At 45.0% G+C, this 1,153,433-nt stretch overlaps 2 protein-coding genes across 6 annotated transcripts; one reads left to right on the top strand and one right to left on the bottom strand.

Moving 5' to 3' along the window:
- The first annotated feature begins 128,333 nt into the window (after positions 1-128,333).
- Positions 128,334-236,568, top strand: ESD (esterase D). Of its 2 annotated transcripts, none has more exons than XM_078656023.1 (9): positions 128,334-128,537; positions 135,364-135,439; positions 170,047-170,135; positions 182,569-182,667; positions 189,064-189,188; positions 212,040-212,159; positions 212,749-212,847; positions 219,147-219,314; positions 236,381-236,568. In XM_078656023.1, exons 1-9 carry the CDS (start codon positions 128,372-128,374, stop codon positions 236,459-236,461), a joined length of 1,023 nt encoding a protein of 340 aa, XP_078512149.1. In that variant the 5' UTR covers positions 128,334-128,371; the 3' UTR covers positions 236,462-236,568. The 2 variants fall into 2 exon arrangements, with proteins under 2 accessions (XP_078512149.1, XP_078512151.1); XM_078656025.1 differs by having other exon boundaries at positions 128,486-128,665.
- Positions 236,569-365,475: 128,907 nt separating this feature from the next.
- LRCH1 (leucine rich repeats and calponin homology domain containing 1) lies at positions 365,476-1,123,515 on the bottom strand. 4 transcript variants are annotated; one of them, XM_078657324.1, is made up of 20 exons: positions 1,123,081-1,123,515; positions 791,083-791,227; positions 772,381-772,507; positions 745,330-745,435; positions 717,769-717,905; positions 685,563-685,693; positions 674,306-674,393; positions 638,513-638,615; positions 624,929-625,038; positions 605,311-605,378; positions 576,409-576,492; positions 573,599-573,688; positions 567,955-567,991; positions 565,614-565,661; positions 558,662-558,734; positions 478,925-479,034; positions 452,486-452,623; positions 430,689-430,766; positions 404,016-404,057; positions 365,962-366,210 (listed from the first exon to the last, which is right to left on the bottom strand). In XM_078657324.1, the coding sequence occupies exons 1-20, from the start codon at positions 1,123,340-1,123,342 to the stop codon at positions 366,097-366,099; spliced, it is 2,091 nt and encodes a 696-aa protein (XP_078513450.1). In that variant the 5' UTR covers positions 1,123,343-1,123,515; the 3' UTR covers positions 365,962-366,096. The 4 variants fall into 4 exon arrangements, with proteins under 4 accessions (XP_078513451.1, XP_078513450.1, XP_078513452.1 ...); XM_078657325.1 differs by lacking the exon at positions 404,016-404,057 and having other exon boundaries at positions 365,476-366,210; XM_078657326.1 differs by lacking the exon at positions 452,486-452,623.
- Between the last annotated feature and the right edge of the window lie 29,918 nt (positions 1,123,516-1,153,433).

Genomic DNA, 1,153,433 nt, shown 5'->3' with positions numbered 1-1,153,433 from the left:
CGCTGAAAAGGAGGAGGCTCCCACTGAGGAGCGGGGGGTCATTTTGGACAGTCTTACCTGCCACACGCCACCCGCCGCTGCTGGGGCCCAAACGCTGTTTGTTCCCCCCGCCGCCGTTGTCTTCCACCTGCACGGCTGCCGGGGAGGAGAACTACAGCTCCCAGCAGGCCGAGCGGGTCACTTCCTGCTTCCTGGTTCTGCACGCCCGGAGGCGCTGAAAAGGAGGAGGCTCCCACTGAGGAGCGGGGGGTCATTTTGGACAGTCTTACCTGCCACACGCCGCTGCTGGGGCCCACACGCTGTTTGTTCCCCCCGCCGCCGTTGTCTTCCACCTGCACAGCTGCCGGGGAGGAGAACTACAGCTCCCAGCAGGCCGAGCGGGTCACTTCCTGGTTCTGCGCGCCCGGAGGCGCTGAAAATGAGGAGGCTCCCACTGAGGAGCGGGGGGTCATTTTGGACAGTCTTACCTGCCACAAGCCACACGCCGCTGCTGGGGCCCACACGCTGTTTGTTCCCCCCGCCGCCGTTGTCTTCCACCTGCACGGCTGCCGGGGAGGAGAACTACAGCTCCAAGCAGGCCGAGCGGGTCACTTCCTGCTTCCTGGTTCTGCGCGCCCGGAGGCGCTGAAAAGGAGGAGGCTCCCACTGAGGAGCGGGGGGTCATTTTGGACAGTCTTACCTGCCACACGCCACACGCCGCTGCTGGGGCCCACACGCTGTTTGTTCCTCCCGCCGCCGTTGTCTTCCACTTGCACGGCTGCCGGGGAGGAGAACTACAGCTCCCAGCAGGCCGAGCGGGTCACTTCCTGCTTCCTGGTTCTGCGCGCCCAGAAGCGCTGAAAAGGAGGAGGCTCCCTCCGCGTCGCGGGACGTGCGCAGGGCTAAGCCCGGGCAAAGGGCGGGCCCTCTGTGGCCCTCAGAGGCACGAGAAGGACGGGACGGGCCACCCCCCTTGGTTCCGCGACAAGAGGAGGTATATCGTTTCGAACTAGACATTGACATTCCATGGACAGTTCATTGTCCCCTGTAAGCCACTACCATCGTACCACACTGCATTATGTCACGCAAGGGGACCGACAAGAAATCTCCTTTATTGCGCGACCTAGGCCAGGGGTCCTTAAACTTTTCCGTGACCAGTAGATCATTGCCTACTTCCTGTGAAGATGTGAATGACCTGCGCCAATCCATAGTTACTAGGCAATCTCCCCCACTGATCACAGATAGTCCGCAGAACTTGCCTTTTTGGGAGGAAATAAACGCTTTATGCGGTACTAAGTATGCCCTAGTTGCATCCCCATCCCCCGTAACAGGCATCAACACCATTACCCCAATTAGGAAACCTTGCGACCCATCTTCATCATCTCTAATAGATATTACCCAAGTTAATGCATTGTTTCAGGGCCCAAATGCTAAAAGGAAACATGAAGGGACAAATGGTAGCGGCAATATCCCGAAAATACCTAAATTCTGTGAAGGGCTTACATTGCCAGTCACTAACCCCACATTAACTACGGTGGAGGTTGGAAAGTGTGACGACCAAGTATCCTCTCCCCATTCTTCTCTTCTGTTTCAGTTAGAGCTATTACTAAACTCCATCGTATCACCACTGGTAGAAAAAATCAATCTCTTGGGTGATAGACTCACAGGCATCGAGAAAATCATTCAAGCCAACTCCCCACCAACCCTTAAAGGTCCATCTAATAGGGGAAGAGCCCCCTCACCAACCACCACAAGAAAAGAGACAAATGCTACAACTAAAACCAACTCACCGGCCACTACTAAGAAGGTACTACCCAATGGCTCTGACTTATTCATTGCCCCCAATACTCCTTTGCCTATCAAAATAAGTAAATTTGCCCAAACCTCTCCACAATTCCCAAATAAAACTGCTACAACTGCCCCTAAAGTCGCCCCTAAATCTGGTTTTACTAAGTACACTGCTACCAGAGTGGATTCGAACAGAGCAGCATCCATACATTTACCCCCAGAAGCCGCCCCATTTGTTCTTGTTCTCTCGGGAATACCAGTACCCTCCAACGGGAAACCCGAAAGACGCAAGGAACTCCTAAATAAGGTCATTTGTTGGCTATCCAAAAACAGGCCACTGACACCCAATCACGATGGTGGAATCCTGTGTGTAAGAAGGGTGGGCTGGTTAGGGTCTTTAACCAAAGACATCAGTGGAGACCTGGTCCTAGTGAAATTTAGAAATAGGAACATTGTCCCCTATCTTCGATCCAACCCGCCCCAAAAAGGAGACGGCCCCATATCTGTGTGGGATTTACATGATTTCTACCCAATGCAGCCAATATATCCGGTGAATACAGATTATACCCATCTGCTGGGAAGGGGTCCCCACGCTTTCAGTGGTTGTAATTTTCTTGCATCTAAGAGACTTGATTCGCGGTATAATGGCTGCAACTGCTGATGCAACTGCTGATGAAATTGTATAAAGGGACAGCCTAATGTGTTAGCTTAGTTGGTAATCGTAATTTTACTAAAACTGGAAAGTACTTCAAAAGTCTGGGCATAGGTTCCTTAATTTTTAGATATTTTTATCCTGTAGATATATGATTGTACTGTATTATCGCTTGTATGTTTGTTGCCTTTTCTTTGTTTTTTTTTTTGTTATGATGATTGTATTTTATCTGTACGCTTTTATGATTTGAAAGAAAATCGAATAAAGCATTATCTGATCTGATATATTTATCGAATAAAGTATTACAACAACGAAAATGAACTTTTCAGAAGGTTGAAAAACACCCACCTCATTAATACTGATGGGACGGGGCTCTGCTTGAGATACGCTGCGAGATTTTGCAACTGTTGGTATGGAGGCCTGCAGGCAAAGACAGAACTCAAATACAGCACTTGGAATATGCCTGCATCGCCACCCGTATTCCATTAAAAGTCAGGGGTCACACTGTGAATGTTACATGGGGGAGTTCGGCAGTCACTCCAGGCACTATTGTCAGGTCTTCCCGAACGCCCAGACTGCACACGCACAGTACAGGCAGTTAAGTAAGGACAGCTTGCACGCTGTGAATGGTTACCGGAATCCCGAGGAAGGCAGTAATAATTCCATGCTTTCGCAAGCAGTCGCCAAGCATCTGGACATGGCTTTGCAAGTCACACTGTGCAAGGGCCTAAGGGCTGCCACCCTTTGATTGCACTGGCTGGCAACGTGCGGCCTGCAATTCATATGGGTAATTACGAAGTGCAAAGCACTTTGGAGAAATTTGCAATGTACAGTAGTCAGTCGAGGTATGCTTGCGAATGACAAGTGTATTGAACACGAGGTACCTTGAACGAAGTCTAAGTGCAACGTCATTAAAGCCTTTGTCCCTAGGGACATCCTTCCATAAGAGTGCCAAACGCTCAGCTGTTTTCAATCAAAAAAGGAAATCTGCAACAGGAGAAATGAAATGAGACCAGCAGACCCTCACTCAAAAGCCACCAAAGTGCTACACACCAAACACTGCACAACTTGAATCTTGGCTGCAATGTAAATACTCGGCAACTCTGTTTAATACCATTCCGCCACAACCCTTTTTTGTAATGTTCAAGTGAAACACACTCCTGTCCATTTTCTGGCCACCACGACACAGCTTGAGTCTACAACATTGCAATACAGTAGTATGACTAGTTTGGGAGGTTTGGCCATGGTGGAGACAACGTACAGCCTTCAGTTTCACAACTGCAAAGGCGCTGACAAATGTACTGTGATTAATGACACTTCTGCACCATCAATGTGTAATCATTATTAGCCTTAAAATAAAGAATAACAAGGTGCTAGTAACTCACCATCGGACCCGGCCCGGGTCTGTTGCACGGGGACGACGAGGACAGGATAAAGTGCCAGAGTTGGTAAAAGTTTCCTGGGAGGAGAAGCTCAGTGGGTTGGTGCCTTGCAGCAACTTCCTGCCTCTTTGTCCCTCACTGCCCCATTCAGCCGGCTCAGCAGTGTTTGTGTCACGTGACCACGATCCTCTCCTGGAAACCAGACTGAAACCGACAATGGCACTGTCAGCGGCCAACCAATTGCAAGTACAGGGGTGGGGGGGCCTGGGGGCATTTACACCGCAGAAGAACAGCTTTCAGCGTGCTGTTCTTATCACACACCGAGTAAAGAGAGAGGAGGGACGAGGGAACGTGGGAGCAAAGGCATCACTGCAGCGTTCACGCTTGGAGCAGAATATAGATAAGCATGAAGGAAATGAGAGCGTCAGCAGGCAAGCGAGAAACGGAGCGGGACCACAGAATGCAAAGACAAGCGCTGCCCGCGAAAGTGAAACAGTACTCTGGGTTAAGAAGTGGGATGGGTGGGGGGAATGTGAGAGAAGTGTGGCTCAATGGTTAGAGCGGCAGACCCTGATGCAGTAGTCTGGCCGGGACCAGGGTTTAATTCCTACCTCGGCGGGTCTTGGGCTCAATTTCCTCGGACCTGATAATTCTCGCCTCAGTGCCTATTCTAATCATGAGTCCCACTCTGCACCTCTGGGCAATAGCTTGCTTAATCTCTACAACGGCCCCAACAACGCTGAGGATGCCTGACATCACCTTGGGGGTGCCCAGCAGTGGGCTCCTCAGAGGGAAAGGCCAGGAAGGGTTCCTCGGCGGTATTCATACAAGCGCCGAGATGCCTACGGGTAGTCGTGCGCTATACAAGTGCGTAATCATTCCCTTGTGGGAGCAAGCCTTGGGCACCATCTGGCTGCCAAAGCTTGCTCCCGCAAGGGAATTGCCAAACTTGCATGCATTGCCACTGAAGGCAACGCAACACATGCAAGTTTTTGGCCTCAAAAGAGAATCGATGACAAGAGGTCTTTTTCCTAAGCAGCGCATGCGCGCTGCGTAGGCAAGACCTAAAAATCCATGTTGGGGGAGGGGTAGCCTTGCATGCTTCTCCTGGCCTTAGAAAGAGAGATGGGGATCAAGAATTTCCAGTTGGTAAAATGGGGCCTGGTGGTCTCACCTTTTAATCAAGGCCAATATCTTAAAAGGGACACATTAACTCTGGGGCAGAACACCTAGTCAGTGGGACACATTCATTCTGTTGCATACCAGGCAGCCCTGATCACAGTCTGTAGATTTTCCCAGCCCCCAGCTGTAAAGATAAACCAATATACTGCTTGGATTGGGAAAATGTCACATGGACATCACCAAAACCTATATGGATGGGATCCATGCTAGGAACAAACATTACCTCCTGCAGATTACAGTATTTTGTTGGGTTTTCCTCACTCTTTGCCCAAAGAGAATAAATACACAAGTTAACAGAACTGTGGCAACGAGAACCGAACAGAATGTAAATGATGTGAACAAAAGTAACATGCTATCTTTGATATTCTTTCTTCCTCCTGATTGATTGCTAATTATAATTGTTACCTGAAAGTCTGTCATTGACAGTAGTGAAGTACCATGTTGTATAACGCCCTGTGCCCACAAGCAAGACTGTGGAGAGATGGAGTCCTAATTCTAAGACGACCTCTCTTCGTGGGAGTGTTGAAAACATTGAATCTACACAGTTTCACAGGATTATCATGAGAACCCCCACAATGTCTGAAGAATTTCATGGCAATGCTACAGTCCTACCTTTGAATGTCCTCAAAAAAAGCCACTGGGCCTCAGATAAAACTAAATCATTATTTGTTTATATAAACTAAAAACATGATTTCATAATGCATAAAAACACACAACTGTACTAAACTGTTGACAAACACTAGGAAAAGGTCCCACTTACAGAAACAAAAACACTGGGACTGGAGCCCACTAAATCTGGGATAGCCATGGATAAACTTCCTGAAATTTGAAAAGAGGGACAAAAACAGTAGTGCATTCCCATAAGGTCTAGAACGGTTTCCTGCTGTCTGTGGGTAGTCCCACTGATCACTGCGGTATACAACCTTTACCACGCAACTTTTACAACGACCTACCTTTACCACACAATTTTCACAACGCAGGATCCATTACAACGAAGTACCATTACAACGCATGTATTTACAACGCAGGTACCTTTACAACGCATACCATTACAACGTAAGTATTGGTAAGTATATAATTTTATCAAAAATATTATAAGTTTGGGTTTTTGGGTAAAGGGGTATTTTTACGGTTCAGGGTCAGTTTTGAGTTTTTGGGTAAAGGGGTATTTTTAGGGTTCAGGGTCAGTTTTGGGTTTTTGGGTAAAGGGGTATTTTTAGGGTTAAGGGTCAGTTTTGGGTTTTTTGGGTAAAGGGGTATTTTTAGGGTTCAGGGTCAGTTTTGGGTTTTTGGGTAAAGGGGTATTTTTAGGGTTCAGGGTCAGTTTTGGGTTTTTTGGGTAAAGGGGTATTTTTAGGGTTCAGGGTCAGTTTTGGGTTTTTTGGGTAAAGGGGTATTTTTAGGGTTCAGGGTCAGTTTTGGGTTTTTGGGTAAAGCGGTATTTTTAGGGTTCAGGGTCAGTTTTGGGTTTTTGGGTAAAGGGGTATTTTTAGGGTTCAGGGTCAGTTTTGGGTTTTTTGGGCAAAGGGGTATTTTTAGGGTTCAGGGTCAGTTTTGGGTTTTTGGGTAAAGGGGTATTTTTAGGGTTCAGGGTCAGTTTTGGGTTTTTGGGTAAAGGGGTACAGGGTAAAAATTAAGTACAATTTTGATTAAATTAAATTAAATTAAATTAAATTAAAAAAATTAATTAAATTACATAAAATTAATTAAAACAAATTAAATTAAATTAAATTAAATTATATTAATTTTAATTAATTTACATTTAAAAAAATATATCATACTTACATTGTAATGGTATGCGTTGTAAAGGTACCTGCATTGTAAATACATGCGTTGTAATGGTACTTCGTTGTAATGGATCCTGCGTTGTAAAAATTGCGTGGTAAAGGTAGGCGTTGTAAAAGTATGCGTTGTAACGTCATACATCCATCACTGCGAGCCTCTGGCATGTCCTATCTAGTCCTAATCTGCTTTCTTTTACATGTACACTGTTGATCCTGAGATGTTCCTTAAAACGTATGAGAATCGTGTGTTCTCCCACAGAATGCCAATACCTTACTGTGAACAGTGGAACTGGATAGGCAGTGACTGGCTCAAGCTGAACAGCAATAAAATAGGATTATGGTCATCGGCTGCATCAAAGATTTGTGTGTCCCGTCCCGGGACTTGGGTACCCGTCTCTCCACAATGCTGGAGGACAAGAATCTTGGCTGAACGATGGATTCTGTACCACTGGTAGGTTAAAGATAACGTTTATTCAGGTTGAAATAAACCATACAAACAATCCATTTACAAATCAATTCATGTTTTTGCTTACATTGCGATATAAATGGCACAAAGAATTACTGACACGTCATCGTTCGTAGCCTTTCAAAGATCAGATTTCTACCCAGGAGATGTGTGGGTGAGAGACAGCGTCCAATAATGTATGATCAATTTTATTGGCAGAATATTACGTTGTTATCATAATTTCAATGCCAAGATACCATCGCGGGTTATAGTGCGCTTTAAAAATGCACATAGCATAATAATAGGTTCCAAAATCTGCTTTGCCATTAACTACTGTACATTTCTATTGGTCCACTGTTCGGTGTACTTCTGTTACCATGGCCACTGCCCCACTAGGGATAGAAACAGCTTCGATGAATCAGCTGGCGTAAGATAGATAAAAACTCTGACTTTCCCTTGAACTGACTGCCCAATGGCTCTCAGATAGGGTATTCTACTGCGGCAAAGGAGTCTGGAAGTTGTCTATTAGGTTTTTCATGATTAGCTGTGGGGTGCGTTATGCTTTTCCAATAATGGACATGATGTGGGCTTGACACAACTTCTCTGAGCTAAGGAGGCTAGTGGGCTAGCCCAAAGCCTATAATGTGACCTATCAACTGCCCCTGAATAGAGGTGAACAAAGATTTTTTGTTATCACTTTTGCAATGGATTACAGGAACGTTTGCAACTGTGCAAAGGTTGCAAATTGTATTGCCTTGCCTCATGCACTTGTAAGTTATCACTTCTGCAATAGTTTGACCCTAGATATTTTTTTACTTAAAAAATAAAATGGAACTGTGTAAGATTATCTTCATGGAAGGTGAGTTTGTGTTCTGGGCAATACCACTGTGCATTAAAAAACGCAGCAAAAGGGAAACATGCAGAGAAAAATCTGCATATGATTGTCGTTATGCTTCGAAAAGACCTGCAAAAGATACATTTGCAGAAGACAATGTGCAACATTGTCCAGCTTTCCTGAGTTTGATTCAAGTGAAAATGATTTCTCAATGCATAGAAATTAAATGTGCCTAGGCAAAGGTGAACTGAAAAGAATTGTAAAGGGCAAAAATCTGTAACTTTACCAGAGAAAAATGCACACTCCTTATTGTCCCGATGGACTACTTCTGTCCTGGGCAACTCCCGGTCCACAAAAAAATAATCTGCTGTACCTATGACACAGAGATGATGTTGACTCTGCATTGTTTGTGGGGCAGCCACCCATCACCGAGTCTTGGCTGCAGCTTTCTATTTCATGAGAAACAGCACCAACCATTCAGCTCAGGTTTCTAAAGCCAGCAGTATATTCAAACAAGCATTTACAATGCAACGGTTTCGCCTTTGACAAAGTTAGAGCCCATGCATCCCTCCTCACACCCATGCATCCCTCCTCACACCCATGCATCCACAACCCTGCGCGTCACTCCCTGCGCACATCCCCTGCAACCACCCCCGGTCAAGTGCCCCGGTGTACATCACGGACAGATGCCACCACCACCCATGGCCCCACCCTCGGACCCCCCAACAAACTCTCTCTTACCTCAGGGCCGGGGGCAGCTCCAGGGCAGGAGACACCTGCAGGGGCAAAGAGAGACATTAGAGGGTGGGGAGTGAGAGTTGTCGGGTGAGAGGGACCGAAGCCCCTCAGGATAGAAGGAGTGTGGAACGAGATGGGGTGTTTGAAGAGAGAGGGGGACCCCGTCAGCAGTTAGTTTCCTCCGGGCGGGGGGTGGGTCCCGGCTCGAACACCAGCCGGGGAGGATGGGTGCAGGGGCTGATGGGCACCGCTTGGCTCTGGTGAGGGGGCGCGCAGACGCGGGGGGCACAGAGCTCTTCAGGACCTCGGGTCTCTGGGGGCAGAGCGGGGGGTGGGGCGGAGTCCTACAGATGGCCGGTGCTCCTCCAGTGGGGGGGACAGAGCTCGGAGCCCTCCTGGAGTTGCAGATTTTGGATGAACCGAGCCCCCACCCCCGGTCAGCAGCAGACCCCGGAGAAAACGCGGCAGCTCGGTGGGGGTGGGGTTCTTCCAGAGTTCGGGTGCCCGGAGCTGCTCGGGATGAGCAGCCGAGCTCGGAGCACACGAGCCACAGGTCGGATCCGGGGGGGTGGGGGCGGCAGAGTTCGGGGAGAAAGCACCCCTCGGGGTGACCAGAGCTCGGGTGGGGGCTCGGGGCGAACGGTGACAGCGGAGCTCGAAAGAGGAAACGGCGGAAGGGGGGGGGGCAGAAATCGAAGATGAGGGCGGGGTGAAGCGGAGGGTGGCCGGGGAGAGGGCAGATCACGGGCAGGGGGTGCACCCGGGTGGAGCGGGTGCCAGCACTCCGACCCGGACGTGGGGGAAGGAGGGGGAGCTCAGCCGAGTGGGGAAGGGAAGTGTCCGGGTGGGGAGGAGGAGTTGGGGGGCACTTGGGCAGCTCGGGGTACGCACTTGGTTCGCTGCACGAACCATCCATGATTCAACCTGAGGCCCATTAATCGTTCATCACCTTTGAATGAATGGCATCTGTTGTAATTGTAGCGCTTCCGGCTCGCACAACAGACAATCCCACTGCTGGTCACATCTTCGGAGTTGTCCGCGAGTAGGAACGCCTAACATGTAAGGTGACCGAGTATTGGAGCTTTGAAGCACATCCTTCGAAATGCTGATTGGCTGTTGCGTAGGACCGCATTCAACACCATTAAACAAACTCCTTTGACTGTGGGCGGGGGTCCGGGGAATGGTTCATTTTAGAGTTGTCCGTGGCTAGTCAGAGCTCTGCCAAAGTTCAGCGGGTCTGTCCTTCGCGTACCCGACCGGTTAAGGTGGCGATGCCGGTGACTCTGTATGTGAAGGCTCCTGATGGCCGTTGGTCTGTTCTTGGCTGACGTTGTTGGGCACGCCTGTTCACACACGTTATGGGGCTTATGCCGTGCTGTTTATTTATTTATTTATTTGTGCAATTTTATATAGCGCGAACTGTACCCGAAGGTGTCAGAGCGCTTTACCTAAGAACCAGTTGAAAACATAAGGACTTAGGGTTACATGCGTGAAAAAACAAGTCAGGTCCCGGGCCGGCAGCCAATCACAGCGCGGCCCGGGAATGACGTCAGGGGGGGTGTCCCGGGCCGGCAGCCAATGACAGCGCGGCCCAGGACAAAGGGGCGGGACTTTAAAAAAGACCGCGAAACGCCCCCGAATCGCGTTTTCACGAGAAAGCGTGATTGACAGCCTCTGTCTCCCAATGGCTAGCCTCCATTTATGGAGCTAGCCAATGGGAGACAGAGGCGGAACCAAAGCCCATATGTAGAATCATGAGATTTCGCCGTGCGCGGAGCAACTGCTACGCAGTTGCAACGCCCAGGGCGAAACCTAAAAACTAAGGGGAGAGAAAAAAGAATGGATAAGGGAAGAGATTAAAAATAAAAAACTAAGGGGAGAGAAAAAAGAAGGGATAAGGGAAGAGATTAAAAATAAAAAAACTAAGGGGAGAGAAAAAAGAAAGGATAAGGGAAGAGATTAAAAATAAAGGAAACTAAGGGGAGAGAAAAAAGAATGGATAAGGGAAGAGATTAAAAATAAAGAATAAGGGAAGAGAAGGCATGCCACTTTTGGCCTCGGTGGCATGACCTGACAGCAGACATGTATGGACGCTGCACCTGCACATGGAAGCGCGGACTCCAGCAGCAGGCCCGTGTTTAGAACATGCCTACATGGACTGCATGCATGCACCCCTGACCCCAGGCACTCTGCCCATCGGTGGCATGCCCGCCACCCACAGACCCCACAGCTTTACCCTGTTGCTTCCCCAGCTGTCCTTCCACTTGAGGGTAGAACCACGACCGAGTCTCGGTGACAGGATACAGAGGACATGAGCAGGATGAAACACGCAGCATGCCACGTGCTTCCTTCATGTGGGGTGCACACGTACAACCACGGATGCTAGGGCACATACACACGAGAGCAATGCAGCCAGCCCCTCAAGGCACAAGAGCATATGAGCCAGGAGCCAACAACCACTAGCAAAGACAGAAGGCATTGCCCTGGCAAGCTAGAAAGTTACAGGTGTATATAGTGCAAACACATGACACAAAAAGGGGGGGGAGACAACATGTATCTACATAAAACGCCTACATGTGGGAGCCGAGTGCTAGGAATACAACCTTAACATTTGACAGAATTACCATTGCATATACATATAACATCAGGGCATATGGGCTTTCGAGCAAGCACTTATGGAAATAATTTGCTTTAATGCGTATCACAGAAATGTTTAACCGACGTAAAGGAAAGGGACTTTTGGCTTTGGTCTTAAGAAATTGTTTAAACACACAAGGACGGCTAAAAGTAAAAAGAATAGAGAACAGAAATTAAAAAGCATTGGCAAATATAGTGTTGCCCCAACCCTGGGACTGAAGTAACTTCTGTTTAGGCCGGTGTGCACCTGTGGTCGGGCAAACTGCAGTCATGCAGAGAGCCTTCATGGCTGAAGAGGGTTGACCCGCCGCCCCCAGGCTGCAAAGGGTTCATTACAGCAGCAGAACAGACCAGAGGTTCAAAGGTGACCCCCAAAGTCCCCCCTGTCTGCGTTTGCCATAAATGCTTTTTGATTACATGAGGCAAGTGAAACATTTAAAGCTGAATAAAAGCCAGACCTACAAATTGCATTTCATCAGAGGAGGCGTGGCCGTGAAGCGGCTAAACATGGAGCCATCTGGGGCTTTAAACTTCACAACTCTCAGTGTAACGTTCCATAAAATGCACTTTTAATCGCGTGACGTGCCACATAATTGGCTTCTGTTGTGCCGCATACTTTAGCTATGGCTAGGACTAACCCAGGCCCCCATCGCTAGGCTCGACCAGGAAGAGGCGACGCTCAACTTCTCGCACACTGTCATAAACTTGTCACATCAACCCGCCTTCGGACAGACGGACGCGCATCAGCCGTGCACGCGCACACGAGGCCGCGCGGGGGTGTACACCCGGGCCAGGCCCACTCTACTCACACCCGCTGGGCTCTGTTCTCAGTCACTCCTGTGCGCTTTCGGCCCCACGTAAAGTTACCCAGACTGGAAGCACATAGCGCCTGAAGAGTGTGTTTTTCTATCAGAGCTAATGGTTTCAAAAAAGGCGAAGCAATATCAGAAGAGCAGGGCCCACCTGTGGGTGGGGGGACTGTGGGCGGGGGTAGGAGGGAAGGCAGCCCCTGTGAGAAAGAGACAGCCCCTGAGGCCTCCAGCCATCGCCCCACCCACCCCCACCGCAGAGGGGACTGGCCTCTGGGGACACCGGGGCATCACAGGAGGGCCGACACTCAGTAAATGTGGCGACATCCCGGGGCCCACCTGGGCTGCTCCAACCCTGCTGCAGTGTAGGGGAGAGTCGACGACACCTCTCTAAAGACAGTGGAACCGGCCACTTTTGACGCACAGATAAAGCCCATCCCACTTGTTGACTGTGACACTGGACAGCGCTCCGCTGCCTCCCGGCTAGGTTGGCGCTATACAAATACCACCAACAAACATATAATAATTCCTCATCGGACCGTCTGCTCATGGGTGACTGAGTACCTTTATCGGAGTGACCCCGGTTGCATAGGTACCTCAGTAAGTCAATCCCCTTCTGCAGATCACCTCCATGGGGCCTACTCTGCCCTCCATCCTGCCAGTGTTCGTGATCAGTGAATGACATTTCAGCCATGTGCTTGTCGCAGGCTGTAGACGTGTGCTGTGTGACAGCACGTGTTACTGTTACTCACAGGGCCTCAGAGTCACGTCTGGCATGGGTGCATCCGTGGGGTGTCTGTGTGCACAGCACATGTCTGTCTGTATGTGGGGGGAGGGGGTGGCGCTCAGAGGGTGAATGCCCGGAGGCTGCCAGGGTCTGTCTCTAAGGAGGCAACTGGGAGCTGATGGATGAATGTGTCTCTGTGAAACTCGCGCGTCTGCGCCTTTAAGGAGGTGACTGTCTCTGTCAGGGATGGCGGTCTGTCTCCCTGTCTAGTGCTTCGATGTCTGTCTGGAGCTTTAAGCCCCTCCCCCTGTTAGTCGTATGTTTATCTATGGGTTAAGGCCCTGCCTGTCTGAGGCTGGATGTCTGTCTACAGTTGGACCTCAGAATATCTGAAGGGCAGCTCAGGCAGTTCAACACTCACTGCTGACAGCTGCGGTGATCTTTAGGTAAACGTGAATCCTAGCAAGGCCAACTCCGCCGTCAATCCTTCCATGGTCACTAAATTAAATCAACAATCCCATTGGATGCTGACAATGCCTCTCACTTACAGCACAGAGAGATGCACAACCGAGCTGTACTCAAGATAAATGTATTAATATGGGGGGGGGGGGCGATTTATGTCAGTCTGGGAGTGAATGTCTGTCCGCCGAAGTATAAGTATGTCTACGCAGGGGTGGGGGTGGGGTGTGTTAAGGCATGCCTAGTGTTATGGACGCCTGCCAGTACGGGAGATGGATGTCTGTCTGTCCGAAGTTATGCACGCCTGTCTGTACGGGGCGTGGCTGCTTGTCTATCTGAAGTTAGGGATATGTGCGCGTGCTTGTGGGGGAGTTAAAGATGCCACAGAAACGTCTCCCCATATAGGGGGTTGCATTTATGTTAATTATAGGCACAGATACTGTAATTATGCAATCCTGCAGCTGCGGCGTCTTCTGCATGATTAACCCCCCCCTTCCATATAATTAATCACTTGCCACATAATTCATCGCTTGCCACATAATTCATCACTTGCCACATATTTCATCACTTGCCACATAATTCACTTGCCACATAATTTATCACTTGCTCTACAATTGGCAGATTTGAGCAAAAGCAAACATCCCTTTTTATCTGGAATGGATCAGACGTTACTACAGAAGCTGCCTCTGGCGCTGCCACCACCGATGACCCTCTGCAAACATGAGCGGCTCTCCTCTCGGGTCGGGGTTGCTGCACGCGGGTGTGAAGCTGACCACTGAGGGACACCTTTGCCCAGATTGTGTTAACGAATACAAACACGATACAATTGTGAAGCGATACTGCCACAAAACGCGCCACACAATGTGCCTCTAAATACTTGCCGCATAGTTTAGTCAACAAGGCCACATAACTTGTTCCCTCCCTGCCGCATACTTCCGGTGACCCTGATTACTGGGGGGAGTGTGGGGGGGGCTGTCTGGAGGGTGCGTCTCTACCTCGGGTTCTCTACCCGGTTAAGGTGGCGACGCCGGTGACTCTGGATGTGAAGGCTCCTGATGGCCGTTGGTCTGTTCTTGGCTGACATTGTTGGGCACGCCTGTTCACACACGTTATGGGGTCTGTTCTTGGCTGACGTTGTTGGGCACGCCTGTTCACACACGTTATGGGGCTTATGCCGTGCTGTTTATTTATTTATTTATTTGTGCAATTTTATATAGCGCGAACTGTACCCGAAGGTGTCAGAGCGCTTTACATAAGAACCAGTTGAAAACATAAGGACTCAGGGTTACATGCGTGAAAAAACAAGTCAGGTCCCGGGCCGGCAGCCAATCACAGCGCGGCCCGGGAATGACGTCACGGGGGTGTCCCGGGCCGGCAGCCAATGACAGCGCGGCCCAGGACAAAGGGGCGGGACTTAAAAAAGGACTGCGAAACGCCCCCGAATCGCATTTTTACGAGAAAGCGTGATTGACAGCCTCTGTCTCCCAATGGCTAGCCTCCATTTATGGAGCTAGCCAATGGGAGACAGAGGCGGAACCAAAGCCCATATGTAGGATCATGAGATTTCGCCGTAGGCGGAGCAACTGCTGCGCAGTTGCAACGCCTAGGGCGAAACCTAATAAATTACTTCTGACATGTACAGTTCAACTCATGCTTACTGAGTCCCACTCCAACAGGGCTCCAACAAAAACAGGTTGCCCGTGTCTTTGTGAGTGGGTCTGGAGGTGGTTCTAGACAAATGTCTAATGCCCCACATTTTGCTGTTATCAAAGGTTTGTTTTTGGTTGAGTTTGTGGTGGCCCTGATAGCGGGCCCGAATCCATAGGAACCCCTCAACCTGCGACGTAGAGCTCTTCAGACATCCTTTACTGTTTACTGAGACAGAATTCGCTCCATTGATCTCCCGCCATTTAATCTCCTACCTACAGTATCTCCCTTGGTCTCCTCTGCAGGAGCCGTGGCTGGTGTTACTATAGATATCGTTTTTGGGGTGTAGCAGCTGTACGCACTGAGGCCACCTACTGGCCTCTCTGTGTAATTCAAGTCTTAGGCTTCAGGCAAATGGGTCCCCTTTGTGTTTCTTATGTTTTTGGGCATTTAGGATATTTTTAAACATTATGAGCATGATTGTATGCAATACCGATAACAATCGTCAGCATATGTGTGTGCAGTAAATGCATAGCAAATACCACAGGTGAAACCTGTCAGGATCACCCTTAGCTAATAGTGAACATTTATTTTTCCCCCCACTTTTTAGTCCTCTGCTGTACTTGGTTTCCAGCGCTGATGAAAAACATATCTAAGGCTTTTATCTAGTGAAAGTCCCTAGAAGGTGTACCTAATCATCTGCATAATGGCTGTGATCACTGAAATTCACCATGAGATGGTGGTCTTCCAGGAAATGTTTCTGATAAGCAAACCAATACCACATCCGATTTGTTGAGTTTTGTTTATATAGGAGCTGTACTAACTCCTATTAACAGAGTTAAGTGATCTTACTGCCCAATATCGGACAAATATGCTGGCCCTCCCTTCCAGCTTGTTGAACACCTTTGGATCTGGACATCTGTTAATTCCACTTCTGGTGGCTCTTCCCGAACCCAGACATGAGGGCTGCCCATTTCTACAAACCTGAAAGTTGATGCAAATAGAGAAAATTGTGCTTGTAATAAATATTTTTAAATGTCCAAAAATGAACTTTGCAGCTGCTTCCTAGCCAGAGATGACATTACTAAATGTAATATTGTATCCCACTGCTTTCCTATGGCGCAGCTAACCCTGCTACAGTGAAAATAGCATTTAGGGCCTTGTAATTGTAAGGGCGTTTAACATGAAAGCTTCACATGTTCTACTTTTAAATACCACACCACCTAACTTATGTGCAGAGGTCTACTTAAGGATGACTTACTAATATTTAAATTATTAATAGTATTACTATTTCTACTATTGAATTTGTTTATCCAAAATGAAAAGCTTAAATTTGATAGTGAATATTTGTGGGAAATTACAAGTAGATGATTTCAGACAAGACATCTCCAATTTCAAAATACATAATTAAAAATTGTGAGACTTGTATAGTGCAACCCTAGCTACAAAGCAACAGAGCACCATGCAAGAATGGTAATATGATGGAGTATAAGGACACAAAAGCTTGGGAAGATATACAGGGGAGGGAAGAGGTCTCACTGTTGGCTGGAATAGTTAGTAAGAGGGAAGAAAGTTGCAATAGACACTGGTAGCGGTGATTTATAAAAGGGCAGGGTGAGGGACCCACACCCCCTGGCAGTAGAGGTTGGAGGGGGACCAGTGCTTAATTTGTAAAACAAATAAGTGCCAGGGCTCTAGTCAGGAGGCCTCTGCAGCTTGCACCGCGCATTGCCACTGCCAGCGTTACCAATGACAGTACCTACACAACTATTAACCGGTGCACTGCTACAAGCATGGCAACCCAGCCTATTCCAGGCCCTCAAAGCTATAAAAATAGCTTGGGCAGCAGGTAATAGTTGTTTTTAATGCATACTGAATTAATAAACAAGTGCTGTTCTGCTAATCTCTAAATTATACTATGTGGCAGCTGTCATAAGTGCAGGTTCGACAATTAAGTGATGTTGCAGACAATTAGGTGCCGAGATGCTTAGCACCGGAAACCACAGGCTGGCAGGGGTACCATTAGAGGTGTAGGGTTGTCGTACAAAGTTAGGGGTCAAAGGGAACAAGGAATTTGGGATCAGGGTGGTAGTGAGGGCAGTGAGTCTCTGGAATCCAGGTTGTTCCACAGTGAAAGTTTGAAGTTGAGATGCAGAGGTATGTGTGTGTTTTTGTGGGTGTATGTGTAAGAGAGGTGATAAAAAGGGTTTGGTGCTACCATTATCTACTGACCACCTGTGTGTGGGAGCTGATCTACCCCGTCCAGAAAGCAACTCTAAAAATAAAGTGCAGCAACCACGTGTGAAGCTCCACAGTCTAAATACCTCTATGGTAATATGTGGGACTAATAAAGTCCACAGACCACCTCTGGGTGTGGAGATGATCTACCCCATTCACAGACCTCCCCCATGTGTGTGGAGATAACACCATCCACTGCCCACAGGGTATAGAGCTGAACTAATCCTGTCAACAGAACCTCCATATGTGTAGGGACCTAACTCTCCACAGCCCACTCCAAGACCTCAAGCTGGTTTGGCCACGTCCAAATACCACCTCGGTGTCTGAAGCGAAGTAGACAGTATCCACAGACCACAACCCCAAGTGAGAGCTAGCAAATCCTACACACAGCCTTTTGTGTTGAACTAGTGTAGTCCACAGACTGTGTGTGCTTGTTAAGATGGTCTTTCCCTGTACACAGACCTTCTCCATCTGCGTGAAGCGACCACTGTTCACAGACCCTGCTTTGGTGTAGAGCAGTCCTATCCCTGGCAGCAAACCACCTCTGTGCAGAAAGCAGCGTTGGCAATATCCACAGCTCCGTGGTATGGACTTAGTATGGTCTTCCAACCCCCGTTACATGTGGTACAGTCCACCCACATCCCACTGTGTAGAGCTACCAATGTCTCCGCAGACCATGTATGGACATGGAGCTGTTCAACCCTTATCCACAGACCTCCTCTAAATGTGCACAGCTACTACTGTCCACAGACCACATTTCACATCTCTATGTTGATCTGCTCAGACATTTGTCCCAGTGATCAGACACCTCTCTCTCTCACAACACATCTCTGCTCCAAGCTGCATCAAGAACCACTATCCAAATAATGAGACATCTGCAGAGCTCTCGCAATGCACCTCTATCCTGAACCACACTCTGGCCAGCTGTCCCTATGCAAAGACTTTCACAATGCACCTCCAGCTTGAGCTGCTCCCTGCAGTGCTACAAAGCACAGAGCTTCCACAAGGTGTTTTGTCATCACAGCTATGCCAGTGTTGGCACACCCACTGCGATCTCGCAACAAAATCTAAAATCACAAGAGCTTTCATGAAGCGCCTCATTCCTGAGTGCAGAATTGTGTTACTGGAATATGTAGTGCTCACCTTTTGTCATCGTTACAGGGTTTTGTAGCGCTGGCTGGCTGTCATAATGCATTTATAGCTCCGTATTGCCTCATGAGCCAACCTCTTGCAATGCCTTCTTCTGAGATTTCCAGTCCCACATCATCCACAATGTTGTGGTTTCCGGAGACTAACAAAGCTCCTCCAGCACACCTCTATTATAACTTGCATCATGGACTATCATCGAAACGTACACAATCACCCAGAATGCATCTGTACCCTGAATTGAGGTATACACTAACATCTTAGTACAAGTGTCTCCCAAATTACAAACTCTTGCAAACGACCTCTTTTCTCACTTACAGCGTGCACTGGTATTTCAGTGTTGTTTTGTGGCACAACAACTCATTGCCTTCTGCAAAACTGACTCAAAGTCTTTAATTATCTTGTGGCAGCAAGTCTTTCTTTCTGGTAAGATAGTTAAGTGGATAAACACATCTCTGTACCCTACAGGCTGATATCCCAGGTTAATAAAATAGTTATTATTCACATCATAGAGCACTGAGACCCACATTGCAAATATTGGGATCATACTAGTTCAATAATGTTGCACTCATAAACACCAACACCATGGGTATATTTATTTTTACGAATGCAGAATTTCTACAGTATTGTAAGCTATCCCTTTGGAATGGGGAAAACGTTGGAAATGGGTCCTTCTGCTCCTATTTCGGCATGCCATTCCCAAAGCCCGCGACATTTTTCGGGAGCTAAATCCTCCATTTTTGATCTAGTGAATTCCTCCTCATAAAAAATAGAGGGTAATTTATGCATGAGATAATACTGCACACAAAAATACTGCATTACCTGTATTACTAATTTGAGCACAAACTCTGGCATGTACTGAAATTGGCATTCAAAGTCCAAGACATTTTCTGTTTAGATGTCGCTACAGGAAAGGGTTAACCATATGTCGGGAGTAGGGTGACCAACAGTCCGTAAATTTCACGAACTGCCTGCAATTTGGGCCTCTTGTCCATTGTCCGTGATGGTTTCTTCCACAGACACCTTTTGTCCGTAATTTCAGGCATTGGAGGGAGCTGCCCCCTGCAAGCAGCCCGAGAGTCCTGTAACTCTCACTGCAGGGGTCAGCTCTCGCTGCTGCTGTGATCAATGTCCTGCAGCAGCCCCTCCCCGACCAAGCACAGTCTGCTATCAGCCCATTATCATTCTGTATGTCAGCCTAATTATCACATACCGAATGATAATGGGCCTCTCTGCTCAGGGACAGCATTTGCTGGGCCTCCTCCTGCCAGACCCAATGCATGGCAAACAGCTTTTGAGCTCCTGTCACCTCACCAGGGGCCAAGCTCTGGGGACTTGGAGGTTTCATTTTGGCGCGTGCATCCACTGTTAGCCTCTTAAACTTCACAGAAGCAGTGATAATGGTACAAATACAAATTTTTGGTTGTTGCAAATTTATATAACGCGACCGAAAAGTTATGGGAACGCTTTACATGCTCACCAGTTACGTTACACAAGGACATACTCATTTTTTGGTAGGCACGGGGAGATTAATTGATTTGCCCCGAATCACAGGAAGCTGAGCAGAGTCCGAGACTCGGACCTGGTACTCCAGCTTTAAAGTCGGCAGCTCTGGCTGTGTACTTTATTATTTATTTCTTTTCCTCCAATAGTGCAAAGTTTCTGCTTTTGTGCTGTTATTATTTTCATGTTTACTCTGGCCCTCTGAGCCCGCTTAGCTGTTGCACATCACATCCTCTTGGGATGATTGATCAGTTGTTGTTTTTTCAGTGGGGGAGAGGGGGCATGTAAGATCTGAGGAGCATTCAGCTTTGATCTATTTCTTCATTTTTATTTTTTTAATATGCAAAGGCAGGTGTTTTAGTTCCACTCACACACAACAGATGCAGTGCAACGTTCTCTCAACCTAATTTAAACTTATTTTGACTTCTACTTGTGTGGGTGGTCTATTTACTTATGTATTATTGTGTCATATCCTCTGATGTGTCTGCAAAGCGTACCTTTTGTCCCGAATATTTGTCCTGAATTCTGACCTTCTATCCTGAATTTTTGTCCTGAATTTTGACCCTTTATCCTTAATTCTGACACTCACTGTCCTGAATTTGCACTCATGCCAGTTGGTCACCCTATCGGGGAGGGGGTGGGTGGGCGATCAGTGTCCCTTGCATGGAGGCTCACAGAGGTTTTGTTACAACCAATGCTTTAAATGGAAATATAGTAGTACTGGTACTCACTATCCGGAGTACATGTTTGCTTCTGAAAAGTGTCAGTGCTCACCTATTAAATGTATTGTAGCAGTGCCGAAAAGTGTAGGTACTCTTACTTTTAAATTAAAGAAGTGTCGGTAGTCATTACTGGGAAATGCCTTCCGGTTTAAAGCACTGGTTAAGCCAATGGCTTTGACAGGGTAAATATTTGTTGTGGCCGTGTAGCCCATCAGCGTTTAATAACCCTCACACAATGTGCTTTTCTGTGTAAAGTTCACAAATAAATATTACCATTCTTTATTTCGTCGTGCTTCAGCAAAGTGGCGGCTTAAAAATGATTTAATCGACCCACAGTTAAAAGTCACTTGGCACAACAACTGATTACCTATAAACAAAACAATCCTCTGTGCTATTGCAGTGCCATCTAGTGGCAGATATACGTAGGTACAAAATATTTTCTCATTGCCAATGCTTCACAAACTACAATTTTTAGGTCTCGCCTACGCAGCGGGTTTGCGCTGCATAGGAGAAAAACCTTTAGCCATCGAGTCGGTTTTGAGGCCAAAAACATCCACACGTTGCATTGCTTTTAATGGCAACGCGAGCACGTTTGCCGATTCCTTTGCGGGAGTGAGCAGCGGCGCCAAATGTTATCAATTATCGCACCTTGCTGCTCGCTCCCGCATGGGATTCGTGCAGGCCCCCTCCTTTCTCCCTTCCCCCTGCTGCCGTGCAAGGCGCGCGCACTTGTTCTTTTATTTTGTGTTTGCGAATTAAAAAATGTGTCTTCGAAAAAGGTTCACAAATGCTGCTTTAGCCAATCTGTCCAGTGACGGATCTCTCATACCTTTGGACGACTTAAATGCTAGAGCTGAGCTCCAGCCTGATTAATTCTTACTATGCACCTCTTTTACTGCTGTAATGGCTCGTTCCTAGGGGGAGGGCGGAGGGGGGATACAGCAAGAATCCACTCAACACCTGGTCATATAATATCTACATACACTATGTACAGGCAGGCATCAGACCTTCTGGTTAGCCAGCGCCGTGTTCATGCAAACTGCACTTCTTCTCGTCACATTACGAGGGTGTTGGGACACGGATTTTAGCCGCGCATGTACAGACAGGCAAGAGCAGACTAATGTAATATCTTTCCCTAATTTTTTCTGTGTAACACCCGCTTCAAATTGATACAATTATACGTTTTACATAGAGCTTACTTAACTCCTGGTAATATCAACTTTTATTTCCACCTCACAGATGCAGCCTGTACACACTGCCTGACCCAAGATTTAGGCATAATACATATGCTCTGGCCCTGCCCCACACTAGCAGTGTACTAGAGGGATGTTACAGCACGCCTTGAACACTGCACAGGCACTAACTTCTCTTACACTTGGAAAGTCTGCATATTGGAACTCTACCACCGCTCCAAAAAACATAAGGCTGTGTGTGAGATACGATGATCTGGTCCTTCTTCTAGTAAAATGACAAATCACCCAAAGATGGAAGGCAGCTCACCCACCCGTAGTTTCTGCACGGGTACTCCCTATGCTAGTGTGGTCCCAAGCCAAGAGCACACTGTTGCATAGAGAAGAGGCTAAGAGTCTTTGTAAATATCCCCTTGCACAGCTCTGGCATACACTCTTAGGGAAATTAAGTAAGGCCCTCTACATACTCTTATTTAACAAGACAGAGCCACCCAATAATCCCACACGGACTGGGTATAATCAATAACAATATCAAATTGTCCCCGTAGGAATTATTTACATATTATTCATCAGTACTTGTTCGTCACCGTAGTGATCCTACAATTATGAAACAGCAAGGGAGGTACAGTGTAATACTGTTGTTTTTATTTTATTTAGTTTTCATCAAAAGGTTTAGTATGGCAACAAAAATACTACACAATATATTCAATTTGTTTCTTTGTAGTATTGGGCACCTTATATTCTTTGTAACATGGGGATAACACTACCATGTGGAGATGATATAATTACAACATATTTCATTCATTGTAACACACTCCAACAAATATTGTAAGTAAAATGGTGTCTTTCGTCGACGTTTCGGTCCCTCGTAGGTTAAGACTAATCCATCGGACCATCATCAGGACCAGTTGCACACATATATCAGCAACCTCCAGCCGGAGGAGATGAAGACCCAGACAGACAATGCTGTTCAATTCAATAGTCACAGCCCCAATCGGCGTTTCCAATGTAGTGGTGAAGGTAAATATAAATGCGCCCACAGCGAATTAATCACTTGCAGCAAGCGGGGTAGCGTTCGTCAACCTCCCTCGTACAATTCGTAGCACACACTGCATCGCATTTTGCGATGTAGGGTGCGCTACGAAATTCTTTTTAATGGTTAAATTGTTTACTTACCTGCAATTATCCATATGCTGGTTTTTAACACTTTCCACCTTGCCCCTCCCCCTCCCGCCTCCCTGCCCCACCGTAACTCCCTCCACGGCCCGCGGCTGGCGCTCAACCCTTCCCTCTATCTTCATATTTGGGAATTCCCAGGGTGTGGTCCAGACACATTAAGTGCTATCCAGTGTCAGAGCCCAGGATTGTTTTCTCTGTGCCAAACACATATATTTGCATCTGATTATTATTCATATGCTTATGATCTGTTTCTGCATTGTAAACCAGGTGGACTGCAGAATAACTACTGTGTAAGGTTATATACTTTACAAGAAGTAGCATCATGTGTGGGCGATGATAAAAGACATCTGTGGTGGAGAGGTGAGATTCCTGTCTCAACCCTAGGTGCGCCCAGGCCGCACCTATACACTTGTGTCTTGCCACTCCCTCTCCAACTAACCTGCCAGTGCTTCGGTGCCACAAATCTACAGATGAGGCTCTCTCACCGATTTACATGTGTGCGTTGTGTTTTCATTGTGAGTCCGTTGACTCTTCTATGGCACGCCTCACCTTGTGTTGTTACCCCGCCTTTATTTCTACTGTTCTGTGTCTGACATGTCCGATCTGTGTTTGTCATGTCTGAAGAGTCCCGCCTTTGATTGTTATTTTGCATGTCTCTTTATGTGTGTCTGTGGTTTTTGTGTCTGTTTATTATACTTGCTGTCTCTTGCCTCATATCTGTCTGTGAAGTGCACAGCAGTTGCATTGCTATACAAAATGGCTAAAAGACATTGACAAAACCAATAGCTCTCACATAAACAAGACCTATTGGCTTTGCTAATGGTTGTTATGATCTGCCTTTACATTTGTTCAAGGCCTTGTGCCTCCTTTCTTGTCTAACCTTCCATTATTTTCCCCTGTCATTTCTTTTCAAACTTCCCTTCGGCTTTATTACTCATTTTGCTGCAGGTTTTTTTCAGATGATGCCCCTATGTTTTGCAATGAGCAAAATGTATGCAAACAAGAACTCGTACCAGACATATTCTGTGCAGAAAGCATTCTTAGTGACCTGCGTAGCATCCTTGCAGATGTTTTCCAGATGGACATGACACTTAAAAGCAAAATCCAAACACTGTATCTGCTCAGCGATAGCAACCCTTATCAGTAAGATGACATCTCCCTCATAAAGTAAATATGCTGGCAAGGGAAGTGGACCATAGTCGCTTCAGACTCCTGCTTCCATAGAGAAGATCCCCTACAGATAATACATCCCAGTCAGCAAAGCAGATATGTTAGATATGGCACAAGACCAAGGCCCCTCCTTTTACCCAGTCTTGGCAGGGGGCTACTCAGCCTCGGAAATAAGAGAAGGGAAAAGGAGATATTGTGGTTTATACGAAAATCTAAAAGTAATTTAAGGAGGAAGAAAATATTTTTCTGCTTAGGCATCTTATTCTCTTATGAAAAATGGTGGAACAATAGCCTAAGTAACTCAACTAAAAAAGCATGTTTCTGTTTCACCAGTTGAAATTCACTGGACTAAATGTTCTTCTGAATGTACAAGACTCCAGTGGCACGCCTGACTCAACCAGCAAGTCAGAGAATTAAACTCGTTCCCAGTTCCCAATGACAACAAGCATTGACATAGCCAATAGGTCTCGCCTTTGGGACCTGATAAGTGTTTATCCATGCAACAGTTGATGTTTTTAAACCGAGGATATTGTGCTGGATAACTAACACTTATAATGACCCAAAGGCGAGACCTATTGGCTATGCCAATGCTTGTTTTTATTTCTTTTTGTCAGATTTATATAGCACAAACTCGACCCGAAGGTATTGGAGCGCTTTACATAAGCACCGATTACGTTACACAAGGACACATTCATCTTTTTTGGTAGGCTGGAGTAGATTAAGTGATTGGCCCAGAATCACAGGATGTGGGCACGACCTCGAGGTTCAAACCTTGTTTTCCCAGCTCCAAAGTCGGCAATCTAACCGTCAGACCACATCCTCTCCCCAAGTGTGTGCATCACAATCAATCCCCTGGATCGTAAGCCAATGTTTGGTGGATCGCAAAAGTCCAAGCAATAAATGAAGATGCCTTTAAATTCTGCATTAATCTTGTTACATTTGCTTCCGCTTCAAAGACAGAGATCAGATGTCAGGCTATGTCTCCTCTTAGGAAAGTGAATTATGTGTCAATCGTGCTATGGAGAATGAAAGGAAAGACATAGGATGCCACTTTTTGTAACACACAACACTATATAAATACCTGTAAATGAACTGTTCACACTCAGCACATTGTGCACATTCATCACGAAAGTAAAAATATTCACTAAAACCACCTTCTGGTTTGTGTGCTAAATATATACTTTTTTTAACTGTATGTCTTTGCACGTTTAGTGACCATTTCTATGGAAAATGTGTGGTCTATAAATGAGAGTGCACTACCACATTTTTGTTACATAAAAAATAGCCCGTGCCTAAGCGGGTCGAAAAAGTTTGCCGTTCTAAAAATTGGGTCACCGTTCAAAAAGGTTTGGGAAGCACTGCTTTTTGATTGTATGAAATAATTGTTAATTATACTGGTTAAAAAGGCGAAGAGTTTTACAGGCAACTCTCTATTGGAATTCCTTGAAAAACCTACTCACCGACCAATCTGTACACCTATGATAGATACTCTAGTCGAGCTGAAAGTCTCCTCTATGCATGATATTCTGTGACTCCAATCTATCCTCGATCTCATTCAGAGTTGGATGTCCAGCGCCTACATTAAATTCAGCCAGATCAAGGCAGAATACACCTTCTTCAGTAAGCAGTAACATTCATAAATTCAAGCGTGGCTCCTCCAAATTAACTTGGACGGTTTCACCCTCAGCTGTCATCCAACGCAAAATCACCTGGGTTCACCGACAACACTAACCTCCCTTACCAAGAACACATTTGCAAGAAAACCCAGACAAACATAGCAGCATCTCTGAAGAATGGGAAACCTTTCCACCATGACACAGATTTCACAATAAGTGCCTCATTGAGAGTTTGGCAGAGCCTGCATTGTGACACCTGAGGTCAATTACCACTGGTGTCCTCATAATATGGCCACGTCAAACTGTAAACCAAGCCCTTCACTCGAATAGCAAGGCATTCATCACAGAGCAGTCCAACGCTCCCCTGGGGAGGAAACATGGGTTGGAAACTAAGACCTCAGTAATGCACCTAAGAACACTCAATAAATCATAATCCATCCAGTGTTTTACTTTTTTTAAAGGAAAAGTACTGTATGGCACACAAGCTAGATACTCTGCAATGAATCATGAGTACATTCACAAAATACAGTTGATTTTTTAATTTTTTTTATTTATTTATTTATTGAAGTTTTGTATAGCGCTAGCTGGACCCAAAGGTATCAGAGTGCTTCACAGCATGTACAAATTGTGAGCAAACAAGTTGAAAGGAAAACGAGAGCAGAGAAGAAGACAAAAACAGAAACAACTTTAGTATACCAACTCAGCGGCAAAATGACAACAGTTGCAGAGCATGACTCCCGGTGGTGGGATTTCGATAGAAACCTTCTTCAGTCCTTTCTGGGTTCCCCTTTACGGTCGAGAGCGCTCTAGGAAGAGGGCTTTGAGAAGTACCTTGAATTTCGGGAAGGAGGTGGTCAGTCTGATGTGGGGTGGGATGGAGTTCCAAATTTTGGGCGCATTACCCGCAAAGGATTTAGTTCCGGTTTTTAGTTTCCGAGCTCTTAGTGGGATGAGTAGAAGCGTGTTGGAGCTTCTGAGGTTCCTGGACTGACCGGCCCTTTTGAGTTTGGCGGCCAGATATTCAGGTTTGCCTGTGTGCAAGGCTTTATGCACGAGACAGGCTGTGCGAAAGGTGGCTCGTAGGTCAATAGGAAGCCACTTCAGTTCCCTAAGTGCCGGAGAGATGTGCTCAAATTTTTTCGTTCCTGTGACCATTCTTGCTGCAGCATTAAGGGTCGTGGTCAGGGGACCTAAGTGAGATTTTGCTGAACCGGTCAAAGTTGCGATTCCATAATCGATTCTGGAAAGCACCACGCCTGTGTGGCCTGTTTTAGATCTGTTGGAGGTAGGAAGGGTTTTATTCTGTACAGTAGATTCAGGTTTAGGAACGCGGATTTTGCGGCTTTTGAGTTGTGTTTTTTCATGTCCAGCTTGGGGTCGAGGGTAATCCCTAGGGATTTCACAGAGTCCGTTGGCGTGAGAGCCCCATTAAGGGCGTCTAAGGCTTTGAGCCATTCCTTGATTTGAGGGGTTTTGTCTCTATTTGAGATGAGGAGAACTTCTGTTTTCTCTTGGTTGAGTTTGAGGTGGTTCGTTGAGAGCCACTGTTGGACCTCTTTGAGCATGACGTTTAGTCTGTGGATGTCTTCGATCGAGGTGGTTTCCAGGTAGAGTTGAAAGAGGTGGAAGGGAATATTAGACTTCCTTAGAAGTGTGGTGAGGGGTTCCATATATACGTTGAAGAGTTGAGGAGAGAGAACTATGGGACTCCTCTGCTGACGGGTCAGGGGTCGGACTCGAAGTTGTTGATTTTTATTCTTTGTGAGCGGTTATGAAAGAAGGAGGAGAACCATTTAAGTACCGTCCTTTCAATGCCTGCTCACTCTTGGAGGGCTTTGAGGAGCAGGGAGTGGTCAACTGTATCGAACACGGCTGATAGGTCAAGTAGGATGAGAAGGCTGCATTGGTCAGAGTCGAGAGACATGTGAAGATCGTCTAGGACATTTAAGATTGCGGTTTCGGTGCTGCATCCCTTTCTGAATCCTGATTGGTGAGGGTCTAGTAGGTTGATAATTCTCTAGGTGTTGGGTTAACTGAGGGAGAACACATCTTTCGAGAATTTTAGATAGGAGCGGAAGGTTTGACACCGGTCTGAAATTGTTCATGTCCTCAATGTCCAGACGTGTTTTTTTTAGTAACGGAGTGACTTGGCCTACTTTGAGGCAGTCAGGAATTAGTCGCGCGCTCAGTGAACTGTTGATTATCTTGCACCAGATTGGGGCTAGGGTGAGCTTCATGTCTTTCATCAGGTTCGAGGGTAGCTGGTCTAGGGAGTGGGATGAGGGTTTAGCGGCGGTTATCAGCTTGATTATCTCATCTTCCTGGATGGGGGGAAGGAGGACCAAAGCGTAGGAGAGCTCACTAGGGGGTTGCTTAATGTTGCTAGTGTCGAGGCCCCCATGAGGGAGGCGGGGTCCGTGCTGAGAGCCAGATCTATTTTGGTGAATTTCTCATTGAAAAAGCTAGCAAAAGGAGTCACAAAGCGATTTTGACTCCGTCATATTGGATGTTGACGGTTTGGATGTTTGGCTCCTAATGATGTAAAAGACTTTGTTGGGGCGATTTTTAGCGTTGTTTAGGGCAAGGCAGAAGAACGATGACTTTTTGTTCTTGATGTGCTTGTTGTAGTTTCTGCGTGCTGGCTTGAGTTGATCACAATGGAGGGAGGAGGGATTATTCCTCCAAGCTCTTTCTACGGTTCTAAGGTGTCTTCTTTCCTCATTGATGTCAGTGGTGAACCAAGTCCTAGAGGGGGTGTTTCTGGGTTTTTTTAGTTTCAGGGGAGCCAGCCGGTCCAAGGTGAGCATCAGGTTAGAGTGGTAGAGTGAGGTAAGTTCAGAGGTTTAGAGGTGCTCCGCTTCAATTGGAAGGAGCGTGCTTAGCCCTTCTTCTAGTTTGTCTCGAGGGACTCTGGATGTATTCCTGGCCCATTTCAGGGGAGCCAGAGTGGGGTGTTTGGGAAGGGCCAGATGGTTGATTTAAAAAAGAATAATGTGGTGATCGGACCAGTCAACAGGAATGATGTAGTCAATAGTGATTGATTTCTTGTCCGAAATGATTGCATCTAGGATCGCTCCTCTGTGGTGTGTTTTTTCTAGGCAGTGTTGGACCAAACAGTTGTCTAGCAGGAGTCCATTCAGAGATTGCATGAGTGGGTTTTTTGTTTCGTTCCATTTAAGGTTGAGGTTCCCCAGAATTAAGCTGCTATTGTTGCTGAGAGCGCATTGGGTGATCAAGTCCGAGAGCTGTGTTCCAAATTCATTGTGGTTACCGGAAGGGTGGTACAGGATATGGCAGTATAGTGGGCTGTTAGTACGCGATTTGATGATGACCGATAGGCATTCGAAGGAATTATAAAGGCAAGAGGGATGTTCTGAAATGGAGAGGTCGCTCTTGTGAATGATTGCTACGCCACCCTCTCTGTACTCAGGTCTATCTTTATGGATGATTGAGAAACCCGGCGGCACCAGCATATCCATGGTGCGGTAAGACAGGCTGTTTAGCCAGGTTTCCATGATGAAGGCTACATCTAGGTCATGTGAGAGGATGGCTTCCGCTATTTCAGTAGCATGTTTGGAAGCGGATCTGCTGTTGATGAGCATGCAGTTAATGCGTGGTTCTTCTTTAGGCTTCGGAGGGCCCTGGGTATAGAGGATAGGTGCTCTGGAGGTCTGGGGGCTCTACGGTGGGGAGGGTCCCTACCCATACCAGCAATAACTTGGATTGCGGATTTGGGTGAATATATCAGAGACGGGGTTTGAGCTAAGGTGGGCGGAGTTGTTATCTGTGGGTCGGGGGCTAGCTTGTGGTAGGGGATGATGGGGTGGTCGTAAGATGAGGCGAGTGTGTTCGCTTCCTGGGGGAGAAGGTTGGGATTAGTTCTTCTGGGTCTGTCTGGTCGTGATTCCACCCAGGGTTTCGTGAGGGGGGTCCGGGGCCCTGCATGAATGTGGTCTGGGTGGGGGATAGTGAGTCAATTCTCTACGTTAGCAGGGGAGTGGGGGGGGTACTGAAGACTGGGGTTGACAGCTGTATTTTACCTAGGGTGGAAAGAGTTTCCTTTAGGCCATGAACTAGGATCCCGAGCTGTGCTTCTAGCAGGTCAAGGCATTGCATCAGCTTGTCTGGAGGGGGAGGGGGAGGGAGGAGTTGAGCCCTGTGGTCGAGAGGCTGCTGACCGTGTCGATTCTAGAGGGGTTCAGAGGTGGCTGGGGATCTGACTCTGGCATGTCGCCCAACTGCGGTGTGACAAGGGGGTGGGGGAAGAGGCCTAGTTGAGGATGGGGATCACGGTCCACTCCGGTAAGGGAGCTCTGTTCTGGTTGATTAGGGGTTGGCGGGGGGAATGGTTGAGAGGAGGGTTGGCTTAGAGGTCGGACTCCCCCTTGGGCGGGTGAAAGAGAACTGGGTGCAGACTGGTTAGTGGGGGGGAGGGGCTATGGAGCAGTAGTGGTTGAGAGGGGGACTCTGGAGGTTGGGTTGGGAGGATGAGGGGGCAGGGGAGTGTGGTCGGAGGGGCTGCGGTTGCAGAGGAGGCTAGGCTAGGGAGTTCTCGTAACATGAAGGGGTGGGCTCTGGGATCGGGCCCGTGCGGGAGTAGGAGGTTTAGTGCTTGAATGGGGTTTCTTGAGGGGGTGAGTCGTGCCTGTTGTGCATTTTGTGATGTTGCTTTCTTTAGAGCGGGGAAGATGGAGTCGAAGAATTCAAGGTTCTCGTCCTTAGCCTGAATTAGTATGGTGCCGTTCTCAAAGATGGTAATCGAGATGTCTCCACTCAGGGACTGGTGTTTCAAGAGGGAGAAGGTTAGTTTGCGGCTATGGGATGTGATGGTAGTTTTAGAGATGGGGAAGTGAGAGTTGAAGATAGTAACCCAGAGGTTAATCCTGTCAGTGTGGAAGATGAAGTCCATTTTTCGCTGCCCTTTAGATGAGCAATGATAGATGTCAACAACTACTGTTTCGGGATGTTGTCTAATTAGTTTAAGCTTGAAGTGTTTTTTTGCTTTAAAGGAGAGCGTGTGGGGGAAAGATATTGCAAAGGAGTTTTGTCCGTGGGGTGTCAGGAAGTTAGGGGTAGGGCATGTGTGCATGTCCAAATGCGAGGCCGGCGGCATCCTTACTGGACAGGGGGAAGAGGCGGTCATCAGGAATGGGGTTGGGGAATGTTGGGTCGGGTGGAGGCAGGGCTCTTCGGGGAGGTGTTTAGTGGGGTCGAGCGCTCAGAGGTCTCTCTAATGGCGGGATCTGTTGGCTCGAAGGTGAGGGGACGCCCTCCTGAGGGACCCCGTTAAGCGGGGGGAGAGGGAGAGGGTGCAGGGAGGGGGGTGTGGGTGTAGCAGGTACTAGAAGGAGGCCTCTCTAGGGGTAGGGCGCTGGGGAACCGGGGGTGTCGAACCCTTGGTTCTTTTCAAATGAGGGATTGACGCAGGGTGCGAGGCCTCCCTGACCTTGGCATGCTGGTTCTCTGTGGGCTTCAGGTGTTTCTTAATTGATTCTGATGGTTTCTGGGTGCAGTGGCCATTTTAGGGTCAGGCTCCCCCTTAGTCGGGACGTAAGCTGGATTGGGCTATCCTTTTTAGGTCCTGGGGGGGTGGGGAAAGGGGGGATTACGGTCCTGCGGGAGGGAGCTGCTCCAGCCCGGGGGAGGGGGTTGCTCTGGACCTTCAACTTTGCTGAGGGCCTCAATAAGTTTCGAGCTCCTTAGAAAAGGGTAGATGTCTGGGCGGAGCGGCCATTTTGGGGTCAGGCGGCCTCTGTGGTAAAAAGATTTCTTCCTTAGGTGTCGCGCTATATGGTTGCAGTCGAAGTTCAATAGGATCCTCCTGGGATGCTCAGTTTCAACTTCAAGAATTGGGACACTTTAGTCACACAGTATACGCTAACATGGATACATTCAGGTGCTAGGGGGTAAGACGGAGGAGTTATCTGACATTTAACCCAAAAGTACGAGTATTGTCAAGCGACAGTTGAACAGGCAGGCGAGTGGCAGCTACGTCGCGAAATGAACCTGTTGGCACCAACCTTTTTACAACTACCTGGTATTAATATGGCTCGAGCTCTTTGGGAGAGGGCAGATGTCAGGGCGGTGCGGCCATTTTGGGGTCAGGCGTCATCAGTGCCAAAAAGGCACGCTGGGGCTCAGAATCCTCAGCGCTGGCGGTGATATGGGCTGGTACTCTTTTCCGGGTGGTGATTCTTTAATATACGACCCCAAGCTGGCGGCTTTCAGGGATGAAACCGGCCTTGGCGTCTATTCTTTTATCCGGCTTCATCTGGCGGGCGGCCATTTTAAAAGCAGGCATTCACCGAAGGTGAGGAGCGCAGCGTAGGCTCTGTGATGAATTCAGCCTCCGCCTGCAAGGAGACTCCGCTTCGGGCTCGGCCGCTCTTCGAGGTCGGCGCTCCATCTACGACTGTCTCCGCGCCGAGTGCTTCATCGCGAGGATCTGATTCCGTCACTGCCGTTCGTGCTTTACTGCGAGCTGAGATTTCCGCCAATGACCACTTCGGTCCGTCTCTCCGCCAGTCCCTGGCACGGGTAAGTGCCTGTCTTATTCTTGCCTTTGGATTGTGCTCCTGTCTTGTCATGGAGGGGAGGGCGGTGTTTCCCCTTATGGCTCTGCCGCCAGGACCGATAACCTCCTCCGTGTTCCTTGGGGGTTACAGGGACCCCGGTTCGGTCCTGCAAGAGGGACCCTGTTGCGAGCCACGTCTATCAGGGGGGGGGGGATCGGTGGGGTCGCTCTGGTCGGGATTTACACTGGATGTGATCCCAGAACCCGGAGCTCATCGCCGTTGCTCCCTCCTTTCGGCCATCAGGTATAATAAAAAATCCTTCTAAATAAGGACCTTACACGTAAACAAAGAAAACTGAACCCTACATGTTTTGACAGGTCAGCACACAATTAATCAGACATTTCACCTAAAATGCACATGTCAAATGAAGACCTTCTTCTGCTTTTATACCCTGGCCTGCTAAGCAATCTCTTAGGACCCATAACACAAAGTGTCTCACGCTATCTATGCCTTCACACCCGAATTTGAAAACAGGCCCATGCTGCCACAGGGGTCTTAAATCGACCACCTGGAAAAACTATGGTGAGAACTTTCTCCTTTTACAGGAGCTTATGGCATCTGTGCTGCTCCCAGCTCCAGCCACCAGTACCACTTTTCAAGGGCCTTCAACCCCCCCTTCCCCAGAATTGCTTTCTTCTTTGTCCTTCCTGCACCTCTGGGCTCCAGATGTCAAGAGAGTGTCCTCCTGTGAAACAATTTGTCAGCACTCGTTTCCATAGCAGGTTGGCCTCTTCCCTCAAGGCAGAATCAGCTTCTCCAGCAGGTCTAGGACCCAAGTCATGTGCACAGCTCCTTAATCACCAGGCAGCTGTGCTGAATATTCCATAAGGCAGGTTTCTCCTTTGGGGACTACAAACCAGCTATCCTCTTACTGCATCCGGCAATTCCTCCATCTCTCCAGGCAGTCTACAGCAGAGGTTCCTTTTGACTGTTGAGGACCCCTACTGAATCATTACTGGAATACAGAGACACCACTTAGTCATTATTGGAAGCAGAGGACGACCGGCCTAAGCAATTTCTATGATTAAAACCTCAAAACAAGACACAAAAATCCAAAAACATGTATACACCAAACAAATGCTACAAATTGGAAGATTTAGTTAATTCACAATGATATTCTGCTGCTTTATTTGTGAATACTTTATTCGTTTAAAGGTATTAATGTTAATATTATTTAATTTTGTAATATATGTGCGGACGCCCTGAAGAGGCCTCATGGAACCCCCAAGGGTCCGCGGACCACAGGTTAAGTACCACTGGTCTAGAGCCCTTCTAGCATGCATCTTGTTCAGGTTCAGCCACCAATGAGAGATCCTGGCTCTGGCACTCAAATAATCCCCCCTCACCGTGCTGGGTGATTCCTGTCACTTGTCTGGGAGAACTCTGGCATTTCTTCATGGCTTTCTACCTAGTATTTATTTGAGTAATGCAGACCATAATGATGTGTGGCGCTGCAGCCAAGGCGACTGACACCGGCCGCTGGGGCTCACAATTTGAGCACGGGCAGCAGGTCAGCCCAGCACCATCTGACTCTGGACAATAGCTCGCTTAATCTTCCCGACGGCCCCCAGTGCCGGGATACCTCTGGGTAGCTGTGCGCTTTACAGATACTGGATTTACATTTATTCCACTGTTGTACCTCTGAGAACAGTTTCAATCAGTTCCTGAAATTTTTAATATACCTCTCAGACTAGTCAACGCACAATCTTTGTCCTTTAGTTTCAGCAGGAAAGCAGGGAGGGGCTGAGTCTCAGTCTGTTTGAGGCGTAATACCAATGGTGGTGGCCACTGATATTCCCGTCTAACAATTTTATCAGGTGAGTTATGCAATCTCTTTGACATATCCCAGAGGTTGGGACATTTCCCAAAGGTGATGATTATAGGTGTTGCAAACACCTCTAAGACGCGATCTTGCCATAAAAGGTGCCACTGTTTCACTAGAATGTTCACAAACTACCAGGGAGTGGTACAATAATGAACACTCAATCTCGAATTATTTTGTTTAGCAGATTTATTATCATTTCTCCTCGAATTGTCAAATAGAATTCTACTAATGGCTGATGCCCTTTATTAGTACATCAGATACAGAGCCTCGTGAATAGCCTCACTCTGCTAATCTGAAATTTATTTTACCCGCTGCGTCATCAAATTCATCGGTGTTAAAGTATTGCCCATATAGTATGATTTTAATTAATGGGGTTGAATGGTAGGAACTTGCATGTAAAACTACATTTGATGCAGTGGATGTCCGATGGGTAGTAGTTTTGAATTCCATATAATTAACTTGGATCAGCAGATCTAAAAAATACTATTAAATCTTAGTAGGGATTCATTGGTAACTCAATGTTGCCTTGATTATCATCAAGTAAAGTGGGCATATTTTCTAAGTGTATCTGTCTCCTTTCGAAATGATAAAACTGTCATTGATGAAAGTTGGGATGGAAAGGTCCCTCACATGATAATAGGTGTGTAGCCCTGCCCTGACTGCTCCAGCTACAGTGATATCTGCATCCTTGCTAACAATTTGTAGACACAGGCGAACACGGATCATGCTTGTACACCATTACTTAAGCCTGTCTCATGGACTGCGGCCTTGCTAAGACCAGGAGGGGGGCACAACAAGCTACCCTCTTATGGTTGAAGGGCTGCTGCCCTTGCCAGAGCTAAGTAGCACGCATACCATTTAGTAATAAGTAAGTAATCAGTAGTATGACCAGGCCTTGTTACCTGTGTAATAGGAGTTGGGCATACTTGCACACTAGTTTAAAGTTCTACTGCGTGCTTTGCTCTCTTTTGGCTTGCATTAAGTTGAATGCATTACCTGATAGTATAGGTATGTCTGAGTTTGCACACTTGGATGTATGTGCACCTGGGAGTGGCATTATAGATGCACTTCAGTGCATGTGTCTGTGTAAGTGCACTGGGATGTAGATTAAGCATGGGCGGATTTTGCGGATCCACGATTCACGAATGTGCGTATTCACGGATCGTGGATCCGCAAAATCCACGTATCTGCGGATTTTCGTAATTGCGGATTTGGGGCATTTGGCATTCATTCTCCGCCTCCTCTTCACTTTTTATTATTCGTTCCCTTTGGATTAAGGGGACCAATAGGTCACTCGTCAGTTGTGACTCTGGGCGCAGTCAAGTGGTCCCACTAAACTCTTCGCCAGCTGTCGTGGGGGTTAAGTGGCGACCCCCGTGAACCCTTAGGAATAAGAGCAGGCAGCGGCATGCTAACGAAACACTGAGTCACCCATGTGAAATACTGAGGGCAGGCAACAAATTCCTCTTGATCGAAGAGGTATGGCGTGTGAGCAACACCAACTGGGGGGGGGGGCGCATGACTGCGTAACGTTGTCACCCCCAGAAGGAACATACTTGTTAGATCCACTTTGTTTTGCCACTGCGTCCCCAGGGCGAACCCCCCCTAAAATACTTGCTACGCTAACATGCCAACTGAAATGTGGCATTTAGTAATGAAAATAAAATGTTTTTCACCGGCTAGAACTGCATGCAAGATCGCACTGAATCATTTTGTAAACCCTCTCATTTCCAGCTGACATTGTACAATTGTACAGCTGTTTAATTTCACACAATTTCAACCCTTATGTCGATTCATAAGCAGTGGTCCAGTAGGGTGCCAGATATGTGTTTCGTGCTCGAAATATGCAACAAAAGATTGCACAAGCTTACAACTTGGTGCCCTTAGAACACTTAGATAACACAATACTTCCTATATGATAGCAGGAACGTACTCCGACTATAAAGCCGTATCGCGGCTTCATCTGCCTTGCAATTCCTCATTCGGTTTATATTCCATTACAATTTGTGAAATTATTTCGCAACAGACTTTTTTTTTTTTTTGATGGAATGCCTCCAGCCCGAGGATGCACATCCTCGTTCTTCCGCACATTTAGGAAGCATTAGAGACAGAAAGGCAGTAGGATTGGTGCTCTTAAAAGTTATTGAAGTGTCTCGATTTTATGGTGGAGGCTGCTTCCTAGCACCTGAGTCTGTGCAGCGAAACAGATGTTGGGTGCAGAAAAGACCATGGCCTGTGGTGCCCCGCGGGGTTGCCCTTCATGTCTGCACCCTCCCTGCTACATTGCTGATAAGCTGCCCGCATAATGGCATCTTTACTAAACTCCGGTATTTCGAAAGGCGATTCTGCGTATCATTTTACGCCTCCGTCCCACAAAAGGTTGGGGCACGCGACGCAGATTTTCCGAGCCTCCAATGCCTAGTTATTATCCATCATGAGGGCATATACTTACTCCCGGTAGGCTCCACCTACCGGAAGCTTTGGCTCGTTGTAGCGCGACATACTCCTATAATACAGTTCCCAAATCCCGGCCCTTCAACGCTGGTAAACACGTACGCACATGTTTAAACATAACATAGTGTGCCCCCAGGTTAAGAGACCCTCTCCTAACCGCCGCCTGCGTGATGCTACTTCTGGAGATGCCTCGGGCTCTACATAAACTCTCCGCTTGGCCCTGAGTGCAACGTATGTGCGGCTTGGCCAATCCTCAGCATGCTAATTACTGTTGTCATAGGGTACAGTATTGATGAGAAGCGCAACTTGCACCTCACCTGAAGCTGGGGCTCATCTTTTCCGTTCTCATGCGGATGAAAAAGCTGGGTGGACCTGCAGCTGCCTTGCCTGTAAACTATTTTACGATGGCGCCGGCAAGCTGCCAGTGCCATCCTAAAATAGTTGCTACATTAGCTTCAACAGGAAGCGTGAATAGATAAAATAAAGCAGATGCACGAGCGCCTGCTTGATTTTATCTATTAGTGCTTCCTGTTGAAGCTAATTTAGTAACTATTTTACGATGGCGCTGGCAGCTTGCCGGCGCCATCGTAAAATAGTTACAACAACAGGCCAGCAAGGGTTGAACTTTTGACCTAGGAATCCGCCGCTCGCGGATTGCGAATTTTCGGTAAATTCGCGAGAGTTCGCGGATCGCAAATTTACCGAAAATTCGCAAAATCCGCGAGCGGAGCGGATTTAGCGCTCATGCTTAATGTAGATGTGCCTGATGAAGGTGACAGTACATGGACGTTAGCATGCGTGTCTGCATGATCACACTGGGATTTAGGTGTGCCTGTACAGGGTGCATACTTGGAAGTCAGCACGTGTGTCTGCGTACACTGGGGTGTATGTGTACCTGTATAATGGTGAAATGCATTAGAGCCTGTGCGTGTGTGGAGTGCATGCTCACAGGGATATATATGTGTGCTTGTGAGGGGTACAAAACATGGAAGTCTCTGAGTACCATCATATGAGACCCAGTGCTTAAGGAACGTTCACATGGAGGTAGAGGATTCCCATGGACAGATGTGTGGATTGCTGCATTCCTCAGAGCTGGGTGGGACACGCACTGGAGAAAGAGTCAAGCTCTTCAGTACACTTCAAAAGGTATCTTTGATTCTATAAGAGATCACTAGATAAGGGAGCCAGGGCATTCTTCAGGAAGGAGATAGAGCTGATAAGAGTATTATAAAAAGTGGGGTTGGGGGACTTTGTAACCTGTTGATAAACATATATCAGTGAAGCTGACATCCAGGTTTGATCCTCGAGTCACTCCCATAGCCTGGGTTTCGGGTATCAGGTTTGGAGACACTCCTGTGAGAGCGAGACACAATTAACGGAGACGGAGGTGACGCCATAAATGTACACCAGACGTGCACCAGAGGAAGGAGGCGGAGAGTGAAGCACAATCGCAGCGCAGCTCACTCCACTAGCACTCCCAGTTTTGTTAGCTAGGTGTCCGAACTGCCTCCCCCCTCCACTCCAGCACCCCTCACCCCCCCCCCCTGTGCAGTCCGAGGCAGGTCTCTCCTAGGCGGCGTGGAGGCGGTGCGAGCGGCAACTGGCCTGTTCCTTCTTGTAGCAGGCTGGGGGGGATGAAGAGACGCCCATTATTGGTGAATACCACCCGTTGCTGGTGGATGTTTGCCCTCTCTTGTGGTTTGCTGCCTCTCCTTACGCTGTTGAAGAGGATCTACTCATCATCTAGAAAAAAGTAAGGGTGAGAGGTATATGGGAGCGTATAATGGAGCATACAAGAAGACTTTTTGGGCATTAGGTACTGTCAACCACCAGAGGAGTCAGTGATAATTAATAACGGCAAAAAACAGCAACTAGTGCCTGTTTGACGTGGGGAGTGGGAGCAGTGTAGCACTTTCTCTCACGGCAGATGTGGGCGCTGTGGAGCAAACGAGGAACACGAGGAACACGAGGAAGAGGCAAAGGAGGACGCCGACCGGAGCGCCCGGCCCGAAACCCTGAGGCAAACCCCCCGAGGCAATCCCCCAGCCGAAAAATACCACGGGCACGGTGGGAGCCTGTGCAGTGTACACACCCGCGAGGGGCACACAGGCTATGGCCAGAGCCGCGAGCGTCTGCCGGACGCGGCAACAGCTGTGAGTAGCGCCTTGGGTGCGGCCGGAGCCACGAGCAGGACGAGGCAGAAGCCGCGAGCGGCGCATTGGTTGCGGACGCGGCAGCAGCATCGAGTGGCGCTGTGGGAGCGGCCGGCGCTGCAAGTCCCTGCTGGTCCCGAGCAGCGCTTTGGGCAGGAGTGGCGCTCTGGCAGCAAGCGCAGCGAATTCAGCAACAGGCATCAAGAGGCAGCCCAAGCCCGAGTGTCAAGGCGGGGAGCCAACACTGCCGTGCATCGCGAGCCAAGTTCACCTTCATCACCCCCAAGCAGATCTATCACCCCACTGACCCAGGTGAGAGCGAGCTAAACGTAATAACAGACGCGAGGGGTGTACAGGCTGCGATCTTGGCGCGAGCGTGAGCCGGGGAAAATTGATAGACTCCTCTTCCCCCACTAAGCACGAGGGAGTGAGCGGACAGGGACAGAGCGGAGAGCCCGACAGCAAAGTAATAGTCCACGGCGGACAGCAGAGGCTGGGTCCTTGACCCAGCTGCGCCAGCCAGAGGGAAGCGAAATCCACGAAGGACCCAGGCCACATGGGCCCCAAAAAGAAGGAGCGATCACTTATGACCCCGGAAAAAAGCCCCAAGATGCAACCGCCGACCAATCCGCTACTAACCAGAGTCACGAAGAGCAAATCACTAACCGACAGCCTAAACGAAAAACCGCAAGAGGTAGACCAAAGGGGTTCGATCAGAAAATTCCTCAAGAAAATAGATCCCCCAAGCAGCAACCAAAATACCAACCAGGGCGTTTCCCCTGATGTTCCACGCTCAGCCAGAGAAAACAGCATTAACCACCACAGCAGACTTTTGCCTCCCTCTACCAGCAAATCTAAGGATGAGACTGTCTCACGTGAAACACATAGGTCTAACCAGGAAATGGCAAGCGAAGCCCAAGAACAGCCCTATCCAACGCAACCTGTAAATCAATCTAGGGGTGGAACTCCATCTCCGCCCACAGACAACGGGCCGGACATTACAAACAGCAAATCCATCGAAACAGCAACACCCATAGGAGGCTACACAGCACGGACAACAGCCCAAATCCATCAGACCAATGACTTCGGCCCACACCTTCAGTCCACGGGGAATAGTGACCCGCAGGATGAACCCAAACACTCTAAATCAACGGCCCTCCAGCCTGACGGCCCACACCTTCAGCCCACGGGGAATAGCGACCCGCAAGATGAACCCAAACACTCTAAATCAACGGCCCCCCAGCCTGACGGCTCGGCCCTAGCGGCAGGCGATCCTACAATTTCACTCCTCCATAGTTTGGAACAAAAGATCGAACAAACCCTCGACCTAACGCCAAACTTGTCATGGCCTTTGACGTCCCCATGGGCCCCTAACACAAAATCGCTCTATCTCGCCTGCAACAGCAGCGCGGATATGACTCCAGAGAAATCATTCTTGACGGAGACTAATAGCGCCACCAACAAAGCTCTTCTATGGCAATCAACGAAGATGGAAGTGCAAATAGATCTCCTACAAGCCATTGCAGGCCGCCTAGTAGACATAAGCTCCAAGGTGGAGGCCCTTGATGGCAGGATCTCCGAACTTGCGTCCTTCCAACGGAGCGATTGCTCCTGTCGCTGCTCTACGCTCATCGAGAAATGGGCCTGTCTTCCTGAGGTCCTAGCAGATATAGTGGAACTAGCGAAAGGGAGCATGGCGGTTCCGACTCCCAACAACCAAGAAGAAGGGGAGTAGCACAATAGTTCCATCTCCAGGGAAACCCAGCACTCTACGGTCCCACTTGGACAGCAGAACACCGCCGATAACGGCAAAAGCGAAGAGCCTACAAATAACAAACTAGAAAGTAGCCGAAAAGCATCTAATAATTCACAAAGCCCAAATCTCGGGGATGGTGATGTTTCCGGAATCATCCAGCAGGAGCATAGCTCACGTGTAACAGATATGCAAGAACAATCATTATCAAGGAGAGCAAAAAAGAAGCTAAAGAAACAGCAGAAAAAAACAAAGCTAAAAGCGAGACAAACCCAGCTATTGAAAATCAAACAACCGCCCCAAAACCGGGCATAAAAGCAAATCAGCTGTATCCAATATTTACAGAAAAAAACTGGGGCAATAGGGTCTACCCGGCAGCCTCGATAATGGAAGCCCAACCCAAATTAACAACCCCCTCAAGGAGCTCCAACATGAATGGTCAAAAGCCACCAGAGAGGCAAAACCATCTCACTGATATCTACTCAATGGCCGGAAAACACCCACTCACTATAGAATCGCCATCTCAGATAACCCCGGCAACAAAGAAGCAGCAAGGGATCATCCCAAATCAATTAATCCCAAATACGCAGATCCAGCCTGCCACCTGGATGAATAGCGGCCAAATCGCAAGGCCTCAAGGAAGCTCCCCCTCAAGCCATCAAGGAAGCTTAAACAAAGAGACAACTCTAGAAGCGCCTGCTATAGAAAGGGAAGAAAGAGCACAAACGCCGGCCCCATTAGAAGCTGTCTACGAGGTGGCTTTTACTCCAAGATTCCCGAGCACGGGAAACCACGACATCCTGAACCGGAGTAACATCCTACGCCTGTTTAAACACCTGGACACCCTAGACAAGACAGGCACCGGCGATATAGAATGGGTGAAATTCGAAAGCATGAAGGGGGACACCCATGGTGACTCTACAGTGGTGGGTCTGAAGAACAAAGCAATACAACAAGCTGTAGCGAACAACACCACCCAATTCGCGGAATGGGGCATTGAAGTTCGGATCTTGCAGAATCCAAAATATCCACACGTACTGGCCCCTGAAAGAGGGAGAAAAGCCACTTGGTCGGTACTGCACGGGATAAACAGTCCGGGCCTTAAAGATAGAAACCAGACGGGTAAAAGGGATCAATCGGGCATTAGAATTTCCTGCCAAAACAACCAACGGGTGATCTGCACCATACCCCCTCCTCCCGACCAAAAGGGACACGCAAGAAGGAGCATACAGCATTCCTAACCTGGACAAAAGCCAGCCTGCCAGAGGAGACGCCAAGCCCAGATCAACGTCAAAGCCGAAATTAACCATAATATCCTGGAACATAGCAGGGATCAGCAAAATCGGCAAAAACAAAAACCTGAAGCAATTTCTGGAAAGCGGAGACAATCTGTTTCCAAGAAACGTGGGCTCTGTCCACTACTCCTCTGGCGGGGTTCTACGAACATCAAATACCAGCCGTAAAAAGGAACATCTTCGGTCGTCCAGCACGCGGTCTTTCCGTCTTCACAAAACACGATTTCGCACTCACAGTTACCTCTATCAACTTGAACTTTCCCGGCATGCAAGCTGTGCAGATAAGAGGCCTAAGTCTCAATAAACAGCCAACGAGCCTACTGGTAATAAACTGTTACATCAACCCTGCACAGACCTTAATGAAAGTCCAACTGGAGGCTCTGGCACAGAAACTAGAAGATCTGCTAAACAAGCACAAAACTTTCCAGGTCATCCTTGCTGGGGACTTCAACTTAAAAAATCTGGACAAAACCGGAACACCTACTGGGGGCTTGGGCAGGGCAGCCCCCTTGCACGATTTTCTTAACAATCACAAGCTGACATCGACCAACGAACTGAAGAGATCCCGCTCGACCGGCTGGCAGCCCAAGCCCACATTCCGGGACGTCTCGAGAATAGATTACATCATGATCAGCGAAGAGCTGGCGGCCAGAATGGTCAAATTCGAAGTGGTAGACAGGAAGGAAAGCGAGCATAGGCCACTAAGAGCAGCATTCCAACTGGATCTACCGCCCGCCATCGTCTACTAAGCCATCGGGAAGTCAAGTGGGGAGGAGAAACATACCGTCCTGCGGAGGATCAAGTGGTCACAAAAGATCAACAGCACACTTCAAAAATGGCTAGACCAGGCACAGAAAGGTAGCTTATTGAGAGAGCCCTCACTCATAAAAGGATGGGATAACATAATAGAGGATCTTCAATCCAAGCTTGGGAACCCCAAACCCCAAAACCCTAGAATAGACCGGCCACACAGACCTGGAAGTACCCTCCCACAGGACATACGGAACCATAAAAGACAGTTGCGCAAAGCGCTCGCAAACAAGAAAAGAGGACGCCCCCAAACCGAGGGAGCATCAATTGCCTCACTGAGGGCTGCACTCAGGAAGAAGGTTTGGGAACACAAAAAAGCTGATACGGAAAGCAAGTGGCTCAAGGTCTTCTCCCTGCTTAAACAAAAGAACGCAGCACGACTCTGGAGGTATATAAATCAGCTGAGTAACCAAGGCCCATCACGAGAAAATGGGATTGCAGAAAGTGTCTGGACACAACATGTGAAGCAGCTATATGCAACGGCCTCCAACGAGGAAGCCCCGCCAAGTGATAAAGTGGAGTCTGCAGAGTCGGCACAACGGAGCGGCACAAAACCAGGAGCTCCAATTCCGTGCCCATACAAGGCCCCGATGGGAAATAGATCCCCGGCCATCGTAGATGATACTCTACCAACTTGGGCAAATACCCAACAGGTCATCAAAACCATCAAGAGAATGAGGAACGACGGGGCCCCGGGGCCCAACGGGATTCCAGCCCCGGTCTTCAAACAGGCACCGGAATTCTGGGCCAAACTCCTGACTCCGCTCTTCAACTACTCCTTTTCGACAGCTATAATTCCTGAGTCCTGGAGGGGTTCCATACTTGTCCCAATTTCAAAAAAGGAGATCGCCTAAAACCGTCAAACTACAGGCTCATCGCCCTGTTAGACCTGGAAGCCAAGGCTTACGCTCGCCTGCTATTGAATGATCTAGAAAAATGGGTAGAAGAGAGAAACATAATACCCATGTACCAGACAGGCTTTAGGCTACAGGCATCAACAATGGACAATGTCATGGCGCTCGCACACATCTCAGCCCAGGCAACACTGAAGAACCACCTCCCACTCTTTTGCTGCTTCGTGGACTACAGCACCGCCTTCGATAAAGTAGTCAGGAAACGATTATGGTGGAAACTAGAAAAGTGGGGCATCCCTCCAAATCTCTTGAAGGCAATAAGATCACTACATGAGGACACCTGGGTGAGGGTCAAAACAAGCGCCCGTAGAGTTTCCCCCAAAATAAGCATAGAGAACGGGCTGAAGCAAGGGTGCGTGCTGGCCCCCACCCTTTTCAATTTATATACGGCGGACCTGGGAGAGGCACTAAAAGGTGCCAGCCTAATAGCCCCAAGATTAGGAACCATGAGGCTTCCTGTTCTCCAGTACGCCGACGATACAGTCATATTGGACCACACGAAGGTGGGACCACAAAGAGCATTAAATGCTCTAAACAGCTTTAACACAGCAAACAACTTGACAGTCAACCAAGGGAAAACCAAGGTCATCATCTTTGGGCCCTACCAACGGAAAAAGAAAGCACCGTGGCAATTGGGGAACGATCTATCTAGCTCGGTGACCTCATACAACTACTTAGGGGTCTGGTTCACGGAACGGGCCAAGGCGAATATTCATATAAAGCAGCAGAGCTCCAAAGCCAATAAGGTCATCTACGCATTAAGACAACTCAGCCAGAACCTGATTAGCCCTTCCGCCAGCCCTATTCTGATAGCCCTTAGAGCAAAACTCCTTCCAGCAATCAGTTATGGCCACCTAGCCTTCCCCGGGAAACTGGATACTCTTCTCAATCTTGCCCAGGCCAAGGCATATAAATCGGTGCTACAAATTCCAAAGCTGGCAAGAAAAACTAGGCTAAGACTGGAGCTCGGCCTTGCAAGACCAGACCTGATATGTCAGGGGGAGACTATAAAGCAATATTTACGAATACTAAGGGCCCCGCCCAATTCTTTAAAATTTCATCTGAGATCCATCTTTGAGCCGCCAGGCTCGGAATGGCACACAAGGCTGGGAAAGGCAATACGAGTCTTGAAGATCGAGGAAGAAAGCATGCAGAGGCAGGACATCCCCCTAAGCGCATGGAAGAAAACCATTAATAGACAAGTGCGCGAAACTTCCTTCGACCTTGACCACAAATCACTTCGCCGAAGCCCGCATTTGGTCCCACTAAATGACTCATACCGGGTAGGAACTGCACAACCCTACCTAAGTGAGTCCCTCACAATTCAGACCCGAAGCAAAATCTTATACATGAGGCTGACCATGCTGGGGATAGCTGATTTTAATCCCGCTTGGGCTCGAAATGGGGAACCCATAACTTGCAGATTGTGTACCTACAAGAAGGAATCCTGGCTGCACCTTCTCTGTTGCTGCCCAAACCTTAACAACGACCGCCGGCGATTGCTGCGCCCTATCTGCCTTAGCACGAATATTAAGTCTTGTAGCGAAGCATCAACATTATGTCTGTCTAATAACAGCACAATGATCCTGGCAAGACTGGCGAAATTCATCCACCAAATCAGGCTGGCCTTAAAAGCTGTGGGCCACAGCGGACAGGATCCATCTATGCAGCTCCATTGACAGCGTCCCATTCGCACGTCCCCTTTCAAGAAAACAATGCACCTAGTAAGAAACTCAACCCACCACCGAGAGTAGCTTTTGCGCTCACCTGCAACAGACTAACTCCAAGGCACATAAGTCGGGGAACGAACAATCATGCGGGTCTTAGTCACCCGAATAAATAGACTTAATGCTAGTAAATGATGTAACCATTCACAGTCCTGATCTTAGTACTAGCTTTTAAATTTCGCATTTTAAGTATCTATTTTTTCTATACACAAGAAATTGTTTCATTGTTGATTTTACTGTAACGATTTTAATTAATTATACAGTCAATAAAAAATTGTCAATATTGTCAATTGTCAAAAATTGGCAGAGCTGGCAGAGGGCAGAGTGCGGAGGCATCCTAGCCAAGTCTGTGGTGCACTCTTTTCTCTGCTGTGTGATCCCTCTGACACTCTACCCTTTGGAAAAAGTCTAGCAGTTTCTACTTATTTGCGAGGGTGCCGTCTTGTAAAGTGCGGTTGATGTGGCCCTATGTGCAATCAGTAGGCCTCAAAGGAGTACAAACTCTAAGTGGAGTGCTTTTTCTAAAGCACGGAGGGACAAACAAGGCCAGTCAAGGGGTGGGTGTGTGTAAGGCATTAGGGCCTCGTCCAGTTCCCGGTGGGTACAGAAGCCACCAGCGTTAGGCTGGTGCGGCTTGCTTCCCTCTGGGAGGGCATATGCCACACTCTTTCCCCAGTCGTCTATTGCATATTGCATGTTTATACGTAGCCAATTTCTCTTTGTTTGATGTCCACCGCGGCCACATCCTGATATTTAAAGGACTGGTAATAAGACTGCACCAAGTATATCTGAGGCTGGTACTCTATGCAGATAATCTTCGTGCCGGATCTAAACAAGGATGACAGCATGAAAGCTCAGATCGGGAGGTTTGCTTGCGGGCAGAGCCTGTGTAAAGACTAAATCAAACCCCTTATGACACAAGGACACTCCAGTCATGCCGTTGAAAGGAAAAAGTCAAATATACAGCCTACGGGAAAAGGGAAAGGAAAAATATCCTCAACTAGAAATAAATGTATCAACCAATTGGAATGGAGGGACAATGTGTCCAGGAATGATGATACAACTGATAACATTATCACTAATGTGGTTGGGGGTGTTAAATCGCATACTTTTGAAACCGAGCTTGTGAAAGGAGAGCTATTAGAATTTCAGAAGCGTCCAGTACGGTGCTCTGGGGGTCAGATTGGCTCTCCCGCCCTTTTGTTATCTCCAGGTTCTCTATTGCCATCATCAAGACGGCAAATGGAAAACCACACAAAACAACACATGCAGACATAGAAGAGCCCCTTGGTCCCTACTAAGTAGAGGATGCCCAAAATAAGGACTTTACCCTACCCGATTTGAATTTAGAGCTCTGCAGGAGATACATCTCTCATGATGCTAGTAAGATCATAGAGATGGCAGATACCCCAGTAATAATAGCTCCTATAGGATTGAAATTATTTAGCAGTACCCCCTCTAATAAATCAAATAATTCTCTCTTGCAATCACATCTCTCTCTGACTCCTGATCTAAATACTAGTGACACTTAACCCAGTCAATCCCTAAGGAAAGAGGTAATAGTCTCGGATTCACTAGCATGCTTAGAACGACTATTATTCTATATCCTAAGGTTACTTGAAAAATTTATATGAGGGTCTGACTGTGTGTCGGAAACAGTAACTCAAATAATAAAGGTGCTGTTAAGAAGTAAACAGAAAAGGGAGACTGGCCTAAATGACAATGTTGAACAAGTGGAAGTGGAAATGGAAGGGGAAGGGGTATTAGAGAATGTATTTGGTAGTGTTAATGTGAATACTGGCAGTCAACACATCTGTAAGGTCCAGGATGGTAATCCCCAAAATAATAGGCTACTGAATTAAGTTGAGATGCCAGAGAGGACTTAACATATACCTGATGCCATACAAGTCAATTCTGACAGCACACAAAAATTAAAACGCTTGGAGGGTTCACCTAGAAGAGGACAGATCAGGAAGCATTTCCTATCTTTAAAACCCAGCTAAGTGGTTGGAAAGAGGATGTCTCAGGAGCCCTGCATCAGAAAATTAATGGGAGAAAGGAAAAGAAGAGAGGAAAAAAGCTGAAATCAACACGCAGATATTCCAAAAAAAGGCAAAGGAGAATTTGCTTTGAAGACAACATAGAGGTTATAACTAGTACGGAAACTTTTATTCCGCCCCTGCAAAGTATATTACGAGATATGAAGTCAGAAAAAGAAAATGATTTTGTGAATTCTCAGGACAAATAATTAATAGTAGAGCCGATGGTGGAGCTAGGCGGAACGCTAAAGACAAGAGCCCCAAATAGAACTGGGTACCCAGTGCACTCTCTGAGTTTAACAGTAATCACTCATAACGGCCATCCCACTAGCAAAGAATTGAAAATCATATCCTGGAATGCTTCAGGAATAAAGAATAGTAGGGAGAAGTTACTTTATTTGAGTACTTTAAATGCCAATGTGGTGTGCCTCGAGGAGACTTGGTGCACAGAGTCTTTGATATTTAGGGACTTTCTCGCCTTAGACTGTAAAGCAACAGCTTCCAGGAAGGGACACGCAAACGGGAAGGCCTGTCAACTGTTGAATACGATACAATGGAATTATGATTGCTACAAAGATCCCAGCAATCTATTTCTGATAGCAACGCTGTTTAACCTTCATAGAAATGGGAAAAGTCCACCTTTGATGTTGATAAATGCCTACATTCCGCCAAACGCTCCTTATGGTGTTCTCTTAAATGCAGTCTATATAGAATACAAATTTTCCCCCTCATATAGTTTTGGTAGGAGACCTGAATTGCAAGATTTCGGACTCTTCATTGGACAGATTTCGGGACACAGAAAAGGAGGAATCCATGCGGATTCCGCAAGCTCTTTTTCCACAAAAAATAAGAACCAACAAGAGAGGGAAAATGTTTGTTGTTGAATTAAAAAAAGGTTAATGGTGTTATAGTAAATGGGATACTTCCATCGGACTCACCGGCAGCTTTTACATGTAAACCCTTTAGGGGAGAGTCAATTTTAGACTACGCAGTGTTGGGAAGTGCCTTTTTTTCCTGTTGAAAGACTTAAAGGTCTCTGATTCCTTCTGTAGTGATCAAATATTATTAACTATCCTTATACATTTTAATTTGTCTCCGCCTGACCCTTGGGCATTAGATGGTGAATCGGTTAGTTTTGCTGAGAAAACAGGGAGATGTTATTGGGAAAACAGGGCCACCTTAGGCCTTGACAGTATCCTATCCTAGAGACTACATTAGAGAAACTGCCCAGCTGGGCAGGAACAGAAATAGCAAGTGTTAATACATTTATGCAACAAGCTGTGGAAACTGTAAGGAAGGTGAATCAAAGGAAAAGTCTTAAAGTGCCCCCCCAATTCCTCCTTTATCCCTCGGAAAGATATTATAGAATATTATTATTAAATAGGAGGAGGAATCAGGTAAAGGCAAGGTTAAAAAAGGAGAGGAAAGATAGTATGTGGATAAAACTGCCTCTAAAGGCCAGATAGGAACCTTTTGGTTTCTTGTCGCGAAGGGTTGTGGAGCCAGAGCCCGATCACTCCCTGTGGCTACTGAAGAACATAAAAGGGTTAGCTTTATTTGGGATTTATATACAGCAATGAGGTGGCAATTAAGTACCTCGTACCAAAGGAAGACTTTATTTTGTTTGGATCGCCCTCTGAAAAATAAATAGAAATGGTGATCAGGGGAATGCGTACCACAGCGGCAATGGACCCCGATGAAATACCAATAACCGTCTTAAAACAAAACAGTATACTGTGGAGCAAATTTTTTGCCCTGTTTTTAAGTAGTGTTATGAAAATAATATGATTCCCCCACCTGGAAGGGAGGTATAATAGTCCCTCTGTTTACGAAAGTAGACCGAGATCTTCCTAATAATTATCGTCAGATTGCCCTTCTTGATGCAGTGGGTAAAGTCTTCGCTAAATGCCTTTTGACCCAAATTAGCGATTGGACAGATGCCCTTAAAGTTTTACCATTGGAGCAAACTGGGTTTAGAATGAAACATGGAACAATTGATAATTTAACTGCTCTACAGGTAAGAAAGTAAATATGTTAAAATTCAAGGAGGAAGGGTGTATACAGCTTTTATAGACTGCTCCACAGCATTTGACAAAGTAGATCATTCTTTGCTGTGGAGTAAGCTTTTAAATTTGGGTATGCCGGGCACCCTTTTGGAGTTATTTTGTGCCCTCCATTTGGATACTTGGTGCAGAGTCCTAATGGGAGGAGAAAGAGGTCTCTCACAAGCTATCCCTACCGCAAATGGCTTAAAACAAGGATGTTTATTGGCTCCCCTGCTTTTCTCCCTATATATCTCTGATCTCCCTCACTATTTGGCCCAAAGTGAGGGCATTGCCTTGGTATTTAGGGGAAAGACAATTGAGTGTCTACTCTATGCAGACAACATAATAATTTTGGATCTAACGCCCAGGGGATTAAATAGTGGTCTGTAGGCACTCCATACATTTGCGGATGCTCACCATTTAGAAGATTAAAATATCAATAGGTAAAATTATATGTATGCATGGAAGAAAGAGCTAAAGTACGAACATGTTGTATGGTCTGTAGGTGGCCAAAAATTGGTACTTGTAAAATCATAAACCTTTTTAGGAAAAATAGTGTGTGGCAACCTAAGTGATGAAGCCCATAGAGAAAATAACATCTCTAAAGCCACTATTCAGGGGAAAAGCTTGGGCTCCCGTTATAAGACTACTGTAAAATGACACTTTGCGCTTTTATAGGAGTTATTTCATATAAAAATCCTGCTTCCCTGCTGTATGGTATGGAATTGATCGATGTAGAGAAATGTTTTTTTTTAAATGCAACGGAAGGCCGAGTTTTAAGAAGGTTAGCCTCAGTTAAATCGGCATGTTCCGCGGCCGCCCTCAGGTTAGAATTTGGATTGAGAAGTACCTGGGCACAGGGTCTCACGGGGATAGTGAGTTGGGTCCTAGGTCTGGCAAACGGAGATCCTGGTACATTAAGATTTTTACTTCGGAAAGAAATTTTAGAATGTTTGAAAGAACAGTCATTAATTTTTAGAAATTTTAGGACTGTGATTGATTTGCTGCAATTAGATCAGTCTATGCTCTTCACCTTATCGCCGTATCAATTAAGGACTACCTTGAATCAGGCCACTCGGGAATCAAGTTTCAAAGGGATAAGGAAGCTTGCACTCTGAAGAGGGGTATCCATCCAGTCATTGACTCCTTGGTGATATATCTCTTGGAACCTGCCCCATGGAGTGTGCCATTTTTGGCTATTATTGAGACAGGGTATGCTCCCTTTAAATCCTTTATTGTCTAAATGGTATGGTTCATCACTGATTTGTAATTTGTGCAATAACGGCCTGCAAGATGTTAATCATGTGCTATTTATTTGCCCAGCATTATTATTGTGTCGGTAAAAATGGATGAGACCAATATGTCTACAGCTATCTATTCTTTCGGCCTCAGCACTAATTGATTCGCTTTATGGGCTGCCAAATGAAATGTTCTGTCGTAGAAATTTGTAACTTTTTAAAGTGTTTTCTAAACATGTACTAAGGTTCATTAGGTATGTAGGGAGCAACTGCTAATACTTGTTTCTTATCCTATGTTATTTACAGCTTACATTTTTGTACTAAGGGCATAAAGGATATTTTTTTATCATTTTGTACCATATACTATATTTCTATGTTTTAATGTGAAGATTTTTTATATTGTTGGATTCTGCTTAGGACTCACTGGCTGATGCCTTGTTGGGTAAGAACATTTTCTGTATTAATGTTATCATCAAAATAGAATCTTTATTATCGTCTTGTTGGTTTTCCCAGTTTATGTGGACCTCCACGGAGTTCTGTATTCATAAATAAAATTGATTGATTGATTGATTGAGACACTCCTGTGATAAACTTCTCTCTGGAGGATGATCAGAACTGAGAAGTGGCTAAACCCCTAAACATGAACGACTAAGACAGAAAATGGATTATAAAAAATGGAGCTTGAGACTCCCAAATTGTCTAACTGAAGCTGTATACCAGCTTGGAAAAGCTCAGCATGAGTTGTGCCTGTTGTGTCCTGGACTGCAGACTGAGTGTCTGCCAGTCTACCTGTCGGGTCAGAGCACATCACCCAGGAGAATCAAGAGCACTCATCCTGGAGTCTGGAACACCAGCTTGTGCCAGACCCGAGATCAGTGGACGCTGTTCAGAGAAGATCGCCTGGAGGGAGTGAGGTACAGTGCGGATCATGCTAACTGGTTCCCAGGAAGCAGAGTATGAGATTCTAGTCCATTGAAATCAGGGCACCAATTAGGGAGGTTACTCATGTGTGCTATTGCAACTCCCATATGTCAGGTAGGGGCTCCAGAGTAGATTGGACAGACGCACTGATCATGCAGTCCGTCCATGTGTGCTATTGTGATCCCCATATACCAGGTGAGGGCTTTTCTGCTCTGGTGCTACACTGTGAGAAGAGATGGGACACCACCCCAATTTAAAAGGGCCATTGCATATTCAGGGTGCTCACTACTCCCGTATGCCAGGTGAGAGCTGCATTAAACTACATATGGCTCTCTTCTCGATACAACGATGCACCATGGAGATGGTACCCAGTGGAGCATCGCTGTATCGAGAACAGAGCCATCATCCTGTGCAGTTCTGTGACATAAAAAGGGGCCATCCCCCTGTGTGCGAAGTTAAGACCCGCAATGCCAAGAGGGGGAGTGAAGAGTGGGAGGGCCGTCACCCTGGGAGATGGTGCAGCCGTGAAGACGAAGTGGGTCATAAACAGCAGAGAAAGAGCAACAATTCCTTAATCAAGCGCACCCATGATCTCATGCTGGACTCAAAGAGATACTTATAACTTGACCGGAGGAACTCTGTTGACACCTGTCGCCTCGGCTTCAGTATCCACACTTCTGCCCACTGCCAGCACACCGACGCACAATCAGGGACTCCAAACTGCTACTGTAGCTGTTGGACCCGGTCCTTTGGGCAGGTTCACCCCGAGACTTTTTGCTTTTTCCTAGCCTGTTTCTGGAACCTGGGTTGGTGATTTTAGGCCTCTGCGCACTTTTTCACTGTGGTACAGTGTAAAGTGCGTGTGCTCTCTGTGTATGTATGATGAGTGACCTGCCCTCCCATAGGAATGAATGGGGAATATGTATGCCCATGGTAGTTCCTGATGTGTGGGGAGTGCAGGGTTGAGTTTGATATGTATGAACTCGTGAGAATGAATGCTGCGTAATGGTGTATGCAGCATGGTTGTGTCTAGTCTAGAAGCGCCACTTTTAGAAGTTGGCATATTTGTGTAGTGAGTCTGCTGGCACGTGATTGGGTGATGAGCCTGGCCCAGGAGTGCCTGGGCCTGCTTGTGGATTTACTGTCTGGTTTGAGTGGGACAGGGGCTGCAGGGCCCCCGGAGGGGGTCGGAGCCATCCCAAGGATGAAAGGCTACCCTGCTCGACAACCTCACCAACCTCGGACTCAAGCAGCTGGTGACCACCCCCACCCACTACGCCGGACACACACTCGACCCGATCTTCTCCTCCAGCAAGGACATCGCCTTCAGCCACGCCACGGGACTCCACTGGACGGACCACAGCTGCGTCCACTTCAGCTTCAGAAGGACCACGATCCACCATCACCAGCAACAGGGTCCCCGCAGAAGCTGGAACAAGATCACTGCAAACCAGCTCGCTACTTCCCTGAGCAAGAACCCTCCCACCAGCACAACGAACCCCAGCCAAGCGGCCACCAACCTCACGAAATGGATCAGCGACTGCGCAGACAACCTCGCCCCTCTGAAGACCCCGCCGAGCAGACCCGGCAGCAAGAAAGCACCATGGTTTAACGACGAACTCAAGAGCTCCAAGAAGAACTGCCGAGCACTCGAGAAAACCTGGCAGAGAGACCCAACACCAGACAACATGACTGCCCTCAAGCTCGCCACCCGAAAACACCACCAACTGATCCACGCCACCAAGAAAACCGCATTCAAGGAACGACTGGACAACAACGCACACAACAGCAAGGAACTCTTCAACATCGTCAAAGAGCTCTCCAACCCCAACGCCGGAAACAACGACATCACCCCTTCGCAAGACCTCTGCAACTCCCTTGCCTCCTACTTCCACAACAAGATCGCGGACATACACAAGAGCTTCAGCACTCAACCTACGCACGCCACGACCGAACCCCCCCCCCCACAACCACCCTCCGCGCCTGGACCCCGATCAGCACCGAAGACACCGTCAACACGATGAACTCCATCCACGCCGGATCTCCGACAGACCCCTGCCCTCACCACGTCTTCAACAAGGCCGACGCTGTCATCGCACCCCACCTGCGGGACATCATCAACACCTCCTTCAACACCGCTACCTTCCCGGAGAGCTGGAAGCACGCCGAACTCAGCGCTCTACTTAAGAAACCATCAGCCGACCCCACCGACCTCAAGAACTACCGCCCCATCTCGCTGCTTCCGTTTCCAGCAAAAGTCATCGAGAAGACCGTCAACAAGCAACTGGCCGCCTTCCTCGAGACGAACGGCTCCCTCGACCTCTCGCAGTCTGGCTTTCGGGCCAACCACAGCACCGAGACCGCCCTGATCGCAGCCACCGACGACATCCGAGCCCTGCTCAACAACGGAGAAACAGCGGCCCTCATCCTCCTGGACCTCTCCGCGGCCTTCGACACTGTCTGCCACCGTACCCTAGTACAGCGCCACAGCAACGTCGGAATCCAGGAGAAGGCACTGGAGTGGATCATCTCCTTCCTCGCCGGAAGGACACAGAGAGTCCGCCTCCCCCCGTTCAGATCAGAGGCCACCGAAGTCATCTGCGGCGTTCCTCAAGGCTCCTCGCTCAGCCCAACACTCTTCAACGTCTACATGAGCCCCCTCGCAGCCATCGCATGCCAGCACAACCTCAACATCATCTCCTATGCCAACGACACCCAGCTGATCCTCTCCCTCACCAACGACCCCGCCACCGCCAGAGCCAACCTACACGAAGGGATGACAGACGTTGCCAAGTGGATGATGAACAGTCGCCTGAAACTGAACTCGGACAAGACGGAAGTCCTCATCCTGGGATCTGCACCCTCTGCCTGGGACGACTCCTGGTGGCCCCCCGCCCTGGGCAGCGCACCCAAACCCACAGACCACGCACGCAACCTGGGCTTCATCCTGGACTCATCCCTCTCCATGACCAGACAAGTCAACGCCGTCTCCTCGTCGTGCTTCAACATCCTGCGCATGCTACGTAAGATCTTCCGATGGATCCCCACCGAGACCAGGAAGACGGTCACCCAGGCCCTCGTCACCAGCCGTCTGGACTACGGCAACTCCCTCTACGCCGGAACCACCGCCAAACTCCAGAAGAGACTCCAGCGGATCCAGAACACCTCAGCACGACTCATCCTGGACATCCCCCGCCGCAGCCACATCTCCGGACACCTGAGAGACCTGCACTGGCTCCCGGTCAACAAGAGAATCACCTTCCGTCTCCTCACCCACGCACACAAAGCCCTACACAACCAAGGCCCAGGATACCTCAACAGCCACCTCAACTTCTACGCTCCCAAACGCCAGCTCCGATCGACCAGCCACGCCTTCGCCGCCGTCCCCCGCATCCGAAGAGCCACCACAGGAGGAAGGTCCTTCTCCTACCTGGCCGCCAAGACTTGGAACTCCCTTCCGACCCACCTCCGCCTGACCCAAGACCACCTCACCTTCAGGAAGCAGCTCAAGACCTGGCTGTTCGAGCAGCAGCGGACCCCCTCCCCCCAGCGCCTTGAGACCCTCCGGGTGAGAAGTGCGCTATATAAATGCTTTGATTGATTGATTGATTGATCTGCTATCAGGGAAGCGGGAGGAGATGGTGCCGGGCTGTGTCTGCTTGCCCACCATGCTGGCTCTCCCTCCTGATGGCCCACTGTCACCTCTGACCTGAGGCTGACAGGAGAGGGAAACCAGAAACACCCAGGGCTCAGGGCCCGCTAACACAAAGACTTCAAAAGACTTCAAAGGCTTTTCTGTGTATAAGAAGGGGCTGTGTCCCCTTCCAAAATGTTCTTGTCTTGTTCGTGTTCCTGACTTGAATCTACCAGGGGCGGGCGCTGCCCAGCCCCTGGATGCCTGGAGGACTCCTGATGGACTCTCCTGGATTCCTGGACTCCTGGGGGACCCCTCTGCCCTGCCTGGGCTGATCGGGGGACTTGGCTTTGCCCCCTGGGAAGCTCTGGGACCTTTGCAGCATAAAGGAGCTGCATTTTTCTGTGGAGAGCGCTGGAACTTCCCCCTGAGCGCCTGGGAGCGCTCTGCCTGTTGTCTAGCGCTTTGGAGCGCTTCATTTCCCCCAAGCGCTTGAGAGCGCTTTCTCTGGACTTTGCTAGCGCTTAGGAGCGCTTCATGTTCGCTTATAGCGCTGGACGCACTGAGGTGTCTTGTCCGTATTTAATTACTTATTTACGAGTGCTCACCTCGATTTGCCGCTGAGAAAAACAAACACGAAGGGGCCGCGACCGGATTGGCCGAGACCCGAGGAGAGCCGTGCTCTGATTGGTCCTTTGAATGGGGTCTGGTCCAGGAGCCGCACTGTGGTTGGCTGGCTCCCAGAGGCTGCCTGACGTCGTGGGGAGGCTCGCCGAAAGAGCCGTGATGGGATTGGCCCATCGCTTGTGACCTGTGATCGACGAGGCGGCGAGGAAGGAACGTGGCGGCCGGTTAACAGGGCTCCCGTGTGCCGAGGGAGCCCTGCGGCGAGAGAGGGAAGCCAGGATGTTTCCTTCCGGTCCCCCGTGAGGAAAGGGAGACCGGAGAGGCCCGCCGCCGAGTGAAGGAGAGCGGCAGAGAGCAGCTGAGCGGGCAGGCGGGGCCCCGTGGTGGAAGAGGAGCCCCGCGCTGCCCAGAAGAAGAGAGGACGCGCCGCCTGTTGCTGGGGCTCCCGTATGCTGAGGGAGCCCCGGAGAGAGAGAGGAGGCTGGCGTCCCCCGCCAGAGCCGGTGAGTAGGGCTCCGGGGGGAGGCGACGGATGTGGTGCCAGTGAGGGCACCAAGCCAAGAGCGGCCCCGTGTGCTGAGTGGGCCGCTCCTACCATTGGGGCATAATTAACTTTGGTGCACCTAGGGCGGCCCCGGATGGCAGTGGGTCGCCCCAACGTTGGCTCGAGCCCACGAGGCTCCCCAAGGGCATTTGCAGTTTAGAGCCCTGACAGGCTCCAACGTGGGGGCATCATTGTGCAGAGAGCCTGTGTGGCTTAGAGGGGGCGTCGGGACATATTGCCGGTGCCCGCCCACTCCTGCCTGTGGGTAGAGTGTTTTTAGAGCCTGTGTGGCTCCAGCGTTGGCGCAGTTCGCGCCTAAGGGTCAGTGAGGGCCCTGGCGCAGTTTCGAAGTTCTCCAGCTGCCCAGCAATTAGTGGGCAGCTGCACCGTTTAGGCGCAAGATGGAGAGTGAGTCCCTGAGAGGGATAGAGATGGCACAAAGGTGCCTGGCCAGTCACAGCTGCGCAGCACTTAGTGCCAGCTGCAGCGTTTAGGCCCTTGTGAGTGTTCCCAGGTGCCCAGCAAGTAGTGGGCACCTGCATCGTTTAGGCCCCTGACATTGAGACTCAGGGCGTTCTAGCCCCAACAAGGCCAGTTGGCCTAGGGACTGCCACAGGTGGTGGCTTATGGAGGTTTGGCGCAATTGTATGGTTATTGCACTTCTGAATGTATTTCCTTGCATCACGTGTTATTCCTGCACCTCTGAATGTTTTTAGACATCATGTGACTTTTGCGCTACTGTAGTATTCTGGTACCTCTGAATGTATTTGTATTGCATCATGTGCTTTATTCTTAACACCGCTGAATGTATAGGTTTATACATTATGTGTTTCTCTTTACAACTCCTCTGAACGTATATTTATGCATCATGGGTAATGTGTTCTTGCTTAGACCCCTAAATGCTGTGTGATACTTAGGTGGTTTCCTTTACTACTCCTCTGAATGTGTTTCATACATCATGGGTAATGTGTTCTTTCTGAGACCCCTACATGCTGTGTGATACTTAGGTGGTTGTTCTTTTTAGTACAGGTGGTCCTAGTGAGGTCCTAGTCCCCTGCGTGACATTCTTCTAAGGTGTTTAGGGTTACGTAGGAGGTACTTACCTGTTTCCAGTAGTTACTGGATGTGATCTATAACTGTTACTTGGTGTTACAGTGAAGTTTATATACTTTTATCCTAATTTCTGACAAGTATTTCTATATCTGCAAAGTGTTGATTCTGACAGTGGCCCATGTGGCCCTGTCTTGTAAATAATCCCTTGTGAATATGGCCGTGCCAGTTGGCACAATGTACATGTGGGATTTCTATCTGATATGTTTTGACAATACAAAAGTTATTTTAATATAACCTTGTGAGGTGTCTCTATTGTGGTGTGCCTAGTATGTTGTTGCTGTTGTGCGCTGGCGCAAATGCTTTACACATCGCCTCCGAGTTTAGCCTAGACTGCTCGTGCCAAGCTACCTAGAGGGTGAGCAGGGGTTATCTTGGCGTGTGACTTCCTTGCCCTGACGAGAATGGTGGTTTCTGCCTGGCTTTGGCATCAGCCTTAGCCTACCAGAAATAGCCAGTTCTAACAGTAGCGGATACAGGTAAGACTGAATACCGGGCTGCCAGGCCTGTGGGAGAACTTACTCTGATTGACATACTACAGTGCAGGAACACTTTGAGTTTTGTGTTGGAGATTTGCCCTTTCTGCAGGGTCACCATGGATTTTTTTGTCTTTTTGCTGAACTTTGTTTTTCTGGCTTAGAACTTGTGTATGTTACAACTGTGAACCAGTGGTAAAGTGCTTGTGCTCCTCCTTTCAACAAGATGGAAATGAGTATACACCTGATTGGTTTATTTAATGTACTGAGGGCCTTTGAATTAAATTCTACCAGTGGACTGCAGCACTCATTGTGTCATCCACTACAGTGGTACTGTAAAGCATGTCCACAGGCCCGCCAGTAGCTTGGCTGTGCAGGTTTTAACAGCAAATTCGACCTGTCGAAATTGCCCCTTTTAAACAGGCCTACATTTTCCTTTAAACTATTTTCAGTCACCCCTAAGGAGGACTTCATGCCCATAGGGCAGAGTGCACTGTTGTTAACAGTAGGACATGTAAAAGCTTCATTTGAAATATATTCTTACAGTGAAAATGCCCACAAAACTGTTTTCATTGTAGCAAGGTTGGTTGTTCATAGGAAAGCATTGGGTTATAATATTAAGTTTAATAAATGTTATGTCCGTCTACAAAACAGTTACAAATTTCATTTTGGGACTTTTTGAAATATTATTGCAAGCCCAATTCACAGGTGTCATAAGATTTCATTAAGTATTTTTTGAAACATTACATTTAAAAATCGGCTGTCTGAAGTGTTTGGAAGCTAAATCTGCATTTTGCTCTCTTCTTTTAGTCAGCCAGTAATTAGCATTTTAATGGGCATGAATGAGATGTGAACTTGCTCCCAGGACAGGGATAAAAGGCCTTGGGCATGAGGAGGTGCTCTTGTGCCCTTGCCTGGATGGCCTGTGTGTTTGGCCCAAGGTCGAAAATTTCAGAGGCCTACACTGTCACAAGCAGACATAGTTAACACCCACGTTTCTATTGTCCCCCCAGCCAAACTGGCCTCTATCACAGTGGGCTTCTTGTTGGCATCATAGTGTCAGATCCCACTGGAGTGTCAAAACCTGCTTGACAGGTCTGCTGGGGTTTCCACATGACAATAGAGGTACACATTAATGGCAGAAAACAGAATGGCAAAACAATTTGTGCAAATCCACAGCCTGGTGGCTGATAGCTTATCGTTTGTCACATTAGAGTTTGTCTGAGTTTGTTAGGGTTACAGGAACTGCCTCCAAACTGGATCTTACTTTAAGGTGTGGGAGGACACCATGATTACCATAGACACCACACACACACACACACACACACATACACACAAACACACACACCCTTAGAAGTCAAGTCTATTGCTTCCAAATACATTGATCATCTTGAAAATGCCCAAAGTGGGTAGCCCCAGCAGCCTTTACTCCATTGGCCAGGGCCCCCCAGGGGTGATTACCACCTACTACATGAGGAAGATCAGAAGAGGACTGAACCTCCTGTCTGCAACCTGAGATTTGCCCTGAAGGACTTGATCTGCTTTCTCTCTTACACCCTGGACAAAGAACTGGACTCTAAGGGTCATAAGCTGACTTCCTGTTAAAGCTACAGAGACGCAACAAGCTACAAGAGGCATTTTGCTGCAATTGCCCAGCTGACGAATGGCAACTGGACCTGGACTAGACCCTGCTATAGTCTCTGCCTAACACCCTGTGAGTTTCTAAGTGCCTCCCCTGAGGTCCTGGGGGCTTTAGAATTGCACCACTGTGTTGAATTTGGACAAAAAAAGAACTAAAGTCAGAAGGTAAAAATGTTTTGTCCAGGACGAACCTGGTTGATGTATCTGACTCGCTCTCCATCTCAGTCAGCGTCAAATTGCACCTAGTTTCTGTTCTAACATGAACATTGACTATTACTGACACTTTGTGGTTCTTGGTGCTATTTCTGGTTCCCGCAATTGGACTTTTGTCATTTTGGTGTTGGGATTTTAATTGTTTTGCATTTTGACTTTATTAATATTTTAGTACTGCATAAATACTTTATACATTGTTTTTAAGTACAGCTTGTCTGCTTTGTGTCGTAGCTACTAGGGGTTGAGCTCAGGTTTATTTAGTGACTTTAGTGGTTCACCCTGACCAGGAATGTGAATATTACTTGATTTGGGCACTTACTTCCCTAAAACAATAAGCACATTTCTTACATTTTGCAAACATATTGTGTTACTTCTAAGACTTGAACTCAATAGAGGGGCCTACCTTGGATGTCACCTCACATAACTGGGGAATAACAACAGTCCTTAGATGGGGAGGTAGGACTGAAGTAGCTGATCCAGGTAACACAACTAGGTCTCCTTAAGAAGACTGTGTACATTATTTGTGGTGACCTGTATTAAACCTTCTGTTCATATATAAACATATTTACATACATGCAAGTGTTTGATTGGAGAATAATTTATTGGATTGCTGGATGTATTTTGAATTGTGAGCCTGTATTCACCGTGCATTTACCTACTACCCGAGAAGACTTGGACCGTTCAACCTGCGCTACAACTAGGAATTGAATGGGTACTTGCCCCAGTTTCTCAGAGCCTATACCTGGGGTATCGGGAGCCTTAGCCACCACGCGTGGGCCCAGTAGCACCTGCTTGAACAGGGTTCTGATATTCAGTCAAAGATGAATATGCTGAGAAAAATAATAGTATGATACCATGTGTGTTCTTATTCACAATAACCAATAGTAATACAAGAGTACGCTATAGTGCAAATTTACATCCTATCACAGTGCAGCATTTTTGTAAAAAGAAATTACAGTCAAATGTGAAGTAGTTTTGATTGAGAACAAATGTGATAATTTTTACTAGCATTTGTGAATGGTCCATACAGATAACCAATCTTGCTGTAATTAACAAAATCGACTAATTTGATATCATCATGATGTTTTCAAATAGGGGGTAACATCAACATTTTCCAAAACTTAAGAGCTTCCCAGCATATCTCATGTTGTTTTCTCATAAAAGTGATCAATATACACTGAAAGGTTTTCAGTTAAATTATCAATTTCTGCCACTATTGGTCTCCGAGATGGTGGTCCAATTTTAATGTATCTTAGGCAGGACATAAGACGCTGCAATTCTAGATTGCTCGCACCCAAAAAATCTAATTCCTCTCAATCTAATAAGGTTGAAAATAGAAAACATTAAGACAATTCCACAATTCGTTCTGAAAGTCAATAGAGGGGTCCATTTTCAGGTTTAGCTAGGTGTCTTTGGGCCTGATTTAGATATTGGCAGAGTGGGCACTCTGTCGCAATAGCGACGGAGTTCCCTCCCCACTAAAATAGTGTTCAGTCCACTACATTTACATATTGTCAGATCTTAGGGTTTATCACGGCGGTGAATACTCTGTCTCTGCCTTAGGGAGTAAGGTCCATCGGATAAATGGCTACATGTCTGCCCTAATTTATATCTGTGCTGATATCAAGTTCAAATGCAATCAATTCCTTTAGTGTAATCATCAGGTATTGATGTTAAAAGAGCAATTTCATCAATGAGTTTAGTTGAAACTTATTTGGTAATCAAACAGGAGATGCTTGCACACTTCAAATGTCTTTCTCTTTTAAATAATAGAATGTATTAAATTAGTTTTCTTTTAAATTTAAATAAAACAATTCTGGAATTAATCAAATCAGTTTCTCTACTGGGACAAAAATTGAACCTTTTGCTGAGTATGTTCATTCTATGTCAGAGAGTACTTAATCAGAAAGATTCATCCATAATGGTTTGTCAAGGGAATTTACAATTGCCCCAAGTGACTTGACCACGTTTGCATTTTGTTTCTTATGCTACAGTTGTTCTTCTCTTGCTTCTTCTTGATTTCCTCCTTGTGCAGTTTCATTTGTTGTAGTCCTAACTTTCGTTTTGGTAAAACCAGATCCTTCCTCATCTCCCCCCCTCCCCCCCACACCCCCTGTGGGGTTGCTATCATCCTACAAAACAACTCAGTACGCCCCTTCTATTGCTAGGTGGGATCTGTATTTTCAAATTATTTGAATCAATTCCTTCAAAGTGTTACCCGAGAATTTCTATTATCTGAAATTCCATGTACAATGTGCAAATTTGACCATGGTGTAGGATATGGGCCGGACCTGGACCGGTGGGGTCGGTTTTTGGAACAGGTGGCCCGTTTTGCAGCAATGGTGAAATATCAGCCCCCTGTACCAAAAGCAGTAGCAGCAGTGCTTCCCACCAGCCTCCCCCCACCCACCCTCCCGCGGCCGTTCCCACTAAATTTCCAGGGCCGGTTTGCGTTCCTAGTCCGGCCCTATGTAGAATTCATAATATTTTTGATCTCTAAAGAATTTTCTTTCTTATCTCTACTTTATTCGATTTTGCACTAATTGCAGATCTCTCTTAACTTGATCAAAAAGCTATTGCCTTCCTCAATCGACAACAGCTCTTTAAGTTCTGATTTCAATACCTCCAATTTTTCTTTACCTTTTTCTTGCGCTCTAATGGCATATTTGATTAGACTCTTCATTTGTGCCAGTAAAGAGTCATTGACTATCATTTTTCATTCTTATTTGCAGATCTCAGTCTTCATCGGTGTATGTGGGACAGAGGAGATGCCCATTGGAGCATTATTATTGCTACTAATCCGGCGGACGGGGAACCCAGCTAACCTGCTTGCACTAGTGCCAATGGCGCTGTTCCTACGCCCTTGTGAAATAACTTTTTCCTTGAGGCCTGTTGCCAGTGGTCTAACAACATTTGAGGGGGGCCCCTGCAAAGTACACGGAGGAGACCACCTCCCTGGCACACCACCTTCCACTTTTTTGGGGACTTATATTACGCCACAGCCTGTACCTTCAGATTTCCCATTGATTGTCTTATCCGTCTATGAATCATTGAAAAGCTTGATATTATCTGATCCTGACAAAGCTCCTAACTGCCACTTAGCCATCTGTCTCTCAAATTCTGCCTTCCTCAAGAAAATGAAACAATGCTTTATCTGAAACTAATGTAGCCTACATGTCTTCAAACTGTGGGGCTGCGCCCCTGGCGGTCCAGGGCTGCTTTACAAGGGTGCAAATGCATCTGCAAGGACGTGTAATTGTATATGGCCAGGTAGCATGACCTTGTTTATTTGGTGTATATAAAAAAGTGCAGAACTCTAATTCTGAGTGCCAGGGGGGAAGGCTAGTGAGTGGGGTGGCAGGGTCAAAGTTGTGGGGAAAAGAGCATAATATTCAGTAGCTATTTTTTCTTTTTTCACCTTCAGGTAACTGCATATAAAAAAACCCGTTTAGACACCTAAATGAAAAATTACTAATAAATGGGAAATATAGTATTTTACAGTCACAGAACCGAATCCTGGGTGGGGCATTGGGGAATAGGGACTTGTGTGTTTATGGTGCTACAAGGTACAAGTATGTGGCAAAATGTAATGTGCATATGTTAATCATTACCTATACTATTTATATTTTAGTCATGTGTAATAAATGTATATCTAGAAACATTTTTTAAAGTGTCCATTAAGAAGAAACTCTATAATTCAGCTAGTAACATCCTTACATTGCCTCTCAAGAATTATAAAAAGTTAAAGCCTATGCCAGCTCCAAAGCAGTCTTTTTTGTTGGTGCTTAAACAATTACACAAATTTACTTTCAGTTAGCAGTCACCTTGGTGAGAAGCCTTGTTTCTTTTTTAGTTATCTGTCATTCCCTCAGCTTCACAGCACTGGAGTTCCCTCCCCCCTTTTTAGGTCTCGCCTAGACGAAAGCAAAAGCGAAGCTTTTGCTGTCTAGGGAGACTACTTATGTCGCCACTTTCCAGGGATTCCGGGGAATGTAGATAGCAGACTGTGACGAGCTTGTCCTCCTGGCGATTGTATCTCGTGAGCGCGCACGTCGCGTCGCCGTCCCTGCTCTTCCCATGCACAGAAAGGCTCCCGCACGCATGCGCACATACACACACTGCATACACACACACACACACACGCACCCCCCCTTTAACAGACACACGCGCAGACAGACACACGCACGCACAGACACACTACAACAGACACACGCGCACACCCCACCCCCACTCACCCCTCCTCCTCCGCAACACACTTACCTGTTCTAGCGGTGCTCGGCGTGCCTCTCGGGCGGCGGTTGCGCTTTGCGGGGCTCTCTCACCACATGAGAGCCCCGCCTTCTTCATGCGCCCGGCCGCTCTTCACCCGGTCCCCCATCTCGGGACCGGGACTCGATCAGGAGCCCTCGGGGCTCCTCGGACAGTGGCTTCTCTCTCGCGCCGCGATGGGGGCGGGACTTCCGGTTGGGGCCGCACTGCGATTGGCCGGCTGCCCAACCGCTTCCGGGTCGTCGCAGGCAGCGCGGCGGCCCGGCGGGAAGCGGGAACTTGTATTGTTATGTTGATTCGCACAACCCTTGCTTACACCCTAAGCCTCCCATAGCATTGATGATGCTAGTACTCAGGTCAAGTTCTGACCAAACAGACAGCTGGTTGTTTTCGTGATGTCACTAAGGGGCCCTCTGAATTCATGCGCCAAATCTCTATACAGACTCCTCGTGAGATTTCAAACTTTAGTTTGGATGTGTCTTTGTTTAACATGATATAGGTATTTCTTTTTTTAATTTTCATGCAGTTACTTGTTTCAGTTGTTAAACACTGCCACGCCTCCTTGCTGTTTGCAGCATCGAGTTTACCCATTACCTAAGACATAGAAGGAACATATTTTGCATTTTCTACAGAGTCGTATGTGTCCCAAGGTTAGAATTTAGTCACCTACAAGAAATACAAAAAAGCAAAATGTTGGAAAATGTTTACCTTTTCAAATGTTTGAGAAAAGAGAATGGGCGCACATACGTACCCGGTTATTAAGAGCGATATTGGGAAAAGATATTAAAGCTCCATATTTTTAAGTAGAAATAACAGAAAGTAGTCGCGAGCCGCTGCGCGTGAGGCGCGTGCGCTGTGCGCTGCTCACTGCCCAAGTACTACAGCTGGCGCTCACACAATGGAGCTGTCTGGCAGGCAAAAAGTCCCTGCATACCCAGGACTCCGGAGACAGGACAAAAGGTTGTTGGGCATCGGTCGCTTTTCTCTCTCTCCTCCTCCAGCATACAGTTCCCCGCTATCTGAAATCGTGATTTAGGCAGCATTTTAATATTTTGCTTATTCGCTCCCCTTGGGTGCTCTCCGGGCAGCGATAAAAAAGGCGACGCTGAAAGAGCGCCATTAATTTGCTCTGATGACTGGCCAGATAAGGGGCGATAATGGGAAAGATAAGTGGGGAAGATAAGGCATCAGAAACCCGATCATTACCATTAAAATTCCAGCCCAGCAATCTGCAGGAGCCTGATTATTCCTTCTCCGTTTCCACCACTTTGGATGATAAGGCAAAAAATAGTCACTCAGTGCTCCGTGATTAGAGCGGACTGCCTGGATTTCCCGATAATACCGTGATAAATTATGTATTTTAGTCCCTATGTTTTGTCACGAAAATTCAGGTTTTTCTCCCCGTTTCATGTCACTTTCTCCCTTCCCTCCGCCTCAAAATAGGAGTCTCTTTCTCAACTCTCATTACCGCTATCAGTTAGATAAAAGGCGCTGATAAAGGGAGAGGTGTTTTGTATGGCAGTGGCAGCCCCATATCAATGCTATCAGGCCATCTCCCCGCGCCAGCTGCTGCCTCTTGTTAGAGACCTCTTTGTGGAGGGTTGACTGGGTTTCAGCAATTATGCTTCATCATTTTTAAACTTGGCATCACAATGCGCATACACTCCACACCATGCCACATAATTCTAATCAGCATAATTTCACTGAGCGTCTCACACTTCCACACCACACCATATCTTCACATTTCCATTCCACGCCACATAATTCAACAGCAAGCCACATAAATCAACACACCACATACATTCAATCCACACAATTCCACATCATGCCACAAAATTCAACAGCACACTATATAATTAAACAAAACATACCCCTCCACAACACAAAATACCATTTCACATAATTACATTCCATAACACAGAATCCCACTCCACATAATTCCAGTGCACTCACTACTACATAATTACTCCCCACACAATTCCACTACTACATAATGCCACATAATTCCACAACAAAAAACACTTTACACAATTCCAATTCAACCTACATAATTCCACTCCACACTACATACATCCACTCCATTAGAAACCAAAACACATTGTCATTTACAACGCTAAAAGCTTTTATTCCCAGAAATGCGAGACCTATTGCATTGCAAATGCTTGTTATTTCAGGCAGAGGCATCTCAAGGTCAGTCTTAACTTTCAGTTATGGTTGCTTTTGTTTTTAGGTTTTGCCTGCATATGGCATGCACTGTGCTTGTGAAATATCTTGTATTTAATATATCTTAAAAGGGGGCTCTTATCAGTTCCCATTCCAAAATACCTTGTCCTTCTGCTTTTGTGTTGAACTTCTTTTTTTTTGTACTTTCCCTGGCTGCACACATTGAAACTGTGCTTTTGAAGATGTATCCAGTACGGCTACATTGATGCCCATAAGGTTAAGCTGGAATTATAAACCCCTTGGAAGAAGCAAACTTGTTTTCTCACACATCGAAATGCATGTTGCTTCTTTCTGCCTTATCACTTTCAAATGTCATCAGCCGCCACTGAAATACATCGCATCGCCATCACCTTGCCTCCCCAAGGAAATCAATTAATCTTTCCTAAAATTAGCTATTATAAAGATGCGTTGCTAGTTTTATAGGCAAAACAGCTAAATATAACAGTAAATTCGTCGTCACCAAAGAAAGTCTTTACAAAATGCAAAATGGAGCCACACTGCCATCTAGTGGTAAATTATTCACATTCCGACTGAGGCCGAGCATTTTCTTTATCTCAACATGAGATTCAGAGGGAAAGCAAAGGGAAGGAAATCTTACTGTTCTCGATCACTACAGGCGGAAAAGGTCAAAAGCAAGTGAGGCACTGCTTTCAGTTCAGGATAGAGAAAATCAAATCTTAAGGCTGATAAGGAGGCGACATTGTGAAAAATGCAATACGGCTCCAATATTTTTTTTTTTTATTTCAAATTTTTTTTATTGAATTGAATAAGTTTCACATGTACATTGTATACAGTTGACTTTCTTGGGCTGCTTTACATGTATGCTGCTCAGTGGTAGCAAAGAGAGAGAGAAAGAAAGAAGAAAAGAGAGGGGGGGGTTGTTGTGGTGGGGGGGATTATTGCGTCAGATACTCGTCTAGGGCTGTCCACATGTCGTCTTTGGCTGTGTGGTTCGCCGTCTTGTGTTTGGCGGTTATGTTGTCTGCCGCTCGAAGGAATGTTACCCAGTTGAACCAGCGCTTGAAAGTGGCTTTGCTGGAGTTCTTCCAGTACCCCAGAATATTTTTAACAGCTGCCGCTAGGAGCATGTCTACCAAATCTCGTATTTCTTTGGATTGGAGTTGTGGCTCTAGGAATCCGGTGATTATCCCTGCTAGCCCTCGTTGTATCTGGCAGCCCGTGATCGAGTCTATTAGGTTATATACTTTGCTCCAGAACGCTCTGACTTTGGGGCAGTCGTATATCATGTGGGCTAGGTCTCCCCTTGCTTTGTGGCAGTTCCAGCACTCGCTGTTGTCGGTAGCCCCCACTCTCTCTAGTTTCGCCGGTGTCCAGTGTAGTCTGTGTAGTATCCAGTATTTTGTTTGTGCTAGCTGTGGTGTGATCTTGTTTTTGGACGCAGATGTCCATAGTCTGGCCTTCTCTTCTTCACTTAGCCGTCTGTGGATGGTCTCTTCCCAGAAGGCTATTGTTTTGTCATTAAGTGTGGTGGTGCGTGGTATGATTATTTTGTAGATCTGCGCTGTTTGGTGACCTGTTGTGTTAAGGCTCTGTGCGTATTGTATGATGGTTGGTTTGTGTTTGGAGAGGTTCGCTTTGGTGATGGCTGCTTTGATTCTTAGGAACTCGTAGAATTCCTTGTCTGGTAGGCCAGTTGTTTGTTGGATCATTTTGTAGGTGAGTGGGTTGTCCCCTGCCTCTAGTTGTGCCGGTGTTGTTATACCCCTGATGAGCCATTCTTTGCTGTCTAGCGTTTTCCCTTTGTATGTGATTTTGGAGTTGTACCATAATGACTCCCATTTGGTGCCTCTGATGCTTACTTCTAGCTCTTTATCTAATCTCAGTAGTGCTATTTTTGTGTTCCGTATTATTGAGTTTTTGGCTTCTGGGTGTCTGTTTGCCGTGAGGGCCATGATTGGATCTGCTCCTCCTAAAATGCTCCTTTCTAGCTCCAGCCATACTGGCATATATTCTGGTGTTGGTGCTAACCAGTGTAGCCCTTGTTTGGCAAGGCATGCCGTCTGGAAGGCCTTATAGTTTGTGAGGTTCAGTCCCCCCTGCTCTTTTTTCAGCCTTAGCTTTGCTAGACTTATTCTAGGTTTTTTACCCCCCCATAGGAACAAGTTAATGGCTTTGTCGATTTGTTTGTGGAAGTCTGTCGTTAGTGATAGCGGTAGCATGGACAGCAAGTAGTTGAGCATTGGGGTGATCATCATCTTAACTGTCTCTACCCTGCCCCACCAGCTGACGAATTTGGGTCCCCATGTGTCTAGCTTCGTTTTGATCTTTTTCAGCATTGCTTCCTCGTTGTGCTCTAGTGTTGATCTAAGGTCCTTCCCAAAGAGGAGTCCCAGATATTTTAGGGGTTTCGTTTGCCACGCCAGGCCTGACTTGCCTAGTACTGCTCTGGTGGTGTGGCAGTTCATTGGTTTGCATTCTGATTTATCCCTGTTGAGTTTATACCCTGAGACGTGTGCATATTCCTCTATTGTTTGTACCAGTGCCTCGATTGACTCCCGTGGGTTGCTTGTGGTGATCAGGATGTCATCCGCATAGGCCGCGAGTTTGAAGGCTTGACCCTCCACTTTCACACCTGCGATCTGCGTGTTAGTTCTGATCATGTGGAGAAGGGGTTCTATTGCCAGCAGGAATAGTCCTGGCGACAGGGGGCAGCCTTGTCTTGTCCCTCTACTTAGGGTGAAGGTTTCTGATGTTGCTGCGTTCACTACCACTCGAGCTCGGGGGGTTTTGTATAGGGACATTATCATTCCTCTGTATCTATCTCCAAATCCGAATTTGCGCATGCATTCGTTTAGGAATGGCCATGAGACTCTGTCGAAGGCTTTTTCTGCGTCTAGTGCGATCATTACTGCCTTCTCTGTGCTGTTTGCCGTGCGGTTTATTAGGTGGCAGAGCAGTCTTGTGTTATCCTGTGAGAGCCTATTTCTCAGGTATCCCACTTGTGTTTTGTGTATGAGGGTGGGTAGGTATGTGTTTATTCTGGCTGCCATTACTTTAGCGTAGATTTTACAGTCTACGTTTATTAAGGATATTGGCCTATAGTTTTGTGGGAATTGTGGGTCCTTCCCTTCTTTGGGGATGACAATAATGTTTGCCTCTGCCATTGAGTCTGTCATGCTTCCTTTCTCTGCACACGTCTGGAATACTCTCACTAATATGTCCTTAAGCTGTGTTTGGAACTTTTTGTAAAAGGTCACTGTAAATCCGTCCGGCCCCGGGGCTTTGTTGGGTTTAAGTGTGTCTATGGCCCTCCCTACCTCTACTTTTGTTATGTTTTGGTCTAGCGCCTCACTTTGTTCGCGGCTTAGTTTGGGTAGGTCAAGTTTCTCGAGAAGGTTCGCCCCTCCATCCGCTTTTAGTGCCGTGTCTGCGGTGTATAGGTCTTTGTAAAACCTCCTGAAGGTTTCGAGGATTTGTTTGTTCCCTGTGTGCGTTATGTTGTCTGTGTCGGTGATCGCTGCGACCGAGTGTTGTCTCTGTTTGGCTTTTAGGTACCCTGCAAGTGCCCTTCCTGCTTTGTTTGCTGAGCATAAGTTTATGGATTTGTATTTGTTTATCCATGTCGTTGCTCTCTCACTTAATAGTCTGTTGAGTTCATACTTTTTCTTTGTTAGTGCCGTGAGTGTATTCCTGTCTAGTATGTTTGCGATGTGGTTGTTCTCTAGTTCCTTTATCTGTTCTTCCAGTTCTTTAATGTGTTTGTTCCTTTTTTTGTTCATTCTTGCCTTAATACTTATAAGTTTCCCCCTTATTTTGGCTTTGAGCGCGTCCCACAGTGTCCCCTCCTCTGTGTCTTTTGTGTCATTAAATAAGAGATATTCTTTGATCGCCTCCTCAATCTCCCCGGTGTTGGCGGGATCCTCAAGTATATCGCTATTGAGGCGCCACCCCCTGCTCGGTAGCTCATTGTGTTTCCCGCTAATGGAGAGGGAGATGTGGGCATGGTCTGAAACTGTTATCGACCCTATTTCCGTTCTGTCCGTCAAGTGTGTGTGTGAGCTTGACATGAGGATGTAGTCTATTCTGCTGTATGAGTTGTGTGGTGCTGAATAGAATGAGTATTCCCTGGCACTGGGGTGTTGTAGTCTCCATGGGTCCGCTAGTGCGAGCTTGGTGCAGAGGTTTTTGAGTATGTTCTGTTCTTGTGTGGCATGGCTCGGCCTGTGCGGGTGCCTGTCTGTGGCATTATCCATCGCCTCGTTCATGTCCCCTGCCATTATCACCAGTTCTCCCAGTGGTATCCTGCTGAGCTCGCTCTCTACCTCCTCCCAGAACTTTTTTTTTTGAGGCATTCGGCCCATAGATGTTAGCTATGTGCATTACTTCCTCTCCTCTTTTGATGCTTGTGACTAGTCTCCTGCCTTCCGTGTCTGCTGTACTGCCCAGAGTCTTGAATTTCCCTTTCTTGCTTATAATGGTTATCACCCCCCCTTTTTTGTTGATTGCTGGTGAGCAAGCTATGTCGCTTATCCAGTTTGCCTTAAGTTTGTTAGCATCCTCTGTGGTTACTCTAGTCTCTTGGAGCACGTACACGTCGGCTTTGAGCCTATTCAGGTAGTCTAGTGTTTTCCGTCGCTTGACGGGGTGGTTGAGGCCTTTGACGTTCAGTGACACAATCTTGATGTCAGATGTAATCTGTGCTAGGCCTTGAGTGTTGTGAGTAGTCATGGTATACCTATAGGATAGCTGCTCTCTGGGTTGTGACCTTTGTGTGATCTCTGCCTCCGGTGTAGACTCACCTCTCTCTCCCCCTCTGTGGGCCCCCCCCGGGGTCTGGGTTGGGATAGGGAAGTGTGTATAAGTAGGTGAAAGGGAAGTAAGAAAGAAGAAAAGAGTTTATAGCCCCACCGATCATGGATTGTCCGCGCTGCATGCCCCACCCCCTGCCTCCACCCCCCCCTCCCTCCCCCCCTCCCCCCTCCCCCCTGTCAAAGTACTGTAAACGTGCGACAGCAGCGGTCCACTGCCCTCCGCCCCCCGGATACATTAGATCCTCCCCCCCGCACCCTTCAGTATTAAGCGTTGATAAAAGGATATCTTGTCTGTCTCTGTTCCCCAGTCTGGCTCAAGAGTTCTGGGTGTAACTGTGGTCTTGGCTGGGTCTCGTGTCCGTTCCCTGGGGCGACTCTCTTTTGTCTTAGCTTAGTTCTATACTCCTTTATCTTGAGGTAGGTGTGTCTTTTTTCCCAGTTGAGGTAGCAATGTTCAATTTTGGGTAATAGTCCGATCTGCCCGGTCTCTTGACAGTGTCCTTCAGCCACGACCTGCTGTGCCATTTTCGCCTGTCTCCGAGCCGTCTGAGGATGCTCTTCTTTTTGCCGTTCCCGGACTTCTTTGTTCCATCTCCTCTTGGTCTGGTTCCCGAAGGTATTTGCGTAGCTCTGCCGGATCATCAAACGTTCGCGTGCCCTTCCTGTCTGTTATCCTCATTCTTGATGGGCCCACAAAGCTGCAAGTTATCCTGGCTCTCTTCATTGCCTCCCTTAGTGCCAGGAACGCCTTCCTTGTCTCTACTGTGCCCTTAGAGAAGTCTTGGGTGATGACAATCTTTTTGCCCTTCCAGTTGAGGGGTTGGCCTTTACGTGCATAGGCAAAAATGGCTTCCGTGTGGTTGGCTCTCAGCGGTTTGCAGATGATTGTTCTCGGGCCCTTCATGTGTGGCTGTCTTGTGGCAGGCACTCTGTATGCTTTGTCAATTTCGAATGTTCTTTCGAAGTTTAGCCCTGTCAGCTTGGGTATCAGAACTTCGAGTAGAGCTGCGCATGAGCCTGCTTCTTCCTCTTCTCCTTCCGGTATGCCCAGGAGTCTGATGTTCCCTTTCCTGTTTTTGTCTTCTTGTTCTGCTAGCGTTCTTTGCAAGTCGCTGGAGATCTTGGATATGTAGCGAACATCTTTTTCCATGGTGTCTGATTTGTCTTCCATATCACTGATTCTCCTCTCCGTTTCACCTACTCTGCCTGCTATTTTACTCTGGTCGGCCCGTATGGCTGTGAGTTCTAGTTGAACATTGTCCATGGAGATCTTTGTGGCTTTTGCCAAGTCGTTGGCTTCTGTTATTTTCTTTAGGAGCAGGTCCATCGCTGTCTCCGTGTTCTGTAAGGTCTTCAGCTTGATTGGTGACTCTTGATTCGTTTTAATCTTTTTGATGTCGTTGGTCGTCATCCCGCCAAACCCTTTTGTTCCTTGATGCACGGGTGGCCACCCCTTCTTGTGCTGATCCGCTTGTTGCGCGCACTGTGTTGGGCTGGATTTGGCGTGGTTCGTGGGTTTCTCTGTCTTTGCTGTGTTCCCAAAAGTGAACCTGCTGGGCCACTTTATTGTCCTTGTTCTGGTTCGCCCTGCCGCCAGGGCTGCTTCCACGTTGTTGCCTTCGCCCCCTTTGCTTCACTCTATCTTAGATGGCCGCCTTGATATCATGTCGTTTGCCCAGCCCCCTCGCTTGTGCCTTACTGTGTGATCTAGGGGCACCTGTGGGTCCCTGTTCCAGCGATCGTTGGCCTGTGCCACACCGTTTATTTTTGTGTGGTACACCCACTTCCAAGATGGCCGCCGTCGATGCTCGGTACCTTGCGTACTGTGGGCATGGGACCTGTACTTGCTGTGTTCGCTTTCCCTGCCGCTCTCTGCCTGGCTCCTTTTGGGATCGTTCCTAGCGCTCTGCTCCCATGCGTGCTGCACGTGCGCTCGAGGCCCGTTCTTCCTTGGCTTCCGCCCCTCACAAGATGGCCGCCGTTTATATTTCCTTCTCTTTTAGGTGTCTTGTGGGTTCAGTGTTGGGCATTTACTTGGTGTTGTGCGCAGAGGACCTGCACCTGCTTCCCTTGGCTTCCCTTTGGCCCGAGAACTTCGCGCTCTGCTTCCATGCGCTATGCCTCGGAGCCTGTTCTCGCTTCTGCCCCTCCCAAGATGGCCACCGTTGTTTCCAGACGTCTGTTTGCACTGTCTATGCCGCTTATGCTCAGCGCTTCAGATTTATTTCCTTTTAAAGGGAAAACGCCAGCGGCTTACTTGCTGAGGCTGCGGTTGCGGATACTCCCTTGAGCGGCGCCTGGCCTTGTTGGCTACCTCCGCTTGGCTGGTGCGCGTCTAGGGTAGGTGTATCGCTCTGGCGCCTCTTCTCCGCATCTCCGCTACCCCACCTCAGTGTCTTGCGTTTTGTGTAGCTGCCCACTTGTGGATGTGGATGTGGAGGTTTCTTCGGTCTAGACGCGCTTCCCGTGCTACCTCCCCGTAGCCCACTGTTGTTGTGTGGACACCCAAGATGGCCGCCCTTGTTGTCTGTTTCCTTGCATCTCCGTCTTTATTCTTTTTCTTTTCCGTCTCGGTCAGACCTCAGTTGTTCTTCTACGGGGCGCCACACCTTGCGTCCCAGAGCTGTCTTGACTCAAGCTTGGTATTGCTGTTGCTTCCGTTGTAGCGATGTTACCGGGTTTTACGACTCCGCCATCTTGGGCAGCATCCTTCGTATCCCCTGCCTTGGAGGATTCAGGCTGTTTCTGCTTCGGGCGCGATGTTCCCAGATGCACTTGCCGCTCCTGTGTTGCGCAGTGTGTTCCTACACACCTCCTGCCGCTTTGTGCGGGGGTTCGATCCGTTTCGCCGTTCTTTTCGCTGGTTTTTTGCCCGGGGTCACGGAGCTCGCGAACTTAGGCAACCGACTGCGCTGCCATCCAAGCCACGCCCCCGCGAACTTAGGCAACCGCCTGCGCTGCCATCCAAGCCACGCCCCCACGGCTCCAATATTTTTAATACAGAAACAGGTGGGTCCGATTGCTCTAGCTTGCTCAAAAATATATTGTGGCAGTTCTCTAGCTACCTTCCTCTGTCCTTGCGGTAGAGGTACTAGGAGCAATAATGGAACACCTGCCTTTACCAGCTTGGACACCTGGTAATGCTGGAGATGCCCAGGGGTGCACCAGTGTCTTCAAATTCACAAGAAGTGAGTGGTATACATCATTGAAGGGAAGGCCGCCAGGCAGCACTAGATTCCAACCTAGCACCGAAGGAGTTTGCAGTTCCTGTAGGGTGGGGAAAGGAGAAAGAGGCTAGGTTGGTCAGCACCCTTACTCAGTAGTGGAGTGTGGATGTCTCCCAAATTGGGAAGTGGGTCCCTTACAGACCTATTTGGCTGTCATGTTTTATTTTAGGGCTTGCTGCTCGTCAGGCCGGTGCTGCAATGCCCGACGGGCACACTATAAGGAGCTTTTTGTCTGAGATATTTTTCCCAAGCGGGGGGCGTGGCCTGGCGATCGGCAAGATGGCCGCATTGTAGTGTGCTCTGCTGGCCGCCGATTATCATTCTTCAGTTATCCAGGTTATGCTGAGCCATCCCTTGCTATAATCCCTGGGACCGGATAGCTGTTGTGGCAGCCGATTGAATGCTGTGTCTTCCGATCGATATGGGAGCCTGGATGAGCCACTGCTGGTGAGAGAGGCAGACATACCGCATGAGGATAATGGCGGCCTGAACGAGGGAGCCTCTCTCGCCGAACATCTATTCCTGCCTGAGCTTGTGGATTGCGGAGGCCTGGGATCACCCGCATTGCGCAGGACCCTCGGCTGGGCGCTACAGTGCCTGGCAAATAAGTTAGGTGGCACGCAGCGCAGCTTTGTCATCTGCCCCGGCCGCGCTGGAGACCCGCCAGGTGCGCTGGGCTGCGCCACTACGCAAGCGGCCGGCGCCTACACTCAGAACAGGCCGCACGCACACTGCCTGATTCACAGCCACGTCGGAACAAATACCCAAGTAGGAGACGAGACGCGGATTATCCTTCTGTCGGATTCTGGGATACCGCTCAGTGGACGGAGCAGCGTGGGGCCCTGGCGGCGGTGAAATTGGACAACTGATGTGGCGGTTTGCGGGTGAGGCCCGGGGTGCAGCGCAGGCTCGGGTGATTTGTGGCGGTCGGGCCGCTGGAGGCTTCTGAGCCAGTTCAAGACGGCACGCTCTACAGCTGTGGCGGCACTGCAGTGGGGTCACTTTCTATTTATGGAGCACCCAGTTTGCTCTTTCCCTTTTGGCGCTGAGCTGCTGATGATGGGCCCTGGGAACTGCGGCCTGTGATGCTTGGCAGTACATTGAGTGGGTGAATGCGGCACTTCTGACACTGTATTTGGCTGCAGAACTCTCTCTGGTCAGTTGTGACCTTTACTAGGCTCTTTCCATCCTCCTCCTGGTTGAGGCGTCTGCTTACCGTGCCCGAGACCCTTACAGCACATCTCTGTTGAAACGACTAGAGGTGCCATTGACATAGAGGCCTGCTCTGTAGTACCCGCATTCCACCTGGGCGGCTTGTGTATACGCCCCTGCTGGGTGCGTCGCGTTGTCTGGGTCTGGACACCGGATCTTGGTGAGTGGTGTACTCAGGATGGGGAAATCGGACAAGACCCAACTGCGCCTCACCTTCGAGCTATGCCAAGGCGGCAAGGCTCTCCCGAATGCGGCCTCGGACTTGCAGCTGTAAATCTGCCTCTCAGGGCCCCACGGCGCTGGAGAAATCGTTGACTGCCATTCAGGCTAGCCTTCAGGTCATAGGTGGCAAAATAGAGGCCCTCAATGGGAGAATGGACACCTTCTCTGCTAAACTTGACAAACAAGCGGCACACATTAGCGAAGCCGAACAGCAAATTACCGATGCGGAAGATGGGCTGCAGCAAGTGGCGGCAAAAACTTCAGACATCACGAAAATCCTTGCCGTTATTCAAGCGAAGAACAAGATTACATGGAGATGATGCTAAGGGAAATTTGGGGCCCTGATGAACTGTCTCCTCTGTTTGCAGTAGAGTTGCCCATCGATCTCTGGCGGCGCATCCTCCTCCGGGCGCTCCACCGCACCCCATAATTGCTCGCTTGTTAAATTTTAGAGATTGAGATTCTGTCCTGCGGATAACTAGCCAAAAAGGATCGGTCACGTATCAGAACAACGTATTATCATTCTACCTGGATTTCACGGCGCAGGTACCAGCAGCTCGTAAGGAATTCCAGAACGTCAAAAGGTTCTTCTTAAGGAACAGATTCCCTATGCCATGCTCTACCCAGCGAGGCTGCACATTGGGGAGGCAGCCGGTGGCAAGATCTTCACGAACCCCAAACAGGCGATGGAACATGCCAAATCCCTTCGGCGTCGACGCAAATTGCCAGATCCTACGCCTGATGTTGACGATTGAACAGTAAAGGGGGCATAGACTATGTGATGCTGAGTATTCAGGTGGGTGTGATATATAGGTTGGGTTACTTCATATCCCGTTTATGATGTGTTTGTTGTCCAAAGGAATACTTATTTATTCAGACGTGTAGATTATCATTGCCTGCTCCGAGATCCTGTAGGACAGACCCCAAGATTTATGGAGTTGGGTGGGCGTTAAGCATTTAATCGTCTGATGTGGGGGGTTGAGATGGTTTGGTCTGTGGTCCCTTGCTACAACTATATCCTGTTTATTAGGGTTGACCTCGGTAGAGGCTAATGCACATACTATCGGCTGCCCCCTCCCTTGTAGATCTGGGAGTGGATTTAGCAGCTACGTCCCCATATGGTCATTCCCCACCAGTTGCAATGTATTTTATTGTATTTGTTGGGGTGGGGTGGGGGGGGGGCTCAGGTCTTTTGCAATTTGGGGGTGCCGAAGTGGGTTGGGGGTGGGGGGGTTTGTTGGTTCTTCCTGTATTTTGGTTATTGTGATTGGCACTTCAGCGATAGTCAATTCTGGATATTACTCATGCATTTGTATTGCGGGATAGCTTGCTGTGTTTACCATCTCCCCATCATTGCAGATGAGAGGTGAGCGTTATACATGCATAACTTGGAACGTCCATGGCCTAAACACACCCAAGAAGACTGGACACCTGCTGGCACATTTAGCTAGGCATAAAGTCCACATTGCACTCCTATAGGAGACCCACCTGAGCAAGCACACAGAGGGATCTGTGGCGCGTAAATGGGCGTCATATCGCCTTGCTTCATCATATTCCACTTATGCAAGGGGGTCCTTATTCTTATCGAGAAGGGCATTCCATTTACACCTATTAAGACCTGTGTAGATGCAGAGGGCCGATGGGCTATGGTACATGGGAAGTTGGGGTTGGCTTTGGTGACTATTGTGAACATTTACGGGCCTGTAGTGGACGATACGGTGCTATTTTTACAGCTGTTTCAGACATTACGCACCTGGCCCGAGGCTATGTGGGGGCGACTTGAACACACATCTCAATCCACAAGTAGATAAATCCAACCCTACTGGGGCGCGTACGGTTAAAGTTGTGCAGTGCATACGGGATTTAATGGAAGAGTTGGATCTGGTGGATGCCTGGCGGGTACGCAATGAAAGGGTTCTGGAGGGTACACACATCACTCCCGCATTTAATAGCTGGTCTCGCCTGGGTTATTGGATACTCAACGGGGAAACCAATGATTGGGTGGAAAGAGTCCTTACACTGCTTTGGACCTTGTCAGACCATAATCCTGTTGTTCTAACATTAGCTATTCCATCTAACGTTCACCGACCCGTCACGTGGCGCTTTCGTGCTGACGCGCTGCTAGACCCAGTGTATGCCGAGACAATTAGGAATGCCATTGTCCAGTACTTTGAATTGAGTACGGACTCAGTTGACAGCTACGCCACCCTTTGGAAATCATTCAAAGCAACTATCCGGGGGGTGTGCATAAGCACCTCCGCGGGTATTTTACGTGACCTGAGGGAACAGCTGTCGCGTGTCGAGGACCAACTGAGGGTTCTAAAATCCCAATATACCATTGCCCCTTCCTCTGAAACGCTGTTACGCATTCACGAATATGTGGAGGAGTATAACTCGTTAGCGGCTTCAGAAGTCAAATATCTGTCTAAATGCTATGTAGCTAGGGCTTATGGCGAGGGTGGAAGACCGGGCAGGGTGTTGGCTAACAGGCTACGGGACAGAGCAGATAACCCTCCGATCGATCATATAGTTGGCGATGATGGAGTGGATCACTACTCTCAAAGGGGTATTGTGGAGCAATTTCACTCCTTTTATGAGGCTATATATACGTCCCGGGGAGGCATGCCCGAGGCAGCAATGAATGAATATCTGGATGACACGGCCTGTGCTTGGCTATCTGACGTACATAGGAAGTATCTCAGTCTTCCCATAGATGTAGAGGATGTGAATGCGGCCATTCTTCCATTGCCCAATAAGAAGGCTCCTGGGCCGGATGGCCTGACAGCAGAGTTTTATAAAGAGTGCGCCGACCTCCTTGCGCCGCATTTTTTGGAGATGTACGCAGAGGCCCACGCGATGTGAGTCCTATCGCCCGCTTTCCCTGATTAATCTTGACGCAAAGATCTTGGCAAAGATATTGGCCACTGAGCTACAACCTTTGATGCCGCTTCTAGTGCTGCCTTATCAATCCGGTTTTATTCCGGACCGCTCTACCTCCCTGAATTTGCGTATGATATTTGCTATGTTCCACGTGCTTAATCCCGAACTGCTCGCTGTGGCTGTGCTTCTGGACGCAGCCAAGTCGTTCGATTCCATTGAGTGGAAGTACATGCTGTACATCCTCTATAGGATGGGCTTCCCTCTTGTTTTTATTCGGTGGATTCAGGTCCTTTACACTGATGCTTCTGCCAGGGTCAGGGTGGGTGGACTTACATCAGAATCGTTCATCATTGAGCGTGGAACTAGACATGGTTGCCCACTGTCCCCCTTTCTTTTTGCTATAGTTTTGGAAGCCCTGGCGTCCAAAATTCAGCAATCTCATAGGGCGGCTGCGTTGAATTTCCACAATCGGCCAGTTGGCATTTCCCTCTACGCGGACGACATGGTCCTGTACGTTCGTTAGCCGCAAACCTATCTATCCCCGGTTATCCGAGAGTACATTAGGTTTGGCCTCCTCTCTGGCTTGCAAATAAATTGGGAGAAATCTGTTCTAATACCCCTTACGCCTGCCACAGTATCGCCCCAGGTAGAGTACCCATTGGTGTGGGCAGAGGATCCAGTCAGATACTTGGGGGTGGGGATACACCGAGAACCGGAAGTCATGGTCAGAGAAAACTATGGCCGTGCATACACTGAGTTGGTACAACATGTGGACCCCTGGGTTAGCCTGCCGCTCTCGCTCGCGAACCAAATGGCGGTGATAAAAATGGTCATCCTCCCTAAGTTTCTATATTAGTTTAGTAATATCCCTGTTCCCCTGACTAAGCTATTTTTTAAGACAGTACAGTCCCAATTGTTGCGCTTGGTTTGGGGTACAAAGCCGCCGAGGCTGGGCTGGTCTACATTGATTCTGTCGTTTGCTAAGAGAGGGTTTAATGCACCGGATCTTTACCTCTACTATTTGTGTGGACAAGCTCAACATACGTACTTCTGGTTCCAACCGCTTTCATTCCACACGTGGCCGTGAAGGAGGGGGACGCATATCCCGTATACCTGAAGAGCATTTTCACCCACATTAATAGGCGGACGCCCAAGTCAGAGATAAACACGATTGACACCACTGTCTTGGGGTGCCAAGAGATTGAGAGGAGGGCCCATAAGGTGCCTTTTTATGCTCCTGCTCTTCCTAATGAAGGGCATGCTGCACTGTTGGTGGCCGGGGAGCGAGGTCCTATTACAGCTCTTAGGGAGGTGGGGATAACACATTTAGGTGACTCTTACATAGACGGGAAGTATATCACGGTTGCGGATCTAGACTACATACAAAATCACACACCACTTTTTAAATACTGCTGCTACAAACTTCGCAGGGCTATACGTGATCATTACACTAGCTACCCAGAGGAACTGGCGACATTGAAGTCATTGCAGTTAGTCATAGTTGCTACATCGAGGAAAGAATTGTTGACTAGATTGTATAAGGCAGTACAGGAGGAGACAATATATCAGGGGGATAAAAGTCTGGAATGATGGAACACTGTCCTTGATCCCCCGATTATGGAGGAAATTATGGGTACAGATATGCATGTTGACGGGGAGATTGACATCGAACAGCAACTTACATATAATCCATGTGAAGTTTCTGCATCAGGTTTACCACATTCCCAAGAAGTTGCACAGGATGGGGCTCAGGGAGTCAGACCGTGGTAAACGCTGTGGGCAGAGTGCGGCTGATTTCCTTCACCTTGCGTGGCAATGCAGGCTGGTGCACCAATATTGGGAGGAGGCAGTCTCGCTTATATATACAATGACTGACAAGATGATTGACTCTATGTCTCTTGAATGTTTGCTGGAATACGTACCTCAATTGAAGGCGACTGTGGGGCGTTTTGCACGGGTTGCATTGTTATTGGCAAGGGGGAGGGTTTTGTTCACGTGGGATAGTCGTCAATGCCCGAGCACTGCCAAGTGGATACAAGACATGGTCTATTGTCAAGAGCAGCTGGAACTATATGCCGAGGAACTACCGTCGGCCTCACGGCCTACAGACATTTGGGCACCTTTACGGGAATATTTGGTGTCTCAGAGTGAACAGGGGGAGGGATAGGCTGCTGCTGAAGGGGTGTACAATGGTACTGTTTCATTTCTGGATTCTGTAAGTAGGGGGGAGGGAAAGTATAGATGCAAAGGCTGAGTGTTAGCTGAGTTCATGAAGATGTGCCATCTCGTTATTGTAATTTTTTTTCTGTGCAGGAAGAGCTTCTGTTGGGGACTGTTCTATTCCACGTAATGTCATTGTATTGACTTCTTTGAGCTGTGTGTATTTTGCACTATTGAAATGCTGAATAAAAAAAAATTTTAAAGATATTTTTACCAAGCCATATAGGTGAGGTGCCTGTGAGGGGCCTAGTGGTGTAGATGGTGACGTGAGGAGAAAAAAATGAGGTGAGGTGGTGCTCCAAAATGAATTTTACATTTTGTTGCCATTAGGTATCAAAAGCACTTTACCTCTGCTTGTGCTCCCTCCTTAAGACATGGTGCAATTGGCTCAAACCTGATTAGCATATTTAATTTACGTACAAGTCCCTAGTATATGGTACTGCATGTACCCAGGGCCTGTAAACAAAATGCTTCTAGTAAGCAACGGTACTCATTGTGTCACCCACTTAAGTAGCACTTTCAAACATGTTTCGTGCCTGCCACTGCAACTGAAGTTTTGAAACTGCCAATTCGACCTGGCAAAATAAACCTTTTGCCAGATCCTTACCTACCTTTTTAAAAGTTACCCCTAAGGTAGGCCCTAAACAGCCCACAGGACAGGGTTCATTGTATATAAAAAGAAGTTTTCTTAAGCTCTACACCTACTGGTACTGAGAAACCCCTACATTTGTTTATCACACTGTAAGGCCTATCTCTTCGATTTGATAATATAGGGTTAACTTATTACATTTAATAAGTGGTAGCTTTTGATTAGGAACATATAGGGATGTCAAGTTTGAAATCAAATGAAATCAGATTGTACGACATAATTCTGCTTTTAGAAAGTCAGCATATTCTTGTCCTAACCCTCTGGTGTCTGCAGCCTGTGTCCTGTGTCACATGACTAGTAATAGCTTGGCAGTTGACCTTTATGTATTCCTTCCAGACAGTGAGACAAAGGGGAACTAGGTGTTGGTAGGATGGGCCATCCTACCAGGAAGGTTGGGGCAGAGCCGTTCCCTGCCCCCACTTGCCGTTCAAAGGGCTGCCACCAGCAGACATGCAAAGGAACCTGACAGTAGTCTATTGTCACCCCAGACATCTTGGAATTTTGGCAGGGGAAAGGAAGAACATTCCAGAACCGCATGTGGGGTAGCCAGAATATTACCCCCTCTTCAAAGGCAGGCACCAGGTATAGGCAGGTATGGGCCTCCAGAGCCACTCTTCAGTACACTCCTGGACCTGTGGAGTACAGAAGAAAGACTGCCTTGTCCCCGGAAAACTGCCTTGCTGCTTGAGGCCTTCCATGTTCTTTCAAAGGACTGCACTGCTGCCATCAGAGGACAACACTGCTGCTGCGGCCTGCTTTGTTCTCTGAGATGAGAGACTGGACCTGCTCCATTCATTCCAGACTAACCTGAGTGACTCCAAGGGTCACTTGGCTGACCTCCTGTACTAAGATACAGCGACATAACAAGCTCCAGAGAGCGCCCTGCAACGGCCCAGCTGTCCTGCTGCAACTGGATCTGCTTTGCACCTGTCCAGACCCCTCTGGCATCTGCTATAGTTAGTCCCTGATCCCCAAGAGGTTCCTCCACAGATCCAGGACCCTTTTTTTGGCATCAGCGTGCAGTCCTCTGTGAGGAATGGAGAAATCCTGAAGTTTTGGGCTCTTCACAACAGTGAAAATGCCTGTTGTGCAGAGACTCTGCTGCAGGCAAAAACTTCAAATGCAAAGCTTCAGTGAACCTGACTCTTTGTGCTCCAGTGACCTCCAGTGATGACCAATAATGGGAGATCTGCACTTCGCGCTACAGCAACAACAGCCTGCGGTGGTGAATGTTGTGACGTCATCAAGTTTTTCTACCACGTTGACAAGTCTTAGATTGCATGGCAGCAATTATTTGGTGCCTGCCATGATATTTGATGCATTTAAACAAAAGACCTAATATATATTTCGTTTTTTGTACATTTTGTCTGGTGTAATCGAATAAGTTTGCTGCCTAATATCTAATTGATGCAATTTTTTGCTAGTGCTTGGAGGGGAAGCAGAACGGTACAAGGGGAGGTTAGACAACCGCTTCACCACTGAAAGACATGATAGGAGCAAGTGGAGTTAATAAAATCTTTTCAACAGACTCTGGAAGAATATTATTGAACAAGTCCCAAGGGTCGCTGCTGCTGGCTTCCCAAACTACCAAACCCAGAAACCATTGATTGGACCTGGCTATCAACTGCCTTAAATGATATTAAAATTAATTGACCATGCATCTGCGAAAATCTTGGTATGCCGGCCAACATAAGTAATTCAGGCCAACAGGCTTACACAAATTCCCCTTCTCAAGTGAACAACCCCCTGTATAGCAAGATGCCATCCAAGAAATCCTCGTCAATGACTGTTGGACTTGGCCCTTTTTGTAGGGTCATCCCTGAACTTTTTGCCTTCCTCCTCCATTTTTCTGACCTGTTGTTAGCTGTTTTATGACTCTGGGCACTTTCCCACTGCTGAACAGTGCTAAAGTGCATATGCTCTTCCTATTGTAAATTGATGTATGAATTAGTGATTCCATGATTGGCTGATTTGTTTTACTTGCCAGACCCTAGTACTGGGCACTGAGTGTGCCCAGGGCTTGTAAATCCAAATGCTGCTAGTGGGCTTGCAGCACTGGTTGTGCCACCCACAGAAGCAGCCTGTAAAAGTGTGTCTAAGGCCTGTCATTGCAGAGCCTGTGTGTAGTCTGGTACTGCCATGCTGACTGGACAAATGCACCCACTTGACAGTCCCTAAACCATCTCTTTTCTTCATATCAGACACCCCTATGGTAGGCCCAATGGCAGGGTGCATTGTAAGTATAAGGTAGGACATGCCCTGGTGTGTGTGGCATGTCCTAATAGTGAATTACAGTCATTTTCTTTTTTCACTATTGCAAGGCTACCTGTTCTCCATAGGCCAGAATGGGCAGTTAGATTATTACATTTTATAATCCTAACTGACTCAGGAAACATGGTAGAAATGTGAGTTTAGTATGCCTGAACTCAGAATGACAAAATACATATTTTAGTGAAGTTGGTTTTAACATTCTGTGTTTGAAAATACCACTTTTAGAAAGTAGGTATTTTCTTGTCTAACTATCCAGGCCTGCCTCTGCTAGGTTGTGTATTCCTTGTCTGGAGATTGAGTGACAGAGGCTGGGGGATTCCAGGAGATAGGGTGAGTCAGCCCAGTGGTGAATAGAGAGATCTTCATCTAGATGGGAGGGAGGAGTTGCACCTGGGACCTGAATATGACTGTGCCTGCCGCCCCCCCCCCCCCCCACAGTGCCGGCTCCACCCCCTGTGGTGTATCTGATGTCTCTGCCCTGCACTGTGAAAGGAGAGAAGGAGTCATGTCAACAGAGTGCTCCAGGGCTGTGCCTTCCCTCCACAATGCTGGTTCCACCTCCTGTGGGGCGTCTGATGTTTCTGCCCTGCACTGAGAAAGGAAAGAAGGAGTCATGTAAACAGAGTGCTCCAGAACTGGTTTGGACTAGGCAAAGGCCCCTCTGCCCTCAGAGGACAAAGGATTTTGGGGTATAAGTATTGGGACCCTGATCTCAAGAATTTAGATCACTTTTGGACAACAAGAAGAAACCTTTGCTGAGGAGGGAAACCAGAAGAAACTGAGGAGAGACTATTCCTTAGCTGAAGTGCTGCTTGGGGGATTGGCCTGCAGTGGTTGCCTGACTGCCAAAGAAAGGAAATAAGACTTTGTGTGCTCTTTATTCAACTTGTGAAGGATCTCCAAGGTCTTGAGAAAAGAGCTTGCCTCTTGCTGAAGTCTCAGGGACAACAGACTTAAACCCCCACCTCCCCAGAGTTCTTTGAAAGTGCCTGCTGCTGTTCTGGGCCTTCTGAGGGACTTTGTGAAGAGCGACTCAAGAGGGAGAGGCGTGTCGCAGCCGCTGCCGTCGCATCGTGGATGTCGCCGCTGTAACTGACGCATTGCACCGCATCTCAAGAAACGTCCCGCAATCCAGAAGAAGCGGGTCGCCGTCGCAGCCGCTGCCGTCGCATCGTGGATGTCGCTGCTGTAGCTGATGCATTGCACCGCATTAAGAGAAGCATCTCGCAACGAGGAAGAAGCGTGTCGCAGCATCACTGAGTAAGGATGCCGCCGCTGTAGCTGTCGCATTGTACTGCATCACAAGAAGCGCCTCGCATCCACGGAGAAGCGTGCCGCCATCGGAGCTGTTGTCGTCGCATCACTGAACAAGGGTGTCGCCGCTGCGGTTGTCGTGTGGTAAATAAATAATTAATTACCGGTTCTATTTTTTAATACAGTGAATGAAACAGATAGCTCAATAAATAAGAGTCAGGATTCGAGGTATCTTGAGTCTACAGGCTTTAATCAGGCATAAAGGACAGGAACAGGACAGCCTGTACGGGAATAGAATGAAGGCAGCTGCCGGGGAATGGAAATCGGGGCTTGGACTGGCATGGACAACTTTCAGTAACAGTTCACAGTATATATATCAAAACAATTGCATTACATTCAATACAGTAGGCGTAGCAATAGGCGTTTCTTGTAGCAGTCGCGAAAAATAAGGGCAAAATGATGTAACAAGAAGGCGTGTACAGGGCGTATACATAGACATGTGATGTAAACGTAACAGAAGTGTCATAAACGGGGCGGAAACATGGAGGGGGCTACCTGAGCAGCTGGGACCTTTAACCTAGTGGTGCGCGCAAACGGGCAATGACGTGTTACCAGGGAGAACTGGGGGCTATGACTTCTGCGCTAGAAGAGGAGACTAAAGTCTGGAGTGTCAGAGCGACATGTACCTAAGACATATCTGGTATCTGGTGTTTGGAGTACATATTGATAGAATCCAAAAGTTATCAGGGCAAAGGCTACTAGACACTAAGACTGGTGCGTGCATAATTCTACATGTATTGCGTGTACGAGAAATATTCTATGAATATTAATACAGTATTTCTCTTACATGGAGACATAAAGGCTAGACCATGACGGAAACTATTGATGCGGTGCAGTAGCTTAGGAATGCAGAGAAGGAGGGCTGGACTGATAACTAGAAGCATAACATATTCTTGGCAGACTGGCAGGCAGAGCCAGGCCGAGCCGGGCACTGTGAGGCAGAAAGTAAGCGAAGGGTCAGGGATGCAGGTGGGGGCTGTATCGCTCCTCGGAGAGGGTCCAGGAGACAGGAGCTGAATCTGGTGTCCGGGCCCTTTTGAGGCCTAGAAACGGGGACAATTCAATGAATTAACGTGCACACTGTAAAATGTAGCAACGTAGGTTTACATAAGCCTAATATTCGTTGCTTTCACGGGAACTGGAAACTGGCATACTAGAAATGGACACAACTGTAATTGCGTCTTTAATCGCTCATAGGGGGATATACATGCATATCGATCATGCACATATAGCATAATATGGGGAACACGTAGGCACATACAACATGGCAAAATTTACTTTTCCACATTCCCTCCTTGTGCCCTACGTTTCCATCAGGAAACATCAATATTCATGATACCATCTATCATTTCATATAGCATCATTTGCTCGTCTCGATTTGTCTTGGAACGGGATTTAGGACTAGGAATACAAGAGGTAGCACACATGCCGCAAATCGCAGGGCCACATTGTATACAGAGGCAGCAACTGAATATGATCATTACTGCAATACCTAGGAATGACAATACTTTCCATCCCCGGGCAGATATGATACTCCAAAGCCAACCGGACCATGTCCAGGTGCCTGGATTCTGGTGTAACTGATGGGCAATTTTATGAAGTCTGGTTATAGCTGAATAAACAGACGGCGCGTTATTAGGAATGAAAATGCAGCAACTAGATCCGATGACTCTACATGCTCCTCCTCTATCTGCCAGTATGACGTCAAGAACGAGACGATTTTGGAGCACGACAAATCTCATAGCAGATTGCTCTTCAGTTAAGTTACCTAGAGCAGAAGTAGTCTCATTCACTACAGCTTCAAGGGTTCTGGTTAACCTACGTATTAACTTACTATTCTGGATAGGTCCTATAAAAAAGAAGAAACCTTTATTGAAGTCTTGATACTGTTCTAGAGTAGTTTCAGTTTGATCGACAATCGGGGACTCGATCTCCCTTCTAAGTCTGGTGTGCACTAGATGTGTGTTTCTGTGATAATCGGATGGGGCTAGAAAAACTGGTGGCAGTAGGAAGGCAATATAACATGTTCCATCCCAATCGAGGGGCAGACGAACATATGCGGTCTGACCACAAACAAAATAAGAATGATGTGAGGCTTTGAAAATAGATTTCCCACTGTCACTATACTCGACAATAGTAGTACAATCACTATGTCCTACATGTGCGGAACCATTCTTTCTGACACATAATTCGCCTTTGACTGGTAGTACTGAAATAGCAGGCAAATCTGGAGTAGTATCGGACTGAACATTCAGGACCATGAAATTCGAAGAATAATTACCTAAATCATACACTTCATTTTCTAGATCTAACCCTGTTCTATGGGAAAGACCCTGCTTGTCTGGAAAACATGTTCTATTCAGAAGGGACATATCATTGGAGGATGACGTTAACGTGGACCATGCTCCACACGAACCATTATGTGAAAACGGATAAGGAAAGAGTGGCAGAACTCCCTTCGGTGTCTGGAAAGGGGGGAGTCGACCACACACCCAACAATTAGTGGCATTGCTGGTCTGGTGTGAATAGTGTAACATTCGGATGAATGTGTTATTACGCATAGCGAGACGATAGGATAGCTCGTGAGGAGGCAGATCACTAAATGTGTGCTCTACTGTAGCATTAGAAAACATATGTACATGTGAAATTGGAAAACATAAATGTAATGCATAACTTGTGCAGGTAACCATAAGACTCAAAAATAATAGAAAACATAGAACAATAATACATCTTTTAGAGTTTCGACTAACTCTCTCACTGTGGGGGTCTATCTCATACATGTCAGGAACCTGTCTAACCGTTTCACCCGAGAGGGACGTAGACAATTAAACTGGCTGACTTATTTTACTAGACCGGAGTTTCTCTTTATACTCCTGCTGCGGAGTTTTCTCTAACAGGGGAATTTTGAGTTCAGAGTCTGTTTTTAGGCAGTCATTAGGAATAAGGCAGTCCTTAGCAAAAGTCTTTTCTCGTAATCCATGGAACTTCTTTATATGGCTCAGGTGGACCCACCCCTTCCTGCCTTCGAGTTTAACCGCGGTCCTTGTTGTTAGCAAGATCATGCGAGGCTCCTTCCAGCGGGGCTCCAGCGGACTTGAACGATCAAAATTTCGGACGAATACGTGATCACCGGGAACGACCTCATGCGGTTTCACCTCGGTGTGGTCTGGAAATGCGGCGGCAACCTGTGAACGACAAGAGTGTAGGGCAGACATCAAGGAAGCTAGGTAATCTGTCAGCATATTACTGGAAACATCTGTAATACTGCGGGGTCTAGGTGTACCCCACATGTTTGGGGGGCGGCCGAATACGACCTCATACGGGGACAGACCTGATCTAGAATGTGCAACCATCCTCATATAGAACAGAGCAACTGGCAGAGCTACTAGCCAGTCTACACCTTTTTCTCTACAGACTTTTGCTATGCGGATTTTCAAAGTTTGATTATGTCTCTCTACGAGACCGGCTGCTTCAGGATGGCGTACACAATGGAACTTCCACTGGTACCCTAACAGAAGGGAAACATGTTTCATAAGCTCGGATGAGAATGGCTGGCCGTTATCTGAATACACGACCCTAGGGAGTCCATAGCGGGGAAAGAACTCACGAACCAACTGCCTGGCAGTGGTCGCGGCTGTATAATCTGGAACTGGATATGCTTCTGTCCACCTGGACAAAGCACATACAACTACGAGGACATACTTGAAACCTCGACATCGCTCCATCTGAATATAATCCATCTGGAGGACTTCAAAAGGGTGGTCAGGAGGTTGGAATCCACCTTGTTCCACCGAGACACTTTTACCTGGGTTGAACTGACAACATATCATGCAGGTACGGACTTTCTGCTTGGCTGCAGCTCGTAAGTGCTTGTTGAACCAAAGGTTCTGAATACTGTCTAACATAGCTTTTTCTCCTAGATGTGCTGGACTATGTGCGGTATTAATAATGACTTGAACCATAGAGTCGGGGAGAAACCATGTGGCTTTTCCCTTCGTCAACCATCCTTGATCTGTCTGGACCCCTCCTTGTTCGGACCATTTCTTGATTTCTTCAGGAGTAGCATGTAACTGTATGTCTATGACATCTTGTGTAGGGTCCTTAACTGTCATACTAGTCTGATTTTGAGTGAATGTCTGTGTCGTGTTAACTGGAATGTCTGGAATCTGAGCTGTAAGCTTGGCTGTTCGATCTGCTAGATCGTTACCTTGGGAAATGATGTCAGTGACTTTCGTATGTGCCTTGCACTTCATGATAGCGATAGCTGTCGGTAAATGTATTGCATCTAACAGAGCTTGAATGAGGAGACCATGCTGAATTTTGGTTCCATGAGAAGTCATGAAACCTCGTTCTTGCCAGAGCACTCCAAAGTCGTGTACGACTCCGAATGCATAACGTGAATCTGTGTATATGTTTACTTTCAGGTTCTTGGCACGTATGCAGGCTTGGGTCAGAGCTACCAGCTCTGCTGCTTGAGCAGACAGGGTGTCAATACGATGTGTTTCTATAACTTCGGTGTCAGTAGTCACTGCATACGCGGCTACTAGTTCTCCTGCACTCGTTCTCATACATGAACCATCCACATAAAGTGTCAGGTCAGGATCAGGTAATGCAATATCTGTCAAGTCTTGTCTTGGCTTTGTCATAGTGTTAACAACTTCCACACAGTCATGTGTGGCAGGATTTGAAGTAACTGACGGTAACAGTGTAGCAGGATTTAGAATGTTGCAGCGTCTGATTTCTATGTGTGGCTGGAACAGTGTAAGTTCATAACCTGTTAAACGTGCAATTGTCAAGTGCTGAGTCTGTGTTCGGTTTAAAAGAACTTCCACGGAGTGTGGAACTTGTACTGTCAGGGAATGTCCTAACACTATGGAATCACTTTGTCTGATAGCTAGAGCTGTGGCTGCAACTGACTTGAGGCATGCAGGCAGAGCCCGGGCCACTGGATCTAATGTGCTCGAAAAATAAGCACAGGGCTTGTATTGTCCTGCTTGATCTTGTGTGAGAACAGATAATGCAGTACCATCACGTTCTGTAACAAAAAGTGTAAAAGGCTTACTGTAGTTGGGTGTTGCTAGAACAGGTGCTTGACATAAGGCTTTCTTTAATTCATTGAAAACAAGTGTATGTTCCTGAGTCCAAGGGAGGACAGTCGATACGGCTGCCTCCAGTGTCGTTAACTGTATCAGTGGCTTGGCTAGAAATGCATACTGAGGAATCCATTGTCTGCAGTAAGAAGTAAGGCCGATAAAAGCTCGTACCTCCTTCTGTGTCTTGGGCTGTGGAAGACTCGCTATTAACTGGATACGGTCAGGTGTCAACTGCCTACCCCACTTGACAGCAAGTGTCCCAAGTATACCACTTGCTGGACACAGAATTGTAATTTGGAAGGGGACACCTTGTGCCCCTGCTCGGCCAGGAAATACAGAACTGTAAGTGACGCACGCTCGCAGTCACGTTCAGAACGGGCTGTGATCAGTAGATCATCGACATACTGGAGCAGGGCAGTGTCAGTTGGCATGCGGATATTGTCTAGTTGTCTCTTAAGTGCTTGACTGTAAATACTAGGACTTTCTGTAAAACCTTGAGGAGCTCGTGTGAATTTATAGCTTCTTCCATTTAAACAGAAACCGAAAAGGTACTGGCTGTCTGGATGAATGGGGACACTGAAAAATGCATTCTTGAGATCGATAACTGTGAAAAATGTAGCTTCAGAATCAATAACTGTCAAAAGGGATGAAATATCTGGGACTACTGGATACTGAGGTATGATACATTTATTAAGCTCTCGAAGGTCAATCACTAATCGATATACTGGGGGTGCATTTGGATCAGTACGTTTCAGTACTGGAATGATAGGAGAATTACATACATTGGAGTCAGTTTCTACAACCACTCCTTGAGCAATAAGTTCATCAATAATTCTGGATAAGGCTGCTACAGCCTCAGATGGCAATCTGTACTGTCTGATTCGTGGTAAAACTACACCTTGCTTGAGAGTCACTCGATGGGGTGTGATATGCATACAACCTACATCAGTTGGACCTTGCGCCCATAAATGCTGTGGTACATTCAATAATCTTGGATCAAAATCACGCAATACATAATGACCTTTAAAGTCTCTCAAAAACAAACGGACCCCTTCTGGGGAACAGCAAATAACTGCTCCTAATTCTTTTAATGTCTTGATGCCTAACAAATTTTCTGGACATGATTTCGTGAGTAACAAATCAGTGGTTCGGGACAAGGGACCAACTTCTAGAGTAACTGGTTTCGAAATTTCATTAACAATTGGCTTTCCTGAAAATCCAAGGGAAACATTTTTAGAGCCGGAGAGCGGAGCCCCTGGAACCTCGTCATGACTGATAGTAGTCCTACTTGCCCCTGTATCAATCAAAAACTTTCTGTCTTTCCCTAATACTTGACTGTGTACATAGGGACCCTCTTGATCTACAGGTATCTCGATGAGAGGCAAGCCTACCTCCCTCTCTAGGCTGTTTCATGAATACGGCTGATAATCTGGATACTCTGTCTGAGCATACTGGTACATCTGCTGTGTAACGTGCTGTGTGGCAGCTATAGGCTGCGGTGCTGTAACTGTCTGTTGTGCATTCTGTGGTGACTGAGAAGTCTGTGAAACTTGTTCTTGTCTAGGCGGACGTGGTCTCTCTTTAGTCTTACCAGTAGCTATGTTGTGTTTCAGAACTGCACACTCGTTTATAAAATGACCTGGCTGTTTACAGTAATTGCAGGTCCCTTTAACGGGAGCTGTAGGATGACTGGCTTGATTCGGACCCCTCTTCTGACTGTCTTGTGGAACAGATTGTGCAACTAATACTTTCATTTTCGTGTCTTTCATACGTCTTCTTTCGTGTTCTTGCTCTTCCCTGATTCTGTTCTGGTGATACTGGAGCATTTGAAGCATCTGTGACGGAGTATTAGCTTGCCAGGTACTTTCGACTTTCAATACTCGATTTTTAACTTGTGGACTCGAATTCTCGACTAGTTTGGTAACAAAAAGATGAGGGTACGATTCACTACTTGTTTTCAGACCACTGTTAATAATAAAACATTTTTCAAATCTAGAATAAAAATCACTAGTATCTTCATCTTGTTTCTGTTTACAGGCTGAGTTTGCATCCCAATCTTCCTTTTTCGTGGCTAGTAATCTTGGCAAAACTTGTATCAATAACTCGGGTAATTCTTTAACTTTACCCCCAAGACCGGTACCTGGTACTCGTGAATTTTCTTCAGCTTCTAGAGCTGCCCAATCTATCTTTTTCTCTCCCACCTCCCATTCTTTTTCCTTGAGTTTTTCATATACCCCTGCGGGCAACAGAACCTTTAACATTTTAATAATATCAGGATACGTGTATTCTCCCATACGGAGCATGTCTTTTAATTCACGGTGGAACCCTGCTGGGTCTTTATCGTGACAGGGAATTAACTTTTTCATCTCTAGGAGTTCCATCTTTTTGATAGGGGTGTAAACAAATACTCGTTCTAGTTCACCACCCGCTGTCCTAACTGGGTGTACTTCTCGTAACGGATGCTGTCTATCTATGCAAAATGATTTACTTTCTGGGGGTGAGACATGAACAAAATGTGGATTTCAAAACGTTCGATATTTGTGGCGCTGTTCTAGAATGATACTAATTAAATCAGTACCTAAACCTCTCCATCTATACTGGAGTAACTTGTTCAATACATCATGTAACGGACCTGGATCAGAATGCTGTCCCTCATACAGTGTAATGAGGTGCTGGATCATATACATACCCACCAGTCGCTGCTCGGCTGGGGGCAGTTTCAGAAACATTTGTGCCACTATTTCATCTGGAAAAGTGGTAGAATCAGTAGTCCACCGGACTGCTGATCGGGCTAATTCTTGTTCATGCATGGTACTAAGCTCACTATAACCTATTCGTGATTTCAGAATGTGATCGGTAGCTTGGAATACTTGCTCAAGAGAACCTTGTTCTGGTGCTGGAGGAGGGAAAGCTTTCTTGTATTCTAGGCGTGAATGTCGGTCGGGAAGTCTAGTTCTACCTACATACGCTATTCTGGAGGGATTCTCGTCGTCTACCTCTTCATTATCAGAGTTGTCTTCTTTCTCGGTTACTTGTGCTGCTTCTCGTTTCTCGTGTAACTTTATTATTTCCCTACGGATTTTCTTGTACATACTCTCTATACAGTTCTGTGTCTTGTGTCTTCCCTCGGCTATATGGTCACTCCACCTGGTCAGAACTTTCATTTCTTCCGGATCTTTATCCGGATAATCTTGTTCTCTTATTAAACAATTTATTAGAAACTTTAATAGCATGAGCTGAATCTCGACTTTTCTTTGAATCATGGCGTCGCGAACACTTTCTGGATCTACTCCTGTACGGATAAAACAATATATTCTGTGTAGATAACCTTTCATATTGGGCAGGGTGTCCAAATATTCGGTCACCCGTCTTACACGCAATGAATATATGACCATATTACCATCGCCTGAAACTGGATCATAACGGCATTCAGTAAGTGCTCGCTTGATATCTGTAAATGTCTGAATTTTTGGCGAACGCTGTAACGCTCGTTCATGTAGCTCAAGTATCGTCATACGTCTGTGTTGAGGCGGGGTTCCAGGAGGACTTCCCCCCGTGGCCCCTAGACTAGAATCGTCGGTGTGTACTGTACGTGCTGGTAGAGTGACTGATGTAGCGGGTACATGTACTGTAGGCTGGACCGGGGGTGCCGTAACAGATGCTGCAACGGGTGCCCCGGTGGCTGGAGGAACAGGAATTACATTATTTACGGGAGCTGGCGGAACAGGATTTGCATACGCTGGGACTGTGTCGTCCAAATAGGACGAGAGAAAAATATCAGCTGCGGTCGGTTTGTGACGTAGCTTAATCGGAACCAAGGGCGGCGGAAAATTACATGGTGCTTCCGGGGTTGCTTTTGGCAAGCCCTCGGCAAGAAGAGGATACATACCCTTAATAAGGGCATTTCTCTGTCTGTCTGACTGTTCGGTTTTAACTCGTTCACCTACTTCGATTAATTCCCTTTCTTGGGCTTTTCCTGAGGATTCCTTACTTAATTCTGTTTTTCTGATTTCTTTTTCGGTTCTTCTATGAGATTCTTTGCGCCATAACTCGATGGCATCTTTCTGGGACTGTCTGGATTTCTTTTTCCATAATGCTTCTTCTACTCGCATGATGCACTCGGCATCCCACGTACCTGATACAGGCCATCTATATTTCTCTTCTAATTCCTTGGTGTAGTCCACCCATAAGTCTAAATATAATATGGCACTTAAGCCATGCTTATGATACATAAAATGACCTGGACTGTCCCTAGGCGGGACAGGAACTGCTTCCTCTAATAACCCTTTTCTGGTTTTTAACTGACGTAACTTGGAGAATAGAGGCATTGTCTAGGCTGGAATCTGGACACAATACAATACACGATAAACACAATAATGACTGGAAAAACAAATCATTCATACCACGACATTGAAAACATATTAAACGACATTTAAAATAACAGTTCGGACAGAATTTTACCTGATATACTGAGAACAGAACACATGAATTTCTCGAGAACGGAACTTACTAGAATTTCTAGATGCACTGCTAAACAGTACGAAACTTACCGGTCCCATAAAGAGACACGTCAGGACCCGCATCCACCTAGGTGGACACTTCGTGTTGGATCTGTGTACCCAAACCCACGGACCAGAGACAAATTAATTGACCCTGTCTAGATACTACCCCAGCAACGGTACTCACCGGGCAGCAAGAACGGAAGGCCTCGGACTGGACTGGACTGCTACGACGACGGACTACGAACTTCGGACTTCAGTTACAGGTGGGCCTCCGGATACCTCGGACCTTGGACTCTCGGCTTGAGCTCTGGTCGGGACTCGCCGCGTTCCTCACCGCCTCGTCTGGATGCTGGACCGCAACCTCCGTCTCCTCCGTGGGCCTGAGGGATACTTGAAGCAGAAATATCTGCACGTGCACGGTATGGTTCCGTCACGGCTGCAGAGGATCAGGGGGCCCGCGTGGCTTCGCCGACGCGTGGGGAAAGGGCAAGTCCCTATTCGGGCGCCATTATGTGGTAAATAAATAATGAATTACCGGTTCTATTTTTTAATACAGTGAATGAAACAGATAGCTCAATAAATAAGAGTCAGGATTCGAGGTATCTTGAGTCTACAGGCTTTAATCAGGCATAAAGGACAGGAACAGGACAGCCTGTACGGGAATAGAATGAAGGCAGCTGCCGGGGAATGGAAATCGGGGCTTGGACTGGCATGGACAACTTTCAGTAACAGTTCACAGTATATATATCAAAACAATTGCATTACATTCAATACAGTAGGCGTAGCAATAGGCGTTTCTTGTAGCAGTCGCGAAAAACAAGGGCAAAATGATGTAACAAGAAGGCGTGTACAGGGCGTATACATAGACATGTGATGTAAACGTAACAGAAGTGTCATAAACGGGGCGGAAACATGGAGGGGGTTACCTGAGCAGCTGGGACCTTTAACCTAGTGGTGCGCGCAAACGGGCAATGACGTGTTACCAGGGAGAACTGGGGGCTATGACTTCTGCGCTAGAAGAGGAGACTAAAGTCTGGAGTGTCAGAGCGACATGTACCTAAGACATATCTGGTATCTGGTGTTTGGAGTACATATTGATAGAATCCAAAAGTTATCAGGGCAAAGGCTACTAGACACTAAGACTGGTGCGTGCATAATTCTACATGTATTGCGTGTACGAGAAATATTCTATGAATATTAATACAGTATTTCTCTTACATGGAGACATAAAGGCTAGACCATGACGGAAACTATTGATGCGGTGCAGTAGCTTAGGAATGCAGAGAAGGAGGGCTGGACTGATAACTAGAAGCATAACATATTCTTGGCAGACTGGCAGGCAGAGCCAGGCCGAGCCGGGCACTGTGAGGCAGAAAGTAAGCGAAGGGTCAGGGATGCAGGTGGGGGCTGTATCGCTCCTCGGAGAGGGTTCAGGAGACAGGAGCTGAATCTGGTGTCCGGGCCCTTTTGAGGCCTAGAAACGGGGACAATTCAATGAATTAACGTGCACACTGTAAAATGTAGCAACGTAGGTTTACATAAGCCTAATATTCGTTGCTTTCACGGGAACTGGAAACTGGCATACTAGAAATGGACACAACTGTAATTGCGTCTTTAATCGCTCATAGGGGGATATACATGCATATCGATCATGCACATATAGCATAATATGGGGAACACGTAGGCACATACAACATGGCAAAATTTACTTTTCCACATTCCCTCCTTGTGCCCTACGTTTCCATCAGGAAACATCAATATTCATGATACCATCTATCATTTCATATAGCATCATTTGCTCGTCTCGATTTGTCTTGGAACGGGATTTAGGACTAGGAATACAAGAGGTAGCACACATGCCGCAAATCGCAGGGCCACATTGTATACAGAGGCAGCAACTGAATATGATCATTACTGCAATACCTAGGAATGACAATACTTTCCATCCCCGGGCAGATATGATACTCCAAAGCCAACCGGACCATGTCCAGGTGCCTGGATTCTGGTGTAACTGATGGGCAATTTTATGAAGTCTGGTTATAGCTGAATAAACAGACGGCGCGTTATTAGGAATGAAAATGCAGCAACTAGATCCGATGACTCTACATGCTCCTCCTCTATCTGCCAGTATGACGTCAAGAACGAGACGATTTTGGAGCACGACAAATCTCATAGCAGATTGCTCTTCAGTTAAGTTACCTAGAGCAGAAGTAGTCTCATTCACTACAGCTTCAAGGGTTCTGGTTAACCTACGTATTAACTTACTATTCTGGATAGGTCCTATAAAAAAGAAGAAACCTTTATTGAAGTCTTGATACTGTTCTAGAGTAGTTTCAGTTTGATCGACAATCGGGGACTCGATCTCCCTTCTATGTCTGGTGTGCACTAGATGTGTGTTTCTGTGATAATCGGATGGGGCTAGAAAAACTGGTGGCAGTAGGAAGGCAATATAACATGTTCCATCCCAATCGAGGGGCAGACGAACATATGCGGTCTGACCACAAACAAAATAAGAATGACGTGAGGCTTTGAAAATAGATTTCCCACTGTCACTATACTCGACAATAGTAGTACAATCACTATGTCCTACATGTGCGGAACCATTCTTTCTGACACATAATTCGCCTTTGACTGGTAGTACTGAAATAGCAGGCAAATCTGGAGTAGTATCGGACTGAACATTCAGGACCATGAAATTCGAAGAATAATTACCTAAATCATACACTTCATTTTCTAGATCTAACCCTGTTCTATGGGAAAGACCCTGCTTGTCTGGAAAACATGTTCTATTCAGAAGGGACATATCATTGGAGGATGACGTTAACGTGGACCATGCTCCACACGAACCATTATGTGAAAACGGATAAGGAAAGAGTGGCAGAACTCCCTTCGGTGTCTGGAAAGGGGGGAGTCGACCACACACCCAACAATTAGTGGCATTGCTGGTCTGGTGTGAATAGTGTAACATTCGGATGAATGTGTTATTACGCATAGCGAGACGATAGGATAGCTCGTGAGGAGGCAGATCACTAAATGTGTGCTCTACTGTAGCATTAGAAAACATATGTACATGTGAAATTGGAAAACATAAATGTAATGCATAACTTGTGCAGGTAACCATAAGACTCAAAAATAATAGAAAACATAGAACAATAATACATCTTTTAGAGTTTCGACTAACTCTCTCACTGTGGGGGTCTATCTCATACATGTCAGGAACCTGTCTAACCGTTTCACCCGAGAGGGACGTAGACAATTAAACTGGCTGACTTATTTTACTAGACCGGAGTTTCTCTTTATACTCCTGCTGCGGAGTTTTCTCTAACAGGGGAATTTTGAGTTCAGAGTCTGTTTTTAGGCAGTCATTAGGAATAAGGCAGTCCTTAGCAAAAGTCTTTTCTCGTAATCCATGGAACTTCTTTATATGGCTCAGGTGGACCCACCCCTTCCTGCCTTCGAGTTTAACCGCGGTCCTTGTTGTTAGCAAGATCATGCGAGGCTCCTTCCAGCGGGGCTCCAGCGGACTTGAACGATCAAAATTTCGGACGAATACGTGATCACCGGGAACGACCTCATGCGGTTTCACCTCGGTGTGGTCTGGAAATGCGGCGGCAACCTGTGAACGACAAGAGTGTAGGGCAGACATCAAGGAAGCTAGGTAATCTGTCAGCATATTACTGGAAACATCTGTAATACTGCGGGGTCTAGGTGTACCCCACATGTTTGGGGGGCGGCCGAATACGACCTCATACGGGGACAGACCTGATCTAGAATGTGCAACCATCCTCATATAGAACAGAGCAACTGGCAGAGCTACTAGCCAGTCTACACCTTTTTCTCTACAGACTTTTGCTATGCGGATTTTCAAAGTTTGATTATGTCTCTCTACGAGACCGGCTGCTTCAGGATGGCGTACACAATGGAACTTCCACTGGTACCCTAACAGAAGGGAAACATGTTTCATAAGCTCGGATGAGAATGGCTGGCCGTTATCTGAATACACGACCCTAGGGAGTCCATAGCGGGGAAAGAACTCACGAACCAACTGCCTGGCAGTGGTCGCGGCTGTATAATCTGGAACTGGATATGCTTCTGTCCACCTGGACAAAGCACATACAACTACGAGGACATACTTGAAACCTCGACATCGCTCCATCTGAATATAATCCATCTGGAGGACTTCAAAAGGGTGGTCAGGAGGTTGGAATCCACCTTGTTCCACCGAGACACTTTTACCTGGGTTGAACTGACAACATATCATGCAGGTACGGACTTTCTGCTTGGCTGCAGCTCGTAAGTGCTTGTTGAACCAAAGGTTCTGAATACTGTCTAACATAGCTTTTTCTCCTAGATGTGCTGGACTATGTGCGGTATTAATAATGACTTGAACCATAGAGTCGGGGAGAAACCATGTGGCTTTTCCCTTCGTCAACCATCCTTGATCTGTCTGGACCCCTCCTTGTTCGGACCATTTCTTGATTTCTTCAGGAGTAGCATGTAACTGTATGTCTATGACATCTTGTGTAGGGTCCTTAACTGTCATACTAGTCTGATTTTGAGTGAATGTCTGTGTCGTGTTAACTGGAATGTCTGGAATCTGAGCTGTAAGCTTGGCTGTTCGATCTGCTAGATCGTTACCTTGGGAAATGATGTCAGTGACTTTCGTATGTGCCTTGCACTTCATGATAGCGATAGCTGTCGGTAAATGTATTGCATCTAACAGAGCTTGAATGAGGAGACCATGCTGAATTTTGGTTCCATGAGAAGTCATGAAACCTCGTTCTTGCCAGAGCACTCCAAAGTCGTGTACGACTCCGAATGCATAACGTGAATCTGTGTATATGTTTACTTTCAGGTTCTTGGCACGTATGCAGGCTTGGGTCAGAGCTACCAGCTCTGCTGCTTGAGCAGACAGGGTGTCAATACGATGTGTTTCTATAACTTCGGTGTCAGTAGTCACTGCATACGCGGCTACTAGTTCTCCTGCACTCGTTCTCATACATGAACCATCCACATAAAGTGTCAGGTCAGGATCAGGTAATGCAATATCTGTCAAGTCTTGTCTTGGCTTTGTCATAGTGTTAACAACTTCCACACAGTCATGTGTGGCAGGATTTGAAGTAACTGACGGTAACAGTGTAGCAGGATTTAGAATGTTGCAGCGTCTGATTTCTATGTGTGGCTGGAACAGTGTAAGTTCATAACCTGTTAAACATGCAATTGTCAAGTGCTGAGTCTGTGTTCGGTTTAAAAGAACTTCCACGGAGTGTGGAACTTGTACTCTCAGGGAATGTCCTAACACTATGGAATCACTTTGTCTGATAGCTAGAGCTGTGGCTGCAACTGACTTGAGGCATGCAGGCAGAGCCCGGGCCACTGGATCTAATGTGCTCGAAAAATAAGCACAGGGCTTGTATTGTCCTGCTTGATCTTGTGTGAGAACAGATAATGCAGTACCATCACGTTCTGTAACAAAAAGTGTAAAAGGCTTACTGTAGTTGGGTGTTGCTAGAACAGGTGCTTGACATAAGGCTTTCTTTAATTCATTGAAAACAAGTGTATGTTCCTGGGTCCAAGGGAGGACAGTCGATACGGCTGCCTCCAGTGTCGTTAACTGTATCAGTGGCTTGGCTAGAAATGCATACTGAGGAATCCATTGTCTGCAGTAAGAAGTAAGGCCGATAAAAGCTCGTACCTCCTTCTGTGTCTTGGGCTGTGGAAGACTCGCTATTAACTGGATACGGTCAGGTGTCAACTGCCTACCCCACTTGACAGCAAGTGTCCCAAGTATACCACTTGCTGGACACAGAATTGTAATTTGGAAGGGGACACCTTGTGCCCCTGCTCGGCCAGGAAATACAGAACTGTAAGTGACGCACGCTCGCAGTCACGTTCAGAACGGGCTGTGATCAGTAGATCATCGACATACTGGAGCAGGGCAGTGTCAGTTGGCATGCGGATATTGTCTAGTTGTCTCTTAAGTGCTTGACTGTAAATACTAGGACTTTCTGTAAAACCTTGAGGAGCTCGTGTGAATTTATAGCTTCTTCCATTTAAACAGAAACCGAAAAGGTACTGGCTGTCTGGATGAATGGGGACACTGAAAAATGCATTCTTGAGATCGATAACTGTGAAAAATGTAGCTTCAGAATCAATAACTGTCAAAAGGGATGAAATATCTGGGACTACTGGATACTGAGGTATGATACATTTATTAAGCTCTCGAAGGTCAATCACTAATCGATATACTGGGGGTGCATTTGGATCAGTACGTTTCAGTACTGGAATGATAGGAGAATTACATACATTGGAGTCAGTTTCTACAACCACTCCTTGAGCAATAAGTTCATCAATAATTCTGGATAAGGCTGCTACAGCCTCAGATGGCAATCTGTACTGTCTGATTCGTGGTAAAACTACACCTTGCTTGAGAGTCACTCGATGGGGTGTGATATGCATACAACCTACATCAGTTGGACCTTGCGCCCATAAATGCTGTGGTACATTCAATAATCTTGGATCAAAATCACGCAATACATAATGACCTTTAAAGTCTCTCAAAAACAAACGGACCCCTTCTGGGGAACAGCAAATAACTGCTCCTAATTCTTTTAATGTCTTGATGCCTAACAAATTTTCTGGACATGATTTCGTGAGTAACAAATCAGTGGTTCGGGACAAGGGACCAACTTCTAGAGTAACTGGTTTCGAAATTTCATTAACAATTGGCTTTCCTGAAAATCCAAGGGAAACATTTTTAGAGCCGGAGAGCGGAGCCCCTGGAACCTCGTCATGACTGATAGTAGTCCTACTTGCCCCTGTATCAATCAAAAACTTTCTGTCTTTCCCTAATACTTGACTGTGTACATAGGGACCCTCTTGATCTACAGGTATCTCGATGAGAGGCAAGCCTACCTCCCTCTCTAGGCTGTTTCATGAATACGGCTGATAATCTGGATACTCTGTCTGAGCATACTGGTACATCTGCTGTGTAACGTGCTGTGTGGCAGCTATAGGCTGCGGTGCTGTAACTGTCTGTTGTGCATTCTGTGGTGACTGAGAAGTCTGTGAAACTTGTTCTTGTCTAGGCGGACGTGGTCTCTCTTTAGTCTTACCAGTAGCTATGTTGTGTTTCAGAACTGCACACTCGTTTATAAAATGACCTGGCTGTTTACAGTAATTGCAGGTCCCTTTAACGGGAGCTGTAGGATGACTGGCTTGATTCGGACCCCTCTTCTGACTGTCTTGTGGAACAGATTGTGCAACTAATACTTTCATTTTCGTGTCTTTCATACGTCTTCTTTCGTGTTCTTGCTCTTCCCTGATTCTGTTCTGGTGATACTGGAGCATTTGAAGCATCTGTGACGGAGTATTAGCTTGCCAGGTACTTTCGACTTTCAATACTCGATTTTTAACTTGTGGACTCGAATTCTCGACTAGTTTGGTAACAAAAAGATGAGGGTACGATTCACTACTTGTTTTCAGACCACTGTTAATAATAAAACATTTTTCAAATCTAGAATAAAAATCACTAGTATCTTCATCTTGTTTCTGTTTACAGGCTGAGTTTGCATCCCAATCTTCCTTTTTCGTGGCTAGTAATCTTGGCAAAACTTGTATCAATAACTCGGGTAATTCTTTAACTTTACCCCCAAGACCGGTACCTGGTACTCGTGAATTTTCTTCAGCTTCTAGAGCTGCCCAATCTATCTTTTTCTCTCCCACCTCCCATTCTTTTTCCTTGAGTTTTTCATATACCCCTGCGGGCAACAGAACCTTTAACATTTTAATAATATCAGGATACGTGTATTCTCCCATACGGAGCATGTCTTTTAATTCACGGTGGAACCCTGCTGGGTCTTTATCGTGACAGGGAATTAACTTTTTCATCTCTAGGAGTTCCATCTTTGTGATAGGGGTGTAAACAAATACTCGTTCTAGTTCACCACCCGCTGTCCTAACTGGGTGTACTTCTCGTAACGGATGCTGTCTATCTATGCAAAATGATTTACTTTCTGGGGGTGAGACATGAACAAAATGTGGATTTCAAAACGTTCGATATTTGTGGCGCTGTTCTAGAATGATACTAATTAAATCAGTACCTAAACCTCTCCATCTATACTGGAGTAACTTGTTCAATACATCATGTAACGGACCTGGATCAGAATGCTGTCCCTCATACAGTGTAATGAGGTGCTGGATCATATACATACCCACCAGTCGCTGCTCGGCTGGGGGCAGTTTCAGAAACATTTGTGCCACTATTTCATCTGGAAAAGTGGTAGAATCAGTAGTCCACCGGACTGCTGATCGGGCTAATTCTTGTTCATGCATGGTACTAAGCTCACTATAACCTATTCGTGATTTCAGAATGTGATCGGTAGCTTGGAATACTTGCTCAAGAGAACCTTGTTCTGGTGCTGGAGGAGGGAAAGCTTTCTTGTATTCTAGGCGTGAATGTCGGTCGGGAAGTCTAGTTCTACCTACATACGCTATTCTGGAGGGATTCTCGTCGTCTACCTCTTCATTATCAGAGTTGTCTTCTTTCTCGGTTACTTGTGCTGCTTCTCGTTTCTCGTGTAACTTTATTATTTCCCTACGGATTTTCTTGTACATACTCTCTATACAGTTCTGTGTCTTGTGTCTTCCCTCGGCTATATGGTCACTCCACCTGGTCAGAACTTTCATTTCTTCCGGATCTTTATCCGGATAATCTTGTTCTCTTATTAAACAATTTATTAGAAACTTTAATAGCATGAGCTGAATCTCGACTTTTCTTTGAATCATGGCGTCGCGAACACTTTCTGGATCTACTCCTGTACGGATAAAACAATATATTCTGTCTAGATAACCTTTCATATTGGGCAGGGTGTCCAAATATTCGGTCACCCGTCTTACACGCAATGAATATATGACCATATTACCATCGCCTGAAACTGGATCATAACGGCATTCAGTAAGTGCTCGCTTGATATCTGTAAATGTCTGAATTTTTGGCCAACGCTGTAACGCTCGTTCATGTAGCTCAAGTATCGTCATACGTCTGTGTTGAGGCGGGGTTCCAGGAGGACTTCCCCCCGTGGCCCCTAGACTAGAATCGTCGGTGTGTACTGTACGTGCTGGTAGAGTGACTGATGTAGCGGGTACATGTACTGTAGGCTGGACCGGGGGTGCCGTAACAGATGCTGCAACGGGTGCCCCGGTGGCTGGAGGAACAGGAATTACATTATTTACGGGAGCTGGCGGAACAGGATTTGCATACGCTGGGACTGTGTCGTCCAAATAGGACGAGAGAAAAATATCAGCTGCGGTCGGTTTGTGACGTAGCTTAATCGGAACCAAGGGCGGCGGAAAATTACATGGTGCTTCCGGGGTTGCTTTTGGCAAGCCCTCGGCAAGAAGAGGATACATACCCTTAATAAGGGCATTTCTCTGTCTGTCTGACTGTTCGGTTTTAACTCGTTCACCTACTTCGATTAATTCCCTTTCTTGGGCTTTTCCTGAGGATTCCTTACTTAATTCTGTTTTTCTGATTTCTTTTTCGGTTCTTCTATGAGATTCTTTGCGCCATAACTCGATGGCATCTTTCTGGGACTGTCTGGATTTCTTTTTCCATAATGCTTCTTCTACTCGCATGATGCACTCGGCATCCCACGTACCTGATACAGGCCATCTATATTTCTCTTCTAATTCCTTGGTGTAGTCCACCCATAAGTCTAAATATAATATGGCACTTAAGCCATGCTTATGATACATAAAATGACCTGGACTGTCCCTAGGCGGGACAGGAACTGCTTCCTCTAATAACCCTTTTCTGGTTTTTAACTGACGTAACTTGGAGAATAGAGGCATTGTCTAGGCTGGAATCTGGACACAATACAATACACGATAAACACAATAATGACTGGAAAAACAAATCATTCATACCACGACATTGAAAACATATTAAACGACATTTAAAATAACAGTTCGGACAGAATTTTACCTGATATACTGAGAACAGAACACATGAATTTCTCGAGAACGGAACTTACTAGAATTTCTAGATGCACTGCTAAACAGTACGAAACTTACCGGTCCCATAAAGAGACACGTCAGGACCCGCATCCACCTAGGTGGACACTTCGTGTTGGATCTGTGTACCCAAACCCACGGACCAGAGACAAATTAATTGACCCTGTCTAGATACTACCCCAGCAACGGTACTCACCGGGCAGCAAGAACGGAAGGCCTCGGACTGGACTGGACTGCTACGACGACGGACTACGAACTTCGGACTTCAGTTACAGGTGGGCCTCCGGATACCTCGGACCTTGGACTCTCGGCTTGGGCTCTGGTCGGGACTCGCCGCGTTCCTCACCGCCTCGTCTGGATGCTGGACCGCAACCTCCGTCTCCTCCGTGGGCCTGAGGGATACTTGAAGCAGAAATATCTGCACGTGCACGGTATGGTTCCGTCACGGCTGCAGAGGATCAGGGGGCCCGCGTGGCTTCGCCGGCGCGTGGGGAAAGGGCAAGTCCCTATTCGGGCGCCATTATGTGGTAAATAAATAATGAATTACCGGTTCTATTTTTTAATACAGTGAATGAAACAGATAGCTCAATAAATAAGAGTCAGGATTCGAGGTATCTTGAGTCTACAGGCTTTAATCAGGCATAAAGGACAGGAACAGGACAGCCTGTACGGGAATAGAATGAAGGCAGCTGCCGGGGAATGGAAATCGGGGCTTGGACTGGCATGGACAACTTTCAGTAACAGTTCACAGTATATATATCAAAACAATTGCATTACATTCAATACAGTAGGCGTAGCAATAGGCGTTTCTTGTAGCAGTCGCGAAAAATAAGGGCAAAATGATGTAACAAGAAGGCGTGTACAGGGCGTATACATAGACATGTGATGTAAACGTAACAGAAGTGTCATAAACGGGGCGGAAACATGGAGGGGGTTACCTGAGCAGCTGGGACCTTTAACCTAGTGGTGCGCGCAAACGGGCAATGACGTGTTACCAGGGAGAACTGGGGGCTATGACTTCTGCGCTAGAAGAGGAGACTAAAGTCTGGAGTGTCAGAGCGACATGTACCTAAGACATATCTGGTATCTGGTGTTTGGAGTACATATTGATAGAATCCAAAAGTTATCAGGGCAAAGGCTACTAGACACTAAGACTGGTGCGTGCATAATTCTACATGTATTGCGTGTACGAGAAATATTCTATGAATATTAATACAGTATTTCTCTTACATGGAGACATAAAGGCTAGACCATGACGGAAACTATTGATGCGGTGCAGTAGCTTAGGAATGCAGAGAAGGAGGGCTGGACTGATAACTAGAAGCATAACATATTCTTGGCAGACTGGCAGGCAGAGCCAGGCCGAGCCGGGCACTGTGAGGCAGAAAGTAAGCGAAGGGTCAGGGATGCAGGTGGGGGCTGTATCGCTCCTCGGAGAGGGTTCAGGAGACAGGAGCTGAATCTGGTGTCCGGGCCCTTTTGAGGCCTAGAAACGGGGACAATTCAATGAATTAACGTGCACACTGTAAAATGTAGCAACGTAGGTTTACATAAGCCTAATATTCGTTGCTTTCACGGGAACTGGAAACTGGCATACTAGAAATGGACACAACTGTAATTGCGTCTTTAATCGCTCATAGGGGGATATACATGCATATCGATCATGCACATATAGCATAATATGGGGAACACGTAGGCACATACAACATGGCAAAATTTACTTTTCCACATTCCCTCCTTGTGCCCTACGTTTCCATCAGGAAACATCAATATTCATGATACCATCTATCATTTCATATAGCATCATTTGCTCGTCTCGATTTGTCTTGGAACGGGATTTAGGACTAGGAATACAAGAGGTAGCACACATGCCGCAAATCGCAGGGCCACATTGTATACAGAGGCAGCAACTGAATATGATCATTACTGCAATACCTAGGAATGACAATACTTTCCATCCCCGGGCAGATATGATACTCCAAAGCCAACCGGACCATGTCCAGGTGCCTGGATTCTGGTGTAACTGATGGGCAATTTTATGAAGTCTGGTTATAGCTGAATAAACAGACGGCGCGTTATTAGGAATGAAAATGCAGCAACTAGATCCGATGACTCTACATGCTCCTCCTCTATCTGCCAGTATGACGTCAAGAACGAGACGATTTTGGAGCACGACAAATCTCATAGCAGATTGCTCTTCAGTTAAGTTACCTAGAGCAGAAGTAGTCTCATTCACTACAGCTTCAAGGGTTCTGGTTAACCTACGTATTAACTTACTATTCTGGATAGGTCCTATAAAAAAGAAGAAACCTTTATTGAAGTCTTGATACTGTTCTAGAGTAGTTTCAGTTTGATCGACAATCGGGGACTCGATCTCCCTTCTATGTCTGGTGTGCACTAGATGTGTGTTTCTGTGATAATCGGATGGGGCTAGAAAAACTGGTGGCAGTAGGAAGGCAATATAACATGTTCCATCCCAATCGAGGGGCAGACGAACATATGCGGTCTGACCACAAACAAAATAAGAATGACGTGAGGCTTTGAAAATAGATTTCCCACTGTCACTATACTCGACAATAGTAGTACAATCACTATGTCCTACATGTGCGGAACCATTCTTTCTGACACATAATTCGCCTTTGACTGGTAGTACTGAAATAGCAGGCAAATCTGGAGTAGTATCGGACTGAACATTCAGGACCATGAAATTCGAAGAATAATTACCTAAATCATACACTTCATTTTCTAGATCTAACCCTGTTCTATGGGAAAGACCCTGCTTGTCTGGAAAACATGTTCTATTCAGAAGGGACATATCATTGGAGGATGACGTTAACGTGGACCATGCTCCACACGAACCATTATGTGAAAACGGATAAGGAAAGAGTGGCAGAACTCCCTTCGGTGTCTGGAAAGGGGGGAGTCGACCACACACCCAACAATTAGTGGCATTGCTGGTCTGGTGTGAATAGTGTAACATTCGGATGAATGTGTTATTACGCATAGCGAGACGATAGGATAGCTCGTGAGGAGGCAGATCACTAAATGTGTGCTCTACTGTAGCATTAGAAAACATATGTACATGTGAAATTGGAAAACATAAATGTAATGCATAACTTGTGCAGGTAACCATAAGACTCAAAAATAATAGAAAACATAGAACAATAATACATCTTTTAGAGTTTCGACTAACTCTCTCACTGTGGGGGTCTATCTCATACATGTCAGGAACCTGTCTAACCGTTTCACCCGAGAGGGACGTAGACAATTAAACTGGCTGACTTATTTTACTAGACCGGAGTTTCTCTTTATACTCCTGCTGCGGAGTTTTCTCTAACAGGGGAATTTTGAGTTCAGAGTCTGTTTTTAGGCAGTCATTAGGAATAAGGCAGTCCTTAGCAAAAGTCTTTTCTCGTAATCCATGGAACTTCTTTATATGGCTCAGGTGGACCCACCCCTTCCTGCCTTCGAGTTTAACCGCGGTCCTTGTTGTTAGCAAGATCATGCGAGGCTCCTTCCAGCGGGGCTCCAGCGGACTTGAACGATCAAAATTTCGGACGAATACGTGATCACCGGGAACGACCTCATGCGGTTTCACCTCGGTGTGGTCTGGAAATGCGGCGGCAACCTGTGAACGACAAGAGTGTAGGGCAGACATCAAGGAAGCTAGGTAATCTGTCAGCATATTACTGGAAACATCTGTAATACTGCGGGGTCTAGGTGTACCCCACATGTTTGGGGGGCGGCCGAATACGACCTCATACGGGGACAGACCTGATCTAGAATGTGCAACCATCCTCATATAGAACAGAGCAACTGGCAGAGCTACTAGCCAGTCTACACCTTTTTCTCTACAGACTTTTGCTATGCGGATTTTCAAAGTTTGATTATGTCTCTCTACGAGACCGGCTGCTTCAGGATGGCGTACACAATGGAACTTCCACTGGTACCCTAACAGAAGGGAAACATGTTTCATAAGCTCGGATGAGAATGGCTGGCCGTTATCTGAATACACGACCCTAGGGAGTCCATAGCGGGGAAAGAACTCACGAACCAACTGCCTGGCAGTGGTCGCGGCTGTATAATCTGGAACTGGATATGCTTCTGTCCACCTGGACAAAGCACATACAACTACGAGGACATACTTGAAACCTCGACATCGCTCCATCTGAATATAATCCATCTGGAGGACTTCAAAAGGGTGGTCAGGAGGTTGGAATCCACCTTGTTCCACCGAGACACTTTTACCTGGGTTGAACTGACAACATATCATGCAGGTACGGACTTTCTGCTTGGCTGCAGCTCGTAAGTGCTTGTTGAACCAAAGGTTCTGAATACTGTCTAACATAGCTTTTTCTCCTAGATGTGCTGGACTATGTGCGGTATTAATAATGACTTGAACCATAGAGTCGGGGAGAAACCATGTGGCTTTTCCCTTCGTCAACCATCCTTGATCTGTCTGGACCCCTCCTTGTTCGGACCATTTCTTGATTTCTTCAGGAGTAGCATGTAACTGTATGTCTATGACATCTTGTGTAGGGTCCTTAACTGTCATACTAGTCTGATTTTGAGTGAATGTCTGTGTCGTGTTAACTGGAATGTCTGGAATCTGAGCTGTAAGCTTGGCTGTTCGATCTGCTAGATCGTTACCTTGGGAAATGATGTCAGTGACTTTCGTATGTGCCTTGCACTTCATGATAGCGATAGCTGTCGGTAAATGTATTGCATCTAACAGAGCTTGAATGAGGAGACCATGCTGAATTTTGGTTCCATGAGAAGTCATGAAACCTCGTTCTTGCCAGAGCACTCCAAAGTCGTGTACGACTCCGAATGCATAACGTGAATCTGTGTATATGTTTACTTTCAGGTTCTTGGCACGTATGCAGGCTTGGGTCAGAGCTACCAGCTCTGCTGCTTGAGCAGACAGGGTGTCAATACGATGTGTTTCTATAACTTCGGTGTCAGTAGTCACTGCATACGCGGCTACTAGTTCTCCTGCACTCGTTCTCATACATGAACCATCCACATAAAGTGTCAGGTCAGGATCAGGTAATGCAATATCTGTCAAGTCTTGTCTTGGCTTTGTCATAGTGTTAACAACTTCCACACAGTCATGTGTGGCAGGATTTGAAGTAACTGACGGTAACAGTGTAGCAGGATTTAGAATGTTGCAGCGTCTGATTTCTATGTGTGGCTGGAACAGTGTAAGTTCATAACCTGTTAAACGTGCAATTGTCAAGTGCTGAGTCTGTGTTCGGTTTAAAAGAACTTCCACGGAGTGTGGAACTTGTACTGTCAGGGAATGTCCTAACACTATGGAATCACTTTGTCTGATAGCTAGAGCTGTGGCTGCAACTGACTTGAGGCATGCAGGCAGAGCCCGGGCCACTGGATCTAATGTGCTCGAAAAATAAGCACAGGGCTTGTATTGTCCTGCTTGATCTTGTGTGAGAACAGATAATGCAGTACCATCACGTTCTGTAACAAAAAGTGTAAAAGGCTTACTGTAGTTGGGTGTTGCTAGAACAGGTGCTTGACATAAGGCTTTCTTTAATTCATTGAAAACAAGTGTATGTTCCTGGGTCCAAGGGAGGACAGTCGATACGGCTGCCTCCAGTGTCGTTAACTGTATCAGTGGCTTGGCTAGAAATGCATACTGAGGAATCCATTGTCTGCAGTAAGAAGTAAGGCCGATAAAAGCTCGTACCTCCTTCTGTGTCTTGGGCTGTGGAAGACTCGCTATTAACTGGATACGGTCAGGTGTCAACTGCCTACCCCACTTGACAGCAAGTGTCCCAAGTATACCACTTGCTGGACACAGAATTGTAATTTGGAAGGGGACACCTTGTGCCCCTGCTCGGCCAGGAAATACAGAACTGTAAGTGACGCACGCTCGCAGTCACGTTCAGAACGGGCTGTGATCAGTAGATCATCGACATACTGGAGCAGGGCAGTGTCAGTTGGCATGCGGATATTGTCTAGTTGTCTCTTAAGTGCTTGACTGTAAATACTAGGACTTTCTGTAAAACCTTGAGGAGCTCGTGTGAATTTATAGCTTCTTCCATTTAAACAGAAACCGAAAAGGTACTGGCTGTCTGGATGAATGGGGACACTGAAAAATGCATTCTTGAGATCGATAACTGTGAAAAATGTAGCTTCAGAATCAATAACTGTCAAAAGGGATGAAATATCTGGGACTACTGGATACTGAGGTATGATACATTTATTAAGCTCTCGAAGGTCAATCACTAATCGATATACTGGGGGTGCATTTGGATCAGTACGTTTCAGTACTGGAATGATAGGAGAATTACATACATTGGAGTCAGTTTCTACAACCACTCCTTGAGCAATAAGTTCATCAATAATTCTGGATAAGGCTGCTACAGCCTCAGATGGCAATCTGTACTGTCTGATTCGTGGTAAAACTACACCTTGCTTGAGAGTCACTCGATGGGGTGTGATATGCATACAACCTACATCAGTTGGACCTTGCGCCCATAAATGCTGTGGTACATTCAATAATCTTGGATCAAAATCACGCAATACATAATGACCTTTAAAGTCTCTCAAAAACAAACGGACCCCTTCTGGGGAACAGCAAATAACTGCTCCTAATTCTTTTAATGTCTTGATGCCTAACAAATTTTCTGGACATGATTTCGTGAGTAACAAATCAGTGGTTCGGGACAAGGGACCAACTTCTAGAGTAACTGGTTTCGAAATTTCATTAACAATTGGCTTTCCTGAAAATCCAAGGGAAACATTTTTAGAGCCGGAGAGCGGAGCCCCTGGAACCTCGTCATGACTGATAGTAGTCCTACTTGCCCCTGTATCAATCAAAAACTTTCTGTCTTTCCCTAATACTTGACTGTGTACATAGGGACCCTCTTGATCTACAGGTATCTCGATGAGAGGCAAGCCTACCTCCCTCTCTAGGCTGTTTCATGAATACGGCTGATAATCTGGATACTCTGTCTGAGCATACTGGTACATCTGCTGTGTAACGTGCTGTGTGGCAGCTATAGGCTGCGGTGCTGTAACTGTCTGTTGTGCATTCTGAGGTGACTGAGAAGTCTGTGAAACTTGTTCTTGTCTAGGCGGACGTGGTCTCTCTTTAGTCTTACCAGTAGCTATGTTGTGTTTCAGAACTGCACACTCGTTTATAAAATGACCTGGCTGTTTACAGTAATTGCAGGTCCCTTTAACGGGAGCTGTAGGATGACTGGCTTGATTCGGACCCCTCTTCTGACTGTCTTGTGGAACAGATTGTGCAACTAATACTTTCATTTTCGTGTCTTTCATACGTCTTCTTTCGTGTTCTTGCTCTTCCCTGATTCTGTTCTGGTGATACTGGAGCATTTGAAGCATCTGTGACGGAGTATTAGCTTGCCAGGTACTTTCGACTTTCAATACTCGATTTTTAACTTGTGGACTCGAATTCTCGACTAGTTTGGTAACAAAAAGATGAGGGTACGATTCACTACTTGTTTTCAGACCACTGTTAATAATAAAACATTTTTCAAATCTAGAATAAAAATCACTAGTATCTTCATCTTGTTTCTGTTTACAGGCTGAGTTTGCATCCCAATCTTCCTTTTTCGTGGCTAGTAATCTTGGCAAAACTTGTATCAATAACTCGGGTAATTCTTTAACTTTACCCCCAAGACCGGTACCTGGTACTCGTGAATTTTCTTCAGCTTCTAGAGCTGCCCAATCTATCTTTTTCTCTCCCACCTCCCATTCTTTTTCCTTGAGTTTTTCATATACCCCTGCGGGCAACAGAACCTTTAACATTTTAATAATATCAGGATACGTGTATTCTCCCATACGGAGCATGTCTTTTAATTCACGGTGGAACCCTGCTGGGTCTTTATCGTGACAGGGAATTAACTTTTTCATCTCTAGGAGTTCCATCTTTGTGATAGGGGTGTAAACAAATACTCGTTCTAGTTCACCACCCGCTGTCCTAACTGGGTGTACTTCTCGTAACGGATGCTGTCTATCTATGCAAAATGATTTACTTTCTGGGGGTGAGACATGAACAAAATGTGGATTTCAAAACGTTCGATATTTGTGGCGCTGTTCTAGAATGATACTAATTAAATCAGTACCTAAACCTCTCCATCTATACTGGAGTAACTTGTTCAATACATCATGTAACGGACCTGGATCAGAATGCTGTCCCTCATACAGTGTAATGAGGTGCTGGATCATATACATACCCACCAGTCGCTGCTCGGCTGGGGGCAGTTTCAGAAACATTTGTGCCACTATTTCATCTGGAAAAGTGGTAGAATCAGTAGTCCACCGGACTGCTGATCGGGCTAATTCTTGTTCATGCATGGTACTAAGCTCACTATAACCTATTCGTGATTTCAGAATGTGATCGGTAGCTTGGAATACTTGCTCAAGAGAACCTTGTTCTGGTGCTGGAGGAGGGAAAGCTTTCTTGTATTCTAGGCGTGAATGTCGGTCGGGAAGTCTAGTTCTACCTACATACGCTATTCTGGAGGGATTCTCGTCGTCTACCTCTTCATTATCAGAGTTGTCTTCTTTCTCGGTTACTTGTGCTGCTTCTCGTTTCTCGTGTAACTTTATTATTTCCCTACGGATTTTCTTGTACATACTCTCTATACAGTTCTGTGTCTTGTGTCTTCCCTCGGCTATATGGTCACTCCACCTGGTCAGAACTTTCATTTCTTCCGGATCTTTATCCGGATAATCTTGTTCTCTTATTAAACAATTTATTAGAAACTTTAATAGCATGAGCTGAATCTCGACTTTTCTTTGAATCATGGCGTCGCGAACACTTTCTGGATCTACTCCTGTACGGATAAAACAATATATTCTGTCTAGATAACCTTTCATATTGGGCAGGGTGTCCAAATATTCGGTCACCCGTCTTACACGCAATGAATATATGACCATATTACCATCGCCTGAAACTGGATCATAACGGCATTCAGTAAGTGCTCGCTTGATATCTGTAAATGTCTGAATTTTTGGCGAACGCTGTAACGCTCGTTCATGTAGCTCAAGTATCGTCATACGTCTGTGTTGAGGCGGGGTTCCAGGAGGACTTCCCCCCGTGGCCCCTAGACTAGAATCGTCGGTGTGTACTGTACGTGCTGGTAGAGTGACTGATGTAGCGGGTACATGTACTGTAGGCTGGACCGGGGGTGCCGTAACAGATGCTGCAACGGGTGCCCCGGTGGCTGGAGGAACAGGAATTACATTATTTACGGGAGCTGGCGGAACAGGATTTGCATACGCTGGGACTGTGTCGTCCAAATAGGACGAGAGAAAAATATCAGCTGCGGTCGGTTTGTGACGTAGCTTAATCGGAACCAAGGGCGGCGGAAAATTACATGGTGCTTCCGGGGTTGCTTTTGGCAAGCCCTCGGCAAGAAGAGGATACATACCCTTAATAAGGGCATTTCTCTGTCTGTCTGACTGTTCGGTTTTAACTCGTTCACCTACTTCGATTAATTCCCTTTCTTGGGCTTTTCCTGAGGATTCCTTACTTAATTCTGTTTTTCTGATTTCTTTTTCGGTTCTTCTATGAGATTCTTTGCGCCATAACTCGATGGCATCTTTCTGGGACTGTCTGGATTTCTTTTTCCATAATGCTTCTTCTACTCGCATGATGCACTCGGCATCCCACGTACCTGATACAGGCCATCTATATTTCTCTTCTAATTCCTTGGTGTAGTCCACCCATAAGTCTAAATATAATATGGCACTTAAGCCATGCTTATGATACATAAAATGACCTGGACTGTCCCTAGGCGGGACAGGAACTGCTTCCTCTAATAACCCTTTTCTGGTTTTTAACTGACGTAACTTGGAGAATAGAGGCATTGTCTAGGCTGGAATCTGGACACAATACAATACACGATAAACACAATAATGACTGGAAAAACAAATCATTCATACCACGACATTGAAAACATATTAAACGACATTTAAAATAACAGTTCGGACAGAATTTTACCTGATATACTGAGAACAGAACACATGAATTTCTCGAGAACGGAACTTACTAGAATTTCTAGATGCACTGCTAAACAGTACGAAACTTACCGGTCCCATAAAGAGACACGTCAGGACCCGCATCCACCTAGGTGGACACTTCGTGTTGGATCTGTGTACCCAAACCCACGGACCAGAGACAAATTAATTGACCCTGTCTAGATACTAGCCCAGCAACGGTACTCACCGGGCAGCAAGAACGGAAGGCCTCGGACTGGACTGGACTGCTACGACGACGGACTACGAACTTCGGACTTCAGTTACAGGTGGGCCTCCGGATACCTCGGACCTTGGACTCTCGGCTTGGGCTCTGGTCGGGACTCGCCGCGTTCCTCACCGCCTCGTCTGGATGCTGGACCGCAACCTCCGTCTCCTCCGTGGGCCTGAGGGATACTTGAAGCAGAAATATCTGCACGTGCACGGTATGGTTCCGTCACGGCTGCAGAGGATCAGGGGGCCCGCGTGGCTTCGCCGGCGCGTGGGGAAAGGGCAAGTCCCTATTCGGGCGCTATTATGTGGTAAATAAATAATGAATTACCGGTTCTATTTTTTAATACCGTGAATGAAACAGATAGCTCAATAAATAAGAGTCAGGATTCGAGGTATCTTGAGTCTACAGGCTTTAATCAGGCATAAAGGACAGGAACAGGACAGCCTGTACGGGAATAGAATGAAGGCAGCTGCCGGGGAATGGAAATCGGGGCTTGGACTGGCATGGACAACTTTCAGTAACAGTTCACAGTATATATATCAAAACAATTGCATTACATTCAATACAGTAGGCGTAGCAATAGGCGTTTCTTGTAGCAGTCGCGAAAAATAAGGGCAAAATGATGTAACAAGAAGGCGTGTACAGGGCGTATACATAGACATGTGATGTAAACGTAACAGAAGTGTCATAAACGGGGCGGAAACATGGAGGGGGTTACCTGAGCAGCTGGGACCTTTAACCTAGTGGTGCGCGCAAACGGGCAATGACGTGTTACCAGGGAGAACTGGGGGCTATGACTTCTGCGCTAGAAGAGGAGACTAAAGTCTGGAGTGTCAGAGCGACATGTACCTAAGACATATCTGGTATCTGGTGTTTGGAGTACATATTGATAGAATCCAAAAGTTATCAGGGCAAAGGCTACTAGACACTAAGACTGGTGCGTGCATAATTCTACATGTATTGCGTGTACGAGAAATATTCTATGAATATTAATACAGTATTTCTCTTACATGGAGACATAAAGGCTAGACCATGACGGAAACTATTGATGCGGTGCAGTAGCTTAGGAATGCAGAGAAGGAGGGCTGGACTGATAACTAGAAGCATAACATATTCTTGGCAGACTGGCAGGCAGAGCCAGGCCGAGCCGGGCACTGTGAGGCAGAAAGTAAGCGAAGGGTCAGGGATGCAGGTGGGGGCTGTATCGCTCCTCGGAGAGGGTTCAGGAGACAGGAGCTGAATCTGGTGTCCGGGCCCTTTTGAGGCCTAGAAACGGGGACAATTCAATGAATTAACGTGCACACTGTAAAATGTAGCAACGTAGGTTTACATAAGCCTAATATTCGTTGCTTTCACGGGAACTGGAAACTGGCATACTAGAAATGGACACAACTGTAATTGCGTCTTTAATCGCTCATAGGGGGATATACATGCATATCGATCATGCACATATAGCATAATATGGGGAACACATAGGCACATACAACATGGCAAAATTTACTTTTCCACAGTCGCATCGAGCGGAAGCGTCACGCATCGGCGGAGAAGAGTGTCGCCGCCAAAGCCGCTGTCGTCGCATCACTGAACAAGGGTGTCGCCGCTGTAGCGGACGCATCGAGCCGAGACTTCTCACAACATCGGAGAAGCGTGCCCCATCAGGAAGAACATGACGTCTTTATTTCTTTGCACCAGATCTTTGCCGCATTTCCATCGTTGCAACACTTTCGTTGCCCTGCGTGTCGCATCTTAGGGTACATTGACTCAAAGTGTCGCATTTTAAGAACTAAAGAGAACTAAGCTCATTCTACCATTTTAAGTACAGTATTGTGGATTTTTGTCGTTTGTGGTCTTGTGGTAAGTCTATATAAAGAATAATTATTTTTGATATAAAACCTGTTTTGTGTCCATCTGTAGTGTTGTCATTTGATTACTGTATGTGTTCACAAATGCTTTACACACTGCCTCTGAGATAAGCCTATCTGCTCGTGCCAAGCTACCAAGAGGGTGAGCTTTTAGGTGTTTACCCCATTACCCTGACTAGAGGCAAGGGTCCCTATTTGTCACAAGGACCTACCTGTGCCAACTAGAGACCCCCCAAATCTAACAATGACCATTATTCCATGGAATATTGCAGGCATCAAAAAATGAATTCTGATCCAGAATTAGAAAACTATTTGAGGAATGTCGATATTGTCTGAAAACCTGGAAGGAGGAGGAACTGCTGCTATGGGATATGCAGAATATTTCACAACAGTCGATAAGCCCATAAAAACAGCCATCCAAAGGGTGGTATTTCCATCTATGTGATGCTCTATAAGACCTTCAATTCTACTCAGCTAGAACTCTGCTCGCCACATATGCTTTGCATCACAATCCACAACTCAAATTTTGGAAATAATATAGGTCAGGTCATCATCCTTAACATATACAATAACCCAAACTCACTCCAAAACATAAAAATGTAAATATGACAGAATGCCCCCGTATAGAACTAGTGGCCACTCATAGAGGAATGCCTCGTATCCTCATGCGAGACTTCAATCTCAATCTGGCTAATCACTTGAGAAGAAGCAGCAGCTTAAGAAGAGTCGACATAATATGAGGATATTGATTCAAACTTCCAAATTTAGATTTGTTAACAAACTTGACAATCAGTTCTTGTGCACTCTGGAGGCCCTTAACAGGCGCTGTCCTGGAGATGTTCCAATGCCTGCCACATGGGAAACAAGTAAAGTAGATTCAATCTTGGACTACACTCTTGTGTCCCTCGCTCTCGTTCAGAAAAATGAGAGTTTCAACGTAGTCTCAAGTTGTGAGAGTGGCCCCTCACCGCAGAGAATTAACATTTGAAATGACAGCGCTCAGGTTACATCTCTAAAAACCATTGGGACACAAGATATAGGCTGCCATTAGCAAAGGCTCAGATGGAATACCCATTCACTGGATAAATATGAGGAATGGAAGCAAATTAGCACAACGTCCTTCTGGAACAAAAGCAAAGAAAAGCAAATCTTTCAATTCTCAAAACCAGTCTCGACCGATGTATAGGCCCACACAACAAAAATGGTATCTGAGCTCACTTAAGATACATCTCCGGGCACCACACAAGAATAACTCCGCTCACTCCAACACAAGTGCAAAAGTCAAACTTGGTTCGAACCATGGGCTGTAATAAACATATTAACTAAGAGGAGTTTGAAGCAAGGATGTATCCTTGCGCTAATATTTTTATATAAATATTTCAGATTTAAGTACACATCTGGACGCAGCCAAATCTCACCTGCCAAGCCTGGGCCAATGCCAGCTGTCGTAGCTACAATATGGAGACGATGTAGTCTTTGTGTATATGACAAGAATAGGCCTACAGAGGCTATCAGCCAAACTACAGGGACAACTGCTTTGAAAACAAAATGCCTGTCAATCTTGCACAAACAAAGGTTATGGTTTTCGGGAGAAAAGTTATAAAGGAAGGAAGGTGGTCCTTGGAAAGAAACCCCATTTACAGAGGCACAACTTATCAATGTCTCGGGGTTTGGCTGCAAGACCCCCTTTCTCATTGTCTGCATTTAAACTCGATAAAACCAAGGATCACTGCCCTAATTGCAGGATTCCAGTCTCTGCAATGCATACTTCATAGCCCAACTCTGTCTCCACTTTTAACAGTCAAAAATGCCAGGTTCATCTCAGCAATCGCTTTCGGGATGGAAGCTTTTCCTGAGTATGGTGCCTTCTTGAACTCTGCATAGAGCAAGGCTTTCTGTCTTTAATTTCATCTCCCTCAAAGTGCATCCCTGTAGGAAGCTGGCTCTGTATATACTTTACCAAAGTAAGGTATAGTTTGCACAGAGTCCAGTGGATTCCCAGAGGCTTACAGAGACTAAAGTAGATAATATGAAAAGCTCTATCTGTGGTAGTGTGGTCGAACAGTTAGGCTCATCAGAGGGCTGTGTTAAGCATTTATTTTACGCAAGACATGATTGCACACACTCAAAGACTAAATCTAGACCAATTGTTTAGTGTAAAAAGTTATTTCTTTGTTATTTTATTTATAGAACCAAGAGGAACACAGTTGCAGGGAAGAAACAGATTCAAAAGCAGTAATACTTTTCAAATGCAGTAGGAATAGTCTTTCAAAGCAGTAGACATGGCTTTAGAGTGATGGAAATACGTTTGTAGAATCGATTTAGAAGAGTAGGACTTTGCGATAGCAATAGATAGACTATTGTATGCAATAGGTTTGTAAATGTAATGCAATACTATTGAATGAAAACAGTGTTAAACATTAACATTAACAGGTAAGTACTCAAATTACAGTTCCAGTCTTCGGGACTTTGGACTAACACTAACACTAGTATTACTGCTGTCATCTTTATATGGTCAGTAGACTGCTTGGAGATATTTTTGATTTTATTCCAATGTTTCCTTAGGCTTAGGCTAGAGGGTACGCTCCAATTTCTGATGTGGAATTCTGTGATAGTCCCTTTGTGGTCAAAGATGGTAGGCAATATGTTAGAGCATCTTGTGCCGGTAATACGGGGGTCTCAATCTTGTGGCGTATAGATGTCCTACTAGCTAGCAAGTTTTCACTGTGTTAAGTAGGGGTCCCCTAATTCTTCCAAATCACCCAAACCTCCAGATACTCCAACAGTTTATAAAAAGCCCCATTCAGCCCTAAGGCCAATGAATGTCATTGAGAGAAGGGACACTTGAGGGCTTCATCTCATTCTGGGTGGTGGGAGCAGTATCATTTTGCGTTATGCTACTGAAAGAGACTAGCAGGTTGCAAGGATTCTGAATGCACAAAGAAATTGGATATTAAAGATGATTTCCATTCCGTAGGTTAGACTTGAACAGACTGCCTTGCATCTTTTATGTATGTGTGTCTGGATTCAGGGATAGAGTGTCTCTTCTTTCACACCCGTCTAAGATTGACGCCAGCCATATCACAGGGTAGAACCACTCAGAGTACTACCCAGTAGGTGTCTTCCACAAGTAAGTAGTGTCACCTCCACATAAAGGCAAGCTGTCTGTCCATATTCCTGGTAAGTGTAGCTTTTAGACTACAGGCTTCCACTTTGCCACAGCTATACATCACTTTCATTATTTCACTCTAACTGTTTCAAGGAAAGTTTTAATGTATTTAGTGTATGCATATTCAATCTAAGTCCAAAGCCCAAGCTATCGTAACTGTGCTAATTTTAGTAATGCTGAATCTAAATGGAAACCCTTTATGTATAGTGAACGGTTATCATGAAAATCTGCAGTGGTTTGGCTCACTTGTCCATTGGACGCCCCAGTTTTTGGCTTAGACTCGACCTCTTAATATTGTGGTTGCTCAGTGCATTGAAGACAATTTATATTAAAAAATATTTTCTACTGTTACTCCCAGTTCTGCCACATACTTTCATAAATTGTGAACCTTAGTGCTAAGTGCAATTTTATCCTAAAGGATACTTGTCTTTTGTGCTGTACAGTTAATATAGATTTCTGTTTTACAGTCTCTCCTTATGGCACCACCATTTCTAGGTCTTGCCTAGGCAACGCTTGCACTGTCTCTTACAGGCATGCTGTATTCAGGTATGGGCTTGAGCCTCTGCCCATTTTCCACACATCTTATCAATTGGCTACAGGTAAGGTCCTTCCTAAATGGTTACTTTTGATTAGTGAATAGCCTTAGTAGTCCCACCTAAGTACCGCCTTTTCTCCTTTTGTAGCCTCCCATGAGGACTGGCCCTCTTAAGTCTGTTGTTATGTGCTCTACCGATTGTCTCGTGTTATCACTGCATTGCAAAAAAAAATTAAATTGCCATGCAATAGGTCTTGCATCACTGAAAGTTTGTGCTATTGGTGTTGCAAATAATAATGCAACGCCAATAGCTCAAACTGCGAGACCTATTGCATTGCAAATGCTTGTTACTTACTGCAGGTGCTGCTTTACACCCATTAATCCCTTCCTTCCCCTCTCATCTCTCTCACCCCCGGCCGACACAAATCAACACCACCACCATAACTTGACTCTAGTGTGATCGAGGTACCTTGTTAGTGAAGCAGAAAATGGGGAGGATTCCGAGAAGTTTGTGCTAAGGGGCCAGGCACTGCTGATGTGTGGCCGCACTGTGAACACAAAATGAACTCCCTGCTGACCTATTTTATTTCCCGCTGTAACAGGGGTGACACATTTCTTTCCGACCAGGGCACTATCGAAGCAAGGACGGGCACTGCCCTGGACTGCGGCTCAGGGCAACAGTGGGCATGGCAGACGCTGAAAGGTCAAAATTAATATTCTAACTTTAGTCCTAGAATATTTGGCGAAAGAGCAACTTTTCCCAAATATTCCAGGAGGCCTATTTGGGGCCCATCGGGAGATGGGGAGGGGAAGAACCGACCGGACAAAGGTATATAGTGTGTTAAAGGCCGCTTTTATTGGAAACAGGTGCATCCTGAACATACCCCAACCTTGGCCTTTGCCGCACAAAACTAGGCCTAACTAAATATGCACATAACTGTCAATCCCCCCACCCCCACCCCTAAACAGTTCCCCAACAACCTCATAAAACTCCTTGTCATTTACACAAACTCCTGGCTCAATGTTTTAATCTCTGCCCTCTGTACACTCCTTCCCTTCCAACCAGTAAAGCTCCTTCCTCCTATCCTACCCCCCCCTTCTACTAGGAAAAAGCGCCACTCGAAAGCCTTTACCGCTTTCGACCCCCCCCCCTAGGACCTCTGCACTTTCGGATACCGCTTCACCCCTATCGCCCTGTCCAACGCCTCCTTCAACTGCACCACATACAGTTCCATCCCGTATCTAGACAAATGGACACCATCCTCCAAGAAAAAATATATAGCTCCATACGTCAGCTCCGGGTGTTCCATCCTGCCCACCCCTTCCTTCTCACAAAAGGCCCTCATTTCCCTGTTGATCTTCCTCCTGGTTCTGTCAATCGCCCCCGGCCTCACCGCCCCCCTCCAGCATCTCCTCGGAATGAACTCAGACCAGATAATGTGACACCCTGCCCACTGCCTCTTAATCTCCAATATATCCCTCCGCATTTGCTTTACCAGGGCCAAACCCTTACATTGCACCAGGTCGTTTTCACCCAGATGAACTACCAAAACATCCGGGCACACCCCTCCCCGAACAACATTATTTAAAACCGGCACCAACTCGTGCCAACGCATTCCCCCCTTTCCTCTCCAATGGCATTTAAACAACTGTTCATCTAATTCCAGGTTAAGGCTCCTGCATTTCTCCCATTCGGCCTTTTCTGCTCTTTTAACAAAAGAATGTCCCACCACATAAATGGACACCGCCGCCGCCGTAGGGTTTGCCACTGCACCTGAAAAGAGACACATGTAAGCAACCAGTCCACACCTTCTCATTCCACCACTACCCCTCTCAACCTGACGTATGTCTTAAAACAATCCGATTTCCAGCGCCCCAACCGCTTTATGTCCTCCTTCCCCCAACCCCGGCGCGCCGCCTCCGTCGCCGCCCCTATGCGGAAAGAATGCGTCCCGAAGTCTTTTGGATCCTCACCCATAGACCGCAGGGCGTGCCGCAGGACCCATAACAACTGCGCGGCCGTCACACGTCCCGCCTCTCCCCTGTCAAAAACCTCCGCACCCACCAGCGCTCCACCGGCCGCCAACCGCCTCCCCCACTCCACCGGACACACCGCCTCCTTGGCCCCCGGACCCAGTACCACCCACGTGCCCCTCTCCCGCTGGTCGGTCTTGGAACGTCGGAGCCGCACCGCGACCTCCCTTCCCCGAAACTCCACGTCCCCCCACAGCAATCCCGCCTGTCCTTTCAAACCCACCAACTCTGACACCCGAAAGGCCCCGAAATACAACCACGACATCAAAGCAGAGAACCGCACCGCCTCCTCCTGATCTCTACACACCCCCGGCAACCGACTCAACAACCCCTCCAACATTGCCTCCGTAATGGGCCGCCTCTGCCGTATCCGGGCCCCCTTTTCTCTCTCCCAACCCTCCAGGAGACGCCCTCCCAATTCCCCCGCCGAGGGAGCATAGCCCCACCAAAGCTTGCCCATAAACGCCACACCCGCCAGCTTCCCCGCAATGGTCACTCTCGCCAGACCTCTGTCCATCAACCCCAACATGAATTGCACCACCTGTTCCTCCCGTCGCCACTTGTCCCGCTGCCTTACCGCTCCAAAACGCAGAAACTCCAGCCAAGCCTGTTCGTAACTCTTCCATGTGGACACCGCCACGGACGACCTCACCAATCGAACGACCCGCGCTCTCCCACCAACCACATCTCCTCCGGCACCTCCGTCTTGACCGCCTCCGCCTCCGTGGCTAGCCCATGGAATCTCTGCCACTGTTGACGAGACAAAGCATCCGCAATGTCATTGTCCACTCCCGGCACATGTTGCGCCCGAAACAAGATATTGTTGTCCAGGCACCTCAACACAAACACGCGCATCAGCTTCAGCACCTGAGGTTCCCGCGCAGACTGCCGATTCACCACCTGTACCACCGACATATTGTCCACCCTGAACAACACGCGCCTGTGCGCCAACTCACGCGCCCACACAGTCACAGCCACCACCAGCGGGAACAACTCCAAGAAAGCAATGCTTCTCCCCCCCGCCTGCCACTGCTCCGGCCACTGCTCCGCGCACCACCGGCCCGCCCAGTAGAGTCCAAAACCGCCGACTCCCGCCGCATCCGATGACATGGTCACGTCCCACTCCCACTCCTCCGGCGGCGCCATGGGAACACCGTTGAATCTCTCCAAGAAAGCCAACCACATGCACAGATCTTCTCTCGCGCCCGCCGGCAACCGAACGTGGTGATGAGGCATTGACAGCCCAGACAAAGCCAATCCCAACCGTCGACAAAAAGTCCGCCCCGCCCGCACCACTCGGCACGCGAAATTCAAGTGCCCCAGCAACACCTGTACCTCTCGCACCAACACCTTCCTTTTTGCCAACATGTCCCTCACCAGAACTACCATCGCCGACCTCTTGTCCTCCGGCAGGCGTGCTTCCATGGCCGCTGAGTCGAGCTCTATCCCGAGGAACGACAGCACCGTGCTGGGCCCTTGTGTCTTCTCTGGCGCCAAAGGCACCCCCAGGTAATTCATTAGGTCCATAAAACTACTCAGCTGTTGCTGGCAGTCCGTTGAACCGGGGCTACCTACCAGGAAGAAGTCGTCCAGATAATGCGTAATCGCCTCAGAGCCTGTGCGCCAGGAAAAGGCCCACTGCAAGAAAGAACTGAATCGCTCAAACAAGGCACATGACACGGAGCACCCCATCGGAAGCGCTCTGTCAACAAAAATCAACCCGTCCTGCTGTATTCCCAACAACTGATGATCCTCTGGGTGAACCGGCAGCAACCTGAATGCCGATTTTACATCGCATTTTGCCATGAGCGCCCCTCGTCCCGCCGTCGTCACCAATTTTCTCGCAACGTCCACGGACGAGTAGGACACCGACGCCAAGTCTGCCGATATAAAATCGTTCACCGACGCGCCCTCCGGCCACGAAAGATGTTGAATCAAGCGAAATTGACCCTGCTCTTTCTTCGGGACCACACCAATGGGTGAAATGATCAGATCCTCCAAAGGTGCCACCGCAAAAGGTCCCACCATCCTCCCCTCTCTTACTTCTTTGAAAAGCTTCTCCCGGACGATGCCCTTGTGTGCGTTCACAGACTTCAGGTTCTCCGCCCAACGAGCAATCCGCGGACCCTCGTACCCCAACCGGAAACCCTCCCTGAAACCCCGACGCAGCACCGACGCATCATCCGCCCGCGGATAAACCTCCAAGAGAGGTTCCAACCGATCCAGCCTAACCGGAGTACGAGCCTTTTCCCAAGGTACTCGCACCCCCCCTTCCCCCCCCTCTACCCCTACCGGGCCCGGGAGCCGGGAATTGACCCTGTGAGGGGCCTCCCCAAAGCCCCCAGCAACGCGATTCTGGATGTCGTTTTCCACAAGAGGAGCACTCGTGCCTAAATTTGCACGTCTGCCGGAGACAGGAACCCCTGTTAAAATCCCAGCAGGCCCCCCCACTCTGGACGCTCCCGGCACCCCCCGGACCCACCCCCCCACGGGTGGGGCGAGCCGAAAAGGGGGTGGAAGCCAGTGGCAAACCACTGGCCGTGTAAATAGTGCGGCCAAATTTCGCCCCACTCATTGTTTGTTGATAAAGGTCCGCATCCAACTCCCCCCACTTAGCCTCCGGATCAGACGCCATACGCGCCCTAAACTCCTCGTCGTAATGCGACCACGCATTGCCACCGTAAGTCACTTGCGCCCTCCGCACTACGTCCATGTACTTGAACAGCGCGACTGCCCTGTCTGGGTACTTCTCGCAGTATACGCTCGCATAGATTAAGAACGCCGCTGACCAGTTTTCAATAGTAACCGGCACCCTCGGCCGCCGTGCCAATTCCTGTTCCTCCTCCTTCGACCCCTCCTTGGCCATCAACTCCCGGTGAAGCAACCTAAAGATCTCGACATACTCCCCCTTCCATATTTTCTCCCTGGTCGCCACTGACAAATGAGCCCCCAATGGCTTCGCCACTCCCATGTACGTCAATTTTTTAACCGGAACGTCGCAGCTCTCTTTCGCCCCGGAACTCGACGCAGCCGCCCCGCCTAACGCCCCATCCGTCCCAGCGGTCCCCACCGCCGCGCTCGCAACCGGACCCTCACCGCTCCCCGTCGCTCCAACACTCGCCGCCACTACCTCACTAGAGGACCCGCTCGCCCCCGCACTCCCCGCCGACCCGCAAACCGCCTCAGTACACACACCGGCATCCATCACATACCTACCTTTCACCAGTCTCACTGTATCCCCACCCTCCGCATCCGTCCCAACCGACACGTAGTGTCCTCCCACACCACAACCTCCCGCCTTGCCTCCTTGAGGTGTGCCCAAGCCACTCCCCGACCCCGTACTGGTCTTACCTGGCGTCAAGGCTGGCGTCCTCACCGGATCCCGCCGCCTAACCAGATCCTCAGGGGGGGCCGTCACTCGCGGCACCACTTGCCGGGGGCATTCCTGCAAAACACTGGCAACAACATTACAAACCTCCCCGGCCTCCCGCAACTCTCCTTCTTCCTCCGACTCCAGCTCCCCACTCCCTGCCCCTTCTACCACAATCCTACCAGTAGATACCCTGCTCAACCCTGCTCTGGCCCTACACTCCGTCATCAAGGCCCCTAGGTCCACACTCACTCTCCGTCTACCCTCATGTTGGTAAGAAGAAACCGCTGCCTCGTTGCTCCATCCCCGTCCCCCGGCGGCCGGATCGACCCATAGGGAGGGGGGCGCTGGAGAGCTACTTTCCATCCATCTTCTGTCGGACCACCCCAGGTCCCTCGTTGGAGCGCGACCGCCCGTACTAGGCAGAGCCGGCCCATCCACTCGGCGGGGTGGAGCCGCATGCTGCTCACCCGAGCCCCTCCCCCACTGCTCCTGCCAAGAGAAAAACGGGGAAGTCCAGCAAGCCGGGGCAAAACCATCTCCACTACCTCCCCAACCGCCTCTCCCCCCCGCCGCCGAATGTCCTCCCCGCCAAGCCGGACGGCCCCCCCACCCACCCTCCCCCCACCCCCAGCTTCCTACCCCGCCCGGACCGCCCCACGCGCCCCCTCCCATACCCCCCCACCCACCCCAACCACGCAACTCCCCCCCGCTCCCCCCCGCACCCTCCAAACTACCATCCTCTCCGCTGGGTCCCCCAAGAAACCTCCCCCCACCCCCGTCCGCCCCCACCCCCCGACGCATCCCCCAACCCCCCACCTGTACCCTCCTGCCCCCTTGTGCACCCCCTCCCCCCATCACCCCCTCCCCCCACCCCGCGGTGAGCTCCTACCGCCTGACGGGTCATGCTGCTCCTCCTCATATTCCTCCACCTCCTGCCCACTCCCCCCCCAACCTCCTCCTCCTCCTCCTCCCCCTCAGTATCCTCAATCAACAGAGGTGACACCCCCCCAGCCCCTTCCACACCCCCCTGCACTACCCCCCCTGGTCCCCCTTGCGCCCCCTCCAGGAGCCCCTCGCCCCCCTCCCCCTCCAACCCCCCCCCCTGCCTCCACCACTGTCTGCCCCAACTCCCTGGCCCCTCCCCCCTCGTGCCCTCCCTCCACCCCCACATTTGCGTCCTCAGAGTGCACCACCGATCCTCCTGAGCCCTCCCCCCCGCCCCCCGTCATGCCCAACCTCCCCCAGCCCCACGACATCCCCCACAAACACCAGGGGCGCCTTCTTGCCCGGACCGCGCCTCTTCCCCGGAGCTTTCCTGCGCTTCGGCGCACCAGCCGCCTGTAGGCCGCCACCGCGCGCCGCCCTCTTCCCCGCTCCCGCCCCCTCCCCCTTGCGCGCACGTGACCTCGGCGGGTCACATGCAACCACAGCCGCCGCGGCGCCATCAGCAGCGCGCCGCGGTGGCCTTACCCGAACTCCGCTGCATAGTAGGTCGGTCCTGCCCGCCTCTTCAAGTAGGCGCAGCGCCTCCTGCACCCTGGGATCACCAAACGCGTCGGCCGCCATAACAGGTATTTCTCCGCAAACCGCCGCCTCCTCACACCACAGCCCGTCACTGCGCCGGAAACCGGCAGTAAACCGCCCGTACCACTCCACACACCGCCGCTGTCCTGAAAAAGCCTGACAGACACAATCGCCCTCCAAGTACGCACTACTACTAACGGTTCAACAAAAAACCCCTTCACCGCCCCGGCTGCTGGGTCACTGTCCCATCAAAATGGTGACCAGTGACCCAAAATGGCCGGTTTTATCCCCACCCAGCCCAAAAGAAGCCCAAACCCGCCGACCAGCCCAACTAACCATTCCCTTCCTGTGTCCTCTTAAAAGGCTTCCCCTCCCCTTCCTCCCGGAGCCCCAAAATCCCCGGGGGGGGGGGGGGCGAGCCTCCCTCCGGTCGGCCACCCCCCCCCCCCCGCAAAGCCCCATTATTATTTTACCCCCGGTCCTGGAATACTTTGGGGAAAGTTATACCTTCCCCAAGTACTTTTAAGAATGGTTGAAACGCTGTGATTTTGAATGGCAGAAAGTGCTGCCCTAAGGCCGTAGGTGATTCACGGTTCACAATGAGGAATACCCTTCCAGCAGCCGGTCATCTTTTCTTCCTTAGTCTTTGAGCCTGAGACCGCACCGATTGACAAGGCCAATAGATCTCTCTTATGCCACACCTATTTGCTTTGCCAATGCTTGCTATTACTAGCGAGTCTCTTTATTCATTACGGAAGGTGACCTTGGATTCTGTTTTTTTTTTTTTGATGCGTGCCACTCTCCCACCTCCCAGTTCGCCTTGAGGACCCCCTAAGCCCTCCCGGCTTCCGTCCGTCCACGTTCTCGGGCGTCCGCGTCACAATGCGGCGTAGCCCAGACTCCCGTCCCGTTCTCTTCCCTTCACTGCTCAGACAGCCATGGCGGCCGAGAGGGACCGCAAAGCCGTGCAGCTGATTGGCGCCTTGCTGCGGAGGGAGGCGGCCCTAGCCGAGAGGAAGGGGCTGGTCATGGGAAGAGGCGGGCAGGTCCGCCTGCTCACTCCCAACTATTCAGGGTGTGCAGGCGACAGGACGGAGTTCGCAGGTAGATGATCGTATGCAGTAGCGGCTGGGGAGGGCTAGTGGCACTGACCCGAGGGGCTGGTCTTCCAGGCGCTATCTCGTGGAGACGGCTAACGGGAACCCACAGCAGGGCGATTAAACTGATAAAAGGTTTGCCACATGCTGCGCCCCTCCTCCTTCCAAATCACCAGCCTCGTAGTGCGCCGTGAAAGGAAGGCGAGGGGGTGTATAAAGTTATTTTGGGCCATGAGTGCAGGGCGGCAGCCTGGTATCAATGCAAGCTAAATGGTGTGGCCGGCACTGCTCATAATAAATTGGGGTGGTTTACTAAACTAGCATATAGGATTGAATACTAGCTGTCTTGGACATGAAAAACAATGTACAGGAATGCCATAATTGAGTCTGACAGTCAAACTCTACCGCAAAGAAATTTGCAAGAGAAGGACAAATGTGACATCCAGTCTGGTCTGGCTTACTTGGAACCAAAGGCAGCGATTAATAATGTTTTACTGGGGTAATGCACCTGCTGCAGAGACCTTTGTGTGCCAATCAGTTTTCAGGCGATAATAATAATGGCAAATAACTGTGTTGGTTAATGCACTTGCTGGAGAGAGCTATGGTTTGTCTGGTCGCAGCTTTGATTCGTAATAAAATAGCATAGACTGTTAATGTCCATGCTCCAGAGCACAATGTTTATCATTAATGTAACAGTTTTGTATTTCATGTAGAAAGCACAGACAGTAACTGCTTTTTGCCAGAGATATGTTTATAATTCACGGGTTTCTGTAGTCCCTGTATAAACGGCAATCACTAATTTCTTTATAATCCAAAACTTGTGATGTACCAAGTTGCCTATTATTAAGAAACAACGTCAGAACTCGACTCTTATAAGGTTAATACTTTCGAGTTCTGACATCACAGGAAAGACCTGGCTTGGCAGTTCGGGCTGAACTGTTCCCATGAGGCAGAGGGTCAAGACTGATTTGCATATAGCTGTGTCTGAACTGGAGTGGCGAAGTGAGCTAAATAATGATGATTAAACATGGGCAGAGAACTCCACCTTGCCCGCGGAGTGTGCAGAGTTTTGCCTGTTATGTGAAGTAGTGAAAACTCTGCAGCGGAGAATTGGCCCGTCGCCCGCCTCCACCCCCCTATTAATAATATAACTTAAAAGTACATTAAAGCAAGTTAAATAGACTTACCTTTTAACCGCAGCATCCCTGGGCTTCTCTTCTCCTCTTCTTCGCCATTAGAAATACTAATAATAAAACTGCGCACGCCCGCGCATTTCTCGTAAGAAATGTGCATACGCAGGCGTGTGCGCAGTTTTGTAATCAGTATTTCTAATGGCGAAGAAGAGAAGGGCAGCCCAGGGACCCCGCAGTTAAAAGGTAAGTCTTTTTAACTTGCTTTAATGTACTTTTAAGTTATATATTAAGAGGGGGTGGAGGAAGGCGGCGTAGCGGATCTACGCGGAGTTTCACGGAGTTTGTTGCCAACTCTGCCCAGGGTTAATGATGATGGATTCAACCCAGATCTGTTACTGGGGGTGAGTGTTTGAAAAGTTTCAGCACTCCATCCATTATGTCCTTGTGTTTGCATCACAATGCCTGCTTCCAGAGCCAGTAGCCAAGGTGGACGGCAGGTCTGGTCACAGAGAAGCTGTTTAAAGCAATACGTTGCTTTTCTTCCTTCTGCTCTAGTTTCATAGCTTACTGACAAGCAGTGATATTGTTTATTTTTTGCACTCCTTAGATAGAGAAAAGCTAGAGGCTTAATGTATTTTTCTACACGTTCTAAGCTACTGCAGCTTTTTTTTTAAACTGACTAGTATTGAATTGTTTCTAATATCTGTTAGCAACAAATCTCTAACAGGTTTTTGATGTGTTTAATTTTGTACTAGAGGTTTTATTTTATTCTACATGTTTGCAAACAACCTTGCTTTTTCACATGAAAGAGCTACGCACCATGGATTTAGTTGGTTTGTGGGAAAGGTGATGGTGTGGCCATGTAACATATGGAATAAAGTACCCCCTGCATGCATGATGAGTATATTGCAAGTCACCTCGGAGTTCCATTACCTTATAAAGGAACTCAGCCCCGTTCCTCTATATGGGTATGGAACTCATTGGTGACTTGCAATATCCTTATGATGTGCAGCAGGGGGTATTTTATCCCCTTGTACTTGCAGTTATAAGTTATATTCCCAATATGACACACTTTGCTATGAACCGCCAAGGAGCTGCATGAAAACTGTACAGCATAAACTTTATTTTTTTCTCAATCGTGTTATTCTAGGTTTGACGAAAGGTTTCCTTTGAGTACTTCTCTTTTTAGTGCAGGCAACCCCAGCCACTGTTTCGTTTTCAATTCTGACTTTGTGTTTCTTCAGACCTAGCATTCTTAACCTATAATGCCTACCAGAATGGAGGATTTGGGACTCCTATGCCTTGTAAACCCTCATTGCCTTATTGAACATTTCCTGTACCTTGGTTTACACACTTGTATGATTGATAAGTGTGTATGTGATGTAAAGCACACTGACACCCTACATTGGGATGAGTAGTGCAATAAAAGGCATTTTTAAAAAGTGTTCTTTAAATGGTTACTAATGTAATTACTTATACATACAAGTACTTCTGACATTTTTTCAGTGCGTGCCTATTTCACACATACAGGGATTGAACTAAGTTAAAAACGTGCCTCCGAATCAGTTTCTTAAGCACTTGTCAATTGATGACAATCTGATCACCTGTTTTGCTCCATTTCATTGGCGTCTAAGTGTTTGGCACCAGACATCTCCCCGTCAGGATAAGACTCCATTGAAAGGTTGCTGCTGCAATGGAAAACCGACAACGTGCACGCACTGCTGAATAAGTCCTGCTCTTGGCATATTACATGGACAAATTGAGCATATTTCAATGGGACCTGCCCATATACCACTCAGTAATAGCAGCTAGTATTATTCAAGATCGGGCAGGATCCCCCTTTTTTCCTGCACTGGTTAGTGGAGAAAGACCTCTGTCAAGTGCCTATATGAGACAATAGATTGTGGTAGAACTTCAGAAGTTGGTAAGTTTTACAGAGTGGACATTATTGCAAAAGAGCCCTTGTGAATAATATTCAGGAGTTTTGCCCCAAGCTATGTTAATTCACATATGTAAGCCTACATTAAGGCTAATCGTCAGTTGAGTATGTATGCGTATATGTATTTCCATTGAGTCTCTCCAAAGGTAAAGCTGTGTTGCTGGGAGTAGACCTCGCGCTGCATGGCAACAGGATTGAGAAGAAACCAGTTAGAGGCATGCACAATCTGAGTGCATGCACCCAGGCAGCCTTTAATCATACTCTGATGCTGCACAAGAGTGCCAGGTTGCATGGTAGTGTGTGTGAAGGGGAAGAGGATGTACTCGCTTTATCTCTTCCTAACAACAAATACAAAAGTTTCCCAAAGTTGTCATTCTAGTCAACTTTTCAGAAAATCTAGTCCTACAGCCTTTGAGATGGTCGTGGGACCGGCCTTGAAGAAACACCTCAATCTCTTGGTGGAGGCGCAGGCTGACGGGCTGGTTATCGATGTTGAGAATGTTGTACTCGTTCCCCTTGCCTGGATCATGGATGCTCTGAGTCTTCTCAGATAGCTTTTCCTCATCACGTCTTGAAGCTGAATATGTTGTTGCGGGTTACACGTCCAACACCCTGTTATGTTGTGACAATGGTGCCCTTATTACTGAGCACTAGCCTCCGCTCACTCTCAAACTGCGTTTTGAACTTGTGCCATGGTGAAGCTTTGAGTCTGGGTTCCACTGTGGTTCAAAATGCACATTAAAGGTGACCACTGCTCTCTTCATGGTTGTATTGCGGCAAGTGATCAAATGTGGCACACAACTGTACGATTGCCCAGTCCTTTGGTGCTACAGCTCAGACCCGTAGTGTGCCTGGTGGGCATCTCCAGAGAGTGCAATAGCATTGGGTCTTTACTGTGAGGCGATGAAGCAGAAGACTGCTCATTCACCATCTTGGTCTTGAAAAAGATGGTGTAATCATTGTATTCCATCGAAACGCGTCGACGCATTCTTCCTGTACAACTCAGGATTCCAGCACTTTAGTATAACCCCTTCGACGCTCATGACGAGCCCAGCTCGTCACGTAAAGTGCGATTTTTAAAAACCCAGCGTACGGGCGGAATTCCGCACGCATGCGGTTAAACACAGATTTTATCATTGTGCAATACTAAGGGGATGATTGGATATTGAGTGTACCAATTGTACTGCACAACTTTTATGTCTTTCATGTTTCTGTCCGTTCTCTAGATTATGCGGGTCATAATCTATGGTGAATGAGTTTGATTTTATTACATTGTTTGTATACTATTATCATTATATTGTGTATATTATTGTGTTTTAAACCTAGTATTGAATGTATTCTTGTGTATCAAATAAAATAGATGTACCTTTTTAACATTTTGTTGTTGCTGTTATATTAAGATGGACAAACAAATGCATTCCAATGTGTAGTTAGATCAAGGGTATCTATCTTTCTTAGGTGTTTGAACCTTATTTCCCTTGATTCTTTTAAAGGGTACCTCTCACTTTACTATGTACAGGTTGGAGGAAAACACTGTCTGAACCCGTGCCATCAGGCAGGCTGAATTTATACCTGATGCTGCGCCTGACATCAGGGTGTCTGAATTCATATGTAGAGTCACTTGGGTACCGAGTGGCCCACTGCACATCTATGACATAACTAGCCCTGTGGGGTGAATTTGAGTTGTCTGTAAAATGGACACTTTGGGCTGAAAGTTTAGCAAATTCCGTATTCCTTCTTGAAAGCCTCTGGGGAAGAATGTATTTGTGTTATTGTCGCACTAGAATAATACGCAAAAATGTTTTGAAAGACCTCCAGTGAGGCTACAAGTCTAAAACTGATTGGCCATCTTAAGCACACTGGAACATAAAGAAATAACCTTGAGATATTTAAGATTTGCTGACACCTCTCTCATCCAATTTCCATTGTGGTAGAGTGCAACCTTAACCATAATGATGGAAGAGATTTATGAAAAGCCCTGACTGTCCCTCTGCAGCACTATACTTGTATACCAACGTGTATATGACTTTGCGCACAAATGCAGCAGAGCCCGTTGGTGTCCATACGAAAACACTTTATTGCTCTATTTTATATATGCGTCCTCCTCCGATTATGGCCACGAGTTTGAATGCAAGTGGACTCTTTGTTGTTGCAGGACCTGCACCAGGCCTGCCTTGGGTTCCAATTATGAATTTACAGGTAATACCCAGGAATGACAGTCCCCTAAAAGCCTAAGGGACTCTAAATCTAAGGTCATCTTAGTGGGAGGTAACAGATGGAGATCTTCCTCTGGATTGTCCCCTTGCGGTCGGTACTGCTCAGAGTTTGGAAATCAAAAAGTCTGTTATATTCCTAAATACAGATGTCTCTGTTGAACCTCAAGTAAAGTAGGTGGTGAGAAACACCGCTTCCTATTAAGCTATCATTCTTGGAAACCATCCATTGCATGTATAGAACTATGGCCCTGCCATTGGTAGGTTGTATTATTTCAATATACTTTGCCCAAAAAATCATTAAATATACTTCAGCTTGTCTACAGTGAGCCTTACAAAGTCGGTAGCACATCTAATCATCCCTAAAAGTTCGCCATTGACTCTCCTATGAGTCCAGGTTCAACTTTAAAATTCTGTCTACAGATCTAGTAAGAATGACATCGGGGGTACTCCATAAAATTGTTGTCCCACTACATTCCTATTGGAGTCCTCACATCAGCAAACTATAACATACAATTCCACAAAAGTTCAGATGAATTGAGAATGGGAGCTAATCACAAATTAGCCATGGACTGAAACTGCTACGTTCTCAATCTGACAGCTGAAAACGGACCTCTTTTACGTCCCGTTCGCACCAGAGGCGATGATACCCATTGGCAAACACAAATTCCAAAAGAAAATATTTCAGTAGCTACTCTTACTCAAAGTCACCAACATTGGGCAGACAAGTTGAAGAAAATGTTGCTCGGACGTCGCACCTTCCCAGATCAGACCACTCGTTGCTTGTGGGGAAGATACAACTGTCCAGATATGAGGCAGTATGGAGTGATTGACAAAGGCAAATCAGAGCCCACATCACAATTGGACTGGACTCTAAGGGCTGATGAAAAACAACCTCACTCTTCCCACTTTGCTAACCAACACAATTACCTAATAACAACCTCTGGTACCAGTTCTTCAATCATTAGCATTGATTAGTTGATACGACCCATGCAAAGGGATACCTCTGGGACCTGACTGCCCATATGCAATTGCTAACAACTGTAACAGGCACTCTGAAGTGGGCAGATGGCAAAACAGAAGTGCTATGCAAAACTCCGGAAATAAAGACACAAATTCAGTTATTGGTCTGTACGCACCATGTTCAGAGCGGTCTGTAATTAGATGCACACTCAAGTACTTTCCCCCCTAACCTGTATCTGCAAGGAATGAAATGTTGATTGGAGGGCAAAATCCAGGGGTATTGGTGTTTAGCAGGAGTCCTTTGGCCTATAGTTGGTCATTGGTGGCAGATTGTATATTACTTGTGTCACACTGTGTCCAGTATAACTGCGGAAGTGTTCTTTTAACTACACACTAATGAACAGCCCTGGCCAACTTCCACACCATTGCCAAAGTTCACGTCGGGAAGCATGGATAGGTTTTTAGGCTAATATTTAGTTGTTGTATTTAACGTACCGTATTTATGTAACACACATGGTCATTTCACTTTCACTCACTTATAGCACCTTTGATATTAAAATGTTTTGCTTTCCATTTTCCCTGCAGATAAAATAATGACGCTGAAACAGATTTCTAGCAACAAATGCTGCGAAGGGTTGCAGAAAGTGATTGAACATGACAGGTATGGTTAGTTGAACCTTCACGCACACATTAAACTTATTCTGCGCTTTGGGCTAGTACACGGTCAATCACTGTTCAGTTTTGCCTCTGAGAGCTGAGTGAGGTAGACATGGTTTAAGTGTGTGGTATAGTGATTTTCCCTTTTTAGTTGTATCAAGAGACTTTGAACTGATGCTGTTATTCCAGGCCGTTGCTCTTCCTAATCGAATGAATGTCAGTCATTTTTCTAAGGTCTTGAACTTGAGATCAAGAATTCTCAGTGATGGCTGGCTTTCGGATGGGGTTTTTCACTGTATGTTTGCTGTCCCAAAGCTTTTATCTCTGCACTATCTTCATTTGTGTGTACTACTTTGGTAGTTGATTTACCTTTGGGCCTCTGTAGCATAAGGCACGTTGGAGTTCCTTTTAAACGTTAGTAGCTCTCAAGAATGAACCTCTGAAGGCATTGTGCAGAATTCCACAAATGTCTCTGAATTGTAGTATGCTTGCTTGTATATTATCCTTTGTTTATGAGCTGATTTACATTTTTTAAATATTTCAAGTTACTGAAGTCCTAGTGACCGTGTAGTCACTAGGCAGCAGGGCATGAGCCTCCCTGAGATCAGAGATTACCCAGCGAGCTCACTAGTCGCCAAAGTAAAATGTGAGTACCACCTAGATCTGTTGTTATCCTTTGGATTCTGGAAGTTGTAGTTTTCCCCATGAAAGAAACACTACTAAGGACTACAAATCCCATAATACAATATAAACAGCAGGCCCTGGCCCTGCTAGTCACTCCTCTCACAGCTCCTCTTACCCCCCCCCCCCGTTGCTGCTGAACTGAGATGCAGTTTTGTATCAGTTTTTAAAGCACTTGGTGAAGTCAATACTGACGTAATAATTTATCATCGCTGAATGTCTCACTAAGCAGATGTGGGAGACCTTGTTGCACACTTCTCCCTCGCAGGCCACATTGTTGCTGGCAAGCAAATGGTGCCTGTCGTACCACTGCCTGCCACCTCACAAAATTAAATGTCGTTTCATGCCAGGCCTCGCTTCTTATCGCCGCAGCTTGACTATTCACCAACGGTGTGTCATCAAATTAGGTATCGGACAGCAGTAGGCGGTATGGTGGGCACTGGGTGCTTGCTAATGCAAATGTTGCTTATGAGGGAGATGTGCCCTCAGAAGATGCAGAAAGGCCTCTCACTGTCTGTTTAGTGAGATAGCGAATGACATCATTATTCAGTTGTGATAAATTATTGCAAGTAGTCATTTAAAGACATTATTACTTGCACGAAATGATTTATTATAGGCGAGTTGGAACCAATGTTCCCTCTAATTTTTTTCCTCTGTGTGCGGCAGTGTAAGGTCTATGTGCGCTGCTTCCAAGGCTGTGTGCGCCAGTAACCAGGTGTGCGTGTGGGTGCAGTGCTAAATATCACTCCAAACTTTTGCTTAAAAAAGTGAAAAGAGTGCATTTCCTCACATACAGATCCACGTGAACGGTGTTAAGGCAGGTTTGAAACTGTCCCACATAGCAAGTTGAAACCTTAGCAGCTATGTTGCTGCATTTCTTTTCTTAATAGAGCTGGGCTGCGGGGTGATTGTGTGCATTTGTTCAAGTTTTCATGTTGATTTCAGCTCATGGTGGTCACTGCAATTAACATGAAAACTTTAACAAATGCTCTCTTTGAGCAGGAAAAATAAAATTTCGCAGTTTCAGGTCTGGATTACGGTAGGGCCCCATCAGGCTTTTGACTAACACATTTTTAATGCTAGTGTCCGCATCACCGCATTAAAATGCATTAGTCACGTATTCTAGCACCCCTCTAACAATACTGCAGTTGAGGCACACTGCCAATGAGGCAGCACCAGCATGCTAAAATTGTCTAACATATGAGAGCATGCAACTGTGACTTCAAATTTAAAATGCTATGCGTCAGAGATATAATATTCATGAACAGCGCTGAGTAGGCAGGCCAGAATTTAACACATCAATTAGCCGTGCCCCAACCAGCCTTCCTGTGAGTCTACTTCTTTAATTTGATAGCTTCCATTCCCCTGATTTTTTATTTTAAACATGTGTCCCAGGATGGCAGAAATAGGCACAGCCCACAGATAAGGCTCGGCGTTCGTGGCAGTTCGGGGCAGGGCGGGTAGAGAAGGAAAAGGACTCGCCCAGAGAAGACAAGGACAGTGTCCACTTCTGCTCTGCCGCTGGCAAAAGCACTCATTGATCTCTAAATAATTAATGTAAAAGTGAAAAGGTAACCACGTTGTTCCTGCTTACATTTCACATGCTTTACTTAAACTTGCATTCCCTATGAGTGTTTGGTTTCTCCATGATTTTGTAACTTTTTTTTTAGGCAGCATATTACTCTCGTCTAATGCGTAATATGAATTGTGTCGCATCCAGGAGTTTATAGCGGGTTACAATTGGGTTGTAGCTGAAGGCAGTGCAAGTTTCTATCAACGGGGCAGTATGGTGTTCAGTGGAGGAGGGGATGTGGCACTATGGTCAGAGCTGGCGAGTTTGGAACTGGGGAACCAGGTTCAGCCTTCATGAGCAGTCCACCAGACCACTCTCCTGACGGAGCACATTCCCTTGCTATACTTTAGACGCCCTGGTGTCTTTGCACCATCATGCGTTCCCTAACAGTGGCAACTTTGGGTTAACTGTAAAGGCCTGTCAACCACAATCCATATCGAAGTTCACCTCCAGTCTTGCAGGCAGGCCTATGAAGGAGCACACCCTAGCGCGACAGTCACTGAGGTTACAGGACCCTTGAGAAAGGTGGCTCTAGAGCAGTGCGATCGCACCGGATGCTGACTATTATTAAACAAAACTCCCACCTATGCTGGTTCTTTTTTTATCGACTCAGAGTTTGTGCTTCTCCACACCAACCCTCCTAAACTATATGGCCTACCAGTATGGATGACATATCTGACTCCTACACTTTTCGCCCTTTGGCTTATGTAGCATTTCCTATATGCTGATTTACACACGTATGTTTGATTGTGTATGTGTAATGTGTGTGTGATGCAAAGTACCTCTGACATCCTTTAATGGTATGAGTGGCGCTATACAACTAATTCAATGTATCTGAGAGAGAGTGGTTAAAGGGACTTGGTCGCTGTTGAAGGGTGCTCCTGAGAGAATCCATGGTGGAGGTGGGCATGGGGGGGGCACCAACTAACATTGTCGAACTGGGAGCCATCAGCGTTAAGGCCGGCCCTGGTCTTGCTGTATTGTTTTATTAGTAAAGCGAGGCGGCGGGGGGAGATTGTGCACTTTTATTTAAGTATTCATGTTAATCGCAGCTCGTGAAGGGGCTGCAATTACCATGAATACTTAAATAAAAGCACAAACTCTCCCCCGCAGCCTTGCTTTACTAACAAAACAATACAGCACGTTTAAAAACACCATGTATTTGTAGATTAATCTGCCTTGTTTGCAGATTTGCTGTATTGTTTTGGTAGTAAAGCAAGGCTTCAGGGGAGATTGTGTGCTTTTATTTAAGTATCCATATTAATTGCAGCCCCTTCACGAGCGGCGATTAACATGGATAACACATGGGTGTATAAAAGAAAATAGGACATAGGGGGTTGAGGTTAGAGGAAGCTTCACAAATCATTGCTCTGCCAAAGAGTGCTTCCCTTTTTAGGCATACATGGTGCAGTGTGCACAGATGTAAACATGGTGCATTGATCCGTTTTATTCAATTGAGGTTGGCAGCCTATTGGAGTCCTATTCCTTGCAATTTGCATGGAGTGCCACCCCTTGCCTCCCAATCCTTTCACAAACCCCTTGCTACACCCACGCCCTGATATGAGCTGCCACAGCTGGCTAACAAATGAAGCCCTTGCCAGCAGGTAGACTGGACTTTAGCTACCCCTAAGTCTGTGAAAAGGTTCCCTCAGACTACCAATCTTTATTTTCTTTGGGCCAGACGCACCAGTAAGAAATGCTAGTACACTTCAGAGGCAGCTCCTGCTTTTCATATACAAGAGGCCTGCCTAATCCTTTTGGGGACCCGCGACTCTAAATCATGCCAGGCGTCAACCTCGCAGAGGGCGGGGTCTGAGTTGGTTTGTGGAGGCCGGTCAGCACCAGTCTGGCTCTCGACACAGGTAGTGCCCAGTGGTGGCTGGTGACATTTCAAAGTGGTGGGGCGTAACAGTTCGGGATGAGTGCCCTGTAGCGAGTGAACATAGCGAGTCCAACCATCAAAGGGCGCTTGCGTGGATTCTCCCCCAAGAAAAAATGTAAAATACAGTGGGCAAATGGTGCATTTTCAAGCAAATTTAAGAAAGCAAGAGGGGTAATAAAGCAATTGCGAAAGTGTAGTTATGAGAGCAATTAAGAGATTTAATATGCTAATGACATAGGTAGCTGCTTATTCAGTATAACTAAAGTACTTCAAAACAGACTTTGAGATAACAGTGCTGAGTACCTCACAGATGTCTATATTTATTCATAGCCTGGATATGTTTTTTTTTCAATGACAAATGGAAGGAGCCTCATGCGAGAGGACGTTGTTATCATTTTTTGAGAAACACATTTTACGTTTTGTAAAGCAAGAACATACACATTGTATAATGAACATTGTTTTAACGTGAGCCTCTCATGCTACTATTGGATTGATCCATGCGCTATTCAAACGTAAAAATAATTAAATCAAACATACATCTCTCAAACAATTTACTTTTAATTCCTATAAAATTGGGCTACAGGCAGGTTAATCTATTTTGCACAATACCCAGTGCTTACTGTTAGACACATTTTCACTGTGTGTTGCATATCTGCCCAAGCACACACTTTTGATTAGTTCATTAAAGAGCTCATATGTACACATTCAATTAACTAGAACAATCTTAAACCGAAGTCCATGAAAAACATTTAATGATGTCCACTTTTATCTCACCCACAAGCACATAAAAACAGTTGGTCGTGGGTCCGTGAATATGTGCACTGTTCTATTTTCAAGTGGCTTGCCTCTCTTCTGCTCTCAAGCCGGCATACCTGAAGCTTAGTCATGTGCATTGCACTGGCGTCAGGCAGGAGGGCCGTGCGGGATGCTGTGCCGAAGACTAATCTGCCCAGTTCACAACCATTTGTTAGCAGGTACCCAATACTTGAGAATTGGTCTAAACTGCCCGAAAGAGTTAGTGTTCTGACTAGCTGTTCAATCGATGCAGTGATAATCAGAAAGCCTTTTGCTATGTGTTATATACCACGTTAAAAAGCACAAGTTCTGTGGCTGTGACAGGAAGCACCAGACATTGTAAACTCTGAAGATCTGCTGCCTCAGGAGTTAGCCGAAACATTGTCAAACTCGGGCCCAATCAAATTGAAAGTCCATGTGACTGAAACAATGAACGACTACTGCACGTAGGCCCTTTTTGTCCAGTAGCAGCAACCAAACAGCAGTCACGGCTCACGGGGGGGTTGGGGAGAGGGATGTCGCACGGGAGGGGGGTAAATTAAATATAAAACAAAAGCAAGCAAAACTTACCCCACCACGCCACAGTCATATGCAGGAACATTCACCTACTACTGCAATCTGATTGGCGGCGAACATCAGTGTCTGTGTAGCGAAAAAAGTAAAGGAATCCTCATCGTGCTTCTTTCATTTAGACTCCCGAGTGCGGTATGGAGTTCCCTACTAATGACGGCCCTTAGACTTAGAGTAGACTGAGTGCTTGGCAGCAATTTCTAGCCCTTAATTTAATGAATACAATACAAAAATAAACTTACCGGGCATCTCCATTCTCCTCCGATCCTGTGCGTCTCCTCTGCTCTGCTCTGCAACATGGTGGAACTAACTTCTCCCCGCTCTTTCCTTTTGCAAATTCTAAACTGCTAAATCAGGAGACTGGATGCGACGGGAGGCGGCTGACCCTTGTTTACTTCTTTGCACCCTGGCACCCTGGCATTTGCTGCGCAGTGGACCATTGGGACTAACCAATCCTGGCGCTGCATGCAACGCCAGGATTGGCTAAGGGGGCATAGATACCATTCGCCCCTATCAACCCTGGGGACTGCGGCCCTGGGGGTGCTGTATGAAACAGCACCCCCCTTGGGTCCCTCGCTAAGGGGGAAGAGTAAGCGCATGCACGGGCTGAATAATGCCCATAAATACACATGTGCAGTTTGTGCACTACTGGCTGCTGCAGCGGAGTGATTAAACTGTCACTCAAGCTGCAGCAGCTCAGCCCAGCCCCACCCCCTGGCGCCGCGCACTCCGATATTCGGGCGTGAGGTGAGAACAGGAGAACAGCAATGTCCCTACGTCCCAATGGACGCACCGCGCCTGGAAGTGCCCAATGTAACCCCTGAGGTACCTTTATTTTAATATCCTAATGACTTGATGTGCTTCCACGCGCAGCCCGTGCGGTTATACATTCCTCTTTAATTATGGCCATGTTTCACAGCTGACCATTATATAGGCACACATTGCGCACCTGCTTGTTTGCAAAGAATGCAGTTGATTATGAGTGCAGCAAATTGCAGTTTCTTGTGTCCATTTTGCACTTCTGCCATTTTGCACTTCTGCCATTTTGCACTTCTGTGTTTTGCTGTTGTGTGTTATGTTAATGTGACGCTTTGGAGAAGGCACAGGCAGGCACTGCCTGATAGGAGTCTGGGGAAAAGGTCTACAGGCCTCATTCAAGGCCTCTCAGCTGGAAAAGCGTTGTATTTTAGGCAAAACATGGGTTTTCTAACACCCTGGACATATTTATTTGACAAAGAGAAACGTACAAACTATAGCCTTTCACAGTATCGGTCAACTGACATGACCCACGCAGGTTCGAAACACTGCATTTATTTCATGAGGATTAGCTGTAACTGTTTTTAATAGTTTAGTGCCCTTACATTTCTGTTGCTTTACAACAGTTTAAAGATATTAGAGTTTCTCATTCCTCCAACAAGTTTCTGATTTTTAAATGTTTCCTTCATCTTCATTCTTCGATATTGTTCGTATAAAAATGCCACTCATATTTGTTGAAATGTCACTCATAATTACCTCGAAATTATGAAAATGTCACACATGGCAATCTGAAACCTTGCCAGCTATGCATTGGAACTAGCCGTCCCTAAATTACAAACTTATTTTGCGAACAGTGAAACATTGCAGCGAGCAGCTTTTAAATCCAAAGTTTACTTTTAGCATGTTCCTGCATTTACTAATGTACCTTAATGGCCAAACCCGAATTGCTCACAATAAACATCTACTCCTCGCAGCCGCGCAGTTAACCTCTTGCATGCCACACAGGTTTATGCAACTACCTGAAATTGATCCGCTAAGTACCGGGCGGCCTCAAACCTGTGGACGTTTAGAACACTGAGCTAACTTGCACACTCACAGGAACATAATTACACGCAAATACGAGGGACACCGATGGAAAAGAAATACAATGTATTCCCCAAACGAGGTAGGGTAGTGGCAAGGTAGCTCCGTATTTTGATGTTTCTCTGACCTTCATCAAGAGCCAGGGCAGCACTCCTCAGCCCAACACCTCTTATCCCTTGCCTCAGACACGTGGTCTGTGTGTCCTCGCAAAAAAACCCTTCCTGGCTTCTTTACCCGGCCATTGTGCTGGACTTTTACAGTAACCTACAGAGCAACTACGACCCCTAAATGCCTCTTTCTCCTGTCTGCTGAAAGAGGTGGAAAGGGGAGGGGTCTTCCCTTACTTTCACCTAATTAGGAGGGCACTCAAATCCGGCAAAGCGAGGCTGCGGGGGGGGGGGGTATTGAGTGCTTTTATTTAAGTATCCATGTTAATCGCCGCTCGGGAAGAGGCTGCAATTTGGAAACTTAAAGAAAAGCACTCAATCTCCCCCGCAGCCTCACGTTACTAATGAAGCATTACAGCAAACAAATGGGCAATAGAAAAAGCACACACTCCTCTCGCGGCAATCTGGAAATGCCAGTTTTTCGCGCCGCGCGCCTTTTAAAAGCGGCGGCGGCGCGATTACTCTCTGCGGATGTGCCCTCTGTGCGCGCTCCACACATGGGACTGCGCGCTTGGGGGTAGCAAAGTGCGCGCGGCCTCTTGGGAACAGTGGTTGGAACATATTTTCTTATTACACAAAGCTCCTGGAATAAGAAACTAAACAGGAGTTTATACAGGAACTGCTGTCTCCACGTAGGAAAGCAGTAGGCGTGCGTGTAGTGTGCTGCTGTGCTCTAAAAAGTAGGCTAGTTGTTAAGGGTTGAGCAGAGGACAGGAGGGAAGGTAAAGAGTTCGGTCTGTGGGTGAGGTCGTGGTCTTACAGCAGGCAGAAGCCTAGATTAAAACTGAGCTGACCAAGCGGCATAGTTGGCTCTTACAGAAGCCAGTGTCATATAGAGGGGCTCAGAAATATGCCCAGAAGGGCATTCATGTACACCAAGATTTATGATCATACTGACATTCATACACAGTAACATTGGTACAGCTAATAACACATGGCTGGCATTTTTCTTTTGGCAACCCTACTTTATTTTCATGAAATGCATTCTCACACTAGGGCAGTAAATGTAAAATGGAAATGTAGGGAACAGGCAGAGTGGGGGCCCAGGGGGTACTGGAGCCAGAAAAGAAACTAAGCCTTAGTAACCCGTTAAAAAAGGTATGTGGATATGAATATGGTCTTTAAAACCTGTGGAAAACTCTGGCGTGCAGGCGATAAGACTCTGCCCAGCCGAGCCCACAGCAGCTCGACCTGCAGCAGCCCGGGGTGAGACACAAGGGGAAGGGGGGTGGGGGGGATGGGATGAGGAGACTGAAGGGCTTTTAGCCCTATGGGCATTGCGCGCCTGGGTGAATCTCTGTGCACCTCTAAAAGCCGGATGTATGAATAGTTACAATTATTTGTTGCTGTTGTTTACACTTTGATTTGTTTTATTTTCGTTACTTTCAAGGCACATTTTGTTTCCATCATGTTGATTTTTTGACACGGTTAGTGTTGCAGCAGTGGTTGAGAACTCGCTATAAAGTGTCCCCTGACTTTTCTGGGAGTCTAAATTCTGCGTCTCAGTAACAAGCAACTTTCTGATGTTCATGTTGCTGCGAGAACATCCAGCTGTTAAAACATTCAAAAGGTTCTCTTCAGTGTGTTGGAGACAATGTCACAGTCCGTGTGAAAACTGAATGACCTTTACAGAAAAAAACACTCCTCTGGCTTCCAGAGCCTTGGAAAGCAAGCCCAGACGCTGCTCCTCGATATGCCAGGCAGGATGGAAATGCAGACAGGAAAGTGCAACAAATGCCTGATCCCATCATGGGATCACTGCAGGTCCTTGAAACATTTCAATATTGGCAGTGATCCAAGTACTTTCAATAATTAACATATTCCTAGGAGCACTTTTACCTCTCTTCGGATTTTATGAGTTCAGCTGTGACCTTTTTATAGTTTTCATTTTACGACCGTGGGTGCTGGTTAGACATTGGGTGCAACTTGCTGAAGAGTGTTTTAATAATTCAACCATACCTCCATCCTAGTTCTGGCGCTCTCTAAAGAGCCCTTCACCCACAAGAGGAGCCATTGACTATCCTCCATTGCAACCTCATCCAGATCTTCAATTTGACCTGTAATTGGCATTAATCGTCTCTTACATCAGCATTCTATACGCACTCAGTGGGCGTCGGGGACCAACAATTTTGACAACACAAAATGTATCTCAACAAAACGGCCAGAGTTCGATGAATAATAGACCGAATTAAAGCTTAATTTAATTAGGCAACGTGTCCCCCACAATAAGGCACATCCCAACACATCAAAAATACACTTAATTAAGTAAAGGGACCCCTCAAGAACTGAATTCTTGAGCAGCGGAATACTTTAAAGGTTTTATTACAGAAATTTAAAAATGTGGTTCCAGATAATTGCCATAAAGGCTCTCCGCAGATAGAGCATTGCAGAGAAGTGCAGAATCAAAAATATTTAAAGGCTTAATTGGACAGCAGAATGTGGAGAGAAATGGGCAGCATTCCTAGAAGCATTTAAACCTTCAGGAAAGTCTTCTGGCTCACCCACAAAACAAAGGGGTTCTATATATTACTTTCGCATATGAGATTAGTAGAACTGGAGAATCACTGTAGTGTCAGCAAAATTTCATTAGCAAATCAGAACACAGAAATATTAAATGTCGTATTGCTTGAACACCTAAGCACTATCCACTACATGAATAATTATTCTGTCTACTTTATGCTGCTGCCATCAGGAGATGATAGAACAAACTACATACATGAACAACCGCAAATTGTTAATGACTGAATACGGTACAGTGAGCTTACGGAAGGTCCTTGAAATGTAGTTATAGTTTTATGACTGAGCCGGGGAAAGTTAATTGAAAACTGCATGAATAATGACAATGGAAATAAACTGGCTTGGTTCTGCTTGGGCGTGCGCGTACTGCAGAAATAAACCGTGAGATGTGGGGAAGGGAGGGCAAGGTTAACATCCATTTTGAAAATCATGATTGCTAGGCCCAAATTGAGGCCTAGTTAACAGAAGACACACTTCTGCATGTCATAGGAAATTCGTATAAACCAATGTATACATGTGTAAGACCTCCTTCAGCATGTTATTCAAAATGCACAAAAATATATAAGCACAAAATGAATCCACAGCTTATCTTAACAGACACTTGGTTTACCTCTGTTCACCCCATTCCAAAAGGCGACAACGCACCAGCCTCCAACACAAAGCCGTTTATTTTCCACTTAAGGCACACATATCCAAATAACCCCCAACTGTTTCTTTCGCATACTCTTAATGTAACACCTCTATCCTACCAAATCAGCCACCAAATCAGCCACCTTCTACTTGATGCACTTATTCCATGGCCAACAAAGGAGACTGATAATGTCACTCAATTCACTCAATCAATTAACCGGACCCTCTCTGCAGGGCCACCACCAAATGTCTAGCCTTCACCCCTCCTATTTTTGCAGAAATATTTTGTTGTTGGTCGTAGGACTCTTTGCACTTTACCACTGCTAACCAGTCCTAAACGGCTTGTGTCCTCTCTTCTAAACATGCTAAAATTGGCTTACACCTGATTGGCTTATTTCATTTACTTTTAAGTCCCTTGTAGAGTGGTGTTCCATATACCCATGGCTCGTAAATTAAATGCTACTAGTGGGCCTGTAGCACTTATTGTTCCCCCAAATTAAGTAGCCCCTTAAATTATATGTCACAAGCCTGCCATTGCATCCCGAATGCAGTCTTAAAGGGCAAATTCGCATTGGCAATATAACCCCCTTGCTTTTCCTTAAACTCCCCTTCTATTGCATATATGTCACCCTTAAGGTAGGCCCTTGGTAGCCCATAGATCAGAGTGCATTGCAATTAAAAGGTTGGACATGTTGTTTTAAATACTACATCTCTTGGTAGTGAAAAACTCCTAATTTTGTTTTTCACTACTGTGAGCCCTACTTGTCCCATAGGATAACATTGGATAGCCTTATTACATGTAATATGTGCTAACCGTTGATTGGGAACAGATGGGCATTTCATGTTTATGAAATTGTAATAAAAAATCCTCTTTAATGGTAAAGCCAGATTTTAATTCTTAAAGATATGCGAAATCCCATAAACCTATTCCTGTGCATAATTGTTATAGATCTACACGTTCTTCTCCTGAAGGGTATCTTCAGGAAGAGTATTTGAATATGACACTTTTAGAAAGCTGTCATTTTCCTGCCCTTGCCATTTGGTCTGTCCTAGGTCACATCACCGGGTGCAACTGAATAGGTTGTACTCTGCCTTCACACAATGAGCTTGTCACTACTGCATTGTCCCTGCAGTCAGCCTGGAGCCAGGGCAGGGAAGTCAGGAAATACGAATCACTAGAAAGAGAAACCTCTAGAAACATCTCCTACTTCAAAGAAGGCATCCGGTATTAAAATAGGACCATCAGACCCACATTTGAGTTCACTTTCTGGACTGCGGGAGGACTGCTTACTGCTGTGTACTGCACACAGCTGATTTGTTGCACCTAGAAGAGCTACCTTGCTGCCTGGAGCCTCCCTTGAGCCCTCAGAGGCCCTGCAGTTTGAGCCCTGCTTTCTCAATGGAACCCAGGACTTACCAGAGTGACTCCAAGAGTTAGTGTGCTGGCCACATTTTCAGAGCCACAGGGATATAAAAGGCTCCAGCCTGAATGAGTCCTAACCCCCCACGTGGTGCCCCTCCAGTCCTGGACCCTCCAAAACTTTGGACGTAGATTTTTTTTGGGCTAAAAACTGCTGTGAAAACTGAGGAAGAACCAGACCAACCTGTTCATCTGTCCGGCCAAGGTGCATCGCCGGTCGGCCTGACTTCACGGCTGCTCCCACTACGTTCTTCTCCGCAGCAGCGAATGTTGTTCAGCAGTTTTTCGCCCCAACGAGTATCCAGCCTCCTGGAATTTTCATTGGTTACAGTCTCCTTCCTTGGCCTGCTGGAGACAAAGATCAGACGTACAAACCTTCACTGCGACTTCATCTAGCCGCTCCTCGATGACAGCGCTTCCTCCTTGGACACCACCTGCAGCTGTGCCCCACTGAACTACCTTCTCAGAAGTTTGTCTTCAAAATTTCTTCTAAGGGCCAAGGTAAGTGCCGACCGGGCCCAATCATCTACTTTTATCTGATCTGCTCTGCATCGCGGACAGCCATTTTTCGACGTTGACCCAGTCTTGCGCGACTGGATGTCTGTGGTTAGTGATTTGATCATTTTGGCCCTAGTTTTGACTAAAAACTTTACAAATTCATATCTCCGGCTCTACTGATTGTATTTTTGTTGTTTTGGTGTCAAATAATTTATTAACCACTTGGATGCTAATGACAAGGGTAACTCGTCATGGAGTTGCCATTCATTTCAATGGAGAAGAAGTACAAAAATATGGAACTGCCTTAGCATCCAAGTGGTTTTAAAATGTACTCTACTTTTCTAGATTGGTGTGGGATTTTTCTTGTGTTGTTTTTTTACTCTGTTACTGTATATGTGTGACATAAATGCTTTTTACATTGCCACTAAGTTGAGCCTACCACTTTTGTATTAGGCTACCAAGGGTTAAGCACAGGTTAATTTAGTGACTTTTGTGGGTCACCCTGACCGGTATCGTGGCTATTGCTTGACCAGGGCTAACAACCCAGCCTACCTGCAACCCAATTTCTCATACACACAATAAACAATAAATCTTGAAGTACAGTGAATCACCATGGTACATGACTGGCTGTGTGGCAGTGATGCGCCGCATTCTACTCTGCAGGGCATTTTGCCCATTGAACATCTCTTTCGAAATCTCTACTGTCTGCACTTGGTGTGACAGGTTAATGGTACGTCCATTCTTATGTTATGCTGTTAGCCTAATATGTTGTGGTGTTTGTGGGTCAAACATTTTCACCTACTCACTCTCCGATCTTTGACACTGGCTCCATAGGTTGCAAGAGGACATTAGGTCAATTTTATGATGTCACGCAGAATGCCTATGTAGACTTCACTTTGATTTCCGGATACATTCGGGCCTAGTCATTGAAAAAACGTTATCACTAGGCAAATTTAGCTGAGTAAATGTGGAGGTAAGAGCAATATTTATACACCTACTTTGGTGATGTAGTGGATGTGATGATATTGTAGGTCAATATTATCGACACTGATATGGTGCCCTACAACCATTGCAGAATGTAGTCTGCCATTGTAAATAGTCTCAGTTAGCTGAGTTGTTCCTCATTGCATATGCTCATTTATTGAGCCCCAGTCTTCACACTTGCATTATTTGTAAATTGTTAGCTTAATAATGTGCTGAAGCAGTGCAAACAGTAGTATGGTGATTGAAACTTTGTACGTTGAAAATTCTTGGTGAAGCATCCCCACAAAGTCTGAGGGCCATACCGTAGTCGCCACTAAAATTGTAAACAATGCTTGCGAGGCTCTCCATTTTATATACAGACTGGAATTTCCATTTTGTGCACAGAAAAGGATTGCCGTCACCAAACACATAATTAAGTTAAGTAACCTAACCACACTAAATTTACGTGACGGCACTTCAGCCCAAAATTACGTCCATGAGTCTGTGCATCAAGACATTTCCACTAAGTTACGTTACTTGTAACTTGTCATGTGGAAGTGGATATCCTTCATTGTTGTGCCATCACACTGCATTCAAACCCCCCACCTCAATCCTGTTGCTGCTGATACCTGAGGAGGCAGATATCGTTGGTGAATGGCTTGTCACCAGATTCCCTCAACATTTTGGGAAGCCAACAGACCAGCTTCATGTAAAGGCAAAGATGAAGATCTAAATGGACATTGCCAGAATACTCTGCATGAGGGTACACCACAGGAAGGGCCTGAATGTCTGCAAATGCTGATGGGTCCCATTTTAATGCTAGGGATGTCAAAGTGGAGCTACAGCAAGCTTGTGAACCACAATTATTCGCAATTTAACTTCACTTGCATACTACTAAAACAGGTTGCGTATGTGTTTACGTCTCCTGTATTTTTGAGATCCTCAAAGCTATTCACATTTATTCATTCACTACGGACATCTCATATTTAATACTACTGCATCACTTAGTGTTGCAAACTTACTCCACCTGCATTCAGCTTACTCCACCTGCATTCAGATACATGACCTCACCCACACAATGTGGGTTTTTAATGTCACCAGTGGGAGATGGGTACTTGCAGCTGTGGAGGTACATCCAATAACATTGTAAGATATAGTGTTTTACCCTTGAAGGGGGGAATACTTACACTGCATATGCCTCTTATTATGGAACACACTGATGTATATGATAGCACATCAGTGAATTATATTGTAGGGTTGTATGAGTGTATCACTTACGTAAAGTGTGTGGTAGAGGGTGCATATTTATGCCATATTTGTTAACAATGTTGCTTTGAGTCTGTTTCACTGATATTTATTAATTTATAACATTATGAGAAGGAATGTGGCATCAAAATTTCTATTGCATGCAAATAGTTATTAGAATTTGCATAGTTGGGGGAGGATATTGATCGGAGTTACACAGTAAATTTTGATACTTATATCAACAAAATCAAAGTTAACGGGCTGAACATTTTACACATTAAATGGAAAGTACACATTTCCAGTCTAGCCCAATAAGTCAGTTGCAGTGAATAGATGGTGATTAGACAACTGAAAAGGTTGCAGTCACTGAGAGAACCGTCCGATAGCAGAAGAAGCAGAAGAGTTAACTGCTGAAACTCTTTCAACAGAAACTGTTCCCCTTGAATTTAAATGGAGAGAGAGCATGGCAAATGCAGAGGTGGACATAGGGAAATCCATGAAAATATGTACTCTCTCTTGACTAAAGTGAGAAGGCAGTGCTGGTGATTCATCCCGATCAGTGCAAGTTAATGGTGAAACTCAGAAGGCCACACCCGGTGAGTAAGATTACTCTCTGGGGAAAATCCATATAGGCATGGGTTGAGTAGTTCGATCCATGATTTCAAACCCTAAATTGTCTGTGACCAGTCAGATTAAGTGTTTCTGGCTAGATCATCAGCTTGCTAATAATAATGACAACATAAAATGTCCAAAGCTGTCACTATCCTTATCCTAGGAAATATTATTTGACCCATTTTTAAGGGAGGTTAGAAGCTGGTGATAAGGCAAACAAAGGAGATGGGCTAGAGGTTTAGAGGTGTGTCCCAAAGGTGTGCTTGGGATAATAAAAGTGAGTAGATTGAGGGGACTGAAGGGGAGGGGTGGGTGGAATTTGCGTAGTTGCGCTACGCAAAGCTCTGTGAAATGGTAAAAAATCTCCGCGAGCACGCACATGTTCCGCAAACACGCGGAATTGCTTGTTCCGCCCGTTTGCGATGCTTTTTTCCTGTTCGTGAATGCTGTTGGGGTGCTTGGGGGGAAATATCTCGCGAACAAGCAATAAGTAATAATTTCTGTGAAGCCGCGGATCTCGGAATTTTGGGCAATTCCTCGTTCTCTGCGGAACGCAAAATTACCGCAAGCGGAACGGAATTTGCCGCCCAGGCCTACTGGAGGGTAGGCATTGAAGGGATGAGAAAGGGGATGTAAGCTGGGGGAACAAAATGGCTCTAGGAGGACAAAACGATAAGTGGGCGTGTGACAGAAGGGTTGGCTGCGAATTAAAGCCTTGTTGGATTAGCATTATAGTCAAGAGATCCCATGGCGATAGGATGACTCCAATAAGAGAATATTTTTTGATTTCCTCACCCATGAGAAGGATTAGATATTTTGATACCATTATGTGACGAAGTAAATAATTGTCGTTTTTAATTAATAACACATCTTGTAATATTTGTCTGTTTTGCTGTGTTGTATCATTTTCAAGAGACAAATAATTTAGAAATCTTAAATAGCAGACTCTAGGATTTAATTTTTTTAATTTGTTATAATTGTGGCACTACTTGCGATTCAATCCAGGAACCAACCATTACCAGGCAAAGTACAAGTAAAGCCTATTGAGGAGGTTAACCATAATCTTTTAAGCCAGTGTTATCATCCACAGTTGGGTCTCTGTTTTTAATCAAATTCATTAAATAATGAATTCATTGTTTGATTTATTTTATCACCTCTTTTGACTGGAAGCCTTGTATGCATAAAGTCAAACAGGACACATCTACTCCATATTTATAACCTATAAATGGCTAATAGAGGGCGGGAAATCTGTGTAAATAGGAATGAGGAGAGGAATTTCCATTTGTTTATCAGTTCGGTATTCATATTAATGGCTGTAATATAGATATTTTAGAATCGAGCACAATTTTAATTTACCCCAATTGTCACCCTTCTTCTTTACAACATTGTATTCCGGCACTAATGGTTCTGTATTCACACTTGCATGCAACTAAGCGCCTCATTCATTCATCAAACAGACCATGAATTTACCATTTGTAGAAAAAGTTGGGCATACTATGTATGTTGCACTTTGGCAAAGTCTGATTCTTTTCACAGATGTAAAATAGAAATGGTAGATTGTTTTTGCCTGGTACGTACATACGATATTTACTTTGGCATTTAAAATAGTGTATATACTGAATAACACCTGTTTCTGTAAACACACTTAAACATCCCTCACTTAATATAGCAGCTTCCACGAGTATTGCTTAGATTCATTTGACACAGCTTTATAATGTGGCACAAAAGATAATTCGATATTCATCTACTGCAGTGCCATGCACACGGTTACCCCACCCTAGCACAACCTAACCTGTAGATGCCTCTCAGTGTAACAGTGTAGCACATCATAAACAATGGCCTTTGACCTAGTTCCTCGGGAGGAACTTTGGAGGGTGTTGTATGGTCTTGGGATGCCCCCTTACATCTTGAACCTCCTCATGAAATTGCATAATGCCAACTATGCCCAGGTTAGATGGGGTTTGAATGGGGAGAAGACCGATAAGATCCGGGTTGATAGGGGTGTTCGGCAGGGCTGTGTTCTAGCGCCCACCTTATTCTCGCTCTATGTGAATGGGGTGGTAGAGCATCTGCTTGAAGAACCTGCAGACGCCCCCACATTGGGTGGCGTCAAGATCCCAACCCTGTTGTTTGCCGACGACACCCTTCTCATTTCAAAGACTCCCCAAGGCCTCCAGAAGCTCCTGAACCGGTTTCAGGATTTTTGTGTAAACAGAGGACTTGTCATAAACGTGGATAAAACTAAATATCTAGTCATGCACCCTCCCAGGAAATTTGGTAGCCCCCCCATCCTGAATTCTATCCCTCTTGAAAAAGTTTCAGAATTTGACTACCTGGGAATACGTTTGAGTGATGGTATGAATTGGACTTCCCACATTAATAAAATGACCTTGGGTCATAAAAGGGTGGGGGGAGCCTTGTTAAAGGAGTATAACAATTCATCTAAACATTGTGTAGTTCCGATAATTGATATATACAAGGCTAGATTAGTATCCGCTTCACTTTATGGAGCAGAGTTATGGGGTCTGGGCAACATGGAGTCTCTGTCTAAGGCGGAGAATAAATTTATCAAGGACCTATTGGTAATCCCGACGAGTACCCCGACAGTCCCGGTGCTTATGGATGCGGGCTGTAAACCAATCAAGGACTTGGCCCGCCTCCGGCCTCTCTTACTGTGGGCCCGCCTGTGGAGGGTCCCGGAACTAAAATCCTATGCAGACGGGCTGGTAGAGGTAATGCATTCGGATGGCTGGCAGAAGATTAAATGGCTAAGGGACATTAAACACCTGCTTGGGGACCTGGGATTGGGTTCATGCTGGTCCACTCACTCAGCTCCCCCGAAGGAGTCCCTGAAAAAAATATATTGGGAATGGGTTTCCTCAAAGCTTATCAGCAATCGGCATCACTGCAATTCCACCGCAGCCTACTTGAGACTAAAAGATGTTGTTGCCTTTGAACCCTATCTGGACATTATTACCATCCCAATGGACCGGGCCCTTTATATTAAATTCAGATTAGGGACCCTACCCCTAGCCGATCTCCTCTCTAGATGGAACCTGAACAAGCTGGTATCACGCAACTGTGCCCTGTGTACCGACAGACCCAAAACCGTGGCACACTTCCTCCTTGAATGTCCGGACTATGTGCGCCCCAGATCCTATTGGCTCAAACCACTTTGTAAAGCGATGGGTATTCGTCAGCATTCAGTGGCTCTACGTATTTTATTGACTGACACATCTCCTTTTATTGTTTGCGCTGTTTCCAAATTTTTAAAATGGGCCTGGTTGATTCGCTTAAAAAGACTGTCTATATCGATTTAATGCCTTTTTAAATTTATTTAACATGTTCTATAGTCATTTTTACTGATGTTTTCTATGTACAGTCTGTTTTATGATGTGCTGTTTTATATATTTTTGTGTAACGCTTTTATGATATAAGCATATCGAAATAAAGCTATCAACCAACCATAAACAATGGAGTTCATAAATCATTATGCACCCTCACATTGTTTGCGTACATAAAACGTAATATTTGTTCTTAGTGTTCCACTCTAATTCATAAAGAATACAAAGTATGCAAACCTTGGAATGGTCCCGGTGCATGAACGAATACAGTCTGAGTATTCCATGTTCGTGTATCAGTGTCTTGCCTTCAGCACTTGATGTCCTATGCAGTGATAAATGTGTAGCAAAGACATGGCCAGGCTATCCCCAGTGCATGCAGCTGCATTCCAATGCACAGTCTTTGTTGGTGGAATTCCCTGTAGAGTTGTCATGCAGGCATGATGAGGCTAACACAGATGGTTTAAGGGTAAGCAGTACGTAATCTTGACATTTAGTGCTTCATCAACCTTTGTGCTCACAATAGGAAGGCTACTGACCTGTCGCTTTCTTGTTCTCCCAGAAGGTACTGGTAGAGCAGAAGAATCTGACTCCCCACCGTCCTGGCAGAAGAGCTTGTCCGCCCAAAGATGGACGGATACATCTGAGGAAGTGGACATTGAGGAGCTCTCGCCACCCAAAAGGAAGAGATTATCAACCTCCTCAGAAGACCCGCGGACTGACACTGAGCGAGATGTTGTTGAAAATACGTGCCCATCCTTGGACCACTCAACTGGAGAGGAACCGCTGCGGAAAAGTCTGGGGTCACTTGGAGAGGCTAAAGCATCTCCTTCCCCACCTGCCACCTCGCTTTCCCCTCCTTTTTGTTCCAACTCTGCTTTTTCTACTAAAGTCAGGACGCAGGAGGCTGTTTCCTGCTCCCCCGGAACCTCCACAACTGGTCCTGTCCTTGCAAGTTTTGAGGAACTCAGCAGGCAGATGCATTCGGTGTGTGCTGGGCAGCAAGCTATAATGAAAGCCTTAGCTGATCACAGTAACTCGGTGAGAGACTGCTTTGACCAGCTTGGGAATCAGCTTGCTGCCCAGCACGAAGACATGATGTCCGTGCTGTCCTCCTGCACTGCAGCGTTGTCCGCACTCCAACCCCCCCATGCTTCCCCGTCAGTGGGTGTCCTCAGTGGCATCTCTCCAGCCACCCTTCAACCCCAGGTGGAGGTGCTACTCCCAAGTACCTCTTCCCCCTTATCAGTGACAAATGTGGTGCAGTTGACAACAGTCACTACTCACGGGGATGGTCAGCAACTTGAGGACAATGGAAGCATGACTCCTGACGGGCTTGTACCAGAAGACTGAGGCACTGTCACATATTTCTTTTTCCCCCCTCTCTTTTCAGGTCCTCTTTGTTACTTCTCGGCCATGGTTTTACTGTCTCCTACCCAGATTATTACTCTGTCTGTAACATAGCCCAGTATTTATTTTTATTTCCAGATTGTGCATCTTTCCGGACAATGATTAATTGTCCCTTTATTTAAAATGCGGTTTGAAAATAAACGGTCATCACACCTGTCAACATTTGCTTCTTTCCTTTCTTTAATGCCAATGTTTTGGGCTGTATGGTGAAACACATGTTGTGTGAGATATATACATTTCAATTTTACCATGACCAATACTTTGTAACACAATACATAGACACACAACAGATGCATCACTATGAATCAATTCAATATCAAATGATGAGTGATGTAATTCGGGTGCCAAATGGAGATTATCACAGTTTTCTTAGGATGCTGGCACTGATGATTACTGAAAGAGAAGAGTGTTGTGGTGAGTAGGGTTTGAGCAAGGAGGTAAAAAGAGGAGCTGTGTAATGTGCATAACTGTGGTTAGATATATAACAAACAGCCTCGAAATACGAGGAGAAAGGAAACACAGAAAGATGGGACAAGACAAAGTAATTTAAGAACCCTCACTCACCAACCTAGTGGTGACATGCTAGGTTAGTGAGTGAGGGTTCTTAAATTACTTTGTCTTGTCCCATCTTTCTGTGTTTCCTTTCTCCTCGTATTTCGAGGCTGTTTGTGATATATCTTTTCACTCTTCTGTTGTTTATTGGTAAATAAAACAAGGGGTGTAAGAGTGAATACCCATACCCTTTCTCTCTTGTTGTTTTTTTGATGATTTCATAACTGTGGTTACAAATGACAGGATGCTCATTGAGTTAGTATCTGACAGCCTTTGCACTTAGGCCATGGCCACGAAGAACTTTATCATTGAATAGGACAGGGTTGTCTAGGAGGGACCTGTTTCTGCTCATGTGTTAACTTTTTTGGCTGTAACTGCCGGGTTGGGCCCTTGAGATATGTTGGAGCCTTTTACCTCTCGCTGCAGGTTGCATTCTGTCAACAGTAAGAGTCCCAACAAGTGCATTTGGTCCAAGTGTTAATGTTGCTCCATCAGGGTCCAGAGAAGCATATAGTCGACTATGCCCCCCCCCCCCCTTCACATACTTACAGCGTGCGTCTCAGAACTTTTCCTTATTTTAAAAATGCCGCACTTCTACTGACTGCTGCTTGCAGAAGAAGTTCTGCTTCCAGGGTACTTCTCCCCTGGCAAAGCCGGTACAAATCCCTTGGGTATAGGGAATTGGTAGGGGCTGGCTATAGGCTCAGGTATTCTAGGGGCTTGCATCCAAAGTTGAACAAGTTCGTTCACGAGAGTCCACCAGAGATGAACACTCGAGAGGGAGAGGGTGCAGATTGACAGGTGCCTTGGAGGAGTGGGTGGCATCATCAGGTGTATCCTTGGTTTCTGTGTACAGAAAGTGCCTGCCCTGCTGTCCCTGGAAGTGGTATTGTGCGATGCCAAGATTGTCTTTGTCTAAGATGTGGGAAAATAGCAGTCTCTCACCATCTTGCTGGTGCTTGTATTGACTGATGAGCACTTTAAGAACAATTGGATACTTGCCTGGAATTGCCATTCATCATTCAACAGATGGAAGGTGTGTGGGTTGAATGAAGCCATTGGTCTACAAATACTGGTGGAAGGTAGAACAGTAAATCCACTGTGTATTTCATTTAGTGGCTTGAGCTGATTTATTTGGAAACACAGGGTTAATGTGGAGGGACAAGAAGCATGATGATGGCCATGGGAACAGGATGTGGAGTTAGACGAAGGTGCTAATCAGATGAAGGTGGGAAAAGGTAGAAGAAAGGCTAGTGTTTATGAAATGATTACACTTGCCTTGTATTACTGCATAGGTTACTGATTAACTAGTGTAGACAATATTGTTTAAATATCTTCTAGATGGAAGAGGCATAAAGTTTAGAATGTTGCAGGCAGTACTGAAACTGCAAGGATAGGGCACCACTGAGTCCAGCTGGTAATGACAGGAATGTAGGGAGGCTCACTTGGAGAACAAGGAATTGACCAGGTGAGAGACATAAGATGCAGTGAATGAGGAGTTGGTGGGACTGACCCACAGGGAGCATGATGGGACAAGCAGATAGTGAGATAGAATACACACAGGTAGTATGATGGTGTTCAAAGTGAAAATGGGGCAGGCTGGGCCAAGGCAACAGTTCAAAAGACAGGCCTCACATCATTTGTTAATAAACAATGGTTCACTGCTGTTGCTCCATAGAGGAAAGTCAACTGGTGGATGGCCCTTATGTCATGTCATTGGTGCTGGCGGATATCTTACCACCTGCACTACACCATGTAATTAAACAACGTTGCAAGCGGCAAATGCAACGATGGGCTGGCAAGAGTAAGCAGGAGTGTTGGGGTGAAGTAGCATATACCCTGTAAGGAAAATAGAATCGGGCATGGGGTAGGTTGTGGGTACCCTTTTAATAAAAGGATTGGGCAAAGAGGAGGGGGTGGCAAAATCACCCGTGCCTAAAGTATGTCTTTGCTTGTTTGTTTCAATTTCAAATATCCACAAGTCGAGTCAAAGATACGATCTCTCTTACTGCCACCATACAATGAAGTTCCCACAAGTATCTTGGTGGTGTTCTTCAGACATCTTCTTATCCAACCATGTCTGTTTTTAGTTCATTCAAACGTCTCTGGTCCCATCTGTAGCTCAACAGCAAAGCTCAGTCACACAGTAAACCAAAATATTTGCCTCCTGTTTATGAGGTTTATTTTGTTTTTAATGCCTGTTTAAATAGCATCACAAGTACATACATATGTGTGTTGCTTCTCATAACCAGAGTTACACATATTTTTGACAAAGTTAAGCATTTTTCTCTGGATATTCCTTCAGTTGCGTACAGCACTCTCTGATGTGTAAATATATATAAATCACATTCATTTGTTGTAGCCCTTGGTCAGGAGAAAAAGCACTCCAGGGTTGCAGAAACAGCGGTGTTTATTAAAACAGGTTATCCATTTCGCCGATCAGCCTTTGAAGCCAGTGAAGTGCTACATTTTTCATCAATACAAATACCCACGGTGCATAGGCATAACAAAAAGATTCTACATCTGCAATAGCAATTGCATGCCATTCCCCGGTGATATTGATTTCCATTGCATCTATGTTAAAACATTGGTTGCTAGTTTGAATCAAAATTATGGATTTTTGTGATGTTCAAGTTCCTTACTCAGTAGAATTAATTTTCCTTGTAGGTTTACGTTCTTCCTTCTCGCATAACTGTGTGATGGGTCAGTTTGTGGACCTCCTTATTGCTATTCATTTCCAAAGTATTCCTTCCAATTGGTAAACTGCTAAGGCTATTACTTATGCTAAATGGTGCTTATAGAGCTTCTGTTATTTATGAAGTTTTTCTTTCTCCTTGAATTGTTTTTCTTTTCCCAATAGTAATCCTTTGTAAGAATGTTATACCCAAGTGTATTGTTAAAGTATAGTTATTCATTCTATTATGCAGTTTTTCTTGCATCTCGTTAATTTTTGTTCTTTTGCTCCCTTTTTTTTAACTGATCAGGAAAAATATCCTATGAAGTGCATATGATGTGTGTTCATAAAGACACGTTATTAACTCATCAATATGATGCCTGTTTGCAGATATTTACAACATTTCATAATTCTGTAATATATTTACGTAACCATGTTACAATATGTTCGAGGCATGTGGGCTGCTAAATTCATATCTATTGCATAGATCGCCGCCTAGTGTTGGGTCCGGATGATTGCACATTGTTGTCCTGGAAGAGTCTTCGAAGTATCACTAGATAGGTGGCTCCTCCCCTGGACTACAGTGCGCATGGGCATCGACTCCATCCCCAGATTGTTTTTTTCCGCCATTGGGTTCGGATGTGATTTCGACGTCTCCTGTTCGGAATCGATAAAAAACTTCTTTAAGGCCAAAAGGCTTTCTTTACTTCGTCGGTATTGTTAGCGTTCGGTCTCGTGTGTACTCCAACTCTTCGAGTCGGATAACTGAGGAGTCCGGTGACTCTTCGGTCATCGAGGCCCTGTCGACGCAGCAAGACCCCGACGACGCTACAATGGAACGAAGTCCGTTCAAGTTCTGCCCCGTGTGCGGTTCGAAATACCCACACATCGACGTGCATCCTGTATGTAACAAGTGCCTGTCGCCGGACCACAACGAGGCCAACTGTATGGCCTGTTCCAAATTCAGGTCGAAGAAGACGCTCAAGATTCGGCGCGTGGCGCGCCTCGAGGCCCAGCGATCGGCCCCGGCACCAGTGGACATCTTCGACGACCCCGAAGCAGTCGAGCAAGAGCTTCACCTGCAGATCTCACCTACATCGGCGGAGGTCTAGGCCGACTACGGAGAACCCGTCGAGGGCCAGGACCTAGACGAAAACGTCGAGGAGGTAGGGGACGACGAGGAAGTTTATGGGGCCGCGGAAGATAGCTCGGAGGAAGAGCTATGCCCCGTACGTACAATTACTAAGGCTCAGATCACGGGATCGCCACACGGCCTTACCCACGACCCTACTCCTCGGCCCCGCCTCCTGGCCCGGCTATGGACATACCGACGGAGCCTCCATTACCCAAATCGAAACCGAAACTAAAAACATCGGAATCGAAAACAACAAAGATGGCCGACACACCATCGAAACCGAAGACGTCCGAGACAACATCAAAACCGTCGTCTTCGGAGGCCTCGAAGCCGAAAAAGACTGTCGAACGGGCTAAGGTACCGAAAGGGGTCAAGGAGACAAGCTCGAGGAAGGTCGTCGAGCAAGTGTCGAGTAAAGTGGTCGAGTCGAAGTCGAAAAAGACTGTCGACACACCTTCAGCCAAGACTACCGCGCCAACAGCCAAGCGGCCAGTCGAGGCGACGTCAGCGGAGGGCACCAAACCAAAGTCTGGAGCACCGACGCCAAAAGGAAAATCTGCCGATCCGAAGCCTGCGGCGTCGACGCCTAAGGTCGGGACAGGGGACCGGAGCGCAGCTGTCGAGGGTGCGTCCGCGCCTCCGGCGCCCAAAGAAAAATCGTCGACGCTCGGATCTTCCCCTGTCGGTGGACCGAGGTCATCTGTCGGATCGACAAAGCCATCCGCTTCTTTTACGAAGCAAATCTCGGACTCCCTGAAACGGATAAGGGACAAGGCGTCTGAGCCGAAAACACCCTCGGTACCGAAGGCGAGTGTTCCACCGAAAAAGACTTCGATGCCGATCCTCTATACTCTACCGCCGAAGGCTTTTGCACCTCGTACGGTGCCCGAGGACTCGGAGGGGTTGAGGCAGACTCAACTGAGTGGAGGTTTTCGTCAACAACCCTTACTTGAAGAGCAGTAGGAGCATTTTATCGACGCCGACACGGGTAAATTAATGCTCTACAAGAGGAAAATTACATCCCAGCCTGTGGAATCCTATGTAATACCTCTGAAGAAAAAAAGGCCTGCACCAGAAACGCCAGAACTTGTTGAACCCACTCCTCCACGGCCTAGGAGGAGTCCAACACCTTCACCCACTTGCTCAGATGGAGATGGGGGTGAACAGGATGAGGAGTATAACTTCCCTGACAATACTGACCCTGATGAGCAGCAGGACTCATGGATAGACTCTGGTGATCAGGGGGACCAACAAGTGGTTAATGACCCACAGGTGTATGGGGTGAAAACTTCTCCAACAGAAGACTCTGCGGCATTTAATGCCTTAATTGAAAGGGCGGCTACAAACCATAAGGTGGAAATGCATGCCGACCCTGTGGAAGTTGACTTTTTGTTTGATACTTTCTCTGCATCAGAAAAAACTGTGAATACACTTCCAATGCTCTAGGGGGTTCTCAAGCATGCCACAGACATTTTCAAGGAACCTACCAGAGCAAGAGTGGTAAACCCACGAATAGAAAAGAAATACAGGCCGGCACCTGGGGACCCTACTTATATATGGGGCCAGTTGCCTCTAGACTCTTTGGTGGTCTCAAATGCCCGCAACAGGGCGAATTCACAGACAACGGGTGAAGCTCCTCCCCCGGACAAAGAGTCGAAAGTGCTGGAGGCAGCGGGCAAAAGGGTGGCAGCGCAGGCAGCCAACATCTGGCGCATATCTAACACACAAGCCCTGTTGGCCAGATATGATAGGGCACACTATGACACCTTAGAGCAGCTATTACAACACCTTCCAGACAAGTTTAAAGAAGGAGCTGAGATGCTGATACAGGAGGGCAAGCTCATTTCTAACGCTGCAATTAAATGTGCGCTCGATGTTGCAGATACAGCAGCAAGAGCGGTAAACACTAGTGTGATGTTGAGGCGTCAGGCATGGCTCCGCATCTCAGGGTTCAAGCCTGAGATACAGACAACTATCCTCAACCAGCCCGTTAATCCAGACAGACTGTTTGGCCCAGAGGTTGATGCCACCCTCGAGAAAATCAAGAAAGACACTGAGACGGCTAAGTCCATGGGTGCACTTCAGTCTCAGCAGTACAGGGGGAACACTTTTCGTCGCTCAAGTACACGAGCTGTTACCAGAGGACACTTGGCACAGCAGACGCATTTCAATAGAGGAGGCGCACAGGCCTCGTACCCCAAACAGGGTAGAGGAGGTTACAGAGGAAACAGCGCCAAGGGCAGAGGCAGAGGCAACAACAACTCCCGTTCTTCTGCTACCAACAAACAGTGACTCCCTGTCACTGCCCCCCGACCATCCAACACCTGTCGGGGGGGAGACTCCAACAGTTCCTGCCAGTCTGGAAGTCCATCACCACGGACAGGTGGGTAAGGAAACTTATCCATTTCGGGTATTGTTTGGAGTTAACGTCCACTCCACCCAACATCCCCCCAAGACAACGTCCTATGTCAGCAGAGCACTTGCACTTATTGCAGCAGGAGGTTCTGGTGATGCTGCAAAAAGGAGCAATAGAGCTCGTGCCGGTGGAGGAAGAAGGCACAGGGGTTTATTCCCTGAACTTCTTAATCCCAAAAAAGGACGGCTCACTCAGACCCATTCTGGACCTACGCCCTCTCAACCTATACATACTCTCAGAACACTTCCACATGTTAACACTACAACAGGTTCTTCCATTGTTGAACCAGGGGGACTTCCTCACAACCTTGAACCTCAAGGATGCTTATTTTCACATACCACTCCACCCATCCCACAGGAAGTACCTCAGGTTCACCATACAAAACAGGCATTACCAGTTCAGGGTCCTACCCTTCGGAGTGACCACTGCCCCCCGAGTGTTCACAAAGTGTCTGGCGACTGTAGCGGCGCACCTCAGAAGACAAAACATACATGTCTACCCTTACCTAGACGACTGGCTTGTTCAAGCAAAGTCAGCCCAGCAGTGCGCCGCACACATGTCCCACACCATTCACCTCCTTCACAGTCTGGGGTTCTCGTTAAACTATCCAAAGTCGCACCTTCAGCCAGCCCATGTGCGACAGTATCTGGGCGCGACGATAAATACGCTGACTGCTACAGCTCAGCCGAACCCAGTGAGGATCGACAGCATCCAGTCGCTCATTCAGAGGTTCAGACCGCAACACTCCCTACCAGCGAGGGTGTTCATGCAGTTGATAGGCATGATGGCCTCCTGCATCTTCATAGTCCCGCACGCGAGACTGCATATGCGTCCGCTCCAAGAATGCTTGGCGCATCAGTGGAATTAGGCTCATGGACAGTTGAAAGACCTAGTGTTGGTGACCGGTCGGGCATACAACTCTCTGCATTGGTGGAATCCACACAACCTTTGCAAGGGCCGACCGTTCCAGGAGCCTGTGCCACAGATTATCCTGACGTTGGACGCATCTCTCCAGGGTTGGGGAGCTCATGTGCTCCACTACACGGTGCAGGGACTATGGACGACACAGCAAAAGAAGATGCACATCAATTATCTAGAGTTGATGGCAATCTTCATGGCACTCAAGTCCTTCAAGGTACATCTATGCAACAAAGTCATGTTGATCCGGACGGACAACATGACAGCCATGTACTACATCCAGAAGCAGGGAGGTACGCACTCTCCACAGCTGTCTCATCTGGCTCAGAGCATGTGGAAGTGGGCCATTCAGAGGAACATCTTCCTCATAGCGGAACACCTCCCGGGCACGGACAATCAGATGGCGGATCTGCTCAGCAGGTACAGCCACCAAATGCACGAGTGGGAGATACATCCAGCAGTACTCCGCCCGTACTTTCAGCAGTGGGGTCATCCAGAGATAGACCTGTTTGCCACAAGGGAAAACGCAAAATGCCAAAGCTTTGCCGCCAGGTTCCCTCACCCACAATCGCAGGGCAATGCGATATGGATGAACTGGTCAGGCAGATTTGCGTACGCTTTTCCCCCAGCACCTCTCATTCCGCTGGTGGCAAGAAAGCTAAAGCAACACTCGATGACGCTCATCCTGGTTGCTCCAACGTGGGCACGCCAACCATGGTACACCACGTTTCTAGAACTCTCCGTGGTACATCTCACACCCAGGCTCTTAACGCAGAACCATGGCGACATTCAGCATCCAGATCCGCAACAGCTCAATCTGGCGATCTGGCTCCTGAAGTCTTAGAGTTTGGCTACCTTAACTTGCCTCCAGAATGCATGGACATCATCAGGGAGGCAAGGAAGCCCACTACTAGAGCTTGCTATGCTGCAAAATGGAAGCGTTTTGTCATTTACTGTACAGAACATCACATCAACCCGCTAGATGCATCCTTTCCTAACATCATCTGTTACTTGTTACATCTTTACAAATGCAATCTAGCTTACGCTTCCATTCGGATACACTTATCCGCCATAGTGGCTTATCTCCAGAACAGGCAGCATCTCTCTGTTTTCAGAGTGCCTGCCATTAAAGCCTTCCTGGAGGGACTGAAACGAGTCATTCCTCCCAGAACCCCACCAGCTCCTGTGTGGAATTTCAATGTGGTTCTCACTAGACTGATGGGCCCACCTTTTGAGCCTCTACATTCATGTGAGATTCAGTTCTTAACATGGAAAGTGGCTTTTCTCATTGCTATTACATCTCTCAGACGTGTTAGTGAGCTACAGGCGCTCACAATATAAGAGCCATTTATACAAATTCATTCAAACAGGGTAGTGCTCCGCACTAACCCCAAGTTCCTTCCAAAGGTGGTGTCACAGTTTCATGTCAATCAAACTATCGAACTGCCCGCATTCTTTCCAAACCCAGAAACAGTAGCGGAAAGAATGCTCCATACGTTGGACGTCAAAAGGGCATTAATGTACTACATTGACAGAACACAACAATTTAGAAAGACACAGCAACTTTTTGTTGCCTTCTCAGCCCAGCACAAAGGCAACCCAATTTCCAAAGCAGGAATAGCCAGGTGGATCGTTAAATGTATTCAGATTTGTTATCAGAAAGCTAAACGTACTTGAACGGTCCCCCCCCCAAAGCACACTCCACACTCAAGTTGGGAGCCTCCATGGCTTTCCTGGGGAACATTCCTTTGGAAGACATTTGCAGAGCAGCCACGTGGTCAACACCACACACGTTTACCAAACATTACTGTGTGGATGTGCATTCCAAGCAGCAGGCAGCTGTAGGACAGGCTGTTCTCAAAACTCTGTTTCAGACTTCTGCAGCTGGCACGGGCGGCCGCCGTTAATGGAGGGACTGCTGTGTATTCTATGCAATAGATATGAATTTAGCAGCCCACATGCCTCGAACTGAATATGCTACTTACCAGTATGCATCTGTTCTTGGCATGTAGGGCTGCTAACATTCATATCGCCCACCCTCCTCCCCGGTGCCCGTAGCAGCTGCAGATTTTTCTTGCATTCAATCATTAGCATGGACATCATTTACACTATTTCACTCCATCTCTTACACAATGGCTAAAAACAATTTGGGGATGGAGTCGATGCCCATGCGCACTGTAGTCCAGGGGAGGAGCCACCTATCTCGTGATACTTCGAAGACTCTTCCAGGACAACAATGTGCAATCATCCGGACCCAACACTAGGCGGCGATCTATGCAATAGATATGAATGTTAGCAGCCCTACATGCCAAGAACAGATGCATACTGGTAAGTAGCATATTCAATATATCTTTTTGAAAACATTTATTGGTTCTTTTAATTTGTAAAACATTAAAAACGCGTAGAAAAAAGGGGGAAAAATGGAAAGATGGGAGGGATGGGGTGCAAATATCCAGGGCAATCGCAATATCAATAAATATCCGGCAATAAAATGCAAGCACATAATGTGACCGAGACACATTGGTACATTGAGCAATGCAATACCATGTTACAATATTAACAATTTGTCATTCTATTGTAACCATTTTTTTTACAAATCAACAATGTGCTTCTTGATATCACAACACCGAATTGCTCAAATACAAACATTGCATGATGCATTCCTCTATAAAGGTTCGCACCATAGGTGCTTACTTGACACAAGCCAATCCATCTAAGCGGCTGCAGTGTTTAAAGTGTGTACTGGGGTGTACATGGTTAAAAAATAATTTCACAAAAGGATCTCATCGGTTGTAGTTATTTCAAGTCACTATAACTCTCACCCCACCATGCACAGTGTTGTTGCTCACTTTTATCAATGATGTCACAGAGCATGTCATTAATTTTGTAATATGTGCGGTCATAAGCTGGCCATAGCGAGGTTGCGAGTTATAGATATCTAAAATTATAATAATTGTTGAATTTCCTAGATTTTTTTTTGTAAAGTTGAACACGTTACTTTTAAACTGACATTTTCACCTAACTTTGTCACATTAAGCTTTGTGTTTTTTGAGGGTATTTTTGGGAATGTTTTTTTTAAGCTAAGTAAGAGTATTACCATACCTAACTATAATGTCAATTTAACCTTTGTTTTTTAGTTCATTTCTCGAATTTATTTTTTAATGTAAAGTAATATTTTATTACCGTATGTATGGCCAGCCTCCGCCACACTTGACTGCGGCCAGGCCTTGCACCCAACCCCACTTGGGCTGCTAACCACCCCGCAGTGATGAAGAAATAGGCATTAAGGTTCAATTTTAACTGGTTTTCTGTTGTTTTTTGCACTGAGGTTGGTCCTGATGAGAACCCTAAGAATAAAGTGGGTTTGAAACGGATAGACCGTGGAACTACCAAACATTTGCTTTGAGTAATTGTTTAAAAATGTGTTATTTGTTGTATCTTAGTAAATGAGATTGTACAATCAAATCTAGAAATTTGTAAATATTGTATAGGATACAAAAGAAATTGTGATTTACAGCAATATTGTTTGGTATAAGATTAACAAGTATGAATGCTTAATGTTTTTCTTTTGCGAGTGTGGTTGATGTGGATGTTGAACAAGTGGTGTGGCGAGAGTGATGAGAATTGTTGAATGTTAGTGTAATTCATTTATCTATCTCTTTTTGCGTGTAGTGTTTATATGAAGTGTCTATCACATGTATAAAATTGTTTTTGTAAATGATAAATCTTAAAAATTTGGGATATTCAAATAAAAGCTGCTAAAGAGCTTAAAGATGGTCTGATGGTATGTCCACGCGTCTTTTGCTATTCTGAGCAAAATATGGTCTGAGAATAGGTTTTCTAACCCTCTAGAAAAAGTGCTGGCTTATTGCCAACTTACCAACTAGAGACAGGAAACCCGGTAGACTGTAGACCACAACCCACCCTCGCCTTACATGAGTAGGGTGCGTTCTGGGTAAAAATCAGTCTTGTAAAAATCAGTCTTGTGATACTCACAGGTGTGTTTTTAATTTGTTTCAAACCTCTTTTTATTATTAATAGGCACATTCAAGAATCCACTAGGAATATATTTAAATGATTTTATTTTCCTTTTCTAGTGCATATGAGTACATTTGTAACTATAAAAATTAACAAATAAGTGGCAATGAAAGTGATTAAAAAACGAAATATTAAAGAATTGCAACTTTGTAACAGTGATGATGTTTGAGAATTTCCTTGCAACGAGAAAATGGAATCAAGCCGTTGCTTTCCAACCCTTCCCATTTTTGCACCCAGAGCAGCCTGTATGAGTTTCTAAGGTGACCTCTCACTTGCATAACTTATCTTAAACAAAAACCTTGGTGTTCCCAATTAGGAAGGTCGTTCGCTGCCTGTCTCTGTTCCTTGTAAGTTGTTGAGTCGCCAACCAGCAAAAAAAAGCTAAACTGGATCTGAAGATCCTCTCTGTGGCCTTCTCGAGAGAGAGGTTTACCACTCTACTTTGCCTGCATCGAATCTCCCAGGAAATGAAGATATACTTGTCTGTACCCAGCTTAAACAAATGCTTCTGATTATCCTGAGATGGGCATGCCTTGCAATGAATGAAAGCAAATAAAACTAACATATTAGTCTTGTTGCTTCTTTGTGCAGTTAGATAATGTAAAGCATGTTAAAACATACATGTTTAGATAATTCATGCGCTATCGAACTATAATAAAGCAAGTGTTATCCGGTATACATGTACAAATAATACTATAAAATATGAGTTTATTACTGAGAAATGTGATCTGAAAAGAATATATAGAAAATATGACATGCAGTGGGGATAGATAAGCAGACAATGCAGAAACAATATCAACTTAATCTAGCAAAAAACAACAAAATATGTTGCTGTAATGAAAGACCAGGCATTGTAAACTCCTTGATTAGGGATTTGTGATGAATATTGGTTTTGGTCTATAGTCTGCTCATTTTGGAATATTGTTAAAACCCGGAGTTAACCATTATTTTCATGATATTCTTAGTACATATGGTTTATATTAGATTAGCACACAATAAAAATTCTCATATTCCAGGGTTGATAGATGTATGTGGAATATGGGGGTTCAAGGCAGATTCCGTTTTGTTTACCAATCGACAGTAAGTGCTATTCTGGCACGTCAGATGTATTTGAAATACCACTTCACTACTTTAAGTATAACTTAAGGAAAAGGATGGAAAATGTGTCCATTTTCCTTTTGACCCATTGGCAAAAGTCACTTGTGGTGCCCAAGACAATCTACAAGGTATGACCCCCTTAGGAAAGAGGGTGTTTCACATCACTTTCAGACAGGAGTTATCTTTTGGCAATAACATTGTCTGTGTACTGTAATGTCTCAAGATGTAGAGTACTAAAACTCCACTGGGGCAACGGAGCTCTGTATGTGGGTTGCTCAATATGGTTATATGGGGGGAGGAGGGGTGAATTGCCTTGCATGATCTACAGCAGTAGGTTGAATTATTGTGAGAAATCTTTGGGAGTTTGTTCAAAGGGGCTGGAGTGAAGCGTTGTAAGAATTCTTCCCTGCAGAGGATTCCAAGAAGCCAGGTAATAGGAAGTGTTTGCTGGTGAATAGTAAACCTGTGAGATCTAGAGGTTGAGCCTGTCCTTTAAGGCTTTATCTGTGACAATCATGTGAATTGTGCTTTGGGTGGAAATTACTTCTGTTTTGACCTGCAGTTGTGGTGTCCTCTTGTTCCGGTGATGACCTTGGTAGTTCTGTTATGAATTTACTGCAATGTACTTATCTTTGCTTGTGCTGCATGTCACTTATTGTATGCTTCCTATTGTGTTGCTGGCAATGGTTGCCAGATGCTATTTTAAACAGAGTGCTTGATTATGGTGATGTTATTTGAATAACGTGCTTTATTATGGTTACCTTGAGGTAGTAAAGGGGATGTTTTGTGATGGTTTTGTGCTTCCATTGTTATTACAAATATGTTTCACATCTGTCGGCCTGCACTGCTGTCATTTGTGGATAATGTTCACTTGTGCCTGAAAGGGTTGAAGCTGAAATCCTGGGTGATTGCCATTCTCTTACCCTTCACATCTCCATAATGGAAATTCTTTGCCATTAGCCATCCTGAAGGATTTCAGCGATTTCAGGAACATCTATTGCTAGTTGCAGTGACATCATCACAGTTTATTTTCAGAAATCTCTCCCAGCCACTTGTTGGAGAGAGCTACATGAAGGTCCTTAAGAACGATCTTCTTGCACCAGGCATTTTTAATAACCTACAATATGTTTACCAGTTTATCAAGACTAAAAAACTAGTGGAACAGTCGTGTGATGATAGGTGAGCACATACATTGAAGATATTTGGAACATTGAGAAAAGCACATGTGGGCACTCCAGGTTCAAAGTCTCCACATATTGATAAGAGCATGCACTCTGTTTCATGCTGTGCAGCAGGTTTCTCAGCAAGAGGGAAAATAAGGGTTTAAGAATGCAAAAGTGTGCCTGAATTCCAATGAAAAGAGAGTTTTGTGTCCTGTTTCCTTTCCCACGTCCATTATTAATCCAAAACAATTGTAAGGAAAACATATGGATCCCTGGATGTAGCAAATAGATTTGTGTCAAATCCAATTTTATGAGCATGCAATAGAATGTATACCAACCCGTCCTTCTTTGTATAGTATCAAAGTATACATGTGTGCTTTATTTACTGTAATAGTTTTTCTACTGTGGAAGATATATCGGTGGTGTTATGATCTTTGAAGAAGTCTACATAATTGGTTGCTTGTTTTTCAACAGCACTGAACTCAAATGCAAAATGAAATTTGGAATCTATCTGCCTCCGAAAGCTGAGAACTCAAGGTGTCCAGTGTTCTACTGGCTCTCAGGTGGGTGCAATAATTTCAAGTTTTTCAACCTCTGAAGTTTTTTGTCACTAACAAACATTTTCACTATATGAAAATCTAGTGTCTTCTAACATGTAGTACAAGCCGTTCAGTGTACATCTTTTTGAGTCCTCTTCTGCTGCAGAATGACAAGGCGTCCCACGGCTATAAATGCTGCAGCCTATACGAGATGCCTCTCTATAGCCTCCTCCAGCTGGACGAGCAGGCATGCTTTTGGCTGTCCACAAAATGAAAGATGGGTTGTGGTTCTCCACATAACAGAGGGCAGTGAATGCCAACATTGTACAGAAAGTGCAGACATTCATTGTATCTAATCTGCAGACCATTTCAGAGAACATCACTGAAGTAACTAAAATTGGTCACTACAAGGAGATTGTTGTCACTATATTGCCTTTGTTATGATGTACAGTATATATAAAAGTCTATTGTAACATATAATGCAGACGATTTTCTCAGTATTTAAGCTCTTCAGTTGATACCGCAAATGGAATTATGATGGAAAACCTTACACTTAAGCATGTCCTGTTTTTTTACAAAAGTTGAACGTCCTGTTTTTTTACAAAAGTTGAACCGTCTGTTGTGTCTATCCAGTAAATATAGATGCATAGGCCTGATGGTATAGGTATAGGTATAGATAGGTGAAAATTGACTGGTGAGATGTTTATTTTCAATATTTCCAAACCATCAACATCTCCATGATCTTTCACAAGCTATTGTATTAGATTTGACAGAATCATGTTTCCATATGTAAATGTTTATAAAAAATATACATTCTTATTTACATAGTGGTGGAAGTGAATGATTTGTTTTTCACAGTCTAAGTGTAGTTTTGGGTGAAACAAGCAAGGCTGCAAGACGATATACCTTATTTAGGTTAGCTGCCACAGCTGAATTCAATACATAATTACATCTAACTTAAGTTATATTTCCTAAGCTAGAGGTAAGTCCTTATGGCTAAAAATAATTTTACTGTAGATAAAGAGCAAGAATGAACCATAGCTGTTAAATTGATTCCTCTACCTGAGAAGATGAGTAGGCCCTCTGTTGAAGTCTTAATGTCTGCAGTAAGTAGACCCAGGACATGTTGCAAAGAAGGCTCTTTTTGTTTTTGTTGGAAGACGCATGATTTCATAGCAGTATGTTTTTCCTTTTATTTCAGGGAGCTGTAATTTATTTAGGATGCCATCTGTATTATACATGTTTAACCAGAAGTGTCAATGGGGATTTGAATACAGGAGAAGTAAATAGCACTGAACCTTTCTCAGGTCATTTTGCTGTAAAATGAGATGTCTGGTGTGAGACATATTTTAGCACTGGCTAGAAAGATATGTGGAAACCTTAATAAACACACTTGTAGTAAGATTCAAAGTGTATCTTTATAATCAACAGCAGCGAGAAACCAAGTGCCATTCTGGACTTGCTCCAAATGCAGAAGTTTTCACGAGGTTTTATAAGTTAAAATACATGTTGCATAATGATACACAGCCATTGAGAACCCATTGCTCGGTGAAAGATCACAGGTTTCCAAGCATTTAACCGGTCATTAATCGGAATCAAACATTTTGCAATACATGGGTAATGACATTTGAAATGAGCAAATAACGCATAGCAACAGTTTTTCATGTACACTTGTGACTTTTATCACTTCTCAAGACCTTGGGATTACCGGAAAGGTACAGCAAGTTCAGCTGCAGGCCTATGTATACTCTGCAGGCTTCCTATTGTGTGTCACAAAATGGAACCCGAATGAAAATATATTTCACACGGTCAAGTTGCAAAGAATGCTGTTTAGGTTTTTACTCCGAACACGTGGCTTGTTTTTCCTTTCATTTCAGGGATCTCTAATGTATTTAGGATGTCATATGTCGTATACATATTTAGCCAGAGGTGTTATTGGAATTTGAATACCTAAAAAGTAAATCCCACTGAAAATGTCACACGTCCTTTTGCTCTAAAAGAAAAGGGTTGATGTGAGAAATATTTGAGCATTATCTGTGTCCTAGCCAGAGCTCTCCTGAGAAGTTCAGGACAGTCCTTTACAGCAGTTTGTAATAAATCGAGATTATCATTGCTGTACATCCATAGAGGAAGTGCACAGGGATTCCCTAGCCCCACAGACTTAAATCTTTGCGAAGAACTTGAACCAAGATTGTAAGTTAACCAATCAGCCTCCTGAAAATGTATTTCAAGGGATTTTGAGATTCATCCACTGTGTGAAATATCATCGCCTGCAAGAGCTCTTTTTCTCCTGAAAACTATTGTGTGGAGATGCGTAGTTGAAATCTGAATATATGTATAACCTTTATGGCATTCCTCATAACTGGAGTGCAGGAATATAGAGCGACCGGGCCAGATGAGCACAGTAAACTAGCGTAAACTGAGTTCCTTTCTTTGGGGGCATATTCCGTTCATTCTGTTTGAGTTACAGAAAACAGTGATAATGGCTCATCTTCTTGAAGATGGACTAGTGCAATGCCCTCTATTTAGGTACCTCCAAACACTTGATAAAAAAACTACAGTCCCCACAGAACGCGGTAGCAAGAACGCTACTGAAGGTCCCCAATTTCAAACCAATCTCATTTAATGTATGGCCTTCATTGGTTGCCGATGGAGAAGAGTATCTTCTTCAAGGCTCTGTGTTTAATCCACAATGCCCCATACAGAGCCGGTCCGTCCTTTTTTCAGGATCGGTTCTCCTGGTACATTCCCAGCAGGAACCTCAGCTCGAGCTCCACATGAATGGTCATGATCCTACGAATTAGCAGAGCAAAATGGGGCTGCGGAACGCTCATGTACAGTGGTGGGAAGCTATGAAATCCCCTGCCTCTTGCACTTCGCTCACAATCCATCTTGCAGCAATTCAGGAAACAGTTGAAGACCTGGTATTTTCACAGTAAGGCACTGAGTGATGCCAAAGGTATTCCCTTAGGCTGTTGGCCGTCCTGGTTTTGATCCGTCTAGCACGAAGACACCTTCCGGTATTGCGCGCTTTATAAAATTATTTCATTAATTCATTCATATCTCCAGCTTTTTCCCCAAAGGAACAGTGTCACTTCGGACCTCTACTACATATTGTTTTACATTACCAACATACAGGTTCTCTTTAATCTTCCTTTTATAATGTTCTGTTTACAGCCAGACCTTTATATGGCCTCTGTTGTACTCATGAATGATGGTTATGCAAAGTTAATTAGGCAACAGTTTCACTGAAGCCTGGAAGCTCCTTATGTATCTTCTCTCTTTGAAACCGTCTACAAAGCACAACTAGTAGTTTGATAAAAGGATAACATTTTATTTATTAACATGCGGATGTACAAGACTGTCTTGGACAGCTCCAGTTTGATGCATGCATCTTTTCTGTTTGTCTCTACAACCTTCCCCATCAGGCTTCTCCACGTAGTCTGTTAAACACCAATTACAAGATGCTTCCTGCTCAGCCCATTCAGCAAAAAACATAAGGCGAATTTGTCAAGTGAATCTTTGATCATCTCCACTTCTTTGATTTGGATTCAATCGGATATTCAGCCTTAAGCTGTAGCTGTTGCCAGATTAAATGGTTTCTTCAGTATGATGTACACCAACAAAGGTTCACTGTCCCCACACTCCATTTGTCAACATCTAAATATATGAAGCAATTTATTGCAGCCTTTAAACTCTTATCAGCAGTTAAAATCTTTTTGAATGGCTTAAAAGATTTATTTTATCCATTACAAGAGCGACAGCAGTTTGACACCTAAATGTTTTTCTTCATCCATTGACACTGTCACACCACCTTTTGGTTGCTATCCGTGGCCCTATCTGGATAGAGCTCTCCAAATATCTCCTTCCCTAGTGGTCCACCCTGCTAAATTCCTATCTCAAATAAGTGATTTTACCAAACAGTGTAATTATCGGTCAAATCTCTCTTCTCCTGAAAAAAAAAACTATTCATCAGTGGATCTCAAAAGACCTTACAACTTTTGCCCGTTCTGCCTTCCCTCTTTAGGGCAGGTAATAAAAAGCTGCATAGCTTCCCAAATGTCATCTGCCATCCATGCTTAAAACCTCTAGACCCCTTTAATTGAGGCTTCAGACAGGGGTATAGCAAAGAGACTGCAAATCTGCAAATTGTTGACCACTCACTTTGCATCCTTGACTCTGGAAAGTCTTGTACACTTTTCCTCCTTGATCTCCCAGCTGCCTTTCATTCAGTCAACCACCACACCATGAACAGCACCCTGAGGGATCTTATGAGCATTGAGGGGATAGTTCTGAACTGGTTCACCTCTCATCTACTGAACCATTCACAAGAAGTGGAAAGTAAGAGCTCCATCTCCTACCAACTCACCTTACAGCAAGGGATCTCTCAAGGCTCGATCCTCTTTTCATCCCTGTTTAACCTTTATTTCGAACTCCTACAAGAGATCCTTAGTAGCACTGAGATTTTCTTCTACATGTATGTAAACAATACCCAGATCATAATGTAAAGCAGAAATCGTCCAAAACTGGTTGGTAGAATACATTTCCAAATTTAATAAAATACTTGCATTTCATTAATAAAATATTAACTGTATATGGAAAATCTATAACATTCTGTAGAGAGAATGACTGCAGGTCACTGGAAAATCCTTTAAATATAGAAATGTCTAATTTTGTCACTAGACAAGCTTACTGACAAATATATATTGAGGGAACAACTTGTGGATTTTGTAATACATAAAAGATGAGCATTTCAGGACTTAAAACAAGTTCCATTGTCTTCATTTACATGTTTTGTGTTTTCCTGAATGAATCTGCATATATATATATATATATATCTTGTTGGCTGCCTATGAAGGAATTCGGCATACTATTTTTCTATGCTGTGGAATATTTTCTTTAGTTCCTGCAGTGGTAGCTTATCTTAGCCAGTCCTGAAGTCAATTAATATTTGTCACAATATTTCAAAGGCCTGTGTTAAAATAAAAACTTACTGCTTAGTGACAGACTTTATAGCTTGAATTTGATATTTCGCAGCTCGAGATAATTTACAGATTTCATGGCTACTAATTCTAGAGTAGTTCAAATCAAAAGAAACTTTATTGGGTATGTGTAAAACAATCATAAAAGTGTACATATATAAAAAGCTGATTGATTACACATGGATGATATCAAATTGTAAAAGACAATACAAGGCAACACTTGATATCCTACATGGAACCAAAGTTGATCTTGTCTAAAAATACTTAAAATATTTTAAAAGGAGAGCCGGAGAAACTATACACGTGGCCAATATCTACGGCCCCAATACCGACGACCGGGCCTTCTGGGACAGGGTAGGAGCACAACGACACACCCTTCCACTAGGCGAGCTCCTGGTGGTCGCAGGAGACATGAACCAGGTCCTAGACCCAGCCATTGACAAGCACCCGCACAGACAGAGCCATGCGTCACACAAGGGCAACATCCTGAAAAACCTCTGCTCCAAACTCAACCTCAAGGACCCGTGGCGCCTCCAAAACCCGGACGCCAGAGAATACACTTTCTACTCGAACCCACACCACTCCTACAGTAGAATAGACCACATCCTTATATCAGACACACACACCCATCTCATAGACCACACGGAAATCGGCCCCCGGAGCATCTCAGATCACTCGCACATAAACCTAACCCTATCAGGGAAACACAATGAGAAGCCAACTCGCAGATGGCGTCTTGACGACAATCTGCTTACTGACACATCAACTAGGGCGGAGATTGAAACAGCGATAAGAGTACCTGGCGATTAACGACACCCCCGAGACAGACAGAGACCTACTATGGGATGCCTTAAAGGCCACCATCAGAGGGACAGTCATGAGCATCAAAGGGAGGCTTAACAAAGACCGGAACAAAAAAATTGCCAAACTGGAAAAAGAGATCAAAAACCTAGAGAACGGTCACATAGCTAACCTTGAGGATAGGAACACCCTCACAAACCTAACTAAACGCAAATACGAACTAAACAAAATCCTGAGTGAAAGGGCAGGCACTTGGTTAAATAAATACAAAGCTATCAACCTGTGCACAGCAAACAAAGCAGGGAAAAATTTAGCATCCTACCTCAAGGGGAAACAGAAACAACATTCGATAGAGGCCATCAAAGACAGGAATAATAAATCCCAGACTGCAAACAAGGAGATCCTGGAGGTCTTCAGAGACTTCTACGAGAAACTCTACACTAGGGATGAAACCCTGCGGGAGGATGGGGGCAAAGAACTCCTAGCACGCATATCCACACCAACGCTATCAGACAAGGAACGAGACATCCTTGACCTAAACATAACAGAGGAAGAAATAGAGAGAGCCACAGCGAGTCTCAAAGATAACAAGGCTCCAGGACCAGACGGCTTCACGGCCGGCTTCTACAAGCAGTACCTACACATTCTCAGACCCACAATGAAGGAGGTCTTCACAAAGTGTGTCCAGCAAGGACGCATGACACCGTCCATGGCGGAAGCCAACATAATAGTAATTCCGAAGGAAGGTAAAGACACAAACGGAGCAAAGAACCTCAGACCAATCTCACTTATTAACGTAGACTGCAAAATATACGCCAAGATACTAGCAACCAGACTCAACGCTTTCCTACCCAAGCTCATACATTGCTCACAAGTAGGATACCTTAGGAACAGAATGTCCCATGACAACACAAGGCTGCTATGCCACATAATAAATCACTCCTCCAAGAGCAGCAACGCAGCGGTCATGATAGCCCTAGACGCTGAGAAAGCATTTGACAGAGTGTCCTGGCCCTTCCTGGACCAGTGCATGCTGAAATTCGGGTTTGGACCCAACTATAGGAAGATGGTGCTGGCCCTCTACAATGACCCCAAAGCACGAGTTGTAGTAAACGGGGGGACATCACAACTACTCCATCTCGGTCGGGGGACCAGACAAGGGTGCCCACTCTCGCCAGCCCTGTTCCTGCTAGCGATAGAACCTCTCCTAAACATGATCCGAGCCAATACAGACATAGCGGGGATACCAGTAGAGGGAGAAACTTTCAAGCTAGCGGCTTACGCAGACGATGTGCTAATAATCACTGAGGACCCAGAAAAATCAATCAAGGCACTGATGGGAACGATAGAACAATATGCCCAGGTCTCGGGATATAAATGAAACAGGGACAAATCCGAGTGCAAGCCTCTGAACGTTCACACCACTAAGATGGTTCTAGGCTTGTCCGGCCTGACATGGCAACAGAAACCCATCAAATACCTAGGCCTCCTCTTCGAGAGAGACCTTAGATCTACACTAGAACACAACGAACAAGCCATACTACACAAAATAAAGGAAAGGGTGGAGGGCTGGTCCCCCAAATTCACCACGTGGTGGGGGAGAGTGGAAACGATTAAAATGATGCTCACACCAATGGTGAATTACATGCTGAACATGCTACCATTGATAAATACAGAAGACTTCCACAAGAGACTAGACAAAATGCTGAATACCTTTCTGTGGAGGGGGGAAAAGCCCAGAATAAGCCTAAAAAAAGCTCAGACTGACAAAAGACCTAGGCGGCCTGAATATAACTAACTTCAGAACATTCCAAAAAGCGTGCATAGCAAGACAGGGACTATACTGGCTCACCCCGAGCTCGGAATATACACCGCCGTGGCTAACACTGGAGCGAGGACTACTGAAAGGAATGAACCCTATCGCCCTACTTACAGCTACCCGACACCCAGCAATCCAAGAAAACCCCATCCTAAGCAGCACAAAGACAGCTCTCCTAAGTATTGACAAACTAATGGGGACAAGCATAAAGAAAACCCAGTTAGAATCCATATGACACAACCCCACAATAAAATACAGGGATAAGACTCTGAACATGCACTCATGGTACAAGCATGGCATCACAACGGCCAGTGACCTACTGAAACAAGGCACAAACGTAACCTTTGACACACTCAAGGAAGAACACGACCTAGAGAGCATAGAATTGTACAACTTCCTGAAGATTAAGGTAGCAATAAGGAAGGCAAACCTGAACGGACTAACACCATCTCTCATAAAATATGCTACTAACCTCAACAAACTAGGACACCAAGTCACATACCTCTACAGGGCCCTATGCCCAAAATCCACCAAACTTAACGATAAAGTCAACACCTACTGGGGCACACTAGTGGGTAGAGCGATGAGTGAGAAGGAGAGGGCTGAGCTATGGAGGTCCACATCCAGGAAAAAGGTTACTGCAACTTTAAACCAGACTAAATTCTGGCTCACACATAAGGCATACTGGACCCCCGCCCGCTTGTCATCCATGGGTATCCGCGACAGTGATTCCTGCTGGAATTGCAACAAAGAAAAGGGAGACCTTGCACACCTACTCTTCCACTGCTCCAAAGTCAGAATTTTCTGGAACACAATAGAAACACTAATAAACGAGATCACAGGGGACACCATGCAACTAGACTTCCACAGCCTGGCACTGGGTTTCACATCCCCCTCAATAACAAACAAAGAAGACCGCGACCTCATCGATCTTCTGCTGACAGCAGCAGTCAAAACAGTTCTGTACAACTGGAAAGACACAGGGAAAGCCACGCCTAAAGCATGGCTCAACTGGGTCACTTTCCTACGAGGGACGGACACCATCACAGCGAAACATTCACCCAAAACACACAGGCAGTCAAGTATGTGGGAATCCCTAGACAATTACCTCTCGTCGCACAAACCACCATAGGTAGCACTGCCAGACACCAACTAGCAACAGCCGAGCAGCAGACCTCCGGATTGTGCACACACCAGAAACCCGCACTGCTCCTTTTTCTCTCTCCTCTCTCTATCTCTTCCGCATGCGGCAGGGGTGTGGGACCGAGTATGACAATCAATGCAACATGGGGACGGAGGACTTAACGATAAGCCGCACTCTAACGACTGGAAATCGGACTTACTCCAATAAGACTGGAAGCTGGAAACGAACCAGTCCACCGCCCCCCCACCACGGGCGTTTTTCTTTTTCTTTTTTTCTTCTTTCTCTTTCCTCTTCCCCTTTCTCTTCCCCCACCCATGTATATGTTATGCTCCATGTAAATATATATATTTTCTACAATAAAAAATTACAGAAAGTAAAAGGGGTGCAGTCTCCATTTAAAATCCTTGTAGGGTTATCACAGTGTTTGTGCAACAATATCTTTGCGTATATTAATTGCATTTGTAATACAAAGTGCTACATTAAAACAAACCCCAGCATCATTTAGTTCGGACACATTTTTTGTGGCAGTAATATACGATCCATTGCCGTACGCAAGCAAAAGTGGTTTTAGGTAATAACTTCTAAAACCAGAATAAAACCCACAGAACAGCATAAAGTGCGCAGTGCTTTGCTTACTCTGCTCATCACATGGGCAATGGTTCTAATCCAAAGTTTTCATATTAGGGAAGGCAACTAGATGGTTGGCAATTCCCAGTCTAAATCTAACTAGTACAAAATGGTACGTAAGATTAGGAATACAAGTTAAATAATCTTGATAGCTCTCTGTTAAAGTAAGTGTTAGGTAAAACTTAACAGTTGATTTCCTTATCTCACAATCCAGCCGGACTTCCCTCTTATGATTTATAAAGGTTTCTTTGATATACAACTTGCTAATTGATATTGCCTATAGAGGGTTAGTCCAGAGTGACATCTTGAATAATTTACTGTACACAGAATAATATAGCTTAACCAGGGTATCACCAGTACATTGTCCAGGGTGTAAAGCAGTCTAAAATAATTGACTAGGTAAAACTGGTTTCATGTTTGGACCGTATGGAACGCCGGAGCAGCAAGGGACGATGCGCAACGATGCCTGGGAGGTACTGAATCCCTACTTCTCTATGAATGATTTCAGAAGAAGCTGAGGTGGAAAAACCAAGTAGGCATTTGAGGAAGCCATTTTCCTCCATCTGGAGCGTTTTTTTACTATTGTGGTAGGCCCACATTCATTCCCCACATGTTGCAGTGGATAAAACCCTTGCCCTATAAATTGCTGCCATCTCCTTTACCAGCTTAGAACCCAGCTTGGTTGAAAATATAACAATTCCATGGGTGCTTCTGTTCATTTTGCTCCTAACATTAGTGATTTCATGGGACAATGACCTGTTACCTGAAAAAGTAATTCCCAGGTAGCAGAAGGTATTGACAGTTGCCACCGGCGACTTGTCCATAAAAAGTGTTCTACATTATTTGTCCCTTGACCCACAAACCATGATATAAGTTTTGCTTTTATTAATAATCCATTTTCTAGCAGCAATAAAATCCCCAAAGGTATTCATTAAAGGTTGCAGCCCCACTGGAGTCCTGGCCAGCAGGACAGCATCATCTGCGTACAAGAGCACTGGTGTGGGGTGCCCAGCCACTTGTGGGGCATCTGCATACACCGTTTGTAGGGTCTGGTCTACCCCATTTATAAACAAAGAGAATAGCAATGAGTCCAGCAATGAAATTGGCCTGTAATTCTTGGATCTGATTTATTACCCTTCTTAAAAATGGGGACTATAGTAGACTTACCCCATGTCGTTATCATTGCAGCCACGTTAAAAACTCTAGTTAAGATTGGTGCCCATAAATCAACACGTTCTTGAAACATCTACTGGGACCCCATCTGGACCTGGGGCCTTGCAAGCCCCCTTTGCTTTCCTTCAAGGCCCATAACACTTCTTGTAATATAATTTCCAGAGGTAAGGGGGACCCATATCCACTGTTCCTTGTTTTGAATGGTCACCATTTCACCATTAGAGAGCTAAAAAATCCAGTGAAATGAGCAACCGGGGCATCACAGGTGACGTGATAACAGTTCGGGGAAGGAATCATACTTTACGAAAGGGGAATTAACAGTATCCCAAAATAACTTGCTATCTCCTGATTCTGCAGCTCGTGACAATTTGGACCATGCTACATCCTGGAGTTCTTTTTTCCTAGCTGAGAGTACCTCTTTATATTTAAATCTGAGGGATTTATTCAGCAAATTATCTCTAGGTCATTTGCAAACAGCCAATTTTAAATCCCTGGAGGCAATGGTACATGCGTAGTCGAACCAACCATTAGATTTAGCAGGACCTTTTTTATCCCGGTGAGTCAGAAGAGCATCTATTCTAGTGGTGATGCCAATAAAATGATAAAGTATCTGATTGGAAGTAACCACATCTTATAAACAACGTATAATATCATTTTAGCCCTTAAAGCAAATATCAGGAGTAGTTCTGTCAATAATAATTTGGTGTTTAATGCTTTTTCAGATTAGTAGCACTATTATTTTATAATAAATCCTATAATGTACGTTGTTTAGTTAAAAAAGAAATGTTATATATTCTCCATTTTAGTGTAATTTTAATTCGACTGTTAAATTGTGGATTAAGCTACAATTTCTTTGAAAATATTTACTTTTAAACTCATAACTTCTTTGTATATATTGAACTGGAAGAGCACTGGATATTAAAGGATGATTGGGAAGGACAATGATTAAAAGCACGAGCAGAAAGATGTATGGACTTCTGGTGGGTTAAAAAAATAAAGTAACTCTACAGTATCAGTAACATAGGGTTTAAAAAGATTCCCTACATCAGTGGTTCCTAAGCTGTGGTCTGGGAATGTCTAGGGGGATCCGTAAAGCCTACTCCATGGGTCCACAACTGCTTAGAAAATGAAATAATAACAAATCAATAGTGTATATAAATAAATGTTAAAACATTCTGTAAATGTGAATTTGAAGTTTGAGACTTAAACATTAAGTTAGTGTCCTCGGATTGTTTTGTGCATGCAGAGCATATGCTTCAAAAAGAATATAGTATGGATGATGGGTGGCCTTAATTGAATTTAGAAAAGCTCTAACCTTTTCAAAATTACTGTTTTTTTTTTTTTAAATAGCTGTTTTTGAATGGAGTAAAAATATATAAATATGTATATATTCAATGTTTTATATAGCGCGAACAAGGCCCTTTCGGGTGGCAGACCACTTTGCAATATTAACAAAGGTGGTTGATGCACCAGAAAGGTATATACATAAAAGTACATAACTAAAATTGAAGTAGTTACATAAGCAAGAAAATGAAGACAGGAGCACTTAGTCTTTCGTAAATACTGATATGAGTGGAGCCCGACCGGCGTCAGGGTTATGAAATCGAAAACAGCTCTGATCTCATTTCTGTATGTATTTGATGAACACTTGTATCTGTATTTTTAGTGTATTGTTTTGAAGTTCAAATCATTAAAAATTCTTACGCCAGGGTCCCTGGCTTGCATTGATGACTCATTGAGGGTCCCGAGGTTTCAGTAATCAATAAGTGGGACTCCAGAAATCAAAAGGTTAAAAACCTCTGCCCTACGAAATTATCTGCAATCTACGCTATAGAATGTATTTTCTAGATATTGTAACCCGATACGTTTGAGTGTCTTCAATGGAATATAACACTGTTTTTTGATCTACAGGATTAACATGCACAGAACAAAATTTCATAACAAAAGGAGGTTATCACCAAGCAGCAGCTGATCATGGCATCATAGTCGTAGCACCCGATACCAGCCCACGTAAGTCCAGCGCTTAAAGACGATTGGTTGATGTTGAAGGTGTTGTGCTTAATATTTTTTAGAAACATTGCTTACTAATTGTGTAGGACTAATCGTCTATGCCCCATGGAAGCCTGTTAAATATACTAAGAAAATAAAAAGAATTTCACAGCTACTTTATTTAAATTATTTTAAAGCATAGTGTTAATGTCCGGATCAATCTAAACTTTTTGAAGCTACAAATAGTGCAGGAATCCTCAAGACTCTAAGGAAAGTGCTATTTAGCAGTACGTTAAAAACAATATAACAGGCGCAATTAATAGTGCACATTGCAACAGGACTTTTAAATAGATTCACTCAAAGGAACTTGTCCCCACTTATCTATTTATGCATTCTTGACTAGTGAGCGACAGTTCTGTGATTTCTTAAGTACGTAAAATCTATTGTTTACTAATACTATTTAAATGTCAGAGGAACCACGCATCGAAATCTCAGTAGTGTTATACTCCACAGCCCATATTATGTAGAATAACTTACTCCTTATGCTTGCTTTGGGCAAACGTAAATGTGTGAAAGAATTCTTAGATACTATGTGAATCGTAATTGGAGGCATATGCTACCTTAGTACTTGATTTAACGTACCTTATTCTCCTAAAGGGTACTAAATTGTGGCCAACCGGTGTTTGCTCCAGCAAGCGCTACAAAGTAATCTGTAATCCATTAATAAGCCTCTCTCATCCACAATTAGTAAAATTAAAGCATCCTCCATTCATAAAGCTATCATGAGGATGTATGTTTTTTTCTGCTAGAAAAAAAACTTAACTGTAACTTTCAATTGCTGGATGCAAACCTAGTGGTAATCATTAATAACAGGGCTACAAATGACACCAAAGCCTTGCTCAAAGATTGATTAACAGAACAAGGAGAGTATTGGGCTTTCTTAGTTTTGAAGCTGTGGTAAACTATAGCACATTTCAGATGTGCCAGGCCAATTGCAAGATGTAATCCTTTTTTGTTGTTGTTTGTTTTTGTTTTGTTTAATGCACTAAGTAAATTACCAAATATTATGAAATACATTATTGAGATTTGTAATTGGAGGGGTGTCTTCCCATTTCCATCGTGGTAGGGAGTTATCCATGCCCTTAACAGGGAATTAATCTGTGGCGAATGTGTGCCTTCTAAAGTAAGAGACTGTAATCTCGCATATAGAGGCTCACCTACATTTCGCCCATGGGGTGGGGCAGTCATATTGCCGTATGTCATATTACAAGCATATGTTAATGTATTGTGAATATTAAACACGCGTTTACACTCCTAATTAATGTGTGTATCTAATTTCAATTCAGGTACACAAATACATTTGTGAATCTGGCACAAAATTCCTGTTTTTAGATTCTGATTAAGGTCTGTAACCTTGGTAGTGGTCTCATTTTCCATAACTTTTAGTACTAAAGTAGTGTTATTCAGAATGCGTATAATGCTGGGTATTTTGTGTGCTCTATAAAATGTCTTACCGTTTCATGTTGTCTACGTGGTCTTATCTCCTGTTCAACTTGGAAAAGTGTACTTATTTTTCTCCAAAACAAATAAGAACTGTGGGCATTGATGGTGAAAGTAACTGCAATGAGACAGTGGCTCTTAGACAATCCTAGTGTCAATGTCTTATTTAGATTCGGCTTTTTCCAACTGCTCGGTTCCATGGAAGAGAGCAAAACACAACAAAGAAAATAGAGCAATGCCCTCAAATCTGGCTCCTGTATTTTTTGAGGTTACTTTGCATAACTCTGGTCTAATACAAATTACTATTGCACACAATTATGTTGGCAATGTTGGGGTCGTAATTGTATGTGGGGAAAGGAGAAAACTCCACTGTAGCTTAAAGTGACTACTGCTGCAGCCTACAGAATACATACATACAGACATTTCTATTGCCTTTTGGCCTAATATGACTGTAGCCAGTGAGATAACATTTGGTCTGATGGGCAGGTCATTTCATTTTATTTTTATAACTATTGCCAACAATGTAGGGTCGAGCGAGAAAGACAAATTACAATAATGAATTCTATACTGCATTTGCTGCAGAGCTCATATCATGGTTATCACAGCAGGATGCCGGTCATCACAGCACGACCGGCTTCCTCCTCGAGTATTTACTCGATTCAGCCTTATCCCGCTATAAGCGATGGCTGTACATTTATTTTCATTGAATCTCTGGACTGGCTAACAGCACATACCGACCATTGATTTCGGGACACCGCTCCCAAACCTCGGATAGGATTAACTAAACCTTAAATTGCACCTTTGAGTGCATTTACCCGCTCTAACGATTGACATGTATTCAAGACAGGCATGCTTTAATACTACTGTCCTGATGATGGTCCCATACATCTTAGTTAAGGGATTCGAAACGTCGACACTAATGTACCATATGCCTTACAAAATGTTGAATGTTCTGTGCAATGGTACTTATATGCAATCAAGTCTGTTTACTGACTACTAGACCCCCTCCCTTTTTGCCTGAATTTCCTTTTTCCTATTGTTGTTGTATTTTTCCTGTGTGTGTGGGTCACAGGTTGTGCCCACTTATTGATAATAATTTTGTTATCTCCTACATTGATTAAATAAACTCTGTCCGGCTGGACAAAGAGCATACTGTCTATTTAGCGTATGTTAATTTGATCACCAATATTCGTTTCTAGGGACCCCTGTCTTTAGTAACAATTACTTGCCCAAGGTCCCTAGTATATTGCCTTTGGGTTCCCTTGTCCTTATAAATAGCCAACTCCTTGTTGGCAATCCCATTCCCACTACCGTCCAACCGACATCGTAATGACCCCCTTAAGGAACAATAAGGTGCTCAGATCTTTATTGACATTATGCATGTTGCTCCTGAGCCCTGCAGGCCAGTCATACTCCTCTAAACTTATCACTGTATCACTATTGACACACAAGAATATGTTGGCATGTTAACAAGGCATCTAGGAAAGATTGCAAGAAGTTAGATACCTGCCACTTGTCTCCTTAGGTTTTCTTTTGGAATCCAGAAGGCTTGCAACTAGAAAGAGATGTTCTTAGAATGGAAGTGGATTATAATATGCTTCATAAATAATAGTTTATTACTAATGCATTGTGCAGTGCAAGGCACTTAAGTTTTTTTAAACTAGACTTGACATTTAGAGGATTTTTCTCTGCTTCTAATTGAAGGATATGTAGAAGTTTTGACAAGAAGGCTAAAAGGTTTGCTGTTCTGTGATCAGAGCCCTCTTACAAGGGCTAGAAAGGTTGCCTGCACCTGTAGGGCCACCGGATTTTCACTTAGTACTAACTCAGTTAATGAGTCTACAACGCCTGCCTATTACTAATTTCTCATGAACAATTAGGCTTTATCAAACATAGGCATGCAGTTGATAACACCAGGCTGGCGTTTAACCTGATTGATGCCTCAGAAAAACAGAACGCTACACTGGTCCTTCTCTCGCTTGCTGCGGAGAAGGTCTTCAATAGTTGACTGGATGTTTATACTGAAGGTCCTAGTCCGGACATGTATGGGCCCCAATCTTCTCAAACATTTCATGGGGAATTTTGGCCACTCCACAGCACACCTGAAAGTAAATGGTAAACTTTCTGATAAAGTAGATCTGACAAGAGGGACAAGATGGGGCTGCCTCCTCTCCCACTAATTTTCGCCTTCTCCATGGAACCTCTAATGCAAAAAATAATTGCCAGCCCTAATATTAAAGGCCTTACCATTGGCCCAAGGGAATACAAAAGAACACTTTTTGTGAATGATATGTTCTGTTTTAATACTGAGCAAGAAATTTCTCTCAGCCTTGGTCAAGAAGCTCAAGCAGTTTGCATTGGTCTCTGAATTTAAGGTGAATTACTCTAAATTCTCTGTGATAGGCAACTCTGATCCCCAAGGCCAGCCCAAACAAGTCCAGCAGAATTTTAGGTTTCATTGGGATGATCACTCTATATTATGGCATAAAGGTATTGTCATGAGGAAGGAAACAGAACACACTTATGAGGGCAATATTCCACCTTTGCTTGATGTCTTGTACAAGAGCCTATGTGGGTGAGGAAAAATAGAAATCGTATGGTTAGGTTGTGTGGCCAGCATAAAAAATGCATTGGTTGCTCAACTGCGACCTGCGTTGGAGACTGGCATCAAACCCTGTTCACCACATTCAGCTCAGAGGTGGAGCAATACTACTTCTGGACTCCCCTACTTCACGTAGCGTGGTTGCCATGCAAACATAGACCAAAATAGGCCACCCTTCGTCACTCCACCAATATTTTACTAGACTATTGAGAGACACTGTCTTGTAAACAAACCATGATCACATTTCCCCTCCCCTTGACTCCACTTAGCTACAACCCAGACTTCCCGCCCAGTGTAATGGATCTGAGCTTTTCATTCTGGAACGATAGGAGTCCGTTGCGCTTGGGTGCCTTCTACAAAGAAGAGACAGTCTTGGATAGAGAGAACTGTGTGGACCAGTTTAACCTACAACCACACAATGAATATGGGCTGACCTAATATTGCACTGGTTTAGGGATAGAGCTGATACAATTAAAGGCCAATTGGGATAGGACTGCACTTGAGACCTTATTCCATAACAAGACTAGGTAAAAGGGGCCCTCTTTTATTTACTTTTTTTTTTTTTTTTTATATAGAGCAATAAACCAATCACATATGGAGCGACCCCCAATAATACATAGTGGCCTGAGACTTAGAACGGGAGATATCGGAAAAAACCTGGGGGATAGTGTGGGCAAGTGCAGCATAGTCTTCTATATGTGTGAACCATAGAGAAAATTCATATCGGATGTTCATCCAATTGTATCTCTCTCCAGCCTGCTTGAAGGCAATGGGAGGGGTATCAGAACTGTGTTGGCGGAGTTTTGGGGAGATGGGAGACATGTTGCTTGTGTGGTGGACTTTCCCAAGGATTTGCAACTACTTGGAAGGGGTGACCCAGATAGTAGAGGCAATTACAAGGCCTATGGTAAGGACTCCATATATCCTCTGACTACCCCATCGGGTGAGCTCGTTAGTCACTTGTTGCTGGCAGTCCGATATTGCTGGCCCACTTCTGCAAACAAGAGCTTTGTGTCAGGTGGCCGAAAGTTTGTTCTGTTTATGCAGATGAGAGATTGACATCACTAGTGTGTAATAATTTGGATACGTTTGAGGAAACCTGGTCACCATTTTGGACTTGCATGAAAACTGAGAAGCACATCTGTTTGAGCCGAAGAGCCAGGTCTTGAGGGTCTTCCTGAAGGTGCTCTGGGAGCACTATTGTATAGTCCCTTGAATTGTGTATTGTAAAATGCGTCTTGCAACATCACTCGTGAACATAAATAAAGATTTGAAGAAAACAAAACACTGAGTCCTCCCTTTGAGGCAATGAAAACTAGTTTGAAAGATTATGGTCCTTACTGCCTAAACCATTAAAAAAAATAGTTACGCAACTATACTTTAATAGAGTCAAGCACAAACTCCGAATTAATGCCCAAGATTGTAGCAACTTTTACAGTATTCAAATACCTATTTTTTTAAAAGAATCCTTAATTAAAAAACATAATATTATGCACATCCAGTATCAGACGAACTGTGTTGTATTGCTTAGCAAGACAAAGATGTTAGTATGAACGCCAGCTTTTTGTGATAAGGCAGCTTCTATTGCAAAGACATGAATTGCTGAATAGAATGTGCAATGCAAAACCGTCAAGTTACTGCCTAACATGAAAGGAATTTAACAAAAGACCACAATCACATACTACGAGAGCATAGATTACAACTGTTACTGCAAGAATCAAATGACAGGATACGTGAGTGGAGTTCTACATATACTTTCTCTTATCACACCTTCTTAGACCTAGATTTACATCTAGAAACAAGAAGTATCCTAGCTGAAAGACACAGTGCTTAAGTAGCAAAAGTACTTCATCTTTCCCTTATCTCCAGTTTATGAATCGATTCAAAATCTAATGATGCAAAAAGTAAGAAATGTGACGTTTCTGTAACTTATATTTTATTACTTTGAATTGTTCTAGATTCGTGTGTGCCCCACTCATGTTGAAACTGTTTTGTACAAAGGAGCTTTTCATATTTTTTACATATGATAGTGGAATGTTTTTGATTCGCTGATCCGGGTAAATAAGTATGCACCAATTTCTTTAAGCAGAAATTTATATAATTATAAATAATTTCATAAGTCTAATTGATGCTGAGTTGCTTTTCTTCACGTTAAGTCTGGTACTAGTTCGACTACGATTTTTCAGCTGTTGAACATAAATACTTTAATGTTGCATGTAAATGCTCATGTTTGCATTTTGTGGTTTGTTAACATAGACAAGTGTGGTGCTTTATACCTAAGGCAATCTTTGGATAATAATCCTTTCTTTTTTTAGGAGGCTGTAATATTGATGGAGAAGATGAGAGCTGGGACTTTGGCTCTGGAGCGGGTTTCTACGTGAATGCAACAGAAGATCCCTGGAAAACAAACTACAGGATGTATTCTTATATTATTGAAGAGGTAACTACTTTGTATACTGTCAGGCTCTCTCCTTTCCAAACACTTGCATGAGTTAATATGTTAGCTCATTGAGGTGGAGAATGCCAATAAAACATTATACAGTTATCAAGTAAAAACTTTTACGGCATAAGTCGGGCAGCTAATCTTGATAATCCGCGTGCAATATTTTTCAAATATCTAGGTAATTGAGTGGTGTTTCTCTTCTTCCATTGATCATAAAATATTGACTCTCCTCACTGAAGTAGCTTCATATGTGTCTGTTAAAGAGAGGTAGCACATAACTTATATCCTCATTCAGCATCATTAGTGGAACACGGTGAAGTAACTATTCCACACAGTAGTATAAAGAAACAGGCTTTTTTTTTTTTTTGCAGAGTTTTATATAGCGCGAACGAGACCCGAACCGAATCAGGTATCAGAGCGCTTTACATATTTTCCAGTTACGTTACATGAGGACACACTTTCATTTTAGGCACGGGGAGATTAAGTGATTTGCCCAGAATCACAGGAGGTTTTGGCGTCGTTACCGAGACTCGAACCCAGATGCCCAGGTCCGAGGTCGAGCGCCCTAGCCGTTAGGCCACCTCCTCTCCCCTAAGTGCTTTCATTGCCACAGCTCCACCCAGCAGAGTCTCCCATGAAGTCTTTCATTAAAACAGCCTTAATCAGACTCCCGCAATATCCCTTTCCATCAAGACATATAGATAATAAAACTCCTTAAAAACAGTATGTATTCAAATATACAAGAAATCATAATAGTAAGTAAACAAGAGTATAACGTGTAAGATATGGTACACCTTTGAAATCTGTTACACCATTTAGGTCTTTATCTTATTCTTTAACCCACTTCCTCTTGTGGCAGTTCTGGCAAATTGGATTGTCCTTAAACATCCCTTCTTTTGTCATATTAGGCCATTGCGAGTTATTTCTGTAAGTAAGTGCAGGTTAGGGATAAAATACTGGAGAAGACAAAGGTCCAGGTGCAATGGATGGATGAATTGGTGTTGAACCTACAGATGCACTCCTACTAACTATTGGAGGGAATCTGTAGGTGATGGTTACGTCTCAGTCACAAGTTACCTTCTGGAAACATTATACTAGTTTGTACATTTCTATGTTCTTATTATAATGTTTTGAGATAATTTAGAGCACATTCCTTTTTTGATGAAGAAAGCTGTCCACCGGGAGTGCAAGCACAGTGAAGTACATTTCTTAATCCAATATGATCTCTGTTTCTATTGTGTAAATCAAGCTTTCTTACTGTTTAGTAGGATTTGATCTTGAATACTATATGCAGTGACAAATGTTCTTGTAATGAAGGTTTTTTTAATTAAGCTCCTAAAAAACTTCCATTTTATTTTTTGCTTTTGAAGTACCCTCATTATTTGACTTGCAGGGCTCGTGCAAGGTTGCCCAGTGATATCTCTCAATTAAGTAACCACTGGGTTGTTGAATTACTGCTACACTTGACAGTTTTCAGATTCTGCATCAAAATGTGTCCTACCTATGATTTCTTGGATCAAGTTTAAGAGCTTGTATGCTTTTGAGACCAGATGCCCAGTCCCCTTATAAATAAAAACCTTAATGAAATCTACTAGTATTTAGGTCTAAAGACTGCTTTATCTCTCTTGCCTGCTTCATCTATCCCCAAAAATATCATTTAAAAATTCACATGTAGAGGATCTCAAACAATACCCTTACACCGTTGGTCTGTTCAAATGTTACTCAAATAATGGTACCTCCCACCACAGCACAAAATGTAGGTCAATGGACCAGCCCACTTGAGCCATTAGATGCCTTCACTTTGAGCGCACTGCATTATGCCCCATGCAAATTTATATATATATATATATACACATAAAATTGTTTTCAAACAATAGAACATTTTAGACACTCGTATTTCCCAATGATTGCTAGTCCGTATGTATAGTAGGGTGTGATCAACTATTTCCTTAACAGTCAAGACCCTAATTTGCAGTGTTTGACTCATCCCTATCAACCAGCTTAGGTATATTTATTTATCCTTTAGGGTAACAAGCACAGGGTATTGAAGTAGCAGGAGTGTAGATGAGCGTAGAAGAGATGGCAACAAAGTGAATCGCACAGCCATAAGTTCTATGTGCAGCCCTGCTGGATTCTACATGAATTCTGTGATTAGGTGCTGCATCGGCCTTCGCTGGCAGCAGTAGAACCCCCAACTGAATCAACGAGTCAATGTGAGCAGCTCTAGGGGAATCGCTGTGTTGATTTCACGGCTGGTGACAGAAGTGGTGGAAGAGGCGATGCAACTTCCAGCGGCTGGCGAAGAATGCTCCAGCACTGCCAGGCTGGTGGGACTGGCCCAGTCAAAGGAGGTGGCAGCACACACATGGGGTGTAGAAAAGAACCCTCCCCTCACTCTTCCTACTCCACTCTTAATACATGAATTACTGAACCACCTTATTTTTGAACCCTGGACCAAGGGAGCTAAGCACGAGACACCCCCCCCCCCCCCCCTACTGCACCTAGTGAGAGGTGCCGACTAAGGGTGCGCATCATGTTTAACGATCTACAGGCCATACAGCTGCACTGGCTAACAAGGAACACCCCTGAGGCTGCACACTAAAAAAGGAAATATATGCCAGTAATTATTTGAAGGAGGCCTGACTTGCCGCAAGGGGTACCTGGTGACCACATGGCTGCTGCAGGAGTGGTGCAGCTGTGGAATTAAAAAGGGCCCTTCTGACTTGCCAAGTGTGGGTCGTAAGCAGAGATATACACGCTGGAGCTGTAACAGAATTGTAAGAATCGCACTGACTTAGGTCTTAGCCACTAGGGGTTACTGGGAGAGGATGTGACATTACAATCAGAGCAGCCGACTTTAGAACTTGGGATCCAGGTTTCAGGACTGTCTTCGGTTTAACATCCTGTGATTCTGGAAAATTCACTAAATCTTCGTGTGCCTAAAATTATATTTTTTTTTACATGACCTTGTGTAATGTAACTAGTGTTTGTGTAAAGTGCTCCAGTGCCCTTGGGATTAGTTTGTTCTTAATAAAACTGCCCAAAATAAAACCAACTACATGGTGGCCCCTAGCCAAGGTTAACATGTAGCTGATGAATCGGTTTCCCGTGCGCTCGGAATCCCTGGGCCATGTCAAATCCTCATTAGATAGGCATACTTGAAAATTTGATGGGATATTGCAAGCTGTCTTAAACACGTAATCTACGCTAGAAAGTAAAATAGACTCCGTGGTAATAAACGTTGGATTGTTTAGAGCTGATCACAGGAAGCAGGTGGATAGGGTCGACAACAAATCCACCATTATAGCCCTATAACCAAAAGTGAATAAAATGCAATATCAAACAAAGGTCCTACAGGAGGTCCCCAAAGGTTTAAAGGTGAGAGCTGTAGATGCTCAAGGTGCAGCAGTGTCAGGATAATTGAGGCACAGACGGCCCGAGCATGGAACCATTTATAGAGGAGTGGCTGGCCAACAAGGTGCTACAAAGTAAAATCCTTAAGTTATTTTTGGTTTTGGGGGCCCATTTAGTACCCAGCCACTCGCCCCAGCCAGGAGTGGCACCCAGGCCTATAGACTGTTTAATTTCAGAGATGGAGATCTGACTATACAGCTAGCCCATTCTAAATGACCATGTACAATAGATGGAAATGCAGCCAATGCTTACCTCGACTGAATTAGCAAGGTCCAACAGCAAATTAGCAATTTTGTTGAGATCAAGAAACGGCCACTAAATTTGCTATATGCCCTCACATACATGTTAAAGCTACTGGTTATTGACCATGAAGAAACACTCTTCTTTTCAGCGCCAAACAATGCCTGTATGTGGTTTCATATGAAAGGGATCAGCGTGCACATAGACTGTAGCCGGATAGGGAAGACAGAGCTCAAGGAGAAGGTGGCCTGGAAACCTCGTGGCTGACCCACTGAGGATCAGGCGGCCAGAGGAAGGGCTCAAGTGGTGGTGAATGTAGTGATCCAACATGTAACTCTGTCCACAACACAAGTATCCAAGCATGAGACTAAAGCAGGAGCTGGAGATGGAGAGAGAGAACAAACTCTTAGACCTGCCCTGATGCCAAAAGTAACAGACCATATTGTTTAAAGCAGACTGCAAGTATAAATGTGAACGACTACGTAGTGTTCAGCATGGTTGTACCAGATATAAGGTTATATAAGGGGGGTGCGAAAGATAGGAGGGGTCAGATGAATAGAGAATTAATTACTGAGAAGATCGGAAGTGGAACTGCAATGATTCTACTCTGCGCTCCCTAAATCCATGGGGAACATGGATAGCTCATTGTGAGACTTTTTTTTCTGTAGGTGTTTTGGGTGTTGCAATGGCAAGGTGTTGGGCCCTTAGCTAGGGAGTGGGTGTTTGGGTTGTTATTTTTAGTTATGAAGCTCTCTATTGCAGAAGTATACATTGGTACCCCCGGGTTGGTCACGGGGGCTTCGCCTGTTGTTGATGTTTGGCATGCAGTACAAGGGGCCGTGTGCTCTCCTGGCTGGTGGAACCCAGAGTAGGGATATCCACTAAATATAACCTACTAACATCCAATGTCCATGGGATGGCCACTCCCACAAAAAGACATAGGGTATTTTCATACATGAAGCTTAGAAACATTCTTGCCCGTGGTGGTGGTTGAGGGTCTTTGGGATGGGGATCCTATGGCAGTGTTAGCAGTTTATGTTCAGAATGTAAATAGGGCTGCCTTCCTGGACACACCCGCTCTAGCCCTTGTACATGATTGGAAAGCCCCTAGTATTCTTGGGATGGTCAATTTTAACTGTATCAGTTGCACAAAACTGCACCATTCCAGGCCACATCTTCCGCACACTGGAGATGTTACGATAAAACAGCACTTTAAGAAATGGGAAGAGTGCAGGCAGCTTTATAAAGTGAGGTGACTTATGTACCCCAAAGCCAGGGAAGTAGTAGTTTCTGTCCTGCAACTCCAGTTCTGTAGTAGGGGTATCTCTGTTATAGTCATAATCTAGTGAATAGTCCTGCCCATGTGCGTGGACCCCGGAGCAATCAAAAATAATCTCTTACAGTGTCAAAAAATGCAGATAAGCATAGACACTTAAGAGAGAATTTAAAGACGGATAATGCAGCCTAAAAAGGCTACACTGTCCAGTACTTCAACTAGAAATTCCACCATAAAATCCACAAAACAGCAAAAGCCTGTACAGATTTCCCTTGCTTTACCAGCAAAATCCCTCATGAATGATAGAGAGAAGAACCTGGACAGACAAGCCCCATAGGCTGCCATTATGTGGCTCAAAACAGGATACTGTGCCTTTAAGAGAATCTTCCAGAACCTTCTCCCAGTATCCCAGAATGCATAGCAGGTCCAACTTAGTTTCAGTTCTTTTTGAAGGCGTAACACGCCAGACCTGTAGCATTCCATAAAGGAATATATCTCTCTCCACCGGGGAGGAGGGAGGGCGCTTATGACTATAACAGAGATACCCCTACTACAGAACTGGAGTTACAGGACAGAAACTACTCCTTCTGTAGTAGGGGATCTCTGTGTATAGTCATAATCTAGTGAATAGAATGGCAAGCCCATCCCCACACCAAAGCGGCGGTGGAGAAAAGAGAATCAACACCACTAGTGTGCGAACAGATTTCGCAGCGAAGCCTGTCCAACCTGAGCATCTGCCCTAGCATCAGTGTCCAGGCAGTAATGCTTAGCAAAGGTATGAACCGACTTCCAAGTGGCCGCCTTGCAGATCTCTGCAATCGGAACATTACGGAGCAAGGCGGTCGTGGCAGCCTTGCCCCTGGTGGAATGAGCCTTAGGCTTACCTCCTAAGGTCTTATTAGCTTTTTGGTAACACAGCTGTATGCAGGACACAATCCACCTAGAGATAGACTGCTTAGAGGTCGCAAGACCCGTCCTGACTGATCCATAATTGATGAACAATTGATCTGACCTACGAATGTCTCTGGTTTTATCCAGATAGAATTTCAGCACCCTCCTAACATCCAGGGAATGCAAAGACCTTTCCGCTGGAGATGAAGGATTCTGAAAGAACGTAGGCAAAGTGATAGTCTTGTTGATATGAAAATCAGAAACAACCTTGGGAAGAAACTTAGGGTGAGTACGCATAACAACCTTAGCAGCATGAAATACAGTATAAGGTTCTTGGCAACACAACGCCTGAATTTCACTCACCCTGCGGGCCGATGTAATGGCCACGAGGAACGCCGCCTTCCAGGACAGGTGCTGCAACGAAGCCTTTATGAATAGGTTCAAAAGGCTCCTTCATCAACCTGGACAGCACCACATTCAAGTCCCATGAGGGCGAGGAAGCCTGACAGGTGGGAATACTTTTTTCAAGCCTTCCTGAAAATCTTTGATCACAGGGATCTGGAAGAAGGAAGTCTGTGAAGGGCATTTCCTGTAGGCAGTCAAAGCAGCCAGATGAACCTTAATGGAATGGACATTAAGGCCAGACTGCGCCAGATGTAGCAGATATGGAAGGATGACATCTTCCTTGCACGTCGTAGGGTCATAGTTCTTTGACTTGCACCAGATGTAAAACCTCTTCCACTTGTAAGCATAAGAAGTCCTAGTGGAAGGTCGCTTAGCCTCCTTCAGTATGTCCATACAATCCTCTGGGAGATTCAAATGGCCATATTGCACTATTTCTGGAGCCATGCCGCCAAACTCAAAGACGAGAGGTTGGGGTGCACCATCCGCCCCCCGAACTTCGTGAGAAGGTCCGGCCTGCACGGCAGCTTCATGTGAGGAAGGAGAGACCGGTGAAGCAGGTCCGTGAACCACCACTGTCTGGGCCATTCCGGGGCAATCAGAATCATCTTCGCCCTGGATTGGGAGAGCTTGATGAGAACCGCCGGAATCAGGGGAATGGGTGGAAAAGCGTACAGAAAGCTGTTCGACCAGTTGATCCATAACGCGTTCCCCAGCGTCCCTGGCTGGTAGTACCTGGAGGCGAAGTCTCGGCATTTGCTGTTTTCGGCGGTGGCGAACAGATCTACGTCTGGAGTTCCCCACCTTGCGAAGACTTCGCCTAGTACTTCGTCGTTTATGACCCATTCGTGGTTTTCCTGAATCAGTCTGCTCAGCTCGTCTGCCTGAACATTCTGCACACCTGGCAGATGAGTGGCCGTTATCGAGAGTCCTCGAGCCAGAAGCCAATGCCAGATCGCCTGCGCCTCCTGAGACAGAGTGCGTGATCTCGAGCCCCCCTGCTTGTTGAGGTAATACATCGTGGTCGTATTGTCCGTCTGTACAAGCAGAGAGTTGGTCCGGAAGGACGGATGAAAGGCCTTCAGCGCCAAGTGAACAGCCCTGAGTTCCAGGAAATTGATGTGGTACGTGGACTCCGAAGGGGACCAAGTCCCTTGAATCTGCAGGTCTCCGGAGTGCGCTCCCCATCCCAGGAGAGAAGCATCCGTCACGATCGTCTGTGTGGGAATGTCCTTGTGGAAGGGAACCCCTCTGAGGAGATTCTCCGCCGAGCACCACCACTTCAGAGACTGAAGAGCATGTAGAGACAGTCGTATCCTGTCGTCCCAAGATCCTCTCCTCTGGTCCCACTGATCTTCCAAGCACTCCTGCAGCGGTCTCATGTGCAGCCGCGCATATGGCGTCAGGAAGATGCAAGAAGCCATCGATCCCAGCAGAGAAGACACCGTCCTCACTGTCGTGGATGGAGAGGACAGGAGAGCCTGAGCCTTCCGAAGGAGTGATAAACGTCGCTCTTCCGAAGGAGACACGCTTGCCGACAGCGTATTGATGGAGGCTCCCAAGTACTGGATGCACTGGACCGGAGTTGGAACAGACTTGGACATGTTGATGTGCAACCCCAGCTTGTTCAAGAGAACGCACGTCTTCTGGAAGTGTGCTTGAGCTTCCGAGAAGGAGGAGGCCTTGATCAACCAATCGTCCAGGTACGGGTAGACAAACACCTTGTTCTTCCTCAGGTGTGCCGCTACCACTGCCATGCACTTTGAGAATGTCCTGGGCGCAGACTTCAGCCCGAATGGCAGTACCGTGTACTGATAGTGATTGGCGCCGACTTGAAATCGCAGGAACTTCCTGTGTTTGTGTGCAATGGGCACATGGAAGTACGCATCCTGTAGGTCTATGGCACAAAGCCAGTCTCCCCGTTGCAGCTGAGGATAAATCTGATGCAACGACAGCATGCGAAACTTTTCTCTGCGAATCCATTTGTTTGCCTGTCGGAAGTCCAGAATGGGCCTGAACTCGTTCTTGTCCTTCTTGCGGACCAGAAAGAACCGAGAGTACAGACCTCTTCCTCTTTGAGACAGAGGTACGACCTCTATCGCCCTTTTCCTCAACAGGATGTCTGCCTCCGCCTGAAGCTCGCGCAGTTGGTACTGCGAGCTGATCGGAGGAATCGATGGAGGAGGGCTGGTGAAACGAAGACTGTATCCATTGCAAACAATATTCAGCACCCACTTGTCCTGAGTAATTTTTCTCCACTCTGCCAGGAAAAATTTAATGCTTCCCCCCACCGGAGCGGGTAACGGACGAAGGGGAAGTAACTGCTCAGGGTCGAGACCCAGCCGGGCCCTTGGTCGCGGTAGGGGACTGCTGTGCACCTCTACCCCTCTGACGTTTCTGGAAGGGTCTTCTGTACTGCTGCTGTTGTTGCTGCGGCTGATGTTGCCCAGAAGACTGTCCCCTTCCTCGACCCTGTGACCCAAAACGCCGTTGGAACTGGCGGAAGGGTTTCTTATCCTTGGGCTTCTCCAAGCCCACCGCCGTCAGGGTTTCCGCCTCGGCCTTCATCCTGGCCATCTCGTCATCTGCGTGTTTCCCGAAAAGGGTATCCCCGGAAAACGGCAGATTAGCCACACGTTGTTGCGCCTCAGGTTTAAGCGACGTCAACCGAAGCCAAGCATGGCGCCTCTGATTGATACCGTGGCAGTATCCATGCGCGGACAGCAGGGAGATATCCGCCGCGGCGCTAATGGCCTGGTTAGAAACCAGCATCCCTTCCTGGACGATCTCCATGAAATCCTCCCTCCGGTCGCGCGGAACGAGGTCCGCAAACCACTCCATGGAGTCCCACAGCGCACGGTCGTATCGTCCTAACAACGCCGAATCACTGGAGGCCTTCATCGTTGCAGAGGACGTCCCACACGCTTTTCGTCCAGCAGAGTCAATCCAGCGGCTCTCCTTATCGGGAGGCACGGTGGAGGCAGGAGAGGTGGCGTGGAGCTTCCGAGCCACCGTCACAATCACCGAATCCGGTGTCGGGTCCTTCCTCAAGAAAGCCGGGTCCGACTCAGGAGCCCCGTATTTCTTCAAGAGCCTGGAAGGCACAGCTTTCACCACCGCCGGTGTAAGGAAGAGTTGTTCCGCCGGCTCAAGTAGACCTGGCACCAGAGGCAGTAGGGGGCGAGAAAAGTGTTTCTTATGCAATGTCTCAAAGATCACGGAAGTTGAGGGCGTAGGAGCCGTAACCTCGATCCCCAACTTCGCCGCCCCGTGCAGGAGAACCTCCTGGAACGTGCCAATGTCATCAATCGGCGACACCCTCGTCTCCGGTGAATCAGACAACGTAGGTGAGTAGGAACGGTTCCCCGAGGCAGAACGAGACCGGGACCTATGCCTCCTATGGCGATGCCTGGATCTCGAAGAGGATCCGCGTCCACTCCTCGACCTGTCCCTTCTACCTGAGCGTGACCTCGATCTCTTGGGTCTGGGACGCTCCGCCGGCCTCCCCGGGTCGGACGTCCTGGGTTTAGGAGGAACCTTCGACTTAGGAGTCTTCTTCGGAGGTGTCGGGAGGTAGGGCATCGACACCGATCGTGGTGGAACCGGGGGAGGAGGAACAGATGGAACCGGGGCCTGAGGAGCCGGTAAAGGAGGCAACGTAGGAGGGGGTGAAACCCTCTGAGGCGGGCCCTTAGGCAAAGGAGGCAACGAAGGCAGTGCGGCAGGCTTCCTCGGGGTATACACCTCGGAGTAATGCGTTCCCGGGGAGCCACCATCCTGTCCTGACTGCGGGGAGCCCCCCACAGTCCTGGGCCTGTCCTTACGACCTCCTGGCGTCGACGAGCGGTGCTCAGACGTCGATCGTGGGTCCTTCGACGGCGAGCGGCCCTTCGGCGTCGACCGTCTCACACTCCTCGGCGTCGACCGGCTTCTCCGCCTCGACGTCGACCCCGACCAGATGGACGAACCTCGAAATCTGGACGACGGGCGATGACGCCTCGACGGCGACCTCGAGCGTCTCGATGTCGACCTCTTCGAGCGCCTCGACAGCGACCTCTTTGATCGTCTCGACGTCTACCTTTTCGATCGTCTCGACGTCGACCTCTTCGAACGTCTCGACGTCGACTTCTTCAGCGCCGGAGACCTCCTCCGTCTCGACGGCGACCTCGACGACGAGGATCCCCTCGACGACGATGATGACTTTACCTTCGACGGCGAACGGCGGTGTCGCCTCGGCGGCGAGCGCCGACGCCGGGCCCTCCGATGTCGTCCACTCGGCGACGACGAGGAGATAGACACCGGGTTCGACGGCGGCCTGTAAACGTCCCTCGACATCGACGTGCAACGTTTTCTCGACCCAGAGCCCTGGGGAGACCGGGAACTGGCCGTGGACCTTCCTCTCGACGTCGTGGTCCTAGCAACTGAACCAGACGGAGACCTCGGACGCTTGCTGGACTTCCTGCCCCTGGGGAGCCCCCCAGAGGCCTCAGCATGGGCAGCAGAAGCCCCTCCAGACCCACCTTGAGCCTTCAGTCTTCTTTCTTCAAGCCCCTGAAGTCTGATTTTTCTCCTGTCCTTCAGGGTCCTGCCAGAGAAGCCTCTACAGATCACACACTCCTCTGGGATGTGGGAAGAGGGAAGGCAGAGGATACACACCTCATGGGGGTCTGACTTGGCCTTCTTCCTGGAGCACTCTGGGCATTTATCAAATAATGCAGGCATTATGAACAGCCAAAGAGAGCAGAAACCCAAGAAGAAAGTCACTAAAGTACTTTAAAAGTACACAAAAACGAAATTAGTGAAAAAACACCAACAAAACCCTTGAAAAGGGAGAGCTCAATGCTCCAGGGTCCTGCTTGCAGGAGCCGGAAAAAAGAACTGAGACTAAGTTGGACCTGCTATGCATTCTGGGATACTGGGAGAAGGTTCTGGAAGATTCTCTTAAAGGCACAGTATCCTGTTTTGAGCCACATAATGGCAGCCTATGGGGCTTGTCTGTCCAGGTTCTTCTCTCTATCATTCATGAGGGATTTTGCTGGTAAAGCAAGGGAAATCTGTACAGGCTTTTGCTCTTTTGTGGATTTTATGGTGGAATTTCTAGTTGAAGTACTGGACAGTGTAGCCTTTTTAGGCTGCATTATCTGTCTTTAAATTCTCTCTTAAGTGTCTATGCTTATCAGCATGTTTTGACACTGTAAGAGATTATTTTTGATTGCTCCGGGGTCCACGCACATGGGCGGGACTATTCACTAGATTATGACTATACACAGAGATCCCCTACTACAGAATACTCATTCTAGTCTCCCGCAGTTCACCACCTATATACTAGAATTGATCGAATGCTGTGCAACAAAGCAATATGGCCAAAGGTAATGGACATTGAATGCTTAGGGTGCACTCTATCCAACCATAACCTGCTTAAAATGGTCATATCTTGTGGTAGGAGTCTAGCTCCAAAACCAACATCGAGATTATCGACAGAGACTTTACTAGATACCCCGTTTAGCGATACATTAAGCAACCACATACTGCAATATTTCACAGTATGTTGTTGTACCGTTGAATAGCACTCAATTAAGGTTGCCATTCGCGAACACTGCATTAGGACCATGTAGGGCATAAGACAAACATTGAACTAATGACTGTACAACACAATATTAGAGAAGCTGTGAATCAAGCTGCTGCCTAGCCAGACTTATTACAGCGGCTAGGGGCACCGAAGCGGAAACACTCTAAGCTAATGAGCAGAATGAGGAAAATAGACCATAGGGAACCTGTAACTAGACAGCACGCAGAAGGGACTAGAGCGGGTTAGTAGCTTTCAAGGCTATTAAAGATCTGAGACCACCAGTCTGGGCAATCAAATCCACAAGTGTTGCTATAAGGATAAATTATGGTTCGAGGCATATGGGCTGCTGAATTCATATCTGTGCATAGATCGCCTCCTAGTGTTGGGTCCGGATGATTGCACATTGTTGTCCTGGAAGAGTCTTCGAAGTATCACGAGATAGGTGGCTCCTCCCATGGACTACAGTGCGCATGGGCATCCTCTCCATCCTTAGATTGTTTTTTTCCGCCATTGGGTTCGGATGTGATTTCCAACTCTGAGTTCGGAATCGATAAAAAACTTTTCTAATAGGCCAAAAGGCCTTCGGGGTTGTCGGTATTGTTATTCGATCAGTGACCACAACTTAATTTCTGTTTTATATTCAGATCGTCGAATCGGGCTGCGTGGCCTTTTTCGACACCAAGGGCCACTCGTTGATGGAACGAAGTCCATTCAAAAGATGCCCCAATTGTAACTCAAAATTCCCACACATAGATAAACACCCTGTGTGTAACAAGTGTTTATCTCCTGAACACAATGAAGCCGACTGCTTAGCTTGTGCGCAGTTTCGTTCGATGAAAACTCTTCGGGTTCGAAGAGCAGCGAGGCAGATGATGCAGAAGCCAGCGCCTGACCCGGAGAACATCTTTGAAGACAACGAAGAGGTCGTCGAAGCTGAGGACTCAGACCAGCAGTCGGAGCAGGAATCAGAATATGACTCCAACTACTACGTCGACGAAGAAGACGACATCGTCGAGGTAGGGGACGACGATCCAGGCATCTGAGCCGTCGAGGACGACTCCGGCGAGGACACAGGGCCAACCGTGAATACGGAGCCCAGTATATTTACTGATACGCTTCCAAAGGCTCAGGTCGAGGCATCGCCGGAAGGCCTTAGCCAAGATCAAAACATCGATTCTATAGCCCCACAAGTCAGCCCGGCTAAGAACATAAGGCAAGAGCCATCGGTGCAACATTACCATTCCCTGGTAATATCGAAACCAAGAGTTAAAGAAGCAAAACAGAAACCGAAACTGATAGAGTTCCCACTCTTCGGAACGAAAAGTGCGGATCCATCGGCGCCGACCAAACACAAAATGGCCGCCGACATGGCTGGGTCCCATATCAGGGCCGTCGAGCCAAGAGCCAGTACGCCCAGGGACATGCCTAAGCTAAAAGCCGTCGAACAGACAACATCGATGTCGACGCAAGGCAACACAAACAAAGGACTCCAGTAGAAGATGGTTGTCGAACCGAAACAAACAGTCGACAAGCCAAAGACGGTGCAAACAAAAACACTCGATCCGAAGGCAAGGATCGAGGCCAAGGGATCGGTCGAGCCGAGGAAAAACATCGCTCCGAAGCAGCAAGCTCCGAAGACGACACAAGGCCAAAAAGTGGTTATCGAGCAAACAAGAACAGTCGGGTCGATAACAATCACGGCGCCGAAGAAGGTCATACAGCCTAAAAAGACTGTTGAAGCACAAAAGTCCCTCGGACCGATAAAATTCGGACTTCCGACTCATATTCGGCAAAAATCGGTCGAACCTACGACAGAAATCGAACTGACACAAACAAGAAAGCCGATAACAGGGAAAAGAGCTCAAGCACCTGAGGAGCAAGCGCCCTCGACAGAAGAGCAGTCCAAACTGTATGTGGACCCAGATACTGGCAGACTTACCATATTAAAAAGGAAAATCAGACCAGACGCCGAAACCTACAAAATACCACTAAAAAAGAAAAGAGACTCTTCTACATCTCCAACTCTCTTTGAGCCTATCAGGACACATGTGCAAGAAACTTATACATATTCTCCCACACGCACAGATGAGGATGTGGAATATGAGGATAATGAACTGTATAATTATCCTGTGGACAATGACCAGGACAACCAAAATCAACCATGGTCTGATCCTGTAGATCCTGTAGACTCTCAACCCATGCAAGAGAATACTGCATACCTCGTAAAAACTTCGCCTACAGAGGACACAGCTGCTTTCAAAGCATTAACTGAAAGAGCAGCAGACAACCACCACGTGGAAATGCATGCTGACTCTATTGAGAAAGACTTCCTCTTTGACACTTTCAACACTTCTGAAAGATCAGTGAAGACATTGCCAATGCTAAAGGGGGTGCTTAAACATGCAGGGGACATATTTAAGGAAACAACCAGGGCAAGAGTCATTAACCCCAGAATAGAAAATAAATATAGGCCAGCTCCAGTGGACCCTACATACATTAAGGGACAGCTGCCCTTAGACTGTTTGGTAGTATCTAATGCACGCAAACGTGCTAATTCTCTAACTACTGGCGAGGCTCCACCTCCAGACAAAGAGTCTAAAATTTTGGAGGCTTCGGGCAAAAGGGTAGCTGCACAAGCAGCTAACATATGGAGAATTTCAAACACACAAGCCCTGTTAGTCAGGTATAACAGGGCACACTATGACACACTTGAGCACCTTCTCCAGCATCTACCTGACCTTTATAAGTAACAGGCAGAATTCCTTATACAGGAGGGAAAGTTAATATCTAACGCCTCCATCAAATGCGCCCTAGACGCAGCAGACACAGCAGCCAGGGCTATCAGTACCAGTGTCCTGCTCAGAAGACATGCGTGGCTCCGCATCTCTGGCGAGGCAACCGTGGTACACCACGTTCCTAGAACTATCCGTGGTGCCTCATCAAAGACTAAAGCTAACACCCAGTCTCTTAACGCAGAGCCATGGAGACATTCAGCACCCAGATCCACAGCAGCTGAACCTTGCAATCTGGCTCCTGAAGTCATAGAGTTTGGCTACCTAAACTTACCTCCTGACTGCATAAACATTATCAAAGAGGCAAGAAGACCTACCACAAGAGCATGCTATGCGGCAAAGTGGAAACGTTTTGTCATTTACTGTAACAACAATGACATAAACCCACTAGACGCATCAACTCAAAAATATCATATGCTATCTTTTGCACCTACACCGCTGCAATCTAGCCTATACATCTATAAGAATACACTTAGCTGCCATAGCAGCTTACCTTCAAAACCGGCAACACCTTTCCCTATTCAGAGTGCCTGCCATTAAAGCATTCATAGAGGGACTCAAACGTGTGATCCCCCCCAAGACACCCACCTTCACCTGTCTGGAATCTAAACATCGTTTTAACCAGACTAATGGGACCACCTTTTGAACCTCTACACTTGTGTGACATACAATTTTTAACATGGAAGGTGGCATTTCTCGTGGCGATTACTTCGCTTAGAAGAGTTAGCGAGCTGCAAGCACTAACTATTCAAGAGCCATTCTTCCAAATCCACGCTAATAGGGTTGTGCTTAGGACAAACCCTAAATTCATGCCAAAAGTTGTGTCCCACTTCCACATCAATCAAACAATAGAACTGCCAGTGTTCTTCCCAAATCCAGTCAGTACCTGAAAGAGCCCTGCACACACTAGATGTTAAGAGGGCTCTCCTATATTACATAGACAGGACAAAAGATTTCAGGAAGACAAAACAGTTGTTTGTTGCTTTTTCACCACAACACAAAGGCAACCCCATTTCTAATTATGGGTTAGCCAGATGGATTGTTAAGTGCATTCAAATATGTTATCTTAAGGCAAAACGCACTTTAACAGTTCCCCCAAGAGCGCATTCAACACGCAAAATGGGGGCATCCATGGCTTTCCTAGGAAACATTCCTCTAGAGGAAATATGTAAAGCAGCCACATGGACTACCGTACATACTTTCACACAACACTATTGTGTAGATGTACATTCCAAACAGCAAGCTGCTGTAGGACAGGCTGTTCTAAAAACTCTGTTTTAGACTGCTGCAGCTGGCACAGGTTGCCACCGCTAAGGGAGAGACTGCTATACATTCTATGCACAGATATGAATTCAGCAGCCCACATGCCTTGAACGGAATATGCTACTTACCAGTATGCATCTGTTCTTGGCATGTAGGGCTGCTGACATTCATATCGCCCACCCTCCTCCCCGGTGCCTGTCACAGCTGTAGCATTCATTCTAACTCTCACTTTCTTGCATGGACATCTCTTACTGTACAACACTCCACCTCTGCCACAATGGCAAAACACAATCTAAGGATGGAGAGGATGCCCATGCGCACTGTAGTCCAGGGGGAGCAGCCCCCTATCTCGTGATACTTCGAAGACTCTTCCAGGGCAACAATGTGCAATCATCCGGACCCAACACTAGATGGCGATCTATGCACAGATATGAATGTCAGCAGCCCTACATCCCAAGAACAGATGCATACTGGTAAGTAGCATATTCCTTTTCAGTGACTGCAATAGAATACTGAATGCAGCTGGTAATGGGGTGAATATCCATCAGTTACAAAAATATCTCAAAGGAATTCCGGTTCTCTAAATAAACCCTCTGCAATACCTCTCCCTGGAGGACCCAATACAGAAGGAGGAGGTGCGGGCTGCTATGAAACATATGGCACAGAATAAGGCTCCCGGCATAGATGAAATACCCATTGAGTTCCATGCAATCTTCATAGCCACCATTGAACATCACTTATTGTCAATGTTGCAGGCTGTAAGGAAGCTTGGCACGTTACCAGTCAATTCGGGAATCACTGATAGCAGTCCTCCCCAATAGGGGGAAGATCCACAGAACATAGGCTGTTATTATTAAATCAGGACTATAAAGTTTTAAGCTGAATCTTAGCTAACTGACTGCTCCCAGTGATCCAAACACTAATTGATCCAGATCAGAATGGGATAATCTCGACTGGAAACACTTTTCTTAATCTTGGACTCAATGAGGTCTGTTTGATGGTGCTGCCTCTTTTGCAGAATTGCTGGAAGCAGTGTTTCTAGACATAGAAAAGGCTGTTGACACGCTGGCTGGCCTTATGTGCTGGTGTTTTTTTAAATACAGGATTGGGCCCTGAATTTCTTGGCTGGGAACAATCGTTTTACTCCCATCAGGCAGCCAGAGTGAATACGGGGGCAGGTCATTTCAGAACACATCTTATCAATAGACGCACACGCCAAGGATGCCCCTGATCACTTTGCCATGAAGCCATCGACGTGTTTATTGGAGCAGAGAGCAGCAGAATGGTGCCTAAGGGGGAATTGCCCCTGGGATATACTATAGTACTGTGAAGATGACCTACTGGTTTACCTGCGTAGGCCCTGGAGTGAGTCCCTACTTTGATAAATATACTCGATGACTTTGGGGCGATGTCATGCCTTAGAGTAAAAGTCTTGCTTGTTCCACTTGAATACAGGACTGACGAGGTGCAGGGGGACATAACATCTATGAATTTGGAATGGAGAGGGGACATATTAAAATATCTAGGACTATGCATATAGTACAGAAGACTTAATAGCGAGTAACCTGGATAGGTTTGTAGCTGCGACAAGCTGTGTCCTTTTGGACCACCCTCCCGTTGCTTCAGATGCGTTGGGTGGCGATAGCCAGGATGTTGGCACTACCTCGTCTCCTGTATCTGTTCTCCCTTTCATCCTGAAGAAGACTTTCTTTGCTAAGTTACAAACTGTACTTTGAGACCTCACATGGGGGCTTGGGCAGAAAAGAGTTGCGCTCCACCAGGTACAATTCCCGATGTTGGAGGGTGGTTTGGGAGTGCCGAACAATGAATGGTACAATGCGGAGGCTCAATTACTCTTACCAGTGAGATGGTTGAGTACAGGACACACATTGATAAATTGGGGCTGAGTGCTAATGGCTCCGATGCAGACACCACCAAAATTAGGCAAATGTTATGCAATAGTAAATATTTGTTTGCATAAATATGTACAACCAAAGGGGAACCCCCCTGTGTCCACTGTGGTTGTTACTCGATCTTAAGGAGATCGCCATAATGTGACATTGGAGGCTGGTGTGCTAGTGCTGGGTGAGTTGTGTGGTCAGGGCAGACTTGGCACAGTCCAAGAGATTGTGGACAGTTATGGGGGGTGGCCTGGTCAATCTTTTAAGTACAATTCTTTGGTCAGTAGAATACGGTAGATATGGGGCAAGGCTGAACCAAGTAGCTCGCCAACGCTGCAGTGCCTGGTGTCTCAGGTTAGGGGGGGATCCAAGACCAGCAGTTACACCCTTGTACAATGCGCGGAATTCCTAAATAGTGCACAAATGTGTGAATGTCTTGCATAAATGGTTCATCTATGTGGACCTTGAACTGATAGATAAGCAATGTACAGCTGCCAAGGACTAGGCAAAGAAAGGGTCGAGAAACCCCAGATTGAAATGCACCCAAAATTAAATTCCTGCAGCAGGCTTTCTTCAGCATGAAATGCATTGGGCATATGTTTGCTGGGACGGCTTCTGCATGCCCCCAATGTGGCCATATGGAGATGCATTTCTATCATATGGGGTGTACTGGCGGTGTAGCACGGTTACAACGAATTTTTTACAACGCACTACCATTACATCGCAACTTTTACCACGCAAACCATTACAACGCAATGCGCTGGGGGGCGCTCTAGGATAGGGAATGTATTTAATATACTATCCAACACCTTCCCTGCTATCCACGGGGACTGGAGTTGGAATAGTAAATTAAATAATTCACTATCCAGCGCCTAAAAGCATTATGCGTTGTAATGGACTGCGTGGTAAAAACCGCGTTGTAAAGGCATGCGTGGTAAAAGCATGCGTTGTAGTGACACCAATCCGTACTGGCACATGCTTGGGCAGAGGTAGGGAAAGTTGAACCGAAGTGATTGAGAGGGGTTTGCACCGCAGTCCCCAGATGTGCATGCTGAGCTTGATGGCTAGGAGTAAAAATAAATACATGTCAATTTATCATCTTAGCACTGATACTTTTTAAACGCGGTATCGCAGTGGCATTGAAATTGCAGTGCACCACAAATGGGATGCTGGCTCTGTGACTTGAAGAAATGGGCAGTGGCAGAAGCAGACCCACTCAGTTGCTTGAATAAGCGTCAGGATAGTGCACCGGTAGGATCGCCATGGGATACATACCTAGCAAAACTAGAATCTAAATCAGATAACAGACCACACATATTGACACTGGGAAGACCTATTAATAGTGGTCCTGACAAGTTGGGAGGATGTGTAATGTGTTTATACATGAACGGGGGGCATCCATATCAGAAAACAACATATTGCAGATGTGAGGATCTCTTCTGGTAATAGAGGACTCGGTTTCCATCAATATTGTACGCTTCTGCGAGGACTTCATTTGGTAGTATAGAGCAACTGTAGCTTTCAAGAGCCTTGTCTTCTCCTCAGAGGACAACAGTTTGCAGTATAACTGTCTCCTAGTCCACCGACGACAAAAACGCACACAAAAAAACATTCCTGCTGTAATGCAAAACATAACATTTCCTTTGTGTATATACAAACCATGAATGAAATAAAAAACGTAATGTGTCATTATGGTGTGTTTTTCTGACAAAATAGTTCCTCACGTGTTTCTCAAAAATCAAATTGGTCCATTTAAGTTGATAGAAAGACTTGAGGAAAAATGCTACTGCGAGGTGATCCAAGATGTTTAACAATGTCCCCAGCCAATAGTTAAAGGCTGGCCTGAAGCCCTATTCTCTATCAATGGAGTATGTATTGAATACAATGTGCATTGTGGAAGCACCATTACACACCAAACCTAATTCTAGTGCAATCACCATTTCATGTGAAACATAAAAACATACATGCATTCGTATTCTTTTATTAGCTTTATAAAGCATTCAGTATTGCCATATGGAAGACAGCCATGCCCTGACCTATTGACCTTGCCGATGCTTGTTCTCTTTTGTTATTAATTGTATGATCAGAATTTTAAAATGGACCAACTCTTCAATGATAGTCAAGTCCAATATTTAATTCTTCTGGGCTTTTAGACATCGAGTCTATAATTACAAATTGGCTAGCATCAACTGTCACTCTTTTGCAATGCATTTTCTACTGCCGAGGAGGTGTTTTACATGTGGGATTGTATCAGATGATTGCAATTAAATTAATTGTTCTACTTTTTTATACTTGCCATTTTAGGGTTGCAAAGTGATGTAACTGAATCCTTGTCATTTTGTGATCTGTTATCATCGGAGGATAGCATTATGTTTGTGGAATGTGTAGCTCTGTGTACTTCTGCCATCTAGTGTTGGGCTTCACTGGGAACCTCTAGTGTTGATATGGGGCTGCACTCCTCGCTCTCTGCAGTGGTGAAACAGTAACAACCTGCTGCAGGCCGGACTTTTCTCAAACCAACATGATGGACGCTTCCCTCACCGAGTGGGTGGGGGCTGGGTTAAGGGGGGGTTGGAGGGTACACTTACAGGACTTGACCATCCAGGGTATGTGGGCACCCCATCAACAGAGTCTCCACATCAACTACCTCTCAAGTCCTTCCTCTATTACATTTAGCCTACAGTGTACTTGTAGCCTTAGTATTTAGTATTCTACATTCTTGAATTTGCAGTTCATGTATTTCATATTGTGTGGTGAAATCGTAATAGAGACTTTTTAGATGAGGGTTTTCAGGTTGAGGTAATTGGTGTTGTCTTGTTTATGGTAAGAAGTTACCATTTGTGCCAAGCCAGGCACCCTCTGCTGCCACAACCAAAACATTCATCACCTTCCTCCCGCACATCTCCCTTCCTTGTGTCTATCCTGACTGCTGCATCTGAATTTAACACAAGCCTCAATACTCCTTCTACACTTTTGACTTTAGTGGTTTCTTTCGTATCAGCAATATCCTCAATTCACATGTTATCTTTTCATTAGGACTTGATTGAACATTGGATTTTCTTGAACCCGTCCTGGAGCAGAATCTAGCCTACATTTCAAGAAAACTGTAATTATGTAGTTCTGCTTTTACCAAATGTGGTAATGGATCAAAATCACCGTTTATGGCAATGGAACATAGTGCAGTGTTGGGACTGGAATGTCCCTTGCATGGTGTACAGCTGTAGTCTCCTGCCGTGAGTGCTCGACTAAGAGTATCTGGTATACTGGGTTTTGATATTGTTGTTAGTCTCTCAATCTAGTGTGTGTAGAGAGGTCTAGGCTTGTCTGTTGAAATGAGTGGGTTCTGTCACCTGGGGGGGATGTACCACGCATGCCCTCCTTTTACTGAACTGTGGACTACTCTCCCCGTCATGGGTTTAGTAGTATCTAGAGCAGTGATGACAATGTACTTTGTTTTGGGACCAGATCTGTTTTTTTTACCGGACTCACTGGAATGGAGTTCTACAGGCCCACCCATGTAGGAGTTCTGATGCACTAACCCTGATCCTATCACTAACCTGTCATCTTTACAAAAAACCCTTCTAGTAACAACTATCACTTATTGTCTAGTAGTAAAGTCCGCTATGAATACTCAGGGGCTACTCATTAAGCTCAAATTTCTACTGCTGGTGCGTGTGTTGTACAAGAGAAAAGAGTGTGTCCAGAAGGACTAGTTTGCAAACTTGAAAGAGAATACCCTAGACCATCAATTCTAGGGATCTTATTGCTTTATTTAGCTTATTTTAAATTATTTAGATTAGCGAAGCAAATAATGGTATCGCTTTAACATTCTGTAACAGCAGCTTCATTAACATGATCCTCTTTCAGTGGGATTTGTTTATCATTCAAATGTATTATATGTGAAGCAGAGGATCTGGATCATTGCAGTATCTGTAAATTTACGGTCCAGATCTCTCTAAAATTAACCATTCGTTGCCCAGCCGACATCTTTTTGGAACACAAATATGTTTAACTAGTGAATGGGTTTACAACAAACCTATCAGATACACACACCTCAAAGTTTTAGCCCATGCCAAATTTAGCCTAATTACATTCAGCAGTGAGTTAGTTTTTATTTGGGAGTAAAAATAGATAATGCTTTTTGCTTTTATAATTACCTTTTGCAGATTTGGCCAAATGGCGCCAGAGTTCTAAGCAAAGCAAAAAAACTGTTTCAATTGAAAGGTAGACCACAGCCAGTATCTAAATGATTTTGATTTTGTATTTTAATATCTGTGTTTTTTTACTGATTACTTAATGCAGAGCTGGAGAGACACCTGAGCATAATTGCCTATGCTCATCCATTTGAATTCCTGTGAAATACATAGTGCATTTTGTTAGTCTTTGCTTATTATTTGTTATTCAGTCCATCAGCTAAAATCCATTTCGTGTCGATTGTCCTGTTTCATTGGCACTATAGAACTCTGGATAATATATGCATTAGATAGATTTGCGCTATCTAGTTACATATGGCGAGACTGGTGGAGGAAGAGTTCTCTATCTGCTCTAAAGTAAGCAACAGACTCCTTTATTGATGCTAACAATTTACACTACCACTTTAAACGAGCTCTGTTAACCGTGCTTTGGGCTCCTTGTGAGACTAGTTTTACCAACTTGTAGGAATAATTTAAAGACATGTAAAGGTATGTTGTGTCGAAGAACTTTAGGTTCCCGATTGTTGTTTTATTATAATATCTGTGATCAGTTTGTGAATTTTAATATTGTGAAGCCCAAATACATTGATTGCTCACTGTTATCCTTTTGGCATTTAAATTAAAATGTCTGAGGAATAAAAAAAAAAAAAGAAATTCTTGCTAACTCATGCTTTGGAGAAAAAATAAAAATATAAAAAGTAATCAAACCTCACCCTAATATTTTTATGGAAGGTGGCGCAGGAGGAAAAGCAGTGGTTAGTGGAATGTTTCTTCTCCTCAGTAGCTGGTTCTTTCTATCCACTGTATTGAAAAAACATATTGTTATAAAGGTAATTGGTGCAGACTAAATGTATGAAAATGTTGAAATGAGTTGATGGCAAACTTACAGAATGTGAATCCTTTCCAGCTACCTCGACTGATCAATGCAAACTTTCCAACTGACCCAGAAAAGATTTCAATTTCTGGACACTCGATGGGTGGCCATGGAGCGCTAATCTGTGCTTTGAAGAACCCTGGAAAATACAAGGTACACTACAACTAATAAACAGTTTTTCTATTGTATGTGGTGAATATTTGTTTTTATCATACAGTTAAAAGTAGTTCAATATTATTCCACTGCGGCATGGTTCTGGCTCTTTTACAATTAAGGAGCTAACATGTAAAAATCAGGATGTTGTATACATGTGACTTCAACATTATATTACATTACTGATAAAATGTCAGAATGTACTTTTTATGATGGGCTCTGAAAATTTGAAAACCATCAAACTTTTGTCATATGGCTGCCGAATTTTTATGGATGGTATTGCCTTTTATTAAAAGATGTGTGTATTACCTCTATATATACAATGCAAACGTACAAGTGTGTGGATGTTTTGAATCCATGATATACTCCTTTAGTCTAGTTATTTTTATGCCACTGAAAATGAATTGGCTGCATTTCAATTCATTTTTTCATTAAATTTTTATTGAAATGTGGTGAAAAACATATTCTGCTTCATGATTTTCAAAGATCATTTTCGAATACTCCGTAGAAAAGTAATTTTCTAGGCTTGCTATTTAGTAGATTGCTTTCACTCTTTTGATGCACATCTCTTCTCTGTTTCTTTTACTAGGCTGTGTCCGCATTTGCTCCAATATGCAATCCGATACAGTGCCCATGGGGTAAAAAGGCTTTCGGCGGGTACTTGGGACCTGATCAAAGTACATGGGAGGTAATGGACATAAAACCATTTTTAGCTCAGAAAACTGTAGCACACTGCCATGCAACATGTTTCCATTGTTTATATGTAATTATGATCACTATATATATATTAATGATGGCACAGATTAACCATATTGTCAACTATAAAAATGTGTGACTTGTGTCTCTGGGTTTGAATCCATTCTCGCTGGAAAATAAAGTATGGGAGTTGGGGCTTTTGTGATATTTGTTCAGTTGTCGTAAATCTGATTTGGTGATTTAGGTTAGCCTACATGGCCTATAGATGAGGCTTCCTCTTAGGAGAGATTAACTTTGCTGACACCTCAAGCGCAAAGGAATAAAATTCTGGATCTTCCTTATTCAACACGCATGTGGGTGAAGAGATTGAATATATAATGAATGAGTCTGATTATAATTCACAGGTGTTGCATGGTACAAAGCCATGTGCCCACCTTCTGAGCATCCTACTGCATATGAAACCGGTATCTTGACTTTTACTTTGGCCTTTGCATCACAGTAAAGAAGTGTGAGCTCAATGGCCTAGCATGTCCCTGAACATGTGAGGTACTGGACCTGTCCTGTGAACTGGAGGGGCACACCAAGCCTGCCCTCAAAGTAGACTCTGGACTACTGCGCCTGTCCTGGGTACATCACATTAAGGAGGTGGTGGTAGCGTGCCTTTTGTGATCAGACGTTTAACCTGCGCTTCGCTGTAAGTGAGAGCGTTGTCTACTGACCCCCTCTCTCATGTGAATTTCTGCTGTAATGTGAAATTCATTTAGGTGTACAAAGACGATGGTCCTTAGAAACAACCAACAATTTCTCCTTAAGGAAGTCTCCCCATTTCACATCAGACCATTGAGCTACCCGTCTTCTTGTAACCAAACTCAGCAGTGGAAGTGGTCTTAACTCCCTATACGTTAAAAGGGTGCTCGTGTATAATATTGACAGGTCCAAGTCCTTCCACTAAACAAACTATTTTTGTGGCCTTTGCTGAACTCTATATTCAACACCCTATATCTAAGTCAGGCATTTTGAGATGGAATGTAAAGACCGTCCAAACTTGCTACGCCATCGCAAAGTGCCCACCCCAGGGCACACATGCAACAAGGGCGACACCATGGATTCTGGTAGCTGACATCTGCAATGGTGCTGCCTGGTCAACACATGGTCACTAAACACTACTGTGGATATTGTACCCCGTCAACAGGTGATGCTTGGCCAGACAGTGTTAACAACTTTGTTCCAAGCATCTGCTCACTAGCCGCAGTTTCTTGAGGGAAAGTGCTTTACAGTCTATGCAGGCATGTCTATCTACAGCCACATATGCTATGTTATTTCCACTATAAGAATCTTTGTGTAGTGCTGTGGACTCAAATGCACCAGAAGCAGCAGTGATCACAGATGTCTATTTGCCGTTCTGTTACTTTCATCAACCACAAAATAAAGTACACAATATAATTATCATTCACGCTTCACTCCACTTATACTACTCACCTGCTGAGCAGAGAACAATCTGAGTCAGAGCCTGATGCCGGTTGGACAGACTCTTCAAAGAACGCTGACAATTTCTCAGGCATCACATGGGGAACTCTTATTAGCATTTACTCCTAATTGGCCTCACATCAGATCCAAGAGTGTTTTCCAAATCCAAAGCTGCGGTGGTGGCAGATGTAAGACAACATTACATCGTTGTCTTTAAGTATATGGGTTAATTACTTGTCAAGCCCAATTTGGTACTGAAACTAGGACCTGAAGCCTCCAGATCAGCCGATCAGAGCCAATCCTAAAGCAAGTTGAAAACTTTAAAAATTTGTAGGCCACATTTGACACAAACTTGTCATCATATATTTTCAAAGATTCCCTCTCTGAATGAGACTTCAACTAGTTCAACAAGTTTCTTGTTCCTTGCGCACTTTTCCGTTATTCATCTGCCTGGTCCCTAATGCCAGACTAACCAAAGAACCACTTCGGGAACACCTAGTACAGGGGTCTCCAGCAAGTCAAAAGCAGGGACCTGATAGCTTGTAGGCTGCCTCTGACATGTTAATGTACATGATAAAATACAGCTGCTTAAATTTTTGATATACAGCTGCTCACCTGCTAGGCAACAATCTAAATATTTTGTGCCCATTTCTGTTCGACCCGGAAGCTGGCAATTCAAGACCATGCAGTTCACACTCTTATGAAAAATAGTTTTTTCGCTTCTGTTAATCTCTCAATCTTTTTTCTGATTTTCTTTCTCCCATTCTCTCTCGTCTCTTCTGTTCTTTTTTTTTTTTATCATCTCCTTCCTTTGATTCTCTTGCCAACCTAATTCTTGTTTGTTCCTCTTTCTCATTCTTTGTTTATTTCTTTCTTGCTCTGCCTTTCTCTTTTATTCTACATGGTCTTGTTTGAATTTATTTGTTCTTCTCCTGTTAGTCTGTTGTTTTGTTACCTTTGTATCCTTACCATTACACCTCTGCTTGTTCTCATTTTATCTCCTTTCTATTCTTTACTCTTTTCTTCAGCTTTCACTCATTTTAGTTCTTTTCTAGCTTCATTTTGTTCTCTTCTTTCTTTAGTTTTCTACTGTTCTTCTTTTTTCCTTCCACTTTCTTTCATCTTTCGGTTTCTTTCTTCCTTTTCTTTTCCCTTTTCTTTCTTGCATCTGTCTTGTGCTCTTTTTCTGTTTTCTTTTTTACTCATTTCTTTTCGCCCGTCTCTGCTTCTTTCTTTTTTAAGTCGTTTTATTCTATCCGTTCATTTCTTTCTCATTATCTCCTTTCTTTTTGTTTCTTCTTTTGTTTCTCACCTCTCTATCCTATCTCCCTCTCATGTCTCTCTATTACTGTATACCTATCTTTCTTTCTCTTTATATGTATTGTTGTTCTTCCTTTGTCATTTTCTTTTTCTATTTCTCCCTCTTTCTTACTTCTGGTTTTCTATTTCATTTGTTTGCCTCTCTTCACTCTTCCTTTTTTTATTTGTATCAATCCTTTTTGTCTTTCTTTCTGTGCCCTCCCTTGCTTCTAAACTAAGTTCTAATACATACATTAATTTGGTATAACGATTGTCTGGCAGGTATATCTTGGGGTTGCAAGTGCAACTCTTATTGAATGTTAGGGCCAGAAGCCACAATGAGACACTTGCCTTTCAGAGGTTATTCATGAAAGACAGCAAAGGGACACAAATAATCGTTTGGGACCATCACAATATAACTTTTGTGATACAGCTTTTGTGTATGCTCACTGAGCAGGACTGGGGTACTCCATGGGACGTTTTTAAGATACTTGGTCTTCATGTACAATTGTGAAATCTCTGAATTAGACAGTAGCTCAGTCTGGCTTTCAATGTTCAGAAGTTGCTCTCACTATTGGAAAGGTTGGAGAATGACCCGTCTTAGAAGATCAGTGATCCAAGAAGACGGTAGACTGAAAGAAAATGATTTAGGCTTCCAGCAATACCATTCAGTCCCTCTTGTGGTGAGGCAAGATCTCCAATATTTGGCAAGAGGTTATGTTTCAGAAACCAACTTCTTCAATAACGACAGCAACAAATTCCTTAATATAAGATAGGGAGCACACAGGGAATCTCTCAGGGCATGGCAGATTCCCTCAGCAGCGAAGTTATACCATATCAGAAGGCGAGAACAGAGGACTGTTCACCTGAAATCTCTTCTACCATTGATAACATCTACCACACCACGAGATACTGTAATGACAATGCATTATCTGAACAAACCGCGAAGATCCATAGTCATGTCAAAGGAAGTGCTAGCAATACAGAACTTGGCTCTTATAGAAATATTTCTTAGACTGCTGTATATTGTCCTGGCCCGTATAAAATATTTTAGTATCCTTGGGTGCCTTTTTCCTTAGTACCTCACCATGGACTTATTATTCAAGCTGAATATTCGGAACATCACCATAGTGAACCAGTTCTCTTTATTACAAGTTAACAAAAGCCAGCGTAAAGCGTTTCCATGCATTCCAAGGGGAATTTCAAAATAAATCTCCAGCTCTTTGGTCTTAAGGTTGGAACCTATTGTAAAGCCATAGACGGGCCTTATTTTCCTCCTTGTCAGGCTCTTGAAGTCAGGGGATGCATGTTAACTTTTTAACAAAACAGGAATCTGTAACCTAAAAGAATCATTCCTTGATGCCTTTAATTCAATACTAAACTACTAATGGGATTAACTTCTCCTTTGAATGCCTGCTTGTGGCTCTACATGCACTCCCCTGAAAGGACACATTTTTGTCCAGATACGTTTTCGAATATTGCTACTGCCCTCCCTTGCTGAAGCAAACCTTCTCCAGTTTGTATTGACCAGCATAGATGCATCTAGGCCCATATATTCCCCTGTAGCAGATGGGATTGAGTTTCACGCTGGGTTTCCATTTACAGTAGTTAGGTACAGAATTTGCTGAATCCTCTACATTTCTGGCACATTCATACATTCTTCTTCTGCAGTTTTCTCTTTCAGTTCAAATGGTTGAATTCTGACTTTTGGTGAAGCATTGGAACAAGCATATTTGTTGTTCAGTTCTATCTGAGTACATTCCAAGTAGCATAGCATTTTCGTGAAGATTCATTGGAACTTGGATGATGAGATAAAGGGGTGGGTAGACACAAGTGGTGGATGAATAGTGATAGATGACACAAGACTGTGATTGTTCTGTGTGAAAATCATTTGTGTCCTCCTCCAAGTGCAGGGGTTGCTTTCAGGTCTCCCTTTTCAACAAGTTTGGGGTAATTAGTTTGAGTGCTAAACCTTTATTAAGAAGAATAAAGAGATCTTCTCAAATGTAATACATTTCAATTTGATCAGACAATAAAATAAAGAAAAAACTGCACAAATTCAAAATGTATATAAAAGCTGCAGTGTCTTGTGAACAGGAAAAGAAAACTGAGCCTGTACAAGTAGAAGATTTAGTTAAATTGCAGAGTCTTTGAGGACCGCTATTTTCTCAAAAAATCAAGATGTTGTCGGACTGCATTCTGTTATCATCAGAATACTTTTGTAGAATTCCAACACCAGTGTATTGCCCTGAAATTGGAGCAATAACTAGCTTTAGTAGATTAATGCGGTATGATCACCCTCTTGGTGTTCTCATTAGCCCCCCCCAAAATCCTTACCCCAATAAAAAGGTTCAGTATTATGCAAAGTCGCTAGGAAAATCCATATCTTATCTTTTTTTTTAAATTATTTTGCCGTTATTTTGCCTTGGAAGCTGTCTTCCCTGTGCTTGAGCTTTACAGCACCGACCAGAAATGCCCACATCCTGAATGCAAGCTTCCAGGGCCTGCTTTGTTTTACTTTGTTCGTGTCAGAGTACCTCCTCTATCAGAAAGGTATTACCAAAGTATTGAAGGCAGAGTTTCTAGGGATCCAGCTACTCAGGCCACAGTTTGGCAGGAAGATAAAAGACCGTGACTTTTCTTGGCTACCTTGACTCCCTATAGTCCAGTAAACCAGTCAGTTGGGAGCTGTGAACTTATGTGCAGAATTTCACTTTCAGAAACTGTTGGGATTTTTTGGGATTCTTAAAAATGGCTGCTTTTTCTCTTGTGAAAAATCGAGAGGATGCCTTCCGTAAACGTAGCTTATGTAGAAAAATTGAGGAAATTGATTGGTTCCCCAAAAGAAGCCTCTATTACCCAAGTAAGGATCAACATTCATATCACACACACTGCATTTTCACGGTCAAAAACCCACTTTCAGGCTACATTTATATAACACTCTGCATTTTCACTGTCAAAAACCCACTCGCAATCTTATGTGGTAATCTGCATTTGCACTTTAAGCCAATCAATCAGCCATTCACAAACCTACTTCTGTTGGTATCTGCAACTAAATTGCACAAAAAATCAGCGGCTCTCTGGTGTGGAAAATGCTGTTCTTCCTTTTACTTTCTCTGGATAATGCAGTACAAAAAAATGGTATATGCTAAATACCCCTACAGTTCTATTTGCTATTACTACAGTTGTGCAGGAAAACCACAAAGGTGAGATCTAACCAAGCTCACATTATTAACACATTAGTGATTTTATCTCCTACAATAATACAAATATTGCTCGAGGTCCATTTAGTATAAACCTGAAATGCTATGGATGGCACAAATGGATGCAAAGGTGAGATGAGGCGGTGAAGAAAGTATGATCTGAAAAGTCACATAATCACACATTTACATCTTTTGATTTTTTTATGTAATGTAAAATGTTTTATTCATAAATATGAAACCCAGCAAATTAATTGTACAACATATTAGCTATGAAAGTGAGCCTTTTAATCAACGTTTACCATATTCACATGGTTTTCCACAGGCTTATGATGCAACCCAACTTGTGAAGAACTATACTGGTTCCCAGTTGGACATATTAATTGACCAAGGCAACGAAGATCAGTTCCTTGCAGCAGGACAGCTACTTCCTGACAATTTCATTGCTGCTTGTACAGAGAGTAAAATCCCTGTTGTTTTTCGATTGCAGCAGGTATGTTTCAGTTTTGTAAATATTTGATGTATGTAATAAAATAATCTCCATCCACGAAAGGGCTGGAAAACAGCAGCCATGAGCTTTCATGGATTCCATTCACTGTACTGTTGATAAAGATTTCTTGCGTGGAGTTTTCCACATGGGAATGTGCGATTACTGTTTAATAAGAGTATACTTCCTGTAATTGCAGGTGAGTACCATTCACTTTCCATTGTCTGCAGCCTTTTTCCAGTGGTCTTAACTCTGTGTACTGTACCATGCTTCAGGAGGTGAGGCTTCCTGATTCCAGATCTGGATGTTTTCCTGAATAAAGTAAATATCTATTGACATGGATTTCCCAGTTACTTCTTTTTATTTCATTTGACTTCACCAGGGGATGTAGTTTGAGAAAGGGAAAAGGAGAGGACACACAATCGAGTCTTGGGGGACACCCATTGATAGTGGAGGGCTGGGGAAGTGTTTAAATTGTCAGGCAACGGCGACGGTCCACTTGCAAGTTTTAGGGTGTGTATCTCAGCTGAGTTCTAGTGTATCAGTTCTGAAGCTGTTGGAGAATGTGCACAAAGGATAGTGTCATGGTTAGGTTGTTCAAATAATGTACCCTGTTAAAAAGGTGTGAGGTCATTGTGGTCTGGTCTAAAAGATGGAAAACAAGCCTGAGGGTTTCATTTTACATAAGCTTATTGGAGAGTGTGGTTGGGACCCTGAGTAATATGAAGAGGCTGGGCCACAGTGCACCAACGAAAGGGGAAATAATGCCTCATCCACTTATAAGTAGCAATATTTTGTGAATACAACAGCTTGCACCTGGTAATGGTTCACATGACAGGCACCAGACAAGTGATGAGTCGTGTATTCATGTGTACTGGATATTCTGAACATTGACTTAACCCGGTATCATTCCCTTTGAAACTGTTTTGGCTCCAAGCGCATGAGGGTCATATCCTTCATAGGCAGGAACCTGGGCTTCATAAGGAGCTTGTTTGTGTGTAATTTTCAGAAAAGAACCTGCAGGCCAACCTTTCACATCTGCTGATCTCCATGGCCTTACATCATTTCTATTGCAGCCACTATTAGAATTACAAGACTTCTTGCATAGCAATGCTGTTATTCCTCAACTTTATTAACCCCTGAAGGATAGGTGGGTGGGCTGGGACTTAGCGATATGCCCTTCAGATTGTAAATAGATGCTTACAATTAATGTGTTGAACTCCTACATTCTCTTGGTGGGCGTGACGGCATTATACTCTCTTCCAACTCCTCCTAATTCGTTTTCTGATCACCTTCATTTTTATTTTAAATGAAATATGATTCTTCCCTAGTGTTCAGGGCCCATATCACAGAAACAATGCAACGGTGCAGGAAATGGTGCAAATCCATCTGCACACTTTTTGCTGCTTGTGGAATATAAAATAGAGCAAACCATATCAAAACCAAGGCGAAACATTGTGCAAACTGATCTGCCAGTAAATACTACGATGATAAAATACAACACCTCCACTTTTGAAACATGAAACTCCTATTGAGGTAAAATAAATGTCTTCTATTTTATCATTACAGGAGTAGAACATATAGTACCAAATTACTTTGCCTATTTTTTGTAAAAATATTTTTATCACGTTAGAATTGTTTTTGTTAAAATCTGAATGACTTTAAAGTATATTTCCACAATACTTTTTGTGTACGATTTTGAAATCCCTTTCAACATTTGTATCCATGTGCAAATACATTGATATGAACTTGAACTGCATTGATTTGCTCCTTTCTATATTACAAACTGCAAAAATATATTGGTCATATTTTTTTGGTTTCAGTGCAAAGATTTTGTGATACTGCCACTGATCTTCTCTCTGAAAATAAGCAGTGTGTTCCACCCATTGTTTCCATCCATGAATTCGAAAGTCCGTTCTCCTGTGGCATTGACTTTGGCAATCTCTTTATTGACAGTGTGGGTGCCTAGGAACCACTCCCTTGAGTGGAATGATTAGTTGAGCAGATGCCTTTCTCCAGCTTTCTAACTAGGTTAGTAAGGTTTTTCTCCAGTATTAGGGTGTCTTTCATAGATTCACATGCCTGAATCATTCCCCGTCGTCGGAGTGGGAGTCCCACGGTATATAAAAAAGTAATAATATGCTATAATAACATTGGAAAAACCAGTAATTCCCAACCAGGAAGTAAAGTAGCCCAAGCTACAGTAGAAAAAACTTCCACACTCATGACTATCCTAGTCATTTTGTATAGTCCAAACTACAGCCAATCAGGCGACAGCACCCACCAGAATGTTCTCCCCAGAGGCTCAGGCTCTCAGATTTTCTACCGCACGTCGTGTGAAGGGAGTCTCCCTGAGCTCTGCTCAGTTTTCTTCAATTTTCATAGTTTTTCTTCAATTTTTTCTTCACAATATCACAGTTTTGTAATGTCTTATTACATGAAGTCTACCTTCAGGCCCTGAGTGACTTGTGGAAAGCTGAGACTTTTTCCTGTGAACCCTCATGAAGGGTATATGGACCAGCACTCTGCCTGTCTCTGACATGGTAGGAGGAGAAGGGGTTGTTCTTGTGCTTACACTATACCCCCCTTCTGATGTGGGAGGATTTTTGTGTTTGTCCTGCACGTTAAGATGTTAAGAGATGCTTCTCCTCTACTTCACCAGCTGAAGTAACATCACAATTAAGGGGTCTCTGGCCTTCTTTGAGTCTGTGCCTCCCACATCTACGCCCACGAGATTTACTCTCAGGCGTCTAGACTCACTCTGCGCACTTTTCTACGTAAAAATGTGCCAGCTTGTCGACGATACGGTCGATTTACTCTCAGAGGACAATCTCTGCCGTCACTGGTGCTCTGCAACGACACCGCCTCCAGGCTTTCGTCGACGACAGTGAGGACAGTGCCCTCTTGTCGACTGCAGGCTCGTCGACCACTGGGAGTTTTGTCGATGTAAATGTCTTTGACAGTTGGCCTCGTCGACGGCAGGCTCGTCGACGGCAGGCTCGTCGACGGCAGGCTCGTCGACGGCAGGCTCGTCGACGGCAGGCTCGTCGACGGCAGGCTCGTCGACGGCAGGCTCGTCGACGGCAGGCTCGTCGGCGGCAGGCTCGTCGGCGGTAGGCTCGTCGGCGGTAGGCTCGTCGGTCGACGGCGGTAGGCTCGTCGGCGGTAGGCTCGTCGGCGGTAGGCTCGTCGGCGGTAGGCTCGTCGGCGGTAGGCTCGTCGGCGGTAGGCTCGTCGACGGTAGGCGCGTCGACGGTAGGCGCGTCGACGGTAGGCGCGCCGACGGTAGGCTCGCCGACGGTAGGCTCGCCGACGGTAGGCTAGTCAACGGTGGCCTCGTCGACGGTAGGCTCGTCGACAGTAGGCTCGTCGACGGTAGGCTCGTCGACGGTAGGCTCGTCGACGGTAGGCTCGTCGACGGTAGGCTCGTCGACGGTAGGCTCGTCGACAGTAGGCTCGTCGACGGTAGGCTCGTCGACGGTAGGCTCGTCGACGGTGAGCTCTGTAGGCGGTAGGCTCGTCCATAGACGGTGACCTCCGTGGATGTTGAGCTCCGTAGACGCTGAGCTCCGTAGACGCTGAGCTCCGTAGACGCTGAGCTCCGTAGACGCTGAGCTCCGTAGACGCTGAGCTCCGTAGACGCTGAGCTCCGTAGACGCTGAGCTCCGTAGACGCTGAGCTCCGTAGATGCTGAGCTCCGTAGACGCTGAGCTCCGTAGACGCTGAGCTCCGTAGACGCTGAGCTCCGTAGACGCTGAGCTCCGTAGACGCTGAGCTCCGTAGACGCTGAGCTCCGTAGACGCTGAGCTCCGTAGACGCTGAGCTCCGTAGACGCTGAGCTCCGTAGACGCTGAGCTCCGTAGACGCTGAGCTCCGTAGACGGTGAGCTCCGTAGACGGTGAGCTCCGTAGACGGTGAGCTCCGTAGACGGTGAGCTCCGTAGACGGTGAGCTCTGTAGACGGTGAGCTCTGTAGACGGTGAGCTCTGTAGACGGTGAGCTCTGTAGACGGTGAGCTCTGTAGACGGTGAGCTTCGTCAACATTCAGTTTCGACGCCAGTTGACTTCGTTAACCCTGTCAACTGTTGGATTTGTCGACGTTTGAGCCCGTTGACAGTTGGTTTCACACACTATTGACTTTTATGCACAGTGTTTTTGTAGACGATTTATTTCGTCGACGGCAGCTTTCCGCTACATCCACGTGATGGCTTTTTACTTCCGCCATTATTCTTCTTGGAGAATATTGGAGGTTTTCCCCTCCTTATGAAGAGCGGCAAATCGGTTTTCCCCTTTCCCCTCGTCCTGGGGAAACCACAGAAGCAAGTTCGTTCACTTCCTATCATAGACTTTATTAGGAAGAAGGTGTTAAACTCATGCAGGGGCCAGACTCTGTGCCAGCGTTTTTTCCGCGCCTTGACAAGACGTCTGAAGCTCGCCACTATTCACCTGCTTTTCTAGTCTCTCAGCCTACCCTGACTCAGTCATTACTCAGGCGGCTCAGCGATTATCTTGCAAGCCAGTGGGCAGGTATGCCGCCAGATGTGCTCTGACATGTTGGCGCTAGTAGAACGTATTCCAGAATCCTCCAAGCCTCACACTTTGAAGATCCTGCAGGAGATAAAGAGAGAGAGAGTAGTGCATCAGAAATAATACACTGTGCAGCGGACATTGCATGTACAGGTTTTCGACAGCTCGCAAGAGGGGCAGTCTGGCGAAGACATTTTTGCTTCAATGCTACGTCTTTCGCAAGGAGGTTCCAACTTCAATACTTCACTTGCCTTTTGATTGAGGATCCCTTCTGGCCAGCACACAGATACTGCCCACACCCTCTGGATATAGAATCGCAGCCTTTTTGTGGTGCCGAGGACGTAGATCCACGTCCTTTTTTCTAGGGAGTTCCATCCAGTATTGGCGCCTACAATCAAAACCAACTGCGTTACTCAAATCAAACACAGTCATATGGGCAAAGTACCAACAGTTCCTACTTAGAAAATCATCGTACAGCTGAGGCAACTCTTCTAAGAAACAATGGATTACCTTGAACCCACCTTTATTCCCTCCAAAAACGTCGGAGGTCTAATATCTCACTTTTATTCCAATTAGTCAAAGGTGACAGAGGACCGTTGGGTTTTTAAACGTCATGCCCAAGGGCACACTCTAGAATTTGTCAAATTTCCCTTTTTCTACACCTCCAAAGGGACCTCCACCTTTCTCATCTACGGGAGTCGTTTGCCCAAGTGTCTATATGGATACAAACAGGGACCGTCTGAGTGGTTCCGAATCTCCAACAGCGTTAGGGTTTACTCTCAGTTCCTCCTCAACAAGCAAATCAGGAAAGTAGCGCATGATTTTAGATCTTTGCGCAAACCTTACCAATGTTGTACCTCAAGAAAGTCCTAAAGTTCTTATGCCAGAACGACTTTATACCTACATTCAACCTCCAAGATGTCTATTTTGATTTGCCAATTCTTCCTAAGCACAGGAAGTGGCTACGCTTTACAATAGGTACAAAACATTTTCAATTAAAGTCCTACCTTTTGGACTTAGGTTGGCTTCACGTGTCTTTCCGTAGATCCTGGCACCAGTGGCACCCTATCTACGTCTGCAAGGCATACAAATTCATCATTACTGAGACAACTGTATAATAGGGGCTCACTCTTATTTACAAGCAGTCCAGCACACACAAACTTGTCAGTCACTGTTTCAAAACCTGGTTTTCAATAAATCATGACCAGTCCCAACTAGTACTAGCTCCGATATGAACGTTTCTCGGAGCATCTATCCGTACAAACCTAGCAAAGGTGTTTGTCTCACACGAACGACGGGCCTGCAGCTCCCACTTGGTGGTGCTTCTACAGATTACACATGAGAAAATTGCTAGAGGAGCTAGACAAGAAGTGGTTGCAGGTCTCCAGTTCAATCGAAGATCTCATTCTAATCACTCCTCGGATGCAAGAGGCCTTTCTTGTTTGATGGGTCCAAGAAAGAAATTTGTAGAAGGTGTGTGCGTTTCCTTCAAGAAGCGCCAAAATTACACAATCACTACAGACGCATCCCTCGAGGGTTGGGAAGCATGTCTTCAAGGGCTGAAAGTCAGCGGGAAATGCAACCCTCAACAAAAGGCTTGGCACATCAATCTGCTAGAGCTAGGTGCCATCTTCTTAGACCTCAAATCCTTTCATGCAATCATTCAAGGGGCCACAGTATTGGTTCGCTCAGACAATACTTCAAGTATGCATTACTTAAACATACAGGGAAGAACGAGGTTGGTTCTTCTATCTCATGAAGCCCAAGAGGTATGGGCTTGGGCGATACGACACAGGATCAATCTCTTGGCTGTTCATGTGCCGTGAGTTGCAAATGTGCTGGCGGACACCATCAGCAGGTCAACGGTGTCCAACAACGAATAGGAATTACATCAGCCAACAGCGGATCAAATCTTCCAGCAGTGGGGTCATCTCGATCTGGACCGCTTTGCGACGAAAAAGAACAGCAAATGCCTGTTTCTTTGCAAGCTGGCTTACCCACAGGGACTCGCAAGGGAAGGCATTTTCGATAAACTGGTCTCAAATATATGCTTACGCCTTTCCTCCGATACTGTTGGTTCCGGGAGTTCTCCGGAAGATGAAGAAAGAGCCGTGTCGCTTGATTCTCTTGGCCCCCAGGTAGCTTCGCCAATTCTGGTCCACCGAAATTCTTCTCCTCTCTGAGTGCGATCCAATACAGTTTCGACCAATACCGAATCTCCTCTCCATTCAGAATGGTCAGATGTGCCATCCGGATCCGGCTTCTCTAAAATTAGCAGCTTGGTGTACTGAGCACCTTGAATATTAGCTCATCTGAATATCTTTGACGGATTGTAAGGAGGTACTGGCTTTGGCGAAAGCACCTGCTAAAATAAAGACATACAGACTTTAATGGTAAAGAATCTGCATTTGGTGTTAATCTGCTGGGGTTCACCCATTTCATGCAACGCTGGACCAGATATTACCTTTTTCTTGCACTTGGCAAGATCAGGCTTATCTCATGCAACGTTGAAGGTCTTTTTGGCAGCCATTTCAAGGTAACGCCAGGATGGGTCCACCTCTCTTTATTCTTCAAGAATACAACAGTTCTTTAAGGGACTATTCAGAATGTTTCCTCCTGTACGTCGTCCGCCTCCATCATGGCATTTTAATGTAGTTTTAGCGCAGCTCATGCGCCACCCATTTGAGTCAATTCACAGGGTGTATTTCAAATTCCTAACATGGAACGTTTCTTTTTTGGTAGCATTAACTTCATCTAGAAGAGTCAGTGATGTTCAAGCTGTCACCGTCAATTCACCTTTCTGGCAATTCACGTCCAATTCTGTGGTGCTACTACAAACCCAAGGTTTATGCCTAAGGTGCCTTAGTTTTTTCACCTGAACTAACCAGTCATCTTAAAGACGTTTTTTCCTAATCCGCAATCCCCTGCGGAGAGGGCATTACATATCCTTGACATCAGAAGATGTTTAAAATTCTATTTGCAAAGGACATCTGCCATTCGCAAATCTGATCAACTGTTTATTGCTTATGGAAAGATAAGGCAAGGACAAGCAATGTCTAAACAAACCATAGCTAGATGGATTTCTGCAGCTATTGACTTTTGCCATCTTCAAGCTGGAAGACCTTTACAGACAATTCCAAGAGCTCACTCTGCAAGAGCTGTTTCTTCCTCGACTGCTCTTTTCGCTGGAGTTCCTCGTCAGCAAATCTGCAGAGCAGCGACTTTGTCCAGCAGACATACTGTCACCAGGCAATATTGTTCGGATGCTACCAGCGAGGCTGATACGTCAGTGGGTCAAGCGGTTCTACGCAATCTTTTCAGATAAGATGAGCCTCTGTTTTTCCCTCCTCCTCTGTACTGCTTTCCAGACGCTTATTCCATGCCTAAGTTGGGTGCATTCTCATGTGCTTGCAAGTTTTTTCATGCATATATGAATTTTGGCATTTTATTATGTGAATGTATATACTTGCTATGTACAAATTTATGTTACAAAAAGCGTCTTCCAAGCATTATTTCGGTACTGCTATCTACTCCGTTCTGGGAAGGACATGGCTTTTGTAGTTCGGACTGGACTGTTCCCATGGGGCACAGGGTCAGCGCTGATTTGCATATCGCCATTGTCTAACCCAGGGTGGTGTGGAGTGGAAAAACGATGGATTTGGGCCCAGATCTTTGGACTGGGGTGAATGTGTGACATTGATCCACAATCTGTGGTTCTCCAGTATTGGTGTCTTTCATAGATTCACATGCAACCCGCCCACCTCCCCTCTGAGGCTCTTTAGGCTATGATGTTTTTAGCTTCACTCCTGTGCGAGATAATCTGAGAGCCTGAGCCTCTGGGGAGAACATTCTGGTGGGTGCTGTCGCCTGATTGGCTGTAGTTTGGACTATACAAAATGACTAGGATAGTCATGAGTGTGGAAGTTTTTTCTACTGTAGCTTGGGCTACTTTACTTCCTGGTTGGGAATTACTGGTTTTTCCAATGTTATTATAGCATATTATTGCTTTTTTATATACCGTGGGACTCCCACTCCGACGACGGGGAATGATTCAGGCATGTGAATCTATGAAAGACACCAATACTGGAGAACCACAGATTACAGGTAAGTAACTATTGTTCTTTTCCATACAAAACACACTTTCACCGGTGCGAAACCCTCACAACTTTATGGTGGGGTTGTTTTACCTAATGGGCATTTAAGCCTTTTAATTCTTCTGACCTAAATTCAGGCATGTTGATAACTGCAATAATAGCTGAGTTGAGCTCTACTAAGAAACCGCAAGAGGAGTAAAAAAGCACCAGAAGAGATGCAATTGTACAATGAACTGTCTGTAATAATAAAAGTGGACATGGAGGGTCAAAGTCTGCCATACCGGCAAAGAGAGAGAAGAATTTACTTCAAGAGTGTATCTAACTCAAAATATTTAACAGACTGGCTGTCTGTGTAGCGAGGGCGAGTGGGCTCTTTTTAACTCCTTTTCTTATCTACTTGCTTTGCAGGTAATTTTATTAATCTACTGGATCTTATTCTACTGGGCGCTACGGCACCTCATTTTTGTATATAATCTAATAAGGGCAAATTACCTGAGAACTGATCCGGCTCTGGCGAGCAGCTTTCTTCTTTGCACATTTCACTTTTACTAAGGGCTGCGTTTCCGGTCCGCCATGGCAATTGTGTGGCCAATTGAGCGGAGAAACGCAGTCCATACCATTCAGGCTCCAACCCACTTCCAACAGGCTGCCGCGATAGTGGCTGGCTTCCTGCACGCCATTTAAACCATATGCTGCACCGAACGCGCAGCGGAAAAGCTGTGTGTGTATTGAGGGCCAGTGGGCTCTTTTTATCTCGTTTCTACTTGCTCTGCAGGTAATTTTATCAATCTACTAGATTTTATTCTACTGGGGCGATACCGCACCTCAATTTTGTATATAATATAATAAGGGCACATTATCTAAGAACTGATCCAGCTCTGGTGAGCAGCTTTCTCCTTTGCACTTATCTTTTTCTTGGACATTTCTTGGACCAACGCCATCCCGTATACATCGTGAGCTTGTCTACTTCTGTTACTAAAACACGGAAAAGCAAGCAGTCAGGGCATTTCTTCAAACAGCCCTATCCGGTATACATCCTCAAAGTTGATCTACTTATGTTACTGGGACACGGAGTTTCTAGAGCTTTGAGCCCTGGTGTCACTGCACCTGCTGCACCATTGAAATCATGACCCTAGTGACTGCAAGGACGCCAATTATAGAGGTCAAATGGCGTTCGATAACTGGACAGACTACCTGGGCCTGGCAAAACTTGTTTGGACCGTATGAAAAGAGCACCTGCAACGTGTGCAGCCCCTCACAAAAAGAACATCATTGTGTGGCTTACACACTGCACCACCCTCAAGGCCAGAATGATTGGAGAAGAGCCAGGCGCCCTCACACTGGTCCGAGGTGGAGCGCTCAGACCCTGTATTCACAAGGAGAGAAAGGCAGCTGGAGGTTGCCCCACGGTCCTCACCCATATGTGAACAAAGTGGATCGAGCATTGAACACTCATTGGGGTCAGAAATATTTGACCAGCTACCCCCACCCACGTCTGAGCCGTGTGGCTTCAATACTGTGGGGCTTGTGTCTGGGCCAGAGGTAGAAAATGCAAAGTAAAGTACTATATGACCACAAGCAGTGCAAATTGACCCCAGCCGATACTGCTGCTGCCACTCATTAAACCGAGCTTGCGCCCTTCCGCGCACCATAAGATGTTAATCGGAGCGGCCAGGTAGACAACCTCATGTCCTTTCCTCCCTCCTCCTCCTAATTTGCCCCTCTGGGGATCTGCAGATGAGAAAGCGCCTTCGAAGAACAAAGGGCGGCCGGAGGCTGACCGTACGGCGCTCACCTTATGCTACCCAAAAAAGCCTCAAATAACAAGGTCTTGCAATTCTTCGCTGCTACCTTCACTAGGTAGAGAATGTGCCTGGGACCGGAGCGCCTTTTGGGACCCTGGGACAGAGTAAACAGACCAAAGAGGCATCTATGGAGCAGAGGTGAACGAGGGGTGGAAGCAACCACCACCTAATCAACGCACAATGACAATCTCTGAGCATACTCCTGATCTCCATCCTGACAGCGGAGTCCGAGCACTATGTCCGATGCCCAGTGGAGCTGCTCTGTTCAGCTATTGAGGAGATTGGCCTTGGTTCATCCCCTGACCGTCACCTACCCAGCCGGACTTTGGGCACAGTTTTTCCCCCCCGTCGCCCTGTCTCGCCCCACCCCCCCCCCCCATCGTATTTCTGTTACTCTGCTTTTTCCTTGTCTCCTATCTATCTGTTCCCATTCAGCATTCTTTCGTTCTTTGTCTACTTCCTTTGCTCCTATTCCCTCTCACCTGAATCTTTCCCCTTGCCCGCTACACCGCCTAGCCCCCTGTCCTTTTGTGCCCTTTGACTAAGCACTCCTTCTCCCCTTGTTGGGAAAAGATCTAAGATATATAAACTGGAGTCTCAGCGTACCCGCTGAGAGAGTCCACAGCGCTAAGGGAGCCACTCACAATTGAAGTATGGTGTGGCACCCCTTGCCAAAGCACTCCCTCTCCCCTTTTTGGGGAAGGATCCAGTAAGTAGGCCTTGGAGTCTCAGAGACCCCTCTGATAGAGTTCACTGCGCTTAGGGAGCCTCTTGCAACAGAGATGGGGAAATGATACCACTTCCCCTGGGATCACAGCTTACTGGACTTTGGGCACAGCTTTGACTCGTCTACCGGTTTGTGTCCCCGTCAACCTCCCCCTCCTCATGCCATGCGTGTCTCTAACCCTCCCCTCCTCTTTCCCGCCTCCATTCTCTGTCTACTTCCACTGCTCCTACCCTCCTCCCCAGAATATCGCCCCTTGCCTGCTTGTTCCCTTACCTATATGTTCCTTTTTGTTTGTCTCAACCTTGCTTGTCACTATGTTGCCATGCTCTAATTATTGTGTAACCTTTCTAAAGATGTAACCTGCAAAAACTGTCTGATACGCATGTATAGCGTTCTGATACCTCCGGGTCTAGCCAGTGCTATATAAAACCTTTAAATAAATAAATATTACACATTGCACTTTTACTAAGGGCTGCGTTTCCAGTCCGCCGCGGCAATTGTTTGGCCAATTGAGCGGAGAAACGCAGTCTCAACCATTGAGGCTACAACCCACTTCCAGCGGGTTTACGCACTAGTGGTTGGCTTCCTGCTCACCAGTTAAACCATATGCTGCACTGAACGTGCAGCGGACGAGCCAAAGGCAAGCCTGTCTGCGTCCGTCCGCGCCCAGAGCCAGAAATGCTGCTGGATCTAGTACAGAACTTCAGTATAACCGGAATGAACTACTGGCATTTAACATAAATGCCAGCAACTGTGAAGACCTTTGCCATACAGATAATATGAATGGCCCATAATCCTGCCATAAATGCAGACATAGCTTTTGCAACCACTGTACCGCACCTGGCCAGGCCCCCATTGCGGACCACAAAGACTACCACAAACCGCTTCTCTGTGGTCTCGTTAATGCACGATCCTTAGCTAAAAATGCACCATATATTCTGGACTTGTTAGCGAATGTGAATTTAGACTGCCTTTTCGTTACTGAAACATAGCTGAAGGAGTGTTATGATGTTTGGTAAAATGTACTCAATTTCTGAAATTTCAATAAACTCTGCTATTAAACATTTTCCCCACTGAACTGTAAGGGGATCACAACAGGCCTTTAACATGCAAATGCTGCAAATGTGTTTCTTTTACACCGAGTATAATCCTAAAGTTGGGTAACAGAGATAATTTCTTTGTGACTTCGGCATTTCTGAATAGTCTTTCTTTGTAACAAACCACTGTCTAAGTAACGGTAGATATACATACATTGACTACACAAATGTGTAACCAAAGTTGTTAGACATTATGTACACACTCTTAGAATGGACATTAATGGAAAAAAACAAGTGCTTGGAATTTGGTAATTTTTGCATTTTCGACAAATCTAACGTATTGGCGCTGACATGGATGCATCGGGATGGAAAGCGTGCATTCAAGTCTAATGTCATGTAATCTCCTTCCTAAGAGAGGGTTGACCCCCTGAAGTGTTACCTTGATATGCACTGATCGCACAGATCTTTTCAATAGTGATGTATCAAAGGTCGGGTTAAGTGTAAACAGAATAGGCAGTACACCCCTTTACTTATTTCGGAGAAAAAAAAAATCCTCCATTGTGCCTTCTTCTAGAAAAGAATCCACCGCTCCCAGAGCAAGATAATGGTTCCGATTCTGCTTTGTGCTACCTGCTCTAAAGCAATGCAGTAACCCTCAATGAAAATTGAGACGATCTACTGACCTCCTGTTATTTCACCCCACTTAGGTTGAAAAGACCTCAGCTGTACCAAACAATAACTGTACCATCATAATTAAGATCCACGGAGTCACTGAAAACATTTTTGTCCTCTTGCATGACATTGCTTACAGGTTTGTGATGTGTTTTGTTCCTGCAGAGCATCCTTGCACTTTTCATTCAAAGTATCAAGATCAATTATATCATCTCATCCACTATTGGGCTAAAGTAATCCCCACCATTAAAATGCACATGTAACAGCTTAATATCTCATTTAGCAGACTGGTATAAGTTTGTTGGCAAGTTCTGTCTTCCACATTTAACCCCCAACATTGGAGAGCATCTTCATCTCCTGCATTAGTTCTTGTGCTCTCTTTCCATGGGTCTCGGCTGGTACGATAGAGGTTACTTCATTCCTTCCGTAGTTGCCAGTCGCATCTGCTCAGCAAAGCCTAAGAATTGGCAATTCTCCAGTTTGAAATTTCCCATTATATCACACTAAATTGTGTTGGTTCTAACCGTATACCAATCTTGCCTGGAGGAGGAGTTTCCTGCCCTCTAATGGAATGTTTTCCTTTTGGCTTTATGAAGTCTGGTGCAACATAACACTTGGGGTAGACTAGCACCTGTGGTGCCATTTTTTATTTGGCAACAGTCAGGTAATTGATCAATGCATATTTAGGACCTATAAATGTTATTCTGGCTCTGCCTCTTGCTCCATGTGAGAGTTTGTCTGCGTTGGCACCGCAGGGGACTATAGTTTTGGTGATTCTAATATTACTTTTATCCTCTATAGCAGGTGACTTTCAGGGTGATATTGAATTGTCCCTCAATATCACAAGTGTTTTGGTCAATATACTGTCTAATATCTACTCTTGCTGCATCAGCATCAAATGATGGAGTAGTATCTGCTTCCCTCCAACCCTGTCCTGCCCCCTGTGGCAATTACTCCATTTAGTCAATTTTCTCTACAACTGAACACTTTTTTGCAATCAAAGAGTGAATGGAGTTGAAATGTCTTTGAAGGCTGCTCATCTCTGAAAGCTCAAGACTCTTCTAAATTGATGCTTAATTACAATGATAACTACTGGCCTGGGTTGACATTCGGCTTGAAGCAGAACCTCTTTTTGTGTTTGGTCAATGGTGAACAGTCAAAGTTTGTTTCAAGTCCTATCATCAGATGGAAGTCAGACTTTGTTTGAGACCAATTGCCAGTCCTATTTTGGAGTATATTCATGTCTTGTGTAGAAGTCAAAGGATTATGCAGATCATTTTTTAAGCCTCTGGAGATGAGATTGAGCACTTCATGTAAACCTTAGGTGCCCACTGTGTTCAAGTAACTAAGCTTGATTCTAATGAATGAATGAATGGGTATATTTGTAAAGCGTGGCATTCTCTCCAAGGAGCATCTTGGCGCTAGTGGAAAAGACCTAGATGTGTGGTAGGGAAAGGTTAGGCTAACCCATGAAATATGTGTCAGATGAGAGTTAACAGTGTGGTCTGGGGAAGCAAAGATCCAGGTTGTTAGCAGTTTTTGAACATATGTTCAGATTGTGCAAGTCTCAACTGGGAGGGCAAGGTGTTCCAGGCTTTCGTTCCCAGGACAGCCATTGCCTTCCCCCCTCTAGATTTCAGACAGAAGGTAGGGGGTGATCAAACGTTTCCCAGAGGATGACCGCAAGAGGTGTTGGGTGGTATAAGGACTGATTCTGGACCTTAAATATTTTTGACCCGTTGCCCTGGTGGCCTTGTAGATGATTATTAGAATTTTCAAAAGAATCCTTTTGTGAATAGGTAGCCAGTGCAGGATATTGAGTGCTACCGCTGAAGGAGAACACTTAGGTAGCTTAAGTACTAACCTAGCTGCCATGTTCTGGACCACCTGTAATCTTTTCAAAACAGTCTTTTTAACTCCTGCATACAGGCTGTTTCAGTAATCCAGACGGGACAGGATTAATGCTACGGCGACTGCCTTCCTAGTGCTTATAGGAAGTAGATCGAGGAATTTTCTCAGGATCTTTATCGTGTGGAAACACAAACCTGCCACAGCTAGAGCTTGCTTGTGGAAAGATAGTGTGGGATCGAACTTCCTCTCCCGATGACTGCCAACTTGTTCAGGTCCACCAGATGTGTAAGAGTGTACCCCTTTCCCCACAACCCTTCCAGCATTGTTCTGGACCCCACAAACATTTTGGACAGCCTCACTGGAGTGAGTAGGGTTCGAATTACTGAGAATAGTAAGATAAAATATGCAAATCAGTTTTACCCCAGTATCTGAAACCATGCTTAGGTGAAGTGTTGCTGTCGGTGTTGGACTGGCAGCATCATCCTTGCATGGTCAGATCAAGTAAGGGAGTGTGCGTGTCCCCAAGCCAAGCAGACTTTTGACCAAATGATATCTGTCTTTGATGATAGGGATATCAACTGAAAGTTCAAAATCTCCAGCAGTTAGTAGTTGCTGGAGGACAAGAACAAAGAAAAAGTATGATATGGAAATGAAGAAGGAAACCAAGATGCCCAGGGATGATGCACTAGCACGACGGTAATGGCTGTATGGGGTATACAAATGCATGTGATAATATTGTATTCCTACTCATTTGAGTTTTCTGACATGGTTTCTTTAACCTTGTTGTCTTCAGGTTAGATCTAAAAATAACTGGAGTATCTAGTGTGCTGTAGGTTAGAGCTCTCACACATGAGGTCTGAATCACACCTAGGCCTGCCTGCGTGCCCTTTGATAACCCAGACAGTTAGATACCAAATCCAGGAAAGGGAGGGGGAAGGTTTGAAAAGTGGGCATCACCCGCCCACAAGCTGCCACTGGGGTTAAAACTGGCACCTTCAAAACCTTTCACAAGAACACTCTTAAACCTGTGGAAGATTCAGATGGAATGAATGCCCTATTGTCTGAAGAAGAAAGATTGGACTTGCTCTCCTTGAACCAAGGCACACCAGAAGTGACTCCAAGGGCCAGTTGGCTGGCTTCCTCTTTGAGCCATTGGGACACAAGCTTCCAGAGACCTCCCTGCAACTGCCCAACATATAATGGACCTGCATTGAATCTCGCTGCTGGCCTCTGCTGAAGTGAGCTCTGATCCTCAAGAGGTGCCCCCCAGGTCCAGGACTCCTGGCTGGCATCAGTGTGGTCTCTTGAAGAAAAGATGAAGATACAGAAGTTTTAAGCTCCTCATGAACTTTTAGTGCCAAGAAACAACCGCAAAGGTCCAGCGGGACCTGCTCTTCGCTTCACCAGCGACCTCTCCCGATGACTGCCAACGCAAGACATGTGTTTTGCAATGACTGCCAACACAAAACTCCAGCGAATATCGGCTCTTCACACTACAACTGCGACAGCCTACGTTGCCCACCCTGCCCCTTGCGCTAACAGTGTCCTCCTTGCTGTCCCCTGCCAATGAAAATAGCAGCTCTTGCCGCGAACCTGACAAGATAACTTCAGCAGGATAAACCTGGCCCTGCCATGGTCCTCATGGACTTGTGATTTACCCTTGGTCCAGTGGAAAGAGATAACCACAAGTGACGTTTTATGCTTTTACGCCAGTTCTATTGATTAGATTTTTGTTGCGTTGGCGTCATTTCATTTATACAAGTTTATTCTAGTGTTCTAAATTGGTTTGGGATTTTTTTGTGTTGTATTTTCAGTTTATTACTGTAGGAGTGCTACGTAAATACTTTATACTTGTGTTTATGATCTAGACTAATAACACAATTTCTTGCAGTATTGAATGTCAGTTTGAAACAATCAAAAATGGCAAAGATATTCTCTGCTGTATAATCAGTTGTTCATCCTCGAACTATAATATTAAATGGTGATTTTTGGCTGGTGTAGGATATACTTCCATCCCTTCTTCCCATCTGTTATGTTTTTTCAGGATGCTGCTCTTGGATATCTTATAAAAACATTTATTCATTTAATTATGCCCTTAGCGGTTTTATTGTCTGCACTTTATGGGTAATAACTGAAGGGAATCGCTGCTCTGAGCTTGTTGAATGGTCTTTCCTTTCACCGGCAGGCTAAAATGTTTAATATTCCTATTTTCAACATTGAAATGTTAAAAAGTTTGCTTGTTATAATAGTGTAATCCTTTTTGAATTGATCAAAAACATGTTGTGAATGTGGTAGGTCTTTGCAGCTGCACGTACTCATTCCTAAGAGAGTTAATCATTGTGCTTTTCTTTCTCTTTCAGGGTTATGATCACAGCTACTTCTTCGTTTTGACATTTATCAATGATCATATCAAACATCATGCAAAGTATCTAAATGCTTAAGCACAGTTCATTTTGAAATGCTGAATCTTCAGAATAACTCCATAACAGGAGCTTTTTTTACATGACATCAATCTTAAAATGTAAAATAAAAGTCCCGTTGGTTTTGATATTCTGCTGTCCAGTGTGTCTTTCTCAGTCAATGCACCAAATACCTTAAAAAATGTTCAGGTAGACTCCCTCAACACCTGTGTGAAAAAGCGTTGAAGGCAAACTATGAATTATTTAAATTAACGGCTGTGCATTGAAGGAGATCATTGGCATTGTAATTTGTTGTTTAAAGAGGGCACATTAGTAGTCTGTAGTAAAAGTCATGTGCATGCATCCCTTTCCAAATTGAAGCTTGAACTTAGCCAGCATAAGGTATATATGAGGATAAAGGAAAGTATGGAAGGTTTTTTAAACTGCGATAACACTTTATATAGTGAGCTTGAAGAGCAACTCATACAGTACACACACAAATGCCTACATTCTGTGACATACATGATTTGCACTAGCTGCCTCCTGCTTCAGTTACCTACTACTTGGTAACCATTATTAAGCAACTTCTATCCATAAAGATCCTTTACTTATCTACCTACTTACTTTTGAAAAATCTGCCTTAAAAGCTGGACAAAATCTACATGCAACTCAGGGCGGCCAGGCTTCTGTGGGTATCAGTTTAGTCATTCTAGGGAGTTACACTGCAGAGTCAGAAGTTCACTTGGCACTTAGCTGTTGAGACCCAGTGTGACAAGGCCGATCTTCCGCCTGACTACACCTTGCCCCTATTCAAATGCTACAGTACCCCCCCAAATCCCTGCAGACCAATTTTACATCAATCCAGTGTGGAGGTAGTTCAGGGAGAGACTGCCACGCCTGCAGGGGAGAACCTGTACTGCTAAAAAGAGGTAAGGCATTTTTTTAAAAAAATCTCTTGCAAATCACCCGTTTTAATAAAGTGCTAAAAGCGCAGACAGGAGCTCAAGCTGAGAAAAGATCATGTGCCTGCAGAATCCACCACCCATCTTTCACTAGCCAGCTACAGGTTTTCAAATGGGTGATTAGCCCCGTTTCCAACTCACACTCTCAGACAATGCAATATAAGACCCTCCATATTGTGGAAGAGGAAATGGTGTGCAACAGTTCTATTTTTACTCCTTGCAAATGGAATTCTTCAGTATGTCTTTGGTATTATTAATTTAACTCCACCATGCTTTGACAAAAGTATGGCCATTGGTTGTCACCATTGAGGAGGGTAGAGTGTTATAATATGGTGTCACAGATACATGGGGTTGATGAGGGAAGGGCTCTCATGTACATGAGATGTGTAAGATATTGAAGGATGGTGTCTCGTACATGGGAGGGTGTGGTAGGATGGAGTCTCAAGTACACATAGATAGTGGTGTGATCTTGGTACATGAGGAAGGTGTTGTATGATGTAGTCTTGGTTATATGAGAAGGGTTTGTTGGTAGTGTGGAAATGTACCTTTTTAGGGGTACACTGGTGCAGGGTCACCCTTTTTTCCACGGGTCCAGAGACCAACAAAATAGAGATCAGCACTGGAGTTGGAATAAATAACAAGTTTATTAACCACTCATGGGTGGGACCATGTCCACACAGAACTCTCACGTGCTGCAAGGAGGTAGTACACTGAATTCACAAATTGTGTCCCTTTTATACACCGTTTTCCTCTCTGTAAGCATGTGAACAGAAATAGGAAGAACAAGTTTTAGAAGTAGTTATCCGCAAACAAGGGCAGATGTAGAACTACGTGGTCAGCAAAGTGGGAGGGGGAGCAGAAATGGTTATGGCAACAGTAAATGATTGACAGTTAACATCTATGACCAGGTGCACCGGCAGCTACAAGCATGTACATTGCTTTAGCTGAGTCAGGAAGTCCACTAAAATAGATAACACAAGCAGAGTGAAAAGACGGGGCAGCAGAGGACGGGAGAATTACGAAGGAAACAAAATGGACACCACAGCCAAAATGGCTGTCGCTTATGCTAAGTAAAATATTACACATTTCCACAGTGGACAAAAGGGTGACCCTGCACCAGTGTACCTCTAAAAAGGTACATTTCCACAGTAGGATGGACTGTCCTGGGGGTGAGGGTGTTGTAGGAATGGATATATGTATGTACATCATGAACATTGTAGTGTGGGTTCTCGGGCTCAAGAAGATGGTGTGGTGTTTTAGTCTATGGTCTTGGGTACATTAGGAGCGGATGTTGTAAGATGGGGTCTTTGGTTCATGAGGAGGGTGAAGTGTTGTATGATGCAACATGGGTGTTTGGTGTTGTACAATAGACTTGGAGGTTACTCTGTAGTGTGTTTATCTAGGTACCTATATTGATACTCCTATTTCTTACCCCTGTCCGGTTATTAATTCACTAATGTCCATACACCGGCACAGAAACCCGTCTTCAGATTAGGTCATAGCGCATGCTGTCACATTAAGCAAGCACTATCCCTTCAGCCCCCTAGAGAAGCACACCGAGTTCTCAAAACAAATCAAACCTCCAACAGACCTGGGAAATCCCCGCAGCAATTGTTTTGATTTCGCTCGAGAACTCCTGCAAAGAATGTAAGAACGACCAGTCCTTATGACATTCTTGCTGACGTCTTATGTCCATCCTTACGTCAAACACGGCACCTTTCAGGTATAAATATACCAACGCTGCCCTAAGCTAAGACACGGTGGTGACTAGCTTGGAGCAGCGCTACTTGCCGGAGAGCCCAGCTGATGCAGAAAAGCCCACGGACGCTGCCCCTCCCTTTTGACGCGCTGAGAGAGACGCTGCCTTTTCTCCTGCCGAGAAATCCAGCCTCTGGCGTTTCCAGCCGCCCTCGCGGGTAACTGGGATATCGAGTCCTGAGACAGAGATACCAACCCTCCAGCCTTCTAAATCCCAGGTACTGAACTGACTAACCCCTTACAGAGAATTCTTGAGTCAGATTCTTGGCAAAACAAACTTAACTTAAACTGCTACTTACTTACTCCCTCCCAAGTATTAGGCTTAGGTCAGGTACACCGGGGTAGGCGTAATTAGAAGCACCAGTTGAGTACGATTAGTCAATGTATATATGTATGTATATCTTTTATCCATTTTAAGTATCATATGGCTAAGAAACCATATAAATGCTTTTACAGTATTATTTTATAATTCTGTTTTTACTGTATGCACTTTACTTAACTATAAGTATTGCAATAATAGCGATTAATTTCTCTTGTATGAGAAAAGAGACTGATCAATAAATAACATCTTTTTATTGAAACACGCCCATCTCTTATTTCTCTACAAACTGGTGAAACTAAGAATGCACGTACTGACTGAGTAAAATAAGTTGTCTTTTGTTTTCACACGACTCTAGAGATATACTCTTGATTAGGGGAGAGCAAAGTTGTCATGTTCTATGGTTGTCAGAAACTAAATCCCTTCTTGTCTATCCAGGGAGGTTAAACTCATCCTTGCCTATTCGAGAAAGTTTCTAGTGAACTCTGAGCTAGCTGGCACACATAACTTTAAGTCTAATATCGTCAGTAGAAGACCTAGTTAACCACAGTCCTACGTCTATACTATTGAAGATATTATTCCAATGCGCAGAGCCTATTGGGAAAATAGGAACTACACTACATGGCGCCCAACGGTTTGGATAGGCGATAAATCTAACGCAAGACATTAGAGTAACTCAGTCGTGCTTTTTCACACAGACCCTTTTTCCCATAAAAACTCCAAAGACGTCTGGAGTGGGTGAAAGGTTAAATCCGCCAAACTTAGTAGGAGGAGACTCCTATGTAAGGTTTTTGGTTTATTCAACGTTGAAGGATACAGTGTTCCAAAATATTGTGCATCTAATCTTTGTTTCCTTGAAAACCTGATCTGCAACAAAAACCCTTCTTGTCAGTAAAATGTCAGAAACTGAAGAAGATAGGGAGGCAGCTAGAATAGCAGCTCAACTCCTAGAGGAAGACACAAGTCTCCTACAGCAAGACCCGGGTGCAATACTCATCCCGGTCAGCATAAGGAAAACTATAACCTTAAAACTTATAGAAAATGGACTGACACCAAGAGGTGGTACAGTCATATTCGTAATTGAGGCACACGAATATCGGCAGAAAGAGGTATTCTATTCATGGATAAATTTTCCAGAAGCAAACGCTGTAACCAAGGAGTTCCATTATTACAAGATAGAGGAACCTCCGGATGAGTACACCCCTTTCGAGGAGGTGGAAATACCACTCAAATACCAAGAGCACCTGCTCTGGTTTAAAGGCGCCCTAAAACATAATGATCACATCACCAGGCTCGGTCCACTAGGTAGACCAGGAGCGACGTGGCCGGTTCTAGCCGGATACACACCACATCCAGACATTGAAAAAATTTCAATAACAGAACTTTTAACACAGTTAAAACAACTGATTAAAATACACAGACAACTAGTCCAATATGTAATGAGGACTTCAACAGTCCAACCAGCTATTAAAATTCCACAGCTGACCCCTCATCAGGGGAACACAAATAAAATCACACCACAGAACATACAGTCCTGTCTAGGTAAAGTACCCATTAAAAGGGAACAAATTCCATTCTGGTTAGCACAGAAAATAACTCAAATAGAGGCGGTATTTCCAGATACCACACCTGTGGAGAAACACAGAATTCTGACTATCTGTCTCCCAATGGGGATCGCACCACATGTGGAGGACTGTGACCCTTGGGGTACAGTCTTTGCTTCCATTTACACAAAAACACATGGTGTTCCGTCCATGGCGGTAATACCAGAGGTGCTAAAACAGATTCAAAATGAATACGGTCCAGAACCTGCTTTAACTCTGGGTATGAAATTACTGAAAGACTTCAAGCAGGTCTCGGCAATATTACTAGCAAACATAAAAGGGGAAGCAGCAAATGTGGCGATCCGCCAAAGATTGAAGGAAACAGATATAGCAGACCAACCATTTGAACTTGCCAGAATCATAGAAAAATCCTATGAAGAACTAGGAAGAGATAGTTTGGGTGGGAAACCAGTGAAACCCCAACTAATAGAAAATCCTGAAAAGGTATGTATTAAAAATAATCTAAACACTTCAAAAAAGAACTGGGATGGAAATAAACAATCCACTCCCAAAGAAAAAAGATTCCAGTCCAGAGGAAGGTCTCCTTGGCGGAGAGAAAGATCTCCGGACCAAGGACACAAGTCTCCCCAGAGGGAGCCCTCTGAGAAAAAATACAACCTTAGAAATAGGGATAATCTGAAGAAACCTGATAGATATAAAGATATTGATACACGTCCCTCTCGATCTTTTCAGACTTCCTCGCAGAAATCGGAAAGAAGAGGACGGTCAGAACACAGGGAAGAGCACGTCAAAGACAAAGAACCTGCTCATCAAAGTAAAAAGTTACAATTTCCAAAGAAGAAGGTAGCCAGCATTAAAATAATCAAACATGCCGAGGATCCTGAGGACTCAGCTGAAAAACGGAGAGTGGGCTCAGACAATGCTAGACAGCGCAGCAGAAGTGAGCATAGCTCGCAAGATCCTGATGAATCATCTGGAGACAGTGGACACGAATGAGTACATTCAGGTGGAAACTGCAGATACCAGAGTTAGCAAACCTCATAAAATATATGAAATAACTTTACGTATAGAGGGGGATAAGACTAGGAAAATAAGGGGTCTATTTTGGGATAATCTCTCCAAGGGCTATGACATCCTTCTAGCTGAAAAAGACTGGCCACCAGAGTTTGTCAGGGAGTGCCCTCATGGCGAAGAAATGATTATGCCTGCCTTCTCAAATCATATTCCAATTCATAAAAAATATACACTTTCAAGAAAGTGGGCAGTAGCCCAGGCTCCTGCATTATATAAAAATCATGTGGGATGGGATGAGGACTCTCCTCCTCACAAAATCCAGTTAAAATCTCAACCAACTGCACAGAGGCAGTACCCAATTAAGCAAGAAGCTAAAAAACAGGTCAGGGAGATCTTAGATCAACTTGAATACCAGAGGGTGATTGAAACATGCACCTCACAAATGAACAATCCTTTGTTTCCTGTCTCCAAACCAGATGATTCATATTGTCTAGTTTTAGACTACAGACACCTTAACTCATGCTGCAAAACGTTTGCAGTACAAAACTCACACAGTGCCGCACTAATGAATAGCATAGTGCGCAAAAAATACAAAACAACATTAGACATCTCTAATGGATTCTTTTGTCAAAATATAGCACCAGAAAGCAGATATTTGACCGCTTTCTCAATAAATGGCTCGCAGTAAATTTCTGTCGTTTGCCCCAAGGGTTCAAGAACAGCCCAGGATTATTCTCAGCGAGAGTAACAGAATTACTACAAATGTATGATGATGAGGCATTATCTTATGTCGATGACATCTATCTAACAGATGATGACTTGGATACTCACTTGAAAAGAGTGAACACCATAATACTTGGGTTCGCAGCAGAGGGTTACAAATTCAACTTCAAGAAGTCAAGAATTGCCCATCTGACTGTCCTATTCATAGGATATGAATTATCAAGTGAAGGCAAAAGCCTGGCTGACAATTTCCTAGAGAAATGTGCTGTAATCCAAGCACCTAGAACACTGAAAAACTTGCAATCAATTCTAGGTTTCCTGAATTTCGGAAGAACTTACATTATAAACTATGCAGAGAGGGTTAAACCTCTCTATGATCTAATAAAACCAGATTGTAAAAGAATCAATTGGACTCAAAAACACACAAATTTTGAGATCTTTACAAACAGACATGTTAGTTAAAACAAAACTGCAAACACGCGATAACACACGCAACCTTGTGATTCGAGTCATCCCAGGAAGATGCGGATTCACATACCTAACCTCAAATGAGGGAGAAACGGTACCAATAGCATATAGATCGCATTTGTACACAAAAGCTGAAATGAAATTCAGCCCAACGGAAAAAATTCTAACCGCGGTACAGACTGCTGTAGCGAAAGAAAGAGCCCTGGCACAAGGTAAACGAATAATCATCGTGACACCAATACCAGCCCTAGAGGCGGTAACAAAGGCAAGCATTCCGAATGCTAAAGCACTACATCCGAGATGGATACAGTGGGCTAATTCCCTTGCTGCAACAGACATGGTATACGAATTTGACCCTAATTTAAAAACACAAGAATTTCTCCAATATGAATTCGAAAGTCCTCTGCCGACTGAAATCCTGCCTCTAGAACACTACGGCTGTATAATATATACGGACGGATCAGCACAGTCCGCAGTTGGGGGTAAACAAGCTTACAGTGCTGTGTGCGCGATTGTTAAAGGTCGCTGGCACGAAGGGAAATTTAAACCACTGGTCACTAAAACGCAATCTCTAGGAGATTGTACAGCTCAGCAAGCTGAACTACTAGCATTTAAGATGGCGCTTGAAAATACCAATCGCGAATTCCCCACACTCATAGTGTGCGATTCATATTATTGCGTTCAATGAATACTTGCAAATCTGGGTTCAGAACGGTTTTAAAGATGCAAAAGGTGGCACAATCAAGCATAAAATGCTTTGGGAACAAGTAGTTCTTTTACAAAAAGAACTACAAAAGACTCATGTGATACATACACTGAGTCATCAACGTGATGGCGTTCACGTTGCAGGGAATTCATTGGCTGACGAGGCCGCGAAGGCTGCTGTGCAAACGGCTTCCGTAGCTGCCATCACCCGGTCAAAAACAAAAATAGACAGCGAAATATTACAGGCTGTCTGCGCTACGGTAAAAAATGCGATAGAAACACTCCCGAAAGGCTTTCCAGTAAAGTACTCATACATAACTGATGCTAATAACGTTCCATTTGCTCGAATCCCTGGAGTGGGGGATAGGGCAATTCCGAACATGGAACATAGGTTAGGACTCATTATAGCGGCACACGAAGGGCTTGCTTCTGTACATGCTGGCGTTTCAGCCACAGTATCGTTATTAAAACAGAGATACTGGTGGCCACGAATGAGGAGACAAACTAGGAACTATGTTCTAGAATGTGAAATATGTCAAAGAATGAAGGTATCAACAGTGAAACGACCAGCCCAGACGCCCCTTCTAATCTCAGATAAACCATTAGCGTGTGTTTACCTGGACCACTGCGGTCCCTTACAAAGGGACGGCAACTATAAATATATCATGGTCGCAGTGGATTCATGTACGAGATTCATATGGATGTGGCCCCAGCGATCGGCTGACGCCAGAACTGTTATAAAAGATTTGCGAGTCTTTATCGGCACATACGCAATTGGCATGCTACATTCTGACCAGGGTCCTGCGTTTAGCTCTCGGGCTTACAAGGAAGCCATGACCAGCATGGGCATTGCATTGCGGTACTCTTGTCCCTTTCATCCTGAGGGAAACGGAATTGTGGAAAGAAAAAACCGTGACATAAAGCAATCTATAACAGCAAAGGTATTAGGTTTAGGAGCTGGGTGGGTCAAACATTTAATAAGTGTCCAACGTAGTCTTAATAATCTGCCAAGAAATTCTCTGAGAGGTCTCAGTCCGTACGAACTATTGTTTGGGACTAGAATGTTAATCCAGGACCTTGATAGTCAAACTTCAGTGGTTAAAGAAAAATGCTTTGATATCAAAGATCGTTTGGCTATTTTACAGGACTTAAACAAAAAGAGAAAAGACCTGAGCAACATAAAGTTGAAGCAACAGCCAACAGCCACTGAAGAGAAACCACCTGTCCCAGCAAGGCCTGTCTGGATTCCGAAAATCGGGGATCTGGTCAGAGAGAAGGTCGCAGTAAAGAAGGAATTTGGGCCTTCTTACAGAAAAGCAGTTCCTGTCTTGTCTGTCAACGGGACAAGATCAGTAGTACTACCGCCCCTTGCTGGTAAAAAGGAGAACCGAGTTGTATCCATCAACCTGGTTAAACCACAATCATGTGGCCGATAACAAGTAGTAGGCCAAGTGGACTCCCAAGAAGTAGCAGAACACCAAAGTTTGCTACAAACACAGAGGTTCAAACTGAAAAACTAATCACAATTGATAAACCTACAGTAAAACAACAAGGACTATGCAACAAAGCCATGGAACTTAAACCTCTTGAAACCCAAATTAAAATCTTAAATCAAGAAACACCAGTCTACAATGATGTAACCACAGACTATGCTAATGAAACAAAGAAAATTCCAAAAACAAAAAGGAATCCAGAAGCAATTGAAACAATTGACAGAACAGCATCAGGCTACTTCATCAACTTCGATGATTTTTCTGAAGATCTGAGTGAACCTGAGGAACAGCCGACAACAAAAACTTTTAAAGATAAAGCAAAGGAACTCTTTCATCAACTAAAATAAACCTATCTGATTTCTCCATGGATTGAACTATGGGTGGCACTAGGAGTATTCATCCTCATACTTTGGCTCATCATGGTACTATGCTTGGGACACTTCATTGAGGGAAAATATGTTACAATGGACACAGCAAGTCAGAACATCAACTTGGTCCTAAAACCATACAAGTCTTCACACATCGAGAAAAGAGAACTTTCTTCAGTAAACTTCACAGCCAATCCTATACCCGGTGGGGTAGCATGGGACAAAACTGATTACGAAATCTGTGGTCCGGTTGAGCTCCTGAAGTATCCTCATCAATTCAAGATTTCATTAAGTGACTTTGTAAAACCAAGCACGTTCGCTGATGATTGGGACTTTGAAAGTATTAATGATATGATGTCTGATCTAGTAATGTCAGCTAAATTTACAGAACATGATTATTTGCAAGGTTCATCTAATTACGATCAAATGTTTTGTTATAACCATTATGGTAACCATTATCTGCATAAATCTACTCAACCTAGAAATGTTTTAAAATTTAACCAATGGGAACATTGTGCAACTCCACCAAAAGGCAGTTCAAAGACATATTTTGATAAATATTCATACTTTTCAGGGTTCAACACAAGTAATGCAGAATCATTTTATTTCAAATTGTTAAATAAGACAGGAGTGAAAACCATGCTTACAAACACAAAATTGATATATTCAGACTCATTTTTTGAAAAAATGAATACATTCGGTTTTGATTTCTGGAACAATAACATTGAAACGAAAACGATCTGGGGCACAAAAGATTGGCAAGTGCAAGGTATAGTATCATTATTTAGAGCCTGCATGATCCCAGAACAAATTATATTTTTGAATGATAGAATTCAACAAACATCCTGTCTTGGCCTAGCCAAAATTAAAGACTTGAATAACCCGTCTATTCCAAAACCAACACCTACCAGTAATAGCACTACGGATGTTGAGATAGACATATCCCATATTTTAAACCAAAACAGAACACATGCTGATTGGAAAAAATGGTTGATCTGGCCCACAGACACAAATAACTGTCAAGACAGATTCCTGAACAAAATACAGGGGTTCACATTGACCAGGCCAGACCCAAGATACTCCCAGAGACAACATCCAGGGATTGTAACTACTTACAGTGTGGGGAAACTCTGCCTTCAATGGCTACATACATCCACATTGTCAGAAATTAAGCAACACTTAACTTTACTTAAAGAAGGTGCTGACTTGCGTGATTTCATCATGGGACCACGCAAACAGCGTCAAAAACGTTTCATAGCGGCCTCTATATATGCAGCTTACAACGAAGCTTGGAAAGTAACTCAAATTGAGACAGCAGAAAAAATACGGGAAATTGACCGTGTTAATTTGGAAAAATCACTTTCTGTTGTGGACAATGGGTTAATGACTCTGTCTTCCAGAATATATTCACTGGACAGTATTGTATCTTCTGCAATCGATATAATAGAACAAGACTTACTGATGTTGCAACACGGTCAGTCTCAATTGCGTTCTATTGTACAGCTTGGCTGGACGTTACAAAATCTGCGTTCAGGCTATGTGCCTTGGCGTTTAATCAACACAACGTCACTATTTAATATCTTTAACCTTACTGATAAACAAATCAGTTTGGCACAAAAGGGTGCTGACTATACAATTCTGAGCATTGAAAAACTTGAGAGATTACCATTGACAATGTCAGAACGACCTGTGTGTTGTCATTGAATGGATAATACATGGGATAATAAATATTCCGATAACAACTTTCCAGTTTCAATACTGCCAAAAATATATACAGGCAGGCCAGTATGAAAGGTTGGGTAAAGGATACATTAAGTCCACATGGAACTTGCCCTATACACGCACATGTGTCAGTAATAACGGACAGAGTGTATTTCTTAGTGATTTTTCACAATTATTACTACTAAGTGGCATACTTCTGTGTCAGGGTATTAGTTTGCATGGGGCCTGTGAAGGGACTTCAAATAACCTTTCATGTCACCAGTTAGGCACACCTGCAACACAAATAGAACCATTCTTTAGAAGACTTTCGAACGGGAGTTACATTCTAATTGTAGATCACAGATGTTGTGGCTTGCTGCCAGGAAAACCTTATCTCATAAGCGTGACTTCCAGGGTCATGTGCTGTGAAAGAGTATTGTTCCCGAATGATGCTCCAGACAGGGAGGGAAGGTTATGGCCCAGTTTAAAAATCTCTTCTATTCGAATTGATACTTTAAGCAGAATGAAGACTGTGCTCCTACAGACGCCAACCCAGTTGACGTCATCAAAAGAAACGTATGATCTCCAAGTTGCAAGGACAACGGCAGAGATTCATTCAATGTTATCAGCAAATTGCCCCCTACACTTCGCAGAAATGTTGAACGAAATCTTAAATATTTCTGATACAAGTGGTATCGCAAGTGTATTTAAGACAGTTTTTTCAGGCGCTTTAACACCATTCAAAGCGATCTTGGGTATTTTTCCAAATTTCATCCATTCCATCTTTGGCGGACTTCCACTGCTGTTGGGACTCGTAGCAGGCATTTTATTCTTGCTACTCTTGCTTCGTTATGGCAAGCCATGTCACAGACAAGACTCCAGCTACAATGGAAGAAACGATCCTAGCTATCCGCTACCGGGACCGCATAACTAAAGTCCTTGGCTTAGCCTGGCTACGAGATCTAAATATGACCTGGTTTCTTTCATTCAGACCCATCTGGCAGAATTGTGTTATGCCTGTATTAAGATGCATGCTATGCGGCGAAGAATGCGTGTTGGACACCTGTCTTGTACTACAATCAGACGTACCATTGGATGCAGATACTTTGTTGGGTCCAGTAAAGGCTCATGCATTGTACTGTCGCCAGCGGCTACCCATCCTGATGACGGCATTCGTGGAAACTTCACCACTACGATTGAAGGGTAGTGAAGTACAAGATGAAAGCAGCATCGACCAGGTACGAACTTCTGTAAGCAGTTCTGATCAAACCATCAGTGAAAGCAATCATGCGCGTGACTGCATGGTAGCGACATTTTCTAACCTAGTCGAACTCTCACCAGAAGCTGTAGACTGTTTTTTCGAGAATCTATCTGAAATGATGTTTTCACCGGAACAGAGAGAATGATTTTAAACAAACTTGCACACGGCGTTCCCTGAACTCTGAATTTGGCCTTCAGTCTCTTGAAAATAAAGTGACTGTGAACTATTTTTTTCTCTTCTCCCCTGAATAGCGAAAACTTTTTTCCAATTCCAAAATATTTACCTTTTTGGCACTTATCTTCTGCTTAAAGTAAAACTATTCTTAGAGAACAGAACTTCTATTCTTAGCAATACTAGAGATATTACATTACCTCAACCTCTAGTTTATATGCAATTAATTGTGTTTATATGTGATGAGATGGTCTCGCAATTTTTTTTCTGTATCAAGAGCCGTTTCATGTGTAATTTCGCAAATCATTCATGCCGATATAAAATCAATCAATCAATCAATCAGGTCATTTGTATAGCGCACTACTCACCCGTAGGGTCTCAAGGCGCTGGGAGGGGGGGGGTGCCGCTACTGCTCGAACAGCCAGGTCTTGAGCTTCTTCCTGAAGGAGAGGTGGTCTTGGGTCAGGCGCAGATTGGTCGGAAGTGAGTTCCAGGTCTTGGCGGCCAGGTAGGAGAAGGATCTTCCTCCTGTTGTCGCTCTTCGGATGCGGGGGACGGCGGCGAGGGCGTGGTTGGTTGATCTGAGGAGGCGCTTGGGAGTGTAGAAGTTGATCCGGTTGTTGAGGTAGCTCGGGCCTTGGTCGTGTAGGGCTTTGTGCGCGTGGGTGAGGAGCCGGAAGGTGATTCTCTTGTTGACCGGGAGCCAGTGCAGATCTCTCAGGTGTCCGGAGATGTGGCTGCGTCGGGGGATGTCGAGGATGAGTCTCGCCGAGGCGTTCTGGATTCGCTGGAGTCTCTTCTGGAGTTTGGCAGTGGTTCCGGCGTAGAGGGCGTTGCCGTAGTCCAGTCGGCTGGTGACGAGGGCTTGGGTGACCGTCTTCCTCGTCTCGGTGGGGATCCACCGGAAGATCTTACGTAGCATGCGCAGGATGTTGAAGCATGACGAGGAGACGGCGTTGACTTGTCTGGACATGGAGAGGGAGGAGTCCAGGATGAAGCCCAGGTTGCGTGCGTGGTCCGTCGGTTTGGGTGCGGTGCCCAGGGCGGGGGGCCACCAGGAGTCGTCCCAGGCGGAGGGCGTGGAGCCCAGGATGAGGACCTCCGTCTTGTCTGAGTTCAGTTTCAGGCGGCTGGTCGTCATCCATTCGGCTACGTCTCTCATCCCTTCGTGCAGGTTGGCTCTGGCGGTGGCGGGGTCGTTGGTCAGGGAGAGGATCAGCTGGGTGTCGTCGGCGTAGGAGATGATGTTCAGGTTGTGTTGGCGTGCGATGGCCGCGAGGGGGCTCATGTAGACGTTGAAGAGGGTTGGGCTCAGCGAGGATCCTTGGGGTACGCCGCAGATGACTTTGGTGGCCTCTGACTTGTACGGTGGTAGGCGGACTCTTTGTGTTCTTCCGTCGAGGAAGGAGGTGATCCATTCCAGTGCCTTCTCCTGGATTCCGATGTTGCTGAGGCGCTGTACTAGGGTGCGGTGGCAGACAGTGTCGAAAGCCGCGGAGAGGTCCAGGAGGATGAGGGCCGCTGTTTCTCCGTTGTCCATCAGAGTTCGAAGGTCGTCGGTGGCGGCGATGAGGGCGGTCTCGGTGCTGTGGTTCGCTCGGAAGCCGGACTGTGAGGGGTCGAGGGATCCATTCGTCTCGAGGAAGGCGGCCAGCTGTTTGTTGACGGTCTTCTCGATGACTTTGGCCGGGAACGGGAGGAGCGAGATGGGACGGTAGTTCTTGAGGTCGGTGGGGTCTGCTGTGGGTTTCTTGAGGAGAGCGCTGAGTTCGGCGTGCTTCCAGCTCTCAGGGAAGGTGGCGGAGTCGAAGGAGGTGTTGATGATGTCCCGCAGGTGGGGTGCGAGGACAGCGTCGGCCTTGTTGAAGACGTGGTGAGGGCAGGGGTCAGTCGGAGATCCGGAATGGATGGAGTTCATGGTGCGGATGGTGTCTTCGGTGCTGATCGGGGTCCAGGTGCGGAGGGTGGTGGATGGTGGCGTCGTTGCGGTTGTGGCTTGCGTTGGTTGGTTGTTGAAGCTGTTGTGTATGTCCGTGATCTTGTTGTGGAAGTAGGATGCGAGGGAGTTGCAGAGGTCTTGCGACGGGGTGATGTCGTTGTTTCCGGCGTTGGGGTTGGAGAGCTCTTTCACGATGTTGAAGAGTTCCTTGCAGTTGTGTGCGTTGTTGTCCAGCCGGTCCTTGTATGCATTTTTCTTGGTGGCGCGGATTAGTTGGTGGTGTTTCCGGGTGGCGAGCTTGAGGGTGGTCATGTTGTCCGTCGTTGGTTCCCTTCTCCAGGCTTTCTCGAGGGCTCGACAGTTCTTCTTGGAGCACTTGAGTTCGTCGGTGAACCAAGGTGTTTTTCTGCTGCAGGATCTGCTGGGCGGGGTCCTCAGAGGGGCGAGTTCGTCCGCGCAGTTGCTGATCCACTTCGTGAGGTTGTCGGCGGCCTGGCTGGGGTTCGCTGAGCTGGCGGGAGGGTGCTGGCTCAGGGAGGCGGTGAGCTGGTCGGCTGTGATCTTGTTCCAGCTTCTTCGAGCAACCTGTTGCTGGAGGTGGTGGATCGTCGTTCTTCTGAAGGTGAAGTGGACGCAGCTGTGGTCCGTCCAGTGGAGTCCTGTTGCGTGGCTGAAGGTGACGTCTTTGCTGGATGAGAAGACGGCGTCGAGTGTGTGTCCGGCGAGGTGGGTGGGGGTGGTCACTAGCTGCTTGAGTCCGAGGTTGTCGAGGTTGTCGAGCAGGGTGATGGTGTTGCGGTCGTTGTTGTTCTCCAGGTGGAAGTTGAGGTCCCCCAGGAGGATGTAGTCGGCGGAGGGGAGAGCGTGCGGGCTGACGAAGTCGGCGATGTCCTCGCTGAATCGTGTGCGCGGTCCCGGGGGTCGGTAGATCATCTCCTTTTGAATGATTATACTGCTTGAATGCATACAGTACCTATACTCATTTCGTGCATTTTGCATACGCCATTTTAAAAAAAAAAATGTTTTTGGGGTGGTCCGGTAAACACATGCACTGTTAGTTATGTTTACTATTGCTTAGGTTAGTAAATATGTACATAAATTCGTGGAGTGGGTGTAGTGTGTTTATCTAGGTACCTATATTGATACTCCTATTTCTGACCCCTGTCCGGTTATTAATTCACTAATGTCCATACACCGGCACAGAAACCCGTCTTCAGATTAGGTCATAGCGCATGCTGTCACATTAAGCAAGCACTATCCCTTCAGCCCCCTAGAGAAGCACACCGAGTTCTCAAAACCAATCAAACCTCCAACAGACCTGGGAAATCCCCGCAGCCATTGTTTTGATTTCGCTCGAGAACTCCTGCAAAGAATGTAAGAACGACCAGTCCTTATGACATTCTTGCTGACGTCTTATGTCCATCCTTACGTCAAACACGGCACCTTTCAGGTATAAATATACCAACGCTGCCCTAAGCTAAGACACGGTGGTGACTAGCTTGGAGCAGCGCTACTTGCCGGAGAGCCCAGCTGATGCAGAAAAGCTCACGGACGCTGCCCCTCCCTTTTGACGCGCTGAGAGAGACGCTGCCTTTTCTCCTGCCGAGAAATCCAGCCTCCGGCGTTTCCAGCCGCCCTCGCGGGTAACTGGGATATCGAGTCCTGAGACAGAGATACCAACCCTCCAGCCTTCTAAATCCCAGGTACTGAACTGACTAACCCCTTACAGAGAATTCTTGAGTCAGATTCTTGGCAAAACAAACTTAACTTAAACTGCTACTTACTTACTCCCTCCCAAGTATTAGGCTTAGGTCAGGTACACCGGGGTAGGCGTAATTAGAAGCACCAGTTGAGTACGATTAGTCAATGTATATATGTATGTATATCTTTTATCCATTTTAAGTATCATATGGCTAAGAAACCATATAAATGCTTTTACAGTATTATTTTATAATTCTGTTTTTACTGTATGCACTTTACTTAACTATAAGTATTGCAATAATAGCGATTCATTTCTCTTGTATGAGAAAAGAGACTGATCAATAAATAACATCTTTTTATTGAAACACGCCAAACTCTTATTTCTCTACAAACTGGTGAAACTAAGAATGCACGTACTGACTGAGTAAAATAAGTTGTCTTTTGTTTTCACACGACTCTAGAGATATACTCTTGATTAGGGGAGAGCAAAGTTGTCATGTTCTATGGTTGTCAGAAACTAAATCCCTTCTTGTCTATCCAGGGCGGTTAAACTCCTCCTTGCCTATTCGAGAAAGTTTCTAGTGAACTCTGAGCTAGCTGGCACACATAACTTTAAGTCTAATATCGTCAGTAGAAGACCTAGTTAACCTCCTACGTCTATACTATTGAAGATATTATTCCAATGCGCAGAGCCTATTGGGAAAATAGGAACTACACTACAACTCCTGTAGACCCTTACTGTCTCCTCGGTAAACCGCCTGAAAATTAGCAAAGCCTCTTCATGTACAAGACACATTATTAGACACCCTCACCTTTGCCCTTGACTTGGCCAAATCTGCTAACTCAACCCATAGGATTTATCCTTTGTTAATGACATGCCCAAAGATTGTTTCATATTCTGAGTTCCATACCCTTCCATTCGTAAATCTCTATTATCTTACCACTAGTGCCTGTATTCTACTTTTCTTCTAAGAAATGTGCACTGTTGAGTACAGTTGGAACATTTCTGACTAACCCCCTTCATTTTCTTACTTACCACCAATCTCTTCACAATCTTCACAGCTCAATTATTCCCACACCTCACCTGTGGAACTGATCCTTCTTTTCAAAGTTGATACATCTAGCATCTCTACCCTCAAACAATTTAACCACTAGCCTTTTGGTGCATAGTTCGGGTACTGTCACTCCCTCACTGGCTCCTACTAGAAATTCTTTAAGTCCATATTTGCCAAGCCTGTGCTGATTCCCCTCCACCCCCTCGTAACCACCCCATTGCTCATCTTCCCATTTTTTCTTTAAGTCCGTTGGGCAGCTGGTAGAAAAACCTAAATCTTGCCTGTCTCTGGTTCATCTACTCGTATGTACTACATTGTTATTAATCAAATACATAACCCACAGTGTATCCATTTTAATCAAATATGTATGTTTCATAGTAGTCTGAAGCTTTCTTTGGCACTAAATATGCTTGCTGATTGTCAAGGCTCTAATAGGCCTGGAAACCACAAAGCTCAGGGTTTTTACCTTTGCATATTTCCTAACCGCGCAGTTTTCTTTTCAACCCTTGCAACTCGAATTTCAAGAGAATAATGAGCCTAATATTCTACATATGAATGTCATCTTCCCTGCTAGGATATCCAGCACTTTCTCAGGGAGAGGATCCTGCTACTTGTTCAAGAGAAACCAGGTGCTGTCACGTGATTAAGCTCTATTGACTTGTATTGAGAAAAAGGATAAATATACTAGTCTAATTTTCAATTAGTTTGAGCTCTATGCTCCAAAAGACTATTTTCTAGCAATAGCCATAGTCAGTCGAAATCACAATTGCCCGGTCATTTGCTGTGCTGCTTCCTATTTTGCATTGGATGCTAATTGGACCTTAAGCTTCCTCACATGTTATTTTTAACAAATGTATTGAAAGGACTTATTTCCTGCTTCTCCTCATTAAGTTGATGACTCTACTGCACTCTGGTTTCTGCCTAGTTCAGTCCACAGAGATAGTTCAAACATGGATCAGAGTTTGTGGTGGCCAATCAAAATCATCTTTCTTCATTGTATTTCTGCAGGTTTGACCCTATTGATCACCTTAAAGTGCTATCAACTCTAGCCTTCTGGAGCTCTTCACCTTCACCACTGAACACCTCTGTAAGTGATTTTTCTCCAAGGTTCTTTTTTTGAGGCCACTCTTCTTCTGCATTTACACAACCTCTCTTGGTGACACCATTTGATCCTGTGGCATATTTCATCAATTGCAGGTTTTACACGTTATCCAGTATTTGGGTGTCTTTCATAGATTCACATGCCTGAATCATTCCCCGTCGTCGAGACGGGAGCCTCCGGTATATATAAAAGTAATGTCCTAAGACATACATAGAAAAGAATAGGCCTAAGGGTCTCGCCTTAGTGTCCTATCCACGTCCTTATGTAAAAAGGACCAAAACAGGGTAGGCCTAAGGGTCCCACCTTGGTGGCCTATCTGTGTCCTTTTGTACAAAGGACCAAAGTAAAGAGAACCAACCAATCAGCTACCACCTCCTTCTAGAACCTTCCTGTCAGGAGCCCAAGTCTCTCAGATTTTCTACCGCACGTTGTGCTAGGGAGTCTCCACCTGAGTTCTCCTCAGGAAACTTCTTTTTCTTCAAAACAGTGACTTTATTCAACTTGGATAATCCTCCGACGACGGGTAAACCGTCGACGGTGGAAAAATTGCCGTCGACGAAAACGACGGCAATAGCACTTACTTGAGTGCTACTGTGTAACTAGACCAAAGGATGAAGTATCCCTCCACTTCAAGAATAGTGCCGAACGACGATGAGTCAGGTCGATATTCTAAATGTAATAAATAAATGCACGTGTGATTTGACATGTAAACGGATGAATTTGTACTAATGTATATCTAAGTGTACACTCGTAACACTTACGCGAAATGTCGCATGAAGCGAGTCTCAAACGTGTATTCCGCTCCCCTTCGGCCAATACGTATCAAGTTCTGGAGCATTCAATAATCCGAGTTCTTAGCGGTGCTAAATAAAACCGGAAAAGTATTTCTGTAACTAGCTGGCGTGCCAAATGTTAAATAAGACAGATGGTTTAATGTGCAGAATGTTCGCACTTACTTTTAACAGTTTTTAAAGCGGCGGAACGAGTCCATCCAACCTGTAGTTCTCCGACTGCTTGCCGTCTTACTAAGTTTTGGCGCCAAACGGTGTCAACCCCTATCTCCTAGATTGTGGTGGAAGGGCTCAGGAATGCTGGGAAATGTAGTGTGCTTGTTGTGGAAAACTAAAAGCATGATTGCTGTGTTTGAGTGACGCGCAGTAAGGCATTGTTGAATCCACGGTACTGTGGATTATATCACATACGTTGCTGTATTCTAACATCAATGCGGAAACATTTCGTGTTCACCTTATTAAATATTATAAACTGGAGAATCCTGGGATTTGTGGTGTTGCAATAACCATTGACATATCCAATTTCTAATGAATTATACCTAATTCAATGCACAGTAGAACATTTAGAATCACCAGTAAAGTGGGGTTTATCACAAGAGGTAAATAATATTTCCTACCATCTAAATGTTTTTGTACCTTTATCGTGACAAAAGATTGGCATATATGTCACATGTCCTCAATATTCTCTTATCGTATAATCATATACATATAACATAATACACAGTATATCCACGGTCACAGTTTGGCATATATGTCACATATACTCAATATTCTCATATCGTATAATCATATACATATAGCATAATACACAGTATATCCATGGTCCAATTTTGCAATAAGTCAATCTTATACGCTTTCATAAAAGGAGTATACATCAGACAGTGTAACCATTGTCTAGAATTACTTTGCATATGTGTTTCCGCACGTTATATTGTACTACTCAATATTCTCATATCGTATAATCATATACATATAGCATAATACACAGTATATTCATGATCCACTTTTGCAATAACAGTCAATCTTATACGCTTTCCTAAAAGGAATGTACATCAGACAGTGTAACCATTATCTAGAATTACATTGCATATGTGTTTCGGCACGTTATATTGTACTACCAGAGAATCTTTTGCGCTTTGCTAACCGAAATGTGCATCAGCCTAATACCTAGATGAATGTGCTGTTGTACCTCATGTTGTGCTGTCTCGTACTTACATGTGGATGTAACTATAGATCGCTAGATCATGGCTTAATAAACTATATGTGTACATATAGCAAACCTATTACTGCGTACTTATACTGTTGTGGTTATTCCCATGTAATTCCTCCTCATATATCGCTATACTGTATTGAGTCACAAAAAACAGCTCATATCAATTTTATCATTGAGTTCTTTTGGCTGCATGGTTTCTAAAAACTCTATCCAAAATACTTCTCGCTGCAGAAGTTTTTGATTGTTATCCACTCCTTCTACTTTTGTAACCACTTCCACTATTTGTGCACGTAATTGGGCTATAGTGTGGTTCTCTTTTGCCCAGTGAGTAGCGACACTTGATGTTAAATTCTTCAACCTTATAGTACTCTTATGCTCTGTAAGTAACTCGGATTATTGAATACTCCAGAACTTGATACGTATTGGCCGAAGGGGAGCGGAATACACGTTTGAGACTCGCTTCATGCGACATTTCGCGTAAGTGTTACGAGTGTACACTTAGATATACATTAGTACAAATTCATCCGTTTACATGTCAAATCACACGTGCATTTATTTATTACATTTAGAATATCGACCTGACTCATCGTCGTTCGGCACTATTCTTGAAGTGGAGGGATACTTCATCCTTTGGTCTAGTTACACAGTAGCACTCAAGTAAGTGCACAGTTCACGAGACACACTACCGTTTTTTAACTAAAAATGGAATAAACCATACAGTGATACCCTCACTGGAATCAAGCTAGCCGGGCTGATGAGAGGTGTTACCTCGAAACCGGGCCGGTCCTCGGATGCTTGTTTCCGTTCTGGGAAGGACATGGCTTTTGTAGTTCGGACTGGACTGTTCCCATGGGGCACAGGGTCAGCGCTGATTTGCATATCGCCATTGTCTAACCCAGGGTGGTGTGGAGTGGAAAAACGATGGATTTGGGCCCAGATCCTTGGACTGGGGTGAATGTGTGACATTGATCCACATTCTGTCCATCATTGTTGTGTTTGCAATTACCGCTCTAAGTGTACTGGGGATGCTCAGACGTGAGTCCCAGGCACTCCACACCACTGGAATCAAGCTAGCCGGGCTGATGAGAGGTGTTACCTTGAAACCGGGCCGGTCCTCGGATGCTTGTTTCCGTTCTGGGAAGGACATGGCTTTTGTAGTTCGGACTGGACTGTTCCCATGGGGCACAGGGTCAGCGCTGATTTGCATATCGCCATTGTCTAACCCAGGGTGGTGTGGAGTGGAAAAACGATGGATTTGGGCCCAGATCTTTGGACTGGGGTGAATGTGTGACATTGATCCACATTCTGTCCATCATTGTTGTGTTTGCAATTACCGCTCTAAGTGTACTGGGGATGCTCAGACGTGAGTCCCAGGCACTCCACACCACTGGAATCAAGCTAGCCGGGCTGATGAGAGGTGTTACCTCGAAACCGGGCCGGTCCTCGGATGCTTGTTTCCGTTCTGGGAAGGACATGGCTTTTGTAGTTCGGACTGGACTGTTCCCATGGGGCACAGGGTCAGCGCTGATTTGCATATCGCCATTGTCTAACCCAGGGTGGTGTGGAGTGGAAAAACGATGGATTTGGGCCCAGATCCTTGGACTGGGGTGAATGTGTGACATTGATTCACATTCTGTCCATCATTGTTGTGTTTGCAAGTACATCCAGTGCCATCACACTTTCAAATCAGAGCCATGGAGATCAGGCAGCATGACCCCAGAGCGCTCAACCTTGCTATTTGGCTCCTGAGGTCTTAAAGTTCGGCTGTTTAAACCTTCCCCTGATTGCATGGACATCCTTAAGGAATCCCGCTACCCAAGCGCAAGCCCACTACCCAAGCCTGTTATGCAGCAAAGTGCAAGCAATTCGTCCACTACTGCTTAACACGACACATTGAGCCATTTGCGCTTCGTGTTAACAACTTTGACTGCTACCTTCCATAGTTACAGACCTGTGGACCAGCCTATACTTTCCAATTTGACTCCACTTAGCTGCAGTGGCTGCCTACCTCTAAAATAGGGAAAACCTATCCCTCTTCCGGATTCTGTTAATAAAGCCTTATTCAGAGGTCTGAAAAGTTATTCTTTCAAGGGTCCCCCTCACCCCTGTATGAAATCTTAACATTGTTCTCACTACGCTCATGGGTCCCCCAATCAGACCTCTCCATTCTTGTCCCCTTCAATTTATCTCCTGAAAGGTGAACTTCCTTGTCGCTATCACCTATCTTAGGTGTGTTAGAAAGCTCCAGGCCTTAACAGTGGAATAACCTTTCTTTCAAGTTTATAGAGCTAGGGTTGTTCTCTGTATTAACCCGAAGTTCCTTCCTAAGGTGTTGTCTTCCTTCCACCTTAACCAATCCATAGACCTGCCAGTTTTCTTTCCCCAAGCAGATGCAAAAAGGACGCACCATGCTCTGGATATGAAACCAAGCGATACCAAAGGGGATGATGGACGGAGTGCTTGAGCAAATCAAACACTCACCCCCAGTCAACTGATCTGGATTTAATTCATCACCATTCTTTAGCTCACCCCACCACCTCAGTTCAGACATGGCCATATGCAAATCAGTCTGACCCTGTGACAGTCCAGCCCGAACTGCCAAGCCATGTCTTCCCTGGACCGGAAACAAGCATCCTGGGACCGGTTTCGGATTCATAATCCTCATCAGCCAGGCTATCTTGAATCCAGTGGTAGAGTGAGCAAGGGACCCACGCCTGGGCATACCCTGCCAACTTAGGGCAGTTGACTGGGGGTGAGTGTTTGATTTGCTCAAATTATGAATCCGAAACCAGTCTCGGGATGCTCTTTTCCGGTCCAGGGAAGATATGGCTTGGCAGTTCGGGCTGGACTGTTCCCATGAGGCACAGGGTCAGACTGATTTGCATATGGCCATGTCTGAACTGGGGTGGTGGAGTGAGCTAAAGAATGGTGATGGATTAAACCCAGATCAGTTGACTGGGGTTGAGTGTTTGATTTGCTCAAACGCTCCGTCCATCATCCCCTTTGGTATCGCCTGGATATGAAACCAGCCATTATTTACCATGTAGAAAGAACAAAACTGTTTTAAAAGACTCAGCATCTCTTTGCCACTTTCCAAATCCACACAAAATGTGGGCTTTCCCCAAATCGGGCATAGCCAGATTGATTTTTACATGTATTCAAACATGCTATGCAAAATACCTTTGCCTTTCTCTCCTAGAGCATACTCCACCCTTTCAAAAGGGGCCTCTAGGGCATTTTTGGGGAACATTACTATTGCGGATAACTGCTAAGCAGCTACATGGTCCACCCCATACCCATTTACTAAACATTATTGTATGGATGTATTAGCACGTCAACAAGCTAATGCGCTCTAGGCTTTACTCCGTACACTTTTTCAATCCTCTCCAACACCATCAGGCTAACAACCTTTTAGGGGAGGACTGATTTTCAATCTATTCACACAGATGCTTTGAACAGAAAATATTACTTACCCTATAGGCATCGGTTTGTGGCGTATAGTGCTGTAGATTTCACATGGGCCCACCCTCTTCTCAGGAAGCCTTCTGTTGTTGCAGATGTTCTTTACTTTTTTCTGCATGGTCCTCTGTCTTATGTATCACTACACTCCATTTCCATCCTCACCCCCAATGCCGAAAACAATCTAACAAAGGAGCCCATGCGCATTACCAGTGATAGGAGGAGTGACCATATCTTGTGACTCGAAGACTAGAAGAAAAAGAACTTGCACACATCCAGGCCCAACATTAGATGGCAGTAGTATGCACAGCATGTGAATCTACAGGCCTACACGCCACAGATGCTTACAGAGTAAGTACAATTTTCTTTCTATTGTACTCCTGGACCTCTTGATCGCCGCTGCTTCTAGGTTCCAAATAAAATAAATATGCCCCCTGTGCTGCTGCTTCAGGGAAAAGTGCTTGAGTGGGCTTAACTGATGTTAATAGCTCATATCACACCCCTAATATACTGGTTCACTGTGAATAAAGTCATCAACTTACACTTACAAGTAGGTCCTAGGCCCCCTATCCCACAGTGTTAAGGTTTTTTTTGGCTACTTGGTCCACTGCCCTGGAATACCTCTGCAACAGGTTTATGGGTAACCTATACCTAATTGATTTTAAGCAGTCCTTAAAACCTCACTTGATCGAACTAGAGACCGTCCTCAATTGGTAAGCACCATCCATTTTAATCTTTAAGTTTTACAAATAATAGCTACACTCATTAACTTTACCCTAGAACCACTCCCAGTCAGGAAGCTGTGGCGCAGCAGCCAGGGCAGCTGACTCCGGAACACTGGGCTCACGGTTCGATTCCCGGTACCAGTGGCAGGTTAGTCGAGCACCATGTGACTCTGGGCAATAGCTTGCTTAATCTTCCTGACGACCCCCAGCACCTTGAAACCAATAGGGGTGACTAGTTCGGGTTTACAAATACGGGGTTATTATTCTTTGTAAATCATCATTTATCTTGTTCAAGTGAAGTTATTTTTCTCTGCAATGCGTATTGCCCACATTTGCTTTCCAAATGGTAAACCGCTTAAATCATTATTTCTGTGTAGCTACGCAGGCTGGTTTCATACTTATATATAAGTGTACTATGCTTCTGTTTGAACGTCTTCAAATCTTAGCAAATACAACAATTAAATGTTGGTACTGTTCTAATAAATTCTTCAATTGTTTGCAGAGCTTTTTGTGTGGTGTCCGAATACCCTTTCGCTTCCTATTTGAGCTTCAGTTCCTCACACCAGGCCAGTGTAGCGAGGAAATTGCAAATCACACTCCCTCCAGTGCGGCTGAAATGCCTTTATGGGGCATTTACTGGGTAGGGTCCCAGATACCTTTGGGGGAACCATATCTCAGGTTTCGCAAAAACGCCCTTCAGAGTAACCAACTAAGGGGCATGTGTGCCCTTCCAGGGCTGTCATCAAATTGCTCGGTGCTTTGGAGCTAGTAAAATTGACTAACCATTCACCCGGACCACCTAACAAACCCCTTCTCCAAACTGGTTATCAATAGTTTGGACACTTTAAAAAAATCCTAAAGTGCAGTTTAGAGTCTGCAAACACCATGGTTCAACCCATGATCACTGCTGTTGTTACACCACCACACTAGTGTGGAGGAGTGTGGCTCAATGGTTAGAGCGGCAGACCCTGATGCAGAGTTCTGGCCAGGGACTAGGGTTCGATTCCCGCCTAGTCGGGGTCTCGGCTCAATTTCCCCGGACCTGTTCATTCTCGCCTCGGTGCCTATTCTAATCACGGGCCCCACGCTGCAACTCTGGGCAATAGCTTGCTTAGCCTCCACACCGGCCCCAACAGCGCTAAGGATGCCTGGCTTCACCCTGGGGGTGCCCAGGAGTGGACACTTCACAGGGAAAGCCAGGAGGGGTTCCACAGCGGTATGACTATCAGCACCGGGAAGCCGAATAGGCGACACCGCAAGGTGACCGTCTGGTGACAGTGCGCTCTATAAGTACCATGACATTTACATTTTACCATCGTGTTCCTAAATATTGTCTGCACCCTCAATTAAAATGCCCTTAACACGTGATCTTGGTGACAAAAATTGCTTTGAAGAACTGAGCTTTGCCACATTGGATCCACCCATCTGAAACAAAGACAGAAGACTGTGGATGAAGAAGTGGTTCCACAAAACACAAATTTGCTAGATCAGGCACGAGTCTGCTACATGGATCTAGAGTAAGAACAAGGAGTCCAATAATCACAGCAACATCAAAAGCAAGAAAATAAAACTTTAAAAACTTGAACTCTGGGGGAGGAGCCAAGCAGCCATCTGAAATGGCCGCATAGTCGCTCGGCTCCGCGAGCCCCTTTGCCCCACACGACTATCCTGCCGAATATCCTGACCCAAAGTGCTCTCATTTGCCTCCGGAGAGAAAGCTAACACCTACCGTCTGCTTCCGGAGCGTCTACGTGCCGCCGATCCTGAGAAATCTCCCCGTCTGCTTTGCGGCCCGTGTGATGGTGGGACCGGGGCGTTGATTAGGCGGGTCCTCCGGCCTCGGCCGCAGCATCGACGGCCGTCGAGGGTGGAGCGGCGCCTCGCCGGTGGGGGCCGATGTTCTGACCGACCGCTGCCAGCGGTAACGACACAAACTGATCGACGTGGACCCTCGTGGGACAGAGTGGCGGCGTGGGGTCGGAGGGGGCACTTGACTCCTGCCCCCTCCCCAACATTTGTTGCCCAGGCATAACCGGAGATCGCTCTGATATAGATGGGCGGCTCCAGGGGCCCGGCAGGACTTTAGCCTTTTGGTGGCTCTCCTTTCTGGACCCTGCCCCACAATTTGTTTGTCCTGGAGGTGCATCCTGCGATGTCCCCACGGTGCGGCCCGCTCCCTGGATGTGTGCAGGGGACCGGCGCCGATCGGCTCAAGATGGCGGCTGGCGCCTTTCTTTGTGGCTCACGTCCGAGCCGGGCGGCTGTTGCAGAGATGGGACAGGGATGCCCGCATCGCACGACGGAGTTCACACCCCGAGATGTGTTGGCTGCCTTAACGACTTTGCAGGAGACTGTTGATTGCTACGCCCGAGTCCTGGGTATGGGACTGGATGCCTTCGCTGTTTCGCCACCTATGTCGACCATGGTCCTACTCCGGGAGTCGGCCGCTGACCCTGCTGCTGCCTCTGTGGGGAAGGTTCTGGTTCCTCGAGGGTTCCTCGGACCGCTTGGAGCCCGGACTTCTTTGCCCGTGCTGGCCGTCTTGATCGCCTGTATGACTTTGTCCTCGGGGCACATGTTTGACTGGCGGCTGGGAGTGGAGCGCTGTTTTTCTTCTTGGACTGGCCCCGGGGGTTCGCGGCTACGGCCGGACTATTTGACTTTCTCCTCCTGGATGCTGTTCTTTTGTGCCAGCTTTTGGAAGTTCATGGGACCGGCGCTGTGGTTGCCTTCTCTTTACTGTCTGTATTTGGGTGGCTTTGAATTATTATGCTCTTTTATGGCCTTGTTCTGTCCGGGCCCGCCTATCCTGTTTGGACCTTCGAGACTGTGCTTCCCATTGCTTATTGATAGAACTTCAGGCAATATTCTTATCAGACAGGGTCAGGGCTGAGGTGGCCTGTCCTCTATTTGCTTTATTGTTGACGGGCGGTGTCGTGGATATCTGTGATTGCTATTTCTTTGTTCCTATACCCAGGCTCTATTGATCTTCTTTGTGGTATTGATTCCTTTTTGGGATTTTCGTAGTGTTGGGGTGCAGGGCGGGGCCGAGCGGCGCACTGGGGGTCCTCCTCCATTTCTTTCTTTCTTTTTCTTTTTGTTCTCTTTCTTTTCTATCTCTCTATATTTCGGGTTCTATTAGGGCGACAGGCACGCGGCTGGGGGGTAGGCCATGACCTTCTGCGGGTGTGCAGGGTGGGGGGTTGCGGGTGGGGCGTATGTTTGTGTTCGTTATTATGGCCCTTTAGTCTTTCTTTTTTCAGTTGTCGTCGTTGCCTGTGTTTCTTGCGGTGTGTATGGTGCTGAAGGGTGGGTCTGGACCTGTCGTATGCTGGGGCTGTGCCTTTGCTTCTCCTGTTATGTATATTTTGTCCCCTGGGGCCCCCCTCATCGTATTGACACTGTTTCATTTATCCTGATTTACGCACTATCGTGGGAATGCGTGTGACTGCGTGACGCTTCTTTTTGCTCTTTATTAGTAAAATGAACCTTTCATGTCCTTACTCGAGCTGCTATACCGCATCCGAATTCTGTACTGTTACTATATTATCCTGTATCTTGAATTGTTGCCACACTGCTTATCGCTCGCAATGTTTTGACTTTACTAGCGGCCGGCCGCGATGGTTGTAGGCCCATCTCTGTACTATGATTTGCTACAAATAAAGGTTCGATATAAAAAAATAAAAAAAACTTGAACTCTGAAAAACTCAGGGTGTTCCAGTTGCAAATTGTGCAAATCAAGGAACAAGTGATGATTAAAATGAGGCAAGTAAACCAAATTTAACTGAAGATGGAAGCTTCATACAACCGGATTGCTCTGAACATGTGAAAGAAAGAAAAAGAGCATTGCAAAGAGTTGACTTTCTGAAGAAATATTGAGAAAAATCAGCTGAAACTGTGACATTTAAATGACAGAGCTTCTGAGAAGTCTAAAGTCAGTAGATCAACAACATTAAGAGTGCCTAACGAGCTATGCTCCTCCTGAGTGGGCATATTTGGAAAATATTTAACCAGAAGAAAGAACGTTGATCTGGAAGATTATCGATTTTAGTTTGAGGAACCTACATGAATAGGCATAAACTGAAAGAAGGTGTTTAACATTGAATAATTTCCTGGTGGAGTAATGGAACTGAGGGGCATATTAGCAATCTGCAGCGATAATTATCGCTGACCGCTGCTAGCGTGAGTAAATCTATCGCCCGCTAACTCTGGCGATAATCTCCATGTTAGCTTTGTATTAACAACGCTTAACGCCATGGAGATAAAAATCCCAGCGATAGCGGAGATTATCGCCATTTTCAATGGAATATCGCTGGTTTTCCAGCGATATTCCATTGAAAATGGTGAAAAACTTGTTGATAAGGCAGGGCAATATCAGCCATGTAATCCACCTCCCATTGGATTACACGGCTAAGTCAGGTCACAAGCAGGCGTTGGGAAAGTAGCGTTAACTGTGGTTAGCGCTACTTTTCCTAACGCTCTGCTTGTTCGCGTGCAGCTTGATAATAGGCGAAATGTCGCTTAGCGACATTTCTCCTATTATTTTGCCCTGGAATGCCCCTTTTGCATCTCATTAGAGATGCAAAGCTGGGCGTTGTTGAAAAGGGCGCAAAATCAGCAAAACACGTGATAGGGTGTCTTTGCTGATAAGGTGATGAAATTATCACTGCTTTTCGGCCGAAAACGGCCGCAAAAGCAGCAATAATTTCATATTGCCGCCTTGCTAATATGCCCATGAATTTTTTGAATTTTTGTAAAACTATTTTGTGATTTTCATAATGTGCCTGCATAGCTCTTTTAGATTTGAATCTTAGTTACATATTTTTGTTTATGAGCACATTGTTTGTTGTAATACCTGCTTTTGAAGAATATTAATTTTATACCTTGGGTATCCAGTTGAAGATAGCTTTATGCCTGTAATTAACTTTATGGACTGAACTGCATATGCAGCATCTGCTTGCAGCAACTTATTTTTGAAAAAACAGAAATTACCTACAACATATTGGTAATATTTTTCTAATACTTTCTTGAAATTTTGGACCTTGTTTTAAGATTTTCTCATTGGTGAGAAGTACTTTTTAATTGGAAGAAGCTGGCTACTTGTAAAGAAATATTTTGCTTGGTTCTAAAAATTGTTTTTGTGATTTGTATTATACTTGTTTTAATTGGTATACATGGGAGTCTGTAATATCTGTTGGATTTGCTTCAGATAAAAAAAATAGATCATTACATAATTTTACAAAAGATAGAAGGTTAGACCATTGAGATAATAGTCTATTTTAAGGGAGATTTGAAATGGTTGAAAGAAGAAAGAAAAAGAGAGATTGAACTGGACAACCTCAAATCAAAGATGTATGACGAGATGAAAGGGCTGAAGAGGACTAAGCTGAAGAAATTAGGAATGATTGATGATGTTTTGGGGTGTAGATGTTTTGGGGTGTAGAGCACTTTGGTGATGAATCAGAAATCATCCTGCAAGGGCAATGAGAAAGTGTTTTTATTAATTAGAAAAAATGTTTATTTAGTTGTATCTAGGCTAGCATAAGTATTTTGGGGCCTGGCTAGCAACCGAAGAGAATGGCGGCTAGTTAGTAAGGCTCCCACATCCACGGCGTATATCCTACATCATCCTGTGTCATCGAAAGCTGCAAACTCACTCTGAGGGTGACCCACCAGCCCTGCGATCCGCCGCTGCCAAAGACTGGGTGACTGGACTCCTGTGCGGGGAGTAGAAAGTGAAACTCTGGCAGCCAGCTGCGCGGATACCAATGTGGCGGCGTGGTGACTCCCGATCGCAGGAACACGATCAGAATAGGAGCCGTATGCCCGAGACTCTACAGGTGGATTATCTTGGAGCCAGGCGTGGAACTTGATAGATCTGGTGGAGGAGCCGAGGAAAATTGTGGAGCTGCAGTGCCTGACCGGAGGTAACGGGTGGATGCTGTCGAGTAGAGACCACAAATTCAGCCCCGGCTTTGGCGGCCTGCTAGGCCCGGGCCGGCCTGATTTGGTGCGCATACCTAGTTACCGGAGAGACTGAGGCGAGACGAGCTGCAACAAGGCCTGGGGGTGAAGTGGGCGCTGGTGGAGGACGATCGGACCGTCGCGGCAGCCCCCCCTCCTGCTGCACGGGGCGAGGATCCGACGCTGGCGCAGCCTGCACGGATGGCCTAGATGGGGCCAGAATACATACGCAAGTGACCTGTGGTGTGTGCCCCCCCATACATCTACTTGTCATCAGCAATCACTTGACTGCGAAGCTGTAGCTTGGGCTTAATCCTGAAGCAGACGAGCGGGACTGTTTGTGGATCCCTGGGGCAGGGAGAGGCCCAAGTACGGGAAAGGGTGCAGAAGGCGGATGCTCTGAGTCCTGGCAGTTTGTGCCGAAGGACGCAACAACCTGAGGGGGTGTGTGATAAAGACAGCGCGAGTGGACCTTTCCACATACCTAGAGCGCCAACAGATCCCAAAATAGAGCGACGAACCCCCAGGGACTGCCTTGGTCCCTATACAGACTGAGCTGGAATTGTGATAGCAAGGGACGTAGCTTTGGCTGGCTAAAAGTCCATGGGAAGACAAGGCAACAAGTGCGCAGTGAGTACAACCCCAAACGACAAGGTGTGCTCGAACATTGTTGGGGCCTTTTACCGGAGGGATCACTTGAACACAGTTGGCAACAGAGGAAAAGACCTATGGAAACCTGACAGGCCAACGGCGGGAGTGCGTTGCTCGCTGGGTAGGCGGCGGGGATTACCAGGCCTGTTCCTGATTCACTGCCCACTCACAAAAACTAAGGTACAATTATGGCAACGGGCAGAGGTTCGAAGGCTGATGCACAGAACAAACTAGCTAAATTTGCCTGGGGCAAGTCCGGGGAGGACCGTGAAGTACAACACAAGGAGGTGCCAGGAGCGCAGGGAGATCCCAAGCAGGTGTCTGAGCCCATGCTTCACGACGTCATGGAAGTCATAAGCGGCGTACGCACTTCCCTCGATTCAGTCACAGTGGAAGTGTCCCACATGAGGGCAGATTTTTGCAAAATGGATGAAAGGGTGAAGGAACTCAAAATTGTTGCGACGTCACTGCAGACTGACGCGTACCAACTTCAAACGCAGGTGGCGGAGCTGCAGAACATTGGTTAAAACATGTTTTTTGTATGTATATTTCTTTACAGTTCCCCTGAAGAAGGGATTTATTCCCGAAATGCATTGGGATTGGAAAACAAGAAGTTCTAATCAACAACATTGTTTTTAAATTTGATGTTTGGTTTAGATAGGAAAGTTTATGTTTAGATTAGGGCATTGTAAAAAATTGATGTCCATTGCAATACAATGAGCAGAAAGTGTTCATAAAAATTTGCGAAAAAAATATATTCAGTAAAAAAATATATTCAGTGAATTAAAAGTGATAATAGAGAACATAGGCATTTGTTGATTAATTTGGGCAGACTGCCTTTTGCCAATAGCTGTGCGGGTAGGGTCAGGTGACGTCAGTCACTTGATTGTTTTGGAGCTGCAGAACAGACAGGAGAGGGTGGTGCAACAGCTGGACGAGTATGAGAGGCGGGCCTGGTGAAATAAAGTACGTATACTGGGTGTTCCGAAGCGGGCTGAAGGGCCAGCAGCTGATCCCTTTGTGGAAGATTTAATAACGACCCACCTAAAACCCAAGAGTTTGTCACAGTACTTTTCATTCGAAAATAGCACATCGGGTACCCCCCCCCCGAGACCCATCATTGCCCGTGTTTTCAATTATAGAGACGGAGATATCATATTATAGACAGCAAGATTCAACCCTCCACTTAAGGTCGAAAACAATGATGTCACATTCTTACCGGACTTCATAGCCAAGGTCCAGGCCCAACGACAAAGCTTTCAAGCGGTGAAAAAAGAACTTTGGGACCGTGAAGTAAAGTATGCCATGCTCTTTCCGGCGAAACTCAGAGTGGAATCTGATGGCAAGGTGTGGTTCTTCGCTTCGCCGGAGGAGGCGTGGAGTGGGGGTGGGGCGGGCCAGCGTCGCAACCACAATGGAGGACCCCGGCCGCACAGAGAAGACAACGGGGCTCCACCTGTCGATGATCCTGCTGCCCTGAAGGGGAAAGAGTCATCACACAGGTAGTTCTTACACCAGAGGTCCGGATCGCATGATGTCCGGCAACACTGCAAGTACCGCAGCGATGGTGAGACTTTTCCTGCAAATTGCTTAAAACTGTGGGTTGCCCGGGGTTTTACCTGTAAGACTGCCACTCGTGAACACATAATTGAGATATGTGCTCCTTAGCCATCTTATTTCTAGGAAAGGCAGAAAGACTGTTATAGACAAGACGTACAGTGAAGTCAGCGGGGATGGGGGCGTACTCAGCCCACACCGTTCAGCATTTTTGGGAGGGGGAGAGGCACTCTGCCTAGTTGGGGAGTGGGTAATTTTAAATCCACGGCCAGGGGGGCGGGAGGGATGGGGATTTGTCTTTGCAAGGTTTGGTTGATTTACGCAGTAACAATTGTATATTGTCAAGTCAGTTAGCTTTATTCGATTTTTTGTTTAAAATCATAAAAGCGTCAACAATACATAAATAAACACCATAAAGTTACATAAACACCATAACATTTCATTACAAAGTTAATAAAACAAGATTAAATAAGTATATCGAATCAGCTAATCAATATGCATAAATTTCATTTTCAATGATCAGCTCTAAAACAAGAGCGTTAAACAAGCCTTTATCCACAGTTACATCCTACCCTGTCTACTTAGCTCAAACGTGTAAGTTTTCTCTTAGTGATGGGGTTTTAAAAATACAATTTTTGAACAAAAGTTGTAAGCCGTTAGGGGCTAAAAGGTTAAATGACTATTGGTGTAACTGAATATGTCGGGGGCTCGGGTAAAAATCGTGCAAATCCCAAATTCGAATGGTGCCATGTCTCTCTTTAGGGGGCGAAATCGTAAATAAGGGACGATATTTCTGTTTTTAAATTTAATTAGCACCAGGTCCCCAGCGATGTCCTTGGGCAGCGAGCCTAACCACCCCACCCTCCTGACATTCAAGATGCCACAATCCAGCTCGGGTGGCAGAGGTCTATTTTTTTGTAACCAGAAAATGACCTTATTTAGCAGGTCCTGCTGTGATTCGTGTGTTCCCTGGCTGATAGCAGGAACCCCAGAGAGGACAGATACGTATGGGGCGGCTTCTGGAGGTAAGTTGATACATGGCATTCTTGCCGAAGCTGGTCTAACCACTGTATGAATTAATGACGGGGGCTTTGAAGTTACTTTGTGGCCTATCGGGGTTGGTATACAGGGAGGCTGTAATTGAGAGTCACCATTTTTACTGATACTAGACTTGTGCTTTTCAGGGACGGTGGGAGAGTTTGGGCAGGCGGATACATCCATTTTATTATTTGGAGGAGGATACTTTTTGATTACTTCCTCGATGCTAATCAGCCTATCCCCCTAGTCGTTGATTTTTAAGACCAAAGGTGAGATGACAGCTAACAAGAGTTGCTCAATTTGAGTTAGTAAAGTCATTTGGGGAGACAAGACAGGGTCATCTAGTTTGGCCGCGGCCGTGTCCTGCGTTGATGTTATTAATTTAAAGGGAGATAATGTTGGGCCGTTGCACAGATTTTGTGTACTTGCATAGTTCCCAGTGACAATTTCGCTGTCATGCTTCCCTCTAATATTGTGATCCAGGGGTGAAGTGTTTACTTGTTTTTGGTCTTTAAATACAGGTGATGTTAAGTCCCATGGGAAGCCATTAGAAGTAACACAGTTAGTGCCCACAGTAGGGGAGGTTATAACATCAGGTGCGTACTTTGTGCCACACAGGGCGTTGAGCTCTTCCCAAATGGACATAGTGTCTATGTTAATGATGGAAACGCCAGAATAGTCAATATAGACAATAAACGTGAAGCATCACAATACCTCCTCCTGTGGTAGAGTCAAGTGGGGTGGCCCGTCCCGTCCTCCTCGGGTCCTCTGAGGGCCACAGAGGGCCCGCCCTTTGCCCGGGCTTCGCCCGGCGTCCCGCAGAGCGGAGCGGAGCGCTGCTTTAAGGCGCCTCCTGGCGCTGTCCCGGTGTCAGAAGGCAGCGCCGCCGCTGAGGCTGCCGGGAGATGTAGACCCGGGGCGGCGGCGCTGTAAGCAACAAGAGTGTGACTCCTGGCGGTGGCGGCTGCAGTGGGGGCCTCCTCGCCTCCCCCCTCCGGTTCGGCAAATGTCCCCGCGCTCCGCCGAGCGGAGCGCTGCTTTAAGGCGCCTCCTGGCGCTGTCCCGGTGTCAGAAGGCAGCGCCGCCGCTGAGGCTGCCGGGAGATGTAGTCCCGGGGCGGCGGCGCTGTAGGCAACAAGAGTGTGACTCCTGGCGGTGGCGGCTGCAGTGGGGGCCTCCTCGCCTCCCGCCTCCGGTTCGGCAAATTGTATATTGTCATGTACCCATCTCATTGCTCACTTAAGTTATGAGAGATACAAAAAGAGTCGATTTGCACTAGTTCAGCTTGTATCAGATGCAACTTACGTAGTACTTTTGGCCTGTCATACTATGATTTTCCGTTTGCTAGATGATGGGGATGAAATAGATTTGTCACTCTCTGTCCTTAACTGGAATGTGGGTGGGGGATAAAATCAAACGTGGAATTGTTCAGCAGTATCTGAAACGTCAGCCTCCGGACGTGGTGCTGCTACAGGAGACACATCTGGTTGGGAACAAATGTAAGGCCCTTACACGATGGGGCTATAAACTCCTAGTGCGTGCTAACTACACTACAGGCTCTCGGGGAACGGGTATTCTGCTTTAGAAGAACCTGGCTCTTATTGTCCACCATACCTGGGCAGACCCTGGTGAAAGATTTACCGTTTTGGAGGCCCAATGGGAGGGAAGAGCGCTCAACATAATCTCACTGTATCTGCCACCAGCACTAGGTAAGGAAGCCCTGGCAGATCTTGGCAAAATATTAACTGATCTTCCTGTGGGCACTTTAGTCCTGGGGGGTGGGGGGGAGGGGACTGTAATCTGACCATAGATGACACAATTGATAGACACCCACAGCGGCCGGGGGCGAGACCAAATGTGCTCATGGCGGAATTTATCACAGCTATGGGCCAAATAGGTGTAGGGTGGCCAGTCCGGCCCTGCGTGCACTTCACCTGAATAGATCGCAATTCACCTATTTCTCCAACACACATAAGAGTCCATCCCGCATTGACTATTTCCTGACACATACTGCCTCATTGGTAATTTTAGGCACCCCCAGGTTTCGCCAAGAGGGATCTCGGATCATTCCCCGGTTAGGGTCGAATTCACACATTGGGAGCGGCAGCCGCGTACTACTGTTATCCTCAACCTCACAGAAATTGAACTACAGATGACATTATTAGGATATACCTTAGTTAAGCGAGAGATAGCACGAAATTAGGGGGGGGGGCGGACGCACCATCCATCTATGTATGGACAAAAGAGCTTGATAGGTGTATGGTGGCGGAAAAGGAAGTATTCACAACACGCTGCTGCCCTAAAAAGTGGGATAAGAAGTGGAAGACATGGAATGTATATCGGGGAAGTATATGTATATCCCCAATGGAGGAACTAGAAATGTGAAGAAATGAACTTAGAGATGTGACATATTTGTTATTGTGATTCGTTATCCCCTGATTCTTGTATAATGTGTTGGGTAATTGCATGGAACAGAGAACGGTACAATGTATATGATTATTGTCAAACTTAATAAAAAGATATATAAAAAAAATGAAATTTCTGGGCTTCAGTATGCTTGCACTGACATCCATTTTAAAGCTGCTGAAGAAAAACTGCTGCTTTTAGTTTCCATGAATGAACTGTCATGTTCACGTCTCTAGCTGGTATTTATCCTTTTCAGAAAACAACACAGATTTCATTTTTATGATGCTGTAGAAGATGCAAATGAAATGTATTAATTTGTTTTCCTTGAGAAGAAGACTAAGGGGTAATTTTGATAGTGGTCAGTTGGACCGCCGTCCGCTGTTGCTGTGGCCAGGAGACTGCCCGACAAGCTTGCGGTGGTCCGGCCGCCGCGTTATAATATGAGTGCCATTCTGGCGGTTGGAAAGTGCTCCATACCACAGCGGCTTGTGCTGCGATCAAGAAAAAGGTCCGCAGCACAAGCCGACATGGTATGGAGCACCTCAATGCACTGTGTGCCGTGCACAATGTTGTGCATGGAGGTGTGTGGGGCACTACATGTGCTCCCAGGGCCACTTTACAGTTGCCCATGACGCACGGGGTACCTATTTGGGCCCCCCAAATTCAGTTTCAGACAGCTTTTTCATGGCGATCTTCTCAACATGAAAAGGCTGTCATAAAGGGGATTTTGTAATCCTAATGGCGGTACCTGTTTCGGCACCGCTGCCATTCAGGAACACTATTCCTACCGCTGCCCTCACTGCATTACTGATCTTGGAGAAGGCAGCAGTCAAACCACCTCCCCGCTCCCTGATTTGTGTCTAACCGCCTGGTTGGTAATCCGGCAGACTATAGGGCTGTCGGACCCCTACTGGCAGCCTGTCTGTGTGCTGTCAGACTGCCATTAAATGAGGTCCTAAGTGCTGAATGTAACTATATTTATAACCTATTCAAGCTCTTTTGCCTGTGTATTGTTTTTACTCATTGCACAAGCGTTACATTATTTTTTCCTCATTTCCTATACAGATAAGTTGTTCCTTAAGTTGTTTAATATTTGTTGTATTGTATTTTCGAGTTTTATTATTGGTTCAGTATATATATTTGTGTTAGTACAGATGCTGATTGCCACCATGTCAAGTGGGTGCTTTTTCATTGTCTGAAACTTATAAAATGTACTCTTTCTGGGGTATTTGCCAGACATTTTGCTTACTCTAAGGCAGGCTCCACTTCGGTCTGTCTTCTGATTTATACATCGATTTATTTTGCCTTAGAACTGTGCTGACTTTGCCTCTGTCTATTTGATTTATATGAAGACTTTCTTTGACTTACCAAATGAGTAGATTTACACTTGGTAGTTCTATTCCTGAACTATATTTTTGTTCTGGCTATTTACTTGTTTGTGGAGAATAATGTATGTATTACCTCTAGAAATATTTACATGTGTGAAGCTTATGTTATTCTAATTACTTTATCCACGCATGAAGCAACTCCCCCTGTTGGAAATCATCATCCCACCTGCTGGTTCCTGATCAGGGGCTCAGTATTTTTGGAGTGGGAAGAGTGTGGGCTCATGAGCTGCACTGGCCGAGACAAGGTGATGCAAGTGCAGTGTGAGCCAATAGTCCGGGGCAGATTGGGCAACAATGGAAAGATTGTGCTGGTAGCAAGACGTTTTTTCTGGGAGGATACAGATGGCCTGTATATCCTGGAGGCTTCCTGCAGGCCAAGATACCATGCCAGCCAATGTAGAGCACAAGAGACAAATTCTTGTTTAGAGGATAGCCAGGTCTCTAACTAAATTTGATCTGTGTGAGCATGTTAGGACACTGGTGCTTAACCTATGGCTCGGGGACCACAAAGCTATTCAGGGAGTCCAAAACTGCTTAGAAAAATATTAAATATTCTCAGATTGATAGGGTGTGTGTAAATAAAGAAGCAAAATGTATAATTGAACATTTTAAAACTTTTCCTAAAGGTGAAGGAAGTTCATTTTGGAAGCTAAAAATAAAGTTAGTATTCTCAGATTGTATTGTGGGAGCACTACGTGGGCATCAAATAGAATATGGGCACAGTGTGGCCTCAATAGAAATTAGATAAGCTCCAAACTTATCTTTAAAATAATATTTTTTTCTGTAAATTAAATAAAATGTTTTATTTCTGTATGTGATGCATGCTTGCTTCTGTATTTTTTTTTAATTTGTGGTTCAAATCATCAAAAATGCTTTGTCTGGGGTCCCCGGCTTCTAATAATGATTCCCTGTGTTCTAATACTGATTAAGTGGGGGTACACAGATGTCAAAAGGGTAAGACCCACTGTTTTAGAACCATTCTTTTACTAATGTAAACTGCAAAATACATGCACAGAGGGCCACGAGACAGAATGACATCACCGATTTCGGTGATTGAGGCGCAAGATGGCGGTCGCTTGAGACCGTAGGTGCACACAGAGCACAGAGAGTAGGAGAAATGTATAATGCTGCACAAAGAAACTCGGAGGGTTGAACCCAGCAATCTGTAGCAGGGAGCTACAGTATTCCCCAAGGTCCGGCAGGAGCTACCTACATCTGCTGGGACCCGCAATCGGGCTTGCGGTGCTACGGCCTTTTTGCAGAATAATCTCTGAGGTTGCCACAATCCTCCATAAAGGATCCTACCTGGCAGCGGCGTCTGGAGCTGAAGCTGGGTTTGCGAAGACTGCTGGAACTGCTGAGATGGATCCCAAGACGGCAGCGGGGGCTGCTAAGGCAAGAACGGCCTGGTTGGCTCTGAAGGGAATGTCAGAGACTGGCAACTCAAGCATGGAGACCGCAGTTTTGGTGGCAGGAGGGTCACCCGCACAAACTCCAAGACAGGGGTGTTGGGGGACGGTAGCTGACCCAAACCCGGAAAGGAAGAGGCAAGCGGCTCTGAAAGGATGCCCGGCCGGCCCTACTATTGTTGTTCTGCTGATAGGGCCTGCCGGGAAAACAGCTCCAGGTCACGAGGAAAGGATCCAGGGCAAGGTCTGTCCCGAAGCGACTGTGAATGCAGTGAACGCTGGGGAGGTACTGAGCGAGACAAGCAATGAGAGCGGAGTGAGGAAGAGAATCTCCTCACTATGGAGACAGATGGTCAGGACTGAGGGCTGGCTAACACTGAAGGTAGGCCTGGGGGCACCCACCCCCCCAGCCTCTGAATCTGACTACTACTGGGGGTGTACAGTGTACTATGCTGAATTTATCGACCAATATGCCTATTGTTGAGAAGGCTGGGAAAGTCCCTAACACAGACGACTCAGGAAAGGCTGATATGGCTGGGGGGCTGAGGGGGAGCAAGCTTACATGCAAGACACTTCAACCACACTACCCCAAGAGCAACCACCTAGCACTAACTTCAACACTGTTTATATAAGTCAGCCTCAAGCAGCATCTAAGGCTCGCAAAGACAATATTGGCCATGTGGAACTGGATAAGGAGCCTAACAACACTTTCTTTACCGTATCGGATGGTGGCGAATGGTCAGTGGACTCGTCAGTAGACACTACAGATCTGAGCAATAGTGATCTGGAGGAGGCTGATGGTTGTAAATCTAAAACTGTTCTGAGGAAAAAAAAGGAGACAGGGAGGGAAGGATTTGACCTGGGACTATACCCCCACAAATCAACTTACCAATCCTATGCCTATCGGCCAACCCGATTCCGATCCAACCGGGCCAACTCCTCCAACAATAGAGGCTATCTTCCAGGCTATATCAATGCACTGTGAAGAAATGCGTCAAGACGGACGCAAGGTCCAGGTTGCCATGCGTAAGATGCAAGGGGTGGTGCGAAAACTGACCAAGACTTGCAGTGTATTTGGGGAACGGCTGACTGACCTCGAGTCTAGGATAGTCTCTACCGAATCACACCTTGCTATGAATCAAACGTTAGTAGATTCTCATGAGGCACAGCTAGCTGACGTCAAGTGGAAGCTGGAGGCTCATCTCGAATCCAACAACGCTCTCCATAGCTCGCAATCTGGTTTTAGATCGGGCTACTCCACCGAGACAGCGACCGAAACGCTACGGACAGGAGCAGATGAGGGCCATACCATGGCACTTATTATGCTGGACCTCAGTGCCGCGTTTGACACTGTAGCACATTCCATCTTGCTACAGTGTCTAAACAAGGCCGGGGTCACCAAGGCGGCACTGGGTTGGTTGAAGGCGTTCCTCACCGACCGCTGCTTTCAGGTTCAGAGAGGCATGTACCTCTCAGACAGCATAGCCTTAGAACAGGGGGTGCCTCTGTTCAACCTTTATATGGCCCCGCTGGCAGATGTGGTGCAATCGTATGGCGTAGAATTAGTCTCCTACGCCGACGATACCCAACTGCTAATCTCCCTGTCCCAAGCCCCCAACGCAGCTGCTGACAACTTTAAAGCCTGTATGCAGGATCTTGCAGGCTGGATGACCCAACATTGCCTGAAGTTAAATGGCTCTAAAACTGAGGTTTTAGTGATAGGAGGGAAAGATGCTAGTTGGACAAAAGACTGGTGGCCATCCTGTCTTGGGCCGTTACCCACTCCTTGTAAGGAAGCAAAGAACCTGGGTATCTGGGTTGATCTCAAACTGTCCTTCGATAGCCATGTCCATAAAGTGGTAGGGAAATGCTTTGGAGTTATGAAGACCCTCAATCGCACTCTGGACCTCCTTCCTCTTGAGGCCAGACGAACCATGACTCAGGCCTTAGTAACCTCACGAATAGACTATGGCAATGTGCTACTGTTAGGAACTACGGAAAAGAACATCCGGAGACTACAGGTGCTCCAAAACTCGGCAGCACGTCTGATCCTCAGACTACCATAAAGAGCAGCCTCAAAATCCTCCCTCGCCACTCTTCACTGGCTACCTATAAAAAAGAGAATTCTCTTTAAAGCGCTGGTAATGTGCTATAGAATCACCTCGCACAAAGCCCCTCCATATCTATCAGATTTGGCCATCCCCTATGAGCCAAATAGAACCCTTCGCTCTAGAGGTATAGGCCTACTCAAAATCCCCCGCATAAAGAAAGCCAGAATGGGAGGCTGTTCCTTTCGTGTGCTTGCAGCTAGCGAATGGAACTCTCTCCCACCGATCATTAGGCTAGCGGACACTGAAACCACATTCAGAAAACTCCTGAAAACCCACCTATTCTCCCGCTAGCTCCAGCCTTTCTTTCACTCCTCTGACTCTCTCTCCACAGCGCGGGGACACGCGGGGAAGGCGTCACCAGGCGCTTTACAAACCCCTTTAATAATAATAATAATAATAATAATAATTTGAGAACCGCCAGCAGAGGAACAACTTGCGGGTGCTTGGGGTTCCTGAAGGGGGTTGAGGGGGCTGATGTTCGCTCATATATGGTGGACTTGCTACGAGATTCACTTCCAGAACTTACCGATTGGAACTGGGCTCTAGAGGTGCAACGGCCAGCAAGGGAAGGCGCTCTGCAAGGGCAGAGGCTCTCCCCTGTGCCATCCTGGTTTATTTTGGCAATTTCTTGTTACGCCAAGCTGTTTTTGAGAAAGCAAGCCCAGAAGCAAAAAGAACCAGGAATGAGATTTCTTATTTTGTCCGTCCTGATTTCTGTCACTCCACCGTCGAAAGGACAAAAAAGCGCAAACCTTTTTAAACAATCCAGCCCGTCTAAAGGTGATCGTGGGGGGTTTGGGGGGGAGATTGGGGTTTGGGGGTGGCAAACAAAATTATTTTTGTCGGAAATAAAAGCTAAAGAATACCTGGATGGTTTATCTGGCTAGATGTGGATCAGTACTCAACAAACTAAACAGACCATGATTACTCACAAAGGGGAAATAAGTGGGAGAAAAGGGGGAAAAAAAGAATGTATATAAAAAATTTAATAAAGATGAATAAAATGTTTGTTTAAGGAACAGGTGAACCTAGGAGCTTGGGATTTTGGAATGCAGCATGTAACTAAATAGCATAGGAAGGTCTTAGTATTAGGGCTCTCGATCTATATAGCACACTCATCACGAACACACTCAAGATTGAGTCTGGGCGCCTCGTGTGGGTGGGAGATGGAAGGAAGGAGGGGGGAAAGGGAAGGGTGGTGGGTAAAATGAGATAAAACAAAGCATATCCAGAAATAACGAAACAAAGAAACAGCGAAAAGAGAAATGTAGGAGGCAGAATGAGAGACGAAAGGTGGAGGAAAAGAGCAAGGTGAGCAAGTCGGTAGGAGGCTAGCTCTTCGTACCAGGCAGAGGATATCTTTAAACTCAATATCTTCTATTAAAATAGACGGACAAGTATATACTGATCCAGAAGACCTCATCAAAGGGTTTCAAAACTATTATCAAATTCTGTACCAGGATGATATTAAAAAAGGTCAAGCAGAAGTTGTACAGGGCATAGCAGGGTTGGTAGTTGGCACTGAACTTGGAGGGGGTATGGATAAGCCAACTAGAGAAGAGCTAGAAGAAGAAATCACTCTAGAGGAAGTTCATCTAGCGCTGTTAAAAAAATGGCATCGGGGAAGTCTGCTGGTCCCGACAGGTTCCACTGGAGGTCTATAAGATCCTAGGAACAGCTATAATACCGCATTTTCTTGACCTGTTTAGGGGGTGTACAGTATAATGGATCCCCCCCTGAGTCCTGGAAAGAGACAGATATAATATTTCCTAAAAAAAAGGAAAACCAGTAGATAATCCATCTTCTTAACAGCTGATCTCCTTGATCAACTAGGACACAATTTTTTTTTCTAAAATCCTGGCCAATCAGCTAGGAAGGGTTATAGAACATCTGGTCTCCCCCTGGCAACACAGTTTTATCCCTGGTAAAGGAACAACTGATCACACCCGCAGAGTTATTTCTCTTTTTGACATCATAACCGGGACGGGGGCCAGATGGCTATGATCCTCCTCGACGCCGAAAAGGCCTTCGATCGGGGGTCTTGGGAGTTTTAAGGGAGAAATTGGAGCTAAACGGTTTTGGATCGCAGTTTATAAAAGCAATTAAGGCAATGTACTGTCATCTAAGAGCCCAAATGCAACCTATGGGGAATCTAACAAAATTAATATATCAAGGGGAACCAGGCAGGGATGCTCTTGCTCCTCAATTTTCTTTGCTTTATATATTAATCCCCTAGTGGTTAAGCTCCTACAGACTCAGAAGATTAAACCAATAATAACTGGTGGGTATGAGACTAAAGCATTGGCGTATGATGACGCCTTGAGAGACGCTGGAGGGTAGGTTTCTCTGCGATAGACAAGAGCGAATATAAAAACAGTCTTCTGGGATTTCATGACCTAATTAGAAAGACTCGGGCATCCTACTACAGAGGAAGGATAGAGGGAGCAGATCACTCGGTTGAGGAGTTGTTCTCCGTCTTTAATGAAATATCCGCCCTATCCAGCATTGGGGCTCCCGTGACAGGGTCAGAGGAATCCTGTAATCGGGTGGCAGAGTTCTTTGCAGATAAGGTGGAGAGGATTTACTCCTCCTTCCCTGCGGCGGCCAGAGAAGGGTGCGTGGCGGATGAGGCTCCTAATAATTTAATTGGGACAGAGTGTCTAGCGGCCTTCAGAGTCCCTTATCGGGACTCGTTAAGCAAAATAGCTGCTAAGATTAAATCTGGCTCCCCTAAAGATCCTGCACCGCCTAAAGTACTGAGAGGTAGCGTGGAGATCTTAGAGCCTCACATCAGACACCTATTAGAACTATCTTTTAGCTCAGGAAAGGTGCCGAAAACTTGGAAGGAGGCGGTGGGCTTCCTTTGAAAAAAAAGCCTAATGTTAGCATGGAGCACTTAGACAACCTGCGCCCCATTTCGCTCCTACCTTACTTCGCTAAGATCGCGGAGAAGGTTATTAATAATCAGCTGACAGCCCATATTAACACTCACAAGCTGCTCCATCCTACCCAATCGGGTTTCCACGCGTTCCATTCGACGGAGTCAGCTCTGCTCTTGTCAACAGAGAACTTACGGCAATATGTAGATGAGGGACAGACGGAGGCACTAATTCTATTGGATTTAAGTGCCGCATTTGACACTGTAGCGCACCATACGTTGCTGCAGTGTCTAAAAAGGGGAGGAGTGGCTGGTAAAGCGTGGGAATGGCTGGAGTCCTTTCTGCAAAACTGCAGTTTTCAAGTGGCACAGGGACCATATTGGTCCAAAGACATCCGCCTGAACCAAGGGGTGCCACAAGGGTCCAGTCTCAGCCCGACTCTTTTTAATCTTAATGTAGTGCCAGTGGCGAAGATCACGGAAAAATATGGGGTGGAAGTCGTGTCTTATGCAGACGACACTCAACTGGTTGTGGCTTTGACACAACCAGATGAGAAGGCAGCCAGTAATTTTACTATATGTCTGCAGAAACTGGCGGTATGGAAGGTCAACAATTGCCTCACATTAACTGGAAATAAATCCGAGGTGTTGATCGTCGGGAAGGCTCCGTCAGTGTGGACATCTGCTTGGTGGCCTCAAGCGTTGGGCCCCCTACCCTCACCTAGCGAACAAGTTAGGAATTTGCGGGTATGGCTTGACACTAAGATCTCGTTTGAGTACTACACAAGACGAGTTGCAGGCATTTGTTTTGGCATCCTTAGGGGTCTCAGGAAGACCCTGGACCTATTACCAACTACAGCCAGGAAAACCATGGTCCATGCCTTAGTAACATTGAGGCTGGACTATGGGAATGTCCTTTATTTGGGAGAAAATGCTAAGTGTATTCAGAGGCTGCAGCGTATACAAAATGCGGCGGCACGCTCGGTTCTGATGCTGCCTAAGAGAGCCTCTTCTAAGAAGGCGCTGAAAACGTTACACTGGCTTCCGATCAGGGAGCGGGTGCCTTTTAAAGCCCAATGTGTTAGTCATCGAATCACACAGGGAAAAGGGCCCACTTATCTCCATAACCTGCTAACCCTATACAATCCAACCCGGCAACTGAGATCTCGCGGGATGGGGCAGGTTAAGGTCCCGAATATTAGAAGAGCGAGGATGGGAGGACGCTCTTTTCGCTTTCTGGCAGCAAAACATTGGAACAGACTTCCTCCGAGGCTCCGGCTGGAGACTTCAGAGATGGCATTCCGCAAAGAGCTGAAAATGTATCTTTTTCCCACAGGGTAGGCCTGGGTTGGGTAGCTGGGGGGGATTAAATACTGCCACTGAGGGGCTCTTGCTAAAGCCGTATCGCAGCGCGGGGAAACACTAGCCTAGTGTAACCAGGCGCTCCTATAAATTCAGTTATTATTATTATATGTTGCGGTGTTAACTACGAACCCAGCTGAGGCAATCAAAGAAATAAATAAGATTGCTGAGAGTTATGGGCTACTCTCTCGATACGCATTGAACAAAGGGAAAACAATTGTGTTATGCACAGATAACATAGATTTCATTGACCCTAGGAAAGCAGATACAGCGGTGTATCTTGGGGTACGAATAAGCACTAAGGTGGATGAAATTATTAAATGCAACTTCGAACCTCTGATCAAATCTATAGGGAATGACTTAAGGAGAATTAACGGGCTACATCTGTCTATCTAGGGAGGGGGAACTTTTTAAAAATGACCATGCTACCGGAAATACTGTATTTGTTTTGCGCAATACCACTGGCTGTGGAAGAAAGTATACTGAGGGCGCTGGAGTCAACCTTTTGTAACTTTATGTGGCAATACGGGAAGATCAGGTTGGCTCTGAAATATCTGGCTCTACCGCAAAACAGGGATGGTCTTGCTACCCCCAATATCACCTTATATTACTGGCAGCTCTTCTCCATCAAATGGTCACCCTGTTTGCAGTGGATAATAATAATGAATTAGAGCGAGGCCCTAGAATACCCACAATTTACAAACTCTCTATTAGGAATGAAGCTTCAGGGTTGCTACTGAGACAACTGGAACCGAGCTATTACAAGAAGGTACGGTTTAAAGTAATCTATAGCTCATGGAAAATAAGGAAGCCGGTCTCTAAATGTATTGCAATTCTGAAATTTTTTAGATATACCCCCCTGTGGCGCTCGTCATTATTTCCGTCCCAGGTTAATGACGCTATGGGGAAGAAGTGGAAAAGGTATGGGGGTAAGAACAAGTGGGGACTTCTGCAAGGGAAAAAAAGATTTTCAATTTTCTAGGCTACAGCGGGTCTTTGGTATACCGGATAACCAATACTTTAAATTTGTTCAGATTAGGAGCCTCCTCACCCTATGTAATCCTAAAATTAAGCTTGACAAGTACCACTTGCAAGTTATAACTAGGAAATCTAGCAGAATTCGGAATTTTTATAGTCTACTTCTTGACAAAGTCCCAGATGACTTGGAAAAAACTGGAACAACCTGGGCTGCGAAATTGGGAAACCCAGATGTGGATATCTATATGAGCCTTTCTTTAACTGACAAGATACTTTTATCTTTGAGCTTAAAAGCTCAATTGTACAAACTTTATTTAACCTTTATTTTACACCTTCCAAACTGTATATATGGGGGAAAGGGACATATGATAAATGCCCCAGATGTGGGTTATGTCCAACCACCCTGATTCATATGCTGTATGACTGCGACAGACTGGATTTATTAAAAGAAGGGCTGCTAGGTTTCTGGGAGGAACTATTTGGTCATAGACTAGAACTAACCCCTACTGTGTTGATCCTGGAGTATGATGGCTCCATGGGTCTTAATACCGAACAGGAATATTGTCTCATTTTGGGGACAGCAGTATTTAGGATATTACTAGCCGCTAGGTGGAAAGATGCAGAACCACCATCTTGTCATATGTGGCTTGCTAGCCTTCTCGGAATTTACAATCAAGAGATGGCCATCTATGCCTGTAGGGGCAGACAGGCCAGAATCCGGGGGAAGAAGATTAGGGTGCATGTTGCCGAATGGAGTAGAGATGCAAGGGTGGCATAGGAGAAATCTAATTGGGGTTGCCTAAAGCTCCTCATGTCCCAAGGGGGTGGTTTTTTTTCTTCTTTTTTTAATAATATTAAATAGGGTTAGGCTGTAATGAATTGCTTTGCCTTTTAGATATTCCCAATGTATACTTTTGGATTAACTGTTTTATGATGGACCACGCTGATCTTTACACGAATGTAGTGCTTTTTGAATCTGCTTTTACTGTATTAACTGTTTTTTAGGATTACTCTTTTGTTCTGTACTAACTGTTTTTAGGTCTCGGCTAGAGTAGGCTGCGCACATGCGCAGTCTCGCTGGCGAGATTTAATGATATAGAGTAAGTTTCACTAGCGAGGTTAAGCCCCGCCCCTCTTTTCCATTGGCTGGTGTCACCGTTCATGCTAAACGGTGGCCAGCCATTGGAAAAGAGGTGTTAGTGACATACTCTTTTCTCTTTTGAAGACGTCCCACATGGACTAGCTTCCTTGACTTACTGCTGGCTTAAAAGGTTTCTTATCTTCTCTATGGGGCCATCTGTTTCGCCCCATAAAGAAGATAAGAAACCTTTTAGGCCAGCAGGGCAGTCCGTCCAAGTGGGACGGCTCTAAAAGAGGAAATTTCTTGCGTTTTAGTATGATCGCGGCACCCGCTCTTTACTTTTAAAATGTTACAAGTAAAGCGCGGGTGCCGCGATTATACCAAAATGAAAGAAATAGAAAAAACATCTATTTCTTTCATTGTGGTATAATCGCGGCACCGGCACTTTACTTGTAACATTTTAAAAGTAAAGCGCGGGTGCCACGATTATACCAAAATGAAAGAAATAGATGTTTTTTCTATTTCTTTCATTTTGTTATAATCGCAGCACCCGCACTTTACTTTTAAAATGTTACAAGTAAAGCGCGGGTGCCGCGATTATACCAAAATTAAAGAAATAGAAAAAACATCTATTTCTTTCATTTTGGTATAATCGCGGCACCCGCGCTTTACTTGTAACATTTTGAAAGTAAAGCGCGGGTGCCGCGATTATACCAAAATGAAAGAAATAGATGTTTTTTCTTTCATTTTGGTATAATCGCAGAGCCAATGTCAGCCTGTGCAGCTGGAGAGCCTGGGAGAAGATTTAAGCAGGAAACAGTGGCACGAGAGCCCGGTGGGAGCGGAGTCCAGAACAGAGGGAGCCGGGTCCAGTGGACAGTAGATATCTTGGGTGGGTGGGAGACTGAAGTCGAGCGGAGCAGGAAGCAGGAGCGGAGTATATTTTTGAAGGGAGCAGAGCCCGAGCGGGGCAGCATGCTACGGGGAGCTGCATTGGACTTTTGCACCAGCTTGAGTCACTGTGCAATATACACCGAGAGCGCCGAAATATGGATGCCGGCATGGAGGAGTGCAGCGCCCTCGGGGGCTTTTCCAAACCATCCACAGCGACATGGAGGTAAGAGAGGCTCCTGCGTGCATCAAGAGGGGTTGGTGGGGGGATGGGCGCCTCTCCGGGGACAGGATCCAAGGAAGTTCCAGGGGCGGGCTGTCTGTTGCCCCGGAGGTGGGTTCGGGTCCAGGTGGGGCTTATAAGGGCTGTATGAGCATCACTTCTTGAAGGGCAGGGCTCAGGATGCATCACGCAGGGTTCGGGGCTGTAGTAGTGCTGTGGGTCACCTCCCTCGTGGGTCGAGGCGCTTCCTCCAACTCCTGGGAGTCCTTTCTCAAGAAGAACCCTCAGACCTGGGAGTCCCTAGGAAGCCGCTTTGCTGCGCCCGCTATCTCTCTGGGTGGGGTCTTCGGCGCCAATGGGGTGGCGCGCGGGATCCCCGTACCGCCCGGTGGCTGAACATTGCCTGGAAGCTGACATCGTGGTGACGGTGCAGCGGGATCTCTTCGGGACAGGCCGGTTGGTCCAGCCGGGGGATCTCCTGCTGGGGTCCGCTTTATGCAGCTACAAGTCTGTTAATGCAAACAACATGGTCACCTTCCAGAGCATGCTGCAGGACTGTGGCAATACTCTGCAGGTGAGTGCCGACCTCTGGGAGCTATCCGTGCTCTTGCGGGTTTATCAGGCCTCGAGCGGTGTATGTCTTGTGTTTGTGGACGAAAGATGGCTTTAGGCCCTGCGGCCTCAGCAGAACATGACAACATTTTAGTCACCCCCTCAGAGTTCAGACGTACAGTTTGAGACCTGTTGCCCCCCCTCCCCTTAATCTGTGTTGATCCCTCGAACTGCAGTGGGGTACCATCACCCACGGGAGGGCCAGCGGTCCCACCTTTGCCGTCCCACCCTTGCCTGCTTCCTTTCGAAAAACGCTGGATGGTCCCTGGTTTGGACACACTTCCCTGCTTCTCCTTCCTCGGGCGATGTTTGGGTTCACTAGCTCCCCACCCTGGACTAGAGCAGGGTTGTCATTTAAAGTTTTTGAACCGGTTTATCCATCTTTTCTGTGTAAAATGCGTTACTCTATGGCCCGGTAAAGGGCAAACGCTTGTCTTAGCTCAGAAGGTAATGCACCTGCAGCCGGCCCGCAAGATGTGTAAAATGTAAGGCGCCTTTTCACATGCAGAAAGCTGTGGTAGTGAGTTAAAGCGCCTTCTGCTGAACCAGCCCTCAAAGCCTCTTTTCACCCTTTCGTGGATAGCGAGCGCCAACCATTCATGTGGCCGTCAACTTTTCACTTAAAGCGCCGCGCACCTGAGGTGCTACACAAGCGCCTTATTTTTCAAACCCTAGTGTGACCAAATCTAGTAAACAAGGGCGCCCCCCCCTTTTTTTGGGATTGTGCTCACTTTTATTTCCAGCTGTAAAGTGTGGGGCGATTTTAAAGTGAAGGGCGACACTCTTGCTAGGTACAGGGGGTGTGAAAGGAACAGCTCTAGGATGTAGTTTGTTCTAGCCTACAACAAAATGTGACTATCTGCTAAATATATCCCCAGTCAGGGGAGGGGAACAGAAATGAAACGCATATTTTTGTAATTCTGATGAGGGATGTTAATCCTATGCTCTGATCATGACCCATTGTGGTCAGGTGTGCAAATGATGAATATTCGCTGAAACGAGGTCCTCACACAATTGTGCGATGCGTAAGATTGTAGGAGTTAAACTGTAGGTCTGTGTAAATTTAGTTCCCATTTAAAAAAAAATGTGCATCCTTAAATGATGCGCTACTGCACGATGCTTTAGTAATCAATATTGGCAACGGCGTGCTCCCAAAAGCACCAGCGTCCTGCTGAGTGGGCGTGGCTCGCTGGCTGCCCTTGTTCTGTGTGATGGGATTTGTCACACTCCCGGCCTATGACTTCAATCAATTTACACTGATGGCCACACTAGCACTCTGAAAACTGTTCTAGCATCACTGCCACATCAAGCCAGGCCGATTACCTTTGCCAATGTTTGTTGGCAGTATCAGATGAGCAACAGTATTGAGTAGCTAGAACAGAAACACGTTTTTTAATAGAAGTGTGGATTAAACTTTTCTAAGGTCTGTGGAAGGGGTAGTAAGCAGTCTCATGGGTATTTCATTCACACATGTTCTCCCCCTCGCATTCTTCTCTGCATTCTCCGACAGCGCACGTTTTTCTCCGCGTTTGATTCTCAATCTACATGTTTGATCTTCTGCAGCTCCCTCCTCGCACGTGCTTCTTGTAAGCACTATGGGGCATATTACCAACAACTAGCGGTATTTATCGCTAAATGGGCTTAGTGAGTTTTTTTTTATTGCCAAGCATCGCCGGATATTATCGCAGAGATAACGTGCCATTAGTAATGTTTATCTCTAAAGCGATAAAATATCCGGCAATAGCGGCGAAATGCGTGAATATCGCTGAGAATACAGCGATATTCACGCATTAACGCCAATAGGGTCTTAGCCATAATATCCACCTCCCATTGGATATAATGGCTAAGAACTGGTCTGAGCAGGCGTTAGCTTTCGGAGATATTCGCGCATAGCGCGAATATTTCCATCGCTACACCCGCGTTGATAATAGGCGATAGCGATGTTAGCGACTGTTTTTAGTTGCTAACAGGTTAGGTACGCCCACTTTGCATGTCATTAGCGATAACTATCGCTGACATGCAAAGCGGGCCCCAAACCGCTTGCTATCGCCTCAAAGCTGTCGCTAACATCAGTTAGCGACAGCTTGCTAATAGGGCGATATAATTATCACCGCTTAGTGGACGAAAACGGCCGCTAAAGTGGTGATAATTAATATCGCCAGGCTTGGTAATATGCCCCCACGTTTTCTTCTACTTTCAACCTGTCAATATTTAAAGAGCTTCCACCTCTTTCACCCTCTAACATATACTCGCAGTGACGAGGTACATGTACGCATCACTGTGCACACAGCAGAGAGGCCAAGGATCGCTTGTGTAGGTAGGCTCCATTACGAGCTGAACCACGCAATGTCCCTGCCTCAACTGTAGGTCACTTTTCGTGACCTGTTAAAGACCCACTGGCAGCTGAACTCGCATAGAGGACCAGGGTCAGTCAGAACAATACCAGACAGGCTGCGTTAAAGCCACAAACGCAACATCCTGGGAGAATCAAATACTCGGAAGTAAATGCAAACAGGAGCTGCCTCACCAGCAGGGGGCATTTTGAGATTAAAATAGGTCCTTGTATTGATTGGTGAGGGGAGAGGGGGGGTTAAGAATGGTTACTTATTTGTTTGATAATTGCTGGGTCTTAAACATGGGGACCCGACCCACTTATTTTATTTATGTAAACTTGCAATCCTGCATGGGAGAATCTTGGCTCTAGGCTCAGCAGGTTGGCACGAACAGTCACTAGACTTAAAGAGACATTAAGCAGCCATGGTTTTATTAGCTTTTGAACTTGACATGAGCCCCCCACGTAGAGGGATAGACATTGAATTGTTGTTCCAATAACATAGCAGCAAATGGGGAAATTATCTACCTCCCGATCTGGCCGTGCGGATGAGGTATCTTTGATAGGACATGTTTTAAGATCTTAAAACCTGGGACGACTGATGCAAACAAAGCTTGGAATGCACATAGGTGGGCAGGGCCTTGATTAAGGCTTTCTGTGTCAAACAACATAGCTTGAAGAAGATGTTTGTCCTTTTTTAATGGAAAGCCAGTCAAGGTCCCTTAAAATGGGGGCCACAGAAGTACGGTGGGGCAAGTTACCTTATCTGAGAAGACGAAGCCCAGGACTCCCGCCGTCAGCTGGTTAGGCAGATGGAGAACTGCGGGGATGTCAAACAAACACATAAATACCTTACTTCTGTGAGCTTGTGGCCAACAGGGTGACCACAACCTATAGCCAGCAAAAAGACACGGGAGCAGGGTCCTGCCTCTTACCTAACAGATATGGGCTGGAATACAAAGATTGTGCCCGATGGCTCAAAGGCTTTGTGTCAGTGTGCAGAGATGACAAACACATAAAAAAACCTTACTTCTAAGTAACTGTAGCCACTACAATCTCCCCAACATACAGATTGCGCTGGGTGTCTCAAAGTCTTTGTTTTGGTGTATATTCAATTTGTTATGCCTTGTTCTTTGTACTGTACCGAGACAAGAGGGAACGCTTTTTTTCTCCAAATGAGTTTTATTATTTTTTTGATCACATAAAAACAAGCATTCGCAAATACTGAACTGGCACTTTGCCCTTCGCAGCATGCGCAGAGAGCTGTTTAGCCTGGACACACACAACCCCAACAGAGGTAGGATGTGTGGACTGTTAAGCAGAAAAACAAACGTTGAAAATGCAATAGGTCTCGCCTTTAATTAAGTCAAAGCCATTTGCTTTGCTATACAGTACCATTAGCAAAGCAAATGGCTTTAACTTAATCAAAGGTGAGATCTATTGCATTTTCAATGCTTGTTTTTTTTTTAGATCTGATCATTGATAAGTATTTGCTGTATTTGTAATTTCTGGAAATGCACAATAAAAAAAAGTAAAAAAAAAGAGGGATGAGACACGAGAGGGCGATGGCTGTCTTGTCTTTGATTTTCTTATTTTAGAATCTACAACTGTCATGGCTTAATGTTGATTATGATTTAATTGTTAATTTATTAATCATATCACTCCTGATGTATTACAAAGCATGTAACACTGTACCGCATGTTTGTCATATGCCTATGAGATAGAATTTATATAATTTGGCTGAAACATGTGTGTGTGTGTGTGTGTGTGTGTTTTGCAAAAAACATTCTGCCTATATCATCATATGGTAAAGACTTCATTGTTGAAAGACCTAAATATCATAAGCCCAGTAACAATATTCAGCCTTAATTAAATAGTTTTTCTCTAGTCGTAGGAAAGTGGAAGAAATCAACATATCTCATGTTGTTTAAGTTCTTTTTCTAACTCCACCGGGTCTCAGAAAGACCTGTTCCCCCTTCTACTTCGGTTATCTAATCAACCTAAAAAGAAGCAACAAAAGATATTTAGTAGCATCAAATAAGTTAAAGGAGCTCTGGTTGTCTTAGAGCAACTTCCACCCCTCTAGGAAAATATAAAAGGAAAAAGCGTGTGTAGTGATGGAGCAAGGTTTCATACGTACAGAAACTTGCTTGGATTCAATCCTCTCGAAATAACATGCAACTAATTCACCAACATGTTTTATAAGTACTAATAATTGCACCACACAACATTTTATTTTATGTAGGGGAAGCTTGCAAGTGTTTTACTAACCAGTAATCCGAGTGTCCTAAAATGGCAGCCAAAAACACAGGAACCCTTTTGCGCATGTGTCTACTGCATCTACGTAGTATGACGTACTCTGCTTTTGGTGGGAATTCTTTGCAGCTGCGCAGTAGTGCCTAATATGGTCGCTTCAACCCTCACATGCTAATGCACATGCTTTTGCTTAAACTAAAACCTTGTGTGTCTTGCTAATTATTAATGCTATAGTTAAAATAAAGTGAAGGGATTAGAGTAGGAATCAGTGGTATACATGCATTCCGTTATTTTTGTATTCTAATATGTCCTTCTTTGACTTTATTAATAACTCATATTAGGGCCTGAAGGATGTCGCAAACCTCCATCTTGAAATCCGTGCGCGTTCAAAAACTGAAAACCTTGAAGCTCTGTCATTGAAACCCCACCAAGACATACTTTACTAGCGATGCGCCTGGGAACCTTACCCCATGACCCGGAGAGAGGAAGAAGAAACTGAAATTTTGTTAACATTGTATAATCTATGAAAATAATGTTGCTGGCTGGAATAAAAGACATGGGAAAATAAAATTATGGGCTGGAATTTAGCTGAATTGAAATAAGGGGAAATTACTTGATACTGGTATGGTGTGATTACCTCTCCCCATCTTTCTGACCAATCAAATAAAGGGAATACACAAATTTGCAACATAGGGGGGAGGGGGGGTACATGCCCTGGAAAAATGGTATAACTAAGGTAGGCTTAGTCAGTTAGATTGTCTGACTTGTCACAGACCCAACATATGCTTAAGAAGAATCCTGGATGCTGCAGACCTCAGAGGGCTGGTCGAGCACTCTGAAAGAAGAATCGGGGAGTTCTGCTGAAGGAGAAGAAAGACTCTGTCCTAGAGAAGGGGAACGAGAGTAGCTGCAGAAAGGGGTGTGACGCTGGCGTTGCACTTAGCGGAGGTTACCTGTCCTGAACCTGTCCTGACCTGTTTGGCTTCTGATTAGTCAGGAGCCCTTTCTTTCCAGCCCTTGGCCAGGGGTTGGTCCTCGCACCATTCTAGGTAAATATATAATCTGTGTGGTATGTCCTTGTACCATTTCCTTTTCTCACCTTTCCCAGGTACCAATGTCTCGAAATGTTGCTAAGTCTCTAAATATTTTTACTTTGATCGTTATTTTTCTACTTGAAAAGTCTTTGGTTGCACTGTGCTGGTACCTGACTCACAAAATATTGCATAGATGAAGTGTTTAAAACTTCCCAGAGTCTGTGATTATTGTATCAAAAGGTAAATTGTTATGCTACCTATTATTCTAACTGCCAGATCTATTCGCCTATGTGATAATAATAATAAAAGTGACAAGGACTTGGTAAGTTATGGTTTTCAGGTAAAATTTAATTCACTGATAGGTAGGAGAAATAGATTACCGGTTCAAGGTGTGTTTATGGGCCCAGGTGAGTATGGTATTAGAGAAAATATCCTGAACTGGTAATCGCGCGCCATCAGTATGACTGCTTATCCAGAGTCTTGGATGGACAGTATTCTGGGTCCCGTACTCTTTCAGCCTCCACTAAACTATTTGAGAAAAACATTAGAAACCTCTACTCACGAAAATAGAGAATACCACAAAAGCCTTCATGACAATGTACCATCTTTTATTGGTCTGGATAATTGAAGTACAATTACAAATAATATTGAAACTTTAACATCAAAACCTAATTAAGCTACAACATTGAAAACATTACAGAACGAAGATTGGAGGGCCCACCATGTGTCATGCCATGAAGTTACTTGTGACTCAACACAGGAACCATCAAGAATAGAAACAGGCCATTGGCAGATGATTCACTATTGGAGGCAGTTATAAATTAATCAATAGACAAAAAAATGCTTCAATACGATCTTGAGTCAACACAAGATCATCACAATACAGCAGAAGATCATAATCCCGATCAATTATTGCAGAAATGAACAACAACTTACAGCTGCCAGGAGCTGCAGACCATACTAACAAGCTCTCTGCTTGGCCAATTTTACTTAGCACTCTTGAAGAAAGCATTTAGGGGGAGATTTATCATTATTTCACGCAGTGCAGCAAGCCACCTTGCTATGCTGCATGAAGAGTAAAGGGCAGGTTTGTGTCTTATTTAACATGATACTGTGATTTCCTGTCCTTTGCTTGCTCTGGTACACAATATGCTGCCTAGTCCCAACGCAGTCACCGTCGCGCTGTGGTGCCAGGGTGCCTGCATTGCCACCAGGATTGGTTTTGTACAGGAAGGAACACTTTCCTGCACAAAAACAATTGTCTGAGACATTTTCCTCTTTCTATTTCTGCAGCACACACAGAGAAAAAAATCAAAGAGAAATAATGATTTTTCTCCTCACCATGCCTCACCTGGCGAAGCGTAGCATTTTGACGCATTTCCAGGTCTCACAGTAATGGTAAATCTGGGCATTCGCAAAAGTAGATAGGTGGATGGGATGCATGGTTACACTCCCCTCCACCCATGGAATGCTTCATTGGGGCAGAGTAACACAACACAGTGATATTCTAGATTTATCTAACCATGCAGGGCCATGCAAGGTGACCTTGTGTGGCTTGATAAATCTGACCTAGTAGTCAGTCAGTCAGTCAAAATACTTTATTCGATTTGGGGTAAAATCATAAAAAGACATACATTCCATACAAAAAGTGCAATAGTGCGTTTGCAAAAGTTGCTTCAAGTACATTCATATTTAAAAGGTTAAAATACATTTACAAAGATTATTTCAAATACAATCAAATAAAAACAGTTGATGAGGAAATTTGTGCAAAAAGCAAAGAGCCGTGCAAAATATGAATGTAAACTACAATTGGAGAACAGTCATTAAGTGCTATCAGTAATAACGTGGCTGGATTTAATGCGTGCTGCTGCTGCCAAATAATTTCCCATACAAAATACAATGTGGATGTTACTCATAGACTGAAGGTAAAGAAGTGCCAGTCTGACTTGTGTGAAGCCAGCCTCCCTCAGAATTGGAAGCAAATATTTCTTTCGGGGAACTGAAAATAATGAGCAAAACATGACAAAGTGCATGGTGTCCTGAGTTGAGAAGTTATCACAGGAGCAGGGAGGGGCTGACTCTGGTCTGGCCCAAGACTGATAATTGCGCAGATGGTAATGGATCAGATTGAATCTAAATTTAGTCAAGAGGAACCTGTGAAAAGGTCTAGTGACTTGTGGGACACCCCCGCGCCGCACGGCCACCAGCTGCTGCGTGCGCCCCCAGTGCCTGCCTCTGCCTCAGCGCCGGCCTCGCTGCCGCCCTGAGCGCTCTCCGTGGTTTCCCCCGTTTTTTGCCTAAAGTTGTGCTTGTTTTTCATCGTGTGTCACTGCCCTTTTTTTTCCCGTTTTGTGCCTAAAGTTGTGCTTGTTTTCATCGTGTGCCACTGCCTTTTCCCCGTTTTGTGCCTAAATTTGTGCTTGTTCTTCATCGTGTGCCACTGCCTTTTTCCCCGTTTTGTGCCTAAATTTGTGCTTGTTCTTCATCGTGTGCCACTGCCTTTCTCCCCGTTTTGACTGAAATTTGTGCTTGTCTTTGTTCTGCCGATCTCGGCGTGCTCTGCCCACCTCGCCGCCCCCCGCTCCCGCTGCCCGCCACCGCCTTAGCCCCGCCCCTTTTTTTCTTCTGTTTCCCTCCCCGCTCCCGCCTCCCAGCTGCTCCGCCCACCCGCGCACTTGGCCTTAAATGGCGACCGTGCGACACAGGTGAGTGTGACCCACTTGTGGGACACCCCCGCGCCGCACGGCCACCAGCTGCTGCGTGCGCCCCCAGTGCCTGCCTCTGCCTCAGCGCCGGCCTCGCTGCCGCCCTGAGCGCTCTCCGTGGTTTCCCCCGTTTTTTGCCTAAAGTTGTGCTTGTTTTTCATCGTGTGTCACTGCCCTTTTTTTTCCCGTTTTGTGCCTAAAGTTGTGCTTGTTTTCATCGTGTGCCACTGCCTTTTCCCCGTTTTGTGCCTAAATTTGTGCTTGTTCTTCATCGTGTGCCACTGCCTTTTTCCCCGTTTTGTGCCTAAATTTGTGCTTGTTCTTCATCGTGTGCCACTGCCTTTCTCCCCGTTTTGACTGAAATTTGTGCTTGTCTTTGTTCTGCCGATCTCGGCGTGCTCTGCCCACCTCGCCGCCCCCGCTCCCGCTTCCCGCCACCGCCTTAGCCCCGCCCCTTTTTTTCTTCTGTTTCCCTCCCCGCTCCCGCCTCCCAGCTGCTCCGCCCACCCGCGCACTTGGCCTTAAATGGCGACCGTGCGACACAGGTGAGTGTGACCCACTTGTGGGACACCCCCGCGCCGCACGGCCACCAGCTGCTGCGTGCGCCCCCAGTGCCTGCCTCTGCCTCAGCGCCGGCCTCGCTGCCGCCCTGAGCGCTCTCCGTGGTTTCCCCCGTTTTTTGCCTAAAGTTGTGCTTGTTTTTCATCGTGTGTCACTGCCCTTTTTTTTCCCGTTTTGTGCCTAAAGTTGTGCTTGTTTTCATCGTGTGCCACTGCCTTTTCCCCGTTTTGTGCCTAAATTTGTGCTTGTTCTTCATCGTGTGCCACTGCCTTTTTCCCCGTTTTGTGCCTAAATTTGTGCTTGTTCTTCATCGTGTGCCACTGCCTTTCTCCCCGTTTTGACTGAAATTTGTGCTTGTCTTTGTTCTGCCGATCTCGGCGTGCTCTGCCCACCTCGCCGCCCCCCGCTCCCGCTTCCCGCCACCGCCTTAGCCCCGCCCCTTTTTTTCTTCTGTTTCCCTCCCCGCTCCCGCCTCCCAGCTGCTCCGCCCACCCGCGCACTTCGCCTTAAATGGCGACCGTGCGAACGCGCAGCGTTGACGCGCAGCGGGCGCGCCGATTGTGCGCCGAAGGCGCGCCAAAGGTAAGCCCGTCTGCGCCCGTCCGCGCCTGGACCGCGCCCAGCGCCAGGATCCCTGGCCCCCACCGACGGAAGACGACCCGACGAACCTACAGCGCCGCCGACCTCATCGCACTCAACACCGGCCACATCCCAGGATGTCACCGAGCCGCCCCGAAGCACACCCACGGACCCTTCAGCTGCCTCGCCTGCAAGTTCACCTGCATCCGGACCTTCCCTGCACCCGCCAAGCCGAACTCAAGCAGCACCCACCTCAAGTGCATCCTGCTCAACACCCGCTCCGTCCACAGACACGCCGTAGAACTCTGGAACCTGCTCGACACCACCGCCCCCGACGTTGCCTTCATCACCGAGACCTGGATGAACGCCTCCTCAGCCCCAGACATCGCCATCGCCATCCCAGAGGGCTACAAGATCACCCGGAGGGACCGCGACAACCAGACCGGAGGAGGCATCGCCATCATCCACAGAGACACCATCCGCATCACGACCAACACCGACGACACCCTCACCACCGCTGAACACCTGCACTTCCAAATCCACACCAACCCGAAGACCACCCTCAGAGGCACCCTGATCTACCGACCCCCGGGACCGCGCACACGATTCAGCGAGGACATCGCCGACTTCGTCAGCCCGCACGCTCTCCCCTCCGCCGACTACATCCTCCTGGGGGACCTCAACTTCCACCTGGAGAACAACAACGACCGCAACACCATCACCCTGCTCGACAACCTCGACAACCTCGGACTCAAGCAACTGGTGACCACCCCCACCCACCTCGCCGGACACACACTCGACGCCGTCTTCTCATCCAGCAAAGACGTCACCGTCAGCCACGCAACAGGACTCCACTGGACGGACCACAGCTGCGTCCACTTCACCTTCAGAAGAACGACGACCCACCACCACCAGCAACAGGTTGCTCGAAGAAGCTGGAACAAGATCACAGCCGACCAGCTCACCGCCTCCCTGAGCCAGCACCCTCCCGTCAACTCAGCGAACCCCAGCCAGGCCGCCGACAACCTCACGAAGTGGATCAGCAACTGCGCGGACGAACTCGCACCTCTGAGGACCCCGCCCAGCAGATCCTGCAGCAGAAAAACACCATGGTTCACCGACGAACTCAAGTGCTCCAAGAAGAACTGTTGAGCCCTCGAGAAAGCCTGGAGAAGGGAACCAACGACGGACAACATGACCACCCTCAAGCTCGCCACCCGGAAACACCACCAACTGATCCGCGCCACCAAGAAAAATGCATACAAGGACCGGTTGGACAACAACGCACACAACTGCAAGGAACTCTTCAACATCGTGAAAGAGCTCTCCAACCCCAACGCCGGAAACAACGACATCACCCCGTCGCAAGACCTCTGCAACTCCCTCGCGTCCTACTTCCACAACAAAATCACGGACATACACAACAGCTTCAACAACCAACCAACGCAAGCCACAACCGCAACGACGCCACCACCCACCACCCTCCGCACCTGGACCCCGATCAGCACCGAAGACACCATCCGCACCATGAACTCCATCCATTCCGGATCTCCGACTGACCCCTGCCCTCACCACGTCTTCAACAAGGCCGACGCTGTCCTCGCACCCCACCTGCGGGACATCATCAACACCTCCTTCGACTCCGCCACCTTCCCTGAGAGCTGGAAGCACGCCGAAATCAGCGCTCTCCTCAAGAAACCCACAGCAGACCCCACCGACCTCAAGAACTACCGTCCCATCTCGCTCCTCCCGTTCCCGGCCAAAGTCATCGAGAAGACCGTCAACAAACAGCTGGCCGCCTTCCTCGAGACGAATGGATCCCTCGACCCCTCACAGTCTGGCTTCCGAGCGAACCACAGCACCGAGACCGCCCTCATCGCCGCCACCGACGACCTTCGAACTCTGATGGACAACGGAGAAACAGCGGCCCTCATCCTCCTGGACCTCTCCGCGGCCTTCGACACTGTCTGCCACCGCACCCTAGTACAGCGCCTCAGCAACATCGGAATCCAGGAGAAGGCACTGGAATGGATCACCTCCTTCCTCGACGGAAGAACACAAAGAGTCCGCCTACCACCGTACAAGTCAGAGGCCACCAAAGTCATCTGCGGCGTACCCCAAGGATCCTCGCTGAGCCCAACCCTCTTCAACGTCTACATGAGCCCCCTCGCGGCCATCGCACGCCAACACAACCTGAACATCATCTCCTACGCCGACGACACCCAGCTGATCCTCTCCCTGACCAACGACCCCGCCACCGCCAGAGCCAACCTGCACGAAGGGATGAGAGACGTAGCCGAATGGATGACGACCAGCCGCCTGAAACTGAACTCAGACAAGACGGAGGTCCTCATCCTGGGATCCACGCCCTCCGCCTGGGACGACTCCTGGTGGCCCCCCGCCCTGGGCACCGCACCCAAACCGACGGACCACGCACGCAACCTGGGCTTCATCCTGGACTCCTCCCTCTCCATGACCAGACAAGTCAACGCCGTCTCCTCGTCATGCTTCAACATCCTGCGCATGCTACGTAAGATCTTCCGGTGGATCCCCACCGAGACGAGGAAGACGGTCACCCAAGCCCTCGTCACCAGCCGACTGGACTACGGCAACGCCCTCTACGCCGGAACCACGGCCAAACTCCAGAAGAGACTCCAGCGGATCCAGAACGCCTCGGCGAGACTCATCCTCGACATCCCCCGACGCAGCCACATCACCGGACACCTGAGAGATCTGCACTGGCTCCCGGTCAACAAAAGAATCACCTTCCGGCTCCCCACCCACGCGCACAAAGCCCTACACGACCAAGGCCCGAGCTACCTCAACAACCGGATCAACTTCTACACTCCCAAGCGCCTCCTCAGATCAACCAACCACGCCCTCGCCGCCGTCCCCCGCATCCGAAGAGCGACAACAGGAGGAAGATCCTTCTCCTACCTGGCCGCCAAGACCTGGAACTCACTTCCGACCAATCTGCGCCTGACCCAAGACCACCTCTCCTCCAGGAAGAAGCTCAAGACCTGGCTGTTCGAGCAGTAGCGGCACCCCCCCCTCCCAGCGCCTTGAGACCCTACGGGTGAGTAGTGCGCTCTACAAATGACCTGATTGATTGATTGATTGATTGAGTGACAATACTGAGGTAGGGTTCCATGGCAGTGGAGCTTGTTAATATATAATGAGACCTCACCGAGGGCTTCTGAAGTTCTTTTTCCTCTCGGGTAGATCTTCCAGTGTCACAAACTGCCTCTTAACCAAAACTACATCCATGTTTCTAATACATGAAGGAAATTCAAAAAGTTCCGGTCTCCCTAATTGGTTGAAAGACTTCCTCAGATAATCCAGCCAGGGGATCTTTTTGTAGTGATCTAATGTCATCACATCCTCCATAATAGAGTGGTTCAGGGTTAACTCCTTGTTGAGCCACGTACTTAACCAGAAGATCAACGGAGCCAGGTTAAGCCTATCTGTGATGTAGTCCATACCCACCTCCGCGTGGATAGAATATGTTGGGGTCGATGATGGGACTGACAATAGAGAGCGTGGAAACCTATTTTCTGCTCTCTGTATAGGCTCAAGCTGTAAATATCCCCAAATTGGGGCACCATACATGGCAATTGGGATACATTTAGAGCTGTAAACCTTCAATAGGGCCTCCATCGGCCTGGCCCCCAGTCTTTTTGAGAAGGCAATAAGGGCCGCCGATGACCTGGCCACTGATAGGCTTTTTGCCCTAACCTGTGGGCCCCACAATCCCCTCTCGTCGAAGAGCACCCCCAGGTAGGGGAAAGTTGCCGTTCTAGAGACCTCTTGGCCCTTACATCTAAAGGTTTTAGTCTTCCCTTTACGCCTATGGGCTCCAACTACCATTGTATGGGATTTACCTGCATTGACCTTCATGTCCAGGTCGTCCATAAAGGTACCAAATGCGTGCAACAAGCTCTGTAGGCCGTTGCCGGTGCGGGCTATAAGGACTGCGTCATCCGTGTATAGGAGAGGAGGAATCTTAGCTTCTCCTACACGCGGGACGTCCCCCTCCTGCCTCCTCCAGGTAGCTCCCCAGGCCGTTGATGTATATGGTAAACAGTAGGGGGGCTAATATACAGCCCTGCCGTACCCTCCGCATGGACTTAAACTGGGGACTGCATCTTCCCTCCCTAGTGACCCTGACCATAGCGGACAAATCCTGATGTAAAGAGGCCATGAACCTGACTAGGGCCCCATCTATCCCAATCCTCAACAGCGTGGCCCACAACTTGGACCTGTTCACCAAGTCGAAGGCCGAGGAGAGGTCCATGTAAGCTAGAAATAATGACCCCTCCTTAGCCACCGTGTACTTAGCGATCAGAAGTTGCAAATTGGAGCACTGTTCCATTGTTCCCCTCTTCTCCCTAAACCCGTATTGGATGTTGGCCAGCCCACCGCAGTTCTCAATACTCTCCCTCAATTTAGTTAACAAGACTCTGCCTAGGATCTTAACGGCAGACTCCAGGAGAGATATAGGCCAATAACAACCTGGGTCATCACGGTGGCCTTTCTTGAAGATTGAGACAATAATGGAGGTTGCCCAGGAGGTTGGGTGGGAGCTACCAATAGCCGAGTTGAATACATTAGTCAAAACGCCCGCCCTAAGACCTGGGGAATGTTTATATAGATCGGCCGGCACCCCGTCGGGGCCTGGTGCTTTGTTCTTTGAAGTTTCATGGATAGCTTTTTCCACCTCACCCGTGTTAAAACTCATAGGGGTGGTCTCGGGGGCAGCAGACGGACTTAAGGTGCAGTCCACGGACCCTCCGTCGTATACTGCGCTGAAGTGGCTAATCCATTTATCGTCCGAAATCACACAGTCCATATCTTAGTTGGATGTTTCGGAGAAAAAGGGCTGGTTTATTATAGTCCAAAATTGTTTACTGTCCCTCAAAACGTCAACGCTAAGTAGGTTATCCCAGGCTATTTTTTTGATTTCCTCTTTCCTAGGTTTGAGGGCCAACTTGTATAGCTTCCTTTGGGAAGCTATATTCTTCTTATCCCTCGGTATGTGCTTGAGAGCAAGCATCAAAGATCTGTGTGCTTTGGAGCAATTTGCATCAAACCAGCGGTGATGCTTGCTGGCTCCCTTCCTCGCACTGGCCGTAAGGTCAGTCGCGATTTGATTACAAATTGCTACAAAAGCCCCCGTAATTTCATGGACCGGGGCCGTGGTGTTTTGACAGACCTCTAAATGGCCGTAAATTTCGAGTAAGAACTCTGCGTAAAAAGTATCAGGCACCACATTCGCCCATTTAAGCCTTCTCCCCTGGTCCACTGAGCGTACTGTGGGCCGTGCCTCTAGTGGACGGGGCTTAGGCCCCATGTGCTGCCCCCAGGCCACCTCCAATACTACAGGGTTATGGTCACTATGTACAGAGACCCATGTATTATATGAGATTACCCTATTCAGGATCCCTGGAGTCATAAATATATAGTCAATAATGGACCCTGGAATGGTGCCTTTATAAGTGTAAATTCTAGGTTTGCCTTCAGATGAGTTTGGTTCATAAAAATTATACTTGGCCAGCAGCTCTTCTAACTCTTCTCCCGCTTTAGAGTGCTCAAAGTGTGGTCCTTCTAACCCTGCGTAGTCCTCATCGTTCATTATGCCACACAAACCATTGCATGGGTGAATATTAAAATCCCCCAAGAGAATAAATTCATGATTAAAACGTGTGTTTTGACTGACAGAGGATAAAAAGGAGTCTAGTATGGCTAAACTATTGTTTCCGATATCCTTATTCGTTGAGTTATAAAAATTAATGTAAAAAGTGCTCTTGGAAGGGGAAACTGACCTTTCGACTATTAATAGGTTAGGGGAGGGATTATTGACCAAGTTCAAAGACCCTTTAAGATTTAAAGAAAAAAGGGTTATGAGGCCTCCCATAGCTCTACCCGCTCTGCTTGGGGAGGCAGCAGTGACAAAACTGGTAACGCCATCCAGCCAGAAACTATCTGCAGTATCCCATTTCTCTTGGAGGGCTATAACTTCATATCCAGAAACCAGACCCACCCAATCCTCATTCGATACCTTATTTTTAATACCTGCCACATTCCAACTAAGGAGTTTACACACCGTAGCCTCCTCCCGCTCGAGGGGTCCTATTGGGGGGGGGCGCACGCTGGCTAGTGGTCAATCAATGCCCTCCGTGCCCTCCAGGTCTGACAGGAGTGTGAAGCGGTTACTGATGACTAACCCACTACCCGATGATGCGTCGCCCGCCACCTAGTTGTAAGATGACAATAATGCGACCTCTGACCTTTGAACACAGCATTGGGAGGAACCCACAGAGGTGCCCCCCCTTGGAAGTGGTTTCAAGGTTGTGCCCGTAGTAGGATGACGGTGTCTGGCATAGTCTCTCTCTGACGGGGGATAGAAAAAGCCCAAGGGTACAGGTCTCACATGGTCCTTTGCTGTTATGGCTGAACCGTCCCAAAAGAGTTTTTCTGCCACATTGGGCCTGTTAAAGTTAATTACCACACAGTCCCCTTGGGTGATCTTTGTTTTTTTTCCAACCCACCCCACCCTCCTTGCAAAGATAAGCGAGCCTGAAGAGTCCACCCCGCTAGAAGAGTCAGCACACCAGATTTTCGCTTTGGATAAAAGTTCATTGGTGGATTCCCGCTCGCCCTCTTTAAGAGGTGGCACCCCTATGAACACTGCGACACTGTAAGAGATTATTTTTGATTGCTCCGGGGTCCACGCACATGGGCGGGACTATTCACTAGATTATGACTATAACAGAGATACCCCTACTACAGAACTGGAGTTACAGGACAGAAACTACTCCAACCTTTCTATGCCACTCGGGGGGGGGCAGGAGGCACGGAAGAGCATTGCCCACCGATGACAGACGGTTCAGAAGAGTTGATGGTGAACTTGTCGCTGCAAATGTGAGGACCAGACAACACTGAGGAAGACCAGGAGCCTTGCACAACCAGTCCCATATCGGAAGTCGAGAACCAGGGGGCCGGTGTCCAGCTGGAGCACCAACAAGCCTTGGCAGCGGCAACAAGTGTAGATAGCAAAAAAGGAACAACTTTGGGACCAGCAAGGTCCAAGGGACTCGCCACAAGCAGGAGAGTCAGACCAGGCCCTAAGCTGGGGAACCTACTGAAGCAGGAGAATACCCTCAATAGAACTCACAGACTGAATGCACAGGAGCCCCAAGAGGACATCAAACAGCTCACAAAGAAGGAAGGCCTACAGTGCAGAGGATGCAGTGTAGACTCTGTACTTGGCAGGAAGATATGCAGGAGCTTCTTGTAGCCCGAAGATCTCTGGAGTGCAGAGCCAACAAGCCATGGCAACGGCAAGTTGACGCGGTGTACAGGCATTTGGTCCCAGCGGTTCTGACCAGGGAAACTGGCCTCAAAGTTGCAGAGAGGACAGCTTGGGCCTCGAGGGAGTTGCAGAACCATCACCTGTGTTGCTGAGCCTTTCAAAGTCCGCTAGAACGTCAGGAGCAGCAGACCGGTCTGCTTTGTTGCGGTGCCTACAAATACAAGGGAATCCAAGGGTGATTACTTTGGGTGTCCTTGATGCCCACAGGTCTGGTGAATATCCTGGAAGAAGCACAGGCAAAGACTTGCAGAATAGCGAGACCAGGAGCAGCAGGAGTCTTCTTTGATGCAGTCTCGGTTCCAGACAAAGTCCAAGTGTCCAGATGGTAAAAGAGTGACGTAGTGTCAGTCTTGTCCCACGATGAATCTGAAGAGCCACCCACAGGTAAGCCCTTAAGTACCCTAGGGTTGGAACGACTCAGAGGTCCCTCCTAGAGGAGATACTGGCAGAGGGGAGGATACCCCCATATCTTTTGTCCAGTATTGCACCAGAGTAGGAGCCAAGGGCCCCTAGAACTGGTTCCAACTGAAGTATGCAAGGAGGGCAGCAAATGTGCCCTTCAAAGCAGTCAGGTGTCGCTGGAAAGCCTTCCCACCCCACCCCAGTCCAATACACTAAGGCATGTCTGGGAGGTGATCACAACACCCTGTGACAGGAAACCTATTGTTCTACCTTCCCCTGCTCGAGCTTGGCTCAGCAGCAGAAGGGCTGAATCAAGTCTGTGGTTGGCAGCAGCACTAGCTTGCTGTCAGACCCTGACAGCTTTAACTGGGAGTACGGAGGGATACCCTAAGGAAGCCCCTCCTGTACATGGGATCATCTTTCCAACATTGTAATTCATGTTTGGGTATGATTCCAACAGGTTAGATACTAAACATGACCAGGTTCGGTGCAGCCACTATATAGTTAGGCATCTTGTAATGGCTGATATCTATTATATGTATTAAAGTGGCTGATCACACTTACAAAGTCTAGAGAATCAACTCCGGGGTTTGCAGGGCACCATCAATTTTATAACCAAAGACCTTGCCTTCAGGACTGAAAGGCCTGCCAGAGGAGTGACTTATAGGTTTTAAGTGTAGTGACCTCAGATATAAGGAAACTTATATCTGTCGTGAGAGGTGCTAGCACCAACTCACACTGGCTGCAATGGCGGGCCTGTAGTCACAGTTTGAGTATGCGGTGGTACAATACTTGCTGCAGCCCACGGGAGGCCCCTGGTGTACCTACGCCCTGGGTACCTTAGCACCATATACTAGGCACTTACAAGGGTATACCAGTAGCCAATTGTGGAGGTACTGAAGTGCCGACCATGGTCAATTTAGGGAGGAGGGACAGTGAATGGGGTCCTGATTAGCAGGATCCCAGTCATACTAGTCAAAAAAACATACTGACCCAGCAAAAAGTGGGGGTAACCATGAAAGCAGATCCTACTTTTCTACACAGGCCCACTGATGTAACAACCTGTAGGGGCTGTGGCCATTGCAAAGAACCCCTTGAACATGTGTGTCTCTGCCCAGCACTGCTGAATGAGCTCGGAACCAGGCTCCTGTGAGACTGGAACAAATTGGGATTTTGGACATGCTAGCTGGCCATCATTGCTTCCCTAAACAATGACAATACTTGCTGACAAAATATGTTACCATTGTATCAAACAGGTGTTGTCCATGAGCCTCACCGGGGGTTAGGGGCTCTGCTGTTTCCCCTGGGGTGCCCTCGAGAGGCTTCATTATGTTTCCACTGCCCCTAGGACACTGGTTTAACGGTCATCCTGTTGCATAACTCTGTACCTACATTTGTGAGTTTGTTTCTTTCATTAGTCCAATGCTGGCATTTACACAGGGCTGGTGGCACACTAGAGTTTGTGAACTTAATATGTTTCATTTCTGATGTTGTCAGCTTTTATGGATAACCTGTTGCCATATTTCCTGTAGTAGCACACCCAGGACTTTTGTGAACATCATTAGATATTCAAGCTACCTCAGTGTGATGCAATTTTGATGATGATTGTTTTACAGGAATACCTTACTGCTGCCTCCATTATTAAACAAATTGCTGCTACATTCGTTACACTATCACTTAAGGAATAATGACAAATAACTTGCTGCTATATTTGTTACAATAGCACTTGTGGGACTTTTTCTTTCTCACACTTGTTATCATTCTGGTCCTTTTTAATGACATTTTAAAGGATTTTATGCTTGGCTGACAGGATAGATTGTACCCCCTTATTGTATTGAAGTCTCCCAGTGTGTTGCCACATTGGTGGTATCAGTTTCAAGGAATAATTGCTGTGGATCCTCTGCACTAGCACTTTTGAGTTCACCACTCTCCATCAGCTAATCAGAATGGTATTCCATGTACGTTTTAAATGCTGACTATAAAGCTTCAATATGCGCAACCCGATTTTGTTTTAGTAACTGTACATGTTTAAAAAAAATAAAAACTGCATACATATGTCGACTGTATGATTTTGATACATGGGTATTATGCCTCCATGTTTTTGTAATTGTAATGGTTTTAATTAACCACATACAATAGAGGTATATGCCTATTGGCAAAAAAATAAAGATGCCTTTAAATTCTGTGTTTATCTTGTCACTTTGCAAACTTCAACAACAGAGGTCAAAAGTCAGGCTATGCCTTGTGATAAGTTGTTGCTTATACTTTAACATAGGAATGGTGTTTACTTTTCTTTCTCTGGCGGCAAAGTGAGAGGAGTGTTTAAAGTGAATTATGTGACAATTAGAATGTTGTATTTTTTGCAAAACGCAACAAAATGTAAATACCTGTAAATGAACTGTATGCATCTATGAGAAAAAACACCTAGGCAATTGTATATTCTTGTCTATACAATGATAAGTGGGAGAATGAACAATACAAATAATTATTAGAGTTCTATCTTTATTATCCAGTTTTTTTGTTATAAGGTCATAAAAATACATTATGCGGTATACACATTAGCTAAAAAATTGTATTAACATACAATGTAAACAGAATTCAAATGCATAAGTACAGTATAAAAACACAAAAAAGTGGCACAATAATAATCGACACGCGTTTCGGGGAACCAGCGCCTTCTTCAGGAATAGCCACAAATTTACTGGTAGAAAAAATATGAAAATAAAATAAAATAGCTGCATTAAGACATTGCTACATTGTTATATACAATACATCACAGAAATAATAACATTAACAGTTTCTAATAAAAATATACATATTTTATAACATCAATCGCAGATACATAAGCTGACAGAACTCGTAATTTGACAATCTATAATTTAACAACTTAAATTCTCCCAAAAATGGACAAGAAAGACTTCTAAATAGATCAAGTCTTTACTTGTGGTTTACTATAGTGTTCATCTGTATCCATAATTTAATTATAGTCACAATGGAAAAGATTTGAAATGCTTCTAATTGCAACCATGTAGTATCCCTATTAAAATAATTAGGACAAATCACAAATAGATATGATACTTACTTCAAAAAACCATTCAGACTAACCTCAACAGAAAGCGATACAAATATAAGTATCACACTTGTAATCACGTATTCTGAAAATAAAAGGAAAGACCAATTTAAACTAAGGGTAAAAACGGTGGTATATTCACTCACTTTGTGTGATTTAATTCCAGGTATATACTTACTATAGTTTCAGCATTAACTTTTGTCAAAATGTCCAATACTGTCTTGTTCGGGATGACGAATCTGACAGGTATGGCACAAGGATCGAAGTTTCATACCCAAACTCCTTATCTATTGAAGAGGAATAATTATAATTCAGTCAACCTGCTTTATAGTGGCTATTTATTATAAGTAATATTTGTTCAACCTATATTCATTTTAAAGAGGATTGCTGTAAATATTTTTAGAAAAAAAGGGGCTAGTGCACTCAAATCAGTTCTGACAAATCTAGCCTCCGTATTGTTAGGTGCAAATTAATTCTGAAAGTGTGTTAATACCAGGAGCCAGGTTATTTGCTTATCCTAGATCATTTTTCAACCAGAAATACTGAAAGTTTTTTTTTAAAAAACAAACACGCTCTAATTAGTTACTAAAAAGTAACATACATATTGTCAGGGTAATTTAAATCTAAGTGCATGTTAATACTAAGAGCTGAGACCAGGGCTCTAGAAACGCGATAATAACATGAACTCGTCCCGATAAAAAACCATAGTGTACATTCTAAAATAGCTATATGATTCAAAAAACAGATATTATATAGCAAATAACTACCTTAAAATCTTTCAATATAGCGGTATAGGCGTCTTATAGGTCAATAACGTGGAGTAAGGAGAGGGTTTCGCATTCAGTTCCCACACGCATTTACTCACGATGGAGTCTAAAGTAAGGATAAAAACAGAAACTCTTCTCGTATCAATAAAACGCCACCTCGAGAGAAACATATGAACAATATGCACAATGAATTTCACATTAACAAAGATGCATATCATTATTTTAGAGAGTCTTTGCAATAAAAGTATCCTTTGGCTGAAACTGATATTGCTTCAAGCAATAAAAAAACAATTAAAAAAACCAACATAGGGAACTGATAAGACATACAATTCGGAAGGCGTAAATCTCCATATATCCAAAACGCATCATCACAGAATAAAAAACGGTTTACAAAATTCCGTTACTAGCTCGCATTTCACTCTGGATAGATACGCGTTATTACCTGGCAATTTCTTGCGGCAGGTATAGCCTTCGATAGCGCCGATATTGCTTCAAACTATAGGAGGACAATAAAACAAGGGCAGCCATTTAGACATATAATTCCGAAATGGTTAATCTCAATATACCCAAAACACACCGTCAGGTACCGACAATGCGTAGAAACATTAACTTGTTAGCCCAAGCAAAGCTCAACTTGAAAGTAAAATCTTCCCAAAATAATCGAAGGCGAATTTCAAACCCGGTGTCCTTCGTCACGGGAACAATGGCGGATTGATATCAACAAGGCCTACGAATGCACAGCCTTAAATACTTGCGTGCAAATCTGATCATGTGACCCGACACATGGCCATTCATCAAGCTAAACAAGTTACTGTTACCGAAAGATGCGTGAAGAAAGACGATTAACGCGGAAAGCTCTTAAAGAATCATCTCGATCAAATATATGGATGAAAAAAGCGCGAAAAAGTCATCAAAAAAACTAATTTGGTATTCTGAGTGTAACAAAGAATAATATAGAGAGCTGTATTTATTAAAATACAGAATGTAGAAAATTATTTTCTCTTCTCTAACAGGGCTCAGTGAGGCAAAGAGGAGCTGCATGATACCTGAAGGGAAAGCTAACAGGAGAAGAAAAATAATTTCCTTCCACTAAATTCTAACATAAATCAATTAATTAGTACAACAATTAATAATATTAGAAAATAGCGTTTTCCCATGGTATTTCGCTATTTAATCCATTTTTAAAGGTGTTTAAAGAAAATATCCAGAATACTTCAAGTTTTTTTCTAATGGACATACCTCCTTTTGAATCCGGGATATTAATTTTCTCAAGAATTCACCATTTAAAGTCATCTGGACCATGGTTACAATCTACAAAATGTTTAACCATCAGTGATAACAGTTTTTTCATTCTTATGGCGGAGAGATGCTCAGTGAGTCGAACCTGAATGGGCCTAGAAGTTTCGCCGACGTACCCAAGTGCACAAGGGCATTGGATAAGATAGACTGTATTAGATGTTTTACAGTTCCACATCTGGGTAGCTTTTGTAATATATCCATTATGTGTGAAACTCCCACGGTCTAAAACATTGTGACATGATTTGCATGATGAACAATTCACTGTTCCTTTAATAGGTCGATTTGTATCAATAGATTTTTGCAAAAAAATGTCTTCACTTTTTTGTCCATTAAAATGGGAGTGAACAATCTGATCTTTGATATTCTTGTTGCGTCGATGAGCAAACAACGGTTTAGCCAATTTCTGATCCTGTGTACAATTACTATTCAGAATGTGCCAGTTTGAATTGACAATCTGTTTAACTTTTGCGTCCAGAGTAGAATGTCTGGTGATGCAGACTAGCTGGTTGTTTTCTTTCACATTTTTAGGTTGCAGAAGGCAATCTCTATCAAAATATCTGGCCCTTTTATAGGAGTCCCTCACCAGCCAGTGGGGTTATCCTCTCTCAAGAAATTTCTTTCTCATTTCCATTGCTTGCCTGTCGAAATCACGAAGATCAGAACAATTGCGTCTCACTCTAAGAAACTGTGAAAACGCTATACTTTGTCTCTGGCTCCGCGGGTGAAAGCTTTGAAAATGTAATAAGGTATTCCTCGCTGTCGGTTTTAACATATAAATCGACTTTGAGTTTCCCTTGATCATTCATAATCAGAATATCCAAGAATTCAACTTTTTCTGCACTAATATGGGCTGTAAATTTGAGGTTGTGGTCCGTGACATTCAACCAACTTAGAAATTCCAAAAGAGCCTCCCTCCCATTGGTCCAGACAAAAAAGATATCATCAATATATCTGGACAATGGGAGACAGACTCATAAAATGGGGCAACTTCATTATAGATACATTTATTTTCAAAGGCGGGCATATAAATGTTTGCCACCGATGGTGCCACAGATGCGCCCATGCTTACGCCCTTCACTTGACGGTATAATTGCTGTCCAAATTCGAATATATTTTCAGTTAGAACTATCTTAGACAAGCAAGAGTAAAAGCTTTGGGGCAAGGGATTTTCTGGTCATCAATAAACCATTCGGTTGCCTCCATAGCTTCCATCAAGGGGATATTGCTGTAGGGGGATTCTACATCAAGTGTTACAAGTAAATCATTAAGGTGATTAAAATTAAAATGTTCAACCTTTCTAATCATGTCTCCTGTATCTTTAACATAGAAGACTATCTTCGAAATGTAAGGGCGAAGCTGAAGATCAACATATTTTGATAGGGGTTCGGTAATAGTACCCATAGTGGACACTATTGATCTGTAGGGCGGGTTATTTATATCTTTATGTTTTTTCGGAAGCCCGTAAATACATGCTGTTTTTCCTTGATTATAATTAGGGCTCCTGATTTTATGGTATTTATTTTTTTGCCATTTCCGTCCGTATTTATCCATATTTATTTTTTGGGCATTTTTTCTGTATTTATCCACATTTATTTTTTTCACAAGCAAAAGACGACGCTACAACTAGTATTTTTTCACATTTATTTAAATTGACCATGCACACATGCGCTCGGTTGTCATTGGTCAATTCGCCAGGCTAGATGAAGATTTGCTTACTGCTCTGGCTGTAACTGAAGCAGTTCGCAGCGTGGGCGTGGACTGTAAACTGGCTGGTTTAATATATCGCACCAGCCCTTATTTTTTTTTTCAAAATTGCATTTATTGTTAAAAGAGCAACAGGATTTAACAGCAAGTCGCCCAGTCATTACAGCAGATCGCAGCCGGTTGTGGTCCCAGTGCCGGCTCTCACCAGATGTGCAACTGGACTGCTGCAATGTTACCACTCTGAACAAAGCTGTCAGCGCTGCTCACCGCTTGGGGCTGGCTCAGCTGCGCGCTACTAGCAAACTCTGGATACATTCACGCGTAGCGTTCTAAATCACGTGCACAGGTCAGGAGAGTCAATGCAGTGATTTGCCCAATGGCTGGGCAACCGAGACTGGGTACTTAAAGGCGGGCCAGGTTGGCGGTAATAACTATGTGCCGTTTGAGATAGCCGCAACTTAGCACTGCCACTCTAGTGCTCAAACCGTTTGTGTTGAATGTGCTGCAGTGCCAGTAAAATAAATAAGTCAATTGATTATGCCGCCGCCCGAGCAAGAGTGCCTGCAGCTATATCTCTTTTGAATGCTGCGTGAATTCTTATCAGAGTAACCAGATCAGGCGCGCAACACCCATTGGGCTCACCGGGCTTCAGCCCCCCCCCCGTCGTGTGCGTCAGCCCGGGCTGACACAGCTTCGCGGCTGGCGACGTTTTGATTGCAGCCGCACCCGAGTACTTCACAGGTCTGTAAAAGACCTTTTAAATGTAAATGAGGCTTTTGTTACATTTTTAGCCCTCTGGTTATGGCTGGAAGAATTAGCCCCCCAAAAAATCTTTTTCAGTCCCCCCCCCGAAATTTGACTCTAGTTGCCCGCCTGCCTCCTGTCGTCGCCTCCACCCACACACCTCTGCTGATTATTTAAAGTGGGATTGGCTGGGATTCGGTATTCTCTGGTGCATTGTAAACCCAATGAATGTGTACGGGGACTGCACTCGTTTAACCAATATTTTGAATGCTTGTTCGGTACGTGTGATGTGCTAGATTAGTGCCTGCTGAACTGTGTGATAACAAAATATATGGCCTGGTACCCAAAGTAGCCAGGACTCTAGCACGCAACAACAATAATTCAAATTCTCCAATAAATGCAAGCAAGTTTGATTTTATCCCATCATCAAACAAATAGCATCACAAATTCATTTACATATTATTCGATATCGTGTGTATATTAGACATTCAATCAACAGATAAAAAAATAAACTATAAGGTACATAAATCACATAAAGTATTCATCACAGTTGAATAAACCCAATGCATTTCGGGGCACGAGCCCCTTCGTCAGGGGTCTGTTGTAGAGGAAAGAAAGAAACGAGAAAAGAAAACTAAGTTACTTCTAGTGCTTAAGGGGACTGTAACATTTTAGCATGTCAGATTACTTGACCATCCTTACCACAACTATGAAGTCTCGTATCCAATCGAAGATTGGGTAATTACGTTGCGTGCGACTGTGGATAATCTAAGGAGTAAGTGAATATTAAAGTGAACACATTGTCACTTGCGTTTTCAAATGACTCAAACGTTTGAGAATACTTATACGAAGATGTCAATTACCTGGATTCTCGCGAATACACAAACTGTAAGTAAACAAACAATGCAAATAAACAAAAGTGTGTGATATTTGGGGTTAGAGAAAACCTGAAAAAGCGTGTTCGACACTGCATATATAAAGGTATGGTGCAGAGCTCACCTGGATTGAGATTGTTTGAAACCGTCAATCCTGCGGAATGTAAAAAACTAAATGAGCGTTCTGTTGATACATCAACACGCTTAGAGTGGCCGAAGTTCTAGAGAATTAAAGAATCGAGTTTACCTGTTTGTTAGATCGACAGCGTTAAGCTTGGCCGTTAGAATAAGTGACTCAGCTCACTGCAAAAAGAATAATAATGGAGACTTTCAAGGACGATTCCCGTGCGTTAAACAAAATGTAACGATCTAAAAAATGCTCTCAAAATAGAGCTTACTGTTAACCCCGAAGGCTTCTCTGTAAGTGTAATTCAGGTGCACGTCAACATCGACCGCGATTAGTCCTTTCTCCATTACTTATTTGCTAAGAGTTTGGAGACCAGAAGATAGAAGAAGGACTCCTCTACATAATAGAGAAAACGGGCGCCATTGTAGAGCGTTTCGAATCTAAACTCGCTCAATATTGAATGAATACGACCACTGAGATTCATAAATGTGTATTTGGAAAAAAGTAGAAAAGAGAACCAAAGAATAAAAATCAAAAGGTGAAATTATAACAAGGCAACCATTAATTCCATTTTCCTGCCTATTTACAATCTTGTGTAATGCGAGTTGGTTTTCAGCGTTATACAAACATAGTGTTATTTTTGTATATTCAGAAGTCGTGCTGAGAGTGTTAGTGTGTGCAATAAGCGTTTGTATCACCGTGAAGTGCTTGAGAACACTTGAGAAAGGTGCAAAGGGCTGCAGAAGGAGTGATTTTGCCAGAGTTTATTTCAGAAACTCAGAATACACAGATTATTGAACAGAAATTACCCCAAGCACTGAAAGGTGAGGGAAAATGGTATTTACAACATCTGCAGCCCAGGATAAAATGAATGTAATTGATAATGGGATTTTTCAAACTTGCTTTGAGGAAGCAGCAGTGATTAAAAATATAGAGAACATAACAACACAGGCCCTGAAAAAGAGAAACAGCTTAGTGTTTTAAATTCAACATTTGAACATGAAGAAATTAACTGTCCCTGCTGTTTAAATAATGAAAATGTGAACCAGTGTCAGGAAAAAGAATTCATTTCCCTGAGTATGGAAACAGTTGCATGTGCATTAACTACACATAATGGACTGACAGATCTGGCACAAAAATATGAAACTGATGTTTCAGGAAGTTTTCCATTTCAGAAAAGTTTCAGGGTACACATGGATGATGAAGCAAATGAGAAAATGTGTTCTTCAGGAATGCATTTGCACATTGCAGAAATAAAATATATTTTCAATTGCAATGGGTTTGAGAAATTAGGAGACAAGTGGGCAAGAAAACATGAGAAGAAAAAGAAACCACCAGAAATAGCAAGGAAAATGGATAAGGAAAAGAAGCCACCAGATTTAGTTGAGAAAAATAATAAGCAGAATGAGGGAGAAGCTTTTGCTTACTCATTGAGAGAAAAGGTGGGAGAAATGTATGTTCCTATGCTACAGAATAAAAGTGAACTTGCAGCATTTCTGAACACATTCCCACAACTGAGAGACAGAATTGTGCTGTGGTACCCACAAGTTGATGGATTTGATGACTTTTTAAAAGAGTTGTGCATTAATTTGGAAATGTTCTTTTACATTGCCAAGCAGACTGAATTGTGGTTTGAATCTAAAGTTGTTGTGGAAAGGCCAGGTGAAGAGACAATGAAAAGGGTTTGCATGAATGCACCATCATTTTCTGTTGTTATGGAGAAAAACATAGCAGTGATTATTTTCCTGAAGGGCCGAGTGCCAGCAAAGGATGTTGATTGGGTACAGATTAAAAGAACACAGGATGGAAGTAAAGGTGTTTTGGTTAGTGCAAATTCAGGTATGGATGTTGTACTGCTGGAAAATGTGTCCTTTTGCCATCTTTATAACAGATTTGAGCATTGGAAGAAGAAAAATAAATTTAAACATGATGCACAAAAACATGGAGAAATCCAGATGCAAAATATGCCAGCTAAGCAAATGCAAATGTCAGTTCAGAAACAGGTACCAATGGCAGGAATTTTTCAAGCACAAATGGTCCCACAAAATATGGAAAATGCTAAAATTAATTTAAATAAGGTGTCCAGAGCAAATGTGAATTATTTCCAGAGACAAAAACAGAACCCAGTCCAACAGGTTGCTCTGTTTGCAAATGAGAGTTTTAACACTCACAATTCTGAATTTACCAATTCCATTGTGAAGGCAGTGGAAAGTCCAGATTTAGTTGCAGGAGTTTTAAAGAAAGAAATTACAAACGCAGTTTTAGAAAAATGTGCACCAAAATTAGGCCCATTTGAGGAAAACTGCAAAACTGTTGTCTGTGACTCAGGCCTAGCAGAAAAACAATTATTTTGCAAATTAAGCAGCTCAGATTACTGTACACCAGATAATGTTATTTTTCAGATTCCTGATGAGGATGTACATTTTAAAATGGCCCATCAAGAGACAGTTGTAGCATTGTTTTCAGAAAAGACAGTTGAAAAATTACCTTCTGCTTTGGAAAAAATATTAAACACAGAAATAAGAGAGTTCACAGAGAAGGATGCCAGGCTAATAAAATGTGCTGAACATGTCTTATTAAAATTTGAACCAGATGACATGTATTCAGGAACACAATCAGTTGCAGGAATTTTACCAATAAAAGGATTTTTGATGGAACTGATTGGAAGTTTGTGTAACTTTCTGATCATAGGTTCACAGAAAATAAATGAAAAGAACAGAATAGTGCAGGAGATTAAAAGCATATTTTTTCCATGTTGTCCTGTGGTACCGAATCCAGCCAATATATTTTTTCACATTCCATGTGGTGAAGAATGGCTTACTTTTATTGATTTTTGCCAAGTTCATGTCACAGTGCCATTGCATGAGAATAGTCAGGAGTACTGTCAAAAAGAAGATGAATATCTGGGACACAAAATTGGAAAGGGAGGTAGAAAGGTGTCACCAGAGAAGGTGGAAATAATTTCCAAGATGAATCCACCTCAAATTCAGAAAGAAGTCAGGACATTTTTGGGAATGGTTAGCTGCTGTAGAGAGTGGTTAATAAACCGTTCCCTAGTGGCTAAGCCTTTACTGAGGCTGACACACTCAGGTGTGTCTGATCCGCTTCCATTGGACAACAATTGCACAAAAGCATTCCTAGAGTTGAAAGAGAAAAAATGGCGCGCCCCAGCACTAGGAATGAAAGTTTATTTGAAAGAAAATACACTAATTTGCAGTGAGAGGGAGGGCTGCGCTCTCTCATTGCTATTTCAAAAAGATGAATGTTTTCAAAGGTCTGTGATGTATTGCCCAATGACCTTTGACCCTAACTTCACAGAAATGTCAGCAAATGAATTGGATTATGATGAAAATGAATATGAGGGTCTAAATATCATGAAAATATGCATAAAGCCAAATTCAGACTTGAAGGATGAACATCTGAGTCAGCCCAACAATGTCCATTTTGTAGATGGCCCATGTTTGAAAGGTAACACATTAAAAGCAGCACATGCTGTGCTCCTTGTACATGATGTTGTCAAAGCTTCATGGCTTTTAGTAATTACCCCAGCCCAAAAGTCGAAATTGATTGCCCTTACCATAACATGCAGTATATCTGCTCAATTGAGAGTCACAGTTGTCATGGGAGAGAGAAATGCTAATTCAGTTGCACAAATTTGTGTTCTGTTAGCATGTACATTCTATGGAATCTTCACAGTTAAATTTAAAGAGGCTCAAGAAAATGTTTTTGAAGCAGCACAACAGGGTTGTATCAGAACTGTTTTTGAGAAAAATGACAACTGCAAAGTGGCAAATGTGTTATTGCAAAGACTGATGCCCAGGTATAGATTGCCAGTTTCTCTGAAATCAGATCATACTGTGGTCTCAAAGAGAATGAGTGCAGAACAACAGATTGGACAAAGAGTGGATTGTAGCTATCTGCCTGAAGTGTCAAGCATAATAAAGCAACACAATGGCAGCACTGAGTTACCTTTTGCAAAAGACTGTGTTTCAGCATCACCAAAGTGGCTTGAAAATACGTATGCAAATGCACTTGTGGAAAACACTGATGAGAACACTAGCCATTGCTGTGTAGGTCTGGTTGATGTACAGTGTGCAGTTTCTCACCAGATTGCAGCTGCTACACAAGATCTGCATAATGGATGGTGCAACGGTTTTGATCTGAGAGATGCTGTGGTGAAACATCTGAATAAGATCAAAGTGAAAATAAGAGTGAATGGCCTTGGTTGAAAAAGTGCAAAGGATTGATGGTGCTCTGTCAGAGTTTCTCAGCACCTAAGTAGTCCAATTTGCATGGAAAGTATGAGCCATTCTGATGGCAAGCTGATGACACAGAGCAAAGAAATGCTGAAACTGTCATGTTGAATTCCTTTTTTATTATTTTAGTTACTTATTTTAAAGAAGACTAACTGTTCCAAGAAGCTACTTACAGATCTCTGCACTAAAACATTTGAGCTTGGCTATATATGATCTGATTACAGACCAAACTTGTGTTTGCCTTAGAAATAGAAGTAACATTCTTACATGCTCAGCTTTTGCAATTTAAAAAAAAAAAAAAAAATTGTCACTTATGAAATGAAATATGTGTGATGAATTATAAATCATTTTATTATGATTTGAATTATCAAGAGGGTGGATTGATGGAGCAGATTTCATCTGCAGTCATGCATTGTTTTATTTTTTGTGCTTCAGACAGGCTGCATTTAAATTGCCACGCACATTTTGGTGCAGGTTAAAAACATGGCACATGAAAAACATGAAAAGTGAGGCCTATTCACTTCAGACTGAAAATGCTTTTGCTGAATTAAATTAACATGTGTTTTTTTGCAATGTAGAGAAAAAGTGGCCTTTTTACCTTTGAAGATTTTTAATAGAATGTGTTTCTCTCTTCCCAGCACATCCATGTAAACTAAATGTATTATTCCTGTCTTAATAGACTTTGACTTGTTGCATATTTTGATAAACATTTTCAGTTAATAACACCTCTTTTTATAATGTGTGTGAATTAATAATGCACTTGGGACACATAATGGACTGATTTACATGAAATTAATATTATCTTTGTGTTTGTTTTATTTTTGGGGCCTACACAAAACATGGTTGCCTGTGAATCCATCAAGACTATGGCTTGCAATTTAATGAGAAGGGAGCATGCGCAGACTGTGGCAGCTTTCCTCATGACAAAAAGTCAAGGACAACCTGAATTCTTGTCATTCTGCCAATGTACCAGTTAGTTAAAAGTGTCCATCTACTGCGCTGAGAAGGAAGGAAAGATGAATTAGATTGAAACATTTTTCCTAGTAAATGTTGCAATGTTTATAAATGTAGTTATTCATGTATGCTTCTTTTGTTAAGACTAGTGAAGTCAGGTTTTTAGAATGAGTCAGGGAAGTGTGACCTCATGCATCATGACTGACCAATCACGTAAAGGTTTTACTGAAAAATGTTACATCTTTGTGTACTCTGCCAATAATTATGGTATAAATACTGTCCTCTCTGGATGGGAGCTGGCACTTCTTCTTTTTTCTCAGCTCAGCTGGCTTCTATGGGTTAGGTACGAGAAACGTCTCGGGAGATTGCTGAAGGGCAGGTTTGCGTCCAAGGAGATTAAGGGGGAGGTTTCTTGCTTCCACGTCATATCTTGGCACTTCATGCCGCATTCCTTTGAGGTCTGGTGAAGGAGGGGCTGCTTTCCTCTTTAGACACAGACAGACAGAGAGTGCAGTGGATCTGGATCGATGCTAAACTTTAATTTCATGTTTTGACTAATTAATTAGGTCTAAAAGATTTATTTGTCTTATGCATTTATTTCTCTTAATGGGAGATTTTTTGCCAACTATTTAATTATTGATTAGCTTTGCAAGACTATTTTTCTTAGAAACTCTTTAAGAATTGTGACTGAAATTTTGCGCCACATTTTCATAACTACATGTAATGCTTATATGCAGACTGTAATGTGTTCTGTATTATTGATATTTTTCCTGTTTTCCAAAATTCTGTAACCTAATTGATATTTTACTAATGAATAAAGGGTCAGAGAAAAATTAACTTTTTGACTAGAAAATAAAACCCTTTAAAATAATCAACAACTCTCTTTATTGGCTTACAATAATAATTGCATTTTGACTGTTCATCTTTATTTAAATTTCTCCTGATGGTAATACATGGTGTGAAGGGCCCAACACCTTTTGAGCGGTAAAATAGAGGTAGCATGAGGGTTTTGCATTGAGAAACTACCAGAAGAAATTACCGCTCTCCATCAGAGCCGATGCGGCCCAAATTCCCTGGATCAATTTTGCCTCTGCAGCAAGTTGAAGCCTTCAAGGAGGCGAAGCTGCAGCTTTTTCTGATGATTCTGGGTCACCCTGGAGTGTCGTCAGTCCCCATGGAACTGCCAGTCAGACACCCTCCAGCGGGATCCGTCCCAGAACCAGCTGACCCATTTAGGCTTTAACCCATCCATCTGTTTGGCGATGGCCACTGCTCCAGAGACGCACAATCCGGTTCTAACTCAACCACCAGTTTTGGATCCTGAGACATTTTCAGTTAGATCTTGGCCAGTGTCAAATTATATTACCTAGGTACAGCTCTTAGTCTGGGAGACCCCTGCACCCAATTCAATGCCATTAAGTATTACATATGTCTGGGGTAATTTTTTCCTTCATCCATCCGCACAGGAAGTGAAATCACTGGTTTCCCACCAAAACCACCTTCAAAAGAAGAAACCAAGCAAGAAGACTTCAATTCCTATCATCCATCCGCACAGGAAGTGACATCACTGGTTTACCACCAAAGCCACCTTCAAAAGAAGAAGCCAAGCGAAAGGACTTCATTTCTCAGCATTCATCTGCACAGAATGCAACATCACTGCATTTACCAGCATCTATCTGAACAGGAAGCGACATCACTTCCTGCCTTCTTCCTACGTCAATCCACTCTATCAAGGGATGGACACAGACATGGGCATTCTCTGTTAAGGCCAGGAAGGGCCTTGGGCCAGAACCTCTGTTCCAGTGAAACTTGCTTGGGAAGATTATTATCAAATGCTTTACCCAGCACACTGCCAATCCCGCCGATCACACCCAGTTGTAGACAACTCAGATACTCATACAGCATTTGCACAACACTTAGACCTAAACTCGAACACATCCCACTAATTACAGAACACACATTCGAACTCAGGCTCATTAATCCTCTCTCTGCATTACTCCATGCACCAGACATAACAGACGTCATCACCTATCAGAAGCTAGATGCCTCTTAATCACAGATAAATGGTGCACCCCCCCCCGCCACATCTTTTCATATCCTAGTCATCCATCCCCCAGGCTACAGCATCCATTGAGAGGACACACGCACATAAGAAGGGAGGAGGTCTTGCTGCATCCATAAGTCCTGCACACTAGGCAAGCAAGTAACGCTCAATTGCTCAATTCCATGGACCTGCTGACATGCATTCAGGCTCAGATTATGCTTCTCAATCTCTACTGCCATTTTACATCAGCCAATCAAAACAGTTAAAAATACAAAGAAAACGACCTTTCCAATTGAACCAATCAGAGCATATGTCTCCCTTTATAAACCCAGGTCAACCTCCAATCTTCCTCTTTATTTGCTGTTGTAGGAAATGTTAAGATGTCCTGCCTGCTTGTTGCCTGTATTTAATAATGTATAACAGTCATACATATGTTTTGTTTTCTTTGTTATATGCCTTCCCTTGTTCTGGTTTGCCTCGCACTGCGACTTAAGCCCACGTGTGTCGCCTGCGATAATTAGTGCTTTCTTCCTTCCTTAACTGTTTTTTTTTTGTAATTTGTAATCCTTCCTCTCTAGCTGGGGTGCGGTTTTGTAGAATTTGTCTACCACGCTATCACTCGGCATGCTAGGTTCTGCTTCTGGGAGCGCTTCTCTTACAGTCCTCTTTCTGTGATGATGGACTGCAACCACTTGAAAGCCATCTGGGTTCTGGAAACTTACCATACAATACTTATGTCAGACACTCACCTGGAAGTAAACTGGCAGCTTGCTGCTAGCTATAATTCGAACTGCCATCTGATCTGCGAGTTTAGAGTCATTTTATGACATCAATACCAGTATTGAGAGCATTATTTCTGATATACCTATGATTATACTTTCAAATACGCCTTACTCTGCAGATTCCAGTACGGCACGTATCATTTTTGGACATAGGGTCGCCTGAGGAACTGAGGAATCTGTACGTGACATACATTTGTATTGTACCTTGGTACCCGCCTCTTCCCTCCCCTTGTACTCAACTGGGTGTTTCTTTTTGGCCTTGAATATAGATCAAGTCAGGCTCCTCTGCTAATGACCAACATGAGCCTTATGACGTGGAGGAATACATTGAGAGAAGAACTGGTAGAGGTACTTGGCAACTCCATACAGCACTCTGCTAGTATGGCACTTATTCTCCACCCATCACCGGACAATTACGATGGATTATGAAGTGTGTGGCCTCCTGGCCCTCATGACCTTCACACTGATTCCCAGGAAGACTAACTGCAACCAAAAACAGACAAGTGGCCCCAATCGGAGGCCTTCATCAAATTGAAAAGATCTTTCATGGCAGATCATGGTTATATCATTAGTCAGGGCAGGTGACAAGGCATCTACTGAACCCTCATGAAGAACTAAGAAATGGAAGTTGATGCCAAAGAATCAGGCATCCCTATCAACCCAGATACCCTTGCTGGCTGGTCCCGAAGAGCTATTTGCCAGTTGGGGAATGCCAACTGTGTAGTTTCCACTGAGTGGCGAAAATCTATTTTGATGCACATTGATCCCAAATTAAAAGAAATGGCATCTACGAAGGCAGACCCAGTGGTGAACGGGGACTTGTGTGGGGACCTGTTTGTAAAAGATACTGGCAAATTCGTCAACACCTTCATGGCCTTAGACAAATCCCAAATCAATTAAAACGTTTTCTAGACTGGCTTTTTTTGCATGAGCCTGGTGATATCAGGGATGATCACCAGGCATGTCTGTCTTCCAAGGACCCTCTCGGGCCTGGGAGGCTGGCAAGATTCGATCCATCGGAGAATGTATGGGGCGGGGGTTGGCATTTGCTTCTTTTTGCACATTTGGATCCAGATAACTCAGGACGTTTGAGGCCTGCAGACAGTGTAGGGGATTCAAGGTACACTTTTGTGGATCTCCTGTTCAACAGGTGAGCCCCAGACAACTGTCTTTTTTGCTATAAAAAAAGGCCATTTATAGATGCTGAGATTCAGGATTTGCTGCAAAAAGCAGCAGTTTGTGCAACTTCTCTCTATCAAAAAGGTTTATTCAGCACAATTTTCCCAGCTTCTGATAATGCAAGAAGTTTAGAGATTGGTATTGAATCTAAAAGAGTTCAATGGTTGGGTCCTTTATCATGACTTCAAAATGGAGGGGATCCATCTTTTTAGAGATATTCTCAGAGAAAAGGATTGGATGATCCGCCTATTCTTAAAAGCTGCCTACTTGATCATTCCTATTTTGCCCCAGAGCATGCGGTTCCTCCAATTTCAGTGGCGCAACCAGTGGTACAAATATTGAGTCCTACCTTTCGGCCTGTTGTCTGCCCTGTGGTTTTCACCACTGTGATGAATATGGTTGTAAAGACTCTGCGAGCCAGGGGCATGTGATAATAATTTATCTGGATGCTCTCATCCTCATGGCTAACAACAGATTCCTCCTCTTGACTTATTTGTCCTGGGCCATTCATCTGCTTCAGCGGTTAGGTTTTCTCTTGAACGTGAAGTGTTTGTTGACTGCATCTCAGTCTTTGAAATGTCTGGGCTTCAGGATAGATTATGTGATGGCGTAATTCTTGTTGCTGGCCCAAAAGATACAAGAAACAAAACCAGAGTTAAGGAGGATTTTGGGCAGAGACCTGGTGTCCTTGAGAGAGGTAGCCAGAGTGATAGGCTTAATGGCTTCATCCATTTAAGGTATTTTCCGGGGCCCGCTTCATTACAGGCTGCTTCACTGTTAGAAGATACAGCACCTTCAGAAGGGCCCCTCATGCGCAAATAAGGATCGCTTGTATCAAGAGATAAAATGGTAAGATGTCATGGTGGTTAGAACATATGTGAGCATGGAACATAAGGGCAATTTCTGGTTCCCAGCTGGAAAAGATCATCAAGTTGTATGCCAGAAAACGGGGGATGATCTCCAGGGAAGGTCGCTTATGGGGAGAAGTTCAGCCTTCATGTTAAATTCCCGGAGTTGCTGGCAGGTTAATTCACCATCAAAACCTTGTCCACCAAGAAGTGGAGTTATTGTATTCTTCTATGATTGGACAATGATTAATCTGTCTGTTACATAAACAAGTTGAAAAGTCAAGAATGTTTCATGATCGCCAAGGATTTTTGGTATTACTGTCTCCAGTGCAAGATATCAGTGGTGGCAGAGTTTCTTTCAGGGCAGTCCAATGTAGTAGCAGATTGGATTTCCAGATTTCTGAGGGATGTAAGCAATTTGAATGTTGCATCCTCATTTTTTTCAGTATCTTTAGAGCCTTTGGGTCCTTGTCAGATACATCACCTTGCCTCTCGGAACAATCAGTTGACATACTTCTTCAGCTGGAGGCCGGATCCTCTGGCCCTAGCGACGCAGAGTTCTGCCTTTCCTAATGCTGCACTCTACAATACGAATTTCCTCCTTTCCTGATGATTCCAAGGCTAGCGACTAAGGAGAGGAGGTAGAAAACGGATCTGGTTCTGGAGACTCCAGTGTGGGGGGCAACATTGACTTCGGTCTCATGGAGCTGTCTTGAGATTGCTCCATTTGCCTTCCCTCTTTTCCAGAGGTCCTGAGGGGATGTTTAATCTAATGATTATGGAAGGGTCCTTGCACTTCATGGCGTGGCGAGTTTCAGGGGTTATTGGCACATGCTTGGCCTTTCATAACAAGCAAAGCTCTCAGTCCAGGTCCTTTAGTACCCATAAGCAATTTGCTTCAGCCTAGTGCAGATGGGTATATTGTTGTGACACACAACATCTGGAGCACATGAGGGCAGACTTGCACTATGTGATTAATTTTTTTGTCTTCCCTAGTCTGGGATGGGCTGCCTACCACTCTGTGAATAATTTTCGATCCACTAATTCCGTAGTTCATTTACTGGTACTGGCATGCTGGTAGGAGAATATATGGTGAGTAAAGTCATACGAGGTATTCGGTTGGCCAATCTGCCCAAACCTGGCTATTCCCTTTTATGGGGTGTTGAGATTCCTGTAGAGTTGGCCAGATTATGATCTTTTGAGAAAGCTATTTTCGGCCACGTTGATCATCCTTTTATATATGATTTTCTGTAGGAGAATTTCGGGTGTGAGAGTTCTGCAGCTAACAGGAAGAAACTTGTCACTTGACGGGGTGTATGTTCCTATTTTTAGACAGACTAAAACCTGTTCCATATATATATTGCATATCCACCATTCACCGTCAGCGCTTTGTGGGACTCGCGCTCACCTGCCTTCTGCTGCCTTGAGTGAGAAGCTCGCCGCACCCGCGCCGCGGGTGCCGCTTCGTTTGCTTGGACTCTGCCTGTTACTGTGGGGGCACTTCGCTTTGGACAGAGGGACCAGCAAGGCTACAGGGCTGCGAGCGTGCAGGGACTACCTATCCCAGGTGTCCCTGCGAGACCGAGTCCACCTTCCGGTCCGCTCTCCCTGTAGCTCCGCCCTCTGCCCCTCGGTGTGCTGTTAAAATCACCTGGCACAGCCCTTGACCTTTGGGACACCATTCACCGTCAGCGCTTTGTGGGACTCGCGCTCACCTGCCTTCTGCTGCCTTGAGTGAGAAGCTCGCCGCACCCGCGCCGCGGGTGCCGCTTCGTTTGCTTGGACTCTGCCTGTTACTGTGGGGGCACTTCGCTTTGGACAGAGGGACCAGCAAGGCTACAGGGCTGCGAGCGTGCAGGGACTACCTATCCCAGGTGTCCCTGCGAGACCGAGTCCACCTTCCGGTCCGCTCTCCCTGTAGCTCCGCCCTCTGCCCCTCGGTGTGCTGTTAAAATCACCTGGAACAGCCCTTGACCTTTGGGACACCATTCACCGTCAGCGCTTTGTGGGACTCGCGCTCACCTGCCTTCTGCTGCCTTGAGTGAGAAGCTCGCCGCACCCGCGCCGCGGGTGCCGCTTCGTTTGCTTGGACTCTGCCTGTTACTGTGGGGGCACTTCGCTTTGGACAGAGGGACCAGCAAGGCTACAGGGCTGCGAGCGTGCAGGGACTACCTATCCCAGGTGTCCCTGCGAGACCGAGTCCACCTTCCGGTCCGCTCTCCCTGTAGCTCCACCCTCCGCCTAATCTTAGTTACTATAAACAGTGTTTGTCTCCCGCAGCGCGGGACGCAGCCCGGGGCGAAGACCGGGCTAAGAGCGGGCCGTTTGAGGCCGTTCGAGGTCTAAGAGGGCTGGGCTACCCCCCTTGGTTTCATTATATTACCTTTTTTGTTATTAGTGTTAACTTCACTGTGTATTCTTGTCCTCTGTTGTGTCAATAATGTGCTCACGGGGTAGTCGGAGCAAAACTGCCTTGGGTCTCAAAAAACCTAGTGGGACTCTGGACGATTTCCTCACAAAGACTAACTTGGCCATTGATGCTGAAATAAATAAAATGCAGCACAGGGTTTCCTTGGAATTAGATGCTGCTCGGAAACTGTCTATGGACATTGCTTCCTCCAAAAAATCGTCCCTGGGAAAGCTGGCCTTAGCACTAACTCCCGAGCGTCCAGCTGGCCCTCGCCCCTTGATTACAATGGCTGAAATGCATCACCCGCCACCCGTATCTCCTCTTAAGCAAGTTAAGGTTTCTATTCCAACCGCTTCAGAGGTGCCTGTACCATCCATTTTTGTGGCAGGGAAAAAATCACCGGGGAAAATTGTCATGCCCAGGTCAGCTGCTATCGCTAGAAAGGCTGCCCTCCAGCGGAAAAAAATTCTGGCAAGGTCTACCTTTGCTCGTAAAAAGGCAAGGATTGCCCGTTCCCAGTTTTTTAATAATCGACGTCCATTGGGTATACTAGGGACAGAGGATGCAAAAGATAAAGTTGTACCTGCTCCACTTGGTAGTGACATTAGTTTTGCCCCAAGTGATGTAGAGTTTGAATCCTTAGTGGAAAATTCCCAGGTCAACAATAACACAGTACCAAACAAGTGTAGATTGAGTGAGGTTGAGGGGGACAGAAGGAGGGATGAGGAATTTTTACAAACAGTTTGGGACACGCTCAAAAAGTTACTTACTCCCCTAGAACTACGACTCTCCCGTATGGAAAACCATTTGTTAGAAATGGACAAAACTATTGTTACATTGGCTAGCTTTAGTCTTAAGCAAATGGAAGCTAGGGTCATACAGGATGGGAGCTTGATGCCACAGCCACTTGTGGCAGACCCACCTGCCCCCCCCACCACAAACCCCAAACCTGTGCCTAAACCTCGCACAATTGTTGGAGATAGTGCCATAAACTCTTCTAATCTTAGCCTTTGTTCTATGCCTCAGGACCCAATACCACCGAAACCCACACAACAAGCTTGCCCCGCTAAAACTACAATTCCGCCAAAGGCGAGGGCTCACACTACCACATCACAGAATACAACACGTCCAAAACCTAGCTTAAAACCTGTTGTACAACGTTCTAACGACTTGATTAATAAAAACTGTCCACCGTTAGAATCTAGTAGACCACATTTTCGTGGTGGATATATTGATCTACCTCCTGAGGCGAGCTCATATGTCATCATATTAACTGGCGTTCCTTCTCTTGGCCATCAAACAAAAGAGGACCCTTGGTCTCTTAAAAATAAGGTCATCCACTGGCTAAACAAGAACAAACAGATACCTAGTCACCTAAGAAGCCAGGTCTTAATGGTGCGAAGAGTACCATGGGTTGGACGCACTTATAAAAACATTACTGGTGACTGTATAGTGGTGTCATTCGCTGATCCCAATACTGCACAGCACCTTTGCTCATGGCCCCATTACGAAGGTGATCAGTCAATCGTTGTTAGACCCCTCACCTTTTTTTATCCCCCTCAACGGCAATTTGACATGGGTGGGTCTTGGATGACAATTCAAAAGCCCAGGCTTAGAGGTTTTGGGTACGGTGGGCCCACACAGAACACTGGATGGCAAGGTGTGCCTACCTGTAACATGTTTGGCTGTTTGGATGAGGTTGACTGACATGGGGGGGGGGTTGCTCTTAAGCATCCAGTAGATCTCAGCTTGCCTTCCCGGGTAGCACCTAGTATAGAATGCACCATGATGCCATCGGGATTATTACTTCCAGTGGACATCGATGGTGAGCGTATTCTGATTGAGTCTGGAGTTCCGGGACACACTGCGACCTCCAGTTTTAGTAATCCAGCTAACCCAATAAATATGGCATCTTGGAACATAGCAGGTTTAAGGGGTCGCCTGGACAACGATGATTGGGTCGATTTCATTATCACTCATGATATCATCGTTTTCCAGGAAACCTGGTCAGTTGATCCCCTGTTTAGAGTAGGTTTTCTAAACTTTTATATACCTGCTTTGCAGGGTCTTAGGGGCAGGCCTTCAGGTGGGTTAACTATTTGGGTAAAAAACTCACTCTGTTTTAGTGTGAAGGAAATCCAGGTGAAGAACCCCGATCTCCTTTGTCTGCTATTGCGCAAGGAGAACTGCAAGGACATCCTTTTAATTAATATCTATGCCAGGGGTTGCCAGGGTGGAAAAAAACAACCCATCCTTAATGACTTGGAAGCCTTCCTAAATGAGCAGAAAAGTGACCAGCTCGTTTTGGTGGCTGGTGACTTGAACTGCACATTTGAACCCATTATGAATCTAGGTGAGGATATAGGGTTGGAGGATGACTCTGTCTGGAATATTCCCCCGCTGGCTATAACTAAGGGAGTTAAGGGAACAGAGGCTGCCCTCCACTGGCTTGGTTTCTGTTTGGAATGGGGGTTCCGTGCAGTGAACGGGCGTTGCTTATCTGATAAGGTGGGCAACCCAACTTTCAATAATGGGCTTGGTGTGAGTCGTATCGACTATATTTTGGTCAATATCGATTCCTGGGACACAGTAGTGGACATGTCAATTGAAATAAGGCCAGAGAGTGATCATGATCCACTCTTATTTGTATTTAAGGTCCCGGGCTTAGCACCCCCCCAGGCTGAAACAGCCTGCATTACATCAGATCTGGTTCTAAGTGACAATAGAAGACGAGTCCAATGGCCGAGGGTCATAGTAGATCAGGAGCTTGTCAGTCAAATAGAAAATCTTGCCCTTGAAACCAGAGATAAGATGCTTGCATTTTCACCTGACGACGACAGGGCTAAGCCCACTATTGTTGATCTTCACGAGACATGTTTTTCGGCCATTAAAGAACTGCTTACTAGGCCATATAGAAAACAGAAAGTGAAGCAACCCAAAGGTTGGTATACTAAAAATCGTCGAGAGGCCCATAGTATACTAATCGCTGCTGTTAAATCTAGAAATACCCCAGAAATCAGGACAGCCCGACAGGCCTATAAACACGTTATTTGGGAAGCCAAAAGGGAATGGGACGATTTTTATTGGACGGAACTCCTTAAAGCCTGTGAATCATCCAACCAGATTAAGTTTTGGGAGTTGGTTAGGTGGGGTCGGGGCTCTGACTCACTTACTCCGGAAAATTATGTTTCCTCTGATGATTGGGTGGAATTCTTTTCCACTCAGTTTAAAGACCCTAACATCGTTCATTTAGCTACTGAGTCTGTAGTGGGGACCTCACTAGAAGTGTATGGGGATGTTCTTAACTTCTGCTTTTCTGACACCGAACATGCCTTACACTTAGTCCAGTCTGGGAAAGCCCCAGGCATAGATGCTGTTCCCGCAGATCTTTTTAAATTAAATATAGAATTATGGGTCCCTTACATAACAATTTTAGCAAACTCTATTGCCGCGGGAGCTAGGGTGCCACAATCCTGGAAAGGGGCTGAAATACTTCCGGTACACAAGAAAGGGGATCGAACTTCTCCGAAAAATTATCGCCCCATCAGCTTGATAGATACTATTCAGAAAGTGGTATCAAGAATGGCCCTAGCCAGAATTCAGGGGTGGATGGAGCAGAATAATATACTCTCCCCCTTGCAAGCAGGGTTTAGATCAGGTACTAGCACCCTAGACCAGGTGTTTCGCCTTACCATGTTATACTGGAAGGTGGTCCTCTTGGGCGGAGGTGTCATGTACGCCGCCTTTGTCGATCTGAGGTCGGCTTTCGACCTGGTTCCGAGGGCCAAGTTATGGGATGCCCTTAGACTTATGGGCCTTCCACTTGAACTTCTAGAGCTGGTTAGGCGTCTACACGAGGATAATTTTGCCCGTGTAAGATGGGGGAAGCAGGGTCAGGTAACCGCCAACTTCCCTGTCGAACGCGGGGTTCGGCAGGGTTGTGTGTTGGCACCCACGCTGTTCCTCCTATTTATTAATCGGGTGGTTGCCTTCTTTAATGAAACTCAAACTGATGCACCCACCCTGGGGGGGGCCAAGTACCCCATGTTAATATTCGCTGATGATACCCTGCTCCTCTCTAGGACTCGGAGTGGCCTCCAGGCAGCTTTAAATAGATTTGCAGAATTTTGTTCTGAAAATGACCTTCAGATTAACGCTGATAAAACGAAATTTATGGTTTTTAACAAAAACAAACAAATTACAAGTTCATTTTTATTAGAAGGTGTCCCTATTGAACAGGTCAAAGTCATGTCCTATTTAGGCGTGACTCTTGACCATCAACTTAACTGGAATCCCCAGCTGGAGGTTTTAATTCTAAAATTTGTCCGCCTCACTGGCTGCTTGCTAAAGGAACAAAAAAAAACCTTGACAAAACGCATTACACCAGCTTTAAAAATTTATGAGGCCAAGGTTAACGCAGCCATTTTGTACGGTGCGGACATTTGGGGTTACAAAAGCTTGACAGCATTGACCATAGCACAGAATAGGTTCCTTCGGAGTCTAGTTGGGCTTCCGCAATCGACACCCATAAAACCCTTGCTTTTGGATTTGGGCTGCAGACCTCTGGATGAGATGGCACAGTACCGGCTTGTCGCCTTCTGGCGACGACTCTGGACTACTCATGAGCTTAGCCTTTTTGCCCACGAATTGTGTGAAATTAGATCATTGTGGGGTGCCATGAAAATCCCTTGGCTGCGGGAGGTCAAACAGACTCTGGACTCCTTGGGCCTTTCTGAATTATGGTTGCACCCGGAATGTGCTAGGTTCCCCTCCAAAGTGGAGTTTAAAGAGCTATTTTGGGCAGCAAAGAAATCTGTTTTGGTTTCACTCTCATCAGAAAACAGCCTAACGGGATTGTTCTTATCACATAAGATTATACCATCCCTTGAGCCTTTTTGGGATTTGATATGCAAAGCCCTTGACCGCAAGCTGTACTTTCAGTTTCGTGTGGGAACGTTGCCGATCAATTCCTTTACTGCAAGATGGACAAAGTCTTCTACCTCTAAGTGTCCTTTTTGCTCTGATCAGGTTGAGAGTATTGGCCATATATTTTTTGCGTGCCCAGCATATCGGTTGCCCCGACTAAAATGGCTGCAACCAATTTGTAAAACTTTAAATTGTGTAGAGAATCGCACTGCCCTGTTGAAACTACGCGACATGCGCACTGAAAAATCTGTGATTTGTGTTGCTAAATTTCTGGGGTGGATGTGGCTGATACGTGCAAAGAACGTGTAACCCTGCTTTGATTAACTTGTATTCTTCTTCTTAACTTGTGTTTTTAAATTTTGTATGTCGCCTACGGGCAACCTTTTTTTATATTTGGGGTTCCTTGGAATATGCAAAAATGTTGATATCTTGTAAATATTTTTATTTTGTGGTCTTTTATGAATTTTATTCGAAATAAAGACTTATGAACTTGCTACTTGCTATTGCATATCCATGTTTTCCGGATGACCAAAAATTGTGTGCTGCACAATGTTTAAAGGCTTATGAGAATTGCATAGAAAATTTTGGCAAGACTTCAGCTTAACTGTTGATTGCTAAATCCCTTCCCTCTAAGCATTTTTTTGTCTGAAAGCAGCACATATGTAGTCAGTACGGTTACGTAGCTGCACATTTCTTTATGTACTTTATATTTCTTATTAGCTGGTAGACATGATTGAGAAATTAAGGAAGCTATAACTTTGTCTTTTTGTGAATTTCTATCAGTTCCTTCATTGCTATACAAATATTCTCATGCTCCTTTAGCATCTAAATAATGCAAACTAGCTGTGTGAGCTACCTTCTCTCCTGCAAAGAAGCATTAGCAGAAGGCATTGATCTACAAACTGCCTGATCCATAGCCTTACTTAATTTGATGCTACTGTGGCACAGTCTATGTTGTTTTACAGGCATGGGTGGTGGGGTTATGGCCTGGCTGGAGAGCAATAACTTCCTGTCAGAGCAGACTGGCAGGCTAAGACTTGGTCATGAATCATGTATCCTTGGCTATAATTTGACATGCTCCGGTGCAGGCTAGAGCCCAAGTAGGAAGTCATGCCCTGGCCCAGAGGTCACTGAAAAATAAAGATGTATTTAGATAAGGAAAGATATTTGCTTTCTAACCACACCAAAATTGTCCAAACCTTGCCAAGGCAAATGAAAATGTTGCAACTGATGATCTAGACTGCAGCGAACACTAGCCTATCTGACTCAAGCAGTCACAGGAGACCCCATGAGGAGAGGGTTACTGTCCTCACCTTTTGCACCCTTGGGACTAGCTAGCCCATATACATAGTTTTTTTCTCGGGGCTAAATTAGAAGCAAATACCAAACCCAAGTGAAAATAATAAATAAGGAGCCCTCTCTGTTGCTGAACAGAACTCAAATGGTGAAAAGGTCGCATATTGGTAATCAAATGTAAGAAAGGGCACACTGGATATCACTTTGGGAAGCTCTTCACTAAGGCAAACCTAGCACTATTATATATTTCCCAAAAACAGAATTTGAAGAAATTCTGTTGAACATTTACAGTATTAATACTGAAGATATTTCCTAACCGCGATTTTTGAGAAACGGTGGTACTCGCAAATCGCATAGATTTGATCATAACAACCAACTTCTAGGGCAGACTGTCAAGTCTACCTTTGTTTCCTGGAGGATATCTGTAAAAACTGTATGTAGACTCCATAACCTGACAAGCTTTGGCAAAGCCAATAATTCTGGCGTTGACTGCCAGCCTTCTGGTAATACTTGTTTTGTCTTGGTTTTTGCAAAATGTTATTGTTTGGGAATAAGCCACACCCTCATCAATCTAAACAAAATAACAACAAACAACGGTCTACAGGCAAAAACGTTTTTTGGTATTCAAAAACACAGACATTAGCATAGTACTCCCTAGCACTGAAGGTAACTACTTTAAGTGTAGGTGTGCTCCTTGTGAAAGGGTGGTCTGTCGCAACTCATAATTAAGTAATCCATCGGCTAAAGTGGGCTGGTGCATTGCTCCTTAATGCATGCTGGAGCGGGTGGAAGAAAAATGTGGATAACGCCAACCGCAGATGAAGAAGGAGTCTGTCTGAAACCTGTATAAGTAACTATAATATAATCATAATTTTAGTAAAATCAAAATGTCTTAGCTGACACATACCTAACAAAGTCAATCAATCTATCACTGGTTGCAAGTCTCTTGCCTTTAAGAAAGAAGTAAATAAAGGTGGAAAGAAAAAAGAAGAAAGGAAATAAAGAGGAAAAAATCAGTGGAGAAAGAAAGCAGGCGGAAAAAAGCAAGAAAAAAAGATGGAAGAGAGAAAGAAGGGAAGAAGGGGAAAGAAGGAAAAGAAGAAAAGGAGAGACATGGAATGAAAAAAGAAGGAAAGAGAGGGAAAGAGAAAAGGAAGGAAAGAAAAAGAAAGAACAAAGAAGGAATGAAAGAGGACGAAAGAAGGAAAGAAAGAGCAGGAAAGAAAAAAGAAAGAAGGCAGGAAAAATAAAAAGAAAGAAGGAAAGAAAAAAGAAGGAAAAGGCAAGAAGGAAATAATGAAAGAGAAGTAAAGAAAGAAGAAAAGACAAAGAAAAGAAATGTCAAGATTGAAAGGAAGAGGGGAAGAAAGAAAGAAAGAAAGAAGAGAAATTCTTAAGAGACATACCACCAAAATCAATGCCAACCACATATGTGAGCAACTCGAAGAGCCAATCACAGTAGAGGAGCTTAGTGCTGCATTGTCAGGTTTGCTCCCTGGCAGAGCACCAGGTCCAAATGAATTCCCGAGTGAATTCCTAGGATCTCATATGACCCTTCTGGGCCTGTATCATCTTGGAGGGCTCCAGGAAGCCCTAGAACAGCAAAGCCTTCGCCCAGACTGGCAACACACCGAAATAGTGTTGTTTCTTAACCCTGGGCGCTCAGCCGAAGAACACTCCTCATACCGTCCTATTTCTCTCCTGAGAGAACTCTTGGGTAAGGTTCTTGCAGATCGTCTATGAACTCATATTCACAAACTGGTGCATCCAGACCAGGCGGGCTTCATGCCACACAGATCCATGCGACACAATATCAGGCGAGTTCAGATTGCCATCGCGAAGGTTCCAGACCTTGGCCGCCCCACCGCCCTCCTGTTGGCCAGCGTAGATTAGGCATTTGACTCACTTAGCGGGGATTATCTGTTTCTCCTTCTGCTAGCACTTTATTTCGGCCTGCGGTTCCTTTCATGTCTGTCTCCTCTACACTGACCTCTCCGCCTCAGTTTGGGTGGTGGGGACACACTGGTCGAGATTCCCAATCTATCAGGGTACCAGACAGGGATACCCACTTTCCCCACTATTATTCACCTTGTAGAAAAGTCAGCCCATAACGCACCGGATGCCCAGGCTGCACTTACCAAATAAAGAGACGGGCGCTGAAGGCAGGAAAACAAGAACAGAGTTTATTACTCATGAGGAGAGCATGTCATTTGGGACACTCGCATAGTGTCTTCGGGAGGTGCTCTAACAAGTTTCTCTGAGGCTTCGCCTTTTATACACAGGTTCGTGGCACACAGGCATCCTTTTATTACAATCAATACATTGTGTAGTATGAAGGTATTCCAACACGTGGCTACAGTAGGGGCCCTTATCCTTCATGCAATAGGAGGGGGCTGTCACGCAGCTGAGTGTTCTGCTGATTCCATTGGAATGTGTGCGCCTGGTCGAATCTCAGGGGGTGGGGTGGTCATGATCAATAGTGGCTCCTTTCAAGAGAGGCGAGTGCATACAGTAGTGGGCAATAAACTGTATCCTCAGGCTAAGGGATGACCAGCGGTCCATGTGGACAATTAGGTTCAGAAGAAGAGGTCATCAAAGGAGAGATATTCATGAAAGAAAAGGTCAGTGTGGAAAATCGAGCGTAGAGAAAGGGTTTATCCAAAGAGGGGTATTCATGAAAGGAAAGGAGGTGTTGGTCAGGCGCGGGGTGTGATCCCTAGAGACAGAGTCATGCGGGAGGGGAGGTGCTCATGACTTGTACATGTGAGAGCGGGGGCGGTCAGGGTGCATGGGGGAAGCTTTGCAGGGTCAGGGAAGTGTGACGATGATCGATCGTGAACAAGGAGACCATGATACCTAAAATGGCTGTCGTGTACGTGTGTGCATGGGTCTATGCTAGCGGGATGACACAGTCAGTGTTTTAGCGATCTCCGTTCTGCTTACAACAAGGGGTACAGTGAACACAAAATGAACGCCGCTTATGTACATACACATTGCCATTTTCAACAACCTTGGCGATTGAGCCTCTGGCGACATGGTTGAGGTGGGAGCCCCTGGTGCGAGGATATGAATGGACTCCGGAAACATGCGATAGAATTGCATTATACGCAGATAACGTACTATTTCTTCTCACAGACCCAGGGTTCTCCCTGGCCCTCGTATTTTGCAAATACTTCGGGTATTTGAGGAAACTACTGGGCTCAGAACCAACACAGCAAAATCGTTTTTATTCCCGTTCTGTGGAGATAAGGGGAGAAGCTCCAGGGGGGCTCAACTGACTCATGCCACTGGTGGGTTTCAATACCTAGTGGTATTTATCTCGTCATGCCCAACTATTTCATGGTCACATAACATTTCCGTAATATTGCCACGTCTCAAAGAAGAGACAAAGGTATTGTCATCTTTACCCCTATCCCTATACGGACCGTTGGCCATCTTCAAGATGGTCTCCCTTCCACGAATACTATACCATCTTCAAAACTTCCCATATATACTCCCACAATCGTGGTTCCGGCAAGTCGATGCTCTTCTAAATCAGTTCCTATGGGGGAGGATGTGCCATTAGGGTGGCCTTGCGGACCTGCTCACAATCCACCTACTTTGGAGGGGGATTGCTGCAGCGGGTCTATGCTTGTTACTCCGTTTCTCACCTGCTTAACATTAATGAGGGGTGGTGCAGAGCGCAGGCTGACCTGGTTTTTGCAGTCGAACGTCGAGAGATGAGCCCCCAGACTTTATTAGACCTCATATAGCCAGACAAATCTAGACCACCTACCATCAGCATGTAAGGTGGTAATACTCATATGGCGATACACGGTTAGGAAGATGGGCTGGAAGAGGCGACTGACACAGACGACCCCTCTCCGGAACGGTACCTACCTCCGCCAGGTTACTACAATGCCAGGATTCCGGACATGGGACGTTATTGGTATCTCAAAATTAGGTGACATAGTGCACGGAACAGTGCTTAAGTCCTTCTAACAATTGCATACAAAGTAACAATACACTGTAGTCAATTTTATAGGGGTCAGATGTATGAATATAGCATTTTGCGATTCCCTAATTGCGAATCACAAGGAGTCGCAATTAGGGATTCTCAAAATGCACTGTATGAAAGTGTATAGTACACTTTTTGCGATTCCTAGGGGGTCGCAAATGACCTACCTCATGAATATGAATGAGGTAGGTCACAATTTGTGTCCCCCTAGGAATCGCAAAAATCATGAGGATGGTGGCCTGCTGAGATCAGCAGACCACCTGTCCGTGATTGCTTTTAAATAAAGCAATCTTTTTTTTGGAAAGCAGCCCGTTTTCTAAAGGAAAATTAGATGCTTTGCAAAAAGAAAAATGAAAAGTTTTCTTTTAATTTTTTAAGAGCAGGGTGTGGTCCGTGGGACCACTGCCCACTCTTAAAAATGGTTTTACAAACATTCACAAAGGGGAAGGGGTCTCTTTGGGACCCGTCCCGTTTGCGAATGGGTTACCACCTACTTGAAGTAGGTGGTAAAATGAGAATGTTTTGCGACTGCAATTGAGGTTACAAAACATTCATTCATACCGATGTGAATCAGTATTAGGAAGGGACGCCCTAAACATGCCTCTTCCTAATACCAATTTGCAAATGTATTTTGCGAAGCGGTAACAGGTTACCGAATCACAAAATAAGGGTTGCTACTTCGGAGAAGCAATTTTTGCATTCACAAACGGGCAGATTCTGCAAATCTGCCAGTTTGCGAATGCAAAAAGGCTTGATACATCTGGCCCTTGGTAGCTTCAGTTCAGGCATGCACTGGCACCATATATCCGATCCCTGATGGACCTACCAGAGTTCCACTCGCTGGAGGGGGGCTTGTTGATGGGAGACCTGGGAGCCCACAAAATCAGGCAAATTTCTAAAACACTAATCACACATAATCACACTACACTAGACACATTACACATTACAGCATCTATGGAGGCTATCCTTGACGAAACTCGCGGTGCAACCATTTATGGAAGAGACAACTAAGACTTAGCAAGAGTTGAATGATAAATGGTCCTCTTTGGAGTCTCTTGTTTAATTGGTGGAACAAAAAACTAAAAACCTACAGCAGGAATCCCAACGTATTACACATCTGGAGTCGGAAGTACATATGCTTAAAAAACACTCTGGCCTTGAAAATTGAAATCGCAGAAATAGTGAATAGTGAACGCATATATGGACTTCCAGAAAATGTGGAGGGATCTGATCCAATGACTTAGTTTCAAACTTTTCTCCCAAAAATGTGTGGTTTCTCTACATCCACTCCTCTTAACATACAAAGAGCTCACTGACTTGGCCCTAAAGTTTCTGAGAAACCAAGAGAAGTAGTTACATATTTTCTGCAATATACTTATTTACTACTACTTCTACTACTACTGATTTAGTATTGTCTGCTGTTAAAGTAAAAAAAACAAATCATTTGGGATGGCCATAAGTTGATCTTCTCACAAGATGTTGCTAAAGATACTGCAGACCGTCGAATGCAATTCTTGGATATGCAACCTCACTTGAGAGCCATGAATGAACATTATGGTTTAATTCATCCCAGCTTATTTAAATTGAAATAGAACGATAAAATAACAACCTATGAGGAGCCTGCTGTACTCAAAAGTTTTCTTCAGTCACATGGTGGAGATGATATGGACACAATGAGGTTTACCTAATATATTTTTGTATTTTTTGTTTCTGTAACCAGTCTAAGGATTATATTTGTTTTGTCTTCACTGTAATTTTTAACGATTATGTTTATTTTCTCCCTTAACATTTTCTAAATTTGGGATTGTTTTTTTGTCCCCACACAGTTCTTGTCTTATGTGGCCTTCCCTCCCACACCAACTTATCCTATCGTCCTATGGAGTCCTGTTGTCATCTCTTGATGTTGCCGACCCCTTGTCTTGTAGGTATGTTCTTCAGTGGTCCTTTGTATGACTTGTACTGTCTTTTCATCAACAAAATATCTTTATTCGATTCAAGGAATCATAAAAGAAAAAACAAATCATACAATGTTCAAACACTTCCAAACTATAAAATATGTTCACAGTTATAGATTGCCAATTTATACAATTTTACATTTGTGCAAATATGCAATACGAATGTAAAGTGCAATCAAATCAGTGCAAAAAAAGAGCAAATTCATGGAATCCATTATAATAACATTCACAGGTGTAGATGATTAATTCATGGGACATACTTACATAAACAAAAAGAATCCAACTAAAGGTCAATGGGAAGTGTTCACCACGGTGGTGTGGGAGCACTTAGTGTTTTGTAAAATACCCCTCACACACCAAAAGGCCCCTTGGTGTCATGCTTCATCATTGGGGTCTTCGCACCCCTCTAACGGAATGCGGCGTGCTACGACCTACGACTACGCGGGAGCACTTTTTTGGTTTTTGACTATATGTGGTGTATGTGTTTGGGGATATTTTATGTGAGTGGTGGGACGTGGTGAAAGGTTAAAAGTACCTGGCTCGTGAGTTTAATCGAAAAATAAAATTTTATTCATAACCCCGGCTGGTACTATTAAAAGGAAGTGCAGTGCGAGGTAAGATCTGTCGTGTTAATGGACAGTACCTCATGTGTGCGTCGACATGTTTCGGAGACAGGGCTCCTTCTTCAGGACGGGGGCACAACTTCCCCACCTTACTCACATTTCATTAATATTACCAAAAAATGTATTAATGTTGATAACAAAAAGAGAAAAATATTAAAAGTCTATGTGTATAGTACTCAAGGCTATAGTGTGCCTACAGCGGTATTGTTCAAGTTCAATGCGATTTGCATGACCTGGGAAAAGAAACAAAAATTTAATGGTTACCCATGTACCGGGTAGTTCAGACAGGTGCAGTCACCTGGAACCATACCATGTGCTTTAATAAACCCTGGGACATAACATTTGTGCAAGTACGCAGAATACGGACTAAAGTGCAATCGCCATTAAGACAAAGAATACAATTCAGTATATAAAATACAGTGCCTTTTTACCAAGATGATTTTCCCGGGGTTACTGGGAATACATTTCATAGTAAAATATAAATACTATATACAATAAAAATTATCAGCTAGAAAAAGGTACATGCTTGATATTCTCAGATCTATTATTAAAAATAAAAACCTAATTCAAATTTTAGACCCTTCTTCATTCTAATATAGTTAGCAGCCAATAAGAATCTCGAAACTCCAAAAACAACAAGCTGGGTATTGTCTGTTTTTAAAATGCGTAGCATATCCATGTATCTTCTCACACCCATTTTCCTTCCCAACGGTGCAATCCATTTCTGTCTAGCTTTCATGTAGGTAGGACAGAATAAAAGAACATGTGCTATACTTTCCTTTGTAGACAGCTGACACATTGTGCACTTGTTATCTTCCTCCCCATTGCAAGGCATTCCCCACTTGGCTATAAATGATCTGACATGAAGAGTCCTGTACCTAAATTTTAGATACAATATTTTTGCAAGTTGAGGTTCTATTTGATAAAGAAAAACCTCAAAACAAGGGACGGGTTTAACCATCAGGTAATTATTCGTGAGTGGGCCAGCGCTGCTATTCTGTGCTACTTTTAATACAGTCTGGCTCCAATAAATCCTCTTAAGTTCATTTCTTGAGTTAATAGTCAATTTTTCTGGGTGGAGCCAGAACTCGCTGAGCCCCAGGTCTATTAGCTATCTACGTATGTTGACCAACCAAGGGAAGGAAACATGTATGTCTAATGCAATTAGTTCTTTTAGTGCATGCCTGTAAATAAAAAGTTCACCAGTAGCCCATAACCTGATCCAGTATAATAGGGTCATCAAAACTGCTCTGTCCTCAATGCGTTTTAACCCCAGGTCGCATACATATGGAATCACCGGGGTATTTTGGGGGAAGGGGATCAATGCTCTTAAGACCCTATTTTCTCCCGTAGTAATTGAGGAGGTTTGTTCCTCGCCCCACAACTCAGAACCATAGAGGGCGGCAGTTTGGGCCTTTGACTTATATACCTCCAATGCTGGAGTGATCGATTTAGTGTAAGTGGTGTGGAGTTTTTTCAGGATGGGCGCTGAGTTTTGCATTAAAATCGTCCCTGATTTTCTAATATGGGGACGCCATGAAAGCTTAGACTCTAGGATCACTCCTAGATAAAGAAAATTATCAACCCTCTCTATTACTGCACCGTTTAGTGCGATATTATTTTTAAAACTTTTATGGGGCCTGATACACATATATTTAGTTTTTAAAGGATTTATTTCCAGACCCTTTTCTGTACAGTACTCATCCAGATTATTAAGAAGGTTCTGCAGCCCCCTAGGGGTTTGTGAAAGCAAGATAGTATCATCCGCAAAAGTGAGGTAACACACGTGGGAACCACCTAACTTGGGGGAATCATGATTTGAATTCAGTAAGGAGTCTACCATATCATTAATGTAAAGGAGGAACAGGGTTGGCGCCAGGACTCACCCCTGGCACACACCTCTCCTCACCGGGATCTCCTCAGTTAGTTCCCCACCTAATCCCCAACGAACTTTTGCATAGTTATATGAAGTCTTATCAATTGCACCAGAATGTTTTTGGGGACACCTTGTTTTAACAGATTTACCCACAGCAGATCTCTTGGAACTAAGTCAAAAGCGGCCTTAAAATCAATGAAGGCCATATACAAACGACCAATCTTAATTCAGTGTATTTCCAGGCGATGGTTAGCAGCCTGAACACCTGATCTATGGTGCGAATTCCTTTTCTGAACCCAGCCTGGTAAGGGTACAGTATATCATTATCTGTTAACCAGTCGTTTAACCTTTCCAAGATCTGCTTTGAGTATATTTTTTGGGTAATATCTATCAGGCTAATCGGTCTGTAGTTGGCGGGATTGTCCCTGCAACCCTTCTTATATATAGGGACAATCACCGCCCCCTTCCATGAAGCAGGAATGGGCTGACCACTACTTATTGCATTACACAGTAGGTTCATGTACGGTGCCCATACATCTGGATCATGTTTAAAAAGATCCCCCGGAATGTTGTCGGGTCCTGGAGCTTTGGATGCCTTGATTGATACTATAGCCTGCTTGGTTTCTATAATAGAAAAATGTAGTGGAGCGATGTCTTCAGATTTTAACAGCTCACTAATTATGCCTAAATTCTGAGTTGATATAGAATCCACAAATGCATATAAATGTGCAAAATGATTAAACCAGGTGGTAGGGCCCAAGTAATAATCCTGGGCTGGCTTACTAGACTTGTTGCCGTTTGCAATGATCCACCAAAATAGTGAGTGATCTCTTGCCCTTGCTGCGGCTAACCAATCTTCCCAGCCAGCATCCTCCCATCGTTTGCGTTCTGTCGTTAAGAACTGGCTATAGTTATTCCTCGCTTGCCTAATTGAAACTGGTTCTTTAGAACGCAATGTTTTAATTAGATCTTTTTTGGCTGTTCTACATGCTTCATTAAACCAGGGGTTAGCTGGGTTCAACTTATTCTTGGGGAAAGGTTTTCCCATCGCTGCTCTGGTGAGAAAGGGTTCGATTTTTTCCACTAACATGGAGTGGATTTGAGTAATTAAAATAGGATTTAAATCATCATTAGAAAGAAAAAGAGATAAGAGATCACTAAAAATATTATAGATAGAAGTCAACGGTTCGATTTTCCCTAGAATTGTTGGCCATCTAACGGCCCCCCTATTATTACAGAGGATGGGCTGTGGTACCTGCGGGCCTAGACTAATCTGGAATTGTTTGGCTTCTAAAATTAGGCAAAGGGGGAAGTGGTCACTTTCCCTCCTTTCCTCTACTCTAAAATCGATCACATACCCCCAGTGTGTAGTGCTTATCATAATATAATCTATTGGTGAGAGCGCCTGACCCCTTGTAAAGGTATTTGTTTGCTCGATATCAGAGGGGCACCTACCATTACACGCCCGTAAACCTTTTTCTATAGTAAAGTTAAAAATAGGGAGGGCTGAAGCAGTACACCTTGCTAATTTCTCAATACTTAACTGCGGGATACCTAATGCTTGGTCTTCTTCCTCAGGTATTGTTTCCATACCCCGTAGAGGTTCGTAACAACAATTAAAATCGCCGCCAATTACAATAGGACCATCATTGATAGTAGAATCCATAATCCCAGTTCATTGTGTAATTAGCGGTGCTTCTTTGGAATGGTCACCTGGTCTTATATATATATTAAAAAGTAGAAGAGTAGATTTATTAGGGAATTTTAAGTATAATTCCTGTATATCACGCAAACCAGTCAATATATCGTCTATTTCAGCATTTATTTGGTTCCTAATCCAAATTAAGAGCCCACCTGAAGGTCTGCCTTTTTTAAGGTGAGTTGCCGCAATGCTAAGTGTTCGGTAACCCACTTTATATAATGGTTCCAAAGCCCACGTCTCTTGGAAGAGGCATATATCGAATGTATCTATATAACTTTGCCAGTCAGGTTCCAATAGTTAGGCCTGCTATGTTCCAAGACAAAATTTTAATACTACTTGTTTTAGAGGCGCTGCCACTTGCTATAGTCTGCACGCTTTCCATAAGGGTATTAAGTTTTAAATTAAAGTTATCTATCAGTCCCCCCTCTGAGTCCTCATAGGTGTTTTCTTCATCGGGGCTTACTTCCCCTTGGGTCCCAACATGGTCATACTGATCCCCGTGGCTTACCAGTATCGGGTTAACAAGCTCACTTAGTAAATCTACTACTTCGAGATCGCTTTGCAGATTCAATGTAATCGCTAAGATAGTTGGAACAGCCTTGATCGCACTGAAGTTCGTTTGGGGGCCAGCATTGAGCACAGCTGTTTTATTTTGTCTGATCCCGATCTTTGAATCAAAGAGTGCATGGGTTAGAAGATTAAAGGTTATCAAATTCTCAGCTATTACCCTTGAATAAAAAGTTACCCTGATGTCATCTAAATCCCCTCCTTCTTGCTGCTACCGTTCAACATTTTTAATGTCAGATTTAATTATAGAAAGGCAGTGGCGCTTGGTCCTGATCCAAAGTATAACCTTATTAACCAAGGAATCCAAATCCTCCTTAGTGCCCGGCTTCAATCTAGGGGCATTCGTGAGAAAAACATGAGAGGGGATAAATCCCCCCTGCGATTTATGCAATGGTCCCCAATTTGAAGCTTGTTGGGGCAACTCTTGGTGTACCTCTATTCTCTGGTAATTCATCCATTCACATACCCCCCCCCCACGTAAACTAGCAGGTGGTAAACTATCGGGGGGCCTTCTCATGTGGAGAGGAAGTTGCTCTCCTCTATTTAGACTACGCGGTTCTTGTCGGGCAGTTGCTTGATATCCTAAGTTTTGTTGACAACCACCACCATGCTCATCGCTGTACAACCCATAAGTGCTACAGGTCTTTGAGTTAACTGGGCCTGTAGTTTGGTTAGTACACTCTACCAGTTTAATGGCATTGTTTTCCGATCTTGGCTCTCCTCAGTTAATCTCATTGGGTATAGGAATAGTACCCCTCTCACTTGTGGGCATGTTATTAATAAGCATTTCTATCATTCTTTTAATCACACTGACCTCTTCTTCAACTCTAGTTAGTTTATGGGTCAGTGCAATTATTAGACTATGTGTATCAGCAAGATGAGGGTGCGGAGGGGGATATGATACAAGAGGGTTACTTAGGCTCCCATTAGATATTTGTCCGCCCCCCTGGCAAAGCCCTGGGCATGTTTCTAGGTTTTCAGCTAGAACCGAGTATCTAGTAGAACATTCAATGGTTAAAATTTCGTCTTGAGTGGCAATATCAGTAGACTGTTTGTGTGCTGATTTTTTGTATGTAACAGCAGGTTTACTGGTTGGAATCAATACTTTTTGTGATGATGGGGCTGGTGCTACAGGGAGAGAATCCTTTCCTGCTGTCTGGTGGACTATAACTGTACCACAATCGGCTTCCCTACCTAGAGATGTATTCTTCTTGCAGTAATAAGATGACATTTTATTTCTGCCTGTAGTGTTGTGTTCCTTGCCATCAGCTAGCATATTCTCAACCTCTTCAAAGGTTGTAAATATCTGCTAATGTGCAGTTCTCGGCTGCAGATTTTGGTAGCTTCTGGGTCCTTGGAATTTTTCCCCTACCAGTAGTTATTTCTACAGCTTTTCTTTTCCTCATCTCTAATGTTCCAAGAGGGGAAATCCGATCTATAGTGGCAATACAAATGTGCTAATCGTGCAAGGACCACCGCCACTTTTAACTAGTATATACTGTGACCCACAACACCCAACCACAAATAACTAGAACTTTCACAAAAAAATTACACTTGACAAGTGTGCACTAATACCTGTATAAAACTATTGAAACTTCTCAGCACATTTCTTCCTACTAAGGAGCCTGCTGGATAGCTATAATAGTCTCCGCTTATCCGGGAGTAGCCCCCACAGCCTGTAATATGGATTTTCAGAGTACAAGGAATTTGTTACAGTGAACTCAGTCCCGAGTTGCAACGACAGCAAGCTATATTAAATCAGTTCTCTTACCGGTCAAAACTTTCAAGAGGAGACCGGGTAGTAGACTTTCAGAGGGGTGGCCCAGTCCAGTCATATTCGGGCTTAGATGGGCCCGCACTTCGCCCGGGCAGCGCCCGGCATGCCAGCGTGCGTCCCGCGCTGCGGGAACATTCTTGTGATTTTAAAGCGCCTCCTGGTGCTCTGGCGATGACGTGCTGTGGGGCACCAAGGAGGTCAGTAGGGCACACTGGGAGATGGAGGTTTGTCCCTCTGTATGCGGCGCAGTTGCAGGTACAGTTCCGGCGTTGCAGCCCTCCCGTGGGCTAATTCAAGGGGCAGCAAAGGCAGTGGCGGCAACCAGCGAGGCAAAGCACAGGCCAGTGAAAGATAAGGGACCCGCGCTGCGGGAGCGCTCTCGTGATTTTAAAGTGCCTCCTTGCGCTCTGGCGATGACGTGCTGTGGGGCACCAAGGAGGTCAGTAGGGCACACTGGGAGATGGAGTTTTGTCGCTCTGTATGCTGCGCATTTCCAGGTACAGTTCCAGCGTTGCAGCCCTCCCGGGGGCTAATTCAAGCGGCAGCAAAGGCAGTGGCGGCAACCAGTGAGGCAAAGCACAGGCCAGTGAAAGATAAGGGACTGTCTTTTTGTTTCATGTTTCTCTGTACTCCTGTCACTATCTCACCTTATCCTCCTACTCAATATCCTTTTTCCCTTTTCTTGCCTTCCTCTGTATAGAGGGTTGTCTTCTTTACCCTTTCCACATCTTACCACTCTATACTCTAGCACTCTATTCCTTTTTCTTTTTTGTTCTTTTTTCAATAAAGTATGATAATGTAGATAGTACAATTGTTCATCCTATTGCTTTAAAATTCCTCTCCAGGTCACCTCATGGAATATTAAAGGGTTATATAACCCCATAAAACGACAGAGTCCTATCGCAATTTAGCCGGTCTTAACATAGATGTTGCCTTACTACAAGAAACTCATCTTTCAGAGACAGAATCGGCTAAATTGCAAAAATGTTGGGTAGGTAATCTGTTTGCTGCACCTGCTAAGGGGAAAAATGGTGTAATTGTTCTTTGCCATAAGAGGCTGCATATTACTACTGTTTCACAAGAGGCCGACTCTGAGGGTTGTTAGATTATAGTTAAACTTCTGGTTTATAAATTACCTTTGACAATCTTTAATATTTACAGTCCAGTTTCAGTTTATAATACTTTTGGTTGAAAATATCTGCTAAATTGATAAAGCGTAACGATGATTATATTATTTTTGGTGGTGATTGCAACCAAACTTATGATTTTGTTTTGGATAGAAATTCAAAAGTCAAAATTATTCATACCAGAATATATTCACAATTGCGTTCTGCCATTCACCGTAATTCACTGGTTCATAGAAGGAGCTTATGTCATCCGGACCTCCGAGATTACACTTTGTACCCAAATTCACATCACTCTCAATCCTGTATAGATTACATTTTTCCCAGCAAATCCCTGGCTCAACATCTCATTCACTCTGAAATAGGTTCTATATTAATTTCTGACCATGCAGCAATTTGCATAGATCTCAACCTCATTCTTTTCTCTCCCCATGCTGGCAGATGGCGTCTTAATAACTACCTTCTTTTAGATACTACATTCACTTCTCTATTTAACTCTAACTTCTGAATTTTTTCTTTTTAACAATACTTTGGATTTTTTCATTGTAATGGTTTGGGACTCTTTTAAAGCACTGGCCAGAGGATTTATAATTAATCTTGTCTCACAAAATAAAAAGCATTTGCAGGCCCATTCAGACCAAATACTTGCTAATAACAAATCTCTGGACCATGCTTATTATAATTCTAAGAATGGTAACTCTACCACAGTTAATTGATGCTAAAATGCAATTTAATAGGTTGACGACGAATGCTGCCTCCAAGTTTTTTTATTGAAAAGGAGTGCTCATTACTATGGTGGTCAAAATAGGATGGGGAAATTGCTTGTGAATTATTTAAAAATTAGGAAAGATAGAGTCAAAATTGAGTCTATTCGAAATGCTGCAGGAACTACTCTTTTTAGGGATGAAGATATTTTACATTAATTTGTTAATTTTTATACTACATTATATTCTTCTGAATTACAACCCCCAGAGCCGGACCATACTAATTACTTTTAATCCATCCCTTAACCTCCCTCTCATCATATTATTGTTGACATATTACAATTCCAGAGATATCTCATGCAATCTCCGTCTTACGTAGAGGGAAGGCCCCTGGCCCAGAGGGTTTTACTATAGAATTTTGTAGTCATTTTTCTAAACTTCTTTTTCCATATCTTCTACTTCTCTATATCTTTTTTGCTAACACAGGGTCTTCCTGTGGTTCCTTCCAAGATGCCATAATCTATTTAATACCAATAGAGAATAAAGATCTTTCGAAATGTAAAAATGATCATCCTATTTCTTTAGTGAATACTGACTACCTAATTTTTGCTAAGATTTTGGCTTTACGCATCGCTCCTATTTTACTCGATTTAATTTGATCTGAACAATCTGGTTTTATTAACCCCTTGCATGCTCAGGACGGCCCCTGGCCATCCGACCTCACGGTGGGCATGTGCGGAGGATGACTCCCGGCCGTCCGAACCCCGCCCACTATTCAAATCGCCCGCACATCGCGAAAATGTGCACCACATGCAAGGGGTTAAGGGTCGATTGGCTTCGGATAACGCTTGCGTTCTACTCAACATCTTAAGCAAGGCATCTGAAAGAAACAGTTAGTTATAGATTCATTACCTTAGAATTCCACCCCAGGCGTCAGACTGGATCAGGAAAGTTTTTTCATCACTCGGGTCTGTGTTCATCGTTGGCATCGTGTCACCGGGATGACATTGCGGTAGCTACTTAGATGCCGTCCTCGCGCACTCACGTCAGTTCTTTCTTTTTCCGTGCCAGCCATCGCAGATCCGGAAGGAGCGGTACCTCCAGTCATTTTTTGACAGAATTTTTTGAGTGACTTTTGCCGACATCTTTTTGAGTCTACGACTCCTGGTGCACGTAGGGATGCGTGGCTTCAATACTTGCGGATCGGCACCTCATGTGCCTCTTTTGCCAGGAGTGTGACCATGACCCCAAGTCGTGGTCCGACTGCCGGTCCATGGCTCCGAAGGTTTTGCGGGAGTGGTCCTGAAAGCTTCTTGAGAGTCGGCAGTCAGATCTGCGGAGGTCGAGGTTCTGGTCGCGAGGGAGGTCGAGGGACCGGTCACGGAGCCATCACCATTCGTGTAAGTCTTCACACTCGGGGTCAGGTAAGTAGAAGCACAAGAAGAAGTCAAAGAAGCATCGTCGCTCTTCGACTTCTCCCTGTCGGTCGGCTGTCGCAACGAGGGATGCGGGCAGTGCCCATCCGCATCCGGAGCCCCAAGAGTCGACTCCGCGTTTCCCTCCCTTCCCACGACCCGGAGCGACTCCTGCCCACCTTTGTAAGTTCGACGAGGCGATGCATGCCATCTTTGGGCAGCCCGAACCCGCCTGCGCGCCTTCTGTTGGGGGGCCTAGGTCTTCCCTGCCGGCGCCGCAGGCCCCCCTTTGATCCAGGCCTGGATCTGGATCGGCGCAGGTTGACCTTATTACACCTCCATCGGCGCCACTTCCTCCGGCACCGCTACCGCATTCGATGCCGGTGGAGCCCCTGGCTGTCGTCGACCCAGCCTCCATCCTGATGTGGACCCGGAGCCAGACAGACATCGTCCGATGTCGGATCCGGTGACGGATCCGGTGACGAGTGGGGTTTTTGTGCCTCTGTTCACTCCTGGGGCTCCTTTTAGGCCAGATTGGCACCAAGAGGAGGAGGACTAGGAGGGGTCAGGTGACCCTCTGACTTACCAGTTGGACAGAGAACAGGACTGTATAGAGGAACTGGGGGATGGCAGTGGTCTGGACACCTCCCCTGACCATGGCATGTCGTCTCTTCCTACCGTGGCTATGAAGGAGGGAGCGTCATACGCAGTGGTGTTGTGTAGGGCAGCTTAGGCTCTCAACCTCGAACTCCCTACAGTGGCAATCAGGACTGACCTCCTGATGGGGAAGTGCTTCCACCGCTCTTTGGAGCTCTTCGGAGCCCCTGTTGCCATTTAATGAAGCACTCACCAATGTCCGTTTGGGCACCTGGTCCAGGACCAACAGGATGATTGCCCGAGGCCACTGCCTGGCTCCGGGCGACCCCACTTTCCTCTCCCAACACCCCACCCATGAGAGCTTGGTGGTCCAAGCTGCTGCCTCCAAGAGCGCATTCAATACCGCTCCACCGGAGAGGTAATCTAAGAAGCTGGATCACCTTGGGAAGATGATTTTCTCTTCCACCAGCTTGGGACTGCAGTTGGTAAACGTCGTATGTCTATTGGACCGTTATTCCCACTCTGTGTGGGATAAGTTTGCGCAGGTGCTGCCTCAGTGTCCGAGAAGGCCCGGACAGTGCTCTCCCAGGCTATTGCCACCAAGAGGGATACGGCGAAGTTTACCATCCTTTGTGGGCTGGATACCACCGACTCTCTAGGCAGGACTATTTCAACTGTTTTTTCTGGGGACATCCAGAATACTCTCATGGACATGCACTTTGAAGGCCGTTGCCTTTTTGGCGACAAAGCATACAATGCTCTAGAGCTTTTCAAAGACTCATGGGCTACGGCCAAGTCTTTGGGCCTCTCCAGCTGCACTGCGCAGTTTGCTTTTCGCCCCTTTCGTGGCTAAGGAATGGGTGCCCCACTACGTTCCGCCCAGAGCCAAAGGCCGATGCAAGTTCCCCAACCATCGCGTGGCCGGGGAAGTGGGAACTACAGTCGTTGGTCAGGGGGCCAGCTGGCGGGCCAGACAACCCCCCCCCCTGCAGCAGCCTCCAAAACGTCCTAGTCCGGCATTTCAGGCCCACCAAACGCCAGTGGGCGACAGGATCTGCCATCACCTCCCCCACTGGTGCACCGTCTCGTCGGACAGGTGGGTTTTGCAGATAGTCCAGAGGGGCTCCTCCATCCCCTTCAAGGCTACCCCTCCAGCCATGCCACACAGTACCACTGCATGTCGGAGGATCTCCTGGGCCTTCTCCAACAAGAAGTTACAGCTGTCCTGGCCAAGGGAGCCATCGAGCGGGTTCCTGTTCCAGAAGTAGGTTGTGGTTGTTACTCCCAGCACTTTCTGATACCCAAGAAGGACATGGGCCTGCTTCCTATCTTGGATCTGAGGAACGTCAACCGATTCCTCCGGTAGGAGAAGTTCAAAATGTTGACGCTCGCTCAGTTCTTGTCTGCCCTCGACCCTGGAGACTGGTTGGTAGCTTTGGACTTGCAGGACGCTTATTTTCATATCCCCATCCTGCCGGCCTGCCGGCGGTACCTGCGGTTCACGGTAGGTCACGAGCACTTTCAGTTCACCATGCTCCCCTTTAGCCTTACCAGTGCCCCTTGGGTGTTCACGAAAGTGATGGCAGTGGTCACAGCTCATCTGCGCTTATTAGGGGTTCCAGTCATCCCCTATCTCGACGACTGGCTGTTGAAGGCAGGCTCGCCCCAGACTGTCGTCTCCCACCTCCAGACTACGACCGACCTCCTGCATTAGCTGGGGTCCTCAATCAATTTGCCGAAGTCACACCTGATCCCCTCTCAGAAGCTCCTCTTCATCGGAGCGGTTCTGGACACAAAGCGGTTTCAGGTTTATCCTCCTGAACAGCGAGTCTGGGATATTTGGGCTATGGTTCTGATCTTTCAGCCTTTATCCTGGGTTTCTGTAAAGATGACTCCGGGGCTGCTGGGCCTCATGGCCTCCTGCATCCTGCTAATCGATCTTGCCAGGTGGCATATGCGGGCTCTGCAGCGGGAACTGAAGTTCCAGTTGACGCAGCATCAGGGGAATCTGTCTGATTGCATCCAGATCTTGGAAAGCACTGCACGTTAACTTCATTGGTGGCTCACGAACCAGGATTGAATCAACGCCAGTTCCCTCTCCTTTCCCCAACCAGAGCACACAGCGGTGACAGACACATCCCTTCTGGGATGGGGCGGCCACAAGGGAGAGGCAGAGATCAGAAGCATCTGGTCTCCGGCGGAGTCCAGGCTCCACATCAACCTTCTGGAGCTCCGCGTGATTTGTCTTGCACTTAAGGCATTCCTTCCCTCTGTTCGGGGAAGAGTAGTGCAGGTGTTCATGGACAGCATCACCCCCATGTGGTACTGCAACAAACAGGGCGGGGTGGGGTCGTTGACCCTATGTCAGGAGGTCCTTCGCCTCGCGCCATGCCCTTTCATCAAAGCCTCCTTTTCTGTCTGTGCATCCGTGTCCTCAGGACTCGTCCATCCTTCCGTCCAAAGGTTGTCACCTCCTTTCACTTTGGGCAACCCATCACTTTTCCCACCTTCTTTCCGCCTCCACATCCTTCGAAAGAGGAAGAGAGACAGTTCCGGGTGGATTACCAGTTCTTTGTTGGCTACGTGGGCGCCAAGGAAGGTCGGACCGTACAAAAACAGACCATCTCCAGATGGGTCGTTTTGTGTATCAAAGCCTGCTATTCCTTAGCAAAGAAGGAGCCTTCAGTGGGGCTACACGCCCATTCCACCAGGGCGACTGCAGCCACTACTGCTTTGGGACGAGGAGTTCCTCTGAATGACATCTGTCAGGCAGCTACGTAGGCATCGCTGCACATATTTACAAGACACTACTGCCTCGACAGCCAAGTCCGAAGAGACGACTTCTTTGACTGTTCTGTTCTCCAGGACTTTCTGGTGTGAACCTCCGGGGTTGGTATTGCTGGGGTATCTATTCCAAGGTAAGGAATATATAACTAACTGTTTCTTTCAGATGAACAAGTTACTTACCTTCAGTAACAATATATATCTGTAAGAAACATAGGTTAGTTATAGATTCCTTACAACCCCACCCATCCTCCCCGTTCTGTGAACTGATTTCTAGGGTTAAGGATATCCTTTCAGGGACCTAGTTTTGTGCACCAGTGGTCAGTGTCTTGCATGGCTCTGCGTTTCTGGTGCAGAAAGTCGTGTACAGAACTGATGTCAGCAGGCGAGGGCGACGTCTAAGTAGCTACCGCAACGTAATACCGGTGACACAAAGCCAACGACAAACTTGGAGCCGACCGACGCCACCTTCTGAAGCGCAGAGGTACTGCTGACAAAAAAACTTTCCCGATCCAGTCTGACGCCTGGGGATATTTCTAAGGTAAGGAATCTATAACTAACCTATGTTTCTTTACCGAAGGTAAGTAACTTGTTCTTCAATGCTAGACCATCCATTTGCTGTTATTGCACTTGATGCAGAGAAGGCTTTTGATCAACTTGGTTGGGATTTTATGTTCCGCGCTTTACAATGGATTGGTTCGCCCCCCTCAGTTGCTTGCTCTCATATCTTTGCTTTATACTAGCCCTAAAGTTGCCATTTATGCCAATGGAATTCTCTCCGATTATTTTCCTCTGTACAGAGGCGTTTATCAGGGTTGTCCCCTATCCCCCATTTGTTTATTATAGCACATGACTCATGTGTCGTGTGACCGTCTGCCTGGCGCAGATCTCCCGACCCCTGTTCATCTGACAGTGCGCGAAGATCCCCCAAGACAGAAGTGGTGTCACCATAGTCACTCCTAGGAGACTCAGCCCTTCTGGCTGGTTTCTGTCCCACTGGGGAACACATCCCCTCTCACCCCTCAATCTGAACTTCTGCACCTTCCACGTAGGAGTGGCACTTCCAGACACCAGCACCACTGGAGCCCTGTTTACAGACGCTCCAGGTTCTCCTGACACTAGGAGATTGCCCTCAAGGACAAGGGACTTTGCTGTGTGCTGTGTCCCCCTGCTTGACAAGGACTTTGTGTGCTGTGTCCTGAAAAGAAAGTCTCCAAGGGCCTGAGAAGAGCTGGCCTCCTATTGTGGAAATACAGGGGTATTAAAGTTTCTAAGACTACTTCGTGATCAAGAGGAACCTGTTGCCGAAGAGGACAGCTGAAGAGACTGAGGAGAAGTACTGCCCTTGCTGTGTATTTGGGGCTGGCCTGCAGTTTGTTGTTTCTGCTAAGGGGAGGATCAATGGACTTTGCGGTCTGCGGTGTCCAATGCTTGAAGAAGGACTTTGCTGTGTGCTGTGTCCATCTGAAGAAAAAGTCACCAAGGGCTGAGAAGAGCTGGCCTCCTGCTTCTGAAGTCCCAAGCACAAAAGGACGTCACCCCCAGCTTCTCTGACTTCCTTGCTGGAAGCTCTGACCTTCCCTGATGTGCCAGTAACTGTGTGTGAGGCCCTTGCTGCTAGGAGCTGGAAGCGTGACGCAACGAGGGAGAATCGTGAGGCCGCGGCAGCAGCCGCCGTTGCATCTCCAAGGAATCGTTTCGCCGCTGACGGTGATTGCCATTGCATCACCGGAGAAGTGTGTCGCCGGACCGTCGCATCGCTAAGGAAGCGTGTCGCCGTTGATTGCCATCGCATCACCGGAGAAGCATGTCGCAGGGCCTGTCGCGGCTCAGGAAACCACCTATTTCGCTGCACGGTCGTCGGACTTGCACGCATCACATCCACATTGTCGCATCAGAGTCGCCATTTTCTCGCATTGCACTGGACCGTCGCAATGCATTGAGGCACCATCTTGTCGCATCACAACCGGAGCGCAGGAAGAGTCGGCGCATCGCTTTCTCTGTGACCATTTTGTTTGTTATGCATGACGCATTTAAGGTAGGAGAAAAGTGTTGCATTTACCATCTACAAGTTTATTTTTGCAGCAGCCCTTTTTAAAGAAACTCTACTGAGTATCTGTATGGTGGATTTCTGTCCTTTTGGTCTTGTTTAGTTTAGATAAAGGTATTTTATTTTTCTAAACTGGTGTAGTGTCCATTTGTGGTGTTTTCACTGTGTTACTGTGAGTCTTGGTACAAATACTTTACACATTGCCTTGGGGATAAGCCTGTCTGCTCGGGCCAAGCTACCAAGGGGCTGAGCAGGGGTTATCTAAAGTGTATATCCCCCTTACCCTGACAAGAAGCAAGTCTCCCTATTTGGACGAAGGTACCTACCTCTGCCAACTAGAGACCCCCAGTTCTAACAATGGGGTTGTTTGTTCTCAATGGATACCATTGCTTCTAGATCAGAATGCTTACTGTGACAGGCTATGTGCTAAATGCAACTTACACACACAGTTATTTTTAAATTACATACATGTCTTCATAGGGTAAATTGTCCTCCTTTTCGGACCTGGAACTGATCACTTGGAACGTTGCCTAAATAATGCACGGAAGGGGAAAACGTTGTTGCACTATTTACAGAGACATCAAGTTGGTGTTGTATTGCTACAAGAGATGCACTTGCCTTAGTCAACTTCCACCAGTTTTACTTTGTCTTGGAGCCCCACCGCTATTTTGTGAACTATAGCACATATGCCCGGGGAACAGTTGTGCTAATCCATAGATGCTTGCCCTTCCAATTAGCCAGTGTCCGCATCGACAGTGAGGGACGCTATGTGATGGTAGCGGGGCACTTGAGGGGATATTGAATGCAGTTTGCTTTTGTTTATGAGCCTAATATTGACAACCCAGACTTTTTTCACGACCTCCATATGCAGATCATGCAGTTAGATGTAGACTATATTTGCATGGGTGGCGATTTTAACCTCCTATTAGACCCAGCGCTGGACAGTACGTCTGGCTCCCCGGACTCCAAGCCACGGGCATGCCATGCATTACTGGATCTGTGCGGCTCGCTTGGTCTTGTAGATGTGTGGCGACTGCCGCCACGGGGGAATCCGCATATATGCACGAGTCTGCGCAGTACGATACCTGGACACAGTTAGATTTCTAGCTTGTTACTCCCGACTTGACAGCTTGATATTCGGCAGCTCAGCATTTCCCTAGCATGTTCTCTGATCATTCCCCTGTGGTTTTAACGGTCAGGGCCCCCAGACCTGAGGGTTGTGAGAGTAAGTGGAGGTTCCCCGGTCAGGCGCTGATGGACGGGGTGTTCAGTGCTGAACTTCGTGATGCTATTGTGGAATATGTTGACCTAAATAAAGGATCTCCTGCAATTGTGAGCCACTCTTTGGGAGGCTTTTAAAGCTTACATGCGGGGGTCTGAATCTCTAAGCATGCTGGAGTATTGAAAGATCTGAGGCGTACATTAGCTCGCATCGAGCAGCAGCTAGAATCGCTTGATAGGGAACAACCAGAGCAGTCAGACCCGACTAAATGCGGCCAACGATTGACAGAATTCAGGGAAGCGGCTGAGCGTGAAACACATTTCTTAAATAAATATGCCACAGCGCATCGCTATGGCTAGGAAGACATGCCTGCCCGCACTTTTGCGTGTCTTCTGAGACCCTCGACATGACAATATTATATTGCCTGTATTCATTCCACAAGTGGAACAGACGCTGACTGGCAATCCATGCATGCGGGATGAATTTCTGGACTACTACTCAAATCTGTACTCTACGCGCATAATGCATAGCACCGAAGATCGCAATGAATACTTAGCAGAAATTACGCTAGTTTGGCTTGGCAAAGTGAAGCAACAATTTCTGCCTGAGCCATTCTCTGCCAAGGACATCATTAGTGCTATTGATGCCCTGAATGGTTCGACTGCCCAGGGATTGGACGGGTTCACTTGAAATTTTTCTAAAGCCTATAAGAACCTTTTAGCACCTTACCTCCTCGAGGTCTATAAGGAAGCGCTTGAGCGCAAGGAACTGCCCCCCATGCTGTGTGTCAGGCGGTAATAATACTTCTCCCCAAGGTCGGGAAGGACCCGCTCCTGTGTGGTTCATATAGACCGTTGTCACTTTTAAACATTGATTATAAAAATCCTAGCTAAAACGATTGCGTTGAGAATGGCCCTTCTGCTAGATCATATTATCTCCCCAACTCAGTGGGGATTTGTCCCTCACAGATCGACTGTGCTAAACCTGTGTACATTATTTGCGGTTATACACAGAATCTCACCAGAGGTCCCGGCGGCTGCCGTATTACTTGACACCGAAAAGGACTTTGACTCTTTTGAGTGGCCCATTTTCTTGGCAGTTATGAGGAAGATGGGAATGCCTAAGGTGTTCATTGAACTAAATGCTCTACTTTATACTTCACCTACTGCTAGGCTGCAACTAAACGGCACCCTGTCCTCTCAGTTTGCTCTTACCCGGGGCACTAGGATGGGCTGTCCGCTTTCACTGTTACTTTTCATTATTGCCTTGGACCCATTGGTCAGGCAAATGCAGGAGTGACATCTGCATAGGGGTCTTCAGTTCAAGACGGGTCCTCTTCTAGTCTCACTCTACGCTGACATTATTCTTTATGTACATCAACCTCAGGAGAATTTGGAGCCACTAATCAGAGAGATCATCCAATTTGGTGGATTCTCTGGTTGGGGCATAAACTGGGATAAATCGGAAATATTTTCTCCGACCCTGAGTGTCGTTAAGTGGGACTGTTGGTTCCCCCTGAAAATGTGGGATGAATTAGCAAGATATTTGGGAACCCAGATACATAGAGAAACTGAACAGATCATTTTACTCAACTACGGCTCAGCACTGCATAAGCTAGAGCAACAGGTAGAACGCTGGTTGAAGCTACCTCTTTATTTGGCTGGTCGAGTGGCAATCATAAAAATGGTTGCCCTTCCCAAGTTCTCATATCTGTTTCACAATATTCCCGTACCGCTCCCCAATAGTTTTTTCAGAATTATCCGTTCCCACCTCATGAGGCTCTTTTGGGGAGGTGGCACAGCCAGAGTTGGTTGGGACACATTGACCCTGCCGTACGAAAGAGGAGGATTTGGGGTTCCCAATTTTCAGATTTATTACCTAGTCGCACAGTGCAGTTTTGCGCATACCAGATGCACGGATCCCATATACAAGGCCTGAGGCTGACCTAGTACTTCCAGCCCCGCTCGGAAAGGTATTACCACAGGGATATCCCCGAGACCCCCGAGATATCCAAACAATATCCACCACTAGTTGGGCCGGGCAGAAGCTAGCATGCGTGACAGGTGGGCGAGCCTTATATTCCTCTGAGATCCCGATTAAGAAGAACCCAGGGCTCCCTATCACTGAGGAGAAGCAGGTCCAACGCACACTTAATTCATTCTCCTTAGATAAAATCGGGGACCTGTTCCAGGAGTGTCATGTATTTTCTAGCTCAGAGGGCAGGAGATTTAGCAAAGCTTTTTTTATGGACCAATTAGTTTTAAGTAGGGTCGGGAGGGCGCTTACAGCACGGATTACTGAATTTCCATTGGAGCCGAGTCCTTCCCGCTGCTAACGCTGGTGATAACAAGCAGCCGGGGGGACCACCTAATCTCCAAATTATACAAATCATCCATGGCTTTAGTCCCTAGCAAGGATGCCAAGATCCTGGAGGTATGGGAGCGAGACCTAGGACACTCGATACAGGACTCACATTGGTCCTATTGTTGTACCCAGACCAAAGAGGTTTCCCTAAACAGTAGACATAAATTGATCCACTTTAAGTATTTATGGAGGGCATACATGTCACCTGAGAAAATCAATTCTATTGACCCAACCAACCACACAAATGCCATAAGTGTGGAGGGCATCATGCCCTTTTTTTGCACATATGACCCGGACTGTGTTAAAATTGGGGATTACTGGATTGCCATTCAAATAATTCTATCGCTTATGACTTAACTGGATATAGCTCCTACGCCCAAGGTGGCCTTGTTGGGATATGTACATGGTTTCCCTAAGCAGATGCGCACATTCCTTGCCATTGCCCTTTTACTTGCAAAGAGGGCAGCAGGGTTACCCCTACAATGAAGGCGTGGCTTACCAGCCTCATATATTGTAATACAAATTGCGAACTGTATGTGACGTCACAACCCCCAGCTAGACCCAAGGACATTTGGAATCCCCTAAAGAGTTATTTGCTTGAAATTAGCTCTGCCCCTACTTCACAGCAGCCCACAGGAATAGTCCCCACCGGGGTGGGGTAAAACTGCAACACTATGTTTTTGCTATTGGCGTAATTGCTATGCTAGGAATGATGGGTGGAGGGCCTGCAGGAGGGAGGTTGTTGGCAGGTTGGGTAAACATTGCTCGAAAAAATATATAATGTATATGACGCCTCAACATAATTGTGTGTGATCTTTGAGAACATTTTTCATCAGTGAAGATGTCTTGTATTTACTTTGCCTTGTTGCAGTGAGCAGCCATGTTATGCTTGTAATGCATTCACCTGGAAATGGTAAATAACGTTTTTTTAAAACACAATTTTTATGGAAAGGCAAGCCTTCTCATATAGCTCTATCTTCATTAAACAAGATAAATATAAAGGGGGTCTTAAAGTCCCAAATTTTAAACAATATCACTATGCTTTTTCTCTAAAACAAGCTACTAGATGGATCTCTTCTGATCTCCCCAAGCACCCCCTTTATGGTTACAACTACAACAATCTCTTATTGTTCCCTTCACTTTCGAGGAGATTCTTGCTTTCACTTCCGTATAGCTCAATTACATCCTCCGGTTATCTCCCACTCTGATAAAATCTTGAGGCCTTTTCTACGTTTATCATTTCTTGCTACTACGAATTATATACAATCCCCCATCTGGCACAATAAAGCCTTATGCATTAATAATTGCCTCTTTTACTGGAAATCTTGGCATTCTAAGGGCTTATGTTGGATCTTTCAGCTTTATTCAAATGATCGACTATTGTCTTTCTCTGAACTTCAATCACAATTTTCTTTACCATCCTCTTCCAAAAAACAATATTCTTGTTTATGTAATTTCCTTAATCATTATATTTGCACTCTACCATCTACTGCCTCTCCTTCATCAATCTCTTCCAGGCTCTTTCCCCTCTTTAAATGTTAAAATGTCGTATACTTGTAAAGCGCACAGCTGCCCCAGCAAAGGGGCGTCCCGGCGCTGTATACCGCTGGGGAACCCGTCCTGGCTTTCCCTGTGGGATGGTCCCTACTGGGAATCCCCATGGTGGAGCCAGGCATCCCCGGCGTTGGTGGGGCCGTTGTGGAGATTAGGCAAGCTGATGCCCAGAGTTGCCGAGTGGGACCCCAGGTTAGAGTAGGCACCGAGGCGAGAATTGCCGAGTCCGCTGACCCTGGTCCACGACCCTGCCGCATCGGGAATTGAACCCTGGTCCCGGGCCGACTTCTGCTCCCGGGTCTGCCGCCTCTAACCAGTGAGCCACACCACTGTCAACCCTTATGCATCTATCATCCAATCATCCAAAAATTATTGCAGCTTACTTTGGATAGACTCAAAACAAAAGTTGAACTTGCTTGGGAGCGGGTTTTGGAGGACTGTTGGCCTACTACTCTCTGGGATAAGATATGGCTTAAACTTCACAAAACTACACAAACTGCTAATACTACTCAGACTCCCTACTTTGTTTATTGTCGTTCACTTCTCACTCCTTCGATCCTGAAATCCTTTGCTCTAAACACTATCTCGGCATACTGGTCCTGCTCTTCTCCCATTGTAGATCTTAAATATATGTTGGTTGAATGCCCTGCTATCCATCATTTCTGGAAATTAGTCTGGTCTCAAATTAACAAGATTTTTAATGTCACCACTTCCTTTACCATCTCTAATATATTCTTAGGTAGCTTTGCCCCTCAATGGCCCCACTCAAACCCTGGTTTTCGATTAATAGATTTATTACTGGCTGTTGCATTTCACCTCATTACATCACATTGGAAACAAGCCCATAACGTTACTTTTCGATCTTGGTGGAATGCTGTTTGTTTTCATCATGGATTAGACACAAATTACATCACTCCTATTTCCCTCGCAATTAAAAGAGACCTTTTTTGGCTTCCATTATCTACATATTTTTCTTTTTGTGCCTCTTCCAATGGGTTTAATATCTCTGTCCCGTATGAAGTACTTAAACCAACTTGAATTCAATTTCCACTCTGCCTGGCCATTATTTTGTGATAGTATTTTCTCATTTACCATATTTGATATACATAGTTGTTAAGCTTTTTTGCTTTAATATCTACAGTGTTCTAAGGTATGTTTAATTTCCTGTTTTGATGCAACAAGTTACAATATGCTCTTACCCCTTCCCGCTCATTTTATTATACAGTGTCTTATGATGTAGAGTTAGTTACCTTCTTACTATTATCTCTGCATATTATTTTCACGCCAAAAACTGCTTTTTACATATAACTTTCACTATGTATTGCTTCTTGTTAGCTTATGTATTTATTAATAGTTGTATCGCTACTGTTTCTCTAATAAACTTTAAAAAAAGAAAAAGTGAAGTTAACATGTGGTGTAAGTAGGCTGTCCTATTGCCACATGATATATGCTGTAGTGGGTAGAAGCAAAATTTGAATGCCACAACAACACACCAATGAATGAAGACAGGTGTCTGAAAGCCCCTATATATAAGTATGCTGTACATATGTTAATAAAATCAAAAGGTCTTGCTAACACCAGAACTAAAAAGTGTGAAGTGTAATGAAATAAGAATGAATTGCTCATTAAAGGAACATTGATATATTTGTATAAAAACAGCGCTTCACTTGAAAGTAATCAGTCGGCAGGGTAATATGGTGCACTATACATTTCTGAATCATGTATTTTCTTGAGGATTAAAGCAGGGTATTGTGTTCTTCACTGAAGACTTCCTAGACCTTCAATTCAGCCGAATGTCATCAGATTGTAAATGTGTGAACACGAGAGGAATAAAGTATGTCAATGTATTTGGGAAAATAACTGCTGACTGGAAATCAAAGTTTCCAAATGTAAAACAACAGCAAAGAAGTGCCACTGAATTATGAAACATACTTTTCAATACCTTGGCAGAGTACAAAACTGTAAACTGGAAAAAGTCAAATCATATGTTTGGACCATCCAAATATTACCTTCTCACAAAAAACGACTGTAATCCGAAATCTCGATATTTCATTCCTGAATTATTTATTTATTGATCCTTCAACAATTATTGCATTCTATCAAAAGCTATCTCACTACAACAAACAAAGCTTTGAAGGCCAGGTTAAGGCTGAAACGAGGGCCGCAGGCGTATTGTTGAATAGTGTCGCAGAAATGTTTATGATTAAGGAACTGTATTATTTTACAATTGTTTTAATAGTAAAGATATGTAATCGATCCACTCTATTCTTCCATAATTCAGCATCCATCAGTGTAGCTTATCACGAACAAGGTTGTAGTATTAAATAAACTAGTCTTGTTGGCAAAGATTTTGCCACAGCAAAAATCAAGGCTGGACAAGCTGCTGTTTCATCCCAAGATTAAATAAGAAATTGTCAGGCGAGTCGGGAAATGGTTTGTACAAATTAAATGTTTAATCATTGTTAAATAAAGCAATGGCTTTTATCTATATACAATATGTACACTCTGTGTGACAGTACTATTAGTTGGCCATGCTTGTTTTATTGCACATATAAATAGAGTACAAAGATTCCTGTCAACCCATTTCAGCCATACACCACACCAAATAATGCATAGAAAAGCCATAGTACAATGTATTAAAAGTATTTTGCAATATACAACGAGTTTAAGCAATGAGGCACTGTCAAGAGAAATTTGCATTGTTTTCATTCTGATGAACAAGGGAATCTGTCAAAATAATGATTACAAAGCTTCAAGTTGACATATATACATATAAAAAAATATTAGTAACTGCATTCTACGAAACAAGATGCAGCAAACAATCTCCATGTTTATATTTAATCTCTAAATGCTTCCTATGTTCTGTCAGATTCTGTACAACGGATTCCAAACACCTGCATATTTTACAAAGTTCAACGTTGCCAGTCAACCCATGACAGCACAGTCAAATGTTTAAAGAATACTTAAATTTAGCTTTAAAGTGCACTGTGTATGACGTAGCAAACAACATTCCAGCTGCCTATGAAATATTACTGTGATGGGCTACATATAAATTCCCCCCATCCACATTAAAACGATGGTCAAACAGTGTGCCACCTAGGGAAAATCCTGCATGTATACGGGCTGGCACAGAACATAAGAATGGGGTGGTGCATTAACCCTATTCTGTCTATGTCAATAAACCTGCTCTTAATGTACATACACCAACAGTGCTTAACTTCAACAAAATACCAATAAACATCGTGTTACGGTAGCTTGTGATTGGTAGTGATTTCTTTAAAAAATAAAAATTAATAGACCAAAATTCAACATCTGGAACTATTCCGTTGCCATGCCATTAGGGTGCTTGCATGCTGATATTCTAAGAAGCTGTTCGCCTACCATAGTGCCACATATTATATTCTAGGGAGAACATTTTCAAAGCGGGTCAAAATGTGAGTTACTACAAAGGCAATGCTGGTCTTTCCGTAATGCTTGCATAGACACACACAAAACACATTCTTGTATGAATATTATGTCTTCAAATAACAGTGTTTTTTTTTCTTATGCCTTAAAATCTCTGACTAGTCCCCTCTCAGACCATAAAATCTTGTAGCCAGAACTTCAGGTTCTCACAATTCCTGTAAGACCTTCAACCTTAACTTAACCAAGAATACCAACTTCTCTCTTACTCCCACCCTTTTGACTACATACAGTTACCCCAGATACTATAGGTTTATGCAGCACGCTAGTAGTAATTGTCACAACAAGCAGTCAGACTATCACTAGTAGGTTTGCTGTACAACAAAGGAGCTATTAAAAACAAATGAGAAATTGAGTTGTGCTAGACACACTGGATTTCATTAAAAAAAATGGTTTGTGTGCTATGTCAAGTCAATGTCTGATTAAAGACACCCATCACAAGGGAAAGGGTGCAGGCCCAGTGCTTATCAGGGCCTTGCTCTCCTACAGCAACATCAATTTATCAATTTCTAAGCAAAACTATCTCTTTATTAATGATGAGGCAGTTTAAATAACCATATCACTAGATATCACCAGATACTATAGCTGTTGTGCTTTCTTTTTCACTGGAGGACATGTATATATCATACTTATATTCAGGTCCACTGGAATTATGCAGCAGAGGAGGACCAAATTACATGGCAGAGTTAACTAAATTATGCAGCAAAAAATGATAAGTTAAGCAGCATAATTTGTCACATTTTGTGATAGTATTACTTCATTATTTTGTCATTTTTACACTTAGTAACAACTTAACATCCATATGCAGGAACACATATCGCCATGTTTTTATTAACTTTTGATCTGTTTGAGATAGAAACTTTTCTTTGTTAAAATCTACAATGTATGCAGCAGATGATTTAATTTGTGGCAAAAGGATAATATTGCAAAAACAAAAAAAACAAAATCTCATAATTCCAGTGGGCCTGATTTATTTTGACACCTCACAAAATTGGAGGAAGTGCCAAGTCGGGCCCCATATCGTGTTTTTGAACTAGATCCCACAAAAACTAATGATAAGCCTTACATGAAATCATAGTTGAAAGTCATGCAGACAGTGGAATAATGCTGAATATGGGCAGACTCTACCAGGTCTCCTATTTGTCTCAGAATAATGTCTTACTAATCTGTCTTCAAGGTTTGATACATCATTTTAGGAGTTGCATTTTAGGATGGGGGAGACAGATATTGTCTTAGATACAAGAAATATGATTAGAGTCACAATGCAGAAACTTACCCTTTCATCTCACTGATTTGACTGGATCATGGCTGTTGACATTAAATTGTTGCAGTTTTAAAACATGGAAGACATATTTCCAACCTAATAGAAAGTTACCTCAAATTGACATGGACTCCTCTAAACTGTGTTTGTTTCTCCTTAAATTTTTTTACGAAAATTTGTCTTCAGATTTCTCACCAAAAAATGAGTACTACTAAGTTTATTAAACTGCAGATCAGAGGTTCTTATTGAAACAGGAATGACTCTGCCTTTCAACTGACAAAGTTGGTGATGTTGTGTAAATGTAACACACATTAATGATAGGTTTCCTGGATTGGAAGCGAACGGGACAATTTGTATATTGGCAGTAAGCATACTCTGTTGCAACAGTGATGGAGAATACTTACCACCAATATAACTGTCTGTCCACTGAGTTTATATGCAGGTGGACCGTCGTTTGGCAATGGCGGAGACTACTTAGTCTCTGCCATGGCCAAACTTTTCCTATGGCCCGACGGAGTAAGGGCTGTCAGGGAAATGGTTATATTGCCACATGTCGAATTTAGGTGGGTGGACATATAACTGTTTTTTACTGCCCATCACCAGCAGGAAAGCCCAGGTGGTAAGGGGCAGTTCAAATCTAAAAAATCTCCATCTTGACATGGGAGATAACTCTCATGCTGGCATATTTTTTATTTTCAAAAAGAAAATCACACTTCGAGATTTTCTTTTCGGAAAAAAATAATACGATTGATGGATGGCTCCATCATGTTGACAGAGCTGTGTTTCAAACTTAAGAAAGCATTGACAGGAACCACTGTGACAGTGGTTTCTGCCATTGCTTAAGAAATGACCACCAGCTTGGCACTCATTTCTAAATTTGGTGAGTGGGGACTGTCAGCCCGATGCAGTAATTTATTCTGTCTGCCTGAACGACTTATCTTCTGCCCGCCAAAGTATAAAATGGTCCCCCAAGTCTTCTCTGTTCATTAAAGTTGTTGCTAAGTGAACTCCTTGCCAGTTTACTTTTTCTTTTTCATCCAATCCTCCTCCTGTCTCCCTCCCTTTCTCTGGAGCAGGCACATTACTGTACAAAAGTACAAATTAGTGTGTAGATTTTTTGGAGGGGGTTAGTGACTCATAAAAAATGTAATGACTTAAAAGGCTAGGATTTTCCATTATTTATAAAATCATTAAATAGTTAATTTAGAATTACCAAATAACATTCCCACATGGATGCCTGTAATAGGTGCTTAAAGAAGCAATGTATATTTAACTGGCTTGTTTTCCTAAAAAATTAGGTGTTCAATTTCATGACCCACCTGGTGCAATTTATCACTTGTATTTCAGCAATCCATTATGATTTATATTTTGATGGCTGTGTGAAACTGACGGGAGGAAAGGCAAAATACTGCCGCTTTTGCTTTGTGGTGGGAAATTGTACCTACTCTAGGGTAAAGTTTGAGACACCCTAGTTTTTACAAAACTTCTGTTAAATGCTATTTGTGCTGCAAGGTAATATTAGTGAACACATTTCCAGTCTGGCTAGAGGGTTCAGCCTATTTAAATTATAGGGCTCTTTTAAAGGCCTGAAATTAATCTACCCTATCCAGTGTTTAGGCTTTTTATGCCTATGCATTAGCAATAAAAGTGGGGGTGTCTATAGTAAGTGAACTGTTCCTCTGAGACCAAAAATGTATATTGATGATTATGCATCAGCGTCTTTCTTTTAGCCAATGCAGATGGTGATTTATTTAAACCTTCGGTACACTGGAGATGTCGCTGCATGGGTCTATCCCAGCAACCTCTCAGTGAATTACTATCCTGTTTAGATTACTTTTTGGCTCTTAAATCTTTAGTGGTGTTTTAGCCATTTAAAATGCATGTTGCTATTGATCATTCCCATTTAACATTTAATAGCAAAGTGTATGTAAACGTTCATTTGGGAAACCCATAACAATCATAGCAGAAACAATTGGTTTGTTCAAGTTCCACCTCTTACCTAAACTATTGAGAGGAATGTCCCACAACTAAACATTTTCTTTGCTTTAAAATAAAGAGTATAACTAGTTAAGTAGTGAACTCCACCAGCAGATTGTGTAGAAACAATTCCATGGGATGTTTTCAAACGATATTTTATTGTGCCTATAACACTTTACATTTCTAGATGGATAACAGGATTGATTTTAGATCACGTGTATACTACCAGTTGTTTTATGTAATTAATTTCAGATGTGTATGCAAATATTATTTTCTTAGTGGATTGCTGTTTGCAGACTTTAACACTTGTGCTTGGTACACGATCACTGAAAATGAGCAACCCCTAGTATTGAAATCTGGAGGTTCATTCCTTATGCAATTTACAATTGTTGATAAGTCAACATAATATTAATTGATCTATCAGGGCGTTTTCTGAAAATACTCACTGTGAACTTGTGCCTCGCTACCAGTGTTGGCTTAACTAAAAGTAGTTAACTGGTTGAAAAGACTATGATGTAGTGTCAAATGACAATGGGATCCAGGCCCAGATGTGTACACAAACTGCAACACAAGCAATCTCCAAGAGCATGTGGATCTTGCTTATGTTTGGCCAACATGCCTGTTTGGTTATGCACATTAGCTATGCAGCTTTGCTCAATTTTACCCAGCCCATGCTTCAGCCCACTAGTTTGGCAGTGGTGCATATTTGTGCTTCAACAAAGGATCTGCTTCTAGGTAGGAGGAGGTCATGTTCAGACTGGAATAGGGTAAATTATGGCAATAAATATGTATCATGAAGCTAGAGGCTTATGTTACCTCTGCCTGAACTTTACTACTCCAGCCTGTACCACAATTGCAACTATACCTTTTATGGAGCCAAGGAAGACATATGTTGCAACGGAAATGTACTCATTGATTAGATGGAACTAAAGAGAAAATAAATGATCTAATACAACTTTGCTGTTAAAAATCTAGATGTGAACCAACAAAGGTAAGGAAGGTGTATGAGAAATATCTTTTAGTATGAACCATGGCTATACACATGATGCCTCGCAAGGAATAAGGGCTTTGGTGTAAGCGTTGTTAATTATTTTTCTAGAGGAAACAATACTGGGCTATGTGAGAAGGATTCTGTTAGATAAATGTGCTTGCTATGTGATTGTGCCTTTGTTGCAGTTTTCTTCTGCTGTGCGTATGGCTTTTGAAAAAAACTAAGACATCGCAAAAATCGCAATTGAAAATTTGACGTTCATGCCTTATTTTTGATGTACAATGGTTGGTTTGCATAGGGAGATATACATTTCTCAGTTAGAAAGTATAACTTTCACAGTATGTTTTCAAGTTTTCTTCTTTCCTTATTTGACAAAATCAAAAAACATCAGCATCTGAATATTTACATACAATGTGCATACTGAAAACTGTATATGGACCTGAAAGACTGCTGGAATGTTAAAAAATATAAGCAATGCACCCAAATAACAAATTATTAATAACTATAAAAAAAAAGTCAGACACCAGTCTTATTCATTAAACAAATAGGATTGCTGGGCCTAGACATACAAATATACATTCTAGCACTAACAATAAAAAGTAGTTCTAGTCGCCAAGAAAAGTGTGTAACCACAAATAAAGCAGTAATACAATTCCCTTTCCCAATTTACAATTTGCATCCCAAAAGGATGAATAACAGCTACCTAATAAATAATACTTAAATATTTTTCCTATCTATACTGAAATGGACACAGTTGACATGTTCTACAACTATAAAACTATGTTGGTGTCTATTTTACTGAAAGAATGCAGATTATCTAGTAAAGGGAGTGATCTCATTATTTCGATAGGCTACAGCCTCTTTTGTTAAAACACTTTTTTATGGAGGGGCTGCTTAAGTGAATAAAGCATACAAAGCCCACCATATCACTAGTTTCTGCTGATCTTTGAACAGTGAAACACTTTACAATAAAAAAAAACTAAAAAAAACCAAGAGAACATGGTGAAGCCTGGCTTGTCCACACAGACCACACCACACTTTCAATATGCTGCCACCTGGTTCTTGAAGAAGGAACTAGATGTTGAGTGTAGTGCCAGTGTATCTAGCATTGGCACACAAGTCCAGCCTATGACCGATTTTAAGGATAATTAAAGACTATGTAAATATTTTCAATTCAGTATCAAATGTGGATTAGATGACTATGTATGTATTTGTGAAAATCCTGATGGCACCCTAAAGAAGGAGCTTTACTTAAAGCAGTCTACATGATGTTTAAATTGTACATGTACTTCTTTTATGAAATTCATATTTTGAACTTGTAGCCTCCCATTCTCTTAAGGATTCTTCTGCAGTCTTGTTTGGTCAAACCCCAGCCCTTTTTCAGCTTTAACTTTTGTTATACTTCCTTGTTGAGGGCAGTCTGTATCATTTATTTGGGGTAAGGTGTAGCCAAGGCATCATATTTAAGCAATATTTCACTTACACCCAAATGACAAAGAAATGACACATTTTATTAAAACCAATTAAAGCACCACCCTTTTCTTAAGCAGGATCTGACCAATAACATTCCATTCTTCAGAAAGAGGCTGATTTATTATACACATCCGTTTCATAAGTATTATCTTGAGATAGTTTAATATATAGTTTTCTGCTCATCTAAATAGTTGCTGTTGAATTAAAAAAGTAATTTCTACATTTGTGCAGTGTATCATGCTTGGTTTCCCCGCATGTTAGGACCACCTGTTAAAGAGGAAGCCCAATATAACTCAGTGTTACACTCACACAAGCTTTACAGTTCAACATAGGGCAATACAAGCCGCTCAGAGCATCCAAAGTCTTACTGACCATAGGCAGCACACCGGGCCTCTCAGTCGTTTATGAAACTCACATACACAGTAAGAAGTTCACATTGACACCTCTGTTTGTGCCAGAGAGAGAGCAATGTAGTTTGTGAATTTAAGTACAAAGAGTCTCATTCCAAGAGCCTCCCATTTTGGATCCAAGAGAAATCTTCAATGTTATTATCATGAGTGTTTGTTCACCAGTTGTCAATTCATAGATAGCTTATGCAGCAGTGATCACACAGGAGGATAGAGCAGAGGGAGTCGGTTTCATAGAAACAGAGCCTGCTTCGTTACTGTTTCATCCAGCAGTGCTTGTACTGTTTGGCTCACTTTCACTAAGCCCTTTTCTTCTAGGATGTGATGTGGCAGGCATAGCTTCTCCTGAAAGAAAGAACCACAGTCAGTAAGAATCACAGTGAATGATCCTCTCTGTTTAGAATCAAATTACTACTGTTGAAGAACTACAGGTCTCTAATTCTGATCACTCCTTAAGTGTAAAGCATTAAGGCAACATGTGAGAGCAAAAGCTATATTCATTAAAAATATAATTTATAAAAAAAGACTATAAGTGAAATTAATGAATAACAGCTGGAGCATTACTTATACAGGCCTCAAGACCAATGCCTACATTCAAAATATATTGCATCATATGTGCCTTATGAATGTCGTTTCTACCATATGAAATTCCAATATTTGATCTTTCCACCAAGATGAACATTTCTCCATTTTGATCAGGAAAACCACATTTGAACTACTTGGGGATGAATTAAGTTAGCCTTTCTGGTAACATATATAGAACATTTCACTTGTGCAGAGGAACCAGCCCTATCCTATGTTCCATCTCTATATTTTTGCATTACACATTGCTAATGAAATGTAAATCAGATAACAAAACTGACACAAACCAAACTTAATATATGACTCAAACTGCCAATAAAATCAGTTTGACAGTGCAAGGAATTTTTCAAGAGCTCACTTTATGTCTCTTCCGCAGGGTGTTTTACAACTGCCACGTGCTTAAATATGCATATGTAAAATATTAGTTCTTAGAGAAGCGACTCAACTCTGTGCCATCTCTGGTTAACCTCCCTCCATTTCCGAAGAGTCGGCAAGTGATAGTCACTATGACGATCCAATGCATTATACTTAAAAACGGAAGCCTTACTTCGTTCAAAAATATTTTATTTACCTCCCCCCTAACTCCTGTACTGAAACCCCTACGTGAACTAATCACTGAGCAACATTGCAAAGATATTACATTGAGGGTTTTACCATCCAGTCACCTAGCTTCTAAGCCTCAAGGAGTAAAACGTTCCCAGTCTTGAATCTCTCATGTGTTCCCATAATGAATGAAATTATAAGAAGAGCATCAACATTTTTACAAAACGTATTTTTCTTATCTATCTTAAGCACTTTGGACACACATTCATCAGAATGTTTTAAATTGTATACACACGGGCTACAATTGATATACATTTATTGAACATCATATGTTACATACATCCGGAGGTTCCTCAAACTAAACCCAGCTTTTAATTCAATTAGCAGAAGATCTATTGTAGAGTTAAATACCAGTATCGCACTTCCACTTGCATAACCCTGTATCTGCCCAATTTTTACTATTTGGATATAATACTGAAAACAAATTATAAACATTCTTGCTCTGCCTTTAATGTTAGTTCTATGTCATTCATATATAGTTAATCTACTTGTCCATTTCAAGTAGAGCTAATAAAGGCTCCGAGCCTAATTGCAATGAGCTCAATAAAGAGAGTAAAAGAGGAGGCATCATTGGAAACATCTACCACGTGCCATGGCTCATCAATACCAATCCCCCAGGTACTTAATTATAACGCTTGCTTTTGATCCACAATAGAAATCAACTTGGTGAATTAAAAGGGAGATGCACAGCCTTTTAAATGATAAACGAAGTCTCAGTTCAGCATGTCAAATGACTTCCCCATACCAAGAAATGATACAGCAGCAACTTTCTTTTTTGTTTGAAAATAGTCAATAGGTTAAGGTGTCTTTAACAAACTGAGTATTAGCAGCCATGTATTTGTAAATAAAAGACAGGAAACCACAATGATTTGGATTATTACATTGACTGTCTTTGGTGTTATTCAGTTTTCAGGGATTTTCATCAACCTCTTATTTATATTTAACAATATTATTAGATAGTATGAATTAAAGTACCTTTCCAATTTACCAGAACTTTAACTATTCACCATCCCCCTTTGCAGAAAGGGTACTGGGAAGTCACACATCCATACATATAACTACATGAATGAGTTGCAAGGGAGAACACTAAATCAACATCACATATAAAATTACATATTATACTGACTTTGCCTAGTGGTTTATCAGGGGAAGTTGAGACAGGTCCTCTGGTATTTCCCTTGTACTAAACAAGGCTTCATTTGGACACTCTTCTGAACCTAGCGTAACCATGCCCTGGAGGCACTATTAAGAAGATAATATGTATTACATACCTATTAACTTTCCTCACAGTTCAGCAGAAATAGCCTCTCTATTGATCTAGGTTTCAGTTACGGTTTTTCCAGAACTATGCATTTAGTCATATTCTTTTTTTCCTGCTCTTATTTGTATAAAAAACAACTCTCTTGTCTTATCCTAGTAATTGTTCTGACACGGTGTTCATATTTATCAATTATTTCCATGCATGATACAATTTCCTACCTTCCTGGGAAGCGTGCCCCTTCACTCAACACCTGACACCCACTTTGAAAAACATCTAATTCAAACCTCCTTGTCTCCTTTTTTTTTTTTTTTACACAGAAAGTGCCTCATGACCTCGATTCAGTGTCACATAGGTAAAATTTTCCCAATATTGTAGCATTAAAGGCTTCCAAACTATATAAATGCCAACAGTGCCATCCTTTACTTTAAAATATTGATCTAACAGCAATGCGACATGTTTTTCCAACATGACCAACTATGTTAATGTATTCTTGTGAAGCAGAATATCTTACAACAAACACACTCTTCTCAGTCACATTGTCTCCATGGTAGTTCTGAGTGACTCGAGTTTCAAATGGTTTGGAATATTCCTGGCTATATTCAATTGGCTCCACATGTCTGAATATAAAGTTTTTTTTCCTTAAAAAGTTTGTACAACTTTTCAGGAAAAAAAGTAAAATAAGCCCTTACAGATGCAAGAGTAGCGTTCCTAATGGTGAATGAGGGTGGAAACTGGAGGGAAGGAAAGAGTGCATGCAGATAGTGAAGGTAGGAGCATGCGATATGTGGTTAGGCATCCTAGATGAGCCACACACATACAACAAAACTACTCTGCCCAGAAAAATTTGTAATTTGCAACACTTGGTGTATATAGTAAAAATAGCACCAAAAAGCACAAAGTGGCATCTATGGTCATGCTAGACCGGGTCAAAGTAAAAAGTTAAGGCAGACCTCAATGATTCGCTGGTCAAATACAGGAGTCAGCTTTGTCCCGGTGCAAAGTTTGCCTTCTGACTTAGAAACGTTTATGGAGGAAAAGTGGCCATCGACAAGTTATCGCAGAGCAAGCTGGATCCGAAGCGGGGCACAACGTCAGCCGGCTGTTGAAGTGTGCGATCCTGGGGCAGCCATCGATTACAGTAGGAAAACTGCAGAGTGGGTGGAGTGCTTACCAAGGAAGGCCTCAGTGTCAATCAGCTTTAGCACAGCATGCGTCTCAGTTAAGCCTTCTACGTTTGGATGTGGAAGACTTTCCAGACCTCGGATGTCCTTCTGCAGGGCAAACCAGCAAGTTGAGGCAGACTGCCAATTCAATGTCGACAGCGACCCCAGTCTCCATCAGTTCACCAGGCAAAAAGTTGGCAAAAGGTTCTAAATCCCAGTACCACTTCCTGCAGTTTGGGAAAAGGAGAGGTACACTCAAATACCAGCCACGGGTCCAGAACCTGGGGGGAAATATTGGGGGGTAGGACGCATTCCAGCAGAGGCCAGCAGGAGGGTCCATGGCAGGTCATGTTTGAACTGATCAGCTGGGCAGTAGCAGGAAGAGTGCCCCTAGAAGTTTGTGGTGTTCCCTGTAGCTCAAAAATAACATCACCCAACTCACCCTTAGAGTCACTACTGGAGTCCTCGATAAAAGGCAAGCAGGTACAGTTACCTTCAGGCTCTTCAGTCAGCACGGCATTGCTTCTTCGGATTCCTCCCAGGTCCAGATGTGTTCTGAGGAGGGTACTGGGAATGCCACATTTATTCCCAGTGCCACCCTGAGGGAAGGGGAAACTGCTGTCCACATCCTGCCCAACAGGTTGAAAGCTCGCAGGGGTGGGCCTACCCACTTTTGCAGCATATCCTGTGTGTTTTACTATTAACTATCTCACAATCCTTCATCTATCCATGAATCTGATCATTTGAAGCTCTGGAGGGGCTGGGTACAGCCCTCATGGAAGAGACACATCTCCCCACACCTAAGCCGTTTGTCCACTATCGCGAAACAATGTATATGTCACCACAGGGGAGTCTTCAGCAGTCATGTGACAGTGGCAGAAAGGGCCTTTTGGTTTTAGGCAAGAAAATTACAACTTTCTAAAAGCGGAATTTCTTAAATAGTAATATAAAATCAGTCTTGATCATTAGGCCTTAGGCCAAATAGGGACCCTTGCTTCCACGTCAGGGAAAGGAAGGACACCTTCTCAGATAGCCCCCGCTCACCCCCTCGGTAGCTTGGCACGAGAAGCCAGGGTTATCTTCAAGGCAAGTATGTAAAGTATTTGCAACCACGCTCTCAGAAATCCAATGATGACACCACAAATGGACTCCACACGAGTTTCATAAAAACAAGTATACATTTATATAAAAAGATATATGATGAGGCCACACAATATAAATCCAACATATGCGTATTTGTAATATTCCTCCTGGCCGGTTACTAGGCCAGCCTGCCCTTGTACGTTCTGGCAATATTAATGAGCAATTCCCAATGATCCACTGCAGTCCTAATACAATGCTATGCAGTTCGCAATGCAAGCATCAGGCACTTTGCAATGTAAAAATATTGCAGTTCGTTATGGAACAATCAAGCAGTTCGTAATGCCAGAAAAATGCAATGTGCAACGCAACAATCAGGTAGTTCGTAATGCAGAAATAATGCAATGCGTAATAGACTGATCAGGTAGTTTGTAATGCAGAAATAATTCAATGCGTAATACGACAATCAGGTAGTTCATAATGCAGAAATAATGCAATGCGTATTACCACAATCAGGTAGTTCGTAATGCAGAAATAATGCAATGCGTAATACACTCCCGCACTGATCACGGGAGTGTATTACGCCACTTGTACTGACTCGTGGTCAGCTTACGTCAACAGATGCCCCCACACGAGTATGATGTAAACCAAAGTGCAGCTCCGCACTTCGGCCCTGGTACTGCCACTCCTTGGTAAGTACGGGCCATAATATGAGCCGAAGCAGAGTCTCACACTGCAGGAATGTGAGAGGCCGAGAGCGTCTCCCTCCGAGCCCGCATCCCGCTCCTGGCGGTGACACACATTACCTGGGGGGTCCTCTCTTCTTCCCGCAACTTGGGCCTCCGATGCAACTTTGTGGATTACGGACAGTGCAACTCTGGCCCTCCCTCGACGGGGTTGGTTCGAGGTCCCGCTCGGCGGGCTCGGGCCGGCGGCTCAGCTCCTCTGGGGCTGCCAGTCCGGGCTGCTGGTGCTACAAAGATCTCAGGCTGCAACAGGACACATGCACACAGCGTCGCGGAGACTCAGTTGAGCTTCGGTTGTGCACAATCACAGGGTACTCCTCACGTAGGTCTCAGGCTGCACGAAGCACACGCACACAGCATCGCTGAGACTCACTTGAACTCCGGGTGCACAATAACAGGGCAATCCTCATGAAGGTCTCAGGCTGCACAAAGCACATGCACAAAGCGTATCTGAGACTCACTTGGACTCTGGGTGTACGATAACAGGGCAATCCTCACAAAGGTCACAGGCTGCACAAAGCACGCGCACACAGCGTCGCTGAGACTCACTTGGACTCCGGTGCACACGATTACAGGACAATCCTCATGAAGGGCTCAGGCTGCAAAAAGCCCATGCACACAGTGTCGCTGAGAGTTGCTTGGACTCCGGGTGTGCACGATAAGAGGGCAATCCTCACGAAGGGCTCAAGCTGCACAAAGCACACGCACAAAGCGTCACTGAGACTCACTTGGACTCCGGTGCCCAGGATCACAGGGCAATTCTTACGAGGGTCTCAGGCTGCAAAAACCATGTGCACACAGCATCGCTGAGAATCTCCTGGAAACCTTTGTGTTCTTGAGTTTTCTTAACAGGGAGCCAGCTCACCTTGGGGATAAGTTACTTCCGGACACAGCACACAGCAAAGTCCTGTCAAGCAGGGACACACACCACACAGCAAAGTCAATTTAGCCTCTCCTTAGTAAAAGCAGCAAACTGCAGGCCAGCCTAAGAACACACAGCAAGGGTCAGTCCTTTCCTTCAGTCTCTTCAGCTGTTTCTTCCTTGGCAGAGGTTCCGTTATGACCACGAAGTAGGTTCAATCATTTTCAGTCTTGATCAATCCATTTCTCCAAAGTCCAGGGGGTTCAACTCTCATAGTTATACCCCTAAATGTCTTTGAAGACTTTGTGTTCAGGGGGGTCCTGACCCCTGTTCAAACCAGTTCTTTGTGCCTCCCTGCCAGTGACACCTTCTTCCTTTGATTAGTGGGGGTATGGATTCTCTATCATTCAGCAGGGGATGGGACCATTGTTTTATGGCAGCAACCCAGGCCTCTTCACTTCTAAGGGCTACTCCTCCCCCCTACACTCCAGATGCAGGTCAGCCTGTTGCTGTATCACCTCCTCCCTTGGGTCAAGATATTCCCCAGATCCTATCACTTTCAAATCCAGACAGTCAATCCACAACCAGGCAGAGACACACAGTAATGTTAGAGCACAAAAAAACAGCCACTTCTAAAAGAGTGGTTTCTAAACACACAAAGCAAAAACCACCTTCATTAAATAGATGTGTTATTACACTGTGAGTTCAGGCACACTAAACTTCACCTCTGCATCTTAAGCCTTTGGGAAGATAGGATGGAAAGCACGAGTTACTTACCTTCGGTAATGATATCTGTAAGAGACATTAGTAAGTGATAAATTCCTTACCTTAGAATTACCCTCAGGCGTCAGACTGTATCCGGAAAGTTTTAGTCAGCAGTACCCCTGCACGTTGGAAGGTGGTGCGGCTCCGCGTCTGTCGCAGGCGTTATGATTGCTGGGATGACGTTGCGGGAGCTACTTAGACGCCGCCATCATGCACTGACATCAGTTCAGTACACTAATTTCCGCGCCAGGAATGCAGAGCCATGCAAGATACTGACCACTCGTGCATTGAAACTAGGGCCCTGAAAGGGATGATCGTAACACTAGAAATCAATTCGCAGAACGGGGAGGATGGGTGGGGCTGTAAGGAATCTATCTCTTACTGATATATTGTTAACGAAGGTAAGTAACCTGTGCATCTGAAAGAGACACGTTAGTGATAGATTCCTTACCTTAGGCTAGATGCCCCAGCAATACCAACCACAGTGGTGGGTCTGTGAACCAAGATCACACCAGAAAGTCATGGAGAACAGAACGGCCAAAAAAGCCATCTCTCCGGACTTGGCTGTCAAGGCAATAATGCTTAGTAAAAGTGTGCAGCGAGGCCTACATGGCTGCCTGACAGATGTCTTGCAGGGGGATACCAAGTCCCAATTCAGTAGTAGCTGCTGTCGCCCTGGTAGAATGGGTGTGTAGCCCCCATGGAGGTTGTTTTTTAGCCAGAGAAAAACAGGCTTTTATACACAAGACAACCCAGCTGGAGATAGTCTCTTGTTTACAGCCCAGCCTACGTAGCCAACAAACAGCTGGTCATCCATCCAGAACTGTTGTGTGCGATTCAGGTAATATGAGAGCGCACGTTTTGGGTCCAGACGGTGGAGCCTCTCTTCCTCTCTGGAAGGGTGCGAAGGGGAAAAGAAAGTGGGCAAGGTGATAGTTTGCCCAATGTGGAAGGCAGTAACAACCTTTGGCAAGAAGGAAGTACGAGTGTGGAGCAAAACCTTGTCTGGATGAACAGACAGAAAAGGAGGTTTACAGGAAAGATCCTGGAGCTCAGCCACGCGCCTAGCGGAGGTGATGGCAACTAGGTAAGCAGTCTTCAAAGTCAGTAAACTAATAGGACAGTTGTAAAGCGGCTCAAAAGGAGCGCACATCAAATAAGTAAGAACCAGATTCAAGTCCCGCTGTGGCATCACAAATGGAATAGGAGGGAAAAGGCGAGTAATGCCTTTGAGAAATCTATTTACGACAGGGGACTTGAAAAGAGAGGGCTGATCAGGGAGCCTGAGAAAGGCCGAAATTGCTGAAAGGTAGCCCTTAATAGTGCCCAAAGCAGAGACCTGCTGGGCCAAAGAAAGAAGGTACAAAAGGACTTCTGAAAGAGGGGCAAAAAGGGGATCTACAGCCTTTGCTGTGCACCATGCCACAACTCACAAATTTGTTCCACCTGCAGGCGTATACTGATTTAGTGGAGGGACGTCTGGCTGTCAGAATGATATCACAGACTTCAGGAGGCAAATAAAATTGAATCAACTGTTGCCACTCAATCTCCACGCAAGGAGGTGGAGGCTGGACAGGTTCGGGTGGAGGACCGTTCCCTTCTGCTGTGATAGAAGATCCTCCCGAAGAGGCAGTCGGATCGCGGGATCCACACTCATATTGAGTAGCTCGGGATACCAAACTATTCGAGCCCAATTCGGGGCCACAAGAATGACTTGGGCCCAGTCGTGCCTGATCTTCTTCAGCACTCTGGGTAGAAGTGGTATAGGCAGAAAGGCGTACAATAGACCACAACTCCACTCATGATGAAGAGTCACCGAGCGAGTGCAGCCTTGGAAATTTCGACGTGCAGAACTGCTGACATTGCACGTTCTCTTAGGTGGCGAATATATCTAACCAAGGCTCTCCCCACTGAAAGAGACCTTGCGCCACCTCCAAGTGAAGACTCCGTTCATGATCCATCATGCACCTGCGGCTGAGTTCATCCACCCTGGCGATCAAAGAACCTGCCAAGTGTTGAACCACCAAGGAAATACCTTGATGTTCCAGCCATGTCCAGAGACGCTGAGCCTCCTGACATTGGGTCCATGACCCCACCCCGCCTTGCTTATTGCAGTACCACATGGCAGTGGTGTTGTCTGTGAACACTTGCACTACTCTCCCCTTGACAGAGGGAAGGAATGCCTTCAGTGCAAGTAGGATTGCCGGAGCTCCAGAAAGTTGATATGGAACCTGGACACCACCGGAGACCAGAGGCCTCTGATCTCCGCCTCTCTGCCCCATCCCAGGAGGGACACATCCGTCACCACTGTGTGCTCTGGTTGGGGAAGGGAGAGTGATCTGCCACTGACCCAATGGCAGTTCGTGAGCCACCACTGCAACTGTTGTGCAGTGCCCTCCAAGATCTGGACGTACTCGGCCAGGTCCCCATGATGCTGCACCCACTGGAACATGAGGTCCCACTGCAGAGCCCGCATATGCCATCTGGCATGATTGGTCAGCAGGATGCAGGAGGCCATGAGGTCCAGCAACCTCAAGGTCATCCTGACCGAAACCCATGACAAGGGCCGAAAGATCGGAATCATAGCCCGAATGTTCCGGATTCGCTGTTCGGGAGGATAAACCCGAAACTGCGCCGTGTCCAGTACCACTCCGATGAAGAGGAGCTTCTGAGAGGGAATCGGGTGCGACTTCGGCATGTTGATGGAGAACCCCAGCAAATGAGGAGGTCGGCCATAGTCTTGAGGTGGGAGACGACTGCCTGGGGTGAGCTCGCCTTCCACAACCAGTCGTCGAGATAGGGGAAGACTGAAACCCCTGATTTGCGCAGATGAGCTGCGACCACCGCCATCACTTTCCTGAACACCCGAGGGGTGCTGATAAGGCCAGAAGTGAGCACGGTGAACTGAAAGTGCTTGTGGCCTACCGTGAACCGCAAGTAACGCCGATGGGCCGCCAGGACGGGGATATGAAAATAAGCGTCTTGCAAATCCAACGCCACCATCCAGTCTTGCGGGTCTAGGGTAGGCAAGACCTGAGCAAGTGTGAGCATCATGAACTTCTCCTTCCGGAGGCAGTGATTGACGTTCCGGAGGTCTAAAATAGGATGCAGGCCCTTGTTCTTTTTCGGAACCAGGAAGTAGTGGGAGTAGCAACCACAACCTACTTCTCCCTTCGGAACGCGCTCGATGGCCCCTTTGGCCAAGAGGGCCGCAACTTCCTGCTGGAGAAGTGCCAAGTGATCCCCTGACATGCGGTGGTACTGAGGTGGCATGACTGGAGGGGTAGTCTCGAAGGGGAGGGAGTAGCCCGTCGGACTATCTGTAGAACCCACCTGTCCGAAGTGATGGTGCGCCAGTGGGGGAGGTGATGGCGAATCCTGCCACCCACTGGCATGTGGTGGGCCTGAAACACTGGACTAGGAAGGTTTGAGGGCAGTGGCTGCAGGGGAGGTGGTGGACTGATTCGCTTGCTGGCCCCGTAACCCACCTCTGCGGGTTCCACGTCTGCGGATGCGCAGAGTCTGTGGCTCTGAAACGAATGTGTTTGGGCGCACCCTCCTTGGCTACGAAAGGAGCGGAAAGCAGAAGCGGAAGAAGTGCGCGTGGCCGAAAGGCCAAAGGACTTGGCCGAAGCCCGTGAGTCCTTAAAATTCTCCAACACACTGTCTGCCTTGTTGCCAAAAAGGCGAGTGCCATCAGAGTGTTCTGGACATTCCCGGAAAAGCCAGTCGTCCAGGTGTGGGGGCGTAGCACCACTGTTGAGGAAATCGCTCTGCCCAGCGAGTCTGCGGTGTCAAGGCCACAATGAATTGTGAACTTGGCTGCATCTTTCTCCTCTGCAATAGCTTGGGAGAGCACCGTCTGGGCCTCCTCCGGACACGGAGGCAGCACCTGCGCAACCATGTCCCACACAGAATGGGAATAACGGCCCAAGAGGCATGCGGTATTCACATACCGCAGGCCTGAGCTGGCAGAAGCAAAACATTTCTACCCAAATTGTTATAGTTTCTTGGATACCCTGTCCCGAGGTGCGGAAGGGAATGTGCTAGGGGATGCAGAGGCTTGGACAACCAAGCTCACAGGGGTAAGGTGTTGGGAGCGGAAAATGGAATTGCCCGGGGCCGGGCAATGCGTAGGGCCACGTTCTTATCCACAGGAGCCCCTGTGTTGGGCCTGGACCAGGTGCCCAAATAACATCCGAAAGTGCGTCATTAAAAGGCAGCAGCAGCTCGGCAGAGGAAGACGCCGGCCGAAGCACTTCTGTCATGAGGTTAGTCCTAATGGCCACCGTAGGGAGCTCGAGGTGGAGAGCCTTGGCCGCCCTATGCAACACCTCAGAATATGTTCCACCCTCCTCCGTAGTCACAGTAGGAGGAGATATTGTGCCAGATTCTGAAGTAAATTCCAGGTCACCTGCATCTTCCATTTCCTCTTTCCAGTCCGGGTCTAACTCGCACTGGGCTGCAAGAGGGTCCTCAGACCCTCCCAGTTCTCACCGTACTCCACAGCCTGCGGGCAGGTGGAAAAGAAGGGGGTGGATGGAGAAAGGGATAGAAATCTCTCCATCGGCGTCAGAATCGGCACAATTGACACCGGTCTGGCACCGTCGCCACTTTGGGGTGAAAGCCGGGGATGGCGTCGGTCGGGGAGCCGGCTGGCGGCGGCGGCGGCGCCATCGACATTGGTGGAGGTCGTACTAGGCCAACCGACATCGGCTGGGACCCAAGCATGGATCCATGGGGGTTCTTCGGCGTTGAGACCGGAGCCGTCGACAACGTAGGGGCCGGAGCCGATGACGTTGAAGAGCGAGGACCCCCAGTCGGACCCGCGGGGCTCGAAGGCTTGCCGACGGGGCCCGACAGGCCAAAGTCGCGCGCCATGGCTGACAGGAACTGCTGCAGCTGCGCCAGAGTCGCCAATGGACTCAGAAAAGGCGGGTAGGCCATCGGCAATGGCGTAGGCTCTGCCGGAGCCACGGGGCGGCGCCACCGCCACCATCAGCCGTGTCATGCGACAGGCTAGGTGAAGGCAAAGAACGACATGGCTTCTTCGACTTCTTGTGCTTCGCCTTACCTGACTCCGAGTGCGAAGACTTCGTCGAACAATGGTAATGGCGGCTCCGCGACCGGTCCTTGACCTCCCACAGGACGAGGACCTTGAACGGCACGGAGCTGACTCCTGGGCCTCCAGCAACTTTCGGGACCGCTCCCGCAAAGTTTTCGGAGCCAGGGCCTGGCATTTGGGGCACGACTCTGAGTCGTGGCCGTGCCCCAGACAGTAAAGACACTCACGGTGCGGGTCCATCGCCGACATCGTGCGGGGACAAGCCCTACACACCAGGAGTCAAAGACACAAAAAACAGAGGCAAAAGTCCCAAAAAAAGGACAGTCAAATGACTTGGGGTACCGCTCTCTCCGGATCTGAGCTTGCTGGTGCGGAAAAAGAAAGTACTGACTTCAGTGCGCGTAGGCGCGTCTAAGTAGCTCCAGCGACGTCATATCGGAGCCATACGACGACGCCAACCAACGTGCAGGGGTACTGCTGACAAAAGCTTTCCGGATCCAGTCTGATGCCTGGGGTTCATTCTAAGGTAAGGAATCTATCACTAATGTGTTTCTTTCAGATAACTCAGTCAAAAATTGACTGGGGGTACCGCTCTCTCCGGATCTGCGCTTGCTAGCACAGAAAAAGAAAGAACTGACATCAGCGCGCGAGGGTGGCGTCTAAGTAGCTGCCGCAACTTCATCCAGGTGATCACAATACCTACGACGGACGCGGAGCCGCACAACGCCACCTTCCAACGCACAGGGTTACTGCGGACAAAAACTTTCTGGATCCAGTCTGACGCCTGGGGGTAATTCTAAGGTAAGGAATCTATCATTAACGTGTCTCTTTCAGATACATATTACACAGCCTCCCCATTCTGTCCTATGGGCAAGATCGCCTTTCAACAGTGAAAAACGAAATGGAGAGTATTTCACTGTCAGGACATGGTACACACCCCAGTACATGGCCTACCTTTCACATACACTGCACCCTGCCCAGGGTGTAACTTGGGCCTAACATAGGGGTGTCTGATGTGCATCGAAAGGGAAGGGTAAGGCATGGCAAGTGGGTGCACTTGTCAGGACAACATGGCAGTTTAACAAACTGCAGTGTCAGGCCTGAGTTCTCTCTTTAAGGCTACTTCTGTGGGTGGCACTATTAGTGCTCCAGGCCTAGCATTTGCATTACCAGCCCTGGCACAAATAGTGTACTTTACTAGGGACTTTACTAGTAAGGCAAACATACCAATTAAGGACAACCAATTACCATTATACTTTATACAGGGAGCAATTGAACTTTAACACTGATCAGCAGTGGCAAAGTGCCCAAAGCATCTAAGTTGGTAACACTATGTCAGAAAAAAGGTCTAGGGGAAAGCAAAAAGTTTAGGGAATTTTAGCCAAAAAGGGGCAATTCCAACAATTATCATGCACCCTACCCTACGGGCATTTAGGGCGTACCTTAGAGGTGACTAATAAACATTAATAGGGATGTTTAGGTCCGGTAAAAAAAATGTTTTGCCAGTTGGAAATGACAGTTCACCTGGGCTGAAGTGGGAGACATGAATACATATTTTACAGTGCTACTTTAGTGAATGGCACAATGCGTACTGCAGACCACTGGTAGCATTTAATTTACAGGCCCTGGGTTCATGTACCACCATATACCAGGGACTTACAATTACATTAAAAGTGCCAATCTATAGTATGTGCGAACTATAAGATGAGAGGATAGCACAGACACTTTACCACTTGTTAGCAGAAGTATAGTGAGCAGAGACATATGACCAGCAGAAATGGGCTCAGCAAAAGATGGCAAAAATCTGATGGAATGCCATCCTGCAGCACACACAGAAGTGTGAAATGCCTCCAAGGATATTTTTTGTCTTGAAATGTATCCCTTCCAGCAAAAAAAACATCCCGACCATAAGGCAGATAACCTTGCACAATAGTGTATGGGTGCCCATGCTGGTGCTAGGCAGTCCAAAGTGTGTCAGCGCAGGGAGAGAGCAGAACTGCGGGCCCGATTCACAGAATGAACTTAGGACTCAATCCTAAACTTACTACTATTTTGGTATTCACAGAATGCACTTACTACTTTTGGCATTCACAGAAGCCCGGTTTTGTTTTAGTACACAGTGTCTGCCCAATCAAAACACGTATACCTGGCTCCCAACATGTGGACGAAGCCAAAGCCCCTCTCTAGTGATGGTCACATAAGTGTCTGGTGACAGCTGTGCTGGCAAGCCAGACCTTTAAACGAAACGTCACTCTGCAACTTTTTAAAAAAGAAAGACATAGCAGAACGCAGTGGCCAAACAAACTAGAAATCAGGGTTACTTACTGCACTCGAAAAGTCTTGAATTTCTTATCCCAGAAAATCTAAATGGAATCCTATTAAATCACTTTCTACAAGGCACATTTGTGGAAGGACGTGCTGATAAATTACATAACTGATGAGCAATATCGATGGATTTGCGGTCTTCTTTGTTTTCTGAGCAATTGCTCTTATTCTTAGATCACATACAGTCCTCCAGACACTTTTTGGATAGGATGAACTCTAAAAATACTTTAATAAATAAGGTTCAATAGCCTCACCCAAAGATGGCTGTGGACCTAAGGGCCCAATATATCAGTTATCCTCAAGAGAAACTTTTGCAAGTTTGGTTCAAATAATATCAATGGAATATCTTGACATAAAAGTAAAATCATGATTTATCAGTTTACATTTCATAGTGATACACTAACTTATCCATTTATTCACTAAGTAGGATACATGAGTTTGCATTTTCCATAGCTCCAAAGACACCATTCGAATCAAAGTTGTATAAAGCAGCTGAGTGCTTGAGGCAGATGCTTCTGATTTGCACTCCACCACACTTGTGCTGGGAACTAATGGTGTTCACAGAAATGTGTTGATGCCTTTGAATCATGTATCTGTTGTGAAGACTGGGTCCATGTGATGAGGATATATAGGATTTGATTTCACAAAGCTTCTAGGAAACACAAATGATAGTCTCCCATTTTTGGATAAAATCAGTCATTACCACATTAATGACATGTCTGTGGGAGAAGAACTCACTAGACACATGACGCCAGACACATGACGTTCTCTCTCCTCTCCTATGCAAAGGTTATGACCCACAAGTCTAAGCTCCCATGGGAATCGAGCATCATCATAATCCAGAGTTCCAATGGGAAACAAGGGATTACCCACTAGAAAGTATGATTTATTTTAGTCTGCGTTAATGAAAGTCTGAGTGGCAATAGCTCCTATTCTACATAACAAAGCCAATAGGTTTGCATTTTGAATATATTCACATGCAGATCACAAACACACGCTTTCCTTTCCCACATGTTCCCTAACATCGCAGGCTGGACAATGAATGCGTCTGAACCACGCATTCCATTTGCAACGCCAGTCGTTACAACAGCTTGCCTTTCGGGGGTGCTGGACTTTGGAATAGTTTAATTTACTATTTCAACTCCAGTCCCCGCAACAGTAGGGAAAGCATCGGACTTTAAAATCCAATGCCTGTTTTACCCAACACATGTCGTTGTAATGACTTGCGTTGTATGGTTCAGATGCATTTGTTCTCCAGCCCGCGTTGCAAAGGCAATGTTCAGCTGTCGTGGTATTTGCTGTTTCCCCACACACACACAACACACAGACAGACATAGGTCATACATTCATGCATATATGCTGGTAGTTTAATGAATTTACAGATATCCATGCACTCACTTCTAAACTCAGACCTACAGGCAAATGGCCTAAGATATTAATGAATAATGTATATGTGTGGAAGTCGCACTAGTTTTTTAAAGATAAAATAGCTAGTTAGATATGTGTGCTATGTCAGATTAACGCCTGCTAGCGTGGAAGTATCAATGTAAGTGGCCTAGTCCCAAGGGGCAGCTAGGGCTCTGGCATGTAGCTACAAAGAGTAGTATTCCTTTTTATAACATTTTAATCATGTATTCAAGGAATTTCAGACAAGGAAAATTCAGTAATCACTTTTATATTTTGACATTTCACTGATTTTCAAATAATATATACAATACATTTTCATAGCAAAATACATTTATATCATAACCCAATGCATTTCGGAACGTGTGTTCCTTCGTCAGGGGTTCTGTTGAAAAAAGATAAGAAAAGAAATAAAGGAAACTGGTTTAGACAATGCCGTTTAGTGTCGTTATTTCTGTGTGTTGATAGCTTCTTAAATCTCAATTTTAGGAAAATTTTGTTAGTCATTGTAATTGTCAACCTAGCTATTTGTTGATTCTGCTAAAGAGTCAAAACAATGGAACCCTGTTTTTTGGTCTTACCTATTTAGATGAATGTAGAATTCTTGGACACACGAAATGTCAAGCAATTTGCCAATGGTGTCTGTTGATAGCTGTGTAATTATTTTCAAACTATATTTTTAATACCATTTATATCTATTTAATGAAAAATCATTGCCACGTTAGTCTTACCTGGTGAGATGTTAGCAAATCGTGACAACCTGAGGGTTAAATGAAGTGTGTTTAAAATACAAGCGTGTGGAATTCAATATGAATATAAGGATTCAAGGCAATTTTACTTGACGCTTCTCACCTGTGTGAGGAGAGAACACTTCCAGTACGATTGTAAGGGGGTGACGGAAGCCGCGAATGGGGATCCTAAAAAAAGGGAAAATATACTCGTTTTTAGAGAAAATGTGCAGAAGCGAGCGTTTTGGGGCAGAAAGATCATCTCGTCCGAACTGAATCAGAGAGTATAGATTCAGGAACATGAGCGGCTTACCTGTAACTGCGGAAAAAAGAAGAAAATCTGCGCCTCGTCTATGCGTCCTACCGGAGTGGAGAAACAACGTTGAAACGCTGTTAGTTTTAAGTAGAAGTAGACAGCGGACTGCCCACGTGACTAATGGAAATGTATTCAATCATGTAAAAGCTATATTGAATAGGTCAATATTATCCCTGTTTAAGTGAAAATACATTATTCCACTTAGATTGCTATAAAATCGTAAAAAAGATATACACTTCGTGATTTACGAAAAATTGAATAATAACTTACTTCAATGTTGTTGAAAAAAGGCAGCTACAGTCTGTGCTCTAAATTAATGTTGATTTGAAAAAAAGATTTACAAATCAATTAAAATAATCAATGGGAAAACGAGAAGACAACGACGATCTGCGGTAATGGACATAAAAATAGGACCAAAGAGTTACTTAGACGCTTTATTATTCAGATTACGTTATGTTTACAAAATGTATCATGATTGTTTACAGGGGTTCTGCAGTGTAACTACTTTACTTCAATGGGGGTTAATTAGATCAAATCAAATCAAGTAGTAATGATATTATCTGGCTCAATTATGTGAGTGAACACTAAAGAAGGACTGGAACTTTATTCTATTCTGCATATATGTATTTTATAAAGATATTTGGATGTTGAGTTTTTAAACAGTCGAAAAGCACATTGTTCCTACACTCCTATTTTTTGTAGATCAGTCCTACTCTCCTTAAAGGATATAATTTTCGTATTGAAAAAATGTGGATTGATAAAGTCATATAATTTCTAAATAGATAAGACAAGCTTATGGTTAACTATTTGTAGATCTCAAAAATGTAATTTTTTTTGAGAGCTAAGTTGTGGTATGATTGAGTTTCCAGGGTAATTAGATTTCCGTGTGGCGGACTGTCTGTATTGCATCAGGTAGCTATTTTTAGTTAAGTCATAGGAAGCATCCCATCTCGAGTTTTTCATTGAGACCAAATGGTGCTAGAGTTTGAAGCCTCTTTATCCAAAAAACTTCTTGTTGAAGCAGAATTTTTGAGTTATCAAATCCTGGCCTTTGGGGTACTACTTCAATTATTTGAAATTTCAATTGAGCTATAGAATGACGATGCTCTGACCAATGAATTGCTAAAGGTGAAGTAGTGCTGTTATTTCGTATTCTGCTTTTATGTTCTGAAAGTCTTATTTTCAATTTCCTCTCAGTTTTGCCCACATATAAAAGTCCACATGGGCATTTAATGGTGTAAACCAAATGTTCAGAATCACAGTTTGTTGTATGTCGTAGTGGAATTTTTTTCTCCAGTTCTTGGGTGAGATAGTGTGTTCCCTGTAATGGCATTATTGCAATTCCAACACTTCATGGTGCCTTTATAAAAAATCTCTGTGGCTTGATGAGACTGCCTGTTTGGTGCAGTAAGTAGTTCTTTAAGGTTTTGTCCTCGTTTGTACGCAAAAAGAGTTTTTTCTTGAAATAGAGATCCAAAATCATTTTCTGTTTCTAATATTTCCCATCTTTTGAGAATGATCTTCTTGATGTCTCTTGATGCTGAGGAGTATTTTGATACAAAAACCATCCTTTTGTTTGGTTGTTTTGGTTTCTTTTTCAGAAGGCTAGCTCTTGCTATTGAATTAAATCTGTTGATTTGTGAATCCAGTTGTTCTGGAGGATATCCTCGATCTATATATCTTTGCTTTTGTTCTTGTAGTGTTTGATCACAAGTACTCTGTTCCGAGGAGATTCTCCTTATTCACATGAATTGAGAAACTGGAAGGTTCTCGATCAATGCTTTTGGATGAAAGCTTTTGTGTAGTAATGCGGTGTTTTTATCTGTTGGTTTTTTGTACACGCTAGTTTGAATTTGATTACCTCTTAGTTCTACCAACACATCTAAAAATGGAATAGCTTGTTTGTCCATGTGATAAGTGAACTGTATCCTTGGATCGACAGAATTCAGAGAATATTTTTAATTAGTGAAGTTTGTGAATTCCTCCAAATTAAGAAAATGTCATCTATGTATCTTTTATAGTATACCAAGCCCTCTTTCCAAGTTTGGTCAGCCATGATGAAGTCGTTTTCGAATTTAGCCATGAAGATGTTTGCGTATATGCAAGCTCCTGGAAAACCCGTTGCTGTCCCGTTGAGTTGAAGGAAGAAATTGTTTTGCCATGTGAAGTAGCTGTTAGTTAAGCAAAATTCCAAAAGTTGAATGATAAAACAATTTGTAGTTTCGGATTTGTCCTCCTGTAATAGTACCCATTCGAAGACTAAGGATGCAAAATCAAAATGTAAGATTAAAGCGAAGACTCACAGATATGCGCGATCAAAATTAGCATTATAATGGTGCCCCACTGAAACTGGCAGAGCTGAAGACTGTTCTATGACGAGCTTCATTCAAAGTGCGAGACTCGAGCATCATACGTGCAGTTACCGCAATGAATTATTAGTTTAAACGAATACAGTCCCTGCACCCCCAAAGCGGGGGTTGGGGGGGCAGAAAAGCGGGGGTTGGGGGGCAGAAAAGCAGGGGGTGGGGGTGCAGAAAAGCAAGCACGAGGCAACAGGGGGGTGGGGGGGCAGAAAAGCGAGCACAACGAGGAACGGGGGGACAGAAAAGCAAGCACAATGAGGATCAGGGGGTTGGGGGGGGGCAGAAAAGCATGGTGTGGTGCCCTGGCAACGGGTGCCTTTCACCCAGGCAGACCAATTTTCGGTGTCGTCTTTGGACACTTGTATTTAGCAACGAGAGCCTAATTTGCCTCCCCCGGTAGGATTCGGTCACATTTTTTAAACATATGGCTGAATAAATGCTTTTACTTACTGCGTGTGGTGTCAACAATTGAGAGCAACTGCTCTTTTGCAATAATTGGGTGCCCCGCTTATGAACCAATTCAGGCTTTCAAATGCCGTGAGCTTACTCAGTCTGTGCGTAGCTGCACGTGACATTTATTTGGCTACGCTGGGCCTGCTAATAACAATAATTACATAGGCTTGGATTCCTGCCCGACTTCGCACTTTATGGAGGTGGCGCAAGCACGTCTGATGACCGTGGAGTTTTCTGTATTGTTTGTCCCGATTTCATGATTGACGGAGATTTTGATTAAAATACAAATGGAAGCTATTTCAGCGTTTGTGTCACAGGTGACGGTTGCATGGGTCTTGTGAGTGCACTCCTCTCAGAAATGCCCAAGCCGAGGCAGCATGTCCGCTGGAGAGGGAGGGAGGGGTGGGGGCTCGGGGAGCGGCAGATGGAAGGGGGGAGGCGAGTCGAGATCGGGACAGAGGAGAGCCTGCACACTTGTCACTCTTTCCTCCTGTATGCACAGTTTGCTACCTCATGTATTGTTTGCTCACAATTGTCACTTTTACCTTATGTAACAGCTCCGGAAACACCACCACGTTTCGAAATACAGAAACAAGCGCTCGCCATTCCATGTCTGTAAGCCACGTAGCGTCATTTTGATATTTGGGGGCGTGTTTTTCGTGCTCTCCCCTTCCCATTGGCTGGAAGGTTAAATTCCAGCCAATGGGAAGAGGAGAGAAAGAAAGTAAAAAACACCGCCCCCGAATCCCAAAAAGACGGGGCGTAAACGGAGTGACGCCCCTCTCCTCCAATGGGTGGCCTCCGTTTAGGAAGCCAGCTAATGGAGAAGAGGGGCGGGTTTAAGCCCCTTACTGAAAAACATAAGATCTCCCCTGTAAGACTGCGCAAGCGCAGCCTTCGCAGGCGGAGACCTAAAAAGGAAAGCAAACAAATCAATGCACTGAGATTGACATAAAAGCCATCCAACCTTGAGCATTTAACCTCTGTGGAGTATTGTGTACAATGCCGTCTCCTGGCCGACAACTGGAGCACAATGGCTGAAACTGGTGTAGACCAACAAATGTATGTAATATCCTCTTGGCTATCCCTGTAATTTAACAGTCGGCCCACTGAATTACAAAAGACTTTGAATTTGCCCCAGAATATATAGTACTACAAAGCTAGTTTCGGTTGGGATAATCTGCCAAAAGGTATTAATAGGAGAACCTTTCTTAAAGATTCGAGGGGATAAAAATTGGCATAGGCCTCTTTATACACTTATTGAGCAAATGCTATTGCAAATATCATAGTGCAAAGAAGTTTTGGATGCTGGGTCCTTCTCTTTTGCTCCATACCCTCTTATTTTGATATCAGCAATCTCCTTTTCCCTGGTATCTATAAGATCATTTTATTCTTCCAACTCCATTACTGCCCTAAAATGTTTTAACTACTATTTCTCAGTTTGCTTCTAAGTATAATATCTTTTTATTGCAAGCATTTTTGTCATTCTTGATCTTATTCCTATCTGCTTCTAGTGATAATTATCCCCAATATCCCTGTGACTCAGACACAGCCTTCCTCCATTTTAATTGTGCTTCCCGTGTTCAAACCGTACCTTTTCCGCTCAGCAGTTCTCATCTGTATTCTTCATTTACCTATCCCCCTTTAGATGGGCCTAATCTTGCCTTGTTATATCAAACATGCTCACTTCCAGTTTAGACGTTTCTATTCACACACTTTTTAGGCTTTGTTTTCCTCTTTAGAGTGCTTAGGAGTGCACCCCTACTACAACCGATACACTACAACTGGGTGCACTACAACAGAACTGCAACTCTGAGGATGCCATGACATACAATAAAATATGTTCAAGAGTTAACATTACAAAAAGTAACTTATTTTTAATTGAAAAACACACTCAAACCTACGTGTATAAGGGAGTCAGCGGCTAGAGGTGTACATGGTTGTCAAACAGGCATATCAGAACACATCACATAGGACAATTCCCAACATAGGGAAGAATTATCGAGAGTTGTTGTATCGCATTACTTCACATTAGAATAACAGGGGTAGACAATTCCCCAAATAGATGGCATCTTGCAACGGTCAGGTAGAATCCTATACTTTGTCAACCAACTGTGTCCCCTTCATTATCACTACATATACTATCAGGAGCTAGGAAACAATCACACAGTCCCACTTACACTTCTATGTCTTCCTGTAAGTTCTGACCGGTCCTACTGGTCTTCATAAGAATTTCCTCAGCTAGAGACCATTCAGTGACACCCCTCAACCAATGAGTCAACAGGGCCACGCTTTGTCTCAGCCAAGTAATAGCTACCCGCCTTCTAGCCAACGCCAATTATAGGAATTTGTAGGACATTTTTAGGTCTCGCCTGAGCCAGCGCATGCGCTGTCCTGGCGGGACATCTAGTAAGTGGGCTTTAAAAATCCAACCACACGCTTTTGCTTGGTGCCTAAAGCTTGCAGTTACGCGCACAGTCGCCATCTAGCTTTCCGTCATGGCTCATTAAGCGCATCGCTCGTGGGCACCCTAACAGAGCGCAAAACACTTTCATTTCCATGCTCCTCTACCCTCTGCTCTCACTACCCCCTCCCTCCTCGTCAGTCACCGGGCTACAGCTTGTGGAATAGCAGGCAGCTATCTTTATGCATGGCTCACCACAAATGCAATGTTGTGCTTTATACAGTGCCACATCGTGCGTTGCGATACTTATTCCTTCTTCCATTTTACAACCTCTTTCTAAATTCAGACAAAAGTGGCATCTACTAGCACTCACTGTTCCTTCGTGTCTGCTATCCCACTATTGTCGTTTTCTACATTTATAAAGACAGACGTTCCTTCGGTGTCTAGCTCATCATGGATTTACACATGACCAAAACGTGTTGTTTTTCTTTTATGAGGTCACATGAGTCAGGGGCTCAGCACTACTTGTCACACGGTCTCGTTTCCTGGTTTCCACTAATTGGCCGCCAGGCTTTTATTGTGTGAAGCCTTTTACTTAAGAGGCGCCCAACTGCCGAAGACTTACCAAACAAAACACGCTCTCCTTGCTTTGCCTTAGAGTAAAGCTATTAATGGGACGTGACCGTGCCCAGGGGAAGGTTAGAGCAGATTATGCGCACAGCATTTCCTTTTAGCTGGTCCGCCACACACTTCCGAGTACAGAGTCCCTGATTTGTTCTCGGTCACATTCCTCAGACCACGCGCCCGTGTCTTGCTGCAGCCCGCCTGTCTGGGCCTTACTGAGAAGCACAAAATGGCTGTGTGTGTTTCTTCCAAGTAATTATCACACAACACAACCCCGCAACCACGTGCTCTCATTGTTCTCTTGCAGGAACAGCCAACTGTCCCCAGTCACTGGAATTCTATCCGTTCAATAGATTCTGTTGTCTCTAACATACCAGATGTGTATATTTCAATTCACACATATATTGGAAAATACTTTTTGAAAAGTTAGAAATTAAACAACAAATCAATGCATGCATAGTGAATACAATACTTCAATTGAGCAATATCTGTAGTGAAATTGGTCAGAGACCAGCAGTAATGGGGCCAATAGTCCACATTCCATTATATACAATTCCTATCAAGTCAATAGAAACAAGCATTTGCAATGCAATAGGTCTCGCATTTGCGAGAGTTTAATCTATTTGCATTGTAAGTGCCAACACATAAATAAACGGCATTGTCATTTAACATTAGGCACAGGGTTAAAACTGATTTGCATATGGCTAGGTCCAAATTGGAATGGCATGGTGAGCAAAAAAACGATGGATTTATGCCCAGATCTCTGTACTGGGGTGAATGTATGACATTGTTCTGCATTCTGTCCATCAATTGTTGTTTTTGCATTTGTCACCCCGAGTGGGACGGGTATGCTCAGATGTGAGTCCCGTGCTCTCCATGCCACTGGAGTCACGCTATCCTGGCTGATGAGGGCTGAAAGCCCGATACCGGTCCTAGGATGCCTGTTTCCAGTCCAAGGAGGACCTGGCCTGGCAGTTCCGGCTAGACTGTTCCCATTGGGCGCAGGGTCAAGACTGATTTGCATATGGCTGGGTCCAAACTGGAATGGCATGGTGAGAAAAAAAAGGGTGGATTTAGGCCCAGATCTCTGTACTGGGGTGAATGTATGACATAGTTCTGCATTCTGTCCATCAATTGTTCTTTTTTTGCATTTGTCACCCCAAGTGGGACGGGAATGCTCAGGCGTGAGTCCCGTGCTCTCCATGCCACTGGAGTCACACTATCCTGGCTGATCAGGGCTGAAAGCTCGAAACCGGTCCTAGGATGCTTGTTTCCAATCCAGGAAGGACCTGGCCTGGCAGTTCGGGCTGGACTGTTCCCATTGGGCGCAGGGTCAAGATTGATTTGCATATGCCTGGGTCCAAACTGGAATGGCATGGTGATCAAAAAAACGATGGATTCAGGCCCAGATCTCTGTACTGGGGTGAATGTATGACATTGTTCTGCATTCTGTCCATCAATTGTTCTTTTTGCTCTTGTGTGACCTGCAGCGCACCATCCGGGGCCCTCAAGTGGACGACTGGTGCCACCCCCATCTCCCTTCTATTTGTCACCATACCTATGGAGGCGTTATCTGTATTGCTTCAATGAATACTTATACAGCCTGTCCCAGAGTTCTGCTGTGTAGTGCTGCATTGCTGCCTTTTCCTCTGAGCCTCTGATGACATCACATCACCAGCCTGCATCCCGCCAGATCTGCCTCTCTATCACCGAGCTCCCTCTCCAATTGTCTTCTTCCCCACAAGTTAAACCCATACATTGTTCTCGCATAACTGCCTTCTTGGCCTCCCATTCAGTGGCTCTGTTGGCTGTACTTCCCCAATTATGTTCCATGAACTCTGACAATTTTAGTGCTAGTGTCTCTTTGCCCTCCACGTCAGTAAGGATATCTTCTGGAAACCTCCAGTGTGGGCACCGTGCATCCACCCACCTCAGGTCACAGCTAAGAGGTGTATGATCCCTCAGGAACCTAGCCAACTAGGGCACAGTCACACCCTCATACATCGGAATCCTAGCTAGGAGTGCCCGGTCCAACTGCTTTGTGTACTATACGTGAGGGAGTGATGCATGTACACCCGAGCCTGTGGGTAGTGTGCTCTCCACATGTCTATCAGGCCCATATTTCGCATCACGGCACTCAGCCCAACAGTCATTCGAGTTTTAACACCCATCCCAGCTGGCAGTCTGTTCAATTCCCTAGTCAGCATACAAGTAAAGTCCCCCATCCAAAGTAGCAGGATGTCTACATAAGGACTAATCAGGTCTTGCACCCTGTAGAATAATTCACAATCGTCCGTGTTAGGCACATAACTGTTAAGTTCAGCCAATCCAGCGGTCCCCTGTATATGCACATAGTGGCCCTCAACATCTGCCTCTTAGTACGTCAGAGAGAAGGGGACCCCAGGTGCCACCCAAATCAATATCCCTCTGGTACGTGTGGAGAAGGAAGTGTGGGCAACCTGTCATTACACTTAGTAAATTTACTGGCCTCTGTATCACTGAGATTTGTTTCTTGGAGACGAGCTATTTTAGAAAGGATAACATCCTGTAATGTTTTGCATAAGTACCCAAATCCCATACATTCTACATCAAAAATCTGTAATTATACCCTATGCAATCCCATAAAGGAGAACAATTCACACCCCATGCACAACATTCCGTGATCTCCCAGCACACCTACAACAAAATATAAACAATGAAACCACAACCAACAACATCCCCATCCATGGATCCATATAGGAGCAACGTAAGCCTATATACATCCACCCCAGTAAAGTGCAACGACCTACACTTCCACCCAAATCCTGTCAACTGGCAAAGGTTCCTGACAATCAGACCCATCCCACCCAGAGCTGTCCATATACTAACCAATGAGGGTGTGAAAAAGAGAGAGAACGGAGGAATTAGAGGTAGGAGGTGAGCATGAAATGTTGGAGCGGATCAGCGGTAGACAGTAGATAAAGTAAACACACAAAGAGTCAATCAGTCTCAGTTACCCATACATCATAATATTGCTAATAGCATTATGTATTAACTGCTTCTCAAAATCCTGAATACCTGATGGGCATGATGTGGCAATCAAGTATTCACTGATTCCCAGGATCAGTCAGCAATGTCTTGGGCACAGTGTCAATTAATGGTCTTGGACCCCAAGCTACAGTGCCACACAGCACGGTAGGAGCCTCCTCCTCTACGGCACCTGCGTTTCTCCCACTGCCAGGAGCTGCATTGACCCATCCTCCAGTATTGTTACCCTGTCGGAGGGGTGGTGTTCCATACCTCTCCCTCTGTCTCTTGCAGTTGCCCTTCAGCAGTGCTCTGGCCAGGTCTCGACTCAAGCCCCAAGTCCTCTCCTATGTCCCGCGGGATTGCCCCACAGCTCCAGCCAGTTCGACGCCCCTTTGGGGTGCTTGAAAAAATCTGCCCATCCCCGGGAGATGACTGAGCTTAGAGGGAAACAGTAGCATAAATTTCAGTTGCATAGCTCACAATTTTTGTTTTATGGCCAGAAGGATCTGCACTGTTCCTGCACCCTCATGGTTTAATCTGGGTAAATGGCTATCCTAGGTTTCTCAAACATAGGCGTCTCCTGTTCCCATGACGCTTGGAGGATACACTATCTCGGTAGCTGTGGATTTTGGCAATTATCACCCTTGGGGGGCCACCAGGAGATGGTGGCAGGGCCAGGGCCCTGTGTTTCCGCTCCACCACGGAGAGCTCTGAGAGGCCGGAAGCCACAATTGTGTTCTATTCAGTACTCCAGGAAACCCTTCACCAATGCACCCTCCACCCCTTCCAGGAACCCGAGGACCTGTATGTAGCTGTGGTAGACACGACCCTTCGCGTCTTCCACCTTCCGCTCCAATTCCCAGTTCGCTGAAGGCATCATGGCCATTTGGTGTTTAAGCTGGAAGACACCCCTTTGTAATGTTTCAATGTTACCTTCAGCTTTTTTCGCTTTGTCAGCTACCTTCCACAGGTCAGCCCTGGGCAGGTTGATATCAATAGAGACAGTATCCATCAAGTCCGAATGGGGAGGGTCCCCCAATCCCTCCGGGGGCGGACTTCAGGCCTCTGCGAGTGCTGTCTCGGCATAGTACACTGTGTGATGGTATTGGTGGCTAGGAGCGTGCTGCTTTATCCTTGCCCATGACCCCTGGCCCCTTCCAGGGAACACCTGAGCCCACAGTCGTTAGCTCAGTGGGTCGAACAGGGATCCACAGCCACAGAATCCCCAGCTGACAACCGCAGCCCCAGGATCGCCTGGCGATCAGTTCACAGGTATCTCTATTATCTCAACCATAAGCAGTTCATATATTTGTGACAAGTGCACTCAGCAGAGAACAATATCCCATGCACCACAAGGGTCTCTGCCGCTACCATTCATGCACACCCTGCAGCCCTCCAGCAGCCAACGTGTCCTATCATTTCATACGTTCCTGGTAGCGCCTGTGAGGGGCCCCCGCTGTAGCACCAGCCTTCCCACTGATGCACACTTCACGCTGTCCAGCGCACGTGCAAATGTTCGCAGAGCCACTGTACCTGACGACAACGAGTCAGACCGCTATCTGCTCACAGGTACTAGTGATGTATCACAGATGCGTCAGCTGCTCATGCCATCTGCCTTGAAGGGTACCCAAATTACGAATACAGAGAGTAGATGTGATCATCCCCCCCACCCAGTTCGCAGCTCAAGCCAAGCTCCGAAGTCGACCGTGTCTCAGCACCAACCGCTCTGCTCATGTGATCAGAGCAGCAGTCCCACTCCCTTTTGATCACATGTACAGTGTTGTCCCGGAGAAAATTGCTTCAACACCAAGAGAGCTCTCCCTGCAGTGTGCGCTCACCCACCGATGCACACATCCTATTAGAAACACCGCTCCTCCGGCCTGGGCTCTCCCGCTCCACAATAGCGACTGTGCCCCTCGCAATCGGATTGCCACGCCGAAGTCCCCTCTGCTGTAGAGGCCCCTCCAAAGTTGAATGCATGAACCCAGACGCTATGGGAGAGCCCTGATGTTATGACTGGCCTCGTCTCACCATAAACTTTATCACCCCCAAATCGGCCTGGGCATTTCTGACCTATCTCCTTGTAGGTGCTTCCCCCGGAGAGGGAGCACTGCAGTGCAGGCTTGAGTCCTGTAAACCAGCTAATCCAGGATGCATGGGCCACAGGACCCAGGAGTGCTCCTCCGTTTGTGGGACAGGCCACGGCCAGTCAATCTCCGTTCGGTTGGCCCAAAGAAGGTTCTCAATAAATGGGGGAGGGGAAAGCAGCTTCCCCACAGGCGCACCCAGCCTCACAGAAGCACCAGCTGAGCAGTGCTGCTTAGTTGCTTGGAGTCTCTAGTTTGCTTGGATGGCTGTGGTGAACATTGGCCTCAAGCAGCCCCATGTCCCAAGGTCCTGAGAACTGTGACACAAATCTTTCTCCCTCCCCACCCCCAGGGGAAAACCAGGATTTTCTTTGCCCCCCCCCCCACCCCCCCCCCGTTATGGGCTAGGGGCACACCCAGGATATAGTCCCTCATTGCCTGTCTCTGTGGGCATTTGAGGCAGGATAATGCAGGATTTGGCCGGACAGGAGCCGAGCTCAACTACGTCCTGTTGGCCATCTTGCTCAGCCACAAAGCCTTAGTTCCAGAGTTCCAGGTTAAGGTTGATTTCTTAATTTCATTCATTTTACTTTATCACATTTGATGTTATTCTTAACAATAAAGTTAGATAGGTACAAATTGTTTAATACAATTATAATGAAAATATTGTAGGGTTATGGTTATAACTAGGGTTAGGTCAGTAATATCTTTCATTATATTTACATTCATGTAGTGTCAATGGTGGCATTCCTTATTTCACATAATATAAACTTAAATAATTTAGGAGTAGAGCTAGCATGCACTATTACATATATTTTTATACAGAGTTCTGATTAGTATTAGATTAACATTAAGGTTAATTATTTAATAATTAAATTAAATTTTTAATGTTGTTGATACATGATTTGAGTGAAATTCTGCAGTAGAAATAAGTTTAAATGAATGCATTACTATTTAATATGGTTTAATTTAATTTATATTAGGCATAGTGTTAGACATGACATACTTCTGTGTTCTTCCCCCAAATTTTGTGCCTTCACCCCTCCACTTTCTGTATTTAGTTTATGTTGGCATTGGGACTTGGTGCACTTTCCCACTGCTAACCATTGGTAAAGTACTTGTGTTATCTCCCTAAAAGATGGTATAATTGGCATACATGTAATTGGCATATTTAATTTACTTGTAAGTCTCTAGTACATGGTAAGGCTTGATTTTAAGTCACTGTTCTGAAAATGCCACTTTTTGAAAGATTGCATTTCCTGCCCTAACCATTTGTTGCCTGCTGTCGGTTTCCTGGGTCACATGTCTGTGAATGGCTCTGTTTTTGGGGTTTGTGTATTCTTGCCAGATGGTGAGACAAAGGGGACTGGGTGTAAGGAGAATGGTCAGGCAGAGCTGTTCCCTGCCCCACTTACATTTCAAAGGGATTGACTCCAGCATACACAAAGAAACCTGACAACAGTCTTTTGCCACTCCAGACTCCTTGAAGCCTTGGCAGGGGAAGGGAAGAACTTTCCAGAACTGATGTGGGGACAGCCCAGGATGTCCCTTCACTTCAAAGGCTGGTACCAGGGATAAATATTGGACCCTCAGAACAACTCTTCTGTACACTCCTGGATCTCTGGAAGACCTCAGAAGGACCACCTTGTACCACTGAGGGCTGCCCTACTGCTTGAAGTCTGCCTTGCTCTCCAGAGAACTGCCCTGCTGCTACCAGAGAACCGCCTTGCGGTATGAGGCCTGCCTTGGTCACCAGAAGACTGGTGTGCTGCCTGAAGGTCTACTTTGATGTTTGAAGGAGAACTGGACCATCTCCTTGAACCCGAGACCACCAGAAGAGACTCTAAAGGCTAGTGTGGCTGGCCGCCTGTGTGAGATACAAAGAAATAACAAGCTCCATAGACTTTGAGCCCGGCACCTTCCCTCTGGTGTAGTGAGTCCTAACCCCCCAAAATGGTACACCTCAGACCCCGGACCTTTGGAAGTGGTGTCAAGAGGTGCTGCTCCTGACTAACCCTAAAAGAAACAATTTCATCGCAAAAATGTTAGAAGAACTAATAGAAGACTAAAACCTACCTACCAGCCAATCCGCCCGGGGTGCATTGCCGGTCAGCCTAATATTGCAGTAGCTCCTGATAAATTCTTCTCTGCAGCAGCAAATCCTGTTCAGCTGGACCTATCAGCGACTAAGGCCTCATCAGCTATGGCTTGCAGCTTTGTCCCACTGGAGGTTTTCAACTTCAAAAAAGTTGTCCAAGTCTGATGGTTAATATCTTCATAGGGCTTGATGCCAACAATCTCCCCTTTGACTCCCTCCTCGGCCCAGCAGAACTCTACCTTCTCTTCTGAAAATGTTCCTTGTCCGAAGGGAAGTAGAAACCAGGCTAAATCCACCATTTGTACCCAACCTACGTTCCATCATGGTCATCCTTAACATTTGACTTTGCCCCAGTCTTGTGCGACCAGATACCCACAGTTGGCACAGTGATCTTTTAGGCACTAGATTTCACAAAAATTCATAACTCCAGTTCTACAAATTAGATTTAATTTGTTTTGGTGTAATTTCATTTACTAACTTTTTCTCTACTTTTCTAAATTAATTTCAGATTTTTCTTGGGATGTGTTTTCACTTTTTTGCTGTTTGTGCGCTGCATATATCCTTTACGCATTGTCTAAGTTAAGCCTGAATGCTTTTGGGCGCAGCTACCAGAGGGCTGAGCACAGGTTAATTGAGGGACTTTTGTGGTCGACTCGGATTGTGGTTGTTGCTTGAGTAGGGCTTTCACCCCCCTTAATTAATGACCTATTTTTCCCACATAGAGTTAGCATAAGCATTATGATTAAGTAACATGTTACAATATAATTTCATTTAAATTAATTTAGGGGAAAGAGTTGCATTAGGATTAGTGCCAGAGTAGATGCAGGATCGAAGTTGTGGTAAATTACACTTAACTTGTTGAAGTAGTGGTTTTCAAGGTAACTGTAGATTGTGGTCCCTAGATAATTCCGATATGAGCTAAAGCTTTTGCTACCATGCATACCAGAATTTTGAGTTTGGCCGATAACACTGCACTACCACAGTTTTCATGTTCATGTTCAAGAAGTCTTTATTCGATTAGTTTATCATAAAAGACATAAAATACATTTATACATATAAAACAGTTAAAACAAGTATTAAAGCATTGTCATACTAATCAGCTTCTTGCTTAGCACAAGGTTCATGGCATCCCCCTTTTACCAAGAATTATGGTTCCATGTCGCTTGCCTTAGGGACGGGTAGGGTCGGGGGCCGGGATAAAAATCGTACAAGTCCCAAATGCGAATGGGACCATCTCCCTCTTTGGGTTGGGAGAATCGCAAATAGGGGACGATGTTCATAGTTTTGAATTTAATTAAAATAAGGTCGCCCGGAATGTCTTTGGGTGACGTACCAAGCCACCCCACTCTCCTGACCCTCAATATGCCGCCATCTAGAGCAGGTGGCAATGGTCTGTGTTGTTTAAGCCAGGAGATGGTTTTATTTAACAAGTCCTGATGAGATTCAGATTTGCCCTGGGTCGGTGTAGGGACCCCAGAAAGAACAGTCACAAAGGGGGCAGCTTCTGGAGGTAGGTTGATCCACTTCCTGCTTTCATATGCAAACCTGGGTAGTCTATGTGGTGCAGGTACGGAGTTAGAAATAATGTTCCGGCCTCTTGGAATTGGTGGAGAGATGAGGGGTTCAGGAATTTGAGTTTTCATAGGTGTCGTGAATTGGAGGTTTTCTTTGTTGCAGGGCAGAATAGGATAAATGGATGCGGCAGTTTTTTCAGTTGGGATAGGGTTCCTTGATAATTTATTTTCAATACTGGCCAACCTGTCTCCCAGCTCATTTATTTCAGTAAACAGGGGTGATAGAGTGGTTGTTAGCAGTTGTTCGATCTGTGCCAGCAGGGTCAGTTGAGGTGGTGAAACTGGGTCAGGTGTTTTGTTCAACGCCTCAGTTGAGAATATTATTGGTCGATTGGGAGGTTGTAGTAAGGGACTAGTGCACATTTTATCGGTATTCTCAATGTCAGTGTCAATTACCTCATCGGCTATTATATCAAAGTAAAAATGCCTCTGACACCATAAATTTGACACATACTTTTGTACAATGCCCTATTTATTGACATTGACTGCGTTTATAATTATGCATTTTTCAAAAATTATTCATTGATACATGATAAGATGTAAGCACATAAATCGTAGTCATCTCCTTTAGTAAAAAAATGTTTTACCATAAATTCAAAAGATAATTTTCTAACATAAACATTTATCTACACAACATTTGACGATACTGTACACAAATACTAAACAATAAAATGACCTATAATCTCAATGTGTGTTGCTCACAGACAATTTTCAGTTTTGTTCCTCTTCCGAGTAGCTTAAAGAAAGAGGAGGGTCCTACTTTAAATCAGAAAAAGGGGTAACTAGCTTTGGGGTATCAATACTTTTCCCACAAAGACACGTTAATTATAATCCTGGATGAGGTCGAAGAATTCCTTTTTGTGAATTTTATGCCGTGGCGTGAGAGACGTCTCTCACTGTATGTCCCAATGATTCACTAGGTCATAAGGCATGCACTTCTCCTGGCCTGAATCATAAGCCTACGCGTTTCGACCTTGTGTGCGATAACAGGAACTGATTTAAGAAAGGTCTTCATCAGGGCTCGATGTTGTTCTTGTAGGACATCATACTACACCTGTAAGGGTGTAAGGGCATGTTTCAGTTTAAGGTTTAAGTGTCTCATGGCCATTGGTCAGTTATAGGTGCTCATGAAATAATATTTAAAAGTCACGTACCCACATGAAAAAAGTGAAAGTTCCTCTTTGTTATGGTTGTCTTGTTGGTCACTGTGCCCAACGTGGTGGCGGTACTCTCATGTATCTGGCAAGGCGGAGTCCTTGTAAGGGTTTCTCCAGAACGCTCTGGGGGAGGAAGGATATATACATTTGAATTGTTCTCACAGTTGTGCATGTTGGTCAAGTGTGCCATATTTTTAAAGGCTTGCTTGCTCGTTTATGGAAGGTCGGCTGTGAGCTCGGGGTTGTTGGTATATGTGTTGGGGCATCGCTGGGGTGACCGGTGGGGGGCCGAGTTTTATGCGCTGCCTCGGTCGGGTTTTGAGTCGTACCTGTTATTCTGCGTATATTCTTTATTTATTTTTCGGCGTCTTGCCGGGCGGCGTCTCCTCGCTGGAGGTCGTCTCTTCGGCTCCGGGTTCTGCTGTGTCCTCGTTCGAACAGAAAGACGTCAGTCATTGGTTCTTTCGCGGCTCCTGGATAAATACCGGGTCTCAATTGGTTGAGTGTATTCTCCGTGTGTCAGCTGCTTGTTGATTGGTCAAGCGGAAGGAAGATGCTGACTGAGGCGTTGCTAGGATATAGGACGCTTTCCAGTGTTCGCGGTTTTATTTTGTTGATTAGTTCCCGGAGGAGGCATCGTAAATGGTCTAAAAGCATCGTTCTATACATGCTGTGGTGCAGTCCTTTCCCAAAAGGCATGGGAGTTTCAGCTTGATTTATTTAGATAGATGCTTTTCGTGGGAGCAATTGGTGGAGCTACCGTTTGTGTTGTCATATGCGTGCCGCGTGGACATCATGTTCACGCAGGGTTGCAGAGTTAGTACATGTTGGCTGTTGTATTAAATATAACTGGACATTTCGGCGAATTCGTTCAATCCGTTTTCAACTGTTCCTAGGTACATGATAGTTTTGGCTTCCTGTTTGGACAGATTGTTAGCCACGTTTTTTCCTTTAATGCATTTTACCACTGTCCATTTAATATCATCCGGTCCATGATTTTTTTCGATGCAATGTAGGACCATTGGTGCACTTTCTTTTCTGCATCTAATCCTCGAGCGGTGTTGGGATATCCTAGTTTTCACCGGTTGACTTGTCTTGCCCACATATACTAGGCCACACGGGCATACCACACAGTATATGACATTGTGGGTGTTGCAATTTGTAAAGTCTTCGTGTTTAATTTGTTTTGAACCATATGTGAATATTGTTCCTTCCAATGTGCTGGCACAAGATACACAATTTCCGCATTTATTGTGCCCTCTAATCGGTGGAAGATTCAATAGAGACTGAATAGAGATTTCTAATCTTGGTAGAGAGGTATCTGCTCTGATCAGTTTGTTTCTTACACTCTCGTTTTTTTTCAATGCGAAGATTGGTAAGGTTTCGAACGGTTTCAGACCTTTTACTGTATTCCAGTTGGTAGAGACAATTTTTTTGATTTGAGAAGTTACTCCTGAGAAGGTTGTCACACATACTATTGGAGTTTATAGAGTGGTTGTTAGCAGTTGTTCGATCTGTGCCAGCAGGGTCAGTTGAGGTGGTGAAACTGGGTCAGGTGTTTTGTTCAACGCCTCAGTTGAGAATATTATTGGTCGATTGGGAGGTTGTAGTAAGGGACTAGTGCACATTTTATCGGTATTCTCAATGTCAGTGTCAATTACCTCATCGGCATCTCTACCCACTATAGGGGGGGTAGGTACATTCAGGGTGTAGTTTGTCCCACACAGGGCGTTCAGCTCATCCCAGATGGACATGGTATACAAACAGTGCAATGGCAGGATCGATATGAATAGATACAGTACCTCAAAATCGTAACAGCCAAATGGGGTATCCCGACCCGGCCTCCTCATGCCTCTGAGGGCCACAGAGGGCCCGCCCTTTGCCCGGGCTTAGCCCGCGCGCGGTCCCGCGACTCGGGGGCTCGCGCTGGCCTTAAGCGCACCTCCGGGGGCGGGTCAGCAAACAGGATGCGCGCCTTCCTAGGCGTAAGGGGTGCAGGGAATTGTAGTTCCCGATCTACCGCCTCGCCGCGGTGATCGGGAAACAGCTGTCAGCAAAGTCCTGTGGCGAGAAAGGTGCAGCGCTCGGGCTGCAGCACACAGCAATCCCCCAAGTGACCTCCCGGGTAAGGAAATGTGCCAGGTCTCCCGCTCCCCCGGGGCTCGCGCTGGCCTTAAGCGCACCTCCGGGGGCGGGTCAGCAAACAGGATGCGCGCCTTCCTAGGCGTAAGGGGTGCAGGGAATTGTAGTTCCCGATCTACCGCCTCGCCGCGGTGATCGGGAAACAGCTGTCAGCAAAGTCCTGTGGCGAGAAAGGTGCAGCGCTCGGGCTGCAGCACACAGCAATCCCCCAAGTGACCTCCCGGGTAAGGAAATGTGCCAGGTCCCCCGCTCCCCCGGGGCTCGCGCTGGCCTTAAGCGCACCTCCGGGGGCGGGTCAGCAAACAGGATGCGCGCCTTCCTAGGCGTAAGGGGTGCAGGGAATTGTAGTTCCCGATCTACCGCCTCGCCGCAGTGATCGGGAAACAGCTGTCAGCAAAGTCCTGTGGCGAGAAAGGTGCAGCGCTCGGGCTGCAGCACACAGCAATCCCCCAAGTGACCTCCCGGGTAAGGAAATGTGCCAGGTCCCCCGCTCCCCCGGGGCTCGCGCTGGCCTTAAGCGCACCTCCGGGGGCGGGTCAGCAAACAGGATGCGCGCCTTCCTAGGCGTAAGGGGTGCAGGGAATTGTAGTTCCCGATCTACCGCCTCGCCGCGGTGATCGGGAAACAGCTGTCAGCAAAGTCCTGTGGCGAGAAAGGTGCAGCGCTCGGGCTGCAGCACACAGCAATCCCCCAAGTGACCTCCCGGGTAAGGAAATGTGCCAGGTCCCCCGGTCCCCCGGGGCTCGCGCTGGCCTTAAGCGCACCTCCGCGGGCGGGTCAGCAAACAGGATGCGCGCCTTCCTAGGCGTAAGGGGTGCAGGGAATTGTAGTTCCCGATCTACCGCCTCGCCGCGGTGATCGGGAAACAGCTGTCAGCAAAGTCCTGTGGCGAGAAAGGTGCAGCGCTCGGGCTGCAGCACACAGCAATCCCCCAAGTGACCTCCCGGGTAAGGAAATGTGCCAGGTCCCCCTTTACATATTTCAGCAGGCCAAACCAACTGAAATTTATTGGGTGGAAAAATGCATGATAATTACTAGGCCATGTTGATTTTGGTATGATAAGCACCAGAATGCCCCTCTTATCTCCCTTTGTCAGGGACAAACTCATAATCGGTTGATATTTATCACACTTGATGAATTCTGACCCAGAGGTGTTCCATTTCATTGATGCAACAAATATCGGCCCAAACACCAGGCCACTCATAATCAAAGCCTAAGTACATGATCTGAAGAAGTGCTAAGTTCAGTTAGTTGACCTTGATGTATTTATGTACAACCCCTTAAAGTCTGTGACTTTCTGTCCCTCTCAAACCCTCCTCCCCATCTGGCTCTCCTAATTCTGCTGTTTTTTAATAGCCGTTCAGAGCAGAATCTGAGACTTCTGTTTGGTACAAGGGGGTCAACAGGTCTTTGATTTTCCCAGGGCCCTCGTTGTGTAAGGCTCTGTGTATAAGACAGCGTGCCTTGTACTTGATTCTGGTCTCAATCGGGAGCCAGTGAAGAGCTTTTCAATGCTTTCCAACTGGTTTGTGTATTGGGACCTTACAAAGCAGTCCTGCTGCTGCATTCTGGATTACTTGGAGTCTTTTGATGACATTTTTTGGTTCCCCTAGTAAGAGTGAATTTCCATAGTCCAAATGTGATGTGACCAGGGAATTGACTACTGTCTTTCTAAGCTGTACGGGGATACGCTCCAAAACTTTGCAGAGCATTCTCAGTAATCCAAAACATGTACCTGCCAATTTTTTGGCTTGGATCTCCATTGTTAGATCCTTATTGAGCCAGAAGCAAAGATTATTGATAGTCACATTCGGAGTTGGTGGGCTACCCAGGCAGTTAGGCCAGCTGATCAGAAGCCTGGGAACAGCATTATTTACGAGGACCATCAGCTCCGTTTTGTCCCCATTAAGCTTCATTGAAATCAATGGAGTGCTCCAGGATTCTAATGGCCGGTAGAAGCCTGGAGCATCAACATTCCAATGTTTAACAAAGGCATCACTGACTCCAGAGGGAATTTTAACCCCCTCGGGGTCCGTGAGGTCTTTATTTACAAATTAGAACATTCTGCCCTCTAGGCGTGGAATGTTCAAATACCCTTAGAGTTTTCTGTAGCGGGCTCTACGGGCCATTAAAGGCCCGCTCTCTTGTTAAAGGCCCTTGCCAAACACTGGAGCAGGTCTTTAATGGCTGGAAGAGCCTTCTAGTCAGGCTCTAAGGCTATATTATGCATGTTTACACATGTTCTGAACTGAAGAATCGGGTATATGCTGGGATTTTCCTCACACATATTCTATCTGGTTATACCTGGTGACATGTATTTGGAGGAAAACTACAGTATTACAGCACAAGTTATAATCCTGATTTACTGAAACCTCCCATTTCCATACAAAAACAATGAGGGTCTAATTGTGCTATCAGCTCCTGCTCAGTACCAAAGTTGCTTAGAGCTCTTTTTATTGTTTGAGGCTACAGAGAAACATACTCACCAGAAAAATCTTGAAAAGCTAATTACCGGATAAATAACCAGTGATACTCAAAAGGAAGCAGATTTAGTCACAAACTGCCAGTAGCCTCTATGTCTATTAGTGTGGCTGGACTTCGCCAGTGTACTCTAAGAATTAACCTCGCCAATTATTCTGGTCCACATTCATGGACATTGACATTTTTGATGGGCATTTTGCTCACAGCACATATGCATGCACACTCTCCATGCAAGAAAGTCCCATACATGCAGAGACTGGGTTTGGCATGCAAATGCTGGGAAACTTGTTGTAGCCCCATCGTCTCTATCATAGCAGTAGGTGGACCCTCGCTGTTTCATTTCTCATAGCGATGAGGAACGGCGGACGAAGACCCGAATGACCACAGGTGTAGCAGTACTACAACATGAATAAAGGACTTTTTGGGCACCTAATTAACTATGCTATCTTCTGTTGGTGTTCTGAACCAGATCAAGCCTTGAACATGGTGAAGGAAGAGTGTGGCGCTTCTGTGAATGAAGGCTGCACCGGACTCTGCCTCTTACCCATTCAAGGCATGGTACTCAAGCGCAAATTCTGTGAATGGCCTATGTGTATTTGCAAAAGAGATTGTGCTCAAATAGGTCACTTTGCACAGACAAAGTACTTTTGTGGATGCAGTCACGTGCAGAAGGCACATTTATTCCAATCGGCACACAGACTGCTTGGAATATCTTCTGTAAATAGACCCACTATATTTGCCCTTATAGGCCATATCAGTATGTCATTGTAATCAGAGCACTTGCTATGCAGAGACCTACCCACCACACACACTGGTCATGATGGGTCTAAGAGATAAATTTAGGAGGTCAAGACTTACAATTCTTGAACCGTGGTGTACCTGGAGAGATTCACCCGGAACCTGATAGAGGGAAGAAAAGAGACTGTTATAATACAATATAAAGCATGCATAACTTCCCCAAGCTTGAAAGAGGAATGAAAGAGAAACAAAGCAGGGGAGCTGGCAGCAAGTCAGCCTCAGTGTGATATTAATTAGTCTCTTTATTTTTTGGTTGTGCAAGCCATGCTCATAGGTGCACCAGACCACACGCAACATGATCAACTATGTAAATGAACAAATGCCACCATGCACAGTCCTATGAAGCAAATGTGGTTGTGGTGTACCATTATAAGAAATGTCTTTGGGACCAAAGAAGGGCAACATGCAATTGAACCAGTCTCATATATAGTTAATCTAGAGTAAAAGGACTCTGGAAGTTTCCTAGTGACTAACCAATTCTTGGGGGAGGGACTGGGCCAAATTGCAGGGACACATTCTCAGAACTGATGTTCTGAATTTGTAAAAGCATCACAATCATAGGACTGTGGGAAGTAGGTTGAACCGCTTATCAAAGAAGGTCAGGTTCTCCAGGTAGCAAGGTGGATAAGGCATATGGTTTTGAATGTCATCAAGAGCGTAGTGAGGCAGGAACAGCAATTTATCATTATTTCTCACTTGTAGAGCACGTGGTAACCCGAAGGCATCCCAGGGCTAAGAGGCAGCAACCTGTCAACCCAGTGAAAGCACCTTATTATTATTTAAAAAGCCAAGTTTTAATTGCTTTCCGAAAACGTAGCTCATTTTCTGTCCCTCAAATAGCTAATGGAAGAGAGTTCCAAAGCTTTGCCTCATTAAAGCCAAAGGAGCGTCCACCTCTTCTTGCTTTCTTGATAGCTGGAATGGAAACTAAGTGTAGGTTCGAAGACCGTAGGGATCTGTTCAGAGTGTAGGGAGTAACCAGTTGTTGCAGGATAGGCAGACCGTGGCCTTACAGAGCCCGATGCACAATGTCTAATGATTTAAATTCCACTCTTTGGGCAATGGGAAGCCAGTGGAGGTTTCTCAGGCCTTGCCTAACTGACTGTGATCTCAGAAGGCCAAGCAATGTGCGTGCGGCCACATTCTGCACAACCTGCAGTTTTTAGATAACTCCTTTTGGGGACCCCAGATATACAGAGTTGCCATTGTCTTAGAATTGCCATTAACCATATTTCAATGGCCTTGTCATCAGGTTTACTGTTGAATAATCAATTTTTTAAATCTATGTTGACCTTAAACTGGTCTTTAGAAAGGATAGCTGGTAACTAGATTGCAAATACAGTATCACTCAAGCCGATTGTGTACGTTTTAACAGTAACAGATAGAGAATAAATGATACTCTGTTGCTTTCAACTGGGATGGACAGATTTATCTTATTTGACATTAGATAATATGAATTATTTTGGTATGTGATGTGGATAACATCTAAAGGTTCACTTGTCTCATGTCATACAGTGTTTTTCTTTGTTTGTGATGCCCTCTTCCTGAAGACATGAAGAAATCCCTGAATCTGCTGGTTGTTTTCAAAGATCTGAAACTGTATCACATTGTGAGGGCTAACTAACTCCCACCGCTCCCCTTCAACACACTTCTCCGTGCTCCTTCATTTGCTTTGTTACATGGTGGCACCTCTTATTGTTTTTAAGTATTTTGAGATGGTTGGATTAAATAATCCTAATAGTGAAGCTTGCATTTAGTAGACGTAGTGAGGTGGAAGCACAAAGTGCTAGTGTTACCAATAAGTAAATAATAGGTGGTTGAGTACCACTGCATTCAAACCTCATTGGGGCAGTTGCTTGAGTGCTTTAAGGTATAGCTGTTAGGAGAAATAGCCCGCTGACGTACAATGTCCTTAGGTATTTGCTTATTGAGCATAGTGGACACGGTGTTAAGTAACATGGACCGTGGATGAGATTGAGCACGTCGTACGGTATTACTATCTGTGGATTCTTATGTTGGGGTTAATAATTGTGTTGGATGACTTAGCTAGGTAACGTGTAGGTGTATATAGCCCCTCGTTTTACAGCATAAACACTCAGTGCTACCCCACAGGAGATATTTTTAACAGACGCATCAGCTCCACCTTCCATATAGGGACACATTTCAGAGGCCACTGGATATAAAGAAGATGAAACCTTAAAGGAAAAATATCTATCTCAAAAAAGACATCTGTAGGTTACTTTGGATGTCTCAAATGAAGCAAGACTTTCAGGTGAAGTATAGCACTAAGTCCTACTGAAAGAAGATATAGTTTGATCTCATACAATGAAGCTCCTGTTCATTCATGCCATACATGGAGATGGTAGTAGATCTATTTCGTGGTCAACTATAATTAGGCAGAACCTGTAGGGAAGCCAAACAAGACATGAGGATGCAATGGGATTTTTTTTATGACTTCGAGCACAGGCTTTGTATGCAGCTACTTAAAGTGCTATTTCAAAGTGATGCAACCATGAAGTATAAAAGCAGAATGACACGAATAGTGAATGAGAATAACATGTAGAATGTACCTTTCAGGACTCCAAGGTCAAGCACATGCAAATAGTTCATGCTGTAAGCGCATTCCAATAGCAGCTGATTAACATCAGCACAAAGAAAACTATCTGCAGAAGACAGAAGCCTATCATGTCCCAGAAACAAAAGGAGGGAGTCGAGAGTGGGGGGTTCTCCCCTTGTGCCAGCAGAGCATCGACTGTCTTTTGAATGTGGTGTATATTCAACTGTAGGATGTCATACGAAGAGCAGAGGTCAACCTATCCCAATCACAGCCGCCAGAACAGAAAGAAAATATGCACAGCATTAAAATGAGATAAAGACAAGTGAGAAGTAAACCAGAAAACAACATACTTCTATCAAGGAAGCTTTTGGAGAAATGTTCCTTTCCACTACCATTGGTAAAAGGGATTGCAAACGTATAGGGCTCCTCAAACAGAAATGATTGGTACCTCAAGAGACAAGCTAGTGCACCAACGTCCGAGGAATTTCACTAGTTTGCTTCCGCCATTTTAAACCAGCACTGGCAAAGCCAATAGGTCTGGTCTTGACATTTCTGGTCCATGAGTTGCCACTAGAGGTGGCCTTAATTAATAATAAAGTGCCTCAAATGCATTCAGAGGTTCGCCATACATGAAGATGAGCAACCAACCAGTAGCATTGTGCATGGACCTGCCAGGCTAATAAATACTTGAAATGGGAGAATACAAATATGAAACAGGTACCTTGCCCCACAAGCCCTGTGTTGCAATCAAAGTTCAGAGGCTGTAGTGTAGATTATAGGAAGGTTTATTAGATCATAGGTTTCAAGTAGATAGGTAGATAGCTAAGCCCCAGTAGGCTATATCTCCAACTAACTCTCCAATCCCTCAAACACTCTTAACATGCTAGATAGGGTTACAATCAAAGATGGATACTCATAGGTTATAAAAGATATAGGTTTATTAGATCAAAAGCAGGTTACAGGTAAATCATGTCCCCACCAGGAGAGGCATTCCTGCTGCTCAGCCCTTCTCAAACCAAGTGTCCACTCACCCGAGCACAAACACTCAACATTCCTATCATTCAATGGCCTCACTCACTGGCTGAGCAGCAGGGAACATCAAGACTGTGGGGAGAAAGCATAAAAAAGCAAGAAGCCACAACACAGTGGCTTTGAGTGCACTATTTAATGAAGGGATGACCACAATTTGCACAGGGGAGGGAGCCTGTGGTTGACATGGGCTAACCAATTACCCAGTGCAGTTTAATAAATACATAAATAATTAAAATAAATAGTCTAGCTAATGCCGTCTCAGAGGCCATATCTAAAAAATGGGGCAGCACAGCATGAAACAGAAAAGAAAGTTTTAGTTTTCCTGTAATATACACCACATTGCTTTGACTATTTCCAGAGCACCTTGTACTCTAAATTTCTACCTTAAATCCAAAATATTATGTAACCATCATTAAATGCACTTTCCCTATTAAGAGTCAAGTCAACCAAAACAATCGAGAGAAGGATGGAGAGAAGAACTGGTGTAGAGAAGGATAGAGAGAGAATAAGTGGATGGATACATGGAGATGGATGGATACAGGGATGAATTTGGAGAATTATGTATTTAGAAAAGGATGGATTAAGAGATATATGGAGAGAAGACTAGGGTAGAGAAAAGAATGGATGAAGTGAAAGAAGATGTTAGAAGATGGAGGCAGGAATGCTTGGGAGAACAAAGAATGATGGATCCATGGTGAGAAGGAAATGTGAATGAATAAAAGAGAAAGATTGGTGGTAGGATGGATGTAAGAAGAGAAGGACAGACTGATGGGAAAAGTGTAGAAAGGATAAAAAATGGAGGAAATCAAGGTACAAAAATATCAAATAGAAAGGTGGGAAGAAGGTACGAAGGACAAAAGTCTTAAAGAAGGATGAAGAGAAGGGAGGCATTGACATGCATTTAAAATTCCTTCACGGGGAGTAATGCCACAAATCTCTACCGGATATACTCAAGTTAAGTCAAAAGTTGTTAATGATGAATAGGGGGGGGGGGAACAGAAGAGTACTGTTACGTTTTATTTTAACTACCATGGAATCTGATGAAAGTGGAGGGACATTGCATACAATCAATTGCAAAGGTCGCCAGCAGCACTTGTCTGCCTATGACAACATGCTTACATAGTAAAGAAAGTGAGGCTCCCCTTGCTGACCCAACAAATGTGAATCAGACCACTATGACACCTACCGGCTGATGCTAGGGATGCAGGAGGAGCTGAGCAGTTGCCAAGAATCAAGAGCAGGGAGAATTACAAGACACTGAAGAGGTTAATGAGCGGAATGCAGCACTGACTGCATCTTCACAACCTTGCTCTTTTCCACAATGACCAACTGATGCCAAGAATGACTGATGTTGACTTTGTCCACTGCCTGTAGCCAGGATGGTTGCAGTGTCGCATCTCAACACCAGTGATGTGTATGCCCTCTTTGTGGAATTTACAGTACTGACTGGGTAAAACTCTGCAACCTTAATTACTGCTACTCTATGTTAACACCTGGCAAGTACCCAACAAATATGAGTAAAACTCCTTGGAATAACTGTATGGATACTGAATGTTCATGTGCAATATCTCACAAAATTCTCTATTCCAAGAGGTTAAATGCTCCAATTTATCAGCTGTTCTGAGCAGGGGAGGCCCCACAGGAGTGGAGGAGCGTTGCCCCGCCTGCTGCGAGCACAGCAAGCAAACACACATAAAATGGCATTTAAATGCCATTTTATTTATTTGCCACCGCATGTTTCGTGCTGTGTACAGCATGAGGGTTGGGGCGGGGCTGAATCCTGCAAATGCAGGAATACTGCACTGGTCTACAGTGCGCATGACTGATTGGCTGACTGTCTACAGCCTTCCTATCCGACCCAGCAATTCAAAGGCTGTGAAACAGCCTGGGGATTACTGGCACAGGCCCCCAGGCTCAAAATGTGTGCTGGATGAGCCGGCTCCCACCAATCCTGGACTTTCTTTCACCGCATGAAAGTGGCAACAGGATTGGTTGGAGTTCCGTTCCACAAGCAGGAAGGAAGTGCTTCCTTTTCTGCTTGTAGAAGGAAGTCGTGCTGCATCTCGAGTATATGGTGATTAACTCCATAGCACCACGCTATTTTTTATTGAAAGCAGCGGCCACTGGCTCTGAGCAGGTGGAACATGGAAGGAGGGGTTTCTGTACACATTGAAGATGGCGCTTTTGTTTGTGGAAGCACATAACTCTGCCCAATCAAAACTTGTACGCCTGGCTCTCAACATGTGGGCGAAGCCAAAGCCCCTCTCTAGTGGTGCTCACATAATTGCCTGGTGAAAGCTGCGCTGTCAAGCCAACCATTAAAAGGACCAATGTCTTTTAGAACTGTCTTGAAAAGTTGAACATGTTCAGTTGCCAGTAGTTGTGCCAAAAGCCAGTCATGTGCATACTTTGTTCCAGAACCATTCTCAAAGAACGAAAAGTGTCAGAACAATGCATACGTTAATAGTGGTAATACAGCCCCAGATTAATGCACTGATACTATCTCCAGGTTATCAGGCTTCTTTTGAACAGCAGAGAATGACTTGTTTTAGCCCATAAAATATGGCTTCAGTTTGTAGCTTTTTCCATTCGGGAGAGAGAAATGGCACATCTTGCCACGTGAACTGCGAGGTAGAATATTTATTTATTTTATTTATTTATTTTAACGACTTGTAGAGCGCCTGGTGACCCGAAGGCTTCCCCGCGCTGTAATGATTTTGATATTGGTACCATGAGAAGTTTGAAATGTGAAATGGAGGTCAGGCATTCAATGTAATATAGTGGAAGGTGGATTTGTAGAGCGCTCTTGTCACCCGGGAGGATATTCAGGCACTACACATTTACATGGGAAAAAAAATAATCTTCAGAATGAGCCCATGAGTCATGTTGAACTACATGACTTTTTAACAAATTAGAATAATCAATGTTTGGCAAGCCATATTTTGTACATAATCCATATACTGTTTCATGAATGAGGCTAGTGACATATGTACCAGAGCAGAGAAAATCACTTAGCAATTGGTTACAGGCTGCTAAAAGCAACTTTATCAAAATGAGACAACTCTAACCCACATGGTTCCTTGTAAAAATAGACAAAACCCTGTTAGAAATACACAATGTAATGTGTGGAGCAAATGACTATTCGATTAATGGCAGTTTTTGGAGAAGTGGGTGGCAATTTTAAATGTTCATTAGAACACTGGAATGCTAACAGCTCAAGTGAAGACAATGAAGCAGCAGTGGGCTATAAACAATGGTATAAACTTGGTGCTGTCAACTTTCTAATGTTCTAATCCACACTCCAGGACTGTTCCTCTGCCCTGTTTCTCCACAAGCAACACGGATTGCACAAGTGAATGAGAGAAGCAGAGACTGTATCGTAAGGCACCCAGTGAGTCCTTCTCTTCTACCATTGGTCTCAATGTCACTGTAGCCTCGGTATTAGGGAGGCAGGAATTCTCCTCATCTCCTGTCTCCCTCGACTCTGCCAAACAATGCAAAACAGTTTGGCAGATCCCAAGGGCAAAGAGAATCTGAGGCTGACTTCTGCCCACTTTCACAGCTCTTGCTGTGTGCATGGTTGCCACTGTTGAGCGCACACACAGCAAGAGCTGTGAAAGACGCTGTTAGAAATGAGTTTTCTGGCTGGCTAGGGTATGCATCTAAGCCAGCCAGAATCCACCACTCTAGTCAGAATGAGGGGATTACACATCTAAAATAGCTCCTGCTCACCCCCTTGGTAGCTTGGCACGAACAGTCAGGCACATAACACACTGTAATACAGTGAAAACACTACAAAAGGACACCATACCGGTTTTAGAAACAATATCCAATATTTATCTGTGTAAAACAAAAACAAAAACGATAAACATCTAACATACAGTAATCCACAATACCAATAAAGCAAAAATAGACTTTATATACAATTTCCTTGAAGTCAATAGCTCTTTCTAGGGCTATCACAGCGTTGTGAACAACAAATCCAACAGTTCCGGTTGACCGGGGTGTCGCAGGCCTGCTACAGTGTTGGGGAGACCCGTAAAACAGTACCTTTTCGAGATGCAGGGCGTTGGACCTTGCAGTGGGCTCTGGAAGAGTGGCGTCGGTAGAAGTCGGTTCCGTAGGTCAGTGCCGGAGCCGTGGGGCCCTGGAAGTTACACGCTTTGCAGGTCAGGGCTGCGGTGTGAAACGGAGTGGTGCGCATGCGATGCCCTCCGGTCTCAGTGCAGGCAGCCGCTCGATGACGGTCGTCTAGCAGCTACGGTGAGACCAGGGATGCGCTGCGAAGCGGGGCAGTGCTCGATGTGGTGCACGATGCAGGCAGCATAATCATCGTTGCTGAAGCGCTGTCTTTGATAGACCCAAGCCAGTGGTGCGAGACAAGCCAATGCGGTGTGTGGGGCCCTCAGGTTGTGGTGCAGGCAGCAGTGTCTGTTGATGATCTGATGGTGTTGGCATCAGTGGGCCAAGGCTGCGGTGTGGAATGGGGCAGTGCATCGTGTAACTAATGAGCGATGCCCCCAAACCACAGTGCAAGCAGCAGCGTCGATGTCAGCTTTGAGCAGCGTCATCAGTGAGAACAGGGCTGTAGTGTGAAGCAGAATTGTGCTCCATGTTCTCCACGAGCAGCGTCCACAGGTCACTGTGCAGGCAGCTGTGTCAGTGACAGCAATGTGGTGTTGTTGGGGACACCAGGACGGTGGTGTGAAGCGAGGTGGTGTGGAGTGCGGTGCCTACAGGTGACGTGCAAGCAGTGGCTGGGTGGCGGCATCTGTGAGACCAGAGTTGCTGTGCCTTCAGATCACGGAGCGGCAACGTTGTCGTTGACGGCATCAGGTTACCGTTTTCCTCTGAGGCAGCTAAAACATCCAGTTCCAGAAGCCGGTACCTAAAATGTTGAAGTCTTTGATTTCCCTGAGACTTCCAACAGGAGACTAGATCTACATCAAACCCTTGCAGATATTTAGAATGCAGAAAGAACAGTCCAGTCCTTTCCCTGCCCAAAATAGAAGCAGAACCTGCAGGCCAACCCAGCAAAGCATGCAGCGTAGTGGTAGTCTCTCCTCACAGCTCTTCCAGCTCTTCTTCCTGGCAAGCTCCTTAGTCCAGCAGTAATCTGAAGTTCTGGGGTCAGGGCCCCAATATTTATATCACAGTCTCCTTTGAAGCTGGTACAAACAAAGTTCCTCTGGCACACAAACCAATTCTGCCTGGCTCAGGCCAGGTTCACTACAGAAGGTGGAGACAGCTTTGTGGAAGGCAGCCATAGTCCATTCAGGTTGCTGCTTTTTTTTTCAATAAGGAGATTTCACCCTCAAAGGGCTGAATGTCCTAATAGCTATATAACCCACCGTAGTGGGCTATACAGGCCAATAAAGGCCCGCTCCCTTGCTATATGTTTTTCACTGCTGGAAAAGACCTATAAAGGGCAGTATAGCCTGCTGTGGTGAACTAGAAGCCTGTAATATAGAACTCCCCGACATATAGAGAAACACCGATTTTAGGACCTACATTTTATGAGTGAGGCCCAATCATTAAAAGGAAAGTAATGATGCATAATAAAATACATAACTTTTTTGGCCAACTAAAAATCCCCTTTTTGGGAACCCATATTTCAAGAGTGAGGTAATTAGAGACTTTTCCTGAATGGGGCAGACAGATAACAATGTGGAAATTGTAACAACCTTTAACATGGCAAACACAACCTTCCAACAAATGCAAACAACCACAAAATACACACACAAAAAAATGCAAACAAAGTAGCACAAATCATCATTATCATGGTTTCATATAAAGACCTTAACCATGCTAGGACATCCAAGTTCTATCAGAGTCACCAATAACTGATGGGATGAAATCAGAATAAGAAAGCCTTTACCAACTTTGCAAAGCTCATAAGGTCCCCCATCTCTCTAAATGATGGTAGATGCGGATTCCACATTCTACCTGCACATAATTACACAATTTGCCCCCAGCAGTTACACTTCTAATTTGAGGTGCTATCAATATCATTATGTCCAGGGAGTGTAGGTTGTGGGATGGGTTGTGAATTTAAAGCTTTTTCTTTATATCGCTAGTGGGATATCAAAATATAGTATTGTGAGCAATACTGAATAACATAAAATAGATCAGTGTCTTCACTGACGACCTCTAAATCCTGCAAAGTATGAGAAAAAAATACTCCTCTATGGTTATATTAGTTACAAATCTGGAAGAATTATTCTTCAGCATGAGATGCATTCATAAATTTGCTGTACCAATTACATATGTATTACACTAGACAAATGTAACCCTATAATTACTGTGAGAATGTTAACACAATTAACCGCCGACAAAAGAGAGAGAATGCCTCTTAATAATAAGAGAAAGTAATGGTAGGATGCATCAATTTGATTAATCTAATACTCCAGTGACATTTAGAATGAAGCAAAACTGACAATATTTTAATCTTTTACCTAAACATAACCACTAATTCCTCACCTGAGTTATTTAATCTGTCTTAATTTATACAAGGACTCAATTAACATGGACTTCATTTTAGCGGCAATTAAACTAAACCAGTTCTGATGCATACTGTCTGTATGACTGAAACAATGGCACTTATGACCTGTATGGCGAGGCAACTGCCTTCAGAACTACTAGAGTAGTACTGAAGGCACAACTCAATATCAACACCATAACTGGAGAGATGTAATCCCAAACCCAGCAAAACTTGGTGCAAATGATGGATATTAATATTGGATAATGCTGGTAAACAATGAGATCCCCTGGGACACTCAACCACCAACAGCTATTCCAGATGAACCTTCTCCAAGACAGAATAACTTGGAATCATCCAAATGAGTTGCGTAGTGCCATTGCAAACTCTTCAATGGGCTTATATCAACATTTCTAAAGGTTTTCAACTGAAGCCATACCTTATCATTTGAATTGCATACCTTTTTTGATTGGAGTATGTTGTAATGTGCTGTGTACTGGTAATGCCATGTCGACATTCCACGGATGTCTTAGAGTGGTGGAACTGGATCACACATTAAGACATTACACAGCGTTCAATTCTCCTATATGCAAGTATCAATTCTGTGGCATGCCTTTTCGATTAGCATTGGCAGCATTGGCGCTTCAAAGGATAAGGTTTCAACTGCTGGGAATATGAAGGGAGATGGGGTGTACCAGGATGATGTAATGCTATTTGCTTAAAGATTAGACGAAAATGAGATTTTACATGATGTTTTTAATATATATTTTTTTTAATGTGGGGCTGTGGAAAACAAAAATGTGAGTTGTGGAAAAGAAATATAGAGTTCCTGGGTCATGTGATATCTTTAGCAGATATTATGCAGAGGGCAGGTATGATGAAGGCTGGTGTGTAGAGCCCTGCGCCAGCGGACAAGGATGTATTACCCTCCTTTGTCCCACAACAATGTTGAGAAAATCCGAACCTTTTGTATGGGTTGACTGTTGACAGAATATGTTTAAACATATCAAAGCTGAAATGGCAGATGCTAGATCACTTAAATCATATGATCCAATGTTACTTTGTATTATTACAGTGTTTGCAAGCAAAATGGGTTGGGAGCCGTTTTAACACATGAAGTACAAGGCGAGGACTATACCATTTCATTTACATCAAGAGTTTTGAGAGGTCCTGAAGTCCATTATTCAGTGATCGAAAAATAATTACTTGCATGTTATTGGGGATTGACAAGCTTCAATGTTATGTCTGGGGGGGAAAAACATTATTTTACAAACTGATCGTAAACCAGTAGTGTTTATTTAGAATGGCAAAAAGTGAAAAATGTTACACCATGTATTGCTGGACTTACCACAAAGTTGTTAAAATACAATTTTGATGTGAAATATATTCAGGGTAGAGCAAATGTTACAGCAGATTTCGTCTCCAGGGCCCATTGATGAACAAAAAGAGTTTGTGGAGAATGATAACATTTTACATTGCTTTATTCCAGCAGTTGATGTAACTGTAGTGTGTGTTCAGAAGAGAAGTGGAAGATGGCTGGTGGTGATGATGTTGTACTCAATGTGCTTAAGAGGTATTTCAGAGAGGGATAGCGTAAAGAAAGCATGTACAGAATGAGGTTCAACTTTTGTCAAGGTTGCACAGGAGTTGTCTATTGAGTATGGGGTAGACCTAAAAGGAGATAGGCAGGGTTCCCCATGTACTGTGCGTAAGGATTTGGGGCATGCTGGTCATAAAAGCCATTTAAGTGCTACTATGACCAAAAGAAGAATCAGAGTTTCTTTTTGGCGGCCATCAATGGACAAGGAAATCAAGACAATAGTGAAAGTGTATGGTGTGTTGTTCTTTTAAGAAAGGCCTCAAGGTGTCTTCACCTTCACTTAATCCAACTGAGTGTCCAGTTGGCCCTTGCAACAAAGTTGGAGTAGACATAGTTGGGCCATTCAATTTTTACCTATGCATTTGTGCTTATGGATTATTATGGCAAATGGCCAGGGATTCGGTTTGTCTCAGATCCTATGTCAAGAAAAGTTACTGAATTCTTTGCAGACTTTTTTCTAGAGAAGGCTTTCTTGAATTCTTGATTCCAGATAATGAAGTACAATTTGTGGGATCAGACATGGAGACATTCCTATTGGATTCAGGCATAAAACATCTTAAACGCTCTCTAAATCACCCACAGACTAATGGATGGGTGAGAGGATGAACAGGTTGGTAAAGGATTGTGTGAAATGGGCCAAGAACAATAGGTGTGTGATTAAGGATGCTGTTGAATTGATGTTGCAGTTTTATCACACCACCACTCTGCACTCAGTCTCTAGTATTTCTCCATTTGAATAATTGAGGGGACAAAAACCCACTTCAATACTATGTTCAGCATGGATGTCTAAATGTTTAGGAAAAACTAAGAAGGAGTTTGATGTGGATGTAAAGGTCAGGAAAAGAGTATCTGACCCTCAGGGGAAACAGTGTGCAGAATATAATAGTATAAAGTAAGTTAAACAAAGGACGTTGGTGTAGGTGATAAAGTACGAATAAAGAAACCACGGTTTGTGAGGAAAGGAGGGGCATGTTTTAGAGATCCTATCAGGATTGAGAGAGTCTGTGGAAATGTGGTGAAAATTCAAGGTGAGAGGAGCTGGCCTAACGGCTAAGGCGCTCGACCTCGGACCTGGGGATCTGGGTTCGAGTCTCGGTAACAACGCCAAAACCTCCTGTGATTCTGGGCAAATCACTTAATTTCCCCGTGCCTAAAAAAAAAAAAAATGAAAGTGTGTCCTCATGTAAAAAAAAAAAAAAAAACGTAACTTGTGCTATGTAAAGCGCTCCGATACCTGATTCGGTTCGGGTCTAGTTCGCGCTATATAAAACTCCACCAAAAAAAAAAAAAAAAAAAAGGTGGTTGTTAGTAGAATGTGCAAAAATAGTGAATGTGGATAAAGGAAGTTTCGTGAATCATCTCTCTAGAGATGTACCCTCTACGGAGACTGGGGGAGTACTTTGCACTCACACATTTTGCCCCGATCCTTGCTGCTGCAGAGTATATCCTCGCAGCACCTGAGTGAATCGTCTTCTCCTGAATAGTGTCTTCGCAGATCATCTCATGTTAAATGTCCACCACTAAAGTTTAGATGAATTTCGCTCACCTACTTTTACCAATTATAAATGTTTGGACTTCTACTCCGTTTTTTAATATGTGAGGTTGTTTTTCCAGATTGGTTATTAACTTTGTTTACCAAAATTTTAGATTTGTATTCTTTTTAATTAGTTTTAGGTTTTTTCTTCACTTATATATATATTGTGTTCGGTTTTATATGTTTTGTAGTATCTATTTTGTTTTTTTATTTATTTGTGGAAAGGAGGTAATGTTGTAATGGTAATGCTGTGTCGACATTCGACTGATATAAATCAATTGCGTGCCCCTTAATGGGTGACGTCCCCTAGTCACAGCATAATCCCTTGATCGGGTTGTTAATTTTCAAAAACAAAGCAATGTCTTTACTGTTCTCCAGATATCTTTATTATATCAATCCATTAGGTATAAACCTATATTCATGGTTTCAAAATTCTTCAAAAGAAAACGAATAAATCCATTTCTATTCCCAGAGTATTATCCAATCATTTCGGCTATTAAATAGCCTTCATCGGGGACTGGGTTCTGCAAATCAAACAAGTATATCATGCATGAGGATAAGTGGAAAAAATTCAAGGTTCAACACTTAATGTGTTAACCCTTTCATATGTATCATTCCATTAGTGTCTGTAATACAGCAGTGTAAATACCATGCAATCTCCCTGAAAGAGTACAGCAAGATTCCCAAAACGAAAATGAATAAGTAAATGAGGTGTGGTCCTGTCGGTAAGTATTTCACTCGTAGGGGGCAGAGGCAAGAAAAGCGAGCACTTACCGGCTGGGTCGGAGGACTCGGACGTTCTCCCTTGCTTCTCCGGCGGCGGTCAAGCAGAAATGGCTCTCCGAAAAGTCCCGTCATTTTCCGACTGGGGGGCGTGCTTTTCTTTCTCTCCTCTTCCCATTGGTGGAATGTAAAATTCCAGCCAATGCGAAGAGGAGAGAAAGAAACGAAAAAACACACCCCTCAATCCCAAAAAGACGGGGCTTAAATGGGTAGATGCCCCTCTTCTCCAATGGCTGGCCTCCGTTTAGGAAGCCAGCCAATGGAGAAGAGAGGCGGGTTCAAGCCCTCACACTAAGAAACATAAGATCTCGCCGGCGAGACTGCGCAAGCGCAGCCTACGCAGGCCGAGACCTAAAAACTAGGTGTGCAGTAGAGAAACACAATAACGCCACAGAAAAAATGCACCCCATTAGAAGGAGTGGTGCTCTTCCAATGTACCTCTATGTTGACCTTCACCATGCAAAATGATCCCACTACGTACACCTCTACAGAGCTATTACATTGCTATTATATATTGTATTGTACTATTCAAGGATATCAGAAAATTACAACATTTGCAGAGCTCTCAAATGTGCATGTATTTTGACCTGTAACAGGCATTACTTTCCCACCATTGGAACATCCAAGAGGTTTCTCTAAATCAGTAGTTACTTGTTAACTATTTAGGAGTGCAGAGTAAATTCTCAGACTAAATATCACTTAGCAAGCAAATAAAGTGAGTAAGCCAGAGCTCATCCAGCTTAGACTGGGGATTCCGCTTTCTCCTCAGGATCATGTGAAGCATTTGAAGCAAATGGGTGATTTTGTGCCAAAATATCAGAGTTTACGCTTTAGTAAATATATACTTGGTCCCCAAAATTCTACATGTACAGATCCTTAATCTCATGCCTGTGAGTCAGGAGAGCCCATCATGGGAAGGGGGTTCCAAGGTCATGCCAGGCTGGACCACAAGTATGTAAAGAATGCCCACAATACTTTAGCATCAACATACCAGGGATCAAGTACATTTTGTAGAGGATTCTAGCAAAATGTTGAGAATGGAGACAATATAACAGGTTGTGCCCATTATGTAAAAGACGTTCTTGAATCCATAAGGGGAAGGACAATTACCAAATGCTAATGAGTTCTCCTCCATTATGGAAACAGTAGTTAAGCTTTAGTACTAGGCACCACCTGTCAAAAAGCCTTCCACACCACTACAATGTCCTGGCAGCATTGAGGTTGAAATTAGCAGTTGAGTGGGAACGGTCATGGTATTTTTCTATAACAGTCCATAAAGGAATTAACTGTTCCTTTAAATTGATGGCAATCTGGATGGCATTGCTCTATTAAAATCACGAGTCAAATGCAAAGCTTTGAAATTATTCTTGCATCAAGCTACAGTTCCACTGGTCATCCCTAGATGTCCCTCACGAGTCAAATGCAAAACCATTGAAACCCTTTCATCAAGCATTTGCATTTGACTCGTGAGGGACATCTAGTAACCACCAGTTGAACTGCAGCTCTTTGTAGAATTCTTTTGATATTGTATACTATATAATATTCACTGCCCACTGTTAATCACATCCCATAATGCTTTGCAGGGCCTTTGGTTGGGAATGTTTTTTTGCCAATAACTGTGTTTGGGTTTGTCCTAAGAGGATGGGACCACAACTAAATCGTTCAATAAGATGTGCTTTTTTGTTTTCAAGGCATCTGTTTGGTACTCCCCCCTAGGTTAGGGAGGATCCCAAAATCACCACATCTCCCACTGCTTGCTAATTTTCCAGTTTCACCATTGTGAAAATACTATATGAACTTTACCATATAACAATAGAAATACTTATTTTATAATATCTGGTCATGTACTGGAAGCTTTTTGCAATTGTTGTACAGTACAGAGAAGTACACAGTATCTTCAGCTACGCAGACTACGTGTACTACGCAAAGTTTAAAGTATACTACGTGAAGCTACGTGTAGTGCTGCTACGCAAACTACGCCCAGGATTAAAAATAACAGAAACATTGTTCATTGAAAAATAAGTCTGTACTAATTTAATGAACCATAATAAAGTTCTGCTCCAGATTTTATTTTTACATCAGTGCAAGGGAAAACAATTCACATATCTTTCCCAAAATACGAGCTCTTTCCTCTCCGTTCACTGACAAGTTAAGTGAGCTATACAGTGCTTAAATTGTGGAAAAATACATGTCAGGGCCAAGATATTTCTCAAGAGGTCACTGCAGCTTTCACCACCCATTCTCTTTGCCAGCTTGCCAAATGCCAGTACCAATGCCACCTACTCACCATCACACTTCTTCAAATGTGATAATAAGGAATATCCCTGGCCATACCCTGTTGTATGAATGACCAGAAGGTTCTTGTATTATTATTTTGTTAAATAATGCTATATTATATAATATTAAATAGTCTGCTGATGTTTAAAAATAGACAGACAACGCCTCTATGTGATTGACTGTCATTACAATGTTCCAGTGCCTAGAAATAAGTGCCCGTGCCAAACACAAATTAAGGCACAGGAGCTATGCGCCTTGGCTGTTGTTGCAATTGGTATAACTCACCCTCACTATCTGAACCTTCTGAAGCAACTGATCCCCCACATTAGGCACTGCTCACCTCAGGTGAATTTGTTTTTTTTTAATTTTTTTTTTTTATTTGAGATGTATCCAATATTTAAAACAGTTACATTGCTGACATTATTACACATAGTAATTCATTAAACTGTGATTATACAATAAAAATAGATATTCTGAAGAGTATTAAGATCATGGTATTTACAACAGCAGGAGGAGATAAAACAGGATTTAAAAGAAACACAGTCTACTTGTGAACCAGACAGTCTTATAAATTCTTATTTTCATTTAATCAATGTCTAGATTCCCTCCATTTTCTAACTGGAGCCCAAATTTTCTTGCCGAATTCACATTTTTTCCTCCCCTTAAGCTCGTAAAGGCTTTCTTCGATATTATGCATTCCTAAAAATCTTGAGAGCCATTGTTGGAAGGTAGGGGGATAGGGATCTTTCCAACCCGCTGAAATTAAGAGGCGAAATATAGCGACAGATATGAAGACTAAAGCTTCCGCACCACCATCTGTCTCCATTTTCCCATCCGAGCCGACTAAAACCATTGTTGGGGATAAAACGATGTTTTGTTCTAGCAGCCCCTCTAAAAATTGCTGTATCTCTTTTATAATTAGTGTCAGGCTCGGACAATTATAAAACATGTGGAGTAAATCAGCCGGTCCCAAGTTACACCTAGGGCATCTATCATTATCTCTCACTCCCCACTCGAACAGCTTTGATGGAGTGAAATATAAGTTAAAAAGGGTCTTATAGTGTTGCGCCCTTAGATTTGTGGAGCGAAAAATCTTTTTATTTAATACTATGGCGAGATCCAGATCTACATCCGGGTCCCCTAGTTTAAGAGCTAGGGTGGTTTCAACCTTATCCATGTCATCGTCTAACTCCTGCAAAAGATTGCCATAACAGATTCTGATTTTCTTACCTCCATTTTTCAGATATTCAATTAATGTATGGCAAACCTGAGGAGATAGCCTAGGCCTGAGTGATCTAATTGTTTGAGCCATCTGTGCATAAAGTAGCCAATGGTTAGATGGAAGCCCGAATTTATGTTGTAATGTGTTAAAATCAGTAATCTCTTCTCCGGATACAACATCCCCTAGACACTTAATTCCCTTCTCCCTCCAAAATCGACTATTATTATAGCCTAAGTGCACAAAAATGTTAGATTTCCATATATCAATATTGGCGTGAATTTTTGGAATCTTTAGATATTTCCCCACGGATTTCCAGGTTCCCCATACAGCCATCAAGATCTTGTATCTGGATCTTTTATAAAATCTCCTTTCAACCTCTCGCATCAGCAATCCTACTGCCTTCCTACCAACTTAAAGCTCGTAGATAGTGGGGATTAATCGAATATCAGGTGAAGATTCTGCTGTTCCATCATCCAATGTAAACAATATATTCATTTGAACTAACAAACACGACCAATGATATAGCCTTATGTTGGGCATGGCTAGGCCACCTCTCTTGTGAGGTAGAGACAGGTGTGCCAATGACCTTCTAACTTTCCCATACTGCCAGACAAATCGGATAAATGTTCCTTCTATCCTCCTAATTGTCCCCTCCTCTAATAGCAATGGTATAGATCGAAAGAGGTAGAGCAGCTTAGGGAACATAGTCATTTTTACAACATTTACCCTACCGATCAGTGACAAATGTAACACGTCAATCCTCCTTAACTCCCTCTCAATTGACTCTAGCAGTGGATAGTAATTGTCCGAAATGATCTTGTTGACATTCGCATTTATTCTTACCCCTAAATATACAGCTGAGTCCACATATCTATGATCCTGTTTAACAATGTTATTTGTACAAATAATCTGTGTTTTTTCTTCATTTAATCGGTATCCTGACTGTACCCCGAAGTCCTTGGCCAGTTGACTAATCTCAGCCAATGCTTGTTGTGGAGCAGTTGTGATAATTGCCAAATCGTCGGCGTAAGCCAAGATTTTAGTTGTATAGCTATTGAGTTTAACCGGGATAATCTGCTCGGACATTAATATTTTTTGGATCAGGGGATCTATGTACAGTGAAAATAGTATCGGAGAACATGGACAGCCCTGTCGGGTACCTCTTTTGATTATTATTTTGTCAGAGCTTTGTCCCATGACCATGACCCTTGCGACCGGATCTCTATACATAGCCTTAATAGCCTTCAAGCTCTTGTTGCCAAACCCCCTACCAACCAAAATCCCCCACAAGCACTCCCATGCCACCCGATCAAATGCTTTCTCAGCATCTAAAAGGATCATGGCCATATCCTTACCCCTGGCAGCAACGGCATCGAACAGAGCTATGGCTCGTCTTATATGATCTGTGGTGTCGCGGCTTGGCACGAACCCATGCTGCCAAGGGGAGACCAACTGACCAATGATCCTTCCCAGTCTTAACGCCCATATCTTAGAATATAATTTCGTATCTGAATTGATGAGGGAGATCGGGCGATAGGAGCCTGGATTGTCTTTAGGTTTTCCTTTCTTATGAAAGACTACAATATTTGTCTCTTTCCATGTTTCTGGGATTAACCCTGAGCACACTACCCCTTTAAATAGAATATTGGTGTAATTTCTTCCTCTAAACACTTATATAACTCTAGTGGGATACAATCAGGTCCTGCAGCTTTACCAGCTGCCAGTTCCTGTAGTGCAATTTTTACCTCCATCAAAGTCAGATCAGACTCAGGTGAATTTGTTTCTTCCTCTCCCTCCTTTCTGAACCCCTCTCCTCCTTAGTACACAACTGTGCTACTTCATTGCCCACTGCATCAAGGCCACGCCCTCTGGTATCAGTACTGGAGGGATTCTTTTGTCTTTTTCTCTGCACTGATTACATTGGAAGCATCACTATCTGCTCGGTCTTTGCCTCTGCATATGAAGCTGTGTAATAGGGTGCTATTGTAAATCACATATGTTTATGTCTTGACTCAATGTACCTCTCTGAAGATGAACTAGGCCTCTCTCAGTCTATATTGTGTGCCTCACAGAGGATTCAAGTAATGTAGACCTCCTGGTTGCTGCCACCCAGCCGAACCTGTGCCCTTGCCATCATCCTCCTTTGGCCCCTCTCCTTCTAGAGCATTCAGCACCATGATCCATCTCAAGGATGGAGAGGGCAAGAGCATCTTCCTGAGGAGTCTTCAATGTTTGGGCTGTAGGGATATGGGGATCTTCCTGATAAATCAACCCTGTGTGGCTGGAGTGGATGAATGTGTCTTCATAAGGCATCTTTCCTTTTTATGCTTCTTATGACCAGGCATAGTATGGGCTGCAACCACTGACCTTATCTCTTGTTTCCCTTCAAATGAGCACCACTTTCTGTCACTTCCTCTAGACTCCCTAATCTGTCCACCATCCGCCCTCACTCTACCCCCAAGCAGCAACAACCACATGGTTAGTACCAACCTAGGGGTTTGGTGGACCCCTTGACCCAATGTATACCTTTCAACCTCTACTGCTGAAACTCCCTTCACCTTTTCCTCATCTATAAACAAAAGATACTAACTCCACTTCCTCCACAGCATTTCCCTCTGTTCTCCCCATCACATCACTCTTTGGAGGACTCATCAGATATTACAAACAGTGTCATCAAATTTTAATCCTCAGCTGGATTGCTCCTCTACCACGGTTGTGTATACTCCCCAGAGGTTATACCTTGATTGCTTGTAAGATGCACACTCCTTGGGGTTGCACCTCTAACACTTTGTAATGGACTGCCCACATCATATATCGTGGCTGGCTGTATAATGCCCATCCTATGGTTAGAAAGTCTGCATATTCTGGCGGGCAAAGCATATAGGTTGGCTGTTATAACAGTTCCTTTGGGAACTTACTCTGACATAATTAGCCAAATACCCTATATTTGGCTGTTCATAAGTTGCCACATCTGGTGGGCTGCCACTCTTCACCTGCTGTTTTTTTCTTTCCAAAAGATTTTCAACATGCATTTTTGTAATGCACATTGAAAACTGTAAACGTTCTCAGCCCTTACAGATCAGCTCCGTCACATTCTACACCCACTCGCATGATTACATAGCTTGTTCGTCTCTCGCTTACCATCTAACATTACATCCTCTTTTCACCGTCTTGAGTTTGAACCAGTCTCATTGATTACAAAGACTGTGGGCTACCCAAAGTGATGGGTAGGTTCATCAGGTAGGTGGCTAGGGACCCCATATTTTCTCCTATGTATGGCCCATAACTTGCAATTCCGAGATATGTTTTTCCATAGCCAGCAACAACCACAGTTTACCTGTCCATTCATGAATGGTCAGGATGATGGTCAATTTCCAGTTTTTTGAAATTAACTGGTTTAGTGCCAAAATCATGTTGGTCGCAATTCGCTTGTCAATAATTTGAATTTAACAGAACAGAGATGGCTGGGTCCAGTTTTAGAATAGACTTCTTCCAAACTTCTTGCCAAAAAACATTCGTAATTTTGGACAGGACCACCATACATGCATATCATCACCCTCCCTGTTACAACCACTCCAGCATGCTTGTGAATCTTTGTGAATACACCCCCTTCAATCTCTTGGTTGTTAAGGTCCATAATGTCATCTATCTGTTGAGGAACTCTCAGTCTGGGGCACTTCTACATGCAGCTGTTATGTCTGCCCAGAGTGTCTACCATTGTTACATTGGCATCTCTCGTTTTAAAATACTTGCCACTTCTTCAAGTAGGACCATTGACACACGATTCTCTGGTCATAAGTATCTGGTATATGTTAGAAAGAAGGCCTTACATTTTTTCCCAGTCCTTGAGTGGTCTACAGGCCACCATTTTGGTTTTCTGGGTATAATACCCAATTACACATCTGCCAGTACTTCATGCGCTCATTTTCCTCTAGTTTATATTCTTTCTTCTACTGTTTAAATGTATTTATGTCTACTTTATCGAATTAGTGCCTAAGGACCCAGCAGCTGCTCTCAGCCCACCCTCTGTCCTTAACGTTGAATCACCCACTGTGAAGTTTGGGTTTCCTGACAACGGCATACATGACGAGGGAAAGGATGTCAGGAGTTATTTTTTGACCACAGCATCCCATATGCCCAGCGTAGGTCTCAGGATCTCAAAGACATAGAATGCTGTGGGCCCATCAACCATGGTATTGCCCAAAGTGCCCTTCCCAACACTGCTGCATACATGTGGATCCAGTGGCTTTCTGTCTCCCATTGCCACTCGAAAAAGACACTGAGCTGTGTAGCTCAATAGTGCTGCCTAATGTCTGGTAATCCCAACCCACCTAAACGTCTGTGCGACTGCAAGACCATCTACAACAATTTAGCTTTCTTAGCCATCCAAATGAAGCAGTCCACTGATCTCTGCAAGTTACTACCGCTGCCTCTGGAAATCTTCCCAGGACAGTCTTAAAGACAGATCATAATCTAGTTAAGATATTCATTTTATCAGTCCTATCCAATAGAGGTAAAGGTATTGACGTGGTTCTGGTGATTGCACCAAAGAGCCTAGAGTAGTTGCTGCGTGTAGATTTTGCAGCTTTGTTGTGATATAAATCCATAGGTATTTTATCTAATCTTTGGACCAGTAAAGGGAAAGTATTTCCCCACTGCATCTTTCATGGATTGGAGATACCTACTCACAATGCTTGAGTTGCTGATACATTGACTTTGAAACCGGACAATGTCCCAAGTCTGCCAAGAAATTCTAGTGCCAATGGGAGAGAACAACATGGATCCGTGATAATCAGCAACATTTTATCTGCAAATAATTGAATTGTATGCTGCTCTCAGGGTGTTTCCTACTATGGGCTGTCAGTGGTTCAATGGTCAATTTAAACTATAGTGGCGACAGGTGGGCAGCCCTGACAAGTTCCTCTATGCAGTAAAAATAGGACCAACTTCTCACTGTTCACCGGCACTCTAGTGAGCGGTGCCTGGTAATTTCCTGCAATCCAGGTCTGCATGTTCGGTCCCAATCCAATGCCCTCAAGCACTCTAAACAGGAACGGTGCACCCTCCCTGTCAAACGTTTTTTTAGCACCTATGGAACGGTTTGTTAGGGGGACATTTCAAAGGGTCACCTTTTTTATGAGGCAGAGGACTCAACATGCGCAGCTTGGTGGTTGGGAACAAAACCTGAATGGTCAGGATGGATTAAATAAGGTATGTGGGGGATTAAGCGGTTTGCCAGTTCCTTTGAGTATATTTTAACATCAGTGTTAGGGAGTGCTATGAAGCGATATGCCTTACACTATTCGGGGGATTTACCTTATTTGTGTCATAGCGAGATGTGAGGCTCTGCAACAGTAGGCATCGCTGAGCTTGAATGTAAAAAGGAAAGGAACAAAGACTATTTTCGGGACAAGATCCAGGTTAAAGTATTAGTAGAATGATTTTGTTAGTCTATCTGGACTGGGTGATTTATTAGGATGAACCTCATTGATAGCTTTAGTTACCTCTTCTGGAGTTATAAGAGCCTCTAATACCAACCTGTTGGTGCTCAATAATTTCAGCAGCTCTGCCGAGCAAACAAAGACTTATCTCACAGGGACTCGCTAGCTCCACTGAGTACAGAGCTGAGTAATATTGTTGAAATGCATGTTGTTTCCGTGCTTCCCCTGTATAGGATCGCCATCTCTACCCTTCATAGTGGGTATTCTCTTGGCTGTCCTGGTTTCACCGAGTCTACGTGCTAAGAGGGAGTCCACTTAATTTATTTTTTCATAAATATTTTGGCGCAGAAACAGTAGCGACTTCTCAGGTCTCTTCATCGCCAGTAGGCCCAGCCAACCTCTGACTTTAGTAAAAGGACGAAAGGACTTCAACGTATCTCAACTAAGCACGCAACAACTTACTTTCTCGTACTGAACATGGACAGTAGGAACATTGGGTCCACACAGCTTCATTAACTTCTTGCCCGATTTTCACTGGGGAGTCCAGCAGAGTTATTTTTCAAGCAAAGTTAAAAATAAAAAACAGGACCAAATTGTGTATTTCATATCATGATTTCTGCACAAAAGAGCAAAAAAGACTTTCTGAATGGGTAGTAATAAAATATGCCAATATACTAGAGTGTACCGGGCAAGTGTAATACTTCCATGCGGTGTTGAGGTTCACCTTCGTCAAGAAAACTTAGAAAAATAGAGCAAACAGTGCATTTTCCAGCACAATTTCTCTAAAACAACAAGCTAAAGAGCTATACAGATTATGGGTTACAAAAATCTAGTAGTGCAACGTGGTGTGGTCTGCCATTTTCAAATTGTACATAGCATCATTCTTAACTTCATTTTCTTTCAGTTTTGCCTCCTCCAAGCAAATTCTTAGCCATATAGTGTAACAGAGAATCTACTTGGAAAAGGGAGGCTGAAACCATCCAATTTTATTACCGGTCTCCCAGCCACAGGACTTCTGCTGAATTACGTACAGCTTATAGGACCAGGAATCGAACACTATGACTTTACACCCGTCTCACATGCCAAGGCTTCAAACGTAGTAATATCATAGAAATCTTGATTAATCGAACGAATGAAATATATCCAAACAAGTCATAAATTCTCCCACTGATCCAAACCTTAAGAGACAATCAGGTGAGAGTCTTCAACTATGCAGACGACTTACAGCTGCTTTTCACCATCGACAACACCGAAGACTCCATTCGGCACTTTCAGTCCACTATGAGCTTCATTAAAACTTAGATGGATCAGAACCAGCTCAAATTAAATCCGGGCAAAACGGAGCTAGTCCTGACCGGCGAAAGCGGCAAATACTGGGGCCCGCACTACTGGCCCTCCGAACTGGGCCAAGCCCCTACACCCTCCTCGGCAGCTAAAACACTTGGAGTCACTGTGGACCGCGACTTATCTCTTAAAACTCAAGTTGGTCAAGTGGTCTCCAAGTGCTTCTTCCAATTGAAGAAAATCCGGAAGGTACACCGCCTGCTCACACCCGAGGCAATCACCCAGGTGGTGATTTCTACTGTACTATCCCATCTGGACTACGCTAACGCCATCTACCTAGGCCTTCCCAACTACCTAGCTAAGCGACTCCAGATGGTACAGAACTATGCCGCAAGGTTGATTTTGAACCAACCTAGGCGCCAAGCAGCTACCCCTCTCCTTAGGAAACTACACTGGCTCCCTGTAGTCCAGCGCTGTGCCTTCAAGACTGGCTGCATAATTTTCAAATCTTTATACTGTAAAAGTCCATCATTCATTAACAAACTGATTTCCAAATACACCCCGTCCCGCAACCTACGCTCACTCCATCAGAACCTCCTGCAGTCGCCCTCTTTCAATCTAAAGCGTGCAGGAGGTCGTAGGTTTGCCACCCTCGCTTCCTGCTTGTGGAACTCTCTCCCGGTGGAGACCCGGAATTGTCAGGACCTCCTCTCTTTCCGGAAAGCCTTGAAGACCTGGCTATTCAGACAAGCATTCCCTTAATTCTCTGCCTCTATGTTCATGTTATTGCTGCTCACAGCGCCAAGCAACCAATCGGTGATAGTGCGCTCTAGAAATATTTTATAACATAACATAACATAACATAAATTAACAGTCATAACAGTAAGTGACCTCCGACACCAAAGAATACTAAACACCAAAAGCCTACCCAATTCAAATATATTTCACAAATTAAACCAATTTGTATAAAACAACAACAGGTTTGTATCTAAATAATATGCAGATTACCATGAAGTATAATTTATTGGTGTTTAGTATTCTTTGGTGTACAATTGTTTCAGTTTGCATCAATAAGCCAGTTTCCCCTCAAACAAGGCAATTTTCATGGACATTAGTATGATGACAAGAATGGCCACAATAAGTGAGGGATATGCACCACTGTTCTAGGGACACCATTATGACAAGGGCTGTCACAATTTTGTCACAAACTGTAGTGGAATTTATTTTAGATCGCAGTACTCCGATCGGTGAACTGCAATTAAATGACGACCAACATATTTGGGGTAAATAATGGAAATGGCGCTATACTGTAATCTATTCATGTAGTGTGAAAAGAGCACTTTCCAAAATATTGAAGGGAATTTTTTTCCACGTTCATGCTTTGAGTCGCAGGGCCTATATATCCTTTCCAGCCCAACTTTAATATGCTCTGCCTTTTATCAAATGTTTCTTTCTCAGCTTATAATAAGTCGTGAGCGATAAGTGACAAATGCCTTATATTTCATACATTTTTTCCCCTTCTGTTCTTAGGCATGTTGTTCCCAATTCTAAACAAATGCACATTTGGAAAATATAAAGATCTCTTTTGTTTCTTTCCCACCCAGGAAAATGTTTCAAATATGAACATTAACTAAGTGGGAGCAAAAGTAAAACTGGGTGCCTTAGTGTTAAAGTGTAGCAGATACACAGAGGCATGAACCACTATCATCATTTTAAACCCTTTATGTGAAAAGACAGAGAGTAAAACTTAAAAATAAAATGGTACCCAATTGTCTTGAAATTACAAATGCTATTTTACGTTTTTCTTCAGAGGACAATGGGGCCAGACCTATGGGCTACCTCTTTTGAGTTGCATTTGAAAGGGATAGGTGTCTCGCAGTAAATGACAATCGTGTTTTACCTTTCAATGAAAGCTGCTATCTTGTCCTTGTGCACGAGTTACCAATTAATGCAATTAAAACATCACGTAATTTACAACAAGAAATATCTCGAATTTAACAATCGATCTGTGTAGAGTAATTGATTATTTAAAACGCCGTTTAGGAGGCACTTTTCGTGTTCTGCACATCAAACTTTAAACAAACTGTTTTAACCGATTATTTCAAATCTCAAAGCAGTTTAATAAAACACACGTGAAATAATGAAATAATTTCTAATCTTATTTTCAATAGAAGATGAACAGTTTGTAACTATTTTCATTAGAATGAGTCATGAATGCGTCAAATAAGTTGTATCCTTGTCTTACACGCCAAAGGAATTTCTTTAATTTCAAACGCGGATTTTTCCCCAAAAAACGGTATTTGTGTTCGGTACACATTGGCTGCATTCAAATATAGAGTAACAGCGGGGCAGATCTACCCACTGCTTCTCAAAGGACTCAAATAAACATGTGGAATTATGTATTCAAATAGCAAAAAGTCTTCCAAAGCACACCAATTCCCTTAAAAAATCTGAAAAAATAAAGGCCTGAGAATGACTGCAGAAATGTTATTTTAACAACCTGTATGAACAAAACACTACAGTACCTCTGGCACTCCCATTTTCCGACAAGCATCGAGAAAGTTTTCCACATTCCTCCGGCATTTGGCCATGCTCAATTTTGGCTGTAAATAAAGAATAATAAAAGTGTTAGTGTACAGAAAAATGAAAAAAAGAAAATACACAAACACAGAAATATAGCTACATATTCTAGTCCAGGAGTCAATGCACTGGGGAGATGTAAGGCTGTTATCAGATTCACATGCAAATTTAGGAATTTACTACATGTAAAATTCTCATCCGATTCTTTCGCACGACTGACTTCCCTAACAGTATGCTTCTCCGCACTACAGAGATTCTATTGAACATGGTTAGGAAATGATCACAGCAATACTAAAAATATCTCGCGATTTCTGTAAAATGTTAGTGATGGAGAAATGAGCAGACACAATCCACCTTGGTTTTAGATTTATTGATCAGTTACAGCCATGTGCTCCAAAACCAAAGCGCTGTCCAGCCATGCAATTGGTTTCCTCCTTTCTTTAGTGAAATCCCAATTGCTTCTTGCCAGTTTTCTTCATGTTTTCACACACAGCTCGATCTCCTCATTCTCAGGGTATTCGGTTAATACTAAAAAAGAGCAAATGTTGCTACAACAGACTATCCTTCCTTTAGATCACTCTATTCACAGATATTGGTCATGCTAACCATCACTCCCATCTTCCTATTTCCAATAAGCCCTACTGGCTAACTCTTGGCATCTTCACATATGGAGGTTGCTGGTTATGTTTTCCTCTCTTCTGACTCCTTCACTACGCTCTCCTGTCGGACTGGATATGGTCAGTGTTGAGGTGAGAGGCCACCGGAGGCATTCAAAGCAGGTGCCCTCACAAGTGCACTTATGAATGGAGAGAAACGATGAATCGACCATGAAGCAATAGGGCAATGCCACAGAGGAGCAGGAGATGCCAAGGTGCAAGAATAGAGACTCGAAAACAAGAGCTGGAGACAGCCGAGCACCAAGAGTGATGAGTGACAGACATGAGGCTGGTGCCACCAGGCAATGTGGAGAAGGAAGATATGCTATAGATGCAAGGCTTTGGGAAGAAGTAGGGCATGCTGGTGTGTGTTGTAAGGGAGAAACTGTGAATACAAAAGAAACACAGGCACTAGGATCACCTGTTAGCCCTCGAAATTCCTTGTTTTCCCTTCAAAGGAAAATGCCATTTTGATGAAAAGTATTTCTTTACTCCCAAATCTCTCCGTGGAACAGGGTACTTACTATTTGTGCACTTTCTCACACTTACGGCACCACTTAGACGAGGAGATTTGAGGTGTAATTTAGAAGAGCAGCGTGTTTTCTCATTGGCACTCCCTTTTATGAATGTTCCCTGTCACTCACCTGGGTATGCCCCATCCACAGATCTAAGTTGTTCTTAGGAACACCGTTGTTCCGCATAATTTGTGCATGTGCTGCATACGGATGCTTTCTCACAGGACACAACTATCCGTGATGTTTCGGTTTGTGTGATCAGCCAGAGTTTGCATGCAGAGAAGTCCATGGTGAGTCACACTAATGCACTAGAAATCTTTGCACATGAGGTCCTCTTGCTATTGGGAAGACATTAGAAAAAGATGTGTGGATCAAACCAGCTGGTCATTAGGGATGTTGTGTTCTCCATCTACTCCAAGCCTGCTTCACCAGTGGGCCATAATCTGGATCGGTTATGCTGCCCCAAGGCTTTGGACATTGGAAGGGGAAAATGATGCACGTACGGGGACCTGACAAAATGCCGAACCCCACTGAGGTGCCAGAAATCTGAACTGGGAAGTCAATCCTGAGCAGAGGTCGCAGTGGTAAAACAAAATGGCTCAGAAACAAGTCTTCCGGTACAGGGCCAGATGGTTCTAAGGCATGTGAGCCTACAGTGGACTCAGCAGAAGTGTGGCCAGGCCTTGGTAGTTTCAGCGGCCTCTTTCTTTCGCCATTGGTTTGGCCAATCAGTCCTTTATGCCCTGTTAGCTGACTTATTCTTTTACAAATTAGGGCAGCCCTGGAGCTATGAAAACTTATTTAGGTGACTATGACTAGATAGCGTAGTAAATATCAAAATCTATAATAATTTTGTGGACAAAGAGTAGTCACTGTGGAATTTTCATATCTTTCCCTTGTGGCCGGCAAAGCTGAGGCTTATACTACATTAACTTGGCCTTTTTCAGGAATATCTTTTCTGTCTCTTGCGAAGATCCAGTTGAAAAAATCTGTGACGCTGTGCTTTAACAATTCATAATTAATGCTGCCTTGCTTGGCTGTTGTACGTATCATGCTGCGGCAACAAATGATGGATGAAATGCTGAATAAATCTCTTGCGTTTAATCCATCGTTCTTTTGCTCCAGGTTGGAACCAGCCATGGTATGTACTAACATACAAAAAAAACGACATAAAAACACAACACTAAAATCAACATAAAAAACATATCATTGGCAGAAGGTGCTGTGAGTACTTTCACAGTAAAATATTTTTGTGTTCAACATAAAAAAATAAAGTAGTAATTCCATTTTTGAATATTGCAATATTGTGATCAGAATTCCTGTATAAATCTCAGGATAAAGCAATGGAATAATTTAGTTCATGTAAACCTGGAAGCCATTTACTGACACCGACAGGGATCTGAAAAAAACACCCAAAGAGATTCAGTAGAAAAACCTAAAGGGATACCTTTTTCATGTAAGGTCACAGAGTGAGTGTTATGATGTTATGGACATTCTGTTACTCTTGGGCCCTTTCATTTAAAAGCCTGATGCATTCTGAAGGCTGTTGTACATGCTCATTTCAATTGATCCCACCAGACTATAATTCTAGCACACAATAATTCTTGGTAACAAGCAATCAGCAAGATCGTAAAAAAAGCAAGTGAAGAAAAGTGAAAATTTCATGCTGCGGCAATAGATTAATTTACCAAAGGAGATGGAAAAGCGCTAGACTTCACTATTGACCTCGATTTAACTTCTTCTGATGACCTCTCACAGGGACTTATGACTGGCAGCAAATTAACCGGAAGAAAACTATTTTGTGCATCAGTATGTGCTGCCTTTTAAGGCTGCTATTGATGTTTTTGAGCATAAAAGGATACGTAAACAACAATCAGATTTGTGACTTTTAAATGTTGATATCAATTTGACATCTCAGCATCCAGCTCTAGCCAGAAGACTGCCATCTATCTTTACGGACACACATTTGTAATGAACACTCAAATTGGTGAGCATAATGCCTTCCTTTCAGGGTCAAGAAAAGAAGCAGAAGCAAAGAACAGTGAATGTCAGAAGAAACACATCTTGCAACAAGTACTGGCAAAATCCAGTGGGTCAGCTTCAATATGACATTACATGCAAACAAAGGCATGCAGCGTGCACTAGGAAATTAAAGCCCAACCTATTAGCTTTTCCAATACTTGGTAGTGGTGTTGATGGAGGTAGTGATGCTGCGAAATGGTTTTACTGATGGTGGTTGTTTTGGTGGTGATGATATTAGTGGTAATGGTAGTTGTAACGGCAACATTGGGGGTATCTGTGATGTCAATATGGCGGCAGGGATGATGGTGTTAGTGTTGTGAATGCTATTATGGGCAGTATTGGTAGAGATATTGTGACATTGGTGGCAATATTTGTATTGGTGGTGGTAGTAGGAGCAGTGGTATTAGCGGTGGTATGTGTTTTAGTGGTGGTATTGGTTGTCGGTATTGCATGTATTCGATCAAGAATTAAATGTGACAGATTGTGATAGTTCAGTGTACTTTTTAGATGCAAAATAGTCCCTCACACACTGTAATGCAAGCACGCCATATGAAGTAGAAGGATACACTTAACATGTAAACAACACGGGAACTACTCCTGTGAAAGAGTAAAACCTATTCTATGTCTATATTAAAGAATGGGCAATACAAGTTAGCAGGGACACCCAAAGCGGTTTAAAGTGAGGCCTAAAAATGGATGTAGAAAACATCAGACAATGTGCACACTATATAAACAACCACTGGCAAAACCAAAAGGTCTGGCTTTTAACAGAAACAGCCTAAATGCTTAAATTCAGGCAGTCACTCCTTTGTTTGCCCATGGGCTCGGTAACTCCTCCTTGTCCTCATGCACCTATTCATGCACCCATTGACTCCATATTACATTCACACGTGTCTATTAACAATACCACATGCACAAGCTCACCAATCAATAAAGAGACACTAACAATTGTAATTGATGGGTGAAGGTATGTGAGAAACTAACGTACACACTATAATTATAATAAAAACTAACCAGCTTTGCCACAGGGGCAGCAAGACGCTGTGTGCCCATACACGAAAAATGGGGGTAATCAGAGAAGGCCCAGTAATATCCATAGAGCGCCATGCGCCAGACAAAGATGCTCTTTAAAGAGTAAAGGGCTACTAGAAGGGTAAGAACTGGAATTGGTGACTAAAGCAGTAGCCATGCACTATTGTATTTTATTTATTTATGTTATATTTATGTATATTTTGTCTCCTGCTGAACAATTACAATCCCTGAAGGAAGAAGGATGTGGAAGAGCAATCAAAACTGGTAACCTGACCAGAAACTATACTTTATTTAGTAGAATCGGAATCTGTGCGCTGCAAAATGCACCCAGTGTCCGCTACATGTGCATTAACCCACTATCTAACTTGCAGCTGTTTTGATGTGCGCAGCTGATTGAGCCTAACATTTAGCTGTCAATTGTTCCAGCCCACACTGACCCTGTACCTTCATCCCCCTTGTCCAGATCTTGTATTCCCACCCCTGCCACAGAGGTCCAAGCCATCAATGTCCTGCCATAACAGACCGTCATAAAGCAAATAGGTTTGTCTTTCTGTTAGTAGAAGTGTTTGGTAAAAGGAAACGTTCTGTGTATTACCCCTAACTGTGCAAGAAAACCTCACAAACAAGCAAAGTCTTCGGCTACGATAAAAATGGAAACTGGAAATTAGGTCCCTTTGCTGAAGACTGTACAAGCAGGGTTCATCTGCACCTTTAAGAGTATTATGAGAGAGTCAGATGATGATTTTGTGTAGTAAGATGTGAACATAATAGATATATACACACCAAATGATGCTTAGTGTACACATTTGACGAAGGGTGTCAGATTTAGTTGCATCTTTGAGATAGTCTCTGTGTGAGCAGGTCTTCACTTGGGGAACAAAATAGCTGTAAATCCAATGACGTTATCATGACAGCAAAGTAAAACAAATGAACATGCTTAAGAGATTAATGAATAGCACCCTAAACAAAAAAGGGTGTAAATTGGCAATTAAAATGTTGCATTGTCGGTCAAGCAAGGACATTGACGAATGCAATCAGGTTTCTTGCAATCTAACAAAAGGACTACATGATGCCCAATCACCAAAACCTAAAGTGAACAGAAGAGGGACAACTAGCAATTCACAAAATACAATTTCCTTGCTCAAGCAATGAAAATCATGAAAACAAACGGAAGCAAATGGTTGAAGGGGGCTGACCAACAGCCCACCTGTCTTTCCATACATCTTATTGAACTGTTTTGAGGAATTAATGACATGGGGTCATTCAGATCTAAAAAGGTATGTACTGTACCCAAGGGTTCACTAAGTGATCCCTGGTAGGTTATCTGGCTACTTTACATGCTTCTTTACTTTCACCTCAGCCTCCCCCGTCACACTACAGGTTCACACCATAGGTTATGCTCTTCTTACAATCATGTGCAGCAGTGGTAAATTACCTGCGCATGATTCAGGCTAGGCACCGAGGTAACCCAAAGGAGATAGTGAATACACCATCAACATAGACATATGCCAAGGTATTAAGTTGAACTAAAAAACATGAAGGTTTTCCGTTATGTCTGAATGAACAAAGTTGCATCACAGGCAATGTCTCGCGAAAGTGCTTTTGAATACAAGGCAGAGGCTAGCCCTGCGACCTGGTAACCAGTTGATCATTGCTTGGTCTGGCTTAACAGTTGGTGAATCCTGATGAATGGTGATATGCACAGATCTTCCTTTAAGCATTCAGAAAGTACTTGAGAAGCAGCATTAGAATGCAGAGTTTGAAGTGCAGCAGAACGGAGAGTAGCAGTACCATTGGAAGTACCATAGGAGCTGGGCCTTCATTGCAGTGCATTGACACTTTAACAAATCATGCACTGCAAGGGACTTCTTGTCAGACTAACATAACTAGAGGAAGATCAAGATAATACGGTGTGAAAGCCCCTTGCTCTATTCTGCTGTCCCCTAACCTGTTTCTGGTGATCAACTGGCGCTCAGGCAGGCAGCTAAAGCTGGTTTTATTGAGACCTAAAAATATTTACTATTTCTAAAGTACGCTGATGCTTCTGCATTGGAAGTCGAGTTACACACCTGGAGCCTAATTCACAAAAATGTTTATGGTTGCAAAGGTAACTTTAAATCTAGACCATCAAAAGGCATGTCCATTATTGAATCCGTAGAAAATCTAGTTGATATGAGCCATGCAGGGTGTCTAATAACCACACTTAATCTCAATGCTCTTCCAAACAATCTGTTGTATCTAGTCCTGACTTAAAAGAAAAATTTGCCACATCTTGTCCATCAGTAACAACACCTCACTAAATTTTGCAAGGATCCTGTGAAACTGCGGGAAACACATTTGATACTCTGTCCCATAAATCATGGGAATTTCTTCCTAAAAGACAGGAAATAATGACTGATCTTACGCCCAAACTAAGTGAAGAATACACCTTATTAGCACAAGCCTCCAACATTTAAGACTCCCTATCGGGGAGTAGTAGGGAAGTCATTGGAATAGTGCAACTACTTGAAGCTTGTACTATAATGTATTCTGGAGTCAGGTGTTGAAGAAAATCCGGATCTCCTAGGGTCGGTTAGTGTTGTCTAGCAATCTGACAATTTATTGGAGGGAAAGATCCTAGCTTAGTGCAGGTACCCATTCCGACATCTGTTAATGCTTCATTAAAAGGAAAAAAACTCTCTATTAGAACATTGGAATGTTTGGAGATCCATTGTAGACAATAGAGTTCTCCCTGCTTCTACAGGCCAGTAAAGGCCCGCAAAGCAACATTCCAATGTCTTACAAAGGACTCTCGGAGCTCGAGGGGATTTAAATCCACTTGAGCTTCGAGAGGCCTTTGTTTTATTTGTTAGAACATTCTGTCCTCTAGTGGCAGAATGTTCAAATAGCTTTATAGCCCTTTGTAGCAGGGCTAAACCGGCTATGAAAGTCCCGCTACCTTGTTAAAGTCCCTCGCCTTCGGCTCGGGCCTTTAACATGGTAGCAGGCCTTTAATAGCCTGTATAGCCCGCTACAAAGGGCTATAAGGTTATATTAGAACATGGGAATGTTGGAAGCTCCATTGAAAACAATGGAATAGCTCCGGGCTTATAATGGCTGGTATAAGCCCGGAGCTCCAACATTCCAATGCTTCTTTGTGGCTGTGAACAAAGGCTTCAGGGAGATTTCAATCCCCTCAAGCCCCCTGAAGCCTTTGTTTAATTTGTTAGAACATTCTGCCCTCTAGTGGCAGAGTGTTCTAATAGCCTTATAGCCCTTCGTAGCAGAGCTATATCGGCTACTAAAGTCCCGCTGCCTTGTTAAAGTCCCTCGCCTTCGGTTCGGGCATTTAACACTGCAGCAGGCCTTTATTAGCTGGAATAGCCCGCTACGGCGGGCTATAAGGCTATAGTAATGAACAAGCAGAATCTAAAATCTCTGTTAATAATGTGGTATTTTCCTCTTGTGTGGGCAGAATAAGGTCAAGAGTCTTAGCTGCCCTATGTATAGCTGCTGCAAATGATGCTGGCTCTTCAGTGGCCATAGCTGGAGTAGGAGAAAATAAACCTACATCTGGAGTTGTATCAAGCCCACTTGGTTCTTGCAGATCTTGCCAAATATCAGCATGAACATCTCACATCAAAAATATATTTCTCTCTGGTTAGATCTGGTTCAGAATTAACATAAATCATAGTACATGGTGCATTGGCTTCAGTATCTGAAAGAAGAAGAATAGCTGCAATTGGCACCTGTGACGTCGGTACTGGCATCGATAACTGGGCCAGCAGCTTCTGCCGAGTAAGCTGTGGCATCAGACAAAGTGCCGTAGGTGGTACTAAAGGTGTCATTGGTTCCCTGTTTGATGGACCCAAAGCTGACATAGAAAGGACTTCTAAAGAAGGTCTACAGATGCAGCAGGCACTGGGGATAGATCCATTGAGGTCTGAATAGCCAGAGGCCCCCTTGGAGCCCAAAGGCATAACAGACAGATCAGGAACAGCTCCAAAAATTTAATCCATGGCTTTTTTAAGCTGCTGGTGCTTATTTGGTGTTACATCCTGATCTGTAGGAAGTCGGATTGAGAACAACTCAGTTGACGGTTCCGCAAAGGGGGACGACTCTGCAAGAGGTGCTAGGTGTGTCATGAGACCCTGAATGGCGCCTTGACGAGAACAATGTTTCTATTTTTTATGGCTCCTTTTGAATTTACTTGAGCTTGAGGAAGTTCAATCTTTTCAATGACCTCAAGTAGGAGAGACAGTCCTCACTCTTGACCTCGATCAGGACTATCACACTGCTGACATCGACCAAGTATAAGTCTTCGAATTTCTCATCCCCACTACCACAAGTTTCATCTCACAGACGCTGATAGCCTTCTTACACATCTTGGCGCACAACTACATGACTTCTAGTCACAGCTGTAGACAAGCCACCCGAAACAGACATCGTCTGGATCTGTAACCAACATTTGTACAGTTTCAAACCTTATGGTTTTAGGGTGATTCTGCACACAAAAAAAAGTGGCTAAACCATCCAATGACAGTTTAAGCTCAGAATCCTCATCTGTTGGCATGGAAAAAAATGGAACTGACGCCAGCATGAGCAGTGATGTGTGTGTATATATATTTGGGATCAGATGTCATGTCCACTCGAGGAGGAGCAATACGAGATGACACGACATTGCATGACACACCTGTCAACTCTGGAACACATTGCTATGCAAAAGTTCCTGGATCCAGTCTGAAGCCTAGAGGTATTAAAACGATGAGGAATCTACGATTAGAAGTCTCTGTACAAACATGGAACGTATACCTTTCTTAAATCTTGATTCCTAGAATCAGAATTTCAGTTATGCCTCAACTGCTAAGTGTTTCTAGCATTCATTACAATAGCATGCATGTGAGATGCATGTCACTATACCAGCCCATTTTTACTCACTTTTTGCTTGGGTTACTATGCCTTAATTGTAATACTTAATATTTTACTAATATTGGTTTAAGTAAGACAGGAATACAAGATTCGTACATTTATATAGATATTGGAATCATAGTGTTCTAGCGGCTTTATTCATTCTTTTATGAAATACACTTACTGCCTCTTGCCCTACATTTACCTTATTGTTCGGCTTCCTAAACGATCACTAGGGCATCTTCCAACTTTAGCTTACTGTTCAACTTATGCATATAGGCAGTCAAGGTCACGAACTTCGCATTGGATAATGTACATAGAGCCAATACTACATGCTATTATTCCTTCTTTATTTATTTGTTCATTCCACCGTCTCACAGACTATCTTGCTTTGCTCTGCTAAGGGGCATGCAATGTTCTTTTGAAGTGAACTCAACTTATCCATTAGCAAATCTATCGTATGATTTTTATAATTGGTAAATGAACATAGAGACCATTATCTCAAATTACCTCTGCTGTGTACATCACGTTCTTTACATAACAATACTTCTCCATTCATTTCTTCACTTCATGTAAGTTAGCTAATCACCTTACAATCACCAAGCTTTCAGAATAATGTCGTACTCAATGCTTCCATTATTCAGAGGTTATTATTAGTTAGAACACTTCTGTGACATACTTTGCTGAATCGCTCATCCACGTTGTCACCTCAGGCGATGGGATAAATATACATTTCTGAGCACTTTAGGGTATACTTCTTTTAGGCATAGGTTGCTGTAGCACCGCACACCATGGAACTGTGGGTTCACCATTTAGACATGTAGCTACTGTAGCTAACACTACTATCTCCTGATACATTTCTTGTTTTCTTCGTATTGCAAATTAATTGCCTCACACTCTAGCAACGTCCACTATTATGTGATCCCCCTTATTTCCTGGGCTACAAGACTTTTTGGGCCACAAGACATGTTGCTCTACGCATATTGGTCATAGGTAGCTGTGTGAAGGTGCAAAGTGCATCTAGAAGGGATTCTGCATAAATGCTTACATAATCTGAATTTATGAATTCCATTTATGGCAATGTAATTCATACTGGGAATTTAAATGTTGTACCAATTGCAAACTTTGTAAAAATGTAAGCAGCAAAATTCGATGGCTTTCACAGGAAATGAAAAAAATCGGAATTAGAGTACCAAAGCAAAGACTTTAAACTGTGTTTTTGCACAAACATAAAATTGGTTTATTTTGTAGCTGGTAACTTATTTTTATGGGTCACTAAACCCATTTCTGGGTTTGTTGTTTGCTCCAATGACATGGCCCAGTTGCTGACAGAGTGTCTGCTGAGCAACACACTTCCCACCCTAACTAACCCTGAATGATCAAAGTGCTAATGCTTAGGGGCGCAGATATCCAATCCTCTGTTCAGGGGCATAGCAAGGTATCCGGTGAGGAAAATGCGTTGTCACCCCCGGCTTGACAAAATGGCAAAAATATGTGTTTAAAACACATTTTTGCCATTTTGTCACCCCCCTCAGTGATGACTCCCGGGGCGGCTTGCACCCACCGCACCCCACTTCTATGCCACTGCCTCTCTAGCCAGGCTCTGTCTAAAAGTCTGTCCAGTGTAGGAATTCAAAGCCCTGTTCACAGATGATCAGTTTCGTCTTGACAGATCACATAAAAAGCATTACCTTTGCAAAATTTGAATCATCTCCAAACCCTGCCCTTTTGAACTTTGTAATTCAGCTTTTTTTATCTGCTTTCAAAAGACCTCTGGCAGAACTCCTTTATTGCCAAACTTAAGAAGTTTTATGTATGTCAACAATATCCAAATTCTCAAACATGTTGCTGCTTCAAAACTACTTGTCCTCCACTCCGGTAAAGCAGCCTACCTCCCGACCAAACTTACAAAGGCAGGCCAGAGGAGAAAACTGAGAAGCACCAACTCCCTTCTTCTCATCCCCCCCACCACCCCTAAGACAAATAAAAAGCCCTTCCACGCTCTTTCTCGAGCAATGCCCCCAAAACCTAGAACTCTCTCCCACTATATCCCAGAACTAACCTATCCTTAATGAACTTTAAAAAACAATTGAAAGAATTCCTCCTCAATTGGCATCTTAACCCTCTGACTGACTGATACGGTCTTCGACTCTGTTGTAAAGTGCTCGAATACCCTCAGGTCTTGCCAGTACTTTATAAAACTCTTTAAATAAATGAAAAGGCCCCCCTCACCTCCTGTCTGTAAACCTCTTTAAATAAAATAAAAAAATATGAAGGTCCCCATCACCTCCTGTCGGTGGATAATACGTAGGTGGGTGTCAGTTAATTTTCCTAAGCTAACTCCATACAAACCGAATTTACTATTTCCAAAAGAAGACTCTCTACTCTGCAGCACACGGGTGTGGGGGGAATATATGAGCACTTGCATTAAGATGGCTGAAGTGCAGGTATGTGTTCATGTATGTGCACAAATCTGGCTACACAGCACAGGAATGCTGAACAATGGAGGTCATGGCAGATCTCTGGGTGAAGAGGAAGGCTGGAGGTTATGTAAGTACGTAGAGTGGAAGGGAAGGGAACTCGTTGAGTGTGCATAGCAGTGGGACTATCATCAAGGAACTGAGCAGTTGAATGATGAAAACCCACACCTCTTACCACCCCTGCTCCTACACTGCTCTCCTGTTGACAAGTAATCTTGGTCTTTTGACTGATCCCAACCGTATTCAAAATCCCTAGAACATAGTGGTTTCTCCCAACAATGTTTTGATTACGTTTCCTCACATCTTGCTTTCCAAGAATTCAAGTGCTGTGTAAATGAAATAAATAGTTTCCTTCATAACACAAACGTAGTCTACAACATGAGCAAAAGGCACCAGCTCCTATTTTGCTCAATTAAAAAACCATAGAGTGTTTCTCCTGCACTTTCATCATTCCAATGATTAATAGTACATAAAAGAATACCATCAACATCTCAGTTTATTGTCCGGTAGTTCTGCTTCAAAACTAGCCCCACATTTCCGTACAGGCATTTGTGTAATTTTATAACCACTGGTCTACTGCTGGACATAGGCTGAGAATCACACTGGAATCCACCGACTAGGTAGGTCGTCAGTGTTTTAGTCTTTTTCAGATTTTGTTTTAAACATTTATCCAAAACCAATCAATGCTGTCTCTCCATGAACATTACCTAGATATGTACTCCTAAGTTCCTTATTTGAATTTGAATTTACAGCAATTTGTATAGCGCACTTATACCATGCGGTTTCATGGCGCTGGGAGGACGTTAGAACCAGGGGAGGGTGTACAGAGGGGGCAGGGTGCTAAGATGGAAAAGCACGGGAAAAGAGAAAGGTCCTTATGGCCAAATCTATCTAAGCATCTGATACACTGTATCTCAGAGTCACACACTACTGGGGATGCAGAATTGCTCAAACATTGTCTCATCTGCTGAGCTGGTGTCATCTGTGCTTCATCAGTATGTTATTCAGTCTTCCTGTGCATGCTCGGAGATACTGGTCCATGTCAAACACGGTCAGGAGACTAGTTTGATGGTAATGTGAGCATGTTTGGATTCTGCCACCTGAGATGCGTCCTTTTTGTCGTCCATTGAGACAGAGCACCAGCTATCAGATCATTGATCAAGTAAACTGTTATTTACCTGGGCTTTCTCAATTACTTCACAAAATAGACTCGCAAAACTCTTAATAAAGTAGATGTGTAGTACTTGCCCTTAGGTGGAGGCATTTGACATCCCAGTATTTGAGTTACTTGCAAGTGGTGGGAATGAGTGTTGTGCTTAAGCTAGTGACTAATACACAGGAGTGTATGAGACTCCTCTTAGACATCTGCAAAGAAAAACATATTTTACAGATTTCTATGTAAAATCGGATTAATCGAAGTTAAACTAGTGATTCAAAGCATAGTTTCAGAGTTGCACAGGCTCCTTCGTGGAGATTCAAATTTCACTTTCATACTTATTAGACACCGAATAATTGCATAGTTTGCACATCTCCAAAAAATGTCGGTGTGACTGTCGAGGCTTATGCACTATGCTTTTTTTTAAAACGTACATTTTGTAGTGTCTTATGAACAGTACAACTCAGACATCAAGATAACCTAAAATGGACCAGGTTTCTTAAACAAATATTGATTAAATTATATTTCCACTCTTCTAGATCAGAGTCCAGAAGTCATATTTCCTTTATGACAAGCACCTTGACTTAATCTGTGGAAATGTCATTTAAATATCAGGTAGTGACCCTGGAACTGCATACCACAGACTAGGCGAGGTTCACTTCTCTACCATTCGAGATTTCCTGAAGGCTTTGACCAGCATCTATATAGTAGCTTTATCAGCAACGGATGTGCAGCAGTAGGACAGTTATAATTGGAATTAACGCAACCATAAAAATAAAAATAAATGCATGTGCAATGCATTATGCTGATCCGTGTTATCTCGGATGTGGAGAAGTGTGGCTCAATGGTTAGAGCGGCAGACCCTGATGCAGAGGTCTAGCCCGGGACCAGGGTTCAATTCCCCGCCTCGGCGGGTCTTGGGCTCAAAATTCCACGGACCTGATAATTCTCGCCTCGGTGCCTATTCCAATCATGGAGTCCCACTCTGCAACTCTGGACAATAGCTTGCTTAATCTCCACAACGGCCCCCACAACGCTAAGGATGCCTGGCCTCCACCTTGGGGGTGCCCAAGAGTGGACACCTCACAGGGAAAGCCAGGATGGGTTCCACAGCGGTATTCGTACAGGCGCCTTGAGACCCTTGCGGGTGAGTACCTCCCCCCCCCAAAAGTGTTTAAAATGTGCCATCAGCGAAGGAATATCTAGAGTGCTCTTCAGGTAATAAATGGTGAAAATGCTAGTATGTATTAAACTACATACCACCTGGTTTCACTGCCTTCTTTCCATACACCTCTATCTGCTAAGACTTTCCTGAAATGGGTAGTCATTGGGTCAGAATTATATATTATATATATATATATATATATATATATATATATATATATATATATATATATATATATATACACACACACACACACACACACACAGATACACGTGTTACCATCCTTGTGGGGACTATGTGTGAATACCAGCCTTGTGGGGACTAACCTTTCCCAATGTTTTTAAAACACACAACTAACAGAAAAATGTTAAGAAAAAATTCATTATACAGGATCCTGCTTCAAATTTGCAAATATATTGTTATTTAACCGTGCGCACAGCACCATCCTTGTGGGGACTTGAACATGTGCTACCATCCTTGTGGGGACCTAGTCCGTAACACTATTAGTGATTGAATACAGTTGAAGGCACATGGCTAAATGTTTATTTTAGCGACAATATACACAAACAACATTATAATATATTTGTATATGAATTGCTGCATATATAATAGGGTATACATCAAAGGCAGATTATGTTAATGGGCCAGAAAATATTATATCATGCTTAATGAAAGACACTTAAAGCTGCATTTAACCTATTTATTAGTGCTTAAAATCTTAGGAGATAAGGGAACTAACACAAAGAAATTAACATATGGAACAAAGGAATATGGTCAAGTGGAATCCACCTTTTTGTTAATTTTGAAGAAGGTTAAAGAAAGATGTAAATTTTCCTCAGAAATGCCTACAGTCTCAATACATTCAACATTGAACATTCAACTCACAAATTCTGGAAACAAGAGATGAGAGATTAGGGTTAAACTAGAGTAGAATGGTCAAACAATCAAGGAGACCTGGAGCGCTTAGAACCTGTACACCGCAAGACAAGAAGTATTAACACTCAATAAAGGGAGCGTTCTACTTTTGAAAGTCAGTTCTCTGGGCCTAGATACCTCAAGGGTAAATATTATGTCCCTGAAAGCACCGAAACTTGAGAGGTCACTGATATACCAATGGCCTCCTTTTTAAGGCTTGGACTTTCTGCAGTCACTGGGCTCAAATTGTCAGAGCGCTTACTCTTATATGGTAGTGTCCGATAAAACATCTAGATTAGGCTGTGCATGTATCCCTCACAAACTGTCCAAGCAGAATTATTCTTCCAGAAAATATATGAAACTTATATTATCATTAAACATACATGACTAGACACTTTAATAGGCTGTATGTCATTACCAATTATTCTTTCCTGTGTGCTCTGTAACTGAACTGGAATCTAGAAGTAGACACAAAGCAAGGTTGATGTACAGCTATCCCAACAGGATGGGTGACTGCAGAATTTGCTTCTAAGTGATTGAGTTTTCAAACTGTGCTATCCGACAACCCTTCTTTCTCTTCTGAATGGAGCTGCAGGCTTTACATGGGGATCACGCAGTCAGCAGTAATCGCACAGTATTTGAGCTATGAGTGGCGATAGTCGCAGGTGGGACCAGCAAGTAGGACAGGCAGCAGGAGGGGGCTTGAGCACACCAGTTGTGCTGAACAGCCATAAATGAAATGGGTGAACAGGCAGCTACAGTGAGTAAGGCACAGAAGTGGTACATGCTTAACCCTCACTTGAAGAAATGTTGAAATGCATAAAGTTCAGTTTGAAGATACAATGCATTGATGAAGATCAGTGTGCATGGGTCATAAAGAAATTAATGCCTTTTATGAAGGTTAGATGCACACAGGACCATAAAAGGTTGTTAATTGCTTGAAGAAGTGGCACATCTGTGCAGGATTCAGGCACACGAGCCCGTCACAATTATCTCACACAGAACAGGATGCCGCAATACAGGGATCAATCAAACGACTCACGAGCACCAGGCACAGAACAGTATGTAGCAATATTGAGTTCAGCCACAGGAGCCTCGCACTGATCACTGAACAGGATGTAGCATTACAGGGGTCAGGCACACTGAAGAACAAGAGGATTGGGACTGGATTCGGAGTCTGGACTCACGCGAACACACAAGCCAACTCAGCAATGGTTCACGATTGTTCTCTGTATGTTTAGCTGTACATGCAGGTCTTTTTTAAGGACAAATACATACCATTTTAAACAGGGATATACACAAAAAGGTACTAGCACATTCTAGAGTTGAGAAATGATCCCAAATGATAATCTAGCATTTATGCATCTAAGAACCACAATGACTTTAACATGGGCATGTTATTGGACAACATAGGTCTCTGGGGAAGGAAGCTCAAAAGAGGCTCATAAGTGGCATCTAACAGTGTCAAAAATTTAGGGTTCGGTATATCAAGAATAACTGTCTGTGGTGATGAACTTCAGTTGTCTGGTGGCACTCAGGGGAACAAGGTTGCAACTTTGCTGCGGATGCTACTAAACAACCATAACTCAAGCACTTACTTTCATTAGTTTAAAATGTTGTGCAATCAACCACAGCCAAATAAACTCGCCCCATGGGTCTAGGATGACCGGGATGGAAACCCTAAAGTTTCTCCTAGGTTCAGAAATAGGTAATACAAGCTCCCACAAAGTCAATAGGGCTTTTTGTGACCTTAACCAATACTCCCTCGTGCTACTCGGCCACAGACACAGGCTAAATGACAGATAGTCAAAGGGAAGGAATAAATTGAGAGTAAAGTGCAGGCTCATCTGCAGTCATATTCCTTTGGCTTCTCTGTCACGCGTAAGACCCGCTCATGATGCATATGCCATTCTTGTGTTTTAGGCTTGGTCTGGCCACTGGGCTACAGAGCCGCATGGCTCTTGGGTTATCTCTCTCATCGAGTTACCTGCTACACAATTCTCACTCAGCTTTGTCTTGTGCTCATTCCTAAGGCCAGATTTGTTTCACTCAAGACACATCAGCTGTTTGTCTTCCAAACAGAAGACAGTAGAACAGTCATAGGTTTACTATCAGGTTTGAGGCAGGGGTACTTGTTGTCGGCAACACGGCAGGGTCTAATCCGGATTGTTATCCTCCTCTCAGCTGCTGTTACAAATATAAGGCATAGCCTCTAAAAAGCCGTTATATAAATAAATCTGAGGGAACTTGCAAGAAGATAGGATCTGAATAAACCTTAAAATCCATAGCCCCGCCCGAACATTAGTGTATGTTCAAAGGCCGTTTTCCTGGCTTTTAATACTGAGCCAAGGGGTGAGAAACGAATGGCCCGTGGGGTGTATTAGGGAGTCACTGGCAAGGCGCTCCCAAAAATGTACACAAGGTTAAATTTGAAGCAAATCAAGGAACTGGGTAGTGGAGGCTACTAAACTAGTATTATCCCGCTGCTGTGGTAGGTCTCAGGAGTTATTATTTTCTGTATTCTAGAACCAAGACATATGGGAGTTGCTACAGGGTCTCTGAGGAGATGACAGAGGGATGCACCAGAAACAGGAAGCAAGGAAGTCTTAAGCCCAATGCAGGGAAACATCATCTTGTGCGTCCAGTAATATGTCTTCACGAGGACATGATTCGTAATGTACTCACTCTGCATACATGTACTCAATCAGGACAAATTAAAGGCCCAATTTATTGTAGACTGTATAGAATTTCAACACAGATAAAAACAGACAGCCTGGTGCACCTGACTCAACTGGCCACCATCAGCGTCCACAGTGCGTGGCGAGGAATAACACACACAACTGGAACATCTCCCAGTGACCTTCAATTGTGAGAGCCATGGTCAGAAAAAGTCTGGGCGTGCCAGAATGCACAAAATTGGGAGAAGAATGTACAGCATGAAAGGCCTCCAAGAATTGTAGAAACAGAGAATCAAGACACACTCAAGATTAGAAAATCCTATAATTTCAAAAGCCAGAGAGGTCATGGATGAGGCCGATATAGTACGGTATACAAAGAGAGATGGGGGCAGACCTGATCGTGGAACCCCTTACAAAATGAATGCTCCGGTCTGGTGCAGGGAGAAATGCAATGCAGAGAGTGGACACATGTGATCCCCGCCTGCCTTGCAAGCCTTCAAATATCAACACTTGAAAAGGTGGAGATTTTAATGGCTATGATTTTTACTCTAACTCCAACTTTAAGGTAGATATGAACCCATGTACGGCTCCTAAAGACCTTCTCAGGAAAATGCACTGCTAGGCCCACTTGCCTAGCAGCAAGGGGAGTGTGCTAAATAGAGCGCGCCCCATTCTGTCAACCCCTGGAGTGGGGAGGGGCAATTAATTATAAGGCAGACGTTATGTCCATGTTGTTCTAACGTCCATGGAGAGAAAAGGTCACACATGCGAGCTAAAGGTATGGACCTCCTCCCTACATGCAGAGGGTCCTTTGTGAAGGTGCATCTACATGGAGAGGAAATGCCCTGGCACATTTATGACCAGCAATAAGATCTTTACAAATGTATAATTGCATCTGATCAGGCCCAAATAATAATCTATTGTAGATTTTACATCCGATTTTGGCAGTTTGGTTTTGTGACATTTCAGTTCAAACACTAGGAAGAAAGGTTACTATGATAAAAAAAAATGTTTCACAGTTCCAAGAATAAACAACATTTTAGCCAGTTCGACTCCACGTGCCACACTAACATTCAACAGACCAGTTCACCCCACGCTTCCATAAGCAGCATGTTTCCTTGAGTGACTTGACCTTTCTCAGAGATTAGAACACCACGATATGGACTACAGTTTCTGAAATCAAATGTTAGACTGGCTGTTAATTATGGTTGAGGCATCCAGAGGGTTTGCTGGGCGGTGATTACTCACTCTGTGGTTCAGTAAAGAAAGTCTCAATATGGGTTACTGAATTACTAACATTTCACGAGTTTTTCCATTGCAGTAGGCAAAGCTTCGCTCTTCTAATCATACTCTAGACAAAGGTTTCTTTTCACTTTTTCCCCATGTAATTTTATCATTGTATTTATAAATTCCATTTGAATGTGAAAATAATGTATATTTGATGGCGAACTGAACAAAGTTTTTTTTTCTGACTAATCAATGGTCAAAAGAGATTACTAGGGATTCACGTGTGTTGTTCTTTGTAGAATCATTTCATCTCAGAGCTATTTTCTCTCCTTCAAGTACGTGTGGTGTTTTCCATGCAAATTCATATTACCTTCGTGTGCCTACTATTTAAATTGTTGGTTTACTTCGTGATGAAACCTAGGAACTTTAAGGCATCTGGTATAATACTAAAACGATCAAAACACAAGCTCTCCCTGAAACAAAAAGGCAAATCGAAATATATTTTCAGTTGCACACCAATTTACATGTTGCATAGTACAAAGCAATATTAAAACTAATCCTGCATATGAAGGGCCACGTCATAATGGTCTATAACATTTTCATGGTTTTAGGCACAGTCAATGATGCGTTTTTCAAGAACGGAATCTTTAGCAATGATGGGGGAAGACCAGATTAGAAATAGTGAGTTTACAGTTGGTAGCTAGCTAGCAGGCTTACGAAGGGGCTGATTCAGAGTTTGGCAGACTGCGGCTGCTACTGGACCTGGGTGGTGAGGCGAAGGGTGGGGGACAAAAAAAGAAAAACAACAAAATACACTTACCTGAAACGGCCGCCGCCTCCCCTTTGTCCTCTGTCCCTTAGACATATTCCTGCACTCCCGGCCAGCAGCAGGAAGCACCTGCCCTCACAGCCTCCCCATAGCCAATCACAACGCTGCAATGCAGCGTTGTGATTGGTCTGAGTGCTGTTGAGCCGCACTCAGACGGGGACTGAGATGGTTTGCTTGTTCCTCACCAGGTTGTGTAATGCAGCCTGGTGGGGGACATGCAAAGTGCGCAGGACTGCTTTGGGCGGCCCGAGACGACCGGCCAAGCAGTCTTGCACACTTCAGGAGTGAAAACCACTCCTCTCCCTAATCCACCCTGCTCCGCCCAAGAGTCACTAAAGTATATAGATAAAATAAAATGATAATAACAATAGTTATTATCATTTAGTTTTCCCTTTTTTCAGTGGGGCGAAGCTCCTCCGCCTTAGCAGAGGAGCCGCCACTGTCGGAAAAATCACGCAGTATCCTCACCGACAAGCCCTAGGCATGCTAGACTCATTTACAGATGGGAAGAGGAATTTTCCATCTACAGAGTCAAACGAAGTACAGGACACGAGACGGATAGAATCCAACAGCATTTACTTGAGATCCAGTAAAACACTTCATCCTCCACACTTGGCTTTGCTCCAAGAGTCCTCTAACTCCTCCCATTTTAAATCAACATTCTAGCGCCATGGAAACCAAGTACACAAGCTCCATGTGACCTAGGAAGTTTACATTCCATTGCTAGGACCTCACATACGGAGGCAGATACACAGAGGCAAGTAGGTACTTACGACTTTATAAACTACGCCATAGGGAGGATACCACACACCTCACTCTTCGTAACACAACAGATAAATTATGAAATTGACATAAAAAGAATGAAAAAAGCAACATACAATGTAAACATATTCCTTCAGAAATTTTGGTCTCTTGAAAGACCTGCCACTTCTCCTCAGCTCGTCTATTTTCAACTACCTTTTTCTTTCTAAATACGTCATCCTTATTTTCCTCAGAGATTTGTGATTCACACTTCACTCTCACCACTCTTCCCTGATTCCACATCTTATGGTCCTCAGACCGTACCACATTCCTAAACACCTCAATCACTTTAGGGTGGCAGCAAATTTTGACTGGGACTTTGCTAGTCCTAACTGGGGATTCCTAATCCTGATTTATTTATTTATGTATCTATAAAGTTTTATATCACATCCTCAACCTGAATCTCCATTTTCTTTACTGCTTTGCAACTGTTATACGAGGTCTTTCTTTCAGATACTCTCTTGCTCTCTTATTTCTTTCATTTCCACATTAGGATCCACACTCACTTCTTGCCCCACCTTGTCATTTACCCAAGAAGGACAAATCAATGGGTTAGCTTTCCTCCTCTTAAACAATTCAAATGGTGAAATTCCTGTAGTGGCATGTGGCGTCATCCTGTAATTCTTTATCTTTCCTAGTACTTTTCTCTTTCAACACAAATTGTTTGATATGGCCCTTTGTATGCTCTCCTTTAACACCGTGTTCAACCTCTCCGCCATGCTATTTGTTTCAGGGTGATACTGGGTCGACCTCGTGCTTGATACCTCTATCCCTGAGATATTTCTCCATCTCACGCACCACTAGTTGAACACCATTGTCCATTAAAATAGAGGTGGGGAACCGTTCCCTTTCAAAGATCTGTTCCAGAAAACTTATCACATCAAGTGTTTCCACTGAATTGCTTATTCCCAACTCAGGCCACATTGAATACATATCGATAAAAACAATTACATATGTGTCCATGACAGAGTATGTTATTGGGCTCAAAAGGTCCATGGCATCTTCTTGCTAAGTTTCCTTTGAGCAGTTTTTTAAAGATCCAGTGAAACGCCTCAGCTTCCACACTTGCCTTTGCCCCAAGCATCCTCTAACTAGCTCCTCTCATTTCAAATCAAAATTCCAGCTTCATGGAAACCAAGTACACAAGTTCCATGAGACCTATGACGTTTACTTTCCTTTGCTAGGACCACACATAATGACACACACACAGAGGAAAATAGGATACTGGTGACTCTACAAACTACACCATAGGAAGGATACCACACACCTCCCTCTTCTTAAAACAACAGATAAAATATCATTTGCATAAGGTTACCCAAGATGTAGACGAAAAACTACTCATTCCAAAAGGAATTGCATTTCTTTAAGTGTTTACTTACAACTGCTGGAGAGGGTACATGGATACTTCCAACCGATCGAGGGCGGATATGATTCACTAGATGGCAGAGAACTACACCATCCATCAGGGCACATCCAAGGTCTTCGGGTAAGCAGATCTTCAGCCTGCCCTCAATGCTCTGTGAGCAAAAATGGAAAAAAACAAAAACCATATTCCTCTAAATTGATAGAAATTTCACAGCAGTGAAAGTAAAATTGGCTTATTAACACACCACTTAATGAGTAATCTCATATTCTTTAAACATTTTTTCCTAGAAAGTAGCAAACCTGACATGAGGAAAATACTGTTTACTACCTTTCAGAGTGCATATTACAATTACTTCACAAAGGGATACAACTCTCCTAAAACTCACATGACGTTTTCAATTTAGTTGTACCATACATATGTAACACCATTTCAGCCAGATTTTATTTAAGTACCTTTTTAATAGTAAATGCACATGAAAAAATGCCATGACACACACCATCTATGTGATGTGCAGAGTGTAACATTCTATTTATTACCATGGGGGGGGGGAGGGGGATGCGATCACGATCCACTTAAGGCTTTCACTAGTTGTGGTACATATATATATATATATATATGCAGAACACTCCTTTAAAGAAAGAAGCAGAGGCCATGTAGGGGGAGACAGGAAACACCTTTAATGAAGCCTTGACTCGTGTATGGCGAATGCATTTCGGCATTATTTAGCCTTCCTCAGCGCCCAGAGTCTATGAGCAGGGTGTGGGCAAAAATGAAAGTTTATGCAATGTCCTGCCGCACACGGATAGGTTCGCCTCTGTCCCCGCCTCCCAAGTGGTCAATCTACTACACCTGAAGCTAGGTGACTGCAGCGCAACTACAGGTCCCAGAATGCAGCGCTTCAATGAGGTGAGTGATGCGGGGGGGATCAGGTGCTTGTTGCGGCGAGGGTTTGTCATCTTTGCTTCCACTACTATCCTGTATGTTGCTCCTTTCAAAGTGTCCCCTCCGGTCCCCTGAACCGCAAAACCTCCGAAGAGAAAGCAGGAAAATGACAGGGGCTCGTCCGGAAATCCAACTTGCCCGTCGTGGTGCACGAATGCCTCCAACACCGCTAAAATCCTTGCGTCCTACTCCGAGGGTGGACCTGGCAAATTTCAGTAACCTGAAGAGAGATAGCGCTGAAGCGGTTACCAGTAGGATCCAGGCCAACTTCAGATGCGGGGCCCCCTGTAACGCGATACTGGCAATCGCGTGAAACATGCAGAACACTCCTTTAAAGAAAGAAGCAGAGTCCACGTAGGGGGAGACAGGAAACACCTTTAATGAAGCCTTGACTCGTGTATGGCGAATGCATTTCGGCATTATTTAGCCTTCCTCAGCGCCCAGAGTCTATGAGCAGGGTGTGGGCAAAAATGAAAGTTTATGCAATGTCCTGCCGCACACGGATAGGTTCGCCTCTGACCCCGCCTCCCAAGTGGTCAATCTACTACACCTGAAGCTAGGTGACTGCAGCGCAACTACAGGTCCCAGAATGCAGCGCTTCAATGAGGTGAGTGATGCGGGGGGATCAGGTGCTTGTTGCAGCGAGGGTTTGTCATCTTTGCTTCCACTAGTATCCTGTATGTTGCTCCTTTCAAAGTGTCCCCTCCGGTCCCCTGAACCGCAAAACCTCCGAAGAGAAAGCAGGAAAATGACGGGGGCTCATCCGGAAATCCAACTTGCCCGTCGTGGTGCACGAATGCCTCCAACACCGCTAAAATCCTTCCGTCCTACTCCGAGGGTGGACCTGGCAAATTTCAGTAACCTGAAGAGAGATAGCGCCGAAGCGGTTACCAGTAGGATCCAGGCCAACTTCAGATGCGGGGGCCCCTGTAACGCGATACTGGCAATCGCGTGAAACATGCAGAACACTCCTTTAAAGAAAGAAGCAGAGGCCACATAGGGGGAGACAGGAAACACCTTTAATGAAGCCTTGACTCGTGTATGGCGAATGCATTTCGGCATTATTTAGCCTTCCTCAGCGCCCAGAGTCTATGAGCAGGGTGTGGGCAAAAATGAAAGTTTATGCAATGTCCTGCCGCACACGGATAGGTTCGCCTCTGACCCCGCCTCCCAAGTGGTCAATCTACTACACCTGAAGCTAGGTGACTGCAGCGCAACTACAGGTCCCAGAATGCAGCGCTTCAATGAGGTGAGTGATGCGGGGGGGATCAGGTGCTTGTTGCGGCGAGGGTTTGTCATCTTTGCTTCCACTAGTATCCTGTATGTTGCTCCTTTCAAAGTGTCCCCTCCGGTCCCCTGAACCGCAAAACCTCCGAAGAAAAAGCAGGAAAATGACGGGGGCTCGTCCGGAAATCCAACTTGCCCGTCGTGGTGCACGAATGCCTCCAACACCGCTAAAATCCTTGCGTCCTACTCCGAGGGTGGACCTGGCAAATTTCAGTAACCTGAAGAGAGATAGCGCCGAAGCGGTTACCAGTAGCATCCAGGCCAACTTCAGATGCGGGGGCCCCTATAACACCGATACTGGCAATCGCGTGAAACATGCAGAACACTCCTTTAAAGAAAGAAGCAGAGGCCATGTAGGGGGAGACAGGAAACACCTTTAATGAAGCCTTGACTCGTGTATGGCGAATGCATTTCGGCATTATTTAGCCTTCCTCAGCGCCCAGAGTCTATGAGCAGGGTGTGGGCAAAAATGAAAGTTTATGCAATGTCCTGCCGCACACGGATACGTTCGCCTCTGACCCCGCCTCCCAAGTGGTCAATCTACTACACATGAAGCTAGGTGACTGCAGCGCAACTACAGGTCCCAGAATGCAGCGCTTCAATGAGGTGAGTGATGCGGGGGGATCAGGTGCTTGTTGCGGCGAGGGTTTGTCATCTTTGCTTCCACTAGTATCCTGTATGTTGCTCCTTTCAAAGTGTCCCCTCCGGTCCCCTGAACCGCAAAACCTCCGAAGAGAAAGCAGGAAAATGACGGGGGCTCGTCCGGAAATCCAACTTGCCCGTCGTGGTGCACGAATGCCTCCAACACCGCTAAAATCCTTGCGTCCTACTCCGAGGGTGGACCTGGCAAATTTCAGTAATCTGAAGAGAGATAGCGCTGAAGCGGTTACCAGTAGGATCCAGGCCAACTTCAGATGCGGGGCCCCCTGTAACGCGATACTGGCAATCGCGTGAAACATGCAGAACACTCCTTTAAAGAAAGAAGCAGAGTCCACGTAGGGGGAGACAGGAAACACCTTTAATGAAGCCTTGACTCGTGTATGGCGAATGCATTTCGGCATTATTTAGCCTTCCTCAGCGCCCAGAGTCTATGAGCAGGGTGTGGGCAAAAATGAAAGTTTATGCAATGTCCTGCCGCACACGGATAGGTTCGCCTCTGACCCCGCCTCCCAAGTGGTCAATCTACTACACCTGAAGCTAGGTGACTGCAGCGCAACTACAGGTCCCAGAATGCAGCGCTTCAATGAGGTGAGTGATGCGGGGGGATCAGGTGCTTGTTGCGGCGAGGGTTTGTCATCTTTGCTTCCACTAGTATCCTGTATGTTGCTCCTTTCAAAGTGTCCCCTCCGGTCCCCTGAACCGCAAAACCTCCGAAGAGAAAGCAGGAAAATGACGGGGGCTCATCCGGAAATCCAACTTGCCCGTCGTGGTGCACGAATGCCTCCAACACCGCTAAAATCCTTGCGTCCTACTCCGAGGGTGGACCTGGCAAATTTCAGTAACCTGAAGAGAGATAGCGCCGAAGCGGTTACCAGTAGGATCCAGGCCAACTTCAGATGCGGGGGCCCCTGTAACGCGATACTGGCAATCGCGTGAAACATGCAGAACACTCCTTTAAAGAAAGAAGCAGAGGCCACATAGGGGGAGACAGGAAACACCTTTAATGAAGCCTTGACTCGTGTATGGCGAATGCATTTCGGCATTATTTAGCCTTCCTCAGCGCCCAGAGTCTATGAGCAGGGTGTGGGCAAAAATGAAAGTTTATGCAATGTCCTGCCGCACACGGATAGGTTCGCCTCTGACCCCGCCTCCCAAGTGTTCAATCTACTACACCTGAAGCTAGGTGACTGCAGCGCAACTACAGGTCCCAGAATGCAGCGCTTCAATGAGGTGAGTGATGCGGGGGGGATCAGGTGCTTGTTGCGGCGAGGGTTTGTCATCTTTGCTTCCACTAGTATCCTGTATGTTGCTCCTTTCAAAGTGTCCCCTCCGGTCCCCTGAACCGCAAAACCTCGGAAGAGAAAGCAGGAAAATGACGGGGGCTCGTCCGGAAATCCAACTTGCCCGTCGTGGTGCACGAATGCCTCCAACACCGCTAAAATCCTTGCGTCCTACTCCGAGGGTGGACCTGGCAAATTTCAGTAACCTGAAGAGAGATAGCGCCGAAGCGGTTACCAGTAGGATCCAGGCCAACTTCAGATGCGGGGGCCCCTGTAACGCGATACTGGCAATCGCGTGAAACATGCAGAACACTCCTTTAAAGAAAGAAGCAGAGGCCACGTAGGGGGAGACAGGAAACACCTTTAATGAAGCCTTGACTCGTGTATGGCGAATGCATTTCGGCATTATTTAGCCTTCCTCAGCGCCCAGAGTCTATGAGCAGGGTGTGGGCAAAAATGAAAGTTTATGCAATGTCCTGCCGCACACGGATAGGTTCGCCTCTGACCCCGCCTCCCAAGTGGTCAATCTACTACACCTGAAGCTAGGTGACTGCAGCGCAACTACAGGTCCCAGAATGCAGCGCTTCAATGAGGTGAGTGATGCGGGGGGATCAGGTGCTTGTTGCGGCGAGGGTTTGTCATCTTTGCTTCCACTAGTATCCTGTATGTTGCTCCTTTCAAAGTGTCCCCTCCGGTCCCCTGAACCGCAAAACCTCGGAAGAGAAAGCAGGAAAATGACGGGGGCTCGTCCGGAAATCCAACTTGCCCGTCGTGGTGCACGAATGCCTCCAACACCGCTAAAATCCTTGCGTCCTACTCCGAGGGTGGACCTGGCAAATTTCAGTAACCTGAAGAGAGATAGCGCCGAAGCGGTTACCAGTAGCATCCAGGCCAACTTCAGATGCGGGGGCCCCTGTAACACCGATACTGGCAATCGCGTGAAACATGCAGAACACTCCTTTAAAGAAAGAAGCAGAGGCCACGTAGGGGGAGACAGGAAACACCTTTAATGAAGCCTTGACTCGTGTATGGCGAATGCATTTCGGCATTATTTAGCCTTCCTCAGCGCCCAGAGTCTATGAGCAGGGTGTGGGCAAAAATGAAAGTTTATGCAATGTCCTGCCGCACATGGATAGGTTCGCCTCTGACCCCGCCTCCCAAGTGGTCAATCTACTACACCTGAAGCTAGGTGACTGCAGCGCAACTACAGGTCCCAGAATGCAGCGCTTCAATGAGGTGAGTGATGCGGGGGGATCAGGTGCTTGTTGCGGCGAGGGTTTGTCATCTTTGCTTCCACTAGTATCCTGTATGTTGCTCCTTTCAAAGTGTCCCCTCCGGTCCCCTGAACTGCAAAACCTCCGAAGAGAAAGCAGGAAAATGACGGGGGCTCGTCCGGAAATCCAACTTGCCCGTCGTGGTGCACGAATGCCTCCAACACCGCTAAAATCCTTGCGTCCTACTCCGAGGGTGGACTTGGCAAATTTCAGTAACCTGAAGAGAGATAGCGCCGAAGCGGTTACCAGTAGGATCCAGGCCAACTTCAGATTCGGGGGCCCCTGTAACGCGATACTGGCAATCGCGTGAAACATGCAGAACACTCCTTTAAAGAAAGAAGCAGAGGCCACGTAGGGGGAGACAGGAAACACCTTTAATGAAGCCTTGACTCGTGTATGGCGAATGCATTTCGGCATTATTTAGCCTTCCTCAGCGCCCAGAGTCTATGAGCAGGGTGTGGGCAAAAATTAAAGTTTATGCAATGTCCTGCCGCACACGGATAGGTTCGCCTCTGACCCCGCCTCCCAAGTGGTCAATCTACTACACCTGAAGCTAGGTGACTGCAGCGCAACTACAGGTCCCAGAATGCAGCGCTTCAATGAGGTGAGTGATGCGGGGGGGATCAGGTGCTTGTTGCGGCGAGGGTTTGTCATCTTTGCTTCCACTATTATCCTGTATGTTGCTCCTTTCAAAGTGTCCCCTCCGGTCCCCTGAACCGCAAAACCTCCGAAGAGAAAGCAGGAAAATGACGGGGGCTCGTCCGGAAATCCAACTTGCCCGTCGTGGTGCACGAATGCCTCCAACACCGCTATAATCCTTGCGTCCTACTCCGAGGGTGGACTTGGCAAATGTCAGTAACCTGAAGAGAGCTAGCGCCGAAGCGGTTACCAGTAGGATCCAGGCCAACTTCAGATGCGGGGGCCCCTGTAACGCGATACTGGCAATCGCGTGAAACATGCAGAACACTCCTTTAAAGAAAGAAGCAGAGGCCACGTAGGGGGAGACAGGAAACACCTTTAATGAAGCCTTGACTCGTGTATGGCGAATGCATTTCGGCATTATTTAGCCTTCCTCAGCGCCCAGAGTCTATGAGCAGGGTGTGGGCAAAAATGAAAGTTTATGCAATGTCCTGCCGCACACGGATAGGTTCGCCTCTGACCCCGCCTCTCAAGTGGTCAATCTACTACACCTGAAGATAGGTGACTGCAGCGCAACTACAGGTCCCAGAATGCAGCGCTTCAATGAGGTGAGTGATGCGGGGGTATCAGGTGCTTGTTGCGGCGAGGGTTTGTCATCTTTGCTTCCACTAGTATCCTGTATGTTGCTCCTTTCAAAGTGTCCCCTCCGGTCCCCTGAACCGCAAAACCTCCGAAGAGAAAGCAGGAAAATGACGGGGGCTCGTCCGGAAATCCAACTTGCCCGTCGTGGTGCACGAATGCCTCCAACACCGCTAAAATCCTTGCGTCCTACTCCGAGGGTGGACCTGGCAAATTTCAGTAACCTGAAGAGAGATAGCGCCGAAGCGGTTACCAGTAGGATCCAGGCCAACTTCAGATGTGGGGGCCCCTGTAACGCGATACTGGCAATCGCGTGAAACATGCTGAACACTCCTTTAAAGAAAGAAGCAGAGGCCACGTAGGGGGAGACAGGAAACACCTTTAATGAAGCCTTGACTCGTGTATGGCGAATGCATTTCGGCATTATTTAGCCTTCCTCAGCGCCCAGAGTCTATGAGCAGGGTGTGGGCGAAAATGAAAGTTTATGCAATGTCCTGCCGCACACGGATAGGTTCGCCTCTGACCCCGCCTCCCAAGTGGTCAATCTACTACACCTGAAGCTAGGTGACTGCAGCGCAACTACAGGTCCCAGAATGCAGCGCTTCAATGAGGTGAGTGATGCAGGGGGATCAGGTGCTTGTTGCGGCGAGGGTTTGTCATCTTTGCTTCCACTAGTATCCTGTATGTTGCTCCTTTCAAAGTGTCCCCTCCGGTCCCCTGAACCGCAAAACCTCCGAAGAGAAAGCAGGAAAATGACGGGGGCTCGTCCGGAAATCCAACTTGCCCGTCGTGGTGCACGAATGCCTCCAACACCGCTAAAATCCTTGCGTCCTACTCCGAGGGTGGACCTGGAAAATTTCAGTAACCTGAAGAGAGATAGCACCGAAGCGGTTACCAGTAGCATCCAGGCCAATTTCAGATGCGGGGGCCCCTGTAACACCGATACTGGCAATCGCGTGAAACATGCAGAACACTCCTTTAAAGAAAGAAGCAGAGGCCACGTAGGGGGAGACAGGAAACACCTTTAATGAAGCCTTGACTCGTGTATGGCGAATGCATTTCGGCATTATTTAGCCTTCCTCAGCGCCCAGAGTCTATGAGCAGGGTGTGGGCAAAAATTAAAGTTTATGCAATGTCCTGCCGCACACGGATAGGTTCGCCTCTGACCCCGCCTCCCAAGTGGTCAATCTACTACACCTGAAGCTAGGTGACTGCAGCGCAACTACAGGTCCCAGAATGCAGCGCTTCAATGAGGTGAGTGATGCGGGGGGGATCAGGTGCTTGTTGCGGCGAGGGTTTGTCATCTTTGCTTCCACTATTATCCTGTATGTTGCTCCTTTCAAAGTGTCCCCTCCGGTCCCCTGAACCGCAAAACCTCCGAAGAGAAAGCAGGAAAATGACGGGGGCTCGTCCGGAAATCCAACTTGCCCGTCGTGGTGCACGAATGCCTCCAACACCGCTAAAATCCTAGCGTCCTACTCCGAGGGTGGACTTGGCAAATTTCAGTAACCTGAAGAGAGATAGCGCCGAAGCGGTTACCAGTAGGATCCAGGCCAACTTCAGATGCGGGGGCCCCTGTAACGCGATACTGGCAATCGCGTGAAACATGCAGAACACACCTTTAAAGAAAGAAGCAGAGGCCACGTAGGGGGAGACAGGAAACACCTTTAATGAAGCCTTGACTCGTGTATGGCGAATGCATTTCGGCATTATTTAGCCTACCTCAGCGCCCAGAGTCTATGAGCAGGGTGTGGGCAAAAATGAAAGTTTATGCAATGTCCTGCCGCACACGGATAGGTTCGCCTCTGACCCCGCCTCCCAAGTGGTCAATCTACTACACCTGAAGCTAGGTGACTGCAGCGCAACTACAGGTCCCAGAATGCAGTGCTTCAATGAGGTGAGTGATGCGGGGGGATCAGGTGCTTGTTGCGGCGAGGGTTTGTCATCTTTGCTTCCACTAGTATCCTGTATGTTGCTCCTTTCAAAGTGTCCCCTCCGGTCCCCTGAACCGCAAAACCTCCGAAGAGAAAGCAGGAAAATGACGGGGGCTCGTCCGGAAATCCAACTTGCCCGTCGTGGTGCACGAATGCCTCCAACACCGCTAAAATCCTTGCGTCCTACTCCGAGGGTGGACCTGGCAAATTTCAGTAACCTGAAGAGAGATAGCGCCGAAGCGGTTACCAGTAGGATCCAGGCCAACTTCAGATGTGGGGGCCCCTCTAACGCGATACTGGCAATCGCGTGAAACATGCTGAACACTCCTTTAAAGAAAGAAGCAGAGGCCACGTAGGGGGAGACAGGAAACACCTTTAATGAAGCCTTGACTCGTGTATGGCGAATGCATTTCGGCATTATTTAGCCTTCCTCAGCGCCCAGAGTCTATGAGCAGGGTGTGGGCAAAAATGAAAGTTTATGCAATGTCCTGCCGCACACGGATAGGTTCGCCTCTGACCCCGCCTCCCAAGTGGTCAATCTACTACACCTGAAGCTAGGTGACTGCAGCGCAACTACAGGTCCCAGAATGCAGCGCTTCAATGAGGTGAGTGATGCGGGGGGATCAGGTGCTTGTTGCGGCGAGGGTTTGTCATCTTGGCTTCCACTAGTATCCTGTATGTTGCTCCTTTCAAAGTGTCCCCTCCGGTCCCCTGAACCGCAAAACCTCCAAAGAGAAAGCAGGAAAATGACGGGGGCTCGTCCGGAAATCCAACTTGCCCGTCGTGGTGCACGAATGCCTCCAACACCGCTAAAATCCTTGCGTCCTACTCCGAGGGTGGACTTGGCAAATTTCAGTAACCTGTAGAGAGATAGCGCCGAAGCGGTTACCAGTAGGATCCAGGCCAACTTCAGATGCGGGGGCCCCTGTAACGCGATACTGGCAATCGCGTGAAACATGCAGAACACTCCTTTAAAGAAAGAAGCAGAGGCCACGTAGGGGGAGACAGGAAACACCTTTAATGAAGCCTTGACTCGTGTATGGCGAATGCATTTCGGCATTATTTGCCTTCCTCAGCGCCCAGAGTCTATGAGCAGGGTGTGGGCAAAAACGAAAGTTTATGCAATGTCCTGCCGCACACGGATAGGTTCGCCTCTGACCCCGCCTCCCAAGTGGTCAATCTACTACACCTGAAGCTAGGTGACTGCAGCGCAACTACAGGTCCCAGAATGCAGCGCTTCAATGAGGTGAGTGATGCGGGGATCAGGTGCTTGTTGCGGCGAGGGTTTGTCTTCTTTGCTTCCACTAGTATCTTGTATGTTGCTCCTTTCAAAGTGTCCCCTCCGGTCCCCTGAACCGCAAAACCTCCGAAGAGAAAGCAGGAAAATGACGGGGGCTCGTCCGGAAATCCAACTTGCCCGTCGTGGTGCACAAATGCCTCCAACACCGCTAAAATCCTTGCGTCCTACTCCGAGGGTGGACCTGGCAAATTTCAGTAACCTGAAGAGAGATAGCGCCGAAGCGGTTACCAGTAGGATCCAGGCCAACTTCAGATGCGGGGGCCCCTGTAACGTGATACTGGCAATCGCGTGAAACATGCAGAACACTCCTTTAAAGAAAGAAGCAGAGGCCACGTAGGGGGAGACAGGAAACACCTTTAATGAAGCCTTGACTCGTGTATGGCGAATGCATTTCGGGATTATTTAGCCTTCCTCAGCGCCCAGAGTCTATGAGCAGGGTGTGGGCAAAAATGAAAGTTTATGCAATGTCCTGCCGCACACGGATAGGTTCGCCTCTGACCCCGCCTCCCAAGTGGTCAATCTACTACACCTGAAGCTAGGTGACTGCAGCGCAACTACAGGTCCCAGAATGCAGCGCTTCAATGAGGTGAGTGATGCGGGGGGATCAGGTGCTTGTTGCGGCGAGGGTTTGTCATCTTTGCTTCCACTAGTATCCTGTATGTTGCTCCTTTCAAAGTGTCCCCTCCGGTCCCCTGAACCGCAAAACCTCCGAAGAGAAAGCAGGAAAATGACAGGGGCTCGTCCGGAAATCCAACTTGCCCGTCGTGGTGCACGAATGCCTCCAACACCGCTAAAATCCTTGCGTCCTACTCCGAGGGTGGACTTGGCAAATTTCAGTAACCTGAAGAGAGATAGCGCCGAAGCGGTTACCAGTAGGATCCAGGCCAACTTCAGATGCGGGGGCCCCTGTAACGCGATACTGGCAATCGCGTGAAACATGCAGAACACTCCTTTAAAGAAAGAAGCAGAGGCCACGTAGGGGGAGACAGGAAACACCTTTAATGAAGCCTTGACTCGTGTATGGCGAATGCATTTCGGCATTATTTAGCCTTCCTCAGCGCCCAGAGTCTATGAGCAGGGTTTGGGCAAAAATGAAAGTTTATGCAATGTCCTGCCGCACACGGATAGGTTCGCCTCTGACCCCGCCTCCCAAGTGGTCAATCTACTACACCTGAAGCTAGGTGACTGCAACGCAACTACAGGTCCCAGAATGCAGCGCTTCAATGAGGTGAGTGATGCGGGGGGATCAGGTGCTTGTTGCGGCAAGGGTTTGTCATCTTTGCTTCCACTAATATCCTGTATGTTGCTCCTTTCAAAGTGTCCCCTCCGGTCCCCTGAACCGCAAAACCTCCGAAGAGAAAGCAGGAAAATGACGGGGGCTCGTCCGGAAATCCAACTTGCCCGTCGTGGTGCACGAATGCCTCCAACACCGCTAAAATCCTTGCGTCCTACTCCGAGGGTGGACTTGGCAAATTTCAGTAACCTGAAGAGAGATAGCGCCGAAGCGGTTACCAGTAGGATCCAGGCCGACTTCAGATGTGGGGGACCCTGTAACACGATACTGGCAATCGCGTGAAACATGCAGAACACTCCTTTAAAGAAAGAAGCAGAGGCCACGTAGGGGGAGACAGGAAACACCTTTAATGAAGCCTTGACTCGTGTATGGCGAATGCATTTCGGCATTATTTAGCCTTCCTCAGCGCCCAGAGTCTATGAGCAGGGTGTGGGCAAAAATGAAAGTTTATGCAATGTCCTGCCGCACACGGATAGGTTCGCCTCTGACCCCGCCTCCCAAGTGGTCAATCTACTACACCTGAAGCTAGGTGACTGCAGCGCAACTACAGGTCCCAGAATGCAGCGCTTCAATGAGGTGAGTGATGCGGGGGATCAGGTGCTTGTTGCGGCGAGGGTTTGTCATCTTTGCTTCCACTAGTATCCTGTAAGTTGCTCCTTTCAAAGTGTCCCCTCCGGTCCCCTGAACCGCAAAACCTCCGAAGAGAAAGCAGGAAAATGACGGGGGCTTGTCCGGAAATCCAACTTGCCCGTCGTGGTGCACAAATGCCTCCAACACCGCTAAAATCCTTGCGTCCTACTCCGAGGGTGGACCTGGCAAATTTCAGTAACCTGAAGAGAGATAGCGCCGAAGCTGTTACCAGTAGGATCCAGGCCAACTTCAGATGCGGGGCCCCCTGTAACGCGATACTGGCAATCGCGTGAAACATGCAGAACACTCCTTTAAAGAAAGAAGCAGAGGCCACGTAGGGGGAGACAGGAAACACCTTTAATGAAGCCTTGACTCGTGTATGGCGAATGCATTTCGGCATTATTTAGCCTTCCTCAGCGCCCAGAGTCTATGAGCAGGGTGTGGGCAAAAATGAAAGTTTATGCAATGTCCTGCTGCACACGGATAGGTTCGCCTCTGACCCCGCCTCCCAAGTGGTCAATCTACTACACCTGAATCTAGGTGACTGCAGCGCAACTACAGGTCCAAGAATGCAGCGCTTCAATGAGGTGAGTGATGCGGGGGGATCAGGTGCTTGTTGCGGCGAGGGTTTGTCATCTTTGCTTCCACTAGTATCCTGTAAGTTGCTCCTTTCAAAGTGTCCCCTCCGGTCCCCTGAACCGCAAAACCTCCGAAGAGAAAGCAGGAAAATGACGGGGGCTCGTCCGGAAATCCAACTTGCCCGTCGTGGTGCACGAATGCCTCCAACACCGCTAAAATCCTTGCGTCCTACTCCGAGGGTGGACCTGGCAAATTTCAGTAACCTGAAGAAAGATAGCGCCGAAGCGGTTACCAGTAGGATCCAGGCCAACTTTAGATGCGGGGCCCCTGTAACGCGATACTGGCAATCGCGTGAAACATGCAGAACACTCCTTTAAAGAAAGAAGCAGAGGCCACGTAGGGGGAGACAGGAAACACCTTTAATGAAGCCTTGACTCGTGTACGGCGAATGCATTTCGGCATTATTTAGCCTTCCTCAGCGCCCAGAGTCTATGAGCAGGGTGTGGGCAAAAATGAAAGTTTATGCAATGTCCTGCCGCACACGGATAGGTTCGCCTCTGACCCCGCCTCCCAAGTGGTCAATCTACTACACCTGAAGCTAGGTGACTGCAGCGCAACTACAGGTCCCAGAATGCAGCGCTTCAATGAGGAGAGTGATGCGGGGGGATCAGGTGCTTGTTGCGGCGAGGGTTTGTCATCTTTGCTTCCACTAGTATCCTGTATGTTGCTCCTTTCAAAGTGTCCCCTCCGGTCCCCTGAACCGCAAAACCTCCGAAGAGAAAGCAGGAAAATGACGGGGGCTCGTCCGGAAATCCAACTTGCCCGTCGTGGTGCACAAATGCCTCCAACACCGCTAAAATCCTTGCGTCCTACTCCGAGGGTGGACCTGGCAAATTTCAGTAACCTGAAGAGAGATAGCGCCGAAGCGGTTACCAGTAGGATCCAGGCCAACTTCAGATGCGGGGCCCCTGTAACGCGATACTGGCAATCGCGTGAAACATGCAGAACACTCCTTTAAAGAAAGAAGCAGATGCCACGTAGGGGGAGACAGGAAACACCTTTAATGAAGCCTTGACTAGTGTATGGCGAATGCATTTCGGCATTATTTAGCCTTCCTCAGCGCCCAGAGTCTATGAGCAGGGTGTGGGCAAAAATGAAAGTTTATGCAATGTCCTGCCGCACACGGATAGGTTCGCCTCTGACCCCGCCTCCCAAGTGGTCAATCTACTACACCTGAAGCTAGGTGACTGCAGCGCAACTACAGGTCCCAGAATGCAGCGCTTCAATGAGGTGAGTGATGCGGGGGGATCAGGTGCTTGTTGCGGCGAGGGTTTGTCATCTTTGCTTCCACTAGTATCCTGTATGTTGCTCCTTTCAAAGTGTCCCCTCCGGTCCCCTATATATATACACACACACACACACACACACACACACATATATATATATATATATATATATATATATATAAAAATAAACACACACACAAACACACACACACACATATCCAAAATGCAGACGAAAAGCATCAAGTTTTCTGCTGATTAAAGATGGTTTGTACAGCAGCTCCGGAGTGTGTGTGTTTGTATTACTGTTGCCTGGTAACAAGTCCTGGATATATATGGTAAAAAGTACTACGTGCCTTACATTATAAGGACATTGCAAGTCACCACAGAGTTACATGGCCATATAGAGGAACAAGGTCTAAAGATAAGTTCCTTTATCAGGTTATGGAACTCGGAGGTGACTGTCAATATCCTTATGTACAGCAGGGAGTACTTTATCCTTTATAATACATGGTCAACCATCACCTTTATCATTAACCACTTAAATCCACAGTGTGAGGCTCTTTCATATGAAATAAAGGCCATGTATGCAAATATGAAGAATGAAAATAGACTCACAACTTCAAAATTAAAAATAGCAAAAAAAGTTGTGAGCTATTTGTTGACAAAGAGATTTGAAGTAGTTGAATAGAAGTCCGCTTTAAAAAAAGGCCCAGCAGAAACGTGAATAAAAATTCTAACTTTTCTATAAAATTCCAAGGAATTCAAAACATAAATACGTTTCCATAAATATCTACTTTTAGCTCGGCACTGTAGAGTTAAAAACACAGAGCAGAAGAAAGAAAAGCAGCATTTATTTTCCGTTGCTTTTAACAGCTAATCGGCGAACAAGTGAGTCAGAAGTCGACAGGGATTGCAGAATCCCATGTATTATATATATCGCAAGCCTTGGATGTATATTTTGGACACACACTCAAGAGCTGCTGTGCAAACAATGTTTATGTAGCAGAAAACCCAACACGTTTTGTCCTTGACCACGGGTAGTATGTTAAACACACGTGTATGTAAAACAGTTTGTTTTACATACCTAGAACTGTTACTATTATAGATACTAAGTAGCGCTTTGAAATACATATTGTTTTGTCCATATTTTCATTGTATTACAATCCCAAATGAAAAAAAAAAATTCAGCAAAATCATTCTTAATTGCTTGAACTAAAAAAAAGAACAATGATTTCTAAATTTAATAATTAAACACTACTTGATGTTGGTCAGGGACTGGGGGTTGGGGGGGGTTGGGGAGGGGGAGGGGAGGGTTAGGGTGAGGGATAAGACATCAACGCATGTTAATTTTATGGTAAGGGAGTTGTGTTCCCCCAATTCCTGAGCCATTAGAAGACCACCGGGACCCCATACCCGGGATAGGGAACACATTTTGCTCCCATTGGGGCGGATTTAGATCAGGATAGAGCAGAGTTTTTCAATCTGTGGGGCGCGCCTCCCCAGGGGGGCGCAACACCATTTCAGGGGGGGGGGCGCGGACTCCACCATAAAACTTTAACTGTGTTGGTCTTTAACTGTCCCGCATGGCAAGTCTACAAACCATTTAAAATTGAACAGTTTCTTGGGAGAGCTTCGGTAACAGAGGGGTGGAGGGGGGAGGGAGGGGGAGATAGATGGGGCACGACGTGCTCTTTCTTTCTTTCTCATGTTAAGAGCTAACAGTTACTTGTAATCGTCCTGGGAGGGGGTTAATTGGTTGAGGTGAAATACTTCAGCTGCAGTGGAAGGCAGTGAAAACCGAAAGCAAATGACAGTCCTGTTCCTTTGCATTAGATTTCATCGCAGAGGATACTTCTTGCCTCCCACTGCAGCTGAAAGTGACTGTTACTTTCTTTCAGTTTCAGCAGAGGAGACATCCTGCCTCCCACTGCAGCCGAAGCATTTCAGCTCTATGAAGTTAACCCCGTCTTGGGAGGGTTAGCTCTTAGCAGAAAGGAGACAAAGTATATTTTAAAATTACACAGGCAGGTGCACAATGCCTCACAGGGCTAAAAGGGCTTCAAGTTGCTAAAAGCAAACTGCCAGCCAGCCATGTGTAGTTTAAATAGCCTGCAAATTACTTGTTTTGACATTAAATATGCTTATAATTAAAGAAATATGTATTCCTTTGTAATGTGACTTTTCTGTCTTTTTTCCCTTTTATTATCAGTCATGGATCATTCAGGCAGCCCTAGAACACAATTAAAAGTGCTCTCTATTTATGTCCTGTTCCAAGTATGCACAGACAAGTGCTGACAATACAGCTTTAGGTGACTGCTTATTTTTGTATCGCCTGGGACATCAAAATAATGACCTGGCACCCCTAATTATAAAACTGGAATGGGCATGTTATCAAGCGGCAGCGATAATTATCGCTGGTTGCGCTTTGGGTGAGATTTGTTATCGCCAGCTATCGCTGGACATTATTCCCATGCTACCGCAGTATTAACAACGCATAGCGCAATGGCGAAAATTATTCCAGCGATAGCGGTGTTTTGCCATGGAACATCCCTGGTTTTCCAGTGATGTTCCTTGGAAAACGGCGATAACCTTGCTGATACGACCCTGTGGTCGTATCAGCATAATCCACCCCCAATGTAAAGTATAGGTAAGTCAGCATTTTAGCAGACATTAATTTTTGGCGAAAACCGCGGTTTTCGCCCAAAACTAACATCTGCTAAAATGCATGGGCCTCCTTGTAAAAATCATGATGTGCACATCAGCAATATTTTACTAGCAGTACTGCCCAGTGACTCCCACTTTGCATCTCATTAGAGATGCAAAGCAGGCGTCGGGAAAACGGGAGCTAACATGCGCTAATGCATGTTAGCACCCACTTGTAAATAGGGCGATAGTTTTATCTCCGCATTTTGGGCTTTTAAAGCCAAAAAAGCGGAGATAATGCCCTTGTTGATATGCCCCCAGGTTTGTTACAAGATAAGCACATTTATTTCCTTCACCCTGATCCCTGGTTAATGCCATAATTGCAATAGTTTTAGGTTATATCTGAAACCCTACCCTGCAGTCAATAACATGCTGAGTTACTTCAAGTGTCAGGGAATGCACCCTAAATTCAGACAAATCGCTCCTCATTCTCGCCATTCACTTTCACGCTCACCCTGCACTCACAGCAATCACAATGCACTCACACTGATCACCATGCAATCACACCATTCACCTGCTTACCTCTGCACTCACAATGCACTGGCACTTTTCACCCTGTACTTCACCCTGCAGTCACACGAGCACACTACTCAACCTGCACTCATGTGACACTTCACTCACTCACCTGTCCCCCTCACTGCTCAATCTGGAAATTCCAATAAGCCCATCAATAACCATACATTAATTCGTCCCACTCTGCACTTACACCCTCACCCAAATTCATATAGTCGCCTCACTCACCCTGCAGCACCCCTCTTACCCTACTCTCACACTGTCGCATGGGTCACCGTGCACTCACGTGGGTACTCTTGCCACCTACACAGCGCAGAGGGTTAATGTGCCTGCTACAAAGAAGGTGTACTATGCAGATCAAAGAACTGAGTGTGAGTAAACAATGAGAAGTGCTATAAAAAAATGAAATGTTTGCCAGAAAGGTGCTATAGAGAGATGAGGTGCCTTGTTGGTGAGTGGCAGTGAGGGAATTCATGGAGGAGGAGGAAATGGAGGAGGGGGCGCCAAAACAGACTGTTGCACTGTGTGCGACCAGTGCTAGGGCCAGCCATGGCTGGGAGTGTTAGCCCCCACTTGAAGTTCAGGTCTAGTTGCGCTCCTGTACACAAGTATGGCCTGTCGTCTCCCATCAAGGTTTTCGTCCTAAATTACAAAAGGACACATTTACATGCACTGCAATCCAGCCTTTCAGGGGGCCCCTTGATAGAGGCAGCTCTGTTTTTGCCCTGATGGCCTGGAATAATTCCTAAACAGATTCTTGTAAATACCGTTTTGTTTCATTTCTTTTTAATGTGATTGATGTAAGAGAGTCTATTACCTTTTGCAGGGAAATGTGTTTGTTTCATGTAACAACTATAAAAAAGTTTATTTTAGATCAAAACCTGCAGTTTACTAAACACTCTTATTGTGTTAAACATTACTTGCCAGATATGGCCCATGATATGCGCGTGGCGATTGATTGTATAGTGTACCAGATTCCTGAAATTTCTGTTAGGTGGTGGGGGGGCCCAACCTCTAAAGAAATTCAGCTGGGGGGGCTCAACCTACAAAAGTTTGAAGACCTCTGGGATAGATTGTCAGGGGCCTCCCCTCCATGCCCCCAACAATAATGCATGTTGTGGGTTTACCGGGTGGAAATGGGGCACCCACTAAAACCAAACAAATATTTTGTTTTGTTTTTTTTAACAAAGATTCTGGCAAAGCAGGAGAGACAGCCCGAAGCCCAAGCCAACCCCTGCAATTAAAAAAATAATAAAATCCAAAATAGTCAATTCTTGGGTGCCCTCATGGGATCAGGTCCCTAAAAAATACCAAAAAGGCGAAACACACGCAGACATATTTATGAAGTGAACGGAGAAGCCGTCATTTCACATTCCCTGCTCTTGGCAGGGAGCGCCCCATAATGCCCTGTGAGGGCTTTTTATTGACATGTATACGTCCTTGTGGTGCTCCTGAGAGGGGCACCATAAAGCATTCTTTTAAATGATGTGGGAGTCTGCAACAAGTGTAGCAGCCCTCTAGGAACTCTAAAAAAATTGCAGTAAATCTCTCGGGTCATTGAGTACATGGCCCCAGGAGAGCTTACCTATTTTTAAATGCACTTTGAACTGGAACTGAACATCCTTCAGCTGGAGTGCAGGGACCCTTTGTAGTTGGTGCTATGGCTACATTCTGTGCCCTAAAGAGTATGTAGAAAAAAGCCTCAACTCATGTTTGTTTTTCTTCTGAATAAAAATGCTTTACTTAAAATATTTGTTGAGACTGTATTTATTATAAATCATTGGCACCTGGAAAGGCATTGGGTTATAGTTATTGATACATTAGTGTGGTGATTTCTTGACAAAGGCAATAGATCTGCTTTGTAAAGGTTGATGTGCGGACCCTTTGCTAAAGCCAATAGGCCAGTCTTTTATATTTTGCTGTTCTGATCCTTGAGAAAGCCATTGGGCCTGCCTTAGTTAAAATGACAGCCTTTATATTGCTACTTTATGTTTTAAATAACCTCAGAAAGTCACTGAACAAAACAATGGTCAAGTGACGTTATATTTGGGATGGTAATAACATTTCACTTTACATAAAAGAACCCTTGGAAATTCACTAAATAAAATGGTTAAAGGGGCGTTAGAGTTAGGTTAAACGTCAGTTAAAACTAAACATTTGAAACTAATAAAACCAGTGAAATTCACCAGTTATATTTGTGTTAAGTACCTAGAACTTGTGCCCTAAAATAACTATAACTCACGATCTCGCTGAGCAACTGCTTGTACCCTCACATATTACATCACCGACAGAATGTTCAATGACTGCATTTATAACATCTCTAATGACATTTGAGGTGATATCATTGATAATAACTCAGTGCAATGCCAAACCATAAATAACCTGTAACTGTCATTTTTCATCTGAGCATGTGGGTGTCTATATATCACATCACACATTGTGTAAGTATACACACACTGATGTATACTGCAGCCAGGCAAATTCAGCCTCCCATGACAAATCCCTTGTGCATGAAAGACGTAGTTGATAGGTATAATGTGAGTCTATTGGTACAAACCATTTGCTATTTTCTGTCTTTTAAACACCTACATAAAACTGTGTGGACTGAGATTCGTTCAAAGAGTGGGATCTGATGACATTAGGTATAATCTGCTGGGCAATTTGTATTTGATGAGCTAAGTTAAATGTGCAAATGCTTTCTTCTGTCTGGAGAGCATTAAATCAAATAGTCATGTTCCACTAGGTCAAAGATTGAAAATGAACACGCCAATCACAAAAAAACAAATTGAGCCAGGAAACATTTTTCGGATCGGATATAGAAGCATTAAAAAAAGAACACTAATAGAACTATGTACTTTAATAAATAGAAGAGCGTAAATTTAAATTGTTATCAGTCCATCTATGTGTTTAACAATCCAATGCTTTCATCAGACCACAGAGCCAGGGTAATTGGAACTCTCTGCCTGCTCTGAAGGCAGCTCACTCGCGACACAATTCGTTCATATTTCACCAACAGAAAACATGTTAGCTCAACCGAAAAGAATAGGACATGGGTTGTAATTAAGGTATTTGCACTGTGCGTGTTGCCATGGTGAAATTGCGCACTGCTTCTCAATTCTAGCTGCCGACCTGTGACTCAGTACTACAGATCTTCCATTTCTGAGAGATGCAGATTTACCATAAAATGGTTTAGAAATTACTGACTGAAAGGGGCTTGTCTGTACATTCAGCCTGCCAGGTTTAGTACCTTAGCGGCAGTGGTGGGTGGCATCTATGGGGAGAGGAGAGGGCGGCACAAATAAAATAACATAAAAATGTAATTAAAAGCTTACCTAGTCTTTGCACCGGACCTCTTCTTTCTGCAGCTGCAGCCCGGCCACGAAAGTCCCTTGACCAATCCTGCTGCTGCTCCCATTGCATGAGAGCAGCTCCCTGATTGGAGGGAGCAGCCTCACTCGGCGCTCCACAGCGCTCTGGAGGCCTGCACTTGCTCTAACTGTTAGAGATTTTTAAAGTGCTCATGTGTGGCTGGCTTTCACAAGATGCTTGGCAAAAAAGACATGCACTTTAAACAGTGCATGTACAGCCCACCCTCCTCCCTGCTGCTGTCACTCAGCAGGCCCCGCCTGACACTCAGTTCGGGACGGGATGAAAATAAAATGGTATTATATTACCATTTTATTTTTCATCTCTGGGGCTTTGGGGGGAAGTTAAGTGGGGAGATGCTCCTCCGCTCCAACAGAGGATCCGCCCCTAATTAGCAGCTTATTTATTAGACTTAACTCTTCCTTATATGAGAACAGATATCCATCCCATGCATCGTCAAAGACCAGCATCACTGTTGCCCCAATCACTTCGAGTTCTCATGAAGCCATCAGCCATAAAACGGCTCTAGTTGTGGTCCACGCTGAGAGGTGCACAATGGGTGGTAAAGTATTAAGCAGGGCCAGGGCACGTGTCTAGATTTGTATTTCCATGTACATCAAAAAGTCGCAGAATTTTAAATAACTTAAAAAGTTTATGATCTCCTTGTGGGAGAGGGAATTATTCAGTCAGTTGTGTGCAAATGTGTCTTGATATAAGTCTTGGTTTAAGTGCTCCATAAGGGATGGTAACAGATCTGATATACTGCTAAAACCTATGTAGCAGAACTGAGGGGCAGTGGCTGTGAAGATTGCATTGTAAGAGAAACACAGCCTTTTCATATTTGCAACCAACAGTCGGTCAATCCTTTTTGAGAAGGTGGGTGGCTTTGTTCGGGACTGTAAGACAGGCCACCAATTTGCCAGGTATAACGTGAGGCCTTTTTCCTGAGTAGGGTGGTATTGTGGGGGTCAGTACATTGTCTGGGGTGGGAACTAATGCTTGCCACTGGTGTAACAGGATCTCAGGCACTGTAGGACTCCAATTAGATAACCAAGGGATTCCCTTTCTACACTTGCATCTCCAAAAGCATTTAGGTTGAGCAATCCAAGCTTCATCTAGGAGGTGGTAATGGAAGTGGAACTCAGATGCAGTATGACAAATAATCACAAACCATAAACACAGTGAATAGCCACATGTATACCATTTAATTTAAAAAATATATTTTATGTATGGGAAATGTAGAACAGAAATAGCTAACAGTAAATAAATCTAGAGAGTGCTGTTATCTCCTGAGGCCGACATATGACTTCAAAGACATTTTACAGAGCTTGTGTTGCAAAGTGCTGCACCTCAAAAATATGGGAATTCCATAGGGATAAATAGTGAGTTGTTGGTGGATCTCTGAGACCACAGTGCCTCGATCCTCTTCATATGGATTTGTTTAGAGTCAGTGGTTAATGGATTTAAATGGTACCAGAGGGAGAGAATATTACAATGTATCAAATATACTATTATGTCTGTCCTTTCTCCAAATTTCTCTGGGGAGACTGATGCAAGGTGAAACAGCTTAGCAGCTTTGAGTCCAGGAATCTGAGAATTTGGAAAAATGTCACAAAGCACAAAAACAGAATGCATTCAAAACTCAATAACCCAGCATCCGAGTGAAAACTGATTTCAACTCACAGAAAAAGCTGGTTTTAGGATATGAATGGGCAAGCCCAAAAGTTGAAGTTCCAGTGTCCAGTTAGCAAGGCTCTCACGATCTGGTGGTTGGTTCTAGGTAGGCACCAGATACAGGTTCAATAGGAGACTCTAATACCTCTCTTTGTCAGGGGTCTCCCTATCTTCATGAGGAAATTTGGTTTAGATTCCTTTGTATATTCGTGTCATGCCGATTTGTGGTATGCTAATGGATTCTTGGTTTAGAATCCCCTGGATAGGAATCATCATTGTGGAACTCACTCGTTGAGTTTCTTTCTCTTACTTATGACTGTAGGACTTGGCCCTTTTTGGCTAAAGTTCCCTAAACTGTTTGCCTTCCCCCTGGACCTTTTTTCTTACATGGTGTTGCCAACTTAGATGATTTGGGCACTCTGCCACTGCTGATCAGTGTCAAAGTGCAAGTGCTCTGTGTGTAAAGTGTAATGGTAATTGGTGGTCCATTATTGGTATGTTTGCCTTACTAGTAAAGTCCCTAGTTAAGTGCACTATGTGTGCCAGGGCTGGTACTGCAAATTCTACTAGTGGGCCTGCAGCACTAATTGTGCCACCCACACAAGCAGCCCTAAAGGGAGAACTCAGGCCTGTCATTGCAGTGCCGGCGCGTAGTTTGTAAAACTGCCATGTTGTCCTGACACGTGCACCCACTTGCCAGGCCTTAACCTTCCCTTTTTATGCAAATCAGACACCCCTATGGTAGGTCCAAGGTACCCCCCTGGGCAGGGCGCAGTGTATGTGAATGGTAGGACATGTACTAAGGTGTGTACCATGTCCTGACAGTGAAATACTCTCCATTTCGTATTTGACTATTGAAAGGCCATCTTGCCCATAGGACAGAATGGGGATGGCTGTGTAATATGTTTCCAGCCTATCTTCCCATAGGCTTAAGATAGAGAGGTGAAGTTTAGTGTGCCTGAACTCACAATTTAATAACACATCTTTTTGTGAAGGTGGTTTTTGCATTGTGTGTTTAGAAGTGGCTGATTTTTTGTGTTCTAACATTTCTGTGCATCTCTGCCTGGTTGAGGATTGACTGTCTGGATTTGAATTTGATAAGCTCTGGGGATTTCCTTGACCCAGGGTAGGAGGTAAGACAGCAACAGGCTTACCTGCATCTGGAGTGTAGGTGGGATGTGTAGCCCCTGGAGGTGAAGAGGCCTGGGCTGCTGCCATAAAACAATGGCTCCATCTCCTACTGAGTGATTGAGGATCCAGAAACCCACTATCAAAGGAAGAAGGTGTCACTGGCAGGGAGACACCCAGAACTGGTTCGGACAGGGGTCAGTGCGCCCCTGAATACAAAGACTTCAAAGACATTTAGGGGTATAACTATGAGAGCTGAAACCCCTGAACGTTGGAATGTAACTGATCAAGACTGAAAAGGATTGAAACTACTTTGTGGTCAAGAGGAACTTCTGCCAAGGAAGAAACAGCTGAAGAGACTGAAGGAAAGGACTTACCCTTGCTGTGTGTTCTGGGGCTGGCCTGTAGTTTGCTGATGTAACAAAGGAGAGGCTAAGGGACTTTGCTGTGTGCTGTGTTCCCCCTGCTTGAACGGACTTTGCTGTGTGCTGTGTACTGAAGTAAATTGTCCCCAAGAAGAGCTGGCTTCCTGTTGTGAAAACTCAGGAACATAAAAGTTTCCAGGGGGTCTCAGCGACGCTGTGTGCTTGTGCTTTTTGCAGCCTGAGATCCTTGTAAGAATTGCCCTGTGATCGTGGTCACCTGGAGTCCAAGTGAGTCTCAGCGACGCTGTGTGCGTGTGCTTCGTGCAGCCTGAGACCTTCGTGAGGATTGCCCAGTGATCTGTGCACCCAAAGTCCAAGTGAGTCTCAGCCACGCTGTGTGCGTGTGCTTTGTGCAACCTGAGACCTTCGTGAGGATTGCCCTATGATTGTGTGCACCCGGAGCTTAAGTGAGTCTCAGCGGCGCTGTGTGCGTGTGCTCTATTGCACCCTGGGACCTACGTGAGAATTTGCCCTGTGACGGTGTCCCAGAGTAGTAGTGCTTTCTGAATTGATCGACAGCGTGACCAGAAGTGCTGCGATTTTCATTGCCATCAGCCCGGACCGGCATCCCCAGACGAGCTGTGAGGATTCACCACTGCCGACCCGAGCCCGCCATTGCCAAGGAGAGACCTCGAACCATCACGTCAAGCTGCAAGGAGAGGAGAGGAGAGTGAGGTCGTACCCCCAGGTAACGCCCAGTGAGCGCGAGTCACGCCTGGGGCGGGGTGCGGGCTACGAGAGACAAGCGCTCGGCCTTTCGCATCGTGGCAGAGCGAACCTCCGCTGAAGTTTGTATCGCGGTCCGTACTTGCAGAGGAGTGGCAGTACCAGGGCCGGAGTGTGGGGGCATATTTTGGCAGTAGCTGACTGCTAGTCAGTAAGAGTGGCATAGAGACCATCCAGAGCACCGTGATTGGTGCCGGAGTTCATTATTGGTGGCATAATGAACTGCCTGATTCTTGCATTATGCATTGCCTTATTTTTGCATACGAAACTGCCTGACTGTTGCATTACACATTGCATTATTTTGGGATTACGAAGTGCCTGATTCTTGCATTACGAACTGCATAGCATTGCATTAGGACTGCATTGGATCATTGAGAATTGCTCATTAATACTGCAAGAACCTACAAGGGCTTGCTGGCCTAATAACCTGCAAGGTGAAATATTGCAAATATACAGATGTTTGGATTTTTATTGTGTGGTCTCATCGTATATCTTTTTATAAACATATAATTGTTTTTATGAAACTCATGTGGAGTCCATTTGTGGTGTCATCATTGGGTCGCTGAGGTGCCTTGGAGATAAGCCTGGCTGCTCGTGCCAAGCTACCAAGGGGGTGAGCAGGGGCTATCTGAGAAGGTGTCCTTACTTTTCCTGACGTAAAAGCAAGGGTCCCTATTTGGACTAAGGTACCTACCTCAGCCAACTAGAGACCCCCAGTTCTAACAATAACCTGTTGACTATTGGGAGGGATTTTAATATATTGCTTGTTAGCGAAAATTTCTGTTGGATTGATTATTTCTTTGTAAATATATGTTTCTAGCATTAGAAAACTGTTTTGGTCACATTTTGATAATAGATTTTGTGCAATCATTGATGGCCTGCAGACTTGGCCCTCAGGATTCCTGGGTAGCTCGCTTCCTCAAGAAGACTTCCACATAAGCTTTGGCCCACCAGGCCTAGCTTCTTGCATTCCTTGTCAGGAGCCAGCTACTCTCTAGAGTGCTCAGTACAGTTTCTTCTTATTTTAGAGCCATTTTAGATAATTAGGCGTGTTCCCACCATGGGGTAAAATTATTTTCTAGAATCTTGTTTATGTCAGGGGTATTCGCATGCTGGTTCAGCAGACTTTCGGAAAAATACAACCTACTGGCCCAAGAGGTACTATTTCTGGGCTAATGAACTTTGGGTGCCACATTCAAATATCACAACCCAAATGTGAGAACAGCATTGCTGACTTTATTTCTGGGTCTCAGTGAAGGAGATTAAGAGCATGCACAAAATGAAGGGAAAATGTATTGCTCAGGTGCCTCTAAGACATCCTGGGTAGGGTCTTGGAGTTCTCAAGACTGCCCTCTTCACAGCACGACAGGCCTCACACAAGAAAAACACCCTGAGCACGGTTACCCAATCTCCAGGCAGATCATGAAGCCACTCTCTGCAGAATCTCAAACCGGTTTAGGCCAGCACTTTGTAGACTGGTCTGAATGCATTCTGTAGCCAAAAGCCAGACAGTATCAATCAGAGTCTTTGAGGCAAAGCCTCTGGTGTGCTCCAAAACAGGGAAGCTAGAATCGCAGCCCTGGGCACCGAACCAGTCATAGATCAAACGAGTTCCATGTAGGCTACATCTAAAAACAAACACACACCATAGTTATGGGGACTAGAAGGATCCACTTATGAAAGATTAAGAGGATTTTACTCAAAGAAGTCCGTAGGTCTATCCCCCAGGGGTACAAGTAAAAAGGTATGTGCCCCTCACAAGAATCTCAACTGCCCCCAATTAGTAGCTTCTTAGAGTGGGCAGTTGCCGGTCTCTTCTATGGACACAATTTATCTTTGGGTGAATACCTAGTGTAGCAGAGCTATGTTCTCTACTAACAAAGCAAAACACAGATGCATGGAGCCCCTTTGAACAGCAGTGAAGCAAGATAAGTGTGTGTTGTCAAGTATTCGTCCAGGTAAGGTCATGGGAAGCCAGAGAGTATGTAACAGGTTCTCATCTCACACCCTATCACTATTTATCTGCTTTTTGAAATATGGTTTCCAAACTGTAGCTTTTACCCATTGCAAGCCCAACCCTAATTATAATAACCAAATGATCCTCATGCATGTATACTCGTAAGGCAGCTACTAATACAATCTGGCAAGGGATGTCACCTTTTCCGTACAGTACCTCACGAAGGGTGTCCATAAGCTCTTTCTCTTCTCTCATTTGCTCTAGTTTTCTTCTTATTGTAAATTGTGGATCTACTGACTCCAAACTCCTCTGCGGCCTTAAGAACACTGTAAGAAAGAATAGATTTTTACATAACAAAACCAGAATCAAAGTAAACAAATATTTTGTGCTAGTTATATACTGCATCGGTTTTATTAATGAAGGAACAACTTTTTCGTTCAGTTTTGAGGAGCTCAAAATGTAATTTTCTGGGCTGGCTACCTGCACTTAATTTCGGATAAGACACCTACTGAGAATTTGAATAGAACATGAACTACATACCTGCTGACTTCCTTGAAAACTCCTGCATATTAAAACTGACCATAACAACAGACAATTATTTGGTGATGATGAAGACCAGCATTTTGACACTGTTAATTTCACTTTATATTCTTTGACATCCTTTACCGAATTAGAGGAAGGAAATATACTTGTCCTATTCTTATAGACACATACTGCTGCAGATACCCAGCCTGACAATGATGGATTCATTCTCGAGTGTTTTGGAAGTAATGAGGTTAGAGCAAGGAATTTATCAAGATTCTTCCGCATGATCAAGGGCAGAAATCTCCATACCAAGGTGCGGCATATAGACTCTTGGTGACCGATTTGTGAAAAAGAATGAGCAGGGAAAAAGCCTACATTGCTTTGGAAAAGATTATGATACATAATGAATCATGCTGAATGGCTTCCTTCCTCTTTGGTGTAATGATATTCCTCATCTTCAATGGACGTTGCTGGAGGAGTAAAAGCTATAGAAACTAATGGGGGTGGTGACAATCCAGTTTGTGCCTGCTCACACACTAGTGCCTGAGCCTGATAAGTCAGTGCATGGGTAGGCTGCTCCTCAGAGAAAATCCTACTCCTTTTCTTCAAACCTCTGTTGAGTGTTAGAAAGTACTGTATTTAGCTGTTAGTATTAGTATAAACAATGACAGAGAAGACTGCGAACCAGCCGAGACAATATCTCAAGAGACACCTACAAATCTGCACTCAGAAGGTGTCATGCTCAATTTAAAGAAGACAGGAGAAGCAGTCCTCAAACTGAGCCTGAAATCCTGCTCCAACTTTAGCAAAGAGCGTTTCAACATCATCAGAGAATTCTCCAACCCAACTGCAGCCACCAACTCCATTATCCCTTCACAGGACCTCTGCAACAGCCTCTCTGACTTCCTCTATAACAAAATTCTCATGAGTTACAGTAACTTCGCACACCAACCCACTGCAGAAGACATCATTGGCAACTTCCCACCACTACCAAGAACACCCATCAACGAATGAACTTGAGCTCCCTTCACCACAGAAGACACTGTGGGAATTATGAAGAAAATCCAAACACTGCGCCCCCAATGACCTCTGCCCACACCACATCTGCAACCTGCGAAGACCACTAATCTGCAGCAACCTCACCACTATCATCAACACCACCATCCTTAGTTGAACCTTCCCAGATAACTGGAGACATGCAGAGGCCAAAGCTCTTCTGACGAAACCCTCACAGACCCAGAAGAGCTCAGCAACTACAGACCCATCTCGCTCCTACCGTTGCCATTCAAAGACATGAAGAAAGAGATCAAGAGGCAACTCTTCTCTCAACTAGAACAGCACCACCTCTTGGGCATCCCTCAGTCAGGGTTATGCAAAAATTACCACCCAGAAACTGCCCTCTTGGCAGCAACAGAAGACAAGGACTATCACAGACAGAGGTAAAGCACTGCTCTCATCCTCCTCTGCCTCTCAGTGGCCTTAGACACCGTATCCCACGGCACCTTCCTCTCTAGACTTCATGACTCAGGAATTGAAGGTGCTGCCATGAGCTGAATAATCACCTTTCTCTCCAACAGAACACAACAAATCAGACTGCTCCCCCATACACCTCCAAGCCAAAGAAGCTCATTTGCGGAGTCCCCCAAGGATCCTCCCTCCACCCAACCCTTTTCAACATGCAAATGGCAACCCTCACCTCAGCATAAGAGTCCATGACATGAACATGGTATCCTAAGCTGATGACACACAGCTCATCCTCTCCCTCACTGATAAAAATACCACCACCAGGACTAACTTCCCCTCTGGCAAGACCAACGTGGCCAACTGGATGAGGGAAAACTGCCGAATAATCAACATATACAAAATAGCTATCCTGCTCTTCGGAAACCAGAGCTCCCGATGGAACTTCTCCTGGTTGCCAGCCGAAGTAGGGCCCACCCCCACAGACCATGCGAAACGTCTGCATCTTCCTAGATGACAACCTCACAATGAATAAACAGGTCAATGCTGTGACCTCACCTGCTTCCTCATTCTTTAACAGCTCTGCAGAATTTTCAAATGTCTCCCCACATACATGAGACACACAGTCACCCAGGCCCTCATAACCAGCAGATTAGTCTACGGCAACCCATTTTATGTTGGCATCTCCAACTAGCTCACTCTAAGACTCCAGACCATCCAAAACACCGCTACCATACTCATCCTAGACATCGCCACAAGGGTTCCTATCACCGCCTACCTCACTGGACTACATTGGCTACCCATCCAGAAACAATGCAAATTCAAGCTGCTTATCCACACCAATAAGCCCTCCACAACACCGGACTTGAATATCTCAAAGACCAACTTCATCTCTACTATCCTACCAGACAACTACGCTCATCCTCACTTGCCCTCGCACGTGTCCCCCGGAACATACCTTGGCAATTTATTCCATGAACAGCAGAAGATGTATAAGTAACCAGTCCTCTTATTGTCATATATAATGACTGAAAAGGCTAAAACAGGCCCCCCCCTGAATCCCACAGAAATGTAACACATGGAGCCAGTGCGTAAAACTTTGCATGAATGAATGAATAGAAACATATAGAGTGCCACTGTTACCTCACACAGTGACCTGCCTTGTGCATTACAGAAACTAGAATCAATGGCTTACATGTCTTTTTGAATGGGTCATCCAATGATGGTACTGACATGGAAGCAGTGAACTGTAAGACAATTCAGTGAGCTAATGCACCTGTTTTCAAATCGCTCTGTAAACTACTTATCTAAGCTATTTTATCGCTAGTACCATGAAACTTAAATTGTGCCTAAAGACTACGCCTGGGTGTAAAATCCGTCTCTGCTCATGGAGTTTGTGGAGTTTTTCCCACTCTGTGCTGAGTACAGGGTTCTCATAAACTTTGCACAGTGGCATGGAGCAGGGTTTTTCTTCTCTCGCAGCTCACCAATGTTAAATTGTCGAGCGAGGAAGATTCAACGCTAGACCACATTCTGGCGAGATTTCTCAGCGCAGGCGGTCACAGCAGGTCGCTACCGTTCGCGTTGAGAAACCTGCCGCTGGCGTTGAGGAAGATGCCGCTTCAGCAGAATTTCTACTCGAGAAGCAGAAAGAAGCTGCACCCTCTTGTGCTATGCGACCAACTCCCGGCGCTAAAAAATCAGCATGAGCAAAGCAACTTTCCTCACTTCGTGGAATTTTTGGTCTCGGAGCGGAGTTTTTTTGTCACAGAACTCCAGAAACTCTGGCAAGGCCTTCAAAATAGCACGCATTAATTACAGTGATGCAAAGCATCAAGATTACAGAACTGCCAACTTAAAAATGTGTTTTATCATGTGAGGAGGGGGCAGAGCCTTGAAGGGGTTGGGTCTAATGTGGAAAGAGATGCTTAGAGCCCATCACAATGGAGGGAGCCAAAGACAGGGGACGGGGCCTAAAGGGCACTGTAGCTAGGTGTAGAAGACTCAAATAACAAAGATGGGAGACATAGCTGAAAGGGACCGAGGCAGATTGTTGCTTTCAAATTAAGAAATGCTGAAGTAACATACGACACAGCTTTAATGTTGACACACAGAAGCACAACAGGGCGAGTGTTGGTATTCACGTCACTCCTAATTTGCGGACTTTAGCAGAAAAGATGCAAAACAATTTGCTCCAATTTTGTCTGGTGCTATCCTTTAGTAAGTGCACCTAACAGCACTATATCCTTCCTAATTTAAAACTTTTTAAGGTGAATCCGTGATTCCTAGCTACATGCAATGACACAAAGTAACTCAATAAATCATGGCGCTGGTGCAAACATGTTCAACTTTTCGTGATTACTCATATGTTATCTGATATTCAAAATATATATCTATGTGGAAGGAAAGGGTTCCGTGAATGTCCGCTGTCGGTTTTAAGCCAAGGCCTTCACTAATGTAAAACAATAGCCTCCTCACAAGCAAGAGACACATTGCGTCTGTCTCTCAATTGCTTCCAATTTCAACTATTTCTAAATCTGAATTTGCTTCCATTAAATTCTGCATTTCCTGGAAATAAAATGAAGGCATTTATCATTTTTCTGACAGATCACTTATTCCAACAAGCATTGGCAAAGTCAATAGGTAGATCTTGCATTCTGAGTCATGATGAAAATATTTTTTTTAATCCTACTGCTGTGAAAAGACAACACAAGCATCATTGCGTTCTGTATACAATTTGTCTAAGAGATAAAGAATTTAATGTTCTACATCGTGGCCAAGACCTGGAACGAACTCCCCCACAGCATCAGACGAAGCCCCACCCGGCAAGCATTCAGGAGGAGCCTCAAGACCTGGCTCTTCGAATGACCGGAGCTGCCTGAAACCTCCCTCCCCCCAGCGCCTTGAGACCCTCATGGGTGAGTAGTGTGCTCTACAAATCCTTGATTGATGGATCGATTGATGTGTGATGATTTGTATTTTTGAGGTCTAAAATTGCCTCATGCATTGCAAAGCAAGAGTTCCACTGGAGGAAGAATGATACACCATATAGCTAATAGTTTGGGGTGGGACAGCAAAACTCCTCTGAGTGGAGCAAAAGTCCTCTCTGTACATTTTAAGGAAATAGTAACATTAGGCATGCAGCTCATATTAGAGGGTTCCAGTGGTGGGGGAGGCAACATACGAGTGCAAACAGGACCATGAAACCCTCTAGTTAGACAAGGAGCGAGTGTAATTTGTGAAATGAACTGCTTTTAGTTTCTTTTCTTCCCCACTTACTTCTAAGAAGTTCTCTCTCCCTTAGCAGGCTGGATTTGAGGGGCACGGCATTCCCATACTTTTTTTAAATAAAGAAAAAGATTTCCCCTACTTTTTGTTAAAAAAAGACAACCGTCTCAGAATGGTTAATTCTGAGAGTTGAAATACCTCAGATGAAATGTAAAGCAAGCAGTTTCCTGTGCTGTGTAACCAAGGGAAGGGTAAACAAGCCTTCTTGCTAGCACGCCTGCTTGCCAGAAAGAAATGTAAATGTGTGCAACTGATTCATCTGCAAATGCAAAGAGAGCTAGGAAGCCTTATTGGCTTTCAATCAATCAATCATTGGTAAAGCGCACTACATACCCGCGAGGGTCTCAAGGCGCTGTGAGGGGGGGGGGGGTTGGGGGAACGGAATCACTTGGAGCTTCCTGACAACAAAGATGTATTCTTTTTAAGATGTATTGCAAGGGAGTTACCAGCTGTGATGTGTGTACTTTTAAAGGACAGTTATAAAAAATGGCACTGTGTACAGTCTGGGTACTACTAAAACCTATCATTTGGAAGCACTTTATCTTAAACCTTTTTGCACATTTTGTAGCAGCCTAGTTTATATTGTAAGTAATGCAAGTTAAAAAAAAATAACTTACATATTCACAGTACTTTCTGTCACAATCTGTGACCTCATATCTCTAAACATACACAAGTCATTATTCTCCATAACCTGGGTTCAGTTCTGTGGCTCTCTGATTACAGACACAGGCCTCTGCAGTGCATTAACTGAGGTTTCATAATGTACAATAGTGCATTTCCCACTGATGAACTTAACCTGCAATTCTTTTTCATTTAAATGTGTCTTATTTTATATGTAGTTACCTGAAGTTCAGAGACCAGAAAATGTTACTGAATATTTTCTTTTTTTTAGCCATGCCTGTGACCCTGACCCCGACCCCACGCGTACTCACCCCGCCCCATTTGTGCACAGCATCACATTTACCATACTTTTTTTTAATGCACCTTTAAGCCACCATTGTTCGCCGTAGCGGTAGTCTTCCATCTATTCAATCTCAGCCCCGATTTACAGAGTTATGTTTACTACTCATATTAAGCTTTTCGCTAGCTTGAAAAAAAGCGTTCTGTCTTGTTACGTAAAATGTGAAATGTACCGATCGCCGGCTCTGCAGAATTACATTCTACCTGCAGGGGGAACCCGAACAACATATTTCTATCATGCTTGATGCAAGAAAAAGAATTTTAAGTGAAATCATTTTCGGCTTTATGATGCCATTTTGAGTTCAACTGTTTATAATTATTTGATACTAGAACATGCACGCCGGTTGAATAATTACTTGGTGTTAGGTTTTCTTTCTCTCTCTCGGCAGGATCGGGAAATACTGGTGTCAAACTTAAAACAAGCATTTACAATGCAATGGTTTCGCCTTTGGAAAAGTTAGAGCTATTGGCATTGTAAATGACAAATTTTGTATTTATGTGTTTATGTGTTGGTTTTGAAAACAGATAAATTAGTGGCATTGTCATTTACATTGCCATTAGCTTAATCTGTCGCAAATGTGAGACCTATTGTACCCTACTGACGAGCTCAGCAGACAGCAATTACTACCACACACACACCCACCCAGAGCCAGCCACACACACACACACACACACACACACACACACACAGAGCCACACATACCCAGGGCCACACACACTGTGGTAAATATTTTACCGTATACGAGTTTGCCAGATAATTTCGGTCAAGTAAAGAAATAGCTCAATCAAATGAGAGGCAGAGTCCGTGGCATCAGAGTCATACGGGCTTTAATCATAAAGGATGACTCGAGTCATGGAAATCTATTCCATCAATACAAGGGTTCGGGTATGCAATGATGGCAGGAAAGATGTCAACGATTTATTAACAGTACATGACATATATAGTAAAATGACACAGTAGCAGTGAATACAGTAGGCGTGACAAGTGAAATGTATATGGTAAGAACACATGTGCGTAGCAAAAAGGCGTGAACAGGGGTGTGCTCGAAGGCGTATACTAGAAACGTCACAGAAAAGTGTCATAAGTGGGTGGATGCATAAAGAATTCTTGCAGAGTCAGCTGAAACCTGTGACCTGAATGCGCGCGCAGCTAATATGACGTGTGATTGACGTGCATCTGGAGGAAGCTAAGGGTCTGACTTTTAGCACTAGTAGAGGAGACAGAAGTCTGGCATGTCAGATCGACCTGTCCTTATAACATATCTGATATCTAGTATTTAGAGGATGTTTATTCTAGAGTAAAAGGTCTCTTGGGCAGAGGCTATTCTATACTGAATGTCAGTGCGTGCATAGGTGTCTGCGTGTCTACGTGCGGGGCCATGGGCCTACTCTGGTAACGGGAACCGTAAATTACTTGCACGGAGACAGGAAGACTTGCTCTTTGCTCTGTAGTCGGGGATATGTTTACCTAAATCACTAGACTGGAATGTGTTTGAGGAGCTGAGCTGGCTACGCTGATAACTTGAAGGTAAAATACTGTTTTTGGCAGGCAGACCAGGCTGAGCCGGGCACCGCTCGCTTGGCAGGAAGTAAGGCAGAGGTCAGGGATGCATCTCCATGCTGCAGCTTTCAGAGGCAGAGACAGAAGTGGCTTGAAGACAGAATTCAGGGCCTAGCTCGGCAGAGCCAGGAAAAAACGTGAAAGTGCACCATGTAAAGACGGTGGCACGGCATACTTAGGAACTGAATTATCGATCCATTCATGGTGGATCTGATAGAGGACATGTTAACGTTGGACGCAAATGTATTTGCGTCTTCAGATTCGGTTGTGGAGGGAAATTACATGTACTTGAAGTACGTACATGGAGCCGTTGGGGTACACGTTAGGGGACACAATTGACCATAAAAATTTCAATTACCTCAACACACACACCCAGAGCCACACACACACACACACACACACACACCCAGAGCCACACACACACCCAGAGCCACACACACACCCACCCAGAGCCACACACACACCCACCCAGAGCCACACACACACACACCCAGAGCCACACACACACACACCCAGAGCCACACACACACACCGAGCCACACACACACACCGAGCCACACCCAGAGCCACACACACACACAGAGCCACACATACCCAGGGCCACACACACACACACACACACACCCAGAGCCACACACACACACACACACACACCCAGAGCCACACACACACACCCAGAGCCACAAACACACACCCAGAGCCACACACACACACACCCAGAGCCACACACACACACACCCAGAGCCACACACACACACACCCAGAGCCACACACACACACACCCAGAGCCACACACACACACACCCAGAGCCACACACACACACACCCAGAGCCACACACACCCAGAGCCACACACACACACCCCCAGAGCCACACACACACCCCCAGAGCCACACACACACACCCAGAGCCACACACACAGAGCCACACACACAGAGCCACACACACAGAGCCACACACACAGAGCCACACACACAGAGCCACACACACAGAGCCACACACACAGAGCCACACACATCAGGGCTTGTCCTACCTTATACTTACAATGCACCCTGCCCTTGGGCCTACCATATGGGTGACTGATATGAAGAAAAGGGAAGGTTTAGGGACTGGCAAGTGGGTGCACTTGCCCAGTCAGCATGACAGTACCAGCCTGCACGAAGGCTCTGCAATGGCAGACCTCAGACACATTTTACAAGGCTGCTTCCGTGGGTGGCACAACCAGTGCTGCAAGCCCACCAGCAGCATTTGGATTTACACACCCTGGGCACTCAGCGCACTAGACTGGGGTCTTACAAGTAAACCAAATAGCCAAACATGGAACCACCGATTAGTACATCAACTTACAATAGGGAGCACTTTCACTGTGGCACTGAATAGCAGTGGCACAGTGCCCAAAGCATCTAATACCAGCAAAAATACATGGGGCAACAACAAAAATGGAAGGAAGACCCAGGCCAATGGTGCCAGGTCTAACAGGGCCTACGTGAAGATTCATGTTTTCAGTTTCTTCCTGAATTCAAGGACTGAGCTAGCAGCCCTAATATGAAGGTGGGAGTTTGTTCCAGGCTTTAGGAGCCAGGTACCAGAAGGGCGGACCGCCGATTCTAGCTCGTCGGATGCGAGACAGCAACAAGTAGAAGGTTGTCTGAGCAGATGTGTCTAGAGGCGGTGTGGAAGCTGCTGTGGCTATTCAGGTAAGAGGAGTCTAGATTATGCAGTGCTTTATATGTGTGTGTAATTTGAACAGTGCACTAGTGTGCATGGAAAGCCAGCTGAGGTCATTGAGGCGAGTGGAGTGTGGTTGAGTGAGCCTGGCTGCTGCATTCTGAATGATCTGGAGCAGTTTGGTCAGCTGGGTGGAGAATCTGACATACAGCGTGTTTCTTTAGACTAGATTGCTGTTGAGCGCCTGGATGGTAATCTGGTTGGGTGCCTGGGTGTAGAAGGAAAGCATCTGAAGATTTGGATACGGGTGTTGAGGGAAGTCTTGTGGAAGTAGGAAGAGGTAATCAGGTGACTGGACATTGGTTTGTTGACTACAATGATTCCCAGGTTCCTGGCCTAGCAGCACGGGATGGGTCCAAGTTCAGATAAGCAGGCTGGGGACAGAGTGGAGAGTCCTTTCCGAAGAGTACTACCACTGTCTTATTGAGGGTGTTCACAGACAGGCTTGCAGGAAAATGAGTTTAGTAAAAAGCATGTAAACATGGGGAATAAATGTAATTGCTACGTCAAAACAAAAAAGTGGATGCCCAGACTGAACATGTAACTCCACAGGTACATACCCTGGCACCACAACAACTCATGGCGTCACTAACGTGTGCATACATGTACATGTACAAAAGCATGAACGCAAACACTTCCTCCACTCATACTACTACAAACCATGGTGTTCTAGTAATGATTTTTTTTATGCTCATAGCACCGAAGCTTGGTGCTCACCAAGCCACAAATATGCAGTAAAATCTATTACCATTCACACAAGATCTACAATGTCGTCGTACGATGACATTTAGCAGTCTGCTGTGTAAAGAAGAAAAAAGTGACACAGCGCAGGGAGAAATCAACGACAAAACAGCAAATAAGGTATACCAAACAGCTTGCTATGCCAAAAGCGCAAATGCTAAAACATAAGAGTGGGTTCAAGCGGTTTACAAAGATGAAGTCTGTATGAAGAACTACAGTATGTACATCAGAACTCACTCAGAGAAGGTAAACCCTCGCAAACAGAACAGCATACTCCAGCAGTATACAGAACAGAAACACATGGTGGTTATACAGCAGCCCAAAACAAGAACTGCATAGAAATACACCCATTCAAGTAACCCCAATAAAGGCCCGGAGTCACCTGGTCATGTGTAAAGATAAATGTGTGCATGCCCTGAACATGGGCGCCAACTTCTGTGGGGCCCAATCAATATTTCAGCTGATTAGCTCCACTTTGCAGCAGTTGAAAGCACATTAAAGGCTTGGGAACTGCTAAGGAACGAAACTTCATACATGATTGCTGTATTCTGCTCGGAGTCGGTCAGTTGCTGCTTCTCTGCAGCGTAAGTACATGAGCGGTGGGAGTTGCAGGATGCGCTATATAACATTAGTCAGAACCCAAGAGGGTCTCAGTGCATTAGGGAGTAATGTTTTATCAAGACTTACACTAGAATTTTAATCTATGCCTGTTTCCCACTTCGATAATTGATTGCTTTCAAGAATAAAGGCCTAAAGTCACAAACTGAAACTTGTTTTTAATACTTTTAACAAAGTTATCACATGGCCTATTGTGAGATTCCCTGCCTTCAGGCAGTGCTGGCTTTTCATGTAGCAGCATTTCGTATTGCGGAACTTGTGTTTTTAACATTGTAAATGTGGACTAAAAAGTACAGCAATCAATACCTTAAGTAGTCACCTGTGCCATACAATCACTGTGTTGCTCTGTTTTTAAATGTTACAAAATGGTCCACTCCATTACCAATTTGGTTACTGCTTGAGCCACATGTAATACTAAATTAAAACCTTGTCCATCAGTTTCACTGGAGTACATTATTTCATTCCCATCAGGCATTTGACTTTAGTATACTGAAAATGTTTCAACGAGCTTCAGTAACAGGCAAAGCATGAACAGCAAGGGCAGGAGCACAGCAATATTTATTGACACTATACAAAGAATAGGAAAAGTGGTTAAGGCCAGACATTTTTTCCGGATCACACCGTGCTGATATTTGTATGCCTGCCATAGGTACAAATTAAGGTCTGAGACTGCAAACAAGTGCCTATTCTGTGGGCAGTTTGTAAAAGATGTGCTGTTTGCGTGAGTCTCCATGATCCTGCTGCCAGGAAGACCCACAATAAAATACATGAGCTGCCCAAAACACCTGAATTCTGCCTGCTTCTCAAGGTTTACTTGCAGTCAATTTATGCATTTTTTATACCGTAATTTTGCTTTGCATGTCAGTGATTTGAAAAATGGTCAGCTTTCACCCATATGGCAAATTAGTGGATTATTTCTCCCACCACAAATTCCGTAAATCGCTCCATAAAATCCATCATAGATTTCTTTAAAGCTCAAACCTGCACAACTCACTCGTGCAGACTTTCCAGGAGGTGGAAAACAAGAGAATATCATGTGAAATTGTAAATGTAACAATTGTTCTTTTTCCATAGAAAGAATATGGTTCCCCAGGGAAAAGCGCTTCACCTACGCCTCTGTTAGAGACAAGCGTCTTCCATTCACCCAAGAAAGTCACCTGTATCTCTCACTAGAGCAACCCAGTGTTAATGCACTGTGTGCAAGCCCACATGCTGAAGAAATCTAAAAATATACAAGCCTACATGTTTGCAAGTATTCGTCTATTTGTGGGGGGTAGGTAGATCATGCTAAAATTATCCAAACCTAGGCTATAACTAATATTCACAACATTGGAAAATCTGTCACCCTAGCTGAATAATGGTGTGATATTTATGAATGGAAAATACTTTTCCCACATCTAAATGCCATGCTGGTTTTAATGTTTTTGAAATATAGCCTGGAGCTAAGGAAGCGAGGGGCAGGGCAGTGTGTGAACTAAAGGGTCAAGAAGCTGCGAGGGCAGTGATTGATCAGAGACAAAAAGGAGCACAGGAGAAGGGGTAGTGTGTGAGGAGAAGGGACAGGGAGCTGTGAGGGCAGTGTGTGAGCAGAAGTGGTTGCGAGTGGAGACAGCATTAAGTCTTCAGATGGGGCCCAGAAGAGAGGCAGTGTATGAACGGGGGCAGTTTGTGAACAGAAATGGCAGAGAGGGCAACGAGTGTTCAGCGATGGCATGCAGCAGAGAAGGCACATAGCGCGAGCTCGACCCGCAGGTATCGGAGAGCATAAGTTACATAACACAAGGTCACCCCTCCCCCTCCCCCTCCCCCTCTCCCTCCCCCTCCCCCTCCCCCTCTAATTCCATCCTGGCTCTCGCAGCGATAGCTCGGGCCACAACGCCACGTCCTGTACCATACTTCCCGTTTCCTACTGTTAAGTGCCAGAGATGCTCTCTCATTCAAAGTTGCAAGGGCATCAGCGCGTGCCGCACAAGAGGCATAAGGACAACACAGACACGGCAGGTGTACTGTTTGTCCGGCCAAACGTCCGCATACAGCAGCACAGAAAGTACACAACACAATTAACAATTCAGAGGAAAGAAATGTCAAATATCATGATAAAATCGATAAACGTGCGTGGGAGTTACACCGCTGGCATTATTCTAAACCAAAGAACAAAAAAAGTGTCGCTAAGAAACCAGCAACACTTTAGCGCGGGGAGCGATGTGTGAAATAAACAGTTGTGCGCACAACACAAATCATACGTTACTAACTTCATTAAAGCAGCAAACACGCACCGCTGAGCGTAGTGCAAGTTGTGCGTTGTGTGTAGTGAATGATGAGAGGCTGAGTCGCTGCAGCATGTAAGCAGGTGTGTATGAATGATGAGAGGCTGAGTCGCTGCAGCTTGTAAGCAGGCGTGTAGTGAATGATGAGAGGCTGAGTCGCTGCAGCTTGTAAGCAGGCGTGTAGTGAATGATGAGAGGCGGAGTCAGTGAGACAGAATTATTCATGTAAATTCCTATCCCAATAGACAGGCGCCGTCCTGAATTCCGCTCGAAGGCGTGCAGCTATGGACTAGTGCCTTGAAGTGTCAAGCACACCGCTTGCTTTCAGGTCCAAATAGGATTCTACAACAGCCTAGGGCAACAGTCTTCCCTACTACACTCCCTAGCCAGTATTTAGATCAGGGACCAGGGAGGGTTTTAGGAGAGAGGAGGGTGGACGGGACACACACGCACACATACACTCATTCACACCCATACATTTACACACGTGCACACACACACATCATTCACAACACTCCTTCCCAAAAATTCAAATATACACGCATGCACCAAACATAAAAAGAATCGATTCACACTTACCTGCATCTCTCTGCCTCGGAAGTCCCAGGAGGGGGAGTCACAGCACGAAGGCCCAGTGTGTTGCCGTCAATCAACCCAGAAACTCGTACAATTGGATAGTAAGACGCTAGTGAAGCTACTGCAGGCACGTCTTTCATGGATATAACAAGCACCACGAGCACAGGGAGGGAGGGTGGCGGGAACGGGCACAGGACAGGGGGGGGGGGGCGGGAAGCGGGCGGGAAAGGACCCGAGCCGAGCTCCAGAAACAAATCCCTTTCACACGGGGAGGGGGCGGAACGGGGAGGGGGAGGAGGGGGCGGGAAGGCAAGATTTAACACGCACTCACCAGGGCTTCCTCCGGCGGCCGTGGTCGAAAAACGGGAAACGTGCACAGGACAGCGAGGAGGGGGGACAGCGGGGAGGGGGGACAGCGGGAGGAGGGACACAGAGTAAGGCAGGACAGCAGCAAGCACGGCCCGCCGGACCAGATTCGGGGGCGTTCCCGGCTGACGTCGCGTGACGTCGGCAAAAGCCAAAGAATCTCGGGAACGCCCCCGAATCTGGTCCGGCATTGACGGACAGGCCCCTCGTCCAATGGCTAGGCTCCATTTATGGAGCCAGCCAATGAATGACGAGGGCCGACCCAAAGCCACACTACAGTTCTCATAAGATTTCTCCTGCGCAAAAGCTGCTTGCGCAGCTTTTTGCAGTCGAAACCTAAAAAAACGTATGAGGGCGGCTCATAGCTTCCCGGCTAAACCACTTTATAGGAGAAAAAAATGCATGCTCACGAGCCTGTTCAATGACATTTTCGTTCACTGCATAGCTGTCAATCCTTGGGTTCTGGTTACATATTTTATTTCTGTTTATACCATCTAATCTAGGCTTAAAACGTTTGGTGTGAAAAGCGTGGGCAGTAGGGGTGAGTGTAACTTGCATAATTTGCTGTAGCATAATTACACGCAATTACAGCAAAATGACACAAGATTACGTGGAATTACACGAGGAGCCCAGGCCAGCATTAAGAGGTATTTTCTTAGAAGAAAATTCGTCCTTGTGTCCAAATGGAGCCCGAGGATGCAGTTGGCGCTAAGAAAATAGCCCTAAATGCAACAGAACACAAAAAGCAGCTACTGCTTGCTCAGTTTGTTACTCCTGTGCTCCTGCTGTAGTATTTTTGTGCCAAATGACTGAAAATTACGTAAATTGTAATTGTAATTTATATTTATATAGCGCATTATCACCAACGGTCTCTAAGCGCTTGCTTTGGGAACCCGTCCTGGTTTTTCCCTGTGAGATAACCCGTACTGGGCACCCCCAAGGTGAAAGCCAGGCATCCCGCCGCGGGGGGCCATAGTGGAGATTAAGCAAGCTATTGCCCGGAGTTGCAGAGTGTGAACCCGTGATTCGAGCAGGCACCGAAGCGAGAATTATCGAGTCCGTGGACATTTTGGGCTCAAGACCCTGCCGCGTCGGGAATTGAACCCTGGTCCCGGGTCTGACCTCTGCTTCATGGTCTGCCTCTTCTAACCATTGAGCCACACTTCTCCTTAACCTTAAATGGGTGTAATTGTGAAATTTTCAGTAATTGTATGTGAACAGAGTAATGCAAAATTACTCTGATTAAAGCCGGCGTAACTCAGATTTCACCCAGGCCAAGTAGGATGGTCCGTGATAGGAATATAATTTTTATTCACATTTTTGAAGGAGGGGAGGGCATCATGATCTAGGCAGATTTCTGTCGAGGTCACGGCTTATGGCCCCTCTCTCCACTCAAAATCAGTAGCATTTATTTACTCAGTGAGAAGGTATCTATCTATCTATCTATCTATCTATCTATCTATCTATCTATCTATCTATCTATCTATCTATCCATCCATCTATCCATCCATCCATCTATCCATCTATCCATCTATCTATCCATCCATCTATCCATCCATCTATCCATCCATCTATCCATCCATCTATCCATCCATCTATCCATCCATCCATCTATCCATCCATCTATCCATCTATCTATCCATCCATCTATCCATCATCTATCCATCTATCTATCCATCTATACTTACCTTCCTTTCTTAACAATGCACTGAGCAGTATATTTAGCATTCGGGTCAACCCTGAATAGCTGATAATGTACTCAGTGGAAGTTGAGTAGTTGTGAGATTGTAGATTTGTCCAAACACTCCTAAATGTACAATTCAAAAACTAATTCTGAATTTCGGTCAATGTATTTACCACAGCCTAACACAAGCCTTGCACTGTACTGTAGCCCTTCCCCTTCCTTCCACATTAGAATCCGTCCTTTGTTTTACAAGCCGAACTTCTAGGCCAATCTGACTTACACCACAGCAGAGTTCACACCCGCCTTCTTGCCCTCCAATGCATTACACCAGGCTAGGGCTTGAGGCACATTTGTATATGATAGAGCTACTTACTACATAGCCGAGCTAATGGTTTTGCAAAAATCTAACAAACCCCTCTTGCTAGTAGCAAGGGTTCAAAAGCACCATTGAATATGGCACACTCCCCTTTTTCCTAAACATCTTTCTTTGACACTGGCTTGAACAGATGCTAAGTCAAGGCTGGGGCGACATGTTTAGAGCATATGTCTTCTCTCATGCATGACACCAAACACCTCAATCTATGCAAACTTACAGGTGTGGCCTTGTGTGCAATCCTCACACAAGGTAGGAGTGCTACATCACTACATAAATTACAGTAGCAGTGCTTTAACACCAATGCACCATTACAGGGACCTAACCACATTAAATTAAGTTGAAAATGTTATTTTAAGGCATGGCCAGTCATATGATTTCAGTCTGCCTGGTTTCATCTGAATATGTGGAGCTGGCGGCGAAATGTGTGTATCATTGGTAGAGATAATACTTGTTTTGCACTGGAACATTACAACACAAAACACAACGCAAAGTAGAACAACTAAATACAGCCATACAAAAAACAGCACAACCGAACACAAAACACAACATAATTCCACGGTTATGCTGCTATGCTTGTTTATATTGTGCCAGTGCACTGTTGTCATGTGTTTTACTGTGTTTTTGTAGATGCTTGGGTTACTGCATAGATTGGAGACATTGTGTTGTTATGGTGTCGTTTTGCGTTGGTATGTTGTTTGTATATTGTTGTAGCTTATTGTTTTATGTTGCAGTGCTGTTTAGTTGCATTGTTAAGTTGATTTGCTGTTGTGCCCTGTTGGGAGTGTGCTATACGTTACTTTGTTGAGGTGTTATTGTATTGCTGTAGTTGCACTGCGTGATTGTATTAATCTTACACCTCAGCTACAGTCCGTCTCCCCAAAGATGTGTAAACGCACTTGGCACACATTATCACCATCACAAACTCACTTTCATGATACAGTGGAAAAACAGCAATTTGCACCAATCACTGAGCTATTTACCACAGGAGACAGTTATTAGTGTTGGCCAGGAAGGTCTTATAATACGACCCAGAATACTTAACCTGCTCTGTGACATTCGTGAGAACCTCATCCATTCCTTTCTTCCTCTTTTTTTTTTATTCTGGGACTTTTGGGGAAATCAAAGTCTACACCTACCACAAAACAAGCAGCAAACAGACTGCTGTCATGCATCTGGACAGATCAAGGTATTACTACAAGTCTGTGTGACGTGAGCAGAAACGCCTTGTCTAGACAATAACGAAGATTTGAAAAGCTCCTCAGATCACACAGAGGGCTCTTCTACTCTTATCCATGCGTAACACTCACACAAGCACACACACTGGAGCAATACTCCATAGAGGATGCATTTTGTAGTTGGTAACTGGCTTGGATGGGTGCTCTGGTTAGACGAAGTGCTACCTTTGCACCATATCTGGGGAGATTCTGTGCCTGACCTTGACATCTTCTTATGTAAGGATTTTCAAAATGCAAACAGGCAAGCCTGGAGACAACCAGCACAGGTACACACACACACCCGCACATGTATACACACACACACCTATAACCGGTTATCTATGTTATATGGAGTCCTACTATTCTTCTCCCCAGCTCCTAATATACGTGGGTGAGACCATCTGAGGTAGACACGGGTTTCTGTTTCTCAACCAATCCCCCCTCCACCAAAACAGCCTGGTCTTCCCCATAGTGGAGACAACATTAGGGCCATCCACTCCTCACAGAAATCCTATCTGAATGATAGCCAGGCAGAGACCCCACAGCGAGACGGAGAGAAGTCGACCTCAGTGTAATCAATCCTCTTCCGCATCCCTTTCTGTAAAAGAAGAGAACAAATCACAGAGTGCAGTATGAGCTTAACACAAAACCGGAAACAAGAAAATGCCACATACTTCCACGTAATGGAGAACATGTCATTGTAGGTTATCGAGTCTACGACTGCTTTCTAAAAGGCCTTGACATACAAGCTCAAAAGGAAAAGATGCTACTGTTGCAGGATGAAGGCTCCTGACCGTGGCGATGGCACTGTATGTATCACAGGGGATTCAGCCTTTACAACAAGTTTTTTCGCACGTTGTGACTTTACCACGCATTTTTAAGCACGTATGTTTTTACAACCTGTATGTTTTTACAACGGATGCCTTTACCACGCATATAAGGTAAATTGGGAGGTGTGTGGGTTCTCCCCCCACAAATACATTGTTCTTAAATGAATAAACAATGTGTGGTAATGGCATGCGTTGTAAAAAACAAACGTAAAAAATGTGTGGTCAAGGCTTGCGACCTAGTTCCTTGCTTAGTTCCGTCGTACAACCTATCCCAGAGGCCACCATCTTTCGAGCTGGTCTACCCTGAGAGATAGGAGATAAAGGAATTGGCTCCTGCTCATAAAGAATGCAGAACAAAAGCTGGAAAATACATTGAGTTCAAATCTGGGTAAGTGTGAAGAACCGTACACGACTACTGCTGGTCTATGTCACCACTAAAAGTGGTCAAAGGTAAGGACCAGGCTACCTCACTAAAGTAGTGAACCATGACATACTCCTGGATTGCATAACCATCAACCAGGATCAGCTGTACAACATTTGTTCCAAACACTGCAATGGGTCTGTGGAACCTTCTGAATCCACTCTCCTACTCATACCAATAGATTCCGCTGGATCTGTGCGCCAGTGAAGGAAGGAAGGAATGTTCATAAGCTTGGGGATAACGGGTATCATCAGATATAATACTATAGAACCACGGCACGGATTCAGTATCTAAAATAAAATAAAAATGCTGTGCTTAAAATCAATCATGCAGATTACATAGCTTTGGCAATCCAGAATGGATATTTCAGATCACAGCAAGAGAGTCCTAGTACATCCTAGTGTGTAGGATGCGCGTCTGCATTGGCACAAGTTAGCAGGAGACGCTGAGCCTGTCGGGCACCCTTTCCTTCAGCCTGCACAGCCACCTTGTGAAACGGGAGTTCTGGAAGCAAAGGTAAGAAATGAGGGTGTGCCATAAATCACATCTGTCCAAGCCAGGTACCATTCGTAGATACAATCACCTGACTGATATTATACTAACAGTTGGGAAGAGACAAAATGCTACCCATTAAACGGAATTAATGGGGGGGTTTATTTTTATCAACAGAATTGTGCGTTTTAATCAGTGTGTAGGTTCTGGTTCGAGAGGTACAGTTACCTGCAACACAACAGAAGTAATTTCATTGAAACAAAGAAACCACAGCTGATGGGAAGTCACACTCTTCTGAATAAGACAGCCACTTAACGTTTTCAGAAAAAGTGAATGGCCGACAGGATTTGGTTAATCTGTGCCCCGCAGAAGAGCAACTAGACCGGTCTGGAGTACTGTCATGAGCACCAGAGGCAACTAGTCCAAAGCAATGAAACCTCACGGGGTCCTTGAAAAGCATACATAGGAAGGTTTATGCCGCTATCCAATAGTTGCTCTAGGATAACTTTGTTGTAGTTAACACGGTCTCAAAAAGAGAGACCATTAAGGGTGTCAGATGGATGTGCACAGGTCCAGGTGTATAGCTGTGTCTTTCTTATATAATTTGAATATGATAAAACAAGAAAAAACAGGTCTCTGTTATTTCACATTGTGAATTTCTTTGAGGAGGGAATGAGTTAGACTAGGAGGTAATTTCTGAGAAAGACCTTCCGGTATCAACCTGGATAGTGCTGGTGGAGTACACAAACCAGAAGCTGCCCTGAAGAAGGTGAGACACCCGAGCGTGCCTATACCAGCGTTGAAACATATGGATAGTGAACAAGTGTAAGATTGACCTGTAGGAAAGTGACCTTTTGCAAGGTCACTTCCCCTCCCACGTTTAGTTCCAAATGCTGATGGTTAAGACTCTGATATAGCACTGGAGTCTGTTGCACAGACCCCAGTGCCGGTGCCCTCTCCAAAACTGCTAGGTTCAACTTGGTACTCCCAAACTGGAAAATATTTTACCTCTTATAAGGCCCTATTATATGGTACCAGGGGTACCAGGACATAGGAGGTAAAAGGGCCCCCGGAGCTGCAGCAATGTTTTGTGCCACCCTAAGTGACCCAAGTAAATTACTGACAGCAGGCTTGCAAGTGCAGACTGCAGAAGTAGTACAAACTGCTCAAACTTGATGGTACCCTCACCAAAAGTGGCACAGTCAATACACTATTTTTAATATATGTCAGGCACCCATAAGGAAGGCCTCCTGAGCCCAGGAATGTGTCAAAGGCAACTGAGAAGTCCAAGAGAAGTAGTGCAGCAACCCCGTTCTGGTCTACGGTGTTCTTGAAGTCATCCTAGATAGCAATGAGGGGAGATTCTGTGCCTCTTCCTGGGCGGAATACTGTTTGGAAGACGGAAAGTATGAGTGATCTTCATTGGATTGTGACATCTGTGCGAATGCTGCTCTTTCTATCAGTTTGCCCAGGAAAGGTCCATTTGTAATTGGTCTGTAGTTGTCGGGGTCAAGTGAGTCAAGGTTAGTTTTCTTTAATAATGAATCAGCAAATGTATGCCTTTTTTAGGTATTCTGAAAAGATTCCTGTAGTTAAGGCATTGATGATTCTTCTTACTGGTGTGGCAGCAGAGGTAGTTAGAAGCATATTCTTGAAGGTATGTGGTGGACAAGGGTTAGAATGGCTGCCGGCAATCCTGCTTGCTTTGAACAGATCTATAATTTCACTTTGTGATATTTGTTTGAAGGCTAATATGCTGTGCAATATGGTAACTTCTCTTCTACTCTGCCCATGAGTGAGCAATGACTGGAAAGCAGAAGTTGTAGAGTGTTCCACTCAATCTAGCTCACGTGTGTCCCAGTGTATTCACCAGTGCATTGTAAGTTATAAACTGGTCTCCTTCCAGGCCAAATTCACCCTGGAAGTCCTGAAATGTGCAGAGAATCCCATGTATGACAGGATCACCCACAGTAGTTATACCAGCCTCCAGTAGAAATAGCAGCTTCCACACAAGAACGTTTGTCATGTGTGCTAGTTGGGGGAATGCAAAAGAGGAGAGGAGCAAAGTGGGTGATCTGGTTATAACATGACATCGATGTCTTGGGTCGCCAGCAGTATTCAGCTGTCTCCCACAATTTGAGTCCTTTGTGTCTCCTCACACCTGGTAACATCAGCCAGTATAATATCTCCAGCACCAGCATCATCCCAAATGCACTTTTCCTTTCAAAGTCTAGCTCTGGACTCAGCTATCTAGCCACCCACAGCAGCTTGGCCACAACATAATACAATTTGTTTGTAGGGGTCCCTGGTCCACCAGTCTTGATTGGTTTCTGCAACTTGCACACTCGCTTCCTGCCAAATCAGTTCAGAGTGGTTCTTATTCGAACCCTCAAAAACCCTCTTGGACAATTAAATCGGCAGGGCTGATAAGAGATTAAGTAATTTGGAGGGGGACCAGCATTTTGGATATTGCTGTTCTTCCCATGAGGGACAGTGGTAGAGAAACCTAACATTTTCATTGACTGATACATTGCCGAAATCACTCTCCGCAGGCTCACTACTATTACGTCAGCGTCTGAGTGATACACCTTCACCCCCACATACCTGAAGGATTGAGCTCTCAGATCCATCCCTCTCAGGGAAAGCCCAACACCCTCCTCTTCTAGAATTACTCTAAGGGGATATATATATATGATTTACTCCAGTTGATCTTTAACCCTGAATTGCCCCTATATTAATTTAAAATAACCATCACCACAGGAAGTGCCTCCAGGTGCTCTTGATGGTAAATGAGGACATTGTCCAAATACAATGACATAATATGCCTTCCAATTCCTAAGCGTATGTCCCAGTATGTGTCCCTACGCAAGAGGCACAACAGTGGCTCAAGGGCGATGACAAAAATAAGGAGCAGTAAAGGGCACCCCTGCCAATTGAAAATTGTACAGACATCACCCAGCCTGTTTGCACCCATGCCACCAGTTGTTTATACAGCAACTGAAGCCATTGCTAAAATTAGGGACCTACATCCTAGTTGTCCAAGACTAACATTTCGTAAGGCCACCCAATGGTGTCAAAGGCCTTCTCAATGCCAACAGAATATGCTAAATGCTTTGGAGTGGTTTGTGGGGCGTTGTCTATTAGGTTTAACAGGGCACAGATTGAGGAATGTGTTTCTCCTGGCACAAAACAGTTCTGCTCAGGGAGCACTACTGTGGTCACTACAATGAGGAGCCTGTTTGTAAATATCTTCCCCAGGATCTTATAGTCTACATCGAAGGCATCACTACCAAGCTTTGGCGGGACCCAAGTGAGGGCCTCACGCAACAATTCCAGGCAGGCACCCAGCTGAGGTTTCATACATTAAGGAGCAGTTCTATATGTTGTGTAAAATTCAGACAGGAACCTGTCTGTGCCTGCAGTCTTATTCTGTACCACTTGAACTATTGGCTCCCTCTCCTCGTCTAAGGTCAGTGGTTCCTCTAACAAGGACCTCAGAAGACTAGTCAGATATGGTAAATCTATGCTCCAAAGGAATGCCCAAAGGCTATCCTGATTATGGTCCGAGGGTGCAGTGTACAACATACTTAAGTAGGTTGCAAATGCAAAATTAAATTTAACCTGAGTTAATCATCATGTCATCTGAGAGTCTAATGACCACATTTGTTTTCCTTTTGGGTTCTGCTCTCAGAACTCCGGTCAAAAGACATCGGGATCTGCCTCCCTCACCATGTTGTGGCACCACATAAGCTTTGTAATCAACCACTCCAAATGTAGCCACCACATCTTTTTATTTCTTTTTCAGGCCTCTAAGAGCTTGAGAATGTACACAGCCTGGGTAAGCCTAATCTCCTCCCTGTGTATCGCATTTTCTGTGGGCAATATAACATGAGATAGCCCAAAACTATAGTATGTAGTTCTTATACAGACCCTCCCCAATATTACCTTAAGTGCCTCTTATTCTATTATTTATATCTCTTGCAGTTCTTTAATTTTCAGTGAAGACATTAGTTATGGCATTGCCAAATGTATTCCTAAATAATGGGTCCGCTAATGTTTAAGTATTCAGCTTTCATGTGGGTATTGGTGGTCTGGGTGTACGCCATTCCAGCACCACCTCATTGGGTTTCTGATCTGCCCAAGTGCAGCCTAGATACTCAGCGTCCAGCAAGCTGTCATCTAATGAATGACTGTGCAAAAAGAAGTTCAAGTGCGCATGGGGTTGGTGTATTACCGAATAATAAGATAATTCCCTGCTGCGTGGTTGTGCTTTCCTCCAGTCATCGCAGAAGCCCCAATCTCTCACCCTTTCCTGAAAATGTGTTGCCAGTCGTGCATTCTGGGTACTGGTGGGGTGGGGCAGGGAGGATCCATAACAGTGCTTAATTTGTAATAAAATAAGGTCACTGCAGCTTGCACCACACATTGGACCTGCTGTGCTGACAATGATATTAACAAAACAACTACTAACCATCACAATTCTGACTATTTCAGGCCCTCAGAGATATAAGAATGGCTTGGCCGGCAGGTAATAGTAATGTATAATGTATATTGAATTAATAATTAACTATTATTGTGGTCATCTCTAAATTAGCCAGACAGACCCACCTTGTGGCAGGCTTTTACAAGAGCCGGTGCTCACAATTATGTGCCGGTGCCGAGCACTGGAAACCAACGACTCACATTAAACACTGACCTGTCCATATCTAGGTCTAATACACTTCTAAAGGCCCCCTACCACAGACACAAGTAGTTTGCAAACTATTGATCAGAGAAGGGGTAAGGGAATACAGAAAGGAGTCTGAATACTGGGAGGGGATGAATCAGCGAGCAGGATCAACAATTCCTCTTCAAGCAGTCCCTTCACCACAACATTCCTTTCCCTCTGGATCCGCACATTTGGATTGAATCAGAAATGGTGTGTCTGGAGATATTCACACCAGTTCCGCTGTCATAGAAAGGATATATGGCACCTATCACTTGGCGTCTCCACCTCTTAGTATGTTTTTACAATTCTACGCCATTCATATGTATATCTTGGATATAAGTTGTATGTGCAGTGTACCTCTCAAGCAGGTATTGATCTTGTGCCTCATGCTTGCAGTTCTCACGTCATCACAGTCAGTGCCATCGGTGCGGACCCCTGCCTTGTTCCCATTATTTACCATTGCATTTTTCTAACATGAAGCAACATGTAGAGCCTACCTCAATATTTTGTAAAATGAAAGGGCAGAGTTTAAGCGTGGGAGTAGGTTGAGGATTAGCGGTCAGATCAAACTATGATAACAAGCATGTGAAAAAGAACCATATAAAGAAAAAACACACCACACAACCTAGGTTAAGCAGCTCTTTGCCCTTTAGAACCTATAAGCAAGGATACAATCCAACTTTTAAAGAGTCTCCTGTGCTTCCCTCTGTGGGTGATGACCAGGGAGTTGAGTCAACCTTTCTGCGATCTCTGCACAGCCATCCTTTGAGCCCCATCTAATGCATTGGTAATAGACTCCCTCGATGTACTGTCCTCACTGTCTCATGGCCAGGGAAGAGTCTCCTTCCAGGATTGGGGGTCAAGTTCTCATATCAACATATCCGCTGATCTAGAGTCCACCTCGCCTGTTCCTATCATACTGTCCTGCTTCAATATGCGGACTTGCGGAGTTGGATGTGGATCAACACCTCAGCAACTGCCCATGCTCTTTCTTCAGCTATTATTTTCTTCTGGGCCTCCCTCATGACTGCCTAGATCTCCATCATTGAAGCTCTGCTTGATCACTCTGTCATTGAAGCCATATTCCTCATGTTGCACCTCTACTCCTTTAGTCTGAAGCTACTGTCTTGCATCAAGTGGAGCTGCGAAAAAGAGTCTCCCCATCTGTGACATGTCTCAGTTTGAGATACAAGAACCCATATTTCTGCCCCATTTGACTTACCTGTTTCTGGACCCCCAAGTAAGTTCTTCTCTGGCATTGGACTTCTATTGTGTAGTCTGGAAACATAGAGGGATTGTCATTGATCTGCCAACACCCTTTTGTTCTTGTGAGCTGGAGTTGAAGGTCTCAAACTGGATAACTGAAAAGGCGAGCTATCACTAGTCTTGGTCGGCACCTGGGAGAGGCATGCACCCCAGTACAGTGTGTGCCCTCTCAATGGAAATGAAGTGTGGGGACTTGCCTACTTACATTGTGTCAAGTAGCCACTTCTCTACAAAAGGTTCCATGCTGGGGCTTTCTTCTAGTTCAGGCAGACCAATTATCTAAACATTGTTGTGTCTGCATCACCCCTCTGTATCTTCTGCTCGAATCTTGAGGATCCGGACCTCATCTTTTAAGGCCACCGTTTGGTAGTGTAGTCCCTAACAGTCAATTGCACTGCTCTGAGAGTTGATTTGTTGTTGTCCACTCAATTCCCCAGCTTTCTTTGATTAGAGTGCAGGAGACCAACATTCAGCACAACCGCATCAATCTTGGTTTCCAGTATGTTTTTGGAATCGAGGATTGCTTGCAATATATGGTCACATTTACCAGTATATTTCACTAACATGGAGCCAACTGTAATAGGGGATCTATGATGCAAAGTTACTTGATCATTGTTTAAACAACCCCTTAAGCCCTGCTCTATTTTCACTTTTAGGTTTAATCATCATGTAGATTATGTATCTTAAGAATCAGCAGAGGGATCCCAACGTGCAAGCCAAGAAGCAGCAACAGTAATGTAAACAGATCACAGTGTAGCGGGGCAATCTCAATGTTGGATTAGGTGAGGATTACACTGGATAGGTTTTCCAATTAATCTGAACTAAAGGCATCAGATACGTTTGGCGAGGTCTAAGTAACTCATAGTGCACTAGCAACCTTGTCTTGGTTTCCAGCACTTGAGTTGTAATTCACTCCATTGTGTCTCAACAGGTAGTTACTGTTGAGAGGAGCCCCTAAGCTGTAATTATGCAGGATAACCTTTGGACATCCAATGAGCCCACAGTAACATCCACACCTCATGAGAGGAGGTACCACCTAGGAGGTAAGAGCCACCACAAGGTCTTATACCAGAACAGTGGAACCCTCTGGCTTGTGTCTGCATCCCAACCACAGTCTATGAGGAAAGCCACAGTGTCCCTTCAGGGGTCCTCTTCTGCGGAGGGGGTCGCCACACAACAACCAAATATCATTAAGTATGCCCCAGGTCATCAAGGGGCTCTGTCTCTGTCTAGTGATGGTTCCTGAGGGGTTGAAACTGAGCATAAAGAGACAAAGTATACTAGCAGACTTAAGGGAGAGGCCACCTTTATTTGTATGAATTTGAAGACCTCATTTTTAGTTTTATGGGGCTTAACTCCAACCAACAAAGAGTTTGCATATGTGTCTAGCCTCAGAAAACGCTGAAATTCTGATATGTTAGGAGCACTATCACCCGCGAAGGTATCCTGGTGCTGAGCAGGTGTGTATGCCTAGCCCTGCCAATGGTAGGTTGGTTAATTGAAAAGCCAGGTCATTAACTTCTTGCAGAATTTAAGAAGAGAAGAGGGGGCTCTGATATGGAGTGTGAGGCTATTCCATGCTTTAGGAGCCTTGTAAGAGAACGCCATCCCCAGATCTGGTACTGTGAATGCATGGGATGTGGGCGAATAGGAGTTCTGCAGTGCAGAGGTGTCTGGGTGGTTGGTGGAAGGAGATACGACTGCTCATATGGGTGGGGTCCAAGTTGTGTAATCGCTTAAATGTGTGTGTGAGGCGTTTGAAATTATGGCAATTTTGTATCAGGAGCCAGTGAAGACTCTTGTGATACTTCAAGTAACTGATCTAAGAAGGACAGAATCTGGGAGAGTCAAGTTCTGCTCACATAAGATCCAAGTAAATACCTGGACTAACACCAAAACTAGAGGGGTAACCTTTATTGTTAAAGGTTAAGCACAGTGTTTCAGGCTTTGAAGATAGTTTGTTTTTATTCTGGCTTAGCCTAGTGATGTACCTTGGAACTGGTAGGTCAAGTACACTTTATGTTCTTTATAAGTGGCCTCTGTGGGACTGTGACTTGGGAACGTTAAAAGTCTTCCTCTTGCCATTTTATTATGTTCATTAAACTGAGTTTAAAAAGTTGGCTTTGTTTTCATTCCTTCGTTTGTTAAAATCCGCCGGGGGTCGTCACGTCCATATAACTTTATTAAGGTAAGCGCTGAATAGGAAGGTTATATTAGAAAGCCAGACTTGTCTGGTTTCGCTCTTTACACTCTGTTTGACTCCTTTGGTTTTATATCTAATTCCCGAGGTTCGTGATGCATTATCTAAAGTAGGACCTCTTGAATGTTAACTTGACTTTATGTAGGGGAAGAGGGGGCTTAGGTGCCCCGTCCTTGCAGATAATTTATGTCTGCACTCTCCTGTACAATGATGTCGGTGGGTATATGTCGGGCAGAGACGGGTTCACGTATGCTTCTCCGGCCATGTAAATTAAGTAAGCGTTTGGTGTTTCGCCACGGGCTTTTAATCGAAGGACCCCACAGACTTTACATTTGTATTTTTGTGTCTTAAGTAGAGTGCACATACATTAGATGTGCTGAGAATGTGTGTTACAAGATGGTATATAACATTTTACCAATTTTGATTTTGTTGCAGTACGTGTGCAATAGCAGCTTATCAAGGACTGCCTATACGTCTCTACATTTTGCGATACCTTAATGGACACTTAAGTGAGTTGTCATAAAGTACTTCAACTTTTTCTCATGATATCGTGTTTAACATAGTTTTTTATAAAATCAAGTTAGATAATGTATATTTTGGACTTTTGATACAGTCTTTTCGTGACCAGTTGTTAGTATTTTGAGACCTTAAACTTGACTAGAATTGGTTAAGAGAGTGCTGCTTCTCTGATGACAATCACTGATGGGAGGAGCATTCTTGCTCTGTATTGTACGGGGATTTTTATTTGATTTATTTTTCTGTGTCCTTGATACAGGAAAGTCTATCATGACCAACTCGGGGCTCAATTGGCTCGTTTCTGTATCTAGTTATACCCTTCTTACTTTACAGATTAACCTTATGAGGATATTCTGACGTTATGTGATTTACGCGACACTTCACGGCCTCCTACGTTTCTGGATACACTCCTGCATTTCTGAAATTCTTTACTAGGTGAGGAGGTAGGAGTCTTTCATTTATTGCATATTGCTAGGAAACGTTGGCCTTACACATGTTCAGATTTCACTATTAATGGGATTTTGGTTCATGAGGCTGTTCCTGAACATAGCCCTTTATTGTTGTTTTTTGTCAATACATATCTTCATATTTATTGGGACTCGCGTCGATTTCAATAGCCTTCTTTCTCTTCTAGTACTTGTACCATTACAGTGGTGCAGCATTTTCCTCATCCTTACTGCAGTGATAGAGGAAAAAACATCTATTAAATCTGGTGAGAATTATATGTATTCCTCTTGGTCGCTATTGTATACTTTTCTGATTGTTTATTATATTAGTTGTCTCCCCACCTTGTTCTTTCCTTTTCATTTTCAATATTATGTTAATGTGTTGTTTCTTCATGCACCCATTGTTTCTGACCTGTGGGGTGAAAAAATTAGATCTATAACTAATTAAGTTGCAACTTATCAGCTATTTTGGAGTTATAGGTTTCCCTCACCTTAGGTCGCATGAAGTTTCTATGTTAGTATATATGTATATGTGATTCTGTTGTTTGAAGTGCCATTTTTTGTGCTCTTAGATCCTGTACAATTTGTTTTTAATTATGTATGTATTGTGATGTACTTTTTATATGTTAGTATGTGTCATTAATATATATGTATATTTCACGTTGTTTTCAGCCCTGACGAAGCTCCCATGTTTGGGGAGCGAAACACATTGGCAGTCCTGTGCATCTATTTTTGCAAAATTCTGGCCTCTTGCGATTTACTTCACGATTGGTGCTGCCTCCACGCTTTTCAAATGTTCATTAAATTTGACATGCAAGACAGTGTGGCAGATATTTTGCCTGTATCATGGCGAGGGCATGGAGTGTCTTGCTTTTGTCCCTCTGCTTTACTCCTTCAATTCAGCATTTCAGGAAATTGTTAAAACCTCATTTATTTTGACCATCATCAGTACTACTTAATAGTGACAGACTAGCACTAAATCAGTCAGTTCTGGGGTAACAGTGCACTCTATGAATCTCCATATCATTCAATTAACTGAAATCCAGGAAGACTTGTCAGACCTTGGTCTTGTGGATGTGTTGCAGTAACTATGTCCAAAAGAGAACGATTACTAATTTTAGTTACATGGACACTACACTGATTTAAGAATAGATCTGATCTTCTTGTCCATGAGCATGATGGATTTGATTGGGGAATGCACCTAGTTTCATTATTATTGCTGGCCATGCACCTGATCTGGTGACTGTTAAGGGTCTTCATAGCATCCAAAGAGCAGAAAATGGTGGTTGGGCAAGAACTATACTGAATATTTACAGGTTTAAGATATAATTGACTTCCACTGCTCAACCCTTTGAGAAGCTCTTAAGTTGGCAGTTTGGGGCAAGCATACAACCTTAGCGTCCGATGCCAAGAAGATCTCTTGTACAATGTAGGATTGAGGAGGAACTAAAGAAGATAAACACAAACACAATTTGGCTTCCAAATACACCATAAAAACTCTCCCCAAAGTGAGGGCCCTCTAGAAAAATACTATTTTTCAACAGATTACTGTTGGCACTCTGAGGGTATATGAAATGGGAAACAATGCCCATATATTCCTGGCAAACACATTCTGTAAAGATAACTATTACCCGACTGGGTGTCTTCTTGATGTGTAGCTGTTGAATGGTCCAACTATGAACAACAGCTAATGTGATCCCATTGGTCCTGTATATTTTATGTGCACACACTTAGCTCTAGGTCTATCATTGTACAATTCAATATGAGAACTAAATGCTTTTTTACTCTCTGTATCCAAGAACGAGATAGTTTGACATTGTTCATGGCAATTGATGGCCTTTATATGCATGCATGCACTGTTGTACTTTTTGTTATCTTATTAATATTGAAAGCGCTATATTAATATTGTTTCATTGGACTACTTTCTACCTTTACTGCTCAACAAATTTTAATTGTAAATGACACCTTAAGGAAACCAATGCTTCTTATTATGAGATGTAAGGGTACATAAGTCCTGGCGAGCAATATCACCCTTGGCTACAACTAATTTACATCCATGCTCAATCTTGATACCACTTCACAAAACGTCTACTTGGAATTGATGGGTTATGCATTATATACTTACACAATAATGTCCTAGTCCCTTGAACCCAAACACTAGACACTATCATAGTAAATACATAGAACTCAGTTTTCAATTACCTGAAAATGAGTGCATTAACCAAGCATGTAAAGCTTCAGCCACCTACCAGTATCAATGCCTCCGTCAGATGGAATACAGTAGCTAGAGTCGTCCCAAGAGTGTGCCTGTGCGAGTCTGTTAAAGCAGACAGGGGAGACAGAGGGGGAGGGGTCTGAGGTAGAGGAGGGGCAAAGGCAGCCAACAGAGCACATGGGGCTGGGAAAACCAAATGGCACTGCAACAGATCAATGATGGAAGTGGGGTTGCATGACCATGAAATGGAAGTGAATTGCATGGTAGGGTACATTTTTAATGTATTTTGAAAAAATGACAAGCAGCATGAATAAGCACACAAAATAAAAAAAAATAACAAAAATGAAATGTTAGTATTGTCAGTCAAATATTCATCATGCAAGTAATGCTGCTATTAAAAAAAATGCTAACTTAATTTGTATTTTGGGATTTGCAAAAAAAGTTTGTGGTTAAAAATAAAAGGAATATGTACCTACCTGTAACATTGGTTCATTAGACAGTGCATCCTCCAGTCAAATGATACAGAACATAATATCAAGATGAGGATCTATGAACAAGAATTCTGCTTGTAAAAAACATTTCTCAGAAAGTGTAAGACTTGGGGGAACATTATAAAAACAGATATTCAGATTCTGTAAGATCCCATTTTAGACTTTTAGGCCTGGTGGAGAACGATATCCACCAGTTGTGTGAATCTGTGTATGCCTTGACCCAGTGTTTCGTATATGTCTTGCTGAGTTTCTGCATGAATTATTATGCAAGCCTCCATCAGGTTTGTTTATTTTTTATCTATGGCCTAATGAAAAAAGAACCATATATGGCCGGAATAATGAACAATGTCAAACATTCACCCTCAGTAAAGAGATCTGGGCCTAAATATATCGTGTTTTGCTCACCACACCACCCCAGTTTCCACCCAGCCATATGCAAATCAGTCTTTACCCTGCTCCTCATGGGAACAGTCCAGCCCAAACTGCCAAGCCAGGTCTTCACTGAAATGGAACCAAGCACATCAACCAGGATGGCTTGAATCCAGTGGCATGGTGAGACCAGGACTCACACCAGGGCATTCCCGTCACACTTGGGGTGACAAATACAAAAGGAACAATTAATGAACGGAATGCTGAAAAATGTCAAACACTCACCCCCAGTACAGGGATCTGGGCCTAAATATATCGGTTTTTGCTCACACCACCACCCCAGTTTGGACCCAGCCATATGCAAATCAGTCTTTACCCTGCTCCTCCTGAGAACAGTCCAGGCCAATACCAGGCCACCCCAGCTAGGACCTAGTCATATGCAAATCAGTCTTGACCCCACTCCTTATCTGTTCTTTTTGCATTTGCCACCCTAAGTGCAAAGGGTATGGTCGCTGTGCCACAGGATTCAAGCTAACCTGGCTGATGAATGGTGATACCCCGAAATCGGTCCCAGGATGCTTGTTCCTGGTCCAGGGAGGAGCAGGCCTGGCAGTTCGTGCTGGACTGTTCCCATGGGGATCAGGTTCAAGACTGATTTGCATATAGCTGGGTCCAAACTGGAATGGCATGAAGAGGAAAAAATTATAGCGTTAACTCAGATCTGTGGCGGAGGGTGAATGTTTGATTTGTTCAGCATTCTGTATAGATCTGTTCTTTTTGCATTTATCTTTTGCCTAGTCTTCAAGAGGTTTGCATTCCCAATAAAAAATAAACTTGTGGAAACACACTTGGCTCTGAGCATCTTAACGTTTGTTAAGGAGGATGGAATTTCAAGTTGACTTGTAGGTATACTCTTCATACTGACAATAAACCTTTAGGTGAACTGCTTTGGCATGGTGGAAGAAGGAGAACATTTGTAGGAGTACATTTGTAGGAGTACAGTTTCAGTGTGAAACACAATGTGGGAAGAAATAGATGAGGGTGCTTGACTTCTTTTTAAGGTTATCTGTTTCTGAGGTGGATTCTAGTATGGAGGAAGAGGGTGGTAATTTTTTAATTGCCAGGTCTTTGGAGCAGACCTAATAGAATTCCACGTTGCATGGAAGGAATTAATCCAAAAGAGAAGAGGGAAGCTGTAAAATGAATTAGTGATGGATGGCTAAGAGATTGGCAACTAGAACAGTTCAGCATTTTTGTTAGGATGCTGGTGAATTTTCTACTGGAAGTGAAATCGTTTTTATTATAGGTTGTACATATTGGGAGTTGGAAAATTCTCAATCAATCAATCAATCGGGGATGTATAGAGCGCAATACTCATCTGTGAGGGTCTCAAGGCACTGAGATGGGGGGTACGGGCAGATAAGTGGTCATCCGGAGAGCCAGGTCTTGACGTCCTTTCAGAATTTGTCCGGTGTCGGACTTCATCTGATGCTGAGGGGGAGTTTGTTCCAGGTATTGGCCACGATGTAGGAGAAGGATCTGCCACCCGTTCTGCCCTGTGGATGCGGGGGATCGTGCCTAGGGCTAGGTCAGCAGAGTGGAGGTTTCTCTTGGGGACGTGGAAGGAGATTCTTTCGTTGAGGTATTGGGGCCCGGTGCTTGGTAGGCGCGAGTGAGCAGTTTGAAGGTAATTATTTTTTTTCGATGGGGAGCCAGTGGAGGCCGCGCAGGTGCTGGGTGATGTGGTCATGCCGTGGAATGCGGAGGACTAGACTGGCTACGACGTCCTGGATGGTCTGGAGTTTGCGAAGGAGTGTTTTGTTGATTCCGGCAGATGGTGTTTCGTAGGCCAGTCTGCTGGTGATGAGTGTGTGGTTGACGGTCTTCCTGGAGTCGGGTGGATCCATTTGACAGTCTAGCGGAGCATGCAGAGTGTGTGGAAGCATGTGGAGGACACGGCGTTGATGCACAAGTTACTTACCTTCGGTAACGATATATCTGTAAGAAACATTAGTGTCAGATTCCTTACCATAGAATATCCCTAGGCGTCAGACTGGATCCAGAAAGTTTTCGTCAGCAGTACCCTTGCGCGTTGGTAGGCGTCGTCTGCGGCATCACGTCCGTCGTCGGCGTTGTGATCGCCGGGACGATGTCGGCGGAGTACTTAGACGCTGCGCTCGCGCGCCGACGTCAGTTCTGTACGTAGCTTTCCGTGCCAGGAAGGCAGAGCCATACAAGAAACTGACACTGGTGCCATGAAACTAGGGCCTCCAAAGGGAGATACCTTAACCCTAGATATCGGTTTGCAGAACGGGGAGGATGGGTAGGGCGGTAAGGAATCTGACACTAACTAATGTTTACTAATGTTTCTTACAGATATATTGTTACTGAAGGTAAGTAACTTGTGCATCTGAAAGAAACACGTTGGTGTCAGATTCCTTACCTTAGAATAGATACCCCAGCAATACCAACCCCGGTGGTGGGTCTGCGAACCAAGATCACACCAGGAAGTCCTGGAGAACGGAACGGCCGAAAAAGCCATCTCTCCGGACTTGGCTGTCCAGACAGTAGTGCTTAGCAAATGTGTGCATCGAGGCCCACGTAGCTGCCTGACAGATGTCCTGCAAGGAGACTCTCCGACCCAGGGCAGTAGTAGCCGCCGTGGCCCGAGTGGAATGGGCGCGCAGCCTTACAGGAGGCTCCTTTTTCGCCAAGGAATAACAGAACTTGATGCACAAAATGACCCACCGAGAGATGGTCTGCTTGTGCACCACCTGTCCCTTCTTAGCACCCACATAATCAACGAAGAGCTGGTCGTCCACCCGGAACTGGCGGGTGTGGTCTAGATAAAAAGAGAGCGCACGTTTTGGGTCCAGACGGTAGAGCCTCTCTTCCTCTTTGGAGGGATGTGGAGGTGGAAAGAAGGTGGGCAAGGTGATGGACTGCCCAATGTGAAAGGCTGTAACCACCTTGGGCAGGAATGGACAGAGAGGAAAGGAGGCTTAGAAGACAGAGCCTGGAGCTCACTCACTCGCCTGGCTGAGGTGATGGCAACCAGGAAAGCAGTTTTAAGAGTCAGAAGATGAATAGGACAATTAAGAAGTGGCTCAAAGGGAGCGCACATCAGGTAAGTAAGTACAAGGTTCAAGTCCCACTGAGGCATCACGAAAGGAGGGAACATGTGTGTGATGCCTTTCAAGAATCTATTTACAACAGGGGACTTGAAAAGAGAAGGCTGGTCAAGAAGCCTTAAGAAGGCTGAAATGGCCGAGAGATAGCCTTTGATAATGCCCAGAGCAGAGCCCTGCTGGGCAAGAGAAAGAAGGAAGAGGAGAACCTCTGAAAGGGGGGCAGAAAGTGGATCCATAGCCTTTGCTGTGCAACATGCCACAAATTTGTTCCACCTGCAGGCGTATACCGTTTTTGTGGAGGGACGCTTGGCTGCCAGAATCACATCACAGACTTCAGGAGGCAAGTCAAATGGCCTCAACTGTCACCGCTCAATCTCCACGCATGTAGGTGGAGACTGGACCGGTTCGGGTGGAGGTCCGTCCCCTGCTGCTGCGACAGAAGGTCCTCCTGAAGAGGCAGACGAATCGGGGGATTGACTGACATGCTGAGTAGCTCAGGATACCAGTATCTTCATGCCCAGTCCAGAGCCACAAGGATGACTTGGGCCTGGTCGTGTCAGATCTTCTTCAGCACTCTGGGCAGAAGTGGTATAGGCGAAAAGGCGTACAATAGACCGCAGCTCCACTTGCGATGAAAAGCGCCTCCGAGCAAGTGCCGCCTTGGAAATTCCAACACGCAGAACTGATGACATTGCGCGTTCTCTTCGGTGTTTAGCCACCAGGGTGACGCCCTGGTGTTCCAGCCATGTCCAGAGATGTAGAGCCTCCTGACAAAGGGTCCACGACCCCACCCCACCCTGTTTGTTGCAGTACCACATGGTGGTGATGTTGTCCGTGAACACCTGCACTACACTTCCCCGAACAGAGGGAAAGAATGCCTTTAGTGCAAATAGGATCGCCCGCAGCTCCAGAAGGTTGATATGGATGCGGGACTCTGCCGGAGACCAGAGGCCTTTGATCTGTGCCTCTCTCATGTGGCCCCCTCATCCCAGGAGAGACGCATCCGTCACCACTTCGTGCTCCGGTTGGGAAAGGGAGAGGGATCTGGCGCTCACCCAATCGCAGTCCATGAGCCACCACTGCAACTGTCTTGCAGTGCCCTCCGAGATCAGGACGTGGTCGGACAGGTTGCCCTGATGCTGTGCCCACTGGAACTTCGGGTCCCACTGCAGAGCCCGCATCCGCCACCTGGCGTGATGTACCAGCAGGAGGCCATCAGCCCCAGGAGCCGCAGCTTCAGCCTGACCGAAACTCGCGATAAAGGCTGAAAGATCGGAATCAGAGCCTGAATATCCCGAACCCGCTGCTCAGGAGGATAAACCCAAAACTGCACCAAGTCCAGAACCGCTCCAATGAAGAGGAGCTTCTGAGAGGGGCACAGGTTTATTTTCAGCACGTTGATGGAGAACCCCAGCGAGTGCAGGAGATCGGCAGTAGTCTGGAGGTGTCTGGGGCGAGCCCACCTTCAACAACCAGTCGTCGAGATAGGGGAAGAGTGAAACCCCTGATCTGCGCAGATGAGCTGCGACCACCGCCATCACTTTCGTGAACACCCGAGGGGCACTGGTGAGGCCGAAGGGGAGCACTGAAAGTGCTCGTGGCCTACCGTGAACCGCAGGTAGCGCCGGTGGGCCGGCAGGACGGGGATGTGGAAATATGTGTCCTGCAAGTCCAATGCTACCATCCAGTCTCCAGGGTCCAGGGCAGCCAGGACCTGAGCTAAAGTCAGCATCTTGAACTTCTCCTTCCAGAGTAAGCCGCTGATGCTCCGGAGGTCCAAGATAGGGCATAGACCCCCTTTTGCCATTCTTGGGAACCCGAAAGTAGCGGGAGTAGCACCCACGTCCTACTTCTGGCCCAGAAACTCCCTCGATGGCCCACTTGGCCAAGAGGGCCATAACTTCCTCCTGCAGAAGTTGCCAGTGATCCCCTGACATGTGGTGGCACTGCGGTGACATGGCTGGAGGGGTCAACTCGAAGGGGAGGGAGTAGCCCCTTCGGACGATTTGCAGCACCCACCTGTCCGAAGAGATGATCGCCAATGGAGGAGGTGATGGCGAACCCTGCCCCCCACTGGCGTCCAATGGGCCTGAAAGCTCAGACTAGGAAGGCTTTGAGGCAGATGCTACGGGAGTGGATGTGGACTGACCAGGCCTCTGTCCCCCTGCACGGCCACGGCGGTTACCACGTCCGCGACCATGTTGAGGTTGGTTCTGCGGCCTGTGGCTGGACGAACGTGCGGGGGCGCCCCTTCCTTGGCCACGAAAGGGGCGAAAAGCAGACGAATGCTGGCGCTGGCCCGACAGGCCCAAGGACTTGGCCGTAACCCTGGATTCCTTGAAAATCTCAAGCGCACTGTCTGCTTTATTGCCAAAAAGGCAACGGCCATCGAAGGGCATGTCCATGAGCGTGGACTGGACATCCCCCGAAAAATTGGCGGACCTCAACCAGGCGTGGCGATGGGTCGGCACCGTCGTGGAAATCACTCTGCGCAGCGAGTCCGTGGTATCAAGTCCACACCTGATTGGAAAATTTGCTGCATCCCGCCCCTCAGCAAGAGCTTGGGCGAGCCGTGCCTGGGCCTTCTCCGGGTACTGGGGCAGCACATCCACAACCGTATCCCACAAGGAGTGGGTGTAACGGCCCAAAAGGCAAGCGTTGTTGATAGACCACAACCCCAGACTAAGTGAGGAGAACAGTTTCTTCCCAAACTGGTCTAACCTTTTGGATTTCCGATATGGAGGAGAAGTCGGGAATGCGATCTGGGACGAGGAGGCCTGGATCACCATGCTCTCGGGGTGGGGTGCACGGACAGAAAACAGGGGTCGCTCAGAGCCGGCGGTGGTGTCGAGCCACGTTCCGATCCACAAGGGCCACAGTGGAGGGCTTGGACCAAGTGCCCAACAGAACGTCTGCGAGGGCTTCATTAAACGGCAGCAGAGGCTCTGAAGAGCTTACTGGCGGCAGAAGCACCTCGGTGAGGAGATTAGTCCTCACGGCCACAGCAGGGAGCTCAAGAGCCAAGGCCTTGACTGCCCTGTGCAACACCACACCATAAGTAGCACCCTCCTCCGTAGCCACAGAGGGAGGAGAGATGAAGCCAGTGTCAGGCGATGTGTCAAGACCACTGGCCCACCCCCAGCTCATCTGCCTAGTCCTGACTTCACGGGCACTCCGACAGCCCTCATCGCTGCCACAGACATCAGACGTCAACTAGACAACGGCAAAACATCAGCCTTCATCCTCCAGGACCTGTCAGCTGCCTTCGACGCGATCAGCCACCGCACACTAAGGACACACCTCCAAGAAGCCGGAATCCAAGAGAAAGCCCTGGACTGGACCAAGTCCTTCCTCTCCGACAGAACCCAGAGAGTCCACCTCCCACCCTTCCGATCCGAAGTCACAGACATCATCTGTGGTGTACCCTAGGGCTCATCCCTCAGCCCGACCCTGTTCAACATCTACATGGCCTCCCTCGCACAAGAGGCCCAACAGCACGACCTGAACATCATCTCCTACGCTGACAACACCCAGCTCATCCTCTCCCTCACCAAGGACCGCACACCGCCAAAACCAACCTCCACGAGGGAATGAAGGCCATCGCCGAGTGGATGAGGAGCAGCCGTCTGAAACTGAACTCAGACAAAACGGAGGTCCTCATCCTCGGCCCCACCTCCTCTGCCTGGGACGACTCCTGGTGGCCGACCTCACTGGGAACAGCACCAACACCTACGGACCATGCACGCAACCTAGGATTCATCCTCGCCTCCTCCCTCTCCATGCCTGTTAGAAACTGGACCCCCGGCCGGCCACGGCTCACGCCAAGTCAGTCAGGGATCGCCATTTCTAAGGTCAGGGCAAGGGAGTCACACACCAAGATAACCCCTGCTCACCCTCTAGGTAACGTGACGCGAGCATCAAGGCTAATCTCGGAGGCGATGTGTAAAGCGTTTGAGCGCGCACCCCAGCCACAACACCCTATGCCCACCACAAAGGAAACTCCACACAAGGTTATATCAAAAATAGCCTTTGTATTATAATAATAAAAACACATTAGATAACACACACACTTTACAATGTGCCAACAGGCACGGGCAAGATTTACAAGGGATTATGTACAGGACAGGGCCACCTGGACCACTGTCAGGGGTATGCACTTTTAGAACTAGCACTTGTAGGTATAACACTTAGCACATAAACATATAATGACTGTAACACAGAAATAGTAAATGTAGCATACAACCAGTAACTACTGGTAAAGGGTAAATACCTCCTACGCCACCCTAAACACTGTAGGGAAATCACGCAGGGAACTAGGCCCTTATCATCAGGACCTATGGAAGGAAAACCATCACCTAAGCAAGTCACATTTAGCAAAGGGAAGGAAACCTAAAATAATCACCTAAGCAAGTCACATTTAGCAAAGGCAATAAACCATCAACAATCCTCTAAGCAGGTCACTTTTAGCGAAGGGGATAAAACATAAACAATTACCTAAGCAGGTCACTTTTAGCAAAGGTAACAACAAACATTCCTCTAAGCAGGTCACTTTTAGCAAAGGGGAATAAAACATAAAGAATCACCTAAGCAGGTCACTTTTAGCAAAGGTAATAACAAACATTCCTCTAAGCAGGTCACTTTTAGCAAAGGGGAATAAAACAAAGAATCACCTAAGCAGGTCACTTTTAGCAAAGGTAATAACATAGACAATTGCACATGAAACATTAAAACACATTCAGAGGTGCAGGTAGAACATTTGCGCAGGAATCACATAAGCAGTAAATCATAATGTGCAGGGTGCACCTGGCACAACACTAGAACTGTCCCTCAGGCCAACTGGCCTCGCAAGGGGCTGAATGCCCTGAGTCTCAATGTCAGGGAAGGCTGCGCAGGCAGCCAGAACACAAAGCCTAAACGTAGCAACTGTCCACTAAGTGCTGGACAGTTGTAAATCACAGGTAGGCTAACGTTGGAGCCACGTGGGCTCAAGAACACTGGTGGGGAGGAGACACTGTGTGGGAGCCTCGGGGCTACTGACCACACTCGTGTCCCAAGAGCCTCTCTGGCTCGCAAAACAAATGTGGGCTGGGATCAAGAGCTTCAGCGCTCTAAATCAACAAAATGCCCCCTCGAGCCTCGGGGCTCGTAAATTGCTGTGGGCGTGGGAGCCTCTCGGGCTCTAAATAAACAAATTGCCCCCAGGAGCCTCGGGGCACCTAAATCAAATGGGGGCTTCGTTGGAGTCCCTCACGGGGTACTCCGACTCAGGTAATGCCCTGAGGGGCCTCGTGGCTCCACTCTCCAAAGAATGCCCCTTCTCTCTTGCGGAGCGGCCCACTGCCAACCGGGACCGCTCTGAGCACAATGCAGCTGCCTCTCACTCACCGGGTCCGGCGGCGGCTGGAAGAGAGCTCCCGCTCCTCGGGACTCTCCGGGGCCGCTGAGGGACGTTCTCTTTCCCCGGGGCTCCTCCTGTGCTCGGGAGCCTCGGGACAGGCGGTGCAGGCGGCTTCCTCCTTCCGGCTCTCTCCTCCTCCTCCTGCGATGACGCGGAAGGGGCTCGGCCGGCTGGGCCAATCCCAGCGCGGCCCGGGCTTGAAGGCAGGCGCTGCTTCCTTCTCTCACTCAGGGCCGCGGCGGTGAATACACGGGCAAATGCGGCGTGGGCAGCCGCTCAAATTAAATAAAGACGGGGCAATGCCGGGTGGGCACCGGCCTCAAATTAAAATAGAAAGCGAGGTAGGCACTCGCTATGCCTGGCAAAGCGCTCCAAAGCGCTATAATCAAAATAAAGCGCACCGAGCGCTTAGGGGACAAAGAGAAGCGCTCTCAGCGCCAGGGAGGAAAATAAAGCGCTCTTAGCGCTATAAGGCAAATGAAAGCGCTTCCAGGCGCTCTGGCAAAAGTATAGCTCCAGTAAGGTCTGGAGGCAGGCAGGGGGGCAAGGCTGGGCCAGAGCCAGCACACTGGGTCTCCAGGCAGGGAGACAGTCCAAGTGGTGGTCCTCCTGGCCCCAGCAGCAGCAACAGCCCCCTCTGGCAAGGATCCAAAAGTAGAACCAAATGTAAGGGGACACAGCCCCTTCTTATACTGTAAATTCCTTTGTCTGTAGGTGCAGGGTGGGGGAGAAACCAGTTGCAGCTGGTTTTGAAGTACTCTGTTTACCTCAACCACCCTCTCTATTCACTGGCAGGGCTAGGGTCGTTAGACACACCACAGGGGGGCGGAGCCAGCATTGTGTGGGGAAAACCCAGCCCATCCAGGACACAGGTAAACTCCTCCCACACATCACTCATGCTGATCTCACACTCACCACCGGGCAGACCCATCCAGACTTCCTGGAGCCTGGCATGCCAGCCAGCTCCAGCCAATCACGCTCCAGCACCCTCACTGCACACATACATCAATGTCCAGAAGTAGCACTTCCCTTCTAGACACATACAAGCCGCATATACCATTGCGCAACATTCATTCTCACGAGTTCATACATACCAAACTCGAGCCTGCACTCCCCACACATCAGGAACTAACATTGACACACACATTCCCCATGCATTCCTATGGGAGGGCAGGCCAGCCATACTACACGCACGCACTTTACTCTGGGACACAGGGAAAAAGTGCGCCAAGACCCAAAAATCACTAACACTGGGTCACAAATAAAAGCAAAAAGATTAGGGGTGAACCTGCCCTAAGGCCCAAGTCCAACACAACCCCCTTCCAGCCAAAACGCAGGGCAGACCAATCACCACCGTGATGGACTTCCATGCTTGGGGCGATAAAACACGGACGAGGGCCCACAACTGCAGGGACACCCTCCTGTTTTACGCCACGGTGAACCCCTAGGGTTCCTTCTAAAACTACTGTAGGGACTAACTGGGCTACCCCACTGGTACTCTCCAGCTGCCCTCGGCCAGGACCAGGCCCTAGGCCTCCCAGGTGCCACTGGATCCTGCCTACTCACAAAGTGGGGGGTAGTAACCCCTGGCACATAATAGCCATTCTCCACCCTTCCTGTCTGCAAGACAGGGCTAGACTGCCACTGGTTCTCCAACCTAGGGTCTACAACCTCAGGCGGACCAGGAGTCTCAGGGAAGGCTCTCCTCCCCCTACCTCTTCTTCTAGGGTTCCTCCTCCTCCTGCGAGGGGTTCCCTCTAAACAACATTCTCCCAACCTAGGGTTTAACCCCTCAGGTTGCACCGGGGTCAGAGGTGGGCTCTCCCACCCTCTGCACCCCCTTCCAGAGTCCTGCTCCCTCCCAACCGGGGCGGTACCTCTGGAAAAAGAACTGGTCAGGACACTGATTACAGCAGTCCCACCCTTCAGGTCAGGCTGATCCTGAACCTGGCCTTCCAACCTCTGGTCTAAAACCTTTGGTGGAACCAATGCCTGGCACTCCAGGACTTCTGGGGACTCACATACTATCCCCCAATCACTCCTTTCGCTGGACTCCTGTACCCTCCCTACTGGAGCGGTACTGCCAGACTCTAGAACCATAGAAGCTCCGCTTACAGATGCTCCAGGTCCTCTACACACTAGGAGATCTCCCTCAAGTGAACTAACAGGCAAGTCTAGGTTCCCATCCTGGTGTTCCCTAAAGAAACCATCCAGGCTCTGTGACAGGGCTTCGGGCATCTGGGGACTCTCGGTCACACACTCACTCCCGCTCCACTGAGACAGGCAGTCAGCCCCTACACCCTCCTCACTAACCTGGGACCTAGCTGGGCTACTCTCACCCTCCTCCACCACGCTGGGCTGGAGGACACCTGACCCACTATTGTTGGAATCACTCACTAGTGACTCGACAGAACCTCTCGCACTGTCCCAGCGCTCTGCTTCCTCTGCGAGGGTGTCTGGATCAGTCAACCCATATTCCAACAGGTGTTGGCGCAACCCTGGCAAACAACTATTGAGCACCTGCTCTCTTAGAACCAGATCAAATAGCTTGGTAAACTCAGTTCCCATGTGAACCTCTAGCCAATCAGACAGTGCATCTTGACATTCATCCACAAACTCTTCCCAAGACTGGTGAGACAGTTTCCTAAGGTTCCTGAATTTCAACCTGTTCTCCTCCTCTGGGGAAACAGGCACCACACTCGGGAAACTGGGAGTGGGACTGTCTACACAAACACTTAAATAGCTGCCACCACTGGATTCAACCCTCCCTGGGGAATCCAGAAAACCACAACTGCACTCGGGGGATAACCTACCCTCTAGGGTTACCTTCTCCCTGAACAAGGCCCTTTCAGCCTCTAGCTTGGCGTGCTCCAACCTGAGCTGTTCCATCGCTAGCTGATGCTCCCGCTCTTCCCTCCTATCCAACCACTCTTCTGGGGATAGGGAAAGGGATGGGGCGCTGATACTGACACTGGACCCAGCAAGGGACTCCCTATCTATGGGGTCCTCACTATCTGCTGGTGCCCAATCACTGTCATCCTCATTCACTTCACATTTTTCAGGGCTCCCCACAGACTCACCACCCTCATGGCGTGCGGCCCGGGCCCTCTCCTCACTGCGCTCAAGATCCCTTTGTACCTTACACCATTGGACCAGGTAGTTCCTAAGTTCGTACTTAGTATCTGACCCATCCACCCCTATGTCTCTCTCTCTACAGAACCCTTCCAACTCCTGCGTATTGTACCAAACTAGATCACTGAGATCAAAGACAAGCTCCATCTTGGCAGGACGTTCTCAAGAAGAGTTTGACACAGGGAACCTGGGGGTCTGAGCTTACACAGGAGTACACAATTACCAAAAATTCAGCAAGATTCCTATCTCAGAGAACTTACACTCCTCTATCCAGTGTAACACACCACTCATTCACACACGCCCTCCCCTCGGACTGGTAAGGCAGTTTCTACCACCCCTGATTTTCTCAACCTGACCACAAGTGACACAGGTACCAAACTCTGGAAGCAGGGCGGGGAACAAATGTACTGGACAGAAATTACAAAATAACACCTTTCAGGAGAAGCAATACTGATCTTCCCTAAAAAACAATAATCCCCAAAATGTGGTTATCTAAAATTGTAGAGTTTTGTAATGTGGCCTGTCGCCACTGTGGTACAGCGCAAACGCAAGTCCAATCCGCACCGCTAGCCACCAATGTTAGAAACGGAACCCCCGGCCGGCCACGGCTCACGCCAAGTCAGTCAGGGATCGCCATTTCTAAGGTCAGGGCAAGGGAGTCACACACCAAGATAACCCCTGCTCACCCTCTAGGTAACGTGACGCGAGCAGCAAGGCTAATCTCGGAGGCGATGTGTAAAGCGTTTGCGCGCGCACCCCAGCGACAACACCCTAGGCCCACCACAAAGGAAACTCCACACAAGGTTATATCAAAAATAGCCTTTGTATTATAATAATAAAAACACATTAGATAACACACACACTTTACAATGTGCCAACAGGCACGGGCAAGATTTACAAGGGATTATGTACAGGACAGGGCCACCTGGACCACTGTCAGGGGTATGCACTTTTAGAAATAGCACTTGTAGGTATAACACTTAGCACATAAACATATAATGACTGTAACACAGAAATAGTAAATGTAGCATACAACCAGTAACTACTGGTAAAGGGTAAATACCTCCTACGCCACCCTAAACACTGTAGGGAAATCACGCAGGGAACTAGGACCTTATCATCAGGACCTATGGAAGGAAAACCATCACCTAAGCAAGTCACATTTAGCAAAGGGAAGGAAACCTAAAATAATCACCTAAGCAAGTCACATTTAGCAAAGGCAATAAACCATCAACAATCCTCTAAGCAGGTCACTTTTAGCGAAGGGGATAAAACATAAACAATTACCTAAGCAGGTCACTTTTAGCAAAGGTAACAACAAACATTCCTCTAAGCAGGTCACTTTTAGCAAAGGGGAATAAAACAAAGAATCACCTAAGCAGGTCACTTTTAGCAAAGGTAATAACAAACATTCCTCTAAGCAGGTCACTTTTAGCAAAGGGGAATAAAACAAAGAATCACCTAAGCAGGTCCCTTTTAGCAAAGGTAATAACATAGACAATTGCACATGAAACATTAAAACACATTCAGAGGTGCAGGTAGAACATTTGCGCAGGAATCACATAAGCAGTAAATCATAATGCGCAGGGTGCACATGGCACAACACTAGAACTGTCCCTCAGGCCAACTGGCCTCGCAAGGGGCTGAATGCCCTGAGTCTCAATGTCAGGGAAGGCTGCGCAGGCAGCCAGAACACAAAGCCTAAACGTAGCAACTGTCCACTAAGTGCTGGACAGTTGTAAATCACAGGTAGGCTAACGTTGGAGCCACGTGGGCTCAAGAACACTGGTGGGGAGGAGACACTGTGTGGGAGCCTCGGGGCTACTGACCACACTCGTGTCCCAAGAGCCTCTCTGGCTCGCAAAACAAATGTGGGCTGGGATCAAGAGCTTCAGCGCTCTAAATCAACAAAATGCCCCCTCGAGCCTCGGGGCTCGTAAATTGCTGTGGGCGTGGGAGCCTCTCGGGCTCTAAATAAACAAATTGCCCCCAGGAGCCTCGGGGCTCCTAAATCAAATGGGGGCTTCGTTGGAGTCCCTCACGGGGGACTCTGACTCAGGTAATGCCCTGAGGGGCCTCGTGGCTCCACTCTCCAAAGAATGCCCCTTCTCTCTTGCGGAGCGGCCCACTGCCAACCGGGACCGCTCTGCGCACAATGCAGCTGCCTCTCACTCACCGGGTCCGGCGGCGGCTGGAGGAGAGCTCCCGCTCCTCGGGACTCTCCGGGGCCGCTGAGGGACGTTCTCTTTCCCCGGGGCTCCTCCTGTGCTCGGGAGCCTCGGGACAGGCGGTGCAGGCGGCTTCCTCCTTCCGGCTCTCTCCTCCTCCTCCTGCGATGACGCGGAAGGGGCTCGGCCGGCTGGGCCAATCCCAGCGCGGCCCGGGCTTGAAGGCGGGCGCTGCTTCCTTCTCTCACTCAGGGCCGCGGCGGTGAATACACGGGCAAATGCGGCGTGGGCAGCCGCTCAAATTAAATAAAGACGGGGCAATGCCGGGTGGGCACCGGCCTCAAATTAAAATAGAAAGCGAGGTAGGCACTCGCTATGCCTGGCAAAGCGCTCCAAAGCGCTATAATCAAAATAAAGCACACCGAGCGCTTAGGGGACAAAGAGAAGCGCTCCCAGCGCCAGGGAGGAAAATAAAGCGCTCTTAGCGCTATAAGGCAAATGAAAGCGCTTCCAGGCGCTCTGGCAAAAGTATAGCTCCAGTAAGGTCTGGAGGCAGGCAGGGGGGCAAGGCTGGGCCAGAGCCAGCACACTGGGTCTCCAGGCAGGGAGACAGTCCAAGTGGCGGTCCTCCTGGCCCCAGCAGCAGCAACAGCCCCCTCTGGCAAGGATCCAAAAGTAGAACCAAATGTAAGGGGACACAGCCCCTTCTTATACTGTAAATTTCTTTGTCTGTAGGTGCAGGGTGGGGGAGAAACCAGTTGCAGCTGGTTTTGAAGTACTCTGTTTACCTCAACCACCCTCTCTATTCACTGGAGGGCTAGTGTCGTTAGACACACCACAGGGGGGCGGAGCCAGCATTGTGTGGGGAAAACCCAGCCCATCCAGGACACAGGTAAACTCCTCCCACACATCACTCATGCTGATCTCACACTCACCACCGGGCAGACCCATCCAGACTTCCTGGAGCCTGGCATGCCAGCCAGCTCCAGCCAATCACGCTCCAGCACCCTCACTGCACACATACATCAATGTACAGAAGTAGCACTTCCCTTCTAGACACATACAAGCCGCATATACCATTGCGCAGCATTCATTCTCACGAGTTCATACATACCAAACTCGAGCCTGCACTCCCCACACATCAGGAACTAACATGGACACACACATTCCCCATGCATTCCTATGGGAGGGCAGGCCAGCCATACTACACGCACGCACTTTACTCTGGGACACAGGGAAAAAGTGCGCCAAGACCCAAAAATCACTAACACTGGGTCACAAATAAAAGCAAAAAGATTAGGGGTGAACCTGCCCTAAGGCCCAAGTCCAACAATGCCGAATGCCGAAGCAGGTCAACTCCATCTTCTCCTCCTGCTACAACACCCTCCGCATGCTCCGCAGGATCTACAAGTGGATCCCGACCGAAACCAGAAGAGCGGTAACCCAGGCCCCGTCAGCAGCAGACTGGACTACGGCAACGCACTCTACGCAGGAATCCGGCCAAACACCTACGACGGCTACAACGCATCCAGAACGCCTCCGCCCGCCTGATCCTCAACATCCCTTGTCACAGCCAAATCACCCTCCACCTAAGAGACCTGCACTGGCTCCCTGTCAACAAGAGGATCACCTTCAAGCTCCTCACCCAGGCACACAAGGCACTCCACAACACCAGACCAGCCTACCTGAACAGCAGACTCAGCATCTACACCCCCGCCCACCAGCTCCGCTCCGCCAGCCTCGCCGCCATCCCGCGCATCCAACGAACAACCTCCAGTGGCAGAGCCTTCTCCTTCCTTGCCGCCAAGACCTGGAACACCCTCCCCACCCATCTGCGGCAGACCCAAGACCTGCTCACCTTCAGAAGACTCCTCAAAACCTGGCTCTTCGAGCAGTAGCAGCACCCCCTCCCCTCAGCGCCTTGAGACCCACACGGGTGAGTAGTGCGCTCTACATGTTCACTGATTGATTGATTGACGCCGGACCCGGACAGGGGCTGAAACCGGGGACTGCATTGCCCGAGGAGTGACACCATCGGGGTCGGCACCAGCGGAGGAGTCGTGAGGTCAACTGGCGTCGACCGGGAGCCAGGCCTGGATCCCCGGGGCCCTGCGGTCTCGGGACCGAAGTCGACGACGGTGCCGGGGCCGAAACCGCTGGTTCGCTAAGGCCCCTAGTCGGGTCTGTGGGGCCCGAAGGCTTGCCGGCAGGCCTCGAAAGAGGGTAGTGAATCCTCATGGCCATGAGGAAATAACGTATCTCCTGCGGCGTCGCATGCAGTCCAGGGACCGGAGGGTTTGGGACCTGATGGAGCCACGCGGGTGGTGTCATCCGAGCCCTCAACGCGTCGTACGACCGGCGAGGGGAGTCCGAAGAGCGGCGCTGCTTCTTCGACTTCTTTTTAGAGTGCCTCGACTTACCTGACTGCGAGGACTTGGAGCCCAACGAACGGCGTGGGCTCCGGCTCCTCGACCGGCTCCTCGACTTCCTCCTCGACCGGGACCTCGAGCGGTGCGAAGCCGACTGCCGGATCTCAAGGAGCTTGCGGGACCGCTCCCGCCTAGCCTTCGATGTCAAGGCCCGGCAGTCGGGGCACGACTTATCGTCGTGGTCGGCCCCTAGGCAGTAGAAATACCGGCAGTGGGGGTCGGTCACTGACATCAGGAGGTGACAGGTGTCCCACGGTTTGAATCTAGGCATCCCTACCGGCACCAGGAGTTGAATTGACTCAAAAACGATGGCCAAAATAGGACAAAAAGTTAGTCAAAAAGTGACTAGGGTACTAGCTCTTCCCGGATCTGCGCTTGCTGCCGCAGAAAAAAGGACAACTGATGTCAGCGCGCGAGGGCAGTGTCTAAGTCATCCCGGCGAGCACGACGCCGACGCGTAGCTGCAGACGACGCCTACCGACGCGCAAGGGTACTGCTGACGAAAACTTTCCGGATCCAGTCTGACGCCTGGGGATATTCTAAGGTAAGGAATCTGACACTAACGTGTTTCTTTCAGATCTGATAGTTCATGGTGAGTCAAGTATGATGCCGAAGTTGCGGGCATGGTCCGTAGGGGTGTGTGGGTTTAAGATGGCAGGGGGCCACCAGGTGTTGTCCCTTGCGGAGGGGGTGGACCTGAGGATGAGGACTTCTGTTTTCTCCGAGTTGAGCTTCAGGCAGCTGCTGCCCATCCAAGAAGCGACGTCCTTCATTCCTTATTGGAAACTGTGCCTGGTGATGTTGGGTTCCTTGGTGAGGGAGAGGATGAGTTGGGTGTGGTAGGCGTATGACCCTATGTTGAGTCCGTGGTTTCTGACGATGTTTGCGAGGGGGCCATGTAGATGTTGAAGAGCATGGGGCTGAGGGAGGATCCTTGAGGTACTCAGCATCTGATCTCTGTGGATTCGGAGAGGAAGGTCTGGAGTCTTGTTGTTTGTGTTCTGCCTGAGAGAAAAGATTGAATCCAGTCTAAGGCAGTTCCCTGGATACCGGTGTCGAGGAGTCTGGCGGCTAGTGTGTTGTGTGGTGGGAGACTGTGTCAAAGGCTACTGGGAGGTCTAGTAGTATGAGGGCTGTAGTGAGGCCTTGATCGAGGAGGGTGCGGATGCTGTCCGTGGCAGCTATGAGACTGGTTTCTGTGCTGTGGTTGCTCCGGAATTCGGATTGAGAGGAGTCGAGGATGTTGTAGATTTCTATGAAGTGCGTTAGCTGGGTGTTGATGACTTTGGCAGTGAAAGTCTTGAAGAGAGATGGGCCTGTAGTTTTTGAGGTCAGTTGGGTCTGAGGAGGTCTTCTGGAGGGGGTATTTGACTGAGGTGTTTCCAGTCGTCGGGGAACATGGCTGTTTCGAGGGCGCAGCTGATTGTCCATCGTAGTTCTGGTGCGATGGCAGTGGTGGCCCTGTGGAAGATGTACAGCAGGCAGGGGTCATTGGGTGTTCCGGAGTGAATGCTTTTTCTAGACCTTGTGGTGTCTTCTGTGGTGACAGGGGAGAAGGGTTGGCTGGGTAGCGTCGCTGGTGGAAGGTGTAGGGTATGTGCTGTGGTCTTGATTGTCGAAGGTGTAGTAGAGCGTCCTGATCTCGTGCTGGAAGAAGGAGCTGAGTTTGTTTCAGAGGTCTTGGGAGGGAGGGACGTTGGTAGTTTTGCTGTGGGGTCTGGTGAATTCTTGTATGATGGCGAAGAGTTCCTTGGAGTTGTGGGAGTTGGAGAGGATTCTGTCCTGAATTAAGTTTGTCTTAGTTGATTTTATGAGTTGGTGGGGTTCCATGATGGCGGCCTTGTAGGCAGTGCGTGCTTCAAATGTTTTGCTCTTTCCCCATACTTTCTCCAGTCATTGGCACAATCGCTTGGATTCTTGGAGGTCCGTGGTGAACCAGGTGGCTTTCATGTTGGCGCAGTTGGCGATACATTGGTGAAGGTTTTTTGCTGCTGTGTTCGCATCTATCGTGGTAGGGGGAGGAGTGCGGCTGAGGGTGGAGGTGAGGTGTTCTTCTGCTACAGTTTCTGCCTGGAAAACATGGTGTGAGCTTCTGTGCAGTGGGTTTCCAGAAGGAGAAATGGACGCATTTGGCTCCGTCCAGAAAAGTTGGGTGGTGTAATTGAAGCGTACGTTGTTTGCTCTGGCGAAGATGGGGTCGGGAGTGTCTCCTGCCGTGTGGGTGGAGAGGAGTTGCTTCAGTCCAATGTTAGCGAGATTCTCTAGGAGGGCGGTGGTGTTGGGGATCCCGGAGTTTGTCTAGGTGGAAGTTCAGGTCTCTGAACAGTATGTAGTCTGTGGAGGTGAGGGCGTGGGGAGCGATGTAGACTGTGATGGCGTTGGTGAATGGGGAGCGGGCTCCGAGCGGTCTGTAGGCGAGTGTTCCACGGCGTGTCGTTCTGGGGTAGGGCTGGATCTGGAAGTGGATGTGTTCCATGAAGGGGCGAGGAGTTGTCCCAGTTGGAGGTTGTCAGTCAGAGGAGCTTTTGTGAACGAAGGCGAGGCCTCCTCCGGGGCGGTTGCGGCAGTCTTTGCTCAGTATCTTGTATTCGTCGGGGATGGAGGTTGCAATGTCGGGAGCGGAGCTGGCGTTGGTCCACGTCTCTGTGAGGAAGTTGACATTGGGCGAGTGAGAGTTGAGGAGGTCCCAAACTTCTACTAAGTGTCTGTGCAGGGAGCGCACGTTGATGAGGATGCAGCTTAGGGCAGCTGGCATCCAGTGGGTTGGTGGTGGCTGTCTGGATCCAAAGGTGGGTGAAGGTGCGGCGGCAGTGTCGGCAGGAGAATGGGCCTTGGGAGTTGCTCGGCATCAGGAGCTGGCAGTTGTTGTTGCGTCCCTGGTTGAGTGCGTGGGTCATAGCAGCGGGGGGAGGGTCGTGGACCAGGGTCCCTGACACTGATTGAGGTCTAGTCACGGACTGGTGCAGACGGGCTTGCCTTTGGCATGCCAGCGGTGAGGCCAACAGTGGCAGCCATTAAGTACCCTGACCAGGAGGTCAAAGGTCTTTCTCGCCTTGTCGTGCAGCGGCTACCATTAAGTAGGGGTCAGGGGGAGGGACAGCAGATGGGAGGCAGGAGGCGTGAGCGGGAAGACACTGGGGGAGGGGACACGGGGGCAGCAGCTGTGGGAAGATGGCAAAAGGCAAGGAAAAAACAGAGGAATAGGCAGAAAAGGCAAAAACAAAACAGATAAAGACCGAATAAACAGCAAACAGAAAAAGGCTGACAGAGCGGACCAGCAGAAGAGCGGGCGCTTCCACTGGACTTCCAGGGAAGAGGCGTAGGCAGGAGCTGCGAGTGGAGGAGAGCCTCGAACACCTACCTGGGTTACCAGAAGGCGCTGGGGGCAGTGCCTAAAGGACGGATCTGCGTGAGGGGAGAGCAGTTATCCTGACCAGGAGGTCAGGGTAACTGCTCTGAGTAGTTTAGCTTAATTAGGCATTTTCGGGTGACCACCAAAATAAAAAGGGTTTCAGATCTCTTCATGTAGCCAGGTCAAAAATATTAAATATTATACCTACTCTTACGTTGAAAGTAGGCTCCCAGGAAAATAATGGAGGGTTAACTGCTTCTATCCACGGTCTCTATAATGACTGTCCCAAAAGTGTATTACCCATCTTTAATTTTTTCAGATGACAAACAAGATCATTGGCTATCTATGCCTAGAGTAATTATTGGCAGACACAACCTAATCATGCCATTACTCCCATGCATAATATTCGGTGTTGAATTTTTGCAACTGTTCTTGTCTTCTCTTTTCTCTTTACAAAACAGGTCACTGATTTCCTGACAATATTAGTTGTTTGTATTAACATGTATAACTTTAGACTTTAAATAGGTCTCATGGTGTTTCAGAGGGAGACTTTTGAGGCCAGAACTTGACAGGAACTTAGTTTAAAAGTGAAATCCAATGCAGGTGGTACAACAGTCGGACCACCATATGTTAAGATGTTGCCCAGTGCTAGAAGAGAACCCTATGATAAAGCACATCATACTCAGACCCTCATTATAATGTTTCTGTTAAGTCTGCAGGGAGATACAAGGGCTGGAATAAATGATTAGGTAACAGGGAATAACATCTGGACCCCAGAATACCAGGTCCAATTCTGTGTGTTTACCCCTTTCTCTGGGACATAACAGGCCCCAAGCTGCACAGATTTACTGCCTGCTTGTAGCAGGTGGTAAATGGCATGGTTTTTTTTCTTGGACGTTGAAGGTCAAGATGGGCGCCAAAGGTCACTTTGGCATGACATCACACAAAGGCTCCCTCAGCATGTTCATTCTACAGGATCTCCAAGGAGCATTGATCAGAGTGGACTGCAGCAATCTGACCCTGGATGACTATCGCAGCTATCTTCTCAGTCCACGTGGTTCAAATCACTCTTACGCGATCAAGGCAACAACGTAGACACCTCCCTGCCCTCCAGCACTCTGACCCACATTACTATTCAGTGCTCTCTAATTTCAACCCTCCAGACCCCAATATTCCAAGTCTACACTGAACCCCCCTCGCAGTGAAATACTGCACTTATACCAAATGTAATGCGACACCTACACAAATAAAATTCAGAACTGAACTACGTGTAGGGGATTGGTCAGCACCACTCATGAACAACCACATCCACGGATTTCATGCCTGCAGAGATGCTGATTGGGCAATAGGACAGCAAATTAAATTAAAAGGACCCAACGAGAAATCCTAGTCCAACATTAGCTGTACATCCTTTTGTCTTTTAGAAGAGAGATATATTGAGGGAATCCTTCTACCATATTAAATTCCTCGAAAATCACCCTTTAGTCAATCATGGTTGTGGCGGACCTGCAATTGCGAAGACTACACCAGTTACCTCCATTCCACCATGTCAGTTCAGGAGACTGCAAAAGTCTGGAATGTAGCTGGGTGACATATTTGTAACAAATACCCATCAGTCTTAATCTACCTATTTAATCTAGATATTCTTCTAGAGTGGATTGAAAACTGGTGGGTAGGCCGGTGTTACCTTTCAGATCCTCAGCCTCAAATCCAAATACCAGCCTGGTTTTGACCCAGTGTCTTTCTCGTTAAAGACAATAACAATCACCATAAGGCTAACTTCACTAAGTACATGCTCGCATTACCCAGAATCAATGGCCTCTCGAATGAAAGAACCCACCTGTTGTATCTCACTGAAGACCAAAGTCACAGATCCCATATCATCTGCACGCCGCTTCATACTGTCTGCTTGACTCATTCTTCACTCTGCACTTACATCTAATGAATATATTCTGCTGCAGTGCTGATTCAGCACATGCACAATCAGCCCCCTTTCAACACTGAAACCAGACTGCTGCCACCATGGCCAGACTGGTCATTGGTGTCACTTGGCTTTTTCCCAAGAGGTGGAAGGACTGGAACCATTGCAGGCTAATATTTGGAGGTCTACGGCTGGCACCCCGTCATTTTCTCCATCTCCGCTAGAGTTATTCAAACAGGCTCAGTGGGGGTAAAAGCAAAGAGACAGCAAAGAGAGATAGAGGTGGGAAACGGCAAATACAACAACCGCCGAACAACACGTTGCCTTTGTAATGCGGACGGAATAACGAATGCGTCTGAACCATGCATTACATTTACAATGCAAGTCGTTACGACGACATGCATTAGGTCAAGCGTTGTTGGACTTTAAAGTACAAAGTTTTCCTTACTGTTACGGTGACTGGAGTTGGAATAGTAAATGATACTATTCCAAAGTCCAGTACCCTCCTAAGGCAAGTTGTTGACACGACTTGCATTGTGAATGGAATGTGTGGTTCAGACACATTCATTGTTCCACCTGCGTTGTTAAGGAACACGTGGAAAATTAATGCGTGGTTGTGTCATACAACTGATGGAGGTGGGGTAAGAGAGAGAGAAAGTGGAGATGGAAGGTGAGATCAGAAAGGGAGGGAAAAGCAAAGCAGGAGAGAGGAGGGAAGGAGAGTGTCAGAGGAGGGATGGAAAGGGAGAGGGGAGAGGGTGGCGGCGAGAGGATATGAAAGCCATACAGCTTGCACTCACTCGCTCGGTGACATTTACTGAGATTGGAACATTTTTGCCAGGTCTGCTTTTCGCCCCAAGCCCGGCCATGGCTGCCACTGCTTCAGAGCAATAAAGCATTACGTTTTTCAATGTTCTATGTAAAGGAATAACCAAAGAAACCATCTCGTGAAATTATTTAAATTGATAGTTTTTTCACATTTTATTTTATTTTTCTTGTAGCAACTGGAAGAAGTGTTGATTAAGGTGTCAGTGGCTAAGCGTTTTTGGATAGTCACACTCTGAAAACTGAGAAGCGCTATGATACTAATGGCAGTCAGTGCGCTATACATGCAATAACAAACGATAAAAACAATATAGTATATAGTGTGAAACAATAGAAAGAGAAAAACATCCAGTTAGATGTACAGCAGTTTGTACAATATAAGCTGAGACTCCCCAGGCCCAACCTTTAGTGTATACATCACTAACACAATAAGCAGAGAAGATGTGGTTAGAAGCCCTTCTGTAACCCACCAAGGTCATTTCTGCCGGCTTTTATTGATGGTACAAAAGGGGATGGTAATGGACGGAGCATCTGAATCAATCAAACACTCACCCCCAGTCAACTGATCTGGGTTTAATCCTTCACCATTCTTTAGCCCACTCAGCCACCCCATTTCAGACATGGCTATATGCAAATCAGTCTGACCCTGTGCCTCATGGGAACAGTCCAACCCGAACTGCCAAGCCATGTCTTCCCTGGACCGGAAACAAACTTCCGAGGACCGGTTTCTGGCATTCCAGCCGTCTTCAGCCCGGCTTGCTTGAATCCAGAGGCAAAGTGAGCAAGGGACTCACGTCTGAGCATACCCTGCCACACTTATGGCGGCCAAAAGCGGTACAAAAGGGTGTGGTAATGGACGGAGCATCTGAATCAATCAAACACTCACACCCAGTCAAAAGATCTGGGTTTAATCCATCACCGTTCTTTAGCCCACTCTGCCACCCCAGTTCAGACATGGCTATATGCAAATCAGTGTGACCCTGTGCCTCATGGGAACAGTCCAGCCCGAACTGCCAAGCCATGTCTTCCCTGGACCGGAAACAAGCTTCCGAGGACCGGTTTCTGGCATTCCAGCTGTCTTCAGCCCGGCTTGCTTGAATCCAGAGGCAAAGTGAGCAAGGGACTCACGTCTGAGCATACCCTGCCACACTTATGGTGGCCAAAAGCGGTACAAAAGGGGGTGGTAATGGATGTCCATTACCACCCCCTTTTGTACGGCTTTTATTGATGGACTCCATTTTCTACCCCTTGTAAAACTACATCAAGAAATAGCGTGATACTTCTGAACCTCAAAGGCTAATGAAATCATTTTCATAATCTGGCAAATTTAAGGCACTTAAATTATGTTATATTATAATTTCAAATTTTAGGCTGAACTTTGAGACACAAAAACAATTACAACAGAAATGTACAAGGTATGCGTTTTGGATATAAGCATTTGCAAAGATTAATGTTTGATATTAACTGATTACAATATTTAATACTCATGAAAGATTATAAACAGAAACTATTCCTAGTTTACATTTGACCACAGACGAATGTATTTGAAATGAAAATATTAATATTCATGTATTAAATTATTTATTATTTATATTTTCATCTCACAAATATCATAATTTTAGAAGCATCTCAAGCCCTAAACCTCAAACGTTTTTTTGCAGGCTTAAATTCAATTTAGGTGCACCAAAAAATGTCATTTGAGAAGATAAACAATGGCTTTCTGATTTGCAGAATCCAGAATGATGGATTTTTCTACTGGGATTTTTAACAAAAATGCCATGAGTATACTGAGTTTTTAAATCAGCAAATGTCGTGTGGGGCAGGTGCAGGTAGAGGGACATTTATGGGCGAGTCCACTAGTAAAAGTTGGGAAAAGCCCTTGAACTTGTCATTTTATTGGTATTCACTTTCTATATAGCTAGTTTCCTACCTTGGAAACACACGAAAATAAAGTCCGTCAAGGCTACACGTAAATGTGTCTCCAGTATGCAAATGAGCTGGCCCCTTTATCCCCCCCCCCCTTTTTTCATGGGGTGCACGTGACGATGGAGAAACAAACAAGAAAAAGAGAAACATGCTACGCGAAAATTGCGCACTTGATTACAATTCTAATTTAAGAAATATACGTGATTGCTGCTAGTCTGTGAATGCCCCATTTGTCCAGGGTCTGGTGACCAGGTGGAGTAACGCATTCACAGATTTACTGCAGAGGTCTGTGTTTGACATCATGATCACAGTTTTAAATCCTGGCAGGTCAACTCAGCCTTTTATGCTTTCGATGTCTATAAAACGAGTACCAATGAGCTTGAAAAATAAATATCTATTAGAGCCAATGTACCCATATGGGTGAATATCCATGTTACAAATTCACATATTGAGTTGTAATATAGAAAAGACTTTGCACCTATGGGAGCAGATTTCAGTCCCTCTGTTCAGCGCCTTAGAGATTCAGGCAACCAGTGAATAAGATAATTTACTCTACTGTGACTGCACTACTTTCTGGTCTTACACTTGTTCTTACACTTGTTCTTACACTTGGTCTTACACTTGGTCTTACACTTGGTTTTACACTTGGTTTTACACTTGGTTTTACACTTGTCACAATAAGCAGGTCTCTAGTTTTCCTGTCTTGGACTTCTCTGCTGCTTTCAAAATGTTGATCGCTCTATTCTCTTACATTCTTAAATATTAAATACCATCTCGAAGGAAAGCCAATAGTTTCCAAGACTGTTTACAGCTGGTTGCTCACAGAGATCCTTTTGTTACTTGCACCTCAAAATCTACCATCCTAATATAGCACAGTGACTTATGAACGGTCATGAAAGAGCTGCATGCAAACTGCATAGCAAAGGTTAGGACGTTATGTGTTTTTTCCAAGTCTTTAAATATCTATTCATAATGTTGCTGAAAAGGTTTTGTTTGGATAGAAATACATTCTTATTCGTAAAGTCAACCCCAACCAGCACTTTACAACAAATAAAATGTGCGTGAGTAAGGAAGGTGATGAGGGGCACTGGTGGAGGGTGGTAGTGAAGAAATCCTTGGAGAAGGAGGTCATTGGGGGTTGGGGGGTTGGGGGGTCGAGGGGGGCCGTGCACCAAAACAAATTGTCGCACTGTGTGCCACTAGCCTTGAAGATGGCCTTGATAGTAGTGACAGTGTTTGATGACTGCCACGTCTAGGACTGTTAGGAAGTATGGTCACAGATTTATTTGATCCATCATTTTCTTTTTACAACTCATGTTATTAGGTCATTCCTTCTCCTCTGTCACTTCCCTGCATTATGCACACACAGAAATGACAACTCCGATGGAGTGAAAGGATTACGCATCTTATCCCATTGCAAATTAACTTGCAACAGCAACGTGCTGGGGGACGGGTACAAATTAACTTGCAACAGAAACGCGCTGGGGGACGGGTATAAAAAAAAACACGACTTCTAAGGAAAGAGTTTGGACAAAAAATTTGGGCTCCTATCTCAAAATGGATTTAATTTGATATGATTGTAATATCAGATGTATGTTTTATCTACTGTTATTATTTATTTATTGCTCATATAATTATTATGCTGTGATGTATACTTAATGTAAGACTGTTTGCTGAAATGAAAAGAAATAAAAAAAAACGAGAAAAAAAACAACTTCCAGGTCGAATCCTATTCCATTAAAACTAAAATTGATTGGGCTAAAAATAAAGTGAAATACTATTCATGATGTTTAATCCACTAACCATCTTGCTGCCCCCTATGGCTATTGCTTAACCTCTAACGAAATGTTATTCAGTCATAGGCCCAGTGTTTATCCATACGCTCCAACAATGCTATCAGAGAGCCTCTGCAAAAACTTTGGTAAATGGGACTCTTACTTCTAGCTTTGAGAACCAGAGGGGAACCAGGCAGGGTTGTCCCATCTCTCCCCTCCTGTTCGACTTATATATAGAGCCGCTCGCTCAGGCAATAAAGCTTGACGACCGGATCCAGCCCTTCAAATCTCATCAGTACACATCAAAACTAGCTTTATACACGGACAATATTATCCTTTACACTAGTGATCCAGTAACCACAATGCCAAGGGTGGAGGCCCTCTTGGGGGAGTTTGGCTCAATTTCTGGATATCTAGCTAACTCCTCCAAGACGGAGGTAATGTGGTGGAATATAACAAACTGGACGGGGCAGACCAGCAAAGAGTTCAAATACCTCGGCATTACCATAGTCAGGGATTTGGATAGAATCGCCCCTCTGAATTTGAAAAGAGTAAGTAATGAACTGGATCGTCTGTCTGTAAGGTGGAAAAATCTTCCCCTGACTATTTTCGGTAAGGTGAATTTGATCAAAATGACTGTCTTCCCTAAGTCAACATACATTTTTAATGCTGTTCCTCTGAAGTTTCCTCAACATGATATTTCTAAAATACAGGGTAAGATCGGGAGTTTTGTTTGGGGAGATAAGGGAGTGAGATTGTCTTGGAAGAAGTTGAGGCGGAGGTTGCTGAAAGGTGGGCTAGCCCTTCCGGATATTAGTTGGTATCTGGTCGCATTTCGATTTAAAGCCATCAGGATGCTTTTAACGAAACCTATAACTTCATCTTGGGGGTTTCTTCTAAGAGAGCTGACAAGTAATGTTGAAGGGGGCAGTGCTGAAAGGTTTCTTTATAAATTTGGAGCACAGAAATTTTTCATGAAGGTGCGCCTGAAGGTCCTGAAGAATGCACTAGAGATCTGGTGTAAAATTAGGACAAGGTGCAAGACAGGGTACTATTCTGATCACGCCCCCATTTGAGATTCCCCGGGGCCCCCTCTTTGTCTTAAAGACGGTTTGGCTGGCCCAATTAGGGAGGCAGGAATTCTTATTTGGTCTGATCTGGGGGACATTAACGGGGTGTAACCGTATGAAGTGCTGAAAGCTAAGATAGGCCCCAGATTCTCCAAATTGAAGTTTCTACAATTGAAATCCTGGTGGGAAGAAGAGAGCGGGGGCATAATGGGAGATTGGGAAACCGAGTACCTTTTTATGTCAGATCACCGAATTAAGAGAGAGGTATCAACTTGGTACAAGGTTTTGGTTAAAGCAGATGATAAAGATACTCCATCTCAGGCTTTGGTGAGGAGACAATCTCCCTTTGAATCTATAATAGAGGAGTTAATAGAGTCTTCGCTAAATGGTCTATATAAATACACCAAATCTGCCAGCCTAAAGAAAAACCATTTCTTTGTAACCAATCGTATTTATTACACTCCAGCTAAAATAGCAAAATTTGCACCAACCCCTGAATCGAAATGCTATAGGTGTATGGCCCCCAAGGCAAATGACATCCACGTTTTTTTTTTATGTGCAAGTCGGCAACATTTTGGGAAAGGGTTGGAGGCAACCTGCGCAGGATTTTTGGTATCAACTTCACGGTTAATGGGACTTTAGTCTTTTTTGCCGACGATCGTGCAGCAATAAAAGATCTAGCAGCAAGCGATAGAGGACTATTACTGTGTTTAATCCTATTAGCGCACAGGGAAATCTGCTTGAAATGGAAAGACCCCAATCCCCCAAGATCGGAATACTGGCTAAACTCAGCATTTGCCATGGCTCGCCTTGACATGGCCAGCGTTAGTAATGCCCAAAATAGCATATGGCAACCTCTCATTACCATGGGCAGAGATCTGAGACTGTGTAGATACTGAAATGTCTAGGCCCTCAGTCCTATGATTACACCTCAAAAACTCTGATACAAGGAGTTGGTCTGGGGACCTAAGCATCAGCAGTGGGCCGGAGGGAGCCCAGGTCCAGAACAATGGCGGAAACACTCTGCATAATGATTAAAGGTGAGATGAGTACAAAAAAAAAAAAAGAAATGTTATTCAGTCAATTGTTCCACAGAAATTGCAATGCAACAGAAGCATTTATCTTTCAACTTCCTGAATTCATGATATAGGCCCCCTGCAGAAAATCTCTAGATGATTGGGTCTTTAACACGATTTCTCAATCTGTTTTCCTAAGAATCATTGCAGATCTACAACATTGAGTTACGCAGTTGGCCACATACATGCACACCTTGTTATAGATATGGGCTTCAGCCTAGCACTATACTGGGTAAACTTAATCAACCCTTTTCTTTCCCAAGGGGTGTTTCCCAACTGTCTGATGTGGGTTCAATTCACTTCTCTTAAAAATAAAAATAAAAGGAGGCGAGCTAGATACGTTGCTAGACCCCCTTTCCAGTCGCACGCTTTAGGGCTTCAGTTGCCGGAATGAAAACATTTAAGAAACCCTCCAGAGGCACAGTTTCTAACACCCAGGTCTCCTGCAATAACACCAAATGGAAGGAGCATAGATACCCCATGGTCAGTGGATCATCCAATTTGCTGGCGAGCCCACTGATGTTCCAGAGGCATATATAAGTTGCCACCCTGTGTGCTTTGTTTTTTCGTCATTGCAGCCTTCTAGTCATGTTTAGTGCACCGACTAGCCAGTCCCATTCTGGTTCAATGCTCTTGTGCTGAAAGGGTGTTGGGGTGTTCTCTCTGACCAAGATAGTAGTCTGTCCAGAAGATTTACGCAGGATGTTCCTCAAGATCAAGTAAACTATTCTTGTCCGATTTGACCTGGGGTCCTCGTTGAGGAAAAGTGGATGAGGATTCTCAATAGATCTAGGGACAGATCGAAGAGCATACTTGTCCCCTCACTATTAAAAGAAGTTTGTGCCTCAAACTTTGGTGGCCTAGAACATTGTTGGAAAAGTGCTTTCAGGTCAATAGATTTGCCAAGTTGATGTTGGGGCTGAAATTTCAATCACACTAATAGTCAGTGTGGGTCCAGTTTCAGAGTATTGTATAATCTTACGGGGTACACTCTTTTTCCCAAGACCGTCTGTTGCCACTGCTAGATTTTTATTGTGTACATTTGGAGGCTGTTCTTCAGAGGTCAGTAAGGGATGGCGTCAGTTATTAGTTGTCGTTTGAGGAGCAGAACCTTGTGGGTTTTAGGTTTTTACTTGTTGGCATTTCCTTAATATCAGGCTGTTCACTTCCAGGTTGATGGATTTGCCAACTGTCCGCTGGGGCTGGAGTTTTATTTGCACTACAAGTACATGTGAGCCCACTTTCGGATTACTTTTTTGTTTTGCTGGGTGCCCTCTCTGCCCCAGGGCCGACTGTTTCCACTGTTTGATTCTTGTTGTATTCATTATCAATCAATTATTCAATCAAACATTTGTAGCGCGCACTACTCACCCGTGAGGGTCTCAAGGCGCTGAGGGGGGGGGGGGTTAGGGGGAGCTGCTACTGCTCGAACAACCAGGTCTTGAGAAGTCTCCTGAAGGTCAGCAGGTCCTGGGTCTGTCGTAGGTGGATGGGGAGGGTGTTCCATGTCTTGGCAGCGAGGTGCGAGAAGGATCTGCCGCCGGTGGTCGTTCGGTGGATGCGTGGAATGGTGGCAAGGGCAAGCTCAGCGGTGGTTTGTAGTCTAGAAGGTGAGTCGTTTTTGAGGTATGCTGGTCCGGCGTCGTGGAGTGATTTGTGAGCGTGGGTGAGGAGCTTGAAGGTGATCCTCTTGTTGACGGGGAGCCAGTGTAGGTCCCTCAGGTGGGCAGTGATGTGGCTGTTGCAGGGGATGTCGAGGATGAGGCATGCCGAGGCATTCTGTATGCGTTGGAGTCTCCTCTGAAGGTTGGCCATGGTTACCGCATAGAGGGAATTGCCGTAGTCCAGCCTGCTGGTGACGAGGGCCTGGGTGACCATCCTTCTGGTTCTGGTGGAGATCCATCTGTAGATCTTGCGAAGCAAGCGAATGGTGTTGAAGCAGGAGGAGGAGACGGCGTTGACTTGCTGGGTCATTGGCCGTGATGAGTCCAAGATGAACCCCAGGTTCGTGCGTGGTCGGTGTGTGTTGGTGCAGCTCCCAGTGATGCCGACCATCAGGAGTAGTCCCAAGCAGAGGGGATGGAGCCGAGGATGAGGACTCCGTCTTGTCTGAGTTCAGTTTCAGGTGACTTTTCTTCATCCATTCGGCGACGGCCTTCATTCGTTCGTGGAAGTTGTTTTTGGCGACAGCAGGGTCTTTGGTGAGGGAGAGGATCAGCAGGGTGTCGTTGGCATATGAGATGATGTTGAGGTTGTGCGATCGGATGATGTTGGCGAGCGGTGTCATGTAGACGTTGAAGAGGGTCGGGCTGAGGGATGATCCCTGGGGTACGCCGCAGGTGATCTTTGTGGATTTGGATCGGAATGGAGAGAGCTGGACTCTGAGTTCTGTCGGTGAGGAAGGAGGTGATCCAGTCCAGGGCCTTGTCGTGGATCCCTGCATTGTGAAGGCGTGTGCGTAGGGTGTGGTGGCAGACGGTGTCGAAGGCGGCGGAGAGGTCTTGGAGGATGAGGGCCGCGGTTTCACCATTGTCCAGCAGGGTCCTGATGTCCTCGATGGCGCAAGGAGGCCGGTTTCGGTGCTGTGGTTGCTGCGGAATTCGGACTGGGATGAGTCCAAGACATTGTTCTCTTCGAGGAATTGAGTCAGTGGTCTGTTAACGATCTTCTCGATGACTTTTGCCGGGAATGGTAGTAGGGAGATGGGCCGGAAGTTCTTGAGGTCCTTGGAGTCTGCCTTGGGTTTCTTGAGTAGGGCGTTGATGTCTGTGTGTTTCCAGCTTTCCAGGAAGGTGCGAATGAGCTATTGAGGATCTTTCGAAGTTGGGGTGCGATGATGGAGCTCGCTTTATTGCAGATGTGGTGGGGGAAGGGGTCTGAAGGTGATCTGGAGTGGATGGTGTTCATGGTTTTGAGGGTGTCTTTGTCGTTGACGTGGTTCCAGGAGGTCCAGGCCGGTGTGACTGGGGGATGGTGAGTCTGTGGTGTCGGTGGCTGTCGAGGGGGTCTGAGTGTTGAAGCTGTCGTGGATGTCTATGATCTTGCGGTGGAAGAAGGTGGCTGGAGAGTCGCAGAGGTCTTGTGACGGTAGGATGTCGTTGGAGTTGGAGCTGGGGTTGGCAAGTTCCTTAACGATGTTCAAGAGCTCTTTGCCGGCGTGCGCGTTATCGTCGATGCGTTCCTTGAAGAAGGTCCTTTTGGCGGTTCGAATGAGTTGGTGCTGCCTGCGGCTGGCGTTGTTGAGGGCTGTGTGGTTGTCTGGTGTTTGCTCGAGGCACCATTTCTTCTCGAGTCTTCAACAGGTCTGCTTAGATGTCTGGAGGTCGGCGGTGAACCAGATGGCCCTTCTGTCGGTGCGTCTGTTTGAGGATTTCTTGATCAGGCGAGATTGTTGGCGGGGTCGTCAATCCATTGCCTGAGGTTGCCGGTGGCTTGTCGGTGTGGTCCGTTGGTGGGTCTTGGGTGAGGGTGGGGATTAGTAAGCATGGGCGGATTTTGCGAATTGGCAATCCGCGAAATTGCGTATTTACGGATTCGCAATCCGCAAAATCCACGAACTCTCGCAAATTTTGCGGATTCCTTTTTTTTTGTGTTCGCAAGTGTTTCTGCCATTTCGCAAGGGTTTTTTACCAGTTCGCAAACGCGAACTTACTTGTCGGGTAGCAACGGTCGCGACCATGTTGTTTCTACGTCTGGTTCATCACAGCACCCTCTGTTTCACCACTGCCACCCTCTGGCTCACCCATGCCACCCTCTAGTTCATCACTGTAGATTATGGTGGGAAAAGCACACCTGCCCTGCCTCAACTGACATGAATGAATTAGGGGCTGATTAATGTGTCACTTGAATTTGAACTTCCAGGCTGGCACCTGCTTCCTTATCTGTAATTGCTTTCTGTTGCAGTGTAATTATTTTAACAGGACCTTTGTTGTATACTTGTAGCTATTCTCTGAACCTGCTGTGAGGGTCAGAGCAGGGTCATAGAATAGTTGCAAGTAGGCAACTGAACTCTGAAGGGGCCCCTCAAGAAGCACTACAGGGAATGGTTACTAATGATAAGATTGAACTTTTGCACCTGCTGAGTGCTTTCAGTTTTGCAAAAATCCAAATATCCAGCAGCATCCACAAAAAGTAATCCTTCCAGGCAATACAGGGAATGGTTACTAATGATAAGATTAAACTTTTGCACCTGCTGAGTGCTTTCAGTTTTGCAAAAATCCAAATATCCAGCAGCATCCACAAAAAGTAATCCTTCCAGGCAATACAGGGAATGGTTACTAATGATAAGATTAAACTTTTGCACCTGCTGAGTGCTTTCAGTTTTGCAAAAATCCAAATATCCAGCAGCATCCACAAAAAGTAATCCTTCCCGGTCAAGATCCAAATCAAAGTGACCAGCACAAGAAGAAAGCACTGGGAGGAGCCTGCTGGACGGGAACAGGAAGTTGGAGACTGTGGAGCACTTCCTTCCTCCCAACCCCCCCCCCCCCAAAATGGACTCCTTGCAAAAAAAAGTGCAGGCAAATGTCAACCTGAGGAGTTATTCTGATAAAAATCATAATTTTCAAGGTTTATGCTGCCTGCTGGTGGATTTCTTGTGCGAAATTGCAAATTTTGCAATCTCGCAATTGCGAGATTGTCGCTGCCCGCCGCATCTACGTGTTCGCAAGGGTTTACTCCCGCGAAATTGTATAGTATTCTAGTTGGCAAGTGCGACCAAGCAAAAAATCCGCTTCGCACGGATTTATGAATTTTCGGCAAGTTCGCGGATTGCGAATTTGCCAAAAATCAGCAAAATCCGCGAGCGGAATGGATTTTACGCCCATGCTTAGTGATTAGCTGGTCTTCAGTGACCCTGTTCCAGCTGCTGGTGGGGTATACTTTGCGGGTGGGTATTTGCGGTGTTTTTCTCGAAGGAGAAGTGAATGCAGCGGTGGTCGGTCCATTTGGTGACTGTTCTGAAGGTGTCTGTGAGGGTAGCCTCTGTTGATTATTGGACCATTTGAGCAGGGGTCCCCCGGAGGATATTATGTTTTGGCTTATTATCAATTCCTCATTTTCATGCTGTTTGTATAGGGCTACATTATAACCCTGCCCGCCTTCATTACTAGTCCTTTTGGGCTCTTAACTATCCTTTTTTGTACTTTGATCTTCTGCAGGTACTAAAGCTGTGGATGTTGACGGTTCTAGGGGTGATTTTGTGGGTGACTCCCTTGTGTGCTCGTTAAAATTAGGATAAACTAATAGCCTGGATGCGGTTTGAGATTTTGTGTTGTGCCCCTTTTCTCCTCTTGGCTCTGTTGATTTTTTCCTTTGCCCCTGTCATGTTGGCTGCATTTTCTGTGATGACTTGTCGTGCTGCTATTGTTTCTGGACCATAGTGCAGCCCCCTCAAGAGTGCTTCACCCTGTAGGGATTATAAACATGGCACTGCAATCTGGGCCTCTTCAGTGACTGTTGTAAATATCTCTTTGCAGATACTGATGTGTCCCCTAGCGCCAGGAAGCCGCTTGGCCGCAGTGCGCTTTCGAATTTTTTTTTTCATTTCATTTCTCTTAAGCTGCTGTATGGCACCAACCCCCACCCCTGCCCATCTATCCCCCCCCCCCACCCCAAAGGGGTGGAATGATTGTTCCACGGTCAATCTGATCTCTCAGGGTATTACGTTCCCTTTGTACTAAGTTGACCCATAACTCACCAGGAAGCTGCGACAAAGTTTCAAGGACAGTCACCAATTAGTCCAGGACAGGTGAGCAGTTGCATCCTTGCTGTACCCCTTGTGGGTCTGCTTGTACTCTTCTTATCAAACTGTTAGGATTGACGATTTTCTCATCTAGCCCTGAGGTGAAAATGATCAGGGTATTCAGGAGGATAATCTGAATGTCCATTTTATTTGCCTGATAGTTCAGTGCCTCAACAGAGATCTGTAATATTCTGTGTGGCGCCGCGGCCAGGGCGACTGACGCTGGAATCTGGGGATCACGGTTCGATCCCCAGCACCGGTGGCAGATTAGCCCAGCACCATGTGACTCTGGGCAATAGCTTGCTTAATCTTCCCGTGGGTCCCCGGTTACTGGAGACTCTTACGGGTGAATGTTTGCGCTTTAGAAATGTGGATTATTTTTATAATTATTATTATTATTATTATTATTATAATGGCCACCCCTTTCAATTGGACTGAGATTGATATTAAGTGGTGCAACTTTGGTGTATGTGTTGAATAAATGTTCCCACCTTTTTATCCCATCTTTCTGCGGAGACATCATTCCAGTTTTGGTTTTCGTCCTGTGTGGGTCCCTTACCCGAAGTGCAACCATCTATCAGACCAAGCATCTTTCTCCTGGTCTCCTCACAATCCAGACGGTTCATTAGATAGGACAATTTGTCCAATCCCAGGGATGAGCTGAGTGAATCTATGGGCATGCCCTGCTCTGGGTTCATTTTTGCCATTGGCTCAGAGTTGTTGTGAGCATTAGTGGATAATTCTAATTACTCCACGAATGTCCGTGAGTATAGTCCTTCAGAGTTCCTTTGAGCTTCAGCCCAGACTGGGCTAAGAGGGGTTGCAGCTGCTGACTTCTGAAGGGGCTCCAGATTAACCTTTAATGCCCCTGCTCCTTGCCTTCCAGATAACTGGTGCTTTTCCAGCACACATTCCCCCGCCCCCTGTTTTACCAGCACAATGGGTGGGGAAAGACCAATGACATTACCACTGCAGGAGTATATTACTACTGCTGCATCTTTCAAATATTTAAACTTGTTGTTTTTTTTTGGTTGATATGGACTAGATTCCATATTAGGTAGTAGGAGTTCGGGTGATTCGATTGCCTCCTCAGTTGAATAATTATTGATCTTGGCTAGGTGGCTGGTTTAACAGTTTAAGTTTCAATCAGAGCTCTTCATTTCTGCAGACTCTGTGTAACTACTGGGCCTCTGGTCCTACCAGAGCGCATAGTGCCCTTAATCTACTTAGTGAGTTGCTCTTTGTACCTGAAGCGGCCACTGCTGCTGTGTAAAATTACATAAATCCATATCGCTCCTGTCTACTTTATGTCAAACCAAGTCTAAGGCTCTGTAACCTATGTATACATCTGTATGCACTGCATGAGATGAGGCAAGTGTTTAAAGAATGTCAGGAAGGTTTAGTGAGGAGTAGTCCGAATGGGTTCTGCTCCAAGTTGAGCAAATTGCAAATTCTGCAGTGCAGCTTTTATGAGTAAGCACAATTTGACTGGGCAAGGCTAAACAGGTCCCTGCTGTTTTAGAACGAAAAGTAATTGGGGTTGAAAAATATGACACATCCTCAACTACTCTACCCCTAGACTGGGTTGGGCTGGCACCATGTCAGGAATCAGCCATAGGCCTTGTGTGGGGTTTTGAAGGTTGCAAATTTAGATTTGATTTGATTGTGAGCAGAGGTGCAGACACTTAAGTCGGCGTAGGGATGTATATGGGCTTCCCGGACCTTCAGTGGAGCGCAAACCACACCGGCATAAGTGCTGGCCACCTCTGCACTGCGCTGAAGGCAAAGCAGCCTATTGCCTGCATCCCACTCACCCCAGATAAACCACAACAGTCATTAGATCCCAAATTGAAGAAATTGCCAACTCATTGTGATATTTGTCACAGATTTCGACGCTTAAAAAGCTTTCCACTTTTTCTTTCTGGTTCTTGAGGTCCTCTGGACGACACCTCACTGCTACACTGTCCCTCCGCCGGCTGCCACTAGTGTTGCCTTGCCAGCTGTGGGCTATGGTCATCATTAGCAGCCAACAACTATAGTCGCATTAAATCACAGGCAGCGGGAACGGCAACAAAGGCTGGTCAGCCCAGCAGCCAATTGACAATAGGAGCAAAGGAAGTAGGGCGGTCCACTGGGCAATCCGTGGAGCAATCTGCAACTCTGGCAGTCCACCCAAGCACTTTTCGGCTACTTTAGCCACAGCTTTGTCAATCCGCAGGTCCACGGGACCAAGTTCAAGTGGCAAAATGGGTCCTGGTGCTTGTTGGCACCTCTCCCTTTTGGCATGTCTTCTAGCACCGGGGCCTACACTCTTGAGGCTCTCGACCCACTTCCCCCTCCTTGACGTGTGCTCGTTCAGTTGTGAAAGTAGTAAGAAAACCGACCTGGGTGACTTCAATAACTTCTTCCCGGTTTCGAAAATCCCCTTCTTTGGCAAAATACTGTAAAGCTATGCTAGCAATCCAATTATTGACTTTGTGAAAACAAGCTCCTGGCTCTGGTGCAGTCTAGTTGTAAAGGTGGAAACAGCACTGAAACCATTCTTAAATTGATAAAGAACTGCATATCCTAACAAAGGAGCCTTCTGCCTCTTGATCCTGCTGGTCTTCTCCATGGCTCTTGACATGGTCAAACATGAAACACTCATTCTCACTCTAAAGGAACACATGGACTTCAGGTACAAAGTCTTTGACAGGTTTACTACAAACTTAAACTGATTCCAAGTGATCAAACTTCACATCTCTTTATCCAGTTCTACTTTGCATTCATGAGCTATTTCTAGGGAGTCTGTGCTAGCCCCAGCACACTTCAGTCTTTATCTGGACCCCGTAGGGGAAATTATCAGACAGACTATCAATATGCAGATGACACAAAGCTCTACATGAAGGTTACTTCCCCCCGATGACATCATAATATCAATAACTGATGAGGTTTCATCTCGAGTTTTGTCCCCAGTTCAAAATGGCAAGCCACTCAAATAAAAATAGACAAGCAAGACCATTTGAAATGTTCAGAAGTGGGAAGAAAGTTTAAAGAGATAAACTTAACCTAAATAAAAATGGTAAGTAGTAAGGGAGACATAATAGAGATATTCAAATTAGTAGTGAAAGACAATGAAGCACCGATCTACACAGAAGTTTAAAAGTCACATGTAAATGCAAACTATGCAATGAAATGGAACGTGGCAGGAGGTTTCCAGGATGAATGAGAGAGTATCTGACAGCAAATATAACCAATATAAAAATACACTTGTTCTCCTGTCGACCATAATGCTTTAAGGGAGTACTGGTGCAATATGTGAAAGTGAGAATCACAACCTGTGAGATATTTAAAATGACTTCCTGTGAGCAGAAAGGACGTCCTACACCAGTTGTCTGATTCGGTAGTATGTACCACACTTTGGGCTCCATTAGGATGGCGGGCGGATCAACCCCGTCAGGTCGGCGGTAGCCACCGCCGGCCTGGCGGGGGTGATCTGCCCACCATCCGTGCCGGAATGACCTCCTGCCATATTATCATGGCTGGGGGTCCGCGGCGGACGGAAAGACCGTCCGCCGCTTTTCCGTCCTGGTCGCCTTGCGACCAGACAGAAATGGGTTCTATATGGTGGCGGTGTTTATCAGACACCGCCAGCCATGTTAGTATGGGAATTTTCCAATGCCTTTCCGTGACAGCATTGCCACCACGGAAAGGCATGCAGAGTCTGCATTGTGGGGCCCGTTGAGTCCCTGGGGGTCCGCAAGGGGGTGGGAGGTGCACATGGGGGGTACCTATGGTACCCCTCTGCAATTCCATGCACAACATGGCAGGAACCGCCTAGCTGAAGACTGCTGAAATGCCAGAAACCGGTCCTAGGAAGCTTGTTTCCGTTCCAGGGAAGGTATGGCTTGGCAGTTCGGGCTGGACTGTTCCCATGAGGCACAGGGTCAGACTGATTTGCATATGGCCATGTCTGAACTGGGGTGGCACAGTGGGCTAAAGAACGGTGATGGATTAAACCCAGATCTATTGACTGGGTGTGAGTGTTTTATTGGTTCAGATGCTCCGTCCATCACCACCCCCTTTTGTACTGCTTTGTTCGCCATAAGTTGGCAGGGTATGCTCAGACGTGAGTCCCTTGCTCACTTTACCACTGGATTCAAGCAAGCCTGGCTGAAGACAGCTGAAATGCCAGAAACCGGTCCTAGGAAGCTTGTTTCCGTTCCAGGGAAGGTATGGCTTGGCAGTTCAGGCTGGATTGTTCCCATGAGGCACAGGGTCAGACTGATTTGCATATGGCCATGTCTGAACTGGGGTAGCACAGTGGGCTAAAGAACGGTGATGGATTAAACTCAGATCTGTTGACTGGGTGTGAGTGTTTTATTGGTTCAGATGCTCCGTCCATCACCACCCCCTTTTGTACCGCTTTGTGCATGGAAGTGCACAGCATGCCTTCCTGGCATTGTGGCGGGCGGTGGTGAGTGCACCGCCCGCCACAATGTCAGGAATGCTGGATGCGCCCGCCACTGTGGCGGGCGCATCCTAATTGCAGGCACGGGACCCCCGCCCTTATGGCGGGGGGTCCCTTGTACCGTGAGGATGGCGGGTGGGCAAAGTCCGCCCGCCATCCTAATGGGGGCCTTAGTTTGGTTTTCCACCTTATTAAAATATATCTGTAGAGTTTAAGTACCCCCATAAGGAAGGAATATTTTCTCTTGTAGAGCGGCAAAACCATGAAACGCGGGTCCGGAGATTAATAGCTTGACTTTGAGCATTTTCCCGCACAAAAATAAAATTAAAGGCGGAAACAATGAACTGATGTCATCATGTTGCATTATGGGAGGATTGGCGCCACATGTGAGAGTTAACACAGATGCTTATGTTACTGCCCCCAAATCCACCTCCACTGTCTCTCCTGCCTCTTACTGCTCTCATTCCAGATGGAGAGTCATTCTCTATAGAAATTCTTCACTGCCTGGCATTACTGCCTGGCAGGAACATTTACTGTCCAACACAACAGCCTGTAAGTATACGGTAAAAAAGCAACTCCCCCTCTACCCGACCAAACATACAGACATTTCTGCATAATGTGAAATGCTGAAGAATATTCAAATTATTCACTCATCGACACATTTTAGAAAATATCCTGCACTACAATTCCTTAAAATCGGATACAGCGGAATCAGCTGCATCTTATAACAGCTACAAGTGACGACACTTTGAAAACATACAATTAAACCCTAGGGGAAAATTGAAAAAAACCTAATTAACGGGTAACAGAGGCTGAAAATACACTGTGTTTTACAAGCTGTGTGTTATATGACATTTTAAGTATAAACCTCCACTTCTGGATATCTAAAGTATGCAGATGTCCTTGACATCTCTAACCTTGCTATCACAAACATGCCAATGCACAGTAAATGCTTTACTTAATAGTGTTTCTCAGTCCAATAAAAGTAGATTATTCATGTAAGTGTGAGGGCCACATTTTGAGCTGTGCATTAATATTGCTATATTAATAGCAAATTCAGCCTATTTTTTTTCAAGGAGAACTAAAAGAATGATTTGATCAGACGGGTATTAATATGTCAAATATATCTTTAGTACTGAGTAATGTCCATAACACAAGAAAACACTCATTTCTGGAGAGGCTTAAGAGGAGTGATGTGAAACCATAATGTTGCCATGTTCCTACTGTGGCTGGGGTTTCTTGCGCCACAAAACAAGGAAGTAGACCCACATAAAAGGGTGGGTGTGGAGAGAGCATGAAAGGCCTTATGTTTAATGGAACTCTGAGCACCTCTATCATGCCTAACTCTCAGACTAAACCTTAAAAAAGTGCTTTAGAGTTCAGATATGCCAACTACCGCAGTACGAAACTGCATTTGTTTACAAACCAAGAACATCAATATATGGATTGTGGGCCATTCCTGAAGAAAGGTATATTGGAAGATGAGCAGTCATGCATTTGGGATTCCCTTCCTCTGTGATCATAAGCTCAATATTATCATTTTCTCTAATATATTTTTTGGAAGGTCTTCACTAACTTATTTTTACATTTAAACAGTTGTCAAATCCGTTCTCTGGACTTTGCGGAGGTCTGCTAGCTTTGCCCTTTAAGGTCAGTCCTGTGGATTTCATCTGGCTCTGCAACATGGCTTCTACCTCCAGCAAGCGGCAGTCCCTCTGACAATAGGTGAATGGGTATACAGTAGGGTAGAGATGGTGGTGCAACTGTGCAGTGCTGCAGGCCCACTCCAATTAAACACACCTTTTTGTGAATTGTGCTAGTTTGGGGCACAAAATCACATTTTTTTACTGCCTACAACTGGTGCACTTTTCATGTCTAGAATGACACCCTCCAAGCTCAGGAATGCAGGTACTATACTTCTACTGTCTGACGAAAGCACAGCAAACGCCATCATGTGCCATTACAAACCCAGGGTAATCCAACATTAACCCCACTGGCTTCACCATTCACACAATCACAAACATAGGTGTCCTACTACCCCTTACCATACACACACATGCACTTGACATACACAAAGTGATGACCATGCAGGGTCTGGAGTTGCACATGAGATGTAAGAGGAAGTTAGTGCGAGCAGGCCTGAAGGCATAGCACTCTCACTTTAAACAGGTATAAAACATCTGTCCGTTGCTATGGATTCAAAATGATATGCTGCCACCACTGCTAGGAGCTTATCATAATGAAACCGATGGTAGTCTCATGTTCGCTCGAGAGCATGTTTTTGGCTCCCTATGAACTCACAGTTTGGCTCTGGGCCTCGTAGTCCACTTCTGGCACAGGTCTCAGTATGCTCGCAGGATGCTACAGGATGTGTGCTGGGACCACAAGAAAATCTGGATTCCAGCTTCACATGCAGCTGCCAAGCTACTCATGAAAGGGGTGCACGTTAGTTTTTCCTATCCCAACAGTTATTTTATTTGGTCGTGAGCTTTCCGTAACATTTATATACATCATAGAACTCACTACTACTTCACACACATCATTTAAAAAGCCCACAAACCCCACCAATACACTTATTTGAGTTGTATGGTAATCGGAAACATTTCCACAAAATCTGAGACAGAATATAAATTTGCTGTTGTTGGATGAATTTTGCAATGGATTCTCATTAGCTGGTACTGTGGTCAAGGTGGTCATAGGGTGTGTGAGAAAACGCAGCACAGTACTTTCATGCATCTTCTTGCAGAATATTTGCTCAATCTATATGTACACTTATTTTTCACGGCTTCTTCCAAAGACTGACTGTACAAGCCATAATATTCTGATTCTCAGTTAACTGGTTCAAACCTCACTTTCCCCAGGCATATTAAGTGTGTAGGTTCAATAATAATGACTCTCAGATAATACCATTGGATCAAATGTTTTCGAAATCTTATATTTGCATTAAATCATCCATGGAAGCCTACGGTGTCCATGTCTCCAGGAGGGTCTTTAGATAGTCCTCTTCATACACCTAGTTAATGGAAGCACTGTTAAACGTTAAAAGGTGTAGGAGAGTAGGATCTGCCTGTTATGGTTATCCCCACTTTTTGCTGATGTATCACTGTTTTTGACTTAGACTGACTGGGATCCTACTAATCAGGACCCCAGTCTATCTGCTTTCTCCTGTAAATTGATTGCATGTACTTTAGGTACACTCCAGATTGGATACTGGGGTACCCTTATCAGTCCCTAGTATATGATACTCCATGTACCCAGGGCATAGGTACCCCAGAAGTCTCCCAGGGGCTGAAGCATGTATTATACCACCCCTTAGAGGCCATTCAAACTGATACCAAAGGTCTGCTACTCCAGCCTGTGTATGGTGGTGCATGCACCCCTTACTTAGATATAGGTCTCCTTTATCTATTCTAAATCACTACGCATAAAAACCTATCAGTCACCCCTATGGCAGGCCTTAACAACCCTGATGGCAGGGTGCTGGGTTTTATGTGAGAGGGTGCCCCAGCATGAGAAGGGCCCCTCTGCAGCATTCGGATCCTATTCTCCAGCGTTGTCTGTGATGCAGCCAACCATATATATTTAAGTGCATTATCACCTGGCGGTAAATGCTAACTTAAAACGGCTGCTTAGAAATATGTAGTGTTTGGTGTCAAACACCTTGGAATCATGCCTCCACACCAGTAACGTTTGTGGGAGGTATGATTCCTCACTTCTAGAACCACTACTGTGGGTCACCGGTCTACCCGGTACCAGCTTCCTCGACTTGGGCAGCGCAAAATGGATGCTGCCAGCCACAGACATGAGTCTGCACTCCTGCTGCTGAGCCAAGCTCGAGCAGAGAAAGGTCTCACAATAGGTTTCCTGTCACAGGGAGGTGTGACCACCTCCCAGACAGGCTTTAGTGTATTGGGGTTGGGTGAGTGCACTCTGAGAGTGCCAGAAAGTCTGCACTGGGGGCACATTTGGTGCCCCTGAACATTGTCCAGCTCAAACCAGTTGCAGGACATTTGCTCCTGCGCTAAACTGGACAATGGACATGGGTGTAGCCACCCCTCAGTCCTGTCCCTCCCCTAGGAGGGTCCTCAGAGGATAGTAGAGAGTGTTTAGTAATAAATACATCTATTTTATATAACACTTGTATGGTTCTCCTTTCGTTTGATTACTCAGGAGGTTCTGATCTGGTAAAACAAGCTGCTTTACATCCCTTCATGACTCAGCCTGAAAGCTGCTCTCCATAGCAACCACCAGGATAGCTTTCATAAAGGTTATCTTTAACCTAATCACCATAAGGGTCATTTGGACTGGTACAGGGTGCCCACTTTAACTACTGGACAGCATATACCAGGCCAACTTCTCACAAAAGGCTTTAATGTGTCAATAAAAACAGAGGGCCCTTCAAAGAAACAAAACAAAATAGTGACTATGGATCGAAATCTATCTAAAATGTTCTCTTTTCTTCAACTCTTCCGCTTAAGTCTCCCTAAATTTCCTTCTATACATTAAAAATGAGCTTATCAAACAAAGTCTTCTTTCATAACAGCCGCCACGTACCACTGTCCTCCTTGTGCGCTCACCAATGAGGTTAATCTGCATCAGTTTAAATGTATTTGTTCACTGAATTGAGGTCAAGAATCATCCGTTTCAAACGTGTAGGCTCTCCTTCATGTCGATACATCCTCGCTTGTCAATAAGCTGGAGTGGCTGAGATCCCGGAATTTCAATCTGCGTAAAACTTGACTGACTTGCTGTGGAAGAACAGGTAACTCACTAGAGGTGCCACTGAGCTGTGATGAGGCCTGGGTAACTATTGTGACACTCAGCAAAGACCCCTGGGGACGATGGACTTCACAGTTAAATATGGAATACATTATTTAAATAATTAGTACCCGTGTGCATGGGATAGGGAGCTCTGCGGACCATACCAACCTATAAATCTGCTAAAAGCAGATTATAAAAAATAGATGAAGTTTCGTTAACAAACTTTCTGCCATATTCTGTTGGCTCATCCTTCCTAATCAAACTATCTTTATTCCCAGCAGACCTCTACCCACAAACAGCCATTGGAGCCAGTGGATTATAACCAAGGTATTTTGACTCTCCAGGCTGTCCTTTTCCTATGTGAAAAGGAAGATTTTGGCTTAGTGAAATGAAAATCCCCTGCAGAATGTAGTAAGGAAATGAATAGTGTTCCCACCCCAGCTCATTTGGCTGATAATTTCTCTGTAATAAGGACCAAGACAGAATGAATCATGAACGGTGAAAATGTGCATAGATCTGGTATCGGGGGGGGGGGGGGTACCTTCTGGACGGTGCCCTCTTATGTTTTCTAGAGCCTTTAACAAGACCTATTGTAAACAGCCCTGTGTTTAGAGCTAGCTCCATATTTAAGAGGGTATACCAAAATAGGACCCTAAATGGGCAACGTCGCTATTTTTTTTAAACCCTTATCATTTTAATAATACTAAAATATTCCATTATTGAATATGAATTCCTCTCTGTTTTAGGATCCAGAGAGTACATAGTTGAATGTATTAATGCCCCACACATCAGGTATCCTTGCATCTGGGTTCAGATAAAGATATCGATATGATTAGCCTAAATTATGGTCAATTGCTGCAGAAAGTTAATTATAATTCTGATGTTTGGTGGCACATTCCACTTTTGGTGGTTGGGCATGTACATCTGGTGAAAATGGTTAGCCTGCATCTATTTTTAGGCATTTATCTGCTTCCCATGATTTGTTTACCCGTAGAAACTTGGTTATTTACTTATTAAAGTAAAAATTGGTCCACCGTACCACCCAAAGCAAACTGTGTGGTGACCTGAGTGAAAGGGGCTGTTCTCACCCTAAATTCAGAATACTGCCCTCCCGCAGATCATCCAACAGCTGGTAGTCTTTGGTGTCATATTCAGTCTAGTACTGTCTTTCTAGAAAAGATTGTTGCAGATACTGACCCTACTTAGCTATGCCTTCATGTTTAAAAGTGCTGAAACGCTTTCAAAAGATGAGACTCCTGTGTGTGATGTGCCACGGGTATGGGAGCTGGACCAAGAGGCTGAAACCTTTGTGAATAGGATGTATTCCATCATGGAGAAATGGCTGAGCATGGGTTGGAGAAAAAAATTAGAGAGGGTACTTAAAAAATATATATCTTTCCGATGGTATATCAATTGTCTTTTTTGATTGCTGAAAAATGGCGTTCTCCCACTGTCACTACTGTAGCATAATTGACCTAGAAAAATGACTGAATTATGGTATTAAAGGCGTCTTAGGCAGTACCACATGTTTGATCAAATCTGGGACTATGGATGTTTTAAAACTGCATTAATTTGTGGCTGATGGTGTAAGTAGTGTTTTTAGAGCTTTGATTTCTGTCCATTACTCTCTCATTGATAAAACTAGTATAAGAGTAATCAGTGCTTAACTTCTATGGACAATGCACATTTTGCTGTTTTCTCAATGAATAATATAGACTGAATTTTGCAGTCCACCAAATAATTCCTTTTTTAACGTTCACTTACGCTTATGTAGCACAATGTTTTCCCTCCCTCCATTCCTGTCAAATAGAGATAACTGCCATATTTGTCATTTCTTCAGAATCTCAGATGTGGGTTTCAGTCTGAATGCAGATGAGACTCTATCCTACTGGGATCTTAGGGTCAATAGTAGAGAATAGTTGCTTATTGTTTTAATTTTTAAAGTGTCATTCCTTTGTGATTGAGCAGATGATACACAACCCTTCTAAAAGTAGCAGTCATGGCTGTAAGCATTGCAAAGTGTTCAAAGCTTTACAGCACCATGCCTGTAAAGAGAGCCAGCAAATGCAGACTTAGGGGCCGATTAGGATGGCGGACGGACTTGCGTCCGTCCGCCACCCTTGAGGAGGAGGGAACGTCCGCAGGGGCTGCGGCGTTCCCTCCGTGCTGATTAGGATGTGACCGCCAGGGTGGCGGTCACATCCTCTATATTTAACATTGCGGCGGGTGCAGCTTCAAGCTGCACCCGCCGCAATGTTAAAAAAGCATGTTTTACATTTACATGCACAAAGCGGCCGGCACCGCACGGTGCCTGCTGCTTTGTGCACGCAAATGCAGGGGGGTACCATAGGTACCCCCCATGTGCACCCCCCACCCCCCATTCACCCAGGGGGCCCGCAACGGGCCCCCAAAGTGAATGTCCGTATGCTTTTCCATGGCGGAAAAGCCGCCGTGGAAAAGCATGTATTCACGAACATCCTAATATGGCGGACGGTGTCTCATAGACACCGCCTGCCATGTTATAGCTTTTCCGCCACGGTCGGAAGCCGACCGCGGCGGAAAAGCGGCGGACGGAATTCCAGACCCACCAGCCATCCTAATTTGGCGGTGGGTCTTTGGAGGCTCCGCAGCGGTTTTTCCGCATCCTCCAGGCCGGCGGACACTTCCGCCGGCCCGGAGGATGCGGAAAAACCGCCATCCTAATCGGCCCCAAAGTCTGTTCAATATTCAGTGTACCAATCACAGTAATCAAGAGGCGATAGTGACTGAACACTGGCACACTAAATTTAAGACAAAATCCATTCAAGAATTGGTGAAGAAAGTAGTGACTTAAAAAACCTGAGATGCTGTCTGATCTAGTCAGTAGACAACCAAACAGCAATCAGTCACTTAATAAAATCAACACTCCTCCATGCACCTAGAACACCAACATGTATTTATAAAAGATCAAAAACAATAGGAAGCATAGGGGACCTTGACAGATAATTAAGAGGCACCTACAGCACCGATTTACACATTCAAAAGTAATTCAGCATTTAAAAGGATCCCTAAACTGCAAAGCATATTTACGTAATTTAGCTCCGAAAATTGGGGAGGGGAAAAAAGCGTTGCCATCTTCCAAAGAGAAGTGTTTGGAGGCCCAACATGAATATGTATGGTTTAAATCCATTCAGCTGTAAATGATGTGTTATTTATGTCCCAAAAAGGACAAGGTGCTTCAGAACATACACAGCATGCAATCAATACTTGGCAAAGGAATTTGTACCTAAGGGTCTCAAGTGAAAGATTACAATTAAATTAAAATCAAATTACTTACATTTAGAGTAGTCTAAAACTTTAAGAGATCGACCATTTTAGCATCATTATTAACTTTCTCAAAAGGTTTTATCTCATGATGCACTGTCAATTATTTGTTACTGTTGAGGCAGCTTCATTTAGCTATAGGCATCTTGACTTCTCTTAATTATTATTAAAAAGCCCAGTTCTTAGCATTTACATATTATTGGAACACTATAGATTCCTATTACCTGGTGCCCTTTGTATCTGTTTTGAAAACGTTAACTTTTCCAATCAGAGGTTTTCTCAATTCCATACATCTCAATAGCCCAAAAACAAACACAATTGTTGAGCTGACATCAATTTCCTAACCCGTGATCATAAGGGCATGGATGGCTTTGCTTTTTCCATATTTAAAAGACCCCCCTTAACAGAATACTCGGTCTAGAATATTATATTTTAATTGATTGGCAGAGATTACAGTGCGTCAATGCTACCATCTGGATGGTAATCAACTTTGGTAAACGGATCATAGCTCTGGAATGGTTTCCAAACTGGTCTATACCATAAAACAACTTGGGTGTACTTTCAAAACCCCCCAAAACTATAATTTTACTAAGGCCTGCACCAAACAGGAGTTCTATAGCTTTTTATGCTTTTATTTTACGTTTATGAGATGGTTCAAGACAAGAAATTTGAAGATCAGGAAAGTTGGTGCTTATTAAGAAATCGAAGAACAGTAAAATAATGAGGGCAGATACAAGAGGGTTGAATTTCTCTTCTGCAATGCTGTTGCACAACTCAAATACAAAGCTGCCCAGTACTAATGCAAGTTTGTTGTCTAGCACAATGCAATGCCGTTGTTTAGCCCTAATGGAATGCCATTGTCTAACAAGAAATGTTGTTATCTAGCACAATGCAATGCTGTTGTTTAATCCTAATGGACTGGCACTGTCTAACATGAATCCAATGCAATAAAGATGTATAACACTGATGCAATATTAATGCATATCACTAAAGCAATGCACAAGTCAAACACTAATGTAATGAGGTTGTCTAGAAGTAATGCAATGCTGCAGTTCAACGCTATACAATAATGTTGTGTACTACTAAGGCAAAGCTACTGTCTAACACTAATGCAGTACAACGTAGACATATAACACTAATGCAATGTTATGGTATATCACTAAGCAATGTTTTGTCTAACAGTAATGGAATGATTCCGTCTGACACTAATGCAATATTGATATCTCACACTAATGCAGTGCTGGTTTCTAACACTAATACAAATGTGTTGTCTACTCTAATAACACTGCATTAATTTGGTGTAACACTAACATAGCAGGGGTGGCTCCTCCGTTTGAGCGGAGGAGCGTCACCCCATTAGTTAAAATGCCCTTCCATGCACCAGAATTGAAAAATAAAATGGTAATAAAGTAGGTTCATTACCATTTTATTTTTCAATATAACCCAGTCCTGATGCTCGCGTCAAAATGGAGGTGGGGCTGCTGCTAAGTAACAGCAGCCAGGAGGATGGTGGACTGCTTTGGCACTTTTCAAAGTGCGCATTTTTTTTGGCCGGCCGTCTTGCTATGGCCAGCCAGACATGCGCACTTTGAATCCTCTAACTCAGTTTTTTTAAGACAGCTTTGTTAGAGTAAGTGCAGGACTCCAGTGTCCTTGGGAGCGGCGAGTGAGGGCTCTCCCTCCAATCAGGGCGCTGCTCTCACAGTAAGAGAGAAGCGCCAGGATTGGCTAAGTCACTTCTCAAGGGTTTGCACTGCAGGTAAGTGTTTTTTGTTTTTTATTTTTACCCACTCTCTCATTTGCCCAACCCACCGCTCCCCATAGATGCCAGCCGCCAGTGTGATATAGTATTTTTTTTCAACTGTATGAAATGTTGATATCTAACGCTGACCCAGTGCTGATGGGTAACTCTTTGGAGTGGGCAGAAATGTCCATGTAATTCTCCCTTTCAGTCCTCCAAGTGCCGGAACAGCTTCCTCTCCAATAGTTTAAATCCTATAACATACTTGGTTGTGATCCTCGGCTTAAAGTGCATCATTTTTCTGCTAAAGAGACTAAACATATGGCGGAGTTGAGATCAGTCAGCGTGTTTTAAAATCTTCAGATCCATGGCAGGTCCTACCCGCGCTCCCATCACCCCCTCCTCGGCGTTGCTACTCGCAGTCTTGACTTACCAGATCTTGGCTTGAGTCCAAAAGGAGTTGTGCTGTTCCCAGATGGGGACATTGTTGGCGTGCAGTCCTCAGTCTGCGCGTTTCATGTGGAAAGAGAAAAACAAGAAAGTTATGTCTATGGCGGGGCAGCTGAAAACCTTCAAACAACTGCCAGGGATATTTCACATGGTGGAGGCGATGAAACGGCAAGTCAGGGCAGGTGTATTTATATAAGAAGTGGCTTTACATTGAGCAGGCGTTCAGAGTGGAAAAAAGGGGAAAAATAGGTAATTTTCTGACTGAAATGAAACTTTATACCCTATATGAACTAGATGGATTAATTAAGAAGTAATAACAAAGCCAACATGTGTTTGACTTTTGAATAGTGCCTTTATACGAAGGTCACACAACATACAAGTAAAAGTGGACAGAGCCACCCATTCTATTTTGGCAGTGATGCACAATATACAAACATGCGTACATGCACAGAAAGTAAATGGACAAATGCATTTGTGTGGGTTTATAATGGATGGGATTATCAGTTTGGGTGAATGTCTGTAGCAACAGTTTTATTTGAGTGAGTGGATGGATGAATGCATGGTTGGATGAATGGTTTGATGGGTAAATACATGAATGTGGATGGATGGAGATGGATTAGATAGGCAGCTGGGCCATCAAACAATGCTCTCCAGATTTTTGTTTAATTTAGTTCCTTAAGTTCTTCAAGTGCACCTTCAGACTCCCTGCTGCACCAACAACTTTCTTTTTCATTACCACCAACTTTGCTTACACATTTTATACCTTCTGATCTACAACTACTGTTGCACTGTTTGGTCAATGTGCCCGCAAATTCGTCACATTTTGATATTATGTTGCTCCTGGCAGAGAAGCATTTGCAGGGCATAAGAAATGTCGTTACTGGTTGAGGGGGGTAACATCCTTCTCCGGCAGCAACCACAATTCTTCTCAGAGTGAAGTCACAAGCACACCATAAATCAAACTGTGCTCAGCCCTCGGGTAGCTTGGCACAAAGCGGTGGAGCTTAACTCAGAGGCAATGTGTAAAGTATTTGTTCAACACCTCAAATAGTAAAATAGTGAAACACAAAACAGAAGCAGTCCACAACAGTATTAGAAAAATAGAGCGATTTTTCAAAACTGAAACAAGACCAAAGCGACAAAAATCCAATTAGTAGAACAAGAACTATTGAATTTTAAAGTTTTTAGGGAAAATAGAGACAAAAGGCGTAAAGCGCCAACTGTGGATATCTGGCATCGCTGAACCAGGAACAATTCACAAGTTCAGGCCGATGATGATGGCATGCAGGCCAGCTACATGGACCCATTTAGGCCCGCTGAATGAGTACCTTAAATCCTGGTTTATGGAGGATTGAGTGGATCCGGGTCGAAGACATGCATCAGAAATGATGCAGTGGTTCCGAGATGCAGCGAGTCTGCCGTGCGAGGTCCTGGTGCCTCCACGTCAAGGATCCAGTTGATAGGAATTGCGATGTGAAGTCCAGTGTCGAGGATGCAATGTGAAGTCAGGGTGATGTGCAGATTCCGTAGAGCTGTGAGGCTGCAATTTGGAGTCGGACGCCGTCGTCAAGACTGCTGTCTACGAGGGATGTGAGGGCCTGAGCCGAGGAGGCATCGCACAGCGGCCGGTTGCAAAGGCAATGCGGGTTGTGGCGGCAATGCAAGTCTTTGCAATGGGTCCAATCCACACAGCAGCAGTGATGCGTCTGTCCTGCTCAGGGTCCACAGAGTCTGACAAGCACCCTAAGCCCACTTCCAAGGGTCCAGGCCTGGGGTGGCACAACTTGGCAGGGTAGACTCACAGATGGAGAGTCCAGGTGCAGATGCAAGGTGTCTAAAAGACTATTAAATCCCTAAGGGCTTCAGATCAGGAGGCCAGCCAACTAGCCTTTGGAGTTACGCTGGGTTCAAAAGATGCATGTTCAGTCCTCATGCAGTCCTTCTCACCCAGTCAAGAGGGCAGCAGGTTAGCACAGTATAGCAGGAGCCCAGCAGAGTGGCAGTCCTTCCTGCATCCACAGGTCCAGAAGTGTACTTAAGTGGCGGTGTATGAGGTCCTTCTTTTATACACAGGTGTGCCGCTGAAGTTGGGAGAAGTTTCAAGAGGCATGCCTTTGAAGTACACAGATGCCCTGCATTCACTGCCCTTGCTCCAGACTAACTACAGGGGGTATGCAGCCCTTTTTGTGGAAGCAGGACAAAGCCTATTCAGGTGTGAGTCTTTTCTCAGCCCCTCCCTCCCATCCTCTCAGTGATGGCCCATCCAGTCACACCTAAGCTCCCATTGTGTGTGTATGTCTAGGAGGAATACACAAAGCCCAACTGCAACCTAGCCCAGTCATGTGACCAGACATAGGCTTCAGGCATCAAATGGCTAAGGCAAGAAAATGCCAACTTTCTAAAAGTGCCATTTTCAGAACTGTAATTTCAAATACAATTTCACCATAAGTTGGAATTTTAAATTACTATTCTAGGGACTCCAAACATGAACCAATTATGTCTTTCCAATTTGGAAATTACATTTACAAAATGTAATAAGGCAACTCCAATGTTATCCTATGGGAGAGACAGGCCTAACAGCAGTGAAAAAAGAATGTAAGAGTTTTTTTTACTACTCGGACATGTAAAACTTAAAAGTGCAGATCCATCTTTTTATAAACATTGCACAATGCATTCTGGGCTGTCCAGGGCCTACCCTAGGGATGACTTGTATGCAGTGGCGGCTCCTCTATAGGGGCGTTTGGGCACCGCCCTACTGCTTTCTCGCAGCGCGAGAAGGCATAAACATAAATGGTAATAAATACCATTTATGTTTCTGCCTTCTCACACAGCAAGAAAGCAGAAGTGCCTGGTTGGGGGTGGGCGGTCCTGCTCGAGGGCAGGGAGGAGTGGCTAGCCCACTGTTGTTCATAATGACTGGCTGCCCAAACAGTCAGTATGCACAACAGTGGGCAAGCCACTTCCCCCTGCTCTCGAGCAAGACCGCCCATTCTCAGTTTTTCTCTATGTAGGCTGATGCATCAGCCTACATAGAGAAAATGGCCCTGGTGGGGCGCGCTCCGCTGCGCCTCACTGCGCTGTGATTGGCGGAGGGGAGGGCGGGAGGCTCCCTTTCCTGGCTGATGATGTCGCGAGAGCTGCGTGCAGGAATTGGAAAAGGCAGGACGTTGGGAGTCGGACCCTAGAAGCTGAGGTGGCAGCGGCGCAGGACGGTAAGTTTAAGTTTTATTGTATTTTTATCATCAGTAATTTAGCCAGTCCGTCCTTAGTAAACTGCTTGATGTTCGCTTCATATAGTCGCATATGATGAATGTTTGTTGCTGATGGTCCAGTCGTAATTTAGTAAATAACATTTGGCACAAAACACTCAAATCCAGCTGACCACTTTTACAGACGACAAATTCTACTCCACTGTTTACATAATGAGACTCACTTTTAGAAGTTCAAGTTGCCTAAGAATGGAAAAGACCGAGTAAAAGTAAAGGAGAGAAAATCTGTAAAATTCTTGGAGAACACAGGGAGACCACAGAAATAGCTGCCAGTTCCAAAGTGAAAAAGTGACTCAAACTGGCGGAAAGTGACACACTGGTATTTACTTATATCTTTTAATTAAACAAACCCCTCCCGCCTCCCCCCATCCCCCCAACGGCCCTATTTCCACCGCCTCTCCCCTCACTTGCTCGTCATGCCGGCCTCGACTGGATGAAATTGGTCTGAATAAAGTTTGGTGGTGTCTGTGGGATTCGCTGTTGATATTTTGCACAGCGAGTTGAGTATGTCACAGTAGGCGATACGATTCCGTGTTTATTTCAGCTTGTGAACACTTTAGGTGATTTCGGAAGGTGATTTTGGTAAAATAGGTCTTTTTCTGCTACAAGAATGTATGTTTTATAGTAGCAAATTCTACTGTTCGAATTAAACCTATAGAACAATTTATAAAATGGATCAAATGGGAACCACATTAAACAAAAAAGAAAAAAGGGATTTCAAGCTCAGTGCTGCACTAACAGCTTTCATCTCTGGCGTCTTTTATGTAATTATTCCACATTATTACTAACATTGCGTGGGATCTGTCAGCCAGGGTTATATTAAACATACAAACTTAACATGTTTCTTCAGATAAGAATTTTAATACACAATAGGTTTCTTAAACGCAATTAGACCTTAAAGTGACTTTTCCACAAACTCATGCTCTTCTTAGACTAAAAAAACAAAGTTTGCTAATTAAATGAGCAGTTTTGGAAACTAAGGGAAGGAGCACAAGACAGCAAAAGTACGCTTGTTTTTCATTTCTTTTATTTCCTTCTTCTCTGAAGAACAGGTTGAGGAGGGCTATCAATAGCCAAGGTTGAGTGCCCCTTTCAGTAGGGGGCAGCACCCCTGGTGGCAGATGGTCCCTGCCCTGGGAGTAGATTTGCATGCATTGTGCCAAGCCCTTTTTCGGCTGGGGGTTATGAATTTCAGGGGCAGATCTATGTACAGAGAGCACAAAGGAGAGAGAGAAAGACCTTCCTCATTTCCCTGAAAACCTCCAATAGGCTTCAGTTTATTCAGCAATCTGACAGGATCAGGACCTGCCAAACAACTGCATTTTTATTTATTTTTTCTATGGCGATGCTTGATGCAAGACTTTGTGGATCGAGCAATACGTGAACGAGGCGCATGTGCAAAGGGATGACAATAGCTATAACTGTGTTGACTATGGAAGCGCACCTGCCACTGGGAACTGATCCTGAACCTTTACGTCCTACCACTTTCTTATGTCACCAGCCGCCACTGCTTATATGTATTAATAGGAAAGTTCAGGCCTGGCAAAATTGCCAGGTCAGAATGAGAGTTTAAACTCCATGCACAGTCTCTGCAATGGCAGGCCTGAGACATGTTTAAAGGTCTTCTTAAGTGAGTGGCACAACCACTGCTACAGGCCCAATAGCAGCATTTAATTTACAGTCCCTGGGTACATATTGTACCATTTTACTAGGAACTTATAAGTAAAAAAATATGCAAATTGGGGATAAGCCAATATTACCACAGTTTAAGGAGTGAGCCCTCGCACTTTAGCTCTGGTTAGCAGTGGTAAAGTGTGCAGGGTCCTAATGCCAGCAAAATCAAGATCAGTAAAAATGGAGGAAGAAGGCAATAAGTTTGGGGGAAGACCATTCAAAGGCTGACAGCTCTAACACAGGGTTCAATCTTGCCTACAGGTGCGCGGGCAGTGCAGTCAAGTGGAGCCAGGTGCCTGTCTTTCTTCCTGCACATACTGAGAGCTGGTGTGCAGGCAAGGGTACTGTCTCAATAAAGGCCGTGTTACTGTGGCTGTCTTCTGTCACACCCTTCCTTTGAAGCCGTCTCTCTGTGATTCTGGTTCCATCCCTGTGCTTAATATGGGTCCATTCTTTGTTTGCTTTGTCCTTGAAACAGGATGGTACACAAAATGCCTTTTAAAATCTTATATAGCCTCCTCTGTTCAAATCTAATATGAGAGTTTCCCAATCTGTTAGGGAGGGTCAACATCTGGCATGTCATTTCCTACTTCTCTTTCTTTCCTGTTTCTCTGAATATAAAGAGCTGGAACAACCCAGTCATGTGTCACAAATGCTCTAGTAACTGTGGTGGGGTGATTTCCCTGCCTTGTTATTTTTTGCACCTGGTTTCTATTGTTTAGGCCTTTAGGACTCCGAAACTCTTTGAAATATTTGGAGAAAATGTACTTTCATAATTTGAAAGAATACACACACTTTTCGGTGGAACAAATGATCTAGACAGGAGTAAAAGCTCATGACAACATTTCTGACAGGCTCAATAGTCCTACTAGCACAGTCACATCCTCCCTTCCATCTACTCTAGAATAAAAAGTCCTATGTAGCACCACAAATGTAATTCCCAACATCTTAGTTCTCACCTGTGTCACTAAAAAGAATTACTTAGATGTGTCAGAGTTTGATCTATTTTTTTTATCTTCTATGAATACATTTCTCCGTTGAGCTTCTCAATTTCCAAGCATAAAATACCTGTGAAATTTTGCAACTTTTCCACCCTCATTACGCCACCATTACAGAGCTCAACATGAAACTGGTCTTCCCTTATCCTCCTGACTTTGCAAATGCAAGTCTACCAGCCGTCTATACTCTGTTTTTCTTGGTCTGGCTTGGCAGCGCAACTGCCTCGAAGACTTGTTACCGGTTTGTTAAAATATACTCAGAGTGGGCTTTAGATCCACCCAGAGGAATGTGTCTCTCTCACCTCATGTTATTGGCTGTTTTGTATATCCTTCCATCCCCTATGGAGCGCACGCTTTTCAACGCTCGAGGGACTAGTTTACATCTCAAAAGTATACTGATTAGTCAAATTAATCTCTGTATCTCAGAGATGCATTCTACACAGAAATCAACCATTTGTGTTATTCTTTTTCAGTGCAGTAAGCACTTCATATGTTTTAATCGGGGTTCAAACTGCAAACCTGAGCCATTGGCTTGGCCAATGATTTTTGTATAAAGCAAATAAACACTGTGAAAATAAAAAATGTTTAAGAAAAGGCCAATTCAAAGCCTGGCGTAAACAATGGCATTCCTACTATTAAAATGTTGTACTGGACAACTTAGCCACACAATGGATTTTAATACTGAAATTGAGTAGCAAGGTTCCCCCGGACCCCAACTCAAGCAAAGAAAAATACACCCGCCCCATCGTTGGACAGTAAAAGTCATGCAATGGGCTGCTTACACCTACGCGCCTGGTGCCCCTGCACCTGCTGCACTAAAGATAACTGGGTACCCTGAGCATCATCGAAGAGCAACATGCATTATTTCATTAGACTATGTATGTCCTCCTTTGCTGAATGGAAAGGCAAATGCCAGAAGCCCGCCCTATTTTACCAGCAAACCAACTCTCCAGAAAGCCTGCCACAATTTAGACAGCAGATAGTGCACACTCACCTTATCTGGAAAGCTATCGTCACCTTCATTGCCGAGGAGAAAGTCATCCTGCATATGAGAAAAGAAAAAAAAAATATTAAAAACAACACAGTGAGTAGAATCAACGCAGATCATGAGCAGAAGCTGAACACCAGCCTTTAAACAATTTTAGAACGATCTGGGCATACCAAAATGAGAGAAGGGATTAGCCTTTGGAGCAGATCATTTTCTTTCATGCTATTTCTCTGGCTGGACTTAGTTTGCCCAAATAAGTGTTATACGGTTTCCCCTTCCGTTCACCCTCACCCATGAACTGTGCCGTGCAGAGGTCGGTGCTCAGGAACAGACCGTGTCTACCAGTATTTTCAATCTTTATTCTGAGCTATTAGGAGATATGGTGGCCCGAGGCTTGACCTCCATTTGTCAGTAGGCCTCCAACACTTCGTTATATGATATCTACAAGTCTCATGCAAGCTGGACACCCATTTTCTAAAGAGTTGCCTCTACAGGACAGAGGTCTGGGTGGAGGCAGTTTCCCTAAAGTATTACTATAACCAAGACAGAGTATTGATCGATTACTCTTTGCAAGTAATACATTTTAAACTGGCAGATGTGACACCCTGATCCAGTTATGATCCCCCCACTCAAGTGTACAATTCTAAGTCAATGCCCCTATCTGGGGACTTCTTGCTGGCCAGAGATGTCATTACTTCGCCTTTGTGGTATTAGGTATAAGTTTTGGGACCTCTGTTTAACTTGAAATCTTTATTTTAGTTGGATACACCCAAATAGATCCATTGTGATAGTTGTTTTTAAACAGATTAAATCTCTTCTGCCTCTAATAGATTTTGGACAGTTGTACAAGCCTGGCTTATTGCCAAATGTGAAGGAGGAAGCGCGATAATAGATAGCCTCGAAAACAATACACTAGAGCTGTTGAGAGGGCTCTTAATTCTGCAGCTCTCCTAACAGAGTCTTAGGACATTTCTTATGATCACTCCTCTTTTGAGAGGGCAATTTCAAATGGGAGTGTCTGGGCAAAAAGGCTTGAATTCAGAGGTACCCATCTTACCACACTAAAAACTTGTGATGACAGGTGGATGTCTATCAACTTAGAATCCGGATTCACTTTACCTAAAAATCCCCAAGGTTTTTAGGGCCAATAGCTTATGGCAGACTTTCGCCATATTGGACAATCCACCTCTGGAGCTCTTCTCCCATTTTCTTTGGCTAGTTCACTTTTCGCCACTCTTTGACGTGTTTCAGGCCTAAATTAAAACGTCTCTTTTTACAATTTCTTTTTGTAAGCTATCACAATAGGTCTTTGTGCATCCTTTTGATGGCTTCTTATGTTTGGTTATGATTGTTGGTTGAACTGGAGGCTATATTGTTTTTCTTAAGAATTTGTTGTGCTGTACTCTGGTAACCTATTCAGCAAAGCTGGTGCTGTACAAAATAATAATGTTCTAAAACTGAAAAAGATAAACAAAAGATCTAAATTTTTGGCAGACGTTTGTCCGAATACTATTTCAAGATAGTATTATTGAGATACTGACCCGGTCTCTGACCCCTAATTTCCCAGGCCCAACAGAAGTCTCCCACTCGTCGCTTCCGCTCATACTGTTTTTTTATTTTATTTAGGAATGTAAACATTTCTATCATAGCAACCAACTCTTTTTACACCATTTATATCTTCACAGCCACTTTCTGAGCTGGCTTCAGTCTGACTTTACCCTTCTAGTAATTGCCTTTAAAGCATCATAAAAATTGAAATGTGGCTTCAACCTAGGTGTGTGTCTCCAAATGGGCATGGTGATCTTTAAGACCTTATCTTCCTTCCTCACATTTTTTGTACCTAAATGCATATTTCCTTCATCATCATAGACACACCTTTGGCTGACGGCATCTGAACCAATGTTGAAGATCCTTCTAAACTCATAATCAATGTTTTCCCTCACTCTGGTATCAGCCCGCTCATGGATCTCGGTGTAATTTACCTTGGATGATACGTTCCCTGCCATCTTCTATGCAATGCCACTGAAAAATGACGAGTGTTGGGACGCTCTGTCGGGTAGTGTGGTTGTTATACCCTTATGTTTAGAAAGAAGTGAAGGACAAATTATATTAAGTTTGTTTTCTAGCGCCACATATTTTGCAGACCTCCTTCTTGGTTCCATCCTAAACAATGGTTTCTGCTGTTTACGGAGCATAAGATTTCCGGCCCTTACAAAGGCCGTAGAAGGTTTGCATCATCACTGCTTCCATCTTTCTTTGCAGCTCTATGTGTTGTTGAACAGGGGCAGTACCTCAAAGGACAATTCATAGGTTGCGAATGGCAAGTAAATTACCACACTTGGCCTACCTGGTAAATGGGCGACATCTCCAACTCCGTTTGACCACTGTGGAAGATAAACAAATAAAATATACTAAACTTCATTGCAATTATGGTCATAAAGGCAAGATTTGATTAAAGCACTTACACAGTGATAAACCCATAAGTTGATCTGAATACATTCGACAATAATCCTGATTAAGAGGTCGATTTGAAAGCTTACAGCATCATTTCACCAATGTCCTGATTTTGAAGGAAATGCACTGGTTATTTATCTAACCCGTGCTAAGCAAAACAGTCAGTTCCTAAAGGTCTCCTGGTGTGAAATACAAAACTGCAGCAGGCTCTAGAAAGCTCACAGAACCACGAGAAACCTACAGGAATGAAACCATTTCAAACCCCTCTAGCCTGTACACAGAGCTAGTACTTAAGAGGCAACTGAAACACATTTTTCTAACCGTGAAGCAGTCTAGGAAGTGGGACAGCAAACTAAGGAAGGATTCTGGGTGAATCAAGGCAGAGACTACAGGATCGATCCTGACTCAACATCATGGAGGGCTGCACGTGTCAGGTGTGTTTGTATATGGTTCTTGAATATGCAAATACCATTACCCGGGTGCTGAAGTGTGGCAGTCATTACTCACACCCAAAGATGCCCAGTCTGCAGAGGGTGCCATGGAGATGCCGGACACAGAAAAAATGGTTTCTGTCAATCTTCTCTCAGATTTTGAGTTCTCTTCCTTTTTTTTAGTATGCAAAATTGAACAACCTATGTGTTACAGGGCACTTGACAAACTTACTAAATGTACAAAGGCCCGACTGAACTAAAATACCACTTGTTTCTTTTAATAAAATGATCCAGTTTAGCTACAAAAAGAACGTAAGTGTTGTTTTTACCCATATCCTGCCGTCCACTCAAACGACACAAAATAATCTATTAATGCCAATAGTTACAATTCCAAGTCGTGACTCCATAAGCAGTGGTCCAGAACGTAAATTGCATTTTCTTCAATGGCTGCTGGATGAATGACGTATAAGTATTGAATCAGGAAGGAGACACTTCCAATCAATGAATGGCTGATCGCCCTGTAAAAGGATGGCTTTAACCGCAGCGTTCACTGTTGATGATGCATTCAGAGCCCAACACGTTGAATTTCGTAGATTTTTCAGCATCTGTCAGTCGGTATAATACTGCTGGAAGGCACTGAGATTATTTTCTATTTCCCTTCCTTTTGATTTTCTTTTCATCGTCTGTCTTTCTGATAGTTTTAGTGGTGCTAATATTCCTTAAGAATAGTGACACAGTCTCATGAAAGTTGTAATGATTTAGATTTTAAGATCTCAGGTCCTAAATTGCTAGGTTGAGAGATTGTGAGTTTGGTGCACGAACCTATTCCTGTTAACTATGCAAGTCTGGCAGATGTGGCAGCTTGCAGAATGGCACAATTTACACCGTTGGAAGAAGATGGTAGGTACCATGGCTGTCATGAGTCCAATGAGTATCCTTGTCTTTGGTGCTTGTTGTGTCTTGTAAAGGACACTTGGTAGCAGGGGGAAACATGGGCAAATTACCCATATCAATCTAATATCGTGAGTGTGAGTGTGAGAGTGAGAGTGAGTGTGCGAGAGAGAGAGAGATAGAGAGAGAGAGACTGCATGTTACTTTACCATTTTCTATTATCGTTTATTGCAAAAATGTGTGGTGTAGCCTATCTTTGAAAAACGTTTGATGTACCTTTATTTAAATTTACTCCTCATGTGTTGCGATGATACTGAGACCAATGACAAATCTGGAATGCCAAGGTAAATTATGCCAGTGTGTACCTGCCTTCTTTTGAAAGTCATGCACTGCCATAATATGCCCCAGAGTGCATTAATACACTCTTGTTGTACAATTATATCTGGAAAGCTTTGAGAGATAAACGTCACTGCTGTTAGCTATAGCATATCAATACACTGGACTGCCTCGGTATAAGACAGTCTGTCCTGTTATGAAATAGTTAAAATAAGCGTAGAATGGGAGAAACCATTGGAGATGGCCTCTTCTACATGGGCCAAATAAGTAAATATGCATCAGGTGGAACTCTGTGCTTGGAATTTGGCCTGGAAGAAATAGCCCAAGGGGTGGGCAGGGCAGTCCACAAGGGTGCAGTCGGAGTGGAAGTTAATATTTTGTTTTACTGTTATATAGATTTTTATTATATTAAGATCGAAGGCACCTTTCACATTATATTTGCCAGTAACACAAATGTCAATGTCAAGTGTATAATTATTATAATGGGAACCCATTCATTGGCATTTGACTTCAGTGTACAGCGCTGTTCCCATATTAACACGTACATATCTATATGTTCAGTGCCACTTTAGTTATACAATCATGTGTGTGGTCTAGGGGTGTGGCCATACACTTGTGCTTCAGTCCCTTGAGAATGTATTGCTTGATGTATGCTACACGAGGTTGTTTTATCAGTTCCTGTTCTGTGCATTTATGCGATTTAACGTACCATTACATACAGTACATGCATGAAGGGCACCCTTCCCCCTTATCTCCTCTTAATCATGCCTTAAATGCGTAATTCTTTTATTTCCATGTTTGTTAGTATGTCTATTGGAATGGGGGCTGGGGACTCATCATTTGCTTGGTAAATGTGATCCAGTATTGTCTGATAATTGTACATGTCCAAGTCATCCTTGGCAGCTATCTGCCCCCATGGAATTATTTAATGCAGCCTATGCAGAGTGAGGGACAACTATGCCCAATGCAGGAAGATGTAGTCAATTAACGTGAATCTAGGAGTTCAAGGTATTGTTTTTGTGGCCACAGTTGTCTTCCAACCTGATTCTATCAATTTGTTACCTAGATATTCAGTCCATTTGTCTTTTTTGTTGTTGGTGCATTTTAACCCTTCCTGTCTAGCCCTATAAAGCAGAGAGACTAACTTCCTCACCCCCGCTTTGCGAGGAGTGAAAATAGTACAGTTTGGGCGGTGCACAGTGATAAAGAGAAGAACATGGTCTAGTGCTTTGTTCTGGTTTGCAATCAATGGGTGTTTGCGACTTGATGACTAGACTACAGTTTGTTTATGAAGATACCAGATTGTTGAGTTATGGTGAAACATCTGAGTGCCAGCCTTGTAATCCCTATGTAGGAGAACAATAGTGACAGAGAGATTCAGGTTTATCTATGGTTCCATTGTAGCTGTGAAAAGCATGGGGTTAGCCTGTGTTGGAGTGGTTAGAGGTAAATATATTTTATTGTAGGCTCAATTTCATACAGATGAAAGATAATTTGAGGAGGACTCGGGCTTGAGGAGATTAAGTATTTCATGGATGTTGATTCACAGAGGCAAGTTTGCCCATTGAAGATGGAAGAGGGAGGGGGTAGGGTTCGGTGGTGCAAGAGCTATGAAGGTTTAATTGGACAAACAGCATGAGCCGATCTGGAGTATGAATATTTCCCAAATATAAATGAGAAAGAATGCAGTCACCTTGGGCATGGATGGTTTAGAGGGACAGGAGAAGAAGAAGATGGAGTTGAAGGTATAATGTTGGTTAAGACACTTGGGAAGGGGGGGCGAGTGGTTTGATGATTCTTCCACCTAATAACAGACGAGGTGGGATCACTGAATCTTGGCAATAACAGGGGTTAGCCAAATTCAGGTTCAAAAGTACCTAAAAGGGGAAATAGTGATACACTTTGCTTGCACTGTACAAACTGTGCAATGCTCACCTATCATGGTGCTGCATGGTATTGGATGTGGTTTCCTGGTCCAGTAGAGCAGGCTAAGAGCTCTGTGCGATCACCAGGTGCTGAAAAAACCAGGGTGTATAAGAAATGCATTGTCACTCTTCAGCTCTGATTGACCTTAGCACTGGGGCCATGGGCTGGACTTTCCTAGGGTGTAGGGTACTTTACAAGGCAGGGAGAATTCTCACTGCCACTATGGATGTGTTCTTTTCTATGCGCAACCATAGTGCTACCTGGTCATTATTTTAGCCCAGACAATCAGACCAATAGAGGGGGTGCCTTAAGGGATAAAAAGTCTAAAGGGACCTCGGCTGCTATTTGGCAGCCGGCCAGTCACTCATGGAAGTGGTACGTCCTGTGTGTTGTTTGGTTTTGGGTATTGCAGGGTATGGGGCATGAACTTAGGTGGTCCTCATTAACCTCTGGTATGGGTGGTTTCTGAGCTGCTAACTGTACTAAAGGGTCTTTGTTGTGGCCTCCTGGCCAATGACAGTAGTGAATGTCTTGTGGAAAATCTAAAGCAGGATGCCCAAGAGAATCCCACTCGTCAGGTGTTGTGAACCCTTACACAGGGCCCTCGAGAAGTGAGTCTTTCAAAGATGAGGTGTCACCGCTGGCAGGAGAATGTGGGCTGAGGCAACTCCTGTCCAGGTCTCATGTTGGCCGCCTTCCATAATCCTGAAGTAAAAAGGAATTTACCAGTGTGAAAACTAAAACTATTGGCTCTGCAGACATCAGAAGGTAGGTCAGCAGAACTAATGGCCATGATGCAGCCTTCCAACTATGAGAAAAATCCATTTGGCCAGCAGGTGTTGCAAATGAGAAAAGTTAAGCATGTCCCAGAAATAATACTAGTCAGTTCATACGCCTCCACTCCAAGTCCAATGAATTGACTATGTCAATAATGGTGCAAATGAAAATATCTTTTTAGGTTTTCATTAAACAGGCTAACGTTGTTTACATTTTGATTTCCTAATCAATGTAGATACAAGTATGATAAGTAATTATCATGCTGCCACAACCATCTTTTAAAGTAAAGTTGCTTAGCAGTTTACCTTTTGTGCACACAGGTATAATAAGGTCAGATGGGATGCGTGGCAACCTCAAATTTTCAAAAGCATCACAAATACAAATAATGTATAACTTATCCTTCAATTCCCTTTAGTAATCCCCACAGAGTGTACTATCATACTAGTGCCATATTGGTTAATGTAAAGCTCAGAGCACAGACATCAACCCTATTATCTCAGTGCTTTTCATATTTGAAGTAGAGGTGAGGGAAGTTGCAAAGTTGTTTTCAAGCAACCTCACATTTTTTTTCCAAAATGCATGAAAAATATGTAAAGGTTGCAGAGTTCTGAGTGGTTATGCTTCCATGTGAAAATCAAGACTTCTGCAAAGCTTCTAATATTGTATACCACTCACTTGTACCAGTATGGGCACATGTAAATTCGCATACCTTTCCCATGTGAGTGTCAGGTCACCCATGGGGCAAAGCAGCACAAGGTATGCCCTCACATACAATATTCTCATTGCTCGACTTCAGAACCAATTTCAAGGTAGTGATATACTAAGGAAAATCAGGAAGGAACTTTCATGTACAGATAGGTCAACCATCGGGTACTTCGCATACTTGACTTTCACAATGAAAACCTTTAACTTCCCTACTTTGGTATCCAATGCAGATCTATCTTTGTAACTGCAAAACTTTACCCTGATGGGTTAGAATTTTGGGATTCAATTGAAACAGTGATCAACTTTACTTGTGTTATCTCAAGAGAACTGGATATCTTATTTATTTTCTGCCCTCTACTATTGTGACGTTTCCTAAACTACTGGAATTGGATTCAATCCAAAAAAGGATGAATGGCTCTGAAATTCTGTTAAACAAACATTTTTAGAAAATTAGAAAGTAGATAAACACACTTTACTGTAGACTCATGCAACTCCGGCAACGTTGGCGACCGTAGAGGATACAGATTCACCCCATCCAAGTCTTCTATGTCCATGCTTAACCTGTAAAGACATGTTTTGTTTTAGAATACTTTATTGGTTACATCACCTCATTGCCACACTTCTTGTGACCCATGCTACTAACACATGTGGTGAAGGAAGTGTAAATACTTTAAGAAAAAAACAATACGCATAAAAACAAGGAGTGGCAAAGGCAATAGATTTCGCCAATGCAAATCTATTGGCTTTGTCAATGTTTTTACATGGTGCACAGCAAAGTAAGCTGTCGTGCAACATGACTTGAATAAAAAAAAAAAGCACTATGAGGCAGGCATCAATATTGCCAGTGCGGCTGGGTAACATACAAAAACAGCACTGGGGATTCTGTGAGTGTTTGGGGGGGTCAAGCAACATGAGGGGGAGGAACACAATGGAGAGCGAGAGGGAAGTGGGTGAAACAGGGGGGTGGGTTAGAAACAAAGAAATGCGGGAAGAGGGAGGAGGTTAGAAACAAGGAAAGCATGAGTGTGGGTTAGAAACAGGAGAGCAGGAGATGGGCGGGGTAGTTTAAAAACAACAGCGGGTGTTGGGTTAAAACCGCAGTTGAGGGTGGGGGTGAAGAAGAGGGACTACAGGCACATGTACCCTCTAAGTGTGCATGTGGAAATTAAAAAAAAAGTTCCTGTGGCCAGTGGAAGACCACTGGCCACAGGAAGCACTACTTGGTCCATGCTCCACAGCATGGACAAATACTTCAAAGCCCAGGGGGAAGCTAAAGGCCAGGAGGAGCTGCTGACTGATATAAATCAAGGAAACAAGAGTGAATTGGGAGCCAACCAATGGTAAGTACAGTGAAGGAATGGGGGCTCTAAGCCCCTTTTAAGATTTGTATCATTACAAGAGATTTCGCAAGCACAGCACCAGCGCTGAGCAGTTGAAACTTGTAAAGGAAAGAGAATACACTTGCATTACAAATACCAAACCCTAGCAAGCAAAGAACCTCAACCAGAACCAGTACTGAATAAAGGGTGCAGAACAACAGCAATTGGAAGGTGATTTACAGCACGCCTTTCAATTTACCTCCAGTTACATTGCTGTCTATTAAACCAAGGAATGTCTGCATCCAAATCTGCAGGCCAGGCATATGAAAGCGACCAATCAAAAATGGGAACCCTTACCAACTGATACTAGGCAGATAGCACAGGGGACTCAAGTACAGACAACCAAGCAAAAAAGCTACTGCCTAGAATTCACAATACTACGGGCCCCAAATTGGGGTCCCACAAGTTTTATTCGTTAACTGAAGCTGACCCTGACATATAAATTATGCCATAAGACCACAGACAAATATAGAAAAAATGGCAATTTTTATTATTTCCTTAATATCAAAAAGAGTTTAAAACAGTCTACACATATCTCATACATAGGCTTCATCAATGTTCAAGAGTTGTCCCATACACCATTACATTCATACTGACAATCGCATCCATCCACACATTCCTCAATCATAAAACATCACTCTTCACTCAGCATTGTATAAATGCCAACTGATGATGAGATGACACAGGTCCCATGTGTTTTCCGGATGGTAGTGGAACACAATCAGATGGATGCTGGACAGACTTCAAACGCCGACGCGCGTTTCGGTGTCTGGCCCAGACGGGGCCACACCTTCATCAGGGCAGGCAAGGGAAAGAGATTGGGACAACACGCACTCCCAGTAACAAATCAGTAGAGTTTCCTTATATGGAATCAGGATAATATACCCCAGCTCCCATCATTCATTTAAGAAGGCGGTAAAGGGTACACAGATTAACGATCCAGTGACGGCGAAATCTTTTCCAGGGGTCAGGGTGGTCAAATGACGGTTTCAAGTTTACACAGATGATTCCTCGCCCTAGACGGCTCTATTTTAGTTTGTCCACCGTCCGTGGGGACAATATACAGAGTGAGGCACTTCCACCGGGGGCCGGGATACTCCCTCCGGTGAGTCACAGGAGACGCGGTCTGGTAGTTAGATACGGTCCGGTCAATTAGCGGCGGTCAATCCTCGCGGAGTGGGTCAAAATAGATAAGCTCACGCACATGAAAGCACCTTCTAGTGTCACAGTGACTGCGTGTTGTGAATTTTTTATTGCAAAAAACAACAAGTGATGGACTGAATGTGGATCAATGTCACACACTCCCCCAGTCAAAAGATCTGGGCCCAAATCCATCGTTTTTTTGCACTCCACACCACCCTGGGTCAGATAATGGCTTTATGCAAATCAGCTCTGACCCTGTTGCCCCATGGGAACAGTCCAGTCCGAACTACAACAGCCATATCTTTCCCAGACCGGAATCAAGCATCCGAGGACCGGACCGGTTTCGAGGTAACACCTCTCTTCAGCCCGGCTAGCTTGACTCCAAGTGGTGTGGAGTGCCTGGGACCCACGTCTGGGCATCCCCAGCGCACTTAGGGCGGCAATTGCAAAAAACAACAAGTGATGGACTGAATGTGGATCAATGTCACACACTCCCCCAGTCAAAAGATCTGGGCCCAAATCCATCGTTTTTTTGCACTCCACACCACCCTGGGTCAGATAATGGCTTTATGCAAATCAGCTCTGACCCTGTTGCCCCATGGGAACAGTCCAGTCCGAACTACAACAGCCATTTTTTATTAGGCTCGAGTATCGGATAGTGAAGCATGGAGGAACCCTGTTTTTTTCATATGCTGCTGTGGAAAATTGAGTTTATTAAACAAGACTGGTGTAGAGAATGGGGTTTTGTAATAGACCCACCTGTTAGGATCTTGTAACAAATGAACAGCTTTCCTAAGTTCGTCTATCATTGGCGTACAGATGTCTGGATCTGGTATGTGAGCTCTAAAAACACAGGGAAAAATACATTTGACAAATAAATTAGTGTTGCTTAGACCATTCCCCAGAGTAGCATAACTGTTTTTTACACTATGTATTGTAGATTATACATTAAATTGAACACGCCATGTTGCATTACGCTGGCAAGATGTGAGGGCTATAAATGTTCAATGTCCAAACTTTACAAGATTAAGGGCCCTATACACAAGAAATCTATACAAATAAGTTACTTAGTTGCACAAAAAATAACTTTTTACAAATGCGAAGTCACATTTGTGAGTTTTGCACTTCTAAATCGATTTGCTCGCATGTAATATTACACCATAAGTGTATAATATCATATTTGAGCAAATTGGCTCCAAGTGATAGATTTTGGGTGTTCTAGGGCCTACAAACCTAGGTAGACAGTCAATAATCTTTATGTATCTAGCTATTCACAAAATGTTATCAGTTACATTCCCAACATGGATAAACTTCGAACTTCTCCTGTGAAGGAAGGGAGCAAATATATATAGACAGAGGAAAAAAACACCACGAAAATTAGTGCGGGGTACCACTACGAGGAAGGGAAATTTTACAAGTGGAGAAAAAGAATAAATAAAAAAGGTAGTACGGATACACATTTGTGTTCTCTGGTTCCCATCCCAGTACCATTAATGTAACTAACGCCTTACATTATCTAGCTGATGACAGAAGGCTTTCGAGACACTGGCATCAGCACAACACCATTAGGGTGCACTTATTCAATAAAGGAAAGATGTTGCTGCACAATGCCTGCTGGAACTCTGGGCACACCCTTTCCTGATCATAAGTCATCCACCCACAAGCTGCACATTCCAACAGACTGGGTAGAAGGTCCTCAGATAACTGGTAAGCTACATTGGCTTTACGCTGTTGTACAAAGGCCAGTGCCTGCCATGGCATAAGCAAGAGCTTTATTTGTGAGTCATTGCCATGGATTTAACTCTCAGGTTAATAATGGTGCAACTCTCTGGATTAGACATAACACTGAAAACAATCAAAGATTACATCAACTGTCACATGCAATCAGTGCAGTAAAGACTGACGGCCTGATTTAGACATCGGCGGACAGGTTACTCTGTCACAACTCTAAGTCCCATTGGATATTATGGGATTTAGATTTGAGCTGTTGGGATATCTGTCCCCATTGTAACGGAGTAACCATTCCACCGATATCTAAATCAGGCCCTGAGTCAGTAGAAAAGTGGAGTGTTGAATTAGAAGAGCAATTGGAGTTTGGTTTGGGCCAATTTAATTCACCGACTCCTAAGACTAGATGTCCTAATGAAGCAGCACCAGTGCAGAGCAGTACATTTGCTTCCTAGACTACCTTCTGAATCCACAACTAAAGTATTACATGCCAAAAAAGGACACCTAATATGATCTGCATCTCAGTAGAAACTTCCAATATGCTCCAGCTAAACAATACAAGGATACATCTTCACTTTATAGTAGACTGAAGTCTAAGAAAGGATTACTTCTGTATTACAATAAATTATAATCTAAATTCACTTCATCCTAAACTAAAAAAACTCAAATGCTTTGCTTTTTGTAATATGGGATTGCATCTCTGTAGTAAAGATCCCAGTAAAGAGAATACAAATACAATTTTTACATGCGCAAAGGCAACTCAGTTCTAGCAAAAGCCTATCGCAGATGCGTAGTTATCTTGTAAACCTGCAAAGGGCAAATTCAGGGCGTGGCATTGACTAAAGGTTAACCAACAGTTACATTCCAATAGGGAAAGTGGTTTCGGAGTCTGAGTCTCTAGAATTCATGAAAATGTCGTGTATGTTCTCATCATTCGCAGTGCTAGCTTACCCACCTGGGTTGTTTGAGGCTTACACTGCAAATTTAACGCTTTTGTATAGTCGGTCTAGGGCAGACAAATATTTTCTTGAAAGAACAATGACTGGAATTTATTAATTAACATTAGTAGAGTAGCATTAGGATCTTAATTGAAGATATTATCTGTGAAGTGAAGCGTGAAGACACAACTTCACATTAGTTGTAAAACCATCTAGAAGCTTTGGACTTCACATAAATTAGTATCCATCTTCACACAAATCAAGGGTGATCTGCTTGACTGGTAGCTGGATGAAGATATGGTGGAAAGAATGTGGTTGAAACATATTTTGGCTGGATGGCAAGACCTTGATTAAATGGAGATAATGAACAACCATGAGCCATTTCACCATGATGAATGTGTGTCAAAAATGTAATATTCTAATTTAAAGTTGTTTACCAGCTCAAATGTTACACATTTGTGAAATTCAAGTAGTCTGAACACAGTAGTTAAAACAAAACCGATCATAAACTCCCTTGCACTGTTAAATATTCTACACACTGATAACCTGTGGAATTCCATTAATGAAGCCTCCGGTACAGGAAGTTCTATCCTCCCACAAGGCTCTGACTCATTTGGTACATGCCCACTGTCCAGAGTAGTGCAACATGTGTGATGCACAAGCACAATACATTTTTAAATTGTCTGTGGAATGCCCACTCTGTAAATGATGTCCTTTTTCACAACCACTTTATCTTTCACAGTCTCTCTCTAAATTTCACTTCGGTTATTTTGAGATGGAGAGACATGGACAAACCACATAAACTCAACTACACCAGCAGCATTCCATACTTATCATGCCAACTTAATTACACATTCATACTCAGTCCATTCCTGAACCAAATTCATAATTACCCAGTCCTGTTTCAAAACAGCACAACCCTGAATATGTTCAAAGATACTCCAAAACATGCCCTCGATTCTTACCATCCTCTGCTTGCCTCCAACTGTTTCACATCCACACTACAGTATTTCACCTAATATTTGCAATGTACATATCAAATGTGACACTAGTATGTAAATAGTGCAAGAATGAGAACACTACAAACATGTAGGCCTATAAACAATGTCTGCATATACTATATATTGACCTTCATCTTGATAGGTTTTTATACTACCATCAACTCATTACTTCAGCCTAAATACAACAACTTCCACGCACTACTCTGCTGATTCTACCAAGGTCACTCACAACCGCTCTTGTTGAAAGGAGTGTGTTCGCCTCCCTCAGCATTTGCATTTTGCTCTGCTCCTCTCAGGGCGTTCTATGCCAATGGCGGATGAGTAGGGAGCTCCGGCCGGGAGCTCCCGGGCCAGGGATCGCCTTTCGGCAAATATCCCTGAAAGTGGCCCATCTCGATTCCAACACACCCAGGGATTGGGTGGCTGCAGCACTGCGATTCCCCAGTGCCACCTGGCTGCCGTCCCCGCCGGTAATGAAGAGGAACAGCAGAAGGCATCGGCGGAGCTATGCCACCCGCCATCACTGCTGCCGAGGCTGATCCGGCACTTCCCAATACTGCACACGGTGAGCGCGGGCGCTCTCGGAAACCCCCAGCACTTCAGCAATCCTCGCCTAGCCACTCGCGGTGCGGGAGATCGGAGCGGAGTTGGCGGCTGGTGATGTGCTTCTTCAGGGGTGAGCGCAGCGATGGATGCATGGGGTCTCCACTGTCTGCTGTCACGCACTGCGGGATGGTAGAAGGTGAGCGGGGGCACTGCTAATCACCCTGGTGTTCCCCCAGATGTTCTGGTATTGACGGTGGGGGGCTCAGATGACTTGTCCCCCCACCGGCTTTAAACTCTCCGGGTCAGATGCGTGCTTGCTGAGCACAAGATGTAGAGTATTTTGTATTTTAACAATTTTGCTGCTAAAAAAGAAAATACCATGTAATGTTTATCTATTGTCTATGAACTCTCAATAAAAAAAAAGTAAGAAAATTAAAATAAAAAAAAGATGTAGAGTGCTCCTCGGTGCTGTGACTGCGTCCCCCCTCCGACCCCACTTAATGGAAATCTGCTTTCATGGTTTTTGGGTCCTGACCTGGGTGCATCTTGCCATTTTGAGATGGTTTCTATCGATGCCCACGACCCGGGTCTGCCATTTTGTGGATTCTTGTCCTTTTCTTTGGTCCATTGGATTCCATCCTGTCGACCTTCAGACATTTCTCTTTTGCTGGACTGCCTTATCTCTTCCTCCCCTTCAGGTCCCCGTCTCTCCTCTCACCAATTTCAGCCTCTTCTCCCCCACCTACCGCTCTCTACCCCTTTTTATTTTTTTATTTTTTATTTCCCCGTGAACTCAGTAAATATGTGATATATACTTGTCCAAGCCTAATCGCTGGTAAAATGCAATCCTGAGCAAATCTACTATTTGTATATATATGTATATAGAGAACTCTAACCACTAGTATATGTAGTAGACCCTTGTACTCACTACCATTCTTGTGTGATTCTTAGAGTTTATCCATTTGTATCTCTTCCTTGAGTGACTTTGCAACTTGTACATTTGCAATTTATTTTCTGTTTGTATCTTTTATGTAACTCATGTAACCCTAAGTCCTTATGTATCGCAACTGGTTCTTTTGTAAAACGCTCTGACACCTTCGGGTAATGTTCGCGCTATATAAAATCGCATTACAAAAATAAATAAATAATTCTTCTAAAAAAATCACCAAAGTAAGTAAAATCCTTGCAACCCTACTTAATGCTCCTGCTACAGTTTCTCACCCTTCCACTGTATTTCAACCTCGCTCAGCTATACCAGCCACTTCATCGCAGCTTCTCTACATTGATTTATTCTAATATTTAAATCCGCCAATCCATTTTGTGCTTTACCATAATTGTTCAGTCCACAAACAATGAAGGCATTTCCTCTGTGCTTTAAGGTACTCTTCTCTCTAATCTCTCTATTTAACTACTCCTTCACATCAGGGCCTTACTCACTATGCTTCAAATCTGCAGTGTTTTACTAAACCCATGGCTCGCATTCTTTTCCTTTCAAGTAAGACCCAGTATGTCAACTCCCTTTTGCTTACTAAAAACATTGTAATATCTGGCCTAAAAACCATCTCAGCCTCTACCTATTCTCTCTACCTGCTCAACCATTTCTAGTCAGGATGCTATGCAAATAACTCAACAGAAACTGCTGTGTCTTGCATACTAAACTTTATCACCACTGCTCTTCATAATCCCCTTTCTTCTATTCTCATATTTCTAGACTTGCTGTTACCTTTGACTCTGGTGATCATCCTACTATTCTATCCACTATTAATCCATAGGCACCATGGACCTAGCAGTCAAATCACCTGCTTATAATCACATGGATGACACTTTACCTGTGAATTGATAATTTATATTATCTAGCCCCCTATCCCCCAATGCAGAGGTCTAATAGAGTCGGCCAAAAGGTGAGGCTGGAATGGAGTTTGATACCACGAGAAGTAGCAAGGTGAGCTTGGGCACCAAGGTAAGATAGCTCAAAGTCTAGGACAGCCAGCTGACCTTGGTCAAATGGAACAGTCAAGATCTTCGATTTAAGTCTGGGCTGTTTACTCTACCAAAACAGACGTGATATGTTCATTCTTCAGCGTTAGAAGAACGCTTTGTTGCAGGGATTAGGATATTCATAAATAATAGAGTAGCTTCGGCAGGACGATTATCTTTGACAGCCTGAACCAATCTGCCGGAGGCAAAGGTAGTTTGAGCCATCGGTCCACCTGGGCATCTACCCAGGCTAAAGCCACAAGAATTTTCTTGTAGCACACAATCTATATCCTTAATGCCTAAGTGTTTAACAGAAGAGTCACAGCATCTTGGTGTGTATTCAAGCTCACAAGCAATAGTACTCTGAGTCAGAGAGAAAATCTCAGACTTGGACCGATTAATTGAGATACCTGATACCAGTGGTGGGGACCTGACAAAGTAATCTAATCCATCTAGTGAATGTGGTGCCAAAGCCCGAGCGCTCTAATAAATAAAACAGGAATCCCCGTTCCGTTCTATCGAAAGCTTTCTGGGCATTTAAAACGACTCATACAGCTGTGAGCTGAGGATCAAGCAGAAATAGGAGGCCAAGCAGCAGTCGTAAGTTGTGGGATGTGCACATCCCGGGGATACACCTCCATTAGCCTGGTCAGACCATAAGTGGGAGCAAGAGTATTATCGAATTAGCTAAAATCTTGGCAATAATTTTACTGTCCACATTGATTAGGGACAGTGGATGACAGGATTTGTATTGAGCATGATCAGGTGGCTTGTTGGGCTTAAGAGAGTAACCATAAATGCTTCCCAGAGTAACAGGTGGAAGCTCGTCCTTTTCATATGAATCCTTCTACATGGCCACTAGACGAGGTACACGTTTCTGTGCAGATTCTTTGAAGAACTGGACCATTAGCCCGGTGCTTTGCTACCCAATAGGTTATTGATTACCCAATACACTTCTCTTTTGCCATTATTGGACTTTCAAGAAACTGCCTGTGGATCTCTTCTAACCATACCAGAGCAATACGGTCTAAATAGGAACTCCCACTGCGACAGACCACGCTCGGAACCTCGGCATCATCCTTGACTCCTCTGTCACCACACGGCACGAACACATGACACAACACCTTCGAGACCTACACTGGCTCCCGGTCGCGAACAGAATAACCTACAAGTTTTTCACCTACGCGTACAAATCTCTCCACAACATCGGTCCCAAATACCTCAACGATAGAGTCTGTTTCCGCGCTCCCAAAAGAGCTCTCCGATCCGCCGACCTCGCCCTAGCGGAGGCACCTCGCATCCGGAGAAGTAAAACAAGAGGAAGTGCCTTCTCCTACATTGCAGCCAAAACCTGGACTGAGCTCCTGGTCAGCATCAGATGCTCCCCTAACATGCATATCTTCAGGAAGGCCATCAAGACCTTGCTCTTCGACTGAGCCGGAGCTGCCTACAACCCCCCCCCCCAGCGCCTTGATACCCTCACGGGTGAGTAGGGTGCTTTATAAATCCCTGCTTGATTGATGAAATATGCTGCATAATCATCTATCGTGGGAGTTTGCAGAGTTCTCCAGTATCTCAAGAGATCAGTCATTAAGTCGTCTCTTTCAGTGCTAAGAATTAAGGATCACTATGCTCACCCATGGTGGCCCTGTTAGATTAGCAAGGATGCAGCTTGGTCTCTTACCCTCACCATATACACTTGCTCTGGTCGCCCTCCCGAGGAGTTTTGGTTCACTATCTGCTACCTCTTCAATCTCTGTGGTTTTGGAGCAAACTTGTGCTAGTGTGGGCACACCCCTGTCCACCCTTATTGCTACCTCTAGAGCATAAATCTCTAATTCTAGATGGCTTAGATGCCGTTTTATGTCACACAAACTTCCAGACTGCTTAGTAATGCAGCCCACCCAGCAACAACCTTAAACCCTCCCATAGTTTGCATATGCTATGTGCTTGTGCTGACGTTATGTGTGACATATTATGCAATATCAGCCCTGAAGCTGTCTCTGAAGATTCGATCACTTAGGGCATCCAGCAGGAGGCTCCGGGTGGACATATCTAGATACAAACCCGGAATGTGCAATTCCATCAGCATCAAAGCATGGTCTGACAGCATTTGAGGTAGTTGGGAGATCTTGAGGGGCCACTGACATATGTCTCCAGTACTTGGCCAGTAATCTAAACCAGGTATCATGTGCTGGAGAGTCTTCCCTAATTGTGCGACGAGTGAGATGCCAAATATCTACCAGGCCCCTCTTAGCCATGATATCAAGTAACTGCTTAGTAGATTGAGGTTGAGGTTGCAGAGAAGGTCCACCTGGGGATTTAATATAATATTTAATTTGTCTCCCAAAAGGATACTCCTCAATCTATTTGTAGTATGTTAGATTACTCTTCAGATTAAAGGGTGGGGTTCATCATTATTAAAGCTGCATATATTCACAAAAATGAGGGCATGTATATGTAGTTGTGCCTGCATTATTATATATTGCCTGTTGATCTTGGAGGGCATTGAAGGTATCTCCTTTCTAACCGAAACTTTCACCCCGTGACATACGATCAGTACGATGCTATAAATGCAGATTCCGTGCAATTTGCCCAAAGTCTAGCAACTGTTTCGTGAAGTCTATTTCTTGCAAAAAGACTGTCTTCTCCATATCTGTACATGTAGGTGATCATTTGTGTCTAATAACTGTGTGTGAGTTGTTTAGGCTACGTAAATTCCATGTCACAAGTTTAAGGGACCGCCCTTGGTAAGTGTAGGGCTAATGCCTTTAGCGAAGTTCCAAAGTGTGTAATCCTACTTTCGTGAATCTGTGTTCAGCCATGTACCTGTGTGTTTGTGAAGCCAGTCTGTGCTTAGGAGTTAACTTCTGAAAGTGAACTGCCAACGTGGTGAATCCCCCTCAAACTCTGGCTCCCTCAACTTGCCAGAGACAGATACTTCACCCACCCACTTCCCTCAGAAAATAAACTGTAAATCAAATAGTAACATCAAAGTAGCAATATGTGGGGAATACCCACTGGGGAGCCAGGCATCGAGTCGAAACCAGTTTGGCTGATCTGGATTCTTGGCGCCTTATACAGGAAGGCAACTGGTCAGTTTGTTGAATCAGTTGGCAGTATACGATGCCCATGCATGGCTCAGTCCATAGATGTTAAAAACATCTAATCACATGTCACAATTCCTTCATTCTTAATTTACATAATTCTGCAAACGTTTTACAAATAGGTAAATTCTATTTACATTTGTATAGCTGCTTAAGTACTATGTCTTTAAAAACTGTGTGAGTCTTGTGAACACATGCACCGTGACCCCAATAGTGTGAAGTGAATCAATCAAGAAAAGTGCTCCCAGTTGCAAGTAAATGCTTGTGTTAAAGTTTTTTAAACAAAAAATTGAAGACTTGAAAAGACAGGAGCAAATCAATATTTAGGCACCCATCCAATATTTATGAGAGAAATGTGGATGCCAATCAAGTCTATGTTATTTAGTCCTACACTGCTTCATTTACGACCAATATAAGTGCCAACGGTAGAAAGGTATATCCTCCACTTGACAAGATGCATCCCTTCAAACAATGTTTTTACAAATTTATTTTTTAAGTCCAAAATTTTTGATCATATAGCTGTTGACGCGTTTCAGCCTCAATTGTTTTAGAGGTCTTCAAATAGACCCAGACCATCAAGAGTTTGTCTTCTCTCTCCTCTCATTAATATAGCCCTGTAATAGGGTGGCAACACTCCAGTCTAACTGCCGTCCTCAAGACTAAAGGCTCCAGAACACACCAGTCAACAGAAGAAAACAGGGCATTGATATCCTGGGTCATGAGGCACAGCATATCCTCAATTCTTAATATCAAGCAGGCCCCCTCTTGTCAAGAGCAACAAGCAAAAAGGAAACTCTGGCAGCATCGTATGACCAGTTCCAGACAACATCGGTCCTTAGAGGGCAAGGAGCCACTCAGTGACGCCATCAAGCCCCTAGGATAATAAAAGCGGCAGCAATGGTGATGCTAACTGAAAGCGAAGTCAAGTTCCAATTGACTGGGCATGGCTTCCGAGAATGCTGCAGTCAATCACAAACAGCCATGAAAAATACTAAAAGAAAAACAGCTACCCAAAGTGCTGCAAAGTGGAAATCTAGCAATTTGCTTATGGAATGTTGAGAGGCTGCAAAGCACAATGCACACTTTCCAGCTTATATAAACTCTTTTCACTTAGTAATATTTCAAGAGACTTGGGCACTGGCCCGCCTGGAAATACCGGCATATCTTGGCATTAGCAAACCAGCTGTAAAAACACACATGCTACGCAATGGTCATTATCAATTCAATGCCAAAATAGAAGAGCTACAAATAGATCACCCCAACCTACAAGCTGTGAAATTAACAGAATGTTTCCACAACATTGAACAGCCTCTGCTGATAATTCCAACCTATATCCACTTTAAGCCTGCCAAGTAGAAGGAAACAATTGACTTTCTACTGTCGTTTGACACTGACCAAATGGCTTCCAATCCTACCCTACTTGTTTTTATAACAGGCGACTTCAATATGAACCTGTTGTAGGTAGCTGTGTATGACCAAATAATAGAAACTCAAAATTAGATCTGGCATATTCCCTCATTCCACTCTTGCTTGCCAAGGAGTGACAGCACGGGTCTGGCCTTTGCCAATGACCTAGGGCACCTTGGGCTGAGAGCTTTAAATGGACTAACTAAACCAGATGTCGCTGCTCAGTCTACCTTCCGCTAGGTAATGGCAAATTTGATCTTAGATTACATGCTGGTGTCCCTTCCTCTATTTCATATGGTCGGCCTCTATGAGATAGGAATTCAACTGGAAAGTGACAATTAACCTCAAAAGATCCTGCTAAACCTACACTAGGTTTCATGATCAAGCTCAACGGGACTTGGTCACAGTCTCTACCATTAATTACAGGAGGCTAAATTGGTCAACAAGATCTATTGCCCGATTGGAAGCAAGGAATCAATCGGAGGCCATACTCAACTTATCCTTTAACTTGATGGAGCAATGGGCCCAGCTTTCGGCCCTCCTTCTAGCAGAACAAGGGCTCCCCTTGATGAAACCAAACCCTCTTTTAGGGGATCATCGTAGGAAGCCTTCGGCCCAACTCACAATAGCAAAAAATAAACTAAACCACGCCCTTAGGCTTCTTTGAAACACACTAAGCTCTTCAACAAAAAAAACAAAATGGGAGTTGGCTAAATTGAAGACAGACCACTACTGGCGCAGACTTTCTACAGCTACTAGAAGAAAGGATTCCAGAGAATATTATAGACTGGTGGCCCACACAACAGGAGCTAGGCCTGCCCCTGCATCCTCTAACACCTAAGAAGCAGCATGGTCTGCTAATCTTCAGAAAGTGTTTGGTGGCAGTGAAGCTGTATTGGCTAACCCTGAAAGAGAGCCCACAAGCTTGATGGTCAAAAAACCACATGATGCCATTCTCTTAGAGGATGTATTAAAAATAATTTCATCAAGGCGGTGTGATGAGCCCCTGGCCCCAACGGCCTACTACAGGCCATTCTCAAAAAAAATCCTCAATACTGGACGGAACACCTGGGTCTCCTACACAAACACATCCTTTTCCACCAGGCTTTTCCCAATAGATAGCTGGTGGTGTCGATATCGCCCTGATCTACAAATAGGAAAGAAATCACTATTATCAAACTACAAGTTAATAGCCCGTTAGATGGAGAGGCAAAATATTTTGCCAAAATATTGATGAGTGAACTAATCGAATGGGCAGCACAAAATGTATTGGTCCCGGTGAACCAAACCGGGTTTTTCAAAAACACTGGAAAAGACAAACCCATCTTAATGCTCACCCTAGTAATTGACAAAGCCAGTTCTCGCTCTCAAAAGCTCCGACTCTGCTTCATGAATGTTTGCTCCGCCTCTGACGTGGTGCAGGGCAACATCCTTTAGCATAAGCTTCTGAGCTGGGGAATCTCTCTGACACTCCTCAATGCCATTCAATTACTATATACCAGCACATGGACACGGGTAAGACTGGGCAATGGATCAACCATTTCAAGGGAAATATACACAAGCAACTGTCTGAAGCAAGGATGTGTCCTTGCCCTGTTTCTGTTCAATTTGTACATGGCAGAGCTGACAACAATCTTTAATAAAGGCAATTCACATGCTCCTACACTGTCTGGGTTTAATGCCTTACACATGTTGTACATCTATGATGTAGTTCTTATCAGCTGCATGAAGGATGGCCTTTAAAGGCTAATGAATCCCAGACCAATATATGTAACAAAGCATTGGCTCCAAGTTAATCTTAACAAAACAAAATCCTTGTTGGTCAGTACAAGATGATTTCCATCACCAACGTTCCATCTAAAAGGCTCAACCTTCGATTCAGTGACATGGTACAAGTGCCTGGGGATAATCTTTGGCTCAAGAGGCTCATTCACCAAGCACTGTCACTCGAATATAAGTAAAATTAAGTCCCTCACGTCAGCTTTCTGCTCCTTGAACATTTTAAAGGTCTTGTCTCTTCAACCATTACTGCACGTCATGGATGCAAAATACGAACCCATACTAGCATATGGAGTTGAAGCTCTGTGGGGGAGAGCAGACAAAGTAATTAAAAATGCATCGGCTGGTGTTCAGTCTCCCACGGCATACTTCCCCAGCCCAAATAAGACTACAATTTGGATTACAGAGGCAGAACCTAATCAGCTTTTGTGCTTACTTAACCTGCTACAAATTAAACAAGCATTAGCATAGCCAATAAGTCTCGCCTTTGGGAACTTATAAGTGTTTAGTTATCCAGCACTATATCTTTGGTGCAACAACATCAACTGTTGCATGGTTAAACACTTATAAGTTCCCAAAGGTGAGACCTATTGGTTATGCCAATGCTTGTTCCTGTGAGGAGCTGGAGAAAGTTTATCAGAAAAAGTCACAAATTAGGTGGCGTGTGGTGCTTCCGGTAACAGAAGAACATATCCCTACAGATGGAAACACAGAGGCACCATCTGTCCTGCAAGAGCGACTTAAGAGCTGACAAGCCACTGGGGCAGGAGCCTGGCACACATCCTGTGCCCAAAATTAACTATAGCAAAGCTTTGTGGATGAATGTAGTGCTTACTGTTTTAGTAGAGGCATTGAAGCGCTTCACGGACCTATACCACGCTAGCGCGTGTAGACTGTAGTGTTACTTGCAAGCATCGGTAATAATTAAATCTAATGCATCATTATTAGAGTTGTTATACTCATATGTTGCACGTAAATGTTAGTCTAGCAGTACGTTAATTGTAAGTAGATAAACAATTTACAAGTACGACATAGCTCATGAAGAATTTTAGAATATCAAAGTAGATAACAGGCAGGAAATTGGGGTGCAAAGCGGTCACATCTCCACACCCTTGTTGTCCCTATTTGATGGTATGCCTTCATTTACTGTGCCAAAGAATGAATGGGCAACACATTTCCATGCTGGTTCTGGAGGGATGGGCAGGGTGCTGTGCAAAAATGTCTTATGTTACATCGGATGCCCTCATTACAAGTGCAAAAGTAACTCCTGATTCAGGATTCACAGGCCAAACACTGATTACAGCCAATAAGGATATTCCACACCTAAATAATTTTAAATTCTCATCTCATTATTGTCCCAAAGATTTCAATCGTAGCTCAGCATTCCTTGTTTTCCAAAAGCTCGTTTTGATTCCAAAACCTCATTTTGATACTTATGTTGCTAGCTTTTTTCTTGTATATAACCAGAGAGGTAAACAAAGGCCTTGGGTACAAGCACAGTCTGGGTGGCTCTCAGCAGTGGAACATGTTTGTAAAATAAACGGGCACCTACAGCAAAGGGCACGTAGCACTAAAATTGGCAGCGATGGACAGGGGAGACAGGGGACCAGGGAATGGGATATTAGGTGACTGTGATAAGAGCGCGCGGCCATGCTAATTGAAAACAGATGGGCCCTGTGCGCCGCTGCTCGCTCCCGCAAGATGGATGCCTTTTCAAGCGAGTGCTTGAAAAGAGCTGACCAATTTCTAAAGGTCATCTCCTAGAGCATCGCATGTGCTGCTCTAGGCTCGACCTAAAACAAGTCGAGAGGCACACTAAGCAGTGTTATGTGGGGTGCTACATCCGATCCTGATAACATTTAGGCACATGAATATATGATCTGAGCCCGAACAACTTTGCAGGTTGAGCCAGTCTGGGCCTTATCTTCCACTCAAGCTGCTATCAATAGAGCCATCAACTCAGCAACCAAGAAGCTTTCTTCCCTTTCTGACAAAACCATGCTGACAAAAAGATCACATGCATGGATGATAATAGGCTCATATGGCCTCCTAAAGCCACATCCATACCTAGGAGAACTGTTAGTGTTAAGGGCAAACCTCAAGCTGCTGAGCTAGTGGTTAGGCAGCTTTAACACCTTATGCAACTCCCCGCTTGGCTGAGACAACACACGATGCCGGTTGTGCCAATATGTAAAGGAAGACATTTGCCACATTGTCTGTACAAGCCCTGCATTGAAGGCAGAGTGAAAGAGACTTGAAATACCGCTTCCTAAGGAACAGAATTCACACGTGTCAACATGCAGCTATAGCCTGCCTACAAGGATAGGGCTTAGTGCTCTGTGGAATTTTTTTTAATTTTATGTCACTAGCAGAAAAAAACTGGTCAAGCAAGATCTACATTGACAGGACAGAACGTTTACCGCTAATGCACTGATTGCACTATGTTTACTTATCTTGCAATCTGTAAACACAATTAGCACGGGTACAACTCTCACAGTAAGATGTTTGCATCCTGTCTGCTTTTATCCTTGTACTGTACCTTGAACTACACTATGCAGTAAAAGTAAGAAACAGCTTATGAAAATGCCACTGATGGGGACATGGGCTCTGGCAATGAGGAGTTGAAAAAAATATGGAAAGGTCTTTTTTTTCCAGTGGTTTTTAAACAATGAGATGATTGCTTTTTAACTTGTTTTAACTGTAAGTTGTAATTAACTGAACAATAAAGTTATTCATTCATTCACACCAGTTAACTCGCACCTACAAGGGGCATATGGCCAAAGAGGAAAGCAATGCGGCCCTCCTTCAATGGTTCCCCGACTCACCAACAGCTTGAACCTCTTGCAGCATTGGGCTCCAGCCTTCTCCTCTAAGGCCTCTCCCCAGTGAGGTCCGGGATGTCACTTGGGTAGTGGTGCTTGGGTCCCTCTGTCTTTGTTTTTGGGTGTGTAGGCCGGGCCTCGGCCCAACTGGCTGTAATGCATGCCGCTCCTCCCATCGAGGCAGCAGGCACTCCACCTAACATGGACCTCACCTCAATTCCACCTCACCTGTCTCTCAACCTGTCCTGAAGTTTGTGTCTGCTGGATCAGTGGGAAGCCCAGACCAGGCTTGTGTCCACCACCGAGCTTTTCAGGATATCTCAATCACAACTAACGGCTATGAAGGACGCAAAGCAGGCAGCCACCATCATTAGTGTTGTCATTTAACATATTGCGAGTGATGTAATAAGTGAGGTAATAAGCAGTACATGGTGGGTGTGCAAGGTATATTTAACTATAACTGTACATTTCAGTGTTTGTCTTTTAAAACAATAGTTTTTATATTACAAGGCTTAACTACATCACTTTATTTTTTTACTATATAAATATATATATAGATATATATATTTTTTTTCTTTTCTACGTTATATATATTTACTGTGCTTTATTTTAGGCTTATGTCCCTTACAAGTGGGTAGAAATGTGTTTTTGGGCTGTAGGAAAGGTTAGTGCATACTGGTAGTAAGGGTTTTTTTGGTTTCAGGAGTGGGTAGTGCATACTAGTAGAATTTGTTTTTAGGGTTTAGGCATGGGTATTTTAAAGGGATAGTAATTATTTTTGGGGATTCCGGGATGGTCACAGTATAGTAGCAGTAAGGGGTTTCAAGGGTTAAGAAATGGGTAGTTTCCGTGGGGGAAAACATTTTTTGTTTTGGTAATAACATTGGCACCCTTTGACGAATCGTCACGAAATGTTCATACCTAGTGTGCCTGTCACTTCAGCTGCTGCCTGGAAGGTTTTGAAGTCATTCGTCTAGCGGGGTCGAGAAAAAGGAGCGGGGGGTCACAAAACACATTTTTCCCATGCAATTTCCCATGGGGATTTAAGACATGACTACAGCCGGAACCGCTGGACGAAATTACACCACATTTGGCATAAAGCTAGATCTTGGTCCAGAAAGAGTGCTTCTTTTAATCTGGCATAAATCTGTTAAGTAGTTTTGGAGTTATTAAATTAAAGATTTTTATGTATATCTAGAGACGGGCATCACGTGGATCTGCAGATTCATGCGCCAACAGCAATGCCATGATTGGCTGCCACCACTTCAAACGGTGGAGGCAGCCATCTTGGGACTCGAACTCAGTCGAGTCCAAAAAAAAAGGCAAAAAAATCACAAGGGGGCTGGGTAGGAATATCCTGGCCCCCTAGGCACGGTGGTAGGGTCTCACAGGGACACTGCCTAGGGCCAAAAACGCTTCTATTTTTCTTTTTTTAACACTCTCCCACAGGTGAGCCGGGTCCCACACAGAACAATACATATGTATTTGGGAAGAGTGGGGAGGACGTGACCTGCTCCCAGTGGGTGATAGCATAAAAAATGCTCCTGCCCCTGGGAGCGGTCTTTTCATCTATTTCCCTGCCTGCACTGAAGCTGGCAGGGGAACAGATGAAAAGATGACTCCTACTCGCAGGGATTAGCATTTTTAGCTGCTCCCTGTGGGTGGAAGCAATGAAGGCTCCCGCTGGAGGTGGGAAGCTGAATGGGGCCACGGAGGACTGTGCACAAAGTGAGGTCGGCCAAAGGTCATGCATGGCCATGGTTGGATTAATATCTGGTAATTAAATATTACTTTAAGTTGAAAAAAAAAACTAGAAATTCACTGAAAAAAAACGAAATTTACAGGGACGTTATAGTTAGGAAATACATTAAAAACCTTAGAAATTTACAGAAAAAAACCAAAGGTTACAGGGACATTGTAGCTACAAAATAGAATTTTTAAAAACCTTAAAAATTCAAAACAAAGGTCACAGGGACGTTATAGTTCAGTTCAGATTATAGGCACATACAACCACAGAAATTCAGCAGTTATATTAGGACACTACAACTTGTGACAGGTCTGACATTATTAATAATATCACTGCAAGTATATTGCGATAACTATAACTGATGAATTTCTATGGTGTTGTCTGTGTAAAATCTGAATCTAACTATAATGTCCCTATGACCTTTGATTTTTTTAGTAAATAGAAATATATATAGAAATATATATATATATATATATATATATATATATATATATATATATATATATATATATACATATACATATATACACATACATATATGTGTGTGTGTATATATAACAGCTCCGGGGGGCAGCTTTGTAAATGTGCAAGGAGTAGACCGTGAATTTCAGTCCAAGCACAGAAACAAAAGGTCACCGAAGACCATCTCTATGAAGCACTGAAGTTTAATAAATAATAATGTGGCAACATTTCCGGATTTGCTTCGAGTGTACCAACATCCTTGATCACAGGTGAGTCAGATAGTAAGCCAAGTATTCACATTTCATAATAACATCATCACGTGGCTTCAAACGTTCCTACATTTCCTAAAATGCACTAGTAATAAAAATAATATTATTGTAAGACTGTAATGTAATAGTATTACACTTTATAGCATTATTCCACACTTTTCATTTATTAAGCTTCAATGCTTCATAGAGTTGGGCTTCGGTGACCTTTTGTTTCTGTGCTTAGATATTATATATACACGCTTAGTTTATAATTAGCCCCGGGGGTGGCCAAGTCCCGGGGGAATTATATTATAGTTATGGGGCCCCACCCCCGGGGCTCTTGTGAAATATGTGGGGGGGGGGCTCTCAAAGCCCCCCCCATGCCCCGGAGACCGCCACCCCCTGGGGCTTAACATTTATTGTGTAGCGGGGGGCACATGGCCCCCCGCTGCCCCAGGGACAGCCACCCCGGAGCTTTTTTTAAAATAAAATGAACCTGTGTGTGGGGAGCTCAAGCCCCCCCCCACACACACCGGGGACCACCACCTCCCCGGGGTTCTAATATTCAAAATAGGGGGGTCCGTGACAGACCCCCCAGCCCTGGGGACCACCACCCCCTGGGGCTTTAGAAATGGTGGGAGCGGGGCCGCACGGCCCCCCTCCTGGAGCCCTTGATGGCCGTGGGGACCACCACCCCCCAGGACCAGATCCTGCAGTGTCCCGGGGTGCCCACCCCCGGGACACTGCTGTTTGCTATGGCAGGGCGGGAGCCTCGCGGCTCCCACCCTGCCATAGCAAACTGCTTTGGTATTTGAAAGAGAGAGCAGGAAACCTGCGCTCTCTTCCAAATACCAAAGACGATTGCTTTTCCACATGGGGAGCTGCATCTTCGCACGGTTCCCAACGGAGAGGGCCAGCACCGGGGAATGTGGTCCCCGGGGCTAGAAGAGGCCCCCTCCTCAAATATAAACACTTTTTTTTTTTTTTAAAGGCCGGCCCGGGGGATGGGGTCCCCGGGACCATCCAGGTACCTTAAGTAAGCACCACAGAGCTGCGTTGCAGAGTGTTGTAAAAAGGGGCGTGGCCTCAGAACACCTCTCTGCAACGCAGCCCCCTTGGGCATCCTGGAGGTATCTGGTGGGCTATTTGGCCCCCAGGGACCCACAGGATTGAGGAGGAATTAATTCTCTAACTTAAAACGTGCCACAAGGCGTGTTTGCAGACATGTCACCTCAGGCCACACCCCCTTTATTCACCACTGTGCAAACGTGCCCCCTGACGCGTTTTAAGTTGGGGAATTAATTCTCTTTCAATACGGAGGGTCCCTGAGGGCCAAATAGCCCAACAGGTATCTCTATTATGCGCCAGGGAGCTGCATTGCAGACAGGTGTTCAGAGGCCACGCCCCTTTTTACACCTCTCTGCAATGCAGCTCTGTGGCACTTACTGGAGGTACCTAGTGGGCTAGTTTGACCCTAGGGACCCTTACGATTGAAGGGGACTTAATATCTCAACTTGGAATGGTGACAGGGCGCGTTTACACAGTGGTGAAGGGAGGGGAAGGGGCCTGACGTGATGTCTGCAAACACGCATGTGGCACGTTTTAAGTTGGGGAAAAAATTCCACTTCAAACCTGAGGGACCATGGCGGCCAAGTAGCCCACTAGGTGCTTCCAGGAAGCGCCACTACACTGCGTTGCAGAGAGGTGGTGCAGGCTGTGCCCCTTTTTACATCTCTCTGCTACGCAGCTCTGTGGCACTTACTGGATGTACTACGAATTCTGATTTACTAACCTGTTATCAGGAGAGACCTCAGTGCTGCATCTTTGAGCCCAGTACTGCTCCTGAAAAGTAATTCTAACCATACTTACCAGTAATTTGAATTTCCTTCCATAGGCTAACATTGACTGATTTCACCTGGAAATTCTTCTAAGTGTGGAGTTTTGGAACTTTTAAATATGCACCTAAAATCATCCAAACAACGAATTCCGATTTACTCACCTGTTATCTGGAGAGATCCCAGTGCTGCATCTTTTAGCCCAGCACTGACTCTGAAAAGTAATTCTAACCTACTTAACCGTACTTACCAGTAACTTGTATTTCCTTCCATAGGAATCCATTGTCTGGTTTTACCAGAAAAGTTTCTAAGTGTCTATTTTCACAAACTAAAAATATTCCTTAAAAATCACCTGTATGACGTAAACGCATTCTTTCAACTGTTTACAGGAGATGCACCTGTGCTGGATCCAGAATCCACCACTGAGTAAGAAAAAGTAACGATAACACTACTTACCTGCTAAGTGAATTTTCTCCCACAGGATAACATTGGTGATTACATGTGAAAAAAAATGTGTCAACCTTTAAACCTTTAAAATACAATAATATTCCTTAAAAATCACTACTGTAACCAAAACGCTTTTACTCAACTGTTTACAGGAGATGTCCAAGGACTGAATCTAGGTTCCAGTCCTGTGGTTATAAAAGTAATCCATAAGGTAACTAATTACATTTAACTAGAAATTCACATTGAGCTCAATGTTGCATCGTGTTTGAAATTGTGTTGCCCATTGCAACTACTGCACTTAAAAGTCTATTGCCTATTTGCAAAGTATTTAAACTAAAGTAATTCATTCTGAGAAAGTATATTTCGTAATGTAATGTTTAATGTAATTATAATGTAATTTAAAAAATAAAATATCTAAAAATAAATAGTTTAAAAAAATGTAGTAAATCCGTATCAAAAAAATAAATATAACAGTTAATACATTTAAAAATTGTCATTTATAAAACCTTATAAATTCACTGAAAAAACCATAGGTTTCAGACATGTTATCGTTAGGAATTAGCATTTAAGAAACCTTATAAATTCACTGAAAAAACATAGGTTTTAGGGGTGTTATTGCTAGCTGGACATTTCACTCGTACAAAACCATTGAAATTCCTCCCTTATAGTTAGTTGTACTAACTATAACTCGCGCGCCCGCAATCCACTGCTGATGATGTCACATATTACATCATTCATGACATGGTCAGTGGCATCACTGATGACATCACTGATGACATCTCAAATGACATCACTGATGACTCAGTGAATTTATAAGGTTTTTTAAATGCTAATTCCTAACTATAACATGTCTGAAACCTATGTTTTTTCTGTGAAAAAATAAATTATATATATATATATGCTCTTCATCTTACCTGGGAGGACTGGCTGCAGCAGTTACAGGGGACCCAGGACAGACACCGTGAGTTTCACTGCTCTACGACCACCCGACCCTCCTGCAACGGGCACTGACCCACTGTTTTGTCCAACCACACCACGCCACCTACCTTACAATGCCAAGACTGTGCCTGCTGGGACATGGAGTCCGTTACATTCGACACGGACTGCCATTGATGTGCTGACTGCATTAGGGGGAGGGAACTTAAGTGCCTGCCGGTATTTTACACAGGAGGAGTCTATTAGGGAGAGGTTCATCACAGTGAAGGGCGCTGAGGAAGGCTATCGCCGAAATGCATTCGCCGCCGCTGGGACATTTGAAATAAACGGCATGTCTGCTCCTAACTCCCCTTGTGGCCTCTGATTCTTTCTTGGAAGGATGTTGCGTGATATTACCTACTGGCGGTCGCCAGTAGGTAGTTATAGTTAGGACCTAGTTTCCATAGGAAATCCTCAACATTCTATTTGGATTAACTTTGGCCCTGGTGGATGAATCTTTGCGAATTTCTCAAAGAAGATGGCTCGGTCCGCCCCGCTCCTTCCCTGAAAGTTTGAGATAAAAGGGGGGTCCCAAAACGTGTTTTCTCCATGTTATTTTCCATCGGACGTTTAGACACGGCTACAGGTCGAACGGCTGAATGGATTTATAAGAAATTTGGCAAAACTGTAGAGTCCGGCTCGCAGATTACGCTTTTTTTTGAATGGTGTAAATCCGTTCAGTAGTTGCTGAGAAAATTAAAGTTAAAGTCAATTATATATCTATACGCGCGAACGGGTGCGCGCACTCAAGCGGCTGCGCGCGAGCGGATTTTTTTTTTGCTGCGTGACGTCTGTTAACGTTCGATTCGAAGGAAATCAGGAAGTGTTGACCGCCATTTTGTCACTGCGAGAAAATATATTGTTCATTTCAAAGCGTTGGAACATGGAAAGGGGAGAAGGTAGAGATTGTTTTGCTGCGTAGGTTTTCTCAGGGTGTGAAGTAAGGCCCTTAAAGGCGAAAATATATATATATATATATATATTTTTTAAGTTGCGGGGTGCGCGCACTCGGGCGCGCACACCTAATTACAAGAGTGTGAAAATGGAGATAAATCAGAAGTTTGAGTGCTTTGATATAAGGTGGCTCTGAAAAGAGCCCTTGTGTTAATTGAGTTTTTTCTGCATTTATAAGTAAGTAGCGATGCAGAGCCTGATGTTGCAGGGGAAGATTCTGTTTCTGCCTTCCTTCTTACATAGTTATGGTTTTTTCACTCCCACTCCAGGCTTTTAGTCTGTGGATGGAAAACCATGAAGCTAGACTCACCAATGAAAATCTTACTATTGATGCTTGACTGAGGCCAAGGAGATCAGAGTGCATGTCTGTGTAAGGTGATGTACCTCTGGGGAGATGATGTTACGTTTAAACGTAGCCCGTGAGTGCTTAGTTCGGTTCTGTTCTCTGTCACTGTTGTTGATTTAGAGCCTCAAATACAAAGGCTTGTTGTTGCTTGTGAATCCCCAAGTGTATATTTGCCCATACTGATCCATAACGCCCCGGCCTATCCATGTCGTAGGCCGCAAGAGTGGGCGAAACTCAGCTGGCCGAGCGAGACTTGGGGAGGAGGCAGGAGCCAAGAGGAAACAAGGAGGGGTTTTCATCATTTGGGACAAAAAATAGTTCTAAACCAATGAAAAGTTTTATTAACAAGTCACATGACCTGTTATGCTTACGTTACGCGCTCCGCGCCGCGCCCCGGATTGCTTCCGGGAAGCTGCGCTTCGCGCCTCGTGCACCAGAGCACTTCCGGGTGCGCTAACGCGGCGTGTCATATGACGCATTATGCAACAACGCGATACGTCGTTGGGGCTCCACCGGAACTGATCGAATTGGTAGTCTACAGTGTTTCTGGATGTTTCAGACTGAAGCTGGCGTCAGCATGAGAGCACCCCGTGGCTACGTCGTGGCCATTCCGCAAGCAATCATGGCAGTCGCTCCCCACCAGAACTCTGCGGGAGTCGGGGGCCCCGGTGACTCTTGTAGAATCTTCAAGGCTGATGGGACGCTTTTGGGAATGGGGCCCATGCCCTAGCAGTCAAGCGTCCGAGTTCCAGGGTTGCCCAGAGCCATCCTTGCAGGCCAGGCCCAAGTCTGTGGAGCCGACCGCCATTTCCTGAGCTCCGTGGCAGCCGCCTGTCGCTGTATCGCAAGAGTGGGTGCAATTCAGCCGGATGGCGGGTGAGACGCTGTAATAGCAAGAGCAGGCGTAATTCAGCTGGCCGAGCGAGGCAATGTGCCGCAGGAGCGGGCGCAACTCAGCTTGTCGAGTGAAGCGCTGGGGTGTAGCTGAGAAACCTCCACCTGGGGAGGTGGGGCAGGCTCGTTCGCGCCGCCTCTCCCTTCCAGTGCACCCCACGCCGTCTCCTGGCACAGGTATATGTGATGGTTGGACCAGGGTACCGCAGGACGTGTCTTTAGGTCAAACCCTCAACTATGGCACCCAACATCCAGGACTTATGCCATTTGTGCAAGGCAGTGACATCGAAGCATGTCAGGGACCAAGCATATCCAGAGTCCTTCCTACAGTCTCTGCCTTCCTTCTTACCTAGTTATGGTTTTTTCACTCCCACTCCAGGCTTTTAGTCTGTGGATGAAAAACTATGAACCTACACTCACCTATGAAAATCTTACTATTGATGCTTGACTGAGGCCAAGGAGATCAGAGTGCATGAGTCTCATGCTCGATCGATTGAGCTGGCCGGATCAGGCAACAAGAAGGTGGTGGGGGTGGCGGCATCAGCAAGGCATCCCCCCATACAACTTGTCGGACATCACCTCTGGATGTACTGGGGACGAGCCTTGGCGCATGGTGTCGTCCCCGGGGTATTTGCACAACGGTCCTCCACCCCTAGGCCGCCAGCTATGCTACCTCGACAGGAACAGCGTCATGCATTTGGATCGATGTTGCAGCAGGCTGCCATGTAAATAGTTATTTAATAAAACGTTTTACCCTGTTACTTTGCTGGTGTGTTGTATATATTTATAATATTTGCATAGGGTTTGTCGTTATTTTGGGCGGGGTGGGCGGCGGAGCCGAGCTGTCTTGCAGCCATCATGGCGTCGAGCTCGGTTTCTCTCACTAGTTTCATATTTCTCATGAGGGGTTGTTCCTAATGTTTCTATTTTAGCGAGGTCAAAAAGAGATCCCATCAGTGGCCTACTGATTTTGCTCGATTCCTTTTGTTTTTTCTAACGATTTTTAAGTTAAAGTTTGCTAGCACGATATAGCGGCTAGTCCGCATTTTATATATATGTCCTTTTTATTAGGGGTGTCCTCCGGTGGAGTCGGACGATCTACCTCTAATAAACGGTAAGTGTTCCTCTGAAGGAATGCGTCTTGAAAGTGGCTGACTGTAATGCATGATATTTCACTCAGTGACTTTCAGGCCCATGCTGTTTCAAAACTGTGCATGTGCTTGAAGGAGGCGTAGGTATTGACGCAGCATTGTGAATATAGTGCATTGGTGAGCCTTGCTGGAGCTGCATCACACTTGCGATGCAACTCTAGCAATGTATTACTTTTTCAGCACAGATGTGTTACGCATGTATGGTGTTTTTGTACCATGGTGCGACACATTTCAAATGTGGCACACCATGGGTAACGGAGCACTAGCATACTGTGGTGCACATTAACTGGTGCATATCTGGGTATGAAGTAGTTAACATAAATCTGCCCCATAGGTTACAAATCCGCGTTTAGTAGAGTGTTCGGCCTTTGTAGTGTTATGTTTTTTCTGTTATTCTATGTAGGTATGTACTATTGCAAGATTTTTGTCACGAAAAAGAAGCCATGAGTATTGGGTTTGTGAAAGATCGCAAGATTTTTAAAATTAAAAAGCAACAACCATGGCATTGTTTAATATAGTATTGTAAATACTTATCTTTAACAATGATGAGAGAGTAAAAAAAGGTTAACCTGATGTTTTAAAGTTATTCACAGGCTTCTTTAGAGGAAGTGTTCTATATGATTGTAGCGTGGGTGTTTCACTTTTTTATAGGTAATAGAATGCATTCTGTATGCTGTAGCAGGAGGAGTAATACATACTTGAATATTCTTCAGTGCTTATTTTCATTTCGTAAGTGGTATTGAGACCGACACAGAACTTCAATGGATCGGAGGGGCTGTTCCTGTGCATCTGGAGGACTGCCAAGCCGTTGCAGCAGTGGGAGTGAGGCCTCTCCCAGGGGTGTAGCGCAGCTCCTTTTGATGTTCACAATTGCAGATAACAGGGTAGAGATGTCCGTGGAATTTATGGATGGTTAGTCACACTAGAGTGTGCGCGGCGCCCCTAGCACCTCATTACGGCACACAGGGGAGCCGCGTTGCACAGTTTGAGAATCAGAGACTTAGGAGATAAACCTTCATAATAGGAAGGCTTCTAAGCGATAAAAATCGCCGGTGCTCGGCGTTAAAAATATCACTGCTATCGGTGGAATTTTCCACGGTGTTAGTGCTTCAACAGCAATGGGAACACATATCTGATAGAAAATCCTGTAACAATCTCAGTATTTCACATTATCGCGTGAAAAGAAAGTCTTCCGAAAGATGTTGAACGTTGTTCTCTTTTGAGAGTAGAAAACATAGTGAGGGAAGTGGGTGGAGTGCTCCGTGTAAATTGCAGAATAGAAACTACTAAGAACCAATTGGAAGTGTTGTTTTCAAGTCACATGACTTCACATGCGCGTCTCAGGACGTGTACGCGGTGACAGTATCTGGTCACGTACGTCATTTGGAAGTAGCGGTCTAATTCAGCGAAGTTTCAAAACGTGAAAAGGAGTAAATCCAAACACATCCGGATTTAATATATCTTCTGAGCTCGATTCAAGCATACAATTGTTAAAGTATAAAACCTTTTATATTTTTTTTTTTTAAAAACAAGGTGTGTACATTCGGTCACGCACGAAAGTTTAAAAAGACATTCGGCTCCATTTAATGAAAATTTTAATAATAATAAAAAAGAAGCCTAGGTTTAGTGTCTTTGGCGTAGTATAAGTTCTTTGATGGGTCTATGAAGAAATTTAATAAGTTGCAATTGCAAAGTTTTCACGAAATATATAGGCGGGTGCGCGCACACGGTGCGCACGAACGAAAGCCAAAAAAGCGGAGATAAACCCCCTTTATAATATGCTCCTGGAGCTCTTTTTGGTACAATGAGTTAGTTCTGAAAAGAACTTTTTTTTTTATTTTTTTAAAACAAGTGTTATGTTGTTTTTGATTTTTTAAACTTGCAACAACATTTTCATGTGTGACACAGGATCAAAATGAAATGAAGAAATGTATCTTTTCTCGGGGCATTTATGACTCTCAATTTTTAGTTTAGTAAGAATGAGGCTCTGCTCTCCGTACAGAAGAATTTCTCCACACTCGTTGCATTTCATGTGCACCTTTGCAAGATATGGTCTCAAGTCCATCACAGCACTCGATGGAGATACAGGTCGTCCACCAGAAGATGTGCTGGCCACCTCTGATGGTAATAGCGTGGCCAGGGCTCTTGTCGATGCCTGTGCAAATTCCACAGGGTGCACTTGTTTGACATGCCGCACCATGGTATGTATGGAAAAGGATTTTTTTATGTTGGATTTCCTCTTGAGAGAACCGATTTGCATATCGTGCAGGTAACTTTTGGCGCATTCACTTTCTTTTGTTCTTCAGGATAAGTGAAAAATTGCCAAATAAAAGATTCCTTTTTTCTTTTTAAAGGTAGTCGCTCATTTCCTTCAGATTCGGAAGATGAATGCGGAACGGCAGCCATTTCAGCAAAGTTTTCCGAAAGATGTTGAACGTTGTTCTCTTTTGAGAGTACAAAAGATAGTGGGTGGAGTGCTCCGTGTAAATTGCAGAATAGAAACTACTAAGAACCAATTGGAAGTGTTATTTTCAAGTCACATGACTTCACATGCGCGTCTCAGGACGTGTACGCGGTGACAGTATCTGGTCACGTACGTCATTTGGAAGTAGCGGTCTAATTCAGCGAAGTTTCAAAACGTGAAAAGGAGTAAATCGAAACACATCCGGATTTAATATATCTTCTGAGCTCGATTCAAGCATACAATTGTTAAAGTATAAAACCTTTTATATTTTTTTTAAAAATACCAAGGTGTGTACATTCGGTCACGCACGAAAGTTTAAAAAGACATTCGGCTCCATTTAATGAAAATTTTCATAATAATAAAAAAGAAGCCTAGGTTTAGTCTCTTTGACGTACTATAAGTTCTTTGATGGGTCTATGAAGAAATTCAATAAGTTCAAATTGCAAAGTTTTCACGAAATATATAGGCGGGTGCGCGCAGTCGGTCGCGCACGAAAGCCTGGAAATGCGCTATCCATTTTATTGAGAACTGTTGCCGAGAGTGCGCACACCGGGTCGCGCACGAAAGTTTAGAAAGGTTATTTTTATTTACAGACAAATTTTAATGCGTTCAAAAAAAGGCAAGGTACAGACTTTCTAATTCTGTATCGCTTTACAAGGAGTCTCTATGCAACTTGAACAGTGAAGAAAACGGCTTGTTTCCGAAAAAAATATTGCCAGAACTTTATTGACAAAAGTATAGGTTGCATACACGAGATATTTCTGAATTAGCATTTTAAAAACCAATGAAATTCACTGAAAAAAACATAGGTTTTACACACGTTATAGTTAGGAAGTAGCATTTACAAAACCTATGAAATTCACTAAAAAAAACATGGGTTTTACACACGTTACAGTTAGGAAGTAGCATTTACAAAACCTATGAAATTCACTGAAAAAACCATAGGTTTGACACCAGTTATAGTTAGCTGGAAATTTTACTGATATAAAACCAATGAAATTCCACGTTATAGTTAGTTGGACTCACTATAACTTGCGCGTGTAATGCACTGCTGATGACATTAAGTTTATCAATCAATCAGTATTAGTAAAGCACAGCATTATCATCCCTAGGTGTACCCGGGCGATGAGGGTGCCATGTCGCTGTCGAAAAGCCAGTTCTTGAGCATCGTTCTGAAGCCCCCAGGGAAGGTGCTGTTCGGAGGTGGAGGAGCAGGTTGTTCCAGGTCCTCACAGCGATGCAGGAGAAGCAGCTGCACTGCTACGGCTGTGTTGGATGTAGGAGGGTGCGAGGGCCACTGAGGCGGAGCACAGGTGTCTTGATGGAAAATGGAAGTTCAGTTGGTGGTTGATGTAGGATGGTCCTTGGTCATGAAGAGCTTTGTAGGAGTGTGTGAGAATCTTGAACTGGCATCTCTTCTGGATGGGGAGCCAGTGGAGGTTCCGGAGGTGTGGAGTGATGTGGGTCCATTTGGGGAGGTCCAGGATGACAGCTGGCAGCAGCATTCTGTATAGGCTGGAGTCGTCAGAGGAGGTGGGTGGAGGTACCGGAGTAGAGAAGGCTAGTGATGAAGGCCTGTGTGATGGTCTTTCTGATGTTGATTGTGATGCATTTGCTGATTGGGCAGAGCATGCGAAGGGTGTGGAAGCAGGAGGAGGTGACTGCATTGACTTGTTGTTTCATGGTCAGTTGGTTGTCTAGGATAATACAGAGGTTGCATGCATGGCCAGTCGGTGTGAGTGAAGGGCTGAGTTCTGCTGACCATTAGCTGTGGTCCCAAGTGGGGTATTCTGGCAGAAGATTAGAACTTCCATTTTGTCAGAGTTCAGTTAGAGACAGCTGTCTCTCATCCATTTGGCTACGTTGGTAATGGTGTTGTGGAAGTTGGTTTTGTTGTTGGAGGTGTCCTCAGTGAGCGAGAATATCAGTTGAGTGTCGTCTGCGTAGGACATTATGTTTTTTTCCGTGGGATCTGACGACATCTGCGAGGGAGGTCAGGTAGATGTTGAACAGGGTGGGGCTGAGGGATGATCCTTGTGGTATGCTGCATATGATGTCCTTTGTTGTGGAGGTGTAGGGGCCAGTTGGGTGCTGTGTGTGTGTGTGTTCTGTGATGAAGGAGGTGATCCATTTGAGGGCATTTTGTTGTACCATCTGTCGATGAGTGTGTGATGGGAGACTGTGTTGAACGCAGCAAAGCGGCCGAGAAGGATCAGAGCCACCTTTTCTCCACAGTCAAGGTTCGTTCTGATGTCATCTGCGGCAGCGATCAGCATGTTCTCAGTGCTGCGTTTGGCGCAGAATCCAGATTGAGAGGTGTCGAGGAGGTGGTTGTTTTCTAGGTATTCGGTTTATTAGATGCTAAATAGCAGTGTAGCATATCTAAGTGTTTTAGCTGTACAACAGCCTTGGTCACAATGTCAGGCTTCATCTTATGTTTCCTTTTTAAAATCACATGACGTTTACCAAAGATAAACTTTAAAGACATACTGTGACAGTCACCTTGTCAATATATCTCAGCAATATATATATGTATATATATAGCCAGATTTATGCTATATCTTCCAGAAATCCACAAACTGTACTAATCTGTTCCATTTAAAGCTGCTGTTTGTAAATGTGTTTTCCGTGGGAATCCTAAAAATCTGGCATGGATGTCAAATTTCTGAACATCTGTTAGGCACCTCTTATGCAATACATGTTTTGTAACTTATTCAGTCCAATGCAATATATGTGACTCTGCGCATGTTCTATTACAAAACACACATGTGCTCCACAAAGAGCAGTCTCAAGATACCCAATTAATTATGGTGAACAGCGATTTACCACTCACATCTCTTCTTCAGCCCAGTGAACATCCTCTTCGATTTGCAAGGGTTCGTCCAGATCTTCTGAGGTACCCTGAGAAAAGGTAGTGAAGGAGGTAATTTATTAAGGTGTACATGTAACAATAAAATGTACACAACACGGATCAATAGCATGTACAGATGAAATGAGGACGAATAAGCAAACCACAAGGTAATGGTTGGGCTTTTTCAGGACAGCACTGCTCAAGACACTTGCTTTAACTGGAGAAATCGTATTCACATGATCGCTACTAAGGCAGACAATGCACAGCCATGCAACAGGTTGTAGCCGCCATTTTTGACCTTGTCCACACTTGAGGTGCGATCTTCGACTTCATTGCACAAAGGAGGTAAAAGGCGGTTGGACACAATGCTAAACCTGTTAGAGGGAGTTATTAAAGTGTTACATTTGTACATGTTGAACTGGGTCTGCATGACTGGTCCACAGAGCGATGATGTAGTTTGCATATTTCCAAATAGTGGGCCTGATTCACGAAAGCATTTATGAGTATGGGAAGTATTATTACAAGAATGCTCTTACATCCCTTGGTGACTCGCCCCTGATACGTCCAACTCCATATTACTAAAAGTGTAAAGAGGGCACAGTCCTTTATTTGTAAGAATTATATGTGAATATTTCCGGAATATTCATAATAACAATTAAACTGAAAACAGTCAGAAAACATAAAATAGTGTCACTGGACTACTAGTTCACTAATTCCAAATTGTATTTCTGAACAGGCCCCACTATCTTTACATTCGGGCATCTTTGGAAAATGACAAAACAATTTAATAGCAACTCAATGTATTACCCTGTTATTTTTTAATGTGAGAGCTCATTTAGACAAGGAAGCAACAACTGCCAGGCCTAGTCCTTCCCAATCAAAAAGCGCTGTTCCTGTAAATGAACTGTGTCATTAGTGAATCACTGGATTATTCTTCACTTGCTTAACTCCTTTTAGCCTAGTTCCTGCAATCCCAAAGTCATAACTGCATATTAGGAGGAAGATTTCAGGGGAAGGTTTTTTTTTGTCTTTCTTCTCTTGCTGTGCTCCGTCAGGTATGTAGTGGCTTATCTATATAGTTTGATGTCACTGAGGCTGTAAAATACACACAGTCTGTATTGACGTTGAGTCCGTTATATGTTGTTATATAGGTAAGAAACTAAGGACAAAACATATATAAGGTGAAAAAATAGCTAAAGCAAAAAGAGTATCCGTAAAGATGGCTTTTCATTGTGGTAACTCTACGTTTTTTGCATTTATAAAATATAATCTTTACACCTAAATAGTACACCCAACCACGGCAGTGGTCACAATACAAGATAAACAGAAACTGCACCCAACAGGAAAGAACAGACAGAACACCTCTCTCGTCATCTAGCATGGAGGTTCTGCGCATCAGACATCATTCTACAACTTCAAAACGAGCGGTAATTTAATTCTCTCAGAATAAGGTGCGTTTTTTTAATCTAACCACTACCTGATTTAAATTGACTTTATGATCACCCCCATTAATCAGGTAATGTTCACTCGTTCACCTAATTGTTTATGCAAAGAGAATGCTAAAAAAAAATTAATTGATACTTGTATAGCGAACTACTCACCCACAAGGGTCTCAAGGCGCTTGTATGAATACCGCTGTGGAACCCATCCTGGCTTTCCCTGTGAGGTGTTCACTCCTGGGCACCCCCAAGGTGGAGGCCAGGCATCCTTAGCGTTGTTGGGGCCGTTGTGGAGATTAAGCAAGCTATTGCCCAAAGTTGCAGAGTGGGACTCCATGATTGGAATAGGCACCGAGGCGAGAATTATCAGGTCCGTGGAATTTTTGAGCCCAAGACCCGCTGAGGCGGGGAATTGAACCCTGGTCCCGGGTTAGACCTCTGCATCAGGGTCTGCCGCTCTAACCATTGAGCCACACTTCTCTAAAAACAACCCATTTACTTCAACAAACCGAAAGCGTAATGATCAAGTCCTAGGTTGACTGACAGTCACTGTTGGTGATTAACTAAAGTTAAATATTAAGCTCTATCCTAAAATGAGAACTATTACTGCTACCCTACTGGGGAAAGTGCGTGCAATTTCTAATATAACATAGGAATACTAACAATCAGTTTGGTCATGGTCTCCTAATAATTAGGCCGCTTTAATCCTTCTTCTAATCATTCAAACTGAAAGAAAGTTAAAACAATACATGTTCTGGTCGAATTACTTCTAATAGTTTATACAGCGAAGATGCTAAACATAACTCATTCTATGCAGGGACTAAAGCACAGAGCAGCTGAGGGTTCAATGGCAGACTGACTGATCATGGTTATTTATGCAGGAAATGGGAACAGTGTCAGAACTGGTTAGAATTCTAAGCTTAATAGTCAATAAAGTGTTTCAGTAAAGTGTTTGCTACATTTTCCCAGACTGCTGAATGATAGTTACCCTGGCAAATCTTTAATTCTTTGACTGCCAAGTCCATATATCGTGTAAGCCTGCAAATCAGGCCAGGTGAGGACAAGTCCCTTGAGAAGAGGCTGCCATGGCTTTATCATTCCTGCAAGCACCAATGCCTACATAGCAGGTCCTTAGAGGATCTTTCGAACACCCAGTGAGAGCAGGCATAAGTAAACAGCATATGTTGAAGACTCAACTCACCAACCACATACTCCACAACAGTTGTTGTAAAAATACATTTTACATAGGGAGTTTTGGCCAAGTTAGAAAATGTAAGTAACACCACCTCAATGTATGAAGCCTCTGGACAGGGAATGTTCTGAAACTGATAGCCAAGAGGACTACATCCATGATGGCTGCAATAGAGGAATGTCAACACTAACTATCTTTAACTGCTGAAAACGTAGAGCTAGGGGCCCAAGGTGTTTATTAAAAAACTTTTGTGCACCACCCCAAAAACTGAGCATGAATGAGGATGGCGCTCAAGCCCAAGCAATGGGATGGTTTGCTACTAATGCTTAGTGTTAGCGAGTAGTGCGTTATGCAGTGTCCATCAAGACACTTTCACTGCAGCCCCGCTCGCCAACGAGCTGTAACTACACTCTGCCCACAACTATTCCTACACAGGCATTCAGGTGATCCTGAAAATAAAAGCGAAAGGTGCGAGCCTCGCTCCAGTTCTACCCTAAAGTGTATGTGTGTCGTTTCTCACCCCAGCGCATGTCCAGTGCCCACAACGCCCCAGGTTAGAAGAGTCTACACCAGAAACACCAACTCACCAGTTGGTGCTAGAGCGGTGATGGGTAGCCTTGCACTCAAGATGATAGAGCTCGTGAGCCCATAAATAGAGTAAAGCCTCACGAAATAATTGTCCTGACACCCTGCATTATTTCCCCATACATATTCTTTATTTTGAGCCGGGAGACAGCCAAGAGCTGTAAGACCCCCATCTGCAACATCATTCATGCAGAACTTGTACTTTGCACTGATTCGCTTGCCCTGCGGGGTCACCTCTCCCATGCCCCGGAAGTGCTCTGCTGCCAAGCGTGCACAGGCGTGCCTTCCTCTGGCACCGTCCCTGGAGTACACTTCCTTTCGCTGAGCTGTCATTCGGCTGCTGGAGGGTCTGGAGCTGGGCTTGGCTGGCTGTACAATCCATGAACAAGTCACTAGGCAGAGGTGTCAGGGCTTTGACACTTTCCTCTCGGGGACACTGTGTGAAGCAGGACATCCACATCCGGTATGCGCCGAGTAAGGTGTGTCCTGTCCTTTTCCTGAAGACACCCTAATGGCTGACGTCAAGCATTGGTGAGAGAGCACAACCCTCCTCCTTCCTGACTCACGGCCCACACAGAAGCGCTTCACTTACGCTACACAGAGCCACACACTCAAAATATTCTTATAATTGCCTCCTTGGTTTACTGGTTATTTGGCACACCCAGTCATGCAGGTCATCCTTTCCAATGTGTCTGTAGATTCTACAAAAGTGTACAATTAATGTTTTAAGCTTTTCCTCCAACAATATTTCCACTCTCCAGTGGGCACCCCGAGTTCCGACGCCATAGAGGCCAGGAACTCATGGGCCTAGTATCGCTCGGGGTGATATAAAATGAAAAAGAGCAATGCAATGTCTACATTTTGTAATTACTCAACATATAGAGGCAAGTCCAGTGCTTAATTTGTAAAAACCTAAGTGGAAGGGCTATCCTCAGGAGGCAACTGCAGCTCACATCACACATTGCCCCTGCTATGCTGCCACTGATAGTAACAACCCAACTACCAATCATCACACTCCTACAAGTGTGACAATTCGGATGACAATTCGGACTATTTCAAGCCCCAAAAGCTACAAGAATGGCTTGGGTGCCAGGTAAGAAATTATTTTTAATGTGTATTGAATTAATAATTAACTGTTGTGGTCATCTCTAAATTAGCCAGGCGGCTCCACCTTGTGGCAGACTGTCACAAGTGCTGATGTTGACAATTAAGTGTTGGTGTCAAGCACCAGAAACCTACAGCTCAAATTAAGGAATACAGTTCACACGCCTTCCACTAAGCTTCATTTGTGTGGCAGTGGCTAAAAGAATTCAGGCAACTGTGATTTGTACACTTTTTATATCGGCAGCCATTGTTGCTTGACTCCTCTGTACAACCAGGGCACAAATCGAAGCTACTCGCAGGTAGATGGCGTCTACCCACTATTTTCACAAGGTCGATGCCGTCTACCCTCTCAAGAGGTTAGGCCCCACAGAAATATGTTGAACTTGTCCTGGTGTAATTTTCAGACACTGTTTTAATTCTAGCAGCGCCTGCACGTTGTCAGCTTTCGTTCCAAGCAGCAACATGGAGTCGGGAAGGGTTTTATCAGATTCCAGCTTATCCATAACAAAATCCAAGGTTACAGTGCCATTGGGCCTCCTTTTGTTGGAGTATCCTGGCTGGGAGCTATCGAGAGCCTCACAACTAGATGCAATGGAGGGGGAAACAAAGGCTCATAGCTAGTTGTTATCACTTCACAGGTACTTGAGAGGCATGCTTTTGACTTTGTTCAGTTTCTGTATATAACAGATATGCATGCTCTGTAAGAATGTCAGATGGGTTGGTTTGTCCCAGTATTTACACAAATAATTTCAATACAACTATTTTGGTATATTTCTTTTATGGCGCTTTAGCACTACTCATCCCAATTCAGGGCGTTAGAGTGCTTTACATCACACGTACACATTGTACACTGACAAACATTGTGTGTATTACATAAGACAGGGAGGGTTACAAGGTGTAAGAGCCACATGTCCTTCATAGCTCACTGTGGTACAGCAGAAGGATTACAATTTATGAACTGCAAGCAACAAAATGATCTGATTTAAAAGCAGTAACCCACTTACTAATTTACATAAAATAAAAAGATGTCATCTGCGTGTTACATTATGTGCTTTGCAGGAGACATATTAACCCACAATACTACTTTGACTCAAAACTGGGACTAGACAAAACACAGACCTCTCCAGCAAATATGTTATCCTCCAGAATTATCTTACCATTAATATTCTTCCCCGAGATTTAGCTGGAACACAAAGATCACTGCAACAGGTGTTTGAACCCTATAATATATTTTAAAATACAGACTTTGCAACCAATTAAGCATAACAGATTTACTGCCATATTTCTCCTTGTTGCCAATTTCTTTGTGGCAGGGTTTTAAAAAATAAATGTATTAGTTGATGCCCAGATTTTTCATCGAGTTGCGTCAATATTTTGGCACAACCCCAATGCAAAATCTAATTTGTTAAATATTGTGCTCAAATGTACTCATGATAGACCTGCTAAACCTATTTGAGATCTTAAGGTCTGATGTCACTTCCTGGGAGGTCATGGTGTGTGATGCCACGTTCGATATCACGCTCCATGACGTCACACGCCATGATGTCACTTGCATACTGCCTAACTTGGTTGGCCCTCCCATTTCTTTTTTTCATGACTTGTGGTGGACAACCACCCACCTCCCATCCTGACTGTGGGCGAAAGCTCTCAATGGCAGTGTAGCTCGGGTGCGTGGGCCTTGGTGCAGCCAAGGAAAATGGCCGTCTCCAGACATGGTAGTAAAATACAGCCAGAATGGGATGCACTGGACCCGGTGCCACTGCACCTGTCACACTATTATTAGCCAGGCCCATGGATGGTTATAATGCTGAGTGGGTTACAGTGGAAGAAACGTGACTGGAATCCTATAACTGTGACTGGACACTGCAAAGAAGGGATCTCACAACAAGCCTTTTACACCAATAACAAGGCACTAGTTGACAAGGCTCACAATTCTGGATTCCTATGTTACCCTACTCACAGGCACTGCTTGGAAATCTTACATTGTTTGCTTACAATACCATTCACCACACACTGCTGCAGAAAGCTCATGCTGTTACTGTCAGTGGCGTGGTGAACTCCCCACTTAAGCAGCTTAAGCGGGCACTGCCACTGGCCCCAATGCTAATTCCTGGTTCATGGGCTTCTTCTGTCTGCACAATACTTGATAGGGAATATGATGACAGATGGATATGGGAGGTAGACTAACATGTACAGCAAAGGAAATGAAGAGAAGGGAGGAAATCTCGACAATAGGGTCATTTGCAGAGAAAGGGACAAATACAAAAAGTCAGCAAAAGAGAAAGTAAATAAAACGTAAATTTGAGAGACAAAAGTTGGGTTGATGAAAGAACAGGAGGAGAAAGGAAGGTAAAGTGAAAATAAAATAAGCAAGAAAGGGGGAAGGGTGGCACGGAAAGGTGAAAGGAAGGGTGAGAGTTTGAATGGATGTCATGGTGAAAGGATAGATGGGAAATTGAAAGGATCGATAGTGAAGGAGTGAATAGATGGATACATGGAGACATAGGCAATTGCATGAGAGGATGCATGTGTATATGAAAGGGTGAAAGGACGAATTATTGATGTTTGGGTAGAAGAGAGAAGGGATGGCTAGACAGGAGAAAGATGGGCGGAAGGAGGATAACTGGTGAAAGCAACAGGTTTACTCGCATCTCTTGCTTGGTGTGGTTAGTGGTATGGTTCAACTGGGGTGTATTTTAATGTTCTCACTACTTCCTTAGTTACAGTAGCACTGAGGGAGCCCACCTAGAAAGAGCTCTCACATGGACAGGGTGGCGCTAGAGCCAGCTAACAAGAGATGCAAAGCCCTGACTGGCCGGGGCCACGGCCGGAGCAGGGCCGGACTGGCCGGAGCGGGCACAGGGCATTTCCCCCATGTGTTGCTAAGGTGGGGGCCGGTTTTGGGCCCCTGTTGGACAAGGTTACCAGGGGCTGGCAATATAGGCCGCCTGTAACAAAATAGACTAAAACCGGCCCTAGCAAACAGCTCGGAAGCACCAACCGCCCCCTCAGGGGGATCAGCCGAGCAGTTTGCCAGGGCCGGTTTCGGTTCCCAGTCCGGCCTTGGGCTGGAGTAAGTCCACAAAGCTGGGGGATGGTTACACTACTGGTGCCAGATAATTCACTGACACTGTCCTGCTGGAGTCCAGCCGGTGCTGACAGGGCCCTGCTGGAGGAAACCAGTGCTGACATGGCGTTGTTAGAGGAAACACACTCCGCTAGAATCGTATACCACTATGAGAGCGGTGGGCATGTGGGGTAGGTTGGTGGGGGGATTCAAGTTGAGAAGCTGCTTTATAAGTACACTAGTAGTGCCACCATTTTCTACGTCCAGGTAACCTGTTTTCACAAAAAACACACCGGTCCGCTTGAATTTAAAGTACTGAATGTCGCTAATTGCTTTGTTAGAATGATTTGGACGAGGACCAGCAGAGTTACGTAGAAGGATGTGGCAGCTATGCAAAATATGTGAGGCGACCTTGAAATGTGCACGATCGACAAAATAACTGCTTAACAGTATTCGTGCCACTCCCAAAAGCACAGCAGTGCCAATCGTGGTATATTTGTAGCATGTTGTCATGGGTGGGGGCACTAACTTTAATTACAGTTTTACTGGCTAATGCCCAGGAAATAAAGGGCTGTATTTTGGAAGCATGGTATGACTTCTTCCAATCAAAAATACCTCTTGTGCAGTGCATAAAATTCAGACGAATACGGAATTAGATACTTTTATTGAATTTTTTAATCGCCTTTCTTTCCACTCCTGCACCTGTTTCTGCATTATCCAGGGAAAACGGGGCGATGTGCACTTGTACAACTTGCTTATTCAGATGAAACATACAAGTCCGGAGAAATGCTTAAAACTAGGCCTGGGCAGTGAACTAAGCTCCGTTTGTGGAGTTTGAGGAGGTTTCAGCACTCCGCAGAGCTCACAGAGTGCAGAAAACTCTGCTCTGCGTAGCGAAGTATTTATCTCGCTCCTGACGGTAAGTTGGCGAGCGGGAGCTGCCGCTCGGGTAGAATTTCTGCTCGAGCGGTAGGAAAATCAATGCGAACTTCAATTTGCGCCGCACTCCGCCGCTTGTGGAACTTCACTGAGTTTTTTTGTCACTTCGCGAAGTTCTGCATATCGGAACTCTGCGAACTCCGTTCAGTCCTACTTAAAACACATTTACGGATATAAAATTACTACACTGCTCCCCAGGATGAGAAATGCCAATATTCTGCCTTCTCAAGTGGCACTTATAAAAGCAGAAATCCCACCAGCATGGCAGATTGCTGCAGTCACAAGTTCGAGGATTCGGGCAAGGAATATGGAGACTCTTAGGATGACAAGGTGGGCCTCTATAGCAGGGGTACTCATAGTACGGCCCGCCAGCGGCCCGGCAAGCCTTCCTTGGCGGCCCGCGGACCTTGCAGACAATCGTACCTGTGCTTAAAAAAATAATTTATTAGTGTTAGCAAACACCGCCGCAGCAGCCATTGACTCAGAGGACTCAGAGACTGATAATCACTGCTCCCCCAGCCCCCACAGAGCAGAGGCTTTGTTGTATTTCACCTCTTAGCGCCCCTGCATCTCCACTCTGACAATCACTTCTCCCCCGGCCCCACAGATCAGAGTGGAGATGCAGGGGCGCTAAGAGGTGAAATACGACAAAGCCTCTGCTCTGTGGGGCCGAGCGAGCGGTGATTGTCAGAGTGGAGATGCAGGGGCGCTACAACAAAGCCTCAAAAACATGTAAATGGTCTTTTAAAGACCTGCAAAGTACTTTGGTGCGGCTGTCTGTGTGTGCGCGCTGAGGAAGCTGTCTCAGCCCGGGCTGAAGGCTGACACAGACAGACAGACACACACACAGTGAGATGACAGAGGGGGAGGGAGAGTGAGGGCAGGAGGGAGAGAGAGATCGAGAGGGAGGGCAGGAGGGAGAGAGATGGAGAGGGAGAGAGAGGGCAGGAGGGAGAGGGAGGGCAGGAGGGAGAGGGAGGGCAGGAGGGAGAGGGAGGGCAGGAGGGAGAGGGAGGGCAGGGGGAGAGAGAGATGGAGAGGGAGGGCAGGAGGGAGAGAGATGGAGAGGGAGAGAGAGGGCAGGAGGGAGAGGGAGGGCAGGAGGGAGAGGGAGGGCGGGAGAGGGCAGGGAAAGGGGAGGGCAGGAGGAAAGGGGAGGGCAGGAGGAAAGGGGGGGCAGGGGGGAGAGAGATGGAGAGGGAAAGAGATGGAGAGGGAGGGAGAAGGAGAAGGAGGGAGATGGAGAAGGAGGGCAGGAGGGAGAGAGAGGGCAGGAGGGAGAGGGCAGGAGGGAGAGAGACGGAAGGAGGGAGAGAGATAGAGAGGGAGGACAGGAGGCAGAGAGAGATGGAGAGGGAGGGCAGGAGGGAGAGAGAGATGGAGAGGAAGAGAAACGGCAGGAGAGAGAGAGAGGGCAGGAGGGAGAGGGCAGGAGGGAGAGAGACGGAAGGAGGGAGAGAGATAGAGAGGGAGGACAGGAGGCAGAGAGAGATGGAGAGGGAGGGCAGGAGGGAGAGAGAGATGGAGAGGAAGAGAAACGGCAGGAGAGAGAGAGAGGGCAGGAGGGAGAGAGAGGGCAGGAGGGAGAGAGAGGGCAGGAGGGAGAGAGAGGGAGGGCAGGAGGGAGAGGGAGGGCAGGAGGGAGAGAGAGAGGGAGAGGGAGGGCAGGAGGGAGAGAGAGATGGAGAGGGAGAGAGAGGGCAGGAGGGAGAGAGAGGGCAGGAGGGAGAGGGAGGGCAGGAGGGAGAGAGAGGGCAGGAGGGAGAGAGAGGGCAGGAGGGAGAGAGAGTTGGAGAGGGAGAGCAGGAGGGAGAGAGAGATGGAGAGGGAGAGGGAGGGCAGGAGGGAGAGAGAGATGGAGAGGGGGAGGGAGGGCAGGAGGCAGAGAGAGATGGAGAGGGAGGGCAGGAGGGAGAGAGAGATGGAGAGGGAGAGAGAGGGCAGGAGGGAGACGGAGGGCAGGAGGGAGAAGGAGGGCAGGAGGGAGAGAGAGGCCAGAATGGAGAGGGAGGGCAGAAGGTAGAGGGAGGGCCGAAGGGAGAGGGAGAGGGAGGGCAGGAGGGAGAGGAGGGCAGGAGGGAGGGCAGGAGGGAGAGGGAAGGCAGGAGGGAGAGGGAGGGCAGGAGGGAGAGGGAGGGCAGGATGGAGAGGGAGGGCAGGATGGAGAGGGAGGGCAGGATGGAGAGGGAGGGCAGGATGGAGAGAGAGATGGAGAGGGAGGGCAGGAGGGAGAGAGAGATGGAGAGGGAGGGCAGGAGGGAGAGCGATGTATGTATGCTGGGTCTGGTAGCTCAGTGGATGAAGGCATCTGCTGCAGGGACCTGTGCAACCTCATGGTCACAAGTTTTCGTTTTGCTTTAGCCCCGCCCCCTCCCCCTCTGATCCTGCCCCCACCAGTGCGGCCCTCGGCCACAAACCACACTGTAAATTTGGCCCCCGAGAGAAAGTTTGTGAGTACCCATGCTCTATAGTAAACACCATCAAGCTTTAAGTTTGAGGGTATTCACAACCATTCTGCAGTTTGCTTCCCATCCTGGTTTTGTACACAACACTACTCCTGAAAAGGGTGCAAGTAAGTTTGTCAGTATATGGAACGAGAGTGTTGGTGAAGATTGGATTTCTATCAAGAACAATCATTTTCCACTTGAGATTAAAAAAAAATGTACATTTATGTCATATTTACACATGCAGAATATTACACCTGGTTTGAACACAAACATTTAATGCACAGGAGTACTCCTGGAAATCTGTGACTGGTGTATATTTCCAGGAGAAATCTATGATTTGAGTAGATTTCCAGGAGTCACATTTTTGAATAGTCCAAAGCTTCAGATATCTTCACCATAAAAGAGTACAAAGGAGTTTAACTCCCTTTCTCTTTGAATTCATAGGTCGTGCACAGTGAGTAACTATGCACAAGTACTTCAGAGTTGTACTTCTGTTTATACCCTTCTACAAATAGGTGAAAATTCAGTGGCGCAATACAAAATGATGGGGCCCCAGATGTGTAGAGAGTCCCACGAGTATCCAATTTCTCATACATACATATTGATCTTAAATGGGGACCCCTTGAAGTGTTCAGAGCACCTAAAGGGTGGGCCAAATTACACAGATACAAGTTACACATTTCAAAAGTAATACCCCCCCCTCCCCCAACACTGTGAAAGCAACTCACAGGCCCTCCTTTGGTTCTTTCTTTCCTATCAATTAAGTACACCAAGACCTTTTGTGGTGTTAGAACGGCCACAGTTTATTCACATCATAAGCTGGTACATACTTGTCACGATGGCACTGGTAATCAACATGTTCATTTCTTGCTTATTTTGGACTACAACGTAAGGCATTTTCATAACAGATTATACATTATGCATCCTATACTTTATTGCATATATTAATATATAACATGCCTAATCCTGCAATGCATCATCCATACATTCATGATGACTCTTAAAGGTTGTCATAAATCACTTTCCAGCTGCCGTGACAGCTCTACTTCTGTTACTTACTTGGTAGTGGCTTGGAGGCTTCAACTTGCTACCGAATTTCTGGCCTTCATGGCCAGTGGCCATGCCTGGGCTACAAGTGCCATATCCGCCCAGTGCTGACCATTTCTTACTGTTTTGTTTGTCCTCAGGTATCCCTGCCATGAGGCATCCAGTGACGTTGCCCAGGGACTGGTCTCAAGAGTCTCTGCCATAAGGTATCCCTAGTACCTTGTTCTGACAATTGCACTGGTCTCAAGAGTCTTTGCTGTAAGGCATTCCAAAGACCTTGTTCTGGCAATTGCACTGGTCTCAAGAGTCCTTGCTGTAAGGCATCCCAAGGACCATGTTCAGACAATTGTTCTTTTACCTCCTTATGTGAAGATATTTATTGTTAAACCTTGTGACTCCTTGCCTCCTCATCACACTGGGGCTACGACGACCGCATTCTCTGGTGTGGGTGGGTGGGAGATATCCATTTTCTCCGGCGACAAAGCTGGGGACTGCTTGTGCCGGTTGCCTTTTAGGCCGTGTTTGTGACCACGCCCCTCTTTCTTGATTGGGCCCTTTGTACCCAAACTCGCTTGGTCACTCGCTGACCTTTTCTTTGGCGCGCGGTCATGCCCTGCTGCTACAGTGCCCTTTGTCTGTCGCCAGTGGGGGGTTAGCCTCCCTCGCTCTACCACCACCTCACCCCCAGCTGTGCACGCATCTCACGGGCCCTCCAGCCATTCTTTCTTTACCATTAATTATCTACACTAAGAACTTTTGTGGTGTTAGAACAGCTGCAGTTCAATCACATCATAAGTGGGTACACACATTTCATGATGCATTGGTCAACACCATGCTCATTTCTGGCTTATCTTGGAGGACAACATAAGGCATTTTCATAATAAATTATACATTGTACATTCTATACTTTCTTGCAAAATCATAACCATAACTTGCATAATCCTGCAATGCATCATCCATACAGTCATGATGACTCTTAAAGGTTGTCATAAATCACATTCCAACTGTTGTGACAGCTCTACTTCTGTCACTTACTTTATACAGTGGGTTGCGGCTTCGAGGCTTCAACTTGCTGTAGAATGTCTGGAGTTCATGGCCCCGTGGCCATGACTGAGCTGCAAGTGCCGTGCCTGCCCAGCGCTGACCGTTTTTACCCTTTTGTCTGCCCTCAATTATCCCTGCCGTAAGGCATCCCAAGGACCTTGTTCAGGCAAGTGCCCTTTTACCTCCTTGTGGGAAGATTTTTATTTTTAAACCTTGTGACTCCCCGCATCGTTGGAGGTGGTTTAACTCACCGACAGCTCCCCCCCATGACTAGTAGAAAATTAGCTGCTTGAGTGCAGTGGCGGCCGACATGACTCACAGGTGGTGAGGTAGGCGGCGGGGGTGAGGGGGCCCACAGGGGGATGGGTGCAAGGTTGCAAAATGGAAATATAGAAATAAGAAATGAAGCACTTCCCTTGCCGCCAAGTCCCGCGTCTTTGCTCCTGCTCTCCTCGTGGGACAGGAAGCCAGGAAGAACAGCCAGGCTCCCCTTACAACACTGTAAGTAAGCACCCAGGCTCCCATGACCAATCACAATGCTGCAAAGCAGCGTTGTGATTGATTTTGATCCACCTAGTTCGACACGCAATGGGGGCCTGGGCTTGGTCTCGACGCAGGCTGTAATGTAGCCTGCATGGAGAACGGGGAAAGTGTGCAAGACTGGTTTGGGCGGCCGAGAGGGCTGACCAAACAGTCATTGCGCACTTAGGAGTAGGCAATCCACTCTTCCCCTGCCCTGCACCTTTGCCATAGCAGAGGAGCCGCCACTGCTCGAGTGACCCCTACAACATTCAGGAGGAAAGCGTCGATCACTCCCCTGGACAGATGAACCTGGCTATCTGTGTAATTCCCGCGGAAACAACCAGAGGGAGTCCCTTGGATTCAGTGATATCCAGCATTGCTGTACCCAATAGAGATAGTGAGGTTCGGGTCTTTGCCCTTCGAAGAAAAAAAAATCCAAGCCCTGATGTCACTGAAATTATGCAGCAAGAAAGGGCAGTTATGCCATATAATATTTCTGTGTCGTGGCCATATTACTAGTTATTTTGCCATCTTGTCTCTGTTGACCCTGCCTGGCCGTAGGCTTCCTCCTCATCCTATCTGTGCCATATATCATTACCGCCATTGTCAACTGAAGGGTGCTTGGTTGAAACCTCAGCTCAGACTGTGTGCTGTGAGTCGACCCTTTTTAATTACTGGGTAAACCGGATATGCACACTAATAGTTATGTTGCAGGTGCGGTAAATCCATCCTTATATGGCAATCTGCTTGCCCGCTGAATCGTCGGACTCTAGTGGCCTTGGGTATAGCGCCTTCACGCAAACCCTCCGATGTACCTCTTTGGGGATATTCTGCTCCCCTGTTTAATATGTGAATGTGATCCTGAGCAGGGTTGCTGTCCTTGGCTGCCCTAGTTTGTCTCCATTCTATCGGGTATTGTAGGTAACCTAGCTCACCGTCAGCATCATTGGAACATGCAATTTCCTCTGGAGACAAAGCTAGGGTCTGCTTGTCCCGGTCACCTTTTAGGCCGTGCTTGTGACCACATCCCTCTTTCTTGATTGGGTCCCTTTGAACCCCCACTCACTTGGTCACTCTCGTGCCCTGCTGTTGCCGTGCTCTTGGTCTGCAGCCTGCGGGGGTGTTAGCCGCCCTCCGTCTAGGGTCGGCCGCGTCTCCTGGAAGGCGGTACATTTGACACATGCCTGCCAAGCCTTCAGCGTCCGAATTTCTGGGTCTTCAGGGACCCCTCTGAAATGAGCCCACAAAAGCCCACAACATTTAGGAATCAAGGAACCCTCGCACACCCCTAAACGTCATTACGTTACTACGTCTTCCTGTTCCGTTCACTCTTCCCTCATTGGAATTGTCAAATGTAAGGAAATGTCTACCGTACCAGGCATACACTCTGCCCACAAAATACCAAGACAACCTCGCTAAAAGCGGTCACTTGAAACCGACTAACGTGATCTTTTTTGTGTGCTTTGAAAAACACTTTCTTACAAAGAAGGAAATGATATGAAAACATGGTTTGAGGTCAGAACGGAAGCAGAAGTTTAGCCAAACACTGCACTTCTTCAACACGGACGACAAACATGGACATAAATACCAAAAATATAAATGTCAGCAGGGAAGCATATTTACAGGCAGAGACAGTATTTATTCATTCCAGGAAGAAGAAAAGGATACACTCCAATTATAGTTACACGCATTGCAGTGAAAACTATTTGTTTTAGTTCATTCTGATTTGTCTGAACAATAACCGAATTGAAACATGAACCTCCTAAGAAAGCATTTGATACCCGAGTTTTGGCCCTTGTCAGCTAGTTTCCTCGTGCATGGCGTGGTAATCTTGTTCTCAGGTCAGTCTGATACTTAAAGCTCACCGTAACTTCCCACTATCCCAGCAGTAGTGAAATGAGCTCAAAACAGCTGACTACTACCGGTCACAAACAGAACAGCTGAGCACTGCTGTCACAAACAGAGGACTGAAGAGCATCCTCACCTGACCGGGCAGCATGTCCTCTGCACCCTCAAGCTGCCAGGCCAAACACTCAGGGGTAAAGGACACCTCTAGCAGAGCAGCACCAATGAGCGAGCATCCTTCCAATCCCATACACCCATCTGTCTAATTAATCAATCACGAAAATAACAAGCAAGAAGAAAACTATTTCGATGAACCCTTGTTTTATACTGCACTGATGTTAAACCAATTTATTATTTGTTTCGGGGGGGGGGGGGGGGGGGGAATTGCTCGATTTTACAGAAAGGTATAGAAAACATACATTCTTTTTAGAAATGGCCACGGACACAAACTGAAGAAGTTATCCGCATTTATTGCGATAAAGCATACCTTCTGAATTGCAATAGAATTTTACTTTTCTATTTATTTTTTTATGGATACACTACAACCGTCGAGTGAAATCATAGCTACACGTCAACCGGATTTTCAAAGAGAATCATCAGGATATACATTCACAAGAACAAAGAGTCACTGAAACTAAATAAAAATATAAGATGAGCCATTTACCTAAAACTATTTAAACTGAACACACTACATCAATCCTAAACCAATCATAGCAGGAGCATCAGTCACATTTTCACTGTCGCAAAAAAACACTACATTTTTCATTTAACAGAAGTCATCCACTCAAACTCACAGAGAGGTGAGGGTCTAGGGTCCTGTCATATCTCAGCTTCAGGCAACTCTAGCTCTCTGTTGAACAGACCTATAGTTTCCAGTATACATAGAGTGTGCTTTGGGTCAGCCCCCTTGCTTATGATTGAATGGCTTCAATGTCTTTCAGATGTCTCCACTTGGTTCAGTGGTTTTCCTCCCTATTCGTGCGTCTGTCCAACTCAGGAGTCTTTTGTTCTTTCACGGTTTCCAATGGCTGACTTGTATCCTCCCACTTCTGATGTTGCTTCTATACCGGGAAATTCTTTTTCGTTTTCTCAGAGCACTCCATGGGAGTGCATGTTTTCTTGCTCCCTACCCTCATACACTGTTTCTATCGTTACTTTGCTCCACCTCCTCTCCAGTTTGTCTGTTATTTACCTGTGCCTCCTGCTCATTTTTTTCTTTTTTTTTAAATATGCCCCATCACCCCTATGCTCCTACCCCACAACTCCCCCATGGCCCACATATCCTACTTTTCAATATTTTTCATTGTTTAATAGGCAATCATCTATCCTGAAATGTGGTTTTACCCATTTCAGTATTAGCACCCATGAGTGCACATGTGCAGGTGTTGAGCGCATAGAAATGCTCTTGCATTATTTGAATAAACCCATTGCAAAGTGGCTGCCACAGACGTGCCTGCATCCACTCAGCCACCTTTGTATGGATTTTTTCAACTAATACAAATGCATTAAAAGATGGCCACAGTGGATGAGCATACTTTGAATGAGTTTGTTCAACTATTACGAATGCATTCTAAGAGGACCACTGTGCATGTGCGTGCATCCGCAGCAGGTATCTTACACAAAAGATCATTGGCAAAACCAATAGGTTTTGCAGCTGAGACATTGCCATTGCCAATGCTTGTTTAACCTACACCACTATAAAGACCAATGCACATGTAAAGGAATAAACTGTTAGCTTAGTAAGAAAATGAAAGGAAGACCAATTACTGACGTCAAAAGCACTATATCCTAAGCCAGGTGGGTGGCACAACATCTACATTTTACTGCCTTACTTTTTTACTGTCATGTTCCCTCACAGAAGATTGGCAGTCGATTATGACTGAGAACCTACTTGGAAGGGACAGGGTGGCATAATTAGTCAATATGTAATCTGGCAATCACAGGCCATAGACTTCAGACCCAGAGAAGACTTTAAGACCCACAGCAGCATTGCCATTGAATTACAAGGGACCTTACAGGATCAGACAGGTGACCCCAAGCATACATGCTAAGTTTGCAGACAGTAGAACCAATAATATCATAGCAGCCATTATGACTATCGGAGACGAATCCACAAAAGTTAGGAAATGCAAGTCATAACAGTAATTGACCCATAGTATCCAGTTCAGCAATAAGTCTACCACACACAGCATAAAATACTGCTTAAACATCAGCAATAAATATTTTTCATAACTTCAATAATTTTATTACCTAACAGCTTTCCTTTTTTTTTTAATGTATTTATTATTCAATCCATAGCAAATAACAGGACATAATTCATACACAGTTGTTCAATGTCATAACAAAATATATCTAAACATAACAGAGCCCTAACTACAAATAGAGAATAAAAAAATTATACACATAATACATTTTACCCAGACCATACAATTAATTCAGATGATCTACCATCGGGCCCCAAATCTGCATGCCTAATTTTTTCCGCTTCATTGATTTAAGAGAGTAAAGGCTATATTCTAAATTAAAAATATTATAAACTTTAGCCCACCACATCTCGAACGTAGGGGCGTCCTGCTACAGCCAGACTGATACAATACATAGCCGTGCCACCGCTGCTGCAATGAATATAATATGTCTGAATTTATATGTTAAACCAAACTAGTGGAGGAGTTCGGCGAGGAAGGCTAGAATTGATCAGAACGGCAGAAAGTAATTTTGGAAGAAGATTAAAATTCGATACAGCGGAGTAGGAGTGCGGGGACGGGCGCCTGGAGCGTCTTGACCGAATCCAAGGACCGACCGCATGAAGTTGACAGTCGGGTCTGCGATGCTAGACTAAGCGAGTGAAGAGTTGCCCCCCTCAATTGGTCCCTAACTACACAATTTATTTGGAATTCCACCGCTGTTCCAAAAAAGCTGTCTTTTGAGGCTGTCGCTGACACTGTCTATTGTCCAGAAAGCTCCATAGAGTAAGAAGCCTCGAGAAGATTACCCATCTTGCCAATAGTAAGAAGCCCTGAGGAAAGCCCGTGAAGAACATATACGGTGCTGGAAACGCGTCAAATTAAGTCATGCTACTCATGGGGATGAAATATGTTGAGTAGCGTATTTCTTTTAAATCGAAAATTGAAGCAATTGATGTATATTTTGTGTTTTTGATGTCTAATTAATTTTGGTTGAAATGTATGTATATATGTTGATTTAATGCTTTGCTTGTATAAATTGTATGTGGTTCTGAGCATCGAGGAGTTTTTCCTATTCAGAGAAAATATCTAAAAATAAAAACAGAATGGCTGATTAAAATAGCCTAACCATCAAAAGAATATAGTGTGGTTTTCGATAAATTGAAAAGTTGGAATCCAGGTCCTTTTGTATATACTTTGAATTTATATGTTGGCTGGCCTATTTGTACATCCTAACTACAGCTTTCCAGTGTCTGAAAATAAACACATTATGCTAACACTATCTTTTTATTTGGTTAGACAATACCGTGTCTTTTCCACAGAAAAACTCTGTTTCATCCTAAAGTAAGCATTTCAATTTGAGTAAATACATTTTTCTGGCTCAGCTATGGCATTGGAAAAGCAGTAACATTGCAGTTGCATGGACAGACAGAATCAGTCATGATTTGAAAATTCTGCTTTTTACGCCCATGTCGTACCTTACTTGTCACAGACAGTCGCAGCCACTGAGCTGGGAAAGGAGGTATATGGGATAGGTCTTTGTGTAAGGCCTAGTGTGTAGCCTGCCTTTCATAAGGTATAACTTTGGACTGCTTTTTGTTAGGGAAGGGTGGCTAGGGATCAGTCGCCCTCCAGCCACATACAGTGCACATCGCGGACTGAATTCAGGCCTTCAGTTTAGATCATGTATGCATGAGTAGTGGCTGGAAAGTGGTAGTGCTTGTACTATTAAAAGGCTTTACCTGGCTGGCAACACAGTCTAGAGTATGTTTCTCATGGATGTATGACAGCAATTCTGCATAAATTAACAGAGCAAGTTATGTCACAAAATTACTCTATATTACTAAACAATTGCATGAACAAGATGTGACGGCATATACGTTTAATTGCCTACCTGTAACATAAAAGCTTTCCTAATGCCACTCCAGCTCAAATATTATATCTAGATACTCCATCAACATCAGCCCATGAAGAACAAATGATAATACAGACATTGACAATCCGCAAAAAGATAATACACTGTAAGACTTTTTAACTTAAGATCCAAGGGATTCAACTATATAAATGTATTACGCAAGTACAAGTATTATTATTTCAATGTGTGGATGTTTACAGTTTCTATGTGTGAAAAAGAGATGAGGCATATACATGCACTGCCGGACAGAGTTGTTTAATGAAAAACTTGCCTTGATGTAGTTCATAAACGGGGATGTGAGGACATCGTCGGTATACTGTAGTCTTGAGTCTCCCGAGTCGTCATTGTCAATTAGAAGAGGAGATTGGTGATGAGGCTCCACTAAGATGAGAAAAAGAAATCAGAGAAATGTAAATGCAAGTATTTCTACCAACAAGCCACAAAATTAAAGTGTCACTAACTAGAATATTCACTTGTTTTAATACCCATATACAATATAAATGTCTCGATTATTAACAACTCTTAACATCGCCACCTGAGGTTCTTTACAGGGTGCAAAATTAACCCAAGGAGATAGGACATTGTCCAACTGCAAGAAAAGAAAGGCATACAAAAAATACTATGATTAGTCTTCTGCAGAGAAGAACTAAAGGCTATGGACCAACATCCTTCTGCCGATCAGGATCACAACACATCATCTCTTGAAAGAGCATCTCCATTATCAAAGAGAAGGGCCAGCTACCCATTCACCTCTGAGAAGAAATCCACCCCTCTCCGGACTACTGTACAGGACCAAGTATAACCTGCTTACACTGTTCCATTGCACTGCAGTTTGGTAACTATAGAACATACACACATACCTGTGTATTACAGCCCTCACTTGCTTAACAAATACTAATAATAGGATGGAATTTTCACTTCGATGGAGAAATGGAAATGGAGGGTTGCTTATTCTGAATAAAGTGGATTTAGTAATATTACAGATTTCACTAAACTAGGTACATTATTTTACTTGCAATTCATGCTATTCAATTCCGAAGCTTGGAAAGATTAAAAATCAGGAAATGATTTGGCAGATGTTCACAATAATGCCCTACACAAATTAACTTGCGTTGTTTTGCCCAACCCGTGTTTCAGCCTTGAACCTAGCAATAAAAGAGAAGCATTTGCTAAAACCTGTAATTTATGCACTGAATGAAATGGATATTTAACTCACCTAAAAGAGAGTGCCCTTGGATGAAAAATAATCTAAAGAAGCAATTGTCTGTTCTTCAGGAACCTTCAAAGACCATGTGTGAAGGATTCTGTCTAAAGTGGTACAACTTAGGACGAGTAACTGTTGTTCATGTTTCAGATAAGTAAAACTTCAGAGATAATCCAATGTTCAATTTGCGATGTTTCTCTATTCTTTAAGATGTAGACAGTCCAAAAAAAACTGGAGAGGACTATTGTCTGATTGATATAGATACATGAGAGCACTTTTGGAATTTAGAAACAGGTGATCTGAAACAAACGTGTTCCAGATGAAAAAAAAGAATTGCTCTGATGCTGATGGCTTTAAAGTGTCATAGATATACATAATATACTTTAGAAATGTTTCTAGTCTGCCACCGCACCCTACGCACACGCATCCACAATGCAGGGATCCGAAACAAAGCTCTGGAATGGACCACCACCTTCCTCTCCGGTACAAAAGGGGGTGGTGATGGACGGAGCATCAGAACCAATTTTTTCGGAGGAACATGGCGGCGGCGGGCTAGCGGCTGCTGCGAGGCTCTGAGCCCAATGCCCCCTAAACGATCGCTATACTGGTCTCTACGCTGTAAAAATTGGAGAATATTGCATCTAAACAGATGGTGAGAAGGAGGTTATGCTTTTTCTAATTTCTCGGGTGATTTTACTGAGTTTCCCCTCGTCTCTCTCTTCTTTCTGAGATTCGAGTGTGAGGAATACGGAGGCACCAGGACCTGCGCGGCGCTCTGGGTGGAGACCTGGGCGGGATGCGGGAGCAAGAACGAAGGTACACAACGGAGCAAGATACCGGGCGGCTGTACCGGATTTCAAGTAAGGAGAGCGGCGAACTTCAGGAGCGGAAGCGGGGCGGAAATAATAGCGGTTTACAAGCAGGGAAGGGCGCTGAAGTCCCTAGGCTTCGGGTAAGCTGCTTTAATGTATGGCGGCGCTCGAGATTAGCCTTTTGGTATCGAGCGAGCATTCTAGCGTGTCGAGACTCCCTCCCAGCCACGTATAATAGCAGTGTATTGGGTGTTTGTATGGAGGAAGATAGAAACATAATTGACCCCCAAATTGACTTTCAAGTCGATAATATTTTCTCACTACAAGCAGCTAAGAGGAGAGAAACGACAGGGGAGGCTTCCTCAATAAGTTACTCCCCAGAATTAACCCTTAAGGAGGTTGCTGCTGCCAAAGAAAAGAGAGGAGAAGTAAAAAACCGCTATCAGCTGCGTTCTAAGCAGGAGCTTAAGAAGAAGGGAGTTCTCAACTCTACTGACTTCGCAGAGAAAGAAAGTTGTGGGCCGGTGCCTATCTCGCCTCATAAGCAAAACAGGAAAGGAGGAGCAAAAAGAGGGAAATCTAAGGGGTTAAAGCAAGCACAAGTACCCAGAGGGACCCCTTCGCTAAAAAGCTTCTTTAAAATTATGGAGCAAGTCTTAAATCCTAAGGAAGGCAACATGGAAAATAACATTGAAAGTAACACAGAAACTAGAGAAGTGGACATAGGCGCCACGGGGATTGAAAGGCTCACAATAGATAAGACTATTGAGACTGTTGTGTCCAATACTGTTGTGTCCAATACAACAGCTGACTCCCCTCTCTTATCTACTTTCCCCTTGAGCAATAAGTATGCTGTACTGGATTCAACTCATTCTGTAGAAATATCAGGAGCAACTTTACAGCAACTCTCCACTCAAAATCAAAATCTTGAGCTTGATATAGGTAACTTACCGAACAACGGGCAAACGTTACAAACTGTCCACTCTCCATCAAGGGACCTTGCAGCTACAGACATAGTAGAATTTCCCTCAACTAGCGCTCCATCCTTACTCCTACCTAACGCCGGTCTGGGAAGATACGGCTTAACTGCATGCCCAGAGGGGGTAGCTGGAAGGCATGGAGCAGAGGACGATAGACTGGGCTCCCTACTGCACACGCTGAGAGAAGATTTACTGGGTACATTTGAGATTTCTGGAAAAAATCAGAGGGGGTTACATGATAGATTCGTCCTTCTGGAGGCCAAAATTGAAGGAATAAGTGCTAGGACTAGTATTCTTGAAGGCAAAGTGACGACCCTTGCAGAGACCTCTAAAAGTAACTATAAAGATATAGAAGCCCTAAAAACCCAGAACCGTACCTTAACAATGGACCTGGAAAGGTTGGAAACCCAAAGCCGACGTAATAACTTAAGGATCCTCAAAATTCCTGAGGGGGCTGAAGTTGAGGACATTAAGGGATTTGTATGTAGACTGCTTCGAGAGGACATTCTAAAGGACCGACCTGATATTGATCTGGAAGCTGAGATCCAGCGAGTCCATAGAGATCCGTTCAGGTTGCACTCTGATCGTAAGACACCCAGGAAGATTCTGGTGTATTTTCAAACCTACAGTGTTAAAGAATTGATCCTCACTAGATGCCTGTCACGCACCTCCTTACACTTTCGAGCCAATCCCTATCAAATAAGGTCTGACATAGGTGGGAAAACTGCCCAAAGACAGTGGGAGCTGGGCTCCAGAATGCCAGAACTACGCTCTATGGGGGCACAAGTACAAATGAAATTCCCAGCTCTCCTCAAAATAATGTGGAATAATAAAATGTTTACGTGCCATTTTCCTGAGGAAGCTGATGCAGTACTAGCTAGGAAGAAAGAGCAGACAGAATAACTGTATTATTATTATCATTACTTAAATTAACTCTAGCTAAGAATGTTTAGGGAGGGGGGGGGGGAAAAGCGAGGAAAGGGTGTTGGGAGATGGTGTGGGAAATGGGAGTAAAAAGGGAAAAATAAAATAATATACATTTTTTTTTTTTTTTTAAATGGAGACAAACAGTTTACTACACACAGGTGGGGCGTCAGTGGTTCAGGGCCTCTTAGGGCGTAATTTCGCCAATTAGGAGGGTTGGGTTCCTCGGGGGGAGGGGGGGGAGGGTCCACAGGGGTGAGGGGAGAAAACAGAAAAAAAAGTCCTCATTTGTCATAAATTTTATCTACTCTAAATTTAAATGTTACTATATCTCATTATACTTTATGCTGGCCATATACGGTAGGGTAGTAATGCCACACGATGATTCGGCCTAGAGGTAATAAAATTCTCTCTTGGAACTTAAATGGTTTGCGGAGTAGTATGAAACAACAAAATATTTGTCATTTTTTAGAAAATACCGGAGCTTCTATATTCCTCTTACAGGAAACCCATCTTGAGGCGGAGGAATGTAAGAAAATATTCAAAAGATATAAATGGGTTCTGGATATTCTTTGCTCCAAGCAATCGGGCGCCACGAGAGGAGTAGCAATAGTAATTAGCGCTAATAAAGGGATTAGAGTTCTTGATTGGACCACAGATCAGTCAGGAAGATGGTTGGCCGCTGTAGTTTCAATAGGCACTGTCAAGTTGTTATGCGGGGTTTATTATGGCCCGAACGAAGACAATGCCTGTTTTTTACAAAAGCTAGAAAAATATTTGCTACAGCATACAATTCCCATCATATTAGGAGGCGACTTTAATTTACTATTAGATCCCGAGGTAGATTGCACCTCGAAAGCTAAATATAATTGCCCAAAAAAATCCTTTTTAGTTTTGAAAAACATTATGAAAGATTATACTTTGCGAGATGTGTGGAGAGTTAAACATGGCACCCAAAGAGAATACTCTTTCTACAGTAAAAAGTACCATCAGTTTTCAAGAATAGATTTTTTTTTATTAGACCAATCTTTCCTGGCAAATACTCTATTTCTTACATTCCGATAGGTTTATCAGATCACTCAGTGGTTGAATTAAACATTAATTTTCAAAACAGTATTCAATATAGGTGGACATTAGATAGGACTATATTCCTAAATGCAGAGTTTAGGAACGAAATTAAGGAAAAATCAATAGAATTTTTTAAGTTTAATAATAATACCGCTCCAGACTGTATCATATGGGACGCATTTAAATCTTATTTAAGAGGTATATATGGTTCCCAAATGATTCTTAATAGGAATTCTAATAAAGAGAAGGATATTAAAGACGTTAGCCTGATCAAAATAAAAGAACAGCAACTTCATCTCGCTACTTTGGATGATAGAACTATTGTTTCAAGATTGGAAAAGGAATTATTGGATCTACAAATAAACTTCAGAACAAGAACTGAAAAAATACTTAAAGATAAATGGGAAGTAAGTAAATTACGTACTTTTGAATATGGAGAGAAATGTGGGTCTTTGTTAGCATGGAAGGCTCGGACGGAGAGAACCAGAAATAATATTAAATCCCTGATACAACGTGTGACTGGTGTTCTCTCAACAGAAGATGTAGAGATTAGAAGGGAGGCCAGATCCTTTTATGAAGAACTTTACTTAGAAAAAAATAATTGGTCCATAGGAGAATTGGACACTTTGTGGATTTTATGAGACTTGCCACAGTTGAGCGATATAGATATAGCTTTGTTGACAAAGGAGATATCGGAGGGTGAGATCAGGTCTCAACTGAAGAAGATGGCAAGAAATAAGGCTTCCGGACCCGACGGACTTCCGATAGAGGTCTACAAGGATAGTGTGGAAGAAATCCTAGACCCACTACAGAAATTATTTAATAAAATATTCATTCAGGGAGAACGAATACCGTCTTCTTGGTCAGATGCCACAATTTCTTTAATTGCGAAACCAAATAAAGACCCTGAAAGGATAGAGTCTTACCGTCCTATCTCACTTTTAAACTCAGACTCAAAAATATATTCTGGCATCCTGGCAACTAGACTCGCGAAAGTTATAAAATCTATCATTCATCCAGATCAGAGGGGATTTATTCCTGGTCGGCAATTAAATGAACTTACATTTCAAGTATTGGGTGCTATAGACTTTGCAATAGAGAAGAAGAAGCCGCTTGCCATTGTTGCAATAGACGCGGCCAAAGCGTTCGACCAAGTGAACTGGTCTTATCTATGGAAAGCTATGGTGAAATTCGGCTTCCCAGAGATTTTTGTTAGAGGAGTTGAGACTTTATATAGGGGTCCGAGAGCTAAGATCTTGGTAAATGGTGGTTTGTCTGATTGGTTGGACATTTGCAGAGGGACGAGGCAAGGATGCCCCCTGTCTCCATTACTGTTCGATATATATATTGAGCCTTTTGTTTGTTCCCTAAGACAGGACCCAGTAATCAAACCATTTAAAATAGGAGATTTAACACTGAAGACAGCCCTATACGCGGACGATCTTCTTCTTTATACTTCCAATCCATTAGAAGCAATACCGAAATTATTCCAATTAGCTGAGGATTTTGGTATAGTATCCGGGTATAGTATTAATAGGGACAAAACTGACATTATGTGTTGGAATAATCCCGTCCCTATTCCAGAAGCTAAATCCAAGATTAGATATTTGGGTATTCAACTTACTCAAAAACTGGAAGATACTCCCAAGACCAGCTGGGAAGTAGTAATAAAAGAGGTTAAAAAACTCTTGCTCAGATGGAACACCCTGCCTAACATTTCTCTTTAATTCTATCCCTTTAGTATTTAATAAAAAAGATATCCTTAATTTGCAAGGTAGGATAGGTTCCTTTATCTGGGCAACAAAATCTCCCAGGATAGCTTGGAAAAAGTTGAGGAGAGGATTAAAACTTGGTGGTTTAGCCCTTCCAGATTTACTTCTCTATTGCTATGCCTTCCAATTCAAAAACTTTAGACTCTTGGCTAATAAGCAGGATTTTACTTCCCATGGCATACTTTTTCAGACTATGCTTCTAGACCTCCCACATAGTGCAGACTTCTTTTTGTTCAAATTTGGAGATCAAAATTTTTTTTAAGAAGTTCGACTGAAGCTACTAAAGGCAGCCTTAGACAATTGGCTACAGATCCGAAAGATTTTAGGTATTCACTACTATCATTCACAAGCTCCAATTTGGGATTCTCCCGGAACTCCAGACTGTTTGTTGGATCAATTAGCTCTCCCATTGAAAAGAGCCGGTCTTTCAAAATGGGGGGATCTTTGTGATGCTTCGAAAGTATTGAGCTGGGAAGTCTTGGCAAGTTTAACCGGGGGCACCCTCACGAGATTTAAATTCTACCAATTGTCGGCCTGGTGGGGAAGCCAAACCTGGAATACAGAAGATGAGAACCCCTTGTTAATCTTAACAAGCGGCAATATAGGCAGGAAAGGAAAAACTGCTCAATGGTACAAAATCTTACTGGAGAGTAAGGATAATTTGCAAACAGATAATAATAAACTATGGGATTCCTCCACGGTTCAGATTTCAGACAATCTAGTGGAACTTTGGGTAGACTCTTTTTCTATGTCTCAAAAAACCATTAAACCTTCAAACTTAAGAAGGAACCATTTATTTACAATGTACAGGGCTTATTGGACCCCGGCGAGGCTTTCTAGGATGTCAGCAGCTCAATACTTTTGCCCCAGATGTCAGGCCCAAGAAGCTAATGACATACATATGTTTGTTGAATGTCCTGAAATTAGTAACTACTGGAGACAAGTGTGTGGTTTTTTAGAAGAAGTACTTTCATTTTCTCTTATATGCACCCCTAGATTGATTTTCTTTGGTCTCCCTCCTGTTTATGACATTAATAGCAACATATCACAGTTTATTTTTTATGTAATTGTCATCGCTAGAAGAGAGATCTGTAAAGAGTGGAAGTCGGAACTCCCTCCAAAATTTGCAGACTGCCTTAAAAACATCATGGCGGTGAGTAGATTGGATACACTATGTGGGGGTGAGAGGTCTGTTAACTTGTGGTCGGCCTTGCGTGTATGGAGTGAGAAATAAACCAATAGTCCAATGATTATGCTTGTTTCCGGTCCAGGGAAGACATGGCTTGGCAGTTCGGGCTGGACTGTTCCCATGAGGCACAGGGTCAGACTGATTTGCATATGGCCATGTCTGAACTGGGGTGGCTGAGTGGGCTAAAGAATGGTGATGGATTTAACCCAGATCAGTTGACTGGGGGTGAGTGTTTGATTTGCTCAAACGCTCCGTCCATCATCCCCTTTTGTATCGCTCCTTCCTCTCCGGCAGAACCCAGAGCATCCGCCTCCCACTTTTCCGTTCCATAACCTCCGAGATCACCTGCGGCGTACCCCAAGGATCATCCCTCAGCCCGACATTGTTCAACGTCTACATGGCACCGCTCGCCCACATCGCCCGACTGCACGACCTCAACATCATCTCTTACGCCGATGACACCCAGTTGATCCTCTCCCTCACCAAGGACCCCCTCACCACCAAAACCAACCTCCACGAAGGAATGATGGCCGTCGCCGAATGGATGAAGAATAGCTGTCTGAAGCTGATCTCGGACAAGACTGAAGCCCTCATCCTCGGCTCCACCCCCTCAGCCTGGGACGACTCCCGGTGGCCGACCACACTGGGACCAGCCCCGACACACACCGACCACGCACGCAACCTGTGGTTCATCCACGACTCAACACTCTCCATGACCAAGCAAGTCAACGCCGTCTCATTCTCCTGCTTCAACACCCTCCGCATGCTCCAGAAGATCTAAAGGTGGATCCCAACTGACAACAAGAAGAAAGGTCACTCAGGCCCTAGTTAGCAGCAGGCTGGACTACGGAAATGCCCTCTATGCAGGAGCCTCAGTCAAACTCCTGAAATGACTACAATTAATACAGAACACCTCTGCACGCCCGATCCTCGATATCCCTTGTCACTGCCACATCACACCCCACGTGAGAGTCCTGCACTGGCTTCCCGTCAACAAGAGGATCACATTCCAGCTCCTCACCCATGCACACAAAGCACTCCACAACACCGGACCAGCATACCTCAACAGACCGCTCACCTTCTACACCCCGAACAGCCAGCTCTGCTCCGCCGACCTCGCTCTCGCCACCGCCCCCCGCATCCAAAGAATGACCACTGGCGGCAGATCGTTATCCCACCTCGCCGCCAAGACCTGGAACACCCTCCCCATCCTCCTACGGCAGACCCAGGACCTACTAACCTTCAGGAGGCTACTCAAGACCTGGCTATTCGAGCAGTAGTAGCACTCCTCCCTTCCCCCCCAGCGCCTTGAGACCCTCATGGGTGAGTAGTGCACTCTACAAATGTTCTGATTGATTGTTTTCTCTCTTCATACATTTTGTTCAATTTTTCTTGGGAGATGTTTTGCATTTTAACGTAGCTTGAGAAAGTAAAGTACTTTCATATTCCAGTCTCTAAGTTACCTAAAGAATTAGGCAGTGTTGTTTATATTTTCTTATATCTCTTTTCCTCCCAGAACCCGACTGGTTCCGTGGTGGGAGATGTGTGAGGAGGGAATATGACATCCCCTAGCAGATCTCCTTTCCACAGAAATCTTTAACCAGGACAACTTAACTACTCGCACGAGAGCTGACAAAAAGCTTTACTGATCTATTCAAGTGCAATAATTCCTGACCGGGATGAAAGACGCCATCTTTTTAACCACTGGTTCATACCAAAAAAGTTTGTAAGTTATTATCTTAATCCACAATTTTGCATCTACCAGCGCACATAATGACCTGGCCAAAGCAAGGCCCTGAACACAGCACTATTTAGTGTACCATATCAGCTGATTCTTATTGCTCCCTTCCTGCTCCAGCATCCATACTGTGTGAAATGGGTAGAGCATGAATGGAGAACCCATGCAACACCTGGAATTCACATTAGACTATGTTCCCTTCTTCTGTGCCTCTCAAGGTACATGCTAATCCTGAATCTATCCCAACAATGGCCTCCTCCAAAAAGTTGGTAAATCCTCAGCTGCCTTGTAGGTGGTGCAACAGATAATGCACGTTCCCTCTGTAATTGTGCATGAGAAGTGCAGGCTGCAGCTGAAAATAAGAGATCCATATTCTCTTATGACAGCTGCTATTGTGTTACCCTGAGAAATCTCTCCTCGTCCAGTTTGGGTGGAGTTCTAGCCCAGAAATCAAGTATGTTCAACTACTGATTGAATCAAATTGAGTGGCTCTCGCCCAATAGCTGTTCTATTGCTTAAATAAGAATCTTCATTATGACACCCAAGTATATAAAAGTGAAGACGCCTCCATATGCTTCTGTATACTAAACACAAACTAAGATCACTGTAGCAGGACATGAATCCAATAAATAAAAATAAATGCTGAGCAGCATGAGCTACAGGTGAATGCATTTTCATGGGCTGTACCTATTCTCGTGAAAATCTGACATTTTTAGTAAATACTTAAGAATTGCATTACAGGGTATCAAGTCCTAATTGAAACAATTTCCTCCATGTTTTCATTTCACTCTCCTCTAGCTGTGTTGTTAGTTACCTATAAAGGATGATCAATTTTCAATCCTGCTCATTTTTATTTTCTGGTTAATATATGTAAATACATTTTGTCTCATTATCAGTTCAGGGCTGTATTTTTGTGTTTACTTCTTTGTATGTAACAATAAGAAGGCAACATCTCACCTATAATCAAAAAATATTAGCAGAAGAAAATGGTATCCATATGAAACCTCCCCTTTACTAGAATACCTGTGCATATGGATGAGGAAAGCAATAGGGAGGAGTTAACTCCACACACAGGACACAAAGAGTGAATGTTTTTAATGATGAATTGTGACATTTTCATATTTATTGTGGAAAGTTCTAAAGCGACCTAGAACTAAGGAAACAATTTGTTTAAGAAGAGCAGGTACCAGCTTAAGTGTATTATCACCTATAGAACAGAGACACTGGACACATGGAAATGGTAACATAAGACAGGTGGGATAACGTTGTCCCCCCCAGAGCTACTTTGCATCAGTCTGTTATGGCTACAGGGAGATGGAGATACTCTGATGCAGATAGAGCCATACAATCAAACCTAGACTAATCATTGTAGCAAGGGAGATTGTGAACATGCACTGAATATAAAGTAGAACAGCATGGATCTAGAAAAGTTTAGTCTATTGTCAGATGCAGCTAAAAGGGATGAACAGAACTACAACAAGGAAAAAATGTCATCTTTTCAGTAAAGAAGCAGAAAATATCTTAAGAAAGTTGAGGGTAAAAAGCTGCTCCTCTACAGCAGAAGATGAGAATGAAATGACGGAACAATAATTTCTTTGTTCACATGAAATAATGACAAAGATTAATGGCTTGGCTCAAATGAGAAACGAGAGAGCCTCTTAATGGGAATATTGCCTACTCTAGGTACAGAGACCATTTTAGAGCTTCACATTGCAGTGTGTGCGAAAGGATGGAAAAAGGGTTGAAAATGTTTGTTAAATTCTGAGAGCAGTACTTAAAATGCTGTAGGGCACTAAAATTAAATCCTACCAGGCTTTGGAATGCCTAATGTGATAGATATTAAGAACAGCACAGGTGGTTGTGGGTAGCTGAGGCAGATTTATATTACAGCCCACTGATGAAGGCTATACCAGTCGTTAAAGACCCTCAACCCAAGTTATAATTTGGCTGAGTTTGTTTAACACTTAATATATCCAAGGTATAAGGGTTATAAAGCTAATTGAATATTCCATCTATTGAGTTTAGAATGTTCTAATTAAACAGGGAGAAACAGAAAACAAATATAGGAAGGTTGGAGTCGAAGGCCTATAGCAGCCATCATTGTCCCTCAGCCATTTCACTGTCTTCAATGGAGCGCTCAACATCCCAATGTTCTAACATTATTTACATCAATCACGTAATTGACTTTTACATTACCTACATCAGGAAATGAAAAGTGAAGATAGCCATTATGTAAAGTAACTGTGGTTGTTGAACTATATTTTATAAGTTCGGAGGGCCTCAGAGATAACTGAATGAATTCCTTTACTGAAATAAAATGTTATGAGGTTCGAGTGTTAATGATAACGGAGCCTGGGACAAGATGCCAGTTGAAACAGGATCTGTTGACTTTTTAATAAAGCACTGGGAACAGTAAATCTCATTCTATCAAATGTATGTGTTCTACCTTGAGACTTGTGATGCATGTTTCAAAGGGGCCTTCCAGTGCACAATGTCACAGCAGATCTCAAATCCCTATCTGACATAATGAATTAAAAAACTATTCTAGCATGCTCATTGTTGGGATTTGTTGGAGATGCAAGACTGGGCAAACATTTAAACAACTATTTCTAAAAGATAACATCTAGCAGATTGTAAACTTTGTTTCTATAAACGGACTGACATCCCTTTAAGTATCAAGGAGGTATATTGCTGGGAATGTTTTCAGTACCAGGTATAGAAATATATCACTCCATGACAACACAACACACTAAACCAAAATTGGTAATGTATTTCCACATCACAATCCAAACTGTACTAACCACGTTAAGTCAAACTACTTGAAAACAGCATAACACTGCCACCCACACACATTTTCCATATCCCAAAAAGAAAAGTCAGAAAACAAATTCTGGTGTGTGACGGAATAGTTCGGACCACGCTGTGAAGGTACCTGAAATTCAACAGCAGTGTGAGGCCATGATCGTGACAACTGGGAACTACACAAATCTCAGTAATCCATCAGATCATAAAAGCAGCATTCCAGGACAAAGACAGTAGTAATATGATGACTTTCAACTGTTCATGATATTGTTTATTCTCACTACATAACATAACAATGAAAAAAGCTTGAAAGAACTTCAAGATGCTTTTTCAAACCTGCAACTGCATGAATGTAGCTGTGTGTAGAAATCCAACCCAGCTAAGGAATAATGAAACTATTATGACCACAAAAAGTGAGCCTGTTTTGTATGTAAGAGTCCAGACTTGGAAAGGAGCGGTAGGGTTTGCCTGTAACCAATACTTAGGAAATATGATGTGCGATCAAGCAAAAATATCATTGTTCTTTGAATCAAGAATGACCGTTTATGACCATTGTGTTGAGACTTTTTCATAACATTACGATTGCATACCCGGGTTTTTGTTTAATTTTCTTACTATGTCTAGTCCATGTTAGGAACTAGTTTGTGCTCTGTCAATGTTCTAATATCCATTGTTTGTTTTGTGGCAAGAGAGCCATTGCGTGTGTTTATTATTATTTTATGTATGTCTAATAGTTTAATTCATCAACACAAATGATGATTATTCTAACCGAAGCTTCCTAAATCAACAACTTAGTCACTGGATCACGTCTCCCTCAATTTGTCTAGCTGTGTTCCCCCTCTAACACAGGGACACTACAGACCATCATGTAACAATGCAGCATGGTTGTATTATAACATAAAACACAGGAGACCTAACATCAAGACCTATTTCATAATAATGGCTAGCCTTTATCACCAGATGAAGCTCACTTGTCTTGAGAAGCTGGACTTTACATGGCTAAATCACACCACAAGAGTAACCTAGCACAAATAACTTTGTCTCTAGGACAAAACCACACAAGGCACAATTGATCAGAAATTATCATAAGGATGGAGTAATAAGGAAATGAGACGTAGGAGGGAACGCTACATTCATGACAGAAATCGGTCTGACATCACTTTACGGACAAACCCAAGTTATCTTCACAACAACCATTACAAATTTCACCTATGTGCAGATGTGTGGGCCTACATTAAATTAGACGTGGAGCCTACATTTTGAACTGGGTTCTACCTAGCACAACAATACCAATATAGCAGACATGCTCAGTGAAATGACATAAAAATATTATGGAGCCAGTACAATACTCTGCTTATTCTCACACCTTTTAGAGGGCTGAGGTGATTGTGTGAGTCATCCTTGAGTTGATCCTCTTCCGTGATGTTGGACATTGGCGCATTCAGACTGGTAGTCTCTTCATCAGAAGGCTAAAAAAACAAACACACACATTTCCAATCAAACTACAAAAAAGTGAAAATATTGAAAAAATGAATTTCTGAAAGGCAGACAGCAGAATAAATTTCTGGAGAGGAGTGAGATCTGTAAACCACATACAGTGCAAGTCATTTTGATTTAGATCTTTATTGTGCTTTGCTAGAAGCTACTTGTGCTACATGCTGGACGCTCAGATTGAACCAATGTGTCCAGATTCAAAAGTAACAACAAAGAATTCTTACTGAATTTCAGTATATCTTATGGGCTTTGGTGAGTTTTGTCTAGGTTCCTAATGCAACAGGATGACCCTCTCTCATATGACCCAATCCCTTTCTTCTTAATTCATTTGGGGAATAGGGCTTTGGGCGGGGTGGCCGACCAGCGGGAGGCCTGGCCCTCCCGGGGGATTTTGGCCTTGAGCGGAGGGGGAGGGGCAGCCAGCACCTCAGTCAGTTGGGCTGGTTGTGCTTTGTGGGCTCCTTTTGGGCTGGTTGGGCTGGTCTTGGGCTATCTGGGCAGCCAGCACCTCAGTTGGGCTGGTTGGGCTTTGTGGGCTCCTTTTGGGCTGCTCTTGGGCTATCTTTGGGCTAGTGGCATATTTAGCCAGACATTTTGGGAAACTACCCACCATTTTGGTGGTAGTGACCCAGCAGCCGGCTGCGGTTTACAGTTGGGTAGATATAAGAAGTTATATAGTTAGGTAGGTAGGAAAGTTGGAAATTGCAAGTTGGTGTTTATATTTGTTGCAGGGGGGATCCAATTTTAGGGGTGGGGAGAGCGAGGTATGTTAGGTAGTATATATTTAGTGAGGCTTAGTTTTGTTCGGCACAGGCCAAGGGTATGTATTTGTAAGGTGCACCTGTTTCCAATAAAGCGGCCTTTTGCACACCAACAAGCTGGTCTGTGGTATGTCTGCCCCTCCCCACCCCAGTATGGGCCCAAGAATATATTTTGCTTCTACCGAGCCTATGCAATGGGTTGTCACTTGCTTTTTGACCATTTCAGAGAAAGATTGCAACTAAAGTTTGTGGTTCATGTGATTGTTAACCTTTGTGGAAGTACAGTCAACAAAATACTGTATGTGATTAGATTGTAAAACATATAAACAGCAGCACAATTGTAACAACTTGTTGCATTCCCAAATTACAATCAGTTAACTAAAGCAGACGGTTATCATAAGCAGGAACATACACACAAAAATAGGATATGCTGATAAAAGCGTCAATGAGTTGTACAAAGGAGGATGCATGCAGGGAATTGACTCACCTCCCAAGTAGTATTTTACATGGTAATAGAATAAAGGCTTGAACTGTGAAAATGTATCAGGCAGTTTGTCCCCTCAGAGAGGGCGACTGATGCAGTTTTCTTTGATTATCTTGTACGTCAACAGCATTAGGAATAATGATACATGAGCGGTTAGGAATGGCTCCCAAATCACTGACATTAATTGCTTTCATTATCATATTGCTAAAAGATAATTGTGCTACTTTGTACCATATTTCCCCACATTTTTAATCAAAATAGACACATGAACATTGTCACGAGGACATGGTCCCTGTCGCGGACGGACGCGATGTCTCTGTTAACGTTTGTCCATTTCCGCCCCGTTCGCAGGACCCCTTGGACGTTTCCTGGATGTCCTCGGCTCTGCCTTCATTGACCCCGTCTCTGGACCTGCCTTCCTTGACGTCAGGGGGATGTTCCCTGACGGTCCACCAATCGGGAAGGAGATCGTCATTGGACCTGAACCAATCGTGGGCACTAGGGGCGTTAAAGGAAGCCCCGTTCTCATCCGACGGCGCGAAATCTCCAGGTGAGCAGCCGAGCCACGAGGAGGAGAACGCCAAAGAAGAAGAAGACGGAAGGACCAACACGCCACTGCAGGGGTTGCCGGAGCAGAGACTCGACAAGCCAGGAGGCCAACGGTCCCACGAGCCGCCCTGCCACACTTCCAAGGGAGAAGTGTGGCTTCACAAGGTACGAGGGCGTTTCCAAGGGCTATTCAGTTCACGGGGTGGGACGGGGTGGGACGGGGTAGGACGAGGGTGCTCACGGGCCGTGTTACGTTCCCTGTGTCACTTTGAAGTAACGACCTAAGTCTACGAAGGTGGTGGAACCCTGGTGACCCCTCACTCCCTTACCCCCTCCCATGTCTTGACTCCGGACCAGCCAGTAACCCGGCTGTTTTGTCTCTTTCTTTTCCGAGCCAAACCAGACCCGAGAAGAGCCCGAGGGAGAGCCGAGACGGGGATTCGAGAAGCAGGAGCCCAAGTCGGGAAGGAAACCGCACCTATCGGATTGTGTATCGAACTGTGTGCATCTCTGCTCTCTTGATGTTGAAATAGACTTAACTGACAATAAAACAAGGATTATTCGAGTACCCCAGGTCGTGGTGTCCGTCCTTCCCCAGTCAGACTCTGACAAGTGGCGAGCCAGCCAGGAGCCTACGGGAACCACGCCATCCGATAAAGAATGGAAAACATACTGACCCAAATGGAGGCAGACCGGGCTGCATTTTCCCAGCCATCCAAAGTCAGTCGGAAAATATACTGAAACTTGCTGAAGGACAAACACAACTAATGACTGTTCTGGGTCAAGGAAGGGTTACAGCCCCGCCCCCAGGCACGGTAGTACCGCTGCAGAAATTCACTCCCGGAGAAGACCCCCTTGCTTTCTTTCTCAATTTTGAGAGGGCCGCGAGAGCTAGTTCGTGGCCTGGGGATAGATGGCCCTTTTACCTGGCTCCGCTGTTGATAGGGGAAGCTCAGGCAGCTTACCAGACGGTGAATCGAGACGGCACCACAGCATACGCAGTGGTAAAACAATATATCCTCGATAGATTAGGGGTAGACGAAGAAACTCATCGCCTACGTTTCCGCCAAGAAAGAGGGTCTCCCGGGGATCTACCTAAGACTCTGTTTTTTAAGTTGAAGGAAGCTGCTGATCTATGGCTAAAACCCCAGGAAGGTAACATCGATGCCATCATGAACAAAGTGTATCTTGAACAGTTTATCGAAGCCCTTCCATATAGCACTCAAAGGTGGCTCAAACAACATGCGGGGTTGACGCTAGAGCACGCCATAGAAATGGCCACTTGCTATGCCCGGGCTCAAGGCAAGCCGTACATGAGGGAACCTGACAAACCAAGCAAAATCACAGTTCCCCTCAAACCTGAAAAGAAACTCCAAAAACCCGTACCGGAACCACCACCAAAGATACGGTTCCAACGACCTGAATTGCCAAATACCGGACCTCAATGTTTCGAATGCGGGGAATGGGGTCATATAGCCCGGTACTGTCGAAAAAAAAAAAGAAAAAGAAGACGAACCCATGGATGTGAGCTATGCCCCCAGGTCCATATTATACGCCCAAGAAACAGGAACCACTTTCTACGTAAGGGTTTCTCTTAACGGTGCCTCTATAAGAGCGTTGTTGGATTCCGGCTGTAAACACTCCGTTATAAGAGAGGAGCTTGTGGATCCCTCTTCTCTCATCCCGGGGAAACAGGTCCACATTCGGTGTGTCCATGGGGACGTTAAGGAATACCCTGTAGCCAGAGTCACGCTGTACACCCCCTCAGGGAAAGGCATGGAAGTCACTGTAGGGGTTATGTCCAAATTACCAGAGCCCATTATCATTGGAACCGATAATCCCTCCTTTAATGCATTGTTGTTGGATACCCTCCAAAACCTATCCCTCCCCCATGACTCCTTGTTGGCTTCAGAACCGTGGGCCAGGGATACGCACTTTAGAACTGCTCAGTTAAATGATGCAAGTCTCACGAATGCATGGCAGGTCGCACGAGACGGACAAGACCCATCCACTAAAAGTTACCCTACTTTTATTGAGAAAAATGGCCTCCTGTATAGACTCGCGAAAGCTGACGCAGAGCCCCAACTGTTGGTCCCGAACGACTTTCGTGACCAGATATTGTTTTTCGGGCATGCCCATCTTTTGGCAGGTCACTCAGGGGCAGAAAAAACAGGACAGTCCATACTGCGACATTTTTTTGGGCCGGGAATTTACGCTCAAGTCCAAAAGTACTGTCAGGAGTGTAGAATTTGTCAAAAACGGAATCCCTACACTCCTCCCCCGGTCCCTTTGGTTCCTATGCCCATTATAGGAGTTCCCTTTGACCGCGTTGGGATGGACTTGATCGGCCCGTTGCCTAAGTCATCTAGAGGTCATCCGTACGCCCTTGTATTGGTTGACTATGCTACGCGATATCCAGAGGCTTTTCCTCTTAAGGCAGCTACTTCGGCAGCCATAGCCCAGAGGCTAGTTGAGGTGTTCTCTCGTATGGGTTTTCCAAGGGAAATTGTTACCGACCAGGGTACCCCTTTTGTTTCCCGTTTGATGCAACAGGTATGTGTGCAGTAAAACATTAAACACATCAAAACATCTGTGTATCACCCCCAGACAGATGGTTTGGTTGAGCGTTACAATGGCTCCCTGAAGCTAACCCTAAAGAAACTCCTGTCTGGGGACGGGAAGAACTGGGACCAGTTACTCCCCCTTGCCCTCTTTGTGCTACGTAGCCAAAAACAGTCCAGTTTAGGGACCTCTCCCTTTGAACTACTGTTCGGGAGACCTCCAAGGACACTGCTAGAAATTACAAGAGACAGTTGGGAGGCAGAGGGAGCTCAGGAAGCAGAGGCCTTATTGGATTATACACGTCAGCTACAGTCCAGATTACACAAACTCAGAACACTTGCCCACGATCATTTGGCCATAGCCCAAGCCAAACAGAAAACCTTCTATGATCGCGGTAAGAAGTGGAGAGAACTGGATGTCGGGGATTGGGTTCTGATTTCATTACCTTCCTCGACACATAAAATGTAAAAGGAATGGCAGGGCCCCTTTAAAATCATTAGGAAAATAGGGCGCACTACCTATCTGGTACAGTTGGGAAGAGGGAAATCTCAAATGTATCACATTAATCTTCTCAAAAAGTGGCTACGTAAACCTCCCCAAACAGTCAATGTGGTTTCACCGGTAACAGAGACAAACCATACTGTCGGGGATACTCCTATAAACCAGGATCTATCTCCCAAACAACAAGAAGAAATTAGGTCTCTTCTTTTGTCACATTCGGAAGTGTTCTCTGACCAGCCAGGGCGCACACATTTGGCAGAACACTTCATCCCCACTCTACCTAATACAGTGGTAAAACAGAAGCCATATCGGATCCCAGAGGCAAGACGTCAGGCCTTTCAGACAGAGGTACAAAACATGTTAAAGTCCGGGATCATAGTTCCTTCCCACAGCAACTGGTGTTCACCGGTGGTTTTAGTGCCAAAACCTGATGGTAGCATTCGGTTTTGTATCGACTTTAGGGCCGTTAACAGGGTGTCTAAACAGGATGCCTATCCCTTACCTAGAGTTGATGAACTCCTGAAACGCCTTGGTGAGGCCCGTTACATTACCACCATCGACCTCACCAAGGGATATTGGCAGATACCCCTTGCAAGGAAGGATAGGGAAAAAACAGCCTTCTCGACCCCCTCTGGGCATTTCCACTTTACGGTACTACCCTTTGGGTTGCACGGGGCACCTGCAACGTTTCAGAGAGTCATGGATACACTATTGGCACCTCACTTGTCATATGCATCGGCTTATCTAGACGATATAGTCGTGTTTAGTAAGACCTGGGACGACCACCTGGTACATCTGGGAAACATATTGTTAAGTCTGAAAGAAGCCAATTTGCACATCAATGCAAAAAAATCTCGAGTTGCTTTTCAACAAGTCAGGTATCTGGGTTATCTTCTAGGGGATGGTCAGATCAAACCTCAGATCGAGAAACTCGAGGCTATCAAGGCCTTGCCATATCCGTCCACAAAAAAAGAGCTCCGGGCTTTCTTGGGGTTGGTGGGGTATTACCGCCGGTTTATCCCTCAGTTTGCTAATCTAGCGGGTCCTCTCACTGACCTCCTTGGTAAAGCTGTTAAGTCCTCCTCTCTACTGACCCCTTCTGTCATGCACACCTCGGCATTCCAGGCTTTGAAAGATGCCCTGACCTCTTCCACTGTCCTCGTTTCCCCTGATTTCCTTAAGCCTTTCATTCTGCAGACAGATGCTTCTGGGGTTGGCATTGGGGCTGTCCTTTCCCAGGAAGACGAACATGGTGCTGAGAGGCCTGTGCTCTTTATCAGCCGAAAACTGTTTCCTAGGGAGCAGGCTTATTCAACGATTGAAGAGGAGTGCCTAGCTGTTCGGTGGGGGGTGGAAAAGCTGAGGTACTACCTCGAGGGGCGCCCCTTTGTATTGTATACCGATCATGCCCCCTTGACCTGGCTTCAACGTAACCGGGGGAACAATGAACGAATCCTGCGCTGGTTCTTGGCGTTGCAGCCTTTTCAAATTGACGTCAGGCATCGAAAGGGTTCTCAGCAGGGGAATGTTGACTTTCTCTCCCGCTTTCCTCTTTCCCCCGATCGGGTCAATCGTGGGGGTGGGATGTGTCACGAGGACATGGTCCCTGTCGCGGACGGACGCGATGTCTCTGTTAACGTTTGTCCATTTCCGCCCCGTTCGCAGGACCCCTTGGACGTTTCCTGGATGTCCTCGGCTCTGCCTTCATTGACCCCGTCTCTGGACCTGCCTTCCTTGACGTCAGGGGGATGTTCCCTGACGGTCCACCAATCGGGAAGGAGATCGTCATTGGACCTGAACCAATCGTGGGCACTAGGGGCGTTTAAGGAAGCCCCGTTCTCATCCGACGGCGCGAAATCTCCAGGTGAGCAGCCGAGCCACGAGGAGGAGAACGCCAAAGAAGAAGAAGATGGAAGGACCAACACGCCACTGCAGGGGTTGCCGGAGCAGAGACTCGACAAGCCAGGAGGCCAACGGTCCCACGAGCCGCCCTGCCACACTTCCAAGGGAGAAGTGTGGCTTCACAAGGTACGAGGGCGTTTTCAAGGGCTATTCAGTTCACGGGGTGGGACGGGGTAGGACGAGGGTGCTCACGGGCCGTGTTACGTTCCCTGTGTCACTTTGAAGTAACGACCTAAGTCTACGAAGGTGGTGGTACCCTGGTGACCCCTCACTCCCTTACCCCCTCCCATGTCTTGACCCCGGACCAGTCAGTAACCCGGCTGTTTTGTCTCTTTCTTTTCCGAGCCAAACCAGACCCGAGAAGAGCCTGAGGGAGAGCCGAGACGGGGATTCGAGAAGCAGGAGCCCATGTCGGGAAGGAAACCGCACCTATCGGATTGTGTATCGAACTGTGTGCATCTCTGCTCTCTTGATGTTGAAATAGACTTAACTGACAATAAAACAAGGATTATTCGAGTACCCCAGGTCGTGGTGTCCGTCCTTCCCCAGTCAGACTCTGACAAACATATATGCAAACAAGCATTTGCAATGCCAATATGTATGATAAGTGAATGCACTTTTTCATTCATTTCCTGTGTCAGTGTGTGGCTGAATGAGGGGGTAATGCAAATGGATGGATGATAAATGAGTGGTTGGCTGCATGGTTACATGAATTAGATGGTGATGGAGGAACACGGGCAGTGTGTGAGAGATAGGGCACAATCTGGGGGTAAAGGTAGTATTAGGAAAATGGCAGGGTGTGTAGGGTTTCCGGTTTTCAGTAAAAAACGATTTTAACCAATAAAACACCACCAATAGGAATAACTTTCAGTAGAACCTGGGAAACACTGGATTTTGTGGCAAGTTTATGACTTTGATATCCTCTCATATCAAAGCAGTGGAAAGGCAAGCACTTTCCAAGATGGATGCGTCTGTGATGACTCTTTTGGGCTAAGGTAAGCACCGAATATGTCTTTTTACCATCTGTAAAGTACCTGGACCTACTCCCATACCCACTTTGGGTACATGGCTCACCTCATATGAATTCGGCTCACAGCACATTACTGTGTAGTAGTCAGCAGGTTCAAGGCTGAAATATGAGTAGGATCAAGGGCAAGAGGTACTATCATTATGTAATGCTCCTTCACTGACCCTCTCCTTCCACACACCCAAGAGACACCACCGATCAGCTCACCTCTCTCTGGCCACTATTCCATGCATCTACATGACCAGAACGGGAGGAAAGTCCTTCTCCTACCTCGCAGCCAAGGCCCAGAATGACCTCCTCCTCCGGCAAGTCCCTACACTGCTCTAGTTCAGGAAGGACCTCAAGACAAGGCTCTTCAGATGACCCCAGCACTCAACTGTGCCCCCCTCTCCCTTAGCACCTTGAGACCTTTGTGGGTGAGTAGCTGCACTTTACTAACCCTGATTGATTGACTGACAGCAGGACAGAGCTTTGCTTTCTAAAACTCATGTATCAAGAATGTGACTACAAAGATCACAGTGCATATGGATGCCTCTAGAATCAATGTCCTCTGATAAAGTGCTGTATCTTACACTCCTGTTTTTAAATGTGTGGGTGCTGGTCTGAAAAGGATACCTGTATAAGCTGCGTCCCCTCATATGGAAGGACAAGAGCCAAATCATGAACATCTTTAGCAACCAAGAACAGACCCAGAAGAGGTCAATGCTGAAACTGAGAAGCCTACAGTGCATACATTAATTCAGAAAATATATGTATAAGTTGCATAAAGTGTAGCTTGGAAGCATGGAGACATCCACTGCTCTGTGGTTCCAAGTATGTGCTGCAAACAACACAATCTAAGCAAAATAGTTGCACAGACCCATCTAGAACATGCATAATGAAGTAGAACATGTTCATGATTCAGACCCGGGATCTCCAAGCTCAATTTTCCTTCTTATTACTACCATTGCAAAATGAAGGCTGGAACCTATAGTGCCCAATTAATACATAACGTTTGATAAAATCTACAAACTACAGTGATGTAGTTAAGGGATTCATGTTGAGCTGTGCTCTCTCTTTTCCCAAGAGGGAAAAACAATGAATGAAGCATAATAAACAAAGGTAAAGTGCCTTGTGCAACTCTCACGCATTTCTGGAAGGAGCACAGTCCCTGCACGTCTTCCAAATAAAGAAAAGCCGCATGCTTGGTAAAAATCAGTTCTTAGTGGTCCTTTTACGGATTTAAAACACAATTTCATAGACATGGCCCAACAATGTAAAACCAACTTCTTTCATAGTATGAACTGCACAGGCAACCAACCTAAGGCTTCCTGGAGATCATGCAGTTTATTACTTTAGCTGCATAGCACCGGAGTTTACTGTCACCAAAGACAGTAAAGCTAAGAGTCTGCATATTCATTCATTGGCAAATGTCTTCAATGTCTCCCCCGTGACCATCTGAGCAGGATTTACCCTGATCTGGAAGCACTACCACATGTATTGGTCCAGTTTTGGTAACTCACGACAAGGAATAGGGAAGTGTGATAATGGTTGGCATTAACAGAACAATGAGCACCCCATGATATATATCTCATCCCAAGTTGAAAATCTTTATTAGGTCGATGTATGTCGTTTGTCTGAAGCGTAAAGAAGCAGAAAGGTGCATTAATTGTTCACCATTAACTTTTTATTTGCTGCAATCTAATCTTATTGGGGTGGAAATATCCTGGACACAGGAATGTTTGGAAATCTGTAAGTGAAGCTGCAAAGAAGAAAGCACAGGCTGCTCAAGCTGCTCAGGGCGCCCAGGCAGCGGCTACCACAGTGCATCCACGGGAAGGCATTCCGGAGCTCGATCCCCTGACGGAACAAACAGAATTGCCCGAACAAACCAAAAAGGGCAAACAAACGTCGATGCGATCAAGGCAGTCTCCATCAATATCGGAGCTGCTTGTCCGAAGTGGTAAAAGTCATAAGAACGCGGCGGCGGCGGCGCCTCACTCACCATCCAAGGAAGCAGTAAAAGATCCAGGTACTAGCGCTGCGTGTGCACCACTGCTGGGGGTTGTGGAATGTACGCCAACTGATCAGGATGTTGCAATTTCTGTCGATTTGTCTGATGTAGCGGGCGAAGATGTAATTCAGGGGACCCCCGAGCCTTCTGGGACAGGGACAGATGATCAAGACCAAGACAGTGGGACTGTAACCAGCAAAGATGTTACTGGCAGGGCTTTATCTAAAACAGCGTGCGTACCCGATCTGATGAACAATGAGCTACCAGAGGTTGCTACGGGCCAGGAGCTGGTGAAAGGGGATGATGGCAGGGAGAAAGATATTACACTTTTATGTCCTCCTCTCGCCCTAATGACTCTAGCGGATGGTATGGAGAGTGAACAGGAAAAGGAGAATTATAGCAGTGAATGCGTCTATTCCCTGACTGAAGAGGCAGAATGGTCTGACGATGAGAGGAGTTCTTCTCAAGAGGGCAGTAACATAGAGTCGGATAGCGACCTGGAACAGACCCCCCCTAGTACGGCTAAAAGACCTGCCGCCCAGGATAATGTTCACGCTCAATCGCACAGGGGTCTGGCCTGGGATCATTCTTCAGCTCTGCCACTTCAGGGTAGCCCTGATGTCGAGGTACCTGCCTCCCTTCCTCCCCTGCTGGACGTTACTTATCAGACTATCCTCACGCACAGGGAAGAAGCCAGACAGGATACTAGGAAATCACAGGCAGCAATGCGTAAACTGCAAGGTGTTGTCAGAAAACTGTCTAAGGCTCATGCCAATGTTGGGGAAAGGGTTACCAACTTAGAGGAACGGATTGTGGCGACCGAATCAGAAGCTGCTTCGGCTTCACTCAAGGTCGACTCCCAGGCAGCACAGGTTGTTGACATCCAGTGGAAGCTGGAGGATATGGAAAACAGGCTAAGACGCAATAACCTACGTGTACTGGGGGTTCCGGAGGGGGTCGAGGGGTCATATCAGGGCCTTCATGATCAACCTATTCAAGAATGCATTCCCGGAGCTGTCAGATTGGAACTGGTCATCTGAAATCCATAGAGCCCATCGTACCCCGTTTAAAGTCCGCCCAGGGGCAGCTAGTGACAAGCCAAGGGCAGTTTTAATTTTTCTCGGGAACTTCATCCTCAGGCAAATTATATCTGACAAGGCTAGACCCGACGCAAGAAGAACTAGTGAGGGCCTGTCCTTTTTCGTTCGACCAGATTTCTGCCACGTAACGGTGGAGAGGCGATGGAGACTTCGGCAGCTGATCAAGCCCTTCCAGGATAAGCATATGCTGGTCTATTTAGTAAATCCAGCACAACTTAAGGTAGTGAGGGATGGCAAGACTCAATATTTCTCATCTGAGGTGAAGGCAAAGGAGTTCTTGGACTCTCTGTGAACTATAAATTGAGAAAAAGTAGATGAGAGACTAGAAGGGCGTTGGGAACTTTTGGTATCAGTGAGGTGGGATGTAAGGCCTGAAACGCCACTGCTTCTATTTTTCTTTTGATCTTTTGTTTTGAGCTTGGTGAGGGGGTAGAGGGGCTCTGGGGGTAGGATATGTTATTCATAATGTTTGTTTCCGAAATGGTAGTTGCACCCATGCACCATGCTGCTGCACCTATCCATCAACGCACAGACCTCGGTCTGAGCGCTTCTAGAGGGAGAGGGAGGGGAGAGGGGGGAGGCAGGTTGGGGTGGGTTCCAAGGGGGGGTGTAGGGGTCACAGGTGGTGGGGGGAGGTGGGGGAAGCATAAAAAAAATTGCGAATAGGCGGTATAAAGTTCAGATTTGTGAGGCATAATGTATATGGTATGGATATTGTCCCTATTCAATCCTTGGTAATAAAAACTAGGAGACGGTTGAAAAATAAAGATGTCAAGCATTAGTATATATTCGGTCAACATAGGGGGGCTGAATGATTGGCGAAAAAGAGCTAGACTAGCGGAGTTTGTCAAGTCCGAACCCATCGATATTCTGTGTATGCAGGAAACGCATCTGCCTTGGGCGAAAAGAAAGTTGTTAGGGGTTGGTGGCTTTGAGATATTGTCATGCTCCTCTCAGACTTCAACAATAAGGGGGGTGGTAATTCTAGGTAAAACAATGTTGGGGGGGGGGCTAAACGTGCTAAATCGGATCCTTTGGGTAGATGGGCTTTGGCAGAACTGGGGTGTGGTTTAACAATCTGTGGGATTTACGGATTTACGGATCAAATCAGGATGACCCAGCAGTATTTGAAATACTGGAGGGGGAACTGTCAACCTGGCCTGTACCCATTCTGGTGTGTGGTGATCTTAATATTTCAATAGATTTGACTAAAAGAGTACCGTATACTGGTAGGAAGCCAAGAGTCTCCAGGGCACTCCTCTCAATGATGCATTCACATGGCTTAACTGACATATGGGGGACAAAACATCCTGATGATCCAGGGTTCACTTATTTCTCATGCCCTCACCAGAAGTATTGTAAACTGGACTATTTCTTAATTTCATCGGTGGAAATTGGTAAGGTTAATATTATGAAGCTCCCTAAGGTCCTTTTGGATCACAGTCCACTGGTAATCAGATATAGTGGTCTAGGACCGGTCAGAAAAAGAAGGCCCTGGACATTTAATCGGAAACTTCTGGCTGATGTTCCGTTCGTGGAACATTTACGGAAATGGGCTTGTGAGTTCTTTGATGCAAATCAATACAGTGCCTCAAGGAACTCTGTTTGGGATTCTTTCAAGGCAGCATTAAGAGGGGAGGTCACTAGTTATACTGCCCAGGCAAGGAAAAAACAACAGGATGCGAAGAATAAGCTCTTAGCAGATTTAGTCAAGGCAGAAGAGCAGCACTTTCTCGATCTGGATCAAGGGAAGGAAGGTAGTGAGAGTCCAATCAGAATCTGTTTGATTAAAGCAGAATTGCAGAAACAATTGGCTGAAAAGGCGGCGACAGAATATTGGACGTATAGGAGGAAAATGTATGAGAAAGGGGAGCAGGCTGGGAGGGCACTGGCTCTAAGAATCAGGCAAGATAGCGTTAAAAATGTAATAACTAGTATCCACGATGAGGGGCAGGACTTTGTTGAGCCTCAGGATATCCTATCGGTGTTTGCAAAATTTTACCAAATTCTGTATAAGGAAGAAGCAGGGGCTGCTTGGCTGGATGGTCGTTACCCGGACCTAGGTCCTAAATTGGAGCCACTTGAGGCGGTAAATCTAGAGAGCAATATAACGGCCGAAGAGGTACGGGAAGCACTATCCAATCTGGCTGCCGGCAAAGCTGCTGGTCCTGACAGCATTCCCCTGGAGCTCTATAAATGTTCGTCGGTTGAAGTCGCTCCGCTGCTATTGGACCTGTTCAATGGGATTATCTGTACGGGCAAAATCCCCGAAACATGGAAGGACACTAATATAGTCGTCTTCCACAAAAAGGGAAAGCCAAGAGAAAGTACTGGGTCATATAGGCCGATCTCCCTTATAAATTCCGACAATAAGCTATACGCGAAGATCTTGGCCACGAGGTTGGGGAGGGTCATTGGTGGGCTCGTCTCCCCCTGGCAGCATGGGTTCATTCCAGGTCGCGGTACGACGGACCATATTAGAAGAGCAATTTCGTTGTTTGAGGCCCATGCTGAGGGGGGGAGGGGAGTCGCCATGATCCTCCTCGACGCAGAAAAAGCATTTGATCGCGTTAGGTGGCAATATCTCTGGGATGTCCTAGTGGAGAGAGGTTTCGGTCCTAAAATCCTGACGGCTTTCAAGGCTATGTATTGTGACCCGGTGGCCCGTATTCAGGTGATGGGCCAGAGCTCAGATAAGATCACGATAAGCAGAGGCACCCATCAGGGGTGTCCCTGCTCGCCTATTTTATTTGCATTATATATGGACCCGCTGGTTAGGCAGATACTGGGGAATCATAGTATCAAGCCGGTAATAACCAACGGGTTCGAGAGCAAAATATTAGCATATGCCGACGATCTGGCAGTTATTACATCAGACCCTGCAGAGACCATGCGAATTTTGGTGGAAGTCAGTCACCAAGCAATTTGGATATTATTCTGGGTATCGCCTAAACGAGGCAAAAACACAGGTGATATGCTCTAAGGACATAGTCAAAATGGATCAGCGATATGTCAACTCTGCAACTTATGTTGGGGTAATTATTAATGCAGCTACAGGCTCAATTGTACAAGATAATTTTAATCCACTCCTCAAAAAAATCGAGATAGACTTGAAGTGTATGGATGCATTGCATTTATCCCTTATAGGTAGGACAAATGTTCTAAAAATGACCATGCTGCCCAAACTTCTTTATTTATATAGATCCATTCCTCATCTAATCGATGAGGGGGTGATAAAAAAAACTGAGTATTTTTAACAGCTTCCTGTGGCAATATGGTAAGACAAGGAGGGCAGCTAAATACAGGACTCTCCCCCAGGAACATGGAGGTTTAGGAGCCCCAAATGTAAGATTTTATCATTGGGCCTGTTTATTGACTCAGATGTCTATCTTATTTGAATCTACACCTAGGGAAAAATACACCCTGGACCCGACCTCCGATTTGTATGCCCCCCAATCAATATATGAACTTTTAATGGGTAAGGAAGCCGTAGGCGCATTACTGAGAAAAACTGGTCGCAGATTCTTAAAAAAAAACAGGCTTAAGGTTCCCCTTGGCGCTTGGGATTTGTGGAAAACACTGCAAAAATCATTACAGATCCCCAGGATTAACACACATACACCATTGTGGAAATCAGGGTTCTCCCCGAACCTGTGCGTAGACGGGGCTTGGAAAATATGGGAACAGCAGGGCATCCAGACAGTGGGGGATGTAATACTGAATGGCAATATTATGACACTTGATGCCATGCAGCAGAAATATGGTTTGCCTACTGGTCATAACTTCAAGTATCTTCAGAATTTGCGAACGCTTAAGGCTGCTGGATTGGCCGCTGCCTTTGGCGCTCATAGCTCCATACTGGAATATCTATTGAGGGGTGGAGATAGGATTAGGGTTATATATCAGGAGTTAATTGAAAAGCTGCCAGATGATCTTGAGAAACATGAGGCAGCCTGGGCAGTTAAACTGCAAGATCCAGATGCAGATCTTGATAAAGCTCTATATCTGGATAGGCAGGTTCTTCGGTCCTCCAATCTGAAGGCACAGCATTTTAAAACTCTCTTCAATCTATACTACACTCCTTCTAAGTTATATGATTGGGGTATGAGGACGGATAGCAATTGCCCGAGATGTCAGCAAGGCTCGGCTGACTTGCTACATATGTTCTCCTCTTGCGAAAAACTTACTGTAATTAAAACCGAGATCGAGAAATTCCTAGAGGGGTTGCTAGGCTCTAAGATCAGTCTATCCCCAACAGTGATGATTCTCGGGACCGACAGCAAGCTGGGTCTTAGTAGCAGAGAAACTGAGGCATTTATCTTCCTGGCTGTGGCCGTCCTACGGATCCTGCTGTCAGCTGCCTGGAAGGACCCAAATGCCCCGACCTTCTCAATGTGGCTGGCCAGGCTCCTTGCTATCCATAATATTGAATCTATGCTCTATTTGCACAAAGGTAGGAAATTGCGGGGTTTTGGCTGTAAAATCTGGGCCCGCTGAAGGTATGGAGGGAGGGTAGAGTATTTTAATCAGCCAGGTTGGATTGCGGGGGATTTGATATTTATAGATCTGCTTAGACATAATATATAGATCGTCAGTAAAATTTTAGGTGGTTATGTGTTTATATGTAGTGATGGCTATATTTTTTTATGATTCATATTTATATATTTATGTCTCCTATGGTCCTCCTTTTCGCCCTCTGTAAAAATATCGAATTGTATTTATGATCAGATTTGTTGTTCTTCATGAATTGTTCTACATTAATTATTCTATAACCATTTGTATTTGCTTTTCGATACCGCTCAAATTCTCAATAAAAAAAAAAAGGAAATCTGTAAGTGAAGTAAGGGTAGTGATGCAAATGTAGTTGGAAGAGCAAATTCAAAGGAAAGGTACTGATGAATACATTGGGAGGCATGACAGAAGGAAGGAGAAATTACTAATAGGGGTGAATGGGGGAGGGAAGGAAGGAACTAAAAGCCAAATTATTTGTAAGCACTTGAAAACACCATCCTTATGTTATTTGTATGGAGCTAAAAAGAGTTACACTGATAACCGCAGATTTGTACAATTTTTGACAATATTGGGAAACACTGAAAAAACTCCCATGATTTACTACAAATAGAAACTGAAAACAGGAAAGCCTAAGTGTGCATGTAGGGCCAGTGAGTGGCTGACTGCATGGAGTTAGGGCATGGATGCCAAAGAGTGTACAGGACTGCGTGGGAGTAAGGTCAGTAGATCTGGGTATGAGTAGGGTGATGAGGTTGGGAGACATAGTGCAGTGTTCTCCTGTGGGCAGCGACAATGCAATCAGTGTTGGGGCACCACCAGCTCCTGTGGTCAAAGACAGTGCCATCAGTGCGAGGCCTCATGATACAGGCAGAGGCAGTTCTGTGAGTGCTGCAGTGCAGGAGCTGACTAGGGTTGCTACTTGGCTGGAGGTGAGTCACTATCTGATGAGAAACAGCTATGTCAGTTATAGTAGGTTCTTCAATTCCATTTCACAGCCATGACTAGCAACCCCGATGAAGGATTATCTTTTGAGATGTAGTGTCTATCACCACACTGGAGAAATTCCACAAACTACCAGCCTTGATAATGTTAATGTGTGGGAGAGGACACCAAATAAAAGAGCTGAGCCCTTCTAACATACCAATGAACTTGGGTTCAAGGTGAGAATCCCTGTCATAGCGCCTTAAGTTAAGAGAAGGGGCCTTGGGATGTAATGCGGTGCCAAAGTTGATACATTTACACCTAGAATCTCTAAGAATGTTCTGTAAGTTGTGTTACAAAAAGAATATAACACTAATTTATGTGTATACTTACCTGGCAAAGTAGAGTGGGATAATAAATTGAAGCACAACACAGATTGTTCCATGTTTACAATGGTTTCAAATCTGTAGGAAACCAAACAGCTTCCACATGGAGTATGCCTGTGGGCCAGGGTACCTAAGGTGTGTGCAGATCATTGCACCCTCCAGATCCCCACATTTTCTCTGTATGTGCAAAAAAAGGGGCCTAGAAGTCAGTCTATGCTTTTTTTAGGCAACGACTCAGAGACAGTCACTGAGTACCCTCAGTGTGTACGAACTTGCCTCATCAGTTTACCATAGTCTACAAATTTTTAGGTTTCGCCTCGTCGAAAGCTGGGCACCGCGCAGCTTTTCGGTGCAGGCGAAATCTAATGTTTACAGTATGTGTGTGTTGTCCCGCCCTCTCTTTCCATTGGCTAGCTCCATAAATGGAGGCTAGCCATTGGAAGAGAGATCTGCTCGTCATTCTGCGAGCAGATTCGTGGGCGTTCCCGCGATTTTTACTCATCCCGCCCCTTTGCGATCGTCATGCGGCGGTGGGCGGTTGTTTATTTTTATTTTTTTTCAAGCTTTGTTTTCGCCATTTTTAAAGTGTCGTTTTCAGGGGTGGGTGGCACGATGTCCCGCTCTCCGTTCCCGCCCCCCCTCCCGCTGTCCGTGTGCCCGTTCCTGCCCCCCCCTCCCGCTGTTCGTGTGCCTGTTCCCGCCCCCCTCCCGCTGTCCGTGCTCCGTGTGACTGCTATTGTCGGCGGTTACTTCCCTGGCTGTTCGTTTGTTTGGAGATTGCATTAGTGCTGTACTCTTAATTCCATCTCAGGGACAGCATAGGTCTATGTTCGTTTATTTACGTTCTTTGTTTGGAATCTGTGTTTCCGAGGTTATTAGCCTTTCCTGTACTCTTCCCCCACCCTTGTGCTCCGCCCGGCAGCCGGGTTTTGCTCCGCCGTCCGGCCGGGCACAGCCAGCCACTCTCCCCCCGCCCTTGTGCTCCGCCCGGCGGCTGGGTTTTGCTCCGCCGTCCGGCCGGGCACAGCCACAGTCATCAATAAGGCAATTAAAATATACACGTCAGGCAACAACCAAAGGCAATTGAGTGAAAAGGTCCTCGGTTTATTTTTGAGGGCATCAGCACACACAAATGTTTCTGCAAGGCGGAACAGGTAATTTGTTTAATACTTTTGACTTAACGTTTTGGTACACAATTAGCGACATGATGAATGACTTGTGGCAGTGCCTTTTGACAGGTTAAACACCTCATAGCAAGCAAAGGCCATTCACGTACATCGTATGCTGTGGCAGTAGAATCTCTAAGATTGGCATTCCTCCTAGGTCAGGAAAATCTCACCTATCCAGGGAACTGAACCAACTTTGGTGTGGTACTTAGCAGTGCACAAAACACTAGACAGTGTCCCGTTGAACATGGAAAAACGCAAACGTCTGTGCTGTTCTAGTATGCCAAGCAAGCACCATTAACTGAACCAATCAAAATAGTAGTAACTGGAGGCCTCGGATATTAGTTCATGTATTAATGCTTTACCAATGTGAAGGGTGCAGGGACTGGATGGTAGCTGGTGCTGTCCAACACTCAGTCATACTGTCTTGCCTGAGCGAGCATGTGCACCTTTTACTTCTCGAGTGTGGTTCTTAATATTGATGTTTTTTCTAGAGCATGTAAATCATACTTGCGTTCTGCAGAGCTCGTATTTTCTTTACATTTTTCCAATATATTTGAGACCGCACTCATTTAATATATTTTTCAGTAATGAATAATTAGTCCTGACCTGTCTTCTGTGTTTATTGTTCCACTGGATTATCGATTCTTGCTGTTGGTACTTAATAATCATTGGGATACTGCAGTAATAAGCAACAAAGATGTGTCACCTAGCCCTGTTCTTTGCAAGGACCTACTTCCTCTTCTAGTCTCAGCTCAAATGTTGGTGCCTTTTGTGTCTTTGAATTTCTTCATCCTTTTAGACCAGGAGTCACCTTCTTTTAAACGAGCTGCCATTACCCAATCTATAACAGTGCTGTTTTCTCCATGATTTCTCTGACTTTTCTGTATACCTCTCCCGCTGTCCGTGCTCCGTGTGACTGCTATTGTCGGCGGTTACTTCCCTGGCTGTTCATTTGTTTGGAGATTGCATTAGTGCTGTACTCTTAATTCCATCTCAGGGACAGCATAGGTCTATGTTCGTTTATTTACGTTCTTTTTTCAGAATCTGTGTTTCCGAGGTTATTAGCCTTTCCTGTACTCTTCCCCCGCCCTTGTGCTCCGCCCGGCGGCCGGATTTTGCTCCGCCGTCCGTCCGGGCACAGCCAGCCACTCTTCCCCCGCCCTTGTGCTCCGCCCGGCGGCCGGGTTTTGCTCCGCCGTCCGGCCGGGCACAGCCAGCCACTCTTCCCCCGCCCTTGTGCTCCGCCCGGTGGCCGGGCTTTGCTCCGTCGTCCAGCTGGACACAGCCTGGTGTTTTTACCTCCTTGATTCACGGACCGGAGCTGTCTCCCGTTTGGTGAATCCTTTCCCATTGGCAGTGGTACAGATCCAGAGGGGATCTTGCGTGGACCAGAGGTGGTGTGTTTTCAGGACGCTACTACATAGAATCACGGTAACAGCGTATTACGCTGCCTTAACTTACCTTATGTTGGGGAGATTATTGGGACGTATGACTAATATTACCAATTATATGTAGATGACCTGAGCAGACAGCAAGATAGAGACTCGCACTTCTCTGCCCTCTGTCTCTACAATCGCGATCTGCCCGCTTTTCCTCTCTCACCCTCTTTGGTTATTTTACTTCGTCCTTGCCTTCTCTTTATTGCCTTTTTCTCTCCCACTCCTTCTTTTCCCTCTTTGTTTGCCTGCAGTCAGTCTGTTCTCTTCTCTCTCCTGCCTCCCCTCTCGTGCTTTTCTTTGCCTCCTACTTTATTCCTCTCTTTCTCCCTCTCTCACTGCCACACGGGCCTGTGCCTCCTTGAAGGGCCCTGCTTGACACATGGCTCTTCCGGTTGCAACACACAAAACCTCCCCCTTTCAGTGGAAAAGACTAAGGTTTTGTTCCTGAAGCAGAAGGGGGGGTCTCAAATCTATGATTTCGCTTTTATTTTTTGCAAGCCTAAGATAGTCAGCGGGGTGGGGTGACGCCGGCCTCCTAAAACGGGCCCTGAAATGATAGCTCTGTTCTGTGGCCGAGGCCTCCTGATTTGCATGAAAACGCCTTGTGGGTTTTAATGAGTGTCTGGGCTCGCGGGCCTCAGCCCTGGAAACCCCACAGTGCACATGCATCTTGTAAGGAGAGATTAAGCTAATGGCAATGTAAATGACAATGCCATTTATTTATCTGTTTTCAAAACCAACACATAAATACAAATTTTATCATTTACAATGCCAATAGCTCTAACTTTTCCAAAGGCGAAACCATTGCATTGTAAATGCTTGTTGTAAGTGGCAACAAAAACAGAGTACGCATTTTGTTTACTGTCTCCAAATGAAGTCAAGAAAATTCCAACTTTTTATGATCTTTTTATTTAGTCCTTCTGATACTCATACATTTCCTTTCATAAATCTTTGCTGGCCAGAACGTTTCACAATTCATTCAGTCACTTCCTCAGACTGATCTTCTTTAAATCAGAACAGAATTGTCTCTTATTGTAAGTGGGGTAAGTATCTCAAAGTTGTCATGTCTGGATTTCAAGACAGGATGTTTATCCCATTCGCAATATGAACACAAGTCGTGTTGAGATTTAAAAACATAGCCCTGGAGAAGTGACGGAATGAACCATTATTTTTTTTATTTTTTTTTATTGTGTATTTGTATAGCGCTTTACTGTCACCCCAAGGGCATCCTGGCGCTTGAGATCACTGTCAGCAACAGAAACAACATCTTACACTGCCCTAGGGAACCATGACATATGTCTTGGCAATCAAAGATTTATGAAACAATTTATAAAAGAATCAGAAATTTAAAAAAACATAAAAACCTGGAATTTAATTGACTTCATTTGGAGACAGTAAAAAGACAATGTTCTCTATTTGTCACCCCTCACAAGAATTGTTTACTTGAAGTCATCTATGCCAGTGGCTTCTGTGGACCCCCCACCTAATCAAAATCTGGGGGCACACAATGAAACATTATTACAATCTGGGGACCACTACTTAGTCCTTAGTAGAATCCGCAGACCTAAGCATAAAGATGTTTGATGATTTGAACCAGAACACAGTACACAAATATACTGGGGACTGGCTGCCATCACTGGGTGGGGACAGGGAAGGCAAGTAGACAAAGAGTCTGATTTCCACAGGTGTCTCTCGTCCTGTACAACAAACAAGAAGGGAAGGTGTACCCCTGAGCTGCACTACTTTAGGCTTAGTATTGAAACTCTTGCTGCAGATGTATGAGCCTAAAGCATGCCTAGGGAGAACTGGGCCTCCATCGGACTGTAGCAGGAGGCCAGCTTCAGATGTGGAATCCCGGAGTCTGTCTGTTTCTCCCATTCAGCATATGCTGCTGTCCATGCTGCACTGAAAGGCCAGTCAACACCCAGTCCAAATCTACAGAAACTGAACGGCTAATTTCCTTCTGCTCACCAAGGAGGACACAAAGTGCACCCATTAACCCTCTCACCCGATGTAGTAAAATCCAATTAATTCTCCAAGAGGCCGTAAAGACTTCCAAACGATTGTCTACCTCGGAGAGCTGCTTAGAGGGTTGTTACTGTGTTCTGGCTGTTGTGCTGCCTTTCTATCACCTTCTGGATCTCAGCTGCTGCACAAAACCAGTCTGTAACGCTTCCCATCCATTTGTAGTTGGCAGCACTTTTTTCAATATAGGCCTCAACACTGAGCAACAAAGTCCCAATCAAACATGCCACATCAGAGGATCAAACTCTCCAACCGTGCTCAGTTCCAAGGAGGCCATCTCCTTTACTAACAGCCACATCGGTCCAACAACATACAGAGCTTTAACCATTGCTACTTCTGCATAGGTAGTAAAACAAAGGTGTTTGTCCATACATTTTTACCACCAGACCGACTATTGCTCATGGTACAGCATATGACCAGAATTGCTCCAAACCCTCTTTTTGTTTCAGGTACTAAGCAAGTTCTTTATGTCAACCTGATGCCACCAAAGAAGGTCTGGGTGGAAACAGAAGAAACGCTCACAAAGAAACTCGTTGTCATCTTTATTCACCCCTGCTACAACCTCCCAGAGGCAGTTGTCCAAACAGAGGCCAAACAGTCCTCCTACACTTACAGCAGTAACAATCTAAAGCGCCAAGGCCCGTATAAAGAGTCACTTATCAATAAGGATGATTTATATCAGGTTGTTTGAATGCTGTTCTATAATGCAGACGATACCCAACTTATTGTGCATGTGGCCCCCCAAACACATACACACTCCCCGACTCCGGGTCGTCTCCGACCAATTGACTGCTGTGTATTCACATGCCCACCAACTTACACTGTGCCACAGTGTGACACACTATATCAGCTCCCATCACACGGCCACCCAGTGAGGAGCCGATATCACACTGTGGCAGGGAAAAATAGCTGAAAACCACTACAAACAGTGCTTTTGCAGCTCGTTTTCGAGACGCTGGTAAGTGCTGATGTCCATTAAGGGGTGTGCAAACACCCCAGGACTTCGGCACCAGCTTCAGCAAGTTTTTTATTTTTTGGTAGGCGAAGCGTGGGGGCAGGATGGGGTCCAAAAGTGCCTCCTAGGAACTTCTCGCCATGAGGCCCCCTCCTCACACTGAGATTGTTCTTCAAGTTGGCAGGTATGTATTAAGGAGTGGAAGAGCTCTAGTTTCTTCCTATTAACCCCTTCGATGCTGGCCCATTTCCGCCGCTGTGCGGTAAACAAACGAACAGGGCGGGGCCGTGACGAACCCCAGCCGTCATCCGCACACGAGCACCGCGGAGCGTGACGGCTGGGGTTCGTCTCCAGCATGCAAGGGGTTAAACATCGGTAAGACCGAGCTTGTACTAGTGGACAGACAGAAGCAGAGAAGGCACGACTCACGGTGGCTGTGCACAGTTAAGATGCTTCCTCTTGCAACTCATAGTTGAGTCTTAAGAGTCCACCTGGATTAGGTGCTCGCCTTTAAGGCACAGATACATTCTGTGGTCTCACCCTCTTTCTATGCCCTTGAACGTTCTAGGTAAATCTCTCGCTTTCTGCCTCAGGACTTGCATCCTAGACTGGTAGCCACACACTCTTGGGATAATCTATACCTAGTTCTTCCGGGTAATGCTTTTAAGAAGCTACCAGGAGTCCAAAAGTTAGCAATCCATAAGGTAGCATGGCTAGGAAGTTGTGATCATGTGTCAGCTGCTCCTACTCCGCTGAGCCATTTACAGCGCAGACCAATCAAGTTCATAAAACTGCTTCTCGATATACCCACCATCTTGTGTAGTATGGTGTGATATTCTTCTGTTATCAAAGTTTCTTGTAGGTAGGGGGACAGTGGCAGTGTTTCCCGGACCCGCTGGCTCGCCTGGGATTATCAGTCTGCATAATCAGCCTTGTGCGTGTTGCGACAAATGCGAATTTTAAACGTAGGAAATTGTGGAAATTGTTTTAAATTTGACATCTGTGACATTAGAAATTTAAAAGTGCACACACTCGCACATACACGCCGATATCACCTGTGGCATTAGCTTTCTAAGCGCTCGCTTCCCCGTGATTGTGCTACGGGGAGGGAGGACACCACTTCCGGTCTCGCTGAGCGGTTAGCGCTCTAGCGGCCAGGGCTGACGGGGCTATTTAGCCCTCGCCCCCTCCTGAGCGCGCAGCGATCGCGCGCAGGAGAGCCAAAGACAACGCCGAAGACTAGCCAAAGAGTGGCCCGTCTGCGCCCGTCCGCGACAGGACGGGGCCAGGGGCCAGCCACTCTGCCCCTACGCATCATGAACGGGCCCATGACTGTTCCTAGCATCAGGTATTTACCTCATACCCTTCTTGCCCTACAACCCCAGGGCAAATATAGATGCACTAATAGAACGCCAATATGTCCTGATGGTCCCTTCTCCTGCATTATATGCGGATTCCAAGCCACTCACTCCAACATCACTGTTGGATACCTCAGTGACAATATAGATACCCAGGGAGGCTGGAAAAGCTTTTTGTTAAATGTAAGATCCCTCCCAAAGCATTATATGCAACTTTGGGATTCTATACATAGCATTCAGCCTGAGATCTGTTTCTTAACTGAAACTTGGCTTAAACCCCATACTATCCCCACTATCACCTTAGGGATACCTATGGGGTATAAAATCCTTCGTCAAGACCGCCCTGAGAAAGTAGGAGGCGGGATCGCCATAATATATAAAGATACGCTGAATATTAGGGTTTTAGAACAAGTAATGCTACCCACCATGGAAGTAGTGATCTTTCATTTAAAAATCAGCCCTAAGGTACACTGGAAAGGGGCATTAGTCTATCGCCCGCCCGGACCCAATGCTGGGTTTTCCCTCGCTCTAACCGAACTTTTAGCCCCCTACATGAAAGCAAATGAAAATTTTATTTTACTTGGAGATTTTAATTTTCACACTGATATTGCTGATCATCCCGATACGAAAGCTTTTTTGACAGATCTTGCTCTATTAGGCCTACATCTTCGAAATAGTGGACCTACTCATTCAGGTGGTCACACCCTGGATTTGATTTTCACTACCCATCCTAATGTTTACTGTCATCCCCCTAAACACATCTATTGGTCCGATCATAAAATGTTAGATTTTTCCCTGCTTCACCTACCCAAACCAACAAATTACTCTGCTACGCAGTCCATTAAGCGTAGACCATGGCATAAAGTCACTCCTGCCAGGTTTACACAAATCTGGAAAGAGACAGCACTCTTAAACTCAGATAACATCAACACTGCTCTCTCCAAGTTTAACTCCACACTGATGACAGCCATTGACACTCTGGCTCCTCAGAAAATTGTCAAAAAACCTACCATAGCCAAAAGGGAAACATGGTACACTGAGGCCCTCAAAGTAGAAAAGCAGGGGTGTAGGAAGTTGGAGAAACTTTGGAGACGGACACGTAATGGGGAAGATAAAGACCGATATCTGGTGGCTATGACCGCCTATTATAAAAACATCAAAAAAGCGAGGAAAATAAGCCTTACCTCTCAAATTGCAGAGGCGGGCAATTCTACTAGAGAGCTATTTAAAATCATACAGGCCTTCACCAACCCTGTGATATGTGAGAGTCTAGATATCTTCACTCAAGATCTCTGTAATGAAATATCTCAGTTTTTCGAGGATAAAATAGAAGGGATATACAAGAAAATCATCTCAGTCTCAGGTCCCTTGGATGTTGAGGTCTTTGAAATCTCCCCTATGGTGACTCCTGGGAAAACCCTTCATGCAATCCCTGAAATAACTATCAAAGATCTGACTGCACTTATCAACAAAATGAAGACCGGCTCCCCTACTGATTTGATTCCCGCTAAATTGGTTTCCCCCTTGAATGAGATATTAAGCCCCTCAATTCAAAAATTGTTGAACCTCTCCTTTGCCGAGGGACAACTCCCACAATCCTGGAAAGAAGCGGTAGTGAACCCTATACGCAAAAACTCCACCTTGCCCTGGTCAGAGCTCTCCATCCTCCGCCCTATCTCTCTCCTCCCTCTCATTAGCAAACTGGCAGAGAAACACGTTAATACCATCATTTCCAGCTTTATCGAGGCGACAGGGGGCCTGGACCAATCTCAATCTGGGTTTAGGCCCAACCACAGCACTGAATAAGCCCTTCTCTCTGTGACTGATAAGATCAAAATGTCACAGGATAGAGGAGGCTCCATGATTCTAGTGCTGTTGGACCTGTCCGCGGCCTTTGATACCGTGTCCCATAACATCCTTCTCAGCCGTTTGCAGGGAGTAGGAATTGGAGGCTTAGCACTATCATGGTTGGAGAGCTTTCTTTCCGGGAGGTCACAATCTATCAGCTTGGGCCCCTATCGTTCCACCTCGAGGGCGCTCACGAAGGGGGTGCCACAAGGCTCATGCCTTAGCCCTACATTGTTTAATGTATATGTGGCCCCCCTTGCTGAGATTGTGCGGAAGTATGGGTTCACTCCAATTTCCTATGCTGATGACACCCAGCTCCTCTACCCTTTCAGCTCCCTTGGCCCTAAAGTCAAGGAGAATTTTGCTGAGGGTATGAGGGCAGTGTCACATTGGATGGCTGTAAATTGCCTCCAATGTAACGTGGGAAAAACAGAGGTTATGCTCTTTGGAAAGGCGAGTCTCCTCTGGTCCCCAGACTGGTGGCCATTAGATCTGGGCCCAGTACCCTCCTCAAAACCTCATGTTAAAAATCTAGGGGTGAAGTTGGACCAAAAACTGACCTTAAAGGAACACACCAACTACATCGCAGGGCTGTGTTTCCACACCATCGGCCTTCTCAGACGTGTCTTCCCGTATCTTCCTGCCACCTATAGGAAGACACTTGTACAGGCCCTGGTTACTAGCCGCCTGGACTACTGCAACGGCCTGCTGACTCTAGCGAATGCAGATGCAGTGGGTCGTTTGCAGGTAGTCCAGAACACAGCGGCGAGATTGGTCATGAGTGTACCGGCCAGGACTCCCTCTAAGCCCTTGTTGGAAGAGCTGCATTGGCTCCCGATGCGGCAGCGTATCAATTTTAAGATATGCTGTACGGTCCACAAGTGCTTATATGGGGTTAGCCCTAAATACCTATCACAATCTCTTGAGTTGTACCAACCTGGCCAGTCACTCCGTTCAAGCAATCAAGCCCTCTTAAAACCACCTGAAACAAAAAAATCCAGACAAGGAGACCGTGCATTCTCCTCGGTTGGTCCTGCCTTATGGAATAAACTCCCTACTGATGTTAGAATGACTACCAACCACCTGTCTTTTAGAAAGGCACTAAAAACCCTCCTTTTCCAAGAAGCTTTTCGGTCCCTTTAATATCTTGTCTCACATAACCTGCTGATCCTATGGCTGGCAAAGCGCGGAGATACCCTTACGGGATTGAATCCAGCGCGATATAAGAAATTAAATTAAAATTAAAATTAAATTGTGTCGCCGCCTATTCTCTTGAAACCGTCCCAGACAAGGGGCCGTTCTCTTGTCTTTCTTGGCTCCAAACTGAGGGGCTTTCTTCCACCTCACCTCCTTGTTGTTTAAATTCCGCTTTGCTCCAGGAAACAGACTAAGACACATCTGTTCTGTTGATTGTTAGCTTCATGATTGTTCGCCTCAGGAATTCTCTAAGCATATCTGTTTTGCTGATTTTTCGCTTCTCTTCCCAGAATCTAGTGTAGAGTCCCGTTTCCAGTACACCAGGATATCCCTAAGGGTGAGCACTGCTCGATATAAGTAAATCAAAGCAATAATTCTCCTCATAAAGAGTGTGGATACCTACTTGAATATATACTAGATTTCTTGTATCGCCGCCTATGCCTTTAAAAACAGCTTTGATTGTCTCCAAGTCAGTAAACCTTAATGAGATAAACTTGTGTCTGCAGCATTAAAATGTGTATCACTCACTACTGAACTTAATTCATAAACATCTGCCCCACTGAGGTCAGACAAGCAGTGTGACTGATACAATAATGTCTCCAGGGAACCCACAGGGATAAACCGACCGTCTAATCTTTTGCAGCTTTGATTCACAGCTTTTCACAGGTGTTTCCTGCCAGTGTGCTGCTGGAATTGGAGGTTTACAGCTCAGCCCAGTAATGTCACAAATGGTGCCCGCGCTGCCACAGGTAAGGAACTTGCTCTCATTTCCTACAGCTGTGGTTCTATTTTTAACTTGCTGAGATGGGAATGTGCGGATGGGATTACAGCATCCAGAGCACACGAAGACAGGCCTCTAGAAATCTGAAGTATACCAGCTATGGAACCAGAAGTGGTGCTATGAATACTTGAAATATATCCTTCTGCGGGACCAGCACATCTACCCATAGTGATATAGAGTCACTCGGTAGTCGTACGGCCATCCACAGCCTCAAATCTATTAGAGGTGGAAATATTAAAGTTTCCCACTCCGCTGGTGGGTTGATAGGAGGGGTGCAACAGGACTATTTCGATGCCTTTGATACATAGTTGGAGGATAAAAAAGCAAGTGGATGAACCTGTATTCTATTTGTTACATTCTGCAAATGGGATGGCTGGTACAAAAGCCTTCCTGCCAATTCAGGCTGATCAAAATGAATCCCTAAGCAATCCCCTTTAGTACTTTAGGGCTGAGCCGATCCAACAAACTTGGCAAACGTGATTTTGAATTGGAAGGCACCCCCTCTACCCTCAACAATGTACTACTTTAGACATCAGCTGCTGAAAAGATTCCTTAACTCCCTTTTTTAAAGGAGTGATGTTCAACAACATAGCAATATATGGAATTGTATCAGGTGGCACATTGAGACTACTTTGCACTGGCACGGCCTGTGTAAGAGGTGCATGCTGATCATCCTTCCCACCAGGGCAAACCCCCCTGCTCGGATTAGGATGATGTTTGCCTCCAGGAAAAGGCCAATGGAGGAGCCCTGACAGTTAGGCGCTTAGCACATGGTACTAAATTCACTTCTTGCTGAACCAGGCCCTCAAGTCCCTGCTTCTCATGTACCATTTAAGTGACATGAACCGGGGACTAAATATACTGGTTTGCCCACCATTATAATTATACCTGGAATATTAAGCGCCTGCAACGGCCCCATAAAGAAAGTTGTTTTGGCTGAGGACTGCATATCCAAAATGGAGTATTCAATTGTGATCAACCTATTATTATAAGCCTCAAAAGAGGTCTTTACTAACAGCTCCATCTTAGAGTAAAAACAGTCCAAGATCTACTCCATAAGTTTGAGAATATCACTTTTGGGGTCCTTTCTCACCCCAGTTAACTCATCAGGTCCAAGATTGCCTCTCTCCATCTTCTCCTTCCACTGTGATATCCAACATTTGCATCCCTTGAATCTTTCTTACAGGCAAATTTCTTTTTTCCTTTAACGGCAGGCAGCCCTGAGTCAACAAAAGCTTTAATGGATACCGGATGAACATCTGCCACTACAGCCAATGATGTAACACCATCCTTAGGCTCATTGATGGCATTTGATGTCTGCACTAGAGCAGGGATTTGGTCATTCACAATTCAAGCACCCGCCAATGTTGAAGGGCCAGTAGTTCTCTCTAAATTGCTCAAAATAAGTCTCAACTCTTGCTCCAATGACATTTCTTCACTTTTGACATCCACCCTGAATTGAGATAAGCTATACTAGATTAACTTTTATATGTGGCTTGACTACATAGGGCTAAATATTTGCGCTAACCCATGATGGTTAATACATTCAAAAGAGGTAGAAGAAAGATGTGGCCAAGCCCAGCCTCAGCTGGCCGCAGGCGGTGCAGTCGGGTCCAGTCTTACCCTGGACTTCGCAAGTCATGCGCCCAGGTGCGTACCACACCGTGGGGAAATTAGCACTCTTTTATAGCACCAGTTAACAGCAAAAAGCCCAAACTCCAGTAAAGGCTGGGCTATGCGGTCCTTGAAAAGCCCTCCTCAGTGTCCTGCACCACAGGGAAAATAGCATTCTTTTATAGCACCAGCAAGTAGTAAAGAGCCCCTCATTCGGCAAGGGCCAGTGTATTGTGGGCGTTGTGGTCCTGAAAAGCATGCAAGTCTTAGATGTTCAGTCACAGGGCTGCGGAACAGTTGGCTCGCTACATGTTAAGGACTCATCAAAAAGTGTTCAAGTATTCTAAAATCCGCTCCTTTGACACTCTCAACCACTTTAGATTTAGATGCTACAAATGACGTACAGTGGCCTCAGACAGAGTATTCCAGTGGCACAGTCCTGTGAGAGCAGAAGATGAGGCTGGGCGCAGCGCAGCGACTGAGCGGTCCAGTGAAATCATACTGAGGGAGCAGAGCAGAGCTTCTACCTCACTGTAAAGTGCCACCCGGCCTCTACTATACTTTGTTGGCACACACACTCTGAGGGCCAGGCACTGCCCGGGGAAATAAATAAATGAGTGAGTGAGTGGTTACTCGAGGCCACTGCCGATATCTATATTGCGAGTGTGTGAAATTTGGTTAGATGTGCAATATGCTGTCAGTAGTGCTGTGGACACAACACTAGTGTCAAGGACGGTGACTGCCTTTCGCGTTCAGTGAGCCCAGCTGCCCTGCAGTAACCGGCTATTGCACCAAACGGTGCACGACAGAGTGGGCTGACTGGCTGTAGCTGGAGAGGGACGACTGAGATGTTCCCTGGTGGTAGTCAGACACTGAGGAAGAAGCCCCCTTACCTGTCTGTGAGCTTCCATTCGTCCCTCTGCCTCAGTCTAGCTGCTGCTCACACTCCATCAGTAACCATGTTCGCACCTGCCACGTCCTGGGCCTGGCCGGCAGGTGAAGCAATTGTCAGTGCATGATGGTGCACCACCTAGTACCCAACTAGAGCACTGCACCCTGGGCCACCAAGGAGTAGGTGTGAAGAGGGACACAAGGTACACACTGCAGCACCAAGTGTGCCGCCAGAGCACCAGTTTCCTTGGACGCAGTGGTGAAGGAAATATGAAGGAAGAAAAAAAAAGGGGAAGGCAAGAGAGCTTCAAGGATCGGAACCCAACCAACAAGGGCAGAAAGAAGCAGCATACACACAAGAATGACCAAAACCAAACCATAATAAAAATGACTGACCAGCGCCAAGATGAGGTGCGCAAGCCGCCTGCATCATATGAGCACACCACTTCGCCCATTCAGCGACCTAGCTGACCCATCCCAGTGGCACCAAGATGGCGCTCTTCGATTGGGAGTCTACAATACTATTTTCACCCCACTTGAGAGATTGACAGAGCCGTCAAGAGACCACTATTGGGGTACTTTGGTGGGGCAGAACTTTCTGATCTATTCGACACTCTACCAAAACACAGGAGGGGTCGCAGACTTCCATGCCGCAGTAGCGGCCCTGAACAGACACTGACCCGAAGCTCAATCTGGATTATGATCGTTTCAACCTATACTAGGCCCGGCAGACAGGGGCAGAACCAGTCAACATGTTTTACGCACACCAGCGAAAGCTGGCAAGCACGTGCGTGAATATCAATCAACCAGAAGAGATTTGTTACCAAATCATACAGGGGTGCAAGTTAATGGTGCACGGATTCCTCATCCTGCGTCAGCCGGGCATTTCTTCAGAGGACATCCTGGCCTTAGCACGGACCCACAACATATCGAATAGCTGGGCCGAAGACATGGAAGCAGCCCTACACAAAGGCGCAGTCACGAGTGACTGCCTGAAAATTTTAAAAATAAAGGAAGAACGTGTTGATGCAATCCAAAGATGACCAGCGCCTTCCCACCCAGTGGGTGCCACAAGACAAATGCAGACTAGAACATAAAACCCCAAATGTCTGCCCAGCCAGAGGGCACACTTGCTCAAAGTGCAGAAAAGCCAACCATTTTGACAAAATGTACCAAAGTGGGAAACAAGGGCTTTAAGTAGAAGACGACGACTGCGGCGGCTATCTCTCGACAAGCAGGAAGACGCACCAAGCAGCTGAAGGCCAGGCACCCACCTGGAAGACAACGTTTTTGTGATATTGTTCGCTGGGAGGGAAGGCAACAGGAAGAGGCTGGCCCCATGTGCACAGTCAAGATTGAAGGCACCATCATCACTGTCTTGATTAATACAGGCGCCTCCGTAAATGTTATGGATTCAATGCAATTCAACCGACTCACACCGCACCTTATCTACCACCAAAGCAGGGATTTACACTTATGGGGGCATGGAGCCATTGCCGCTCAAAAGAACGATAGAAGTCGATGCGGTGAGTGAAGGCAGCCCAATTCAGGTGAGGTTCTACATCAATGAAGGGGGCACAGGCATGCTGCCTGGGTGCCACACAGCGGAAAACCTGGAACTGGTGCATTTTGCCAAGAAGTGCATGAGTCACACGCCAAAGCAATGCTGGCAGCGGGGGCGGATTCTTTATTAGAGCTCTGGGGCTGCACCCGCCTGAAATTCCTCCCTATTCCTGTACAATTATAAAATAGATTGATTTATTTAGAGATACGATTGTATCTCTAAACACAGAAATGAATTTAAGTTTGGGCTGCCTGTCACAGGTTGCCTCGCCTCACTCTGAAGCAGGATGCAGAACCCAGGCAGTAAATCAACTTTCTGACGCAGGCCTTACTGTTCTATAACCCTTCATAATGAATCAATGCAGTTGTAGTCTATGGCAGTACCCACGAGTATAGGCCAGTAATGCAGTCAGCATCATGCTTTCATGGATTGGAGTCTCCACCCCTGCATAAGAGCAGCCGTCCGTCAATCCCCGGCATAGATCCCACCCTTTCCCATTCATCATAGTAGGAGTGGATGCAAGCACTATGAAGTATGTGTGTTTTGCTGCCTTGTTCTCTGTAATGGTAAGTGTTAGAATGCTAATCTATGGTTATGTATATTGTTCTGAGACCCCTCACCAACCTAACCTCCCTCACTATGACACCCCAGGCCCTGGATACACTCCGCTGGCCCCGTTTGAAGTGGAGCTGCAGCATTTATTCCCCAGAAAATGTATCCAAAAGATTGAGCAGGCCAGTCTGAGTTTAGCAAACATTACAGGTCTGCAGCTTGACACGGAGCTACAAATCTCCTCTTCTGTACCCTGCCTGAAAGCGTCTAGTCTAGAGAATCACTCATTCAAATCAAACGAGCGGTGCAAAACCAGCAGAAAATGTCTGATTCCAAATAATTTTTTACCCATGTGCAAGATGGGACCTATGTTTAAAGGGGCCTTCCAGTGAATGAGGTTTCCATACATTCTAAAACCCCAGCAGATGTCATCAAACAGAACAACGCTCTGTAGTGACTATTGTTGGTGACTGCTACCCATGCTAGGCTGGTAAACAGCATTGTGCTTTTTTTCTCTACACTGTACGGGCCCTTCTCGAGTGCATGCCTATAGCTTACAAAGGGCCCAAAGTATTGGCTATGTTTTTAGTATTTCACCCTCGGAAATCCTGCTTTGCACAAAGCTCCAGGCTTTGAAGGAATGAAACAACAAAACGCAGGGTTCAAAAGTAGCATCGCCAGTGGTGCATTTCATTGCAACGCACAATCTCAACATTACGATTTTGTGTCAGCTGCAAGGAAAAGGGGCAGCATATGTGTTTCCCCTTTTTCTTCAAACATCGAAGTTAATGTATCAATGGTCTGCAGTTGCTCCTGTGGTCGGAAAGGACTGGTCATTTACAGACTGGCCTTATCAGTTAGCAACCGTGAGGGTTCTTGTTCCCTTGTGAAGTTGATCCAAATATGCAAGTCAATCCCAAAGCGAGAGATATGTGCTTACAGTAGACAATTATCTGCTGGGTGGCATTAAAACTGGTCCTTTCTTCAAGCCCTTAACAACATTGATGGCAAAAATATGGATTGATTTATGAACAATGTGTTAAAAAATGTTAAGGCAATGCATGTCACCAATTTAGTTCCTCCCTTATTTTACAAGTTTGAGTTAATCTTGCCTTCCTCAAGCGTTAGCTATTTAATCATGTAGTGCTTCTGTATTTTTTTCCATACATAATTTGAGCCGTGTCAGGTATTTATGAGGGGTTTTGAATGAGAGCTCCTATGCTGAAGCCAAAACAAAGTGTCTGTCAGTGGGTTGGCCTCTCTGCAAAGCACACAGAACAATGGTCATGTATTCCAGATGTAATTGCAATTCTGTGAAAATGTGTTTGAAGGGGGTCCACAGATGGTAAAATATTTACAGGGCAACAGCAAAAGGAAATACATTTATAAAATGTGAGTGAGTACAGTGTATGTTTGGAAGTGGTGAAGTGACGGAGATGTGAGGAAGTGCATTCAGGGTAGAGTGAAAAGAGGGGGCTGAAGAGGAAAGAGAGGTGATTGAAGATGTGCACATAACTAAAGGTAAAAACTCCTTCCACAGGCCTCAATACAATTGAAAAGTCGGAACTGAAATATTTTGAAGGTTAATTATTTATATCAAATTCTTATTCTTACTCATTTATGTTAAAGAGCTAACAACCATTGACAAAGCCAATCGTTGTTTTAGGTGTAGGTCTGTTATTGTGTTATATATCTGAATGCAATTACATTTAAGAGAGAAACCAAAATACCGATCGGGAAGCAGCACACTATGGGAATCACAGAAATTTATTTTAGCCCTCTTTTTTCAGCCCACTTAAAGACCTGTCTTCACATATTTCTATATGACTGATTGCAATCAGCAGTTGTGAGTCCTTCCCGAAACCTGGCTAGAGCATTTTCTTCCAAAGTTGATGCCGCATGCAGTGCAAGACACTGGGCAAGCACACACTTTAAAAGGCTGAAGTTGTCGTGTTGTACAATTTGCACATTACAGAACTGTTGACCATATTAATGCAGTAAGATATAGGGCAGTTTAAGTGTTCAATATTTCAAAACTATGCGTTCCTACTGCTTTACAAGTCTTGCTTTATCACTAAATTAAATTGCTTTAAAATACACTTTTTGGCAATCTTTTTTTAATTTGTTTCTCTGGAGGAGGATCAAGCCCGGACCCCACATTTGTCCATTAAGCGTGCCCATGTCGCTCACTACTTAACCCCTCCCCCCCCGAAATATTTCCCAATACTGCAGGTTGTGTCAGGTCTCATTGAGGCTCTTCCACCACTCCGTTCAGTGCGGTTCCAGGTCAGGCCGACTTCGGGGCTACAAACGATAGGTCATCCGCAAGTGATGCTGGTAGGCAAATCGCACCACTCGCCTCCTGTCGTAGCAGGCTGTGCAGCTACAAGCCGAGGACACGACCACACAACTCTCGGTAGGCACGGCTGAGAGCTCAGCCACGCTCGTTCCATCTATCGCAGGGCTGCCATATTGCTTCCTTGGCCAGCACCCGCAGCCCCAAGCTCTCTCTCGTCTGCTGCTCAAACCATGCAGCCTGCACCTCCCAGATCACAGTTATTTATTACCATTGTTGTTGTAGAGCTTGCAATGTTCCGCCGGGTCTGTTGGATTAATGCCGGATCGTCCGTCCAGCCTGCAGACCCTCACCATGTGGCGGCCATCTTGCAGCCGGAAATCTAGCCACCCCACAGTTCACCAACTGATTGAATGCAAGGAAATGCTTTCCCTGATTCTTCATACTCGCATAGCTTGGTGGAAAGTCCCTAGATCGGACCCCTATGGAAACTATAACTCACAACCTGCACATAAAAGGTCAGGGCAACAGGAAGCAGTGATAACAAGAATGAGAACACACAGTCTCCTTCAGAGGACAAAGATAAAAGAAGCAAGGAAACACAGAGATAACATCTGCTCTCCATGTCCGATAGCACTTAGAAACAAACATAGAGGTGTGGGTTGAGGCAAAGTGCCATGTTCCCCAAACGAGCACTGTCCAACGGGAAAACCTATCACTAGGCTGAACAACAGCAGCAAAAAGCAGTGGAAGTGGTAGTCTAAGAGCTGCATAAATTTCACACTATATAAAACAAATGTGACGTCACAAGAATACAATATATTCAAAATGTCTTTATTACCAGGACTATTGAAACTTGAAATAAAAAAAATAGAGCAAACTGATTGAAACTACTGAGGCTTTAAGGTGCAGGACAGTTGTTCAATCTTACAATTCACAGTACTCTAGCACAATTAGGTCCCGATTCCAATTTGGTTTTCCGACCCCTAGTTAGGTGGGGTTTAACACACCGCTAATTGCTGGGTACATTAAATGCTTCATCCTTTCGCATAGGAAAATTGGACAGTATTTACAGTAACAGGCAGATTTTGGAGCCTTAAGGATTGAATCTGCATTTTGTTCCTCAAAACCTCACACAGGTGCTATATATTACACCCGATAAATTCCGAAACCCTTGGTCCTGGATTTATTGGTGCGATAAATGGATCCTACACCTCTGACTGCGAATGAGCACCAAAGATATCAAACAGCGAACTGAGCACTAGTACTTATAATTACCTCAATTGCAGATAAACGTTTGTCTCCATTGTCACTGCCAACTCCTGAATCAGAGTCTTTCTTTGCCGGGTAAATGATGTCTTCAATGCTAAAGGTAAAACAACATTACATCATTAAATTATTGGAAATATATGTTTGACCTTAAATGTTTTAACAAAAGTAACACTCCAAAATCCGAGTCTAATTTGAACTGCACATTGTCCGTTTTTTGTCTGCTAGACAGGAAGTATCTGAGAAGGGTTCGGGGCTATCTCAGCAGGATAGGGGGCTTTCCCAGCATGGCTGGGGGGTTAAGTGGAGGGGCGTTTGTGTGGTAATTGGGGTCACTATGCACGTGCACACGAGTAAACTAGAAAGTAAATCCAATGTTTGCAGGTCCTGACCCATCATCACAATAACTGTTACATGTCCTGTAAAAAATGTAGGATGCCCTCCTCCTCCCAGGTCATTATGGGCACTGTTTTTATTGCCGCACCTTTGTGTGATAACCTAACGCAGTCTGGGTGTTTTAGTTCCATTAAACTATTAGATTAATCCACCAGAAAACAACGAAGTGTAAGTGGAAGTGCAGATCAGGAGACAGCATCTGCAATGACCTGAAGTGGTGTTCTCCATAACACAAAAATGAGACGGAGACCTCGGCACGTTTTCAAACAGGAGTGACATACAGAATGGACACACACTCTAAGAATGGTTCAATTGTGATTTTTTGTTGCAGTTCAGTAAAAGCCACCCAGCCTCTCAAAAGTGTCAAACCGGTCCCATCGTGCTGGGCCTGCTGTAAAACGAAGAAGATTCTGAAATCCAAGTAACAAAGACTGAAAAATCTAAGGCAGGAATGCAGAAAGTAGAAGAGATTACTCCCTCGACCCTCCAGCCTACACCTGGGAGAATTTCTCCATTTAGGTTTTCCCTCCTCAAGATACCACCCATCTGGTCAGATCTGCAGTCCGAATTTGTGAACCTTCTAACTATAGCTTAATTTGGTCAACATGCACAATGACTAATCCTTTTCTCTTTTCTTCTTTGGCTATTTGGTGAATACAACGAAATTCCCTTTCATCCTTTTTGCCCATGATTCTACCAAATAGTGACCCTCCATATAGATGCATGCCATTTTGAGAAAGGAGAATGCTCGGACTAATATTTTCTGTTTGAGGAGAATTCTGCTTAACCACAGTGAAATCCTCAATCTCCGGTGAGTCTAGCTACATTTGTGTTGTTGCCAACCAAAAATGTCCTTCTCTAGTTCAGTTTTCTTCCTCTTAATGCCATGTCATGAGAGAATCTTCTTTTAATTCACTTCTTGCTGAAGGATGCAGTCATCATGGTGGACAAGAAAGGCAGATTTGGACTCAATTAAAAAAAGCCAAGTCATCTCACTAATGGAGTAGATGATATGTTCGTCTCCTGTCAAACTGTGGCAGTTGTGCAGCATCAACAAGTAAGATCTACACCACTGCTTAAGATTTATGGAGCCCGACCACCAAGTTAGTCCTAAAGTCCAACCCTGCAAAGGAAAATCAGTTTTGTAATATGGTAATCTTGGATCATCTTTGGTAATGTGGCTTTCAGCAGCAATTTTCTATTTACACAATTATACAGTAAAAATCTAAAAATAATCTATAAAGTTTAAGATCCACAGTAGTCTGGATAAAAAGCTTCAAGTGCAAAAACATGTAATCCAAAGAAATAGAGCTATGAATCATCCCAACTGCAAACAATTTGAATGAAGACTGCTGCAAGAGAAGGGTTCTTTACACAGGAGGAAAGGTAACTTGATAACACATGGCAAACAAGAGTCACCTCAAATAATTTTCTAAGCTGCAACGAAGAGACAAATCTGCAGGTGTGGCAAATGAAGGATGCGGATGCCAGTGCCAGGTCAAATTAGTTATGAATCGTGGTGTTAGGGTTCAAGTAGAAAACCTCTAGCCTTCAAGGAGCGTTGAGCTGGATTTGCAGGGCTGCATTCGATTATCAACTTTGTAGTAGTTACCCAAAAGAGAAGCAAGTTCTTACAAATCTGCAGGTCAGTCTTCTGGGAAACGGAACAGTTTAAGGGACTGCCTTACTTTAAAAGTAAGGTGCAGTTCCCAAAAATAGGATACAGGGTCATCCCAAATTAAAGTCCACACTTGCAGACTTTAAGTACATCAGGTAAGCAGGGCTTAAGTCTTATTTCAAGGTGGATATAGAAAAAGCATTGGCAATATCTATAGGTCTGCCTTTAAAGGAATGGTCTGTTGTTGTAATGTAATACATTAGAAATAAATAGTATGAATATTATTATGTATTTGTGTAGAAGCACAAAACTGTTGTATAATATTAGGGTAGGCTAAAAGGTTAGGTGACAGTTGCACGGTCAAGCCTGACCTAAAATTCCATGTAGGTTAATGACTGCCCTCTTTCCACCTGTGCTGCTGCCAGAGAAATACCATCAACTATCTAGTTTTCTAAGACACTTGTACAGCTTTAACATGTTATGTGGGTGCCCCTGAAAGTTCAACCTCAGCCGGCTGTGTAAATATACATAATGATCCCAGCTGCGTGAAGGGCAAGCAATTTTTCTGACAATGAACACAACCTCTGCCCAATCAAAAACATGTACTCTTGACTACCAACATGTGGGCGGAGCCAAAGCCCCTTTAGTGACGCTCACAGACAGCTGCGTTGTCAAACCAGATCACAAAAACAGTGACCCTGGCAAGGTCACAGGTCAACCTGTTACCAATGGCGGAAAGCTGTTAAATCATCATGACAAAATGACCATCTCTCAAATCAAAATTATTTTCCAAGGAGAAAGTCACGTGGGTTAGTCACTAACAGGACTCTTTTCACAGATGAAATACACATTTTGGGGAAATGGCTTCCTGCACCATAGATCATTGTAGGCGGCTGTAAACTCTTCCCTTAACTGCCTATCCCAAACCACTAAAGACAAAAATAAGTCCAACACTTCTCTAATTACAGATGCCTCCACCCATTGTGTGTTACTGGAGAATTGTGCTCTATGTTTGTGCCGCCAGCATGAGGACAAAACAATGAGGAGGGCAGTCTCTAGAGTATTAGTATTAAAACACTTTCTGTGTTCACTCCTTTTCTACGTGCAGGTTAACTTTCAAGGGTCTGGGACCGGACAAATTCTCTATGTGGAGTAGTTCAATATTCTAATTAAGTCCCCCATCGCTGCCACCTTAGCAAATTCAACTTATCTATTTTGGCAAGAAAATAAAGTTAGCAACATTTCCAACATTACTTTTCATTGTAAAGAATTACCAAAAATTAGATCGCAAATGGAGACATCTTGTGCAGAAATCCATTCCTAAACATTAGTCTAATACCAACAGCTGTCAACAGCTCAGAAACAACAATTCTACACACTACGATTACTTGAGGCCCGATTCACAGAACTAACTTAAGACAAAATCCTAAACTTACTACCATTTTGGTATTCACAGAAGGCACTTACTCATTTCGGTATTCACAGAAGTCATTAAGAAGTCCTAAAGTTAGGAGTTCTAACTATACTACTCCTAAACTGAGAAATATCCTAACCTTAAGACTTTCGGTATTTACAGAAGGCATTTAGGAGCCCTAAACTTATGAGTCCTCTCAGTTTAGAAGTAGTAACGTTAGGAGTCCTAACTTTAGGACTCCTAAATGCCTTCTGTGAATACCGAAATGAGTAAGTGTCTTCTGTGAATACCAAAATGGTAGGAAGTTTAGGATTTTGTCTTAAGTTAGTTTTGTGAATCGGGCCCTTGGTCTTTTTCAGAAAGATTGCTGAGACTTGACTTGATCCTTGTTGCAAAGAAGCCTGATTTTATGAAGTCTTTTAAAAAAAGAACACCTACAAACGCCATCCGAGAAAAAATAATCTGAAAAGGGAGGTCACGTTTTGGGGCAAGTCACAGTGAGATATACTACGTCTACAGTCAGCATCAAGTAAAAGGTTGAGCTTAAAGATGCTCTTCTGAACCCAACAATGAGGTGACTTAACAATGCGCAGCAGGTTAATCAAGAAGGCAATATATAGGAGGGCTTGAATCTCGGATTGCGGGCAGTATCCCCACACCTAAATCCGGGAACTAAAAGTTATTTCCCCGCAATGGGAATAGCATGCAGACTTACAAAAACCAGGTTCAACTCCATATGTTTCTTATCCTGCCTGGGGAAATAATGAGCCCAAATCATCTTGTTTACCACCTGCTTAAAACAGATGGTAAATGTGTGTGTGGGTTATTTATAGGCCCGTCATGCAGTGGTGGAAGGTGGGGTGGCAGAGGGAAGGCAGAGTGGTTTGAGCTAGAGCTGAGGGGAGTGTTTGCTGCTCGTCCTATGCTGCTGTGGAAAGACAGATGGGGAGTAGGAGCAGCAGCTACCTGTAGCCCAAGCCAGGGCTGGACTGGACTGGGTGTAGCAGGCACCGAATTAATTGCCAGGGCTGGTTTGCATTCCATGGCCAATGCTGATCCGCAGAGAAACCTGGTTCCAGAGTGTGCGGACAACCTCCATTCATTCATTCCTCCAACTGGCATTTTGCTCTGACTCACTTGTAATGAGGGCAAAAATTCTCTTTTAAGTGTCACATGCTTCCAAGTTCTTCTATTAACTTTCAAAATGTTCATAGTAATCCATTATTAAATTTAGTCTAACCATTTTCAAATGTACATTTTGCATGCACACTTTTGTTTGAGTTTTTTCAGAGACTAGACAGATATAAAGAGAATGGTCAAATTTTTGGGAGGAAATTCAATGAAGCGGTAAGGCAAATTAAAGCGACTTGGGGCTTTAAGGCTACTACAACTGGTCCCTTTTGAATCTGGCTTGGAGGACTATTCATCTGATCTTGGGGAACAACCAGATCAACTTAAACAAGGACTGCTCACCTTTCACCTTTAGACCAGTTCCGTTTTATACAATTAAACCAAGGGCCATACAAGAGACCACCCAGGGGAAAAGATGGAGACAAGACAAAAGGAAGAAAACCCGACGACCGGGAAGACACAGCCAAGAACACTTTGCCGAAGGGGAAATAAACAAGGCAAACCAGGAGAAAATGATGTGTGGGAACTATTTGACAGTCATTAACTTTTCATGCACCCTAAGTAGTGATGAACAATCTCTCTTAGAACACAGATTGATTTGTTTCTATTCATACGTAAACTGAAATTGATGGAAGTTTTTATGCAACAAGAAAAGAAACAAAATATTCATGTTGTTTCTACAATTTTCCTGGCTCGCGATCCCATTTTTGATGATTTATATGTGGGAGACATTGAGGGGTAGGCTACCTTAACTGAGATGGAGTGTGGGGAATCAAATTGGGCATAAAAGAGGGATTGTTTATGCTCTTTGAATCTTGAAACCAATAGCATTAGCCCTAATCAGTTTAAACCAAAATCTAAGTGTAATTCCACAGCACCACACATCAGTACCACACACAAGGTTGTCATGCGTGATCTTATTAAAATGTGGTGGCACTTAAATAATAACTATGCCCTAAATCTCCCTAAGGGACAGACAACAGCCATAGACACTCTAACAAAGGACCGCAGCATTATTATCAAACTCTCAGATAAGGGTAGGGATGTGAACAAATATTTCAAAGAGGCAGATAGGCAATTGAATACATCAGAGAGTTATGAGACAACTACTCTTGATAAGTACAAACAATCAACAAATATCACAACCTTTTGGGAGATTGGAGATGGAAAGGCCTATTGAGCGCAGATGAGTACCAATTCTTACATGTGAGCAAACTTGTAGCACCATGTTTCTATATGTTACATAAGGTTCACAAGGACAGGAAGAGACCACCCGGGAGACCCATCATCTTTGCATTCAATAGGTTATTGGAACAAACCTCTATATATTTGGATTTCTTTTTACTACCTTATGTACTAAGTGTACCCTCATACAGTAGAGATAGCTCCAATTTGATTACTAAAGTGGGAGAAATACCCTGGAAGACAATCTATATACTGGTGACTATAGATGCAGTTTCATCATACACTTGTATAACTCAGGACCTTGGAATCCAAGCATGCAATTATTTATTCAGGGACAAGGCGATCTGTAGGTATGATAATTCAATTATGTTATTTAAAATGTTGTTTTTTTTGTTTAGGGAACAGCTTTTTCTTATTCAATGACGTGTGGTACAGACAGTTGATCGGAACCACAATGGGCAGTTGTTTTGCTCTGAGTTATGTGGGGATCTTCATAGGTTGGTGGGAGCAACAGCATGTGTGGCTATAAAACAATGAGAAGTGGACCAAACATATACTACTTTGGAACTGTTACAAAGATTATATCTATCATTTGGGACAATCCCAAACATCAGTCACACAAGTTTTTGACAAACATCTCTGAGAACAGACTCAATCTAACTTTAACCCATAAGATACATGAAACTGAGATCGACTTCCTTGACGTAGGTGTTATGGTCATTAATGGGTCCATACACACCTGCCTTGTATGCAAAAGTACCGCATGGAAATGAGTCCGTCGTACATGCCCACAGCCACCAGCCCAAGAAACTCAAATTTTAAAGGACAAAATGCAACTGCAGTACTACACAAAACTTCCAAGAGGAAGATGAAAGAATGACCCACAGATTCAGAGCCTTAGGTTATCCTGAAAATTCTCAAAACTGCTTAGCAAAAAGGCAGTCAAATTATCTAGAGATAGTCTCCTCACCAAAAAGTGCAAGGGGGAGGAGGAACCGAACAGAGTATGGCTGATCTCTACATTTAATAGCGCGTCTACCAGCACTAAACATGCTCATTAGACACTTGGTTCGATCTGATCCAGTGATAGAAGGGAAAATGACACCTCATAAATCCAGATTGTTCAGGGACATACTGATGCACAGCTACACAGGTTAGGAAAGAGGGCTGGCTAAGGAAACAACATGGTCTCTATAAGAGTGGGAAATGTAAAGCCTGCAAAGGGAGCAAAAACGTTAAGACATATCAGCTACCCATAGGAAGAACAGACAACATCACAAATTCATTACTTGTAGCAATAAATATTGTGTGTGCATTTTGGTAATCGTGTGCGGTCACTAATATGTTGCCAGCACCATTTTCCCTGTCAAGAAGGCGATTTTGGAGCACCTCCGGGCAATTAAGAATTGCAACCTTAACTGTCCTGTAGCTAGGCATTGGTCCGGGGTACACAATCAGAACCCTGATCTGTTATCCTCTTTTGGCATTGGCAGGATTACCAAGACCTCTTGTGGTGCCAACAGAGAGAAAAAGCTTATATGCCTTGAGTTAAAATATCATTCTCCTCAAGAGCAAAATTCCTGGAGGCCTGAATGTTGATGAGGAGCTTTATGTGCACATCAGCTGAACTCTCCTTTTGGAAACTTTAAAACTGTAACATTAGTCCTTTTGGCATAATAATTTTTCTGGGTTGGTCTCTCTTATTTATGCACGTCGAGTTTCTTGTTTTTTTTCTATTGCAGGCATCGGCATTTTGGTTACTCCCCTTCTTTGGTTCTTAAAAATCTGAAAATTTGGAAATTTTGTTTAGACCGACATATAAGTTAGTTCCCAGAGTCATATTTTGTTTGTTGCATCATGATTCATCAATTGCACAATGTTTGTTTGATTTTTTTGTCTTTGCTTTGATAGGATTGTACGTTTGCAACATGAAAGCAAAGTTTGAGTGCCTTCCCGGGTATGTTTGATGAATGACATTTGGAGTATTTATATACATTTACATGTATTTTTTGGCTCTGAATATTTATTTCATTTTGATATTATTCAATTTCAGATCATGTGATTGAGCAAATACGATTATAAGCCTAAGGCTAATTACACTGTGTCACAGTGCTGGAGATGCTCATTGGTTAGGCACATGTTACGAATTGTGAATGCTTATTCTACTGCTTTTTTTATGGCACTTCTATGCTTTGTTACCCCTTTGGTAGATATGCATGTATGCATTTACCATTATTTTCCTGTTGTTAGACCACTTGGCCATTCTTTTGCGCTCCGTTTCATTATTGCAACATTAGAGCACATTCAGCTTCTATGATGCATTTTTCATAAACTATTTTTGCTTTTATTTCAATATGTAACTGTAGTCTATGAAATACATGTTATTTATATTGCCAATGTGGTTATGTTTTCTTCATTTACTTACAAGACACATGGAAATCTTGTTTCCAAATTTTCAAGAATAAACTCACTTTGTAAACTTTTTATAGATCGCACTAACAGGCATATATATTTTCTATGTTTATTCTTCACTTAAACCTTTTAAAGGTGGTGGTGTATGTTTGTTTTCAGGCCATGAGGAAGATTGTCTTGTTAAAACACATTGCCAATAAACTTCTTTTTGAAACCTATCAGTGGAGTGTGAGACTTCTTGAGTCTGTACTTGGAGGCACATACTCTGTGGAAAATATTATATATATATATATATATATACACACACATATATATACACATACATATATATATATATATATATATACACATATATATATATATATATGTATATATATGTATATATATATATATATATATATATATATATATATAAATAATATTTTCCACAGAGTATGTGCCTCCAAGTACAGACTCAAGAAGTCTCACACTCCACTGATAGGTTTCAAAAAGAAGTTTATTGGCAATGTGTTTTAACAAGACAATATATATATAAATCCATAGAGTTTTTTTGACAAATTAAGGTTAAAACATTCATGACATCTGAACGATTGCAACCCCCTGGAATCCTGCAGTACTCAAGTGGTACAGCAGATGATAACAATGGAGTGACCTGGTGGTTGAGTGGGCTTTGTAACCTGTTGGCAGCTTCAGTCCCGCTGGACCGGCAATGTCCCGCGGGACCAAGCAATCTGATTGTTGATGGTACCTTGCCCCCATGGGCATTTTTTTGGCATGTATACAATACTCCTGCTGGACCCAGCGAGGTCCTTCACCAGTTATAGTTAACTGAAGTAACCATAGTGCAGTCTTGTCATCAATGATACAATTTCAGATTTCATCAATGATGGATTTAATGATGTCATAGAACATGTCATGAGTGATGTAAGAGGTAAGGTCAAAAGCAGTGCATGGTGAGAATGCAAGTTATAGTTACTTCAGTTAATTATAACTGGGGACTTTTCTTCTTACTATAGCGTCACTTTAACCTTTTTTTTTCAGTGAATTTCTTAGTTTTTTTTAATGAAAACTAACAATGAAAATGGATATCCTTTTAAGTAAGGCAGATCTACTGGCCTTTTAAAGGTTCGGAACACCAAAATATAAGAGGTTTTATCTGTCAGGGAATCACATCACTATATATAAAGAAGACCAACTGGTTTAGTGAAAATGTCACCACAATATTTTCAAAATAATTTTAATCCAATGTATTTCTTATTAACACATATGGCAAATGCTCAATAATAATAATCACAAAAATATTTAAAATAAAGCATTTTTCACTCAAAACAACCAAAACCTGTCCAATACTCCTCGGCCACAAACTGCAGCCATAGGAACAACCACACTCCAGCTGACAAGCATACAGCTCCAGCTGGGAGTGCTTTGTAAATGTTGATAAGTTCTCCTGGGGTCATGCTTTGAATGACCCAGAAGACGTGCAGTGTTTTGTAAGCATTTATGGGTCTACTGTTCTTCCTGTAGCACCCAACATTATTAATGGTTTTTGGTGCCCCTCCACCTCCTTGGGGAACCAAAAGAACTCAAATATGTCTTACAAAGTTCAAGTATGGCATTATGTGGTGCTCCTGGGAGGGAGCCATCAATAATAATGAGCTGCCTCGCCACTACGATACTAATGTGGTGAGGCCACAACAATTTTTTATTGTTTTTTTAATGTATATTGTGGGGGGGCTGTGTCCTACTAAGAACACCCACAGCCTTACTTTTTTGAGAGCGGGGAGCCCACACCTGCGTTGCCGGTTGTATGGCCTCATGCCATTTTATTTCTTGTTTGGTTTTTGTGCCACAGTGCCAACTGGGGCACCCATTGCCTTGCTCTATTTTTTTTTTAAGTATTGACAGGGCAAGGGACATACTCCTGCACTGCAGAGCCGCCTCCTGGCCTGCCAGCACATACCTTGCTGGCAGCGGGAACTGGCATCTCACTTCTTCATGCCTGCTCAATTTGGGCAGGGTGCTGTGGTGTGCGTCCTTCTCCCCTGGTTACGGGGAGTGGGAGCTACATACCGCAACGAGGGGTGGTGGTGGACGATGGCGACTGTCTTCCCTTCAGGGTACTGGGGTGGATCTCAGGCAACTGTGAAAAGGTGCCAGCCTTCGAGAAAATGGGCCCCTGTGGTCTTCATATAATTTGGGGTGGGTGCCCATGCATGCCTCCTCAACATTAATGCCTATTGTGCTGGAGGAAGATGGGCCCTGGGGCTTCATCCACCTTGCAGAAGAGGCCCTATCCACGCCCACTCCCCTAACATTTTTTTATTAACAAAACAAAAAATTGACCTGACCTTACCCCAGCTCATGCCATGGACCACCCAGCGGGAGATTACAATTGAAAAGGGCTGGAGTGCCTTTTTTCTGCATTTATTTTGCCATGGGACCGCTGTACCAGAACTTTTGTTCTCAGTTTGGTCTTGGGGGGGTCCCTCTCAGTCACCCCCACAAGGCTTAGGGGGCCAGGGTATCCCTACCCTGCCCCCTATAGGTTATCTTTCTTTTCAGGACATGAGGCTGACTCCTGAGTCCTAAAATGACTGCCAAACATCTTTGTGATGTGAGGCAGTCAATCAGATCTTATCTTTTGATCTGCCGGTCCTGCTGTAATGCTACAGCCTGAAATATCTATACATTTGGAGTTATCATTTCCCAGAAACTACTGAATGGATGTACATCAAATCACAATAGGCACACTTTGTGGGTAAAGATATAGCCTACTGCAATATAGGGTATAGAGAAAACGTGTTTTGGGACCCCCCTGCACCCCCACTCCCCCAACCATCTTTTTCTCAGCCCTCCCTTGACTGATCAGCCTGAAACCTTTTAAAAATGGAGCTGAGGTGGAAGAACCATATTTTTATTTAAGTATCTAGAAGATTCGTCAAACAGTAACCTGGTCCTAACTAAAAGTATGCATTATAAACATAAAAAGACACACACAAACACACACACACGTGCACGCAGACACATACACTCCCCTCCGCCGACCCACCAAAGTTTCTGTCCATTTTGATAGGCAAGAGAAGCAGATGCAATGAACATTTAAATCTCACCTTTCTTCTACTTGCTGTTGTAAATGAGACCTTTCTATAGAATGCAGATAAAGTGGGTCTGTCGTCTTGTCAATATGACATGCCTGCATACTAAGGTATTTGAATATATGCACTTTACCTTTCGTGCAAATCTGAAAAAGGAAAAAGCACACTATTAGGTCACCACTAAAATTGAACATGAAACATGAAAAAGAATTACAAATTAGCACAGTGCATTTTTGGAAATCACAAAGACGGGAATTAGTTAGCCGCCATGCAACACAGAGGAAAAAACAAGCATTGTTTTAAAACAGTAAAGTATTCTTCACTGCCTTCTACGCACATTCCTTTTTATTATGCACAACATGAAATTACCTTTAGCTAAATTATAATAGAACAAACATGTTGAGTGAGATCTGGTGATATTACTCTTTAAAAGCTGCAAATTAATGCATGCTTTCATAAGTATTATTCTAATGCATTTCAATGTGACTGAATTATTTACAACTCAAAACAAAGAAATGATAATTCACACACACAATCTTCATGCATCTACTATTGACATAAAGTTAAATGTATGTAGCTCAAGTAATGAGAATTAAAATTAAAAAACAAATTGCATTCTGCAGAAGCAACATAGCACTCGTAACTTTGCCATACTGATGACATCCTACATTACCTTTTACTTATTAAAATGATTAGTCATACTATTGGCAATGATAGTCAGCTGACAGTCAACTTAATTTGCAATAAAAAAGTGTGCCAAAGTCAATTGGTCCAAACAATGTAAAGTAGAAAAGCAGGAGAGACAATCAGTGAGAATCAGGAACTTAAAGGTTATTTTTACCCGGGAGGACAATTCACTTTCTGACACCATTTCCTCCAAAGCCATGAAACAAAATTAAACTTGCTCTATTCAATTTTCCTATAGATGTCGTGATTTACTCCCTGCACTCTTATATCCACTACCAGGGGGAATGACTGGTGGGATATACAGTGTTCAAATAAACTCTCGGAACTTGTGCTATATCTGTATTTTGACTTTCGACCTATTGGACAATATTTTGAATTTTCTTATATGTAGCGTTCCATATTGTATTTTGTAATAGTCAGCACGCTATTCCTCCCAAATACTACATTTTCCATTATACCAATACTGATTTACTGCTTCCAGAAAAATGTCCTGGGTTTGACTCACATTCCAGATCCAGTGTGCGATGTGTTGCTGCCCATATGCTTTTCCTGCCAAAGACTCCAATTCCCAGAGTTCCCTCTTGCTGATTCGTCTCTACTGTTGCAGGCCATATATTGGTGGAGGAATGATTGCAACTCTGGCTGGCATGTGCTAGCTGAATCACATTAAAAATGTGATCAATAGGGAGCTCTTTTAAGCCTATATTACGTTCAGTCCAGCATTGGTCAATGATTCAGCGTCACGGTTTGGCTGACCTTTCGTTTCCAGCGATTCCTTACTTTTGAGCAACTGCTATCCTTGTTTCCCGAACCAGCACTATTTTTCAGTGTATTCTGGTTTCTTGAAGCAGCACTGCCTTGCATTGCTTTTTTGTTTCCTCAGCCTGCACTATTTTGTAGGGCTTCCTTGTTTCCTTAATCTCCACTGGTCTGCTGTGTTCCCCGGTTTCTTTAACTTGCTCTATTTCAGTGTTTCCCGATTTCTTCAACGCTCACTTCTTCTGTAGTGTCCCCCAGCAGCCTTTCTCTTTCTTTCCCAGCTTCTTTGTTTTAGATGTTCTGCATTCCAATCCATACTACTTTAGTTCCCTGTTTCCTAATAGGATTTGTTTGATTGGTTTCTGCCCGTGTTATTTTCTTTTCGCTACTTTCTTGTTCAGCCCTTCTTCCCTTTAGTTGCTTGTCTAACGTGGCTGTGTTCTCCACTCTTATTGTTAGTGCCTTGCATGTTCCTGTGTGATCGCCAGGATTCGTGAGCACAGCTGACCACCTAGGTGGTGTTTCTCACCTACTGTGAGTAGTGTGCTACTTTTATAACATCACCAAAGGTATTGGCTCCATAGGTCCTGCCTTTACATCTATATCCTAAGTTTGGGTGAGGTACTTACTGAGGTATAGTCCTAGCATGTGAGCTCCCGAGGGCACTACCCCACATCAACTTTACTAGTTATGTTATTATCGGTATCTCTTATATGTCCATGATGGTAATTATTCAAAATGAATTGCCTCTTAAATGCCTATTCTTTCAGAGCGTGGACTGTGTTACTTTGTGCAGAGCTTCCCCATTTAATTCCCTTTCTCTTTTGATTCATATTGTGACCGTTGGCAACTCTTTTATTAATATTATTTTACCTGTATCTACCCTGACACCAATCCTATTGAGAACACTTGGACTCTTGAGGCTGTTTGGGCGCCTCAGGTGAGCAGATTGAAATAGTAATGCTATGAAAAATAGCCTTTAGAATTTTCAAGTATGGAGCCGATTCTGGAAAAAAATAATATGCGCCTGCGGGAGCTTGTATTGTAAAAACTGCAGCTGGCAGTACTAAACGTGAACAAAAGAATTCTGGTTAAAAGCAAAGAAAAAGTACACCATAGCTGTGAGACGGAATCAGAGGGCAGCAACAGTAAACGCAGCTGTAAAATATGAACAACAGCTTGATGCCAAAATGCCAGAGAAGGAGCACTTTATAACAGCGATTTAACAGAGCAATTTGTTGCATATCATTCACACAGGATTGTGTCTTTGTGTGTGTGTTAAACACACACCAATCCAGTCTTCTCTAAGCCAAAAGGGTCAGCCAATTATCATTGTTGGCACAGAAAAGTACTCTGGATGGAAGTGGACGTGCACCCCTGCCCTTCGTGCCCAAATATACTGATGTCTGCATCCCTAAAGCTGATTTTCGTTGTCACAGGCAAACAAGGATCATGTTTGTGCACCTTGACATAGACCTATTTCTTGTAATGTTGTCTTGTTGGACCAGGAGGGACACGCAAAGCGCTACCCACATAGTGGTGACAGTCCTTCACCAGGAGTTAAGCAGCACAAGTGCAGTGATGGCAGCATACAGTGTAGTGATTAGTAGGAGTGAACAGGTCCTTTATTATCTGCCTCACTCACTATTAAAAATCCCAATGCTGTGTACTTATGTCACCCTTAGCAACATCAGATTGGTGTGAAGTGCTGAGCAGCACAGAAGTGGTGTACGTGTGCCTGGATAGGGTGTAGTACATGGACAATGCAATACTGAGGGTATACAGCCTTTACAACGAAACGTTTACAACGAACTACCATTACAACGCAACTTTTACAACGCAAACTATTACAACGCATAGCGCTGGGGGGCGCTCTAGGATAGGGAATAGGTTTAATGTACTATCCAACACCTTCCCTACTATCCACGGGGACTGGAGTTGGAATAGTAAATTAAACTATTCACTATCCAGCGCCCAAAAGCACTATGCGTTGTAATGGTATGCGTTGTAAAACTTACGATGTAAAGGTAGGCGTTGTAAAAGTATGCGTTGTAACGTCATACATCCAATACTGAGTAGTGCATGCATAGTGTATGCATGTCCTGGAGGTGCATGTGCCTGTAAGTGGTTCAGTACCTGAAGGATGTAGCGCTGTGCTGTGTAGTGCATGCAGGATACGTGTATGTACTGGATATGTGTAACAGTAGGTGGTACAATACATGAAGAAGACCGTGTTAACCTAATAAGTGCATGAGCTGGGTGTATGTGTGCCTATGAGGGCTACAGTACACGAATGCTACAGTGCTGAGCAGTACATGCTTGTTAATTGCAAGTGCTGGATATATGTGTGCCTGAGAGTGTACAGTACATTGAGGATACAGCATTGTGCAGTGTGTGTCTACTGTATACTTGCACTGGGTGTATGTGTGCCTATGCATGGTACAATACATGGCAGGCCATGGGTTCCATTTTGGGAGACCCAGGACTGCATGGCGAAACATGGAGAGGAAGTATAGAGATCTCGACAGACAGATTTGTGTATTACTGCATTTCTGTAAGCGGAGTGGTAGGCACACTGGGGAGGGGAGGACAAGGCCTCCTCAGTACAATTCAAAGGATGCTCTTTCTTTTCCTTTTCGTTCTTTCTTATCAACACACTCATGTGCACCGTCTTCGAGCACCTTTTCTGCATCTTAGAGCTCGATGGTAACTCAATCACTTTATTGTTACTTTTAAGTATTTATGCAAGACATTGATGAATTACTATGTTCTTTACCATTTTGAACTGAGATTTAAAAAGAAAAAGTTAAAGTGATTTTATATGTCATTGTTTCTCGTTATTTACTTTCAAAGCATTTGTTGCAATTTAACAATCCTTCCCGCATCTGTGTTCAATTATGTTTTCTCATACACTGTGTACAAATGTGATTGAATCATCTTTTGTTATTGTGGTTACCTCTCCGATTGGACCACTGCTTTTCTATAACTTACACTACCCAGGCACTCTGGGTGAAATTTGGGTCGCCATGATATATAGGGCACTGTCAGTCAATCCTGGGAATGTATTAATCTATCACCACATTTCATTGTGGAATTTCGAGCTCTGCTGTGCATTTTTGGCTACTTTAAAAAGCCTAGTCTGCGGTCACTCTAGTGATAAATGTCACCAGGCAGCCAGAGTTGAAATTCTGGTTTCAGGCTCCTTTACTTGCTTTCAGTGACCTAGTGAGTTTCAGTGCCACAATGTTCCATGGAGAGACTATGGCAAGTCGATCCAGTCCTATACTGCCATTCTAACAGTCATTTATGAGGTATACCACTACAATTGAACACTATTGCCTGCACAACAAAGATTACCAACTTAGATGAGTTTCCTCTTCCTTTCTGAAAGTGCCTGTGCATTTCAGACATCTGTGCTATCACCTCTGCTTTAAAATGATGTGTGGGACACTTACATAAAGTCCAACACCTCCATTTTCCTCTTAATATAGATGGCCCCGTTGTCTGCCAGTGTGCTAGTATTAAATTCATGGTACAAAAGGGGGTGGTGATGGACGGGGCATCTGAATCAATCAAACACTCACACCCAGTCAAAGGATCTGGGTTTAATCCATCACCGTTCTTTAGCCCACTCTGCCACCCCAGTTCAGACATGGCTATATGCAAATCAGTCTGACCCTGTGCCTCATGGGAACAGTCCAGCCCGAACTGCCAAGCCATGTCTTCCCTGGACCGGAAACAAGCTTCCGAGGACCGGTTTCTGGCATTCCAGCCGTCTTCAGCCCGGCTTGCTTGAATCCAGTGGCAAAGCGAGCAAGGGACTCACGTCTGAGCATACCCTGCCACACTTATGGCGGCCAAAAGCGGTACAAAAGGGGGTGGTGATGGACGGGGCATCTGAATCAATCAAACACTCACACTCAGTCAAAGGATCTGGGTTTAATCCATCACCGTTCTTTAGCCCACTCTGCCACCCCAGTTCAGACATGGCTATATGCAAATCAGTCTGACCCTGTGCCTCATGGGAACAGTCCAGCCCGAACTGCCAAGCCATGTCTTCCCTGGACCAGAAACAAGCTTCCGAGGACCGGTTTCTGGCATTCCAGCCGTCTTCAGCCCGGCTTGATTGAATCCAGTGGCAAAGTGAGCAAGGGACTCACGTCTGAGCATACCCTGCCACACTTATGGCGGCCAAAAGCGGTACAAAAGGGGGTGGTGATGGACGGGGCATCTGAATCAATCAAACACTCACACCCAGTCAAAGGATCTGGGTTTAATCCATCACCGTTCTTTAGCCCACTCTGCCACCCCAGTTCAGACAGGGCTATATGCAAATCAGTCTGACCCTGTGCCTCATGGGAACAGTCCAGCCCGAACTGCCAAGCCATGTCTTCCCTGGACCGGAAACAAGTTTCAAATTCATGGCCTTCTGCTAAATATCTGTGAGAAGGAAATTTAGATTTTGAGATCTAAACATCAGTACATTATCAGTACATTATACAGTTTCTGTAATGTAGGGCAAGCTGAACAGATAGGTTGCAATAAGTGTTTACAAATCATGCACTGATTTTTTTCCAACCTGTCTTTGATTTCAAGATATATTAATGTTTATGGAGCCCTGCACCAAACTGTAAAAGGCATTGACAGGAACTGCAGTGATGTCATTTCCTGCCAATGCTTTAGGAAATGACTGCCTGCTTAGCATAAATGTAACAAAAGGAGGGAGGGAGAGAGGCAAGTGGATTCGGTCTCCCTTGGTAATACGTTTAAACAAAATAGAATCCACTCAGAAAGTGGTAGTGATCCCTAAAGTGATGGGGAGCACACAGTGTTGTTTAAATGCCCCTCACACACCAACAGGCCCCTTGGTGTCATGCTTCATCATCGGGGCCTTCGCACCCCTCTACGGGATGCGGCGTGCTACGACTCACGGATACGTAGGAGCACTTGATAGTGAACTATGTGTAGGTGTGTGTTTTGGCGAAGAAGTGTGAGTAGTGAGGTGAGGTGAAAAAGTGGAGGTTTAAAAAATACCTGGCTCATAGGAAAAAATTATTTATTATGTCCTTGGCTGGTATTGTTAAAAAGTGCAAGGTGAGGTTGACAGAAATACGTATTAGGGTATATCAACCTTTAAAAACGTTGACATGTTTCGGAGTACAACGACTCCTTCAGGACGAGGATATTCACGTTATCCTCACCTTACTCACATGGATGTAGAATGTTAAAGTGTATTCTACCAAAAGTACAAACTAGGTGAAATGTACCTATCAATGTTAATAGTGGATAAGCTCTGTTGCGCCCAATTGGCGTTTAGAAGAACCTGTGGAGTAAAAAACATAATAAACATCACAGTCGGACGTCCAGGAACAAGGACAAACATTGGTTTCCTAATTATATGAGGGTAAAAAGAACCCGAAATGAGGTTCATGGACCCTGTGGAAAGAAACACTAAAAAAGACACACAATAGACAGACATACATATATATATAGTAGAAAAACACGCAAGAATGTCTTTCCCAACCAAGACTGTTAAGGAGAGGAGGGAGTTTTACAATGGATGCTTACTTCTAGTTCAAGGTTCTCTGACCTCATGAGCCTAAGCGTGGTATTGGGGGATTCCTTCCTCACTGCTCAGTAAAGGAACCTAAAAGATGTTAAGGGTGGGTTTTAGGTAGATATAGTTGTTATGAGAGAAATTCTTAGAGAAAATCAGCTAGCCCTCGATGCTGCGACCCAACTCACGGTTACTGCACGGTCTAATGGACTGCCTTCCCCTCAACGCTGCTCCGACGAAGTGTAGGGTCAGGTTGGAAAATCGCCTCTTATATACTGCCCAAGACTTCAATTAGAGAGTTTAATTAGTTAATTTGAAGCGAAAAGCATGCCCAAATACGGGTGCTGTGAGCAGGAGAAGTCCGGTATTGCGCGGTGGACAGGGGCGCGATACATGATAGAAATGCGCAAGCGCTAAGAGTTAGTATTGCTGCAATCGCGCATGCGCGGCGCTAGTTTTTACTTTGCCCAGTGGAGTCAGATGATGCGCATGCGCGCCAATTAGACGCCCATGTCCTGCGCGTGCCAAAAAGGGAGCATTGACAACAGTAGGGGTATAGCGTTTTCAAAATCGAACCCCATGTTCAAAGTTATATATTTACATTAAAAGTAAAGGTACCTAAGGAGGCATTTGTTCAAAAACAGTCCAAGTATTCATGGAGTCACAATGCAATGGGATAAACGCATGAAGCTTACAATAGGTCATGCTATTAACCTTGAAGGAAAAAATGGAGAGTCATTGTCATCAGAAAGGATCAGCGTAGCTGGCTCCAAGGAATGGAGTCATTAAGCCCAGAGGTGTCGGTCCCTAGACGGAACACCCACTGCTGCTCTTTCTCAAATAGCCCTGCCTCTGTAGGCAGTTGCTCAATCACTGTCCAGTGTATCTCATTAACACAGTGTTGGTATTCAAGAAAATGGGCTGCCATTTTAGTAGTGGATTTTTTGCATCTTATGTTGCTTTTATGCTCATTGATCCTTATTCTGACTTGCCTCGTTGTCATGCCCACATATTCCTTCTTGCAGGGGCATGTGATAAGGTACACAACGTTCTTACTGTTACAGTTGGTAAAAGTACGTTGTTCCCAACTGGTACCATTCGTGAAGGTGAGTGTTTGGCTCTTCTTGGTTAGATGACAACTATTGCAGTTGCCACAAGGGTGATGGCCATGTATTCCTTGTAACCTTATCTGTTCCACTTTGTGTGTGGGAGGTCTAGTATGGACGAGCATGTCCTTTAGATTCCTGCCACGTCTTAGCAGTCATTTCTAAATCTGGCAGAATGTACCTCCGTCAGGGGGACGGAGTAATTTCCTCCATTTTCCCAGAGGAGAAATAGACTGTCCACCAGAATAAACATTTGGCCCTTAGTCTATATTTTCCATAACCAGGTCAGTTCCCTGAGCAAAATAATTTTTTTAAATCAGTTTTCAAATCGTTAGTCCATATGCAACAATAATGTCAAGTGTTCGTCCTTGGCCTTTATTTCACATCTTGTACTCTCAAGAAGACTTGTTTGAACACAATTCCGTTCTTTGATGACACAGACAACAGCCAACACGTGTTTCGTCTATAGGACAACCCAAAGACTTCCTCAGGGCCTGGACTGCTGATTCAAAATTGGAAGTTCACGAACAGTCTTCCCTTGATTATTGTGGACCCAATATATCCAAAATCCAAATATTATAGTGAGCGATGATGTCATAATCGTAGATCGATAATAGAGCTCCTCCTTAAAGCATATCTATAATGCAGAATCCAGTGGTCATGGCGAGTAATGACGGCATCTACTTTGGGAAGACTGTTCGTGAACTTCCAATTTTGAATAAGCAGTCCAGGGCGTGAGGAAGTCTTTGGTACTGTCCTATAGACGAAACACGTGTTGTAAAAATTCAGGAGAAACCATGCCAAAAGATGCCAGGTCAAACACACAGGCGTTGAGGAATTGAATTTCCTCTTAACAAAGTTGCACAGTCCCTCTTTGGCATATACTTTTAGCCACTGTCCCTTTACACAGAAAACAGAATTTCAAGCAAACTTAAACATTTGTACACAAGCAACATATCACTCGTACAAGCAGATCAATAGAATAGTTCACAATACTTCTACTCATTTTAGGTAGTCTTGGACCTTTTCATAATTGCTGTCTCTGTTAGAGCTTTTTTCAATTTATTTTCAAGGTTACTTCTAAGTGTACTTGTATTGCAATATTAAATTGTTTATTATTCTGAATAGTACAACCACACTGTTTTCTAGTTTCTGTCATGTTCCGCGATGTAACGCGGTGTTCACGGGTCCCGGGCTGGAGCCGGAAGGAAGAAAACTACAGTTCCCGGCATGCCGCGCGTAGGGCACGTAGGACGCCATGTGCGCGCGCATGCCAGGAAATAAAGAAGCGGAACTAACGGCTGTGAAACGCCGATAATTCCGAAGTCACAGGAATGAGAGTGCGGAGCTACGGACCCTTGGCGGTTTCTGACTTGTTTTCCAAAGTCCCACAGAACCGTGAGTAAGGGGCTTTCTGGCGGCGGTGTGAGGCGTTGGTTCTATCGATCCCAACAGCACACCGGCCGGCTGCCACAGAAAGATCCCATCTGTGGTTATTGTTCCTGAACCGTGTTTGGCCTTTCAAGGGCAGTTGGAGCTGCAATAACCGGGCGCTGCTTCATTGCCAAAACGCTGATTGTAAATATATGTATATATTCTTGTTTCAAGGAAAAGCGAAGGGACTCACTTACGCATGAACACTGAGCCTCGCTATCCATTTGCCCAGAAGGAGTAAAACTTTGACTCCTTTATTGAGATAGGGCACAATAACTCTGGGGCACCGCGGTGTGACATCAACACTGCGTTCCGTTCAAAAAGGAGCCTTTCCTCTTGGTGTATTCAGGGGAGGTTCCGTATGAAGCAGAATTTATGGTTCTTTTATTTTCGTTTCTGCAGGAGACAGGAGGGGTCTTGAGAGAGGGGCTTGTGGTATAACCATACAAGACGATATGAAACAATATTCAGGGTATGTGTAGGGTATTTACTGTTACACATCAGTTGTTCAGGTTTCCTTGCACCTGTATATGTTATACCGTGTATGTTTTGTCTTACAGTTGGGTACAAGTCCTCTTACCTCCTCCACAACAGTGTCTCCGCTAGGAGTAAAGCCTTGTGTATTTTCCTTTACAGGTATTACTCAAGCATAGTGGGAAGTTCGCTGTTTAGTGAAGGGCACTGTGAATACCCGTTAGAGTGAGGGAGATAGGGTGTGCTAATCTGTTGTTATTTGTCGTTTCAGATCTCCCTCCCCGCTGTTCCCTTCCTTTCCCGCGCCCCGTTAAATTATTTCGATTGTTCGTGTCACTGCATAACGAGCATTGGGGTAATTTGGTAGGGCCGGGTATTGGACTCTCAACTCAGCCCCGAGGAAGCCTAAAGCCGAACCTTGACAGTTTCACTGATAATTAGATCTTCATAAGCGAGATCGCTAATAGCTTGCTTCAGGGTAGGTCACATTGAATACCAGCACAATGCTGGTGAGCATCATCCGAGTTATATTATGTGTGTGTGTTATGGTATGAATTTTTATAATGCACTCATATGCCCCAGAGGCGTCTAGGCACCAGCTCAGAGGAGAAAGAATAAAGAGCAGAGTTACTGGGAGATGAAACGCCAAGTCTTAAGAGCTTTCCTAAAGGCTAGAAGACTGGGTTGAGCTTTTATGTGCCTGGGAAGATCATTCCAGGACTTAGCGGCTCCTAGCGTGAAACTGATACCTCCCGAGTTAGCAAGTTTAAATCTGGGGACTGAGACCAGTCTGGCCAATGCGGATCTAAGGTTGCTAGAAGGGGAATCCCACAAAAAGCATTTTTTCAGGAAAACAGGACCAGTGCCCTGCAGGGCCTTCTATACCGTGCATAAGGCTTTAAACTGTATCCTCTGTTTTACCAGCAACCAATGGATCTTAGCAAAGAAATGGGACACAGATTGACGTTTGGGGATCTTGGCTAGAAGCCATGCTGCCGCATTTTGTAACATTTACAATTTGTTCAACACATGAGTGTGAGCATTGAGATAGAGCCCATTGCAGTAGTCAATTTTAGAAATGACTAGAGAAGTGACCAGAGTTTTTTGGAGGTCAAGGTAAGAAGTGGAGAATCTTTTTCAACATTTTTAAAGTGAAGAATGCTGCGGAGGTGACGGTGTTTGCTTGATTAACATAGGAGAGCTTGTTATTAAAAAAAATCCTACGCTCCTGACGCACCTAGCAGGAGTCGGGTCCAAGCTCATCAGGCCACCAGTCGTGCGACCAGAATGATGGCTAGGTTCCAAATACCTAGACCTCAGTTTTGGAGTCGTTCAGTCAGTTTATAGCTATCCAGTTGCCTACTGCTCTCATGCAACTACAGAATTTTTCAGCCATTTCCCTAACAAAAGCAAGTGAGATGACAATTTGAGTTGTCTGCAAAAGACGTAATATCAAAGCCAAATGATCGGATACATTCAGCTAGCGGGATTACGTATACGTTAAACAAGAGAGGACTGATCGATGATCCTTGGGGAAGCCGCAAGGTAGAGTGAATACTGGGGAGGTGAATCCCTCCAGTCTAACTGATTGAACTCGTCCAGATAGGAAGGAATTTAATAACTTCCAAGCAGAGAAGGACACACCAATCTACCGCAATCAGCAGCCCGTGGTTGACTGTATCGAATGCTGCTGATAGGTCGAGTAGGATCAGAGGGGCCTAGCCACCCGTGTCCAGGGACTGTCTGATCTCCTCTGTGGCCTTGATAAGTGCAGTTTCTGTGCTGTGACCAGAGAGAGAAAGAGAGAGAGTGTGTGTGTGTGGTTTAATCACTACTAAAACAATTATTAAAACAAACATCAGTCTTTCAAATGGATCATGAAATAAACTCTAGAATCCTAACTATTCTCGATTATTAGTATTTACATTTTGTCATAGTGCTTTCGAGTGGAAACTACTAATGGAAGTAGTGGAGATGGAAACTACTGGTCTGGTGCATAGTACATTCAAGAAATGGACCCTCGGCAGGAAGTAGCGAGAGCCATCACATTTCACTATATCTCCGAAGGACTGCTCTTCATTGCCAGCTCCAGTAAACAGGGCAGATTTATTCTTCAGTGTTACTCCATGCTTCACCTCAAAAAAGTGAGGTCATCTTGGAAAGAGCTGAAGTCACGTTGTCATGGCAGTCGGAAGTACCAGTGACATCCAGACGCCTATTTAAATGCCTACTCTATATACACAGACCCAACATGAAATCCGCCTTTACCTGTGTTTAGTACTTTTAATACTGTGTGTTACTCTTTGTTTTTTCACAGGTAATTGTATTATGTTGTACCTTCTGCAGATACTGTACCTGACCCAGGCAGAAGCAATATTTCAGAGGCCACCGCCTAAAGACCTGACAGAGCTCAGGAAAGACAGTGGACAGGCTGATGATGCACAGTATGGCGACATCAGCGTTATCCAATTTCCATATCTGATGGAATAGCATAGGAGCGCTAGCCTGATCCAAGTCCACTTTCCTGATGGCATGCATTACAGTAATGGGATGGTGCGGCCTCAAGTTCTGAAGACACAAAATACAGAAACAAAGCATTGCTGAAAGCTCAGATCTCTGAACTTCACGACCATGGCGTTTGCTTGATAATTGAGTTGGGGGTTGTTAGACCTGGCACCATTGGCGTGGGTCTCCCTTCGATTTTTGCTGTTGCCTCGTGTGTTTTTCTAGTGTTAGATGCTTTGGGCACTGTGCCACTGCTGTCCAGTGCGAGTGCTCCCTACTGTAAATTGATGTATTGATTAGTGGTTCCATGATTGGATATTTGGTTTACTTGTCAGACCCTAGTACAGTGCACTGAGTGTGCCCAGGGTGTGTAAATCCAAATGCTGCTAGTGGGCTTGCAGCACTGGTTGTGCCACCCACAGAAGCAGCCTTGTAAAATGTGTCTAAGGTCTGCCAATGCAGAGCCTGCGTGCAGGCTGGTACTGTCATGCTGACTGGGCAAGTGCATCCACTTGCCAGTCCCTAAACCTTCCCTTGTCTACATATTAGTAACCCCTATGGTAGGCCCAAGGGCAGGGTGCATTGTAAGTATATGGTAGGACAAGCCCTGATGTGTGTGGCATGTCCTAATGGTGAATTACAGCCATTTTCGTTTTTCACTATTGCAAGGCTACCTGTTCCCCATAGGATAGAATGGGCTGCTGGATTGTTACATGCTTATAATCCTAGCAGACTCAGAGAACATGGTAGAAATTCGAGTTTAGTATGCCTGGATTCAGAATAATAAAATACAGATTTTAATAAAGTTTATTTTAATATTCTGTGTTTGCAAATACCACTTTTAGAAAGTAGGTATTTGCTTGCCTAACCATTTGAACCCGTGTTAAAATCTAGATTGTGGCGTAAACATTATCGGCGCCATCTTGTCCCCTTTCGGATCCATGCGTGCGCGTAAGCAGCAGCCATTTTGAATGCCATGACCCCTCTGCCCACTGCCGATAGCCAGCGCGTCTCACCCCCTCACACCCCGGTTGCGCAAGCACACCCCCCCCCCTTTTTCGACAGCCCCGGCCCTTCCTGCTTGGCCCTAAACGCACCTCCAGCGTGACCCTGCCTCCGAGCCACATCCCGCGCTGAACCCCCTCACACCCTTTCATCTCATTCATGAAACAGGCCCCTTTGATAACCTCTTCCTCCTTGCCCGATTGTTCGGCCTGACCCCAGGCCCTCACTTAGCCCAACAGATGCTGTTTATTGCCTCTACAGTAGGACCTCGCCTCACTTCAAAGGAGCGGGGATTAATCAATGCCCTCACACCCCTAGAACCGATCGATTACCCGCATTTCTGTTCCCAGCGGAATACCCAGCTGCGCGATAGCCAGCATGCTGAGATTAGGGGTGGGGACTCCTACTGTAGATATGTGTGGGAGCGGACCTGAACCGGGGATTCCAAAGACGCCTTTCTCCGGACTTCAAAGCATTACTAAGAAATGTGTTGCATGTAATAAAGTAATAAACCAGTGTATAAGAGGCCAGGCCTCAGAGATGTCGAGAGAGCACCTCGAGAAGATACCCTGTTGTCTGATTTGACGTGTTCTGTTCCGTCGGAAATAAACTCCTGTTTCCTGCCTTCCAGTCTCCAGCGCCTGCCTCTTTATTTGGGTAATCGTGAGTTGGGTGAGAAGCGGCTAACGCCGGGCAAACCTAGAAAAGGGGTAAACGACCTGATCTGCCTGAACCCTTTTTCCACAATTGGCGTCCCAAACATGGGGCCCATCAGCGACACGTGGATCCAGTGGGAGAGGTCCCGACGACGGAGTGAACGACTGCAACGATCGGGAAGAGCTCCTGCCCGATAGACCCTCGTCTGGCAGCCGATCATCCGAACTTCACTGGTTCCGAACAGACCTCTCTCGAGTGATCTACGGTCCTGACTGGGAACCATCAGGAGTGCCACAGCAATTACAGAGAATAGAGGACGATCGGGCGCTGGAAGCGGAAGACGAGAAACTGTCCATACGGTCCAGGTAAGGTCGTGTAACACGACAAACTAGGAAATATTTGATTGTTTGATTGGAAAATACTAGTATTGCTCTCCGAATTGTTGGTTCTCTTGGAGATTCTCTGTCTGCAAACTGAGAGGGATAAAAGTATTCTCTCTTCCTTTGCATGCAGTGAAGGGTAGGTAACGCAGGCTTTTGCCCCCGTTGTAATCCGTCGTGCCTATCTTTTCTCCCCCACTGATTGATTGCTTGCCCGAACATTGTTTGTTCGAGGATTGTTTTTTTCTCGAGAATTCTCTGTCTACAAACGGGGAAGGGTAAAAGTATTCTGTCCTCCTTTGCAGATAGTGAAGAATAGGTAACGCAGGCTTTTGCCCCCGTTGTAACCCGTCGTGCCTATTTCTTTCTCGCCACTGATTGTTTGATTGAACGGACATTAATTGTTCGATATTGGTTCTCTCTTAGGGTATTCCCTATTTTCGAATACTGTAGAATAGAAATATTCTGTCTAGTCTTCGCGAAGTAGTGAAGGATAGGTAGTGCAGACTTTTGTCCCCGTTGTAACCCGTCATGCCTATCTTCTCCCCATTGGTCAGTAGTTGGTTCAGCCCGGACCGTTTATTAGAGGTGGATCATCCGGCTCCTCTGGAGGGCACCCCTAATAAGGATATGTTTTTAAAATATGGACTAGTCACCGTAGCTTATAGTAAGTTATGGAATAAATATACTAAAAAGGATCAGGAAAGTCAGTGGCCACTGATAGGATCCTTCGATGACACAAAAATAAACGTGCTGGAAACAGCCCTTTGTAACAGTAAAACCACGCCCACTATGCTTGATAGTTTCGGCATGTGGCGCAAAGAAGCAGAACAACGAAAGAAAAGAGAAGAAGCGAGAATAGGAAAAGAGTTGCGAAAGGCAGCCCACCTGACCGCTAAGAAACTAGAAGAAGATATAAAAGAAAGGGAGAAAGCCAGACAAAAACAGGAATCTGAATCGACAGGCCAGTGTCCTGTTAGGACCCCCTCTACGCTCTACCCTGAGCTGACCTCCAAACAACGGCGAACGATGAGCTGCTGCTAAGTCCTCCGGTCATCTATGTGCCCCCCCCCTTATGCCCCCTCCCAACCCCTAGTACAACACTTGCCAGCTCCGAGTGCAAATGAGAATAACCTTGAAGCTAGTGCCCCAGCCCTCACGGCCTCCGCTCCGGCCGCATTAGTAACGACATCAGATGAACACAAGACTAGCAAACAGCCACCGGGTAGACTGAATAGATTGAGCAAAGATGAGTGAGAGGGAATTGACAAGATAGCAAAGGCACTGGTAGAACGGAAGGAGAGCGAAGAATATACGATGGATATGCACAATTCGCATGCCGGCAGCCACAGACGGCATTTCATTTTACGGTTTAGTTACCACACCCTGAACGCATATGAGGACAGGTATCAGAATCGGGGTCCTACTAAACTGACAGCGTTGTATAGAAAAGTCGATATTGGGGACGAGGCCGAGCGTGACGTGGCGGACCTCTTCATGCAAACGCTTGAGGTTTTCCGCCACCTCACGGAACAAAAACCGGAAGTTAAGATTACAGTTCCCGAAACGACTGGGTCCTCATCAGAAGTAGGCAACACCATGATGCCTATCAGAGAAGCCGCCCCTTACTGGGTTCCCCCACGAGGTCAGGGAACGAACGACGATATCAACCATGCAGATGCAAAGGGGAGGGTTGTGTACAACTGGGTTTATCAACCATGGGACCGGCAAGATATTTTAACGTTTAGGCAAACCCTACCCGATTTAAGAAAGAACCCGACAGCATTTTATACCGAACTAGGTACAGCCTTAGGCTCAACCATAATGACTCTAGTGGACATTGACTTGTTTTTCGGGTTATGTCTGCCGGCTGATGTGTGGAAGCAAATACGAAAAGCCGACCACACAGACCTGTTCGGACATACCTGGAATCAACTCAGTGAACTAGATAGGCAACGGGAGCCCGGAAAGAAACCGGTAAAAGACATACTGGAACTCCCGGACAAAATAGTTCAGAAGCTAAAGACATTGATCCCAGAGAAGAAGGTAGACTGGTCGGTAGTCACGGCTTGGCGTCAGAAACCCCAGGAAGACGTATCAGAATACTTCTCCCGATTTGAGACGGTGTTCTCCGACTACAGTGGCCAAGACATGACCACTGCAACCGGACAACACCTATTCGTGCAAAACTACGTGAAGGGTCTATCGCAAGAGGTCTCCCAAAAGTTACAGACGAGCGAGAGTAGTTGGGGGGCCTCCAAACCTGCAGCTATCCTTCAGATGGCTCAAAATTACGAACACCAAAAGAACGAGAACGAGAGGGCGACTGAGAAAAAGAAAAAGGACTTGAAAGAGCGAGTGATGATTGCTCAATTACAAGGAGTGACGACAGGAAGGGAACGGTATAGAGGAAACTACCAACCAAATGCACCCCCTAGAGACCGCACACCCACACCCGGCGCTCCACGAACAGACCTCGATGAGAACCAGTGTGCGTTTTGCAAAGGATTTGGTCATTGGAAGTCTCAATGCCCGGTCCTCCTGGAAATGCTTAAAAATAAAGAGACAAGAGACATGGCAAATGGCCCCAAAACTAGAGGGCAGGGGTGAGGGCACACCCACGACACCAACAATGACAGACCTGGCAGACCGAACACATTTCACCGCCCCCGACAGAACCAGTGCCAACAGTCTGACTGCGACAACACTCGCGACTTTGCATAGGGCTGCCAAGGGCAAGGAAGGGATCCAGTCGAGCTCTATGTTGACCAGCAAGGCCCTTACGTCACCGCTAAGGTCCTAGGTACGAAGTCTCCATTTCTGGTAGACACTGGCGCGACACGTAGTGCGTTATCTAAACGACTGATTCCAAGGGCACCCTTGTCTGGCTCACACATAACATCAATAGGCTTTGATGGAACGCCCTCCACTAACCCTTTATCCGCACCGGTTTCCTTCGACTTGGACAGTAACCCCACTGACACGACGTTTCTGCTTTCCTCCAACACCCCCGATGCCATTATGGGTCTTGATTTACTAAAAGCATTTCCGAGCTACTATCAGGTGTTCACAGGACGGGGTTCGGGTCATCCTGTACGATAACCCGACCCTGCTCAGACATCATCATGCACTACACATGTCTTCCATCTCAGACGCTGACGCATCCTTACTTGACTCTCTACCTCTGTATCTGTGGGCTAAAACGGACGCTGATGTAGGACGAATGATGATTGATCCCGTGCGCATAACCGTCCGCCAAGATGCGATACTCCCAAAACTCCCACAATATCGGATATCGCCCGAAGGTGAGAAGGCATTGGTAATGATAATTCAGTCCTTGGTAGAGGCAGGAGTGGTAGAGGAAGTAGTCAGCAATATTTGCAACAGCCCCATCCTACCCATTGTGAAAAAGCAGGGCGAGGGAGATGAGAAAGCGTCCCGCTTCATCATCGACCTTCGAGAGGTCAACAAGGTAGTTCTACCCCAGTACCCTGTAGTCTCAGATATCGCCACCATTCTGACCCCGATTCCTTCCACAGCCACCTCCTTCACTGTAATTGACCTCAAAAACGCTTTCTTCTCCATCCCCATCCACCCGGACAGCCGCTACCTTTTCGGCTTCACGTTAAAATCCCGCTCATATAGATTCTGTAGAGCTCCCCAAGACTACACAGAAAGTCCCAGCATCTATAGCCAGGCCCTCAAGAGACAGCTGGACGCCGTTCAGCTACCGGAGGGAGTGGTGTTGATACAGTACGTCGATGACATCCTTTTGGCGGCCGACACCACTCCACTTGCAGTCACAGCCACCCTCTAACTCCTGCACTTCCTCGCGGAAAACGTCCACAAGGTCTCCAAAAAGAAGTTGCAATTCTGCCAACCCCAGGTCACCTACCTAGGCCACCTCTTGTCCAAAGATGGGAGAAAGCTTACACCTGATCGGATTCAGGCCATTCTGGAAACCCCGTCCCAAAGACCCAGAAACAAGTCCGCTCCCTGGTAGGCCTCACCTCCTTCTGCCGGCAGTGGTTGCCAAATTTCAGCCTCATTGTAAAGCCGCTACTTTCCCTACTAGCCAAAGATGTCCCCTTCCCACTCCCTTGGACCCCGAATGCCAATCGTCCTTCAAAGAACTTCGAGATGCCCTTTGTTCTGCACCAGTCCTAGGAACCCCCGATTACACAAAGCCCTTCTCTCTCTACACTCACGAAAGGGAGGGGTGCGCTTTGTCTGTCCTGACTCAAACCATTGGCCCCAAGCAACGACCATGTGCCTATTTCTCTGCCACCCTTGACCCCGTAGCGAGAGCCTTGCCTGCCTGCCTTCGAGCCGTAGCTGCCGCTGCTGTCTCTATCCGACAGAGTGAGGGGATCGTACTCTCGAATTCCCTCACGGTATTAGTGCCCCATGCTGTTGACACCCTCTTGAACCAGACCAAGACGCAACACCTGACTAGCGCCCGACTGACTGGATATGAACTGACTCTGCTTGCACCCCACATCACGCTGAAAAGATGCACCAAGCTGAACCCAGCCCCTTTGTTGCCCCTGCCCGAAAACGACCCGAACGTCCCCCCTATACATGACTGTGTGACCCTCACAGACGAGCAGACTAGGAGTAGAGTTGACCTCCGAGACACCTCCTTCATGGACCCTGACGGAGAGCTATGGGTAGACGGTTCTTGCATAAAACTCCCCGACGGCACCACCTCAGCTGCCTATGCAGTTACCACAGCCCAAACCGTAGTTGAAACTGCCCGCATCGCGCAGCGATCCGCCCAGGCGGCAGAGCTGATTGCCCTCACGCGAGCATGTATTATAGCGACAGGGACAACTGCAAACATTTACACGGACAGCCAGTACGCCTTCGGAGTGGTTCACCATTTTGGACTTTTATGGAGGGAGAGGGGATTCCTGACGTCCCACGGCACGCCCATCCTCCACGGAGATTTAGTCTCCGCCCTGATTGAAGCAGTTCTCCTTCCCAAACGATTAGCGGTAATCAAATGTCAGGCACACAAGAAGGTGACAGACTTAGTCGGACAGGGAAACGCGTTGGCCGACATCACTGCCCGAACCACAGCTGAGAATAGGACAACGACACGTATGTATGTGACCAGGTCACAAGCAGAAAAATGGACTGACGTTAGGGAAACGATTAGGGACATCCAGATGGCCAGCTCACCACACGAATTGACCGAATGGGCACGGGTGGGATTGAAAGACGAGGAAGGCTGCTGGCGGATGAAGGACACCAACAAATGGTTGCTACCCAATTCATACTTGATCCCCATACTGACTATGGCACACTCCCCCGCACACATAGGATCTGCCCCCATGATCGAACTCATCTCCAGGGTTTGGCACAACGACAAGATTCCCGACTCAGCCAGACGCCTGGTCCAGCAATGCCTTATCTGTTTGCAACACAACCCTGGGAAAGGAACTGTGGTACCCCGGGGAGGGTTTGGGGTCCCCGACCATCCTTTTGAGGTCCTCCAGATGGACTACATCCAACTAGAAAGATGCCAAAGCCTGAAGTATGTATTGGTCATTGTGTGTGCTTTCAGCAAATGGGTAGAAGCCTATCCAACCCGTGATAACACTGCCATGACCACTGCCAAGGTACTGCTGAAAGAGTTTTTCCCTCGCTACGGTCTTTGTCGAATTCTATGGAGCGACAACGGCCCCCACTTCATAGCTGAAGTTATCCAACTAATCTTGAAAGGGTTGGGTGTAAAACAGAGGTTTCATGCAGTTTTTCACTCCCAATCTGCTGGCTTAGTTGAGCGACACAACGCCACACTGAAACTAAAACCGTCAAAGATAGTGGCCACCACGGGACTTAAATGGCCAGATGCCCTCCCACTGGCGTTGCTATCGATGCGCTCCACTCCCACTAAGCACCATTTGACCCCCTACGAGGTTGTATTTGGGCGACCGATGAACCTCTGGACTGCCCCTAAACCGACCTCCATTCACGACGTCCCGGACGTCCTACTGTCTAATTACTTGTGCAAATTGACTAAAACATTGTCTATCATTCATCAGCAGGTGCAGCAGGCCATCCCCGATGCTTCCAGGGGTCCGGGTCACGATATCCAACCGGGAGATTATGTGCTGATCCGGAATTTCCAACGGACAAAGAGTCTGGAACCCCGGTGGACGGGCCCCTGGCAAGTACTGATTACCACCCGAACGGCTCTTCGAGTGGAGGGGAAGCGACACTGGCTACACACGCACCACTGTAAGAAGGTCTCCTCGACCCTGACCACAACAGAAAACGTCAGCACCCAAGAAGAACTGCTGGACAAAGACCGGCCATCATTGAACTGTTATCCTGATATCGAGGCACTCGAACTTGCAAAATTCTCTGATCCCACTGTACCATCCAGGGAAGGGTATTACCTGCGTCGAAAGGAGGGAGCTTCGGCTAAGTAGACCACAGACTAAGTTGAATCTCAGAACGGTAGCCTAAACACAACCAAGGGTTACCCGAAAAGAGGCTAAACGAAGTCAGCGGTTCTGCCCACTACCGAGCACCTTGAAGATGATGGAAGCGCCAGATAAGAAGACAACGGAAGCAACAGGAAATACCCGTTATCGGAATCCAAAGACTGACAGTATACACAAATCGAAGACAATTGTTCTTTTCATTGTCCTCCTCTTTTGCCTCCTCCTCATGACTTCTTTATGGATCATGGAAGAGAGCGCACCCGCTCATCGGATATTGCTGACCACTGCACAGCCAACTACTACGAAGGAGCATCACCTGATCTCCCTTTCGCCTCAGCTCCGAGAAAGGCGTAAGGAGTTCTGGAACAATTCCTTCGTGCAACTGTTGCACCAACACAACCTTGCCGCCAACGCCACAAACTGCTGGATCTGCGGGTTGCTCCCGCATGCCACCGGACACTCCATCCCTTTCATCCCTTCCCCTTTCTCAGTTCACGGTTCTTGCCTTGCCTGGTTGACCCTCTTGCAAGAGAGCTACAGGGACAACGCCACTTCTGGTCAGACAGTGTCGCACTTCTACCACGGGTTCTGGCTGAACAAAACCGGAAGGACTTCTGCTCCCTTTTGTCCTTTGACCTCTGGCTCCTCCTTCCAGATGGACATCCCTGCTAAGGAACGAGTCGAAATGCAGGTGTTCCATAATCCAGCCAGACCCACCTTCTCCTACTTACGGAAACGAACTGCTGCCACTCTGACGGTGGCTCTGTCTGTTATCAATGTCACGGGCCTCGTGTGCCTCGAAGGCTTGGGAACACAGCCGGTGGGTCACAGCTCCTGCCACATCACCAGAACATTGGACGCCATCGATCCCCCCTCCTTTGTTGCTTCTCCGAATATGTACTTTGTTTGCGGCACCAAAGCCTACACTTGGCTTCCAAAAAGCTGGGGGGGTACCTGCTACGTCGCCTTCGTTCTCCCTCCAACGTACGTGGCCCCAGCAAACAACCACAGACAGAAGCGCGCAAAAGACATTGAACAAGCCGACTCCACTGGAGCACAGTTCTTGGATGCAGTGAAAGGACTGGTTCCTCTGTGGGGCCCAATGGCAAACAGCCGCGCCATCCGCCACCTGACCCAGGCAGTAGAAACAACCATGAACATCACGGCTGGCATCCTCACTAACAATACGGCCGAACTTCAGGCAGTCCGCCTGGTGGCTCTTCAGAACCTCTAATAAAAGAGAGAGGGACCCAAAACCAAAGGGATAGGGTGCCAAGAATCGACTTTATGTCAAAATAGATTTCCCTTTGGGCACATTAGGTATGAGGACATCAACTTCACTGTCACACAATCGGACAACAAATATACACATAAGAGAAAAAATATTTTTTCCCCCCAAACCACATAAACTAAGAGCAATGCATAAGCTACAAAATTATGAAATAACGGTAATTTCCAGATAGCACAGTTTATTTATACATAAAATTAATAAAAACAAATTAAGATCACAATAAAATTGGGAACACAGAAAATATACCAGAAATGAATCAGACCATCAATACATCTTAATCAGATTCAAACACAAAATCAGGGAGGTATGCACAATTCCTAGATCAAATATTAATAGTACTATCCCTCTATTTTATTTCAACGCGTTTCGACGGACAGTTGGAATATCGCCGTCTTCATCAGGAAGTATATACTGTATTCCCAAGATATCTGAAATTACATAAAATATGTCTTAGAAACTACCTAGGACATAATTCAGAACTACACTGTACATCAAGCATACCGAAATGACAATTTTTGTGCAAACCCGCTATTGCTCTTAACATCATGACCATTTAACCACAATGAGACAAATAACATCAATAAAACATAATGTTGATAACATCATAGACACACACATTTTGATCATCATCTTCATTTCATTATTACATCAGTATATCGTATTACGTTAATGCCTTTTAATTTTTAAATATAAACTTCATTATGGCATTATTCCTTCGTTCAACCTGGTTCATCTTGGATGCTACCTGGTAGTTTATTGTTACCAGTGTACTATATTTTTTCTATTATTGAACAGGGGTATATATCTCTCCATCACCTCCATATTCCACAATGTACCCACTAAATATACAAGATCACTAACCTCGAATGCCGAGATATTCACTGAAATAAGGAGGTTGGTTGACTCCTATCTGGAACAAGGCTTCCACTTAGTGATAAAATACCAGGGAAGCTGCTCAAACACTGCAGGAGAATATAGATAGAAGCCCTCTTATTCCAATACTCACAGCTCTAACATAGGACCATACACTTTATCCTAAGCTCGCGAGGTCACTATTATGCAATCGATGTAGTAGGAAAGTACTTACATCAAGAGTAAAAAGAATATGAATATCTTTCCAAAATAAGACGAATTGTTTATTCAGTAGGTAAACTACCTGTAAGATAAGATAGACATATCACTTCAATTATTTTGATATCTTATTTATTTGGACAATGCATCCACTAGCAGAGTTCACTACCGAATACTCACACAGAGTGTATTTGGGATCCAAGGTACTCGCGGTAAAAATCGCAATTCAGCAGCACATAGCCATATATCTGCGACGCAGTTGCAAGAAACACTGAAAAACGAGAATTAAATTAGCTTAAACCGTGTTTTAGTCTTTAAAGTTTCAGCGTGTCTCACGGACTGTTTTTGATCTAGCCACCATTACTTACATCAGTGATTTCTTTTCCTTAGTTAGTCTACTAGCTGCATACGTTTTCCAGGCCTTTTTTGGGATTTCAATAGATCCTCAAGCCGCCTCTATGCAACGAAATAAAAAATATACAGCCGCACTTATTTTCACACATTTTATCTAGAGGGAGGAGGTGGAAATCCCTTTCCCAACAGGTGCATAAACATACCGTGAATGTATTACTGCTCGCATACCACGGGTAATCTGCTCGTCTCCGTGTGATTAAATAATACACACGTATTCCGGGCCTTTTGTATGGATATTCAAATGAATCCTTCAGCCGCCTCTATAGAGCAAAGATAAAAACGCAACCGAACTTGTTTTAATATATGCCCGGTATAACGCAGCAGTGAAAGTCGCCGTTGTTATCCATGCATACACATACCGTGAAATATGCTGCTGTGCGCGTCCCGCGAGTAACCTGTCGTCTCCGAATGGAAGCTCCGACACACGCCACTGGCCGGCTTATATTCCAGTTAGCGCGCCATTTCCAATGCTAGGGCCCACTCCCAAAACATAGAGGAAGGACACCCAGTAGTCCAGAGCACCATCCGGACTACAGCCTGCATAGACCTAAACATAGGTTCACACTAAGCCGTGCATATCGCCGAGCATCAAAAAAATGTGATACTACGGCTCCATGCATTTGTTTTAAATATGTACGTAGCCATTGACGGACCACAATACTCGCGCACGTGTGTCTAAGAGTATAGATTTCTATTTATATCTATAATTATACACACTCCCGCGCTCCTCTTGTAGGGATCTTATGTAGACACGTAATGTAGACACACAAGAGGATAGAGACCCCCATTGTGCCACAAATATATCGATTCTCCTTGAGGCCATCGGCACTTAATAAAACTAGTGCCTTCAAAATTACTATTTACAGTCAGAGTCCATGATATTACTACAGGACAATGCACACAATTATTATCTCAGATTTACACATACGGATAAGGAAGGGGCGGATTGCAGAGGCAACCAACTACTTGCCACCAATTATCCTATCCCATTCTTCCCGAGAATTAAGTCCATGTCTAACTGTGTTAAGGAAGGATATATACCACTGTTCTCTGTTTTTACGGGCATTTGTCAGATTTCCACCTCTTTTTCCTATTTTTACCCTCTCCAATATGAACCACTTGAACTCATTTTCACCATGCTGTTTTTCCAAAAAATGGGAAACAATAGGGGCAGTAATCTTTTTTGTTTTAACCGCAGATCTATGTTCCTGGAGACGCGTCCTCACTTCCCTGCCTGTTTCACCCACATAGCAGAGCCCGCAAGGGCACTCCAGTAGATAAATTACACTCTTGCTTCTGCAGTTATTGTGAGTCTTACATTTGACAGTTTTTTCATTACAGGTAATTTCAGCTGCCACAATGCATTGTTCACAGATATTACACATCCCACATTTCGTGGTACCTACTACCTTTGTATTGTCTAGTGTTCTCTGAGTGTCCACTGATTCCTCTTTGTAAGTATGCACTAGTAAGTCACGCAGGTTTTTATTCTTTTTGAATGCAAAGAGAGGTTTTTCTAAGGCATTCTCCTCTTCGTGATTCAAAATATGCCAATGTTTGTTTACCACATTCTTAATTTGGTTGCTTATATTCGAAAATTTACTCACAAACACTACCTTTTTTAACGGGCTTTTTTCTTTCTTAGTGTTCTGTACCAAGGCTTCCCGGTCATAGAACCTTGCTCTCTTCAATGAGTGTGATAACAATTTTTTAGGGTAGCCCCTCTCTTTGAACTTCTTCTTCAAAATTTCTGCATGTTTATGGTAATCATTAATGTCAGAACAATTCCTCCGCAAGCGCAGGAATTGGCTAAAAGGTATATTCTCTCTCTGCGATTTGGGGTGGAAGCTTGAAAAATGGAGAAGGGTGTTTTTCGCCATTGGTTTAGTATACAGTTCCACTGATAGCACACCCTCGGAGTTCTTAATGGAAATGTCCAGAAAGTCCACTTTTGTGGTACTATATGTGGAAGTGAATTTGAGATTCGGGTCACCCAAGTTAATCCAGCACAGAAACTCATCCAACATCTCAATAGTACCTTCCCAAATAAAAAAGATATCATCTATGTAGCGGTACCAGCCCGCTACATTTTCAAAGAAAGGGGCCATCTCATTCTCAATATGTTTGGACTCAAAGTGCCCTACATATAGGCAGGCCAGACTTGGGGCACAGGTGGCCCCCATGCTGGTACCTTTCAATTGCCTAAAGTATTCATTTTTAAAGAGGAAAACATTGTTTGTCAAGATGAGGCGTACACAATCAACAATAAAATCTATGTTTGCTCCATCAAGATTGTGGTTAGATAGAAGGTCATATATGACCTCAACCGTATCTGCCTGGGGGATATTGGTGTAAAGAGACTCAATGTCCAAAGTGACAAGACACTGAGTCTCTTCACAGAATGGTAATCCTTCCACAAGGGAAATAATATGGGCTGAGTCTCTCACATAGGATTTAAGATTATAAACCAAAGGCCTCAAAAAATGATCTACATATTTACTTAAGGGCTCAAGTAGGGAGTCGATACTACTAACAATGGGCCTCATAGGGGGATTTTGCCTATGCTTGTGAACTTTAGGGAGGCCATAGATGGCAGGGGTCTTTGGCTCTATAACTAAGGAAAAGAAATCACTGATGTAAGTAATGGTGGCTAGATCAAAAACAGTCCGTGAGACACGCTGAAACTTTAAAGACTAAAACACGGTTTAAGCTAATTTAATTCTCGTTTTTCAGTGTTTCTTGCAACTGCGTCGCAGATATATGGCTATGTGCTGCTGAATTGCGATTTTTACCGCGAGTACCTTGGATCCCAAATACACTCTGTGTGAGTATTCGGTAGTGAACTCTGCTAGTGGATGCATTGTCCAAATAAATAAGATATCAAAATAATTGAAGTGATATGTCTATCTTATCTTACAGGTAGTTTACCTACTGAATAAACAATTCGTCTTATTTTGGAAAGATATTCATATTCTTTTTACTCTTGATGTAAGTACTTTCCTACTACATCGATTGCATAATAGTGACCTCGCGAGCTTAGGATAAAGTGTATGGTCCTATGTTAGAGCTGTGAGTATTGGAATAAGAGGGCTTCTATCTATATTCTCCTGCAGTGTTTGAGCAGCTTCCCTGGTATTTTATCACTAAGTGGAAGCCTTGTTCCAGATAGGAGTCAACCAACCTCCTTATTTCAGTGAATATCTCGGCATTCGAGGTTAGTGATCTTGTATATTTAGTGGGTACATTGTGGAATATGGAGGTGATGGAGAGATATATACCCCTGTTCAATAATAGAAAAAATATAGTACACTGGTAACAATAAACTACCAGGTAGCATCCAAGATGAACCAGGTTGAACGAAGGAATAATGCCATAATGAAGTTTATATTTAAAAATTAAAAGGCATTAACGTAATACGATATACTGATGTAATAATGAAATGAAGATGATGATCAAAATGTGTGTGTCTATGATGTTATCAACATTATGTTTTATTGATGTTATTTGTCTCATTGTGGTTAAATGGTCATGATGTTAAGAGCAATAGCGGGTTTGCACAAAAATTGTCATTTCGGTATGCTTGATGTACAGTGTAGTTCTGAATTATGTCCTAGGTAGTTTCTAAGACATATTTTATGTAATTTCAGATATCTTGGGAATACAGTATATACTTCCTGATGAAGACGGCGATATTCCAACTGTCCGTCGAAACGCGTTGAAATAAAATAGAGGGATAGTACTATTAATATTTGATCTAGGAATTGTGCATACCTCCCTGATTTTGTGTTTGAATCTGATTAAGATGTATTGATGGTCTGATTCATTTCTGGTATATTTTCTGTGTTCCCAATTTTATTGTGATCTTAATTTGTTTTTATTAATTTTATGTATAAATAAACTGTGCTATCTGGAAATTACCGTTATTTCATAATTTTGTAGCTTATGCATTGCTCTTAGTTTATGTGGTTTGGGGGGAAAAAATATTTTTTCTCTTATGTGTATATTTGTTGTCCGATTGTGTGACAGTGAAGTTGATGTCCTCATACCTAATGTGCCCAAAGGGAAATCTATTTTGACATAAAGTCGGCTCTTCAGAACCGCCTTGTTCTAGATGTGGTTCTAGCTGACCGAGGAGCATGCCGCCTCATTGGGTCCAGCTGTTGCACCTACGTGCCAGATAACTCGCCCTCAGTCTACAAAGCAATCGAACACCTCCACAGACTTTCCTCAGAGGTTCACCAGGAACAGGAAGGATGGTCGCTTGGAAGCTGGTTTTGGGGCACCTTCAAGGACTGGGGATGGAGGTTATTCACATTTATATTGATACCGGTCGTAATATTGTGTGGGTGTTGCCTAGGTATTCAATGTTTGCCACCTCTGTGTTCGCTCATTGCTAACTGCATGTGCCCTAAGACTTCGGACTTCAAAACTGAACACATGAAAGCATTGTATGACCTCGAAATAAGAAATATAATGGGGATTGACGTAAATTGACAAGCTGGCTAGATATGTTAAAAAGGGAGGACTGTTAAAATCTAGATTGTGGCGTAAACATTATCGGCGCCATCTTGTCCCCTTTCAGATCCATGCGTGCGCGTAAGCAGCAGCCATTTTGAATGCCATGACCCCACTGCCGATAGCCAGCGCGTCTCACCCCCTCACACCCCGGCTTCGCAAGCACACCCCCCCCCCTCTTTTTCGACAGCCCCGGCCTCTCCTGCTTGGCCCTAAACGCACCTCCAGCGTGACCCTGCCTCCGAGCCACATCCCACGCTGAACCCCCTCACACCCTTTCATCTCATTCATGAAACAGGCCCCTTTGATAACCTCTTCCTCCTTGCCCGATTGTTCGGCCCGACCCCAGGCCCTCACTTAGCCCAACAGATGCGGTTTATTGCCTCTACAGTAGGACCTCGCCTCACTTCAAAGGAGCGGGGATTAATCAATGCCCTCACACCCCTAGAACCGATCGATTACCCGCATTTCTGTTCCCAGCGGAATACCCAGCTGCGCGATAGCCAGCATGCTGAGATTAGGGGTGGGGACTCCTACTGTAGATATGTGTGGGAGCGGACCTGAACCGGGGATTCCAAAGACGCCTTTCTCCGGACTTCAAAGCATTACTAAGAAATGTGTTGCATGTAATAAAGTAATAAACCAGTGTATAAGAGGCCAGGCCTCAGAGATGTCGAGAGAGCACCTCGAGAAGATACCCTGTTGTCTGATTTGACGTGTTCTGTTCCGTCGGAAATAAACTCCTGTTTCCTGCCTTCCAGTCTCCAGCGCCTGCCTCTTTATTTGGGTAATCGTGAGTTGGGTGAGAAGCGGCTAACGCCGGGCAAACCTAGAAAAGGGGTAAACGACCTGATCTGCCTGAACCCTTTTTCCACACCCGCCTCTGCTAGGTTGTGGATTCCTTGTCTGGGTTTGTGCGTGACAGGACTGGAGGATTCCAGGAGACAGGCTTGGGCTGCCCGGTGGTGAATAGGGAGATCTGCATCCAAGATGGGAGAGAGGAGTTGCACCTGGGACCTGAATAGAGCTGGGACTTCCCTCTACAATGCTGGCTCCACCCCCTGTGGTGTGTCTGATGTCTCTGCCCTGCACACTGATAGAAGAGAAGGAAGACTGTCAACAAAGTGCTCCTGGCCTGTACTTGCCTTCCACAATGCTGGCTCCACCTCCTGTGGGGCGTCTGATGTGCCTGCCCTGTGCTGTGTAAGGAAAGGAGAAGTCTGGTAAACAGAGTGCTTCAGAACTGGCTTGAACTGGGCACAGGCCCCTCTCCCCTCAGAGAACAAAGGATTTTTGGGTTTAAGTATTGCGACCCTGAGCCCATGAAATTAGATCACTCCTGGAACTGACAAAAAGAAACCTCTGCTGAGGAGAAGAAATCTGAAGAAACTGAGGAGAGACTATTCCCAAGCTGAAGTGGTGCTTGGGGGATTGGCCTGCAGTGGTTGCCTGGCTGCCTAGAGAGGAGAAAGGACTTTGTGGCGTTTACCTTTGCTTTCAACTTGTGCTAAAAAAATCTCCAAGGGCTTGGAAGAGAGCTTGCCCCCTGACCGAAGTCCCAGGACCAGTGGACATCACCAGCCTTTGTCAATTGCTGCTGTCCCAGTAGCTACAGAGGCAGGGAGCTGTGACCGACTCTCACGACAGGCCCGGTGTCCTGTTGGCACCGCACTGAGCAACGTCCGCCTCGAACAAAGCAAGCTCTGCGCTAACCGACTCCGTCTCGACACCGTCAACGAGCCGTAGCCTGCATCGCGACTGGAAGGACACCGCAATGTGCAACGCCTCGCTACACCAACTCGAACTGGTCTGACCGATGCGTCACTGCTGCTGACTTCGAGTCCTGTGACCGCACCAGAGTTGGGCACCGCCTCGCACACTTCGAGACACACCGCCCGACTCGCACCGCTGTCCGGACTGACCGACGGCAGCTCCCGAACTCCAGCTCGAACGCCGCACGTAAAGCTGGAAGCAACACAACGAGCATCGTCCGCCCCGAACAATGCCAGCTCTGAGATCACCGACGCCATCAACGAGCCATAGCCTGCACCGCGATGGAAGGGACACCGTGACCTGCAACGCTTTCTTTTTGTACACCGCGACGATCCCCGGAACCGGCTCGCACATCCGTGCCGGCCGCCTCAAGGAAAAGGTACTGTGTTTGAGTCTGTCGACATTTGAGTGGGCCCGGACCGCCGCGGTCCGCTGGATTTGTTAGACGCTGTGTTCTTTCAGCACGCTGTAGACGGACAAGGCTACCGACACGCACAGAACTTTTATTTACACCGTTTTAACCAGAACTCTTAAAATTTGATAGTACTGTGGATTCTTTTTGTCGTTTATTGGTCTTGTGGTAACTCTATATAAAGTATAACTTATTTTTGATACAAAACCTGGTGTGGTGTCCATTTGTAGTGTTGTCACTGGGTTACTGTATGTATTCACAAATGCTTAACTTATATCGCCTCTGAACTAGCCTTGACTGCTCACGCCATGCCGCCTAGAGGGTGAGCAGGGGTTATTTTAAGAGGGTAATTCCCTTGCCCTGACTAGAGGAGAGGGTCCCTGCTTGTCAAAAGTACCTACCTGTGCCAACCAGAGACCTCCAATTCTAACAGGGGTGGTGTGCTTGTGTGTCTGTGACGGTAAAGAACATGTGCACCATTGTAAAAGCTCCATGTGCGGGAAGTGTGAAGTGCTGCTGAACAAGTTGTACATACCCTCTGTGTGTGAGGGAAGCATGCACACTGCTGTTGCCACATGTGCTGTATCTACTCTGCGAGTAAGGGGAACTTGCACTATTGCTGATTATTATTTCCCTGTGCTGTGAAGCGTGGCATAATCTTTTCACTGACAAAAAAGCCAAAACTATTGGCATTGCCAATGCTTACTTACTAATGAGATGTTCCTTGCTGATAATCGTTGATGGCACAGAAAACATATCAGAAGTACCCGGAGTGTCATTTACTCCGGTGGCATTGATGTCAGAAGAAACAGTTTCAGGCCTTATTTTGTTTGTGGTATTTTAATGGCTTTATATAGCACAGCCAAGTGTACTTACAGCAAATTAAGAGAGCGCAGGAGCAAGCAAACCTGACGCCAAGAAAGGGCAGAACAGCAGCACCCCAGGGATACACTGGGAGTAAAAATGGGGAGGGAGTGTTCTTGCTATCATACGCTTGTCAGGCATTTGGACTGAACTGTCGCCTGAACGGGAGTGCCAGTAGGAAATTAAACAAGCACTGGCAAAGCCAAATGGTCCAGCGCTGGTGGCTGACCTTTTTTTGGCTTTGCCAATGCTTATTTTATTTTTTGTATGAAGGCACGCATGCATATATAAACAGAAGCATTGCCTATAAGCCAATAGATATATACATTCAGAGGGAGCAAGGGCGGTATAGGTGGGACAATGAAAGGTTAAGTTGGAGGTGAATGATAATGATGGAGAAAGTGATACAGAGGAGGCAAACGAGCCATTAGAAAGCAGGAGGAGGCAACTGCAGCGCGCATGGCCTCTGACCTCATGCCAGAGACAGGACTGAGAGGAGATCGGAGTCAGCAGAAAGCAGGATCTGCATAGAATACACACTAAATACAGAAATATCATGTGGATACATTTAGTATCTGAATAAGAGGTCAGAACCGGGAGGATTGGATTGAAAGTGAGAGCTAAGGTATGCACACAGGCTGCCCTATAATAACAGACAAACGCGTGCTGAACTAAGGCAGCTAATTAGCTCGCTGAGCTTTGAGGAGTCCGTCTTTTGAGACTGCTTTAGAAGTTTCGTTAATTAGTCTCGGACAACCTACATACAGTCATCATTTTCTTACAGAGGCAAAACAAACAAAGCTTTCTTCCCCTAACCTCACCCCATTCATAATGAGTACATGCAAAGTTACAAAGTGCTTACCTGTGCTGGCGGGGACCGCAGGGGGTTGTTCTCTAGCACCAAAACCTGTAACTGTGTCAGCCTTAGGAAACACATGGGGATGGCCAGAACCTTATTGCAGGAAAAGTCGAATTTAACTAAAGGAAGCTCTACCAATTCTAAAAAAGAAAAAAGAACAACGATTGATGAGTATAATGCACAGTTGCATATAATTGGTCTCATAAATAAAAATACTCTAGATGAACTTATCAGAAATTATTTCAAACGAGTCCATTCAATGAAAAACTAATGCTGGCACGAAGGATAGACATTACAGTGAGTAGTGATGACCAAAAAACATATGGAAAAAGCAAACTATAGAAATCGTCCCTTTTTAGCAAATTGACTGGACTTTCTTTCAACCGATCAGTAAAAGGCCCATTCTGTTTTGATGCTGGCAAACCAATGTTGTTGTGGGTCGCCCAAGGAAGAGCTGCATGCGACTAGCTTGTGGGCTGACAATGGTATCAGCATAGTGAGTGAAATCTGGAGTTTTGAGAGTAGGGGATAGTACCCCTGGTTCATGTTCTGTGGCATTAATTAGCACATATCCCATTCTGGCAACAAATTGTCATTCCTAATTCCACCAAGAAGCCTTTTTACCATATCCAACTACTGTCTCCAACTAGCCTTTATTAAGGCCAACAAGCTGCCATCCTATTTCTTTTCTTTTATGTTTCAGGAGGCATATGTACTAAAAATGTGGTTGCAAAAAGCTGTTTTTTTACTGAGTTTTTGCAACCAAAAATGATCTCGTGTACTGACCTATGTACTAATAGGTCAAATCATAAAATAGTGATTTGGAGGGGGTCGCAGAAAGACCTGCCTAATGAATATTGATTAGTCAAATCACAAATTGCAACTCTCTCCGAATAGCAGCCAAAACAAAAATGGCGACCGGCAAGGGTCAATAAACCACCACGTCTGTGTGGATGCATTTCAAAACGTAAAAGTTTTTTTTTTAAACATTTTTTTTAAAGCAGCCCGATTTCATTAAAGGAAATGGGACTGCTTTTTTAAACAACATTTTTTTCGTGTTTTGAAAAATGTCATTGAGAGTTGACTGAGGGGCCCCTGAGCCACTGCCCACTCTCCTTGAAAATGCTACTCCAATATGCAAAGGGGAAGGGCTCCTAACCCTTTTACAAATGAGTTGTCACCCCAGCTTGGGAGTCTGTAAGTTATCAATGGTTTCGGAATTATGGATGAAAACTATTGATACATAGGGTACTGGTTCGGTATTTGAAAGGGATGCCCAAAGCACGCCCCTGCCAATGACCAAAACGGTAAGCCGTTTTAAATACATTTTACGATTTGAAACACGTTTTCCATATCGTGAAATGTGTTTGTTCATTTAAGAAACCTTTTTATCCAACTCCAACCCTCTGATTTACAAGTTTACGACTAGTGGCGGCTCCTCCGTAATGTCAGAGGACCGTCGCCCCTCTGCTGAAAAGAGGAAAAATAAAATGATAATAAAAGCTTTTTATTATCATTTTATTTTTGCCTAGCAGCTGATGACTCGAAGCTTCAGCATGGCGGGGCCAGGCAATCCTGTTGAAGAGGCATGGCAGGGAGATGAGTGGTGAGCATATGTGTTTGGCCGACTGTCCTAGGCCGGCCAAACAAACATGCACACTTATGTTTCTCCAACCCGGTTCCGTTGCACAGCCAGGTTGGAATTACAACCCAGGCTCCATTGCACTTTCTGAGCGGCAAACGAAGCTGCTCAGACCAATCCCATCACTTTTCTCATGCTGGGAAGAACATTCCCTGAATGAGAGAAGCACTAGGATCTTGCATCTAGGAGCCTGCGCCGTCGGAGCCCAGGATCGAAGGAGGGAAGGAACGTGACGGCTGTTGGAGCGACAAGTAAGTGTGGTTTTAATAATTTTTTGTTGTGTGTTAAGTTTTTGGTTTTATTCCCTCCCTTCCCACTACTAAGCAATAAAAGCAGCCGACACTGTTTACGACCAGTAAAAAGCTTAGTACATCTGGCACCTAAAGTGTGAATAAGGCCTGTGGAAGGAAAACAGTTGAAGCAGTGCTGGCACCAGCTGGACAACAGTAGGAGCAAAAATGAAGTCAGCAGTCATGGTGAATCCACCTGATAGAAACAGCATGTAGGCGAGATGAAAAATTGGAGATGATTTGGTCTGTAAACAGTTAATGGAGGGAAACGTGATGGTTGTGGCAGGCAACAACATGTACAGGACTAAACCCCTGCACATACAACTAAAAAGGCAGCCATGGAGAGCACCGATTGAGATAAAAGCTGTGAGAGGAATACCAGTGAAAGTAGATATATGTACAACCTCAGGAAGCAGGGGTAGATGGGGGATGTGCTCTGTCGAGCCTTATACAACTGTGTATTAAGAGGTACTACAGGCCCTAAGCTAGGAGGTATTAGACAAAGCATACTGGGTAAATGTGGCTGTGCCATGCAGTTATGGTCATTAACAGGAGGGAGTTCTGATTGGTGCTTGAGTGGGCTTTGCCACTTACATGTACAATCAGACACAGTGGATGTTTACTACAGGCAAAGGGAAGGATAAGAAGAGAATAAGTAGCTTATCTGTCTAGACCGATGAGTGGCCTCGTGATGAGACGTTTGGTCAAGTAAAGAGATGTAAGTGTTGAAGGGAAGTGACTACCCCACACAAGGGGGTTCCAAAGTAATATACGTCTATGTGTTACAAGGAAGAAGAGGTCTTGAACAACAATTCACAGGAAATTGAATTTGAAAGAAGTATGCATGGGCTAGTTAGGAACAGCCATCACTGCGATAATAACCTGTTTGATATCAGAGTGGGAGTAACTTTTAGCACTTAGATTATCCTAGGGAATCTCCTGGGGGACAAGCTGTAACAAGTTAGCACATTAGGGAGATTACGCTCTGTCTCTAGGCATACAGTGACTGCAGCCAAAAGGTCAGCACCTCTCACTGCCTCAAGACAGACTGGACTTGAAGCTGCTTTAGTGTGTGAAACGGTCTGTTTGATATGTGGGACTCAAGGCATTACCTCCTCGTCCTGTCTCCCCGTCCCATTCCGGATACGTGAGCAGCTGGTCTGCTCCACAGAAACCCCTACCTAGCTGAGCTGTTTGCACTTCCCCCTATGATGATGTCACTATCACGTGACTATATAGGGGGAAGTGCCACAAACAACATCCTGTTCTTTTTTTTCTGCGATCCTGTGGACCGCGTTCCTGGCTGTGCTGTTGGGATCTTCGCTGACGAGGTGAGTTCCCTGCTGTTTTTTCATGTAATCGGCGGCGTGCTTTAGCGGCCGTCTTTTCTTTCTTGTTTTGCTTCCCCCAGGCTGTTTTTTTCTACGCGGCTCGCGTTGCGAGCCGTCTCTGTCCTGGGGGCTTCGTTTGTACACGCGGCTCGCGTTAGCGGCCGTCTGTGTTCTGGGGCACTGTTTGTTCACGCGGCTCGCGTTAGCGGCCGTTTTCTGGGCTTTTCCTCACCTGGGCTCTGGTTGGCCTGCTCCAGCGGCCGTCCCTGGTTTTCCTTCGGTCCTTTTTCGCCCTGCTTTAGCGGGCTGGGGCTTTACTGGTGTTGGTATTGTGGCGCTCCTGTTTTTTGTCTTTTTGGGGGCGTGTGGCCTGCTGATTGGGCTGTTTTATGCCGGCCCTTTGCCTTACCTGCCACAGGTGTTCGGGTCCTCGTCCTCTATTTAAGGGGTCCTTCTTGGATGTTTTTTTGTCCTTGTTTTTGCCTGTTGGTGTGGTTGTTGGACTTGTGCTTTCATGGCTGCTGAGGCTTCTTCTTCTGCGTCCCCTCTGGATGCCCTGCGCCTCCTTGTTGGTGAGGCCGTGGCTGCTGCTTTCCTGGCCAGGGATGCGGCTGATCCTCCTCCCAAGAGACCTCGTGTTTCTGTGGATCTCCAGACTGCCCCGGAGGATGACTTGGGTCCTGAGGAGGATGAGGGTGTGCGTGGACGTTTTGTTCAGGGTGCTGAGCTCTCTGAACTATTCGCACATGTTCGGTCCAACTTGGGGTTCTCTCCTCCTGCCGCCGATGTCTTGGAGGATGACTTCTTCACGCAATATGTCCAGCCTGCTCCGGATTCTTTGCCTTTGCACAGTGCTATTCGCAAGGTGTTGTCCCACGAATGGCAGGAGGTGGATAAGTCTGCTTTTCCTCGTTTCCTGTCTCGGCGTTACCCTCTGGAGGGTTTTTCTGCTGAGTTTCCTCAGGCTGTGAAGGTGGACAATCTGATGGCTGGCCTCTCTTCTCAGGGTTTGGTCGTTTCTGAGGACGCCCTGCCTGCGGATGCTGTGGATATGCGTATTGAGGGTGCTGTGAAGCGTTCTTATGCTGCTTCTAATTTTTCCGTCCGTGCGACTGCCTATTCCAACTATATGGTTCAGTCGCTCCTTAAGGATTTCCAGTCCCTGTCGGTTTTGCTGCAGGACGGCGAGGATGCCACTCCTCTTTTGTCTTTGATGGAGCAGCAGGTTCGGTACCTGTCGGATATTTCTTTTGACAATTTGGGGGCGGCGGCGGCTGCTTCTGGTGCTTCCATCGCTGCTCGTCGTCATATTTGGATGCGTTCCTGGAAGGCGGACTCTTCGCAGAAGTCGGTACTCCTTAAATTGCCTTTTGAGGGTTCCAAGGTTTTCGGTCCTCGGTTGGAGGATTTGGTCAAGCAATCTGCGGAGAATCGCAAGCTGGTGGCTCCTGTCCGCCCCCCTTCCCGGGGTCGTGGGTTTGGTTACCATCGCGCCTTTGGGCCTCCTGCTCGTGGCGCTTCTCAGCCCTTTCGTGGCAGGGGTCGTGGCCCGGGGGCCCCTGGAAGTGCCAAGCCCCGGGCCGCTGCTGGTGTTGCCGCCGCCGCTACCTCCTCTTCCCAATGACTCTCTGCCTTTGCCAGTTGGTGGTCGCCTTCAGTCCTTCCGCGACCAGTGGTTGTCGGTTCCGGATGCCTGGGCGGTGCGGACTGTTTCGGAGGGTTGCCGGATCGAGTTTTCCTCTCCTCCTCCTCCGGGTTTTGTTCGGACCCCTCTGCCCCGTCTTCCTCTGAGGCGAGAGGCTCTGTTGGCCGGCGTTCGGCTCCTGTTGGAGAAGCGGGCTATTGTGGAGGTGCCTCCTCTGGAGCGGGGCATGGGGTGCTACTCCATTCTTTTTCTCGTTTCCAAGAAAGACACTTCGGATCTTCGGCCTGTCTTAGATCTGAAGCGGGTCAATCGCTTCGTGCTCCATCGTCCTTTCAAAATGGTGACTCTCCAGTCCATCCTGCCTCTGGTCCTTCCGGGTGGCTTCCTGGCGTCCCTGGACCTGATGGATGCTTATCTTCATGTTCCTGTCCATCCAGACGACCAGTGTTTCTTCCGGTTTGCTGTGGGGAGCCGGCACTTTCAATTCCGGGTGCTCCCGTTCGGCCTTTCTTCTGCGCCCAGGGTATTCACCAAGCTGTTGGCCCCTCTGGTGGGTATTCTTCATTCCATGGGGCTGCTGGTTTTTCCTTACTTGGATGACTGGTTGATTGTCTCTCCTTTTTCACAGGCTCTGTTGGATGTGGACCGGGTGTGTCTTCTGCTGGGGTCCTTTGGGTTCCTTATCAACCACAGGAAGTCCTCCCTGGTGCCCTCCCAGTCCCTGAAATTCCTGGGGGCACTCTTCAGAATGGACTTGGACATGGTTTTTCTCTCGCAGGAGCGCCAGTTGACTTTGTTTCGTCACCTTTCCTGGCTTCTGTCCCAGTCCCGGGTGTCTGCCCGTCTCTGGTTGCGGAGTCAGGGGGAGATGGCGTCCACTCTGCATCTCCTTCCTTGGTCCAGGCTGCATCTCTACCCCCTGTTGCATCATGTCCTGTCTCACTGGGATCCTGCCTCCTTGGACTACGAGACTCTCATCCCTGTCACTCCGGGGATTCGGGCGGATCTCCAGTGGTGGTTGTCCCCTCTGTCTCTGTCCCGGGGGTTCGATCTCCTTCCTCCCCTGTCTGTGGTGGTTTTGTCCACAGATGCCAGTGCTCTGGGGTGGGGTGCCGTTCTGGGTGCCTCCAAGGCTCAGGGTCGGTGGTCCGGCTTCGAGTCTCTCCAGTCGTCGAACTGGAAGGAGCTGCGGGCTGTCTGGTTGGCTCTTCTTTGGTTCGCTCCTCTCCTTCGGGGTCGGGCTGTCTCTGTGCAGACCGACAATCAGGTGGTTCGTGCTTATGTGAATCACCAGGGGGGCATGTGTCGTGCCCCGTTTCTCCTTTCCCGGAAGATCGGCCTGTGGGCCGAATCGAATCTCTTGTCTCTGACGGCGGTCTATCTTCCGGGGACGGAGAATGGGCCTGCGGACTCTTTGAGCCGGGTGTTCCCGTCCTCGGTGTCCCTCTGTCTGTCTCCGGATCTTTTCGATCTGATTGTCCTCCGGTTCGGCCTTCCTTGGCTGGATCTTTTTGCCTCGGAGGAGTCGGCCCTTCTTCCTCGGTTTTGCAGCATCATTCCCTCTCCCCTGGCGTGGGCCTCCGATGCTTTCTCGATTCCTTGGTCGGAGGGTCTGCTGTTTGCCTTCCCTCCGTTTGCCTTGATTCCGAGGGTCCTCCGGAAGGTTCGTTGGGATCCCGCGGAGGTTCTCCTGGTTGTTCCGGAGTGGTCTCGGCGGTCTTGGTTCCCCCTTCTGCTGGCCTTTTCTGTTCGCCCTCATTGGCGGTTTCCCCTGTGTCCCTCCCCTCTGAGGATTCCTCTTCTGAGCCTTGCCTCTCTGCGCCGCCTCCGGCTGGGGGTTTGGCACTTGAGAGGTTGAATTTGCTGGATCTTGGGTGCTCGATGGAGGTTGCCCGTTGTCTTCAGCTCTCTCGGCATCCTTCCACTTTGAAGTCGTATGCACGTCACTGGAAGAGTTTCTCTACTTGGTGCCTTGGGAAGGGTCTCATTTCTGCCTCCTGTGACGCTGTGAGGGTCTTGGACTTCCTGCAGGATGGTTTTATCCTGGGTCTTGCTGTTTCTTCCCTGCGGGCTCAGTGGGCTGCCGTTCTTGCTTTTCGAGTTCCTCTGTTGCCTCTGTCTCCCAGTTGGTGGCTCGTCTTCTGCGGAGTTTCTTGCTTCAGCGTCCTGTCTCCCGTTCTCCTGTGCCTCCTTGGGATCTTCCCCTGGTTCTGTGGGCTTTGACGGGTCCTCCTTTCGAGCCTTTGGACTCCGTGGCCCTGAAGTTCCTTTCGGCTAAAGTTATTTTCCTGGTGGCCATTACTTCTGGCAGGCGGGTTGGTGAGATTGGGGCGCTGATGGCCTCCCCGCCCTTCTTGCGTTTTTGCGAGGATAAGGTGATTCTCCGCCCGAGTCAGTTCTTTCTCCCTAAGGTGGTGTCTTCCTTTCACTGTCAGGAGGATATTGTTCTCCCTGTGTTTTTTCCGGCCCCTGCCTCTCCTGAGGAGGTGCTCCTTCATTCTTTGGATGTGTTGAGGGCTCTCCGCATCTATTTGGAGCGTACGGCTGTTTTCAGGAAGGTTGATTCCCTCTTTGTCACCTATGGCCTCTCGGGGCTGGGGCTGCGTCCTTCCTTGTCCACTTTGTCTAGGTGGGTCAGGGGTGCGGTGGTTTCCTCTTACGGCTCTGCCGGCTGTCCTCTGCCTTCCTCTGTTCAGGGTCGGTCGACCCGGAGCGTGTCATCCTCCTGGGCCATGTTCAAGGGGGCCTCCTTGAGGGACATTTGCAATGCTGCCACATGGGATTCTCCCCATACTTTTGTTTCCCATTACCGGCTTCAGTTGGGGATGGCGGCCTCTGCTGCCTTTGGGGCTCATGTCCTTTCTGCGGTGCATGATGTTTGAAATGTACTGTTTTCTAGGGATTAAATGGACCTGTTTGTTGTCTCAAACCTGTGTGGTCTGTTTTTTTCTGTCAATCACCGTGTGCTTGGGTATGGGCTCACGTATCAGGAATGGGACGGGGAGACAGGACGAGGAGGTAATGCCCGGTTACTTACCGGTAATACTCATTACTCCGAGTCCTGGTCTCCCCGTCCCATTCCTGAGCCCTTCCCTCCCTCCCTGGTTTGGGTTTTTGTTTGGGTGATTGTCTGTGTTTTTTCATTCTGGGTATCTTTGGTATTTTCAGGATGTTGTTTGTGGCACTTCCCCCTATATAGTCACGTGATAGTGACATCATCATAGGGGGAAGTGCAAACAGCTCAGCTAGGTAGGGGTTTCTGTGGAGCAGACCAGCTGCTCACGTATCAGGAATGGGACGGGGAGACCAGGACTCGGAGTAATGAGTATTACCGGTAAGTAACCGGGCATTCTAACGATACACAATGTGGGATGAATATTCTGGAAGGGATGCTGACCAAAATAATGTAAGATCCTCATCAAATGGAATGTAAGGCAGATTGTTTTACCAGTCTATAATCTCATGAATGACCAAATGAAAGGAGAACCACACCAAGTATATATATAAAATATATGTATTTATTCTAAACACATCCCTCTAGTCTCTTTATGAGGCTAGAGGCAAAAGTACATTACGTAAACTTATTTAGAACACAGTAAATTAGCACAACATATGATTAGCCAGGCATACAAGGGGCGGAGCCAGGGACTAATTTAGAGATTATCCAGTGGAAAGTCCTGGACCCTACAGTTACACATGCCATGGGGTATCAGGTAACCAGGCAAAGTATAGGGGTGAGATAAGCCTTTCCTCACGTATGTAAGCAAAAACCCCTAAAGAAAGAGAAGGAAGCGTAATGAAATACACACTAAGGATCTAAGGGAGAAGCCCCAATGAGAGAGCGCATCACTCCCTATCAATATAGAAACTCACAAAAGATACGTACTCTCTAGAAAAATGTGTCATGTAAGTAGCTACTAAATAGCAATCACCTTTCAAAAAGTGTCAGTAAAAACGGAGGATAACAGAAAGACCTTATCTTTAAGGACAAGAACCCTCACTCACTCAAGGGTGACATGCTTCATCATAGGGCGCCCTCCTCACATCAGGGCCGCAAGGTCCCAGGTGTGGGCTCCAACTCTTAAAAAAATGTGTGTGAAGAGGAGCTGAGGTGTTTTCAATAGGGGAGATTGAGGAAGTTTGTGAGTGTGGGGCAGAGTGCAAACAAATTGAAAACATTTTAAAACTGTCGTAAGAGGCAACACAATAACTTTATTCAATGGTACCCTTATACAGGGTTAGAAACAAAGAGGAGAAGAGGTCATTAACAAATATACCCCTACTAGAGGTCAAAGCGTTATGGACAGAAATGCGGAGACTGTTCTTCATATTCTTATCTTTGCACATGCAACCGATGATGTGTTGAAGAGGAGTCTTTGGGACTCATGGGAAAGCACAAGTCCAGATAAAAGATACCAGTCGAGATAGCCAAAAACACCATAGGGTCTGCCTGCAGCCCTGACACCATGAGGTGAAGACATTCCTAAAGATACCCAGAAGAAGGGCTATGAGACACTGCGAACGTTTGGCACCTGTTACAGAAGGCAACCTTTAATAGCGAACTGAGCTGCCATGCCAACATCAAGAAACTAAAAAAGGATATCTATGAACACTGGGGTATTAGTTGGGGGGTGGGTACCCACCTGTGAGAAGTTGGCCTGGCATATGCTGTCCACTATTCTAGTGGGCACCTTGCACCAGTCCAAACGACCCTTATTGATTGTAGGTTTAAAGACAACCTATATAGAAAGCTATCCTAGTGGTCGCAGTGGAGAGCAGCCTTCAGGCTAAGTCTTGAAGGATTGTAAAACAGCTTGTTTTACCAGTCTATAATCTCATGAATGGCAAAATGAAAGAAGAACCACACCATGTATATATATAAAATATATGCATTTATTCTAAACACATCCCTCAAGTCTCTTTATGAGGCTAGAGGCAATAGTACCTTCAGTAAACTTATTTAGCACACAGTAAATTAGCACAATACATGATTAGCCCTAGGGGCATACCAAACCATATACTAAGAAAGCGGTATAAGTACCACGACTGATAAAGATACAAGCCCTAGAGCCTTTAGAACCGCTGGGGCCACCAGGAACCACCCAAGGTAGTGACCCACGGGGACATGTGCAGTGTCTAAACACAGCCGCGAATCACCATTAACTTCTATGGGGAAAGTCGCAGTTGGAAAATTACCGATAAAGGACACTTAGAAGAAGACTTGGAGCAAACCCCTTTAGAACTAGGAGGTTCTAGAGTAAATACCCAAAGGAGCACCGGAGTACTCTAGTTACCTCACCCAGGGAAGCCGGGTGCAAAGGTTTCTTTTGGTGTCAGGTTTAGTCGTCGCTTTCAATGGCGATCTGCTGCAAAGTGCTGCTGGTGACCAAGATGAAAGTGTCTGGGTGGATTGAAGATCTGAAGAACCTGAAAGCAGAGGGGACAGAGTCTAGTTCACGAGCCAGTGACCAGGAAGGCGATGAGAAGATGCCAACCGATGTCAGGTGATTTCAGGTGAAGCTTGACTCTTCAGCCACGAGGACCAGGAGGCGTCGACGATGACCAGGAGCTGGATTTGAGCTGTCCCACAAAGGATGTCTTGTGCTGCAGTGTCGGATTCCGGATGGGACCCAACAAGCCTTGGCAACAGCAACCCACGCAGAAAGCAGAGATTGGCTTCGGTGCAGAACAGCAAGGTCTGAGGGACTCACCCTTTAGAGGGGAGTCAGGGCACGTCTGGAGCAATCAGGAAAACCCAAGAAACAGAAGAGTTACCTTATTGGGGACCCACCAGTCGACGGACCAGGGATCATGAAGGAGCCTCGAGCGGAAATACTAGAAGCGGGCCCAAGGAACACTCATGGAGTGCAGGCCCACAATCTTCGGTGCAAATGGTGCGCGGGGCTTGGACAATAAGTAGCCCAATGCACAACTTCGGGAAAGCTCGGGCAGTTGATGCACTTGCAAATGTATACAGTGTCCAGTAGTTCCGTTCCCACGACACTTGTGAGGGCAGCGGGTCTTAGCTTTGCTGGGATCTCATGACGGCCTCTGAGAAGTCTGGAAGTCCGTGTTCTGAGTCGCAAATCCGTTGGATCCGGCGGGAGCCTTGGAAATGCAGACCGGCAAGATGCTTCTTTGGTGGCTGTATAAACAGGGGAGTCACTCCTTGACCCCAAGGGAGATTCTTCCGTCTTCTAGTCGAAACAGAATGTCGAAGTTCCAAGACATATGTTGCAGAGTTTCGTCCAGGGTAATCTGAAGTCCTAAGGACTGGGTTCCTATACTTATACTAAGATAGGGGGTTGGACTTACTCTAGGGACCCACATATGGGTGGATCCAGGGAGGGGGTTATTACACCCCTTTCCCCCGTTTCGTGCCAGAGCCCGGTTTGAACTGGGATGCACAGGGACACCAATTGTGCCCCCAGCACTGTCTGAAAAGCATTCTCTGAAGGACACCCACCCAGCCCCAATACACTAACGCCTGTCTGGGAGGTGGTTACACCTCCCTGTGACAGGAAACCTACTGTCATTGCCTCCCCTGCCGGAGTTTCGTCCAGCAGCAGGTGGTCAGACTCGTGTCTATGGCTGCAGCATCCATTTTGTGATGCTGGGGCTCTTTTAAACTATTACCGGTTAGGTAAGTGTGTACATGTCTTCTTCCTCTAGAAGGGTGGAATTCTATCCCTGCGGCCAGAACTGGCGGAGGGGTAGGATTTCAAAGTGTTTGACACCAAACACGACATGTTTCCATGCAGCCATTCCAAAGTTAGCATTAACCGCGAGGTTATAATGCACTTAAGAGTATATGGTCTGGCTGCATCACAGAACAGCTACAAAGAAGTGATTCCGAAAGCTGCGGAGGGGTCCTGCTCATGCATGGGCACCCTCTCACACAAAACCAAGCATTCTGCCTTCAGGATTGATAAGGCCTGCCATATGAGTGACTTATAGGTTTATATGCGTCCGTGATTAAGGTAGATATAGGTAACCTATATCTTAGTGAGGGGTGCATGCACCACCTTACCCAGGCTGCAGTAGCAGACCTGTGGTGCCATTTTGGAAGGCTTCCCAGGGTTGGCATAATACATGCTTCAGCCCCTGGTAGGCCTCTGAGGTACCTATGCCCTTAGTACCTAAGGTACCATATACTAGGGAGTCACAAGGGTAACCCAGTAACCAATCTGAAGTGTACCTAATGTACATGCAATCAATTTAGAGAGGAAGCAGCTAGGCTGGGGCCCTGATTAGCGGGAATCCCAGCCAAACTAAGTCAAAAACAATCAAAACACCAGGAAAAAAGTTGGGGGCAACCATGCAGTAAGATTCCACCTTTCTACACCACCTCAGATAATAACCACGATCTTTGTTAAGGTGAATCCCTAAAGTCACTAAAATAACTGGAGCTCAAACCCCTAGTGTAGCAATGTGTAAGGTATTTATGTGGTACTTAAATAGCAATAAAGTCAACATGCAAAACAATAAAATCCCAAAATGAATTAGATAGAGTAAAATGTAATAAATACATTGACACCAAAATGACAAGAAATCCAATGAAGGTATTTTTACAAGTTTTTAGTAAAAATAGCACCAAGAAGATCAAAGTGCCAATTATAGTCAATGATCACAGTAGAATAGAACCTAGGCACAACATGACACTGTTGGACTTGGCCCTTCTGGCAGGATCACCCCTAAACTTTTTGCTTTGATATATGATCTGGTGCTAGTTATTTTTGGCTTCTGCGCACTTTACTACTGTGTCCCAGTGTAAAGTGCGTGCGTGTGGTGAGGTTGGCCTGCCCTCCCATAGGAATGCATGGGGAATGTATGTGTCCATGGTAGTTCCTGATGCGTGGGGAGTGCAGGATCGAGTTTGGTATGTGCGGACTCGTGAGAATGAATGCTGCGCGATGATGCGTGCGGCGTTAATGTGTCTAGTGTGGAAGTGCCACTTTTAGAAGTTGGCATGTCTGTGTAATAAAGGGGAAATGACTGTCTGGCTTGTGATTGGCTGGTGCTGGCTGGTGAGGCTGGCTCCAGGAGTCAGGATGGGTTTGCCCCAGTGGTGAATAGAGAGATTGACAGCCAGATAGGTGGGAGGGGTGCACCTGGGACCTGAATAGGGCTGGGCTTTCCCTACGCAATGCTGGCTCCGCTCCCTGTAGTGTGACTGATGACCCTACCCTGACTAGTGAATGGGGCTGAGCACAACAGAGGGCTCCAAAACTAGCTGCGTTTGGTTTTCCCTTAACCCTGTAGCCTGAGACAAAGGAAAGTGTGTATAAAAAGGGGCTGTGCCCCCATTTAAAATGTTCCAACTGATCCTAACTTGGAGGGGGCCTGCTGCTGCTGCTGGGCGCCAGGAGGACCGCCACTGGGGACTGCCTCCCTGCCTGGAGGGCTATGTGAGCTGGCCCCTGGGCCCAGCCTTTGCCCCCCCCCCCTGCCTTCCAAAGGACCTCTTGCTGGACTTTGTCCCTGGACTTTTGGGACTTCTGGGGCCTGCCAATGCCTGGGGAGTGCTGGTCTTCCCCGGCGTGGGGACCCCCTTTTGGCTTATTTTCAAAGCAGGTGCCCACCCTGCATTTTGTCCCACAAGTTGGCCGAGTTTTGCAGCGCGGGTGCCTACCCCGCTTATTTGACGACTTTTAGTGCTAATCATGGGTGCCCACCCCGTTTTATTCTTCATTCACCGGGTGTCTACCCCAGATTGCCGCCAACACAGAAATCAACCCTACGGGCCGCCACTCTGCCCACGGCGACCCGGAAGTGCCCCCCACAAGAAACCGGAAGCAGGAACCGCGAGAGCCTACTCCGCGCTCCTGCGTGTGCCTGGGGAAGCCGTGCCGCACATCGCCGGTTGCCCGTGTGGAGAGGGAGACCGGCAGTGCTCCCCACCCCCGCAGCCGCCCAGGGGAGTCCAAGGCATCCCGGGTGACGAGGTGCAGCCGCCAGCGAGGTCCTGAAGTTTGGAGAGCCCCGCCCGCCGCCAGTGAGGACACCTGCCCCCCAGGAGCAGGACTGGGTGAGTAAGAGAGCCCCGTGGGGCCCCGGTGTTCATATTAGAAGAGGAGGGCATTGGGGCACATTGCCGGTGCCCGCCCCTCCCCTCCTGCAGGTGTTGTCGTCGCGTTGGGCCACACAGTTTTGGCGGGAGTCCCAGAGCGGGACTCCGACGTTGGGGGCATTCTCTTTGGCTAGAGAGCGGCCCCGGGAGGCAGCGTGCTGCTCCCCCTTTGCTCGCAACCTCAAGGGGGCATTTGGCTATTTCGAGTCCACCAAGCGGGACTCCGTGAACGGAGGCATTGTTATTTAGAGCCTGTCGGGCTCCAACGATCACAGGAGCATTTTTAGAGGGTAGAGCGGCCCCGGTTGGCAGCGGGCCACTCCCCCAGTGTGGTGGCATTATTGCTGAGAGCCCACGGGGCTCCTAAGGGCACTGCTGTTTCATTGAGCCCCACAGGAGAGCCAGGAGGTACGCTGGTGCCAGACACAGTTCTCCGGATGCCCAGCGCTTAGTGGGCAGCTGCTACGTCTAGGCCTGTCTTTTGCGCATTCTTCTTTGGCTGCCTGCGCAGCCAGCCCAGACATTCTGGACATTGGGCCTGTAAGCCCCTGAGAGGCCAGGTTGGCCTGGGGTCAGTCCTGTGTACTTTTTGGCGCAAATGTGATTACCTGCCTAATGTGATTTATGCAATGCCTTTTGCCTATACCTCTACATGTGTGTTTATGCTTAGGAGGTTGTTTTACCTAGTATAGTTATACTAGTGAGTTCATGGTTCCCTGCGTGATTTATGCCTACGGTGTTTAGGATTGCGTAGGGTGTACTTACCTTCTACCAGTGGTTACTGGTTGTGTGCTACAGTTGCTATTTGGTGCTACAATTATTCTACCTACTAGGTGCTATTGCTACAAAGTGCTATTCCTACAAAGTGCTAGTTCTACCAAGTGCTTATTCCTGACAGTGGTCCATGTGGCCCTGTCCTGTGTATATATCCACTGTAAATTCTGCCCGTGCCTGTGGCACATTGTAAAGTGTGTGTTTATGATCTAATGTGTTTGGTATAATACAACGGCTATTTTTATATTTAACCTTGTGTGGAGTTTCTTTTGTGGTGGGTCTTGGGTGTTGTTGCTGAGTGCGTGCGCAAACGCTTTACACCTTACCTCCGAGATAAGCCTGACTGCTCATACCAAGCTACCAAGGGGGTGAGCAGGGGTTATCTTTGGCGGGTGACTTCCTTGCCCTGACTAGAGTGGTGGTTTCTGCCTGGCTTTGGCGCAAGCCTTAGGCAACCAGAAACCCCATTTCTAACAGACGCTGACCACGTGTAATGGCCTGATAAATCTGCCAATAATAAGGACATATGACCTTATCCTCTCTTGGGACCCAAAAGGACACAATACTACACAATACTCACCCAAGAAAGGAACACTAATACCAATACTATGAAAGCTTTTATAGTCCCTATTCGGAAGCTCGCCAACACCAAAAGCCTACTGGTGACAGGTGCTGTGCAAGAGGCAATTTACCGCTCCTCTCCAACCACAGAATACTCACCCAAGTAGGACGACAACGCAAGCTACTCCAATAAGACTGGGGGGTGGAAGAATTAGAATTTCGCTCCTCGCTAAGGGCCAGACAACCTCTTGAAGCGGAAATTGCCCATTAGAAGGGAATTCAACCATCCTTCTATAAGCATTTGGTCAAAAAGGAGCCTGTTCTCCCTTCACAAAGAATACAGACAAATAATCATATACTCTGGGGTTTCTTTTATTTACAGAATGATAAAATGAGAAAGAATCACTACTAGGTCTCGATAGGCCTTCTTCATGTTAGCACCTAAGCAATTGCTAAACGCAATCAGTAAAACATATATATAGGACTTATATGTATATAAATGTATGGAACCTGAAAATATAAGAGGATAGTTAGTCAAGAATAGTAAGAATATAAGAATTAGTGGAACACCTCACCAAGTATCTACACATCCCGTTTCCACTTCGCATGGGGGGAGTCCATTTCTCCAGCCGAATCAGGATTCTGCTCCACTACCACAGCTACATGTCTGTACTGTGATGAACTACCAGTGATCGAGACCCAAACACCCCCTTTAGTACAAGTGGAAACGTAAGACGAAGCTTCTAGCGAGCCTCGTCCCCTTTTCCCATCAGATTCCGTACCACTCTGTGCCAAGGCCACAGCATCGGCTGGCCTAGCGTCTGTTATGACTCCGGAACAGAGTGAGCACATTCCTCTGACAAGAACCGGTTTCTACCAGCATATGAGGTGCAGAAAATAAGTGAGAAGCATAACCTGGCTTCTCACCTAGAAAGGCTCAGAAGATGGCGACAGCTTAGAAAATGGAGTCACTACACCCGTAAATGAGCAAAATTAGTATGCAAGACGGCATAAGAGTATGCCAAAGCCAATAGGCAAGCACTACCACGAAGCAAGATAAAGTCGGAAACAGAGAAGACATAATCAAGCCCTACTTTGCAGCTTATTCATACTTTGCAGGCCTACACATCGCTATATCAGATCAAAATATACTGAGATGGTGGTGGGCAACGGTCATAATCGAGCCATTTAACCACAAAATAGCTCAGTCACTACACCACCATAGAGCGCAGGCCAGACACACTGGTTCATCCAGATCAAAGATTAGCCCTTTAAGTCTCAATCCACCACTGGAGTTCACTCCTGAAGCACCCCAGGACCTCAAGAGAGGCCCATAAGACTCGCAGGGTGGCAGGCAGAGGCACTCAGGAGGGTCCAGTCCAGTTGACAAATGTGAGGTAGGCAGTTGCAGAAAAAGGGCTCTTGTAGCTTGTTGTGTCCCTGTAGCTTTAACAAGAAGTCAACAGTATGACAGTAAGAGTCAACTTCTTTGGCCTGGGTACAAGGCGATTCCTCCTCCGACTCCATTGGTTCGGTCTCTGCGGGTGATCTTGTAGCCGTCTGGGATGGCTATGGCGATGTCGGGTGCAGAGGAGTCGTTCAACCAGGTCTCTGTCAGGAAGGCGACATCCAGGGGTGTTGTGTTGAGCAGTCCCAGAGCTCTACGGCGTGTTTGCGTGCAGAGTGGGTGTTCAGTAGTATACATCGGTGGTGGTTGGGGTCTTTCTTGGTGGCTGGTTCGTCGGCTCTGAGGCTGGTGTAGCTGCAGTTCAGGCAGGTGAAGGGGCCGTGTGTGCATTTCTGGGCGGCCTTGAAGCAGGTGTGGGTCCGTCTGGAGTTGAGAGCGTGCAAAGTGCTGGCGTCGAACTTACTCAGCAGTGGCAGCTGGGGCAGGGACACCAAGGGGTGCTGTGCGGAGGGGGAGCGACCTACCTGGTGGGGTCAAGGGTCGCTCCTGGATGGCAATGCTCTAGCACTTTAAAAGAGTTCCTTAAAAATATGAGTTCTCTCAAATGATTATTGTTCTGATATTTTGATGACAAACCAGAAAAAAGGATGATATTTTGCATTTTTGTTAATTATGTAAAACTGGGGACCGGAACTTGGCTCGCTTGAGCCTTGAGCTCCTCTGCACCGAGCATCGATCCTGAAGTTATCCGGTCTCCCACCACTGTAATACCATTTATGGACCGACATCTTGCCATCGGAAAGTTGCCACATCGTGAGAACCCAACCCCGAACCTCCTAACCCCTTCCTGGCCAAAGATACGGCGATAGTTTGAATGCGAAGTGCAAGGCCGCTGATCCCCGCGCTGAAGTGGGGAGCGGGGCGGAGCTAGGTCTCTGTATGTGCGGCAGAGAGTGGCACAGTCGAGCCTGTCCCCTACATCTCCGGAGCCGGACACGAGTGGGTACCAGTGCGGGCTGACAGTGTCACGGGCGGAGCTGCCGCGGACCTGTGGGAGAAGTCCTGGTCTGTCCTCGTGGTGCGAGAGAGAGCACTACACGACCTGACAAAGCAGGCGGTGAAGAGTCCCACCCCCCTCCCTGCGAGAGTGAGGCAGCCGGAGCTGCAGCAGGCCCATCGAGGCAATTATCAGTGGAGGTACGAGGTAGTGGGGACGCCCGCCTATGCAAAAGGGCACGGGGGAACAAGCTGCTACACTCAGCATGGACGGCGGAAACAAAGACTGAAGGCTGAGTGGAGCCGCCATTTTGTATGCAGCTGGGAGGATCTAGGACACCAGCCATCACTAGGACACGGACTGGGTGCGCGCCCTGCTCTTAACGGAGCGCTGCGAAGGTAGGAGCTGGCAGCGGAGTCCTGAGAGGCACAGCATTGAAGGGAATGTGCCCAGGGACGACTGGCAGTTTGCCAGTCGTCCCTGCGGCATAGACAGGCATTGTGGGGCTACGGAGACCGATGTGGAGGGGGCCCCAGGCTACTACTGTACTGTCCCTGCGAATGCTGCCATCCAGACTGAACACGTAGAGACTTCAGACTGGGCAAGGCTGCTAGTCTGTGTGCTTCCAGACGACTCACAAACACCACCTAAAACAAGGGACCGCGGGGGTGCTGACCCGGCGGTCTCACAGAGGGCTGTTCGGCTCAGCGCTGACAGTGAGGGACTGGATGCTGCTGTAAGGAGGGGCGCACATCCGAGGACAACAGGCCACTGGAGGTGAGGCCTGAAGGTGCAAGTCAGGCCAGGCAGAGGTGAAGGTCGTGGAGGGGTCTCACAGTGCGACACGCCTAGCAGACGCAACACTATCATCCCTGCCCTCTGCGGGGTGGTGTGAACCGAGCACAGTGCAGCACAGAGTCAACTGAAGGACAGACCAGGTTGTTCAAAGACCCGACTGCGTGTGGTCCGGACCACCTGGACAGCCCTTGGGGAGGAGGAGGCACGAAAATAGAAAGAGGCACAAGCAACTCCAGGAGATGTCCCCCGCAGCTGGAAAACTTTGTGGTTTCGCTGTTGAACACTGTGCAGCAGCTTCTAGATAGAGGCCCTACAGACTGCTGCCTATGAGGGGTTCCATGGCCATGCCTCTAACAGCTCGCTCCTAGAGGGGTTTCAAGTAACGGTCTTTGCACAACTACTCCCCATAAGAGAAGGCAATGGGCAAAACGGACAGGACCCAGTCCAAGTTGACCTTCGAACAGAAACGCTCTAAGTCACATGACCCCACCTCAGAGGAAGCGAATAGACCCACACCCCCTATAGAAGACGAACAGGACATCCGAAGTCTGCTGTTATCAATGGAAAAGGGGTTGCAGAGTGGCATCTCTTCCCGGGGCACGAAAATTGACGCCCTCTCATACCGGATGGATAGAATGGGGAACGGCTGGACAAGCATGCGGAGAAGCTTGATATGTCCAAACGACGATTCACGGAAGTTGAAGAGGCACAGACAACGTGGGATTTGGATCATAAAAAGCTTGGCAGGATTATGCAGGTATTGCAGGACAAAACGGAGGACCTGGAAGCCCGCTCGAGACACTGCAACTTACGGATCACGGGCCTGCCGGAGACAACACAAACTGGAAACATGGAAGGTTTTGTAGAGAAGCTACTGGTCGACATATTGGGAGCAGAGGTGTTCTCGAACATGTTTGTGGTGGAAAGAGCGCACCGCTCCTTGGGACCCCGGCCCCAGCCAGGAGCCCCGCCACGTCCAATCATAGCAAAATTGTTGAAATATCGGGATAGAGATGCTGCTCTGCGCACAGTTAGGGACAAACAAACACTGCCATACGAAGGGTAAAATATTTCACTCTATCCGGATTTCACCGCCCGAGTCCAGGAGGCACGTCGGCAATTTGTCCCCATGAAGAAGCAGTTGCCGGAGTTTGGTTTAGACTATGCAATGCTGTACCCAGCCAGACTACGGGTGAACAGGCAAGGACGCTCACCCATCTTCATAGAACTCAAGGCTCTGCAGAAAGTGCTTAAAGACTGGAACAGGGAACAGTAAAAGAGCCCGTAACGACAGCTTCTAGACGAGGCTGCTGGGGGACCACTTGAGGAACAAGACTGAGACCAGACCAGTTGCATGCACTCGATAAGTATTCTGTGGGTTGGGGGGCGGGGGAGATGGGAAGTATGGTAGGATTGTGCATATCGCTATGCCGGGGAGGACATTTGCAGACACTCCAAGATACATATCTTCCTTAAGACTAATCACTGTCATGGGGCATACGGAAGTCAGAAGGTAATCCGGAAACCCTATTATAGCCTCAGCATTGGCCACAGTAATTGCCCATTGGGATGCGCAATACTAGTTGGTCCACAACATTAGGTTGTAGAGAGTCACACTGACACGTGTTCCAACAAATTGCGGATCAGTAGAGGGAGCGAGGCTAGAAGTCGGTGCGTGGAGGATGAGACAGGGGAAAATTGGCATTAAGTTTGTAGTTGAGTAAAGAGCGACCTCCGCCCGCAAGTGAAAAATACCACTACTGTTAACTAAGTTTGGGGTGGGAAGGGGATGGTGTGGGAGGTCCCTATAAGGGATTCTGCGCGACTGAATTGTTGGTGGTCAGCCGTGGGAGGAGGGAAGGTTGGGGAACTGTTTTTGGTTGGGAGGTTAGAGAGGTCAGCCATATTGTTGTCTACTGCACAGTACATATGTCAGTCACAGGACTTAGGACGCCACTTTACGCAAGACAGGATGGTAACAACTACAGAGGCCACTCACCAGAGACCTGTAGATTCCCTCAGAGCACTCTCATGGAATGTGAGGGGCCTTAATGACCATTGCAAATTGAGCAAAGTGCTGAACTGTCTCACTAGACATAATGTAGATATTGCCTTCCTGCAGGAGACGCACCTCCCACTGCAGAGCCCGATGATGCGTTCCAGAGGCCTTGTGAGAAACGTTAATGCTGCGGGCTTCACAACTCACGCAAGGGGAGTAATGACATGGGTCAACCCCAGGTCCAAATACAAGCTGCGACTGCTGACGGCAGACACAGGCGACAGGTTTGTGATGTCCAGCTGTCAGGGTAGGGGGCTTGATCTGCTTCTGGTTAACGTCTACGGCCCTAACTACGACTGCCCGGAGTTCTTCACCACATTGACTAACACTGTGCGTGGATGCGGGATGACACAAATACTTTGGGGAGGTGACTTTAACCTGGTCAGGAACCCGAGCTTAGACAGATCAGGAGGCCGGTTGAGGAGGCCGGTGATGGCAGTCAGAGCTGTAAAAACGGCTATGATAAGCATGGATCTCATTGATGTATGGAGAGAACTCCACCCTTTGGAGGGTGGTTTCACACACTACTCTGCTTACTATAACCTACATACACGTATTGATTATTAACTTGTATCATCACCTCTCATGTCCCAGATCCGTTCTTGTCAGGTCCTGCCTCGCACTCTGTCGGATCATTCTCCTATCCTAATGGTCTTGTCCACCCCTAATAAGACTACTCCTCCATTCACATGGCGTTTCCCTCCTTATTCACTGTTAGACCCCCTCTTTAAAGAAACAATAGCAGAAGCAATAGAAACATTCTTTGCTACTAATATTGGATCAGTGGACAGTTTCCAGATGGTATGGGAGGCTTTTAAAGTGTACATTAGGGGGGTGGCCATGTCTAAACACTCAGGGGTGCTTCATGACATTCGGCAGAGACTGTCGACTCTGGAGCGCAAATTGGGTGAGTTGCAGGCCAGTCAGCAGGATGGGGAGTGCACAGAGGTAATGAAGGCATTGCTAGAGGAGTATCATGAGGTGGTGGACAGCGAAGTGCAGCATTTGGGTAAATGTGCCTTGGCGCGCGCGTATGGAGAGGGAGACAGGCCGGGATCTGTGCTGGCTAATATGTTGAAAGCCAGACAGGGCAAGACCGCCATTACCGCGATTCGATCGGAGGAGGGCGACCTACTCACTGAGGAAGTGGATATTGCTAATAGATTTAAACAATACTACTCGAGCCTGTACGCTTCACGCCTGTCGGGATATGGATGGGGAAATACTAGATTATTTGGAACACATTAAGTTACACTTCCTATCCAACACGCACAGAGAGTTCCTATCTCTCCCCATAGAAAAGGATAATATTCTTGATGCTTTGATGGGAATGAGGGCGAATAGCGCCCAAGGGACTGAGGGACTCACAGTGAACTTTTATAAGACCTTCATAGAACTTCTGCTCCCGCACATAGCAGAGTTGTTTGACGATATGTGTGTAACGGGACAGATGCCACAATCAATGAGAGAAGCCATTTTAGTAGCCATTCCCAAACCAGGTAAACCCCCGGAGGAATGTGGATCTTACCGGCCGCTATCCTTGCTAAATGTGGACACTAAGCTGTTCACAAAAATCTTAGCTACCCGTTTGGCCCTTTTGACCCCGGAACTAGTCGCCCCGGAACAGGCAGGGCTTCTACCCGACAGAAAACTTACCTATAATCTGTGCACGGTCTTTGGCACAATGCAACATGTTCAACAGGATACAAAAGCTGTCGCAGTCTTCTTGGACATGAAGAAGGCTTTTGACTCGGTAGAGTGGCCCTTTATGCGGCACGTGCTGACGAGATTGGGACTTGACCCTGTCTTCTTGCAAATGATTGGGGTGTTATACAATATCCCTTCCGCACACATCCGGCTGGGGGACCTGGTCACAGATGCCATCCCCATCACCATGGGAACACGCCAGGGCTGTCCCTGGTCACCGACGCTATATGCATTAATTGCTAAGCCCTTGGTGTGTGCACTCAGGGAATACCACAGCCATAGGGGCGTCCGATTCCCCACCAATGAAATTGTGGTGTCAACGTACGCAGATGACACCCTGCTCTACGTGAGGGCACCCGAAAACAATCTCTTCCCGGTCCTACGAGAGGTGGTACACTTTGAGGCACTCTCTGGGTTAAAGGTCAATTGGTCTAATTCCATAGCCTTTCCGCTCACTCCGTCCACTTCAACATTTGAGATGAAGTACCCACTGCTGTGGTCTGCCGATTCGGTTAGGTACCTTAGCATCAGATTGCACACGGCTTCGGAAATTGTTTTTAAAGAAAATTATGGGACAGCCGTAGCAAAACTAGAGGATGATGTCGAAACTTGGATTGGGCTGCCGCAGTCGTTAATCGGTAGGGTCTCCATCGTGAAGATGGTTGTGCTACCTAGATTCCTCTTTTTGTTTACAAATATACCGATAGTCCTACCGCGCTCCTTTTTCACCAGACTCAATAAATCATTGGTGAGGCTGACTTGGGCGAGCAAGCAGGCTCGTGTTCAATGGCAGGTTCTCACATTGCCATACCACCTGGGGGGATTGGGTGCTCCTGATCTAGAGCTGTATTATAGGGTGGCCCGGGGGCGTAAGCACACAGTTGGATTCATGGTTCAGATAACATACCATATCTCAGACTTGAGAGGCTGTTCGCTGACCCTCTTCCCCTCCCAGCCGTTATTTCTGAGCCGGCAGATCGCAGAACAGGGATTCTGGATTCCCTAAACTCGACGCGGCATGCCTGGCACTGCTTATTACACCAGCAAGCGGAGGCACTGTTATACTCCCTGGAAATGCCTACAGACTGGGCGGTCTGGCTGACCCCCTGCAGCGATACAGGGGTAGTACGAGCGCTCCGAGCGCTGGGCATTCACAAAGTGGAAAACCTGTTTTCAGATGGCGTCGCTAAAACATTGGACAAAGTTACGACCGCTATAGAAGCACCTACCTTGCTGCAGCGTTTCCAGTTCCACAGAGTGCAAAGAGCACTGCGACAAAAACTTGGGAATGACATGGGCGAGCCCTCTGAGGTTCGAGAACTATCGTACCTCATGAAAACTAAATCTCCCCGCAAACTAGTCTCCAATATATATAAATTGGCAATGTCCCAGAGGGCTAATCAGTACACCAAAGCCAGGCTGGCCTGACAACGTGACTTGGACATAGCAATTGATGACGACATGTGGTCATACAGCTGCACCAACACGAGGCACATATCTCTGCATGACAAGCACAAGCTGATACATTTCATATACATTAATAGAGTGAGCTATACGCCAGAGAGATTGCACAGGTATGGACTGCGAGAAGACGCAGCCTGTGACAGATGTCGTTCCCAGACGGTGGATTTTATACACTTAGCGTGGGGTTGCCCAGGGATTTTTCAATTCTGGGGAAACATATTCCGTGAGATAAGCTCTATTGCAGAGTTGGAGATTCCCCTGACCCGGTGGTGGCGTTGCTGGGCTACTCTAAAAAATTGCCGAAGGCTGCTCGTAGATTGGTAGGCTTAGGCCTGCTGATGGCGAAGCGCAGAGTAGCAATGTGTTGGTTAAAGGGACACTTACCTACAGTGTCGCAATGGTCACGCGATGTACTATTCTGCTGCACACAATAAGAAAACGTCAGTGAACTACTCCCTCCGCGGTGTAGACCGAAGAACTTCTGGGACTCTACACCACAAACCTGAAAGGCGGGGGAGGGGGTACAGCTGCAGAGACAACGACAGGGGTGGAAGTGGGAATCGGCACCCCAGCGCCATTGAGGTGATTGCAACTTTGTGGGGTAGGATGCGCTCTGCAGGCAGGGGGAAATGCTGGGTTCAAATTTAAAGTAGGGCTGGAATAGAGGGCAGAATTTAGTGGAGAGACATGAAGATGGGGGGGGGGGGTCTGGGGTGGATCGGCAACAGAATCAGAGCCTCATTATCGTGTTAATGCACAACTGTTAGAGTCCTGATGGCGAATGACTGAGCTGACACCTCATTGATTGTTTTGTTTTAAAAATGTGTTTTTGAGATTCATTTAACATTACTGACACGCAGCGAACACGCTTTGTATATTGACCAGCACTACAATTTTTAAGAACAACGCTGCCCGGCCTCCGGGATGTGGGTAGCGCTGCTGTGAGTCGTGCCTTAAGTATATACGCAGCCGGCCCCAGGGTTGTAGGCGTACTGCTGTGTTAGTCAACGATATCTTTCATAATTCAAAATATATATAAAAAATTATGTAAAACTGGGTATTATTTTTTTTTAAGTTAATGTTTCTTAACTTGCCCTCCACCAGCTGTTTAATTTTTAAAGGATTCAATTTCAAAGATAACATTTTCCGAAAATCCCAGGATGGTGAACCACCAGACTCGAGCTTGGGTCCGCAGTTCCAAAGTCCGCTTCTCTGGCCAGAACACCACTTCCTCATCCACATGACGCATCACCACCTCGAGTGTTTATATCTCCAATAGTGGACAAACATTATACTTTATAATGAACGGCTGTGGTATTGTGGGAATATTTTGATAAATACAGAATTTTGAGGAACGCAGAGCTCATTTTAGAAAGTCTCTTAATTCTTACGAGTCAATTTAATCAGCACAGTGCCTACAACAACAGTAGCAGCCTTTCACTACAGGCAACGTGTTCTGGCAAGAGAATCAAGTTTAATTGTTTTTATTTTGGAAAATCTTGCATTTAATTAACGTTCCCACATTGACTGTAACAATGCACAGACCTCTTTAGTCAGTAGCACGACTTTTGAGCTACGTATAAAATGTGGTTTACTCTGTATAAACCAAATTTGGCCAGATTGGCAGTAGGGTATTGAGATTAAGTTAACACCCAAAATATATTTTGCGACCAAGATTATTTGATTAATGTTTTTTCATTTCTGTACTTCTCAGGGATAGAAATCAGTGGATGATAAAATGCATTTTTTTTACTGCTGCGCCAATTTCAGTGGAAAAGAGGCAATCTGTTTTTTTCATTTTCATGTTTTTTTTTCCAGGAAGTGAACGAAATTTGACCTGCCCGCATATGTTGGTGTACAACACGTTATACAGTGAACTCTTTGAGATTCTGACATGGGTATCGTTAGCACCTCAAATGCCACATCATAGGCCTGAGCACACTAGCATGTCTGCCACAGAGGTATACAAAGAAACATCTGTTGTCATTCTGTTAGGTGTTTCAAGCTGAAGCATTTTAATAGATTTAATAGAGCCATAAGTCTGAGACCTTGCCCACTGACTAGGCCTGTTAGGGAAAAGAATTCTCAAATACACATTGTGGTATGACACCTGTTTTTCAACATAATGTTTTCAACTAAAAAGGTATGTGTTTGTATTTGCAAATATTTGCGTGAAGGGTGGGGGGCACTTGTACTCTGCACATGGTAGAGTAATGTAACTAACAAATACTAATTCTTTTTTGTGGTTTGCTAGGTTTTATTTGATTTAATGTCAATGGTATTTTATCAGTAATAATTTACAATTGTAATGCTGAGAGTACAAAGAGTTATGGGAGTGAGGTAACAGAATACAAAGAGAAGCAGCTAAGTCTGGATAAACCGTCATTTCATGAATACTGATGGTGAAGGCATACACAGATGTAGATCAAATTACATTTCTACAGTTATTTAAGCACAGGTGTGTGCAATTTACATATTTACATTAGAGTGGGGTGGTGTGCACGAATATCTGGTGGTAGAGCGTTCAAGCGGCATGCATCAAGGAGGTAGAAGTACTAGAATTTGGAAGTAGAATGATGCCATAGGTCAGTCTCCTGTGATTAAGTTTATAACATGCACCCAGAAAAATGTTTTACTCCTAGATGCTGAACATGCTGTGAATACGTTTTTGACGTAAAGGAGACAATGGCTTCTGAAAAAGTGGATCTTAAGAGCTTTAAGTAAAACAATTGAAGATGGAGTTTGTCAGGTTTATGTAATCTCAATAACAGATATCTATGCAGCAGAGCATATTTCTCATTTATCTATCATTTTGGAGGCAGGGGCCGTCAACATTTTGAGAATAGATCAATTGGGTTGCGTGGTGCAAAATTACTCTATTTCTCCTGGGATTAGGGAGCAATCCAAAGCAGGTAGTCAGTGAGTCAAAAACATTATTGCACTTCCCTACATAAAAATATCAGCTATTTTACACAGTTTAAATGAAAGGGCATGCAATCCACAAATGCATCAGCTCATACGTGCCATCACCTAATTCACAATATACTGAATAATGTCAAGGAAAACATTCTCTAGCCTAGTTGGAGGTTAAATGGTAGATAAGTGTCTTGAATGTGATTCCGGTATCACTTAAAAAAAACAATCCCCCTTGAGCAATTGGACTAGAGTTTGGGATGTCCGCACTCATAAATTGTGAAAGACAGGCACATTTTAGAATCTTTGCAGAACCTAAGGGTATTAACTGAACAACTTGTCCATTTCTTCCAGCTCTCTGTTTCCTGGCCTGATGTGTGTTGCCAGCCTACCTTAGTTTCCTCGCCTGCCTCTATGTGTTATACACCAAACTATTCACTTAGTTCTCCAAAAAATTATCCTGATGAAATAATTTAATGAAACCAGTAATGGCAATACAAATAAACACGCTTTTTGTGTGAATGAGCAGAAACAGATGGAAAAAAATCAGGATAAGGAGATACAAGAGAGTAAAGGAACATATGGGGTGATAAGAGTTTAAGAGCAAGATTGCAGTGAAGATTACATTAAACATAATACACACATTGTTGTTTAAGGTAAAGAAGACATCTTGCTAGGCGGATACCTCTGCTCGCCCAAATGCACACCCCTCCCCTTGTGACCGTAGGATCACACAGTAGAACTTGCATGGCAACAACATGAACTTCAAAAACAGGCTCTCTTCAGGACTATTTTGCTCACTGTAAGCAAAGCATTGCTCTGTTTGTGAATATGCAGAATGCTTCATTTGGGATTCACAATGTACATTCCGATAAGAAACCATGCACAGCGCAATGGAATGTTACCTGGTGGTAAATCCTGGATATAATTCCTTCGGATATTCAATTCTCTCAAAGATTTGAGCCGTCCTATCTGCCTTGGTAGAAGTGTAATCTCATTGCAGCTGACGTCCTATATTCAACAACATAAAAAATGATGAGTATCTTCAACATATTCAAAAATCACATTTAAAACCCTCCATCACAATCATCTCTGACTTGATAAAATGTGTATCTAGTTCACCACAATTAATTACTTTCAGCCTCTGTGAAACAAATGAAACCTAAGGGGGCGCTGACAGAGACATGCCGGGAAGCAGCTGGGTAAATGAGCGAAGGAGCACTAGGATTGGGAAGAGGGGCTGACATCCAGAGCAGGTGATCAGTTTGGTCACTGTGTTCAGACCTTATAGTTCTTCAATAAATAAGTTACGACTAATTTAGTAAAGCAAAAGGCATACATTACAAAAACCTACAGGCTGCGCAGAGACACTATGACTGAGGACTAAGGGCCAGGTGTAGGAACCCTAATACCGGTCAGTAACGGCAGAAATTACCGAATTTCGGCCGTTACCGACCGGTATTAGGCATTTGGGATGTAGGTGGCTACATTACCGAATTCTTAAATACTGATTCGGTAAATTACCGAATCTGAAATGTAGGAAGCACTCAAGTGAGTGCTTTTCACCTGTAAGGATTCGTTATTTACCACCAACTACAAGTTGGTGGTAAATTACAAAACCTTAATAACAGTGCCCTGTGGCAGACATACATGCCCTTAGGGCATGTATGTGTACCACATGTGCACCCATGCACAATTCAGGGGTGCAACAGGGTGTCAAAGTGACACCCTGCCACCCTTGAATGTTTCCCCCCTTTTACCGAATCGGTAAATACCGATTCGGTAAATACCGATTCGGTAATTCCCATTCATTCCTATGGGCTTACCGATTTCGGTAAATAGCGAATCGCACCGATTCGGTAATACTTACCGAGTAATTACCTACATAGCATTTACCGATTCTAAAATACCGTATCGGTAAAATTCGGTATTTTAGAATCAGTAAATGTAGTTTATCTACATCTAGCCCTAAGGCTTTTACCTGCTGTAACAAAAATTGAAGTCAAGCATGTCCATTGTTCTGTAATGCTCAGTAGCATTAATGAAAAGCTGCACCGCAGTACACGTCAGAAACCTCAGTGGGTTGACATACCGAACCAGAGATCTTCACACAAACTGGAGGTTGATCTAATCAATGATCAATGAGTCATTGGTTTTACTGCTTTCAATGGGATGAGATACTTAGCCCCTCAAAATCCTGTATTTATCCAGGTCCGAAAGAGCATATACGAGCTTAAAAGCAGCTGGGCAGGGTGCACCGAACTTGCTGGGTCTCACAACTCTCCTCCTTATGGCGCTGTATAAATATTTTATTTTGGGATCTCACTGATTCAGCCATCACATGAGCGTGTGCTGCCCAAAGACATCGCCTTCTTCTCAAACTTAACCTCTGTATCTTAATGTCAACACTATGCCTCCTGTAGGCTTTGGCTTTCATTTCTTAAGTGTGTTTTAAATCAGTTGCATATAATGTTAGTAGCAATTTGAAAGCCGCCTTCTAGTCAGCATGACCTGCCTTGGCAACTCAGGTGCTGCCTCTTCTAAGACAGAACTGCTCATTAAAGAATCCACTCCAAACTGCCCATGTCCTAACTCACAGGTGTGCAGATGTCTACTGACAGATTGTCATATTTGACCCTAGTCTTCATGCAATAACTGCCAACACATCTGCATTTGTATGTAAGTAGTGGACTTCAACTCCCGGGTAAGCTTTGGAAACTGCCACTGCACAAAGCATGCCCCTAGGCTTAGCAACCAATACCAGCTACTCCCTTTTTACAATGTGGTTAATTTTGAATTTAAAGATCCTGCAATCCATCCTGTAATCCTCAAACTAATAGCCCTTGATCTTCCAACTCACTGAAACACTTTAATATGCACCACACAAATTTCTACAGGGCAGCCATCTTAGCCATGTTGTGCAGAGGGGCAGTCCCTCAATCATCCCATCAACCCACGTCCACAGAGTTACCATCAACTTTCGTAAGGAGGTGCCTTCCAATTTCAGGTACATGGTGAAACAAAAGTGAGCCGAGGTAACATAAGGAAATCAACACACTACTGAAGAGATCCCAACTTTTCAGGTTTCAGTTCATGTTTCTGTGTTGCCCTAAAGCTGTACCGACTATCTGACGACTTGAACAAATATGGCCTGTATACTTTACAGTAACGGATAATATTATTAAGCAAGAGAGAGCAAGTTTTTGAGAATTTAGAGAGCTGTTCTTTTCAAAACAGGTCTTCACATGGCTATAATAAAGGCCCACTTATTGCGTCCCCTACGTCTTCACCCATATGTAGTTTGCCAATTAAATAGTGTGACAAGCTATATTTGAATGCTATTGTTGTTAGCCATGCATGTCAGTGTATTTTCCCCTGCTTTTCAGAAAAAAATGCAATGCAAATCAGGTGGTTTTACATTATATAGCTCAAAATCTAGGATGTTACGAGGATGAAAAGGTTAACCATTCAATGAGAGTTTCAGCACCACAGACCTTCTACAATGTCTACTTTCTTAAAATGCATAACTAGGTTTTCCCATATGAGATCCTAATCCTGGTGACATGGCCAATTTGGGCATTCCAAAAAGAAGCTGCTCGCTTAATACAAGAACTTCAAAGAAGCACCAGCATTACTTCTGTGCTGCAGCAACGTTTCCGGCTACCGGTAAAACGGTGAATTCAACTCTAAACCTTTTGAGTTACATTTAGGCTTTAAGGGGAACAACACTCCGATTTGAGGCCTAGAAGATCAAACAGGATGCCCCTTCACATATTCTAAGATCATCATATTCCAATTTCTTGACCATTTCAAGATATTAGAAACAGAGGTTGAGTGGGTGCAGGTTTTCTGCAGAGGCACCATCATTATGGAACTCTCTCCCAGATCATCTTCGCCATGAAACAGATTTTAAGCGCTTTCGGAATTTCCTGAAAACATGGCTATTCAGACAGGCTTACCTCTGCTGATTAACTTTACTCCTTGATCTGCAAGTACTGCTCCTAAATAACTACTAAGATCCAAGAAACCACTGTTGAACGTGTGTTCTATCAAGTATGATTAGCATAACATTCATCCCATAAGGCCTTTCCTGTTGAAAGGGGTGAGGGGCAGCCAATGGAGGCAGGACTTAAGTCCCTGGGACGTTGTTGATTCTCCTGCCCTATTTTTAAAAAGTAGAATTAAGTGCAGGAAAACCATCTGCAATTGAAATCACATAATGTAAATTGATAGGATTTAGTGCCAACTGATTTTAGTTTATTCCTATAATGTGGACGATTTAAGATCAATTTTAACAGTGTATTGTAATGTGGGTATGCTTTTATGGTTGACCTGAAAATCGAATAAAGCTTATTTGATTTGATTTGATTCTCCTGTCACTTTCTCCTTTACCCAGGGGTTAACTGCAGAAGGTATAGCAAGGGATTCAGGAGTTGAGAGAGATCCGAAAGGGAGCAGAAAGAAAGAAAGAACAAATGAAGAGACACCGAATGGATAAACAGAAATAGAGAGAGGGGTGGGCGTAAGGCTGGTTTGAACATTCTTGCAAGTGCTGCTTTTGGGTTTCAGTCTGGCTATGTATAGCGAAAATCAGCGAGCATCAAACTATTGAATTTTTTAAAGAAATTGATTAAGCAATAACAACTTGTTACAGTGCGTCATAGGAGCAAGGCTGTGAGTATATTTCCTTTCTTCTTCGGGAAAGCAGTGCATACTTTGTGGCTGACCGGCTGTTAACCAGTGGCGGCAGCCCATATCACTGAATGGGCAATGTGTGAAACATTTAAAATCAAAAGTCAGAAAAGCAATGCATTCAAATTAGTCAAGGAGAAAGAAATAACTGAGAAATTAGTTTATACTATAAAGAGCATTATTTTAGGAATTAGAAAATTAAATGTTGGAAGCTCCATCAAAGACAATGAAGTGGCTCAGGGCTATTAATGGCTGGTATAAGCCTTCTACTCCAACATTCCAATGTCTGTCTTTCTGTTTCCTCTTCTATCATTTTGAACCTTCTGTCCTCAATAGGAGGAATGCTCTAATAGCCTTTTAACCCTTCTGCCTCAGGCTACAGAAGGGCCCCTTCCTTTTTGTAGGCCTGCACCTACAGAACAGGTTCAAGCCTTTAACAACCAGTATAGCCCTCAATAGGGGGGTATAAGCCATATTTAGAGGTGAACAAGAGCAGCAAGAGATGTTGGTAGCTTGTGGTGAAGAAACATTAGTCAGTGGCGTACCTAGCTATTAGTTAGCTTTGAATAAATAAATAAGGACAAAAAAGTGATTGAGGTCTGTGGGGCAGGATTCAGGATGGGGTTTCTGTCGTAATATTCAGCACGTTTTTAAGCACTTCAAAAGGAAGATCCGTCAAATGTCAGGTTTCAATGGATGGTAAATGCTATTACAATGTATATAAAACTTACTCTGCATTTGGAAAACATTTAAATGCATGTAAGCGGCTTTTCTGTGTAATTCTCATCCTCATGGAAACTGGCATACTTCTTTTGCAGTATATGCCAGATTTTCTCTTATTATCTCAAGCATATGTAAATGTTTAACTTACCCTCATTATATTCCAAGGTGTGGCTGCCATGTGTAATGCTTGTTATATTATTGGTTTCCAAGAGAGGGTGTCAACTACTCAGAGTTTTACAAACTGAAAGTATCTTAATTTGTGTGATGTGCTTCTGGCAACTGCAAATGTTATCTAGGTTCCATTAGTTGATCTGCTTGCATTTTGGTGTTTACTACCCTCTGTGTCAACCAAATGAACAAGTTATTTACCTTTGGTAATGATCTTTCTGGTGGATACACTATTTATACTGCACATTCCTCACCTTGCAAATATTACCCAGGCATCAGACTGGACCCGTAAGTGTAAGAGGTACTCCTGCGTGTAAGTAGGCAGTGACTATTAAGGCAGTAATGCTTCATGAACATGTAGTTGCCTGACAAATGTCCAGGACAGGCACTATGTGTGCTAATGCAGCGGTAGCAGCTTTGGCCCTGGTGAAACCAGCCCACAGGCCTTTTTTTGCACTACCATGACAAACTTTGCTACGCAAAAACTTAGAAACAGCTGATCATCCGTTCGATATTCCTTGGCAGATTTATATAAAAGCTCAGACCCCTCTTAGGGTCCAAACAATGGCGTGTCTCTTGCTCCTAATGAGGAGGAGGTGGAGCATAAAATGCCGGTAGGGTGACAGCCTGCCTGTCATGAAAAGTAGTGACTGCTCTGCAGAAAGGGAGCTTGAATCCTCAACACCAACTTATCTAGGGGGTAAGGCTGGTTGAGAGAAAGAGCCTGCAGCTGGCTCACACATCTTGCAAGGTTATGGTGATGAGAAATATGCTCTTCAATGTCAGAAGTCTCAAAGGACAACTGTGTAGCACTCGAAAGAGTTGCACATCAAAAAGGCGAGGACTAAGTTAAAGTCCCACTGAGGCATCACAAGGGGGTTTGATAAAAACCAATGTGCAAACCTTTAAAAAATCGCATCACAATAGGTGATTTAAATAACGAAGACTGTTCCAGCAACCACAAAAAAGCAGAAAGGGCTGATAAGTAGTCTTAACATTGCCCAAAACAGTCCTTGCTGGCAAGGGAGAGAACAAACAACAAAACGTCAGACAACTATGCTTGTAATGGATAAAGTTTTTTGGGTGCCACATCAATCCACAAATTTGTCCAAACAACTGTTGTACAGTGATTTGGGAGAGGAATGCCTCATTGTCAAAATTACATTAACGTTAAGTCAACGAATGTAGTGTGTTTATCTAGGTACCTATATTGATACTCCTATTTCTGACCCTTGTCCGGTTATTAATTCACTAATGTCCATACACCGGCACAGAAACCCGTTTTCAGATTAGGTCATAGCGCATGCTGTCACATTAAGCAAGCACTATCCCTCCAGCCCCCTAGAAAGCACACCGAGTTCTCAAAACAAATCAAACCTCCAGCAGACCTGGGAAATCCCCCGCAGCTATTGTTTTGATTTTGCTCGAGAACCCCTGCAAAGAATGTAAGAACGACCAGTCCTTATGACATTCTTACTGACGTCCTTATGTCCATCCTTACGTCAAACTCGGCACCTTTGAGGTATAAATATACCAACGCTGCCCTAAGCAGAGACACGGTGGTGACGAGCTTGGAGCAGCGCTACTTGCCGGAGAGCCCAGCTGATGCAGAAAAGCCCACGGACGCTGCCCCTCCCTTTTGACGCGCTGAGAGAGACGCTGCCTTTTCTCCTGCCGAGAAATCCAGCCTCCGGCGTTCCCAGCCGCCCTCGCGGGTAACTGGGATATCGAGTCCTGAGACAGAGATACCAACCCTCCAGCCTTCTAAATCCCAGGTACTGAACTGACTAACCCCTTACAGAGAATTCTTGAGTCAGATTCTTGGCAAAACGAACTTAACTTAAACTGCTACTTACTTACTCCCTCCCAAGTATTAGGCTTAGGTCAGGTACACTGGGGTAGGCGTAGTTAGAAGCACCAGTTGAGAACGATTAGTCAATGTATATATGTATGTATATCTTTTATCCATTTTAAGTATCATATGGCTAAGAAACCATATACATGCTTTTACAGTATTATTTTATAATTCTGTTTTTACTGTATGCACTTTACTTAACTATAAGTATTGCAATAATAGCGATTCATTTCTCTTGTATGAGAAAAGAGACTGATCAATAAATAACATCTTTTTATTGAAGCACGCCCATCTCTTATTTCTCTACAAACTGGTGAAACTAAGAATGCACGTACTGACTGAGTAAAATAGTTGTCTTTTGTTTTCACACGACTCTAGAGATATACTCTTGATTAGGGGAGAGCAAAGTTGTCATGTTCTATGGTTGTCAGAAACTAAATCCCTTCTTGTCTATGCAGGGAGGTTAAACTCCTCCTTGCCTATTCGAGAAAGTTTCTAGTGAACTCTGAGCTAGCTGGCACACATAACGTTAAGTCTAATATCGTCAGTAGAAGACCTAGTTAACCACAGTCCTACGTCTATACTATTGAAGATATTATTCCAATGCGCAGAGCCTATTGGGATAATAGGAACTACACTACATGGCGCCCAACGGTTTGGATAGGCGATAAATCTAACGCAAGACATTAGAGTAACTCAGTCGTGCTTTTTCACACAGACCCTTTTTTCCATAAAACTCCAAAGACGTCTGGAGTGGGTGAAAGGTTAAAATCCGCCAAACTTAGTAGGAGGAGACTCCTATGTATGGTTTTTGGTTTATTCAACGTTGAAGGATACAGTGTTCCAAAATATTGTGCATCTAATCTTTGTTTCCGTGGAAACCTGATCTGCAACAAAACCCCTTCTTGACAGTAAAATGTCAGAAACTGAAGAAGAAAGGGAGACAGCTAGAGAAGCAGCTCAACTCCTAGCGGAAGACACAAGTCTCGTACAGCAAGACCCGGATGCAATACTCATCCCGGTCAGCATAAGAAAAACTATAACCTTAAAACTTATAGAAAATGGACTGACACCAAGAGGTGATACAGTCATATTCGTAATTGAGGCACACGAATATCGGCAGACAGAGGTATTCTATTCATGGATAAATTTTCCAGCAGCAAACGCTGTAACAAAGGAGTTCCATTATTACAAGATAGAGGAACCTCCGGATGAGTACACCCCTTTCGAGGAGGTGGAAATACCACTCAAATACCAAGAGCACCTGCTCTGGTTTAAAGGCGCCCTAAAACATAATGATCACATCACCAGGCTCGGTCCACTAGGTAGACCAGGAGCAACGTGGCCGGTTCTAGCCAACTACACACCACATCCAGACATTGAAAAAATGTCAATACCAGAACTTTTAACACAGTTAAAACAACTGATTAAAATACACGGACAACTAGTCCAATATGTAATGCGGACTTCAACAGTCCAACCAGCTATTAAGATTCCACAGCTGACCCCTCATCAGGGGAACACAAATAAAATCACACCACAGAACATACAGTCCTGTCTAGGTAAAGTACCCATTAAAAGGGAACAAATTCCCTTCTGGTTAGCACAGAAAATAACTCAAATAGAGGCGGTATTTCCAGATACCACCCCTGTGGAAAAACACAGAATTCTGACTGTCTCCCAATGGGGATCGCACCACATGTGGAGGACTGTGACACTTGGGGTACAGTCTTTGCTTCCATTTACACAAAAACACATGGTGTTCCGTCCATGGCGGTAATACCAGAGGTGCTAAAACAGATTCAAAATGAATACGGTCCAGAACCTGCTTTAACTCTGGGTATGAAACTACTGAAAGACTTCAAGCAGGTCTCGGCAATATTACTAGGAAACATAAAAGGGGAAGCAGCAAATGTGGCGATCCGCCAAAGATTGAAGGAAACAGATATAGCAGACCAACCATCTGAACTTGCCAGAATCATAGAAAAATCCTATGAAGAACTAGGAAGAGATAGTTTGGGTGGGAAACCAGTGAAACCCCAACTAATAGAAAATCCTGAAAAGGTATTTATTAAAAATAATCTAAACACTTCAAAAAAGAACTGGGATGGAAATAAACAATCCACTCCCAAAGAAAAAAGATTCCAGTCCAGAGGAAGGTCTCCTCGGCGGAGAGAAAGATTTCCGGACCAGGGACACAAGTCTCCCCAGCGGGAGCCCTCTGAGAAAAAATACAACCTTAGAAATAGGGATAATTTGAAGAAACCTGATAGATATCAAGATATTGATACCCGTCCCTCTCGATCTTTTCAGACTTCCTCGCAGAAATCGGAAAGAAGAGGACGGTCAGAACACAGGGAAGAGCACGTCAAGTCCAAAGACAAAGAACCTGCTCATCAAAGTAAAAAGTTACAATTTCCAAAGAAGAAGGTAACCAGCATTAAAATAATCAAACATGCCGAGGATCCTGAGGACTCAGCTGAAAAACGGAGAGTGGGCTCAGACAATGCTAGACAGCGCAGCAGAAGTGAGCATAGCTCGCAAGATCCTGATGAATCATCTGGAGACAGTGGACATGAATGAGTACATTCAGGTGGAAACTGCAGATACCAGAGTTAGCAAACCTCATAAAATATATGAAATAACCTTACGTATAGAGGGAGATAAGACTAGGAAAATAAGGGGTCTATTTTGGGATAATCTCTCCAAGGGCTATGACATCCTTCTAGCTGAAAAAGACTGGCCACCAGAGTATGTCAGGGAGTGCCCTCATGGCGAAGAAATGATTATGCCTGCCTTCTCAAATCATATTCCAATTCATAAAAAATATACAGTTGCAAGAAAGTGGGCAGTAGCCCAGGCTCCTGCACTATATAAAAATCATGTGGGATGGGATGAGGACTCTCCTCCTCACAAGATCCAGTTAAAATCTCAACCGACTGCACAGAGGCAGTACCCAATTAAGCAAGAAGCTAAAAAACATGTCAGGGAGATCTTAGATCAACTTGAATACCGGGGGGTGATTGAAACATGCCCTTCACAAATGAACAATCCTTTGTTTCCTGTCTCCAAACCAGATGATTCATATCGTCTAGTTTTGGACTACAGACACCTTAACTCATGCTGCAAAACGTTTGCAGTACAAAACTCACACAGTGCCGCACTAATGAATAGCATAGTGCGCAAAAAATACAAAACAACATTAGACATCTCTAATGGATTTTTTTGTCAAAATATAGCACCAGAAAGCAGATATTTGACCGCTTTCTCAATAAATGGCTCGCAGAAAAATTTCTGTCGTTTGCCCCAAGGGTTCAAAAACAGCCCAGGATTATTCTCAGCGAGAGTAACAGAGTTACTACAAATATATGATGATGAGGCATTATCTTATGTCGATGACATCTATCTAACAGATGATGACTTGGATACTCACTTGAAAAGAGTGAACACCACAATACTTGGGTTCGCAGCAGAGGGTTACAAATTCAACTTCAAGAAGTCAAGAATTGCCCATCTGACTGTCCTATTTTTAGGATATGAATTATCAAGTGAAGGCAAAAGCCTGGCTGACGATTTCCTAGAGAAATGTGCTGTAATCCAAGCACCTAGGACACTGAAAAACTTGCAATCAATTCTAGGTTTCCTGAATTTCGGAAGAACTTACATTATAAACTATGCAGAGAGGGTTAAACCTCTCCATGATCTAATAAAACCAGATTTTAAAAGAATCAATTGGACTCAAAAACACACAGAAATTTTGAGATCTTTACAAACAGACATGTTAGTTAAAACAAAATTGCAAACACGCGATAACACACGCAACCTTGTGATTCGAGTCATCTCTGGAAGATGCGGATTCACATACCTAACCTCAAATGAGGGAGAAAAGGTACCAATAGCATACAAATCACATTTGTACACAGAAGCCGAAAAAACATTCAGCATTAAGGAAAACATTGTTCACGCGGTTCAAACAGCTGTAGCAAGAGAAAGATACCAAGCTGACGGCAGACAGATTACAGTCAGAACAGCAGAATCGGCCTTTGAGGCATTAACAAGCCCATGTAATTTACCTACTATGGCACTAAATCCAAAATGGATACAATGGGAAGATTCTCTTGCTACAGACAGAGTGAAATACTATTTTGACCCAGAAATGACAAAATTAAAAAATCTAGAATATGAAAGAGAATATCCTCTGCCAATCGACATTCTGCCCACACGACAGTACGCCTGTGTGATACATACAGACGGACATGCTCAGCCCTCAGTTTGGGGAGAGCAAGCTTATAACGCCACATGCGAGATTACAAAAGACGTGTGGCGCGGAGGTAAATTAAAACCTCTGTTTTCAAAAACACAGTGGAAAAAAATTCAGAACAACAAACTGAAATAGCGTTAAAAATGGAGCTAGATAATGCGGATCGCGAATTCCCGACACTAATAGTGTGCGATTCATATTACTGCACCAAATCATACAATAACGACTTGCAGAAATTGGTTGAAAACGGGTACAAAGATGACACAGGTGCCACAATAAAGCAAAAATCGCTTTGGGAACAAATAGTTCTTTTAAAGAAAGAACTACCAAAGACTCACGTGATACACTCACTGAGTCATCAGCGTGATGGCGTTCACGTTGCAGGGAATTCATTCGCTGAGACAGCCACAGCGGAAACAACTAAATCGGCTTCCGTAGCTACAAAAAGCGTTCAGTAAAATACATTGACGGGGAAACAATGCTGGCGGTAAAAACGTCATCAAAAGGCGACTGCTCAGCGCTACCCCTCATGTATCCACTCAATTATACATACATAATCGATGCAAACTCCGTTCCTTTTGCTCGAATCCCTGGAGTGGGGGATAGAGTGATTCCAAACATGGACAGGAGAGGCTTGTTAATAGCAGACGCACATAATGGTGAGGGTCTTAGACACCTTACACTTAAGGATTCTCTAGAAGAATTACAATCAACATACTGGTGGCCAGGAATGAGCCTGCAACATCACATATTTGCAAAAAACTGACCAAACTGCAACAGAGACCGCAGTGGTGAACGAAACGGTGTATTCCCATGGCTTTTTGCTAAATAAAAGATTAGGCTATCGACATAAAATACCCAGTATGAATAATGCGTCATATTAACATATAGAGACTATTTTCACTTATAATGTAGACCCCAGCTCTCGGCTGACGTCTGAATTGTTATAAAAGATTTGCGAGTCTATAATGGCATATACGCAATTGGCATGCTACATTCTGACCAGGGTCCTGCTTTTAGCTCTCGAGCTTAAAAGGCGGACATGGCCGGCATGGGCATAGCATTGTGGTACTCTTGTCACCTCCTTCCTGAGGGAAACGGGAGGGTGTAAAGAAAAAACCAGGGCATAGAGCAATCTATAACAGCAAAGGTATTAGGTTCGGGAGCTGGGTGGGTTAAACATTTAATAAGTGTCCAACGTAGTCTTAATAATCTGCCAAGAAATTCTCTGAGAGGTCTCAGTCCGTACGAACTATTGTTTGGGACTAGAATGTTAATCCAGGACCTTGATAGTCAAACTTCAGTGGTTAAAGAAAAATGCTTTGATATCAAAGATCGCTTGGCTATTTTACAGGACTTAAACGAAACGAGAAAAGACCTGAGCAACATAAAATTGAAACAGCAGCAAATAACCACTGAAGAGAAACCACCTGTCCCAGCAAGGCCTGTCTGGATTCCAAAAATCGGGGATCTGGTCAGAGAGAAGATTGCGGTGAAGAAGGAATTTGGGCCTTCTTACACAAAAGCAGTTCCTGTCTTGTCTGTCAACGGGACAAGATCAGTAATACTACCGCCCCTTGCTGGTAAAAAGGAGAACCGAGTTGTATCCATCGACCTGGTTAAAAGACAATCATGTGGCCGATAACAAGTAGTAGGCCAAGTGGACTCCCAAGAAGTAGCAGAACACCAAAGTTTGCTACAAACACAGAGGTTCAAACTGAAAGACTAATCACAATTGATAAACCTACAGTGAAACAACAAGGACTATGCAACATAGCCATGGAACTTAAACCTCTTGAAACCCATATTAAAATCTTAAATCAAGAAACACCAGTCTACAATGATGTAACCACAGACTATGCTAATGAAACAAAGAAAATTCCAAAAACGAAAAGGAATCCAGAAGCAATTGAAACAATTGACAGAACAGCATCAGGCTACTTCATCAACTTCGATGATTTTTTTGAAGATCTGAGTGAACCTGAGGAACAGCGGACAACAAAAACTTTTAAAGATAAAGCAAAGGAACTCTTTCATCAACTAAAAGAAACCTATCTGATTTCTCCATGGATTGAACTTTGGGTGGCACTAGGAGTATTCATCCTCATACTTTGGCTCATCATGGTACTATGCTTGGGACATTTCATTGAGGGAAAATATGCTACAATGGACACAGCAAGTCAGAACATCAACTTGGTCCTGAAACCACACAAGTCTTCACACATAGAGAAAAGAGAACTTTCTTCAGTAAACTTCACAGCCAATCCTATACCCGGTGGGGTAGCATGGGACAAAACTGATTACGAAATCTATGGTCCCGTTGAGCTCCTGAAGTATCCTCATCAATTCAAGATTTCATTAAGTGACTTTGTAAAACCAAGCACGTTTGCTGATGATTGGGACTTTGAAAGTATTAATGATATGATGTCTGATCTAGTAATGTCAGCTAAATTTACAGAACATGATTATTTGCAAGGTTCATCTAATTACGATCAAATGTTTTGTTACAACCATTATGGTAACCATTATCTGCATAAATCTACTCAACCTAGAAATGTTTTAAAATGTAACCAATGGGAACATTGTGCGACTCCACCAAAAGGCAGTTCAAAGAAATTTTTTGATAAATATTCATACTTTTCAGGGTTCAACACAAGTAATGCAGAATCATTTTATTTCAAATTGTTGAATAAGACAGGAGTGAAAACTATGCTTACAAACACAAAATTGATATATTCAGACTCGTTCTTTGAAAAAATGAATACATTCGGTTTTGGTTTCTGGAACAATAACATTGAAACGAAAACGATCAGGGGCACAAAAGATTGGCAAGTGCAAGGTATAGAATCATTATTTAGAGCCTGCATGATCCCAGAACAAATTATATTTTTGAATGATACAATTCAACAGACATCCTGTCTTGGCCTAGCCAAAATTAAAGACTTAAATAAACCGTCTATTCCAAAACCAACACCTAACAGTAATAGCACTACGGAGGTTGAAATAGACGTATCCCATATTTTAAACCAAAACAGAACACATGCTGATTGGAAACAATGGTTGATCTGGCCACAGATACAAATGACTGTCAAGACAGATTCCTGAACAAAATACAGGGGTTCACATTGACCAGGCCAGACCCAAGATACTCCCAGAGACAACATCCAGGGATTGTAACTACTTACAGTGTGGGGAAACTCTGCCTTCAATGGCTACATACATCCACACTGTCAGAAATTAAGCAACACTTAACTTTACTTAAAGAAGGTGCTGACTTGCGTGATTTCATCATGGGACCACGCAAACAGCGTCTAAAATGTTTCATAGCGGCCTCTATATATGCAGCTTACAACGAAGCTTAGAAAGTAACTCAAATTGAGACAGCAGAAAAAATACGGGAAATTGACCGTGTTAATTTGGAAAAATCACTTTCTGTTGTAGACAATGGGTTAATGACTGTCTTCCAGAATATATTCACTGGACAGTATTGTATCTTCTGCAATCGATATAATAGAACAAAACTTACTGATGTTGCTACACGGTCAGTCTCAATTACGTTCTATTGTACAGCTTGGCTGGACGTTACAAAATCTGCGTTCAGGCTATGTGCCTTGGCGTCTAATCAACACAACGTCACTATTTAATATCTTTAACCTTACTGATAAACAAATCAGTTTGGCACAAAAGGGTGCTGACTATACAATTCTGAGCATTGAAAAACTTGAGAGATTACCATTGACAATGTCAGAACGACCTGTCATTGAATGGATAATACATGGGATAATAAATATACCGATAACAACTTTCCAGTTTCAATACTGCCAAAAATATATACAGGCAGGCCAGTATGAAAGGTTGGGTAAAGGATACATTAAGTCCACATGGAACTTGCCCTATACACACACATGTGTCAGTAATAACGGACAGAGTGTATTTCTTAGTGGTAATAATTGTGAAAAATCACTAAGTGGCATACTTCTGTGTCAGGGTATTAGTTTGCATGGGGCCTGTGAAGGGACTTCAAATAACCTTTCATGTCACCAGTTAGGCACACTTGCAACACAAATAGAACCATTCTTTAGAAGACTTTCGAACGGGAGTTACATTCTAATTGTAGATCACAGATGTTGTGGCTTGCTGCCAGGAAAACCTTATCTTGTAAGCGTGACTTCCAAGGTCATGTGCTGTGAAAGAGTATTGTTCCCGAATGATGCTCCAGACAGGGAGGGAAGGTTATGGCCCAGTTTAAAAATCTCTTCTATTCGAATTGATACCTTAAGCAGAATGAAGACTGTGCTCCTACAGATGCCAACCCAGTTGACGTCATCAAAAGAAACGTATGATCTCCAAGTTGCAAGGACAACGGCAGAGATTCATTCAATGTTATCAACAAATTGCCCCCTACACTTCGCAGAAATGCTGAACGAAATCTTAAATATTTCTGATACAAGTGGTATCGCAAGTGTATTTAAGACAGTTTTTTCAGGAGCTTTAACCCCATTCAAAGCGATCCTGGGTATTTTTCCAAATTTCGTCCATTCCATCTTTGGCGGACTTCCACTCCTGTTGGGACTCGTAGCAGGCATTTTATTCTTGCTACTCTTGCTTCGTTATGGCAAGCCATGTCACAGACAAGACTCCAGCAACAATGGAAGAAACGATCCTAGCTATCCGCTACCGGGACCGCATAACTAAAGTCCTTGGCTTAGCCCGGCTACGAGATCTAAATATGACCTGGTTTCTTTCATTCTGACCCATCTGGCAGAATTGTGTTATGCCTGTATTAAGGTGCATGCTATGCGGCGAAGAATGCGTGTTGGACACCTGTCTTACACTACAATCAGAAGTACCATTGGATGCAGATACTTTGTTGGGTCCAGTAAAGGCTCATGCATTGTGCTGTCCCCAGCGGCTACCTATCCTGATGACGGCATTCGTGGAGACTTCACCACTACGATTGAAGAGTAGTGAAGTACAAGATGAAGGCAGCATCGACCAGGTACAGCCTTCTGTAAGCAGTTCTGATCGAACCATCATTGAAAGCAATCATGCGCATGACTGCATGGTAGCGACATTTTCCAACCTAGTCGAACTTTCACCAGAAGCTGTAGACTGTTTTTTCGAGAACCTGTCTGAAATGATGTTTTCACCGGAACAGAGAGAATGATTTTAAACAAACTTGCACACGGCGTTCCCTGTACTCTGAATTTGGCCTTCAGTCTTTTGAAAACAAAGTGACTGTGAACTATTTTTTCTCTTCTCCCCTGAATAGCGAAAACTTTTTTCCAATTCCAAAATATTTACCTTTTTTGGCACTTATCTTCTGCTTAAAGTAAAACTATTCTTAGAGAACAGAGCTTCTATTCTTAGGAATTCTAGAGACGTTACATTACCTCAAACCTCTAGTTTATATGCAATTAATTGTGTTTATATGTGATGAGATGGTCTCGCAATTTTTTTCTGTATCTACAGCCATTTCATGTGTAATTTCGCAAATCATTCATGCTGATATAAAATGTGCATCTCCTTTTTGAATGATTATACTGCTTGAATGCATACAGTACCTATACTCATTTCGTGCATTTTGCATACGCCATTTTTCAAAACAAACAAAGTTATTTTTTGGGGTGGTTCGGTATACACATGCATTGTTAGTTATGTTTACTATTGCTTAGTTTAGTAGATATGTACATAAAATCGTGGAGTGGGTGTAGTGTGTTTATCTAGGTACCTATATTGATACTCCTATTTCTGACCCTTGTCCGGTTATTAATTCACTAATGTCCATACACCGGCACAGAAACCCGTTTTCAGATTAGGTCATAGCGCATGCTGTCACATTAAGCAAGCACTATCCCTCCAGCCCTCTAGAAAGCACACCGAGTTCTCAAAACAAATCAAACCTCCAGCAGACCTGGGAAATCCCCCGCAGCTATTGTTTTGATTTCGCTCGAGAACTCCTGCAAAGAATGTAAGAACGACCAGTCCTTATGACATTCTTACTGACGTCCTTATGTCCATCCTTACGTCAAACTCGGCACCTTTCAGGTATAAATATACCAATGCTGCCCTAAGCAGAGCGCGGTGGTGACGAGCTTGGAGCAGCGCTACTTGCCGGAGAGCCCAGCTGATGCAGAAAAGCCCACGGACGCTGCCCCTCCCTTTTGACGCGCTGAGAGAGACGCTGCCTTTTCTCCTGCCGAGAAATCCAGCCTCCGGCGTTCCCAGCCGCCCTCTCGGGTAACTGGGATATCGAGTCCTGAGACAGAGATACCAACCCTCCAGCCTTCTAAATCCCAGGTACTGAACTGACTAACCCCTTACAGAGAATTCTTGAGTCAGATTCTTGGCAAAACGAACTTAACTTAAACTGCTACTTACTTACTCCCTCCCAAGTATTAGGCTTAGGTCAGGTACACCGGGGTAGGCGTAGTTAGAAGCACCAGTTGAGAACGATTAGTCAATGTATATATGTATGTATATCTTTTATCCATTTTAAGTATCATATGGCTAAGAAACCATATAAATGCTTTTACAGTATTATTTTATAATTCTGTTTTTACTGTATGCACTTTACTTAACTATAAGTATTGCAATAATAGCGATTCATTTCTCTTGTATGAGAACTGAGACTGATCAATAAATAACATCTTTTTATTGAAGCACGCCCATCTCTTATTTCTCTACAAACTGGTGAAACTAAGAATGCACGTACTGAATGAGTAAAATAGTTGTCTTTTGTTTTCACACGACTCTAGAGATATACTCTTGATTAGGGGAGAGCAAAGTTGTCATGTTCTATGGTTGTCAGAAACTAAATCCCTTCTTGTCTATCCAGGGAGGTTAAACTCCACGCCTATTCGAGAAAGTTTCTAGTGAACTCTGAGCTTGCTGGCACACATAACTTTAAGTCTAATATCGTCAGTAGAAGACCTAGTTAACCACAGTCCTACGTCTATACTATTGAAGATATTATTCCAATGCGCAGAGCCTATTGGGATAATAGGAACTACACTACACTAACTCCATTGAAAGGTTAAGAAGATTAACTGTAGCGGCTTAATCCCCAATCATAGAGATGCAGATTACCAGTCCGAGCGCAACACCCTTCCCTGTTGCTGGGACAGATGATCCTCCCATAAAGGCAGCTTGAGCAAAGGACAAATGCTTTTGCCCAGAACCTCTGGGTAACTTACTCTTCTGGTCAAATTTGGTGACACTAGGATGTATTTATTTATTTTTATTATTTAAGAGTTTTATATAGTGCTGGAAAGACCCGAAGGCATCAAAGCGCTTTTCAACATTATCACGATGAGGTCTTTGGCACGGTCATTCCTGGGCTTCTTTAGGAAGTTGGGGGACAGGCAGTGGCAAGAAAACATGCAGGAGTCCCGACCTCTACTCTAGAGGGAAAGCATCTCCAAGAGAGCTGCTTTGGGAACTCCAATACACAAAAGAGCTGACATTGTGTATTTCCAGAGGTGGCAAAAAGATGTTACAGGGTTCCCCTCATTGCTGGAAGACGCCCTGTGCCACCTCAAGGTGAAACTGCCATTCACGATCCGCTGAGCGCTTGCGGGTGCGTGAATCCAACTCCAGCAAAAGAAATAGGTCAGTGGTCCACCCACTTCAGGAGGTGCTGAGCCTCTTGAAACAGGGCCCAGGACTCCATCCTGCCCTGCTTGTAGCTGTCACACATGGTAGTGGGGTTATCCATAAGAACCTGCTCCAGACTTCCTCTGATGGTGTGGAGGAAAGCCTACAACAAAAAACAAATCACCCTCAACTCCCAAAATATTTAATGGTTCTCAGCCCACTGGGATTTTACATCCCCCTGCAACCCTGTATGTGTCACCAGGTGTGTTTAGCTAGCTGGATGTAGGAGGCATATAAACCCAAGAGCCTTGGCGTTATCCGTACCGACATCCAGGACAGAGGCTGAAATATTAGGATAAGAGCCTGAATGTCCTGGACTCTCTATTCTGGGGGAAATGTACAAAATGATATCCTATCCAGAATAGCTCTGATGAAGAGGAGCGACTGAGTCAGTTGTAACTTTGTCACATTGATAGTGAACATCGACAATGGTAATAAGTTCACCATCATGCTGTGGTGGTTGATGACTGCCTGGGGCAAGTCCCACTTCAATAGCCAGTCGCCGAGGTAGAGGAAGACTACCCCGACCTCCAAAGGTGTTCTAAGACCCCGCCATCATTTTTGTGAACACTAAGGAGCACTTGTGAGGCCAAAAGAAAGAACTGTAAACAGAAAATTATCCTGGCCTACTGTGCTCACTGAATAACTTGTCAAAAAAGAAACAGTCAAAATACCAAGAAGAAGCTCTGAATCTGTGCCTGGTGGCGTGAAAAAAAGGTACTCCTATGTCAGCGAGCATTGGTACTAGTGCTTATATGTGGCTACGATCATCACTCTTGGAGTGGAATAACTGTGAGAAGCCACACGATGCCACCAACCAGTGAGCAGGAGTACTGATTTTTAAGTTTCCAGATCCAATTTGACACCTACAGAATATTAATAAGTTTAGGAATCTGAGGATAAAAGTATCCATAAGACAGTTAGTTCATGCTCAGTTCATCCATTACAAAGTAAAATGGTACCTTTACACTTGCCTTACTTTACCTTTTCCAAAAGCTATAGCACTCAGAGTAGGCAGAGCTACAAAATAACAGCTTGACAACTGGAAAACCCCATCAAACCTAATGCACAGCATACAACATTCCCAACCAAGTCACACTTCATACCGGCATGCTCCAAAACACAAACCCCTGGTAGGTTCTCATTCAATCGCCCAAAGATGATAAATACACAGATACAAGGCTCAGTCTCCCCTAAATCTTTGTGCTTCAGTCCATGTTTAAGTGCTATCAAAAGTGTCTAGGGTCACTGTTGATCTAAGGATGATAGAATTATTTACACTCACACAGAATATCTCCACCTATTTTTAAAGATGCCAGGGCGTTTGCCTAATAAATTAATATCAGGGCACCTTAGACAATGTTAACTTTAGGATCCCTTTGAATATCAAACAGCTCCCTTAATGTGCAAGGCTAAGCCTGTCTAGATACTTCAGGTATCTGGACGAGGACTCCATGATGAAGCATGTCAGTAGTGACCCTAGTGGGTAAGGGTCTGAAAAACCCTAGGGCTGATTTACACAGTGGACATTAGAGAGACAGAGAACTAATGATAGCGGGTCCTCTTTTGTAAACAATGACCTAACACTTTCCCATATATCCTGAACACCCTATCTAACAGGGAAACTGGCCTGTCATTACCAGGATGCATCCCAGTTCATTTTCTGTTGGTTGGAACAATAATTGTCTTAAACCACAAAAATGGAATCTGGCCGCAGAGTTAACATACTCCCATGATGTGTTAAGGTTATTTGTCAAAAATCAACATCAAGCAACAGAAGTTCAATGGCACCGTGTGTCGGTGAGGCGCCTCATCCTGCACCATAAATATTAAGGCACTTAACTTTCCCAGTAGAAACTGAATATAAAGTATTTCTCATTCCACAGGTCATCTCAGCTACTGCCAGGTTGATGGGAAAATAGGAAAACATTTAGCTCTGGTCATATCAAAAGTCACACTCATCCTGACCATATCAAAAGGCAGGAGTGCTAAAAAAATAATTCTAGACTCTTTTTATTCAGTTTTAGACAGTGCAAATCAGCATAGCAGAGACAGTCACAATATAACTTAGCAATATTCAATTTAGTAGGTTCCTTTATCTTACATTTGTATGACTGGCCCATGTGGGTCTGTGTCATATAAGGAACAGGCTATCCTTCCCTTTGGTGCTGTACCGCCACCTCTAATCATAGATTAGTTCCTTCCAGTGAACTGGTGTCAGGTAAATCTTACCAGTCTATCCGTTCCACCTCTAGCGCATGCCTCAATTGTAGGTAACTGTACTGTTACGTGGGTGCCAGCCCGTATTTAGTTTGTAGGGATTCGATTGGTTCAATGTCTCATATTTCCCAGCATGCAGATCCTTATTCGATCCAATTTTTGTAATCCTTTCAGTTTAGCTACTTCCTTTAATTGTCCTCCTATCTATGGGGGAATTGCTCCCAACAGCCTACCCCTATATCTCACATATCTCACCTCTGTGTCCCAGACGGTCAGTACACTTTGAGTAGGGGTTATTAGGCCTCTTATAGTGTCTAGGCAACCACATATGTGAACATACTTCTTTGGTTACACGTTTTCCCTTTCCCCTTTAGTCGCCGGGACATCCCTTGGGGGGAAGCCCCAGTCATTTATTAACTGGAATTGCGTCAATCAGTAGTAAGCTCTGATATCCGCAGAGTCTTTAGGGCTACTCTGTGCATTTCCCGGTGCAGTATCCAGTGTTCGATCTATATGGTCGAAGAAGGTCTCCGGGACCTTCCAGGGAGTGTTCTGAAGGACTTAAAGGAACTTGGGCAATGCAGTTATCTTAGAAGTTGGCACTCGTCCCATCAGTGAAAGAGGCAACTTTTTCCATCTCTCTACGCCGATTTGGAAGTCCCAAAAAACCCCCATAAGTTATTTTTCAGAAAGTTTGTATGGTCCCCTGTGATGTCTGTGCTCAAGTACTTGAGGCAGTACAAGATCCTGGAAGGGAATTACTAGGCTCAAATTCAGAGATTGTGAGACAGACTTAGACTGGTGCATGCCGGAGGACCGGGTGATACAAGAGAGAAGAGGATGCCCACAAAAATGGACCAGAATCTGGGGAACATGGAACGAAAGTCGGGGGATGATTATGTACACCATTCAGTGACACTTCTCCACAGGCAAGGGGCCACTTAAATGAATAAAACTTGGAGTGACCATTTTGGTAAGCTATACTCAGGAGATATAGAGGGGTCGCATACTCAAAATCTAGAGCACAATTTAGAATTGAGTATTGTGCCACTAAAATTTAGTATAGAGGAGACTATGCAGGCAATAGGGGCTATTAAGGCAGGCAAAGCGCCAGGATCGGACAGGATTCCTGGAGATTTGTTAAAACACGATGTGGAAGTATGGGGACCATACATTAATTTACTTTGCAATTCTATAGTGGCTGGAACGCCAATCCCCGAAAGCTGGAAAGGGGCAGAAAGTGTGACAATATTTAAAAAAGGAGATCGTTATGATCTGGGCAATTATCGCCCAATTAGTTTAATTGACCTTTTACAGAAGGTTTTCGCCAGGCATATCTTAAAACGACTTATAGAATGGATAGAAGAGACCCAAATACTATCTAAATACCAGGCAGGGTTTAGACTAAAAGTTAGTACAGTAGATCAAGTGTTCAGGTTCATGTGTATCTGCTGGAAGTATATTAACATAAGGAAGGGTAGCTTGTATGTGGCATTCATTGATCTGCGGGCCGCCTTTGACCTCGTCCCACGGAACTTACTGTGGATAACACTACAAAGCATGGGGGTCCCAGACAAGCTACTTAATGAATTAATCCGATTACACACAGAGAATTATGCAAAAGTCAGATGGGGAAAGGACGGCGAACTATCTAAGCCCATACCTATAAACCGTGGGGTGCGCCAAGGGTGTGTATTGGCACCCACGCTGTTTTCATTATACGTAAATGATATACCAGCGTATCTAAGGGATTGTGACCATGACTCACCTAGGTTAGGAGATGAGGCAATCACGGCATTACTTTTTGCCGATGATACAATCCTTATCTCTCAGACCCCGAAGGGTCTCCAAAACCTGGTGAATTCCTTTAATGGCTATTGTGAAAAGAAGGGGCTGGAAATAAATTCTTCTAAAACAAAATATATGTCTTTAAATCCACAAAAGTCTTTCAAGAAGAATTTGGCCCTAAATAATAAAAAACTGGAATATGTGGAGAGCTTTAACTATCTAGGTATTACACTGGATAGTAACAGCTCATGGAAGGGAGACCTGACAAAGAGTAGGTTGGCTTTCAAGCAAAATTCTATGCCCATCCTAAAAGTGCACGGAGCTAGCGACTCCAAAGCCATTACACCGGCATTGGAAGTCCTTAAAGCAAAGGCCCAATCGGCTGCACTCTTTGGAGCTGAGGTTTGGGGGCATTGCTGTAAACACAATTTTGAACGGGAAGAAAACCACTTTGTGCGCAGGTTACTAAAAATACCAACTAGAACGCCCCTAGTCCCAGTATTTTTAGATTTGGATCTGAAACGTACAGACCACCAAGCAGCCCTCAGGCCATTGATGTACTGAGTAAGGCTATGGACAACCCCCGAGTTGTGTAGCTATAAAAATGGATTAATAGAAATAACCCAGATTGACGAGTATAAGAAAATTGCATGGCTAAAACACATCGAACTTTGGTGCACCAGGTTAGGGCTGTCCCATTTTTGGAATGAACCCCATAATATGACCTCTGTGTGTAAAAAGATTTTAAAAAATACCTACTGGTCCTATGTTAACGAAGAGCCATCTCACTGTCCATCTATTGGTTCATTGTCTCAGAAATTTCTGTCTATAAAAGACACTGCTGCATTCGAATCGTTTATGGATGAGATAAATCCACCTCTAGCAAAAACTTTATATTTGCAATATAGATATTGGGTACTACAGACCAACGCCCACACATGCAAATGGGGAGATAGCAATGAGGATGGTATCTGTACCCTTTGCCCACTAAAGGCTAAGGAGGATGATGTCCATCTATTGTTTTTCTGCTCTGTTTATGCACTACCTAGACAGCGCTGGATAAAACCTCTGTGTAAAAATCTGGGCGTCAGGTCATTTAAAGAGGCTGAGCGTATCATAAGGTCTAATACCTCACAATCGGTGGTTTTTTGTATAAGCAGATTTCTATTCAATGTGTTTCTTATTAGAAAGCGCCTTGGTTATAAACTATAATGTAATAATGAAATCTGTAGTTTTCTCCCATAATGTTAAACAACGTAGAATGCACTGAGTTCATTTTTGTACAAATCATGTGGTTTTAACGTTTTTAAATCTATGTTTTTAGTCTGGCTTTTATAATGAAATAACCTTTTTATGGTTTTAAATTGAATCTTAAGAATAGGCATAACTATCTGTATAGAATTAACTGTTACTCTGCCCCAGTACATATCAATTGCATTGTGTTATTCGATAAATTGTCATAAATTGTACCTTTCCCTTCTCAATTAGCCCATGTTTGTTTATAGTTTATTTTTGTGTACTTCCTGCTTTTATGGCTATCAACCGAAATAAAGTTGAACTGAACTGAATAAAATTTACAAGACCTTGGGCCAGATGTAGGTAATTCATATTTACCGACTCTTAAATACCGAATTTTACCGATTCAGTATTTAAGAGTCGGTAAATATGAAGGGGGGAGATGTAGGTATTTCAGATTCTGTAAATACTGAATCGTTAAGATTCGGTATTTACCGAATCTGTAAATACCGAATCTGTATTTCCTATTGATTCCTATGGGCTGTGAAGCCCATAGGAATCAATGGGAAATACCGATTCTGTAATTACAGAATCGGTAAATACCGAATTTTGCAAGGGTGCAGGGGGTGTCACTTTGACACCCTCTGGCACCCCAAAAATAGGCATGTGCGCCATGTGGCACACAGACATGCCCTAAGGGCATGTCTGTCTGTCACATGGCTAGGTGTGCATGCACACATGTGCATGCACACCAGAATTCGGTATTTTAACACCCAATTGGATTGGGTGTTAAAATACCGAATCTGAAAGGCCTGCGGCACTCAAAGATGTGCTACCTACATGTGCTTTTACAGACTCGGTATTTTTACCGAGTCTGTATTTACCGATTCGGTAATTTTACCGAATCTGTAAATACAGATTCGGTAAAATACCGATTCTGTAAAGCATGCTCCTACATCTCAAAATCCAATTACTGGTCGGTAACAGCCGAATTCGGCCGTTACCGACCGGTAATTGGCCACCTACATCTGGCCCAAAGTATGTTATAAGCTCTGATGTAATCAAATTGGTTCCATGTAGCGAAATGATTGATATTGTACCTATGCACCTGGCTCGGATAAAGGTAATGATACTGCACTGTAATTTGTTTTTGTTTTTCTTTGTTTGTTCAGGCAGTATGTGATACCCTCTGGCGTGAGTAATGTTCTCCACTCAGACCGGTCACCTATCTGGTATAGGATTGACTTGTCCCAATTTACCTGTATCCCAAGTATTTCTCGTAGGTTCAGAAGATAGAGTACCATGGGGATGGAAGTCCAGGGGTCCAACAGGTATAGTAAGATGTTATCAGCATATAGGGATATTTTCCTGGGTATCTCACTGTTTCTGGAAAGCCCAGGACGTTGGCTCCCATTCTGATCCAGCACACCAGCCGCTCCATGCACAGAGCAAAATGAATAGGGGGCACCACTGCCAGGAGCTCCTTGCCAGCCAGATTGGTCTGGAGAGAGCCCCGTTGACTATCACTGTAGCTGTGGCATTTTTATAGTGTAGGGCAATCCAACTACTGAATGTCTGACCTAAATTAAATCGTTTAAGGACTTGGATGAGATAGACCCAGTCAAGTGAATCAGACGCTTTTTCTGCATCTAAATAGATCAACACTAATGGGTCTCTAATCCTCCTTACCCTGTCAAGCCATGGCTTCAGACTCCAGAGATAGATGGAGGTCGATCTACCCTGGATGAAATCCATCTAGCCTGGTGGACCAACTGAGCTAAGACTTTGATTAGTCTCTGTACCAAGACTTTAGCCTCTGTGTTTAGAGCCTCCAGCTGACCTAGAGCCGTATAAGAACCTTTATATGTGTACTTTCGCTCCAGTGCGAACAGCTCAGCTTCTAGGTGAGCTGCTTGTTTATCTTTATGTTTAAGCTTTTGCGAGATGAGGTTTTGTGCTCTCTCAGGACAGTTCTATAGGCTTTCCTTACAACTGTTGTTGAGCCTACCGACTGGACACACTTTTAACCAATTTGAGGACACAGCCATAAAAAGTTCAGCACTATCAGGTACAACCACCAGGCCCTAGAAATAGGTTTAAAAATTGTGGCCTTTGGCATCAGTTTGGGTACCTCTGTCCTACCTTATTCTATGGCTACAGTACTCAGCAAATATAAGCTATATGGCTAGACAATGTAACAACAAGGTAGACTCAAGCAGAGAAATGCCGGATGGGAATCGGGGAAACTATGTAGAATTTGACCTAATATAACTGGGGGTGCCTAGTTATTCCACATTCAGGTCCGTTTAACTCATAATTGGAAGATGTTCGGGTATTAATGTTCGAGTTAGTAAATTTAGCTGCTGTAATCAGGGTAGAACAGGCATACAGGGCAATCAAGCAGTGCCCAATGGGCTGGTCTGACAGGTCATTGTGTGGGCCACATTTTGGCTGCCTATGGGCCCGTTTTATGTTATGCTGGGCCACTTTTTACGGTTGTTTGTCCTGATATTAAAACAAGCATTGCCTACAGCAAGCACAAATCTATATTTTGCAAAGCACTTATACAGAGTGTCTTAGAGGTTTCACAGCTGACCCTTTTTGCAAACTTGGGCCACTTTTTTAGCTTGCTTATTCCCTAATGGGGACAACTTTTATTTTGGTGCCCGGGCCTATTTCCTGCCCCCGTTGGGCCCTGGTTGTAATACAGGTGTGGTGCAGCGGGCAGAGTGGCTGACCCCGTAGCGCAGGGTTCACGGTTCGATCCCTGGCTCCAGCTCAGCTCCATCCAACTCTGGGCAATAGCTCACTTAATCTACCAACTGCCCCCAGCGCCTTGAAACCCTTAAGGGGGTGATAGCTTCACTCTTTACAAATAGAAATACATAATGATCATTATTATTATTATTAATGCCCCCTCCCTCAATTCATAATCGGGCCCTACATCGGAGAGAAGTAACAAACATGGTGAAGAAGAGGCAACAAAAACTGATAGGGCCTCTCGAGCATAAAGTGTGACCAATATTCTCAGCTAAGGAACACAATCTGTGTTTGCTGCTCTTTTTAATCAAACACGAGCTCTTCGTGGAAGTCCTGCTACACTTCACTCTGAAAAGGGGCATCACAGCGTGGGTTTCGTCTGAGAGATTCAGATGTGTTTTTGACCTAGTTACAGTACAGGCAGAATGTGATGTTCCCTTGAAAAGCTTTGATGTCTGAAGGCTTCTCGAGGCTGCCAATCTGCTTAATTTGTCTCTGCACCATGGGCTGTCGTCAGAAAGTGGCAGGAAACCCTTTAATCCTGTAAAAGGCTATGAAATAAAACAGTCATGGAGAATGAATTGCACAGAAACATACCAATTCCATCAACTGCTGTAACTGGTCTATCTCCTCTGGAAGGCAACATAGTTTATTGTTACTTGCAATTAAGACTTTTAGAGGAAGGCCACACAGGCACGCTGGCAAGGATGAAAGCTGATTCCGACTGTAAGAGAAGAAAAAACAAATGTAAGAAAAGCGTACGTGTGCAAGGAATCACATTTCGTTTTAATGTATCCCAAAACGAAAACAAATAAAATTGAGAGAATGCATTCCTCTAAGAGAGTAATGTAGAGCATGGATTGATTTATGTTTCTGTTGGCCAAATCTTCTCATAAAGAAGGAAACCGAAGAGGTTTGGCATTTATATATGCATTACATTGAAATACAAGTCATTTTTTTGAATTAATTACTCTCAGGAAATCATTCCAACCAATGCGGTAATTCATTTTCGGGTGTAAATGGGACATTTTTGGCAAATCAGGATTTCAACTTGTGGTGTAATATCGAAATGATAACATTCCCCACATAATTTTTTGCCAGTTAAAAACACTTAAATTTTTGGAATGAAAAACCTCTACATTCTTTCTGAGTTTCATAACGTGTAAAGGGGAAAACATGACATTACTGCATTATCCTTCATGCCTACTTGAGGTAGTCGGAATGGTGCGGTAATACCAGACACAGAAGAGCCCCCTCAAGTTTCGTTACACCACTAACCAGAGGTAATTTCTCATGCAGCATTACTTCATCGTTTTAGCACCGACCTCTTAACAGTACTTTAGGCGCTCATTACAAGTTCCCTGTTAACTCCCTGGGGTGATATCGGAGTGTGAAATAATGGTTCCAGCAGCTATCTCCCAGTGCTTTAACAAGGATTATGAGCTATTTTCAGCGGAATGGGGATTAACATGAGGGCCCAGGAATATCAGTTCACATTTCACGTTTGCCCCCCTCCATGGGGAAATAACACATTTAAAACCACATGCATTTAAGACCTGTTTGCTACAGGTGGTACATGTTGTGGAACCTTTTTAGGTCTCGCCTAGCGAACGCAGCGCATGCGTTGCTTCGCCTTGGCGAGACTATTGTTGTCGGTTTGGTGCGCAGAGCGAGACAAAAAGTGCGAGCCCGGACAGGCGATGTGCACGCGCATGGCTTCTCCTCTCTAGTGTCTCCTCTCTAGCGATGTTAGCTTTCACAGGCTCCCATCGCGCGCTTCATTTAGCTTTCAGTTTCACTTAAACTCCTCCTTGCCGTGCCTTCACGTGCCCAGACAAGAGATGTGCACTCGGTTGCTGTGCGGGCATGGCGCTTCGGCACGCTTTCACTTTCTTTACAGCGTTTCCTAGGTCAGCACTTGTTGTAGGTATTTCAGACTAAGATTATGTCATCTCACATTGCGAGAAACAAGGACAACTTCATCCGACTCACAGTCCAGTTATTTTCACTCTATTTAATTAGTCAGGAGCACTGGAAAAATACACAATTAGCATTTCAATCCAACTTCTCTCTTCACAAAGCTGATCCGCCGCTTTACTGGAAAAAGCGCTGAAGTCAGCCTTTGGCAGGGCACAATACGGCTCAAAAGAGTGCCAATGCACCTGTTGCGCCAAAGGAAGCTGCGCCCCTGACGGAGACACTAACACTGTTTCATTGAGACATACACCAGCGGTATGTATTTTTTCTTAAACAAACCAACTCGAATGAGGCCAAAAAAACACAAAAACAGTTACATAACTGACATTTTTCAAATTTGCTGTAGCAGCTTATGGTAAATTAAAGTTTAAGAACATGTCCAACCTGGCCCCTGTCACCGATACTACTCCCACACGCTTGACAGGATTCGGAAGGACCTGCTGCCGGCCGCACGCACACATGTGTAGTCACGTGCCCTGAAGGCACCTGGAGCAAATAAGCCGGCTGCACTGACTCGAGCCTAAAGTGCAATTTAAACACCGGTCAAAACGTTTATGTTGTGGTAGCTTGTTTCTTTAATTCTCCAAAATGCACGGTGCCGCTGCCCAGTGGAAAAGGAGGACAGTTGGATTAAAAAGTCTCGAAATGTCTGCTTTTTGTACAACCGCCAAATGTGCAAGCCCCACCTCCCCCGAGAGCAGCTTACCTGCCACAAACACCAGCACCAACACCCTCCAGAGAAACCAGGGACGGCGTACCAATATATTATAAGCAGGGACAGCATGGGTTAATTTAATGTATTTGAGCAATATACCTCCACCTCCTCCCCCCACACAAACACCCTTTCTCAATCATATCCAAGTTGTTCCATTTCGCGAGTAGTTTATTCAGCCCTAGTTACATAAACATTCTGGTAACTTTTTTTTCTTTTTTCCTATTATAACACTAGGACTACAGGACCCATAATGCAATGAAAAGTCACAGGAAAGATTAACCCTCTGACGTTTAAATAGGGCAGCTTGCTGTACTTCAACTGAAAATATATTAATGTCAATAAACTTAGGCAAATTACCTTGGGTGGAAGTTTAAAGTTAATTGGCAGGAGGGACAGCGGGGTCTCGATCAGAACCAGGTATTTCTTAATGCACCAGACCTTCTTGAAGAGTGCCAAGAGGGTGGCCACGGCGGGGAGGGAGCAAGGCCGACAATGAGCAGCGGCTCTGACAGCGTCTCGTGTTTGCTGGTGTCAAACACGGGACAAGAAAGGAACTTGGCCGGCACAGCTTCCCATTCACAGGTTCCAGTCAAGTCACTCCCTCTGCCAAGCGTGACTTGAAGATGTGAAAGAGTTGGTGACGGGGGGTGTAGTCTAACCCGTGTGTGCATGCAGTCTCCACCTCCTGCTCTGTTTTTGTGTTACTGTCCAGCGTGGACGCTTGGTGGGCGGGTCACAGGTTCCATCTCAGGCGGCCAGACAATAGCAGCTTTCTCTGAGCTCGGTATAAACTAACGACCACAGAGGGGGTTCTAGCATTGCTCCTTTGGTACATCTTCTTTCTTAGGTGATCATTTCAGAGCTACACCCCTCGAGTTCTATTCAACTGCACGAAGTAGGCCCATGTCATGTGCAAAGGCAGTTTCTAGTCCTACCTTGTTGTGCAACAACGCTTTGCATTCTGGAACTTGTAGTTTTGTATTTCCCACTTTATTGCTGTCTGGGTCGAGGTGCAGCCGCTGCAAGAAGCCCCCGCAGCTCTACAGAAGTGTCAGGACCCGTGTGTCTGTACCTGGTATTATCCAGTCAGCAGTTTGAGGGCCTGGTCATTCTGAAACCAAAACACTGAAGTATTCCCTCGAATAAACTCCTCCAGGAAACTGATAATGAGGGCTTTGGTCTGCAGGCTCTTTCCCATTTTAATAATAATAATTGTATTTGTAGAGCCCTTGGTTGTTCCTACTGGAGCGTCCTTTAGGGGCTCTGCCATCCATATTTGAGAAGAGAGGAGAGACTTGAAAATAAAGGCTAAGCCTCGCTTTAGAGAGTGCACAGTAACGAATGCCGTTCATATGAAACGGACACAGCCATGTTTTCAATATTTTCAGAAAATGATTTCCAAAAACTCAGACCCGAGATTAACTGGTAACATGTTCCATAATCTTGAGGCTCGAGAACCAAAGGGGCAGCCACCTCTAGGGGTTCTTCTCACCAAGGGGACCTCCACCAACCTGGCACTGGTAGTTCAGAGACTTCGGCTAGGCCGAATTTGTGGGTGCATTGCCACCTAGTAACGGAACCCTGACTTTTTCACACGCTGTATTGTGCATGTGTGTGAGCATCAATTGTTGTACACTCATTTACTTTAGTGATATATGCAAACTCCACAGCTCCCTCTTCCAAAGGTGAAGGTCATTGGATTGCTCTTTTTAGCCAATGGCTGAGTGGGCTAATGGAAGGGCACTGATAATGAGAAAAGGTCTATGGACATACAGAAATAGTTATGATGAACTTATCAAATCTATCTTATATCCCTGCTCTTTCCCATTCTGAACTTCGTTTGCAGATTCTAAAGCACTTGAGAGAAGGAAAAAGTTTCACTGCGCGGATTAGGTTTTAGCAAAGATTTGTGCAGAACTTCCTGATACTACTGAGTATTGTGATGAAAGGAGCATAATGTCCACAGAATGCATGATGACATCCTGCACAGCTGCCTGGCAGACGTGTCATACACGTGTATGACAGGTAGGAGGCACATGCTGGTGGAGTATGCTCACACAGCTTCACTACCTTTTTGACTTTGCAGTGGGAAATACAGGGTGTGACTCATCTGGCAATGGTGGTCTTAGCAGCCATTCAGCTGGGTTGATTGCCTCCAAAAGTCGCAGACAATTAGCCAGTAGAGCACTGGTCCAGGATTTTTTTCAGGCATAGAAGCAGAGCAACTCTGATGTCAAGTTATACATCTCCTCAGTCAAGCAAGCATGTGAAAGTAGGCAGGATGTCTGGAGGATTCACAACATTGCTGGGAAAAAGGTGAAGTGGGTTCTCTGGACCACCTTGTTACAGTACATTCTGGCCTTTTTTCCCCAAAAACAAATGGCGTTGAACTCGCATATATATGCCTAAATGATATTATGGCCACATGAATGGAAGTCTTCCATGTCAAGTCGTTCATGTCTCAATAGGTTAATGGGTCAAATGGTTTATGCATCAATGTGTTTATTGGATTAATCTGTTGCACCAGGCTTGCTTTGTATCTTTTAATTGCCTCTTCGATAAGGGTTAAGGGAGTCTCTGGTTTGTTCCTAAATGCTCGAGGGGGCACTAACCATGTCTCACATGTGTCAACCTATACACTAACTCCGTTCACTTGATAAAATAGAGACATAAGATCGACCCATGGCATGAAGCAAGTGACTTGATTTTTTTGACAGGACTTTTCTGAAGATCTACAAACACTATCCCTTGTACTGAGATCTTGTAAAGTGCACTCTGGAAGCCACCAGGATGTCCCAGAGAAGCAACGGTGACTACAGACTAATTATTGAGGAACTATGCACTCAAATTGAGATGTGGCAGAGGGAGGGGTACAGTTTTCTCCCAATACTTAGGCGGTCTCTCTTTTGGGGACTCAGATGTGAGCTCCCAATTCGTTGGAGTAGTTTGAAAATGGAAATCGATGCGGCCAAGCTGCAACCTGTAGGACAACTGAGCATTCAGGGTAGTATCTCTCATCTATAGCAGAAACAAATAGGAGTATTTTGCAGAAAGGCATACAGGAACACCCCATGCAGCAATCAATCATAAGACTATCCCCAAAAGACCCAACCAAGCATTCTGCCTACCCATGATAAATTCATCAAATCTGGTACTGAAGATGTGGTGATCAACAGGGGGTGGGAGGCGTTTGTCACCAATAAAAGGCTTAGGAGGATCTTCCATTATAGCCCTCCCTGATGGATCTCTCAGATCTAGCTCAGGCAGTCTGCTACCATTGGTATGAAGTCCACCAAAGCAAACTGAGTGTAGGGGTTAACCATGTGATGTTATCCCAACCAAGGGAAGGAGAGATTAGATGAGTAAGATATTGCAAACCATTGATTGTTTAAAGTTGGAACAATGCAGCACAAATTCCCTGACTGAGCAGAAGAAAAGGAAGGAGAAGCATTAAGCAGAATTAAGGAAAAGCATTTAAAAGAATTAAACGATCCACAAAGGTATTAGGCTGGAATCCATGTAGCATATCACTAATGTGAGAGAAGACGTTTGTGAGCCAAACCGTTTGGTTGAATGCATGGATAGGTGCACAGTAGCAGTGCACAAAGCTCTTTCTTAAACAGATTTGAAGCAATTTCCTTCCCACCCTTAGGTACCTGGGTATTAACAAATTTGAGAATGGGAAGTAATCTAGACTAAATGTGTTAATACTTGGAAAGCTTACTTTATCTCTTGAAAAAGTAAAACATCAGGAATATTTGATTCTGGTAATAAATTAAATCTACACTTTTAATTTGAAGCAGATTTGGTTAGTTTGCAGCTTCTGCAGAACAAATGCATTGATTAAGACATCTGTGAAACTAAAGCACATGCTTTAACTCTATAGTAATTATATGATTTTACCACGTAAACCTTGTAAGGAAGTAACCATGAAGACAACAGATTTTTCAATTATGGGCTGGCATCCCTGTTCAGGCACTGGTTTAAAAATTGTGCCCGTGATACACTGACCATTGGTGTGAATGCTAGATACTGAATCCAGTTATTCACCGCTATTATGTAACAAAAATCAAAGTAAGCATCAGCAATGCATCGGTTTTGCCTATGTGATGACTAAAAAGCTGTTTTCATCAATCATTGTCCGGGGGTGGCGCAGTGGCCAGAGCTGTGACTTGAGAACTGGGGTTCCCTGTTTGAGTCTCGGCGGCTCAACATCCTGCGATTCTATGCAAATCACGTAATCTCTCCAGGGAATAAATTGTTATATAAATATGCTGCAAGAGTAAAAAGCAAAAAGAGGCAAAACTTTATGAAAGAATAGTTCCACCAAAGCGGATATTGACAGTATTTCGGCTATGGGAAACTGATATGAGAAGCAGATGAGGAACAAACATTGGTAAATTCAGGAAAATATGCCACAGCCAAAAGAAATGGAGGAAACGTAAGTAGCACGCACAGGAACCGATGAGAAGGCAGGAAAGAGAGGCGGCAGGATTTAAGTCACTTTTAAGTTTATATTAAAAACAATAGCTTTCTCAAGCACAGCGCAAACGCTGTGCAGGCGAAACCTAAAAATATTCGAGGAGGCTCTCATTTCATTGGTGGGAAAGAACTGAGTTTCTAGAGACACGGGTGAAATGGCAGAATGGTGGCTTATAGTCACATCAATTTTCATCTACAACACTTAGTTCTTCACAAACCCGAGGGAGGCAGGAGAAAGTTGGCAGTTATTTGTCTCTGACACTGGACAACTTTTCTCTCAGCTGCATGCCTGCAAAGGCCATTGGCTGGCAGGGGGATTCCAAATCTCAAAGATATGGCGCTCAGTGAGCTGTATGCTGCTCACTTTAAGCTTGCACAATCTATATATATATATATATAAACTAATGTCTGTCTGACTGTCTGTCTTTTATGCATTACTACACCATTCCTCTGATCACCATGAAACTTTGGGAAGTTCTTGAGTACACTCCCACTGAGGTTTCTGGCATACATTTTTTTAAATATCGCCCCCCCCAGGGCCCTCATAATCTTTCGAATACTGATGTACGCACAAGACTGAAAAACGAAAAATCGTGTATCCACAAGCACTGTAATAAATAAATAGAATTAAAACAGCATTCATCCGATCGCCAGGAAACTTTGGGAAGTTGTTCAGTACACTCCCGCAAATGTTTCAGGCATAAATATTTTTTAAATATCGGCCCCCAGGGCCCTCATAATCTTTCGAATACTGATGTACGCACCAGACAGAAAAACAAAAAATTGTGTATCCACAAGCACTCGAATAACTAAATAGAATTAAAACGACACTTTGAAATGTTTTCCATATTAAAATGAATACGTTTCAATAAAAATGACACAATGTAAATTGAATGTTATCATAACGAGTTTCCTTGAATTTCCTTTCTTCGGAGATCGCAGCAACGCGCAACGGGTAAGCTAGTTCAACAATAAAATATAGTTTTAGGTTATCCAGCTTCAAATATCATGTAGACTGGGGCATCCTCACTCTTATTTCTCCCTAGGGGGCATTTAGTAGCGCTAGCTGTCAAGATAGAGCTTCGCCATAGGGGGTCCCATGATCCCGGGACATTGATTCCTGTTCTTTCAGATACTGCCTCGCGAAACCACCACTGTGAAGGAGGAGGAAGCACAATGAATAGATACACTGTTAGCCAGAAACAGCACACCCGTGTTCCTCTATCTTTCCTACCCTTACTTGACATACCTCCTTTTGGTATCAGGATGGGCACTGCCAAGTTGCAGTTGGAAATATGCCTTGTTTCATCATAAGAGGAGAAACTACCACTGACAGCACTTATCTTTTAGAGGGGGATGTCCCTTCTGTACATTTTTCTCAGCTCACATTGGTCCTGCTGGTAGTCTGCACTCCTGGAATGCTTAGAGATGGGAGTCTGCATGGGAATTCCAACATATGAGAGTCCAGCAACTCTAATTCCAAAGTCTTTTGATGGCAACATGCATGTGTTCTCTATCCCATATTTTTAATAAATTCGCTCTAAAACAAACAGCTATCTGGGCTTTCCCATTTTAGTGTTTATTCATTGTGGATTTCAGTTGTATTTTTTACAGCGATTTTCAAACTTTGTTTTCAAAAGAAAGAAATTGAATATTACATCACTTATCGCCCGTAAAATCAAATAATTACTAACAACACATAACTTTTCAAATGACATTATTTGTCACAACATAGTGCATGGTATAGTGGCGAGTTATAATTAATATTGTCTGGTTAGCAAGCTGAAAAGAGTGTGTAGCAAAGTCCGCTACTTATTAAAATTTGAAGATGAAGGATAAATTGTAAATGAAAGTTATACCTATAACATTATAATTTTAAAGTTTGTGTAGTTTAAACCTGATTTTTATAGGGAAAATAACTTTACCTAACTATAACTAAGCTTTAACCTTTGTTTTTTCAGTGAATTTCAATTTGTTTTTTTAAATTTTTAATAAAAATGTGTTTCAAATAAAGTCCAGTTTCAGAAGTGGAGAGTTGTTATGTAGAGGGTGGTACAGTACAGTGGAGGAGAGTGTTGTAAAGTCTATGTCAGAGTGGAGTACTGTAGATTGGAATTGAGTAGAGTGGAGTGGAGTAGTTTATCGTACAGTAAAGTATATAGTTATATAGTGTACTGGCATGGTGGCACATATAGTGAAGTCAAGTATCTTAGACTAAAGCAGCCAGTTTTACAGTGGAATGGCATGTTGAGCAGTAGAGTAGGGTTTTGTAGACTGTGATAGAGTGGCATAGTGTTTTAGAGAGGAAGAGAGTGAAGTAGCGTGTCAGAGTGGAGTATCATCAAGTGGTGCGTCACAGAGTACAGTGGAGGATAGCGTCAGAGTGGAGTGCTGTATCATAGTGGAGTGGCATATCGTAGAGAGAAGTTGAGTGGTGTGACGTCGAGTGTCATACAGTGCAGCGCAGTGGAGCAGAGTGGAGGGGCATAGAGTGAAGAAGAGTGACAGAGTGGCTTAGAGCATAGTACTTTGTTGTAGAGTGGGGTTGCATACAGTCGAGTAGAGTGTTGGACAGTGGAGCTGCATAGAGCGGAGTATAGTACAGTAACATAGAGTGGGATAAAGTGTAGTAGAGTGGAGTATAGTGGCATGGAGTACACTGGAGTGGGGTAGTGTAGAGTGGAGTAAAGTGTCAGAGTGGAGTGGCTGTAGACTATAGTAGCGTGGAGTGCAGCAGTGTGGAGAGGCATGGAATACAGTTGAGTAAAGTGTCATAAATTGGAGTAGAGTGCTGTACTGTAGTGTTTAGGTGGGTGTCCTATAATATTGGAAAGTGATGTAGACGGCAGTAGTGTGGCATACAGTCTAGTTGTTTTTGTACAGTACAGTGTTGTAGAGTGGATTGACATAGTGTTATAAAGAACAATGGCAGAGTGGTGTACAGTGGCATGGCATGCATTGGAGTAGAGTGAAGTACTGTGTCAGAGTTGAGTGGAGTAAAGGGGGAATGCAGTGGCACACAAAGAGCTGCGTACAGTGTTGTATAGTGGACTCTTCTATCATAGAGCAGAGTGAAGTAAAGTGTTGTACAGAGGCATACAGTATAGTACAGTGTTGTACAATCGAGTAAAGGGGCATAGACAGGAGGAAGATGTGGCTGAGTGGAATGCAATGTAGTAGAGTGGAGATTCATAGAGTACAGTAGCGTGTGAAACAGTGGAGCTGCGTAGTGTGCACTGTTGTATAGTAGCGTAGAGTGAGGTAAAGTCTTGTACAGTGGAGTAGAGTTGAGTGGTGTAACGTAGTGTGGAGTAAAATACAACAGTGTACTGGTGTGTTGTAGAGTGACATGGCGTGGAGTGTACTGTAGGAAGTAAACAGTTATAAATTGGAGTGGGGTTTCGTACAGTAGAGTGGACTGCTGTGTTTTATAGAAAAGGGTTCTGTAGATTGGAGTGTATGGGCATCGCGTGGAGTATAGAGTTAGACAGTGAAGTGTACAGGGATAGAGTGGAGTAGAATGTCCGTGAGTCCCATGAAGTGTGGTGGACTTTCAAAGAGTGGCGGAAAGTGTCAAAGAATGGAGCGGCATGGAGCGTAGTGGTGTACACTATAGTGGCGTAAAGTATACTACCATAAAGTGGAATACATACAGTGGAATAGCGTACAGTAGAATATTATGAAGTGGAGTGTAGAAGATTGGAGTGGCATAGAGTGGAATAGCACAGAGTGGAGTTGTGTACAGTGGAGTGGTGTAGAGTAGGGTACAGTGGATTAGCATAAAGTGGGATGGAAGACATTGAAGTGGCGTAGCATAGAGCCAAGTAAACTTATCAACTGGAATGGCGTCTCATACCGTAGAGTGGAGTGCTGTGTCGTACAGTGTTGAAAACTGTTGTAGAATGGAGAAGAGTGTTTTACAACAGAGAATATAGGCATAGAGTTAAGTGCAAATTTGGGAAATAGAATGCACGGGGATAGAGTGCAGTAGTGTCGAGTAGAGTTGCATAGAGTTTACTAGAGTTTAAGTACAGTGGAGTTATATAGAGTGGCGGATAGTACACTGGAGTGGCGTAGAATGGAGAAGCATACATTGGAGTACCAAAAAAATGGAAGATCGAAGAATGGAGTTGCGTAGAATGGAGTGGTGTACCGTGGAGTGGAGTAGAGTGTAATAACATATAGTGTAGTAGCGCACAGTGGAGTGGTGTAAAGAGTAATAGCGTATAATGCAGTATCATACAGTGGAGTGGTATACAGTGAAGTGGTGTAGACTGGAGTATTGTGGGGTGGGAGGGGTGTAATAGCATACAGTGGAGGGGCGTACAGTGGAATACCAAACAGTAGAGGGGCAAAGAATGAAGTTTTGTACAGTGTAATAGCATAGCGTGGAGAGGCGTACAGTGGAATAGCGTCCAGTGAAGTACAGTGAAGTGGCATAGAGTGGAATAGCATAGACTGGAAAAGAGTAGAGTAGACTAGCGTAGAGTGGAGTAGAGTGGCATACAGTGGAGAGGTGTAGGCTGGAGTAGTGTACAGTGAAATGTATTAGTGGAATGGAACCATGTGGAGTGGTATCCAATGGACTAGTGTAGAATAGAGTGGTGAACCACTGGGGTGGCATACAGTGGAGTAATCATAGTGGAGTGGTATGTACTGGTGTAGAGTGGCGTAGACTGGAATAGTGTATAACAAAGTTGAGTACAGTGTAGTGGTGTACAGTGAAGTGGTGTAGACTGGAGTGGCGTACACTGGAAAAGGGTAGAGTGTAAAATCATACAAGGAGTGGCATATAGAGGAGTGATGTCCAATGCAATAGCGTAGAATGGAGTGGAGTGGTATACAGTGGAATAGCATAGAGTGAAGTAGCATTCAGTGGAATGGTGTATAGTGAAATAGCATATATTGGAGTAGAGTATAGAATAGTGGCATACAGTGCACAGAGTGGAGTGGCGTAGAGCGGAGTGTTGTAAAGTGGAGTGGCGTAGACTATAATAGTGTATAGTGGACTAGTGTACAGTGGAGTGGCATGTAATGGAGTGATGTAGACTGGAGTGGCATTCAGTGGTGTGGGGTACAGAGTAATAGCATACAGCGGAGTAGTGTAAATTGGAGTGGTGTCCAATTGAATAGCGTAGAATGAGGTGGCACAGAGTGGCGTGCTATACACTGGAGTGGCAAGGTGTTGAGTAGCGTACAGTGGAGTTTCATACAGTGAAATAGAGTAGACTGGAGTGCCGTACAGTAGAATAGCATAGAGTGGAATACTCTATAGCTTGGTATTGCCGTGGTACCACGAGCCAATAATTCAGCTAGGCATTTGTGATATTTTGGGCCATGGTATACCATGATAAGTTTGCAGTATACCATTGTACATGGTGATGACAAGCCAATATGTAATTGGGTAATGGCTGTTTTAGAGAGTGAAAATGCAGCCATATTGTTTTAAATACACTTTGTCTGTGTTCAGTGTTAGGGCCTTATATTTAGTTACATAGCAAGTCCATATCTATTACCACTTTACTAAAGTTGTAGTAGGTAGGGAAATGTATTTACTTTTTAACAATATTTCTAAGTAAGCTTACAACCCTCTACTGCTGTAGTGTCACAAAAGTTTGTGACGTTTCACAAAAGGACTGGGGTGACAGATAACACCAGGTTTAAATGCCTTATAAATTAAAAAATACTAACTCTACTTAACTGCAGTCCCCAAAAAGCATCATCTCTGCACCATAATGTATAATCCTTCCAAATTTCATGTAAATCCATTCAGCCTTTCTCGCACTACGTCAAATAAAAAAGTCTATGGAAAATGAATTGTTGGAAAAATGCGTTTTGGGTCCCTCTTATCTTCGCACCCTCTTAATGATTCACCACAAAGATTTGCATCATCTCAAATGTAGAAAATGCTATAGGTCTGGAAGGTTTTGTGATGATCTGTCAAATGAGTGGAAAGTTATTAGGGAGCTAATATTTGAAGAATTCCTACCTTTGGGGTTACTAACTATAACAACAGAGTCACAATCAGATTTAAAACGATTTCTTTCTTTTTATCTATTCAATCAATCAATCAATCAGGGAATTGTAAAGCACGCTACTCACCCGTGCAGGTTTCAAGGAGCTGGGGGAGGGGGCGAGGGGGCGTCAAGCAACTGCTTTCCATAGAAGAGCCAGGTCTTGAGGGTCTTCCTGAAGATGTTCAGGGAGGGGGCGCACGTGATGTCGATCGGGAGCGTGTTCAAGGTCTTGTCCGCGATGTAGGAGAAAGCTCTTCTGCCCGTTCTGGTTCTCTGGATGCGTGGGGTTTCGACGAGGGCAGCAGATCGTAGGTTTCACTTGGGTATGTGTAAGGAGATTCTCGCATTGAGGTATTGGGGCCCGGAGTTGTGGAGGCATTTGTAGGCGTGGGTATCATGAAGGTTACCTTTTTCTCGACTGGGAGCCAGTGGAAGTCTTGCAGGAGTTGGGGGATGTGTTAATGTCGAGGGATGCCGAGGATGAGTCTGGCTGTGGTGTTCTGTATTGTCTGGAGTTTGCGGAGCAGAGACTTGTTGATGGCTTAGAGGGCATTTCCGAAGTCCAGTCTGCTGTTTAAGAGTGCACAGGTGACAATCTTTTTTTATTCAGGGGGGATCCATTTGAAGGGCTTGCGAAAGATGTGGAGGGTGTTGAATGAGGTGACGGTGTTGATCTGTCGGGTCATGGAGAGGGAGGAGTCGAGTACGATGCCGAGGTTCTGATCATGGCCCATGGGCGTGGGGAGGCTTCCGAGGGCGGTAGGCCTCCAGGTGTTGTCTCATGCAGTAGGAGACGGTACGAGGACAAGGACCTCTGTCTTCCCAGAGTTGTGCTTCAGGCAGCTGCTGCTCAACCAGGAAGCGACATCCTTCATCCCTTCCTGAAAGTGGAGTCTGGTGTTGACGGGATCCTTGGTGGAGGAGAGGATGAGCTGGGTTTGTCGGCATAGGAGACTATGTTGAGACTGTGCTGTCTGATGAGGGGGGCTATGTAGATGTTGAAGAGTTTTGGACTAAGTGATGATCCTTGGGGTACTCCGCAGTTCATCTCTGTGGGTTTGGAGAGGAAGAGTGGCAGTCTGATCCTTTGGGCTCTGCCAGTGAGGAAGGAGCAGAGCCATTTGAGGGCAGTTCCCTGTATGCCGGCGTCTTGGAGTCTAGCGGCGAATGTGCGATGGGAGATGGTGTTGAAAGCTGCGGAGAGGTCGAGTAGGATCTGGGCGGCAGTGTGGCCTTGGTGGAGGAGGGTGCAGATGTCATCTGTGGTGGCAAGTAGTGCGGTCGCTGTGGTTTCTGTGGAATCCAGATAGGGAGGGGTCGAGAATGGAGTTATTTTCGATGAACTTTGTCTGGTGGGCGTTGACAGCCTTCTCTGTGACTTTGGCTGCAAAGGGGAGGAGGGAGATGGTATGGTAGTTCTTGACGTCCGGAGGGTCTGCCGAGGGCTTTTTGAGCAGGGGCTTGACTTCTGCTCGTTTCCAGTCGTCGGGGAAGGTGCTGGTTTCGAAGATGGTGTTGATGATGCATCATAGTTCCGGTGCGGGTGGCTCTGGGAAAGATGGGCAGAGGGCAAGGGTCCATTGGTGCTCCTGAATGGATGCCCTTCATGGTCGATTCCGTGTCTTCGGTGGTAGCTGGGGTCCAGGCAGAGATGGTGGGTTGGTTGGCGTTGTTGGAGGGGTGAGTAGTTTCGGAGTCCAGTGTTTGGTAATTGAAGTTGTCGTAAAGGGACATGATTTTCAGGTGGAAGTAGGAGTTGAGCTTGTTGCAGAGGTCCTCGGAGGGGGTGATGTCCGTGGCCTCACTGGGTGGTTTTGTGAATTCTTGGATGATGCTGAAGAGTTCCTTTGGGTTGCTGAAGTTGGTGGTGATCTTTCATAGGATGAAGGTGTGTTTGCTTGATCTGATACGTTTGTGGTATTCTGTCATGGCGTTCCTGTATGTGGTGCAGTCTTCTGAGGTTTTGCTGTTTCACCAGTTCTTCTCGAGACATCTGCAGGTGCGTCTGGATTCTTGGAGGATGACGGTGAACCAGGTGGCCTTTCTGGGGCGCTGTCTGTCAGGGTTGCGAAGGGGTGCAAGTTCGTCCACGCAGTTGGAGAGCCATCTGTGTAGTTCTTTGACTGCGAGGTTACCGTCGGTCGAGGTGGAGGGGGCATTGCGGTTGAGGGTGGAGTTGAGCTTCTGTTGGCTTTCAAACAAACAAAATCCCTTAGACATGGGTCAACAATGAAAAATAAACTTTATTCATGGTATTAATTGCTCAAACAAACAACGCAAGGCATCCTCCAGGTCATGAAGTTGCTTTACTAGCTTAGCCTCACAACAGCATAGTTTGCTGTGCTGCCACTAAAGACCGAACAGCCAACAGTCTGCATATTAATTCCTCAGAAGATGACTACCCTATGACCATGCAGAGCAGTAATGAACCTGGACAAGATACTACTACATTTATAAACCCAATCCTTTCTTGATATCGCGAGACAAAGAAAGGGGCAATGTGATATTGGTTAGCTCTAAAAGTGCACCAACACCCCACAATATATAATTTCCCAAGTACAAAATCTTCATTCAGTCAACCTTTGTCTTTTGTCTAACGAATAGAGCAGCAGGAAGGCGTGTAAAATTCTCACCAGTAACATTTTTATCTGCTGTAATCTAAACTTTATGGGGTGCAAACAAATCACCATCCATATGCATTCAGGACATAGACTGGAACTAGGCCACTGAAAAAATAGTTTGAGCACTGGGAAATGAGATAGGGAGGTGATGGAAACAGTTAAGTTACTTGGAAGAGCAAATTCTAGGAAACTGTACTTTGAAGGGAATTAGGAACAAGAAAAAAGGATGAGAGAGTTAACAGTAGGAATGGCCGATGGAAGGAAGAAATAAAAGCCACATTTTTTATGAGCACCAAGAAAACACAATTCCATGGTTTTGTATAAAGTAAAGAAAAGAGTAACACCGATAACTGATGATTTTACATCTTTTAAAAAAGTGAAAAACACTGAAAAAGCCTCATCTGAATTCACAACAAATAGAAACAGAAAACAGGAAAGCCAAGGAATGAGTTTATCGTTTGGAAAAATATTACAATGGATACTTTATCGCTGCAAGATTCTGCAAAGGGAACAATTATCTACTGCAAGCGACTGCTTAGGCATATTATAGTGTTATTCAGATAGAGCTAGGGGAACATTTGCTTACTATATGTTGCCAAACAGAGACTATATTAGGCAAATACAACACTAAATGGCCATAAAGAAAGGTATAGGATTTCCATACTCTTGTGAAACAGTATTGTGCTTTCATTCTTAAACCAGGCCTTGCTAGTTTTTTCCACAGAGAAACAAAGTTGAAAACTGGTATTGTTTAGGCTATGTTCATAATTGGTGCCACGTTGATTACTGAAGAGGAGTGGCTGAGAAACAGCACAAATGAGCAAAAGCCAATCAAAGGTGTCCAAAGTCATGAGGGATTGTAGAGTAACGCACAATGCGTAGGTGTTTGCAATGAGTTGTACATTAAGCTACAATGTTTATATCCTGTAAACAAACCTGTTATTTAATTTCAACGAGTGATGCTCTGCTGGGAATACTAAAGCATGAGGATAATATTAATGTATTTTTTAATGCTTTCACGTAGTTGAACACTTGCTACATTTCTGTTTTCTATTCTGGGGTCATTGATGTGTGTACCTTCAGTACATTTCTTAATCTCCTTTCTCTGTCCGGTCTGGGCTTTTTCCAGTTGCTTTATCTGGGACTTGTGTCAAAACGTTGTGGAATATGGACGTGTGTTCACCCAATGAAAGCTGCAGACTTTAACCTGAGAGTTTGCATGTATCTTACCACATGAGAGGCATGGATCTAAACTCCACAACTTGCTAACAATCAATTCCATGGCACTACAAATAGCAAGACAACTGTTTTGCTCCAGCATTGTCAATGCAAGCATCAACAGGTTGCAAGGCATAAGTTCCTCAACTATCACAACCTTCACTCATCTACCCACCTCCTAATTATTTGAGAGCAAATCCATTTGGGACACACTTTCAACCACCAAGGAGACTCAAACCACCTTGAGTTCTTTCAGTTTTACTTATGATGTAGCCTTCACACTGACAAAATCACCCAGCAATCTGAACAGGTACATGATGCAGAAATGTATCAACAAGATTCAGCTGTCCTTTCTCCACTGTCAGAGCCCAGCTAAATATTCATGTTGGATGAATTTCCATTCCCCTACTAAACTGTATAGTGAATTAAAGTACGGCTCACAGTCTTTAAGAAAGAAGTAGGTGTGAATTTTGACTTGACAAAAGATGGAACCATCCATCGATAACAAACTACTAGATTTTAATGACGGGTGGCACATATTATTGTGCACAATATAGTTTATCAGGCTCATTCTTGAATAGCCTGGCCAGAACAGAAACTAATGTCAATGTCATGTCATGGTCTGCATACGATAGAAAGGATGCTCCACCTCAAAAAGGAGCTTCAATCTACAGAGTGCGAGGAACTCCTAAACCTAGCTCTAAGATTGGATAGTTCTAGAAATAAAGAGTCAGTGAATGACAAAGTAAGCAAATAGAAATACATTTACAAAACACAAAAAACTACAGAGAAGTGTAACCAGTGCAGATTAACTTAATTCTTTGGCCTTTGGGTACAAAATGCAGATCGAAGACTTTCATCACATTGCCAATATTTGACAGATTGCACTAGTGCTTTTAATGGCATTTATACCTTCTTGGGGACAGTTGAATCTGGGATTTTATTTTTTACTTTGTTTCATTAGCAGTGCCGATTATGGGAATACACCTAGTATAGGCCTTCCACCCAAATCCCTCCCAAATAATAAATAGCTTACTTACTGCCCTTCTCAGCTTCCCACTTCACTTCTCGTTGTAGCTGCAGAGTGATCAAGATGAGTTGTACTGGTGTACAAGCTCCTATGGTAAAGACCTACTTTTCGGGGTTGCTGTTACAGTTGTAATAAATGTGCATGTAAGCATCTTGAAACATCACAAGCGTTTTTTGGTTCTATTGTGAACCTATTCTACACTCACTGTGTACAATGGATGGAGTTTTAAAGTTCAGTATAGGTTACGCACTAGCTGTATATTGGACATCTGCTATCTTTGGAATTAAGTGTCCCCAATATTTGATGCCACCAAGTAAGCACTAGCTAATCAAAGCAGGCGGTGACTCACTAAAACTAGAATCCAATGGTTGTCTTTCACAAAGGTGAACCCTGGAAGTCACTGAATGAGATTTTTCTTTCCTAAAAACAACAGAGCTGACGTTGTTCCCAGTTACAAGTAAGGTTCAAGTGAATGTACAGCAAATACTGCCTCAGAAACCCATGCTTTAAAATGGCTGAATACTAAAATACTGAAGCCAATGATATCAGCATGCGTAACATTATACATACTGTCAAGGTGATTAAACCCTGGAAATAGAACACCACTTCTAGATACCGCGATATGTTGGTAGTAGACACTGTGGAGTTGATTTAAGTAAAATGCTGGCCGACTAAAAAAAAATAATAATAATAATTTAAACTCTTTAAAATGAGTGCCTATGCAGTCAGTGGTTTTGAGTGAAGCTGATCTCACCATCTCAATGAGGTGGTTGGACTTCCACATGCAGATATAAGCTGCACTCCTATCAGTTTATCACAGCTGAATAGACTAGAAGCCATGGACTTTGTATTTCAGGAACTGATTAACCCCATTCCATTAATTTGTGAAACTTACAACACTGGCATGTTTCTTTAGAACATAAATGAAGCCCCATTATTACCCACTGACTGCTTCATGCTGTGACTGTACAGATAAGTATTTATTAAAGTGGCATGGATTTTCAAGGTACATGCTGTGGAAGGGGGCCCTCAATAGTTATATTGATTCAGAAGAGTAAACAAAATCTGTGTTTTAAAATGGTAAAGTCATTAATAAATGAAGCAACCTCATGAGACTAGAAGAAACCACAGTTGCACCATTATGTGCAAATATCTTGGCAGTACACTTGTAGATCTGAACGGACAAGGAATTATATTCGGGTTCTTTCCGGGTATAGTAAAAAGGAATTGCTTGCTTACCCCACATTCAAGTAAGTCAGCATCTGTAAATGTCCTATGGCATCAGGAATGCATTTGATGCAGTTGTGATATAGGTTCAGTGCTTCTAGCGACACAAAATGGCACACTTCCATTGGCACTTCAGTAAGCCTGTTTTTGGAAAGATCTGGGAAAAGAAGAAAGAAGATAAAGATATTGAACCAATAATATTTTTTCTAGTGTTGAATTAAATTATTATTTTTAAGATACATCATATAAGACAATCAAACATCTGTAAACAATGTAACATATTCCACCACTCTTCTTTCACTGTAATCTCCTTAACTTCTTTAAAAAAAAAAGTCACTTGATCTTGCAAAACCTACTGAGTTGTGAAGACCAGTACTTTCCCAGGTCATTTACAGTAAGGAGGGTGAAACCTATCTTTCAAAAAATGTAATGTGCAGAATCCAGGAGGGTCTGCTCCTCCTGATGCCCAATGACATGTGCTACATTCAGACTCCTGGATTCTGCCTCTTCCCCACCTAACGAGGGTTTGTCTCACACATTGTCATCTAACCAGCTTGGCCCATATGACATATCTTCTGGTTAACAAAAGCACCACAGCTTTCAATACAGGGTGTTTTGGTGGTTGGGTCATGGAGATTATAATGTCAGGGCTGATAATGATCAACTTCCTTCACAAGCAGATGACAAGAGGCGCTGTTTCACTGCTATGCTCACAGTGGTATATGTGCCCAGATTCACCTACCACTTAATTAGATTAACAAGCAATCAGTTACCACAAACAACCTCCTAGTGGAACCAATTTTAGACCATGATATCACTGAGGCTAGCGACTGTTGAAAGAGACTGGAATAAAATAGGTGTGTTGAGGGCAGAGTTTTGATGCACAAGAAGTTCAGACTGAGTCAACCCACAGTGGCTTAATTGGAAAGCCTCATCTGCATAACCATGGCAGAGCTGAGCATGGATTTAGATTTGAGTGAAATTTAGACGGACTTATTAAATAGAACTCTACAATTGATTGTTACCATGTTTAGCCACACCCTTCTTCTGAAGCTTCTGCTACCAACACGGTTGGTGAATTATCCAGGTCTATCGTATTGTCTCTTAGGGAAACAAATTGCCAATTCCTGATGATAACAATATTTATATTTATTATAAAATATAGAAGTATATTTATCAGACATAAGTACTACGGACATCAACTGACTGCAGCATTTCCTACATTATGTGAACATTTCTGTGGTGAATGCGATTTATTCAGCTGACTACTCAGTGCTACATCTATGTTTCTGGACTTCCCTTAGTTGTTACTTTCATTTGTGTTACAACTTGTGATTATCAAGTGATAGCCTTCCAAGAACAAATCTCAGAAGAGAAAATAAAGGGCAAACAACAATAAAAATGGCTTCTCCCCATAACTCCAGCCCCACCCATCTCCCAAGACTCTAGGATGATTTAGTTGAAGCCTAATCTGGGTGGAAAGTTATAAAACTAAAGCTTGACCATTATCAAAAGCCTTGGAATACCACCAGCGGTGGTCCAAATGTCAGTCCAGTTTATAGCAAGGCTACATTGTGCCCAAAGACGAGGCTTTGAAAGAGTGGCATAAGGAAACTTGAAGGGGACCCCCCTGCAAAGAATATGGAGGGGTCGCCTCCAGACTCAGCCAAGAGCTCTGCTAGGATGTATGACGTTAAAACGCATGCTTTTACCACGCATGCTTTTACAATGCGATTTTTACAACGAATACCATTACAACGCATAGCGCTTTGGGGTGCTGGATAGTGAATAGTTTAATTTACTATTCCAACTCCAGTCCCCGTGGACACTAGGGAAGGTGTTGGATAGTAAATTAAATCTATTCCCTATCCTAGAGCGCCCCCCAGCGCAATGCGTTGTAATGGTTTGCGTTGTAATGGTTGCGTCATAATGGTAGTGCGTTGTAAAAGTTTCGTTATACAGGCTGTTCACCCTCAGGCAAGGATACTGTGCTGAGGGGGTCCCCTGAAGCTCGGGGCTGCGGGGGCCTATGTTACACACCACTTCTTTGAAACTGAACACAGTGGGAGCGACTAGGCTAGAATACCAATACAGGTAAACTATGCCTTCAATGCACATCACTCTATTTCGATCACTTCAGTAGCAAAGTTACTGCTCACTTCCACCACTGGATGAATGCTGGTCACTTTAAGGGCTCTCTTAGAATCAGACGAGGAGGGTGTGGTTGTATCTTTGTGTGCATGCAAACGGTCACATTTTATTACAGTGTACTCAAATAATTCTTGGTAAATAAATATGTTTGAGCAGGTTACCTCTTTCTTCGATTACCAATATGGCTTCGCATTTGGAAGCAGGTCTTGCGTGGCAGATAGCCATCTAAGTGTGTATGAACTAAGTGGAGCCTCAATTGTGTGTTTGTGTTTTGACAATACATGCTCATGTTGTTTATGCCACAGCTTTTTCTGGCATGAGTGCATTTGTTAGAAAAAAATAACAGTAGCCTGATGTACGAATTAGAACATTGATACTCTGCTCTCACAATATATACGGTATTAAAATACAAATAATGTTCAATATATAATAGTGTCCGAAGCAATCATAACACAGACAGAGGTTGTGTTTTTCTCTCATAGTACTGCATTTCTTAAAGGCCGGTTTGAAACATGCATCCTTCTTTTTATTTTTATTTTTTATTTTTTTTATTTCAGTAGATTTTATTAAGAAAAAAAAAATTATATGCATCCTTCTAAATGGGTTTTCTGTTATCCGTGGTCCTCTGTTACAAAAACGAGAAGTGAGAGGTCTATTACAATTGGGAACATTTGTTTACTATTCAATCGTCTGGTTCCTTTCTAGAGGGCCTTTACAAAATACCAACCAAAGCTACCGGAAAAACTCCAATAAAAGGATCTTTTCATCCAGGCGTCTAGCAAAGAGTAAGTGATATACAGACTTGCATTACCAAACAAGCATTTGCAAAGTCAATAGGTCTGGGATTTCTTGTTAGTCCTTTGCCTCGTCAATGCCTATAGTGTTTTGTCAGAGTTTGTGCAAAACTTTATTGTGTAGGAAGATACTGAGCAGTAGTCAATCTAGAAGAAAAAAAACAAACGGCGGTCAAAACAAAAATATATTGTATTGGTTCCAAAAAGCATACATTGACATAGTAGTCCCTTCCACATTGGAGAACAAATGTGCGTGTGGAAGTGTTCCCCGTGAAATGTCAGAATCCCCTCACTCACAGGGAAGTTAGCCATTGACTGAAGTGGACTGAACCACTGCTCAATGATGGATGCTGTACTGGGCAGAGGAAAAATGTGAATGACACAGTAACAAACCGTTGGATGAAGAGGGCTGGCTAAAAAACTTTGTAAGTAAAAATATTATATTAAAAAAATTAGCAAAATAGAGAGGTCTTTATTACCGCCAGACATGAAAAATAGCTATGGCCAAAGCTAAAATCAGACCTAGGGATCATTTAAAAAAGGCACAAATCCGAGAGAAGGAGCATGAAGGCCAAACAAGAAGCATTAGGCAAATCGAACTACTCCAATCATGACACGTCAGTATTATCGCCTTCCAGAGACGTAATTCGCTGGAGCATATACAGGAGCTGTGCATTTTGCTCCATGCTGATGTGTGGGTATAAGTGGCCTGTCATTGTGTGGGGTCTGCAACCAATAGAAGGGCTGCACAGTTCGATGTACTGTTTATATTGCTAGGTATGTGCCTGACATGCATTCTCATTGGCTCCTGATACCCACTTAATAGAGAAATTCAATCACTAGATGCCATTGACAAAATCCAGTGGGCATATCTTAAAGGCTGGTCCTATAAGTTATTTATACCGTGATGGGATATGGTAAAAAAAAACATTTCAGCCCATGTAAAAGTGACAGAAATTATTCCTGGAGAGCAGTTCTCATATTTTTCAAATGTGTTTATTACGTTTTAGCAACCATTTTAAACACCTCAAAACACTGGATGTCCGCTCAAATAGATGGGTGGTGCCTAATCGATCATGCGCAGTCCCACTGGTTTGATACATTGCAACCAAGCTACCCACGGAGGCCACTCACACTTCCATTTCTCTTTTATATGCAGCGCTTCCCAGCAACTGTATTAAACATCCAATAATTTCTTATTCCCAAGCACACATATACTTTTAAGCACGGTTTCCCTTTTTCAATAATACACATATATAACACAATCAAAGTATAGGTCAACAATTTAGTCTTCAATTCAAATTCTTGTCTTGCTTTATTCGGATTTCTTCCAAACAGCCAACAACAGCCAACACGTTTCGTCGCTATAGGCAGTAATCCTGTGACTTTCTCAGGGCTATCACTTCCAATGAACTGCTTTTCTGCATGGTGATACTTCCAACCCACACGTGGGTTCTGGTGAGAGTGGAAATCGCTATATATGCGTAACTCCTCATTGTATTTATTCACGAGTGGACATCCGTTCTTTCTGCTATATCAGCTAGAGTACTGCTGCTCCGAACAGTTTCCTGTCCCCATCGTATTTGTCGTGTGCACCAATAAACATCCAATGCACGCACCATTTTCCTTTCCATGTGCAGTTTAGATACTAGACGGTATGGGCTCCCCCTCCACCCTGCCCTACCAATGTCCATACCTGCCAACTTACAAAAAAACTTCACTGGCTGAGGAGGGGGTGGGGCCTTGGAGGTGCCTGGTGCTAAGAGCTATCAAGTAGCCCCTCACCAAGTTCCCCCACCCCTTCCCAAAACAAAGTGTCATGAGAGGCTGTCCCCAATGTCTTGGGGTGTTTTCATACGTTTTAATGGACATGGGCTGCTTGCAGCCTCCGAAAACGAGCTGGGAAATTCACTGTTTACAGTGGTTTTCAGCTTGTTTTCCCTGCCACCAGGTGACCGTGTGAAGGGAGCCGAAATGATGTGAGACACGGTGGCACCGTGTGAGTCGTAAGGCATGAATGTCACCTCCTTAAATGGTTATGCACTGCCTTACTTTCTTTCCTTATTCATGGTAGCCTGGCGTAAAAAGGATCCACCAACCTCCTTAACATTTCTACCCATTTCTCCAGGTCACTGACCACTCACTCATCTCTCTGTCTAAGTCTGATGTGCTGTTCTTGCACTATCCCAAACCTTAGCAATTCTTTATTCCAGTGCTGGCTCCTCCTAAGGCAGAGGAGCGTCGCCCCACTGCTATTTGAGCAGTGCAAAAAAGAAAATGATAATAACAAGATGTTATTATAATTTTATTTTTCTGTGCTGGACTGGAGCCAGGTTGGGGTGGGGCGGGTCTGAACAAAGTGAGGAGTGATTTGCACTCCCTGAGTGCACATGAATGTTTAGTATTCATGCGCACTTAGCATGTTCTTCACCTGGCTGTGTTGCAGAGCCTGGTGGAGACCATGCCCAGGCTCACAGGCACTGCTTGAGCGGCCAAACAGGCCACTTAGACCAATCACAAAGCTGCTCATGCAGCGACTTGATTGGCTGGGAATGTCCGCAAGCCTAGGTGCTTCTAGCAGAGTGAGAACAGAGCAGAGGCATTTGGTGGCGGCAAAGATAAGTTTTTCTTTTTTCTTTTTTAAATCCGCTCCCACCCCCTGCCCCGATTCTGAAGCAGCCCTCACTGCTTTACTCTACAAATCGCATCTCGGGTGTCTGTCCCTGGCCCAATGCATCGTAATCTGTTACTTAGCTAACATACTACTTATTGGTCTTTTTTCACATAGGACCCCGTAGCCTGGTGCAGACTCGTCACTACTGTATCTCTGAATTCTTCAACATCAGGCCTTACCATATCAGATGGAAGAAGCAGGATCTATAGAGAGAATGGAACCGGATCAGGTTAACCCTGTCATTAATAGACCCCTATTTTACCTGTGCATATGCTTTTTTCCATTACCAATCTTTCAGTGAGTCAATGCAGTCTATAACCACATTTTTCTGCCCCCCCCCCACCATGCCTCTCCTGCCCGTGTTACCTAACTGCTGACTTTCCTTAATACGGAGTAAATATTTGCAACCAATATCAGTGCTTAATTTGTAAAAACATAAGTGCCAGGGCCCTTGTCGAAAGGCTACTGCGGCCTGCACTACGCATTGCCCCAGCCGGTGCTGCCAATGACAGTACCAACATAACATCTAACCATCGCACTCTTACAAGTGTGACAATTCAGACTATTCCAGGCCACACAAAGCTACAATAATGGCTAGGATCTGGTATTATTAATTTTCAAAGCTATTTGGCTTAAACACAGTTGCTGCGCTCATCTCAAAATTACCCAGACAGCGCCACCACGTGGTGGACTGTCACTAGAGCCTGTGCTGACAATTATGAGCTGGTGCCGAGCACCGGAAACCACCAGACCAAATTTCGCACCGGCAACCATCCTCCCCTATCAAGTTTAACATCATTACCATTGTGTTGGTCATCGGAGGGGCATCTAGATATGTCCAAATACCACTTGCTATGTTCTTAAAGGGCATTATAGCCTGTAGCACCTTATAGGCACACGCTGTGGGTGCCTAAACACTGTTTTAACCACTTTCTCTCACACACTCTGAACCTGCCTGATCTTAAAAGGCTGGTCTCCTGGGACACCACTCTCTAACATTAGGGCCTCTTGTAGCATACCCTATTGGTAAGTTCCCCTTCAATAAGTCTGTTTTTCAGTTAGGCCCATCATCGAACAAGCTAACTGCATGTCGTAGTTATGACGCCACATAGTATAGGAAGACATCCAGAAGACCCAGTCCCTAGTGTTCCCAGAGTAATTTTAGCAGGTCCAATGTCAAACTGCTTCACTTGCCAGCCCACACCAGCAAGCCAATGAGTGAGCCTAACTCCCTTAACAATTTCAGTGGTATGGGGCACATGGAATTCTACAGCATATTGTAAAAATATCATTTTGGCAAGCACAATTCTGCAGATTCGTGATAAGTGGAGGGTGTTTGTGGAGAAGTGTGGCTCAAATGGTTAGAGCGGCAGACCCTGATGCAGAGGTCTGGCCCGGGACCAGGGTTCAATACCCGCCTTGGCGGGTACTGGGCTCAATTTCCTCGGACCTGACAATTCTCGCCTCGGTGCCTATTCTAATCATGGGTCCCACTGTGCGACTCTGGGCAATAGCTTGCTTAATCTCCACAACGGCCCCAAAAGCGCTGGGATGCCTGGTTTCACCCTGGGGGGTGCCCAGGAGTGGACACTCACAGGGAAAACCCGGAAGGGTTCCTAAGCGGTATACGGACAGCGCCGGGACACTACCTCAGGGAAGTAGCTGTGCGCTCTATAAATACCGGTACATTTACATTTACATTTCCAGAACCCCACTGAATGCTGTGATCCCATTAGTATTCTACCTATACTAAGGGCCTGATTTACAGTTTGGCCGACAGAGTTTACCCTGTCAGCTGGTGGAGGACAGTACACTCGCTATACAGATGGACCTCTGCCTGCCAAGTTTAGAGATGTCCACTAGCCCTATGGGCAACTTCTACGAAACCACTGTCATTGCAATTCCTCTCAATGTAGAAAAAGTGTCACAGTTCTCAAACTTTTTAAAAGATTTTTGTTTTTCCAAAACAAACTTCCACAGTGGTAGTTTGGTTCTGTAAAATAAAACATGATTTTTTTTTCTCCCAGGGTCTGGGAGTCATTATTGTGTTATATCCTGTCCCTTACCGGCTGGTTTTTCCTGGCAATGCTGGACTATTAAAAATAATTATTACTGTCCACTCTAGATAGGGCAGATGGTGTAAAGTCTTTCCTCTGCTGACCCCAACTCCGTTGGGCTATCAAAGCAAGCATTACACAATGGAGCCAAAATCGGCTCTATCAATAGAATGTTACAGTATGTCCAACTCTAAATGAGGCAAGTGGATTGAGCGTTTGGCGGACAGGGTTCTTGTCAGCCAAACTCTGAAGCAAGCCTAGATTGTATTGCACTTCGTGGTCATGGGAAACATGGACACCAAGATATCGGTAGCTCTTCGGTTCCCACTATATACCCAGAGACGGGCAAGGGGAATGTGCCCCCCCCCTCCCTGCAATGAGCTGCCCCAGTGGAAATTCCTTTGACTTGTCCCATGTGGTATACAGGCCTAATGCATCACCAAAGTTGTCAAGTTACTGTAATATGATCAGGACCAATCGCCCCATGTTCCTTAGGTGCACCAGGATATCATATGCATACTTTGTCATCATAGGAGTCCTATCTTCCACTACTATGCCCCACTGACCATTCTAGTGCACAGCCAACACACCAAAGGCTCCATTGCCAAATGGAACAGTATTGCAACAAGGGGTATCCCTGTCAGGTACTCCAACCTTCTACCCTCTGATATTAACCTGCCAGTCGACACACTATCTGTCGGCTTAGCATACAATAAGTTTATCTAGGTCAGGAAGATAGGTCCAAAACCCTTCTGCTTCAACACCATCCACATGTAATCCCAGCCTATTCTATCAAACATGCATTTGATGTCGAAGTCCATAGAGCACAGGCAACATCAGAAAAGGAAAAGCAGTGGAGTATATGAGTCAAGTCCCTCAAATTCTGCATTGTGCTCCCACCCAGGATAGATGTACATTGGTCTTCACCCACTCCACCACACTTTGCACCACACATAGTCTTCCAATGAAAGTGCTCCTAAGTATTTTCCGCAAGTCGCAGCATGCCCCAGTTCGTAGATAACTAGGATGGCCCCAATGATGAAGCATGTCACCGTGGGGAAACCCTGGTAAGTGAGGGGACTCAAGAAATACATTTTTCTTTCTTTAAGGTTCTTCCTGATCGCACTGATTAGGAGCCACTCCCTTTGACTAGGTCTCAAAACCCGTGACCTCTGGTTTTCTTTGTATGTATACTTAAGGAGGGCAGACCTAGCCATTTACCCTCTACCTCCCTCACCCTTGTGTACTAGAAGCTCTTATATTCATTGGTCAAGTCAAATACAAGGTACTGTTTTAATAATGTGACAATAACAATCTTATAAACCCATGAAATACATGCACTTCAGAAGCATTTTGATAAGATACATAAGTGGTCAGTTGTCTCTCGCTGCTGCATAATGTGATTAGAACTTTTAGTCCCTTTATCAAGTGCCTTGAAATGCCTTAGCTGCTATGCCAGGGTCTTAAGGAGCCACGAAATACCTAGAAACAGCCCCAAGGAATCATCTATAATGCATAGAAGTATAACCGGGGACTGTATATGGTTTATGAACATGTGTTGCCTTTTAAAATAAACAAGGAAAATGAAAACACACGAGTGACAAAGTGGAGAGTGACAGTTACCACGTGTAGCCCTAGAGCCTTTATGGGGTCAGTGCCTATAATTAAAAGTTTGTTTTACTCCAGAATTCAGGACAGCCACATTGGGAAGATAAAGCAGGCAGACACTTATCTAATTTAAACAAGCATTTGCAGTGCAATAGGTTTCGCATTAGGAAAGTGTGAGCTATTGGTATTATAAATGACACTTTTTTAAATATGTGTTGGCTTTAAAAATATATAAATTAATAGCATTGTTATTCACAAAGCCAATAGCTTACACTTTCCTAATGCGAGTCCTATTGGCTATGGCAATGCTTGTTGGTAGCAAGCAAGGATAGTGCTGTTGTGGTGCTGAGTGATGATGTGGTTGGGCTGAGTGATGTGGTGGTGCCCCCCAGTGATGTGGTGGTGCCCCCGAGTGATGTGGTGGTGCCCCCGAGTGATGTGGTGGTGCCCCCGAGTGATGTGGTTGTGCCCCCGAGTGATGTGGTGGTGCCCCAGAGTGATGTGGTGGGGCCCCAGAGTGATGTGGTGGGGCCCCAGAGTGATGTGGTGGTGCCCCCGAGTGATGTGGTGGTGCCCCAGAGTGATGTGGTGGTGCCCCAGAGTGATGTGGTGGTGCCCCAGAGTGATGTGGTGGTGCCCCAGAGTGATGTGGTGGCGCCCCAGAGTGATGTGGTGGCGCCCCAGAGTGATGTGGTGGCGCCCCAGAGTGATGTGGTGGCGTCCCAGAGTGATGTGGTGGCGTCCCAGAGTGATGTGGTGGCGTCCCAGAGTGATGTGGTGGCGTCCCAGAGTGATGTGGTGGCGTCCCAGAGTGATGTGGTGGCACCCCCGAGTGATGTGGTGGCGCCCCCGAGTGATGTGGTGGTGCCCCTTGAGGGATGGATGGTGGAGTGTGGATTTGGAGGGTGGAGTTGGAGGGTGGAGTTGGAGGGTGGAGTTGGAGGGTGGAGTTGGAGGGTGGAGTTGGAGGGTGGAGTTGGAGGGTGGAGTTGGAGGGTGGAGTTGGAGGGTGGAATTGGAGGGTGGAATTGGAGGGTGGAATTGGAGGGTGGAGTTGGAGGGTGGAGTTGAGTTGGAGGGTGGAGTTGAGTTGGAGGGTGGAGTTGAGTTGGAGGGTGGAGTTGGAGGGTGGAGTTGGAGGGTGGAGTTGAGTTGGAGGGTGGAGTTGAGTTGGAGGGTGGAGTTGAGTTGGAGGGTGGAGTTGGAGGGTGGAGTTGGAGGGTGGAGTTGGAGGGTGGAGTTGGAGGGTGTGCCGCCCGTGAAGTGCCCCCACACAGGGATCGATATGTCTGGGGGGGAGGAGGGTTGTTATTTTTTGGTCTAGGAGGGGATCCCGCACTCGGAGTCAGATTGATTGATAGCTTGTAAATAGAAGTTCAAACCCTACCATTTCATTCACTTGACTCGCCGATCAATGACGCACGGAGCTGCGGTAAAATGGAGCCACCTGTGTTTTTTTATGCTTGCCTTTCCGGTACGTTTCGCTGCCCCAGCAAGAAGACTGAAAGAGGAATGATTGAATATATGCTGGGGTAACTTAGAGAGGAAGAAGGGAATGAGGACGGAGGGAGTGTAAAACAGAAGAGAAAATAACAAAACATTAATAGCCACATGAAGAGAAAATGGTGGTAGGAAAAGAAGTGATGATTAAAGTAAGAAAGTGGTGATGGACTGGAAGGAAGGAAGAAAAGAGGAGGGGCAAAAGAGGAAAGACGGAAAAGGATAGCAAGGAATGAAAGGAGACAGTAGGGATGGGAGGGGGATGGAAGAAAGGTGGAATGATGAACGTAAGTTAGAGGATAAGAGAAAGGAGTGCGGTATGAAGGTAGAGAGGAAAGGGTGAAGCAAGGACGGGAATGAGGAAATTTGAAGGGTTATAAATGGTGGCATGAATGAGTGAAGAAAAAATTACAAATATATTCAGAAAGAAAACAGATGAACTGAGAATGCAGATATGAAAGAAATGAAAGGTGAAAGTTCAATGGGAAATAATTGCAGGGGTGGCCGGGAGACAGAGTTGGTAAAAAGAAAGTAAAGTTAACGTGAAAGAACTTTGCTGGAACGGGACTACAGTGAGGACAAGCTCTCGGCATTGCTGTGGCGGGGGGGAGGGGCGGGGGAGCGGCAGCCTTTGAAGTCTGATGCCGAGGCTCAGACAAAGGGTGGTGTGCGAACGGCTTCCTTTCAAGTCTGACGGGGTGAGGCGGGGAAGCAAACGGCGAGCGCGCGCCCGACGCACATGCACTGGGCATAATCCGCATTCCAAAGCCCTCTTGGTAGGATTTTCTGGTGCCCCTCTATATCTCTCGCCAGCAATGCGCAAGCGCATTGGCAGGCGAGACCTAAACACTCGAACCGTGCAAGGCAGCAGAAGCTATGGCCTGTGAAAGCACAGTTCAGAATCTTCCATGAGCCCCTTCAGGCTGCTGCCACCCTGCCTTGATGCCTCGATACTAATGGAGCAATCGGTACGTGTGGTAGCCGTCTGCTCCAAACTCCATGACCTGCTGCAACCCCCAGAGATGCTTCTCAGTGCATAATTTGTAAAAAACTGAAGTGCCAGGGCCTGGCTCATAAGGCCACTGCAGCCTGCACCACCCCTTGCCAGCGCGGCCATTGACGGGCCCAACATAAGTACTACAAGTGTGACAATTCAGACTATTTCAGGCCACACAAAGCTATAATAAAGGCATGACTGCTGGTGTTATTCATTTTTTCAATGCAAATTGACTTAATAAACACAGTTGTGCTCATTTCAAAATTAAAAAGACTGCGCCACCATGTGGTGGACTGTCACTAGAGCCGGTGCTCACAATTAAGTGCCAATTCCGAGCACAGGAAACCACCGGCTCAAATTAAGCACTGCGTTCTCCTCCTGCTCGGCTTCCCCAAAGAGTGAGTGACCATTTTTTCGCGCTGCTTGTGTTTTAAGGTTAACACCCAAGTGTGGTATTTTGCTCTCATTATTCAGTGAGCTAAACAGTGATGTGGGCACTAAGTAATAGCTTGTGAGCGCTAGGGGAAAGTAGGATGCGCGCACCCTACAGGGAACACTGCCCCTGAATGTGGAGTCTGCGTATATGCTGTGCGAGTGCATTTATTCAATGTCACCCAAGTCTTCTCAAACTGTCTTTTAACCCTGGCCAATTTCTGCATCTTGTTTGGGGCCAACACAATCTCTTTTACTAACTTCTAAAGCTTCATATCCCCCCCCCTCTCAACCCACCAGTGCACTCTCCACTACAACAAAGTTGGTGGGTCTCATGAATAGCAAAAGGACTACTTTGTGCAATGTGGAGCAGAGTACAGAGTATGAAAGGACCTTTGTGTGCCTTGTACAATCCACTGTGTCAGGCCTGACTTGACGCAGGTGACCACAAGCCAGTGACGGACAGCAACTTCCGCACTTTCCTCTTTGATTTATGGTTGGATTGCTACATGGATAGTTTAAACCTCTGCTCATGCACTTGGTGTACAAATGCCCCTTTTAAGGCATGGGTTTACACAAATTTTCCACTTTACGTTAAGCCTAAGCCAAATTAACACAATATATATATATATATATATATATATATATATATATATATATATATATATATAAATATTTATGTCGATACTGACTCCTTTTTAGAATCTCCTGCAAATTAGTGCGTTCCATCACTATATGTAATAATTCTAGAATACCTCTGGTCTAGATTGGAGATTTCCTTAATCACTTTTGATCTGCACACATTTTTGATGCACCAGGAACATACCACAATGACCTTGGAAGCTACTACATTTTATTTTAAACAGGACCTTGAGCAGAATAGCATGCTCATTACTGTCAGACAAACATTTGTGAAGTAGGAAATGTAATCCTGACAAGACAAAGATTCTTTTATTTGGTCAGGATAATTTATTTTCTCCTCAGTTGGAGAGGCATGGCAATCTCCCGTCTCCTCCCTCTCCAGTCACAGTGACTCGGAATCTCAGCATCAAATTCGATTGCTCACTCTCTTTTCACTCAAAAGTAGTGTCTGTTTCTGCTATTTGTTTCTGGTATTTGTTTTTCTCTGATTAAATCATTAAAACAATTGTTTGAATACCTTCCTTGGACAGAAAGGAAAACTATAATTCTAGCACTTATCACCACAATTAGACCACTGAAATACTTCTATCTTCGAATTACTAAACATATAATACATAAACTTCGAGTGGTTAAAAGTGCTGCAGTCAGACTGGTTCTGAAACTCCCAAGCAAAAGTTCAATTTTTCAGGGATTTAGGAAACCGCATTGGATCCCGGTCCATAAATAGATTTTTGTTAAGACTCTGACTTTGGTCTTTAGAGCCCTCCACTGATAAAGCCCTTTATATCTCCGCCACCGTTTTAAACATTACAAGCCTGCAGGAACCTTGAGATGTTCCCATCTTAATTTTCTAGCCATCTCGGATTTCAGACGCAAAACAAAGAGGTATATCGCTCTCTGTAATGGGGTCAAAAATCTAGAATCATCTCCCTGTCCCACTCAGATTTACGAACAGTGAAACTGAATTCAGGAAACTTATCAAAACTTGTTTTTTTTCTCTATCGGCTGAATCCTGTAGGGGTTTGACCTACTGATTTCAAAGTTCCCCTTTCTCTCCTCGGTTCTCGAAACTGAAGTCTTGTGTGTTAGGTGATGGTTTACTATAATTGTTACTGAGCTAGTGGCCAGGATGCTCAGTCATGAGGGGCAGTGTACTTTACAAATACCTATCATATCATTCTATCTGATCAAATCGATATTAGAGGCCATCCATCTTTTAAATTCAAAATGCTTTAGATTTGAGAAATAATTGGTCATTTTAAAAAGAAAATACAATACACAAACACAGATGAACCAATATTGTCATAAGGAAGGAGCAAGATAAAGTAAAGTAGACTGTACTTTTGGAAAAAAGATGTATCACAGTTAGTCATCCACCCTATGCGGATGGAGGGGCTCTCAAACAAAAATACATGTTTCTAATTAATGCTTTCCTACAAGTGCTCACTACTAGATCAAATTAGAGAGTCCTGTGTATTTCTTATCATAATCTTACAAGTTATGGTCACAGATCTCAGTTAAGGAAGAGACAAGTTTATTGGAAAGCAGATAAACTAAGAATCAAAGAAAAAAATTAGATGCAGCGGTGGGGAGGCAAAAAGCAGAAAGCCAGGAATAGGTGCTATTAGCACAAAAGAATGAAAGCTACTACTATCAACATATACAACTGAACGAAACCAAAGCTTGCATTTATCTCACAGTAAATATCCGATTTTTCACCCACGCTTTCAGACGTAGGCGAAGATCTACACACTGGGGAAAAGTATAAATCACAACATGATCAGGACTGGAGAGAGATGTTGACTGACAACTGAAGTGTATCAAAAATAATAGAACGACTGTCATTTTGCCTGCATTTGCACAAGAAGCGAGCATATACTTTTTTCTAGGACCTAATATGAGATGTAGAACTTGTCTTCTCCAGCCACAGTAGTTTTATCGAAATAAGTAAGATATATTCAAGAGCACCAAAATCTACATCCAAGTTGGCCGACATTTGCACAGAATTAAATTAGGTTTATAGGCAGGGCAGTCATGCGCATAACCATTATGAGCCCCCTCAAAGTCAGAACTTTCAGGGTATTAACTAAAGGTTTCATGGTGTTTACCACCTTGTAACAACAGGGAAAATAACTGCAAAATAAACATCACCATATTTCATGCAAGTGCAAGGGATGAGCTACTTCCATGGGGAACAACATTTTCCTTGTGGAAAAGAAAGTGTTAATTAAGTGCAAAACACAATCCTGAATTGGTGTATTGTTTGCCTGCTGAAGAGTAACGGCGAGGAGTTTTTTTTTTAGAAAGGTTACATTTGAGAGCATAATATATTTTTTTAATGTAGCGCAATCATGGACCTAAGTCGACACACTAACTTTTTCTAATATTTGAAATGCGACTATAAATGTACAATTTTATTTTCTCAATTTCGTTTTTAAATTTAAAAAAGTACCCCAATCCAACCTGGGTGCGGAGGCAGCTTAGTAAAAATATCAGCTTTCTGTTTGCAATAAATTCCACAGAAGAGCTATTTATTGTTACATTATTTTTCGGGAATGTGATATTGCAGGCAGTTAACACTTCTCGAGGGCGGTGAAATACAGACCCTTCAAGAAATGAACATTGATTTTGGAAATGTGCGGAAAGGAAGTCTCTGCCTATGTACTAGAGCGATATTTCAACAAGAGCAACTGAGGTGAATTTCAAAGACATGTGGCATCAATTCCCTTCTTTGAAGCATTTACAGGTTTACGTGAATCCAAATCCCATCTGAATCAGAGATACTGCTCGCTCCAACGTATGCCTGGTCAGGACCATAAACTTCTCACGTTGGACAACTGAGTGCAGTATTCAGCAAAGTGGGCTATGACCATAAGATATACCCTCAAGGGACCCCCTGAGCTGCTCAACACTTGCAGCCTACTGAAAACCATAAAGTCTGTGTGTTTCTCTCACCTCTTCATCCACCACACAGCTAAGTGCTGCATTTTTTAACAGGATAACCACACTTCAGTGGTCCTCAGGAATGACGCAGACACTTTCCATGTAGGAAAAAAAAAAAAAGAAAACACCTTTCCACCCACACATCCTCCATGGTGTGTCCATGTAGGCAAGCCCTTCAGCAACTCAAATAGGGTTAGTAAGTCCTAAAGAAATGCTGAAACACAATACAATATACATTTCTGTTTAATCTGGTGGCTTTGGCTTGTTTCGGAGTATACCCGCATCCCAAATCTTGAAGAGGTCTACAGAAGTACATGGGTAAAGGTAGGCAAAGTGCTTCTCCGTGAGTCACTGCAAGGCCAGTCAACTTACAAGTCTAGGTTTTATTGTATAAATGTATCAGACATGGACGTTGGGCAGTGGCTGCTACCTTTTATGCAAAACACACAAGATGATGGACAGAATGTTGCACAATGGCAAAACAGCTTGCTTTCGGTCCAGGGAAGGCATGGCTTGGCAGTTCGGGTTGGACTGTTCCCATGAGGCACAGGGTCAGACTGATTTGCATATGGCCATGTCTGAACTGGGGTGGCAGAGTGGGCTAAAGAACGGTGATGGATTAAACCCAGATCTGTTGACTGGGTGTGAGTGTTTGATTGGTTCAGATGCTCCGTCCATCACCACCCCCTTTTGTACCTTTTATTCAGCCATTGAACCCCTACTCCGTCAGACACCGCCTTTGCTAACCCTGGTTTCAGGGGTCACTAAGATGGTGATATGAACTGAAATATACAGGACTCTAAGAACTCGCTTTACTTTCCGTAGTTTCTTCTCCTGGAGTGCATGCCCCCATCCCTCACCTCTGCCCCACAGCAGCAAACAGGTTAGATAAGGGGGCTTACAATGGAACTACAGGTCACCCCTGTAATCAGGGATCAGAGCCATGAGGGAGAAGGGTCTCTCTTCCACTAGCCCTGATATCAGGGGTTATCATCACCCATGCTTCCAGAAGATAGAATGCATGTTTTTGGAATGCAATGTCACTGTTTAAAAAAATACAAATCTTACAACAGACTTATTAGATCTGTCATGACCAGCACTTTTCATAAATAATTTACGTAGAGTCTATAAACAAAGCTCTCTCCTCTGGTTTAAATTGATCAAGAAGAGCGTATGGCTTGTAACAGATTTTGAAGCACTGTTTGTTAAACATCAAGTGACAAGCATTTGGCGAACTTTTTTGGAGCTTGTGTGCAGCAGTTTATAATAGCAAAGTGCTTCCCGGATTCACAGAATCAATGCCAATATCTTAATCAATATTAAGCGCATGTTTTTATTCGAGGGGCTAGACTGATGTGCAGTTTGTGCACCTAAATCTACATTATGCATTCACATGTAACGTCTATAGTATGCAAAGACGTGGGGCGGGGTATGGACTTCAACTAAAGAGAGTTTCTGTAACTGATCAACTTGATGGCCCGTCAACTACAAACTTCCATTCTGCAGGAAAGCACCACTCCACGGTCCTTACTCAGTCTGCAAATTTGAAATGGGTCCAAAATGCTTTATAGAATGTAAACTCGGCATTTATTATTAATCCTGCACAACACGTAAGCACTCAGCCGTGAAGATCGATCTACATTGAAAAAAGCCACAGACGACCACAGCATACATGCCAACAGACCCAATTCAGACAGGAGACCCCAAGATTTTTTAATCTCAAAAGAGCTTTATTTTAGCTGTCTTCAGCCTAAAATCTCCTCCACTTCAATGTAAATTAATGGGAATTTTCATTTTCAAAATCTTCCTCATTTCAGTTACAAAATGTTGGCATGTAAGCCAAAGCAGAAGACAGATGATCAAAACTAGTGCATCAAGTGAGATGAAAAAGTGGGAGTAGAGGGGGACCTAAACGAGGATGGATGGCGGCAGTGGTTAATTTGTTAAAAAATAAGTTCTGGGGCTCTCGTCAGCAGGCAGTTTGCACCGGTCCAGTTCCCCTGTTAGCGCTGCCTGAAACAGAAACAACATGAAAACATAAAAGTGGGGAGAGGATGAGGCATAATGGCCAGAGCTGCCGACTTCAGAGCTGGGGAACCAGGTTCGAATTGCTGCGTCGGCTCAACATCCTGTGAATCTGGGCAAATCACTTAATCGGCCCATAAATGAATGAGTCCTTAACTGGCACTCATGAAAAGTGCTAGTGTTGATGATTAAGTGCCAGTGCTAAGCACCGGAAACCACCTGCTCAAATTAAGCACTGGATGGCAGTTACACAGTGTGCACCAAGAGTTCGGTGTGCATTGAAGTCTGTGTGGTGCTAGTTAACCGCATGCGTGCGGGCGGAATTCCGCTCGCACGCTGAGAATTTGTAAAGCGCATGTTACATGACGAGCTGGGCTCGTCATGAGCGTGCGAGGAGGCTACCTCATGACGAGCCCAGCTCGTCATGAGCGTGGAAGGGGTTAAGTGGCATGTAGGCTGGTTCAGGGCCTGTCCCCAGAGCTCGCGGTGCAAGGTCAAATACCATGCGCTGCTTGTTCAATGGCCCATGCGGCTTGTGCCGGGCCTTGCTGAGGGCTGGCCAGAGCCTAGAACGTGTTGTGGATGACAGACGGCTGTCCGGAGCAGGAGGGATAGAATAGAGGCTGGTGCAGAGCCTCTGGTTATAATTTAGATAATTTAATGCATGATTTGTTCCTCAATGCGAAATAATCATACCTGCCCTGACAATGGTGGAGGTCTGCAAAGTGGTTTTGGCGCTGTCTTTATGATTACGAAATCCGTATTTCGCAATAAACTATACTATAGAGTCGATATTTCATTGGTCCCTGTAAAATATGATTTTTTTTTATTCCATTGGATTTTCGTGCAACAAAAGCAGTGCTTAATGTGAGCCAGTGGTTTCCGGTGCTCAGCACCGGTACTTAATCTCAACACTGGTGCATATAGTGCAAACTCGACCCAAAGGAATTGGAGCACTTTTCATGCGCACAAGTTAAGGACACATTCGTTTTTGGTAGGCACTGGGAGATTAAGTGATTTGTCCAGAATCCCAGGCTGATGAGCCTACGCCTATACTTGAACCTCATTCCTCAGCTCCAAAGTCGGCAGCTCTGGCCCTAATGCCACATCCTCTCCCCGTTTGTAGAGTTTCATGGTTAGTAGTGGACTCTTTTATAGGCGGTGGTAATAGGAGCAATGGGGTGGTGCATGCTGCCTTCTGACAAGAGCCCTAGCACACCCTGGCACTTTTTATTCCCACAAATTAACTACTGAAGAAAAGAACTCCAACATGCCTCACAAATAGGAAGGGGCAGAGGAGGCAACATTACCAAGGCCTTGCACTAATGAGGGCAAAACTTTTTCACGGATTTTATAGGAAAATTCCTTAATTATTAATGGAGAGTTAGCCCACACAGCCAATGCCATTAGATATGGCCAGAAGCTGGGTTTGTGTTGTTTTCTCATTCCCTGCGTGACATTTATTTATAATTATTAAACAGATAATCGTCCTCTGTAGGGCCCCACTTCATTTTGTTGACCAAAGGCCCCCAAAAGGTACTGATATGCCTTTTGCTTAATTCAACCACGAAAGTAATTGCAAACACTTTGGGGGAAAAAGGCACATTACGATATACTAGTGTACCACAGAATTAGACTAGAAAGCAACAGAGCAGTTAACGTTGCCACATTGAAAAAGCTGTGATAATTGACTCTCAGCCCTGAAAAGCGCTTTTAATTCACTCGTAAAGAGGATGAACGTGCATTAGAGATATCCCTGATTGCCCCCACGTGAGATGAGGTGGATTTGATTGGTCTGCTTGTAAAAAGGAATATGCCCACAAGATAAGTATGGCATGAAGCGAAACCGAATTGGGATGAGTTTCCAGGAAACGCAGAATTGTACTCTCACCATTTCATTCACATTTAGTAATGTTTGTCTTGGGAATTAAGTAGGTAGAGCAAATATTTGCTTTTCCAAAACAAGATCTGCACAAAACCTCAATGCCAATGAAACCGTGTATTGAGCGTGAGGCATCAATCCTATGCCTTCAATCAATGTCATGCAAACTTCACCCAAAAAATAAAATACTGACAACTCAGCCAGAGAGAAAAAGAACACGGTGGCTGATCATGGCCATTGAATTCAATATCTGCATTATAATGGTCTTTTAAACCGGCGGTATGTCCAAAACGGACCGCGTTTAAAACATTTGACATACTGAGTTTAGCAGATTTGTTGATTAAAAGTACACCTTGCCTAGAAGAAACATTTTACAAAAAACACAATTAAATTAGTAGAATTTTTCATCAACTTTTTTGAAAATCACATGAAGAAATTGCATAAGAAAGGGTTGAGAGCATTTCTCAGCTGACCATTTTACATTTTCGAAAAGTGAATTATTCCTCCCTTATAGATCTATCTTATTGTAAAGTTACCTTAAGGGGTCAGTTATACTTTCAGTTAGATCTGCAAAGAGACTTCCAAGGGCCTGGTTCAGAGTTTGGCAAACGGGGTACTGCATCACAAACATGACAGATATCCCATCTGCCTTATTATAAGTGCATTATACCCTATGCCACTAGTAACAAGATGGACAGGGTATCCATCACAGTGTGACACCATCACCTGTATGCAAACACTGAATCAAGACCAAAGTCTGTATCTAAAAACAGGGTCCTGGAGAGAGTGGAGTCATAATACAGTGCCCAAACTTGTGGGAACTCGGATGACGTTAAGTCCCGACAACAAAAACATTATGTTTGACAATGACTAAAGTTTAGCATACAATCTCACACTAACATTCTACACTTCAATTTTTACATCGTACGGTGGACTCTCCGGACCAAGAATTAGAAAAAAAGATCTGCACATCACATAAATGACACCAGACAGATCAAAATACTCGCATAAATTAAGCACAAGTGCTTCTGCATAATGTTTTAATTTTAGGTAGAAACATAAAACGTTGCTTTTCTTTTCATTCATTTGTGTGGTTGACTATGTTTTCTCATGCCTGTCCTCAGTCTTATTTATTCCGATATTGAAGGTTAAATGCAGCATTCGCAAGACTTCCTTCTTATCAACTTTTATAGGCAGAATTACCGAAGAGCTATTTCACAACACCACAATTCTTTGTTGAAGAAGGACAATATTTGAATATTTACCAGTAGCAACACCTTTGAGCAGTAATTCATGTGCTGTGCTGTTAGACCTGTCAGCCTTAGGATGGTCTTCCCTTCAAATGTTTTGCCTTCCTCCATTTTTGCTGATCTCGTTTTTGATGGCCTTAGGACTCTGCACACTTTAACACTGCTAACCAGTGCTGAAGTGCATGTGCTCACTCCTTAAGACATGGAAGCATTGGCTTATACCCATTTGGCATATTAAATTTAACTATGTATACCCAGGGCATGCACATTAAATATAACTAGTGGGCCTGCAGCACTCATCGGGCCGCCCACTCAAGTAGCCCTTTCAAGCATGCCACTGCAGCCTGTGAGTTCAGTTTTGAACTGCCTCTTTGACCTGGTAAAATAAACCTTTTTCCAGGCACAAACCTTCCTTTTCAATACATATAAATCATAGCTAGAGTAAGCCTTTGATAGTCCAGCGAGCAGGGTGCAGTGTATGTAATAAGTTGGACTTGTACTTTAAATATTTATATGTTCTGGTACTGAAAAACTCAACTAGTTTTTCACTACTGCACGTCCTACCTCACTTACAGGACTCAATTGGAATTGCCTTATGACATTTAATAAACTGTAACTTCCAAATGTGAACAGGTAACCAGTTCATTTTTGTTGTCATAGGATTTATAATGAAAAATCCTCTCTCATGGTAAGGTTGGATTTTAAATTACGATTTTGAAAATGCCACTTAAAAAAATTTGGTATATTCCTGCTTAGCCATTTGATGACTTAAGTTTGTCTCTGGATAACATGACTGGGTATTTGACAGTTGGGTTTTGCGTGTTTCTCCTACACAGCCACACACAATAGGGAGCTTAGCTGTGACTGGATGGGTCATCACTGGCAGGGTGGGAGGAAAAAGCTGGGCACAGCCCCACAAACACCTAAATAGGCTATGTCATGCCTCTACACAAAGGGCTGCATACCCCCTGTAGTGAGTCTGGAGCCAGGGCAGGGAAGACAGGACACCTGCACATTTCAAAGGAGAACCTTTAGAAGCTTCTCTCACTTCAAAGACAAAACGGTGTATAAATATTGGACCTTAGACACCAACTCTTCAGTACACTTCTAGACATGTGGATACTCAGCCAGCAAGCAGGACTGTGGTGTTGCTAAAAGGACTGCCACTCTGCTTGACTGCTGCCCTGATGTGCTGACCTACTGCCTGCTCCCCTCCTCACTGGGTAAGAAGGCCTGGACCTGCATCTGGGAACCCAGGGCCTACAGAGTGACTGCAAGGATAGTTGGCTGGCCTCCTGACCAAAGCCTCAGGAACAGAAGGCTCCAAACACCTTAAACGCAGCTGCCCCCTCAGTCCTGGACTTTTGGAAGTGGGCCTGAAGGTGCTCTGCCAGCCCATCTGTGGACCCAGCAGAACCAACACATTCCCCCTACTGTGCATCTCCAAGCAGAACAAATGCATTGCCTCTGCTGCATGCATCTCTGTGTCGCAAGGGCTCCGCATCTCCCTCGCAGCCCGCAGCCTCATTGGAACCGCCACTGCGCTACGCATTCTTTCAGCAGGCCGTCGCATCCCTCGTCAACAGCAGCCTCAACAACGCACTCTTCATCATACCTCCTCAAAGTTGTTGCATTTCCCCAACTATGAGACACATCGTAGGCATTGGGCTTCATATTGCACACCCCCATAGAAGGGATCCTTGATAATGATGCAGGATCCTGCATTGCAACCATCCAGCCCCGCAGAACCGACGCATCGTTTTGGCTGCGCGACATCTTCAACGCAGGACCTTGCAACGCTCTGCAACCAGGATTAAAGGTACTTTTGAACACTTGGCCCAACTGAGCCCCTGTAGCCTCCCTGCGCTACTTTCCAGACGGGTTGAACTTTTGAATTTATCCCTTTCGGTGCAAATAGATATTTACAGTTTTCATGTTACGCCTTTTGGCGCTATTTTCACTAACATCCTTAAAATTGCAAATCTCCAGTTCTACTGATTAGATTTTTGTTGTTTTGGTAGTTTTATTTATTAAAAATTACTCGATTTTTCTAATCTGTGTGGAATCCTTTTTCAGTGTTGCTTTCACTTTATTGCTGTTTGAAGTACTGCATAAATATTGCCTCTAAGTTAAGCCTGGCTGCTCTGTGCCAAGCTACCAGAGGGTTCACCACAAGTTAATTTGGGGTTTGCTTGTGACTTCACCCTGACAAGAATTATTTTTGCCGTTTGAGAAGGGTTTTACTCCTCATCAACCAGTAACACAATTTCTTACATTTGTAAAAGGCGCAGCGGCAGAATTTCTAGAATCTTCAGAAGTTATGAGTATGTGGAATCACCTTTTTTCACTAGATGTACTGCCTTTGAGCACTTCCTAGTCCAAGTTACAGCTTGCTGACAGATCCATATCTAATCCATTATTTTGAAACTTGTAGAAGCCTTAAGGTACCGTTTTAAAAAAAAAGAGGGAAAAGGTAGATTAGACAAGAGAAAAAAAATGAGAAGATGAAATTTATGCAAATATTTAATAACATAATTTACTGAAGCCCAGAGTTTTCAGTGTTCTTTTAAAAAGTAAGGCCCTTATTTAGAGTTTGGTAGACTGAATAATCCATCAAAATTTGGCAAATATCCGGTTTTCAATATTTCAAGCTCAATAGGTGATAATGCACTTGAAATATGTCAGAAGGGACATCTGCCACGTTTGTGAGGGAGTATCCTGTCTGCCAAACTATAAATAAGACCCGTAGAAATTTGGGAAGTCTCTCAGGCAGTAGACAAAGGCTTTCTAGAGCGCTGACCTTTCTAATTGAAAATCTTCAGATGGTGACAGATGAGTTTCTAGGTCCAGCAGTGTCAGATGTGGAAATCAGGGAGATCTCACTGAAGGGTGAGGAGAGACTAGTTGAGAGTTGGGCGTGTGAGACTTGCTGCAGACGGCTTTGCAGATTATCATTAGGACTTTTAATTGGTCACGTGACTTGTCTAGAAGTCAACAGAGTAATCGAAAGATTGGACATATTTTGTCCCAGCCACCTGTGCTGGAAACAGCACCAGCCGCAAAGTTCTATAGATCACAGAGTTGTTCTAAAAGAGGGGAACTTATGGGTTCAGTTTCATTTTTGGGGCAGATTAGATTTTGCAATTGGTTTGATTTAATTATCAAAAAAAGCTATTAATTATTTTAGATACATTTTAGAGGGAAAATGTCAAAGGAAGCAAAATTCTGCATGCTATATTCTTTCCTTTGCCTTGCAGTTCACATCTAGCAGTGATGTGTGAGTTTTTACACATAAGACATGATTATTTTACTGCATTTTTCCACAACCTGAGGTAAAGATAGGTAGTCATTGTACAAGACCGCTGGTCTCAATGGAAATCAGACTGTATCTTTTGAAAGAATACAGTGCTGGTAACTGTGGATTAAGTAAGGTTTTAGGCGCTGCCTCTGTGGGCCCTACTTGAAATGGATTACGAAGAAATTCAGTTTCTTTTGATTAAAGTAACCCTAGAAACAAACAAAATCCGCACAAAACATTACAAATCATCAGTATCAACACAGATTAAACGCAGAGAAGTTCTTAGTCAAAAGGCGGAAGTTATAAAATGGCCTACCACAAATTAAACAAGGGGGATTTCATTATATCATTTCTTTTGAAATGTATACTGCATTCATTGTTTGCCACATACTATATTTTTAAAGTACATTAACAGAGAAGGCAGTATATATAGCAATATTTTCCAGATTTGTGCGGAAACATATTTTAAGAACACTCTGCATATTAACCATTGACAAACAGCCAAATTGTCAGTGTTTAATTTGTGCCAGTGTTTACCAGTACTGAGCATCGTGACATGATTATGAGCTCCTGGAATTATTTGTATTTGCAGATGCTTGGCACCATGCTTTGTATGCTGTCAAGTCAAAATACTTCTCTATCAATGCCGATTAATGAAAATAGCAGATGCTGTGAAGAAGCTCAAATCAATTCCCCAAGTATGAAACTGGGAGCTTAACCAACCATAAAGCTATTAAAACCACTTTAAACAGAAGTGTTGTAATATCTCCGAAAGATTTTGCCATACAAATGCAGGTTTCCAACACCCAAAGTTAAATCTAAATAATCATTTTAAATTCCACGAAGTCCAATCAGACTTGATCAAAGAAAGCAGTGAAATGTCCATAAAGGGACATCACACCTATAAAGGGTTCCTGCAACTGTTTGCGCTAGTTCAGGACTTTTTTTGAGAGACCCTAGTTTTACACCCTGGTTTTGTAGCTGATTCCCTCTCACTGCAAAGGGCTGTTTTATTAACACACACAGAGGGACCAGTCTCCCACCTCCGGCTTGTTCATGGCCTTTTTCGGCTGATTGCACAAGTGCTTGGATTTCTTGGTACTATAAACTGTCAGTGTATTTTCGTCCCTGCATTCGTGGCCTCGCAAACCTCAATAATGCCTTTAACTTGAGACAGCTTTGAATAGGGCAACAGGTGCAAAGGGGTTTAAAGTGCTTGCTTTTAAACCACACTTGTAAGGTTTGATGGATACAGCGGAAGAGCAGACAACTTCCGTTAACAATCAACAACACTTCATTCAACACCGACCAGGTAGTAACTGAAACATATTGTACACATCCGTGCATTAAGAAGCAACTTTACCCCAACATTGAAGGTCATAACTTGGTAGGAACTGGACACTTATAGCAACTGAAGAACTTTGAATACAAGGATATGATTAGAAGGAGTTAAAAGGAAGTTGAGAGCCAGTTTTTGCCCTGCCAAGAACATTGCTCATAATGATTGGTTTCTTAATTTGTTTCCATTTTCATCTTTGCTTAGAATGCACGCTGCAAGGGAGGAAGCCAAAAAAGCAGCATTCAACCTTTGCATCAATAAGGGGGTGCTGCGGAAGTTACAGTCAGACCAGCGTGCAGAGAACGTTAAAAGCAAGATGAAATAAATGCATCCAGTGAGGGGAGGGAGAGAAAATGGTTCCCTCAGATTTATTTATTCAAGCACTTATAGGAGCACTTTACAGAAACGTTGTCCACGATACATTTCATGACCATCGGTGGCTTACAATAATGCATTTATCACAGGCTCCAATGAATAAAGAAAATGCAACCTTTGGGACAATCATTAAAAAGGGTCATTTGAGAATGATATAACAAGCCAAAAAAGTGCAAGCACTGCTGTGAATCCTCATAGGCAGGGGGTTTATTAAAAAGTGTGTCTGCAGGCTACATAATAAGTAGCTTACCATTTGAGGGGCAGATGTACTAAGAAGGCTTTTGGTAAAAGGGGTCGTAATTAGCGCACCAACTTTTACAGAATGTATTTGTATTTTGTGAACTGACGTATGTAGTAATAGGTCAGTTCATAATATACAGAAATGTAGTGGGTTGCAATTCGACCTACCTCGTGAATATTAATGAGGTAGGTTGCAAATAGTGACCGATTACGATTGGTTGCCATCACAGCAGACCATCATATGTGTGATTACTTTTAAATAAAGCAATCTTTTTTTTAAACTCCGCCCATTTCCCTAAAAAGAAAAAGTGTGTTAAAAATGTTTTAAAGTTTACACACATTATTTTCAGGAGCAGGCACTGGTATCATGGATTTTGGAGATGACTTCGACATCATTAAGCGCAATATATCCTTTTGTTGATGTTATCAAGTATAAGATGGCTTCATAGGGGAAAAATATTTAAAAAAATTAAAAATTATCAGGATATATTTTTATTTTATGTGGTGACAAAATAGAAACGTATTGTCATATTTAAAAGAAAAAAACTAGTCTAAGAGAAACCAAACATATGATGTAGATAAGATATTTAGCAGCCTGTTGTAAAAACCAATATTTTTCTACTGATCTGTTTGTAACTTTAAAAATATTTGTAATTTTAGCCCAGTAGGAATTCCATGTAATTGTTACTCAATGTTTTCACTTTAGAGCTACTTTTACAGTTTTGAGACTACCATGGTTATGTTTTTTCTGTTTAGTTGAAGAGTCTAGTTCATCAGGCATGAGGCCATAAAGAAATTGGAGCTTTCTTTCAGATTGAGTTAACAAAGATCCACATAACAGTCCATAAATATGTTTCATTATATCATTAACAATTGTTTTCAGCCAAAAAACAGATTAGGATTCAAAGACTAAAAACTGAGAGAACACGGTGACAAGCCGAAAGAACCGCAGATTGCATTTTTGGCTTAATTTCAAAGATGTCTGCCAAGCCTGCATTTTTCAAGCCAGCACAAGGGATGATGTATAAGTTTCAACAGCAAGAAATCAAAAGGCAATGCGTTTGCTAAAGCGCCTTAATATGTATAAAGATCAACAACAAAAATGCATGAGGGTTTTCACAGTAAGGATCACATACTCCCATGTATACAATTTACAATCCCTAAACTCGCCAGAAGATTAAGTTATGTCGGTTTATCGACTTGCTTCAATGCTCCATCCCAGAAGTCCCTCAAACCCCTCTACAGAAAACTTCCCTTGGCTTTTAGTCACAATGAACTAGCTAAATCCGTCAGCAGTGGTCTGGAATATTGGCACCAAATCAAGAAATAATGTGCACAGTTGTGATCTCTCAAATATGACATTTCACAAGATCAGCAACCTTGCTAGAAAGAAAAAAATATTCAACTAGGCTAGCCTGGCTTTCTTGGGGGTTGGTGAACCCCCAAATATGCCTGGAATGGCTGAGGCTTGTTTGACACAGCAACAAAAAAATATATGGACTGTTTCACGAGAGCTCTTTCAGAACTGATGCACCTTTTTTCATAGACGGTTTTCAAGCCACCTTAAGGTAACAAAACAGTGCACTAAAATGTACAATTTTGAATATTTTGTAACAAAAATGTCTGGGAGAGAACCCACCCAGACACCTCTGGAAGAATTTTTTTTTGCTTGCTTGCAATGCATACAACTTGCTGCTAGCCCCAGTATGAAGGGGATCACTTAAAATATCAATGGGAGAACAAGAAACTGGGAGGGTCAAACATTTCAATAATAAGATCTCAACAAAAATGGTAATAGCAATGTAATCAGTAGTGCTCACCACCTGACAAGCTCAAGGCCTCCAAAATATACCACGATGCCAGTGATAGCTACCATACTATTTCAGGTTTTTATACCCTTAGCACTGGTGTACGCGACTATAGATCCCTCTGCGAAGGCTGAGGAGGTGTGAATCCATGATATCAAGCAACACTGCTATTTATAGTCCAGAAGAACTTCTCCTGCACTCATGGGACCTCTGATAGGAAAGAGATTGGTATGCATTTCTGAACAACATACAACCAGTTGTGAAAGCCCAGACTCATGTGTGATACTGCAGTACAATCAGAACCAGGACACCCTTGTTGTGTGGGACACGGTTGTAGATTTCAGAACCATCAGCATCATTATCACCCTTAATAATATGAAATAGACTTCCTTCATAGAAAGAGACTAATTTGCAAGGCCTCCAACTCATTACACTAATTATGAACGATATCTGCTGGTGAGGCAGTGGAGAAGATGGTTGTAAGCTTACTGGCTCTGAGGGACCACGTGGAAGATAAGAAGCCAGAGTGGCAGCACCCGGAACATGAGGCTCTAGTGAAGGTGGAGCCACCGTCTGAAATTGCGCTTGTGCAATAAGGGACTTAAACAACTCTTACATACTGCCAGACTGCATGCATGCTACAAAAGAGGATCCCTGGTAAAACACACACAGCCATACACACAGAGATAGACCAATTGCAGGGATCGAAAACTTTGGTCTCTAAAGTGGAGACTAATCGTCAAACTTCGCAGAGGCAGACAACTAGAGGTGCCATTAGAACATCTTCTGCAATGGACACGATGCCATCAATCGATAAATGCTTTAAGATGGATACCTTGGTGGCACAAGGGGTTCAGACCGCTTAATGGGGAAGCGAGAGATCGTTCCTAGCATTTGCATGGGAAACTGGTAACGAATGACAGGAGAGAAACTTCTTGCATCAGAAGACCCAAGCATTCATTGTGTATGCCTCACACTATAGTATACATTTTTAGAGAGAAGCTGGCAGGGGCTATGCATCGCCAACAGGCGTAGCATAGAGCTTCATACAGCGGCCATCTTAGAGGCTCTGAAAGCACTAATGTTCACAGATGAATGCAGTCACTGTGCTGAGCTGCCACCTCTCACAGCTCTGGGCTCTCAAAGGCACCCCAGATGATGCCCAACACGCCCTCGACAGAGAGGCCATTTCTTCCCATGTGTCCGCGCCCTTCTATTAACGCGCTTCGTTACAGAGCAAGAACAAGGGAGGATTCTCTGTGAACTGCATTATATTTATTTTCTATGCAATGGAGAAAAAAGCATGGCTACAACAATTTGGAGAAAGAAAATTTGTATCAGCGACAAATATAGCTAGCCGTACAAAGGGAGTATTGATTTATGCCGCAGAAAAAGGAAATTGTTTTCAAAGAATGTCAAGATTATTTTTAGATTTTACTTACACACTATAGAAGGAATTATCTGCCGCCTAGAGGTCCGGGATGACTAAGTGCTTTTTTACAGACCCTGCTTAAGAAATAGAGCTTAGTAGCTGCAAGGGATGTTACCATCATTAAGGTATTCATCGTCATTCAAGCGTTGAGGAAAACACGAACAAATTATAAAATAGTACATTACAAATAAGACACAAATTCATTAATACAATGTCAGCAAATTCACAAATTGGGAACTCGAACCCTCATGGTATGTTGCGTGAAGTTACGTTTTCGGTGCAATGATTTAAAGGTCGAAATCAATCAAAATACACTTGCGGTTAGACTTGCAATTTTTTTCAAAACGTACAAAAGCAGACTCCTAATGGCTCAATTTGATGCAACTAGACAAGTAATGTGATAGAAGAACTCACCTCCTTCTAAATGAACACCGCGGTGGCTTGTCTTTACTGCAACAGTGGGGATTGCAGAAAAATGCAAATAATAAGAATGAAAAATAGGTGCCAGACTGTAAATGTGTAATTCCTCTTTTTTCAACTAGTGCTAACTTCTGATTTGTGCAATTTCTACCAGTAATAGTGGTGCGGTTTTGAGATTCCATGAAAAAGTGCTTTCAAAATATATCTATGTGCAGTATTGACTGCAGGTACACAAATCAGAATTCTGGCTCTTCAGAAGCCTGTAGTAAAAGGAGGTACTGTTCTAGGGATCTGTATTATTGTTATAGAAAGCAGCAGGCCACATCGCCGACTACAGAAAATCTGTCGAAAATAAAGACTTTTCTATTCACTGCACAACTTAGAAATTCACCACAAATTTTGAAAACCATTTGCAAATCTTTTAGCTCATCACAATTTCCAACCAAAGATTAAGTGTGCCACAGAGAAGATGTCTGTTTTATAAATATTCAAGAATGTTGAAAATAACTATTCGGTTATTTGTGGATTTAAGTTTGAAAATATTAGCCTACAATTTCACTCTTATTTCTAAAAATGTCTTCAGTTTTCTATACAGGCGCTATCCTTTCTTTCTTGTAGAAATTTCAAAACATCCACACATTTTCCGAAAGATTTGAACTGCTGCAAAGAACATGCAACAATTCGACCACTGAAGCCCAACGAGGCTCATAAGCAATGGCCACCAAGTTGAGTCCACAACAGTTAGGAAGTCAAAGTAGACATATTCTACCGAGACAACATGAGGGAACATTTCATGCCAATTTACTCCATAAAATGGTAGGCTATTGATTTGAGTTTTGGAGAACACGCATGCATACAATCGAGCAATGATCATGTTAACAGAACCAACCCAACTGGAACTAAAGCAATTCCATCACAACCCAAAAGCAATACAAGGAAGAAATTAACCCTTTGTCTTCTGCTTTTGGAATGAACAATTGAAAATGTCTGCCAAACCTTCTTGACCAAGCCACACCCCCCATTTTCACAACCCTGCTGTTCTTTTCAATCATGTAAATGGGCATTCTTCTTTCAAATTAAAGGCAGTGGACCTGTAAAACCAGCATTAAAATCACTCATCTGTCTCCCTACGAAGTTACAAAGTAAATTCTAAATCCTAAGCAGTGCAGGCAAGGCCTACTTGGGCAAATGTAGGGTTGCTTACAAAAACTATCCCTTCATTACACCCCGCCCATTGATCCCTGATCACCATCTCCATCTAATTTAACAAAAAGGTTTGAAAACTCTTCGGACAGAGATCAGTCCAGGGGGGTACATGGACCCAAATCAGAAACAAGTTGAATCACATCATAAAGCCAGAGACCAACCACCGACATTTCAGAAAACTCATAAAACTGTGCTGTTTAGACTAGTGTTAAATCAGAAGCACAACATCTGAAGAATACCTGGACAGAGAACGACATCAAACACAGTTCATTTCTACCTCAACATCAACTAATCATGCTGTCCCAGACTAAATAAAAGACACTGAAAGGCTCTACAAAAAACAGAACTTGTGTATACTAGAGAGATAACCAGGCCTTATGTGGTCATTTGTCGGTTTATCTATGAACTTCCAAGCTAAGCTGAGTCATTGGCATACTGCTCAGAGACAACAATCACTTGTGTAATAGCTCTCCATATTTATGGCCTCTCTGAGCATAAAGTCTCTCTTATGATCTGTGTATAAACCAAGTTAGTCCTCATGGGAAAACTGGTGATGGTGTGTAAATATCTAGAATCTCTACATCCTTATTTTTCTAAGCTCTACAGGAAGCGAGGTATTGGTCAGCAGTGATGGCAATGCAAAGATTAAGACACCTCTGTTGTTGTCACCAGTTCACTTATAACCCTTCAGCATTCTCACATTCATGTGAAGCAATCCATTATTCTCAAAAGCCTGGTTCGCAGCATACACAATTCACAAAAATAAACTTGAAGGAATCCATTTGGCCACCAACCACCCAGTGAAGTTACGTAGACACATATTAAGATGATCAGATGCAGTGGCATAGCTAGACTGACCCTAAGTTTGCCACCCGGTGCAGGTAAGAGGGAGGGTGGCGGCTGACATTTTCCGGGGGAGGTCTGGTGGCAGTAGACGACTTGTTCCGGTGGGTTAAGGAAGCCACGTGGCTGACGGATGACCACGGGGGCATGGTGGTCTGGCAGCCTACAGACAACTTGTTCTAGGACGGGGGAAGGTGGTACTCGACAGACACGACTTGCTCACCTTTGCCACCCCTAAAAACAGTCCCACCCAGGGCGGACCGCACCCCCTCCCAAGCTGTGCCACTTACCAGATGTTTTCAATCGTCCATCTAGCAGTTGTAAGTGTTTCAGTGCCTGAAGTTGAACCAACAAGTACTTGAGTAACTTTTGACATACTGCTTACGTATCCAGGTGGTGAACATGCTATACTTGATTATCACTCACCAGTACTAAAACACAATGCAGTTTACAAAATATTGCCTCTCTTTTGCTAAATTAAACTAGATTCATGTCTGAGATATTAATTTGTGCAAAGAATAACACTAAATGCTGGACCTTCTCTGAAGACACCTACCCCGAGGCAGCCTTAAGTAGGCCCGGAAGCCATGCTACGAAAAGCGTACAATGTAACATAATATTGAAGAACATTACAAAAAAACAGTAGCACTGAATTAATCATCAATGCCAGAGTTTTCTTCAGGGCTGTTATTAGAACATTGGAGTAGTTACTAATTACTGTGCCAATTCTCGCCGAAGCAGAATAAAAACAAATTACACATTTGGACCAAAGCAGCGGAAATTGGCTGTCACAAATTCACAAAGAGAGAACAAACATTTTCATATCTCCTGAAAAATATGGATGATTAATTGCTTTCTCACAGCCAAGCCAGCAAAAAGTTGATTCATTTAAAATGTGCACAGCCTACAATTCAGACTAGGTGCAAGTGATGTTTGCACACCAGAGGGGGAGTGTGGGGCCCAACAGGGATTATGTCCTTGGCTGGGATTATGTCCTTAGACAGTATTGAAAATTGGTGTAACAATTCTACCAAAACTTATTCGATGGGTGTTTTTTTCCTTCAAAAGTGTCACACTGCATCACTATTTCTCCTGCCAGACACATTTACCTTTATGAATATGTCGTTTTGCATTGTGTGCACACAATTATTTTATAGGCATATGCATGATTTAATATAATGCAGGAAGATAGGATCAAAAAGATTTCTGCTGCACATAGGGAGGAGGGCCGAATAGATAGCGCCCCATAGTAAGGGTTCAATCATCAGTTACCTGCAAATATTTAATGTTCAAGGTATGAAATCACATTCAACCTGGCTTATTAAACCCCAGCATAGATTTTACCTGACAAGGTTAATATTACATTCGGTTCATCCCCTAGTTGACTTTCCTTTGGCCGGTTCTTGGGTTGTCTCGCTCTCTCCTTGCCCATGTAATGCTAAATCTACGGTGCATTTCAGGTTATTTTATAATTCATAATGCTCCTTAAGAGTATGGTTTTTACAACCTATTCTTTTGCGCTACCACTTTACATACCATAGAGACTTTTCGGAGTACCTGCTCTCTTAAGCTACACCTGAAATTTGTTTTTCTGTACTCGCTTTATTAATGTTGATATAAAGCTAAAGACAAATTCTTAAGTGCGTATTAAATGATAAACTGTGGTGCCTTATTATGAGGTGCTTTTAGGATTTTATATATTTCTCAGTATGCAATGTCTCATTCTGCTGTTTTTTAAGATTTAAGTGATTGCATGTTTTATTCCTGCCATGACTGTGAAGTTTGCATTTATTTTTGTGCTTTTATGGTCATTAGTTGGCCGAATAAAGATGATAACTGATATTGATATAATGCAGGATTATTGCTTCTGGGTACTAATGTGCTGGAATATTTCCTTGTGCCCACCTCACTTCAGAACTACCCGCAGATCCTACAGTTTAAGTATTGCGGAAACTGAATTGTAAAAATCTATTGTTTGGCCCCTTTGTTTCAGAACTTTTGTTGTGAGAGAACCCCCGCCTAAAGCCTCATTAAGAGATGTGTTCATTTACCCTACCTATTGCACTTAGACAACATGATGATCTTCTTGCTTTCAGAAAGAACTTAAAAACTTGGCTATTCCCTAAGAACTAGGCCTGTGTTCTACGCCTCCTTCCCTGTCGTTATGGTCATTGTGTTACTAGCGCCAAGATGCCTGTCAGGTGATAGTGCGCTTTAGAAATTCTATAAATAAATAAATAATAAATAAGGTAATACCCATGCCCGTTGTCCAGGGGTGCTTCTGGTCTGCATTTGTATATATCTAGTGGTTTCTGTTCCTATACGCCCCTTCTCCAGCACAGACTCAGTGGCAGTCATGGGAAGGGTCAAATGTCATAGGGTGGTTTTGAAAAAGGATGACACTTAGGTGGCCGTGGAGAACCACCACAATGGAAACCTACAAAAAAACTCTTCCAAAGGGTCGTAAGAAACAACTACAAAAACAAATGTGACACTGGAAAGAATCAAAGATAAGTGGGAGTTCGCACAGCGTGATGAAATTTGTAGGTTGTGAAGAATTGTAGCGTGCCACTGGATAGAACACTGTCTGACCAAGCAGTGTGAGCACAAAGCTTGAAAATGAGAAGGTCCCCCTACTGGGAGGGGAACTAACCAGTGCACAGCAAAAGGACCGTAGTCTTATTCCATAAACATCATAACCACAGCAGTCTGTGTGAAAGATTTCAAAATTTTTAATCCATTCGTGAAGAATATTCTTGCATATTCAAGTTCAGCCAAAAGCGTGTCATTACACGTCATATAATCCAACCATTGTGATTCAATAAACAGAGTCCCGATGCATTTCGGGCAAAAGCCCTTTCTCAAGGGAATGCTCTACAAAGAAATACAAATATAACCGAAATCAATAAACTGTAAAAGTTACAAACGATCGAATGCAGGCATGCATGGACCAAATTACCACGCCTCACCGATCTTTGCACAACTTTTTATATGGCCGTCAGATGCGGCAATCTTTGAGATACTTTATACAGTATTGTGACTATTGTCACGAGCTACTTTAGTCACTTTAATTTGGTTCATGCATGCCTGCATTCGATCGTTTGTAACTTTTACAGTTTATTGATTTCGGTTATATTTGTATTTCTTTGTAGAGCATTCCCTTGAGAAAGGGCTTTTGCCCGAAATGCATCGGGACTCTGTTTATTGAATCACAATGGTTGGATTATATGACGTGTAATGACACGCTTTTGGCTGAACTTGAATATGCAAGAATATTCTTCACGAATGGATTAAAAATTTTGAAATCTTTCACACAGACTGCTGTGATTATGATGTTTATGGAATAAGACTACGGTCCTTTTGCTGTGCACTGGTTAGTTCCCCTCCCAGTAGGGGGACCTTCTCATTTTCACACTGGAAAGAATGCCAGAAGTCACTTGTTATTTAAAATGCAGTATAAGTAGTGAGGTTAACACTGTTTGTGGTTCAAGTAATAGTCCAGGACATGGTATATATTCCCAAATTGTTGGGCATAGAAGGAGGTTCCTGCAGCAACATTTCTTTTGATCAAACTGTGGAAGAGATTCAAAGTCCATATTCATCCCAGTGAGCTCTCACTCATGGTCCAAAAAAATCTACAGGATAGCAGGTTACCCATGCACCAAAAATACTCTGGAGCCAAGCCTTGACAGGGGCTTGAAGCGCTATATAAATGCAACTGCAATAAAATTCACTTCAGTGCCAGTAGATAAATACTGTAAAGATGGTTATTTAGTGTTGCAAAGGAACTGGATCAAGCACTATAAGGACAGTGGTTAATTTCTGCAGATGGTTGCAGGTCGTCACTGGCATTCATTTTTCATTGTTAGACATTAACACAGACCAAGAGAGAGAACATTTAAAACAACACAAAACGGGGGATGTTGGCACCAGCCGAGGATTTTCAAGCTCAAAAGAGCAGAAACAATTATTCAATGTTCATGGGAGAAGGTACTTAATTTTCTGTAAGCTCCAAAATAATTCCTTTTACAGTTGTCCTATGGACACTACGAGAGGCTATGGATACAGTGGTCGTACCTCGAAGCAGTGCTTTATGTACTAAATACAAAGCAAGATGAGACTTCAAAACTAAAATCAAAAGCAGGATGAATATCTATGTTGGGATAGAGATGAAAAATGAAAGGCGGATGTATTCAAGGACTGCAACACCGCCGCCCTGCTGGACAACCTCGCCAACCTCGGACTCAAGCAACTGGTGAACACCCCCACCCACTACGCCGGCCACACGCTTGACCCCGTCTTCTCCTCCAGCAAGCACATCTCCTTCAGCCACTCCTCCGGACTACACTGGACAGATCACAGCTGCGTCCACTTCAACTTCAGGAGAACCACGACTCGCCACCACCTGCAGCCGGTCCCCCGCAGAAACTGGAGCAAGATCACCGCCGACCAGCTCACCAGCACCCTCAGCCAGAACCCACCCACCAACACGACGGACCCCAGCGAAGCAGCCCGCAACCTCACACAGTGGCTCACCACCTGCGCAGACGACCTCGCACCACTGAAGAACCCTCCCAGCAGATCCGGCAGCAGGAAAGCCTCGTGGTTCACCAACGACCTCAAAAACTCCAAGAAAACCTGCTGCACCCTCGAGAAAGCCTGGCGCCACGACCAGACAACAGAAAACATGACAGCCCTCAAGAACGCCACCCGCAAACACCACCAGGTGATCCGCACCACCAAAAGGACAACATTCAAAGAACGACTGGACAACAACACCGACAACAGCAAGGAACTCTTCAGCATCAATAAAGAGCTCTACAACCCCAGCGCCTGCAACAACGATATCACACCCTCGCAAGACCTCTGCGACTCACTCGCCTCGTTCTTCCACCGCAAGATCACCGACATACACAACAGCTTCGGCACACAGACCACGCACCCAACCACCGAACCAACGCCCCCCACCACCACCCTCTGCACCTGGACCCCTGTCAGCACCGAAGACACCACCCGCCTGATGACCACCATCCACTCCGGCTCCCCAACCGACCCCTGCCCATACCACATCTTCAACAAAGCCGACTCCATCATCGCACCCCAGCTCCGGAACATCATCAACAGCTCCTTCGCATCCGCCACCTTCCCGGAGAGTTGGAAACATGCCGAGCTGAGCGCCCTCCTGAAGAAACCCACTACAGACCCCACTGACCTCAAGAACTTCCGCCCCATCTCACTCCTCCCCTTTCCTGCCAAAGTCATCGAGAAGACCGTCAACATACAACTCTCCGCCTTCCCCGAGACCAACGGATCCCTCGACCCATCACAGTCCGGTTTCCGAGCAAACCACAGCACCGAGACCGCTCTCATCGCAGCTACCGACAACATCAGATCCCTGCTCGACAACGGGGAAACTGCTGCCCTCATCCTCCTAGACCTCTCAGCAGCCTTTGACACCGTATTCCACCGCACCCTGATCCAGCGCCTCAGCAACACCGAAATCCAAGGAGCGGCCCTGGAGTGGATCATCTCGCTCCTCGCCGGAAGAACCCAGAGAGTCCGCCTCCCCCCATTCCGATCTGCGGCCACTGAAGTCATCTGCGGCGTCCCGCAAGGATCCTCACTCAGCCCCACCCTCTTCAACGTCTACATGAGCCCTCTCGCTGCCATCGCACGCCAACACAACCTTAACATCATCCTACGACACCCAGCTGATCCTCTACCTCACCAACGACCCCGCCACCGCCAAAGCCAGCCTCCAGGAAGGAATGAAAGTCGTCGCAGAATGGATGAAGATCAGCCGTCTGAAACGGAACTCAGACAAGACGGAAGTCCTCATCCTCGGACCATCCCCTTCCGCCTGGGATGACTCCTGGTGGCCCCCTGCACTGGGCACCGCACCCAAGCCAACGGACCATGCACGCAACCTGGGCTTCATCCTGGACTCCTCCCTCACGATGACCAAGCAAGTCAACGCCGTCTCGTCTTCCTGCTTGAACACCCTGCGCATGCTCCGAAAGATCTTCCGGTGGATTCCCACTGAAACCAGTAAGACGGTCACCCAGGCCCTCGTCACCAGCCGTCTGGACTACGGGAACACCCTCTACGCCGGAACCACAGCCAAACTCCAGAAAAGACTCCAGCGCATACAGAACGCTTCTGCACGACTCATCCTGGACATCCCTCGCCACATCTTTGCCCATCTGAAAGACCTGCACTGGCTCCCTGTCACCAAGAGGATCACGTTCAGACTCCTCACCCACACACACGCTCTCCAAAACATGGGCCCGAAATACCTCAACAGCCGCCTCACATTCTACACACCCACCGGCCAGCTCCGATCCGCCAGCCTCGCCCTCGCCTCCGTCCCACGAATCCGCAAATCCACAGCCGGAGGAAGATCCTTCTCCTACCTGGCGGCCAAGACATGGAACTCCCTCCCCACCCACCTTCGGATGACCCAGGACCATCTCTCCTTCAGAAAGCAGCTCAAGACCCCCCTCCAAGCGCCTTGAGACCCTAGTGGGTGAGTAGCGCGCTCTACAAATTTGCTGAATTCAAATGAAAACTGAAGGGCTGAACAGAAGTAAAAACGTTAAGTTCACACAAGCTTAATTTGTGGTCACTAAAGCTTATAAAAATTACTCTCTAAAAATACTATTGCTCTTGGCAAACAAGGGGTCAGACCTTTACATGGGACGATGAGTGTGTCGAGGCATTTGTTCCAAACCCATCTGAGCTGCCATTGCAGTGCAGTCGGGATTTCCCAGCATGCGCTTCGCCAAGTCTTTCCTTCTCGTGGTGTGCAGGACTGCTGCCAGATCCCGGCTCACTGAAAGCCCTGAACGATAACAGTGTTTGAATTAAGTGTAATCAATGCCAGTGTTGCAACTGGGTGCTTTCCAGCCCATTAAGCTGCTTCTGCTTTAGTTAGGATCATTATCTGCAAGTAAAAAACCCCTGGTAATGTCTCAATTAAATTAATTACTAAGTGGAACTAAAGTTCCTATATGTTGGATATACTATCTCCGATTACAAGCAGTCAATATAAAGCTCTGTTTTATTTGCTATCAGGTTCCAGAAGTAAAAGAGTATGTGAAGGGTTGCAGCTATTTAAAAATCTTCAAGTAATAAACTTATGAAAAGTATGTTGGCTCTAAAAGGGGTTTAGAGTCATGAGCTATGAGGCTGTGGTGAATTATCGACCTCAAGAAATGTCATTCTGTTTGCAGTCTAATGCATGACCCAAGGGATATTATGAAATGTATTTAAGGTAACCACAACAATGTTCATGTGCGATCTTGCTTGAGTTCTCTCAAAAGTACAATTGTGGGAGAGTTAGGCAACTGCTAATAGGCAATCTGCTATGTTTAAATCTGCATTTTATGTCCATCTGTAATTTTTAATAGGAAAGAGAATGCTATTTTTAGCAGTGTTTTTATTCCAAAGCATTTTTTTTGTGAATTCACTATTTTTGTGTTACTTAAAACAAATACACCTGTGTTAAATCGTGGGAGATTTGTTTGTATAGGGCTGGATTAAGAATCTGCCATTATTCATTCTGTAATTAAGCTTCTTAGCACAAACGTGCTGGTGTCTGTCAAGGAATGGCGGTGATACATCATTACAAACTGATAGCTCCTCTCCATCAACAAAGCTACCCATCTTTGTGTCTAGAGAGGGCCATAAGGCATACCATGTGCCCCTTGATTAACATTATCATGCGAGGAAGTGCCAAACTGGTTTGTAAGGGGTAAACACTTCAAGACAAGAGTGTACACACTTTAGAATTGTAAAGAAGGACAGTCTAAGAATATGCACCATCTAGCGCCAGTTCCAAACCAGAGGGGGGATAATGAGACTGAAGTATTTGTAAAGACTACACCAAGAACCAATGAGCATTTCGAGGTGCAGCTTAGCTGGTGGAAAAAAAAATCCACTTTGTTTGCTAGTGCCTGTGGCATGAGGTGAGAGCACGCATTTCAGGTTCAGAACCAATCAAATCTCTTCAATGTATGTGGATGAGGTTTCAGATCTACCACTGAAGGGCTGATTTATCAATAAGTAAATCTTGTCGAGAACAGCATTGACAGTGAATTACAATATAAGTTGTGTTAAAACATTTTAAGCAGGGGCAAGAGGAAGTCTAAAATTGGTTGCCATGTTTCCCATCTACATCAACAATTATTATGGAAGTATCACCAGAGTTCATCAACTTGTTTGAGACGGATAAAATAGAGAAGTGTTCTGCATACAAATATCATTCTAGTAGCGCAATGTGAATCAAAATAACATCTATATACAAGGGGTGTGCTAGTGTAAATTATTAGCAATGATAAGTCACATGTAAAGTGTGAGTAATCCAATTTACAAATGTGAAATTATTTTCTTAATCCACTTAATTGACGGAGTAATTTTAGATATGTATACGCAAAGCATCTGTATAGTAGGTATGGATAAATCCCACAGGAATAATAATATTGTCAGATACTGGAAAGAATAGAAAATGATTCGCTCTTGTCATAAGGCCACACGCAGTGATACAGCAATAATCAATTATTCAAGTGTATGTCTCATTGGCTTGAAATATTTTTCTTTTTCTGGGCAGTAAATTCTAAAAAAATTGTATTAGCAAGACAGTGAAGGAGTGAAACTTAAATGGTCAACACAATTTAATAGTAGACGCTTACGAAAGGATTTATGGCTAACAATAAGGGCATAAGGGAATTGGTTGACCAGCTAGTTGGGGTATGCTCTTGTGTCAAGAGCTGTAATAGTTAAGCAGCAGGATAATGTGCCTTTTTAAAAGTAAAGGTTCTAGTATACTTTATGAAAAGGTGCTCCAGTATTTTATAGATGAAAGACGTTCTGCAAACGTTAAGGGTCCGAGTTATGAGGTTGGGCAGAGAGTGATTCTTGCCAAAGCAGGTATTTTCCTCTAAAATGCATCAAATTACTAAAAGATCCCAAATAATAATTTATTAATATCTGCAACACTTGTTAATAATATGTATTTAACAAGATCGGGGTCAAATTGGCTTCACTGGGATTTTTCCCCTTTTCCTCCCTCAGAGTTAGAGGTCGCCCTTTATGGAAATCAAAGTGACAGGATTCCCTAGTAGCTGCGATATTTTGAACCCACCCAGCAGGTACATATAAATAAGTAATTAATAAGCTTGTAAGGCAGTACTGAACATTTTGTTGTGTACAATGAAAGAGATTGTTTAATATTTTATTCTAACAGTATCCGCTGCAGGAGGTAGAATGTATGTAGAGAAAGAAGATGTGTCAGCATAGGATATCCTACTCTTAGATACCAACGCAGGTAAAAGCCTTAGACAGCACCTCAATAATACTGACAGAGTGGGGGCGTGGCCTGAACGCCGCACAAGATGGCGGCTTGACTGCGGAGCTCCGGACATCGGACGCCGATGCCAGCAGTTTTCCTATCTTAAACTGCACCCTTTCGAACGCCGACTTCATCTTCTTGCATCGGAGTATGAGGTGAGCAGATTGACACCACCTGCGTCCCTCTACTCCGTCTAAATGCAGACTTTTCGTGACTGACGCGGCGCGCTCTCAGGCGGCCGCCATTTCCTTTGAACTTTTGCCGCGTCTCCGTTTTCTGTCAGCGGAGGACTTGCACCGCGGTGCGGTGCTCTCCTTGTCAACGCTACTCAATGCGGCAAGAAGATATACATAATACTGATGTTCCTCATTAACTGAATCCTCATGTTAGCGTTTTTCAGCCTGTGGTTCCCCTATTTCGTCACGCTTTCTTCACGCTGAGCGCTGCTTTCAGGCTGAATTCCTCATCTGGGCGCCGCTTTTCAAAGGCATTTTCAATGGAACCTACAAGAAAGGATATCATTTGTTTTTGTTTATCCTAAACAACGTCTATCTGTTTCCACACATGATACAGACGATTTTTCTCTTCATGCTCATATTATACAGTGCTGTTCCAGTCTTTTTGAGTACACCTTTATTTTAATGATGTCTTTTGTGTGACGCATTTTACTTTCTTCTGCGCAACAAGGTTCTGACATCAATGTGTTGTGCTCTACCTTTCACAGCACTGATATTTTTTTTCTTGCTGAGGAATACTTTCACCACAGAGCTTCTATCTTCTGAACCTACAGGAACATTATTATTTATCTCCCATACCATATATGGGGAAATTGCGCACTCAGAAGCTCACGACTACCAAAACCAAGCCACATCTTTCCTCAGACTCTGACTCGACGACGCAGGCCATGGAGGACACCATTCCTTCTAAAGCGGAGGTCACTCGTGGGGCTATTCCTAAGACTACCGTCACCAGTAAACTTCTGCAACCTGGCTCCACGAAGCGTCACAAGAAAGATCCACCATCTCCAGGTTCTGAGTCATCATCCGCTTCCATGGATCTTATTCTTGAAGAACTTCGAGCACTTAAACCCTTCATGGCTGAAACTACTAAAACACTGCAATTTCTTCACGATAAATGGTCCACTCTCGAATCCAGAGTCCTGATAGTGGAACAATCAACGGAGGCTCTACAATCTTCCTGCTCAAGAATTTCCTCATTGGAGAAGGATGTCTCTCTCTTAAGACGACAGACTGAGGAGTTGGAAAATAGAAATCGTCGCAATAACCTGCGCCTTTATAATCTTCCAGAGCTCACAGAAGGGTCCAATCCAACCTCCTTCTTCCAAACCTTTTTACCAAAAATTTTGGATCTTCCATCTTCAGTCACACTCAACATTCAACGTGCTCATAGACTGGGTCCGAAAGTTTCCTCCAAGCCCCGCGGAGTCATCATGCTCTTCCTACAATATACCGACTTACTTCAGGTACTTTCAGCAGCCAAAGCGAAGAAGCAGATTATGTGGGAAGGTCACCGTCTGTATCTATCTCAAGACGTAGCCAAAGTGACAGCTGACCGCAGGAAACAATTTCTCGATCTACGACCACGATTGCGAGATCTTGGCGCCAGATTCGGTCTCCTTCATCCTTGCCTCTTCAAGGTTACGTATAAAGAAAAGACAACGACTTTTGAAGACCCACGAGTCCTTGAAGAATTCCTCCGTCACCATGAAACCATCAACATGGACACTGCAAGACCAGTTTAATGATTTATGTGTCTTCCTGATTTGACTAAAATTTTTTACCCCTTTATTTCCCTACTGTACCTAGTATCGACTCCCCTTACCTTATTGTATCCATATATATTTTGTTTACTTCATTCTACTGTCGCGTAGTTCCTATACTTGGCGTCCTTATGTACTTTTAACTTATCTATTCCATTTTTTGTCTCATCACAGATCCTCTCCTTCTGTTCCCCGTCCCGGTGTAGTTTCTGCTCCCTTCAATTGATCCTAAGCTGGTTCCTCCGGTGTTCGATGACGTGAGTTTCTGTTGTTGATGTCGTCCTCTTCTGGCGTCGTCACCCCCTAGTTCTCATTTGTATTTGTTGTTATGTTTCTTCTCTTGACTTGTTCTCTCTTATCTTCCTTTATATTCCTTTCTTTATCTCTTCTTCTCTTTCTTGCTCTCACTTTCTCTCTCTATCTCTCTCATACATATGTTCTTGCAATCTTACTACTTCTTTCAACATTTCTCAACTACTTTTCTATTCCACTTTCTCTTTTCTCGTATATCATTCTCATGATATTGTACATTCCGAGTAGTCACCTGGAATGTTAAGGGGTTGAATAACCCCATTAAACGTCAACGAGTTTTAACACATTTAACCAGACTTAAGGCAGATGTAGCCCTTCTTCAAGAATCCCACCTCACAGATTTAGAGTCTACTAAACTTAAACAATGTTGGGTGGGTCACGTTTTTTATTCACCTGCTGTAGGTAAGAAAAATGGTACTGTTATACTCTGTCATAAAAAGTTAAATGTTTCAATTGTATCTCAAGAGTGCGATGATGATGGTCGTTGGGTAATTGTTAATCTTCTTATAGACAAAATACCTCTAGTTATTTTTAATGTTTATGCCCCAACTGGCGTTGATAAATTGTTCTGGCCTGCTATTTCGAACAAACTGGTTACCCTCAATGACCAATACGTTATTCTTGGCGGTGACTGCAACCAAATTTATGATCCCTTTATCGATAGAAATTCAAAAGTTAAATTTGTTCCTTCCAAAATGCATACCCAGTTTATCTCCTCTATACAGAATAATGCATTAGTTGACATTTGGAGGCTTTGTAACCCTGACCTCAGAGAATACTCTTTCTACTCCCCCACACATCACTCCCAATCACGTATTGATTACCTTTTCCTTAGCAAACCTCTGGCCCAACTTGCCATTCACTCAGATATAGGCTCCATTCTCATTTCAGACCACGCTCCCGTTTTTGTGGACATTGATCTTATTCCCTACTCCCCTCATTCAGGCCGTTGGAGATTTAATAATTCCCTACTTCTTGATTCTGATTTTTGCACCCAATTTAGGCAATTTTCCACTGAATTTTTTACACTTAACCACCTTCCTGAATCTCCTTTTGTTATGATTTGGGACTCGTTTAAAGCAGCTGCACGTGGTTTTATTATTAATTTTGTCTCCCAAAAGAAAAAACAATCAATCTCTAAGTCAACTCAACTCTTGGATAAAATTAAAAAATTGGAATATACGTACTATAACTCAAGTTCTGAAGCTTCTCTACGTGAATTAATTTCAGCCAAACTTGATTTCAATAAATTTACCACCAATGCTGCCTCTAACTCTCTCCTAAAATGCAATTCCCGCTACTACGGCGGACAAAACAAGATGGGCAGGCTCCTGGCCAATTACCTTAAGATACGTAAAGAACGTACAAAAATTGAATCCTTGCAAAACCCACATGGAGTGTCTTTCTTTAAAGATAAAGACATACTGGCTCAATTTGTTTCCTTTTACCAAAATCTCTACACTCCCGAATCTATTCCCGACCCTCAAGATCTCCTTTCATACTTTCAAAATATCCCTTCTCCAGAAGCATCCCATCTTGATTTTCAATCATTAGATTTGGACATTAGCCAATCGGAAATTTCTCATGCAATCTCTATTCTTCGTCGAGGTAAAGCCCCAGGGCCCGATGGTTTTACCATTGAATTCTATACTTACTTCTCTTCCCTTCTTCTCCCAAAATTGCATCTCCTATTCCAATCTTTTGCGGCCTCCGGATCCTCTCAAGGAACCTTCCAAGAAGCATTGATTTGTTTGATACCTAAACCAGATAAAGACCATACCCTATGTAAGAACTACCGTCCCATATCACTAGTAAACACTGATTATAAAATCTTCGCCAAAATTATAGCTCTCCGACTAGATCCCTTATTACCAGAACTTATAGGTCCTGAGCAATCCGGTTTCGTTAAGGGTCGCCTATCTTCAGATAATTCTCGTGTTTTCTTTAATATTTTGAGTAGAGCCCCATCCCTTTCTTCCCCCCTTGCTGCTATCTCCCTCGATGCTGAAAAAGCATTCGACAGAATTGGTTGGGACTTTATGTTCCAAGCTCTTCAATGGTTTGGCTTCCCCCCTAAATTCATATCTCTAATATCACTACTATACTCTAGCCCCCATGCGTCAATCTTTGCCAATGGTATGGTTTCCGACTACTTTCCTCTTCAAAGAGGGGTTCGTCAAGGATGCCCACTATCCCCTCTACTGTTTATTATAGCCTTAGAACCCTTTTTAACTAAGATTAGACTTGATGACACGATCACTGGTTTCCAATATGGCCCTCACCAGCAAGCTAAATTATCTGTATACGCTGATGACATTTTATTTTATTGCTCGGACCCTCAAACAACTCTCCCTTCCTTCCTTCGTCAAGTTTCTTCTTTCTCTACCGTCTCAGGTTATCGTCTTAACACAGATAAATGTGAAATCTTACCTTTAAATCCCTTATGCCAAAAACATCTCTTTGAATCTTCTGGCTTTTCCTGGCAGCCCATAAAGATCAAATATTTAGGTATCTGGTTTGCCCCCCGTATTCCAGACACTCTTAAATTTAATTTCGAAGCTCTTTCTACCAAAATTAATACATCAATAACGCGGTGGAACCCTCTATTCCTTTCTTGGTGGGGTCGACTAGACTCCATCAAAATGATGCTAGCTCCCTTAGTCCTCTATTCTGTTTCCATGATTCCCGTCCGTATTCCAGATCATTACTTCAAATCGATCGACTCCCTTCTATTAAAATTCTTATGGAAAGGCAAAAAATCTCGGATAGCACTTTCTTCCCTGAAAAAAGACAAATCCCTTGGTGGTGTCAAATTCCCCCACTTTAAGTCTTACCATAACGCATTTTCTTTAAAACAATCTATGAGGTGGCTTTCTTCAGATCTTCCTCGCATTCCTCCCCTATGGCTCACATTAGAATCCTCTCTTCTTCACCCTTATGATTTTCGAGAAGTCCTCTCCTTTACCTCTAAGGTATCATCCATTTGTTCCCCCATCATATCTCACTCCTGCTCTCTTCTTCGTCCATACTTAATATCCACATACCCATCTGCCTCCTCCACCCACGCTCAACCTATTTGGCACAATAAATTCCTCAAAATTCGTAATCGTTCCTTATACTGGAAATCCTGGCATTCCCATGGTCTAAACTGGATCTCACAACTTCTCTCAGATACTCAACCTCTTTCTTTCCAAGACCTTCAAGCAAAATTCTCATTACCTGCCTCATCCCGTAAACAATATTTATCGTTACTTCCATCCCTTACTCAATATCTTTCTTCACTCCCAACCTCTACCTCTATCCCTACCACACATCTTTCGATTTCTAATGCTATTGATCAATCTCTTTCTGCGTCATTTATTTATAAATCTTTACAGTCCTCTGCTGCTCGTACAAAATCTAAGATTGAGTTGGCTTGGGAGGAAGATTTATCTCACACATGGTCCATTATTTTATGGGACAAAATTTGGTCTAAAATTCATAGTACATCCAGAGCTGCAAATACCACACAAACATTATTCTTTATTTATAATCGTATTCTATTCACTCCATTATTCCTGTCCTCCTTTTCCCCAGACACTCCATCTACTTGTTGGTCCTGCAATTTCCCCTCAGCTGATTTGAAACACATGTTATTTGAATGTCCTCCCATATTACGTTTCTGGCACTTAGTATGGTTTCAGCTCCAAAAAATTTTCAACATTACGGTTTCATTCTCCATTTCACATATTTTCTTAGGTTCCCTCTCTCCCACACTCGCTGATTCCCACTCCAACCAAAAATTACTTGATCTATGCATAGCCATTGCTTTCCATCATATTACATCACACTGGAAACAAGCTAATGATGTTTCTTTTACTGCATGGTGGAACGCAGTTTGCTTTAATCACCGACTTGACACTAATTTTGTTTCTCCTATCTCCTTAGCAATCAAACGTGATCTCTTATGGCTTCCCCTCACTGACTATCTATCCACAGTTGCTAAACCTCCTCCACCACTTCCGATTCGTACTGTTGAAGTTTGTAAACCTCCATGAATGCATTACCTTAATTTATTCGTTTAATATACTATCTGTTACAGCTAGTATTTTATCTTATTTTTTATCCATTCTCATATTTTCAGATATCTCCTCATTCCCCTATGTTCCTCATATTCATTATTTATTTTTTCATATTTTATGCTTCAGTTTCCCCAACGTAATTCACTATTATGTAAGATTGGTCTCATTTTTTCATAACTCTTGATTGTTTCTTCATTTTCTGTCTTTGTTTCTTTATATTTCAATAAACTTCAAACTTAAAAAAAAAAAAAAAAAATAATACTGACAGAGTGAAGCCTCTTACTATGTGTGGCTGAGAGCATTATCATTTACAGTGCAAACTGGATCAGTTTGTATTAGTATGCTTTACAAGATATAAAGTGTGGTCAGACTGAAACATTTTGGTAAATACATTGGGAAAAGAGACTTGTTCTCATATAGACTTCAAGATGTGAGGCAGGTTGCTTCTGCCATGAGGAGCTCAGATGATATAGTTACTTTAGGTGCACACTGAAGATTGTCTCAGTTTTAGTTGCCTCCTAGAGGAAACGTGTGGGGGTGGAATCCTCAGCTGACATGCAACGGCGTTGTATATGTTGATAGCTGCTCAGCAGAAAGACTGCTCCATAGCTTAAGTCGTTTGGAATTTCGGAGTCTAAATTTTCCTAGAGTTTGTGTTCTTCAAGCCCTTTAGCCCTGTTATATTTAACATATTGGCTAAGTACGTTTAATGTTTTGATGGATGGCCTCATACACAGGGCAGCAGGTTTTATGTTTGCTTCTAAACTCAACTATGTAAGTCTCGAGAGAAATGTGGCCAGATTTTTAACTTTTGTGGAGATCAGTCTGATTGCCGATTGAAAAAGCTCTCAAAGGGGTGATGGAAGACTGGGGATGCCAAAGTTCATTTGGTAGCTAATAAGGGAGTGTGCTACTACTTTTAATTGACATGGTGGATCTGCAACTTAAGCTCTGCCAAACTGGGAAGTTCTGGCTAAGAGTAGCTCCATTAAACATTAGATCTGTGGACATGCTTCCTTCCCCATCACCTAGAGTGTGGGCCTTGGGTACCCTCCCCCTGCTGTCGGTGCCTCCTCCCTCTACAGAATTCATTTTGTGATATATATATAAGCCCATCCTTCCACACCACCAGCCCGGGACACCATGATGCGGCATTCTGGGAAATGGAGTTCGCTATCGACACAAGCGGGCTCTGATTGGTGCACAGACTGTGAAGGAGGAGGGATACAAGTGCCGGCAATTATTTAAATCAGACCGAGAACATTAGAGCGGACCTTAACAGCTGACGGCGCTGAAGAAGGCATAACCGCCGAAATGCATCCGCCAGAGCTGGGACTCTTGAAATAAAACGGTGTCTAACCTGCATCTTCCTTGTGGCCTCTGTTCTTTTTCGTTTGAAAGGGAAGTTCGATATATATATATATATATTTTTTTTTTTTTACACCTACAGGCAATTGCCAGTAGGTAGCTATAGTTAAGACGTAGTTTCCATAGGACGAGCAGTTTATTTTTTTGCTACAATAACTTTGGCGCCGTTTGACGATTTTTCACGAAAAAGGAATTAGCCTAAATTTGGCAGAAAGTTAGATTTTGGTCCTGAATGATTACCTTTTGTAATTTGGTATAAACCTGTTCAGTAGTTTTGGAGTTATTACAGTAAAAAAATGTATATGTAACTAGAGAAGTGGATGTTCGTGCTATTTAAAACTTTATAAATAAATAAATAAAATCACGGCGGATCTGTGGGTCCGCTCACCATCATCAATGCCATGATTGACTGGCCGCAACCTGAGAGTAAAGTTCCAGAAGCCTTTTTTGCAGTTAGGACGGGGGATGGGGTCCCAGGGCCCAACATCAGCCCGGGGAGGGATCTGCTTAGAACCCGTACCCCATTGCAAAAAGGCCAGGCCACAGGAGATGAGGTTCTCGGGGCTGAAATTGGCCTAATAGTTTTTTTTAAAAAGACCAGCCCTTAGACACTTACTCTCCAATACAACCTCTCACACACCAACTCACTTAACCAAACACTCACTCAAACAGCCACTCACTCACCCATACAGCTGAAAAAACACACCCAGTCACTCACTCAACCATTCAGACACTCACTCACTCACCCATACAGTCACTCACACGCCCACTCACCAACATTGTCACTCACACACCCACACAGCTACTCGCATACTTCCATATACATCCATGCAGCCACTCACACAACCACTCACACACTTACTCACATAACCACTCACACACCCATACATGCACTGACACAACCACTCACACACCTACCGACCTAGTCTGAAATCCACTCACTCACCTTTACAGTCACTCATGTATGCACTCACACACCCATACAGCTACTCGCACACCCACTCATACACTAATACAGACAGTCACACACCCACTCAGATCACACATGTTAGAGATAGTTTCACTCATTAGTTTTAAAACTAGTATACAATCTAACTTTTTCAGTAGGTTAGTATATGTTTAGCACCCATAAACTCTTAAAAACACACTCACTTGTAAAGCGCGATTACTCACCCCTAAGGGTCTCAAGGCACTGGATGTCATTTGAGATGTCATCAGTGACGTCACTGACCATGTCATGAGTGATGTAATATGTGAGGTCATAAGCAGTGCACTGCGTGAGCATAAGTTATAGTTGGCTCAGGTTACTATAACTGGTGAATTTCAAAGGTTTTGTACGTGTGAAATCTGAGCCACACAATGTCCCATGTGTGTGGAAATAAAAATATAAACTACATTTAGGGTCTAGGGGTGCGTAAGGGCGTTTTAAGGTTTAGGGTGGTAGTGGTATGGAGTTTTAGGTGTTTTAGGGTTTAGGGCTGGGTTAGCTTATTGGGTGGAAGAGGTGTTTTTAGGGTTTAGGGGTGGGTAAGGGAATAGGGTGTTAAGGGTGTTTTTAAGGATTTTAAGTGGTATGGGGTGGGAAAGAGAATAGAATAGTAAATGCATTTTTAGGGTTTATGGGTGGAAAATTGAGTTTTTCATGTTTAGGTGTGGGTAGCAGTACAGGGTTTTTAGGGTGTGTTTAGGGGTGGGTTGGGATATAGGGTGATAAGGGTGTTTTTAGGACTTAGGGGTGGGTAATGGTATTTGGTGGCAAGGGTGCTGTTTTGAGTTTATGGGTGGGTAAGGACACAGGGTGGTATGGGTATATTTAGAGTTTAGGGGTGGGTAAGATTTTTGGGTAGTTAGGGTGTTTTTAGGCCTTAGGGATGCTAAGAGTATTGGATGTTAATGGACCATAAAATGGGGGCTGGGGAGGTTTCGCCTCAAAGAAGGAAACATTTATTTGTATAATGTGTAAAACATGGTGGTGTTTGGGTGTGTGGGGTCCCAAAATAAAAAAAATATATATATACATACATATACTTACCTTGCATTGTAAAGGCATGTGTGGTAAAGGCATTGCGTGGTAAAAAATCTGTAATATAGGTATGCATTGTAAACGCATATGTTGTAATATCATATAACCCTATATTACAGTGTTCAGTACAGAACTTGAGAAATTCGAACAGTAGATTCTGGGGATCTCCGTTTACTATAAACAACTAAGAAACATCCTAGATTTTTGCCAGAAATGTCTCATGTTACTGCAAAATGTATTACCAAAAGGACATCAAAGTTGTGCATTCCTAATGTAAGTGACAACAAGGCTGTTGTAATTAATAGCAGCAGCTTTATCTTATTTGTTTGGCAGAAATCGAACACCGGGTTTAACAATGCCCTCTCAAGTTTATTCATTTGTACTTGGAAATCATGACTATTTGTTTAACCTTTGTAGCTTTCTTCTTCATTTATTTTAAAGACAATTTATTTTTAGGTAAATTCGAAAGCAACTAGTAGGCAACTCTGCCATAACTGTATACATAATTTAACTTCATAAGAAGTTTACTCAAACTAAACATAGGTTTAGGAAGCTACCCCTCTTGTTACCTCCAGCAAGTCCCACACAGCTGGATTGCTGAGAGGTGGTCAGAGGCCATGCCCTTTTCTCCACCACTCTGCAAACACACCTCCTGGCGCACTGCTGGTTGGGGGATCAAGTCCACTTTAGTCCTGAGGCACTCAAGAGAGTAGGGGTCCTCATCCCCCCTCCAGAGGCTTGTTTGCAGAGTGGTGGAGAAAGGGGGTGCGGCCTCCGAGCACCTCTCAGCAATCCCAGAGGGTGGGGCTTTCTGGAAGTAACAGGAGGTCTTGTTGGCTCCCAAGGACCCTTAGCAGCCAAGGGGACTTCATCTCCCGACCAGCAGCGTGCCAGGAGGAGCATTTGCAGAGTGGTGGAGAAAGAGGGTGGGCCTCTGATGAGTTGCAGATTTTTTTCCATCTTTTATTTTTTGAGGCAGGGGGGGCTGCGTGCCATACCCTCCCCCCCACCGAGGCCAGCCTTTGCAATTTTTATTTTTAAAAAAATATACCAAGGGGTGTGGGCTGCATGGCCCCTCTCCCAGGAAGATTCCGGGCCTAGGGACCCCATCCCCCAGACTTTTCTTTTTTTATTATAAAATGGAGGGCTCCCAGAGGTCATTTTCTGCCATGAGGAACCCATCCCCAGGGGCCTGCCCCTTTTATAATAAAAAAAAAATTATGGAGGGGGGGGGGCCTGCACAGCCCCCATCCTTGGCCGATTTCGGCCCCGGGGACCCCATCTCCCGGGGCCTGGCCATTTGCTTATATTTTTATTGTAAAAGAGGGGAGGGACCAATGTATGTATATATATTATAGGATACAGACTTTGGAAAACGAACAGGGCCCCTGTTTAAAGATGATGTCATCAGTGATGTCATTTGAGATGTCATCAGTGATGTCATAAGTGATGTCACTAACCATGTCATGAGTGATGTAATATGTGACTTCATCAGCAGTGCAAGTTATAGTTAGCTAAACAAACTATAACGGGGGAATTTCAATGGTTTTGTATGAGTGAAATGTCCTGCTAACTATAACATGTGTTTAACCTATGTTTTTTCAGTGAATTTCTAAGGGTTTTTAAATGCTAATTCCTAACTATAACGTGGCTGAAACCTATGGTTTTTTTCAGTGAAATTCTAAGGTTTTTTTAAATGCTAATTCCTAACTATAACGTGGCTGAAACTATGGTTTTTTCAGTGACTTCCAAAGGTTTTGTAAATGATAATTTTTAAATATATTAATTGTTATATTTTTTAGACTGATTTACTACATTGTTTTAAAGTATTTATTTTTAGATATTTTATTTTTTTAATTACATTATATATTTTTAATATGAATTGAAAAAAATGTTTTTCAAAATATTGAAATTGTAATATTTTATTTTATATTTGTTTTAATTGATATATATATTTTATATAGCAGGCAATGATATCCTATGGAAGGTGAATTGGGGTGGGAGGAGTCTAGCTTTTAATACCATCAAAGAATGGAACTCTCTCCCGATATATCTCAGAAAAATTACCCATCATCTTGAATTCAGGAAACAGCTTAAAACCTGGTTATTCCAGTAGTAGTATAGCTGAGCACAGCATTTTTGGTCCGCTAGCGCCAAGACGCCTGAGGGTATTTGAGCGCTGTATACATTTTATTAACATAACATAACAGAGGTTTCTTGAACTGGACCTGCCTTAAAGCAGTAAAGGAAGGAATTGAGACTGACTCTGTTGAGTGCAGCTGACAATCTAGATGGAGGAGCATTTAGGCTCCATTGTCATAAGCAAATACTCATAGGCCATCAAGGGTAGAACTGATAATCACCCTAGGGTTCCTTTGTCACAAAGAAACCTATTGGGTTGTCATCGAGAACAATTATTGGTTTCAAAGAATGATTGAAGTTGGTTGGTTATGCACTGCTCACGGAGTTTGAAGGGAATGAGAGGTTTGAGATAGAGTGCTGTTCTTCATATGGAAATCATTTGATGCCAGGAGATTTGAAGAGTGCGGGGAGGATTCTCAAGTTGATACATGATATGAAGAATAATCTTGGTTGGGTAGGAAAAGGGCAGCTAGGCCTTTAAAGGGGATAGGTGCCTGGTGAGGACCCTCTACCTTTGGCTGTGCTGAGGAAGGATCTAATTCAGTGAGTGGAGAGAAGGCTCAAAACAGTTGGCAAAACTCTGCAAGGTAACTAAATATTTCTGGTCAGAACACATTTTAAAATAGAGACCTACCTGAAGGTTAGACTTGCTTCTTTAGGATCTACCGCCCGGGATCTGCTACACTGAGGGACAAATGATGGAAACATCATTAATCCTCACATCAGACATTGTACTTGCTGGCAAATAAATGTGGAAATCCTAATGAATTTGGTTGGGAAATTGAGTATATGTTTGCCCATAAATATAATGGTCTTAGCTATTTGTTTAAAACATCATATTCTCTATTTATCACCAGCAACCAAAGTTTTTGATTCACAATTTGTTATGGAGAATATTGCCCTTCTATTGAGAGTGCAGCACTTGTGTTTTCTTACAAATAAGTCACATGTTTAACTCAAAAGAAAGGATGAGCCATACTTTGTCTAGAAAGAGAGAGTATACATATTTGGTGAATGTATGCAAGTGTTGGTATTTATATAAGACTGTAGAATAAGAATTGTAGAATAAGAATTGTATCCACTCAGTTTATGGCGGGACTATAACATTCTATCCAATTGAGTGGTTGAGATGTCACTGTACAAACCCCAGTGCCAAACTATTCTACCTGGCAATCAGAGGGGCCATCTCAAAACTGGATGTTTTGTCTTAAAAAGAAGCCCTGAACACAGTCTTTACTTTAAAGACCCTGCTTGCAGGCCAGGTTGCTCCACACACCGCACAGCTCCACCAGTTGTGCCCATGTCTTCCCCCCTGCTGCCTCCTGCCTCGTGAGTTCGCCGCTGCTCTGCTGCTGCGCCGAGCAGCTCTGCTGGCTCTGCCACTCCTGTAATTTCGTGATTTTGTTTTTGCTTCTACTGTTTTTCGGGTTCTTTGCCCTTTGTCCCTCTGTGCCCCCTGTTTTTCCAGACGCACCCCCTCCCCCTTCGCACTAGACCCCTCGCTCCCGCCGCTGCTCCCCTGCGGCCACGCCCTCTTTTCTTTCTGTATCCCGCACCGCTCCCGCCTCCCAGCTGCTCCTCCCTCCCACCTCGCCTTAAATGGCAGCCGCTGTGCGGCTGTGCGCAGCGGGTGCGCCTAAGACAAGTCCATCTGCGCCCGTCCGCACCTGGACCGCGTCCAGCGCCAGAACCCCTGGAACACGCGAACGCCACGATACCAGAATCCACTACGACACCAGCACCCTCCACGCACTCAACGCCGGCTGAAACCACACCTGCTTCCAGGCAGCCCCGAAACAGACCCACAGACACTTCTCCTGCCGCACCTGCGGCCAGAACAACCAAACCTCCAAGGACTGGACCCAACCACCTCCTCTGCATACTCCTCAACACCCGCTCCGCATGCAAACACGCCGTCGAGCTCTGGGATCTGATCGATACCTCCGCCCCAGACGTGGGCTTCCTGACCGAGACCTGGTGGAACGACTCCTTGGCGCCCGACATCGCCATAGCCATCCCGGACGGCTACAAGATCACCCGCAGGGACCACGGAGGAATAGAAATCATCCACAAGTCCATCCTCTAGGTCGCCACCCACGCAGACGACACCCTCAACACCGCCGAACACCTGCACTTCCGGATCCACACCGACCCAAACACCACCCTCAGAGGTACACTCATCTACAGACCCCCTGGACCAAGGGCTCAGTTCAGTGACTCCATCGCTGACCTAGCCAGCACCCACGCACTCGCCTCCATGGACTACATCCTCCTCGGGGACCTGAACTTTCACCTCGAGAACAACAACAACAACAACAACGCCAACTCCTCCATCCTGATCGCCAACCTCGGGCTCTGAAAACTCGTCACCGCACCTACCCACGCCGCCGGCCACACGCTGAACCCAGTCTTCTCCACAGGCTCCCACGTCACCTTCGACCACACCACCGAACTCCACTGGACCGAACACCGCTGCATCCATTTCACCTTCAAGCAACCAACCACGCACCACCGCACCCAACAGCTGCCTCGCCGCTGCTGGAGCAAAGTCACCGACGACTAGCTGATCACCACCCTCACCCAGAACCCACCCACCGACCCCACCAACCCAGACGCCGCAGCCCGCAACCTCAGACAGTGGATCGATCACAGCGTCAACACCCTCGCCCCGCACAAGACACCCTCCAACAGCCATGCCAGCAAGAGAGCCACCTGGTTCACCGAAAAGCTCCAGACCTCCAAACGCGCATGCCGGGAACTGGAAAAGATATGGCTCCACGAACGCACACCGGACAACCACGCAGCCTACAAGGACGCCACCCGTAGACATCACCACCTCATCAGATTAGCCAAGAGATCCTCCTTCAAAGACCGCTTGGACAACAACAAGCTCGACAGCAAATAGCTCTTCAGCATCGTAAAGGAACTCTCCAACCCCAGCGCCAACGACATCCCGCCCTCACAAGAACTGTGCGACTCACTAGCCATCTTTTTCCACCGCAAGATTGCTGACATCCACAACAGCTTCAACACCACGACCGCCACGACTACGCCAGACTCCACCTCCCCTGTGAACACCATCAGCGCCAACCGCCTGACCTTCTGGTCCAACGTCAACGACGACGAGACACGCAAGGTCATGAACTCCATCCACTCTGGATCTCCGTCAGACCCGAACCCACACCACGTATTCAACAAGGCAGACGCAGCCATCGCACCCCAACTACGGAAGGTCATCAACATCTCCTTCGAAACAGCGACATTCACGGAAAGCTGGAAGCACGTCGAAATCAACGCCCTCCTCAAGAAGCCCAAAGTGGACCCCAAGGACCTCAAGAACTTCCAGCCCATCTCTCTGCTCCCGTTCCCGGCAAATGTCATCGAGAAAATTGTCAACATGCAATTGGCCCGCCACCTGGAAGACAACAACATCTTGGACCCGTCCCATTCCGGATGCAGATGCAACCACAGCACCGAGGCATCCCTCATCGCTGCCACAGACTACATGAGGCGCCAACTAGACAACGGCGAAACATCAGCCCTCATCCTCCTGGACCGGTCAGCCGCCTTCGACAAGGTATGCCATCGCACTCTAAAAACACGCCTCCTAGAAGCCGGAATCCAGGAGAAGGCCCTTGACTGGACCACGTCCTTCCTGTCAGGCAGAACCCAGAGAGTCCGCCTCCCACCCTTCCGTTACGAAGCCACCAACATTATCTGCGGTGTCCCCCAGGGCTCATCCCTCAGCCCGACGCTGTTCAACGTCTACATGGCCCCCCTCGCACAAGTGGCCCGCCATCACGACCTCAACATCATCACCTACGCCGACGACACCCAGCTAATCCTCTACCTCACCAAGGACCCACACACCGACAAAATCAACCTCCACAAGGGAATGAAGGCCGTCCCCGACTAGATGTGGAGCAGCCGTCTGAAGCTGAACTCGGACAAGACGGAGTTCCTCATCCTTGGACCCACCCCCTCAGCCTGGGACGACTCCTGGTGGCCAACCACACTGGGAACAGCACCAACACCCACCGACCATGCACGCAACCTAGGATTCATCCTCGACTCATCCCTCTCCATGTCTAAACCGGTCAACGCCGTCTCCTCCTCCTGCTACAACACCCTCTGCATGCCCTGCAGGATCTACAAGTAGATCCCGACTGAAACAAGAAGAACGGTGACTCAAGCCCTCGTCAGCAGCAGACTGGACTACGGCAACGCACTCTACGCAGGAATCCCAGCCAAACACCTACGATGACTACAACGTATACAAAACGCCTCCGCCCGACTGATCGTCAATGTTCCCCCCCGCAGCCACATCACCTCCCACCTGAGAGACCTACACTGGCTCCCCGTCGACAAGAGGATCACCTTCAAGCTCCTCACCCACGCACACAAAGCACTCCACAACGCTGGACCAGCCTACCTGAACAGCAGACTCAGCTTCCACACCCCCACCCGTCAGCTCCGCTCCGCCAGCCTCGCCCTCGCCGCTGTCCCCCGCATCCAACGTATGACCTCCGGCGGCAGATCCTTCTCCTACCTCGCCGCCAAGACCTGGAACACCCTCCCCACCCACATACGGCAGACCCAAGACCTACTCGCCTTCAGAAGACTCCTCAAGACCTGGCCCTTCGAACAGTAGCAGCACCCCCACTCCCCTCAGCGCCTTGAGACCCTCACGGGTAAGTAGCGAACTTTACAAGTACTCGGATTGATTAAAGTAAGAATTGCTTCCGCAAGGGCTACCACAGAAAGCCCTGGCAAAGCCAACTGGTCTTGGTTCTGGAACCGACTGACTTCATCAATGCTTTTTGATACCTTTATAGCTACAGCAAACACAAACCCTACCACATCGACCATCTTGGAATGGTATTTTGTTAAATATTATACAATGCATGAAGGAACGCAGCCGCAAATGCATGCACACCCACAGGGATCACTTTTGGGTGCATTTTGTTTTAGTTTAACAAATCCCATTCAAAGATCTTCATATTCGAAACAAAGACATCTGTGGGGTCAATCTTTGAACATAACAAACTCATTTGGAGATGCCTTCTGCACATGTCTGCACGGGCTGGTGGCTTTCCTGGAATGATAAGGATAATTAAGATGGCCCAGCTGTCACAATATGTAACAAGAACAAAGTCTCAGCAGGTGATATTCAATTAGACTATTAGATAAGTATGCACATATAGTTGCAAAAAAAGGAAAGACAAGGTAGACTCCAAATTTAAAGGATGTGCCTGAGGCACTATGTATTTAAGCAAGGTGTCGGAAAACAGTTGCATCAGCACTGTTTACACTGAATGTAGGTGAAACCTGAAAACACTTTAAGCACATAAGTGCTTGTGACACACTTGGTGGACGGCACAAGTGACACAGCAATGAACGGTGCAGGATGAACAGTTGAGAATATATTTAAAAGGTAATTTATGTTCACAATTAATTATTTACAAGAGTTTTACTGAGGATTTCACAATTTGTGAACCAGAGGATAGAGCCAAAGGTTTCGCACAATAGGCATCCAAAACATTCTTTTTTAAATAAAAGGGTGCAGAGGTACAAGAAAATGCTAGGTTGACGGGGAGAAAATAAGAAAAGCTTGAGAATAGAGAGCAGAAAGAGAGAAGGAAAGAAAATACTCCTTCCTCTGCACTCCAAAAAACAAGGTCTGGTAGCAGCATTTGAAGGATACGCCATCCAATCAGAAGACTGATATCAAAATGCTCCAGAGGGGGGAAACACAATATAGGAAGGAAAGACATCCAATTAGGAACCGAATAATGCTATATGAGGTAGACATTAAAGCCAAACTAATCAAGAGCAAAGTGTTGACCTAAATCCAACTTTAATAATGTATTGGTAACATTAGGTCTTGCCAACTGTAGCCAAGACCTAAAAAGCAGTACAGAAGGATAGCTGCCTAAGGAACTCGAGCCATAAAGGAGCACCATGGGTTGGAGAACTGCTCCATCACCCCCTTCCCTTTGCAAACTGGCTCTCAGTGGACTCGATTTGTATATGCATAGCTACCTTTAAAAGTACCCAGCCATTCAGTACAAAGGAATTAAATAACGAATGCACAGCATTTTCATTTTTTTGCCATTTTGCTCATTATTCTTCACTGGTGCGGGTCACATAAATCACTTGTTGTCTAGACTTTCTGAACAGCGGGCTGCAGCTTCTGCGGCTCTTGTACTGCAGTGGGTCGCGGATAGATTCAGAATGAGAACAAGACGTCGAGGTTCACAGGACTGAGTCCTGTGACTCTCTTGTCTTGGTTTGTGTATTCGCTAAATTGTTATGCAAGTTCTGGAGCCTTACTTTTTGTATTGGCATGCCAATGCAACTGATTTGCATATAGCTGTGTCTGAACCGGGGTGGCGAAGTGAGCTAAAGAACGATGGATTCAACCCAGATCTGTGACTGGGGGTGAGTCTGAAAAGTTTCAGCACTCCGTCCATCATCTCCTTCTGTTTGCTCAAGTAATTGAACAGCAGCAAACTATTATGAATGAATAGGGCACAGTAAGCTAGCGGAAAGTCATTGAGAAAGATATATTATTGTAACCAGGCTAGGAAAATATTATTGAGAACAGCATAAACAACGTCAAAAAAAATATACAAAGATGACTCAGCTTGACTCGGTGCTCCATAAGTAACGAACAATTAAATGTGCAGAGGTAAGATATTGAAAAAGATCAGTGACTATGGACATGTATAATCAAGAGTAAATCCATATTCTGAGCACTGACAATGATGCACCAATTTATAATTGCATGAAAACTGACACTATTCTAATCTTAATGCAACAATGGCAGACTGTAATCCCTCACTGCAGCTGTGATCTTGAGCAAAGGGGAGCAGGGTTCCAAAACATCCCCTTTTGGGCAGCAATACTGCACTGTGTGTAATTGGGGCACTCTGTTGACATTAGTCGGATCCAGGTGAACTCACAGCGACAAACAACCACCAGTGATTTCACCACTCAGGATCCCCTTTCACTCAGGTCTCAACCTGTGAATTGCCAGACCCAAAACTAGGTTAGTGCTGTTTTCTGCTCCATGCACCACAATTTCTGGGCTTCATTTTGTTACCCAAACATGCAGAATTGTATCAGCATTTTAAAACATTTGATGTATTTGTTGCCAACAGCAGGATTTGGCAGGCATTGGAGGAGAGGTTGAATGACTTGAGTTAAGCAGAAATATGTGCAATCCACAAATGCTAACCCCTTCCTGTGGTGGCAAGGCAAAATCATAGAAAGTGTGATGAATGTGATGAATATGCTATTTTGCAAATGCGAGTACAGTCAGCATACAGAACAGAACTAAGGGCCTGGTTACTAGTTTGGCGGATGGGATACTCCATCACAAACATGATAGATATCTTGACCACCGTATGCCATGTTTCATTGGATATAATGGAATTCCAATTTGGCTGACGGGATATCCGTGACGTTTGTGATGGAGTAACCCTGTCACCAAACTTGTAATCAGGCCTCGAGTATTCAGGCAGTATATTGAATTGTCCTCTATTATTATAGCAAGCAGTTGGTGATCCTGGGCTGAAGTGTGTCATAATGTCATTATGCGTCATATTGACTGGGCTGAAGTGTGTCATAATGTCATTATGCGTCATATTGAAAAGGAGTGTTACACTGAGCACCAGTGTATTGTATGGGGCAGCACTGCGTAATATTAAGTAACACTGTGTGATATTTCAGCACTGTGATATTGGACAGCACGGTGAAATACTAAGCATCACCGTCATCTGGTAGAACATTTGGCATTGTGCATCAATGTGTGATGGGTAGTTTTGTTTGATATTTTCCACCATTGTCTGAGATCAAGCACCATTGTGTGCTTTTGTGATATTTTATCTGGTTTTCTCACACACACACATAAAACTTTCTCTTTTCAACACCTTATGTTTTTTTTTTATTCTAAGTGACTAGTTGATAACTTGTGCAGTGCCCAGTTACCACCGGTATTAGTGTTGCTGTCCTATAGCTTTTTTTCAAATAAATAACATGAATATCGTGTCTTTGAAAAAGCATATTTTAAACCGGTTTAGAAAATTATTTGAAAGACTGACTTTAAAATCAGTTAGAGGGAACCAAGATGGCCGCATAAGCTCCCGGCTCCGTCGACCTCCGTCGCTGGTGGATATATCCTGAACTTAATCCTGACCTCCCGCCAGACTCCCGTGTGTCCGAATCGTCACTGAGTCCAGGAACGCAATCCCGGAGTCTTTATCACCTTTTTTGACGAAGTTACACCGTCTGTCATTTTCGGGCCTTCTCCAGACTGTAAGCCGGGGCCTCGAGTACTGACCCAGCCGGGTTTCAGTTGAACAACATCGGCCGCGGGTACCTGGCAGGGTCCGGTCTCATTGGAGTGACACAAATTCTCGATCCTGGTGGTTGTCTCGAGTCCCTGCGTATATTCGCTAGACAGCGACGAGACGTGGATGCCGTGGTGAGTGGGGGTCCGGTTCCTGGGACCCTGCTGCAGCCCTCGGGGTCCGCGGGGGGGCCCCCCGCTCTCGGCAGCGGTGTAACGAGCGCACAGCCTGACAGTCGCCAGTCGACTTCGCCCACCCCACTCCAGTTGGTTTCCCCGGAGTAGCCGACCTCCGGGGTTGATGACCTGCTTTGTCATCGATTAAGCGGAGATGGATCGGACGGCGTGTAGACCGACGCTGGGGACCGTCATGGCCGCCATTGGGGCTCTTCACTGGCAAATGGAGGCTGCTCTCCACAACCTAACCGTACGCATCGAGACTGTTTGTTCGAGACCGGACCCTAGCCCAGAGTCAGACCCGCACCATATGGTGACCCCTGCAAAGTTTGATTTTATCCGGGAGGAGAACCCCGAGCATCGTTCTAATCTGACGCCTATTATATCTGCGCAACTACAGCGGCCCGCGACTGGAGCCCCTAACCAGCCAGCAAACTCGGCAAAGTCATCGCCCTCACAGGACTTTTTTCTTTCTTCGTTTCTGGGGACCTCCATCGATATTCATTGGATTGACTTTCGTATCCCTGATAGACTTCGAGAATTGACTCTTCTGACCCTTTCATGCTATATAGATCTTCTCCCCTTTCTACAACGTTCTGACTCCTTTGCTATTGTGCTGGTCCTATTGGAGAGGGTTTGTGTGATGGATCGTAGAGGCCAGGGTTGAACTTGACTGTTTTAATTCTGTACAGAGACTTCCTTTGACACTGCTGGGTGGTATCGGTGGGAGTGAGGGCCATATGGGATTCTTCTTTTTTGGCTTTGGTGTACTGACTGTGTTCGACAATGGGATTTGCTGCCTCTGTTATGTCTGGGGCTGGGCGGGATGGTATTTTCTCTCCTGGTGATTTCTCCATCAGTTTGCTTATAAGTCTGCTTTACCTCTCTTAGTACCATGGTGGGGAACATCTGTTCGCGGCGGGGGGGAGGGGAGTCCGGGAGCCCGCATTGGGTCGTAAGATATTCCTCCTCCGTCTTTTCCCTTCCTTGGGGTGTAGTTTAGGGGGCGACAGGCACACTGCTAGTGGGGTTAGGTCGTAGCCATCCGCAGGGGTGCAGGGTGTTTTTTTTTTTTTTTTCCCTTTCTTTTGTTCTATGACCTATCTTTTCCCTTTTCCCCTCTCCACAAGAGATGTGGCATATTCTCCTGAGCCTGTTGTTATGCATATTCGGGTGTCGAGTGTCTAATTTTATATCCTGTATCCTTGGTGGGCAGATTCTGATAATGTTTGCTTATGATTATTTGTCTTGTATTGTTTTGACCCAGCTTCGGCTGGTATTGATGCTTTCCAGAGGCCTACAATTGGATTGTATTTCTTTATTTCATCTGCCCGTTCGCCACTGTAATATGTTATACCAATGATACCCGGAATGTACATTTCTACTCTTGTGTTATAATTAATAAAAATATATATAAAAAAAAAAAAAATCAGTTAGAGGATTCTACAATTGTGAATTTTTTTTAAGTTCGTAGTTTCATTGTAAATAGAAATTACAAACAAACAAATAAAGAGAAAAATGAAATTAAAAACAAAATATTATAATCATAAGAAGTAAATTGTCTGGTTGAAAATCATGTGTAGAATGATCTAAAACACGTTACAATAATCGTACACAAGTAGAAAATAGAACATCATGAAAAGCAATTTGTACAAAGTAAAGAAGTTCAAATCGTAGACAAGGTAGTAGGTTCCAAGGTGTCATTTATTGTGTCAAGTTCCAGGTAAATAGAAGGAAGGTAGATAATAGTAAGATGGTAATTAGTAGTAGTCCCACCAGGAGCAGCCTCCCTGCTGCTCAGCCTCTCATCTTCAACTGACACTTTAACCAATACCACACACCAACATTCCGTGACATCATCCTACATTCTCTAGTCATTAAGGCTGAACAGAAGGGAGAGTATTGGTACCAAGAAAGAAGAGAAGAAATCACACTCTAGCATAATTATATGAATATAGGTATAATAGGCAGGATAACACATTTCACGGTGGTTTAAAGGTTAGTTGTGAATTTCTAACATCTGCTATCCACACCTGCCCCCTGGTTCTTTGTCTTCCACCGCAGTAGGGTTTAATCCATTTCTTCAAATGGGCTTCAGAATACACTTTTGACCACTAACTTGGTGAAACCGCTTGAACCCACTGTAAAGGTGTCTTTAAATCCAAAAATAACGGCAGTCGACCTAGCTCCCCACAAATATAAAAGCATAATTCTTCCGATCCACCCAGACACTGAAACCCAACCTCAGCATCCAAACAATCCTTTACCAGCCCATATTACCACACAGATGCAAAATCCCCAATAAAGAAGCACCCTCACTCATATATACCTTTTGGGTTTGTCGTAGTTTTTGTCTAATAAGATGGCTTCAGGACAAGAGGGAGCATGCATTTGATATAATGATTTCTACAATTAGTTACTTATGTTACAGATTCTGAAAACATCAACGATATATTTTTGCTCTTAACAGTTGTTCTCCAGTTATCTCTGCCCACCTACGAAGAGCATGGTTTCTGCTTAAAATCGAAATCTCCAACCTTGCCCCTACAGGAAATTGCAGCTCGAGACTAAGAAGGAGTCTCTAAGAATTAAAATAAAAAAACGCTTTTGCTCTGTCGTGTGGCCTCTGGCAAACTATTCTGTCCAGATAGAAATATCATGCCATCCCCGGCCAAGGACTTTGATATCATTTCTTAGGGCTGTTTTCTCTGGGAACCATATACTTTCCTGAGGGGACGGGAGAGGGGTGATTAATAATCTTACGAAATTTTATTCAGCAGGATAATGGATTCTTTTTGGAAAACCTTGCTCTCTTGAGAGTTTTGGTCAGACACCAGAGAGAGGTTCGAGAACATATAGCTCTAGTGACATTTATTTTTAGATGAGTGAAGCACCAGCAATTTGGACACATTACATTTTCAAAAAACATATATGTAATATTATTGCAAATAAAAGTGCAGTAATTGTAAAGTTGCTAGCTTATAAATTATGGCACTGGGCTTGATTATTTAGTAAAGAACTTTATTTGCTATTGTAAATAACAGAGGAGCGCCGGCCGGCGCTTCCGATCACTCTCTGGCCCTTCGTGCGCTCTGCCTTCGCTGCGCGCGCAGCTTCTTTCTTCCCCCCCGTCGCACGTCACGCCTACGTGACTTGCAACAACTAGAATGCGGATGCTACATATCTCCCCCTTTTTATTAAACAAGAAAGAGTCACTCACAGTTCATTGTCCAATTCAAAATCTCGGTATCTGGAAGGTCTTACCACCTGCCTTCCACTCCTTGTGACCCTGACGGGGTTCTCCATTGACTCTTGACTCTGAGTCTCAAGGTTTACTGTCCCTTCGTTCTCAACTCTTCCTTCTTGCGTGCTTCTCTCCTGCCTGTCCCATTCCAATCCTTGACTTTCATTTTCTCCTTCTTCTCCACTTTCCGTTCCAGCTCTCTCTCCAACTTGCTGTTCCACGGCTGCTTGACTATTCTCCACTTCGGGGCCTTCCTTGTCTTCCCAGTCGGCGCTCTGTTGTTCCCAGCCCAAAACTTTATTGCACCTGGCCATGCGGTCTTGGGACCACACATTCCCATCGCTTAGTAAGGCAGCCCGATCGTACACTTCTACCACTTGCAACGGCTTGCTGTACTTGCTGTCTCCCTTCTTCTGCAGGGTGGCCAATCTTACTCTTACCCACTCTCCATGCTCCAGACCTGTGCCTTTGACATTCCTTCGTTTGTTGTAGTGGTTGCTGTAAATTGTCTGTGCTTTCTCCAGGTTGGCGCGCACCACTGCGGGGGACCATTCACTGGTGATGAGCTTTTCCTTCCAGATTCTGTTGTCGTGGGTAAAGGGTTCACGTCCTCTCAGTATTTGGAATGGACTATATCCCGTTCCGGTATGGGTTATTCTGTAGGCCCATACCATGTTCTCTAGCGCCTTCTCCCAGTTCTGTCCACTTGAGATGGCCGCTTGTATGGCTCCCATCACCACCCTGTTAAATCTCTCCACTAAGCCGTTTCCGGCCGGATGGTAGATTGCGGTGTGTTTGACAGCGACGCCATTTCTGTGCATAAACTTAGTCCATTTTTCTGACGTGAACTGGGGTCCATTGTCACTCAAGATCGATTTTGGTATTCCTTCCCTCGTGAAAGTCTCAGACAGAAACTTAAGGATGTTCTCCGTGTCCATGGATTCATCTACCCTCACTTCTGGCCATTTTGAATAGCGGTCCATAAGCACGCACACATATTTCTGTGTGCCTTGGTCGTCTAGGACCGGTCCCAAAATGTCTATGGATAGTTCTTCCCACGGATTAGAAGGGAGGTCAAACTTTCCTATCGCTGGCCTCAATGGTTTCAATGTCTTGTCCGCCCGTTGACATTGGGGACACTCTCTGACATGCCTTTCAGCCCTTATGTCCATGCCTGGCCACCAGTAGTTTTGTTTGGCTCGTGCCTTGAGTTTCCCTATGCCCAGGTGTCCCTCATGTAGCAAGTCCATCAGTTTTGAGGTGAGGGTCCTTGGGGGAATCACCTTATCTCCTCTGTATATGAAGATCCCTCTGTCTCCTATCGACAGTTCTTCCCGCACTTCGAAGTACGGCTTGAGGGTTGCTCTTACGTTCCTTTTATCCGGCCATCCATGAGCGGTGTACCCCTTCACTTCCTTTATGTCAGTGTCTTCTTCATAGGACTCTGTCCATTCTTGTAGACTGATCAGTTTCTCTTGGTCCTCTATTAGAGCTACCAAATCCCCACTGCCGGTAGGGTCATCCTCTCCTGGCTCCATGGCGGCTGCCCTGCTCAGATAGTCCGCCACTCGGTTCCGGCTCCCAGGAATGTACTCGACATCATATCTGAACTCGAGCAACTTTAGAGACATCTTGGATATCCGAGGTGTGGCACTGGCATGTCCACTCGACGTCAGCACCTTCACCAACGGCTTGTGGTCTGTTCTGAGTAGGAAGCGTGTTCCCCACAGAAATTGCCGGAATCTCATCATGGCCCATACGACCGCCAGCATTTCTTTCTCGATCACACTGTATTTGCTCTCTGTATCTGTCAGTGCTCTGGATGCAAAGCTGATGGTCTCCATCTCCCCTCTGCCTCTGTCTTGCATGAGTACAGCACCCAAACCTTTGTCACTGGCATCTGTCGTCAGTATAGTGGTGCCTTGTGGGTCATACCCCTTGAGGGGAACGGCTCCGGTAACATCCCTTTTGATCAATTCGAACTCTGCTTGGGCTTCCGGTGTCCATTGGAACACTGTGCTGTCTCTGGTCAACATCCTCAAATTGTGGGTCTTGGAAGCGAAGTGTACCACAAACTTGCTGTAGTACTCCGCCATCCCCAGGAACGACCTGACCTCTTCCTTGTTCCTGGGCGGCGGTGCTTCAGCGATGGCTTTGACGTTTTCCGATTTGGGGGTAACGCCCTGTCGTCCGATCTCGTGCCCTAGGTACGTCACCGACTGCAGTCCCAACCTACACTTTGACCACTCCGCTGTGAGACCTTTGCTCTCAAGTGTTTTCAGCACCTTATCCAGCTTCTGGTCATGATCTTGCTGGTCTCGCCCCATCACCAAGATGTCATCCTGGAAATACTGGACGTCCTTGCAGTCTCTGAACAGTTGGTGCATCATTTTTTGGAAAACAGCGGCTGCTGAGGCCAGCCCGAAGGGCATCCGACAGAATTGGTAACACCCAAACGGGGTGATGAAGGATGTGAGCCGTTTACTGTCCGGGTGCAGTGCAATTTGGTGATAGGCCGAGGTCAAGTCGATAGTGGAGTACCACTGCACCCCCCTGGTCTTGGTCAACATTTCCTCGATTCTGGGGAGGGGAAATTTTTCCACCACGATATTCTTATTCAGTTCTCTCAGGTCCACGCAGAGCCGGACCTTCCCATTTGGCTTCATTACGACCACCAGGGGCGCCAACCATTCAGCACATGTTATCGGCTCAATTATTCCTTTCTTTTCTAACTCTTGGAGTTCAGTTTGGACTGCTTCTCTCACCGCAATCGGCACATTCCTCACCTTGTGGGCTACCGGAATGGCCCCTTCCTTAAGCACAATCCTGTGTTGGAAGTTTTCCATCCGTCCCACTGTGCCACCAAATACCTTCGGGTAGTTCTCTTTCCATTTGTTCATATTCGGCCATTCCTCTTGCTCAGTCAGTAAAATCTGCTCTTTCCCTCCTGGATCCAGTTTAATTCCTAAGTCCCCTTGGTCTAGCCATCCCAGGACCGAGGGTCCCTTTTCTGCAATGTACAATTTGCACCATGCTGACCGGCCCCTGAATTCGAACAGTAGGCGGCGGAACCCCAACATGGGAATGCGATCCCCATTGTAAGTGACCGGTCTGATGTCCAGCTTTTCCAACTCCGGTCCCAACCTGGGTCTGAATGTTTCTTCCCATACTGCCTGTTGGATGATGGTGAAGGGGGATCCTGTGTCCGCCACCACAGTGATGGCGACTCCTCCCATTGACATGTCCAGGATGGGTTTTGTGGATTTCCTCCCTTCTATGCTCATCACTTGGTCGTATATGCACAGGACCGTGATCACCTCTTCTTCGGCTACTTCTTCTAGATCTTCTTCACCTTGCTCAACACATTTCACTGTTTCCTTCGAATGTTTCTTCCTACATACCTTTTCATAGTGGCCTAGGATACCGCAGTGTAGGCACTTGGCTCTGAACGCAGGACATCTTCTGTCACGGGCATCATGGGACCAACTGCCGCATCTGTAGCACGATTTCTTGCTGTCGCTCCCTGGTTGTTTCCCTTGCCACCTGCTGGTACCTCTGGCTGCTGAGTCTTTTCCTCTTTGGTCCTTACGGTGGTCTCCTTCTTGTATTCTGTTCACCATTGTCGGGGTGCCCACGTCTTTCTTGGTTGCTGCCGCACACCTCCTAGCAAGCTCGGCCCTCTTTACTATGACCATAACTTCTTTGAGCGTGGTGTCGCCGCTCGCCCACAGCTTGTCTTGGACCTGTGTACTCGTAGTGTGCATCACGATCTGGTCTTTTATAAATTCATCCTCCCACAGTGCATATTTACACGGGGCCGCTAGTTTCCTCAACGCTCCTACATACTCCTCTATGGTTTCTCCGGCCCGTTGTTTCCTTTGCTGGAAGTTGAACCTATCCACAGACACACATATGGTGGGGCGGTACCTCTCATCCAGGTCTTCTACTGCATGGGCATAGACATCCGTATCCGTGTCCTCTCTCTTCTTGGGCACCAGACTCTTGTAAATCCTGAGACCCTCCGGTCCCAGGTTCAGCAGCAAGATGCGTTTCTTCCTTTGGGGGGTGAACTTCTCTTCATTTTCGTCCTCCAGGACCCCTATGAAATTATCAATATATTCCTTCCAATCCTCCCACTTCATCAGGGGTTCACCAGGTTTTGGTAGGAATTGCACCGGTGCAATTGCATAGCCTGCCGGCGTGCTCATCTTCTCCTCCTTGCTCTCTGTCGCTTTGACGGCCTTGCTGGTGGGGCTCCCTGGGGTGCTGTCTTTTACTTCTGTATCAGCGTCCTCCTGGGGACTCCTAGTGCCAGTCCCCCCTCCTTCTTCCTTGGCAGCCAGCGCTGTTCTTACCTTCCACGGTGTTCTTGGAAGGTATTTGCGGTGATCGGTGTTCTGTGGTTTGCAGCGCAGCCACTCTGGCCACTGCGCCGCCCCTCTGGTTGCTGTGGCACTGCCACGCTCCTCTGCCTGTGTTCCTTGGTGGGTTCTGCTTTGCCCCCTTGTGCTCTCCACTCACTGGCCCAGTGGCGCCGCTCTGTGCTGTGTCCCCCTTTGGCCTGGGATCGCCTGCTTGGCTGCAGTCCACGTGGAGGTGGAGGTTCGATTTTTTTTTCGTTTTTTTTTCTTTTCTGTAGGGTGCCAGTGGGTGCCTCCCGTCCTCGTCGCCACTGTAAAGTTGCTAGCTTATAAATGATGGCACTGGGCTTGATTATTTAGTAAAGAACTTTATTTGCTATTGTAAATAACAGAGGAGCGCCGGCCGGCGCTTCCGATCACTCTCTGTCCCTTCGCGCGCTCTGCCTTCGCTGCGCGCGCAGCTTCTTTCTTCCCCCCCGTCGCACGTCACGCCTACGTGACGTGCAACAACTACAATGCGGATGCTACAGTAATAAAGATAATTGTTTACCTCTGGTAGAAGGTTCGAATCTAAACACCAGCGCAATGAAATTTGGAAAGATTATTTTTGAACCACGTTGTCCTACCTTGGCTCAAAAGGGGCAACTCGATGCGAGAATTTCAGTAAAAACAGATTTGGTAAATTTATAAACAATTAAAAAATAACCTTTAACATAGGCGTTGGCTAGCCTAAAAAATAAAAAAATAAAATATGGCATGAATCTGCCTCACAGGAACCAATAGTGGACATTCCTGTCATAAAGGCATTGCAAGCCTTGCATATTTTCACTGGCACAGGACTCACCCTTCCTAATGTGAGGCTTGAAGCCGGAAGGAACACTGAGTCCAAGAGAGTGTTCCAGTCCTAGTTACAAAGCCAATTTTCATTTTATTATTTTCTCATTGGTTAACTTGTAAGGCGCCACGCAATGCATGCGTCCCCATCAACATGCAACACTTTTCTGCTTCTGGATCACTATAATCCAACAAAAAAAATAAAGTACATACACAAATAAAATGTGTTTGACTGTTAACTAAACTCAGGTGAGGCACTTGATGTGGAGTCCAGAGACGTAAGTTCAAGCCCAAGCTTATTACTGCCCCCATACGTGTACTTTGCTTTATCAATAGAAATGCATACATGACTGGAGTGAAACTTGCATTATCCATTACGTATGTGTGTGAGAGTGAATGTGTATGTATGCTATAGTGTGTGTGTGTGTGTGTGTGTGTGCAAGTGAGAATGTGTGTATGTGTCAGTGTGTGAGAGTGTGTGTGTGTGAGAGAGTGAAAGTATGTGAGAGAGAGAGGGTGTGAGAGAGAGAGGGTGAGTGTGAAAGAGGGTGAGTGTGAAAGAGGGTGAGTGTGATAGAGGGTGAGTGTGATAGAGGGTGAGTGTGATAGAGGGTGAGTGTGATAGAGGGTGAGTGTGAAAGATGTTGTGTGTGTGACGGAGTGTGTTAGTGTGTGTGTAAAAGAGTGTGTGTGTAAAAGAGTGTGTGTGTGGTGGGGGAGGAATAGCACAAATCTAGCCAAAAGGCAGAGTGTGTTTGTGTGAGAGTGAATGTGTGTGCATGTAATAGTGTGTGTGTATATGGGTATGTGAGTAAGTGTGTGAGAGTGTGTGTGAGTGTGTGTGTGTGAGCTAATCTATGTGAGAGAGGGTGTCTGAGGGAGTGTATGAGAAAGGGAGTGTGCCAGTGTGTCTAAAAGAGAGAGTGAGAGGTGGGGGAGGAATAGCACAAATCTAGCCGAAAGGCAGCAGATTACTGTATAAGGTCGAAGGCTACAGTTGAATTGAGAAGACAGAATTTAGGCAGGGGCCTGCTGGGTTCTGAGAGAACAGATGAACTATTTACTGTAATGCACTTTAGTGTGCTTAAAAAAGGTGGGTCTTCAGCTCTTTCCTAAACTGAAAAAGGGGTGGTGAGGCCCTGATGGATCCTGGTATGCTTTTTCAGTTCCTATGTACTTAGATGGGTCAATTACTCTGAAATCTGACTTTCTAGCAGCCCTTACCCTGTCTCCTGCTTCAGGGGTAGCCTAGAGCCCACACTGCTTTGAAGCCGCTGCTGGGCAGCAACTGAACGAAGGTAAGGAACAGGAACACAATCAGTTTGACAGACCGAATTAGAGAGGAAATAAATGCAAGAGTGGTTTTCTGACCCGGGTGAGGGTTCCTACTGACTGCCTATACCTCTCCCCATATTTCCCAATGTCTTCCCATGTTGATGTCTTCTCGCCTCTCCTTCTGTTTTTCTAGGTCCATGTCTCCCAGTCTCTCCTTGGTTGCTTTCATGTGTTCCAGTGTCCATCTCTCCAACCGCCTTGTCACGTGTGCCCATGGCCATGTCTCTCTGTGCTACTGTGTCGCAACGTCTTCTGCAAATGTCTTAGGTCCTGTGATTTGCTGCCCACCATGGACAGCAAAGAAAAACGTATCTCTCATTCAGGTGATGGGTGACTTTGTATCGCCCACTGAAATTGAAGCTTGATTTGGAACAAAGTTCTTTAAAGCTATCTTCTTGTTTGTAAAAAAATAAATAAAAAAATAAGATTAAGATTGCGTTTTTATCGCAAACATACTGGCACAGCTTTCCACGCCTCTCCCTATATCCACACCTCAGCCTCCTAATTGATTCAGCTTGTTCCTTCTGTCTTGTCTGTGCCAGCTCTATACAAACTGCACTAAAAATCAAGATTCATTTTCCACTTATTTCAGGAGCCATCAATAATGCCAACTTCTGTAGAAAATGACTCTCCATCACAGCCCTGTTCACAACTCTGAAGAGTTATGACGCTAATTAAAATGAGGCCTGGTCATGTTTTCAAAATTTAGATGCAAATGAAGAAAATATAAATAGATTGAAAAACATGTTTTCTGTGATTATATGAATGAGCAATGGCCACAGTAATGAAATAAATAAACAATGGACCAAAAATCCAAATGTTATGCTGTTTATCATGCTTTGCATGGATTCCTTTTAGTGGTTCCAGCCATCAACAAGGGAAAGATGTTTTTTCGACAGAGTTTTTTCGACAACACAAAAATGAAGGGTAGCATGCTTGGCTAGAGTGTTTGATTACACAATACAAACTTCCTGCTGGAAAACAGGGATTTTCATAGCATCAACGGACGGGTTTGACACAGAACTAGAACACACATCAAGTGGTGTATGGCACATAGTTAGACTTGGGAGAACATGCTTAACTTTACTTTGTGTTGCTCCACAGGAGTACTTGAAATATACAAAGGTCAAAGTTTTGCATTAGTACTCTGGCTGGGTAAAATTTACTCATCGATTTTGTTAGCCTGGAAGGACAGCCAGACTGGGGGGCATATGTATCATTGAAATTCGCATTCGCAAAGGCCGAAATTCGCAAAATGCTATGTATGAAGGAAATCCCGATGCAAAATAAGGAATTGCAAAATCTGCGATTGCATTTAAGGAATCGCAAAATTTGCAATTTCTTAAATGCAATGTAAGAAGGCAAAAAAAATTGCTAAATGGCCTTAAGGAATCGCAAATTACCACCAACTTCTAGTTGGTGGTAAGTTGCGAATTCCTTGAAAAATGCAAATTTTTGCATTTTTCAAAGTGCTATGTGACGCACATACATGCCCTTTGGGCATGTATGTGCACCACATGTGCACCTATGCTTATTTCAAGGGTGCAACAGGGTGTCCTTTGGACACCCCTGCACCCTTGAAATTATCCTCAATTTGCGATTCGCAAATTGCGAATCGCAAATTGAGAGAAAATTCCCATTCCTTCCTATGGGCCTCCTGGCCCATAGAAATGAATGGGAAAGTATTCCTTAATTGCGAATTCGCAATTAAGGAATATTAAGAAATCGCTAAACAATTGCATTTTTCTTGATACATACCATTTTGCAATTCTGAAATTGCGATTTCTTAAAAATCGCTATTACAGATTCGCAAAATGGTTCCTTGATACATATGGCCCTTACTCTGTGTCTATTCGCAATCTCCCACATTTGTAAATACACATAAACAGAGACGTTTGTGGTTACGCATTGCATTTCTTAGAGCTACTCGAATGATCCCTCAAATTTACAACTGTAAAATCCAGCATGAGGGTGGATGCTCCACCATCTCAAGGGGACTTTGTGATTTTATGAGTCCAGATGTGAAAGTACAAATTGAAAGTAGCTTTTTTGTGCATTTAAGTTACACTTAGATGTGCAAAATGCTTTTGAATCCGACTCTTCGAGAACAAGAACGACCAGTGGCCCGTCTGGAGGAAGGGAGGGAGAATGTAAACAATCACTATGGTGAGTAGCGTGTATTTGCAGACCGCCACTCATGAGCCAGACTGAGAAGAAAATCACAGAGCATTCATAATCCTCTTTGATTTGTTGCTTGCTAGGATGTAGCAGAGATCTGACCAACGCTAGTTACAGGAAAATAGCTTGCAAACCACTTGCAGTCAGAAAAAAATGATGTTCTTAATCCCTTGCAGCATGCCACAAGTGGTTCATTTGAAGATAGCCCTCCCCCTCCATGAAAGGAGCTGCTGGAATGCAAGTTAAGCTGCCTTTGCCTTGACTACATCAGTTGGACTACCATCCCTGGAAAAGTGTCAAGACGGGGCAACACTCTAAAATACAGAAGAAATCCCGAAGAGGTGACTTCCAATGTGGAAGTCACCATATAGCGCATGTAACCTATTTTTGTGATCCTGGATATGAGGCATCCTTTAAGTATTTAAAAAAAAAAAGACTTCCAAAAACAAATTTTTATATGCAAATTTACTATAATGCGGAAAGCTGATGGACATTTTAGCAATAGCTAAAACATTAGGTGTACAGTATACCATCAGCCAAAGGAGATATCCCTCATTGTCTGCACTGAAATTAGATGCTCCGCTATTGAAGATACCAGTATGAGCCAACAATGACAAATTATTCATGACCCGAGCTGGATGGCCTCTACAAACGAAGGGGGAAGGTTGGTTATGAAGCCCAACAAAATGACGTTCAGGTTTAGACAGCGGGGCTACCATTTAGGTTCAAACAGCTCACACAACCTTTAGGGGGTACCAATATTAATGGTTTTACCCGTCTGACAGGTGCATGGAACAAAATGTTATAATCTATAAATATATTTAAAAAAGGTGTTCCAACATTTTATGTCTGTTTTTGATTTATATTACACCCCAGCAAAACTTGCTAAATGGAAAGCTAAAAGAGGAGATTAATGCAGCCGATGCAACCTTTTTGCGGCGGTCGCTATTCACATGTTTTTTAGTTGCCCCAAATTAACTCAATTTATTAATGACATACAATATTTTCTAAACAATATTTTGGGGACATCAACTCATTTATCCGCAGAATTAGTAATATTGGGAATATAATCGGACCAAATTGGTAGAAAAACAATGGAAGAAGAAGGCCTGATGTTTATATGCATGTCTGTATTTCGCTACTGTATAACTTCACGCTGGCTAGATGTTGACCCACCAACCTTTCAGCTTTGGCAATCTAAGTTATTAAATATCTATCATCTTGAAAAAGCGATTTACAAACTAAAGGGACGGAGAAGAAAGTTATTTGGTCAAAAACTTTGAGCCCCTATTTCTAACTGGATTTAACTTTGCTAATCTTGAATTAATGTTATAAATTATTCTCCATGTTTTTTTCTTCTTCTTTCCTTTTGCAATATCTCTACACTACTTTGTAAAGGATGCTATGCTGGATTGACTTTCTTTTTTTTCTTTAGTATGGTTTTTTGTATTATTCTCCTTCTGTATGTATTTGTTATGTATTTTACCTCAAATAACTATCTGCTGTCATAAAATTAATTTTAAAAAAAAAAAGGTGTTCCTACAAGTTATTAGAGCTTTAGAGCAGTTACTGTAAAGGCCTACTGCATCAAGTGCCCTACTGGTTACCAGGAGTGACCATGCTTTGCCAGGTTAAGGAGCGCAAATACACAGAGCAACATACGTACTCTCACAAGAATTCCGGTAATTCATCCCCAATTTTTCACCTATTCACTCTACTCCACTACTCGTCCTGCATCATAGTAAACCATCACCACAGTAATCGCCTGGATAAAGCTGCCTACTGAGTCTCGCTGGTGGCTCCAACACTTCGACATAGCATGTGACTGTCAGAGTGGGTCCTTCCCCATGGCCAATCACCAGGTAGTACAGGGAGCTGCATGGTGAATGGCTGTGTCAGAGGCACTGTGGTATAAGTCACACTACGTGAGTGAGTAGCATGCCGGACCAGCCCGCTAATCACATTTTACACTTACTAAATGTCATAATTGACTGCCTAGCTTTTTTGGGTCATGGGTGCACAATGGTTTGTTGTGGAGTTGTGTGCCATTCCTAGCTTTCTGTCGTAGCCTAATGGCATCTGCCCTAGAAAACAACCTCTTCATGTGTGATGATGCCCTCATCCCCATCACAAACGTGCTGTTTATCTGGACTTCTGCTGCCGCTTTAAGCCTCCGGAACAGGGCAACACTGCCTGCTGCCCTAAGCACTTGAACTTAGTGGCGAATTTTCTGGCTCATTGCAGGACTTTGATACTCTCCTGGGAAAATCTGAAATTATCATATAGTTGTGCTTCATGCAGGAGGCAACCAAAATTAGTAGTTGCAAGAAAGAGCTAAAAAATTGATCGCTTTAAAATGCACATTTCTTCCAGTAGAGACACAGGAAAGGAACTGGGGACACAAGCTTGTTGGCTGAAACCTGCAGGTCTAAGACGAAACATTTGATGACCATGTGAGCTCTTTCTGGTTCTACTCTATATAACCGCAGATTCCTCACTTTAGAATATTCCCCAGGCATCAGGCTGGATATGGAAAACGTAGGACAATCCAACACTCTACAGGTGTTCTTTGCTCCATCTCACCACTCAGAAAAGGAGGAGAGGTAACAACTGGTGAACCTCAAAAGGGCATTAAGCTTCTACATTGATCGTACCATGGGGTCACTGAGTGGATGATCAGCTTTTAGTGGGGTTCTCTGGAATAAAGAAAGAAAAGTGCTGCAGAAGAAAATCATATTGATGTGACTAGCCCTCTGCATTAAGATCTATGTGCTAGCCAAGAAGCAGCTTCCAGAATGTCTGAGAGTTAATTCCAGAGTGGCTGCTATCACAGTGTTTGGTATGCAAGAGTGCCTGTCCTTGACATTTGCCAGGTTGCAAATTGGGCATCAGTGCATACATTTACGAAGCCCTACTGCCTTGATAGCCACTTACCGGAGTGTAGGGCATTTTGCATGCTCGGTCCTGCAAGACATTTTGGTCTGAGTCCACTTCACAGACCCTGCACTTGGGGAGGTACTGCATTGGTACATATTCTAAGGTGAGGGGTCAAGGGTTAGAAGTATTCATCAGAAGAACAAGTTACTTACCTTTGTTATGATACTTTCTGGGGGATACTCTAACTGCAGATTTCTCTCTGCCATCCCAACTCCCCATTCTGTGGAGTGGTCTTTGTTTTTAACATCTAAAAAGGTCCCGCGTTAGTACTAAGCACACTATTACTAACAATTGTTCACACTTCACATTTCATGGCTCATGGCACAGAAAGCATAAAAGACAAGAAACCAATGTCAGTGCACAGGGGCGGCGCTTGTATTCGGCTGCACTCCATCAATTCCAGGGTGATATGGAGTCTGCAGGAAACTGCACACCACCACCTGGAGGTGCGTGGGATCACTGCTATGGAAAAGTTTTCCAGATCATGTCTGGTGCCTGGGAAGTATTCTAAGGTGAGGAATCTGCAGTTCGAAGCATCCTTCAGTAAGGAAAACTTGCAATAACATTTTCATTTAATTGGTAATGCATTGCAATAGGCAGACATGTTTTTCCACCACCAACATAAAATGGATTTTATTACGTACTATTTCTGGATGTGAAAAGGTCGGTTCTTAGATGCACCCTTGACTAGAAATCATAGAGATTAGCTTTTTGTGCGAGTCTCTCTTGAGAGTAGCATTCTTCAGCATCCGGAGCAAGGGCCTCTGGGTATTCTGAATCCTAGGCCGATGTGTGGAAGACAACCAAATCCAAGCAAAAACTATGCCCACAAATTGACTATAAAACTACAGAGCTTCAGGGAGCAATACTGTTTATAAGAGACAAGGGAACCCACTAGGCAATCAAGGACCAGGGGTAATAGTATTATCAGGCAACAAAGGTCCTTGACTGAATAGTTCACTTTCATTTGTTCATGCCTTGTCATTGATTAAATCAGTGTCCGGCTGGACACATTCTTCATTATAGCGTAGATTGTTGCCTATAAATCATTTAATTGTTTCCAATTGTATTCAGGCAGGGAGCAATACTTCACTGTTTCCTTAAAATAGCATAGTGGTTTTGCTGGTGTAGGCCAGGCACACCATTACAAATAGGGTACACCGTCTCCTGTGCTCCTCAGTGTACCTTTATCTAGGTATGTCGGGCGCAGATCATAACAGTGGCACTATTCACATGCCAACAGAGCAAGTCAGCTCCATGCAGCACAGCTAAAATAAAGGAAAGTCTAAATGTCTATGCCCATGGCACACAGTTTGGGTGGTACCTTACTAACCCAACCCCAAGATATTGCAAGCACATTTACTTCCTTTTACAGGAAACTCTACCATTCTGATGGTCAAGACGCAATAAATGTAGAGGATCACTTCATGAGGCTCCAGCATCTCTGCGCTTTATCATGGGAAGGTAGGGCCTTGGAGGAAGGGAAAACCTCAAATGAAGGAATTTAGCCAGCTATTTCTCATCTTCCTGCTTATAAATCCCCCTGTGAGGACCGACTCCCTAGCAAATTTAATAGCACTTGCAGATCATTTCTTGCGCCATTATAAGCAATTTTTAAAGAATTTAAATCCTCAGACTTCTTGGGACTGTTTTTCAACAAGGTGACTATTTCATTGCAAATTACCATTTTAATTCATTATTAAACATCGATATTATGGTCTAAGCCAAAATTATAGCAATCCTATTATGCATGATATAGCAGTCTTTTGTGCACTTGTGGCAGGTCATATTTTTTATTTCAAGGCTGCTCAGGGAGAAGCCACCTCAGAATGTTCGTGCACCTACCATGGCAAATGAAGGACCTACCAGAGGAGGCCCTGGCTTCCCTCACTTACTGTGGAGACAACCTTCACATGTGTTGAATGTGGGTACCTCTTTCATAATCCTGAGAGAGCTGGCTTAAGTGAGGATGACATCACCAACATTTAGTAGCTCTACGGTTTCCAACCACCACAGTCAAAATTGCGAACTTTCACAATCTTTTTTGATTTCTGGAGGGACGCAACAAGTTTTCCCATAAGCCACTCTTCTGTTTTTTTATTGGTCCATGAGCCTGCTAGACCTGTCAGTCTTAGGGTGATCTCCCGCTAAACCTTTTGCCTCTCCTCCTCCATTTTTCGGGAGCTATTTTTTGTTGGCCTTAGGACTTTGACATCTTTACCACTGCTAACCAGTGATTAAGTGCATGTGCTCACACCTTAAAACGTGGTAACAGTGACTTATCCCTAATTAGCATATTTAATGTATCTATAAGTCCCTAGTAAAGTGCACTACATGTGCCCAGGGTCTGTAAATTAAATGCTACTAATGGGCATCAGGCACTGATTGTGTCATTCACTTTTAAAAACGTCTCAGGCCTGCCATTGCATAGCCTATGTGTGCACTTTTTAAACTGCTTTGTCAATGTGGCAACCTTTTGCCAGGCCTCAGCCTACCCTTTTTACCCATATGTCACCCCTAGGGGAGCCGCTGGACAGCCCAGAGGATAGGGTGCAGTATTTTTAAAAGGTAGGACATGTGCTGTAAGTTTTACATGCATGGCAAGGAAAAACTCCAAAATAATGTTTCACTACTGCAAGGTGTATCTCTCCGATAGGACAACATTGGAGTTGCCTTACCACATTTTAGAAGTGTATTTTCCAAATGGGAAGAGATAACCCTCTCAAGTTTATGTCTCTGGAATCACAATTATAAAATCCTAACTTATGGTACAGTCAGATTTTAAAATGCAAATCTGAAAATGCCACTATTTAGAAAGTTGGCATTTTCCTTCCTTAGCCATCTGGTGCCTACAGCCTGTGTCTGTTCACAAGATTGGGCGTAGTTGGCAGTTCGGCTTTGTGTATTCCTCCTAGACAGCCAAACACAATGGGAGCTTAGGTGTGACTGGATGGGCCATCACTGGCAGAATGAGACTGAGGATCTGGGCCCAACCTCACTTACACCTGAATACGCTGTGTCTTATCTTCACAATCCTGCATTGTCACACTGTCTAGAGGTTTCTCCCATGTTCAAGAACCCGGGCACAAGTGTATAAAAGAATGACTCCAGACACCAATACTGCAGTATCAATCAATCAATCAATCAATCAATAGTCCTTTATTCGGTATTTAAAAAATACCATAAAAGTACAAGTTATACATTTGAAATACAATAAAATACAGCTCATGACAAATTACATTGGAGACAGTTGACCGGTAATTCATTCAACACAGCCCTCTTGAGTTCCTGAGTCTTAAAGCAATGTTGATAAAATTCATAGTAGATGACAACGTAAGGGGATCGTTGGCCCTTTGCAAAAATAAAAGGGCGACCTTGGCGTGTCTGAACTTCGCCTGTTTTAAAATCCTTACTAAAAAGCTATGTCTGGGTAAAGCATAAACTGGACATAATACAAAATGAAGGGTGTCCTGCGGAGACCTATTGTCGCAGCCGCAGGGACCCTTCTGCTCAACAGTTGCAGTAAAACCTGGTGGATCAGCCAGTAAATTATGTAAAAGGTTGAGCCTAAAACGAGTAATTAAGAATCTTTCCTGTACATTATACATAAGAGCGAGATAAGGTTCCATTCCTTCCCCTGTCTTTACCATTCCATGAGCGCAGACTGTGGTCTTCCTACCTTCCGTGGCAGCTCTGCGTGAGGCTAACGTGTCCAAGAAAATTCTTTTGATTCTCAGTTTGTCTTGAGGGATAATTGCTGTTGGGTTAGTAAAAAGATACTTACACCCAATTCCCTCAAGGGTAGTCTTCATGTATTTTAGCCACGGGATACTCATTCCTTTGTCCCTATCTATGCAGTCTCTAATAATTTGTCTGCTCAAATCTGCCTTCGTGTTGGACAAAATTTTTAACCAGGCCATGAGGGGTCTGACCTTGATCAAGTCCTCGATATATACCCTTCCTAATTCCTCATGAATAATGTAGGCGGGTGTGCTTTGCGGGGTTTTGAGCACCTTTCTCAGATATTTATTCTCCTCTATCTGTACCTGATGGGTGCTTACAAAACCCCAGACTTCAGATCCATATACCACTTTGGAACAACAGATTGAGCTGTACAAGTTCATAACCTGTTGCGGGGACCACCGACCCAGCCTGCGTCCATAGTTCATTATGGCCCCAGTCGAGGCCACCAGTTTGGAACACCGCTCTTCAATTAAAAGTTTAAAATTTAAAAACCCATCAAATAGCATACCAAGGTAGGAGGTCTGTACCTGCTCCATTTTATGTGTGCCTATTTTGTAAAAAAACTTATTGCAGGGTTTGGATCCAGCCAACATGACGTAGGACTTACTTAGGTTAGCCGATAAATCTAATGTGTCCATGAAACTGACAAACCCATCTATCAGACGCTGAAAACCCTTAGGGATGCGGGCTAAGAGAACCGCATCATCTGCGTACAACAGCACTGGGACCGGGCGGGAACCTACCCTGGGGGAGTCTACTTTCAATATACCGAACGCCTGGTCTAAGTTATTAATGTACAAGGAAAACAGGAATACTGCAGTACACTTCTAGACCTGTGGATACTCTGCTGTTACAAGGGGACTGCCACTCTGCTTGACTGCTACGCTGAAGGAGCTGCTTCCTTGCTGTGCTAACCTGCTGCCTGCTGCCCTCTTGCCTTGGAAAGAAGAACTGAACCAGCAACTCTAGCCATTTTGAGTCACTCTGGGGTCTTTGGTTCAAGATAGTCTTCTGGCCTCCTGATCGGAGTCTCTGGTGCATAACAGGCTCACCAACAGCTCCTGGACCTGTCTGCAGTGTGTTCCTGAACCCCAAGAGGTGCCTCTAGGGTCTTGGGCCCTTGGTGTGGTCCTTGAGCTCTTACATTTCAACTTTTGGGCTCTCTGCGATCGGGAACAGGACCACTCACACTGGAAAATAACAGCCAGCCGCCGCATGTTTGTCTCTTCATACAGAAAGCATTGTTCACAGGCATGGACCACCAATCCGCCCACCCATCTGCAACACCTCAGCCTGCTCCTTGCACCACGCCGACCACCACCAGTGTCTCTATCCTTGCTGCCAGCGATCTTTCATGCAAATGGGACTCTTGGCACTAACTTGAGAAGGTAAACCTTCAGCGGGACTAATCTGGGACTGTATCAGACCTGTGCTCCTATGCGGTTGACTTGAACTTTTGAATTCAGCCCAGTCCAGCGCGACCAGATATCCCCAGTTGGCGCTTTATACTTTAAGGAGTGATTTACAGTTTATGCTTTAGAAATTCATATCTCCGGTTCTACTTATTGAAGTTTTGTAATTTTGGTCTTGTTTTATTTATTAAATTAAGCTCTCATTTTCTAACCTGGTTTAGGATCTTTTGGGTGTGGTGTTGTCACTGTTTTACTGTTTGAAGCGTTGCACAAATACTTACACATTGCCAGTCGCGGCTGGTGACATTTGAAAGTGGAGGGGCGATTGTGTGAACTTGTGTACCTGGAAAGAGACCTTTAAAGAGGTCTCAGTAACCGGCAGCTGTACCGAGTAAATAACGTAATTGATCTTTGGCACGCACAGATCTTCAAAGTATGCAGGATTACTACATTCGTCAACATGTCGCCTCATACTTCACTCGCAGGCGCAGAAGGCAGGAGCCCACTCTTGTAATCTCCCCCTAAATGTGAGAGCAGGAAGCGAACCCTCGTTGTGAAGCGCGCACATTTATGAGGAACGGCGTGTCTTAAGACTTCCTCTTCGCCTTATTTGAAGGACATATTGTGCAAACAACGTAGACAATGGAAGTGCCATACCCGTCAGTTCACTTCCTTACAAATATACCCCCCCTCCAAAAAAAACATAAATAAACTTACCGTCCGGAGACTCCGTCCCGACTCCCGCCGTCCTGGTTTGAAGTCCTGCAGTACGTCATCAGGAAGGCGGCGCGGCAGGCAGCCTCCCTCCCCTCCACTGGCGCGTTTTTGATTGTTGCGGCCGCTGCCCCGGGCTACGTCATTTTCTCTCTGTATGCTGCTGCTGCAGCATACAGAAAGAACAGGGAGAGTGAGTGGGTGGTGTTACTCAAGGGCAGGGGGGAGTGGCTTGGGGGGAGTGGCTTTCCCACTGTTGTTAATACTGTCTGTCTGGGCGGCCTCAGGCTGCCCAAACAGTTAGTATTAACAAAAGTGGGCAAGCCACTCCCCCAAGCCACTCCCCCCTGCCCTCGAGTAACACCGCCCACTGTAAACCAAAACCAGGAAGTTCTGCTTTCTCGCCGTGCGAGAAGGCAGAAACAAATGGTAGTTATATTATTACGGCAATATTTAACTACCATTTGTTTCTGCCTTCTCGCACGGCGAGAAAGCAGGGGGGGCGGCGCCCAAATGCCCCATGGAGGAACCGCCACTGCACATTACCTCCAAGTTAAACCTGACTGCTCTTTGCCAAGTTACCAGGGTGTGAGCACAGGTTAATTTGGAGTTTATTTGTGCCTTACCCTGACTAGGATTGTGGTTGCTACTTGACCAGAGCTCACACCCCAGGCAGCCAGTAACCCAATTTCTAACAGAGCCTCTCTACCCTTGTCACAATTTTCAGGCTACAACATAAATTGTGGGAATAAGTCTATGACATGCAGTGGGTTGCCAAGTGTCTAAAGTGCTTGGGAATCTATATTAATAGGACAATGGAAAAGAGGTCAACTTAATACCACTAACAAGTCACACTAAGAACGATTTTGCCCAGTTGACACACCTCAAACGTTTCATGTTGGCAGGGTACACACTGTCAAGATTACAGTCGCCCTGAGGTACAACTATGTTTGGCAATGATTGTCTTTAGAAATACAATTGATTACTGCATTGCTTGAAACAGTATGTAGTAGCACCCTTTAAGTTAAATTCTTAAATCCTGGGGAGTTTTCATGTCATATCTGTTCTGGCCTGTATAATATCCTTGTAATGTGGAATTTTTCAATATTCACTGAAAATGCCTCAAGATTCACGCAGCAGGTCAACCTACATAAAGCTTATATTTCTGAAAACTGATTAGATCTCTTACCAATGCCTAATATTTTCGTTTAGAAAAGCCTAACATAAATTAGTATATATTAAAATCCTAACTAATTGGCACGGCTGACCGGAGTAATTGTGCGTGGTAAGCTTCCTCAATCATTCCAACTGCTGTAAATGCAGAGTGGTGTGACATGATTCATATACTATGGGACTGTCCTACCACAAAATTATACTGGAGAGCAATACAGCCCTCACTGGTCAACACCAGTGAACTTGACATATCTCTTTCCAAACACTTAGTCCTACTACACAGCATGTCAGACATTGACAAGCTGTTCAAGAAAGACCAGTTACCTCGCAACATCACTGGATGCAGTTAACATCTGCGTTTTGTGCCACTGGAAGCAACGCACATCTACACCGGATGAAGGATTAACTGAATGGTTAGGATTACCCATTATAAACATGTTATTTATAAAAAAAATAATGACCGAGTGGACATTTTTTATCAGATTTGGGGTCTGGTTATGAACGATACCAGCAGATTAGAATAAGCTATGGAACAATGTACCGGGTGGAAGGTACCACTGTTCAAAGGTTGGTCTCAGGATCCAATGTTTCGATCTGTTATTCAGTACTACTAACGGGTCTGAGACTGCGGAAGAGATGTGAACATATATTCTTTTTTTCTGAGTTGTATATAGCGGGAACTTGACCCAAAGGTCTCAGGTATCAGAGCGCTTTACATTAGCACCAGTTGCTTTACACAAGGACACAGTCTTTTTTTGTTAGGCATGAGGAGGTTAAGTGATTTGCACAGAAACACAGGGTGATGCGTGTTGTTGCAGAGACTCTAACCCAGGTCACCAGATTTGAGGTCGACCGCCCTAGCCGTTAGGCCACATCGTCTCTCCAATCACTTATTGTTCTCAGGCCTCACCTTTAGCTATTCCTTCCCATGAAGCCGCCCAAAAAATGTATAGGTCCAACTAGAGTTATTTACTAATGAGGTCAGGCTAGTAAGTCCTAATTAAAAGCCATCAGGAGGCCTTGTATTCTTATCTCTTTTGCACAGAATAGTTGTGAAGCTTAATTGCCGTTTCTTGTATTTACTGAATATCTGCTCATGTTCATATATATTCTTAGAGGCTTATATTATGGATTCCCGCACAGCGGTGGCGGTAGCCAAGCGAGACATCGTGGCGGCCTGGGCTCAGGTCAAACCCCCTACCCTGCGAAAATGGAGACGGGGTGGACTGGTGCGCGGCCCAGGAGGAACCTCTCTACGAGGCCCGGGGATGTCCTGGGAAGTTCCACAGGGTACGGGGCAAATGGCTGAACTCACTGTTTTGAATTAATTGCTCTGATGTTCTCATACATAGCTATACTGCCTTTCAAACGGGGTGTCTTGCTCGAGTATTTCAATCATGACTGTGACTTTTGTTGTCTGTTAGTGATGGTCTCTGATTTACTATGCAATTGTATGCTGTCCTTTTGTGACTTTTTTTCAAATGCAAATAAACTTGATTATCAAAAAAAAAAAAAAATTAAGGATTCCTGTCATATATGAATTCTCATTCTATTCAGTGCATCCTTAAGTGGTAATGCTTATATTTAATATTGCTGAAGTTAGCACAGAGGATTAGAGCAAAACAGGTGTTTGGGCTGAGGTATATTTCTTTTCAGAAACTTCTTTTCTGAAAAGATAGTTTGCACGCATCTGATTTTTATGCATAACTCTACAACAAAAAAAAATATACTGCAAAGTTGATTCACAGGGCAACTGTTACAACTGGCTTTTAAAACAGAGATGCATTTGTGCAAAGAGAAGTGCAACCCCCTACTTCCATCCTCTATCGCAATTCACATATAACATTTGAGCCCTAAGTATCACTCAACCCAAGGTATCGCATGGATTAAAAACCGAATCATTACATTTCTATTGGTTTTCATATAAACTCGATTCTATTTCACCTTCACAACATGGTCATTAACAATCATGGGATAAAGTCCCCTTTTGATCTAGGTAACATGCATCAGTTTTATTGACAAGTGTCTTCGAATTAGACACGCTACCTTTGGTATATTTGTCAGGTTGTACGACAGTACAACGCAGGTAAAGACATTGTGTGCCTTTACCATGCATTTTTTACCACTCATGTTTTTACCACAAACATGCTTTTATAATGCATGCCATTACCACGCATTGTTTTTATTTGTAAAAACAATGAATTTGTTGGGGGTGACCCCCTACATTCCAAACTTACCTTAAATGCGTGGTGAAGGCATGTGTTGTAATAGCATGCACATGGTAAAAATATGCGTGTTAAAAAAACGCATGGTAAAGGCAGAACGATGTAAAAACCTTGTTGTAAAGGCTGTTTCCCATACTGGTTGTTGCCTACAGCTGTATTTTTGTTCACACTGGATGTGGAACTGTTTGTTCATGTGTGAGACAGCTACAGAAACTCCCATTTCAAACCAGCTGTATTCACAGCTTCACAGCTACAAGGACACTTTTGTTTCCCGTTTCACAAAACAGGAAGTGAGGTCACCTTTTACGGAGCTAGGCGAAGTACTGTTAAACGGGACTTCAATCAATGGAAGCTTGACCGTAGAGATCTATTTTACAGTCTGTTCAGAACACTTGTTGATTCTTCAGTGACGATTCAAATGTCTTTATGTTTTATTTTGGTCGCCATTTCACAATTTGCATTACCAGGATCTGTTTTTCAGGCAGTGCTAAACAATATTACGCGGATGATTCAGATGACACCAGCAAGAAGAAATCGGATTTTCCCAAAAATCTCAAATTTGGGTCTATTGTCACATAAGAATGGTGAAAATTGTTGCTAAGAATGTCTAAAATCCTTGCACTGGTCCAACCAATAAAACCTTTTTAATCACAGCACTTGACACTTACGTACATGACAGAGAAAACATAGCACTTCTTTGTGATTAGTAGGTGATAAGATAGCTGTGTGTGGTTCTGTGGCTGCTGCTGTCCGTTACTTTGTACATTCTGCAGGACACTGGCTCAGATTCCTTAAAAGAACAAGTTGGACACAATCCTATTTAATATTTCAACTGCAAATTATCTAGCTACCTTAGCAATAGCCAATCTTTACCCCCCAACATAGATTTCTATCTGGTAAAAAAACATAATGCAGCAGGCATATAATAGTATTCCATTTGATGAAACTCCACGTAGATCCGAGATCAATTTATTTACTCCAAGATCAATATCTTTAGTACAGACGGCGAGTGATTAGCGATAGTTTGACGCTGACCCATACAATGAGGGAGGTCGTTCTAAAGTATGCCTATTTTAAGCTACATATTTATAGAAGAAAATGGATCAGGGATAACGTAAACATTTCTTTAAATAAAGTTCAAGCTCATATTCAATGGTTAATGAGATTTAACCAAATGTTCAGAGATAACCCCCCAGTGTTAATGTTGAGAGCCTACAAAAATGAAAACAATTTCACAGCTTGTGTTTAAGGTTCAGAGATATGATTAATATACTCTATCCAAGTTGGAGGCGATCAAGAGGAAGACAAAGATCAGCAGTGGGGCTAGGCTTCAATTTTTCAAGTACCAAATTAGCGGGACTTACACTCAATTACCAGTAAAGGCAAGAGTAGGCTTAAGTTTTAATTCAGATAGGGAAACCAAAAGAATTCTTTAAAAAATTACCTACATGTGATGAACAAGAACAGTATTTGGAAGAAGGGTGCCTATGTTTTCTGTATAAAAAATCTCTTACTGGATTTGAACATTAAAAAAAAGCAGCAAAAGATAATGCGAAATAGGAGTTTCAAAGAAGCCTATACAATCAGATGAAGTATGAGAACAATTAAGAATTATACTTCACTTGTGTCGTGGACCAAGCAATATGAAGTAGCTAGATATCAATGTGATCCAGGCAGCTAAGATATCAAGGTGAAGCTATCTGACAGCGGCCGTCTGCAAGATTACAATCTGCTGATGTTGGCTAGGATGGCAGCTAGGATGCTAATAATATCAAGATACCAGGCAGCCATCCATTAGAAGTTTGGGAAGATTAGAATTTACCAGTGTTGGTGAAAATGGCAGCTATAATGCCATCAATATCAAGATTTTTGGTAACCGTCAATGGAATATTGGGAATATTAGAATATGCCAGAGTTGACTAGGAAGCCATCCACGATACTATCAATGTCACAATCTGTCCGTTGCCAATGAGAAGATTCAATTCTGCCTTTGTTGGCCAATGATGGCATTTATGATACTATCAAGATATCCAGCAGCAATCACTGGAAGACTGCACCATATTTCGTTACAGGAACTGCATTTTTAAGCTTAGTTGTGGTAGTGAATTATAGTTATAAAATGTTCCTGTTGAATGTTAAGTTGTCTAAGATCCTTGGATACTGATTATATTCACCCTGCCTTAGAAACTGTATGAATAGCAGGGGGACCCCTTTTTCTTTACATTATTTTTAAGTTTCATGTTCAATAGACTCAGACTAATTTTTTAGAACATGACATATGAGAAAGAAAAAGTGATGTTATCTGCATGTTCAAGCGCTCAACTGAAATGTGTTCTGTAATAGCTTTTTCACTGTAATTCTGGGAATAGGTTTAGTATTCTGGTTTCATTAAATCCTAAATAATAGAGTGATATACTCAATGTACCACATGATTAATTCTAGTATTTGAAGACAGCAACAAATGTTAGGTGTTTTTTTTAAGTAAAGGGTAGTGCTACCATAAAAATGTATGTATTTATTCTTTTTCCCTTATCCTATGCAATTGAAAATAAACCAGGACTGGAACTAATTTTGCGTCGCAGCGAGCTTAACTAAAATAAAAAATAAAAGAAACAGAAGCTCTTCTCTAATTTAGTGGTGTACAAAAGCTGAAACGATCACACTTTTACGTTCTAACCAACTAGAACATTTAGTACAAATAACAGCAGAATACTCTAGAGAGATGTCTCTCTGTGGGGCATTCTTGACATAAAAAGCTCGAACAGTATATTATAACAATATGTTTGTGACATTCTAATCTTGTCATTATTGCTGCAAGGGAAGGCAAGTTGGAAGAGCTGAAAGACCCTTTTCATTGTAGGATGCCTGATACTTCCCCATGGTGCTCAAATAAAAACTCAAATGAGTAAAGTGCAATCGCTTATGTCACAGAGGCTTTTAACAGTCCCTAGTCAATATCTTAATATAGCTCCCTATTCTGTCAGTGTTTAAGCCTTAAGTTAATCGTCATTCAGTCATAATATTTACTTTATATACACTGCTACCATAATAGTGTTTTATGTTGTTTGTAGTAAACTGATGAAATTATATTTTATGTGATATAACTTTATGGCATGTTTACAAATTAATACATTTATTTTCCCTGACTTCTTCAAAACCTGAATAGCTGCTAGGCTAAATAAAAATACAAAGAAGCAACAGTGCCAGACTTCTAGAATCCTACTTCTAAATAAACCATTGTAGAATTTTAAAGGCCTACTGGGCTAGTTCCACCATTGCAGGTGGTCTCTCTAGAACAGACTTCTCCAACAAGTAACTTGTGAGCTACAGATAGCTCTCCAACTACCTGTAAGTAGCTCTCCTGTTTGCAGACCAGCCTATTAAATTAGACACTTTTACTTGGCTAATTTAATATACGTATACCAACATTGAAAAGAGTGTATCCAAATCAAAAATGTGTGTGCATTTATAACTCCTAAGCTGATGTTTGGTGAAAAGAACTGCTGAATTTCCAAAATATATTTAAAGCTGATTTTTGAGTTATAAATCATTTGGTGTTGGGGAGACTTATTACTAATAACATTTCCTGGTGCCAGGAGTGTTGCAGCTATGATAGTATATATTACCCAGGTACAGGCATTCCAAATTGACAAATCCTTTTCTACGGTATTGCTGGCAACCCTGCCTGATGCCCTTAGGTGATCAGCAGTGGCGGGGGGTATATCGTGCGGGGGGAATCCGAATCTTTTTAAAACTTACCATGAGGCAGGGTCCTGCGTCTTCTCTGCTTCTGCTCGCCTGCCTCAGACTCGGACAGGAACAGGAAGCAGGCAGCCAGGCTCCCTCCCCCAAGCCAATCACAATGCTGCAATGCAGCATTGTATTGTCTGAGCGCCGTGACAAGGCGCTCAGCCAGGGGCTGGAGGGGTGGGCATGTTCTGCATGCGGGCTGTAATGCAGCCTGCTTGGAGAAGGAGAAAGCGCGCATAACTGGTTTGGACTGCCTGAGAGGGCCAACCAAACAGTTATTGCACACTCAGGAGTGGGCAAACCACGTCTCCTCTGCTCCGAGAGCAGAGCAGCTCCGCCCACCGCAAAGCAGGAAGACAAGAAGCATAAAATGATAACACTAAGTTATTATCATTTAATGTTTCTCACTGCTTAAAAGCAGTGGGGCGGCTCCTCCACCATAGAGGAGGAGCCGCCCCTGGTGATCACTGGTACTAATCTTGCATAGGGTGACCACTAATGTAATCTTGTCGGGAGTGGCCACTATTACAACACTACAATACTAATAGTACCATGGGGTGATTTTAATTGAACATAAGTAGTTCTTATTAAATAAAAGGTTGAAGACTCTTGCTCAAGAAACAAAAGTAGTCTCCATGATATTCTATGTTCTCAGTGCTGGTTCCTTTCTCCCACGCTGTAATGTCTTCTATGAAAGGTTTTGATGTCAAGATCAAGGAAAGCCAGCTGGTATGCAAATTTCCAACGCGGCACAGCCACATTTTAGTTTCTATGATCAAAGCGGAGTTGAGAACAATGTCATGAATAAGACTTCAATGAACTGCTGTGATTTTTTATTACTCATAAAACAATGCTCACGCAAATTTAAAGGTACATGAATGCCCAGTTAACCACCGTGGAGTGACGCAAGTAGCACTGTTTTCAAATACCCAGATTGTGACAAAAAACAGTTGTGTTTCCCTTCCATTTCTTGTACAGTCCAAACTCGTCCTGACAGCCTCCCCAGTAACAGATTAGATCAGCAAGTACAGAGTATCATACCTCCTGCTACTGACCACCTCTCCTCCCCCCAGCCCCCGACATCACGGTTCTGATACTCCTTTTGGAAGTTGTTTCTATACCTGATCTCCCACCATTGCATAAAGTTTGCATGGATGCCTGCACCTCTTCTTTTCATACAATGTCCTTTTACATATTACACCACCTCTGGAAACTTTAATGTACTCCGCTCCAGAATAGACCAGCTCTTTTCAACACCATGAAGTGTGGTTGGTGCTTAAATAATAGATGTTCTTCCTATTGGACTGAGAGGTCCTCATTGCATGGCTTTCAAAAGGAGAAAATCCCGAGGTGGCCCCATGGGGAGTCAAGGGTCTGAACATGGGAAATTATAAAACAGATTTTGTAGTGGCAAGTAATTGTAATTGTATGTGTCTTGTAAAGCGCACTGCTGCCCTGAGGCGTCGTGGCGCAGTAGACCGCTGGGGAACCCGTCCTGGCTATCCCTGTGAGATGGTCCCTACTGGGTATCTCCAAGGTGAAACCAGGCATCCCCGGCGAATGTGGGGGGCCGTTGTAGAGATGAGGCAAGCTAATGCCCAGAGTTGCCGAGTGTGATCCCTGGTTAGAGTAGGCACCGAGGCGAGAATTATCGAATCCGCTGACCCTGGTCCACGACCCTGCCGTGTCGGGAATTGAACCCTGGTCCCGGGCTGTTCCCTGCTTCCGGGTCAGCCGCCTCTAACCAGTGAGCCACACCACTCCACAAGTGATCGATGAGTGAAGCTAATGTAATAGCTTAAACCAGAAAGAATGAGTGGCATAAATAAAAACATTTAACCTCAGTATATGACTCAAACTACATCCACGAATGACGCTCAACCAAAGAGGAAACCCAAACCAGCCCTTCAACGGGATGTCATAATATTGTTTTAGGTTTTTGACCAGGTCCAAAAACATTTCATCCACTAACTATATTTTCTATTAAGTGTTTGTGTATACAGGCACCTTCCAGAATGTACTGATCATATTTTGGTAAAAATTAAGTTGGGAGTCATGATCTTGATTGGAAAAGCAGCCCTAAGTTTAAGCACAATACAAAAACAAGTTCTGATAAAACCACATGTCTTGCTTATAAATGAAACTGACCAAATGCTTTAATTCTTTCATTCAATCACTTAATCATTGGACTTTGTCGCCCATTCTAGCACTCATCCATCTGTTCACCCAGTGACTCACTCAAACAAAAAGATGCACTTACATGCATTCTCTTCAACACCTGCTCGTTCACCAAACATGCCACAGACATATGGGACCTAATGCAAAACCAAGCTCCGGACCTGTAATCCACACAGAAACACGCTAAACTCACCCTCAGCAGTGGAAATCACTACCGCCGTCCCCACTGGCTACAAGATCACCAGGCAAGACTGTCAGCACAAGCCCAGTGGAAGAGTCACCATCATACTCAAAGATACCATCAACTGTACCACAAACCCAAATACCATTGTTGACAAAATGTCTACCGCTCAGTTTCACATATAGATAGCGGTATACTAAGCTGTAGCAGATGAAGTATATAACTCAAATGCATGTACTTGTATCGCAAATTGGCATGGTAAACTATAAATGGCAATAAAAATATGTTTAATTTTTTTTTTTTTTTTAAACTGTACCACGAACACCCCCACCAGCTAGATGAACACTTCACCTTCAAGAAACGCATCACAGCTGGGAAACATCTCCCCGGTACGGACCCTTGTATAGAGATGACCAGGACCCTGCACCAATTTGTGAGTGACATAACGGACTATGGGCCAGATGTACGACCATTAAGTTTAGCGAGTCACAAATTGTGCAAATTTGTGATTCGCAAATTTGAAACTCGCAATTTGCGATTCGCTAAACCTAATGTACAACAGTGTCTCAGACACCGTTTGCGATTCCCAATAGGGTCGCAAATTACATGCCTCATGAATATTAATGAAGCTGTCACAATTTGCGACCCGATTGGGAATGGCTAGCACTTCCAGAGATGATGGCCTGCTGGGGTCAGCAGACCTCCATGTCTGTGACTGATTTTTTAATAAACATGTTTTTTTAAAAGCAGCCCGTTTCCCTTAAAGGAAAATGAGATGCATTTAAAACAAAAAAATGAAACTTTTCAGTTTACATTTTTAAGGGCAGGCAGTGGTCCCTGGGACCACTGCCTGCTCTTAAAAATATTTGCAAACCCATTCACAAAGGGGAAGGGTCCCCAGGAGACCCCTTCCCCTTTGCAAGAGGCTTACCACCCTTTTGACAAGGGTGGTCAACTGCGACTGTTTTGCGACCGCAAATGCGGTGGCAAAACAGTGGTACATGGCAATTGCACTCGCTATTAGAGGGAGACCCTTGGCACGCCCCTTCTTAATAGCGAGTCACTAACCCTATTTTGCGAGTCGCTAATAGGTTAGCGACTCGCAAAATAGGGTTAGTACATTGGGCAGACGTTTTTTGCGGTCGCAAAGGGGCCAAATACCCCTTTGCAACCGCAAAAAGAACGGTTGTATATCTGCCCCTATGTTTCACCCTCATGAACATCACCAGTGCCTTCACCCTCCTCAGAGACCTTAACTTTCACCTAGAATACCGCACTGACCCAAACTCTATGGCCCTCTAGAAAACCTTGGCTTTACCCAGCACCTTACCAAACCCAGCCACACTGTCGGACACCTATTGGCCTCGATTTTCTCCTCAATCAACATCACAGATGACAAGCCAGCAACTATGACCTGGGGAAAACATGACCTTGTAGTTTCAGCATACCCATCCACACCACCACAGATATACCACCACCAGAACCACCCTCCACAGTTGGAAAGGTATCACAGAAGAGGAGTGGGCATCTGCCCTCTCAAAGATCCAGCTCGAGCACACCAGCAACTTGCTGAAAGCAATCAAGAACCTTAACAGCTGAATCACCACATGTACAAACACCCTGGCTTCCCTCAAGTGCAACCCATCGGCAAGAGCCCAACAGGCCAACTGGCACACAGAGGAGCTAAGACTAATGAAAAGCCATTGCAAGCAACTGGAGCGCCAATGAAGAACAAGTCAAGACACTCCAGATAAAGACATCTTCAAATCAGCCCTAAGACATTCCCACCAGTAGATACGGCACACCAAGCGCACAGCTCTTGCAGATCGTATTAACACCAGCACTAACCGCAGCAAGAAGATCTTCACCATCAAAGATTTCATCGTACCTCCTGCTGCCACATCTCTTCCTCACTAGACCTTTGCAACAAGCTCTCTGAATTCTTCCGTAACAAAATCCTTCCCATTTACAGCAGTTTCGACCAGAACCAGAACCAGTCACCATTGAAACGCAACTTTCGATCACGGTCAATGACCGAACCCTGTCCTCATAGCCTACCGTCAACACTGTCAAAATCACTGCTACCATAAAGACCATCAACTCAGAGGTTCCACCCAAACCCTGCCCCCACGCCTTTACCAAAGGACTCCTAGAAACATGCCACCAACATGCCCCTCCTCAACAAACCATCCGCTGACCTAGCCATACTTTCCAACTACATACCCATCTCCCTCCTAACATACAAGGCAAAGGTCATAGAGAAACTAATCAACTGTTGGCTCACTGACCATCTTAGCAGCCACCAGCTCCTCGACCCCTGCAATTCAGATTCAGGCCTAACCACAGTACAGAAACAGTACTCATTGGCCCAACAGACAACATCCGCATGATCTGTGACAGAGGAAACCTCGTGACAGAAGAGGCCTAACGGTCAGAGCGGTCGACCTCGAAGCTGGGGACCCGGGTTCGAGTCTCAGCAGGGACGCTCAACATCCTGTGATTCTGGGCAAATCACGTAATCTTCCTGTGCCTAACAAAATTAATGTGTCCATCAGTAATGCAACTGGTGCTTGTATAAAGCGCTTTAATACTTTCGAGTCGAGTTTGTGCAGTATAAAACTCCCCCCCCCAAAAAAAGACAGCATCCCTCATTATCCCAGACCACATTGCATCATTTGACACTGTCTAACATCCCCCATCCTCATTAGGCACCTGCATGAGATTGACATCCAAAGACCCACTATCCGCTGGCTGGATCTGCTCCTTCTTAACAGATAGACTTAGTCTTGATAGAGAACTTCTCCCAGTATTTACCATATGCTATTCCTGGTTCTATCAGATTATTCAGGTATGCCAGCATGTTTGTGGCATAAGCCAAAACATCTGTACGGTCACTGGCCTGTATTCCAGTGTGTTACAGTCCTCTCCTCATTTGGACAGCTAGTGGCTCAAATGCCAAAGCAAACAATAAGGATGACAAGGAGAAAATATGCCAGGTACCTCTTTCTAATTTCCAAGCCTCTGAGATCATAGCATATATTTTAGCTCCTGCTGGCAGTTCCATGTATAATTATGCCATCCATTTGCCAAGATTGATTGCTTTCTGCACCGTATTCCCATGAAATGTGTTAAATGCCTTTTCTTTATCCACATTTTCTAATGACATCTCCTCATTGATTTTCATACTCCCCCCACCCTAATCATAAACCTAAGATTACCTGGCACAAATCTACATTGGGTCAAATGGACTAAGTGCTTCATTACTTTCCTCATTCTGGTAGTCAACATTTTACCTAGAGAATTATGTTCAGTATTTAATTTGAACAATGGACTAAACACCTTATGGTCCAATGATTCCTTATTTGACTTTATTAACTTTATGAATCAGGCTTCCCACACTTGTTTCTGATAGAACTCCCAAATCGATTGCTTCGTTATACACCAGCAACCATTCACATGGTTTGAACTGGAAAACCATAATCTTCTGAAGATTTATCAGAGTTTAAGGTACTGAATGCCAGTTTAAGGTTTTCAATAGTTAAAGTTGTCTCCAATTCATGTACTTCGTGTGTTCGCCTAGGAAACTTTCCATCTTTTAATATATCCTACATATATATAGAATCAGTTCTGAGTGGCTGTTTACACTGTGTAATCATGTCATGCTTTGATATCTTCCATGTAGGTGCTATTGTGTTCTCAATGTCCCAAGTGACCGTTATGTAGATGTAGGCAGGTTTTAAATCATCAGTAACCAGGATAGAAATCAACCTCCTTGTTGCGTTCTCTTTGTCGTCCCTATCTGGATGTTTAACCTTGGAATTTTTCTACCATCTGCACAGACTGTATGAGATCAGCCAGAAAGTCTAACAGGCACCTCGCACGAGAGGAGCATTCGATAGTTCCTATTTCTAATCCTGTATTAGTGATTGTCTTCTAGAGTCTGCGGCATGAGGAGGTCAACTTGGACACTGCATGCCCAGGTACCAATTCAATACTTCTAGTTGTGACTATGTCGTCAGAGTGTGAGAAATATTGTTTTAATTTATCACCCAACCAAGCCCTGAATGATGTGCCTTGAAAAGATAATGGTGGCAATCCCCGGGCAGATCCTCCATGATGGTGGATAATTATATTGGTGAGTAGATTACACTCACTATGGCATAAAATGATTGGCTAATATTTGGCTCGGAGTCGTGTTGTGTTCATGATACAGCCAGGTTTGTGCTTGGCTGCGGTAAGGCAATAGGTGAGCATTGGTTGATATGAATGCACCATTTAGGTGGCAAATGCTTAGTCAGCTAGATTACTTAGACCTCTCGTGTGCAAAATTGTGCCAGACGTTCTGTCTAATGTGTACTGCTGTGTTGTGTTATGAACATGGTGGACTGGTCTGTGTAGGTGTTTTACGTTCAAACTTTGCTTCAACAACTGTCGTACTACAGTGGCCTTCGCAGGGTACATGGGAAAGGTTATATGGTATACTTTTTATGCAGTTCATTCTAAGATAGAGTTGATGTAGGCTTGAGCAGTTTGACCAAGTTAAAAGCTGCCATAGGATTACAGTTCAAAATTCTTTCTTGGTGCTCGTGAGAAGAAAAGCAACACAAGTACCTTTTCTTGCAAAACTCACTCTGATAACTGAATAACAACAAGGCGCCTCAAAACAGCATGTGACAACCACCAAGGATATTCTTCATTATTACCTTAAATATCTCACATTATAAAACATACCCCGTACATTTTCTCCTTCCCTCTAGATGTGAATACTCGCCTGTGACCTCTTGTTTACAGCCAGGAAAAGGAAAGTGAGTAAAGTAGTATAGTGAGAAATCACAGTACTGTGAATTGCTATTCGGCTAAAAACCACAGTGAAAATAGGTATACTGTCATGAGAACGAGGACTAGAAAAATAGCTTAGAATGTACACTAGAAGTGACCACCCACGTTAGGGCCTCATTTACAAACAGGGTATGCACCAAAACTAGCAAAGCCTAGAATTTTGGCCTGGGCAAACTTGTGTAATAGTCATTTTCTTACTTGTTATTGCAAGCATAGGCCACAAAAAGAAAAAAATGGAAAATATGCTGCTCCCTAAATGTGGGAGCCATGTGCTTGCAATACAAATGTAAAAATAAACTAAGCATTGTATATAACTTGAATAGAAGAGTATGGCTGCTTCCTATCAGACAGGTGCACTTAGAAAAGGTACAAAAGCACTCTATGTTTGATGCACATCTTAGGAAAATAGGGTTCTAATTTACTCAAAGAAAAGGCACCATCGGCTTTGAATTGCTGTAAAGTGAATATATAATTTAAAAAGGCTAGTATGACTAAAAAAATGGCATGAAAGGATAAAGAATAGACAGTGAAGCACATTGACAAAGTATTAGTCCTTCAGACCTAACACTGAAGTGCACTTCTTTTCAGGTGGATGTGCACATGTCATCAGAAATATAAGTCATCACTCACAGAGCCAATGGTTGAAGTGGGCTGACTTACTGCCCCCAGTTGTGGTGGACAGAAGGAGAATTTGAATGACCGTGGAACAGACCAAAATATAAAAAGAGCTGCCACAGTTCATCAATGCCTTGCATATATTTTATGTATTTTTTTTATAGATTTATTTTTATTACACGAGGCTCTCTCGTGGCTGGTCGAGAAAACAAGAATGTTTAACAAACAGGTGCCCCACAACACTTGCAAAAAAGCAGACAATGCCCGGATGTGCGTCCATCTGTGGAACACACTGTAAAAATATCCGCCCTGCGCTGGAGACAATGAACACATTGCAGGAAGCGAGCGCGCTTCATGTGTGTGACCATCAAACACACCCAGAGAAACGCTTCCTCGGCCCGACGCCTGCGAAGACAAGCCACAAGAAAGGGCGCCGAGTGTGCTGCTGAAACAAGCCGAGTGCTGAGCGGCCAGCGTGATGAGAGGCCGATAATGTGAAAACTCCCCAGCTGTTGCATCACTGACATTCCTCCGGGCTTTTAACAAGTCTGGGGTGCAAGACATCAGTGGGTGTTGAGGATTCCTGCTCGCTGGAGCGGCTAAAGAAAGCTGAAGCCTGCAGGGGCAGCTGGGTGTCGCTGCTCAGACAATCTACAAATAACACTGAACGCTACTGAGGCAACGCCAAAACAGAGTCGGTAGCCATTGAAACCCGAGGGAGCCGGGCACATACCGACTCCCGCCCGCATCGCCCTCTCTGTAATTAAAATACCATCTTGGTTAACATGAAACTAGACGCCTCCTTACCGTCACTTTCGTATTTTTACTGAATTGTGGCCACTATGACTTTTCTAAGATGTTGGAAATTCCTGAAAGTGTCTGATCATTTGCATGTTTCCTTTAGATTTTCTATGCCTTATTATTATGGAAATAAATATAATTAAATGTTTATGTAAGATGACCTTGCATCCACTGATAGGATAACACCCACCAGACGGAAACCTTCTATTACCTCCTTCAAAAAAGTAGTAAAATCCCTACTTTTAAGGAAATTGTCATGAAACATTGTACATACACATTTACTCAGCTGAGAACTGTACCACAAATCTTGATTATGTATTCATGTGTTCCTTTTGTTTCCTACTCTCTACTCATGTAAAGAGCTCTGATACCCGCAAGGGTCATGTTCGCGCTATATAAAACCTTCAAAATAAATAAATACTGAAAGCCATCTTACTACTTCCCCGAATACCTAAGGAACAAAATAAAGATGTAACAAGGCAACATAGATTTTCTAAATATTATTAATAGATCTTAATTCCTTTTCTATGATCCTATTTGTCAAAGTAAGGAATTACACGACCATTTCACTCCGCAAGTTATAAAGAGTCGGTTCTTTGGCAGAACCAACCATTCACATAGCAGGTCATCGCTACACGTGGTGGAACTGAAGGCTCTGCGGTGAATTAGCTTTGATGATTGTCTCCACTGATCTTCACGCAGAAAACATACTCCGTGCTACATGAAACCTTCCGAGAGCCTGAGGGCCTGACGTGTGCCCTTGACTACCCAGTCATGATGACCCTGAGGGAGGGTCTAACAGGCTTTGGTTTGGTCCTGAATTAGATAGAGTAAATATGAGAAGAACTGGCATGCTGAGTCCTCTGGTAAGAAAAACTCCGCAGCGGCCTTACTGCTTGATATTGAAGCATCTGCAACAACACTGTCACTGTGACCCACAAAAAGGTAAGCCGCAGTCGCAGGTGCAGGCTAAGCCCCTGGTCCCCACCTGGGCAGCGACCCAAGTAGGAGGGATGAGGTAGAACCAATGGGAGCAAAATCCAGTTTGCTGCATTCCCCTTCTCACTTCACCCCAGAAGAGGGAGAATTTGGGGGTGAGAGTGGGGGAGTGTGGGGGTTGCTGGCATTGGCATGAAGCACAAAGCTGCTGCCTGCAAACTATGTTTCACTGTGGAAGAAGCTGGCAGCAACAATCTTCACCTCTCTCAATCTTCAAAAAACCATTAGAACGAATGCATGAATTAAATTAGTTTTGTATTGCGCAAACTTTGCCCAAAGGCATCAAGGCGCATGGGATGGAAAAGGCTGAAAGCAGTGCAGAGACCGGGGGGGGGAGTCTATAGGTATGCTTCTGTGTAGAGCCAGGTCTTTAAGGCTTTGCGGAAGTGATCAAGAGACGCAAGGCCCTTAAGCTTGTCAGGAAGAAGGTTCCAAAGCTTCGGGGCAAGAGCAAAGAAGGCCTTCCCTCCCCATCTGGCCTTCATCGTCCGCGGAACAGACAGAAGGGTCTTGTTGGCAGAGCGCAAGGACCTGCCGGGGGTATAAAAAGATACAAGAGACCTAATGTCTTCTGCACCGGATCCGTGAAGGGCACAGTGGGTGAGACAGAGAACCTTAAAGTCTATCCTGGTCAGCATCGGGAGCCAGTGAAGATGTTTTCTTATGGCAGAGCCAGAGGATCGTCTAGGGGCGTTGACGACGAACCTGGCTGCAGCGTTCTGCACAACTTGCAGACGTTGAAACAGCCTCTTATTTATGCCTAGATAGAGCGCATTGCAATAGTCTAGGCGTGAAGAGATAAGGGCCACCGCAAGTTGTTTTCTAGAGTCTAGGGAAAGATAGTTTGACAGTTTACATAAGATCCTTAGGACCCCGCAACAGGTGGAGACGGTTCTGTTTACTTGTTTGTCAAGAGAAAGTGTGGTGTCAAGAATTACTCCTAGGTTACGAGCTGCAAGGGTGGGTGTGGGGCATGCTGCAAGGGCAGATGGCCATCAGTCAGCCGACCAGATCTCATGTTTGCCTCCGAAGACAACTTCCATGCAGTGCCTAAAGTTAGATGCCTCGGTCTCCACAGGTTGAGTGAGGGAGACCATGATTTGGGTGTCATCGGCGTACGATAGTACTTCCAATCCAAATGATCTTACAAGCCTGGAAAGCGGGGCCACATATATGTTGAAGAGGGTAGGTCACCCAGTTTGACAATCTGCATGCGCTGGTTGAGGAACGAGGCCAAGAGGCTCAGGGCGGGCCCATCCACTCCCATCTCACTAAGACGAGCGACCAGAATAGAGGGGGACAGGGTGGCAAATGCGGCTGAAAGGTCGAGCAGGATCAGAAGAGTAGTCTGACCACTGTCGACCTTAGCGCGGATGTTATTTACCACCACTGTGAGCGCTGACTCGGTGCTGTGCGACTTCCGGAAGCCATGCTGAGAAGAATCTAGCAGGCAGAATTTGTCCAGGAAGGCGCTAAGATGGGAGTTAAGGTGGGCCATCGGGCGTTAATTAGGAAGCCAGATTCCTTAAGAAACGTACACTGTATTCTGCTCAACGATCCAACCTGGGATCTTGTAGACAAGGGATCCAGATTCTATCAACCCAATGAGCCCTTCAAAATGACAGAAATGTGCTGCACAAATGTTTTGAAAGTAGCATAACATAAACAGTATACATTTGAATTAAGTGGAATAAGGTCCTCACTCCAAAGGCAGATAGGAATTCATTTCAGGTCAAAAATGGAATTTCTGCTAGCTTTGGAATTAAAAAATAATGCAGGAGCATTGCACCGTGGGGTCAGTTTACCATGCGCAGTTCGCTAGGAAGGAATATGGTAAATTATTTATGGGGGGTAAAAGTCCTGGAATGGAGGAAAAATGTGCATGAATCAGATCACAATCTTGCAATTCCGGTTTTTATTCCCCATTCCTCAGGAAATAGTTTTAGTATTATGTTAATCCTGCACGTCATACTTACTGTACCCCATGGCATCTGTAATTCCAGGTGTGGGATTACTGATGTGGATGTCCCACAAAGCTCATAACAAGGTACTGGACTGGCCTAAGAGTTGACTCCACACTTCAGAAGTACTTTTTCCCCTGCATCGTTGCCTCTCGTAAATGCCAAAATATTGGGAGATGGATTTGGTAGCACAATATGATAGACCACACTTGCTGCAAAACAAATCAGTTTGCAGATTATGAGAAAATGCCTTCAGAATTGGACTGATTTCTAATCCCAGAGCCAGTACAACCTTCCCAGCTTAGGTTGAGAGAAATACTCTGCAGAATGTTCAGATGGAGTGTTGGCTGGCGACTGCTGTGGGTAACCCTGTCCAGAGCCTAAGAGCTAGATTTTAAACCCTCAGCAAGACCATAATGCACTGCAACTTGTACATAAATTACCAAATTCTATACTGGGCACTAGGGTTAACATGTACCTTGAGCACCTGGGGGAAACGCTGGTTCCTGAGCAAACACGAGAGTATGAGCACATCAGACAATCAATTGGGAGAGTATGCCTACTTCGGGGAAGTAAACTTGGAGGGATGTGCTTTGTAAGGGCAGCCCATCACTAATTACAGGCAACAGATTGGATTCAGATACTTCAATCCAAGTGGTAGGGAGGATTATGAAAGTCGGAAAAGAATACTGCCTAGTCAGCAAGAGCTAGGTAGGAGCTATTGAGGATAAAGGTTGTCTGTCTTTCCAGCTCCTCAGAACCAGTGAGTACCTTGAAGCTTTCCAGTAGGACATAAAGCAGGAATGTCAGACACAGGTCCAGAAAGGTCAGATTTTGTAAAAATCTATATATGCACAACATGTATGTAAATGAATCGGTTTAATATAGTTGGGGGTTATCCTGAAAATCTGGCCTGGATCTGGCCATCTTGGACGTCAGACATACTTTGACAATGCAGATATAAAGGCTGGAACCGTTGCCTTGAATTTACGGTAAACCTATTTCTTGAGTCTGCCTCAGAAGAGTTTGATGCCTGCTGCTTTGACAAGTATTTTTGCAACTGTGGCATTACTGGTTTACAAGATCTAAAGTGAGAGTTGCTTTATAAATTGCCCTACTCTTTGGAAAGTAGACCGCTACTGTCAGACAGCTAAGAATGGTGCAGAGGCACTGTGGACAGAAGGCCCGAGGGCCCACTGTCACCTTAACATTATTGATATATTTTAGCACACAAACAGCAGTCAGTGGCGGCATTTATATTGCTTGCACTAGGACCCATGGCACCATTCCTATGCCATTGTTGTCAGAGAAGGTCCTTTAGCACAAACACGTTTCAACAGTGTGAATTTCGAGAGCGACACCAAGTAACTGCTTGCAGGTTAATGTGTACCCTGACATTATTTTCATGTAGGTTCATTTGGTGATGGTTGGCATGATGAAATACTGTAAATGATCTGAAGAAAATGTACTTTCTACATTCAACTTAAATATTACAACATAATGCAAATTGTTTTTCTTGATTGGACTTCTGTCTGTACTTTTGTAGCATGGCCCACCTATATGTTAACATCTGACACACTTTTTATGAAAAAAACATTCTTTATTAAATCACAATCATCTAAATGTTCTTTTTTGTTTTCCCTGTAGCTGCCTGTGTGTCAGTCCAGGATTCTTTTCAATAATATTGAATTTAATTTACAGTTCAATAAATTACATGTAGTAACTTCTCCTATTTTTATTTCTCATTGGCTTCCCTCCTAGCAACGCCAACTCGTCCCCCAAAACCCAAACTATAAGCAACGCTATGTACAAAAATAGCCTGTTTCACTGCCTTATACCCCAAATCGCAGTATGCTATAATAGCCAATAGCAATCTTATTAGGCAAGAAAAACCAGGAGTGGGTGAGCAGCATGTTAAAATTATCCCTGCAGCCATAGGAGGTGTGACCACTTCGGGCTGCAGACCTAGTATACACAATGTCTTAAAAGTTGCAGTTATATACATGGCCAGGCAACTGCAGGCCCTCTTCCTTTGTTCATCCCCCAAAAGCCCCAGATGCATTCTCTTTTATTTTGGACTTGGTCTTGAAGTCTCTGTTAGAAATGGTGTGACGTTCTTTGTTTACAGAATTCGACAAGTGAGGAAGTCTGGTTTGCTGTACATGTCCAAACATCATTCTAGAGGGTAATTTCCAAGTTGAGACGTGGAATGCTGCAATAACGTGGAAGGGTTTGGCCCAGTGCCTGATGAATTAATCGGTGTTGTTTTTGCTTGCTGAATTCTCTTCTTTGCGGTGGCCAGAAACATTTCTACCAATCCATATGCCTGTGGTCACATCGATGTGACCTTCCTATGACCTCCCTACTCCCCAAGGACTACATGAATTGTTTAAATTCCCCTCCATTAAATGGCGGACCATTATCCAATTTAAGAGTAATGGGTAAACCCCCACTCTTTAGATAATAACTCTGCAATACAAGAAGCACAGCCATTGATAATATAGATGGCACGTCGTACAGTTAATCCCTTATAACAAAATACATAATTCACAGAGTCCATTCAACTATAAAAGTCAATTGGCACTGTTTTTCATATAGCACTGGGAAGTCTGGGCATGATTACATTCTCTGGAGGCTGATGTTTCCAGCATACTGAGAAAGATGACACACACTAGAATTACATGGTCATCTAGTGCATCCAGTCCTTGAAACTAAACTGTATCTTTAAGACACGTCTTTGTTTTTACCATGCCTATGTGACTTTCATGTGCTATTTTAATTATTTTTCTCCAGGGAGGATGTGGAGTCACAATCTGAGTACCTGTAAGTAACCTTACACACCCCGACACCGATAACACATTTTGAATCTGTTGAAAAGCCAACATTTCTTTGAACATGACCCCTTTCGCAAACTTTCTGGCATTATTAACATGTTTTCAATTGTTTTCTTTTATTACACAACTCTCTTCTTGAGGTGTTGCTTCTTCCACATTTGGTTTCAAAAGATCAGTTTCTAATATTCTTTCAGAACTGGTGTAACTGTGAAATGAATATATTCCTCTGCCATTGTTACATCACTCTTGGAAGTTGATGAAGAGTTATATAGTTGACTAGATTGTGATCCTTGCCAGGTTTGTGTACAATTTAGTAATCCTACTCCATGAGATACATTTCTATCCATGGAGGTATTTTTGCTCTAAGGTTTCCAAACATAGTTAAAAGGGCTTGATGGTCTGTGACTTTAGTGAATGATTTGCCAAACACAAACAAATGATAATGCTTGCAAGCTCAAATGACATCATGCTATTCTTTCTCTCATTGAGAATATGTTTATCTTACTTGAGTCAAGCTTTGACTGCAATATGATACTACACGTCTAGGCGAATCTTTTCCCGATTTATGTTGAGCTATATAAAAGGCACCTAATACAACTGGACCAGCCTACACAGTAAATTCAGTGCACAAGTTAAGATACAAATAAACTATAGGTTCTGCTGATGTTACTTTGTCTTTTATTTGGTTAAAAACTATATCACATTCTTGAAAAATTTACTCTTTCTTGATTAGCTCTCTTAGCGGTGCACTGACAGCTGTGAACTGAGGAATGTAAAGTGAGCAATGCCTTGACATGTTCAACAAGCATTAGAAATGCAATCGAGCTCGGATTTATTTGAGTTTGAGCTAATGGCATTGTAAATGCCAATGTATTGTTGCTATGTGTTATGGAGTGTGTTCATGTGGTGTGTACAGCCAGTGATCTCCTTGTGGGTGTGAGAATATTGCACCACTTGCCTGTGAGGTCCTTCTTGTGAGTGTAAGAAGCTTACACTGCTGCTGCCTGTGATGTCGTTCTTGTGAGTGGGAGAAGATTGCACCTCAGCTGCCTGTGGTCTCCTTGTGAGTATATGCACTGTCATCGCTAGCCTGTAGATATGCATTGGCTTCACTAGCCTGTAGATATGCACCGTCATCGCTAGCCTGTAGATATGCGCTGTCGTCGCTAGCCTGTAGATATGCATTATCATCGCTAGCCTGTAGATATGCACTGTCATCGCTAGCCTGTAGATATGCTCTGTCATCGCTAGCCTGTAGATATGCACTGTCATCGCTAGCCTGTAGATCTGCATTGGCTTCACTAGCCTGTAGATATGCACTGTCATCGCTAGCCTGTAGATATGCTCTGTCATCGCTAGCCTGTAGATATGCACTGTCATCGCTAGCCTGTAGATATGCACTGTCATCGCTAGCCTGTAGATATGCACTGTCATCGCTAGCCTGTAGATATGCATTGGCTTCACTAGCCTGTAGATATGCACTGTCATCGCTAGCCTGTAGATATGCATTGGCTTCACTAGCCTGTAGATACGCGCTGTCATTGCTATCCTGTAGATATGCGCTGTCATCGCTAGCCTGTAGATATGCATTATCATCGCTAGCCTGTAGATATGCACTGTCATCGCTATCCTGTAGATATGCTCGGTCATCGCTAGCCTGTAGATATGCACTGTCATCGCTAGCCTGTAGATATGCACTGGCTTCACTAGCCTGTAGTTATGCACTGTCATCGCTAGCCTGTAGATATGCTCTGTCTTCGCTAGCCTGTAGATATGCACTGTCATCGCTAGCCTGTAGGTATGCACTGTCATCGCTAGCCTGTAGATATGCACTGTCATCGCTAGCCTGTAGATATGCACTGTCATCGCTAGCCTGTAGATATGCATTGGCTTCACTAGCCTGTAGATATGCACTGTCATCGCTAGCCTGTAGATATGCACTGTCATCGCTAGCCTGTAGATATGCACTGTCATCGCTAGCCTGTAGATATGCTCTGTCATCGCTAGCCTGTAGATATGCTCTGTCATCGCTAGCCTGTAGATATGCACTGTCATCGCTAGCCTGTAGATATGCATTGGCTTCACTAGCCTGTAGATATGCACTGTCATCGCTAGCCTGTAGATATGCTCTGTCATCGCTAGCCTGTAGATATGCATTGGCTTCACTAGCCTGTAGATATGCACTGTCATCGCTAGTCTGTAGATATGCTCTGTCATCGCTAGCCTGTAGATATGCGCTGTCATTGCTATCCTGTAGATATGCTCTGTCGTCGCTAGCCTGTAGATATGCACTGTCATCGCTAGCCTGTAGATATGCTCTGTCATCGCTAGCCTGTAGATATGCACTGTCATCGCTAGCCTGTAGATATGCATTGGCTTTACTAGCCTGTAGATATGCACTGTCATCGCTAGCCTGTAGATATGCTCTGTCATCGCTAGCCTGTAGATATGCGCTGTCATTGCTATCCTGTAGATATGCGCTGTCGTCGCTAGCCTGTAGATATGCATTATCATCGCTAGCCTGTAGATATGCACTGTCATCGCTAGCCTGTAGATATGCTCTGTCATCGCTAGCCTGTAGATATGCACTGTCATCGCTAGCCTGTAGATATGCATTGGCTTCACTAGCCTGTAGATATGCACTGTCATCGCTAGTCTGTAGATATGCGCTGTCATCGCTAGCCTGTAGATATGCGCTGTCATTGCTATCCTGTAGATATGCTCTGTCGTCGCTAGCCTGTAGATATGCACTGTCATCGCTAGCCTGTAGATATGCTCTGTCATCGCTAGCCTGTAGATATGCACTGTCATCGCTAGCCTGTAGATATGCGCTGTCATTGCTATCCTGTAGATATGCGCTGTCGTCGCTAGCCTGTAGATATGCATTATCATCGCTAGCCTGTAGATATGCACTGTCATCGCTAGCCTGTAGATATGCATTGGCTTCACTAGCCTGTAGATATGCACTGTCATCGCTAGCCTGTAGATATGCATTGGCTTTACTAGCCTGTAGATATGCACTGTCATCGCTAGCCTGTAGATATGCTCTGTCATCGCTAGCCTGTAGATATGCTCTGTCATCGCTAGCCTGTAGATATGCGCTGTCATTGCTATCCTGTAGATATGCGCTGTCGTCGCTAGCCTGTAGATATGCATTATCATCGCTAGCCTGTAGATATGCACTGTCATCGCTAGCCTGTAGATATGCATTGGCTTCACTAGCCTGTAGATATGCACTGTCATCGCTAGCCTGTAGATATGCTCTGTCATCGCTAGCCTGTAGATATGCACTGTCATCGCTAGCCTGTAGATATGCTCTGTCATCGCTAGCCTGTAGATATGCACTGTCATCGCTAGCCTGTAGATATGCATTGTCATCGCTAGCCTGTAGATATGCACTGTCATCGCTAGCCTGTAGATATGCATTGGCTTCAAAAGCCTGTAGATATGCACTGTCATCGCTAGCCTGTAGATATGCTCTGTCATCGCTAGCTTGTAGATATGCATTGTTATCGCTAGCCTGTAGATATGCACTGTCATCGCTAGCCTGTAGATATGCATTGGCTTCACTAGCCTGTATATATGCACTGTCATCGCTAGCCTGTAGATATGCACTGTCATCGCTAGCCTGTAGATATGCTCTGTCATCGCTAGCCTGTAGATATGCACTGTCATCGCTAGCCTGTAGATATGCACCGTCATCGCTAGCCTGTAGATATGCACTGTCATCGCTAGCTTGTAGATATGCGCTGTCATTGCTATCCTGTAGATATGCGCTGTCGTCGCTAGCCTGTAGATATGCATTATCATCGCTAGCCTGTAAATATGCACTGTCATCGCTAGCCTGTAGATATGCTCTGTCATCGCTAGCCTGTAGATATGCTCTGTCATCGCTAGCCTGTAGATATGCTCTGTCATCGCTAGCCTGTAGATATGCACTGTCATCGCTAGCCTGTAGATATGCTCTGTCATCGCTAGCCTGTAGATATGCACTGTCATCGCTAGCCTGTAGATGTGCATTGGCTTCACTAGCCTGAAGATATGAAGTGTCATCACTGGCCTGTAATTATGCCCTGTCATTGCTAGCCTAGAACCTGCCGCTTTTTGGAGAATTGTGAGCCATTTCAGCAAAGATTTGGCAATACCCAGAAAATTCTTTCCATTATCTCCGCCGTGAACGCGGCACTCTGACAGCTCCTAATTAAAATGAATGGACTGCCGTGCGCGAAAGGTAAATGTTAAACGCGCGCATGATACATGCAATGCAATGGTGAACGCGCTCGCACCATCTGGATTGCATTACACGGGCACTCTGACAGCTCGTAATTAAGATTAATCACTTTGCCGCGCTCGTTCTCGCACAGAATATGCCACATCGGGCACGCATAAATTACTTATAGCCTATCACGTCAACGCTACTAAATACACAGCACAGCGAAGACGAATCACTAGGCAGATGCCATTAAAAACTACGGAATGTGCCAGCCGGACCCCTTTCTGCATTTTTTTTTTTAACACATAAGAGCTCGGAAGCTCCGCCTCCACTTCGTGGTGGCTTAGGCCCGAGCCCTAAAAACGATCTCACTTCTGAAAGATCAGTCAATATTGGAGTATTACATAATATAGTGTCTACATTCGGGGGGGACATATTTCAAAGTTTAACCTGGGTAGCCTCCTCTACTGCTGCACCAATTAACACTCCGGATGAAGTTCGGAAACCTCCATAATGAACTGTGTTGTCTTTTTCTTTTCTTCTTCAATATCTCGTTATTATTTCTCCTTACATTTTATTCCTCATCATAATATGGTATTTACTCTTCAAATGTTTTTTATGCTTACAGTGATTATTTTCATAAGCTATTTCTTATTTTGTGATATAAATTTATGATATCATTTCCTTCCCTTGTTTTTTCTCCCTTCCTTTTTCTCCCCCCTCCCCTCCTTTCTTTTACCCTTTTTTAAAAATTCTATAAAATATGTTATTTGATAGTGATTGAATGTTGGTTTTACCTCTCTCTTTAGAAGTTTTTTATATACTTAATTGAGATGTATTGTACTTTTTTGTACATATTGTTTTTCCTCTACTTTCTTTCTTTGCTGAATAAAATCAAACTTAAAAATAAAATAAAAATACAAGTTTAATCTTTTGTACAGAAACAAACCCTTATGAATTGAAAGAGTAGTGATGTAACAAGACTGTTTGTTTAGTCTTTTTAATACAATTGTGGCTCCATTTAAACCAATGATCATGTCTCCTAAAAGCAGACACGGATGTCATTCTCACTCAGTTGCATATCTAAGCAGTTACACATTCTGTTTGCCCCTTTTTTGGGACCCACAGCAAAAGGAGAAACCCAAGGCATAGGTCTAACAACTGGCTCATTTCTTATTCCACTTACGTTTGCATTTCTATTGGTATTATGCAGTGGTTTTGATCTACTGGATGTATTGCCTCGTTTACATGTAACGTAATTTAAGTTAACTTTCGTAGACCTACAATTAATTAGGAGAGTTCTTAATATATTGGAAGATCAGTTGATACATTGTACAGCAGCGCTACTAGCCACATCATTTGAGCTGTCACTTTGCTGAACAAACACATCTCCCTTTAAAACACATATTCCTGAGTGTGGATATGCCACCCCACACCTATATCACAATTTCACATTTTTTAGTTGCCCTTCTAATCATATTGTCTTTTGACTTTGCCTTTGGGGAGGGGGGGTTGAATTGTGATAGAGATGTTTATAATTCCTTTATATTGTTTCCCTTTGAATGAGCAAATCTCTTGTTTGTCCAATCTATGTGTTTTTTATAAGCCACTTTTAAATAATGCTCAGATCCTCCACACCACCTTTTCCATCATGATCCTAAATTTTGGGACTAGGAAATATCAAAGGGCGGTTGGTCACTTTCTCTTTTATTTGAAAATTTGACATGGCTTGGCTAAATACTGCCATTGTTTCACTTGATATGGCTGTTGACATAATAGATGTATTTATTGCGAATGTTTAGAAATATAGGGCCATATGTATGAAACCTTGGTTTTGCGATTCTCAAATAGCGATTTTTAGAGAATCGCTATTTGAGAATCGCAAAATGCTATGTATGTAGGATTTGCAATTTTTTTTGCGAATCTTACATATTCCTTAATTGCGAATCACAAATTGCAATTTGCAATTAAGGAATGCCTCCCCATTCAATCCTATGGGCCTAGAGGCCCATAGGAATGAATTGGAAGACATTCTCAATTTGCGATTCTCAATTCGAGAATCTCAAATTGAGAATGCAATTTCAAGGGGTGCAAGGATGTCAAAAGGACACCCTGTTGCACCTCCAGGGCTCGAGTTGGGGTACCACACGGGTGGAAGGCATCCCCCCACTTATTTTACTGGGTTTTTACCGGGTGGACACCGTCCCCCCTGCCCAAAAGCTGGACTTCATTCTTTGGCCTCTCTGGGTCGAGATCAGAGCTCATTCAGAACGCTGCTCACACGCTGGCATCTTTGATGCAATCGCATCTAAGGGGTGAGCGAGGGGAGGCAATGAGTCTAATGGTGCAAGCCACCTTTCGTGACTTCACTCCTTGTCGTGACGTCACTTCCGGTGACAGCGTCCCCGCACTTCTTTTTTTAGGACTTGTGCCCTGTGCACCTCTGAAATGTACATGTGTGCACATGTGGCACACATACATGCCCTATGTATGTGTGCCACATGGCACTTTGAAAAATGCAATAAAGTGAATTTTTAAAAGAAATCGCAAACTACCACCAACTTGAAGTTGGTGGTAATTTCCGATTCCTTACGGCCAAATTGCACTTTTCTGGGCCTCTTACATTGCATTTAAGGAATCAATTCCTTAAATGCAAACGCAAAATAGGGAATTGCAAATTGTGCGATTTCTTATTTTGCAAGGCTGTTTTCCTTTCATACATGTGGTGTTGCACTCTAGTGCTGCACATGGACGTCAGGACCCGCGTGACCTCGTGGGGCCTGACGGGATCGTGTCAGTGCAGGAGCCATAATGACCAGAATACATGCCACTTAGCTAAATTCCAATCGCAAATGCCGAAATTCTGCGAATTTCAGCGTTTGCGATTGCAATTTTGAATGATACATATGGCCCATAGTGTTGAAAATATTAATGAAAAGTATAATGATTTTCAGTTGCCTGTTCAAAATGTGCATTCATTTAAATGAATTCACTATATGCTCAGTTTTGCTTTTCTTTTCCAATATGGCTGCCTTCTCTGCATGTGATCCTTCCTATATTTTATGTTGCTTTTCTTTAGTGTCTTTTCAGTTTTGTTGGTCTTCAGCATCTACATGCAAGTTCCTTGTGCTGCCTATGTAACAGCACACGTGTTTCTGGTGAACCTAACTTTCATTTTATTTATTTTTTAAGACTGAAATTTACTTGTTGATTTTTCATCACTATAGCCCTCTCATTCCAACAGTGATTCTGAGCAACTGTCGCTCATCCAGGCTGTGTTGCAAGGCTTCAGGAGCACTTCACAAGTGTTTTTAAGTGTGTTGCTTATGTCTTTTCTCGTCGCCAAATATCACGGAGCGATCGATGAGATGCTGATTTAGTTAAATATGATGTATTTTAAACAGAAAAGAGCTCTGCTATGCTTTTCTTCCAGTTTCTTCCTTCAAATCAACTGTCCAGATTCCAGAATGGAACCCCTTCCTGAAATAATAATGCATGAAAGAAGGTACATGCAACTCATTTACATTACAGAATGTTGTTTTGGGCAGAAGAAAAATGTGAGTGACATAACAGACCAATGGATGAAGGCGGTAGGCTAAAAAGCCCCTATCAGAATATCTTACTCATAATTGTAGTAAAATCAAATGGTCGTCGCTAATGCCAGACGTAAAAAAAAAGCTATCCAAAAGTAAGGGTGCAATGGCTAATGCCATATTTGTCTAACATTTCCTGTTTATTTCAAACACCCGCATGTTCTCCCTTTAGCTTTGCTCTTTTATTTGTGATGCAACCACTTTATCATCAAGAGTTTTATAGTTACTTGTGACCGCACTCCAACAATAGTATTTTTCACTGTATCTACAGAGTTCAAATTACTAATATGCTGTTTAAAATAATGCAGATTCTGTGTCAGTTATAATTTGATTTTTTATACGACAAATTAGCGAAATGTGATAAACTTGTGTTTCTGTGGGATGCTGCAAATGCCAGGATTCAAGCAAGCCGGGCCGAAGACGGCTGTAATGCCAGAAACCGGTCCCCGGAAGCTTGTTTCCTTTCCAGTAAAGAATTGGCTTGGTAGTTTGGTCTGCCCTGTTCCCATGATGCACTGGGCCAGGGTCAGACTAATTTGCATGTAGCCAGGTTCTGAGCTGGGATGGTGCAGTGAGCTAAAAAACGGTGATGGATCAAGCCCTGATCTCTTGACTGGGTAGGAGTGTTCTGCTTAATTCAGATACTCTGTCCATCACCACCCCCTTTATGAATCGCAAATGCCAGGAAGCAACTCAATTTTACATTTTTAAAGCTACTTTTGTACTTGTTTATTTGCTTGTATCAATGGGAGTCTGCTCACACAGGAATGTTTCACCCTTTTTCTGTAATTTCTGTTATTCTGGATTTCCTTTTAAACAGTTACGTATGTTTCCAAAGAGCATAATCTTTTTGCTTTTAAAAGCTTTAGCTGCTGCTGATGTACCAGCATGGAGTACTAGCATTTAACAGTAAACATCTCGCGTTTACTTTCACAGCAACATGCTTAACTTTATCTATACTCGTAGCACTCAAATTTGGAAAGCTACTGCAGTCAAACACCGTGTGACGTATCCATCACAATGGCCTCACCCACAAAGACCTATTGTTACTAATTCATTAAAATATATCTATGTGTATTGGTCTTTTGATCGCCGGGTTGCTTTTAACTGTATAGATTTCTTGTCTATTTCTGGACTTATTTCATGCTTTTCTTCCTATTCTTTGTTTGTAACCACCCTTGGTGCACTTCTTCCTTACTGTGCTCTGTCTTTCTACTGCGTGCATTTAGTGAAAAACTATTTGTTCTTTTTCGCTAAGCATTCCATAGGACCGCATATAGAATTATTTTCTCTCCCATGTGTGCTGATCCACCATCAAATACAACTCTTGGCTCCATTCTGTCCTAGATGCCATGCCCAGATCGATCAACCGGCTCATTTTACTTGATGAATGCTCTAAGTGCAACAAATTCCCTAATTGACAGCCAAATCCACAATTTAAGAATACCTCAAGTGGTGGGACTAAGACAGATTTGTACTTGATTGGAATCCCTCTACAGTGGGAGATTACACCAAGATGAAGTACTGGAATGTGGTGAAGAGTAATTATTAGTTAAGATTACTTCCAGTCCTTCCAGTAAAACGTCTGGTTCTTTCTTGAAGAGACTTTGGGAAATGTGCACTAGTAGCTGCACACAGGAACACTGTAACAACTCTTTAATCTCTAGAAATACTCCAGTAAGCCATTTTCTTTTAGGGTGCCTGGGCTTATGGGAGGAGTGAGTCCTTATAAATGAATCTGGGCATTTTAGAGGACCACTTTCTTTCAAGCCTATGTGACGTCACTGTGAGAAGTTGGCCTGGTAGGGGATGTTTCCAATTCTGGAACCACCTACTACCTGACCAAACAATCCCTTATGGTGTCTGGTTGTAAGTCAACCTTATTAGACAAGCTATCCTAGGGGTAGCATGGACTAAGCAGCCTAAAGGCTTAACTTAAGAGGTCGTGTTAAGCGAGCTGTTTTACCACATACAATCCTGTAATACCAAATGAAAGGACACCACACAAGTATATATTATAAAAATATATGTGTTTATTACTAAAAACAATCCCCAGTATTCTTTATGAATAAAGGGGCACAAGCGTTAAATCAAAAGCACTGTTTAAACATACAAGTTGCACAATTATGGATGAGGGCGGGTGGCCACTCAAACCATATACTAAACAAGTGGTATAAGAGAGGCCACTCGAACAGTGGTTAGGCCTAGGGCCTAGGGAATCGCTGGGAGCAGTCAGGACAAGCAATGCTGAAGTCGGGAATGGCCCTCGGGATTCGGGAGATGTGCGGAAAGCGCACGCATGCACCAATGTTAACCAATGGTGCGTAAAAGTCATAGAGTTAAAGTTTAAGGACACTTCCGCTGAACCTAGAGGAACAAAACTTAACACACAGACCCTAGAGGTGTGCACCAGTGTGGGAACACCGGCGGAGCAAAGTTACCTCACCCACAGGAAGTGGGTGCACAGGGTCGAAGTGGCGTCGGGTTTTGACACGCAGGCTCTTGGTGCTTGAAGCTGAAAGGGCTGCAGGCGGGTTAAAGATGAAGTGTCCGGTGGAGTCCAAGGGTGGACTCAAGTTGTAGAGTACCTGAAAGCAGAGGGGACAGAGTCTGGGTCACTCAGCAGTGACCAGGGTGGAACCAGGACGGAACCAGGCAATGTCGGGCGCAATCAGGTGGTCGTCGAGGAGCTTCTCTCCGCTGTCACGTGGGCTCTGGGGCATCTGCGACGTCCAGGAGCAGGTCACGATCTGTCCCACGCAGGCTCTCACCGTCGGTGCAGTCGGCTTCAAGTTTGGAGCAAACAAGCCTTGGCAAGAGCAATCCACGCGGGATCGGAAGATTGCTTCTCACTCGGACCAGGAAGGTCAGAGTCGGGGCTCCTTTTCAGGGGAGCTGGTGTGGATCTGGAGCAACCAGATTCACGAGTCTTCTTAGGTAGTTCGTCGGCACAGGGACCACTAGCCAGCTGGCAAGTGACCGGGCCAACGCGTTGAGCCAAATAGAGCCAAAGGGCCCCACGCAGCACTCGTCGAGTGTGGAGGGCTGAACTTCGGCTCAGGAGCAGCTCAGGGTGGGGGCTTCTCAAACCCCGGTGCACAGCTTTGAGGGTCACTCGTGGGCTGCACGGTCAGCGTCTCGTGGTCAATTCAAGATGGCGTGCCCCACGCTTCCGGTCGCCTCCACGGGTCTCAGCTCTGCAGGGACTGTGGATCGGGCTGTTGGAAGGCAGGCAAGCTTGATCTCGTCGATCTCAGTCGCTCGAGTTCCGGCGGGAACTGCAACTAAGTAGACGTCGAGGGCTGGATGGTGCCTGCTGCTGCAGGGTGGTCACTCCTTGACCACAAGGGAGATTCTTCGGGCTTCCACGATGAGATGGAGGTCCAAGGGTCCAGAGTTTCGTTTCTAATGTTTCTTCCAGGAAATCTGATGTGCATTGGCACTGCTCCCACTCTTATTCCAATCTGGGGGGCGTGATTACCTGCTAGGTCCCCTCCTATGGGTGGGACCCAGGAAGTGGGTGGATACACCCCCTTCCTTTGATCCAGGCCGCCCTGGCACGAGGGCTGGAGTGCCCCAGAACCGGTTTGGCCGGATTATGCAAGGGGCAGCCTTGTGCGCCCCAGGCAGTGTCTGGTTTCTTTCAAACCTCCCTGCTACAATCCACTATCTCCTGTCTGGAGGGTGGTGACACCCTCCTGTGACAGGAAACCCTTTGTCCAGGCCCCATCTGCTGAGTTTCGGTCAACTGCAGGGGTCCAGACATTTGTCTGTGGCAGAGGCATCCATTTTGTGGATCTTAAGGTCTTTGGAGAAATTAACCGCATTTAGTAAAGGAACATGTCTTACCCCTCTAGAGGGGTGGAATGCCATCCCCGTCGCCAGAACTGGCGAGGGGATGGTATTCCAAATCGTATGACACCTTACACGACATGTTTTGATAAAGCCAAACCAAAGTTGCTATATAACCGCGAGGATTATAAGGCGCTTAAGAGTATATGGTATGGCATTATCCTGAAACAGCTTAGGGAGTTGTTCCCGACAGCTGCAGACAGGCTCAGCTCATGCTAGAGCTCCATCTCACATAAAACCACGCACCCTGCCTCCAGGATTGATGAGGCCTTCCATAGGAGTGGCTTACAGGTTTACATGTGTCCAGATATAGGTTTAGATATAGGTATACTATACCTAAGCAAGGGGTGATTACAGCACCTTGCCCCAGCTGAGTGATCAGCCAGTTGTGTCAATTTAAGAACCAGCCAGGGGTGGCAAAAGATATGCTGCAGCCCCTGGTAGGCCTTGGTGGCCCCTATGCCCTGGGCACCTATAGTGCATTATACAGGGGCTGACAAGGAGTCCATTTCCAATTGGTATGTGCCTATAGCACATGTGTCATTAATTTAGTGAGAGAACAGCAGGCTGGGGGTCTGATCAGCAGGCCCACAGCCTCAGTAGTCGAAAACCAGTGAAGCAAAAAGCAAAAATTTGGGGTGACCATAGGATAGCAGACCCTACTCTCCTACACAACCCCCCCCAAACGCAGGGACATTAAACTAACCTTGACCAGATAAGTCTTCATGTTCTAAGTGGAAGTACCTGGAGAGACCATCTGCATTACCATGGTCAGTCCCTGGGCGGTGCTCCACTGTAAAGTCCATCCCCTGTAGGGAAATGGACCACCTGAGCAGTTTGGGATTTTCACCCTTCATCTGATTAAGCCATAAGAGGGGCTTATGGTCTGTCTGCACCAGGAAGTGAGTTCCAAACAAGTAGGACCTCAACTTCTTTAATGCCCAAACCACAGCAAAGGCCTCCCTCTCAATGGCTGACCAACGTTTCTCTCTGGGAGTCAGCCTCCTGCTAATGAAAGCAATAGGCTGGTCTTGACCATCTTGATTAAGTTGTGAGAGCACAGCTCCCACCCCCAACTCAGAAGCATCTGTCTGAACAATGAACTGTTTGGAGTAGTCAGGACTCTTCAGGATAGGTGCAGAGCACATGGCCTTCTTCAGGTCATCAAATGCCTTCTGACAGCTAACTGTCCACTGAACCTTTTTTGGCATCTTCTTGGATGTCAAGTCATTTAATGGTGTCACTATAGACCCATAGTTTTTCACAAACTTTCTGTAATACCCAGTCAGGCCCAAGAAGGCTCTGACTTGTGTCTGGGTAACTGGAGGAGCCCAGTCCTGTATGGCCTGGATTTTGCTTTCCAGTGGCTGAACCTGGCCTCCACCTACTAGGTGGCCCAGGTATACAACCTTACTCTGCCCTATCTGGCACTTTGTGGCCTTGATAGTTAGGCCTGCCTTTTGCAGGGCCTCCAAAACTTTCTTCAGGTGGATCAGGTGATCCTCCCAGGTGGAGCTAAAGACAGCAATATCATCTAGATAAGCTGCACAAAAGTCATCCAACCCAGTAAGAACTTGGTTCACCAACCTTTGGAAAGTGGCAGGTGCATTCTTCAAACCAAAGGGCATTACCACAAACTGATAATGTCCACTAGGGGTAGAGAATGCTGTTTTGGCTTTGGACTCCTCAGCTAGTCTGATTTGCCAGTAGCCAGCTGTCAGATCAAATGTGCTCAGAAACTTGGCAGAAGCCAATCTGTCAATGAGCTCATCTGCTCTTGGAATGGGGTGAGCATCTGTCCTAGTGACAGCATTGAGACCCCTGTAGTCCACGCAAAACCTCATTTCTCTCTTTCCATCTTGGGTATGAGGTTTTGGCACCAGGACTACTGGGCTGGCCCATGGGCTCTCTGATGGCTCAATCACTCCAAGCTCCAACATCTTTTGCACCTCAGCCTTGATGCAATCCCTGACATGATCAGGTTGCCTGTAGATCTTATTCTTGACAGGCAGACTGTCACCAGTGTCCACAACATGGGTACACCAGTCAGTCGGCTGGGTGTGAGTGAAAACAAATGCCTGTGGGCCTGCAAAACTTGTCTGCAGTCCACCTGTTGCTGGTCAGTGAGGCTGCCTGCCAGGGCTACTCCATCAACTGAACCATCATCAGGGTTCTGAGAAAGCAGGTCTGGGAGAGGGTCACTCTCTTCCTCCTGTTCCCCATCTGTGGCCATGAGAAAGCTCATGTCCTCCCTGTCCACAAATGCTTTCAAGCGATTCACATGGATTACCCTGTGAGGGCTCCTGGGTGTTCCAAAGTCTACCAAGTAGGTGACTTCCCCCTTCTTCTCAATAATAGGATAGGGTCCACTCCATTTGTCTTGGAGTGCTGCTGGAGCCACTGGCTCCAGTACCCATACCTTCTGTCCTGGTTGGAACTCTACCAGCACAGCCTTTTGGTCATGCCAAGCTTTCTGTAATTCTTGGCTGGCCTCCAGGTTTTTGGATGCTCTTTCCATGTACTCAGCCATCCTGGAGCGGAGACCAAGTACATAGTCCACTATGTCTAGTTTGGGCTTTTTGAGAGGTAACTCCCATCCTTCCTTCACCAAACACAATGGACCTCTCACAGGGTGGCCAAACAAAAGTTCAAAAGGGCTGTAGCCAACCCCCTTCTGTGGGACCTCTCTGTAAGCAAAGAGCAGGCAGGGTAAAAGAATGTCCCATTTCTGCCTGAGCTTCTCTGGTAATCCTTTTATCATGCCTTTAAGGGTCTTGTTAAATCTCTCCACAAGCCCATTGCATTGTGGATGATATGGGGTGGTAAACTTATAGTTTACTCCACATTCCTTCCACATTGCTTTCAGATAGCTGGACATAAAATTGGTGCCCCTATCTGATAACACCTCCTTTGGGAAGCCCACTCTTGAGAAAACTGCAATGAGGGCTTTTGCCACCACAGGTGCTGTGGTGGTCCTCAGGGGAATAGCCTCTGGATACCTGGTGGCATGATCCACTACCACCAGTATAAACCTGTTCCCAGATGCTGTTTGGGGGTCCATTGGACCCACAATATCAATTCCAACTCTTTCAAAGGGGACCCCCACCACAGGTAGTGGTATTAGGGGGGCCTTTGTTGTGCCACCTGACTTACCACTGGCTTGGCAAGTGACACAGGAGCGACAAAACTCCTTGACATCCTCTGACATGTGAGGCCAGTGAAAGTGTGAAACAAGCCTGTCCCACGTCTTGTTCTGGCCTAAGTGTCCTGCAAGGGGAATATCATGGGCCAAGGTAAGAAGGAACCCCCTAAACTGCAGAGGTATGACCAACCTCCTGGTCATGCCAGGCTTGGGGTCTTTAGCCTCTGAGTAAAGGAGTCCATCATCCCAATACACAGTATGGGTACCTTGGGCATCCCCAGCAGCCTCAGCAGCAGCCTGCTGTCTGAGGGGTTCAAGGGAAGGGCAATCTAATTGAGCCTGCCTCAGGTCTGCCCTTGAGGGTCCCCCTGTCCCCAGAAACTCAACCTGGTCAGGTTCAAGCTCCTCAGAGACAGTCTCCTCTTGGACTGCAGAATCAGTTTCCTCTGAAACTTGATCCTCAACCTGGGGCAAGGTGGAAGGCTGGGCCTTTCCTCTCTTGCTCCTTCTCTTGGGTTGTGGCTGGTCTATTGTTTCAAGATCCACCACTGGTTCAGGAAGGCACTTCTTAGCCTGAGCCCTTGTCATGGCAAGGACATGCTCTGAAATCCCAAGCATTTCTGCATGAGTCCTGTACTCCACTTCTGACCATGCTGAGCTTTCAAGGTCATTGCCTAACAGACAGTCTACTGGTAGGTCTGCACTCACCACAACCTTCTTTAGGCCATCAACCCCTCCCCAGGAGAAGTTCACAACTGCCACACTATGGGAGGTAGTGGAGTTGCTGGCGTTGGTCACTAGGTAGCTCTCACCTAGTACAATCTGTCCAGGGTCCACAAAGTCAGGTGTCACCATCGTGACACTGGCACATGTGTCCCTGTATGCTTGAGCCAGTTTCTCATTAATTAAGGGAGTCTGCCTGTATTTGCCCAGGTTAGTGGGGCTTACTGCAGTGGGCAACTCAATGTCCACATCATACAGGAGAACTGCCTGTGTAGGGATTCTGACTAGGCCAGATCCTACTTCAATACCCAGGGTCAACCCAGCTACACCCTTGGACTGTGTTCCACCACTGCTTACTGTACTTGGGGTTGCAGTTGCTTTAGGAGCTGTAGTGGTGGGAACTGGATTTGCCTTGGTGCACTCACTGCCCCAGTGTGAAACTGATTTGCAGGTATTACACCAAGGTGTCTTTGGACCTTTGTTCTTCTTCTTCTTGTTACCATTTTGGGAACCACCCTCCTTACTATTAGTTTGGGGGCCTGAAGACTTCTGGTCTTTTTCTTTATCTTTCTGATTCTGATTACCACCCTTCTGGTCTGTTTTCTTCTGGTCACCACCTTGGTTCTGGGGTTTCTGCTTAATCCTTGTTCTGACCCATTTGTCTGCCTTCTTTCCCAATTCTTGGGGAGAGGTCAGATCAGAGTCAATAAGGTATTGATGCAACAGCTGGTTTGTACAGTTATTAAGGATCTGTTCTCTCATTATAAGATTGTACAATCCTGTATAGTCTGAAACTTTACTTCCCTGCAACCAACCCTCCAAAGCCTTAGTGGCACACTCAACGAAATCAGTCCAGTCTTGAGTCTGTGCTTTTTGGGTGTCTCTGAACAACAACCTGTATTGCTCAGTGGTTAGGCCAAACCCTTCAATAAGAGCACTCTTGAAAACAGAGTAGTTTTTGGCATCCTCAGGTCTAACTGTGAGGAGCCTGTCTCTCCCTTTCTCAGAAAAGGAGTACCACAAAATTGCAGCCCACTGATTCTCAGGAACCTGCTGTACCATGCAGGCTCTCTCAAGAGCAGTCATCCATTTGTGGATGTCATCCCCTTCTTTAAAGGGGGGCACAATTTTGGTCAGGTTTCTATTGTCATAGGCCCTGTCTTTTTCTCTTGGAAAATTGCTGCCACCAGTGACATCTAAGCCACTTAATTTCTGCTCTCTTGCCAAGGCAAGTTTAGCTTGAGCTAAGGTAAGTTTAGCTTGACTCAGGGCTACCTCCTCTCTCTCTATCTGGAGTCTGACAGCCCTCATCCTAGCCCTATGCTCAGCTTTCTGAGAAGCAGTCATGCCTCTCTCTGATTCTCTGGAGGCACTAGAAATATGAGAGTCCCCTGAGGGAGATCTCACTCTTCTGTTGCCTGGGAGAATCACATGTTGGGTTCTGGGGGAGGTGCTGGCCCTCTCCATTCCCCAGTAGGTCCAAGTTGGCCTGGCTAAGCCTGGCAACTGGAACCTGGCTACCCTGTTCCTGAACTTCTAAGTCCTCAACATCTGAGTCCTCATCTAAGTCGTCATCATCATCCTCCTCTTCAGGGGGATCAGTAACAGGGGGGTTCTCTCCATTTCCTGTTTCTAGGGAAGCTTCCTTTGCCTTCTCTAAGTCATCCTGTTCTAGGATTTCTACCAGGATTTGGCAGGTGGGGCTTCTGCCCCTTTTTAACCCTCTTGCTTTGCACAAGGCAATCAAGTCTCTTCGGGTTAGTTTGTCATATCCAAAAGTTGCCTGGGTAGGGTCAACTGTCACAGGATTAGACCCTGAGGCTTTTCCTGTGTCAGACATGGTTACTAGTGAGGTGTAAGTGGTGCACTTACCTACACTAAGTGTTTTCCTACTGTACCTTGCTAGTGAGTTGTAGTCAGGGTGTGCTAATCCCTTTTATCTACAACTACTAAGTTCAGTAGAACTTAATATGCTAAGCTTTTGATTTATATGTACCTAGAGGTACTTGATGTGATCTTTCAATTTGATATAAAGATTGCAATGGTAAAACAACAGCAAGCTCAAATCCGCACCGCTGCTCACCAATGTGAGAAGTTGGCCTGGTAGGGGATGTTTCCAATTCTGGAACCACCTACTACCTGACCAAACAATCCCTTATGGTGTCTGGTTGTAAGTCAACCTTATTAGACAAGCTATCCTAGGGTTAGCATGGACTAAGGCTTAACTTAAGAGGTCGTGTTAAGCGAGCTGTTTTACCACATACAATCCTGTAATACCAAATGAAAGGACACCACACAAGTATATATTATAAAAAATATATGTGTTTATTACTAAAAACAATCCCCAGTATTCTTTATGAATAAAGGGGCACAAGCGTTAAATCAAAAGCACTGTTTAAACATACAAGTTGCACAATTATGGATGAGGGCGGGTGGCCACTCAAACCATATACTAAACAAGTGGTATAAGAGAGGCCACTCGAACAGTGGTTAGGCCTAGGGCCTAGGGAATCGCTGGGAGCAGTCAGGACAAGCAATGCTGAAGTCGGGAATGGCCCTCGGGATTCGGGAGATGTGCGGAAAGCGCACGCATGCACCAATGTTAACCAATGGTGCGTAAAAGTCATAGAGTTAAAGTTTAAGGACACTTCCGCTGAACCTAGAGGAACAAAACTTAACACACAGACCCTAGAGGTGTGCACCAGTGTGGGAACACCGGCGGAGCAAAGTTACCTCACCCACAGGAAGTGGGTGCACAGGGTCGAAGTGGCGTCGGGTTTTGACACGCAGGCTCTTGGTGCTTGAAGCTGAAAGGGCTGCAGGCGGGTTAAAGATGAAGTGTCCGGTGGAGTCCAAGGGTGGACTCAAGTTGTAGAGTACCTGAAAGCAGAGGGGACAGAGTCTGGGTCACTCAGCAGTGACCAGGGTGGAACCAGGACGGAACCAGGCAATGTCGGGCGCAATCAGGTGGTCGTCGAGGAGCTTCTCTCCGCTGTCACGTGGGCTCTGGGGCATCTGCGACGTCCAGGAGCAGGTCACGATCTGTCCCACGCAGGCTCTCACCGTCGGTGCAGTCGGCTTCAAGTTTGGAGCAAACAAGCCTTGGCAAGAGCAATCCACGCGGGATCGGAAGATTGCTTCTCACTCGGACCAGGAAGGTCAGAGTCGGGGCTCCTTTTCAGGGGAGCTGGTGTGGATCTGGAGCAACCAGATTCACGAGTCTTCTTAGGTAGTTCGTCGGCACAGGGACCACTAGCCAGCTGGCAAGTGACCGGGCCAACGCGTTGAGCCAAATAGAGCCAAAGGGCCCCACGCAGCACTCGTCGAGTGTGGAGGGCTGAACTTCGGCTCAGGAGCAGCTCAGGGTGGGGGCTTCTCAAACCCCGGTGCACAGCTTTGAGGATCACTCGTGGGCTGCACGGTCAGCGTCTCGTGGTCAATTCAAGATGGCGTGCCCCACGCTTCCGGTCGCCTCCACGGGTCTCAGCTCTGCAGGGACTGTGGATCGGGCTGTTGGAAGGCAGGCAAGCTTGATCTCGTCGATCTCAGTCGCTCGAGTTCCGGCGGGAACTGCAACTAAGTAGACGTCGAGGGCTGGATGGTGCCTGCTGCTGCATGGTGGTCACTCCTTGACCACAAGGGAGATTCTTCGGGCTTCCACGATGAGATGGAGGTCCAAGGGTCCAGAGTTTCGTTTCTAATGTTTCTTCCAGGAAATCTGATGTGCATTGGCACTGCTCCCACTCTTATTCCAATCTGGGGGGCGTGATTACCTGCTAGGTCCCCTCCTATGGGTGGGACCCAGGAAGTGGGTGGATACACCCCCTTCCTTTGATCCAGGCCGCCCTGGCACGAGGGCTGGAGTGCCCCAGAACCGGTTTGGCCGGATTATGCAAGGGGCAGCCTTGTGCGCCCCAGGCAGTGTCTGGTTTCTTTCAAACCTCCCTGCTACAATCCACTATCTCCTGTCTGGAGGGTGGTGACACCCTCCTGTGACAGGAAACCCTTTGTCCAGGCCCCATCTGCTGAGTTTCGGTCAACTGCAGGGGTCCAGACATTTGTCTGTGGCAGAGGCATCCATTTTGTGGATCTTAAGGTCTTTGGAGAAATTAACCGCATTTAGTAAAGGAACATGTCTTACCCCTCTAGAGGGGTGGAATGCCATCCCCGTCGCCAGAACTGGCGAGGGGATGGTATTCCAAATCGTATGACACCTTACACGACATGTTTTGATAAAGCCAAACCAAAGTTGCTATATAACCGCGAGGATTATAAGGCGCTTAAGAGTATATGGTATGGCATTATCCTGAAACAGCTTAGGGAGTTGTTCCCGACAGCTGCAGACAGGCTCAGCTCATGCTAGAGCTCCATCTCACATAAAACCACGCACCCTGCCTCCAGGATTGATGAGGCCTTCCATAGGAGTGGCTTACAGGTTTACATGTGTCCAGATATAGGTTTAGATATAGGTATACTATACCTAAGCAAGGGGTGATTACAGCACCTTGCCCCAGCTGAGTGATCAGCCAGTTGTGTCAATTTAAGAACCAGCCAGGGGTGGCAAAAGATATGCTGCAGCCCCTGGTAGGCCTTGGTGGCCCCTATGCCCTGGGCACCTATAGTGCATTATACAGGGGCTGACAAGGAGTCCATTTCCAATTGGTATGTGCCTATAGCACATGTGTCATTAATTTAGTGAGAGAACAGCAGGCTGGGGGTCTGATCAGCAGGCCCACAGCCTCAGTAGTCGAAAACCAGTGAAGCAAAAAGCAAAAATTTGGGGTGACCATAGGATAGCAGACCCTACTCTCCTACAGTCACTCTCCGCCCCAAGAGACATATTTGCTAAGATTTTACCAACACCACCTCTCCGTGACTTGCACGGTGGTGCACCTTTACCAAGGGATATTGAGTGGTTTGCTTACACTGGAACAGTTGTTTCTCATATCATCATTCACTCACATAATGGTCTAACGTTATTCATTATTTAGTAAATGCTCTACTTGCAGCTCAAAGAGCCAGTAATAGACTTCTCACCCTCTTCGACTGTGCCCTGGGCCTCCTGCATTGTTGTGTATTGAGGAATTTGTGTAGTGTTTCATTCCCCTGGTGAGACCATTAAGCCCTTTGCATCAGCCTCCAGGTTGCCCTTTCAGAGTTTCTAGTATGAAGGATATTGACTTATAGTATATTATAAGTTGCAGGGGTTGGGTAAGCTAGGTCACTTTCAAAGATGTGCATCAAACTGGTGCTGAGCAGGTTGCTGGACTAATCATGAGGTGTAATGAATATAAGAAATTCACGCACACCAACTTATACAGTTGGTCTTCTGCATTGTGCAATTACGTGAATGGGAAAATAGAGTTTTTGAGTGCTCTCCTGACTTCAAAGTGACTATTGATTCTTCTTGTCTATTCATGGATCGAGTTCCTAATGTGAACCATCTGGACAGAGAATGTTTCACCAAATTCTACCTTTTTGTAGTATGTGGAGTATACGGAGTTTGTGTTTAAGAAGAGTGGTCAAGTCCCATGGATTGTTCAATGCCTTTTCTTATCTCCCACTTTTTCTAAACCCTCTATTCTGACACTCTTCTTCATCGCTTTCCCTTTTCATGGAACACAATGAGTTCTTCCCAGCACAGGACTACCTTCCAGTGCTTGTTAATGCCTAAAGGTCTCAGTCCTTCCCTTTAAGGTGAGAGAGCACAAATCTGAAAAATGTAGAAGTGCACCATATTTACAAGCACGTTGTATTAGTTTAGAATAGAATACACAAGAGTGTCAAACCTATAGGGTGAAGAGATATATATAAGTGTTTAATTAGAGTAGGGATACATATATCAGTGTGAAAAACTAATGTAGAGATTTGTAGAAATGTTAGAATGATGTTGGAGTCTCACGTTATGAGGCTGTGTGAAAAAGAAATGTAATTCTGCAAACCATGGAAATGTGTAGGCCACATAGCATTTCACAAGAAACGAAAGATGCTGCTACACTTTTAAGTAACTTGGATTCTAATGTCATTTTACTGCAAAGTATTATTAATCATAGAATTGAAATAATGTTTTAAATAGATGTGTTACATTATAGTAATGTGTGTTGGTTAGAATACTGTTTAAACAAATAAATTAAATGTGCATATGGCAGAGGCCCGTTTCATGTAATTTTAGCAGGCCTGAATAGATAAAGTTGCTTCTTTGATCTGTATGTGCTCGTTAGAGAAAAGTCGTGCTAGACACTAACTGTAAATTCTGTTACATAGTTTACGACTTCAAGATATGGTGGAGGCCGGAATTTGGGGCCTATATAGAAAAAGTGTCTTTTGCAGGTGCGAGGGGGCTTAATCAGAAAATGATGAATAGGCTTTGTTCAAGAGACGCCAGGCACCGGCCTGTAGGAGTCTTCAGGAATTTCTAGGGGGTACCGTCTTGCCGGAGAGAAGCCTGGGAAGCAAGGTCAACTTTAACGAAGGGTCCCGAGGAGTACCAGCATGGAAGTTGCCGCCAGAACCAACACCACGTGAGAGGCGTCTCCAGGGGCGTTCCTGTTGGAAAAGTGATTTTGTATTAGGGACAGCACCCCGGGGTGGAGTTGGAGCAGATGATCTGAGGAACCTAAGAGAGCGGATGGGTAGGCAGATAGGGAACTGCAAGACTTCGACTTTGAGACAAAGACTAAGGGAAGTGTGTGATCTTCTTTGGAAGTCACCACGGCTGACACCTTTTTAGGTAAAGATCTTGTTAAGTAGGGATGTCACTTAGTCTAGTGTAGGGACAGTCTAACCTGAACTTATCCTTTCTGTAAATGACGCATAAGCTACAGCTTGTGTCCATGTTGGCAACTTTAATGCTTTTTGAATTTGTTTTAGTGATATCTTTCTGCCGACTAAGCGCATATAGAGAATTCTTGTTTGTATTGATTCCTGTATATCTTTTGAACCTCATTCTGAGGTGCTTGTATCTCCAGATAGCTTTGGCTTTATAATAAACTTTTAAACCTTTTCCAGTGGTAAGTGGTTCTTTAGAGTGGCGTAAGTTCTTTCTTGATTAACCCAGTAGTAGATTGCCTTTTACTCAATGACAGGTACCAACGATTTAGTCGACCTGAATTGGGATCTGGATTAACAGCAATAGACCAGAAATCCCGCGTTAGCAAAGGCACCCTAAAACTCTGTGAGCATCCCCTAGTCCTTTGAGAAGCCTCCACCTGTTCCAAAGCATAGACAGGAGCTCCATTGCTGAATACTGCCTGTGGTTTCAGTCACACATAGTACGTGGCTTCTTCTCAACTCAACAAATCAATGAACTTGAATCCCAGTGGTGTCCCACAGGTCTCCAGTAGCCCATACATCGCCCTAAAATGTTTGGACTGATTTTCATGCTGCTCGACTGACCCCTGTTGATAATTAGAGATTGCCATTTACTGGCTTAAAAAAGAGACCCTCTTTTGTAGGGTAGCTTCTCCACACAATGCCCTGTGTGTCAAACTTTTTTGTGCACCGATTGATGTCTCTTCCAGCATAAAAAGGTTCCTCTCCTAGGTGAGATTCAATTTTGACAAAAACAGTATTAGGTAAAAATGTTCAGTGTTTATCGAAGTTTAAGTCAATAGCCCTCACCTTCTATAAATCCTTCATAACATGATAATAGATGTAATATATATATTAATTGGACCTGCAACCAGTATCAAGCTAACACCTGCTTTCACATTTTTAAGTCGGTCAATTCGAAATATAGTCTCCTCGAAAATATATGTTGTGATTGAGTCCAAAAAACTGTACTTCAATCAATTCCTGACCGCAGTCTAGCTGCTTCATTCTATAAACTGTGCTGTATTGTAACACTATCCCACAATAATAACAGACCAGAATCAATAGATTCCTCAGCTTGCTTCTTTACTAGATTAAATCTTACCCCAATCACACAATATGCCAATATGCTAGAGGCCAAATAACACTTATGATCAAGGCTGCAGCAATCTTCTACTCTGACAAACATTTGTGCATGCTTCTAAGTAGTCCACAACTTTCATCAAGCAAAAGCCAACATAACATCATAGAAACATCCAAAGAAATAGAGGACCACATATGGTTTGTGCAAGATTTGTTTTGCTAATTTAGCCAATAGCATTTTGACCCTCCTTATCACCTCTACAAGGCCATCCGACTCCACTTGTAAAGATAATTTGGCAGCTAATGAAGGTGGAACCTATTGCTAGGGAGATGCCTAGTCTGATCTTATTCTAGGATCAGCCCTAGATTCACAAGTGCACACATGAAAAGCATTCTCCACATCCATCTGCCAAGAACAAGCAAGAAGATATGTTAGAAGGGACCATCCTTTATGTGGTCATCCTTTATGCGGTCTTCCTCCAGAGTTTTGCCTTCTGTAGCTGAACATATTTTTATTGGCAACCACCACACTTTGGACAGTGGACCACTCTGAAGAAAGGGAAAAAGCACCAATCCAAATATCACCAAACAAATTTGTTTCCAAAATCAAGCGTGCACTTTCCAAATGCTCCCGGTCCCATGAGCATAACCCAAAGGGTAAAAAGTCAATTTCTGTCCTGGATGGAAAAGCACTGCTATGCAAGTTGGTCTCTTCTAATTAACAGAGACTATTCAACTTTTCAGTTGTCCTCATATGTAAACGCTGAGTCGTGATGTATAGTTGCAATATTCATTTAATAATGCATTCAGTGAAAAAATATCAGCCAACGCATTTCGTTCTGAAACCAGAACTTCTTCAGGGCTGTAAATTTAAAAAACATACAAAAATGACAATATAAGTGTCTGACAAAACAACACACTACATAGACCACTACATAAACCACTTTACATTACAGTGTCCATTTTAAAATCAAACCCATACTCTATTACATACAAAAGAGTCAGTGGGTTTCACCATTAGCGCAAAAAAATTAATTATATGTACATATATACATTATGTAGTTGGTCAAATTTTGTTGACAACATTGAACCACTACCTGTTTGTATTAAGTGGGTTGTTACATCCTTCAGATTGTTTTTGACCACTTTATATTTTTTGTTTTTTGTCTTTTTTTGTTATAAAAAAGAAATCACACTCATTTGCGTTATCAGGCAACAAATTTGGTGAAAGCTGCGGAGAATATCACTCATATCATCTGTCATTACTGCAAGAATATAAATTATATTTGTCTCTCATCCTCTTCAATTTGACCACTATTTCTCTTTATCTGTACCAGCCACACGATGCCTAATATCTACTTTGCGTGTGTCCAGTTATCTGGAATCCGATTTCCCACTATCCTTTTGGTTATACACCTAACCACCTGGACCATATGAAATCGCAGCTTTCACCAAATTTGTTGCCTGATAATAACGCAAATGAGTGTGATTTCTTTTTTATAACAAAAAAAGACAAAAAACTAAAAATATAAAGTGGTCAAAAACAATCTGAAGGATGTAACAACCCACTTAATACAAACAGGTAGTGGTTCAATGTTGTCAACAAAATTTGACCAACTACATAATGTATATATGTACATATAATTAATTTTTTTGCGCTAATGGTGAAACCCACTGACTCTTTTGTGTGTAATAGAGTATGGGTTTGATTTTAAAATGGACACTGTAATGTAAAGTGGTTTATGTAGTGGTCTATGTAGTGTGTTGTTTTGTCAGACACTTATATTGTCATTTTTGTATGTTTTTTAAATTTACAGCCCTGAAGAAGTTCTGGTTTCAGAACGAAACGCGTTGGCTGATATTTTTTCACTGAATGGATTATTAAATGAATATTGCAACTATACATCACGACTCAGCGTTTACATATGAGGACAACTGAAAAGTTGAATAGTCTCTGTTAATTAGAAGAGACCAACTTGCATAGCAGTGCTTTTCCATCCAGGACAGAAATATTTTTATTGGCATTAGGAGTGTGTGCACTTTACCCCTGAAAAGCAGGGGTAAAGTGCGTGTGCTCTACTTCCCAATGACGGTAAAGATGGCATTCCCCGGATTGGTTCATTTTCTTTTAACTCCCTAGTATAGGTTACTACATGTACCCGGGCCTGTAAATTAAAAACTACTAGTGGGCTGCAGCACTCATTGGGCCACCCACTAAAGCAGCACTGCAAACAAGCAAGCCTGCCCTTGCCTTTTGTGTGTGCAGTTTTAAACTGCCATATTGACCTGACAAAATAAACCTTTTGCCAGGACTAACCCTTCCTTTTTAGGTCTCGTGACCTATCAATGCGCATGCGCATTGAGAGAAGCGAGACTATAGGGCTTTAAACAAAGCTTACCTAACTGTGGCGATTTGCTGCTGTGCCCGTGGCTTTTAGGTCAATGCGCAAGCGCATTGACCTAAAATGCGCGTGCACATCACCAAATCGCCGTCTGTTCCCTCAGCCGCATTCCTCCCACACCTTTTGAAGTGAAGCTTAGCTTCACTTCAAAGGCCCCGGCTGCTTCACACCCTCATGCCGCTCTCCCCGCTCCGCCCCCTCCCCTGCCCGCAGTGTGCATTTCTCCTCCCCCCCTCCCCACAGCAATGCCCTCCGTCTTGTTTCCTTTCTTGTTTCTCTGGGAACTTTGCACTCCGATGACAATGAATGGAGTGTGTTTACATGCTCAAGGCAGGCTGGGCTCACCGGTGGTCCTACACACAGCAGCAGCTGGCTTTTGTGTGTGCCTCTAGCAGTCTCTTTTCTTTGCCTATTGCTAACCTTACTTTCTTATCCAGAAAGCCAATCTTTTTGGTTGCAAAGGGTTCTGTGCCACAAATAAGGTTACCAGCCGTTCATTTGTGCCGATCACCATCTCTCTTACTCCTGATATTTTCTACTACAGATAGTTATCGGGCATGGAGATTAGCCTATTTTTTTTTACATATTGGCACACGAAAACTACAACTCCCAGAAGACACTCGTTTGTTAAATCAAAGCTCAGTTCTACAAACCTGGTGTTCAGTGCACATACATGCAAAACCTGGCAACTTTGCAGTAAGCCACCAAAATCTCAGAGCCACGGCAATTCAAGCTCCGTGCATGCATGCAGACTGAGGAGGGTGCAGGGCCTGTACTTTGCTCCCACCTGCAGCCCGAGGTATCTTCTCACGTGCTGCTTAAACTCTGTCTTTTTCTGCAGTACAAGCAATGTGCCCACCACAGGCTGCGTCCAGTAGCAGAGGTCGTTACCAGTTAGCAAAGGACTTCCTGATCAGTGATTGTCAGCAAAGCCCAAAGCTATAATGCAGGGCCCTGGATGCTTTTTGAAATGGGATTTCTCCGTCGTCAAGATGCGCATTGTCTGCTTCAGCCACCTTACACCTGCTGCCAGGATGGTGTACTGGAGCTCGAAGCCATCTCCTCTGCGTTCGGCCCCGTTCTGATTACCTCTGAGTCCTCCACATCACCTGTTCTTTCACTTTCGCTTTCTCGTTATATGCCCATATACATCTCCCATCACACTCACCCTCACTCACCCTCACCCTCACTCACCCTCACTCACCCTCACTCACCCTCACCCTCACCCTCGCTCACCCTCACCCTCACCCTCACACTCACCCTCACTCACCCTCACTCACCCTCACCCTCACCCTCGCTCACCCTCACCCTCACCTTCACTCACCCTCACCCTCACTCACCCTCACCCTCACCTTCACTCACCCTCACCCTCACTCACCCTCACCCTCACCCACCCTCACCCTCACTCACCCTCAACCCCTCACCCTCACTCACCCTCACCCTCACTCACCCTCACCCTCACTCAGCCTCACCCTCACCTTCACTCACCCTCACCCTCACCCACCCTCACCCTCACTCACCCTCAACCCCTCACCCTCACTCACCCTCACCCTCACCCACCCTCACCCTCACTCACCCTCACCCTCACTCACCCTCAACCCCTCACCCTCACTCACCCTCACCCTCACTCACCCTCACCCTCACTCACCCTCAACCCTCACTCACCCTCACTCACCCTCACTCACCCTCACTCACCCTCACCCTCACTCACCCTCACTCACCCTCACCCTCACTCACCCTCACTCACCCTCACTCACCCTCACCCTCACTCACCCTCACCCTCACTCACCCTCAACCCTCACCCTCACTCACCCTCACTCACCCTCACTCACCCTCACTCACCCTCACCCTCACTCACCCTCACTCACCCTCACCCTCACTCACCCTCACCCTCACTCACCCTCAACCCCTCACCCTCACTCACCCTCACTCACCCTCACTCACCCTCACTCACCCTCACTCACCCTCACTCACCCTCACTCACTCACCCTCACTCACTCACCCTCACTCACCCTCACTCACCCTCAACCCCTCACCCTTACTCACCCTCACTCACCCTCACCCTCACTCACCCTCAACCCCTCACCCTCACTCACCCTCACTCACCCTCACTCACCCTCACTCACCCTCACTCACCCTCACTCACCCTCACTCACCCACCCTCACCCTCACTCACCCTCACCCTCACCCTCACTCACCCTCACCCTCACTCACCCTCACCCTCACTCACCCTCACCCTCACTCACCCTCACCCTCACTCACCCTCAACCCCTCACCCTCACCCTCACTCACCCTCACTCATCCTCACCCTCACTCACCCTCACCCTCACTCACCCTCACTCACCCTCACCCTCACTCACCCTCACCCTCACTCACCCTCAACCCCTCACCCTTACTCACCCTCACTCACCCTCACTCACCCTCACTCACCCTCACTCACCCTCACTCACCCTCACTCACCCTCACTCACCCTTACTCACCCTCACTCTTACTCACCCTCACTCACCCTCACTCAACCTCACCCTCACTCACCCTCACTCAACCTCACCCTCACTCACCCTCAACCCCTCACCCTCACTCACCCTCAACCCCTCACCCTCACTCACCCTCACTCACCCTCACTCACCCTCACTCACCCGCACTCACCCGCACTCACCCGCACTCACCCGCACTCACCCGCACTCACCCGCACTCACACTCACCCTCACCCACCCTCACCCTCACTCACCCTCAACCCCTCACCCTCACTCACCCTCACCCTCACTCACCCTCACTCACCCTCAACCCCTCACCCTCACCCTCAACCCCTCACCCTCACCCTCACTCACCCTCACTCACCCTCACCCTCACTCACCCTCACCCTCACTCACCCTCAACCCCTCACCCTTACTCACCCTTACTCACCCTCACTCACCCTCACTCACCCTCACTCATCCTCACTCACCCTCACTCACCCTCACTCACCCTCACTCACCCTCACTCACCCTCACCCTCACTCACCCTCACTCACCCACCCTCACTCACCCTCACTCACCCTCACCCTCACTCACCCTCACCCACACCCACCCTCACCCTCACTCACCCTCAACCCCTCACCCTCACTCACCCTCACCCTCACCCTCACTCACCCTCAACCCCTCACCCTCACCCTCAACCCCTCACCCTCACTCACCCTCACCCTCACTCACCCTCACCCTCACTCACCCTCACCCTCACTCACCCTCACCCTCACTCACCCTCACCCTCACCCTCACTCACCCTCAACCCCTCACCCTCACTCACCCTCACTCTCACTCATCCTCACTCACCCTCACTCCCTCACCCTCACTCACCCTCACCCTCACTCACCCTCACCCTCACTCACCCTCACTCACCCTCACCCTCATTCACCCTCACTCACCCTCAACCCCTCACCCTCACTCACCCTCAACCCCTCACCCTCACTCACCCTCACCTTCACTCACCCTCACCCTCACTCACCCTCACCCTCACTCACCCTCACTCACCCACCCTCACCCTCACTCACCCTCACTCACCCTCACTCACCCTCACCCTCACTCACCCTCACTCACCCTCACCCACACCCACCCTCACCCTCACTCACCCTCAACCCCTCACCCTCACTCACCCTCACCCTCACTCACCCTCACTCACCCTCACCCTCACTCACCCTCAACCCCTCACCCTCACCCCCTCACCCTCACTCACCCTCACTCACCCTCACCCTCACTCACCCTCACCCTCACTCACCCTCACTCACTCACCCTCACCCACACCCACCCTCACCCACACCCACCCTCACCCTCACTCACCCTCAACCCCTCACCCTCACTCACCCTCACCCTCAACCCCTCACCCTCACCCTCAACCCCTCACCCTCACCCTCACTCACCCTCACCCTCACTCACCCTCACTCACCCTCACCTCACCCTTACTCACCCTCACTCACCCTCACTCACAATCACTCATCCTCACTCACCCTCACTCACCCTCACTCACCCTCACTCACCCTCACTCACCCTCACCCTCACTCACCCTCACTCACCCACCCTCACCCTCACTCACCCTCACTCACCCTCACTCACCCTCACCCTCACTCACCCTCACCCACACCCACCCTCACCCTCACTCACCCTCAACCCCTCACCCTCACTCACCCTCACTCACCCTCACCCTCACTCACCCTCAACCCCTCACCCTCACCCTCAACCCCTCACCCTCACCCTCACTCACCCTCACTCACCCTCACCCTCACTCACCCTCACCCTCACTTCACCCTCACCCTCACCTCACTCACTCACCCTCAACCCCTCACCCTCACTCACCCTCACTCTCACTCACCCTCACTCACCCTCAACCCCTCACCCTCACCCTCACTCACCCTCACTCACCCTCATTCACCCTCACCCTCACTCACCCTCACCCTCACCCTCACTCACCCTCAACCCCTCACTCACCCTCAACCCCTCACCCTCACTCACCCTCACCTTCACTCACCCTCACCCTCACTCACCCTCACCCTCACTCACCCTCACCCTCACCCACCCTCACCCTCACCCACCCTCAACCCCTCACCCTCACCCTCACTCACCCTCACCCTCACTCACCCTCCCCCTCACTCACCCTCAACCCCTCACCCTCACCCTCACTCACCCTCACTCACCCTCACTCACCCTCACTCACCCTCACCCTCACTCACCCTCACCCTCACTCACCCTCAACCCCTCACCCTCACTCACCCTCAACCCCTCACCCTCACTCACCCTCAACCCCTCACCCTCACTCACCCTCACTCACCCTCACTCACCCTCCCTCACCCTCACTCACCCTCACCCTCACTCACCCTCACCCTCACTCACCCTCCCTCACCCTCACCCTCACTCACCCTCCCTCACCCTCACCCTCACTCACCCACACTCACCCTCACTCACCCTCACCCTCACTCACCCTCCCTCACCCTCACCCTCACTCACCCACACTCACCCTCACTCACCCTCACCCTCACCCACCCTCACCCTCACTCACCCTCACCCTCACTCACAACCCCTCACCCTCACTCACCCTCACTCACCCTCAACCCTCACCCTCACCCTCAACCCCTCACCCTCACCCTCACTCACCCTCACCCTCACTCACCCTCACCCTCACTCACCCTCACCCTCACTCACCCTCATTCACCCTCACTCACCCTCAACCCCTCACCCTCACTCACCCTCAACCCCTCATCCTCACTCACCCTCAACCCCTCACCCTCACTCACCCTCACTCACCCTCACTCACCCTCACCCTCACTCACCCTCACCCTCACCCACCCTCACCCTCACTCACCCTCACCCTCACTCACCCTCACCCTCACTCACCCTCATTCACCCTCACTCACCCTCAACCCCTCACCCTCACTCACCCTCAACCCCTCACCCTTACTCACCCTCACTCACCCTCACTCACCCTCACTCACCCTCACTCACCCTCACTCACCCTCACTCACCCTCACTCACCCTCACCCTCACTCACCCTCACCCTCACTCACCCTCAACCCCTCACCCTCACTCACCCTCAACCCCTCACCCTCACTCACCCCTCAACCCCTCACCCTCAACCCCTCACTCACCCTCACTCTCACTCACCCTCACTCACCCTCAACCCCTCACCCTCACTCACCCTCAACCCCTCACTCACCCTCACCCTCACCCTCCCTAAACCCCTCACCCTCACTCACCCTCACCCTCACTCACCCTCACCCTCACTCACCCTCACCCTCACTCACCCTCAACCCCTCACCCTCACCCTCACTCACCCTCAACCCCTCACCCTCACTCACCCTCACTCACCCTCACCCTCACCCTCACTCACCCTCACCCTCACCCTCACTCACCCTCAACCCCTCACCCTCACTCACCCTCACCCTCACTCACCCTCAACCCCTCACCCTCACTCACCCTCAACCCCTCACCCTCACTCACCCTCACCCCTCACCCTCACTCACCCTCACTCACCCCACCCTCACCCTCACTCACCCTCACCCTCACTCACCCTCACCCCTCACTCACCCTCACTCACCCTCACTCACCCTCAACCCCTCACCCTCACTCACACTCACTCACCCTCACCCTCACTCACCCTCAACCCCTCACCCTCACTCACCCTCAACCCCTCACCCTCACTCACCCTCACTCTCACTCACCCTCACTCACCCTCACTCACCCTCACCCTCACTCACCCTCAACCCCTCACCCTCACTCACCCTCACCCTCACTCACCCTCATTCACCCTCACCCTCACTCACCCTCACCCTCACTCACCCTCACCCTCACCCTCACTCACCCTCAACCCCCTCACCCTCACTCACCCTCAACCCCTCACCCTCACTCACCCTCACCCCTCACTCACCCTCACCCTCACTCACCCTCACCCTCACTGACCCTCACTCACCCTCACTCACCCTCACCCTCACTCACCCTCACTCACCCTCAACCACCTCAGCTAGAATAAAGACTAACCCCTCACCTCACCCACCCTCAACCCCTCACCCTCAACCCCTCCCCTCACCTCACCCTCACTCAACCCTCAACCCCTCACCCTCACTCACCCTCACTCACCCTCACTCACCCCTCAACCCCTCACCCTCACCCTCACTCACCCTCACCCTCCTCAACCCCTCACCCTCACTCACCCTCACCCTCACTCACCCTCAACCCCTCACCCTCACTCACCCTCACCCTCACTCACCCTCAACCCCTCACCCTCACTCACCCTCACTCACCCTCACCCCTCACTCACCCTCAACCCCTCACCCTCAACCCCTCACCCTCACTCACCCTCACCCTCACTCACCCTCAACCCCTCACTCACCCTCAACCCCTCACCCTCACCCTCACTCACCCTCACCCTCACCCTCACTCACCTTCAACCCCTCACCCTCACTCACCCTCACCCTCACTCACCCTCACCCTCACTCACCCTCACCCCACTCACCCTCAACCCCTCACCCTCACTCACCCTCACCCTCACTCACCCTCAACCCCTCACCCTCACTCACCCTCAACCCCTCACCCTCACTCACCCTCACCCTCACTCACCCTCACTCACCCTCACCCTCACTCACCCTCACTCACCCTCAACCCCTCACCCTCCCTCACCCTCACTCACCCTCACTCACCCTCAACCCCTCACCCTCACTCACCCTCAACCCCTCACCCTCACCCTCACTCACCCTCAACCCCTCACTCACCCTCACTCTCACTCACCCTCACTCACCCTCAACCCCTCACCCTCACTCACCCTCACTCACCCTCACCCTCACTCACCCTCAACCCCTCACCCTCACCCTCACTCACCCTCACCCACCCTCAACCCCTCACCCTCACCCTCACTCACCCTCACCCTCACCCACCCTCACCCTCACTCACCCTCAACCCCTCACCCTCACCCACCCCTCACTCACCCTCAACCCCTCACCCTCACTCACCCTCACCCTCACTCACCCTCAACCCCTCACCCTCACTCACCCTCACTCACCCTCAACCCCTCACCCTCAACCCCTCACTCACCCTCAACCCCTCACCCTCACCCTCACTCACCCTCACTCACCCTCACCCTCACTCACCCTCAACCCCTCACCCTCACCCACCCTCAACCCCTCACCCTCACTCACCCTCACCCTCACTCACCCTCACCCTCACTCACCCTCACCCACCCTCAACCCCTCACCCTCACTCACCCTCAACCCCTCACCCTCACCCTCACTCACCCTCACCCTCACTCACCCTCACCCACCCTCAACCCCTCACCCTCTCACCCTCAACCCCTCACCCTCACTCACCCTCAACCCCTCACCCTCACTCACCCTCAACCCCTCACCCTCACTCACCCTCACCCTCACTCACCCTCACCCTCACTCACCCTCAACCCCTCACCCTCACTCACCCTCAACCCCTCACCCTCACTCACACTCACCCTCACTCACCCTCACACACCCTCAACCCCTCACCCTCACTCACCCTCAACCCCTCACCCTCAACCCCTCACCCTCAACCCCTCACCCTCACACACTCACCCTCAAACCCTCACCCTCAACCCCTCACCCTCCCTCACCCTCACTCATTCTCACCCACCCTCAACCCCTCACCCTCACTCACCCTCAACCCCTCACCCTCACTCACCCTCAACCCCTCACCCTCACTCACCCTCACTCACCCTCAACCCCTCACCCTCAACCCCTCACTCACCCTCACTCTCTCACCCTCACTCACCCTCACCCTCACTCACCCTCACCCTCACTCACCCTCACCCTCAACCCCTCAACCCCTCACCCTCACTCACCCTCACCCACCCTCAACCCCTCACCCTCACTCACCCTCACCCTCACTCACCCTCAACCCCTCACCCTCACTCACCCTCAACCCCTCACCCTCACTCACCCTCACCCTCACTCACCCTCAACCCCTCACTCACCCTCACCCTCACTCACCCTCACCCTCACTCACCCTCAACCCCTCACCCTCACTCACCCTCACCCTCCCTCACCCTCACCCTCACTCACCCTCACTCACCCTCAACCCCTCACCCTCACTCACCCTCAACCCCTCACCCTCAACCCCTCACTCACCCTCACCCTCACTCACCCTCAACCCCTCACCCTCACTCACCCTCACCCTCACCCTCACTCACCCACCCTCAACCCCTCACCCTCACCCTCACTCACCCTCACCCTCACTCACCCCCTCACCCTCAACCCCTCACCCTCACTCACCCTCGCCCTCTCCCTCACCCACCCTCAACCCCTCACCCTCACTCACCCTCAACCCCTCACCCTCAACCCCTCACCCTCACTCACCCTCACCCTCTCCCTCACCCACCCTCAACCCCTCACCCTCACTCACCCTCAACCCCTCACCCTCAACCCCTCACCCTCACTCACCCTCACAACACATATTGTGTTACAATAGGTGTCACATTTGCGAAAGATAAAACTATTGGCATTGTAAATAACAAAGCTATTAATTTCGCTATTTTCAAAACAAGCACATAAATAAAAAATGTGTCCTTTACAATACCAATAGCTCAAACTTTCCTAATGCGAGACCTATTGCATTGCTGTGCTTCTCTCCCCTGCTGCACTCTCCTGCTCTCTAGAGATGTGGCCTAACGACCAGAGCTGCCATCTAAGTCACGTAAATACAAAACATGTTGCATTCCAAATGCTATAGGTGTCACATTCGCGAAAGTTATAACTATTGGCATTGTAAATGACAAAGCCATCAATTTAGCAATTTTAAAAACCAACAAATAAATAAAATATGTCATTTACAAGACCAATAACTCCAACTTTTCTAATGCGAGACCTATTGCATTTCCAATGCTTGTTAATACTTGTAAGTCACCCCTGGGGCAGGCCCTAAATGCCCACAGGGAAGGGTGCATGGTATTTAAAAAGTAGGACATACATATTTAATGTTTTACATGTCCTGGTAGTGAAACATCACCAGTGTGGAAGCACCAGGCACAGCAACACTATTCTAGGCATGCCGTCATTGACTCTGTGCATTGTTTACATAAAATAATGTAAAGGATTAATATCTTTCTAAACCAAACAGTGTAGCAGTATGCGTAAGCAGAGAACACCGTACATATAGAAAAGTTATGATGGATCGCCATACAAAAAACTGTCCGCCAACGGAATTTGTTTACAACAAACCAAGGCTCTGTTTAATCTTCCTCCTCCAAGTTTCAGCCTCCGTTATTGTCTGGCTTTCTGAGAACAGGCCGCCTCAGACTGAGCAGTGGGTGCTGCTGATTGGAATAAAGTTAAGAGCCGCTTTCACAATAATCGGACAATCAGCTGCAAAAACATGCTTTCTTTCGCTCCACCAAGAAATGTGGTAGACCGGGTAGCTGATTTTCTGTTCGACCTTACTTTGCATTTAAATTGCACTTATACAGCGCTTATTATCCCTGAAGAGGTCTTGAAGACACCTCTGTCTTTTTCTCAAATACATGCCATGGTTCCTACTAATGAGCTGCACTTAAATGGATTCTTGAGGAAGAATGGACAACTTATTAGATTTTTATATTGATTTAGGGTTTTGTCCAGCGAATGCAAGACTTGCGAGAGTTTGACTGCTTTATGCAGTGAGCAAGAAAACCAAGAGGCATTCTAATTCTACAAACAGAATTATATAACCGCACCAGACAAAGTTCGTACAACCTAGACATATACAAAACTATAAACACAGATAAGGAAATAAACTATTTTACATGAGGTCACAAGAAGGGATTTTATAAACAATGTACAGAAAACGGCTCTATAAATAATTAGATATGGATGGGAGAATTTGGGGCCTCATTGGTAAATGCAGGTGTATAGACTATGCACTCTAAATAGGGCGAATGGGACATCCGATGCTTTTTGGTGACAGTCTCCTATCTGCTACGTTCCAAATATGTTGAAACAGTATGAAGAGGAAGGCTGGATATAAATATCGAATAAGCCCTACTAGGTCGAAGCAGAAGGCGCTAACACAGAGAAACTATGAAACAGCAGCAGAACAGAAGGTGTTTTAAGTCTCTGAAGGTTCAAAGGGAGCAGGTAGTACCATACCTGCCAACTCACACGGTGCCACCGTGTGACACACAATATCGGCTTCCATTACACGGTCTCCTGGAGAGGAGCCACTATCACATGGAGGCAGGGAAAACTAGCTGAAAACCACTGTTAATAGAAGTTTTCCAGTTCGTTTTCCAAGGCTTTCAACTGCTGACGTTCATTGAGGAGTGTAAAAACAGGCCAAGACATCGGCACCAGCCTCAGCAAGCTTATTTCTTTTTTTTATTATCTTTTTATTGAATATATTAATAAAACAAACAGTCGGCAAATCAAAAGTCGTTGAGATATGGCATGATTGAGTACAATGTTTCACATGGGACATAGAGAAAATACAGTAAACAGTATCTATGATGGATCAAATACTTAGGGAGACAGGATTTAACTGTCGATGGGGGCAGTTGGTGCGACACAGATATCTCCTCTTTGCCCAAACCTTGGACCATTTTTGGGAGGCACCCTCTTGCAGCATAGACCGTTTTCTCACGAAACATGCACCAGTCAACATTTCGCATCCATGCTACGACAGTAGGGGGTACCAGTCCTCCCCATAGTTGAGCGATGTCTCTTTTGGCAATCGCGGCCCCCAGTATGACCCACAACTTCTCCGCCCCCCAAATCAGTGGGTTCCCACACATTAAGGAGACATTGGTTGGCCTCAGGGCGGACAGATTTGTGCAGAACCTCACTCATGAGCACATGTATCCGCCCTCCAATATCTTTGAATTTTCTCACACTACCAAAGAATGTGCATAAAAGTGGCAACCTGTTCACACCCCGCCTGCAGTTTGACTTTTTGCTCTGCCCCATGCGAACCATCTGTGGACCAGTGATGTAGATCTTGTGAAGAATCTTTAATTGTACCAAACAGACGTGCAGAGATCGCCACCTCCCTGGGGGAGGCCACCGCCCCCTCCACTCTTCGTCATCCAGCAGGAGACCATCCGCCTCCCACAGTTTGACCAGGGGATCCGGCATGTTGTTTACAAGTTTTCTGTATGTTAGTGAGACTGCCCTCTGTGGGAGCAGTCCATCCAATAATCTATCCTCTAGGGGGAGGAAGCTTATTTCTTGCGGGGTGGGGGGCTGGGTGAGGGTCAAAATTACCTCAGAGGTACTTCTCTGCACTACAAGGCCCCACCCTTTTCAAGGCCCCTCCTCACACGGTGAGATTGTTCTTCAAGTTGGCAGGTATGTAGTACGAATGATACTGTATAACATCTGACAGACAGCAGATCCAACAGCCATTCATAAGAAGTCACAGGCCATTTATTGAACAACAAACATGCTTTATTGGTATATTTTCCCAGGTCAGGCATCAATAAAAGCAAGCATTGGCAAAGCCAAAAGATCTGGATTTAATGCACTACTCACTGCTAACACAAGCCTTAGCACAATAAAGCACGGCTGATTCGCTTTACCAATGGTTGTTCTTGTCGTTACTGTGACAATACAACTCTGATTGAGCATGAGACATGAAGTAATGACTGGTTGTATTGCTCTTAAAAGTGGATGTGGAGAAGGAAATTATTATTTTAGCAAACACAATTTCGAACGGGAAGAAAACCACTTTGTGCGCAGGTTACTAAAAATACCAACTAGAACCCCTTTAGTTCCAGTATTTTTAGATTTGGATCTGAAACGTACAGACCATCAAGCAGCTCTCAGGCCATTGATGTACTGGGTAAGGCTATGGACAACCCCCGAGTTGTGTAGCTATAAAAATGGATTATTAGAAATAACCCGGATTGACGAGTATAAGAAAATAGCATGGCTAAAACACATCGAACTTTGGTGCACCAGGTTAGGGCTGTCCCATTTTTGGAATGAACCCCATAATATGACTTCTGTGTGTAAAAAGATTTAAAAAAAATACTTATTGGTCCAATGTTAATGAGGAGCCATCTCACTGTCCATCTATTGGTTCATTGTCTCAGAAATTCCTGTCTATAAAAGACACTGCTGCATTCGAAACGTTTATGGATGAGATAAACCCACCTCTAGCAAAAGCTTTATATTTGTAATATAGATACGGGGTATTACAGACCAACGCCCACACATGCAAATGGAGAGATAGCAATGAGGATGGTATCTGTACCCTTTGCCCATTAAAGGCTAAGGAGGATGATGTCCATCTATTGTTTTTCTGCCCTGCTTATGTACTACCTAGACAGCGCTGGATAAAACCTCTGTGCAAAAATCTGGGCGTCAGGACGCTTAAAGAGGCTGAGCGTATTATAAGGTCAAATACCTCACAATTGGTGGTTTTTTGTATAAGCAGATTTTTATTCAATGTGTTTCTTATCAGAAAATGCCTTGGTTATAAACTATAATGTAATAATAAAATCTGTAGTTTTCTCCCACAATGTTAAAGAACGTAGAATGCACTGAGTTCACTTTTGTACAAATCTTGTGGTTTTAACGTTTTTTAATCTATGTTTTTAGTCTGGCTTTTATAATAATAACCTTTTTATGGTTTTTAATTGAATTTTAAGAATAGGCATAACTAACTACATATAACTAACTGTTACTCTGCCCCAGTACATATCAACTGTAATGTGTTACCCGATAAATTGTCTTAAATTCTATTTTTCCTTTTTTAATTAGCCTATGCTTGTTCATATTTTATTTTTGTGTACTTCCTGCTTTTATGGCTATTAGCCGAAATAAAGTTGAACTGAACTGAACTGAAATTTTAGCATAGTATTTTAACATGAGAAAATCTGAACCAGAATCTAGATTTGCCATATTTTCTGGACAAGTCGTGCATTTATTTCCAACGTCTAGCCTCTGTATATAATATTTTAGGGATAGAGAAAAGGCCAGAACAAACTCTGAATGGTTTTATCCATCATTGTGCTCTGGTGTGTGAGTGCATCTTGGCATGTGGTCTTGTGTGTGGGTGAACATGTGGATGTGTATGTCTCTGCTTGCACATGTGTATGCAAAAAATTCAGAGCTGCCCGTTTTGCCAGTCCTGGAAAGTGCAAGAGACATGTCCAGTATAGTGCCCTTTCTTCATCACCACTATCTCCGTTCCAGTACACTTTCTCACGCAAACTAAAGTACTGTTGTTGGGAATATCAGCAAGGATACAGGAATGGACGCAATTCATTTGAAGCTGTGTGGGCTTAAGAGCTGGACCTATAGCCAAGAATCAGTTATTCCAGGAAATATGAAAACAGGCATATTAAATATTGCAAAAAAATATTTATATGGAGGAAATATGCAAGAAAAGCTCTTTCTACAAAGTACATTTAAATGCTGTAAATGTCAAACCCTCACAAATGCAAATAGGCATAATGATTCTGAATGACAATTCAACGCAACTTCACATCCTCTTGTCAGCAATGCCTGGAAGCACTTTTCCACACACCTCACATTGGAGGAACAGGTAGGGTGTCCCAGACACCGCTACATCTTTTAAATTGTTATTCTATCTGGGGAAACCAGGGCCTTTTAAAAAGTGGGAAATTTGTGTTTTTTTACAGTTTTAGAACGTAGGGCCTAGTTTAAGTGCCTCGCTCTTTTCTGCTCCTACTGAGGCCCTTTTGTTGGAGACCATACGTACCGTGCTGTTAGCAGTCTAGTCACTCTGACGCACAGCTCTGTTTATAGCAGATGTGGTGCGGATGCGCAGCAGGTGCGCTGATGGTGCACCAAAGGTGCGCCTAAAGCAAGCTTGTCTACACCCCTAAGGCAAGCTCGTCTACACCGAAACTGGCCCAGGAACCGTGCTCTTTTCATCTCAGAAATAAAGGGATTCTCCCCAGACCACCTGAAAGTACTATGCCCCTCATGCTTAGAGATATGTTTGTGTCAATGGATCCGCAAACAGTCCCTTGTAGTTGCAGATTTTGCCATTTCTCCTGATGGGGTAGTCCATGTAGAGAGTGCCAACACCAAGGGTTCTGGTGGCAAGAATGCCGGGGGGGTCATTGAATTGTATTAGCTTGAACTGCCACTCCCTAACCAGCCACCCGTAACCCAGTCACAACCTTTTGCCACACATGAAACCGGATGCCATGTTTGACAGAAACTTGGTTACATGAGGCATCCATACCACATGTCATCGCTGCACTGCCAAAAGGTTATTGTATAGTCTGAATGGACATTTAAGGATAAGGCGGGAGGTGGGGTAGCCATTGTTTTTAAAGAAATCTTTCAGTGTAAATTTGAGGAGCTTTTTTTCCCTTCTTGTGAAGCTATATTTTTCCCCTTTGTCTAACGCCCAATTACACGGTCACGGAGTGTTAATGTACCGTCCTCCGGATATGTTGGGCTTTGGTGCTCGCCAATCCCCGATTTGATTGCTCCATACATACTTAAAAGCTCCAATTTTATCCTAGTGGGTGATATAAGCATTCACTTGGGGGACTCTACCTGCAGCCAGACCTTTATTCAGAACGTAGATGCCCTGAATCTTAAGCGCACCAATTCTGCCCCCACTCATAAGGCTGATCATCTCCTTGACCCCATATTCCCCACCATTAGGGTCCTTACTATGAAGCATCCCATCCCCCTACTCTGGACAGATCACTTTGCAGTGCCTTTCCACAAACCTGTCTACTTTTTACCCTCTCTGAGGGTAGCTGGTTCTAAGTTATCATTAGAAATTGGCTCTAATAAGATGTTTGTTCTCTTAACACCTCCCTATCGAATACATGTCCTCAGAAGGTTGACTTGGACCAGCCTACGGTGGTCAATTGGATCCATGGCTCTCTTGATGAAATCCTGCCTGCTAAACTCAAAACTCACCTTGGATCCACCCACCTGCCTCGTTGTTTAATCGTCCATCATGTGTGTGTCTTTTGCTTTCTCTCCCTAAGTGCGCCGAGTATGCCCAGACTTGGGTCCCAGGCTTACAGTGCCACTGGATTCAAGGTAGCCTGGCTGGTGAGGGGTGATGCCCCGAAACTGGTACCAGGATGCTTGTTGTCGGATCAGAGAGGACCTGGCTTGGCAGTTCGGGCTTGACTGTTCCCATGAGGCACAGAGTCAAGACTGATTTGTATACGGCTGGGTTAAAACTGGGTTGGAATTGTTATGTTATGTTATATAATGATTTGTATCGCGCTCTGTTAGTCGGGACTGTCCTGGCGCGGTGAGGAAACAGTGTCAGAGTGAGCGACGAGACAGCTATTCAGAGTGTGTGAAAAGGTGGGTTTTTAATTTTTTTTAAAAATTGGTCAGGTTGGGGGAATATCTTAGAGAATCAGGGAGGGTGTTCCACATCTGAGCTCCCCGTACCATCAGAGAATCCCCCCCCCCCCGGCGAACTTTCTTAAATCTGAGGACAACCACCTGCCTTCGGGAGGCAGATCGCAGCTGACGGGTCGGTTGGTAAAAGGCAAATCTTTTTGCGAGGTAGGGCGGACAGGGTCCATGCAGGGCTTTATAAACGAGTACCAGAGCCTTAAAACGCACTCTTTGGGCCACTGGAAGCCAGTGTAGCTCCCTCAGTTGCTTACGAACGCTAAGCCTCCTAGGAATGTTATAAAGGAGTCTCACCGTCACATTCTGGACTACCTGTAGCTTTCTAATCAGGAAGTCAGGCGCCCCGATGTAAAGGGCATTCGCATAGTCCAGGCGGGAGAGCACGAGTGCTCTGGCTACCGTTTCTTTGGCCGATTGGGGGAGAAGGGGAAAGAATCTTCGAAGGATGGTCAGGGAGCCAAAACAAGTCCCTGCCAGTCTGGAAATCTGGTCACAGAAACATAGATCGGCACCAAACCAGACTCCTAGGTTCTTTGCAATCCCACAGTCTCCCTTAGGGCAAGGTGATCCGCTGGGCCAAATGGACTCCCTAAAGTCAGTTGGAAATTGGCCATAAAGCAAGATTTCCGATTTGTCCTCATTGCACTTGAGGCAGGCTCTTGCTAGCCAAGCAAATACAGAGGACAGGCATTGACGGACTCCTGATGTACAGATATTATCCTTGTTCCAGGTATAGAGAAGTTGGGTGTCGTCGGCGTATGCCATTATCTTCGCACCCAAGTTCTCTGCCAACAAAATCAAAGGGGTCAAGTAAACATTGAATAAAAGGGGACTCACGGTCGACCCTTGTGGTACTCCAGTCCCTACCCTGCGGTTAGAGGAGTGGAAGGGGGGTAGACAGATTTGTTGAGACCTGTCTGAAAGAAAAGAACTAATCCACCTAAGGGCCGAGCCCGTAATGCCAATATCCTCCAGTCTAGACAGAAGCTGGAGGTGGGGCACCGTATCGAACGCGGCAGAGAGGTCCAATAAAATTAGAGCCGCTCTGCCGCCCCCGTACAGGCACTCCCTAATGGCCTCTGCCACCTCCACAAGCGCAGTCTCGGTGCTAAAAGAGGTACGGAAGCCCGACTGGGCCAGATAAAATGCCCCAGAGGATTCCACGAACCTCTCCAGTTGCCGAAATGCGGCCTTCTTGCATACTTTGGCAAGGGCCGGGAGCAGGGATATGGGCCGGTAGCTGGATGTAATCAGCGGATCTGCTGTAGGTTTTTTAATCAGAGGGAGGAGTTTGGCTTGTTTCCACTGGAAGGGAACCATTCCTGTACGTAATGACTCGTTGAGCAAAGCAGTAACCATAGGGGTAACTACCTCGGCCACTCCACTCAGGACCCTTGCTGGGCACGGATCTGCTGGGGATCCCGTCTTCAGTGCTTTTAGTATAGCCATCACATCCACCTCCTCTACATTTATGAACTCGGACATCTGGGCTTTAACCTCTGTTCCTTGGAATAGTGAAGGCGAAGGTAGTCGATCGTGTAAGAGTTGATCGACTTGCAGAGGAGGGGGCTGGTCAGAGGGTTTGAGAGTATCTTGGATTTTTTGTATTTTGTCAATAAAATAGGTGGATAGTTGCTCACACCAATCTGTTGAGATCGGGGCTGACATTTCTCTGCGGCTGGGGCTGTGAAGCTCTTAACAAATGGAGAAAATTTCTCGGCTATTATTCTTGGCTTTAAGAATTCTGGCCGCGTAAAATTCCCCTTTGGCCATCTTAATTGCTGTATAGTAATTTTGTTGTGCTATTCGGAGTTCCGTTTTTGCAATGGGGCAATAATTCCTTCTCCATACTCGCTCTCGCTCTTTACATCCTAATTTTAAAATCTTTAATTGGTCGGTATACCAGGGGGATGTGGGGGTGGCCCTACGGTGCTTTTTCCCTTTACCCTCTGGTAGTGATCTAACGGTGGAGTCTACCCAGGATGAAAAATTATCAACAGCATCATTCAGGTTTTGTGCATTCGCTGGGGCAGTGTGCATGAGGGCCTCCGCCAAATCAGGGATATTAATTCTTCTTGGGTATTCCTCAAGCTGAGGGTTAACCGGCACACGAGAGTAGTTAATGTCCCATGAAAAGTGAACTGGAAAGTGGTCCGACCAAGTGACAGGGAGGGGTGGGTCGGTTAAGATACTAAAGTTGGAATACACCAGATCTAAACAGTGACCCCCTACATGAGTGGCAGAGCGCACCTGTTGCACCAGCTGGCCAAGGTCGCAGATCTCCTCCAGGTCCTTCACTCCGGGAGCTAGGCCCGTGTCCATGTGTAAATTAAAATCTCCCAACATTAGAAAACTCGGGAATCTAAGCGCTCTCTGGATAACAACCTCTTCCAAAGATTTAATAAAAGCGCCCAAAGGACCAGGTGGGCGATAAATCAACAGACCCCCCAGGGTAAATTGAGGGGACAGGGCCAGAGAGAATTCCAAAGCTTCCCCATCCTCAATCCCACCCGTACATTCTTTCATCAAAGACCACTTCTCCCTATATATCACAGCTAGACCTCCTCCCGTGCCTATGATGCGGTCCAGTCTAGTGATCTTGAATCCTCTGGGAACAGCCAGTTCAACCACTGGGGCGCAGCTCTCATTCAGCCACGTCTCCGTGATGAAAAGGATATCAAGCCTTTTATCAATGATAAGTTTGTGCACTTCTTCTGAATGCTTCGGTAAGGAGCGGGCATTGATAAGAGCAGCTTGAATAATTGACCCACCATCTTTGTTGGCCTGGGAAGTGGAGGGGGGATCCAAGCAGTTGAATCGAAAATAACACCCAGGACAAATCCGTGAAAGGGAATCTAAGACATTCCATGGGGCGCCATTGCATGAGCAAAAGAACAATGGATTTAACTCAAATCTCTTGACTGGGGGTGAATGTTTGATTTGCTCTGCATTCCGTCCATTATCTGTGTGTTTTTTGCTTTCTCTTGGTTTAATGAGGCTCTATTTGAAGAGAAAAAACTCTTTAAGAGACTGGGAAGGTCCTGGTGGAAACGGTATGATGAGAATCTAAAACTCAAATACAAAACAGCCCTAAATCAAGATCATGCGCCTGCAGAGAAACTTGTGCCTTATTTTATTCAAAGAAAAATTCTGAAGCACAAAACGGTCCTAAGACACGTTTTTAAGTGGTCCAAGACCTATCCGCCCTCAGCAATACTGCACCTCCCCCTTCGTAATCAAAATCTCAGTGTGAGGTACTTGCAGCGTTTTCTATTTTACCAACAAGGTGGCGGATATTCAGCTTGCTTTAACTACACCACGGATAGCCGAATCCCAATTGGAGATTGATAGTCAAAACAATTCAGTGACTCCCCATTACAGGAATGGAAACACTTGGAATGAGGGTTATATTTCTGCAGGAACGCAAACATGGGCCCCTCTTGAATCATCTCTCCTTCCGACTTTATTGCAATCAATAAAGTCAGGCCCTCCTCTAGATCCTCTTCTCCCAGCCAAAATTAGGATTTTGAGCCCACACCTAATTCAACTCCTGGGAGGACTCTTAAACTCCACCTTCAGGATGGACATATAACTAAAGCATGGAAGCATGCAATGGTTCTACCTTTATGTTTTTTTAAACATCTGGACCCTTCTAACTAGTTCAATTTTAGACCCATTTCTATTATGCCAATACTCACAAAAGTGCTGGAGAAACATGTCAAAGCTCAACTCACCACCTTAGTGGAGGCCCAATGCACTCTTCATCCTGCACAGTCTGGTTTCAGATAAGGGCACAGCACCGAATCCACACTTCTGGGAGTCATGGAACATTTTAGATGCCTCCTACAGTCGGGCGGTACTGCCACACTGATTTTATTGGCTATCAGTGGCCCGTCAACACTATGTCACATGTCATTCTTGTTGAGAGACTGTCTCAGCTGGATCTTCAAGGCACAGCACTCGCCTGGTTAACCTCCTTCCTGACTGTCACGTTCAGGTCTTCTCAGCAAATGCTGCGTCCAGCCCTCTTGCCCTGACCGCAGGTATCATGCAGGGGTCAGCCCTCAGCCCTATGCTATTTAACATAAATATTCACCCATTAGCACAGCTGGTGAAACGATGTAGCCTCCCCCTGGTTTCACAAGCAGATGTCACACAAATCATTCTCTGGTTGTTGAAGCAGGGACACAATTCGGAGATTTAAACTTCTGCCTTGGTCTTGTCTCCACCTGGATGAGCTCCAACTCTCTAATACGAAACAGTGACAATAGTGAGGAAATGGTACTGTGCAAGAATCCCCAGCTTAAGAGGTACCGATATTGGCCAGCTACTTTAGGGGTTCAGAAGGTTAAAAAAAACCAGGCTTCTGTCTGGATTCCACTTTGTCCATGAAACATCAGGCACCCAAATTAGCCTCCACAAGCTTCGGCATTATGTAATGGTTAAAAAAGATCCGGTGGATGCTTCCTTTCGCTGCCTAAAGCACAGTCATCCAGGCCATGATCCTTTCTAAATTAGACTATGGCAACGTCCTCTATCTTGGGACAGACAAGACCCTGATCAGACACCTCAAATTGGCATTCTCTTGCCAGGCTTCTCTTCCAATTGCCTAAGCAAGCCTCTGCATCTGGTCTACTCTGTGACCTATTTATTATTTATTTACAAAGTTTTATATAGCGCTGGCTAGACCCAGAGGTATCAGAGCGCTTTACATGAGGATCAGCAAGTTACAGGTTACATAATTACTTCAGTTACAGGTTCCAAGAATAGACATAGGAGAAAGGTAGAGGGAAGAAAACATAACGGGGAGACGAAGGAAACATAACAGGGAGATGAGGAAAACAATGTCAGATGTCCGGCTGGGTAGGTGACGGGCGAGGGGGTGAACCAGGGCCAAACTTCTCAATAGCTGCATAGGACAACTCCACCAGGCAACGCCCAAGGTTGCTCGGACTCCGCTGTGAGAACAGACAGTAGAAAAACATGAGATTACACAATAATATAAGTTATTTGCTCATTGCATAGCAAAGACACAATGTCTTATGTGGAATGAAAGGTTGAGGGGGAAAGGTAAACAGGGGAAAGGAATGCAGATAGCATCAGGCAGACTAGTGGCGGGAAGGGACTTCAGGAGAAACAAGTAGTCAAAGTGAAAGACAGACAAAACCGTGAAGCACCGTTAAAAACAAAGTCCAATGTCCGGCTGGGTAGGTGACGGTTGAAGGGTGAACCAGAGTCAGACTCCTCTATAGCTGCATAGGATAGCTCCACCAGGCAACGGTCAATGGTACTCGCGTTCAGCGGTAAGTACTAACAGATTTGATTTTCGCCCATGGGGCAGCATCATAGTTCAATTGAAGGCATCGGTCCCGATGTATTTGGGAAACACCCTCTGCCTCATCCTCCTGCTAGCCCCATGAGAGGAGAGGTGGAAGAGACAGATTATCAATCCTTAGGGGGCTCACTCCCAAAAGCGGTAGCCCAATGCAGAGTGCTATTAGTGTTTGATAGCCTATGGGGAATGCAAAGATCCCCTCCTTCTTTATATTCCTCATGCTGCACTGCGGAGCTAGATACCGCAAAGTCACTTTAATGTGGCACCCCCTTCAATTAGAAGATCCTCGGCAGCATGTCGGCCGCCATCTTGGGGTCAGGCTCGGCCAGGCGTGGATCTGTTTTGCTGCCGTTGCTAGCCTGAGGTTGGTTGACCATTCCTGATAATGGTCCTGCTGCTGATCCTAACCAGCGGTATAGTTTATGCCCAAGTTCACACACCATGAAGTCAGGAGCCGCGGGAAGTCCCGTAACTCATCTGTGCTCTGATGACTGGCACTGGACGGCACACAGGGCAATGGGTGGCCCACCAAGCTTGGGGCAGGTGGGTAGACGTAGGCGGCCTGTTCTGTGGCCTAGGCCTGAGGCTACACGCATAAGCCTGATATTGCCTGACCAACGCAATTTTAAAGTCAGGCAGACCGGTCCCAGGGCTTCTGCAACTGTTGGACGTAAATCAGGGGTACCCCACCCGACACCGGAGGTATTGTGTTGGCTGATGCACCCCCTGGGGTCTGATTCCTTAAAATATGGGCCCTCTCTGCCGCCATCTTGGGGTCAGGCTCGGCCAGGCGTGGATCTGTTTTGCTGCCGTTGCTAGCCTGAGGTTGGTTGACCATTCCTGATAATGCTCCTGCTGCTGATCCTAACCAGCGGTATAGTTTATGCCCAAGTTCACACACCATGAAGTCAGGAGCCGCGGGAAGTCCCGTAACTCATCTGTGCTCTGATGACTGGCACTGGACGGCACACAGGGCAATGGGTGGCCCACCAAGCTTGGGGCAGGTGGGTAGACGTAGGCGGCTTGTTCTGTGGCCTAGGCCTGAGGCTACTCGCCTAAGCCTGATATTGCCTGACCAACGCAATTTTAAAGTCAGGCAGACCGGTCCCAGGGCTTCTGCAACCGTTGGAGGTAAATCAGGGGTACCCCACCCGACACCGGCGGTATTGTGTTGGCTGATGCACCCCCTGGGGTCTGCTTCCTTAAAATATGGGCCCTCTCTGCTCACCTTGGGGCCCACACCGGGGCTGCGGTGGTCACACATTGCATCAAAACAGCTGGCCGGGATCACATGGAGACTATCGCTCGTGTGCGCCCCTCACACTCCCCGTTTGTGCCTCTAACCAGCTGCAAGTCCACTTGAGAGCCTCGACTGCACAGGGAAATGCCGTACCTGGATTTTGCTGCAGCCACCATCTTATCTGGGTCCTCATGGCTCCAGAGCTTCACTGAGTCTAAAAGCAAGGTTTAATGGCTCCGTAATTGCGTGCGCGGTCGCCAGTTAGCTCGAGTCAGAAGGAGAAGGGGACTCACCGTTAATCAATGTCCACTCCTGACATACCCCAAACAGCTCTGCCGATACAAACGGTAAAACATCTACATTGGCTCACAGAAGATAAGCGTATCCAGTATCTAGTTTACGGCGCACTACTAGATGCAAAGAATCGGCCCTCAGACTGGACCACGATACCTGCATAAACTGGTATCTACATACACCCCTCTCATGCACTGCGCTCAATTAATCGGTCACTTTACACAGTCCCCACAATTAAGCTAAGTCGGAAGAATCTTAAAACATGGTTAATTTAAGGTGTACCTTGGCTGCCCTCCTGTTGCCTAGCGCTGGGAACCCTCATGTGCTTCATAAAACCTCCACAATAAGAATAATAAAAATGTATTTGATCATGGCAATTTCAATCATCAGCATGGCCAAGGAAGAGTGACACTCTGAGCACACTGCCATGGCTACATGAAGCTGACGTGCCATAGGTGTTAGAGTTGCCAAGAAGAAAATGCTGCTTTAAAGCTTCCTGATGATGGAACCATGTGACCCAAGAGTTTTTTGATTAAAGTGACCACTAGGCCCACAGACTTTAAAAGCATGTTCGTCACAGGGCCTTTTCCAGCTATGCACCAAGAGTGACAAAGAAGGAACAGAAATGGAGAATCAAATCAGGGGGAGAACGAAGAAGCAGCATAGAAAAGGGTGAAAAGTGAATGGGAGGAGAGTTGAATTAAAGAAGAAAAAAAATAAATGGAACCAGGATAGCCTTTCCCCAAAATGGCCACCTGAAGTTTCATGAGGTTGCTTCTGTTGCAGACACTTCAAGAATTTGAAGATGCCATCTTGGCGTCAGGCTGTCCAGATACGCAAAAAAAAAAATCAGCCAATATGGTGACCTGATTGGTTCAAGCTCACCCACGAGTCAAGAAAAAAATCATTCAAATAAAGATAGCTGCTGAGGACACTTAAAAACAAGCATTAGGAATGCATTAGGGCTCGGGTTTGTTTGAGTTAGAGATAATGGCATTGTAAATGGCAATGTGTTTTAGGCATGTGTTTTGGAGTGGAAGCATGTGGTGTGTGTTGGAGATATGTGTGTTGGATTGGAATGTTATCAATGGTGGCATGCTGCACTTTAGCACATTATCTTTAAAAGGTAAAGTGCAGCATAGTGCGATAGGTGCAATATTAATTGGTGTATGCGTTATCAATTGGTGTGTGCAATGATGGGTGGTGGATGTGTGAGCCTGTAGGAATTGTGCAGTGATGGCTGTTGGTGTGTGTGTTTGGTGGAAGCATGTAGTGGTGGCTTGAGGTGTGTATGACTGGTGGTAGCGTGCAGTAAGAGCTGTTACTGAGTGTGGCTGTCAAGCATACAGAGCTGGATGGTAATGCATGTGGTTGGTGAAAGGGTGCACTGACAGCTGTTGATGATTGTGCCAATTGAAAGAGTGGCTGGTGCACTGTCAGCTGTTGGTGTGTGTGTGTGTTTGGTGAAAGTTGCACTGACATTGTTTGTTGTGTGCGTGGGTGTTTAGCGGCACTGATGCATGGTCGTGTTTGTTTTTGGTGAAAGCGTACATTGATGGTTGTTGGTGTTTGTGCCTGGTGAAAGCATTCATTGACGGCTGGGGGTGTGTTGTTGTGTGTGTTGTTTTCTGTGTAGTGGTGAGTGTGTGGTGGTGAGTCTGTGGGGGTGAGCCTGGGGGGGTGAGTGTGTGGTGGTGAGTGGTGACGAGTGTGTGGTGTTGAGAGAGTGAGGTGTGTGTGGTTTGTGTGTGTGTTATGTGTGTGTGGTGTATGTGTGTGTGGTGTTTGTGTGTGTGGTGTGTGTGTGTGTGGTGTGTGTGTGTGTGGTGTGTGTGTGTATGGTGTGTGTGTGTGTGTATGGTGTGTGTGTGTATGGTGTGTGTGTGTATGGTGTGTGTGTGTATGGTGTGTGTGTATGGTGTATGTGTGAGATATGTGTGTGTGGTGTATGTGTGTGTGGTGTTTTCTGCACACTGCCCATACACATTCACACACTGCTCACCCGCACACTCCCAATGTCACCCTGCATAGTCACACACTGTTTATCCTGCACACTCATTCTGCACACTCACACAATGTGCACCCTTACACACTGTCTCTGACGTCACTCTGCACTCACTGTCACTCTACACTCAATCTGCACTCATTGTCACTCTCGCACTCACTCTGCACTCACTGTCACTCTGCACTCACTCTGCACTCACTGTGTTGGACATGCAAAAAGAGGCACAGAGTGGAATAACAAACATGGCACCATCCACAATCAGCAGCCCTGCGTTTATTTTAAAAGTTAAGGTACGGTGATAGCCCATCGCCATATGGCAAAAGCCCTTTCAACCATAACTAGATAGAACTGGTTCTTAAAATACTAAACGTAGGTAGGCATTTTTACTACAATGTATTCTGAATGACAATGTTCCCCACAATGTTTAATAAATCACCATTAGTCTCATGTGTTGTGATGTCACGCGACTCTAGCAAGCATTTCTGTTACTCAGTGGGAGATGCTGTCCATAGCTTTCAGCCCAGCTTGCAGGTGTTACATAAAAAAGTAAAAAGTTTCAAAGCAGCTGGCAAGATTATGTTTACCCCAGGATAGGCTACTTAATGTTTGTTGAACATTTTAGCTGCAGTAAATTGACAACAAAATAAATATTAAAGAGCACTGCGATACACATATACACTGACAGGGAGCACTGCGCCACAAAGTTGTTGTGATGCTTGTGCATGTGTTTCCCAAATGCTGTTTTCAGTATTAGACTGACCTATGTCTATAGATGGTTCTAAGAACACACTGATGTAACTCATAAGACAACAAATGTTTAGTTTTAAAAACATGTGAAGTTAGTAACTGAAATGCAGAAACCAAACTATATTGACAGAAACAAAAGCCCTCCTGCCCTCATAAAACTGAAGGGAACATCGGTTTTGTGTTAATTACTTCTTATCTCATCTTGTCAGAGTAGTGTCACATTCCTACCCTTCCCTCTGGCCTCATGTTTGAAAGAGAGGGGGCAAACAGATTAGAAGCTTTGTTTTTCCACTAAGACAAGGATCACAAAGTGAGTTTCTAGGTGTTTTACATTGCGCAGACTTCTTAGACCCTGGATTATCAGTTTGTTCAATATAAATATGGTTTTACATTGCATGGACTTCACAGGAAGGCATCAGAGCGCACTGCCACAGTTAAGCGCAGTTTTGTATTGCAAAAATTCTCCCCTACAAGCTGACTGACCCTGTCCTACAGAAGCCCCTCTGTGTAGCAAGAACTATGTATTACAAACAGAATGACCCTGCCCCAGCTCAGCGCCCCTCTGTGCCAGCAGAACAATGCATGATGAACGTGTGGGTGCTAGGATACCCAGTGAGTTTCTAGGTGTTTTACATTGCGCAGACTTCTTACACCCTGGATTATCAGCTTGTCCAATATAAGTATGGTTTTACATTGCATGGACTTCACAGGAAGGCATCAGAGCGCTCCGCAATAGGAGCACAGCTGCACTCTCCACTTACTGTGCACGCACTCTGCACTCAGTCACACTCTGGACTCACTCGCTTACACTCTGCACTGATTGTACACTCACTCTGCACTCTGGACTTACTCTGCACTCTCTCTTATTCTGCACTCACTCTGTTTCTGCAATTATTCTGCAATCACTCTACACTCACTCACTCTGCACTCACTCTTATTATTATGTCTCACTCATACTCTACACTAAATCTGCACTTACTCTTTCTGCACTTACTGTGTCTGCACTCTGCAGCTTCTCTAAATTTCCACTCACTCACAAGCTGAAGTCAATCACACGCTTCACTCACTCTCACTGGACAATAATTCTGCACTCACTCTTTGTGCACTCACTGTCTCTGCACTCTGTACCTGCTGTCAATTTGCAGCCACTCACTGTACAAGCAACACTCACCCTGCACTCACTCTGCAACGGCACTCATTTTGCACCTGAACTCACTGTGAACTCACTCTGCACTCAGAACTCTGCACTCACTCTGCACTCACTGTCACTCTGCACTCACTGTCACTCTGCACTCACTGTCACTCTGCACTCACTGTCACTCTGCACTCACTGTCACTCTGCACTCAACTGCACGCAACTGCACTCAAAAGCACACAGCACTCAAAAGCACACAGCACTCAAAAGCACTCTGCACTCAACAGCACTCTGCACTCAACAGCACTCTGCACTCAACAGCACTCTGCACTCAACAGCACTCTGCACTCAACAGCACTCTGCACTCAACAGCACTCTGCACTCAACTGCACTGTGCACTCAACTGCACTCTACAGTGCACAGCACTCTACAGCACACAGCACTCCACAGCACACAGCACTCTACAGTGTGTGTGTGGTGTGTGTGTGGTGTGTGTTTGTGGTGTGTGTGTGTGGTGTGTGTGTGGTGTATGTGTGTGTTGGGTGTGTGTATGGTGTGTGTGGTCTTATGTGTGTGGTGTTATGTATGTGTGTGGTGGACTTAGTTTGAGTGTTCGTTTTCTGCACACTCGCACACTGCCCCTACACACTCACACACTGCTCACCCTGCACACTCACACTGTTCACCCTGCATAGTCACACACTGTTCATCCTGCACACTCACACACTGTCACCCTGCACACTTACACACTGTTCACCCTGCACACTCACACTGTTTACCCTGCACACTCACACTGTTTACCCTGCACACTCACACACTGCAGTCACTGTCACTCTGCAGTCACTGTTACTCTGCAGTCAACACTCACCCTGCACTCACTCTGCAACGGCACTCATTTTGCACCTGAACTCACTCTTCACTCACTCTGCACTCACTGTCACTCTGCACTCAACTGCACTCAAAAGCACACAGCACTCAAAAGCACACAGCACTCTGCACTCAACAGCACTCTGCACTCAACAGCACTCTGCACTCAACAGCACACATCACTCTGCACTCAACAGCACACTGCACTCTACAGCACACAACACTTTACAGCACTCTGCACTCAACAGCACTGTGCACTCTACAGCACACAGCACTCTACACTCAACTGCACTCTGCACTCTACAGTACACAGCACTCTACAGCACTCTACAGCACACAGCACTCTACAGCACACCGCACTCTACAGCACACAGCACTCTACAGCACTCTACAGTGTGTGTGTGGTGTGTGTGTGTGGTGTATGTGTGTCTGGCTAAAAACGTATTCACAATGCAGTGTCATTTAACCCTTTACATGTCTCGAGAGCACTTGGCAAAGAAGGTAAATAATGGTGACTTGTTTTAGGTGTATCATTTTTATGTTATTAAATGTAAATTGAATTGCAGAAAGGTTACAGAAACTCTAAGGTATTGATTTGGAGGCACCCTATGTGAAAGGTATACATTTGCTGTACATAATCATGTCGCTAAGCCACGCCTACAAACATAGAAGTCACGCTCTTTTTAAGAATCCCAGCATTTTTTCATACCACTGAAAGCCCTGTGTAAACTTAGAGAATGCTCTTGCCATGTCAGCAGCTAGTATTTCAACTAAAGTGGACAACATTTTATTTTTCACATAATTCAATATCACACCTATAGTACAAAGTAAGGCTCTAAAAATATCACCCACTAACTGTGATGCACTACCAACAGATCTCCCACGTTTGACTTTGCTTTTTTTAATACTTCAGCAACATGGTATACATTTGGAAAGACTAAGTCCATGTAACAACCACCCACCCAATTACATCAAAGCAGGAAATAAGCATTAGTCGCACAGTGTCTCTTCCAGCCAGAATATGCTCATTTTTAAATATACTCCCTGTACACACTTACTCCATTCTACCTCTAGTGGATTGTCAACCCATCGTTTCACGCTGATAAAACATGACTTTCTTTCCTTTAACATATCCAGAATCTAGCTATGATGTTGTGTTCAGATGCTATGGTGGGTGACGGTGCGTTATAGCTGTTCGTTAATGGAGATTGATTATTTTTCCTTCTTGCGGATTTGACGTAAATGTAATTAAGGGCAGTGGGGAAAAGATTTAAACTTACAATGGTGCGGAGTTGCCATTGTAATTTAATTGGCTGACAAAGTTGCATTTTTGGGAGGAGGCAGAAGGGGGATGGGTGTAAGTAGTGCACACGGGGGTGGCGTATAGGTATGCGGAAGTGAATGGAGGTGAGGGAATGGGGGCTGCTGGCAGCGCACAGGAGGAGGTGGGGTTGTTGTTGCAGGATAGAGATAGCATTAAGAGGATAGATACTATAGAAATGTAGATGTTAATTTGGAAATTCCTACATTGTCCCCGGCGTGGTTTCAAGAGAGTATAGCGTTTGCTGTTTGTGTCCTGCCTTGTTTCATAGCTAAAAAAACGGGGATCTTGTCATGTTTTGGTGTTGTGAGCAAGTTAAGAAGAGCGAGTCAAAGGTTGAAAGCTTGAATGGGGTGGAGTTGGCTTTGTAATGTGGCTGGATGAGAGAGGTAGCTTGGATGCAAGAAGCACAAAAGTGGGGGGTGGCCCTGTGGCAGCCAAGCGATGTTTTGTATCGGCAAAAGTTATCCCTTAAAAGCATACTGACCCTGTTCCACAAAAGCCCCTCCGTGTATTTAAAATCATGCTCTACAAACAGAATTACCCTGCCCTAACACAGCGCCCCTCTGTGACAGCACAACAATGCACTATTAACGTGGTGGAGCTAGGATACCTAGTGGTTCTCTATTGCTTTTACATTGCACAAACTTCTCACACTCAGGAGTATCACTTTTTGTACAGTATAGGTATGAGTTTAACATTGAACGGACTGGACAGAACGGCATCAAATGTTTCACAATAGGAGCACAGCTGCACTATGCACGCACTCTGTACTCGCTGTCACTCTGCACTGATTTCTCACGCACTCTCAACTCACTCAGTCTCTACACTTACTGGCTGTACTTTGTGCGGTAATGAAGACTGTGTGTCTCATTGTCAGCGCACGACCAAGCCAGCTCTTCAAAGGCCAACACTTACACATGAAAGGATGCAGACGTATGCGCGCCCACCAAACTCACTGCAGACTGGTGAACGTGCCCGGAACATCTGGGTTCAATTACCGCGGCACCCTGACAGCTCGTAATTGACAATTTATTGCACTCACCTGCGCATAACTGCACAGAATATGCAGGAAGTGCACAAACTAAAATCCATATGGCCTATTGCGTGAAGGCTACTAGAAACACAGCACTGCGAGGACCAATTAGCATGCAGATGCCAAAATAAACTAAGGAAAAATCACGCGCAGTGAGGAATTTTTACTTCACTATTCTGAGCCCCGTAACAATATGGCTCGGAGCTCTGCCCCACTTCTGACGAAGTGGTGACGTAGGCCGAGCCCTAAAAAAGGATTGCTTTCTATATACACTGCTTGTGTGAGATGATGAGCTAAATGTGATAACATGTGTGATAATGTTTTTGTGCTTGTAAGATATAAAATAGCCTTCAAGCACAGCAAAGGAAGTATTTCAAAGAAGGTAGAAAGATACATCAAACGTCAAATATCATGCGGTTAAACAGTAATCGTCATTTGAAGCTCACTGTACTTGTACTTTTTGATGAATAAATTAGCATGCCACATCCAAACATGCACTGTACAATGTATATTAAAATGGCGTAAGTTGGACCAAATATTTTCTTTTTCAAATGTTTAAATGTTGGAAGCAGTGATAAGGACCCTATATGCAAGTTCAACGCAATCATGGAGAACAAATACCATTATCAGGAATAAAGAGAACGAGGTTAATAGTGGCACTCAAGGTACGTGTTTAAGGGGGATCCTTCCTCTTTGTAAAACATGTGTTTGCTCCCCGGAAGAACACAATTCAAAAAGAAGGGTTCAAGCATCTTAACCTCTCAGTAGGATCTAAACGTTACAGATTAAATTCTTTGGCCAACGTGGACAGAGGAAGTGTAGGCATTCGTTATTAAATGGCTTTTCTTTCAAATTCTCTAAACAAAATCCTACCCTGTTAGGGTGTCCTGGCGGTATCCTACTGCGTCCGGATACCCTAGTAGAGCTGCATTTATGGGCAAGTAGTTGCAAACATGAACTCCCTTACTCCCTAGTGTATTTGACTTTGTCTGGAAAGGCTGAAGTTGGATTTCTTAGATGATTTTAAAAGTTGGCACTGTGTTTTAAACGACATAGGGAATGCAGTTCAACATGCACTGAAGCTCCTTCAGATTATGCCGACACCTGTGTTCGATGTGGCACGGAGTTTGGAAATGTAATCTTTGTCGGAGTTTCTGCATGGAGGGCATAAAAAGATCAAGCAGAGAATGGCAGAATATCCTTTTACAGTGACAGATGTTCCAGGCTCTAAATTCAGTATTCAAAAAGAGCATAATAAGGAGTGATGACGTCAGCATAAAATCCTACCAATATTTGGTATTGGCAAATTCAGCATAACATTACCTTGGTTACGTTCAAGTTCATCTATGACGCACAAACAAAGATGAATCTATGCTGTTAAAAAATAACCATCACATATCTAGGCTATGCAACAAAATGTCTATAGGTGACCGCAGAATATACACCCCTTGCTATCAAGGCAAAGGATACAAACACCTTTGAAAAATGCCACAAGAAGATTATGAAAAACACATCATCTCAAAAGATTACTTTCAAACAATATATATTTTTTTTTTAGATATTCTTGTTTCTTCTAAGATGAGCCCAAATGGTTTGTCAAAAAGACTGCGGGAATAAGTTGTGTTATTCACGTCCAACGTATTATGTGTAATGTCAGAGGTTTGTGCGCTTGGCAGATGGAACTTGCTGCAATGTACAGCTCAGAAACAACATGCAATGACTGCTGTGCTGCCTGAGACCCACACAACGTCTACTGAGATATACATGGCCATGTTGAGTTGTGTGAGGGAAGACTTTTATTTCAAACAGAAGTTAGAATGAAAGCCATGATATAACAACTCGTCACAAACATCATCATATTTAAGTATTGTGAGATGTGGAATGGAGCTCTTCATGTGTAATTGCTTTTAAATTAATGCACAGAAACTCCAGAAACAGCAGATTTTCAAAATCGAATGATCTTAGATCTGCTTGCTAGAGAAGGTTTGTTTGAAGACAGTCTTCATGTGTTTTGCCAACCATTAGATACTATTGCCTAGGAAGACTATCCTTTTGCATAAATTGAGAGGAGAAAATACAACTATGAGATCTAGGATTATTTCAATAGGTTGACAGAGATCAAGGCTTTAGGCTTGCAATTGTTAAATCTTAAGCATCCCTATTCAGGTGATTGCCGTCAATGTCTTTTTGTGGCACCAGGAAGGGCACAAAGGCAAAGTCATCTTCAATCAAGGGAATGTCATTGGTGATGTATCAGCATAATATAATCGCAAATCAGTCTGCCCAGACATTGGTTGTCCTGTTAAGGGAAGGATGCTGTAGTCCTTCCCGCTCACAGCAACATCAGCATGGTCTGCCACTCATAAGGGACCATGAAGATTTCAAAACCTCAGCAGTGCAACGGGGATACAACAAAAAGACAGGTCATGCATTTAGGACCCTGTCCTAGAGTATCAAATACAAAATAAATGTTTTATTTTCACAGTTGTGGATTTCCTTCCTTCTCCCCTTAATTGCTACAGTCATTTCCTGTATTTGTGGTCAAGTCCGCACTAACCAGAACAGCATTACCTCATACACAACAGCTGACAGCACCTAACAAAACCAACACATGTAAAAACAATGCGTGTCTCTGTGAAACGCATTTATTATTTTAAGGATCGAAAGAGAAAGCAGGGAAACAAAATCCGCACAATCGAGAGCGAGCTACCAATGAAACTTGATAAAAGCAAAGGCTTGACTTGCACGCCTCGCTAGAAACATAACCACGAAGCAATAGAAAGTGATGAAATACTGTTACTTTCAGCAGACACAAACCTCTCTGCCTCAACCCAGTACACAAAATATTTCTGTTTGCCTGTCTTCAGGAGGCAATGGCGTAAGATAAAGATATACAACTTGAATGGAGAGGCCAGGTCCAAAGCATTGCTCATTTTATCATGTCTACACCGACCAGATTCTCACATAATCACTTGCCAGTATATGTAAAATCCCAGTATTACGTATGTAGAAGTGGATGTTGGGGGGGATTATTATTTTGCTGCCTATGTGCTGTTGTATAGTGTAATCGCGTTGATGAGTATTCATTTGTAAAGATGGTAAATCAGTTAAATTTCACGTTTTTAGGCTGTCTGCTACCTGGCTAGGCAAGCAAAAAATTCATTGTAGATTAAATCAGGAATTTACAGGGGCTTACAGCAGTGGCATATGAAACCGTGAAGCCCCCACCCCCTACAAAGTACACAAGCGGGGCCCCCTTCCGAACTATCTCAGGAGAGCTCAGGCCAGTGTTCCGGAGCTCAGGGACCCTCCGCACTGTGGGGGCCTTTGTTACACCACTGGATTACAGCCCTTCAATTTCTGACCATTAGTTAGCTTCATTGTCACTCTCACTTCCTTGCTTCTTATTCAATGGGTTGCCTTGCCCCTCCTCTGCAGCATAGGCTTTTTACCTGTGTCCTTCCACTGTTCAATTTTAGGGAACTATTTTAATTCCTTTTGTATCACTCCATGAGAATGCATGTGTATTCCAGCGAAAAAATGCCCGCCAGTCCTTACTCTCATGTGTGTGCTGCTCACTTTTGCGAACTTCACCCCTGTATGTTTCTCACCACCCATGTTCTCTGGCATGCTTCTTTCGCAATTCCTGTGTGCTCTGCATTTTTAATCCTACATCATACCCTTCTCCCCTGCCTCAAGTGTTGCTCTCTCCCTCGTGTGCTGCTTTTTATCTCCTCCCCCACCTCCTCCCCATTACCTCCCACTTCCTTAACACTCGCAGTGATTAAAAAAAAAAATTGGTACTTGCTTACAACAAAAAAATCGTATTTTTTATTTACGGATTCAAGTGGGAACAGCCTTCTTGGATCGGTAAATAAAAGCATAAAGCAAACGGCAACTGCATTATTCTGCTTATGCGCTCACGTCATCTTGCATGCATGCATGCATCAGTGGAATGAGTGGTTGCTGTACTGTCCTGGGGCGCAGGGTAGCGGTTCAGTCTACCCGCGCCGACCGGGGCACGTCAGCGCTGACGCATGACATCACGCGCAGGGCATATAAATAAAAGAGGCGTGGCCGACAACATTAGTCGGAACCACGCGGAGCCTAAGTGAAGTGTCCCGTGTGTTCTTTAAGCGGCGGCACCGCGTTTATCAGCGCGAGCGCAATTAGGCCCATTACACTGGCGACGAGGGCCACAAAGAGCCCATGCTGTGCCTTGAAGGTCTCCCTCGCATTCTGACACGCCCCAATGTCCCGGCCCTCGTTAGGCCCACAATGACAACACGGGCAAGGCCTCTACATGGAGAAGGCCCCCAGATCCACAAGGCCGGACAGAGGTGACTCCACAGGGCCCCAGCAGATGCCCTTCAAAGAGGAGGAAGGGTGAAAAAGAGCTCCCTGCTACGCCGAGAAGTGACTCAATGGGCTAGTGCCCGTGAACCTGCATCACCAACAGGTCAGAGCGGCCCGAACGGCATCCTGTATTAAGGAAGGCGAGCTGGCCCACGCCCAGGCACCACGTGAATCTGCAACTGAGCACAGGTCTGTGCAGCCAGATAGGTGAACAGGGAGAAATAGGGGTAGAAGGCCAGCCAGAAGGGAGTCCCCCAACATCGCTCTGACGCCTGAAACAGCCTAACATAGTACATCGGAGAGGTGGCAGCGCACGTGCTATGCACGTATCAAAATGGCATCAATTCCCACCTCTGACCCATTTATAGTAGACGGAGCCCCGTCATCGCTAGCCCCACGGTGGAAAGACTGGACAGATCGCCTCCAAATCTATTTTGAAGGGGCGGGCACCGCCAGAGAAAGACGCAGGGCTCTGCTCCTCCACCTGGGAGATAAGGACATCCACAGAATCTACAAAACCCTAGTGGAAGCCACACCAAAGACGTATATCTCCCTCCTCAATGCTTTGAACGCGCACTTCGAACATATGGTGAGCAAAGACTAAGAGAGGTTCATATTCCGTCAAGCTAAGCAGGAGGCGGAGGAGTCACTAGATGCATTCCACGGGAGGTTGAAGGAGCTAGCCAGCACGTGTGGATTCCGCGATGAAAAAGAAGAGATTCGAGGTCAAATAATTCAAGGGTGCTACTCTTCCAAACTTAGGGTCACCATTCTCCAGGAAGATGGCAAACCACTGGCAGACATCCTCAAGCTAGGGCGCTCCAAAGAACTGTCGCAGGCCAGAGCCTTTCACATGGAAGCGGCCCATCAAGACGGAGCAGGTCAACGTGGCAGAAAAGGCGAACGTCGTAAGGCCAAAAGCGCGCCAATACGCAGACAGGAAGCAGCCGGACAAGCGCAAAGAGTGCGAATACTGCGGAGGCCAGCCCCACCGCATGCAATACTGCCCAGCGAAAGGAAAAAAGTGCAGCGCATATGGGTGGATGAACCACTTCGCAGCGGTATGCAGATCCACAAAGACCAAGAGGAAAGCGGCACATGCGGTGGTGGAAGACCGAGATAGCGAAGATATGGATGACGACACAGGTGACTACCCGGTTCATTACGTGTTCGCAATCGACCAGTCACAGAGAAAGAAGCGACGTCTCCCGAAATGCCGCATCAAGATCCATCAGCAAGAAGTGAGGGCCACTATCGACACAGGAGCATCCATTGAGTTGATGGCCGCCAATGTATATAACCAGCTAAGGGTCCGGCCTCCCCTACGTGAAGCCCGAATCAGAGTGTTCGCGTACGGACAGAAAACACCTATCCCCCTATTAGGGTGTTTCAAGACAGAGCTACAACACCAAGATCTGAAAGTACCCACCACAGTATATGTCACCAAAGAGGGCAGTGGCATGCTAATCAGTGGGCAATCAGCTGAAGAATTGAGGCTAATTTCATTCGCCATGGCTGTGCTAGAAGAAGAACTGGACTCAATAATGGAAGAGTTCGGGGAAGTCTTCAAAGGTATCGGATGCCGGAAAGGGAAAGAAGTCTCCCTCCACATCGACCCGTCAGTCCAACCCGTGGCACTGAGACACAGGCGCATCGCATTCCACCTGCGGAAGAAAGTCGAAGAAGAGCAGGAGGCTTTGGAAAAACAAGGCATCATCGAAAAGGTCAGCGTGCCCACCCCGTGGGTGTCTCCGATCGTGATAGCTCGCAAGCCAAAGCAGCCAGGGCAAGTCCGCATTTGTGTGGATATGGGCCTCCCGAACGCAGCGGTGAAGAGGGAACGACACCTAACTCCCACCATAGACAACATCCTGGTAGAGTTGAACGGCGCACCATGGTTCTCGAAGATGGACCTCCGCTCCGGTTATCATCAACCACCGCTCCACCCGGACACCCGCTACATAACCACCTTCTCCACAAACGTAGGCCTCAGGCGATACCGGCACCTAAGCTTCGGAATCTCAAGTGCCGCAGAGGTATTTCAAAATACCATTGGAGAGGTGCTCAGTGGGCTACCAGGAGTCCTAAATGTGAGTGATGACCTGTTAATCTATGCATCATCAATAGAAGAACACCACCAGAGACTGAGGGGAGTCCTTCAGAGAATCAAGGACTCGGGTCTGACCCTACACCGCGAGAAGTGCCAGTTCTTGCAAAACAAGATCAGTTTCTTTGGATACACCTTCTCAGATCAGGGAATAGCACCGGACCCCGATAAAGTGAAGGACGTTCAAGAAGCCCCAGCCCCATCTAACATCTCAGAGTTGAGAAGCTTCCTGGGCATGGTAAACTTTTGCGGCCGCTTCGTACCTGATTTATCCAACATCACAAAACCCCTCAGAGAACTGAAAAAGTCCACCACCATGTGGCAATGGGGCCAGGAGCAGGAACAGGCGTTCAAAGCCACGAAAGCCGCCCTGTCAGCAGACACAACACTGTCCTATTTTGACCCCACCAAGTCCACCAATGTCGCTGTGGATGCTAGCCCCTACGGGCTAGGGGCAGTGCTAACTCAACTTCAAAGCAATGGAGAATGGGCACACATCGCCTACGCCAGCCGCACCCTAACGGACACAGAGCAGAGATACTCTCAAATAGAGCGGGAGGCGATCGCAATTCACTGGGCCTGCCGGCACTTCCATGTCCTTCACGGTATCTACAGATCACAAGCCTCTCATACCCCTGTTTCAAGGGTCAGTATCGAAACCCCCACAGAGGATTGAGAAGAGGATACTTCAATGGCAAGGGTATGATTATAGGGTGGAGTACAAACCCGGATCGACGAATCCAGCAGACTACCTTTCAAGGCACCCCCGAGCGACAACTAAAGCAGAGAAGGAAGAGGCGGAGAAGACCGAGCAATATGTTTGGATGGTGTTAGAAAGGTCAAGACCCCTACCCAAGAGTCTGAAGACTATCGTGGAAGCCACCCAGAATGACGAGTGCCTCCAGCTAGCGGCCGACACTGTCCGATCTAACAACTGACGCCCCATTCAAGCCACTTTGAACAAGAGGACACAACAAGCCAGATCAACACTCGAGTCCATCATGAGGGTGAAAGATGAACTGTCCGTCGACAGCCAAGGGTGCCTACTACGAGGACCAAGACTAGTCATGCCCGCCAGCCTAACACAACAGGCAGTGGAACTGGCACATAGAGGACACCAAGGCATGGTGAAGACCAAGAGCCGGCTAAAAGCCAACGTGTGGTTTCCTGGAATGGACACAATGGTAGAACAGACCGTCAGAACGTGCACCTGGTGCCAAGCAGCGGGCCAACCGGATCAGCCTCACCCAGTCATTACGGAAGACAACCCACAGAGACCGTGGGAGTGCATGAACGCGGACTTCAGACACCTGCCTGATGGACGCTACGCGTTAGTGATAATCGACAACTTCACGAAATATCCGGAAGTAGAGATTGTCGAAAATCAGACAGCCATGGAGGTAATCACCAAGTTCGAGAAGACAATAGCCACACATGGCATCTTCGAGGTCGTCAAGACAGACAACGGTCCCCCATTTCAGGGGCAGGAATTCCCAGACTACCTAAAGAGCTGGGGGATCCACCACCGAAAAGTGACCCCGCGCAGGCCCCAAGCTAATGGGGAAGTGGAGAGATTTATGCACACGCTAAACAAGGCAATATGCATTGCACATGCGGACAGATCACCGCTGGAGAGAGTCATTTATAGCTTTCTGTGAGAATACCGGTTAACCCCACACCTCACAACCGAAGCAGCGCCAGGCTCAGCGACCATGGGCCGAGTGATCAGAGACACCATCCCGAGTCACCCAACCTGGACCCCAACCCAAGTAGAAGCGGAGAAGAACCTGGCCAATCCAACTCATTCCAACGACCAAGCCAGTCATCGGCGTGGGGCAAAGAATCTGACATACAGGCAAGAGACCAGGTCTACGTCAAGGATCGATACCCTGGGAGCAAATTCCGGCTCCCGTTCGAACACAGGCCGTGGACTGTCCTCCGCCGAACCGGCACCATGGTGACTGCTCAAAGGGGCACCGAAACGGTCACTCGCAACATCTCTTTCTTCAAGAAGGTACACCCCGGTACGCCACCTCCACAAGGATCTGACCTTCTCAGAGCGAATGAAAGTCAACCCAGGGGTGACGACAGATTGGAGCCACCGGAACAGTACATCCCTGAAGAAGGGGATCTGATGGACCAAGACCATCCACTGCCACTTACAACTCCAGAGAAGAGCCCCCCCAAGCTCTCCGGCCGCCGGCCGGGGAAGTAGTCCACCCCAGAGGGCTACACCGCCAACGCCCCTGTCCCGAGGAGAGCAGTCCAGATATGCTTTGCGGAAAAACCCAGCACCTTCCTCCCAACTGGCGGACTTCCTGGTATGAGGATCCGAGGAAACTGAACAAGAGACTGGTAATAGATCCACCATTTGTCACTATGTTTGGATATGAGTTTTGTTTAATAAAGGTTAGAAGGAATGTAGAGTCTAGGGGCGCAGGGTAGTGGTTCAGGCTATCCGCACCGACCGGGGCACGTCAACGCTGACGCATGACGTCACGCGCAGGGCGTATAAATGAAAGAGGTGTGTCCGACAATGTTATTCGGAACTACGCGGAGCCTAAGTGAAGTGTCCCGTGTGTTCTTTAAGCGGCGGCGCCGCGTTCATCAGCGCAAGCGCAGTTAGGCCCATTACAGTTGCGTCTTCGTAGCTTTTTTTTTGGACTGCTCTGCCCAGCATCCTGGCGCTATGCAGCATCACCAAAAGCGACTGCCAATGCCAACATGTCCAATGTGTGAAACCTACTGCCACTTCCAATTCTTGTTTCCTCTGTCCTCATATTATCTTGTATTGTTAGAGCCCTTTATTTGAGGCGAAACATAAATGGCAGGTGGGGGTGGGAGCAGGAGTGGGTACGGGGCCGAGAAAGAAAGAAGAAAGAAAAAAAATACCTTACCTATCTCCTGCAACCCGCCGCATCTCCGTCTTCTGCTCCTCCCGTGGCTCCACTGCAGGCAGAGGCTACCAGCCTCCCCTGTGGCCAATCCTGAAGCTGCTCTCATGCATGACAGCAGCTTCAGGATTTGCCGAAGATTTGCGCTCCCAGGGAGCAGGTGGGTTTGGCCGGCCAGAGACGGCTGTCCTAAACCACATGCGCACTGATTGCACTATTCTCTCTCCTAACTGACCCCTACGATGGCCCCGCCCCCGGTAGCAGCACTTAGAAGTTGAAAAATAAAACGATAATAAACTAGTTTTATTACCGTTTTCTTTTTTAACTTTTGAAGATGCTGGCAGAGGGGGGCGATGCTCCTCCGCCATAGTAGAGGAGCCGCCACTTGGGAAACATGAGACTGCAATCTGGCTTTCCTTAGGAATACCACTGGTAGATTCTCTTTCCTGTAAAGATCAGACCCTTCATGACCGTCTTTGCACAGGTCCTGGCTGGTCGCAGCATTATAGTATTTTGGAGTGCAGCAGGTGCAACTTAGTATGATTTCAACTGATCTCCCTGCTAAATTGATTCCAATGACCTTGGGCAAACATGGCCCCTTAATGTTTATTTTCCAAGGAATGTGAATGTTCATAAACACTATGTGATTGGTTCTTGCAATAATAATCGTGACAATTGAAATGTGGGTGCACAGGAGATACTTTGCCATCACGTTCGGTGCATTGGTTATGAGGGTCACCCTTGCCTGATCACAAACATCTTCTGTATGTATGGTATCGTTCCCACCGAAATCCACAAGAGCAACCTTAATCCCAACTTCTTTCTTTCCAGCTGATTTTGACTCCAAGACCTGCCTGGAGGGAAAAACTCTGATTTTCTACCAAAGCTTGCCCCAGAAGGTTGATGTCAGTAAGTACACTTTTCCCTGTGGGATACACAGGGGAAGCTCTCGGCTAAGGTGGAGGAGTATCGTCCCACTGCTCTAAGAGCAGAGCAAAGTAAAAATAACAGAATGTTATCATTTTAATTTCGTCTTCTTTTAAGCTACATGTTAGGGCTGGGATGGGCTGGCATGACGCCAGCAGGGGCTGTAGTGGTGGCTGCACCATAAGTGTGCATGACGGTTTGCCCGGCCGTCTTTGGCTGGTCAATCCATTATGCACACTTAGCATGTTCTCCAACAGGCTGCATTCCAGCCTGGGTGGAGAACATGCACAGACTCTCAGTCCCTCTCTGAGTGCCGAACCGCAGCACTCCTACCAATCAAAACGCTGCTGTAAGGCAGCGTCGTGATTGGCTAAGGGAGTCTGTGAGCCCGGGTGCCTCCGGGAGGCAGGATATAGCGTAGACGGAGGAGAGGCGGCGGCTGGTGACCCACAGGTAAGTCTTTTGTTTTCTACCCCTTGCCTCCGCCCCCTACCAGCCACCACTGGGGCTGAACACCACTGTCTTTCTGAGTCAGATTGCTAGCTACCCTCTTCCTCACCGAGGGTAGTTCCCCTTGAGTTTGACGTCACTGACCCAGTCTGCAGAATCCCTAGGATACAAGGGACTGTCGTTGCACCTAAACCTCAAGACAAATGTTAATCACTCTTGTCACTTTCTTTCCACTTCAGAATTCGAGTCACTCTTGTACTCAATCATCAACGATATGTTACTATTTTACAAGACTAAACGGATACTGACTACTTATTGTACACAGAGTCCTGGTTTATCACTGTAGTTTTTCAATACTATTCGGATTGTGTACTTTCTTTGTGTATACCTGTTGCGATATTATTGAAGTTATGTGTCTTTCCTAAAACTGACAACACTGACTGGACATACACATCTTTGTTGCAACTGTGATAACTCTACTGTACTGTACCTGAGCTCAACCTCACACCACCTCCTTGCATCTTATCCATGACTGTCGTGCCCTGGACAAGGGCACTATGACCCTGGGCAAAGGGCAGAGGCCAAGGGACACTGTACACCACGTCCGGTGTAGGGGAGGAGCTACGAGGGGACAAGGGCAGTCGAAGGAGGACCTCGGGGCAGGAGGTCACAGGACAATGCAGCTGTAGCGAAGATCTAATAAAGGCTTACCCCAGAGCAACATTGTGTCCAGCGTATCTGTGAGAAAGGGAACACGACAATGACTATTTCTCCACAGCTACCCAGAGTGGCAAGGAAGCTTGGCAGACCAACAATCTGATGAAGACTGGGTACACATCCTCCTGGTAATTTGACAAAACCATCACTCTCACTTTCGATAGTGCTTGGTTGTCTTTGTGACTACAAGGACCAGGGTAAAAGACTGACACCGTGCATTCATGAGTTAAGTCACGAACTGCATGGCTAAAAGGGAAATTCATTCAAAGCACAGAAATTATCTAACAGTAAAGCAGAAATAAAACTAGAAATATACATGGCCATGGAGAAGGTAGGAAAGGTCAAATTATTTATGGAAATATTGGGTGAACACCCAAGAAGAAAAACCTAGATACAACCCTTTCAGAATCGGGTAAACAGAAGCCTAGACATGTTACTGTAAACATGAACGATCCCAAACCAATTAATAATGCTCATTACAATATCGTATGGTCTTTGCCTATCAAAGTTTATACCATTGATAAAAAGTAGTTTAAAATTATATCACAGGTACAATGAGTGCATGCATGCAGAAACATAGTTCCTCAACACAATACATGACAGTTGGTCCAAAAGTCACATGTCTACTACCCTTTGGGATCAAAGACACCTATTGGGTGATGCTAGTGGGGGTACATCAACGAGCCAAGAAGAACTGTCGGACTGCCAATGAGTGGAGAGAGCAGTCAGGGGCCTAATCAAGTGAAATACTCCCATGAAAGATGCAATAGAATCTTCTGAAAAAATGTTTACACTTCCCTATTAACACAGCAATTAATTGATCAGTCCACCGGGTTCATCTGGCGCTTCTCTTATTGATCGATGAACGCTTTGTTCCTGCCAACACATTTACATCAAAGACCTTCACTTTGAAATAGACTCCACTGTGTGCGCATGTACTCAGCATCCAAGCCAATTAAGCACCAGAAGAGTCCAATACAAATTAAAAGCAGATGGCAAATACAAAGTAAATTGAATCTAAAACAAAATAAAAATTAAATGTACAGGCTGTGTGAGCCATGTTGAAAACAAGCAGATTTAGAGCAGTAAGCAATAAAAAGAGGTAAATGCAAATGTAGTGCTGTCCCTCACTGTATAGCACATTGGTGTGGCATTGAAGTATTGTTACAATGATTGAAGAATTGTAGACAAGAGCTGAAACGGTTGGAAGTAGTTATATGCTAAATTAACATTAGTTGCCCTTGCGTAATTACGTGAAATATCACAAAAATAAAGAAAAAAGTATACATGATTGGCCAAAATACAGAAACAATATTTGGCACTATATTTTAGCCGAATTGTACCCTCACGTTAATTTTTGATGCAATGCTGCATTTCACGCTAAACAAAAGTACAAAAAACAAAAGTGCAACAAACAGTAGCCACTCGCATTCGTATAGTTTGTGTTATTCCAGTGTGCTCACACAAAATCTTTGCTATTAACAGTGCGTAATTAAGTGGTATGGCAAAATAGCATAATTTTAGGGAATTTGGCATAACAAGCGTGACTTTAAACAACCTAAATCACACAAAATTACAACAGATTGCTCCAGTGTGGCAGATTTTTCATCCAGACCAGGCTGGAAGATGTAAGAGCAGGTGAATTCTGATGTGAAGTCTGCCATACAAGCCTTTGTGATTCCCAGGTTGAACTATGGAAATGCAACCCTCTGCAGCTTGCCCTCATCCAAAACGGCTCCTTTAAGGGCCTCTCTTAACTCTGCTGCAAGGCTCATCACAGGATCAAAAAGAAATAAACACATCACCCACAATTTGAAATCCCTCTACTGTATCCTTTTTCAAGCAAGAATCCAGCTAAAAATTGCCTGCATGACCCATAAAGTATACACTTCAATACCCTAAGATACCTCGCTCAGAAGCTTGAACTTTCTGGCAGCTGCAGATCCTCCTGAAGCTCTAGCATCATGCTGCTGAAACCACAAAGATTCCTTAATAAGGAAAACCTACAACCAAGTTTCTCTGGGAATGCCCCAAGAATATGGAACACCTTGCCCCCTGAAATCAGACTGACTCCCTCAACTGCATCTTTCAACAAAGGAGTTAAAGTTCTACTTATGAACAAATGTCTTCCATAGATTTTAGGATCTCCTCTCTTCGTACCTTTCATGACAATCACACCTAGGACTACTGCTCCCCGGTTATATATTTATTTTTTGACCTATCGGTCCTGACATTGTGTTGTACCCTCCCTTATCTAGGGTGCTACCATATCCTGTATTGTCCTTGACTACGATAATAGTGATTCTATTTGTCTCTGCTCTCTGAACAATTGCAAATTGCTCCGATACCTGCAAGGGTCATGGTCGCATTATATAAAACGTTCTACAAAAAAATTCAAATACATAAGTACAGTATGCTGAGATAATGCCACGGAAACATGATGTAGCATTGATAAAGTCTCAGAGAAAGGTGTATTTGGTACACAGCTGATGATGTAAAATTGAAGAAAAGAGTAATCAAACATCAGAAATATACACAATGTATTACATCCTGAAAGAGCATATGCTATTACATTAGGCTAAGAAACGATCAGGCAGTAGCTCAGAGAACTAAAGCATCATTGAAGAGATGTGTGTAGTCTACAGGTCAAAGGCTCAAAGTCCAGCGAGTCCATTTAGCTTTATAACCTTCATTGGTCAACAAAACGAGTTCCAGTGCATTGAGTAATAATTTACATTCGTTATCAGCGGCTGGACACCAGACAAATAGTAGCCTGTGCAATGGAGCTCTAGTATATATTATTAGGACCCTGACGATTGACCCCCTAGGACAATGATCACTTCCTGGAGCACCTGGAAAAGAACTGAAGGGACAGACATCAACGTGTTTCTCCACAATAGCTATACATTCATCTATTCTAAAAGTATGTAATTGAGTTAATCAACAATCATTTTTTTGTTACAACAGTGCTGGTTTAGAAAACGCACACCCTCAAGGAAACACGGTTGAGATGAACTTCACTGGCAAGTCTGCACATTGTGGAGGTCGAGAAGCCTGCTGGAGTGCAGCAGAGGCATTATGTGGCCAGATGCAACGGTCCATCGCCACAAGCAATAAATTTACAAGATGACTGGGCCACTCCAGAGGGTATATTTTTATTACGATGCACTGTAAAGATAGGTCAACTCTACCATAAACATGATGTGCTCTGGGTTACAAGGTGGCGCATGAAAGCATGGAAAGGTAAGAAATACATTCATATATAATGTTTTATGAGACATCTCAGTATGAATCAAAGCCGAAGCTCAGAAAAGTGGAAGTGCGCATAAACTCTTACTAGCAGAAGACAGCATCACATCGAAGGCACCAGGCTTTCAGATGTGAGGTTTCTATTAAAAGCCTTATATAGTCCAGAATCCCTAGTCTTGAACTGAAGTACCACATTACAAAGGTCTGTGAACAGACAGCTTGAGACTGGAGACGAGGAATCGGATTTACAAGAGGGTGGTAATGGAAAACACTCCAAAACACATATTGAACCTATGTTGTTTGGTGGCATATTGGCCCAATTTTCATTTGGCAAATAGTGGATATTAAATCATAGAAAACTTCTCCAGCTGTTCCATCTGGAAAAGTGATAAGGTAACAAAACTGGGGGCAGATCAGCTACCCAATCTGGAGCGACTGGTGTGATACAATGTCTGGAAGCATTATCTTTGCAAAATTGTAAACTGTGTAAAGGCGCAACTTCACCTAAAGGCGAGTATAACATTGATTATGTTATTTTTTGCCAGTTGTATGCCCTTGTAGCAATGCCTTAACATTCTCAGACACGCCCCCAAACATTATAGACTAAGTAAGCTACCAATTACATTTTATCGGCACATTTCCAATGTTCATATTTCCCTGCAAAATTTCGGTCATCGTTGACAGGCATAGATTTCTCTACTTGAGTTTCTCCACAAATGTGGCTTCCTCAACAATAAAAAGCTGAGGCACTGAAGGACAAAGCTCTGCTGCATTGGCTTAGAACTTTATATTTACCATATTTCTTTCCATAGCTTTGCAAAGGACCAACATCTACTGTAAGAGTGGATGAAAAATTACCACCCAAGCACAAAGTCAGGCACATGGTGTCTCTGTGACATGGACTAAACCTCGTAACAGGACTCTCGGGAGTCCTTCGTCATGTTCTCAAACAAATGAAGATATTCTAGAGAGTGAGTCTTAACATTACAGGTAAGGAAGACATTTTTTACAACCTAAAAGGTGTGTGCTTCAAATTCTGTCTAACTGTTGACTGAATTAGTAGACACAAACATTCAGGTTTCACAATCACATCTGAAAGGCCAGATCTTCTATCTTAAACGGTGAAACAGTTGAGATAAGATCTCAACTTATCCCAAACACCTTTATACCTCGTATTGACTTCAGCCCAACACCTCTGCAGTGCAGGATGAAAATTAACTAAACATTAAAAGCAAGAACTGAGGTATTTGTAGGGCAACGACCCAGTCTCGCGGCATTATTGAATATAATATGTTACCCAACTCAATGGTACTCATTTTCTGCAAGTCAGAAGGATAGAAGGCTGAGCGGACCAGCTGGGATATGAACTTGTGACTGCAGATCACTGCAGTAGATCCATTAGCTCAGTGAGGCACCAGCCATGGTTTAAAGCAATAATTTAAAACAAATACGAAACCTGTACCTAAATTATATAATTTTTTCATACTTCACGAAAACAAGGCTGAATGTACTCCTTTTTGGTTTAGTAACATAAGGAAGTTAAATTGCTCGGTCTGTACTCGGCAATTTGTTCCTTTTTCAGTTTCAGCATGAATGCAAGGCTTACGGGCCGTATTTTTGCTGGACTTGGATGGAATTTCTCCTCTGACGTGGCCACTGTGTAATGTGTGTGGTCCACACAACAGAACATCAAAAAGAAGAAAGTAGAAACTTTGGGTCAGACGGAGGTTCAGGGTCCACCCTCTACCGAAAATGCACTGGGCAAGTTGGAATCTCAATAGGGGCAAAGTAATACAAACAAATCTAATAATATATCTCAGAGGTAACGTAAAGAAAAGCTTGGCATGTCAGGTAATCTCACCGGCACTCAGAAAGAGACTAGATTATGTAGGGGTGCACAAGTATCATGAAAATGTGAAGACACATCAGTGCAACCAAGCACTGGTATTGAAACGTACAAAAGTTACAATCCTGAAAGAAATAATCAAAAAATTAAGAACTGAACATATTAAATCAACACTTATACTTTAGCTGAATGTGCATAGCATCAGAAGAATTTTCAAAAAGAATGTCCGTGACCAAAAAAAAAAAAAGATTTTAACCGATGGATGGAAACACATTTTGCCAGTGGATAAGGTGAATTTTGTTTGAAGTATCTCTGCAATAATTGGTATGTCACAATCGTTGCTTTTACATTTGCATTAGCATGCCACTAATTTGAATCTTGTGCCAGTATGCGTTCGCCCACTGTGCTTTAGCAAAGCTTTTGAGTTGACAATGTTGTGTATTCATGCTAAGGTGATTGGCTCCATCAGTCTACATTTGGACTCGCGCCATTTTGATCACCATAGTGAAGCAGGGATTGCTTTCACAAAATCCTGCATTAGTGGATTGTGTCGAGTCTCTGAATTCGGTACCCACTCACTTCCTTTTCAATAGAATTAAGAAAAGCTGCAGTTCTAATAATAATCAGACTTTTCGAATTTACAAACCCTTTGGGGTTTATGCTTTAAATCTCAATTTTGGGGAAGTTTGAGGGTTGCTTGAAGACAAAAAAGCGATAAAAAGCGAAGTTCTTCATTTTATGAATCTATTTACCATAGATGCAGGAAATGCGACAAATCCATGGACAGACTGCGATTGGGACACGATTTTAGTCAACCCCAGGTGCATACCAAGAAAATCTAAATTCAGGCTTATACAAACATATATCACACTTTCCCCGGATAAGTTAAATAAATATTTTCACACAACCACCTTGGCATGCCCCCACTGTCTACAGACAAACGCGGACCTCCTTCACATGCTATGGTCCTGCGCATCCTTACATACATTCTAGCAGGAAATAGTTGTGGCACTTGCGAAATGCACCGGAAGGCCACCATTACAGACGTGGGTAGCGTACATACTAGGGGCCTCATTTATATGGCTGTGCGTCACTTTTACGCCGACTGTGCATCACTTTTTGTGACGCACCAGTGGCGTAAAAAAAGTGCCTTGTTGCGCCATATTTACAAAGTGACGCATCTAGGTAGATGCGTCCCTTTGTAAACCCTTGCGCCACATTATACCTACGCCAGGTATAATGTATGCAAGGGGGGCGTTTAGACGCAAGAAAGGGTCATGGAAGTGACGCAGTGAAATCTATAAGATTTCACTGAGCCATTTGTTGGCGCTAATGCGTCAAAATCTTACTCCTGCTTCATGGCAGGCATAAGACTGACGCAGGCACTAACAACATGGGACTTGCCCATGTGAAAGTACACCTTGCTGGAGTTGCGTCACTTTTGTGACACACTCCATCAATGCGTCACTTTTGCACCTACAGATACGTCAGAAATACTGACGTATCTGTAACTCCTTGCGACATGATGCGTCATATTATAAATATGACGCTTCAATCATGTCGCAAGGAGTGTGCACGGACTTTGAGGGCGTGTGGTGTCTGCAAAACGCCTTTGGAATTTGCATTTTAATCCTACCTGCCTGGACCCTTGGGGTGTTCTTCTACAGCAGCGAGGCGGTGTTGGAGCGGGACTGCGAGTCCAAGCAGTCTCAGCGGCGCTCCATCGGCCGCACCTGGAGATTCTTCCCGCCCCCGCCTCGCAGGTCCTTATCACGACTCGCGGCCCCCGCTTCGCGGGAGCCGCTCGCAGTCGCGGACTTTGAGGGCGTGTGGTGTGTCTGCAAAACGCCTTTGGAACTTGCTTTTTAATCCTACCTGCCTGGACCCTTGGGGTGTTCTTCTACAGCAGCGAGGCGGTGTTGGAGCGGGACTGCGAGTCCCAGCAGTCTCAGCGGCGCTCCATCGGCCGCACCTGGCGACTCTTCCCGCCCCTCGCCTCTCGCTACTTAACCACGCCCAGCCCGCGGGACGCGCGCGGGCAGCGCCGGGCGAAGCCCGGGCCAAGGGCGGGCCCGTTTTAGCCCGTTAGAGACCGTGTAAGACCGGACCGGGCTTGCACTCTAAGTCCCTTTATTATATGCTATAAAGACTCTTTTGTATGTTTTATGTTTCTAGTACCAAGTATTTGTATACTGTTCCTATATAAGTGCTTGGTTGGAATAGTATATCCTCATCTATGAAAAATGTCTACACGAGGAAGCAGGAGTAAAACTGCTGCTGAAGGGGGTCAGATAGTAGGACCCATAGATAATTTTCTTATAAGGGCGAATTCTTTTATTGACCAAGGCATTGCTGACCTTGAACGTAGAGTTTCTCAAGACCTAGCAGTTGCCCTTCAAAAAAGATCTTCCCTGGGCCACCTTGCCACTGCTAAAACTCCCGATCAGACTAGGAAACCCCCCTCGATAGAAGTTTGCGCTGACGTGCATGGTCTACCTTAATGTGGTGGACTTATCGGCATCGGAATTTCTGTCTGACTCTCTGATTAGCCTGGAGCTCGAAAAAAAAACAGATTTATCATTGCATACTACACCAGAGGTAACATGACAACTGAGGGGAAAAAGGGAGGGTGCTGTTAAGAAAAGAAGGAATCAACAGAAAAACAAAAGGGGCAAGAAGACACACGAGTCAGCTAAGCATCAAGGAAATAACTTAAATAACCTTGTACAGAAGAAGGGGGAAAATAGAAATAAAAATGTATCAAATCCTGCTATAAATGAACCACCGGGAAATATGACCATCGATGTTTCGACTATTCCAGCAGGGGGAGAAAATGAGATTGAGAAAGGGGTAGAAAATCAATTCCTAACTAAAGTGGGAGAGCTAATTAAATCATATCTCTTCCCATTAGAAACTAGCTTGCTACGCATTGAAAAACAGCTAGCCGAATTAGTAAATGTCTCAAAGGGGAAAAATCCATCAACACCGGGGATATCAAAGCTAGGGGGAAGTAAACTACCTACTAATAAACCTGTGGTTCCACAGATAACAAAAGCAGTGGCTGCAGGGCAAATTGTAACATCAAAATCCCCTGCTGCAGTAGTAGTAGTAGAGAAGAAAACTACTGATAAACTCAAAGACCCGGCTGTGCAGGATAGAGCGTTCAATAATACCCCCGTAGCACCCACGAGGAATGACAATAGGGATGCTCATAGGAAAATGCCTTACAGCAGATTTCCCGCTAATCTCCCCCCTGAGGCTAGCCCCTTTGTGGTAGTGTTGACTGGTGTCCTGGAGTTGTCCGATACCATAGATGAACCTCCTTGGGCATTAATGAATAAGGTACAACACTGGCTCAATAAGAATCGTCCTTTACCATCCTATTGGTCGAGCCAGATTTGAAGGGTTCGTAGAGTCCCTTGGGTGGGCAATGGAAAGAAGCTGACTCAGGGTGACTGCATTCTGGTCAACTTCAAGGATCCCTGCACAGTGAATCACATTTGTTCTTGGGGCCCCCGAAACACTATTGAAGGTATAGACACAAAACGTCTTTCCTTCTTTTATCCTTCTGGGACCCACAATGACTTAGGCTATGAACAGAATTGGCATAGAGTAGGCCACCGAGCTCTAGATAGAGAGTGGGAGGATTGGGGTGGTAACTCCAACAGATACCCCACCAGGGTAGATTGGGGAGGAAACCCCACTAGGTACCCTACACAAGAACCATCTTTTAGGGAAAACTGGAGAGGTATCCCCACCCTGAACAGATATAGTTGTCTAGAGATGGTGGACTGACCACCAATGTCAATTGGGTGCCAGAACGGTGACTGGATGCTCATCGATTGCACCTTACCACAGGGCGAAAGAACCATCTCCCGAGAGGTACAACCTATCCCACTGGTTCCCAGTACGATTCCATTGGCAGAAACCGCGAGAGTTGATGTGGTAGCTCAGCTTCAAACAATAACATATGCGGAGGATTTAGACAGCATGACTGACTGCAATTTATTTCGCCTGATTACATGGAATATAGCTGGTTTCTTACGGAGACTAGAGGATCCAGCATGGTTAAAACTTGTGGAATCCTTCGACATAATTTGTCTCCAGGAGACATGGAGTAGGGGGTCTTCTGGTCTGGATGGTTACCAATCTTTTAACGTTCCGGCAGAACCCTCACAATCTGGAAGAGCTAAGGGTGGCCTTACGACAGCCATCTCTGTAAAACATGATAGAATAAAAACTGACTCACTGGTGACATGCCCTTGGTTCTAATTGCTTGTGATCAAGGATCTATTCTTGGTCCCCTTGCTTTTAATCAATTGGTATTATAATATATTTGATGCCCAAACCACAGTGGTTATACAAACATTACAGGATGAATTAGTTAAAGTAACAAATACCATATTTCCTTTGTTTATTATGTGGGTGGGTGATTTTAATTGTTGTTTGTGTAAGTTTAGAGGCTCAAGAGTCTGTGGCCTGGTTGATCTAAATGATCAGCCACTTGCACATTTTAAGCACTCAAAGCAAGGCGAGGCATTAAATAACATCATAATAACTAATGACCTTTGTGTTCTAGATATGCCCAGTTTTTCAAGAACTTCAAGTATCCCTACTTTCCATGGTGCGGGAGGCCAGATGAGTGTTATTGATTTTGCCTTAGTCTCAAGAAAATATATGCACCTCATTAACGATTTCCAGATTCAGGCTAATCCAGCAAGTGATCACAATCCACTTATTTTGAGCCTGTGCCCTACCTTTCAGAGAATGCAGGCCCTGGAACACCCAATTAAATTTAGTCAGAATCAGGGGGTTACCTTAAGGTGGGATAAGGTAGATGCAAAACTCTTAGAGTTGGAGATTTTTAAGACAAATAAACAAAGGCTAGAAGCCTGCCTAACGCCTTCAAACGAGCCAGAGGTTGTAATTGATAACTTCGAAGCTCTTTTAGCAAATGTGGCCTCCCATCTTATGAGACCTATGAGAGGAAAAAAGGGTAACATCCATAAATGGTTCGACTCAGAATGCTCCAGAGCGCAATCTAGCCTAACTAAGGCATTACGTCAAGTGCCTCGTGACAGGGGTTTGGTTAAAATTGCAAGGAAAACTTATAGAGATGCCATCACTAAACGTAAAACTGACCTAAAAATTCAGGCATGGGATGATCTGGGCAGAGCCTCGGAACTAAAGGATAGTCGACTCTTTTGGGAGGTTATAAATCGCCCCTTCCTAAAAAGTGAAGGTAAGGACACCCTACAGACACACATCCCAGGGGATACATGGGAGGCACATTACGGGGGTATTTTTAACCCAAAGGGGGCTCCCCTCGTAACTAGCCTCGAGGGGGAGCCCGATCCTAAGAGGGAATCAGCAAATGCGCTTAGCCTCTCACTGACTCTCCCTGAGGTAGAGACCGCACTTAAAAAGGAAATAGCACTGAAAGCCCCAGGGCCGGATGCGGTGCCTTTGGACTTTTTTAAATATAATACAGAGGTGTGGGCACCCCTTTTATTACTATTGTTTAAAGCAGTTGTAGTAGGTCGCATTCCGACATCATGGCAAGAGGCGGTATTGGTCCCGATATATAAAAAAGGCAACAAATGTGACCCTTGTTGTTATAGACCAATATCGCTAATAGATGCGTCCTGTAAATTAATGGGTAGAGTGATTCTGGCTCGTTTAGAAACCTGGGCCGAATCTAACGGTATTATTGTTGAATCCCAATATGGTTTCAGGAGGGGAAAGGGCACCACTGAGCAGTGTGTAAATTTGGCGCTGATCATGGGTAAGTACATGAGAGCCAAGCGTGGCTGTATCCACCTGGCTTTCATGGACTTATCCAGTGCCTTCGATACTGTTTGTAGGGAAAAACTATGGCAAATGATGGAGTCTATGGGGTTCGAGGAGCCATTGGTTACATTACTTCGTAGACTCCACGCTGCCACTACAGTAAAGATCAGATTTGGGCCTACAGGGGAGATGACAAAACCCATACCATCAACTGAGGGGGTCCGCCAGGGGTGTATACTGGCTCCCTTTTTGTTTCTGGTATACACCAACGGGTTGGAAGCCTTTTTGTTGGAAAGCTGTGCTGATTTTCCCCAGGTAAATGGTAAACGTATACCGATGTTATGGTATGCGGATGACACGGTTTTAATGACCCTAACTGCAAATAGCATGCAAACCTGCTTAAATGCTTTCGATACCTTCATGCAGGGGTTAGATCTGAGGGTCAATTTCGCAAAGTCCTTCGCCATGGTCTGCGGCCCGAAAGGGGTAAAATCTCGCAGGCTCGTGGTGAAGGACTCGATCATAGCGAAAGTTGATAGTTTTAACTATCTGGGGAACCTATTTAACAAAACCTTAAGTTGGGATTCGTTAATATCAGCGCGTGTGCAAAAAGCTACCCAAACTGCTGAGGCCATCTTTCGTTTTTCCAGCAAACTGGGTCAGAGGCCGGTTGCAGAATTAAAATCCCTATACAAAGCTAAATGTATCCCGGTTGCAACATATGGTGCGGGAGTATGAGGTACACAATCCTGCAACAACATCCAAATTATGGAAAACAAGTTCATATAACGCCTCTTATGTGTCCCAACAAGCACCTCTAACATCTTTTGTCACCCTGAGGCGGGATTTCAATTTGTTAATGATATCATCCATGTCTCCCCTTTGATGCTTTGGACTAAGGTTTGGTGCTCTGATGACCTGAAACTTACCAAGGAAATATTACAGGACTGTCTCAAGCTTGAGCATTTTGATAAAATCCCATGGTTACTATACGTTAGGGATACCCTCTTTAAGATAGGTCTGGGCCATATCTTTTTGAAAGTCGAGACTATCGGTGCTGAGACAAAGCAATTAATCAAAGTGGCTTATCGCTCAGAATTAGGCATATTGCGAAGTAGTGAGAGCGCGGTCTACCACAGGGGAAGGTTGCTTCATCAACCTTACCTATCATACATAGGGCAGACACAATGGCGCTTTTATTTAACTAGGTTTCGTTTGAACACACTACATTTTCTATTTGCATTTCCACAGCAGGTGGGCTGGTGCGAGAGTTTACCCTTGTGTGCTTATAACAACAAAGTTTCTCAAAATACTCTCCATCTTATACTTTTTTGTTCCTTGTACAAAGATCCAAGAAGTAGATTTATTAGACCAATTTTGTCATCATTTGGATCCCGCTTTTATAAAGAGGGATATGAACATTTACTCTCATTATCAACCCCAGCAATATGCAATGCTGTTCTTAGTTTTATTAGAGTAGCACTTAGCATCAGAAACCAATATTAATTATTGACATGGATTTCTGTTTCCTACTTATGCGATTAACTTAGAGTTCGGCCCCATTATCTATTGTATTTGTACTGGTAAACTGTCTCTTTTTAACATATTTGATTTCTCTTATATTCATCTGTAAATCCTGTAATGATAATATTATAATGTTTAGAGATAAGTGCATGATTCTTTTAAATTGTGTATTATGTTTTTGTCATACTTTTATGATTCTGTTTTTATGAATCGAAATAAAGTTTTCTAAACGAAAACGAGTGTGCACTGAGAAGTGACGCATCGCTGCTTTCACGCATCGATGCGTCATTTCTCATAAATGAGGCCCTAGGGTTTTACCCCAGACCAAAGAAGCACAGGGTTACATTCAGGTTTACTGAGCTAGGCCTCAGTAGCAAAGAGACTGATTACTAAAAGAAGGAAACACACTGCCCCCCTCCCGCCATGTAAAAAAAAAAAAAGCTCCTCGTGTGGGCACCGGCAGAAAGCACATCATTGCATAGGGAGTAAATAGCCGGACTGCGAAAATATCCCATTGCGCAATACTGGGATACAATACTTGCGGACTTGACACATGCAGATCGAGAGGACGGGAGACTGGAGGCCACACTGCCATAGAAGATGAAAATCAAGGTTTTATGTGTCCACATAAGCAGTGCCCTTAAAAGTGAACCTGCTTTTTAATTCAAAGTGAGACTTTGCTTGTGTGTTGAAACACGTTCAAGAGCATACGAAAATGTGCCATATTCTCCACGGGATTTACTTTTTCAAGGCCAACAGGACGTAAATTGTTTTGAATGCTGTAAAGAAAATGGAACGTCGATATGAAAAGAACTGCTAATCATACGAAAATTTCATAACCACGTTAGTGCTTTTGATAAGGACATTGTAACCTTGACGGAGGAATGACAGAGGCTTCTTTTACAAGCAGAACCTTGGTCACGGTAGAGCACTGCAGCGTGCATTTGTTAAGACACTTTTTAGGTTTCGCCCTGGCCGTTACAACTGCGTAGCAGTTGCTCCGCCCAGGGCGAAATCTTATGTCCTAGATATGGGGCTTTGGTCCCGCCTCTGTCTCCTATTGGCTAGCTCCATAAATGGAGGCTAGCCATTGGGAGACAGAGGCTGTCAATCACGCTTTCCCCGTGAAAACGCGATTCAGGGGCGTTTCCGTGTGTTTTTTTAAGTCCCGCCCTCTCCTCTTCCCATTGGCTGGAATTTTACCTTCCAGCCAATGGGAAGGGGAGAGCACGAAAAACACGCCCCCGAATCCCTACACGCACTTCCATCCCACCCCCGTCCATTCATTCCCCTGTCCTTGCCCTCCCTCTCTCCCTTGGCCTTGTTTTTATAAGGTCGAGTTTACTCGAACCTATTGTTGTCAATCCAAAAAATTCCTTTCCTAACAGGCGGATTCGGCGGATTTTGGACAGTGCACGAGAGAGTCACGTGACTCCTCGTGGACGAGCATGCCCAGCCCAGCCTTCCCACTGCCAGCAGCATTTCTCCACGGCCGCCAGGCCACATCAAAGGCTTCCCCAGCACTGCCCCGCCCATCAATCACCATCCCACTGCCACCCCCCTTCCTCTCCATATGGTGCGCTCTGCCTCAGGCCTCTGAGCCGTCCCTACGCTCCCCACCCACCCCCATCCTTCACACCCTTTGTCATTACTTCGGCTCCGAGCCTGAGCCATCCCTACGCTCCCCGCCCACCCCCATCCTTCACACCCTTCGGCACCACTCCGGCCCCGATCCTGAGCCGTCACTTATTCACGGCCGCAGGCCATGACTCGCATGTACTTCCCCAGCTCTGCTCCCCGCCCCACCTCCTCTCTATCCCTCGCTCTCCTTGTTTTGTTCTCATTCTCGCAAGCTTTTACCAAGTCTCAAGGCCGCACTTTCAAGGCCTGTCTCTTTCACGGCCAATGCTTGTTTACTTCGTCTCCCCCTAACCCCAACACTTCGAGATTGCTGTTATTTTTTTAATTAGTCGATTCCCAGAATTTGTGTATTTAAATTAGTCGTTTAGGAGATTAACGTTGAGCCAACGCCTAGGCTCGAACTCTGGTCTCCAAGTCTCTGGTCGGTGAAACTGTTTCAGCACAACAGCCACGTCACAACCCACCATTTGGAGCAATGCGCTCCCGCCACGCCCCCCCACAGCAATGCCAAGAGCTTGTTAATTCTTAACTAACTGCGCAAATTGCTCTGTACCACAAACTGCTACCCCCCACGCCTCCACTCTCCACGTCTGCACTTCTACTCTTCCCTACTCTCTAACACTACACCCTCTCACGCAGGCTCTCCACACTTTCACTCGCTTTCCCTGCTCCTTCACCTGTCGGACTCCTCTTCGTCCTCTCACATTTCTACCTGTTTAGTCCCATCTTTACAGCTTTCCCTTCCCATCTCCTCCCTCTGCCTCATCTCCCTGACTTGTCATTCGACGACCCCCTCACACACAGCCCAAGCCTTCCATCCATCGTACTCACTTGCTTCCTCCCACCTTCCTCACCCTTTAACAATGTCCTACCCTCCAAGGTATCTCCCACATGCTTTACCTTTTACACTCCCCCTCTCCTCCTAACACACATGCTCTCCCCTCTTCATCGGCTCTTCTCTCCCTGTTACTTCTTCCCTTCCAACACCTTCTCCTCCCTTACCCACTCCTTCTCTCGGCCCCATGCTCCCTTCACACTCTGTCCCCCCCCCCCCATCTCTCTCTTTTTTTCAGCCTACGCTGCCTTTACTGCCCAGTCCTCGCCTTTACGAACCGCTTTCTCCTTTCCTTTTCACCAACGCCCTTAGGGTGGATGATGTCGAAGGAAGGAACACAGCGCACCAAAAATAAAGACATTGTGTAAAACAGTACCATTTGAAGGTTGGCTAAAAATGTAGCAAACAAAAGGCATGTGATAGCAAGAAGCATTGTGGCCAAGCTAAATGTCATACACGTACGTACTTAGAATCCATTCAGAATGGACACATTTCTGTAAGTGTTTTACTCTTTTCTACACCCATGGTGTCACCAAGGTACACTCTCTAGGCCGGCATACACTTAACTTTGATCAGCTTAACACAGGGGCTAATGTAGGCCCCTGCAGGGGGGTTAATTTAAGCTAGTATCTGCCGGTACGCACATGGGTAAATGAAGAAAAAAAACTCATACTTTATGGGAAATATATAAAAGCACATTCTTAAAAACACTGAACATCCTGTTTGTCATTTCTAACAAGGCACAACTTTAAGAAGAATGTAATCACATCCTCGGGTACTTCCCCGCGCTTAAATTAAAATGGTGTGACAACTCTTAACAGGAAGCAGACCAGCGCCGCCACTGTAACAGCAGGCAGACACAGCACTCCTCCCCCAACTCCCAAAACACGTTTCTGCAGTAAACGTTATCTCCCTTCATTTGCTCTTCACCCGCTTCCTTTTAATGGTCCCCCTATCTCCCTCCCACTCCCTCTTCTACAAAATATATGCTACTCAAAGCGTAAATGTTTTGGGTGTGTTAATATGCATTAACGTTCATATCCTGAAAAGCCCCATGCCAAAACCATTCAACTATGAGGTGCCTAGTATCAAAATACACGACACAGAGCATTAAAACATTATTTTTTTTTGCAACAAATTACCAAATGCTCTTTCCAACTGCACTATCCAAACACATGGGAGCAGTCCAGAAAGCAAGCACAATTTACTCTGCAGGAGGTCTATAAATTTACGCTGTTTACCGTGCGTCTCTTCTTTTACAACTTATTGGAGTGTTTTTTGTGTCCACACTCCAGGCTTTCGGGGTTCTGTTAACCCAGCGGCGTAACGCAGGCACCTGGAGAGGGGCATAATTTGAGCCGGTGGTTACCGGTACGCACATGGGGAAATGCCATTAAAATATAACAGTTACTCTACTGTATGGTCTTAAATGTAAGGTTAGGTGGCTATGGGGGAGAGGAGTCACAAGTGCAGTGAAATAAACTTTCACTTTTAGCTTTCGTGTGGCCGCGCTTGCTAAAGCCTCCTGCCCTACCCCTTCCTTATCCCCTCTCCTTTGTGCCTCTTCCAAGAGCCAGCTGAAACGGGAGGAGATGGACTTGTTTTCGAGGTGCAAATGGGTTTTATTTAAAGGCGGTTCTGTACACTGACTGCCCAGTTGTGCAGTGGGAGAGGTGACATTGTGTACACCGTTGCATCAGCCTTGAAAGTGTGCAGTGTTGAGTGTGCATGTGTTTGTTCAGTGACACAATGCGTACACAGTTATTCCAAAGATGCCAGGGTGTCCAGGGCTGCTATTGAGCATAGCGCTGTGAGGGGGGGGTGAACAGCACTGTGGGTGTGCGCTGGATGCCCGGTGGTGTGAGGGTTCTGATAGCGTGAACTCCAGATATTCGAGTGGATGACGACTTGTGGTGGTGATAACAAGGAAAGGGCGCGGGAGGGGGTAATCTCAAGGTCTAAACCTACAGAAAATGCAACACTCCAAACATTTTGAAAGGCGAGCAGTCATGCACTCCTTTTAAATATTTATATGCTAGTTCTGTCCGATAACTGCTTTATTCACATTCCATTCACTTGCTTAATGAGGACGAGGTAGCATTCCCCGGTAACCATGCTACAGGGATAGCTGGCATGGTTTCAGATTTCTGTGTGACATTTTCATAATTTCCGTGTAATTATCAGTGACATTTCAACGACTATGAGTGACACTTTCCCAATGAAACAAATAGGGAAATAGATATCAGAACACACCCATTTGAGCAACAAGAAACTCAAAGAAGACAGTAAGTCACTGAACTAAAGCTCGCTAACGGAGGCGTTCGAGCAGCGTGGACGAGCTGCTCTGCCAATCAATGTGATATTCATTTTATCCAGTGTGTGCCAGCAGCTCACCTGCGCAGGTGGGATCGGGTCTGTCGTGGGATCACATGACTCACAGAAGAGTAATGTGGGACCACATTCTCAAGTATAACTCACTCTTTGGTACAACTCGCACTCAGAAGTTAGAATGAGAGGGCAAATAGGTGCACAGATCCAGTTATGTGAAATTTAAATCAGCCACCAGTGTGAACAAGAAACACCTTGAAGCGAAAACAGCAATCAAAACATTCACTACAGCACTGTTGTGTCATGTGTGCACATGCAGAGCGGCCTGCTCAAACGTCGATCCCGGCAGGTAAGCGGAGGTTAGTTTGACATTTTGACGCAGCGTGAACACATTACTTTTTGTGGTCCAGCCCACGTAGTTTAACTTGTCTGATTGCAAAAGGCCTACTGTGTGCCTACAACCTGTCCATTGCTTACCATTGGTTGTGTTTATTGTCAATCTCATTTATTTGCTTCTTATTCGATTACTTTTTTTGTCTCGGATTGTACTCCGTGAGAGTGCATAGGTTTATCAGCTCTTTTCTTCTGCCCCCAGTGTGATCCCCACACAATTTCCAACCCCCATGTTCAATGTTTCTCTCTCAGAGCTGTTGGCAATGTAAATAACAATGCCATTTATTTATAAGTAAAAAGAAATGTCATGAGCAATGCCAATAGCTCTAACTTTTCCAAAGGCGAAACCATTGCATTGTAAATGCTTGTTTCTTAGTAGGGGGCATGGAGTAGTTCATGAAACAGTAAAACCAACTAGCTGAGTCTGGGGATAGAATCTGGAACTCCCTCTAACTGGCTCCAACTCGGAGATTCTCTGCTGCCTTGTGCAGTGCAATCACCTAGATGTCTAGCGCCCTTCTAATCTTGCCCATAATTTCAAAGGTAAAAAAGAGAAATCTGATTTAAAGAAAACAAGCAGAATCCCTCTTCAAGCAAGTGGACACCAGTGCCTTTCAGCGCCCTAATCAATGTAAAGCAGGGGAGATAGCACAGATTTATTTTCAGCCTGGAAAACATGCACCTATCCTGCCTCCCTTAAGAACCTTAACAGAGATAGGGCCATATGTATCGTATGTATCACAGAAATCTGCGTGCAAAATAAGGAATCGCAAAATTTGCGATTCCTTATTTTGCGATTGCATTTAAGGAATCGCAAACTTTGCGATTCCTTAAATGCAATGTATGCAACAAATCGGCCTTAAGGAATTGCAAATTACCACCAACTTCAAGTTGCTGGTAATTTGCGAATTCCTTGAAAAATTCACTTTTTTGCATTTTTCAAAGTGCAATGTGAGGCACATACATGCCCTTAGGGCATGTATGTGCGGCACATGTGCACCCATGCTGATTTCAGGGGTGCAACAGGGTGTCCTTTGGACACCCCTGCACCCTTGAAATTATTCTCAATTTGCGATTCTCAAATTGTGAATCGCAAATTGAGAATAACTTCCCATTCATTCATATGGGCCTCCTGGCCCATAAAAATGAATGGGAAAGTATTCCTTAATTGCGATTCGCAATTTTCTAATCGCAATTAAGGAATACTAAGAAATCGCAAAACAATTGTGATTTTGAAAATACATCCCTATTTGCGATTCTCAAATAGCGATTTCTAAAAAAATCGCTATTTGAGAATCGCAAATCAGGTTGATGATACATATGGCACTTAGTTCGAGCTATATAAAACAAAAACAAAAAATTACAAAATAAAGTCAAATCTTACTGGGGTTGCCTTTTTATGAGTAACTTCGGCCTCATTCTACTGTACTCAACATCAGACTGGAGAGAAAAAAAATGACTGAACAATCAGTCTTCGATTCATTCTTTAATTTGTAAAAAAAAAAGTTCAGTGGGCCAAAGGTCCAATACAAAGGAAGCCTATTCTAGATTTTACCTCATGCGTACTCCTCCTTTCACTGCCACACTTCCAGTCTCTATCACAATATTGCGATTTATTTTTCTCTCTCTGGTTGTGAGTCAAAGTCTAATGTTAAAAAATTAAAAAACACAACATTGTCGCCTGCAACCACTGACACAAATGTAACTCTTAGCAAGATGTTGCATAGGAGTATAAGCAAAGTAAGGTGTAACTGGCTGTTAACATAAATGCAAAACGTATATCTGTGCTGCTCCAATTTTAAACAGGTGGAGTGTTTTTTGAACGTTTGATGATACGCATGGTCCATTCGCATCACAAATAGCAGTATTTGAATAAGGTAGTGGCCTGAACAGATAACAGAATGACACTAATAGTCGAAGAAATGCATAGGTGTACGTACGGTCAAACAGCAGAACCCTATGAATGAACCGCTGACCAAATATGCCAGCATGTGATAAAAAAAAGTGACATGGGATACGTAAGACACAAAAGAAATGGAAAACGTTAGGATTTAAATCTGGTTTCATGTACAATTGTCATAAACTCAGATCATTTGTCTTTTGTGAGTATGGTGCTTGCTGCCAAAATGTTATTAACATATATAGATCGCTTGTAAATGAATTGCAGTTTTAATCGACAAGTGATGAAAACCGAAATGCGACACATTCCATTAAAAATCTCAACATAACAAAAGTAGTATCAAAGAATATCTGCTTCAAAAAAAATCTATATAAGTAGCTACATTACATAAATACATTTAAAAGATTCTAAGACCAAGGCAGTCTTTAAATATGATTAGGCTGTGGGGTTTTAGGTTTAAACCTACAATAACTGATAAAACCCCACTGAAAGAAAAATAGCCCTCACCGGTGAAAACATATAAACACTGAAAAAACACCTGGACAACCACAAACTAAATGCCATTCAAAGAAAGGAAAAAGAGAGTGAAAGTCATTTTGTTCTTCCTGAAGAGGTCAATACAATGTAACTTCGTTATACAAATAGCAGTAAGAAAGACTGACTAACATTATTCTGCTTGAGTTTTGTTCTTTAGGAATGCCACTAAAATATTGTTTCTTCTTCCTTTTACTTTTTCAGTTTTGTGTCCTTTTGTCTAAAGATGCAGGGTTTAGTTTCATGTTTTAGGTCTAGTTTAATTATTTTATAAACTATAGAGAATCAGGAAATATCAAACTCATATTTGATATTTTGGCTGCATTTGATTCTTTCACCGATAGGTAAAATGGCTGGTTTCATAAAAATCTTTCCTAATATGTGTCATCACATTTAGCCACAGAGAATGGGTAAAAACCCCTTAGACCATAGTTTCCAGTGGGACAGTATTTATAGTAGGTGAATTGTCAACACCCCAGGCTTTAAACATTCAATGTAAGGTATAGTGATAAGTATATATATATATCACCAAGCATCTGGGATAGTGCTGAAAACATGACACCAGACTTTTGGAAAACATGGAACGCAGTGTCACTTGTAATGCTCTGCAAAAAAAGGTTATTTCCAAGTTCAACAAAGATTGGAGTGACATCGTTTGTATTTGCAGTGATTCACCTACGTATATAAAAAAGTTGTGTGATGACCTGTCAAAATTGATACCCGAGCTGAAGTGATTCCCTGTAGTAGATCCTTGCCACTTGTTAGATGGTATGCTGAAAGAATCTTTACAATCTTAAGAGTTAATGAGGGATGCTATTGACTTTTTAGTCCATTATGGTGCACTGGTTTCTAATGCATAGGAACTAAAATGCAAATATATATCATTTCATGCTTTATGTGGCATCAAAGAAAGAGTCATTCCAACTGTGTCCCTTAGCTGATGGTTCTCAGCCCAATGGGCTAAGAATGCTGAGAGGACCTTTTCACAGAAGTTTACATGGGAAGGAAAGAGCGAGCGCACATGACCCAAAGACTCACTGAAGAAGTATTGTATAGTGCACTACAATAAGATTATTTGCAAAAATCTATTTGGTCCTCATATACACTATAAGTACATTGTATATATACCATGTTCTTTCAGTGCAGAAAGCAAGCAATAATAAAAGCAAAACGTTCCATAAACACCGGAAAAAAAAAATTCTGTTGTTTTTAGTGGCGCGAAAATGTGTAACCACTAATAACAACTGTTTTTTAAGATATTGAAAACACTGAAAAAAAAACACCAGAATTTACCAAAAATAGAAACTGAAAACAGGAAAGCCTAAATATGATACAGCTGCCTGATTCCCCTGTCTGATACCGTACTTTCACAGTAAGCGACATAATAAATTTGAATGTACAGCTAGAAAAAAAAAAGTTCAATAAGAAAAGTTCCTTGGTAAATTTACAGATGCTTGGACTAGTTCAATTGCCATCCTTTTCCTTGCATCAGACATAAACTCCCTAAATCAACATTCTGGGTTGATCCAGATCCATCACCTTCATGAATGAATGAATGAAATTTACAGAGAAGGCAGCTGCTTCAAACAACGCGCCTCGGCTCCATCGCAAGTACCGATGTAAAAAATAAAAGTAATCTCTAACGTAAAAAGAATGCATTCAGATCCTTTTTTAAGTTAGCTTCAGATGTGGATTCAGTCCAGAGTTTGGCCGCCAAGTGAGAAAAGGAGCGCTCGCCTCTTGCTCTTTTGTTCCTGGGGATTGTAAACAGGCCTTGAATTGCAAATCGAAGAGATCTAGTAGGCATGTAAACTGCAAATCTGTCTCTAAAATAAATGGAGCCCTTTTTATGCATTGCTCTAAAAGTAAACATTGTGCCCTTAACTTCAATTTATTTCTCAACTGGAAGCCAGTGCAGTTGTTTTAGATGATGGGAGATGGACTACCATCTCAGGATCTACAAAACCAGCCATTGCAGCAGCATTGTGCACCAACTGTAGTCTACGAATGAAGGCTGCATTATAATCTGATTTGAATTGCATTTGCATAATCCAATCTTGATGTTACTATTGAATGCACTATTGTTTAGAGAAAATGGTCAGGGAAGAATTCCAGAACCCTTTACAGTTATCATAGTAAGGCAAAATAGGAGGCTGGGATTGATTGGATTTGAGTTCTACCAGGTAACTCCTTATTAAATTTGATGCCTAAGTTCCTTGCCAGGGACACCAGGGTTGGGGATTCACCAAGTTTCTTTGGCCACCAACTATATGCCTCTGGTGATGGACTATTTCCAAAGAAAAGGAGCTATGATGCATCCAGTTGGCCAATGCATTGAGGTATCCTTGGAAACTTTTTATGACCCTATCATTAACCTGCTGTAAAGATAGCTGAAGTTGGATGTCGTCTGCATACAATAACACTTTACGGCTCCAGGATTCCACCATTTCTGCCAGCTGAGATATAGATTAGTTAGATTAGATTGATAGATAAAATAGATTACATTAGATAAAATAGATTACATTAGAATAGGTAGATAGGTAGAGAGATAGATAGGTAGAGAGATAGATAGATAGGTAGAGAGATAGATAGATAGGTAGAGAGATAGATAGGTAGAGAGATAGATAGGTAGAGAGATAGATAGGTAGAGAGATAGATAGGTAGAGAGATAGAGAGATAGAGAGATAGAGAGATAGAGAGATAGAGAGATAGAGAGATATTTCATCATCTTACTAACTCATGGCATATCTTTGTTTTTAACTCAAGAAGTGGGTCTAGAGGTGCTCTAGAACCATCCCTTCACAGGCACTCATATAATTGTCTCCGTTTGTAAGAAGACTTCCACTCTGAAGTTCAATTCATTCATTAAATGTTTAATTTCAATAGCATTCGATATAATCCATTATATTTCCATTCCTTTTGTGGTTGGTATAATTATTGTCATCTTATTACATTACAGACATTGTCATCATGATGTATCCAATGCATTTCGGGCATGCAGTAATCTGCCCTTCGTCAGGGAAAACGACACTGTCAAACATAAATAATAACGCATTGTCAGTGTTATGATCAATGGTATAGCAAGTATCAACAAAACAGTGTGGCGATTAGTGAATAACAACGAGAATTTTGTGAGGTCAGTGCTCAAACAGGGTTGCGTGATTGTGTGAATTGCATGCATTGTGAAGAAAATGAAAATACGGGACCAGTAGTACGGGTCTAATCAGACTCACATGCCTGGAGTATCCAGAATCGGAATACAATCTGTAAAAAAACGAGTGAAAACGCAATTCTTAAAAACATGATTCTTAGGAAATACACGAATGTAGTCCTGAGCTAACGCATACTAATGCGCACGTCTAATCTACTGACCTTAGTAAATGGAAATGACGGTTCTACACGAATCCTCTCGTAGGTACGAGCTGGTACACGGTTCGATGGTAACCACGATTGTTTAAAGAAAAAGTTCCGGTCATGTGACTTGTGACGCGCCACACTCATAGAAGACAGACTATTGTACGCACCGTCGTGTATTTTTACGTGCAAATTGAATATGCACGATAATTTTATGATGTTCTGGCCAGAACAGAATTAAAAAACGGTAATAATTATTTTAGAACGATGAAAAATATAAACTAGTAGCAAAATATATTTACTACGCAAAATATGTAAAAAACAGTTTAGGGTGAAGTCGGGATTCGAACCATATGGGTTCGGGTTGATCGTAAGGTGTTTTAGTGTTTATAGCCATAATGAAAGGCGATAGGAAGCGAAAAGTGTGTGTGAGTATAAGTGTCTGATATATACATAAACAACACTCAGTATCCACAAGATACAGTCTTCTAGAGCAATTAACATTAGCATTAACATCTTTCATTAAGCCCCATTGGTTTCTGGGTGGAAAGTTTCTGTATCCAATAGTTCTCTCTCATCAATAGCAATTTGATATATGGCATCAGATGCCCATGTGGAAAAATGTATGTGGGAAAAACCGAAAGACGCATAAAAGTGCGGTTAACTGAACACAGATCCAACATACGTTTAAAAAACACCAAATCAGCATTAGCGTTGCACTTTACAGAAGAAAATCATAACATATCCCAAATCAAATTCATAGTTTTGGAAACCGTTCAAAAAACTGAAGGGAGAAACAATACTAATTTCCTATTGATGAGAGAGAACTATTGGATACAGAAACTTTCCACCCAGAAACCAATGGGGCTTAATGAAAGAATAGAACTTGCATGTTATCTATAAATCTATGTTAATTGCTCTAGAAGACTGTATCTTGTGGATAATGAGTGTTGTTTATGTATATATCAGACACTTATACTCACACACACTTTTCGCTTCCTATCGCCTTTCATTATGGCTATAAACACTAAAACACCTTACGATCAACCCGAACCCATATGGTTCGAATCCCGACTTCACCCTAAACTGTTTTTTACATATTTTGCGTAGTAAATATATTTTGCTACTAGTTTATATTTTTCATCGTTCTAAAATAATTATTACCGTTTTTAATTCTGTTCTGGCCAGAACATCATAAAATTATCGTGCATATTCAATTTGCACGTAAAAATACACGACGGTGCGTACAATAGTCTGTCTTCTATGAGTGTGGCGCGTCACAAGTCACATGACCGGAACTTTTTCTTTAAACAATCGTGGTTACCATCGAACCGTGTACCAGCTCGTACCTACGAGAGGATTCGTGTAGAACCGTCATTTCCATTTACTAAGGTCAGTAGATTAGACGTGCGCATTAGTATGCGTTAGCTCAGGACTACATTCGTGTATTTCCTAAGAATCATGTTTTTAAGAATTGCGTTTTCACTCGTTTTTTTACAGATTGTATTCCGATTCTGGATACTCCAGGCATGTGAGTCTGATTAGACCCGTACTACTGGTCCCGTATTTTCATTTTCTTCACAATGCATGCAATTCACACAATCACGCAACCCTGTTTGAGCACTGACCTCACAAAATTCTCGTTGTTATTCACTAATCGCCACACTGTTTTGTTGATACTTGCTATACCATTGATCATAACACTGACAATGCGTTATTATTTATGTTTGACAGTGTCGTTTTCCCTGACGAAGGGCAGATTACTGCATGCCCGAAATGCATTGGATACATCATGATGACAATGTCTGTAATGTAATAAGATGACAATAATTATACCAACCACAAAAGGAATGGAAATATAATGGATTATATCGAATGCTATTGAAATTAAACATTTAATGAATGAATTGAACTTCAGAGTGGAAGTCTTCTTACAAATGGAGACAATTATATGAGTGCCTGTGAAGGGATGGTTCTAGAGCACCTCTAGACCCACTTCTTGAGTTGTACATTTAACGTCGTTGGACTCTCGACGTTACCTTCTGGTGCACCGACAAACTTGACAAATAAAGATCAAAAACAATCAGAAATAGCAGTGCATTTATCCCGCTAATCAACTTATATCTTTGTTTTTCCCATATCTTTGGATCGGGCAACAGCAACAACTAAGAAGAGCAGTCTCGCACCTAGGGACGTAACACTATGAAACACAGACAATTTATCCAAAATATACAAACTATATGCATTCTTACTTGATTTTAGAAAAGAATGACTTAAAAACGTTGCCTGACCGATTGACCTAATTACCTTTTTACAAGCTCCTTGACACACATCTTTATATGCACGTTTCCAGTCATAGTTACACAGCCCAAACCTCGCTAGAAGGCAGCGAGAACTATATAGACTAGAGCAAAGTAAAAATACTCCACATTAGTTAAGAACAGTAAAAAAATGTAATTCCTATATACCCAAAAATGCAAGATATCTGAAAGGAGACAGAACATACAATCATTCATTCTAAACTAGAAAAATATTTTTAAATGACATTTAAAACATTTAAAACGCTTTGCTTAAAAAGAAAAAAGGTACAGTATCAGTCCCTTTGGGACACCGGTTTACAATGACAAGGGCACTGCAACCAGCAACGAAACTAGGACACGTGATCACACAAACACACCACCATGAAATTAACAAAGTAACTTTCGAGCACCAAAATCAAAGCAATAACAGTTAAAAGCTATGAACTTGTTCCACATCTTTCACTCGCAAAAATAAACCAGGATGTCCGTCTTGATTTTTAATATGGAGTCTAGCCTCAACTCAGCCCCAGGACCTTGTTGTTCCACACTTTCTACATGTGACATACAAGTATTCATTTATAGAAACAGACTCATAGCAGACAAATATCAAAAAACCTTACCAGTTTTCTCAACCATGAGGAGACCTGGCCAGGGTATCAGTGTTGGCAAGTTAACAGGATACGGTTAGTTGCAGAATGTAGTTGACATCAGGGGGATGTTTAAAAGATTCAGACAGATTGTTGATGAGTATTAGTGGATGGAATGCAAGATAGCTTTAAACTTCCTGGTACATGGATGAAACGCTATAGTGGTTTATATCCATCTAGCATAATACCAAGACTAGTTTCTTAAGTCAGCTAGGAACCAATCAGCGGGAAGCGGGGAGTTGAGAAGTCTCAAGTAAAGTATTCTGTCTCATTGCTTTTCAGAATTTTCAGCGCACTTTCCATGCCACAAGTGAAACATGAATTCTGCTGCAGTTTTTACAACCAGAAATTGGTGGCCTGCATCACATGTATGGACAGTAGGAATGCGGTATATACATAGACAGACACTGAAAAAACAAAGGTTAATGTTGAGTTATATGTAAAGTAGAAAGATTTCAAACATACTTAGAAATTCGCTGAAAAAAAATCAGAGGCTAAACTAGAGCTATCCGTGCATCTTCTAATAATATTAAAACTACGGTCTTAAAATAAAAAAATTAAATGCACCACTTACACATCAATGAACTAGGTATAACTTACACCCTCATAGATTTCAGTCAGTGGTGCAGCTGGGGGCAGGGGGGGCAGTCTGCCTCGGGCGGCACTTTTTTTTGGGGCGGCAGAAGTGAGCAAGTCTTGTCTGTCGACTACCACGATTCCCCCCCCCCCTCCCCCCCCCCCCCCCGAGAACAAGTCGTCCATCAGCCACCACCGACCCCAGGGAACAAGTTGTCTTTCGGCCGCCACCCTTCACTTACCTGCACCAGGAGGCAAACTTAGGGGCCACCCTGGGTGGCAGTATTCTAGTTCCGCCATATCAGGACATAAGCAGTGCATCATAGTGGTGCAAGTGATACTTAGGCCCTGGTGGCATTTTCCTTACATGACTTAGTAATTGCGTCACTGGACTACCTCTTTCAAGGACATAGCACAGAACAATCACAGTTGTCAACATAATGATATCTTCCAAAGGCTTCTAACTCAAAGTACAACTAGAGTGCTTAGAGGCCTCTATTGTGTAAAGCGCTATGCAAGTGTCATCATTGTTCTCATCAATAAGATGGCGCTTTAACATGCTTGGAACCAAATGCACAAGGTACTGTCATCAGTGTGTCTGTATACTGTTCTGGGATTATGCACTGTACACCTACCCCAAGAACCTACTCAGAAGATAGTGCTGTGATTTAGATGTAAAGCAAATGATGCCTTGTTATTCAAACACTTTTAAAATAACTCTTATGTAATAAAAAATATTATGGTTAAAGGAAGCATTAATTAGAAAAGAGAGTGGAGTTAGAATGCCTAATGTAGACCTTTGTTTTGCACATCCTAGAGCACAAATGGCACCTTAATTCAGAAAAGTCAGAAACAATAGCCAAAACACATTTGCCAGGAGTGGGAGGAGGTGGTCATCTCTTACCTCTAAAGCTGGCATTTAATGATACTCTTGTTTATTGTTACCAGAGTAGAGAGGCAGGCAGAGGTAGAGGCTAGGTTTCACTCTTATTGATTGGCCTGACAGCGTGAATTACATATTTGGTTTCTATAGCAATCAAACTTATTACCAACAGCAAGCACTTAACTCGCCCTACCATCTTTTATTCTACACTTCTTTATAACTGTATGCCACCGTTAAAGATTGTTATTGCGAAAGAACTTCTATTTAAAAAAAAAAGTTAAAGATAAAACACATTCTGGTGAACTAAGAGTGCAGGTATAAAACAACTATCGTTCTGTGTCATTACTGGTGCCATCATACGCAAACAGTGTTTGTACCACCACAGAGCAGAGCAAATGTGGTCATATACATTCAAGCAGGCTTAGGTACCCACGTGGTTGGCACTGTATCGCTCCCTCATGCAACACAAATTTGTAAGAGTGCAGTGTTTCCTTTTGTTGCTTCGGCAGCCTGTTGAACATGCACATCAGAGTTTATAGCAGTTCACCCCTTTATCCAAGCAGGATTTCTTGAACAAAGGCCAGTGTGAGGATGTTAGATTTAAGTTTGATTTCCAGAGCTGCTATTTTATTTTAAATGTTTAACTGTACATTTATTTAAATTTAAAATAATGAGATTAGCAAATAGCTTGTTTGATGGCAGGTGTAACATCTACAAACAAGGTATACTGGGAGCAGGTGGAGTTAAAGGTACATCTTTGCTTTCTTCCAAAGAAGTGCAAAGTCCACTGATGATGTTTGTGTTATTGTATTACCAAGCAGGAAGTAATGGTCAAATAACCCACCACGAGCTATGCTCAACCTCTTCCTTCAAATGCAGTGACTGGCTCGGGGCACAGCTTCGCATACGCAACATTCCACAAAGAACCATCTACCAGGGTGACCAGTACCACACAGACAGGATAAAGAGCATTAAAACCAACCTAGCTTGCTTTTTCACAAGCACAAGGCAGAGACCATGGGAACTTCAGACCCTGCACTTTTCCCCCTTCACAACTACACAGACATGACACACACAGACTTGAAACCAAACACTCCTATAGTAGTGTCTTGTTTTTTTTGTAATTTTAGCTCGATACCACAGCATCACATTATCTAAATATTTCACAGTGAATATGTAGAAGTACCACTTCCATTATAAGCATGAACATTTACTTACTAAGAGTGGCAATGAGCATGCATGTGTTACTGCAATTTGTGTCACCACATATTTCCATGGAATCTTCTTCAAAATAAATTACACCAATATCTAGCCAAAAAAGGGAATTAAAAAGATAGTACTGTACCTGAGATAGCAATTTATTTTTTCATGAAGATACTGAAACGGACTATAATTAATCCCTGGCTGGAGGAAGACAACCTCCTTTGGCTGCAAAGGTGCTACAAACAGCAACAAACTAAAGTCAGTGGCATGGGCAGGGTCAATCAGACGCTACTACCCGTGCCTCTCGCATTGCCAGCAGCCTGACATACCCTACTGGATCATCATCAGGTCACCCCCACTATAACATCGTCTGGTGCTCCAGAAAGCGGTAGTAGGGAGGCAGTGGGGCCTGGCAACTCATAGGCAGGGGCAGATCCTATCCCTCCTTCTTGGGCCTTAGAAAATCCCTGGCAATTACACCACTGCTTTACCAAAAATGCACAACAGGTCAAGGGGAATCAGTGGGGATTCAGTCTGTCCCAGAGAGTGGCTTAACGAAACTTAAGCTTCCCCACCCCCTGCAAAGTACATGGAGCCCCCTCCATCCAAAGTAACTTAGGAGCTGTCAAGACAGAATACTGTCTTGAGGGGCCCCCTGCGGTGCGGGGGCCTTTGTCACACCACTAGGAAAGATGTGCACTGGAAATCCAGAAGGATAACCTGACATGGGGCGCATGTAGGAATCCTCACAGCCCCCCCTGACTAATCCTAGGAATTGTACTTTTGTCAGGGACTATAAAATCAGTCTAGGAAACTATAATAATGTTTTTTAGTCAGTAGCAAATGGCACGTTTGAATTCGTACCGTAGTTGTGGCACCATAGGAAACAATGTAAGCATCACCTCAAACTAGCATGACAGCCACAACTGCTGTCTCTGATCTTGCTTAAAAATACTTTTTCCCAAAACTCCCTTTATGAAAACCACAGTGTGGTGTTTGGCGTGGTAAGCATTCTTTTCATAGCCCACAAAACATTATTTTGGCGCACAAAAGTAGTTTTCCTTTGGGCAGGACGTTTTTATAAAACCCGCAGATGCCCTCATGATTTCACAAGACCAATCAAATTTTACTGGCACATATTGACCAGCCTAGCTTCCTAGATCAAAGGCAGGGAATGAAAGAAATACTTTGGAATACCAAGTACCTTTCTGCTGGTCATGGTTCCTTCTGCCGGATCCTCGGCTGCACTTAGGTTTCTTTTGGAAGATGTTTTAGTTTCTAAAGTTAGTGATCATCTATGCTGCTGATGCCATACTATGAACTAGATTGACAATTACTGGGTAATATTTTTTTATACACATTGTTAAGGATGTGCAGATCTTTCACTTGAGCCTTGTCTATAGTAAACCAGTCTTTCTCTGGCTGTGCACTCTAAGTCTGGAATTCAAGTCCTCCTGCATTCCGCACTATTGCCTCTTCGCCTCTATTTATGTATTATTCTGTTTGAGGACTACAAATTATTTTAAAATGTGTATTGCTGCTCCTGATTTTGTATCTATTCCTGGGCCTCATAGCTGCTCATGTTTCGCCTGTTTTCCTCTGTTTTCCTTTACGTCCTCAACTGTGTTGTAAGTAAAGCGCCCTGTTGCTCATGGCCTTGTATGTGCTGTATAACAACACTCAAAAAAAAATAAGGCTTCGACACAAAAGAAAGTGGAAGGAACAACCATCTATTATCAATTCCTCAAAAAATACATGGATGTGCTTTTCTCCACCCAGAGCAGTATTTCTCTCTCATCTCCTGCTATTGGCTGGTTGGAACCATCATGCCACCATCTAGAAAGTGAATCAATTGAAATGCAGAAGATTATTTCACAGCAGATAAGTGCACTCAGTTATCTCACTATCTGTTACATTTATCTATCTATTATAGTCACTCAATACAAAAGGCTGCCATTTTGTTGCTTTTTTCTCTAAGTTTATCAAAGCCAATAGGCTTTGCCTTAAAGTACTAAACATAATGTGTGCATTCAACATGCAAGTGCAATTTGTGAATGCTGGTGTTAGTACACTTAAACCAAACCTAGTGGCTTTGCCAGTGCTGGTTATTTAAGGTTACTGCATTTGACAACTAGGACATAAATCTACTTCAGAGATGGCTCCATCGTCATCATAATCATCCTGTTTGTATAGCCTTATAGACCAAAAAAGCCAAGTGCTGTGGAGAGTGAACAGATCATATTCTTCATTTAAAATAAGAAAGCCTTGCAAGCTTCTCTGAACAGAAGTAACGGCTCAGTATTTTCAGAGCTGGAGCAGAGGGTTCTGTCAGGATTTTACATTCATTTATACGTTTTCAGGTATGGACTGACACATTAGCTAGACTTTTTAAATATAACAAGGCACCCAATAGCTCCTGCAGCTAGATTCATGCTTCTTAAGTCCTTCTACATAGATGCATTAACTTTGCAGAGTATTTGAAGCTTAACTTTTGCATTCTTTATATGGGGCAGATTTGATCTTGAGGAACACATTATTTATATATACCTTAGCATGAGATGACCACCAATGCTCTCACTATTTGGGATCCGAATCTGACATCCAGCCACACATTTCAATAATCCGCAACATACACACAACCTTCCCTTTGGTCTTAGGAGTCAAAACTTAAGAAAGCAGGAAACCTATAAAAGTTTTTTTTTTAAGTAGCTGAAATTTAATGCACAAATACATCACAAACAAAAACAAGGTGATACATGAAAAATCTAAGCCTTGGAACCGTTTAGTGAAGGCCACCTATCTCTTCTTTGAAGCCATGTGGGATCGTTTTTATATCCCGCCTACATCCTTACAAGAAAAAGGCTAACATGCTCATCTTGGGAAAAAAATCTCACTTGATGTGGGCTAGGTCACCACACAGAGTGAATCAACAATCTCGCTTGCTGTGCAGATGATTGCTATTCTCTCTACCTTGCCCGCATAAGGACCCCCAAAATCTAAAACGGCAACACCAGTAACCACGTGAGAGCACTACTGTCTGAGGGAAGGCCGATTCCTGTCGAGAGTGACGACTACTCTGTGAGGGATACAAGAGTGTTTCAGGTGGCAGGAGAGTGTGTGACTGCTAGTCTTAGCGGGTAAGTGATGTCATTAATGTGTGACTGCTAGTCTGTGAAAGTGCTTCTAGTAGTATGTTTTTGTTACTTTGACGAATGTGGGTGTTGTCAGTAGTGTGAGTTTGCTAGTCTGGAAAAGGTGTAAGAGTGCTATCAGCAGTGTAAGGCCAACTGGAGTCCTCACCCAAAACATGTAAGCCCCAGCTAGCAATCTACCTCGCTCTCAGTCACATTCTATCATCTATCTTAACTCATCAAGGGCAAAAACACTCACCCACAAACCTAGATTACCACAGTACCACATCAATTCACAAAAGTCGAGCAAACACACTTCGTGTGGAAATAATACCAATTCCAAAAAGTTCCATTGACAATAACTTCACACACTGCTTAATTGAGGGGGTGTTTTCCCTTAATCGTCAACACCAGCACTTTTCATGAGCACCAGTTAAGGACACATTCATTTATGGTAGGCATGGGAGATGATGTGATTTGCCCAGAATCACAGGATGTTAAGCAGAAGCTAAGACTCTGACCTGGTTCCCCAGCTCTGAAGTCAGCAGCAGTTGCCATTACACCACACCCTCTCCCCACTTTCATGAGGAGTAGTTGGTTCTGTTTTAGGCAGCACTAACAGGAGAAGTGGTCTGTGGAGGCTGCCTCCTGACAAGAGCCCCAGCACTTATTTTGAACAAACTAGTCACACTAACTTGCACCCTGGGAAGCGCATGAACTAAGATACCATGAATAAGGGACTCTCTTCACATTGCACAGAGTATGACCTCACATCCATAGGTGCTGGAAAAAGAGGTGCTGGGGATTCTACAGCACCTCCAGAAATAACCATGATGGAGTTCAGAAGCTGAATGAGCAATAAAGAGGCCTTTAGATTTTGTGTTTATCTTGGAACATTTGCTGTGTATGTCTTTTGACAAATTCCTGCTTATTTAGAAACTGGAGTGTACTTTTATTTCTCGGATTGCAAGGTGAGAGGATTTTGTAACAGTGATCGAGGTGACAACCTGCTGGTGTACAGGAAAGGACCAGAAAGACTGTAGGGTGCAGTTTTTTTCTAATTATATATCAGTAATTGAACTATGTCCAATTATATCAGCAATTAGGAAAGCACAAATTATTTACTTTTTTGTAATTTTGAAGTGTGATGGAAACAAAGATTTTAGTAGGATCAAAAGATATCATGACTCTTGGTGATGCGCAAATGATAAATATTAACTGAAACCCTTGTTGTTTGCTGCCTGTTGCTGCTTTCCACGGACACTCTTTTTGGACCCTGTCAGCCCTTCACGACTTGCGGAACCCGCTTCGCGGGTCCCGCTGCGCCCCAGAGGTCGAGGGAAATTTGTAACACACCTGCGTGGGAGGACCAGGGCTGCGAGCGTGCGGGGCAGGACTTCCAATCCCAGAAGCCCCTGCACACCGCGCCTCTGACCAGCTGGCCGCTCTCCCTGGCCATCACCACGCCCCGCCTTCAACCCTTCAAAGGGCGGTAATTGACTTCCCGACGTGGGAGACCCTTGTTGTTTGCTGCCTGTTGCTGCTTTCCACGGACACTCTTTTTGGACCCTGTCAGCCCTTCACGACTTGCGGAACCCGCTTCGCGGGTCCCGCTGCGCCCCAGAGGTCGAGGGAAATTTGTAACACACCTGCGTGGGAGGACCAGGGCTGCGAGCGTGCGGGGCAGGACTTCCAATCCCAGAAGCCCCTGCACACCGCGCCTCTGACCAGCTGGCCGCTCTCCCTGGCCATCACCACGCCCCGCCTTCAATCCTATGGACTTCCTATTTAAGTGAAGGCTATTACCCGCTACGCGGGAGCGTGCGGGAGCGTCCCGGGAGAAGCCCGGGAGAAGGGCGGGACCGTCTGTGGCCGTCCGGGGCCGAAGGAGGCCGGGCTGGGCCTACTCTCTTGGATTGTGTCCACAGCTTTTGAGCTCAACTATTGGTTGAGATCCCCCGGCAGAGTTTAACTCACTACGGACATCATGCCGTCCCCGGTAAGAGAGAGTACTCCATCTAAACCGGGCGTGGTTAAAAACCGGACTCTTGAAAACTATTTTTCCCGGGCAGTAGGGGAGGGGGATAAAGAGTGTAACCTGTCCAGGTTAAGGGCAGAACGGAGACGCTCAATTGATAACATGAAAAATACCCTCCTTGGAGATCACGTTATTACACCCAGGGAAGAGTTGTCTAGAATTGATGATGTCCCATTACTGCTGAGGGATTGCACTAATGTTTCGCCAGGGGCAGTTATGAGTATAGCACCAGCCAATAGTCCTAGTCCAACTAGGGCGACAATTGATTTAGTGTCCCAATTCCCCCCAGCGCCCAAACCTAGGAAAGCCACATCTAAGCCATCTAACACCCAAGTAGTTTTCGGACCCCCTCCCAACAAACGTAGGAGGAAATCCAAGGGTAATCAAGGAAAGAACCAACCCAAGGTTCTACATTCGGACTTTGGTAAGTCCTTAAAAACCCCAGTGTTAGTAGAAAAACCCCCGGAGGATTCACACCCAAAACCCATTGCTTATAAGGATCCAGCTCCTGGCACAATAAAAGAAACAGGAGCTGTTATTCCTAATATCCCCTTGTCTGTTGTCCCGCTTGGAAATGTAGAATTCCTGCTAAGGTCCCTGCTATTGCCGATCAGCGAGAGTATTAAAAAGATAGAGATCAGACTAACTATTTTGGAGGCGACATTAGGTAGTCTGAAAACTCAAGCTGGCCGACAAGGAGGGCAATCAGATCCCATTCTCCCTACCATAGTGCCCCAACCGACGGCAAATAGTGTTGCCAATCCAGTCCCCTCACAAGCCGCGAATGTGGCACCCTCACAACAACTTTTAAGGCCAGAGCCTGTCATATCTAAACCCCTCCCTGCGAATACGCACAACCAACCGCCAGGACCTGTACCCCCGGCACAGCTGGGAGGTAATACCATCCCGACCCCTTTAATGAAGCTCACCCTGAGACCACGAAGACCTAACTTACCCCCAGAAACTAACGCTTTTACGGTAGTCATGGCGGGTGTCCCCCCACTTGAGGCAGGCGAAATGGAGGACTTTTGTGCCCTGAAAAGCAGGGTAATTAAGTGGTTAAATATAAACAGACCCCTTCCGACACACTTCAATAGTGAGATCATAATGGTAAGAAGGGTGCCATGGGTGGGGAGAACACAAAAATCCATAAAAGGGGACTGTATACTAGTGAGTTTCAGGGATACAGGTACGGTGGCATACATATGTCAGGGAAAAAATAGCTCTAGGGAATCCACCATCCAAACCCTTCACGTGTCTTTCTTTTTTCCAATTAGCCCGGTTCCATTTCAACAACCCCAAACTCATGACACTTGGGAGAGGGTTGGGAGGAGGGGGAGACACCAGGCCTTACATCCCAGACCGATAGCTGGTCGACTGGAACAACCATTTTATTCCCACAATCAGTTCAATTGCTTGTATGGACTAGAGGGGGTCGATTGACATAAAGATAACACCCCCCAGGGCTGTATTGAAAAGGGCGACCTGGCTGAAATATTGGAGGGGCAAAGTTTTAAGGCTCCACCAACCCCGGTGATTGGCGTGGGGGATTCAATGTGCGCAGAACTTGAGGCAATAGTTAAAAATAATAATGAAGGAGGGGTACATGAACAGGCAACGCAAAGGCCAATGTTGGAAATAAGATCAAGGGACCCGGGGGGTGCAGAATGGAGTGGAGAGGGGGTGAGATTTATCTCATGGAATATAGCTGGTATAGCGGGCAAATTTCATAATAAGGAATGGGTTGACTACATTAGAAAATTTAATATCATATGTGTACAGGAGACATGGGCTGTGGAGAATAATTATCATCTGCAGGGGTACAAGTGCTTTTTTGTTCCCGCCCGAAAATCTAGTTCTGGGAGAGCAATGGGTGGTTTGTCCCTCTATGTAGATCTAGTTCTCCCAGGCACCTGGTCCTTCCCAGATTGGTCCTCACATGGGATCCAGGCAGTTCGGTTCCATGGAAAGGGGATACGATTTTCTGTTTTTAACGTGTATAACTCCGAGTCAGCAAATAACCTTACCCCGGTATTGACTGAACTCGACCAAAGGCTGGGTCAAGAAATCGTATCTCAGAATAAGGGCCCATCCCATGGGTTGCTTGTGGTGGGGGATTTTAACTGTCATCTCTGTCCGGCACTAATTAAAGCAAATACAGATTGGGCGCAATGCCCAATTGAGAAGGGGCCTCATTTTTCTCATTCACCTACCGGGGATGCTCTTAGGTTGCTTCGGCTTAAGTATGACCTAGAGCATACCATCAATATGATAGGCCCACAGTCGGACGGCACACTCCCACCGACTTTTAAAGGCAGGGGTTGTTCATCTATTATAGATTACATTTTGGTCTCGAGATCCCTGGTCAATAAAGTAATTAGTGTAGGGATAGACTGGAACAGCTTCAGTGACCATAACCCGCTTGTTTTAATGCTTACATATAGGGCGGGCCCAGGACCTAATGTCCACCGTCTAATAGGGGAGAGGGTCACTGATCAAGGCAGGAGATTGAAGTGGTCTAGAATAGATGGGGTAAAATTTTATAAAAACTTGAGCAATAAGGGTCTGCGGGCCATAAACGACTGCCTGGACCTGGAAGTACAGGGCACAAGATTATTAGAAACGTTTGACCATATTGTAAAACTAATAGATGGGCTATTAAGGACCAATGCGCCCACACGCAACCTGGTCAATCCCCGGTGGTTTGATCAGAATTGTTCTAAAGCACTGAGGGAACTGAAATGCTCTCTTAAGTCAAAACCACGGGATCCACAAAAAATCAGGGCAAGTAGAGAGAAATACAGAAAAGAGACCAAAAGGAGGAAACTCGCCTTGCAGGCAGAAGCTTGGGCAGATCTGAGAGAGGCAGGGGAAAGAAGGGATCTAGCGGGGTTCTGGAGTATCATTAATAAACCGACCTTTTTAGAAAATGATTCTCCGGAAATAGGGGCCAATATTCTACCGGAGCAGTGGGTTACCCACTTTAGGAGTTTATATAACCACGAACCGGGTATCCTTGTAGAGCCATCAGTAAATCAAAGTCAGGCTCCCCCGGTAGCATTCACTCTTAAAGAGATTATTGTAGGGATGGAAAGCCTAACTAAGAACAAAGCCCCGGGCCCGGACGGAATTCCCCCTGACCTCTTTCTTAGTAATATAGACCTATGGGCCCCCCTGATGACTAGGGTCTTAAACACCGCTATCTCCTGTGGTCTCCCCCCATCATGGTCTAAAGCGATTATAGTGCCAATTTTTAAAAAGGGCAACAAGGATGACCCTAGGTGTTATCGGCCTATTTCCCTGATTGACGTTTCGGCCAAACTTTTGGGAAGGGCAATTCTGAATAGATTGTCAGAGTGGACCGAAGAGAATAACATCCTCTCGGATACCCAATATGGGTTTAGGGCAGGGAGGTCCACTAGCGATCAATGCCTGAACCTATATATGCTGACTGCCAAATACACTCTGGCCAGTGATGAACCCATTTATATGGGATTCATGGACCTGGCAGCAGCATTTGACCACGTCAATAGAGGGAAGCTGTGGGACATGATGGCAGGCTTGGGGATCGAGAGTGGTCTAATCACCATATTAAGAGAGCTGCACAGTGACACCACGGCCAAAGTAAGATTTAACAGGGAGGGGGGATTGTCTGACTCCTTTTCATGTAAAAGTGGAGTCAGACAGGGTTGTATCCTTGCCCCTTTTTTGTTCTCCCTTTACATTAATAATTTGGAACAGTCTCTCTTGGGTTTAAAAACAGATTCTCCAAGGGTCGGGTCGCGGCATATCCCTGTCCTGCTCTATGCAGACGACGCGGTTTTGCTTGCGCGTACACCCCGAAGCTTGCAAACTTTGATAGATGGGTTCGTTAAGTTTATGAGTGATCTGGACCTATCTGTCAACTTAAGTAAGTCTTATGTGCTCGTGGCAGGCAAAAAATCTTCTTCTAAATCCTTTTACACAATAGGTACCCATCGTTTAGAGGAGGTTAAAACGTTCTCCTATCTCGGAGTAACCTTTGATGGTGCCCTCCAATTTAACCCCTTGGTGGCAGAACGCTGCAGTAAAATGATCGCCTCCAATGGGGCTATAGCTGGTTATGGCAGGAGGCTGGGCAGGTGGAGCCCTGAACAGGTGATGATCCTGTACAGCTCCATAACATGTTCTAAAGTAAGCTACGGGGCAGAAGTTTGGGGCTTTGTGAACACTGCTAGAATTGAACAGGAAGAAAATAGACACATGAAATCTATCCTGAGGGTACCACCTAGTACTGCTGGACATATAGCTCATAGGGAGCTAGGGAGGCCACACCTGGTTGACTCATTAAAACTTAGGCCAATTGTGGCGTGGCTTAAAATTTGGGCAAACCCAGACGCATATTTAAGCAGAGAAATTCTATTGGACTGCTTGGGTAGGACTCACTGCATGCGCATCCCTTGGCTCAAATATGTGAGAAACACTCTTGAAGAGTTAGGGTTTGGAAATCTCTTCAGGAACCCCACAACCATCTTAGCACAGCACAAGAAACAAGTAGGGGAAATTTTCCTAGAGCGGAAAACCCAATGTCGTGCGGAGGCTGAAGGAGAGAAAAAGTCCGTGAGGGCTTATAACTTGGTGAAGAGTGTGGAGGGTATGGAGCCTTATCTGTATCTTGTACATAACGCACAGGACAGATTTCTTATGTGTCGTTTCAGATTGAATTTGCTTCCTTTTATGTTGGCTACTCCGGCAGGTTTTACTATGTCAATCGAGCAGAAGGGACCCTGCGGCTGCGACAATTTGTCTCCGCAGGATTCCCTTCATTTTATTTTGCTTTGCCCCTATTTTTCTATGCCCAGGCGTAGATTTCTAGTAGACATATTAAAAAAAGCCAAATTGGAACATGCCAGGGATGCTTTAGTCTATCTGCAACAAGCTGCCGACCCGCTAACCTTATGCTGTGTCATGAACTTTATCAAGGTGGCGGTTCGATTAAGGATGACGAGGGGAGAGGAATGAATGACCTGGGATTTTATGTTTTAAATTTATGGCCCTGTATGTTGGGATTTTATCGTATTATTCATGTACAAGGATCTTGACTAAGATTTAATGTTTTCTTATCTATGTATATATATGTGTGCTTTTATGGTGTTTTTTAATCACCGAATAAAGATTCTTGAAATGAAATGAACTGAAACACAATTTCCACACATTATCATTTTTTCGCTTTACAGTTTTACCAGTGAAACTGCATGTCTAAGCAAATTTAGTGTACATTTCAATGGGAAATGTACTGTGTGCAAATGACATTGTGCAATCTCACCAGTGCTCCAAAATGCCCCACCAGCTACATAGCACACCTTTGCCACTCTCCTGCTGAATTGGATGGCACATTTGCTATACTTGTTTTTTGGGATTACGTCTAAATGTTTCGCAGTCCTTAGGACTTGGGTGATATAACATTAATGGCAAACCCACACTCTGAAAATTGTCCCAGCCCCACTGCTCACATCCTTTTGTTTAAAAGAGAAAAAATGTATGTTAAAATAATCCAAAACACTTCCCTCTGTAAAACAAACAACCACAAATGCATGGTCACTGGTTCCACTTTTACACACATAGCTGTACAGACTCGACAACGGGCATGACCTGAACGTCTGCATAATGCATCTATCCTGTGCCCCCTCCCAAAACTTGCATCACTGGCTCCATCTATACCCAAACACTAAAACACTCATTTAAGTAGCAAAAGTCAAATTTGAGTATGAAGATGGATAAATTATGGGTGATAAACACTGCAGAATATTTGGATGACATAAATCCTCATAAGTCTGAAATAACATGCATGGGTATTTTCAAAATGCACATATTTTTGGACAAACTGATTATTGATAAGATAAACTCCTGGGTGTAAACTACAGCACTTGCATTAAAATTACTAGGGATGGCTTCCCCAATAGATCCAGCTTATAACTGCAAATGCAATTCAGACCTACTGGCTTTTGCCAGTGCTTGCTTGTTGGTCACCAATGGGTGAAAATCTATACATCTGTGACATCATGGAGCGCTCCTCCCTAAACTTGACGAACAGCTCATGAGGCGAACTTCTGAAGGAGGCCCGCCCAACAAAATGGATGAAAGTGGATGCACCTATAGGGGATGTGTGGTGTGTCATGTGGGGTACATGAGGGGTGGCAGACACAGTTCCGGATTACCAAATAGGCAAGGGCCTGTGGGACCCACTCCCTTTAGGGGCATGGCGACAACGCAGCAAAATATTATTGATTTGATCTTGAAATTATTATTGCAATCAAGCTTTCTTAAATATTGTTTCCATAAGATAGAACAAAAATTATCAACTCAAAGAAACAAAAACTTTATATTAAAGACTATATAGAGAAAATACAATATTAGTGTAATGTACCCATTAACAATTTAAAATACATAAACCAGAGACATCAGATTCACATAACAGTTTATCTCTTAAAAGCTCATCTTCAGGCAGCTGTCAGTTTATAAAACAAATCCTATGGTCTGGGTATTAGGAAATAATTTGCGGGGGGGGGTCCCGAAATTTCAACTGCCTGGGGGCCTCCACAGGGTTAGATCATGCACTGCAGACAGCTAAAGCGGTTTGTAGGAATGACAGACAAGTAATGTAATGTAATGTAATTTGTACTTGTAAAGCGCACTAATACCCCTGGGTGTCCTGGCGCTGTAACTCATACCGCTGTGGAACCCTTCCTGGCTTTTCCCTGTGAAATGTCCACTCCTGGGCACCCCCAAGGTGAAGCCAGGCATCCCAGCGCTGTTGGGGCCATTGTGGAGATTAAGCAAGCTATTGCTCAGAGTTGCAGAGTGGGACCCATGATTAAAATAGGCACCGAGGCGAGAATTATCAGGTCTGAGGAAATTGAGCCCAAGACCCGCCGAGGCGGGAATTGAAACCTGGTCCCAGGCCAGACCTCTGCATCAGGTTCTGCCGCTCTAACCATTGAGCCACACTTCTCCACTCACAAGTGGACACTCGCACAGATGTGGTCATCCTTGTAGGAGATGGGCTTGCAGAAAGCAGCATACTGTCATGCGGCAGTCATCAAAAGTGTTTAAGGCATTTATAAATAATGTTTTTAAAAAGTCAGTTACGGGTACATTGGTCAATAAACAGGCCATACAAAGCACGAAACTTGCCTATTGCAGCTCTGAAAGTATTGACAATGCAAACCTTAGTTTCAGTTGTACAACTGAAAGGTGTGATGCAAAAAGGCACAACAGTCAATCTGTGGGGCTTCCAATATGACTAAAAGAACAGGTTAATGGACAAGAATGCAATGATGGGGTAATGCTCACATTACATTTCATCCCTTGCTCCCTTGGCCAGCGTCCTGTACACAAACACCTCTCAGGGTGCCGATTCAAGGTCTCAGCAAATAATGTTTTGAAAAACGTTCAGTCTAAGTTTAAAGTTATTTACAGCACTGCACACTACATTCATAGAAACACGTGCACACACCCAATTCTGTTACTTCACCGTGAAAGTAGCGGAGATGCACTGTGCATGTTCAAATAACTCTCTATTCCTTTAAAAGTAGCAGTATTTTGTTTAATTTGACCCATCTTTGTGTAGGGTATCGCCCTACTACAGTCTGACGCTCTGTAAATCCACTTAAAAAAAAAAAAAGACACCACTCAGTTTTACTAATTGGAAAAGTCTAAAATACAATCATGCTTCGACTACCGTAAAAAATCTTTTTGGGCCACGTACACTGCAATGGCTATATAGCACAATTCCACAACTGATGCAAGTACCCAGGTCTTCAAATGTAATATCGATAGCATTTCCTCTTTGTTCTTTGTAATCCTGACAGCTGTTTTCGCTGACTCCGCGTCAGTGCTTTTGACCCCACCCTAATGTAGGTCTTTGACCGCAGAAATACTTGGAATGCCCCGCCCCCCCAACTTTCCTAATCCACGTTGCTTATCCTCCCAGATCACCTCACCCACTCTTTGAGTATGCCTTCTCTGCACCACTTATCAATTTTTCCACTTGGGTTTCAACTTCATCCCCTTATCCTCACCTACTTTGCATCTTTACCCAATGTGCCCCTTGTCTACTGTGTCCCAAGTTACTGTACTCACAATCTACTAAGCGTCTCTAGTCTTTTTTAATGCTACCTGATCAACTGTTGGCCTCAACCAACCTGTGACCTCATCCAGTCTGCACCTCCCACTAACTGTGCCGGGCACACAAGCAATGCCCCCACTGCTTGTGCACCTTACCCCGATAGCCATGCCCCACTTTATGCCCCTTGCCCCATTCTAAAAAACACCCCCCTTCTGCAGTCACTCATCATACACCCTATCCCACATCCTGTCCTTGTCCATTCACTAATTAGTTGTGGGGCACGTATGCAAAGCCCCCACAGATTGTGTCCCTTGCCTGACTTCAACCACTCACTTTATGCCCGCTCGACCATTCTAAACACGACCATTTTTTGCAGTCAGCCACACAGTACCCTGTGCGACCCACTCACTTCTGCAATTTGAGGGTTCAATTGAAATGGACTGAACTTGGGGAATATTGTGTAGGATTACAGAACCGTAGTTATGTAATGACTAACAAGGCAGAAAATGTGCGGATTATAGGCAGACATTGTAAATGGGGATTACTTTGACCAATGTGCTCAGTTTCCCCCCTTTCCCACTCCCTCCCATCCTCTCTTATCAACTGAAGTAAACAAGACCAGCAGAGAGCTCTCCAGAGATCATCAGGCAGAGGGAATGGCCCTAATTTCAAATAGTAAAATAAGCTGTTGATTTTACAAACATCTGAACTTTACATGCTAAAAGTATGGTTCTCTTGAGCTCGAACCAAGCACATCACTATAAAAAAAACAAGCATTTACAATGCAATGGTCTCGGCATTGTTAACCCCTTCCATGCTGATAACGGCCCCCAACCGTCATGCATCACGGTGCTCGTGTGCTGATGACGGCTGGGGGCCGTCATGAACCCGCCCACTCTTTAAAACAGCCGCACAGGCGCAGAATCGCGGCCGCACCCAAGGGGTTAAAGTTAGAGCTATTGGCATTGCTCATGACATTATTTTTATTTATGTTTTGGTTTTTAAAACATAAATAAATGGCATTGTCATTTACAATGTCAATAGCTTAATCGCTCGCAAATGCGAGACCTATTGCATTTGCACCCACCCAGAGCCACACACACAAAGCCACCCACACACAAACACAGAGCCACCCACACAGAGCCACCCACACCCACACAGAGCCACCCACAACACAGAGCCACCCACACAGAGCCACCTACAAAATAAGCTACCCACACAGAGCCACACACACAGAGCCACACACAGAGCCACACACAGAGCCACACACACAGAGCCACACAGACAGAGCCACACAGACAGACAGAGCCACACAGACAGACATACAGAGCCACACACACAGACGACAGAGCCACACACACAGACCGACAGAGCCACACACAGACAGATAGAGCCCCACACACAGACACACACACACAAATAGACAGAGCCACACACACACAGACAGACAGAGCCACAAACACAGAAAGACAGAGCCCAACACACAGAGCCCCACACACACAGAGCCCCCCCCACACACACACACAGAGAGCCCCCCCCACACACACAGAGAGTCCCCCACACACACACACAGAGCCCCACAAACACACAGAGAGCCCCACAAACACACATAAGATACCCGCCCGATGTTATACATAAGTCTCTTCAATGTACTTTCAGAGCTGCTCTGTCCATCCCATCTTCGAGATACAACCTAAATACACCATTGATTTTATGGACTAGAACGCGCGGTTGAAAAATGAGACAAAGGGTCGGCCATGTTAGGCGTGGATAAACCTAGGAGTTCGTGTTGCTTGCAAGGTGAATAACAGAACTCTGTGTCTTACGCAATATGATGAGTGTGAATATGGCCATCAATTTCTCCGTAGGTCTGTGTATAATCTACATATACACAGTATGGCCCTTACTTCCACATAGTTTTGACTAAAGTTTCGAAAGCTTCAACGCGCACGTTGACACTGTACTTAAGCTGTACCTGCTCGGTCGCTCTCTAGCTTTCCTTCATCAGGGGCTTCTGAAGGCTGCTTTTGGTCAGACGAGCCATCGACTCCTGCTTCTGAGGGCAAGGTAAAATACCTGCAGCGAAGTGACCATGACAGGTGTGGGGCACAATTAAGCCAAACGGAAGCCCCTGCACACGCTGTTCGTGTAGCGCCTACAGACCAGACTTTCAACTGCTGGGCAGCGGGTTTTCTAGAAATCTGTAATAGATGAGTTTGCAGGGATTGTCTGCAAAGAGAGATTAAACATCGCTCAACCTCTGTGGACCCGACCACTACATGGACAGGCAACCTGAAGCAAAAGAAGTGGTGCATGACGAAATGTTAGCAACAAAAACAAAGGACGTCTTCGAATTAGTTTAGCTGTTAAAATGCTCTGCATAGGCTTGACCGCCATTTTGGAACGGGGAGTTCTCCCTCTGCCGACTTAAAATGTAAAAGAGAGCTAGGCTAATAAGTAAACAACCCATTGACATTGCATTGTGAAGAAGGTGCATACATGTGATATGATACTGTGGACAGTCGCTTGATCATTAGGGCTAAGGCATAGGGCTAAGGCATACTCCAGTCGTGTTTTCAAGAGTTTAATTTATGAAGGCTTCATTATAAATTATGCATGTCCTTGTTTTCAATGGAAGGTCGCCGGCTCAGCACTAAAAGGAAGGTTTTCATACGTAGCGGCTCAGGAGTAGTGGGCGGCCCTTATGCGAAAATAGTTTAATTCTTTAGCCCGAGGATTATGCTATTCCTGTCTTGCGTTTAATGACTAACAACCAGTGATGATACTATAACATTATCCTAACGATAGATGTCCAGATAAGCAAATTCAAAACAAGCCCTTTGCAATGCAATCGGTCTAGCATGTTTGAAATTTTTAGTTTTTGGCATTGGCCAGAAACATGGCGGCCGGCCTGAGGAGCGGGAGAGGGAGAGGGAGGGAGAGAGATGGGCTGCCACGGAGCGGGAGGGAGGGAGCGGGTCAAAGGGAAAGTGCTGCTCCTGCGGGGGTGATCGCCGCACGGAAAACGAGGGAACAGAGGGCAGAAAAACGAGGGAACAGAGGCCAGAAAAACGAGGGAGTAGAGGGCAGAAAAACAAAGGAACAGAGGGCAGAAAAACATTCACAACGAGGGAACAGAGGCAAGAAAAAAACGATCAGAAGCAGGGAACAGCGGCAAGAAAATCGAGCACAGCACTTACCCTCGGTAGCTCGGCAGGAAAGCGGACCACACCACAACACCAACCATCTTTCTCTGAAGTCAAGAAGAAATGCCTCGGAGAAAGCCCCGTCATTTTCGCCAGGATACCCGTAGGGTGGCAGTTGCGCTATACAAGAACTATATACAGTACAATACAATACAATTTTTTGGATTTGGGGGCGTGTTTTTCTTTCTCTCCTCTTCCCATTGGCTGGAATGTAAAATTCCAGCCAATGGGAGGAGGGGAAAAAGAAAACAGAAAGAAACGGAAAAACACACACCCCAATCCCAAAAAGACGGGGCTTAAATGGACAGACGCCCCTCTCCTCCAATGGCTGGCCTCCGTTTAGGAAGCCAGCCAATGGAGAAGAGGGTCGGGTTCAAGCCCCTCACTGAAAAACATAAGATCTCGCCGGCGAGACTGCGCAAGCGCAGCCTACGCAGGCAGAGACATAATGAAGTTTTATGAGGTTCCATAAACCCTGTGTTTCCAACCTCTTAATGTCTGTTACTGCAGCATCCTTAATGCAGAAAGCTGCTGCCCACTACTGTAGAAAAGCAATTGGTGATCCAAGAACAAGCTTCATTACACATGCCCCGGGCTATGTACCCTTTTCTTTAACTCCGTTGTAACATCCCACCTTCCTCCACTAAAAGCACTTTGAAGTGGCCCTGCAGCATCCATTTGTGATGCAACAACAAAGAAAACAAACCCTGATTTATTAGTGCAGTATGCACATACCGCACTCCAAAGACTCAAACACAAAATGATTACTCGCTGACATATTAAACACAGGATCAGGACAATTTCGCAAAATGTCATAAGCAATGCACAAGCCACAAAATAAAAAAGGTATCATCCTGTCCACCGCACATTTTAATGAAAAATAGGGAAGAACCTGATCTAATTCCAGAAAATAACTTTCCCTTGACTGGTACTGTCATTTGCTGCATTCCTTCAACAAAGTAATAGGGCTGCAGGCCTAAGTTAGCTTGAGAATCACTAGGGACATGCCACTATCAGTTACTGCCACTCTCTTTCAGAAGTACAGTCATGTAACTTATTATGATTGTCAACTCTAGCTTAATAAAGTGGGTGCTCTTTATATTGGCTGGGATTGCAAAAATATGCCAGTTTCATCAATTCGAATCAGTGGATCAAAACAAGCTTTAACTTTTGTCAATCTACCATTTCACCAAGCAAGTATCACTGAACTCAGACACACAACCATTAAAAATTCACTTCTAGGATTGGTCACCACACAAGCCAAATCTTTGACCACATATGTGTTTTTACCTCTTCGTTTTCTCTGCGGCTACTCCTTCCTAATTCAAAAGCCTGAAACAACCTGGTCATTGTGGTATCCCTATCATTCATTTACAACTGCTGTGGAATATCTGGGGTCACCTGGGATTAAGAGCATAAAAACTTTCCTCTGAAATAATTGTTGGCTTGTAGTTTTCTGATCACATCCTGCCAGGATTAAAGTGACACACTGGTTCCCAGCCAAACAAATGTATGGATTCCAAACCACCTGCCCAGCACATACAACCTGCATAGACCAGCTTTAGATTACCTTTCCAAATTATTCAAAATACCCACCTGGCCAGATGTTCTCATGGAGATGCAAATGGTACTGCAACAGGTCTGTGCACCATAAATGCTCCTCGCTCTGGAAATCTCACCACCACCCTCTTTGCCATGAATCAGGCATCCAATCAGTTCACACACAGCTCAGTCTTCCTGGAATATTTATCTTTGTATTTTAAATGGAGTTGAACTCAGTCTTTAGGTTAAAAGAGGGCTTGTGACTCCATCCTTTGTCCAAAGCATGATTTCTGTCTGCCTTCAGATGTCTGCCTATTCATGCGTACCCAGAAAAGTGCTGCCCTATCACCTAATGGTGGGAGGGGCCTCTGATAATCCCAGACTGAAAGCGAGACCTGCATTTAGACTTTCCAGTGGAATGGGTATGGTAAGCGAGATAACTTGCAGACGTAGATACAGGGACCTGCGAAATTAGCCATCCACTTGGGCCGAAGAAGAATATGTAATCACTCTATAGTCTAGTCAAAACATTCTCGGAGAGGAAGAACTCACTCAGCGGTAACAAAGACAGACATGCAAATGGCAATGCAGGCGCCAACAAAGCTCAGAATGTGCCATCGGTCAGTCACCACTACCAAGCCTCAGCTGTTGCCTGTAGAGTCACAGTAAGTCGTACTCAATGACATAGCAACACAAGTGGCCTTGATATACAATATATTTCGAGGGTCAGATGTATCAAGAGACTGGTTGCAAGAATTGATTGTGAATTGCACACTGAGTTATTGTGAACAGTGTTTAATTTTGTAATGTGGTCTATGTAATAATAGGCAGCATCACAAAATCCAGACACAAGGGGAATCACTGAATGACATACCTAAGGAATATTAAGTAGACAGATAACTATTAGCGACCCCCTGTAATTGGTTACAGGTATAGTGGGTTTCAAGGACAGCAGACCACCACCACTGTTTCTCCAAACGGGAAATTGATTAAAAAAAATGTTAAGGAACTGGTGCAGCTTTAAACAAAAAAAAAAGATCCCTATAGTCAAAATGGAGGGTTTTCAGTGAGTAGGAAGTGGTGGCACTCGGCTAGATTTGCGGATGTGTGAAGTAAAGTTCAAGTAAATATGGTGCTAGCCAGGTAGGGGAGACCCCTATAGCCCCCATGTGCATGTAGGAGAACCCTACAACAACTTAGTACTCCTAAATCCTGGGCACTCATACAGTGGTGTGTTTCAGAAAAAGATCATTATAACGTAAGGCAATGAGAAAGTTCAATTTCAATAAAGTTCGCAGAAGAGTTGTTTCTTGTTCTTTTTTATTTTGTTCGCGTTGAAAAGCAACCAGCACAAAACAACCAGCCAACACGTGTTTCGTCTAGGAGGATACTCCCATGACTTCTTCAGGTCTTCGAACCTGGAAGCAAAGCAGCGTAATCGAGATGCCGGTGTTAATTCCAACTCGGCATGTCTGTACCGCAGGGTGTGTGGCAACATGATTATTCTATCAGGCGGTCTGGTCACAGCGGTATTAAGATTTAAAAAGAGCCACGGATGCACACAAGGGTATGTGTGAAAGGTGAATGATTTGGGTAGGTGTAACAAACTGAATTACCAAGCTCAAGTCCAATCCACGTCATATGGGGATATCAAGGTAAAGACACGGGTGTGTGTCGGGTATCGGTGATTCAGGGAGTAGCGGTAGGCGTCATCCGTGGCTCGTGTCGAAAACTTTCTGTTGTGGCAAAAAAAGATCCCGTTTGGGTATATTTCAGAGGATGTAGGCCAGTGCCTAATTTGAGCCAGTGGTTTCCGGTGCTCAGCACCGGCACTTATTTGTCGATATCGGCGCTTGTGTAAGTCTGCCACAAGATGGTGCTTTCTGGCTAATTCAGAGATGATCAAAACAACAGTTAATTATTAATCAGATATACATAAAACAAAAATGACTATTACCTGCTGCCAAAGCCTTTCTTTAGGGTCCTGGAATAGTCTGAATTGTCACATTTGTAAGAGTGTGATGGTTACTAATTGTGTTGTTACCATCATTGGCAGCATGGCAGGGGCAACGTGTGGTGCAAGCTGCAGTGGCCTCCTGACGAGAGCCCCAGCACTTATTGCATTGCAAATTTACCGCTTCAGTGTTCATGACGGCTCAAAGCCGTCATGAGTCACAGTAGTCTTGTGCTCATGACGGCCTGGAGCCGTCAGAACGTTGCTGCTCCGCCCAGGCGCGATTAATTTCCCCGCCTGTGCGGGCAAATTAATAAGTGGGCAGAGTTCTGGCGAAGAATTGAGCAAAATAATGGCACAAATTGCATACTGCAGGAGCGGCTCGTGCAGGTAAGAGCGGTGGGTTGGGGAACTCCACAGACGACGGCGAGGGAAAATTAAATAAATAATTAATTTTCCGTCTGTCGAGACACCCTAAAACCCCCTCCCACCCCACCGCTCTTACCTGCACGGGTCGCTCCTGGCATACAGGAGAGTGCTTTGAATCAATCCTTCTGTAAAACATTAACATTTATTCCTTCTAAGCTTTACATATGAAAAACAACCTGACAAGGTCCACTGCACCACACAGCCTGCTAGCATGCAACCTCCCCGCCGAACAAATGGCTGATTGCCATAAATCTACAGCCAGCCTACAACTTTTGCGAGAAATTGTGTATGAAGCGTCCCCTATGTACCTTGTGAACAAGAGTGCCATATCACAACCACTAAATGAACAATGAAACTTTTATTTACGAGGAAAATGTTCGCCCTTCCATCAATGAAATGGCCAAATCGCTACTTGTTTGTGAAGCTCTCCCTGCAGTTCCAGGATTCTAAATGTAGACTATGCAACATCAGTGCTCCTGCCCTCTAAAGTATTTGCCATTGGTGCAACAAAACATTTTGAACGATACATTCTGCAGCTTTCGATTTACGGTTCTTTACCACTATCCTACTCGTGATAGCATGATTGTGCTTTTGATAAGCTTGAACTTCTTCAGTCAAAAAACTTTATAAATAAATAAATAAATGCTAAAAAAAATGATGAAACAATGTAAACATAAAATAACAAGAAAAGAAGAGAACAAATCATTTAACACCATCGAACAGCCAGCGGAGAACCTACGATAGCATCTTTTTTCGGATACAAAATTTAAAAAAAAGTATCCAATGATGGGAACTAAAGCAAGAAACACTTGAACCACTGAAATCACGCTTCCTTCTGCTATGGGGAGTGATTCACTTTTCGAGGGTTGCGGCTCTGAAATGTAGTTTAATTCTGAACATTGCTCCCGCTTGGCAGTCTTGAGGTCAATTCTCTTCACTTGAATTACTTAGCTGCAAACTACAGTAATGTTCTGATGACTATTTTAACTCTTGATACATAATACTGCAAAATAAATAAACGTTGTGTGCATGTTTGAGGGCTATTGCATCTTCTACACTCCTTCCTACAGGTTGCATATACGTTTTTAATTTAAAAAATGACAAATTGCTAGTGCCAAGCCACATTTTAGGTTTTTATGTGGCAAAGTAAAATAAACTTTGAGGTATAATAAATAGATCAGCTGAGATGACCCATGGCAAATTCTCATGAAATTAAAGGACTTCAAAATTGACAGTTTTATCCTTTTTTCCCTCATTTCAGTGCCAACTCCATGTATGGGCATTCTCTAATCTTCACAGCCTGCCACTGTCCGTTGAATATCTGCACCCCAAATTAACTTTGGCCACACACCTTTCCTGAAGATGTCTCCCATCTGCAGCTCACCTCCTCTCAATGACCCACAATCTTTCAATGTCCTCTTCTACCACACACATCCACTCGCCCATACTACCATGCTCTTCCACTCAAGCTCAATACCCAACATCATTTCTCAACGACCAGCTTCAATCTTCCAATGTCATCTCCTGAAGCACTTATTTATATCTTCAAATGTCCAGCCTCATTTGCATTGCCCATTGTGCACCTCCGCATGTAATACTCCCCAACGGTCTGATGTCCTTTTATCCTTTATGTATAACTTGATGTTCATTTTATATATACACAATGTATAATCCAGCTATGGAGAGAGTTCAGCCATCACCTCATAGTAACTCCTTGAAACCAGATGACCACCTTTTCCACCTGGATGGCCACTCCCCACTCCTCAAATACCACAGCATCCTTGTGTCCTCCCAAGTAATCCAAACATTCCAGCCGCGAACATCAATGTGCTTCACTGGACACTGAAAACGTAAGATCTATATCTCGATTTAATATGTTTCAACTTAAGGCTCAAGCCTCCAATAGCATCTGCCATCCCGACAGCATGTGTTTTTCGACTATCGAGGTGGCTTGACAAGTGAAAAACTTTGCACGAGCTGCCTACTTTCAAATTGTGGGGGTTCTTCAATAGTAATCAGCACAACTACACAACTGACAGTATGCCACTGTGGGATGTTTAAACTCCAGGATTATCAAATATAATACATATAAACATTTATTTATATTTTTTTCCATAATAATAAGGCACAGAAAATCTAAAGGAAACATGCAAATGATCAGACACTTTTTATTTTTTTTAGAATATAATATGCCATTCACAAAGCCTGGGGCATCTCCTCCATTGGAGTGGAGGAGCGTTGCCCCACTTAAAAGCCCCCAAAGCTTCATAGATGAAAAATAAAAAAGTAATTTATTACCGTTTTATTTTTCCATGCCCTGTCCTGAAAAGAGCGTCAGGACGGGGTGGGACCTCTATTGAAAAAGGCTCACCACTTTTTATAGCTTCCTTTCTGATGACATTAAAAACATCAAAGTGACCGTGCAGTTAGTAACTGCTGAGAAGCTGCACCATATAATCTCCATCCAACCAAGATGGTTTCCCAGCCATTAATCAGAGCCCACAGTGAATAAAGTTCATGCACGCGCATGCATACTATGTTCCCGCTGGCTCTAACGACAGTCATGGCTCCACAGGGAGACCTACAGAGCCCAATGGCCGACTTACACTCTTTAAAAGGCATAGTCGGCAGCTTGGTGTTCCACTACAGATCCGCGGCAAGGTACGATGAGCAACCATATTGTGATATGTTTCAGTTTCCCCGAAGTGTATTAATACATACATCTCGCTTAAGATCTGAGTTCAAGACCCACTTTTGCACTATAATACAGTTTCTCACTTCATGTAGCACATAGAAGTGAACATGCTAACTAACAGAAGATGCCCCTTTGTTCATTAAATTAATGACATGCAAAATTGAAGACAATCTCCCATTAAACGGTAGTGCCACTTAAGGCAGAGCCTTTTTTAAATACAGTGGAACACTCTGTAGATCAGACAAATTACAACAGCCTTACATGTAACCATATGTCCTTTCAATGCTTATTATGGGTTTACCAAATTCAACAAGACACTCTGATGAACCGGGACCTAGAATCCTGGGGAGAGGTGGGCCTGGAGATGGTGGGGGATTTGATCTCATATGGTGCCCCGTATAGCTTTCTTGAGATCATGAACCTATACATTCTAGCGAGCGATAGCTTTATCCTTTATGGCAGTGTCCGAGAACTACTCAAGAAACAGTGGAATACTCAATAAGGGGAACCCAAGATGAACACAGTATGCAAAACTATTTCCACCCAAGCAATACGTTTCGCTTTCACTGAACGTGCCCCTTATCTTAAGGTGTAATTCACTGTGAGCAGCAGAGCCCGATGATCAGGTGGGGTTTTTCTGGTTTTCTCTTTATTCTCTTCTTGTTACATGATGTTATTTACATCAATAATTCCATGATTGTATATGTGCACGCCAACTAACACAATGTAGAGAAGCGTGGCTCAATGGTTAGAGCGGCAGACCCTGATGCAGAGGTCTGGCCCGGGACCAGTGTTCAATTCCTCTTGGACTCAATTTCCCCGGACCTGATAATTCTCGCCTCGGTGCCTAGTCTAATCATGGGTCCCACTCTGTGACTCTGGGCAATAGCTTGCTTAATCTCCACAACGGCCCCAGCAGCGCTTGGATGCCTGGCTTCACCTTGGGGGTGCCGAGGAGTGGACATTTCACAGGAAAGCCAGGATGGGTTCCACAGCGGTATGAATACAGCGCTACAAGACCTCTGGGTAGAAGTGCACTATATAAATACAAATACATTTACATTTACATTAAATGTACTCCTGACCACTTGTTAACCCGAGCACCTCATGTCACTCGAATAAAGACAATATTTGTTATACCTTTGGGACAAATGATGAATGTGCAAGCTTTATGTGATGACTGTATTTTCTTATCTGGAAAAATCTAATAAAGAGTATTTAAAAAAAATTGTAAATCAGACTCAAAAACCTCAAAGAAAAGCTATAAAATCTAAGAGTATGTATAACACCTCAAAGCTTCTGGTAGACATGACATCTTTTGGTGTGTTTCCCCTGTCTTTTTGATTTCTGACCTCCTGGTTTTGACTCTGTTTTTGCTGGTTTAGTGTCTCTGTGCACTTTTTCACTGCTGTTCAGTGTTAAAGTGCAAGTGCTCCTGTTGTAAATTGTGTTATGGATTGGTGTTTCCGGGATTGCAATGTTGGAATTACTGGCAAGTCCCTAGTAAAGTGCACTGAGAGTGCCAGGGCCTGTAAATCCAATGCTACTAGTGGGCTCGAGCACGGGTTGTGCCACCAACAGAAATAACCGGGAAAAAGGTAACTCAGACCTGCCACTGCAGAGTCTGCGCGCAGTTTGTAACTGCCATGTCGACCTGGCAAGTGCACCCACTTACCAGTGGGCAGGGTGCAGTGTATGTGAAAGGTAGGACATAGCCTGATGTGTGAGGCATGTCCTGATAATAAATTATTGCCAATTTCGTTTTCACTATTGCAAGGCTACCTGTTCCCATAGGACAGAGTGGGGAGTTTGTTTATAAAATCTATTAAACATAACTGGCCCAGGGAACTAGGCAGAGAAATAACTTGTGGTATGCCTGAACTCAGAATCTAAAGATGCATCTTTTAGTAAAGGTGATTTTTAAATTCTGTGTTTGAAAACACCACTTTTAGAGAGTAGGTATTCTCTTGCTCAACCATCCAGTAGGCCTCTGCTGGGTTTGTGGATTGACTGACTGGGTTCTGGATGACAGGGCTGGAGAGGGGCAGTGGCTTCAGATAGTCTAGGTGTGTCAGGAAAAGGCTAAATAGACATGGGCTGCATTTAGAGTAGGCGGAGGAGATTTCCTTTCACCTGAATGGGCCTGGTCTACCTCTGACAATGCCGTCTCCACCTCCTGCCAGGAAGCCACACCAGAGAGGGCAGAACTGGTTCTGTCTGGGCACAGACACTCTCTGTCTGAGAGGACAAAGGATTTTTGGCTATAAAAAGTGGGGTCCAAACCCTGAATTTTAGAACTCTTTTGGACCAAGAAGAAGAGCTGGAGAAGCTGTGAGGAGGAACTACCTCTTTGCTGAATGCTTTGCTGTGTTGGCATCCAGCAGCTGCTTCAGTCTTGGGCAGTGAAAGGACTGGACTGAACTTTCTGCAATCTACTTTTGTGAGTTTCTCCAAGGGCTTGAGGTAGAGCTTGCTTCTTGTTCAAGAAGTCTCAGGAACAGCAAAGCCTTCAAGTTCTTCTGCCCTCAGCACTGGGGACTGTGTGTTTTGTGCTGCACAAGAAGAAAAAGCAAACCCAACGCCGTCTATGACACCGCTGTTGACTCTGTGGCCTGAAGGCACCGCAGAGGGCACCGGCATAATGTGACCCTGGTCTCACCGACACTGCCTGCTGACGTCGCCACCAACGCTTCACGACGCCGCCTTGGTATCCCCAACGCCACCACTGTTTGCACCGTGGTTCGAGGGCACTGCTCGTAAAGTTACACGACACACCGTCCTCATCCCGCATCGTAGCCATGGCCTACCGACACCAGCACCATCGACTCCAGTTCGTCAGCCGATGACAGCGCTTCAGCAATGACGACGACGCTGCTTGCACCGTGACCTGCCAGCACTGCGACGAACACCGCATCACTTTGCACCGCGACCCTGGTCTCATCGATGATGCCATCTGACGACGCCATCAAGCCACTGCTCGCACCGTGACCTGAGTGCATCACACACCGCACGACTGCACTTCGCACTGCAGCACCTGAGGCCCGCCGACGCCAGAGCTCCTGACTTCAACTGCGAGGAGTTCGATCTGCAACGTGTGTGACTTCAAGGGCCCGAAGACTCCTGCATCGACACCTGGAACAGACGCCTGCAGACGCTGTGCTTCCAGAAGCTCAACGAGAGGTCGCCGACACCCTGCATTTCTAAAGGTACTGTTTTGTGGGTCTTCCTGACACCGCAGCATGCCCGCGATGCCGCGGTCAGCCAGAACTGTTGGGATTTGTTTGTTCACGACGCCGTGATAGCCCCGGACAGAGCTATTGACTTCAAGGAACTGTAGTCCAAGGTTATTTTGATAACTGAAGATTTCCAAGTACGGTATTGTGGATTTTATTGTTTTTGGTCCTGTCTTGAGTATATAAAAATATTGGACATTTTTCTAAACTGGTTTGGTGTTCTTTGTAGTGCTTACACTGTATTACTCTTGGTTATGTGCATATGCTTTACACACTGCCTCTAACCTAAGCCTGACTGCTCGTGCCAAGCTACCAAGCGGGTGGTGAGCAGGGGTTATTTTAGGAGTGTAACTCCCTTATCCTGACTAGAAAAAAAAGAGTCCGTATTTGGACAAAGGTATCTACCTCTGCCAACTAAAGACCCCCCATTTCTAACAGCATCACTAAGTTTTAAAGAGCAGAATATTTCAAAGTCAGTGAATTTTCTTTGCTCTGCAATTCTCAAAGATGCATGGCAGCAAGCAGTCCAAAGATGAAACAGGCACAGGCAAAGCCAACCATTTTATTGATGACTGTAAGGCTTTTGGCTTTGTCAATGCTTGTTTTGTTTTGTCATGGATTCCATAAACGTTGTGAATGCTACTGGGCTCTTGCCAATATTAAGAAGAACAGCCAGGAAAAAAAAAGCAAAAACTATTTTTGTCTTGAAAAGCACATATTGCCATGTTAGTTCCTGGCAATAAAGAGAGCTAGTTTATGTGGGGATGTGTTCCTTATGAAGTTGAAGAATACCATCTCTCACAGTGAAGTTGAACCATTGCCCGATGAAGTAGTGGGTATAATAAAAACCTAAATGACAACAACAGACCAATGGACGAACATGACTAATTCTAACCCCTATCAGAAAGAGAGAGAGTGTGTGAGTGTTATATATAGATCTATATCTCTATATCTATATCTATATTACCTACTGGCGGTCGCCAGTAGGTATATATAGTTAGGATTTTTTCTCTATGGGATTTTTGAAAATTCTATGTCTAATAACTTTGGCGTTTGTGGACGGAATTGGCTGAAATTTTCAGGAAAATTGCACATTTTGTTTCTGAGCAGCCCTTGAAAATTTGGGGGGGGGTTCGTCAAGGGGGGGCCGAGAAAAAAGGGGGGTCCCAAAACGTGTTTTTAACATTGAGTTTTCCATAGGGCGGTTGGCCTCACTTTTAGCCCGAACGGCTGAATGGATTTGCACGAAACTTGGCAAAATTGTAGGGACTGGTAGCCCGATGTGCCTTTTGTAGGTCTCAATATATGTGCTACAGTGGATTTTGAGAAATTAACGTTTAAAAAAAGATATATATCTGTAACAGCGGACCGGGCAGTGCTCCAGGACGCGTACTTTTCGCGCAACGGAGCTTTGTGAAGCGAAGCTGATTGGTTCTCCGGCGTCTGTCAACATTCCAAACAGTCCGTAGCGGCCGCCATCTTGTCTCTCGGTAGGATCGAGAGACAAGAGGAGGCGAAAGCGAAGGGGCAAATGACCATAAGGGGGAATAGTAGATCCTCGCTGACCCCCTAGGTTTGATGTGGAGGTTTTAAAAGGGCCCCGCGGGGCAAAAAAAAAAAATAATAATAATAATCGAACGGCTGAATGGATTTGCACGAAACTTGGTAAAATATTAGGGACTGGTAGCCCGATGTGCCTTTGCTAGGTCTCAATATATGTGCTCCAGTGGATTTTGAGAAATTAACGTTCAAAAAAAGATATATATCTGTAACAGCGCTCCGCTTCGCGTAACGGAGGTTTGCGAAGCTGATTGGTCATTCTGTCACTGGGCTATAGTTGGGCTACATCTGGCTGATATTTGGGCTACATTTGTTTTTTTTCGTCTCTGGCGGCCATCTTTGGGCTACATTGGGCTACATTGGGCTTCATTGGGCTTCATTGGGCTACATTGGGCTACATTTGGGCTCCAACATATATATAGGCCAATGTAGCCCAATATATATTTTTCAAAGTTAATTTTCGTAAAAACCACTGGAGCATATATCTTGAGACATAGCAAAGGCACATCGGGCTACCAGTCCCTACAATTTTGCCAAGTTTCGTGGAAATCCATTCAGCCGTTCGAGCTAAAAGTGAGTCCAACCGCCCTATGGAAATGAAGGAAATGAATGGGTAATTTGTAATTAGCAAATAGCTCATCGCAAACTAGGAATGGTAAAGAATCGCTATTTATTCCTTAAAGTTCGCTATTTAGGAAATGCAAAAAACTTTGATGATACATATGGCGGTTCATCTCTAACAAGATAAGAAGCATAGGGATAGATTTATGATGACTGGCGCATCACCAGGGATGTGTTAGTCATTCTGTGCCGCTGTTCCGTCACCTATGGTGTGCTGCATTTACAATGCGGCGCATCATGGGGCAAAAACAGCACAGATGCGTGATGTATCTGTGCCGTAAAGGTGGCGCATTGCTGGAGTTGTATCGCAAGTGTGATGAAGCTCCAGCAAGGGTCGGGGGTGCCCCTGTCGCAGGGTTTCTGTTCTCACACAGAACTGTGGACAGAGGATTGGAACCTCGGCGAATTAGGGTGTCCCAAAACTCACCTTAGTAATCAAAAACCCCTTAGCAAGCTAGGTACAGTGTCACATTGGATATAACAAACTCTCAATGTTTAGACAATCCAGAATATGAACCTATAGTACCTCAGGATACGTGGAACTCATGAACAGTCGGTCGTTATATATTTCTTAGAAACCAGAACATGGAGTTAAGAAGAACACATGTGTATTTGAAATGTTTATTTACTAATGCCGTCTTCTCAGGCGTAGTATCTTAGATAATACAAGTACACATATTATCAGTAGCAAAATTACCAGCATAGTTACTAGTACATAAAAAGCGAATGGTGACAGTATGTTAACATGCTGTAAATGAATAAGAGTTAGCAACACTTATAAGCAGCCGCGGGCCGTGGCGGGAGTTACGGTGGGGCAGGGAGGCGGGGAGGGGGAGGGGCAGGGTGGAGAGGGCTCCACCCTGCTTCTCCCCCTCCCCGCCTCCCTGCCTCACCGTAACTCCCTCCACGGCCCGCGGCTGCTTATATCTCACCCTCCCTAATACACATATTATATTATTTGCTAAGAAGGTCTCTTTGTGTTGTTTTAGGGCGTGCCCATACTTTAGTGTCTTAGATTTGAAGGAATCACATCAGCATACACCAGCTCTCTCTTCATGTGAACCGCATCAAGTGTTGTGTATGTGTGTTCGGCAAAGCAATATAAAACCCGCCTCATGCCCAGAATTGGCAGAAGTTGCACTTATGTTAGGAGTATGAAGTCGTGGAGATCAGACCTCATAACAATTCTGTATCGTGTTGTTCTTGAAACTTTAGCACTCGCTGTACAGATATAGTTTAACAAGCAAAGCAGATAGTAGAGCAATAACATATTATTCTCATGTAAACCACGATGAACTACTAGGTTGAAAGCTAAAGCAACAACTAAGTGTCGTGTGCAGAAGTTGCAAAAAAGGAAAAATGGCGTTTAAACCGGTAATGAGCCCATGCTAACTTAACACGGTGTAAAGATATCCAGGACCTAGATGACACCTCCCCATGATCCGGAAACGAACTGAATAAGATAATAGAAGTGCCATCTCATGAGAGCAGATTGCAAGTTTATATGTGGACGGTCCGCAAGGTAAAGCATTAAAAACTAGGAACATTTAATGCTAAAGAAAAATAAAACAGCCAAGTACTTTATCGAGTCTTAAGCCAATAGGCAAGGTAAATAATAAAAACTTGACAAATAAGTCAATGAATTGTCAATGAAATGCTACTACTCAGCATATCAAACATGAAAAAGGTCTATGACATAACTGTGTATGCAAAATAAGCTGCAACAGCCTCCAATAGGAAGTCACCGTCTTCATCCGAAAACAGTTCAGCCATCCAATTTAAAAGCGGAAAAGAACATACGTGCTCTCCCAGCACCGGATCCTCTATCACCATCAGAGGACAGCTCGGTGGGTTTTCAAGAAAGCTCTGTTCCAAGAAAGACTGTGTTGCCGCCAGTAAATTCCAGGGACCAATTAGTCCATGCATCAATGCCACAGCCATAATCCTTTCGCCAGGACAAACCAACTCGTGAGTAATGATAGGAGTCATCAGCTGATTAAAGTCGACGTCAGGAGAAACCGGTCCGCAGAGACACAAATCAATGGCCCAATCGAAATCACAGGTCAGGCAGTGAAATACAGGCTGGACACAGGTGAAGTAGGAGAATCGAAAAGATAATCCATATGCCGTGCTTAATATCGCCAACGGCATTGTGCCATAATATTCTAGCATGCGATTGCGGAACAGTGTCAGCAGCTGCAGGGCGGGAGGTTGCATAGGAGGGACATCCATATTTAAAAATGTAAAAAAGCACAAGAGCGTCCGCTGGTAATGCAAGTAAAAATGGCAATCCACGAAGCAGAGTGGAAAAAATAGAATGAAAGAAAGCAGGGATTACTCCAAAGATTTTCTCAAATGAAGTCACGAGACCACTGGTAACAACTTTAAAAAAGTGCGCCAGGGCCTTTGTGGAGGATGCGTTAAAGATAGTCCGAACCATCTTGCTGAAATGGAAAGGCAAATCTGAATTGAAAAGGGTCTGCACCTCTGTACAGGTGTTCGCTATGTGAAGCACGAAAGTTTCACGGGCCGAACTCAAGGCCACCTCTCTCTGAGACAAAAGAGCTCTTATTCTTGCCATGCCGTTGAAATCTGCTCCCAAGGTTGGTATTTGTGGCGAGATTGAAAACTCCCTATGTTCATGTGTGGGAGGAAATAGAACATTTCTGCAGCAAATAACCCGTTCACTTACTGTTACGATAAAAGGAATACTTTTAATTAACCCAGAACAATCTTCATTATTGAGCATCAAATAACTACCATTTTCCAACAACTTGAACGTGGGGATGATAGCAGGAACTGGCGTGCCTTGCAACACGCAAGCCATATTTGGTCGGTGTTTGTTGCATGAACCGTGTAACTGTATGTGCCTACACATTAGTGAATGATCTGGCGTCTCAGTGCATTCCTCTCCATTCAGATAAACTTCTTGATCATCTTTGAAACATCTGTATGTGTATGGAAGCGACCAGACCTCATGAAGAAAAGCACTACCTAAAGGTTCATAACGACCTATTGGTATATATTTCATACAATTTGAAAACTTATATAAAGCAAAAGGCAGCGTTATTAAACCGTGGATAAGGCACGTTGCCAAAAAACCCGCAATCCTCTGCTGATGATGTCACTGAGCATGTCATGAATGATGTAATATGTGACATCATCAGCAGTGGATTACGGGTAATAGTATCTCTAGTTTACTCCCCTATAGCTGTCTTTCTTTTAACATAAGTGTCTGTTTCCTTCCCTTATACTTACTGTTTTTGGTTCGCTTCCGGTTCGCGTACCGGCGAGCGAACTGGGAAGCGAACTAAGAGAAATAGAGGTTGGCACAGTTCCAAATATTGTACCAATTTTTTAATAACGGGGAGGTAGTTCTGAAAAGAACTTTTTTTTTATTGTTTTTGTTGTTTTATATTTTTTTTATTATTTTTCGGAACTTTTTTTACTTTTTTTGAATTTTTCTGAACAGTTTTATATTTTTTGGGGTTTTTCTTGGAGGGGGCAATGAAAACGATTCATTGTAAAGGGCTCAACAGGAGCAACAAAACAAAAAAAAAGTATTTATTATTTTGGGCGTTTCGTACAAACTTGCATATGATAGTCAATAGCTCTGTTGATCAGAGTGATGCTTCTTTCTCCGTAGCAAATGAATCCATCGCAAAATACGCAGATGTGTTTTACTTCACCAAATCTCATTTGTATATTTGGCACCATCTCCCTGCCCTCTGGTCCCGTTACTTCCGGTACAACAGATCTTCTGGCCATAATAGGGAGATTATCTAGGTCGTTCCGAAACTGTGCAGCACTGTAGTTGTTATGATGCCACCTAGTCATATGGCGATGCATTGTGTAGTTTCCGAAACTGTATTTTTTCTCGGTTCCTCTGGACAGTCTATCTTGACATATAAGGCAAGTTACGTATCTTGCATTTACTTTTTTCTGACCTTTGGGAATTTTAAAAAATTGCCAAATGAAGTTTTCTTTCCGGTGAGACGTCCTTGGCTCCTCAGGCAAAAACTGCCTCTCTTCGTGCTCGTCGTTCTGTTCCTCTTCTTCCTCTTCTTGTTGAATTATAACTTGAGCAGGTGGTCCACTCTTCCTTGGATGTGGTGGAGGTGGTGGGGAAGCACCAGCTGAAGCTACTAAAGGAGCCATTGCTCAGTGATCACAAAGGGTCTTTCTCTCACAATGATGAAAGTCAGAGTGAGGAAAGAAGGAGGGATTTTCATCATTTGGGAAAAACAAGAGTTCTCAACCAATGAAAAGTGTTCATTTTAGATTATATGACCTAGTCTTACATCATTAGGAAACCAAAAGTGAAATGAACCAATGAAAAGTGTTATTACCAAGTCACATGACCTGCTGTGTTTACGTTAAGCGCTTTGCAGGGCCTCCCGGTTTGCTTCCAGAAACCTGCGCTTTGCGACTCGCTTCGCGTACCAGTTCGCTAACGTAGCACGTCATATGACGTATCACGCGACAACGTGAAACGTCATGCGGACGGGAGGCGTCACGATGTTGTTTTCTAACGCGGCAGTTGCGGTAAAGAAACGTTTACCGGCTCGCGGTCTATTTCGCGGCATCAAGGTCAGCTAACGGGAAGCTTCCCGATTCGCGAAGCGGGAACGAAGAAAAAAAAATATTAAAAAAAAAAATTATTCATAAACATATAAAATATATTTTTGGATTTAAAGAAGAATACATTTTACAGCTACAGATATTAGCTGTTAAAAAACCAATGAAATTCACTGAAAAAACCATAGGTTATAGACCATATATAGTTAGGAATTAGCATTTACAAAACCTTGAAAATTCACTGAAAAAACCATAGGTTATAGACCATATATAGTTAGGAATTAGCATTTACAAAACCTTATTTTACTCACACAAAACCATTGAAATTCCATATATAGTTAGTTGCACTAACTATATATCGCGCACCCGCAATCCACTGCTGATGATGTCACATATTACATCATTCATGACATGGTCAGTGACATCACTGATGACATCACTGATGACATCTCAAATGACATCACTGATGACATCACTGATGACATCTCAAATGACATCACTGATGACATCATGACACACCAATACCAGTTACTACATACGCACTCACTGATTCCTACGTCTACACACACATTCACTCATTCACCCATACAATCACTCATACATACAGTCACTCATTATTACAACACTATCATATGCACTCATACACCTATGCAGACACTCACACACTGCCACTCATCCATGGAGTTACTCACACACCTAGTCAGTCCTGTAAAGAATCAATCACACTTCCATTTCCTCATCTATACAGTTAAACACAGAACACCATACTTCAGTGACATCACTGATGACATCACTGATGACACCTCAAATGACATCACTGATGACATCTCAAATGACATCACTGATGACATCATGACACCAATACCAGTTACTACATACGCACTCACTGATTCCCACGTCTACACACACATTCACTCATACAATCACTCATACATACAGTCACTCATTATTACAACACTATCATATGCACTCATACACCTAGTCAGTCCTGTGAAGAATCAATCACACTTCGATTTCCTCATCTATACAGTTAAACACAGAACACCATACTTTTTCACACATATACTAACACATACTTACTCTCTTATACAATCACTGATACAAGTACACATGGATATGCACAGAGTCACACACCTCCCAGCCAGCCACACACACACTCAGTCTTCCATACATCCACTCATTCTTCAATATGTAAAACATATTTAAACTTTACAAAAACACACAGACACTAGATGATGTCATTTGAGATGTCATCAGTGATGTCATTTGAGATGTCATCAGTGATGTCATCAGTGATGTCACTGACCATGTCATGAATGATGTAATATGTGACATCATCAGCAGTGGATTGCGGGTGCGCGATATATAGTTAGTGCAACTAACTATATATGGAATTTCAATGGTTTTGTGTGAGTAAATTAAGGTTTTGTAAATGCTAATTCCTAACTATATATGGTCTATAACCTATGGTTTTTTCAGTGAATATATATATATATAGCTCAAACATACCTGTCATGTCTCAATGACAAATAAGGGTCGGACACTATTGTGTTGTTGAAGGAGCTTTATTTCCCGCTTCCATCTGCCATCATGTCCCTACTCTATCTGCCCCTTTCCTGCCTCCACTCCTCCTCTTCCAGTTACACCCCTAACTCCACCCCTCAACCACTAGACTGCATATCACGGTATTACATCTCCCCCTTTCTTAATAAAATAAAATAAAATTAAACATCTGACTTGGTCATAGTTCTTCAATCAGCCGGACCGGTCTGCGGATGGTTCGTTTGGGCCGCAAAGACGCCTCTTCATTCCCAAATTCAGTTCCTGTTTGGTCTTCAGGCATGAGTGCTACAGGGGTAGTCTCAGTCGTTTCCTTATTCGGTCTTTCTGTCGCTTTGGTGAGAGTGTCCTTGACGGTCGGATTGCACCGTTGAAAATGTGAGACATTTCCTGTGGTTCTCTTGTTGTCGGACTCGGCCGTTATCATGGTTCCCTTTTGCTGTCTGACTACCAAGGGTTCAGCTCTGAATTTACAGTCCGTCTTCTTGTGCTGCTCCTGCTTGGCCAGTACCCAGTCCCCTTCTTGAATAGACGGGGATCTGGCTCTTCGCCGGGCATAGGCATAGGACTTCATCTTGTCCTTACTCTTACGATCAGTGACAGTCAATTCCTCATGGGCACTATTACCAGACTCTGGAAGCAGCATGTCCTCCCACATAGGTATCCGTGTCCGAATTGGTCGTCCCAATATGAGGGTGGCAGGACATTTCCCTGTCATCGCATGGGGAGTTGTGCGATATGCTCGCAGGACTTCATTTAGAGCCACCTGAAGGTCTTTCTTGTTCAGTGTGGCCTGCTGGAATGTTTTTTAAGGGTGGCCATGAACCTCTCTACCATGCCATTGGCTTGTGGCCATAAAGGAGTGATTTTGTGATGTCTAAAGTTGAGATGTTTCGCAAACTCCCCAAATTCATGACCATTGAATGGCGGTCCATTATCTGTCTTTACTTCCTTCGGAATGCCCCATGCAGCAAAGACTTCGTCCAGAACAGCAATGGTGCTGGTGGCATTGGTGGACGGCACAAACTGTGCGATGGGGAATCTTGAACATTCATCCATTAGAACTAAAACATATCTTCCAGACTGAAGGGGTCCATAGAAATCTAGAGCAATTTCTTGCCACACACCGCTAGGAAGTCTTGACATTTGGAGAGGAGCGGGTGGGTCTCCTTGATTCACCAGTTGGCACTGGGGGCAGTCTTTTAAAGTGAGTTCAACCATTTGGTCCAGTAAGGGGAACCATACCCTTTCTCGGAGCGCTCATTTGGTGGCTACCACTCCACGGTGACCCTCATGAGCGAGATTGATTACACCCTGGCGGAGTTGCATGGGGATGACTATCTGTTGATCTCTCAATAAGAGTCCCTCTTCAGTGGCCAATATTTCATCACTCACATGTCTAAACGCCTGTATCTCTTGTCGGATGGTTGGATCCTCACTTTCATCTCCATTGGAACGACGCCACCTGTTCGTCAGTAGTCGTCTCTTCACCTGTTGCAGGATGGCATCCTGGTCTGTGGCCTCACATATGGCTTCCAGGGGAACCCCTGGAGGTCTGGCTTGATCCACAACAAAGTGAATGTATTCTTCTGCCAAGGACGGTTGTAACATGTGCGACACCTGAGGATGTCTCGACATGTAGTCGGCAGGATTGGCAAACTTCCCGGGTTTGTGGACTATGGAATAAGTGTATTCCTGCAATCGTAAACCCCAGCGCTCTATTCGAGGTGGCATCTTGGCCCTGGGATTTCCGAATATGGTAACCAGTGCTTGATGATCAGTTACTAGCGTGAAGTGCTTTCCGTATACAAAAATGTGAAAGTGTTCACAGGCCCACACAACGGCAAGACTCTCCTTCTCTGGTTGAGAGTAGGCCTTTTCAGTGTCCGTTAAACTTCGGCTGGCATACGCCACAATGTGTCTCTGATCCGACTCATGGTCAAACTGTGCGAGGATTGCACCCAACCCGACAGGGCTGGCATCGACGGTGATCTCTGTTTTTCTCTTGGGGCTGAAGTAGGTTGGATTGTCAGCAGACTCCACAGCTTTTTTGATTTCCTGGAATGCATGCTCGCATTGGGGGGTCCAGGTGAACGGCTGCCCTTGCTTGGTCAGATTGCGCAGCGGGTTACTGATGGTAGCATAGTCTTTTATATATCTGGCACAGTAGCTTGACATTCCTAGGAAATATCTGATGCCACTCCCATCTTGTGGGCTTTTTGTGTCCTTGAGAGCCATCACCTTGTCCGGGTCAGGCTTCATTCCATCTCCAGAGAATACGTGTCCGAAGAACTTTAAGGTGGACTTGTGGAATTCACATTTTTCCTTGTTGAGCGTTAGATTGGCTTCCAGGAGGGCGTGGCACACCCGGTCTAGCGCTTTGTCGTGCTCATGGGTATTTGGACCGTATACCAAGATATCGTCACTGTAGTTCACTGCATTTGGTATGTGATGTATGGTCTGGCGAATGGCTTCTTGAAAAATCTCCGCCGCTGACGAAACCCCAAAGCTAAGTCGCTTATATCTAAAGAGTCCGAGATGGGTGGCCAAGGTGGTTATATATCGTGACTTCTCGTGCAGTTCCAACTGATGGTATCCCTTGTTTAAATCTAGCTTGGAGAATACTCGGGCACCGTTGAGGGCTGAGATCATATCACTTAAATGAGGTCCCGGATGACACTCCCACTCATCGCGGTGTTTGGGACCCTCATGTCCACGCACAGGCGCACCTTTCCTGGTGTGCCCTTTTTTGGCGCAATCACCACAGGTGAAACCCACGGGGTTGGGCCTTCTGTCCGCTCGATGATGTCTGTTCGCAGCAGTTCTTGAATTTCATCTTCCACGGCCTGTTGAAGGTGGAAAGGGACTCGCCTATGATGTTGCGCGATGGGTCGTACTTGTTCATTGATGTGTAAGCGAATCTGACATTTTGCCATCTTCCCGAGTCCGGAGAATAGCTTAGGGAATTTGTGAATGATGTCGGGGTCTTCGCTCACTCGGTATAAGATTTCAACTAACCGGAGACGCTCAGCGGTGGGTAGACTGAGGAGGCAATCAGCTTCCGGCCCTTCGATGACATGGATGTATGCTGGCACAGACGTGTGTGAGAGTGGTTGCGAACTTTCCCATACACGGAAGAGGTTTTTTCGACATCGACGTGTATACTCTGACGTATGCCGGGCTCAGGGTAGGTGGTGGTCGCATTTTCCTGCATTCAGTCACTGGGATGTAATTTAGCGATGCTCCACTGTCCAGTACAAACTTGGTTGCGTGTTTTCCTATGCAGATGTCTAACCTGGGATATTTCTTTAATTGATCTGGATCAGCTACCATGCTGATGTATTCGTCACTGTACAGCACCTCCGGAGACGCCGACCTTGATTCTCTGGACGGTGATCTTCTCATCAATTGTGATTTGCGAGATTCCCTACTCGACTGTGAGGATCCAGAGGAGGACCCTTGACGCTCTTGAACTGCTTTGGCGTAATGTCGTTTCGTGCTGGGGCGAGAGGATCTTGTTTGCTCCTTCAGTCTGTCTTTCCGATAATCACCGCAGACAGTCTCGAAGTGGTTGTCTCGTCCACACTTTCGACACTGCTGCCAAAGCGCTGGACAAGCATCTGTGTGTGGGAAGTCATAGCCGCACCAATAGCACCTGAGTGGACGTTCCCGTCTCTTGTCTCCTCGGCTTGACTCATGGCGCTTGTGCCCGGTATATTTTTGATGGGAGTTGGGTCTTGACGTCTGTCGTCTGTCTCGAGAGTGTCTGCGAGTGGTGCTGGCATGCAGACGGTAAGCCTGCTCCCGTTTTTTAGCGCGTCCCGCCTCCATTTTCTTTGCATGTTCTTCCGCCTGATCGTGGACTCTGGTCATTTCTTCGATCTCATCTAGAGTATGACTCTACCTTAAAAGACGTCTCCTGAGAGTTTCTGACCGACAACCTTCAATTATTCGCAGTCTGATGGCGTCCTCCGTTGACAAGTTGTCAAATTCACAGTATCGGGAGAGTCGTCGAAGCTTCGTTATGAATACGTCTCATAGGTTCTTCCTTTTCTTGACAGGCCAAATTGAAGGTGTATCTTTCGTAATCTACATTTTTCTTGTGTAAGAACTTCTTGTTCCGAGCATTTCGTACTTTGACAAATGAACCGGTATCTTCCGTAGGCAGTTCTTTGATTATTTTGCTGATCTCTTTCCCAACTAGGTTTCGCAAAGCGATTCGTTTTTGGTCATCATCTGTAACTTTCGATCCTTGCATAAAATACTCAAAATCTTCGAGCCATTCCTGCCATTTGAAGCCCATCCCTCCTCCAGATGTAAGTGTAAGTGGCTCTGGGGTGCGCAAATAGGAGACGCCCATCACACCTGTTTGGTTGGGTGCAACTGGGCCCGCCGCTTGCCGGGGTGGTGATGTCGCCATTCTGTTCTCTTTCTTGGTATGTTCGTCTTACTCTGTGCTTGTCGGCCTCACTCTTTCCACTGTCCCGTGTTAATCTTTGTTTGTTGTTGTCTTTGCTTGTGCTTGTTGCCAGACACACTTTAGTTTGTTGGGTTTCCTATTGTCTGTGCTCACTGTCGATTTCTGCTTGTCTCTTGTATTTGCTTGTGCTTATTGTGTAATTGCTCGTGCATTTACCAATGTTTATTGTGCTTGCAGCTGCTTTGGCCGGTGTTTGTTTCCCCCAAAAAAACTGGTCGCCTGACCTTAAGATGGCCGCTCTATATCCCAGACAGGAGATTGGAGAGGTTGCCTGACTCTAAGATGGCCGCCAAAGTGAAACTCTTGTGTCAGACGAGATTTGGCTTCCTGCAGCTTCACTTTCAGTTGGGCACTCACCGGGCCAGCTTGCGATCTTCCCGGGGGCTTCCCTGTCACGACCGCTCAGCCCCAGATGACTTCACGTTGCAGGTAGGACCGGGGTGGGCTCCAGACGTCCTTTTCATTCACCGTGCACGACCATGCGCAATCTCACGCATCGGCGGTGAGCACCCTCGATTCGGCGCTCGACAGCGTGTTCGAGCTGACACTTACCAGCGCGTTCAGACAAGCGCTCCTCTTAATTTTTCGGCCACAGAGCTACGGGCCTGCATCACTGGGTCGACCACACCGACTCTACCAGCGGTCTTCACTCGGGCACATTTGTCGCGACGGCGACCTCCAGCTGGTGCCTCACGGGACGGAATATTCAGCTCCAGGGATTCGCGCAGTGGCATAGCGCGACGATCCCACCCTCGCAGTTGTCATGTCTCAATGACAAATAAGGGTCGGACACTATTGTGTTGTTAAAGGAGCTTTATTTCTCGCTTCCATCTGCCATCACGTCCCTACTCTATCTGCCCCTTTCCTGCCTCCACTCCTCCTCTTCCCGTTACACCCCTAACTCCACCCCTCAACCACTAGACTGCATATCACGGTATTACATCACCCTCCTTGTAATGAGAAGAGAATCTGCACTCGAAGACCTTTAAACTCCAATTCTTTAATCAAAGTCAACACTGGACCAAACAGCTTAGAGACGTGTTTCAGCTTCACAGCCTTTCTCAATTAAATCACTGTTGTTGTGTTTCTCCCACCAAGCACACTTTCATAAAAATGAAAGAAATACTAGGACGCTTTGCACCTGTGGCTATTATGCATAATATTGTGAAATGGCAATCATATGTGTGACTTTTGTCAGCAATATCTGTTAATTCCCTTTCTTTTCAGTAGGCATTCATGATCTTAATTAATGTAATTTTATTAATTTGCCCCACAATTCTCATTGTATGACTGCATAAATGCAGAGTTAAACGTATCAAGTTTTTTTATCTAGTGTTTCTGAATCCACTTGGTTGACAGTAAACACACAATTTCAAGCATATTCATGCCGCCCCTCTATTTGTAATTATTGCACAGTCAAATACTATTCCAATAGCAGGGCAGCTAAACTATTCATGCTTGCCACAGGTCCAGTTCTGTCCATATTGTCAAAGAAAATGGATTTACCAGTCCCCACCGATCGGTCATTACCGCCGCGATGCCCTGCTCCTTGACATCAATAAAATCTTCCAGGCAGCACCATAGCTATGTGACAAGTCCTCTGGTGCTGCCTGTAAGATTTTATCGATGTCAAGGAGCAGGGCACCGCGGTGGTAATGACCGAGCAGAGGCGTCTGGGAAATCCATTTCCTTTGGCAATATGGACAACTTGGTAAGAACTTCTGTGCATGTATTGATGCGGCGGTGTTCGCATGTACGAGCCCTAACCCGCTTCGAAGGGAGTTCGTTGGACGCCATTACCTATTTGAAAATAAGACCCTGAGAGGTCAAAACGCATCTTGTTTTGTGCCAATTAAATTGGATTAACTGACATCTGCAACTGGAGTGGCTTGTTTCCTTACTATAAGCTTGGTAAGAACTTCTGTGCATTATATATATCTATATATATGTTTAGTTTAGCCTGACTGCTCTGTGCCAAGCTACCAGAGGGTGAGCACAGGTAAGCTTAGTGTGCACTGCACTAACCCAGACTAGGATTGTGGTTCCTGCTTGGACAGGATGAATACCTCTGCCTACTGGAAACCCAATTTCTAACATCACCAAAAATTTATTTTTATGCTACATGGTTATCAATCTTAGGTATGTACCCGGCACCGTACCCAATTGAGAGCTAGATTTCAGGGAGATCTTAAGGCAGTATTAGCACAAATGAGATTGTTATAAAACACAAGTTGCATTGTGCTTTGGGGACACCCGGGCAGATGCAATAATCATTTGCAGTGATGGTTCAGTGCAATGAGTTAGGTTTTGACCTGCATTAGTGGGTAATCTCCAAGCCCATAGGGATTCCCAAATATATACATTGGCTTGCAGTCAAATGTATATTAAATATGGATGTGTGACTGATTTACAACCCTTTCCGAGTGTCAACACAGTCATTTGGCAGGTCTTGGCTTTCGAAAGTAACAGCATCACATTAAAATCAACTCTGCCCTCAATGTCCCTCTTCACTACCATAACTCGTTTTCTCTCAAAAACAAAGATTGTGGTATTGGTCCCCATTTGCCACAAAATCTATCTCAACGCAATGGAGTAAAAGGTTTCCCTCAGCTGATGCATGCACATGCGGTTCCCTGGCTGCACTTTAGCACAGCAGATGAATATAGCCAGTTTCAGCACCATTTTACATGGCTTTCATACGTCTATTGTGTCACCAGAATTTAATCCAAGTGAATGCTATGATGTGGCAACAGTTGATTACAAAACTATCAGAGGAAGTAGGGAGGCATACCAAACTGTATCTGCTTCCAATCTAACATAATCCGGTCTCAATATGTTATGGTATGCACCGCAGTGAACTATGTTCATGCCCTTGTACGCTTCATGTGTTGCTATTGTTTTTATATTGTACTTTTTTAGTTCTTTGAACTGAAATAAAGTGATTTATACTGATACTGATTATAAAACTCGTTACCCATTTTTGCTACATTGTAAAGGCCTTCCAGGTCAGGCTGACAGGGCTCTCTGAGAGCCTGTCAGAGCAGTGCGGCTTGTCTGCTTTGACTGAAAGCAGACAGCACAGCTGCAGGAGAAGGAAGGAAGTCAGGGAAGGTGGAGAGGTAAAGGGAGTAAACAGGGGAGGGATGACGGGGTTGGGTAGGGATGGCAAGTAAGGTCTTTTGTTTTCACATTCGGGTCAGGGAGTAGGGGCCATGTTATTCATGGCTCCCCCCCATTACTCCTCAAGGCCCTGCCCAGCAGTTGAAAACAGGGACAGATGATTTTGGAGACCATACATAACATAAAATTATAAATAGGTAAAAAGTGGATTACAGGGATGTTTTTCATCTTGGGGTTGTGAGTGTCACAAAGACAACTAGACCTTCGCTATTGTTGTCTATTTGAAGCCACTCGGAGCCCCTTTGGTGAAAAACACTTCCATAATTGAGTGTGATCCATCTACTGTTCTATCTGTTAACGTCCCTCGGGCTGTGTTCAAAACTTAAGGATTGAGGGAATTCATGAAGTTACTCCACTTGCGAGACAGGAAAAGTCTTCATTTTTCAATTCTTTCCAAGAATGTATGTTGTCCTGTTCTTTATTCATTTTTGTTCTGGTTTACATTGCTGCTGTCTGCAAGCCCTTCTGTTGACCATACTTTACATAGAGTGGGCTTAGGCTACTTCCAGAGGAAGGAGAATGTCTCTCACTTCATGGTATTGACTGTTTGCTGAATTAGATTGTCTCCTATGGAATGCTTGCATCAGAATACTTTGGGACTACTTACGTCTCAAACATACACAGAGTAATCTCACAGTAAATTATATAGCTTGGAGATGCGTCAAGCAATCATTAATTGTTCATGTTTTCCCTACAGTAAGCTTATTTCAATTTTTTAACCAGGTCTGAAAATTCGAGCCAAACCTTTTGGTTTTGACAATGCAAGTGTTTTTTTTTGTTTTTTTTAATTATTTTGAAATCTTTGTGAACTACCACCTTAAATGTATTGCTGGTTCCGGCATCTCGTTCACTGGTGTACAAAGTTGATCAGTGTAATTCAGGTCATTCTGGAGAAAAAAGCACAGCTCTGAGTCTGCATGCAAGGAGTGACAGATAGAGCCTTGATCACCATATCTATCTATAGCACCAAGGCAGAGTGATCTGAGCATTTGAGAAACATTGGCGCCATAATATTTGTGCGACACTTGTGCAGCAAGCCTCTGGTTAGACGGGATTCACTTAAGAAAATGGCACGCCTTGCCTCCATGGCACATGCCCATCCCCCCCTCCAACTATATATTAGCATGGATGTCATCCGGAAGCTCATCTTTTTATCAGGCTCACTTTAGTTTCCATTTCCAATCCCCAACTAAGTACACTATATCCTGCACATATGCCCTATTGAGGCTTTGACACAACCAGGCGCTCCCTTGCAGTGCTGGGTTCGGCTGCGATGAAGGAATAAAGCAGCAACATTACAGTAACTCTATACTGCAAGACCCTCTTTGCCTGGCGCCAGTGGGCTTGGGTCATTATCAAAGAATGAATTGACTGGGTGCTCCTAAAAACGACAAAATGACCACTAAGTGTGTTGTGGTTTACGTCTCAAAAAAACAACCTGATAGCGTTCTCTACTGAACTAATTACTAGGGACTAAATCTTGTCCACCCAAGGGAAATATAAACAAGCAATGGCACCACAATAGGTCTGGCTTGAATTTGGAATCAGGAGTATAACATTTAAAAAAATCACACTGCGGTGCAAAAAGTAAAAACAAAATTGGCTTTTTAAATTCAATTATGGAAGACAACGAATTTGTGATACTGCAGTGTACTTTTGAAATGTAAGATAATTCCCCATGCTTTAGAGTTTAGGCACTCCAGAGGAGGTCGGAATGATATGCTAAACAGTCAAATGCTTGGGGTGACAGAACATACTTTTTTGGACAGAGCAGAAACCCAATCTATGTATATTTTAAAGTAGTGGTGATAATAGGTCCCAGAGCGATGCATTCTCATGCCAGACCTAAAAACGAGGGCTTGTGTTGCGGACTTGTGGTTTCATTCTGTGCATCACTTGTTTTTCCATGGATACGAACACCACTTTTATCCCATGTGCATAACACGTCACACAAAGCGACATCCCTGCATTATGTGGGTTTGAATGAACATGGATGGTTACAAAACAGAAGCCTTGACAGGTAGTAATAAGACAAAAAGGCTGGCTCCAGAGTCTGCTAAACATCTCATCTGCTGGTGGAAACCAGGCACACTTCCAGAAATAAGTACATGCATCCCACTTCAAAACAAGTTTGCATAACTGTTAGTCAGTCATGTAAGAATTCTAAACGGCAAGCTCCCACAAGAGGCTATTTTTAAGGTTTCTCCTCTTTTTTCTTTTTTTTCTTGGCGAACTACCACCGGCATGTAGTCGAGCTCAGTGGTATCTCAGTGCTGAGCGGCATGGGAAACAATTTCCTTCGTGGTGTTTGTGCACATGTTGGAATTCACTGCCACAGAAGAAGTCTTGTATGTGCCTCTGTGGCACGATAACAATCTGATGGTCCTTGTGCAACTGGTGTAGAGATTTTAGCACAATAGAGAGGAGCGCGGGTATGCCAGCACAAATCTCGTCACATCACCCATGAGTAATGAACTTACCTGGACTTGTGTGAAACATACCCACGAGCCCTTTTTTGCACGTTTTTTTCCTTCGATTTTTCCATACTATTGGTCACTATTCCGGATAGGGCCTACCACACCCATAATTCTTAGACTACCGCCATATATTTTCCCTTTATCATTACACTGCCAAACGCTACACTCTGCTCTCAATATTGGTCTGTCGCATCAACCGTCTACTCAGGGAAGGGTCTTATTAAGAGTACATGCTGAGGCAGCTTCCGATAGCCTCCGAGCAGGGCTGGACTGGCTGTGGCGGGCACTGGGTGTTTCCCTGGTGGGCCGTCAGAGTTGGGGCCAGTTTTCGGCCCCTGTAGGGTGTTTTTGTTACTGAGGGTTGGCAATATCAGCCCCCTATATCAAAATAGGCCAAATCCGGTCCTATAAAATAGCTCAATTGTTGCATATAGAGGGGGTCTCAGCTGCGGACATTTAAAAAGCAGAAATAAGTTACGAAAACACTCCAATAAATCAAGCTAATAATCCATTTTCTTGTATATGAGTGATGTTATTTATTCACATCCTCATTCGTAAACATATTAAGCACATAATGGCTGAATTCAAGACTGTTTTATGCCCAAGAGTGAGGCGTGGGTGAAAAGGGAAAAAAGGGATGGTGAGGTAGGTGATTGGTGAGGATTGGGACAGTAAAGCAAAGTTTCAGAAGTCACATGTGGTCACATATATACATTTGCACTGTTGACATCACATGGGTATGCAGGTATCACAATCAATCATTTCTATACATGGGTATACACTATAGGTTTATACCCATGTATAGAAATTAGTATACACGAGTATAAACCTATAGTTTATACACCTGTATAGAAAGGATTGATGGTGATACCTGCATACCCATGTAATGTCAACAGTTCAAATGTATATATGTGACCACATGTGAATTCTGAAACTTTGCTTTTCTGTCCCGATCCTCACCAATCACCTACCTCACCATCCCTTTTTTCCCTTTTCACCCACGCCTCACTCTTGGGCATAAAACAGTCTGGAATTCAGCAATTATGTGCATAATAGGTTTATGAATGAGGATGTGAATAAATAACATCACTCATATACAAGAAAATTGATTATTAGCTTGATTTAGTGGAGTGTTTTTTAACTTATTTCTGCTATTTAAATGTCCGCAGCTGGGACCCCCTCTATATGCAACAATTGACTACCCAGGTCCCAGTACCGTTTAGTCAACCCCTAGTTTGTAACGCTATAAAATAGCTCAGCCGCACCCACCCTGCCCCCCCAGCGGGCCGGCCCAGCAGTTTGCTAGGGCCTGTTTTGGTTCACAGTCCGGTCCCGTCTCCGGGCATGTCCTTAGAAGCACACATTTATTTATTGACGGAGTTCACAGAGACATCGATTACCTACATGTGGTTAGAATACACTTCTGTACGAAACTGGTGGTAAAACACTTTTAGAATACTTAGATCCTCAACACTAACCCATGCAAAGGAGTGCGCACCTAAAATAAAACACTGCTCAATATCTGGCACAGCATAACGCAGTGAGACTGAATGACTGCTGCCGATGCTACGCCTGGCGCATTTTTGATAGATGTTAAATGCAAAAAGAACAATAGATGGACAGAATGCAGAACAATGTCATACATTCACCCTAGTACAGAGATCTGTGCCTAAATCCATCATTTTTTTGCTCACCATGCCATTCCAGTTTGGACCCAGCCACATGCAAATCAGTCTTGACCCTGCGCTCAATGAGAACAGTCCACCCCGAACTGCCAGGCCAAGTCCTCCCTGAACTGGAAACAAGCATCCTAGGACCGGTTTTGGGCTTTCAGCCCTCATCAGCCAGGATAGCTTGACAGTGGCATGGAGAGCACGGGACCCATCTCTGGGCATACCAGTCCCACTCGGGGTGACAAATGCAAAAAGAACAATAGATGGACAGATTGCAGAACAATGTCATACATTCACCCCAGTACAGAGATCTAGGCCTAAATACCTATTTTTTTTGCTCACCATGCCATTGCAGTTTGGACCCAGCCATATGCAAATCAGTCTTGACCCTGCACCCAATGGGAACAGTCCAGCTCGAACTGCCAGGCCAGGTCCTCCCTGGACTGGAAACAAGCTTCCTAGGACCGGTTTCGGGCTTTCAGCCCTCATCAGCCAGGATAGCTTGACTCCAGTGGCATGGAGAGCACCGGACCCACGTCTGGGCATCCCGTCCCACTCGGGGTGACAAATGCAAAAAGAACAATAGATGGACAGAATGCAGAACAATGGCATACATTCACCCCAGTACAGAGATCTGGGCCTAAATCCATCGTTTATTTGCTCACCATGCCCTTCCAGTTTGGACCCAGCCATATGCAAATCAGTCACAGCTAGAAGAGCAAATGAAAATTGTTAAACTGCTTACTTAAAAACTAAAAAAAAACAATGGGGCTAATTAGGATGTCGGTGGGACCACCACGGACAGGCCATTGGTGGCAGTCCCAATGACATCCAACAAAGTGGTCCGACCATCATATCATGATGCGGTCGGTTGGACCATATCAGTCATAGGACACTGACGCTTCCGACCGGCTCAAGGAGCACGTTGGACTATGGGTCAGATTGTTCCCTTACAATAGGGGTGGTGCATGCTTAGGCACCACTACAGGGACTACGATGTCCCTTTCCGACAGTCTTTCCATGGTGGCTCGACCACCATACAAAGGCTGTCAAGAAGGGACTTTGGGGGCTCCCTGCAGGGCCACCATCACCCCTAGGCCTCCGCTATGGGACCTGGGGGGCAAACATGGTGCCCCCCAAACACCCATGCTCCCTGTGTCAGGCACCAGATGGTGCCTGGCACACGGTGCAGGGATGTTTGTAAATATGCCTTTTGCCACTGGGGCTTCTGCTACGGCTCTTTTCCGGCCACAGTTAAGCGTCAATGGCAAAAGACATGTTTCTGAGTGCCAACACAGCGGTCTATTTTAATTCAGCAGGGCGGGACCGCCGACTACCTGTAGGCCTGTCCCAACCCTGCAATGATGGCATCCGACCGCCATCGTAATAAGGCCCTATGTTTGCTCTATGCCATTCCAATAACACATTTCAACATGTTGTAAGTTGTGAAAACGTTACTGATCAACAAAGCACTGATAGTGTAATGATGTTTTGTATTAAAGAGTTGGGGGAGTGATTTACAGAATATAAGTAGATCAATCAAACAGATGGAAAGAAAAAGCGAAATACGAATGTGCCTGTGGAAAGCAAAGAAAAAAACATATATTCAAATTACATTTTCCTTATTTTGCCTTAACCTTAAGTCCTCACAGGTACATGTCTGAAAAGCTGAACAAAAAAGGCTTAAAAACGACTCAGTAAGTGCCAAGATTACAAGTGAGTACTGGAAGAATAGGAGAATGAAGGAAAAAAGATGGAAGATAAAAGTTTAAAAAAAATGCATAGCTTTAGAAAAACCACATGCTACAGTTTTTTGGTGGGGGGGGGCATGGAATTGTAGGGCCAATTTCAATTTGTAGTTAGCCTTGCAAAAATGCGGTTTTTTCTGGTTTATTCTTGCGTTAGTGATACAGGTTAGCCAATTTTCGAAATGCTGGCACATGACTTTCATTTACAGTCGATTTCTGTTTTTAAAGTTCTGCTTGGCCCCCCACTCCACCTCCGTCTGCCTGAACAATATGCCCCAGGATATTCATTAACACAAGTCGAAAAGGAAATAACAATGCTATTAACTTTTAAGGCTCGTATAAAAATAGTAGGCATTGAGGAATTTCTTTGTTGCTGGCTTAGCCTGGTTTCCCAGTGGGATAAACTCATGTTGTGCTCAATGTGCTACATAAAAAGCTCTGTGCCTGCAGATTATTTAAGGATTCATCCTGTGTGGGTGAAATCGTGATTTCCGGTTAAGGCTGACACCACAGCACTGTATCGACCAATGACTGTGCTGTGCTGGGAAAAAGACTATCATTACCCATCCAATCATGTGGTTTGTTTTCTTGCCCTTGGTCTAGCTGGAACAAACAGGAATAATACCAGCCGTGTAAACGCATGTTATTTTACTGCCTGGTGATCCATTTGTGTCAACCACCCAAATATTGACAGCTAGTCACGTTTTAAAGCTAGCCACAACAGAGGCCGGCGGGCCCAAAAATGTACATGGAAAGCCGAGCAGAGAGTCTGGCTTGACTCTAAGTGTCCTTGCACGAGTATTATTTAAAAAGTGCATTTCTTTAACATGAGGCAGCTTTGGCACATTATGGGCTCATTGAAAGGTAATTATTAAATGTGATAACAGGGGATTGGTGAAACATAATGGCCTAAAATCACACAGTTTGGGTAAAGCGGAAAGTGGCGAAGCCAAGATTCACCCTCAGGTTTTCTGGTTTCACTTAATTGTTTGGGCACTCATTAACATGGGTTGGGTTTTATTGTTTGTCGGCACAAACGCTGCCCTTGTGCAGACGAAAGTTTTACATAATGATGTTAATGAAAACACAAAATATGTAAATCTTTTCTAGAACTGTTTTTATCCAGGGAAGGTAATCAACACAATACAAACATTCTAATCGTCTGTCCCGTGGCCTATTTTAATGCCAGTATATGCACGAAGGGCCCTGCTGCCCAGTGCGTGGCCAGAGGACTTCTAAGGTCCAAACACGTGGCCTCAAGCGCCACGTGCAGAGATATGCCACTGCTCATCGGGGGCAACGCGAACTGACTTTTGGCCAGACTCTTGATGTCACGTATTTTCTTTCCACCACGGGCGGAGACAGGCTGCATTGTGGTTTCCCAGTGATGAATGGGAAGAAACCCACAGCTGCTGGAACCAGAACTTCCTGTTTCTATAAACAGAGCACGAATTAGGCCGATTTTTGCATCCAACGAGCTGGAGGCAAGAATCTCTGTGCTTCTCGTATCTAATATTCCCTTACATGCTGTGTTGATCTTTGTTTTGAGAGCACCGCGACGTAGCTGAAACCGTGAAATACGGATGGTGGTAACTTTACAAATAACGATTTGCAAGAGTGTTTTCCAGGCGCATCATTTGTCCCACCCGAACCGTCACATCCCGTTTTTCTTCGTTAAAGCGATAACAGTGCGGCCTTCGAACTCTGTCAGCATGCAAGCAGTGCGAGTAAATGCACGAACCAGCTTGGAACGCGCACGGAATTGTTAGGACTTTTCGAGAAGCAATCTTGCATTTCTGATCAGAACAGCGAGTACCACAGCACGCGCTCTAGGGCGCCGGAGCCCTCTGTCTTGACTTTAACTGCAGCTTTAGAGACTCACAGCTGATAATTAGCAGACGCAGACTGCATAAGTCGATGCAGTTATTTCGCACAGCTGGAGATGCAGTGACGCAGCCGCGGGCCCTTACGCAGGCTGAGCAAATGCTCCCGGCCTCCCAGTGTGTGTGGTAGTAACTGGGACGCAATGGGCCCCCAACTCCCCTGAACCTTGGTGCCTCTGCACCCGTTGCTCTTCGGATAGCCGCGCTTCAAGTGGTGGTGGCGATTCTAGACATCACAAACATTTGTTTCCTCTACACGACTTCATTTGAAAATTAGTCCCTCAATACCCGCACACTGCAGAGGTGTGAGGTGAACACATCTCGAACCCTGGCACCTACTTTTTAAGCCACACACACACTACTAACATTTGAAACGTGGAAAAATACCAATATGGGTGTCTAGCTGAAGACCTCACATGCTCATAAAACCATTGCGCCGATAACCCATAGCCCCACTCACCCTCATCTACGCAACCCTGGACTGTCAACCCTGGAAAAAAAGACAAGGACTCATCAGAATTTTGTTGAAGAGAGCTTTGTTGCAGGTTTATTATTGCATATGTAGCCAAGACAAAATGGGGTTAACTGATGAGCAACCTATGCTGACCACCCACCTGATTGGCCAACGAGCGCCTGGACTATACGCCATCGGCGCTATATCTTTTGGGGTCCTCCACCCTGTGGACCCCCTAGAACTGAACTCGCACACAGTGGCGGAGCAGTGCAGGACAAGCCAGCCCCCAGTTGCTGAAGTCTACAACTGCCCTTGGAACTAACAGAGCGCTGCTGCTTTTTTTCCTGGGGTCCTGCCATAAGGACTTCCGGGGAGTTGGCCTGGAGCACTCCCTCTGTGCTCCCCCCTTGGTTGCTTTCTGTACCAAACTTCTTTGGATTGCCCTGTAATTCAACCAAACCCCAGAGGCAGCAGGTGTAATCAGTGGGGCACCCCAAAGCTGCCAGGTCCAAATTCCTGCCAATCGTTTTACCTGCATCCTGCAGTCTACAGTATCTACTGCAAAAGTAAAAGGAATATCTGTGCCCACACCCGCTAAATGGACTCCATCCTCTGCAAAGAAATACTTGGTGTGCCCATTTATCAGGCTGTGCCAAAAGAAACCCCATCCCCTTTGCTCTGGGAACTTCCGCATAGAACTGTTAATACGTCTGTGCCAAGTGATCTCACAAGTCCCTATGAATTTGCTAGAAAACTCATGACGTAGCTTATTTAAGAGGTTTGCCTGAAAAACCCATCCATGTGATCTCAGTGTTGGAAAAGCCATGGTTCCAGTTTCTACGTGCCCACGTGTAATACCGGGGCAGCCCAAATTGAAAGAAAACCCCAGCACACACTGCTCACCTGAAAGTCCGATGATCTGATAGCCGTTCCGCATGCGACAAAATGAGGCCAAAACACAGTAATAGTGGGGCCGCCACCTCCACAGTACCAAAGCCGCCTCAGTTCCTCGAATACCAAAACCAGGTGGTAGTGAGTGCTGCCGCCTTGACGAACAGACCCGTGCCGCCAAACTAACAAAGCCACCTCTGCTCGCTAAATGCCCGCAAAAGAGGATATGGGGCAGCTGGTACCAGGTATTTCTTTTCCATCACAGCCCCTACCCCAAATGTGCGCTCTGCCGTGGAGTAGGATGGAAACTTTTGGACCTGCTGGATCTCCCCTCCCCCCATCAAGCCAGATGGTCAAGGCGGGGTAGGTGGTTCCTTGGGGCAGGGTTTTGTAATACTAGGTCCCTGCCTGCCAAAGTAGTCACACTGCGCACGACGTGGGCAGCCCCAGTCTTGAAGATTTAAATTCACTTCTGATTTGATGAGTAAACTATGCAAGCTCAAGTTCAGCTTACCAACAACACTATACTGGTCCATCTGAAGCAAGCCTCCGTCTATAATTCGTAGTTGCGACCAACTGCTCATACATATATTGCAGAGGTCAGCCACACAGAACATACAGTAGAGTACACCTCCTCTAAAATCTTGGTTCCCCATTGGTTTTCAGCGTTATTATTATTATTGTCCCGCTACTGTTGCTCTCCCGTTTTTGGCCCATTACATTTCGATGTGCATACCATTTTTGCACTATATGGTGGAAGGTAATACAAATCATTTGCTTCCCTTTCTTGAGGAATAATATATCCCTAGGTTATGTTAGGCCAACTCTCGCAACCACGTTTTATCAATAGCCTGCAATTAATTTGAGCTGGTGGGGGCCACAGGCACTTATTTTTGGGCACTGGCATCTATTTTTTCCTCATAGGAGCTTTCCTGAGAACAAAAAATAGAAAAACAAAAAGTGAAAAAGCTGGTACCTGAAATAGTGAGGTAAAGAGGCAAGCAGCATTTGGCAGTCAAATATAGCATCATGATGTGGATTACAGACTACACAGCATTGGTGTTCGATGCGCCGGTGCCGTCCGCAGGCTTTTCAGCCGAGTTTTTGGCACCAGCACCTTTTCTTCCACATACCGAGCACTGTCAACAGCATTCCCCCTTTCTCCACAGTGCTGTCTCTTGTACTTTGAGCACTTTAAATTGATAGGATTTGAAAATATGGGAGATACTCTAGTGTTTTTGGGTGATTTGGCAAGTACTGAAAGGAAATGAGGGAGTAAGTTCTGAGGGCATTTTAAGCAAGATATTTGCATAAACTGGTAATCAGGATCTACTTTTCTTTCTTGGCTGCAGCAGGTTTACAGAGCTTAGAAGCAAATAAAAAGGACATCTAAACGCATATATCATCAAAGCAGTAGCGGCCTCTCAGTTGCACTTTGCTAACTCTAGACTACCTACAATCACTGAATGGGAGTGTTCACTCAGTATGAGGTGAGCAGAGCATTTATGAATAATAATAAGCAGGCAGAGGTCCCAAAACATGGTGTTGGCACCGACTAGGCCATAGAGGCTCTCCAATATCTTGTAGTACTGTTAAACTAAAGTGGTTTTATGTTGTTAACATGAGGCCAAATTGGTTTATCAATGATCTAAAAGGGGGCAGTGGGGAAAACATGCTTCTGTGATCTGACTCTTCTATGCAGAAAAAGAATCTGCAATGGTTTCCATTGATGCCCTGCCTCCCTCCCCTTACTCGTTTAAAGCCACAGGCACTGGAAAGGCCAGGGGTGCCAGTATTTTATACAGAAAATTCCAGAGATCTAATATCAATGAAAAACTGAAACCCGGGTACCATTGGACCTAGAAGAGATGACACCTATTCTTTCTCTACGATACCTTCTTGAGTAATATCCATGTGTCTTCCAAGGTATACTAGTAGTTGTTACAGACACCATAGAGACACAGATACTGGGAGTTACATTAGGAAATAGCAAGTCTTAGTCCATTTGGAACCTAGGCAGAAACCATTTCAATTTCCTTGTTGGTCTTCAGCTGGGGTGAAATAATTATTTTCAGTTCCTTTTTTTAAGGCTTATGTAAATGGTCTAGTATGGCAAAATAAAAGGAAAATATGGATTCCTATTAATAGACCAGTAGTTATCCCACATATGCAGTGGAGTCAGAGAGACCATCAATACCACAAAAAGACAGAGCGAAGAAGCTAAGGGGCACTCATTTGAAAAGTTCTGACAGATAGCCAATGCCTGCTACAATTTATCACCATCAGTGGGGGGAATACTTTTCAGACTAAGGTGGTAGATGATGTTAAAGGAAAGACTTCTGTATTTCACTTTCGTATTTTCTCTACCTATCTAAGAGTTACACTTTATTTAGCCAGTGAATGGATATAGTGCACATCTTTTAAACTCTCAAAACCATACATCTAATTAAGATAGTCCAATCCTGCTTTCGCATTTCGGGAGGCAAGGGAGTGTATCTCTGAAATTGTAGTCTGCGTCTGCCATCTTTGAAATGATATAAATTATTGGGAATCGTATGTAATGAGAACCGTAGGAGGCAATAAAACACCACCACTATAACACACAAACGTCACACTGGGCACACAGAGTACAGAAAAAGGTTATACACAATTTTCAAGAATTCATAGCCCATGTATATGTATAACCAGGCAGTAAAGATCAGGTTGATTGAACAGTCAATTTACAGGCCACCAGTCATTAGTAATTCACAACTCGCTGTCACAATGTAAGAGGCTATTTCTATTTTGACAATAAGTGGGCTAAATGGCAAGGTCATGCCAATCTGAAACAAGCCTTCTGTGCTCAAGTCGGTTCAGTTCGCCCATGGTTCAGTTCGCCCATGCCCAGGAAAGGTAATCAATAGAGTCACATTACAAATAAATGTAGAGGGCATGAGGGATTTACGGGGCAAATCATCATTGCGGTCTAGTTGCTGAAAATGGACAAGGAGAGTGGCCCATTGCGGAGAGATGTAAATGTAAATGTAAAAATGTAAATTGATACTTGTATAGCGCACTACTCACCCGCAAGGGTCTCAAGGCGCTTGTACGAATACCGCTGTGGAACCCATCCTGGCTTTCCCTGTGTGGTGTCCACTCCTGGGCACCCCCAAGGTGGAGGCCAGGCATCCTTAGCGTTGTGGGGGCCGTTGTGGAGATTAAGCAAGCTATTGCCCAGAGTTGCAGAGTGGGACTCCATGATTGGAATAGGCACCGAGGCAAGAATTATCAGGTCCGTGGAATTTTTGAGCTCAAGACCCGCCAAGGCGGGAAATTGAACCCTGGTACCGGGCTAGACCTCTGCATCAGGGTCTGCCGCTCTAACCATTGAGCCACACTTCTCCACGATAGACTGTAGGCGGATTTGACGGACCTCTTCATTGCGAAGGGCCTCCGCCTCCGCAGCACCCCATTTCCAGAGTGTGCCTCTCCATGCCTCTGTTGGAGGGGCTACCGGCGAGCACCAGTGAAGAGTGATAGTACACTTAGCCTATAGTAATGCAAGGAGTGCGAGCAGAGTCTGCACTTTGTGCTGCTTTCTCTTTTTGAATATGCGGAGGGAGCATGACTCCCACATGCTTATATCTGGAAGTCCTGTGACCTCGCACAGCACGGCATGTATGATGCTCCAATACTCCTGGAGGGGTGGGCACGACCACAACTTGTGCATGAGCGCGGCATCCACGGCATGGCAGCTAGGGCATGCAAGCCGTGTTTCTGAGAAGTAGTGGTGTAGGTGTGCAGGTTTGAGATAGGCCCTAAGCAGTATAAATAATTTAATATTCTTGAACCGTGAATTGCGGAAGGCTTTTTCAGGAATTCGAGTGCTCGTTCTCATTCCTTATCATGCAATGCTCTTCCAAGTTCATCCTCCCATTTGTGGCAGAGTGAGGGCAGTGTGGTAGCTATCACCCCCTGGATGTCTTTATGCAGCCAGGTGATAAGGTAGCAGCCAGGTCCCAAAGTCATTATGGCCTGAAGGACCGGGTGCATCTCAGGTTCCCCGGCAGGAAGATCCCATAGGGTGCCACACGTGTGAACCAGCTGCCTGTGCAGGAGGAACTGTCTAGATGGAAGTCCATTTTTAACAGCCAATCGGTCAAAGGGGATTAAGTGGCCCTCCAAATGAGGTCCCCAGCCTCGAGGAGTGGATTGTCTGTCCAGACCCACAGGTCTCTCGTGGTGTAATAGTCTCGACCACGGGGAAGGCCGATTAGGGGGAGATTTGGGGTCTAGAGCAGGATTGTCTCGGAGAGGCAATGTGTCCTAGTCATACAGGTTCTGGCCATTGCCACTTGTAAGGGCCAAGAAGATGCGGGTTGCATGCCCGGGAGGCGCAAGCATCGGAGGGTGGGTATCAGCAAGGGTATGCCCTCTGTGGAGGCTTCGCCTAGGTAGCGCCCAGCAGTCCAACGAGACAGCCACTGCAATCGGGCTGCCAGGACTTATGCCTCAAAAGACGGTGTCCTGCTGCCCTCCCCTTCAACTTGTAACTACAAATTGGTCAGGGCCACACACTGGCAGCCAGATCCCCAGATGAGTTCACCAAGAAGTACATCTAGCTCTTGGAAAAAGGAACAGGGGAATAAGTGGGAGTTTGCGAAATGATAAAGGAGACGTGGCAGGGCCACCATCTTAGCTAAACCAATCTTGCCGATTCAGGCCAAGGTGCACCAGAATTGTATTTAGGACCGTATTCCTGCCAGGGCCCTGCAGAGGTGTCCCTCATTTAAATCCAGGGAAGAATGATAAAGATGAATCCCCAAGCATCGGGTGCCTGGTCTTTGCCAATGTTTGCGGGTTGTGCCGAGGTATACCTCCCGAAGTACTTGCCCAGGATGGAGTGGGTAGATGACAGATTTTGCCCAATTTATTCGAAGACCAGCCACGGAGGCAAACTCCGCCAGTGTATCCCCAACCCTAGGCCCCCCCCCCCCCAGTCACATGACTAGCGGCTCCATAGCCAGCGCAAATAATAGAGGGTATAGTGGGCAAACCTGGCACGTTCCTCAGTGTACTGCAAAAGGGGTCGAGAAGAGGGACCCAGGCGAATCCGAGACACTGGACAGCAAAGCTTTCTACAAGACATAGTTATCAAATACTTAAAATATACATACAGTGTGCTTGGCTCTACCCTGAGGAATATAACACGCTCACTTCAGGCTACGGACGATTTTCTGGTATCACGTTCAGCATTCGAGGATGTACCTCCATTGTAATTCACAAGGAACTAATTTACATCTGAAAAGTCCATTCAGTCAGCACAAATATCCCACTGTTTGCCAAATTCACTTCTTTATCTTCTATAAGTGTTCTATACAGAAATAATTCTTTTTTCCCCACTTTTCACACCAAAGACTGGCAAATCCAACAAGGTAGGCTTTAGTGCGAAACAGCATTTGTGTCTGAAACAAGTATCAACATTTTTGGCAATTCTTACGTGTATTATGCGTTGGCACATTAAAGGCAGACCTATTAGCTTTGTCAATGCTTGTTTTCTTATCCCAGCAGCATTTGTTTGTTCCACTAAAGGTTTCTTATGGCTATTAATAAACCACTTTGTTTTCTTTTTAGTTCAGTTATGACCTTGAACTAATGTCAACTCCCTTTCCCAGTGCCATATTCCCTCTCAGTGGCTTGTGATAGAATTGTTCTCAAGGCCATAATCACCGCTCTTCTACAGGCCCATTAATTATTGAAGCCACAGTAAAGTCCCACTGTACATTAATGGGTAAATTGGGACCAATTCCAGGCTTGTGCGGTGTAGATCTTACAAAGTATGGCTCATTTTTTCCGTTTCAACCTCCCTTCTAAGGCAATGGTGCTCCAGACGCTGCTGGTAAATGAAGCTGCCACTGTGCTTAATTGCTTCCGACTAATTCAATTAAACCCAGAAAGAGGACTTTGTCACTGTGCTTGCCTGGCTACAATAAAACTGCTTAAATATGCCTAGAGCACAAAAGGTAAGGCTGCTCACCAGTCGCGGCTTGCATGACTCGCAGGGGGCAGAAGGGAATGGAGGGAGGGGGGGGGTGTGCGTGGCGGGAGGGGGATTTAAATAAAAAAAATGAAAAAAACGTACCTTACGGGGTCCCGCGCTGCCTCCGCTCCTGGCCGGGTCCCGCACCCGTGTTTTCCTGCTGCTCGCCTGCTAAACAGGAAGCAGCCACAGGCAGCCTCCCTCTCCTTAGCCAATCACAATGCTGCAATGGCAGCGTTGTGATTGGTGCGGACGGCCCCCAGCCGGGCACCTGTGGGGAGGCCATTTTCTCTATGTAGGCTGCATGCAGCCTACATAGAGAAAATGGATAGTGCGCATGACTGGAGCAAACAGTCGGGGCCCACAGGACTGGGCAAGCCACTCCTCCCCGACCCGCCCGCCCCCAACCAGGTATTCCTTTCGGCTTTCTCACAGAACGAGAAACAGAAACATAAAATTGTATTTAAAATACCATTTTATTTTTCTGTATACCATTTTATGTTTCTGCGTCTCGCACTGGGGCGACGCTCCTCAGCCCTAATGGAGGAGCCGCCACTTCTGCTCACAAGTGTGAGACTGGCATGTGCCGGGCCATCTGAGGAAAAAAACTAGAACGTGCAAGAAAACCACACAGGTACATTAAATAGGCGGGACAGTAGAATTTTCCTACAAAGTGTTGTCCTGAAATGTATATGTTCACTAGAAATTGAAAGTCCAAATAGAGCTAAAAGGGGACTAATATATATTAACACTGGCTTTACCAGAAAAACCAAAAAATCAGGAATTCACCAGTTGAGTCAGTGGTCCTTAAACGTTTTACTGTCACACCCCCATGTACAAATATCATTACCTCTGCCCAAGAAAGGAACAAAAAGTAGTCATTGGGGCACATCACAAGAGCCACATTGCAGACACCCAACAAACAGCCATAGCAAGCGAGACAGCAGCAATTAACCAAGGAAATGTGCAATGGATTAGCACTGGGCCGGCCTAGACGACACAAGCCACACAGAACTCTGGAAAATTGTTCCCACGAGCATAAAAGTACGCATGGAGCCTCTCATGCCATAGCGAAAATGGAAAAAAGGAGAAAAAGTCTAAGGCAACTCCACCTGCCTCACTGATCTTCAATCCTGAGTTTGAAATGAGAGGAGCATGCAACACATTAATCCGGTCGAACATCCTATTTCTTCTAATGGGCATACCTCACTCGCCTACCTCACATTGGCACACTTAACATCAGTGCGTTTTAAGATCTTTCCCTGGATTAGTCAAAGGGAGTCTACACAGACAGAATGGGCAGACACGCAGATTTCCAAAACATTGTTGCAGAAAAACCGCAATTCAGGGACTGGAATATTCTTCTAAACAACTCTGTGATGGAAAAATATCCCTACATTCTAGCACAGAGACCACACCATGCAGGGCTGCGAGAAAAAAAAAACAAAGTGTACCGAGTGGCACCACACCAGTCACTGGGGGGTGGGGGGGGGGATCACAGTCGAGCTGGTAAGGAGAGAGAGAGAGAGAGAGAGAGAGAGAGAGAGAGAGAGAAAGAGAGAGAGAGAGAGAGAGAGAATGAATGGCAGAACCAACAACTCACACATGCCGGGAGTAGTCCGACAGGGCCAGGTTACCAATAGCCCTGCACTCAAAAGAGTCAAACTTCTAGTGCCGTGGGGATTAGGGAAAAGCATCAAAAGCCAAGATCAGGATCATAAGTTGGAACATGGAAGGCCTTAACCCGCAGGAAACGTTGTTGACAAAGCCCAGCTCCATTCCAGGTTTTCAGGCAATTCACACACTGGCTCGAAAAAAAAAAAAAAATTTGGAAGACTATTGGGCGGTCTTTTCGTGTTTGTGAAATTAGATCTGCAAGTACAGATCAAGGAATGGAACAACCGCACCCACAATGAGCAGATCCTTAGCATAAATGGCATAGCAGTAGAAGGAATACCAACCTCAATTATAGTGCTAAATCTCTATGTCAATCCCCACAGGAAGCTGAAAGTAGCGAATGTCATGAAGTTCACCGACCTGATAAAAGAGTTCCTATATGAGCATCCGAGGCCTAGTGGCTGTAGACTTCAACACTCGAGACTGTGCCATTCCAAGACAGGTCAAGGGGACCATGGTTTAAAAGAATTTGAGTTGGGATCTGCCGACCAAACAGGCCCTAAGGAGCGTAAAACAAAGCCCAATTCCAAAAATATATCCAACTGGACTATATCTTCCTAAGTAAGAATCTCCTAGGCAGGTGTGTAAGCTACCGAGTCCAACAAAGAACTGAGAGTGATCATCACCCAATATCTATTATGGTCAATGTGAGCGCTTCAATGCACGGGAAATACATTCCTGCATGCCAAATACTCCCCACGAATGTTGGTCCATCCATAAAAAGAATCAAATTGGGTGCTCCATGCCTGGCCAGATATTCACGATGGAAGCTAGCCTGTGCTCCACAAACCGCAGGCATCAAGAAATCTATATGAAGCCTTGTGTGTACATAGGCAATGAAACTTGCAAAGTACGTCCATAAGAAGAAGGCCCTTTTTGCACTTTGGTAATAAAGAATTTAACCCCATCGCTGCTGCCGACGTTCAGCGGACGTCGCGTTCCCTACCACAGTAGTGCTGCGCACGTCCGTTGAACGTCGCGGCCCCACCCACGCAATAGAACGTTCCGCACTAGCGAGGAACGTTCAGCACAGGCAAGGGGTTATATAGAGCAAAAGGAAGTGCGATCTGGCTAAGCTCCTACATAGGAGGGAGAAGAGCGCAAGAAAGAAAAGCATACTGAAAGAGGAAAGGAAACTACACAGAAAGAGTTCTTGGATGCCAACACAAAAACACAGAGGAGAAATGGATACACATTTACTCCCTGTTAGCGCCCAGAAAGTCAAGGGACTTTTGGGGTTCCATTAATAGCCTTACACGTAGAACTTATAAGCACAACACTCCTGGCCAATGAATGGGTGGCCTATGTAACAAAACTCTACTTCGACCAAGATAAATCCAGGTAATTTGGCACTAAGGCATTGGACAACTATCTAGAAGATTTAGAGGAGTCTCGAATAATGGTAATCGAAAAGAAGACATCAAACATCCTGAAGCATATTCGGAAGGATGGAGCCCCTGGACCAAACGGCCTACCAGGCAGCATCTTTAAAGGAGATTTTGTATTCTGGACTACCTATATGCATAGTCTGTTCAACGCATACATGCTAACATAAGCCATTCCAGACTCATGGAAAGGCTCCATCTTATACCCCATACATAAAAAGGGAGAGGATTTGTGACTGGAAATCTACAGGCTGATTGTCTTACTGGATGTTGACGGGAAGGCCTTCGCGAAAATGCTCCTGAACGAGCTGGAAGCTTGGATCGATGAGAATAACATCATAACTCAATACCAAAGGCGGTTCAGGCTGAACCCTTCCACCATAGATAACGTTATCGCCCTCTCCTATTTGACGGCCAAGGCCATAGAATCCACATCGCCACCACTTTATGCTTGCTTTGTCGATGACATTGCTGCTTTTGATGGCATTAGCCGTAACATCCTCTGGTCAGTACTGGCAAAGTGAGGAATACCAAAGAAGCTCCTCTCGGCCATCGCAGCACTGTACACTGGCACATGGGTCTGAACCAAGATCACCTAGACTTATGCACCACAAAAATGTATACGAACAAAGGACTAAAGAAGGGATGCGTCATTGCTCGGACTTTGTTTAACTTGTACAGCATGGACTTGGGCGGCGATCTATTGAAAGGAAACATCTTTCTGCATAAACTAGGCCACATCAGACTCCCCATTATGCAGTATGCGAATGACTTGGTGCTAATGGACCAAACCAGAATTGGTATGAAGAAGGCCCTTGAGATACTTCACCTGAATAATACAGAGAACTTTCAACATGCAAATGCCATGAAAACAAGAGCCCTGATATTTGGGCATAGAACTAAGAAACACCAGCTTGAATGGCATTTGGGACTGCTAAGGGTAACCACTGCCAGCAAATATAACTATCTAGAAGTTATGATGTCAGACACATGCAAATCTATGTTGCAGACTAAGGCACTGGTAGAGAAAGCAGCCAAGACCACATACGCATTATGCAAATTGCATCACAAGCCGCAAAGTCACTCCGCAGAGGGAATCCTACGAGTTCTGCAGGCGAGATTGCTACTAACGATAAACTATGGACACTTGGCTTTCCCAGGCATGCTCACTGAGGCACTAGAGCAACATCGTACAGCTGCTAAGAGGAACATGTTTAACATCCCCAAAACAACCAGGTGCACACTGATCTGGCTAGAATTCAATCTTGTGAGTATGAACATTGAATGTAAAAAGATGTGATCAAATATTATCACTGCATGTCCAGAGCGGATCCAGAATCGATGAGAGCGGTGCATTAAAGGAAATATTCCGTGATTCAAAAGCAGCTGGGCAAGGTACCTGAGCAGTGGACAGCTTACAGAGACTGGTAAACGTGCAAGGCTAGTGCACACAAAGGGAGCAGGATATAGAACATATGAGACACACCCCTGGTGCAGAGGGTCTTGCCAAATAGCATGAAGAGCACCCGTTCCAACCATATCTGAAAGTTGCCCTGGGAAGGCAAGCCTTACAGAATATATTGCAGACCAGGCTTTTAACCCTGCCCATTCGGGAATACAGGCATCACTGAAAAAATATGCCTGTCGGTCAGGATGAGTGCAGTCTGTGTCAATACCACTCGGAGTGAGCTGCACATATCGTTTGCTGCTGCCCTGCTTTGCTACGCCAGAGGCGAGTGTACCTCAGAACGATCTCTCTGCAAAATGGGACAACAACCTGCTAAGAGGCCTTGTCATACATTTATACAACTGCCGTTTAAATGGAGCTTGCATGTATTGGCAAGTTCTTTGCTGAAGCTGGAAGGCTCGTCAGCCGTCAGGTGAGGGACTGGACATCTGAAAACCCTTCAGCAACTTAGCGTGAAGGTGAATGACAGTTACAATTTAATGCACTGGTGTTTAATCCTCTAAGTTTTAGTCAAAGAACTTGCCGCATTTTATGGTCACTCATGCGGTCTGTGCAATTTATGATCTAGTATGTTGCTTTTTAAGCAAACAGCTTACCTCAACTAGGTGATAACTCAGTCACAGGGCACGTCACTTCCCATTGTCAAGTAAGCCTTCTTCACACACTCTGACGTGGTGCATGGCACTCTATGCCAATAGCTTGAGTCTCCGATAGTAAAGCATGTGCAAAGCTTTCACCTGGGTGAGTGACACTATATTAGTACACATGCCCAGCCAACACGGGCACGATAAGGCAAGCAGGGCCGGCCTTAGGCATTTGCAAGCTGTGCACCTGCACAGGGCCGCCAAACCAATATATATCCTTAATATATTAATCCTCTGAGGATGGATACATATTTGCGTGGCGGCCCCAGTGGCAGGGATTTGGGCGACTCCGGCTCTGTTCCACTTCCAAACACCCTGACCCCCTTCCTGAGCTCCGGGGGACTCCGCCCCGACCGGACCCCCTCTTCGGGGGTCCCCTACCTATGCTCCCTGCCCAGGGCCGCCATGAGCCTAGAGCCTCCCCTGAGGCAAGGCCCTACTTGGCGCATTAGGGCTTTCCATTCTTCGCACGCACTGCATGCCTACTCAATCACACGCAATTAGGGTTTCAAGCTCCGTTCTAAATGTAATATATCATCTCTGCATGTTAATTAAACATCTTTTTGGCCAGCACGTGGCACTTTAAATAGAAATCCCCTTCCGCCGTGAATCGGTACGATAAAACAGGGCCCAACTTTGCGGTCCATGGTACCTTGCACCTAGCACACCCCTGCAGGATTACCAATTCCATATGCGAGTAGGCCGACTACTTTGGGCTTTCAAGTCCAGTTTTAATATGTAATATTGGCAATTTTGGAATTATGATGCATTGGAATTACTGTTTTATGCCATATTTTAATAGGTGCCTCTTATTTCTTATTCTTGGGATGATTTTAAGTAATTATGCGATAAAGATACCTATCTCCGCAATTATGCGGGAAAACCTGAAATGAACCGTTTTGAAAGGGACTAATTATCTTTACAAGTGTGTAAAAAGGTATATGGTAGATCACTACAAAGAGCAGTCCTCCGTTTTATACATCACAGGTGGCCGGTTATTATGATATTGCACTCTAGAATGACGACACAGTGGCTGCTCACCTTCCTTGTAGTGAAATACATGGTAGGCATATTGCATGTCCGCCAGCATGAGCAGCGCACACACTCAGTTTCAGTGACTGAAAAACGGTGGACCAGTGCTTTACACCAGCAATTATCAGCAACAAAAAAAGATGCTAAAAAGGAGGAGAAGGAAGAGGATGAGGAACAGTAACAGAACATGCCTAGCACCTCTCAGAATAAAAGCAAAACCAAAGCTCAAAAACATACCCCCTAGCAAAGAGCAATAATTTGAAACAACCTGACGAACACGCCCCGATAATGAAAAAATAAAAAAGGTTCATCCGGTAAGATTCTTCATGTCTGATTTAACTAAATATTACCAAAGACAAAAACTCTCATATGCGAGACCTATTGGCATTGCAAATGCTTGTTTTAAATTACTACTGCAAGAGAGCTTGCATACATACTATCAATGCTACGGAGAAAGGCTAACCTGCCCTTCCAACCTAACTCTTCAGCATGCACAATAAAAGAATAAAGCAACTCTCCACAAAATAGACAGTCATATTGCATCATGAACTCTACATCCAGTACTTGCGGTGGTATCTGAGAGATGACAGCTTACTTTTTATTCCAAAGGATAGAGTCAGACAGGCTGTCCTGTTTTTATGAACCTTAGTTACAGCAAGACATCTGAATAATGTCTCAAGTCAGAGAGGAAAGAGACTGACAAATTCTGAAAAGCCCTTTTTAAAATACCTTTCTTACCTTACATGGTAACTATTGGAGGTGAAAAGAGCAACATTTTAACTAAAGACTGACAGACTACAAATAAAAATAATCAATTTCATTGCCAAATGGGAGTGACTGATTTGTTGATCAGCTGAGTGTGTATAGCAAGCTAGAACATTTCTGAGCTCCAGGCTCTCAGCTTCGCCTCCATAAAGCATACACTGTTGCAAATCTCCAATGGCAAATGAAATGATGACACAGATAAAGATCTTTACTGCTTTGGAGCCATGTGAAAATGTAGGTGTAGGAAGGTGGCTACCTGACTATGGTTACCCCAGATTTTTTGCCTGTGTTTAGCTGGTTTTTTGACTTAGTTGACCTGGTTCCCTGCTAATCAGGGCCCCAGGCCATCTGCTCTCTCTGTAAAATGGATTCCATGTACCCTAGGTACATACCACAATTGGAAATGGACTCCTTGTCAGCCCCTGTATAATGCACTATAGGTGCCCAGGGCATAGGGGCCACCAAGGCCTACCAGGGGCTGCAGCATATCTTTTGCCACCCCTGGCTGGTTCTTAAATTGACACAACTGGCTGATCACTCAGCTGGGGTAAGGTGGTGTAATCACCCCTTGCTTAGATATAGTATACCTATATCTAAACCTATATCTGGACACATATTAACCTGTGAGCCACTCCTATGGAAGGCCTCATCAATCCTGGAGGCAGAGTGCATGGTTTCATGTGAGATGGAGCTCTAGCATGAGCTGAGCCTGTCTGCAGCTGTCGGGAACAACTCCCTAAGCTGTTTCAGGATAATGCCATACCATATACTCTTAAGTGCCTTATAATCCTCGCGGTTATATAGCAACTTTGGTTTGGCTTTATCAAAACATGTCGTGTAAGGTGTCATACGATTTGGAATACTATCCCCTCGCCAGTTCTGGCGACGGGGATAGCATTCCACCCCTCTAGAGGGGTAAGACATGTTGCTTTGCTTAAATGCGGTTAATTTCTAAAAAGACCTTAGATCCACAAAATGGATGCCTCTGCCACAGATAAGAGTCTGGACCCCTGCAGCTGACCGAAACTCAGCCAAATGGGGCCTGGACAAAGGGTTTCCTGTCGCAGGAGGGTGTCATCACCCTCCAGACAGGAGATAGTGGATTGTAGCAGGGAGGTTTGAAAGAAACCAGACACTGCCTGGGGCGCACAAGGCTGCCCCTTGCATAATCCGGCCAAACCGGTTCTGGGGCACTCCAGCCCTCGTGCCAGGGCGGCCTGGATCAAAGGAAGGGGGTGTATCCACCCACTTCCTGGGTCCCACCCATAGGGGGGGACCTAGCAGGTAATCACGCCCCCCAGATTCGAATAAGAGTGGGAGCAGTGCCAATGCACTTTAGATTTCCTGAACGAAACATAAGAAACGAAACTCTGGACCCTTGGACCTCCTACTCAACGTGGAAGCCCGAAGAATCTCCCTTGTGGTCAAGGAGTGACCACCCTGTGCAAACAGGCACCATCCAGCCCACGACGTCTACTTTGTTGCAGTTCCCGCCGGAACTCGAGCGACAGAGATCGACGAGATCAAGCTTGCCTGCCTTCCAACAGCCCGATCCACAGTCCCTGCAGAGCTGAGACCCGTGGAGGCGACCGGAAGCGTGGGGCACGCCATCTTGAATTGACCACGAGACGCTGACCGTGCAGCCCACGAGTGACCCTCGAAGCTGTACACCGGGGTTTGAGAAGCCCCCACCCTGAGCCACTCTTGCACTGAAGCTCACCCCTCTACACTCATCGAGTGCTGCGTGGGGCCCTTCTGCTACTTTTGGCTCAACGCGTTGGCCCGGTCACTTGCCAGGCGGCTAGTGGCCCCTGTGCCGACGAAAACTTGAAACCGACTTGTGAATCTGGTTGCTCCAGATCTGCACCAGCTCCCCTGAAAAGGAGCCCCCACTCTGACCTTCCTGGTTCGAGTGAGAAGCAATCTCCCGGTTCCGCGTGGATTGCTTTTGCCAAGTGTTGTTTGCTCCAATTTTGAAGCCGACAGCGCCGACGGCGAGAGCCTGCGTGGGACAGATCGTGACCTGCTCCTGGATGTCGTAGATGCCCCAGAGCTCCCGTGACAGCGGAGAGAAGCACCTCGACAGCGACCTGATTGCGCCCGACATTGCCTGGTTCCGTCCTGGTTCCACCCTGGTCACTGCTGAGTGACCCAGACTCGGTCCCCTCTGCTTTCAGGTACTTTTTGACTCGAGTCCACCCTTGGACTCCACCGGACACTTCTCTTTCACCCCGCCTGCAGCCCTTTCAGCTTCAAGCACCAAGAGCCTGCGTGTCAAAACCCGACGCCACTTCGACCCTGTGCACCCGCTTCCTGTGGGTGAGGTAACTTTGCTCCGCCGGTGTTCCCACACTGGTGCACACCTCTAGGGTCTGTGTCTTAAGTTTTGTTCCTCTAGGTTCAGCAGGAGTGTCCTTAAACTTTAACTTTACAACTTTTACACACCATTGGTTAACATTGGTGCATGCGTGCGCTTTCCGCACTGCTCCCGAATCCCGTGGGCCTCTCCCGACTTCAGCACTGCTTGTCCTGACTGCTCCCAGCGATTCCCTAGGCCCTAGGCCTAACCACTGTTCGATTGGTATCTCTTATACCACTTGTTTAGTATATGGTTTGAGTGGCCACCCGCCCTCATCCATAATTGTGCAACTTTGTATGTTTAAACTGTGCTTTTGATTTAACGCTTGTGCCCCTTTATTCATAAAGAATACTGGGGATTGTTTTTAGTAATAAACACATATATTTTTATAATATATACTTGTGTGGTGTCCTTTCATTTGATATTACAGGATTGTATGTGGTAAAACAGCTCGCTTAACACGACCTCTTAAGTTAAGCCTTTAGGCTGCTTAGTCCATGCTACCCCTAGGATAGCTTGTCTAACAAGGTTGACTTACAACCTGACACCATAAGGGATTGTTTGGTCTGATAATAGGTGGTTCCAGAATTGGAAACATCACCTATCAGGCCAACTTCTCACAGTAGGCACAAACAAGTGGTTGTTTTCTTTCAAATTCGAAAGGGTGCTGCCCCCTGGGTTTCCATAAGGAATTCGGTGTACATCTCAATTCAATTGTTTCTAGACAACCAGAGAATATTTCTCCCATAAGGATTGGGATGTTGGAGACTGACTGGCAACTCTGACTTTGCTCTAAAGAGAACCACCACCCCTCTGCCCACATTAAATTGGAACTACAGCTGGTCACCCATCACTGGATGAGGTCTTGGTAATTTACTAGTGGGTTAAAAGTATTAGGTTGTGCAGGCAGCCGACAAACGGGCGGTGGGGGTAAACATTTTTCAGAATAATTATGACAGGAGCCACATTCCCGCTTCAGAATGATTGGAGGGTCAGATGCTATTTGTGGTGCTCTCCAATATTGTAAGGGCAATAATGATTTGTAGGGAGAACCATGATAGATAAAAAACAAGTTTACTATTGTATATCCAGAGGTATTCCTCTTTTTGCCCTTGAAGGAGTAGTGGTGGCCTTCTGAGAGAACGGGAAGGAGAGCTTACCACTGAACTAGGGGTCTCCCGGTTGCCTTTTCCAACAATGCCATTTAGATGATTTTCGGCAATACTCCAGGCCAAGCCCAATGCACCTTTTCTCCCAAGGAAGTAGAGGAGATGGAGGTCTGCATCCACTGCTGATGGAGCTCCTGATTATCTTGGTTTTTCCTCTATCCTATTGCCTGCAAACTCATCTTGATGTACATGTCGCCTGACCATGGTTTTACCTTTGGCAATGGTTGTCTCTTAGCACAGTTCTGTATCTAATACATCAACAATGATCTTGAAGGCAGGCAGACATGAACGTTAAAGGGTCACCACAGAGTAGCAGAATGGGTCACAGGACTTAAATTCTTATGTTTTTGTGAGAAAGTGGGTTAGTTTGGGACGATAGCGGCCCCCCAAGTAATAATGTCAATCTTGTTAGGGGCAATAAAAGTTTTAGTAATTTAAACCTCGGCTCAACCCCTGGTAGCCGTGGTACAGACCAGATAGCCTTAACTTAAGAAAACGTGTAAATAATTTATGGGAACCAAAACAATTAAAAAAGTCGAAAACATACACAATAAAAATCCAATTTATAAAAATAGAGAATAGTTTAATGAGCAAAATGACACCAAAAATGCAATAGAGGGAACCAGGAATATGCATTTTTACATTTTACAATAAAAATAGCCCCAAAATGCACAAAGCGCCAACCAAGGCAACTAGTCACACTATACTGGGACAAGGGTAAGGTTTGAGGCCAACCACGATGGAGCCCAAGCCAGATATGAGGGCAAGGTTGGTCCCAGTCAAACTGTTACCTTTGGACTTAGAACATTTTGATGAAGGTAGAGCCCTCAGTGTAGCAAGGCTACAGATCAGATCGGAATACCGCCCTGTCGACAACATTTTGTTAAAGGACAAGGTCTCTAAAGCTTTCAAGGAAGGTGTGAAAAGCTTGGAGCGGGAAAGGTCTAGAGTTTGCACGCAGCAAGTCACTGACATAGTTTAGATGTGGCTCATCATCATGCCCAGTGAAGATTTTTACCTTCGGACTTAAACTCTTTTCTGGAAGTTGGATTTCCTCAGTGGGATAATGCTGCCAGCTGTAGCCGAAGAGAATTAGAGGTTGTTGGATGCCGGTCGGCACTGGGCCCCCTGAATCGGATTTGCTGCCGCGGAGAAGAACGAGGAGGGGCTGGGGCGAAGCCAGGTCCACCTGCAATGAACTCTCGACAGATCAGCTGTCAGGTGGCTCCTGTTCCTACCACACTCATCCAGGCAGAAATGTATTAAAAACATTTTACGTCCCAGCCTTCAGGGTTAGGCAGAATGGGTACACTCTGACACTAGCCAAGGATTCCAGGACTTCAGGAACAGGGATTGGGGCCAGCACTCACTCCAACAAAAGCCACCAGCTGAGTCCAAGGCACGGACAGTTGAAACTGGTAAGCTGGACTCTTCTAAGAAAGTGGGATTCTAGCAGCTTGTGTCCTTATTATTTAATTGGTAATCATTCTAACATTAAGCTTATAATTGTATTGTTGACCCATCTTCGTTTGATTTTTTTTATTCCTCATTATCAATAGTTTTATTTTTTGGAGTTGAGGAATCCACTGCAATCTTATAGTCAGTCCTACTCCTTGCAATACTCTAAAGTTTGGAGAAGATTTTATTATGCATCAGCTTTCTATATTACAAGTCATCCAATATTTATTTCTTTTGCATTCAGACTGAATTTACTTGCACAAATAAGGCTTTTGAAAAAAACACGATACATTTTCAGTCTGTGTAGGAAAAAAGTAAGCCCATGTTTTGGGCAGCTGTCACATAGCTACTAGAACAGTGGTTCTTAACCTGTTGTCTGGGGACCTATGGGGGCATGCAAACTCTTCTCAGGCGGTCCGCGACTGCTTCGAAAATTAAATAATACCAACAGATTAATAAAATGTATATAAATAAAGAAGCAGAATGTAAAATTACATTTTTCTAAACGTTTGGTAAATGTGAAGGAATTTTAAATTGGAGGCTAAAAATAAGTTTGTATCCTCAAACTGATTTGTGGGAGTAGTGTAAATACATCAAACAGAATATATTATGGAGGATGAGTGGCCTCAAATGAATGTAAAAAAGTTCCAATCTTCCCATTAAGTTAATAAAATTGGTCTGTGAATTAAATCAAATTAAATGTAAATAAAATATTTCATAATTTGAGCATTTGTTTGATGAATACTTGTTTCTGTACATTTTGTGTATTGTTTTTCTGTTCAAATCATCGAAAATGCTTAGGGGGGTCCCAGAGTTCCTATAATGGTTCAGTGGAGGCCCCCTGTTCCAAAAATGATTAAGGGGGTTCACAGAAGGTACATGGTGAAAAAACGCTGTACTAGAACATCATTTATAGTAGAGGACTATATCTCATGCATTACAAGAAAGCCAAGTAACATTTATGAATATTGTTAAATCAGGAACCACAATTGGAAAGCTTAGTTAATGAGAAGCAGGGTTTAAGGAGCAGTAAGTGGTGGAGCATGGTTATGTTTGAAAGGGCAGCTGTGATGTAAATAATGTGGGCATCATCTGGCTAGATTTACAGTCATGCCTGCAGTTGTATCCGAAGGCAAGTGTGCCCACTTCCTTAAAATAGGGTAGTTAGCTTTTTTATGGTCATATGCGGAGGAAAGCATCTCATATGCCTGTGTGTGGCATAATTAAAGCAGTGGTATAATGCAAAATGATGCAAAGCTTGTAATTATTTTTAGAAGGCCAAATCCTTAAAAATCCCCCTGACCTGCACTGTAACTCCACAATTAACGGCACCGACTATTTTAAAACGAAGAATGATGCGCAGGCATGTCTTGTAAGTAAAGGTAGTAGATTTATTCTTGAAGTTACAACACAGGTTCTTAGTTACAGGAAGATGTTCTGATCCATAAATGTGCCCCACCAGGAGCAGCCTCCTCGCTGCTCAGCTCATCCACACCAACTGATTCTCTCTTACATACAAACCCACTGAGCATTCTATATGACCTCATCATAGGCTGAACAGCAAGGCAGAGAACCACTGTAGGGAGAGTGCATTGTGTAATTAGTTCATTACAACAGACTACTCAAAAGAAGATTTATAAAAATCACACCCCAAGCCCCCGAGGCTTCGAATCCTTGAAGTTTGCGACTTTCTTATATTTCCAAACATATACAAGTAGCCACAACCCTGCACCAGAATAACCAATCAAATTAGTGTCATAGTTTTAAGTGCACTCATAACAGCAAAATAAATAAATAGATAAAATAAATAAAAAAGCAACAGTATTTCTTCACAGGGAAAACATTTTTCCTGTAGAAAACATCTATCCACTTCCACCTTAGAAGCACAATCAGTCTAACCTTTTATAAAATTACATGACCTGTACCCTCATGTGTACATTACATTACCCTACATATGTAGGATGTGAATAGCCCACGTAATGGTGAATGGCCAGTAAGGAACAATGTTGTGGGTTTTCTAGGCATTCTAAATGCCCACTCCTCAACCATGAACTACCCTTCCACCACAACATTTAATTTTTGCATGCCTTCCAGCAGAAATCCTTGTTTATGTGTATACAAGAATACATCTGCACCCATGTGCAGAACAGTTAACTGGGACACGTCACAGAGATACTGTGCCCATGTACCAGCAGTGAGTGCCCTTGAAGGCAAGGCTGGACGGCCCTGTCTGCCACTGCGGCGTTTCCTCGGTGGCAGGAAGGCCAGAAGGTTTTGCAGGGCCCAAGTCAACACACTGAAGAGGGGCCAATCCTATGAAGGGTACCTATTTAAATTTTACAGAATAACCTACGGCGAACGAGAAAACATGGCCTTTTTTGTGCAATCTTATGGCATTAGCCATATTAGTTGCCTCATCATTAATAAATATGCCAGCTTTGCTGTAAAAAGCACAGGGCCAGGGGAAGAATTGCCTCCCTCTTGCCCTTATTCCGTGCCGGTCTGATGGGCTGCAGGTCAGGGGACTGCGGTTAGAGCAAAATGGACACCCATGACCCCAATCATGCCCCGGTTACCCCATTCTAGTCACAGCGTCCTGCAGTCTGGGGCTGGTTTCAAATTTTAGCCATAGCGGATTTTGGTTTCCAGTCAAACTCTGTTGGTAGGGTGGGGCCCCTAATCCCAGGGGTCTAGGTTATGTAACCAAATTAAACAAACATAATATAACCAAGGTTAAATCCAGATGTCTCCACTGACACAGGGCGAAAAATTAAAGAACTGTGATGTTGAGGTTATGCATACACAGAAATATTTGAAATTAAACAGTTCATCGGAGATCGGTAAAAATAGCCCTGCAAGCCAAGAAAGCACAGACTGTTCTTTAAAGGGCAGAGTTTATTTCTCTTTTGTTTGTGTAGCCATGAGATAGAACCAGTCATCAATCTAGGAGGTAAAATGGTTTGAAAAAACCCTACACTGATGGGTTTCTGTTTCTTAAACAAAGAGCTCTGGAAGGCTCATGCGGCAGTGGTGACCGCAGCAGACATGCAATATCTGCTCGATTTGTCCTCAGAGATGGAGGCCTCCAAGATCCATCGCCATGCACCTGTAAATCAGAACAAAACTGGTTCCTCCTCACAATAAATAGTGATTTTCCTGATCTAATCCCACATCAGATTACCGCATGGTCGAAATCACTGACCTTCTTTAATTTCCTTTTTGTATTAAACTACAGGAGTATGACCCATATACCACGTTGATAATAGGATAGGTACATGAGAATAAACAAACAATATCTCAACTGGTATTATTCTAGAAGGCAGTTAGACACGTATGCATAAAGCATTACGTTAACAAAGACAAGGAGACTCAAGTAGTGATTTTTAGAAATGTGCTCATGGCAACATATAATTGAACTTTAAAAAATGCATACAGTTGTAACAGCACTGCAGGGAAACAAATATCAAACAACCCGAATTGGACTTGGTGCTCTAAATGTGTACGTGACACAAAAGGTGGGGACGCAAGTGGCAATTGTGTAAACAGCGGAAACGGTGAAGGTGAATTTGGTAATGGTCAGGGGTGTGTCGGAAAGGTGCTGTGTAGCTGTGGACATCGGCAAGGGACGGGTTTCCAGACTAGGGTCTCACGAAGGCAGGACCTGTAAGTTCAAGAAAACCTAATGCGGAATGAATCCGGCGGTGCTTGAGGCATGGACTCGCCACGTCTGTGTGCGGAGTAGCGTGAATGAGGGGGTCAGCGGTATGACCCCCTCATACACGGCACCTTTCCTACACACCCCTGACCATTTTGCAAATTCATCTCCGGTCTTCCGTCCCTCGGCTGAGACGCCTGCCGTGTACCCCCAAGGCTGTGCCTCGTTGGAAGCTCCATCAACCTTTTCACAGACCCTCCAGGATATCGCGATTTCGCGATTTGCAAAAAAATCGCGAAATTTGCATCTTTGTGCAAATCCCGCGATTTTTGGCAAACCGGCCGCGAAATCCGCCGTTTTTCGATTGGACGACAGCCAATACGTCCTCCTCGTCTTCTAAATTGAATTTAGCAGCTTGGGGACTGGCTAGCAAAGCAACAATGTAAACAGTGAGAGCGCCGTCGCGAGCGGGTGGTTGTGGGACGGAGTTTGCACTGGTAATGGCAGACAGAGCTCAACTCGACGTGGTAAATTAAAAGAAAAACGAAATGGAAATACAGATACTGCCCGGAGCTGACGGCGGCGGCCGATGGAACCCGTATTAATTGCTGGGAGTCATTCATGCCCGGAGTCCGGATGATGTTTGCCACGAAATTCGTTGTGGCCACGAGGTGGGCCGCTGACTGCGCCACTCTCGCCTTGCACAGTGAGCAAGTGTTTTTCAAGTAACTGCTTTGCAAATCGATGTTATAGGGAAGCACACCAAGCAGCAGGGATCATGGCAGAGAGAGGCACTTGATCCGCTGTAAGCATGTAGGCTCCTAGGGCCCCTGACAGGGGGGTGGGGGGCGCTGGCAGATGGATGGTGCATCCGATCAGCAGTAGGAGTGCCTGAGATTAATTAGTGTGTGTTTGGAGTGCAGCAGTTCGGGTAACGGGCGAAAGTAGGAGGGGGTCCAAGAGGCCCAACAGTAAAGTCACCCTTACTTAGCCTCTCCGCGTTCAGATGGACACCAAGGGTGCAGGGGCTTGACCCACCGTAAGTATAGGCCGATCGGAGGCGCTGCAGGTGGTAGATGGATGGAGCATTGGCCAGGCAGTACGGCATTCTTTGAGAAGATGGGAGGGAGCTGGGCCGGGTCAGTAGCAGGGAAAACAGCATTGAGCTGAAAACTGTAGATGCAGTTAGTCTGCCTCCTTAGGGTACAGATCCAAAGGGGTTAAGCACAGCAACAAACGCACTGCAGCGATTTAAACAACGATAGTCCCCTGTCCAAATTACTCAGATGGAGCAACGTTTGTAAAGATGCAGCAGGTTTGCACACGGACGTTGTCACACATCACCAGTGTGCACAGCTGTTCTGTGTTCACGTTGCTGCATTTGATTTGACCTGAGTTTTGACCGACGCCTTGCAGACTCATCCCCGGCGGCCACCCGGGTCTTCTTGCGGATCGGTGGTATTGTACCCACATCCTTTTGCACATTTGCAGGCCTTGGTGAGGGGCACAGACCTCATGTCAGCCAATATCCCACGCTCACCGATATATCTGCCATATTCCAATGGCACCAGTCAGGTTCCTTGCCCTAGGCAACTTTAAGCAACAATAAAAATGCCAAGAAAACAGCAAATCTGGTGATTAATGGACCGCCTGGGTATCGTCAGAGTTTTGTCTAGTGGAAATTTTACACAGAGTAAAGGTTAATATGCTTGCTGCTAAGCACGAGTAACGTGCAGATCACATAAATGCATATAATTTAAATAGTTCAGTGCCTTACTGCTTTTGTTGGAGAGATCCTTTTAATAGTTGAAATGTATAAATTAAAATCCTAATGTAGCACAGTGAGCTATAAACTGTTATGAAACAGCTGCATGCAAACTGCAAGGTATAGGTTTAAGAGTTGATTTCTCCCCAGACTTTCATTATCATAATGTTGCAAAATGGTAATTTGGGTAGAAATCAATTCTTATTAGTAAAGAGAACCCCCGACCATAGTGGCATATTTTAAATTCTGCTACTTCAGATCAAGCACTCTTATACTATGCCTAGTATAAATGACAAATGACCTATGACTCCTTTCCTACACCTCTTATGTAACATTTCCTATACACTGCTTTACACACATATAACTCATTGTCTCTGTGTGATGTAAAGTGCTCTGACACCCTACACTGGTATGAGTAGCTCTAAAAAACAAAACAAAAGCTTGTGAGCGAGAATGGTTATGGAGACTTGTGGGTCACTGTTAAAGGGTGGTATATTGCAATCGTCTACATTGCTTGATTTTTGCTCGGGAGAAAGTGTCACTCATAGTTGTTGAAATGTCACTCATAATTACACTAATATTTTTGAAAATGTCACACATAGCAATCTGAAACCTTGGCAGCTATGATTAGAGCGCTGGAGCTGCGGTCGTAGAAGTTGTGGTGGCAGCCGAGTAGGATTCGACATTGGCTATTTTGAAGGTGCTCGTTCTGTTTGCCGTCCCCCCCCCTACTTTCCCCCTCGCCTCCTGTGGGTAAAGGACTGTGCTGTGCACGTAGTTCTTCTCCAATAATGCCACCACAGGGTAACACATTTTGAAAAGTGAGCCAGGAAAAATATGTCGGAGCTGAAAGTTGGGGAAGGTAGTTGCAAAGTAAGATGCACTTCGGAACCTAAAAGAAATTAGTATGGTTAGTATTTTAGACAAGACTGTGCTTCCGTAGAGCCGCATACACGTTAAACATGCCAGTTTCACAGTGGAATAGCCTGCTGAATCAGTTTACATTGATTTAAGGCTGAAAAGGAATGATTACGAATAAAATACAGTGCCGCAATAATGCCGCTAAATTTCCACTTTTGTGCCGCTAAATTTCCATTTTTGTGCCGCTAAATTTGACAATCTATGGCGCTATATCCTGGGGGGGTCTGTTTTCAGCACCGTTTTTAATGACAACCCGGTCCTGAAGATGATCCTGATTGATAGAATTGAAACGTCGTCGACCTTACAGCGCAACTGATGGTGCGTTTTCCACTGTGGCTCTGATAAAATACCCACCAAACTTGCTAAACTATTTTGTATCGTAAATCATTGCTTTGAGCCACATTGTTCACTGGATACACTGTATATATTTATGCACCCTTGCACTATGCGCGGTTTCCGCTGTTTACACAATTGCCACTTGCGTCGCCACCTTTTGTGTCACGCACACATTTAGAGCACCAAGTCCAATTCGGGTTGTTTGATATTTGTTTCCCTACAGTGCTGTTACAACTGTATGCATTATTTTAAGTTCAATTATATGTTGCCATGCGCACATTTCTAAAAATCACTACTTGAGTCTCCTTGTCTTTGTTCACATAATGTTTGATGCAAACATGTCTAACTGACTTCTAGAATAATACAACTTCAGATATTGTTTGTTTATTCTCGTCTTTAATTTAGTGGCACCAGTTAAATGACAAGACAATAACAGATCTTTGATTGACAGCAGAGATAGTCCATGGGTGATATACAAACAAATTAAATAACTGTATATGGCATGCCAAATAATGCCATCTCTTATTATTCAAATTGTACCTTATTATTGAAATGTATAACTGTCTAAACAAAAGAAATCTATTGTCACATCAGTCATTATGATAATATCTCTAATGTCAAGAGAACTAAACTGGATGGGAGAAATTCTGACCTGGACACTGTGTGTTTTGGGATTTAAATTAACACCAAAACTGTTTCTTCAATGACGTCTTTCAGATAACAATTGTTGGTATGTGACTCTAGAAAAGAACTTTAGTGTCCATTAATACAAGTTTTCCCCCCCAGAGTACTTTTTGGGGTTTGTAGTGATATACAGCACTTAGCCAGACGGGAAACAGCCTTTACAACAAGGTTTTTACCTCGTTAAGACTTTACCACGCATTTTTTAGCACGCATATGTTTACAGCGAATATGCATTTAAAAAATGAATGCAAATAACACGCATTTAAGGTAAGTTGGGGAGGTGGGGGTCTCCCCCCACAAATACATTATTTTTAAATATAAAAACAATGCATGGTATTCGCATGCGTTTGAAATGCATTTCCGCAGTAAAAACAGGCGCGCTAATAAATGCGTGTCAAAGGCATGCGATGTACATGCATGCGTTGTTCCATCGTACAACCAGCCAGACTTGACATGAATGCCAGAAGTGGACCCAGTACATGGCCTTTACCTGTATTCTATCTGCAGTCCCTTTGCCCGCAGTGCCCAGAAGGCATTGCCTGGAGCCATGCCAAAAGGGAATTGTGTGCAGTTACCATTCTCACTACACCTGCGGGGCACGGCTCCAGCCAATGCCCAATGTGCAATGGCATTGCCTGAACCTCTTGGTTGTGCAGTTGCCTACTCAGTTCTGTCACTATCCAGCATCATGCATAATATGCAACTCCCTTAAAAAAACTAAATAGAAGTAGCATCATGTTTATGATCCAAAACACAAAAACCAAAAGAATTCTTTATCAGTGTTTGGCTACATAAGTCCACTACCCAAGGTACTGCACACAAATTCATATCAAATCAGATAGGACCTCACCAATGGCATCAACAGAGGCATCACAAAAGCTGCAAACAATAGCCCTACCTAAAACATTTTTGCAAATTAGGGAAATAGATCTTTTTTCCTGTATATAATTCAGTGCTTAGTTTGAGCCGGTGGTATCCGCCGCTTGGCACCGGCACTTAATTGTCAAAACTGGTGCTTGTAGCAGTCTGCCACAAGGAGGCGCTGTCTGAGATGACCACAACAACATTCAATTATTAATTATGTAGACATTAAAAATTACGATTACCTGCCGCCCAAGCCATTGGTGTAGCTTTAGGGGCCTCCAATAGTCCGAATTGTAAAACTTGTAGGAGTTTGATGGTCAGTAGTTGTGTTGTTGCTATCATTGGCATGATATTAGGGGTAATATGTGGTGCAAGCAGCAGAGGCATCTTGACTGTTGTGTTATTGTTCTCTTACCTCATGTCGACTGGCGGTTCCATAGGGGATCGCGCAGAGCCCTGGCACATGTGTTTTTTTTCTTCAAATTAAGCAGGGATATAATTTCAACAAAAATGTCTAGATTCTGATATGGTACTGCAGCATTATTACCATTTCATATAAAGCGTACAACAATATATATATCGTTTGCACGTCTTTTGTGCCCACATATTAGATTACATATTACATAGATTACATATTAGATTACATATAGATTGGTGCTGTAATCCTGAGTATCTGCTGCGCCTAGACACCTTAGGGTATTAGTTGCGCACTAAAAATTCCATAAATAAATATTAGTGCAAGGACGACAATGTATTAACAGTGGTACAACCTTATTCTATATTTTTTCATCGCCTTTGCCGCAATAACAAGGACAACATTAGCAGACTTTACTCTGTTGTGAGTTACTTGTGAGTGCAACTACAAGGGACTTTCTTTCCTGAATAGTTTAAAATGTTTAGCTACATCACGATGCACTTGAGATGAAGTATGAGATATAGTATGACATCATGAGCATTAAGAAAGAGCGTTGTTGGTACGCGGGTAGCCAAAACACACGCATTTCTAGTTTTTAAACAATGGGTTGGCAAACTTCCAATTGACTGGGAGAAGTAGCAGGGAGTTATCAACAGCCTTTAAAACCCTTTTAGCTTGCCGTATGAATAACAACACTTACAAGACACTAGTAAAGGCCTAATGTAAGTGCTTAGCTGGCAAAATAATTCCTCCTGGAAACGTTTGGAAATTGTGACTACACTTTTCCACTGGAAAACAAGGATAATGTAATTTTTTTAAATCCCAGAATACAGTTTCTAGTTAGAGGAGATGTGTTTGATAAATCCACACTTACAGTTAGGATGAAGGAAGAAGCATAGTTTATTTGTAGAAGACAGCAGTAGCATCATCTGATCACTGCAAGGCTGTGGTAAGTTGAAAGGGTAAAACTCAGATGACCTTCTAAGGCTGGAAAGAAACGGAAAGTGCTCAGCTGGACAATTGTTCAGTGACATCAGATGGAAGGGTAGTTGAAGTCTAGCAACATACATGTTTGGCACCTATACCTTATGAAAATGCAGTTAAAATTTTTTATCCAGTTGGAAAAAATGCCATATGTAGCATCAGTGTTCCCACCACTGAATTTGGATCTTCAGTGGCAGTAGAGCCTCTTCTGCATCCGTAGCCAACCCAAGACTTATCTGCTGAAGATAAGCAACTTCCAGGGTGTTTATGAGTGCAGAGCAATCACAGAGGACATTCTCTATGCAACCGTTTCAAAATGCAACAATATCCACGTCAATGTGCCCCTACCACCAAAATAACCCCAGTGTGATAGACGGTTTGTAGTTGGCAGCCTCGCGGTTGCCCTGTACATGCTATTTATACTTTCAATGTTGTACAATCGTCTGACCTCATGCAACAAGCATGACTTGAACAAGCCTCAGCATTGTTTAAGGCAGGCATTTGTTTCTTCACCTGCTTTCTGCAGTTACTTCCTCAATGTGAGGCGATAAAGCAATGCTTTGACTGCCCACGTGTAATGTGACCGAGAGTTTGCTGCCTTCTCTTCTCATTAACCAAGAGGAAGGGCCAGGCGAGACTTGGCCTTAGTCACTGAAACTACTAAATTAACTTGTACTTTTTCCATTTCTTTTCTTTAAGAGGATTTCAGTCTGTTCCCCCAAAAAACCTTTATAAACACAGCCGCTTATTGCAGAGGGAATTGCTCTTCCTTCTAAATATAACAAAAACTTTGAGCTAAAAGTTGAAAATATGTGAGCGAAAGATGTACATTGGCCGATAGGAATACAGTCACTGGCCCAAAAAAAAAAAAACATGCACTGGCTGACATGCTAAAGAAAGAACAGGTATCTACTATACAGGTATGTTACTTTGAAGCAAAACTTAGATTCTGAATTCTAGCATAAACTTCCCGACCAGGTAAGGGAAGCACATGAATGAAGCATAGGCAACATGACCGCTCCATATGTATACGGTAGCCAAAAGTAAATAGTACAAAGGACACCTGCACAACTGTACATTGGCTTTAGATTTTCTAAAAGCCAACTCTTTCAGCAACTTTGCCATGGTTTTAAAGCTCCAACAGGTGAAACTTCAAAGGAGTATGCCGGGAGAGTTCTAAATCTGTCATCAACATGCCTTTTTGAGAGACTATGAAAAACCATGTTTCATTTGAAATAAGCACGTAGACTCTGTTATGACTTTTAGTGGCAGTGATGCTGCTACGGGCAGAGGGAAATTAAGATTTACCGAAGTTAAGTAGAGAACCATGAGTGCTTAATTTGAGCCGGGGGTTTCCGGTGCTCAGCACAAGCACTTAATTGTCAACATCTGCACTTATGACTGCCTGCCATAGGGTGGTGCTGTTTGTCTTATTTAGAGGTAACACAACAATAGTCATTTATTAATTCAATATACATCAGAAATAACTAATAGATGTCACCCAAGCCACTCTCATAGCTTTGGGGCCTGGAATGATCACTTCTGGGAGTGTGTTGGTTAGTAGCTGTGTCTGCACTGTCATTGTCAGTGCTGGCAGGGGCAATGTGTGGTGCGAGCTGCAATAGCCTCCTGATGAAGGCCCTGGCACTTATTTGTTTTCAAATTAAGCACTGTATCAATGTCCTTGGTAACAAGCTCATAACATTCAACATTACTATACATTGGTTAGGATACCAATCCCCAGTTAGCTCAAATTCATGAATTTGTTGGGTACGGTCTACACTTCATGGAAGACAGTAGGGAGCCCACATTTTGAAGTTCTGTGTTCTGTTCCATTGTTTATTTCCACTTGTGCAATTTTCTACCTTGACATCTCTGAACTACAATGTCTCTTTTATGAACAAAGAACTCCACAAATGGTGAAGACTGTGGTCTCATACATATCGCTCAGCATGCCCCACTCACCGCACCCATCCCTCACTCAGTCATACTTACCACCCCATAGCTCACCCAAACAACCTCACTATCTTTATCCCTCACCTAACCCAATAAACCTCCCTCAGGCCTCTGGCCAGCCTTCACTCAATATCTTATCAAGTTTCAAGCTTATTTTATTTGCATAGTTTGTTAAAACCATTGCAACACAATAATATTTCACTCAATATCTAATCGAGCTTCTTTCACTCCCAGATCCTCACCCAGCATAGTCTTGTGTACTGCAGTAAGAAGGTTAAGGGGCAAAAAAAACAAGTATTGTCCAGCGTCGCTATCACATCAAAATGTACTAAGGGAAGAAGAAGTCGCCCTGAGGATGTGTCCAATTATCCTGCTGTTAAACTGACATGAATTGACCCAGTTAAGGCAGTGTCCAGAACAAAGCACATTTAAAAAGAAACCACCATAGTATATACATACACAGGTGTGTTATTTAAAATAAATGAAACCATTTTAAGTTTGGATTCTAATAGATTTAGATACACGATGTTCATATTCCAAAAGCTGGACACACGAAGTAGGGCGCGTATTTTCTTCTGTTACCAGGCCAGGCCCACAGAGCGCATTAGAGAAGACAGTAATCTGATTGACAGTTCTGTTACTGCTAGCCACTGCGCTTTGTCACAGGGCTTATATAGGTGAGCAGGGAAGTGCTTCCTCCAGACTTTATTCCATTAAAAACACATGTTGACACCAACATCAGTAACCTCGGCCTTAACTCAATCAGCAAGCTGCTCTCTTTCCTATTACTGCATGTAAGAAGCGCCAGATCTATAACTATGGCATTAATGGTGCTTTTATCGAGCCATAATCTAGTTCCTCCCTTCCCCAAGTACTTCACATTAACAAAAATGTCCACACATGGATGCTCCTGCCGGAGATCTATCTAGCAGCATCACCTGTACTCTTCCTTTTCTTATAAGATTTCTATTCCATTCCTGCCCTTAAAGGACCAGCCGGAGTGGAGAAAAAGAAGCAGCTCTTTTGACCTATTCCTGCATCTCTAACAATCACAAAAAGGCTTTCCAATCGTCACTTTCTTTGATGCCGTCTGCTTGTGTTATGAGATCTAGTTTGATATTCATTGGATGGTCCATTTAACATTTCTGTTCCATCCATCTTCCTTCTGTTCTGCTCTCCGTGTTTTAAAGCGGGCTAAGTAAAACATAGGTACTATAAAACCTACAACATATGAGATTCACACCTTTTATGTCATTCACTTTTGTGACCACTCATTCCCTCTTACATCCCCTTTTAAGCTTTGAAGTATCATGAGTGAGCTGTAAACGGCGTGCAAGCAACAGGATATGACCATTTCTCCCAACACTCTTGCATGGTCCATACAACACCTTCTTCAACTGTCCCTGGGTCAGCCCTAAAGTGACCGACAGGCAGCACCAGAGAATCAGATATAGCTTCCAACAAGCCCCATCTATCCCAACAGCCCGATTACCCCAGATAGACAACAGCTGCCTCCATAGGCAACTGCTGAAATATCTCGCCCAAGACCCACCACACCCTGTGCAATCTCAAATATGGAATTATTTCAGTGCGTCATCCTTATCCTTACATCCTTAGGCATGGCATACCCTGGAACATCATTCGGAGAATAAGACTGACTGCTTTAAATACAAGGCAGTTCAATTGTACAAAGTTAAACACCCATCACATAAACATCAGATCTACAGCAAACATACAGAAATCAGAAGCAGAGCCGTCCTCAACATTGACACTGCAAGATTTTAGAGAGGCCTCCACCCTCAAGCAAGCTTTCTCTGGACACACACTGAGGAATATGGAATGCTCTTCTGCTGCATAACAGAGAGGGCGTGTAAAGCTCCGCCTCCAAGAGGGACTTCAAGGCGCACTTTGTAAAAGATCTTATGCATGCTCCACCCATTGCCTGAACTCTCGGAACCACAAGTTGAGAGCCTCCCCCAGCTGCACTGCTGAATTTTAAGTTCCTGCAGATCAATGTGAATTGCCTCTTTTCCGACTGTACATCTTTGTTATCTTGTTGTGAAGCGCCCAGCCATAACCGGTCATGGTGAAGAGAAGATACAATATGTAAAGTACCAAACTCAATAAAATAGATTTAATAAATAAGGTGCCCAGCTGGGGGCTGCACACAGACACATAACAAATACTGCTTCACAAACTGCATCATTCCTTTCAAAAGAAGAGAAGGGGCATTTTGGCTCCGAAATGTGGACCTCTTCCAGCTCCACGCTGAGCGGATGTGTCAACCTGGATTCAGTGGAAAGGAGTGCAAGTACAGAAATTTCAAGTATTAAATGTCATAACTCAAAACACATCTCAACCCTAATTGCAACTAAAACTATACTTCCGAGACTAATAACCCTATTATGTTACGTATTTCATGTACCACTGCACTTATGATAGCATTAGATCACCCAATAGTTACTTAAATTCAAAAGAAACCTTTTGGCAAAATTAACACAACTTAAAACTCCACTAAGACATGGACAATCAGCACTTTAGAAAAGGACTGTCTTCTTTAACCCTGTATGTGAGGTTTGGCTGGGTGGGCTCCTTACACCACCCTCATCCCACGACACACGTCAGTGTGCCGCAAGCTACAATTTACACACAGCAGTCTTCCTATCACTGAACCACGTCCACAAATTACTCAGTGTGAAGGATTTTTGGTTACTATTGATAAGCAGAGAAGAGCGATGAGCTAGCCTTGACGGAGCGCCTGGAAATCCCTTCTCCATTCTACTACCCTATAATATGAGCATTTCGTGTGTCTGCTTAGTGGTTCGTACCAACAACCTCATCTATCCCTCAGTCAGTAACAATCACCCATCCCACACCCAGACCCATCCCTCACCAAGTCCCATTCACCATGCCTAACCCTCACACAGTCCCAATCCTTACTCCATGTCTCAACCACCGCATTCAGCACCTTCGTCCCCCATGCCTTCAACAAGCACCTCACCCAGCTACTTTTACTCTCATTCCCTCAGTCCGCTATCCTCAACCTCCGCACTATAAAACACAAGTCCCGAAACAAATCGCCCAAATGAACGGCCTTCCCTTGCACTCCCTTTCCAATCCTAGTCTTTGATGCAAACCTCACCAATACTCATTACTCTGCACACGTGTGAACCGTGAAACTCAAAGCTGGTCACACGGGCTCAGATTCACAAAGAGTTGTGAGTGAGAGGGTGGAACTTACTTCTGTCCTAGGTGTGTCTTGCTAATGGACTTCCTAGAATAAATCACACCTAGTCATGGAAAAATATTCGGTGAATTACGCCGACCATTTTGGTGAACCAGGTTATGCATCGGCCTCGCATATCAAGCTCCATTTTAGTCTCAGTCTGAAAATGAGGGAGAAAAGAGGACGCAAACCAGAGAAAGCACCAAACTATGTGCTGTTTTACTATCAAGTCAGTCATCTCTATTTCAGGTACTTTTTTGGAAAAAGTTACCCACATTCTGAAGCACCCTCATAATAATCCTCACTTCATCTAACAACGGATAATGTCAATCACAAGCTCTATGCATTGATTCTGATTGCAATTCTTGACTAAGGCACTCCTGCTCTACTAGAACATCTCTCTGCTTCTTGTGGATTTTTAGCAGTTTTCTGGGTAAATCCAATTATGAGATGAACCTAGGTTTAAACTTAAGCCAGAAAGGATGTGCAGAGTCGGTGCATCAGACTAGCTCCCTTTTCTCTGCACCAGTATAATCACAAATGCCCTCACTATGGGAGGGAAAGAGTAAAGAGCGAGGTATTTACTACACACAATAAACACCAATTCCAATCAATCAGCATCCATCTGTTTGCACAGGGATCAGAATTTACCTCTACACTCACGATGAGGGTAACACATTTCACTTCAGGTTTTTCGCGAGAAGCCGTGGCACTGCCTCACTTCAACTACATCCTCGGTGCACAACCTATGCTGACGCGCCACAATCTCCTGGGACCAATTAGCATTCGGTGAAGCCGCAAGAGAGCATGCTAGTTCTTTACTCGAAGCTGGTGCTGATTTGCACAGTCAACCAGCCTTAGAATTGAATGCAAGGGGTCACTTGCCAGGGTGCAGTGATGAAAGCTACTATTAACGCTCTCCACGCCACTTTCACAAACGCAAAGATTGCTGCTGCCGACCACACTACACCTGTTACAAGGCACTGGCCTTCTGTGCTCAAAGAAACCTCTCCCTATCTTAAAATATTGCTTGTAGAATTGTGAAAGGAGGAACAATAGGCGAGGCTGATGCCCACATCTTGCTTCCCACAATTATTCAGTTTTCTGATTGCAGTGTGTAAAAAGAAGTCTTGGCTATCTTAGAAGAGATATGCAAGGAAAATAATAACATTTTTCAGGGGTAACACTAAGGAAAGAGAAAGGATAAATCATCAATGCTCTGTCTAAAATTGAGGCTGCATTTCATAGGATGGAACAGTCGCAAACCATGCGGTCACAAATTTCTGGGCCTTTTAACCACTGATTGAGTTGTGCCGCTGGTACTCATGTGTGGGGATTTGGACTCATTTTTCATCCTCAGTTTATGATGCAAAGTAAGAGGATGTAATGAAAGAAAAAAGAGAATGAAGACAACAAGAAATAAAACCCGCGACAAAGAGACAAAGAAAGGATGAAAGAATCTGCAAGTGTGATACTAAAGAGAAAGGAGCTGTAGGATGGTGGAATAAAGAGGAAGGAGTTGGGGGGGTCATATAGGACCCAAAGCCAGGCTCCACTATGAATATTACCGCCTTATACACGCAGACCCATATGCTGCATGTCATTATCTTTTGCGAAACTCGCGATAGTGCCCATTCATCAAATGACTCTGCTGACACATAAGGTGACACAAGTTTGTTGAAATCTGTATTTTAGGTCTGACAGTCAAGGTGCAGAATAAACATGTAGTCAGAGTTCACATTTTTATTATGCTGGCTCATACTGTTTATGTCTCACACTAAGTGGAAAGTCCCCAAAATGTAGGGTAAAAGTCTGATGTCAACCCTATATATGTATATATATCCCATGAATTGACCACTGAATTAGAGAAGACTTCACCCTAGGTTATCACAAGAGGTCCTGCCAGACTGCTGCAGCATCCATTGTTCTGCTGATAGCAAATACAGAGAGGAGATGAGCTGAGACCAGCTGATGTGTGTTTTCCTTTCAAGGCAACACTGTCTCCCGACTAAAGTCTGATAGTCACAGCTTCTCTGCTGTGAACAATTATGCAGAGCACTGAATCCCAAGTAATGGTAGAGGCAAGTTAGCTACTCAATGCTCTCCTAGTGCATGCATAGGAGTAATCCCTAGGTTGTTAGGCTGCCAGGAATATACCAATCATGTTAGAAATGTTCATATTATTCTCACTGTTAACAACATGCATTATTGCTGTTCTAATTGAGTGGTTATTCCTCATGTACTAGACAGGAGAAGACTGTTGAAATTGAACTTTTAACATAACATCTTTTCTTAGTACAGTACTTGCATGTGCTATTCTAAAGATTAGAAATTGGGTTTGAATTACCACTGCATCTCTTGACAATTCATGGGACTGTTAGCTAACATGGCCACCACAATAACAAGTATGTCAAATGGTGGTGTTGTGTGGGGCTAAAATAACCAGGACTTTCATGCTAACTAAATTCAGGCACCTTTGGGCAGGAAAGCCAAACCTTGAGAACTTGGCCAGAGCCCTAGTTTACAGTGGCATGAAGGCAAGGCAGCTTTGGTATTCGACATTCCTGGTATTTGGTAGCACTGGCAGTAGGGGCCTAAAAAAAAAAAAAATCACTGCAACCCTTCACTTAATTCTTTTTTAATTAATCATGGAGTGAGTACGTAGGTCATATCAAATAAGCTTCCCCCAGGCGTGCCTGATTTTTGGTACTCCTGTTCCCTTTGGTATTACCAAAGGACCAACAGCACTTTTTGTGACCTCTTCTGAAATCGACATTGCTCAAGCACAACATTTAGAAATGGTGGTCATTTCATTTGCACAGGGTCGTGATTATATGCAAACGCCTTTGGTTATGTACAACATTTCTGACAGAAGTGAAAAGGCATAAATGCAGGTGAGGTATGCGTTAACTGTACACCTGAACCATGCTATGCCACATATTTAGAGCAATCCCTTGGAGTACTCAGAGAGAACAAAGATCCTTTAGAGCTGCACCATGAGTGTTGCAGTGTCAAGTTGGACTGCCCAATGGTGTATCCCTGGACTCCTCCACTAGAAGGCCAGAGGTCTCACAAAGAGACAGTAACAGTGCAGTGGGCGCTAAATTATTAACGTCTTCGCAGTGGCTTCCTGTACCGTAGCACCCGAGGGGGAACTCTGAAGGACCCACAAAGGGTGAGTGCAGTGTCTGATTGCACTCACCACTGTGGTTACGCTCACGGCTCCATCTGAAGGGTTGGGAACCAAATCAAACACAAACAGTGGACGAACTGCTGCTTTATATTTCTGTGCTGTGTTGACTGCACTACACACGTTAACTCTTCTGCACTATAGAAAGGAGGCTTTTTTTCCTGTCCTGGGTGCCCTAAAAGGGGGTGCTTGTCAGCACAAACTAAAGCCCCCTTAGTTTAAAATGGCCCCAGAAAGAGAAATCGTCTCCTTACGTTAAGGCATCTCAAGCCTCCCTGTTATCGCCTCAACTGGTTACCAATTTGGTAATTAAGATGTCTACTCCTGTAAATATATTTCAAATGAAATATAGGATTGCATACATTGGGCAACATTCCTCCTCAACCTGCTTCCACAAACTGAGAATTGGTCGGGATTTAACAAAACACCATAAAAATACTTGGGCACATAGTTCACTGTAATCAATTTGAGGCCACCGGATCCCAGAACCACCTTCTCTCCCAGTGGCTCGACACAACAACAACAACAAAAACACACAATAATTTTTGATGTAGAGATTCAAAAGACCCCAGCTGGGGTACCCGAGTACTGTGCATAGCAAGGAGACAACATAAAGAAACCGCTTCATAATCAAACACCAGCTTATTGCTTGATGAATATTAACAAACAGGCAATGTGCACCAGGATATGGTGCATAGCTCAGCAAATATGTAGATCGCAAAATAAGGGAGGTGCCTATAGAGGAGATAACAAGGTTGTGCTAAAAGAGGAACTTTTAAGAGTGGAAGTGGGGGGAGTGCAGGAGGGATAGGACTGTGAGGGGGGAGAAAGACTAGACCTTAGTTAGAAGGTGTTTTTGAGGTCAGACTTGAACATTCTTCTATATCCAATGAAGATTTGCTTAGATCTGGCACAATACTTTAATTCCACTGCATTCTGTAGCAGAAGGGTGAATGCAATCTGTGACACAATGAAAATAATCTTGTAGGGTACAATTATGGGCTTATTATTAGAGGACATTGAACATGGCCTCTATAGCTATCGTCTGTAACCACACCGTCTCCCGCCCCCACACCTCTCACCATCCTTCCAAAGCCAAATCTGTTCCAAGGCAAAGTTCTACACCCATCCAAGCAGCATATATACACAAACTAATAAACCGGGATATTAAGTCATCTGAACTGGCTAAAATTGTACCATAACTAAGCCTGTACACCCAAAAAGTGTTCCACATTAGTGGTTCACCACCATTCACATACCATTGCTTGGTTAGTTTTTTTTATTATGTGGTAAACGAAGAGTTCTTACTCCAAGGCTTCCTCCATTTCTCCTCCCCGCCCTCCCAATTCTTTCATCTCTCCCTCAGCCTCATTGTTATGTTTGTCCATCTCCTTCCCTCTGCTTTTCATACCTACTTTTCATGTTCTCAGACGTTCCCCTGGTTTTCTCCACTCCACTCCACTCGCCTTACTTTCTTTCTTCCCGTCCAAGCCATGTTCCTTTCCTCTTTCCATTTCTCTTCCCCAGTCCTGCCCTGCTTTCCTACTCTCAATAGCCGTACTTCCTTTCTCTCTGCTCCTTCACTCCCGAATCATTTTTAGGTCTCGCCTGTCGATGCGCATGCGCATCGAGCAAGCGAGACTATAGGGGCTCATCGACTCTTTATCTAACTTGCAAGGAATCGTGGCGATTCCTTGCAGTGCCCGTGACTTTTAAGCTCAATGCGCATGTGCATTGAGCTTAAAAGCGCGTGCACAGCCGCCCGCATTCCTCCGACACCTTTGAAGTGAAGCTTAGCTTCACTTCAAAGGCCCGGCTTCTTCACACCCACATGCCGCTCTGCCCCGCCCCCTCCCCTGAGTCATCCTGCCTGCCCAGACTTCTCCTCCCCCCTACTTACATCCCGCTTTCACTTGTTTTTTGTTCCGACTCGACGTTCCCCCCGCCCCCTCCCGCCACGCAATGCCGAGAGCTTGTTTTTTAATGCCATCTTTTCTCCCCACGCTCTTTGGAGAGAATGCATTTGTGTTTTCTAATTGCTTCCCCTGACTGACGCCTTCCCGGATCATTGCAACCACAGTCACTTGCAGGTTTGCAAAACAGGCTGGGTAAACAAACAGATGACGTGGGCAGTTCAGTGCGATTGTCCAGCGAGTTGATATCGTCCGCAAGTTATTGTCCGCCCTCTGGTGCTTTGGACCACATCCTGACCCTATAGCCCTGAAAAATGATGGTACCACACAAGCCTATTGACCGCATACTGTCTGTGGTGTCTGCCCGCCCGCTCTCCACTCTATCAGGCAGCCAGCCGCACTCCTCCCACACCCCCGCTCCGCCCCCTCACTCTCTCTGCCCGCCCGCTCTCCACTCCATCAGGCAGCCAGCTTCAGGAGAGCAATCTGGAGAGCAATCTGCGGGGTGTCGCCATTTTAGCAGCACGGGCTTTCCCGATCACTGGACACTTACAAATTGGGCAGCAGCATTGAAGGCTTTGCTGCCTTACAAAACCGGCTCAGCGTGGCTGTCGCAACGCAAGTTTCCGTGTCTCCTGGAAGGCATCAAGTGCAATACTCTATTCCTCGTGGAACAGATCCAGCAGGACAGACGAGTACAAGAATAGTAGTTTGTATCAAAAGCATGACCTTCATTACCGCATGATAGCTGGGTGTTAATCAGCATGGCTAAGTCTAATTCCTTACGCACTGTGACATTTCTAATGTAGCTTCAGCGCCATCGGAAGTATAAAGCACTATATCCGTATCATACCATTATCGGCACTACAGGTCTTGTGTTGCGGATTGAGTTTCCTTTTAGAGGAAAGTTTGGTTCTGATTTGCATGTGTGCCAACTGGGGCCTCTGGTCAAGAATTGTAACTTCTGTCATTGCACAGAGCCCTAGAACTTAGGGTGGCTGATTATCTCACAAGAACATAAGAAACTTTACACGAAAAAAACACGCCCTCTTGGCAGGGCCACTGGAGCTTACTTGACTAACTATTTACAGCTGTTGGCTGGAGACTGTCATGTCTGGGTTCATTATGATATTCCGAGCGTTAAAACATACACTGCCAAACGCGCCTTCACATCCTCACCCCCTCATCCTCACACACCCTCACTCACCCTCACCCTCACTCACCCTCAACCCCTCACCCTCACTCACCCTCACCCTCACTCACCCTCACCCACACTCACCCTCACCCTCACTCACCCTCACCCACACTCACCCTCACTCACCCTCACTCACCCTCAACCCCTCACCCTCACTCACCCTCACTCACCCTCAACCCCTCACCCTCACTCACACTCACCCTCACTCACCCTCAACGCCTCACCCTCACTCACCCTCAACCCCTCACCCTCACTCACCCTCACTCACCCTCACCCTCACTTACCCTCAACCCTTCACCCTCAAACCCTCACTCACCCTCACCCTCACTCTCACTCACCCTCACTCACCCTCAACCCCTCAGCATCACACTCACTCACCCTCACCCTCACTCACCCTCAACCCCTCACCTACCCTCACCCTCAACCCCTCACCTACCCTCACCCTCAACCACTCACCCTCACCCTCACTCACCCTCAACACCTCACTCGCCCTCACCCTCACTCACCCTCAACACCTCAACCTCAACCCCTCACCCTCACTCACCCTCACCCACCCTCACCCTCACTCTCACTCACCCTCAACCCCTCACCCTCACTCACCCTCAACCCCTCACCCTCACCCACCCTCAACCCCTCACCCTAACTCACACTCACCCTCACTCACCCTCACCCTCACTCACCCTCACTCACCCTCACTCTCACTCACCCTCACTCACACTCACCCTCACTCACCCTCACTCACACTCACCCTCAACCCCTCACTCACCCTCACTCACTCACCCTCCCTCACCCTCACCCACCCTCACCCTCACTCACCCTCACTCTCACTCACCCTCACCCTCACTCACCCTCAACCCCTCACCCTCACATAGTGCAATAGGTCTCGGAGCATTTGAGTTAGAGCTTTTACATTTGTTTATGGCTTTTTTTCTTTGTAATTCTTTAGCATTGCCTACAGGAAACAAAAATGCTAAAGATTTACAAAAAAAACCCATAAACAATTCTAAAAGCACTAACTCTAATGCTGCGAGACCTATTGCATTTCCAATGCTTGTTTCCTTTTTGTCTTGACCAGTACAAACACATTTACTGTTTGAAAAAGCATACAATTAGTATAAAATAACACAAAATATAAATAATACAAAAGTAAGAGTAAACTGCAATCCAATAGAACAAAAATACCTACAATTCGGGTAAGTTGCAAAGTTTAAAACAATATCTTGTGCTATTTAAATCTTTCCAATCTAGGCCCAAGCAAAGATGCTTAATTTGTGTATTCACCAGTGTTTAAACATGAATTGGTCTAATGTTAATTCTCAAAGTTCAGTGCATTGCAGACTGGGAAGTATTATGAATATAATGTAGACCAAAGATTGGGTCCAGAAAAAGTGCAAACCAAAGTAAGGCCTTTAATGAGCCCACAGGAGCAGCAGAAATACGTAAGCAAGCTTTTGGAAAAGGCCCAATTATACACAAATGTTGGCATATTAAATTTAACTACAGTCTTAATTGTAATTGAGCACAAAAGTGTGGAATCTTAAATAGACAGTGTAACCATGGAATTATGCGAGAGCAAGCCAGCTAGCAATTCGCCTGCAAAAGCAAGATGGGTCATGTTAAGGCTGGTATTAAGGTTATTGAACTCACACAAAGGAAAGGATTGGTAAGGTCCACCGTTAGATAAATCCTTCTCAGACCATAAGTCATCGAGTTTAGCTTTGAAGATGCCACGTGCAATTTACAACCACCTCCTTCCTCAAACCACATCCCTAGTTATTGTACTTGCTGCCACGACCAATAATCATGTCTCCAAAAAACAGGAATCCCCAGGTCATGTACCTCGGCCACCGATGATACCTGCTGATTTCTGGCAGTTTATATATAAATATTGTTTTCTGATTGTATGAATGAAGAGCAGTAAGTAATCTTTGAGCAGTAAGTGATCTTTGAAGACTGACGGAAGACTGTCCTCTGCAAACTGCATGACATTCAAGAGAAGCGAGCCCAATCTAGGGGCATTGAGTTTAGGAAGATCACCACACATATCTGCATTATGTAATCTATACAGAACAGGTGCCAAAACACCAGTTAAGGCTTCTACTGTGTAGATTGTCTGAGAGAGATGAGAATTACAGCCAAATTGGATCCTGACCCAAGTGTTGGAATGTAAATACTGAACTGCTCTCAATCCCAGTGCAGGAATCCCCCAATTATGCAACTTCCTCCACAATCTACTTCTGTTTATCCTATCAAATGTAAAATTTTGATCTAGAAAACATAACATTTTCGTGTATTAACGTGCACTTTATGAATAAAAAGATAAAGTGACATAATGTTATCAGACTTTTCACAGGAATATGAAATCCTGTTTGATGTAAAGGACTAAATTATTTATCTAGATTCAGTCCTCAAGATCCTTTAAAAGTATGCTGCATATGTTTTTGCATCAGAGTCTAGCAGAGCTATTCAACAATAAAATTAAGGCAAAGTGGGATTTACTTTCTGTAAAGAGGGTGTAAAATTGACCCTTGATATCATTCGGGTATTAATGCATATGCATAACAAAACACAACTATGTTAAAAAGATACAAGCCCAAATATTAACATTCTCACAATATGCACAATGTGGGATAGCATTGGGGCCTGGCACCCCATCTGCCCTTGTTGCTTTTACTGTGACAGCAGTATCCATGATGAAACAGGGACATTCATTGCTACTTCTAGGGTGTGTCATCACATAGACCACTTGACTAGTAGGGCTCACAAACAAGTTGAACATATGGTCAGACTGTCCATTTTCTGATATAGAGTTACTTCTATACTCTTATTATGACATTACTGGTTTTGCTGCCAAAACTGTGTTTAAAAGAAAAAGCCAGGCAAGAGGTCTTCGTTTCCCATCACCCATCAGCACAGGAAGTGACATCACTGGATCTCCCATCAACCACCTGCAAAAGAAGTGACATCACTGAATTTTCCATCATCCATCTGGACAGGAAGTGACATAACTGTTTTTCCAGCCAAAAAGTTATTTAAAATTAGAACCCAAACAAGAGGACTTCATTTGCCATCACCCATCAGCACAGGAAATTTCAGAGTACCTGCACCGATTCACCCTCCTAGCACCTACTCAATGGCAGCTACAACACAAGACGCACAGGGGGCGCATCGCTGGTGTACCAAAGAGAAACCCATCTGAACCTGGACCAATTACAACACTAGGAACGCTGGCTCGATCACTCCCCCATATACTCTAAAGCACACCTTAGGTTTCTACTGCTGCAGTGCCTCACACCATTGTAGGTGATTTCACCTGCACCCACTGCCAGTTCTCAAGCAGCCACCCAGCCATACCCCAGGCATATATTAACAACTCCCTCAATCCCCCTAACCAACACATATGCCACCCAAGCAACACTACCACCTACACCCCCACCCTACACCACATGCCACAGCAAACCCACACATCAACATCCACTCTTTCCTGGATGAATGGAATCTTGCAGATATCAATACCCTCCTCAAGAAGCCCCCAGCCGACCTAAATCAACTGAGCAATTCTGACCCATATTCCTGCTCCCCTATCCAGCCAAGGTGGTTGAGAAGGCCATCGACAAGCAACTCACAACCCACCTTGAACTTCACCAACTTCTAGACAACACTCAATCAGGATTCAGAAAGAACTACAGCATTGAAACAGCCATCCATGCAGCCACCAACGAAATTTGAATCATCCTTGACCAAGAAGAAACAGCCGGCCTAATCCAGCTCAATCTCTCTGTGTTATGTGAGACCCTGTCAAAGGTCGCAGTCATCAGAAGACTCCATGAGATTGGTACACAAGAATTCGCCTTCCTGGGATGGATAAGAGGGGGTTGAATTAGAAACTGCATTCCAAGGGGCAGGGTCCTGGTCCCACAAAAGATATTGATAAATCTTCCCGGGATAGGATGGCTGACAGCACAAAATTTAGAGAGGGCCTGTGCATTTCAAGGTTGGCCTTTTGAACTGATCTCATCTTCAAAGGCCATTGTGGGTACAGATTCTGGGGCTCTGCCCTCTGAAGTTAGAGACACTTGTGGGAACCATACTACGCTGTTTGATACTGGGACATTAACAAGAGGAACTAATGGAGCAGGACGGACTGCAACTGGATTATCCACAGACTTGTGGGGGCCTGGGGCTTGTTGTGCTCTAGGAAGGGGAATATCACTTGGTAGATTTTGCCTGGATGTTGCTGGCCTGCAGCTAATTGCCAACAGTCGTGGCCCAAGTACCCAAGCACTCTCCAAGGGCTGGTCGGCTGGCCTCATGTCCACAAGATCTCAAGGACAGAAAGATCTCCCCATTTCTACAAAATCCTAGGGACTGCGCAGGGTGCGACAGAAATAGGTGAAAGTGATCGTCGCTTGGGACAAGAACCGTCCAGACACGTGCAGTAATCACACTGTGCCAAAGAGTGTGCTTGGAACAATCAGCGGCCCACCTGGAAGTGCTTTAGGGTGAGGAGTTTGAGAAGTGTGGGGGTGGGGGGGAAGGTTGCTGAATCAGAGGGACCTGAGCTTACAATTGGAAGCCTTTGCTAGCATGCACTCCATAGCATGCGTGGTGCCAGAGGTGTTGGGGGAAGTTTGAGGAGTCTTTGGGACCAAAGCTGGCAGCCTGACAATAGTGCTGGACATCGAGGCCTCAGTCCAAGGTCGCTGGCTTCTTCTCCCTGGACCCACGCCACAAGGTACTATGTTTTTGAGAATATCTTGACCGGACGCAAGGGATCTTGCTGTGCCTTGAATGCACCCATGGCCAGCTGCCTGGAGCAACTACAGCTCACACCTCTGCCAGAGGGGAAACCATTTTCTAAACTGGAAGTGTGCCAGCTTCCGGTGAGACAGTCTTTTGCCTAGGGGGGGGGATAGTGATCCTGCACTCGTGAAGGTGCAGGTGGGTGCCTGAGGACCTGATCTGGTTGGATGAGAACACATAACTGTTTCATTCCGCTTTAGGTGGTCCTGACAATCTAATCAAAGTGTTGCCAGCAGGTGCAACGTGTAGCATGGCTGGTGTAGTTTGAGTGGCTGAGTGGCTGGTCACAAGGTGTAGCCAAAACCTGCCATTTCTTGACCATTACAACTGTACAGGGGATGCAAGATTGGGAATGTCGTGTGTTATGCTAATGAGTTAGCAGGGAAGTGGGATACCTCTGAACAGCCTGCATATATGATTCTGTTGCTTTTGATGTGGGAGGAATTGCTTGGACAGTGAACACCTCTCGGAAATACGCACATGGGTTTATGTAGCTTACGAGGCTGAGGGGGTAACGGGGCAAGCAAATACATATGAATAGTACATATATGTTCATGCAGTTCTGCTGCTAATGGAAGAGTCAGACAGTTGCATACAACTGTAAAGTATATATCCAACGTGGATGTAATTTTGATTTCAATGTGTGTGTATATTACAAAGACCAGTGTTTTATACATACAGTGTGGAGTCTTTTTGCAAAGTACACGGTGTGTTGCGAGGGTGGGGTTTGTGCCAATACTTTACACTTCGACTCTGAAGACAAGCTTGACTACTCTGTGCCAAACTACCCAAGGGTGAACACAGGTTATCAGACAAGTGTATCATACTCATCCTATCTAGGATGGTGGATTCAGCCTGGCTTTGATGCATCCTAGCCTGCCAGAAACCGTTGGGTCCCACTTTTTTCAGCATATACACGACACCGCTTGCCAACCTCATTTGATCACAAGACATCACCAAAATCTCCTACGCCGATAACACCAAACTCATCCTCTCCTGGACGGAGAAGACAACCACCACCTGCGCCAACTTAACGAACTGCATGACCATGGTTGCAGACTGGATGTGAACCAATTGCCTAATACTCAAATGGACAAGATAGAAGTACTGGTCTTCAGCAACAAGACCTTTCCATGAGACTTCGCCCACAGACCACGCAAGTAATCTAGGGATCATCCTAGACAACAAGCTCAACATGATGGCGTAAGTCAACACAGTGTGCACCTCCTGCTTAAAAATCCTATGCATACTACGAAAGAGCTTCATGGACCATCATGCAAGCACTCTCCAACAGCAGGTTGGACTACAGCAACACTCTCTCTCCAAACTCCTCCTACACAGACGCCGGACAATTGAGAACACCACCGCCAGACTCATGCTCTACCTCCCATGCTACACCAACATCACAACACACCTCAGGAAACTTAACTGGCTCCCCATTCACCACTGCAGCCAATTTAAACTTCTCATGCACACATACAAAGCCCTACATAACAGATGAGCAGAATACTTGATCAGCCGCATACACTTTCTCCAACAAACTAGACATCTATGTTCCACCTCACTCTCACTCGCACACAATCCCGGCATTCGCAAATGCAAAACTGGAGGTCGCTCATTTTCCTGCATTGCACCCAAGACATGGAACGACCTCCCGCAACACATCAGAGCCACCTCCTCACTTTTCGAGTTCCGCAAGAAGCTGAAGACCTGGCTCTTCGTATAAGCACCTTGGGGACCACACACCTACACATCTGCCCAAGTGCCTGGATGCCCTCTCGGGGGATTTGTGCACTACACAAATCAACATAACATATCATGCCGACCACCACTATCCAGAGTTTAGAATGTGCCTGCGTGATTTTGTATGTGTCCCTGTGTGTCTACGTGAGTGTGTGTCTGTGTGTCTCTGTGTGAGTGTGTCTGTTTGCTTGAGTGTGTGTATGCGTGTCTGCGTGCGAGCTAGTGCGAGTGAGTGCGTGCGTGCGTGCTTGTGTGAGTGTGTATGATGTTTCTACAAGGATTAGCTTTCTTCCTTACTGAAAACCGGGTCTTTCACAAATAGAAGCCAAACCTGGGAACAATCTGCAGCTGTATTTCTGCCAGGTAAACATAGGGTCCATTATTACTCTGCAGGAATCCTCCATCCACTGTTATTCAAAACCAAACACTTGCCTCATACCTTGAGCGACTTACTCCAAATGTAAATCACTGCAGCAGCCCCCGCCCCGGCCTCAAACATAAAGCACTCTCTGCCTCCGACAGCTGGAAAATTTCACGGAGCGGGTCGTACCTCCTCATGACTCCGCCAGGCCGGACCCTTTTAGTCGTCACAGAAACCGAATGCGCACAACGTGCACGGCGGTCCGCCGGCACTGCTTTAAAAAGTTGACTCACTTAAGCTGCTCACTCGAAAATCAACATGCAGATAAAGACCCTTTCAGCAGCAGGAAGCCCGGCTCTGAATCTGTGACAGACTTTGCCCTTTAATTATAATGAAATACTCCAGCTGCCACCAACGTGTTATTAATGTTCCCTGCGTCTAGGAACATGACTTGCAGCACAGCACTCATATGCTGGCTGACTGGGGGCAGTACATCACCCGCGTGGGGCTCACCCGTACATTATCATCAGAGGCAGCTGTGAATATATTTAGATTGTCACTAGAGCAATGTCAAACGCAAGGCAGCGCGCCACTTTACTGAAGTGCGCTTAATACTGCAGCCTACGTGGCCGCAGATCGTCGCCTGACCAAAGTCACACAGGCCTTTTGTCCAGGTACAGTCAGTGCTTTAAGTGGACCGGGCCTTGCCGGTGCTCAGCACCAGCAAATCTAAAAGACAGGTGCCGAGATGGGCCCCTATGAGACTCTCCATTTTTGCACTCACCCTTAGGATGAAAAAAAATCTGAACTCTGCAGCAGTACCACCCTTCACTGCCTTTGATGCAACTTCAAAGCACTTTCAATATTCTACATAACGAAGCCATAGTTGTTGCTTATTTATCTTATGCAACTAACAACCATTGGCAAAGCCAATGGTGCTGGCCTGCTGTAGGTATAATGTTACTTTGTTGTATTATATATTTGCATGCAATGTAAAAAGCAGCAAATTAAAAGTCAGGTGGCACACTATGCTAAGCATAGATTTTTAGCTTATGTGTTTTAAACTACGCCCTAATTGCATCAGGCACGTCCCTTCGAGAGACCTCCCACGTATAGCTCTGTGTACAGTTCAATATAAGAACCCAGCAACTAGCCTGTTTCCACTCTAGTCTGTCTCACAAACATTACTGGAGTAAGGACTGCTTAAGCCCAACAGAAAGCGATAAGTCCCCAACACACAACAATATTTGTTGCTTGTATGAGGAATGTGGTACCTTCTTATTGGTGTCACCTCTGGATGTATGACGTTTCAACACATGCTTTTACAACGCATGCCATTACGATGCAGATTTTACAACGCAAGTCGTTACAACGACTTGCGTTGGGGGGCGCTGGTTAGTGAATAGTTTAATTTACTATTACAACTCCAGTCCCCGTGGATAGTAGGGAAGGTGTTGGATAGTAATTAAACTATTCCCTATCCTAGAGCGCCCCCCCAGCGCAATGCGTTGTAATAACTTGTGTTGTAAAAGTTGCGTCGTAATAGTAGTGCGTTGTAAAAGTTGCGTTGTAAAGGATGTTCCCCATCACCTCTAGGCAGCTATCCAGTCATGCCTACTGGTGGCGCTCCAAGGCACCATGAAGTCTTACCTACTGGTGGACTGTTCCAATGAGGCACAGGGTCAGTCTGATTTGCATATGGCCATGTCTGAACTGGGGTGGCAGAGTGGGCTAAAGAACGGTGATGGATTAAACCCAGATCTGTTGACTGGGTGTGAGTGTTTGATTGGTTCAGATGCTCCGTCCATCACCACCCCCTTTTGTACCACGTCGCCTCAAGGCATCCATCAAGTCTTCCCTACTGATGATGCCCCTAGGCAAGTCTTATCTATTGGTGGCACAACTAGGCATCCATCTAGTCTTGCACTCCAATTGCTGCCTCCTTCTAGCGTAAAGAATGATAATTGTCTGCTCACAAAGTATGTACTCCCGCACCTACATGTTTGAGGCTTTCTTTACTATCATATTTCCTTTCAAATCAGACTCCATGGCATCACACTTCAAAACTATTTCTAGAATTCTTCTACTTAATCCATATGGATTCTAAGAGAATATCTACTACTTTGAAGTTGCCCGTTGACACCTATTTCTGAGGGTCTCGGACCTTGCCCTCAGTTTAATTGCTGCTCGTTGCTCAAAGAGTTACATGTAATTGTCTCTACACTGTCATTAATGTGTATTATGAACTCGACAATTTGTTAGGTCCCATCTAAGACAGCACATTCTTTGTCTGTTGCAAGATACATCATCTTTCTATGATCTTAGAGTCTGTCCATTGCATACCATTAGTTGGCTTCATTCTCACTGTCTTTTGCTTGCTTCTTATTTTTTAGATGTGTTGGCTTTCCTTCATCTTCTTGCGTTTGTCCCACCCCTGGAGGATGGATGCAATTTTATGTCCTTCTTCTGCTTGCTTTTTCAGGTGCTACTTTCTACCGGAGTGCGTGTGTTCTCCCGCTATTTCCCCCAATGCGCTTCTCTTCCTCCCCAACGCCGCTCTCTGTGTTCCTCGCTCTCACCTATGTGCTTATTCCTCACACCTCCTGTGTGCTTTCTCCCTGCCAATACCAAGTTCCTCTCTTTTGTTAGTTTGATCCCCCACCCACGCCCCCATGTTGCTTCCATCCACCTGCACTACCTCCATGTTGCTTCCGCTCCCATCATCTCCCTCGTGTGGCTTTCGCCACCATTTTGGTTCACCCTCCCCCTTTAAAAACCCACGCCCCTCTGTTGCTTCTGCACTTCATCATCCAGTTGCTTTTGCCCCCACCAGTGCCCCGAGGTTGCTGTAAAAAAAAAAAAAAAAACACACACACAAAAGAAAAAACTTCTGAGGTGCCTCATTTTGTAGGTGTGTGCCAGTGTTGTGCAGACGCCTACATAATAACTCCACTGACAGCATCAAAAGGCTTTTTTTCTTCCTTTTTTAAACATGAGGCACTGCATTGGGGATGCTGTGCCGCATGGCTGAAACCATAGGTAAAACCAGTAAATCCAAAAGGCGAGACCTACTGGCTTTGTCAATACTTGCTCTTTAATGACATGCTTGCCTGTTCCCAGCTCCAGTGAAACACACTTGGAGCAGTGCCACTGCTGATTATTCACCTGTATGGGAGCAAAGCTGGTTCAGTATGTGCAGTACAGCTGTGGCACCCCTCTCTGCATCCATGAGGCTAAGGATCACCATCAGTTCTGCAAAGAAGTTGTGCCCAGGCACTCCTTCTCTTCAAGAAGACCTAAAAGCAGTGTTCTTTATCCGCAATCCGTTGTTTGCACTTGCTGCGGTAAGCTAACCTTTATGTAATGTTAGATAATCAAAAATGTTGAGGGAAGGAAGGTGGAAGGACAGTGTAAAGGCAAGGGACAATAGTCCGCTCTCTTGGGTCATCACAGATAAGTGTTGGAAACAGTATGCTGCAACGACCAAAGCCATAAGTTGATTAAAGTGGTGGGATACAATAATAAAGGAGAGAAATCACAGATCAACTGAAAGTCACAAAAAATAGATTTACGAAAACGTGGTTAACTCGGATAAGGAATGTGGCAACTAACAATTGGGAGTTAAAAGATTTATGAAGCTTTCGTACAGTCCTGAAATCTGACTGGGCACATTTAATAGGTGCTGAAACAGAATTGGTCGATATGTTCGAAATAATTGAAGTATATTAATAACAAAACTGAAAGAGGGGAGAAAAGCATGCTAGAATTAAACATTCTAATGGATAAAAAGACAACAGTGAGTCTTGCAGAACACGAGTAATAACAGGACACTTAGTAAAGATAATGTCAAAAGTATTTTCTTTATCTCCAAAACATGCAATGCGGTTAATAAAAAAAAATCATAAAATAATATTAAATGTATCCAAAAAGAATGCTTAACCAATTAAATGAAGCACAGTGATAAAGCACATCAGTTATAACAATCGCAAACATTTGTTGGCAATACCAAATGATGAATCTTAAAAAGACAGTTTTGAGGAACAAAGGTGGAGCGGTGATTCATTAATGGGTCCCCATTGAAGTCGACTAGTAGCGAACATAAGTATTTTTGAAGGGAGGAGAGAGAGAGAACTGTATGAAAGAGCTAATTTAAGACCACAATTATTGAATCTCAAATAACAAAGTTATGATTGAAGGTATGCTTTCAGATCTTCTTACCAATAATTCTTTCTACCTGATCTTATTTTTGTATTTTGGGTTTTTTGGGAATGAATACCAAGACATTTTATTATCCCGAACAAAATTCTCCCAGCATTCATGAGACAACGTTTGAAGCTGGTGTCCAACAAATAGATATTCAGAGCTGCTCCTAGAAGCAGATGAAATAATAGAGCGTGTAGTAGATTAATCTAATTCGCTAAAATGATCTGTGAAAAACACTGGCTAAAGTAAATGGTACCAAAAGGGCAGGATTTCCTTTCAGGTGACGCAGACTTCCAGGTGAGGTGATGTGGACTGAGGTGCACGGCAAAGGTGCAGCTGGTTAATCTGTCCTAGTAAGCTTTGTTGACGTCTTGAGAATCCTGTTCAAAATACTTTAGGACTTTATAGCAAGGCTCAGTGATTTGGGAGGTATAGTCACCTTGGAGGCTCATTATCTGAAAGTACAATCTCTTCTGTTTTAGGATTCCAGTCCAATTAATGGGTTTGTTTGATATGATTTGAATGAATATAAGCATTTGAGGAGCTATGATGTTTTCCTTGCTAACTTGATGAGACTTATTTTGCTGTCACTGTGGCTTTAGAGAGATCTCTTTGAAGAACCAGATCCGACCCATCTTGATCACAGATCATATTAATTTCAAAGGTTTCTGTAAGCATCCTAATGCTAATAACTACATCTGGCCACTCGAGTCTAGCAAACACATAGCTAGACTAGTCGAAACAAAAGCAGTGGTCACTTTGCCTAATAGAAGTTGCTTTTTAGAGGCAAGGCCAGCATCTCTGCATTTGGGTACACAACAAATCCTGTTTATCATCACCTAAAGGGCCAGTAGATATTATTAAAACAGGGCGATTGTATTCCGATTTTCTTACATTGAATTTATTCAGTATTGCAAGATGCCAGGAAACTATTTGAATGAAGGTTTTTTTGTCACATGAGTTTGCAAAAGTAGCTAAAACGCATCAATAATGCTAGCAGTAAAATGATCCTTACACTACCATTAAACACCCAATCAATGCTCAAGAGAAAGCAATTTGTGTAATAAAATATGCATGCAATCTATGCTGATAGATGGAAACTCTGCTGTTTAATTATTGCCGCTGTCCATCACGAAACCAATTGTGGAAGGAGTAAACATAAAGGACTTGGAACTGGATAGAAAAGGAAAGAATGGCGTTTCCTCCTAAGCCTATGAATGCTGAAAAAAGAAGCCATGATTCGAGGTGAAGCCCCCACAAGTGATCCAGTCTGCCCAATATGTCACAATTTGCCACACAAGCCATATTAGGAGCTTTGAAATAACACCATAACCATTGAAATACCGCACAGTACTCGACATTGCCAACGTAAGCACTGAAGATGCCAATGAGCCTTAATAAAAATATCCCTTCCCTATAAAGCAGTGCTATAAAGCAAGAATATAGCCTCCAAAGCCTGCAAAGTTGCCAAACATGAAAATGCAACTATGACTCTTGGGAATGTTTTCATGGGCCTGTAGGAGGTCGAGAAGTTGCTTCCATTGACCTTGAAAATGCCCAATCTACATTAGCGAAGCTACCTAGATGTTCATAATTGCATAGCGGAGCCCTAAAATACTATGCCGCATGTTAACTTTTTTAATACAGTGTTGCATCCTCAGGTGCGTACTCTGTCAAAAGCCTCCTCTATTTTGCTGAAATCTTGCATTAAAAAGTGACCTCAAGTTAAAACTTACTATTGTCTCTGTTCCCTTCATCCTTCAGTGGCACTACTACTTTCCACCTCTGCGCGCCCCCTCTCTCTGAACCCGGCATACTCGGCCACGGGGGTATGCCTTAATCTCTATTATTATATTTCTGAAAATTACCCACACCTTTTTTCAAATATCACAACAAAGTCCTTTGTAAGCAATACCCCTGCATCCCCTGTACCTCATGCATTAATCCTACCAACTACCTGCATACGCTCACATACTCCCTACTAATGATCACACCTGAAACCTACTACTTTAATCTACCACAAAGAAGCTGGAGTAGAGGCATAGAATGTTTTCTTTGAGCACAAGATTAATCACAATGGCAATACACACTGGACTAACTTCATAACCATGGATTCCCGGGGCAGAGTGCTGCCTGGAGTAGAGCACTTCATGCCTTGTCAAGGGAAGTAAGCGCTATATAAAAACAATACAATATGACATGAGTTTACAGAGGCATCAAACATGCTTTTTAAAGATGTAGTAGCAGTGCCTTGTGCATAAGCAATATAAGTCTATATATATCTTTTTTTACAATGAGAAAGTCACTGAAATAGGAATGTATGACGTTACTACTCATACATTTACAACGCAGTACTTTACATTGCGTTTGTTACAACGCAAGTCGTTACACCGACTTGCACTGGAGGGCGCTAGACTTAGGAATAGTATGATTTACTATAATTTACTATTCCAACTCCAGTCTACATACAGTAGGGAAGGTGTTGGAATAGTAAATCATACTATTCGTTAGGTTAGAGCGCCATCCAGCCCAAGTCGTTGTAACGACTTGCGTTGTAATGCCCGCGTTGTAAAGTCATTGCGATGCAATGCCCGCGTTGTGAAGGATGTTTACCTTGAAATAGGCATCAAAGCTCACGTGTTTTGGGTACCCAAAATCGGCCTATAACACAATATGTTACTGCTCCTCAAAATATAGGATTACTGTTAAATATTGCCCATGACGTTACCTTAGCTGTTAATTCAACTTATTGTTTTCGAGTTCGGTTTTAAGAGCCACAGGCAAGTATTCCTTGTCATTGAAACATCTCCTTGCATGAATGAACCACAGGGCTCGGGTTTACCCTTGGCAGACGAGCACAGAGGACGCGCCTGCGGGCTAGTTCAGAGGCCACTTGTCTGACATGACTACTGAACATATAACGAGCAGAGATTTGTCATGCCTGTTTCTTAATTAGCAGGATCCTTTGAAGTCTTTGTTGCAGCTTCATTGACAATCAGGGCAGACACCAACCTCAGAGCTGAAGCTAAATCACAGCCAACATCTGTTCTCAGAAGTGAGAGCAGGAGCGGATGAGGGGGTAAAGATGTCGCTCAGATGCAGATAGTGAAGTTCATGAAAGAGAAACAAAGAACATCATTTTCCAGAATGCATTTTTAATTTGGAATATATTTACATGCTTTTTCAAGTGTTTATAATAATAATAATAATAATAATAATAATAATTTAATTTATAAAGCGCCTGGTTACACTGCACTAGTGTGTCCCCGCGCTGTAATTATTATGTATTCATATAGTGCTTTGTACATTTTAGATTGTAAGTGCTCACGATTAGCAGGAAGGACAATGGAGAAAGGGGTTGGAATTAACTACTCAGGATCACACAACTTGGCCATACGGCTGCAACCGGCAACTTCTGTCTCCTGCATAATTTTAGTTACGGTATAAAGTCGGGTTTGAGATAGTTTCGTTTTTTGTGAATATCTGATTTCATTTGACAGAGATGTAAAGAGACAAATCAGCATTAGAGTAAAAGTTCACCAGAAAGCAATACTCCGTTGGGTTCAGATAGGTTTGTGCTATTCAACTTTCCAGGCATTGCATTTAGAAATTAATCCCTGTTCTTTGATAATAATTGCTGGCCTTAAAATCCGAATAACTATGAAATGATCAACTGTATATCACTATCTGCCAGAACACCTTCAAAGTTTCAAAGCATCCACAAAAGTCGTTAGCACTTTTCAAATAAATAGTGCTCATTTTCCCGACCTTATGAAACATGAAAGGCTTAGGTGGCCCAATCAGGATTCGAATCGGCGACTTGCAGAGTGCCGTTTTGCGTAGGTATAGGTGCTTAACCGACTGAGCAGTTTTACAAAAGCTAGTCTCTAAGGCTCAAAGGAGAGCCATAGAAGGGCAGCGCCGTGGGAGGGCCGCAGCATGTTCCTGTAAAGGGACAAATGCACCATGTTGGGCATTACTTCCTGTGCAGAAGCAGGGGTGCACACATGCAGTGGGGCGCAACCAGGCCCGGACTGGCCATTGCGGGCACCGGGCAATCCCCCGGAGCGCCGCAAGGGTGGGGGGCGATTTTGGGCCCTGGGGGCCGTTTTTGTTACAGGGCCGTTTTTGCAGCATAGCTGCAAAATCGGCCCTGTAACAAAATCGTCCGAAAACCGACCCCGGCAAAGAGCTCGGTCGCACCCCCCGGGGGCCGGCCAAGCACTTTGCCAGGGCCGGTTTTGGTTCTCAGTCCGGCCCTGCGTGCAACATGTGCCCCCTGCATGCACAGAGGCTACAGAGGGCCCTGTAAGAGCCCCCCGAGTTGCCTCACTGCCACCCTTTTAAAGGCTGGGCTCACCGTCGTGGAAAGGGTCTCGGTGGCCAACTCGGAATATGCTTGGCAGTGTCGTATCAGCACCACCAGCATATTGTAGTCTCCGACCGCTGCGTCACCACAGCGGGATGCATGATCCCCAGCGGTTGTGGCAGTCCTGTGGTGATCCAACCGCCAAACTCAAAATATGGCAGTTGGGCCGCTAGTGTGGCGGTTGCCTCACTGCCGCCATAGGTTCGGTGGTCCCAGGGACTGCCAAACTCGTAATCGGCGCCTAAGTCGCTCCCCACCCGATCCCGTTGCAATGTCTGAAGGCAAATGTTGCAGAAAGCCTTCCACATGCAAGTCCTTGTATCAGGCAACGGGGGTTAAAAATAAGATGGTGGGGTAAATCTCTCAAGAAGACGCAGATAGCACAACTATCGCTATAAAGCGGTCGGTAAATCCTAAGGCCCTCTTTACGAATGCCCTTGAAAACTCTGATGCAGTGGTAATGCGAGTTCCCAGCTCCATTGATGCTACACCTTGTGGTGTTTCAGAGATTTTGGCTGCCGTAACCTGGTTATTCTCCAAAAGCTTGTATACGAACAGGAATTATTCCAGGGCACCAGTAATGAGTAGACTGCAAAGCTATTCCTCACAGGTTACTTAGCGTTCAGTAAATGCATTATATTATTACAACAAATGTAATGCTGGGGTTGGCTAGTGCAGCCTTAGACAGTCTGGTGTAACTCTGCACTATGTGTCCGTGGATTAGTAGAGGAATAAATTAAAGGTTGAGCCATGGACACGTTTATTACCTTCATAACCCAGTCTCAATGCCCACTGCCCCATGATTTCTGAATAACAGCACCAAATGAAACATCATTTTGTATGTCTATAATAAGTAGTACAGTATGAGTCAGAACTTGAGACTGGATAAAGATCTGATAGAACCATGCACAAACCTGAAAGAAAGACTTTTTATTATATTATTATAATCCATCTGGTTGAACAAATATGTAGTTCGAGCACATTTAAGCAGATCTTACTGGGAACTCCAGTCACGGAAAGTACCAAAGCTTTTTTCCGCCCGCAGCAATTTATAAAAGGTCTTTTCATTCTTTTTCGTACACAGAGATGAAAACAGGCCAGACTCTCACAGGTCACCAACCCCACTCTTTTCCTCCTTACCCTTCTATACAAAAAAGCATAAACGGCTCAATTTAAGATAATCTTGTAAATACATGTTCTGCAGATACTGCAAGCGTTAACCTGTCAAGGGGGGATATGTGTACATTAGTAGCTGGGATCCATGCTCTGGAAGGGAGACAGTGCTTGGATAACGATTTAACGATTGCGAGAATGACTTCATTAATGTGAAGATGAATTTTAACAAATACAAATGACATTAGCTGAACTTCAAATTATCAAAAGATTTAAAACATGCTAACATTAATGCATCCCATAATCTTTTACAAAATACAATAAGAATACTGAAGGTGAATTTGCAAAGATGAGGCCATATCTTATGCACCTGGACGTGGTGCAATAGGACAACTATTAGCACAGTTGCATTGTCTTGGCCTACCCTTCCTGATGCCAGGGCATTTTGTCCCTCCTTGCCCCTGGCCCTTCGTCCCGCTTTGCCCCCGGCCCTTCGTCCCGCTTTGCCCCTGGCCCTTACCAATGCTGAGATCCCACCTGCAACCTGCTTTTAATTGAAGTACGTTGGGTCCAGCCAACTAAGAACATTTTAGGGGAAGAACAAAAAATCTAACTAGTCCCTCCAACTTCAAGGCTAGCTGCAATGTATTAGGTTAGCTTTCCCAGTTCCTGGGCATTCAGTACAATGGTTAATTTGTAAAAGAATGAGTGCTGGCGCCCAGAGCTCTGCTCAGAAATCACGGGCCGGAGTAAAACATCAGTGCACCGAATACCAAGGTTGGATAGTCTTGCATTCACACCAAGACTCTTTAGTCCATCACCAGACCTCCCTGTCACTTTATTTCCCTCTTTCAGATTCCTCCCTGTCACTTTATTTCACTCTTTCAGATTCCTGCTTTCTCCCTTCATGATGTGTTTTCCATCTTTCTCATCCTCAGTCTTTCTGTTTTTCCCTGCGTTGGCTCTCTGTAAATGCCCAAAGACGACCACCGGCTCAAATTAAGCACTATCATCCAACAGACCATTACCATTGCAGAGATACCACCAGCACCCTGGGCTGCACAAGGACCATAGTTGCATTAGTTACTTACTACTTGGGGAGCAAAGCAGTCTCTAGCAGTGTTTCCCAAACTGTGGGTGGCAACCCACTGGAGCGTCACGAGTCAAATTTAAGTGGGTCGTGAAAATGCAAGAAATAATTAAATAAAGATGCCTTGAAATTCTGTATTTATCTTGTCACATTCGCTTGACTTCAAAGACAGAGGTCAAACTTTAGGCTATGTCTTCTTACAAATTAGTACTTTTTTTTTTTTTTAACATGGAGGATTGGTGTTTACAAACACCTCTCACTGCAGACAGAGAACGAAAAGTAAACACAATCTTACTGGGGTACAGAGAGAGTGAGAGTAAAGGCTGGAGGGTGTCTTTTTTTTATAATGCACAACAAAATGTTAATACCTCTAAGTGAACTGTACACATTCAGCAGTTAGAAAAGCAAACAATTTAGCAAATTTTTTGTAATTCAGTAGTGCGATGGAAGCAACGATTTTAATGGGATTAAAACAAATCAAGACACTTTTACTTGGTATTGCACACATTATGCATTTTCACGGAACCTGATGTCCACACAACATCAATGGTGTGCAATATAGTTTTATAAGTAAAACTGTACATCTTGGCAAATTTAAAAGCCATTTGAATGGAAAACGTGTGGTCTGAAAATGACATTGTGATGTCACACAAAACTTTAGTTACATTATAAATTGCCCACCTCATGTCCATTAAAGCTAGGTGAGTTGCAAAACTGTGTTGTCCTTCAAGTGGGTTGTGTTAAAAAGTTTGGGAAGCACTGGTCTGTTGTGATGTTGAGTCGTTCCTGCTACCTTTTTGAGAAACGTAGGAGGCCCAACATAACATCGGTGTTGGACGATCAGTAAGGTTAACTAGAACATGAGCACACATACAACATTCTAAGACCAACATCTCATATATTGAAGTGACATTTATTGGTTTACATCTTTTCACCACAAAGATTTATGGCAGATATCAAGCAATCTCACGGAATGCCGATTACTGAACACTATATGTAGTCACACTTATGTTCTAACCAGAGGATGAGTGTTCTGCAAATTTGACTGCATACCACTACCACAAATCACACAACGAATCAGCAGTAAGTAGCTTGTCCTCCCCCTAGCACAGAATAGAGGGCAGGTCAGCGGCATTTTTCACCTCACCACTGTCCCGTTCATGGCCTAAGTTTGTGAGTCTTCTGCCTTGAGTTGCCCCCTTGCAACCATCACTTAGAAAAAGCCTTTTGCCATGTCTATTCTCCGCTGTCATCTTGTCTGGTGAATGTAATGGACTACTCATGGGCAGAGTGAGGCATTTAGCCCTGGAAAGACCACCAAACACCGTTACCATCACCTTCTGTCTACGATGGCCCTGACATGTACCAGTCTCCGTGCTTGGACACCCCATACACCCACATAATAGCATCAGAGCTCCAGGATGAGCTGGTTTGGAGGGGGCTGTGGCACTGTCCAAGATGGACTCCAAGATGGACTCCACTGTGAGTGAGTGGAGGCGGGCCTTCCGAAAGGGACTTCACAAGGAAGAGGTGACCCCACTGAGTTCCAGGGAACAGGGTACTAGCGACAATTATAGTCAAAGGAAAATCCCTGGACTGTTTATCTTTTCTTTGCGTGCATTCGCCTCAGTCAAACCTTACCATTTTCATACAATATCAGACCAACACAAAAATATGACGTTTACAATCTTTCTGATTTTATTAAAAAAAGCTTATGTACTACAGGTTAAAAACAGACTAATGTCTGTACAATATAAAAACAATTAAACAATGCAGTGATATCAACTCAAATACATGTCAGTTTATACATGTGCAAATTACAGCGGTTAAACAAGTATACTCCTGTATATCAAAGAGAAAAAGAACATAACATTTTAAAAAAAACGATACTTGTCAGAATTATACCCAATATATGCTTCTAAATTTCAACCTCTGCCCCACCTTGGGTTGGACTATTTCCTATTCTTATTTGAAACTGACCCAGAATCCTCTCATAGATGTCACACATAAATATGCATTAGATGACAACGATCACAGTAACCATAATCCAGGTGTATCTGCTTTCTGATAGGGATCTAGCTGGGTTCTATATTTAAGTGCGTCGACGCGTTTCGGTGTTCACAACCGGTATGTCTACACCTTCATCAGGACTGCTGATGTGTGGGGTTCATCATTTTTCTATACCTTTGACTTGCTGTCAGGAGGCGCTATCCTTGATTTTTATTCTTAGACCCCTGTCGTGATGTGACGGGTGGATCTGCCTTGGTCTGACTCTGCAAGTTTTCACTTATTTCCCTCTCATCCCACAGATGTGTTATTTGTTATATAGTTCTTTTTTTGCAGTATGGGTTATTTCTGCTTTTGGTGTTCTTTATGCGTGTTGCATCAGTATTTTCTGATTCGCTTCCTTTTCTGCGTTCTTTTAAACTTGATAAAATTATTTCTTAAAAGTGTAAGAATTCCTCCCGGCGAGGTGTAATTTTTTTTTTGTTGTGTAGCCAAGAACTGGATATGTTCTGGATGTTGGATAAAAGCTGGTATTCACCTCGTCTGCCTCGTCTTTACACCTCGCCCGGAGGAATTCTTACACTTTTAAGAAATAATTTTATCAAGTTTAAAAGAACGCAGAAAAGGAAGCGAATCAGAAAATACTGATGCAACACGCATAAAGAACACCAAAAGCAGAAATAACCCATACTGCAAAAAAAGAACTATATAACAAATAGCACATCTGTGGGATGAGAGGGAAATAAGTGAAAACTTGCAGAGTCAGACCAAGGCAGATCCACCCGTCACATCACGACAGGGGTCTAAGAATAAAAATCAAGGATAGCGCCTCCTGACAGCAAGTCAAAGGTATAGAAAAATGATGAACCCCACACATCAGCAGTCCTGATGAAGGTGTAGACATACCGGTTGTGAACACCGAAACGCGTCGACGCACTTAAATATAGAACCCAGCTAGATCCCTATCAGAAAGCAGATACACCTGGATTATGGTTACTGTGATCGTTGTCATCTAATGCATATTTATGTGTGACATCTATGAGAGGATTCTGGGTCAGTTTCAAATAAGAATAGGAAATAGTCCAACCCAAGGTGGGGCAGAGGTTGAAATTTAGAAGCATATATTGGGTATAATTCTGACAAGTATCGTTTTTTTTTAAATGTTATGTTCTTTTTCTCTTTGATATACAGGAGTATACTTGTTTAACCGCTGTAATTTGCACATGTTTAAACTGACATGTATTTGAGTTGATATCACTGCATTGTTCAATTGTTTTTATATTGTACAGACATTAGTCTGTTTTTAACCTGTAGTACATAAGCTTTTTTTAATAAAATCAGAAAGATTGTAAACGTCATATTTTTGTGTTGGTCTGATATTGTATGAAAATGGTAAGGTTTGACTGAGGCGAATGCACGCAAAGAAAAGATAAACAGTCCAGGGATTTTCCTTTGACTATAACTTCCGAAAGGGACTCCTTGGTCGATCAGTGCTCGCCCTGCTGGCAGACACTGACAGTAAGGAGGCAAAATGCTAGAACCCATGGAGACCGACTCTTCAAGCACCCAATGTCTGGCCTGTGATCTGATCCGAATTGTGAATGACACTTCAACCAAACAATGGCTGAAAGTGGCTGACCCAACATCCTCTTTATGTACATGGTTTATATTTGTTTCATTTGTTACATCGGTTTTTGCACTAGACCTAAAAGGGGAACCAGTTGTGCGGAAATTACCAAACTTGTAGCCCACAGAGTGATCAAGCACACAACACGGAGCCCAGCAAGGGCTACTTTGTTGGGGAAACAGATAGGAGAGGCAGATACACACAGTGAGTGATAACACCTAGTGTTATTTAAAGGTACATTCACTTAAACACATTGCACATACCCTGCTCAGTAATCATGACAGGATCAAGCACAGCAGCTTCCATTAAGATCTCTGTACTGCACCTGCACTGTGTGTACAGTGGTAGCACCATCAGAGGGGAAACTGAATTTTCAAGTACCTTGCCATTCTGCTTATCCTGCCTCTCCGCGATGGTTGGGTGAAATTAGCCTACCATCTCAGGTGTGGCAGGGAGACAACCAGAAGCTCCAAAGATAGCTGCATACTCATGACCCTGAGGCAGGGCCCTATACATGGGTTTCCCTTTCTCCGTCCAGACTCCATAAGAGACCCTGAAATGACCCCTACAAACCTCTGTAATCAGCAGCTTTATGAACCCGGGCATGCTACACCTCATAAGGTCTTATATCACAGGTGGGTAATTTACCAAGTTCTGACAGTTACACGCACTGGCTGCGAGGGGCACATCCACACTTTAGCCCACCTCGGGCCCATGTCGTTATGAACGTGATGTGATGTGGCCTAATGGCTAGAACGCTCAAACTCGAATCTGGGGAACCGGGTTCAAGTCTCGGCAGGTACGCTCAACATCCTGCGATTTTGGGCAAATTACTTAAGCTCCCTGTGCCTAACAAAATCAATGTATCCATCTGTAACGCAACTGGTGCTCATGTAAAGCGCTCCGATTCCTTTGGATCCAGTTTGCACTATATCAAACTCCCCCCCCCCCAAAAAAAAAGTAGACAAGGTCTCTGTTCTGGTATGTCATCTTAGCATATGAGGGGCACTGCATGCCCAGGAGAGCAGATCAGGGAGAGGTGTGGCGCTACGGCCAGGGTGACTGACGTTGGAATCTGGGGATCACGGTTCGATCCCCAGTGCTGGCGGCAGATTAGTCCAGCACCATGTGAATCTGGGCAATAGCTTGCTTAATCTTCCCGACGGCCACCAGCACCTAGAGACCCTTATGGGTGATGGTTCGCGCTTTACAAATGTGGATTATTATTATATTATTATCATCATGGCCCATGGGGCAGGTCTCCCACTAGTTGGGAGATCATCACCCATGGAGCTTAGCACACATGTCACACCCATGGCTGGTCAATGCGCTTCTTTACTGTGTAGATTGTACTTCAAGGCACTGTAGCTACAAGTCCTAGCAAAGTGTTCAGGATCGCAGCCAGTACCTGTGGTATGGCTTCTGCTGGACTGGCAGTAAAGGTAGACAACCGCGCACCTAACGATACAGATGTTTGATCCTCCACGAGTTGTGCGATTTCCCCCTCACACAATCCTGAGAGAGATCGCTCACCCTACAATGCGCCTGATCCACCAGCACTCTCAGTGCATGCAGTACCCCATGGCTAGAGTAATAGGAAGAAAGCTTGTGTGTGTGTCTCAACACTAGATAGTTTCCCAAACAGAGGGTTTTCATGAGTGGATTAATGCAGCCTTAGATAGTGTTTCTCCTTATAAAAACTGTGTTATTAACAGAATGAAACCTCAGCCCCTTGGTTCTCAGCAGCGCTCATGTCCCTTAAGCGGGAATGCCAAAGACAAGAGCGGAAATGGCGTGCCCCAGTGAAAAAGAAAAGCAGAAAACTCTTCTTCAGAAATATAAACAAGCTATCTTCCAGGCCAAATCATGCTTTTTCACACAAAAGATCAAGTCGGCTGACAATTGCTCTAGTATGCTGTTTAACCCCTCCCCTGCTGGTGATGAAACTACTCCGTCATCAGCTGCGGTCGCGCTGTGCTGATGACGGAGTGGTTCCGTCACGGCCCGCTCGGAGCGCCTGCGCGAATTCCACGCCTGCGCTGAGCGTTCCATTGAGCGGGCGGGCCGTGATGAAACCGCTCCGTCATGAGCACAGCGCAACCGCGGGTGGTGACGGAGCGGTTCCGTCACCAGCATGCGCCCGCCGCGCAGCCGCCCTGCCCCCTTAGCACTGCGGCGGAATAGCCCCCGCAGTGAAGGGGTTAAAGTCATAAAGGAGATATCTGAGCCACTGAGTTTACAGTTGCTGAACTCCTCTCAATAATTCTGTGACACGGTTGCAGTCTATTTTCAAGATAAGGTCCTTAAGATGGTTTGTCATCTCGTCCCCTCGGAGGGGAGGAAACAGTCTTTGTTGACTTAACTCTGGATTCTCGGAAGAGTCTTTTCCCTACCTTTCCACAGATTACGGTTCAGAAAACGAAGGAACTACTGTTGGGCTTAAAATCGGGTGCTTCATCGGACCCATGTACGCCATTCACACTTAAATTGGCTCCAGAACCAATGGCCAAATTCCTGGGCAATGTGTTCAACGACACACATCAATCCAGTAGTTATCTAGCCATTTGAAAAGAAAGCTATTGTTTCATCGCTTCTTAAAAAAAAAACTAACTCCGACCCCCTGGATCTGAAGAATTTTTACCCAATTTCTATTCTCCCCCCCCTGCTAAGATCCTGGAGGAATTCACCAATAAAGAACTGATTAAATATGTTTAGTCCCAGGAGATCTTGGATCTCCCCCAGAACAGATTCTGCGCCAGTCATAGCACTAAGTCTGCCCTTATTGTGGATACTGACTATATCCATGCGCAGGTAGATTGGAGCAGCAGTTCTGATAATGCTCGACCTATCGGCGGCATTTGACACCATCTCCCCAGTGCATATGGTTCAGTGCTTGCAGCAAGTGGGAATCTCTGGGAAAGCCTTATAGCTTTTCCACTCATTTATGTCAAATAGGGCCCATATTGACATAAATGCTTTAGAGCTAAAGCCTTTAGTCTTCCCTGTGGGTTGCCCAGGGCTCGTCTATGAGTCTCACCCTTTTCAATCCTTATGTGACTCCCTTGGACGATTTGGTGTGATCCTTTGGCTTCCAGGTGCTATCTTATGCAGACGATACGCCAATTATCGTCTCCATCACGAAAGTCCTGCAATGGGTATTTGAGAGATTCAATCAGTGTATGACCTGCATGATTTGCTGGATGAAGGACAATTCACTGAAGATCAATGCAGACAAGACTGAAGTGCTGGTGTTTGGCTCGCAGAATTCCATCTGGCCAAACTTATGGTGGCCGACTGTCTGTGGTCCCCTTCCTGTCCCTGTCAGGACAGCAAAAAATCTGGGGATCATCTTTGATGATGGTCTGAGCTTTGATGTACAGGTCAGCTGCACGGTTAGTACATGTTTTTACATTCTGAGGATTTTGAGAAAGGTCATGCCTTGTATTCCGTCTGAATTGCATCAGTCGATCATCATTGCTCTGGTCACCTCTCGGCTGGACTATTGCAACACTTTGTACCTGAACATCAATTGTGTCTCCCTAATTAAGCTCCAGGTGGTACACAACGAGGCAGCCTATCTTATTCAGAATATTCCTAAGCGTCTGGCAGCCAGGGATGAAAGTCACACCTTTCATTGCCTCCCCCATCAGGAAGTGTATCTGCTTTAAGGCTCTGAGCATGGTATTCAAGGCTATGCACAGTAAGGGTACACAACATCTGAAGTCTCTTATTCAATGGTACACCCCAAGGAGGCTCTTGAGATCCTCCTCACAGAAAAAACTTGTGATCCCCAGATTTTGTAGGAATAGATGGGGTGGCCGCTCTTTTTCGGTAGCGGCCGCCAAGCTATGGAATTCCCTACCCGATTACATCTCCAACACAGAATCTCATCCAATTTTTATAAAACCTACGAAAACCTGGCTTTTTTCATCCCACGTGTTGCCTGTGTGCTTCTATCCTGTCTGCTCTTTGTCTGCTGTAACGCCTTGACACCCTCGGGTATAAGCGCGCTTTGTAAGTGACATGCTATCCTATCATCAACGCATGTGTGTGAGGGGCCCATGCATTTTTTTCCACTACGCTTTGACTGAATTATCACAGTCAATACCCACACCATAGGTCTTGGTGTTGGTGGGAAGCACAGCTGAATCATATTGTTCCACCAACAGAATCCCCTGCGCCTCCGGGCAGCGTGCGGAGCTTGCAGGTGTCTGTCCCCTCTGCCCGGGCCGCCAGGGAGCTGTTCACATGCACCACGTAGTCAGCCGCCTGGCCCCCGATCAGCCGCCACAGCAGCTCCAGCACCGCCTGGGTCTGCATGGCCTCGGCTACCTGGGGCTTTAGGTGCACCAGAAGGTGAACTCCATGCCGGCGGCTGCCACCGCCAGTGCCAGCAGAGCGTGGGCAAAGATGAGGAAACTGCGCATCTTCCTCAGGCTGAGCGGTCTCACTTGCACCAACTACCACAATCCTGATTACTGCCGGTGCAGGACACCCCGAACACAGCTGTATTGACAAGAAGTTTACACCAAATCGATCTAGACCATTCTACAAGAGGGTAGCGCCACCTAGCAGCATCCTCGTTACCAGCCGATTGGACCGGCGCTTCAAGGCACTCAGAGCCCAGCAGCTGCGACAGGCTCTGGGCCCTGAAGCTGTGGAGGTCCCTGGAGTTACAAAGCTAAGCCTCTTCCTTTTTCTACGGCGGCTTGTGATTGGCTGTGGCGAGCAAATTATGGTCTGCCTCTGAGAAGCGTGATCCAATTGGCTCCCGAGAGAGGCTTTAAGATCACCACTAGAAGTGTAAACTACGCTTCTGTGGAGGTGTTAATTCCTTTTATTAAATCCCTGCAAAACTTAACTTCGCCCCTTCCTCGTGCACAAATTATACAATAAACTGTCATTATCTACACTTCTTAAACTTATGGTAAGGAACGCAAATGGCACCCGGTACTCTGATGCAATACCGATTGCAAACTGATTCAAAAGCCACTTAACGTTTTGCCAGGTGGTACGACTGGTACACTGAGCGCACACACAAGAAGTGACGGTCTGCTCGGAAAGTAAAAGCGCCTGAATAAAGGAGAAGAAAAGCGAGAGTAAATACTGTGCGGCAACGAAAGCAAAGCGCATGCATATGTTTTGTCATTAAGAACGAAAGCAGAGCGCGTGCATTTGTTTTGTCCTTAAGAACTAAAGCAGTGCGCGTGCATATGTTTTGTCCTGCGTGAACACAGACACAGAAGAAGAGAGGGAGCAACCGAGCACAGCCGTACGCTTGCACATCTCCTGTCACCAGTTAGACGTACGCGTGCACATGTCCTGTCCCCCTTCGCCCACGCAACTGACAACAATAGGTCTCGCTAAGTCGACAGCGCATGCGCTGCGTCGCTAAGTGAGACCTTAATGGGGCTCCCTGGTCTCCAATATCTCATACCTATTCAAAGGCTTTGCACTGAAAGGAGGAGTACAGAAGAACTGGGGTCCCCTTAAGGTTTAGGGGCTAACAAAGAGGGATGTCAATGAACAGACCATAGTTGCTGGAGGTGTGAATGAGCTGAAAATGGATTATAAATTCAGAGTTGTTCTGATCATGTGACCCAAGCCAAATTAGGTTTGGCTTGGGCCACTCAAAATCCTTAAGATGTCCCTGATGCAGGACTTACATACAGCTATACATTTAGGCTTCAGGGTGGGCACATGGAAAGTCATCACTGGAGAAGGTTAACACCCACAAACTGATAGCTCTGACACATTCACAAGACTTCCAAAGGTTTTTCTACACTCATACTTAGTGTCAAAGTATCAAAAAAGTTCAGAGCAAGTATGAAAATCAGCTATGGGAAAAAACACATCCAGAGACGTTGTGGGGTGGAGGTGAAGTGATGTCTTCTGGTGGAGAAACAAAAGAAGCTAAAAGTTCAGGTGTGTTGGCAACTTATCCAAAACCACAAATTGACGAATTTCTGAGTAAAATCTTCATGCTTAGTGTTAAACAAGTTAAAAAACCTTCACTAAAGTTGACAGAAAACATTAACCACGACATCTCACTCAACTGGCCGAGCACTATCCCATGGATCCACAATACCTCGGCTGGAGGAAGATCCTTCTTTTTCCTCGCTGCAAAGACCTAGAACTCCCTGCCTCTACATCTCGGGCAATCACTGCTACTGCCTCAATTCAGGAAGGACCTCAAGACGTGCCTCTACGACTGCACTACAGAACCTTCCATCAACCCCCCTGCGCCCCCCAGCGGCCTTGAGATCCTCATGATTGATTGGCTGCGCTATGGAAGAACCCGGATTGAATGATTGACCAAGGCATGTTACAACCACAATGCTATAAATTTGGAAATAAAATTAAACTCCCCCCTTACTACACAATACTACCCACTCTGTCAGGCAAATGATCACTGTGCACTTCTTGAAACATGAAAGGAAAGACAGACAGACAGACACACACACACACACACACCAAAGACTCCGCACAAACTCAGACACTATAGAATCATAGTGTGTCTTACATTCAACCACCAATAAATACAACAGAGAACAAATTAGATACATGGCTAAACAGATCAACCACTTCACGGCCACAATGACTCAGAAAACCCCAAACATATTTAGAAATGTACTGTCCACACAGCTGGCAGCACTATGAGACCTTGCAACCTGCAGAGATGTGCCACACAAATGCCAACAGCAGTGTCCGAGAACCTGGGGCAGGAGACTGACACCTGCCATTACTGTACATCATGTAAGATTTCAGGCTCGGTATTTACTCTCAGTACCCACAAGTGTTTTTTTCTTCTAGGAGATCTGAAGATCCACAAAACGAAGGCTGTAAGGTACTTGTTCGTTTCTGTTCCAAACCACAAAATGGCCCTGCAGTTTAGAGAGGATTTCCACGTTGTATTTCTTCAGTGCTCAGCTGCCAAATGCAATATAATTAGGCAATGTTGTTCTGCAAACCTATGATCTGCGCGCCACTAAAAGGTTTAGCAAGGAACACACGAACAAAAGAGAACAAGTCTTGTCACAGAGAAGTGCCAGGCTGGCCCAGCTCCAGAGCCACCACAAGCCAGAGCTGGAACCGAAAATAACTGCATTCGATACCCACATGCTGGGCACTAAACTTTTTATATTTAGTGGAACTTGAGTTGCTTCAAAGTATAAAAGCCTCCTCCCTTCATAAACTTGCCTTTGATGTAGTGACTGCAAACATTTTCAATGACATAGCCCGAGTTTATAGGGCTTAATGTAAATACGTGAAAACGTTGAGAGTCTATGATTTACATCATCTTTTGTGCAGTGGCAACTAGCCAGTGAAACGTTACACTAGCCCATATTGATAATCCCTCGCTGTACGTATTTGTAGCTTTCGGTTTTCTTTGCGTACACAATTAACCTGTTTTTAGCTTCTTGTTGAGATTCTCCTCCTGGGACCAACATCAGGGGTGGCTCCTCCATGTGGGCGGAGGAGCGTCGCCCCCTGCTTTCTCACAGTGTGAGAATCAGAAACAAAAAATGGTATCATAAGTACCATTTTATGTTTCTGCTTCTCGCACTGCGAGCAAGCAGAAGGGTTTGGTTGGGGTTGGGCGGGTAGGCGGTCATACGTGAGGTCAGAGGAGGAGTGGCTAGCCCAATTTTGCGGGCCCTGACTGTTTGGTCGGCCCTCTGGGGCCAACCAAACCAGTCATGTGCACACTCCCTTTTCTCCATGTACATGGAGAAAATGGCCTCCCCATAGAAGCCTGTGGGTTCGGCATCCCAACCAATCACAACGCGTGAGCCATGCCGGCCGCGGCTGACTTACATGGTTTTAATTCCCCGTGTTCTTGGTAGTTGCGGGTTTCCCATGTAGGCAGTGATGAGGGTCCAGGAAGCGCCTGTCATTGTGGCCTGATGATACTCAAATAGCACAGAGGGCATCATTTTCAAGGGTCTTGTGTGTGTCAGGCAGCGGCGGCTGGCATCCACAGGAAGGACCAGGGAGGAGGGGCACGCTCAAATAAAATTAGAAAATATCAAAATAAACGGGCGTACACACACAAATATAAACGTAAAATATATTAAAAGAGACATTACCTGACAACAGGACCTCTTGCTCAGGACCTCATCACCCTGCAGCCGGCCACTAGGAAACTCCCTTGACCAATCAAGGCGCTGCTCTCACCAGCATGAGATTGGCACCCTTATTGGAGGGAGCGGATGGTCTCTGCACTCTACAGCCCTATGGAGGCCTGCAGTTGCTCTAACCCAACTGTCTTAAGAGCTGGGTTAGGGGTTTCAAAGTGCGCATGTCTAGCTGGCCGTCGCAAGACGGTCGACTAAAAAGACATGCACACTTCGGAAAGTGCACATACAAACCCCCTTCTGCCAGTCACTGCTGTTGTTGTTTAGCTGTGGCCCTGTCCCCGTCCTGACGCTCATTCAGGGCGAGAGGATGTCAGGATAAAAAGTAAAATGGTAATCTCTGGGGCATTTAAGTAGGGCCACGCTCCAATGGAGGAGCTGCCCCTGATGTCAGGTCCTTCAGAGTGGTGACTGCACAGCCCCTCTTCCCAAATCAACTCCCCCAGCGTGACATGCTAACCGAGTAACCGTTTTTCCAAAGTGGCTTGATCATTTCCTTAAGTCTTCTGCACCCAGACCCCTAACCATGCAGCACAACAAGGCCGTGGTAATGTTTGGGTGCCAAAGCACTCTTCACTTTCCGCAAACGGAGCATTCAGTATGAATAACATGCGTAAGCACGGACCTTGCAAATCAATCATGCCACCATTCTCAACTAAAATGAAGGATACCATGGTCATGGTGAAGAGGCTGCTGCCTGTTCATCTTGTGCCTCTCCGGCTTTCTACAAAACTGCTGATTTCACAATTTTTTTGCAAATGCCCAAATCCTGGTGTGTCTGATTGTGGGTGATGCCTGGGGACCTGTTGCAGATTTCAAGCCAGGAGCTTGAACATCACGGTGTTGCTGATCTTGACCTCATTGTAATGGTGGAGGAACAACAAGTGTTACCCACGGTGAACCAGAACAGCTGACAAGATGGCGGTGAGCAGCACCTCAGGTTTCTATTTGAGTTAAAGGTTAAACGCTCCCGCATGTTCAGAGTATATCACAATCAAGTATTGGCGGAGCCGATAGTGTGAGCCTAGCTATGCCTTAAATGTTTGTTAGCACAATCCTATAAGGAGCTTAATACATCCAGATACATAACGGGGAGTAAACACTGCACTCTTGATATTACGCGCTTAGAGCAGCCAGACACACTTATACTGCAACATTGATCTAATTGTACTATGTGCTTCGCACAGAGCAATACACAGTACGTAAACAATGCATGATTTTTAATGTGTGCATATCCCAGTATACATTTAACGGTGTTGTGAATATCACAGTATTTGATTAATGTAAAAAGTACAGGAAGACACAGCCTAGCCAGAAACAGATGAACACCATACCATGAGTATCTCTAACAGAAACAGAGCGCCCAAAGATGTATTGGAAACTCTACACAATTTGAGCCATTCGTACTATAGCCAAACACACAGAAAAAACTGCCCACTTGTGTATCATGTTGTATGCAGAGAGGTGCACAGAGGAAACTAAGTATGGCACTTCAGTACAGCGGCGTAGCACGGGTACCAAGTGCCCGGGGGCAGGCAAGTATTGCATAGCGCATTTTGCAATTTGCACCCCCCATGCTGCACCCTTAAGAATGTTGCGCCCAGGGAAGCCAACCCTGTGACCACCCCCCACACCAGTGCTTCCATATCACAAGCATAGTGAAGTTAGATACACAAATGACCACATAAACAAATCATAGTTTAGTTTATTAGTCAATTAAAACCATAAACAAAATCACACGGTTAAAAAGTACATAACGAATAAAAAGTAAAATGGATGTAAAACGGGTATGTCATACAGCTCGTACAACCTCGACTCTACGCTACATACCATTTGCTTTCTTCAACTTTCCTTCCTAGAAATTTTAAATCGGGATACCAACACTAATCTATGTTAGATAAAAAGTGACTAAACAGGAATCGTTTGTTACCCTGATGTCTAAAAAAGCAAGCTTTCTGCACAGATAACTAAAATGTCCCTTAAATACAATAATATATATAATTAAAATGTTTATAAGCAGGACTAAGAAAAGTATAAATACGGTGCCAGATGGACTGTGAAACCCACTATTAAAAACAATTATACAAATATTCACATCATTAAGAATACAGAAATAGATAAAGTAATTATCTGAGTCCAATGGGATAGGGAACTACTAGTTTCAGTTTCTAGCAGCCAGACCTTCACAGTTACTGTGAGTGCTTGGTTAACATTAAAGGTTTCCAAGTTATCACAATTTAGGATTACATTCAGGGACCATCTCCAGATTACACATCGCATATCCGATTAGCTGATCATTTTCTTAAAACAGATCAATAACTGAGTCAGTCTAATCTTCAGCATGGTGTTGATTGGGTTCATGGACTCCGCCAGAGCATGCCTGCAGGACCTAATTCCCCATTCAAGGAACTCCCGTCTTAATAGAACTCTTCGTTGAACCATCAAAGCAGGACAAACACAGACGATGTGAAGCAGAGATTCAGGCCCCTGGTGGCATAGACGGCAGGACTGGTCTGACCCTATATAAACAAATAATTACAGTACAATAAGCATGGTCCAGCTAGAATCATCGATGGATTGTAAAAACAATAGTGCCAGTACAATGTGCTCAGTGCACAGACACATAGGGAGCCTGTAAACAATGCTCTGTTTGTATCATGTTCTTACTAAAGACCGACACCCAGAGAAGAGGTAAACACTGCACTATTTGTAACCTGCCGTTAATTCAGGCAGCATATTAGAGAGTCTGTAAATAATGCTTTATTTATAACATTCGTTTAGAGCTAGCAGTACATCAGAGAGTGTAAACACTGCACTGTTTGTATTGCGTGCATGAGGTAGGCATACCAGTCACGGAACTCTATGCACTATTCAGTTATGTGCATTGTGTAGCCAGCAAGATGCAGACTGTAAGCACTGCACCATTTTCACATCTCAACTAAAGTGTTGGAGAAGTATCTTTAACAATATATTTAATTTACTTAGAGTACATTTTGGGTCAGTTGCTTGCTCATTGTTGCATAGTTTGATAGCTTACTGTAGGTCTCAAGCAACAGCTCCTGATTTGATGAACTTCCTTCATTTGTTCTGCCCAGGAACATTACAGTCTAATGGTGATTTGAATGAATGATGTGTCCTTGTACTACTGACATCAGACCTTGCTTATTTGAAGAGCACCCCCCATCGCCCCCCCTCCGACTGCCATCTTAAGATGGCTTTCAATCTATTCCATGATGGTTGCCCTCGTGACTAAAACCATACAAACAAAATATGCAGAAAACATCCAAGAAGTTATTTTGACAAATCCAATCCAAAAATGGCTAATTGGATGCATGTGTATCCACAACTGTCATCTTTTAATGCATTATGTTATGCTTTACACCCCCATTCCATGACGGCGACTATGGATGCATGCACATTTTCGGTACCTATTGAAGAGGAAAACAAAAAAATAGGCAATGCCAATACATTTTGATGGCCAAGAAATATACATTTAGTCAATGCTTGTTTATTTACCAGTCTAACATGGCCACCCACCACGTTAGATTGGTAAATTAGAGATGGTCACCTGTATTATGACACATGCCTTCGTATCCTGAAATAGTTTTTTTTTTTTTATATAAGACTCCTCCCAAGATAGTCAGCCATGCGTGCATATGCTTCTTGATGCATTTGGAAACAAGTACTGGCAAAGCCAATACCTCAGCAGATAATTACACAAAGAAGACATTTGTTTTGCAAATGCTTGTTTTAGCTGCTCTATTCAAGGGAGTACTGCCAGAGGGGGTGTCAAAAAAATGCTATGCCTCTCACAGTTAACTGACATTGTTGGCAATTGCCCACTTTTATTTACACTGGCAGGCATATTGCATATGGTACTGTCTTCATTCCACATCCTATTAGTTCAGCCCATACGGCTCGGCCACAACTACCACTGGAGGGTCAAGGAAGCCACAAAGTCTGAACAGGAAATAGCACTTCTAAGATCCAGGTTCATACAAATACTGTTCTTCTTTCCATGTAGACAACGTTTGGTAGTGGACAACATTCTCAGTAAGAAAAGTAAAAATAGTATCTGATACAATCTGTTGTGCAATACGTACCGACTAGTCCTAAGATGTTAAATTATAATGTAATGTGATGTGATCCATAACATAGGCTGCACCTGACTTCTCGGTCAGGTGCAGGCTCATTGGCGGCACATAGACAAACACAAGCCACCTCATTACATGGTAAATGAATGAGCCTCTCCCAAGGTGAAGTTGCTAAATTGTATTCATTCTTTGGCAGACAAAATGAAACAAGTCTGTTGCACGCTGTGAACAAGGACAAGATGGCCACAACACAAGCTAGGTGACCCCTTCAGTCATTTTAAATGCATACTACAATAGAATGTAAAAAAAAAAAAAAAAAAAAAAAAAAAGAAGATTACGTCCATATGGCTGAAAACTCTCTAACTCAATTATGTACTTTGATTCTGCTTATCTTAGTTCACATATTCTATTGTCTCCTCTGGTTTTCAGTGGAATTCTAAAATTGCAAAAGTATTTAGGTCTTGCCACCAAGATTGTTGGTATTCTGTAGAGTGATTGGATGTAATGCAAGTTGGACCATTATTCTGTATTGCTCTTTTATGATCTAAGAAACGTTTTCTCAGTGGAAAGATCATTATTCCCACATATTTTTAGAACAAAGACATTCACTAACCGTTATAGTGAAGTCTGAATCACAAGTAATGCACTGATCAATTGATTTTTTTTTTCTTGATGTGCAGTACCTAGCTTTCTTTTCTGTTTTGGATGAATTTGCACACCTTGCATTTACCAAACCTTACAAATTCAGACTCCGCTTGTAACCATGCTGTTGATTTTTTGTTGTTACTAGTAAATAGTTCCTGACTAAAAGGATCTCATAACGTGGGCAATTTCCTATAGGCTACTCGTGGTGCCTCATCTGTGGCGTTAAGAGGTTCCTGTATAATAGCTTTATCCCAATATTTGACAGAATTTTCCTAATGTCATTAGACTGGTAATTATATGTGGATATACAAGTCTTATTATTTCCTTAGTGGTCTCATCAGCCTTAGATAATTAATTCAAAACTCTTTGTTTGGTGTACTCAACTTTTATACCTGCCTTTTGCAACACTCTCTCTGGGTAGCCACTCGCTCTGGATATTAAGAGCGTATCAAACTGTATAGTTTTTAAGCGTTCAAAAGGTACTGCATAGGTACTAGTAACATCATAAACAACCCACAAGGCCGAAGGCAGAGTGGTTTAGAAGTTTCACCAGCGCACTAAAACGGCAACACAGGACCACATTACCAGCTACGCACTTATATTACACATTTATTTTGCAGTGGTTGGCTTTGAAGAGCTGTTTTTTTTTTCAAAAAGGGGAATAAATACTGAAAATGGTGTGTGAACTACTCAGTTGTACTGCTTGGTTGTGTACAATAAAAAAAAAAAAAAAAAAAAAAACAGAACAGAACAGTAGTAAGTTATGTAGTTAAGAATGTAGAATTTTAGAAAAAAATATTCTGTTTGGAATGACAATGTTAGGGTTGGTTTACTTTTCGTAAATAGATGGTTGACTAAACAATGGACAATGGTCATAGAGTGGAATTATGCAATTCTGTGGCTATGCATTTACCAGGTAATTAAGGATCTCCCACAAAATATGCAGATTAAAAAATATATATATTTTCTCCCTCAATGGATTTAAATAATACAGCCAGAGAATATGTCTTTTTTTGCACGTACCCTGCTGAATAACTTGGTTCCCATTGCTGCATAATTCTGGAGACCACAACAATGCTAAAATAATGCAGGGTGGTCTAAAGGCCGTCATTATGATGATGAAACCCATATTACACAGGAGCCGGTGAAATATTTTCCGTATTTCATGGTTTCCAGATATGGAATATAGATTTTTATAGCACTGTATTATGAGCAATAAAACTGCTGACAAATGACAAAACACACACACATGAACAGACTAGCTAATATGCTGCTTACAGATGCGTGTATGTGTTTTACTGTAGTTGCATTGAAATCAGGTTGTTCAGGTCATAGGCCTGAAAAGTTCAAGAACAAATGTGTTTAAACATGTAAAACGATATATGGCGCACGCGGGATTTCTGCCAGCTCACGGTGCTGCGACGGAGATAGAATCATGTTCTGGGAAGTAACTCCCGCTTGTGCGCGCGACATGTAAACAGAGGCGCGGGAAAGACGCCTTGTACGGCAAGCCACAGGGGAGCGGCTCTTCCCACCTGTCTATACGTTAACAAAACAAAACAGGTCTACAGCTGTCTGATCAGGCTTGGCTGTATCAATTTTCAAATTCCAGGCCAAAGCCTGGTGGAGCTTTAGACATATGCATAGAGTTTGGAAACACAGAGTATATTTCTCCATTCCCTGGCAGGCCAGCTACAGTTTCGTCATCCCATATCTTCTGCAACAGCAATGTACATTGAGTGGTTTATAAAATCAGGAGGATAAAGAAAAAGGTGGTAGGAATTCTACAAAATAAATATTTTATTTGTAAAGTATAAACTTCACACAAATACATGCAGGTGCCGTATTAAAGCTGAACTGGGTGTCCTAACAATTAGCGGTTAGAGCCATATGGATGCATCCATACACTGAGATATTCAACAAAAGAGCATCGCAGCCAAAGGGTTAAAGGAAAATGGGTTAAAGTTCAAACTCTCAATAACCGTATCTAGTACACGACCAGTGTAATAGGGTTAATAAATGACTGTAATATTGCTAAGGAGGTGTTAAACTAAGGGGTTATATTCTGAATATTACAATAAGGCTACTCCAAAACATCAGGATAGAGAGTGTGGGTAAAAAATACAACTAAAGTGAGAATCACTGGCTGAAGAGGCGGCTGCAATGGAATTTTTCGTAATCAGACTCAGGGAGTGGGGAGGGACAGAGAAGAAGGAGAGAAAAGATGGGAGAGAAGAGGGGACAAGAGAGGAGGAAAGCAGAGAGGAAAAGAGAGGGGAGATGACAATGGGGAGAGGAGATGCGGGGAAGAAAGGGAGGAGAGGCCACCCCAGTCCTAAACGGTTCATAAAAGCATCTCAGTAAAGAAATTCCCATAAACTTGATCAAGGGCATTTTCAACTGCTTCAGCACTCATGCTACACTATCTTAATGTCAGAAGACACTTGGTTAAACGCAGTATAGTCTAAACTCGAATCTGGGCGATAAAGAACATTACAGGCCCTGTGTTCCCATTTGTGCTACTGGCCCTCCAATCTTACATCGCCCCACTTGCAGAGGCTGATTCTAATAAAAGCAGAGGCAAAGTTACCAGTGGTGCAGCAGGTGCAGTACACAGGGCCCAAAGCCTTGAAGGGCCCCCTGAACTCTTACAATTGTTGCATTTTACTACCACAACCGCAGTCAAAGGGGTCATCTTTTAGGTCTCGCCGACGCAGCGCACATGCGCTGCCCTAAGAGAGGGCCTTTAGGAATCGGACTTCACTTTTCAAGCATTCGTGCTTGTGGAGGCATCTACCTTGCGGGAGCGAGCAGCGGCGCGGCCATGTTAATTACAAAACAGATGGCCACTGCGCGCCGCTGCTCAAAAAGTGCACTAGCGTTCGATGCATCATTGATCTTTTTACATATTATTTTTAGCCATGCAGCATAGCAGCCACGCTGCCATGCTGCATGGCTTCAAATCTTTACAAAGTCAGAAATGCCCATGCTGTGCAGAGGAACATAAAAGGCAGTGGAAGAGTCAATAGCCTCAAAGGGGAGGCCTATGGGCTTAACCATTTACTGAAAGGTCACGGCACAACACCCCTGTGATTCTGAGTAAATCAATTCATCGCCCCATTGCGTGCACAAGCAACAAAAAAAAAAAACACATTTGGCAAATAACCCTATTTTATGAAGAAAGTAATTGCGCCCATGTCCATGTTTTAGTCAAACTACATTTGGAAGCAGATATCAGCTGTCAAAATAAACATCCATCTCTAAGGAATAAAGAGCTTCTTTGAAGTGTGTATAGCATAGTAAAACATAGCTACAAATGGCAAGAGGATCAAGAAGGAGGACACTGAAAAACAAAAAATAAAAGTAGTCCTACAGTCACAGCACAAGCAGCAGAAGGACAGCAATTAAACTGAAGCAACTGGTACTTGGTCCAAGCTCCAGCTGAAAGAAAAAAACGTGAGGCAAGCATTTGCTGGCCAATTAGAAAGCAGACCAATTAAACAAAGGGGACCCCTGGAAAAACTAATTTTAGGCAGAAGAGCAGGGGAATCAAGAGACATACCCAAAAAACAGAACTTCTGCCTATATATGATAGATATATGTGCTCATATAGAGTCCCAACATAGGGCAGTCAGTCGAAAACCCACAAGACCAATAAACATCATAATATCAAGAGGACCACAATTAGAAAAATAGTTTCATTTTTATTATATATTTTTTTACATTAATCAATTCAGAAATCAGAATAGAAAGTTCTTATATTCACATAATAAATACTCAACTCATTCAATTCACGTCCCGCACATCCCTTCAATCATTCACACCAAAACATACATATGTCACTACAATTCATTCATCTTTCTCGCAGCACAGACAGATTGCCAACTGATGTTGATGACTCAAGTCCCACGGGGTCTCATACACAGTAGAGACCAAATGGAGTAGTTATGGGACAATCTTCAAGCGCCAACGGGCGTTTCGGTGTTCGGCCTGCACTTGGGCCACACCTTCATCAGGGCACAACAAGGAGGAGAGGGGGACAGCAACACCACTCTAAAATTCCAAAGTAGGAATTTCCTGATAAACAATACAAAGGAACGGTCACAAAGTTCCTATCGCTTCGGCACAGATATATGACAGAGGGTTCCTTGGGGGTGCACTCAAAAATAGCATGTCCATATATATGGTATAGCGCACCTGGTTTTAAAGGTAGTTCTGCGACAGTTCCTGCGAGAAAGATTAATGAATTGTAGCGACGTATGTGTGTTTGGGTGTGAATTATTGAAGGGATGTGCGGGACGTGAATTGAATGAGTGGAGTATTTATTAAATATATAATAAAAATGAAACTATTTTTCGAATTGTGGTCCTCTTGATATTATGATGTTTATTGGTCTTGTGGGTTTTTGACTGACTGCCCTATGTTGGGACTCTATATGAGCACATATATCTATCATCTATAGGCAGAAGTTCTGTTTTTTGTATGTGTCAATTAGAAAGCAGCAAATAAGATAAACAATGAAGCAAACGAGTGTAAGCAATGGGCAGGCTGCAAGCCCCTTATTGTATGCAATATCTCTCGCATGTGAGAGTGCATGCAACACATGCACTGTCGCGGTGAGATCTAAAAATGGAAATAATTCATGAAGGAGCCAGACGAGTCAGAAAATGGTTGACGTGTTTGGACCGTAGTTGCTATTTTTCTGTTGCCCTATACCGGAGTCTTTTTAGGCTACGTATTTGGTGTATCAGGGGTAATTTCTCAGCAAGCTTTTCTGGTGACCTCTCACAGACCCCCTTGGGTGTTCTGGTGAATACACAAGTCAAAGTTGATGTTTCGTCACGCAGCCAGCAGACATCAAGTTTGCTTAAACTTAGAACCAGAACATGTTTTTTTCCAGCACACCAACACGACCTGGTCCAAGAGCACACAAGCCTTCCTTTGCTTGGGTCAGTGCTTAATTTGCAAAATAATAAGGGCCAGGGCCCTGACCAGGAGGCCACTACAGCTTGCACCACCCATTACATCTTCCATCACTGCCAATAGCGGTACCAAACAAGTGCGACAGTTCAGATTATTCCAGGTCCCGAAAGCTAAATGAATGGCTGGGGAGGCAGGTATTAGTAATTGTTTTTTTATGTAAATTGTTTACATAAACAAGCCTTTGTTCTGCTCATCTCTTAAATTATATGAGCAGCGCCACCATGTGGCAGACTGTCATTATTGCAGTGTTGACAATTAAGTGCTGGTGCCCAGCACCGGAAACCAATTAAGTGCTGGTGCCGAGCACCAGAATCCACCGGCTCAAATTAAGCACTGGCTTGGGTCCCTGGCACATACAGCTATGCCCTTACTGTGCATTCTGGTACTTGTAGTTTCCTGAATTAATAATGGGAATGGCGCAAAAACGAGTAACAGAACACAACGAAAATGCGTTGGGTGGATACATACTCTGAAATCGATTAATCACCTAGGCTGGACGTCCCTAAAAAAAGTCTGGGTAAACAAGCATTTCTCAATCGGCCTGTGATGCTCATTCTGAGCCTGAGCCATTGCATCCCCTGGCAAAAAGAGGAACAGTACCAGGGCTGGAGGAGAGCCAGCAGAGGGCTAATGGGAGGAAGCGCTGCCACAAAGCAGGCCTAGGGAGCAGAGAGGAAGCCTGCCAGGGAGACAGAAAGATTACAGCATGGAGACGGAAAAGTGAGACAATGCGAGGCTAACCACGGGGCGCGCGCTGCCGTCAGCCCCTGTGCAGCTAAGGGGTGCTGGGAAGCGTTAGTGCAGGGTGAAAAAAAACACAACACGCTGCTCCGGCGTCCGCAGCACTGTGCCAGCAGACATGCTCTTCCCACGGTCTAGAGTATGCTGCTTACATTCTGCAGCAGCAGAGACGGGTAGAAAGACTTGCCAAAAAATGCGTCCACACAGTCCAAACTGCCTGCTCGCATTTGTGGCTCCCACACAAAGTGTCGATATGAAATAACAAGAGCGAGGCGCAGTTTCACAACCGAAGGCTTTGGAGGCGATGAGGCAATGCGTGGGTTCACCGTTCTTGAGGGGGGCAAAAAAGACATAATAAAGCGCTTCAACGCCTTGTCGGGGTAGTAAGCACTATATAGTTCCAATATAGTGCAATTAACACACAAACACTGCAGATAGCTGTATCTGTCATGCAACTTTTCAGTTTGTTTTGAAGAATTCTAAACTTTGGAATGTACGCGTTGACTTTGGAATTAGTACTGATGAGTAGTGGTGTTCTCCACACGTAGGTTTATTTTGCCAGCAGTCTTTTAATGACAAGAAACCACCTCTGGGGTAATGCAGTCTCCCAACTTGGGACACCCGGTGATATTTGTCTCAAAATGTGAGATGGCTAAACTGGGATGTAACTTAGCCCAAGGTCACACATGGGGTCAGTGGGAATGACTCAGTTCATGAACTGCAATAGCCTCTAGCCTCCCCCTACCCCCTCCCCCATCTCAGGGAGACTACAGGAAAACGACCGCAGTATCCGCTGTCCAAGCAACTAATATAACGGGAGGAGTTTTATTTTATAAGGATGGGGCCCACTGTGCCTGCTCACGGAGCAGGGGTCACCGGGTGAGTGGCAGGACAGTCCCTTTTAGAAAAGTGTCACTGTTGCACAAGGTATGTCCTTGGTGCCTGTGAAGCTTTGCCTTAGTTCACAATACACAATACCCAAGTGTATGTAGAGAGGACTAAAAAGCTGTTTGAAGGGCTGACACATTCCCCTGTTGTCTGACGTCACCAGCGTGCAAAACGCGATAATAACAGTACAAGGCGGGCCCGTCTATTACATAATATGCATAGGGCGCACATTCACACTCGGGGGCATGTTTGGTGCTATTGACAGTGATAAATCATTTTTTAAATTTTTTTACCAACGTAATGGTACCTATTTTATCAACATCGGAAGGATGAAAGCTGAGTGGACATGTCGTACTTCGAACCCGTGACCGTAGGGTCAAACACAGCTCCCTGCAGTGGATGCGTTAGTCCACCGAGTCCCAACCCCTGCAATGAGGCGACAGAATCGCCTTTTTGGGTAAAAGAATCCCAACCGGAAGAAGCAATCAGATATTAGCGCTCTGCAACCAACAAATACAAAATACTTTACTAAGTCTGACAATGTAACAAGTCATGCTTGCTGACGCCGATGGAAGACCCATGCCTTGAACCCCGTTAGGTTAGCGCTCATGAAACAACATCCTAAAAACACAGTCAACGAAGGCAGATATTATTGTTATGGCTGATAACGCTTGAGTGACAGTTTATCTCTCCACATGTCAGTGCAGCCGGCGGGGCACTGCACGTGCCTTGGCTCGCGGGCTCCAGAGGTGGCAGGGGGTGCCCGCCGCCCCTCCCCCGTGTCCTGTCACCCAGCCGGGGTCCCCTCCCCTCTCACCTGCCTGCACCGTGTCCGAGAGGTCGTGGCTCTGCGAGGTCCGGGGCAGTTCCTTCAGCCGTCTGCCGCTCAGGGTCAGAGCCCCCGAGCCGGCCGCCTCCTCCAAGATCCGCTCCAGACCCCGGTTCAAGGGCGCGTGGGCGCTGAAGCTGGCCCCTCCGCAGCCGGGGCCCCCGGCGGCGGCCCCTGCGGCGCCGGGGGGCTGCGGGCACTGTGGTGGCACGGCGGGGAACGGGTGCGCCTCGCCGCCCGGCTGAGCCATGTCCCGCGCTCGCCTGGGCGCTGCTGATAACGCCGGCGATGATGCTGCTTCGACTGTGGGTTGTCTCAAGCGAGGCACTTCAGGCTGAAAACAAGGCAGCGGCGGGCTCCGTGCTGTAGCGCTCCTGCTGCCTGGGGCGGCGCAGCGCGCATGCCCCCCTTCCTTCCCTGCTGCTCTGCGCCCTCGCCTTCCTCCCGGCGCTGCAAGATTTCTCTCCTCTGCTCCAGAGCTGTTTCCTGCTCCCACAACCCAAACTTCCGAGCCCTCCTCGAGCCACTTGGCGAAGTCCCCCTGTGAAGCTGCCTGTGACTGGTATGAGCTGCAGGCACTGCATGCCTCCTCACGATCAGCCGGGCTCAGGCATGTCTCCCCAGCCTGCTCGGATGTCTGTAAATTGAAGGCGGACCTGCTCTCTAATTAGCCAGGTGTTGTGTGCTTGTTTCTCATTCCCTTCGCCCCTGTTTCGTTTCCTTTTTCCCACCAAAGTGAGGTGGTTTATTGTCAACGCTGCAGTTTCAGGGTCTGCCCTGGACAAGACCTCACTTCCATTTTTGTCTGTACTGTGCTGGCGCTGCTGCCCCACGGGAGCCTGAAGCAGGCGTTTCCAACACCAGTGTCAAATACTGGAAAGAAATATAACACACGTTTGCAGAGCTCCGAGCTGCTTGTCTGCGTTTATACACATATAGAGTCATTCTTACCGCAGAGTTTGTCGTTACAGTAACAGGCACGTGAATATGACACTTGCTCTTCTCATAGAGTGATGTCATTATAGGTACCCTCTGGCATTTTCAGTCTATAGTGGCGAGAGAGGTATGAAAGGTTAGAACAGTGGTGGGTGACGAACCCTCAAACTAGCAGAGCAGCCACGCCTCTCCTTCCCTGCCTGATGTGGTTTGGTGGGGGCGGGAGGGAGCTTTCTTTGTGGTACTCCTTCAAATCCCTCCTGTAGGAAATCCGACTTTTCTGCGTGGTCACCCTGTATTTTTTTCTTGTGCTCCACACTGTATTTTTGCTAGCTTTAGGACTCTGTGCACTTTAACCCTCCTAACCAGTGGTAAAGCACCTGTGCTTCCCCTTTAAACATGGTGGAATTGGCATATTCCTAATTGGTATATTTAGGACCGACCTTTGCTCATAAAGTGCCCTGGATGTAATCAAATTTGCACACCCTGTTCCTTCCGCATTTCATCCTAGGTGTAGCCTACAACTTGCTATAAAAGATAAAGTGCAAATAATTAACTGTTTTGATTTTTCAAATACTTATTTTCTTTGCATCCTGGTACTTGTAGGCCTGCATTTATAGTGAGGACAAGCAAAGTACTAGGATGCAAAGAGAAACTGCAGAACATAATAAAATACCGATAAACATCAAACACTAATTTGGCAAATATTATTTGACCAGAAGGACAGAACTTTATTATGCCTAGGAAACAATAATTAGCAGTCAGGGTTCAGCTGCGCCAGACTGAGACCTTCACTACCTGGCTTGCTGCTGTTCTGTCTCACCGCACCTTCTTGCCTTCTGCTAAGTAAAATGTGAAAACCAAAGTCAATCAGACGGTGGTATTCTAACTGCTAGGCCTGTTTAGTACCAGCTGATGGATGCATTGTAATTGTAGGCATGCTAAGCACTAACTGGACTTTTGTTATCTCCATTTTGCTAGCTTTTACTGCTTTGAATATTCATGTACAATGTATTACTTTTTTATATGTTAAAGGTTGTGAAATCTTTTATGGCAAAAATTACCAAAATAAAGAAATAATGAATGAATGAATGAATGAATGAAAACCAGATGCCTTTTGGGGGCCTTTCTTATTCATACTCAGGCTCTAGCTGATTATACAAACCTCCTCACTCACCCAAATCACCCACAACTCGGCTCAGTGAGCCCAGCACCAAGTTTTGGGTGTGGGGGTGTGAAGGAAATGGGAGGAAGAGAGGATGTTAAACAGGTGCATCTGCAGCCTGTATAAGAACAAATAATGCCCCGGTTACTTAGCGGTAATCTTCATTACTCCGAGTATTGTCTTCCTCGCCACAAGTTACAAAGTGAGCTTCAGCACTACACCAGAACCATCCAAAGCAATTAGCATTCTCCGCCTCCCAACCCTCCCTAACATGGCTGACCACCACTCTACTTCCTATTTTTTTGGTTAGCCAAACAGGGGAGGAGGGATGGGAACTCATGTGGTGAGGAAGACAATACCCGGAGTAATGAAGATTACCGTTAAGGAACTGGGGCATTACCTCCTCCTAAGTCTTCCTCGCCACCAGAGTAATGAAGTGAGCACATACCCAAGCCCAGTGGCTTCATAGAAAACTCACAAGAAACCACAAACAACGGCATAATGCAAAACAGCAGGTTTTAATCCAAAAAGTAACACAGATGGAAAACAACCAAGGAGACAACCACAGAAGGTGTGGCCATCAAGAGCCGGAAGAACCAGCCCTGAGAACTGCCTCAGCAAAACCCCCAGGGGAAGGACCACCCGGTAGTGATCCATGAACATGTGCAGAGAGGACCAAGTAGCGGCCCTGCAGACATCCTCAATAGAGACCCCCTTGAAAGAGGCCCAGGAGACAGAGAGACCCCGGGTAGACCGACCCTGAACCCGGGGAAACACCACATAACCTTTGGAACCATAGGCCTGAAAGATTGTCTGCTTAATCCACCTACTCAGGGTGGAGAGAACAGAACGAACAGGCCCAAAAGTGACAGACAAGTTATCACAGCTGCAAAAGAAGAAGTCCGTTCCAAATATATCAGCACCGCCCGCCGGACATCAAACAGTGAGAGAGCAAAATCCACCCGGCACTCAGCGACTGGAGGGAAAGGTGGCAAAATGACCTCCCGGCAACAGTTGACAATGAGGGGACCTTGGGCAGAAACTTCGGATCCAGGCGCAAATAATACAGTCCGGCAGGAACCGCAAGAATGGAGGAGAATGCAGAAAAGTTCCCAGCTCCCCGATCTCACCAGCGGACACGATGGCCACCAAAAACACCACCTTCATAGTGAGGAACTTGACATCAATGGACCCAAGGGCCCCCAACACCAATGAAAGATCCCAAGAAGGTGCCAGACAAATCGCCCTAGGATGTTGCAGAAAACAACTCCGAAGTAACTGGGCCACAAAAGGATCCAAATCGTCTAACTGAGGACTGCGGAACGCCCACAATGCTGCCCACTGAGCCCTAGCCGTAGAAGGGGCAAGGCTCAAGGCAAAGCCATCTGACAGGAAATCCAGCACCCTCATTGAATCCACAGAAACAGAGTCTAGGCTCTTAGAAACACATCTCAGAGAGAAGGACCCCCAATGACGAGAATAAGACAGAAGAATCGTCGGGCGACGGGAGCTCTACAGCAAATCAACTACCTCCAGATGGCAACCCCAAGAGAGAAGACTCATCCTCTCAAGAGCCAGGCCGGACGATGAAGACGACGCAGAACCTCCCCAGAAAGAGGAGGGCCCTTAATGGGTATGGAAGTTCCGGGATCGCCTAGCACTCCAGACGGCAATCTCCTTCAGCAGAGGAAACCACGGGCGGGAAAACCCAGCCGGGCACCACCAACATAACACAGGCCCTGTCCAGGCAAATCTTGCACAGAACTTGAGCAATCAAAGGGATCAAAGGTAATGCATAAAGAAGGGAGCCCGGCCAACGGAATGACATTGCATCCAGGCACGGAAGCAGCGCAGGTGAGCATCACATCAGCAAGCAAATTCACTGTCGGGCACCCAAACCGTTCCTGCAACAGTTGGAACACCGCCCGTCAGGGAGATAGAAGTAATGGGAGGAAACACCTTGCTTAGACGATCCTCCACGCAGTTCTTCTTCTACGGGAGATGGGCCGCCCTGAGTGACAACACCATCACCTCTGCCCAGAACAGAATCTCCTGTGCAAGGAGCCAAAGGGAGTGATCCCTGCAGCCCCCCTTTTGATTGAGGTAGCCCATCAACACCCAATTGTCCTTCTGGACCAGAACATGGTGCTCTCAAAGGGTCGAGGCAAACTCCAGACAAGCCAAATAAACAGCCTTCAGTTTTCAGAAGTTGGACAAGCAATCCGCCTGCAGGCGATCCTACGGATCCTGCACATACCAGGAATCCTATGTTGCCTCGCAGCCCACCAGGCTGGCATTGGTCGTTAACACCTGGGAAGGAGACACCTGTAAGGGATGACCCTTGAGCGATTGGAGTCCACCATCCACCAACTCATATCGGCCCGAATCTCAGGAGACACCACCACCGGCAGATCGTAATCCATGGACCAAGGAGCCCAATGGGACAAGAGATGGTTCACCAATGGGTACAGATGAAGACGAGCACAGGGCAGCACATTGATATCCGCTGGACATCAAGCCCTGCACCCTCAACCACTGATGGACCGGGGCGAAATCCAAAGCCAGGAGACAACCCAGGTCCCTCTTCAACGTTGCCCTCTGCCCTGCAGGTAAAAACATCAGCACTTTGACCATGTCCAGGTGACCCCCAATGAACACCAAGTCCTGAGTAGGATCTAGATGGGACTTCTTGCTGTTATCAGGAACCCATGATGGTCTAGGACATCACACACCCTCTGGGCGTGAAGAGTCCCCTTAGTGAAAGAAGAGGCAAATATCAGCCAGTCTTCAATGTATGGGAATACCCGAATCCCCTCCCTGTGGATGATCCCATACAAGGGAGCCAAAACCTTCATGAAGACTCTTGGGGCAGAAGAGAAACCAAAGCGCAGTACCTGGAATGGGAAGTGCTTGGCCCCCCCCACAAAATTGGCACATGGAGGTTGGCATCCAGAAGATCCAAGAAAGCCACACTTCCCCCCCCCCCCCGAACCAGTAAGAGAAGAATCTCCTCCAAAGAGAGCATCTTAAATTTAACATGAGGGATAAAGGAATTCACCCTCTTTAAATCCAACACTGGACAGAAGTCCCTAGATACCTTTCTCACCAGGAACACAATGGGGTAAACTCCAAGACCCCTTTGACAGTCCGGAAGAATGTCCCCTTTGTCGAAAATATCCCGAATGCCTGCTAAAAGCGCCTCATGTTTTGGCATGGCTGAAGGCAGGGGAGTGTGAATGAAGCGTCCGGAGGAAGAGAGTTGAAGACATTCAAGTAACCTTCACATACAATCTGCAGAGCCCACTGATCTGAGACAGATTCCTTGCAGGTCTTTATGAAAGTTACCAAACGACCCCCTACAGGAGTCCGGGCAGCTGAAAACCAGGAATAGTCTGGACTTGAATGCGGAGGGAGCCATCATCAGCCTGCTGAGACCTGGATTTGTTAGAGAACGGGGTGCCCTGGCTGTGACCCCCTCCATCGAAAGGGCAACCCCCCAGGTGTAGTAGCGGGTCAAAAACCCTCTTGCGGCCACAAAACCTCCCTCGAGAAGGACAGATGGCTGCCAACAGCTTCCTGACCTCAGCTGTTTTCTTCACCATCTCCACCGGGGAGGAACCAAACAGCTTGGTCCCTGAAAAAGGGATCTTCATAAAAAGGGCTTTCTGGGCAGCTTCCGCTTTCCAATGGCGTAGCCACACCTGACGTCGAGCCTGAATAGCCGCCCCTCCCCCAGCAGCAGCTGCGGCTTCCAAGGTATTGAAAGAAATATCAGATAACAGTCTTGTTTGTTGCTACATGACAGCCAAAGTAGGCAGGACATCAGCCCCCTGCTCCATAAGCTTGGCCAGGGATTGGAAATCCTTCAATAGTGACTGGACAGTATATGACAGGTAGGCGGAAGCCCTGATGGAGAAGTTAGCTGCTGCATAGGACCGTTTGACTGCCGTCTCCACTCTCTTGTCAACCAGATCAGAGGGGCAGGCATCCTCTGAAATCAGGGACCCATGAAAGGACAGTCCTGCCGTCAGGGAGTCTAACTTAATGCAAGATGGGAAATCCTTTGCAACATATTGAACAGCGTAGCGTTTAGAGAGGTAGTGTGGGAAGGCTTGCTTGTCCCCTCTGCCATTCATTGTCGATCACCCTCTTGACAGAAGGATGCTAGGGCAGAGACTCTGGCTCCCGTCTGTGGTACTCCATAAAATAGTCCTCCGCCTGCTCCTCCTCTGGAGGGTCTGAAAAGGCCATCTTATCCTTGATGTGCTGTAAGACCTCCTTCAATTCTTAGCCCTGCACATCTCTTTCCCAGAGATCCTCCTCTTCACCTTCACCATCACTGCAGGTGGGACGATCCAGGCTTTGTTTCATAGGAGAAGAAGGACCATCACGCTCGTTAAAAGCCGCAGCCACAGCAGCCTGAATCATTGACTGAATAGCCTGGAGTGAATGGGATTCAGCAGTGGCCTGGAATCTGGGCCAGTCTCCACTGAAGGATCATCACCTAGATCCATGGTGAGGTCACCTAACAAACAGCAGTGATGGAAGCGATGCTAATGCACACACAGCAAGACACCACAGGCAGCATGCACGAGGATCGTTCACTGAGCCCTTAAATAGTGAGTAATCATGTAGTGAAAACCCCAACTATGCAAAAAACAAAAACAAAAGTACATGTTGCCAGGCAACCCTACCCAAGCGGGAAGCATGTGAGGCACCTTCCCCAGGGAGGCAGGACAAGCAGGGAGACCGGAGGTCTCAAAAACCCTCCACTCGCCCTACTGCAGCGCTAGCATAAGAGACGCGCGGGAGAGTGTCTCACACTCCACGTCTGATGGAAACCAACAGACAGCCTGGTATAATTGGGCGCGATAGCCCCAGGAGAAGCTCCGAAACCTGCTCGTGTACCGGAACGCCGCCAGGGTACAGGCTGAGTTGAAACACATGGCAGGTGAGCCAGCTAGTACAGAGTCGCTGATACAAAGGAACCCGCTTCTGTGAAGGCTGCAAAATATGAAGCAAGTGGGGGGACACTATACCATGAGCCCGCTCGAGCAGAGCCTCTGCCCCAGGACATGGGGACCCACTAGTGCAGAACCTTGCCCCAACTTACCTGACACGTGCTCTGGAGAGTCTGCAGCGCAGAACCAAAAAAACAGGAAGTGGAGTGGGTCAACCCTCCCCTTATACTGTGTCAGAGGTGACGGTGGTCGGCCATGTTGGTGAGGGATGGGAGGCATAGAATGCTAATTTCTTTGGAGGGTTCTGGTGTACAGCTGAAGCTCACTTCGTAACTCTGGTGGCGAGGAAGACTTACGAGGAGGTAATGATTAATGGCACTGTGGACTGAATCACTAGAACTGGTTAGAATGACACTACTGCCTGATCTCTATGTACACAGCATAAAACACTGAAAGGGCCAGGGAGTATTTAGAGACCAGCAAGAATCCACTCCTAATACTAAGGGCCTGATTTCGATGTCAGTCGGAGTTGCATCCGACCAACACCGTTTTGAAATTACCAACTATGATAAGAGGCAGATGGACTGGGCCCAACAGAAGGTGGCACATGCCCAAGTTGAAGCTCAAATAGTAACGTTTTAATCAGCCCAAACAACTAGTGAGCACAGTGTAGACTAGGCAGGTGGGCTTCCTCCCCATATCTACCGCCTACAATTAGATGTAATCCTTGATGGAAGTCTTTGCATCCACGAGTTTCTTGAGCGCAATCCCCGTGTACTTCCTGTGACCAGGAGGCTGCTTTCTTCTCATCTGCTGCTCTGATCGGTCTCTGACCCTTTATAAACAAGAGGCATGTGAACTCGCATAGAAGCCCTGCCTGTTTGGCCCCGCCCCACACACACTAGGGTATGCAATGTCTTCCCGCCCTTTCCTCACTATGATGAACAGCTCACTCGAGGGACCTCGGCGCCTTTCGGCGGTGTGGCAAAGTTACAGACACACGTGGTCACATATTTGTGCAAATCTGCAAGTTCGCGGATTTTCCCGCGAACTCGCGGATTTTTTTACCATTTTGCGAGATTTCGCGGACCGCGAATCTGCAAAATTCACCCATACTTATGGAATACCCAGTTTTTCCACTAGCTCCGGCACGCACTCACGCCACACTTGCAACTCAATGCGGTCATCCCCATTACTCTACTGTTGAAGCGAAAATCGTACATACCAATATAAAGGAACACAAACTGTCTGACCCATACCAGAAGTTGCTGTGCAACCAGCCAGACCCACTGGTCAGGGTGAGGGAAGTGTGGACACAAGACTTTGACCGCTGGAGGACGTGGACTGGATTGATGCCGTGGCTGTCCTTAGGAAGGTGGTGATAGCTTCTCAGTTTCCCAGTTTCAGCTGTTGCATCACACATACCTTACTACAACATGATTGTTCATAATGGGACGGGTTGGTTCAGGAACTTTCTTTCACTGTATTGACCCTACCAGGGACCTGATAGACACATTTTGGCACTTCCCGGTCTCATTACGTTTGTGGGAGGGAGTACTGGGAACCTTGGGGACAATACTGGGCTGGACAATACCTAGAAGCCGGAAATTGGTCCTTCTACTCATCAAGGAGGATGTAGGGGGTGACAGATACAAGAGAGCACTGCTCTGTTTGGGTCTACTGGTAGCTAAGACTGACATCGCATAGGCATGGAAAGACACCACTGCCCCCCATTAGATAGCTGGGCCACTGGTATGGATCATTGCATGAGTCTGGAACGTCTGGTTTACTTGGCCAGGGGGTAGCAACAGAAACACTATAAGGTTTGGAAGGACTAGGCCAGAAACAGAGGGATACATCTTGAAACATGTCCACCTCAAACATGGTCGTTAGAGGGGAAGACACATTTCTGAGGGGCCATCTTGGATTGATTGTATGGGGACATGTTCAAGGTTTAATGTTTTTTGTTTGGTCTCGGATGGGGAAGAACTGCTGGCTCTGTACCATGCTTGGACACTGTGTGGTTAAACTCAATAAAAACAGTTAAAAAGAAATTAGTTAACAATGAAAGGAGAGAGAGGCTCTTTGAAGAGTACCTATACTTGGGTTGCAGACAACTTGCTCCCCAAATGGTATTGTGAACATTGACAATTTTCTGGGAGAGTTGGACTTAACTCCATAGCTGGTTCTGACTTAAATATTACCTCTAGGAAGTTAGGTCAGTGCTGAAATAAGTTCATGTTTTTTAGCAAAAATTTCTATAATACATAAAAATGGGGAAACAACCTTTACAACGCAGTCATTACATCTCACCCCACTTACAACACAGTTATTACATCGCGACATCCTTTACAATGCATGTCACTACAAAGCAGGCATTACAACGCATACCATTACAACGCATGACACTACATCGCATGTCACTGCAACGCAGGCGTTACAACGCATACCATTACAACACATACCATTACAACGCATAGTACCCCTACACTATCCAACACTTAGCCTACTGTTGCACACCCTGGAGTTAGAATAGTAATTTTAATCCCTACACTATCCAACACTTACCCTACTGCTGCACCCTCTGGAGTTAGAATAGTAAATGTTACCGCTACACTATCCAACACTTCCCCTACTGTTGCACCCCCTGGAGTTAGAATAGTAATTTTTAACCCTATACTAACCAATACTTATCTTAAATGCAATGTAATGGTATGCTTTGTAATGGTATGCATTGTAAAGGTAGCAAGCGATGTAATGGAATGCGTTGTAGAGGTAGTTTTTTAATATGGGATGTAGTGTCATGCGATGTAATGGAATGCATTGTAGTGGATGTTGCAATGTAAAAACTGCGTTGTAAGTGCATGTGTTGTAAATGTATGCGTTGTAACGTCATACATTCATAAAAATGATGACTTGTGTTACTTATTTCACCAAGAGATGTACAATTTGTATATTTGAAAAATATAAATAAACATTGATTGCTCATCTAGTTTGAATAATTTCAGATTCGATTATACTTACCTGCATGATAATAATAGGAGTCGCTGATTAGTCAATATTCTCAAAAAACATACATTTGACATTTATACTCTTTGCGAGTGTCCACCCCCTGAAATCTCATGTTCTGGAGATGGAGAGCATTGAAACAAAGCCTTTCAGACTCACAAGACACCCTCACTTTATTGTTTGCTAGAAAAGACTGGCTCTGCGGATGAGACATGTTCCTATTGAGGAACGAATTAAATTCAAGGCCTTATGCTTTGTCCATCGCATCGCTCAAGGCACGAGGCCAAAATATCTTAAATGCCTTCTTACAATACACCGCCCCACCAGAAATATAAGATCTTCTGGAGCAATGCTGTTCAAAATCCCTAAAGTCACCAGAGCCAGGATGGGCGGCCGTTCGTTTAGATATCTGGCGTCCAAGTGCTGGAACGAGCTCCCACTTGAGATCCGTATGGAACCCTCTGAAACCAGGTTTCGGGGAAAACTTAAAACTTTCCTATTCCCACGCACTTAACCCCTTCCCTTCCTCTCCCCTTGAGCTGGCTCTCCCACGCTCCTTCCTCTAAGCGTCATTGCAGTATTCAGCGCGGGGACACTCTGTTTTTTGAGTAACCAGGCGCTTTACAAATGGCTTTAAATTAAATTTAAATTAAATGTATACAGACACCGTGGGATATACCCACTGTGTCAGAGCTAAATGAACACTTGGTTGTGAGCGTGATGTGACTTCCCTCCTAGCACGCAGGTGTTCTGTCGATGTTTGTATCTTGCAGAGGGCATTTAAAAATCCACTAAATATTGACAAATTGTTTGCAACAAAACAATCGACGTTCTCGAGATTAGAATTATTTTTCCAGAAATCAAATAAAATATGGACTTTTTGTCTTGGTGCTACATGAACCCTGGAGTATGGATAATTGCTCTCGTATGCTCCCTTCCAGACAGTAACAGCTAGCCAAGAGGAACACTGCAGCTAATGAAATCCCAACATAAAGGTGAGTACGGCAAAAAGTCTGACTTCAGATGCACAAAGTGCCTTTTTAAAAAGTACCACCGCCTTTTGAAGGGCACCGCAAGGAGAACCGCCACGCCACCTGGTCGGCTGACCACTGAAAAGTAGTAATCTGGTGGGTGGCGACAACCTTCGGCGGAGTGGTGGCACAGTGGTTTGTATTTTAATTATATTCATATTATATATTTATAGTATATTTAATTACATTATATACCTCTGCACACACAGGTGTATGTTTTAGTAGTAAAAGTAGTAAATGTGATTCATAGAAATTATTCAAATGAATGTAATTTAATTTTTATGAAAATATTTGCTACAATAATTTTTACATGGATAAAGTTATTAAAATATTAATAGTTAAACATGTACTATTTTTATAAGTTATTATTACCATGAAATTATATTTATTTAGATTTTTATAAATGTAAATAATTTAACAGTATTTCCTACAGGGTTTTCTTTTAAGTTCTTACCTTCATTTTCTTTCTATGGGAGGGTTTGGAATACCAGGGGTTGGCCATGAGTGATGCTACAATGATACTAATCTTTTTTTGTTTTAGTAATAACTTACACTTGTAAGTGAGGCTCCACTCCTTTTTAAGGGGGTGGTGACATGTGAGTCTACACCTTTGAGTTATCTTTACTCTTGGACATTTTGTGAATAGCCAAAAGTAGAAAAGTTGCTGAACAGTGTAAGAGTAAAGAGTGTAAGTTACCTTTGTGAATAGCCCAGAAAGTGTATACCTCGGCCTCATTATGAGTTGTTCGCAAAGTGTAGAGTTGGGAGCAAATGGTTGCACCTAGTTTTGCATTTTCTCTCATTATTAGTTGAACTCACATACCAATAATTCCCGATTTCTTTACGTGCAGTTTTCTCCAGTTTGAACATAAAGGATATTGTGCAGGACAAACAAACAATAGATTGTAAAGTCACAAAAACGTTTTTGCACTTGATTTCAATTATGTTACGCAAAAGAAATAATCATATGCAAATACAGACGTGATAGACTACACAAACAGTATTCTTAAGATGTATTTTCTGAGTCCGTAATAACCGTCCCATGTAGAATGAGGCCTTCAATAGAGACATAATGTTGGGTGGGGATCAAGTGGAAACTTGCATGTCAAGACCAATGCTGTGGTTTAGTGGTTGGTAGAGGTTGAGGGTCATTTCTTCAGTACATTTGAGACAGCAAGTTTTAAAATGTCCATTGTTGAATAGACTAATGTCACCCTAAGATGTCTGATTGCTTCCCAACACATATACAAGTCGTTTTTGTCAGGGGGAATAACAGCTTCTTTCTCCGACAATAATCAAATGGGCCTACATTTTTGGGAATGTTTAGACATCTCACATTTCAAATCTCTGAGGAAGTGATTTCAACAACTGCTGGATTTCTTTTTCCGGAATGGAGCTCTTATCTCTCTTATCTGCCTCAGATACTAACACAAAAGGCATAACAACAGTTTTCAAAACCTAACAACACAAAATTATTGGCACAGAGGAAAGAACTGAGGTCACTGGTGTTGGAGCAAATTTTATTTCCTAACAAAATGCTTTTAATAATAATGTGCAAAGCTTACGCTTAAGTAAAATATATGCTAAATGCTAAACTTTTAGTAGGTAGTCATAATTAACTGTAATGGGCCTGCAAATAAAGAAAAGTGCTGATTTAAGTTAGCCTAACTGTTGGTGCCAAGTTAAATGGAAAATAATGCCTTTACACTGAAAGACCTGTTGAAGATAAAGGAGGTACACCGAAAAGATCAAATTTAGTCCATAGTGATTTCTTAAAAATGTTTCTTTATTTTAAATCACAAAAAAACAGCCAACGCGTTTTGTTCCCAAAAGGGACATGAAATAGCTGACAGATATAACTTATAACATAAACAATTTACAACACGGACAATGACATCACGAACTGACGTACGTTTTTAATCATCATTTGACAAAACATATACATTATGGCAGGTAAGACATACTGTAAAGAAATACATGATAAGAAAAAACTAATAAGAAAATACACAGACTAGTTTTATGGTTTTTCTCTGTACGACAAAAGATATGTGTACCGTATGGATCACATAAATACTCCCACATGAAGACAGACAAAACTTATGATATTGAAACATTAAAGAAGTATTTTTTTGTAAAAAAAAATCAAGTCTTAAGCCTGTTTATAGTCGGATACAAATGTAATTTATTAATTTAATTTAATTTAAATGTATGCATTATATTCAAATGCTGAAGTGTTTGACTCATCCATTAAAGACAATGAGTGTCCTCCAAAAGTCACCCTACAACATGATGCAGATAATCACTTGGAGAAATCTGTAATAATTTAATGAATCCCTTTCATAAATATAAAAATCAATTTGAGATAGCGTAGAAGAAGAGAAACAGAAGGAACAGGTAAACCTCTGCTAAGATATAGTGACAGACCCTGTGACATGGAATCCATTTATCGAATTTAATCTTTGCATGATATTAACATTGAACCCTGTCTTTAACTGAACTCTTACCTTAATAAGGTAAAGTTCTAATGCGCCATTCAGATACATCAGAAAAGCAGATTGTTCGTCTTCCGATAGCGGTATGCTTCAAATTTAACAGTTTGACATCTGGATTCGAAAAATAGTTAAACTTAGGAGCAGATTGAAGTTGAGGTTTTAGTTACCAAAGCTGCTAACTAATTCTATAGACGTGAGGATTACTTAATAAACATGATATGGCTGAAAAGACCTATATTCCCCAAAGGTGTAGGGGCACTCACTCAAAAATTATCACAACCTCCATGTTTTCTGAAACCACCTGTCCACGTCAAATGTTACACACAGAAAATCCCTAATCCAAAGCCTACAAGTTGTTCCACGAACACACCTGCACTTGTGCTTTCTATTGCCACCTCCAATTATCCAACCCGCAGGCATTTTGCGCCTCAGAAACCTCCTTGCCCACGTAGCTATTCATGAAGGCCATGAGTGCGATCCTATACATCTCTTCACCAATATGGGAATATATGAGACCCCTCAAGTGACATTTGTTAAGTATAATATATAAAATGGCACTGGACCTTCTGCCTCTGGATCGTTAAAGTGTGGATGACATACGCCTGGACAGCTACCCGAATTATGCAGCCAGGTACGGCGGCCCAAGCACGATCCCATGTAAATTGCCGACAATACGGGTACTTATAAAACCTGCTTGCCTTCTTTCAATCTTAGTATTAATCGTATTCAAAACAAAGATGGCCCCGTGCCCCCGGTCTCAGGGAGACCCGTTTTAATGGTCGATATCTGCTAAACCGCAGCCTCACAAGGTTCCTTAAAAAACACAGTACCACAGCGAAACTCCATGGGGTCAGCCATAATTTTCCCCAAGTCAAACATACTGATAAATTTAGTTCATGTTGCCCATATACTTTGATAAGTGTGAGGACTCTCCGCCTGTTGATCGGAAAGATTTTTGAAAAAAAACTTTGTCTCCGCCATAGTTTAAATACTCGTAGCTATCAACAGGTGAAGGAGTGTGACATTCGTGTCACCGGACGCCCAATCAATTACACCACTCTAATGGCACAGAAAGTCATGTCAAATGTACAAACTTTAAATGAAAGCAACCTGGACCAGTATATAGATTCAAGGATGGGCAGAGTTAATGATATTAAGTACACGCGAAAACAACATGGTCATGTACGCAAGGTCCAGTATATAAATTTGCGCATGGGTGAAGGTAATGATATTAAGTACAAGTGAAAAGAAGGTCACGCACGCAAGTTTGTGCAAATATGTACAAACCTACTAATGAACCCCAAATGCGGTCATTGTGAATAATACCATCCAGAGGCGGCATGTATGTAGATTCATGCATGGGCAGAAGTAATGGTGTCAGCCATCTTTGAGTGGCACAGATAATGTTGTCCAAGGCATCAACTTATATTGAAACTAATCCGATCCTGTATATGGATTTGTGCATGTACGTACAAACCTTTTATTTCTGTGCATCCATATTTCTACAAAGTTACAAGTGAGAGCTAGTCCCTTCTATCCTAGTTCCTCTTCAACTTCACAAGGCATTCTACCTCTCATACTCTCTGACCCTTTCACCCTCTATCTAAAAAGCTACACCTCCACTATGGAGTTCATGGGTTTGCACACCTATTCCATTAAATACCCCCCTAAACTTACAAAAAAGCTGCCAAAGGCTTCACACATAATCTATTAAAATCTCACCCAGAAATTCCAATCTCTGACCCTTACCTCTCAAACAACAAAGGACATACAACTAATGACATCATCTTCTATACCAAAACAAGAGCCCAATGGCGGTAAGCCTTTCTCACCGTATTCTTGGTTGCATCCACTAGGAAAACAGCACATGGTCTTAAATTATCCATCATTCCCTCCTCATTTTACAAAGCGGCAGCTACAATTACTATCTATCATAATGGGATTATCCTCATGCAAGCATCAGTTCGTAACCTAAATCTACTGGATTACATCTTTCCTCACATCAAAGAGAAGGTTGTAAGACCCTATCCCACCTATCCCACCTCCTCAGCGAACCACTCGCCCAGCTCTCTGCCCGACTCCTTACCTGACTCCCCATCATGATATTTTCCCTTGGTATCCCATCGGGCATATACACCCACCCCAGACCTAATCAACACCCCTGTGAATGACATACATCTCCCCAAGTCCTACTCCCCCAGCACCACCATAATTCCTACTATGCCAATCACACCACACACTCGTTTCTCCTCTCCTCCAGCCCTCCCACACGCCCCTCGCCACCACCACTACTTACCCAATTCCACGTCCATACCTTCTATCACCATCTACATAACACACCCCTCCCCACTTCCCACTCCACCCGCCAACTCCACTACAAATTCTGCTCCAATTTCCCCCCACACCCTTTCATCTGCTCAGCCTGCCTTCCCACTCTCTCCCTCTTCCCTCACTACGAATCCCACCATCCCTCCCATAGCACACTTCAATACCTCTTCACGTCCCTACTCTACTCCCACCCTTTCCATTGATTAACACACTGAAAAACTGCCATACAATGAACCAGATCACATTTCACCGCAGGACACCACACAAGTATTAACCCTTCCTCACTTAATTACAGTCCAGTCTATGAAAATGTTAACTCTGACACCTGACCCTAGAATTGATGAGCTATTACTATCTCTACAACAAGTCACAGAGGACATCCAAACTCTTCATGAACTGATCCTGCAACATCCCAAGCCACACGCGAAACTCACCCATCAGCCAAGCGCTAGCTCTCCCAAACAGAAGCTCTCTAGATGGAGAACAGTACCTTACCCCAATGCCTCATCCCGTCTGATCAGAAGGAAAAACCCTCTATCATCGAAAGATCTAACTTCCCTACTCCATTCTTACGAGCTCCCAACTCCAACCCTTAATATTTCGCACACGGATAACACATAGAAATTGTCTTTAATCCAATTCATCCCTTCCAATGCCTCTAGAGCTACAAGACACATTTTCAGAGGTTTTGTTGAAAATAACCTCATGCGAGTACCCAACCTATACGAACCCAACACTACTCCTACCAAGAACCGGCTAAAATGTATTCTATTAAACTGTAGGTCTCCCACACGACATGCCACCGATATAGCTGACCTCATACTAACTAATGAACCTGACCTTCTAATTTTAAACGAAACATGGCTAAATGAATCATCCACGCCCATCCTAGGCATACTAGTACCCCCAAACTATCACATCACAAGACTAGATAGAATTAATAGGCCAGGTGGTGGTATTGCCTGCATACATCAGAACAACCTCTCTGTGAACTGCTCCAACTCCCTAGTTTTCTCTTCCTGTGAATACCTATGTTTAGACATTACTAATAATAACAAACCAATATGCTCACTACATTCATTTTACCATTCACCAGGAAACAACTTCACCTTCATTGAACACGTAATGGATATCCTAGCCACAAATGTCGAACAACAGAACATTCAGATATTCCTGGGAGACTTTAACCTCCACTGGAATGACCCTGACGACCCAGAGGTCAATAGCCTCAAAGAAAAAAAATGACACCTCACCCATGAAAGAGGCTCAACCCTTGATCTAGTAATTTCCAAAGGGGACTCCACCCAGGTTAAATTCATCCTCCCATGTGACTGGTCTGACCATCACATCATCACTTTCTATATCAATGAAGCTGTTAAACTACTCTCTGTCCAACCCACGAGAACTAAAATCTGAAAGAGGAACGTAAAAAACGTCAGTCCAGTCTCACTCGCAACCGCTAGTCTTATCTTCATGCTCCCCCCTGTTAGGGTTAGATGATGTACATGATCTGACTAATCATTACTTCCACTCTTTGAACATGTTATTAGACAATTTAGTTCCCCTACAACTGAAAAGAGCTGCCACAAAAGACTCAAAACCCTGGTATGATGATAGGCTAAATGAAGACAGAAGATCACTAAGAGTAATTGAATGACAATGGAGAGTGGTACCATCCTCTGACCACCTCAAGTTACTAAGAAGCATGAGAAACTCCTATTACAGAAAGATTAGACGATGAAAAGCTGCCTTCTTCAGTAAACAATTAGACCAAGCCAAGAATCGTCCCAAAAGCTATTTGAACTAATCATGTCTCAATCTAAGGGTGTCTCCCACTCCCCCCAAGTTAATCCAGACACACTGCTCACTTGCGAAGAATTTGCTTCCTTTTTTACAACGAAGACAGAAAACATAAAGACAGACCTGCTTAACGATCTATTATCCCATTCTGACCCACACATGATCTCCTCACTGATCCCGCTTGTGACCCCGCTTAGTTCTTCCGCAAAGTTTAACCTCAAAAACAATGCTTCCTGAGCCTCCTTCAACTTCTACAGCTAAGAAACTATCCTAAAACCACTGACAGCCCTGAATCCATCCGATCACTACACATACCCTCTCCCAGCAACCTACTTAACAGACTTAGGGGTCGATTACGATGGCGGACGGACCTGCGCCCGTCCACCACCCCCGATGTAGAGGGACCGTCCGCAGGGGCAGCGGCGGTACCTCCGTTGGAATTAGGATGTGACCGCCACCTTGGTGGTCACATGCCGTATACTTAACATTGCGGCAGGTGCTGCTTCAAGCAGCACCCACGCAAAGTTAAAAATGCATGTTTTCCTTTGACATGCACAACGTGACGGGCACCGCGTGGTGCCTGCCTCCTTGTGCATGCCAAAGCAGGGGGTACCATAGGTACCCCCCATGTGCACCCCCCACCCCCCAACATCCTGGGGGTCCGCAAGCGGCCCCCAATTAGCAAAGGTCCACATGATTTTCCACAGCGGAAAAACCTAATGTGGCTGGCAGTGTCTTGCAGACACCGCCACCATATTGCAGTCCACACCCCGTGGATCAGCGGCGGACGGACCAGCTGTCCGTCGCTGATCCCACCGCCATCATAATCTGTCCGTCAGTGTTTTCTATGCCGCGGCGGTGAATCCGCATCCTCCGGGCCGGCGGTGGCTTCCACCGGCCCGGAGGATGCAGATTCACCGCCATCGTAATCGACCCCTTAATTACAATGTTAGTGCCTCTATATGGACTAGGATTACAAACACCTCTCTACTGCAAGGAACCATCCCAGACATCCTTAAAGCAGGTCAGGTATCTCCCATCTTAAAGAAACCATCGGCGGACCCATCAGACCTGAATAACTACAGCCCAAAATCCAACATCCCTACCTTGGCCAAACTATTAGAAAAATGTGTTCACACACAGCTTAGCAACGACATAGATCACTTCAACCTGCTTGATCATTTCCAATCAGGTTTCCGGGCAGGGCACAGTACCGAATCAACCATGACCCACATAATAGATGACGCATTAAAAATCCTGGACCAAAACAAAGCCTGCTTACTAAATCTGCTTGACCTATCCTCAGCCTTCGACACCGTCAAACACAACTTATTAGACCTCTTGAAACATAGAATGGGACTATCTGGATCGGTTCAAAACTGGTTCATTATCTTCATTCAAAACAGAACACAAAGATTCAAGATCAATCAATCTTTATCCAAGCCCACACCAGTCACTATAGGAGTACCACAGGGATCATCCCTCTCCCCGACACTCTTCAACCTGTTTATGGAACCACTCACCAAGCTTCTCAGCCCCTCAAATGTCCACTAGCACATGTACGCAGACGACACACAACTCTACATTAAGATTCACTCACTTGAGGACATAAAATCTCTCAATTCAACCCTCCAAAAAACGCAGTCCTGGCTGGCCAAAAACCACTTAAAACGAAACATCCTTAAAACCGAATTCTTCTTAATCGCTCCCCCCAGCCAAACAATCATCATCCGCAAGTGGATGAAGCACCTAACAGCACTCGTCGGTCAACCTCTCATTATCGACTCTGTGAAATCACTGGGAATAACTCTGGATAAGAAGCTAAATATGCAGAAACACATCAGCGCTGCGACTAAAGGAGCACATTTTCAGATGAACACCCTGAGAACGCTGAAACCCTTCATACCCGCAAATGACTTCAAACAGGCAGTTCAGGCTCTAATAATCCCCAGAGTGGAGTATGGGAGAGTCGCTCTTTGCGGCCTTCCCAGATCAACTATGGCCCCTCTACGAGCTTCAATCAACGCAGACACTAGACTAATCACAGGCTCCAAAAGAAACTGTCACATCTCCCGTGACCTTCGTGCCCTCACCTGGCTACCTTTTGAGGCCAGAATCCATTTGAAAATCGCCTGTATGACACACAAGGCATTGCATCACAAAACCCTTAGATACCTAGCGGAGAAATTGGTGCTATCAGGTGGTAAAAGAACCACCTGTAGCTCCTAAAATCTTCTACTGAAACCACAAAAATTTACCAAAAAGAAAATATACAACTGAACCCTCTCAGGAATGGCTCCCAGGATTTGGAATGCCTTGTCCCTAGAAAAGAGACAGAACCCGTCTGCAGCATTTTAAAAAAAAGAAGTGAAATCGATTCTCTTGGCCAAATTCACTTGAACTATTTATACAACCGTGTATATATTTGCTAGTCTGTGATAGTTACCACTTCTGTATTAACATAACCTATAGTTTTTTTATGTATATGTCTGTCACCTATATTTGCCCTGTAAAGCTCTTTGATACCCACAAGGGTCTTGTTCGCGCTATACAAAACCTTCAAATAAATACAAATCATGTCACCGCGGATCTCACTATCAGTTACTCATAAGTTAAGCACAAGCGATAGTTAAAAAACAACGCGGTCATGTACGCAGGTTTGTGCGAGTATATATGAACCTAGTAATGAGTCCCTTTTTTGTGACTTTTCTGAACTAGTAAACACACTGATTTCCGTAAGTCTACTATGTATTCGATCTGAAGGATCGTCAGAGCTCAATTGCATAGTTAATGGTAACCTCTTTATGGTTCTCCTGCCAGCTTGCAAACTGCTTGTTTTTTTGCAGGTGGTGAAACCGCTTGTTGATGAACGGATGAATCATAAGGATGAATGTTAATTTGTGCTCTTGAAATGTAGCAACCACTTTCTCTTCATTATATAATTTCTCTCTTTCTCTCCTGTCTTTACATTATGCGTCTTTTCACCCCCTTTTACCTCAAAAACATATAGGGGATTGCAATAAGGTAGCATTTATGTTCCCACAATTTGTCGTAATTTAAGGACACAATTAAAATATTATTGTTCATATTTTTATGGTATATCGATGCGGAGAAGAGCTTTGTGAGGAGTGGAGGAATGTATAATGCCCTTTGGCTAAACTAGTTGATTATATGAATTGAATGAGACTATCCCACCTTGGATAAATGTTGACCATTGGTCGGGTTCCATATAAATCTTCCGGCCATTTGGGTATTAGCCATAAACTGTAGCGTCGTCATAGAAACTCCCTTTAAAAGAATAGTCTTATACTTTAGAATTTCTGACCAGCAGCTATATATACAATGTGGGTTGTGAGTCGATTCACTCTTTTTCTAACTTTTGCACTGGTAACCTGGTCTTAAAGCTTAATTTTAAACATGACGCCTGTACAAGGTATTATTTGCACTGACCAGATTTGGAATTCATTAGTAGGTTCATATATACTTGCATGAACCTGCATACATGACCGCGTTGTTTCTTAACTAACTCTTGTGCTTAACTTATGAGTAACTGATAGTGAAATCCACGGTGACATGATGTGTAGGAATAAAAGGTTTTTACGTACATGCATGAATCCATATACAGGATCGGATTAGTTTCGATGTAAGTTCATGCCTTGGTCAACATTATCTGTGCCACTCAAAGATGGCAAAAAACACAGTTGAAGGACAGAATGTAGAACAATGTCATACATTCACCCCAGTACAAGGATCTGGGCCTAAATCCATCGTTTTTTTCACTCCACACCACCCTGGGTTAGACACTGGCTATATGCAAATCAGCTCTGACCCTTTGCCTCATGGGAAAAGTCCAGTCCGAACTGCCAAGCCCTGTCTTTCCCAGACCGGAATCAAGCATCCAAGGACTCAAAGATGGCTGGCACCATCACCTCCGTCCATGCATGAATCTATATACATGCCGCCTCCGGATGGTATTATTCACAATGACCGCTTCGCCGAGGACACAGGCGCAACGCTTTTGGGGGCTCATACAAGGACTCTGAGGCACAGGAGACCGCAGGGCCAACACCAGCTCTGTAGCTCCGCCCCCTCATTACCGGGGCTTTATCAACTGCTCGCACCTCCCGCTTCGCGGGAGACGCTTCGCCGAGGACACAGGCACAACGCTTTTGGGTGCTCATACAAGGACTCTGAGGCCCAGGAGACCGCAGGGCCAACACCAGCTCCGTAGCTCCGCCCCCTCATTACCGGGGCTTCATCAACTGCTCGCGCCTCCCGCTTCGCGGGAGACGCTTCGTCGAGGACACAGGCGCAACGCTTTTGGGGGCTCATACAAGGACTCTGAGGCCCAGGAGACCGCAGGGCCAACACCAGCTCTGTAGCTCCGCCCCCTCATTGCAGGGGCTTCATCAACTGCTCGCGCCTTCCGCTTCGCGGGAGACGCTTCGCCGAGGACACAGGCGCAATGCTTTTGGGGGCTCATACAAGGACTCTGAGGCCCAAGAAACCGCAGGGCCAACACCAGCTCCGTAGCTCCGCCCCCTCATTACCGGGGCTTCATCAACTGCTCGCGCCTCCCACTTCGCGGGAGACGCTTCGCCGAGGACACAGGCGCAACGCTTTTGGGGGCTCAAACAAGGACTCTGAGGCCCAGGAGACCGCAGGGCCAACACCAGCTCCGTAGCTCCGCCCCCTCATTACCGGGGCTTCATCAACTGCTCGTGCCTCCCACTTCGCGGGAGACGCTTGCCGAGGACACAGGCGCAATGCTTTTGGGGGCTCATACAAGGACTCTGAGTTCCAGGAGACCGCAGGGCCAACACCAGCTCCGTAGCTCCGCCCTAACATCGTTACATCCTTATAATCATTTCCGGCGGTACCCGCGCGCGCGGGCGCCGGGCTAAGCCCGGGCAAAGGGCCGTCTGTGGCCGTCCGGGGCAGGAGGAGGCAGGGCTGTGCCACCCTCCCGTCATCTTGTCTTGCATCATCAGGGGTAAGCGGAAAAACATTACCAGTACCGAGGATGGGGGTAAAAAAGCTAAAGTAGCGAGACATTCGGAATCAATAATCTCATACCTGACCTCCGCGGTTGGGGCCCTGTCAAAAGAAATTGCAACCGCACAACATGAACTGGGTTTGTTATCTACTTCATCAAGCGCAGAGCCCAATATATTACAACCAACTCCCGAAACTGGTATCCCTTTAGAGCCTGAAGTGATAGTGCTTAAACCTACTATTGTTCCCAGCCATACAATAGTATGTTCGCCAACACCCTTGCCTTCCAGTCAGCCATATGGGTCAGTTCCTCAAACCAAACCTGCCACCAAAAAGAGGAAAGAGACAGTGGGCGACAATGTTATTAAGCAACTGGATATGGACATTCTTGGCGATCACTTGGAAGCCCTATTTGTGGCCCAAATTGAACCCTTGTTAGTAGGCATCGCTAAAGACATTGTGGACACTATGAATACGTGCCTTTCCGGCTTGTTAAAAAAATGTGCCCTGATAGATGACCTTGCTAAAAAACTTGATCCTGCCCAGGTCCCATGTGGTTATGTCAGGTACAGAAGCGCCCACATTGAAACCCGCACTACCTCTGTTACCTTCACTGTTAGGTAAGGGCAAGATTGTACATACTAGCAGAGAAGGGGCTCATGGTAAATCCCAAAGCAGCTTACTCAGTACCCAGCCATCCCCAGGGATTCACGATACCTGAGGTACTGGGTTTTTAAGAACCGGCACAGAACCGGTAACCCAGTGGTGCCAGGGGATCAACACCCAGAGACCTCGGGTTCTCCTGAGTCAGACCTACAGAAACTCGGAGTCTTCCAGGTGAAGTCAAAGATTAGTTTATTGGCTGCAACCAAGGTGACAGGGTCCTCGAAGTACAATACGAGTATATTCAGGAGACTGCACACTTTCACGAAGTTAGGCTTCTCTTCTTATACATAATATTCAGCCTTGGGCAAAACATTCCTTGGATTCGTGGTATTACATTTATGGTTACTGATTACAAAAGAAAAGCAGAGTCATGATGACATGTACATATTTCACGTTGTGCTGCTCATAACAAATCATCCGGCAAGGCCCAACATTTCATCAGATATCGCTGGACCCCTAATAAAAACGGTCACCTCCCCATCATAAAGCAAGTGAGGAAAAGGAGTGGAGAAAGATGTGAGCGAGATATGGCAGGTGTGCGCGCTGAAATGGTTTTATGGCTGGTTGGGCCTAGATGCTATCTTGCTCGGCCACTGGGAGGGAACTGACCTAACGAGTTCGGCCTGGGGCAATGGTTCTAACTTGTACTGGGGTCAGGGAGAAGTCGATTAAGGAGTATGTGTCCTTGTGGAATCAAATTCAACTGGATTAAGGCCTATGTAAAGGGCAACATGTAGCTAAGGGTAGAGAATGCAAATGACGATTTCGAGGTGAAATCGTCACTCGAATACGCCGAAAATACATGTACTTGATGTACTCGTCATTCTCGGTCTTTTGATACCAAATTCGTCCTATTTCGACAAAGTTTTTATTCTCGAGTCCAGTACTTTATATGGATCCAGATTTTTCAGAACCACAGACCCTCCTTTTGCCCTTACATAGGCAATTAATCTATCCTCATGTTAATCTGAGTCCAGATCTATATTCCTAAAGTCATTGAGATGTTGCTGCAACATCATTCTAGTGCTGAGCTCATGTCTTGACACAGGCTTCCTTACACATGATGTAACACAGAGGCCACATATTGCAGGAGCACACTGTATGCATAGACAGAACAGGAAAAGAATGGCTAAGACCATCCCAATGACCATCAGAATTTTCCATCCCCAGGCAGATATTAGTTCCCAGAACCATCCCATTAACGACCAATCTCCTTTATCCACATGAATAGATTCGGAAATCTTATGTAGTTTGGAGATGGCCCCGTACACTGTCGGAGCATTATCTGGAATAAAAATGCAACAACTGGACTGGATCAATTTGCATACTCCACCTCGGTCCGCAAGTATTACATCCAAAGCGACCCGGTTCTGAAGGGTCATCAGTCGATCCGACTGGAGCTCAGCAGTCAGGTTACTAAGGGCACCAGCAGTTTCAATCACGGTGAATTCAACTACCCTTGTCAATTGCCTTATGTTTCTGCTGTTAGCCATGGCTCCCCAGAACGGCAGAAAACCCATTGCAAAGTCACCGAATTCTTGACCTGCAGTGTCTTCTTTACTCAAAACACCTCTAACTACCCTTGTCCGATGGTAATCCGCCGCTGCTGTGTAGGTGGGAGGTAACAGGAATGAAACAAAACATGAGCCCGAGAAGTCAGGGGGCAACCATGTATAGGCTCTATCATGGCAGATGAAATAAGTACCCTTAGCGGCTAAAAAGGCAGGGGAAGTCTGAGATCCAAAAACGTACGTTTCTGTACAGACACTCTTCCCTAGCTGAGCTCTGGGATTCCTACCAATACCTTTCAGACACAGGTGACCTTGATGGGGTACGATCCAGATAGGGGACGATCTCTTGGCTTGCTGTTTCTCACTTAATGTAATGCCATATCCGGTCACATTCCAACCTACATATGCAAGTATCTCATCATCCGGGGTATCTTCGTAAGAAGTTACTTCCTTGATCATGTCAACTATACCCTTGACTAGGGCGCTAGTCTTGAGGTTGTCTTTTACAGAACGTAGGGGTTGGATTTCTCGTGCATATATGAACATTGTCCTATATGCCCATACTGACCCATTGCGACTAAATGGCAGGACCAAATAGGGGATACCTCTATCCGTGGTGTGGGGCATGAGACCACGCACCCAACAGTTGGTTGTGTTCATTACAAGTTGGTGTTGGTGTAATAACTGAACGAAGGAGTTATTAATGAACTCTAATCTCCTATTTGATTCGTGGTCAGGCAAAGGGTGGAAAGAATGAGAGGAAACAGTAGGGGGAGGTATGGGTGATGTAGTGGGCGCAAATGTCACGTGAAAAGAGAATAAAACATAGCTTATCAAAAAGACCATTACGCTAAATAGCATAAAAATACACATTATTATAAAGTTTTTCTTCGTCATTGTTTTCAAAAGTCTCTGCTTAAAGTTCATTTGTTTGGCAGGCCTCTCCACATCAGGAAACTCCATCCTCTCTAAGGTGCTGCCCGCGGCGGTAGGTTGTTTCTGCTAAAGGATGCTTCCGTCAGTCTAGGGCAGCTCCCTTGGACTAACCGGAACCAGCGACCTATCGTCGTCAGCTGCACCCAAAAGTCTTTAATCAACCGCGACCCTAGCAGCGGAACCCGGATGGCGGTTCAAGAAAAACAAAAATAAGCAAGTTACCTAGATGGGAGAATCTGCACTTTTAAAAACAGGATTTTGGAAAAACGTATTTTTATTAGCCCACAGGTTTTTCTCTCGGATCATAAAATAAATCACTTTTACTTTAGTCTGTTTTTCTTGGTCGTAAATTGTAGCGTCTTTTCCCGGGTACTGTCTGGTCCAGAAATAGTAGTTCAGGTTCCACAGAGTTCAATTGTTCTGGTGGTGGCACAGTTTCTTGGAAAATGTTCTCACTCTTACAATCACGTTTAGCTTCTTTTACATGTTCATCAGTTGTGCGCTCTGAGTCAGTGCCTCCTTTCCGGTCCCATTGGTCATGTGGCAGAGGGAAGGGTATCTTCTTACAATGGATCCCGTGGACCCAATTTGTCTTCCCCTCCACCCTAACGGTCGACCTTGTAGACAGGAGGACGAGGTGAGGCCCGGTCCATCTGGGCTGGTCGTTTCTTGTCCTCTGGAAGTTTCGGACAAGCACCCAGGAACCGGGGTCAATGGAGTGACCCGGTGTCTCAGAGACCGGAGGCAAGGTGTTGTGAACCTGTTGATATAAAACACGCAATTTAGCCGTCAATTCATACAAATAGTCAAGCAAAATGGGGTGTTGCAGCTCGCTAAACTTCGTGGGCCTAGGCACTCCCCATATGTTGGCTGGCCGACCAAAGATTATTTCATAGGGGCTGAGTTTCATTCGCGAATGCACAGTCTTTCTGGTGGATAGGAGTGCTAAGGGTAGAGCGTCAGGCCATTTGAGACCTGTGCTCGCTTGGATTTTGGCCAATTTAAGTTTAAGCGTGCCATTGTAACATTCCACTAATCCAGCTGATTGGGGGTGATTTGCAGCGTGGAACTTCTGCCTAATGCCTAGCCCTTCACACACTCTTTTCATCACACAACCCACAAATTCACTTCCGTTGTCAGACCAGACCATTCTAGGCATTCCGAACCTGGGGAAGAACTCTTTCACAAGGGCTTTCGCTGTGGACAAGGCAGTATTGTCCCTTAGGGGATAGGCTTCTACCCATCTTGAGAAGGCACAAACAACCACGAGCAAGTATTTTAAGTTGTTGCACCTCTCCATGTGTATGAAATCTAGCTGCAAAACCTCGAACGGATACGTAGGAGGTGCAAAATGACCAGCTGGAGTTGGGGTTCCCCTACCAGGATTGTGCTTCAGACATACCATGCAATTCTTGACAACATTCTCTGCACACTTGGGAATCCCTGAATTCTTCCACACTGGGGCCAACAACTCGCAAATCCCTTTCGCGCTGATATGGGCCATCCCATGAGCCATTGTAACCACTGCAGGCACATATGCATCGGGTAACAACCATCTCTGTTGCTCTGTCGATTCAATCCAACAACCATTTGCATCCATTCTCCCTGTACTTTCTCTCCACATGCTTAACTCTTTCTCCGTGGCCTCAGTTTGGATGGACTTCACACTTTCTATCGTGTCTTCACATATTCCAACATCACCAGTCCATCTCTCTGGGCTCGCAACATACATTCGGCTCATCATATTCTTTGCAGTGTCCTTAGCAGTTTCATCAGCGAATATATTTCCACGACCAACATCATCAGTCACTTTCTTGTGTGCACTACATTTCACGATCGCTACTTTCAGGGGCAACGTCAGTGATTCAAGAAGCTCATTTACCAACTGACCATGCTGAATCTTAGCTCCATGCGAAGTCAGGAACCCGCGTTCTCTCCACAATCGTCCAAAACTGTGAGCCACTCCAAAAGCAAACTGACTGTCGGTATAGACAGTCACTTTCATTCCTTTAGATAACACACATGCTCTCGTCAGTGCCACGAGTTCAGCGGCTTGAGCTGAACCATGTGGTATTCGCGCAGTTTCAATGATTGTGTGCAAAGTTGTGACAGCATATGCTGTAGTCACGTTACCATTTGGGAGTTTAAAGCAGGAACCATCCACCCACAATGTACCATCACATTCAGCAAGAGGAGTGTCGAATAAATCAACTCTCCCTTTCGTCTCTTCCTCTGTTCTGAGGAAACAATCGTGCTGTTCTGAAGCATCCGATTCCTCTGTAATTGGTAACAATGTGGCTATGTTCAAGGTACTGCACCTTTTTATGTGCACGTGGCTTGCTAGTAGCGTCAATTCATAACTGGACAGTCGAGCACTAGTTAAGTGCTGTGTCTTGGTCCTATTTAACAACGTGTCTACTGCATGCGGGACCATCACGATTAGTGTATTATTCATTACTAGACCTGCAGACTGTCGAATAGAAACAGCTGCTGCTGCTGTGGCCCTTAAACAACTTGGCAATGCTCGTGCTACCGGATCCAAAGTTGACGAAAAATAGGCGCATGGCCGCTGTCTATCTCCGTATAACTGAGTCAGTACAGACAATGCACAGCCCTCCTTCTCGTGGACGTATAATGTGAAAGGCTTACTGTAGTTGGGGTTGCCTAACACAGGGGCCGAACATAATGCTGTGCGTAATTCGAGAAAACTTTTCTGACACTCATCAGACCAAGGAATGGGATTGGGTGTATTTGTACACGTTAGTGCCAATAAGGGTTTGGCTAATAACGAAAAATTTGGAATCCACTGTCTACAGTACGATGTGATGCCCAAGAAAGCGCGTACTTCTGTCTGCGTTCTTGGCACATTCAATTTTGCTATTGCCTGAATTCTTTCTGGGGTCAGTTTCCTTCCCTCCTTCGATAAGAGATGACCTAAGTAGGTCACTTCTTGTCGGCAATATTGAAGCTTGGAAAGTGACACCTTGTGATGCAGATCACATAGATGACGCAGTAATGTCAACGTGGCCATTTTACATATTTTCTCAGTATCCGCAGCGATGAGCAAATCGTCCACGTACTGTACGAGAGTGGCACCTTTGGGCAAAACCATTGTGTCAAGCTGACATTTCAGAGCTTGACTATATATTGAGGGGCTTTCACAGTAGCCTTGAGGAGCGCGTTTAAAGCGGAAACTGCGACCTCCTAAACTAAAGGAAAAAATATCCCTGCTTTCCTCAGCAATCGGGATACTGAAGAAAGCATTCTTCAGATCAATCACCGAAAACCAGGATGCAGATGCTGGAATCATAGTCAATAATGTTGTAATGTCGGGGACAACTGGGAATTGTGGCACCACTATCTTATTTACTTCCCTAAGATCAATCACGAATCTATACACAGGTGGCTGAGAAGGGTCAGTTCGTTTTAAAACAGGCAGAACAGGACTATTGCAAACATTGCCTCGTGTTTCTTCAATTACGTCTTTTTCAATCAATTCGTAAACAATCGCTAGCAAAGCTTTTTCGCCCTCATTGGATATCCTGTATTGGGGAATTCGTGGCATTTTGACATTCGGCTTCAATGTTACAACATACGGTGGAATTTCTAAAAGACCTACATCATTCGGACCAGTAGCCCAAAGAATATCTGGTAGAAGTGCCAATTCTGCTGGAAGTGTATTTCTCGACAAATACATGGGAGAAACCACTTTCTTACCTAAAGTAAGTTGTACTCCTGAGGGAGAACAGTACAAAGTCGCATATAATCTTTTTAGCAAATCTAATCCTAGCAAATTTTCACCACAACCTGTTGTCAAAATAAGGGGTGCTTCGAATTCACAAGGACCAACAGAAAGGAATAAAGCGTCAGAAATTGGATTTCTAACCGGGGCGCCAGAAAAACCTACGGAAACGTTCATTTCGCCAGACAAAGGTGCGCCAGGGAGTTTGGAGTGCATAATAGAACTCTTTGTAGCACCAGTATCCAACAGAAAAGGTTCTGACACACCCGATGTAATCACCTCAACGTAAGGTCCACTCTGATCTACTGGAACTGAAACAACTCCCTCTCTTCGTCTATGGCTGTCCTAGCAATCCTCATTTTCCCACTGCTCATTTTCTGTGTAATACTCATCAACGTAGTATTGAGCTGTCCTGTCAGATACGTTATTTTGCTGGTCAAACCTGTTCATAGAGTTTTGTGGTGGAAGGGGACGTGCGTCCTGAGGGGCGTTTCTACGCCCTCTACCTCTAGGCGCTTGCTGACTACCACGACCTCTTACGCCAGAAATTCCATTTGCACGTTGTGGTAGGGCAGGACAGTCATATTTGTAATGACCCTCTTGTTTGCAGTATAAACACTGGTTGGGACCTACGCGGTTTTGATTGTAATCGAATCTTTGCAAGTTTCTCTGAGGCTGCTGAAAAGTGTTCTGGTAGTGATTCGGACCATTATCATTTTTATTACCACCACCACGTGGCGGATAGGCTTGCTGTAGCAAAACCTTCGTT

This window comes from Lissotriton helveticus, chromosome 8 (assembly GCF_964261635.1).
Source record: "Lissotriton helveticus chromosome 8, aLisHel1.1, whole genome shotgun sequence".
In the NCBI taxonomy this organism is placed as follows: Eukaryota; Metazoa; Chordata; class Amphibia; order Caudata; family Salamandridae; genus Lissotriton; species Lissotriton helveticus.
This window is presented reverse-complemented; position numbering and strand designations above follow the sequence as displayed.

Excerpts from the sequence above, each read along its gene's own strand:
- LRCH1 (XM_078657324.1), bottom strand. The coding sequence starts at position 1,123,342 with ATGGCTCAGCCGGGCGGCGAGGCGCACCCGTTCCCCGCCGTGCCACCA. Across the intron at positions 745,436-772,380 it reads TACAGCAGTTGATGGAATTG|GACGTCAGCTGCAATGAGAT; the intron begins GTATGTTTCTGT and ends TGTTGAATATAG. Across the intron at positions 479,035-558,661 it reads TGGACTCAAGCCAAGATCTG|TGTTCTTAAGGCCGCAGAGG; the intron begins GTAAGTCAAGAC and ends TCTTTCTTACAG.
- ESD (XM_078656023.1), top strand. The coding sequence starts at position 128,372 with ATGGCGGCCGAGAGGGACCGCAAAGCCGTGCAGCTGATTGGCGCCTTG. Across the intron at positions 170,136-182,568 it reads AGTGTTCTACTGGCTCTCAG|GATTAACATGCACAGAACAA; the intron begins GTGGGTGCAATA and ends TTTGATCTACAG. Across the intron at positions 189,189-212,039 it reads ATTCTTATATTATTGAAGAG|CTACCTCGACTGATCAATGC; the intron begins GTAACTACTTTG and ends AATCCTTTCCAG.